The 1153433-nt window shown below is 40.5% G+C and overlaps 3 protein-coding genes, 3 long non-coding RNA genes, 2 other non-coding genes and 2 pseudogenes across 22 annotated transcripts; 4 read left to right on the top strand and 6 right to left on the bottom strand.

The window, feature by feature from the left end:
* Nucleotides 1–17884: 17884 nt before the first annotated feature.
* LOC147379240 (uncharacterized) lies at nt 17885–23086 on the bottom strand. Its single transcript, XR_015158002.1, has 3 exons — nt 22751–23086; nt 20993–21112; nt 17885–18115 (listed from the first exon to the last, which is right to left on the bottom strand). It is a non-coding gene; the product is annotated as an uncharacterized LOC147379240 (long non-coding RNA).
* A 71618-nt stretch (nt 23087–94704) lies between these two features.
* On the bottom strand, nt 94705–755047 carry SLC9A9 (solute carrier family 9 member A9). 4 transcript variants are annotated; one of them, XM_086385315.1, is made up of 16 exons: nt 754709–755047; nt 733635–733837; nt 701346–701423; nt 699795–699871; nt 575372–575487; nt 520907–521012; nt 443110–443248; nt 438123–438228; nt 416646–416734; nt 357384–357497; nt 355710–355821; nt 314368–314521; nt 229184–229235; nt 212081–212160; nt 97681–97786; nt 94705–96371 (listed from the first exon to the last, which is right to left on the bottom strand). In XM_086385315.1, the coding sequence occupies exons 1-16, from the start codon at nt 754881–754883 to the stop codon at nt 96156–96158; spliced, it is 1923 nt and encodes a 640-aa protein (XP_086241441.1). In that variant the 5' UTR covers nt 754884–755047; the 3' UTR covers nt 94705–96155. The 4 variants fall into 4 exon arrangements, 3 of the variants coding, with proteins under 3 accessions (XP_086241441.1, XP_086241614.1, XP_086241535.1); XM_086385488.1 differs by lacking the exon at nt 754709–755047 and adding an exon at nt 754257–754458; XM_086385409.1 differs by lacking the exon at nt 754709–755047 and adding an exon at nt 734123–734383.
* Nucleotides 438092–443140, top strand: LOC147379242 (uncharacterized). The gene is made up of 2 exons (XR_015158090.1): nt 438092–438223; nt 443105–443140. It is a non-coding gene; the product is annotated as an uncharacterized LOC147379242 (long non-coding RNA).
* On the top strand, nt 470196–470268 carry TRNAK-UUU (transfer RNA lysine (anticodon UUU)). The gene has a single exon. It is a non-coding gene; the product is annotated as a tRNA-Lys (tRNA).
* Nucleotides 755048–828376: 73329 nt separating the features above from the next.
* LOC147379244 (uncharacterized) lies at nt 828377–909660 on the bottom strand. Of its 11 annotated transcripts, XR_015158392.1 has the most exons (6): nt 909507–909660; nt 905633–905737; nt 901891–901983; nt 901494–901725; nt 870270–870371; nt 855434–856318 (listed from the first exon to the last, which is right to left on the bottom strand). It is a non-coding gene; the product is annotated as an uncharacterized LOC147379244 (long non-coding RNA). The 11 variants fall into 11 exon arrangements; XR_015158318.1 differs by lacking the exons at nt 855434–856318; nt 905633–905737 and adding an exon at nt 828377–828877; XR_015158298.1 differs by lacking the exon at nt 905633–905737.
* An 87-nt stretch (nt 909661–909747) lies between these two features.
* Nucleotides 909748–931993, top strand: DIPK2A (divergent protein kinase domain 2A). 2 transcript variants are annotated; one of them, XM_086385723.1, is made up of 3 exons: nt 909748–910673; nt 926082–926385; nt 929072–931993. In XM_086385723.1, exons 1-3 carry the CDS (start codon nt 910017–910019, stop codon nt 929401–929403), a joined length of 1293 nt encoding a protein of 430 aa, XP_086241849.1. In that variant the 5' UTR covers nt 909748–910016; the 3' UTR covers nt 929404–931993. The 2 variants fall into 2 exon arrangements, with proteins under 2 accessions (XP_086241849.1, XP_086241932.1); XM_086385806.1 differs by lacking the exon at nt 909748–910673 and adding an exon at nt 910781–910865.
* LOC147379246 (uncharacterized) lies at nt 910190–912663 on the bottom strand. The gene has a single exon (XM_086385891.1). It carries the CDS (start codon nt 911056–911058, stop codon nt 910648–910650), a length of 411 nt encoding a protein of 136 aa, XP_086242017.1. The 5' UTR covers nt 911059–912663; the 3' UTR covers nt 910190–910647.
* A 50981-nt stretch (nt 931994–982974) lies between the features above and the next one.
* LOC147379247 (U6 spliceosomal RNA) lies at nt 982975–983081 on the bottom strand. The gene has a single exon (XR_015135457.1). It is a non-coding gene; the product is annotated as a U6 spliceosomal RNA (small nuclear RNA).
* Nucleotides 983082–1056588: 73507 nt separating this feature from the next.
* LOC147379248 (protein BEX2-like) lies at nt 1056589–1057088 on the bottom strand (annotated as a pseudogene).
* Nucleotides 1057089–1058361: 1273 nt separating this feature from the next.
* On the top strand, nt 1058362–1063726 carry LOC147379249 (gamma-enolase-like; annotated as a pseudogene).
* The last annotated feature ends 89707 nt before the right edge of the window (nt 1063727–1153433 follow it).

The following is a 1153433-nucleotide window of genomic DNA, read 5'->3' on the forward strand; positions in this document are numbered from 1 at the left end:
AAACATTTATTTTTAATTGAAGGATAAGTGCTTTACAATATTGTGCTGGCTTCTGCCATGCAGCAACATGAATCAGTCATAGGTACACGCATGTCCCCTCCTCTTGAACCTCCCTCCCACCTCACAACCCATCCCCCACCTCTAGGTGGTCACAGAGCATCGGCTTTGAATTCCTTGCATCATACAGCAAATTCCCACTGGCTATCCATTTTATATACCATAACGTATATATTTCAAGACTACCCTCTCTATTTGTCCCACCCGCTGCCCCACCACCATGTCCATGATTCTGTTCTCTATGTCTACATCTCACTGCTGCCCTGCAAATAGGTTCATCAGTAACCATCTTTCTAGATTCCACACGTGTGCATTTATATATGATGTTTAAAATGGAATTCTTGACCACGGATTGCAGCAGCAACATCACTTATGATGACCACAATGATGGTAGAAACTCCTCATGTGACTCCTATTAAGTACTGGCTCAACAGAGGCTATTTCACATGCATTATGTCAGTCACTTTAGCAACACCAGTGTGAGATAGGTTTTGATATCATTTTATGGATGAAGAGATTAAACTTTAGAGGGTTAAGCCATATACTTAAGTTCATGCACATAGAATACAATGGAGTGAGGGTTCAAATGTATTCATTTATTTAACAAATATTGATGTTCTAGGAATTGGTCTAAATGCCAGGAATATAGCAGGGAACAGAATCCAAAAAGTGAATATATCTATTAGGTGACAAGAAGAGGAATGGAGAAAAACAGCAGGATGAGCATGTAGAAAGCATTTGGGTGGACGACTGTTTCATGTGGCAAGGCATCAGGGACATTCTTTCTAACAAGGAGACATTTAAGGACAAATAAAGAAAATGTGGAAGCAAGTCAGGTACGTATTTCAGAGACAAAGAAACAGCAGGTACAAAAGGCCTGTGGTGGATGTGTGCTTGGCCTGGTCGAGGACAGAGAAGAGTAGTGTGATGGGAGCAGAAAGAGTGAGGGGGGTATGGGTCAGACAAGTTGCCAGGTCATGTAAGGGCTTGCTGGACACTGTTAGGGCTTTGGTACGCCCTCTGAAAGCCACTGGAGCGGTCTAGCAGAGACATGGTATTGAGGCCTTACATTTTATTTATTTTCATAATATAATAAAAGTCAGTTTAGTCCAACAGTAATTTATTTCTACATTACATACTTTGAACATTTCTCTAGTTTTGTAAATGTAATTTACCAATTAGCCATCAGAGATTCCCAATAATGTAATAGAGGAGGATAATTCATAAATTTCTGTTTCAAAACTGTGAAAAATTGTTAAAATATACCAAATATATTTTGCCTAATTCTTAATATCTTTTCTTTTTCACAATAGTTGATAGTTATTATAAAATATCATAAAAGTCCTTCAGGAAAGAAATCAAAGTGACAAAGGGACTATTGTATTTCTTTACAAATGCAGTATAGTGTTGTCTCTGGGGTCAGAGGCCTTACATTTTACAGAGCTGGTGTGTTGAGTATACCTGTAAGGAGGCAAGGGCAGAAGGTAAAAGTACCACTATGAGTTCTTGTAATAATCCAAGCATTAGATGATGGTGGATGAGGCTGGGTTGTGGCCATGGAGGTAAGGAGAAGTGTTTGAAGGTTACGGGACTTGGTGATGGCTTGGATACAGAATGTGGGAAAATCTTGGAGTCAAGGATGATGCTGAGGTGTTTGTGCTGGGAAACCAAGAGGATGCAATTGTCATATACTGAGATAGGAAGGTGGTAGGAGGAGAAGGTTGGGGAGGTTTGGGGAGGGCAGATCAAGAACTTGGTTTCGGACAAGTTAAGTTGGAGAGGCCTAGCAGACACTCCAGTGGTGAGACTGAGTAGGTTGGTGTGCGTGTAAATCTGGAGTTCAGGGCAGAGGGATGAGTTGGAGATCACAGATCTGAGATTCTTACTGTATTTTAAACCATGAATCAGTTGAGATCACAAAGGGCTGAGTGTAAAGAGAGGAGAAAAGAGGTCTCAGGTCTGAGCCCCAAGCTAGGGACATGAGATGATCATGAATACAGGAGAAAGAGAAGAGCCAAGGGAGGGTGGTATGCTGGAAACCAAGGGCAAACATGTATCAAGAAAGAGACTGTGACCGTCTGTGAAAAAATGCTGCTGACAGTTTTGTTGAGATGAGAACTAGGAATTGACCCCTGGACTCATTTATTCAACAACAGTAGATGTATAACTTCAGAGAAGAGGACCTGTTTTGGTGAAGTAGAGAGGCTGAAAGTTTGGAGGAGGCGCAAGGCCATAGTCCATGGGGGTGCAAAGAGTTGGACACGACTGCCGTGACTTAGCATGCCCAAGAGAGGTGGCAACAAGAGGATCTGGAGGCAGTGGGTATAAAAACAAACAATGCCTCACCCCCAAACCCCCTAAAACTCCTTTGAGAAATTCTGCTGTGAAGCAGAGTATTGGGATGGCATGGGGAGCTGAGTTAAAGGATTTATTTATTTATTTTTAATTGGAGAGTGATTGCTTTACAATATTGTGTTAGTTTCTGCCACACATCAACATGAATCAGCCATAGCTATACATATGTCCCCTCCGTCTTGACCCTTCCTCCCATCTCCCACCCCCTCCCACCCCCTCAGTTGTCACAGAGCACTGGTTTGAGTTCTCTGAGTCATACAGCAAGTTCCCACTGGCTATTTAACATCTGGTGATGTGTGTGTTTCCATGCTACCACTCTCTCAGTTCGCCCCACTGTCTCCTTCCTAAGCTGTGTCCACAAGTTCCTTACGTCTGCGCCTCCATTGCTGCCCTGCAAATATGTTCACCAGTACTATCTTTCTAGATTCCATGTATAGTGTTGGATTTATCTTTATGTGTTTATTTTTTTGGCTGCACCATGCAGCTTGCAGGATCTTAGATCCCTGATGGGGGATTCAACCCTGGTCCTCAGCAGTGACAGCACAGAGTCCTATTAAGGATTTGTCTTTAAAAGATGCTTAGTATTAGGGCAAGTGTATATGCAGATATGAACACTCTAGCAAAGAAAGAAAAAAAAAATGATGCAGAAAAGATGGGGTAAATCTTGGAGTAATATCTTTGGGTGGGCCTTAAGAAGGGAGGGGGAAGAAATTGGTTGTAGAAGCATGGATGGTTTATGCACTCTGGGAGAAAAGAGGCACAAAATATTGGATCACGTAGGGTATGGTAGGAGCATGTGAAAATTCTTCTCCAATTGATTCTATATTCTCAGAGAAATTGGAAGTCAAGTCATTAACCAAGAGGGAGGATGGGGGGTAGATATTGGAAGTTGTAAGAGAGGAGACAGGAGAAATCTAGGAGCATGAAGGGCTGTAGATAATGATCTTGAACTTAAGATCAAGCCTGGTTATGTGCTTTTGTCCAATCACATCCAGTCTTTATCCATGAGGGTGTGGGGTTTAATTGAGGCTGTGGTTTCCCCAGATGAATGAGAAGAAGTGAAGAAAAGGTAAGGAAATGCTTACAGGGGTGACTCATTGCTGCTAAGCTTTGTAGAGAGGGAAGCAAGAAAATAAGCAACGAAAATAGTAGGATCGATGCTTTTATCCTGGTGGGTCAAGGAGTTGTGGCAGTTGGGGTGCCAGAGCGAGTGGTGTAATTGGTGGATGGGCAGCAGGAGATTTAAACTAAGATTACAAAGAGCATGTAGTTATTGACACTGACAAGATTTAGGGGGTGACCGTGTGACTGGGCAGTTGAAGTAGGTCAGCAGTGGCAGAGAAGGAAAAGATCATGGGAAGAAGGGCAGGTCTAGGAATTGGGAAGCCAGAATATTGAAGGGTTCATTTACACGGATCTTGAAATCAACAAGTATTAAGATGGCCAGGTTGTTTGTGAACTTGTAGCTAAGAGTACTAAAGAATGAGGGAGTGTGATGAAGGTCTGGAGAGTACCTCAACAGGAGAAGTAGTGGACACCTAGGCTGCAGGCTGGTCGTGCAAAAATGAAAGATTTTTAGAAGAAGTGAGATGTCAGTGAGGAGCAAGCAGGTCACCCAGTCCATCTCCAGGCCCTGTGACTGTGACAACCCCAGGACTGTGAGAAAGAAAACAGCCCACAACGCATGAGGGTTGAAGTGGGGGCATTGTCTTCAGATGAACGGTGGTTTCAATCGGAGCAGGGAGGTGATAGAGATGTTCAGAAGATGTTGAGATGTGGGATTTTGTTGATGTTTAGTGAGTTTCAGAGGACACAGTGTGGAAGTTGCAGGAGTTAGGCAGGGGTGGGAGGGAGAATTTGAGTAGAGGATTCCTGGGATGAGGGCTGGGGTGTAAGGGATGGTCTGGAGTCACACATCTGTAGAGGCTGTTAGACAGGGATGAGAGGTATGATGGAATTAAACCCGATGGTCTCTACAGCAGATAGTGATGTTGAAGCTGTGAGTGTTGGTGGTGGGAGTGGGCAGGGAAGATGTATGGGGTCTTCCCAGGATCATGCAGAGCTTTGGAGCCCCCTCTTGTTTCCTGCCAAATGAGAGTGTGGAGACTAGGGGAGGGTGGACATATCCAGAGCACATGAGCTTCTGGCCTCATTTCTATCCTTGAGGATGGAGGTGAGGAAGTCTGTGCCAGAGTTTGTGCTTAGCATCAAGGATCACAAGCTGGGGTTGGTGGCTCCTGTGCTGAGACTGGACTATTACGTGTGGGTATCTTGACATGAGAAACAGTATCAGTTAGCCACTGTCTCTCTTCATTTCTGACTCTGCTCTCCTCTGAGTTGTCTTCATTTTGAGGAAGATTCTCCTTATGCCATGATAAAGTCAGTCTAACAATTCCAGCCTTAAACCCATTCATGTAACCACCCCTTAGGAAAGAAATCTTTTCCTCTGGCGGTTCTCCAGACAGATACCTTGGGTTCCTCTCTATGGCCTGGCTTGGTTCATATTCCCATTGTGGCCAAGAAGATGTGGGACCACAACTGGCCAGGTATACCCCCGCCCCACATCCTGGAGTTAGTTCACAAGAACAGGGAGTATGGGAGGACAGGTCCCCAGAGGAAAAAAATTAAATATTTTGTACTGCATTTATTTGGAGGAGATCTGAGTGACGAGATCGAGGGGTATAGGGACAGTGTGTCCAGCCATCCTCTGTTTTCCTGAATAATTCAATATTGGTTGAATAGTTTTGCATAGATGTTCAGCTGAACAAAAGCCCAGCAGTTCATCAGACCCATCCATCTTGGAGAGCAATTTAGGCATCATCCATTGTTAATTACCTCTTTCCAACATCAGTCAGGATAGTCTAGATTTTGTCATTGTTACAAATAACCACCCAAATCTCAATGGTGTAAGCTTAATGATTGCTTGTACAAAGTCCTTTGTGTGTCCCAGGCAGCCATCTGTCATGTGGTTTCTCAGGGATCCGGGATGTTTGGTCTTATATGGTTCCGCCATCTCAACAAGAGGCCTCCCCAAGAGCATTGTACCAGGATAGAAAGAGACTGGAGAATTGGTGGGAGTGGGTTGGGGGAAGATTTTCACCACCTTTGCTTGAAGTGATTTCATTTCTACTCCATATTTCATTGGCCATGACTTGTCACATGTCTGACAGGAGACACAGGGACTCCTCTTTGCTTCCATGGATACCCGTGCACACTTTTGTCATAGCACCTGAATTGCAGTGTGAAACTAGATGTTTGTGTGTCTGTTCTCCCCCCAAGACCGTGGGCATCTAATTCATCTTGGCATCTTTGGTGCCTGGTACAAGCCAAACACATTATAGCATTTAAATATATGTGAATTGAATTAGTCCAGCCTATGCATTTGTCATATGAGCCAAATAAGATCCCTAACCGTGCTTGGAAAAGGACAGCGATTGACTCAAGTTTGCATAATTAGAAACAACACAAGAACCCTGTGCAGTTGACATTTAGTCAGATTCCAACCAGTGTCACAAAATATTATGTGCAGGTTGTACATTATAAAGGGGACGCCTGGCCAAGCCTGTATTAGGTTTGATGTCCTTGCTATAGGCTGTGCCTACTTGCAGGAAGCAGAGGCTTTTTCTTCCTATAAAGCACTGTGTGCTGGTCAAGCCATGTACCTTGGAGGCTGCGTCTGCCAGGGGAGAGTATCTCTCCCTGATTTGCATTAAGATACTGAATCGTATATTAGTGTGGTACATGGGACTACCCTGTAGCTCAGACTGTAAAGAATCTGCCTGCAATGCAGAGACCTGGATTTGATCCCTGGGTCAGGAAGATTCCCTTGGAGAAGTGAATGGTAACCCACTCCAGTATTCTTGCCTGGAGAATTCCATAGACAATGGAGTCTGGCGGGCTATAGTCCATGGGGTTGCAAAGAGTCAGACATGACTGAGTGATTAACACTTTCACTTTTCACTTGAACTATATACTGATGAACCTACCTTCAAGGCAGCAGTGGAGAAACAGACATAGAGAATAGACTTGTGGGCACTGTGGGGGAAGGACAGGGTGGGATGAATTGAGAGAGAAGCGTGGAAACATACACATTACTGTACATAAAATAGTAGGAATTTGCTGTATGACTCAGGGAGCTCAAAGCAGTGCTCTTTGACAACCTAGAGGGGTGGGATGGGTGGGAGGTGGGTAAGGGGTTCTAGAGGAAGAATACATAAGTATACCTGCAGCTGATTTATGTTGATGTATGACAGAAACTAATACATTATTGTAAAACAATTATCCTTCAATTAAAAATAAATACATTTAAAAAAAGAAAGAAAAAAAAAATAAAGATCCTGAACCATGGACAATGTCTGTGTGCCCCTAACATTTATATGTTGAAACCTAATTTCCTAATCTCTGGTTTTAGGAGATGGCACTTTGGGAGATGAATAGATTATGAGGGTGGAGCGCTCATCAGTGGAATTGGTGGCCTTATGGAAGAGACCTCTGAGAGCTTCCTGTGGGTTTTTTTTTTTTTTTTTTTGCTATGTGAGGACACAGTGAAAAGACAGCTGGAAGTGAGCCCTCATCAGACTCTGATGCTACTGGTGCCTTGACCTTGGACTTCCCAGCCTCTAGAACTGCAAGAAATAAATTCCTGTTGTTTATAAGCCACCCAAATTATAGTATTTTGTTTTAGCAGCCCAGACAGACTGAGACATACAGTAAAGGGCAATATTAGTTCCTCTTTTGCCATAGGACATGTTAAGCACCTGATACCATTCAATCATCCAGGATCATGTGGCCTAGCCCCTATGGCCAGGAAGAGAATAAAAACCCTTTGGGCTTCCAAGAATGGATCACAGATGGATGCTCTGGTTGTTTGCCCTTCCCACCAGGGAGAGATGGGAAGAACAGTCTCTTCACCACCCCTCCCCCCACCCATACCTTTAAAATCTTGCATAGAAATTGAATTGCCCAGCAGAACAGCTCTGAGGAGCCCTCCCATCCCCTAGACCCACACACCACTTTGAGCCACAAAGATGGCCAGCTGGTTCTGGATCTTTCCATACTTCTTTTTAGAGACTTCTTGGATCAGTCCCCTGTGGGTTACAAATATTTTTTCGTTACTCCTTACTTCCCATATGATAACCCTTCCCTCACCTGCATGTTCCCTTATCCCCACACTATTCCACACATTTAAAATCTGACCCTTCCATGCCTTGATGTCTGTCCCAATCCTTCCACCATGCCCTTTGGAGCTCTGCCTTTATCAGACATAAATTCTCATCTTTTCCCCTGAATGTTCCCTTTACCTTCTCACTCTAACTAAAACCTGGCTCCCCCTGGGGACTCTGTCTCCTTTGCAGTCCTCTCAAGGAGACACTTTGATTTCATACCCCATGGATCTGAAAGCCTGGAAAAAGGGTAAGTCTCTTCCTTACCCCCCTTTACTGCTTCTAATTAATCATGGCTCTTGCTTCCAACTTCAAAGACCCTTTGAAGCGCAGCATCAGATGTTACCACCTGCTACCCTACCTTGCTGCTGTCATTAACTGACCTCAGTCCTGGGTGCCTCCAGCACCGGCTTTGCTGTCTTTATCTCTCCTGCTGATGATAACGACAGTGACAGTATTTATCCAGTGCTCTTTTTTCTCCTGGAACTCTTTTAAGCTCTCTAAAAGTATTATTTTATTTGAATCCTGTAAAACTATGAGAGGAATACTATCGTCATCTTCATTATATAGATGAGTAAGCTGGGACACAGAGAGAAATCTATTTTGCCTAAGATCACACGCAGTTAGTGACAGAGTCAGGGCTGGAAGTACAGCTGGGCTCCAGAGCAAACACCCTTAAACAGTGTAGTAAGCTGTTTCCCTGTTAACATTCCTGGCAACCTTAATGTCTCCGCAGACACTCAACACTCTGGCCATTCTGATCCTTCCTCTCCTTGGTTCCCCTGTCCTACCATGGGTACTCACTCCTGAGGTCTTTGCTGTGGTTACAACAGCATTATCTCCAAATGTGGATTTTAAGTTCTTCCCTCTCTGGTGTCAGCTCCTGTTTTTCCAATCCTCTTTTGCATTTTTTAGAATTTTCTTTCTGTATTTGGTTGCACCAGGCCTTAGTCACAGCACTTGGAATCTTCAGTTGCATCACGTGAGCTATTAGCTGTGGCACGTGGGGTCTAGTTCCCCAACCAGGGATAGAACCTGGGGCCCCTGCCCTGGGAGCTTGGAGTCTTAGCTACTGTACCACTAGGGAAGTCCCTCCAACTCTCTATTGTAGTAATCCCACTTCAGAAATTCCTCTGACTATGGAAGCCTCAAATCCAACAACTTTATTGACCCTATTATTCCACTTATAGTAACATCCCTCGAAATCCTCCTTTCCTTTCAGTGGAGTTGGCAGCAAACTGGGGGAACACTTTCTGATTCTGTTAGGTAATGCCGTGTAAGAAATCACCCCAGAGCTTAGTGGTTCAAAACAACAAGCATTTTATTTGCTCACAATCCTGAGGGTCAGAAATTTGAGCAGGGCTTGACTGGATGGTTCTTCTGCTCACAGTGGCATCAGCTGGAATCTCTCATGAGGTTGTAGTCAAATGGTAACTGAGATTGGAGTGTCCCTAATGGCTTCCGTCTCAGGTCTGGAACCTTGGTGGTGATGGTAGGATAATTCTCTCCGTCTCTGTCAATTCATGCTGCACTGAAGGTGTCCACCTTGGACTTCTTTACACAGCAGTTGGAATCTCAAGAGTGAATATCCTAATTAGCAAAGCTAGAAGCTGCAGAAGTCACACAGCATCAGAAGTTACACAGCGTCACTTCTGCTGCTTTCCATTACTTGTAACAAAACATATGGTGAACTCAGATCCAGAGGGAGCAGAAATAAACTTGATCTCTGAGGGGCAGGATTACAGTGCAAAAGAGCACGTGGAAAGGGTGGGGGAGGATTGTTGATGCTATCTTTGGACACAATTTAATTATGACACAGCATTACAATTTCTCCTTTGGAAGGGTTTGTATTGATACCTCTTGTATCCTCTCTCCCTTTCTTCTTGCATGGTAATATTCCTGAGCTGGTCAAGCCCACCCATCAACTGACTCCATGTCTGCACCTGAATATCTGAATGTTTCTGAAGAAAGATCACACAACCTTCTAACTATTCTCACTTTTTTATTATTATCATGAGTCTCAAATCATCTCTGAAGACTTCTAGACAATCTCAACACAGTTTCCTGATATTCACCCTCCCACCCTCCAGCAAGACCATTTCACACCTCTTCTCCTTCCTTAAATCTCCAACATCACTCTATTCCTCTAGCCCACCCTGGGGTTAGCATCACCTTACAATTTTGATGTGCAATCAGATGACAAGTACCTCATTTTCCTACCATCACATCCATCAGTTTATAAGAATTGGAACTCATAGTCCTTGCTTTCCATTCTGTTGAAGTGGAGACAGAATCCCTGATCCCATCCAAAGCAAACCCTTCCACTTGTGCCTATTCCATCCTTTTTCACCTCATTACATTCTTCTTTCCTGTATCTCTCCTTCCTGTCTCTAACATCAACTTCTTGATCTCTGGGGATGCCTTCTTGTCTCTATTTGTACTCTCTCTTGGTGATCACAAATAATCTCTTGGTCTTAATACAGTCCATCCTCTGATGAATCCTAAATTCTATCTCTAGCTAGGGCTTGTATATCCTGCTGCCTACTTGAATGTCTAATAGGGGTTTCAAAATTAGCTGTACAGAATAATGGGTTTAACCCCTTCCTCCCAGTCTCAACTGCTGTTCCTCAATTTCCCACTGGGGCAAAGGCCATCACCATTCATTCTATTTCTCATGATAAACATCCCACAGTCCTAATAGATTCCTTAATTTTCTCTATCCATTCATCCATCCATCAATCCATCCATGAGTCCTTCCACTGTACTTTCAAATATTTTGAATTTGCCTGCTTTACCATTTCCACTGCTATCACCTCAGCTGAAGCCACAATAACATCTTGTAGTTGCTCACCCTGCCTTCATTTTTCAACTTACTTTATTACTAGTTGAGTAAAGGCATCACTGTGTGGTTAAAATTTACGGCATCAGACTGCCTGGTTCAAATGACAACTTAATTAAAATGACAGGCAACTTATTAAGGAGCTTCCTGGGTGGCTCGGTGGCAAAGAATCTGCCTGCCAATGCAGGAGACTCAAGAGACACGGATTCGATCCCCGGCCCTATAGAAGGAAATGGTGACCAGCTCCAGTATTCTTGCCTGGATAAAGAATCCCATGGACAGAGGAGCCTGGTGGGCTACAGTGCATGGGGGTCACAAAGAGTCAGACACAAACGACTGAGCATTCATGCATAACAACTTATTAAGGTGAATATCAGGCCATTTTACTCTTTTTCTTAAATCCCTTTAATGATTTTGCATTGCGATGGAACAAAATCAAATGGTTGATCATGGCTGAAAAGGCTCCTGCCAAATTTCTAAACTTACCTCCTATACTCAGCCTCCCCTCTACCCACTCATTCCAACTGGCCTTTCTAGCCTGAGAACATTCTCTTTCCAGTCCCAGCCCTTTGAATGTGATACTTCTTCAGACATCTGTGTGGCTGCTCTGAGGGCATCATTCACAATTCAGTTCAACTCACCTCCTCCTAGAGATCTTCTTTGTTTACAGTAAATAAAGGAGATTTCACGTGGCCCCTTGTGGACTCTGTATCACATTACTCCATTTTCTTCTTAGCATCACTGTCTAAAATGTGCATATTCATAAAATTCCATGTTTACTGTTACTCTTCCTCACCAGAGTGTTAGCTTTTTGAGAGCAAGGACTTTCTCTTGTGATTATAGACAAGGAGTGACACAGAGGATGTACCTGTAAATATTTCTTAACTAACTGGAAAAAAGTGAAAAGTGAAAGTGTTAGTTGCTCAGTCGTCTCTGACTGTTTGTGACCCCATGGATGCAGCCTGCCAGGCTCCTCTGTCCATGGAATTCTTCAAGCAAGAATACTGGAGTGGGTTGCCTTCTCCAGGGGGATCTTCCTGACCCAAGTATTGAAGCCAGGTCTTCCACATTGCAGGCAGACTTTTCACGGTCTGAGCCAGCCACCAGAGCAATGGACTAGTTCTTTTTCATTTATTGAATTATACGAGTAGTTCAAGCACATGAGAAAATTTTTAAATAGCATCAAGGCATAAAACAAGTAAAATTATCCTGCCGGTGCTCAGGACCTCCCTCCCTCTCCCCATTCCCTGTTTATCCCCACCTCTGCCCGCTCCCCATCTGGGTCTCACTCCCAAGAAGTAAGTTGGTTTTGAAGTTTGTTATTATTGTTCAGTGAGTGAGTGAGTGAATGAAGTCGCTCAGTCGTGTCCGACTCTTTGCGACCCCGTGGACTGTAGCCCACCAGGCTCCTTTGTCCATGGGATTCTCCAGGCAAGAATACTGGAGTGGGTTGCCATTTCCTTCTCCATATTGTTCAGTAGCTCAGTCATATTCAACTCTTTGCGACCCCGTAGACTGCAGCATGCCAGGTTTCCCTGTCCTTCACTATCTTCTGGAGTTGGCTTAAACTCATGTCCATTGAATTGGTGATGCCATCCAACCATCTTATCTTCTGTCATCTTCTCCGCCTGCCTTCAATCTTTCCTAGCATCAGGGTCTTTACAGTGAGTTGGCTCTTTGTATCGGGTGTTTGTGGAGTTTACCATATTACCATCACTTCACCCCTCTTTGTCCATTTTAAAAAGTTGCATTATTGTTTAAAACGTCTTCCTTTAGTTACCTTTTAAACCATAAATAGTACATGTAAACTGCTACTTCTTGACTCCCCATTATGGAAGAAGAGGAAATTTACACCAACACTTCCTTCCTCTTTTATCTGGCCCTTCCCCTCTCAGCTTCAGTCATTACTTTTACATGATCAAGGTTTATTACATTTATATTCTGATCTGCAACTATAATTAAGTCTTCTGTGCTTTGACGATAGGTTAGTTTCTTAAAATCGAATACTATTAAATGGCAATTGCAAACGATGATTATGTAAATATTATTCAGTGTAGAACCAAGTAGTTTGATTAGACTTGTAGAGAAGGAAAAATAATCCCAAATCACCAAACCCATGGCACTCAAAGGAGAAAAATCCAGTCTTCAAGGTCAAATTAATTCTGTTTTCCACTCCATACTCCTTTACTTGCTAAAGTCACCCTGTGGTTTAATTTCCTTTGACATATGATTTTTTTGACCATTTTGTTTTTTCTTTCCCCAAATCTCTATTTGCCTCTTTTTTTCTTGTTGATATGCAAATTATAACAATAAAATAAAATCTTTTTAGTGAAGTTACTGAGGGTTCATGCACTAAATATTTTGCATGTATTATTTCATTAAATATCCACAACAATCCCATGAAGTAGAAATTGTTTTTATACCCATTTTTGAAGCCAGAAAACTGAACCAAAGAGAATTTAAGTAACTTCTCAAGGTCACACACATAGTTTGTAATTTGAACCAAGCAGTCTAATTTTGGAAACTGAGACTTTAATTACTTTGTGATGTCTTTGCCTGATTAGTAAGCATATGAAATTTCTTAATTGCATTATTATTGAAGTAAATCTATTTTTTTCTAAATTGAGGATGTTTTGTGTGAGGGTTTCTGACTTCCTGCTTCAATTTAAACTTTCAAGTTTATTACTGCTGCATAGTGGTAATACTATGTCAGTAATACAGTTTATTACTATCATCTTGACATTGTATTGAAATTCTGGTTTGGTCCATGTCTTTCTCTTTTACAAGTTTTTGTTGGTGTTCAACCACAAGTAAGTTTTTCAGAATGGGTAAGTGGAAAGTAAAATTTCTGAGTCTTTGTTTATTTAAGTTCTTGCATTATATTGCCCTCACACTTGATTTTGAGTGGCTGTAAATATAGGTTGGAAATAACCTATGAGAACTTCGCCAGTGTTGCTCTGCTATCTTCCAGCACCTAGTAGAGTCGGTGATGCCAATTCTTTTGTAGATATTTTCTTCCCTCTGGAAGTTTTTATCTTTGATGCTTCAAATTTCCTAAGAATATGTTTAAGTGTGGGTATTTTTGCTCAGTAATTGGTATATCCTAGACCTCTGTTTGTACACTGGGAAATTTTCATCTATGATTTATTTGATGACTTTCTTCCTTCCTGTTCTTTTTTCCTCCCCTTTCCTTCTGGAGTTCCTGCTGGACTGGTGTTGTAATTCTCAGAGTGAATTTAGTTCTACCATATTGCTTTAGTTTTTTTCTTTCTGTCCTTTATAAACCTCTCCTTCTTTCTTTCTAATCTACAATCTAGCCTGACTTTGTCTTCTAGTCCTCCTATGATTTTTCTTTTGACAATTATATAATTCCCAAAAGGTTGTAGTTGTCTCTGCACACATTCAAGTGTCCTTTTTGATTTTGATAGATGTGGCATCTTCTTTAATCTGTCCATGCATCCTTGATAATCAGTTGCTCTGTTTGCCATAGAATTTCTCTCATGTTGTTTATTTCCTCATCTGTTTGTTGAGCTTTGACTGCTTGTTCCTATTTGTAATGAAAGGACTAGATTTTCTACTATGGGACATTAGTGTAAGTTTCTTCTGGAGCTGAGTAAATCTGTTCTTACAGCAGATCCCACCACCCTTCCCTTTCAGAAAGATGTCTCAGCTACTCATACTCCGGGGGCAGCTCACACTGCTTGCTCTTCTTATATAACCCTTTGTATTTTTATCCAAGTGAAGCCAGAATAAAGTGAGTCTTGTGGGAAGGCTTAAGGGAAAAAGACATTATAAAAAGTCAATGTGTGGCTTGCAGGATAGATGTGAAGAAGGGAAGTCTGTCTTTAAGTGGTGGTTTGGGCATGGGTTAGTATTTAATGTGGTTGATTGTGTACAAGGCCACCCTAAAGGGTTTTTTGTTGTTGTTTCTAAAGAAAAATTTTTAGAGCAGTTCAAGGTTCATAGCAAAATCGAAGGTAAGTTACAGAGGTCTCCCACATATCCCCTCTTTCCTTATATATGTAGCAGCCCTCCACCCCCCACTATCCACATCTCCCACCAGACTGGTACATTTTTTACAACTGATGAATTTACACTGACACATCATTATCACCTGAAGTCCATAGTTTACATTATGGTTTGCTCTTTGTGGTGTACAGTCTACAGGTCTGGACAAATGTCTGAATTATTCTAATATCACGTAGAGTGTTTTCTCTGCCCTAAAAATCTTCTGTGCTCCACATATTCATCACTCCCTCTTTTCAACCTCTGGCAATGTGCGTGCACACTCAGTCATGTCCTACTCTTTTTGACCTCATGGACTGCAGCATGCCAGGCTCCTCTGTCCATGGAATTTTCCAGGCAAGAATACTGGTGTGGGTTGCCATTTCCTCCTCCAGGGGATCTTCCCAACCCACGTCTCCTGAGTCCCTGCATTGGCAAGTAGATTCTTTACCACCAAGCCTCCTAGGAAAGCTCTGGCAAATACTGATCTTTTCATTGTCTCTATAGTTTTGCATTTCCCAGAATGTTATATTTTTGGAATCATATATTATGGAGCCATTCCAGATTGGCTCCTTTTACTTAGTAATATACATTTAAGTTTCCTCCATAGCTCTTCATGGCTTGACAGCTCATTCTTTTTTAGGGCTGAATAATATTCCTTGTCTGCATATACTGTAGTTAATTTATACATTCACCTATTGAAGGACATCTTGCTTTCTTCCATTTATAGGATTTTTGATGATGGTGAGTTTTTTCTCTCCCTCTTAAAACTCAGTGGTCAGGAGAGTGGTCAGGAGATTAAAACCATCTCCTCCAATCCCTGGGCATCTACAAAGTCACTGGCCAGCCACAACCATTAGCAGCATGGCACACCTCCTGGACTCAAGAATAGAAAGCAATGTTTAAATCTATATTGTCTAGAGAAGGGGCTGGGTATGCTACCTGGGACCAGCTCTGGTCTCTTCCTAACTTGGTATTTTGTGTTATTTTACTAATAACATTTTTTATCTTGTGATATAAGATCACTGTGAAAAACTTGAAAAATTCAGAATTTAAAATATTAAATTATCACACAATATTCTATCAACTAGAGAAAAGGTTACAATTTAGATGTATATCTTTCCAGCTTTTCGAGAAGAAATAGGTAGCATATAGTGTGTATGGACAGGGAGGCCTGGCGTGTTGCAGTTAATGGGGTCGCAAAGAGCCGGACACAACTGAGTGACTGAACTGAACTGAACTGAGTGTGTATAGTTTTTATTTGTCTTTAGAAAAATTTATAGCTCATGTCTTTAAATATTCTTCAAAATATGATTACTGATGTTGCATCATATTTACTATATAGCTACAGTACCATTTATTTGACTATTTTATACTTTTGATTTTTGGAACATTTCTAGTTTTTGTACTATAAATCATACTATGAGAAACATCCTCATTCATAAAGCCCCCACCTCCTCCTGCCCCCCCACCTCTTATTCCTGGATTAATTCTTAGAATGGCAGATAAGACCAAAGTGTTTCAATACATTTTAAAGTTTATGATACATGCTGCCAAATTGTCCATTTGTTGAGGTTGTATCAAGGAATACATTTTGTTGTTGTTGTTATTGTGTAAGAATTCCCTTTTGACTGAACTAACATCTACACTTGATATTATCTTTAAAAAAAGAGTAGGAGAAAAGATTTTCTATCCACATGACAAGAGAACATGTTTTTCAATGTTTTTCTTTTGTGTTTTTTATTCTTTATTCTTATGGAGACTAAGTGAAGTCGCTCAGTCATGTCCGACTCTTTGTGACCCCCTGGACTGCAGCATGCAAAGCTTCCCTGTCCACCACCAACCCCCAGAGCTTGCACAAACTCATGTTCATTGAGTTAGTGATGCCATCCAACCATCTCATCCTCTGTCATTCCCTTCTCCTGCCTTCAATCTTTCCCAGCATCAGGATATTTTCCAATGAGTCAGTTCTTTGTATCAGGTGGCCAAAGTATTGGAGCTTCAGCTTCAGCATCAGTCCTTCCAGTGAACATTCAGGGTTGATTTTCTCTAGGATTGAAATGGTTTGATCTCCTTGCAGTCCAAGGGACTCTCAACAGAGTCTTCTCCAACACCACAATTCAAAAGCATCAGTTCTTCCGCACTCAGCTTTCTTTATGGTCCAACTCTCATATCCATACATGACTACTGGAAAACCTATAGCTTTGACTAGACGGACTTTTGTCAGCAAAGTAATGTCTCTGCTTTTTAATATGCTGTCTAGATTGGTCATAACTTTTCTTCCAAGGAGTGCTGCTGCTGCTGCTAAGTTACTTCAGTTGTGTCCGACTCTGTGCGACCCCATAGACGGCAGCCCACCAGGCTCCCCCGTCCCTGGATTCTCCAGGCAAGAACACTGGAGTGGGTTGCCATCTCCTTCTCCAATGCATGAAAGTGAAAAGTGAAAGTGAAGTCGCTCAGTCCTGTCCGACTCTTTTCGACCCTGTGGACTGCAGCCTACCAGGCTCCTCTGCCCATGGGATTTTCCAGGTAAGAGTACTGGAGTGGGTTGCCATTGCCTTCTCCGTTTCCAAGGAGTAAGTGTCTTTTAATTTCATGGCTGCAGTCACCATCTGCATAAAGTCTGTCACTGTTTCCACTGTTTCCCCATCCATTTGCTATGAAGTGATGGGACTGGATGCTATGCTCTTAATTTTTTGAATGTAGAGTTTTAAGCCAGCTTTTTCACTCTCCTTTTTCACTTTCATCTAGAGGCTCTTCAGTTCCTCTTCACTTCCTGCTGGAAGGGTGGTGTCATCTGCATATCTGAGGTTATTGCTATGGAGATATGGATATTATCTGAGGTTATTGATATTGAAACTAAATATTTGTCTATCTATCCTATTTGCACGTCTTCTTTTGTAATTTTTCTTGCTCATGTCTTTTTGCCATTTTTCTGTTGATATGTCTCTCTTTTATTATATGTGACTTTTATGGATTAAGAATTCTCTCCATGGCTTCCCTGGTAGCTCAGTGGTTAAGAATGTGCCTGCAAATGCAGGAGATACGAGTTTGATCCCTGATCATGGAGCAGCTAAGCCCATGTGCCGCAAGTATTGAGCCTGTGCTCTAGAGCCCAGAAGGCACAACTGTTGAACCCATGTGCTGCAACTGCTGAAGCCTGCACACTTCTAAGCCCCAATATATTAAGCCTGCAAATTAATTTCAAGACAAGTAGCATCTTTTCAGGCTTCCCAGGTGGCTCAGTGGTTAAAGAATCTGTCTGCAATGCAGGAGGCACCGGTTGGATCCTTGGGTTAGGAAGATCCCCTGGAGAAGGGCGTGGCAACCCACTCCAGTATTCTTGCCTGGAGAATTCCAAGGACAGAGGAGCCTGGCAGGTTACAGTCCATAGGGTCACGAAGAGTCGGACGTGACTGAAAGTGATTGAGCACACATATATAGCATCTTTCACTATCTAGGCTTCTTTTTCCAACATGGTTTATTTTCCTGTGTACTCAAATAGCTAACTTGCTATATATTCAGTAAAATATCTACAACATAATATCTTTGAAAAACCTATAAAATCATGCAGAAGTGTGATTCGACCCAAGCAGTCCTGAACCAGCAATCAGGAAATGGATCCTTGCTCCAGCTCTGTCACCAATTGACCGTATGAACTTGAATGATGAGCATTTTTAGGTCTCAGTGTTTTCACCTGTAAAGTGAGGAAGATTTGATGAAGACTTCTCTAAGACCTCTCCAGCAACAGCAGTGCATAACTGCATGAATCGTGTTGCAAAATTTGTACAGCAAGTGGTCCCTTCCAGGAAGAGAATGTTAACTCTAGCTCCCAGCACTGGCGTCCACGGGCACGCACAGAACTGTGATTGAACGCATCCACCTACTGCTCCTTAGATGAAAGTCAGTAAGAAACAGAAGAACTGTGCGCACTATGGAATTAGTTTCATTTCTTACCTTTTCTAGCGCTCAGTGCTGTGATAAAGACAAATTTAAAACCACCCCATCATGCCATTGTTGCCGTTCTGAAGCAGGGGTGAGATGTGAGCTTTCAGTGGGAGGAGGTGGGCCTCATGTTGGAGGCATGGAGCCGTGGGCACTGTTACCATTTTGCAAAGCTCCAGGGAAGCGAAACAAAAGAAATGGAGCTGCTTTGAAGGTCCCTGCCAAACTTTTCTTAAGAGCAACAGGATTAGAAGGAAAATGAGGCTTCTAAGAGCATGACCAAGCATTTAATACCCCCTTGGAACTCACAAAACAAAAACACAATCATCTTCACTTCACCATTAAAAAGAAAACACGAAGGACAGTGGCTTTGCTTGATCTCATTAATTGGATTATAAAGCTTCGATGGAAATTCTGTTGCAAAGAAGTGACCAAAGCTTTATGGCCAGGACAAAATAACTCAGAGCAAAGCATTGGGTCCACTCAAGACCTTTCATCCCTGGAAAAATGGGGCTTAATTTCTACGTCATAAATGGTTTGAATCTGCACAACTTTTCTTATTGCTTTTGAAAGCAATTCAGTTTCAAGAACAAAGGAAGCTTGACCGCAGTTTGGTGATGGCCATTAATAGCTCTCATTTAGATGGATATTTTGGCAAGCTGTTTTTTTTTTTTTTTTTCCCCATTATCACACAAAAAAATGAACTGGTGATGCCTAAGCAAGCAGGAGAAGAGTTTAATATATTGGCAGATAAAAACACAGCACATACTGAAGGAATGTATTATGGACATAAGCCATAAAAATGTTTTCAATTTCTTTTGGTGCTAAGCTACATCATAAGAAACTAGTCAATTTCTGGAGAGTCACTTGAGGCAATTTGCATATAGAATGTTTATTGCAGGATGGCAGCTGTGACTGAATAAACGCTGCCAGTCCTTGTGCATGTTGCCTCTCGTCTCTGTCCAGGCTACCAGCATCTGGAAGTTGTGGCCATGCTGCATTAAGAAAAATGATTCAAGGGATTAAGATACACTGTTAAATCTTTCCCACAAAGTTTATATCATTTTGACTTAATTTGCAGCTAATTGATGTAGTCCTGTTTGAGGTTTCTCGGAGTCCTCTTAAGGGACTCTTTCAACATCAAGAGAAATAAATGCTTTCTCCCAACTCCAGAACCTTCCTTTTCTTTTCCTTTGTTCTGTTTTTTAAAAGAATAAATTCACCCCGTCTGTACACACCGAGATCCTGTCCCATTTCATTGTGCAAAACAGCTTACTGTGAAGCCTTCTTTACAACTGGATTCTGGGGAAGCTTTTAATTACGCACTAAGGGGAGGGGGATTCATGTGCATGAAAGAATGATGAAAATGCTATGAAAAGTGACAAGGAGTAAAAGAGAGGATAATATGTCAAATTAGAAAGGCAAACAGACACATTTCTTTGACTTCATTCTAGATGGAAGAAAGAGGGAGTTTCTGCAAACAGAAGGTTTCTTTTCCCTGGGAGCCCTGGGAAAGGATGGGGGTGGGGGAGTGCAGAGCCAGCCCACAGGTTGCAGCTCCTGTGAATTTCCTGGTCCAGATAGAGTGAGAGCAGTAGACCAGCTCCGCTTTCGCTTCCGGTTGCCTTTGAGGTCTGGTCCTGATGCTGAGCAGCCTGAGAGCTCCGCCTCTTTCCTGACTGCCTTCCACAGGCTCCCAGTGTTTCTCAAGAGCAAATGTCACCAACTGAGGTTGGTCTTCCACTTCTTGCAGGTCTAAATCAGTTCTCTCAGCTGTATTTGCTCAGGGCATCCTGGGGGTTTCCTTCCTGGCTCCCATGCCGTCTGTAAGTATGCACTGACTTGCGTGCTTACTGGTTTTCCTGTCCTGACTGTACCTCCCTGCCAGGGCTCTGCTGTGGCTCCCCAGTACCTGGAACAAGTGCCCAGTGCATCCTTGGTGACAGATTAGCGAACTTCTTGGTTTTCTGAGGAAGAATCATCGCCACTCCCATCTCTGCCTTGCCCCAGCAGAATTCTACAACAGCTTGATTTCCATCTGTCTCCATTTTACTTTCTCACTCCCCTCCTCTGTCCTTCCCTCCTTCCCCTATTCATTTGTAACAACTTTATTGGTTTCCTTGTTTTTTTCTCCCATGTTGCTCTAGAAGGAAACAGATGGGTAGAGGATTTCAGATGAATACTGAATATCACATCCCCATTGATGAGATCATTTCAGACTTTTCTAAAATTACTCTTCACGGTTGCATGGCCAGGGAGAAAATATCCCTGGGTTTTTGAGAGTGGGGGGTGCTGCTGCCAGATTTAAATTGTTATTAAAGAGACAAAGACTCACCAGGGTAAAGCTTCTGGAAAGTTTTCTTTAGCCATAGAGTATATTCAGTAAATAGCATTTACCTGGAGTTATGCTGGGCGAGAACTCCTTCTGTGTGTGTGTGTGTGTGTGTGGTTACTTGTCATTGTGTCTAAATGTCATATCTGGGAGAAATTATCTTCCTTTAGGCATTTCCAATAGCATCTGCCTTGGGACTGCCAATAGAAGATTACTCAGCCCCAGAAAGAATATTTTAATGGCTCATATAAATAGAATTAATGGGCTTTCTTGATGGCTCAGTGGTAAAGAACTCACCTGCCAATGCAGGAGATTTGCGTTCGATCCCTGGGTCAGGAAGATCCCCTGGAGAAGAAAAGGGCAACCCACTCCAGTATTCTTGCTTGAGAAGTCCCATGCACAGAGGAGCCTGGTGGGCTACAGTCCATGGGGTTGGAAAAGAATCAGACATGATGTAGTGACTAAACAACAATTAATAGCATATGATTGTTTTCTCCTCCCTTTAAAAAATGTGGTCACATGTGTCAGATAGGCAATGCCATGCCTTGAGTATATGAAAGACATTCCAGGTATTATTGTCTGCTTCTTAATTTGATTATCACAACCCTTACTCTCCAGAAAATGAAGTGGATGTGGGCTTGGCTCCTTCAGAGAAGCAATCTCAACTTTGTCAGCACTAAGCCTGTCTTGTTGTTGAGCCCATCTCTAGCATTGATACTATGAGCTGAGTTGTGAGATTCAAAGATCAAGTGGAGCCTGCCACGGTACTTGGGAGCTAAATCCCCTCTCTTCCCAGTGATGTCCATAGCAATTTGACTCTAGGTCAGCCACCTCTCTCTCTCACCTTCATCTCAGCTTGAGAAGGGCTGCCCTGGTGCAAAACTGCAGTGAGTCTCGACATTTAAGTGCGGACAGGGAGATCTGTTGGTTACCTAGCAACGTGGCAACAGAAGCATCCTTGTGCTATTTAGTTTTTCAAGTAATGAAATGATAGTCGCAACATTTTGCATTTAAACAGCACAGTCTCCACGGACCTGACAGTCTGTTGTAAATAGAGAAAAGGAGCCACAAGAACCCACTCTCCAGGGATGGCTAGCTCCATTTTACAGGTGGCTAAGCTAGAGCAAACACAGTAAAATGAACTTGGGCTCATTTTACATGAGTGGCAGAACTAGCTAGGAAGCATGCAGAACTTCCAACCAATGGAAAAGGCTAAAGAAAAGAATCTGTAAACCAGCTCATTTTTTCTCATTAAACTTTTCAACTCCTAGGGAGTAGAGAATGTGTTCTTCATATGTTTTGAAAAGTACTTGCCTGACTGCTAAATTATAGATGAAGTCAGTGGGTAGGTGGTCTGTCTTGCAACCTCAAGGCTGAAAAGAAAATCCACTCTAGCAAGGTTTGCAAAATGTTGTTAGTTTTCTAAAATTGCAGTTATTCTGGGATTGTTTTTTGAAAATGAAATTCATTTCTGATCCGAAGGTTGTTACTGTTACTTGTCCCTGCTTTTTTTTTTTTTTGCTAACAGTACTGGCTTTAAAAAATTGGTCTTTTTTTTTTTTTTTTTTTCTGATACTCCTTCCATTGAGAGAGAGAGTTTTTTTAATCTCTCCTTGAGTCTGGGTGGGCTTATGACTGATTCAACCCATAGACTATTGTGGAAATTGTGCTAGATGGCTTCCTAGGCTGATTCATAAAAGGTGATACAGCTTCCCCCCTGTTCATTGAAACATTTACGTTGGGAGCCCAATGAAAGAAGTCCAGCTATTATGAGCCCACCATGCTGTGAGGAAACCCAAGTCACTCTGTGGGGCTATGCATAGGCATTTTGGTTAACCATCCCAGCTGAGCTCAGCCTTTAAGTCATTCCCACCCAGGAACCAGATTATTTGACTGAAAAAAACTTCAGATAATTATGCTGATTCCCCTCCACCCCACTACTCCACACATTCCCATGGTCACATCAGAAACCCCAGACATTGCAAAACATAATAGTCATTCTTTCTGTACCTTTCTAAATTATCTGTAAGAATGATGAGCAGTTTTGATACCTACCCACACCTTCAGCTGAGAGCCTTGGTTGACGAGTTCTTTGCTTGTGTGTTTCAAAGCATTGTTTATGCCATGTGCTGCCTTGATCCTGGTTATCCCGAAGAATACCCACTTCTCACATTTCAGCTGGCTGAGCTGGGTTGGAATTCAATCCGGCTGGCTTGCCAGGTAGCCCTTCAGTCCTGACTGAGGTCTTTGGGATGCTGCTGTCAAGTATAGAAAAGAAAAACAAGTCACATCTACCCAGCTGTGACCGACGGACTCCTGAGAACGGCAGCTGTGTAGACCCTGTGTCCTGAGTGATGGGCCATGGCCACTCAACTGTGTAGTCTCACGTCCAGAAATGCACAGTTCAGTCCTTTCTTTATGTGTGTGCATTTGCATTTGCTCACTGAGGCATTTCCGTGGTGCTCAGGATAGTGCATTATTTTTAAAGAGGAATTTTTGGTTTCAATGCTTCTTGCAGACTTGCAGAGGAAACCTGCTGAATCACCACAGGTGGCCAAATGCTGGGGCCAGAGCTGACATCTGATGGGGTTTGTGATTGAGAGGCCGTCAACAGTGCCAGCCTCAGGCATCTGTGAAGGGATAAGGAGGTCTTATTAGGAAGGAGTGTTGCCTTCTGGGACCCTACTTGTCATCCTGGTGGTGGTTGTTTAGTCACTAACTTGTGTCTGACTCTTTTGTGACCCCATGGACTGTAGCCCTCTAAGTTCCTCTGTCCATGGGATTTCCCAGGCAAGACTACTGGAGTGGGTTGCCATTTCCTCCTCCAGAGGATCTTTCTAACCCAAGGATTGAACCCAGGTCTCATGCATTGAAGGTGGATTCTTTACTGTCTGAGTCACCTTTTTTGGTTACAGAGAAAATACCTGAGCTGTTAGATACACCTAGGTTTGAAGCCAAACTTGCCATCTAGATACTGTTTGATCTTGGGTCCCTGAGTCTGCTCTTCCCCATCCCCCCCCCCATGGAAATGAAAATAATGCTTAAATCAGGGTTGCTGGAAGGATTAAATGAGCTCATTGCATGGCACAGGGCTCAATAAAATGTCCTCTCTGAAAATATAAGTGCCATATCAAGGATTTCTGTAATACAAAGAGTCCTTATCAGTGAGTGCTCACTCATCACTAAATGATAATTAAAGCAAGGATTGGCAGGAACTAAGTGGAGAGGGTCAAAGGGGAGAGAGAGAATCTGGTAGAAATGGGTAAGAACACCAAAGACACTGATTTTCTCACCTCACAGCTTACCCAGATGTCTGGCCTTTTATGGAAAACTAGTATACATAGAGTTGGCCAAAAAGTTTTTTTGGGTTTTTCTATAAGATCTTAAGGAAAAATCCTAATGAAACTTTTGACCAACCATATATGTGTGTGTATATATATATATATATATATATATATACTCACCACACACATTATATACACGTAATATATATAATGTATATATGTTAAATATATATTTTAATCCCTTCTAAGGTATATATATATAATACGTATAGTATATGAGTATACTATGCATATTATATATATATGTATTATGTATATACATTTAATATATATTTTTAAATCAATTTGGAGGTACACTTTAAATATCTAAGGTACACTTTTTAATATCTCCGAATTTTGAATTCATTTGACAATTTATGGCCTTATAATTACAATTTTATATGACATGAATATGAACATATTTCATAATTGTGGCATCTTAGTTTTGATGAATATAGTAACACTTTTATTAACAACAATGGTTCATTAGGATCTCTTAGAACTGTACCGTCCAAAACTGTAGCCAAGACTGTGAATTTTGAGCACTTGAAGTGTGGCTGGTACAAATGATGATGTGCAGTAGCACGAAAAAGTCACCAGAGGCTGGAAACTTCTATATGAAAATAAATAATGCTAAAATATCTCCTTAATACTTTTTTGTTGATTATGTGTTGAAAATGCTAATACTTTGGCTATATTGGATTAAGTAGACTGTATTATTAAAGTTGATTTCATCTTTTTATTTTTCAAGGTCACTAGAAACTGTTAATTTCCACATGCAGACAACTTTTCTTTTCTCCTGGAAGTGTTGTTTTAGAACAAAGGTCTTGGAAGCCATCTGCTGTGACCACCCTGTAGAAATGGATACACTTCAGTACTAAATTTGGTTCAAATGTTGAGACTGATTAAGCCACATCTCAAGAGGGGACGAAAAACTTTGCTAGTCACATAATGAGGCACTCCGGGGAGAGCAGCGTCAGTCCTGGGTGGTTCCAAAAATAGCCTGAGAGCTGAGGAATGGGAGACTGGTTGTGGTTTTTGTAGCCATTTGGGGATAGAACTGGGTTCCCATGTGCTGGCAGAAGCTTGAGTGACTTGAAAGTCCTTGGAGGGAACATCTGGGATTTCTTTTCAGCTTTTCCAGATGTGGGGCAGAAGGGGAAGAGGGAAAGGGAAAGTTAAAAGCTGTCAATTCCAGGACTTCCCTGGTGGCGCTGTGGATAAGAATCCACCTGCCAATGTAGGGGACGTGAGTTCAATCCCTGATCCGGGAAGATCCCACATGCTAAGGAGCAACTAACCCCATGTGCCACAGTTATCGAAGCCTGTGCTCTAGGGCCCACATGCTGCAACTACTGAAGCCCATGGGCCTAGAGCCTGTGCTCCACAGCAAGAGAAGCCACCGCTGCGAGGAGCCACCGCCGCAAGGAGCGCACGCACCACTATGAAGAGTAGCCCCCACGAACCACAACGAGAGAAACCCAGCACAGCCAAAAATAAATAAATAAATATTTTAAAAAAAGATATAAGGCTAAAAGAAAACCAAACTGCCAATTCCAACTGCTGATCATAAAAGAGCCAGACTTCTTATTACATGATCTAATCTTGTGCCTTCATTTTACCAAGGAGCACCCAGACACAGAAAGGGGAGGTGACTTGCCTAAGGTCTTCAGCCAGCTAGTGGCAGTGCTGGGGTTGGGATCGAGGCCCCTGGAGATCAGAGATTTTTCCTCTCCTTCACAGCGCTTTGGGGAAAGTTTCCTTGGAGAACAAGGAAATTCTTTCTCCAGGGGACAATAGTCTCCATGTTTTGTGGATCTGTTGGGAAGAAGGAGTGCTGAAGGATGGTAGTCAGGCTTGGCATCAACCACACATCCTGCTCACCACCCCCCGGCTACCCTGTCCCCCCTACTAGGGCAACTCCAGGCCAACTTGGCTGATATTTGATGACGAGCTGGTTCAGGAAAGGGACTTAAAAAGTAAGTAAAACTCAACATAAAATCAAAAGGAAATCAAGAGTTGAAAACAAAGCAAAACAGAAAACCCCAAAACACAAACAAATCCGTGAGAACAGAGTGGGCACTGTGTGCTCACTTTTTTGGACGTCAAAGTGGCTTTGAGTCAGGTCAGCAGGAAGCTCTCACACCTACATTCTACATGAGGATTAAAAACTTCCGTGAGAGGTTATGAGTCCAAGGACAGGAAGTTCCCATTGCAGGTGCAGAGCTAAAATGCTTTACAGAGGAAAGGGAATAAGCTCATTGGGGTTTGTTTGAATACATCCAGGAGACTCATTTTAAGCGTGCAGTGTGCATTTTGGAAACTTGAGTATTTAGGAGACAGTGCTTTTAAGCCAGAGTACTTAAAAACAGGGAACCGGTTTTCAAATCTGAATCTTTGCCTGGATCTTGGCTTCTCTGAAGTGTCAGTAGTTTTGCATTTTCTATTTATTGTATCATACAAAAATCATTCTGAATTTGTGTTGATTTTTCTGGTTTTCTTCCACCCTGGGGAGTCAAGCAAGCTTATCAGTGGAAATGACTTTGGATAGAGTCACCAACAATAACCAATTCCAGCTGACATTTGCTGGGATGCTGGCACACTCTCTGCTGCCTTCCAGGAAGAGCAAAGGATGGAAGGGGTTGACTGAGAGGCAGATAAAAAGCTCCTCCTGGATCACAGCCAACCAAGAGAATTCCATCAGTGTTTGCGTGTAGAGTCAGCTCACAATTGTCTGGCAAATGGGAATGACACACAGAAAGAGGTAGAAGTCGTGGATGATATCCAATTACTTATATTTAGCTTTGAACTGCCTTTCGTTGGGTTGTGCTTTTTAAAATTTTTTATTTTATTTATTTGGCTGTGGCAGGTCTTGGTTGCAGCAAGCAGGATTTCCATTGTGGCGAGTGGTCTTGGTTGCTCCATGGCATGTGGGATCTTAGTCCCCAAACAGGGATCAATCTTGTGTTCCCTGCACTGCAAGATGGACTCAACCACTGCTTCACCAGGCATGTCCCTTGAGTGGTGTCTTTTAAATATAGAGAATGAATTTTGTGGTTACAGCAAAACCAATATATATCGAATTATACATTCTATGTCAACCCTGGGGACACGACTCGTTATATTGTCTCTATTGATTTTATTATTTACTATCTGAAGGGCTTTTTATGTTTGGAGAGGAATACTTGCTACTACCTATCTTTCCTTTCATGCTCAATTTATGAACTTTTTGGATTTTATAAAACAATAACCATTAGAAGTGATTAAATAATTAACATTCTAAATACGTGTGTGTGTGCATGCTCCAGTCATGTTTGACTATTTTGTGACCCCATGGACTATAGCTCACCAGGCTCCTCTTTCCGTGGAATTTTCCAGGCAAGAATACTGGAGTGGTTTGCCATTTCCTCCTGATTCTAAAGAGTTGCATGCTATTTGATACAACTAATACATCAAAATTGATGAATTTGAGAAGATATCCCCCCCTGAAACTTAGAAATTTATTTGATTAAATGCTTTCACACAGTAAATCTTCACAGGTCCTTGTATTAGGATTCTCCTAAATGCTCTAAACATCCAAGAGGTAGATAAAACACAGAGAATATCACAATGATCGCAGGCCTATTTTTCTACTTACAGTATTGATTTCAGTGTTTTCTACCCAAATCTGTATCTTCATTCTCACTTGTGTTCTTATACCTTCCCAAGGTAACAATAACTTCATCAGACCAACTTAGAGGGCAGGCTCTGGGATGGACCATTGGTTCTTGGTCTGGATACAGGACCTGTTTTTTAAGTTCAAGATGATTTAAACCAGAACCCTGGTCAATGGCTCTGGCTGGTCCACTTTTTAACTGTTCATCTTGCTAGTCATGAGATTTTAGGTTCATGATGTTTTTAGGCTTCTGATATTTGTTGTCTTTCTCACTGCCCTGCCATCATTGTTTACTGACCAGATCTTTAAGTCTTATTAAAACATAGTTATGCTTTCCTAGAATCTCATTTTTATTAATAAGTGCATTTACAAGATCAGGTTTGTGTAGTGAGTTCTCTTTAGGCTGTGTGGTGGATGCTGTGATATGCTTTCCAGCTCCTCCCTTAGGAACTGGGGAACACATTCCTCAGCAGGTAGGTGTGTTGCCTGTTGATGGCTCAGCAGAAACTGTCCTTGGACAAAGGGAGGTCGGTGCAGAGGTACAAAGGTTGATCCCCTTGCTTCAATATTGAAAATCTTCGATATAGGAGCTATTCTAGTTCCACAGCTCCCCATGAATCCATGGTTTAGGTCTTCCTGCCTTGAATCACAATTCAAATACCCACCCCACCCCCTCTCTCACCCTGCACCATTCTGCTTTCCTTACTTGCTTATAGGAGTTGTTTCCAACAAGACACCCTAATCAACCTCAATTTCAGAGTCTTTTTCCAGGAAGCTCACCTACAAAGATTGGTATCAGACATAGTCCTAGCAAGTGGAATCCAAAAGAAAGGATTCTGGGGGCTTCCCTGTGGTCTAGTGGTTAAGAATCCACCTTCCGATGCAGGGGTCATAGGTTCAATCCCTGGCTGGGGAACTAAGATCCTACATGTCCTGGGGCAACACAGCCTGTGCCCTGCAATTTCTGAGCCTGCACGCTGGAGCCCCCATGCTCTCTGGCACTGCCACTAGAGAGAAGCCTGTGTGCCACAACAGAAGATCCCAGATGCCACAACTAAGATCGGATGAGACTAAATAAATATTTTAAAAAAGAACTGCCCAAAAGAAAAACACGATTTTGGAGCTGGATCACTTGCTAGGTGGCAAGGAGGACCCCATCACTGCTAGTAGCCCCCTATTATGTGGTGCAGTTGCTGGTGGGGAACTGGGATGGGATACTGGTGGAAGGGAATTCACTAGCAGTTGCAATAGCTCAGCAGTCAAGCGGTTCAGGGAAAGCAAATATTCTTTTAGGATTATAGAATTGAATAGTGGGTGGTTGGAGATATCAAGGCACTGAAAGCAGGAAAGGCTTAGGGTGATTCATCACCCATTTCAGATGAAGGGTGAAAAGCAGAGGGCCTCCTTGGCAGCATATGGAAAGATTCTCACTTCCTGTAGCCAAAGGGCAGAAAACACTCAGCATCATCAAATCTAAGACCTAATTTTAAGAGTGATGGTGATCCAGAAGAGGTTGAATTCTTAAACATGGCATGACAGCTACCTTGGGGTCCTGATGAGAAAGGTGGGACTCTGCGACTTGGAATGGGGTCACCTGGGTTGATGTAATTAGACTCTTAATCTCCAGAATCTCCTGAGTCTCTGAGCCTATAGACACGGTCAAAGTCCTCACTATTAAAGACTAATGTGGCCCCTTTCTTGAAGACAAGGAGGAAGTCTCTGCCTTGAAAAGCAACATACCCCAGCCACTCCCAGGATCTATTTCTACCTCTTCTTTAGACCAATAGCTAGAGTTAGGTCACAGTATCACCTGACCAAAGAAGAGATGTGCTTGCTGGGGGAGGAGAGGGAGCAGCTGTACCTGGTCAGCATGTGGTACCGAGAGTTGGAAGAGTATGCATGGGAGGCTGGATCAAGTGGGGATGAAGGTGAGGAGGAAGTACAAGGTTGGTTAAAGGGGAGTTTATAGGTAGGGAAACACCTCACAGGATTACATGATTTAACACCTTGGCAAGGACCCTGGGGAGTGAGACTGATAAGTTCTTAGAATGCTCTTAGAAGCTTGGAGAAAGTGATGGTCTAACTACATGGAATAGAAATTCCAGAACTCTGTGGCAGATGGTGGAAGGGATCAAAGGCTCAGAGAATTGAGCGCGCTAGAGAGAATAAACTAAGTAAGGATTTAAAAAAGTACTAGTGGACTACATCCCATGAGAAAGCCAGAAGAATAAAGATTGAGCTGGTCAGAAGGACATGAACATCACTGAGAAGTTCAGTGGTGGCTGTATTCTGAAGGCCAGTGCTGATGTTAATAGAAGGTGGTGCTGTTGGAGCACCTAGTTCAGCGCTAACAAAGGGGCTGATAGGATCCACAGTACTTCACCATCAGAAATGCGTGCATACTAAGTCGCTTCATTTGTGTCCGACTCTTTGCGATCCTGTGGACTGGACTGTAGCCCACCAGGATCCTCTGTCCATGGGATTCTCCAGGCAAGAATACTGGAGTGGGTTAGTATGCCCTCCTCCATGGGATCTTCCTGACCCAAGGATCAAACCTGCATCTCCTGCAGCTCCTGCATTGCAGGCAGATTCTTTACCTCTGAGCCACTGGGGAAGCTGTGAGGAGGGAACAAAAATCATAGTTAATGGTAAGATCAAAATGGCAGTCAGAAGCCCTGACCTACTGAGAGTGATGGAGATAGTAACTTATAGCAGAAAGTGAAGAGGAACTAAAAAGCCTCTTGATGAAAGTGAAAGAGGAGAGTGAAAAAGTTGGCCTAAAGCTCAACATACAGAAAATGAAGATCATGGCATCAGGTCCCATCACTTCATGGGAAATAGATGGGGAAACAGTGGAAATAGTGTCAGACTTTATTTTTTGGGGCTCCAAAATCACGGCAGATTGTGACTGCAGCCATGAAATTAAAAGACGCTTACTCCTTGGAAGGAAAGTTACGACCAACCTAGACAGCATATTCAAAAGCAGAGACATTACTTGGCCAACAAAGGTCGGTCTAGTCAAGGCTGTGGTTTTTCCAGTGGTCATGTATGTATGTGAGAGTTGGACTGTGAAGAAAGCTGAGTGCCGAAGAATTGATGCTTTTGAACTGTGGTGTTGGAGAAGACTCTTGAGAGTCCCTTGGACTGCAAGGAAATCCAACCAGTCCATCCTAAAGGAGATCAGTCCTGGGTATTCATTGGAAGGACTGATGCTGAAGCTGCAACTCCATTACTTTGGCCACCTGATGAGAAGAGTTGACTCATTGGAAAAGACTCTGACGCTGGGAGGGATTGGGGGCAGGAGGAGAAGGGGACGACAGAGGATGAGATGGCTGGATGGTATCACCGACTCCATGCACATGAGTTTGGGTGAACTCTGGGAGTTGGTGATGGACAGGGAGGCCTGGAATGCTGCAATTCATGGGGTCGAAAAGAGGGGGACATGACTGAGCGACTGAACTGAACTTGTAGCAACCTTGCAGGTGAAATAGATGGGCAGCCACAAAGGATTGCTCAATCCATAGGATCAAAAGAAATCAAGGCTAGATTATCAGGAGGTTGAAGGAACTAATTTAATAAAAATTCACAATATCCCTTGTCTAGTTTCCAGGCCTGAGTCAGTTTTTGTTTTAAAAGATATTTGTTTATTCTGCTGCTCTGGGTCTAAGTCGTGGCAAGCAAGATCTTTTGGTTTTGTCATGTGGGATCTAGTTCTCTGACCAGGGATTGAACCGGGGCCCCCTGCATTGGGAGTGTGGTGTCTTAGCCACTGGACTTCCAGGGAAGCCCCTCAGCCAGTTTTTGGACTTAGAATTTGTCAAATGCAGGATAGGCAAAGTTCCTAGGAGGAATGGCTCTGCAACACCACATCAGGGGAATACGATATAATTCCTCTGGGTAATGGTTCCCCAGAGAGCCTCTAATTGTTTACTCAGTTAACTGCATAGGATAAAGGGGGATACCCAAACGTTTCTAAGACTGTTGGCACCAGAGTCCAACAGTCTTAGAAATTATACCTGGGGTCCCTTCCTCTTTAATAGTGTAGGTCTGACTCATAGAGTACATTGAGTCCATGGACTCATCCAGAAGTTATTTCCTTGGAACAAACATACTTGATAGTTTGCAGAACCACCATATTTATGCCTTGGCTCTAAGTTTAGAGCTCTTGTAGTGGAAAAGGCAAAGTGGAAGCCTTTGGGGCAGCTGCTGTACTCCTAATGGTCAATTGAGCAGTAGCTTTGGTGGCCCTGAATGCACCAGCTTTGAGGTCGTTGTCTCCTCTAACACTGAATCTGAGCTTGGGAAAATGGTGATGAGTAGGCATGATGCATGCAAAGGCTTGATATGAGTTTGCACATAGGGACTTGTCTTCTTGGAATGCTTGCTCTTGGGATCAGCTGCCATATAAAGAAGCTACATGAAGAGGAAAAATGGAATGAGGGGGTCCCAGGCTGGCAGCCCTCTTTGCTAAGATGCCAGCCACATGAATGCAGCCATCCTGGACATTCCAACCCCAGCTGACATCTGGCTGCATCTGCATGAGAGACTCCAAGCAAGATCAACAGAGGAATGATCCGGTTAGGCCCATGTTAACTCACAGAGTTGTGTTAAGTAATAAACTAGTTGCTGTTTTAAATCCCATATTTTGTGGTAACATTATTCAACAACAGATAACTTAAGCATCAGTTCAGTCTCTCAGTCGTGTCTGACTCTTTGTGACCCCAAGGACTGCAGCACGCCAGGCCTCCCTGTCCTTCACTGACTCCTGGAGCTTACTGAAACTCATGTCCATCAAGTCAGTGATTGCCATCCAACCATCTCATCCTTTGTCTTAACTTCAACACGTGTGAGTTAAACATTGGCATTCACAATCGCTTCAGTCATGTCCAACTCTTTGCAACCCCATGGATTGTAGTCTGCCAGGGTCCTTTTGTCCATGGGATTCTCCAGGCAAGAATACTGGAGTGGGTTGCCATGCCCTCTTCCAGGGATCATCCCTACCCAGGGATCATACCCATGTCTCCTGCATCTCCTGCACTGCAGATGAATTCTTTACCCACTGAGCCACCTGGAAGTGAAAGTATTAGTCGCTTCAGTCATGTCCAGCTCTTTGCGGCCCCATGGACTGTAGCCTGCCAGGCCCCTCTGTCCATGGAATTCTCCAGGCAAGAATAATGGAGTGGGTTGCCATGCCCTACTCCAGGGGATCTTCCCAACCCAAGGATCAAACCCACATCTCTTACATCTCCTGCATTGCAAGCAGATTCTTTACCATCTGAGCCCCAAGGCTAGCCCAAATACCTTAAACAACTGTAAATGAAAACTATAACATCTTGGGAGGAATGGCAGAAAAAAGAATAATTGATAAAGACCCAAACCCCCTCAAAGGGCAGAATTTTGAGTGATGCGTCCAGTCTGTACTTTTATGGAAGGAGAAATGGTTCAAGGTCAGAATACGAATGGACTCCTAGGCAGTGGCAAACGACCTGACTGATCGGTCAGAGGCCCAGCAGGAGAAAGATTAGCAGACTTGGGACAAAGAAGTCTAAGAAAGAGGGGCCAACTAAAAATTGGCAGCTGCCACTGCCTCTATAAGGATTAAGCCATTGCAACCGCAGACCTTCAACACCCACTGAAAAAGAGTTTAGGGTGGAGATCAGGAATGAAGCACTCTGTGTGCTCTGGGAAAAACTGGCAGAACAAGCCAACAGAGAGTCAGATATTTTCAGGAGCAGATTTTATGAGCCCTATTTTTGCATCTCCTTATATCTAGAAAAGCAGTAAAATCATTCATAGTGACATCTGGTCCTTGTGATAGGGGAAACCTGCAGAAACGTGTGCTTGACTGCATGTACCCCACTTCACCAAAATCACATATATATTGACCTTTCCCCCTACCTCTTGGGAGCAGTTTCTCAAAGGCTGTCTCCTGGGCTATAGTCCTCATTTTGCCCCCAATAAAACTTAACTCATAACTCTCACATTGTGATTTTTTTCCCCAGGTGACAGAGGCATATGGGTGGACCTACAGGAATGGCCACAAGGGATAGCTTATGGGTCCTGGAGAACAGTTCATTTCCCTGGTCCAGGCAGCTCCCCTCCATGCTCTGTGTGGGAAGGATCATTCCTAAATTGGATGTCTCTGTCCTTTTTGTACTGGCTTATACCTCCCTAGGAGAAGTAGGTCATTATATTCCTAAGGTTGAAATGACTTTCCTGATGGTTGGGTCTGAGTGTGGTGAGACAAGGGCAAGCCTCCCTTCCTGGAGAATGGACTAATGTTCAGGTGATTGTGCCATCACTAATGACCTTTTTCTGATCTATTGGTTTGAACGCTAAGGTTTGCACAGATTGTGGACAAGAACTGATGCATCCATTTTATTTCATCCTTAACCATGTCATTTGAACTTTGAATCCAAGAAACATGTCCAGAGATGGCCTGGGTCACACTGCAATTTATAATTATTTGAGGTAGAATATCTTGGGCTTTCCAGGTGGTGCCAGTGGTAAAGAACCTGCCTGCCACTGCAGAAGACATAAGAGATGTGGGTTCAATTCCAGGGTTGGGAAGATCCCCTGGGGAAGGAAATGGGAACCCACTCCAGTATTCTTGCCTGGGAAATCCCATGGACAGAGGAGCCTGGTGGGCTATAGTCTGTAGGGTTGCAAAGAGTTGAACACGACTGAAGAGACTTAGCATGCATGCACACAGAGTATTTTATCTTTCCCTTATTGAAACAGCTGAGTAGGTGGTTGGCTTGACCTTTAATCTGAGTAGGTACCTGGTCACCTTCCCAGCTCATGCTTCATGGATAAAGACTCCTATCCTCACAGGGGTCTCATCCTGCCTGCCATATTTATTCTCCTGATGCTGCATTTCTGACCATGGTTGATTGGAGCTAGGATGGGCACCTGACCCACATCGCATCAACCGTATTCTTTGTCCTGGGAACTTTGAATTGAGACTATGACCTCATCAGTCTTTTCTGGTCTTTTGAAGCTAGAGGACAGGGTCTCAGAAGCTGGGACACATTCCCCTTCTGCTCACTTTATCACAGAGAAGCATTAAAGACTGGTCTTCAGTGGGAAAATAGAAGCAGATTCCATAGAGCTGTCCTCTTTTTGGCTTCCAGATCGATCTTCCTTTTGCTTCCTAAATATTCTTATATCTTTATAAGAATTCTTATATCTTATATCCTTATTCCCATGTCTTAAAGGATGAGTTAATTAACTTATTGGTTAATTTAATCGACTGCTCTGGTCTTCCTTGCTGTGCGAGGGCTTTCTCAAGCTGCAGCGAGCGGGGACTACGCTAGTTGAGGTGCACTGGCTTCTCACTGTGGTGGCTTCTCTTGCTGCAGAGCCTGAGCCTTAGGCATGTGGGCTCAGTGGTTGTGGTGCCTGGGCTCAGCTGCTCCACGGCATGTGGGATCGTCCTGTACCAGGGATTGAACTCGTGCTCCCTGTATTGGCAGGTGGACTCCCAACCAGTGGTCCCCCAGGGAAGTCTCCTATATCTTATATCTTTACATTGACTTGAGTTATTGTCTGTGACTTAAAACCAAAGAGATTTAACTAGCAGAGACCCATTTTCCCAAATGGACTTCTGGTGCCTGGATGTTGCTTCTTGATTTTTTCCCTTCCTCCCTTCTCTCCCTCTCTTTCGTTTCCTTTTTTGTTTTTAATTTATCCCCCAAGACTGCTTTATGGCCGTGTATTCAGGTTACAGAGAATCCCTGTTCAAACCTAAAGCTGTTTTCTTGCCAGGAATCCCAAAGCTACAAACTCTCAGCTTTGAAGGCTAAATTAAGTTGAAGGGTATACCTTCCAGAGTATAGCACACAACATATTATCTGAAGAAACTAAGCAAAATCATTGTTCTTCCCTAAAGGCAGTCTCCTCTTAGTTAAGGACATGTGTCTAGTTCCTTTTTCGTGATCTTCAACAGCTCTTTTCACTGAGAAAGGAATAACAAACACCTAGAGACAAGGGACTGGCAGCCACTCCAGTACCTGGAGAATCCCATGGACGGAGGGGCCTGGTGCGCTGCAGTCCATGTGGTCACTAGGAGTCAGACACAACTGAGCAACTTCACTTTCACTTTCATCCATTGGAGGAGGAAATGGCAACCCAGTCCAGTGTTCTTGCCTGGAGAATCCCAGGGACGGAGGAGCCTGGTGGGCTGCGGTCCATGAGGTCACACAGAGTCGGACACGACTGAAGCGACTTAGCAGCAGCAGCAGCAGCAGCAGAGACAAAGGACAACAAGAGGGCCTTTCACATGAGTTTCTTCATCTTTTCTCAAGGTTCTTTAATAGAGAAGAAGAGAGACTTGACAGTCCCTCCACCTGTCAGTCCAGGAGAGGTAAGAATTAGACATGTTTGTTTAAATATATTTGATAAATATTCACTCAAATTCAATAGTCTTGCCTGTTATGGCCAAGAGAAAACAAAAGCCTGGAAATAGGGCACATTTTCAGAAATAGGAAGATTGTTGGATAAAGTATGATCACTCACACTTTACAGAATTGAATGATTATTGAAAAGAATAGTTATTAAAAGAATGGTTAGGGACTTTCCTGGTGGTTCAGTGGCTAAGACTCCGAGCTCCTAATGCAGGTTCAATCTCTGGTCAGGGAACTGGATCCACATGTGGCAACTAAGGCACAGCACTGAGTTAGTAAAAACATTGACTTTTGATATGGTTAGTGATATGTATTACAGTAAGAGCAAAGGCTATGCGTTACCCCACCCCCACTCCTCTGGTAAGTCTAACCCTTTCCAGGATTTTTAGCTGGCCACATTGCTGCCAGGGGAAAAGACTACATTTCCCAGCTTTCCTTGCAGCAAAGTGTAGTCAGCATGACCAGATCCTAGTTAATGAAATACGAGGAAGTGAGATGGGCAACTTCTGTGCTGTGTTCTGAAATTACAGGGGTGGGGGCATTTCCTTTCTGCCTTCTTTCCTCCATCTTCTTTCCTGAACATGACCGTGATGGCAAACTGAGGCCGTGTGGAATAGCAGTACTGCTTGGGCCGCATGGGTAACAAGATGGAAAACCTTGGCTGCCTGGCCCATAGTCTGGAGCAGAGTTCCACAAGGCCCCTTGACCCTCTACCTAGAAATCGATAAGTCAGACAGAAACTTCTGTCTTCTTAACATGGATCTCTGTTATCTGCAGCCAGGCTTATTAACACCTTACATAAGTAAAAAAAAAAAAATTTCGGTTGTAATGCGTATAGGATGATATGATTTTTAAGTATATGTGAAAGAATATCTGTTCTTACAAGACAGTGGAGTAGAAGGACTTGCGCTCATCTTCTCTTGTGAGAACTCAAAAACTGCAACTAACTCCTGAACAGCCATTGACTGGAGAATACTATTGGAGCTGAAGCTTCAATACTTTGGCCACCTGATGCGAAGAACTAATTCACTGAAAAAGACCCTGATGCTGGGAAAGATTGAAGGCAGGAAGAGAAGGGGAAGACAGAGGATGAGACGGGTGGATGGCATCACTGACTCGATGGGCATGAGTTTGAGCGAGCTCTGGGAGTTGGTGATGGACAGGGAAGCCTGGAGTGCTGCAGTCCATGGGTTCAAAAATGGACACGACTGAGCGACTAGACTGACTGTGAAAGAATCTGATCTGCCTTGACGATGTTTAAATGATCATGAAGAAAGGTGTGAAAGTATATGGCCAAACTTCTAACTTTGATTTCTTAAGAGGTGGGGTGGAGAGGAAGTGTTCACACTTTTAACATAATTTTTTGAACTTATAACAATCAAAAATTTTTTTAATTTATAGAAAAAATTACTTCAAGCCTTTCTGAAATAGGAGTAGCTAACATGAAGGTTTTACTTAAACAATGCAATTGAAAGCTTTTAGGGTAAAAGTTCAGGAGCAGAAACCCAGCCTGTTATTTTGCCATGGCAGGACTCTATATCTGCCTGAGATTTATGTTTTGGGCTATTCTTTTTTTTTAAAACTACCTTCCTTTTCAAAAAATTATTTATACTGTTTTGGTGTTTTTTTTTTTTTGGCTGTACTGGGGCTTTGTTACTGCACAGGGGCTTTCTCTAGCTGAGGTGAGCAAGGGCTGCTCTCTAGTAGCAGCGAGCGGGTTTCCCATTGTGGTGGCTTCTCTTGTTGCAGAGCACAGGCTCTAGGCACATGGGTCTCAGAAGCTGCAGCAGGTGGGCTCAGTAGCTGTGGCTCATGGGCTTAGGTGCTCTGAGGCCTGTTGGATCTTCCTGGACCAGGGATGGAACCCATGTCTCCTGCACTGCAAGGCAGACTCAACCACTGGGCCCCCAAGGAAGCCCTAACTGCCTTCTTTAGGCCCAAAGAGATCTGTTTACCACAGAGCTTTTTCTTTTTTCAAAAAATACACTTTTATTTTATTTTCTGGTTGTCCTATGCAGCATGCAGAATCTTAGTTCCCCAACCAGGGATTGAACCCATGCCTCCTGCAATGGAAGTGTGAGTCTCAACCACTGACCACCACAAAAGATCTTGTGGGGCTATCCTTACAAACTTGTTTCTGGATAGAACTCCTGATGTTTCTTTTATGTCATTGCATAAAGACTACTGGGAAGACTGATTATTTTGTATTGAAAAAAGAGGAAGTGTTGTGTTTTGCACAATATTATCTCTCCATTTGGGGCTTCCCAGGTGGCTCAGTGGTAAAGAATCTGTCTGCTAACGCAGGAGACGAAGGAGACTTGGGTTTCATCCTTGGGTCGGGAAGATCCCCTGGAGGAAGAAATGTCAACTCACTCTGGTATTCTTGCCTGGAGAATTCCATGGACAGAGGAGCCTGGCGGGTTACAGTCCACAGGGTCACAAAGAGTCAGATACGACTAAGTAGGAACACGCATGCATCTCTCTATTTACTTCTATTATGAAGAAACTGTGGGATGAGCTGGGTGGAATGGGTTGGGGGAGTAATTAAACGTGGGAAGATGCCTCTCTAATGACTTCTGACCGGCTGACCACATGGCCAAAACTCAAACTGAGAAGAGGTGCCAGAGAGCCTTGAGTTTACTGTCCACAATGAATATAGCAATATCAACCATAGAACACAGGGAGATTAGCACATTTATTGATATGACACCAATTGGAAATGAAAATTTGGGAATCTTAGACTTTAGAATCAGTAACCAGTGGCAAACGCTTTCAAATGCTTTTCTGAAGCATCGTTGAGAAAGTATTTTTTTTTTTAATTTTTGTGCTCCACTCTACCTCACCATTTCTCTAAGGAAGGATTCATACCACAAAACTATGTTTGACAACAGCTAAACACACTATTCATTGAACAGAGGAGCTAATTAAATTTTTCCACTTGACCAAGGAAAGGGAACCTAAAAACTTCCTTTGGTTTTCCATCTCTGAATAAAGTGGACAAAATGCACTGAGAAAGGAAGGATGTGGCACAGACACATTTGAAAGGACATCTTTTCCAAGACCAAAATGAAGACAATCCAAAAGGTTCTAAGTAAATTCTAAATAGCATCCTTAAATTGACTTAAATGTCTGGCCCAGTACAAAGAATAAGGCACTTGGAATCAACTAATTGGGGGTTCAAATCTTGATTTTCCACTTAGAGCAGTGTCACAGGATGTTGAAATAAAACATTTTTTTTTATGGCTATCAGATTTGGCCAGGACTTCAAGACTTGAAATTAATATACATTACAAAATGGGGAATGACACCACCATGCAGGACTTGCAGGAAGTTTCCAGTACTATTTAGAAACGTGTATCCTCTCAGCATCAAGAATATAGAAGGGTTGAATAGAGATTAGAAGAAATTTTTATTTGGAAAGGGGGACATTTTTCTCTGACCTCAAGCTCAGAGAGAAGGTCTTCAAAAGGCCCACCAGTGAATTTGACAATGTGTCCTGATGGATTGATGTGTGAGTCATCAAAAGGTAAGAGACTATTGTTGCTTTGCTTTATTGAGAGAGGAATGAAAAGAAGTTGCTGCAGACGGGATGATTTCCACTCCCAAAGCTGACTGGAGCAAAGAAAGTATGTTTCCTTCTGACCAGATGTTGCCCGGGAGGGCTGACTTAGATGCCAACCAGGAAGGTTGCCTGGAAGGGCAAGGTGAAGTCCAGAGAGGGTGCTGTTGGGTCCTGCGGGGTAAGGCTTGTGGGAGAAACCCAGTCTGGGGAGGACCCTGTGAAATACCCACAAAAGCACCCCTCAAAACACTTTGTTTTGTCAGTTGCTACCCCATGGATTGCAGCATGCCAGGCTTCCCTGTCCCTCACTATCTCCTAGAGTTTGCTCAAATTTATGTCCATTGAGTTGGTGATGCTATCTATTCATCTCATCCTCTGTTGTCCCCTTCTCCTTTTGCCTTCATCAAGGTCTTTTCCAATGAGTTGGCTCTTTGCGTTAGGTGGCCACAGTACTGGAGCTTCAGCTTCAGCATCAGTCCTTCTAATAAATATTTAGGGTTGATTTCCTTGGGATTGCTAAAGACTCACAGGACTCACATAGTCAGCACTTAACAATCTATAGCTCGCTCAGGAAAAGGATGAAACAGAACATCAGCTCTGTTTCATCCCCCACCCCCACCCCAGCTCAGGAACCACTGATGTGTGTGCAAAATACTGCGGAAGGATGGAGCCCAGAAGAGTCTGAACCAGGGTTTCTCATACTCTGCTGGTCACATGGGTATATTTTTGCTATGCAATCAGCCCTGATGGCTGAGACTTTTGGGGGCTTTCACCAAGACCAGGTGCAACTCACCAACCTCACTGTTATCAATAAACAATGCTGACAAGCTGGTACAAAACACCCCGAACTCCTCAGACACATGGTTGTGAAGTGACACTATTAATCACACCATGGCATATCAGTGCCACGCTGATGCGTTTCGTTTTTGAGTAAAATAGCTCAGGTTTATTCCAGGCTTGCTGTATGTTCCCCATGCAGCAGCCCATGATAGTATCTGTCTAATAAGAACATTTCTGCCCTGGCTTCTCCCTGCTCTCTAAGCCTGGAAGAGGTGAACATAACCTAGAGAGTGGTGGGGAACAGAAACTCAAGATGAAGAAACAGAAAAGAATTGACCACACCTGTTTCCTTCTCAAAGCATGTCTATTAGGAAAAAGATGTCATTATAAATAGAACTGAATCTTGTGACTATTCTGTAAGACTAGATATTTTAATTATTGAACTGAGACTATTTTCATGAACTATATGTAGCTGGAAAACTTTTTTTAAAAAAATTGGTGATAATTGAACATAAAACCATGAGACTTGTCTTAAATTTCATCTAGTGAACGGGGGAAAATTAGGCCCCACAGGATGGGTTTGAATAGAAACTGATCAAGCCACTCATGAGTCTGATTCTTTTCTTAAATGGATTCCATGAGAATATCAGAGGTACAATTGGACAAGTGTTAAGGAATGTCATAGAAAAATGAGAGATGTTAAATAAGTAAGCATAGGTGATCAAAACTCTCTCTTTCCCACTTCAAACCTAACTAGAAACAAGCACCGGAATTTTTTGCCTTCTTTTTAATTTTAAATTTAAAATTTTTGTTGAAGTATAGTTGATTTACAACAACTCAGGTGTACAGCAGAGTGACTCAGCTATATGCTGTGCGTGCATGTGTGATAAGCTGCTTTAGTCATGTCCAGCTCTTTGTGACCCCATGGACTATACAGCCCACCAGACACTTCTGTCCATGAGATTCTCTGGGCAAGAATACAGGCCATCTCCTTCTCCAGGGGACCTTCCCTACTCAGGAATCAAACCCACATATCCTGCATTGGCAGGTGAATTCTTTACTGCTGAGCCACCAGGGAAGCCCTTATGTATATTTAGCTACTCTTTTTCAGATTCTTTTCCATTATAAGTTATTACAGGATATTGAGTATAGTTCCCTGTGCTATGCAGCAGATCCTTGTTGTTTATCTATTTTATACATATTAGCATGTATCTGTTAATCCTAAATCCCATATTTATCCCTCCCCTTCTTTTCTCCTTTGGTAACCACAAGTCTTTTCTTAACAAAGCAAAATGTTTACTTACATTGTTTGGTTTTATGACAAAGGAAAAAGGATTAATATATCAGTTTCATGAGTTTAAGAGCTGGTTTGCAGGATTAAGAAAGATTTTTGAACAGCTGGGAAGACTGCAGGGTTGACACATGAAACATGCTCTTGCAGTTCATTAAGGCGTGTCACCAGGCACGGAATGATAGCTCCTTTCCTCTGGACCCCTTATGGTTGTTAGGTTCAGGACATCCAATGAGGGTGGAAGTGGCTTAAAAGCCAGGTGGACCCTCGGCATTACTCTTTCTCTGCTACTCTGAAGTTTACGTGAAGACAAGATGGAGAAAGCTCTCCTGACCTGTATAAGGCTTTGGTGAGCAAGTTCAGTCAGAGAAATAGTGCATTAACTGTAGATTAAAGCGGAGAGGAACTAAAAAGCCTATTGATGAAGGTGAAAGAGGAGAGTGAAAAAGTTGGCTTAAAACTCAACATTCAGAAAACGAAGATCATGGCATCTGGTCCCATCACTTCATGGCAAATAGATCGGGAAACAGTGGAAACAGTGTCAGACTTTATTTTTTGGGGCTCCAAAATCACTGCAGATGGTGACTGCAGCCATGAAATTAAAAGATGCTTACTCCTTGGAAGGAAAGTTATGACCAACCTAGATAGCAAATGCAAAAGCAGAGACATTACTTGGCCAACAAAGGTCTGTCTAGTCAAGGCTATGGTTTTTCCAATAGTCATGTATGGATGTGAGAGTTGGACTGTGAAGAAAGCTGAGCGCCGAAGAATTGATGCTTTTGAACTGTGGTGTTGGAGAAGACTCTTGAGAGTCCCTTGGACTGCAAGGAGATCCAACCAGTCCATTCTAAAGGAGATCAGCCCTGGGATTTCTTTGGAAGGAATGATGCTAAAGCTGAAACTCCAGTCCTTTGGCCACCTCATGCGAAGAGTTGACTCATTGGAAAAGACTCTGATGCTGGGAGGGATTGGGGGCAGGAGGAGAAGGGGACGACAGAGGATGAGATGGCTGGATGGCATCACTGACTCAATGGATGTGAGTCTGAGTGAACTCCGGGAGTTGGTGATGGACAGGGAGGCCTGGCGTGCTTCGATTCATGGGGTCACAAAGAGTCGGACACGACTGAGTGACTGAACTGAACTGAACTAAAACTGTCTTCACTGATATATGGGAAAAGACCTAGGGAAAAATGAAGGAGCCAAAACACAAAGCAGTTTTCCCAAAACAGGTCTAAAGGTGAAATTAGTATTTCCCTTGCATCAATATTTGTTGAAGAGAATGGGGAATAGGGAAAAAAAGAAGAAATGGCATTAAATAATTTTACCTTGTGGTGCTATATTAAAAAAATTCTAAAAAAGAATAACATATAGAAATAAATTTATAAAAATGGTAGAATTTTGATAGATTGACTATATCCATGGAACTGGCACATAAATGATAATAATAAAAACTAACTCAGAGTATTACCAGGATCCTGGAAGCTCTTTTCAGGAACCTGTCAGTCAGGAGCCCAGAGAAATAGCTCTGTTCTGACTTCTAATATTGTGGCTGCACCTGTGTGGTTAAAACAGAACCTTACTCCCCAGACACACTTAAGTTTCCTATTACCCAGAAGCTCCAAACTTCTCCAGATTTCTTAATTATTTGTTTTCATAACTAGTAGGAAAAAAAATTAAGACAATGAGGAATTGAATGAAAATTATCTAACTGATTTTAATTCTTAGTGGATTTTATTTTAATTAACTTTAATTTTATTTCTTTGGGGTAAAATCATAAGTGTATATGCCCATAAAAATTTATAAAATTAGTTGCATGCATGCTAAGTCTCTTCAGCTGTGTTCGACTCTTTGCAACCCCATGGACTGTAGTCTGCCAGGCTCCTCTGTCCATGGGATTCCCCAGGCAAGAATATGGGAGTGGGTTGCCATGCCCTTCTCTAGGAGATCTTCCTGACCCAGGGATTGAACCCAAATCTTCTATGGCTCCTGCACTGTAGGAGGATTCATTACCATTGAGCTACTGGGGAAGCCCAAAACTAGTTATGTGTTACCAAAAAAGCTCATCTTAATACATTTTAAGAGGTAGAGATTTTACAGGCAAATTGTATTGTCCTAATTCAAAACGGTTAAAAGCAAAGATTGGAAAATAATCAAAATACCACTACATGGAGAATAAAAATAAACAGAAGACACCTGGTACCATCCAAAATCAAAACTGAAGTTACAATCTATTTAAACACATGAATATAATACTTTACCTTAAAACCTAGTAGTCACTGCAAAAACTACTGTCATACAAAAATTCATAGCCTTAAATATCTTTATTATTATAGCCCGGAGAAGGGAATGGCTACCCATTCCATTAGTCTTGCCTGGAGATAGAAGAGCTGAAAATAACATTGCCTATCTTAGAAAAAGATACAATAACTCAAAATAATCAGAAAGTGAAGATTACCATATTTTATCAGTTCTAAGGCCTGCTTCCCTTTTTATTTTGACATCTCTTAAATCAGAATGTGTCTTCAATTTCTGTTGACCAGTAGCCATGTGACCTCTTATTACCTGTGCCTGTAAGAACTTGGCCGTTCTTTCTGGTGGCATGATTGAAATCCCTTGGGATGTCAGTCAAAAAACCATTTAAGGGCTGTTTGAAGAAGGGCTGTGAATACTGGTTGGTACCTTAAATACTTTGAATGACACTTCCAGTAAGAGAGAGCTAGTATCAGCAATTTGGAAGAAAAATCTTGGAAACAGTAGTGGAACATTCCTTTAGGAAATGTTGTGTCACCCCCACGGAGGACAAAATTGTGCAGAAAATTTGGAACATTGATGATTGAGTGGGTGGTGATTTAAAAGAGCTGGACTCTCAATCAGAAGACATCTCAGAAGTATCTTCAGTGATTTTATATTTTCTTTTATGGAAGCATAGGAGAAATATGATTAAAATTTATGCCTAATGACTCTAAAAGAGCTCTTCCTATAAGTACAAAATAAACATTCTAAGTGATAAGAAAGCCTTATGTTCTAGATAGTGTGGAAGTGTTTTATTTTTCTTAGTGGTGTCCCGAAAAATGATGAAATGTGGCAGCCCAGCCAAAATGGAAAGTTATGAAATAGAAAACTGAAAGAGTAGAATGTATAAATAAATGCAAAACTAGGTTTTTGCAAAGATTGGTAATGTATACATAATCTCTTCATGAGCTTGATTCAGAACAAAAGTGGGAGAACAAAATATACAAGATTGGGAGTAAAAAAGGACTTCCCTTGTGGCTCAGCTGGTAAAGAATCCGCCTGCAGTGTGGGAGACCTGGGTTCGATACCTGGGTTGGGAAGATCCCCTGGAGAAAAGATAGGCTACCCACTCCAGTATTCTGGCCTGGAGAATTCCATGGACTGTATAGTCCATGGGGTCGCAAAGAGTCGGACATGACTGAGCCACTTTCACTTCACAGGAGTAAGAAAAGAGACAGAACTAACAGAGAATGTGGGTTAAAATAGCGAGAGAAGGACTTCTCTGGTGATCCAGTGATTAGGACTTTGCCTGCTAATGTGGGGAGTGCAGGTTTGATTCCTTGTCAGGGAACTAGGTCCCACATGCCTCATGGATAAAAAACCAAAACATAAAACAGAAGCAATATTGTAACAAATTCAATAAAGAGTTTAAAAATGGTTCACACCAAAAAAAATCTAGTAAGAGAATATCATTATGTTGCACATGCAACTATTCAGTAACCTATTTGAAAATCAAGAACAGGGCAAACTTTTTTTGGTAGAAGGCTGGGTAGTACATATTTTAGGCTTTGTGAGAGGTAAATTGAGGCTCTTATGTAGATATTTAAATAACCATTTTAGTATTTATAGAGAAAGATGTGGCCAAGATGGTAGAGCAGGAAGACCTTAAGCTCATCTCCTTGCATGGGCACACCAAAATTACAATTGTTTACAGAGCAACCATTGATGAAAATGACCTGAAAGCTAGCAGAAAAGATTTTCCACAACTAAAGATAGAGCACTGTCAGCTGCGACGGCGCACATAGCGCGGCCAAGAGAAGTTACCCCACGTCCGAGGTCAGGGGCAGCAGCCGAGAGTGCCAGACTGTGACGGCGCAGGAATGGCTGAGAGGAGCTACCCACATCCGAGGTCAGGGGCTACAGCCGAGACTGCCAGGCTGCGACAGCTCAGGAGGAGCTGAGAGGAGCTACCCCACGTCCGAGGCCAGGGGCTGCGGCTGGAGCAGCAACGCCACATCCAAAGAGCAGTGGCTGCAGGGGCACAGGAGGGCCTAGAGGAGCTATTCCACGTTCAAGGTCAGGAGGGGCGGTGGTGAGGAGATACCCACCTCGTGAAAGGTAAGGAGCAGCAGCTGTGCTTTGCTGGAACAGCCGTGAAGAGATACCCCACGTCCAAGGTAAGAGAAACCCAAGTAAGATGGTAGGTGTTGCAAGAGGGCATCAGAGGGCAGACACACTGAAACCATACTCACAGAAAACTAGTCAAACTAATCACACTAGGACCACAGCCTTGTCTAACTCAATGAAACTAAGCCATGCCTGTGGGGCCAACCAAGATGGGCGGGTCATGGTGGAGAGGTCCACTGGAGAAGGGAATGGCAAACCACTTCAGTATTCTTGCCTTGAGAACCCCATGAACAGTATGAAAAGGTAAAATGATAGGATAGTGAAAGAGGAACTCCCCAGGTCAGTAGGTGCCCAATATGCTACTGGAGATCAGTGGAGAAATAACTCCAGAAAGAATGAAGGGATGGAGCCAAAGCAAAAACAATACCCAGTTGTGGATGTGACTGGTGATAGAAGCAAGGTCTGATGCTGTAAAGAGCAATATTGCATAGGAACCTGGAATGTCAGGTCCATGAATCAAGGCAAATTGGAAGTGGTCAAACAAGAGATGGCAAGAGTGAACTTCAACATTCTAGGAATCAGAGAACTAAAATGGACTGGAATGGGTGAATTTCTCAGATGACCATTATATCTACTACTGCTGGCAGGAATCCCTCAGAAGAAATGGAGTAGCCATTATGGTCAACAAAAGAGTCCAAAATGCAGTACTTAGATGCAATCTCAAAAACGACAGAATGATCTCTGTTTGTTTCCAAGGCAAACCACTCAATATCACAGTAATCCGAGTCTATGCCCCAACCAGTAATGCTGAAGAAGCTGAAGTTAAACGATTCTATGAAGACCTACAAGACCTTTTAGAACGAACATCCAAGAAAGATGTCCTTTTCATTATAGGTGACTGGAATGCAAAAGTAGGAAGTCAAGAAACACCTGGAGCAACAGGCAAATTTGGCCTTGGAATACGGAATGAAGCAAGGCAAAGACGAATAGAGTTTTGCCAAGAAAATGCACTGGTCATAGCAAACACCCTCTTCCAACAACCCAAGAGATGACTCTACACATGGACATCACCAGATGGTCAATACCGAAATCAGATTGATTATATTCTTTGCAGCCAAAGATGGAGAAGCTCTATACAGTCAACAAAAACAAGACCAGCAGCTGACTGTGGCTCAGATCATGAACTCCTTATTGCCAAATTCAGACTTAAATTGAAGAAAGTAGGGAAAACCACTAGACCATTCAGGTATGACCTAAATCAAATCCCTTATGATTATACAGTGGAAGTGAGAAATAGATTTAAGGGCCTAGATCTGATAGATAGAGTGCCTGATGAACTATGGAATGAGGTTCGTGACATTGTACAGGAGACAGGGATCAAGACCATCCCCAAGAGAAAGAAATGAAAAAAGCAAAATGGCTGTCTGGGGAGGCCTTACAAATAGCTGTGAAAAGAAGAGAAGTGAAAAGCAAAGGAGAAAAGGAAAGATATAAGCATCTGAATTCAGAGTTCCAAAGAATAGCAAGAAGAGATAAGAAAGCCTTCTTCAGTGATCAATGCAAAGAAATAGAGGAAAACAACAGAATGGGAAAGACTAGAGATCTCTTCAAGAAAATTAGAGATACCAAGGGAATATTTCATGCAAAGATGGGCTCAATAAAGGACAGAAATGGTATGGACCTAACAGAAGCAGAAGATATTAAGAAGAGGTGGCAGGAATACCCAGAAGAACTGTACAAAAAAGATCTTCACAACCCAGATAATCACGATGGTGTGATCACTGACCTAGAGCCAGACATCCTGGAATGTGAAGTCAAGTGGGCCTTAGAAAGCATCACTATGAACAAAGCTAGTGGAGGTGATGGAATTCCAGTTGAGCTATTCCAAATCCTGAAAGATGATGCTGTGAAAGTGCTACACTCAATATGCCAGCACATTTGGAAAACTCAGCAGTGGCCACAGGACTGGAAAAGGTCAGTTTTCATTCCAATCCCAAAGAAAGGCAATGCCAAAGAATGCTCAAACTACTGCACAATTGCACTCATCTCACATGCTAGTAAAGTAATACTCAAAACTCTCCAAGCCAGGCTTCAGAAATACGTGAACTGTGAACTTCCAGATGTTCAAGCTGGTTTTAGAAAAGGCAGAGGAACCAGAGGTCAAATTGCCAACATCTGCTGGATCATGGAAAAAGCAAGAGAGTTCCAGAAAAAACATCTATTTCTGCTTTATTGACTATGCCAAAGCCTTTGACTGTGTGGATCACAATAAACTGCAGAAAATTCTTCAAGAGATGGGAATACCAGACCACCTGACCTGCCTCTTGAGAAACCTATATGCAGGTCAGGAAGCAACAGTTAGAATTGGACATGGAACAACAGACTGGTTCCAAATAGGAAAAGGAGTTCATCAAGGCTGTATATTGTCACCCTGCTTATTTAACTTATATGCAGAGTACATCATGAGAAAGGCTGGACTGGAAGAAACACAAGCTGGAATCAAGATTGCTGAGAGAAATATCAATAACCTCAGATATGCAGATGACACCACCCTTATGGCAGAAAGTGAAGAGGAACTCAAAAGCCTCTTGATGAAAGTGAAAGATGGGAGTGAAAAAGTTGGCTTAAAGCTCAACATTCAGAAAACGAAGATCATGGCATCTGCCATGGATCATTCCCATCACTTCATGGGAAATAGATGGGGAAACAGTGGAAACAGTGTCAGACTTTATTTTTCTGGGCTCCAAAATCACTGCAGATGGGTGAATACAGCCATGAAATTAAAAGACACTTACTCCTTGGAAGGAAAGTTATGACCAGCCTAGATAGCCTATTGAAAAGCAGAGACATTACTTTGCCAACAAAGGTCCATCTAGTCAAGGCTATGGTTTTTCCAGTGGTCATGTATGGATGTGAAAGTTGGACTGTGAAGAAAGCTGAGATCTGAAGAATTGATGCTTTTGAACTGTGGTATTGGAGAAGACTCTCGAGAGTCCCTTGAACTGCAAGGAGATCCAACAAGTCCATTCTGAAGGAGATCAGCTCTGGGATTTCTTTGGAAAGAATGATGCTAAAGCTGAAGCTCCAGTACTTTGGCCACCTCATGCGAAGAGTTGACTCATTGGAAAAGACTCTGATGCTGGGAGGGATTGGGGGCAGGAAGAGAAGGGGACGACAGAGGATGAGATGGCTGGATGGCATCACTGACTAGATGGATGTGAGTCTGAGTGAACTCCGAGAGTTGGTGATGGACAGGGAGGCCTGGCGTGATGCGATTCATGGGGTCGCACAGAGTCGGACACGACTGAGTGACTGGACTGAACTGAACTGAAAGATATAAAGAAGGAACCACAGAGAGATGGGTAAGCAGAGTGGAGACAGTATAGTCAAGATCCACACCCTGGGCAGGCAAACAGGAGAACTATCACAATTGGAGGTTCTCCCCAAGGAATGAGGGGTCTGAGCCCCGCATTAGGCTCCCCAGCCTGGGAGCCCTGCACCGGGAAGATGAATGCCCCAAATGTCTGGCTTCTAAGGCCACTGGGGCCTAAAGTGGGGACAGGGATGTAGGAAACGGAGACTCCGTTTTTAAAGGATGCACATAGGGATATCCCATGCTCCAAGTCCCCGTGCAGAGGCGCTGCTCTGAAGCCTGGGTCAGACCCACTTGCCAATGTTGGAAAGCCTCCTAGAGAGACAGGAGGCAGTTTGGATTAAAGATGCTAGCAGCAGTCATTTTTGAGAGCTCATTCTATCCTGAGGACACTGGTGCTGACAGGTGGCATTTTGGAGTCTTTGCTCTGGCTTATCAATGCCAGGGGCTTTACCTGCCCACCAGCAGGTTGGCGCCAGCCTTGGGACTCAGCCCCATAGACCCATGGGCCATCCCCAGCCCACTCAGCCATGGGCCATCTCCAGCTCTAGACACTTTGGGCTGTGCAGCCAGTTGCACTGGGACCTGACCTGGCTGACAACCACCACATGAGGCAGGACCTGGGAGCCAACTGGGCTGGGTGCCAGCTTCAATGACCCATGGGCCCCCAGAAGTCAACCTCATCACAACAGAAAAGTCCACGAAACCCAGATAAGGGGCACCCCTAGAAGGTAAAGCTCTGGCAACCAGAGGGGAGTATGGTGCTGGGCCCCATAGGGTGTCTCCTATATAAGGCCACTTCTCAAAGATTGAGAGATATAACTGACCTACCTAATATATACAAATAAATACAGCAAAGTATCAAGTGAATGGTATATTATAAACAAGGAGGAAAGGCCAGGGGGTGTGTGTGTGTGTGTGTGTGTGTGTGTGTGTGTGTGTGTTAGTCGCTCAGTTGCATCCGATTCTTTGCGACCCTATGGGCTGTATTCTGTCAGGCTCCTTTGTCCATGGAATTCTCCAGGCAAGAATACTGGAGTGAGTTGCTATTTCCTTCTCCAGGGGATCTTCCCGACCCAGGGATTGAACCCAGCTCTCCTGCATTAGCAGGTAGATTCTTTATCATTTGAGCCACCAGGGAAGCCCATTTATCAATAATTAATCATATCAGCAAATAAAAGAAAACCCATATGATCAGAGCAATAGATATTGAAAAAAAATTGACTGAAAATAACCCCAGAAGTTATTCCTAAAAAAAAAAAAAAACCCTCTAAGTAAATAGCAATTAATAAAAGCTATTTAAATATGATTAATGAATGAAGGTCAAAAGGTACAAACTTCCAGTTATAAAATGAATAAGTCCTGGGGATGTAATGTACAGCATGGTGACTATAGTTAATAATACTGTATTTCCTATTTGAAAGTTGCTAAGAGAGTAGATCTTGAGTTTTCATCAAAAGAAAAGAAAGTTGTAACTATGTGTGGGGACAGATATTAATTAGACTTTCTGTGGTGATCATTTTGCAGTATATACAAATATTGAATCATTATGTTGTGTACCTGATATTAACATAGTTATATGTCAACTGAACCTCAGTTAAAACAAAAGACTATCTCTGAAAACAAAATCATCACTCCATGTACTGAAATGATGAAAGAAAATCAATGAAATAAAAAAGAGGTGCCAATGATTACCTTTATCACTATTTTTAGAGATTCTATTGTATATACAAAGACAAAATTATAAAATAGTATGTATAAACATTGGAGAAAAAAAGAGGTAAACGATCATATGATTCTACACCTAGAAAAACAAAGAAATTCTAGTTTAAAAATTTTGTAAAATAAAAAATTTTCATAGAGAATTAAGAGGAAATAAAAGAATTTGGTGATGTGGGATACAAGCTTTTCTTTATTCTAGAAGTAAGACATGGAAATGGGAAAACATTTCATTGATAACTAATAAACAAAAAAATTAAAATATAGGTAAGAATGATACAGAACCTGTAAAATAAATAATATAAGATAGAAGGATCGACATCTGAATAAATGGAAAAACTTATGCTCTTGGATGGAAGCATTGATATCAAATAAAATCAATTATGTCACAATTAATATGTCAATGCAATTTCAATTAGAATTCCAATGCGGGCTTTTGGGGGGATAACAGATCATGACATTAAATTTCATACAGAGGAAAAAAATGCCTATGAAGAGCCAACAAAATTGTAGAAAGAAGAATAAGGGGGCATCTGTTTAACTAAAAAGCCACTGTAATAAATCAGTATGATACAGGCAGAGGGATAGCTATCTAGATCAGAACACAGATGGAGAATTCAGAAATAGGTCCCATTTTATAGGAGGATTTAAAAAAAAATATTGAAGTACAGTTGATTTACAACTATAGTTCTGTTAATTTCCTCTGTACAGCAAAGTGACTCAGTTATACATGTGTGCTAAGTCGTTTAGTTGTATCTGACTCTGTGCGACCCTATGGACTGTAGCCTGCCAGGCTCCTCTGTCCATGAGATTCTCCAGACAAGAGTACTGGAGTGGGTTACCAGGCCCTCCTCCAGGGGATTTTCCTGACCCAGGGATTGAACCCAAGTCTCTTACATCTCCTGCATTGGCAGGCGGGTTGTTTACCATTAGCGCCACCTGGGAAGCCCAACTCAGTTATACATGCATACATACATTGATATTCTTTTTATATTATTTTCCATTATGATATATCACAGAATGTTAAATATAGTTTGCTGTGCTATAGGACTGTGTTTATTCATCCTGTATATAATAGTTTGCCTCTGTTAGGAGGATTTTACATATGAACATGTGGTATTTTGATTCAGTAGAAGAATGCATTATTTAATAAATGATGCAAGTGCAACAGGCTATCCATCTGGAAGAAAATTAAAAAGGGTTCATATCTACTATCATTTATAAAAATAAATCCCAAGTAGATTAAAGGAATGAGACTTGTAGGGTCTCTTTCAATGGATGGACCTATTTGGAAACTCTACTTTGGCCACCATATCTGGAGTCACCCTCTCCAAAGTCCTCATAGAGTGAAGGGGAGCTGTCATCTTCCCATCTGCCTAGCTGCAAAAGAGAGGAGGCTTTAAACACAATGAAGGAAGAGAAGGAGTAGCCATGCTGAGTAGGTGACTGGTGGTGTCTGCTAAAAAAAGCTGGCTGGAGACAGAGAGAGGGAGAGAGAGTTTCTGTGGGGGTATTTTGACATCAGTTGGGCTCCATTGCTATGGCTATAAGACAGGATGGTTTTTCCCTTGCTTTGATTAGCTTTAGCTTCTGGCCCAGAGAAGGCAATGGCACCCCACTCCAGCACTCTTGCCTGGAAAATCCCATGGATGGAAGAGCCTGGTAGGCTGCAGTCTATGGGGTCTCGAAGGGTCGGACACGACTGAGCGACTTCACTTTCACTTTTCACTTTAATGCATTGGAGAAGGAAATGGCAACCCACTCCAGTGTTCTTGCCTGGAGAATCCCAGGGACGGGGAGCCTGGTGGGCTGCCATCTATGGGGTTGCACAGAGTCGGACACAACTGAAGTAACTTAGCAGCAGCAGCAGCAGCTTCTGACCAGGTCTTTACTGCAGCACCTGCAGCCCCTAGAAGGACAGGAAGACTGATTTCTATCAGGTAGGAAGTGGGAAAGAGCCCAAATATCAAGTCTAGGACACCCCCTACCCCCAACTCTCTAGAACTGCACTTTCACAGGACCGTGGGTGGGGTGGGTCGGGGGGAGTGTGGAAGTAAATACTGCTGCCTCTTCCTTCACCCTGGAGAAGGAAATGGCAAACCGATCCAGTATCGTTGCCTGAAAAATCCCATGGACAGAGGAGCCTGGTGGGCTGCAGTCCATGGGGTCGCAAAAGAGTAGGGCATGACTGAAGGACTAACACTTCTTTACACTGAAGTACTTGGAAGAAAAACCAGGAAACTAAGCAGAAGCCTGACTTCTTTTTTTCTACCCACTTTTAAGGGCTACCCGAGACAGTTGTGGGGTCATTAACCATTTCTAGCAGCCTGCACAGGAGGACCCTTGAGTGGGGATGCCTGGAAGTGAGAGCTGTGAAGGGCCAGCTGCTCTGGATAGAAGTCCTATTCCTGGTGCTTCTGGAGTCTGCTCCTGGGAGATAGCAGGCCCCGCATCACCTGATGAGCCGTGGGCGCGGGGAGGAGAGATTAAAGGCCGGCTGCGCAGAGAGCCTGGCAGAGGCCTGTCCACTGTCCCTTCAGGCCTGGGGGTGGCTGGGGGAGCCGAGGACCCCCAGAGAGGAAAGAAGCTGCGGAGAACACAGCTCGGATCCCAAGGCAGAGCATCGTTGGCGCCACAGGTAACCATCCACCAGACTAGAGGTGCTGTCGAGGGCAGGGGCGACAGTCTCCCCTGATGCCAGATTACCTGCCTGGGGCCAGAGAGGTGTTTATTTAAGTGCAGAGACCGAGCATATCCAGAACCTTCAAGGCTTCCTTCAGGGGTTCTCTGACAGAGCCGGGGGCCTGGATGGGGCCCATGTCCCCCGGAAGTGACAAAGACCCCACTTCCTCCCTGTCTTTGGCTTTCACCTACCGGACACCAGCTCTGGGAATTTCCCGAGCAGGGGTGTCTGAGCGAAGAAGTGTGGTTTCGGGGTTAGAGAGGCCTGGGCTTGAGTCCTGAGTAACCCACTTGGGAACTAGCTGTCTGATCTGGCGCGGGGTTCACTTCCCTTACTGTTGGTATGTGAATTAAGAGACCACACTGAGCCGCGGGCAGGGGGGGTCAACCGGAAAGAATGACACAGCACTTAGCGTCGTGGCACAAAGTGGGCACTTAATGTAAATTTTTGAGGAAACAAGGTGGCCTTCCACTGCAGGCGTCCTGTTGGGCTTACCTAGCCCTGCCTCAGGTGGATGGGTTGGGCGTGGTTCAGTGAGATCCATCTCCGGGTACTCTTGCATTTCATTGCTAGTTATTTAGTCTCTCAGACGTGTCCGACATTTTTGAGACCCTATGGACTGTAGCCCAACAGGCTCCTCTATCCATGGGAGTTCCCAGGCAAGAATGCTGGAGTGGGTTGCCATTTCCTTCCCAGGAGACCTTCCCGACCCTGCGCCTTCTGTATTGGCAGGCTGATTTTTTACCGCTGAGCCACCAGGGAAACTCACCTTACATTGCTACCTGGTGCTTTATCTAACTTCTTTACTGTTGTATCGCTTTGCCTTAGGATTGTGACTGACGCATAGTACGTGCTCAATGACTGAATGAATTTGTCTCTTTTATCCTTAGATGGCTTTGAATGAAACCCTAAAGATTCTATTACTTGCACAATTATTCTCAGGTGGAGATCCATCTTTCTTTTTTGGTTTATAGTTTTTCACAAAGGACTGTCACATTCTAACATCAGTTCTAGGTTTCAGACTGCATTCAGACATAATGGTATCGATACACACCCAAACCTTGCATTAAAAAAATATATATTTTTTTGCTGTAAAATAGGCCAAAGATTTCTTTAGAAATTACTGGCTTCTGGAAACTTACTTAACTGACAATTTGCTAGGATTTTTTTTGCAATCCTCATGCCTACTCAGGTGTTTTTACAAAGTGAGCAAATCTGTTATAAATGTTTTTCAGCTGTAATGGGACTTTTATGAATACTAAACTGAACAATTAATGAGGTTAAAATAATGTCATATTTTGGCAATAAACATTTATTAATTTGTATTTTGTTGCTTTCTTTTCACATCTGGGAGTCAATGATTTTATATCCTGGCCTCAAACATTTTTGTAGGTCCCTGAAGAGTTCATATGACATGAGCACTGGGCCGAGAGTGTCTGACGGAGAAAATAGTTCCATAGGGTGGTAGACTCAGCGCATTTGTAACTTATTCTTATATGGAGTGGGTCATGGGCTCTTTTTTTTTTAACTTTTAATTTTTTATTGATGTATAGCTGATTAAGAATGTTGTGATAGTTTCAGATGGACAGCAAAGGGACTCAGCCACACATATACATGGATCCATTCTCTCCCAAACTTCCTCCCCATCCAGGCTGCCACCTAACATTGAGCAGAGTTCCCTGTGCTATACAGTAGGTCCTTGTTGCTTATCCATTTTAAATATTGCAGGGTGTACATTTCGATCAGGTCATGGGCTATCTTGAAAATGGAAAAGGACATCTTAGGAGACTGTCCTTTAGCTCTAGCCTCTTCTCCATCCAGCCCTGATTCTCCTTTTACTGTGTCACTCCTACCTACCTACTTTTGGTTTTCTCCCTCTACACTGAAATGTATTATACCACCAAGCCCAGAGTTCCTGGCTAATCAGGCTTGCTGATCTGCATTACTAAGTTCTTGCATCAGTGGACTTATTCATTTTTGTATTTCTTTAGAGAGGAAAGTCAGTAAATGTACTAGAAGGTAAGAATAGTAGATGAAGTCTTGGCATTGACTAAAAGGCATTCCCAGGTAATGTGGCTATCTCCAGTGGCTGCTCGTGGAGGTGCTTCTACCTGGGAATCCCTGCATTCTGTGTCTCTCTTTCTCATTTTGGCAGAAACCTCTGGTCTTATCCCTTTTTCAGAGAGAGGAGAATGGGATGAGGGGGGAAGGAATGGAGAATGAATATTCAAGAACGTTTACTAACCACCTTCTTAGACTGCTACGCAGACTATGGTCTGAGGACAAGTAGCATCTGTACTCCCTGGGAGCTGGTTGGAAATGCAGAATCTCAGGTTCCACCCCAGACCTGCAGAATCAGAAGTTGCTTTTTAACACAGTCTCTGGGTGAATCTGTGTGAACATTAAGGTTTGAGAAGCCCAGTACCAGACATCACCATCTAGATGTCCTTTAAGTATGCAGTGTCCACAGGTGTGAATCTAAACTTATCATCTGCCCCCACAAACTTGCCTCCTCCTGAGCTTCCTCTCTTCCTCTGGGTTTTTGGAGTACCTGAAATTATATTCCATCACAGGACTTGTTTATTGTCTATCATGTGTTATATATATATATATATATATATATATATACACACACACACATACATATTGCTATTTTCTTCCAATTAGATTATAGGCTTCTTGAAAACAAGTATTAAGTCCATTTATTTTCTATCACCAACAGTGTTTGCTGAGCCTGAAACAAGTTTTGGCTTTTCTAACCTCAGTTTCCTGATCTGTAAAATGCAGAGACTTCATTTCAAAGACTCTGTTCAGCCATAAGATTCTGTGATTCTATGATGTGCTTGAAAGAATCAGAGCTGCAAGGTTGAGAAACACCTTGGAAGTCACCTGACTCTACAGCTTCCTCCCCATCTTGCCCCCTGATATCCTTGCTAAAGCAGAAGCCCCTTCAGCTACATTTACATATAGTGTTGGTCCTGAACATGGACATCTCTAGTGACAGAGAAGCTAGGTCCTCTGCAGTCAGTCTATTCCATTTGCAGAAGGCTCTACCTTTTTAGAAACTTACTTTATATTTTTGAGGCTTCATAGCTAAAGTAAAAGAGAATGGATATTGGAACAAGATAGAGCTGGTCTCTAGTTCCATGACAGTTACTAACTGTATGAGTTGAAGACATTCCAAGATGAGTCTTTGAGCCCTGTCTCCTGGCGTTCATGGCTTTGTGTAAGTCTCTTTCCTTGAGTATAGGGGAGTCCTGTGACTTACTTCTAACCAACAGAATATGGTAAAAGTAATGGATTGTCACTCCTGTTACATGGGTAATTACATTATGTTATGTAGGAAATGGCAACCCACTCCAGTGTTCTTGCCTGGAGAATCCCAGGGATGGGGATGCCTGGTGGGCTGCCGTCTATGGGGTCACACAGAGTCGGAGACAACTGAAGCGACTTAGCAGCAGCATGTAACCAAGATGATGTCACTCCCATAATTATGTAATGTCTATGATATATGAGACTCCATGTTTGTAGCAGATCATCTCTCTATCTGCAATGCTGGCTTTGAAAAATTAGGCTGTAATGAATTGTATACAGCCGCAAGGAAGTAGATTCTGCCATCAGCCTGAGAAAGCTTAGAAGTGGAACCTTCTCCAATCAAGCCTCCAGATGAGAACTCATCTTGGACAAGCATCTTGATATCAGCTCTGTAGGGGACCCAGCTAAGCCATTTCTGACCTCCTGACTCTCAGAAACTGTACAATAATCAATGCGTTACTTTAAGCTGCTAGTTTTATAATTTTTTTACACAGCAAAGAAAATGAATAATGTATTATATAATCTTGGGCTTGGTTCTTAACTTCATTGATTTTCTGTAAAACATAATAGTATCTACTATGTAGGGTCCTTGTAAAGACTAGGGACAATTTGCTTGCTGATAGTGGGTGCTCCATCAATCAGCTTTTCTCATTGTAATCATTGTTATTTTTGGCTTGTATCTCTTGAGGCTTTTCATAGCCGGCTTTATGAGAGTTGTCCTTGAAAGTCATCTCCACTTCCTTTCCTCTCATTCACTGGTCAGCCTTCTCCCATTAGTTTTTGTCTGCATCACTCCATTGTCAAAATTACCAGCAACCTCTAGTTTATAAATTCAATGTCTCCTATATTCTGTCATAGATTTACTGACCCCTCAGATGATTTTCTTAATAACTGACTGCTCACTCCTTCTTGAGATACCCTGTTGACATCCATGATAGAATACTCTTCCGGCTCTTCTCTTAGATGATTTTTCCCCTACTTATTGGATAACCCACCTCTTGTTGTTGTTCAGTTGCCCAATAGTGTCCAACTCTTTGCGACCCCATGGATTGCAACACACCAGGCCTCTCTGCCCCTCACCATCTCCTGAAATTTGCCCAAGTTCATGTCCATTGCATCAGTGATGCCATCCAGCCATCTCATCCTCTGATGCCCTCAATCTTTCCCAGCATCAGGGACTTTTCCAGTGAGTCGGCTGTTTGCATCAGATGACCAAAATACTGGTTTCAGCTTATCAGTCCTTCCAAAGAATTTTCAGGGTTGATTTCCCTTAAGATTGACTGGTTTGATCTCCTTTCAGTCCGAAGGATTCTCAGGTGTCTTCTCCAGCACCACAGTTAGAAGGCATCAATTTTTTGGTGTTTTGCCTTCTTTATGGTCCAGCTCTCACAACCGTACATGACCCCTGGGAAGACCATAGCCTTGAATAGATGGACCTTTGTTGGAAGAGTGAGGTCTCTGTGCTCAACACGCTGTCTAGGTTTGTCGCCTCTACCCCACCTCTATGCCATCTCTAAGTTTCATACAGCACGGTGTTAAGCCCTCCTTTTCCTTGTATACTGCTGCCTTATATGAGTTCATCTATCTTTCTCCCATGGTTTCCAATACCATCTGCAGGCTCTCAAATTTGTAGTTCCTTCTCACTCTAATTCTCTGAGCTCTAGACTCATACATCCAACTGCCATCTTGACTCCTCCATTTGGCTACCTCACAGGCATCTCAGATTAACATGTCCCAAGCTGAATGTTTCATCTTCTTTATCCAGTTATCTGTTGATGGACATTTAGGTTCCTTCTATGTCTTGGCTTTTGTAAACAGTGAGGCATGAACATTTGGGTGCATGTGTCCTTTTGAACCATGTTTTTCTCTGTATATATGCCCAGGAGTGGTATTGCAGGATCATATGGCAGCTCTACTTCTAGTTTTTTAAGGAACCTCCATACAGTTCTTCATAGTGTCTGTACCAATTTACATTCCCACCAACACTGTGGGAAGGTTCTTTTTTCTCCAAACCCTCTCTAGGATTTGTTATTTGTAGACTTTCTGATGATGGCCATTCTGATTGGTGTAAGGTGATACCTTGTAGTTTTGATTTACATTTCTCCAATAATAAGCAACGTTGAGCATCTTTTCATGTGCCTTTTGACCATCTAATAAAGACTATGTGGTATATTTATACAATGGATTATTACTCAGTCATAAAAAGAATGAAATAATGCCATTTGCAGCAACATGCATGGATCCAGAGATTATCATACTAAGTGAAGTAAGTCAGACAAAGAAAGACAAATACCATATAATACCACTTATATGTGAAATCTAAAAAAAGCAATACAACGAACGTGTATACATAACATAGATAGACCCATGGACATAGAAAGCTGGAAGTGGAAAGATGTGAGGAAGGATAAATTAGGAGGTTGGGATTAAGATATATATGCCATGACCAACCTAGATAGCATATTGAAAAGCAGAGACATTACTTTGCCAACAAAGGTCCATCTAGTCAAGGCCATGGTTTTTCCAGTGGTCATGTATGGATGTGAGAGTTGGACTGTGAAGAAAGCTGAGCGCCGAAGAATTGATGCTTTTGAACTGTGGTGTTGGAGAAGACTCTTGAGAGTCCCTTGGACTGCAAGGAGATCCAACCAGTCCATTCTGAAGATCAGCCCTGGGATTTCTTTGGAAGGACTGATGCTAAAGCTGAAACTCCAGTACTTTGGCCACCTCATGTGAAGAGTTGACTCATTGGAAAAGACTCTGATGCTGGGAGGGATTGGGGGCAGGAGGAGAAGGGGACGACAGAGGATGAGATGGCTGGATGGCATCACTGACTTGATGGACATGAGTCTGAGTGAACTCCGGGAGTTGGTGATGGACAGGGAGGCCTGGTGTGCTGCGATTCATGGGGTTGCAAAGAGTTGGACATGACTGAGCGACTGAATTGAACTGATACATAAAATAAAAAATAAGGACCTACTGTATAGCACAAGGAACTATATTCAATATTTTGTAATAACCTATAAGGGAAAAGAATCTGAAAAAAAATACGTATAACTGAATCACTTTGCTATACATCAAAACTAACACAACATTGTAAATCAATTATACTTTAATTTAAAAAAAGAAAAAAAAAATTCCCCAAACCAAAACTGAATGTTCCATTCCTCACCCTCCTGGACCTATTGACCTGCTTTCTTCCTTATCCTGATAAATGGTATCACCATCCACCAATTTGTTTCAACTAGAATGACCCTTGATTTCTTGCTTTGAGTCATTCTTCCTGCCCCCTCCCCCATCAACAAGTCCTATTTATTAGAATTGAACAGTTTGTCTTGAATGTGTCTCCCCTCTGTACTGCCAGCACTCTCTGTACAAGCCCCCAGCAGCAACCCCTTGAACAGGGACAATATTCTCCAACTGCTGTCTGCTCTTCAAATAATTCTTCAGGCCCCAGCCAATGATCTTTTGAAATTTTAACTTGACTTAGGCCTCTCTTCTTTTAAAAACCTTTAAATGGCTTTTCTTTGTATTCAGCAACATAAAAGTCAGACATTTACATGGCCTAAAGCCCTATATGCTATGGGTCCTCCCATCATTTTCCTGGTCTTTCCCTCCTGTTGTTATCTCACCTTAAATATCCTTCCCCCTGCTCTCTGAATGGTCTTCCTTTCAGTGTTTTGGCTTCACTTTAAACATCATGGCCTTAGCAACATCATTTCTTACTGTTCTGTTTACTTTAGAATTCTTCTCTTCTTTTCTAATTCAGCACCTTACTTCATTTCCTTCTTTGCACATTTTGATTTTGTAATGATTAGTTTGCTTATCATCCATCTGCCCCATAGACCATAAGTTTCATGAAGGCGAGTTCTGGCTGTTGGGCAGCAACTTGGGTCATCTTTGTTGAACAAATGAATGAATGAATGAATGAATGACAATAGTGTATTCTATTCTTAAACAGTGTCAGAATGAATGACAATGGTGTATTCTATTCTTAAATAATGTCATCTCTTTCATATACTTTATCCCTTCAGTTCCTTGAAGACTGGCTCCTTCTTCCTCATCCCAAACAAGGCTTCTTTTCCCCAGGATAAAATATTCTCCAGCTTTCCCTTTCTCACGTGATTTTGATGTTACTTCATAATCTTTGTTATTCATTTGACAAATCTATTCAGTAAAATAACAAATATTAGTTACTTTCCTTTGGGCAGGCCTCAGCTCTGTTTTGTCAGGTTCTTCTTAATATGTGTTCTCCTTCTACCGGTGGGCTTCCCTGATGGTTCAGTAGTAAGGAATCCACCTGCAATGTGGGAGCTGCAGGAGACTTGGGTTCGATCCCTGGATCTGGAATATCCCTTGGAGGAGGGCATGACAACCCACTCCAGTATTCTTGCTTGGAGAATCCCATGGACAGAGAAGCCTGGCAGGCTGCAGTCCATGGGGTTGCACATGACTGAAGCAACTTAACATGCACGCACACACACTTCCACCAATAAATGAGTATATCTTATGTTGACTGACTAGCCCAGCTTAGAGTTGAGCAGGACTGTCACCTCGCTCATTTCAGAGTCCACACTTCTCTTGGTTCATCCCAAGTGGGAGTTTCAAGAAGCCTAGAAGGGAAGGTGGCATCACCACAGTAGTGGGGAGGCAGGAGTGTACCAATTATATGACTTTGGGTGAAAGGAACAGAAAACTCAACTACTAACAATGGATTGAACACTACAGATGTTTAATATCTCACATAACCAGAAGCCAGTGTTTAGTCTTGGTTAAGAAAGGGGTTCAATGATGTCACTAAGGACTTAGGTCTTCAGTGTGTGTCTTTGTCCTTCAGTTAGCTTTCCTCGTGCTTGCAAATTGACTGCAGTAGCTCTAGCCATCACTAAGCCCAGAGGTAGAAAAGATACCTTTCTTTTCTTCTCATGTATCTTTTTTTTAATCCTAGAAGTTTTCCCTATACTTCCACTCCCATCTTTTCACATCTTATTGATCAGAACTGGGTCACATGTCACCCTTAAAACAACGAATGAGAAAGAGAAGGAAACATCATGTTGGAATTGGTTTATGAAGCTTCTCTGGAGTAGGGAAGGACCAAATCTTTTCTGAAGCACAAGGCCCCTTCAGCCTGGAATCAACCCTGGATCGTGCTAGCAAGGAAGATAGGGTAGTGGATGACAACCAACAGCATCCTCTGTAGCGAGGGTGATGCTTTTGGGTGCTCAGCCCTGTCTGTGTCTCTCATCGTCTACAGTGGCCACTCTCCTGAACTGTGAACTTACCCTTTTCAAATTGTCAAGCACTTTAGAGGATAGTTATGTGTTTTCTTGGGGGTCAAAGTTATTCTGAACAGACTATATTTCATCATACCTAAGAAATCATGGAGTACCAGATTCACCATTACCTTGTGAACGTCTAAGATAAAAATTTATTTTAAACTCTCACATAATGTCTTAACAGTACTGCATGGCTCTTGAGTTAGTCATACTAGCCTGGCTGCTGTGAAATCTCTTTTATCTTTTCCAAGGGATTTGTCAATTTCTCCTGCTTTCTGTTGCTTTGCAGGATATGGGGCAAATAGAACTGCTTCATTTCTTGTAAATTTCGTCTTTTTTGAGGTCTTCAAAGCAGTTGATTGTTGCTTTGTGAGAAAGTATAAAATGGCAGTTTTTCCTGTAGCAACAAATATTTGCTTCACAAATGTCAAATTTACAGCCCCCTTGTCTGTTTCTTTTTGCATCCACAATAGGTCATTGTGAAAATGCCAAAATATAGGATACTCTTTGGAGGGCATTTTAAACAGCACTGAACCTCCTTACCTGTCCTTACAACCATGCTTTGAACTCAGCTGAAATGATGACAATATGAACAGCTGGGACTAAGTTCATCACACAGAAACCATGAGGACTATCCCATGATTGCCTTCATTCTAAGTCACATGTTGATTTTAAAGATGTTTTGATGTAGGGGGTGGGGAAGCCTGTCTTGGACTCTGTGAAGTATGGTACATCTAAATTGGTAGTCTGTGGCTTAATCAAAACTACTGATGGTTTCACATCTCTCATTATCAGCCAGCTCGGGCACCTGCCCTGCGTGGGCTAAAAATGCAGGGACAGGCTGGGCAGTCACAGCCCCAGTGGTTCTAATTAGATCAGAGAGACATGGAGCGGGGCTCTTTGCTGAGTTGGCTGTTCGACATGAATGGTCACCACTGGTGCTTGTGATTTTCTTATTGCTAATTGGACAAATGCTTGTGTCGTCTGTCACTTCCTACATTTGTTTTCTGCTTCACTGCACTCTTCGCCAAGGCAATAAGATGTGGCTGGAAAGGAAGATGGGTGTGTGTCTGTGTGTGTGTGTATGTGAGAGAGAGAGAGGGAGAGAGAGATGTGGGGGAGATAGAGAGTGGGAGCCGGTTTGCCAGTCTTGAGTTAGTAAGGAAAACACTCACCTTAAAAAAAATCATATCTGGAAATGATGGGACCCAGCGTGAAATCAAAGAGGAAAACCCTGGGTGGGATTCTGCTGAAGGGGTTGATGGGCACAATGGGCCTCCAGGCCTCCCTCTCTGAGACAAGATCAGGCTCCTGCTATGATTCGGTCTGGATGCTACACATCGTGGAAAGCAAAACCAGGCTCAAGATGAGACTGCCCTGTGGAGATACATTTTTTCCAGGGGGAGGAAAAAAAAGGAAAAAATGTGTGAGAACCATCTTGTCTGATGTCAAGTAAGTGAAAAGATGCTCTCAGTTCAGATGCTTTGCTGAAAAAAAAGTGCCCTTTCAGCCAAGCTCCACTCTGCTTGAAGTATGTGTTTTTCATCATCTCAGTCCCTGGCCCACCCGCCCTGCATCCTGTTCTTTGTTATGTGGTGCGAAGCATCCTAACATGTCAGCATGCACTTGTCAGATTTAGAAAGGGAGGACCGGATGGAGGCCTGTTCCACACTGCACTCTTTTTGCCCCCAGCACCAGCAGGCTGGTTGCAGAGGCAGTTTCTGTTTTAGTAAACCATGCCTTTTTTCTTGGCTCTTCTAGCCCCCAAATCATTGTTTTTTTTTCTTCTAAATTTGCATTTGTAACATTTTACTTCTTGTCTTGGTAAGAAGCAGAGGGAAAAAAAAGTTCTTTTCTCTTTGCCAATAGCATGTGGCATTTGCTTTGCATGTGGAAGGTTTGTGCTCTGTGCTCCTATGGACAGAGGAGCCTGGTGGGCTACAGTCCATGGGCTTGCAAAAGAGTTGGACATGACTTAACTATAGAACTAGGGGCAAAACCTGGCTCCTTCACTTCAAATGTATGTTGTTCAGTCGCTCAGTCATGTCCAACTCTTTATGGCCCCATGGACTGCAGCACGCCAAGTTTCCCTGTCCTTCACTGTCTCCCTGAGCTTGCTCAAACTCTGTCCATTGAGTCGGTGATGCCATCCAACCATCTTATCCTCTGTTGCCCCCTTCTCCTCCTACCCTTAGACTGTATAACCCGGGGCAAGTCCCCTCACCTCTACAGATCTAGGTTTGCTTATTGAAAAATGAGCATAAAAATGGGAGACATGTCTCTGATTGTTTGGGAATGACATGAGATTACTCATGCCCTGCCTGGAAAACTGCTAGTTGTCCCATGAATGGTAGCCAGCACTGGTACATTGTTTTTATGCATTTAAGGGGTTTTAAGTTCCTTATTAATAATTACAGAGTCCATCACTATCAACCCTTAGGTTCTGGGAGGCAGGATTCTTGCTGGACCATATTCTCATCTCATAAGCGTTTTCTGCAGGGAATCACATCTCCCTCTATCCTGTACCCCTAGTTTTGTATTTCTACAGTGATCAAGCCTCTCTTCCCAATCCCACATTGACACATTAACTTGCCAGGTGGCTCAGTGGTAAAGAATCTGCCTGCCAATGCAGGAGACACAGGAGATATGGGTCCAATCCCTGGGTGGGGAAGATTCCCCGGAGAAGGAAATGGCAACTCACTCCAGTATTCTTGCCTGGGAAATTCGATGGACAGAGGAGCCTGGCGGGCTACAGTCCATGGGGTCGCAAAGAGTCGGACACGACTAAGCAACTGAACATGCGTACATGCGTACAGTTGACGGGGCCCAGCTTATGACTAAGACTGAAACCAAACTCACTGTCCTTTCCCCAAATGCGCTTTCTTCTGAGGTTTCTTTCTCACCACCATCCCCCAGTCACCCAATACAGTAGCAGACTCATCCCCATCCCCGCTTTCTCTCTGACTCTCTCCTCCTGCCTCCTGTCCTGGTGCCCCTTGATTTCTACCGTTTTATGCAATGAGCATTTCCAGCTGGTTTCCTCATTTCCATTTTCTCCATCTTCTAATCCATCCTTCACCGTGTTGCTCTTACCCATTCATGCATGTGTGCTAAATCACTTCAGTCACGTCTGATTCTTTGGGACCCCATGGACGGTAGCCTGCCAGGCTCGTCTGTCCATGGGATTCTCCAGGCAAGAATACTGGAGTAGGTTGCCATGCCTTCCTGTTTAAAATCTTTTGTGGGTCCACGTTACCTTCTTTAAAATCCAGCCCCGTTAATGAGATCCTCAAAGCCCTTTCTGGTTCGGTCCACCCCTCCTGCTTGTTCCATCTCTTTTCCTTCTCTTCAAATTCCTCATGCTCCACATGTACTGGATGGCTTGAAACGCACTTCTTGATCCATGGACATCTCTTGGGCTTTGCATAACCTCTTCCCTCTGCCTGGAATGCCATTTTCACTGTTTTTCTTTGGGCTATTCTTTTCAGCTCAGTTGATACTCCCATAAGCCTTTCCCAACTATATGTCTCAAACCTGGCTTTGGTTCCCCCTCATCACACATCGCATCTTAGGGATTCCTTCATCACAGCTCTTACTGAAACAGAGCAGGATCCTGTGGTCCCTGTCCCCATGTCCTCAGGCTACCTTTTGTTTGTAGAAAAGCTTTAGCCAAAGAATAATTTTAACCACAGAAGTGAAAAAATGCAGAAATAGAGGAAAAATGTCAAACAAGACTAAATAGTAATAGTTTAGTCAGTAAGCACAGTCAAAGACCTTTATTTCCTCTTCAAGGACTCTAGATAATATTCAGAGCCATATCCTGTGAGCTGTCTTGTAGATACTGAAACTCTCATCAGCTGGAAGAAGTTAACTACATGATGACCAGATTGTTGCCATGACGTAAGCTGCCACAATTCTTAGAGCTAGCCTCAAAGAAATGGAAACAAATCAACCCTAGAACTGAAGACTAATTGTACTTAAAATGATCAATTTGATTTAGGTCATACCAGAATGGTCTAGTGGTTTTCCCTATTTTCTTCAATTTAAGCCTGAATTTTGCAATAAGGAGCTCATGATCTGAACCATAGTCAGCTCCCAGTCTTATTTTTGCTGACTGTATAGAACTTCTTCATCCTTAACAGCAAAGTATATAATCAATCTGATTTCAGTATTGACTATTTGGTGATATCCATGTGTAGAGTCATCTCTTGTGTTGTTGGAAAAGGGTATTTGCTATGACCAGTGTGTCCTCTTGACAAAGCTCTGTTAGCCTTTGCCCTGCTTCATTTTGTACTCCAAGTCCAAACTTGCCTGTTATTCCAGGTATCTCTTGACTTCTTACTTTTGCATTCCAATCCCCTACGATAAAAAGGACATCCTTTTGTTTTTGACATGAATTTGAGCAAACTCTGGGAGATAGTGCAGGACAAAAGAATCTGGCGTGCTGCAGTCCAGGGGGTTGCAAAGAGTTGGATATGACTTAGCGACTGAACAACAACAGCAACAAAAAAATCAAGATGACGCTGACCAAACCACTGTACAACCAATTCCAAGATGACTGTCAAAGCTGACTGTGCTGTTTCTGCATATAGGCCCTCTCTCCATCTATAGAAGCTCTTATTCTCTGATTGTCAGTGGGGTAGGGGCCGGGGGATCGACCTTTAAACAGGACTCCACTCTCCCCGACCCCTGCCACCCAGTTGCGTATCCAAACTAAAGCAAACTTTCCTTTTCACTAACCTTACTTCTTTAATGGCTTTTGAGCAGTGGGCAGCCAGATCCCACTTTCAGTTAGATTACCCCACTCCTTGAATGAAGGGATTTTTTTTTCAAAAGCTCTTACTCACCATACAGAGCATTAAGTTTGACATACCATACAAATACAATATGTTTCCTGAAAGAGTCACTAGAAGAAGGAAGGAAGAAATGAATCATTTTGATGGTAATAAATCAAGAAGGTAGATGGTTCTTCAAGATATGATGTCTGCATCTAAGTGCTTGCCGCAGGGGATGACATTGTGAGACAAACTGCTGGTGTTCCATCTTGGCTGGTTGGTTACCTGCACATGGAGAGAAACCCATTTACTTCCTGTGTTCTGCAGAATCAAATAACATTGCCCACTAGGGCCAGGTTCCCGGGCATGGGAGGAATTAACCAGCCTGCTTCCCAAGTTCTGTCCTGAAAACAGCGATCATATAAAGAGCTGAAGTCTACTTTCTCAGCTACTTGACCTCTGAGTACTGAAGACTCTGAAAGCATGAAAGCCAAGATGCGTGTATAAGTCAGTTCTGACTCTGGTCTTTCTCACTGGATAGCATTTCGTTTCTGTACCAGTTTTTTATTGTCAAGAGGCCTTGTCATGGTTAATGACTTTATAATATATTGCCTGCTTCTTTGTAACAAAAAGGGAATTTTGACAAGGCATGAATTCATCTGTAGATGTGGGGTGCTCTTTGAAAGCTTGTGAGGTTTTGTGCTTTTTAAACAAATTGTGGAGACTTCTCTCTGCTTTACCCTGAACATATTTCAACTCTGAGTAGCTGTGATCAACTTAACTTTCAAAGCACTTATTTTCAGCACACTTAGAGAGTTTTAATTTGTCCATAATCTATTTTGATACATTTCCAGTAGTTTTGTCTCTGTTTCTGTAAATAGGAAAGTAGAGTAATGGGGAGGGGACAAAGGTAGCATTTACCAGGAGGACTTGCCCCACTCTCCCATTAACAACATCCACAGCCTGTTTTCTCATTCAGTTCAGTTCAGTTGCTCAGTTGTGTCCAACTCTTTGCGACCCCATGGACTGCAGCACACCAGGCTTCCCATCACCAACTCCTGGAGCTTGCTCAAATTCATGTCCATTGAGTCAGTGATGCCATCCAACCATCTCATCCTCTGCCGTCCCCTTATCCTCCTGCCTTCAATTTTTCCCAGCATCAGGGTCTTTTCCAATGAGTCAGTTCTTTGGAACAGGTGGCCAAAGTATTGGAGTTTTAGCTTCAGTATCAGTCCTTCTAATGAATATTCAGGACTGATTTCCTTTAGGATGGACTGGTTGGATCTCCTTGCAGTCCAAAAGCATCAATTCTTTGGCGCTCAGCTTTCTTCACAGTCCAAGTCTCACATCCATACATGACTACTGGAAAAACCACAGCTTTGACTAGATGGACCTTTGTTGGCAAAGTAATGTCTCTGCTTTTTAAAATGCTGTCTAGTTTGGTCATAGCTTTTCTTCTAAGGAGCAAGCGTCTTTTAATTTCATGGCTGCAGTCATCATCTGCAGTGCTTTTGGAGCCCAGAAAAATAATTACTATAGGTCAAAAATTATTTTTAGATGAGAGCTAATGCCTCTTGTTTCTTTAAAGGATTTCTTTAAAGAAATTTTAATTAATTAATTTTTGGCTGTGCTGGGTCTCTGTTGCTTTGTGCGGGCTTTTCTCTGGTTGCAGTGAGTCAGGGCCACTCTCTAGTTGTGGTTCAGGGGCTTCTCACTGTGGTGGCTTCGCTTGTTGGGGAGCACAGGCTCTAGGGTGCGAGGGCTTCAGTAGTTGTGCCATGTGAAATGTTAGTTCCCTGAGCAGGGATGGAACCCATGTCCCCTGCATTGGCAGGTGGATTCTTAACCACTGGACCACCAGGCAAGTCCCTCTTTAAAGGATCTTTAAAGGGCCAGGAAGGCCATGCCCATTCCTCAAGTGGGTGAACATGACAAGGCAGGTCATATAGCAAATAAGTGTCAGAGTCTGGGAAGAACAAGCATCCAGGCCTAGACATGGTGTCACTCTGAGACTTTCCTGTGTCTTTTATAGCTTCACGAACAGACATCCTTTACCTGTCACTATCTTTCTTTGTGAATAGTTTTTTTCTCATATGTACAGGAGATTTGCCCTCCTTTAAAAAGGTCTTAATGACCCAGATAACCACAATGATATAGCCATTCCTAGAGCCAGACATCCTGGAGTGTGAAGTCAAGTGGGCCTTAGGAAGCATCAATACAAACAAAGTTAATGGAGGTGACGGAATTCCAGCTGAGTTATTTCAAATCCTAAAAGATGATGCTATTAAAGTGTTGCACTCAATATGTCAGCAAATCTGGAAAACTCAGCAATGGCCACAGGACTGGAAAAGTCAGTTTTAATTCCAATCCCAAAAAAGGGCAATGCCTAAGAACATTCAAACTACCATATAGCTACGCTCATTTCACATGTTAGTAAGGTTATCAAAATAAGCTTAAAATCCTTCAAGCTAGACTCCAGTAGTATGTGAACCAAGAACTTCCAGATGTACAAGTTGGGTTTAGAAAAAGCAGAGAAATCAGAGATCAAATTGCCAAAATTTTCTGAATTCTAGAGAAAGCAAGGGAATTCCAGAAACATCTACTTTTGTTTCATTCACTATGCTAAATATTTTGACTGTGTGGACTGCAACAAAATGTGAAAAATTCTCAAAGATATGGGAATACAAGACTACCTTACCTGTCTCCTGAGAAACCTGTATACTAGACAAGAAGCAACAGTTAGAACCGGACATGGAACAACTGACTGGTTCAAAATTAAGAAAGGCTAGATATTGTCACCCTGCTTATTTAACTTCTGTGCAGAGTACATCATGCGAAATGCTGGGCTGGATGAATCACAAACTGGAATCAAGATTGCTGAGAGAAATATTAACAGCCTCAGATATGCAGATGATACCACTCTAATGGCAGAAAGTGAAGAGGAACTAAAAAACCTCTTGATCAGGGTGGAAGAGGAAAGGGAAAAAGCTGGCTTATAAATCAACATTCAATAAAACTAAGATCATAGCATTGGGTTGCAACACTTCATGGCAAATAGGAGGTTAAAAGGTGGACGCGGTGACAGATTTTATTTTCTTGGGCTGTAAAATCACTGCAGATGGTAACTGAAGCCGTGAAAATAAAAGACACTTGCTCCTTGGAGGGAAAGTTATGACAAACCTATATAGCATATTAAAAAGTAGAGACATCATTTTTCTGACAAAGATCTGAATAGTCAAAGCTATGGTTTTTTCCAGTAGTCCTGTACTGATGTGAGAGTTGGACCATAAAGAAGCCTGAGCACTGAAGAACTGATGCTTTCGAACTATGGTGCTGGAGAGGACTCTTGAGAGTTCCTTTGACTGCAAGGAGATCAAACTAATCAATCTTAAAGGAAATCAATCAGTCCTGAATATTTGTTGGAAGGACTGATTCTGAAGCTCCAATACTTTGGCCACCTGATGTGAAGCTGACTCACTGGAAAAGATCCTGATGCTGGCAAAGACTGAAGGCAAAAGGAGAAGGGGGCAGCAGAGAATGAGATGTTTAGATAACATCACCGACTCAATGGACCTGAATTTGAACAAACTCTGAGAGACAGTAGTGAAGGACAAGGGAGTCTGGTATGCTGTAGTCCATGGAGTTGCAAAGAGTCAGACATGATTTAATAACTGAACAACAGCAACAACAAATTCATTAAAAATTTTTATTTTATTTTATCATTGGACTATAATTGCTTTACAATGTTGTGCTGGTTTCTGCTGTACAACAAAGTGAATCAGCTGTATGTATAACTACACCCCCTCCCTTTTGACCTTCCTCCCACCCCTCTATGTCATCACAAGGCACCACAGGGAGCTGAGTTCCCTGGGTTACACGGCAGCTTCCCACTAGCCATCTATTCTACACATGCTAGTGTATAGATGTCAATACTACTCTTTAAATTCATCTCACCTTCTCTGTCCCCTCTGGACCTGCATGTGCGTTCTCTACATCTGCATTCCTGCCCTGCACGTAGGTTCATCAGCACTATTTTTCTAGATCCCATATATATGACCTCCTTTAAAGCTGACCTTGGGATCCTTTAATTCATAGGTTCATCACCCTCAGGTGCTCAAGACCCAGTGAATGGGGCTCACAGCTCCTAGGACGTTTGCAGACTCTTTCCAGGTTACACCAGCTTGAGGATGAATCAGAAGTGATGACCTGGACCCACATCTTGAGAACCCCAATGTCTTCTAAGCAGCAGTTCTTAGCTTAGCTGGACATTTAAAAGAAAATTCCAGAATTTAGGCCCCAACCTCAGAGATTTGTGTTTAAATGGTTTGGGGTGAACCTTGGAGTGGTTATTTTTTAAAAATTCTCCTTAAATGATTTTATTTATAACTAGGGCGAAGAACCAATATTCTTGGCTATCTTGCCAATTTGGTATGGACCTATTTTATCCTTAAATGCAGGCTCTGTAGAGTCATGGCTAAACAGGTAAGGACCTTGCTCTATTTTTACTTTAAGCCACATTTATTGTATTCTGATTCTACAGTGGAAGTGAGAAATAGATTTAAGGGCCTAGATCTGATAGATAGAGTGCCTGATGAACTATGGAATGAGATTCGTGACATTGTACAGGAGACAGGGATCAAGACAATTCCCATAGAAAAGAAATGCAAAAAAGCAAAATGGCTGCCTGGGGAGGCCTTACAAATAGCTATGAAAAGAAGAGAAGCGAAAAGCAAAGGAGAAAAGGAAAGATATAAACATCTGAATGCAGAGTTCCAAAGAATAGCAAGAAGAGATAAGAAAGCCTTCTTCAGCGATCAGTGCAAAGAAATAGAGGAAAACAACAGAATGGGAAAGACTAGGGATCTCTTCAAGAAAATCAGAGATACCAAAGGAACATTCCATGCAAAGATGAGCTCGATAAAGGACAGAAATAGTATGGACCTAACAGAAGCAGAAGATATTAAGAAGAGGTGGCAAGAATACACAGAAGAACTGTACAAAAAAGATCTTCATGACCCAGATAATCACGATGGTGTGATCACTCACCTAGAGCCAGACATCCTGGAATGTGAAGTCAAGTGGGCCTCTTAGAAAGCATCACTCCGAACAAAGCTAGTGGAGGTGATGGAATTCCAGTTGAGCTATTCCAAATCCTGAAAGATGATGCTGTGAAAGTGCTACACTCAATATGCCAGCACATTTGGAAAACTCAGCAGTGGCCACAGGACTGGAAAAGATCAGTTTTCATTCCAATCCCAAAGAAAGGCAATGCCAAAGAATGCTCAAACTACTGCACAACTGCACTCATCTCACACGCTAGTAAAGTAATGCTCAAAATTCTCCAAGCCAGGCTTCAGCAATATGTGAACCGTGAACTTTCTGATGTTCAAGTTGGTTTTAGAAAAGGCAGAGGAACCAGAGATCAAATTGCCAACATCTGCTGGATCATAGAAAAAGCAAGAGAGTTCTAGAAAAACATCTATTTCTGCTTTATTGACTATGCCAAAGCCTTTGACTGTGTGGATCACAATAAACTGTGGGAAATTCTGAAAGAGATGGGCATACCAGACCACCTGCCCTGCCTCTTGAGAAACCTATATGCAGGTCAGGAAGCAACAGTTAGAACTGGACATGGAACAACAGACTGGTTCCAAATAGGAAAAGGAGTTCGTCAAGGCTGTATATTGTCACCCTGTTTATTTAACTTATATGCAGAGTACATCATGAGAAAGGCTGGACTGGAAGAAACACAAGCTGGAATCAAGATTGCCGGGAGAAATATCAATAACCTCAGATATGCAGATGACACCACCCTTATGGCAGAAAGTGAAGAGAAACTCAAAAGCCTCTTGATGAAAGTGAAAGTGGAGAGTGAAAAAGTTGGCTTAAAGCTCAACATTCAGAAAACGAAGATCATGGCATCCGGTCCCCCAACTTCATGGGAAATAGATGGGGAAACAGTGGAAACAGTGTCAGACTTTATTTTTCTGGGCTCCAAAATCTCTAACAGATGGTGACTGCAGCCATGAAATTAAAAGACGCTTACTCCTTGGAAGGAAAGTTATGACTAACCTCGATAGCATATTCAAAAGCAGAGACATTCCTTTGCCAACAAAGTTTCGTCTAGTCAAGGCTATGGTTTTTCCTGTGGTCATGTATGGATGTGAGAGTTGGACTGTGAAGAAGGCTGAGCGCTGAAGAATTGATGCTTTTGAACTGTGGTGTTGGAGAAGACTCTTGAGAGTCCTTCGGACTGCAAGGAGATCCAACCAGTCCATTCTGAAGGAGATCAGCCCTGGGATTTCTTTGAAAGAAATGATGGTAAAGCTGAAACTCCAATACTTTGGCCACCTCATGCAAAGAGTTGACTCATTGGAAAAGACTCTGATGCTGGGAGGGATTGGGGGCAAGAGGAGAAGGGGACGACAGAGGATGAGATGGCTGGATGGCATCACTGACTTGATGGATGTGAGTCTGAGTGAACCCTGGAAGTTGGTGATGGACAGGGAGGCCTGGCATGCTGCAATTCATGGGGTCGCAAAGAGTCGGACACGACTGAGTGACTGATTTGATCTGATTGTATTCTGTGGGCTTCCCACATGTCTCAGTAGTAAAGAATCTGCCTGCCAAAGCAGGAGATGCAGGAGACATGGGTTTGATCTCTGGGTCAGGAAGATCCCCTGGAGAAGAGAATGGCAACCCACTCCAGTATTCTTGTCAGGATAATCCCACGGACAGAGGAGCTTGGCAGGCTATAGTCCGTAGGGTCACAAAGAGTTGGACATGACTGAAGCGACTAAGAACGCACTGATTGTATTCTGAAGATGCTGAAGAAGGCATCTCATCCTTGGGAATTAAAAATGGATTATATAACTTCTCTGTAATGAGGCTGAGATGGATAAGGCAAACTGAATCACTCAAAAGTCTTCTGAAGTACCTGATTGAATGGAACAAGCTGGCATGCCTTTGGAGTGAGTAGAATTATGCCTCTTGAACATGTCAGAAGTACTTGAAATAAAGCCATGGATAAAAGGGACTAGTGGCTTTAATTTATTTAGTCTTTCCAGAAGTGTTTGACAAAGTTCTTCATGAGAAGGGAATTTAGTAACAGGGGAGGAAAACTGCAGAACTGTGGGAGATTAGGGCTGATTAAGAGCCAGGATGCCTGGAGTCAGGAACAAATGGGCATTTTTCACTGTAGCAAGCTTTAGTGGGGACCCACACAAGGATCTGATCAACAAGCTGACTTTTAAGATTATTTCATTTTTATTACCCAATTTTAAAGCCTTGAGAGACAAGGCTTCTCACGTAAAGGGGTCAGTGACCAGCTCTCTGCCCTCCTCCTTGCCCATGACAGCTTGTCCAGGACAGGGTGGCAAGGTTGAGTGGCTGTTCATCTGAATTTGACCCCAGACAGATCTTGATTCACACTCTGAAAATGTAAGATCTTCTAGAGTGTTGTAAAGAAAATGAGTCATGGGTAGTTCAGAGACTGTTTGGAAAGACTGATGGGATGTGGTAATCCACTCAATCAAAGGCAGACAGGGCAAGACCTGTAAGCAGAAGAGCTGCTTGGAAGTCATGAGTCTCTCCTCCCATATCTAGGGTCTGCTGTATCAGCCAGAGACCTTGTGTTGCTCAGTTAACCTAGGCTGCCAATGTCTCAAGTCCTCTGGAAAGTTTTGCTTCATCAGCATCTACTTCTGCTTCTTGTAATCTTAGCACTGTTCTCTCTCTTTGGTAAGCTACTCATTATCCACTCAATCTATGGAGCTCAGATGGGAAGTGTAAACTCACCTGCCTTCTCAGCATCCATGCGTTTTAGAGCCAAGGTGAGCATGTCCCCTCGGCCTGGCCAACAGCATATTCTATTGCTTCAACCTCAGTGTCTTGTATAGGGCTGGTCACCCTAGCCAAGTTGATGTGTGTGTGCATACCAAGTCGCTTCAGTAATGTCTGACTCTTGCGGCCCTATGGGCCATAGCCCATCAGGTTTCTCTGTCCATGGGATTCTTCAGGCAAGAATACTGGAGAGGGTTGCCCTGTCTTTCTCCAGGGGAACTTTCTGACCCAGGGATCGAACCTGTGTCTCCTGTGGCTCCTGAATTGCAGGCAGATTCTTTACCACTGAACCACCGAGGTCTAGAGAATCCCAAATTAGGCATTTTGTTGGAACTCTTGAGAAAGGGGCTCCCTCTGTCCATTTTGCTGACCTGGGGACTAGGGTAGAAGCAGAAGAGGGTAGCTTCTTCAGACAAGGAAAAGAAAATTGGAAGAAAGCAAAACCAAGAGGTGGAGCATGACTTCTCGACGACATCTTTGGAGAATCTGGCTCGAGACATATTTACCAGATACACCCACTGGGCTTTTCTGTTATATGAGTCAACAGATTTTTCATCCTACCTGTCTTTTCTTAAGCTTCTTAATGCTGTGTTTCTGCTACTCACAGGATCCTTTAATAAGAGGTCCTTAGCGAATACTTTCTTGCATACCTTCCTGGCCTAGCCCATTAAACCTAGTCTTTCCTGTGTCCTTAGGGACAGGCTCTCCAGGCAGTGCTGATGACGAGCTCATCTGAAAAGTGAATCTGTGTTGATGAGCCAACCAGAGGGTGGTCTCAGGTAAAAGATTTACAGAGTTTAAAAACTTATTTTATTAAAGTGTAGTTGATTTACAATGTTATGTTCATTTCTTCTGTACAGCAAAGTGCTCCAGTTACATGTATATATACATTCTTTTCGTATTCTTTTACATTATAGTTTATCACAGGATATTCAATATAGTTCCCTGTGCTATCCAGTAAGACCTTGTTGTTTATCCATCGTATGTATAATAGTTTGCATCTGCTAATCTCAAAGTCCCAATTCATCCCTTCCCCCACCACTCTCCCACTTGGCAACCGTGAGTCTATACTTTAAGTCTGTGAGTCTGTCTTCTAGATAAGTTAGTGTCCTACTTTAGATTCCACATGTAAGTGATATCATATGGCATTTATCCTTCTCTTTCTGTCTTACTTCATTTAATATGATCATCTCTAGGTCCATGCATGCTGCTGCAAATGGCATTATTTCATTCTTTTTTATGGCTGAGGAATATTCATTATATGTATTGATCTAATCATATATACCATATCTTCTTTATCCATTAACCTGTTGATGGACCTTTAGGGTGTTTCTATGTCTTGGCTACTGTAAGCAATGCTGCAATGAGCATTGGGGTGCATGTGTCTTTTTGAATTCCAGTTTTGTCTGGATATCTGCCTAGGAGTGGGATTACTGGATTATATGGTAGTTCTATTTTTAGTTTTTTGAGGGACTGCCATACTATGTTCCATAGTGGCTGCACCAGCTTACATTCCCACCAAAGTGTTTCCATTTGGTATAATATTTCTGGAGCCAGCAGCTATTCTTTAGGTGATTGTGAAGAACATGGGGAAGGAGGACATTGGAAATGAATTATCACTGAACATCCTCTATGCTCCAGGTGCTGTGTCAGGTGTTAACACATGTTACCTCATTCTTACACATTTGTGTGCATGTGATTATCCTTGTTTCACAACTCAGAAAAGAATAACAATAACAAATAGCTCCTATGTATAGAGTGTTATATTCCCATGTTAGCTGTACTTCTACTTTATTCATTACAATCACAATAACCTGCAAGGTCGAGATTACAGCCCATATATTATATATGATGAAGCCAACATTCAGAAAGGTTAAGTTCACCTTCATGCAGCTAAAAAGAGTGAAAATCTGTATCTAGACAGACCCAGTTTGGAAGCCAAGCTCGATAGAAGCAGGTCTTCATCATAGGCTTGTGAAGATATTGGGGAGATATTTTGGGCTATGGAGGTACTCTAAGCATGGCTGACATCAAAAAGTAAGTCACAGTCAACAAGAATAGATCAAATGTCATGTTGACCTGAGCTCAAGCCCTGGCATAGTGGCCAGCAGCTTTAGTTGGGACCTCTGGTCAGGTTACTTGCTTGATAAGATTGAAAGGAGTTTTCTCACTATGGCGACCTGAATGGGAAGGAAGTCCAAAAGGAAAGGGATATATATATATATATATATATATATATATATAGCTGATTCATTTTTCTGTACAGCAGAAACTAACACAGCATTGTAAAGAAACTATATTCCAATAAAAATTAATTTAAAAAAGATCTAAAGGCATCTTTACTTGTAACTTTGTAAAAGTTATGAGAAGGAATAATTAAGAATACAGTGTAGAGCACAGCTTTTCATCCAGCCTATATATTGTAAAATAAATCCACACAGACCCTAAACATACTGGATGCTCCTTAATTTGAGCATCTAGTGTAACGAAAGTGAAAGTGAAGTGGCTCAGTTGTGTCCGACTCTTTGCAACCCCATGGACTGTAGCCTACCACGCTCCTCCGTCCATGGGATTTTCCAGGCAAGAGTACTGGAGTAATGACTAGTTAATAAATGTGGAGCTGGCTGGGGCTTGGCATGTCTGTTGGTGCTGTTCATATTTTCTCCTAGGTTGTGCCAGTCCTGGGAGTTCTGCTGGTCTGTGCTAAAGTCCTGTGGTGACTTGTGTCTCACATGGATTCATGCCAGCGCTCCTCAGACGTGCACCTTCTTTCTGAATCAGAAACAAGGTTTAAGGTACAAAGAGTTCTCTGGCTTCTAGAATGCAGACCTTTGGAGCTCAGTCTTTAAGGTTATCAACTGCATTTCAGTTGTGCCATTTACTCCTGTTCCAGCTGTTACATTAATCAAATAAGGAGGCCTTCAGACTGGCGCCAACATCTTGACAGCCAGTGTAAGCCAACCAAGACCTGAGCCCGTAAGTACCTCCTGGTTACAAAACTGAAACAGTAGGGACAGTCAGTCACAAAGCACCAACCAGACTTTATGCTATAGCCAATCAAATAGTCTCCTTTCTTTGCTTTTGCACCTTCTTGGTGTAAGTCTTTCCTTAGGCTCTTGTCTGCCAAGCACTTAACCACTTTTGGTTTGGTGCTGCCCAAATAAAAGAGATTTTTGCTCAAATGAGGGGCTTCCCCAGTGGCACTAGTGGTAAAGAACCTGGCCTGCCAATGCAGGAGACATAAGAGAGGCAAATTCAATCCCTGGGTCAGGAAGATCCCCTGGAGGAGGGTATGGCAACCCATTCCAGTATTCTTGCCTGGAGAAGCCCATGGATGGAGGAACCTTCCAAGCCCATAGGGGTTGCAAAGTGTCAGATAGGACTGAAGCAACTTAGCATGCATACACACTCAAATACTCTTAAAATTTTAATATGCCTCAGTTTATCTTTCTCATCACCCACAGCTGTGATGCTGTTTTGGTTGACAATGGCTCCCACAGATACCCAGGCCCTCATCCCTGAAACCCGTGGATGTTACCTTTTGACTCTGCAGATATGATTAAGGATTTCAAGATGGAGAGATGATCCTGGATTATCCTGTGGGCTCAATGTAAATACAAGGTCCTTCTAAGAGGAATCATCAGGAGGCTCAGAGTCAGCAGAAGAAAATAAGATCATAGAAGCAAGAGGTTGGAGGGATGCAGGGAGGGGGTGATGAACCAAGGAGCGTGGCTGCTTCAAGAAGCAGAAAATGGCAGAGACTCTCCTCCTGATCCTCCAGAAGCAATCAACTCTGCCAGCACCTTGGCTTTAGGCCAGTGAGAGTGATTTTGGACTTCTTTAGCACTATAATATGGGGCTTCCCAGGTGGTCCTAGTGGTAAAGAGCCCGCCTGCCAATGCAGGAAATATGAGATACGGGTTCGATCCCTGGGTCAGGAAGACCCTCTCCAGTGTTCTTGCCTGAAAAATCCCATGGACAGAAGAGCCTTGTGTGTTATAGTCCATGGGGTCGCAAAGAGTTGGACATGACTGAAGTAACTTAGCATGCACGTATGCAGCACTATAAGATAACAAATTTGTGTTCACTTAAGCAACTAAATTGGTGGTAATTTGTTACAGTGGCTATGCTCCATACTAGTGTATATAAAAATAGATAACCAACAAGAACCTGTTGTATAAAACAGGGATATCTACTTAATACTCTGTCGTGATCTATATGGGAAAAGAATATATAAAAAAAAGTGGGTATATGTACATGTATAACTGAATCACTTTGCTGTACAGTAGAAATTAACATACTATTGTAAATCAACTATTTACAATACTGTAAATCAACACTCCAATAAAAATTTTTTAAAATGTGGGCTTCTCTGGTGGTTCAGTGCTTAAGAATCCACCTTGCAATGCAGGGGACCTGGTTTGATCCCTGGTCCGGGAAGATACCATGGGGCAAGTGAGCCTGTGTACCACAGCTACTGAGCCCGTGTTCTGGAGCCCTTGGGCTGCAGCTACTGAAGAGCGGGTGCCCTAGAGCCTGTGCTGCACTCACTACAAGAGAAGCCACCGCAATGAGAAGCCACTCTGCAACTAGAGAGAAGCGCCCCCTTGCTGCCACTAGAGAGAACCTGTGCAGGGCAATGAAGACCCAGCACAGCCAAAAATAAACAGATAAATATTTTAAAAACAAACAAAATTTTAAAAATGTTTGGGGAAGTCTAGTTTGTGGGCGTTATCAAGGGAGAGCCCTTCTGGGTGGATCAGGGATGGGGCTCCTCCCCACCTGTGGTGTCCCCTAAAGGCCCTCAGAAACCCACAGTGGCTCCTCTAGGGACAGGCCTGGTGTGTCAACCCTGTACCATAGCAGGACACATCTCCTTGCTGATACTGGCTTTGGGATCTTTCTCATCAAGCCCGATGGGGCTGAATAAACAGTCAGTGATGGGGGCCTCTGGGCTTCCCCTCTATGTGCTCCAGGCCAAGCATTCCCTGTATGTTCCAGAGACTGTGCTTAAATGGGTACAATACCATTGATTAGGATTGATTTTTCTAAATTACAATTACAGTTTGGTTTTGTTTCTTGAAAATTATACTCTGGTCCCCTTGATTGGAGTTTTGAATATTCCCAATCTTTTTAGTCACGCATTTACAGTCTCTGGGTTTCTTTCCACAGATGGCTGAACTCATGCATTATGTATGGGTTTCACAGGTGGTGTCTCAGAGGGCAAGTCTATTCTTGAATGTTTGCTGGGTCCTATGGTCACTCCCATGTCTTATACACATACGTGGTTCTGTCTTTCCCTGGAGTGGGGCTGTCTACTCTCCTCACAGGAAACTGACCCGTGAGCACAGTCAGGGTGTCTGTGAGGGACTCAGGATGTGTATTCATCTTCTTCCCCAAATTCCTGAACAGGGAAGGGACTGAAGTGCTGAAATTGGATCAGAACTCTCAAAAGCATAAAAATTCAGCTTCAAAACTTGAGAAACTCAAGTTATTGTCCTCTGTGTTCTGCAGCAATGCTAAATCCTCCTGTTTCTGAGCTATCTAGAACAGAGAAACACATGGAACACTCGGGAACAGCTCAACTGGTGAAGGCACTCAGTCCCAGCATCCCTCTCCTCTGTGTTAACTCAACTTTGCTTGGCTATGTGCTATATTGCTTCAGTCGTGTCCGACTCTCTGCGACCCCATGGTCTGCAGCCCACCAGGCTCCTCTGTCCATGGGATTCTCCAGGCAAGAACACTGGAGTGGGTTGCCATGCCCTCTTCAAGTGGACCCAGGCTCTCTTATGTCTCCTGTATTGGCACGTGGGTTCTTTACCACTAGCACCACCTAGGAAGCCCTTGCTTAGCTGAGCAAGAAGATTTCTTGCTCATCTTCAATCAACTGAGATTTCAGGTGTGGTTGGGTATGGCTTCTTGTAATTGTGTTTAATTAACATTTACTATGTTGAAACAACAGCACCCCCCCATACCCTCAATGACTCTGACATCCTTCAGGGGCGGGTCCTATCAGAGCTTTGGGTTTTCCTCTCCCCTGTTTTCTCTCCCATCACCACCGGCTCTGCCCTCATCTGGCTCAGAATTCCTGGGAAAGGCAGAAGGGGAGGAGTCTGCCTAATCATGCACTCTCTGTCCTCCACCCCACCCCTGTCAACGCTTTAGTCACAGCCCATCAGGTTCGAACGATGGTCCTGTCTCCCAGGGCATCAGTGTTTGTTCAGAGACCCTCAGGGGTCCAGCCCCCTCTCCACAGAGGGCTTGTTCTCTTCTTTGGCAGCTGTGCTACCTGCCTTCCTCGCTTGAACTTGACCTCCTAATGCTTCCCTCCAGAGGATCAGAACACTGTGGGAGATGCATCATTGGGCTAATTACATATGCTGGAGAAAAGTTCACCCCTCAGAGCAGGAGCTCTTTTGAGGTGAGAGCCACCATAAGTGCTTATGAAATGCTGATGCCTTGAGAGAGAAAGCTCACCATTCCCTTGTCATTTCCAGGCCACGGGAGAAGGCCAAGTCTAGTGGGTGTTGGAGGCAGGAGCTGTCATTGGAACAAGTGTGATGGCCAGAGGTCATCTCAATTGAGCTGTTAAATGGAGTTGTGTGTGTGTGTTTTCTTTTTAATGTGGATGGGTCACTGTTTTTATGGCTGTACTTATTTCATCTTTCTTATAACTAGCTTGGCTTATTGGCACCGTCGGGTATTGTGGACTGAAAATTATTGGGAATAACTTTTTTTCCCTTCAAATGGAAAGCCTCTCCTACTTCTTCTGGGCCTATCTGTCAAAAGTACTTAGTATAACCTGACTGGTAGGTGAGTGGTAGGTAGGTGGTAGGTGAGTGACTGAATTGGGTTTATTTTCAGCTTCTTGGCATGTATTTTTTAGTATTCGACAACCTAGAAGCCATTTGATGTGTCTATGGGCCACTATTTTCATAGAAAAAAGGGGTAACACAATTTTTTTAAAAAAGGAAAGTGAAAATGCATTTGAAATGTGAAACAATAGTTTTGTCTTGGCAAGAGACATGATATAGTCTACCATCCGTCACTAATGTATGTCCATATACATATACAGACATGTATAATGTATCTATTCAGTGGGGGAGAGTTTGGGGCACAAATGAAATCCCCTGTAATCTACTGCTTTTGGGTTTGTGTTTCTACTAAATTTGAAAACCCTTACTCATAATTATGTGTTTGGTAATGGAGGGATGTGTAGGGTGACTCTGTCAGATAGTTCTGAATATCTGAAAAGGAAGGACAAGAACCCCAAGTTAAAGGGCTTTTTCTCATTATCATCTTGGGCCCATCAGCCCTCTTGTCAATTAGTCCTACTGTGAAAACAGGGATGTTTCAACAAGGAGGATGATGGGGAATGGATTCCTCATGTATTCTTTGGTTTTATTTGTCAGTTTTCTTCACATTCTTTTGTAATATTCAGATAGGGTTTTTAATATCTATTAATAAGCCATATGTTTCTATCAGAAGACTAGAGAAATTGTTTAGACAAATAGTTACTTGCAGGGATGGAGTTGTCCTCACAACTCTTTGTTTCTTAAAAATCTGATGTTTCATTTCCAATATTAAGAATTATGGCATTTCAGCTCTGAAGTGATAGCTTCAGGATGTTCAAGACATGGAAGGTGCACCTGTGATAATACCTTGAGCAACACAGTTGAAGTGATTAGTTATAGAAACGTTTCTACTGGAATCCAGAGTCATAAAGTGAAAAAAATCGTATCATCCGTTAAAAAAAAAAGCAAAACCCTGTGAGCTCCTTTCTCCTTGACGGTCAGAGTGTTTTGATGAGTCAGAGTATTTACTGTTCATGCTTAACATGTCACACTGAGAAACTCTACACTTGGTGGCCACAATTTTGATATGTAACTTTTTTGTTACATCACTATTATGGCTTACAATACCATCTACATGCCAATGATTCTCATGAAAAGAAAATTCCAGGTCTAGCCTGCTGGTCCCAGACAAGGATGGGAGGTACAGCAGGCTAGACCAGTGGAGCCACCCCAGCTGGATCCAATCTGGATTAACAGATCTCCCCAACAATGACTCATGACACATGAGCTAAATACATGCATACCGTTTGTATAGCTGAGATTTTTGAACTTGTTTGTTATGCAGCAACAGCTGACCAAAATACCTTATTTGTGTCATTACCTCCCTAAAGTCTGTTTTCATCACAGCAGATGGAATGGTCATTTTAGCAGCCAGATTTTGCCAGTTATGTGTTGCCCCTGCCATTGGTTCTCATTTCACTAAGGGTCAACCAGAAATTTTTATAGGAACACATATGAACTACTTCTCCCTACTCATCTCCTCCCTGACTTCGACTTCCATAAGCCTCCTCACTAGCTCTCCTCTAGCTACACATACTTCACTGCTGTCCTTGAACATTCTAAACAAGTCTAGAACTCTCTTCCTTCAGGTATCTCTCCATGGTCTTTGCTCAAATGCCACCTTCTCAGAGAGGCTGACTCTGATCATCCTATTTAAAACCCCAACTTCCATGCTTCTCCTCATCCTTTTCTTAAAAATTTTATTTATTTATTTGGCTGTGCCAGGTCTTAGTTGCAGGACTCAGGATCTTCGATCTTCGTTGTGGCACACAAGATCCTTAGTTGCGGCACGGGGGATCCAGTTTCCTGACCAGAGATCAAACCTGAACCCCCTGCATTGGGAGCGTGGAGTCTTAGCCCCTGGGCCATCAGGGAAGCCCCCTTGTGTTCTTGACCTGCCTTGCACTGCTCTATTTCCTCCCCATAATGATGCTATTGCTTGGTCATCTTCCAGACAGTCACTGTTAAAATTTGTCTTTTTCTGCTAGAAGGTAAGCTTTAGTAGGATAGGAAACTTTGCTTTGTTTGCTCATGATCCTATGCACCTGCCACCGTGCCTGACATAGTGTAGGTACTCGTTAAATATTTGTAGAATAAAAGTTGGTGACCATTGAGTTTCTCTCTGAATGATGCAGTGTGTATATGCACATTTCTATTTGCCCGGCAAAGGCCTCCCTGGCCACATAGCTGTTTTGTCAGCATGACTCAAGCAAACCTTTCTTGGTCTACCTCACCAGGAGCAAAATAATCATTTCAAAATTGAGTCTTTTCTGTAGCAGAGGTTTTTAGTAACAAAGAGAATAAAAACGTACAGGGCATTTTTTTTAAAAAAAACTTTATTTCACATAAGCATAGAGCTGATTCATATTCTTTTCACTGGTGGTATTGCCCAACTGAAGATGCCCACTTACAAACTCAAAGATCATGTAGGCTTTTCACCTCAAGAATCACGTCCTGATGTTTACTCTTGTTTTCCCTCTAAGCAGAGTATTTATAATTAAACTGGTTTAATACACATTTTGGTGAAAGTATAGTTTGATCCATTTTTTGCTATGGGGCATACAACTTTGAATCGTGATTCTGTGGCTTATAACTCTAACTCGTCTTCAGCTTTGGGCCACATTTGTTAATTGTGCATTCCAGTACACATTTAGTACATTGTGTACAAAAAATTGTGCATTCCAGTACACATTTTGTGTTGAAATGTATTATTTTGTATATTTGTATTTAAAAAAGATACAAGGGTTTTACCATAGAAGGCAAAAGGAGTTTCCCTCTGTGCTCTGAAGTAAAGGTAAAGCTTTATGTTCTCCTCTGACAAATTTTGTAAAAGATGATGTCTTCTGAGGGAAGGGTGACCTGATAGCTGAATTTCAGATGTTTTCTGTTTGTGCTGCTTACTTGCAGTCGTCATCTTATGGGTTCACCTGCCTGGTTAGCTGCTGGAACCACAGAACCAAGCTCTCGTTTGAGTCTTGTTTGCTACCTATATATATATATATATATATATAACATTTTGAATCACAGTATTTACATAACTATTTCTATCCCTACTTTTATGCTCCAATGAACTACTTTGGAGTCGCGATCCATTTTTGGGAATATGGTGACACAGTACTGATGACCGAAATGCGTATATGACAAACATAGCCATTTTTCCCACGTGAGAAAAGATGTTAGTCAAGTTGAGCTGTGCCTTCCAAACTGAGGGTTAGATAATTGAAAAGTGAAGTGAGGAGTAACTAGGGGGAAAAAAGCAATACCACCCTTACGAGACATGGACAAACTTGAAAAATAGAAGGATTTTTGTGAAAATCAGTTAATATCACAGTTCATATGAATCGAATCGTTCTGTCACTTTATTTCTGAAAATCGCCAAACTGCTTGCAGACCCTTTGACAGATAAAGACTGCCTGTTAACTGAGTCCAAGCCCGAGAAACACTGCTTCGGCCCCCAGCTACTCAAAGTGTGGTCCAGGGACTGGCAGATTAGCATCAACCAGGAGCTGGCTGGAGATGTAGAAACTCAGGTCCCATCTGAGACCTTCGGAATCTGAATCTGCATTTAACCAAGTCCTCAGGACATTCCCTGGTAGCCCATTTGGTAAAGAATATGCCTGCAATGCAGGAGACCTGGGTTTGATTCCTGGGTCAGGAAGATCCCCATGAAGAAGGAAATCCACTCCAGTATTCTTGCCTGGAGAATCCCATGGACAGAAGAACCTGGAGGGCTCAGCCCATGGGGTTGCAAGAGTTGGACAGAACATAGTGACTAAACCACCACCATCAGGGCATTCAAATGTACATGAAAGTTTGAGAGGTGATGCTCTAGACACCCCTTCCTAAGATGGATGTCAGGAGGGTGTTCTTCCTCTCCTAATAAAGAACAGCAGCCTTGCAGGCTTTTAAGGGTGGCAGCCACACCAGCTGAACAGGAAATGGGGGGACAGAATAAGCCGCCTGGAAGGTGCCACTTTGCCATGTGGAGTATTTTCAGCTAAAGACAATGGGACTCAGCAGACTCAGGAAGGGGCTTCCCAGGTGGCACTAGTGGTAAAGAACCCGCCTGCCAATGCAGGAGACATAAGAGATGCAGTTTCAAAGCCTGGGTTGGAAAGATCCCCTGGAGGAGGAAATGGCAACCCACTCCAATATTCTTGCCTGGAGAATCCCATGGACAGAGGAGCCTGGCGGGCTACAGTCCATGGGGTCCCACCAATTCGGACATGACTGAAGCGACTTACCATGCATGCACACAGACTCAGGAAGAGCTTTTTACCTCCCCTTTAAGCTGCTTAAAAGAATTTAGATAGAGGCCCGTACCAGGAAGAGAGCTATCAGCAGAGAGGAATTTTATATTCAAAAGACTCATCTGTATGGTGTGGCAAAACATTTGTTCCCAAGCCTTGGTTCTTCCCATCTTCCTGAGAATTATCTTCTTCCCCCTTTGAAGCCCAGGTCCCTCCTCCCTTCTCCTTAGCTCAGGAAGGTGTTTAAACCTCAATTACCTGACTGCTGGGAATCTCATATTTTTACAAGGCTCCCACTGTACAAAATTTGTTTTTCTCCTGTGTATCTGTCTTATGTCACTTTAATTATTAGACCAGCCAGAGAGCCTAGAAGGGAGGGAAGGAAGCGTTTGCTGTGCTGACTGAATAGAGTCATCTCTTCACTTCTAGCTGGCACAGATTGTGGGGGACAGTGAGGGCCAGGTTGGCTCTTGGTCTTACCAAGCAAAAAAAAAAAACCTTGGCTCAAGGTTTTACCAGCAAAAGGATGCACTTGGGGACCAAGGCCAGCTTGGATGCAGCTCATATCTTTGGACCCAGTGTTATGAAAAGGAGACAATTTGAAATGATTTGGTGGATGACGTTGCACGGTCACGGAGGCTTGAAGGGAGCAGTTATTTTTTCTTTCTTTTGTTCAGGCAGCAGCTGTGGCTCCCAAATGTGTTGCCTGCTAGGGATTTAGAACTTGATGATTCACAGGTTTTGTGAGTTGGTGCTTTTCTAACTGGACAGTGGTCTTGGCTATGCGCGTAGTTATAGCCCGGGTTCAGAATTAGACACAAAATGAGAGCAGTACCCCACCACCTCTCAACTGCCTCTCAGCCAGTGTGTGCTTCCTTGTTACCCCAGTACGTGGGATGCCATGGATGGGTCCATGCCCCCTGCTGTCACATCTTGCCCTGTTCCTCCCTTTCCCTAGATGGTCTCCCCCACACTGCCAGCTTTTACTGCCCATCTCAACCACCACTTCCCCTTTGATGATTTTCTGCAACTGGATGACATCTCTAACCACTTCCAAAGTCCCTTTCATCTAGTGGTTTGCAACCTTGGCTGCACATCAGAATCATCTGGGAAGATTTAAGACATCCTGATGTTCAGGCTACAGCCCAGACCAGTCAAGTCAGGATCCAGTGGGTAGATCCAGGCATTAGGAGTTTGTAAGCTCTCCTGGTCCATCCGGTGTCCAACCAGTACCATAATTCTTGTCTGGGACTTCCCTGGTGGTCCCGTGATTAAGAATCTGCCTGCCCATGCAGAGGACATGGGTTCCATTCCTGGTCTGGGAAGATCCCACGTGCTGAGGAGCAGCTAAACCCCTGCTCCACAACTACTGAGTTTGCACTCTAGAGTCCTCAAGCTGTGACTACTGAGCCCACGTGCTGCCTAGAGCCTGTGTTCTGCAACAAGAGAAACCCTCACTCAACACAACTAGGAAAAGCCCATGCATAGCACTGAAGACCCACTGCAGCCAAAAATAAATAAACTTAAAATAAAACCACTAAAAATATACTTGTCTGATCACTGTAAACTCCATGAAGCTGAGATACATCTGTTTGGTTTTCTACCCCTGATGCTGGGACATCAAGGGTTCTTAGTGTCTATTGACAGTCTTGTGCTGTGTCAGCCTGCAGTCCAGTATGATTGGGGAAGAGTCAGGATCTTTGAAACTATAGGGTTCTGGGTTCAAAACTCCCCTCTGCCATGAGTCAACTACATGATCTAAGGCCAGGACTTAACATTCCTGTTTCCCAGGTCCATGCACATCAAGTGGGGTTTAAATGTGATGCTCCCAGAGTGGTTATAGGTTGAGATGAGATATTGTATATGGAAAAGTGAGGCCTATAGCAAAAAATCAACTAATATTTGTTTCCTTTTCTTCCTTTTGACACTTTTCCTTTTTCTAGGAAAATGATGGCATGATGCCAGGTACAACCAACCCAGGACTGAATTCAGTTCAGTTCTGATAAATCAGCACTCCTGAATGCTGGCCATCTGCAAGATGGTGAGTGGACAGCAGGGTTTCAGGGAGGGTGGCCTGGTGACTTTGGTTAACCGAGGGTTCCCTGGAGACCTTCAGTTGCTGAAGGGTAAGTTCCACCATATAACTGCATTGCTTAGGCCACATCTTGAGGTTGGGGGCATTCGAATTGGTCTCTTGCACTTGGTCCTTGCTGAGCTGTTTGCTTCCCACTGATCTGTTCCCAGGGGAGAGGGGGCAGAGAGGAGGATGCTGAGATGCAGAGACACTGACCCCTGTATGGCCCAGTTCCCTCCTTTATCTCCAGCCTGACTTGTTGGAGCTTCTCTTTCCTCCTCACTCTTTGCTAAAACGAATCAATCTGCATGATGGGGTGATGCAATGGGCCAAGATGTCTTTGAATTAATGTGCTTTCTGGGACTCACCATTGCTTATCTGTCCCATCTTTACTGATCCCATTAATGATGCTGACACTGGCAATTCCTAACTTTGATTATCAGCCGTATATTATAAGTATCTGATAAATGTTTGTTAAACTGAATGAATGAAAGGTTGATGGCCAATATTTGGGAAGCATATGGAAGCTTCCACAGGTAGGCGTCTTATTCCTGGCAACCTCCTCCACACCAAGCCTGCTCTGAAGGACAAACACACACTTGAAGGCTTCTTGGCTAATCACACAAGTACTTTGAGATTGTACTTCAGGACCATGCTATAAACATCAGCTATCCTTGAACTGTGCTATGTATGGAGAAGGGGTAAGAAATCGGGGCAACATCATGTGTAAATCAGAATATTGTATGGTTTCTTATAAGAAACAAATCTCTGAAGTGCTGCTTTCAAAAACATTTGAATTGATCAGGTAATCTATCTGTTTCATTTATTTTGTGAAATACATTCCTCTTCTAGCCTTCTTTGTCCTTCTGTTCCAATCTGGAAGGAGGGGGGAGGGGAAAACGAGGGTGGAGAGACCAGGTAAAGGGGGACATAGCTTGGCAAGTCAGCTCTCAGGGTACCCAGTCTGGGAGTCTCTGCTATGAGCTGGCACTGGGGTCATAGGCAGAACTTCTCAGAAACCTTCTTGCCACTCATGAGGCCTTTGACTGACTGAAGCAGGCCCACCCAGATTAGCTGGCCTAGTCAACTGAGGGCAGATGTTAATTACATCTGAAAATATGCATCCACAGCAAGATCTAGATTAATGTTTGATTGAATGGGGATTATGTCCTAGCCACGTTGACACATGAAACTATCATAGCTGAGGAGAGGCAGGGTCATGGTACAAGACCACGAACACAGTAGCAGTAGAGATGAAAGTCTGTCCAAGCTAGTTCCCTGTTCCATGGGCATGCAGCACTTCCTGAATTCTCAGTGAGGGCTTGTCCAGGGCTCTTTTCACAGGTGCATGCTCTGTCCATCCACTGAATGGAGCACCTTTCAGCCTCTGTCTGATTCCCTTTTTTCTTACCATCAGTGGTTCTCCCCAAGGATTGAGTAAGGATCATCTATGGGGCCTTTTGAGGAAAGATCTGCTTGTCCTCTTGGAGACTCTGACATGGTCCTTTGGTGAGGAGGGCATATCAGAATCTCTTTCTTAGAGAGAGGTGAGGAAAATCATGCGGCAGTTGAGAAACTTTTCAGTGAGGCTCCGATGCACACCTTCTCCTTCCAAACACATACTTCCAGCCTGGACCTTTTCCTTAAACTTCAGATTCTTGTAAACCTCTGGATGGCTCCATGAAGCTCTGCCTAAGAACCTCAGACTCAGCATATCCAGAGCTGAATTCATCAGCTTTTCTTTGTTCCTCCTTCTAAAACCCTTGGTGAATGGAGTCATCAACCTATTGTCACCTAAACCTTAAATATGGGGTCCTTTTGCGCTCCCCCAGCTTCCTCACCTTCCATATCCAGTTACCAGCTTTGTTGACTCTAGTTCTGAAACCCGTCTAGAAGCTGCCTCCTCTCTGTCCTCCTGGATTCTGCCTTAGTTGAGCCTCTCATCGTCTCTCTCCTGGGCCAGTGAAATAATAACGTCCTAACTGAGCTATTGTACCAATACGCAGTCTTCCTGGTATTCCATCTCCTCACAATGCATGTAATTTTCTTCCCTGTTTACAATATTTCAATAGCTCCCCATTCTCAAAGGATCATGGCTCAGACTACTTTATCTGATTTACATTTCCAGAATTATCTTTTATTCTTCCATTTTTCTGTGTTCAAACACATGAATAGTACCATGTGGAATGATGTATAGTTCCTCTAATGCTTCACACCCCTCTGCTTCACACCCTTCTGCCTCTTGCCCAGGTTCTCTCCTTTGATTGGAATGCCTTTTCCATATTCTGTTATTACTGGAAATATTAATACAGGATCCACCCCACCTCTTGCCCCATAGTTCAGCATCTATCATGTCTGCTTGGTCAAACACTCTCATCTTTCAAGACCTCCCTCAGATGTAAGTTCCTCCATGACAACTTTCTTGACCACACCTTCACCGCCTTCCCCCATCTTGAAGCCAAAGCTGCAAGAGCTGATTATATATGAAAATAATATCATTGTGAAAATTAAAAGTAATGCAGATAAACCAAAAGGCTCTCTTGATTCAGCTCTCCTATTCTCATTCCTCATCTTGTTATCAGTCTGCTGGGAGTCAGTCCAGACTTTTTCACTAACAATTTATCTTGAAAATATTTCCATGTGAGTTTATGTGTATAGGTCCATCTCTACAGAGAGTATAACTGCTGCAGAATACGGGTATAATACAGTTTAGTTAACCCCTGCTATTGATGGATATTCCCCATCTCTGCCAGTATTTTGTAATAACTGTGTCACAATGAATATCATTTTGTATACCTCCTCATGCATAAATGCCAAGCATTTCTTTTCTACAGGGAAGCATAAAAGAAGAAGTCTGGATATCTGATTCTACATACTCTTGACATATTTTTGTATTCAGAAATTTTTTTTTCCTCATGCATCAGTAAGAGTTCTTTGTATAATTTGAAGAATAATCCTTAGTCACACAAACAACGAATATGTATAGTTTTCTCTGCTTCATTTAAAAATTTTGCTTGTTGTGTTTTTAATTATAAGAAATTTTATATTTTTGTGTAGTCAAATGTATCATTCTTTGTTTTTCGTTTGTATCTTTCTCAGGAAGACCATCCGTATGCATATCCATATTTTATTTTATATTTTTGTTATCCTGCAGGTTTACTTTTTCCATTTAACTCTTAAAGTTACTTGGAATTTAATTTTGTGTATGTTCAGAGTATTACCTAATTTTCTTATTTTTTCCATACTGAATGTCAAATTGGTCTATACTGTTTATTGGTTAATAGTCTGTTCATCTATTCTCCCAAGTTGAAATGACATTTTTTATGAACTAAGTTTCTAAATACAGGTCATGAATTTGTTTCTGTCCTTTGTAGCAGATTTTCTTGTTCTCTTTGCTTATTTCTGAGCCAATACTACAGTGTTTTGGTTACTATACCTTTATCATATGTCTAGATACCTTATAGTGTCTGTCTTTTTCTAGATATTTGATGAGACTGAGTCACATGTCTTTGAATTTTAAAGACCTTTAATATAGTTTGCATCCATATGTGTTGAGTGATACAAATGAATAAACCAGAAGCTCTTGGTACTATTGATGCTATACTTGGTATTCTCAAGGTCTCAAAGACTGTGTTGTAAAATAGCTTTTCCAGTCCGTACTTCCTATTTTAGCTCAGCACCTCAATGTGTTATTTCATAGGAATTTTTTTCTTCTCATTATTATTTTGAATAAATAATGCATCTACAGTGTACAAGGTCATGGCATCCAGTCCTATCACTTCATGGGAAATAGATGGGGAAACAGTGGAAACAGTGGCAGACTTTATTTTTCTGGGCTCCAAAATCACTGCAGATGGTGACCACAGCCATGAATTAAAAGACGCTTACTCCTTGGAGGAAAGTTATGACCAACCTAGATAGTATATTCAAAAGCAGAGACATTACTTTGCCAACAAAGGTCCATCTAGTCAAGGCTATGGTTTTTCCTGTGGTCAGGTATGGATGTGAGAGTTGGACTGTGAAGAAGGCTGAGCGCCGAAGATTTGGTGCTTTTGAACTATGGTGTTGGAGAAGACTCTTGAGAGTCCTTTGGACTGCAAGGAGATCCAACCAATCCATTCTGAAAGAGATCAGCCCTGGGATTTCTTTGGAAGGAATGATGCTAAAGCTGAAACTCCAGTACTTTGGCCACCTCATGCGAAGAGTTGACTCATTGGAAAAGAGTCTGATTCTGGGAGGGATTGGGGGCAGGAGGAGAAGGGGACGACAGAAGATGAGATGGCTGGGTGGCATCACTGACTCGATGGACGTGAGTCTGAGTGAACTCCAGGAGTTGGTGATGGACAGGGAAGCCTGGCGTGCTGCGATTCATGCAGTTGCAAAGAGTTGGACACGACTGAGTGACTGAACTGAACTGAACTGAACAGTGTACAAAACCCAAAAGATACAAAACTATTAGGTCTCTCTTCAATTCTTAAGAGCCAGTCATACTGGCTTCTTCTTCTTCTTCTTTGGTCTTCTTTAGCAATATATCTTGGAGATGATTCCATATCAGTACATATGATGCTGTTTCATGAGATGCCTGTGGCATGTTTTATTTAACCAGGGTAGCAATTCATTTGTTTTAATAAATATCCTTTGTATGTACAAAATCCTCAAATATCTGGAATCAAAATTTTGCCCATAAAACTGGTGGGTCAAAGAGTATTTGAATTTTCAGCTTTGATTTATACCATTAAGTTGTCCTCCAAGAAGTTTCTAGAAACTTTATGAATGAAGACCATGACAGCATTTGCCACCGGGCTTCAAACTCGTTCAGACATGTGCTGAGTACCAGGCAGAAAACTACAGAGGTGTTAGCTGGGACCCTGACAGTGAGAGCTACTGTGTGTGTGTGTGCGCGTGTGTGTATGTGTGACGTATATATGGTAAGAAGTTCAAAGAAGAACCATAAACCAATTAATTAGGGTGCTGTTTAAAGCTCTAATAGTGAATGCAAGCATTAGTGGTTTGAATAAAGCTCCTTTGCCTTTATTATTCACTAGAAACTGGAAGTAAATAATAGGCTTGAATTGCATAACCCAGATGCTATAATCAAAGCACGGAGCATTTCTTAAGATCATAAATTATTTTTCTTCACAACAGGGGAAAAAAGGGAATTTGGGGTTTATAAATTGCTGGCTGGTTCACCAGTTAGCCTCTGTTCTGGTCTTGGGCTGACTCAGAGGGAAGGAGGCTGGTTATTACATCTTGAAGCTAGAATTCTGTCTTATGGGGTGGGACACAATTTCCTCAAACTCCCAATATCATACCTACCTGGAGTCACTGGGATAAGTGGTCCAACCCAGATTAAGAAGCCCTCAATCTTCTTGTGGGGCTTCCCAGGTGGCACAGTAGGTAAAGAATCTGCCTGCCAATGCAGGAGACACAGGTTCAATCCCTGGGTTGGGAAGATCCCCTGGAGAAGGAAATGGCAACCCACTCCAGTATTCTTACATGGGAAATTCCATGGTTAGAGGAGCCTGGTGGGGCTACAGTCCATGGGGTTGCAAAGAGTCAGACACGACTGAGCACACATGCACAATCTCCTGTGGGTAACGGTTCAGGATGTTTAGCTGGAAAAAAGATTCTTTTTCCAAGCAGAAGAGAGCTTTGCCTGTGGCTAGGAGGCTATTTTTACTCTGCCATCTTAGCAAGTTGGTGCTGGGTTAGACTGTGTATCTTTCCCTCTTCACCCCACCTCATTTTTATCCAGCATGTCATATTTCTCTCCCTCCTTTCCACTTCTGCCCCCACTCACATTTGTCTGTTTCAGGGGGATCTTCTCTTTCCTTGGTGTGTCTTTTTCCGTGCAAAAGGAAAGAAACAAAATATGAGTTCCCGTCCCTTCCTTTCACATGATAAAGGCAGAAGTTAAGATGAACCTTTCTCTTTTGCCCTTCCTTTGGTCCTTTCTCCTCTAGTCCCTCCTCCCCTATTTTTGGAGCTCTTTTTGGTTTCTGGTCCCCTGTCCTGTGAAAGGAGGAGGTGCTCTCCTCTGTCTGATCCCACCTTCCCTTATGTCCTCCCAGCCTCTTGCTCTCTGCATGCATCACTGACTCGGCCAGAAACTCCCATGACTCTTCCCGGCCAGAGGATGCCTGCATCTCCCTTGCATCACCTTTTACCTGGCACTTCAAGAGTAAGGGCTTAGCACTGCCAATTAGCAAGGACAGTAGATGGTGGTTTAGTCACTAAGTCGTGGCCGGCTCTTAAGACCCCATGGACTGTAGTGGGCCAGGCTCCTCTCTCCATGGGGATTCTCCAGGCAAGAATACTAGAGTGGATTTCCATTTCTTTCTCCAGGGGATGTTCCCTGGAGATCCAGGAATCGAACCTGGGTCTCTTGCATTGCAGTCGGTAAACCGACTGAGCTACAAGGTAAGTCCCAGGACAGTAAAGGACGTTTTAAAATAATGTACTAGCGAACACAATTGTACTTTATAACAAAGTTTTATTAGGATTAAGTCAAATTAGAAAACTTCATGCTCTACCGCTTGCCATATTTATCTGGAATGACCAGGATATTCTTAGCTGAGTAGAAAATAATTTGTGCCCTGGATTCTACCGTTTAGAAAGCAAGAGGATTGCTGTGCATAGCGGCGTACCCGGCACCTCCATGGTTCGTGTCGAAAGCCTAAAGACTCGTCAGCAAAGCATATGTTACTTTCAAGCTTTGGGCCCCACGAAGATGCTCACCCTCAGATGCAGACTCTTCAGAACCTGGGCACCTATGACTCGGGCTGCCCTTTTTGGGCTGACCTTTTTGGGGTCTGATATGAACATCTGTTATTTCAAGAGAAGCTGGGTTTGAGGTATCTTAATGGCATAAAGGCACAGGTCGTGCAGCTGAATTAAAAGCTGTTGTGTTGGTCTCTCCGCCACAGGCCACGAGCCAGTCTTGTGAGGAGGGTGCTGATGCTGTGTCCTTGGCGCTGCCGGGGGCGAGGGCGGGGGCCGGGTGGGGGGGCTCTGCGCATGCGCAGTCCTGCTCTTCTAGCTCCCGCACCGCGCGGCTGTTCTCAGGTGGAACTATAATTGGAGAGGAGCCTGGGCTATGGGATCTCATCGCCCCACAGACAGAAGGACCTGCCACAGAGCCAGGAAGTGACTCGAATGCAAGCAAGGATAGGAAAGCTGAAACCTGGTGCGGGGAAGAGAACCCCACTGTCCCTGGAAGGGGTCCCGCCAAGGTGGAAAGCGGCATTGCGTTTAGTGCGGAGTGCTTCCCAGCTATCAGGAACCCACCCCTTCAAGTAGCGGCAGGAGCCGCTTGAAGATGATGCCCAGGAGGACAGGGGTCCCCACGCACCAAGGCCATCAGCAGTGGTGTGGAGCACTTATCTGCACAAATAGCCCTGGATCACTAGGAGCGAGTGGGACCCTAGGTTCTAAACATGAAAACGTGTCACTTCCTGAATACATGGGTATTCCCTTCAGCTTAGGAGCCACGCGTTTAAGCTCAGAAACTCTTTTTAAACAGAGTTTTAAACCTCTCCCTAATGAGGGAATAGAATCTCAAATCTGAGGGAAGGGTCAGGAGAGCTGTACACAGAAAGAAATACCTTGCAGACACAAGAACAACTGTTTCATCCTTCCAGCAACTAGCCGCCTGTCTCCTATCCCCACACCCCCCACCCCCCCACCTTCCCCAATTCATTAATAAAAATGGCACTGTCTAAAACTTAAATCAGTTGCCTAATATAGAGGGATGATAATAAATTCTCATTTCTGTGGGCACCAGAGGATGTATGTTTTGAATCTCTCCTTTCTGCCCTTCATATACTTTCCAGCCTCTTTCCATGCACTTGGCCTCATCAGCTTGGCTTATATTCCTCAGTGAGCCCTGCATGACCTGTGATCATGTCTGCGCTGTTCACGCCCATCAGTTCATCTGGGATTGACTAGGAGTTTTCTCAAGCTTGAGTTCATAGCTTCCCAGGCCAAGGTCCCCCTCGTAAATGTTTTCCTTGCTTGGAGTCTGGGGTGAAGCTTTCTGGTCCTCCCTGGGAGGGTTGCAGGGTGAGGTGCCTTGCTCCTGGTAATTCATGGCAAGCTCATCCTGGTTTACAATGCATTCATCATCCTCTTTGAGATGTTCCTAGATTTTGGAGAGAAAGAGAGAGAGTTCACTTGATAAAAGCAGAAGACAATGGCAGTCCTGCAGTATAGGAGAACAGGATGTTCATTTTCGTTTTTACACTGTCCTGTCTTGACTTGGCTGAAGTTTCTGGTATGCCGCATATAACCTTTTCCATGTCCGCAGGAGTTGTGAAACATTTCTAAGATGACCTTGAAGATGGACATCATCACACAATCATAAGAAGTCTCCAAGTCTCATCAGTAAGAGAACGTGTGCCAATTGAGCATGTCTGTGGGTTAAATAAAATGCTAAAGAGGAGTTAGAATAAAATGCTATCGATGTTTTGAATGGGTATCTAACCTGGATGAGAGGAGTTTTTAGAATCGTTTGACCTCAGAGTACAGAATGATTCCCAATATTGGTTTTGGAATGCACCAGTATTGGTTTTAATATTTTAACTCAATGTCTGCTATATTTTCTTTGAAAAGTTTCAAATGGGATGAGTATCCCAAGGCTAAAAGTGGTTGGAAGTTTCCATGGTGGGTAATGGTGGAAACCAACTAGATCTGGCCAATTAAGTTGTCCTCCCCTTGAAGAAAAGGAATTAAAATCTCAAGTTTTCTTTCATTGGCTTTGGGAAGACATCACAGAATTCCCTGTAGAATGAGCCCTGGTTAGGTGATCTTAGGTCAGTGGTTTCGAACTTCAGCCTGTACAGGAATCACTCCTTGAAGCCCAGATACTATTCTGAGGTGGGGCCTGAGAATCTTTGTTTAAAACAAATTTCCAAGTGAGGCTGAAACTGCTGGTCCAAGGACACACTTTGAGAATCGCCGGCTCAGGCTGTTGTGTTTTGAGCACATCTGAGATCTGAGATGACTTTTCTCTGTTTAGACATGGGGTCGGCCACCTCCAAGGGTGCCACAAACTCCAAGATTCTGCTCCTCTCCCATCTCTGACACTCTGATGTACTGGGAGGGAGTCTAATTGCTTCTCAGCATTTTTTTTTATTCTACTCCCTTCAGCTATAAGGCACCTGGCCTGATATTCAAAGCCTCAAAACAGCAGTTTGTGAGTTCACATTACTTAGTCTATATTTTTCTAAATTCATTTTATGGTTAAAAATATTGGTGACAGTAAAAAATTGCATTTATGAAAAGAAGAATGAGCCCACATCAGCAGCAATGGAAAAGAAAAGAGAGAAGCTTCTTGGTGCAGTGAATTTTAAGAACTGTATGCTTCCTCCTCAAGGAGGGAAGAAATAGCCCCAAGGTTCTGGGTTTTATCAGTATTCACCAAGCCTGTCCCTCACGAGATGTTTACTCACCCCATAGGCCTGAGGACTGGTGAGCAGTCGGGAAATTGGGCCACACCATTCAGGTAACGTGGTGGTCAGTGGAGGACCAGAGTGGGTTAGAATTGGTTTCAGGTATCTGTGAGGCCTGTTAAGGAATACTTGCCAAGAGGAAGTCAGGATTGAGTTTCTCACATAGCACAAAACTTTGCATGCAGTGAAAGATAGTTATTTTTACCTTCAAATCCCCTACTCTCTCACTGAGGAAGTAATGTGGCCTGCACAAATTTGCTATTTATGTTCTTTGATCCCCACACTTTCCCAGCCCTCCTGGTAGTCTTTACTCATGGGGAAATGACACCCGAACCAGCCAATGTCAGACAGGTGTAAGTGGTCCTCTTCTCGCCTCTCCTACTCAATGTCTCCTCTGCTTAGAGAATATATTCTTAATAATTATTTGAAATAATAGCATAAAAGATTGTGTTTTCCTAAAACTGCACACACAGCTTAAACCACTAGTAATTTTCACACAAAAAAGCAAGAGGCATTTCATAAAACATTCCCTCATTTGAGAACTGGGTAGTAAACACAGATTTTGCCAAAATAGTTATTTTCACTATTCAACACAGTCACTTTATACTTCATACATCAATGCATTGCCATACAAAATTATGTAAATAAGCTGGAGCTAGGTTTATTCTACTGTCTAATACCTGTCTTTCTCCTATCTTCGTCCCAAAGTGCTCTAACGAGTTAAAAGAAAAACCTATTTATCTAAAGCCTTTAGGTTTCCCTCCAATCTAGCAATAATGAAATCCCTAGAGGCTGCCGCCTCACGTTGCCTTTTTTTTTTTCCCTCCCAGAAAGGTAATGAAATTATTTCATCATTCCATCAGAAACAACTTTCAAGCTTTGTATTATTTCCTCTGCTGGAGAATAGTTCACCTCGTCAACTTTCTGAAATGCTTTAATAAATAGGGAGAGGGGAAAAAAAAGCATTTAATGTTGGTCCATGAAGATGCACACTCACCCCCAGGCACTCAAGAGAAGATCTTGGTGGAGGCTCTACTGGAGCCCATCCACGGGTGGATGACACCACTCCATCATTCCAGGATGCCCTGAGTGTGTGGGACAGAGGGGCATGCGGCTGGCGGAGGCCAGGAATCTACTGGCCTCTGGCTTTGAATCATTCACCCCCACAGTGGGGACAAAGCAGGAGAGGCTCATGAACACAGCCTAGTTACGATGTGAGGAGAGCGATTGAAGAGATACTTAAGAGGGTCTGTGATTGCAACTGTGAGCAGAAAACTTGATGACTCCTTTCAGATGCTCAGCTGTTGTGCTCAGTTAAGGATGGGGAAGATATTACAGTTCAGCGCCTGGCATTGCCTGCGACATCTTGCAAGTCTACCCACAACTCTGGAAAGCTCTTGATGATCTTCCATTAATTTTTATTACAGAGTGTTATTTCCTTCATTTTATGGATGAAGGCATTGAGGCCTAAATATATGATGATTTTAAGTAATCCAGAGGCTCCCTTTGCTATCTGCATCCACAAACATCATATGCTAGCAGAAGGGAATTTCTCAGGGTGGGATTGAGTATGTGACCAGTTGGTTCTTCATGGAGAAAAGCTCACAGACCACACCCCTGCTGGTGAGCTGTGGATCCGCTCAGGCAGGAGCATGTGGTCTAATAGGCTTTATGGTGTGCATAGGTCAGGGGAAAAAATTTTTTTTAATAGGGAGCTGAGATGGAGGATACACACACACACACATATACCCACACACAAACATATAAGTGGAGTGTAAGTCAAGGAAAATTCAGCCAATTTTATTTCCAGATGGAAAAGTGACAGATTCCCAGGTGGCGCTAGTAGTAAATAACCCATCTGCCAATGCAGGAGACACAAGAGACGCAGGTTCGGTCCCTGGGTCAGGAAGATCCCCTGGAGAAGGAAATGACAACCCACTCCAGTATTCTTGCTTGCAGTATCCCATGGGCAGAGGAGCCTGGGGTTCTACAGAGGAGCTACAGTCCATGGGATTACAAGAGTTGGACACAACTGAAGTGACTTAGCAAGCACAGCACATAAATCAAAGAAAATCCAGCCAATTTTATTTCCAGATGGAAAAGTGACAGCAAATAAGCAACATTTTTAGCGAGACTGTGTAAGTAAAAATGGGGTTTGTCAAGGTTCTAAGTCTAGGAGAGGCCTGGGAAACTTCCATTGTTTGAGATTCTCAATATGCTGAAAAATCAAAATTCCAAAACCATGTCAAAAAAGGAAAACACAAATTTAAAATTGCACGATGAACATTTTCTTCTTTTCATCCTGATGTCATTGCTCAGTGGCTCAGTTGTGTCCGACTCTTTGTGACCCCATGGACTGCGACATGCCAGGCTTTCCCATTCTTCACTATCTCCCATTTGCTCAAACTCATGTCCATTGGAATCAGTGATACCATTCCACCATCTCTGGATCCTCTGTTGTCCCCTTCTCCTCTTGCCCTCCATGAGGTATCTCTTTAACTCTCTGTGTCTTATTATTGGAGCTAACACTTAATCACTTTCTTTGTGGCTTTCTGTGAATGTGAGGCCTGGACCAAATGGGCTACCATTTGGCCCCTCTGGACAGGCTCTGGGATTCCCAACTCAGAAGACTTGCGTACAACTTGTAACTCTGCCCCTTCACTGACTCTATGACCTATGGTCTAGTGACTGACCCCTGTGAGCCTCAAGTATTGCTGTGAATGTTAGCTGATATAATGTGGGAAAATGGTGTTGGACTCTCTCACATGCCATTCAAATGCTATTTTATAAAAAAAAAAAAAATTCTTAAGTAATACTTTTTGGAGAAAGTGGTGTGTTGATTGTTGTTCACATAACACAGGAGAAATGATGCTAAGGTAGAGATGAGAGAATGGCACTCAGCCCTTGGTGTGGTATCAGGAGTCACAAGCTAGTACTTAGTGGTTGGAAACTTTAAACTGCTCCTGTACCAAAAATAGCTATCTGGGTTAAACATTATTGTATGGGGGGCTGGTATCAGGTGGTAGGTGAGAGGTAGGATAATTTGTTGTCATAAAACTCTTCTTCTAGGAAACTCATGATGCCATTCTGGCTGTGTCTCAGTAGCTTCAGGTCAAAGGAATAACACATACATCCTGTGGCAGTGAATGGAATGTGTAAGTGCCATCCACAGACACCACGTGGAGCAGGATCTATGTTTGCCAACATCTTAGTTTGCCCAGAGCTTGCCATATATAATGTTATGTGCTCAATGGATGTTTATTGAATTTGTGGTCTAGGGAAATATTCAAAGGTGCTTTGAGTGATGGAGGTAGATTCTGGGTGACTATGCCAAGGGAAGAATGAAGGGGGCAGATGACAGCCAACAGATGAGGATTTCCTGAGGATAAAAGGCTGAGGAAGGTCAAGTCAAAACGGACTTCTTGGGACTAAGATCTTAGACCAATGGGACCATGTGGTAATGGCACAAGATAAAGTGGCTAGAAAACAGCCATCGTATTTCACTTGCTTGATCATTCATTTGTTCCTTCACAGACTCACATGTTTTTATTTTATGTGCAAAGCTAATGGGGTACCCACATAAGAAAATTAACAGTTACAGTCTGGTGGCTCATATGCTGAAGAATCTGCCTACAGTGTGGGAGACCCAGGTTCAATCCCTGAGTTGGGAAGATCCCCTGGAGAAGGGAATAGCAACCCACTCCAGTATTCTTGCCTGGAGAATCCCATGGACAGAGGAGCCTGGTGGGCTACAGTCCATGGGGTTGCAAAGAGTCAGACACGAGTGAGCGACTGTCACTGTATAGACTGCAAAGTGTTTTTGCCATATATTCTTGTCTCTAGGTGGTGGTCACTTTGAGGGTAGGGCTGTCCCCTTCACCTGGTACAGTGGTTGATATATTTTAGATATTCAAGAAATAGTTGTTGAATTGATGAAGACAGTAAGCTCAAAGAGAATAAAAGAATTGCTCAGTGGAATCCAGCCAGTTGGGCTTGAGATCCCAGACATTTCCATCACATTGAGCATCTTCCTTCTGTTACAGAGACACCAAGTAACAGGTCTCATCTGATTGGATAACTGATTTGGAATGGGGGAAGCAGTGACTTTCTGAGTTCTTCATTGCTGAGCAGGGTCTGGAAAGTGGCTAGATCACCAGGGTTACTGGAATTATTAAAATAGTAAGAAAACTCTTTTGATTTCCAGAAAACCCCTACTGCTGATTTTGCAAACTGGGTTATTTTTCTTATCAGGTTCTAGTATATGTTTGGAGACAGAGAGATATTCCCCACTGGGTACTTTTGGTACAGCTAGTTTTGCTTTTCTAATAAGTTAGAAATACATCGAGATGAAATGTTAGGCTCTAGGGGGGGAAAAAAACCAATGACTTTTCTCATCTTTAAAGGGCATGAGTTTGGGAATAGCAGTTTGGTTTAGGAGATGTAAGTAAAAGCTGGAGCTCTACCCAGAATTTAACACGCGTGAAATAGGAAAGACAATTAACTCAGGCCAAAAGAGAAAATGCATCTGCTATCAGCAGGTCCAGACCTAAATTTAGTGCTTAACTGAACTAACTTCCAAAGTACATGGTGACATTGATTTCTCTCTTCTGTTCGTTTTTGCTTTGATTATTTTATTTATTTAAAATTTTTATTGGAGTATTATTGTTTTACAATGTTCTGTTGGTTTCTGCTGTACAACAAAGTGATGAATCAGCCATATGTATACACATATCTCCTTCTTGAAGCTCTCTCCCCTCCCACTCACATCCCACATCTCTAGGTCATCACAGAGCACGAAGCTGAGCTCCCTGTGCTATACCGCAGCTTCCCACTAGCTAGCTTTTTTACGCCTGGAAAATCCCATGGAGGGAGGAGCCTGGTAGGCTGCGGTCCATGGGGTCGCTAAGAGTCGGACAGGACTGAGCGACTTCACTTTCACTTTTCACTTTCATGCACTGGAGAAGGAAATGGCAACCCACTCCAGTGTTCTTGCCTGGAGAATCCCAGGGGCGGGGGAGCCTGGTGGGCTGCCGTCTATGGGGTCTCACAGAGTTGGACACGACTGAAGTGACTTAGCAGCAGCAGCAGCAGTGTGTATTTGTCAATCCCAATCTCTCAATTCTTCCCACCCTCCCCTTCCTCACTGTGTTTACACATCCGTTCTTTATGTCTGTGTCTCTATTCCTGCCCTATAAACAGGCTCATCTGTAAAATGTTTTGATTATTTTAAATCATCATTTTTTGCCCATTGTCTTTGGGGTCTCAAAGAGTCAGACACGACTGAGTGACTTTCACTTTTCACCTTCATAAAACTACGTCCCATTTGCTGAGACCCCACATGGTTCTTTACTCAGCATCCATGAACAGAACTAGCAGAGGACATCCCCAAATTGTACACATCCTGTCTTTCTTTGATTTCAATGTACAAATCACACCCTTTATGCTTTGTTTCACGGGAAATGGGGGCTGACAAGTTGAGTGTGTGCCCCCTCTTTCCTTTGGATTTATTGGATTCTGTAATTAGACACTCACTGTCTTGCCATCTTGCCTAAGGATGTGATCAACCATTCTGCTAAGTTGTCCTTGAGGTTCAGGTTGGAGGAAGGCTTTAAGAGTCCAACCAAAGCCCTCCTCTTTAAGCTGTTTCATCACTCTCTTCTCTCTTGCTTGACTTCAGTTCTGTACCAGGCACTCACAGGGAACATAGGGATGAGATCCTGTCCCAGGAACCACTCTATTTCCAGAACAATCTATCAAGATGGCACCTTGTCCTCCTAGGCTATCCATGAAATTCTGGTTTAAAATCAAGGAAAAGGTAGAAACCTGCTATTCACACACACAGATGAACATGTATACCTTTGGTTGACAATCCTAACCTTTACCATTCTCGAGGAAATGGCCCTAGATAACTGCTGGGGCAGAACGGAAGTCTGGATAAACATTCTGATGAGTAAGCAGAACTGTCTAGAATAAGCTAGCAAGGAGTGACTGTAACCCCCTTCAGCTTGATCTTTGAGTTCTGCCACTCATGTGTCTATTTGGTCTCCCTTCAAGGTCAATGTGTACATACTCGCCTGATAGCATTTATCACATTGTCCTGAAGTTAATTGTTTACATCTCTGTCTCCCTCTTTAGATTCTAAGCTCCCTGAGGGCAAGGATGTGTGTGTGCGCATGCTCAATCTGTTCAGTCGTGTCCAACTCTTTGTAACCCACCAGCCTCCTCTATCCATGGGATTCTCCAGACAAGAATACTGAAGTGGATTGCCATTTCTTTCTCCAGGGAATCTTTCTGATCCAGGGATCAAACCCACATCTCCTGAATTGCTTGCCCACTGAATCACTTGGAAAGCCAGAGGGCAAGAAATTTATTATTAAATAAAACCTCTTATTGTAAAATGAAAAAGGGATACATCAAACCTCAAAAGCCTAATGTATTGTATCTTAGTGGAAGCTTCCAGATTGCAGGAAACAGAACTATGTGGCCTAACCCTTGAAGCCCTTTCCAGGTGTGTCATCCTAATCAAAACTTATTCCTTTCCCCAAAAGTAACTGTATCCTGACTGTTACACTAATCACTTCTTTGAGTTTTTATTATAGTTTTGTCACTTAAATGTGCATTCTGACACACTACAGTTTGGTCTTGCCTATTTAAAAAATGTATTATGTCTTTTAATCTATAGATTACTCTTCCACCCTTTTCTTTATAATTTATCTGCTGAAGAGCTTGGGCCATTTGACCTGTGGAGTTTCCCATAGTCTGAATTGCTGGTTGTAAACTCATGTGCAACCCATCATGTTCCTCTGCCCTTTGTATTTCCTTCAAATTGCCAGCTGGATCCAGAGATGGGATCAGACGCAGATTCTATTCTCTCCCTTCAGCAAGACTCAAGAAGGCACAGCATATCCGGCTGTCTCTCTCTGTGTGATCTCAGCAGCCACTGACGTGTCATACCTACATCTATTTGCTCACTGGGATGTGCAAACAGTGAAATTCTAATTTTATCTTTTTGTTCTTTTATTAGGTAGAATACTTTTATAAAGAGACATTTTTCATTTGTCCTGTTGGAATGTTCGGTGGAATAGTCAATATAGGAAGGGCAAAATAAATGTTTGATTTATTCCCTCTGTTTACTTGTTTTCCAGATAATGATTGGTTATGACTCCCTGAAAATGACTTTTTCTTTGCTTAAATATCATCATGAAGTAATGAATTTAAATGAATTTGACTGACATTATTATCATCCCTGAAGCTCAAACTGAAGCTTTTTGGTCAATGGGAATCTTCAGATTGGCTTCTGAGTCCTATTGACATAATGCTAGTATATTTGATAGCTTCCTTGTCATCTGTATGACAAGTTGTAGGTTCATCTTGTACATTTCCTGTTTTGGACCTCAAACCAGCTATTTCTACAACATTCCTTGGTGTTTTTTTCAGTGAGAGATGGTATTTTAATACCACAATCTGGGCATCAAGGGTTGCAGTATACAATGGGGTGCTGGTAAATGTGTAACAACTGACTCACTAGAAAAAAAGGGCAGATTTGTAGCATTTCCCAATTTCCACAGTGTAAACACTCCCACTATGGCTTATTCTAATATATCAACATGCAGTCATTAAATGTTGATCTGGGCAAGATGTGTACAACCTGTTCTTACCAGCTCTTGTAAACCAGCTTCACCACACCACTGGTTATATATCTCATGAGTTCCTATGGATACTTCCAATTCAGTTCAAGAATTTATGATTCTCAAGTATATAGGAAATGGATAAAATTAGAATATCCTATAATGACTCATTTATTTTATACATAGTATTATAGTAATCTCATAATAATAATAATACCACCATAATAATTACAGAATATGGATATTTTATAATATTTAAACATTTCTGCTTATCCTTCTGTCATTCTGCTGCTGCTGCTGCTAACTCACTTCAGTCGTGTCTGACTCTGTGCAACCCCATAGACGGCAGCCCACCAGGCTCCCCCGTCCCTGGGATTTTCCAGGCAAGAACACTGGAGTGGGTTGCCATTTCCTTCTCCAGTGCATGAAAGTGAAAAGTGAAAGTGAAGTCGCTCAGTCGTGTCCAACTCTTAGTGACCCCATGGACTGCAGCCCACCAGGCTCCTCCGTCCATGGGATTTTCCAGGCAAGAGTACTGGAGTGGGGTGCCATTGCCTTCTCTGTCTGCCATTCTAGCTTATTAAATAAAGAAAATCTACAGTACAGCTATACATAATTGTGCTATATTTACACAGTCAGAACATATAACCACTACATTCTATATTCTCTCTCAGACCTCATTAAATCTGAGCTCTACAGGTAACTATATATTTAATGCTCACCTTCAGGCCTTATGTCAATGTCTTTCTAGTCATTTGGATTGTCTGAAGCTTGTTCTTTAGTAGATTCCTCAGGAAGGATTCATGGGAACGTTCTCTGAGTTTGTGCATATTGATAATAGTGCCCTTTATATATTGCAAGTCTGTTTTCCGGAAATAAAATTGTTGACCTATGCTTTCTTTAGTTGATTACTTAAATATGTTTTTATTTTCTTTTGACGTAAGGAATTGCCCCTGAAAAGTCTAATGAAAATATAATTTTCTTTCCCTTATAAACCATGTATTTTTTCTTCAGATGCCCAAAGGACTTTTTTTTTTTAAGTTCATTAATTTCACTAATTTTCCCTGATATTTGTTGTTCCTAATTGATAGTCTCATGTACATCGTGTGCTCTTTCAGTGTGTAGTTCCCAGTGTGTTAAGTGTGTTGTGTTTCAAGAAAGTTCTCTTGAATTAGGACTTCTCTTGTTTCCTTGCTTTTCTTTTCTTTTTCAAGAATTCTTTTTTGTCTGAATGTTCAGTCTTCTTTACCTGTTTTCATTTTTTTTCACTTTCTCTTAAACCTTTAAAATCTTTTTTCTTCATTTCTTTTTAACTTAAAACACTTTCCTTTTACCTGAAATTTCTCCTAAGGTATTATCCATTGTGTTTATTTGCTTGTGTAGCCCTTCTGATTTGCTATTCATTTCTGAAATATATGTTTTTAAACTTTTAAATTGTCTCCGGAGTTTTTTCTTATTCTAATTTATTTTGTTCTTTCATAGCTTGTATCATTTTCTTAATGTCTTTTAACCTAGTTAAAATATAGTATGTTTTAATATAGTATGTTATAGTTTTGATCTATTTATGGGTACATCTTTCTGGCATTTTTTCATTATTTGTAGAGATGTTATTCTGTTCCTTATCCTCTTTTTTTCCCTTATAATAAGTCTCTATGGGATTTGACTTCTTTTCTATTGTTCAGTTTTATGCAAAATTAGTTTTCCTGAACTTAAAGAATGAGGCAGTCGTTCTTTAAGTTCAGGAAAGCTGTCCTGACTTCACAGGGATCCCTCTTCTGCTGTGTTTATATAGTGGTAAACATGGCAGCTTGCATTCTGAGCTTTCCTGCCCTGTTTCCTATGCCCACTGCCTCCCCCTACACCCCCACCAGCTGATGTGGACCTTGCCTTTCCAATCATCGCTAGCATCTCTATGCCGCTCAATTTCGATGCCACTCCAAGGTCCTTTCTCCTGAATGCTGCACACTGACCTGGAAGGGAGCCCTCTGAAAAAAATGCCCATGTGCTCATCATTTGTGCATAATTTTAAGAACTCTCAGGGTCTTGACTGCTCCAGAAATTGAAAGACTGCTGTTGCCACTGTCTTCTTCCCAGAACCCTCCAGGACTGTATTTTATTTGATCTTATATCATTGGTAATTATTAATAGTATGGTCGCACAGAGTCAGACATGACAAGTGACTTAGCAGCAGCAGCACATTATTAATGAATGGGGATGTGGTCTAGCTAGATTTGTAAATCTAGAGTACATTTGTACTCTGTCTGAATTGCCCAAGCTAACTTGGAATTTTCCATAATTCAACCACTGTAGGTTTGATTTACCAGAATGAACTTCCTATGTTACACCAGGTGAGCCCAGTGGTACCTGGAATCATGGTTCTTAACCTCCCCTGGTCTTGGGCGAGCAAAAAAATGCCTGTGTGCTCATCATTTGCATACAATTTCACAGGACATTTTAGAGATACCTTAAAATGTATCCATGCTCCCCTAGAGATCCTGAGCTAGGAAACTGGCAATTAAGTATTAAGGACTAGGGCAGACTAAAGACCGAAAAAATGACCTGGTTGCTATCCTATTTGTAGAGGGAGTTGGTTTCTATCACTGGTATCTATAAGGTCTACCTGCTGCTGCTAAGTCACTTCAGTCGTGTCCGACTCTGTGCAACCCCATATACGGCAGCCCACCAGGCTCCTCTGTCCCTGGGATTCTCCAGGCAAGAACATTGGAGTGGGTTGCCATTTCCTTCTCCAATGCATGAAAGTGAAAAGTGAAAGTGAAGTCGCTCAGTCGTGTCCGACTCTTAGCGACCCCATGGACTGCAGCCTACCAGGCTCCTCCGTCCATGGGATTTTCCAGGCAAGAGTACTAGAGTGGGGTGCCATTTCCTATTAAATATTAATTCTATCAGCTCCAGATAGACAATCTAGGGGCAGAGAAAGGGCAGTGGAATTTGTTGGAAAGGTTAAAGGAAAGAAGACAGTTGTAGGATACCAAAGCAGCCGGTGTAAGTAGGGCAAGTGGACACAAGATAAACAGAGGGAAATATTGGAATCATGAGGCTGGAGGGAAAGAAACCTGAGAGCTCATCTGATCCACAGCCTTGGATCTAAATACAAAAGAAAGTCTAAACCTGGAGTTTCTCCAAGTGTGGTCACCTGATATTTGTATTACAATGGCTTTTTGCTTCTTAAAATGCAGATTTCCGACCCATTGACCCTGACCCCCTGGGTAGGGTCCTAGCAATCTGCATAATAACAACCCCTTGAAAACCACTAAGTGGTCTAAGTGATGTGGAGCAGAATGACATCTCGTCTCTTGAAGGACTCTGGTTGTGGACATGCCACATCTGTGGGCTACACTGTGCAATGATAACAATGACCATAATGTTACTTTTACTACCATTGCTTCTCCTCCTACTATTGTGTCCTGAAGATTTTTCCCTTTGGGCACAGAATGGGATCACAGATTTCCAGGAATCTTTGCTGCCTATCAGCTGCAGTTTAGTCCATTTGCACCATGGAGAAGGTTACACTTGGCTCATTGTTTTGACAGAAAACAGTTGTGGAGATGAATGCTGCAGTTACTCACACAGAGTGAATCTTGGCTTTTCCTAGCCTTCTGGTCGTTAGGGGAAGTGCTGCCAAAGACCCAGACCCCCTCTGTTAGCTCATGGTGATTTCAACCAGAGGCTTTATGGGTCACTTGCCTTGCGGTGTTTTGAAGAACTGGGCTGTGAGAAGTGACTCTGCACCAGCATTCTGAGTCTCCACTCTGGTTTGGAGTGAAATTTTTATTTGATTTCTGCCCCAACCCCCCAACACTGATTGAATGTGGTCTTGTGAGTGCTGGAGTCTCAGCTAGCTACCCCAGAGTTCATATTTAATATGGAGGTGCCTAAGCCTGCCCGAACCCTCTCTGGCTCATCCATGAGCCTGGGCCCTTTTGCTGGACATAAGAATAGAATGTATGCCTGAGGGGGACTCGTCCTCCTGTGGACATGGGCAGGAGCCCCCATGTACTCATCTTCTGCTTTGGGGAAATAGGAATAGTCACTTCCCTACTGACAGCTTGAACGTGGACCATGGGTCAGGATGCTCAGAGCACAGAGCTAAAGAGGAAACTACCTTCAATGTGAAAGGTTGTTGTTGAATCACGCGAATACATCGGGATTCTTGGCCCCCGGAGGAGAAGAATTCAATCCGGGGCCAGAGACGAGGCTTGATCGCTCAGAGCTTTTGTGTAATAAAGTTTTATTAAAGTATAAAGGAGATAGAGAAAACTTCTGACATAGGCATCAGAAGAGGGCAGAAAGAGTACCCGCTTGCTAGTGTTAACAATGAAGTTATATAATCCAAAGAATGTCTGGAGGTTGTAAAGACCTCATCAGACCTACTCCCATAATTTACATTTTAAGATAACAGAAGGTTTAATCCAAAGACTGTCCTTAGGCAGGATACATTATTGTTATATAATCCTAAGGAATGTGGAGAAAGAAAAAGAAGTTTGTCCTTTCTTCCTCCTTGAGAATTCCAGACCCCTCTCTCCTTGGGGACCCTTAGACTCCCTATCAACCTGCCTAGGAACTGACTCTCTCAAATGCTTTCACGGGGAGGAAGGCAGCAGACACCGAACACAGATGGCTGAGGTTCTGGCTTGTGACTGCCTCTCAGTTTGAGCAAATGTCTTCAACTCTTGGTGCCTCTATTTTCTCCTTACTAAGGAGACTCACGATGCTCCAGTAGGTCTGGTTAGGTAATTATTTAGAGATTGCAATTACCTTGTGTCTTTGATTACCAGGGCTGCATCACAAAGTCTACACACGGGGTGGCTTAAAATAACAGAAATGTACTGTCTCACAGTTCTGGAAGCTAGGAGTCTGAGATCAAGGTATGGCAGGGCTGGTTCCTTCTGAGGCCTCTGAGAGCCAAGCTGGCCGCGGCCTCTCTTCTGGATACTGGTCACAGCCTGAACTCCTGAGTGTTCCTTGCCTTGTAGGTACATCCCTATATCACTATCTTCACCTTCCCATGCTGTCCCCCTGGGTCTTCACAGGATTGTCTTTATAAGGAAACCAGTGTTATTGGATTAGGGCCCCATCCCATTCCACTATGACTTAGTCTTAATTTAAATAATTATATTTGCAAAGCACCTATTTCCAAAGAAGCTTACATTGTGAGGTATGAGGGGTTAGGACTTCCATCTATCTTTAAAAGACGCTTGCTCCTTGGAAGAAAAGCTATGAAAAACCTAGACAGCATATTACAAAGCAGAGACATCACTTTGTAGACAAAGGTGCGTATAGTCAAAGTCATGGTTTTTCCAGTAGTTATGTACGAATGTGAGAGTTGGACCACAAAGAAGGCTGAGCACCTATGAATTGATGCTTTTAAACTGTGGTGCCAGAGAATACTCTTGAGAGTCCCTTGGACTGCAAGGAGATCAAACCAGTCAACCAATCAACGCTGAATACTCATTGGAAGGACTGATGCTGAGGTTGAAGCTTCAATACTTGGGCCACCTGATGTGAAGAGCTGACTCACTGGAAAAAAGTCTGATGCTGGGAAAGATTGAGGGCAGGAGAAAAAGGGGCAGCAGAGGATGATATAGTTAGATAGTATCACCAACTCAGTGGACATGAGCTTGAGCAAACTCTGGGAGATAGTGGAGGATGGCGAAGCCTGGTGTGCTACAGTCCACGGGGTTGCAAAGAGTTGGACATGACTTAGTGACTGAACAATGACAAATACCTTTTGGGGAGGGGGATATAATTTAGCTTATAACTTCCTGCTTCTTCTGAATAATCCCATGTCTTCAGTGTATTTTTTATTTATTTGTGGGGAGTAGACAGGTTGGGTTTGAATCACAACTCTTATTATCTGTGAGTAAGCCAATTTCCTAAGCTCTTTGAGCCTCATTTTTGCCATCCATAAAATGGAAATAGCTTATAATAGTGATCTCATAGGGGAGAGGATTAAGTGAGATAAAAAAGCGCAGGTCTGGGCACATAATAAGTGCTCAACAAATATTAGTTAACATTATTATTACTGGTTTTCGCTGTGTCCTTTGAGGAATTGTAGGTATTAGAGATATATTTAAAATGTCCCCCAATTTGCTCCCCGCTAACATGGCCTGCATTCCTATTGTTTCTTCTGCTGGCTGCTACACTGACTCCCAGAAGATTCCCTCGTGTTCTAGGAGCTGTGTCCTGCACAGAAGTGCCCAGGGAGGCTTGGCTCACTGTTTCATGTCAGCAGGGCTTCAGATGAAGCACTTACATTCCGAGGCACCTGACGTAGGAATGACCTGCCTCCACAGGGGTAAGACACTTGCTCGGAAGGGAGGTGTTTTCATGTTGGGCATCGGGCTTTTAAGGTCACCTTAGAGCAGCCGTTTCTCATCACTGTGTTCTTCTAAGCCCTGGTTGTCCTTGAGGTGAATCCCACTTTTCTGTACTCTGAAGACACTGCCTCTTCCTGGGCATTTAGTGAACTCCTAGTAGAATGCACATCCCTTGGCTCTTTGAGGAAAACAAATCTCTCTTTCTCTCCCACACACACACTCCCCAGCAATGCTGACTGCTGTAATCCACAGAGTTTTTTGCACGTTTGGGAATCGGGATATACAATGCTGGGTTATTTTGTGCTGTGGAATGAAGCCTGTTTAGGAGACATTAGAAAATCTTTTTCCTTTGAGAGGACACAAGAGGAGAGCCCTGTGTTATTACAGGGTCACTTGTCATAAATAATCTCACTTTCCTCTCCAGGCACATTTTTCTCTCAGCTGCAGCCACTTGCAAACTTTTTTCCCCACCTCTAACCCCTACCTGGAAATGCATTTTACAATTACTTCTCAGTACATGTCCTAACAACTACAGAGTCATAAAACTAAAGATAGTTGTGTGGTCCACTTGGATCTATTCCTACTCCTATTTTTTTTATTCCTAGTCCTATTCCCCCATCCTACCCTATCCCATTCTCTCTGTCCTCTATTTGCTTATCTTGGGCATTACTAGAATGCACCAATACCCAGGTCTCCTGTCTTTCTGGTACATCAGCATCTTTGAAGAAGGTACACGGGCTTCTTTGAAGTAACTAGGGCCATATCAGTAACTCTGACCAATGTGCTCTGGTCATGATGCATGCATGTGTGCTAAGTTGCTTCAGTTGTGTTCGACCTTGAGCAACCCCATTGACCATAGCCCGCCAGGCTCCTCTGTCCATGGGATTCTCCAGGCAAGAATACTGGAGTGGGTTGCCATGCCCTCCTCCAGGGGATCTTCCCAACCCAAGGACTGAACCAGCATCTCTTGTCTCCTGCATTAGCAGGTGGGTTCTTTACCACTGGTGCCACCTGGGAAGCCCCTGGTCATGGTGACTAGTATCATTTCAGCTCTGAAACACAGGAAGCCAGCATCCCTCCAGCTGACTCTCTTCCTGATATGGTGACCCAAGGAGGTCTCAGGTTGAGGCGGTGGAGTCACAGATCAAAGTTGCTTGCATCACTGGGTGGCCACACGGAGGACTGCCACTCTAGAGGGTCATCTGCATCCTTAGCAGTCTTTAAGTAAGAGAAAAATAAAAGTGTTTGATGGCAACTGAGATTTGGGAGGTGTTTGTTACAACAGAGTAGTCTGTCCTACTCTAATGTGGTATTCTTGCATATTTCTTTTCTTTCTTTTTGAAGAAATGTTGATCTTGAGTTATTGAAATGATTCCCTGACCTACTATGGATAGCCTTGTACAGTTTGCAAATCATTTTCCCAAAGCATCTGCCACATTAACAGCCCCAAAGTTTGGATGGAGAGAGACGCCCATAGAGGAGGGTGAGCATACACTAGTGCAGTCTCTCCTCAGGGTTTCAAGTGCCAGGGTTGGGTGACTTAAGGACTGAGTAGTTGTGTGATTTGAGACTTAGAGAGTTAGGATGCAATAATTTTGATGGGGAGGCACCACAGACTAATTCTGAAGGTGACTGAGTAGTGTTCTGGGGGATTTTTTTTTGCTTTTTGGATAGATATGATCCAGATTCAGGCCTCATATATGCTACATTTTATTAATATCAATAGCTTATGTGTATTGAGAATCCAAATTACAAATGTATCCCAGTTATTATTAAAAGAAGTTGGAGTACAAATGCATGACTGCTACCACAGTGCTGTCAAGGGGTGAGATCAGAGGCCTCCACCATGGCTATGTCCTGGGTTAGATACTTGAACTTCCTTATCCCTTGCTGATACCACACACCTTCTCAACTCCATTCCCCATACTTGTGAGGCACTGATTCCTGTTTATGTGTCACTGAACCTCTGGGCCTTTGCATATGATGTTCCTTCCATTTGAACAGTTTTTCTTTTCACTTTGGCACTTGGAAATCCTACATTCCTTCAGATACAACTCAACTGTCACTGTGAACCAGGATCTCCTTCATTGCAGATGGATTATTTACCAACTGAGCTACCAGGGAAGCCCCTCTGAAATTGTTGATCTTTTATTTACTCCTTTCCTAGGACTTTCTGCTCTCTACCTTTTAATTATTAAAGTTCAATTCTCCTCCTCCATTCCCATCTTGGGCCAGAGCTGCTCTCTTTTAGCTTTTTCATCTTGGGGTCCCCCCTCAAATTCCTTCTGAATAAAGAGCTTCCTATGAATAACAATAAGCATAATACATACCCCAAAGTTAGAAGATTCACTAACTTAAAAAAGCAAAGTTGGTTTACAAAGACTTGGAAGGCTTTGTAGGCTACTCACAGTTTCCATATTTACCAAATACTATATAGATTTTTTTCTTTGCATGTTCTCTTTCCTTTACCGGGAATGTCCTTCTTCACTTTGTCTTTGGAGGAGGTCCATTTATTCTTTAAAGTCTAAGTGATAGATTGCTTTTTGCCTATCCAATATCCAGTCTCCCTTTTTCCCTTACAGTCGCAAGAGGTTCTATTTCCTCAGTAGATTAGGTGGCCAATGAAATGGAAGAAGTTTGTTGGGTAGAATTTCTAGGCAAGCTCTCCAAAGAGCATCAAGTTTGTCCTTTCTCTCTTCTTGCCTGAGACTTGTATGTGCCGTCTGAAGCTCCAGCAGCCATTCTGGGGCCATGAGATAAGCTTGATGATAGAAGCTGTATACCAAGGATGATCGAAGAGAAAGATAGGAGGACCACAGGAATATTGATGACATTCTATAAGTCTGTTACCAGCTGTAGGTTGATTAATACTGGACTTCTTTTACATGAGATGAAACCTCTATTTTGATTAAGCTATTGTTATTTGGATTTTTGTTACATGCGGCAAATCATAAAGTTCTTCTTTATCTATTCCTGTATACTAACTAGGGATTTTTTTTTTTTTTAAGCTGTGGTTCCCATAGGCCTTCGGTCAACTTTCTGATTATATTTATTATAATATATAAGAACTATTTGACTTTATATCTCCTCCTCTGTTAGACTGTGAGCTCCTTGAGGGAGGAACATTGTCTCATTCCTTTCTGTATCTGCAGTGTTTAATGCTCAGCAGACAGAATGAGTCCTTTCAATTGATGTTTGTTGAATTAAATTAAGATTTGAAACATATTTCGGATTTTCTGTTAACATGCAAATTCTTTTGGAAAGGGTATTATCTGAAACCTGAACCTTATTCGGGATTTAACTGGCAAGAAATAACATCATGGGAAATGACACTGGACAGGGCCTTTGAGAGGAGGGTGTGAGGGATGAGTAGGGCTGGACTGGCCACAGAAGGAAAGGTGGGAAAAACCACAGCCATGGGTTTCAGCTGATTTGGATCTCCCCAGGGTAGCTCTTGTTTGCCGTTATGCTTTTCCGTACACAGAACCTTGCCGCTACCTGGAAATCCCTAGAGGAGTCTGCCTGCATTGGAATGCCTTACCTCGACCCTCCTGCCTTCTGAGAGGCAAAGCTTCTCTCCCGAGACTGGGTATCACAGATAACTGGCTCCTTGGGCATAGCTGTGAGTGCCTCTCGTGCGCCCCAGCCCTGTCCCCTTGGTCCTCCCAAACCACTTTGGAAGGGTCTGTCACTCTTGAGTTGCAAGATTAAATGAATGCATCTTTGGATAAGATGCTTTTCGGCGCTAGATCAAAGTCTTCCCTGCCGGGGCTCTGGACCCCTTTCAGAGTGAGTGTAAAACCTGTGCTGCTCTTTCAGTGAATTACGGGGTGCAGAAGGAGAGAAATCCTGTATATTCACTATATCTACACATCTTCTCAGGAGCAGAGCTCAGGGGGCCTCCTCAGAAACCAGCACACAGAAAATGGAAAGATGCACTTTCTGTTAAAACCGCTCAAAAATCTTATTGCCGTAGACAAATATGATCCTTCGGCTAAATAAAACCACTGGAGAGCAAATTAAACCATGCCACATTATATGATTATTCCCTCTTTGTAAAAATAATTAAAACTGTTTTTGGTAGCTTTGCTCCGTGGTTGTATGTCTGTTTTAATAAAAGTTTCCAAGGTCTTTTTGTTGTGTGTATATGTGAGTCAAAGATCTGGATATAAGCCAAACTAGTGGGGCAGGAGCTGTCCCACTTGCCACAGAAAAAGGAAGAAAAAAACACCAAGTCATTATACAATTTCACTCTCCTAAATCAAACCTTCCATTTGCCACGATTATTTACCATTGCTTTGTAATTGTGAGCAGACAGCTGAGTAGGACTGGAAGTCTATTCATTCTTTAAAGTGACATAAAGTGGCACTTGGAGTCCCAAATGATAATTGTTCTTTTCTCCTTGTTAATACCCAACCGTGGCTCAGAGTTCTGTGAAAGATTCGTTTACTGCCAGCTCCAAAAATTTCTGTGGGGCTTGGCTCTTGGCCTCTTTTTGAAACCCAATCTGAAATCACCCTGAGGAATTGGTAAGGCTGAATTGGTTGTGACCTTCAGTCAGAATTCCTCTATAAATATTTTAGCAGGACAGAGAACTTTCCCTACTCAGTAGGGGCATGGGTGAGAAATATTGGCAGCGTCTCAGAAATATGATTACTTTGAGGGCATTTCCAGCTCAACTTGAATCTTAGGAACTGGAATTTGGTAAGGAAATTAGATTTTATGGGATTTTCCCCTATTTAAGAGGACCTTGGTATTTAGACAAGAATTTTAAGTTCATGGGAACCACTCTGCAAAAAGGGAGGGTCCTTGCTATGTGGCTGTGCTCTGAGGGGTTGCCCCATTCCCACGTGGAAGTGATCATTTAATCTGTCAAGCCTAATAAAGCCTTCTTAATGAGTGACACTGACAAATTGAGTGATAAAAATCGGCTGCATCCTTTAGCTCTGTGTGAGTTGTAGATCCCTGTTGACTTGAGATCCCTATCAACTGATTACAAATAGGATAGAGAAGGTAAAGATCAAAGGGTCTTCCTACTGTATGGGTGATTTCCTGCTACTCCTGCCCTCCAATTTCACATTCTGTGCAACACTGTCAAGTTTCTGACCTGTGTTAGAATCAAAAGCAGCAAGCTCATGCTTCTCTGGCCCTCAGGCTCAGAACTGCAATATTAATGGTGCTCAGCATTTATTAAACATTAAGTATGTTGGAAGTTCTGTGTTAAGTGCTCCACATGAATGATCTCCTTTCATCTGAGGAAGTAATTCTATCACTATCCCCATTTTATGGATGAGGAAACTGAGGCCCAGGGAGATGAAACCACATAGCTAGGAGATGATGAAGCCGGAATGCACACTAGGGCTGCTATCCAGCCAGCCTAACTGTCTCTCATCTTGACTCTGGAACTCAAAACAGCACAAAAGAAGTGATAGAGGTGTGTCTTATAAAAGACCTTCTCTTTTCTGTGTTCTCTGAGGCTGCTTCTGCACCATTCATACCTGAGGCCGTCAACCTAATAGTGACTGCAGCCCACGAACTTTGTGGTATGATTCATGGGTTTGGGGCAGAATTATCGGTGTGAAAGGATTTGCCATGGAGGAGTTTACTAGAGACTTCCATTTGCAATGGTTGGAGTTTTAATAATTTTTCCCGCATATCCTTGGTTTCTTGAGGGAAAAGAAGAGAAGAGGAAAGCAGAGACACCCTGGAAGGGGAGCTGGGCTGTCTCCCCCTCCCCTTTTCTCTCATGTTTGAGATTCTATTCATGAGCTATAGAGTTTTGAGGCTTGGAGGAATTGAATACACAGTGAGGGAATATAAGATGTGACTTATAACCAGAACTTGGGAGAGATTGGAATATAGAGGTTAGTAATGGGCTTCCCGGGTGGGTCAGTGGGAAAGAATCCGCCTGCCGATGTAGGAAACAGAGGTTGGATCCCTGGGTGGGGAAGATCCCCTGAAGGAGGAAATGGCAACCCACTCCAGTATTCTTGCCTGGAAAATCCCATGGACAGAGGGGCCTGGTGGGCTACAGTCCATGGGGTTGCAAACGAATTGGACACGACTTAGTGACTAAACAACAACATTGTACTCAGAACTGAAAAATTTCCTTCTCTTTCAACCAAGAAAAGGGAAGTCAAGGACCTTCAACAGTTAGTCACTCTAAAAGTCGGGGTGTTTTCATCTTCCATGAGCCATCCACTGATTGAACAGGAGTCATTATTTTCTCTTAACTGGGCTTGTTCTTTGTGGCTGATTTTGAGAGTGTTTTCAAAAGAAGACGAGTGTGTGCTCTAGAGGAGGTAGTGGTAGTGAAGGGATGGAGTTTCAATAAACCTTCCCAGAACCTGCTGAGGGCTACAGCCAGGGCCTGGGGCCGTGAGCACAGTGTCGCTGGACATAGAGATTCTGCAGTCTTCTTGAGGATTTGGAGGAGGCCAAGCCAAGCATTTTATAGCTCTTTCGGTTGGAGTCAGCAGAACCACAGGGCTCCTGATGCCGCTCAGAGCTCCTGAGCAGAGTCAGGAGCCCTTGGACTAAATCTGACACTTGCAAAGGAGGCCAAGGCATTCTCAGTTCAGGTGGTTCCCGGGGTCAAGCCGATTATGGAGGTTTACAGCCCGGTGACCTCCCCTCCAGCCCCCACACTTGCCTTCGGCTGGGCCCTAATGGGATGTTCCTGCTCAGGCTGAGGCTGTATTGTTTCGTGCAGTGGACTCGCATTCTTTTTCTTTCATTGATTCTTCCCAGTTTAGGGATGCAGTCTGGATATAAGAGGAACTGGAAACATTCACACCAGATTTCAGTGACTTCAGATAACTAGCACATCAGCATCTCCCAGGGTTTCCTCCAGGAGGCAGATAAATCAGATTAAGTCCAAATCCTTCAGAATCAAACTTCATAGTGTCTGATAGATTGTGAAAACTGGTGCCAAGGCAGGCCACACTTGAGTCCTTATAGCTCACGTCAGTCATCGTGCATGCTAAGTCGCTTCAGTCATGTCCTATTCTTTGTGACCCTATGGACCATAGCCCACCAGGCTCCTCTGTCCATGGGATTCTCCAGGCAAGAATATTGGAGTGGGTTGCCATGCCCTCCTCCAGGGGATCTTCCCGACCCACAGAGTCATTAGAAGTCTTAAAGCAAAAGGTGGCTCCCCTATTTATTTTTATTTATTTATTATGGCTATGCTGGGTCTTTGTTGCTGTGCATGAGCTTACTCTAGTTGCGGCGCGTGGGCTTATTGCAGTGGCTTCTCGTTGCAGAGCACAGGCTCTAGGTACTCAGGCTCAGTAGTTGTGGACAACTGGCTTAGTTGTTCCAAGGCACGTGGGATCTTCCCAGACCAGAGAGCGAACCCGTGTCCCCTGTATTGGCAGACAGATTCTCATCCACTGGGCCACCAGGGAAGTCCCACCCTGGATTTTTGGACCTCACAAAGTATGTGTCAGCAAAATTCTCCATCTCTCAGTGCCTACACTGTTTTAGTAGCTGAGCTGGTGTGGGATGGGAGGTAATCCTGGCAAGCAGAGGAGGCCCAGGCAAGGCAGTTGTAGAGAAGCCATTAGAGTGACCGGGAGAAGGAGGCAAAACAGATAATATTTGCCATATTCTGTTTGACCTTGGGCTTGGCCAGCAGTCTTCCACTGCCCATTTAGAAAAGTGCTAATAAGGCAAACTGTGAATAATTTGATGACTCAAAAAATAGCCTGTTAAGGCGCAGACATCAAAGGGTGCTATGGACCAGAGGGAAAAATTCTTTTCTCTTTTCTTTATCCTCCAGGAGCTTCTCCTCCTGTGCTTGCCATTGCTAGCTCCTCTTGTGATTTCGTGTCTCATTTCTGTGATTCACAGGTGACTGAAGTGGAAAGAAGAACCGGGAGCAGATCACACATTGGTTTGAGTTATCCTTGCAAACTCACTCTCTTTGCTGGCACAATGAAGGAGCTGAATGTGCAACTATTCCCCCGGGTTTGGAATAATTCCCATAGCTGCTATTCAAGGAGCCCAGCACAATCATTTCCCCATTTTCTGCTCAGCACCTTGTCCTTCAGTGGTGATGGAATAATAGTGAGTTAGTTTATAGAATCATTGTATCTATGGATCTTTGCACTTCTTTAATTAGGAATGGTAGGCTGTGAGGAGAATTCTCACGAAGTGGATACCAAGGGGGATTTTAGAGATTAAAAAATGTTCAGAGGTAAACAATTTGGTTTTTTCAGAAGGGCACAAAATGATGCCAAGTGCTTATACTTAAGTATCACTAAGATGTTATTCTCCAGTAGATTCTGGCTTGTCACACCAAAAAATGTCTACCTCAAAGAAAAACACATTTAGGCTTTTGATTGATTTGTTTTTATTCAGAAAAGCTGAAATGGAATTAATTTTATATGTGGAGAACTGGTCATTGCTTCTACTGCTGACAGTAAGTACTACAATAGGAAAAAAAATGGAACATTTTCCTCTGAACAGAATTGTAGTGAACTGAGAACTAAAGCGCTTATGGAAAATGGCTTTCAAATGATTATTTTCGCTTGCTTAAATGCTTGATTATGATGATTGTAATTCCAACTATACACAGAGAGAGCATGGAAAAAAAAAAGCTAAGCCTAGACTCCTGTTATAACAAAAACTAAGGAACACATCACACTTCATAAAACCCAAACGCTCGTGGGTTTCTTGGGACTGCTAAGTAAAATGTAAATACACTGTTCAGGTTCTCCTTGTTTGCATTTTCAGGGCCAAGAATTCTTTTTAGGCTTTCTTTAAAGGGTTTAGCTTGACCCTGGGTCACTATAACAGCTTATGAAGTGAAACTTGAACTTGGAGTTTTCTTGCTTTGCATGCGAAGGTTGGCCCTCTGAATTACAACAGGAGACTTTGGGGGTGACTAATACATCTGCTGAGGGCTCAGGGTTTCAGACAACAGGATCTTCCAGTCCCAGGACCAGAGAGTTTTTGGTGAGATAATTTTATCCCTGCTACAGCATCACTATCAAGCACAGCTCTATAGGCAGCCGTGTTCCAGGAAGTAATCTTTCCTGTTCTTTCCCTGGAAAGAGTAGGACCATTACAGCCATGCAGTCACTGTAACTCATCAGACCATGCCCATTATCGATAATATGAATAAACCCTGCACCAAGAACCTAAAGACAAAATGGATTGGACAGTCAAGTAGAGAACTTCTAATGACCTTGGAAGATCCAAGAGCTTCCAGGGCAGTTTTAAGCTTTGATCTTCTCTGATCAAAAGGAAACCCAATCCCCTTGCTTCTGCCCTCATCCAAACTGTACAGCGGCCCCAGGGGTGAGGAGGAAAGCAGTGGCAAGAGAACTGACAGTGTTGGTGGATGGCCCAGGGGGCTGGCTAATGGCTTCAAGTGCACTTTGCTGTCAGTTGTAAACCTGTCTCTGCCTGAGGAAGGGCTGAAACCACTTGATAACTGCTGGTCTGTTCAGTGGGGCTGGCAGTGGTAGCACAGGCTGGAAGCAGAAGGTTCTGCACTCTGGGTGGGTGGGAGGGATGCTCACAGGGCCCTTGTCTATACCTGCTCTGTGGCAGGGCTAAACAGAGGAGCTTGGCATTAGAGGCTCAATTCACTGCCTCCCGAACAACAGCAGCCAGTGACATGTTGTGCCAGTAACAAGGCTGCTCCTGTACACTTTGACTTGGCTTTTTGTTTCATTCAGTTTCAAGAATGTTTGTGAGTCACTTTTTAAAATGCCCCTTTGTCTTTACCCTTTCAGCCCTGAAGTTCTAGTAAAGGCCAAGACACAGCAAGGACACTTCACATTTGTCCTGGTCAAAATTGACTTCCTTGGCTTCATCTGCCCAAACCTGTTCCTCCCTGTATGCTCTCTGTCTCACTGAAGAAGACTCCATCAACCAGTTTCATGCGCCAGCATGGGGTTGACCTTCAAATCTCTCTTCTTCCATCCTCACCAGAGTCAATCAGTCAATCACCAGGTTCTGTCTATTCTGCCTACCAAAGATCTCCCTTTCCACCCAGCCTTCTTTCTATCCATCCATTCATCTATCCATCCATCCTTCCATGCATGCATGCATGCATCCATCCATTTATTCATCCATCCATCCACCCATCCACCCATTTATCCTTTCACTTCTTTCCAGCTCATAGCTGTGGTCCTCACCCAGGCTGCCAGCACTTTTCTCCTGGGTGGCTTCAACAGCCACTTCACTGCCCTAGGGTCTCTGCTGACTGCCCCCAGCTCACTGCATCACTTCCACTCCCAGTCACAGCCAGAGCGGTTCTTCTGCAATGTTGACTTGACCATGATACTTCTCTGCCTACAAGCCCATCAAGTGCTTCCCATGGCCCTGAAAAGTCTCACCTTCTTAGCATGATACAACTGGGGTTCTGAGATCTGGCTCCTGCCTCCTTCAGTGTAACCACATGTGCTGAATCCTATCTTTTCTCAGCCTTCACACTTGCTAGTCCTTCCACCTGAGTGCTGAGTCCACTGTCCATGGCTCCTCTTCCTCAGTTTTCAGGACTCAAGGGTCAGGTCCTCCCAGAAGCTTCCCCTGACCCTCCCTACTCTGGACTTCTGCAACCTGCACCCATTGTAACTACAGGGATCTTGTGATCTAATGTCAGAACTGGGACAACTAAGGGAGTGAAAAGAGTACTTGGACATATTATGATGACAACAGGTGTACACTGGGACTGACCCAGGCAAACCTAGGGTGCATGGTCACCCTCAGTTCAGTTCAGTTCAGTTACTCAGTCATGTCCAACTCTTTGTGACCCCATGGACTGCAGCATGCCAGGCCTCCCTGTCCATCACCAATTCCCAGAGCTTGCTCAAACTCATATCCATTGCGTCGGTGATGCCATCCAACCATCTCATCCTCTGTTGTCCCCTTCTCCTCCTGCCTTCAATCTTTTCCAGCATCAGGGTCTTTTTCAATGACCCTAATCGTGGCATTTATCACACCTTCAAATTATTTGTTAACTGCCTGGGTCTCCCCTAGCCCAGCCCTAGCCGGTAGACCGCAAGGTCCCTGATGACAGAGAATACCCAGTTTTCAATGTAGTTGCTTCTATAGTAGGTGCTCAATGCATATTAGAAATAAATAAAAGAAGGGATGAATATGATAAAGAAACAGGAGTCTGGTCACATGGTCTCAGACTCCAGGGTCTGATGTAAAGTCATTTGTCCCCAAACCTGCTGTTAGGTCTTGATGTCTACTTGACCTAGGTTTTCTGTTTCTCCTCTGAAGAAGTCCCCAGACATCACAATAGCACAGAAAATACCATATTGCCTTGCTAACACTTTCAAAATACTGAATTCCAAAACACATCTGGCTGAGATGAAATAGATGGGTCAGGTCCCAAAGTGTGTTTCCTGATGGATAAGCACCTTAGGATGTGAGGACTTGTTAATTGATAAATGGCTACTGGGTCCAGCTGGAAATTTTGCAGATATCTTTATTGCTTAGACTCTTTTAAATACTGTGAAATAAGCAGTGTGTCTGAAATTTAGTTAGATACACAATCTATCCCTCTTAGCCTCTCTTATTTCCCAACTTTCATGTTCCATGAAACCTGCTTTGAGAACCAATAAAGTCGTGCTTTCCAGCATCTCTAGGTAGATAAAAGCTTTGTGTCCCTCAAGGCCTGGCCAGTACTTTACTCATCTTTCCCCATTGCCTAGACAAGTTGGCACACAGTTGACACTCAAAAAAATGTCTGTTGCATGTAGACTGGAATGGCATAAACTCAAACAGAGGACAAAAGAGTTTAGAGTTGGGGGAACCATGTCACCCTGCCACACTGGCCCTACAGGCTGCCTAGGAGGAGGCTGACTTGCCTGAAAATAACATAGGAAACCACGAGGCTGGTGAAGCTTGTCTGTCACACCTGGCCACACTCCCTTTGAGCTGTGCCCACCGTGACCTCACACCCTGTTCCCATCCCACTTCCTCAGCGTTCACACCTGTGGGGTTTGGCTGTCACAGTCTGTTCACCAAAGCTCTAATTGACGAGGCTTAGTTTCACCCAGGGGTGTTTGCTTAGGTGGTTCTTGCTAACTAACACCCTCTGGCTTCCAGGGAGGGCAGCTTGAGTGATAGAAGGCTGGGCGGCAGGGCTTATTTCGAGCAGGATCTTTCTGCCTCTCTATGGTACATCATCTCTCTGTCTGCACTCACTTGTGAGACTGGCCTGGCTATGCACCAAAGTCAAACGTTCTGTCCATCACCCAAAGGGAAACTCACGGGTCAGCGTTCAAAAAGGAAGAAGATGAGGCTGTTCCTGAGACATCAGGAAAGAAAAGCACACACCCAACTTATAACCACTCACTGATGGAGGAGAAAAAAAAGATGGCACCCAAAAGTTAAACCCTGTTCCCTTGGAGCAGGTTTAAATGTCTGCCTTGAACAAAATTTTTTGCAGTATATATATATTTTTTCCTTCTGAGATACTATTCCTTCTTTCAAATTAATTATTTATTATAGACAGACAAAATTTCATGAAACTACAAGCTGAAACTCCTCCTTTTTCACAGACCCTTTTCCAATCTAAAAGGGGGGAAAAAGTCAGAGAATGCCATTGTGAAGCTCTGTAGTTGAGCTAATAGGTGCTGCAAGGGAGTCGGGAGGGGGGCTGGTGCCCTATACTGTGGCTCAAAGCCAGTGAGGGTAGGGCCAGGGGACTCTTCTAGGGAAGAGGGGGGTCCATCCTCTGGGAAATGAATTACTTTAAGCTTCTAGAACATAAATCAATCTGACTTCTCCCTGCGCCTTACTAAAGACTGCTTTAGATGTTTAGATTTTGCTCCTAGGAATAAGAGCCATTCTCTTGGCCCTGCTGCTGCTGCTAAGTTGCTGCATTCACGTCCGACTCTGTGCAACCCCATAGATGGCAACCCACCAGGCTCCCCCGTCCCTGGGATTCTCCAGGCAAGAACACTGGAGTGGGTTGCCATTTCCTTCTCCAATGCATGAAAGTGAAAAGTGAAAATGAAGTCGCTCAGTCATGTCCGACTCTTAGCGACCCCATGGACTGCAGCCCACCAGGCTCCTCCGTCCATGGGATTTTCCAGGCAAGAGTACTGGAGTGGGGTGCCATTGCCTTCTCCCTCTTGGCCCTAACCTGCTACTAACCAGAACAGCAGGCAGGAGGTGGGGGGACTAGAAGCATCCACAGTCTCTTCATTGAGCACATAGGATGAAGACACAGAGGCTGCCATGGGATAAAGGATGACCATATGTAGCCTTGTTCCTTCAGGGAGCTTATACCTCCAAGTAAGTTCAGTCTGGGCTGACTCTGCTACCAAATGAATTAGGAATTTTTTTTTCAGAGCGGTTTAGATTTCTGCACTATTGATGACAGCTTGTGGGTTGATGCTATTATTCCATTGTACAGGGGAGCAACCTGAGGATCAGAAAGGTTAGAGATCTGATGCAGTTTCTACACTTATGATTTGAACACAAGTTGACCTAGCTCCAGAACCCATGTTCTTTCTGCTACATCCTGCCTCCTTCAGGCCACGTGGAGGTCCTCTGTTTGTGCTTCCCTGCATCTATGTGGCCCAGAGTTGTAAAATCAAATCTGTGGGTTGGATGATCTAGAAGATTCCTTCGTGACCTCTCATTCCATAACTTGAAGCAAACACATGTTCCACTGTCTAAAATGGGGTTCACGTCCAAGTGGATGCCTAGGAAGGGAAATCTGCCCCCTTTAGGACCTCTTTTCCCAAAATGAAAGAACCTGGTGCCTTTTGGTGTGTGTGCTCAGTCCTGTCCGACTCTTTGTGACCCCATGAACTATAGCCCTACAGGCTCCTCTGTCCATGGGATTTTCCAGGCAAGAATACCAGAGAGGATGGCCATTTCCTCCTCCAGGGGATCTTCGTGAATCAGGGATTGAACCTGTGTCTCCTGCATCTCTGGCGTTGGCAGGCAGATTTTTTTTTTTTTTTTTTTAACACTGTGCCACCTGGGAAGCCGGTGCCTTTTAGACCAAGTGAGTCATGTGAATCCCTGAGCCCTCTGTGCCTAGAAGGCACTGCTGTCTCTGGCTGTAGCATGGCTGGTCTTCTCTGAGCCAGGAGCCTGGGGCTGGTCAAAGCTACACTTGCGGGGGCACAAAATGGAAGATACTCAAGTGTACTGAGGCCCCAGGACTATAATTAGAGCTCTGATTATTATTATTCTGGATGGGATGGGGGTAGAGGTGGGAAAAGAAACCCTTTAAACTGAAGAATGTGTGGGTATAAATCTCTGTTCCCATCTATCTTTGTTTTGAAATGTGTTTAAGAATACATACAGTATGCATCCCTCTCCTCATATATCTGTATGCTTATATCAATTCATAAATAAAATATATAGCTGCTCGGCTAAAACGTATCACTTGTCTGCAAGATTCCTCCTACAGGTTAATGTCTCCTGCCAAGGGAGCTGCCCTGGTTTGCATTGACTTTCAACGACCTACTTATATGCTCTGGTTCAGGCAGAGTTTAACAAGTGGTCTGGCAGATATGTGCATCTGAACGTATTCTTCAATTTTTACACTATTTTTGTATTATTTGGCTTCACTCTGCCAAAAATCAATAGTATGTGAATAAAGTTAGGTTGGTGATCACACCTTTAGATGGGAAAACTGTCATGAACAGATACTTTGGGGAATGGCTCAGGCGGGGAGACTAATTCATGCTGTTTATCATTCTATGGCTGTTCTGTTATTGGAATAATTGGCATTTTCCTGATAATTGCTTCAAGATCTTCAGGGCTTATGGGAGAGAAGACCTTGAGAGCAGAACCCACCTGAGGACTGCCTGTCATTGTCCAAGTTCACTTTCTGTTGTTGAATGTGATCTGAGGCTGAGGTTGATGGCTGTGAATTTTAGTATGTTACTGTCAATCATAGGAGCTTATCTGATATCTTCTTTGGTTTGGAATTGGAAATTCCTGAATAATGTGATACTCGAGAATTGGGTAGTCTTAAGATCAGAAGGTGGTTTAATCTCCATGATCAGGTTTTAAAATATGATTCTGCAAAATTTACTAATACTGAAGAATCCTATCTTTGAGCACAAGTCCATGTTTTAAAAGTGTCTGAACTCTGGTAGGAGGTATTTCTTGTTAAAATCAAGTATTTAATTAGGGACCAGAGATTTAAAAAAAAAAAATTATAAACCTCTTTTCTTACATACATCTGTAAAAATAAAAATAACAAATAAGATAAGATGATGAAATGTAAATTCATATAAAACGTAGAATATACTCAGTCAAGTCAAGCACATGGTGCATTGTGAATAACTGTTTCTTGTAAACCAAATTACAAAAAGTTGGATTAAAAAAAATCAATCGACTATTATTTATGTTCCATTTAATCTAGGTGCTTTAATAATGTCTATCTGACCAAATACAATATTGATTTTTCATTGCTGTGGTATTCACTTAACCTTAAATAAAACTAAAGAAAACTAAACCCCAGTTGCCACCTGCTCCTGTAATTGTTGCTGTTTACAGTGGAAAAGAGAGTGCTGAATTTAGGCAACTGATGCAGGAAAGGGGAAAGAGGTAGGAGCTTTGGTTTTCTGTCTGTTTTCAACTGACAAATACCTATACTAAGTGTGAGATAGTATAAAAAAATATGTATATTTATATTGGTCTTTGACCCTGGATTCTGACACAGGGCTCCTGAGTCCCTTATAAATTCCTAAGTGATGAGCACACTGGTGGTGGTTTGGTACCTAAGTCATGTCTGACTCTTTGAGACCCCATGGACGGCCAGGCTCCTCTGTCTGTGCATTTCTCAGGCAAGAATACTTGCATTTCTCAGGCAAGAATACTGTCTTGCATTTTTCAGGCAAGAATACTGGAGTGGGTTGCCATTTCCCTCTCCAGGAAATCATCCTGACTTACAGATTGAACCCACATCTCCTGCATTGGCAGGCAGATTCTTTACCACTGAGCAACCAGGGAAGCCCCATCTTTTATAATCTTTAATAAACTGGTATGTAAGTAAGCACAGTAAGCGCCCTAAATACAAATGAGTTCCATTCCAAGAGTGAGTTCATTTTATTTGTTAAGTCCAACAAAGTAAGCCAAGGTACTCAACTAACACAGCTGGCTATATAGTACTGCACTGTAATAGGTTTTTAATACTTTTTGCACAAATAATACATACAAAAAGCAAAAAATAAAGAAAACATTTTAATCTTACAGTACAGTATCTTGAAAAGTATGGTAGTACCATATAACAGCTGGCATACAGGGGCTGGCATCAAGTGAAGAGGCAAGAAAAGATACTGACTGGAAGATGGTAGAGCTGAAGGATCATCAGCAATGGGAGACAGAGAGCAAGCTGCAATTTCACTCCTACCTGATGCTAATGGAACACATGTTTGCATCTTTGAAAGTTCACAACTTGAAAGTTTGTATGTAAGGGACTTATTGTATTTCCCTGAGTTCTGGGAGCCTCTCTAGGGAGTTAATAAAATCTGAGGAGAAAGCTGTTGGAACCACCAATCCACAGCACAGGTGATAAGCTGGACTTGTGGTTGGCGTGTGAAATGGGGGGTGAGAGAAGCCGTTTTGTGGGACTGAGCCCTTACCTGTGAGATCTGAGGCTATCTCCTGGTAGACAGTGTCAGGACAGAGCTAAACGGTAGGACATCCAGCTGATGTCCAAGACCTGCTCATTGTTGCGGACAACCCTCCCTCCACTCTGCTGACAGGAAGTATCAGAAGTGTAGGGCTCTGTGTGAGTAATAAAGGGGACTCCCAGGAAAGAACGGCTTCCCTGGTGGGTCAGCTGGTAAAGAATCTGCTGGAAAAGCAGGAGACCTGGGTTTGATCCCTGCATTGGGAAGATCCCCTGGAGAAGGAAATGGCTACCCATTCTAGTATTCTGGCCTGGAGAATTCCATGGACTGTATAGTCCATAGGGTTGTAGAGTTGGACATGACTGAGCAACTTTCACTTCCACTTTCCAGGAAAGAAATGCAGCAGAAAAGAACTGGATCTCCCCTCCTGTTGAAGGAAAAATCTGGGTTTTCCTCTAGAGTAAGGTAAGGCTCAGTGGTAAACAATCTGCTCCCATTGCAGGAGATGGGTTGGATTGTGGCAGGAACCGTGGGTTCAGTCCCTGGATCAGGAAGATTCTCTGGAGAAGGAAATGGTAGACCACTCCAGTATTCGTGGCTGGGAAACGCTGTGTACAGAAAAGCCTGGCGGGCTACAGTCCCTGGGGTTACGAAGAGTTGGATGTGACTTAGCGACTGGACTAAACAACAAGTAAGTGAAGTGAAGTGAAGTGAAGTCGCTCAGTTGTGTCTGACTCTTTGCGACCCCATAGACTGTAGCCTACCAGGCTCCTCTGTCCATGGGGTTTTCCAGGCAATAGTACTGGAGTGGATTGCCATTTCCTTCTCCAGGGGATTTTCCCAACCCAGGGCTCGAACCCAGGTCTCCCGCACTGTAGACAGACGCTTTACCGTCTGAGCCACCAACAACAACTAAGTAAGATTCAAATCCTTACTGTGCATTTTCCAGTATATCATATATCAAACAAGAAGGGAAGATTCTTGCCAAACAAGGTGCCCAGTAAGTGTGTGACGAGGAAGCACAGAGGTCTAGTGGTGGAGCCTGCTTCGGACAAAAGCAGACATTCCAGTTTCTATTTTACATTAATTTTTAAAGAATATAAGTTATGTTCTAATTGGGTTGTCCAAATGCTGAAAGAAAAGAAAATTTACAGAAGAGGGAGAGTATATGGATGAGGGTGGGCAGTGGAAACCCCTAGGGCCTTCAATTAGTTCAGTTCGGTTGCTCAGTCATGTCCGACTCCTTGTGTCCCCATGGACTGCAGCATGCCAGGCTTCGCTGTCCATCACCAACTCTTGGAGCTTGCTCAAACTCATGTCCATTGAGTCAGTGATGCTATCCAACTATCTCATCCTCTGTCAACCCCTTCTTCTCCTGCCTTCAATATTTCCCCGCATCAGGGTATTTTCCAATGAGTCAGTTCTTCACATCAGGTGGCCAAAATATTGGAGTTTCAGCTTCAGCATCAGTCCTTCCAATGAATATTCAGGACTGATTTCCCTCAGGATTGACTGGTTTGATCTCCTTGTAGTCCAAGGGACTCTCAAGAGTCTTCTCCAACACCACATTCAAAAGCATCAATTCTTAGGCATGCAGCTTTTTTATAGTCCAACTCTCACATCCACACATGACTACTGGAAAAACCATAGCTTTGACTAGATGGAGCTTTGTTGGCAAAGTAACGTCTCTGCTTTTTAAAATTCTGTCTAGGTTGGTCATAGCTTTTCTTCCAAGGAGCAAGTGTCTTTTAATTTCATGGCTGCAGTTACCATCTGCAGTGATTTTGGAGCCCCCCAAAATAAATTCTGCCACTGTTTCCATTGTTTCCTCATCTATTTGTCACAAAGTGATGGGACTTCATGAAAAAACCAACTTTTTCAGTCTCCTCTTTCACTTTCATCAAGAGGTTCTTTAGTTCTTCTTCACTTTCTGCCATAAGGGTGGTGTCATCTGCATATCTGAGGTTATTGATATTTCTCCTGGCAATCTTGATTCCAGCTTGTGCTTCATCCAGCCCAGAATTTTGCATGATAGATTCTGTACATAAGTTAAATAATCAGCATGACAAAATACAACCTTGATGCACTCCTTTCCCTATTTGGAACCAGTCTGTTGTTCCATGTCCAGTTCTAACTGTGCTTCTTGACCTGCACACAGATTTCTCGGGAGGCAGGTAAGGTGGTCTGGTATTCCCATCCCTTGAAGAATTTTCCAGTTTGTTATGATCCACATGAAGTCTTGGGCATAGGCAATAAAACAGAAGTAGATGTTTTTCTGGAAACTCTCTTGCTTTTTTTTTTTTTTTTTTCATGATCCAGCAGATGTTGGCAATTTGACTTCTGGTTCCTCTGCCTTTTCTAAAAGGCAGCTTGAACATCTGGAAGTTCATATTTCATGTACTGTTGAAGCCTGGCTTGGAGAATTTTGAGCATTACTTTGCTAGCACGTGAGATGAGTGCGGTAGTTTGAGCATTCTTTGGCATTGCCTTTCTTTGGGATTGGAATGAAAACTGACCTTTTCCAGTCCCGTGGTCACTGCTGAGTTTTCCAAATTTGCTGGCATATTGAGTGCAGCGCTTTCACAGTGTCATCTTTCAGGATTTTAAATAACTCAACTGAATTCCATCACCTGCACTTGTTTTGCTCGTAGTGATGCTTCCTAAGGCCCCCTTGACTTCACATTCCAGGATGTCTGGCTCTAGGTCAGTGATCATACCTTTGTGGTTATCTGGGTCGTGAAGATCTTTTTTGTACAGTTCTTCTGTGTATTCTTGCCATCTCTTCTTAATATCTTCTACTTCTGTTAGGTCCATACCATTTCTGTCCTTTATTGAGCCCATCTTTGATGAAATGATCCCTTGGTATCTCTCATTTTCTTGAAGAGATCTCTAGTCTTTCCCATTCTGTTGTTTTCCTCTATTTTTTCGCATTGATCACTGAAGAAGGCTTTCTTTGCTCTCTGTGCTAGTCTTTGGAACTCTGAATTCAAATGGTTATAGCTTTCCTAGGGCCTTGCCCAAGCTCTTTCTGATAGGCTTTGAGTACTATAACTTCTAATAGTTGCCTTATTTAAATCTCATTTCAATTTTGTAATTCACATGCCAGTGCCTCTATTTTGCAGATGAGGAAACAATACTCAGAAAGACTGAGTTACTTGCTTTAAGGTCACACTCCTGCTGGGATGCTAACATTGATTGGACAACATGTTTTTTCTATGCACACCCCATGTAGGAAATAGAATTATGTCAAAAGCAACATTATCATGGGGATTAATATTTATAATTTCAATTAATCTGTATCACTCATTGGAAAATTTTTCATGTACAAGATGGAAATGCTGATCAGAAGATCATTGATTGAAATCCTATCTGTGATAAAATTTAATAATTTGTTATTGGTCAAGAAAAAGCTGGTTACCTTTGGAAGCCCATGAACCAAAATGAGTTTGCAGCTAGGTTTTGTTTCGCCTGTTGATGGAATAGGTAAACATCTGATGTTTAAGGTTTTTTTTTTTTTTTTTTTTGTGCACTAACATTAAAACAAACTAACAGGAAACCCTATATAAAAATCTGAACAATTAGCAGATCTGGCAATTGGATCTGCTCTCCTGAAAGCTGACAGATGGTCCTGAATATCAGCTGTTCACTTTAGATGTTGTCTGTCATTTTCCACTTTGCTGTAGTCCTCACCTATTCCTAATGTCTCCCTGACCCTGTATCGGTTGTTTTTATTTCTTTTATTCCCCTCAAGTCTGGTAGCTCCTTTTATTTGTCCAGCCTGCCTTGTCCCTGTAGGCACTTTAAGGTGGGTGTCCTGGTACAGAAAGCAATAGAAGCGAAAAGAAGAGAGACTTGCATTTAAGAATCTACCAGGCTGGGACTTCCCTGGTGGTCCAGTGGCTAAGACTCTGCACTCATAATGCAGGGGGCCCTGTTCGAGCCCTGGTCAGGGAAATGGATCCCACATGCTGTAACTAAACATTCCTGTATGCTGCAATGAAGACTGAAGATCCCACATGCTGCAATTAAGACCTGGTGTAGCCAAATAAACAAATAAATATTTTTAAAAAAGTCTACCATGCCACTATTCAGTTCTAAGACCTCAGGCTAACCCATTAACCACTCAGAGTCTCAGATTTCTCATCTGTTACATGGGAATGATAAATGATTTGGGGGAAGTTAAATAGTTCATGCGATTATGCTCAGTAAATGTAACTGACTCTAAGACATCCTTAAAAAATTTTTGCCCCCATCACCAATCTGTAGATGATGCTAAAACTGACAATGTACCAACAGCCTCTCATATCCATCATTTAGCTAACCTTTCAAATCACACTTTTCTAGGCCATTTTTGTTCTCTTCTCTTCAAGTAGATTATAATTGTGCTTCAGACCATTTCCAGCATTACTATAATTACACAGCAACATCTTTTCATAATATGAAATGGAACAATTGATCAAAACATGCAAAAAAGCTCCTGCCTCCCCCCACACTTGCTCACAGCAATGCTTCTTTGCCCATTAAGAAATGAAGCCCCCACACTTTCTGGCATGTGGCTACTACCATTGTGGATCTTTATCATCACTCCTGTTTTAAGGACCTACAGTTGTTAATAATATGGTATTGCCCATCATGTCTGAATAACCTTTTCTTGACTTCAACCAGAGAGTCAGCCTTGGTGGTGGTGTACCTACCTGGAAAGGACAATATGAAGTGGAACTTGGAGTCCCAGTAGTGACAAGTAAGTGGTAACCCTTGGGCTGGATGCAGGTTTTCAAAGAGTCCCTGACTTAACCTCCAACAAGAGGGAAAATGGCCCATGGAGGCCCTTACAGAAATAACTGACCTGCATTTTGGCAAAAGCGTATAATTCAAAACAAAATTACTCAGAGTGGAAAATGGCGTTCTTCTTGCATGAATGAGAAAGGTTGAATTGAAATTTTTGTTTTGCCTGCTGAATTCTCCATAGAATTGATCTATTTGGACCAAGTGCTGGAAGGGCTTCCCACATCTTGGGGTTCAGATTACCCATTGTGTCTAATCTGCGGAGGAACATAGTGCTTGGAAAGAGAGTGTTTTGAGGTTGTGCTGGGCAGGTGCTGGGGCAAACAGACAATGAAGGAAGTTTGTGCATGGATGCATGCTCACTTATGTCAGTCATGTCTGACTCTGTGGGATCCTACGGACTGCAGCCTGCCAGGCTCCTCTGTTCATGGGAGTCTCCAGGCAATGCCTGGAGGGGATTGCCATGCCCTTCTCCTGGGATCTTCCCAACCCAGGGATGGTACCCAAGTCTTTATGTCTACCTGCATTGGCAGATGGGTTTTTTTACTAGGGCCACCAGGGAAGCCCAAAGGAAGTCTGGATCCACAAGCCAATGTTAACCTTTAACCAGGTGTCCATCTGATTCTGTGCTTGAATCAGCCAATTTCCTTTTTGTTTCATTTGTTGGATCATTGGGCTTTCCTGGTGGCTCAGACGGTAAACAATCTGCCAATAACAAGAGTCCTGGGTTCAATCCCTGGATTAAGAAGTTCCCTTGAAGAAGGGAATGGTAACCCACTCCAGTGTTTTTGCCTGGAGAATCCACATGGAGAGAAAAGCCTGGTGGGCTACAGTCCATGGGGTTGCAAAGAAACGGACATGAGTGAGCAACTAACAATGTTGGGTCATAGTTCCGAGCCTGTTGCGCTTAATGGCATGAACATCAGCTCCTACTGGGATGTGGGGAAGACCTGCTTGCTATCAAGATCTTCATGTGTTCCTTTCTCTTGGGAGTTCGTTTCCCAAGTTCTAGGTGTGGCAAAGAGGTTCCTTGGTCTTCTGAAGGGTGAAGCTCAGGCTGCTTAGCAGGGCATTGACAACACAGGGCCTGCTGCCTTGAAACAGACACTGCCAGTTAAGAATAGCTTTCTAAGTGTTTAGGGTGCTCAGGCACAGCTGAATTATTTCACTGTTTGTGGCTGATCTATTCTTATGCTTTGCGAGCAGCTTCCACAGTGCAGCGAGAACACAGAACACAGAAGAGGGTTGTTGAGCGAGGCATCCTGGGGCTCTGAGTAGGCGGATCTGTTTTGGGAGTTTGCTCTGCGAATTCTGAGATCCAATCATTCCAGATAGTGAGTGTGCCCTAAGCTCTTTACCTCTCCTGCTGGAGAGTAAGGAACATAAAATACAGGCTGCCAGAAAAACCCTGGGGCTACCATCACCACTTTGGTTTTAGGCAGGTTACTTCAAGTCTCTGAACCTCAGTTTCCCTATTTCTCAGACAGAGATCACTCTATCAATGACATGAGAGGTGAGCAGAGTATATATGCTGTATCGCTGGTGCCTGATGCCTGGCATATTCTAGGTGCTCAGGAAATGGCAGTTCTTTTTTCCTTTTCTGATACCCACGTGTTTGCTGCCCTAGCAGAAAGTGAGCTGAAGGCATGGAAAGAGTGCTTAATATTTTATCTGTTATCCATTATTTTCTTTCTCTTTTCTAGAGCATTATGATTCATTCCTGAGAGGTAAAGAAGGCCCTAAGAAGATTAAATCAGCATGTAAATTTCAGCTTAGGTCCAAGCTAAGCCCCTTAAGACATCTGTATTTTGTGGAGAAGCTGCAGCCTGTGGCAGGGGCTTAAGCACAGGAGTTGTGAGCAAGCACACTGCAGGGCCAGGGGGCCGCTTGCCTCAGCATGCTGGTGCTTAAAGGGGCAAACATCAGGACGGCCTGGAGGGCTTGTGGGTCCTGAAGATTTACATTTCTCACAATTCCCAAGTGATGTTGATCCCCTGGTCTGGAGACCATACTTGGAGAAATGCTGCTTAGTGGGAGGAGTGAAAGTGAAAGTGAAGTTGCTCAGTCATGCCCGACTCTTTGCGACCCCACGGACAGTAGCCTGCACCAAGCTGTTCCTTCCATGGGATTTTCCAGGCAAGAGTACTGGAGTGGGTTGCCATTTCCTTCTCCAGGGAATCTTCCCGACCCAGGGATCGAACCCAGGTCTCCCGCATTGTAGACAGACGCTTTAATGCCTGAGCCACCAGGGAAGTCCTGCAGGCAATTGGGACCCCATGGCTCTGGACCCATCCTGGCTTTAGGCAAGTCACTTAAACCCTAGGAGACAGGGCTTCCACTCTGTACAACAACAAGGCAAAAAGCATAATTTGGAAAAAGCATAATTTAGACCAGAGCTTCCTAATAATTTTTTCTGTAGTGAGTGGCCAACCCAAGCCCTACTAGACTGATGGAGGGCTCAGGGGATCTTTATATCGGCACATGTGTAGTCTACCCTGAGTGTTTGGTTGGGAAAGTCAGACTAAGTGGTTAAGAGCAAGTGCTTTCAAGTTATGGAGATCCTAGGGTAGGTCCTCTATCTGTTGATCTGTGCAGTCTTGCAGCTATTCACCTGGGTCTGAGCCTCAGTTTGGTCAGCTGTGAAATGGGCACAATGCTTGTATCTATATCACACGTGTGTGCTAAGTCTCTTCAGTCATGTCTGACTCTTTGCGACCCTATAAACTATAACCTGCCAGGCTCTTCTGTCCATGGGACTCTCCAGTCAAGAATACTGGAGTGGGTTGCCATGCCCTCCTCCAGAGATCTTCCCAACCCAGGATCAAACCCTTGTCTCTTATGTCTCCTGCATTAGCAGGTGGGTTTGTTACCACCAGTGCTGCCTGAGAAGCCCATCCATATCATAGGTTTGTGGTAAATACCAAACACAGTAGTACATGTAGAGGGCCTGGCATGCAAAGTACCTTGCATAGAGTGAATGCTAATAAACATTAGGTATCATGCATATCATTATCTATTATTATTTCCATTTCTCAAATTTTGCAGTTCATTCTTGTGCCTATTCTGGACCTTATTAGAAGAAGGAGGCAAATCTTCACTGTTTAGAAATGTAAAAACTTTTTTACCTTGTAATTTTTTTTTTTTTTTAATTTTGTCAGGGGCATTGGTGTAAAACAATGCTTCTCAAACTCAAATGTGCATCCATATGACTGTGGAATGTTATTAAAATGCAGATTCAGACTCAATAGGTCTAGGGTAGAGCCTGAGAACCTGCATTTCTAAGCAGCGCAAGTGGACTACACTCCTGGCCCACGGACTTACACTTTGCATGGCAAGTCTCCTCAGCAGTTGCTTTTGAACTTGGTTGCACTTTGGAATCATTTGGCGACCTCTAAGCCCAGACCATATTCCAAGCCAATTAAATCCTGCTCTCTAGGGGTGGGATGAAAATATCAGTCCTAGTTGAAGCTTCAGCTTGTCCCAATGTGTACAGTGTCAACAGCACTGGAGCTTAAATTTGGCTCCATCGAGTCTTTAAAAAATAATGATGCTTGGGTCTCACTCCCGGAGATTCTGACTTGGTCCAGGGTGAGCCCTGAGCTTAAGGTTTTCAAAACTCCCAGGTATTTTAATGAGCAGTCAAGTTTGAGAACCACTCTCTAAGGTTCACAGTACTCTTTAGTAAGGCAAAGGGAGAAGTTGCATTTGATTCATATTCTAGGAGCTTAAAGCAATTAATTTCCCTTCAAATGGACCCCCTTTTCCCTAGGAGATCTGCACTGAAACATGGCCAAAATAAGAATCTTTTTTACTCTTATTTTAAAGGCAAAAACCTGTTTAACATCTGTATTCAGGAAGCTGCATTTGTACAGTAGCTCACAAATAGACTCAGGAGAGTATTCAGTTCCTAATTCCCTCCATCACTACCTTCAGCACGACCTTGGAAAATCTTTTTATGTTTGTGTTTCCATATTTTCTCATTTTTGAAACCTGGCTAATCCTACAAAGTGACCACAGGACTGGTACATGGTCCACTGCGCCTTCACAGACACTCACGTGCACTTCTCCTGAACTGTTCTGATTTGCTGACTCCATTTGGACCTTTGTGCATAATACACACCTAGTGAGTTGTGAAAATCTGTCACATTTAAACAATAGTTTTCTATCTCTCTCTCATAAGGGTACCAATTGCTTCCTGTTCTATTCATACAAAATTTAGGCTTAATACACCCCAGAGGCTCGGAGAAGTCAGCAAGAGGGTGGAAACGGTTTTTAAAAAGCTGTGGTTTTGCAGGCTTGGCAGGGTCGGGCTTTTTCTCCACCTCCCCAATGGAAACATCCCACAACTTTCCAATGGCCCACTTGGTCCCCTAGCCCACACTTCTGGGTGATTGTCTGTACTTCAGCTTTATGAAACAGGCTCATCCATCTTGGTTTCCCTAGCACTCTGCACGGAGCAGAGTAGATGCTTAAGAAGTGACCATCTAATGAATGAAGTGGCAGAAACAAGTAAAAAAAAAAGCCAAAGGATTTCAGGAAACAGAACGGAAATTATATTGAAGGGGAAAAGTAGGTAAAAATAAGGTATTCATGCTAATAAATATTGGAGGGAATCAGGAGATGCAGAACAGGCCAGGAGGCCTGGGTGAGGTTTATGTGGGACAAGGGGATGAGGTGGGGTGGGGCAGGGTGGCTGAAACAGAGAAAAGGGAGGAAATGACCAGAGAGAAAGAAATAAAGGTAGTGACTGACTAGAGACTGAAGGAAGTTGAAGACAGAGGAAGGGAGTAAAAGTAGGAAGAAGGAGGTGGGGGAGCGGGAGAGCCGTCCGGAGGACAGACCCTCCCACGAGCTAGGACAGTTGGTCCCTTCACTGAGGACAGACACAAGTGGCGAAGGTCTGACTGGGGCAGTCACACCAGTGAGAGTGAAGTGGGCCACTGTCGGCATTCAGGACATTTTCTGGAATCGGATATTTTCAAATTACATAATCCTCTTTGTTTTAAATTATCCTTCTCCAGCCCCTCCCACCTTACAAATCCACCTCCAGTTAAGCCCCTGACAACCCCTACTAACCCCCGGGCCACTCCTTGGCAGCCTCCCCCCGGGCCTCCCTTTCCAGCCACAGCATCCTGCCCCTCCCCGCGGAGCCTCCGCTGCATCTCCAGGCATTTCCCCTCCGACTTCCAGACACTTCCGGTCAGTGTGACACACAGACTCTGAAGCCGCCTTCCTGTCCCCAGGGACCCCCCAGGGCCACTGCCAGCCTATTGGCAGCCGCTGTGCACACTGGAAAAAGGGGCCCTTGAGGTCTTGGGCAGATGAGCTGAAGAAAAGTGTTGGTGGGATAAAACAAGACGTGTGTCACAGAGTCAGAGACTCTAGGAGGAGGCTGTGTGTGTGTGTGTGTGTGTGTGTTTGTGGTGAAAAGAAGGGTGTGTGTACAGAGGTGTTTGGGGAGATCTGCTCATAAAAAGTGATATTTGGGCTGAGTTTTCAAAGATGAACAATTTCCCCTCTTCCAGATGGTTTTAGTGGGGGAAGGTGGGTGGAAGGAAGGGAGAGAACTGCTTAGGGCAGCAGGCATAGCCTGTGAGAGGAGCAGAGGTGGGAAACTGATTTACAGTATTGCTAGAGCCTTTGTGTAAAGGCAGTGAACAGGGGACCAAGCGGTGGAGATGAGGTTAGAACAGGTGGGAAGAACCAGGTCATGAAGGAACCTGAATGCCAGGCTCAGAGGCAGATGTCACCTTACAGGAAATAATGTCTGGTGGGAAGCAGGAATGACATGTGGAATTGTTTTTTTTTTTTAATATATATGAACAAACTCAGCCTCAGAGGGGTATTTATAAATGACCTGCTCCATGTCACATAGTTAATGACAGAACCGTAGCTTGATTCCATTTTGTTGTGCTTTCACCTGGACCTCAGGCCTCAGTGACCTGTGAGGTTTTCCTTGCAGAACTGGCTAGGCCTCTTCACCTCCCTCTAAAGCTGCAAAGGACTGGGCTCAGGTCAGTTCACAGAATGCCCCTTGGGCCCCTATATTGGTGCTTTAAAAAATCCAGTTGCTTCATTTCTTAACTGACTTTATTTATACCAGGTTAGTCTTTGTGAGGCTAAACCAAAAAATGTTCCGTTGGGCATTTATTGGCACTGATTTCCAGAAAATATTTATATTGTCCACTGAAAAGAGGGCAAGAGGGAAACTAGGGGGAGGGGAAGAGGACTCATTGATATCTTAGATCTCCGTGGGAAGACAGCAACTAAGACAGTCAGCTCTTAGTGGCCATTGGATGGTGTAACCACTGGTTTTGGTCTGGGACTTCAACATAACTTCATTCCAAGTCGGCTTATGAGAAGAAAATGGAATTTCTTAAACATTTTTCTCCTTTTCCTGTCTTCTGTACACAGGTGAGATTTCTACCGAACAGAGAGATGGCCTCAGGGAGGAGAGAGATGAGAAAGAGCCTTGAAAATCCAATTTCTGGGGTTAATCTTCTGAATAACTTGTGGCTGAGCCATCCAGGAAACACCCACCTTAATGGCTGTGCCTGGGAAATGCCTTTGTTTCTCTCCAGCAGTGAAAAACTGCATCCTGTGTCTAAGATATGAAACCAAGAGAGGAACCCAAAGTCTCTTAGTCATCTGGAGTTCTACAACAGAGGCATTTGGGGGTTAGAGGGGATATTTATGCTTCATGTTGGTGGCATTCAGGCCTCAGTCAAAAACTTGGTTTCAAGTTGACGGACTTGATAAGAGTCCAGCCAAGGCTGACTCATGAATGAGACATCCAAGGTCTAGCTTCAGAGAAGCCAATAAATTAGCATTATCACTGCTGATAAGATGAAGTCTTTCTGAGATTTCTCTCAATAAAGATAATGTGAACAATAATGACTTCTGAGAATGTTTCCTCAGACATACAAAATCCATCTATCAGTATTTTTTTTTTTTAAGTTTGGTTTAACATCTTTCCCTTTCTTCTCAAGTATTCCTATTAAAATTTAAGTCCAGTGACAAAAATTCCTTTTTTTTTGTTTTTTGCACACAGATTTTTTCCTAAGGGTTGACTATTTGCAAGCTCAGTGAAGAGAATTGCCATCCGTAGGTCACAACTCTCCTACACACACACACACACACACACACACACACACACACACACACAGAAACACACAGACTGGCATTCCAGCTCCTCCTGCTGGTGGCCACTCAGCTCTAAGTCAGGGTTGACTAGTTGATCTGGGTCTAAGGATCACAACTTTGAAGAATATTTTATATTTTGATATTTGATCTTGGACCATATGTCAAAATTAGATTTTTGGGATTGAGAAAAAAATTTTCTTTTCCTTTGCTCAGGAAGTAAAAAGGCAGTCACAGTTTTTATGTCAATATCTGCTTAAGAATCCTAATGCCAACTGATATGGGTCATTTGGATAGATTGGGAAAGGGAGAGTTGAGGCCAATTTTTTGAGAAACTCCATCAGGCATTTCTTCTGTTGCTTCTCATCCTGTTCTGGTGGGTGACCCTTGCCTCCTCTTCCAAACCTCTCACTGAATCACAATTATTTTGTTACATAGCTGTGGCTCCTGACAGTGATGGTAATAGTAATAGATGTACTGAGTGCTAAGAACTTTATATTCTTTACCTCATTTATTCTTCTTGACAATCATACATATGAGGTAATGCAATTTTACAGTTGGGAAACAGGTTCAGAGACATTAAGTATATTTCCCAAAGTCACACAGCTCATACGTATTGGAAAAAAGAAATAACACCAGGTCTATCTGACCTCAAGGTCCTGAAAGCAGTTTGGTTGTTTTCATAAAAGTTCATGATTATGTGGATTCTGCTCTTGTTATGACAGGGATGCTGGGGGAGAGTGAACTGATAGGAAGAGAAAGTCTAAGGAAGAGGCTGCCAATGAAAATACAACTACTGCAGAGTGGAGTGGTCTCAAGGAAATCTTTTGGTGGATTTGATGGGCCTGGTCAATAAAGGTCAATTCTATTTAAGCTCCCTGATTCTAACTAACTGCCCATCACCCCATCAAAAAGAAATGACTGAAGACGAAAGAAATATATTTTTAACCAGAAGTGGCTTGGCGAAAAACACAGCTTAAGTTATAGAATCATCTCCTCAGCTTCTTTCCTGGTTTGTCTCAATTTCTCAGCTGTCAAATGGTGGAGAAGAATGTTTGCTATTTGTCAGAGTCATAGTTACTTGCAAATGAGCGAAATAGTCTAACAAAACCTCCTTTGTAGTATATTTGGTAGTTTTATCAGATTATGAAGATTTGTTTTATCCTCTTTGGTGTGAATGACCTGAAAAATCACAGAAGTGGAGTTTCATAACATTCTAATATGAGGCATGACAAACATGGGCATTGTCTTCCTTAGTGTCCCACACTAGCTGTACTTCTTCCTGGAAGGTTCTACTGCACCCTCGGGGTGGCTGTGGGGAAGGGCAGAAGCAGGGTGCTGGACAGGATAGCAGGGGTTTGCTGGCTCCCTGTACCACCTGATCCCATTCGACCATCATGTCAGCATCCATCTGCCTTCCAGAGAAACCCAGGTACCTGCACCATGAATCACCTGCTTCCAGTTTATGACCTAATATGTCAAGAAAGGGTATTAGGCATTGAGGGTATTTAGACCTACTCCCTAGAATTAATTGAGAATTAAATGAAACAATGTATGAAGAATATAAAGTACGATGCCTGGCAAGAAGTAAACACTCCAGAGTTCATTATTATTATATCTTTTAAAACAGTTTCTCACTTGCATGAGAAGTGAGAAGGCTTGAACACTTGAACACTGGGGCAGTGTTCTCATTGGTGAATCACCGGGACCTCGCACAGGTATAGCTACGTGGACAAACTCAATAAATACCAGTTAAAACAGATATATAAAGCCTGGGCCAGGACACCAGCATCTTCCATCTGGGATGCTGCCCTGGCCTGTCTGGTCTCCCTGCTTGCCCTCTTGTCTTTCAACACTGACCACACTTAGCCTGGGTGATGGTTCTGAAATACTGTAAGTGCTATGCCCGTGCTTGCTTTAGCATAGAACCAGCCTGGGAGCCTGGTGAACTCGGCCCCTGCCCTGTCTGGTTTCTGTTCCTCCAGCCTTGTCTTTTCCTGCCTTACGCTTTTCTCAGACATGCTTTCCTCGCTTCCTCTCTTTCTTTCCTCCTGGCCTGGCAACATGCTGTTTCCTTCCCCTGGTCATGTCTATGCATCCTCCAGGTCTCAGTAGAAATATTCTTCAAGGAGGTCTTCCCTGCTCTCTGTCTGAAATTACATGGATCCATTTCCCCCTCTCCTTTCTCTTCTGTAACACTTTCAGTGTTAAGGTTTGTTCTTTCCTTAGAGGGGAGCTCAGTAAAGTGCTGACGTAGGCTCCCTAGAGCAGATTTGGCACAAGCCAACTCTGTATTCAGTGACCTCACATTTCCACCCTGACATCAGCCTTGGTGGGAATATTTTGTTTATTGTTTAGTCGCTAAGTCGTGTCCAACTCTTGCAACTCTGTGGACTGTAGCCCGCAAGGCTCCTCTGTCCATGGGATTTCCCAGGTAAGAACACTGGTGTGGGTTGCCATTTCCTTCTTTAGGGGATCTTCCCGACCCAGGGATCAACCCGCATCTCTTGCATTGGCAGGTGGAGTCTACCTCAGAGCCACCTGGGAAGCCCACTTACGGAATTAAATAAGTCTAAGTTGAGACTTTCAGGGTGACCATACTGAAATGCATACTGTATAAATCAATCTATCTATTTACCTATCTGTCCATCCATTCATCTATCTATCTATATCTGTATAGACATCTATAGATCAATCATCTTGACAATGACCTCGTGAAGTTAGTAATGTGTCTCCTGTTTTTCAAATAAGGAGAGTTAGGCTCAGCAAAGTAAGTGATTTCCCCAATGTCACAGAGTGAGTAAACTGAAGATCCCCTGAGACTGTGCCTCGGGGCTTGGCTCCAGCTTGTTGCCTTCTCCTCTTGACTGTCTGCACCCACACTGGCTTTAGCTTGGCTTGGGTCTCTGAATATAGATTGAGGCCTGACTGTTCCCAAACAGACTGGTCTCTCTGGACTCGCTTGCCTCGTCCCCAGTCTCATAATAGCAGCCAGTTGGCTGCCTACCTCTGCTCGGGTTGTGGTCTCCAGTCTATGCTCTGGATGAGCCTGCTTTAGAGGAGATATGTGTGGGCCAGTGGGCACAGGGCATGGTACAAGAGACAAAGTCTGGGAAGCCTCCAGAGCCCCAAGCCAGCAACTGGACAGTAGGGTAACCAAGTCATCCTGGTTTGCCCTGGACTTTCCTGATTTTAGCACTGAAAGTCCTGTGTCTTGGGAACCCCCTGCAGTCCCAATGCAATCTCGAATTGTCGGTCACCCTCCTCAGAGCACAGAGAGCTCAGAGACAGCAGAGGAAGGGAAAAATCAAAGGGGCTTTGAAAGCACAGCATCCATGTAGCCAATCCCTTTGGTCACCTTCACACTGCCTGCTGACTCTGTCTGTGCCCCCATCTTCATGAATGACCAGGACCAAAAGTAAGCCATTTAATTTCTCTAAGTCTCTGTTGGTACACCGTAACATGGAGATAATGAGGGCCAGATACATAATTTGTGGGGCTCAGCGTGAAATTAAAATGCGGGGTCCTTTATTCAAAACTTATTAAGAAATTCAAGACACTACTACAGAGCACAGGGCCCTTCTGAATCAGTGGGAGAGGGGGCTTTATTTGCAACATCCCTGATCTTAAGCCCATGAAGATGGTGCTGGTTATAGATAACACCATCCAGAGTTGAGGCAACTTAATGACCCAAAGCATTGACAGGACTGAGCATGGTGCCTGGCCCAGGGAAGATGTCCAGAAGGAGTGGGTGATTGTTTCTGGCATCTGGCCTGGGCTCCCCCTGGCTTGCTCAGTTCTTTTCAGAACAGAGTCCTGATTTCTTACCTTGACATAATGTAAATTGGGTGATTTTTTTGTAAGTCGCTTCAGCTTTTCTAGGCTCAGATTTTTCCCTCTATAAAACATGGGGATTGCAGGAAATCTCTAAAGGGCTTACCAGCTCTAAATCTGTTTTGACCAACTCCATGACATTTATATATACAGGGTCTTAATGTTCTTTTGAAAGAACTTTCTCCCTCCCTGGGTTTGCTGAGATTCTATCTGGCCTTCAAGCTCCTTTCATATTAACGGATCTCTCTTCCCAACCCTGAATACATAAATCAAGGGTTCGGAGCTGATTTCTAAAGTTCCTCTAATTCAAAGGTCAACCCATTTTCCATGTGAGCAGTCTGAGGCTTGGGCTGGCTGGCTGCCTCGCCAGGAGCCACAGAACGAGAGGGAGGAGGTTAGGAACCGGGCCCTGGCCCTCCAGACGATGAGACTGTTTCTCTCCCGACTAAGGACACATCAGAAGACATCTTTATAATCATACTTTGCAATGATTCTTGTTTTCAAAAGATTTTTTTTAAAAATGTGAACCATTTAAAAAATTTTCATTGAACTTGTTCCGATATTGCTTCTTGTTCCAATATTGTTGTAACATGTTACAAGTTGTTAAAAGAAGTTACAAGTTGTTACAAGAAGTTACAAGTTCAACAAGTATTGAACTTGTTACAATATTGTTTTTTTAAACTTCTTTTCATTTATTAATATTTTTAATTGGAGTATACTTGCTTTACAATGTTAGTGTTAGTTTCTGCTGTACAAGAATGAATTCAGCCATCTGTATACATACATTCCCTCCCTCTTGAGCTTCCCTTACATCCCACCCCTCTAGGTCAGCACAGAGCACCAAGCTGAGCTCCCTGGGTTGCACAGCATCTTCCCACTAGCTGTCTATTTTACACATGGCAGTGTAGATATGGCAATGCCATTCTCTCGATTCATCACACCCTCCACACCCATGTCCACCTGTCCATTTTCTACATCTATGTTCCTGCATTGTAAATAGGTTCATCTGTACCATTTTTATAGATTCCATATATATGCATTAATAGTGTGGTATCTGTTGTCCTCTTTTTGACTTACTTCACTCTGGAGGACAGACTCTAGGTCCATATTGTTTACATTCTGATTTATTGGCCGTAGGACAGATGGGATCCCAGCTCCCTAATCAGGGGTTGAACCTATATCCCCTGCATTGGAAGGTGAAGTTTCAACCACTGCATTGCCAGGGAAATTCCTGCAATAATTCTTTTCTGAAAAATTTCTCATAAAAACAAAAAAGTAGAAAAGCTAAAAAAAAAAAAAAGGTAAATTTTCCTCCAGGCTTCACTGTATATTTTTTTCAAGTATGTTCCCATTTCTCCAACCCAGGACATCTGATGCAGGCTTGGTTTCACGATTTCTCCAGTCATTTCTATTTAGTAAGGAAGACGGTTTCCTCTTTCCCTATTTGAGCATAGGATTCCCAGACCCTTCCTTCTCATGTTTCTGTACTCCAGGGTGAATAAACAGATGTTCCTTTAAAAGCACATCTTCTTAACCTTTTGTTTCCCTCTATCTCAACTGGTCTTTGGGGGATATCTAATCATCCCCCTAAAAGAAAAGTTTGAAAGAAGGAAGGAATGTTCTCAGCCATTCCCTGGGTCTGGTCCATGTGAATTCCCACCAGACCTCACTATGGGGCATCTGGTCATGTGCCTGGTAGTTGGAAATTTTTGAACTTTTCCCAGGGGTGAGAATTAGAGACCAAAAAAAAACCTCTCTGTGTCTCTGGAAATGCTCTTACTCCCTAATATTGTGCCTGCCCTTATTCATGCTGGTCCTTTTATGGGGAGAGCTCTGGCTGGACAAAGGATCCAGCTTACTTTTTGAGTCATATCTTTTAAAATTTAAGGTTGTACTTTTCACATGAACTGGCTCATGTGGTCAAACATCAAACTGGCCTGATCAAGCGTGTATTGTTTCAGGGGGATTGAAGACTAAATTTTTTGCTTTTAGTTTAATCTGTCCCTCTGTTGCCTCAGTGGTCCTGAACTGACAGATGCTTCTGAGTCAATGGGAAAGGGTTTTTTGCACTGCTCTCAACATTCACTGAGATATAGGGCAGTAGCCCCTTCTCTCCATTTTCAAGTAGCTTAGAAAGGAAGCCTAGAGGCTCACATTCTAAGCAACTGTGATTTGCCAACCAGTATGACTCAGCCTGTGAATGAGGTTTGTAAACTAAGAGCACTTTCCGGGGAACACTGTCTTCCTTTTCCATAGGCTGTGTAGTGATCTCCTTTCTAGAAGAAAGTCACAGAAATCTGGGGCTGCTATGAAATTTTCGGCTGGTATCAGGCCAACATGAGGGCTGAGAATCTTGTAGTGAAATGTGGGGGTGGGGTGGCCTTTACAAAACAAACCCAGAACGTCTTGCACTTAAAATAAATCCCAATTGAGAATCTAGGCTGGCACCAATTTCAGAAATGGATACTTTCTGCTTCCTGCCCCCATCCGAACACAGTGATGCTTCCTAGTTGTAGAAATTATAGGGCTGCAAGGGTAGGTATAGTTGTTCAGGTCGATGGAGCATTCTCAGTGGTCCCCAACCTCCGGGATCTAATGCCTGATGATCTGAGGGGGAGCTCATGTTATAGTAATAGAAATAAAGCTAAGTGTGCTAAATTGCTTCAGTTATGTCCTACTCTTTGTGACCCCATGGACTGTAGCCTGTCAGGTTCCTGTGTCCACAGGATTTCCCAGGCAAGAATCCCAGAGTGGGTTGCCATTTCCTTCTCCAGAGGATCTTCCCCACCCAGAGATTGAACCCACATCTCTTACATCTCCTGCATTGGTAGGCACGCACGTTACCACCAGCACCACCTGGGAAGTGCAAATAGGAATTAAGTGCACAAGAAATGAAAAATGCTTGAATCATCTGGAAACCATCCCTTCCCACCAATCCATGGAAAAATTATCTTCTGCAAAACTGGTCCATGATGCCAAAAAGGTTGGGGACCGCTAGAGGGAGAAGGAAAACTAGGGGGCAACTCCTGTGTGTGCAGGAGAGGGCAGTGATGAGAATTGGTGTATCTGTAAGAATTTGTCTCTTAGGCTCATGTGATTCTGTAAACACGAATAAGTATGGGTACTCATAATTTTCATGAATAGATAATCAGAAGAAAATTTAAGTTCTAGAAAAATACTCTAGGCCTAAAATCCTTCAGGGCTAAGAATGTCCCACAGTCAAACTGGATTTTTATTTTGGGAGGATTTCAACTGTCCGTAGGTGTCTTATTTTAGTGATCAGGAAATGGGCAACCAGAAAGGTGGAGTTGCCCTAGGTTGTAAAAGCTCTCTGTGTGAACAACTTGGTTTCCAGAGAACTTTTCCTGTCCAGTTCAGCCAGGATAAAAACTGGCTCCTTACCTACCCAACACGGTCTGGGGGAGAGGGTGGTCTTTTCTTTAAAAGCAAGTCTCTTGTGACTTAATTGGCCCTTGGTCAACTGCCTTGTCTAGAGTGGCTAGGACTCTTACCTGCCCTGGCCTCTCTCTCTTTTTGCAGATGATTTTATCTATCTATCTTTGGCTGTGCTGGGTCTTTGTTGCAGTGCATGGGCCATTTTGGTGGCTTTTCTTGTTGCAGAGCACAGGCTCTAGGGTGCTACCGGGATCAAATCCATTGTCCCTGGCATTGGCAGGAAGATGGACACCTGGGAAGTCCTCTCTCTTAGCAAGGTTTATTCTTAGCAGTAAAGGGAAGGATGGCTCGGTGAACCCAAAAGACAGTGAAACACTGCTGAGAGCCAAAAATCAAAATCAATATTGATAGTCCAGGTTTTGATAATTTGGGTATATCTAGGAAAAACCTTACATGGCTGGTGAAGTGAATGACATCTTATTTTGGTATGGGTTCAGAAATATTCTACATTAATAAATAAACATGCCTGCTTTCCCTATTGGTTATGACCTTCTCTTAGTGTTAGTTGGGAAGTGTAATGGAACAAACCATTGAAATATCATGCATTATTATATATTGGTACAACACTTAACAGTTAATGAGAACACAGTATTTCATCTGCTCTAAATATCTGTTTGTGACGTACGTGTTCCCATTTTCACAGATAAGGAAATTAAAACCATAGGAAAGAATGACTTGCTCAAGGGCAGACAATTAAGTGGCAGATGTGGGGCTTGACCCAGGGACTTCTTATTCCAATTCAATTCCATCTTAAAACAATTTAGCATTTCCAGGTTATGAGAAATTCTTCTCTAGGACCCCAGCAAAAGCAGACTTCATTCCCAGGCAGGTTAGATGCTTCTACTAACAATAGCTACACTTTTTATTGGACTGACAAAAATGTTTGTTTGGGCTTTTCTGTAACACCTTATGGAAAACATGAATGAATGTTTTGGCCAACTCAATACCTTGCAGAACTAAACAACAGCAATGGCGGTGGGAGGCAGGGGTGGGTGGAATCAGGATGAGTAAAGTTGGATGAGAAACACATGATATACCAGATCTTATTACATAAAATAAAAATATTTGGGAAAAATGTCTCTTCTAATTATGTTGACAGTGGTGGGGGAGAATATTCTTTTGTCTCTAGCTGTTGCTCTGGCTGACTTTGCTCCCTTGTGTACTGAATTCCAGCCCTAAACCTGAGGAGACTGAAGAGCGAAAGTAACCATGCCATGATTTAGTTTCTCTGAGATTCTCCTAAGTTTAGCCTGAGGAAATGTTTTTAACATACATGACACTTTCCTAACCTTGAGGAAATATTAAATGAGTTAGTACTTTTGAGGGATGAGAGACATTCTATACTATTTGTCTACCAGAAGGTTAAAAAAGCATTTAGCTCCAATCTTCATGGAGAAACAAAAGCTGTATGCTGACCATTTGACTTGTTAAATCAAAATCAAAATTAAATCAAAATACCCCAGGAAAATACTGATTGCCCTTTCTCTATGAAAGAGGATGTGGTGTAACCTACTTCTGTCATCTGCTGAACAAGGATAGATGTGTGGGTCTGTGGGTGGGGGGCAGTGGTGAAAAGCTGGAAATATATTGCAACAAGGCTGAACCCAATATCGAGCCCAAGGAGCCATAATGAACTTTGGTGGAAACCCAGAAATGGTTGCTGAAAAGCTAACCTTCAATTGTAATGCCACCAAAGCACCACTACAAAACGTCTGACTTTGCAGGTTTTGGAAGCATGAGCATTTCTCTGGAAAAAGTCTGCTCTCAACTCTTTGCTCCAACCTTCATCTGACTATCTCTGAATCCGTCGCAAAGAAGAGAAGCAGGTGAGCCATTTGGTGTCCACCAGGGGTAAGCATGGCCTTTCCAAACTAGGCACTGGCTCACCAGGCCTGAGGATGAGGCGGGACCCAGTGCAGTCATCTGTTCCATCATCCTGCCTTTCTGTCCAGTGGATGAAAACCTCTTCTGCTTTATACAGCTGGCTGAGCAGTGATATTCCATACCTACCTTCGGGCAACTTATTCCTTGGGGTAGCATCCCCAGCTTCCTGGAAGGTCTTCTCACTTTTGAAACTGAGTCCCTCATGCTGTGTCTTCCTTCAGTGCAGCTGGCTACTGTTTTCTAACAATATGAGACATCTGGGACTGATGTTGTCCCCCTCTCACCTCTGACCTTGCCTAGAGCAAGGGCAAGATGGCCTCTCATGCCACATAACCCCTGCCTTACATTCCTGACTCAAAGAATTCTCCCATCAATCTCCATCTCAGAGAACACACTTTTATATTATTTTAAATTGAAGGATAATTGGTTTAAAATGTTGTTGGTTTCTGCTGTACAACAATGTGAATCAGCTGTAAGTATACATATATCCCCTCCCTCTCGAGCTTCCCTCACCTCCCCTCCCCCTCTAGGTCACCACAGAGCACAGAACTCAGCTCCCTGTGCTATACAGCAAGATTCCCACTAGCCATCTATTTTACAGACAATAGTGTGTATACGTTAATTCTACTCTACCAGTTTGTCCCACTCTCTTTCCTCACTGTGTCCATAGGTCTGTTCTCTAAGTCTGTGTCTCTATTCTTGCCCAGCAAATATGTTCATCTGTACCATTTTCTAGATTCCATATATTTTTAATTAATTAATTAAAGTTTTCTCACTCAGTCATAGCTGACTCTTTGTGACCCCATGGGCTATAGCCCGCCAGACTCTTCTGTCCTTGGGATTTTCCAGGTAAGAATACTGGAGTGGGTTGCCATTTCATTCTCCAGGGGATCTTCCTGACTTAGGAATCGAACCCACATCTCCTGTGGCTCCTGCATTGCAGGCAGTTTCTTTACGACTAACGCCACCTGGGAAGCCCTTAATATGTGATATTTGCAAGCTCTTGTTAAGATGATGTGTGTATGTGTCTGTCATGTCTGACTCTTTGCGACCCCATGGACTGTAACTTGCCAGGCTCCTCTGTCCATGGAATTCTACAGGCAAGAATACTGGAGTGGCTTGCCATTCCTTTCTCCATGTTAAGATGATACTTCCTCTTTTTTCAAATATCTTTCTCAGGTCATTCTCTGGGCAACAGAACTAACTAATTCATCTTGTGAGACTTTCAGGAAGCTAATAATATTAAACAAGAAACAACACGAAGAGTAAGGAGGTTAAAAGAAAAAACTTTAGAATTAATCAATTTTCTACTGTGGATCACATGGACCCTCAGAGTTAAACTTCAGGATGGTTCTTCAAGGTAGGTTTGGCTGTTGGTGGTTTTGTATTTGAGGAAATGGAGCCTCAGTTCCACTGTGAGTAGACAAGCTGCAGTGCAGTGTCTTATTGATTCTAAGGCCGAACACTCAAAAGAGGGCAGGGGCCCAGTGATAGGGAATGGTACCACCCCCCACTCCCCCCAGGTTAAATCCTGTCTCTACCTCTTTTTACATTTGTTTTTTTACATTTTACATTTGTTGGTCCCCTGGAAGCCATGGGAATCTAGCTCCATGTGTAATTCACAAAACACAGCCAGGGTCCAGTTGGTTGGGGATGGGAAGAGTGATCTAGGCTATAGTCTTGCTCTGTCCGGGAGCTACAACCACCAGGAACATGGCTTATTGCCTGTAATGAGATGTCCTCACACTCTCTTACCAGAACATCCATACTTCTATTTTCTCCCTGATCTTTCCCACATGTTTCCAGTGTCACTCCCAGTCTACAGATAGAGAAACCCATTTTCTTGGTCTTCAAAATCACTGTGGATGGTGACTCAGTTCAGTCACTCAGTCATGTCCGACTCTTTGTGACCCCATGAACCACAGCAAGCCAGGCCTCCCTGTCCATCACCAACTCCTGGAGTCCATCCAAACCCATATCCATCAAGTTGGTGATTCCATCCAACCATCTCATCTTCTGTGGTCCCCTTCTCCTCCTGCCCTCAATCTTTTGCATCATCAGGGTCTTTTCAAATGAGTCACCTCTTTGCATCAGGTGACCAAAGTATTGGAGTTTCAGCTTCAACATCTGTCCTTCCAATGAACACCCAGGACTGATCTCCTTTAGGATAAACTAGTTGGATCTCCTTGCAGTCCAAGGGACTCTCAAGAGTCTCCTCCAACACCACAGTTCAAAAGCATCAATTCTTTGGTGCTCAGCTTTCTTTACAGTCCAACTCTCACATCCATACATGACCACTGGAAAAACCATAGCCTTGACTAGATGGACCTTTGCTGACAAAGTAATGTCTCTGCTTTTTAATACGCGGTCTAGGTTGGTCATAACTTTCCTTTCAAGGAGTAAGCGTCTTTTAATTTCATGGCTGCAGTCACCATCTGCAGTGATTTTGGAGCCCAGAAAAATAAAGTCTGACACTGTTTCCCCATCTATTTCCCATGAACTGATGGGACCAGATGCCATGATCTTCATTTTCTGAATGTTGAGCTTTAAGCTAACTTTTTCACTCTCCTCTTTCACTTTCATCAAGAGGCCCTTTAGTTCTTCACTTTCAGCCATAAGGGTGGTGTCATCTGCATATCTGAGGTTATTGATATTTCTCCTGGCAATCTTGATTCCAGCTTGTGCTTCTTCCAGCCTAGCATTTCTCATGATGTACTCTGCATATAAGTTAAATAAGCAGGGTGACAATATACAGCCTTGACATACTCCTTTTCCTATTTGGAACCAGTCTGTTGTTCCATGTCCAGTTCTAACTGTTGCTTCCTGACCTGCATATAGGTTTCTCAAGAGGCAGGTCAGGTGGTCTGGTATTCCAATCTCTTTCAGAATTTTCCACAGTTTATTGTGATCCACACAGTCAAAGGCTTTGGCATAGTCAATAAAGCAGAAATAGATATTTTTCTGGAATTCTTGCTTTTTCGATGATCCAGCAGATGCTGGCAATTTGATCTCTGGTTCCTCTGCCTTTTCTAAAACCAGCTTGAACATCTGGAAGTTCATGGTTCATGTACTGCTGAAGCCTGCCTTGGAGAATTCTGAGCATTACTTTACTAGGGTGTGAGATGTGTGCAATTGTGTGGTAGTTTGAACATTCTTTGGCATTGCCTTTCTTTGGGATTGGAATGAAAACTGACCTTTTCCAGTCCTGTGGCCACTGCTGAGTTTTCCAAATTTGCTGACATATTGAGTGTAGCACTTTCACAGCATCATCTTTCAGGATTTGAAATAGCTCAACTGGAATTCCATCACCTCCAGACTGCTGACTTGAAATTAAAAGATGCTTGCTCCTCAGGAGAAAAGCTATGAGAAACCTTGACAGTGTATTAAAAAGCAGAGATGTTACTTTACTGACAAAAGTCCATCTAGTCAAAGCTATGGCTTTTCCAGTAGGTCATGTACAGATGTGAGAATTGAACCATAAAGAAGGCTGAGTGCTTAAGTATGATGCTTTCAAACTGTGGTGTTGAAGTAGACTCTGGAGAGTCTCTTGGACTACAAGGAGATCAAACCAGTCAATCCTAAAGGAAATCAACTCTGAATATTCAATGGAAGGACTGATACTGAAGCTGAAGCTCCAATACCTTGGCCACCTGATGTGAAGAGCCAACTCATTGGAAAAGACCCTGGTACTAGAAAAGATTGAAAGCAGAAGGAAAAGGGAATGATGGAGGACAAGATCATTGGATGGCATCATTTGACTCAATGGGCATGAGTTTGAGTAATCTATGGGAGATGGTGAAGGAAAGGGAAGCCTGGTGTGCTATAGTCCACGAGGTTGCAATGAGTCAGACTTGACTTAGTGCGTGAACTGAATTTGAACTGATGTCCTGAGAGCAATGAAGGAGTGCAAAGTCACAGTCTTTGACCTCCTGGCTTTTGGGGCACACTTGGGTCTCCCCTTTCTCCCCTTTTGGGTAGAGGCGAAGCAGCTCATCTCTCTTCTCCTGGATGGTCCTGGAGAATGGCCCTGGGAGGGATGCTGGCCTTTACAATGTGCTTGCCACTCATGGGAAGTGTAGGAACACAGGGCGGGGAGGCAGGGAAGAGCACTTTGCCTTGCTCCCACACGGGAGTGACCATGCCAGTCCCAGGCCTGAAGCTGACCACACTGCCAGACCGGGCTCTTCATAAGACTGAGGATGTGGGCATGCACAGGAGAGGTGGTCAGTGAGTTCAGGGACCAATCTGGAGCTCCCGTTGCCCTTACGCCACCTCCATCATGGGACTCAACTCTCTGAGTTATGACTTTCTAACCCCTGTCTCCCCACTGGACCATGAGCTCCTCCAGAACAGGGTCTGCATCTTCTCATTTCCATCCCAAGCAGGCAGCATAGTTTGTTAGTGCATAGTAGCTGTTCAATAAAACATGTCATGGACGAGTGGAAGGAGGAGCATGGCTGGCTGCCTCCTGCGCATCACCTTCCTGACTGCTGAGGTCACAAGCTGCTCTATGCCACAGGTTGTCAGGATCCCCACTCCTCCTGCTCACACACCTCTCCCCTCTTCTCCCTCTGACCTGCCCCCAGAGGGCTGGCCCCATGGAGTGAAGGCGAGGAACCTGACTAATGGAACCATAGGGGTACTCACTGTGAGTCAGCTTGGGGGTGGGGAGAGGATGGTTTGAATTATATTTTTTCAGGGTTTGAAGGGGCACTGTGTGTGACACACAGCAGCTGTTTCCACTTAAAATTGATTAGCAAGTATCACTATAAATGAACTCAGAATTTAAAACAAAACTCCATGGAAACGAATCATTCTAAAGGGATTGAAGGAAAGAAGTTTCTCCAGCTGAAGACCAGCCAGGAAGATTTCTTTTAACCCTGCCTTCCCTCTACCGGCCAGCCCTTCTAGAGGCTTTGGTCACCCACATCGCAGAGATAAATCGAATCTCAATTCTTTCTGGCAGGCTGCTTATCACGGATTTAACTGGTCTTAAGCAAGTTCCCTGGCACTGTCTGTGAAGCTGCACGCAAAACATTGCCCGAGACAGATGCAGCCAGGCTAGCTCGTTCCACTTTGGGGCAAGAGTTACACTCTTGGAGATGAACTCCAGAGCAGCCCTAAGGATTCTATGACAACACTTGACAGTGACTCAACAGTGAGTAGCTGATAGGCGATGGGAAGTGCCATTTCCAATAGCCCTTCAGCACCTGGGAAAGAAAGTGAAAGTGAAAGTCGCTCAGTCATGACCGACTCCTTGTGACCCCATGGACTATACAGTCCATGGAATTCTCTGGGCCAGAATACTGGAGTGGGTAGCCGTTCCCTACTCCAGGGGCTCTTCCCAACCCAGGGATCAAACCCCGGTCTCCTGCATTGCAGGCAGATTGTTTACCAGCGGAGCCACAAGGGAAGCCCTCAACACTTGGGAAGTTAAACATAAAATACTGTTTGGTTTTTGGAATGCTCTTATTAGAGAATTAAAGAGTGGAATTCACAGAAACAGATAACCTCAAGGGGTGATACTCAAGGAAATTTCAGAGAGTCCTGTGGTTATTAATGGCTATACCATGGGCAGTCTTCATAGAAAGCCCGATAGAGAAGGCAAATTAAATAAAGAAAATCAATTTTTGAGAGTAAATTAAATTTAAAACACCGTCAGCCGTAGGGCCCCAGCAAAGACAAGTTATAGTACATCTTCTGGTCATCTGACTAGTGGAAGTCACGTTTTATTCCCAGTATACTGGGCACATATTACCGAGCTCTGATCTCTCTAAAATTATATTTTTGCAAAGAGATAGTTGGTGCATCTTGACAGGGCTGATGGGTGGTGAGAGCCTCTAGCAGCAACACACTCCATCTGGGGCGATTCCGTTCCGCTCAGCTCTATAAAGCATTCTTGGCGTCTCCAGAATTGATGTACTGCTGTGCGGTATGAGAAAGCAAAACCTGGCCGTCCGCTCTGTCCTCCAGTGCTTAGCGCAGAGTAAGTACACGATCGGCCCTGGGCGACGTCCGTGTAGCCCCAAGGAGAACTGAAGGATGCCACTTCCTCCCTTTCCTGCCTGGTTTGTTTAAAACCACGTGTGAGGATCATGACTCAGGAACCATAAGCTAATAAAGACCTAGGGTGTTGTTTGTCCTTTGGTCAAGGAGACTTAGTAACACTTATTGTCTGTACCAGTTTTAGGCTTTTATATTACCTTCTTTAATTGGAAGAATTCCCACTTGGGCAGAGCTAAAATAAAGCCAATGTTTAAAGCTTCCCTGGGGGTAATGCTAAAGTGCCTATTAACTGCGTGCCTGTAGAGTGAATGTGATGCCATGGCCATGTTCTGCGGAAGGTCCCGGAGAAGATACAGAGCCTGGGAATGCGGTGGGGACAATAGGACTCCAGTGGCAGCCAGGAGGGACCTTTGGCTGATGAAAGAAGCCAGGTGAGGACTTCCCTGGTGGTCCGGTGGATACGAATCTGCCTGCCAATGCAGAGGGCACAGGTCTGATCGCTGGTATGGGAAGATTCCACATGTCGAGGTGCAACTAAGCTCACGAGCTGCAACTCCTGAGGTGAACAAGAGAAGCCACCGCAATGAGAAGCTGCCTCACCACAAGAAAGTGTAGCCCCCACTGGTGGCAACTAGAGAAAGCCTATGAGCAGCAATGAAGACCCAGCACAGCCAAAAATAAATCAATAAATAAATCAATAAATAATTTATATATATACACAAAAAAGCCAGGAGGCAGTGAGGGAACATGGTGATACCTAAGTTCCCTTGCCCAAAGCTACAGCCAGAAGGTTCCGTGCTAGGTATCTGAGTGTCTGAGTAGACACTTCGCTGAGGCACCCAGCACTGAGGGATGCTGAGGCTGGGGAGTCAGAGAGTTTGACACTAGAGATGAGGAGGAAATGACCCGTTGTTGAAACTGCACAGGCAAAAAAATTCCCCCGTCTTTAAATATTGAAAATCACTCGCCATTCACAAGACCAAAAATTCAGCTACATGGGGCACGTTGCCAGCTTTATTTCGTTTTCTCCATCGAGCCACCCAATGTTTGTGTGTGTCATGATTGCATGTCAAGGAGCCTGCTGGTCAGTGGTGATATAACCATAATTATGACATAGTTCTTTCCCTCAGACTCACTCCTATGTGAGGGAGACAGAAAGGCAATGCAACTTTCTGTGTTCAGTGCTCTGAGAGGGGCTAGATGGGGATCTTTGGGAATATACAGGATGGGAAGTTATTACCAAACTCCCATTCCAGGCAAGAGGACCTCTCCTCCATTCCCAGAAGAGCTGGCATGCAACAGAGTGCCAGGCAGACAGTACTCTGTTCAGTGACATGCTTTGGGCATTTAAGATGGCACTGATGTTGACACCATAATACTAATTAATGAAACATTTAGTAGACTCCCTATCAGGTATGTAAGTACAAAATACTGCACTCTTGACATTTGATCCCTGGTGGCTCAGATGGTAAAGCGTCTGTCTACAATGCGGGAGACCTGGGTTCGATCCCTGGGTTGGGAAGATCCCCTGGAGAAGGAAATGGCAATCCACTCCAGTACTATTGCCTGGAAAATCCCATGGACAGAGGAGCCTAGTAGGCTACAGTCCATGGGGTTGCAAAGAGTCGGACACAACTGAGCGACTTCACTTCACTGACTTTTGATAGAATCCAGACCACCTGACATGGATGGAACAGGGGAAAATCAGCCCTGTGGGGGATCAGCTGGATGTAATGACACACCAAGGAATGAGTAGAGAATAATGTATTGACAATATTATCAATATTTTAGGTTGCATTATGTGGCATGTGAGACCTCAGTTCTCCAACCAGGGATTGAACCACTCGCCCCCTCACTGGGAGTGCAGAGTCCTAACCACTGGACCACCAGGGAAATCTGACGATATTAACAACAAAATTCATATTGAGCCCTTAAAGCAACTGACAAGTGTTACTGCACCTAATTCTCCCAGTGACCCTCCCATGAAAGAAGCGATTTTTATTTCCATTTCAGAGATGAGCAAACCCAGGCTCAGAGAGGGCAAGTAGCTGGTGTGGGCACAGTATCACACAGATAGTAAGTGGTGGGCGTAGGAGTCAATCTTAGTTCTAGCCTCAGGTGGACTTTGCCCTGTTATGTGGACTAAATACGGGCAAATGCTAAGAATGAGGCCCTAAACGTGGCCAGCACTCCAGTGAGGTTAACCACTGTTACCAACATGGATAAATCTCACTTGCAGATCTCTTCCAAGAGAAAAACAAATGAACTCCTCTCAAATAACCAACCTCATGCAGACTCCTCAATGATTAAAAGCACTGTTTCCTGCCCCTAAAGGAGAAAGGAGGCAGGAGTTTGCCCACTTGCTCTGTCCAACCAGGGCCAAGGAGGGGAAACTCCCACCTCATTTGTCCCTCCCTTTTCTCTCAGGCTGGATGTCTCAGTGTTACTGAGATAAGATGGCTTTCTTCAGTCAAAATCCTCCCAATTCCTAATGTATATTGGAATGCATTTTTAAAGTTACTGTGTGTCCCATAAGCAGATTGTACCTTCTTCCCCCCCTCCCATTCTGTTATATGAGGTACCTAGAATAGTCAAATTTATACAATCAGAAAGGACATTGGTAGATGCCAGGGGCCAGTGGTGGGGGAGGGAGAAGGGGGTACTTGGTGTTTAATGGGGACAGAGTTCAATTTGGAAAGGTGAAAAATTCAGGAGATTGATGATAGTGAGAGTTGCTCAACAATGTGAATGTACTTACTGCCACTGAACCATATAGTTAAATATTGGTTAAAATAGTATGCTTTGTATTATGTGACTTTTACCACAATTAAAACAATCATTAAAAAAAATCCTCGTGACTCCCACACCAACAGGAGAGTGCGAGGTGTTTGTTTGTGCAGGGAGAGGTAAAGGGGAGGGTGAGAGGGACGGCAGAGGGAAAAAGACGAGATTTAATGAACCACACTTCCCAGCAGTGTTTTCCAAGACAGGTCCTCTGGGTACTGCAGAAAGCAGGCACATATTTTCTTTATTTTAAAGAAAGCAATGTCTACAAAATTCATTATTTCTAGAGATTTGATATGTTCTGTGTTTCATTTCTTCCTTCTCTCTCCATCCCAACTCTTTATGGGCTTTTGCCACCCAACGGGATTTCTAGAAGATTGTTACAACCACTGGTGGGACTGGATATTGATATGCGGTCATCTTTTTATTTTTACTTTTTATTAGATAGTCTACTTGCAGAAACTATATCTGAGGTTGTTTTACCAACTGATTAGAAAATGCTGCTAGCAGGATCCTCTATGACCCACCTCCCAGAATATTGGAAATAAAAGCAAAAATAAACAAATGGGATCTGATTAAAATTAAAAGCTTCTGCACAACAAAAGAAACTATAAGCAAGGTGAAAATACAGCCTTCAGAAGGGGAGAAAATAATAGCAAATGAAGCAACTGACAAACAACTAATTTCAAAAATATACAAGCAATCCCTACAGCTTAATTTCCAGAAAAATAAACGACCCAATCAAAAAATGGGCCAAAGAACTAAATAGACATTTCTCCAAAGAAGACATACAGATGCTAACAAACACATGAAAAGATGCTCAACATCACTCATTATCAAAGAAATGCAAATCAAAACCACAATGAGGTACCATTTCACGCCAGTCAGAATGGCTGTCATCCAAAAGTCTACAAGCAATAAATGCTGGAGAGGATGTGGAGAAAAGGGAACCCTCTTACACTGTTGGTGGGAATGCAAACTAGTACAGCCACTATGGAGAACAGTGTGGAGATTCCTTAAAAAACTGGAAATAGAACTGCCATACGAGGGTGGGATGATATGGGAGAATGGCATTGAAATATGTATAATATCATATATGAAACGAGTTGCCAGTCCAGGTTAGATGCACGATACTGGATGCTTGGGGCTGGTGCACTGGGATGACCCAGAGGGATGGTATGGGGAGGGAGGAGGGTGGGGGGTTCAGGATGGGGAACACATGTATACCTGTGGCAGATTCATTTTGATATATGGCAAAACCAATACAATATTGTAAAGTTAAAATAAAATTTAAAAAAAATAAAAAAAAAGAACTGCCATATGACCCAGCAATCCCACTGCTGGGCATACACACCAAGGAAACCAGAATTGAAAGAGACACGTGTACCCCAATGTTCATCGCAGCACTGTTTATAATAGCCAGGACATGGAAGCAACCTAGATGTCCATCAGCAGACGAATGGATAAGAAAGCTGTGGTGCATATACACAATGGAGTATTACTCAGCCATTAAAAAGAATACATTTGAATCAGTCCTAATGAGGTGGATGAAACTGGAGCCTATTATACAGAGTGAAGTAAGCCAGAAAGAAAAACACCAATACAGTATACTAAGGCATATATATGGAATTTAGAAAGATGGTAACGACAACCCTGTATGTGAGACAGCAAAAGAGACACAGATGTATAGAACAGTCTTTTGGACTCTGTGGGAGAGGAAGGGGGGGATGATTTGGGAGAATGGCATTAAAACATGTGTAATATCATATAGAAACAAATCGCCAGTCCAGATTCGATGCAGGATACAGGAAGCTTGTGGCTGGTGCACTGGGATGACCCAGAGGGATGGTATGGGGAGGGAAGTGGGAGGGGGTTCAGGATGGGGAACACATGTACATCTGTGGTGGATGCATGTTGATGTCTGGCAAAACCAACACAATATTGTAAAGTAAAAAAAAATAATAATTAAAAAATTTTTAAAAATTAAATAAAAACAAAATAAAAAAAAGAAAATGCTGCTAAATGTATTTCACCCTTCTTTCAACAGGTCAAGACTGGGATTATTTCAAAGGGAAGAGGAGACATAAAATCGTATTGAGAAGAAGCTGTCATTACTGCTGTCTTTAAGAGAGCTAAGCAGCACTTTTATATTATTTCTTTGGGGAACTCAAAGTAATATTCAATTAGCCCTGTGAAGTAAAGATGAGACAAATGTCACTGGGGGCATTTTTCTCCTGAAGAAACAACACGGAGAGGAAAAGCGATGTGCTTGTTCAGAATGCATAGTGCAGTCAAGCAGAACTTGAAGCTCCATATAGACCTCACAATTAGTCAGTGAATGTAATAGTTAACCACCAGACACGTGCATTGGACCAAAGTAACCAAAACAACCTCTCGGTCACAAATGGCTGCCCTGTATGGGGCATGAACCTTGGACTTGCTGGAGTTCCCACCACTTCTCCCTAACATGGCATGGAGTCTCTTTTGTCATTCCTGATCCTCACTTAGACTGTGATGTCCATTTCTGTTGCCTGTTTGAGAATCAGGCATAAGCAGGAGACACAGGTGACAGGACTGACCCCAGTGATAAATATGATAGGGGAGCAAAGGGACAGGGAAGGATTATCAGCCTGTTTCAGACTGAGAAAACAGAAATGCAAAATATAGCAAGGCATTCACCCATCGTTCCTCCAGGCTTCCACTCTCTCTGCCGCCCCTTTGCCCCGATAATCTTGCAGATGTTTCCTGAAGATTTTAAATTTCAGTTGCAACAGAAATCCTTAGTGGTGTGTCATGCTCACCACTTAGCTTTCCCCCTCAGTACATCTATCTTTTAGGAATTTGTGACTTGCGACAGACTGCAAATGTCAGATGGGGGGGGAAGACAAATGATAATAATATGCTGGGAGTTGCAGGCTCTTTGCTAATTCACAGAAGCTGTTTCCCGAAAAACATTGCCTGCTAATTAAACAAACCTTTTTTTTTTTTTTTTCCTTCTGACAGATGAAAACATGGGGAAGATCTTATCCCGTCAGAAGGAGAGCAGCCAGTGCCCTGGGAGAGGGCTTCTTTTTCTAAGGGAACTGACTTCTTGGGAACAGCAGTGAAAAACTCTGATCTTCAAACCACTTGACAAACATTAATTAATCTACCTACACCCTGAGGGTAGGTATCATTCATCAGCACCACTGCTTCAAGGTCTTTGCTATGGCATGCCCTACAAACACAAGCTGTCTATCACTGGCGCCCACCCCTCCCCAGTTCTCTGCCCCCTGAATGGCCACTTTGGAGCAACTGGGGTGACAGTTCTTACCACCCTCTGAAGTTCTTTGGCTTGTTTATGTATTCATACTCTGTGTCTCTTTAGAGCACTGTGAGTTCCCAGAGGGAAGGCTCCTTGTCCATCTTATTCACTATGGTATCCTTGGTGCCTGGGACTGGCCTGGTGTGTAGTTGTTGTTAAATAAACATTGCTTGGATGAATTTACTGCTTATTCTCTATAAGCTACCAGTTCAATGATGACAAGCTACTGTTTAGAAGAAGAGGCTGTATTTGAAGTACTGAAGAACTGTAGCCCCTCCAAAATACACATACATGTTCTATAATAGCCCCTGGTACCAGAGGACATGGCCTTATTTGGAAATAGGGTCTTTGCAGATATGATCAAGTTAAAATGATCATGTGAGCCATAAATCCAATGACTGATGTCTCTATAAGAAGAGGGGGATTTGTACCTAGAGACACAAGTGCACAGAGAAGATGATGTGAAGATGGAGGCAGAGATTGGAGTTAGGCATCTATGAACTGAAGAATGCCAAAGATCGCCTGACAGCAGCCACTAGAAGCTAGGAGGGGGAGGAAGGATTCCTTCCAGGAACTTTTGGAGGGAGCATTGCCTTGATGAAGCACTGATTTCAAACATCTGGCCTTCAGAACTGTGAGGGAATACATTTCTGTTGTTTTAAGCCACCCAGTTTGTGGGGCTTTGTTACAACAACCCTGGAAACCAATACATGAAGGTTATTACAGATCAACAAGAGACCCCTCGGGGAATGAGACAGGAAGCGCTCCTCACGCTTGCTGGGAAGCTCAGTTTACTTATGGCCTCCACTGTGGAGCAAGGTAGTCTCACAGCAGCTTTGTCAGAGTGGTAAGAGACATGGATGGGAAGAAAGGGAAGGCTGTGGAATTTACGGAGGCTTTCCCCTTGTGCCAAGGAGCTCTCTGACCTGGGTGGATCTGTCTGCTCTTCTGATATGGCCCCCTGAAATCCTTCATGTTTGGGGAGGCCTTTCTCCTGGGGTTAGCTTCCCTTGGCATGTTCGTTGTCATGGATACCACTAGCTACCTATTGACTGGCTGACCTCCATTTTGGAGCTTCAAGTTCTCACTTTGTGTGGTCTATATTCTCTGTTTCCAGTGAGATTAAGGGATCTGCTATGGATCCCTTTGACACTGCCATCGGTGTATCAGTTAGTAAAAAAAAAAAATTTAAAAACATTTTCAATTGGAATAAAATTACTTTAAAATGTTGTGTTAGTTTCTGCTGTACAACAGTGTGAGTCAGCTATATGCATACATATATCCTCTCCCTCTGGAGCCTCCCTCGCACTGTGTTGACACACAGTTATGCTCTAGGACATTTCCCCTCACACTAATCATAATCACCATGGCCCAGAGAGTCAGCCGAAATAGTACATCCATTGCTCGCAAGTACATTCCTTCTTGTAACTAAGGAATGTTTAAAACGTCCAGCAATTTTGGAATGCCAAGGTCCTTGATTCTGAATTTTAGCTCCTTAGGAAGACTCTGGAGCAGTGATTCCTAGACTTGTTTCGGTGACAGACCCTTTGAGCATCTGAGGATGTTATGGAATCTCTCCAGGTGGACATGTACATATATCTGGATGATGCTTTGGGTCTGGACCCTGAGTTAGGAATCCCTCCTCTTTTCCAGGTGGACCATCTTCTTCTTCATCCTGGCTTGTCACAAGGGGAAGCTGCTTGGCTCCTCCACTGACTTTTCAGAAGAGAAGTCCTGGCCTCTTGCTTTCTGGAAGACAGTGGAGGAGCCCTGACCTCTTGGTTGATCTAGTCTGACTTTTTCCTTTATTTACATAATTCACCAGCATGATGATTACTATGATGTGTCAACTTGACCGGGCTATGGGGAGCCCAGAAATTTGGTCAAACATTATTCTGGGTGTATCTGTAAGAGTGTTTCTGGGTGAGATTAACATGGGAATCAGCAAACTGAGTAAAGCAGTTTGCCCTCCCCATGTGTAAATATGTGTCTATATCTCCTTCTGCTTCTCTTTCTCGGGAGAATCCTGACTAATATAATCAGGGAAAGAGGAGTCAGGCTCTGTGCCTCATTTCGCCTGTGAGCTCTTCTTCCTCAGTGGATCTAGGCCTTGTGTGTGTGTGTGTATACAAACTAGATATTCCAAGGCTTACTTTCAGGGTATTAATTAGTGTGAACTAGGATGCCTACAGATTAAAAGAAAGAAGGTTTCCAGACCAGAGTGCCTGGCATGGGTTTCACACAGCTGTAATCATAAAAGATGCTTATGTTTGCTTCGTTGTCAGCATATGGCTCCACTTATCATACATATGCACCTGAGGAAACTAATATTTTTTAAAAAGGATTCTTGAACCTGGCTTATGTTAGTCTTCAGTTTGGCAGCCTAAGAAAATGGTTAGCTAATCTTCTGGTTATTTAATTGACCCTTTATACTTGATCCCAATGTATTCATTTTTCTTTGTATTATACTTGTGTGAGAACGGTCTGTTCTTGGTGGTGGAGGTAACTGGTTAGGTTGGAAGTCACTTCCTTTGCTGTTATCACCACCTCTCTCCTTTACTAGGATTAAAACTTCTGCTTTCCTGGGAAAAGGCAGAGACGGGGCCAGGGGAGTAATAGCAGCCTTCCTTGAACGAGACCTCCTGAAGAAGTGGGAGCATCGTGGGGTCATTGTAATAATGGCCCCAGTGAGCCTGGTCTAGGTCATCCCCTCCATTCCCACAGCATCTCTGGGTCCTGAAAGCTCCAACCGCACAGGCGGGTGGGAAAGCGCTCTGCAGTCAGACTGATCTGGGCTGTAACTGCGGTCAGGGCCCTCCCTTGTACTAGTGTGTGACCCTGCTGGGTGAGTTCCCCCATTTCTGGAAGCAATACCTGTGTCTGGGGGGCTGAGTGAGGACAGCGTACGTGTAAAGAAAGACCCTCAAGCACTGCTGACAGTGTGGATGCTGAGTAAATTGTAGCTGCTTCTCCGTTAATCTACATTAATGCCCTCACGGCAGCCTCTTAAATGCTGCTTCTCCCACCTTGCACATGGCTGTCAGCTTAATCTTCTTAATGTCATCAAAAATCTTCTATGGAAAATATGCAAAAATTCCCCAAAGCCTTTGCCCTGATTGGTCAGATTATGGACAACCTGCTCTTTCCCTTTTAATGTGTTTCTGTCTCTTCTCACTGACCAGGAAAAAATTTAAAAAAAAATAAAAGCTATTCTTCCACAGTGGTGAGAGCAGTTCTGAGCCCGCTGTTCATTGGCCCTGGTTGAATTTGTCCTTATTGGCCATGTCACCATGTCACTTCACCTCCCACCTCAGCTTCTTCTCAGCTATAAACCACAGTGTAAAGATTGAATGGGAAAATGCATGTCAGATACCCAGCACAGGGCTTAAGCACTGAATATTTTGAACCCCAGGAAGTGCCTGAAATATTGCCCTTGCTAAGAGTTTGTTAACAGATCTGCAGAACACAGGCAATCACGTCGCTCATTCCTCTCCCTCCATAACCCCAAATCTTGTCTTTGGCCTTGATTCAGATGAAGCTTAGGGTCAGGGTGGGTTCTGCTCTGGCCAGGTCAGCCAGGCAGTCCCTCTGGCACTCCTGTGTCTCTGACCACAGGCTACAAAGACCAGGGCCCTGACTTATATGCCACACATGCAAATCAGGATCAAAGGCTTGCCTTCCCCGTTGCTAAGAGCAACGGGGCTGTGGGCAGGAGTAACTGAGCAACACAGGCACACCTGGAAGGCCTTGGCCAGTTCCATAGGACGAGACCTCCCCTTGGGCTCTGCGCTGTGTTTTAATCTCTGAAAGCCCATGGCTTGTGCCAATCGGGACTATCAGCAGCGGCATCAAAAGGAGACAATAATAAGCTGTTTATGGTTCCTTGTCAGTAACCGTTGACAGTGAATCCTGCAGATCTGATCTCTGTCTTCAGGATGAGCGTAGGGCAGACACAGAGGGTGTATCAGCTGCAGCTCACACAGCTTCCAGAATGTAGAGATGTACCGTCAGTCAGTCCTGAGACATCACAGTGTCCTGGCTTAATGTCCTGCTTCTGAAAGGAGGAATCTGCTCTCTTATGGCTGAGGCTCTTGGTATTGGTTTGCTCTTATGACACGCGACTGTTCTGCAAGCACTTCATGTGTTTGCTTGCATGTGAATATTCATAGGAAATTCAATAAAAAGTTGTTCATGATAATGAAAAGGAAAAAAAAAAACATAAAAATCTTGGATGTGCAGTGAGAGGAGATTTTGACTGTCTTTGTACCCAATTATTGGAGAAAAGAATACTTTGAAGGAGCGGGGAAGGATTAGAAGAAATTTCTCCATGTGTCCAGTTCTCTCTGTCAGCCATCCTGGATCTTTCTTTTCCCCAGGAACCTATACAGTGTTAGGGTTTCACTTCATAGGGAGTTTCTAGTTCTATAGGTGCTTCTGAAGCAACTTAGTGTTAACACCTGGACAGGGACATGTTGTGTGTCAGGTAAACAGGCTTCTTCTGGAGGAAGGGGAAAAAAAAGATCTTCTCTCTTTAGACAGTTTTGGGGAAAATCATTCACCTGAGTTGTAGCATAAGTCCAGTATATGTGTGCTCAGTGGTGTCCGACTCTTTAGGAGGCTGTTTGTTGTTGTTTAATTGCTAAGTTGTGCTCGACTCTTTTGAGATCCTCATGGACTGTGGCCCACCAGGCTTCTCTATCCATGGAATTTTCCAGGCAAGAATACTAGAGTGGATTGCCATGCCCTCCTCCAGGGGATGTTCCTGACCCAGGGATCGAATGCGAGTCTCTTGCATTTCCTGCATTGGCAGGTGGATTCTTTACCATTGTGTCACCTGGGAAGCTTGTGGGTACTTAACTGAGCTAGATGACCCTACGGTGTTTTTGCTTTTGTTTTAAGTAAGGTTTGCTTTTCAGGGAACTTGCCAGTTCCCTGGCAGTCCAGTGGTTAAGACTCTGTGCTTCCAATGTACAGGACGCATGTTCTACCCCTGGTCAGGGAGCTAAGATCCTGCATGCTGTGCAGTTGGGCAAAAAACAAACAAAAAGATGTGCTTTTCTTCCCTGAAATGACTTGCGTTTCTCTCCTCTAGCTTTCTGCCCCACCCTCATTGTCAGCTGACGACCTCACCATGTATTCTATTGAAAATAAGAGGAGCCATTAGCTATAACAGATGGAACCACCTCCCCGTCCCATCAACAAACTCCCACTGCCTGGCCTGCCCTCTCTTCCTCTGCTCCTTTCTTCTGTTTGTCCTGTTTTCTCAGAGGCCAGGCCCTCCTCCTGAGATCAGGATTCCATCCTCTGATATCTTTTCAGGGAATGGATTTTTTATTCATTCAGCACTGCTGTCTCCCTCCCTCCTGGATCATTTCCATCAGCTACAGACAAACATGATCTGGTGTCTTCCATATTTAACTCTCCTCCACATTTTGCCCCATTTCTTTGCTTCCTTTTAGAGCCCACATACCTGGAAGAGTTGGTTTCTGCTCACTGTATCACTTTCTTATCTTTCTTCACTGCTGCCGTCTATGGGGTCGCAAAGAGTCGGACACGAATGAAGCGACTTAGCAGCAGCAGCAGCAGCACCATCTACCTCCACCTAGTTTTTGCTCCTGTCACTCTATTGAATTTGCTGTAGTCAAGGTCAAACAGTGACCTCTGTGGCGCCGACTCCAGAGTACCCTTCTCTGTGTCCCTCAGCCCCCAGCACAGTGACCACCCTTCTCCAAACTCTGCTGCCTGAACTCTCAGGACCCTGTACTCTCTTGTCTCCTCTTCTATTCATGGGTCTGTCCTTTGTAGCCTTCTCTGCAGACTCCCATCTTCTACTTAGTTTTAAAAACTGGTATTCTTAGAGGGTCTGTCCTGGGCCCTCCTATATTCCCCCAAACACCATCTATCTAGGTGATCTCATCTACAGCTTTAAATAGTGCCTAGAGGTTGTTGTTGGTTAATTTCTGACTCTTTGTGACCCCATGGATTGGAGCTGACCAGGCTCCTCTGTCCACAGGATTCTCTAGGTGAGAATACAGAAGTGGGTTGCCATTTCTTTCTCCAGGGGATCTTTCCAACCCAGGATTCAAACCTGTGTCTCCTGCACCTCCTGCATTGGCAAGTGGATTCTTTATCACTGAGCCGCCTGGGAAGCTGGCCTGGTGCTTAGTAGGCACTAAGTAAATATTTGTAGAATCAACAAGGTGTTATTTGTTTGTGCACTTAAATCAACAGGCACACATGTCGCTCTCTCAGTGGTCCATTTTCTCTTGCCTTGTGCTCATAGTTCTTACCAATGGTGATAGGGGCCATTCATCTGTCTTGCAGTGAAATAAAGTAATTTTTTTCATCAGCAGTAATGATCCCCTTGAATCTGTCAGCAGACACACGTTCAGAAATAAGTCTTTTAAGGATAATTTTAGTTGAAAAAGCTCAGAAAGGGCCCTTGTGAGTATTCTGAGAGTATAGTGGAGAGCTGGAAACATATTTCTCCAGAATTTCAACTAGAACTCTCACTCACGGAGGCTCCTTCAACAGGAAAGAAAGAGGAAGGAAGTCTAAAGTCTCCCAAAATTGCAAATGATAAATCCAAGTGAGAGCGAAACTTCCTCTCTTAAAAAATCACCACCTCCCACAATGATAGAAAAAAAAATCTATAAAAGTAGACGTGGGGGTGAGGGTAGAGTGGGGTGAATGAACAGTAAAGGAACTTGCCTATTAAATGTGGGGAATAAAGAAGAAAACCAACTTAGACACTGGATCAGACAGTTCAAAAAGTCCCTGAGTACAATGCCATATGGAACAGCTATGAATTTTAATTCAAGAGGAGACACAGCTTTTGTCTGTTTAACTTGTTCCAGCTCCTCTTATTATTACTAGTACATTGATTCCATTTCTTGAGCCCTGAGGCTTTTCTTGTTTCCTATCATTTGAACTTGGAAGTATTTTCCTTTGTCACCCCTCTCCCCTGCCTTAAGCATTCTTAGTTCTTCCACAAACATCCTCCATCTACGGTCACCTACTGGAGATAGAGAAATAGCCTCTAATATTTTTCTGTTCAATGTACTTGAGGGTAATACTCTGAATATAACTCAGGATTATTAGGACATTCTGACCTCAAAATTTTGGTGGGCTGGCACACTGTTCCAGAATGTAGTAGTAACTAGATTTTCCAAGCTATCTAGGGGAAAAATCAAGGGCATGTAGTAAGTTTTATGAGGAGCAATACCAATTCTTCCAAATTCATTCTAAACTCCTTGAACACTAACTAGTCCAATCCCCAATGTTCAGGTTCCACTAAAAGTTGCAAACCTAGATGAGCTATTTTTAGTAAGAAAAGAAAGGTTCTGCAAGGCCCCTCTCTTCCGGATTGCAACCTGTGTCAGCAGAGGGAGTTTTTCTACACAGACATTTCTGCTCTGTGTACAAGTACTATCCATTTTCCCTGTCTATGTGGGTTTTAATCAGTATTAGATAGATATCTGGGTTTCCTGAGTGGCTCAGCGGTAAAGAATCCGCCTGCAATGCAGGAGACATGGGTTCGATCCCTGGATCAGGAAGATTCCCTGGAGGAGGGCATAGTAACCCACTGCAGTGTTCTTGCTTGGAGAATCCCATGGACAGAGGAGCCTGGAAGGCTACAGTCCATGGGGTTGCAAAGAGTCGGACACAACTGAAGCAACTGAACACGCATGTAGATAGATATCTATAAATCAGAGTCTGAGCTGTCTTTAGAAAGTAAACTAGTACATGTGTTGTAATGGCGGACATATGTCCTTTTATATTTGTAAAAACCTATAAAATGTACAACACAAACAGTGGACCCCAATGTAAACTATGGCCTTGGTTAATAATAATGTATCAATATTGGCTCATCAGTTGGAACAAACATAGCAGATGAATGCAAAATATTAATAATAACAGGAGAAACTACATGCAGAGAGAGATGGTGTATATGGGGACTCTATACTCTCTGTGCAGACCTAAAACTGCTCCAAAAAGTAAAGTCTAGCAATTAGAAATATATAAAAGTAGTTGCAGCTCCTCTGGTTTCCAGATCTTTGATGGTTTTAAAGATTATTTCATAGAACTGTTCTCAACAGCCTGAGAACACAGTAACAGTGAACCACAAAGAAGCAGGTGAACTCTGCCGTCTTGAAGGGGTGCTGACACAACACTGGAGTCAGGATGTCCTGATCATGTCCCCCAAAGTCCTCTTCCTCCATCTCCCTGATTCAAAAGCCTACACAGTAATGCAAACTAGTATAGCCACTATGGAGAACAGTGTGGAGATTCCTTAAAAAACTGGAAATAGAACTGCCTTATGATCCAGCAATCCCATTGCTGGGCATACACACTGAGGAAACCAGAAGGGAAAGAGACACGTGTACCCCAATGTTCATCGCAGCACTGTTTATAATAGCCAGGACATGGAAGCAACCTAGATGTCCATCAGCAGATGAATGGATAAGAAAGCTGTGGTACATATACACAATGGAGTATTACTCAGCCATTAAAAGAATACATTTGAACCAGTACTAATGAGGTGGATGAAACTGGAGCCTATTATACAGAGTGAAGTAAGCCAGAAAGAAAAACACCAATACAGTATACTAACGCATATATATGGAATTTAGAAAGATGGTAACAATAACCCTGTATACGAGACAGCAAAAGAGACACTGATGTATAGAACAGTCTTATGGACTCTGTGGGAGAGGGAGAGGGAGAGGGTAGGATGATATGGGAGAACGGCATTGAAATATGCATAATATCATATATGAAACGAGTCGCCAGTCCAGGTTCGATGCACGATACTGGATGCTGGGGGCTGGTGCACTGGGATGATCCAGAGGGATGGTATGGGGAGGGAGGAGGGAGGAGGGCTCAGGATGGGGAACACATATATACCTGTGGCGGATTCATTTCGATATTTGGCAAAACCAATACAATAAAGTTTAAAAATAAAATAAAATTTAAAATAAAAAAAAAAAAGCCTACACAGTGCTCACAGCCCAGCTTCCTGTGATCCTCTTTACCAGAACTTCTTGTTTTCCACCTGGAAATAATTTTGTTACCATTCCTGGAATTTTCCCAGCTTCTGCAACTTGTACACAGGGCTCTTCCTGTTTCTGCCACCAGTTAGCTTGGACTGTTGAGGAATCCTGGTTGTTCCCTCTGATGAGCTTGCTTCACCCCCCATCACCCTACTTGTCATGGACCTGAAGGATTGTTAGAATGGTACCTGGATTTTCTCTCTTTGGAATTGCTGTTCTTGCCAGTCTGCAGGTATGCATGCTCTGTGCTGTTTAGTATTCTGCACAGTTGACTTTCTTTTTTGGGGAGTCGTTTCAGCAAAGCATTTATATTTATTTATTTTTAAACTTTTTATTTTGTATTGGGGTATAACTGATTAACAATGCTGTGATAGTTTCAGGTAGATAGCAAAGGGACTCAGCCATACATGTACATGTATCCATTCTCCCCCTAAATGCCCTCCCATCCAGGCTAACACATAACATTAAGCAGAGTTCCCTGTGATATATAGGAGATCCTTGTTGGTTATCCATTTTAAATATAGCAGTGTGTACATGTCGATCCCAAACTCCCTAACTATCCCTTCCGCCTATCCTCCCCCTGCCCGCACAACAGTAAGTTCATTCTCTAAGTTTGTGAGTCTCTTTCTGTTTTGTAAGTTCATTTGTATCATTTCTTTTTAGACTCCACATAGAAGGGATGGCATACGATATTTCTCCTTCTCTGACTTACTTCACTCAATATGACAAGCTCTAGGTCCATCCATGTTAATAACTAACTTTCAAGAGTCCAACCATTTAAGGACAGGGAGCTGTTCTAAGCCTCAGTACAGCCATTATCCAAACAACACATTGCTCCATATAAACCCTAACGCATAAAGGGTGTTTCCTATTTACGACAGCCTTTCACAGATCTGGTAATTTATTGTGCCTTGAAGGTTGTGTGTATATGCTTGTGTGTTGCAGCACAAGGGGCAGTATGGGAGTTGATGGGCGAGCAAAGAAAGAATGTGAGAAGCTGAAACCAGGGGCAGAGAAGGGTACTCAGTAGAGCCTTGAGGAACAAGGTAGCCAAAATGAAAAATGAGTAACTTTTAGACCCTGTAAAGGAAACTCCCTCTCGTGTTGGTAGCACAGAGTCTCTATTGACACGAGATTTAAAATCATTGATTAGCAAAACAATTTTAATTTCCCATCCAGGTCTTGGGAGGAGGGTGGTTAACACCAGAGAAGCAGGGCACGCCTGTGTGCACCACCCTGTGCCTCCCAGTGCCCAGGGTGATGATCCTCTTGCCTGGAAGGGTCTTGGACTGATGGAGACATGCTTACTTGCCTCCTGGCCCAGGGAGTGCCCTTCTGTTCATCTCCCAGCCTCCAGCAGCTCCCCGTCAGGATGCTCAGGTTCCTTCTCCACGGGGGCTGTGGGGGCCTCACTGGTGGTGCCTGCACCCAGGTCCCCTGGGTAGGGTTCCCTTTCCCCTAGCTTTTTTCAGCACCTGTACAGCCCCAGACTTGGCTCTGTGTTTTTTCTCCCTAATGCAGGAGACAGGGTAATTAGGAGGAAATCCTGAGAAAGAGCTTTCAAAATACTTTTTAAAAAATGCTGGAGGCTCAGTTCGTGGAAAAGTGGAATTTGCCTGGACTACGACCCACTGTGCCAGGCTTTGAGTCCTGGGAGTGAAGGAAACAGATGATGACGTGAGGACCTGTGTGCAACCTGAAGAACTGGCCAGAGCTGTCGGTGAGACCAAGGCGAGCAGAGGGCGGCTCAGCTGCATTGTAAACCACTATGGACTTTAGGGCAGGAGAAGAAAAGGATAAAGCATTATTGTTGGGGCGTTTTGACTATTGTCAAGACATTTGTGAATGAATTGAGCTCAGTCATTTTATTTTAAATTCAGTGTCAAGTCGGGGGGAGTGGACTTTATTAGCTTTAAGTCTCACGTTCAATACTGGAAACAGGTGCGTCATTAGAAATGGAAAGCGACGGTCTCTGGACAGGCTTTGTCCATTTCTGAGGACTGTACCCAAGAGTCAACTAATCAGACCTGCTGCAGAGTAAACAGCGTCTGGACATACCCCTTTTTCATTCATTTTCATTTAAAAGTAGACAGTTAAGTGGTTTGGATATTATTTTGAGATTATCTCTTAAAGCACAAATGTATTATTAATGGCTAATACTTTAGGATACGGTTAGTTACATTTTCTTGGATGTCAAACACACGCTGTTTCCTGAAGATCATAAAAGATCGTCCTTCTATTCCTAGCAGGAGTGACACATTCCATTGTCTTGTTTCCACAATGCTTAAATATGTTATAGCAAATGTCAATAGCGAACTAACTATCCCTTTGAATGTTTCAAATGTGACTTTTAATTAAGCGTGTTAACCTGATGAATCATCATTTGAGCAGCAACTAAAATAAGATTATAGTCATTTTCAACTTCTGGATGCCCACAGAACATGAAAAGCACTTTATGAGGCTTGCATTAACGCATATTTCACTATAATGTAATTTTATATTAGATGTTCCACTTATGCATGGAGCCAGAATAGTTTCTGCTCTGTGGCGATGCTGATTTAAATGAGTAAACCACAAGGAATCAAGAAAGCTTAACTCTTTGTGCATCTCAGCATGGTTGTGCTTGCAAAAGGATTCTCTGTGGGCAGAATTTCACCTTTAGTTAATGGAGAGAGGACAGCATTTATGTTTCAGGTGGGGGGCTTTAGAAAGGACAGATGCAATGATTTCTTCTATGCTATGTTGTGTGTGTGCTCAGTTGTTCAGTCATGCCTGACTCTCTGTGACTCCATGGACTGTAGCCTGCCAGGGTCCTCTGTCCATGGGATTTCCCAGGCAAGAATACTGGAGTGGGTTGCCATTTCTTGCTCTAAACACTTCTTCTGCACAACATTAACTGATTAGGGATAATCCTGAGCAAACCCTGAGCACTTTCCTTTTCCCTACCATAGACATCTGATCAGTTTGTCTGTACTGAGCAGTCAGCAAGGCTGTGCTGCACACAAGAGGGGGTGTGAGGGGCTGGTGGGCTGCCTTGACCACATGGATAAGAAGAACATGTGCAACAGAAATGCATAAAGAAACCCTGAGAACTAGATGGATGGCCCCCAGTAGGACTGTCATAAAGCATCCTGCACAATATTATTAATAGACATTTTACAGTTTTTATAGCTTCCAAAGTTATTTTTGAGTCAGTGCTAGCATTCAATTATTTTCTGTTGAATAGAGAACAAAACAGGCCTAAAGACTAAAAGGAAAAGCTGCTGAGGGGAGTGATCACTCCAGATGGAAGTTTTCTGGCAGATTGTGATTTGTGACTCAGAATGAGCCCAGATCATGGTGCCATATGGATAGCAGCAGAGCCTTTAGACACTGGCTCAGTTGCTCAGCAGACTTCTGAATTCCTACTACGTGTCAGTTATTAGCTGGGCATTGGGAACAAGATGAGTAAGCAGTGATAGTATCTGCCACCAAGGAGTCTATTCACTCATTCATCAACATTTACTGAGCATTAATGATATGCTTCAAACACTGGGGGATTTGAATATGTAAACATAGAGTAAATTACCATATGGTATTATGACAAAGTCAGTTATAAAAATAGGGGAAAATGCTTCACAAGGATAGAGGTGAGAGAGAGAGAGAGAGAGACTATATCTGGTGTAGTCATAGGAATTTTCCCTGAACAGGTGACATTCAGCCTGAATTTTGAAGCTGGATTAGGGGATTGAGCAGTGGTGACGTTGGGGTGGGAGGAGGGCAAGGCCCTTTCCTTTCCTAGCAAAGGAATAGTATGAGTCAAGTCATGGAGTTAAGGACTCATGCTTGGGAGGAAAATTAAGGAAATAAGAAACGGATTATGGATAAAGTTTGTGGCTTCATAGGGAGGAAATGGAACTAGAGAAATAACCTTTTGCAGGATCTCCAATGTCATGTTGGCGCTTTCGTTTATTCCATATACTGGGCAAATCCCAGCGCTCCCCGTTTCTACTCTCACGGCAGATATCCCCAGCCTGTCATGAATGGTGCTCTTTCCCGCTGAGCCCAGGCCAGCCCAAGGAATCCTTCTCTACACAGGGCTTTAGGAAGCCACCTCCACCTTACTGGATTGGAACACAGGAAAATTATATTCACTAGGCAAAGGAAGCTATCTAAGCTTTTTGAATATAGAAATAACAGCGTCAGACTTGACTGTTGGAAAGCCCGTTTCACTAGAGAATGGATTGGAGTGTTCAGTAGTTTAAGCCATTGGTTCTCAACCCTAGTTGTACACTGAAATACTTGAGTGCTTGTTAAAAATATCTTATACCTAGGACGCACTCTAAACCAATGAACCCAAATGATTTCATGTGTACCTAGGGGATGAAATCCACTTGTCTGGGTATTAGTTGAGAACATTATTAAACATAAGAGGTTTCATCTTCCTTCCTGACAATTGTGGAGAGGGGAGAAGATGGCTCGGGGAAGATGGGAAAGGATTTGCCATTGTTTGGCATTTATTCAAATAGTATAACTATTAATAATAATGGCTCTGCTTTCTTGACAGCCTTCTGTGTGTTTACGTGTTTGCTAACTTATATGCAAATATATAATTTCATTTGATCCCCACATTAATCTTTTAAATATGTATTTATTATCCCCAATTTACAGCTGAAGTAACCACATCTTAGAGACCTTAAGTAACTTGCTACGATCACAGGGTAATCTGATGACAAGAGTTATATTCTTTTTACTCCTTCATTTTACTTTCAGGACTTTACTGTAAATCACATGTAAAACACAGGAAATTTATTAGAAGAAATAAGAGCAGGTGGGGAGTGTGTTGCTACTCTTAGGTATGATCAAGTTCACTTTTGAGAACTAAAACTTGAGCCTGTTGCTCTGGCAAGTAGTCTGGGCTCACCGTGTGGCCCAGAAAATGGGTGATATTTTAAAAAAATATATTGAAGTATAGCTGATTTATGCTGCACAGCAAAGTAATTCAGTTATATGTGTGTGTGTGTACATACATACTCTTTCTATATTCTTTTCTATTATGGTTTATCACAGGATACTGAATATAGTTTCCTATGCCATCCAGTAGAACCTTGTTATTTAGCCACAGTTTGCTAACCGCAAACTCCCAATTCATCCTTCCCACACCCACCTCCCTCTTGGCAACCACAGTCTGTTCTCTATGACTGTGAGTCTGTTTCACAGATAAGTTTCATTTGTGTCATATTTTAGATTCTACACATAGGTGATATGATATGGTTTTGTCTTTCTCTGTCTGACTTCCTTCACTTAGTATGTTAACCTCTAAACCTGTAACCTTTAGCCCTGCAAATGGCATTAAGGAAATGGGTGATTTTTACATTGACTGTAGTCTGTTTATGGAGGCCTAATGGGAACATGAATGTCTCTCTCTGGTCTGGACAAGGTAATCCCCACCTACCAGGAACTGTGCTCTCACTTTGTGTTCTGGTTGGCCTAAATCCTCATTGTAAGCATATCATGTCATTGCTCTAACAAGGCGTGTTTGCTTGGTTGTAATTTTTGTGAACCAACAGCACAACGAACCTCTCAAATTAACAGACACATTCGCTAATTTTAAATGTCCTTTTGCAAATATATATACAACTTGGATTTGTCTCTTTCACAAGTTCATTTCAAGTAAGCAGGTTTTTATTTTGCACCCAATTAATCCAATTAATGCTCTATCAGAATCATCTCAGAACTCATAAGCAGGAAACTAGTTATTCACAGGAAACACTAAATTCTTACTTGGTCTGAAACTTCAGTTCTCTTATCTCCCTACACAACCAAGGCAGCTATAGTAACGAGCAGCCCTGAACATGTTTACTTTGACAACGTTTACCTAAGTCCAGTGGGCTGCTTCCTGGTCTGGCGATAGACCATGAAAATAGGCCTTGAGGAGACACAAGTTACTGCAGCCAGGCAAGCCCCATGACTTGCCCTGGTAATAAAAGCCACCAGCACAGGAACATACAACAGACTGCAGAAGTCCCTAACTCCAAGTCTAAAGTCTAGAATTATCAGGTTTTTATTAATTTCTAACAATGGAGCCAGGTAAGAGATGTTTTATTCATTTGTTATGATTTACTCTCTTGGCAAAATCTTCTGCATTTCATTAGCATCTGTTTTTTTTTTTTTTTTTTTAATCATTGGAAGGAGACACTAGAACCTTGGCTTTCCAGCTATGTTCTGTGGGGCCCCAAGATTCCTTGGTGTGTGGAATGGATCTCATGGGGAGGAGAAGAAGGTCAGTGGAGAAACGGCTGGACTCTAGGCTCTAAGATATTCATTCCGCCTTCAACCTGAGCAGTTTGCTTTTACTAATTATATATTTGAAAAAAAGAAGGCTATAATTGGTGTGAAGAGCACAGCGCTAGATATAAGAAATCCCTTGGTAAGCATTTACATGTGTCAGTCAATTGGACTTCTTTTAATTTTAATTGTCTGGAAATCCAATTTTCACCCCATGCACGTCTGAAAAAGTGGCCTGAGCACAAATGGAAAAGAGGTGTCACAAAGCCCATGAACTTGACTCCTGGGAGAGACCTGCATCTACCTACATGCCCTTATACCATGACCATGGACTTAAAATGGGTTTAAAAACAAGGTTTCTGATTAACAATGCTGGTTATTCCATTTCAACAGCATATATTAGCAGAGAGCTGTTGGAAGCTGACATGTGGAAAACTATTAGAAGCCGCAGCAGAGGAAGTAAGTTGACAGTCACCCACTGCACTTGGAGAGACTGTCCCACAGTGAGTCAGGGTGTGGACTCTGGAATTCTAACAGATTTTGGTTCATGAGTCAGTTTGGCCCCTTTCTTGCTTTGTGACTTTGAGCCTCAGTGATCTCTTCTGTAAAATGGGCACAGCAGTCAGAACATACTGGAACCCGATAGGGCAACTCCTTCAGATGATTTCTGGAATTTCCCAAAACTTTCCTGGTGACCTACTATAGCAGAGTCCCATGGAATACTGGTTAAATCAGAATATTCAGGAAGAGGACCAGTGATCTTAACTTTTAACCAAAGCCTTAGGGGATTCTGAGCTGCCTCCATGTTTAGAAACTACTGTTTGCTCTACAGGCAGCTTGGCAAACCCTGATAAGGTTCTTGGGGAACTAAGTAGTGGGAAGGGGAATCTCCAGTCTTTGGAAACCCTGGCCTTGTAGCCATATTCCTTCCTTCCTAGACTTTCATCCTCTCTGTTGGCAGAGGAGTATCTGTCTGGCTACTCTGAAGGTCAGAACTCACTGCTGCTTCTGCCAGGGCCAGAGTGGAGCCAGTCATGACCCCATGAAGGAGAACCACATGTTTTTTTGCTTTTTCATTCTTAAGAAAAGGGTAAAGGAAACAAGGAGGGATCCTTAAATGCCAGTTAAGTGACTTTTGTATAGAAGAGTCTAATATGGATGTGTTGGAGGAGACTCTTGAGAGGCCCTTGGATAGCAAGGAGATCAAATCAGTAAATCCTAAAGGAAATCAACCCTGAATATTCATTGGAAGGACTGATGCTGAAGCTAAAGCTCTAAAATTTGGCCACTTGATGCGAAGAGCTGACTCTTTGGAAAAGACCCTGATGCTGGGAAAGACTGAAGGCAAAGGGAGAAGGGGGTAGCAGAGGATGAGATGGTTAGATGGCATCATCAACTCAGTAGACATGAATTTGGGTGAATTCTGGGAGATAGTGGAGGACAGAAAAGCAGGGCATGCTGTAGTCAATGGGGTCACAAAGAGTTAGGAATGACTCAGCTACTGGATAACAGTAACAACAATAACAATTGATCTCTTTAAATAAAAGGTTTATTAAATATATACTCATGTATTTGGGGAAGGTAAGGAATGCATTTTTTTTTTTTTTTTTTTGTGCCAGGCTGCAAACTGGCTATATCATCTTAGTGGTCTTGGAAAGTTTTAAGGAAGAAAAGAGCTTTCATTTTTGACTGCAATGTCAAAGTATTATGGTTGTCAACTCAGTTGTGCCTAAATCCATTTTAAGAGGTTTCACTGTAAATAAGACTGAATCCTGTTTTGTGTAATATTTCAGCCTGCACCAAAAATGTAGCAAAAGGAAGGGCACTGTAAACATTTTTGGCCCAATTTGACCTGTGGCTTTCTGTGTCAGACTCAAACTCCTGCCAGGCAGACAGGGCAGTGTTATATTAACAAACACCTCTGTGAAACCCATAGAGAGGGAGGGAGAGGGAGCAAGCAGCAGCCAGTCAGCTCTGCCTAGTCATTTATTTTTGATTTAACTCATTCCCAGCCCACAGTGTGTGTACAGAACTTGGAACATACATACACATATTTTTGAAAAATACTTTAAAAACAATGATACACCTGACTGCACCCAAACCAGGAGATGGATTTTCTGGTGTTTGCTTCTACTCAGAGCAGCCACTTGCTGGAGGAAAAAAAATCAGAATGATTGAGGGCAATCAATCACCTTTATGTTAAAAAAAAAAAATGACTTGCAGCAGCCTGAGGATTTTGTATAGGCTGTCAATTCAGTTCAGTTCAGTTCAGTCACTCAGTTGTGTCCGACTTTGCGACCCCATAAACTGCAGCCAGGCCTCCCTGTCCATCACCAACCTCCGGAGTTTATCCAAACTCATGTCCACTGAGTCAGTGATGCCATCCAACCATCTCATCCTCTGTCGTCCCCTTCTCCTCCTGCTCTCAATCTTTCCAAGCATCAGGGTCTTTCCCAATGAGTCAGCTCTTTGCATCAGGTGGCCAAAGTATTGGAGTTTCAGCTTCAACATCAGTCCTTCCAGTGAACACCCAGGACTGATCTCCTTTAGGATTGACTGGTTGGATCTCCTCACTGTCCAAGGGACCCTCAAGAGTCTTCTCCAACACCACATTTCAAAAGCATCAATTCTTTGCCACTCAGCTTTCTTCACAGTCCAACTCTCACATCCATACATGACCACTGGAAAAACCATAGCCTTGACTAGACGGACCTTTGTTGGCAAAGTAATGTCTCTGCTTTTTAATATTCTGTCTAGGTTGGTCATAACTTTCCTTCCAAGGAGTAAGGGTCTTTTAATTTCATGGCTGCAGTCACCATCTGCAGTGATTTTGGAGCCCCCAAAAATAAAGTCTGACACTGTTTCCACTGTTTCCCGATCTATTTGCCATGAAGTGATGGGACCAGATGCCATGATCTTCGTTTTCTGAATGTTGAGCTTTAAGCCACCTTTTTCACTGTCCTCTTTCACTTTCATCAAGAGGCTCTTTAGTTCTTCTCTTTCTGCCATAAGGGTGGTGTCATCTGCATATCTGAGGTTATTGATGTTCCTCCCGGCAATCTTGATTTCAGTTTGTGCTTCCTGTAGCCCAGCATTTCTCACGATGTACTCTGCATGTAAGTTAAATAAGCAGGGTAACAACATACAGCCTTGATGTACTCCTTTATCTATTTGGAGCCAGCCTGTTGTTCCATGTCCAGTTCTAACTGTTGCTTCCTGACCTGCATATAGGTTTCTCAAGAGGCAGATAAGGTGGTCTGGTATTCCCATCTCTTTCAAAATTTTCCACAGTTTATTGTGATCCACACAGTCAAAGGCTTTGGCATAGTCAATAAAGCAGAAATAGATGTTTTGCTGGAACTTTCTTGCTTTTTTGATGATTCAGCGGATGTTGGCAATTTGATCGCTGGTTCCTCTGCCTTTTCTAAAACCAGCTTGAACATCTGGAAGTTCACGGTTCACATATTGCTGAAGCCTGGCTTGGAGAATTTTGAGCATTACTTTACTAGTGTGTGAGATGAGTGCAATTGTGTGGTAGTTTGAGCATTCTTTGGCATTGCCTTTCTTTGGGATTGGAATGAAAACTGATCTTTTCCAGTCCTGTGGCCACTGCTGAGTTTCCCAAATTTGCTGGCATATTGAGTGCAGCACTTTCACAGCATCATCTTTCAGGATTTGAAATAGCTCAACTGGAATTCCATCACCTCCACTAGCTTTGTTTGTAGTGATGCTTCCTATGGCCCACTTGACTTCACATTCCAGGATGTCTGGCTCTAGGTGAGTGATCAGATCATTGTGATTATCTTGGTTGTGAAGATGTTTTTTGTACAGTTCTTCTGTGTTTTCTTGCCACCTCTTCTTAATATCTTCTGCTTCTGTTAGGTGCATACCATTTCTGACCTTTATTGACCCCATCTTTGCATGAAATGTTCCCTTGGTATCTCTAATTTTCTTGAAGAGATCTCTAGACTTCCCCATTCTATTCTTTTCCTCTATTTCTTTGCATTGATTGCTGAAGAAGGCTTTCTTATCTCTCCTTGCTATTCTTTGGAACTCTGCATTCAGATGCTTATATCTTTCCTTTTCTCCTTTGCTTTTTGCTTCTCTTCTTTTCACAGCTATTTGTAAGGCCTCCTCAGACAGCCATTTTGCTTTTTTGCATTTCTTTTTCTTGGGGATGGTCTTGATCCCTGTCTCCTGTAAAATGTCACAAACCTCCATCCATAGTTCATCAGGCACTCTGTCTAGCAGATCTAGTCCCTTAAATCTATTTCTCACCTCCACTGTACAATAATAAGGGATTTGATTTAGGTCATACCTGAATGGTCTAGTGGTTTTCCCCACTTTCTTCAGTTTAAGTTTGAATTTGGTAATAAGGAGTTCATGATCTGAGCCAGTCAGCTTCCAGTCTTATTTTTGCTGACTGTATAGAGCTTCTCCATCTTTGGCTGCAAAGAATATAATCAATCTGATTTTGGTGTTGACCATCTGGTGATGTCCATGTGTAGAGTCTTCTCTTGTGTTGTTGGAAGAGGGTGTTTGCTATGACCAGTGTGTTCTTTGGCAGAAGTCTATTAGCCTTTGTCCTGCTTCATTCTGTACTCCAAAGCCAAATTTGCCCATTACTCCAGGTGTTTCCTGACATCCAACTTTTGCATTCCAGTCCCCTATAATGAAAAGGACATCTTTTTTGGGTTGTCAAGTTACTTAAATAATCATGAACGTGGGCATACTACTTGCTACTTTACCATTATGACAATAGCTTCTTCCCCTTTGGAAGATTAGAAAACAGAGATTTGAAAAGTGACTTTTCTAGGTCACTGTTATTCAATATTAATCAAAAGAGATGGGGGTCTGAACACATGTGTTTTGAATCCCAAGACCTTTGAAGTTCCACAAGTCATACCACCTTAGGTTATATCATGAAAGAATGCCATGCAATCTCTTCTCTATTAGGCCTTGTTGGAATTATAGCCATGGAATGGTTGAGAATGCTGGAAAACTTCAGACTCCATAACTGAAAGCTTCCTGATGCCTCCTACACAAAGCTCTGTGTCAACTGACAGCCTGAGGGACAGAATTTTGGCTTCCCTATGCCACTATCTGCTGGTGGATGGCTTCTCTCTCAATCATCATCAGTGATTATTTTCCCTGGAACCCCACCTTGCTCTGTCTCATAATATGCTCACTAGTGCCCCCTCCTGGTGTGGAGGCTCATCACACCACTCCTTGGATAGGTGTCCTCAGCTTCCTTTACTGCTAGTGTGTCTTGGCTGTTATCTTTTGCTTTTGTAATTAATTATAATTTGTTACCCTACCCCCTCACCGGAGATGAGCAACTGAGGGAGTAGAAATGCAGTTCCCAGCTCTCTTGCTCACCTACTGGGCTCAAACCTTGGATGAAGATCTGCTTGGTTTCCAGGCTGCTTGATTCTTGCTCAATGCACAAACTTCCTCCCCGCCCACCTCCCTTTATGTCACATTCCTTCCTTCTGCAGTGACACACTGCTTTGTTTCTAACACAAATAAATGACTCTTCAGATCCTTTTTACTGCTGTTCCTAAGGCTCTCTATCACATTGTATTGCCCCATCTTTGAAAACCCTTGTTATGCCCAGTGAACAATAGTTACTAAAAGAGCAGATTGTTGAGGTGTTCTCCGAAATTCTTAACATTCACATCTACAGTGGTAATTTCCTCTTCTGTTCCAAAGCCAAGCTTGGCTGTGCTCAGTTCTGATCATTAGGTTAATGTTAACAGCTGTTGCTCAATTCACTGTTTTCTTACAATTATTAATATGACTTTGGGAGTGACAACTGCTTCTGTAAAAGAATGGGTGCTGCCTGACTTATGGAGTGTGCTACATACAATTACAGCTCCCCCAAAAGGTGTTAACTGACATGGAAAAAAGCAATCAGGTCAAAGACTAAGGCATTGGAGAATTCTTAAAAGCATTAAAGACACATCAGGAGAACTTGTGCATCATGAAATTGTAAACAAAATAATAAGTGTCTTGGAATAATGGTTGATCAAATTCCTGTTAGAAGCCCTCAGTACTGTTATCTCATGCTTAGTCTCCTAGGAACCCTTGTGCACTATCAGCCAACAAGCTATAATTTCATGCTTGACTGGCATAATACAGACTTAGTTTCCAGATTCTGTGCACAGCCATGCTGAACTGCAAAAATTAAGTGCAAAGCAAATAAAGAAATAAACCAATGGACAGAGGTCAAAAGTCAATGCCCAACACCAGCCTGAAATAGAGCAAGCCTTTTGATGAAATACATTTGTGTTTTTACTACTATTTAATTGAAGGACTTTTTTGATTATCTGCCGATTAGCCATTTACTAGAACACTTGCTTTGTGCCAGGCATGGTGGTACCTGATGAGAAAACAGGTACTGATGAGTAGCTGGAATTTCTCAGCAGAAAACCAAGCTGGGTTCCCATCACAACCACTCTATAGTAGAGTCTTTGAAGACACTTCGTCAATGAGATTTTGGTTTGGGTTTTCCCAGCGCTCTCTGTTTACACACTCTTGAAGATTTCTTCTGGAGGGCCTTCCCTGGTGGTCCAGTGGTTAAGAATCTGCCTTGCAATGCAGAAGACGCAGGTATGATTTCTGGTCGGTTGGGGAACTAAGATCCCATATGCCATGGAGCTACTGAAACTGCGTGCTCCATAAGGAAATATTCTGCATGATGCAGGGAAGATCCTGCATGCCGCAACTAAGACCTGATGCAGCCAAGTAAATACATAAATATTTTTTAAAAAAGATTTCTTCTGGAAAGGAGGCACCAATCCTTTTTCAGATGCAATTCATGATAATTATTTTCCCTTATGATACGTGTCTATATTTCAGAATGTACTCAGGAAAGGGATTCTTCTCAGATCTAATCTCTGTTTAGTAAAGAATCTCTTGAGGTCCAAACACCTGTCTGTGGGTACCCTTTCTTTCTCTCTTTCTAAGATGCCAGTACGAATGACTTGGTAGGAGGAATGTAAAGAAGAGAGATAGGAATTTATTGAAATTTGTCAGTCATCAGGACCAAAGGTTTTATTCATTTCTACATATTTTGTGCTGTTGGAATCATCTGAACTTTATCACTCTTTCTGGTAGCAGAATCGTAATTAAACCTGAAAAGGGTACTGAATTCCAAAAAATTCTTTAAGAAATCCTTAACAAAATTCTTAAGACTGCCCCTCCCACTATGTTACAAGCTGAAAACTCTGCCCAAGTGCCTTCTGGCATTTACATTGAATATAATCAGTTCTTTTCTCTGAGCTTACCTCAGGATAGCATTAATTTGGTCTGATTCGGAGGTAATTTCCTTTAATTAGGCTCTTTTTCACTGTTCTTTAGTGTTTCTATTGTGCAGGCCCTTTGGAGAGGAGGGCTTACAGTTGCCTAGCTCCCATGAAGCTTTGGTCATGAGAACCTACAAGTGAGACAGCACCAGTTGGGGGCCTCCAAAGCAAGTTAAGGATTTGTGGTCTGGGGCAGTTTGGGGGATCCAGAGTGAGATGTAAAAATAATCATCAATTCATAACTGGATTGAGTGGCAAAGGAGGGCAAGTGAGTCCTTCTAGGTCATTAGCTATACAATGCAAAGTTAGACTGAAGATTGAAAGGTATTGGAAGAGATCTTGTAATAAACATGATTGAGTACTGTGAATTTAAGCACAATTTTCAAGAATTAACAAGGTGGTACTTTCTATAGTATGAGGAGTGGGAGAAGCTGTGCAAGATGTTTGGGGAGAGGTGTGGAGAGGAATAACATTAGCTTCAGGCTCCAAATTGAGGGTTACACTTTCCAAGGAATTTTTGAACCCTGCTCAAGTAAATTGAAAACATATTCTTTTACCAAAACTATTCCAATAAACAAATGCAGAAAATAGTGCTGAATGGGTGCTGCAGATTGAAATCTTTCACAGTGATGTGACAAATGTTATTACAGTAAGACTGAAAATTTGGGATTTCCCTGGTGGTCCAGTGGTTATGACTCTGCACTTCCACTGCAGGGGGCCCAAGTTTCTATCCCTGGCTGGGAAACTAAGCTCCCCAATGCTGTGTGGTGTGGCCAAAGATAAAATAAATACTTAAATTGTCATCTGCTTTGTAAAATGCTTGAAAAAGTTTTTTTTTCAAGACTAATATTTGTTGTATTTTCTCTATCTTGCTTCCTCAAATGAATTGGAGTGGATCCAGATTTTGTGGAGCCCAAAGGTTTGCCAGTCTGGGGGACCCTCCCTAACAGAAAGAATATAAACTTTGGGTATAAAATAAAGGCAGATTCTTTACAAGGGGCTCCCTCCAGTGAAGGGCCCTTAGAGTTAAATGTCACTGATTCTTGGTAAATACACTTCTGCATGTGTGTTCTAAGCCATGTCATGGGCATGGCTCAGCTATCCAGCCATGTCAGTAGGAGGCAGGCAAAGGCGAATGTGGAAACTATGTTTCTAAGTTTCACATTTCACTTAGCACATCCAGGAGCTTTGCAGACCATGTGAGAAGGTGCTTGTTGATCCCTTAGGAAGGGAACTCTCAGTGAGACCAACACCAGAACGTATGCTTCCTTCTGACCAGCAGGCCCTGATCCAGAATTTATTGAGCTGAAAGATTCCTCATGAAACACTTCATAAACCTCTTGGGGACATATTCCTATTTATCACTGAACTACCTTAGATTTAAAACACCCCACCCAATGCTATTATCCACTAGCCACTAGAGCAGTCAGTTCAGTTCAGTCGCTCAGTTGTGTCTGACTCTTTGCGACCCCATGGACTGCAGCATGCCAGACTTCCCTGTTCATCACCAACTCCCAGAGCTTGCTCAAACTCATGTCCATAGAATTGGTGATGCCATCCAACCATCTCATCCTCTGTTGTCCCCTTCTCCTGCCTTCAATCTTTCCCAGCATCAGGGTCTTTTCCAATGAGTCAGTTCTTCACATCAGGTGGCCAAAGTATTGGAGCTTCAGCTTCAGCATCAGTCATTTCACTAGAGCAACGGTCACAAATAAAATAACCTTCAAGGCCAAACAGCTGTCAAGGCCATCCAGCTTACACTGAACGTGTCAAGATTAACTTGAGCAAGTTGTTAAAGTCAGACAATGCTTATAGACACATACCCCTGTGAAGACTATAACATATCTTATTTCAAAAGACCAAGTGAACAAAAATTAGCTGCAAAAATTCCTATTGGGCAATCTGTTTTATCACTCAGGTCAGGTATGGTGTACCTTGTATGTCTTTAAAGCACATACAGGCACACACACACATGTGCATGCACACACACACAAACATGCCTCTCTTTGTGAAAAGACCCTTCCTTCTATCTTATCTCTCTTTGAACAAATTGCCCAAACAATCTTCATATACTAGATAATATAATCCTCAAAAGCTGGTAATATAAAAATGACTGTAATAATACAAGTGGTAGTGTTGCCATTCATGGCACTGACACTTTGACTGTTTCTCAAATCTGCAACTATCCCATTTCCTAGTCTTTATTCCTTTATCCGCTGAAATGACTGCTATGGGCAGTTTAGACACCCAGAGGAGGAGATAATGGTTTTGACCTTAATAGATGGTTTGACTGTACAGCACATTCCATAGACTTAATACCCAAAGAGGTTATGGATGCTTTTCTCCTTGGTTCTTTTCCTCTTTATACTGGAGGGACTAATTTCGTGTGATCATGCACACACGAGCACACGTGTGACAGGAAATATTAAATTCCTTTTGATTTTTCACTTTGTAGTGACAGGCACGGGAGGGCAGTCTTTTAAAATCCTTCTCTTTTTCCAGGCAAAGTGTGGGAATGAAGGGTGAGAGTAAGCCAATTTTCAGAATGAGGTGTTCTAGCAAGATGTTAAGAGAAAAAAAAAAAGTAATTTTTAACTGCTAAGAGAGAACTGCCACAAGTGGTGATAAAATCAATAACATGGCTTCATAATGTGGTCCGGGATTCAGCAAAGAAATGCTATAAAGAGAAAACGGTAGGAGTCCCCACTGGGTTCCCCCAAAATGAATAAAGGGTCTGCTGGACCTTGGAGGGCTGTGAAAGCGGTGTGACTACCATTGATTCTTTTGATGATGTCAAAGGTGATTCGTGGTTTTGTATAAAAGGAGGTGCTTTTGTTTGCTATTTGTAAGTTAAAAATGACAGAGGATATACATTTGTTTACCCCACATCGCTGCCTCTGAAGCCTGGTTCTCGGTCTCTTTAAAGAGCCTCTCTTTGTGATCTGAGCTCTGCACAAGGTCCTGAGCTGACTACCCGAGCAAAATTGTATCCAAACCAGGAGCCAGGTATAGTGATCAATGATCTGAACAGCTTGCAAGTTATGGCTGAAAGAATGGCTTACCCATCAATCCCACATAACTCTCAGAATAATGATTTCAGCTTTTGGGCTGGAAATGATTTAAATGAAAGATTATTTACAAAGGGAACAGCAGGGAGAAGAATCATGTAAATTAGATTCATTAAGTGGACAGATTCACTCACAGTTCATTTTGGGATAATTTATGCCAGTTTTCTCTGATGTCATGTGTTATTCAGGTTAATAATTAGTCATGCTCATTATTAACTGATGGAGGTTGCTTTGTATTTTGGCAGAGGGAGGCATATTATTTGCGAAAGCTCCTATCAATATTCCCATGAATACTTAGCTTTCAATAGAGGTAGAGGGTTTATCTGCAGAAATGTAACTATTATTTTTCCAAACAATTCAATATTTGGATGCATTTAGTTCCATATTCTCAGGAGGCTTTGCAGAAGAATCTATCATTCTTTACTAGGGTATAAACAGTCAGGACCAGAAGAAAAACGGTAAATGTTCACTCTAACTTTCTAGTGCTTTCTGCTTAGAATTAAAGATAGTATTTTAAAATATATTGAGACATCTCTTTTACAGGCCATGTTCCAGATCTCTTGAGAAATATGATAGGATAAGGAGGCCCATTTTTAAGATTTTATGATCAGAAAATTAACTTTAAAACTCCATTTTACAACTCCACCAAATGGAAGAAATGTATGTATCTAAGATAAGACGTTAATCTATTTAGACCTTCTGAAATTCTTGGTGTAACTATAGTCCTTTATGTGTTCTCATTTCTGTGTAACTTAGTGACCGTGACTTTGAGAAGGTGACAAGCATGATGCCCACTATTAATGTTGCTTCTCTTTAAAAAAAAAAAAAAAATTCCTGCCATGTAATTTTTTTTCAAAAACTATTTGATCCTGTGCAGTATTTTACATTTACACCATTTCCCACTTATAAGCCTTTCTTGTTTCACTGTGTTAGAAGAGGTTAGAGGAAAATATAAGGTGCTAGGTAGTTCTTTTTAAAAATTTAAGTGAACAGTAACAATCAGAATGTTCTAAGCTATCCTGAATGTAAATTTTGAAAGTAGTAAAACTGGTGAGAGGTGATTTACATAAGAGCTGGATCAAGGAGAGAGTCTCCAGAAAAATGTTTGAACTTTTTGCTGCAAAACAGAATAGAGGGGATGCTAGACATGGATTAAGTTTGGAGGGGAAATTTCTGAGTTTAAGGCCTATGCGTGGGGTTATCAAGTAAGTTACATCTATGTACCTGGAGTTTCACAGAGGTTTAAATTTGTGACTTTTCTCTGTTTCCCTGTTATTTTAATCCAAGAGCAATACTTCATGGCAAATAGAAGGGGAAAAAGTAGAAGCAGTGACAAATTTTATTTTTTGGGGCTCCAAAATCACTGCAAATGGTGACTGCAGCCATGAAATTAAAAGATGCTTCCCCCTTGGAAGGAAAGCTATGACAAACCTAGACAGCATATTAAAAAGCAGAGATATCACTTTACTGACAAAGGTCCATATAGTCAAATCTATGGTTTTTCCAGTAGTCATGTTTGGATGTGAGACTGGACCATAAAGAAGTCTGAGCGCCAAAGAATTGATGCTTTTGAACTGCAGTGTTGGAGAAGACTCTTGAGAATTCTCTGGACTGCAAGGAGATCAAACCAGTCCATCCTAAAGGTAATCAGTCCTGAATATTCATTGGAAGGACTGATTCTGAGGCTCCAGTACTTTGGCCGCTTGATGTGAAGCACTGACTCATTGGAAAAGACCCTGATGCTGGGAAAGATTGAAGGCAGCAGAAGCGGGCAGCAGAGGGTGAGATGGTTGGATGGCATCACTATCTCAATGGACATGAATTTGAGCAAACTCTGGGAGATAGTGGAGGGCAGAGGAGCCAGGTGTGCTGCAGTCCATGTGGTGGCAAAGAGTCAGACATGATATAGTGATTGAATAACAAAAACATACATGGACACTTAGGGATAGAGAATAGGATGAGAAGAGAAGAGGGCCTTGGATAGAAACTTGATGAATTCCATCACTTAATGGAATAGGAAGTAGAGCCTGAAAATGACTAGCCAGAGACACAGGAGGAAACTCAAAGAGAGTGCTGTCAGGGAAAACAAGAGAAATGCATGACAAGAAGGGAGCTATCAACAGTATCATGTGCTACTAAAAAGACATGTCAGAAGAGGACTAAAAAATACCTGAATGGTTTAGAAACATGGGGGTCATTGTGGGCCTAACAAAACTGCTTTAGTAATGTGGTTGAGACGGAAGCCAGAACTGAGTGGGGCAAGGATTGAATAGAAGGAGAACAAATGGAGACAGTGACTACTGTCAATTTTTCTGAGAATTTTGACTTTAAAAGAGAAGGTTAAAGAAGATGATTGATGAAGGTGTTGTGAGGTTACTTGAGGTTGTATTTATATGAAAGTGAAAGTCGCTCAGTTGTGTCCAACCCTTTGCCACCCCATGGAATTCTCCAGGCCAGAATTCTGGAGTGGGTAGCCTTTCCCTTCCCCAGGGGATCTTCCCAACTCAGGGATTGAACCCAGGTCTCCCACATTGCAGGTGGATTCTTTATCAGCTGAGCCACAAGGGAAGCTCAAGAATACTGGAGTGAAGTATTCTTTACTCACAGAAGGAGAATTCCCTTCTCCAGGGAATCTTCCCGACCCAGGAATTGAACCGGGGTCTCCTGCATTGCAAGTGGATTCTTTATCTACTGTAGTTGTGAAATAGTTAAGACTTAAGGTTGGGGGGAGGGATAAATTGGAAGTTTAAGATTAGCATATACACATTACTATATTTTAAATAGATATTAACAAGGACTTAATGTACAGTGCAGGTTACTCCATTCAGTTCAGTTCAGTCACTCAGTCGTGTCCGACTCTTTGCAACCCCATGGACTGTAGCACGCCAGGCCTCCCTGTCCATCACCAACTCCTGAAGTTTACTGAAACTCATGTCCATTGAGTCGGTGATGCCATCCAACTATCTCATCCTTTGTCGTCCCCACCTCTTCCTACCTTCAATCTTTCCCAGCATCAAGATCTTTTAAAATGAGTCAGTTCTTCGTATCAGGTGGCCAAAGTATTGGAGTTTTAGCTTCAACATCAGTCCTTCCAATGAGCACCCAGGACTGATTTCCTTTAGGATGGACCTGTTGGATCTCCTTGCAGTCCAAAGGACTCTCGAGAGTCTTCTCCAACACCACAGTTTAAAAGCATCAACTCTTCGGCACTCAGCTTTTTTTATAGTCCAACTCTCACATCCATACATGACTACTGGAAAAACCATATCCTTGACTAGATGGACCTTTGTTGACAAAGTAATGTCTCTGCTCTTTAATATGCCATCTAGATTGGTCATAACTTTTCTTCCAAGGAGTAAGCATCTTTTAATTTCATGGCTGTAGTTACCATCTGCAGTAATTTTGGAGCCCCCCAAAATAAAGTCTGTCACTGTTTCCACTGTTTCCCCATCTATTTGCCATGAAGTGATGGGACAAGATGCCATGATCTTAGTTTACTCTGCTCAATATTCTGTAATAATCCACATGGGAAAATAATTAGAAAAAGAATAGATACTTGTATATGTATAACTGAATCACTTTGTTCTACATCCAAAACTAATACAACATTTTGAATCAACTGTATTCCAAAATAAAATAAAAAATTTAAAAAAGTATTTCAAAGTATTTAGTTGAGAAGGAGTGGTTGACAATATAAGAAAAGTGAAAGTATAGAAGTAGGTTGGTTTTAATGTTTGACAGATAGCTGGGAGAAGTTCCCATCAAAGGGCTTCTATTCTCTGTGAAGGAGGAGGGGAGAGGTGACAGCGAGATGGGAAGTTGGAGAGTTGAAGTTTGAGGAATGCAGATGTAGGCTCGAAAAAGTAAAGATAAAAATTATGCAATGTGTGAAGTAGGAGAGTTGAGCGGTATGGAGTCATGTGAGGTTGGTGATTAACAGTTTATAAGGGAACCAGTCTTCCCAGGTATGTAACTCTAACTAGTCTCAGCAACTCAGGTGCAGTTTCCCCCAAAAGTAGAGGGTTGGGTTCATCAATGCTTGGGTTTTGCCAGATGGGCGTACCAAAAGGACAACAGACGTAGAGGAATATAGAGGGCTTGTAAGGGTGTTATTGAAACGATGGGGCATGGATTCCAATCTAGGTAAGTAGACAACTGGGGAAAGGATAGACCTTAGTGAGCTGGAATCTCAAAGAAGGGTCTCATCTATGCACACGCCACTCTTAAGACAGCTTGTCTTCAGAAGGAGGAAAAATTATGTCTTATTTAATGTTATAAATATCTGAATAAAGAATTTCTTTTTAATTAAACTAAAGGGCAAAAGAGAACTAAGCCCAATTTTAACTATTCCCTCTCCCTTCAAATTTGTAGGAAGGTCCAAGCATAGACTAAACAGATTTCAAAGACCAGTTCAGATTTGTATAAATCCTTATTTGAATGTAGATTTCTCCCTATATTCCAGTTAAAACTCTCTCAGCATAATAAATTTGTGGGGAAAATGTTCTCATCTTTTTATTTTGCTAAGGGTCAAGTGAAAATGTCAGTCGATCAGTCCTGTCTGACTCTTTTGTGACCCCATGGACGGTAGCCTGCCAGGCTCTGCTGTCCATGGAATTTCCCAGGGAAGAATACTGGAGTGGGTTGCATTTCCTTTTCCAGGGCATCTTCCTGACCCAGGGATTGAACCCTAGTCTCTTGCATTGCAGGCTGCGTTGCAGGCAGATTCGTTACCATCTGAGCCACCAGGGAAGCCCAAGGGTAAAGGATGTATACAAAGAACTGGAGACCACATGAGGAAAAAAATGGAGAGAATGAAAAGCATAACTTTACTCAAAGGGGAACCTCATTTAGTTTTTCCATTATTCTCAGCAAAATGAATGCTGAGCTAATTGAGAAAGAAAACTGATACTTGATGTTGTAAAAAACTTAAAATGATCATGTTAAAGTCTCATATCTTTCTCAGTACTCTGTGGCCTTTTTGTATTATATTATTTTTATTAAAACCTTTGGATAAAATGAAAAGGAAAACACTAGCTATTAGAAAACAAGAGAAAAATCGTGAGAAAGGCCATTGCATACAATCTCCAGAAAACTTTTCAGATGACTGTTGTCAGTTTCCTTCACCAAATACTAAGTAATATCATGGCCAAGGGCAAAGCTAACTTGCCTTTTTTCCAGAAAGGAAAATGCCTAGTTATTTTGGAATAGCAAATGAAAGGAAATGGAATTCTTCTCACCGGCTAAACCTCAAATAAACAAAAAGCATCTAACAATTCAAGGACATGAACTTGAATCTGGCAGGGGGCATATTGAAGCAATTGCTAGACTCTCAGAATGTGTCCATCTGTGAGCCTATGAGATAATGGATAGCATTTTTCTCAGCGAGGAACATCCAAGATATATTTCATCTTTGAATCTGGCCAAGTACTAGTTCAAGAATGTTCACAAGCATGGCAACTAATCATTGAGGGCTTTAATAGAGAAGCAGCTTTATGTATGGTTTAATCAGATGGCAGCTTGGGAAAAGAGCAGAAATAGTTTTGTTTGTTTGTGTTAACAAATGGATTGATGAGCCAGACAAAAGAGGAAATCAAGAAAATCACTCAAGGAAACAGATAAGTGAAAGAATAAAAGTCAAATTCAAAATTCCTCCAAAAAGAATTTGTTATAAGAAAATGTAAATGTTTCCAGCTAAATCAGAAATCAAATAGTGGAAATCCACAGGGATGAAACACTGGATAAGCAAGGGCCCCCGGATGGGGCTGTCCCAGGTCATGGGTTTTAGTCCCATCTCTGCTGAACCTCAGTTTCTTTTTCTGTAAGAAGGGAAGAAGGTCTCCTGCTCTGTGCTAGAACAGAAAAGCCACCCCTGTGGTCAGTTGCCCTTTCTCATCCACAACCCACCTTAGCAGAGAAGCTATTTCTAACTCTGTCTTGAAAGAATTATTTCAGAATCAAGTTGATGAAGATCCAGTTAGAAAAAAATATTTGAAAGGTGACAATTTAAGGAGCATCGTAAAAAAGATGAGTTCATGGCTTGTCAGAAGTGATATAAGATTTCTTTCTTTGTTTCTATCACAAATAGGGTGAAATCCGTTCTTCCTGAAAGCTGATGAAAAATGTAAGCAGCTATTGACAACAGCTTATTGGACTTTATTCCATTTCTTTCCTTCATTTTCATGTATGTTTCTTTGGTTGAATCATAGGAAGTTACCATGTCAATTATTTACTTCCTGGGAGTGTAAGAAAACACCTTTATGTATTACATGCCATCCAAAGGGGATATTACATCTTGTTAAGTTTGCAAGGATAAAAGCATGACAAGTGCACCCCATTCATGGAGAGTAGATTCCAAACATACAACAGGGAGCCAGAGGTGTCTTTCCTTTCTCCACACACAACCGTGGGAGAATATACACTCCTTTTCATAAAAGTGAGTTTTGGGGGGACCCATTTCTCACAGAAGAATTTGTTTTAAGCACTTTTATTGGGCAATGTGGTGTTGGTTGGAAGCATAAATAGACAATGCAAGACTGAAAAATAAATTCTAGCTTCCAAGCCTATTAAAAAAAATGTGGGGGATACTGTGTGGGTATCATGGGCTGTCAAAGCCTTGGATTTCTGAACTTGCAGGAACAGTGCTCTGTGTTGGGGGAGTGTTCTTCCTGGTTGGAGAACAGGATAGAGGACTTTCTTGTGTCCAGGGTTAGGATTCCACGCTTCCACTGCAGGGAGCTCAGGTCATCCTGGGTCAGGGAACTCGTGGTAGGCATGCTTCCACATGCCTCATGGCACAGCCAAAACTAAAATAACAACCAAATGAAGAACAGAAAGGGGCATTCCAGGTCCTCATAGATGAGGAGACTTGGGGCTGGAATGGGTTGCCTCAAGCTTACATAGCCTGCAAAGTCAGGACCCCAAACCAGGACACATGACTCATAATCTTGCTGCTTTGTGATCTCTGGGGCCCAGCTGCATACTCTTTGAATATGATTTCTGGTTTAGCTGGTGAATACTTGACTTTCTCACAAAGAATACTCTATTCACTTAATTGCTTGAATGTAATGCTTGCAATCATATTTTATGCTAGAAACATAAGCATTTTATTTTCATGGCCAGATGGGATTCCCCAAGGATTCTTCTGATCATGGGGCAGGACAAGGTCAGCTGCCCCGGGTCTCAGCAGACTGCAGCCATGGGAACCCTGTCTTTCCCCAACCCCTGGATACAGGGTGACCAAAGTGGTACATACACGTGGAGTGGTCCTACCTCTGTGCGCCTACTCCCAGTGAGGGACACGGGGCATTTTTGGACCACTGTTGAGCTGGAACAAAGTTATTTTGTCCAAAGAGCCTGTGGGTGGGCTTAACAGACAGGAGCAGTAAAAACTGCCTTTTTGCTCTTGCAGAAATAGGTGCTACCAGGTCAGCCCTAGAAACCCCTCTCCTTGGGCTGGCTAAGCCTCAGCTCATGGAATTAGGGAAAGCTGTAGTGTGTGTTTAGGAAGGAGGGTGGAACACATCAATTCATATCCCTGAATAAGGGTAACAATAGCAGCCTTTTATTGAGGGTCTATTTTTTTCTAAGGTCTATGCTACATATGTTTAACATTGTGAAACTTACAACAATCCTGAGGGATAGGTATTATTATCGTGATCATCGTCATCATTTTACAGATTAGGGAATTAAAGTTCAGAGACTTTGAGTAAATTCTGCAGTGTCACACAGCTAGTAAGTAACAGATAACCAAACCTAACTATTAGACTCACCCCCATGCTGCTCCAGGCTAATGAGTTTGAACTTGACTTGGTAGGATATGGTATCAGGGCTGTATTCATAACATAACTTAACCTGAGGTTTAATTTAAGCAAAGTCTGCAAATAGAAGATAAATTGATGAGACTGAATTTTCATAAAATACTAAAAATAAGTGTTCTGCCTCTTTTTGAGTAGAATTTTAATTGTAGAGCATCTCCCTGTAAGAGAGCAGCTCAGGAGAACAAACCAAGTTCACTCAGAGGTCAAGAGAACTGTATTTGCCAGGCAAGACTGGCCCAGTGGCTCATTTGTCCCAAAGAACAGGTTCAATAAGAACATGGTGCAAGTTCTAATAAACAGGTTTCTACCTGGGGGAGCTGGGACCAACCACTCATCCTCTCTCCAAGAGGATCCAGTAAATTCCTTATCTACGAAACTTTGTTTCGAACTTTCAAAGATGCAAAGGGAAAGTGTATGCCAGCCCCTGTAGGCCAGCTGTTGTGCTGTTGTTTAACTGCTAGGTTGTGTCCAACTCTTTTGTGACCCCATGAACTGTAGTTCATCAGGCTCCTCTGTCCATGGGATTTCCCAGGCTCCAATACTGGAGTGGGTTGCCATTCCCTTCTCCAGAGCATCTTCCCCACCCAGGGATTGAACCTGCATCTCTTGCACCTAATTCGATGGCTGGTGGTTTCTTTACCACTGAACCACATAGGAAGCCCTCTATTGTACTGTACTAGTATACTTTTGAAGGTACTGTAAGACTAATAATTTTTATTTATTGTTCAAGTTTGTTTTGTATGTATAATTTGTGTGAAAAGTATTATAAACCTATTACAGTACAGTATTATATAGCCTATTGTGTTGGTTGAGTACGTAGGCTAACTTGAATGAATTGGACTTAGGCACACATTCTTGGAATGGAACTCATTTGTATGTAGGGGACTTCCTGTAGTCTTCCTGCCTCCCATTTCTGTGATGGGCAGAAGCAGAGGGTTGGACCACCACCACCACCCCCCCTCCTCCGCCCCGCCACCCCAGCTACCTGCAGCCCCTTACCTCCTAAAAACTGCACCTCCTTGGGTCTTCCTCTCTGCAGCACTGATGCCCTCAGTAACGCAGCATCAAATTCCATGGATTGGGGGCCAGGGTTTTCTAGCATCTACCTCTTTTTTTTTCTAGTCCCATTGCAACTAGTTCCATTTAGGGCCTTGTTTCTTTCCCCTCGTCAATGTTGTTAGATCAGTCTTTCTAAAACAAGACTGTCACTCCTGTCTACAGATCATCCGATTCTCCATTAGCTGCTGAATCAAATCCAGACATTTTCACCTGATGTGATGCTCTAAATCTCCACAGGTTTCCCCAAGAAAAGCCTTTCAATCCCTTCCTCTCTTACGGCCAGCCCTACATGGGCCAAGCTGCTGTCTTCAGTCCGTTCCAGGCACACACTCTTACCTTCACGTGTGACCTTTGCTTCATGCGGAAAAACTTACTAAGCACATCTTGTGTTTGTTTGATATTTCTGAGCTTTCAAAGTGGTTTCACTTACCTTATTCCATTGGAAAATTGTAGTTACTAAATGGGGCAGATATGATTATACTCATTTTGTAGATCAGAAAATGTTGGCTCTGAACAGGCCTAGAGCCTGAGGTTCCACAGCTGAGAGGCAGGCCTACGAGCCAGATCTTCAAATTTTCAAAGATTTGTACAAAGACTGAACTAGTAAGAGAACTGTGTTCATTGGGGGTTTAAGCTGCAGTTCCTGTTAGGAACACAAATGCCTCATACAAAGGCAAGGCCAGGAAGGAAGGCCTCAGCTGGAGAGCAAGAGCACCAGCTTTACTTGCTGGGGGGGTCAAGAACAGAGATTTTTTTTCCCCCAGCTTTATTCAGGAATAGTTGACAAATAAAGATACTATACATTTTAAGGTGTACATAGTGATATTTTGATATACATCGTGAAGAATTGACACTTTTGAACTGTAGTACTGGAGAAGACTTTTGAGAGTCCCTTGGACTTCAAGTAGATCAAACCAGTCAATCCTAAAGGAAATCAACCCTGAATATTCACTGGAAGGACTCATGCTGAAGCTCCAATACTTTGGCTACCTGATGCGAAGAGCCAACTAATTAGAAAAGACCCCAATGGTGGGAGAGATTGAAGGCAGGAGGAGAAGGGGGTGAAAGAGGATGAGATGGTTGGATGGCATCACTGACTCAAGGGACATGAGTGTGAGCAAGCTCTGGGAGATGGTGAAGGACAGGGAAGCCCAGCGTGCTGCAGTCCATGGAGTCACAAAGAGTCGGACATGACTGAGTGACTGAATAACAACAATAATACACTGTGAGAGGATTATCACAAGCTAATTAACAAATTCATCACCCCACATAGTGACCTTTCTGTTTGGTGGTGAGAACACTTAAGATGTGCACTTTCAGCACATTTCAAGTACACAGTACAGAATTACAAACTGTAATCCCCATCCTGTACATTAGATCCCTAGAACTTACTCATCCCGCATGACTGAAGCTTTGCCCCCTGTGACCCGCATCTCTTCATTTCCCCTGGTAGCCGCCACCCTACTCTCTGCTTTTATGAGTTTGACTTTCGTGGCTTCCACATGTACATGAGATTATGCAAGGACAGGGATTCTTAACAGGCTAATTGATAGAGGATGGGATGCATCCATTTCACAGTGGATCATCTTCAGAAGAATGGGACTGTGAGCACTAGAGATCTGGGGAGAAAGATTTCTCAATAAGGCCTATCTGTGGACTGAGAAGAGACTGGTGTGCTCATAATAATCCTGAATAGAGCAGGAAATCAGCTAGAATTTAAAAATAATAAAAATGTAATAAAGTTCTTTGTTTATATCTGCGTAGTGAGTCTGAGGGCCTTCAGGCCTATAAAACTGTCACTGGATTTGGTATCATTTCAACTTTATGAAACACTTGATGTTTGCAAAGTGCTTGTGCAATCACCAATTACCATAATGTTCATCTTCTGAACACTGCAGTTCAGAGAAGGCCCGAGGACTTGAGACTGAGAGTAAAAATTTTAAAAAATAATAATAATAAAGGAAAAAGAATTGGTTAAACTAAAGACCAGGCTTCTGGGCTTCTGCTGTTTAAGATGTGGGGTCCCTGCTTCTGAGAGGGGTCTCCTCTTCTTGTAGGGCATGCAGGCAGCCTGGCCTTCTCTTGGGAGCTGCAAGTATGACCTTTGTCTACATGAAGCAGGGGAAGGAAAAGCAAAGAGCTTGGCACCTGCAACCAAGAGCTGCCGGTGCTGAGGGATGTGGGGAGAGGTGTTTGTGGCTTCAGGAAAGGGTAGTGAGGAAAGGGACACAGCAGTTACGTGTGGTCTTTCCTGTTCCAGCTATTAAACACTATTTGTAAGTTGGAAAGCAGCTCTGGCTATGTTTACAGGCAGCAGGTCAGCGAAACTCAGCACACTGGTGGACTTCAAGGAATTCCAAGGAAATGGCTTTAATGAATGTCAAAGGCAATGTTTTGAGGATGTGTCTGTTTCCTCTGGAAAAAGGTTAGCTCTCTTGTGCTTCTTCCCCTACATTCAAAAACGTCAGTTACCACTGGTAAGTGGCTAACCCCAGGGCTGAGTGTGGCCTGAAGGCTGGTGGCATTCTAGTTTATCAGTTTGGGAACAGAAAACAGCCTTTTCTTTGAAAGTGATTTTTAATCTGACATTTTCTGTCAGAGGTGCTCCCGATTCTGACCATGGGACGGTAACTGTAAGACCAGAAGCTAAGCTGAGTCAGTTGGCTTTTGAACCAGAAAACCTCCTGGTACACCCTAACAATTTCACCACCAGATCATTTTCCTTAATGGAAGCTAAAAAAAAAAATCTCTTAATGAAATGACACCTTTCTATTTTAACATATTTGTTTTGAAACATAAATATATTAAATTTATTTTTAATTGAAGGATAATTGCTTTACAATATTGGTTAAATTTCTGCCATACATCAACACGAATTAGCCATAGGTGTACATATGTTGGAGAAGGAAATGGCAACCCACTCCAGTGTTCTTGCCTGGAGAATCCCAGGGACGGAGGAGCCTGGTGGGCTGCCGTCTATGGGGTCGCACAGAGTCGGACACGACTGAAGCGACTGAGCAGCATCAGTACATATATTGAGACCTCCCAGGCGGCACTAGTGGTAAAGAACCCACCTGCCAATGCAGGAGACGCAAGAGATGCAGTTTCCATCTGTGGGTTGGGAAGATCTATGGCAACTGGCTCCAGTATTCTTGCCTGGAGAGTCCCATGGACAGCAGAGACTGGAGGGCTACATGGGGGTAGCCATGGGGTCCATGGGGTCCCAGAGAGTTGGACAAGACTGAGCAACTTAGCACGCATGTACCTATATATATTTCCTCCCACTTGAACCTCCTTCCCAACTCCCAACTTTCCCAGCCCTCCAGGTTGTTACAGAACCCTGGTTTTGAAACACACACACACATATATTTAAATGACCTATTTTGTAGGGCTGTAGTGATAATTTATTTATTTGTTTTTCTGGTGACACTGGGTAGGAATGTGGGCTCTTAGTTCCCCAACCAGATCATACCAGCGCCCTCTGCATTGCAAGGGCGGAATCTTAACCACTGGACTGGCAGGGAAGTCCCTGAAACAAGTATCAAATGTTCCCAAATGTTTTTCAAAGAAGAATAAGAACATTCCTGTCCTCATTTTCATCCACCCAGAAAACAGGTGGGTGTTCTTGAGAGCAACTGTCCAGAACTGTCCTAAGTTTACAGTTTTCCCTGTCACCCCCTCCGCACAGCTGTGAGTTCTCATTATAGCAAAACGGACTGTGCGACTCTGTGCTTGAAGCCAGGCCTTGGTCTCCCACTGGCGATTAGATAAAATCCATCTTCTTGACTATGACACGTGTGGTCCAGCCCAATCTGTCCACATGAGAGCTCTCTAGTCTCACTCCCCACTGATCTAGCTGCACTGAAACTCGTACCATTTTCCAAACATCTCACACCCTGTTTGTGCCTCTGCCTGAGCTGTTTTACTGTCAGAATGCCCTTCACATCCTCAGTCCAGCTCCTTACAGATTCTTTCTTTCTTCTCCCCTTTTTTTCTCCCTCTGGTTTCAAAGTGACTTCCGTGCAGATTCTGTGATTCTCCAAAACTGGCGAATTGGTTACACACACCTCTGGTTTCCATAATACTTTTTGCTCATAACTTTAATATAGTTCTTAGAGTGGTGGCTCCTGTCTCTGCCTCGTTATGGCATCTTGAGGGCAACCACCATTTCTTATTTATCTCTGTGGCTTCAGAAGAAGCCAGAAAGCATACTCATATATTTTTCTTTTCTGGAAAAGAAGTATTAAAACTAAATTTAGTTAAAATGATTAAAGGTAATTTAAACAACATATTTATTTTTTCCAGGGGAAATATTAAAATTCCATTTAATTCTGGAAGCATTAAATGTATAGGTACCTGATAAATGACTGTCAGCAGATGAATCAGATTTGTGCCAGAAAAGGAACTCTCAAGGTTCTTTAGCCTGTGACACATTACCCTACTGCTAGCCATCTGAGTAACCAAACAAAGAAAAAAAATTAATACCAATGAGAGGGAATTTTTTAAAGATTTTTAAAAAACGTGAACCATTTTTGAAAGTCTTTATCGAATTTGTTACAACATCACATCTGTTTTATGGAGTTATTTTGTGTTTATTTGGGGGTCTTAGTTTCCTAACCAGGGATTGAACTGACACCCCCTGCATTGGAAGGTGAAGTCTTAACCACTGGACTACCAAGGAAGTCCCAGTGAGAGAGAATTTTGATTGCACTAGGTGTAGGGAATAAGAGTTTCCTCCTCTGCTCCATGGGCTGACACTATAGTTCTCTGGAGACTATGTCCTCTTTCTTCTCCCAACTCTGTCTTTCAGGCAGCTTTACTCAGGCTTCTATGAGCTGTTCATGCCACACTTGTTATGAGACCTCCCTCCACGGTATTCCCTCTGCTCAGAATACTCTTCTTCCCTTCCCATTGTTTAATTTCATGTTAAGAAATCCCAGTTCCTCCCTGGACTTTTTCCCACAGGACTAGAACAGTAGTGATTTCTCCCACAGTTTCTTCCTCCATTTGCCACCAGCACATACACCTCTTTACCCACTCTTATTTATGAGTTGGCGTGACATATGCTGAGAATATGTCATCACCATCCGCCTTGTGGAGTGAACTTTCATCAGAGCAGGGCCATGTCTGCCCACATGCCTTGTGCTATGTCTGCGGCAGCTTCAAATGCAGATCAGGGCTGAGTATCTGCCACCCACAAAATAGACTTGGCCTCTGTCTCCCTATCAGGTGAGAATATGTGAACCATAGCAACCAAGGCTCATGCTGCTAACATGTCTCGGATAACACATGGATTTGTTGTCAGCCTGTAAATGGCTTGGTTCCTGCGATTGAGAAGGAGTGACCAAGTAGCAATGAAAGACAATTTAAACAAAATACTCTTTTTTTCCCCTATGGGGATGAAATCCTGAAACTAAGTTCACAACTGATCACATTAAGATAATATATACATATTTTTTCTCAACCTTAACCTTTTTTCCTTCTTCTTTATTTCTAATAAAATGAGCCGGTACGTACTGGCCTAGAAATCTTCAAATGTAACATTGCAACGCTAATGACAAAACATGATGGCTTCACCTAACAGGTGCAATTAAAAGATTTCCTTTATCACAAGAACATACAAGAGGAATAATTATCATTGAAGGTTTGTGCAGCTTCCATTGCGGGCAGAAAAATTGCTGCACTTCTCGGTCAAGTCAAAATTGCTCTCTATGGTGTCATTTCCAGAAAAATAACTATGGGATGAAGTACTATAACTTAGAAAAATCGTAAATGAAATAATCGCATGCACATCACAGGAGACACAAGGAGGTGTCGAACGCCCAGCATGTCCATTGACTCAAATTGAGTCAGAAGAGTTGCATTTGATTTACAACCCGAGCGGAAGCTTTTGTTTATGGATACTGAGGCTTTCTTATTGTTTTAAAATATGGCTGTTGCAACTAAAAATTATTACAGGCCTACACGATCATGGATATTTTGGTCACCCAGAAATAATAAATGGCAATGAATACGAATTACATTACATGATGACTTCTTTTAAGAGAAACAGACATCAACAGGTAGTGATGACAATAATACAGCTCACGTTATTGCGTACTTTGCTGAGTGCTTTGGGTTAACTCATTTAATCCTCAAAACAAACTTATAAGGTAAGGACTTGGATTAGTCCCATTTTTCAGCTGAGAGACTGAGGCCCAGAGAGGGTAAATAACTTCCTAAAAGGACACATCTAGTAAGTGAGTAAGCTACAATAAATCCACAAACCCTGACCCTGAGCCAGACCTTCCTCTATTTGATAAGAACCAAGAATAGAATGTCAACGTTTATCTTTCTTTACACCATTATCATTTTCTGGGAAGACATCTGTAAATCAGAAACTTAAAAACAGAACCAGATTGGAATGTGAGCTCTGTGAGAACTTGTCAACAGCTGTATTCCTCATGCCCAACATAGTACATGACTTACGGTAGCCTCTTGATAAACATGTAATGAATACATGAGTAAACAGAAAAGAGGAAAGCCTTACACTGTGCTTTGCAATGAGAAAGTACGCAAAAGATTAAAAAAAAATGGACCTCTGGTTCAAGATGGCAGAGTAGAAGTACCTGTGCTCATCTCTTCCTGAGAGAGCACCAAAATTGCAACTAGCTGTTGAACAACCATTGACAGAGGATGCTGGAACCCACAAAAAAAAGATGCCTCACATCCAAAGACAAAGAAGAAGCCACAGTGAGACAGGTCCATCTTAAACGTCACAGAAACCAATAAAACTAGTTGTTTTGGAAAAAAAAAGGTTTTTTCCAAAAAAATGGATTTAAAGAAATTTGTTTTATGAATCTATTTTAGAAGAGGAGGAGTCACCTGATTTCCTGTTTGCATAAATTCAGATTTTCATTTTGCTTACAGGGAAGATGAAATGAGAAAGCATTCTCATTTAACAGAATTATTATTAAAACTTTTACAGGGGATAAAGCAAAACAAATCAAGGATGCCAAAACTCTTACAGAATCCTGAGATTATTGTAAAAAACTCAATTATCATCTTGGGATCCACAACTTTCCACAATCACAGTAGGTTAGGCAACATGTTCAGGCAGCAATTCACAATGCCATGCTTGTAGTCACTTGTCAAGACTCCAGAAAAGTTTCAGTCCAGTTATGGAATACTTCAACGTATTTAGGCCACAGGGTCTGAAGAAAATTGCACAATTTAACTGTTTTAATCATGTTTTGGCTCTGAGAGATGATTGAACAAATTGCCATCAGTACAAAGCTGAGTAAATAACTAGCCAACTTTTCCAATGGACTTAACCAAAACAGAGCATAGTGTCTATTATTGCCATGATATGGAAGAAGAAATTATGGAAGAGCGAAGTTACGACCTGAACAAAGACAGCTGTTGCCAGGTACTGATAACATCCCCCTACTTTGGTTCTCACCAAGCAGTCAAGGAACACAAGGATCCAGGAAGCTAGTGTTTTCTTTCAGTGAATTTTAATTTCATTACACTTAAGTGCTGAATCAAAGGTTATCTACAAGATCTTTCTACATTAGCATTTGTGAGGACAAGGATGACCAAAACCAAGCTGCATACCCAAGGGATTAACCACCTGCGTGAGAGGGCTGGCTGCACAGTGCTGAAGCTCAGCTCTTTCCTACAGCCAGCATCCTGGGAGGGAAGCAGTTATGATGCCATGTACATCCTCACATGGGATACCATCAGGGATGTATTTAGAGGGAGTCTTCAGAAAGCTGATTGTTTACATTTGTTTCAAATAGTATGAAATTTTGGTGCTTTCTGAAACCACTTATGGAGGTATCTGGTTACATTTTGCAAGTAAGGGTGACAAATTATCTTAATTTATGGCTCCCTAAAAAATTCCCCCCATTAAACTCTGGTGGTGCCAATGTCTCTCTTTCCCGCACTATAGATCACCTGGCATTTCAAGGAGCTTTGGGGTCAGGACTGATTTTAATGAGTCAAATAATCAAGATCTCAGGAAAGTCAACCTTGCCTACCTCGTTTGCTATTGGCCTCACACCTACCTAGTATGTTGTCTGGCACATAGTAGGCACTCAATAAGTTCAACAAAAAGCATCTTAATTATATCCTCTGCTATCCTTCTGGATTTCTGCTTAAAGTAAAACACACCCTACTTACAGACTGGTCAAGTTTTTGATGAGCTACTCGAGAAGCTATCATGTCAAACCGCCAACTGTAGGCCAGGCACACTTACAACAATAGCATCACACGCATATTAATGCTCAGTGGAGGGACTCCTGGAACAGGGACCCATGGACTCTTCAGGTGGACACAGCCCACTCTTTGTTGATTATGAATGCTGCCTCCAAGTCCTTCACTGACCTTGGAGGTGCCTTTTCCCTCGTTTGGGCTCAGTTGCCTCATTTATAAAACAGGAATCACAGAGCTAATATTCCTTGTTTCTCTGAGAGTTTTTTGCGAAGTAAACTCAAGTCATTCACAAGGCCACAGTACCAATCCAATAAATAATTCATAGATGCTTCAGCTAGTCAGAGTAAGAAAAAACTGCAATGCAATGATCATCATTTAAAATGGAAATTGCTGCTCACAATATTCATACCTATGATTTAAAATAAGCATGTCTGTGTGGGATATAATGAATTCTGTCAAGTTTTAAGAGGAAACGTGTTCTTTTCCCTTCTTTTTTTTTCTTTTAAGACTACAATGCCATTCCATTTAAGTCCATTAAATACCTGGTTCCAAGCATCATTTTGGATTATCCTGATGTTCACGTTAGACTTTTCCTAGAAGGCAATCTGTCACCCTTTGGTCCAGGAGGGGGTCTGGCATCTGCCACTTTTCTTGCCAGCCTTTTTAATGGAAAACTCAAATGCCACAGCATCCACACGTCTGCCATGGGTCTTATATTTTGTTAGTAATATCTCAGTGCACAGTTCATTTCAAACCAGTGATGGGAAGGAAGTCTTCATCCACGTGACTTTATGTAATTCTATTACTGTGTCAATTTGCCAATCCATTGTTATCTTTGGGCTTTCTTTGTGTAAAATGCTGGCAACCACAGGATAACTCCTTATTTTTGGCAGTTGTCGGCATACAGGAAGTGCTAAAATGATTTTAGGCTGCCCTTTTTATTTTGGAAAAGGTCGTTCTTATCCTCTGTCATTCACATTTGTAGAATAAATATATACACATAATTAAGGAGAGAGATGATAAATGATAAAACAGAGAGACAGTAGGAAGCAGACAGTCCAGTAGCATTGTTAGTCACCACTGAACGGGGCAACCTACGACTCCCACACCAGCTGTAACACTGTGAATCTAAGCGAGCCGTTTTATCCGGTTTCTTAAAATCTAAATGAGGGGGCATCAATTTCTTCTCATTATAAGAGATTGTCAGTGAGGATGATAGGTAGCTCTAAAGTTCTGACTTCTGTACACAAATAAAATCAATACACAATTGCTGAGATAAGATACAGTCTCTCAGACAGACAATGGCTTCTAAGCCAGAGCCAGGCTTGCCTAGACGAGATCAGGTGTACTAATTAAACCTAAGGGAGATGGACCAACCATAGGAAGGAGATCAGTGAGGCAATAGGGATCCAAGTGGACTGTGGTGGCTGTCCCTGCCAGGGACACTGAGGCTTAGGGGAGAGGTGGGTGTCCATGGGGGTGTGCTTTTTGGGGCTAAAAGGCAGCCTGGATGAAAACAACTAAGATTACCTGCTCTGCCTTGCTCTGTTTTCATACACACTTAGCAACCTTCAGATAATTAATTGGATTTTTCTGTTACATCAGTGTGTAGAATGAAGGTGCCCTGGATAGAAAATGTTACTTGCTTGCTTGATTCATTCATTCAAAGAATATATATTGAGTGTTCATGGTGTGCTAAATACTATTCTATGCCTTGAGTACAGACTCAGATCCCTGTCCCCAAAAAGCATATATCCTGGTTGGTGGAGAATATTATAACAAATACAAAAAATACACACAGCGTCAGATGGTAATAAGCATAACGGTGAAAAACAAAGCAGGGAAGGGGTGGGGGAGTGCTTCTCTTGGGACAGCTACTTTAAATATGGAACCTGGAAGGTCTCACTGCCAAGCTGGATAAAAGAGGTGAAGGAGGGAGGCATGTGAATGTCTGAGAGAAGAGTATCCCAAGTGAGAGGGCAGGAAGAGGAGCAGTGCAAATGCCCTGAAGCAGTGAGGTGCTTGGTGCATCTCAGGAAGGCCACGGGGGCTGGAGTAGAGTGAGCCAGTGAGCAAGACGAAGAGAGGGGGCCAGAGGGACATCAGGGACCAGATTGTGACTTGACCCTTCCAAAGGCTGGGAAGGACTATCCCTCCCCAGGCTTCCCTGGTGGTCCAATGGTTAAGAATCTGCCTGCCAATGCAGGGGACATGGGTTTGATCCCGTGTGTCGATCGATCACTTATGGGGAAAATCCCATATATCACTGAGCGATTAAGCAGCTGCACCGCAACTGCTGAGTCTGCGCTCTAGAGCTGGGAGCACAACTGCTGAAGCCCGCATGCCCTACAGCCTGTGCACCACAACGAGAGAAGCCACCACAGTGAGAAACCCGCACACCGCAGTGAAGGGTAGCCCCTACTCACTGCAACTAGAGAAAGCCTATGTGCAGCATCGAAGACCCAGCGCAGCCGAAAATAGATTTAAAAGTAAAGAAATAAAGAAAAAAGAATTTCCCTCCCTGCCATGAGGATACCTATGATGATTTAGGAATTTGACGTTTGCTTTCTACTTGTCCCTCCTGGAGCTTGGCTAGAGTGCATCCATCTCTATGAAACTAAGTCATTCTTGGAGCCTTTGGCATACTGAATTCTCTGCCTCTGAAAAGCTGAGAACCTGATTCAGAAACTTGGAGACTCCTCAGTGGTAGGGTGGTAGGTCCTTAGGGTGACCTACCAGGATCCCTAACCTTGTGTGGGTTCAGTCACCAAGTCGTGTCTGACTCTTTGTGACCACATGGACTATAGCAAGCCAGGCCTCCCTGTCTCTCACCATCTTCTGAAGTTTCCCCAAGTTCATGTCCATTGAATCGGTGATGCCATCCAACTGTCTCATCCTCAGTCGCCCTCTTCCCCTCCTGCTTTCAATCTTTCCCAACATCAGGGTCTTTTCCAGTGAGTCCAGCTGTTTGCATCAGGTGGCCAAAGTACTGGAGCTTCAGCATCAGTCCTTCCAATGAATATTCAGGGTTGATTGACTGATTTGATCCCCTTGCTGTCCAAGGGACTCTCAAGAGTCTTCTCAAAGCATCACCCCATATATAGTCAACAAATGTATGAGATGTGAGCTCTGCACGATACAGTGTGAGCAGTCATAATAGTCACTGCTTTAATAGTGACATTCTGAAGGCATGGAGATGGGGTTTGCATGTAAATAAGGGCTATCAAGGACACAGAGTTGTTAATGATAAAGTTCATTTAAGGGTATTTATGGGTTTTAGACTGTGATAGATCTGGGCTTGAACCATGGAACCGACACTAGGTATGGAACCTTAAGAAAGCTATTTAAGTCCTTTGAGGTTTTGTTTCTTCCACCTCAAAGAGAGGCTTTGTGAGAATGAAACTGAAAGGGTGGTTATTAGGATTAAACAAAATAATGTTCTTGATGGCAAAGCACTGGTGTGCAGTAACATCTTCCCCTTCTCAATTTCTGCTTTGCATCGCATGACTCAGAATTGCTGCCCACAGGGAATCATAACGCAATCTTAATTAATCATCAATTTTGGCACCATAGGCTTCCAGCAACGTTCTTGAATGAGAGAGCTCAGGCTGTTTCATCAGAGGTGGACACAATCAGTAGTCCATTTGTGTGGTATTATACCCTTAGACCCTCCTACCCACCTACAGAGCTGTGGAGGTGACATGAAATTATAATGTGAAGCACTCAACACAGTACTTGGCCATTGTTCATCCTTATGGAATGCTAATTTTTATCATTTTTATCCTTCTGTAGCTTCTGGAAAATTTTTATAGGAATGCATGTGTATTAACTGGGCTTCCCTGGTTGCTCAGAGGTAAAGAATCCACATGCAGGGCAGGAGATACCTCTTGCACAGGAGACACAGGTTCAGTCCTTGGGTCAGGAAGATCCTCTGGAGAAGGAAATAGCAACTCACTCCAGAATTCTTGTCTGGGAAATTCCACAGACAGAGGAGCCTGGCAGGCTACAATCCATGGGATTGCAAAAGAGTCAGACATGATTCAGTGACTGAACAAAAACAATAGTGTATATTAATTATGCTATGATAAAGCAAAAAAAGAAAACAAAACTATATGAACAATAGTGACTTGTTTTTTATTGATACCGATGGTGAGTTGAGGATGTTTCTTCTTTGAGTCTGAATACTGGACAATAGTTGAATGTGAACTGAGTACTGTGACACTTAAGATTTATGTCTTTTTTTGACTAGACTACCTTGTTATTCAATCAAACTCTAAAACTACCACAGGAAAATAAATGGCTAGTGGAAAGCCACTGTATAACACAGGGAGCCCAACTTGGTGCTGTAAGAGGACCTAGAGGGGTAGGAAGGAGGCTCAAGAGGGAGTGGATGTATGTCTACTTATAGCTGATTCATGTTACTGTACAACACTGTGAAGCAATTATACTCCAATTAAAAAAACAACACCCTAATCTAGGTGTTGCTATGAAGGGTTCTGTAGGTGTGGTTAGCACCTACAGTCAGTTCACCTTAAAGAGATGATCCTCAGTAACATAAGTGGGTCTCATCTGATCAGTTGAGTGGACTTAAGAGCAAAATGAGGTTTCCCTGAGGAAGAAGAAATTTTATCTCAAGGTTACTGAATCTTAGCTCCTCTTGAGAGTTTCTAGATTAAGAGCCTACCCTACAAATTCTGGACTTGCCACCCTCACAAACTCATTAAACCATTTCCTTGAAGTAAACCCATGTGTATGTGTATGCGAATAGGTGTACGTATGTATACGAGTGTGTGTGTGTACTCCTTACTGATTCTGTTTCTCCAGAGAATGCTGACTGATAAAGGTACATACAAAGGCTCATTTATTCTTCTTTTTCTTTTGCCAGTAATTCTTTATGACGTTTCATTTGCAGGATGCAGTTTTACTAAAATTAAACTTGAGCGGCTCCAAACTGCATGGTCCATTTCTTTCGGCCTCACAATTTCTGTTTTGGCCTGAGCCAGGCAACCTGACCCTGGAACAGGGAGATCAGCTGTACCCTGATCACACCTGGCATAGCCTACCCATGAGGTCCATTGGGGCACAACACCTGGGTTCTGGGGGGACAACAGAATGAACATAAATGCCAAGAGAATAATTTATCTCTAAAAATACAGATAAATCAAGAGTGTACAGAGTGGAAATTTGTAGGTTTTGCTACTCTCTGGGTATGAATTCAGAGCACAACTGGGATATAAAAGCTCTGTTGTCTAAGAGAAAATATATTTATGCAGTGATGGTCGTCCTGCAATTTCTAGAATGAATGCACAGGAGGACAAATTACCATGAGAAGAGATATTACTAAGAGTGTTAAGTCTGCCTTCATTTTTTGCTAGTCTGCCCATAATCACATGGAAATAATCCCCTGGTGAAACGTGGGACAAAGTCTATGACGTCATCTGAATTTAGTGTACTGCTCTAAGATACAACTTGGGGAGGGTTGCCACTTTCGTTTTCTTGTCTCCCAGTTATTTTTTTCCATTTTGTTTCTTTTCTTCATTGTAAAGCATTCCTTACAACACTGTCAGAATTTGAACAGAACCACCTTTTATCAAATTTCTGATTTGCCGTTTTGTGATATTGTGGTTTATGATAAGAAATATCAATTTGGTCTTCATCCCTAGTTTTGTCTCAGAGCTCCTAAAACCCTTAAATTTCCTAAGTGATGAAAGCAAAAAGGCATCCTCTGTTATGTTAATGGGTGACGTTTGGACCCCGTCTAAGGTCAGGAGCTGGATACCAGGAGAGCCAACCATGTGATTAGAGGGTTGGGACTTTCAAGCCCTGCCTTCCCCACGTCTGGGAAAGAGGGAAGGACTGGTAATGGATTTCAGTCACCAAGGGCCAATGATTCATCCATTGTGCCTATGCAATGAAGCCTCCACAAAACCTCAAAAGGATGGAGCTGAGGAGAATTTAGAGGTTGGTGAACAGGCGGAGATTTGGGGAGAGTGGTGTACCCATAGAGTCCATGGGGGTTCCGTGTCCTTTCTCTTGTGCACTTCTTCCATCTGGCTTTTCCTGAGTTATATCCTTTTATAATAAACCAGTGATCTAGTAAGTAAAACGTTTTTCTGAGTTCTGTGAAGTTTTCTAGCAAATTAATCGAATCCAAGGAGGAGGTCATGGAACCTCCAACCTGTAGCCGATAGATTGGAAGCAGATGTAGCAACCTGGGCTTGTGGCTGGCATCTGAAGTGGTGAGGGCTGTGGGACCAAGCCCTTACCTGAGAGGATCTGACACTGTATCCAGATGGGCAATGTCAGGATTGAGTCGAGTTGTAGGACACTGAGCTTGTATCCAGCACATTGCTTGGATGGATGGGGAAGCCTCTGTTCACACAAGTCAGATCTCGGGTCCAGGAACCCCAAAACATTATCTTCCTGTACATTTTGTCATAACCAAGCAGCCGTTATATGTACTCTTTAGCCAGCTTTTTACAACTTCTTACAAATTTGGTTACTGATACCTAAGCAATGGCAGGGGAGATGTATTTCTAGAAGAAACACAACCTGGAGCATAAACCTGCATAACCTGCTAAAAGCCAGGGACCAGTGAGTGGTTAATGGGGTACAGCACCTCCTGGAGGCAGTTAATGGCCAAGATGGGCCACTTTTAGGGTGCAGGCAGCCCACACTGCCACGAAAGCTCAAGATTGAGCAAGACAAGGTATTTGTCCATAGATAACAGGAATACAGAAAAACAAAACCATAGTCTCAGAAAGCCTCTACCTTCCACATCTCTACTTCATAATTCTTGGAATGCTCTACTCTCCCAGAATTGCTTTCGAATTTTAACCTTGATTTACTTTTGATTATTTGAGTCAATCTTACTTGTATTTTTCTGTAGTTATTCCTCTAATTTGTTTTCCTTTTTGCTGTGAATTTCCTGTATTTCTCTTGCCTCCTCTTCCCTTTCCACTTTTACCTCTTCTTCATCTTATTCTTTGACTTTCTTATACCCGTTCTTAATTCTTCTTCCTCTCCCACTGATCTGCTGTGGCTTTAATCACTGCCAAGCTGCTTTAAAATCACCCAGTGACTGACATTTTCTCCCTGAAAGGAGAGGGATTTGTGACTGTGGAAAACTAACTACAAAGACCCAACACATTCAATTTTCAGCGCATTTCTTTCCTTTCTTCTGTGGCGCTTTTGCCTGGGATTAGAGATGGACGGCTTACTGCAACTCACAATGGCAAAGCCCTCCAGGCCTGACTTCTTAGCCCTGTGAGTCACAGGGCAACGTGTATCGAGCCACCATGTTTACACTGATTGCTAGAATTTTAAAATTGCCCTTCACTAGAAAAAAAAAAAACAAAACTTACTCAAGTGTTTCCTGGAAAACAAAGTAGTATTATTTCACAGTGTGATGACGGGACTCACTCTTCTCCTTGGACCATTCCTTCTCCCTTCTCCCCTCCCCTTTCATTTTTTACAGCATGAAACAAAACCAGATAAATGGGTCCCTAGCAGAAGGGTGAAGGAGCTTTGTCATCCTGACTGACTCCACCAGAAATACGATATTTTTACAAAGGCATGAGCAGTAAAATTAGTAAGATAGGTCCATTTTTCAAGACTCCACGATTTTGTCATCTGGCGTTAGGAAATTGTAGACTGTCACACACACACCAAATTCAGTTGTTTCTGAGAGATTTCACGTTAGCTCTTCGCAACACATAAGTATAAATGACATACGTTTTGATTATTTGAAATCATCCTTTCAGTTAATTTGGTCACAAATTCACTTTACCTTTTGGTGTTTCTTGCCGAGCAGAGGCACACACCTCAGTGATGAGGTGCTCAAAGTTCATGTTTGCCATGTAGAAGGAGCTGGAAGATGATCATTACCAAAGGATACTTGTGGTCAAAGCCGTACCACATTCTGAAGAGCCAGGCGCTCTCTGATTTTGTCGTGCTTTTACCCAAATTATTTGCTTCCTGGAGAAGGGACAGTAGAAGAAGTCATTAGAGAAATGATCAATATAAAATACTGACATATCAACATTAATATATAGTATGTATTCAGTATATTTTAACTATATATCAAATTAAACCACTTAAAAAAAAAAAAAACTTTCCAGGTAGAGGCGTTTTTATCTAAATGGTGAAGCAGCTGCCAAGCAATTAGCTCATAGATCTTGCCATATGGATGAGACTCCTGTGGCATAATTCAACATTTACTTTTCTTAATAATCCCTGTTTTAGTAAACAGCTTAGAAATGCCACTTTTTTGACACCAATAAAAATGATATTTCTGTCAGATTGCTGTTGTGGGAATTTGGCAGTTACTTCTCTCAAATTTGGATGGTATTTATTTATGATTTACCAAAAGGTCAAGACTAAAGGGCTAACAGTCTAATCATTGTTAAACTAGTTTTCATTCATTTTCTTTTCGATAGATCACTACCAAAGGCCCTGGTTAATTTCTTGATATCTTTCCCTTCAATTCTGAAATTTTGAAATAGACATTCTTGTTAAGAAGCCTATAATAACTGAATGTGTTTATCTCCCAGCCCCCTTGCCTCCCCTCTCTTTTCCAAAAGGACCACAGTGGGAGGGACAAAGAAAAGGAATTAAGAAGGACAAAAAGAAAGCATGTGGTGGGTGATTATGTAACAGTAGATGATAAAAATGGGAGAAAAAGGGAAAAGGTGAAAAATTTTTGTGAACTTTATAAAGGTGGATGATAATGAACATTGCAGTGTGGTATGAAGGAGATTCAGTGACATTTAATCTTTTTCTTTGTATCCCATTTCACATATTAAGAAAAGAAAATTCCAGACTTCAATCAGTTGCAATTATCTCCATCATTAAAAGCATTTATATATTAAAATGGATTTCATTGCTTTGTTTGGACCCTTGGGTTCCATCCCCAAATGGTTCAAGAGTTCACAGTCCACAAGTAAGTGAACATTCTCAAGAAATCAGGATGCATGGAAGACAGTGACAAACCACTGGGTGCTCCAAAGCCAGCCTTTAGATGAATCTAAGTTAATTTGCTTCATTTAATGTATTTACTTTTTATTCCCCTCTCCAGACAGTACCACTGATGGTTAATGATAAATAACTGAACACAAAAGGCTGGATTCTGCTCCAAAACACATGTCACAGCAGGGGCTTCAGTTCCATGCCTCACAAACGAAATGGGGATGTAAGAAAGCTTAAGTGTGATCCCTTTCTAGGCAGCCATCTAAACTCTGTCTAAAATGATTGAAACTGAAACTCAACAATAGAATGAGAACCCAAACAGGCAGGCTTTCTCATTGGTGTTTGAAGACCTCTGATTTCCAACACGGAACAGTTTCCTAAATAGCGTTCCTTAGCATGCCACTGTTCCATGTGATGTCGATGGAAATCCTGTGCTAATCATTCAGGAAAAGGTGGGTTTGAGCAGGTTAAGCAGGATTGCTATTTACAGAAATTTTTAGAATCTTTAATTTATAAGTGAGCATTGTAAACTTTTGAGAGGGAAGCTTTTCTCAAACTTACCTGACCTCATGCCCCACCCCCAAGCTCCTCAGTGGGACATCCATGATCTTTCCATGGATGTTTGAGTTCCATAGATCTGTTTTCTGATACACCTGGAATGCCATGCCCTGTTATCTAGAGTTAGAATTTATTCATTACATTTCCACTAAAAGGAAACCAGGGTGTCCAGTTCAATTTCCATTCTTCCCTGAAACTTTCTCTAGCTATTTCTACCTTGCAAAAGGTGTCAGATTTGCAAAGTTGTTGCTATACTTAGTGTTTTCTTCATCATCTTGGAACATTTGCAAGCTGTTTCTGAGTCACCATCTCTCAAACAGGTCAGCAGCTGGGGCACAGCTGGGAGAGTAAAACTGTTCTCCCTAAACTAAACTAGGTAGAAAAGTTCTAGGCCAACACTGGGGAGTTCTTGCTTTCTTTGCTTTCTTTTTTTTTTTAAGAACAATAAGGAGTTATAAATTTAATCCATCAAGAGGCATAGTTAATTTTGACAGCTAGTAACATCCACTGATGACAAGACAGTCATTGAAGAAAACTGATAGAAAGGAGTTAAGCAAATTTCTGTTTTTTTGTTTGGTTGTTTGTTTCTCAGCTAAGGTGGGCTGTGTAGTGGTGAGCTTAGTTGGCAATCAGGGGCCCAGGCTTCTAGCCCCCACTCTGCAGTAGCCCAGTTGAATGACATTTGCAGTAATAGTCCTCAGCTATGGAATGCTCATTAATTCCTAGGCAGTGTGTTGGTCACATTATCCAGTCATTAACTTTTTCAGTCATTATTTTTCAGTTTTCACACAATCCATCAGTGTAAGTTGTATTATACCTATTTTACAAGTGAGGATCTAGCGAGATTCAAAGAGAAGAGGTGAGTCCAAAGTCACACAGCGAGCAGGCTGCAGCGCTAGTACTGGAATGTACGACTCATGGATTCTAAAGGTGATGTTGTAACAGAAACAGACTCACAAACTTAGAGAACAAAGTTTTGGTTGCCAGGGGGAAGGAGTGGGGAAGGGATAGTTAGGAAGTTTGGGATCAACATGTACACATTGCTATATACAAAATGGATTCTGTTCAATTTTATGTGGCAGCCTGCATGGGAAAGAAGTTTAGGGGAGAATGGATACATGTGTATGTATGACAGTATCCTTTACTGTCCATCTAAAACTATCACAACATTGTTAATAGGCTATACTCCAATACAAAATAAAAAGTTAATAAAAAACAAAGATGATGTTCTTTCTGCTGGTCTCTCACTCAGCCTTTAAATGTTGAAAAGAATGTACATTGCTTGATAAGCTATTTGGGTTGCAGTCTCCTTGTCTGTAAAATGAATTGAGGAAATTAGATTGACTGGTTTCTGAGGTCCTAAGCATATGGAAAATACTGTATTATCATTAATGACAACAATAACAGCTGACACTTCTTGAACAGATACCATGTGCCAGACACTATTCAAAGTGCTGCTTGTATATTATTATTCCCACTTTACAGATGAGGAAACTGAGGTAACTGTGGCACAGAGAGGTTTCCAACCACACTTGTGGCTTCTCAGCAGCAGCCAAGATTCTCATCGTGAGGTCCCAGGGTTAGTGAAGAGCAAACTAGAGCAAATGTCTCAACCCAAGGTTGAGACAGAGCAGCTGTATATACCCCCAAACATAATGAAAATGCATAGCTCCTCTCAGGTGGCTGAACCACTGACATGTCGGAAAGTTATCTGTATAGAAACTTAACTTTAGTGTTATAAATTTCTTTAGACTCCTAAATACTGGTTTCAAGGGTTTCTCAGGGTCTTAGAAACCCTCCCTGCCTTTCACTCCCTTTTCCATCTCCTTTTCATTTTAGTTTATCTCCTGAGGGGAATATCAGAATTTACAAACACTCCTGAAAGTTTATAATCTATTTCTGGCAAATATTCCAGAACTATTTTTTTTTTTTTTTTTTGCCAGCTGATGAGAGCAACACATACTAGATGGTATTTTGGGGAAAAATGTTAACACTTATAATCTATTTTTCAAACTTTAATTTACTTGGGATACTGGAGATGTTAGTCATTTCACTACTTTATAGAGAAATATACTGGGTTTCCATTACAATAAAATATAGAACATGTGTTTCCAGGTAAGGAAAATACCAGTGAGGACCCAAGCATTGACTTTTTCTGCTGATCTGAGATAAAATGTTCAGAGTATGTCTTAAATATCTGTTGGCCCAGTTCTGGATCCATTCATTTATTTCTCTGAAGTTATTGATGACTTAATAACTTGGTTATGAAAGGCCATCAATAAATGAGGAGAAATAAATGAGTTAGTCCACTACGTGCTCTGCTTGTTCACTGGGGGTTGAAGATAAATGTTCCAAGGGAAGGCCAGCCTTTGCAGCCACCCAGGAACATGGGAAGTATCTGATGAGGCAGCACAGAGGGCAAGCCCCTGGGAGGGCCCAGATGGGCAGAGGACAGCAGGTAGCATCAATTTACCTAAATCATTCTGAAGCTGAGACCAGATCACACCCCAGGACAATGGATGTGAGCAGTCATCAGAAAAATCTGGAACATGGTGATATTTTCTTTATTGTTAGCAATATATCTTCTCTTCTGAGTTTTTGGATGCCAGAGAGGAAGTGGCACACATGTTGGAACGAGCGGAGGATCCAGAAACTGAAGACCAAGATTTGAGTTCTCTCGACTGTCTCCCATTCAATAATAATGATACACTTTCCAACTGTGAGCCTCATGTTTCACAGCTGTAAATGGGAACTGGAGATTCAAGGGCATTGAATCTTAGCTTTTATTTGCCCTTGATACTTCTAAGAGGCAGAGTGTTTGATATATGTGCAATTTTGGGTTCCTTTATTATCCTCTATTTCTGGGAAAATGTACAAACGACGGGGGCATTTGGTGTCTTTCCTTTTTCTCCTTAAACAAGGGAATAGATCAGAGGTTGGGAAGTGGCGGAGCACAGTAGGGAGTGAGTAGTTGTCTTTTAAGTGACCCCTCTAGCAACACCCTAGAAAGGGAGCAAGAGGGAAATTATGAAGATACTCTTTGTTTTATGCTTATTTGGACCCCTGAGAGAAAACAAAAGGCTCTGGCAAGAAATCTTTGAAAACCAGATGCTGAAGCAAGAGGGGATTGTTTGTTGTATTAACCTTAGTGAGAAAGAACTAAGCCAATGTAAATACATCCCTCTATCAATATTCAAATGAGGGACCTTTGCTAAGTGAACCAGATGAACCTCTGCTCTGGGCTAAGCATATGGGAGTGCTCCTCACTTCATAGGGATTCGGTGGATTAAGAGAGAGAAGATTTTCCTTTCTATTTCTCAAGATTTCGTATTCAATACTAAAGTCAATGGAGGTTGTACAGAATGATGACAATGACAGGTAATTATCATAATAAGTCTGTAGGGTCCCTTAAGGTTCCAGAGCACTTTTTCCAGTAGTAAGTGTGAATAGAATTTGATAGCAGTACTTTTGCCCTGCCATCTCCCCCAGTTTGGAATGTATTCATGTGATAATTTCAAATTTATTGCCTTGATTTTATGATGACCAAGAAGAGGACTAGAGTCTCTGTCCCTAAAGGGAAAGATTTCTGGGTTCTGAAGAGCGGGGGCATATACAATTGAGAGGCAAAAGGAAATTTTTTTCAAATTTATGTTTTAAAAAGTTAAATTAATTCTTAGCCTCCACATATCAAGTATTTTATGCAAACATTTCTACCTTCCCCACACCATGATAAATTCATAAATGTTCCCAAGAAGGTATAGTCAGAAAATACATGCTTAGGGAGAAAAAAAAATGAAGGAAACAACCAGATAAGAATGAATAAAACTGCTAAGAGGAAACTTAGACATCACAGATATATAACCAGATGGGCTAAACTCATGGTTTCACTACCACAAAAAAAGGATGGGGACTGCTTCAAAATAATTATGTCTGTACAAAGGATTCAAGTTAATTCAGTGAAAATAAATCAGCTCAGGTAAGTATAATACTTTGGTGATTTAAAAACGTAGATTCACAGACTCTTTGGTACCTATTCCTTTAAAAGATGGAGATTTTCTCCCTTGAAGTTTGATCAGGGGCAAGTGGCTTATTCTTCTGAAACTGTTGTCTTCTCTGTGAGATGTGGATGCAATCCCTACCTCATAGGGCTTCCATGAGAAGCCCTTTGTAGCACAGTGCTTCACAGATTGTCCAATAAATAGTAGACATGAGTTAAAAAAATGGAGACTAATTTCCCTTCCTATTGAGTGCGGACCATACTTAGTGACCCATTTTTAACCAATAGAATGGAGCAGAAGGGATGGTGATATCCAAGAGTATGTCATAAAAAGGCATTGTGGTTTCCTCCTTGCTGTCTGTCTTGAAGCACTGGAGGGAAGTCAGCTACCATATTGTTAGGACACTCAAGCAGCTCTGTGGAGAGATCTATATGGTAAGGGTCTGAGTCTTCTTGAAGAGTGAGCAAGGAACTGAGGCCTCCTGCCAACATGGAAGTGGATCCTTCAGTCCCAGGCGAGCCTTCAGATGACTAACTCTGGCTGACATCCTGACTGCAACCTCAGGAGAGACCCTGCACCAGAAACACTCAGCTAATTTGCTTTCAGATTCCTGACCCATAGAAACTGTGAGGTAATAAATGTTTGTTATTTCAAGCCACTAATTTTCAGGACAATTTATTGTGCAGCTGTAGAAGTCTGATACAACTACATACTACTAATAGAATTGTAAGTTCTACATGTAAAAGGCACTGGAGTTGAAAAGGTACTTCAGAGCAAGAAGATCCTAGCTCATGCTTTCCCCCAATGACAGTACTCCAAATCACGAACACCATAGCATAGATTAGGGTCTTGCATTTAGACTTGTGATTTGAGTGCTGGGAAAGATTGAAGGATAAGGGGATGACAAAGGATGAGATGGTTGGATGGCATCACCGACTCATGGACATGAGTTTGAGTAAGCTCCAGGAATTGGTGATGGACAGGGAGGCCTGTTGGACATGACTGAGCAACTGAACTGAATCGAACAGAGTGTTATATTTTTGCCTGAAAGTGAAATGAAACAGAACAATGTTTCCCCTTACAAAACTACTTTCAAAATACATACTGGCTGGTAGAATAACTGGTGCCATAAATATGTGATAGAGTTCAGGCAGCAAAGGACTGTGACCCTTGAAAGAAGGAAAACAAATGAAAAGAGCCCTATATTCTCCTTTTGTTCTGCCAGGAGGCCCTTTCCCAATGGTGGTGTGAAGAGGTAGAGTGCAAGCAGAAAACAATTCAAGCTGAGAACAACAGTTTCATAAGCTGTGGAACTAGAAGTTGAGTTTGGGTATTGTTGCAGTGGCTGGAATTTTTATGTTGTCTTGGGAAAGCTGGTTCAATTCTTGGAACTCCAATTTCATCCTTTATAAAATAGGGTTTAGGACTTCCCTGGTGGTCAAGTGATTAAGAATCCATCTGCCAGCAGAGGGGACACGGGTTTGATCCCTGGTCCAGAGAGATCCCACGTGACGTTGGGCAGCTAAGCGCATGTGCCACAACTACTGAGCCCCCCTGCAACAACTGTCGAAGCCCACAGGCCCTAGAGCCCACGCTGTCCAGTAAAAGAGCCACTGTGATGAGAAGCCTGCACGCTGCAACTGGAATAGCCCCTGCTTGCCACAACTAGTGAAAGCCCACGCAGCAGCAAAGATCCAGTGCAGCCATAACTAACTAAATAAAAGCTTTACTCTTAAAAAAGTGAGGTTTATAATATGTATATTGATTGGTCAAGTTAGAGACTAAATGTGATTTTATATATGGTGCCTAACCACTAAATAGTAGCTACCATCTTCTGCTCCCTCTTCCTTGTTATTGTTTTTGCTTTCTAAAGCATGAAATTATACAATCTTCAGGTAAGACATATATGTATATACATGGAATTTAGTCTTAGTAAAAATAGTAGTGGGTAGGTTGTACTCTTTTCAGTGTATAAGCATGAACAAGTAAAATCAAAATAAATTCAGTGTTGGCCCCCAAAAAACTCAAGATACTTGCTCTGAAACAGTCATTTACTTTTTCATACAGAACTATTAGTTGCAATAACATTAAAATAAAAAAAAACTCTCATATGGATCAGATCAATTTTAGAGGCTTCCCAAAACAGGGATCAAACCCAGGTCTCCCGCATTGTAGATTCTTTGTCAGCTGAGCCACAAGGAAAGCCCAAGATTACTGGAGTGGGTAGCCTTATCCATTCTCCAGGGGATCTTCCTGACCCAGGAATTGAACTGGGGTCTACTGCATTGCAGACGGATTCTTTACCAACTGAGTTATCAGGGAAGCCCTTTAGAGGCTAGTATTTTATTTCTGAAATATTTGTTGGTATGTACCATGGGATTCCCATTCTATGAGGCCAACTCCAATAGCAAGTATGAAAAAAATATTGATAATTGCTAAATCTGAGGAACATACTTGTGGGAATCTTTATCCTGTTTCCTATAAGTTTGTTAGAAATATTAGAAAATATTCACAAGGCAAAATTAAATATTACTTAATGACTAGATGACCCTACCATCTGTTAATGAATCTCTTTCCCTGCTGAACCTACTTGTATTTCCAGTCTCGTAACTCCAGATGACTCTGAGTACTAAGTGTCAATTGTGCAGAAGAACAAGTACTTTTATTCTTCTCCAAATGAGCTTTTTCAGATGTAAGGATGTTCTAGGTTATGGTTTTCTGGGATCTGGCACGCAAGTCTTTGTTCACCTGACTCACATGCTCCATATTTTTAAAGACACTTCGTTGCAGCCCTTTGTGGTGCTAGTCATTTCTGCTGGAGAAATCCTGATTCTTTTAAACCTCCTCTGCTCACTGAAGCTGCCCTTCTCTGGACCTTTCTCAGCTCTGCTTTGACTTCCTTAAGCTATGGTGACCAGAACTGATCTACCCAGGTTACACACAAGCATGAATGACAACAAACATCAGAATTTCAATGAAGGGATTTTCAGAAGCAAAAATAAAATTGGAAGTTAGCCTTAAGAGAGCACAGAGTATTAAAAATAAAGTTATATTTTAAAAGATGAAAATTAACCTCCTTGTTCATTGTTGGCAGTTAACTGTTAATCAGTTGACAGGGCTTCCTCAGTGGTAAAGTATCCACCTGCAAAAGCAGGAGTTCTGGGATCGATCCCTGGGAAGGGAAGATCCCCTGAAGAAGGGAATGGCTACCCACTCCAGTATTCTTGCCTGGAGAATCCCATGGACAGAATGGCCTGGAGGGCTATAGTCCATGGGGTTGCAAAAGAGTCAGATAATTTAGTAACTATGACCATTATATCTACTACTGCAGGCAGTAATCCCTCAGAAGAAATGGAGTAGCCATAATGGTCAACAAACGAGTCCGAAATGCAGTACTTGGATGCAATCTCAAAAACGACAGAATGATCTCTGTTCATTTCCAAGGCAAACCATTCAATATCACAGTAATCCAAGTCTATGCCCCAATGAGTAACGCTGAAGAAGTTGAAGTTGAACAGTTCTATGAAGACCTACAAGACCTTTTAGAACTAAAACCCAAAAAAGATGTCCTTTTCATTTTACGGGACTGGAATGCAAAAGTAGGAAGTCAAGAAACACCTGGAGTAACAGGCAAATTTGGCCTTGGAATACTGAATGAAGCAGGGCAAAGACTAATAGAGTTTTGCCAAGAAAATGCACTGGTCATAGCAAACACCCTCTTCCAACAACACAAGAGAAGACTCTATACATGGACATCACCAGATGGTCAACACCAAAATCAGACTGATCATATTCTTTGCAGCCAAAGATGGAGAAGCTCTATACAGGCAGCAAAAACAAGACCAGGAGCTGACTGTGGTTCAGATCATGAACTCCTTATTGCCAAATTCAGACTTAAATTGAAGAAAGTAGGGAAAACCACTAGACCATTCAGGTATGACCTAAATCAAATCCCTTATGATTATACAGTGGAAGTGAGAAATAGATTTAAGGGACTAGATCTGATAGATAGAGTGCCTGGTGAACTATGGAATGAGGTTCATGACATTGTACAGGAGACAGGGATCAAGACCATCCCCATGGAAAAGAAATGCAAAAAAGCAAAATGGCTGTCTGAGGAGGCCTTACAAATAGCTGTGAAAAGAAGAGAAGCAAAAAGCAAAGGAGAAAAGGAAAGATATAAACATCTGAATGCAGAGTTCCAAAGAATAGCAAGAAGAGATAAGAAAGCCTTCCTCAGCAATCAATGCAAAGAAACAGAGGAAAACAATAGAATGGGAAAGACTAGAGATCTCTTCAAGAAAATTAGAGTTACCAAGGGAACATTTCATGCAAAGATGGGCTCGATAAAGGACAGAAATGGTATGGACCTAACAGAAGCAGAAGATATTAAGAAGAGATGGCAAGAATACGCAGAAGAACTGTACAAAAAAGATCTTCACGACCAAGATAATCACAATGGTGTGATCACTCACCTAGAGCCAGACATCCTGGAATGTGAAGTCAAGTGGGCCTTAGAAAGCATCACTACGAACAAAGCTAGTGGAGGTGATGGAATTCCAGTGGAGCTATTTCAAATCCTGAAAGACGATGCTGTGAAAGTGCTGCACTCAATATGCCAGCAAATTTGGAAAACTCAGCAGTGGCCACAGGACTCGAAAATGTCAGTTTTCATTCCAATCCCAAAGAAAGGCAATGCCAAAGAATGCTCAAACCGCACAATTGTACTCATCTCACACGCTAGTAAAGTAATGCTCAAAATTCTCCAAGCCAGGCTTCAGCAATATGTGAACCATGAACTTCCTGATGTTCAAGCTGGTTTTAGAAAAGGCAGAGGAACCAGATCAAATTGCCAACATCTGCTGGATCATGGAAAAAGCAAGAGAGTTCCAGAAAAACATCTATTTCTGCTTTATTGACTATGCCAAAGCCTTTGACTATGTGGATCAAAATAAACTGTGGGAAATTCTGAAAGAGATGGGAATACCAGACCACCTGATCTGCCTCTTGAGAAATTTGTATGCAGGTCAGGAAGCAACAGTTAGAACTGGACATGGAACAACAGACTGGTTCCAAATAGGAAAAGGAGTATGTCAAGGCTGTATAGTGTCACCCTGCTTATTTAACTTATATGCAGAGTACATCATGAGAAACGCTGGACCGGAAGAAGCACAAGCTGGAATCAAGATTGCCGGGAGAAATATCAATAACCTCAGATATGCAGATGACACCACCCTTATGGCAGAAAGTGAAGAGGAACTCAAAAGCCTCTTGATGAAAGTGAAAGTGGAGAGTGAAAAAGTTGGCTTAAAGCTCAACATTCAGAAAACGAAGATCATGGCATCTGGTCCTATCACTTCATGGGAAATAGATGGGGAAACAATGGAAACAGTGTCAGACTTTATTTTTTTGGGCTCCAAAACCACTGCAGATGGTGACTGCAGCCATGAAACTAAAAGACACTTACTTCTTGGAAGGAAAGTTATGACCAACCTAGATAGCATATTCAAAAGCAGAGACATTCCTTTGCCAACAAAGGTTCGTCTAGTCAAGGCTATGGTTTTTCCTGTGGTCATGTATGGATGTGAGAGTTGGACTGTGAAGAAGGCTGAGAGCTGAAGAACTGATGCTTTCGAACTGTGGTGTTGGAGAAGACTCTTGAGAGTCCCTTGGACTGCAAGGAGATCCAACCAGTCCATTCTGAAGGAGATCAGCCCTGGGATTTCTTTGGAAGGAATGATGCTAAAGCTGAAACTCCAGTCCTTTGGCCACCTCATGCGAAGAGTTGACTCATTGGAAAAGACTCTGATGCTGGGAGGAATTGGGGGCAGGAGGAGAAGGGGACGACAGAGGATGAGATGGCTGGATGGCATCACTGACTCAATGGATGCGAGTCTAGGTGAACTCTGGGAGTTGGTGATGGACAGGGAGACCTAGCGTGCTGCAATTCATGGGGTCGCAAAGAGTCAGACATGACTGAGCGACTGAACTAAACTGAACAATAATAGTTGGCAGAGTTGGAAATGGAAGAAAAATGAGTTTTTAAAAAAGTTGGTTTAAGTTCCAAACCTAAAAGTTTTTGCTTCCATCATACATCAGATCAGATCAGATCAGTTGCTCAGTCATGTCCGACTCTTTGCCACCCCATGAATTGCAGCACCCCAGGCCTCCCTGTCCATCACCAACTCCCGGAGTTCACTCAGACTCACGTCCATCGAGTCAGTGATGTCATCCAGCCATCTCATCCTCTGTCATCCCCTTCTCCTCCTGCCCCCAATTCCTCCCAGCATCAGAGTCTTTTCAAATGAGTCAACTCTTCGCATGAGGTGGCCAAAGGACTGGAGTTTCAGCTTTAGCATCATTCCTTCCAAAGAAATCCCAGGGCTGATCTCCTTCAGAATGGACTGGTTGGATCTCCTTGCAGTCCAAGGGACTCTCAAGAGTCTTCTCCAACACCACAGTTTGAAAGCATCAATTCTTCGGCTCTCAGCCTTCTACACAGTCCAACTCTCACATCCATACATGACCACAGGAAAAACCATAGCCTTGACTAGACGAACCTTTGTTGGCAAAGTAATGTCTCTGCTTTTGAATATGCTATCTAGGTTGGTCATAACTTTCCTTAAAAGCGTCTTTTAATTTCATGGCTGCAGTCACCATTTGCAGTGATTTTGGAGCCTAGAAAAATAAAGTCTGGGACTGTTTCCACTGTTTCCCCATCTATTTCCCATGAAGTGGTGGGACTGGATGCCATGATCTTCGTTTTCTGAATGTTGAGCTTTAAGCCAACTTTTTCACTCTCCATTTTCACCTTCATCAAGAGGCTTTTGAGTTCCTCTTCACTTTCTGCCATAAGGGTGGTGTCATCTGCATATCTGAGGTTATTGATATTTCTCCCGGCAATCTTGATTCCAGCTTGTGTTTCTTCCAGTCCAGCGTTTCTCATGATGTACTCTGCATATAAGTTAAATAAGCAGGGTGACAATATACAGCCTTGACGAACTCCTTTTCCTATTTGAAACCAGTCTATTGTTCCATGTCCAGTTCTAACTGTTGCTTCCTGACCTGCATACAAATTTCTCAAGAGGCAGATCAGGTGGTCTGGTATTCCCATCTCTTTCATTGATCCACCACCATGGCCAATGATCTGGCCCCTCTTGGTCTCTCCCACACCTTCTCCATTTGCTTCCACCTTGCTCCCTCAGCTCCAGCCACATGGTATGGAGCTGAGGGAGCATATACATATACATATACATATACATATACATGCCTGCGGTGTATGGAGTACACTGTAACCCACTGTGACGTCATCCTTGCTGTTCCCTCTGCCTGGCCCGTTGACCCCAGAGCCTATGTGCATATCTCACTTCTGCATATTGTTCAGGTGTCTAATCAAAGGCCACTTCCTCAGAAAGGAAGCCAGCCATAGCCTTTCCTCTGCTGTTCTCCATCCTCTTCCCTGCTCCATTGTTATTATTCTCTGAACTGACAGTGTATAGAGGTTTACTACTTTCTTCTCTGTGTCCCCCACTAGAGTGTAAGCTCTGTGAGGGTGACTTTGAATTGGTAACTGATGCCTCCTCCTCACCTCACTTAGATTCAGGCACCTCACTTAGATTCCTGCCTGACATAGTGGCTTGTACGAATGAATGAATGAATGGATGAACAGATGCATGCACATCCATTAAGAGTGGAAGTTCTGGAACCAGATTATCTGGGTTCGAATTTCACCTCTTCTCACTATGTGTCCTTCAGCAAGTTATTTAAATTCTCTGTGTACAGTTTCCTTATTTAAAATACAAGTATAATAATAGCACCTACCCATAGGTTTACCTGGGTAAATGAGTTAACACAGCTAAAGTATTAACATTCAGAAGTGCTAACAACAATAGTTAGCACTCTACAAATATCAGGATGATCATGAAAGATAGCAAGCAGGAAAAGGAGAAGCCATAGTGGTGGCCCTTCTTGGGTAGCAGGAATTTTTTTATTGAACTAAGAAGGCAGGTATGGTGCTCCAATGGGTCTCACCTTTTCTGAATGCTGTGATGCCAAGGACACAGCATCAAGTACAAGGAAAACTTCCTGTCAAAGGGGGAAGTTTGTCTGAGGGTGTTTTTATTTTTATTTTTTTTTTTACATTTAAGAGAAATAAATTTCACAGCTGCAATACCTTTCATTTCTTGAAGTGGCACATTTGCATACAGTATATATTTAAAGTTTAGTATCTGCTTGTGGAACACGCTTTCTAAAGCTTCTGGGCTTGGAATGGGTAAGAATGTAATATCATTCACACTTCCGAGGTGTTACAAGGCAAAAAGGAAAATCGTGACACGGCTGGGTAGTCACAGCTGCAAGTTCCTACTTTCCAAAGGCTATTTTACTCTCCAGAAACAGAGAAAGAGGAAATTCCTTCAAAGATATGTACATGTCATTACATATGCTTATTATTGATTTTGAGAGTGATCAAAATTATGATCAGTAATTGCCATAATTATCTGAAAAAATTTAGCTTCTGATAAGAATAAGGCAAGCTTCCCTGGTGGCTCAGTGGTAAAGAATCCACCTGCCAATGCAGGAGATGCGGGTTTGTTCCCTGGGTCGGGAAGATCCCTTGGAGAAGGAAATAGCACCCCACTCCAGTATTCTGCCCCAGGAAATCCCAGGAGAGGAGCCTAGCGAGCTGCAGTCCATGGGGTTGCAAAAGAGCTGGACATGACTGAGCAACTGAACAACAACTAAGAATAAAGTCTTTTTTTCAGAAGTTGACCACTGCAAAGATACCTGTTTGTTAATGCAAAGCCAATTTAATAAAATGCAAACTGAGTGGAAAAATACAGTCCTCCTAAGAATTAAGTTTATGCTCTATAGTCAGAGCAACAGATGCTGATAATAAGCAAAGAGCTGTCAGGCAAAATGAGGGCAAAGAGGTTTTTGACACATGGTTTGAAAAGTCCCCCAAAACCCCCTCTGTCCAGGCTAAATGGCAGCTGCATGGACACTGTGGTTTGTTACTTGTGGTCTGAGCCCACTGTTTCCTGTACTTGACATTGAAAATAAAAATTATTGCAAAATGTGATGAAAACCTTTATCTGAAATGTAGTCATCTTAGTAGTCAAGCAGCATGAATAAGAACAATTCTAGGACACTTCTTAAAATTAAAACTATTTTTAAGCAGCAGAAGAGCAGTAGAAACCATGCAAATTACATGCAAGTTAGTTAGACAGCTCCTTACGTGTCCTCTACAGGAAGCCTCAAGTGAGAAAATTCTTTTAAAGCATTGTGGTCTGTGAAGCTTTGTACAGCTTGGGGAGTGAGTGTAATTTTTCTAAGTATAATAACTTAGTATATTGCTAATTATTACTTCCTTTCCCACCTCTTTGGCTACCAACAAGCTTACTTGTGGCTCAACTTTAGCAAGTATATAGGACCTTATGATCTTTTATTTACGATTTTTTTTTTTTACTTCTCTGGTTTTTGTCTTCCTGCTTTTATAAATTTTTTAAACTGAGTTTTAAAATTCTTAAAAATATTTCACTATTATTTTATCATATGTGGTGGTATAAGCTGCTTCATCAAATAGTTTATGAGATAAGATGGTTTTAATGAGATTAAGTTAGGTAGTCTTCATAACTATAATTTCACTTGATTGTTTTAACAACCTGGAGAAGTAGACATTATTATCATTTGCGTTATATAGATAGGAAAATTAAGACTCAAAGATGTAAAAAGCTTGTCGAAGATCCAAATAGCATGCAGTTTTCACTGTTGTTTAATCTCCAAGTCATGTTTGACTCTTTTGCAACCCCATGTAGCCTGCCAGGCTCCTCTGTCCATGCAATTTTCTAGGCAAAAGTGCTGGAGTGGATTGCCATTTCCTTCTCCAGGGGATCTTCCTGACCCAGGGATCAAACCCACATCTTCTGTATTGGCAGTTGGATTCTTTGTCACTCACCTACTGGGGTACAATTTTCACTGTACTATGTGGTATATCTCATTTCTCTAAGAACAACAAAAAAGTACTTTCAACTGATTAAAAGTATTTTCAGGTAAGAATTGTTACTAAATTGACAATGGTGTGAATGAGCGAAAATAAAATACATTTAAATTATAAAAGAAAAAATTTAAGCTAGCAGATAATCTTACCAATAATTACATGTAACTGTAAAGTATTAGGCAGTTAGTTAGAAGAAGATGAAGAATTTTCTTTGATCAATTTTCTTATTATATCACTTTTTTTTTTTTTTAAGAAAAAGATATAGGAGAAGAACAAAACTTAGATAAAAGCTTTGCTTGAAAGTAGGAGAAGGGATTAGTTGACCTGCATGAGATAAAATGCTTTGTGAAAATCCTAACCAGGAGCCCTTCCTGCTCACTCATTACAGCCCACCAGTGTAAGGAGACGGTTTTGATCACCTTTCCAAGGTCAATACTCTGGCCCTAATCCCAGTGTGCTGATACCCCTGCTGGGCTCAGTCCTGCAGTTAGGTGTCTTTCCTGGGCAATAAAGTCAGTGAAAACAGCACTAGCCTGACCTTGGAACACATGTGGCAAAAGAAATTCAAAGTGCATATGAGCCGGATCATTGCCAACTTAATTTTCCAGCCCTTATTGTAGAGCATAACATCCTTCCTTCTTTGTGTGAACCAGGAAAGCGGCAGCATCTTGCCTGGCAGCACTAACCAGCTGTGTCTCATTGATGTGATGGTAGGAAGAAGCCACGAGATAAAAGAGATGGATTCTCTTCAAATTCAGATAGGATCAGGACACGATTCATTAAGCAGCATCACTTATTTATGATGCTGTTCTACCTGGGATTTCATGTCTGTCTACCTGCAATTTCAGCAAAAGGTGCAACATGGCTACACAGTTGTTAACTTTGGGTACCAAGTGAAAAACAACTAAAGCGAAATTGCCAATGATAGATTTTACTCTGATGTTAGATTCAAGCCCAGAGGTTGGAGACTACACTTCTCTTACTTGAGGTGACAGCATGTTGTCCTGAACTATTTTCCCTTAGGATTTTCAGGCTGTGCTTTTGCAGATTTTTAACGTTTCTGTATTTCTGTATACCTCAACCTGATAAATGAGAAGTCACGCAGGAGAAGCAGGCCCATCTGTTTTGTGCCCCACATGTGTTGAACATGCATCAAATCAATTTCACTGAAATGACCACAGCAAGCAAGTTGCTGGGCAGGGATTTGAACTCCAGGCTGCCTGATGACAAGAGCTGTGCTTTTGCTCCCACACTGCAGCTTCCAGGCTTCCTGAGGCCACAAAGAAGGCACAAGTGTCTGCTGGTCCTAAGCACCCTAGAGGTGATACAAAGGTTATAGACACCCTGAATTCCCACGTGTTTTATAGTCATCTGATTTGCTTTATCTGAGAAAATAGCCCCCCTTTAGAATGGGGCTTCCTGGCTATGAAACAGAACAGCTCAGGCTGTTGTTCTCTATGCCTCCGCTTTTTTGACTTGCCTGGTGTGAGGAGGGTTCCTCCTTCTGATCTTCATCCAGGTCCACACCAACCCTGTTAAAGAGAAGAGAGAACTGGTAAGGGTCTTGTGCAGATGAGACGAGACAGTCTCTTAGGTCAGACCACCTGAACCAAAGACAGTACGAATCAGAGGACTGGTTTGGCAGAAAACCCTTGTACCTCTCCCTGAGTCCAGGGAACATCAAATAGATTTATGGGAACAGGAGAGCTCGCACAGCTGGGCCTCTGTACAGCTGGTGCAATGGAGCACCGACAGCTGTTCCCCACTGCTGTCTTTCCCAGCAAGAGAATCTGGGAGCGAAGCCCTCAGGGAAAGACCTCCAGGGCCCCCAAACAGGCCTCCTGGAGGGAGGGCCACCTGCTTCTCTGGCAGGACTCACTGACCACACTGCTCCGGGGATGTGGGGGCCCGGGCTGCAGCAGGCTTCCCAGGACAGGAACAAACAAACAAACAAAAGGTTTTTTTAGTTGCTTTACAATATTTTATTTAGGGAAAAATCTGATCTTTCATCCAGATGCTCATGGAGGCTGGCAGTAGGGAGGATCCAGGTTTGTGGGACCTATACGATTTAGGGGGCTCTCTTTGAGCAAATTAATGCAAAAATACAAATACAAAATGAGGTATGAAAGTGACTCTTTACAACAAGAAAATAAATTGTAACACAATTAATCATTTTAAAATCTGTGCAACAGACATCTCGAAATTTATAAGACGTATAATGTTCTAACTAATTTACTGTCTGATATACCTCTAAAATAACTTTTCCTCCTGAGTTTTGCCTGCATACTTTCTTACTCTGTTTACATGATATAATGACTTTGTATAAGAGAGAATGGGAAGATAAGGTAGTCTTTCCTCTAGCAAGACTGATGGAAATTATTAATAATTGGGAGTCATTATAGCGTGCTTCCTTACACAGACATACTTGCTGTGTGCAAAACTGCTAAAGATTAATACCCTGAAAAGACAAGATTTCTGATAAATTTCCCTTCAAGCGATTCTCGTCAACACTACTACCCAGTACATTTATCAGTGTAAGTGCTGCATCACTGAATATAAGTATTCTTGAATTTCCATTTTGACGGCGCATTGATGAGAACGGAATCCTCCACTTAGAATTTTACACATCTCACAACTGGCAGAGTTTTCCACAGATTAGCTTCTGGCTCAGGACACTTCAAGCCTTGTTTTTCCTCCGCTAACCATAGACTTGAGAAGCCAGGTACCACAGAACACATTCAACTTGGATTCAGCCTCGTGGCGCTGGTCCTGTGAGCGGTCCCTGCAGTAGGACCAGCAGTGGCTTGCCCTTCACAGAGTGACAGCAGACCACAAAACCCCACTGAGTATAAGCTGAATGCACTCCCAGTTCAGTTTCCCCTTGGTCAGACCCCCCAGATGCCCAGGGCCACACCAGAGCCATCTGACCGGGGCGAAGTAAGACCGAGAGGAGACGGTAGTAGAAAGAAACAGCGATCCAACCCAACAGTGGTTAAAATCTATTCCTTTTGCAAATCTTACAAAAACATAGGACCCTGGGAACACAATGCTGGGGCTCTTCCCAGGGCCTTGGAAGGGCCGGAGCGCGTGAGGGCCTGGAGCTTGAACTTCCTCTGCTCTGGGCAGTGGGCCTCTGCCTGTGGCAGGCAGGATGGGGTGGGGGGTGGTGGCTCAGGGCCTCAGCCACCTGCTCAAGCTCGGCCAGAGCCTTTCCTGAGAACACCACAACCTCCAGCGCTTTGGAGTCTTTCCTAGCCCTCCTGCTCCCGGAAATTCTTCCTTAGTGCTCCAGTTCTGTTCTCTGGGTGGGGGAGGGGAGGCAGGTGGACAACACCAGTCCTGCCGATGTGCTAGCCTGTGAAAGGAAGGCCACTGTGCAGAGGCGCCGGTTGCAAACACCTCTGATTCTTCAAAGACTAGTGGCCTCTGGGCCTGAAGGGCCCCTTCTCGCTAACCCAGGGTGGGGGAAGTAGGTAGCTGTTTACTGGGTGTGGAATCTTTTGGACTTCAGGTAACTGGAAAGAGCCTCTGGTGGAGGCTAACCTTTGATTTTCTTAGAGTAGAAAGAGCTATTTGACCTGTTTTATTGAAGCTGGGGGGAGAGAAGGATGAGAGGAGGGAGGGAAAGGGGGTCAGGAAGGAGAAAGGAGGGGCCTAGAGGGATGAGAAGGGAGGGGAGAGAGGGGGGAGGGGGAGGGGTAAAGGAGAGGAGGGAGAGGGAGGGGGAGGGGGGAGGAAGTGGGGAGGGGGGAGAGGAAGGAGGGGGCCGGAAGAGGATAGAGAGTGTGGGATCCTGGAAGGAAAGGAGGAAGGAGTAGGGGAGGCAGAATGGAGGGGAATTGAGGCCCAGCCTTCTGAGGTGAGTCTAGGCAATGAGCCTGACCTGAGCCCAGCCTCTGTGAACAGTGGGGCCCCAGGCCCCCCTTCTCATGTCTCTGGTGGACCTGAGCTTCTGCAGGAGCCTTTATTACTGAGTAAGCCTGGACCCCTCCCCAGCCCCAAGAGCTAACCAGCACCCATGCAGGCAGTGAACTGGACTGAGGGCCCTGGACTTTCCATAGCTGCATCTGTTTAGGGCCCCTTTTTTCAGTTCTCTGTCTAGAAAACTGGAAGGAACAAAAGTCAAATTTCACAAGAAACCCAACGTTTAAAGTTGGAGGCAGCACTGAGATTTTCCACTGATGTTTAGGCTTTCCTCCCCAGCAGCCACCAGAGTAGACTGGGCTAGTTTCAGTTATTCCAGAAGCCAGGTGGAAGAGAGGAAGAAGAGGGGACAGTTTATGTCTTTCTGTTTTATGCGGGACTCCGTGAAGAGCATCTCGGGGGTCCAAGAGATCTGCTGTTCTCAGAGGAAGAACACATCTCCTCCCACACCTCCCATTTCATGGAAGCTCAGCATCTGCTCCCGAGGCCAGGCCTGCAGTCTTTCTTGCCTAGAACAGACTAAACATCTCAGGGAACTTGGGTCTTCCCTGGTGGTTCAGTGGTTAAGAATCCACCTTCCAGTGCAGGGGATGAAGGTTTGATTCCTGGATGGGGAGTTAAGATCCCACATGCTGTGGGGCAACTGAGCCCGCGTCCTCTGGAGCTCCCGAGCAGCAACCAAAGGTTCTGTATTGATGCAACGTAGATCCTGTGTGCTCCAACTAAGACCCGAAACAGCCAAATACATAAATATTGAAAAAAGTCTTATGAGGCTTGAGGAAACAGAACCCTATGTGAGTGGGAGTTATTTCCCTCTGGGGCAACTAGGAGAACAGAGAAGACATGGTCCCTGTCCTCACAGGGCATACAGTTGGGTAGACCTAATTTTTTAAAAATCTAAAAAGTTTATTATAATTTAAGGGCTATGAAGGAAAGGCACCTAAGAGTGAAGCCTTCTCTCACTGGTGATTTTGGCTTCTTTTGATAGGAATCTTGCTAAAATATATTACCTGGCTCCCTGCCTCCTTAAACACAGTGTGATGGGGGTAACTCGGAGCTTTACTGGAGGTCTCAGGATCACCACCGGCCCCATAAAATCTAACACTCACTGTGTTATAATGATTTCCAAGAGGCATGTGAACCTCTTTATGCCCATATTAAATGGTCCCTGGCTACTATTCTTTTTCTTTTTGAAATTCTTGTATCTGCCAATTAGATTTCCTGCCTGCAACAATATGTCAGCATATTAACTCTGTGCTCGCCTTTTTATTTTTTATATTTTTTCATTATGGCTTATCATAGGATATTTAAAAAAAATTTATTTGGTTTCTGCCATACATCAACCATATTAGCCATAGGTGTATATATTTAGTATGACAACCTGACGGTCAGATTTAGTACATTTTTTTCTTTTTAAGTTTATAATACATACATGTATGTGACAACATAATATAATTGAAGCATTCTAGAAGGGCTTCTGAGAAAATACCTTGTCTTCTGCTACACCCTGCACACCCACAGACCAACCGTCTACCCCCACACTCCCTCCACCCCCACATTGCCTCCAAGGGCAATTTTCTGCACAATTTTCTCAATTGTGATGTGTATACTGGCATCAGCGTGCATGGCACATTCACATGGCATCCCCAGGGTTAAGCCAACATGCCAGTTGCATCTGTATCTCTTACTCTCTTCTTTGAGAAAGCAAATCAGAGTGTGAAAGTAGCCCCGTAAAGAGTTACCCTTGAGTCCCCTCACTTTTATGCATAAGATCACCTACATACTATGGGATCTTGAGAGATTATTAGAAAGAAGACACCACGTCACCCTGGCATGTGGCATCACATGTGTATACAGAAGCTCCCCAGGCGAGATCACCGGTGTGTAGGATAAAGTACAACCCCTGAGGGGATATCTCAGTTTCTTCAGCACCTTTCCCCCAGCCTTGAACTAAGCTTTCTGCTCATCTGACCTGGAGGCAGTGCCTCAGGGCTGGTAACTGGACATGTCCTTGTTTCTGAGCCTCAGTGCCCAGTACGGCCCCTGTGCTCTGGCCCTGCCTGGATCAGTGCCTCTTCCATTGACCGAACACTCTCTGTAAACTCCAGTTGGTGGTTGGGCCAGGCTGGCCATCTCTGGCCATCTGTGATGCCTTGCCTCTTTTTCTGAACTTCCCCCTCCTGCCCTTCCTCTTCTGATCACCATCATGGACTATCCATCTTGCTGCACTAACTTTGTTCAGATGTGCCATCACTTAAAGTTTTCACTGACTCTGATGGCAAGTAGCCGTACGTCTTCTATTCTGTCCTCTGCTTCTTGACAGAACCCCTCCTGGGACACCTGTGATTGTCCTGATGGCCCACCCTCTTTTCACCTGAGGTTAGAGCCAGCCATGCGGCTAGCCAGCACTCTTCAGGAGACAGCAATCTTGGCTGTAATCCCAGACCCAAGGTCACCCCGTGGCCACTGAGGGGTGAGTGGACCCCATTGTTAAGAGTTTCTTTGCTGTGTGACCTGCATTGCTCACTGCCTAGGTTTTCTGGCTAGTACAATGGGGATAATGATGGAACTTGTTTCCTAGGGTTGTTGTGTGTGTGTGCTTAGTCATGTCTGACTCTGCGACCCCATGGACTGTAGCCCACCAGACTCCTCTGCCCATGGGATTTCCCAGGCAAGAATACTGGAGTGGGTTGCCATTTCCTTCTCCTAGAGTTATGGTGAAGATTAAATGAAAATACTTGTTAAGTGTTAGCTTAGGACATGTTAAGCTCTTAAGACATGTTAGCAGCTATTGTCCATGTAATTATTATTTACAAATAATCATTCTTTCTAGAACCTCTTTATTGTCTGCTCATTTTTATCTTTTGGCTGCACTGCCTGGCATGTGGGATCTTAGTTCCCCGACGAGGGACTGAACCCGCGTCCCCTGCACTGGCAGGGTAGAGTCTTAAACACTGGACTTCCAGGGAAATCCCTAGGTTATTATTTTTATTATTATCGGTGCTTTTTAAAATCAGCGGGGCCAGAGCTCAGTACTGCCATGCTCACTGCTCAGCCCTTCTAGTTCCCGATTCCGCACTGGGCAACCCTCTGGTGGAAACTAACAGCTACAGTGGAGCCATAGGTAGTGGCCAGGGCACAGCAGGGATTTCCGGTTTCACAGTAAAATATCAGTTCTGTTTATGGAGCTTCCCACATTGGAATTCATTCACAATTTACTGGTGGACTAGGGAGGTGAGAGGGCAACAAAGAAGGAAAGGAAGGCATTTAGAGAGCAAAGGGAAGGAAGGGAAGAATGGATAGAAAGAGAGCAAAGAGAAGGCAGGTAAAAAGGAAACAGTACATTATTACAAAGAATAGGCAATGTGCTATGTGCTAAGTCACTTCAGTTGTGTCTGACTGTTTGCGACCCCGTGAACTGTAGCTCGCCAGGCTCCTCTGTCCATGGGATTCTCGAGGCAAGAATACAGGAGTAGGTTGCTGTGCCCTCCTCCAGGGGATCTTCCCGACATCTCTTTGGCATTGGTAGGCTAATTCTTTACCACTAGCACCACCTGGGAAGCCCAAGAATAGCTAAGCTAGTGGATAAATAACCACAAAGGTACACGCAACTTTAGAAAGGGAAGCTGAGGGTGGATGGAGGAACTACCACACAGCCCAAGAAGATGTCTAATAATATAGAGAATTGAATACAGAGAATATGAAGAGCCAGTAAAGGATTAAAAAGCAACTAAAAAGACTGGTTAAAATTTTATACCATGTTTTGCATTTTTGATGTACCTTTTAATTTTAAGCAAGTTGAGTGCTGCCTCTATGGTATTTAAATGAAAATGAAAATGAGCTTTGCACATATTCCCAGCTGTGCCCTGGAACATCTCACTCCAGGTTCCTCATTTACAGCAAGCAGCCAGTGCTGTTTTCAGAGCCAGACACATCTCTGGGCATCCCTCCCTTCCCAGGGCACCTCCATTCTTTGGAGAGTTTTATTAGACATATTGAAGTCTCAGGATGCTCCCATATCCAATCACGGCAAAACGAATGCTCCAAAGTTGGGTTTTTCCTTAGAGGGGAAGCAAGGTAAGTAACTAACAAAAGGCTCACTTTTCCCATTAAAGCCAACAAAATCCATTCTGATCCTTATCACTTAGCACCTCCGGAAAGGCAGTGAAATATTACCAGGGTTTACTCTCATTGTGTGAATTCCAATAGTCTTACTGTTCAGTTTGGTTCTTTTGAGCACCCCCCTCCCCCACCCCCGTGGCTGACGGGGCCAGGTGGTGGGGGAGGAGAAACCATTTCCTTTAAGAACTGTATTTGATGGCTGAATGTAAAAAAAATGACATTTTCAGTAAGGGAAGAGTGACTGGATATTGAGCACAACAAATAGGGGAGGACAATGGAGGAGTATGAAAGACACCCGCTGAGGCTTGGAGACTATTGTGTAGCCATGGGAACATCATATGGGGACTCAATCTGCTACTTCACCCCAACCCCACCCCATGTTATTTGAATAAATATTAGTCAGGCTTGTGTATGATCAAAATTAATATAATTAAACACTCAAATATTTTACATTTGTTTTGGGGAAATACAAAAATAGGCTAATAATTATAAATATATATCCACCCAACATGGGAGCACCGCAGTATGTAAGACAAATCCTAACAAGTATGAAAGGAGAAATTAACAATAACACAATAATAGTGGGAGACTTTAATACCCCACTCACACTTATGGATAGATCAACTAAACAGAAAATTAACAAGGAAAAAAAAAACAAAAAACATGTATCTATAAAGCTCACTAAAGCAAAGCACAGTAAAATGAGGTATGGCAATAAAAGGCATTAAATTTATCAAATAAAAAAATAAATAAATAAAGTGCTGAAAAATTAAAAAAATAAATAAATAAAATGATAGTTGTAATTATAAAAAAAAAAAAAAAAAAAAAAAAGAATGAGAAGTTACATTAAAAACAAACTGTACTAACATGAAATGGGGCTCAAAACAGAGCAAAACATAAATGATACTTAAAATTAGCAACACAAATTCTGGCCTCCAGAAAGTCTAACATATGTTAGTGAGTCAACAAACTGAAACACTAGGGATTGTAAGGAAAAAGGATAATAGGCACAAAAAAAAAAAAAAAAAAAAAAAAAAAAAAAAAAAAATAGGCTAATATAATTGGAAAAATCCCAGTTCATTTTACTTTGTGCAGCACAGTAATTAGATGAGTTGGGAGTCTGTAGCAAGGCTGTATAGGTTCAAATCTCACTTCTAGGATTTATTGCATTTATAATTTTGGGACAAATTACTTATCTCTCTAAACCTCAGCTTTCTCAGTTGTAAATGGAGATAAATATATATCAATGTATGGATTATTATAAGAATAAAATGAGTTAATACATATAAAGTGTGTAAAATGTTGGCTGCCACTTAAGAAGCACTTATGAAACATTAACTTATGTTCTTGATATTAGGGAGAAATTGATATACCCTAAACTGAATGGTGGGGCTTCCCTGGTGGCTCAGTGGTAAAGAATCTGCCTTCTAATGCAGGAGATGCTGGTTTGATCCCTGAGTTGAGATCCCCTGGAGAAGGAAATGACAACACACTCCAGTAGTTTCACCTGGGAAATCCCATGGACAGAGGAGCCTGGTGGGCTACAGTGCTACAGAGTCAGGCACGACTTAGCAACTTAACAACAACAAATTGAATGGCAAATACAGAATAGATTAAAACCAAGAATAGATTGTCTATAAATCATAGATGAAGTGAAGTGAAGTGAATGTCACTCAGTCATGTCCGATTCTTTGCAACCCCACGGACTATACAGTCCATGGAATTCTCCAGGCCAGAATAGTGGAGTGGATCGACTTTCCCTTCTCCAGGGTATCTTCCCAACCCAGGGATCAAACCCAGGTCTCCCACATTGCAGGTGATTCTTTACCAGCTGAGCCACAAGGGAAGTCCATGAATAATAGACGCTAAGATACATAAGTCAGTGACAGGATTCCTGCCATCAATGACCCCAGATGTAATTGGAAAGACAGACATTGGAAGTAAAGAACTAAAGTACAGCAAGGTAGGCACTGTACACGGAATTATTGGAATTCATCAACAGAGTCCAGCCAAGATGGGTTGTGAAGGGCTTGGGCACATTCCAAAGAGGAGTTGGATATTGAAAAGGGAATGTAGTGTGAGTGTCTGACATTAAGCTTTTGATTGTTGAGGCATCCATTTCTAAAGACATCTATCTTCAATAAACATATTGCCAGCTAAATGACACAGTTCCTAGCAAAACAACCAGTGAGGAATTAGGCTGCATCCACCCATAAATTTCCCTCTTTCAGAAAGTCTAGGATAACCCAGAGGACTGGACTGACTGCTTGAGTGACTGAGATTCTGTTTTCCCCCGAATTCCAGCTTAATTAGCCAATAAAGAGTTAGCACCCAAAAGCCTAGATACTCCACCCTCAGTTCTAATAAAGACAGAGCCCAGATCCCTATTCTCTCTCTCTCTCCTCATGACTTTGTTGTGTGGCCTCAGGAGTGCCACATATACCCTCTGAGCAATGAGTCTTGTTCCTTAAAATTCCCTGATAGTCTCTGGAAGTGTGTGTCCTGCAATCATAACCGAGACCACAAGGGCTGGTCTAGCCAACACGTTGACCCAAGTAGGGGAAATGTCTGTGGGGTCTCTATGAAGGGTATGGTGAGTTAGTGCCTTAGGCATCCTGAGCTCAGAGCATCACTGTTAATAGACCGGGACCCACAACACATGAGCATTTAGTGAAAGAGAGGTTGAGGGAGGGCACTCCAGACTGAGCGCACAGCATGGGCAAAGGACTAGAAATTTAAAAGAGCAAAGTAGATTTAGGACGTAGCAAATAACTGTACGAGTAGACTGTGAGAGTTATGTATGTTGAGGAGGGAAGAGTCACTCTGGGTGAAATCAGAAAGTAATTTGAGGCCAAATCATAAAGGATATTGATTGCTATGCTTCAGTTCAGTTCAGTCACTCAGTCGTGTCTGACTCTTTGTGACCCATGGACTACAGCATGCCAGGTTTCCCTGTCCATGACCAACTCCCAGAGTTTACTCAAACTCATGTCCATTGAGTCGGTGATGCCATCCAACCCTCTCATCCTCTGTTGTCCCCGTCTCCTCCCACCTTCAATCTTTCCCAGCATCAGGGTCTTTTCAAATGAGTCAGTTCTTCACATCCGGTGGCCAAAATATTGGAGTTTCAGCTTCAACATCAGTCTTTCCAATGAATATTCAGGACTTATTTCCTTTAGGGTGGACTGGTTAGATCTCCCTGCAGTCCAAGGGACTCTCAAGGGTCTTCTCCAACATCACAGTTCAAAAGCAACAATTCTTAGACATGCAGGTTTCTTTATAGTCCAACTCTAACATTCATACATGAGTACCAGAGAAACCATAGCTTTGACCAGACAGACCTTTGCTGGCAAAGTAATGTCTCTGCCTTTTAATGTGCTGTCTAGGTTGGTCATAGCTTTTCTTCCATGGTGCAGTTCAGTTCAGTCACTCAGTTGTGTCCGACTCTTTGCGACCCCATGAATCGCGGCACCGCAGGCCTCCCTGTCCATCACCAATTCCCGGAGTTCACTCAGACTCATGTCCATCGAGTCAGTGATGCCATCCAGCCATCTCATCCTCTGTCGTCCCCTTCTCCTCCTGACCCCGATCCCTCCCAGCATCAGAGTCTTTTCCAATGAGTCAACTCTTTGCATGAGGTGGCCAAAGGACTGGAGTTTCAGCTTTAGCATCATTCCTTCCAAAGAAATCCCAGAATGGACTGGTTGGATCTCCTTGCAGTCCAAGGGACTCTCAAGAATCTTCTCCAACACCACAGTTCAAAAGCATCAATTCTTCGGTGCTTAGCTTTCTTCACAGTCCAACTCTCACATCCATACATGACCACAGGAAAAACCATAGCCTTGACTAGACGAACATTTGTTGGCAAAGTAATGTCTCTCCTTTTGAATATGCTATCTAGGTTGGTCATAACTTTCCTCCCAAGAAGTAAGTGTCTTTTAATTTCATGGCTGCAATCACCATCTGCAGTGATTTTGAAGCCCAAAAAAATGAAGTCTGCCACTGTTTCCACTGTTTCCCATCTATTTGTCATGAAGTGATGGGACCAGATGCCATGATCTTCATTTTCTGAATGTTGAGCTTTAAGCCAACTTTTTCACTCCCATCTTTCACTTTCATCAAGAGGCTTTTGAGTTCCTCTTCACTTTCTGCCATAAGGGTGGTGTCATCTGCATATCTGAGGTTATTGATATTTCTCCCAGCAGCCTTGATTCCAGCTTGTGCTTCTTCCAGTCCAGCGTTTCTCATGATGTACTCTGCATATAAGTTAAATAAGCAGGGTGACAATATATAGCCTTGATGTACTCCTTTTCCTATTTGGAACCAGTCTGTTGTTCCATGTCCAGTTCTAACTGTTGCTTCCTGACCTGCATATAGGTTTCTCAAGAGGCCAGTCAGGTGGTCTGGTATTCCCATCTCTTGAAGAATTTTCCACAGTTTATTGTGATCCACACAGTCAAAGGCTTTGGCATAGTCAATAAAGCAGAAATAGATGTTTTCCTGGAACTCTCTTGCTTTTTTGATGACCCAGCGGATGTTGGCAATTTGATCCCTGGTTCCACTGCCTTTTCTAAAACCAGCTTGAACATCTGGAAGTTCATGTTTCACATATTGCTGAAGCCTGGCTTGGAGAATTTTGAGCATTACTTTACTAGCGTGTGAGATGAGTGCAATTGTGCGGTAGTTTGAGCATTCTTTGGCATTGCCTTTCTTTGGGATTGGAATGAAAACTGACCTTTCCCAGTCCTGTGGCCACTGCTGAATTTTCCAAATGTGCTCGCATATTGAGTGCAGCACTTTCACAGCATCATCTTTCAGGATATGGAATAGCTCAACTGGAATTCCATCACCTCCACTAGCTTTGTTCGTAGTGATGCTTTCTAAGGCCCACTTGACTTCACATTCCAGGATGTCTGGCTCTAGGTGAGTGATCACACCATTGTGATTATCTTGGTCGTGAAGATCTTTTTTGTACAGTTCTTCTGTGTATTCTTGCCATCTCTTCTTAATATCTTCTGCTTCTGTTAGGTCCATACCATTTCTGTCCATTATCGAGCTCATCTTTGCATGAAATGTTCCTTTGGTATCTCTGATTTTCTTGAAGAGATCCCTAGTCTTTCTCATTCTGTTATTTTCCTCTATTTCTTTGCACTGATCGCTGAAGAAGGCTTTCTTATCTCTTCTTGCTATTCTTTGGAACTCTGCATTCAGATGTTTATATCTTTCCTTTTCTCCTTTGCTTTTCACTTCTCTTCTTTTCACAGTTATTTGTAAGGCCTCCTCAGACAGCCATTTTGCTTTTTTGCATTTCTTTTCCATGGGGATGGTCTTGATTCCTGTCTCCTGTACAATGTCACGAACCTCCGTCCATAGTTCATCAGGCACTCTATCTATCAGATCTAGGCCCTTAAATCTATTTCTCACTTCCACTGTATAATCATAAGGGATTTGATTTAGGTCATACCTGAATGGTCTAGTGGTTTTCCCTACTTTCTTCAATTTAAGTCTGAATTTGGCAATAAGGAGTTCATGATCTGAGCCATAGTCAGCTCCTGGTCTTGCTTTTTTGACTGTATAGAGCTTCTCCATCTTTGGCTGCAAAGAATATAATCAATCTGATTTCGGTGTTGACCATCTGGTGATGTCCATGTGTAGAGTCTTTTGTGTTGTTGGAAGAGGGTGTTTGCTATGACCAGTGCATTTTCTTGGCAAAATTCTATTAGTCTTTGCTTCATTCTGTATTCCAAGGCCAAATTTGCCTGTTACTCCAGGTGTTTCTTGACTTCCTATTTTTGCATTCCAGTCTCCTATAATGAAAAGGACATCTTTTTTGGGTGTTAGTTCTAAAAGGTTTTGTAGGTCTTCATAGAACCGTTCAACTTCAGCTTCTTCAGTGTTATTGGTTCCACGGGGCAAATGTCTTTTAATTTCATGGCTGCAGTTACCATCTGCAGTGACTTTGGAACCTCATATATAAAGTATCTCACTGTTTCCATCATTTCCCCATCTATTTGCCATGAAGTGATGGGACCAGATGCCATGATCTTAGTTTTCTTAATATTGAGTTTTAAGCCAACTTTTTCACTCTCCTCTTTCACTTTCATCAACAGGCTCTTTAGTTCTTCGCTTTCTGCCATAAGGGTGGTGTCATCTGCATATCTGAGTTTACTGATATTTCTCCTGGCAATCTTGATTCCAGCTTGCGCTTCATCCAGCCTGGCATTTCACATGATATACTCTCCATATAAGTTAAATAAGCAGGTTGACAGTATACAGCATTGATGTACTCCTTTCCCGATCTGGAACCAGCCTGTTGTTTCATGTCCAGTTTTAACTGTTGCTTCTTGACGTGCATACAGGTTTCTCGGGAGGCAGGTCAGGTGGTCTGCTATTCCCATCTCTTTCAGAATTTTCCACCGTTTGTTATGATCCACACAGTCAAAGGCTTTGGCATAGTCAATAAAGCAGAAGTAGATGTTTTTCTGGAACTCTCTTGCTTTTTTGATGACCCAGAGGATGTTGGCAATTTGGTCTCTGGTTCCTCTGCCTTTTCTAAAACCAGCTTGAACATCTGGAATGTGGAACATCTGGAATGTTGTATGTTCAAGCTGAATGCTATGCTAAGGAGGGTGTTTTTTTGTTTCGTATTCCTGTAGGCAGTAGGGATTGAAACAATCACATTCATGTTCTGGAAAACCACTGGCAAACTTGAGATATTAATAAACTAGAGGTATAATGGTCATTTAGTAGACTACTGCAATGGTCCATGCAAGAGTCTAAGTTAAGATAGCGGTAGTGGAGAAGAGATGGATTTGAGAGATTTGTATATGAAGGAGTGGGGGGTTGCGATATATGGTGGACTGACCTGGAGGGAAGGAGAGGAATCTACTGAGATGATTCTGAGTTTCTACTCAGGATATCTGAATGTTCACCCCTGCCTTTAACCATATATGGAGGAATATGTGTGGATTTTCTTTCATTTAAAAAAAATTATTGCAGTATAGTTGACTTACAGTGTTGTATTAGTTTCAGTTGTACAGAAAAGTTAATAAGTTATGTATACATACATATATGTTTATGTGAAGCCCATATATATGGGAAGACATACATATGTATGTCTCTTACATGGCGCCGCAGTTGGTAAAAGATCCGCCTTCCAATGCAGGAGACGCAAGTTCTATCCCTGGGTTGGAAAGGTCCCCTGGAGTAGGAAATGGCAACCCACTCCAGTACTCTTGCTGGAAAATTCCATGGACAGAGGAGCCTGGCAGGCTATAGTCCATGGGGTCCCAAAGAGTCAGACACAACTGAGCATGAGCATGCATGCATGTATATATATATGTATATATCCATTCTTTTTCACATATAGGTTATTGCAAAAATTGAGTACAGTTCCCTGTGCTATACAGTTACCTATTTTACATACAGCACTTTGTATATGTTAATCCCAATCTCCTAATTTATTACCTCCCCCATGTCTCCCTTTTGGTAATGTGCCCTGAGGCATATCCTATTAGGAAGCTGGAACTGAACCTCAGCATCAGTAAGTTCTGAGCACTTCTATTGTGAGTGAAGCAAGGTCAGCTCTCTACATTCTTATAAGCTCGAGAAAAGCAGCCCCTCCCTCTTAACAGTTTAAACTATTTGCTTGTCTGAAATGGAGGCTGAATCATAAGAGGAAATGGGCATTTCAAGGCCAAGGTCAGTGGACTGGGAATGCTCATGGGAAGCTGGAGAGGGTGCACTGCGTTCAGTATTTGAAGACAGTTTGGACGTCTTATTTAAGAAGGGCTACAGAGAGGCTTAGGAAAGAGGCTCTGGAGGGTAATTTATCACAGTCTTGAAAAGAGGTAAACATTTTCTGGATGAAGGCTGTGGCAATAGATGTAGAAAAATTGTAGTTTGGATTAATATCGATTACACGGGACAGTACCACATGGAGGTTACTCAGATGTAGTCCATGTGAGCTCAGTATCAAGAAAAGTTACCTGCTCCACCATTTCTTGTTTGCTTTTAAGCAAAGAATGATGGATATCACAGAGGTGTGATAGCGAGTCCCCTTGATCAGTAACTGGGTAGACAGTTGACATTTCTATCAGAAGACTGGATTTAGAGCTCACAGGGTAATGTGTACTCAGAAGCAACTCTGATGTTAAATTTGGAGAGTGATAAAATAATATATCTGCCACTGAAGTGAAGGGAGAAAGGGAGGTTCCATAATTTGGGGACATGAAGTATTCGATGTGACTGTGAACTCACGTGGATGAGCAAGATACTGGGAAGTCTGGGGATGCTGCTGAGAACAGAGCTGTCACTCTGGGTCTCCACCAGCACACGGACACACTGTCATCTGTTGGTCTCCAGTATGCTCTGCTGGGTTACACATTTCTATCCCTGGGACTTGTCTGATCCCCAAATTGAAAACGGCTAGATCAAGGTTTCATGTCACATTCCTGTCTTGATGTCCCATGATTGCCCATGTGATATTTGTTTTATATGAGACTATGGATGCAGCACAGATTTCTTGAGTCACTGTCAGGCTGATCAGACTAGAGAAGGATCTGTTCTCTCTTTAATTGTGTGTTGACACAGTGTACTCAAAGTACTAGCTAGCAGCTAACAAGAGGCAGATAACATGATCATTAGGAGTCAGACACTCTGACAAGCTGGTCCCACCATTTTTCTGTGTGATTATAGGCCAGAAGCTGTGCCTCTCTTTCCATGAAATGAAATGTAAATAGTAACTATTCCGCGGGGGTGTTGTGAGTTGATGTGTGTAAGGGGTCAGCACAGGACTTCACTGAGACAGCGCTCAGAAGTGGTAGCTGCTGTTCGGCTGTGGTGGTTGTGGATGTTGTTGTCTTCAGTGCTTAGGCCTCCTGGATAAAGATTGAACTGTGATTATCTCCACAATGGAGCTGTGTTTCACCCTTTATCACCTGACCTTAAAGTCCATTTCCATGTGACTTCCGTTCTGGTGGAGGCTTATTTACAGTGCAAACACTGAGAAGCAGAGGCGAGCTCTGGATGCATAGGTGAGTCATGGGACTAGTGTTTACACTCTGAAAATTTAGAAGTACATTTGGGAACATAAAAGTATGCTGAGAACGTTATGTTATTTGAAAAATAAACACCAGTAAACAAGTACGTGTCACAGACACAAAGGCAGCTCTACATCCTGTTCTATAAATTTGGCAAAACTTCCCTTGAGTTTGGAGTCTTTAGTTCTGCCAAGATGTAAGCTAATTTCAGGCTACAGATAAGAGTCAATTAGAAAGCGGATTGAGACTGAACATACAGACTAATTTCTTTTGACCTAAGCTGGAAGCACACTGACACACTTTGGTGGGAAGACAGATGCAATAACTTATCAAGGCATCTGCCCTTTCTTCCCTAAGGGCTTCACTCTGGGTGCCCTGCCTGGGCAATTAGGGATTTATCAGAGCCAAGTGCTCATCCCCTTTGAAGAAAAACCATCCTTTCAAGTGGATTAGCTTGTTTAAATTCTAGTGTGTTATCAGGTGGGGTGTCTTCTCAATGTCAAACTGAAGATGTTGGATGAGAAAAAAGAGAGATACTTTATTACTGAATATAAAGTGGTTGTAGCAGCCTGCTTTCAATGTGGGTGTGAAACCCAAAGTGGTTGAAAATAAATCCCAGACTGTCAGCTGTCTGAGTGAGAAGTGGAAAACTTAAAACCTGGAAACTATCGAGGTTACTTTACAGTCAAACAAATAGGCTCCCATGACAATATCGAAGTACATCTCCTTCCTTCACTCCAAACCAGCCCACGCTGTAAGGAACTCCAGGCGGAACTGTGGCCTGAACCCTGCTCTCCAGGAAAGACCACACATGGTTTATGATGTGGGTCTGGATGTCCCCTCAGAGCAAGGCTTCACACCGTTCTTTGATATGCTCAGACATCAGTGGGAAGGACCCTGGATGGGAATATTTTCTTGATGCAAAGAATATACTCTACCCATGAGAAATCATCCAGAAGAAACAAGAATGGACTTTGACAATGAGGGGGAGATATACAGAACATACATTTAGCGAACTATTTAATTTCTCTAAACACTAATCCTGGAGAGAAGTTGACCCAGCCAGAGTAAATGATGACCAAGAGACATTTATGTGGGATGATGTCCTGGAAATAATTCTAAGAGAACAATAAAGCTTTGCAAAGTTGAAGGATATTTATCTACAAGACAATTGATGCAAAACGTATAATTCCAGTCACTTGTCCTGAATTCTTCATCCCAAATTGGCTTTAACTCTTGGCTCCCATGGCTTTAACTCTTGGTTTTAACTCTTGTAGGTAATCTACAAGATGTTTTGAGAAGGCTACTACTCCAAATCATGACCATCTCTAACTACTAATGCCTGAACTTCCTTAGGATGAGATAAAGTGCTTCATTCCCAGCTGAAGACTAGACTTAAAGGCAAGGACTTGGTAGAGGTAATATTTGGACTTGTATTCATACAATGTACAAGTGACTGGACCAGGCTTATTCCTGAGAACAGAAAGAGGTAAGAACAAAAGCCAAAAGGTCACCAAGGTACCGAGAGAGGGCACAATGGAGTATGGGAGTAAGGAAGAGTACGAAAAAGCAGCTATAAGCTTAATAGCCAATATACATTGAGTGCTTATGGGCTTCCCCGGTAGCTCAGTGGTAAAGAATACACCTGCAATGCAGGAGACCCAGGAAATGTGGGTTTGATCCCTGGATCAGGAAGATTCCCTGGAAGAGGGCATGGCAGCCCACTCCACTATTTTTGCCTGGAGAATCCTGTGGACAGAGGAGTCTGGTGGGCTAGAGTCCATGCGGTCACAAAGAGTCAGACACGACTAAAGCAACTGAGCATGCATGCATACATTGAGTGCTAATGGAGTGCTTTGTCAGATAAAATGCATGCTTTATCTAAAGCATATGGAGGTTGAGAAGATGATCTGAAGTTATTGTAATACCATGTATCTTAATAATTAAAATTTTTAAAAAGATTTATAACACGTTTCTTTAACTTAGCCATTAAAAAGCATTGGAACTGAGTTCTATAATAATTTTGCACCAGTAAATCTGTTGCTTCTGGCTATCCATCACCAACATTCTGCAGATAGTACAGAATTATTAACCACATGTAAACATGAAAAAAATAGCCAAAGGAGATTGTTTCACCAACACTAATAAATCACTAAAATTGAAAAGGAAACAGCTTTGGGGTAAATAATGGCTGCCAAAACCATTACTTAAACCCCAAATTGGAAGTAGATGGTGATACATAACCTCTAAAAACAACTGAAATCCTACTGTCTTTTGGGGTGGTTAACACTTTTTAAGGCCATATGATCCTATTAGTAATTAATATTCAGCTTTGTGACATAATGTATTAATGAAAAGCTTATCTCCAGAAGAGAGTTAAGTCAGAAAATCCAGTCTCAATATTGTTTTTTGCTAAAAATGAATAAATATCTTAATTTAATTGACAGGAAGAGATATTGGTTAACATAGGAAGCTGTTACTACATGACTCATCAAAAAGAAGAAAATAATGTTAGTTTCCTGCAGCAATGGATTAAAGCAAATCACTAGAAGAATTATGTTTTCTCTGGCCAAACCAGCTGCTATTAACCATGAGACTAAAATGTATGCCTGCATGCAGGACTGTGTTAAAAGGAAATGAAATTTTAAAACTTTAAAGAATTCATGGTTAATGCTATTAATAGAATGACACTGGAAACTGCACCTTGATTTCAGATTCAGAGGGTAAAATCAGCAATGTGAGCTGAAAATTAACGAAAAGGTTTTGGAAAGAGTTATCTTAGAGCAGATGATAAAGAGGAAGATGAGACGAGTGAGTGAAAATCTGCTGTAAAACAGTTTCAAGTTATCATGAAAACTACAGGAAGTGTATAGCATGTACACAGAATTCGCATCAATTTGGCAGAAAATGAAATAATGAGCATTAAGTGAATACTCATGGCTAATGCCACATTCAGGCTTTTTTAGCCTATCATTCCAGAAGATCATGATGATAGCTTGCATGAGTGCTAAGTCGCTTCAGTTGTGTCTGACTGTTTGCGACTCTATGGACTATGGCCTGTCAGGTTCCTTTGTCCATGGGATTCTCCAGGCAACGATACTGGAGTGGGTCGCCATGCCCTCCTCCAGGGAATCTTCCCTACCTAGGGATGAACCCGTGTCTCTTATGTCTCCTGCACTGGCATGAGGGTTCTTTGTCTCTAACGTCACCTGGGAAGCCTGATAATAGCTTAAACTATTGTATATGAACTAATATTTTTCCCGACACCACACTATCCAAGCCCCAAAAGGAAATATCAGCTAGGACAGGAGGACTCTTTCATTCATTCCCTTCTTTGCTCAATTGTTCATTCATTCATTCATGAAATCCTGTTGAGAATATATCACGACCATTAATGCTAGATATGAAATCCATACTAGATGCTCAAAGTACTGACACTAAATTTCACCAAATCAAAGATGCCATCAATTACAAGGTACACTATTACTTTGTATACTTGGGGAGCCTCGTGGGCTACAGTCCATGCAGTTGTAAAAGAGTTGGAAATGCCTTAGCAACTAAACAACGAGAAGAAAAATGCTACTAACTGCACTTCTGACTCCATTGATTATAAGACAAGATTGACTTCAGCAATGATAGAATGTAAAAAAATGTGCAGTTGGAATCAATAACACACCCACACAAAATAGTCCAAAATAGTGCTTCATGCCAAATCAGGCCATTAAACACACTAGCTTCTGGACAGTTCATGTATAACTAGTGTATTATCTGCCTGGATCTCTGGGGAAAAGTCTAAAGAGAAGTTTTAAAAGTCTCTGAGGAAATAGTTTTAAAGTCTCTGAAGAGATATTTTTAAATCTTTTTAACAATTTTTTATACTTACATATCAAAAGGTAATGTATCCCCTCTGCTAATTATTTTGTAAACAACTCCAATTCTCTGGCTAAATCTGGTCTTATTTTGGTAATCAAGTCTCTGCTTGCTGGCACTGGGTGACCCCATCAGGCAAGTGCTCAACCTTAGCCTGATCCTGAGATCGAGCATCTTCTTAAATTATAAATCTTAGATACCTTGATTGCCTCACTGTAGTCCTGATCTTGGATAAGAGAACCTCACAGTTGTTTTTGCTGCCCCCATCCCTGGATTTGGGAACTGTGTGACTTTCTCCATTTGCCCCCAATGTCCTCCCTCCCTCCTCCTCCACATTGTCTTGTGATCTGGGATTCTCACCACTGTGAACAGCCTCGAGTGTGTTCTCTTGCCCTCTAACTCTGGATTGGTTTCGGCTGCAGGGAAGTACTCCTTCCAATATACTGGAAGGAGGGAAGTGAATGAAGACAGGGTATTTATTCCAGGCTCCCTCCTTACTAGGTCACCATGGTTGACTGTGTCTCTCTCCCAAAGCCTCAGCTCCTTGCTGTCAGTCTGCTCTATGCAGCTACTCTCTCTGGGTTCTGGCCAATCCTCCCTTTCCCTGCCCTTTCAGGTAGAGGTTGTAACTGCTCTCCACTGATCCTAGTCCTGGGGTGCTGCACTATCCCTTGCTGGTTTTCTTAGGCCAGCCCATATCTTTGTAAATATTTCCTTTATTAACTTTCTTTAAATGAATCAATTTGAATGTATCGCTTGTTTCCTGCCAAAACTCAGGCTAATATAGAATATTTCACATGTGTAAGCATGTAGATGCAGAAAGTTCTTACTTTGAACTAGGGACTTTGTAGAGACATGAAATTTCTCAAGGAACTCCTGAGTATAATAAACAAATCTTACACAGAGTTCTGTTTCCAGCCATAAAAATTGGAACTGCATTTTTAACTGTTTCTCTAGGGCATCTGCATATTCATGCCCAACTTGACATAAAGGCTCCCAGCCCTAGAGTGGCTCAGATTTAAGTCTGCTGACTGCAGATATTAGGAGTGTAGATCATTTCACAGACCTATTAGGACCTAAACAGGAGGCATAAAAGTGTTCTAGAACCAAATCCTCTTATTACATCCAAAGGCAAAATGTGCTTTATTAAATGCTCCATCTTAAACTACTAAAGTCTATAGAAAATGTTAAAAGCTCACAGAAGGCTTTCTGGAAGCTGAAATCGTAATCTAGAGAAGCAGTGAGGTGGATCTCACCACCTCAGCAATCTGGGTCCTTTTGACTTCCTGATGGTGAGCTTGGTGAAAACAGTTCATGTAAGGCTCAGAAGGGACTTCAGGTGGTCTCATCCTTTGTTATTGTTCAGTCCCTCAGTCGTGTCTGACTCTGCAACCCCACAGACTGAAGAACCCCTGGCTTCCCTGTCCTTCACTATCTCTTGGAGTTTGCTCAGACTCATGGCCATTGAGTCAATGATGCCATCCAACCATCTCATCCTGTCACCCTCTTCTCCTGCCCTCAATCTTTCCCAGTATCAGGGTCTTTCCTAATGAGTCAGCTCTTCCCATTAAGTGGCTGAAGTATTGGAGCTTCAGCTTCAGTCCTTCCAATGGATATTCAGGGTTGATTTTCTTTAGGATTGACTGGTTTGATCTCCTTGTTGTTCAAGGGACTGTCAAGAGTCTTCTCCAGCACAACAGTTCGAAAGCATCAGTTCTTTGGTTCTCAGCCTTCTTTAAGGTTCAACTCTCACATCTGTACATTGAAAAACCATAGCTTGCAAAGTGATGTCTCTGCTTTTTAATATGCTGTCAAGGTTTGTCATAGCTTTTCTTCCAAGGTCTCATCCTACATCACATGTAAAAAATGAGAACGTCAAGAGTCACAGAGGTTATTTTGAAGAGGTAATTCGGTTGTAAGTAATAGAACCCAGATGTAAAACGGTTCTAAAATTTAGGTTGTTTCCTTTCAACTTTGTATGTTGCCTACCTTGAATAAGCAGATGAACAACGATGGGGGAGATTCTAAAACCATTTTTATCCTTTGGTGAGAATGATCTTTTAGGAGAAGGAAAGATTAAAATGAAGAGATTAGCTGAAGATACCTATTTCCTGAGGTGTCAGGATATAACAATACAGAGTGAACTTGAAATTTGAAAACAATATGGCTGCAATGTGGCATGGGGTGGTATTTCTCAAGCTGCAGTAATTCACAAAGTCCCTTTCTCATTTTTTAAATTACTGAAAGCAACTTCTACCATTATTTCTTTAATATTTTTCGTTAACCTTTCTTCCATTCTGTCAGTTTTGCTTCATGTATTTTGGGGCCTTGTTGTTAAGAACATGTCTTTAAAATTGTTATATTTTCCTAATAATTGGCCCTTTTAAAAAATCATTATAAAGAAATCTCTAGCAAAGTGTGTGTGTGTGAGACAGTCCATTTTATCTTCTATTAGTATACAGCTCCAATGGCACCCCACTCCAGTACTCTTGGAAATTTGCCTGGAAAATCCATGGACGGAGGAGCCTGGTAGGCTGCAGTCCGTGGGGTTGCTAAGAGTCGGACACGACTTCACTTTCACTTTTTACTTTCACGCATTGGAGAAGGAAATGGCAACCCACTCCAGTGTTCTTGCCTAGAGAATCCCAGGGTTGGGGGAGCCTGGTGGGCTGCCATCTATGGGGTCGCACAGAGTCAGACACGACTGAAGCGACTTAGCAGCAGCAGCAGCCAGATCTCTTACAGTTAATATGTCTATGGTATATCTTTTTCCATTTTTTGTCTTTTAGTCTACTTGTATCTTTGAATCTAGGAGGATCTTATCTTTCTAAAATCTAGTCCAATAATTTCTGCCTTTTCATTCGATTTAGTTCATCCATATTTAATTATTGCTATAGTCATATTTACCTCTGCATTTTGCTGTTTTTTCTACATGTTTCATGAGCTTCCCAGGTGGCGCTAGTAGTAAAGAACACACCTGCCAATGCAGGAGACTTCTGAGATGTGGGTTTGATCCTTGGGTGGGGAAGGCCCCCTGGAGAAGGAAGTGGCAACCCACTCCAGTATTCTTGCCTGGAGACTCCCATGGACAGAGGAGCCTGGTGCGCTATGGTCCACAGGGTCGCAAAGGGGTGGACATGTCTGAAGTGACTTTGCAAGTGTGTGTTTTTCTAGTTCTCTGTTCTTCCACTATTGCTGTCTTTTGTATTAAACGGATACTTTCTGTGTGCCGTTTTCACTCCTCTAATAACTTTTAAAATATTTTTTGAGTAATTTTCTTAGTGGTTGCTCTGGGAGTTACAATATACATCATATCAGATTCTACTTCATGTTTATACTAAATTAATTCCAGTGAGATATAGAAAATTTGTTCCACTCTATTCCTTCTCACTTCTTTTATATTGTTAATACAATGTATATATATATCACATTTATATATCTTACAAACACAACAGTATAGTGTTATAATGTGCTATATATAATCTCACGTCACTTTAAGAAATTAAGAAGAAAGCAAAAACTGTATTTACAAACTTTTTATATTAATCTTATTCACTGTTTCTGGTACTCTTTATTTCTTCCTGTGGACTTGAGTTATTATCTCATTTCACTACTTTGCTCAGTATATATATATATATATATATATAGAGAGAGAGAGAGAGAGAGAGTCCTTTCTTTCTTTCCCCTTTGTATTATTGTTGTCAAACATGTATCTTTATATGCTAGAGGCCCCGAGAATTAAATTTTATAGATATTGTTTACCCTACTGTCTTTTAATTAATGAAGAGAAGAAAGGAAAACAAATACATAATTATGATGTCTTTTATACTTAATAGGTGATTTCCTCTGCCAGTACTTTTGGTTTTTCATATGGATTAAATTACAGTCTAGTGTTATTTCTTTTGAGCTTGTAGAATTCCTTTAATATTATTTGTAAGGCAGGTTTGCTAGCTACAAATTAATTTTCTTAGTCTTTGTTTATCTTGGAATGTCTTTATGCTTTCCCCACTTTTGCAAGATAATTTTGCTAGATGTAGTGTTCTTGGCTAACGGTTTCTTTTTCTTGAAGCATTTAAAATATGTTATCAAGTGTGTTTTGGACTACTTGTTTCTGATAAGAAGTAAGCTGTAATGTCATTGGAATTTTCTCCTATGTGGTAAATCATGATTTCTCTGTTGCTTTCAAGATTTTCTCGTTGTCTTTTACTTTCAACATTTTGACTACAATATGTCTAGAGTTGGTTCTTCTTTCGTTTTTTTCTATTTGGAGTTCATTGAACTTGAATGTTTTCGATCAGTGTTTTTCATCATACCTGGAAAGTTTTCACTGTTACGTCTTTGAATAATTTTTCTGCCCTTCCTCTCCTTCTGGGACTCTCATTACAAGCTTGTTTGTGTGCCTGATGGTGTCTCAGAGGATTTATTCACTTTTCCTCACTCTTTTCTTTAGTTTTTAAGATTGTATAATTTCTAATTATCTGCCTTCAAGTTTGATGATTCTTTTTCTAGTTCAAGTCTACAGTTGAACCCCTGTAGTGAATTTTCCAACAAGTGTTGTACTTTTCAACGTCCAAATTTCTACGTTTCAATATGATTTCTATGTCCTTACTGATATTCCCTATCAGTGAGCCATGGTCATCCTACTTTTCCTTTAATTTTTTTTAAACATGGTTCATGGTTTTAGTTGTTTGAACATATTTATAATAGCTGCTTTGAAGTATTTGTCTCCTTCACCCAGGCTCCCTCAAATGCAGTTTTTAATTGCTTATTTGTTGTTGTTTTCCTATTCAAGGGACACATTATCTTGTTTCTTTCCATATTTTATAATATTTTGTCAAAAATAGACATTATAGATATATATTGTACCAGTTCTGGATTCTGGTTAGCCCCATCTCCCACCCCTAGGGCATGATGATGTTGCTATTTTTTATTAGTTTGTTTAGTGGATTGCCTGGACAAATTATGTAGTTTATTTCTGTTTTGGAAGTCCTGCTCAACTGATGTCTTACAAGCTTAGTTTATCTTAAGCAATAGTATCTGTGAAATCATGGTTTGACATGCTAGCTCTATATTTTATATATCCCTTTATCCTCCGTACACCATCAACATTCATTGGGTCTAAATTTAACTTATGTTTTGAGTCATTTTATTTGTAAGTATTGCTATTTAACAGCATTTTTCTTCTTATAAGTCTTCCAAAGCCCAGAGAGAAATCTTACATATTAAAACATAAAATAATACCACTTAAAAAAAATTATCCCACTATAGGTCCACTGGACCTTTTAAAAAGCTAAAATATGTTATAAAGTCTTAGTGATCTTATTTTTTCTGTCTTGAAATTTTGCTATTTTATCATTCTAGAAATTATGTCCTCATCACTCATTATTCCAAAAGATGCTAAAAATACTAAATTAATAGGAAAACAAGAAAACTGATGGGATTGCCTGGGTACAACAGGGATATGAGTCATTATCTTATTATCCTTAACTTTCTTATTATGTTGCCTCAAGTATTGCATCCTCTGTTGAAAAGTATTGCATCATCTTCTATAAAAGGTGTCTTACAGAAGACAGAGGAGTTTGTAGTCATAGTCCGCTTTCACTGGACACAACTCAGAATTTTTTCATTTCTCACCCATAATGATAAGAACAATAGATTTTACAATAGAAGACATTTCACAATTATTAGACAAATGAGAAGACAAATGCAAAGAGACAGCAAAACTCTATTCTCTAAGGATGATGGTCAAATTGATTGTATTAGTTAAATCTTAGACCATAATTCTTCCGATAACAATATCCTAGATGAATTGTTTTAAACTCCAGAATCCAAGAGTGATGAATATAATTCTACGAGAACAAAGGAAATATGGCATTCTCATCAATTTAGTCATTGAAGAGGAAGAACTTTATCATGTAATATTTTGCAACAAGAACTTGGATAATCCCATGTTTCTAAAAGAATATATTCCTTATTCTTTTATCTTTTATGATGTTTTAGAGCCAAAATTATTTGATATGATTCATAAGTAGACAAAGGCTGAATCAGATATATAGATAAAGAAAATTAAAACAATTCAATAGGTATTATTACTTTAACTGCTGTTGTAAATCTAAGATTGAAATGTTTTATAATGTGGAATTAAAAATATGACCTCTTCAACAAAATTATGATTAATCAAAAATTTTAAAAAATATTAAATTTTTCCACTTTTGTGATGCAAATGCAAAAAGAAGGCCTATAAATAATGATAAGCTAGAACCTCTTAGTGATATGTTTGAAATCTGGAGTATGTTTCAGGGGTGTGCATGATAGTTGACAAGAAATTAACTGAACTCAGAGAATGTTGCCACGTTGAGATTTCTCTCTTTTATGTATCTAGAAAGAGGAAAAATATATAACAAAAATTGTTTTATGTGTTTGTATTCTTTATGAAAATTTTGGATAAAGTTGTTTTTCACTATCCTTTTATTCTCCTGAAAATTATTTGTAAATGTTTTAAATATAAAAAGCAAAAGCACGTTGGACCTAGATGGTAAATATTGATTTTTTTTTTTCTATTATGTGCTTAGTTGCTCAGTTGTGTCCAACTCTTTTGTGACTCCATAGACTGTAGCCTGCCCATCTCCTCTGTTCATGGGATTTCCCAGGCAAGAATACTGGAGTAGGTTGCCATTTCCTTCTCCAGGGAATCTTCCTGACCCCAGGATTGAACATGCGTCTCCTGATTTGCAGGTGGTCTCTTGCAATACAGGCAGGTTCTTTACTGCTTTTTCTATTATATTAGGGTTTAAACACAAATGTGTAACTTAAAAAAATAAAGTTCATCCTTGCGCCTCCTAAAATACTCCTGTATGCACATGTGTCACGCTTTAGGTACACATTGTGCTACCATGCCTGATGGTTTTGGAACCAAGATGACTTAGGTTTTAATTTTGGCCCCACTCCTTTTAGCTGTGTGACCATGGACAAGAAACATCCCTTCTATGAATACTAGTTTATTCATCTATAAAAAGAGGATAATAGGACCTGCTCTGCAGAGTTAACATCACATTCAGAGATAGCGACAAGGCACCCAGTGTATTTACTAGAAAACATTAGGTGTTCAATAAACACTCTCTTCTTTCTTCTTGGTATTATGAATTTTTGTTGAGGACGATACACGACTTGATTAAGACTAGTGGAAAAACAGGACTGGCTCAAAAGAAACATTAAGACTAGAGGAATGGCACTGTGTGTGTAAATGTGTGTGTGTTTGTGCATGCGTGCTAATAAGTCCCTTCAGTCATGTCTGACTTTTTGTGACCCTCTGGACCATAGCCCACGAGGCTCCTCTGTCCATTGGATTCTCCAGGCAAGAATACTGGAGCGTGTAGCCATTCCCTCCTCCAGGGATCTTCCCGACCCAGGGATTGAATCCATGTCTCTTATGTCTTCCGCATTGGCAGGCAGGTTCTTTACCACTAATGCCCCCTGGGAAGCCCATGTGTGTGTATTTAAAGACACACAATTAAGTGAAAAATAAATAAATCTTAGTGAAGAATTGAGATGAAGAATGTTTCTGCATGGATGAAAGGGAAGTGGAAGGATTATATTCTGGGAGTATTATACAGACTTAGAGGCTAGGTAGAGACCTTGACCTAATCTCTTAGTACTGTGAATGAAGAGCTCCTGTAGCTGGTATGCCTGTGCAGTGCTCCAGATATCTGTTGGAAGTATAAGTTTTTTTTTTTTTTTAAACATAGGGCACCTGATTATTTTTTGGTTTTCCCTGCTGACAATTTCATTACTATACTAGAAGAAAATGAAAGCAACAAGAGGGATTTCTATTTTGCTGTCACTACTGACCAAGAAGTCAGAATGGTGATGACAAAGAAAGAACAGAAAATTTAGGGGAGGCTTGCCACATTATCCTGGACTTTATAATGTGAGGAAAAAACATGAGGGACTAAATCAGGTACATCCTCTGGCATTAGGAAGGCATTAGTTCATAGCATAAGGAAAGATATGGTTAAACTGTCAGTGGTGTTAAGAAATCACTGCAACTCTTTTGCATTGAACAGAACAAATAGGCAATATTGAAAGTCACATACTGTTTGGCCCCAAAAGCCTATTCCAGAGAATTGATTCTGAGATTAAGCTATCCAACTAATGTTTAAAATAAAGTCTAAATTAAAAGCATCATCATTTTCACCACAGATTATCACCAACCGTCCAAAACCTTATCTAGAAAAAATTTAGACTTTGTTACTTGACCCCCAGTCCAATTCCCCTAGAACTGTAGTCAGCAAATGTATTCTGTAAGAGGCCAGTAGTGATTTAGGCCATGTGCTCAGTCAGGTCTGACCCTTTGTGAACCCCACGGACTATAGCCCACCAAGCTCCTTTGTCCATTGATTTTCCCAGCAAGAAAACTGGAGTGGATTACCATTCCCTATGCCAGGGGGTCTTCCTGATGCAGGACTTGAACCCTCGACTCCAGCATCTCCAGCATTTGCAGGTGGATTCTTTACCACTGTACCACCTGGAAAGCCCTAATTTAGGCCATACTCTGTTGCAACTACTCAGCTCTGTGGTTGTAGCACGAACCCACTCATAGACAATATATAAAGAATAAATGGCTATGTTCCAATACTTGATTGTTAACTCTGAAATTTTTGTTCCCAATAATTTTCACATGTCAAGAAATAATCTTTAAGAAATGTGTCTTCAACCACTTAAACATGTAAAAATCATTATTAGCTCATAAACCATACAAGAAAAGGTGGCAAGCCTGCCCTAGGATGTTCCCACTACTGTGGTAGAAGAGAGACTTAGAGAGAGTAGAGACCTTCTTTTCCCCTACTCCAGAAATGGGTCTGGATTTTCCTGGTACCACTCTATAGTAAAGATGTATTTCTTGCTCATTTGTCATCTTAGATACTAATTCCTATTTGTAATGTTCTTTTTTGAGAAAGAGACATTTGTCCATTAATAATGTTTGGTCTAGCACCCTATCTCACAAAATGTTATTAACACCAAGGAGGAAGGAAGGAAGGAAGAAGTATTTCTTGATATCCAATGGAAAATTATCTAGGTTTTCTGAAATGGTGTAAATGTGGTTCCAAACAATATAGCCCTGTAAACTTGATGAAACCACCCCCCTGAAGAGCAGGTGGACACCACAAAAATAAAAGCACCTGTAGGATGGGAAGCCTTTGTTATAATCCAAAAAACTGCTATTTGTTCAGTTTTGCACCATACAATTCCTGCTGACCCTCTTATAGACTTCTCCCGAAAAGGGCATGTAACTTTCTGGGCTCACAGATACACAGCCTTTTGTTTGTTTGTTTGTTTGTTTTTAAGGAGCACCTTTTCCACTTCCCTGGTGGCTCAGACGGTAAAGCGTCTGTCTACAATGCAGGAGACCTGGGTTCGATCCCTGGGTCGGGAATATTCCCTGGAGAAGGAAACGGCAACCCACTCCAGTATTCTTGCCTAGAAAATCCCATGGATGGAGGAGCTTGGTGCAGGCTACTGTCCAAGGGGTTGCAAAGAGTTGGGCATGACTGACCGACTTCACTTCACTTCACTTCACTTTCCACTTAACAATAGAACCAGGATTCTCTTTGCTTCAGAGATTGGCAAACTGGGGCTGGCAAAGGTCTTCTGAACCAAAAAGTCAGAGCCTAACCAAGTCTAAGGTTCATTTCAAAGTTTTTCCATGGCTTAAGTTCTTTCCATGGGAAAATAGCCTAGTGGTTTTCCCTACTTTCTTCAATTTAAGTCTGAATTTGGCAATAGGAGTTCATGGTCTTGCCACAGTCAGCTCCTGGTCCTGTTTTTGCTGACTGTGTAGAACGTCTCCATCTTTGGCTGCAAAGAATATAATCAATCTGATTTCAGTATTGACCATCTGGTGATATCCATGTGTAGAGTCATCTCTTGTGTTGTTGGAACAGGGTGTTTGCTATGATCAGTGCATTCTCTTGGCAAAACTCTATTAGTCTTTGCCTTGCTTCATTCCGTATTCCAAGGCCAAATTTGCCTGTTACTCCAGGTGTTTCTTGACTTCCTACTTTTGCATTCCAGTCCCCTATAATGAAAAGGACATCTTTTTTGGGTGTTAGTTCTAAAAGGTCTTGTAGGTCTTCATAGAACCATTCAACTTCACCTTCTTAAGCATTACTGGTCAGGGAATAGACTTGGATTACTGTGATATTGAATGGTTTGCCTTGGAAACGAACAGAGATCATTCTGTCATTTTTGAGATTTCCTCCAAGTACTGCATTTTGGACTTTTTTGTTGACTATGATGGTTACTCCATTTCTTCTAAGGGATTCTTAGCCACAATAGTAGCTATAATGGTCATCTGAGTTTAAACTCACCCATTCCAGTCCATTTTAGTTCCCTGATTCCTAAAATGTTGACGTTCACTCTTGCCATCTTCTGTTTGACCACTTCCAATTTGGCTTGATTCATGGACCTAACATTCCAAGTTCCTATGCAATATTGCTCTTTACAGAATCGGACTTTACTTCCATCACCAGTCACATCCACAGCTGGGTGTTTTTGCTTTGGCTCCATCTCTTCATTCTTTCTGGAGTTATTTCTCCACTGATCTCCAGTAGCATATTGGGCACCTACTGACCTGGGGAGTTTCTCTTTCAGTATCCTATCATTTTACCTTTTCATACTGTTCATGGGGTTCTCAAGGCAAGAATACTGAAGTGGTTTGCCATTCCCTTCTCCAGTGGACCACGTTTTGTCAGAAATCTCCATCATGACCCATTTATCTTGGGTGACCCTACACAGCATGGCTCATAGTTTCACTGAGCTAGACAAGGCTGTGGTCCATGTGATCAGATTGGTTAGCTTCCTGTGATTGTGGTTTTCAGTCTATCTGCCCTCTGATGGAGAAGGGTAAGAAGCTTGTGGAAGTTTCCTGATGGGAGAGACTGACTAGGGGGAAATTGGGTCTAGTTCTGATGGGTGGGGCCATGTTCAGGAAATCTTTAATTCAATTTTCTATTGATGGGTGGGACTGTGTTCCCTCCCTGTTATTTACCTAGGGCCAAACTATGGTGGAGGTAATGAAGATAATGGTAACCTCCTTGCATGGTCCCATGCATGCACTGCTACACTCAGTGTCTCCAGCCCTGCAGCAGGCCACCGCCAATCCACGCCTCCACCGGAGACTCCTGGACACTTACAGGCAAGTCTGGGTCAGTCTCTTGTGGGGTCACTGCTTCCTTCTCCTGGGTCCTGGTGCACACAAAGTTCTGTTTGTGCCCTCCAAGAGTTTCCCAGTCCTGTTATATAGTGATGATAACAGTGGAAGTGAAATACATTCAAAGGATTAGATCTGATAGAGTGCCTGAAGAACTATGGTTGGAGGTTCCTGACATTGTACAGGAAGCAGGGATCAAGACCATCCCCAAGGAAAAGAAATGAAAAATGGCAAAATGGTTGTCTGAGGAGGTCTTACAAACAGCTGTGAATAGAAGAGAAGCGAAAGGCAAAGGAGAAAAGGAAGATATACCCATTTGAATGCAGAGTTCCAAAGAATAGCAAGGAGAGATAAGAAAGCCTTCCTCAGTGACTAGTGCAAAGAAATAGAGGAAAACAAAGAATGGAAAAGTCTAGAGATTTCTTCAAGAAAATTAGAGGTATCAAGGGAACTTTTCATGCAAAGATGGGCACAATAAAGGACGAAAATGGTATGGACCTAACAGAAGCAGAAGATATTAATAAGAGGTGGCAAGAATACACAAAAGAACCATACAAAAAAGATCTTCATGACTCAGATAATCACGATGGTGTGATCACCAACCTAGAGCCAGATATCCTGGAATGTGAAGTCAAGTGGGCCTTAGGAAGCATCACTATGAACAAAGCTATTGGAATTTTGGAGGTGATGGAATTCCAGTTGAGCTATGTCAAATCCCAAAAGATGCTATGAAAGTGCTGTACCTAATATGCAAGCACATTTGGAAAATTCAGCAGTGGCCACAGGACTGGAAAAGGCCAGTTTCCATTCCAATCCCAAAGAAAGGCAATGCCAAAGAATGTTCAAACTTCCACATAATTGCAGTCATCTCACACGCTAGTAAAGTAATGCTCAAAATTCTCCAAGCCAGCTTCAACAGTACCTGAACCATGAACTTCCAGATGTTCAAGCTGGATTTAGAAAAGGCAGAGGAACCAGAGATCAAATTGTCAACATCCTTTGGATTATCAAAAAAGCAAGAGAGTTCCAGAAAAACATCTATTTCTGCTTTATTGACTACGCCAGCCTTTGACTGTGTGGATCACAACAAAATGTGGAAAATTCTGAAAGAGATGGGAATACCAGACCACCTGACCTTACTCCTGAGAAATCTGTATGCAGGTCAGGAAGCAACAGTTAGAACTGGACATGGAACAAGAGACTGGTTCCAAATAGGAAAAGAAGTACGTTAAGGCCTTGCTTATTTAACTTATGTGCAGAGTACATCATGAGAAATGCCAGTCTGGATGAAGCACAAGCTGGAATCAAGATTGCTGGGAGAAATATCAATAACCTCAGATATGCAGATGACACTACCATTATGGAAGAAAGTGAAGAAGAACTAAAGAGTCTCTTGATGCAGGTGAAAGAGGAAAGTGAAAAAGTTTGCTTAAAACTCAACATTCAGAAAACTAAGATCATGGCATTCGGTCCCATCATTTCGTGGGAAAGAGATGGGGAAACAGTGCAAACAGTGACAGACTTTATATTTGGGGCTCCAAAATCACTGCAGATGGTGACTGCAGGCATGAAATTAAAAGATGCTTGCCCCTTGGAAGAAAAGTTATGACCAACCTAGACAGCATATTCAAAAGCAGAGACATTACTTTGCCAACAAAAGTCTGTCTAGTCAAAGCTATGGTTTTTCCAGTGGTCATGTATGGATGTGAGAGTTGGACTATAAAGAAAGCTGAGTGCCTAAGAATCAATGCTTTTGAACTGTGGTGTTGGAGAAGACTCTTGAGAGTCCCTTGGTCTGCAAGGAGATCCAATCAGTCCATCCTAAAGGAAATCAGTCCTGAATATTCATTGGAAGGACTGATGCTGAAGTTGAAACTCCATACTTTGGCCACCTGATGCGAGCTGACTCATTTGAAAAGACCCTGATGCAGGGAAAGGTTGAGGGCAGGAGGAGAAGGGGACAACAGAGGATGAGATGGTTGGATGGCATCACCGACTCAATGGAGATGAGTTTGAGTAAACTCTGGGTGTTGATGATGGACAGGGAGGCCTGGTGTGCTACAGTCCATGGGGTTGCAAAGAGTTGGACATGACTGAGTAACTAAACTGAACTTATGTGAAAATGAAATAATAAGGGATAGGGATAAATACTGTCTTTCTCATAATTTAATATGCATCTTGTAATAATGTAATCCTCATAATTTAATAAGAACCTTGTTAGAATGAAGAATCTGAGCCAGAAGAGTTTTAATCAGCTTGACTGTCATGACAAAATACCATAGATTGGGTGGCTTCCACCACAGACATTTATTTCTTACAGTTTTGGAGGCTGGGATGTCCTAGATCAAAGTAATGGCTGATTTGGTTACTAGTAAGATCTCTTCCTGGATTGCCCATTGTTGGGTTCTCACTATGTGCTCATGTGACCTCTTTTGTATGTGTGTGTGTGTGTGTGTGTGTGTGTGTGTGTTGAGAAAGAGCACAAGCTCTCCAGTGTCTCTTATAAGGAGACTAATTCTAAAGGATCGGGGCCCCACATTTATGACCTCATTTAATCTTAATCAGATGGTAAAGAACCTGCTTGCAATCCAGGAGCCCCAGGTTCAATCCCTGGGTTGGGAAGATTCCCTGAAGAAGAAAATGGCTACCCACTCCAGTATTCTTGCCTAGAGAATCCCACGGACAGAACAGCATGGAGTTGCAAAGAGTCAGACACCACTGAGTGACTAACACTTTCACATTTTACCTCCTAATAGGCCCTATCTCCAAAACAGTCACATTGCGGGGAGGGGTAGTTAGCATCAACATATGAACTTGGGGTGGTTACACAATTCAGTCCACAACAATAGGCGTGTGTGGGGCCTGGGATTCTGAGTTTCTAACAAGCTCTTAGGAGATAAGATTGCTGCTGGCCTTTGGATCACATTTTGGGTACCAGGGAACTAAAATCAAAGGTCTCACATTCTGCTTTAGGACAGAGAGAGGGTACTCAATGATTAATAGGCTGACATGCAGCTAATCATGTTATTAAGACTTGTTAAGAAGTGATGCTGATAGAATAACAGCACTGCATCCAATTTATATGTAAGATGTCCTCAAAGAAAGCACAAAGACATGAAAAGAATATCTCAATAGCAATCAGTTCTTCAACAAATGACCTTGACTGAAACTACCTTGATCAGTACCTTTCAGAGTATAAGATATGTGAAATTCTTCAGATGAAATGCTTCATGCCTCAAAATCTGTAAGCCTATTACGAAAGACCCTTTACTCTGGAGCATTATTAGAAGTTCATTTTCAGTGGATGCAAAGAGACAAAAGCATTGGTACCACATGAGAAAAATAATCTTAGCACATAAAGGAGAAGAAAAATCCTGGCTAAATTTCCAAATTTATACTATTATTCACTCTACAGAAATAGGTGCAACTTTAAAAAGATGAAGAATAAGGCCATTTTGCCATCATTTTATTTGGGCTGCTGCTAAGCATCACCAGCCAGGAGAAATGAGGACCAACTTTACAAAAGAGCTGCACACAAAGAAAAGGAAAAGAAGAAGGAAAGAGAATGCCCGCCCAGATGTATTTTGACAATTTCCTAAGAATGAGGGAAGATAATTCTGGGCTCAGGAATATCATTTTTCTCTAGTGATATATCAGTGGTTCTCAGAACTACTTTGGGAATCTGTAGCTTTACTTTCCTTGAGCATGGTTTGGGCTCATTTGGAATGAGGTTAGGTCGCTGTGCCTGTGAATGGTAGTAATTCAAAGAAAAACTTGGGCTTCAGTTGTAAGTGATGTGATGTCCTGCTATTTCTTTTGATTGAAGAGTGGTGGCTAAACATAATGATCTGATCTTCCATGGCCTGAACTTGGGAGAAAACATTTTGGGATACTGGTCAGACATTCTCAGACACAGGTTCATAGCTGAAACACCAACCTGAGCTCTCTATATTGTAAGAATCTCTGGGAGTCCAGAGTAGCGACTTAGCCTCTCAGCAACAAAGCATAGACTCAATCAAAGTGCTGCTGCTGCTGCTGCTAAGTCACTTCAGTCGTGTCCGACTCTGTGCGACCCCATGGACTGCAGCCTACCAGGCTTCTCTGTCCATGGGATTCTCCAGGCAAGAACACTGGAGTGGGTTGCCATTTCCTTCTCCAATGCATGAAAGTGGAAAGTGAAAGTGAAGTCGCTCAGTCGTGTCTGACTCTTAGCGACCCCATGGACTGCAGCCCACCAGGCTCCTCCATCCATGGGATTTTCCGGGCAACAGTACTGGAGTGGGGTGCCATTGCCTTCTCCCAATCAAAGTGCTAGAAAAGTGTAATTAAAATCAGCTGCCAGTATTCAACCTTTCCATTTCATTCACTAGTTAAACCTCTTCACCAAAAGACTAAATTAACATGGCACAAATTTGTGGTAGAGAGTTAAGCAAATATACTTTGCCTGAGGGCTTCCTTGGTGGCTCAGTTGGTAAAGAAATTGCCTAAAATGCAGGAGATCTGGGTTCAAGATCACTGGGTCAGGAAGATTCCCTGGAGAAGGAGATGGTCAATCCACTCCAGTATTCTTGCCTGGGAAATCTCATGGACAGAGGACCATGGTGGGCTACAGTCCATTGGGTCACAAAGAGTTGGACATGACTTAGTGAGTAAACCACCTACTTTGCCTGAAGCTGTCCTTCTACATTAAAGGGAAAACAAAGCTGGACTAAGTAGAGGCGTAGGACAGAAAAATCTTTCCTTTATGCTTCACTGTCTGGCTTTTTCCCCTCCTCCCAAACAAATATTATGATTGACCTGCTGCTTTTATAGAAGTTATGAAGGAAGATTGACTTGGACGCAATCCAGAATGTTTATTACAAGATTTGTTTGAAAAAGTTATCTGAATATTATGAGATCTTGACCAATGATTCTTTTATTTGATTCCCAAGGTCTAGATTTCTCAGTGATGTGCTGCTGGGGTTCTGGGATGCGGGGGCAGGACTGAAGGACAAACATAAACTGAGCTGAAGTGCTAAAGCTGTATTTAATAGTCATTGAGCTACAACTGTGAAGTTGTGTTTAATTACTTTTGGAACAAGTCTCTTGAGAAGCTCCCTTGTTCCCTAAGTAGGACGTTAGAGTTGAATAATGAGGCCTGATTGAGGAAATGCTGACCCTGCCTGTTTCTGTCTGCCCCCACCCTCCAGCCCCAATCTCCCCGGACAGTCCCTGTGAACAGAGTGGCAGAGGAGATGGGTGGAAAGCATAGAGCTTTCTTCTCTCTCATTCTAAAGTTTGGCTGTACATTTCTGGGATCAGCCTATTATATTAGACTCAGTGAGTGAATATATATATATATATAATATATATTGTGAAATATATTATGTGAGTGAAAGTTGCTCAGTCGTGTCTCTTTGCAACCCCACGGACTGTAGCCCGCCAGGCTCCTCTGTCCATGGAATTTTCCAGGCAAGAATAACTGGATTGGGTAGCCATTCTCTTCTCCAGGGGGTCTTCCCCATCCAGGGACTGAACCCTGGTCTCCTGAATTGCAGGCAGATTCTTTCCCATCTGAGCCACCAGGGAAGAAACATAGTGTTGCTTATGTATCACCTTGATGTGCCAACTGTAGCCCTAGACTGGTGACACAGGCCCATGGGGGAGCAGGGCCATGTAGAAATTTCACTAGAATATGTCTCAGGCTTTATTGTTGCTGTTTTCCCCTCTTAACTCATCTTCTCTATCTGAAGGTCCAGGTTTAGGGACATTTTCTCCCACTACTTGAGTATTGTGTGTGCACTTGTTGCTTCTTATGTTAATACGGTAGATCCTTTGGATATGTCTTCTAGGGCTCTTTGCTTGTTCCACGTGAGTTCTACTTTGGGGACAAGTTTTCTGTGTCTTCATCTCTCAGAACATGAATTCTATTCTCAGCAGTGAACATTCATTTTTTCAATTTGTCTACTGAACTTTGAAAATTCAGAAACATCCTTCTTGTTTCCAGCAGGCCTTTCTGTGCTCTAATTATATCTTGTTCTAATTACTTTTATTAATGTCCCCTCTCTCCCTTTCATTAGTTCTACTGTAAATGAAGTTGCCAGCTCTACTTGCTCAGCCTTGTCTTTCTCTCTCTGGCTACAGAGTCCCCTGAAGTGGATTGTAATTTTTCATTACTTCCTGATCTTGTGGGCTCCCTTAATAACTGTGCCAGTCAGCCAGTTGGGGAATTCTATCAGCAATGGCAGAGCAGGGGGCAGGAGGCATGCCAGTGTCCATTTTTGTGGGTTGATGGCCAGCAAGTAGGCAAATTGTTACCTTCTGCTGAGATTGGTTGGAAGCTTTGTTAGTTGTTCAGTCATGTTTGGCTCCTTTGTGACCCCATGGACTGTAACCCACCAGGCTCCTCTGTCCATGGGATTTCCCAGGAAAGACTACTGGAGTGGGTTGCCATTGCCTTTTCCAGGGGATCTTCCCAACTCAGGGACCAAAGCCAGGTCTCCTACATTGCAGGCAGATTCTCTACTGTCTGAGCTGCCGGGGAAGCCCGACTGTCTGCTGAGATGCGGGTCAAATTCTCTCTCAATAGAACAGAATCCAGGCCACAAGGGAAGCCCCATGTAGGTTGAAGAGGGTGAGTGTAAGTTGGTGACCTCTTTGAATTCAACATCTGTAGTCAGGAGAGACATAGCCCCCTTTCAAGCAGGTCAGAAAGACATCGGCCAGATGGGGTTCTTTAGGGAGTCACAATGTTCAAGGTCCTCACTGTATAGCTCCTCCTCTGCTATTGGTCATCAGGTCTTGCTGGCTGCTGCCAACTACAAATTGACACTCACCATCTACCTCTACAAAGATTAAATTATGAGCCACTGCAGCAGCTGACCTTCAACAACCCTTGAAAGGAGTTCAGCGTGGGGATCAGGAACAAGACACTCTGTGTTCTGGGAAAAACTGGCAAAACAAGCCTTCAGATAGTTATTTTCAGGAGGAAAATTATGAGCTCAAATTCTTGCACCTTCTCATATCTCGAAAAGCACCAAAATCATTAATGGAGACATCTGCTTCTCGTGACTAGCAGTAACTTTCTGCCAAAAATGTGCGCTTGACTGCATGTACTGTCCCTTCACCAAAATCACATATGTACTGACCTCCCCCCGCCCCCACCTCTTCAGAGCAGTTCCTCAGCTCTCTGAGGTGCTGTCTCTTGGGCTACAGTCTTCATTTTGCCCCTAATAAAACTTAACTCACAACTCTCACAGGGCATTCTTTTTTTCAGTCGACATCGCCATGGAGTCTGAAGTCCCCAGCATGCTCTCCCTTGGTGCATTCTCTGAACTCTGACTCTAATTTCATTTCTATTGACTCTAGAGAAGGGATTGAGAAGGACTGGGGCCAAGTCCATGCTTTCTTTCTGGCAGTCACCTTCTCAGATTCCAAGTTATCTTTCTAAAATGTAGGCATGACAATACTAATACCATTAAGTGGCTCCCTGTTTCCTAAGCACGACATCCAAACCCTAGGCCTTGGAGCTGTACTCTCCTTAAATAGGATGCACTGAACTTTATGTCATACCCGACTCCTCACTTTCTCCAGCCCCATGTCATGCGGTCCCCTTCTGGATCAATGTACAGTTCCCTTCATATGGAAGTCTCACCCCTTTCCCTGTCTCTGACTTCTGGCATCCTCCTAGTTCTCTGATTCAGATACCACCTTTGACAGGAAGTCTCAACTGGAATTTATTTCTCCCTCCTTGGTACTCCTATTACTCCTGGTTGTTCCCCAGTAGCAGCACTTAATACAACCAGACTTTTCTCAAATTACCTGTAAACGCCTCTGCCTCTCCCACACCAGATCCTAAATAACATGAGGACAGGTTCTGGGTCTATTTTCTCTCTTCTCACGGTGTCTTTCATGAAATGAATGCTTAATCTTTGTCGTGTTGAACTGACAATGGAAAATGATTGAACTGGGCATGGGTGGACCAATCCTGAGCTTTTCTTTTTTTCTTTTTTAAATTAAGGTAGAATGCTGGAGTTTAACAGAAGAACTGATGTCCTCTGCAGCAGTTTACAGACGTGCACCTTTAGAAGAGGCCTCTGAAGCTCATGGGAAGGAGTTCCAATTATTTTCTACAACCCTATGGAGGTGCTATTGTAAGGAAAGGGATGGGATGTGGAGTAACTGGGTTTGTGGTCAGTCACAACCACTGAATGTCACACAGAGTCTTGTCCTCAGTTGCCTGGGAGTATGCAGCTTCATCGGGTAGAAGACAGCTGGCTGAAGGCCAGAGGTTCACTTTTCATAAGACCTGTCATACATGAGGGCTTCCCAGCCAGCACTAATGGTAAAGGACCCATCAGCCAATGCAGGAGACACAAGAGATGCAGGTTCGATCCCTGGGTTGGGAAGATCCCCTGGAGGAGGGCTTGGCAATCCTCTCCAGTGTTCTTGCCTGGAGAATCCCCATGACAGAGGAGCCTGGTAGCTTGTGGTACATAGGGTCATACATGAACCATTACAAAGATAAGCTGGAGAGGGAAATGCTTCTGACACTTGACAGATGCATCATGTTAAGAAGTAGAATGATTATTCAAGCAAGGTTCAGTCCTACAGAATGCACAAGAAGAGTTGGGAGATGTCTTTCCCAAGGCGGCTGACTATAATGAAGCAGGACTCACCCTCCTCTCGCCTGCCCACAGACTCCCACGTTTTAGAGAAGCTGGACTTGGCACAGGGGACCAGGAGCTACTGTGCTAAGTTACTGTGTGGAAAGAAGAGTGTCCTGTGGAGGGAAAGACCAACCAGAACTTTCTGAAGAACCCCTCACCTGTCACCAGACCTCTGTGTGACTGGGAATGAGCAAAAATAATGCTATTGGATAAGCAACAGCCTAATCTTGGCTGCTTTCATCATTTTTCTGCCTGAGGTCCCTTGAAGTAGCTGGTCTCACAGTGCATTTTCTTGCTCTTGCTCAGGAAGTCATATTGAAGGTACTAGTTATAGAGACCAGAGCATTAACTGAGTGAGTGTGTGGATGCGTGTGTGTTTATTGTGAACATGCATCAGCAGCAGCCTTCTCTGGGTGAGAATATACTCCAGCTCTTCCTGGAAAGGAGCCTATTGCCCCCTTGACAAATCTCATTAAGCATGCTGTTGCTTTAAATGGGCCATTTGAAGGCAAGGGCGAGTGCCTCACTCAGGGCCAGATACATAGCAGGTTCCGGAAAAATGTGCTGAGAATGGAACAGTCAGTACTTAGTGGGAAGGTAGAGATTCAGTCTGATCTTTTCTTTCTTTTTGGCTTTCACACCGTTTGTTTTTATAATTGCATTCCAATCTCTCCTTTCCTCTTTGCAACCTCTTCAAGACTACGTGTGCATATGTGTATGTCTGTATGTGTATATGTGACTGTATGTGTTGTGTATATGTGCCTATGTGGGTAAAGTTGTATATGCCTTTATATATGTGCATATATCTGTATGCATGTCTGTGCATATGTGAGTATATTTTCATGTGCAGGAGTATGCATGTGTAAATCTATACATATATGTGCATGTGTATATATTTGTATATATCTACATGTGTGTATTTGTGTATGTTGGTATGTGTATGTATGTGCACATGCTCACATTTAGTACAGATAATATAGATCTATATTTTATAAATACATATATGTATATATCAGATATCTACTATAGCTTGACGATCAAGCCATTTCTTTATAAAAGCTAGACTGAAGAGTCTAAATGACATCTTGCTCAGGTTTCTTCCTGATTCTTGTAGCAGTGCTGCAGGAGGGCAGGGCATAGGACAACATTTGGGATGCTGGTATTAGCCCTCTGCTCCAAAGGGAGATGTTGATGGTACAGAAAAGAGGGAAGGGAGGGCCAAGGGAGGGAAGATCTAAGAAGTGAGAGAGGGTAGAATTCAGAGTTCAGGGAGAGGTTGCCTTAGGGAGGGGAAGGGGCAAGTCTTCTGCTTGGTTAGGAGGCTCTTTCCAAGCTGGATGACTGCGCTACTGGTCTCAAGGTGGTGGCAACTATAGCGGAAGGCTCTGAAACACTCCTTGCTATGAGCTGAGTTGAATCCCCTAAAATTCATATGTTGAAGCTCTGGCCCTCAATGTAATTGTGTTTGGAAACAAAGCTTTTAGGAGGTAATTTAGGTTAAATAAGGGTGAGGTCCTAATCCCATAGGATTAGTAGCCTTATAAAAAGAGGAAACAGACTCAATGGAAAAGCCCCTGAAGCTGGGAAAGATTGAGGGCAAAAGGAGAAGAAGGCAGCAGAGGCTGAGGTGGTTAGACAGCATCACCGACTCGGTGGACATGAATTTGAGCAAACACTAGGCGATAGTAAAGGACAGGGGAGCCTGGCGTGCTGCAGTCCATGGGGTCGCAGAGTCAGGCGTGACTGAGTAGCTGAACAACAGCAACAGTGACAAAGAAGAGGAAGAGGGGAAAAGATCTCTCTCTCCACCAGCACACACTGAAGAAAGGCCATGTGAGGTCATAGTCAGAAGACGATTCCGCAAGGCAGGAAGAGGCTCCTTACTAGGAACTGAATATGCTGGCACCTTGATCTTGGACTTCCCAGCCTCCAGAACTGTGAGAAATGAATTGTTTAAACTACAATTTCTGTTATTTTGTTCCGGCAGCTTGAGCAGACTGAAGCCCCTCAAGGGCTCTCCCCACACCTGTGGAAGAGAAGTTTCCAGGGCCCAGAGGAACTCTAATTTTGGGACGATCACAACTTTGCTCTGTGTGATGGGCACAGAGGCTGAGATGATGGGAGACTCTCAGAGGAAGGAGTAGGAGGATTCTGCGGTCTTACTCTCTAGAGCAAGGAGCTTTGTTACGCGCATTTCTTGTGTTCCTCTACCATGGCGTTCCACTTGGTTAATTCTTACTCAACCCCCAGGAAGGAAGGAGACCCAGCAGGAGGGTCTGTTCTGAGCACAGACAGATTGACATGTGTGTGTGAAGTTGCTTCAGTTGTGTCTGACCCTGTGACTCCATGGACTGTGGCCCACCAGGCTCCTCTGTCCATGGGATTCTCCAGGCAAGAATACTGGAGTGGGTTGCCATGCCCTCCTCCAGGGGATCTTCCCAACCCAGGGATTGAACCTGCGTCTCTTATGTCTCCTGCATTGGCAGGCAGGTTCTTTACCATTCAGTTCAGTTCAGTTCAGTCGCTGAGTCGTGTCTGACTCTTTGCCACCCCATGAATCGCAGCACGCCAGGCCTCCCTGTCCATCACCAACTCCCGGAGTTCACCCAGACTCACGTCCATTGAGTCAGTGATGCCATCCAGCCATCTCATGCTCTGCCGTCCCCTTCTCCTCCTGCCCCCAATCCCTCCCAGCATCAGGGTCTTTTCCAATGAGTCAACTCTTCGCATGAGGGGGCCAAAGTACTGGAGTTTCAGCTTTAACATCATCCCTTCCAAAGAAATCCCAGGGCTGATCTCTTTCCATTAGTGCCACCAATTCATAATTTATTACCTCTTCTTCCCATATCTGCCACCTATGCTTCATGGTGAGGCTGTACCAGTGTAAGAATTCAGTCTCTGGAGCCAGATGTCTGGGTTCACCAGTTAGTGGTATTGTGACCTAGGGAAGATTACGTAGCCTCTGTGCCTTTGATTTATCTGTAATGTGGGGCCCATAATACCATTCATCTTGTAGACTTATTGTGGTGAATCAAGAAATTTAATGTATGAAAAAAACCTTAGCATCTGGTAAACACTCAGTGTTGACTCTTATTGTCTTTTTCTGTTCTTCTTGCTTGAGTTTAGTAGCAGGGGACCCAGGGCAGTTCCTTGAACTGAAGCATGGGCAGTTCAGTCGGTCCTAGGCACGTGCTTCTTAAGGAAAATGCTCTTGACTGCGTTGGGCAAAGAAGATGGGAGCAAGAGAAGTTGGGGTGGCAGGTCTGGTAGTGGAGGGTGAGGCGTGTGTGCCTGCTGGCTTCTGTTTTCTCTGTGAAGCCCGAAACAAGGTCATCAGCTCATGCAGAGTATGGAGGAGGGGCTGTGGGAGGCTGGTAAGGGCTGGAGAAGGAATGAATTAGATGTCTAAGAGAGGGGGGAAAATGACCCTTCTAGAGAAATCTAGCAAGCTTGCTGAGTAATACTGAGTGCCAATGTGAGTCTCGAGATCATGAATTTAAAGTGAAAACAAAGGCTTGATTGTGTGAATTTCTTGCAACCTCCAGCAGCCCAGGGTGCTGCAGGGAGAAGGCACGGAGCTGCTTTCTGATCGATTGTCCTTCCTTGCAGGGGTGTGCGTTCATGCTGCACTAATGTCTGCATTACACAATGATTGTGTTGGTTTTTCCATAATATATTATGTTAATGATGAAGTGAACTATACTAGCATCTTCTCACCTTGTTGCAGCTTCATTCTCATTTCCCTGTCCCTTGCCCCTGAGACCACATGTGTAAATAACCAGTTTATGATAATTTAATTTGTAGAATGCTTTGGATAAAAAGTATTTTCGTAGTTTATGTGGCTTTGGGTCCTATGTTTTCTTTTTATTACCCTATCAGGGTCTTAATCTCTTTGTACCAAAGCAACAAAGGCAGAAGATGACAACGAAGGCTCATACTGACATAGCACTTGCCAGGTGCCAGGCCCTTTACATATATGAACACATGCATTTTGCACAACAACCCCATTTTACAGGTAGGGCAAAGGGAGCTTAAGTAACCTGCATGAGGTCGCACAGTGAAGAAATATCTGACCTAAAATTCAACCAGGCTGCCTTGTTCTGGACTCCATGTTCTGATTCTCTATGCTTCTCTAGTGCACCCTTGGAAAGAAGTTAGAAAGTTTGTGTCTTTAAAATATTTACTTTCTGATACAATTTAGACTAGATCTACTTACCTCCAACTAGGCTATTTCCTTACTTCCATATCATTGCATGTAACCCCCTTATTCCTCACATTATTAAGGATAATGATCACAAGCACCGTCTATCCCGACAGCCAACATTTATCTATGAAAGGTTTGCCCTGTTTTAGCACAAATGAGATAAAGATGACCAAAATGCTCTCCTTGTATCCTCAGAACTCAGTCTAGCTGGGGATCAGACAAATGGATAGGGAAAGTACAAAAAGGATCCAGGTAAACCCCCACAGACACAAGAGCCTGTGAAAAACAAGCTATGTAAGGAAAAAGAACAGGTCGATGATGCTGAATTTATCTCATTCTCAGTGGGAGCCTCTTTGGTCCCTGAGCAGATGCCAGCTCTTCTAGTTGTGTGACAGAAATACTCTGGCAACAAGATGCCAAAAAACTCTAATCATTGTGCTCTTGAATTTCTGGAGCATGGGGAATGTGGAATGCTGGGAACTGGAAGTACTGTTCTGAACTCGTTGTTAGCTATTTTGTCTCTGACTAAATGGGGCATGGTCAGAGTTCCACAGATCAGGTGGGCAGGGTCATGTCCTGGGCATGTTCTTTCACTGGGAGTAATGTGACAGTGCCTGGATGGTCTGAAGACCCTCACACATTGGATCCAATCTGGACCCACTCATTTACTGGCTGGGTAGCCTTAGGAAGACATTAAGTTTTCCAAACTGCAGTTCTCTAGTCTATGAAAAGCCCTTCCTTGCTGGGATGTTATAGGGATTAGCAATGAGTTTGCAGAGTTCCTAATACAAGATGCGTTCAATCAACCAAAGCCATCATTATTTATTATTACTCAGAGTTAAAACACGATGGTAAAATTTTCTTAAATGCACCCTTTATTGTTAGAACAGTCATCTCTTACTCATAGTTTTATCATGCCTTGGAAATATTCAGAGAAGGTGAAAATGCCATAAAAATGCAACTTTTTATACTCAGTTGCTATTTTAGAAGCTTATCTCATTGGACAGTACTTAAGAGATTACATGATCATTTTAACTTGTGTTGGACATCTTTTACTCTGTATAGGCGTAATTATAGTTGTTTTATTATTATTATTGCTTAATGTTATGGTGAGGAGAAAGGTGAAGGGAATAATTATTTATTAATTGTTTCTATCTACCAGGCACTCTTCCAAGCAATTCTGTATACGATAAATATCACAACCACTTGGGAGTTTGGCGGTCTCATTATTTACATTTTTAAAGTGAAGTAATAAGGCTCAGAGTAGTTAAGTCATTTTCCTAAGACCATACAGCCAGTGAGTGTCACAGCCAGTCTGGCCCCAGGCCCTTTGCTCTGATCTCCATCCTCTGCATCCTCCTGAAATAGGTATTATGGTCACAGCTATTTTCCAGACGAAGAATGACAAACCATCGCTAAGCGATGGTCATACAGCTATTGAAAAGGAAGCCCAGGACTCAATCCTAAGTTTTAGTCCAGTTTTCTTCCTTTTCCTTGAGGCCCCGGGAGGCAAACAATACAGCAGGATGTTAAGAGCACAGGCTGTTAGGTTTCTTGCTGTCAGAGAAGGGAGCTACAGATATGGAGAGGGAAAAACTAGAATGGTGTTAGACGAGCACTGAAGGCATGTGTGAACTCATATATAAAGGCATACATAGCCACACACAGATTCTAAATTCTACCCAGAGGGCCAGCTTTAAAGCACCAGGATGAGCACACCAACACCACATCTTCCTTTCTAAACACCGTTCTTCATTAAAAGAAACCAAGAATCTTTAGAGAAATGGTTGATGCCAAGGCTGCAGTGAGGAAGGTACAAGATGAGCCTGGAACATCTCATTGTGTCAATTAGCAAGGAAGTGCTTTAAAAATGGTGGAAAAATTTAAAAAAAAACACAAAGTAGACAGGTTGAAGAAACTCCCAACAGGCCAACAGAAGAAAATTGGAACATCAAAATAAATAACAATAGTAATACATTATAACAACTGAGTAAATAAAAGCACACACCTTCGCTGATATTCATAAATAAATGAAAGTTGATAAGAACTGGACTATTTATGTAACTTCAAAATATCTCCTCACAGAATACTTATTAGTTATGGAGTAACTTTACAGTGGAGAAACCTGGTTGACATCACCTTAATTTAGTGATCAAAGTGAAGATTACCAGCAATGTGACAAGCCCAGGACTTCTGTCCCTGACAGCATGAATGAGAAGAACTCAGCATCATTTCTGTCATATTTCCATGAAAAGTGCAAAATCTGAACCTAATCACAAGGAAATATCAGTCGCCCACCAAAGGAAGGGTCGCTATGGAAGATCTGGCCTGTAATTTTCAAAGGCATCAAGGTCATGAAACTTAAAAGATTGAGGAGCTGTTCCAGATTAAAGGTGACCAATGAGATGTGACCAAAAAAATGCAACAGACATGATTCTGAACTGCAGTCTTTTGCTTTATGGGACATTAGTGGTAAACTGGTGAAATGTGAATGGGGTGTGAGGATTAGACCAAAGAAATATTTTGAATGTTAAATTCCTAATCTTGGTGGTTGTGTTGTGGTTACGCAGGAGAGTATCTGGTTTATTGGAATTACTGCTAATTAATGTATTTAAAGGTGAAGATTTATCAGGTGAATGACTTTCAAATGGTCCAGGAAATAAAAGTTCTTTGTATTGTGTTTGCAACTATTTTTTTGCTGGCCTTTTGAGAAAAAGAAATTTGCTTGATATTTTTCAAGATAAAAATATCACAATAAAAATATCAAAACAAATAAAAATAATATTTTTATTATTTTTTGTGTGAAATCTACAGCCGTCTGCCTGTAGATTACAATAAAAGTCTCAAAACAAAAGCAACAGTAAAGAGGAACATAGGTAGTGCATGCAGGGGTTATAGTAAAGTGGTTAAAAACACTGTTTAGGCTCTGGATTTGAATTCCAGCTTTGTCACTAGCTATGTGATGCATGTACATGCCCAGTCACTCAGTCATGTCTGACTCTTCGCGATCCCATTGGACTGTAGCCTACCAAACTCCTCTGTCCGTGGGATTCTCCAGTCGAGAATACTTGAGTGGGTTGCCCTTTCTTCCTCCAGAGGATCTTCCAGACCCAGAGATTGAACCCACGTCACTTATGTCTCCCGCATGGGCAGGAGGGTTCTTTACCACTAGCGCCACATGACTTGTGGCCTAAATCATCAGTGACTTACTTTCTTGGTCTGCAAAATGGGGATAATAAAAGCACCTACATAGATTTCCTGTGAGTTAGCAACAATGAAGTACTTAATACAATCAGTTCTTAACACTACTGGTTGTTTTTCTTACTTGGTAGGCAATGACATGATTCTCTGTGATCTTTTCCCCTCAGGGCATATGCCAGGGAGAGAGATCTGGTGTATTCTTCCTGACTTGTTCAGCTAGAAATAGAATTCAGCTAGAAAACATCTGCTCTGTGGTCAATCCTATTATTCAGGCAGACGGCTGTAGATTTCACAGACTGAGAGAGTTTAAAATAACACTGATATGTTTGTAATCTTTGGATATACACTTTTTGATGTGGGGCCCAATAGGGATTAGGTTTTTTTTTTAATATATATACATAATTATCATATCAGGCCAAAATGTTGTGTTAGGAATAATCTAGGCATTAATATAAAGAAAAAGTGATTATACATTGACAAGATATTTCTAAAGAAGTTTCAAAATATATACACAGGGCCTATTATAAAGGATTAAAGTGTATCCACTACCAAGAGTTGCTAATTCATTTAAAAATTGAAATTAAAAAATTGAAATTAAAACAATGTTCTTGTTGGGAAGGAAACACAGATAGCACTTTGATGTTGATTCTTGGAAATTATTCCTTTTCTTCCCTTTGAATAATTAATATCAAGCAGGAATAATGCAATATGAGGAGCTGAGATTGGGGGTGGGGAGTAAGGCTAATATTTTGCTAGTTACCTCCCAGTGCATAATTTTTTGGTCCATCTCCACTAATTAAATTCGGTTTTAAGAACCTTGAGTTCTTTTTCAGTTAGCTTTAGTTGACATGAGAGCAGATGGGCTCTGACAAAGCCTCTTTGCTCTCTCATTTGGCAGTCTTTTAAAATGTTACTTTCAAACATTTTAGAGGTTCACAATGACCATTGCTAACATGACAAAATGGGCTCCACCTCACCCCACAGAAAAGAGTGAAAATCTCCAGCTGGGCTGAACTTTAACCTTGACCCTGGGATGCCTACTTGAATATGCCCCTGTTCTGAACTAAAGAGTCACAATGGCTTTTTTTTTTTTTCTCAAAAGGCAGAGAATTTTTGATGCATCTTCAAGATTCCATTTATATCAGTGACATAATGGTGTCAGCTCTTTGAAGGAAGAAAGAACAGGCAGCAACTGGTATTATATTGTTAAGTGCCCAAGAATCAATTACATCCTTGCTGAGACAAGAGGCAATTTTCCCATTTAAACTTCACAGATGTACGAACTGGCAAATTATTGTTGGGTTGTTTCTTCTTTTATTATAATTAACAATTAAAAAACACATGTTATAATGTAATTAGCTGCTTACTGGCTATTACTGGCTCCGGTCATAGCCGGGACTTTACTTCCAAGGCTGTGAACTCCTGAAAAAGTGTTTTAATTAACCCTTCTAGATTTGGTGACTAGTGTGGAACCATTTTGGTCCCTCACAATCAAGCCACTGTAAATTTCCAAGTTGATCTGGGTTTATGAGAAGTATCTTGTAGAAACCTATCAGTTTCCTTTCTTAAAATATCCATCTCTGAGTTCATTGATTCTTCATTTCCGGGAAATGTAGCCCCAATTTTCTTGCCCCTTCCCCAACCTTTTACTCTTGTTGATCCTTAAATAAATTCTTTTATCTCAATATAGGCTTATAGTCTTAATGTTTTTCAAACACACACACATGCACGCAGAACATACAAAGAGCTATTTTTGCTCAAGGTCAAATAGAAATTTTATGATTACCCTTACATGGACAACCTATTTGAAAGCAGCTAATAATTTAGATAATAAGCAATGCCATGTTGGAAAATGGCACTAGAAATGGAAATTGTTAAGTGTAACAATAGATGACTATTCATAATCAAAAGAGCTAACACTTATAGGGCACTTATTATGTGCCAGGCACTGTTTTAAGTACTGTGTATGCTGCCCATAATTTAACTCAGCTAATGACCTCACAATGACCCTCTGAGGTAGTTTCTATTATAGTTCCCAGTTTATGAAATTGAAAAGGGAGGTGCCAAGAGGTTGAGTAATTAGGCCATGGCTATGAAACTTGTGAGCGACAGAGCTGGATTCACACCAGGCAACTGGCCCCAGAGCCCACGTTTTCAGCCACTACAGTCTACTCATATCTACAAAACATGATGACTATTGAAGCAAGATTGAACCAGTTTTTTTTGTTTGTTTTTAAACCCATAAAAATGAAGCCAAAGAGATTTAAGAAGCAACTTCTTCATATCCTGATTGACAATCCACACTGATAAGAGTCCTGGGAAATGTTCCATTTGCTTACTGCGAGCCAGGCTGAAGCACAAAGTGGGTTAAATGCCTAGAAAGTGTACCCCTAGTAATAGTGGCAAAAATTATGCTTGTGTAACATGCTTATGCACACAAGATTATTGGAGTTAGCCATACCTCTTTGTGCGATCTCATGCTCTAAGAAAAGAAGCCATCATATTTGGCTACATATTTAAAACTATTATTATTACTTAGAAATTTAGGGTATTTTTTAGGTATTTAGGGCTTTCCTGGTGGCTCAGAGGTTAAAGCATCTGCCTGCAATGCGGGAGACCTGGGTTTGATCCCTGGGTCAGGAAGATCCCCTGGAGAAGGAAACGGCAACCCACTCCAGTACTCTTGCCTGGAGAATCCCATGGATGGAGGAGCCTGGTGGGCTACAGTCCACGGGGTTGCAAAGAGTCGGACACAACTCAGCTACTTCACTTTCACTTTTCACTTTTAGGTATTTAAAACTATTTTTTAAAATTTTATTTTATTTTTAAACTTTACAATATTGTATTGGTTATGCCATATATCGAAATGAATCCACTACAAGCATACACGTGTTCCCCATCCTGAACCCTCCTCCCTTAAAACTATTCTTGTATCTTCTTCCTGGTGCATCAGGGCAACAGTCTCTAATAATTATTAAAGAAGGTACTTCTTACCCATATGCTATCCTTTTACAAAAAGGAGTTGAGGCAGCTTACAACAGAAGGTCAAGTAGTTCAACAAGCACAAATGTTCTGTTATGATGAGGTGGGTAGGGTGGGAGGAGGGGTGGGTAGAAAATGATGGTTTCAGAAAACTTAGGGCTGGAGATAGTTACTGCAACCAAGCCTGGCATTATGCTTTTAACTGGCACAGAGTAACGGTGTGATGTTGCTGAAATGTGTCTTGCCTCCTGGTATTTCATTTTATCCTCATTCCTTGCCCAGCTACTAGCACTTAATGCTGATATTTCCCTCAGTCATGTCTCCTGTGGCTCCGTACCCCCCAGGGTCTCTTAGCTGGTTGTCAGCTCATCTCTTAGAAGTCACAGCTTGATATTAGCTTGCGAAACTACCTCTCCCAAGAGAGGGGGTAGAATAAATGAGAACACTGGGAAAACTTGAAAAGGTGTTTACGGGTATTTATTATTAATGGAACAATCAAAGCAATAGTACCTTTAAATTAGGGAACTGACTTGGGTGGTGACCTGGGCAGCTCTGTAGGCTGTGAGGATGTTTGGAGGATGTTTGAGGTGAGAGGTCAACTTGGGACTCCCTAATAAGACTGTATGTAAGGCAGTCATTGCCTTGCATTAGGAAGAGAGCAGAGGAGAAGGCAGGTAATGGCAGATTGCAAAGCCCACTGGGTCTATTTGGAAGGAGAGAAATGGAGGACGAGGTTATTCTTGTTGCCTTTCTAACCACAGTTAGAACACTTCAGCTTTACAAACATGTTGAATGCCTGCTGTGTGCCAGACCTTTGGTAGATGCCACAATCACCATGGTGACCCAGACACGTCCCTGCCCTCAACAGGTTGATGGTCTAGTGGATTCACCAGGAGGCAGCTCCTCTCCATGGCTGTCCACATTGCAGACACCTACTTGTAGAGGAAGTCAGACAGAGGTCTTGGAGGAAGGGGTGTAACCTGGCTGAAGAAGAGGAAGAGAGAGTGTGTGGGGTCCTGATCAACAGTGTGTAGGATGAAGCTTGCATCCATGCTGACAGCTAAGTCGCAGTCAAGGCCAGAGTCACAGAGTCCAGTGTTTACTACGTGGCTGTATGGGCTTTAGGGACTTCCCAGGTGATGCTAGTGGTAAAGAACTTGCTGCCAGTGCAAGAGATGCGGGTCTGATCCCTGGCTTGGGAAGATCTCCTGGAGCAGGACATGGCAATCCACTCCAGTATTCTTGCCTGGAGAATCCCATGGACAGATTTGCAAAGAGTCAGACATGACTGAAGCAACTTAGCACGCACACAGGCATTGGTCTTAGAGGTCATTTCCTTCAAACCTGGTACTTTACAGATGAGGCAGCTGAAGCCCACAAGATATACTGATTCACTGGACAGTGAGCAGCAGAGCTGGAAATAGAAACCAGTGCTCTGATGCCCTATTCATGCCACGCTTAGGCCTGAGGCACAGGGACTTGGCATCTACTGAAATGAGAACACACCTAGGGGAGGGGATATTTTCTGTCTTATGAGTCATTTACACTTCAGGGTTAATGACCTTGTCAGAGCCTCTAGGAAGAACAGATTTGGAAAGAAGGTGAAGAGGGATGGGTGGCAGGCACCTGGGGTCGGGGAGAGCTGGTTCTGGCCACTGAGGTCAAGTTTTGCAGACTCACAATGTGGCTCAGTCAGGCACAGCCCCAGGTCGCCTCACATGGGTGCCTCCTTGCTACATCACTTAGGCTGACAGGACAGAAGCCCCTTCTGCCAAAACCAAAGCGAGCCCTGGAGTCTTAGGGAAATTCTGAGTGTTAAGTATACACATATATCCCTCTTCTCCACAGAGAGACAGATCCCAAAGGCAGCATGGATGTCCAGCCCACTGCTGAGTTGGCGATGCTCACAGACATGCAGGAAAGGAGGACTTGGAAGCCCAGCTGGCCCTCCTGGGCCCCTGTGGAGGGGGTGGGGCAATGACAGGCGTGGTGGGGAACCGGCACATCTAGGCCACTCCCCTTCCACCGAACCTGCCTCCAGCACGTGGGAGGTGGTGCGGCTGCTCCTGGGTTCTGGGAAAGTATCCTCTTCACTTGCATCAGCTGCCTTAAGAGCTTGTGGCAGCGCTGTTAGTCATGGACACACCTGGTCCACCAGCCTCTGTCCAGCCACCTTCCAGGTAGGGATGGTCACGTGACCCAGCCAGACCAAAGATACATAAGCAGAAGCTATTGGATGGGGCCTCTGGGGGATTTACTCTCCTGGTTAAATAGAGGCGGTGTCAGATTCATGTGTTATACACACTCTCCCCCCACTTCCTTCTGAGAACATGGATCTGTGGCAGCATCTTATAACCATGACAAACTAACCTAACAAGGATGATGGAAAGAGCCTGCTCACCACCGTCATCATGGATTTTCTGCACTAGTTCTGGACTGATCCTCAGATCTCTTTGTATATGAGACAAATAAGACCCTGTTTGTGTAAGGTATATAGTTGGGTATATTTATGGTATCATAACAAGTAAAAACCCTGAGATTCAAGGCCTTTTGCAATCTGATGCCTCAAAACCCTTCCCATCTCACCTGTTGCCACCTCCCTCCCTTCTCAAAACCCCTGTCTTCCAGTTCAAATATCACAGCCCTGAGAAGTCCTCCTGGGAACTGATCGCACACCCTGCTCTGAAGTTTAGCCTTGTTCGTACCATCACCAAAACACATAAAACCACATATTACTTGTTGATTTGCTCAGATTCTTACTTGACTCCTAGCTACCACTGCTGCCTCCTTACAGTGTATTCTCACTGTAGACAAGAGGTCTCTTTAAAACACTAGTCAGTTACATCCCTCTTCTTTGCAGAATCTGCCAGTGACTCCTCATTTTTTTCAAAGTAAAAGATAAAGTCCTTAAAAATGGCACATAAGGGTCTTATGATTCCCCTGCCCCATCTTTTCTCCAGTGTCACCACCTAACTGTAACTCTTCGTCCACACTGGCCCACTGCTGGTCCTTCAATGTGTCAGGCGCATCTCACCTACAATCTACATAAGTGGCTCCCTCTGCAAGAAAGCTCTTCATCCTCCCCTTCTTCAAGTCTTTGCTCAAGAGACCTTCTCTTTAGACTTACCTGGACCACCTAATTCAAACTGCAACCCATCTCCATTCCCTATAACCAGCCTTCTACTCTCCCTTACTCTGTTTTTTTCTATAGCATTCATCACTGTCTAATATACTATACAGTTTACCTATTGTGCTAATTGCTTATGCTTTATTTCCTCTTGCCAGAAGGAAAGCTTCCTGAGGGAAAGCATTTTTGTCTTCTTTTTTGATAGCTGACTTATTTCAAATGCCCAGAAAAGTGCTTTGCAAATAAATATTTTTGAGTATATGAATAAATTGATTTAGATCAATATGGCACAGAGGACCTACCACGTGCCATACACTCTCAGGTCCTGGGGATGTGGTGGGAAAAAAGATATGATCCTGGCCCCGGAAGAGTCTGCAGTTAGATGAGTGTTTACCATCCCAATTACCCCACTTAAACTAGTCTCACTAATAGGTAGAGGGTATATTTATCCTATAAAGGAAGAATTAAGATTTCAAACATTACTTTCTGGAGGGTTAATCCATTACAATCACATCAGTAATTTATACAGAAAAGGGAAACAGATAGGGTTGAGGGTTTGAGGAACCTCACAAAGAAAGACGTTATTACGAGTAGGCTGTCCAGGAGTCAGTATTCTTTCCCTGAGCATGGAGGCTGGCTGACTGATACTGCCCCAGCTGAAGGCACGCTCACCTTTCTGCCTACGGTAAATCAGAATCCAAAGTATGATATGATTGGACCAACAGCATCAGCCAGCTCCCTTGGGGATGATGTTGCAGCCCTTGTAACTTTCTTTGAACTTAACAATAAAGGTGAGAATTTAAATAAAACTCTTGGGCTAGCATTTCTTTTCAATAAAATCTAACTGGACTTGGCCATAAGATGCAGTCCTGATAAGTTGGCACTTGACTTCATGGAAGGGCAGACAGTTTCTGAAATGGCAGTGAAGTCCTCCCTTTACTCAGATGTGTCTTGATTTTGACTTTATGGCTTTTTAAAACAGAGATGGTAACTTGGTCTTTTGGGGGGTGGGGGGTGGGGGGATTTATAGCACAAGCATCATGGAGATTTATTTACTTTTATTTAAAAATTCTGTGGTGAATAATTTTTATTGCATGTTATGACTTCGCATATCTCTTTGATGGAAAGGTACTTTATAACTGATAGGCATTTCAGCAGATCAAGGAGATTCATTACCCTGGCGGTTTTTCATTTTCGGATAGAAATGAGTAGAAATTATCCAATTTCTCTTTTTATAATAACGTCCAATACATTTAGTGTCCAATTTCACACTGTCCCTTGATTTATAGCATTTGCCAGATTAATCAAGATGTGCTGATAGTATAAAAGGTTGGTGTCTCTTAACCCTATGAACCCCAGGAGGCAGACATAGAACAGCTCAAGGATTAAACCTGTTTGACTCTCACACTCACTTCAGTCAGTAACTCGTTTATCTTCTATTTACTCATGTGTTTCCATTAATATCTTGTCCTGCTGCTGTCCTACTTTGCCCCAAATCTTGAGGAAATGTGCAGATTCTTGGCAGCAATAGGAGTCTTTCAGAAACCCTTATTAAAACCATCTGGAAAGTAAAATAAGTGGGGAGATGCCTACCAAATCTTCAGTGTTTCAATGGTTTTGAAATTTAGGTAGCCTCCATCTTCCTTCTCTTTGCACATCGTTTGCCTCCAGCTGCCTCCCTACCTGACCTCTGCCTCACTGGAGGGTGATATGTTGCACTGGGCCTTTGAATCAGGCTCTCCTGACTCTGCAGCTTACTGGCTCTGTGACTTTGAACAAGTTGCTTAACCTCTCTGGGTTTTATTTATTTCTCTTTTAAAAAATTTTTAATTGGAGGATGATTGTTTTACAATGTTGTCTTGGTTTCTGCTGTAATCACCGTGAATCAGCCATAAGTAACATATATCCCCTCCCTCTTGAGCCTTCCTCCCATCACCCACACCCTACCCTACTAGGTTATCACAGATCACCGAGCTGAGCTCCCTAAGGAGAACAGCAGGTTGCCACTAGCTATCTACTTAGCACACTGTACTGTATATATATCAACGCTACTCTCTCGATTTGTCCCATCCTCTCCTTCCCCAACTGAGTCCACACGGTTATTCTCTGTGTCCGTGTCTCTATTCTTTCCCTGCAAATATGGGCAGGAGAATAAGATAAAAAGTCAAATAAATGCACAGAGTAGCGCTATACTATGATACTTGCCTTCCCCTCCCCAACACACACACGTAGTTCCTCCTAATTTATGTAACATTTCAAGTTTGATTCACATTTCAGCATCTTTTCCAAGGTGGCCTTTATTATGAACTACAGTGTATGATGTTATGTTGACATGGGGATGAAGTTCTATCTCTGCAAATACATTGAGTCATTTGAGATTAGGAATGAGGTGTTAAATTTTGTTTCTTTGGCTTTTTACATACTGTAACTGCTTTATAGATATTTAGTAACTGATGACTTAAAAAAGGACTTCCCAGGTGGGTCATTGGTAAAGAATCTGTCTGCCAATGCAGGAGACCTGGGTTTGATCCTTGGGTTGAGAAGATCCCTGGAGAAGGAAATGGCAACCCATTCTAGTATTCTCACTTGGGAAATCCCATGGACAGAGGAGCCTGGTGGGCTACAGTCCATGGGGTCGCAAAAAGTCAGACATGACTGAGTGACTGAGCAAGCACATATGACTTTAAAAAAAAAAAAATAAGAGAGGCAGAAAGGAGACAGAAAGAGAAGTCTTGTAAGTTATCTTTCTTGCTTACTTGGAAATCCTATGTTTAGCTTTCATTATGCTGGCATCTCCTCTTGTGCGTCTGAACTGAAGAAGTTCTCATGGAAGAACATCCTGTAATTTTCCTTTCCAGCCTCTATATTGTGCTATAATTTTCCTTGCGAGTTCTATTGCAACTACTAACCTCCGCTTGCTGGCCCCATCCAATATCAGGGCACAGGTTGAAGAAAAATCCTTGTTTCTCCAGAATCTACCAATTCTGTCTCTGAGCTGCCTCTTGTGTCTGCTCCCTCTCCCCATTCATATGGCTATTCCCTTAGATCAGGTATTCATCTTATTTCTTTGGATTCAGCTTCATAAATTTCCATCTCTCCTCACCCTGATCCATAACCTCTGCTTCTGGACCAGTCTGACTTGGGAAGAGCCCCCATCATCTCAATGCCTCGGAAATGGTGAAGGCTAAGTCACTTCAGTCATCTCTGACTCTTTGTGACCCCATGGACTCTAGCCCACCAGGCTCCTCTGTCCATGGGATTACTCCAGGCAAGAATAGTGGAGTGGGTAGCCATTTCCTCCTCCAGGGGATCTCCCTGACCCAGGGACTGAAACCGAGTCTCTTAACGCCTCCTGCATCAGCGGATGGGTTCTTTACCACTAGCGCCACCTGGGCCTCTGATGATAGAATCAAATCCTTCAGCCTGGCTCCCAGCACCCTCCATCCAGCTTGAGAGAGCTGGATTCATGAACCTTACATTCATCTTTTATGTCTCCTGGGCTTCATGCTAGCTAACCAAGCTCATGTGGTCCATCCCATGGGCCTCCTCCTCTGACCTCTCTTCTACAGCTCATGTTAACCCACTCTTTGATCACCCAATATCGACCTTGATTGCAGCTCTGGACCCTGTTTCCTTTCAAGCATGGCTCCCGTGTTTGCCATCAAGTTTTCCCACCCTTCAGCTGGAGTAAACACTTTCTACTGGCATCTCTTAGATCTTACTAAGACACCTTTAAAAATATTTATCCCTGTTGATCTTGTCATATTTAATATATTTTATATTATATTTGAAAATTCTATTTTTGGATGTCTTTTCTCTTTTAACCATTGATCTTGCAAATGTTTTGATGACAGCCTGCATGACTATATCTTTGCTTCTTAAGGAGGTTTTCCCCACTATAAACGCAATGAACCTGATTCTCTGAGTTGGAAGAAAGGCATCTGTAGATGGTGAGAAAGTTGGAGTCCAATAGCCTTGTATTTTCTTGGTAAAGAGGATAACAAAGTCAAGGTTTTAAAGTAAGAGTTTCAAGTAGTATTTTTAAAAGTAATAATAATCTGCTTTTCTCTAATAAATGCTTGGGCTTCCCAGGTGGCTCAATGGTAAAGACTCTGCCTCTCAAGGCAAGAGAGGTAAGAGATTTGGGTTCAATCTCTGGGTCAGGAAGATCCACTGCAAGAGGAAAAGACAACCCACTCTAGTATTCTTGCCTGGGAAATCCCGAGAACAGAGGAGTCTGGCAGGCTATTATAGTCCATGGAGTTGCAAAAGAGTCAGACCTGACTTAGCAACTAAACAACAACAACAATAATTGCTTAGCTTACATATTTCCATTTTCAATTTTAATTCTATAGCAAATCTTATTGCCCAAAAAAATTCACAGATTCACCATACAAAATCTGGGAAATTCAGAAGTCAGAACAAGGAAAAATGTCTTCACTTTGAGTCTAACATATTGCCTGACACATTAGATTTTTACCGAATTATCTTCAAGGAATGAATCGATGAAATCAAGCTTTCCAGGAGACAAGAGCTCTGGAATGCAAGGACCAGGGACATGGTAGCCCAGGGCAGATTCCCAGAGCAGGCCCTGGAGTGGCAGGATTTGAGAGGTGACTGGAAGCCCCACTTAGATCTCTTCTGTGGGCCTGGAGCTTGAGTGCCACTCAGCCCAAAATGGCACGTGAGGGCCCATCTCTCTACCCTGCTTAGTGAGACCACTAACACCCCTGGAGGACAAACACAACTATAAACAAACAGGACTGCACCACACTTTTAGTATGTCCTCCCTTAGAGGGACATAGTAGGGACAGAGGTAGGAGCAGGAGGAATGCTGTAGAAAGGCAAGTCACAGACCTTGACAACAGTCCTTCAAGATAACTGTGCCAGTTTTTATGTCACTCTAAACTAATCACCCCGTGGATGCAGCCCATGTTCCTCCTCAGCCTCCCTCACCCTCAGGCCGGGCCTTTCCCTCTTTGCCTCTAGTCTCTCTCCACCCTTCTCTTGCTCCAGGTTCCTGGCAATCAGCCCTCACATTGTCTCTCCAGATACAAGGGATGTGGGGGCTTCCCCTGGTATGCGGAGAAGTAGGTTCGAGTCTTCATGAGGCTCACTCTTGGCATCCATGGAGAAAGCCCTGACTGGTGGGCACAGGGTCTGGTCTCGGTTCGCAGGTTCAGCTCATGCCCCCGTCCCAGGCATGCCCCGCCCCCACCCCAACCGGCTAATAAGCCAGACTTGGGCCTGTGAACATTGATTATGAGGGCACTTAGCATTAGCATGAGACCCTGTTGCTTGTCACGCTCACAAAACATTTTGATGGCTCTGGGTGGACAGTGCTATAAATGCAAGACAGCTTCAGTTATATCTTGTTTGGTCCATCAGCAACTGAGAGGTGAGCTACTGTCCTGTTCTGATGAGCCACTTGTGATTTGGTCAGATGATTTGTGAAAATCAGAGCAGAAGTGCTGTCCTCTCCCTTCCTTTCTTTGTTGGGCAGATGGAAGAGGTGACAGTGAGAAGTACAGCTGCCCTCATCCTTGGTCTAACACAGTAAAGTAAAACATTTCCTCTTTATGGATAGCAGCTTGTGACTAATTAGGTATAAGTGCTTTCTGGCTGACCAGCTCCAGTCCAGAGGTTTGCAGGTGCATTTCCTAATAGAGCAACTGGAGAGAAGACAGATGCTTGGCACAGGAAAATGAGCATCCTCAGCCAGGGTGCTTGACAAGTCTGTGGTAGCATTGCTCCTTTGTCTGCATGGGTCTGCCTGAGTCATATTCCTCTTGGTTAACACATCTTTTTTTTAAGTCTTTATTAAATCTGCTACAATATTGCTTCTGTTTCATGCTTTGGTTTTTTGGCCACAAGGCCTGTGGGATCTTACCTTCCTGACCAGAGATCCAACCTGCAGCCCCTGCATTGGAAGGCAAAGTTAAAACACTGGACCACAGGGAAGTCCCTAAGTCATCTTTTGTGAGTTCACCCCAAAGTCACTCCTTTCTAAAGGCCTTCCTCCACTCCCTGGATTTTCTCTAGCCAGGTGCTGAGCTAGATCTCCTGGCGATGTCTCATAGTCTTGTGTGCCCTACATGTATAGCTCTAATCAGAGTATTGTCTCAAATTTGTTCCAGCCCATTCTTCCCACTAGACTTGGAACTCCGTGATGGCAGGACTGGGTCTGGTTCCAACTGCTCCAGCCACAGAGGCTGCTGCTTAGCGGATGCTCAATGAAACTGAGTGAATTAATCACAGACTCTTAGCACTGGCAGGGACACTGAAACCCTCAGAGGTGACAGATTGTGCCCAAAGACACAGTGCCCCTTATGGCAAACATATTTTCCTGATTTCTAGTCCCACATTCCTTTCTGCATTCACTCATGAACTCCCTCCCTTCAGAATGAAATTTCTAGAGCTGTCCTGGTCCTTGGCCACAGGTTCAGTTTCCAGGATGATAATCGGCAGACACAGGGTGGCTGGAGGAACAGGCCACCCAGTGCAGGTCTTGTCACATTCGGCCTCCTCTACCTGCTTCTTTTGAGGTGCTGGGATACTGTATTGAGCTGAAGATCTAAGACTTTAACCCAGAAAATCGCTGATCTCTGCTAGGAGAACATTTGAGGCCTGAGGCAGCTCAACAGGCAGAAAAGTAGGTCAAGTTAAATTCTGTTCACAGGGAGATCTGTGGCTAAACGGTGGGAGGCTATTATGATCCCACTGAGAGGGTCTTGGGGAAAGAAAGATTCCCCACCCCCCAGTCACCAGCCTGGAGGTGGAAACAATGAAAGGATATTAATTACTAGAAACATCTTGTCTGTTCAGGGAAGAAAAATAGCTGTTAAGAGTGTTCAAGAAATAATTTCAATCAAGAGCAAGGCCATAAACAGAATCACACGAATGGTATAGAAGGATGTAAAGCATCAGGAAACACACGTCTGGAAGTTAAATGGCTGGATTCTCGCTTATGGTCACTAGAAAATTATAGAGGGGAGCTGTTAGCTTGGCATTTCCTTTTTCAATAGTAAATCAATGGATCCTTCATTTTCACTAAATTGTTTTCCTGCCCTCCAGGGAAAATATGACACAAGCATAATGCAGATGTGGAGAGAAAGCCTGGGCTGGGATGAAACATTTAATTAAATCTCCTTTTATAAAACAACCTTCCTTCAGCTTGACAAATGGATGAAGCAAAATGTGCTTATACAAGCAAAACAATTAACCAGGTTCATAACAGTTTAGGACTTGCATGGATCAATCGCAGGTGGTCATTCCTTCCATCACTTGTCAGGTGTGTGCTGGGGAGGGGCTAGGGGCTGGAGACCAGTCTCCACAGAAAAGTGGCTTCAGTGTAACAATACTGCACTGCCTTCCTGGAGCAGAAGTTGATGTGGGATTGGACAGTGCGCAAGGCTCTGTGTTTTAGGAGCAGGGCAGAGATGGGCTCTACCTAGCATCCCCCTGGTGTGTGTTTGTGTGTGTGTGCGTATGTATGTATGTGCATGCACAGGTGAGGTAGGGGCTGGGGAGGAGTATGGTTGTATACTGTTTTTTGGTCACTCAGTCATATCCAACTCCTTGTGACCCCATGAACTGTAGCCTGCCAGGCTCCCTTGGGATTTTCCAGGGAAGAATACTGGAGAGGGTTGCCATTTCCTTCTCCAGGGGATCTTCCCGACCCAGGGATTGAATCTGGGTCTCCTGCATCACAGGTAGATTATTTGCCATCTGAGCCACCAGGGAAGCCCAGGGAGGAGTGTGGTGCTATAGTACATTCCAGGGTATGGCCCGCAGCCACCTCTGCCTTCTGGCATGAGAAGTCATCTAGTCTAGCTGTTTAGAAACCTGTGTCTGAGATTTGCAAACACCTGGGGAGTTTTTTTTTTTTTAAGACTCTGATCCTCAGCCTCACACCAAACAGTGGAACTGTCTCCCAGGAAACTGTAAGAACTCTAGTGTATAAGCCCTTAGCCCAGAATGGCCCACAGGGTTGGGACCCTTTGGTCTGTCCAATGCCTGTCTTTGGCAGTTGAAGAAACCAAGGCAGGGAATGTTGGAGTCAAATGGATCTTGAACCCCTGAGTGGGGAGTGGATCCCAGTCTTCAGAGCCACACCCCATCATTTGTTTCCAGGAGTCCCACTGCTGGAGGACTCAGGGGCTCATGTGATTGAGCAAAGTCAAGCCATATTAGCTGAACTCAGGCATCCCCGGTTCTGGGCCCAGGGCTATTGCTGCAATAAGATGCTGCTCCATCTGTCCTTCCTGGGTCCTTTCACTTGTTGGTCAGTCCTTTATGCAGCTGTTCAATTTGTATTTCATAAACTTCTATGGTTGTCCACCCTGCGCTACCCATAGCTTCAAGGAGGGGGGGATATAAAGATAAATGTGCAGTGCCTATACCCCGGGGAATCATATAGCCTAACAGGAGTGGCAGCAGTAATCATATACAACAATTATAGGAACTTATCACATGCCAGACACTATTCGGAGTCTCTTCTGTTAATTTTGTTAATTTTTCACAACAACTCTGCACAGTAGGTGCTATTGTTCACATTCTTGCAGTTGACAAAACAGAGGCACAGAAAGGCTTGCTTTAAGTCACACAGCTAAAGAGACCTAGGTTTAGTATCGTGGTTGTCGGCCTCCTGTCTTCCTAGCTACAGCCTTGCACTGCCTCTGGCTAAACTTGGTGTACCTTCAGAGTCCAGTGGAGATATGGTAAGTGAGGGGTCAATTCTACGTGGAACCAGGGAAGGTTTGTGGATGAGCAGTTGCCACAATCAGCATCAGGTGGAAGGTGGAGTAGGAAGAAAGTGAAAGTGTTAGTTTCTCAGTCATGTCTGATTCTGCAACTCCAGCCCGCCGGGCTCCTCTGTCCATGGGTTTCTCCAGGAAAGAATACTGGAGTGGGTTGCCATGCTCTTCTCCAGGGATCTTTCTGACCCATGGATCGAACCCACGTCTTTTACATCTCCTACATTGGCAGCTGGGTTCTTTACCACTAGTTGCCACCTGGGAAGCCCAGAGTAGGGAGAAGAATTAGGGCAAAAAGGGCAGCCTGAACTCTAGGGGTTTCTAGAGCAAAGGCTGGAGGAGGGACCTCGCAAGTGGACACGACTTAGCAGCTGAACAACAACCATCACCCTAGTTTGTGGAGTCATGTGGCTTTCATGTGTAAACTGTACCTCTAGTTTGGGGCCAATCTTTGGGATTATGCCTTACCTCTCTGCCCTCCACCCAGAGCACCCAAAGTACCAGATAATGAAAGGAGAGGGTGGGCAGAGAACACAGGGCCCTGGCTCTGAAGTGAAGAGAAGTTTGGGGCAGGTGTGGCCATGAGGACAAAGCAGAAGCAGTCATGCTAGGGGCAGAGGTGGCTCTTCTAAAGCTCTGGCACCCATGTCTAGGTTTTGCCCACAATGGCTTTATGGGGTCAGAAGTTCAGAGGTTACGCCGGTGCCAAATTCAGTTTGCCCCTGACTTTGTGGGCTTCCCCGGGCAGCACGATTAGCCAGTGCAAGTTTTTTGTCTTCATGCTCACTTAAGCCACCTTCAAACTGTGTTTTACAGCAGGAAAGGGACAGTTAAGATGGGGTGAATGGTGCAGGAAACAAGGGGAACACAGGCTGATGCTGGGGGAGAGTGTGTTTGACTCTGGTTTGCCATTTTCCTCTGCAGGCGAGACCCACCTAAGGATTTTATGAGCTCTGAAAGCACAGTGACTTCATGTTTCCTGTAGGAAATCCAAAGGTCCTTTAAGGCATCCTAATGATTTGTTTAATCGCCACTATGCTAATGTGGTTTGAATTCTGGGAGATGGCCCTATTGTTTATTGTTGGCAGAGCGGTGGCACACCCCATTGGGTACATGCAGTTCTTCATGAAATAAGCCATAGGAAGCTAGCTGGAGGCGCTCACCAAGGGCCTCAGCAAGCCTTTGCTTCCCAAGGCAGGGTCTTTACTGAACATTGAGATGCTTTCTCTCTTTGATATGGAATTTCAGAATGATTTCAGAGGACTTTGTGGTAGAAAACCATTTGAATAGTACATCCTCCGGAGGAGCTTTGCTGGCAAAATTGAAACTGTTTAAACACGTTCATATAGAAGAGGCTTTAAAATAAGCCTGGCATAACTTCTGTGGGTTGTTATTTTACAGAGCTCAGCCCAGAACTATAAAGATGCTGTTCTTGGGAATTCTATTTACTGAATTGAGCACCCTGAGGGGTTCGGCCTTGCTCGAGTGAGAAGGGGTGGGAGGGTGGAAGGGAGCCAGGCTGTAGAGGCAGACACTGGCACGCACGGCGGATGCTGCCTTTTAAGTACCATATGAACCAAAACGGACATACAGGATCATTTACACAAACAAGTTAAACAGCCTACAGAGGGGGTTCTGAAAGGACTCAGTGTGTTGGAGAACAGCATCTTGACGCCCCTGATCAACATAATGGAGGGGATCCACTCTCAGCTTCCCTGTTCAGAATGCTCACCAAGCTCTCACTCACTGAACAACCTGTCACAGAGTGATTAGCTTTTGTAAGCAGCTTGCTACCCAAGCAAATCCTAACTTTTAAAAGCCACATCTTTCAAGTACACTTTGTTAAAAGGGGAAAGAGGAACAGGAGTGGTGAGGCCAGTTATTAATCCTAGGCTGGATTAGGTGTGTGACTGGCTGAGAGGGCCCACGGGGTTGCATAAGGAAACTGGGTGGGTTTGTGGGGCCTGGTGAGGCAGGAGCTGGTGATGAAGGACAAGGTTTTTCTCCTACTTCAGTTGGTAGAATGTTCTCTGAGGTTATGATCCTTTGATTGTTTCCAGTACTTAAGCATCATCAACTGCCATTTAAGCTGTGTAAAGTATGACTAAGGACTCTGGTTACAGCCTCTGGGAAAGAAAGGGGTTTTTGAATTCTCTGTAACTCTTTCTGGCTGAACGGACACGTGAAGCCCAGTGTGCAACAGACGACCCACAGGTGAACAGAGTAGGGCAGAGGTGGGGAGGGTTGGAGAATTACATTTTGAGGTAAAACTTGGAGTAATTTTATCATCATGTGCTTCCCATGTATGAGTTCTCAAAGCCACTGTAGGGCTCCAGAACTGCTTGCCTGAGTGCCTACTATACTGATGAGGTGAATCCTGCTTTCAGGTTTTAATAATAGTGTTTTACGATGTAACCTCTTTTGCTGCTCTCTCAATTGCTGCTCTGTAATTTCTACCTTTTTTAATTACTGTTTTAGTATGCTGCTTGTAGCCCCAGGTGCTTCTGTGAAGGATGGCATCTTAAGAAATGAAGAACTAGATAAACAAATAAATGCACATAAGGATAAGACTACGTTAGTCAAACCTGTGTCTAAGTGGGCATTTTTAATTTGTCCAATGCTGAGTGTTAATGAGAAACAGTCTCTCTCTCAAGTGTAAGGACTGAGGTGTGATATGCAAGCTCAGTCATGGAGCACAAGCAGAACTGGGGGTGGAAGGCTCTATTTCCAGGGCTCTCTTAGTTTCCCATAAGGAGAATCCATGCTATCATGTTTAAGTTTGATCTTATGTTCGCAACAAGTCTTTAAAAGTAACAATAGTTCTAGTGAAGGCAAAAGTATTTATTTTCCACTTAACTCTAGCAGCAATTGAATTGGAGTTCTCTCGGCCAGGAAACAAATTCCATAGACCCAGTTCTTAACCTGAATCATGTTACCCTTGGTCACACACTCGATTGCATTCCTTGGCTTAGTAAAGTAGGAAATGGATGGTCAGTTTGGAGTTTCCTGACCTGAAGTAGGTGCTGTAATGATATAATGCCCCTCCCTTCCCCCACAGCCATACCAGGCCTTTTATTTCCGTATTTAAGCCCAGGCAAGGTCAAAACAATAGATGAAATTTCATAAAACAGTGGTAGTTATGCCTAAATGTTTTTACTGACTTCCTAAAAACACATTGAAATCAGCTCCCAACTGCATTTATAAATGAAAAAAGGAAGTGAAGATCAACACCCTCACTGCAAAATTCTTTGGTCCTGAATTGGCCAGATGCCTAGATTTCCTTTACGTAAACAGGGTCAAATGCAAGGGCAGCCAACTGTAAACTAAGGTTCTGGCCTCCTGGAGCCTCACAATCAAAGATGTCTGTGAAGTCGCCTCAAAGTCATGATGCAACTTCTTAGTACAGAGAAAACCCAGGCTGATGGAAGCAACCAGTCAGGGGCCAAGAGCCCTTGCAGTGAACGTGGCTTATGGAGCAAGAAAGAAAGCACCTCCATCAGGTCTCCCTCCCTTCCACCCAACACACACGTGTACACGTGTTCATGTGCACACGTACACACACACACACACACACATATACTATGCATATACATACCTCTGCTTCAACACTTCCCTCTGTGGAACTGATTCTATAACTTTTTATTACTCCCAGATAGTTTAAAAAATAGTCCTTTGATCTAGATGACAACGAATAACCATTTTGACCTCACTCTGGTCAAAATGGTACACCTGGAGAGGGTGTAGAGGAAAAGGAGCCCTCCTACACTGATGGCAGGAATGTAAATTGGTGCAGTCACTACGGAAAGTAGTATGAAGTGCCTCAAACACTAAAAATCGAGTTGCCATATGATCCAGCAATCTCATCCCTGGGCATATATCCTGACAAAACTGTAATTCAAAAACATACATGCATGTCTATGTTCATAGCAGCACTACTCACAAGAGCCAAGACATGGAATCAGCCTAAATGTCCACTGACAGATGAATGGATAAAGAAGAGGCGGTACAGATACACCGTGGAATATTACTCAGCCATGAAAAGAATGGAAAGAGCCATTAACAGCAACATGAGTAGACCTGGAGATGATTATACTAACTGAAATCAGAAGGAAAAAGACAAATATCACGTATATCACTAATATGCAGAATCTAAAATATGACACAGATGAACTTATCTATGAAACAGACCCACAGACATAAAGAAGAGACTTGTGGTTGCCAAGTGGGGAGGATGGGTGCATGGTGATGGAGGACTTTGGGATTAGCAGATGCAAACTATGATATATAGACTGAATAAACAACACGGTGCTACTGTTAATGCACATGGAACTCTATTCAATATCCTGTGAGAAACCATAATGGAAAAGAATATGAAAAATATATGAACCACTTTGCTGTACATGAGAAATTAACACAACATTGTAAATCAACTCTACTCGAATAAAATACATGTGTGCGCAGTATAATAGAGCGGAGCAGACTCACTTCATTATTGACCCTTTTGTACCTTTCAAATTTTGTATCTTATATATACATTTCCTATTCGAAATAAAATAATTTTACAAAGAGTCCTTTGGTCACCTGTAATCACAGAAATAGTCTCAGGTGTTAACTATGTTCAGTCGCATGTAATAATATCAGAATCTGAATTTCATTCCAAGTGAGTTCCCTTCACCAGCTCGGGTTTGCTGGAAGTGTCCATCTTTCTTTTGATCCCCCTTCTGTTTCCTAATCTATTCCCTTGCTATCCTAGCTTCTCCAAGGTTAGGGGACAGGAGAAGGAGGAGAAGTAACCAGGCAAGAAAGGTTTCATTTGCTGGCACCACTTCTCTTTGGCTGTGATGGATGTTGAAAGCTGACCTTTGTTGGCATTTGAGAGGGCTCTCCGGGAAACCCAGAAAGCTCTCTGCTTCTGTGGTTTCCTACATGAATTGTGCATTCTATCCACCTCTCCCCCAGCCCCTGAACATCCAACTATATAGCCATGACTTTCTTCTGCTGTAATCTCTGGTCTCTCCAGTTGACATTCTAGGGCTAAGTCTGTGATAACTCCATGCAATGGAATGGAGTCTATTGAATAGAAGTCTATTCCACCACACTATCAACCAATAGAAAACACACTGCTTAGATGTATTCTTGGTGGAAATGTATCAACTTCCCAGACCGTGGATCTCACTCTGTTGCAGGCTGCTTCAGCCAGCTCCTGGCCCTTCAGATTTCTCAGATGAACCAGGCTGCAGGTTTGACACTGGAACTCTCAGTCGTCTGGGGACACTTATCAAGCTTGTTGATGGTCTTTCTGAAGCACATCTCAGGGGCTTAAGGTGAGGGGCAAGCCTCATCTGTGTTATTCCTTTCCTGTAGTCAATGAGACTTGTAGATTCACTTTGCCCAGTGGAATGTGAGTAGACATGATACACACCATGTCCAAGTAGAAGCTTTTAGAGACTTTCTCTTGTCATCTGCCATGAGAGAACAGCCTGTTCCAGATAAGGCTGCTCCATCAGCTTGGGTCTAAGGATGAGAAAACAGATGGTAGAACTCCAGCCAACCTGTAGCCAAGAGGAGTTGAGCAGGGCTGAGCTGCAACTAAGTAGAACCCAGTAGCATCAGGCAGACCTGTAGGTGACTCCTAGCTGTTGTGTAACTTGAACAAGAAGCATCTTCGTGGTTGCAGGTCATTGATATATTTGGTCTATTGTCCCTGCAGCAAAAACTGACTAGCTGAGTAGTGGTCCAGAAGTATTAGGAAAAGTAGGAGTATGTCCAAGAATCCAAGTGAAGAAGGAGGTTTCAAGTAAGAAGGAGGATTGATTGAGTTAAATATTGATGGTTCAATAAACTGAAAAGTGAGACTTGACCACTGGATTTAACAATATGTAGGAGAGCATCAAACCCGGTAAGAACAGGGAATTCCCTGGTGGTCCAGTATTAGGAAACCATGCTCCCACAAAAGGGGCTTGGGTTTGATCCCTGGATGGGGAATTCCCACAAGCCCCCAAGTGTGTGGCAAAAAAAAAAAAAAAAAAAATGACAGTTAAGAACAGTTTGATGGAATAATGGGGGCCACTGCAAATGCTGAGCTGGATGAAGCACAAGCTGGAATCAAGATTGCCGGGAGAAATAACAATAACCTCAGATATGCAGATGACACTGCCATTATGGCAGAAAGCAAAGAGGAACTAAAGAGCTTCTTGATGAAGGTGAAAGAGGAGAGTGAAAAAGTTGGCTTAAAACTCAACATTCAGAAAATGAAGATCATGGCATCTGGTCCCATCACTTCATGGCAAATAGATGGGGAAATAATGGAAACAGTGACAGACTTAATTTTCTTGGGCTCCAAAATCACTGAAAATGGTGACTGCAGCCATGAAATTAAAAGACACTTGCTCCTTGGAAGAAAAGCTATGACAAATCGACACAGTGTATTAAAATCTAGACAGCATATTAAAAATCAGAGACATTACTTTGCAACAAAGATCCATCTAGTCAAAGCTATGGTTTTTCCAGTAGTCATGTATGGATGTGAGAGTTGGACCATAAAGAAGGCTGAGCCCTGAAGAATTGATGCTTTTGAAGTGTGGTGCTGGAGAAGACTCTTGAGAGTCCCTTGGACTGCAAGGAGATCCAACCAGTCAATCCTAAAGGAAATCAATCCTGAATATTCATTGGAAGAACTGATACTGAAGTTTTAATCCTTTGGTCACCTGATGTGAAGAGCCGACTCACTGGAAAAAAACCTTTTGCTGGGGAAGACTGAAGGCAGGAGGAGAAGGGGAAGACAGAAGAGGAGATGTTTGGATGCCATCGCCGACTCAATGGACATGAGTTTCAGCAAACTCTGGGAGATGGTGAAGGACAGGGAAGCCTGTGGTGCTACAGTCTGTGGGGTCACAAAGAGTTAGACGTGACTTTTCAAGTGAACGACAACAACAACATACTTGAAACTACTTCCATATTCCCCGCTAAGCCCCTCCACCCACCACCATCGCAAATACACAGGGCAGAAGAAAAAATTAAGATGTTGATATTTTTATAGCATGTATTAGAAGTTATGGGACACACCAAACAATCCAAAAAGAAGTTAATTATAAGATATAAACACAGGCCAGATTTTCACTTCACCTTGGTGTCCTACTGAGTTACAAAGACAGGATTTGGATCAGTGATGGAAAAAAAAAAATCACAGCCAAATGTTTCTGTTTAAGGATTGAAGGCAGAAATATTAAGTATCAAACTATACTATTTATATTCATCATACAAAATTTGCTCCTGTAGTTTTGTGTTTCTTTTGTTCGGTTGCTGTGCTGTGCTAAGTTGCTTTAGTCGTGTCTGACTCTGTGTGACCCCATGGACTGTAGCCCACCAGGCTCCTCTGTCCATGGGATTCTCCAGGCCAGAATACTGGAGTGGGTAGCTGTTCCCTTCTCCAAGGGACCATCCTGACCCAGGGACTGAATCGGATTCTGAAGTCTCCTGCACTGGCCGGTGGGTGGGTTCTTTACCACTAGAACAACAACAACAAAATCTCCAAAAACAACTGCCTCAAAATTTACCTTGATAAAAAGAAATAGCAGAACTGGAAGATTATAAATGCCTTGTGTGACTGTTGAAAATGGTTTCAAGTTAGCAGTACCTAACGGTATCCCTCCTAACTTCATACTTAAATGCTTTTGAAGATCCAGAGGAGGAGACAACTCCAATCCCATTGAAAACCTCAAATAATGGACAGGTTAGCATTAGAATCTCCTAGGAGCTTTCAATAATCATAAGCTATTTTATGAAGAGCAACCAGTGGCGTTTCCCCACCCATATCCCACTTCATGGAATACAGCATCCTGGCCTGTGTGTGCAAGACAGCTGAAACACACTTTGTCCTCAGCCCCACTACCTGCACCAATTTAGAGATCTTGTATCAACCAGAAAACCCAGAGCAAAAGGTCACAGGGTGGGTGGAAGGTGGGAGTTAGGAGTGTTGTGTCAGCTACACAAAGGCAGGGACTGTTGTCTCTTCTGTGCTTTATCTGGTGGCTGAAACAGAGTAGAAACTCAATAAATATTCACTGAATGAATGTGAATGAATGAATGAAAGGATGAGGGACAGAGGTCAGCATTTGCAAGGGCACATTGCATTTTGGGAGTGTAAATGTCCTATATGTAAAGTGGTACCCAAGGATGGAAGTGGGGAGATGCTAGGAGTAGAGTGTGTAGCATTCATTTAGAGGGCCTGAAGACTGAGCAGTGAGGATGACAGAAAATTCTACACACGTAGGGCGTAGCTTCAAGATGAGTGTTTGGTTGATCCTAGAGTTTTGGTTAAATTTGTTGCAGATTGATTTGCTTGCTATGACTCCCAGAAGGTAAGGTGACAAACAGCCAGATGGGTGTTGAGGGGAACCAGGGCAATCCACATACCTGTCTCTTGGCAAATACTGAGTCTGTTTGGAAAGCTTTCTCCATATTCAAAAACTAGCAGAGGCAAGAAAATTCGCACAGAGCTTATCAAGATGTTCTACAGAGTGAAGAAAAAGGAACATCTTCTTGAAGACCTAGAATAAATGAACTTCTGAAATCAGGACAAAATTTTAGAAAATGATTAGGCATCCTCAAAACATGCAATAATCCTGGACTACAAGAAATAGGTTGGAAAGTCACCAGTGAAAGAATAGATTACATTGTTGTTGTTTAAATTAATCTGCCCTTGCTGCTGCTGCTGCTGCTGCTAAGTCACTTCAGTCGTGTCCGACTCTGAGGAACCCCATGGATGGCAGCCCACCAGGGATTCTTCAGGCAAGAACACTGGAGTGGGTTGCCATTGCCTTCTCCAATGCATGAAAGTGAAAAGTGAAAGGGAAGTCGCTCAGTCGTGTCCAACTCCTAGCGACCCCATGGACTCCAGCCAACCAGGCTCCTCTGTCCGTGGGATTTTCCAGGCAAGAGTACTGGAGTGGGTTGCCATTGACCTTACTAGAAAGCAATTTGGCAAAATATGTTTTGAGTTCTATAAAATATTCCACCACTGACTCCTCAATTTCATTTTTATTCCAAAAAAAAAATCAGAGATATAAGAAGTTTTATGTGTGTATGTATGTATGAAATAATCACAGCATCATTTATAATTGTTTAGAATAATTCTAGGTTCATATGTTCTAATAAATAATAAATAATTTTGGCATATTCATATTATTTTGTTATTCAGTCCTTGAAAACATAATTTCACAGGATAGCTAATAAAATTGGAAAGCTATCATGCTATATTTTTAAGTAAAAAAATAACAGATCTGAGTTTTGTAAAAAAAATTTGATTACCAAAAAACCTATAGATCTATAAATCTATACATCTATAGATTAATAGAGAAATGTACTATTGTTAGTAATTATCTTGGCATAAAAGGACTTCAGGTGAATTTTATTTTTTTTAATAATTTTTTAGTTTTTAAAATTTTATATAATAAGCATGTATTAGTTTATACTCATAAAAATTAAATACTTGCTTAAATGTCTGGTAATGGTTCATGAAAAATAGAATTAAGATTGCTGTTTCAAACATTTATATTTTCTCCCTTTCTTTGAGGATCTCTTTGACATAAGAGTGCTGTATAATAATGAGTAGATCCATGGTGACAGTAAAATAATAAAAAGAAAAGAATGGGATTATTTTGCTGGCTAGACCAGAATAAATCACAACCCACATGGACAAAGGCTGCAGGCAGGCAGCTGCACTCTCCTGGCACAGCCCCGCGAGGGCCAGCAGGTGAGGAAATCCAGGTTGTGGTGGCCCCAGAACTGAACCAGCATTTTAGCTGCAACTTTCCAAACAAAGATGATCGTTTACTTGGTGGGGCTCATATGTGGGTGCTGTGCCCAAGGAGAATGAGAGACAAAGAAGCTCAAGGAGACATGTGGTGACCTTTGATGTTCACATTGAATCCTGCAGAAAATAAGAAATAAGCAGCCAATGCCCCAGAGAAGTCAATTGTTATATTCTTTCAACCCTCATCTCCAAGCGTGGGGACTGCTTCATTACTGGTCAGTTATACTCTGCACTGCAAATCTAGCACTGGGACATGGGGAACACGCTTCCCGTTAAAAAAAGAAAAGAAAAGAAGTGCTAATAGTCTTCCAAACATTCCATGTACTGAGTACAATGAACTCTGCATTAAAGCACATTTTGCCTCTAATGGGCAATTCCCTGTCTTAACCAATTTCTTCGAAGTGATTCTGTGTGATAGAACTCAGCACTTATTTTTAAAAACTCCAGTTAAAATCCCATATTTGGGCTCTGCAATTGATCTTTAGGGTAAATGCAAAATGGGAGTTCTATTGCAACTCTTCGGATTTTATGCAGTAATTTTTCTTAAACCATTTCATTAAGGTTTAAAATGCATACTAACAGGTAAAAGATGATAATAGATTAAAAATTAGACTTTATTTTCTAAAGAGAAGTTAAGGACTTCAGGGAATGAAATGATGTTGATCAAAACACTGAAATCTACTAGCTCACTGCTTGTTTATAACCAAAATGAAATGGAGGAAGGAAGGCGTTCCCCCTGTCTAGTACTAACGAAAATGAGTTTTCTGTGTTGCTTTCACTCTTTATTTTAGGATGTCACATTATGATAACTAGAGAATAGAAGAGGGGAATGAACGTATAAGAAGGATACAACCAATTTAAGCTTCACTTCTGGGATGAGAAAGACATACCAGACAATTTGAAGAGTCCCTATCATAAAGTGGTATACTACACACAACACATAAAAAATACTGATTCATGAAAGACTATATAAAATTAGAATGTAAGACTTTGATTACAAAAAATTCTACTGGGGAATTTAATGTATCTCTTTCAGAATCCTATATCTAGTGAAAATATAGATAAGGATGTAGGGAATTTGAGTAACATCATCAAGAATTTCAATACATATGTACAAAACTTTTTCCCTAAAAAGAGCAAAAATACTTTTTTTGGTGTGTGTCCATGGAATATACACCCAAATAAGTCACATATTTGATTATAAAAAATCTTATATTTTAAAAGTAGACTTGTTACTGGTAAAACATTCTTATAATTCAATGTATTAGAAATAAATATTACTAATAAAAAAGGTAATCAAAATTGTGATCATTTGGTAAACTAAGAAACTCACAAAAAATCACCTTGCAAAGGAAATCAAAACAGTCATCTCAAATGAATCACTGAATCAGAGATCATTGATGGATGCAAAAACAATGGCCAAAAGAATGTTGGAAACAGGAGATTCACACAGTTCTCAAGTGTTGCCCCATAGGTTAAAAACTAATTACAGAGTTAAAACTATACTTTTACAATGGAAGTTACTGCTATAACCATATGAACAAACTCAGCATCACCAGTAGTGGGACAAGTTGACTTTATGTGCCTATTGATATGAAATGTACATTATTAATTTGGGGGGAAATACACATTATTAAGTATATAGCATTACCAATGAATATTCTTTTTGGCTTAAACAACAGACATTTATTTTCTCACAGTTTTGGCAGTCTATGATCAGGTTGCCAGAATGGTTAGGCTCTGGTGAGGGCTTACGTCTTGGTTTGCAGACAGCACCTTCTCCCTATGTCCTCACTGTGTTCCTTGGAGCACATGTGCAGAGAGACAGCAGTCCATCTCTCTTTTTATAAGTTCACCACTCCTATCAGCTAGAACCCTACTCTCATGATCCCACTTAACCTTCATTACCTTCTAAAAACCCTGTCTCCAACTACAGTAATACTGGGTGTTAGAGCTTCAATATATGAATTTTGAGAGGACACAGTTTACTACCCAGGATAGTATATCTCAGTTTGGGACTAACCACGTCCACAAGGGGTTACCAGATACCATGTCAAATAATACAGACCAACAGGTGTACCTGAAACATACCCCTAATGAGTGAAAGACTTGTTCATTTGCCAGTGGAAATTCTCGCCAAAAAGGTTCAACCTGAATTTCAAGCCTTGACCTAATTTCTAGTTTACAGGAAATATAGCAGAGAAAAGAACATATTAATTGATCTAGAAGGAAACAAACAAGTCCAGAATGTGAAATAGTGTGTGAAACAACTGACCTTTTTTTTTTCCCTAAAAATCAATGCCATGGGGGAAAAAACAAGCAGAGAAACTGATTTAAAGAGACTAAAAGAAAACTGACCAAATACAATATATAACCTCTATCAGATCATGTAATTAAAAAACATCTACACATGATATTTTTTTTGCAATAACTGGGAAAATTTGAGTGTATACTGATAACATTATTGTTTTTAATATTTTTAGATACAGTGATGGTATTTTAGTAATCTAATAGAATGTCCTTGTTTTTCAAAGACTCATTCTCCTGTACTTAGATTAGAAGTGTATGATGTCTGTTTTTACATTTAAATGATTCAGTGAAAAATAAAAAAAAGCAAATAAAAACACATTTAATATATGTGATATATGTATTTATAAAAGCAAGAAAGCAAAATGGGCATATTATTAACAGTGGATAACACTAGGTAAAGGTCATATGGATATCCATTTTACTACTACATTTAACCATATGAAATTGCCAATCCTTGACCACTTTTGAGCTAAAAAAAAAAAATCACAATCTTACATCTGAATACAGCAATTACCATAGGAGACACGGAAAGGTGATTCAGTTCAGTTCAGTTGCTCAGTCGTGTCGGATTCTTTGCGACCCCATGAATCACAGCACGCCAGGCCTCCCTGTCCATCACCAACTCCTGGAGTTCACTCAAACTCATGTCCATCAAGTCGGTGATGCCATCCAGCCATCTCATCCTCTATCGTCCCCTTCTCCTCCTGCCCCCAATACCTCCCAGCATCAGGGTCTTTTCCAATGAGTCAACTCTTCACATGAGGTGGCCAAAGTATTGGAGTTTCAGCTTCAGCATCAGTCCTTCCAATGAACACCCAGGACTGATCTCCTTTAGTATGGACTGGTTGGATCTCCTTGTAGTCCAAGGGACTCTCAAGAGTCTTCTCCAACACCACAGTTCAAAAGCATCAATCCTTTGGTGCTCAGCTTTCTTCACAGTCCAACTCTCACATCCAGAAAGGTGATTAAAGACCTACTATTAAAAGGACTCCAGGAGCCAGATGGTTTTACAGCTGACTCCTAACTTCTCTTTAAAAACCTGATCATTTCTACTCTATGCTTTCATTTAATACCATGAAAAAATAGAAGTCTTTAGCTCATGCTATGAATATAGCACATCCTTAACACTATTTAAACTTTAAATAAAGAGAGCCCCCTCTCCTTCCAAAAAAAAAAAAAAAGAAAATTATAGACTAACCTCGGCTATTATTATAGATAGCAGAACTGTGGGGAAAAAAATAACTATCCTGATATTGTAAATATAATTCAATATCAAGATAGCAATCAATATACCTCATACATCAATAAACCAGATGAAAAAAAATGATGTGATTATCTGAATATATGCTGAAAACACTATTAAACTTTATCTGACATTTCTAATAAAAGCTGTGAATAAAATAGTTACTAATGAGTCCTCAGTTCTGCTCAAAGGATTTTAACATGTATTTTTTTACTTAATGTTCACATGTTTAATCTTCAGAGACAGATTCTGTTATCCCCACTTTACTCTCTAGGCTAAATGTCTAGAAGAGGGAATGCTGACTCCTATAATCACTGTATGTTTAACTTTATAAGAAACTGCTAAAGTGATCTACAGATTGGCCACACTCTTTTGTATTCCCATCAGCAATGCATTCTCTCAGAGTCTGAGTGTGTAGTTTGCATTTTTATGCTCTTAACAGCGTCTTTTGCAAAGCAAAAGAGATTCATTTTGATGAAGTCCTATTTATCACTTTTTTTATTTTGTATGTGATGCTTTTGGTATAACATTTAAGACTCCTTTGCCTAATTTAAGGCCATGAAGATTTGTCTCTTATGTTTTCTTCTAGAAGTTTTATAGTTTACATTTTGATCTAAGATCCATACATGCCCTTCATGTGAGCTGTGCAGTGTATATATGGGACCTGAGTGATGCTCTCTCTTGCAGTTCATTTCTCAAACGCTTTGGTGTGATGTTTAGGGTCAGATATATGCTTATGCAGCTTGGAGGTGAGCCCAAAAGTTTATACACAGTTTTAACTTTCCTGTGCTCCCTCCACACCACAATTTCCCCCACATTTTCTGGCTTCCTAAAGCCCAGGGTTTTTGTTTCCCTGTGCTTCTACGTGTTTTCCCATGACTTTTCTGCAATATTGGGCCTGTTTTCAAGGTCAAACAGTGATAAGATTAAGAGAGAAAATAATGCCATGGGAATTCTTCCTGCGGCCTCAGGTGAGGCCTCAGGATCTTAGTTCCCCTGACTGGGAATTTGGGGTCCATCCAACCGGCGCTGCTGCCATCATTACCGCTGCTGCCTCAGCTCTGCCTGGTATTGAAATGACAATGAAGTAAGCAATAACAACAAACCCAGGGAATTCCCCACTCCTCTAACCCATGACAGTCCTCTGTCCTGTTCCTTATGCCCAAACAGATCACTTCTGTTGCGGTTCTTACTCTCTTCCTTATTGTGCAATTCTGACCTTTAAACTGCTTTGAGTTCAGGTTGAGAAGCCATAGAGGGGGAAAAAAAAAAAAAAGGGAAATTCACCACTGGTTTAATAGTACTCTGAATTTGTTTCCTTCCCCAATCCATCATTTACTCTTAAAAGTCCTTAAATAGCAGCTACAGGCATTCTGTCTAGAGATTTTAATTGCATTCAGAGAAAGATACAGAAGGGATTAAGCATGGTTACTCCGTCTTGACCCAAACTGGAATCCCCTCTATAGCCTTTTGGGTCACAAGTTCCATCTATTGTATTTAAAATATTCTTTTCAGACTTCATGTATTATCTAAAGTAAAGATACATCACTTTGCCAATAATGATCTATATAGTCAAAGCTATAGTTTTTCTGGTAGTCATGTATGGATGTGAGAGTTGGACCATAAAGAAGGTTGAGCACTGAAGAATTGATACTTTCAGACTGTGGTGCTGGAGAAGACTCTTGAGAGTCCCTTTGACTGCAAAGAGTTCAAACCAGTCAATCCTAAAGGAAATCAATCGTGAATATTCATTAGAAGGGCTGGTGCTGAAGCTGAAGTGTCAATACTTTGCCACCTGATGCAAAGAGCTGACTCATTGGAAAAGATCCTGATGCCAGGAAAGATTGAAGGCAGGAGGGGAAGGGGATGACAGAGGATGAGGTATTTGGATGGCATCACTCAATAGACATGAGTTTAAGCAAGATCTGGGAGATGGTGAAGGACAGGGAAGCCTAGCATGTTGCAGTCCACGGGGTTGCAAAGAGATGGACACAACTCAGCCACTGAACAACAGTAACAACGACACATTTATTACTTAAAGTAAGGCACCTATATTTGATCACATTTTATGATAGCAGGCTAATAAATACCCTTCAATAGAGCAGAATGTTCATTGTTTGGTAAACCTCACAAATGGGTGAAGCTTATTGATACTGATGTTCTCAAGAGCATGTTGAAGAAGATAAGCTCATGCCTAGTGGAGGATAGCTGGCAGATGTGAGGATAAAGTCTATTATCTCTGGAACTGGGAAGATTCAGTATGCAGAAAGAAACATATTAAAAAACCCAGATGGCACTGAAGGTAAATCTAGTAGCTGCTCTCCACACTTGTTAAAAACCCAGGATATATTTAGGTTAACAGCAGGTTACTAGAGTCATCCAATAATTTTAATAAAATATATCAAACTAAATTAATTTAAGCAATAAATATTTGGAGTTCTGAAACAATATTTAGAAAAGCCTACAGAAAATAGAACATAATTTTAAATGGGAGTTAGAGGTGGGGAATATTGAGTATAAGTTTACATTCATAGGAGTAAACTCATTTTCCATGTTACAAGACAGAGGGTATTTCTCAGACTTGTCAATTAATACAAACTGATACAAAATGTACAAATTGGTACAAAATCAATGCAAAATAATAAATTAATATATATCAATGAAATGGTGCAAATTAAATCTCTGAAGAGATCTGAGACAAAGATTATTTTACTTAGAAGCAAACAGAAGCATGTTCCAGAAAGAATCTTTCTGAGTTGCTGGATAAATATTACGCTTTTTGTGAGCATTTTTCTTTAAGAGGTTCATTATTTTGAATGCAGAAATAGGAGCTGCCTGTAAAATTGATGAATCTAGTCACTACATAAAATGAAATAAACTCCCTAGAGACTATTTCTATTTCCCATGTAAGCCATGCTTTCATAAATACAATTAATTAATAACTCTTTATGTGTATGTATGCATGTGTGTGTGTATATGTGTATATATATATGTGTATACGTATACACATATATATACACATATATGTGTATATATACGTGTGTATATGTGTATGTGTGTGTGTGTGTGTGTGTGTGTGTATACATATATATATATACACACATGCCATAGGCAGAAAAAGGATGTTTAGATAAGCAAGGCTCATAGGTGGTGATTTGGGTAGTGTTGCAGCAACATTTGGTCTTCCCTGGTGGCTCAGTGGTGAAGAATCCACCTGCCAATGCAGGAGACTCGAGTTCGATCCCTGGACTGGGAAGAAACCCTGGAGAAAGAAATGGCAACCCACTCCAATATTCTTGCCTGGAAAATCCCATGGACAGAGAAGCCTGCTGGGCTATCGTCCATGGTGTCGCAAGAGAGTTAGACACGACCTAGCGACTAAATAACTACAGCACAACATTTATTGAGCACTTACTGTGTGCCTTAAATTTATACATGCAATACTTAATCCATATAAAAATCTAAAGAGGTAGGAAGTTATTATTGTTTCAAGCTTACAAATAAGAAAACTGAAGCATAAAGAGGTTAAATTATTGCTCAAGGTCCCACAGCTAGTAGGAGAGGGAGGTAAGATTAGAACCCACATTGTCTGCCTCACAGTGTGTGAGCTTAATTACTATGTTAACTCACCAGTGAAATAAATTGTTAAACATGCATAAGACTCTGGATGCCAAAAAGAAAACCAAGCAGAACCCAGCTGGATATGAAGGGAATTTGATTATATGTATGGATGTGAGAGTTGGACTGTGAAGAAGGCTGAGCACCGAAGAATTAATACTTTTGAACGATGGTGTTGGAGAAGATCCTTGAGAGTCCCTTGGACTGCAAGGAGATCCAACCAGTCGATTCTGAAGGAGATCAGCCCTGGGATTTCTTTGGAAGGAATGATGCTAAAGCTGAAACTCCAGTACTTTGGCCACCTCATGCGAAGAGTTGACTCACTGGAAAAGACTCTGATGCTGGGAGGGATTGGGGGCAAGAGGAGAAGGGGATGACAGAGGATGAGATGGCTGGATGGCATCACTGACTCGATGGACGTGAGTCTGAGTGAACTCCGGGAGTTGGTGATGGACAGGGAGGCCTGACGTGCTGCAATTCATGGGGTCACAAAGAGTCGGACACAACTGAGCGACTGATCTGATCTGATCTGATCTTCTATTACATTAGATTGTCATTTCCTCACCTCAGCAATAAGGGAAATCAGTATGTAAGCAGGTATATTTAACTTCATTATTGTTTAAGATTAAAAAATATTACTAAAGACAGTTCTCTCTTTACCTCTGTATGCATTCCTATGGTGACTGATATTAAAAACTTTGTAGTCAGTGGGGACATTTGATGAAAAAATCATTCTAGGATGATATAAAATAGAAGAGGACATAAACCCCAAATAAAATTTAAAGACTTAACTAAAACAATGCTAGCGGAGACACTGTATTACCTAAAAGTTTTTCATTCTGCAATGGACACAGAGCAGGATGTGCATTTTTTTGTCTGATCTGTGAAAGAGGCTGATGGAGGGCTGATGGAATCCCAAATGGGGTTGGGAAATGAGCCTGAGGGTAACAAATGCCTCTAATTTCAAATTTCTACAACTGAGGTAGACAAACTTCCTTCCTTGGCTACCTGAGACCAGGGCTGGCCTTATTTACCTTTAACTTTTCTAGGTCAAGGAGAAAATTTGTATCTAAGAATTTCTGTGCTGAGTGAGCAAGTCAACCCAATCACTCATGATGGATGAAGATTCCCTGTATTTGTTTTTAACTGGCCTGTCTTGGTTATAAAAGTACATCTCTTTTTCCCCAGAGGATTTGTTAATCAAGGTAGATTGCTGGAATCAGGAATAAGCTCATTTATTTGCAGTGGCCGGAGAAGGCAATGGCACCCCACTCCAGTACACTTGCCTGGAAAATCCCATGGATGGAGGAGCCCGGTAGGCTGCAGTCTATGAGGTCGCTAGGAGTTGGACACGACTGAGTGACTTCACTTTCTCTTTTCACTTTCATGCATTGGAGAAGGAAATAGCAACCCACTCCAGTGTTCTTGACTGGAGAATCCCAGGGATGGGGGAGCCTGGTGTGCTGCCATCTCTGGGGTCACACAGAGTCGGACACAACTGAAGTGACTTAGCATAGCATAGCATTTTCAGTGGCAGAAGAAGGAACTAGTTGGGAGTGCAGGCCCTGGGCTCGGGCTGCCTGGCCTTGGAGTCTGACTCTGCAGCCGGACAATGCGACTGTGCCACTTCGTCAGGCCTCACCCACTCTAGGAGGAAGCTACTACCATCATCTCCATTTCACAGATTAGAGGCAGAGTTGCAGGGAGGTTTTGTACTTTATCTTGCACTTTATTTTCTAATATCTGGCACAGAATAAATTGTCAATAAAAGTCAACTATTATTCTTTGTGATATTGGAAGCTAAAATCTGGAAGTTGTATAAGTCATCTTGCTGGGGGCACTTTCTCATACAGTCTGGAATACAAGTTCTGAATTGCTCTGGTAAACTAGGCTGTCTGCACTGTGGCTGAGATGTGTTGAAGAGATGAATCTGGCATTCCTATCTGGGAGAAGCTAGGAAATGTTTTCACTGTGGTATGGTCCCATCATCTCATGGCAAATAGATGGGGAAACAATGGAAACAGTGACAGACTTTATTTTCTTGGGCTCCAAAATCACTGCAGATGGTGATTGTGGCTATGAAATTAAAAGATGCTTCCTCTTTGGAAGAAAAGCTATGACAAATCTAGACAATATATTAAAAAGGAGACATTACTTTGCCAGCAAAGTCTGTATAGTCAAAGCTATGGTTTTTCCAGTAGTCATGTATGGATATGAGAGTTGGACCATGAAGAAGGATGAGCACCAAAGAACTGATGCTTTTGAACTGTGGTGTTGGAGAAGACTCTTGAGAGTCCCTTGGACTACAAGGAGGTCCAACCAGTCCGTCCTAAAGGAAATCAACCCTGAATATTCACTAGAAGGACTGATGCTGAAGCTGAAGCTCCAATACTTTGGCCACCTGATGCTAAGAGCCAACTGACTGGAAAAGATCCTGATGCTAAGAAGGACCGAGGGCAAGAGGAGAAGGGGATGACTGAGGATGAGATTGTTTGCTTACATCATGAACTCAATGGACGTGAGATTGAGCAAGCTCCAGGAGATGGTAAAGGACAGGGAAGCCTGGCATGCTGCAGTCCATGGTGTCATTCATGATTGAGCGACTGAACAACAAATGGGCTCTCATTCCATTAACTCCATGTGACACCCTACTCTTAACTAAGTAGGGTTCAGTTCAGTTCAGTTCAGTTGCTCAGTTGTGTCCGACTGTTTGTGACCACATGAATTGCAGCACGTCAGGCCTCCCTGTCCATCACCAACTCCCGGAGTTCACTCAAACTCATGTCCATCGAGTCAGTGATGCCATCCAGCCATCTCATCCTCTGTCGTCCCCTTCTCCTCCTGCTCCCAATCCCTCCCAGCATCAGACTCTTTTCCAATGAGTCAACTCTTCGCATGAGGTGGCCAAAGTACTGGAGTTTCACTGCCAGAAAGTTTTACTCTGTTGATCTCTGAACTTTCTTTGTAAACATGTGTGATTCTTTGGTGGATAATACTGTTTACTGGCCTTGTAGGGCAAAACCTGACACCTTTGATCTCTTATTTCCTGGCTAACAGCAGAGCTAGTCCTTGGCTACTGAGAGCTGAGTTTTCCTAAGCACCAGGATTAATGTATTTAACAGAAGGGAGGAGACCTGGATTCTAATCAAGAGACCATTCTGCTTGCTTTTACACGAAAACCTCCAAAATAATACTGGAGGAATCTTTTTCTCTAGAATTTTAAGAAGCAAAGGTCTCTGTGTTAAATGCATTAAAATGCTGCATTAAAAGTATTTTGTTATTATTAATAAAACTCTGTCCGTGTAACTCTCCAGGCAAGAATACTGGAGTGGGTAGCCATATCCTTCTGCAGGGGATCTTCCTGTCCCAGAAATCAAACCCTGGTCTCCTGTATTGCAGGCAGATTCTTTACCATCTGAGCTACCGGGGAAGTCCCATGATAAGACTTAGCCAATGGAGAATTTGTTTCATATGTAAAGATCATTCTTTACATAGAGTTTCTCTAAGCTTAAGTCATTGCCATTTCAAGTTATTTCTATCAAAGTGCAATTCATATTAATGTTACCAATTTTTACCTTACATAAAACTGCATCTTACTGTGATAGTTTGCAGCTGAATGACAGATTTATAGGGACAAAAAAAAATCCTCAAGTACATACCTAATAATTAAAAAGAAAAAAAGTTGAATGTAAAATATATATGAGAGGGAAGGCAAAGTGTATAAATAAATCATAGCCAAGTGAGGACGTTTGAGTTCGTTCTATGTCATGTTTGCATACCTGCCCTTTGGGTTCCCCTTTATGTGTCATTTGATTGAAGCCCCAGTTTGCTAACATTCTGGCATTTCATGGAAAGCATCTGACATCAAAGATGGTTAATGAGATGTTTCTCTGTAAACAAGCAAAGTCTCCCTACATACAGTGTAAATGATGGACAACTACATTTAAAAGCTATAATGAAATTGAGGATTTCTTTGATAGCATTATAAACCATGATGGAAGTAGAGCATACGATAGTACCGCTATTACATGGTCAAACCAAATGTGTGTTGTGCTTGTGCCTGAACACACACTAACTTATGGTCTTATTATTTTATGTTTATTCTAGTATGTTCTATTTCCTTCTTGATCAATGCACAATGAATTTCTCTCCTCAAGGTAGCCCCATTTCCACGTGGGGTTATAAGTCTAAACCAGTGGTTCTCAAAATGTAGTCTCAGAACCAGCCATATCAGCATTGCCTGGAGTGTGGTTAAAATACAAATTCTTAGGCCCTGAACCAGACCTACTGGATCAGAAACTCTGAGGCTGGGGCCAGCAATCTGGAGTTTAATGAGCCCTCGAGGTGGTTCTGATGTTCATTTGAGTTTGAAAGCTTATGGTTTTAACTTTTACTCTTCTTCCCTTCTGGCTGGTGGATAGGTCTGGCATTGAATTTGTGGGCCATTTGGAGCTAGTTCTCACTGGGGCATTTCCATGACCTGGCAACTCCATACTGTGCCTCTCAGCAGGCCATAACACACTGGGCTAAGATGACCTCCAGGACTCCTACTGTGGATGCTACAGTTAATGTTACTATCTTTCTCTATTAGGCACTGTACTATAACTTGATAAACCTTCTAACTCGGCTAAGGCCCCATTTAATATTACCTTCTCCCTGCTGGTCCAGTTGTTAAGAGACTGCATAAGCTATGACATCTATCTGAAGCCAATGGATGCCTTTCAAAAAAGTGGTAAAGAACCTGCCTGTCAATGCCGGAGATGTAAGAGATGTGGGTTCTAGAAGATCCCCTGGAGGAGGGCATGGCAACCCACCCCAGTATTCTTGCCTGATAATCCCACAGACAGAGGAGCCTGGTGGGCTACAGTCCACAGCATTGCAAAGAGTGGAACACAACGGAAGGAACTCAGCATGCACGCGTGCATAGGAGAATTCGGTAAATATTTTAGGGTAAAACACGTTATTGCTTTGGGGACAAATCCTTCAGGGTAAAGAAACACAATAATAGAAAGTAAGTTATATTTGAATTACTTTAAAGAAAATGTTGCCAGCACCACTTTATGTTCTGAATATTCTAATTTACCTGATAGAGCATTCAATATATTTCTCTTGTGGGGATTGGTATCCTCTAACTTCTGCTTTCCAAGTCCTAATTTTTCCATGCATGGATCCACCTACTGAATTTATTTTCCAGAAACCTGAACACACTATTATCTTACTATCAGTTTACAGAGGAGCCGACACTATAGTGTTTAATGCAATATTTGTGCTCATCCAGAGGAGCCTACAAGTAGCTACCACTGTGAAAGAAATTGCAGGTCACATTTACATGGTTAGAAAATAGTTCAACAAGCATTTCAAAACACTCTCCATTTCAACCTTTGGTCAAAGCGCTTTTAAGTGTTTAGCAATATTCACAATACTTTAAAAGGCCCTTTTCCCCTTGAATTTGGCTTACACATAGCCACTTGGTCCAATTTAAAGATAAGCTTTTTATCCTAAACTCGTTAGTCCTGCTCTTGCATCTATTTGTCAAGTGGGTAGAAATCTGTTAGTAAAGGCTTAACAAAAGAAATATATGTGTGTTTATTATATCCAGCTAATTTTTCATGTACCAATTATTTATTCAATTCTTCTATGTGCCAGGCACTACACTGGTGCTGGAATAACAGAGTCCTTGGTCTGAAAATAATCTTCTTGGAAGCCCCTTCCCAGTCAGACGAATCTTATCCTGTCGGATGTGATGGGTATGGATTTGCCTCACAGAGAATAGGGGGGACCAGGGAGGGGCTGCAGGATCATCAAGGTGTATGACTTTGGGAAATAAAATGTGATTTACGTAAAGCACTGTTACATTCTGGCATGTGAAAATGAGGATCCAGGTCAAAGAAACACTTAAATAAAGACAAGAGCATTTTACAACAGATTTGTCCCTTTACGCAGTTGCCACAAGCTATTCATTTTTCATCATATCGTCTACTACCTGCATCTTTCGGGTTCATAGCAATCATCTTCCAAGCACTGCTTATTGAACGGCCCCTGACTGAAGCCTTGACCCCATTTTCCTTTGAGAAGTTGTCTAATCTGTGTTTATAGCATCCCTCTGGCTAAACATATGGCTGAATAATCAAACACACTTGAGCATTTCCTGTGTCCTCAATTCTATCCTAAGTGCTATAGGAATTAAAAACAAAACATTTTTTCCTTCGTATCACAGCCTTTTCTGTATAAATTGCATTTTATCATAAGTATCTTGAAGACAAGACTGGTGTCTTACTCATTTTTGTCAACTCCACAGCATATCACATCATATTCAATAAATCTGGTTGAATGGAAGAACTCATAGATAAAGACAGTCACTTCTAGGGACGGTAGACTGTGAACAGACATCATCCTGAGATTTCTAGCTCTTGGTAAAGTCAGTTCTGTTGGTGATCAGTCATATTGTTTCACCTTGTCATTGAAGGTTGACTTGACCCCAGGGAAAGTAAATGCACACACAGGCCACTGTACTCTTGGCCAGTCAGCAACATCTGAAACGGAACAGCACAATCATACCTCATAGTCATTTCCTTTGTTAAGCAGCGTCACCCACCTGATCTGAAGCCAAGTCAGCATGGGAGTTGTTCCTCCTCCGAATATCCAGACTGTGAAGAACACGAGGAGCAGCGTGGTGGTAAACATCATTTGCTTCGGCTGAGATTCTGTGTTCCGAATAGCTAAGGCAAAGGCTATCGCTCCTCGCAAACCTTACAGAGAAACACCAAAGGAAGGAGAGTAAACATCTATACAAGTGTCATTCTCATTTCATTGAATTTATATTTACCATTTACTGACAAACACAACTTCTTTTTAAAATTAAACTTTTAATTTTGAGATAACTGTAGACTCACCTGTAGTTGTAAGAAATAATAGGGACTTACTGCGTGCCTGTTCCCCATTTCCTCCCCAAAGACAACGTCTTGCAAAACTCAAGTAACAACATCACAACCAGGATTTTGACACTGATACAGGCAAGATTCAGTACATTCCCATCACTGTAAAGATCCCTCATGTTACCCGCTTTTCTCCCACAAACTTTCTCCTTAACATCTGGCAACCATTAATCCATTCTCCTTTTCTAGAATTTTGCCATTTCGAGAATTTTATATAAATGGAATTGTAAAGTAGGTAGCCTTTTGGAATTGGCCTTTTTTTTCACCCAGCATAACTCCCTGGATACTCATCCAGGTGGTCAAATGTATCAATAGTTCGTTTCTTTTCACTGTTGAGTGGTAAGTATTTCCATGGTATACATGTTCCACAGTTTGTTTAACTGTTAAAGACCGTCTGGGTAGTTCCTCGTCTTGGCTGTTACAAAAAAGGCTGCTGTGTATGTGAACATAAGTTTTCAACTCTCTGAGATGAATTCCCAGGAACAATCACTGAGTTATATGGTATTTGCATGGTTTTAAAAGAAATTGCCAAACTTTTCCAGAAGGACACTACCATTTTACATTCTCATCAGCAATATATAAGTCATCCAGTTTCTCTGCATCCTCATCAGCCTTTAGTGTTGTCTCTGTTTTAAATTTTAGTCATTCTGATAGCTTATAGGGATTGTAATTTCCATTTGCCTAATGGAATTTAATATTTTATTCTTGTTTTTAATTTATTTTTAATTGGAGGATGATTGCTTTACATCATTGAGTTGGTTTCTGCCATTCATCAACATGAATCAGCTGTAGGTATATACATGTTCCCCACCCTATCTTGGGTATTGAATATTTTTTAATGTGCTCATTTGTTATCTGTATACCTGCTCAGGTGAAACGGCTCTTTGTGTCTTTATCTCATTTTCTCATTGAATTGTTGGATTTTTCGATTGTGAAATTTTGAGAGTTCTTTATATATTCTAGATAATAGTCTTCTGCTGGCTATATAGTTTGCAAATATTTCCTCTCACTTTGTAGCTTTCTATTGATGACCTTTAATCTGTTGATGTTTCTTTTTATGAATCATCTATCTGCAGTCAAGTCTATGAACTACTAGCTCAGCAGGTAAAGAATCCGTCTGCAATGCAGGAGCCCCGGTTTGATTCCTGGGTTGGGGAAGAGCCCTGGAGAAGGGATAGGCTATTAAAAGATGTTTACTCCTTGGAAGGAAAGTTATGACCAACCTAGACAATAGATTAAAAAGCAGAGACATTACTCGGCCAACAAAGGTCCGTCTAGTCAAGGCTATGGTTTTTACAGTGGTCATACATGGATGTGAGAGTTGGACTATAAAGAAAGCTGAGCACTGACAAATTGATGCTTTTGAACTGTTGGTGTTGGAGAAGACTCTTGAGAGTCCCTTGGACTGCAAGGACATCCAACCAGTCCTAAAGGAGATCAGTCCTGAGTGTTCATTGGAAGGACTGATGTTAAAGCTGAACTCCAATACTTTGGCCATGTGATGCAAAGAGCTGACTCATTTGAAAAGACCCTGATGCTGGGAAAGATTGCGGGCAGGAGGAGAAGGGGATGACAGAGGATGAGACGGTTGGCTGGCATCACTGATTCAATGGACATGAGTTTGGGTAAACTCCAGGAGTTGGTGATGGACAGGCAGGCCTGGCGTGCTACAGTCGATGGGGTTGCAAAGAATCGGACATGACTGAGTGACTGAACTGAACTGAACCCACTCTAGTATTCTTGGTCTTCCCTGGTGGCTTAGACAGTAAAGAATCCGCCTGTAATGCAGGAGACCTGGGTTCAATCCCTGGGCTGGGAAGATCTCCTGGAGGAGGGCATGGCAATCCACTCCAGTATTCTTGGCTGGAGAATCCCATGGACAGAGGAGCCTGGTAGGCTACAGTCCATGGAGTCGCAAAGACTCAGACATGACTAAGCACAGCACTGAAAACTCTATATCAGCTCTAGGTCTCAAAGATTTTTCCTTATGTTTTAAATTTTTTTCTAAAGTTACATAGCTTTATATTTTACATTTAAGTCTATGCTCATTTTAAGTTAATTTTGGCATAAGCGGTGAGTTTTAGGTTGAGAGTCTTTTTTTTCTTTTCTTTTCTTGTCCATGGATATTTAATTGCTCTATTGAATTGCTTTTGTACCCTTTTCAAAAATCAGTTCTGTGGATTTGTTGGCTTGATTCCTAGGTTCTCTATTTTGTTCCATTGATCTGTGTGTCTATTCCTATTCTGATGGTATACTGTCATGATTATTGTAGGTATATGGTAGGACTTGATATCAGGTAGAGTGATTCTTATTTTTCATTTTCAAAATTATTTTAAATACTCTACCATGCAATTAAAAAAATATTGTCTGTATTTACCAAAAAACGTCTTTCTGGGCACACATAATTTTTGGAAAAATCCAATGTGTTAGACAACAAGGAAAACCAAGCTTATGGATCACTGAAAATGAGTAAATAATTAAATCACATTTAAGAATTCTTCTAGCCTGAGAATGTACTTTTACAAAGTCTGTAATCTGAACTGACATATTAAAATTTGATTTTTTGCTTCATCTTTCCTCTTTAATAATAATATGCTAATTGAATTTTTATGAATCCACATTAAATATACTTGCAAGAGGTAGAAGATTAAATGTGAAAATTTCAAATCAAAATGGGATGGTATTATAAAAACAGATGTAGCCTTTGAAGAGTAAATAAAAGTACAAGTAGTAAAATAAAAAATGTTAAAATGGAAAATCTGTCTTGGGTAACACAAGACTTGGATTTACAGGCTCTGTAATACCATGTAATAGGGCAAATAAACATTTATAATGACAGCAAGTCAAATGTAGTGATTTTGTTACTTTTATAGGAAGGTTAAGTTACATACATAATATTTTAATGGTCTATTTTTTAAAGTATTTATTGTATCATCTAGATTTCTAAATTTCTAAATCCGTATTCATACATTAAAAGACTTTTAGAAATTGGATACAGGATAGGATGAGGAAAACTAATTATCTTGGTTTTTATCCTTGGGTTCCCAACTTAACATAATACTCCTTTCTTATCTCCATGCTGAGTATATACAAGAGACAAGTGGCATAACACAAGATTCAGGGAATTAGACTAGAGAGACTTAATATATTTTTGCCTGAAACAAGGAAGCCTCAGAAAGAGAGAGGAACATGCACTCTGATTATAAAATTACCTTCAAGGAACAAAATGTAATGGAAGAAGAAAATTATTCTAAATCTCCATGTAGACAAGGAAATGGCCTGAAGATAAGGAAGATAACATTTGAAGTAGGTATTAATAAAAAAAGTTCTTATACATCAGAAATTCTCAACACTTATATGGCTACAAGAAGAAAGGTTCCCCACCAGAGATGTTCATTCATTGAGACCCAGCTGGGAAGAAGAGAGTGAAGATATTAATAACCCTTCTTACTGGAGAATATTTCAATAATGTTCTCTCCAGGAAATACAAATGGTGTCATTAGGGAATGAGAACAGAAGCAAACAGTTTTGCAACAGCCTTCTATATCTGAGGAGAAAATTTATAGGTTAAGGTAAAGCTCCTAACAGTGTTTAATTAGGACAAGATTGGAGATGAAAGGTGGTATTTTTGTTTTCTTTCTCTCAAGCTCCTATTGCCAGAAATGTCCACCAAAAGGCATTACCCTAAATGAAGTGGTGTGTGTTAGAAATATTGAAGTGATGAGAATCTAAGTATTTGTTTTCATTTTATTGAATATTTGTGTATATGTGTATTTGTTTGGGTTTTGTTCTATTTTGTTTTGGTTTTACTCTGAATTTTGTGATAAAGAAACAAATAGAGACTGGAATAAAGGTTAAAACTTGCTATATCACACTTATTGTAAATGTTTCATGTTAGTTATCAAGGACAAGGAAGAACGTAATCATTTATCTTCCTAAAATTGCTATTATGTTAAACTAGCACAACTAGGCTCTTAAATCTAAATTATCTATACCTGAGCAGTTCTTGATCCAAAGATATACTCAAAAATATATGTTATTCTGACTTCTAAAATATCTGTACTCTATACATAAAACTATATTTCCAGGGGATGCAATGTAGAGATCTCATAAAGAAAAAAAAAATAAATTCAGCCACTGTCTTGTATTTATATTTGTGACATACTAAGAAGAGTTGGTGATGGACAGGGACACCTGGCATGCTGCGGTTCATGGGGTCGCAAAGAGTCAGACACGACTGAGTGACTGAACTGAACTGAACTGAAGAAACAACTCCAAGATGGCTCTATAAGAGAAGGTCTTTTCCATATAATGACCACCTAAAAGGTGTGTCACGTTTTGCTGTGCATGTTGCAAATATGGCCCATACCACATATGAGATGGGGGATTCTGCAGTGGCTCAGTGGTAAAGAATCCACCTCCAATGTAGGAAATGCGGTTGGATCTCTGGTTTGGGAAGATGCCCTGGAGAAGGAAATGGCAACCCACTCCAGTATTCTTGCCTGGGAAATCCCATGAACAGAGGAGCCTGGGGGGCTACAATCCATGGGGTCACAAAAGAGTCAGACACAACTGAGTGACTAAACAACAACAACACATGAGATGACTTGGTGGCAGGGGAAGCACGGAACTGAGAAAGGTGAGGTCACTAAGTGGACAAAGTGAAGCTCATTTAGAACATTAGATGGGAATGGCTATCTATATCTCACTCATCTTTTGTGATTGCCAAAGTTACTGATCACACATTTAGAGCCTAGACAATTGTCAAATCAATGGTCACTCATCGCTTCATTCAATACATACATGTCTTAGTGTCTTAGTCTGACATAATAAAATATAATGGTTTGGGTACCTTCAACAATAGAAAATATTTGTCACAGTTGTACAAACCAGAATGTCTACAATCAGGGTGCCAGCATGGCCAGGTTCTAGTGAGAGTTTTCTCTCTGGCTTGCAGAAGGCCACCTGTGTGCCATGCAAGAGCAAGCTCAGTGGTTGTGGTGTCTTTTCCTAGAAGGGTCTTACTTCCGTCATAGGGGCTCTGCTGCTGCTAAGTCGCTGCAGTCGTGTCCAACTCTGTGTGACGCCATAGACCGTAGCCCACCAGGCTCCCTTGTCCCTGGGATTCTCCAGGCAAGAACACTGGAGTGGGTTGCCATTTCCTTCTCCAATGCATGAAAGTGAAAAGTGAAAGTGAAGTCGCTCAGTCGTGTCTGACTCTTAGCGACCCCATGGACTGCAGCCCATCAGGCTCCTCCATCCATGGGATTTTCCAGGCAAGAGTACTGGAGTGGGGTGCCATTGCCTTCTCCAGCATAGGGGCTCTATCTACCCTCATAACCTCATCTAATTGTCTCCCAAAGCCTCTGTCTCCAATTAAATCATATTGGAAGTTAGGGCTTCAATTTATGAATTTGTATGTGTGTGTGCTCAATTGCTTCAGTTGTGTCCAACTCTTTGCAACCCTATGGACTGTAGCCCACCAGGCTCCTCTGTTCATGGGAATCTCCAGGGAAGAATACTGGAGTGGATTGCCATGACGTCCTCCAAGTGATCTTCTGGACCCAGGGATGAACCTGCATCTCCTGCATTGGGCAGGCAGGTTCTTTACCACTAGCGCCACCTGGGAAGGAAACACATTTCAGTCCATAGCAATATGTGCTGATTATCTGCTATTTGGAGGTTCTGGGCACACTTAACTTCTTCACACCATGGATTTGGGAAACAGAGGACTTTAGGATTGAAATAAATTACTTAGGCTACTAGCAAAATACTAGAAATTGAAGATTAGTATTCACTTGGGTGTTTCTTTTAGCAAAACACTCTTTGCAAAGAACACATGTCATTTTGCTTAGAAACCAGGAAATTCTGAACTCATTGTCAGAACCTGTTTTGTTTTGTTTTATGGGTACTTTGACTCTTTGGATTTACTTTTCTTTTTCTCTTTGTTTTGGCCAACTAATTAACATAATTCTATACTTTTGGGGATTGACAGACTCTATCATTTTGTTTTAGATGGGTTTACTGTTCAGAGACTTGACATATTTCACATACTCAGTTGGAAAGTTAGCATCATCTTGGGAAATAAAAGAATTACCTGCAATTAAATGTGGTTTCATTTAAAATTGGCCTCTAAGGGATTCTTATGTTAATTATATTGATGTTCTATTCATAACAATAGAAGACTATTGAACCAAGAAATGCTTTTGGGCAAGGACCCCTGCTGCAGAAAATGTGCAGCTTCCTGTTTATTTTCAAACAGCAAAAGTGAAACTTAATCTATTATAAATTTGCAGATGTGTTCTGAACAGGGTGAAGGTCATATACAGCAACATTTAAGTCACAGGAATACAAGTACCCCCGAAGGAGTACTGAAAGTGCAAAGCAACAGTCTAAACCTAAATGTTTATTAAGGACTCACTCTGTGCTACATGTTACCCAAGATAGAGTGGGGGGATGCAATGATGAGGAAGCCTGGGTTCCTGTATTCCAGGGCTCATGGTCCTACAAAAATGACTCTCTTTCAACAGGTTAACTATAACAAAGTGTATCAGATGTATGCGTGTGTGCTCAGTCTTGTCTGACTTTTTGTGACCCCATGGACTGTAGCCCACCAGGCTCTTCTATCCATGGAATTTTCCAGGCAAGAATACTGGAGTGGGTTGCCATGCCCTTCTCCAGGGGATCTCCCTGACCCAGGGATTGAACCCCTCATCTCTTGCATCTCCTGCATTGGCAGGCAGATACTTTACCAACAGCACCACCTGGAAAGCCCATCAGATGTATGAAAAGTATGCTTTGCATGTATACCCTGATGAAGAAAAAGATAAGACTGCTAAACTGCATGAGGGCCCAAATTACATCATTGTCAACAAATGTGCAATGTTTAAGACACTGAATTCAATGGTGGGGTAAAAGAGATCTTTGCATACCTGATTTTCTATACTTGAATCATTTTTCTCCCATTCAAATATTCTCTAGTTCTTTCTTCTATAACTCACCCAAATTTCACCCAATTCTCACTCATCTTCAGAGCTCAGCTGAGCCTCTGATTTCTGCATGAAGCCTCCTCTGAGATCTGGGCCTGGATTAGGCTAACTGACATTCCTAGTACCAGCTGAGATTGGTCTAGGGGATTTAGGACATTACACTGTAACTGGCTGGCTTTGTGTTTATGCAGACACATCAATGCCAAGCACATAAAAGATCAGTGAATGGATGAATGTTCTGATTCTTCATGGTTTCAGATTACATGGAAAAACGGAAAAGTGATCGATACCTCTTAGTTTAGTGGAGTGGTCAAGTTTCTGCAAGTTTGGCTTTTGCTATTCTACTATTTATTGGCTCATACTGAGAGTCAAGAGACCTGGAATTTGTTCCGACTTGTCCTGACAGGTTGCATGATCATAAGCAGATTGCCTTATCTGAATCTGTGTTGTTTTATCACTAAATGGAGGTTTTAAGACTAGCTTACGGTCTTTAGTCAGGAGCACACATCACAATCAGCTGTGAAACTTAAACATGTATGAGTCACTCATGCTACTGTCCTAACTCTAGAGATCTGTATCCAGCAGAGAATGAGTCAGCTGACATCAAAGACTCCTCTTCCTTCCCTCTGTATCACCTTGGTCCAAGGCCCATTGCCTCACATTCTGACTGTGCCGCTGACTGACTCTCTGGTCTCTTAGCCTCACAGCTTTCACCCTTCCCTCCTTCTAAACTATCAATGTCCCTCTAAACAATTTCCTCAAAATCTAACTTTATGAGGTGGTAATTGTAAGGTATAGTTCGGGCCGAGGCCGAAAAGGAAAGACGACCTCAACAGAAGTAGGCTACCTTTATTCAGGCAAGGAGGGGCGACAGTCGGCCTAATGACCAGGCTGAGTGGCAAGAGGGATTAGGGAGGCTCCATATTTATAGGGAGGTTTGTGGAAGCAATAAGGGAAACGTTAATCAGGCTGGATGTTTTGGGTATTCTTTAGTTGAGATGACATTTGTAGTTGGGCAGGGGGTGATAAGTCTTCTGGGCAGGTGTAGGGAGTGGAAGGTTTCCGGACAGGGGGTGATGAGTCTTCTGGGCAGGTGTAAGGGGTGGAAGGTTTCTGGACAGGGGGTGACAAGTCCCAGATAGATGCAACTGGCCTGGAGCATCAGGGTGGGACCTAAAGTCCTGTTTTGTTTTCTTCCAAGTTAGATGACTCAGCAAGGGCCTTTGAGATTGTTGTATTCTTTACTAGGCCCAAAGACTCCTTCAGTAATCTGATCCAGCAACCATAAGTGGTTTCCTACAGCCCATAGAAACCCCTCAATCAGAATTTCAACCCCCTCTTTCCTTGTTTGCCTTCTCTTGTTCACTGAGAGCTTTGCATACCAACAAGGTGGTCTTCTTTCCTTCTCCCCAGAAATAATTGTTATTCTTGCCTCTATGCCATGGGGCTTTCCAGGTGGCTTTGTGATAAAGAACCCCCCTCCCAGTGCAAGAGATGCAGGGGATGCAGATTCATCCCTGGAGTGGATGCAGGAAGATCCCCTGGAGAAGGAAATGACAACCCACTCCAGTATTCTTGTCTGGGAAATCCCATGGTCAGAGGAGCCTGGCGGGTTACAGTCCATGGGGCCTCAAAGAGTTGAGCTTGACAGGGCAACTGAGTATGCACTTTGCAATGATCCTACTGTTAAGCCCATAACTAACTTCTTTCTGCTTCTATACCAACACCATGACGTTTTTCTGGAATACTCCAGGTCATATTGCTCTCTCTTTCTTAGAAACCCTATAAAACATGTTGTTCATGCCACTCATATTCTTAAATGATAGTCTGAGATGAATCAGTAGTTTAATGTGATCTATTCTTTATTCTCAATTATTAATCTTTTAAAAGGTTGGGATTACAACTTCTTTACGCAGCTTTATATCTCTCATAGTATTCAAAAAATGAAACTCAGTGAATGCTTTTGAATTGAATGTTTGCAGTGGCTTTAAACCCTGGAGGTATGAGGTGCTGACATTCTTGTGCATTTGCATTCATTTGGGCTCCAGGGGGTAGCAGAAAGCAAGAGATAGTTTCTGCCTTAAAGGGGCTTTCAGATTAGTTTAAAAAAGAGGCAAAAAGTAACGTGAAGAAAACAAAAGTAGGGTAAGAAGACAGAAGACGTATTTATGTGAAGTGTGGGAGTTTTCAAGGTGATTAGGAGAGCCACTTGGTTAGGTGACATTTGAGCATAGACCCTAATGAGGGAGAGGCCATGTGTGCATCTAGAAGAAAACTTCAGGCTCCTGGAACAGTAGGTGCAAAGGCCCTGAGGCAAGGATGTGCCTGATACATTCACATAGCAACATTCACATAGCAACAAAGGGGCTGGTGTGGCTGCAGCAAGATGAATGGGGGACAAGTTTTGGGGGAGAGTGGAAGGAGATAACATCAAAGAGGTAACTGAGCCAGATCATGCTTGGCTCTTGAACAGCATGACTTTTTTATTTTATTTTGAGATGGAGAACTTCAGGAAGGTTTTCGGCAGGGTCATGATATGACCTATTCTATGCTCAAAATGATCCATCTGGCTCTGAAAAACAGATCTTCAGACTGGAGGCAGAAGGTCAGTGAGAAGGCTGCTGCATAATCCATATGAGAAGTAAAAGTGGATCAGAACAGAATGGTAGTGTTAGGGGAAGGAAGCACACTGATTGAAACCCCCCACCCTGGCCAGGCACCATAGTAACCATTTGCATAAGTTGTTTTATGACAGGAGATCCTGATGAGGAATACAGAACTAATAAGCCACCACCAACTGGAAGAGTTCAGAAAAGGTCGAAAGGAGACACCGTGTGTCCGTCCACTTCTCCGAATCTGAGTGATGCGTGCACCACCAGGAGAGTCTTTGAATTAGAATGATTGGCCAAAGACCACCCAGAAACTAATCCCATCACCATAAAACCCGATACTGCGAGCCACGCGGCAGAGCAGTTCTCCTGGGTTCCCTTACCCTACTGCTTTCCACCCAGGTGCCCTTTCCCAATAAAATCTCTTGTTTTGTCAGTACATGTGTCTTCTCAGACAATTCATTTCCGAGTGTTAGACAAGAGCCCAGTTTCAGGCCCTGGAAGGGGTCCGCCTTCCTGCAACAGTAGCATCATAAGTGCTGGAATAATGTCAAAGGCTGATGATATTTGCTGATGAGTTGGACAAGGAGTATGAGAAGATGAGAGAACTCCAAGAACTTATGGCCTGAGCAATGGGAAGAATTGAGGAAAATTCTGTGAGAAGAGCAGATTTGGGTGTCTAGGGGAGATCAAGGGATATATTCCAGCCCGGCAAAATCCAAGATGCCTAGTAGTCATGTAAGTGCAGAGGTTGAGCTGGTGGTTGGATCTAAGAGTCTGGAGTTCAGAGGAAAGGTCTTTTTACTGGAGAGAGTAAGAAGACAGGAGGAAAGTTTGGAGTTCAAAAAATGTGGGAAGATAAAGTTTATTTTAAGCCATGTTTTATATTGTTTCAAGGCCTCTGTGCTGCTCCTCCAACCTTGAGGGGTGCTCCTAGGCTTTCCTCATTTCTCCTTCCTGCCTTCCCCTCAGTTTCCCCTATGCCCTGGCTGCTCATCATCTCAGGCGTCAGAAAGGCTGTCATGATCCTGCCATCTAATTGCCCTCCACTTTAATCCAGGTCTTTTTTTTTTGCTTGTCATTTATTACAATTACACCATCTGAATTTTTATGTCCATTCCAGTATTCTAATCTGGAGCATTCCACGGACAGAGGATCTTGGCAGGCTACAGTCCATAGGGCCACAAAGAGTCAGATTTGAGTGAAGTGACTTATCACGCAAGCAAGCATTGGATAAATGCATGAGAGAATGGACGAGGGAAAGGTCATACTTTGCATCTGAAGCACAAGTGGAACCCAAAGGAAAATGAGTAGTTGGGCAGAGATGCAGAAATGTCCCTGAGAAACTGACCCGTTCTTTAATACAAATATCCCTGAAATGAGTTATTTTGCTGCATTTCTTTCCATTTGGGAAATTCTTTGCCATCTCTTTTTCCCCTTCACTTCAAGTACTGTGAAGGGATTGATTTCAAAGATTTAACACATTCTTATCATTAATCTATTAAATCAAACCATAGTTTGGATCTAAAATTGAATTATGCATTGCTTTTACCGTTGCTGAAGTCCCATGACCTTGCAAAGGGTAACTACTTTCAGCAAAAATGTCAGTCTGGTTTCAAAATACATTTTTCCAAGATAGTACCACCTTGTTACACAGTCCCATTTTCAGTTCAACATCGTTTTATCACATGGAAGTGAAACCAACAGATTGTTTCAGTGAAAAAGCCTTCTGCATTCAAAAATAAATTGAGTTTTTCTGGAAACTAAGCCTGTGTCAGACAAGCAGAACCTTCTTTCCTTCATCTCTCTTCCTGAACTTGAAGCATTTAAACCTAAGGCCACTGAGGAATGCGCTGTAACTTTAGTATATTTTTGCATAAAATGAAGTTTGTTTTTGGACACCTTAGGCAGCCAGGAAGGGTAATTGTCAGAAGGATTAGCTCTGTCACAGCTCTGAGTCTACATGCATAGATGCCTCTGGCTTTGGAAGCTTATTTTTATGTAAGAAAGGTGGATGTAGGAAACTGTGGAATAATCCTTGCCACTAGCTGAAAACTTCAATGGAGGGTTTCAGAAAGGCTGACAGAGATCAGAAGAAAGTCCACACTCTGTGAGCAGTAACTCCCAACTTACGGCCAGGTTGTGTTCCAAGGATCAACTCATAAGTTTTCTGTTTGACCAGTGGTTCTCATCTTGGGTGATTTTGTCCCTCAGAGAATATTTGGCAATATCTAGGGACATTTATCGGAGAAGGCAATGGCACCAAGTACTCCAGTACTCTTGCCTGGAAAATTCCATGGACGGAGGAGCCTGGTAGGCTGCATTCCATGGGGTCGCGAAGAGTAGGACACGACTGAGTGACTTCACTTTCACTTTCATGCATTAGAGGAGGAAATGGCAACCCACTCCAGTGTTCTTGCCTGGTGAATCCCAGGGATGGGGGAGCCTGATGGGCTGCCGTCTATGGGGTCGCACAGAGTTGGACATGACTGAAGCGACTTAGCAGTAGCAGCAGGGACATTTATGGTTTGTCCACAACTGGAAGGTGGGAGGCACTACTGTTAATTTAGTGGGTAGAGCCCAGGTGAAAAGTGAAAGTGTTAGCTAGTAGTCATGTCTGACTCTTTGTGACCCCATGGACTTGCCAGGCTCCTCTGTCCAAGGGATTTCCCAGGCAAGAATACTGGAGTGTGTTGTCATTTCTTTTTCCAGGGGATCTACTTGACCCAGGGATTGAACCTGTGTCTCCTGCATTGCAGCTAGATTCTTTACCATCTGAGCCATCATGGAATCCCTGGGCAGAGCCCAAGGGTGCTGCTAAATCTCCTACCATGTACAAGACAGACCCCAGAAAAAGAAATAATCTGTCCCCAAACTCAACATACAAAAAACAAAGATCATGTCAGCCAGTCCCATCACTTCATGGTAAATAGATGGGGAAGCAATGGAAACAGTGACAGATTTTATTTTCTTGGGCTCGGAAATCATTGCAGATGGTGATTGCAGCCACGAAATTAAAAGATGCTTGCTCCTTGGAAGATAAGCTATGACCAACCTAGACAGCATATTAAAAAGCAGAAACAGGGGGAGGAGCTAAGATGGCGGAGGAGTAGGATGGGGAGAACACTTTCTCCCCCACAAATTCATCAAAAGAACATTTAAACACCGAGTAAATTCCACAAAACAACTTCTGAATGCCGGTAGAGGACATCAGGCACCGAGAAAAGCAACCCAAGTCTTCGAAAGGAGGTAGGAAAAAATATAAAAGACAAAAAAAGAGACAAAAGAGGGAGGGACGGAGTTCCATCCTGGGAAGGGAGTCTTAAAAAGAGAGAAGTTTCCAAACACCAGGAAACCTTCTCACTGCCGAATCTGTGCCGAGCCTTGGAAGTACAGAGGGCAACATAACAGGGAGGAAAAATAAATAAACAATTAAAACCCGCACATTGCGAGCCCTACGGTAACTCCCCCAGCGGAGAAGCAGCGCAGACGCCTGCATCCGCCATTAGCAAGCGGGGGCTGGGCAGGGAGGCGCGGCGCGGGCTGCACGGCAAGGAACTGGCCTGAATACCCTGAGCGCTATCTGAGCGAAATAATTTGGGCTAGCAAACCAGACTGTGGTATATCTACCACGCGAAAAGCCAGCCCTAACCTAAGACACTGCCAGGCCTGCGCACGGAACAAAGGACTGAACAGAGATAGCCGGCGGCAGACCATCCCCCTCCGGTGATAGGCAGCCAGAGCTGGAAGGGGACAATCACAGCCCCAGAGAGACATTATCTATAAAACTGTAAGCAGGCTTCTTTGCTAACTAAAACTTCTTGGGGGTCTGGACGGTCAACATCTGCCTGAGAAGGTGTGCTGGTGCACACCTAGATAACCGAGCGGCGGGGAGGCGATAAGTCGCAGCAATCGCTTGCGCCAAACACCTCATCACCTGAGCTGCTCAGATCTGGGAAGGGCACAAAACACAGGCCCAACTGAGAGTCTGCGCCTCTGAGGACTACCCGAGTGCCTGAACCTGAGCGGCTTGGACCTGGAAGTGCAGGCAGCCCAAGGCCGGCCACAGATGGTTCCCGGCAGAGCAACCTAGAGCCTGAGCAGCGTGGGCAGGGAGGCTGCACGCCGTGAATGGGGGGCAGACCCAGTGTGGCTGAGGCACTGCGAGCACACGCCAGTGTTATTTGCTTGCAGCATCCCTCCCTACCTCCCCTCAGCGCAACTGAACAAGTGAGCCTAAAAAAAAAAAAAAAAAAAAGTGTCCTCCACCATCCCCTTTGTGTCAGGGCGGAAACCAGACACTGAAGAGACCAGCAAACAGAAGAAGCTATAACAGAGAGAAGCTATAACAGCCTTGGAAGCTACAGGCAATAGATTAAAACCCTGTGGTTAGTACCAACTACATAGGAAGGGGCCTATAGATCTTGAGAAATATAAGTCGGACCAAGGAACTAGCCAAAAATGAACTGAACCCGTAATACTCACAACAAAACCAGAGAAAGTCCTAGATATATTTTTACTATTTTTACGATCATTCTTTCTTTCTATTTTTTTTAATTAAAAATTTTTTTAAGTCCTCTATTATTCCTTTAATTTTCACTTTTATAACTGATTACTTTGCAAAAAAAAAAAAAAAAGAAGACCCCATTTTTTTTAAAGCAAACTTCATATATACATTTTTAATATTTTTTTTGACCTTGTTTGTTTTTTTTCCTTCTTTTCTTTAACGTTGTGTTTTTGAAATTCCAAACTCTACTCTAGATTTTTAATTTTAGCTTTTTGGTATTTGTTATCAATTTTGTACCTATAGTTTTTTTTTTTTTTAATAATTTCTGTGACCCTTTTTTATTTTCTCTTTTTCTTTTTCTCTGTTTCTTTCTTTTCTTCTTTTAAATAACATTGTATATCTGAAATTCCAAACTCTACTCTAGATTTTTAATTTACGCTTTTTGGTATTTGTTATCAATTTTGTACCTGTATTTTCTTTATAATTTATGTGACTTTGTTTGTTCTTGTTTTTTTTTTTTCTCGCTCTTTCTTTTTCTTCTTTTTTTAACATTGTATTTTTGAAATTTCAAACTCTACTCTAGATTTTTAACTTTTGCTTTTTGGTATTAGTTATCAATTTTGTACCTATATTTTCTTTATAATTTTCACGACCTTGTTTGTTTTTGTTTGTTCATTTTTTCTCTCTTTCTTTTCCTTCTTCTTTTCTTTAACATCGTATTTTTGAAATTCCAAACTCTACTCTAGATTTTTAATTTTTGCTTTTATGTATTTCTTACCAATTTTGTACCTTTAAGAACCCAATCTTCAGTACCCATTTATCACTAGGGAGCGAGATTACTGGCTTAACTGCTGTCTCTCCCTTTGGACTCTCCTTTTTCTCCACCAGGTCGCCTGTGTCTCCTCCCTAAACCCTCTCTACTCTACCCAACTCTTTGAATTTCTGTGTGTTCCAGACGGTGGAGAACACTTAGGGAACTGATTACTGGCTGGATCTGTCTCCCTCCTTTTCATTCCCCCCTTTTATCCTCCTGGCCACCTCTGTCACCTTCCTCCTTCTTCTTTTCTCTGTATAACTCCATGAACAACTCTGAGTGGTCCAGTTGTGGAGTGCACATAAGGAAGAGATTACTGGATAGCCCACTCTCTCCTCTATTGATTCCACCTCATCTCATCCGGGTCACCTCTAACTCCCTCCTCCCTCTTCTCTTCTCCATGTAACGCTGTGAACCTCTCTGGGTGACTCTCACGGTAGAAAAACTTTTCATCTTTAACGTAGATGTTTTATCAGTGGTGCTGTATAGAAGGAGAAGCTATGAAACTACTGTAAAAATAAGACCAATAACTGGAAGCAGGAGGCTTAAGTCCAAACCCTGACTCCAGGGAGCTCCTGACTCCAAGGAACATTAATTGACAGGAGCTCATCAAATGCCTCCATACCTGCACTGAAACCAAGCACCACACAAGGGCCAACAAGTTTCAGGGCAAGACATACCAAGCAAATTCTCCAGCAACAAGGAACACAGCCCTGAGCTCCAAGATACAGGCAGCTCAAAGTCACCCCAAAACCATAGACATCCCGTAACTCATTACTGGACATTTCATTGCACTCCAGAGAGAAGAAATACAGCTCCACCCACCAGAACACTGACACAAGCTTCCCTAACCAAGAAACCTTGACAAGCCACCTGTACAAACCCACACAGAGCGAGGAAAGGCCACAATAAAGAGAACTCCACAAACTGCCAGAATACAGAAAGGACACCCCAAACTCAGCAATTTAAACAAGATGAAGAGACAGAGGAATGCCCAGCAGATAAAGGAACAGGATAAATGCCCACCAAACCAAACAAAAGAGGAAGAGATCGGGAATCTACCTGATAAAGAATTCCAAATAATGATAGTGAAATTGATCCAAAATCTTGAAATCAAAATGGAATCACAGATAAATAGCCTGGAGACAAAGATTGAGAAGATGCAAGAAAGGTTTAACAAGGACCTAGAAGAAATAAAAGAGAGTCAATATACAATGAATAATGCAATAAATGAAATTAAAAACACTCTGGAGGCAACAAATAGTAGAATAACAGAGGCAGAAGATAGGATTAGTGAATTAGAAGATAGAATGGTAGAAATAAATGAATCAGAGAGGATAAAAGAAAAACGAATTAAAAGAAATGAGGACAATCTCAGAGACCTCCAGGACACTATTAAACGCTACAACATTCGAATTATAGGGGTCCCAGAAGAAGAAGACAAAAAGAAAGACCATGAGAAAATACTTGAAGAGATAATTGTTGAAAACTTCCCTGAAATGGGGAAGGAAATAATCACCCAAGTCCAAGAAACCCAGAGAGTCCCAAACAGGATAAACCCAAGGAGAAACACCCCAAGACACATATTAATCAAATTAACAAAGATCAAACACAAAGAACAAATATTAAAAGCAGTAAGGGAAAAACAACAAATAACACACAAGGGAATTCCCATAAGGATAACAGCTGATCTTTCAATAGAAACTCTTCAAGCCAGGAGGGAATGGCAAAACATACTTAAAGTGATGAAAGAAAATAACCTACAGCCCAGATTATTGTACCCAGCAAGGATCTCATTCAAATATGAAGGAGAAATCAAAAGCTTTTCAGACAAGCAAAAGCTGAGAGAATTCAGCACCATCAAACCAGCTCTCCAACAAATACTAAAGGATATTCTCTAGACAGGAAACACAAAAGCACTGTATAAAATCAAACCCAAAACAATAAAGTAAATGGCAACAGGATCATACTTATCAGTAATTACCTTAAACGTAAATGGGTTGAATGCCCCAACCAAAAGACAAAGACTGGCTGAATGGATACAAAAACAAGACCCCTACATATGTTGTCTACAAGAGACCCACCTCAAAACAGGGGACACATACAGACTGAAAGTGAAGGGCTGGAAAAAGATTTTCCATGCAAATAGGGACCAAAAGAAAGCAGGAGTAGCAATACTCATATCAGATAAAATAGACTTTAAAACAAAGGCTGTGAAAAGAGACAAAGATGGTCACTACATAATGATCAAAGGATCAATCCAAGAAGAAGATATAACAATTATAAATATATATGCACCCAACATGGGAGCGTCGCAATACGTAAGACAAATGCTAACAAGTATGAAAGGAGAAATTAACAATAACACAATAATAGTGGGAGACTTTAATACCCCACTCACACCTATGGATAGATCAACTAAACAGAAAATTAACAAGGAAACACAAACTTTAAATGATACAATAGACCAGTTAGACCTAATTGATATCTATAGCACATTTCATCCCAAAACAATGAATTTCACCTTTTTCTCAAGCGCACATGGAACCTTCTCCAGGATAGATCACATCCTAGGCCATAAATCTAGCCTTGATAAATTCAAAAAAATAGAAATCATCCCAAGCATCTTTTCTGACCACAATGCAGTAAGATTAGATCTCAATTACAGGAGAAAAACTATTAAAAATTCCAACATATGGAGGCTGAACAACACGCTGCTGAATAACCAACAAATCACAGAAGAAATCAAAAAAGAAATCAAAATTTGCATAGGAACTAATGAAAATGAAAACACAGCAACCCAAAACCTATGGGACACTTTAAAAGCAGTCCTAAGGGGAAAATTCATAGCAATACAGGCATACCTCAAGAAACAAGAAAAAAGTCAAATAAATAACCTAACCCTACACCTAAAGCAACTAGAAAAGGAAGAAATGGAGAACCCCAGGGTTAGTAGAAGGAAAGAAATCTTAAAAATTAGGGCAGAAATAAATGCAAAAGAAACAAAAGAAACCATAGCAAAAATCAACAAAGCCAAAAGCTGGTTCTTTGAAAGGATAAATAAAATTGACAAACCATTAGCCAGACTCATCAAGAAACAAAGGGAGAAAAATCAAATCAATAAAATTAGAAATGAAAATGGAGAGATCACGACAACACAGAAATACAAAGGATCATAAGAGACTACTATCAACAATTATATGCCAATAAAATGGACAATGTGGAAGAAATGGACAAATTCTTAGAAAAGTACAACTTTCCAACACTGGACCAGGAAGAAATAGAAAATCTTAACAGACCCATCACAAGCACGGAAATTGAAAATGTAATAAAAAATCTTCCAGAAAACAAAAGCCCAGGTCCAGACGGCTTCACAGCTGAATTCTACCAAAAATTTAGAGAAGAGCTAACACCTATCCTGCTCAAACTCTTCCAGAAAATTGCAGAGGAAGGTAAACTTCCAAACTCATTCTATGAGGCCACCATCACCCTAATACCAAAACCAGACAAAGATCCCACAAAAAAAAGAAAACTACAGGCCAATATCACTGATGAACATAGATGCAAAAATCCTTAACAAAATTCTAGCAATCAGAATCCAACAACACATTAAAAAGATCATACACCATGACCAAGTGGGCTTTATCCCAGGGATGCAAGGATTCTTCAATATCCGCAAATCAATCAATGTAATACACCACATTAACAAATTGAAAAATAAAAACCATATAATTATCTCAATAGATGCAGAGAAAGCCTTTGACAAAATTCAACATCCATTTATGATAAAAACTCTCCAGAAAGCAGGAATAGAAGGAACATACCTCAACATAATAAAAGCTATATATGACAAACCCACAGCAAACATTATCCTCAATGGTGAAAAATTGAAAGTGTTTCCTCTAAAGTCAGGAACAAGACAAGGGTGCCCACTTTCACCTTTACTATTCAACATAGTTTTGGAAGTTTTGGCCACAGCAATCAGAGCAGAAAAAGAAATAAAAGGAATCCAAATTGGAAAAGAAGAAGTAAAACTCTCACTATTTGCAGATGACATGATCCTCTACATAGAAAACCCTAAAGACTCCACCAGAAAATTACTAGAACTAATCAATGATTATAGTGAAGTTGCAGGATATCCATTCCTATACACTAACAATGAGAAAACAGAAAGAGAAATTAAGGAAACAATTCCATTCACCATTGCAACGGAAAGAATAAAATACTTAGGAATATATCTACCTAAAGAAACTAAAGACATATATATAGAAAACTATAAAACACTGGTGAAAGAAATCAAAGAGGACACTAATAGATGGAGAAATATACCATGTTCATGGATTGGAAGAATCAATATAGTGAAAATGAGTATACTACCCAAAGCAATTTATAGATTCAATGCAATCCCCATCAAGCTACCAATGGTATTCTTCACAGAGCTAGAACAAATAATTTCACAATTTGTATGGAAATACAAAAAACCTCGAATAGCCAAAGCTATCTTGAGAAAGAAGAAGGGAACTGGAGGAATCAACCTACCTGACTTCAGGCTCTATTACAGAGCCACAGTTATCAAGACAGCATGGTACTGGCACAAAGACAGAAATATTGATCAATGGAACAAAATAGAAAGCCCAGAGATAAATCCACGCACATATGGACACCTTATTTTTGACAAAGGAGGCAAGAATATACAATGGATTAAAGAAAATCTCTTTAACAAGTGGTGCTGGGAAAACTGGTCAACCACTTGTAAAACAATGAAACTAGAACATTTTCTAACACCATACACAAAAATAAACTCAAAATGGATTAAAGATCTCAACGTAAGACCAGAAACTATAAAACTCCTAGAGGAAAACATAGGCAAAACACTCTCCGACATACATCACAGCAGGATCCTCTATGACCCACCTCCCAGAATATTGGAAATAAAAGCAAAAAATAAACAAATGGGACCTAATTAAACTTAAAAGCTTCTGCACAACAAAGGAAACTATTAGCAAGGTGAAAAGGCAGCCTTCAGAATGGGAGAAGATAATAGCAAATGAAGCAACTGACAAACAACTAATCTCAAAAATATACAAGCAACTCCTACAGCTCAACTCCAGAAAAATAAATGACCCAATCAAAGAGTGGGCCAAAGAACTAAATAGACATTTCTCCAAAGAAGACATATAGATGGCTAACAAACACATGAAAACATGCTCAACATCACTCATTATCAGAGAAATGCAAATCAAAACCACTATGAGGTACCATTTCACGCCAGTCAGAATGGCTGCGATCCAAAAGTCTACAAGCAATAAATGCTGGAGAGGGTGTGGAGAAAAGGGAACCCTCTTACACTGTTGGTGGGAATGCAAACTAGTACAGCCACTATGGAGAACAGTGTGGAGATTCCTTAAAAAACTGGAAATAGAACTGCCTTATGACCCAGCAATCCCACTGCTGGGCATACACACTGAGGAAACCAGAAGGGAAAGAGACACATGTACCCCAATGTTCATCGCAGCACTGTTTATAATAGCCAGGACATGGAAGCAACCTAGATGCCCATTAGCAGATGAATGGATAAGAAAGCTGTGGTACAAACACAATGGAGTATTACTTGGCCATTAAAAAGAATACATTTGAATCAGTTCTAATGAGGTGGATGAAACTGGAGCCTATTATACAGAATGAAGTAAGCCAGAAAGAAAAACACCAATACAGTATACTAACACATATATATGGAATTTAGAAAGATGGTAACAATAACCCTGTGTACGAGACAGCAAAAGAGACACTGATGTATAGATCAGTCTTATGGACTCTGGGAGAGGGAGAGGGTGGGGAGATTTGGGAGAATGGCGTTGAAACATGTATAATATCATGTATGAAACGAGTCGCCAGTCCAGGTTCGATGCACGATACTGGATGCTTGGGGCTGGTGCACTGGGACGACCCAGAGGGAGGGTATGGGGAGGGAGGAGGGTTCAGGATGGGGAGGATGGGTATACCTGTGGCGGATTCATTTTGATGTTTGGCAAAACTAATACAATATTGTAAAGTTTAAAAATAAAATAAAATTAAAAAAAGAAAAAAAGAGAGAGAAAAAAAAAAGCAGAAACATTATTTTGCTAACAAAGATCCATCTACTCAAAGCTATGATTTTTCTAATAGTCATGTATGGACATGAGAGTTGGACCATAAAGAAGGATAAGTGCTGAAGAATTGATGGTTTTGAACTGTGGTATTGGAGAAGATTCTTGAGAGTCTCTTGGATTGCAAGGAGGTCAAACCAGTCAATCCTAAAGGAAGTCAACTCTGAATATTCATTAGAAGGACTGATGCTGAAGCTGAATCTCCAGTACTTTGGCTATCTGATGCAAAGAGCTGACTCATTGGAAAAGACCTGGGAAAGATTGAAGGCAGAGGGAGAAGGGGATGACAGAAGATGAGATGGTTAGATGGCATCATTGACTCAATGGACATGAGTTTGAGCAAGGTCTGGGAGATGGTGATGGACAGGGAAGCCTGGTGTGTTGCAGTCCATGGGGTTGCAAAGAGTCAGACATGACTGAGCAACTGAACAACAAAATATCAATAGTTGCTTGGTTTAAGAAGCCCTAGTTTAGACACTGGATTTTTTTCTCATAGGACCAAAGCTAAAAATCTTGATCTTATTGCTACTACAAAGAGCTATTTTGGCAAAGATAGCTATCTGTCCACTGGTATCCATAGTATCCAGGTAAGTATGTATGTATCCATGTATGTCCACTGGTATCCATTGTATGCTGCTCTAACTGCATAAAGTACATTTGCTAGCATCTCTTGCAGCTAGGAATAGCTATAAAACTGGATCTCAACAGGGAAATGAGACCAGAGATGAGGCATGTCATTTCTGGGCCAAGGCTTTTAAGAAACAGCTGTTCCTACCCTGGTCTCTCTTTCCCTTTCCACCAGCTAGTTATAAGTTATGATAAGTCCCTATAGCAGTGGTTCCCAAACTTTAAGTACACCAGAACTACCTAGAGGACCTGTTCAATCTGAGATTGCTGGGCTCAACACCTAGATTGTTTTATTCAGGGGGTTTGTGGTAGGGCCTGAGGATCTGCATCTATAACAAGTTTCTGGGTGTTGCTGATATTGCTGGCCCAGGTACTACATTTTTAGAACCCTTGTCTTAGGGGATTATGATGCCACAAGATGGAAGGAGCTTGGTAACATCTGAATCACCATCTGAAGGAGAGGTATCCATCCTCCACCCCTATGTTAATATTGTGGGGAACTTCTCAAAAGAAGGAAGAGGCTACACTAAAACAAGCCTTAACTCAAGCACCTGCCTTGAGGTTGCCATACACAGAAAAAGCATTCCAACTTTATGTCCACAAAAAAGAAAGAATAGCCTTAGGAATGCTAACTCAAATGTTGGGACCTGAGCCTATAGCTTACTTATCCAACAGGCTTGACCCAACCGCCTGAGGCTGGCCTCTCTGCCTTTGAAATCTTGCAGCTATTGCAATCCTGGTAGAAGATGCTTTAAAACTCTCATTTGGGGGCAAACTAACTATTTTTACCAGCCACCAAGTGAAACAACTCCTAAATGGGAGAGGCCATTTATGGATGTCCAATCAAAGAATCCTCAGATATCAAGTAGTGCTGGTGGAAAATCTAGGCCTCACTATATCCCCCTGTGAGTTTCTTAACCCAGCCACCCTCTTGCCTACCCCTGAGGGCTCTCTCCCTTTTCCCTCTTGCCTAGAAACCTTGGACCATCAGACAAAACCTCGAGAGGGATTGTCACAAGATCCTCTGACCAATCCTGAGGAAATCTGATACATTGATGGAAGCAGCTTTGTCTTGGATGGAAAAAAAAAAAAAAAAAGAGCTGGATATGAAGTAGTCTCCAATTTTGAGACCATAGAGGCTAAACCTTTGCCACCAGGTACTTCAGCCCAATTAGCTGAGCTCATAGCCCTGACTTGAGCTTTAGAGCTGGGAAAAGGAAAAAGAGTGGCCATTTACATTGACTCCAAGTATGCCTTTCTGGTGCTACATGCACATGCTGCTATTTGGAAAGAAAGAGGCCACTTGACCACCCGAGTGTCCCCAATCAAATATGGTGATCAAATCCTTAGGCTCTTGGAGGCAGTCCATCTGTCTGCTGAGGTTTCAGTCTCCCATTGCAAAAGACACAAAAAAGGGAGCACAGAAGTGGCATGAGGGAACCAAGCAGCTGATCAGGCAGCTGAGAGAGCAGCATTACAGAACAATGACCTAATAGGAGTTGCCTATTAGGTCATTAGTTCCACAAACTAATTTGCCAGAAACTCCTTCATATACTGAAGGTGAGACTCTTAAAGGCAAGAGTGAGGGTTTTCAAGAAGATCACATGGGGTGGCTCCAAAAGGAGGGACTCCTTTTTCTGCCTGGGAACCTCCAATGAAAGTTAGTTAACTCCTTACATGCCACCACTCATTTAGGGGAGAAGGCCCTCCAAAGGTTACTAGAAAGGTCCTTCAGAGGAACAGGCCTCCAAATGACTAAAAGGCAAGTGGTCTCCTCTTGTCCCACTTGCCAATTAAATAACCCCCAAGGAGCTCAAAGACCCCAGCTGGCCCAGTCTGTCCAACGATGTGGGACCTACCCAGGAGAGGACTGGCAGATGGACTTCACCCAGATGCCAGTTTCTCCAGGGTATAAATACCTATTAGTCATGATAGATACATTCACAGGATGGATTGAAGGCTTTCCCACCTGGGCTGAGAAGGCTGGGGAGGTGGTAAAAAAATTGCTCCATGAAATCATTCTGAGATTTGGTCTACCCAGGTCATTACAAAGTGACAATGGGACATCATTTATTCTAAGGTCACCCAAGGGGTCTCTAAAGCATTGGGCATTACTTATTATCTCCATTGTGCCTGGAGGTCTCAGTTTTCAGGAAAAGTAGACAGAGCCAACCAATTCTTAAAATCAGCGATAAAAAATATAACCCAGGAGACCTCACTGGGATGGAAGGAGGTTTTACCAAAGCTCTCCTCCACACCCGTATTGCCCCTAAGGAACAGATTGGTCTTAGTCCTTATGAGATGCTATATGGGAGACCTTTTGTTTATGTCAATGACCTCTTCCTAGATCCAAAGGCTCAGACCCTCTGGTCTTATACCATGGCCGTTGGGCAATTCCAACAGGATATACGCTTGTGGGGTATGAACCAAGACCCAAAAGATTCTAAGGAGTCACCACTATATGCTCCAGGGACTCAAGTCCTAATTAAAGTCTGGAAAGATGGGTCCCCAAAGGTACAACTCCAGCCCATGTGGAAGGGCCCCTACCCTGTAATACTTTCTACGCCCACAGCAGTCAAGGTACCAGGACATGACTCCTGGATTCACTACTCACGAGTCAAGCTGTGGAAAAAAACAGTGGAGGACACTCAATACACCTGTTAGCCCCTGGGAAATCTCAGATACCTAATCAGAATTACAAATGAGTGCCATTCTAATGAACACCCCAAAATTAAGTTTCTGGGGATAAGATTTCTCAGGACAGCTCTGAAGAGCCAACACAGCTTGCCAGAAGTTGTACTCCAAAACAGACAGGAGGTAGATCTTCTGATCCCTGAACAAGGAGGGACTTGAGCCATCTTGAATGAGACATGTTGTTTCTGGGTAAATACCTCCAGCTAAGTTAAAGAAAGTCTCACAGTCCTCAAGAAAAACATTCAGACCCCACAGGATCTCAAAGAATGAGCTGGGGAGTTCTCCAGGTGGCTACAATCTCTCTTTGGGGATCCTCCTGGAAATGGGAAATTTGGAGTTGGCTAATGCCCCTACTAGTCCCTGTCATCAACATATTGATGCTCTGATTGCTCCATGTATTATCAATTTTCTAACCCATTTTGTCTCTGCCCAGGTCAGCAAGCTACAACATGCAGTGCCAGTTCAACAAGAATATATAAAACTACAGCCGACCACAGAAAATATCACTCACCCTTAGATGGACACTGCTATAAGGACTCTGAGGCCTGAGACTAGCAAGAGGGGGAGGCCTAATGCCCCTCGCTGTCCCAGTTCAGCAGGAAGTAGCCAGAAAGACCTTGATGCCCCTATTCCCAAAGAATTGGGCATCCTGTCTCTTGAGGGGGGAAATGTTAGGTAGTTAGAATAGGAAAAAAGGAGTCAAGAATAGCGGTGGCTAAAAGACAAGGAAGGAAAAAACCCACAAAAATAGAACAACGGAAGGTCCAAGGACTGGAGTGGGGACCTCAGGTAAAACAAATAGGACTCCTGGCTAGCCCAATTTACATAGGGCAGGCCCAGGGGGAGGAGAAAAAACATATTAGAAGAGGAGCCTACTTTGGGCTGGGGGCCTCTCTTCTCTTCACGTCTTTTGGGTTGGCATGCCCTCACGCCTCGAGGATGTATTTTCCTTTACTTTCTAAATAAAATTGAGCTGTAACACTCGTCCATCTGAGAGCTATAACACTGGTCTGTAGCTTCAAATTTTTGTTGTGACGAGACAGAACCGAGGAAATTACATACTCCCCCAGCAATATCAACCCTGATCTATGACTTGAATGAGAGAGGATTTACTGCAATGTTTCAAGAACTGAATTTGGGGAGACTGTGTGCTCCACAGCTTAGCCTACCAGAGGATTCTGTATATCTGCTCACCCCATGTCTCTCTCCCTTATATGTCCCTGCAGAATCACAGGTATTTTCTTAACAGATGAGGGAATACAGGTTCGGAGAGATGGAGAGGCCAAGGTTACATAGTAGATGGTATGACTAGTTATTCAATCTGTGTTTCATTCTCCCAACTGAGTATGTAATCCATAACAAAGATGAAAAAATCATGATTATCTTAAGAATTTGAATTTTTAGGAAAGATGTGAAGAAGAAAATTGTCTTCCCTTTCCTAGGCAGAAGATCAACCTGAGGCAACGTTTTGAAAAAGATATTTTGCCTTTTGCTCTCCCTCCCTAATTCTTTCTGTGCCTTCTGTGTCAGTCTCTGTTTCCCTTTCCCCACATCACCGCCATTGTGCTGCCCCCCCACCCCCACCTGAGCCCACGCCGCCCTATTCTAACATGATAGGTTTCTGACTTTTCAAGACCCTCGTTTCCCCATGTAGACAAATCGAGCTTCCTGCCAGGAAGAAAACTGGAAGGAAGAAATCTGCTGGGGAAAGGAGTTCTGAAGGGCTTGCTTTTTGAGATAGTTGTTAACATGTGTGCTTCATGTTTACCTGTAGAATTGAAAACAGCTCCCTGAAGGTCCAGTGGCAGTTTTCAAGCACTGAGGGAACAGTTGGTGAGGGGGACTGAGGGTCTTGTAAAGGGTGAGCAAGGCGTTATTCACAGGCAGGGCACCTGCCTTGGTGTCTCCCTCTGCCCTCTCATGTGACCACAGGGCTTTAAAAGTTCCCAGTGTTTTGGAAGAGGGTCAGTGGGAGACCTGTCAGTGGGTCTGGAACCCATCCCTATTCACAGAGGTTTGGTCTGTCTGTGAAGAATTTGGTTGCCCAAACGGCTTTTGAAGGTCCCCAGTATATCAGAGCAAATGCTGAAAATTCCTAATTGACATAATGGCTCTATTGAAAATTTAGCACAAGGCATTTTCAAATGTAACTGCTTCTTGCTCATTTGCACATGTAACTTACTTGAATCAATCTTACTGACTTCTTCTGAACTCTATCCACAGAACCTGAGGGTGGAATTAGAGGGATTTATGCATGGCACAGACAGACTTATTTTTTGAGCTTGCTTTGTGTATCGATAGTTTTCTAAGGTCATGTCAACCTAATGTCAGAAACAAGCAAGCAATTAGGAAGCAAATTCAGGCAGAAAACAGGGAAAAACAATGTAGTCTATTTTTTTTCCCCCTCAGTAGACAGTTTCACTTGATTAAAACTATCAGTCATTTATTTGTGATACCTGTGACATGCCTGAAAAACTGAAATGCACCTATAAGTTCCCCAAATTAAATAAGATTATTTATTTTTCTGTATCTTTCTAAGACCTTGTCTTGAGATATAGGGAGAGGTGACAAGCATTCTGGGTTGTCCCCTTTCATTACTCAGAGTCTCTCAGGGGCTGGCATGCTCTTCTTGGCTTACTCTATATATAGCGTGGTTGGGTAATCTACAAGGTCTTACCACTTTTTCACACTCAATAAATGTTTAAGTAGATAGTGACATTTTGCATGTGTCAACTTGTCCCAATTCAGTTCAGTTGCTCAGTCATGTCCGACTCTTTGTGACCCCATGGACTGCAACATACCAGGCTTTCCTGTCCATCACCAACTCCTGGAGTTTACTCAAACTCATGTCCATCTAGTCTGTGATGCCATCCAACCATCTCATCCTCTGTTGTCCCCTTCTCCTCCCGCCTTCAATCTTTCCCAGCATCAGGGTCTTTTCAAATGAGTCAGTTCTTAGCATTATGTGGCCAAAGTATTGGAGTTCCAGCTTCAGCATCAGTCCTTCCAATGAATATTCAGGACTGATTTCCTTTAAGATGGACTGGTTGGATCTCCTTGCAGTCCAAGAGACTCTCGAGTCTTCTCCAACACCACAGTTCAAAAGCATCCATTTTTTGGCACTCAGCTTTCTTTATAGTCCAACTCTCATCCATACACAACTACTGGAAAAACCATAGCCTTGACTAGACAGACCTTTGTTGGCAAAGTAATGTCTTTGCTTTTTATTATGCTGTCTAGGTTGGTCATAGCTTTTCTTCCAAGGAGCAAGTGTCTTTTAATTTCATGGCTGCAGTCACCATCTGCAGTGATTTTGGAGGCAAGAAAATAAAGCCTCTTACTATTTCCATTGTTTCCTCATCTATTTGCCATGAAGTGATGGGACTGGATGCCATGATCTTAGCTTTCTGAATGTTGAGTTTTAAGCCAACTTTTTAACTCTCCTCTTTCACTTTCATCAAGAGGCTCTTTAGTTCTTCTTCACTTTCTGCCATAAGGGTGGAGTCATCTGCCATAAAGATGACAGATTCTACCATAAGGGTAGTGTCCCAGAGAGGGTTACAATATATTTTCCTCACAAAAACTGTTACTTTGAGTTTCACTTTGAGTTTATAACATTTCACGTCTTAGTGCCCGGAATAAGTTGCTGCTGGAACTAAAAGCAGAAGATCAGCATTTGTCCTTAAATGAAGGGATTGAGGGTTCTTGCCATCCATGGGTATGTCAGTAGCACTAGCACAGGTAGGTCCTCAGTAGTGATCTGACAGTCATACTTTATTAGGAATAAAAAACTTCATCTCTGATAGAAGGTTTTTCTGAGAACAGTTGTGGGTTTATATGAATCAAGTCTCTATGAAGCACTAATGGCTATCGTTTTCTGTGGTGGTTAAAGAAAATGACGGAAATTCCCAATTGTTGAATGTTTCCTAAGTGGCCATCCCTGTGCCAGGCATTTTATATACATTTTCTAGTTTGGTTTTCAACACTGACCAACTATGGTAAACACCATTTTACACCCAAGAGAGTTGAGGTTTGGAGAGGGTTAACCACACCACTCCCCATGGCTAAGACTGCTTTAAAGCATGAGCCCTCTGCATTTTACCAAAACAGTAGTTCCTATTTATGCCCTTGGGATTCTCTAGGCAAGAATACTTGAGTGGGTTGCCATTGCCCTCTCCCTTAGAAAATATTATTGTCTGCCAAATAGAGGAATCTAATATTCTGCTTAAAAATACAGTGGCTCATAACTTTTATTCTAAATTTATTTGGGAACTAAGTGAAGAATATGCTATCTTGACCTAATAATAGGAGAAAACTATGGGACTGGCTGTAGTTTGAAGCTAGTTCTCAGATGTTCTCAATTCGCCATATTCACACTTTTTTTTCAGCATTTGAAACTACATGAGGACTTAATGGAGAGCTTCCCTGGTGGCTCAGTGGTAAAGGACTCACTTGCCAATGCAGGAGATACAAGAGAGTTGGGTTTGATTCCTGGGTTGGGAAGATCCCCTGGAGAAGGAAATGGCAGACTACTTCTGTAGTCTTGCCTGGAGAATTCCATGGACAGAGGAGCCTAGAGGGCTACAATCCATGGGGTTGCAAAGAGCTGGGCATGACTTAGCGACTGAGCACACATGCAGACTTAATGGAATATTCAGTTCATATGGGCCTACTGCGTTTGTCTACTTTGTCACAGCACTGTGGCACGTGACTATTCATTATTTACGATGACTTTTTCTGTGACTGCATGATATACTGGTTAGAACATTTTCATGACTCATTCCTCATTCCTTCCTATTTGAAGACCTCAGAAGACCTTCTCCACTTGCCCACTTGCCCACTCATGCCCGCCCCAGGCTTCAGTGAGAGCTGGGGACTTGATGTGGTTCATCTTCTCTAGTGGAGAAAACAAATATCCTGAGCTTGTGCCCTGTGAGCTGGTTAGTGGTCTTGTAGTGGTAAGGAAGAGATAGTGACCTAATTAATTGCACGAGATACACCAGGAGCTATGGAAGGAGATGTAGCTTGGGAACAGGAGAGGACACTGGACTCTGGGGGAGGAGGCTTTGAAGAGGAAGCCTTGGCAAGGAATGCTTGATGCTGTGATGATGTCATCCAGGTTGTCTTTCTCTGGAAGAATGAAAAAGGAAGAGACAAGAAGAGAAAAAGTCCTGCTGGAAATTCCCAGGAAATCTGGTGCTTAGCACTCCATGCTTTCACTGTCCGGGCCTGGTTTGATCCCTGGGTGGGGAACTAAGATCCTGTGTGCTTTGCAGTGCATCTCCCCTCCCCTTCAAAAAACAACAAAAACAGAGTCCTCTTGCTTAGAGAAGCCTCAGATTCTCAGACAACCCTTGCATATACGTTTACAGAAATCTTGTTTTTTTTTTTTTCCTAAGCTGAAGCTAAGCCTGATTCTTGATTCAAATCACTTGGCTCATATAAAAATCTTAGGGTTTTAAATGAGATCTAAAGTTTTTAATTGGAAACCAAAAACATCCCCCAACACAAAGCAAGTGAAGATTTGAAAAACAGTCTCATATCAGAGCACTACTTACTTACAAGGAAGTGTTAACAATGTCTACTGTTATGAAGACTCAGTATTTTTCTAGGTGAAAAATACTTCCATTTCAAAAACAAAAGGTTTTATTTGTGGATCTCTTTCCTTAAGTGTATTGTTGCTTGGCTTGCACCTGTAGAATTGGGCAAGCCTGGTCTGAGAGCTGCATATGGGGCGATTTTGGATTCTGAACTTCCCAGGCTAATAGAACAGGAATGGAGAGTCCTTAAGTGGCATTTTAGTGAAGTATTCCATTTAAGTTGTGTAGACACTGCAAGGAGATCCAACCGATCCATCCTAAAGGAAATTAGTCCTGAATAGTCAATGGAAGGACTGATGCTGAAGCTGAAACTCCAAAACTTTGGCTACCTGCTGCTAAGAAATGACTCATTGGAAAAAAACCCTGATTCTTGGAAAGATTGAAGGTGGGAGAAGGGGACGACAGAAGATGAGATGGTTCGATGGTATCACTGACTCTTTGGACATGAGTTTGAGTAAACTCTGGGAGTTGGTGATGGCCAGGGAAGCCTGGCGTGCTGCAGTGCAGGGACACAATGAGTCGGACATGACTGAGTGGCTGAACTGACTGGCTGACTGAGACACTGTTTTAAATTGTTCATTCATCTGACTATTTATCTGTCACTTATTTGTAGAAGGCTACTCAGGTTCAAGTAGTGGGCTGGGTGCTGAGTGTACAGAGTGAACCCAATAAATAAGCATTTAGCCTCACAAAGCTCCCTGTCTAGAGAAGCACAGAGTCGGGTGAACCAAAAATCATAGTAGAATGAGATGGGTACTAGGAGAGGAGAAGTGTTGGGTGTTACAGAAACAGAGGTGAGGGACATCAACCTAGACAACTGGGACAGGAGTATGTCAAGGCTGTATATTGTCACCATGCTTATTTAGCTTATATGCAGAGTACACCATGCAAAATGCCAGGCTGGATGAAGCACAAGCTGGAATCAAGATTTCCAGGAGAAATATCAACAACCTCAGATATGCAGATGACACCATCCTTATGGCAGAAAGCAAAGAGGATCTAAAGAGCCTCTTGATAAAGGTAAAAGAGGAGAGTGAAAGAGCTGGCTTAAAAAATTCAGCACTCAAAAAAATTAAGATCGTGGCATCTGGTCCCATCACTTCATGGCAAATAGATGGGGAAACAATGGAAACAGTGAGGCTTTATTTTCTTGGGCTCCAAAATCACTGCAGATGGTGACTGAAGCCATGAAATGACACTTGCTCCTTGGAAGAAAAGCTGTGACAAACCTAGACAGCACATTAAAAAGCAGAGACATCACTTTGCCAACAAAGGTCCATCTAGTCAAAGCTATGATTTTTCTAGTAATCATGTATGGATGTGAGAGTTGGACCATGAAAAAGGCTGAGTATAAAAGAAGTGATGCTTTTGAACTGTGGAATTGGAAAAGACTCGAGTGTCCCTTGGACTGTAAGAAGATCAAACCTGTCAATCCTAAGGGAAATCAATCTTGAATAATCATTGGAAGGACTGATGCTGAAGCTGAAACTCCAATACTTTGGCCACCTGATGCAAAGAGCTGACTCATTTGAAAAGACCCTGATGCTGGGAAAGATTGAAGGCAGGAGGAAAAGGGGACAACAGAGGATGAGGTCTTTGGATGGCATCACCGACTCAATGGACATGAGTTTGAGCAAGCTCTGGGAGATAGTGGTGAAAGACAGGGATGCCCAGCGTGCTATAGTCCATGGGGTTGCAAAGAGTTGGACTCGACAGTGACTGAACAACAGCAGCAAGAGTTTTCCTACAGGAAGTGATGTCTAAGCCAAGATGCGAAGGATAAAACTAATTACTGAGTAAAAGAGTAAAGGTGGTGGGTGTGGAAAGGGGTCAGGGCAGACCAAGAACCTGAGTAAATGGCAGGGGTTGAGGTTCGGGGAGTGGAGGTGGGAAAGATCTCGACATGCTTGAGGAACTGGAGGAAATTCGGTAACTGGGTAAACATTGCTCTGCTGATAAGACTGGCAAATGGAAAAAAAGAAGCAAAACTGGCATCACAGAAGGGTCTAAAGCAAAAGTGAATAAGGTGAGGGGAATGGATTGAAGAGAGAGGTTCAGAACAGAAACCATGCACTGTGATTATGTTCTGGGATGCGCTTCACAGACTTTCACACGCACAGAAATTTCCTGGGGATCTTATCAGAAGGCAGACTTGGAATCAGCATTTCTAAAGAGATCCCAAGTGATGTCATAGCTGCCGGTCCCAGGACCACAGCTTTGGGTTCAAAGGATCAAGAAAGCCTGGAAGTACTCCTTTTACATGGTGGCTGGTAATTGTGTGGGACAGTCTGATGGTTTAATATGGTTCCATTTATTTAGGTGGTCATAGAGAGTCCTATTGGAGAAGGCAATGGCACCCCACTCCAGTACTCTTGCCTGGAAAATCCCATGGATGGAGGAGCCTGGTGGGCTGCAGTCCATGGGGTCTCTAAGAGTCAGACATGACTGAGCGACTTCACTTTCACTTTTCACTTTCATGCATTGGAGAAGGAAATGGCAATCCACTCCAGTATTCTTGCCTGGAGAATCCCAGGGACGGGGGAGCCTGGTGGGCTGCCATCTATGGGGTCACACAGAGTCGGACACAACTGAAGCGACTTAGCAGCAGCAGCAGAGAGTCCTATTACTAGGTACTGCTGAAACAATAACCTAGTCTCTTCACTTATGTGTTTTTCCTTCCTGTAACTGAATGTCAACAAGGGAATGCCATTTTGGGGTCAAAGTCTCAGACTGGCTCTGACCACAGCCTGATCAGTAGCTCACCAAAAAGACAGAGAAAAATGCTCACCTACACGTGGGCAGAGTTCTTAAGCTGTTCTATAGAACACTGGGGTTCTATACTGAGCACAGTGTTTCCCAAAACTTGAATAGTAATGGCAGTCTTTTCACTAGTAAGGGGGGACGATAAATGCTGATGGGAAATTTTTCTTAATTTAAAGTTTTTCTTCCATGACTTCCCCTTAGTTCTTTAGTGCCAACAGCTATTTGGATGCTAATGAGTGCTGGTGGGCAAGCAAATGAGCAACAAACAACATTAGCAGCAAAGCCGGGCCACACGTGGGGCTGCTGTCTTTATGGTTATGTAAACTCATGGATGAGGCTTTATGTTATATCCATATACTGCGATCACATTTTCCGGGTTAAAACCCTTCCGAGTTCATGGGAGAGGACACTTCAGGGTTACAGAGTCTCTTCAAAGTGCAACAGAAATGGATAAATTGGCAAATCATGTCTTCTGACACACTGCTGGGCTCCTTCAACCTGCCCGGGTGACTCTGGGCCTCCCTTCTGTCCAGTTCGGCAGAGCAGCTCTGCACGAGCCTCCACAACCCACTAGTCTACAGTTCCTGGTGGTTACATTGGTTTCAGGAAGGCTGCCAGGGCTCAATTGGGCTTGGTACTTCCCCGCCTTCTAGCAATTCTTGGCTCTTATTTAGTTTTAAATTAAATAAAAATTGCAGCACACGAATTTGAATTAAAACAAGAGGCCTGATCTTTGTAACATGCACCATATCAATAGGAAAGCTAATTTGTGCAAAGCACATCTCCTCCTTTAATTTAAACCACAGAGGCCTGCCTCTTTGGTTTCAAGTGAATTGAGTGCTGGGTGGGGCTGCCCACTCTAAGCATTAACTGGGGCTGTGCTGAGCGCGACAGGGACAGTTTCGGGGAGGGGGGCAGGATGCTGAGCAGTCCTCTTAAGCCCTTTGTGCTGGGTGTCACAGGATACAACAGAGCAGAGACGGACTCCTGGCCTTGAGTTTAAAGAAGGTCTTAAAATGTCTCAGGGTAAACTTCCCCAACTGACTCTGAGCTGCAACCTAGCTACCAAAAAACCCAGAATTTGCATTATTAAAAGCTTCTCAAGACTGAGCAAGCAAGAGACCACACTCCTCCTGACCTTGAGACCATTCCTCATTTTTAGGTTCCAAGGCTGCACATGTGCGGACTCCGAGTCTATACAAAATAAACCGGGTAGGGGCTGGGCTTCCCAGGTGGCTCAGTGGTACAGGAGACACGAGAGACATGAGTTCAATCCCTGGGTCAGGAAGATCCCCTGGAGGAGGAAATGGCAAACCATACTGGAGTTTTCCTGGAAAACTCCAGTATTCTTGCCTAGAGAATCCCATGGACAGAGGAGCCTGGTGGGCTACAGCCCATGGGGTCGCAAAGAGTTGGACACGACTGAAGCGACTTAGCAAAGGGCCTGTGCTAGGTGAGAAATTCAGCCTGGGTCCTGACAGTGGCTTTGCTTACTTTAACTGGCTCTAAAAGCCAAAGGTGGAGGATTGAGGGGAGAGGGCAGGGGGTGGTGGAGTGGCAGTACAGTCATCATCCAGGAACAATGTGAGGATTCCCCCAGAACATTGCTGAACCCCCACCATCTACGAAGCTCCAACCCGTACTTCAGTGCTCACTGCAGGCCCTGTGTGCTGGCCCTCCCCACCAGGAGGTAAGTAATGAGCCCGGGATCCCTCTGCAAACTCTCATCTTCAGGTGCCTCCAGAATGGAGATAGGAGCTGTTTCAGGTTTATGGGGCCTGAAACTTATATATTTGGGACTCTTTTTAAGAAAAATGAGACAGAAATATCTTTAACAGATTTTATATACCATCAGAACACACTGGTAGGGCTCATCCCAGGGTCTTGGAACAGTGACCTGGGGAGCTTCAAACTGAAGCTCCTTTAACTTTACAAGTGAATCCACTTTTACTTCTAAAGCATCACCAGCCCTCTTCCTGCCCAGTGCCAAAAAGTCATGTACAAGAGGAAAGTAAAGATGATGGAGGAAAAGGCTTTGTCACATAGCAGGCATAATTGACTAAGACAGAAATTCTGGCTCTTATTTGATTGGCCTTTGAACCATCTGTGCTGCAAGGGCTTAGTGAACCTTGGCCCAAAGCCAAGTTCTCTCTCTGAAACTGCAAGCCACCTTAAGGGCAGGGTTCTCAGCTTGGTCTCAGTTCATCCAAACACTTACCTAAGGGAGCCTGTAAGGAACTGTCTGTGGAATGAGTAGCTGGGTGATGACAGAGGGGCTGTGTAAATAAATTCACACTCCCTGGGTCAGGAAGATCCCCTGGAGAAAGAAATGGCAACCCACTCCAGTATTCTTGCCTGGAGAATCCCACGGATGGAGGAGCCTTGTAGACTATGGTCCACGGGGTGGCAACCAGTCGACATGACTGAGCAACTTCACTTTCACCCATTTTAGATAGAGGGTCATTGTCATTTACTTTCTTATAGAGGAAAACAACAGAATGGGAAAGACTAGGGATCTCTTCAAGAAAATCAGAGATACCAAAGGAACACTTCATGCAAAGATGAGCTCGATAAAGGACAGAAATGGTATGGACCTAACAGAAGCAGAAGATATTAAGAAGAGATGGCAAGAATACACAGAAGAACTGGACAAAAAAGATCTTCATGACCAAGATAATCACAATAGTATGATCACTGACCTAGAGCCAGACATCCTGGAATGTGAAGTCAAGTGGGCCTTAGAAAGCATCACTACAAACAAAGCTAGTGGAGGTGATGGAATTCCAGTTGAACTATTCCAAATCCTGAAAGATGATGCTGTGAAAGTGCTGCACTCAATATGCCAGCAAATTTGGAAAACTCAGCAGTGGCCACAGGACTGGGAAAGGTCAGTTTTCATTCCAATCCCAAAGAAAGGTAATGCCAAACAATGCTCAAACTACCACACAATTGCACTCATCTCACACGCTAGTAAAGTAATGCTCAAAATTCTCCAAGCCAGGCTTCAGCAATATGTGAACCATGAGCTTCCTGATGTTCAAGCTGGTTTTAGAAAAGGCAGAGGAACCAGAGATCAAATTGCCAACATCTGCTGGATCATGGAAAAAGCAAGAGAGTTCCAGAAAAACATCTATTTCTGCTTTATTGACTATGCCAAAGCCTTTGACTGTGTGGATCACAATAAATTGTGGAAAATTCTGAAAGAGATGGGAATACCAGACCACCTGATCTGCCTCTTGAGAAATTTGTATGCAGGTCAGGAAGCAACAGTTAGAACTGGACATGGAACAACAGACTGGTTTCAAATAGGAAAAGGAGTTCATCAAGGCTGTATATTGTCACCCTGTTTATTTAACTTATATACAGAGTACATCATGAGAAATGCTGGACTGGAAGAAACACAAGCTGGAATCAAGATTGCCGGGAGAAATATCAATAACCTCAGATATGCAGATGACACCACCCTTATGGCAGAAAGTGAAGAGGAACTCAAAAGCCTCTTGATGAAAGTGAAAGTGGAGAGTGAAAAAGTTGGCTTAAAGCTCAACATTCAGAAAACGAAGATCATGGCATCCGGTCCCACCACTTCATGGGAAATAGATGGGGAAACAGTGGAAACAGTGTCAGACTTTATTTTTCTGGGCTCCAAAATCACTACAGATGGTGACTGCAGCCATGAAATTAAAAGACACTTACTCCTTGGAAAGAAGGTTATGACCAACCTAGATAGCATATTCAAAAGCAGAGACATTACTTTGCCAGCAAAGGTTCGTCTAGTCAAGGCTATGGTTTTTCCTGTGTTCATGTATGGATGTGAGAGTTGGACTGTGAAAAAGGCTGAACACCGAAGAATTGATGCTTTTGAACTGTGGTGTTGGAGACGACTCTTGAGAGTCCCTTGGACTGCAAGGAGATCCAACCAGTCCATTCTGAAGGAGATCAGCCCTGGGATTTCTTTGGAAGGAATGATGGTAAAGCTGAAACTCCAGTACTTTGGCCACCTCATGCGAAGAGTTGACTCATTGGAAAAGACTCTGATGCTGAGAGGCATTGGGGGCAAGAGGAGAAGGGGATGACAGAGGATGAGATGGCTGGATGGCATCACTGACTCGATGGACGTGAGTCTGAGTGAACTCCGGGAGTTGGTGATGGACAGGGAGGCCTGGCGTGCTGTGATTCATGGGGTCGCAAAGAGTCGGACACGACTGAGCAACTGATCTGATCTGAAAGACTCTGAAAAATGCTTTGAGCTGTGTAAAAAGAGGCTCCATCTTCATTTCTCAGTGAGGCAAGGACAACTAGGTCCCACCAGAGAGCTTTAAAGTTTCCTTCTCACTGGATGATCAAAACCGCTCTGGACATAATTAAGAACATTAAACTACATTATAATGCAAATATTCTTTAAGGGGGTCGGTCGTTTTTTTCTGATCTCAGCAGCTGTGGTGTCCACATACCCAGAAAAAGATCTGCTTTTTCACTTCCTCCTCTGGCTTACATTACCTTAAGTTTATCTTTTAAATTCTTTATTTCCCAGCAAATACATTGAAAACTTTAGGTCCTGAGTGAGGTGTGGAATATGAGGTATGGAATATCAGGATTCATGCAGAAAATCAAAGCCTAGTCTGGAGCATTCTCTTTTGAAGAAAACTATTGCCCTCCACATGGTGAACTCCCTTGATCCTTCCTACATTCTGATGGGGATCAGTGGGTAAAACATAGAACTGAGCCTACGGCTAGGGGAAGGGTGTCGCTCACATGGGTGGCTTACTGTGAACTGGATGCTGGAGTTTGCCTGTTCTAGAAAGGGCACAGCTTTGATTTAACTTCTGTTCTCATGACCTGGAGGGTAAATCTGAAGTCCTGTCAAGGCAGATGAGAAGGATCGAAATTCAAAGTCCAGAGGCCCAGGTTTAAGTCTCAATTTCATCTCTTAACTAGTTGCCAGGTTGTGAGCAAGATACTCCAAAGTTCTCCATGCGTTTCTTTCCTTCTCTTTTTTAATCCACAGAAAGAGACCAATAATGCCTAGCCTATCTTGCCCTGGAGATGAGTCTCAAAACATACCCACAAAAGGTGTTAGAAAGGAACAGAGTGATTTTAGAGTTGACCATCTATGATTCAATTACATAACCATGTAACCTAGTAATTTCCTCATTTTAAAGCTAAGAAGATAGCTTTATAGCAGAAAAGTCAATGTTCTTAATAATAGGACCTGGCAGATGGATATTCTCCTAATTAAACTATTAACTCCAATCCCATTAATGTGATGGAGTTGTAGTTTTCCTTCTAGAGGATGAAGGTGTTTTAGAACAAAGGCCAGGTAGTAGATGTTTTAGGTTTTGTAAATCATATAGTTTCTACTGCAACATTCAATTCTGCCCTTGTAGCATAAAGATGGGGCTTCCCTGGTGGTGCTAGTGGTAAAGGACCTGCCTGCCAATGCAGGAGACATACAAGATGTAGGTTGGATCTCTGGGTCAGGAAGATTCCCTGGAGGAGGGCATGGCAACCCACTCCAGTATTCTTGCCCGGAGAGTCCCATGGACAGAGGAGTCTGGTGGACTACAGCCCATGGGGTTGCAGAGTCCAACACGACTGAAGTGACTTTGCACAGCATGCACAGCATAAAGCAGCACAGTATTATATAAAGAGAGGTAGAGCTATGTTCCAACTTTATTTACAAAATTCATGAGGGCTAGATTTGGTTTAAAGGCCCTAGTTCGCTGACTCCCCACTTTAGAATATCATAAAGGTATCACCAAGTTCTGGGCTTCCTCACATCCCCTGGCCGTATATACTATACTGCTGGCCTCAGATTTTAATGCAGCTCCAATTTGACAGCTAAGCAAACACAAAAGATGCCAAATCCAGAAAACCAGCAAGCCACGAGGTTATTCGGGCAGACATTTCACATCCCAAGATAGCTGTTTAAACCTTGTACTTTTCTCAAAATCTTCTTTGTAAAATAAAGCATTGTTTAAAATATAATATCCCAGTTTTAAAAATAAACCACAATTCTCCAGAGTGAAGCTACTGATATTTTGATGGAAAAGAAGGAACAGTGCTTCCCAACTCCTAGAAATGCTTTACAAAAATGCACCCCAGTGCCAACTTCTTTATGTGATCCAATCTGCGTTTTGCTGTCCCATTATAAGAGTTAATCATTACCAAAGGTCATCACTGCTTTAAATTAAAGATCACCTATTGGTACAACAGGACAGGGAGGCCTGGCGTGCTGCGATTCATGGGGTCGCAAAGAGTTGGACACGACTGAGTGACTGAAGTGAACTGAATTGAACTGATTGGTACAATACACTCTGTATGACTCTCTGTCTCGGGCACGCCACACCGGCATATCTGGAAATGTAGGGAAGCACTGTCAGAGGCCTACAGGAGGACATTTTAAAACTCTGGATCTCCATTTGCCTGCACTTGATTAAACGACTCATTGTCAACCTGGGAGCTGCCACCCTTTACTGTGTGGAACAGGCTAGGAGGGAAGTGAAGGTAAAACAAGCCTTTTATTCCTGGTTGTTGTTGTTGTTCATTCACTAAGTTGTGTTCGACTCTTTGTAACCCCATGGACTGTAGCCCACCAAGCTCCTCTGTCCATGGGATTTTCCAGGCAAGAATAGTGGAGCGAGTTGCCACTTCCTTTTCTAGATCTTCCTGACCCACGGATTGAACCTGTGTCTCCTGAATTGCAAGCAGATTCTTTACCGCCAAGCCACAGGGGAAGCCCTTATTCCTACTTCTAAAAATTTGGATTTGTTGGGTTTTGAGGTGAAGTTTCACAGACCTTGGCTTAGGAATGATTTCATCCTTAGCCAAGTTACTTAACTTTTTTTGAGATTCTGAACCTCATTTTTTCCATCTAGAAAATGGATTGATATCTGCTTCATAGGATTAATTTGGGCTTCCCTTGTGGTTCAGCTGGTAAAGAATCTGCCTGCAATGCGGAAGACCTGGGTTCGATTCCTGGGTTGGGAAAATGCCCTGGAGAAGGTAAAGGCTACCCACTCTGGTATTCTGGCCTGGAGAATTCCATGGACTGTATAGTCCATGAGGTTGCAAAGAGTTGGACACAACTGAGCGACTTTAACTTTCACTTCACTAGGATTGATTTATAATGAGAAGCAAATAGCAGATATTCAGTAAATGATAGTTTTTCTCACTTTTTCCATATCCTCCTGTATAACCCACATTTTGTTTGTTCTGTTGTGAAGCTTTGTTTTACTCTCATGTACCTATCAGTGAACTGCCTCCGACTGTAATATAAGTGTACAAGTACATAGAAGACATGTAAGGGGAAAAGTCTTCAAATAAGAAAAGGCTGATGGTAGGAAAATTAATTGAACATAAAGAAGCGTAGTCCCCAGAGCAGTTCAGGGTCAGCAAGTTCATTTTGTTTGTTTTCTTTGGGGAAAAAGGGGCCTTCAGGTATGGTTTGAGAGTAGAGATTTTGCTGGTTTCATCCACCGTGTGTAGGACAGCTCTTGGTATTTGGTGGAATTGCTATTAACGCTTTTCTCAGCTAATAACTGATCATACTTGGATGTGATTTGCTTCTGTATTAACCATGAAAACTTCCTGCAGCTTTGCATAGGGAAGCAGCAAGGCTTCTAAGGAGAAGGAGCCGTAACAATGGACAGAAACGGCACCACTTACACACTATTTATCTGTAGGTCTGCATTTTGTGAAACAATTATGCAAATTCCTCCAACTGAAAATGGATCTGAAATAGGTCAGGAAAGGGCTTCCTTGGTGGCTCAGTTAAGGGATCCAACTGCAATGAGGGGAGCTGGGTTCGATTCTTGGGTTGGGAAGATTCCCTGGGGGAGGGCATGGCAACCTACTCCAGTATTCTTGCCTGGAGAATCCCCATGGACGGAGGAGCCTGGCGTGCTGTGGTCCATGTGGTCCCAGAGAGTCAGACACAACTGAGTAACTGAGCACAGGCCAGGGAAAAGTTCAGTGGCTATTCTAGGCTAGATTCTGGCCAGTTTGGGGCAGATATTGAAACGCGTGGCTATCTTAACCAGATTCTCTTTAATTTCATTTTATTTCTGGAAAGAAATGCCACTGGTGCACAGACTGTATGGATAGCAGCATGAAAGTAGGTACAATGGGGTAAAGAGAAGTTATGCTTCCCCAAGAAGTCTCTAAGTATAATGTACAGTGTACACGGTTTCCCAAGTCCAAGGAAAAAATATGAGAGAAAAGTTGCACGAACACACAACAAAATTCACATACCTGAAAACATCATCATGTGTTGAAAGTTCCAGGGGATCTTGTGTTTCCGGCCTAGATTCAGGAGGAAGGAGAGGGGATATATGTTGCAGGCTCTGGCTACAAAAATTGCTACCTGTGGATAAGCGCAGGGAAACATTGAGGAAAATGTTGCTGCCGTAAGTGTGATAGTCCTTGGGCTTTAAATATTATGTCCTTAAGCTTCTCTATATTATGACCCAGAAAATAGGAATAAACATGTAGATACATGTATGTCCAAACTGCTTCCAAAATTCATCTTTCAATGTCAGTTCCTTTCCAGAAATAATAGAGGACTCTCTTCTTTGAACATATACTTGGTTTAAAATTGTTAACCCAATACCATTTCAATCACTGTAAATTTTCTCATCACATTTATGTGGCTGATAACTTACTCTACGCTCAATTCTGCTGCAAAATGTGAGGCAGAGACCGTTCCGAGGCTGTACCATTATCCTCTCAAGCAGCACTTGAGAAAGGATAAATGTGCTTTGGCTCACGATTATCATCTTACTTTCCATCAGTTTATACTCTCTAAATCTAGCAAGCTTCACTTATTTTTTTTTTCTTTTAGTGAATTTAATTTAGAGAGGAATTGCCTGTCTAAATGTATAAAACAACTTCTGCTTTAAGAGGCATTTCACTAAAATCCAAGCTATACAGGTTAAAAAATCTATGAAAATACTGGTGGTAGTCATCTCTCCCCTTTTCACATCTTGGACATCTTCCCTGATTGTCTGTGCTAGTTTGTCCTCAAATGGGAGGAGTTATTTGGGAAAGAGGGAGTGTCCTTCTAAGATTTGGATGGAATTTGAAAATTCACTTCTCCACTCAGTGAAAAGGGAACAAGAGGCTAGGGCTGGTGCCTAGTTGGACCAGGGCTTCCGGAGAGGAGTTGGCTCTCCTGGCTGTTAGGATCATCTACCTGTGATCCCAGAGGGCATCTGTCCATTTTCCAATGAGGAACAAGGATAACAGCTGCTGACTATCCCTGGGAACATCCACAGTGGCTCAGTATCTTTTTTGATAGACATCCATTCCCTCTGGGAATGCTTAGACCCCAGACCTAGAGCAAGAAAAGCCCCCTGCATTAAAAGTGAGGTCTAGACTTTACCTGTTCTTTTACTTACAGGAAAGAGGCTGTCTTATTAAACTTACATGTGCACAATGCTTAAGATAGTGAAAGCACATCCATCATGGTAATTTGACTTGATCTTTACTCTGTCTATCCTTTTTACAAAGTCTTCACTGGAAAAAAGATTTTATCATCTTGCAGTGAAAGTATTTCTAATGTTCTAAGGCCTGGCTGTCTTCTGATACGTTCTAATGCAGATTAAACATAAAAAATGGATTGACATAATTCTTATGTAAATGATTCATATTTTAAACATATTTTGAATATTCAAAAAATGTCTTCTTTTTTCAGTTTTTTTCCCTTTATTTTCCTCAGCAATTTCCAAACTTTATATCTTGAACCACAGACATTTAATAAAGGCCCCAATATTTCTTAGGATGCTTTTCTCCTCTAACTCAAATTACTTACATGTTTTGAATTTGAACTTTGCAGTAAATCTGAGGAAAATGAACAATTTAAAAGAATAATCCCTAAAGTTAAGTAGTTTGTTTTCTTCTCCTTGTGTTCTGTATTTCAAAGGATACAAAGGCTCCAAGTATGAAAAGAGCATTGAAGATATGATTCTGGAACGTGAACAGTGCCAGGCCCATGTAACAGAAGATGACGTTCTCAGCCAAGAAGTTCATAAATTCAAACAACTGGAAACAAAACAGAGAACAAAAGCCATGAATTATGCTTCAGCTTTGAGTCCATTTAATTTCCTGTGCTGTGTTTGGTGACTAGATGGTCCTCCTGTATGGGGAAGGCCATCCCTAGGCTCAGCCTCTGGAGAGGCACAGGGGACCTGCCCATCCTGGCCAGGCCAGCTGACTACCCTGCCTTTCTGCCCAGGGACAGATGCCACATCCATGTCAGCATCTCAGCCTCCTTTCCAACTGCAAGGCTGTCAGTGATATCCCAGGCTGAGATTTACCAACATGATCCTCAGTGGCACAATTCCTACCAAGATGACAGAACAGTCCCTCTTAGCAGAAACCGACACTACGTGATTTGGTTAATGTGCACTGTAGTGAACCATGCAAGAATGTTTTAGCCCCTGCTGTACATCACCCAGAAGGTGCACTTGAGTTCTCAGACCCTGGAAGAACTATATTAAAAAAAAAAAAAGCTTTAGCTAAATTATCTTCCTCAGGCAGGCAGGAGAGACAAACTTGGAGAACTTAGAAACTTGTGGTAAGGATGAATGTGAACTATATTTCAACATTAGAATGATCAGTATATTTCAAACTTCGGACAATGAGACTCATTAAATTGACTGATGTAGGTATATCCATTAAATGTCTACAATTTCTAGCTGGTAAAAAGAAAATGATTAATCCCAGGGATCAGTTTATTCAGCAAGAACACAATAGATACATCAGATTCAGTCAGAGGGATAGAGTAATAACATGTTATGCTGAGGGATGCTCCCAAGAGTTATTCTTAGACCATTAACTAAACAATTTAAGTTGAACATGAGAAACATTCTCCAACTTCCAGGTTAGAAGTGAAAGGGAAATATGTCCAGGGGCTACAGCAAAGGCAGATTTGGAAGAGACATTAGTTTATGTTCCAGACTTTTCCTTTGGAAGTTTCTGAAACTTCCTTCCCAGACCTACATAAATCACCATGTGAGGTAAACGTCTCTGGAGGCATTTCTCTTGACTTTTTAAGGACTCATTATTTTTTCATGTAATGTATTTACAGCCCCACAAATAATGCCCAATACCTGTTCACTGACAGTTGACAGAAAGAAAGCAGAATCTTGTCAGACACATTATTTAAAACCAGTAATAGAAAGAATGGATTAAAAAGACACAGCTCTTTCGGTACAGGCTGGTCTTTCTGCAGCGGTAGTGATCATCAATTATCCTGAGCACTCACTTTACATTCTAGGCCAGCCCATCTAAACAAACACTGTAACCCAAATAGCCACAGACAATGTGAAAATATGTGGGAAAATACAGGAGATGGGGGACACTTTTCTATTTCATTATATCTTTACTTTTTCAAAATGTGAGATTTGGCTGCTGCCTATGTGCCATAACACATCAGGCTGCTATAACAAAATAATATGGACTGGGTGACTTGAACAACAGAAATTCATTTCTCATAGTTCTGGAGGCTGGAAATTCTAAGATCCAAGTGCTGGGCAATTTGGTTCTGATGAAGGCCCTCTTGATGGCTTGCAAACAGCAACCTACTTGCTGTGTCCTCACATGGCAGAGAGAAAGAGAGAACTTCCTTCTACTGTTTCACCTTCTGAAGGTGCTAATCCCATTTATGAGCACTCCACCCTCATGACCTAATTACCTCCCAAAGGCCCACCTCTAAGTGCCATCACATTGAGGATTAGGGCTTAAACAAATGAATTTGTTGGGGGGGAAGATGGGGGAAGATATTCAGTCCAGAGAGACTACTCAGTTTTTGACATTAATAATCACATTGCTGTTGTTATTCAGTTGTTAAGTTGTGTACAACTCTTTGTGATCCCATGAACTGCAGCACACCAGGATTCCCTGTCCTTCACTATCTCCCTGAGCTTGCTCAAACTCATGTCCACTGAGTTAGTGATGCCATCCAACCATCTCATCCTCTGTCACCACCTTCTCCTCCTGCCTTCAATCTTTCCCAGCATTAGGGTCTTTTCCAATGAGTAGGCTCTTTGCATCAGGTGACCAAGGTATTGGAGCTTCAACTTCAGCAATAGTCCTTCCAATGAATATTCAGAGTTGTTTTTTAGGATCGACTGGTTTAATATCTTTCTGTTCAAGGGACTCTCAAGAGTCATCTCTAGCACGACAATTCAAAAGCATCAGTTCTTTGATGCTCAGCCTTCATTATGGTCTTACTCTCACATCCAAACATTACTACTGGAAAAACCATAGCTTTGACTATATGGACCTTTGTTGGCAAAGTGATGTCTCTACTTTTTAATGCACTGTCTAGGTTTGTCATAGCTTTAATAACCACATATCAAGGTTAAATGTATAGGTCCTTCCCTTCTTGGGTTCCCATCCCAAGTGTATTTTACTCTAGAGAGGACATTTGCTGACTAGGATCCATTCAGCCTCTTCTTAGTGGTCGTACCCCATTTTGTCTCTGGGGTCCACTTCTTTACCCATTTTCAGACCAGTGTGTTTGGTTCAGGAATGTGTGTGATGAATTCAGCTGTTATTAGCTGGAGTTAGGACTTCTGAATGTGAGACATAAAAAAAAAAGTAAGTTAAAGAAACAAAAAATATGTTTGTATATGGATGAATCCATCAAGTGTATTAACATACACATGTACAAACAGCTTGTTCACTTTACAGACATTTGACGTTTGTATTAATTTTTTACTGCAAACATATTACTTTCAGAATTAAAAAGAAAGCTGAATTAAACTACAAGAAATAAAAACAAATATTGAAGTAATATATTAATACATATATATGGAATCTAGAAAAAACGGTATTGATGAACTTACTTGCAGGACCAGAATAGACATAGAGAAGAGACTTGTAGACACAGCAGCAGAAGGAGAGGGTGGGACACGTTGAAGGAGAAGTATTGACAGATATACACTGCTGCTGCTGCTGCTAAGTTGCTTCAACCGTGTCCGACTGACTCTGTGAGACCCCAGAGATGGCAGCCCACGAGGCTCCCCGGTCCCTGGGATTCTCCAGGCAAGAACACTGGAGTGGGCTGCCATTTCCTTTTCCAATGCATGAAAGTGAAAAGTGAAAGTGAAGTCACTCAGTCTCGTCCGACTCTTAGCGACCCCATGGATCCCATGGAGCCTACTAGGCTCCTCCGTCCATGGGATTTGCCAGGCAAGAGTACTGGAGTGGGGTGCCATTGCCTTCTCCGAGATATACACTACCATGCGTAAAAGTGACAGCTAGTGGGAAGCCGCTGTGTAACACAGGGTGCTCAGTTCAGTGCTCTGTGATGACCTAGATGGGTACATGGAAGGGGTGGGGGGAGGCTTCAGCGGGAGGGGATTACATATACTTACAGGTGATTCACACTCTTGTATGGAAGAAACTCACACAACACTGTAAAGCTATTGTCCTTCAGTTAAAAATGAAAATTAAAAAAATAGAGTAGAATAAGATATTTCCCAAATATTTTCTTTCTTTAGCCTTGCTTTCACACAATTCTTCATCTTTTTAGTTTTAGGAAATTATCAAGCATCCTTATCTGTGTGTGTGCTCAGTCACTCAGTTGTGTCTGATTCTTTTGTGACCGTATCGACTATAGCCCGCCAGACTCCTCTGTCTGTGGGATTCTTCAGGCAAGAATACTGGAGTGGGTAGTCCTTCCCTTCTCTAGGGGATCTTCCTGACCCAGGAATTGAACCCGTGTCTCCTGCCTTGGCAGGAGGATTCTTTATACTGAGCCATTAGGGCAGTCATCATGCAAAATGCTGCATAAATCTGACTGTATTTTTATATAATTTACTTTCATTAGCTCAATGATATTTATAAGCCTCTTTCCATGGCAATAAATTTGAATTTATTAAACAGTTTTTAATGGCAGCACAATCTCTTTGTATCTTCATATCAAATTTTATTTCACTGTGTCCATTATTATCCATTATTAGATATTTGGTTGTTTCAGATTTTCTCCTTATAAACAAAACTGCAATAAGCATCTTTATACAAACCTCTCTCCTCAGCTGAGTGACTATTCCTTAGGTGAAATATCCAGATATGGGCTACTTCTGTCAAAGGACAGACATTAATTTTACTTTTTCAACATACTACCAGTCTGCCTATCAGAAAGATTATACCAATTTTCATCTCTAACAATGGTGTGGAGGCTGTGTTTTCCTCATATTCTTGCCAAAATTAATTTTTATCAATTAAAAAAAAAAAACCTTTGACAATCTGATAGACTCATTTTAAATTGTAGCTGGTTGTTAGAATTTTAAAAAAGATACCCTTCAAAGCAAGGCGGTAGCACTGATTAGCACTCCTTTGTCTATTTATATCATGTAACAAAATTCCTCTGAATTTTAACTTCATAATAACTTCCTTCTTGGGGCACTTAATGAAAACGTGTGGGCAAATTCAACTTTGTATTTCACATGCAAAAATCTCCTGAAGACATGTTTCAGAAGGAGAATCTACATTAAGTTCTACTGCAGGGGTCCCCAACCTTTGGGATCTAAAGCCTGTTGATCTAAGGTGGAGCTGATATAATAAAAATAGAGATAAAGTGCACAATAAATGTAATGCTCTTGAATCATCACAAAACTATCTCCCATCCTCTGGTCCATGGAAAACTTGTCTTCCACAAAACTGGTCCTCTGTGCCAAAAAGACTACTGGCCAAGCTGACAGAAGCGACCAATTTGGTCATTAAACCTTCATTGCCCCAGTCTGGCCCAGAGTAGTCAATTACCAAGGAAATAGATTTATTGGTCAATTTTGAAAAAATAAAGAACAAACTCTACCCCAAAACCAAAAAGAGTAGTAACAATAATAACAACAAATGTCAAAATAGTTGATACAGTATTCAATATGAATAACCTTGAATCTACTTCTTTCCCACTCAGGGTCAGTGAAAAATAACTTGAATTAACATTTTATTTATCTAGTACAGTAAACAACATTCGTTTCATTTCCACTAATTCACAGTTTGTTAGCATTTGGCGGGGACTCAGGTTTAAAATAATATTTGCTTGGGAAAGCTTTTCTTCAGGAAAAAGAAGCAAGTTAATAGTGCAAACAAGACTAGGGGAATATTTAAACTGCATAAGAGGACAATCTATCTTTAAAAGCTCTAAAAATTCATGGTAATCATGCCTATGTTAATTATACAACTTAATATGGTCAGCAAATCATTTTTTTACAGGCTTCTTTGATACTATGTTTTCATTTGGTGTTACTTATTGTAATTACTAGAAAGTAAGAAAAAAATCATATCTGTTTTATTTATTTATTTATCTTGAATTGATATTGACTATATTGAAGATTTTACATATGATCATTTTTCAAGTATTACTACAACCTTTTACACAAAGAATCTTCCAGAACTTGAATTCTTTTGGATCAAAAAAATCATACCAACTCTAAACATGAAAGGAAGGGAAGGAAAACCTGGTGCCATGGTGAAGCATTTCTTTTTTATTATATATCTGTTTTATAAAGTATGTTTATTATGAATTCTGATTGATTCTTACTCCTAATAGTGAAAGAACGAAACTATCATATTACTCTGGTTCATGTGAGAAATATTACAGCGGTTCACTACACCCAGATTAACTAACACTAATTAAATTCACATGGACTCACTCCTCAACGTGGCCTCTATTTGACTTAGTAAAGTTTGGCCCAACATACTGACCTTCATCTACTTGTCCAAGTAATGCACTGAAATTCATTTTAATATGGATGTTAAAGAACATATAAAACTGTAATAAAAGTGAAAGTAAAGTAAGAACTAAATGCATTCTTTTATTTTTTCCATAATTTTGTCCTGGGATTAGCTTTTTTCTTTGTTAATAAAATTTGCCTTTATTTTTAACTGGGAGCCTTCTTCAGAGAATACTTCAGATTTCGTTTTTTATAAGTTATTGGGTATATCTACAACTATTCTGAACAAACCGGGCTGTGTGTGTGTTCAGTTGCTTCAGTCGTGTCCAACTCTTTGTGACCCTATGGACTGTAGCCCACCAGGCTCCTCTGTCCATGGGATTCTCCAGGCAAGAATACCGGAGTGGGTTGCCATACCCTCCTCCAGGGGATCTTCCTGACCTGGGGATTGAACTCACATCTGCCTGTGTCTCCTGCATTGTAAGCAGATTCTGTACCCACTGAGACACATGAGAAGCCAACTAGAGTACCAGTAAACAATTTTTATTACTATATTGGGGGGATTTGCAAACAAACATTATAACATATTCTGTTAGAATTATAAACTTTTGCTCCTGGGATTATAATACTTGCTTGGTCCTAAATCCTGAGGGAATCTGTTCAAGATGAACCCAATAATTCCTATGGGGTCTAGAGGTAAGCATAGGAGATGAATTGTGCTGAAGACCCGTGATCTTTACCACCAGGACAGAAGCTTTCTTGCCAGTCAAGATCATGGTACCCAGAGTGAAGCTTCTCCTTACGAAGCCAAAGCTTTATAAGTACAAGATTTACAAATAAGTACAAGTGCAATCTTTTGAGGTCCTTTCCTAGATTTAGGATATTGTAATAGTATCAGTGGGCTTCCCTGGTGGCTCAGTGGTAAAGAATTGCCAATGCAGAAGACATGGGTTCGATCCCTGGGTCAGGAAGATCCTCTGGAGAAGGAAAAGGCAACCCCCTCCAGTATTCTTGCCTGGGGAAACCCATGGACAGAAGAGCTGGCAGGTTATAGTCCATAGGGTTGCAGAAGAGTTGGACATGACATAACAACTAAATAACAACAACAAAATAATATCAGTATTACTATTATACTTCTAAAATAGTAATAATGCCAATGGGACTCACTTTTTAGGATTTGTGCTAGGGAATGTGTTAAAGGCTTTCAAAAAATTTAACAATTCATGTTATTATAACAAGAAAACTCATAAATTGATACTATTATTTCTATTTTACAGTTGGGACAACTGCACTTGACCATATTAATGCATTTGTCCACATAAAACACAATAAAGGGAAGAATTGAGCTGTCCTGAGTTTTATCCACAGTCCACACCCCCTCTGCCAGACTACACTGCCTCTCCACTAGACAAGATCCAGGTTCAGGGACAGCAAGATGTTTGTTAATGACAGTTAATAATAGTATTGGTGAATGCTTGTAAACACATTAGAGTCTACAAAGCAGAGTTTCATACATCTTGTTTGATCATCAGGGCAGTTCTTTGTTGGTTGGGAAGATATCTGTAATTCTGATCATGTGTTTTTTTTAAGTAAAGAAACCTAAAAGGTAAATTTCTTTGTACCCAACTAGTGGAAGTAGTGGCACCCCACTCCAGTACTCTTGCCTGGGAAATCCCATGGACGGAGGAGCCTGGTGGGCTGTAGTCCATGGGATCGCTAAGAGTCAGACACGACTGAGTGACTTCCTTTTCACGTTTCACTTTCATGCATTGGAGAAGGAAATGGCAACCCACTCCGGTGTTCTTGCCTGGAGAATCCCAGGGACGGGGGAGCCTGGTGGGCTTCTGTCTATGGGGTCGCACAGAGTCGGACACGACTGAAGCGACGCAGCAGCAGCAGCAGTGGAAGCAGGGGGTGACTTAAGATGGGGGATACTTTTCTCCCCACAATGTCTATTTACCATCCCCTCCAATCCAATCCTTCTAACCCTTTCCTCCTCTCAAAAAATGAAAGTAAAACCAAAGGTCTCGCCATACCCTTGTAACATCAAGACAGATCTCCTTTCCTATCACCTCTTTTCCCCTTAGAGAAATTTCTGGACTGTGTCTTATATAATGATTGCACAGTTTTATAATATTGCTGTACATATATTGTGTATTTTTATATCTATATCTATCTATGTCCTAAAATAAGACAAACTTCATGCAGTGTCTCTGCCCTATTTGCAGGAGATGGGCTTCAAATCCAAGATCAGATGCTTCAAGGTCAGGGCTCTACTGGTCCTGTAGTAAAGGCCATTCACAGGGCTTGAGTGTTCAGAGAGCTGCATCTTTGTCATTTCTTTGAGAATTTTGGGGTTCCCTATGCACTCCTGGCTGCTATCCAGCCCTTTCCCATCCCCTGTATTTTTCATTGTCTTCCTTTAAACTTAATTTGACTTTTTAAAAACATGAGACTTCCAAAAGCACAGCCTATAAAAACACAGCAAAACACATTTTAAGAAGATGAATAGGCATCATTAAGTAAGTAAAGCTAATATAGGAAAGAAATGTAGTTACAGCTACAAGGAATTGAGCTTCATTAAACTGAATAAATACTGTAGTCAGATTTTCTCAAAATCCTTGAGCTTATAACTTAAAGGGAAGGTTATTTTCTATGAGTCTGCTAAATTACTTTAGCCAGTAAACACTGATAACAGTATTCTTATTTCTGGAGGTTTTCTACTTTTGATTCTCTCTGTTTTGGGAGGCTATTAATGGATAAGTACAGAGTTTTGTAAGGTTGCATTTAAGTTAATGCACCATTAGGTTAAGAATATCTTCTCAAGTCTGCAACTTCAAAGTGCTTATTATCATGATATTGATCAGGAATATCAGTTCCCCACATAAGACTGGTCTTAGATCTATTTCAATGACTGGAAACACACACACACACACACATATACACATAGCCTAAAATATAGGAACATCAATTTCAAAGCCAGAGTTACTTTGTGATGTATGTAGACCAGACGTCTAGCCAATGCTTGATTGTTCCAATACTCTTGATTAGGGCTCTCTGGCTTATAATTGAACACGGCTGAAGGCAGAAACCTCACCTCTTATCCAAGGAAGCAAATGGCATTTTTGGATATCTGTAACAGTTAGAGGGGCTTCCCAGGTAGCACTAATGGTAAAGAACCTGCCTGCCAATGCAAGAGACATAAGAGATGCAGACTCAATCCTTGGGTTGGGAAGATCCCCTGGAGGAGGGCATGGTGACCCACTTCAGTATTCTTGCTTGGAGAATCCCATGGATGAGGAGCCTAATGGGCTACAGTTCATAGGGTTGCAAAGAGCACTACTGTTGGAAGATCTTTCCTTTCGTTGAATTGAAATCTGGTTCTCTTATCACTTTCAACTGCTTCTCCTACTTCTACTTCTTCAGCTCATAAAAAATAAGAGTCAAGTATTTCATCCTGCTTGCTCTAACAGCAGAAAGAGGATTTCTATCAGAAGAGTTGCAGTTCAGGTAAAATCTTAGAGTTTAGACAGCAACGGCCACTTTTCATTCTACTGTCTTATTTGTCTTGAAAGTAAACATTTTGCTAGAAGCTTGTAGTTGCCACATGGGGCCTCTAGTCTAGAATATCTGCAAGGGCTGGGGGCCTACAGTGACCAGAATTATGTTCAAATAAATGTCCTCCAGAAGGATCTTCTCAGCAAATCTAATAGTATTGTCTTTCAGAGGAAAAAAAGGGAGACATGGCACAGCATAATTAATTTCTCAGTGGCCTTGCCAATAAATAAAGAAAATTAACTAGTTGAACTAATATATTTTCTCTGAAGAAATTAAAACTATGCTTAAAAAAAACTCTTAGTGAAACCAAGAGAAACATTGATATTGTTAGGCATTGATAAAATACACATATTATCAAAAGTTTTAAAGGTTAATATCCATTTCTTCTACTTTCTACATTCAGCTATTCTTAATCTCCTTTCTTATTCATCTTGTGTGTCTTTTTATCTTTATTATTAGCCTATGCTGACTTCTTTCTTGAATGGGAGTATGAAGGATGTATATAAAAAGGAAGATATCTAATGATTTCATTTCTTTAGGTGGGTCTCTGAGTTGAATACCAGTACCCCAGCCCTTGCCACTGGCATGAGGGACAAGCATCCACAACATGACTGAAACTACACCATTCCATCCACCATGAGGACCGTGTGGTCCTTCTACATGAAGATTCGTCACTGGCAACAAATTGAATATTGAGCCACAACACTGGGAGCTTTATGCTGTCCCATTTCCTTGATGAAAGTGTTGCAAACTACAATGCCTAGGACTGAGGACACTGTTCAGTGTTGTTTTATGATCAGCTATTTCACAGTGTAATGCATAGAGTATCGGGACAAATGAAAACACTAGAGCCAAAGCAATTGAGAAAGGCTTTGCCTCAATTTTGAGAAGTGGAAGCATGGTTTGGAATAATACTTAGTTATATCACTAACTTGAAAATTTCCAGTTTCTTTGCTTCACTTTATGTTACTCCCAATAAAAACTGTCATTTTTGTTAGTGTATCTATCATATTTGAATCCCTTTGGTAACTTTCTGAATTAGCTAATTTTGAGCACTTTACTATAATGGTACAACAGTAACCAGAACATCTCAAAAAACAAAAAACTATTTTACCATTCTTACCCCATCTTCTATTTTTGAGGGAAAATAATTTGAAGACTAATTCAACTGATTTGCTATTTAGCCTATAGCCAAACTCTTTGTTCAACTTTTCTTTTTGCTTTGGGGTCATCTTTTGTACAATACGTGGAGGTAGATATTTTACAATTTAGAATGCAGATTGTTTTCTTGTGTATTTCAAAATGATTTTAAGTTTGATACAAGTATATAACACTATACGTAAATAGTAATATTCAATATTCAAGCTCTTAATTTTTTTGTTTTCCAGATGGTTAAAGAGTTCATTAATTTGACTGACAAAGGAAAGAAAAAATTACCGCAAAAGATTAAAATAATTTTTATTATGAAGAAGAGTTTGAATTCAATTTCTGAACTATGGCAGATTAGATTATGTAAAGGCATTCAATAGAAGGCTTGAAGCTTAGAGTAGAACATTGATTGTGTTAAACATGATAAGAAATTGGAACATGTGAAAGAGTTTATAAATTAGAGAAATCAATGAAAATGAAGACAAAAAAAAATGACATTTGAATAACGCCACTTAATTAGAATACAGCGACCAAATGATTTTTATGAAGACACGAATATCTATAAATCAATAGCTGATGAAAATTAAGCTTGCTTGACTTGTTTCTTTGTGAGAGTTAAAGTGTGGTGAGGGTAGATTGTCACTGCTTGTATTGAACTCCAGAAAACTCTTATTTTACACTGATTAACTTTGTTGAGTTTTCTTTTTCAGCAAGATTCATTAAGCCCCCTCTTTAAGGTCTCTTTGTATTGAAGCTACTTCACATCCTTGACAATATAGGTAAAATGTCAAAAATTATGAATTATTACAGTACAAGAACGTATTTCTCTTTGTTTCCAAGGAATGCAGTTCTATTTTCACATAAGAACCATGCATGCAAAAATCTAATCTGAATGAAAGTTTTAGCTTTGACTTACTTTGGTGCTTTAGAGCTACTTTTATTTTGTTTCCAAACTGTTTAGGCACTTCAAAGTTATCCCACAAAGATCCTGCAAAAAGTTCTTTTTGGCTACATGTGTATTTTTGATGATGTTCAGAATGAGTTTGTACACAAAATAAATCATGAACATATATGGAAGGAAAGACTGTGCCAGAAAGCACAGCAACCAATGCCTTCTGCACAGCAAATGCTGATGGCACCAGATTACTCTCCAGTTGCCCAGGTCACTCCTACACCCACCACATAAATTTTTAGGCTTAACAAGAGTCAATTCCATTACTCCCAAAGTCTTATATGTTTGCTTTAAACTGGTAATCCTAACGGTTAATTTATCTATGCAGATTAAGCGTGACTATGAAAAAGAATTGTTTTTTCAAAACACTAAGTTAAATGTGTAGGAAAGACGTGGTAAAAATTAGTTGCATAGAAAATGCTACTAAATTAGTAGTGAGCAGGACAACTGTAAAATGTTACAAAAATACACTGAAATACAGAAAGACTCAACTTACATACTTTGCGCATGTCTTTTAATTCTTGGCTCTGAATCAAAGACACAGAAATAGAAACTGGAAGTTCTGGTAGAATATTTTGAGTGTGCTTTGTGCAAGAAAGACATCCTAGAACTCTAAGATTCAAAGAAAAAGCATTGACTATCAAAAGATTGGCAAATTAAGATGCATTTATGTAAGTGAAAAATGTCGAAGGTATTTGTGTCATTTAAAAATGATTCCTTGCTTTAAGTGCCTTTTCCATTAATTAACTAATTCCAATTTTGTTTCGGGCTTCCCTGGTGGTTCAGATGGTAAAGAGTCTGCCTGTAATACAGGACCCCGGGGTTCAGTCCCTTGCCTGGGAAGATCCTCTGGAGAAAGGAATTCTTGCCCACTCCATTCTTGCCTGGAGAGTTCCATGGAGAGAGAAGCCTGGCAGTCTACAGTCCATGGGGTCGCAAAGAGTCAGACAGGACTGAGCAACTTTTCACTTCGATTTTCTTTTAGATAAAAGTAGTATCCTTTTTTCTCTATTTTAACTTTTTTTGTGTTTAATATTTTCCATATTAATATTTTTACAACATCTTGTATCTGTCCCAAATTACTACTATTCTCTAATATTTTATATTTATCTAATATCTTTATCTATCTTTAAATATCTTTATCTAATATCTATCTTTCATATTCTTTATCTCTTCAATATGCCTATTTTAAATTATCAGCTTGCCTGTTTCAATAATTTTGCTTCTTGTGGTCTATGTCCAGATTTTGGACTCTGTTTTTCATTGGTGGTGCTCCTTGGGCATCTGGTTATTTTGGCCTGTGAGCTCATATAATTCTGGGGTCAATCCTGTCCCCAAATGTTACAAAGAAATGTTAGGAGGAACACACACTAGAGTGTTCCTTCAGAGATTTTTAGGAGATGGGAAGGGATGTGCTCCACAGTGGAGAAAGCCTCCAGCACCATCAGATTTTAGATCACCCCCAAATTAAACTGAGTTCACTCCTCTGGCAATTCCTCTGTCAGGGACTGACCCTTAAATCCTTAGAACATAGCAACACTGGCAAGAGGCAGTCTCTCTAGGTTACTTTCCATCAGCCTGGGAATTTAGAGGCACAGGAGATGGAGGAGAGGATGCTCAAGGGCAGGGCAACTGGTCATCTTCCACCTTCATCAACATCTTCACAACTCAGACGCTACTCCTGATATGACAATTGATGCCTGAGGTTATTGCAATGAGGCGGATGAAGGTCAGTCCAAAATAATGAGAGCAATAGTGAACACAGAAGTTCACATCTCTAACCGATCCTCTCCTCGGGCTCCTGCTTTGGCTGCTGTGCAGATGTGGCCCCTTTCCACACCACATCAAGACTACCTCTCACCTCTCCAGGTGTTCTTATACTTTTTATGATTTGCTTGGTTCCATGCTTTCTCTCAATTACATAGTTTATTCACGTCTGATTTGGGAGGAAGGAGTAGCTAAAGCTAGTCTGCTCTCTTGTCATTGGTGAGGTTTTTATTATTATTTTTTTTTATTAATAAAATTAAAGTTGCTGATTGAGAATGATAAATGCTATTGAAGGGCTCTCCTGCATAGTGGTTTCTGAGTTTCAGTTCAGTTCAGTTCAGTCTCTCAGTTGTATCTGACTCTTTGCAACCCCATGAATTGCAGCACGCCAGTTTAACTTCAGCCAAATCACTGTAGAACCTACTCAAGGCAAAACTGGGGATATGATGTAGCCTGCGGTTTATGTCCCCAGCCTCTCTGTGTGTAAACACTCCCTCCCTTTCCATGGGTGAGGAAATCATATGTTTCAGACTTTTCGGGGACGGACCTGTTTTCAGATACTTTGCTCCCTTGTCCCCATCTAAGTACTATTGTGCTTTTCTACCATCCATTCAATTTTTGGTTTGGAAAACAAAGTTACTCTACCTGAAGAGATCTCATTTCTTGGACTCTATATTCCAGATACTGAAGACCCTAGAATTTTGGCTTCTGTAGAATCAAACTGAAAACTCAGAAAAATGGGTAAGTCACACACAAGTAATTTCTTAAAGAAGATAGGCAGATGACCTCAAAACTAATCTGCAAGCTTCAGAAGGGCACCAAGCATATTTGCTGTGTTTGTCATTGAATACCAACTCCCAGCAGAGAGTTTAGCATATCATGATGCTCAATAGTGATATCTATTGAATAATTGAAATGAATAAAAAGGGAACTTCCTTTTTATTTTCCAAGTTTATATTATTTCAAATTCCTTTGGAAATTTCCTTTTGTCACTGTAAGTTTGCACAATCTTCCTTCATGGATATTTAGGAAAATATAATACAATTTATAGGATGTTAAACTTTGATCTAAACAATTCTACTTCTTGGAATTTTTCCTAAGCAAACAACGTTCTAAGTATACATAGATTACATCAAGATGTTTACTGCTTAAGATAAAAAGATATAGAGAACAGCCAAAACATACATCAAAAGAAGAATACTTTAAAATTTTTAAAGAGATTAAACTTCTCAAGGTTCACCACCATGTATGATGTTTCCTATGGGTTTTTATCAGATACATTTTATCCATAAATAAAATTCTTCCCTTCTACACTTTGCCAAGAATTTAAAAAATAAATATGTGTTGAATCTTTCATATTCAATGTTTTTTCTATATCTTCAGAGATATTTTCTTTTCATTTGTTAAATTATACTCATGGGCAAGCTAAGTTGCTTCAGTTTTGTTTAATTCTTTGTAACCCTATGGACTGTGTAGCCCACCAGGCTCCTCTGTCCTTGGGATTCTCCAGGCAAGAATACTGGAGTGGATTGCCGTGCCCTCCTCCAGGGGTTCTTCCTGACCCAAGGATGGAAATTGTATCTCTTGCAGCTCCTGCATTGGCAGGCGGGTCCTTTACCATTAGCACCTTTACCACTATAATTTGGGGGAAGCCCAAATTATATTTACAATATGCTAATATTAGAGGATACTTAATATTCCTGGGATAAACCCAGTTCAGTCATAATGTGCTTGTTTTTACATTGATTAATTTATCTTGTTGATACTGTGTTCACAACATTTGCATCTATGTTCATAAGTGAGATCAACATGTATTTTTCATTTTTATTACAGCCATTGACTTTTATTTCAGGAGTATTATAATAACTTCATTAAATGATTTGAGGAGCATTCCTCCTTTATCTTTTTTCTTAAACTGGTTATATAAAAATCAAATGATCCGTTCTTTGAAAGTTAAATAGAACTCACCTATGAAACAACTTGGGCTTTGTGTATTTTTTGGTGAATAGATTTTTAGCAACAGATTCAATTTCTTTAAGGTCTATGTAGCTTCTTCCCCCTTCAGACAGTTTTGATAAGTTGCACGTTTCTACGAAATTGTCCATTTCATCTAAGTTTTTAGATTTATTTACATTACATGTTCTTATCTTTGTAATTTCCACAGCACCTGTGATTATGCCCTCCTTTTCCTTTCTAACATTGTTAATTTTTGTCTCTTTTTTTGCCTTATTAAGATTGTCTATTTTGTTGGTCTTTTCAGTTTTTTTGTTTTGTTTTTGCTATTGTTCTGATTTTTAGGCTGCACAGCATGTGTCATCTTAGTTCCTCCCCAGTGGCTGAACATGTGCCCCCTCTACTGGGAGTCAGAGTCTATGGGACCTCCAGAGAAGTCTCCTTATTGGTCTTTTCAAGGAGACAACTTTTGGTTTTTGTTGATCTTCTCTATTGCAGTTTTTTTTTTCCTATTTTTTTCTACTTTTATCTTTATTTTTAACTTAATTTTGTTCTTTGGACTTGTTCTGCTTGTTCCTTTCTCACTCTTAAGTTGATATTCTAACTCATTAAATTCAAGTTCTTTGTAGTTTTTAATATAAACACTAAAGGCTATAAATGCTCTATTTTCATTTAAGTACTACATTTAATTAGCTGCAAATTTTGGTATGCAGCTTTAATTGTGTTTCTTTTGCAAAAGAAAACATAATTAAACAAGCAATACATAAACATGCTTAAAAAAAATTAGAACATTACAGATAGAGACCGCTTTGACTATTCCTCCTGGCCCCATCCCATGTAGTCTATTCTACCTAGAAAGATACACTCATTAAAATATTATTTTTGTATGTTTTCCAAAAATGGTATTATTTTGAAGATATTCTGATGGAAAAATGGTACCATTTTGAAAATTTGCTGGCTGTAGGTTTGCTGCTGCTAAGTCACTTCAGTCCTGTCTGACTCTGTGCGACCCCATAGACGGCAGCCCACCAGGCTCCCCCGTCCCTGGGATTCTCCAGGCAAGAACACCGGAGTGGGTTGCCATTGCCTTCTCCAATGCATGAAAGTGAAAAGTGAAACTGAAGTCGCTCAGTCATGTCCGACTCTTAGCGACCCCATGGACTGCAGCCTACCAGCCTCCTCCGCCGCTGGGATTTTCCAGGCAAGAGTACTGGAGTGGGTGCCATTGCCTTCTCCAGGCTGTAGGTTTACACATCACTAATTTAATAGATAAAATAAAATTGCCCTCTAAGTGAGTATATTTTTTTACCTTTTCATGAGCAGTTTATTAGAATATCTGTTTCCCTAAAACCTGAAAAACATCTAGTTTGATAACTTTTGAAAAGCTTGCCAGCTTCATAAATATTACCTTAATATTGTTTTATTTCTAGCCCTGATTTATGGTGAGTTTGGGCAGCTTTTCCTGTTTCTTGACCAATGGGAATTCCTATTCAGTGAATTGTCTATCTTTTTCTTTAATCATTTTCATTAAATTTTTGTTTTAAATTAGTTTTATTATATATAAAGTAGATAATGTAGAATATTTATAACTATGAAACATAAAAATAAATGATATAACATAGGTCTATACAATTTTTCAGAGAACTAGAACAAATAATTTCACAATTTGTATGGAAATACAAAAAAACCTTGAATAGCCAAAGCAATCTTGAGAAAGAAGAATGGAACTGGAGGAATCAACCTGCCTGACTTCAGGCTCTACTACAAAGCCACAGTCATCAAGACAGTATGGTACTGGCACAAAGACAGAAATATAGATCAATGGAACAAAATAGAAAGCCCAGAGATAAATCCATGCACATATGGACAACTTATCTTTGACAAAGGAGGCAAGAATATACAATGGAGAAAAGACAATTTCTTTAACAAGTGGTGCTGGGAAAACTGGTCATCCACTTGTAAAAGAATGAAACTAGAACACTTTCTAACAGCATACACAAAAATAAACTCAAAATGGTTTAAAGATCTAATTGTAAGACCAGAATCTATAAAACTCCTAGAGGAAAACATAGGCAAAACACTCTCCAACATGAACCACAGCAGGATCTTCTATGACCCACATCCCAAATAAAAGCAAAAATAAACAAATGGGACCTAATTAAAGTTAAAAGCTTCTGCACAACAAAGGAAACTATAAGCAAAGTGAAAAGGCAGCCTTCAGAATGGGAGAAAATAATAGCAAACAAAGCAACAGACAAAGAATTAATCTCAAAAATATACAAGCAGCTCCTGCAGCTCAATACCAGAAAAATAAACGACCCAATCAAAAAGTGGGCCAAAGAACTAAACAGGCATTTCTCCAAAGAAGACATAAGAAGGCTAACAAACACTGAAAAGATGCTCAACATCACTCATTATCAGAGAAATGCAAATCAAAACCACAGTGAGGTACCATTTCACGCCAGTCAGAATGGCTGCTATCCATAAGTCTATAAGCAATAAATGCTGGAGAGGGTGTGGAGAAAAGGGAACCCTCTTACACTGTTGGTGGGAATGCAAGCTAGTACAGCCACTATGGAGAACAGTGTGGAGATTCCTTAAAAAACTGGAAATAGAACTGCCATATGACCCAGCAATCCCACTGCTGGGCATACACACTGAGGAAACCAGAACTGAAAGAGACATGTGTACCCCAGTGTTCATCACAGCACTGTTTATAATAGCCAGGACATGGAAGTAACCTACATGTCCATCAGCAGACAAATGCATAAGAAAGCTGTGGTACATATACACAATGTAATATTCAATTCATTTCAGTTTAGTCACTCAGTCGTGTCCGACTCTTTGCAACCCCATGAATTGCAGCATGCCAGGCCTCCCTGTCTATCACCAACTCCCAGAGTTCACTCAGACTCATGTCCATCGAGTCAGTGATGCCATCCAGCCATCTCATCCTCTGTCATCCCCTTCTTCTCCTGCCCCCAATCCCTCCCAGCATCAGAGTCTTTTCCAATGAGTCAACTCTTTGCATGAGGTGGCCAAAGTACTGGAGTTTCAGCTTCAGCATCATTCCCTCCAAAGAAATTCCAGGGCTGATCTCCTTCAGAATGGACTGGTTGGATCTCCTTGCAGTCCAAAGGACTCTCAAGAGTCTTCTCCAACACCACAGATATAAGCATCTGAATGCAGAGTTCCAAAGAATAGCAAGAAGAGATAAGAAAGCCTTCCTCAGCAATCAATGCAAAGAAATAGAGGAAAACAACAGAATGGGAAAGACTAGAGAGCTCTTCAAGAAAATTAGAGATACCAAGGGAACATTTCATGCAAAGATGGGCTCGATAAAGGACAGAAATGGTATGGACCTAACAGAAGCAGAAGATATTAAGAAGAGGTGGCAAGAATACACAGAAGAACTGTACAAAAAAGATCTTCATGACCAAGATAATCACGATGGTGTGATCACTGACCTAGAGCCAGACATCCTGGAATGTGAAGTCAAGTGGGCCTTAGAAAGCATCACTATGAACAAAGCTAGTGGAGGTGACGGAATTCCAGTTGAGCTACTCCAAATCCCGAAAGATGATGCTGTGAAAGTGCTGCATTCAATATGCCAGCAAATTTGGAAAACTCAGCAGTGGCCACAGGACTGGAAAAGGGCAGTTTTCATTCCAATCCCAAAGAAAGGCAATGCCAAAGAATGCTCAAACTACCACACAATTGCACTCATCTCACATGCTAGTAAAGTAATATAATATTACTCAGCCATTAAAAAGAATACATTTGAATCAGTTCTAATGAGGTGGATGAAACTGGAGCCTATTATACAGAGTGAAGTAAGCCAGAAAGAAAAACACCAATACAGTATACTAACGCGTATTATGGAATTTAGAAAGATGGTAACGATAACCCTGTATGCGAGACAGCAAAAGAGACACAGATGTACAGAACAGTCTTTTGGACTCTGAGGGAGAGGGTGAGGGCGGGATGATATGGGAGAATAACATGAAACATGTATATTATCATATGTGAAATGAATCGCCAGTCCAGGTTTGATGCATGATACAGGGTGCTCGGGGCTGGTGCACTGGGATGACCCAGAGGGATGGGATGGGGAGGGAGGTGGGAGGGGGGTTCAGGATGGGGAACTCATATACACCCATGGTGGATTCATGTTAATGTATGGCAAAACCAATACAATATTGTAAAGTAATAAATAAATAAAACAAACGAAAAGAAAACATGGATTTTATGCTTCGGAACTGCTCTCTGTCCTCTGTGATTCCATCTCTTCCTTTCTGCCACTGTGGGAATCACTGTCCTAAATTTTATGTTTTTGGTTTTGCCTAAAAATCTTACTATTTCTAAACAACATATTTTGTTGTTATGTTTTTCAAATTTATATAAGTGAAATCACATTGAACATATTGCTCAATATTTTGTTTTTGAGATTCATCTGTGTTGTTTTGCTATAGTCCTAATTCACTTATTTTTCTAGCTATACAGTATAAACAATGGAAATGCAGTGATCCATTCTACTGTTGATGAACATTTGGGTTGTTTCCAATCCTATTCTATTACAAATGGTGGAACTTTGACTATTCTCATACCTGTCTCCTGCTGCCCATATGAAGCATTTAACTAAAGAGTATCTACCAGGCCTGGAACATCTGAGTCAGAAGGGACATCCATCTTTGGCTTTACCAGTACTGTCAAGTTACTCCTCAAAGTCATTCAAATTTATACTCCTGCCAGCAACGTGTAAATCTTCCAGTTGCTTCATACTCTTGCCCGAACTAGGCATTCATTCATTCATTCATTTATGTATTCACTCAACAAAAAGTTATTGAGGCTTTACAGTGTGCCAGCCACTATTCTAGGTGTTGAAAATGCATTAGTGAACCAAACTTAACAAAAAAATCCTTGTCTTTTGGAACTTAAATTCTGTAGAGGAAACACTAAACAAGATTGTTGTTATGTTTTAGTTTCACAGCTAAAATATAGTATATTAGTGATATGAACTAAGGTTAAAAAAAAAAGGCAAAAAAGGAGATATCAAGTTTTTTTTCCCCCCAAGGAGCTCACTTTGCTGCCAGGGAGATGAGAACCACAAGTGTTAGACAGCAGTCCCTGATACTCAGGCCTGAAGGGATGAACACTTGAGCTAGACCCTGCCACCCCAGGAGAGGGTAAGCCTGATGGAGAAAATTGGAGAGGGAAAGTACAGAGGTTAGAAATGATCTGATACGCCATGTAGCCAAGCTAAGTAGGAAAAAGTAGGGTTATTCAATATGTTGGCCAAACAACTTCCTTTGGCTTCTAACGGTGTCCCAGAAATTTCAATAGTTCCAGCTTATTTTTGGTCTTTGGTGTCCCCTCATTGGAGGTTGGAGGAAAAAACAAAAACAAAAACAAGTGATGTTGAAATTTTAAACAGTGCCCAATGGAGCTATCACTGACTTAAAGATAAAGTGAAGACTTAAAAAAGAAGTAAATTAACAAGCCAGGTGGACATGGGGAAGAGGAGCATTCTGATTAGAGCAAGTAGCAAGGAACCCAGCGTGTCTGGAACGGAGGAGCAGAATGGAAGAAGTGGAGATCAGAGTGAGAACCAGAAACAAGGTGATCTAGGAACCTGAAGGACTTGAAGAACGTAGTCAGAATTTTGGCTTTTACAGGGCAAGATGGGAGTGCACTCGAGGGTTTTGAGTGACTGAGTGACATGGTTCTGAAAATGCCTCAACACTTGCATTCTTGGTGCTGCTGCTGCTGCTGCTAAGTCGCTTCAGTCCTGTCCGACTCTTAGCGACCCCATGGACTGCAGCCTCCAGGCAAGAGTACTGGAGTGGGTGCCATCGCCTTCTCTGGCATTCTTGCTCCTGTGTTGCGAATAGCCTACAGAGGTCAGTGCTGAAGTGGAAAGGCCATTCAGATGGTGATCGTGATTGTCCAGGTGAGATGTATCAGTGAATCTGGACCACAGTGGTAGTGATAGGAGTGGTAAAGAGAGAAAGTTCTGTATATATTTTAAAAATAGAACTGAGAGGACTTCCTGAAGGCCAAAGATGAAGTCAAAGGTAAGAAGGATTTTGGCCTAAACAAAACAATATTAATGAGGTTAATGCCTCTATAATGTAGGAAGAATTAATAGCCTTATTTCATAAATAAGGAAATCGAAGCCCAAAGAAGTGTGATAATTTGCCCAAGAGCACATAACTAGGTATGCGGATATGGGGTGTGAACCCAGCCAGGACAGCTCCAGAGGCTGTACCCTTAATCACTATAATATTTCATTTTTTTTCAACCTGGTGGTTACAGTTTAATTTGAATTCCTTATATGACCACTGATGTTGAATATCTAGTGCTATATTAATGGCTATTAAGGTTTCCTCTCATATGAAATATCTAAGTCTTTATCTAGTTTTCAAGTCAATAGGTAGTTTACCTTTTTCTTATTGATTTATAGGAATTATATATTCTGGATACTGATCCTTTGGTGGTTATATTTCAAATTGCAAATATTTTCTCCTTTGTGACTAGATTATTTATTGTTTTTATGTCTTATGATGAACAAAAGTTCTTTCTTTTAGTGAAGTCAAACTGATCAATTCTTTCCTTTATATATGTTTTTGTGCTTTAGATGTCTTTCCAAACTCAGATCATAAAGACTGTCTTCTAAAAGTTTTGTATGTTGCTTTACATATCAGATCAGATCAGATCAGTTGTTCAGTCATGTCCGACTCTTTGCGACCCCATGAATCGAAGCATGCCAGGCCTCCCTGTCCATCACCAAATCCCGGAGTTCACTCAGACTCACATCCATCGAGTCAGTGATGCCATCCAGCCATCTCATCCTCTGTCATCCCCTTCTCCTCCTGCCCCTAATCCCTCTCAGCATCAGAGTCTTTTCCAATGAGTCAACTCTTCGCATGAGGTGGCCAAAGGACTGGAGTTTCAGCTTTAGCATCATTCCTTCCAAAGAAATCCCAGGGCTGATCTTCAGAATGGACTGGTTGGATCTCCTTGCAGTCCAAGGGACTCTCAAGAGTCTTCTCCAACACCACAGTTCAAAAGCATCAATTCTTTGGCGCTCAGCCTTCTTCACAGTCCAACTCTCACATCCATATATGAACACAGGAAAAACCATAGCCTTGACTAGATGAACCTTTGTTGGCAAAGTAATGTGTCTGCTTTTGAATATGCTGTCTAGGTTGGTCATAACTTTCCTTCCAAGGAGTAAGCGTCTTTTAATTTCATGGCTGCAGTCACCATCTGTAGTGATTTTGGAGCCCAGAAAAATAAAGTCTGACACTGTTTCCACTGTTTCCCCATCTATTTCCCATGAAGTGGTGGGACCGGATGCCATGATCTTCGTTTTCTGAATGTTGAGCTTTAAGCCAGCTTTTTCACTCTCCACTTTCACTTTCATCAAGAGGCTTTTGAGTTCCTCTTCACTTTCTGCCATAAGGGTGGTGTCATCTGCATATCTGAGGTTATTGATATTTCTCCCAGCAATCTTGATTCCAGCTTGTGTTTCTTCCAGCCCAGCCTTTCTCATGATGTACTCTGCATAGAAGTTAAATAAACAGGGTGACAATATACAGCCTTGACGAACTCCTTTTCCTATTTGGAACCAGTCTGTTGTTCCATGTCCAGTTCTAACTGTTGCTTCCTGACCTGCATACAAATTTATATATCTTTAAACTGGGAATAAAAAGAAAATTAATCTATGCTGTTAGAGTCAAGATAGTGGTTGCTCTTCGGGGGAAGAGTAGGGAAATGACTGAAAGAGGCAAGAGAGAGACTTCTGAGATGCTGGTAATATTTGTTGACCCAGGTGCTATTTATACAGGTGAGTTCAGTTCACAAAAAATTAGCAAGCTGTGCAGTTACACACATTTCCCCTTGTGAATACTATACCTTGATAAAAATTTTTGAAAGTTAAGTATGACAATCCCTTCCTTTTAACTTATGAGTTTAGTCCATTTACCTTTTGTTTACTATTAATGTGTTTTTATTTTATTTCTACTGTCTGTTTTCAAATTACCCTGTCTTTTCTATGCTTTGGATTTTTGTTGCTGTTGTTTTTCTCATCTTCTGCCTGCTTTTTTATTGGCTGACTTTTTTCTTCTTTATTTGTCTGCTGGATTGGAAGTGATGCATTTGATTATAACATATGTATTTTACATAAAGTGAATTTCTGTTAATATTCCCTTTTAAAAACTTAAAATTCTTTGATATGTTTGCTTCTTATTTTAATAATTTATTTTCTTTTCTCATTTTTGTTTCTTTTATTTCTTTAATCATTTAAAATATATATTTTGTAATCATTATCCAATTATTTGTTATATGAAAATCTTAGAATCTAATTTTATTATTTGCTATTTATACTGTGTCTCGTGGTGGTTTGTTTCCTTATATATTTTTGATTTTGGACTATGAGCTAGTGTTGGTGGACTTTTAGCAGAGGTGACATCTTTGTGGCCCTCATCTGGAACGTAGCTTGCCAAAGATGCTTTGGTTTGTTTTTGCTAGGTGTTCCAGGGCTGTTTCCAACTGGACCACATTTTAAATTTATTTCTAAATTTGAGTATTGTGGATATCATAAGCAATATAAATTTAAACCATAGACTCTCATAAGGTCAAATATGAGGTCAAATTTCTCAGGGGATACATCTTTCCCACCTAGAACCCTACCAATATTTTCTGAGTTATTGTAGGTATCACAGCTCACATTTAAGAATTATTTGTGAGACAAGTCTAGCCCAGAAATTAGACTTCAAAATAGCTTGAAATAATTATTTATATTCTCTTAATTTATTTTCCATTTATTTCCAAATATTGGTTGACTAATTATTTATGCTAAAGCTGTACTAGCCAGTGCAGATACAACAAGGAATAAAGCAGTTCATATTTTCAAGGAGTTAATAGTTGAATAGAGGGATTTACAGTCTTGTTATAAAGGAATGGTCAAAACCTAGGCTAGGCATGACATGTGCTGTACGTGCTTAGTCTCTCAGTCATGTCTGACTCTTTGCGACCCCATGGACTGGCATGATGTGACAAGGATTTAATATTAATCACAGCTTTCTTTTCCATTGATTTTGGGAACAGCCATAAACTCCACCTTTATCTCATGTTGTCAGTTCAACTTCATATATCATCTCTTTCTGTCTTTCCTGACCTAGGAGAAAGCCCTTAAGCATCTGGTATTCCCTCCAATTATAATTAGCTTTCAAGATGAGAAAAGATTGGGCACCAGAATGGCACAGAACCACCAGATCTAACAAGGATTTTTCTCTGCTACTTTAACACTGCTCTGGATATCTACCTACACTACAGTAAACCTTACCATATCACGCCATTATATTCACTACATTAGAAACTTGTAAGAAAGCATAAGGGAAAATATGCTGAAAATTTCAGTAAAACAGAGCCTAACAGATTACCCTGAAAAATAGAAAAGGGGTAATAGAAAGAAACAGAGTCTGTAAAGTTTCTCATTAGGCCCACTGCCTGCCTCTCATTATGCATACTCCTGACTCTCATTAGGCCTGCCCCAATTACATTCTATTCTCAGTTCATTGTTTATTTTTATATTGGAGCTACATAACAAGGTCTTTTCCAGTCCTAGAATTCCATGGAGAGAAAAAGAGAAAATGTCCATAATTAATGAACTTTCAGGAGACACAGTTTCAACACCTCCTGAATCATATAAACATTCCTATTCTACAGGTCTTAGGAATGACCAGCAAAAGGCCAGCATTTAACTTTTCTGAATGTATTTTCATAAAATAATGCTTATCTTTGCTTCCAAAGTACATGATTTTATGAGGCAGGACAAAAATTGATATGTAAATTGAAATGAAAAATGAGGATAGGAGTGACTTTTTTACTTTTTTCAAAACTCAAGTTTTGTAGATCTGCATATTTTTCTTAGTTTTTAGAAAAACAAATGAATAAATTTAAAAAACCCCACATGATTAATTTGATCAAAACTCAAAGCTAACCACAGTGATCACCCCTCCTCATAATTTGTACCTCTGAGGAGCTGTTATATACATTTAATGTTGAGTCATAAAGAGAAAGTATTGTGTCATAAAGAAACAGCTTGAATTCTAGCCCTTTGGTTACAAGCTGTGTGAACTTGAAAACTTGAAGCCTCAACATTATTCCATGTAGAACTGGAGAATTTAATCCTACTGTGCCAAGTTGTTGTTACGTAAACCTCCCGGCAAACATGAGGAGCTCAGTGAGGGTAACTGTTACCATTATATTTTTCTGTAATCCCTCAAAGTCTAGCACATAGGGATTCTTAATTACTAATCATTGAAAGACAACAAATCATGTCAAGATTGTGTGTACTGTGTGTTTCTTAGGTAAGAAGGCAATGAGAAGCAAAAGACTGATGGTACATACATTTAGTTTTATTTCTGCCACATAAGCTATATAAAGAGAAGAAAAAGTTGAATATGGATAATATGGATGTCTCCTTTACTCAAGTCAAACAATGAAGTCCAACAGTAATGTTACATTTCTTTGACATGCTCAAAGGACATGGTTTTGGGGTCCTTTTCCTTTTTTTGGCTTTCCCTCACATCTTGCAGGATCTTAGTTCCTGACTAGGGATTGAGCCCTGGGCTCATGGCAGTGAAACAACAGGGTCTTAATCATTGCACAGCCATGGAATTCCCTGGGGTCCTTTCTGAATGTAGATTTTGATGCCTGAGCAGAGCAGATGGGAGAGTGAAAAGAGAAGACCAGAAAAGAGGAGGAAGATGAGGCGAGGACTGAGTGTCTCAGAGAAACCATGGAAAGCGGTGGATTGAAGATTGTATCAGTTGTCAGTGATGAAAAACAGTGCGGAGGAGAAACAGCTAGAAGGGGTAGAGAGGTTGAAGACACAAGGGCAGAAGAAGATGACCGAGTCCCTGAGGACATCCAAGTCCTTGCCCTCACAGAAGAGAAGGGTAGAGGCTGAACCCAGACGAGGGACGGAGGCTAATAGATTCCCCATCCAACTGATAGCCTGTTGTCTCAGTCAAGCTGAAGGCAAGGGAGGCATGGGATTGAAGAACGTGCAGAAAGAGGAGGAAGTGGATCAACTGTAATAATCATGGAAGAATGAATATGTGGCAGCCATGTGGTTTCTTTATATGTATATAATGGTCTTGAAAATGCTCGACTGTACTAAAAGCGATTTATGCATACACTTTTCGAAACAAGGCCCTAGAATTCTATCTACACTAATCATTAGGGTTTCCAGAGTGTGCATCATTATGATCAACTAATGAAATTAAATTTCTTGAGAATCTACATCCATAGTCAACCAAGATGAACAAAGTATACTGAGTGCTACACAGATGTCAAAAAAAAATTGTCAGCCTAGGCAAAATATGGGCTATCTGTTTTAAAAAAATGCTAGCTATAGGAGGATGCAGTTAAGGAACTGGTTCTTATATTTTTAAGGCCTTTGAAAATGTCACTTCTCTATTTTTATATTGTTTACATTAACACAAATCTACTATGAAAAGATTTCACTTTGAATAGTAAGGACAGAGCTCCAACAAATATTGATTATATGCTAAAAAGTTGTTATATACTGCTACTGCTAAGTCACTTCAGTCCTGTCCGACTTTGTGCGACCCCATAGACGGAAGCCCACCAGGATCCCCCTTCCCTGGGATTCTCCAGGCAAGAACACTGGAGTGGGTTGCCATTTCCTTCTCCAATGCATGAAAGTGAAAAGTGAAAGTGAAGTCGCTCAGTCATGTCTGACTCTTAGCGACCCCATGGACTGCAGGCCACCAGGCTCCTCCATCCATGGGATTTTCCAGGCAAGAGTACTGGAGTGGGGTGCCATTGCCTTCTCCAGATTATATACTGCTGCTGCTGTTGCTGCTGCTAAGTCGTTTCAGTCATGTTGGACTCTGTGTGACCCCACAGATGGCAGTCCGCCAGGCTCCCCCGTTCCTGGGATTGTCCAGGCAAGAACACTGGAGTGGGTTGCCATTTCCTTCTCCAATGCATGAAAGTGAAAAGTGAAAGTGAAGTCGTTCAGTCCTGTCCGACTCTTTTCGACCCCATGGACTGCAGCCTACCAGGCTCCTCCGTCCATGGGATTTTCCAGGCAAGAGTACTGGAGTGGGGTGCCATCGCCTTCTCCGAGACTATATACTAGATTATGCTAAACCTCCCTGAGCAAACTCCAGGAGATAATGAAGGATAGGGAAGTCTGGCATGCTGCAGTCCATGGGGTCACAAAGGGTCGGACACGACTTAGCGATGAAACAACAAAAAAAAATAGTCCGTATATGAAGCAAGTATTATTTCTCCCATTTCCCAGATAAAGCCTCTGTGGGGAAGTTCAGTGATATATTTAAGATCATACAGCAGGTAAGTGACAAGTGAGGACCCTGACTGTGTCAGCTAAGTGATGGATGCTTTTTCTGGAATGCTGAAGTAGCATATGAGTCTCATCCTTCAAATCTCCCTCTAATCTTCTTATTGCTCTGTGAGTGTCTTGGGGGAACCATTTCTTCTTTTGTTTTAGAAATTAGCATTCAAATGTCAGTACAACCTTAGAGCATATTGCTCAGCTTATAATGAAGAACACTTTATCCCTTTGAAAGACACCTTTCACTTAGATGGTGTCAATGATTTAATTTGATACATAAATAAGAAAGCATGAAATAATAAAAATCCACAGGTTGTAGGAGAAGAAAATCCAATATTTCCTTCCATTTTTCTATTCTATTTTTTTCTATTTAATCCAATAGATGGATCTAGATACACTTATTTGACCAGTAATGACAAAACAAAGAAGATTTAGAATTAATGGGAGATGCTTAGGTAATAACAGTCAGGTAGACAGTTCAGGATACAAAATTGTACACACACAGTTTGTTCTTGGCTAAATTAAAACAGCTAAGAAAGACTGGGAGAAAAAACTGCCAAAATATTAGCAGTTACAGTGGCTGCTTTTAGGAAGTAAGATTTTCTTTTAGTCTCATTATTCTGTTTGATATTTACTGGTAGATTACAAGAATTATGTCATTTTTATAAATAGAAAAAAATAAAGACAAAGCCATTACCAGAACCTTTGGGAGGTGGCTTTGAACTCTGGGTCTTTTAAATTCACAAGGAGAACTACACCAAATCCTCAAACCACAGAATCGCTGCTTGTATGGGGCAGGGAGTGACAAAGCAGATGCCAGAAACACCACAAGGAAAAGTCTCTTGGATTTGTTGTCTTTTGCCAAGGAAAAGACTGAATGCAGGTCTGCGCGGGATTGCTTCCATTCATCTGTCACAGTGGCGAGGATGTGAGCGGCCGCCCAGAAATGCTTGGGAGCAGGCTACTCTGTGGGCACACAGTCATCAGAGAAAATAGGCAGTGATCGTCCAGCCACTCCAGCTGTTTTTAATGTAATTCCAAGCTAATATACTTATTTCCTGCATCTATACTGGGGGGTTTGAAGAAACAGATCTGCCAATAATTTAAGAGAACAAAGGCCCCTCTAGCCCACACGCGTCCTCCCTCCCCAGCACTGCACCCTGCCTCCTCGCAGCAGCGTTCACCTCCAGCAATCAATTCCATTTCTAAGGAGAGACAGAGACCAATTTATTCAGCTTCAATTTGCTGAGAGGAGAACCTCCTATTCTCTAATATTAATTCTTGAAGCAGATTCAAAAACAATTTTTGTTCCTTGCCAAGGTTTGGGGCTTTGAAAGATATTAATGTAGACAGTCTTTGAAATATTAGGAGTTGGCAGCCATTGTAAGGATCTTGAGTTTAGCAAGAAAGTCTCAGTGCAAAGTATATGTTATCTCACATGTTAAAATATATATCAAGCTTCCTGTGGTGTGAGGGGCTCAGACACCCATGCCAAACTATGGATATGGATGTAGAAAACTGTTTCATTCATCTTAAAGCAGATCTATCCCATAATAGGGGCTTCCTTCATGTCTTAGAGGTAAAGAATTCACCTGCAATGCAGGAGACGTGGGTTTGATCCCTGGGGCAGGAAGATCCCCTGTAGAAGGAAATAGCAACCCACTCCAGTATTCTTGCCTGGAGAATCCCATGGACAGAGGAGCCTGGCAGTCGGACTGTGTCTGACTCTCTGTGTCCATGGGGGTTGTAGAGTTGGACACAGTCAATTTAGTGACTGAACAACAACAACAGCCCCATTATAGGGACCAGGGTGGTGGTGGGGAGAGTTATTGTCTTTTTATTTTTTAAACCTTTTATTTTGTATTGCGGTATAACTAACAATGTTTCAGGTAAATAGCGAAGGGACTCAGCCATACATACACATGTATCCATTGGGGAGATATTTCCTTAACTTAAAGCAGGTTTTTACATTTCTTTTTCTGAAACTCCTTCCACGCAGTTCTAGGCAAATTCCTTAGAATCCACAAATAATCACAGAACAGTGATAACATGGTTTGGTAACATATTTCAGCACTCGTTTCCCCTTCACAGTGTTAACATTTTCATTTTTGTTTTTGGTTTTCACTGATTTTCATAGATAGCATGATGTGTGTTCAGTCACTCCTTTTCAAGCCTTGTGGTGGTGGTTTAGTTGCTAAGTCGTGTCTGTGTCTGACTTTTGTGACTCTATGGATTATAGCCCACCAGGCTACAATCTGCATTGTAGATTGTCTCCTACATTGGCAGGCAGATTCTTTACCATCAAGCCACCAGGGAAGCAAACCCTTTTAGGCTTAACATAAGATTAATAAACTACATTTTAACTAAATATATTAGCGATATTAGAACACAGTAAGATCTGATACAGCTAAAGTGTTTAATCGACACAACAAAACTTGACAACTTGTGTCTTTTTATTGTGAGCATTTTCTATTGGACAGTGAAAATAGGGAACATTATCATAGGCTGATGTAACTGGATTAGGTTGATGTTTTTCATTTAACTGACTAATTGCCTTGGTTCAACATAGTATGTGGTGAGCACCATTGCATCAGAGTTTGTCAGTGCTCATCTAATGAAAGCAATCTGAGAGACTCCTTGCCCCAGTTGATCTTCTGACTTACCTTCCTAAAACAGTGTGCTCATGCCATTGCTTATCAGCCTTAGCTGGCTCCTTACTGTTGATCAAGTAAAAGCCAAATTGTTCAGCATGACTTTCAAGATTCAATACTCTCCACAACCTAGCCACCTGCCCACCTGGTGATGCTTAGCCCTCCTCCCCTTTGCTCCTTAGTAGTGGGAGCAGAGCCAAGGGGAGGGGGCTATGGACCATAGATGAAGCCGTTTGTAGGGAGCGGTGGTCCTAGTGGACAGAGAGTGGCTTCTCACGTTAAGAGCTGGACATGTATAGAAGAAATAGAGACACGGACATAGGGAACAGTTATATGGATATCAAGGGGGAAAGGGGAGGTGGGAAGAATTGGGAGATTGGGACTGACATACATACATTATTGATATTATGTCTAAAATAGATAACTAATGAGAACCAGTGTACTATACTAAAGACCACTGACTTTGGGTTTAGATTCCCTGTGCTCAGCTCCCTGCTCTACGACTTCAGGCTCCATAACCCCCGTCAGGTTATTCTTTTTTTTGCCTCCTTTTACCGACTAGTGAAGTGAAGAGGAACTAAAAAGCCTCTTGATGAAAGTGAAAGAGGAGAGAGAAAAAGTTGGCTTAAAGCTCAACATTCAGAAAACGAAGATCATGGCATCTGGTCCTGTCACTTCATGAGAAATAGATGGAGAAACAGTGGAAACAGTGTCAGACTTCATTTTTTTGGGCTCCAAAATCACTGCAGATGGTGACTGCAGCCATGAAATTAAAAGATGCTTACTCCTTGGAAGGAAAGTTATGACCAACCTAGATAGCATATTCAAAAGCAGAGACATTAGTTTGCCAACGAAGGTCCATCTATTCAAGGCTATGGTTTTTCCAGTGGTCATGTATGGATGTGAGAGTTGGTCTGTGAAGAAAGCTGAGCGCCGAAGAATTGATGCTTTTAAACTGTGGTGTTGGAGAAGTCTCTTGAGAGTCCCTTGGACTGCAAGGAGATCCAACCAGTCCATCCTAAAGGAGATCAGTCCTGGGTGTTCATTGAAAGGACTGATGCTGAAGCTGAAACTCCAATACTTTGGCCACCTCATGTGCAGAATTGACTCATTGAAAATACCCTGATGCTGGGAGGGATTGGGGGCAGGAGGAGAAGGGGACGACAGAGGATGAGATGGCTGGATGGCATCACCGACTTGATGGACATGAGTTTGAGTGAACTCCAGGAGTTGGTGATGGACAGGGAGGCCTGGTGTGCTGTGATTCATGGGGTTGCAAAGAGTCGGACACGACTGAGCGACTGAACTGAAACTGAAAATGAAGATAGAAGACTTCCTTCCTCATAGAATTATTGGAAAGATTACACAGATTGACTGAGGTGTCTGCACACAGTGGGCTTTTGATAAATCTTATTGATGATTATATTGGGTTGGCCACAGTTTGTTCGTTTTCCACCTTATGGAAAAACCCAAATGAGCTTTGTGGCCAACCTAATATTATTATGAAAAATTTGGACTTTTTTTTTCTTTTCTTTTTTTTGTACACATTTAGGAAACAAGGAAGCATAGAAAACAGAATTTTGACTGCAGTGTAATAAGTTGGCTGACCAACTAGTCCCAGTTTGCTGAGGTTTCCCTGATGGCTCAGGTGGTAAAGAATCTGCCTGCAATACGGTAGACCCAGGTTTGATCCCTGGGTCAGGAAGACCCCCTGGAGAAGGGAAAGGCAACCTGCTCCAGTATTCTTGCCTGGAGAATCCCATTGTCAGAGGAGCCTGGTGAGTTATAGTCTTTGGGGACCATGGTTGGACATGACTGAGTGACTAACTCCTTCCTTTCCTGTTATAGAGTTGAAATCTCGTATCCTGGGAGCCCCTCAGTGCTGGGTTAACCAAGACCATTGGTTGGTTACCTAGTCTTGCATGTGAGAGCTCTTTATAAACCGAACACCCCGCTGCTTAGCAGCATGGTATGAGTTGAATCATATGAAGTTGTCATTTCTGTAGGTCAGAATCATCAAAGAGCCACAACTTCATATGGTCCAAACTAGTAAAAAGTCCTAACATGGCTAGGAGGGGATGGAGGGAACTTTTAAACTTTAGCTTGTCCCTTTAACTCAAAAGAAATAAAATGCCACAGATATTTCTTGAGTATGCACTCTGTGCCAGAGTTTACACAATTTGTCAAACCAGAAATTTATCTTTACTTTGGTTAATCTTCATGATCATGGGGGAAATCAACAGCATGAAAAAATGAAAATATAAAGCCAGCAAGAGTATTAACTCTGAAGGAAAAGAAAAAAGTCTGAAGGAGAACATATGCATCTGAAAGCAGAGGAGGAGGAGAGAGTCAGGGCTGCGGAGGGAGCAGACAGAGCCTCTGAACAGGGTGCAGGGACCCTGGGGGAATCTAACTCTTGAGACTCAGAGACCCAGCCAAGCCTCTGGAGCAACAACCACAATATCTCACTTATGGTGGGAAATGCCTTTCTGGAAGAAAGGCCACATTTCATGACCTAAACTGCAACACTGAGATAGTTAAGAAAAAAAAGTTAAACTTAAAAAAATTTTTTTTTTATAAAACACAGGAGGGAGAAAAAATCCAAGTTCATTGGCTTTTAGAATAGATCTAGAGGATTTCTTATTCATCTGAAGCATTTTGACCCCATTTCTACTGAAGTTTTAATTGTTTTTGATATGTAATCCTCTCAAGAGATTTAGATAAAACAAGGGCATTATGAAGTTTTGTTTGGGGAATGTCATCCTGTAAAAGGATCTGTGAGTGAATTTTGGAAGGATTTTGTTTTGTTGGATAATTTTATATACTGGATGAACTGAACACACTAGAGAAGCAATTTTTAACTCTTAAGAAAATTTGAAGTACATTTTAACAAAGATGAAAATAGAAGTCATAGATTTCAAGTCCAAGGACTCTGTGACCTATGAATGGTTACAAGGCTTCAAGAGAGAGACTGGAAAGCTACAGAATTGTATAAAGTACATGATATTTACATAAAGTTATATAGTGTTTATGGGCTTCCCTGATGGCTCAGTGGTAAAGATTCTGCCTGCAATGCAGGAGCTGCAGGTTTGATCCCTGGGTTGGGAAGAATCCCTGGAGGAAGGCATGGCAACCCATTCCAGTATCCTTGCCTGGAAAATCCCATGGACAGAAGAGCCTGGTGGGCTACAGTCCAAAGACTCTCAAAGAGTTGGACACAACTGGTGCAACTCAGCATGTACACGTGTACATATAGTGTTTATAAATTATAAAGTTGTTGATTATATATTAAAAAGTTAAGAATTCAACAAATGAAAGGCTAAAAAGAATTGGACACTATATCTGATGCTGTATTTCTAGTTTATTTCACAAAATAAAAGTCTGTCTTACTTTGGTTTGAATTTATGATGAGAGGAAGGGTGCTACCCCCATGAGTCCAGGATGAAGAAGTTAGAATGAGAAACCTGGGATTGGCCTTGCCCAGAGGCTAGTCTGAGTATTACCTGTTCTTAGAGACTGGAAGGCAGCTACAGCCTCATTTCAGCCTTGTGGTTTATTTCAGCCCGCATTCACTGAGTCTGTGACATTCTCTGAGCAAGCAGAAGGGAAGGAAAACCTGCCTTTGAGGAAGGGAGAGGTTTCTGGCTAACAAACAAGAAGTGGCTAATATATAAGTAAATTATCATGGTTGGAAGACTATTCAAATTATTTTTTCTGGTCAAGGCTTTTCCTCACTGACCAGGTAGAAGACTGCCCACACATTTTTTCAAGCCTATCAGAAGTCTTCAAAACGCTATTCAAATAGTCGCCACAGGTAGAAAACAGACAAGAATCAGGCAGCTGCCTAAAGGGTACACCTAGACTCTTGCTATTCTGTCAAGATGTGCCTTCTTCACCACCTTTTTCTGGTCTAACCAGCTTCAGATTGGTAGCTACGCTATCTAAATTCATTGAAAAATTGCTCTCACATGATTCAGGATTTGTCTATGTCCACCTATCTTCTTTTAGCATTTTAAATTTGACTTCATGGAATAAGATAATTCCATTACAGATCAGAAGCTTGAACTGAGAGATGTATTATGAGTCCTAATTCTAGCACTTAGAAAGCAAACAAAATAAAACAAAACAAAATAACCAAAACAAAACCTAACATGCATGTAAGTGCCACAAACACTGTGAAAACGAAATGTGTGAAAGCTAATTTAATCCTCACAACAATTCTATTCCCTTGTCAACAGCTATTTGCTGAGCACTGTTACAGATTCCGGTGCCATCAAGTATTAAAACAGAAGCTATCATTATCTGCATTCACTAATGAGCTGGATTCACCCCCTCAGGCCTGCTCTTGGGTATCCTGGCCTCATTGAGCTCTTCAGAGTTTGAATGCTCTCTTGTTAAGGAAAAGTGTTAGTTGATCAGTCCTGTCTGACTCTTTGCCACCCTATGGACTGTAGACGACCAGGCTCCTCTGTCTGTGGGATTTCCCAGGCAAGAATACTGGAGTAAGGTGCCATTTCCTCCTCCAGGGGATCTTCCTGACCCAGGGATCAAACCTGGGTCTCCTGCATTGATAGGTGAGTTCTTTATCATCTGAGCTACCAAAGCAAACTGCAATCCCTGAAATTCCTCTCTCCTGAGAATTCTGCTCTGGACTCTCCAGAACCCAGTGCATTCAGCTGAGTTTTCCTTATTTGATGCTCTTAGAAAGAGTAGTAAGGGCAACTTTTCTTGTCCTTGGGAACTGGGATTCAGATGAGGGAAGGAAAGAACCTAAACCTCAAATGGTCCACAGTCCATCTTCCTGCTAGAAGAGGCACTAAACCAGGGAAGACATGATATGTGGGAAGCTTGTCTGAAGAGTCAGTCTACACAAACCTTCCTTCACTGAGTTCCTTCTCATCCTCTCTTAACAGCTTAACTCACTATAAAATACAAAATGTGGGTATAGATGATAAGTTGTAAGAAAAACAAGACCAAATGATTTTGTTTTGGTATCTTAATTGGTATTCAGGATAATTCCACAAGCCTCATTTTAATGAAGGATATCTATACTGTGGCCTGGAACATCACCTATAGCATAGTAAGTTTTAAAAAGCTGAAAAAATAGTACAAAAGAAAAGAATCTTTTGTGTAGGGGCACACCACCAGTGCATGAGCAGACCCAGACCAAGAGCCAGGTCTCCTATGTCCAGTGTTAGCTATCCCACCTTTCCTGCTTCTCAGATGCCAAGCTTGTATGGAAATCGACTTGGAGACACACAGGATAATTCAGTACTCATACTGTCTCATTTCTGGGAGGCACTGTACCGGTGCTAATAATTCAAAAAGTCACGGCTCTAACGCAGCACAAGATGCTTTGAAAAGGACAAACACAATGAAATCTGGAAAAGTGCAGTAAGTGAGTCTAGACAGGTGGAAATAGTCAGACACACGAGCATATCACATGCAAAACAGAGCAAAGCTGACCTTTGTTGCGTTACTGATGCGTAACCATGAAAAAAACAACCTGCATCTTTAAGTATCATATATTTTGAATCATCTGGAGGTAGAGGTATTTTAAAAATGTATCTGAGAGAGAGAGAGAAAAAAAAGAATTCCAACAGATCATTGTAGCCAACATGCCTCTGTCAATGAAAGGTCTTTGTAGCTAAAGTGAAATGGTATTTCTTTTTTAATGAGGTGAACATTGGTGAAGAGATATTATGCATATTTTTCTAAAAATAATTGCATAGATCTTCCCCATAATGCAATAAATGTCTGGGTTTAGTCCACCTAACCTACTGTCTAAAATATAATGCAATTTTTAACATAAGCATCTACGAATAAATGGAATCATATACTGCAAGTTGGAACAATTCACAAGCTACAGCAAAAAAAGCTTTTCTTATTAAAGATTTCATATGATAAAAACTGAGTGTAATAATTATCTTAACCATATTTCTCTTTAAAAAAAAGCAGTTCTATTTGTAGGAAGAGAGCCCATATTTTATATCTTGAAAATTAAATCAGTTATCAAATGATACTTTGAAACTCAAGACCAGCTCATAATAATTAAACTATAACAACGTTTCAAGGATCAGGTAAATCTGAATGCCGGTAATACAGAAAAATGATTTACTGGTGCTTTTAAACACTTGAAAATAAATTCTAAACTTAAATGATGTGTAGCTTCTATGCAGCAGAACCACAAATTAAATCATGCCTCTGTTCACCTAGTTCAAACTTTGAAAGGTAAAGTGTGACTTTATGAAGTTAACTGACCACAAAATGTGATTTTTTTTTCTTTTTTACGGGGTTTCTCAACATGGCCACTGTGAAGTCTGATGTTCCTGTGGTCATGGCTTTCTCCCAGAGCCACTGCATTTGGGCATCTCCTCCAGGGCCCTGGAATCATTCCCCTACGGGCAGGTAATAATGCTTTTTAGATGCAGGTCAGATCAGATCAGATCAGTCACTCAGTCGTGTCCAACTCTTTGCGACCCCATGAATCCCGCAGCACGCCAGGCCTCCCTGTCCATCATCAACTCCCGGAGTTCACTCAGACTCACGTCCATCGAGTCGGTGATGCCATTCAGCCATCTCATCCTCTGTCGTCCCCTTCTCCTCTTGCCCCCAATCCCTCCCAGCATCAGAGTCTTTTTCAATGAGTCAACTCTTTGCATGAGGTGGCCAAAGTACTGAAGTTCAGCTTTAGGATCATTCCTTCCAAAGAAATCCCAGGGCTGATCTCCTTCAGAATGGACTGGTTGGATCTCCTTGCAGTCCAAGGGACTCTCAAGAGTCTTCTCCAACACCACAGTTCAAAAGCATCAATTCTTCGGCGCTCAGCCTTCTTCACAGTCCAACTCTCACATCCATACATAACCACAGGAAAAACCATAGCCTTGACCAGACGAACCTTTGTTGGCAAAGTAATGTCTCTGCTTTTGAATGTGCTATCTAGGTTGGTCATAATTTTCCTTCCAAGGAGTAAGCATCTTTTAATTTCATGGCTGCAGTCACCATCTGCAGTGATTAGATGCAGGTAGTGGGCATATTTTAGCAGGAGGAGCGCTGATTCATGTTAAACATCATGGGTTAATTTAAAACCCCACACTCTTTGGGTCCAGAGAGCTAGGGTTTATTCCCAGGACAGAGGTGAGCATCCTGGCATCCACATAAGTCTTGTATGATGATGAGCAGGGTAGATATAAGTGTTTCTTTATCAACTCTATTGGTTACTTGACTTGACATTTGGAAACTGGTGGAAGAATTGGAATGCTGGACACTGGGATCAGAAAAACACATTTTGAGTAGGTAAATTTGGAATGAGATTTTCTTTGAACTGCAACCTTAAGTTATTTAGAACCTAATGGTACAACTAACATTTTACTAAAAAGAACTTTTAGTCACTTTTGTGTTCTGTGGCATAAACTGAAGTGTCTGTTGCAATTTAAAATCAAAAAGCATTTTTTAAAAACTGGAATTTCTAGTTTGAGGGAAGCCTCTAAAAAATGATAGAAAAAGTAGCTTTGATTGCATATATCATTAGGATATTCAGATGAACAACAGAAATAAAATCATTTCTCTTTTAAAAGCAGATTTAAAGTCTAACTTCTACAGATTCACTTAATTCATCATAATAAATCACAACCAAGGAAAGCATTTAGGAAAGAAACCACTACCCTTATGGAAGAAAGTGAAAAGGAACTAAAAAGCCTCTTGATGAAAGTGAAAGAGGAGAGTGAAAAAGTTGGCTTAAAGCTCAACATTCAGAAAACAAAGATCATGGCATCTGGTCCCATCACTTCATGGGAAATAGATGGGGAAACAGTGGAAACAGCGTCAGACTTTATTTTTCTTGGCTCCAAAATCACTACAGATGGTGACTGCAGCCATGAAATTAAAAGATGCTTACTCCTTGGAAGGAAAGTTATGACCAACCTAGATAGCATATTCAAAAGCAGAGACATTAGTTTGCCAACGAAGGTCCATCTATTCAAGGCTATGGTTTTTCCAGTGGTCATGTACAGATGTGAGAGTTGGACTGTGAAGAAAGCTGAGCACCGAAGAATTGATGCTTTTGAACTGTGGTGTTGGAGAAGACTCTTGAGAGTCCCTTGGACTGCAAGGAGATCCAACCAGTCCATTCTGAAGGAGATCAGCCCTGGGATTTCTTTGGAAGGAATGATGCTAAAGCTGAAACTCCAGTCCTTTGGCCACCTCATGCGAAGAGTTGACTCATTGGAAAAGACTGATGCTGGGAGGGATTGGGGGCAGGAGGAGAAGGGGATGACAGAGGATGAGATGGCTGGATGGCATCACTGACTCGACGGACATGAGTTTGGGTGAACTCCGGGAGTTGGTGATGGACAGGGAGGCCTGGCGTGCTGCAATTCATGGGGTTTCGAAGAGTCGGACACGACTGAGCAACTGAACTGAACTGAACTGAACTGAACTAAAAGTCCTGAGAAGGCATAAAATATATACATTCAAGTCAAATTAACATTAAGATATTGATGAACATGGAGATTGGAGCAAATCTTAAGGCAGCTTAGAACATGGTAGTGTTCTGCCAAAGAAGTTTCTATATCACAGAATCCATTACTACATATTATTTCTGAAGAAAAATTCATGTTATAAACAGAAACCTGAAGTCAGGTTCAATGCTATCACCTTCTGCCAATGATACCAGGGTGTTCTATTTTCATGTCCAGTTGGACATTGTCAATGAATATTTTGTTTTGCTTAACTCTGAAACTCTGGTTCCAAATAGGAAAAGGAGTACGTCAAGGCTGTATATTGTCACCCTGCCTATTTAACTTATATGCAGAGTACATCATGGGAAACACTGGGCTGGAGGAAGCACAAGCTGGAATCAAGATTGCTGGGAGAAATATCAATAACCTCAGATATGCAGATGACACCACCCTTATGGCAGAAAGTGAAGAACTAAAGAGCCTTTTGATGAAAATGAAAGAGGAGAGTGAAAAAGTTGGCTTAAAACTCAACATTCAGAAAATTAAGATCATGGCATCTGGTCCCATCACTCACGGCAAATAAATGGGGAAACAGTGGAAATAGTGGCAGACTATTTTGGGGGGCTCCAAAATCACTGCAGATGGTGACCACAGCCACGAAATTAAAAGATGCTTACTTCTTGAAAGGAAAGTTATGACCAACCTAGACAGCATATTAAAAAGCAGAGACATTACTTTGCCAACAAAGGTCTGTCTAGTCAAGGCTATGATTTTTCCAGTAGTCATGTATGGATGTGAAATTTGGACTCTAAATAAAGCTGAGTGCTGAACAATTGATGCTTTTGAACTGTGGTGTTAGAGAAGACTCTTGAGAGTCCCTTGGATTGCAAGGAGATCCAACCAGTCCATCCTAAAGGAAATCAGTCCTGAATATTCATTGGAAGGACTGGTGTTGAAGCTGAAACTCCAATATTTTGGACACCTGATGTGAATGAGGTGACTCATTTGAAAAGACCCTAATGCTGGGAAAGATTGAAGGCAGGAGGAGAAGGGGACAACAAAGGATGTGACAGTTGGATGGCATCACTGACTCAATGGAGATGAGTTTGGGTAAACTCCAGGAGTTGGTGATGGACAGGGAGGCCTGGTGTGCTGTGATTCATGGGGTTGCAAAGAGTCGGACACGACTGAGCAACTGAACTGAACTGAACTCTGAAAAACATTGTGTGAATTGCTGACATTAAGTACTAATACACACTTTGGAAACAGCATTTTTTCCTAAGTAGTTGAGTATGTTCCTTGAGGGTTCCCAGGTGGTGCTGGTGGTAAAGAACCTGCCTGCCAATGCAGAAGACATAAGAGACTTGGGTTCTATCCCTGGGTTGGGAAGATTCCCTGAAGGAGGAAATGGCAACCCACTCAAGTATTCCTGCCTGGAGAATCCCATGGACAGAGGAGCCTGGTGGGCTACAGTCCATAGAGTCACAAAGCGTTGGACACAACTGAAGTGACCTAGCAGGCCATAGACAGGGTTATCTTCCTTATGGTCATATGAGCTTTTAGAGTACTTATAATTTATGACACAAATGTGTTCTTTGTGGGGCAGGGATTCAGTGAGTAGAATAAGGTGGTCTAAGATGAAAGCTTTTGAGAATGTTAAAGAATCTAAAATTATTAAATATGTACTATAATTGCACATAGATTATAACTTTAAACACACATTTGATTCTTCTTTACATGTGTCTACCCCATCCAGTAGAAAACATTTCACTTTCTTTTGCACAGTTCTGAAAATTATCAGAGTATACCTAAGCCATAGCTTTTGGGAAACAGACATGGCAATTTCTCCCAATTCATACATGGTAGAGTACAATAATTAGAATCACTGTCATTTAAGAATGCAACCTCCTCAACTGATGAAATTATAGATTTGATTCCAACACTGTCAAGATTACTGACTCTAAGAAGATATTACTTACTGAGGTTTCAAATAATTTTAGGTGGAAAAAATTCTCTATCGTAAAATTACAGATACTATTGGACAGAGGAGCCTGGTAGGCTATAGTCTATGGGGTAACAAAGAGTCAGACATGACTGAGCAACTAACACTTTCATGCTGCTGCTGCTGCTGCTAAGTCACTTCAGGCGTGTCCGACTCTGTGCGACCCCATAGACGGAAGCCCACCAGGCTCCCCCGTCCTTTGGATTCTCCAGGCAAGAACACTGGAGTGGGTTGCCATTTCCTTCTCCAGTGCATGAAAGTGAAAAGTGAAAGGGAAGTTGCTCAGTCGTGTCCGACTCTTAGCGACCCCATGGACTACAGCCTAACAGGCTCCTCCATTCATGGGATTTTCCAGGCAAGAGTACTGGAGTGGGGTGCCATTGCCTTCTCCGAACACTTTCAGAGGTAAGTCTAAATACTGTAGGTCAGTCTAGATTCTGTAGGTAAGACTAGATTCATATGGATCCTATACTTAGCAACTTTCCAAATGTATTTTATGAAATCCATCACAAGTAAAGGATCCTATGGAACTAAAATTGGCAAATGAGAATTAAACTGTGAGATACTTTTAAGTCAGTTAGTAGAGATGGAGAAAGGCAGCTTGGTGAGGTGGGAAAAAAAAAAAAAAAAACAACTTGGGATCTGTTCTAATCCCATCCATGTTTGTTGTGTGATCCCAGGTAAATGACTGATCTCTGTGTGCATTTCCTTGTCAGTAAAATAGCTGCTGCTGAGACCTAACTCACCATTTGTTGTCAGGAAGATTAAATATACTAATTTTCACTGAACCACCTTAGACTGTGACTGGCACCTATTAGATATTCAGTAAGTATTAATCACATCTGCATTCGCCCAAGTTAAAGACGAAAGTAGTGAAATAGATACCCTTAAACAGCTCATTCTAGTTGAAGTCCCGTTTTTTATGTAGTGTAACACTTTTGTACATTGTGTTTACTACAGCGAATCTGTGAATCTTAAAGTGAAACCTCCATTTGTCTGCTTAAGACAGGTGAGTAAGTCACCCTGCGAGGGGGTCTGTCAATTGTTCTTTTTGGCTTGTTGGTTTGACTGCCTTCCCAGATCTAAGAACTGTGGAAATACTTATCTGGGTAATGTCCCTGAAACATCCTGACTACAAATATTGATATAAAGGCATTTGTATGAACTTCTAAATCTTGATAGCTCTGAGCCTCTGCCTACTCACATGGAATGTAAAATTCCTTCCAGAGTTTCTTTTTCTCTTGACTATTTGTAGGCATCTCAAAGGGCAGTTTCATGAGTGCCTTTAATGTCCCACAAGTCATTGGTTCTCAAGCATCGCTGTACATTAAAGCCACCCAAGGAGCTTTAAACAGCTCTGCCGCCCGGGCCACGCTACTCCATGCCAATTAAATCAGAATCCCTGGGGGCAGCACCTGATACAACTCCTAGGTGATTCCACTATGCAGCCTGGTTGAAGAGCCAGGGCCTCAAGCCCAAGGGTGTGCAGTTTTCACCCCACGTGAAGTCACAGGGACTGGCTGTTTTCTGTGCACTGGATCAAAAACCCACCTGCCAGGACCTCAGTCCTTCCCTTCCAGTGTCTTTCTAGGGTCTCAACTTTGGTCAATCATTAGAATCACTTGCGTGAGTGCATGGGTGCGCAGTAACTTCAGTTGTGTCCTACTCTTTGTGACCCTATGGATTGTAGCCCACCAGGGATTCTCCAGGAAAGAATACTGGATTGGGTTTCCATGCCCTCCTCCAGGGGATCTTCCCCACCTGGGAATGAACCCATGTCTCCTGTCTATGGCATTGCAACATGGATTCTTTTACTGCTGAGCCACCAGGGAAGCCAGAGTTAAAATCACTCAGAGTTAAAAAATACTGTAGCCCAGCCCCACCACAGAGTAAATAAATCAGAATTCCTGGACATAGGGCTCAGGCATCTGGGACTTGTAAAAGCTCCTCAGTGATTCTAACAGAGTCTTAGTGTTGGGAATGATGCCCTAAGAGCTTCCAGGAAGAAGGAGCAGGGGTGGCAACTATGATCAGAGTCTAGAACTTGCCATGCCTCAGTTCTAGTGGGCCACGTGCTCACTCTGCTCAGTCACACCCGTGGTAAACCTCTCACTTTACTCCCAGCTGCTGAGCATGCTCTCCATCGGCCTGCGTTGCTGCTGCCTGCCTCCTGCAATTCTAGGAAGGCTTCACTCCTGGGGGCACTGGCTATTTTTGCCACTAGCACTTTAAACTCCATTTCTGCTGCCTCCTGGCCTTTTCATTTATCTCTTGCTTCAACCAGTAGGGGAGGACTTCATTTTCTTGTATCCAGTTCTTTTAGAGATGGTCCCTTAGTAAGGTTATCTGGTTGTTGTTGTTCAGTCGCTAACTCGTGTCTGACTCTTTGTGACCCCATGGATTGCAGAACTCTAGGCTTTTCTGTCCATCAGGATTTCCCAGAGTTTGCTCACACTCATGCCCACTGAGTCAGTGATGTTATCTAACCATCTCATCCTCTGCTGCCTCCTTCTCCTTTGGCCTTCAATCTTTTCCAGCATCGGGGTCTTTTCCAATGAGTCGGCTCTTCATAACAGGTGGCAAAGTATTGAAACTTCAGCTTCAACATCAGTCCTTCCAATGAACATTCAGGTTTGATTTCCTTTAAGATTAACTGGTTTGATCTCCTTGCTGTCCAAGGGACTTTCAAGGGTTTTCTCCAGGACCACAATTTGAAAGCATCTATTCTTCTGCGTTCAGCCTTCCTTATGGTCCAACTCTCATATCCATATATGACTACTGGAAAAACATGAGCTTTGACTATAAGGACCTTTGACAGCAAAGTGATGTCTCTGCTTTTTAATATCTGGAGTTATCTGGACATCTGCTTAAATTCTTTCTAGTTTATCACCCAATATTCTGGGAATAGAGGAGGGTCCCAGCAGGGACACAATGCTAAGTTGTGTCGTGAAGTTGTGTCCTCCTCTCCCCATTTTACCAATCAGTGCTCTTGTCCTCAGAAAATGTAGGCAGGCCAGTAGGTGGTATGTTGGGAGGACTGCCTCCATTCTCACACTGTCCCAAGAAAAGATGCTGATTGTCAGGCTGTAATAGATGCCTTCCCATTTATAGGAATTTCCTTCTTAACAGTTTGGCTATTTCCCTCTGTATCTGTCATTAAACCCCTCCTCACACATATATTACTGCATATGCATACATGCTCAGTCACTAAGCTGTGTCCGAATCTTTGCAGCCCCATGAAATTAATCCATAAAGTTCCTCTGTCTGTGGTATTCTCCAGGCAAGAACACTGGAGTGAGTTGCCATTTCCTTCTTCAGGATATCCCAGGGACCAAAGCCATGTTTCCTGCATTGGCAGGTGAATTTTTTACTGCTGAGCCTCCTGGGAAGCCCATATCACTACCTGCCTGAAGCCCAGTTAGGAATAAAATTCAGGTTCCTTCCCTTGGGTTGCCTGGATCTTGGACAAATCAGATATCAGGCTAGATGCCTGTGTTCGTGCCTGGGGGAACATTCTGGAGCTTCTAAATAGGTATATTTTTCCCCAAGGAAGACCCTCAAGGAAATTTGCTTTATTCCATAGGGTGTGTATCTAATCCTGGCAAGAGGCCAGCTATTAACATTCAGTAGGGCCAAACAAGCCAGAAATGTTCCTTTAAAATCATACTACTTTTCCCTGGAAGGTTGCTGCTAAGCTGCTGCTAAGTCACTTCAGTTGTGTCCGACTCTGTGCGACCCCATAGACGGCAGCCCACCAGGCTTCCCCGTCCCTGGGATTCTCCAGGCAAGAACACTGGAGTGGGTTGCCATTGCCTTCTCCAATGCATGAAAGTGAAAAGTGAAAGGGAAGTCGCTTAGTCGTGTCCGACTCTTCGCGACCCCATGGACTGAAGCCTAAGGTTAGATGGTCTCAAACTCTTCTGTCTCAAATAAACCTGGATGAAGCAAAGGACCGCTGTAGACCACTTGCCTCAACATGGTACCATAAAAGCAAACCAAAAACCAAATAATAAATCAGCACAAAGGGGAAGAATGGTGGTGCTTCCCTCACAGGGTGCTGTAAATCATTACCTTATGCCAGAACTGGGTACAGATGGTGTCGTAAAATTGAATCATTATGACACCAGCCTACACAGCACCTTTGGGAACACCTACAGAAGGACATAAACCATTAAGATATAGTTCTCCTTGTGACCCTAGGAAAGACCCAGGGGCTGCTTATAGAACTTCATGCTAACAGTCCAGAAACCTGCTGTGTCAGAACTCAGAATACTACTACTAAGTCACTGCAGTCGTGTCCGACTCTGTGCGACCCCATAGATGGAAGCCCACCAGGCTCCCCCATCCCTGGGATTCTCCAGGCAAGAACACTGGAGTGGGTTGCCATTTCCTTCTCCAATGCATGAAAGTGAAAAGTGAAAGTGAAGTCGCTCAGTCGTGCCCGACTCTTAGCGATCCCATGGACTGCAGCCTACCAGGCTCCTCCGTCCATAGGATTTTCCAGGCAAGAGTGCTGGAGTGGAGTGCCATTGCCTTCTCCGAGAACTCAGAATACTGAAACTCTAGCCCTAACCCAGAGCCCCATCTGTTTCTAGTTGGTTGAGAGATCTTACACCTTCTTCTTTGTTGTAGGTTCCAAAGGTATCATTAGAACAGCATCTTTAGAAAAGAAAAGCAAGTCAGAGGATGACTAGTGCTGAGGTCTGAAGTCATTGTCCTAGAAACCCCAAATAACACTTTTCCCCCAATCTGAGTCCCAAACACCACATTTTTACAGATCTCTGGGGAAGAGAAGAGTTGTATAAATTCACTTACCTTAGACATTCTTTCCCAACTGAAGAATTCCTTTATTTTTCTATCAGGGAAAAAAGTATGTTTTCAAGAATAATTTTTATTGGAACCTTTGGAAAAATACATTGGGAATAGTTTTTTACTTGCGTGTTCATTGGGTCCATTATAAGGGACATTCTCTTCTCTCTCAGGAATGGATTGGTCACTGCTGATGCCAATCAAGTTCTTTCTCAATGTAAGCCAGAACAACTGCATTAAGTGACTTTCCTAAAACCAAACTCTTACTCTCATTTATTAGATTTTCCTTTCAGGTACTCTGGAATTCTATATCTTTTCTCCACTGATGAGATTCTTTGGATTTTTGAGCAATGCCTCCAGAAGCAATTCAATTTCTCTTCTGAAGGAATTGCACAAAGTCTTAACATTTTACTAAATCCATTAGCTTCATCTTTCAAGACCATCAAGAAAATGGCAGCCTTAAATTTGGCAGTATTCTTTAACAAACACACACTCTGGTGCATATATTCAGCCTTGGTATTTTCTGTGCTGCATCAATAAAATTTAATTAAAGTGAGTAGAAAAATTACAGTAATTTCCATTTATCATCCCCAAATGCCATTATGAGACCAAAGCCCTTCATACCTACACCTATTAAGCAGGGTGATAAAACTATAATGGACTATTCAAGGGGGTTATGCCATTGCCATTCTTAGAAGTTCTGAGGTAATAATGAGCAACCATCTGTCTTGAATGTCATCAGAACGGCTAGCTGATCTCTTAAATCCTATTCAGATAAATTTTTTCCATTAAGCAGTGAATCAGACTTATACATAGAAGGGCATGAATCACATATATTTTTATGTGTTGATACTCAAGCATTAATTTTTTTTTGTTTTGTTTTCTAAAGGTGAAAGAAATGAGAGAAAAGAGAGAATGAGACAAAAGGCAAAAGAGAGAGTAAAAGAAAGGGAGAGGACCATCCCTCTCTGAGACGCTAAAGCTCTACATAGTGGTAAAGAATATGAAACCATTATTTGAGGGGAAATGTAGTAAAATTTAATGCAGCAAATGTAGTAAAATTTTTAGAAAATGATAAATGAGGTAAATACACTTTCTTTCTGTCACCTGATGCAAACAGCTGACTCACTGGAAAAGTCCCTGATCCTGGGAAAGACTGAGGGCAGAAGGAGAAGAGAGCATCAGCGGATGAGGTGCCTGGATGGCATCACAGATGCAATGGACATGAACTTGGGCAAACTTTGGGAGATGGTGAGGGATAGGGAGGCCTAGTGTGCTGCAGTCCATGGGGACTCTGCAAAGAGTCACATACAACTGGGCAACTGAACAACAACAAAACTTTCTTAGAGTTTTGGAAGATAAGACAAAAATGCAGAGAAGACTTGGAACAGTGTTGGCAAGAAATGTCATGGTGAATTAATATGAATCCCCAAAATGTTGCCTATTGGGGTAGAGATAGACAGTCCTGGCAGGTGACTCAGGTATAGAGCTCTTTATGAGCAAGATGAAGAACTGGAAGAAAATAACAACAATATTCAGTTACTCTTAGCTATGTGGAACACTGATGAATACTGAAGAAAGAGGAACCCATCAGTGGTAAAATGGAATAAAGCACATGTCAGAAGATAAAGAGGTCATTAGGATAGATGTGATAGCATCAATACTTGGTGGGGAAAAAATGTCATTCTTGGTTCTACATATTAAGGCCATCTTGGGTCAGTGTTAAGGCTGAGAAAGGAAATGAAGAGTAAAGGGAGGAGTGTTGGCTGGCAGGGACAAGGTGACTTGCGTTCATTGTCATCTATTAAAGGGGACAGGGAGGAAGAGGACAAGCCCAAGGAAAGGAAGAAAATGATAGTGATAAAAGAATGAATTAGAGAACATGGTAGTCAAAGAGATAAATAAATCCAAGTGCTGTTTCTTAAAATGATCAGTATAATGTGCAGTTTCTAAGTTAAAGGGAGAAATACATACAAATCATTTTCTACAGGAAATGTCTATAATCAAATATATGAAAAAGACATTAAAAATAATAATGGGTTATGGTGCACAACTCTAGCTTTTGAGTGACCTTATTACCTTCTCTAAGGCTGGCAAAATCTAACTAGTGGTATTTTCCTCATGGATTTTTGGTGAATAATAAGTGAAATAATTAAATGAAATATATACTTATAATGCCTGGTAATAGTGTATGCTCAATAATTGTTGTTATTAAAATTTTTGAAACTCTGGAGAGAATAGGTGGTTTACTAAGAAAGTACAGTTGACTGAAGAGGTAGAAAACCTAAATATTCAATCATTTTAGAAATTGAAACCATTATCAAAAAATTACTTTCCAAAATGGCATCAGGTTCCATGGTAGGTTTAAAGTAATTTTTCACAATTTTTGATACTCCTCCTTTCAAGAGTTTATTTACTTATTTAGGGGTTTATTTCCCTCCCATTAGGTGTGGACTGGTCTTAGTGACTTGCTTTTTAAAAATAGAATATGGCAGAAGTGACAGTGAGTGACTTCAGAGACTAGTGAATAAAAGGCATTGCTCCTTTCTTCTTGCTCTCTCTCACTGGTTTCACTTGCTATGGGGGAAACTTACTTTCGCACAATGAGGACTCTCTAGCAGCCCCATGGAAGACACATGGTGAAGTGAACGTCTCTCAGTTCTGTCTGACTCTTTATGACTCCAGGAACTATACATTACAAGGAATTCTCCAAGCCAGAATACTGGAGGGGGTAGCCTTTCCCTTCTCCAGGGGATCTTCCCAATCCAGGGATTGAACCCAGGTCTCCCGCATTGCAGGCAGATTCTTTACCAGCTGAGCCACAGGGAAAGACACATGGGGAAGCACTGACATTTTCTGCCAACTGTATGAATGAGCCATGTGGAAGTGGATCCTCTACACCCAGCTGAGTCTTCGTACACTGTAGCCATGGCCAAGAGCTTGTCTGCAACCTTATGTGAGACCCTGAGCTAATGCTCCTAGACTCTGTTCCTTCAAAAACAGTATGAAATAGTACAAGCTTGTTGTTTTAACAGATAAATTTTGGGTTAATTTGTTACACGACAATAGATAACTAATTGTGAGAAGGCAATGGCAACCCACTCCAGTACTCCTGTCTGGAAAATCCCATGGATGGAGGAGCCTGGTAGGCTGCAGTCCATGCGGTCACTAAGAGTCAGACACGACTGAGTGACTTCACTTTGACTTTTCACTTTCATGCATTGGAGAAGGAAATGGCAACCCACTCCAGTGTTCTTGCCTAGAGAATCCCAAGGATGGTGGAGCCTGGTGGGCTTCCATCTATGGGGTCGCACAGAGTCGGATACGACTGAAGCGACGCAGCAGCAGCAGCATTGTGTATTTTTAGCATATCCCTTGAGCATTGATCTATGTTCAGGTTGGCCCCTGGGTTAAAGAACTGACTCTACCCCTCAGGTCACTGAACTTCTTTGGGCTTCAGTTTCTTCCAATATCTGGGTTTAAATGTTTATCTTTATTGTCCCACCTTTCTCTGAACTTGTTGGATTTTATGACTTAAAATTTTCTACTGCAATTATATACTATGATAAACAAACACAGATGTGCAGTTAAAAAAGTAAAAAGAACTAAAATTTAATCAAGAAGACGTGGTACCATTATATCTTTATCAGAGAAAAAAATTTACATGAAACATTTTTAAGGTAAAGTGCATCTCACGTCTTACTTGGCTTTATTTCTCCTTGGGCCCCAGCACCTGGCACATAGGAGACACCTACTACTGAGGGTGCCTAATGGTCATTTTTGGCCCCTACTATTATCCAAGTTGTTTGTGGCATAAGGTTTCTTAACTAGGGGTTCACAGACATTAATTCTTTCTGGGCACTGAAAGTACAGTGTGTTCTTGCCATGATGTGGGAGCTCTACTCTCATTAGCATTTAAAAGAACACTTATTAGCTGAACTACTAAATGTCCTTTATTCAATATAATGAGTTTCATTGAAAAGAATCACCAGCTTAGCTAAGGAGAAATTTAAACACTTTGCCATCATTTATGAATTCAACCCTTCTAGGATGGTATTTTTAAATGTACTTTGAATGAAGGGGAGAAGAAAAGTGGTAGAAATCTTGACAAAAGAAATGTAATTAGAGTTTTTTTAAAAATGGCAATTCTATGCTTTATGAAGATATCTTTAATCTTACTTCTCAGAAGCCAGGGAGACGTGGGCATTGTTGCCCACGACTTTCTCTCTGCACTGTGCCTCAAACAGGTAACTGGGATGGGACGTGCCTGCTTTTGTTAGAAGTGATGGAGCAAAATTGCACAAAACCATAATCAAAAACCACTGTAATGCAAATCAATAAGGCAGAAGCACACTGTAGGAAACTCACACAAGCAATGGAATTATACTTGATCTTTCTTTCAATATCTCAAGATTACCTTAGACATTTGCTTTGTACATCCAGCTCATGACAGTTAAACTAATGCATCATATCAGGATTAAATAAACCATTAATTAACAGATATTATTTTCCCTATTTTTAATCTTGGAATATGAATGGTTTTAATTCATTCATTCATCTATTCATTTAATCAGTAACTTGTAAGTTCAAGACAAAACCAAATGGTAAATTTCCACAAACTTTTCACATAGACCACAACATCCTAAGAGATTAGCAAGACAAAAATATATCTAGAGCCAGAGAAGGTTAAGATAAATTTAGATGTTACATATGTAAGTATTTATCAAAAGGAAATGTGGTGAACAGGGAGATTGATGTCATAGGTTGATGTCATTTCCTCCATGATGCTACCTTCATTATCTTTGTAAGGCACAAATCTGATTATTATCATCATCTCTATGTCATAAAGTCTAAGCAAGTATGAAGACAGTTTTCCTAAATGTAGCAGAGTGAGACACTGAAATGTCCACCTGAACTCACTTTTCCATTTTAATCCTGAACTCTCTCCCACACCTTCTCCTTTCCACAACATATACCAGCAGGCCAAACCCAACCCTGTCTACTTCCCCAGGGCAACCTGAGCCGGGGCAGAGTGTGCCATCTCTTTGCCTCTGAGACTTATCAAGCTCACTCTTAGTTGTATGATTTTGCACACTCTTTTTACTTTCATTTCCCATGAAATCTGAATGATAATCTCCCAATTATCCTTACACCCTTCTCTAAAATACCTAACCCACAATCAGCTTTCCATGAACACCCTGCCTCCAGAAAGCAATTCAGTCCTCTGGTTCTCATGACACGTTGGCCATCCCTCTATGTTAAAATCTGTGATTCTTGTTTGTGCATTTGTGTGCATGCATGTGCTTCCTGCTATATTAGGAACTCCTAAGGGTGAGAACCAGGACTTCCCTATAGCTCAGATTGTAAGGATTCTGCCTGCAATGCAGGAGACCTGGGTTTGATCCCTGGGTCAGGAAGATCCCCCTGGAGAAGGAAATGGCAACCCATTCCAGTGTTCTTGCCTGGAGAACCCCATGGACAGAGGAGCCTGTAGGCTACAGTCCATGGGGTCGCAGAGTTGTACACAACTGAGTGACTAACACTGCTACTACTGCTACTAAGGGTGAGAACCCTGTCTTATTTCCCTTGTCTCCCTGGATTCTAGCACTGCGCCTGTCATTGAAGCATGTGGTGCTTAGTCCACATTCAATCCATGCTTGAAATGGAAAGCTGAGAAGCCCTTCAGTCAGACTCTGAGACTGAGTGGTAGCAATGTAAACTCTGTCCTTTCTTCCCTAAGCATGCAGGCATTCTTTGAAGAACCCATTACAATCACTCATGTAGGAACAGAGAATTTTCCCAGGAAGAACTATCCAGGCTTCAGTGAAACGTTTCACCCCAGGATAAATCAGGGACTTTGGTGTTTGATTGCTTCACCCTTGGATTTGATTTGACGACTTACCGGTGACTTGTTGGCCAGAGCAATGACAAACTGATGGATCCTCTCATCTCTATGCAGTACCCTGTAATCAAGTGATCACTGCCCAATCCTAGTCTATAAGTGGGAATCAGATGCATATTTTATGCTCTATGTCAGGTCAAAGAGTTATTAGGTTTAGAGCATCATCCTTTAAACTCAGTCACAGAGTTCAATCATTCACTTTACAAATGAGAAAACTGAAGCTCATAGGTGCTAAATTAATTATCCAAGACCTCGCCATTAGTTGTAGAGACAAGGGTAAAACTTGTGTTGTTTGTCTTGTCTAGACAAACTCTATCTTTCTCTGGCCTCTTGGTTAAGTGTTCTTTTCACCATATCATCTTGTTTCCCCCACATTCCTGTTATTTTCCTTGGATTTTCTTACAAGGTCATGCTTATCATGTCTAATTTGGCTCCCATTGTCATTTTTTCTTTTTATTGGAAATTTAAATTTGGATTTGCATTGCTACTTTTCCATTCAATTGGTGATTGAAATATCATCTGGAGGGACTGGAAATGAAATAAGCATCTGGAAAGAATGTGCTGTAATGGAGATGTCATTGTTTGTCCATAAAGGCTAGGCAAACAATCTGGCTTTTCAAAAACAAATGAATGAAAATGTCTATGTCCATCCCAATCTATATTTCAGTTAAAAAAAAATTAAAATCCACTGAAATTGGTAGACTTTCAAAGATGATAGAATTAAATATAAATGATTAATTAGCTGAAAATATAATAAAATAGCTAAACATTCATTCATTCACCTATCCATCCACTCAAGGGTTACTGGATAAATGATGCTAAGCCCCACAATTGCTACTAAACCTATCTACTAATCAAAGAATATGTAGTAAGAGGCAAAAATAATTTGAATTACAAAGTCACAAAATCTAAGTTTGGGCTTCCCTGGTGGCCCAGTGGTTAAGAATTGCCTGCCAATGCAGGGGACACAGGTTTGATCCCCGATCTGGGAAGATCCCACATGCTACAGAGCAAATAAGCCCACGAGCCCCAACTACTGACCCTACTACGCACCCTAGAGCCCATACTCCACAACAGAAGCCACCTCAAGGAGAAACCAGCGCCCTTCAATGAGGAGTAGCTCCCAGACTCTGCAACTAGAGAGAGCCTGTGTTCAGCAATAAAGACCCAACACAGCCAAATAAATAAATCTTAAAAAAAAAAAAAATCCAAGTTTAAAATTTGCCTCTCCCACTGATAAGTCTTGGTGAACCCTCTAACACAGGGTCTTCTACTCTGTATTATTCCCATTGGCATACAAAAATACTGTTATTTCTCCCATCCAAAAATAAAAAGATATATCTTTTGGCCTCACTTCTCCCTTCAGCGATCACTTCTCTGCTCCCCATTTTTTGAAAAACTTGTCTATACACAGTTTCCAATTTATTTCTTTCCTTTCTCTCTTGAACCCATTACGTTCAGGCTTTTACCTTGACACTCCACCAATATGGTTCTTGTCAGTAATATCAATGATGTTCATGCTCTTCATCTTACTTTCCCTTTCAGCAGTATTTGGCATCACTCATTAGGCTCTTTCTTGAGCCACTCTTTTCATTTGACTCCCAGGACACAATACTTTCTTGGTTTTCCTTCTCCCCACTGGCTACTCCCTCACCGTCTCCTTTTGCTGGTTTCTGATTTCTTACCACCACTGGAGAACCTCAAGGCTTGGTTCTTGGATTTCTCCTGTCACTCCCTTAGCGATCTCATCCAACCTCATGTTTTCAATATCATCTCTATCTGGTGACTTCTACATTTCTAGCTTAGACTTCTCTCCTGAACTCCAGAATTCTATTTCCAACTAACTATCAACATCTCTACTTTGTGGCCTAATATATACATGGGAGAAGGCAATGGCACCCCACTCCAGTACTCTTGCCTGGAAAATCCCATGGACGGAGGAGCCTGGAAGGCTGCAGTCCATGGGGTCGCTAAGGGTCAGACACAACCGAGCGACTTCACTTTGACTTTTCACTTTCATGCATTGGAGAAGGAAATGGCAACCCACTCCAGTGTTCTTGCCTGGAGAATCCCAGGGATGGGGGAGCCTGGTGGGCTGCCGTCTATGGGGTCACACAGAGTCAGACAGGACTGAAGTGACTTAGCAGCAGCAGCATACATCTCAAATGTAACAAACCTATCCTTGGTTCTCGGTTGCCCTCAAATGTTGCCACTTTGCAGCCTTCCTAGCTAACACATGGCACCTTTCTTTTTGTAAAATTTAAGTCATATCACGCCATGCCTGAACTTAAAAACCTCTGTTTTCTCACCTTGTTCATGCTCTCTAAGACCTGCTCTGATTTTGTCTTACAAACCTGGTACACTCCACCTCAGCCACACTTGTCACTCTGTCCCAGGGTGCCATTGTGTATGTGGTTCCCAGTTTCTGGATGGCTCTGCTCCAAATATCCACATAGTTCCCTCTTTTATTTCTTTCAAGGATCATCTTCTTTTTGAGGCCTTCCTTGGCCACAGTGTTTAATATAGCAACCCCGCCTTCCCAGACACACAGTCCTTCCTCCCTTTCTTGCTTTATTATTGGCCTTGTAACTGACAATGAATGTACTGTATGCTTATTTATTTTGATTACTCTAAAGCTCCTCTACTAACAGTTCTTTTTTATCCACTCTTGTATCCTAGCATCTTGAAGAGTGGCTGGCACAAAATAGGCTCTTAAAAAATATTAGATGAATGAATGAAGGTATTCAGTGATAATAAGAAGAGCCACCTCTTAGGTAAAGAAGTGAGTAAAAATGAAATAAGTACATTTTTTTTTACCTGTTGGGCTTCCGGGATGGCTCAGATGGTAAAGAATCTGCTTGCAATGCAGGAGACTTAAGTTTTGATCCTTGGGTCAGGAAGATCCCCTGGAGAAGGGAATGGCTATCCACTCCAGTATTCTTGCCTGGAGAATTCCAAGGACAGAGGAGCCTGGCGGGCTACAGTTCATGGGGTTGCAAAGTGTCTGACAGGACTGAGCAACTAACACTTTCACTTTGTATCTGTTAATGCATTGTGTTTCTCAGTTGTGTCTCACTCTTTGAGACCATATGGACTGTAGCCTGGCAGGTTCCTCTGTCCATGGGCTTTTCCAGGCAAGAATATACTGGAGTGGGTTGCCATTTTCTCCTCCAAGGGATCTTCCTGACCCATGGATCGAACCTGAGTCTTCTGTGTCTGCCGCACTGGCAGACAAATTCTTTACCACTGTGCTATCTGGTAAGCCCGTTGATGCATCATAGATGTTAATTATTTCACTTAATATTATATGCTCGTGTGTATCTTTTGGGAGTAATTTTTAGGTGAAAACTGCCGGAAGGGAAGGAGAATTTCTAGTTAAAAGAGATGGTAGACTTGTGATAAACCAGAGTGGAAAAGAATATGAAAAAGAATGTATATCTGTGTGTAACTGAATTACTTTGCTGTATAGCAGAAATTAACACAACACTGTAAATCAACTATACTTGAAAAACAAATTTTAAAAAATCCAAAACCTTATAGGAAGTTGGAGGGAAAATTAAAGGACACCCTTTAATCTGCAAAAAAAAAGAAGTACATGGTTTTGGAAGTAAGCCTCAAGCAAGGAAGAGACAGCTGATGGAAACACCCTGGGGTCTGGCCCAGATTACCAGCCCCCAGGCCTGGCTAGTGGGTGAGGGTATGAGGGAGGAAGAGGTTGAGAGGCAGGCTGAGGCTTGTGTGAGTGGGGTCAGGGGATGTGTATGCAGTTTTCTGGATGGTTCAGGGTGAAATCTCTCAGCTTACAGAGTGCCATGTGCTGATGTCTATATCAAATATCTCTGAAGGTTCTCCGTTTCTAGGTCAAGAGTCAGTATGTGTTTGTCTTTAGGGCTAGATGTGCACACCCTAAAATAAGCAAACCAATCTGAGTCCAGGAAAACTGATTGCCACCAGTGTTCATATACTCTTTCCCCAAATGCTTTGCTATGAAAAATCCTCATGGTGAGCAGCAGCACCAGAGTGTCTCTATTAAGCTGCTTTATGCCTAAACACACAGGGATGTTACATGTTCATGGACTGCAGTGAAAAGCAATTCACCGGAATCTAGATGGTCATTATCAAGTACAAAACATATTTTAATGTAAAACTGCATTTTTAAAGAGGCACTCTAATTCTTGAAGCTATAAAGGATATATTAATTCTCAAAAGTCTTTGTCTCCAGTTGTAGCTGTTTGATTAGCTGGTATAGGCACAGTCCATGAATAAAATTCCTTTGTAAATTATATTACCTAAGGATTTTAAAACACAAAGCTGATTTTCAGAGGTTTCCCCTAGACTCGTTAATTGACTTCCTTCACTCCCATTAAACAGTCCTGGGGATGGAGGCAAAGGGGCCACTTTTCCCACTGATAATAAACACAACTCAGGGAGATGCAGAGGAAGATAATGTATTCTGTAACCATGTCATTTAATGCCTTCTAAACCTTTGCCCCTTTCAGAAAGGAAACAGTGGCTACCTCTATAATATCTGCTTCAGCTTTTCTTTACAATTTGTAATTGGTTTCCCACATGGAGTTTAAACTTTGCTTGCTACGTTGGTGCAGATGTGGCCAAGAACTTCTGATCTGTGAAGTTAATTAAAAGGCTCAATCTCAATTTTTAAAAAATGGTGACCCCAGACTCTATGTACTTGATTGGGGAATATGTGTGTAGATGCATGCATATGTATTCATGTATGAATATGCACAGCCGCTACATATGCATATATTGAGAGAAAAAAATAAATAGAAAGTGAGAGTTCCTGGAATAAAAGAAGTGAGAAAGTTATGAGAAGGGAGGGGAAGGGAATTAGCATTCATTAAGCTCCTACAATGAACCAGGCACCAAGAAAGAAGGTAATGGGGGGAACAAAGATGGAGGGATGCAGCTATCTGGATGTTGAAGAATGAACTTTCAAAAATCTCCTTCCCTAAAGGGAACTGCTATAAAAATGGATGCTGGCAGCCCATCAGGGAGTGCTTGTCAAGCCACTCAGAGGAGAACAGAAGGCTGTGGGGGCACTGATTTTGGCTTTGTCTCCCCTAGGTGCTGGGCTGCTGACTCGCCATGAGATGAGTTATCTTTGAAGTTCTGCTGAGCAATCTAGATAGTGTGACTTAAAAGTGCAAGTCCCTAAACAGAGTTCAGTTTCCCAGAATACAAATATTCAGAGAACCATATGAGGTCAGGAAAAACCAGCTCAAGAGATTGCCCTTTAAACTCTAGAGAATGCTAGTTGTCTCCATAATTAAAAGGATCCTAGATGGAAGGTTATATATTAGATATTTCTAGGTATTGGTATACTTTTTTGTGTTCAATTTTAAAAATTGGGGGTCCTTAAAATTTCTGCAATTGTATCTTCTGAGTCTTCTGATGAGCAGAGAGGTAAGAGTGACCTTGTAGAGTCCCTGGGTGGGTGGGAGCTGGGTTCAGGTCCAGCTGAGCTTGGGACATGACAAAGAGAATGAAAACAATAGCCATTTTACAGAACTTGAAGATAAGTCTTTGAAAACTATTTGGGAATTCCCAGCCAATTATACATTTGCTGAGATGTCTTTTTGGCTTTTTCCACTCCCACTGCCCCAATATCATATCAGATGTTCTCAGCATCATTAGACCTAGTACGGGAACCTGTCTACCTCCATTTGCATTTGGGGACAGATTGCAATCATTTCGTCCAATTCTATACATTTTCTATATCTATGATCCTTGTCATGTAACTTTGCAGTGCTCTCCACTGTGGGCTAATGACCTGCTCAGCCTTTTGACCCTGGGCTTAGCTATATGATTTCCTTTGTCTATAGGACATTTAGGAAATGTGATGCAAGTAAAGGCTTGAAATGGTCCTGTACACTGGGGTTTGTTCTTCTGCCAGGAGAAGAATGACAGATATGCAGGACTGGCTATGGTGTACCAGCCAAGCCTACTCTAGAACAGAGCCCCACCAAACTCAGTGAATCCGTCCAGTTAAGACAAGAAGAGCCACCCAGATCAACCCACGTGAAAAGAGATGAACCCTGTAAATGCAAGATAAACAAATGTGTATTGTTGAATGTCACTGGGATGCTTGTTACACAGCAAAAGCTAGCTGATACAAGTGTGACTTGATCCACACTCTTCTTGCCTGTCACAGTGATATTTCTAAAATGGAACTTCAATCATCCTAAAACTATTCTGCCTAAGATACGTCAATGACTTCTGTTAGTGATGTTTTCCCAAATTCACATGTTGAATTCCTAACACCCAGTACCTCCAAATCTGACGATTTTGGAAATAGGGTCATTGAAAAATGTAATTAGTTAAGCCAAGACGAGGTAATACTGGAGTAGGGTGGGTCCCTATTCCGACTGGTATCCTTATAAAAAGGGGAAATTTAGAGACAGACATGCATAGGGAGAATGTCATGTGAACATGAAGGCAGAGATTAGGATGATGTATCTACAAGCCAAAGAACACTAAAGTTTGTCAGAAAATCACCAGAAGGTCAAAATTGAGGAATAGTACAGATTCTTCCTCACAAACTTTAGAAGCAGCTAATCCTGCCTATACTTTCATCTCAGACTTCTAGCCTCCAGAACCGTGTGCTGTGTGCTAAGTCACTTCAGTCGTGTCTGAATCTTTGTGACTCTGTGGACCATAGATCGCCCGGCTCCTTTGTTCATGGGATTCTCCAGGCAAGAATACTGGAGTGGGTTGCCATGCTCTCCTTCAAGGGAGCCTCCCAACCCAGGGATGGAACCCGTGTCTCTTATGTCTCCTGTATTGGAAGGTGGGTTCTTCACCACCAGCACCACCTGGGACATAAGAATAACTTTCTGTTGTTTAAGCCACTCCTCATTGTCTTTAGGATAAAGTCTAAACTTCTTCATAAGGTATGAAAGTCCTTCCATAAGCTGGCCTCTGGCTGTGTCTGCGGTCTCTACCACACTATATTCCACTATAACTTCAGCCCTTCCCCATTCACCAGGCACTTAGAACTATTTAAAATGCTCAGTCAACTGTTTCAAAACTTTGGTCCATGATATTAATACAACCTTGGCCTCAGATATCCTTCCTACTACCCTCTCATCCCTCACCATTGCAAGCTCCAGATCAGGCTTATCATCTCTGGAAACTTTCTCTTCACTGTCCCAATCCTAACTATGGGAGGAGGCCCTACTGAATTTTCCTCAAACAACCTTTACAGATATTTCTATCACAGTACTTACCACACTGTGGATCATTAATTGCTCATTGCATATCTTGATCCTCCTCAACAGACTTGAAAATGAACCACATTAGGCAGGATCGTGTATTATCTGCCCTTTTATTCCTAGTACTTAGCATGGTGCTCGGCACAGAGTGGTTATGTGGCAAATGTTGGTGGAAGGAATCTTTGAGTGTTTATGTGCAAATATTGAAACAGATGTGTTCCTGGCATATGGGAGATACATTCTGCTTGTGCGACAACTGGCAGTTGAGTTTACTTGGAAGCAAAAGCACCCAATTAAAGACCAAACATTCCTGTCTTTCTTCTTCATTTCCTTCTCTCTATATAACTACCCAATCTCACATGCTTTACAATGCATTTAGATGTAAGTGACTGTGAATTATTACTGACTGTGGGCCTTTCATCTTCAAGACTGACAGTCTATGTTCCACATTTCTCAGGAGGGAAAGACTATTATATTTTTGCTTACCAAGAGAATTGTTAATAGTTATCCTGAAGGAAGAAAAAAAAAAATCTATAAATATCCAACCTATAATGAAGCCTTAAGCTTGCTTTCTTCCTTTGCTAATGAAATTCTTTCCGAGTGCACTGCCAGAATTGCTCCGTAATCATTACACTGAGAAAAGAGACAAAGCCTGTAGTGAGTTTTTTCTTTTACCTGTTTAGTCCTCATTTTGGAATCCGATGACAGGTTGTTGTAGGTATAATGTGCCTGCGTGACTCCACAGAAGAGAACAGCGACTATCCCTGAAATTTAAAAACATACCAGTCAAAACCAATTTTCTTTCCCATCTAAGTCAAAGGGCAGAGCTATCCCAGTTAGAAAACAGACTTGGTGTCAGGAGAGTTAAAATGGCTAATAATTAGAATGATGAAACCTGGGTAAACCTTGCTCCTGCTTTAAACAGGGGACTTATAGGATTAAAGCTTAAAAAAAAAAAAAAAAGCATTAATAAGTAGATTCTTCCTGGGGATAAATTATTTTCTGGTCATGAGTTAGGAAAGTTATACTTGGAAACCCATGAACAAAAGACTGTGTAGTCGGTTCCAGGCCTCTCACAGCCAGTGCCAACTACTTTGCTGCATTTGAAATGCTGGCATATTTGCTGAGAACTTTGCTTTCCACTGTGTACCTTGAGGAGCCTGAGAAGTTCCTATCATACCGCAATTTAGTATTAACAACCATGAGTCATAAACCTAAGATGTCTACAAGGGTTCAGTTGCCTCTGCCAATGCTCCTCCTTGCCAAGCACAGAAAGAGGTCCTTGTTCGCCTCTATGTCTCCTTGGCAAAGCTGGGGACTTTGTCCTTCCACTGCTGGGTAATTTCATGAACACATTCAAGGCACACAATCCTTGAGGCAAGCTGGTCTGTTCTTGTGTGCTTCCTGTCCACAGTGGGCCCTCAGCTGCTTTTTGGCTGGTTGTAGGATTTATTTCATAAGCCATCATTACACCCAGCTTCAAATGCTGCATGAAGCCACACAGAGACTAGAAGCCATACATACACGGTTCCTGGGGAACAGAGGAGCAGCAACCATGGGACAAACGTGTTATTTGTCCCTGGGCTCTGTTATTCTCTGTTGTTGCCCCTAAGCTGGGGTGGGGAAAGCGGGTGGGGGCTGCTTCCTACCTTGGATTAAAGATTTGATTAATTATGGGAAATTGGGAGGGCTCTATAGGAGGGCTTTGGGAAAAACACAAGATGTAAGTATTCCTCAACTCAAACCAAGGGGATTGAACTGAATTTTAAACAGCAGAATCTTTCCCACTAAAAACACTCATAAATTAAATGCTGATGACTCTTAAGAGTATAGAGATATGTGAACTGAATATTGACATTTCAAATGAATCTGCGGTAAAGAATTTTAAAGAACCAAGCATATTTTTTGTATGTTGACTGTATGCTTCTATTTATATGTTTGTTATTTTGGGGGTTGGCTTTTGATAAAATATTGCTAAGACAGATTTGTCTAATACATTTGCATCACTTATTTCCTTTTAATATTATGCTTCAAAATTTTAGACAAAAAGAATAAAAACAACCAGGAAATTTTGCCCAGAGATTTATATGCAGTAAGCATTTAAATAGATTTTTTTTTGGTAACTTCAGTTTTCTAGTCTCTCTTCAGAAATTCAAAGAAAAATGCCTATGAAATATTACATTTCACTCTTCACAGAATTTCTATTAAAAAACAAGCAGTGCCAGAGAAACTTTTAGGTACCGAAGTACTTCAAGGACTTTGAGGAACTAGGAGGATTGCCATGCATGTTGTTTTGGCATCAGATATTTTTCTTTCTTTATTTGAAAATGAAATGTATCTATCTCTGCTGATTCTGCAGTCTGTTGGAGGTTTTTCTGGGTGAGGTTTAGCTGACCTCTGCCTGTCATGGAAATGTTTTGACTGTATATTGATCTGCAGAGAAGTAGTGAGTGAAAAGGGAGGGGTGTGTGGATAGCTCACAAATGCATTCTGAGAACATAAATAGGTAACAAAGGAAAAAAGATAAGGGGGCTAAGATTGGCCAAACCTTACTGCGAGCAAGGAACACGCTAGTTTTATTTACATCCTCTTATTTATTTCATCAATTTCTTATCTCATAACAGACTTCTCATGACTTATCACCTCTTCCATCTCTCTTTCCCTTCTCAGTAACACCTGCATTCTTCCTGCTGCCCAAACTCTGAGAACACCCTTTACTTCTCCTCTCTCTGTATAGCAACAATGTTGTTGACTTGTCCTTCAAAAGTTACCCATAATGCAATCACTTCTCAACCCAATCTCCACCCAATACCCGCTACCAAGCCACCATCATTTTCTGCCTAGATGACAGCAACAGCTTCCCACATGGCCCCTTGTCTCCCTTGCTGCCTCTGCCACAGTCTGTCTTCAACCCAGCACTTTTAAGACAATTCAGATCATGTTGGTCCTCTGCTCTCAACTCTGCAATGGAACCCTGTGATGAACAGGCTCAGTAGGGTCTAGTCCTACTTCCCAACCCCTCCCCACAGCTCCTGATCCCTCTTACTGGCTCCTCCTCTTGCCACTCAATGAATTCACTAAGCAGGCTCCATTGCAGGACCCTGGCACGTCCAGTTCCTGCTCTTTGAAAAGTTCTTCTCCAGATCTCTACATGCCTCCCTCCTTTCCTTAAGATGTTACATCATTGGACAGGTCTTTGCTGTGCACTCTGTAAAAATATCCCTCTTGTCATTCTCTACTTGCCTATTTTGATCTATTTTTTTTATATTATTTACTGCCCCCTAACATTTTATATATTTATTGGTTTATTTCCTGCCTTCCTGCACGGCAATGGAAAGCTCATTGAGTGCAGAGTGATTCACTGGTCCCCAACCATTAGAGCAATGGCAGGCACATGGTAGGTACTCCATGTATTTGTTGAATAACTAAATGAACATTCTTATCACCAGGTAACAAGAAACCAAAGTGATTTACTCAAGATCACCTTGAAAGTGGCAGAGCTGAGATTCAAAATTTCACAGAGCCCCTGTACTTTTCTGCCTGTATTTAGACCATCTGTGAATATTTTAAGGTAATCTTAAGCAATCTAAAAATATAATTTCTGATGCCCCAGGGAAATAGAGATTTGATGATGAAGATTATATATCTGAGCTGGCTGGATATTCTCATTTTTTCTGTTCCCTTCACTTCCAGACCAGCCTCCTGGGACTCGCCCCTAGCCGAGAGGAAGGAGGAGCAACAGCCAGACAGTGTCCTCTGAGGGCTGGGTCCCAGCTCCATGACACTTTCTTAGGAGTTTCTAGATTCTCTTCCCTTTGCTCCTCCTGTCTGAGGCATCATACTTGCTTCCTGCAATGACTACCTGTGCGTTGCTTCAGTGACCCCCTTTTCACTTTTGCAGCTCTCTATCTTCTGTGTATCCAATTTCCTGCATTAAACTCTGTTAATAGCCAGCTGATTTCTCTTTTCCTGACTGAACCCCGACCAGGACTCTCTTGTGGGTTCCTTCTCTTCTAAACTTTGATGGTTCTCTGAAGGTGTGTCATCTGAAAATAAGATTCAACCTCTATTCTCTTTATTATAACTGGGACAATGGGAGATGCCAGCCGCACATGAGATCCTGTGCCAAATCCCTGGGGACTGGGCTCAGGCTTATTTCAATCTGACCTGTGATTGGAATTTTTTTTCTAGTTTGAGCCACTAGATTGGAGCAAGTGGTTTGGGGATAGGAGTAAGTTAACTTGGACATATGTTTTCTGATTCTCCATCACATGATTTTTCAAAATATGAGAACTGTCCTACAATGGAGTGACTGCCTTGAAGTGTGACAAGTTCCCTATCATTTGAAATGTATGAGCTGAATGATCATCTGCCAGAGCTGTTATAGAATTTTTTACATAAAGTGTTGCAGAAATTTGGATATCCTACAGTTCTGTGGATCTGTCATTTTCTTATATACTATTTTATTAATTCAGTAGGATTAATACCTCAATTAATTTTTTGTTTGTTTTTAAGTTCAGGTCAAGACAATAATACTGGTTCTAAAGGAAATATTTAGATACTTTGAATACAGGAAGCCTGACTTTCTCAAAAAGTAAAGACAAGATAAACTTAGAGACTTTCAAATATTCTTTCAAATTTAGACAGACAGCTACTCTAAAATAAAAATTTTAAACATATCACTAGCATACCTTCAATTTTTTGAAGGTATGAAAAAACCTAAATTTTTTCAAATAAGCTATGAAGTTTAAAGATGAACTCAGGATGTCTCCTCTGTGTCGAAAATGTTTCTAAATCTCTAGAACACAAACTTTCAGGTCAGAGAGCTCTGAAAAGGGTGAACCCCAGTGGCTGTGTGGAAGGGACATACACGGCTCACTTCAGAGGAACCCGCTTCCTTTTTTCCCTCTTACCTCTGCTCCTCACCCCTCTGTGTTGCTTGTCACTCCAAGATAAGCTTAATTCACAGCTTATCCTGCTCACCACCCAGCACATCAGAAGCACTTGACCCCACCTGGCTGTGGGTCAACTGTGGTCCAAGAGTCCGCATTAGGCAAGAGAAGTTTCAGAACTTTACCCTAATGCCACTGGACTATTAATGAACATTCAGACTATCTGGGAACCTTGTTAAATACAGATTCTACTTCCCTAGGTTTGGAGTGAAGATTCAGGATCTTGAAGCCCAAGAATCTGCATTTATATGACCGTTCATTGTATAAATGGGATGTCCATGCTACTGGTCTTTTATCATCCCACTTTGAGACAAATCTCTGCTGACCAACACTTTGGTATTAGTGTCAACTCTCCTTTGCTGTGCTTTGGCCTTGAATGTGTATGGTCCTTAAAAGAGAGACTTGTGCCTAATATTGCTCTTTTAGCAACTTGGAACAATTAAAAGGTTGCTCCAAAGAAGAAATACGTTTTTTAATTGCCTTTTTTTTCATTTTTCATTTACAAAGTTTGTAAATTGCTTTTGCTAGCTATAAAAACATGTTTTTAAATTATATTTTTGCATCTTATTCCCTGTTTTTCTTTCTGTAACTTTATATTAATAGTATTAACAAGATTCTATGAAGTAATTTTAGCTTCATGGAACAATTGTCCATTAAGAACATTTAAGAAATCATAATTTCTCAGCAACTTTGGGATGTAAAATAAATTACTCACATGGAATAAAACTGATGATATATTTTACTATCAAATAGCTCAATAAATTCTCCAAAAAACAAACAAACAAACAAATGAACAAAGCATATCCATTGACCACAATATTATAAAACTGGAAATTAACAAATAGCATAGTTGCATAAATGTATCCATCAGGGATTTTTAATTGTATTCTTAAACAAAATTGGATTTGTGGATGAAGTCAAAGTTGAATTTTTAGCTTATGTACAAATAAGTGTAAGGTAAACATTTTTTTTCCCCCAAGAATCAATGGGATAAAACCAAAGGGTTATTCAGAGGAAACATTATAGTCTTATATGCATCCTGTTTAGAAAAAAAAAATTTGAAAAAAAAAAATGGACTATTTACCTCAAGAATCTAGACAAAAGACATAAAAATGGACCCTAAAACAGTAGAATTAAAAACTAAATAAACAAAAATGAAAAAATATAGCCAAAGAGAACATTCTAAAAATAGTAGATTTGGTTAGTAAAATGAAGAGTTATAAAGTGACAGTGTGGCCCATGCCTCTCAGACCCTCACGTGTCTATCTGCTCCAGGATTCTGTTCTCTGACCAGACCCATATACAGAGGGTGATGTTGGCCAAGGGCTTCAGGCACCCAAGACAATTTTCACATTTGGATAGTACCTGTCCACCTGTCTCACAGGTCTCTTCTGAGTATAAAGTGATATGATGGATTTTAAAATGATTTGTAACCTAAATACCAATACATAATCATAAGGTTTTGCTCTAATTACTAGAAGTAGGTGAAAGGAAGATGACACGAAAAAGAGAAATAACTCAGAAAAACACATTCCAGGTATAACCACAATATTTCCTATTCAGCCAGTGGCTAGGGGAAGAAACAGAAAGCATCTAGTACATCTCACACATTTTATGTCTTTAATCATTACCTGTTGCCTTCTCTCCCACATTATCTCCTGCATTAAGAAGCAGGTAGAAATGTACTCCTCACTTCTAGTAACCCAGTCAGTTCAGTCACTCACTCATCCGACTCTGCAACCCCATGGACTGCAGCACACCAGGCCTGCCTGTCCATCACCAACTCCCAGAGTTTACTCAAATTCATGTCCATCGAGTTGGTGATGCCATCCATCCATCTCATCCTCTGTCATCCCCTTCTCCTCCTGCCTTCAATCTTTCTCAGCATCAGGGTCTTTTCAAATGAGTCAGTTCTTCGCATCAGATGGCCAAAGTATTGGAGTTCCAGCTTCAGCATCAGTCCTTCCAATGAATATTCAGGACTGATTTCCTTTAGGATGGACTGGTTGGATCTCCTTGCAGTCCAAGGGACTCTCAAAAGTCTTCTCCAACACCACAGTTGGAGAAGAGCATCACTTCTTCAGCACTAAGCTTTCTTTAAAGTCCAATTCTCACATCCATACATGACTATTGGAAAAACCACAGCTTTGACTAGATGGACCTTGGTTGGCAAAGTAATGTCTCTGCTCTTTAATATGCTGTCTAGGTTGGTCATAACTTTCCTTCCAAGGAGTAAGCGTCTTTTAATTTCATGGTTGCAGTCACCATCTGCAGTGATTTTGGAGCCCAAAAGAACAAAGTCTGTCACTGTTTCTACTGTTTCCCCATCTATTTCCCATGAAGTGATGGGACCAGATGCCATGATCTTAGTTTTCTGAATGTTGAGCTTTAACTTTTTCGCTCTCCTCTTTCACTTTCATCAAAAGGCTCTATAGTTCTTCTTGGCTTTCTGCTATAAGGTTGGTGTCATCTGCATATCTGAGGTTATAGATATTTCTCTCAGCAATCTTTATTCCAGCTTGTGCTTCATCCAGCCCAATGTTTCTCATGATGTACTCTGCATATAAGTTAAATAAGCAGGATGACAATATATAGCCTCGATGTACTCCATTCCCTATTTGGAACCAGTCTGTTGTTCCATGTCTAGTACTAACTGTTGCTTCTTGATCTGCATACAGATTTCTCAGGAGGCAGGTCAGGTGGTCTGGTATTCTCATCTCTTGAAGAATTTTCCAGTTTGTGGTGATCCACACAATCAGCGACTTTGGCATAGTCAATAAAGCAAAAATAGATTATCTTTCTGGAACCAGTTCATGTACTGTTGAAGCCTGGCTTGGAAATTTTGAGCATTACTTTACTAGCATGTGAGATAACAAGCAATTTTGCAGTAGCTGGAGCATTCTTTGGCATTACCTTTCTTTGGGATTGGAATGAAAACTGACCTTTTCCAGTCCTGTGGCCACTGCTGAGTTTTCCAAATTTGCTGGCATATTGAGTGCAGCACTTTCATAGCATCATCTTTTAGGATTTGAAATAGCTCAACTGGAATTCCATCACCTCCACTAGCTTTGTTCGTAGTGATGCTTCCTAAGACCCACTTGACTTAGCATTCCAGAATGTCCGGCTCTGGGTGAGTGATCACACCATCATGATTATCTGGGTCGTGAAGATCTTTTTTGTACAGTTCTGTGTATTCTTGCCACCTTTTCTTAGTATCTTTTGCTTCTGTTAGGTCCGTATCATTTCTGTCCTTTATCGAGCCCATCTTTGCATGAAATGTTCCCTTGGTATCTCTAATTTTCTTGAAGAGATCTCTAGTCTTGTAACTCAAACTTAGACAATTCTCAGTAGCACTACAGTTAAGGTACTAGATTTTTGCAAGTTAACTTGTCATTGTTTACTTGCTAAGTTGTATCTGACTCTTGCAATCCCATGTCCATGGCATTTCCCAGGCAAGAATACTGGAGTGAGCAGCCATTTCCTTCTCCAGGGATCTTCCTGACCCAGGGATGGAACCTGCATCATGTACACTGGAGGGCAGATTCTTTACCACTGAGATACCAGGGAAGCCCACGAGTTCGCTTGGGTACTGGCTATCCATCCATTCAAATGCTATCCATCTGCTGGGAAATGCCAGAATGAATGAACCCAATCCTAGACCTCAACTACCTTTATGTCTCCTAGCAGAGACAACATGTACACAGACACATCTAATAGCAGGTAGAATGCAGTAAGTGATAATAAAATAGGAATTCTGGGAGGCAGTGACTTCTTTTGGGCTGGGTAAGGTAGAAGAGAGATGAAGAAAGTTTTCCTAAAGGATGGAGAGGCATTTAGGTCTTGAATAAGAACATTTGGGAGGGTGTAGAATCAGTGGTAGGGAATTCAATGTGAGTGAGGGGAGACAGCCAGGAGACTGTGTGGACCACACATGAACAGGCAGCTTACTTGCACACTTTGGGTTTGAATCTGTTTATAGGTTAGGCAATAAATACACATTGAATTAATTCATCATAGTTTTTCTAAATACAAAATTTAAAAGAAACAATATGTTCTATGTTTAAAATGGTCAAGGTAGGGACTTCCCTGGTGGTCAGTCCAGTAGTTAAGAATTTGCCTTGCAGTACAGAGGACATGAGTACAATCCCTGGTCAATGAACCAGGATCCCACATGCTGAGGAAAAGCGAGGCCTGTGCACCACAACTACAGTCCGTGCGCCACAACAGAGGATCCCCATGCTAAAACTAAGACCTGACACAGCCAAATAAAGAAATACTTTTTAACAATGGTCAAGCTAATTATCACAAGTATGAAAGCATTTCTCTTATATGTTTTATTACTGCTAGTATTCACAAAATAGAATTATGAAGCATCAAGTATGACAATCTTCTGTTGGCAAAACATTACTTCATTTTCTTTCCCAGCAGATGTAAAATCTGATCATTCTGTTTTCATCTTTTCTGAAAAACAAGTGGTCCTTAATGCAACTGCTGGGTTGCATGTCTAAAGTCTTGGTTTCAACTTGTATTTATGGGATCCCGTGGCAACGACAAATAGAACTAAGTACATACATCCAGGTCCATGGGGAGTGGAGCATGCTCAAAAGTATCTGAGAACTAAAATAAATAAGGAGCTCTGAAAGAAATCAAGAAATGACTTAGAGAAAATAATGATAAGAGTTTCTGACTCATGCGTGTGCTCAAAATTGCCTTTCAGTTTGCATAGTGAGTTTTCAGTGGTGGGCAAGCTCCCTGAAGAGCTGTCTGCAAGGACTCATTTCTGCAATTTTGAGCAAGGACTAGAACCAATACTTTATGACACTAACTAAAAGAGCTGTTTGAGAAACCACAAAGAGGTACACAGTTAAATTCAAATTACTGGCAAGCAAAGAAGTTTAGGAAACAGCAGGAGGAGGTCCATAATTCTTTGGGAAGAATGATGATTCTGCTGGCAAGTAAGTTCTTTCTAGAGAGATCAGTTTTGAGAGGACAATTAATTCCTTTTGGTTAACAGAACACCATTTACACTGTTCTCTGTGATTCCCTCTTTTGGACCCTGTCAGGGAGCATTAGTGTTATATACATACACACACACATGTATGTACAAACATATGTTTACATGATATGAAGTTTCATTGTGTCATTGCAAATTATGTAAGAGAAAATGTACTACAATTGGTGCCAGGAGACCTGGGATCTACTTGGCATAGTCCAGATACCTAACTAGCTGAATGACTAGAGCAATTCAAATTCATTGCCTTGTCCATTGTTTTCAGTGAATTAAAAAAAGATGGTCTGCATAAGTGTTCTTTAAATTTGGGTATATAAGAAACCCACAGAAGGTTAGGAGAAAATATAACTTCATAATTACTAATTAGAACATCTGTGTATTGTATTTTTAAAATTTAATTAATTTATTTTAATTAGAGGTTAATTACTTTATAATATTGTAGTGGTTTTTGCCATACATTGACATGAATCAGCCATGGGTGTACATGTGTTTCCCATCCTGAACCCTCTTCCCACGTCTATATATTTTAAACTATATAAGTGCCCTTGAGGACAAAAATATGCTGTGTGCAGATAAGGGCATGATAAACTATTTTTTTTTTCCAATAAGGATCAAGAAAGTATATGAAAGTGAAAGTTGCTCATTTGTGTCCAACTCTTTGTGACCATGGAATTCTCCAGGCCACAACACTGGAGTGGGTAGGATCAAGAAATTCTGGTAAATACTGCTCTAGATGATCCCTAAGCACTTTCCTATCTTAAACATCTATGACCTGAATTATTGTTTTTACATTTGCTTCAAGGACTGCATACTGAAATTCCCCCAAACACAAATCAGTCCCCTCGTGAGAGTGCTTTCATAAGTCCAGTTTGTTCCTAAGTCCAACGAAGTTAGCCAGGTACCCAACTAATACGACTGGCTATATAGTATTGTACGGTAATAAGTTTCTAATACTTTCCACACAAATAATACATAAGCAAACACAAAAAATAAAGCAAACATTTTTAATCTTACAGCACAGTACCCTGAAAAGCACAGTAGTACCAGCTACATCATTGCTGCTTTTATACTTGCATCTGGACATCATGGGCTTGAAATAAAGATACGGTACTACTCTACCCTGTATAGTACTAGACAGTAAAGTACACAAAAGCACAAGGATGCATACATGTGACAATGCATGCCAGGTACCTGAGCTAACTTACATGATTGGACATCTGAACACGTTTACATCTTTGAAAGCTTGAAACGTGAAGGTCTGTATGTAGGGGACTTACTGTATATGGAACTGAACAATTACATGGGGCCACCACAGCTTCCAATGGGCTTCCTGACAACTAAATTACTAGTGTCCCTTCTTGACCTGGACCTTCTCAAAGGCTGGGTCTATCGTGTCCCTCTTTGCATTGCCCCCAACCCTATAACAGCACCCAGCAGACACTCAAAGGCAGGTCTGTCAAAGGAATAAATCTCTATTTCAAGAAATATTTATCTGCTCTAAAAAGAGAAAGCAGGCGAAATTATTTTTGATCCTCACATACAAATAGACATTTATCTGGATTTATTAGTGGCAGAGTCTATTTTCTTCTAATATTTAAATCTTCTTATTCAAGACTATTGTCACCTATATATAGTCTCTGCTGCTGATAACATTATTCAGTAGTTCTTTTCTCATTAAAAGTTGATGAAGCCTTCAGATACAGAAGCTGAAAAATAAACATCTGTCACATGGAGCATGATTTTCTTTGACATTAAATGAAGACTTGAGGGGTTTCTAAGACTGGAGAATATTGCGTTTTTGGACAGGAAATATTGATTATATCATCAGAACACAGAAAGAGAACAAGTGAGAAAGAAAAACTCTGACTTGCTCTCAGACGGCACTCTGAGGGGTTTTAAGGTTGATCGGCTATTTTTCCATGCCACACTTTTATTTATTTTTGATCTAGTAAAAAGAGACATTTCTGACAGTTTTCCTACACCACTGCTGAACATGAACTTAGAATTGAAAAGTCAAAGATTTAACAAGATGGAAATCTCCTTTAGGGAATATGAAGGATTCCAAATTTGCCAAGAGTACAATTACGGTCTAATTCACCATATTGCACAATGCTACAGTTGGCAGATGAAACATGAGTCTATGGGATATGAAAATATCAATATAGAAAACACCACAAATTATGTTCTTATTTCTAGATCCTCCAATGCATTCAAGATTACTTTCCGTCCATGTTGCAAGGTTTATAAATTTCCATTTAAAACAAACAAAAATTCCTTCAACAATGTAGTAATGAGTACTTAGGCAAATTAATTTGAGGCCCAGAGTGAAGAAAAACACCCTTTTACTTAGATCCCTGACTTCCCACCTTAATGTTGGTGTTGTCAGGCTTACTGCTTTTCAGTTCTCATTTCCTTGGAGTCAGCTAATACATGGACATACCAGTGTCACCTAAGGCTCCAGTAAGTAGCCTCATTCCAGGTGTCTACACTCAATGGCCTTTATGTGTGGAGGTTCCACACTTGCATAGAGCCCAGATTTTTGAATGAACTAATTTTTGTGTCTCCCTCTACGACATGTATTCATTCACTTATATACCCCATTTTGCTGAAATGAGCCATTGATCCATTTGATATAATTCCCAGTATCCTCGACTCCTCTTTCTCCTTCACCTGTATGTTAATTATTTGTGCCATCTATCTTCGGACAAATTTTTGCACGCTTGGGCAGAACATGAGCAACAGAGAAAGAGGTTTCTTTTTTCCCTGTGCCTGCTGGCACCATGAGGAGATGTTAAATAATGACAGAAAATATTTACAGTGAAGAAAACAGAGGTAAATTTGTTCATTATTCAAGTTACATGTGCAAAGTCATTTGCATACTGAAACCAGGGGCCATTTGGTTCAAGAAAGTGCAGGTGTGAGTTAATGAGATCTTATGCGAGGAGATATACTTTACACCTGTGTTTATTGAGATGGTGTCATTGAGTGTTCACTCTCAGTTCAGCGAGCTGGTTAACAAACCCCCTTGAGAATTTTGGGTGTCTATTGCTGCAGTTTGAATGCCTAATAAATAGTCTGAGCCTCCGGCTTTATTTTTTGGCTTGGAAAACACTCAATACACCTCATTTATTGTTGAATTGTTGGCTAATAAGTTGGACTCATATGGTCCTGTCAATATGAAAGCAAGAACAGTTTGAAGCTGAGGTGTCAGCCAATGACATGTATTTAGAAGCTAAAACTGGCCAGACTTGATTTGAGAAACAAGGCAAACTAAGTTCTCTCCCGGGAATTTACTTACTGAGATCTAGAAATGTATTTCCCATCCAGTCATGCAATGCGTTCAGTGGCAGGACAAATGGAACACATTCACCTCTGAACTAGAAGCCTTCTTAAGAGTTTCAGACAACCTTTTGCCAAGCTGAGAGATGATGGAGATGAGAAGTAATGAGCCGGCTTACTTACTCAGACCAAGTAAAGTTGCAACATGCCCAGTAATAGTCATTTCATTTGGAAATCTTCCCTCCTTGTCTATCAAAAAAAAAAAAAGAAAGAAAGACTTTCCCAGGTTCTGCTTTTCCTGACTACTTACTCTCCAAAAGCTTTTCAAGAGCTGACCTGACAGATAAGCAGGACCCGAGCTTTCAAGTGTCAGCTTTTCCTTATCATGACAATGTAATTAGGCCCTTGTCATTTGAAACCAATGGGAGAACAAACCTCGGTGATGGGATTGGAATGAATTAACTTTTTCTGTTGCCCCTGATGCTTGTGTGTGCTGAGTGCTCTCTCTCAGACATCTTGGTCAATTCCTCAGTAAATGGGCCAGGGAGTCACTCGTTTTTACTCTTCTATGTTCAAAAAAATTTTTTCAGTCTTTTACTCTCTAGAACAAGACTATAAAGCCCAATAGCATTGGTTAGTAATCAGGGCTGTTTTTTCTTTCTTTCGGATTTTTACATGTTTATTTTCTTAGATGGAAACCATCTTAACCCGAGTAAATGATGGGTTATACTGTTTAACTTTCTATACGAGAAAGTGAGGAATGCCAACCGTCTCCCTCCTCCCTCTTCACTTCCAGCAGACATAAAATGTGCCCCAGACACCTAAAAGTGGAAGCTGCCTTTATTACGGCAGTGCCTGGAAGCAGAGAAATCATTAGACACAGTGCCAGTGTTGCCATTAGAAATCTTACTCTTCCAGCGTTTAATGACAGTCCCTGAAAGTTTGCTTCTGGCAAAAACCTGACCCCCAAAGTCTCAGCTGGGAAACAGATTATAAAAATGAATTTTCAAACAACCTGTCCAGCTGTGCTTTTCGGTTATCTTTATAAACTGAAAAAGTGGCTTCTGTGACAGGATTCAATTCCACCAGAGATTATGCTATAAATAATACTGCTGAATTATTTCCCATATTCAATTTAGAATAATGACTCAGTAACCTGATGACTTTTAAAAACTTGGCCAAGAAAAATTCTACCTGATCAGAATTTAGGTATGCATATGTACCAGGTACCTCATAGAGAGGGTCCCATGGGTCCTGTATTTACTCAAAAGCCACATTCTGTGTGTATGTGTGCAATGTCCTTCCACTACAAAATGATAAAATCCTTTTACCTCAGCAATAAAGAAAACTGACATACCAATTAATAGGGTGACTTCTTCCAATCCTTCCGCAAATTAGCAGGAGAGTTAGAAATCTGAGACCCCTCAGTGGCTGATTTTGTAATCAGGGCAGACACTTGTACATACGTTCTCTTCCTTCTCTGCTGTCCCAGTTTGTGGCTTGTGAAGACTCCTTAAATTCCATTTCTATCTACACACCCTCATCTTCCAGAAAGACTTCTCACTAGCATTTGACATTCTGCCCAGTCTTCCTACATAAAACTTTTCTCAGACTGCGCTTGTATATTTCCAATAGCAGAGTATCAGACCTCTGGGTAATAGAAATGCCAACCTTCATTTGCATGTCTAAAAGCCACTTGTTTCCATAAAACTACGTTCTTCTATGTGACGACTGAACATTTGCAGGTGCAATTTCCAAGAGACTGAGACGAGGCGGCTGCAAATGTAGCCCTTGAAGCAAAACATGATCAAAATAAATCAAATGATCATCATCAAATTAGTAACAACTGAAAGTGAAAGCAGAAAATTGTGGTAATGAGCGAGCCCCCCACACACACACTGAAGTGTTCATAATGAATCTTACAAGGAGATGAATTGAAAAAGAATAATGAACACTGTGAAAACTGTCTTTGTGAGCTTGATTCCTTTTGTTTGTGTATCACCATGCACCTGGCATAAGACAGTCCAAGCATCTAAGCCTAGAGGCTGTGCTGTCCTTGAGCCTCTTTTCCCTTCTGAAGTGTCACCAAGTTACACAGCTTATTTTGTTGAAATACCCTCATGGATTATTTCTTCCCTTGTACTATTTAGATTTCTCTGTTTGCAAGCAGTGAAAACTAATTCTGGCAACTGTGACCAGAAGGGAATTTATTGGAGGGGAGAAGCATAAAGGCAGATCCAGGGATCTATGGCAGGAATAGAGATTCCCAACAGGGTTTTTCTGTTGGAAAGTCCGGGTGCCAACAGTTACACATCCTTCTAACTTCCACCTAAAGGTTCACACCCCCAGGAAGGAGTGTCTGGTTGACCTTGCTTCAGATGCCCCCTTTCTCTTTGGCAGGTGAGGATGGGGTACCTTGGTTAACAAGATGGTATCTGATGGAGAAAGGTAGTTCACTCAGTAACATCAGGATGCTACTACCAGTGAAAGTGAGAATAGATGCTGGGTTGCCAAAGCCAACATATGCCCACCATATTCTTGTAGACTAGGCTCTTGTTTCCCTGGGTCTACATGTCTCCATTTTCAGTTAAGAGTTAGAGAAATGAAATTGCAGCTTAATGTAATTTATGATACACCCTTTAGTTGATGTATGAAACTGCTCTGAAATACCTTGACCAGTGGTCATAAAGAATTCATAAGAATGTTATCAGGGACTTCCCTGGTTGTAAAGTGGATAAGAATCCGCTTGCCAATGTAGTGGACACAAGTTTGATCCCTGGTCTGGGAAGATTCCAGATGTTGTGAAGCAACAAAGCCCATGTGCTACAACTACTGAGCCCATGCTCTAGACCCCATGGGCCACAACTCCTGAAGCCCGTGCACCTAGAGAAATGAGAAACCTGTGCACCGCAACACAGAGAAGCCGTTGCTCACCACAACTAGAGAAAGCTGTGTGCAGCAATGCACCCAGTGCAACGCTAAATAAATAATACAGAAAAAGAAAAGACTATTATCAGGGATAAGGCAGTCACTAACTTAGACACAGTCTGTTACTCACATTTTAGAAATTTTTCCTTTTGTTGAGCTAAAATCATTCATTCCATTGCTCAAAAGATATTGACTGCCTAGAATGCTTCAGCCACACTGCTGGTGCTGATATAGCTCTCATGAACCTGATAGTCTAATATAACTTTGGCCCATCAATCCTAATTCTACACATCAGCTCAGGTTCTATATTTCAGAGCTGCAGATAGTAAATCAAATAGCATAGTGAGGTCTAGATGCATATAAACGATAGCCATGCAGAAACTATCATATAAGAAGTTTCCATTCATCATAGTATGCCAAAAATATAAAATAGCTTAAAAAGTACTTAACAAGAAATTTGTAGGTCTAATGCGAAGACAACTATAAAAATTTACTAAGGGCCATAAAAGATGACTTGAATAAATGGAGAGACATAACATATTCCTCTGTGGGAAGACTCAACATTGTAAAAACATCACTCCTCCTCAAATTAAACTAAAAATTTAATACAACCCTAACCATAGTCCTAAAGTTATTTTCTGCTTGAGACATAATGTTATTTTCAAGTGATTCTGGAATATAAACATGTGAGTATAGCAAAGAAGCTCTTAAAAATGGGGGAGGGGAATGAGAAATGGATCTATTAACCATTAAAATGAACCATGGAGCTGAAATGATGAAAGCAGTGAAGACTAAAAGCTCAGTGGAATAACAGAAAGCCAGAACATATATACACATATATGTACCTACATACATGGACATTATGTTAAAAATTCATAGGTTAAGGTTGAAAGGTATTAGGATGAGTGAATAACAATCTAGGAAGAAAATCAAATCCTTGCTATATCTCACACCTCATATTCCTCACATCAAAACAAGTTCCAGTTTGGATTCTAATGTGTAAAAAACCAGACACATATTAAAATAAAATAAAAATAAAGTAAAAATTATTGTTAATAATATTGGGCTTCTTAAGCAGAAATTATATCTCTGGTGGCTCAGTGGTACAGAATTTCCCTGCCAATGCAGGAGATGCAGGTTCGACCCCTGGGTCAGGAAGATCCCCTGGAGAAGTAAATGGCAACCCACTCCAGTATTCTTGCCTGGAGAATTTCATGGACAGAGGCGCCTGGAGGGCTACAGTCCATGGGGTTGCAAAAGAGTCAGACACAGCTTAGTGACTAAACAACAACAAAGAGCAGAAATTAATAAAACTTGGAACTTTCTAAGGAAAGAAAAAATTAACCATATGAACCTTCAAAATGTCTAAACCAAACTTTTCCCTTATGTAAAACAAACAAAATACAATATATTTAAAAGACAAAACCATGAATGGAGAGCATTTGTAGCCTACAAGATAGTCAACAGTTAATATTTTTGACTCAATAAAGAGCTCTAAAATTTGTGACAAAGATAAACACTTCAGTAGAAAAAAAAGGACAAAGGGCATAAACAGGTAGTTCACCAAGGGAGGAATATAAATTGCCAATGATGACATATAATTAAAGTCCTTTCCTCAGTGAAAATATATAAATTTAAATCAGAATGAAATGGAGGTTGATTATCAAATTAGCAGGAGGGAATATGAGTTCAGGGGGTGAAGATGTGAGTGAATGAGCTCTCTCTTACATTGTTGGTGAAAGTATAAAGGAATACAAATTTTCTGAAGGATAACTTGGATGTATTTTTCCAAGACATTAAAATTTTAGCATTTTCATTAACCCAGGATTTTTATTTTTAGGTAGTTATATAAATAGAAGTTTATATATCAAGCTAAAAGGATGATCACAGCAATCATATTAATAATGTTGAAAACTATAAATGATCAAAAGGTTGATATAATAAATTATAGCAAGTTAATATGTTATAGTGGGGCTTCCATGGTGGGTCAGAAGGTAAAAAATCTGCCTGCAATGCAGAAGATCCTGGTTTAAGTTTGGGAAGATCTCCTGGAAAAAAGAATGGCTACCCACTCCAGTATTTTTGTCTGGAGAATTCCATGGACTGAGGAGCCTGACAGGTACAGTGCATGAGGTCTTAAAGAGTCAGACACAACTGAGTGACTAACACTTTCAGTATAATACTAGGCAGCCATAAAAATAATATAGAAGAATATTTAATATCATGAAAATATTCACTATAAAATTGTCAAGTGAAAAAAAATCATTATTTAAAAATAAAAATATAGTTAGATACACATATTGTGTGCATGCTCAGTTGTGTCCAAGTCTTTGTGACTCCAGGGACTGTAGCCCACTAGGCTCCTCTGTCCATGGGATTTCCCAGGCAAGAATACTGGAGTGGGTTGCTATTTCCTTCACCAGGGGCTCTTCCTGACCCAGGGATGGAACCCATGTCTCCTGCATTGGCATAGCATAGCATAGATGAATTCAGACAGATACTAACAATAGTTATTAATAGGCAGTCAGAATACTGCTGCTGCTGCTAAGTCGCTTCAGTCGTGTCTGACTCTGTGCGACCCCATAGATGGCAGCCCACCAGGATCCCCCTTCCCTGGGATTCTCCAAGCAAGAACACTGGAATGGGTTGCCATTTCCTTCTCCAATGCATGAAAGCGAAAAGTGAAAATGAAGTCACTCAGTCCTGCCCGACTCTTAGCGACCCCATGGACTGCAGCCCACCAGGCTCCTCTGTCCATAGGATTTTCCAGGCAAGAGTACTGGAGTGGGGTGCCATTGCCTTCTCCAGTGAGAATACAGGTAACTCTAATTTTATTTCCTTCAGTAAATCTACATTTTCCAAATTTTCTACAAGAAAAATGCCTTATCTTGGTAGTAAGAAAAGATTTTAAAAAATATTATTCTGTTTAAAGCAACAGAAATCCTTTCCCCTGCCCCCAAATGAAATCTTAGATGAAAATTCAATCTGTGGAACCAATAAAAGGGGTGAAGTGGGGGTGCTCACTTGATTGGCATTCTCTAGCCCCCACCTAGCAATGGCAGGGTTGGGGGAATTCTGCTGAGAAACTATTGTGTGTAAGCACCATTTCAAGGACATACATGAGGTATTCTTAGGGAACCCATACACAGCCCCAGGATGGTTGGTTACTACTGCAGAAACTCATACACTCTTTATATCTTATTTCATTTCATTCACTATATTCATCATCATCTGTTTATTCATTAAGCATTTTTTGAAAAATTTCCTACATTTTTAGCTTCATATTATATTAGTTTACTTGTGGATTAGAACTGAAAGGGTTTTTCTATTACATGAAATATCCCCAGGGAATTGTAATTTAATACCACACTGTCAGATTTTATTGAAGGTTGATATGAGAAATGACTACATAAAGAACGGATCTCCATCTTTCCTAAAACAATACATTGTCCATTATGGTGCTCAAAGGCCCTTATATAAAGATGTGTGTGATAAATTCACCTAAAATTTTAGCAAAAAAAAGCATACCCATTTTTATAAATAATTGTGACTTCCTTTTATAATACTGTGTTATTCCTGTACAACTCATGTTTCTCTTCTGGCTTTGGCTGCCAGAAAGCTCAGAGCCATATTTATTGCCAAACCACAGCAATGAACAGCTGTCTCATTTTGCAGAATGACTCTATCCCAAAGCACTTGAGTGTCTAGCCTCAACTAAATGGTCCCATGATATGCATGGTTCATGTTATGAGTTGCCTCTAAGCCAATTTAGAAATAGGCAGGGATCAAGTAATAAGCAAACACATAAGTAATATGGACTAAGCAGGCTTGGTCTTTAGCAGTACAAAATGCTCACACTTAAAAAGTTTGATTTGTATCAAACACCTGTCTGACTTGTTGCTTAATCTGAAGTTCTGTTCTGGTTAAGTGCTCCCCTGGGTATAGCTGTGGGCATTTGGGTCTTTCTGCTACTAAAGCCCATGCATGCATCCACTCAACTCATGATACTGGCTCTTTAGACGAGGTCTGCATGGTATCCAATAAGGATATCGGGTCCAAAGTGTAGCAAAAGAGCAAGGCGCAGATAAACCAATAATTTATATATGGACCATAATCTTAAAATGAGTTAAGAAAACATGATCTTGCTGAATTGGATCATGAAATAATAAGACAGTTTTCACACACAGAAACAATCTTAGGCATTGGGATATGTGTGTATGTTTGTGTGTTCTATTACAATGTTAAACTGTAGACTAAAAAATATCAGGTGAGTTAAGATACTTTACCTTTTCAGAAGGTCAAATATGTATTCTTATTGTTAACATTGCTTACATTATTTTATACCATGTTAAGTGCTGAAAAGGGCATAAAATGTGGAGGAAAGGGAACAACTTTTCGAATGACCTATGTAAACTTTTCACTCCATTATTTCATTTAAGAGACACTAAGTATCCATTTTCTTTGCAATGCATAAGCTCTTTAGCAACCTTTCTAATAACAAGGCAAAGCTCCAATACAATGGATGTTGTGTTAGAGTGGTTTGGAATGATACATGGTCTGGTTGGGTGGACTCTGGTAATGTAGTCTTGATTATAGGGTCATAAAAGCTGGCAGGTGGCTGTTTGTATCAGCAACAAACATTATCAAAGCCTGTGGCAACAGCCTGGTTCCCTGTGGCTATGAAGTAAGGTGGGTCAGATGCCTGGAGCAACAGATTATCATTACAAAAAAAGATCTGCCATGGCTTTCATAGTAAAGCCCAAACCAGCCTAGAAGCAAGGGGACCAGGCAGGCCCCTGGGACCCCAAATATCCTCCTCCTCTTGAAGGCCTGCCTCATATTCCAAAGATATAATTTCATTCAAGGTCGCAGTGCTTGGTGCCCATGCGCCCAGGCTCTGGATGCCCAGGCTTCTAGTCTGAAATCCCAGCTCCTCCACTGGCTCTTGGCCAAGTAAACTGGTTATAGTCCCTAATGTTGGGTCTTTCTGTAAATTAATCCGAACATCCATGAAAGGCAGTTAGTCAGCACCTGGCTCATTGTAAGCTGTCTCTGTATCAACTTTCATTATTATTTACACTTAAAGAACCACCTATTAAAATGCGAGTACCCCGGAGGCACACCTTATTCCCAGTTAGCGCTTTCAGGGGGTGGGGTCTCACCATCTGATCAATTTAGATGTGGCAAACAGCAAGGGATCCAGGACTCAAACCCGGGAGAAGGAGGAGACTAGGCCAAAGGAAAGAAATAGCTCTGACATTTTGCTCAGAGCCACGGTGATTCTTCTACATGGAAAAGCACCCAATCGTTGCAGCTACCCAAGCGTAAACCCTCGCTATTGCAGAAAGGCAGTCTAATTGCAGAATTCAGATACGGGATGCAAGCTGCTGGCCCCCGCCCGCGGGCCTCCCCTCTCCTCCCGGGGGACCTTAGGGACTGCCTCTTTCTCCATCAACCGTTCCATCTCAGAGGACTCTACATATAGACCTTCTACGGTAAGAGACACTGAACCGAAACCACCGCGTTAGCTCCTTGTTTTCTGGTGTGCCACCGAACGTAGGCAAAGATTTTAAAATATCGTTGGGTGTGGTGAGGCGCACACCCGGAGAGACAGCCTACGTGGGCGTCGCTGTTAACAGCCAGTGGAAAGCCAGCACTCATTCCCACAAAGCAGCCGTGCGTCCCTTCACACTCTGAGCGGAGACTCCTGTGTGTAAAACCGTCCATCCGTACATCGGTCATTTGCAGATTTCAGCGTCCCCTTCCTGACCAGCAAGGAGAAGAGGAATCGGCACTTTGGAGACTTCCAATTGGATTGAGCTGTCATATAATGGATGCATTTTTTTTTTTTCTCCTCCCAGGAGAGGCTGATTCTGACACAATCCATTTCACCTCCTGCAGGGTCAGGGAGGGGGGCTTGGTGAGGGGCGGGAAACACAGGTATTCACACATCCGGTGGGCTGCCCAGGACGAAGCACTGACCTGTTAGGCCAGCGGCCTCTGCAGACAGAAAGGCGCTCCAAGACAGGAGGAAAAACAGGCCCGTTTCCAGCATAGGGAACTCGCACAGTTTGGTGAATTTGGTCAAGTGACAAAGAGGCGTTAAGGGAAACAACAACTGCTTTTATGAATGAATCTCCCTCTTGGCTGAGAAAACTCTGGTGGTGATAGTTTTAGAGGAGAGAACCAATTCTCAGACCTGACTGTTTCTCTTGCTGAGACTCCATTTGAAGGCCCGCATGAGTCATGCTTCATTGGGGGCTGAACACGGCTGTAAAAACGCAAAGTGGTCTTGAGACTAAAAAAGATGTCTTACTAAGAGGATGAAGTCAGCTAAGTGGAGACACAAAACCCCTTAAATTTGGCCTCAACCCTTTGGGTGTGCCCTTCAGGAGACTGGCAGATCTGGAAAAATAAAGTCAAGGAGAGCATGTCTCATGGAGATGCTGCCAGCCGGTCACTCCCAGGAGTGGCCTCCCAGGCCACTGCTCCCCAGGGAATGTTGGTCTATGGACAGATCACCTTGAAGAGCCTTTTCTTCTCTTAGGGATGGAAACTGGATCAGGAGGAGCATTTTTGTTCAGTGATGGGGAAGCTGCCCAGGCTCTCTTTGCATAAGTAGGATAGAGGAAAATGTGTATTATTTCTAAGTCAAGCAAGATGCCCTTTGACGGGCAATTGTTCATTTTGGCCAAGATGACACTTGGCCAATCATCTATAAATTGCAAATAGAACAAAGGCACAGTGATTTGAGCCTTGCAGAGAATGGGCTATGGGGAGATGATTAGGAGTATGTGATGGATGGTAAAGGGCTACAACTGCAGTTGTATCCACCATTAGGCAGAAAATGCCCTGACAGACAAGGAAATGTTACATTGCAATTTTATGTTTCTGGAAAAAAATCTAAGAGAGATTCCATCTTAAGAGATGTTTAGCAGCCAGGCAGGGGAGCAAAAAGCATGACCTCTGGAGTTCAAGATCTGGGTTTGAGTCCTGGCTTTGCCAGTCACTGGCTGTATGATTTCTGACCAGTATGATAACCTCTCTGAGCCTTATTTGTATCCAAGGTGAACTGGCATAAGAATGATACCTATCCCCACAGTGTGAAGAGTAACATGAGATGACATTATTAAAAATGTTTTGTAAAGTCTTAGAAAGCACACAATACCAGGATTATATCGTGGTTGGGAGCATGACCTCTAAAAGGCAACTCTACCTGGGCTCATATTCATTGTATCAGCTTAGATGTGTACCTTGGCCACACTGTGCTTTGGTTCCCATATCTGAAAATGGGCATAAGTAGTACAATCTACCTTCTAGGTATATAGAAGAGTGCCTGGCATGTGACAATGGATGTGTAAGTTTTTCAATTAGTGTAATTTAAGTGAATCTGTTTTGTGAAACCTCTTTTCTGGAAAGAGATTCAGTAAGGATATGGAAGCAATTTTTTATCAGGAGGAGCACCCCTTTCCCCAGATCTGATCCAATGTCAGGGCAGACTTCCAGTCTCCAGGAATTTTTTCCCTTCTCTTATCAAAATCTGTTCACTTATGTGTTCATACATTTCCTGCACATCAGGCAGAGAAACGTTCCAATCTCAGCTCTTCTGCTTCATGCCATCCCTGGGGATGAAAGCCTGGGTTTAAGTCCTGGCCCTAAAATATCCTAGCTGTGTGGCCTTGGACAAGTTGTCTAAAATTATGTGTCAGTTTCTTCAGCTGAAAATTGAGAGAATACTAGTATCTCCTTGCCAGGATTCTTATAAAAACTCTCTGAGATAATCTATGCAAAATATAAAAGATAATAGGTGGCACTTGGTAAGGTTCTCAACATATATAAGATGATATTAATATCATGCCCATTATGACTGACATGTGTGACTCAGAGTGAGCTATGAATACTTAATCTCCTTATGTATAAAGCAGGAATAATAATAATATGTCTTATAGGGTAAATTCAAATGAGGAGATATATATAAAGACACATGCTAGACATTCACAAAATGTTGTGATCATTACTATTGTTCAGTCGCTAAGTTTTGTCTCACTCCCTGCAACCCCATGGACTGCAGCATGCCACGCTTCCCTGTCCTTTACTATCTCCCGAAGTTTGCTCAGACTCATGTCCATTGAGTTGGTGATGCCATCTAACCTTCTCACTATTATTCAGTTCAGTTCAGTTGCTCAGTCGTGTCTGACCCTTTGCGACCACATGGACTGCAGCACACCAGGCTTCCCTATCCATCACCAACTCCCAGAGCTTGCTCAAACTCATGTGCATCAAGTCGGTTCCGCCATCCAACCATCTCATCCTTTCATCCCCTTCTTCTCCTGCCTTCAGTCTTTCCCAGCATCAGGGTCTTTTCCAATGAGTCAGTTCGTTGCATCAGGTGGCCAAAGTATTGGAGCTTAAACTTCAGCATCAGTTCTTCCAATGAATATTCAGGACTGATTTCCTTTAGGATTGACTGGTTTGATCTCCTTGCAGCCCAAGGGACTCTCAAGAGTCTTCTCCAACACCACAGTTCAAAAGCATCAATTCTTTGGCGCTCAGCCTACTTTATGGTCCAGCTCTCAAATCCATTATGAGTACTGGAAAAACCATAGTTTGACTAGATGGATCTTTGTTGGCAAAGTAATGTCTCCTTTTTTGCTGTCTAGGTTGGTCATAGCTTTTCTTCCAAGGAGCAAGCACTTTTTAATTTCATGGCTGCAGTCACCATCTGCAGTGATTTTGGAGCCCAAAAAAAGAAAGACTGACACTGTTTCCACTGTTTCCCCATCTATTTCCCATGAAGTCATGGGACCAGATGCCATGATCTTTGTTTTTTGAATGCTGAGTTTTAAGCCAGCTTTTTCACTCTCCTCTTTCACTTTCATCAAGAGGCTCTTTAGTTCTTCATTATCATAACTATCATCATTACTATTTCTCTACACCAAACAACATGTAACCTCCATTGTAATTCCCCTTAATGATTATGGGGAGTAGTGATCAAGAGTGTGGTCTGGGCATGGTCTGTCTCTTGGTTTCATTCCCTGGGTTTGCCCTTGGGTCTACTTCCTAGTTGCATGACCTTGGGCTTATGCTTTCTAAGCTTTTTTTTTTTCCAGGAAAAACAGCATCTGTGTGATATGACCATTGTGAAGATTAAATGAGGTATTACATGTAAAACAAGTAGGAGGTGATACGTCAGGAGGCCTGACATATCACCAGTACTGGGTAGATTGTTAATCATTGCTTTTTTGTTGGAAATCAATCCTACATATTCTGACTTATTTTTGTCAATGGAGTTGACATTCTCCAGGGTTTCCAGGACAAAACTTTGGGGTGGTCTTCTGATTTTCTCCTCTTGTTTATCTCATAGAACCAACCAATCACTGAGTCCTAGAGGGTCTTCTACATTGACCCCCTTTCTGACTTTCTCCTACAGGTCATGATCACAGTTCTCTTTGATTTCAATCTTCCTCTTCTCATTCATTCTTCATACCAGTTCCTTATTTATGTTTTAAACACAAGACCTTCAGTGTGTCATGATCCTTGGAGAAAACTTGAATCGCATATTGTAGACTATAGAGAGATGCTCAGGCTCCTTTGAGTGGCACTCCAAGGTACTCCACAAGCTGACTCCTTCACACTTGTGTCTGCTCATTTTGCACTGCGCACCAGCCTGAGCTCTAAGGTCCTCCCTGGGACAACTGCTCTAGGTCATGTCAGTGCCGCCCACCCCTGACCTTTGTGAATGCTGATCTTCTCGTGAACTACCTATGTGGTCTTTTCCTGCATCTTACCTATCTTTCAGGTCAAGCCTAAGTGCCCCCCACCCTCCCCGCACGTAAATCCTGCTTTTCAGGTTATTTTCCAGAATCATCAGATTGGCCAAGAGTCTGTTGGACTTTTCCAGACACGGTGGCCTCATCCTTATATTTTTATAACCTTAATAAGGTGGCTGCAGCTTTAGTACTCACTTTCTATCCAACTCTTTCTGTAGAGTTTGTCTTTCCAAGCCTGTCATTAGTTGAAGGCAGGGTCCATGTTTTATTCATATTCTGACTTACCTGAGAAAGCTTTAGTAGAACCTAGCCTTTTAGCAGTTGCTCAGTGAACTGTTGGGTCAGTCCTCATGGAAAAAGAGTCCAACATTTTGCTTTCCTTGCCTTGATCCCTGATCTCTCTTCCACCGTTCTCCTTTAGTCCTTCCCTTTCCCCCCAAGATCTCTAATCCTTTGCCCTGCTTCCTCTCTCTGAACTCTGTTAAGCCCACATACTTGACATTAGCCTTCTGGTTCCTCCTAGAATCTGACTTTTTTGTCCCATGTAACTGCTGTGAGTGAGGAGACCACCAGACAAGCTTCTTTCCCTGACTCAAGTTCTCTAGGAACTCTACCCATCCTCCCACCTCTGTGCTGAAAAAGAGGGAGTGGGATGACACAATTGCCTGGATATGGCAAGCATCATTTCTAAGTTGCTTGCTGTTCTTCGTTCATAAAATAGCTATGGATACTCGTTTAAACCCACAGTGATTCTTGATTTAGCCAACCTTCTGAACTAGCGATTGATACGAGTTTACAAAGGATGCAGAAAATACTTACTATGTCATTCTTGAGTCAATCCTGTTTTATTCTTGGCTTTGGATATTCACTTCTTCTTCTTGATCTTAATATAGCCAAGCCTGATATCCCCCTGGCCACCTGTATTCTTAGGTGGGAATTTTTTAAGACTGTTGGTATCCTGGGATCAGACAGTATGAGCAGTGCTAGAATTGGCCTTGGGCAGGAAAAGGGCCTGGGCCCGTCTTCCACTGGCATGAGCCTGTGCTTCAGAATCAAGATGGCCCCAGTGGTGCTGTGCTACACTTCAGCAAGACCATCTAGCCATTTCGTGGTCTGGAGTTCGTTAGTCCTCAGAAACATCCCAAGGATGTTGCCTGCTCTTAACAGTCCCCAGCTTCCCACACACAGACAAAGGATATCAGTGCTGTGACAACAGCATATGCAGACCCCATGGCAAACGAGCCGGCGAAGATCCCCAGGAAATTCCCCACGGACTGGAAAAATGCTGCAGCATCAAATGTGTTTGGATTCTCCTTGGGACTGTAAATGGATATAGAACTGAAAAGAGAAGAGGGTGAAGGTTAGTCAGGGACTCCTATCTCATGGCCCAAACACCAGAAGTCAGAATTTAGCAGCCAATTTTGGGAAAGACACCTTCTCCTATGAGGTTAGGTGCCGGATGGAAGCATTCAGTGGCAACAGATGAGGACAAGGAGAGGAGAGAAGGCAGAAAGCTTTCCCCTTCCTTACAGCCCAATCCCCTGGTATCCATATATTGTTGCCAGTCAGTAAACATTTTTATATTGGAAGGGTCGTAAAGAATATTGTTTCTGAGCAAACTAGGCATTAAAACATGGTAGGTATGTATGGAATCTGCTGAGGAGATAGATAACTGTGAATTATTTAGTGGCCATATGTCTTCGTGCTGTTATATATTCACAAATGTTCCTGATAAAAAGTGCACTTTTATGGCCTGTGCACAAATGGGCGATACAAATCACAGCGTGCACAAAATATTCTGCCGTGATCTTGTCATAAACCACAAAGCATTGCTCCTCTCCAGTGTAACCCTTCAGAAACAGAGCCCAGACGACATTCAGAGCATCACAGGATTAACCTCTGGGGAGAGACAAAAACCCTCATTTTCCCACCGAAACAAATGGCAGCAGCTGCCTGAGGTCATCTTTTATGTCCCGATTCTGGGGGCTGACAACAGATTTATATCCACAGAGAAAAATCAATCCACCAATAGGTGGTTTGTTCACTGAAATATTTTTGAAGACGTCATATTTGCTGTTTTTTTCAGCCAGGGCCTCAAACCCTACAGTGTTGATGTAAAGGACAAGGTGTGACCTATTTTAGGAAACATGAGCTCCATCTTGTAGCATTAACATGACAGATGTGCTAGACCCAGTAGTGTTGGGGAGACTAATAAAGTCCCTTTTCAGGTTGTTTTTTTTTTTTTAAATACACGTGCTTTAAAACTAATCAGACAAAATCAAGAGTTTCTCAGCAGCTTCTGGAAGGAACTTAGTAGCCCTGTAGAGAGCAAAGAGGATACCAGACACACTGACTTGAGATTAGACAGGTGTTTACAGAGATGTAACTGAATCTTTTATGGCTTGGACAATTAAAGTATCTTAACTCTCTGACCTGACTTTTTGTGTCTGGAGACTGAGAGAGTTAAGAGAGAGCAGGGAGAGTGGATTCCAATTCTCCTCCAGGAAAATGTGTGGCATAAAAAAGGTAGTTTTAAATGTTTCTAGTTTTTCCCTGGATGTCTTTAAACCCCAAAGTAGGCCAAACACTTCTGCTTTGATCAAGTAATTGGATAAGGAAGATAAATGCGGATCTCAAATGGAGCCCTGAAATGTATGCGAGAAAGGGATTGCCTTTGAAGTGTTTTTCTTTTTGTAAAGTGTTGTGCTTTGCAGGAAAAAAGGAAACGCAAACCCACATTTGGGTCCTTTGTGGCTGACAGTCCTGGGAAAGAGTATAAAACCCAGGGCCATTCTGAAATTCAGTGCCCACAGCTGTGTGTGTGTGAGTTGATCTGAACATATTTCTTCATTTCAATGAAGAAATGATAGTGACGAGAAAACATTTCAGTTGCAGTCTGCCTTTGAAACACAGGTTTTTGCACAGTCACACTCTTTTGTAAATAATTCTATTAATTCCTAAGGTTGCTTCCAGCAAATCTGATCCTTAGAACAAGCATCTCTTCACCCCCATCTCTACCTTCACACTCCCCAGAAGAGTTTTGTTTGTCCTGATGCTTCCCCAGTTTGAAGTAGCACCATCACATCTTTTGGCCATATTCTGTATGATTATTTATGTAATGTTTGTTTTTAAACTAACTCACTTTTATTCAAATGCAAAACCGAAGTGTTAGTTGCTCAGTCATGTCTGACTTTTGCAATCTCATGGATTATAGCCTGCCATGCTGCTCTGTCCATGGGATTTCCCAGGCAAGAATACTGGCGTGGGTTGCCATTCCCAGTGCCATTCCCACTGGAGTGGTAGCAAAGACAAGGAGTCAGAGAATTGAGGGTGGAATCCCAGGTGGCTCAGATCGTAAAGAATCTGCCCATCAATACAGGAGATGCAGGTTCGATCCCTGGGTCTGGAAGATCCCCTGGAGGAGGAAACGGCAGCCCACTCCAGTCTTCTTGCCTGGGAAATCACATGGGCAGAGGAGCCTGCTGGGCTACACAGTACATGGGGTTGCAAAAGAAACAAAATGTGACTAAACAACAAGAAAGGTAGAAGCATAGAGTTATGTCAGGAGACTGAGAGCACGTGTATGAGCCCCGGTGGAGGGTAAAGGCAGGTAGATGGCATCACTCAAAACTTTAAACCCCACGTTAAGAATATACAAAAAGCCCTCACATTTACATAATGCTTAGTCCTCTTATGCCTGCCTTATAACTGTGTTTGATCTGATAGCATCTCTGCCAGGTAATTAGGGCACGTATATTTATCTTTCCTCCCCTTGCCTTTTTAAAAATAAAATACAGCAACTAAGAGTCAGGGAAATAAAGATCACTAAGTTCCAAATGTAGATTTCTTCTTTCTACCTTGAAAAAGTGATTTGTTAGAAGGAAAACCTAAACCCGCGTCAGCATAGTTGAGTGAGTGTGGCTGTGATGTAAGGCAATTGGAGTTCAGGTACCAGAGCCTTACATTTCATGCCCGGATGGGACATGAGCAGCGCCCTCACAAATGCAGGCAGAGTGCAGAACATGCTGGATGTTGTGTGGGGCAACAGCACCCCCTCTCCCATTCTATGAGCAAACAAGAGACAGGGCTTCTCCTGGCAACCTGCTTTCGTGTCTGGCTTCTGCTCCAGCACTTAAGCTTTGCGGGATCTGGTCTGGGTCTTGTTCTTTGTATGCCCAGGACACAGGCCCATGGCAGACTATACAAAGTCTGAGGAAATGAGGGCAGGCTGACTGGAAGTCAGAGGGGAAAAAGGAAGAAATGCAGGAAGGGAGGAGTCTTGCCAAAATGAGTCATCTTTAAAATAAATCATCATCTACAGATTTTTATTAGGCAGTGACGATATGTAGATATAATGAAAATAGTCAAGGACAGGGAAGCCTGGCATGCTGCAGCCCATGGGGTTGCAGAGTCGGACATGACTGAGCGACTGAACAGCAACAATATGTTGTCCTGTTGTGGTTACTTTTAAGGTCACCAATTCAAGCCTGAAGGGGACACTTGAGATTCTTAACTTGAGCTTCAAAGATCTGATCCTTCTTGGCTGTATGGCCTCGGGTGAGTTACTTCATCACTCAGGTTCTGTTTCAAAGTCTATAAAATGGACATAGTACTACTTGTGCTCCAGAAATGTGTAAGGATATGAAGTATATTTAAACACCTATATATATATGGACTTCCCCAGGGTGCCCAGTGGGTAGGACTCTGAACTTCCACTGCAGGGGGCACAGGTTCGATCTCTGGTCAGGGAACTAAGATCCCACATGCTACAAGACCAAATAAATAAATGAGATGGAAAAAAACCCCAAACTCTTATATATGTGTCTTATAGGTTGTAGGGCCATTCATTGAGTGCTGATAATGTGCACAAAAAATAAGACTCTCAAAGAATGCTGCCCATCATCATCACCACCACCATAATTGCATCATCATTATGCTAAGACCTTCCACAGGCTCACAGTGACAGACAGCAGAGTGCGCAGGCTGAACCAGGCCTTGGTTCCAGGCATGGGCTGATGGGGTGCGGCTCCCCTCCCAGCACACTGTGCTGCAGAGGACCTAGTTGCTTCTGCATGGGAACGGAAGGGTCTCCAGGGAGGAAATGGCCATAGAAGTGATGCTAGTTGGTTTTGTGTGGAGCTCTTGGCTCTATGGATGAAGGAAGAAAGGAGCATCCTCAGCAGCCTGGACAACGATGTGCCCCAGGACAAGGACAGGCCAGTACACCGAGCTTGAGTCACATCTCCCCAGGTTTCACGGGGGACAATCTGCAGGCAAAACTCTCTGGCTTCTGGTGAGGGATGAAGCCAAGAAGGAAGGGGCCTTATAGCCCAGGGATGTTGAATTTCTTCTGACTGCCTGGATTTTAGGAAATTATTCCTCCAGTCTTGACACCCTGGCAAAGGAGGCATCTTTCTGGGCTCCAGTTTTCAGCTGCAACACAAAGCCTCTAGATTATGCAGCAGCAGCTACAGAGGGTGTTTTCAGAAACAACCAAGAGTTTGGGTAGCATGTGTAGTTTTCCAACCTCAACCTGACAGAGGAAGGATGATCACGTTCCAGCCAGCCCTACTGCTGGTTTCAGCACTTTGGACTTAAAAAGTAAATCCCTCCTCCCGTGCACCAAGGGAGCCGTTTGAACAATTAGTGGGGGCAAATATCAGACTGGGAAGAGGTGGGGAAGAAGAACTGGATTTTGTGGTGCTTACTCTATGGGACACCTCTCTGAAGATGCACTGTTTATAGCATAATCTGGTGAAGGTAGATCTGTGATATGCAGATTTCTGGAAAAGAATATTTGAGTTGGATACAACCAATATCCTTGAAAATAACATGACCAGAACTACACAGTGGTGTTTAAATATTCATCTTATAAATTGGAAATAAGGCCAGGTTATTGATTCATTCTGTTCAGGAACAGATTATTCAGCAAAAACTAGTTTGATGATCGTGTATTGCATCCAGTCTCAGAAATAAATGTACGTATCTTTTATTCAAAATTTTTGAAATGGATGAAATAGCCTACATTTCTTTGAAGAGAGCAACATGAATAAGGATCACAGTGCTCACTGTATCATTTAAGGTTCACAGACACGACTGAAACTCCAGTGTTCTCAACAGCCCATCTTTTCATCTTTCCGACGTTCCTACAGGGAACCCCCTGGCAGCTTAGGTAGCGTTAAGAGCATAGTACCTGAATCTGAGATCTGAGTGAGAATCTTAGCTCTGCCACTTACTGGCTGTGTGACCTTGACCAAATTACTTAGACTATATGCCCTTCAGTTTCCTATGATGGTGATTAAAAATGATAATAAAATGATGGTAATAATAAATATACCTATCACATAAGGTTGCTATGAGAATTCAATCAATTAATGTTTATAAAGCATTTGAAATGGTACCTGGTACAAAGTCAAAACTAGATAAGCATTTCTTAGGTAAGTCATCCTTCTTCAAATAACCCTTCCTCCTCCTCCTTTTACTCTGTCCTCTTCCTCCTTTTTCTCCTTTTGCTTCTTCTTGTCCTTCTTCATTGTCTGTTCTTTCCCTCTGTCTCTTTCTATTGAACTGAGAGATTGGTTTAGTTCTAAAAGAAGTAACCCAAACTAGATGTCCAATCAGTACTACCTCAAACAAATTAGAACTGAGATGCCATTAACTGTCTCACACTGACTAGTCCCTGGTCTAGAATCTCTGGGTATCAGGTATCATTTGATCTTACAAATCGTTTTGTATATAATGGAATGTGGTGTATGTTCTCAATAAATGCCACTGATGAGGAAGAAGGAGAAAGAGGTACAGAGGAGAAGAAAGAAGAAGAAGAGGAAGCAGGGGGAAAAGTGTTGCAATCATGCTGAGAGTGACGATGAGATCATATATGAACAGCAGTCTGTAAATGGAACCACTCTCCCTGCTGCCAATGGCCCCTTCCAAAATGCTGTGCATCTCCCCACTCTGGATCCTATTGAGTCATCTCTCCTGATTCTTACAATCTTTTCAGGACCATCCAGTCTCCATCACCACTCCCTCCTGTTACTCTGCACTGCTACTGCCACATTATTTTCCCCATAATTACTCACAGACACTACTCAACAACCTCCAGCTCCCGGGCAGCCATTCTTTCATAAAGACGCTGTCCCTCTGATTGGCCCTCCCAGCTCCCACAAGCCACTCATGGTCCTGAGTGCCTGATTGGAACAATTGACTTCTGTGTCTCCCAGTTCAGTCTCACTTCTCCTGTTAACATGAATCAATACCACTTTAAAATTTTAAAAGGAAAGTTTTAAGCAAATAGATTGCATTCCTTTTAGAATTTCTATGAATGTCATCAAGAAAAAAATGGGAAGATGATTACCATAGCCAAAGATATACCAAAGGCACTTCCATTTTCTCTGCCAAATCTTTAATCCCTAACAGAAAATATTTAAAACCACTGTCCCAAGTTTATTACAGAGTTCTTGATTAGTTGGGACATATATAGGAATTTTTTTCCTAATCACTGCTTCCCATTGTACTGTATGGAATCCTTCTTTGTGCTGGATATATAGTTCTATTAATGATGTCTTGGTCAAATTCCATTATTCAATTCTTTTCAGTTATCTAAACTTAGTGCTGTCTAGCTTCAAACCTAAATCTTCAAAGCAAGATTCTTCTCCCTGCAGAATATTCTAAAGCAGAGAGCAGGATGATTTGAAAGGGAGGAGAGACATGTCCCTTTACTCCCACTTGGGCACCAGCGCCCCCTAGTGTCAGAGACATGGAGGAAGGACAGGGAGCCAAGCTGTCCACCTTTTGCTTGGCCACCATGGACAGGGTCCCTGATCTCACTCTTGTTCCTGCTTGGTCCCTTTCTTGGAGGTCCCTACTTTCACAGTGACACCTCCATTTTATTAAGAATCCCGTCCCGCCCTGCCAGGGGCCACTCAATTTTCCTTCTGCCCCGCCAGTTATACACATTCCCAGCCCTTTTCTATGGCTTGGATTAGGGGCCACTTGGACAGATCAGTGGCTTTCACCTTTCTCTTGATCTGTAGTCCTCTTATTTGGGGCAGCACTGAACTCCCTCCAGGGACCATGGACCACTGCTCTGGGTGGGCTCACCTTGCCCACTCCCCAGACACACCAAACCAGGGAGCCGTGCTGACACAGAGGGTTCCAGCTGATTCCTTCAGCAATCTGTAGGCCAGTCCCTGTGTTCTGCATCTCTACTCCAAGAAGCCACACCCAAGAACTCCCTTCCCTGCTCTGTTTTGAGAGGGCCTCAGGCTCTCTGCAGCTTCCTCCGCTGGGGATAAGCTGGAAGTCTTCTTCTTGCAGGCAGCCCTCGTCTGTTTGGGTGATTCTAATGGGGTCCCTTCCACTTGACTTAGGGGAGTGGAAGCTCCCTCATGGGGAGGGATAACAGCTTCACACCTCAAACACTGCCCTCTCTCCAAGGAGGCCCCCTTTCATACAGTTTTTTGAGACCAAGAAGATGGGTTAGGAATTGGAGGAAACAAGGCCAATTCTTTGCCAGTGAAGCCTGTTGGGAGGTACGTGTTTCTTACTGCTGGGGAGCCCTGCTGCTTCTTTTAGAATGGATGCATTTAGCTACTTGTGTTTTCAGTTCTGCTCCTTACACCCAGTTTGGAAAACAGGAAAAAGCCCATAGGCTGACACATTTTGTGACCTTTATTCTGGGTGTTTCTAGTTTCTTTTCTCCCCAGCTATCTAGAGTTGCCTGTTATTATGCTCTGAAGGATACATTTTAAGGAGAACTACAACACAGAGGGGTGATGGAAATTTGTAAAAAGTGCTCTGTTTGGTTGGCCCTGAGTGTCACAGGTAAGAAGCAGCGTAGAAGAAAAACTAATTACAGTGCTATTTTGCGTTTAAAATTTTTATCGTCCCCCTAAAAAGAAACAAGTGGATCCTTATCTATTATTTATCTTTTAATAACTGTACCAACCTGCCCTTTCTCAAGAAGTTGCTTAATTATGAATAAGGAATTGATTTTTATGGGGCCAAGAATTGTGTGTACACATCAGAATTCATCCTGGCATCTGCTCACCCATTATTCTGGCTTATGTTCTGCCAAAGGCCTCTGAAGCTCTGTCAAGAGAACCTGCTGTAAAACATAATGACTTCAGGAATTGGGGGCATTCCAGGCACCCTGGGAGGTTAGAAGAGCTGCCTCTTAATAATAAGAGGTTCTGGCCAGAAGTGTGCTGAGCTTGAGTTAGAACTAGGGTTTTACCTTCCCCAGGGCTAAAGACCCTGTAGGGCAAAGAGCTGTGTTTGGGGAGGCACATTAATTAACTCTTTCAGCTTCTAAGGGATTGTTTGGTTCATGACTGCTGACTAAGAATCCAAATTCACTCCAAAGAGTGATTTTCCAAATCCTCGACGAATACCATTTTGATATCTGGCACAACAGAAAAAAAGACAAAGAGAACTCTGTGGGAAGTATGAGTTAGTATATCATGGCTGCCCTCAGAATAATACAATCTCAGACTGAATTAGCAGATTCCTCCCACCAACAAATATTTCTTGAGTACCTACTACATGCAGACTTTGTTCTAGACACTAAAGATACAGCAAGAAATACAGCAAAGCTTCTGACCTCATGTTCCTGACATTCAAGGGAAGAAAATAACATAATAAATAGCTAAGCAAATAGATATTTGACTTAAGGACAGAGACAGAAAAGAGAAGGAAGCAGCATGAAGGCATGGAAGAGATAGTGATGAGGGTGCTGGTTTAGTTAGGGTGGTCAGGAAAGTCTTCTCTGAAAAGCACTATTGAATGGAGTCCTATATGAGGATGATGGGAGGGGTTTCTAGTCCCGGAAGCAGAGGCGGTATGGCTAGAGGGAAATGGGCCGGGGAAGGGTGGTAGGAGACAGGCTGAGATGGGGCTGGGACCAGGTCTTATGGAAGCTTCCAGGACATTGTTAGGACTTAGATTTTCCTCTAACGGTGAAAGGGCATCTAATGGAGGGTTCAGGGTAGGGGAGCATGTTATAGAGCATTCCGGGTGAAGGCTGCGTTCGTAGGAGTAGAGGAAGCTGGACAGGAGTGGGCATGACCTCGCTGTACTCTCCCACGGCTGCAGCAGACCAGGCCTTTCTTCATTGGACTGGATACCACCATCTGAACGAAACCTGAAAAACCACAGCAGATCACAGGGGGAAGAGTAGGATGGTGGGGAAGAGGATGTAAGGAAGGAGAAGAGTTTAAATGATAGATGCATTTAGCAGAAACAGGTACAGTGAGCTGGCCTCATTCTTTATGTTTCCAGAAGGAAAGATAAAGTCTACAAGTAAAGCATCAGAGGGAGAAGGATTTCAGCTTTATATTCTATTTCAGAAATTTCCTAACTCTTAGATCTGATGGAAAATGAAATGGGATCTTTAAAAGGTAAGTTCTCTGTCACTGGAGATGCTTAAACACAGAATGAAACCATTACCTGTCAGGGTGCTATGGAGAATATTCATACACTAGACTGTTGGATAACATGGCCTTGAGGAACTTCCCGCCCCCAGAATTAATGACTCTCTATTTTCAGCATTTTCCAGAACTCTCAGGTGAGGGATAGGGGACTTGGTTTTCTGTGCTACCCAGATCCTGCCACTGAAAATGGCTGAGCAAGGGGCATTCAGCAAGCAAGGGGCAGTAAGTGGAGATGCAAGGAAGACGCTGATGATTTAGGTTGGAGCCAGGTTGATCATGACATCAAGAACAGTTACAAATTTCAGCAGGGAATAAAGTCTTTGACAGATTCCTAAGTGGCTCTGGTCCATTAAGTTCCAACTCTAAAGTGACAAAGAGAGCTCTGAGCTTAAAATTGGTTAAAAGGGAAGAAGAGTAAAACGAGGTTTGTTATGAATTATATGTGCATTTTCTTTGAAAGGAGATCTTAAATTACTTTGCAATTTAGCCTGAAAAGTCTTGTCAGAATTGAATTAGTCTGCAGGCTTTGAGAAATTTTTTCTTATACCTAATATTGGGAGGAAAGTGAATTTGAGATAGTCTTAAAGATAAAAGTCACTTGCAAATACTCTTCTTATTTCATTTTCTTTCTTCCTTTACTAAAGCAGAAACAAGAATTTGAATCCCACTACTGTGAGCCTATTTAAAAAGAGAGAGAGAGAGAGAGGGACTAATTCTCATGATCTGATGTGAACTTCAACCCGTTTCCAACTTTTAGTTGCTTTAATCCTCACTAATGAAACCTTAGCTCCAAAGAGTACTCTGATGTGTGAAACTTATAGTCATAATAGATAGAAAAAGATGGAAAAGTAGGTTAATAGTCACTAAAGATGGAAAGCTAGTTAAAATTAAAATATAGTGATTAATATGCACAAGAAAGACCAAATATTAATCCCCAAGGCTGAAATGGAGAAGGGGGTCAGGTATTCCAACCTTGACTGAGCACTCAAAATGCTTATTATTCCCTGCTTTTTTTTTCCACCATGGAGCATTCACTACGTGTCAAGTGCTGGTTAAACATTTTAATAAACATTATCTCATTTAACACTCACTGTGACTCCCTGAAGTTGGTGCTATTTTGATTTGCATTTTATAGATGAGGAAACTATGGCTTAGAGAAATTGTGGTGGTGGTTTAGTCATTAAGTCATGTCTGACTCTTGCGACCCCATGGACTGTAGTCTGCCAGGCTCTTCTGTCCATGGGATTCTCCAGGCGAGAATATTGGAGTGGGTTGCCATGACCTTCTCCAGGGGATCTTCCCAACCCAGGGATTGAATCCAGGTCTCCTGCATTGTAGGCAGATTCTTTACCAACTGAGCTACAAGGGAAGCCCCTTAGAGAAATTAAGTAACTGTGTATTTCACCTCATTTAATCCTTCTAACAATCTAATGAAGCATGTACTTGCATTTTGGGCATAAACAGACTCAGGGATGGTAAATTAGTTGCCCCAAGTAACTCTTCCTGGAATGGTAGGCACTCAGCTCAGGTCTCACTAGTAGGCACTCAGCTCAGGTCTCATTAGTGAAAGCCCATTTACAATACAATAGAAAGTGGAAGCAGTTGGATTCATTGCCTGAATGCGTGCACAGATAAATAACTCAACAAACATTCCACCTTCATAGGATGGAGGCAAGGACTACTCTGAAGATTTTTAGACTTCTAGTGCTTCCCTGGTGGCTCAGCTGGTAAAGAACCCACCTGCCAGTGTAGAAGATTCAAGACAGGCGGGTTTGATCCTGGGGTCGGCAAAATCCCCTGGAGAAGGATGTGGCGACCCACTCCAGTTTTCTTGCTTGGAAATTTCATGGACAGAGGAGCCCAGTGGGCTACGGTCCATAGGGTCGCAAAGAGTCAGACAGGACTGAGCACACACGCACACACGGCATGGTGCTAATTTGTAATAAAAGAAATTGCATTAGTGAACACAATCGTTTTGATATGAGCGGTTTTGCTGACTGCCAATGCTGCTTACAGGCCAGGACTTCTTCGTGGAGGCCTCTTCTGCATTTGGAAATGAGCTTGTTATGAAACTACATCCACTTTGAGTCTTTTGGTGTCCATGCCAGCACCAGCTCAAGTTTCACATCATCTCCCACAGTTGTGCACCCTGTGTGACTACTGTCTCTTTATAGCAATTATCTGTGTTACAGTGTCTTCATCTAAAAAGTGGTGATAACAATTGTGCCTCTTTCACAGAGTGGAGATTCATTGGGTTAATATACGTACAGTGCTTCTACTAAGAACATAGAAAGCACTCCATAAATGATAGCTGTTATTAACTGTTGTTACTGTTATTTGTATTAATATTATTGTTAGAGTGATTACTCTGTTTTTCACCATTTTCTCAAAAGAAGTCAATAAAAACTGAACTTTATTTCTAAAAATATAGCGCATTTAGAATTCCAATTAATGTGTCAGAACATTTCAAGACTCTTTTGAGGTGGAATGAGTAATACATTTAGAGTTAGATCAAATGCTGAATTCATCTTTTTCTTAATGAGGCTTGTAAAGCAGAAGATTTCTGGGATAGTATCAAAGAAGGAGATGCATGTAAATTGCTAACAATAGTTAAGACCAAAAGATCCATGGTTGTCTTGCAAATCCAACAGAGCTGAGCTTCTAGTAGCCAAGGTAGACATACCACAGAAATCTCATTGCTAAGTCTGTTAGCCACTCAGTCGTGTCCGAATCTTTGTGACCCATGGACTGTAGCCTATCAGGCTCCTCTGGCCATAGAATTTTCCTGGCAAGAATACCCGAGTGGGTTGCCATTTCCTCCTCCAGGGGATCTTCCCAACCCAGGGACTCAACCTGTGTTTCCTGTATTGAAGGCAGATTCTTTACCTCATTGCTATATGTAAAGCAGGAAAAAAAAAAAAATCATGAATAGAAAGTATCTAATAAAGTTGTGTGGAATTGCTGATCAGCAACAATCAAGGAAAAGTCATGAAACCTATGGCATTTGCTTTCATGGCAATCATCAATCCACAGCTCACTGCAAGCCACATAGAGATGAAAAGAATTCAAAAACAGGCACTTTCTTGCATTGGAGCCTGCAGTGCTTCAAAAATGTGTGCTGAGGACAGAGATGAGGGGCTGAATGAAATGCTAGCTGCCTCTGGTTGGGTCAAAGGACTTTTCATAGATAAGGTCCTATGAAAAGCTTTCCTAATCTGGGCACATTTCATTCCTGTGTATAACAAACTCACTCAGATTGTAAAGAGCTTTCTGAGACAGCCTGATGGAGTTTCACCTGGTGACAAGCCAACTCCTAGAAAATATTTGCACTGATCAACTCATATCCCCAGATCCTTCTCCTGTTCTTCTATTTATTAGCAATTAAGTGAGCATCTGCATCCCAAATCGCAACTTAATTGAGAATCTGCATCCATCGTTTTAGAGTTGCAGATAATTTCACTTGAGCACAAATTTATCTTTCGAGGCAAAGCACAGTTATCTTCTTAAACTAATGCATTTTACCAAAGCAGTTGCCTCTCCTCTACAGATTTTGATTTTGTGTTTGAGGCATGGGAGCTGTGGACCAATAAATCTTACCAAAGAGGGTTTTCTTTTCACATAATGCCTTTAAATTACATTTTATGTGTGTAGCAGTTGCTGTAAAGTATATATTGCAGAATGCAATGTTCCACAGTAGAGTCATCTCTGATACTGCATCTTCAGGACACAGCTTTGTCTGGGACAAGGATGTAGACTTTATAGTATATTTGAATCTCTAAGCCAATACAACTTGTACAAATTGAGAGATTTCTAACTCAGGTAATTAATAGGTCTATCCCACCCATGTAATAAAGGTAGTTGCTAAGACTTGGAGTCAGATGCCAAGCACCAGGATGAACACTTCATTTACCAAGGTCATTGATCAGCTGTGAAGCTCCTAGGGCTAGGACCTTGGGCCCTGAAACAGTCTGAAGATTCAAGAAGATGGTTTTTGCACATGTCAGAAGATAACAGGCTTCCCTGGTGGCTCAGACAGTGAAGAATCTGCCTGCAGTGTGGGAGACTTGGGTTTGATTGTTGGGTTGGGAAGATTCCCTAGACAAGGAAATGGCAACCCACCCCAATATTCTTGTCTGGAGAATTCCATGGACAGAGGAACCTGGTGGGCTACAGTCCATGGGGTCGTAAAGAGTCAGACATGACTGAGCAACATACACTTACTTTCACTTCAAGTAGACAAAAGCTCAGAAGCTGGGGGAAATGTAGGCTGGAAGACTCAGTTGAGGATTGGGGTGGAGACAGGTCAGTGCAATGCTTCAAGTTAGAATCAGGTGAGCAAGCCACAGTGAATATATAAACAACAATCAACGCAGCCAGGGAATTAATGATCAAAGGAGACCAGGGATGGCTGTGAAGCCGCATAAATGCACGCTCGCACTTTTCTGGAAGGAGAGTCCTTAACTTTCATACATCTTCTTCATTTAGTCCATGACCTCAAAAAGGTTACACATCACTGCAGTGGGGATATGCAAATACTAATGGCAGACCAAGGAGGGAGTGGTCAGAAACTGAGGCCAACAGTAACTGCAGAAGGTAAGATCAGAGAATCAGCTAACCCAAGCAAGGCACAGGGAATAGGAGTGGGATCATGGGGGAAACCCTGTGTTTAAGCCATGGCCTTTTGCACACTCTCTGCTCTGGTAGGGATCTTACATGGCTGCTGTGGGCTAGCAGGCAATGGGAGAACATGAGTAAATAATGACATCTAAGTATCTCTGCAGAGAGAGGTGAGGTTTTGAGAGTTGTATTTACAGGGGAATAAATGACAGAGGAAGTATAGCAGATAACACCGTGAAGCATAAATTAACCATGGCTTGAATCAATCCTCTCTGTTCATGGTCTGCTGCTGCTGCTGCTAAGTCGCTTCAGTCGTGTCCAACTCTGTGAGACCCCATGGACTGCAACCTACCAGGCTTCTCCGTCCATGGGATTCTCCAGGCAAGAACACTGGAGTGGGTTGCCATTTCCTTCTCCAAGGCATGAAAGTGGAAAGTGAAAGTGAAGTCGCTCAGTTGTGTCTGACTCTTAGCGACCCCATGGACTGCAGCCTACCAGGCTCCTCCATCCATGGGATTTTCCAGGCAACAGTACTGGAGTGGGGTGCCATTGCCTTCTCCGGTTCCGGTTCATGGTCTAGCTTATGTCAATTTCATTGATTCAAAACATCCAAAGTCACATGCCTGAACTTACTATCACCACCACCACCAGGGCTTGACTCTCCACAGGTCTATCAGAATGTGTGAGACACAACAGCTCCCAGGCTTTGTTTACTGCACCCAGGGCAAGATCTCCAAAAGACCCAATGTCTTTATTTATATGTCATGAGAACCCACGGGAGAAACGGAATTGGGAGAGAAATGTGCCTTGATGGCTTAGTTGTGAAATAAGTAACATGCTGGTAACAAAATGCATTTGGGTTGCAGCTGTCTGTTTCTGAGATGGGTTAAAAACTAGTGAATTGTTCATACTGTTTGTAAGGGAAGAAACTGGTAGCCAGTGTGGGTCAGAAAGAGGAGCTGGTACAAGGTGCAGGAGGTGGGGCTCCTCTTAATTTGAAGGGCAAGTGGCAGGTGGTGAAGGCTGCTTTTGAATAATTCCCACTTGCTCCTTTTATGGAAGGGAGCTCTTTCTTTCTCTGTCTGTCTCTTTCTCCAGTTTTTTGCCGTTGTTGTTGTATTTCTTTGGTCAGCTCTCTTGCATTATCATCCTACCCACCACTTACTGAGTATGCTACCGGCTAGTGTTGAACTTAAGTGGGACTAAGGGGATATAGAAATCACCAAGTCTTTGAGAAAAAGGGCAGAATTATACCTCACTGTCTCCTCTGGATTAAATCTATTCACTAGATTTTTATTCAAACCTATCCCGACTTTTTTGGAAAACCCAATTTTAAAAAAAATGCTTTAGGGCTTTTATTAGAAAGCATCCAAATGGAAACAGAAATGAGTGAGTGATAGGAGAGGAGAATGGCATTTAGATGAAAACAATAGAGGACTGTGCTGCAGTCATACCCATCGTGTGTGTGTGTGTGTGTGTGTGTGTGTGTTAGAGAGAGAGAGACTCTTAAAAATTTTGTTCTGAGAAATAGCAAAATCCATGGTTTTGTATGTGAAAAACCTGCTTTATCACTTAATGCTAATGAAACATTATCAGGAGGAGGTCATTGCATAATTAGAGATTACAGCACCACGGATGCATATGGGATGTGATAGTGAGGCCCTAGGTAGCTTCATCACAGGAAGAGTATGATAATCCCCACAGGCCTGATGCCAGAATTTGGGGACTGTAATGAAATGGAAAGTCTCAGGGAACTGGACAAGTGCCTCTGCCATCTTCTGCCCTAGAACTGCCTGACAGTTTAGGCCCTGGCACCAACCAGTCTGTGTAGGTGACACTGGACAGGAAAGAGAACATTGCTTCTATTAAATTATTTACTTTTAAAATGCCCTGCCTTCAAACTTCTGGATTTAAAAAAAGAACTCAATAAATTACCAAAATGATGACAGAAAAAAAAAAACAAACAAAACTTCTTTCTCTTCTAACCATAACAAAATAAACCAGCAAGATACACAAAGGCAGTTTGTTGGTCAGTTGAGTGATCAGTCCGTGCAAAGCCAACATAATTTTAGAGTCTTAAATACTGAATTTAGAAAGCATAGGTGGTCTGCTCCTGCAAAATGTTCTGTGTTAACATTCTCTTGGACTTTGTGCTTTCCACATTGCAATGCTAATAGCTGCCATTTATTGAAGGCCTCTTGCAAGCCAGAACTGTGATCAGCATTTTGTATATGTTATTTGTAATCGTTACAATAGCCCCACGAGTTTGAGGAAACTTGAGGAGATAGTGAAGGACAGGGAAGCCTGGCGTGCTGCAGTCCATGAGGTTGCAAAGAGTGGGACATGACTTAGGAGCGGATGACAACAATAGCCCCACAGGAGAGATAATGTTATCTACATATTACAAGGAGAAATTGAGGACATTGAGGAAGGTTAAGCTACATGTCCTTACACATGGCTAGTAAGTGGTAGGACCTGTATTAGAACCTGTTTCTAAACCTCCTGGGTTGCCCCCTCTCTCCCTGACCACCCCCAGTAAACTGCAGGCAAATTTGTGCATCACTAAAAGGTTAGTTTTATGTGGTGATCCCAATAGGTAAGTTCTTCCCTTAAGTAATCTTTACAGGTGAAGTGATACCTTTAAAGCATCTGTATATTTCTTTAATTCTTTCTTTGTATGTCTACTTAATAGCAAACCAGCAAAAAAAAAAAAAAAAAAGCCCAAAGGGATATTGAAACTGAAGAACTTATACAGTCAACTGTTCTCCAGTCCTTCCCAAAGGCTTAAGAAAATGTTTTTGTTTGAAGGGTAGATGTTTTGCCTGTTATCTGGCAGGAAGTAGCATATCTGTCCTTGGCTGCTACTAAATTTTCTGGATAATCAAAACATTATTTTTCTATCAGAATGCAATGTCATACCAAATGGAGACTCTTCTGGGTGCAAAATGAAGGAAGCCGACCTACCAAGGCAAACGTGAAAACAGGTGTCATCCAGAAATGTGAGCCTTGATGAGTTCTCTTTGAACACATGACTTGTGCTTTAAAACACACAACAATTGGGGCAGTGGTTTCTTGTGACCTAAGCACACAGAAAAAGGTAGACCTGATCCTTTTGCAGACCCAAGAGTCTCCCAATAGAATCTTACATCTTTGGCTTCAGAGGTGGTTCAACAAAATTCAATACATTTATTAATGAGAAATTAATTATACTCAGATGCATTTCATGCCAAACGGTGATTCCTTCTCCACTGACAACTGTTATCAAATTATCTGCCTGAGGCTACCAAATCCAGGAGAAGTACTGACTTCTTGTGAAGAAGATGATTGTCTTCCTTCTTTATTGCTGCTTAAATTCCCTTTCCTGCATCAGAATTTGAATCAGCATGTCCTTCCTTTTCGCCTAGTTTAATGAAAATTAAGTTGTTAGAGTTACCTTCCTCTTGAGACTCTCAAGTAAGATATAATGCAATGTCATGAATAAACTGATTAGGTTGGTTTAGATGAAGTGTAGAAATGTCAGTCAGTTCAGTCGCTCAGTCGTGTCCGACTCTTTGTGACCCTGTGGACTACAGCATGCAAGGTCTCCCTGTCCATCAACAACTCCCAGAGCTTACTCAAACTCATGTCAATTGAGTCAGTGATGCCATCCAACCATGTCATCCTCTGTCATCCCCTCCTCCTCCCACCTTCAATCTTTCCCAGCACCAGGGTCTTTTCAAATGAGTCAGTTCTTCGCATCAGGGGGCCAAAGTTTTGGAGCTTCAGCTTCAGCTTCAGCTTCAGCTTCAGTCCTTGATTTCCTTTAGAATTTCCTGGTTTGATCTCCTTGCAGTCCAAGGGACACTCAAGAGTCTTCTCCAACACCCAGTTCAAAATCATCAATTCTTCAGTGCTCAGCTTTCTTTAGAGTCCAACTCTCACATCCATACATGACCACTGGAAAAACCATAGCTTTGACTAGACTGACATTTGTTGGCAAAGTAACATCTCTGCTTTTTAATGTGCTGTCTAGGTTGGTCACAGGTTTTCTTCCAAGGAGCAAACATCTTTTAATTTCATGGCTGCAGTTACCATCTGCAGTGAATTTGGAGCCCAAGAAAATAAAGTCTGTCACTGGTTCCATTGTTTCTCCATCTTATTTGCCATGAAGTGATGGGACCAGATGCCATGATCTTAGTTTTCTGAATGTTGAGCTTTAAGCCAACTTTTTCACTCTCTTCTTTCACTTTCATCAAGAGGCTCTTTAGTTCCTCTTCACTGTCTGCCATAAGGGTGGTTTCATCTGCATATCTGAGGTTATTGATATTTCTCCCGGCAATCTTGATTCCAGCTTGTGCTTCTTTCAGCCCAGCATTTCACATGATGTACTCTGCATATAAGTTAAATAAGCGAGTGACAATATATAGCTTTGACGTACTCCTTTTCCTATTTGGAACCAGTCTGTTGTTCCATGTCTAGTTCTAACTCTTGCTTCTTGACCTGCATACAAATTTCTCTGGAGTCAGGTCAGGTGGTCTGGTATTCCCATCTCTTTCAGAATTTTCCACAGTTTATTGTGATCCACACAGTCAAAGGCTTTGGAATAGTCAATAAAGCAAAAGTAGATGTTTTTCTGGAACTCTCTTGCTTTTTTGATGATCCAATGGATGTTGGCAATTTGATCTCTGGTTCCTCTGCCTTTCCTAAATCCAGCTTGAATATCTAGAAGTTCATGGTTCACATACTATTGAAGTCTGGCTTGGAGAATTTTGAGCATTACTTTATAGCATGTGACATGAGTGCAATTGTATGGTAGTTTGAGAATGCTTTGGAATTGCTGTTCTTTGGAATCGGAATGAAAACGGACTTTTTCCAGTCCTGTGGCCACTGCTGAGTTTTCCAAATTTGCTGGCATATTGAGTGTACCACTTTCACAGCATTATCTTTCAGGATTTGAAATAGCTCAACTGGAATTTCATCACCTCCACTAGCTTTGTTCGTAATGATGCTTCCTAAGGCCCACTTGACTTCGCATTCCAGGATGTCTGGCTCTAGGTGAGTGATCATACCATCGTGATTATTTGGGTCATGAAGATCTTTTTTGTATAGTTCTTCTGTGTATTCTTGCCACCTCTTCTTAATATCTTCTGCTTCTGTTAGGTCTGTACCATTTCTGTCCTTTATTGTACCCATCTTTTCATGAAATGTCCCCCTGGTATCTCTAATATTCTTGAAGCGATCTCTAGTCTTTCCCATTGTATTGTTTTCCTCTATTTCTTTGCACTGATCACTGAGGAAGGCTTTCTTATCTTTCCTTGCTATTCTTTGGAACTCTGCATTCAAATGGGTATATCTTTCCTTTTCTCCTTCGCTTTTTGCTTCTCTTGTTTTCACAGCTATTTGTAAGGCCTCCTCACACAGCCATTTTGCCTTTCTTTTTCTTGGGGATGGTCTTGATCACTTGTCTCCTGTATAATGTTACGAACCTCCATCCATAGTTCTTCAGGCACTCTGTCTATCAGATCTAATCCCTTGAATCTACTTGTTACTTCCACTGTATAATCGTAAGGGATTTGATTTAGGTCATACCTGAATGGTCTAGTGGTTTTCCTTACTTTCTTCAATTTAAGTCTGAATTTGGCAATAAGAGTTTCATGATCTGAGCCACAGTCAGCTTCCAGTCTTATTTTTGCTGTATAGAGCTTCTTCATCTTTGACTGCAAAGAATATAATCAATCTGATTTTGGTATTGACATTTGGTGATGTCCATGTGTAGAGTCTTCTCTTGTGTTGTTGGAAGATGTGTTTGCTATGATCAGTGTGTTCTCTTTGCCAAACTTTACTAGCGTTTGCCCTGCTTCATTCTATACCCCAAGGCCAAATTTGCCTGTTACTTCAGGTATCTCTTGACTTCCTACTTTTGCATTCCAGTCCCCTATAATGAAAAGGGCATCTTTTTTTTTAGGGGGGGGGGTGTTAGTTCTATAAGGTCTTATAGGTCTTTATAGAACCGTTCAACTTCGGCTTCTTCAGCATTACTGGTCAGGGAATAGACTTGGATTACTGTGATATTGAACAGTTTGCCTTGGAAATGAGCAGAGATCATTTTGTCATTTTTGAGATTGCATCCAAGTACTGCATTTCAGACTCTTTTGTTGACTATGATGGCTACTTCCTTTCTTCTAAGGGATTCTTGCCCACAGTAGTAGATATAATGGTCATCTGAGTTAAATTCACCCATTCCTGTCCATTTTAGTTTGCTGATTCCTAAAACACCAATGTTCACTCTTGCCACCTCCCGTTCGATCACTTCCAATTTGTCTTGATTCACAGAGTGGTGCTGCAACTGTGTGGCACTGGAGCGGTGGCTGCGTGGTGTGAAGAGATACCCCACATCCAAGGGCAGAGAAGCCCCAGCAAGATGGTAGGCACTGGAGTGGTGGCTGTGCGGCGATGGAACAACTTTGAGGGGATACCCCACATCCAAGGGCAAAGGAGAAGCCCCAGCAAGATGGTAGGAGGGGTGAAATCAGGACCCAGAGACTCCACAGAGACTGAGACAACTGTGTTTGAGTGTCTCCTGAAGAGGTAGGGGTCAGCAGTGGACTGCTGCAGGGTCAGGGGCTCTGGGTGCAGTAGACCTGGGTATGGCATAAGCCCTCTTGGAGGAGGTTGCCATTAACCCCACCACAGAGCTGCCAGAACTTACACAGGACTGGGGAAACCGACTCTGGAGAGCAGAGACAGGACCTTGTGTGCATCAGCACCCTGGAGAAAGGAGCAGTGACCCCACAAGAGACTGACCCAGACTTGCCCATGAGTGTCCAGGAGTCTCCAGTGGAGGCGTGGGTCAGTGGTGGCCTGCTACAGGGTTGGGGGCACTGAGTGTGGCAGTGTGTGCATGCGACCTTTTGAAGGAGGTCGCCATTATCTTCATTATCTCCACCATAGTTTGGCCTCAGGTCAAATAACAGGGAGGGAACACAGCCCCGCCCATTGACAGAAAATTGGATTAAAGATTTACTGAGCATGCCCGGGCTTCCCTGGTAGCTCAGGGATTAAAGAGTCCCCTACAATGCAGGAGACCTGGGTTAGAGAATAGGATCCAGTTTCTCTCTCAGTCAGTCTCTCCCATCAGGAAGCTTCCATAAGCCTCTCATCCTTCTCCATCAGAGGGCAGACAGACTGAAAACCACAATCACAGGAAACTAACCAATCTGATTACATGGACCACAGCCTTGTCTAATTCAGTGAAACTATGAGCCATGCTGTGTAGGGACACCCAAGATGGACAGGTCATGGTGGAGAGTTCTGACAAAACGTGGTCCACTGGAGAAGGGAATGGCAAACCACTTCTGTATTCTTGCCTTGAGAACCCCATGAACAGTATGAGAACCCCCAAAAGCTAGGACACTGAAAGATAAATTCCCCAGGTCGGTAGGTGCCCAATATGCTACTCGAGATCAGTGGAGAAATAACTCCAGAAAGAATGAAGAGTTGGAGCCAAAGCAAAAACAACACCCAGTTGTGGATGTAGAAATAAGAGGGGGATGTAAATCATAAGCACTAAAGATTTTTCTGGAGAGACTCTATCCAATCATTTTCTAATCCCAAATTCGGGCTTATTTTGTGTAACAGTTGCTTGGTTGACTTGAACGGGAAACAAAGTTGACAGCAGAAAGGAGAGAGATGGACATACTGCTTGCTGCTCAGTGGATTCTAATATGCTTCCTTGTCTTCTAATAAAAATGAAACAACCCCTTGTGACTGGGCTTAAAGGGGGAAATGTTTTTGTTTTGCAGTCATTTCCAGGAATAGGATGAGATGGAGCCTTTTTACAATATGTTTCCGATAGCCCAGGGCAAAAAACTTTCTCCTTGGGCTTCTCTGCGTCTTCTGAGTGATGGGAGAAAACAAACCATTGCACAACATAGTTTAACCAAGTTTAGATGAAATATAATTTTGGTAGTGAAATATACACTCTAAAACTTTAGGGCCCAACAGCCAAAAAATATATGCAATAACTTTTCTTTAAGGGATTTGAACACTATGAGAGATAAAGCACATAATATAAGTCGTATTCTCTTTTCAACACACATGCACACTCAGAGACATAAGTAACCACACTCTCCTGCCCACCCATCCTACTTGCACACCTGAAACATCTCATCAGATGTTAGAGTTTTTTGGAGTAAAGGATTTTGTTTTTGAAGGATGTTTGTGCTGTGCTCAAAGCTCCTTTATCTGTAGTCTTAGAGACCTCAGCTTTTGAGGTTTTATTATTTCCATAAATTACCCACAGTCGGTATCACTCTTCTCTTTCCTTATAGTTAAGTGCTCCCTGTTGAGTTATCTGATTGCGTCCATCAAGAACACGGTCTATGTTCTTGATCACTAAATGATGTGACATCACACTTAGGGAATATGAAAAACTCATTCAAAACTCAGCACACAGATGCTCCCCCATAATAAACAGAGTCTTGAACATATGTCAAGGCATATCTTTCTTTGTTAGCTTCCTCTTCACTCTCCTTCTTAATGCTTAGCAAATAGAAATTGCCAGAAAATTAAGCACGGGCCTATGAAAGATGTTATTAATTTCAGAACTGAGTTGAAAGAAAACAAAACTTAAACTGTTTTATACTTATTGGCTGAGATGAGAGCACATTGGTTCCTACAGTCCCCAATTTAGAGATTCCTCAACCCTTTAAGGGAGGTGTGTTGCTAAAAGCAGCAGAAAACTGCTTCAATTAACTCTAATCATCACCATCATTAAGCAGTTCTATTTAGAGTGCCATATTAGATACCAGGGAGTCAAAAACAAATAACAAGCGCTGCTCTCCCTAGAACCCCGGTGTTGAGAGCTAATAGCAAATGGTTTGATTTTAACTCAGGGGCCACAGATAAAAGGCTCCATTCTTGCTTACCAATTCCCTGAACTCTCCAGTTCCCTGGTAAATTTCTTTTGCACACACTCTTACACTTTTTTATTTTTTTTTTTTAATGGTAATGTTAGCAGGAAAAATCCACTCCATTGTAAGGGGCACATTATTCTGAGAGCATAGATTTCCTCACAAATACCAGCATCACTTCCACTGCTCTGTAATAAGTGACTGCAGCTGTTGCCATGGTGATTTTCATTTTAAAAAATACTGTATCCACACAAAGACAGGCAACACAGCTGTTTCCAGGAGGCATCCTAAAACACGCCCAGATGGAATGATGCTACTGCCTTTCGCCAGAATGAGAGGGACATGTGTACAAGTCCAAACAGAACTAAAGATGGGGCTGTGGCTCTGACTCCATAAGGGTTTATTGGAGGGTGACTTAGAGCTGTGCGAGTTCAACTTATCCCCAGTTTTCCCAGGCAGATACTTAGCACTAGGTCATTGTTATTAAAATAATTTTCTCCAGTAGCTGCCTTAAAAAAGAGAGCCTCATCCCCCAAATCTCCATGCTACTCCCAGAACATTCCAGAAGCAAACTCTACTGATAGCACTCGCTCAGGACTTATCTGAAGTTCCATAGACCACACCTATGTGTTATTAAAATGCTGCAAGGGAGTCAATGCAATGTATTTTAAATAATTCCCCAATTTCCATTTGGGGAGACCGCACAGCCTGTTGCTGTCCTGGTCTTTCAAAAGGGAAAAAAGTTTGGTTTTCTCTGTGTGGGGTGCAGTAGGCATCAATGAAGACAAATATAAAAAACAGTTGATACCTGGGGAGTTGCCGTATTCTTTAACAATGACATTATGGTTCTCAAGGGGCAGGACACTTTTGCTGTTTTGTTGCCTTGATTTGCATGGCAAACCAGAGGCTGAGAATGATGGGCTGTGCCTAGTCACTCTGTCATGTCTGAATCTTTGTGGTGTCATGGACAGTAGCCTATCAGACTCCTTTGTCCACAGGGATTCTCCAGGGAAGAATACTGGAGTGAGCTGCCATTTCCTCTCCATGGGATCTTCCCAACACAGAGATTGAACCCAGTTCTTCCACACTGCAGGCTGATTCTTTATTGACTGAGCCACTGGAGAATGATGTGAGTAGCTTCAATATGTTGGTGGCCTCGGGACTTCCCTGGTTCCAGTGGTTAAGAATCCTCCTTGCAATGCAAGGGATGTAGGTGCGATCCCAGGTCAGGTTAACTAAGATCCCACATGCCCCTGAACAACTAAGCCTGCGTGCCACAACTACTGAGCCAATGAGCCATAACTAGGGAGTCTACGCATTGCAACAAAAGATCCTGAAGGATGCCACTAAGATCCAACACAGCCGAATAAATAAATACATTTAAAAAATGTTGGCAGCCTCAATCCCCCATTCTAAACAAAATTTGAACTAATTCTCTAATTCTCCCTTTGTAAAGCTGAAGGGATAGTTCTTGCTGTCACACAAGACAGGAGTGGGATTGAGCAGCAAAGTGGGAAAAGAAAGTCTACCATATGCCTCATGGGAAAAGGGTTTGAAAAGAAATTTTCTCATACTATGATTTATCTTGTAAAAACATAGCTATGTTTCTGGAATTCTCTGTATTTTATCAAACAATCAGTTATAGCTATTTTGTTATTATTAAGATCATTGAATTATAAGTATATATTATATGGTATAAGTCACCAAATGCCCAGAATCTAATAATAAAAGGATTTTACTTGGAAAGCACAAGTGGTCTTTTTATTCTTTGAGGAGAGCCTTTATTTGCAAAGAAATAATGGCTGTGCTTAACATCTGAGTAATCAGCAATCTTTGTGGTGGTAGTGGTTATTAAACATAAGGTTGAGATGTGACCCACAAATAATCCACGGGAAGCTGTGGGGCTTTATGAGCTAAACAATTGCCTGTGTTTGGTCCTGACTTGGCACTGACACTCTCTGTGACCTAGCAAAATACCACTTCTTTCCTTTGTGCTATTGCAATGCAAACGATGCTGAGGCTGACCACAGACTAGGCTTGGAGGCAAAAGGAATCCACGTTACTTCACAGTGCCCTGAAATATTCAATGTCATCCATAATAAAATATATAATAAAATGGAAATAAAACAAACTCCTGTGGTTCCTTGAGACCTGTAAGAAATCAAAATATTTCATTTGTCTTCTCATTATATTGCAAATTAGGAAATCAGTGGTTCTCTTCATTCTTTTCTTTTTTAAAAAACCTCAGAAATCAAAGGAAATATGGAGAATGAAGTCACTCATCCAGAGTTTAGCAAGTAATAACTGTTCTAACTATGGTTTTCTTGGCTTCTTACCTATATCCCTAGTGCTGCCTGCAGATATTCTGCTGCTCTGAAAAGTAACTAAAACAGAGAAGTTTCCTCTAGACAGATTAGAATTCTTTAAGCATGCAAAAAATAAACAAAAGTAGAACTCATTAATTTATCAGATTTAAATATTAACATTGGTAAGTCAATCCTTAACGCTAATAAATGTTATTAGCTTTTTAATATTAATGAGGAACAGAGGTTGGTGACATTCTTGTTCCTCAGTGGATTTGAGAGGACTGTCCCAAAACTCAACTCTCAGTAAATCAGAAAAACTGATCAGTATGAAGTCACTCAAGTTGACCAGCAACCATGGATAAGGAAAGAATTGGGAAATTATTTCATAGTCATTGCGAGGAGCTAAGGTAATGAAATATGGGCGATACAGAATGTTAAATAGACCAGAAGGGTGAAATATATATACATACATATATATACACATACATATATATATATATATTTTTTTTTTTTTTTTTTTTTAACAAATGCTTTCAAATACTTCAAACCGTCTTTTTTCACTGTGCCCAGGGCTGAGAGAAGAGACCCACTGGGCTGTGTTTCTAGCTCTTGGCAGGGCTTGCTGAAGATCAGAAAACAGTACGGGGAGGAAGCTCTGTGTGATTTATTTTAACTGGGTATAAGAAAGCGAGGATTGGAGATGTAAGTGGAAATGATGCCAGTGTATTTAACCACACATTTCATTTCCCTTAGACCTGGGGAAGCTAGAGGGAGACAGTCTATCTTTCAAAATTTCTTCTCTTTAATTAAATTCCAATATGATTATTTCTATTGGTTTTCATGCTTATTCATTCAGCGAATATTTGCTGAGTGCCTACTAAGTGCCTGGCACTATTGTAGATGATGGTGATATGTCGGTCAATATAAGTGAGGGGGGGGTGGTGCATGGGGAGGCAAAGAGACAATAAATACGAAAACCAACAATCAATCTTTTGAGATTGGAAATGATCTGTTACCCTCCCCAAACAGATTTGAAATAATTCAAAATTTAAAATTATAAAGTGACTTCAGAGACAATATCTTATCTGAGTTTCTTCATATTCCAATGAAATGCTTTGTCATGAAAGCTCCATTATGTAGATTTAGGGGTTGAAATTAAGCAAAGTTAAGTGACTCAGCTGAATTCTTTTAAACGGTGAATATTGCTGGGGAAGGGGATGAGGGTGGGAGGTGGAGGCAAGGATAGGTTGGAAGCCTGGGATTGACATGTACCCATCGCTATATTAAAAAGAGATTACCAACAAGGATCTCAGTATTTTGAAGTAATCTAAATGGGAAAATAACAAACCTAGACAGCGTATTAAAAAGCAGAGACATCACTTTGCCTGAAAAAGTCCCTAGAGTTAAAGCTATGGTTTTTTCAGTAGTCATGTACGAATGTGAGAGTTGGACCATAAAGAAGGCTGAGTGCTGAAGAATTGATGCTTTTGAATTGTGGTGCTGGAGAAGACTCTTGAGAGTCCCTAGGACTGCAAGGAGATCAAACCAGTAAATCCCAAAGGAAATCAAGGACTGATGCTGAAGCTGAAGCTCCAAAACTTTGGCCACCTGATGCAAAAGGCCAACTCTTTGGAAAAGACCCTGATCCTGGGAAAAATTGAAGGCAAAAGGAGAAGAGGGTGACAGAGGATGAGATGGTTTGATGGCATCACTGACTCAATGGACACGAGCTTGAGCGAGCTCAGGGAGATGGTGAAGGAGACGGAACGATGGTGTGCTGTAGTCCATGAGGTTGCAAAGAGGCAGACACGACTTAGGGACTAAACAACAACAAATGGGGAAAGAATTGAAAAAGAATAGATACACGTGTGTATAGCTGAATCACTTTGCTGTACACCTAAAACTAACACAACACTGTTAGTCAACTATGCCCCAGTATAACAGAAAAATTTTAAATAAATAAATAAAATGATCAAACAACAAACAAACAAAAAGAGTGAACAGGGAAGCCAGGGTTTAAATTCAGAATGTCTTCTTAATAGCCTAGGTAGCTCAGCTGGTAGAGCATCAGACTTTTAATCTGAGGGTCCAGGGTTCATGCCCCTATCCAGGCACCAAAAAATAAACAAAATAAATTCAGAACATCTTTCTTTAAAACTTCTGCTCTTTTACTGTATCATACCACTTCCAGGATTAATTTAGCATTTTGTGTACCTATGTACAGCCTGTCATGCTACAGTCCATGGACTGGCAAAGAGTCGGACACGACTGAGTGACTGAATTGAACTGAACTGAACGATAGTTTTCAAGTGAAAGTGAAAGTCTCTCAGTCGTTTCTGACTCTTTGCGACCCCATGGACTGTATAGTCCATGGAATCCTCCAGGCCAGAATACTGGAGTGGGTAGCCTTTCCCTTCTCCAGGGGATCTTCCCAACCCAGGGATCGAACATTGCAGGAGGATTCTTTACCAGCTGAACCACAAGGGAAGCCCAGGAATACTGGAGTGGGTAGTCTATCCCTTCTCCAGGGAATTTTCCTGACCCAGAAATTGAACTGGGGTCTCCTGCATTGCAGGTGGATTCTTTACCAACTGAGCTATCAACAATTCTCCAAAGTCATGTATTTAACCTTTCCACTCTATTGCTAATTTACAGCATGGTGGATTAACCACTGCTTTCAAATTTCACTGTGAAGGGAGCAGGGTTAGTGCCAGACCCTCGGGGTTTGAGAGTAACTTTTGCTACCCTGGAGGCAGTGATTTAACTGAGTACAGTAGCTTATAGGACTGGTGTCCTTACAGTGAATTTGCTGGGGATGGCGGGTGGGGGATGTGGGGGTGGGGATAAGAGGCCATGCGTGGTACACACAACACCATGGTTACATATGACACCCTGGGGAGTCACTGATACTTTTCTTTGCCTTTGTTGCCTCATTTGTAAAAAAGATATGATAATTACATTAGTTTACCTTACTTATCTCAGGGTTGTCATAAGAATCATATTGTACAATAGATGTAGGAAGACTTCGTGAATGGTGAAGTGTAATTATCACAAAAAGAATCTTCTAAATCAGCTGTCTGATAGATGACATGTAGCTAGACTAGGTTTCTCATTATTTCCACTCAAGAGGACCTAAGTATTCTGGTGAAATTTGGAGCCAGTGCCGTGGTGTGAGCAAAACTGCAGCTAACAGACCAGGTGTTCTAATTCCCAGGTTCTCAAGCCCAGAGGCCTGCAAAGCACACCTTTTAGGGGTTCTTTATTGAGCCTGTTATCTAGCTGTCATTTAAAGTCATCCAGAAGGAAGACCCAGTTCTGCATATTTTGAAAAGCACCTGAACTCGATGGAAGGTGTCCATGTGTTTGCACAAAAGCACTGTTCCCCCTGCAGACTCTCCTGGGGGATCTGCAGATTCTTCTGGCAGAATCCCCACTGGGTTCAAGACCGTCATCCTCACTGTTCCCACATTCATCTCCACCCCCAGCATCCTAGAACCTCTATTACCGTCCCTCTGACCCCTGACCCTGCCCTGACTAAGACCTGAGGCCCTGCTGGGGAAATTTTCTGGAGAACTTCTCCTCTATTACATTTTCAACCTATAGAAAACAGTTTTCCCATGTTCTCTTTCCTACTTATTTGAAAATTTTTCCACAATACCTTTCTTCAATTTTTAAAAACTTATTACTCCTGCAGGTGTTATTTGTCCTTAACGCTATCATATAAAAAAATTAACTTTGCTGTTGTATTATTTAATGTTTCAAAGTGGCTGAGAGTTGGGGAGGCCTGTTGGACCAGTTTGCTTTGAAAACTCGCTGGTTTACTCATTATGAGACCAGCAGCACGTAGCTGGCCCTGCAGCCGCAGGCCTCCTTCCTGTGCGTGCTCCTGACCCTGTTAGAGGCTCTGGCTCAGACCCAAGGGCTCTAGGTCAACACCTCTCAAGATCACAACGGTGAGATCTTAGCTACAGTCTGCCCCTTGAGAAGTTATTGGCGACGAAAGCCATCTGTACCAGGTCAGTTGTTCCAAACATTCATTAGCTCCCTTTAAAGGGAATTTGAGCAATTTTTTTATCCTTTAGAAATTCTTAATACTTAAGTACATTAACTTTAACTCTATTTAATACTAGCATTTGTGTGCTTTTTAATTAATATTTCATTCATTTTTAATGGCTTAATAAATCCTTTTAAAAGGCTAAAGGAAATATAGGCACAGGTGGGACAATTCTGCATGTAGTCTAAAGTAAGACAGCCTAGTCTCTTTTTTCCTGGCTGAATATAACCGATGCTTAGCTCTGTAACACTGTGTAAATTACTTAATCCCTTTGTATAATGGGGATGATAAGAGTACCTGGCTTTCTCCAAGGAAGTCCCTTTCACAGTTTAAGATGGTTCCCTTCTTTAACTCTCACCCCAAGGACCATTTAAGATTCAGTCCTACTAAAAATCAAGCATGTGAAATAGCAGAGGCTGAGAATGCCTGTGACCGCGCATGAGCTTAAGGGTTTTAAAGCCAAGAGTTTTCTTCCATATTTTATGAGCAGAAACCTATGTGCAGCTCTTGTAAGTAATTCAAAATAATCAGCTATCTTTCATGGAAACTGTTGGTCTTATCACTGCAAGGGTGGGAAAGAAACACTCACATCAGGTCTATGTATTTCTACCCTGTACAAGGAGCATTTGTCTCCTGGGACGGGAAGTATACACGTGTACTTGCTCAGCTGTGTCCTACTCTTTGTGACCCCAGGGACTGTGGCCCTCCAGGCTCCTCTGTCCATGGCATTTCCCAGACAAGAATACTGGAGTGGGCTTCCATTCCCATCTCCAGGGGATCTTCCCAACCCAGGGATAAAACCTGTGTCTCCTGCTTTGGCAGGCAAATTCTTCACCACTGAGCCACCTGAGAAGCCCAAAGAAGTATGTATGTCTCTCATTAATCAACACGTAAATATTGACTTGCAACCACAGGAGTCAACTTTGAATGGTCTTCATACACTACTTACACGGGGTCACATCTGAGATGTGAGAAGGACCATCTCAAGTACACGAGAACCAAACATCCTTGGTTGCCATGGCAGCCATCCTTTGAGATAGCCTGCAGTGATTCTTGACCCTTGGTATCGACACCCTTGTGTAGTCCCCTCTCACACTGTACCAATGCTGGTCTGTGTGATCAACAGAAGTGATAGTACATCCCGTCTGAGATTAAACAGTTACCACGGCCTCCATTTGGGTTGCTCTTTCTTTCTCTCACATGCATTATGCCATAATCTTTCAGTCTTTCTCTTAGATTGCTCTCTGAAGGGGAAGTTCAGTCATGACCAGCCCTATGGAGGAGAACGTGTGGCGTGGAAGTTAAACAGCTATGTGAGTGAGCTTTAAGTGGATCCTTTAGTCCTAGTGGAGTCCTCAGAGACTACAGTGCTGGCCAACAGCTTAACTGCAAAGTCATGAGAGATCCTGAACCAGAGGGTCTCAGTGGTGATAAATGTTTGCCATATCAAGTAACAAAGTTGTTGGGTAATTTGCTACCCAGCAATGGATACTTGATAGTTACTTAAGTAACTTGTTAAGTCTAACTTGGTTTCACATCAGATCATCAGGAAACAACTTTAAAGAACTATTATATAATAGCAGTGGCTTTATGTAGTTAGGGATTACTGCTTTACTTTTAGCTTTTGTAGTTGGCAGCTTTTTAAAAGGTCAATTTGAAGGATAGTTTTGTGTCTTTCATAAGACTACAATCAAGAACATTTTCTATTATGTCACCCTACTTTTCACGTTTCAATAACAACACTGGCAGATAATTTGTGTATTTTCTTTAGCTGGCTTGGATAACCGTGTAAACCGACATACTTCCCTTTTCACTTTGCTGCCAGGAAGCTCTGAACAAAGTTTAATGCCAAATTAAGTATCTAGTTATGGGCTCCCCGGGTGGTGCAGTGGTAAAGAATCCTCCTGCCAATGCAGGGGATGCAGGTTTGATCCCTGGGTAGGGAAGCCACCCTGGAGAAGGGAATGGCAACCCACTCCAGTATTCTTGCCTGGGAAATCCCATGGACAGAGAGCCTGGGGGGCTATAGTCCTTGGGATCGCAAAAAGTCAGACATGCCTAAGCATGCATGCACTAAGTATCTAATTGGTGCCAGATACTCATCTTCTTATTTAAGAGATGTCTTATCTTTTACTTATTACCCTTTTTGAAAGTAAATGTTCCTTAGTCCCATAAATTAACTCAAGTCCTTTGTGGATATAATTAAGGCTAATTCAGATACTACGAGTTTGTTGAGTAATCGTTAGGTGCAAAGCAGGGTAGCAGGCCCTAGAAATACAAAGATGTTCGAATAAGACAAGAAGTAAGGCTTCCTTTTAAGGAGCTCAAAATCTAGTATTGAACAATTGCATGGAGAGCCAGTCATAAAACCAGCTGACAGTCCTGTTCATCACAGGGTGAATAAAGCAGGATGAAAGTGTTGGGGAGAGACAAATGATTCCTGACTTGGGACAAAACCAAAACTGGACTCAATGAAGAGGGACAGGCTGGCATTACTACTCAGGGAAAACAAGAATCATCTAGGATTTCCCTGGTGGTCCAGTGGCCAGTGCAGGGGGCATGAACTTGATCCCTAGTCCAGGAGATTCCACATGCTGAGGGGGCAACTAAGGCTCTGAGCTGCAATCACTGAGCCCAGGCCCTTTAGCCTGAGCTCCGTAACAAGAGAAACCACTGCTTTGAGGAGCCTGTGCGCCACAACTAAAGAGAAACCCCCATGCACCACAGCTAGAGAGGAGCGCCCGCTCACCACAACTAGACAAAGCCTGTGCGCAGCAATGAAGACCCAGTGCGGCCAAAAGTAAATAAAATAATTATTTAAAAAAGACTCATCTTGATTATGGTGAGAAGCTTAGTGTGGCTCAAGTAGGGGTGAAATGAAAGTGGAAGTGTATGGGGTACAAGTGAAAACAAGTAATATGCTTCTGACTACCAGGGAACACAGTGTATAGGGAAGAGATGGCAGCACAATAAAGGCCATTTTTTCCACATGAGTACTGATCAAATTAATAAATAGCTAACCTGCAAGGGAATAATAAAGCTATTTAAAAACAGTGTACAGCACTCCCACTCAGTGGTAATACTGCTGAGTTCTTGCACAACTAGAAAGAAAGAATAATTTAAAATTAGAAACGTGTCCAATTCTTATTAATTATCCACAGATCCTGTCACGTTTCCAAAAAGGGGCCCGCTGGTTGAAACAAGAGTTAGAGAGAATTCTGGAGGCCCTGCTTCCAGAAAAACCAGAAACCTCACAAAGATACAAACGCACCAATACAAAGCAAAAATGAAAGCCTTTTCTGCTCTTTTCTGTTGGTCTAAACCACATTGGAACCCACTGTGTTTACATTTATTCAATTAGTAGTATGTTTTCTTTACAAGACCTCGGATTACTCCCCCAAATAAATATGCTTCCCTTCAGTTCAGTTCAGTTCAGTTCAGTCGCTCAGTCGTGTCCGACTCTTTTCGACCCCATGAATCGCAGCATGCCAGGCCTCCCTGTCCATCACCAACTCCTGGAGTTCACTCAAACTCACGTCCATCGAGTTGGTGATGCCATCCAGCCATCTCATCCTCTGTCGTCCCCTTCTCCTCCTGCCCCCAATCCCTCCCAGCATCAGAGTTTTTTCCAATGAGTCAACTCTTCGCATGAGGTGGCCAAAATACTGGACTGCGTCAAAAGAGCAGATTGTCATTCTGACCTTAGTGAGTTAAAGTGCCTAAACACTAAAGCATTCAGCAACTAACCAGATTAATCAGCCCTTTGCATATTTATTAGGAGCTTAATGGTAAGTTATTTGATGGCACTCCACAAATTTTTGTACTTCTTCAGACCAGAAGCTACAAACTCAGGTGCCAGCAAGGCCATGCCTATAACGTAAAGGAACTAGCTGTGCAAATGAGGGCCGGCTGAGGACTCCCTGTTTTCAGTTGTAGCACAGGCATGCTTTTCTGGTTATTTTTATTTGTCTGTAAGAGACACTGAAAATCTTAACCATAATGTAAGATTGGCTAATTTTTAAATGTTAGAAATGAAAACAAGATTTTGAACACTGTGTGGACTGAACAACATGTGCCTGCACGTGGGTTATGACCAGTAGAACGTATGTTTGTAACTTCAGCCTTAGGCACTTATATTAGCAGATGTTATCTTTGGCACATATTAAGAAATTGTTCAGAAACCACTTTTAAGATGTGCATTTGTTTTCAATGACTTTATGACATCGCCTAGTGCTGACGGGAGGACACAGCAGTGTTAGGGAAGTTAGGTGCCCTCAGAAAGTTGTTAACAGGTGGTTCATGCATCCAGCAGAATGAAACTAATATAGAGTCCCTTCCTGTATTAGTGCATATAAGTTTATACATAAACTATAACAGCTTCTTGAACTCATGGCTGAATGCAAAATAAAGAAATGGAAATTCCCAAGAGTAAGAAACAAAAGGAAAACGGAAAGCAAGAATAAGCCCCACTTGATGTTACTAAAAAAAACAAAAAACAAAACAAAACCCTCACCAAAGACAAATTTGTGTGCTTTCTTTAACTGACCGGAAAGAGAATTCAAAGCAATATCCTTCACTTTTCATTCTAACTTTGTTTAATAAAAAGATTTAAAAATATATACGTAGTTTAGAAAGAGAAACCACTGTGAAGGAGGAGCAGGAAAAAAAATTAAAAAGGGAGAACTAGAACCAAAACAAACAGAAACAGCAGCATAGTCTGAAATATCCTCTTAAACAGCTACATTTAAAATAATTAATAATACATTAATATATATAACATAATGAAAATACATAGCCAATTTTAAAAAGAAACAAACCAAAATCTACAAAGTAAATGCTAACTGCTCAGTCATTTCCAACTCTTTGTGACACCACTGACTGTAACCCACCAGACTTCTCTGTCCATGGGATTTTCTAGGCAAGAATACTAGAGTGGGTTGCCATTTCCTTCTCCAGGGGATCTTCCTGACCCAGGGACTGAACCCAGGTCTCCCCCAGTGCAGGAAGATTCTATACTGTCTGAGCCACTAGGGAAGCCCCCCAAACTCAGCTAACACAGTTCAAAAGAGAATTAGAGAACAGGATCCGAGTCAATCATTCAAATAATACAAAGAGGGAAAAAAAATAAAATAATAAGACACATGCAGAATAAATTGAAAAGATCCAACATATATCTAATAACAGTTTTAAAAGAAAGAAAAGAGACAAGGGAGAGACTACATTCTAGGAGAATTTTTATATAATTGGATAATCATATTAAGTTCTGAGTGGAATAAACTAAAATTAATGCACACATTCAGAAAACTAAGATCATGGCATCCGGTCCCATCACTTCATGGCAAATAGATGGGGAAACATTAGAAACAATGAGAGACCTTATTTTTGGGGAGCTCCAAAATCACTGCAGATGCTGATTGCAGCCATGAAATTAAAAGATGCTTCTTGGAAGAAAAGCTATGACCAACCTAGACAGCATATTGAAAAGCAGAGATATTACTTCACCGTCAAAGCTATGATTTTTCCAGTAGTCATGTATGGATGTGAGAGTTGGACTATAAAGAAAGCTGAGGGCCGAAGAACTAATGCTTTTGAACTGTGGTGTTGGAGAAGACTCTTGAGAGTTCCTTGGACAGCAAGGAGATCAAACCAGTCAATCTTAAAAGAAATCGATCGTGAATATTCATTGAAAGGACTGATGCTGAAGCTGAAACTCCAATACTTTGGCCACCTGATAGGAAGAACTGACTCATTAGAAAAGCCCCTGATGCTGGGAAAGATTGAAGGCAGGAGGAGAAGGGGACGACAGAGGATGAAATGGTTCTATGGCATCACCGACTCGATGGATATGAGCTTGAGCAAGCTCTGGGTGTTGGTGATGGACAGGAAAGCTTGTCATGCTGCGATTCATGGAGTCGCAAAGAGTCAGACATGACTGAGTGACTGAACTGAACTGAAGGCACACTTAGACATGCTGTAGTGAAACTGCACAATTACAATACATAAAAAGAAAACCAAAATCAACCAGAGAGAAAAGACAGATCAGCTTTAAAAATGATGATGGTCACAGAGTATATTTTTAATCAATAGTGACAAAGTTCAAAATACAATTTTCTAATACGTCCAAAGTTCTGAGGGAAAATATTTGTCAACTTCGAATTTTATGGCTAGATAAACTGTACTTCAAAAGTGAGGACAAAGTAAAGAAAAATTTAAGCCAAAGACTAATAATTTACTGGAAAATTACTACTACTGAAGTAATTTGCCAAAAATCTCATGCCTTTAGTAAAATAATCATTACAGGAAAAGTTTTAGAAAAAAGAAAGCTGGACACAGAAGAAAGAGCAGGTTTATGAAGCAATGTTAATGAAAGAAACTATTAAATGTAAGATAAACCAAAATAAGCATTAATTGTAACGACAATAATTATTTGATTAAAAATGAGGTGGAATTAAAATAATGCATAATTAATCACATGAATGATGGAAGGAGTAAGAAGAGTTAAAGCATTTTCATTTTTTGGTGTTATCCAGGATGATGCTAGAGATATTTATTTGTTTTGGACTTTGTCAATTACAGATGCTATGTGAATTATATATTTAAAATTTAAGGATAATGACAAAGGTAACAAAAGAAACTGAAATGAATCACTTCACACTGTAGAACAAAAATATAAAAGAGACATAGATCATTCAATAATTCAAATGAAAGCAGAAAAGGAGAAAATAGGAAGTATTGAAAAGTATTTACATCAAAAGTACAAAGTAAGGTATATGTGTGCATGCATCTGTGTGTGCAAACAGAGATGAAAATGACATGCTCTACTGGCCTATTTCACCATTTAGATATATATATTTTGTATGTAATAATATATAGTAAACTGTACATCATATAATGCGTAATACATGTATTATGTATTACATTAATATTATACATAAACTTCTCACATGAGCACAAAGACACACACACACACACACACACAAAGATTTTAATTTTGTAATGGCAAAAAGATGGCAACAACTTAAAGGCCCATTGATAGGAAAATACACAAATTTTAATACATTTATATTTTAGTAAATAAAATTTTTAATTAAAATTTAATTTTAATATATTTATATCATGAACTCAGTAGTTAACATGAGTGGATTATACCTAGAATTACGAATATGGATAAATCATAAAAAAAAGATGATGGCAAGTGGAAAAAGCAAGTTTTAAAAGAATAACATAGCAGACATCATGATTAGCCACTCAAGAGTTAACAGTCCCCCTTTTTCCTGGTGACTTTTTCTAAGGAAGTTGAAAAGCTAAAATATTCGATAACTTGCCCCTCTTGCAGCAAAAGGTATATCAGTTCTAGCAAATGAGATGAATGCAATTCTCTCTGGGTGTTTTTCCTTTCCTAAATAAAATGACAAAAGTTAGAAAGAAAAAGGTTTTGAGTGTGCCTTTCCTCTCTGTCCCCCCTGGAATATGAACTGAGGTTTCATAGACAACTAGCCAGCAGGTGAAGAGTTACCCAGGGACGGTGCAGAGTGTGACGCATGACATCACTATCCTCTCTGATGATGCCACTGAGCCATGGGATCAGAACAGGACCCACTTTCCTTAGACTTCTTGTTTTGTGAGACAAATAACACTCATTATTTAGTATCCTATAGCGTATTTTTCTGTCACTTGCTGCTGAACACAACCTAATTGAAATAAATAAGTACAGTAAAATACGATTTTTGTAAATTTTTACATAAAATGTACAGAAATGTGTTATATAATATATATAGATACATACAGACATAGGACATAATTAAGAAATGGTTGAGAAGGACAAGCAATGACTTTAGGGTAGTAGCTACCTTTAGGGAGAAGGAAAATGGGGAAGGAAGAGAATTGGAAGGAAAAGGACTAAATAGTAGTTATATTTTTTATTCCTTAAAAAAGAGTCTTAAGGTAAAATCAATCTTTTGGAAAAAAATCTGAGTAATGGGTACATTTTTTTCTGTATACATCTATGTAGTTGAATCACTTTAAATATTTTTCTCTAAAACAAATGTGAAATCATGCCAATTTTCTAGTAATCTATGATGGAACATGTTTTATTATGTCTGTTGTATGCGGTGTTCTATAACTTCCTTATCCAACCTATTTCCACACTCCAGTGAGTTAAAGTAAGGATGAAGATAAGTCTATTTTCAATCAATCTGTTCAGGTTCAGATTTGCTCCAAGTGTAGTAAATGACCTAAGAGAACAGATATCTGGGAAACTTTTATGCTGCAACAGACTGAGTAAATAAAAACTGTGGAGAGTGTTCCAAGAAATAAGAAAGCATGATGACTGGCAGCTGGAGTCAGTGTAAGCAAAAATATAGGATAATGACAAGCCTGAAGAAATCTCAGATCATGGGCCAATTTGCCATAGGGCAAGCCAGCTTAGAATCAATATTTTTTCAATTACATTTAAACACTGTTTCACAATCTAGTATTTGGACAGCAAGTTAGCAGTGTTGTAGTTATTAATTTTTAGCAAAATTTTGGCTGTATGAAATATGTATTCTCATAGGGAAAAAATGAAAAAAAAATTCAGAGTGCAGAGGGTATGAAATGAAAAGTGAAAGACTCTTCCTCCCTCTCCAGGCTCTTAATTCACACTCCCAGAAGTGCTATTAATATTTCTTCTGCTTCTAGAACTTTTATGCATGGATTACCAAATATATAACTCTCATTTTTTTAGAATAAATATGAAATAATATCATAGGTATTATTCAGTAAGTTGCTTTTTAACTTAAAGTAATATATTGAATATCTACCAAATTAGCTCATATATAACTATCTCGTTTTTTTGGACAGTGGCAAATATTCTATGAAGTTATCACATCTATTAAACCAAGTCTATATTGGTAGACATTTAGGTCATTTTAAATTATTTGTTTTTACAAATAATGTTGTAATAAGTATCCTCTTTTCCCTAAAGATATGCCACTTTTATCATATCCAAAATTCCCACAAATGTTTGTGTGGATTTTTCTAACTCTAGTCTTCCATACGGAGAAGGCGATGGCACCCTACTCCAGTACTCTTGCCTGGAAAATCCCATGGACGGAGGAGCCTGGTAGGCTGCAGTCCATGGGGTCTCGAAGAGTCGGACACGACTGAGTGACTTCACTTTCACTTTTCACTTTCATGCATTGGAGAAGGGAATGGCAAGCCACTCCAGTTTTCTTGCCTGGAGAATCCCAGGGACTGGGGAGCCTGATGGGCTGCCGTCTATGGGGTCGCACAGAGTCGGACACGACTGAAGTGACTAGCAGCAGCAGCAGTTTTCCATAAAGCTGCCAGCCTTTTCCTTCACACAAACGTTGATGGCTAGAGTCTCATAATACATTTAGTATCTGGTAGATCTTATACCTGAGTGTTACTCAGGACTTTCAGAATTTTCCTTGAATGTTTATTTTTCCAGATAAGCTTTAGCATCATTCTACTAAGTTTAAAATATCCAGTCTGTTTCTCTGAGCAGTCAGCCATTATCACACACTCCACCTGTAGAGGATTTACTGAGGAAATTGAGGCAGGGAGGTTCTGGACTGGGGACAGCAGGCACAGAGGAGGAAGAGTGGGATACAGAACTGAATAGAGGTGGGGTAAATAGAAGCCCATATGACAAACTGTGAGAGCCCTTAGATCCTTTACCATGTGGTACTCCCAGCATGATAGTAATCTACTTATACCTCTGGTTAGAGGGACTATTGGAGAAGGCAATGGCACCCCACTCCAGTACTGTTGCCTGGAAAATCCCATGGACGGAGGAGCCTGGTGGGCTGCTGTCCATGGGGTCTCGAAGAGTCGGACACGACTGAGCAACTTTACTTTCACTTTTCACTTTCATGCATTGGAGAAGGAAATGGCAACCCACTCCAGTGTTCTTGCCTGCAGAATCCCAGGGACGGGGGAGCCTGGTGGCTGCCGTCTATGGAGTCGCACAGAGTCAGACATGACTGAAGCGACTTAGCAGCAGCAGCAGCAGCATGTATATATATAAGGCTCCCCAGGTGGTGCAGTGGTAAAGAATCTGCCTGTCAACGAAGGAGACAGGAGAGACGCTGGTTAGATCCCTGGGTGGGGAAGATCCCCTAGAGGAGGACATGGCAACACTCTCCAGTATCCTTGCCTGGAAAATCCCAAGGACAGAGGAGCCTGGCAGGCTACAGTCCATGGGGTTGCAAAGAGTTGAACATAACTGAGAACACACATATGTATATGTATAGCTGATTCACTTTGCTGTACAGCAGAAACAAACACAACATTATAAAGCAACTATACTCCATAATTTTTTTTTAAAAAGATATTGCCAATTTCAAAGAGCAGAAAAAAAATTAAAAAACAAGATAAAGTTAGGATAGATGGTATGTTAAAGTCTGGTTGATTGTGTAAAAGTCAATTTATAAGTGATGACTTGGGTATTACTATAAGTCAACGCCTGAAGAAATTCAGAAGGAGGGGGAAAGAATCAGAGGCTTAAGGAGCATATAATAGATCTGAAACATATTAAATGGCAGAACACTTGGGGCTCAGGATGAATCACTCTCTGAATCCTCATGAGAGACAGACACTTGCAGCAAAACTTTAAAGGGACCCAATAAAGGTGATTGGACATAGTTCACAAGAAATTTGTTAAATAAGATAGTTTAGTCAAAAGAATGAATTGCTGAAAATAATAATCAAAAACACGTTTTTACCCACAAACAGGTAACCTGGTGCTCCTTCAGCTTATTTTATCATGTTTTATTTTAAAATATTCTTGTTAATTTCCAGAATATTTCTTCTTTTTCCTTAAATTTTCAATATCTATTTCTATCATTATTATTGTACCTATTTGTAATAGAAAAATTTATCAAAACACACACACACTCACAAATAAAACTAATATCCAACAATAGATGACTGGTTAAACATTCTCAAACACTAAATATGGTATAATATCATTTCTGAATAAGGTATGTATGTATATGTTTTGCATATGTATGAGCAAAGAAATGGTATATTTATAATAGTGGTTGTCTCTTAAGTAGGTTGGATCATGGTGGGGGTTCTGATGTATATCTTTTTGTTTCTCTGCAATTTATGATTTGTATCTAAGGTACATAAATTATTTTTATGTATAGATGAAAAGAAATAAAAACACAAAAAAGGAAAAGTACTAAAATCTTTTAGACTTGGCCTTTTAGATACTTTCCTTTAATTTATAAAATTGGAGTTAATTCTTAGTCAAGTGTGTCTACTTAGCAGTGAGGCCTGTTCTGTGGTCTCCTTAAATACTGCCTCATGCCTTTTATACAAAAAGCTATAAAGTTATGATAGACTGAAGGGAAATATTCTTTTTCTTTGTTTACCCTCAATCCATTAAAAACTTTTTCAAACAATTATGGCAGGCATAACCCCCAACTATTGAGTTTTTAGGTTCTTTTTCAACATAATATATACATTTTAACATTTAGTTCCTCTGTATTCTGGGAGATGGGGTGGTGTGGGAGTGAAGAAAGGTGGAAGAAACAGCAAAAACAAAAAGAAGTAATCAGAGGAGAACAAAGGACTGTAAAACTGATCTGCTGCTGCTGCTAAGTCGCTTCAGTCCTGTCTGACTCTGTGCAACCCCATAGACAGCAGCCCACCAGGCTCTGCCGTCCCTGGGATTCTCCAGGCAAGAACACTGGAGTGGGTTGCCATTTCTTTCTCCAATGCATGAAAGTGAAAAGTGAAAGTGAAGTTGCTCAGTCGTGTCCAACTCTTAATGACCCCATGGACTGCAGCCCACCAGGCTCCTTCATCCATGGGATTTTCCAGGCAAGAGTACTGGAGTGGGGTGCCATTGCCTTCTCCTGATCTAGGGCACTTCAAAAATCAAGCTGCTACATAAAAAAAAAAAAAAAAATGGAATATTCATTTATGGAAAAATATTATTGTATTCAAAAGATCAGCTTATTTGTAGTCAGTTGGTCTTTAAAGTAGTTTTAAATTGGATCCTGTCTTGCAAGATGACAAGGAAGTGTCCTAGGGCTTAGGAGCATGACTGGGTTGATTCAGAGTGAATCTGAGTTGGAAAAAGTAAGAGGTTAAGGACAGCAATATTACAGAGGTCGACATGAACCAACTGGAGATAAGCAGGGAATACTTTTGGAGAAGGCAGTGGCACCCCACTCCAGTACTGTTGCCTGGAAAATCCCATGGATGGAGGAGCCTAGTAGGCTGCAGTCCATGGGGTCGCTAAGAGTCGGACACGACTGAGCGACTTCAGTTTCACTTTTCTCTTTTCATGCACTGGAGAAGGAAATGGCAACCCACTCCAGTATTCTTGCCTGGAGAATCCCAGGGACGACGGAGCCTGGAGGGCTGCTGTCTATGGGGTCTCACAGAGTCCGACAAGACTGAAGCGACTTAGCATAGCATAGCATAGCATAGCATAGGGAATACTTTTAAGTCAAAGTTTCCAGTCGATCATCAGTGTTGCATGCCGGCTAAGTCGCTAGTCGTGTTCTACTCTTTGCAATCCTAAGGACTGTAGCCCACCAGGCTCCTCTGTCTATGCGATTCTCCAGGCAAAAATAGTGGAGTGGTTGCCGTGCCCTCCTCCAGGGGATCTTTTTGACCCAGGGATTGAGCCTTAGTCTGTCTTCTGCATTGGCAATAGGGTTCTCTACCACTAGTACCACCTGGGAAGCCCATCAATGTTAGAAGTATCTAAAAGACAGGTGATGAGTGCTGGACTCCACCCCAAACAGCATCCCAGCCTGCCCCGCACAGGGTGCATCCCTGCAGAGCTACACTGGCGTTCTCTCCAGGCACGACAGTGATGGCCACTGGCAGCACGAGCTTGAAGAGACGTGTGTAGCGCTGCGTATAGCAGCACAGCTGTTAAACTTTGCATTTTCAGCCTGTTTCAAGGTCCCAAACCCTGAACCCTTGTGAATATGCATGAGTGCAGCCCAGTTAGACAGAATATTGTCTGCAAGGTAGAAGCAAATCCTAGGCAATCCTATTGCCTTCAGACAGTCTCTCCCACTCATGGGCTAATCTTATATAAATGAGCAAGCATCTGGTCTGGCTTGCAATCACACTGACCTTCAGGGCGGAGCCCTTGTACTCTGACAGGTTTGCAAGAGAAACCCCGGGGTTAGGATGCCAGATTGCCAGTACAGAAGCAGAATTGAAAACAGAGGTTAATAATTGTTTTTTTGAGGCGATTTCAAGGTTCTCCAACAGAACTGTCTGTTTATCAAACCTCCATTTCATAGTATCCTTTTGTTTATAGAAAAACAGACCAAAATCCCAGCAACTAGTCTGAGCAGATTTTAAATGACATGCACAGGAATCCCCAGCTAATTTACACCTAGTTATAGTTTCATACATGCCAGAGGGCAAACTCCATGACACTTCTCGCTGAAATATTCCAGCCTGCCATTTAGGGAGGAAGACTGTGATTTCAATTTGAACATTATATGTAAACAAAAGGAGTTTCCTTACTAGCAACTTACTTAAAGAACTGCCTTAGAAACCTAAAGCACTTTAAGAAAGCTAAATCAGACCAATATGGACTTTTTTTCCCTCCTAATGTAGGAAAAAAAAAGAAAATAACTCAGCAGGGGCTGAAATATGTGACAAACAATTTGGAAGCAGCTGTGCTGATTGCGATAGTCTCCCAATAACATACTGCTTGTATTTTCTTCTCAGTTTGATTCCTTGACTCCAGGAAGTATTGAAAAGATACAAAACATTTTCTTATGGCAAGGTGCTTTTACTGTGATCAATTACCTTTCCTTCTGTAAGCTCTGCTGTGGTTAGTCACAGGATTAATGTCTAAGAAGGCAGAGGGGCCAGGGCCCTGAGTTATGCCTATCTTTTTCTTTTTTCTCTTCTTTTCAAAATGCACCTTCAAATTGAAAAGGGTGTAAAAGGAATTCCAAATATCAATAGCAATGATTAATTTTCTGGCAGTTATGGATAAAAAGTTACTAACAAGAAAATTAAATATAGAACCATAAAGAATTTATGAAAGTTACTGTACTTTTAATGTTTGAAGCCTTGCCGACCAGTCTTCAAAGTATATTAAAACCTCTCAAATTTTGCAATTAAATCTTATACCATGAGATCTACCACAAATATTTATTAAGTGCTACTAGGTAGTATTAAGTTGTAGTAAAGTCAGTATTTCTGGTGATTTTATGTACATTTTTTTTACAGTGTCATCTGGAATTTGTTTTTGTGTAAGGTATGATAGTAGAGTTGTAATATTTTCTTCCTGTCTTTTTATAATTAGCCAGCAAAATGTCCCAACCTCATCATCTTCTTCATTTTTCACTGAATTGTTACTTTAAACATATGACATGTGTGTGTGCATGTCCACAGATACAAATGTTTATTTCTGGATGTTCTATTTTGTTTATTTGACCTATCTATTCCTGCACTGGTACCATATTGCAATAATTGTAATTGTATCATTTCATTATGCTTTATTTTTCAGAACTTAGATATTATTATAACTCACTTATTCTCCTATATAAAATTTAAATTGTATCCAGTTTTAGAAAAAGATTACTTTTGAGAATTGTATTACATTTTAAACTTAATTTGGGGAGAATTAACATTTTTAATAATGGATTTTCCTGTGTAGTAGTGTATCTCTCCCCTCTTCAGATTTTATAATTCTCCGCCTGTAGTTTCTGAGCCCTACCTCTGCTTATGGTTTCCATTGTCCGTCGACTCTGGGGCAGCATCCAGTAGTTTAAATGAGTCTGGGTTATTCCTTTGTTTCCTTTGGGGAAACAAGCCATGTGATGAGTACACCACCTCTGAGGGTTAAGCCTAGTATTTCCTAGGCTCAGTTTCTGTCTAAACAAGTCTTTTTACTTGTGGTAAGCTTGTATCAATTTCTGATCCCCTTCCACCCAACCACCACTCTTACTGGGCATCATTTGGTAAACTATATATTTCGTTCTTTGATCAGTCTTTCTGGCTCTCAATCACTTCTTACTCTCTTTTCTGCTGCTGCTGCTGCTAAGTCGCTTCAGTCGTGTCCGACTCTGTGTGACCCCATAGACGGCAGCCCACCAGGCTCCCCCATCCCTGGGATTCTCCAGGCAAGAACACTGGAGTGGGTTGCCATTTCCTTCTCCAACTCTCTTTTCTAATGAGCCACAAAACGTATTCAGAGATCCTCTAGCTTAGGAGAAAACAGACTATGCAGATCTCTCTTCTGATTCCAGGCACTTTAATTCACAGTCTTCCAACAGACAATAGGGTACATCTTACTGACTGCCTAATAAAATTAGAAGAAATTGCTCTCTGAATGTGTTATGACTGGATCATGTCTTTGCTCACATGGCATTCATGAGAGATCCAGGATGATTTAAGGTGGTTTTCTCTTTTTTGGTCTCTTTATTAGTATAGGAAAAATGCCAACCATAGTTAGGACATTGAAAACGTTTCACTCTCACAGTGGGTGGTAGAACTATCAATTCAGATTCCACATTTATGGGATCCTTTTATGTGTCAGGTGGGGTACTTGTGCTCTCAGATACTATATAATTTATGACAGTTTCAGGTTTTCAAAAGGCAGCTGTGAACCCAGATATCTGAAATTTTTAAAAAATGGCTATGAAAGCTTAAGTTCATGTATCAATATTAAAACAATCACTGGAAGTAAGTCAGAGCCAATAGTAATGGTAAAATAAATGCAGCAGGCAGTATTTGTTGAGTTTTAATTATATATTGGATGCTATAAATAATTTATCATCTTCATTAAAATAATTGCATGATATATGCAAAACTATACAAAAAAGATCTTAATTAACCTGATAACCACAATGGTGTGATCACTCACCTAGGGCCAGACATCCTGGAGTGTGAGGTCAAGTGGGCCTTAGGAAGCATCGCTATGAACAAAGCTAGTGGAGGTGATGGAATTCCAGCTGAGCTATTTCAAATCCTGAAAGATGATGCTGTTAAAGTGCTGCACTCAATATGCCAGCAAATTTAAGAAACTCAGCAGTGGCCACAAGATTGGAAAAGGAATCTTGTATTTGCATACATCCCCACTTGCATTTATTCAATCATTCCAGTCCCAAAGAAAGGCAATGCCAAAGAGTGTTCACTACTGCATTATTGCACTTATCTCACACGCTAGCAAAGTAATGCTCAAAATTCTCCAAGCTAGGCTTCCACAGTATGTGAACCAAGAACCTCCAGATGTTTAAGCTGGAATTAGAAAAGGCAGAGGATCCAGAGATCAAATTGCCAACATTTGTTGGAGCATAGAGAAAGCAAGAGAATTCCAGAGAAACATGTACTTTTGCTTCATAGACTATGCTAAAGCTTTTGACTGTGTGGATCACAACAAACTATGGAAAATTCCTAAAGAGATAGGAATACCAGACCTCCTTGCCTGCCTCCTGAGAAATCTGTATGCAGGTCAAGAAGCAACAGTTAGAACCAGACATGGAACAATGGACTGGTTCCAAATTGGGAAAGGAGCATGTCAAGGCTATATATTGTCATCCTGCTTATTTAACTTATATGCAGAGTATATCACGTGAAATGTTGGGCTGGATGAAGCACAAGCCTGTAATCAAGATTGCCAAGAGAAATATCAATAACCTCAGATATGCAGATGACAAAACCCTTATGGCAGAAAGCAAAGAGGAATTAAAGAGCCTCTTGATGAAAGTAGAAGAGGAGAGTGAAAAAGCTGGCTTAAAACTTAACATTCAAAAAATGAAGATCATGGCATCTGGTCCCATCACTTCATGGAAAATAAGATAGGGAAACAGTGACAGACTTTATTTTCTTAGGCTCCAAAATCACTGCAGATGGTGACTGCAGCCATGAAATTAAAAGACACTTGCTCCTTGGAAGAAAAGCTATGACCAACCTAGATAGCATATTGAAAAGCAGAGACATTACTTTGCTGACAAAGGTCCATCTAGTCAAAGCTATGGTTTTTCCAGTAGTCACATATGCATGTGAGAGTTGGACAGTAAAGAAAGGTGAGCACCGAAGACTTGATGCTTTTGAACTATGGCATTGGAGAAGACCCTTGAGAGTCACTTGGACTGCAAGGAGATCTAACCAGTCAATCCTAAATGAAATCAGTCCTGAATATTCATTGGAAGGACTGATGCTGAAGCTGAAGCTCCAATACTTTGACTACCTGATGCAGGGAACTGACTCACTGGAAAAGACCCTGATGCTGGGAAAGGTTGAAGGCAGGAGGAAAAGGGGATGACAGAGGGTGAGATGGTTGGATGGCATCACTGACTTGATGGAAATGAGTCTGAGCAAACTCCAGGAGTTGGTGATGGACAAGGAAGCCTAGTGTACTGTAGTCCATAGGGTCACAAATAGCCGGACACGACTGAGCAACTGAACTGACTGATGTAAAATTAGCCCCATTCCATAAAGAAGGAAAACATCTCAGAGAGATTAGGTACTGGACTGACAAAAGCTAACCACTAGAATGGTTTGGGGAAGAGTGTTAACACTGACCATTTTTTTGAAATCCCACTTGGGGATTCTCAAGATTCCCAAAATCAATAAAGCATAGAGCTTACTTTGTGTGGTTGATTGACCAGCCTTGGGTCAAGACAGCTAATGCATCAGGAATGTTGGGGATGTCAGGTGTTGAGGTGGGGCAGAGAAGCCCTTTGGAAGAGACTATAAAAATTATCTGGGGCCAGTGGCCTTCCATTACAGGTAGGGGTATAACATGAGTGTAGTCAAAGGGAGAAATGGAATTGCTAGAGTCTTGGGGTCCAATGTACAATCCCAGATTTGGAAAGTCTGGAAGATATAGATAGATATAGAGACCTTACAGGACTTCCCTGGTGGCTCAGACAGTAAAGCATCTGCCTACAATGCAGGACACCCGGGTTCAATCTCTGGGTCGGGAAGATCTCCTGGAGAAGGAACTGGTAACCCACTCCAGTATTCTTGCCTGGAAAACCCCATGGACCAAGAAGCCTGGTAGGCTACAGGCCATGGGGTCGCAAAGAGTGGGACACGACTGAGTGACTTCACTTTCACTTTCACTTTCAGAGACCTTACAAGGGCTCAGAGATAGTACTGAATCCATGTGCCTGTTTCCTAATTCTGTCTCCAAAACTGAATCCATGTTCCTGCCTCAGGACCAAGCTAGGACTATAAATGGAGCTCATCATTCTTCTCTACTAGGACTTCCATAGTGGCTCAGATGGTAAAGAATCTGCCTGTAATGCAGGAGACCTGGGTTCCATCCCTGGGTTGGGAAGATCCCCTGGAGAAGGCAACCCTCTCCAGTATAATGGCCTGGATAATCCATGGACAGAAGGGCCTGGTAGGCTATAGTACATAGGGTTGCAAAGAGTTAAAAACGACTCAGTGACTAACACATCATTCTTCTCAGCCTCCTTAGATGCATAACAAACAAGTCACTTCTTGCCTGCTGGTAGAAAGACCCTCATGAGCTTTCCAAGAAGGATCTATTCCTACCTAATATTTAGGTTGGTGACAAAGTAATTGTGGTTTTGGACTGTTACTCTTAAAGTATTAAAACTAGACTCAAACACATCTTTATTAATCAAATTGGAACAATTACAACCAACACATTTTTGCCAATGAGAAATAAGTTGGTTTATACTTGTAGTGTAAAAATCCATGCTTTGGGATTTGATGAACTCCTGGAAAGCATTTTCTGTCTCCTGTTAGTTGTGGAAGCATCTTCCCTGCAAAAAGTTGTCAAAACGCTTGAAGAACTGCTAGTCAATTGTCAAGAGGTCAGGTGAATATGGCAGAAGAGGCAAAACTTCATAGCCCAATTCATTCATCTCTTTTGAAGCGCTGATTGTGCAATGTGCAGTCGGGCATCGTCATGGAGAAGAACTGGGTCCTTTCTGTTGACTAATGCTGGCTGCAGGAGATGCCCTTTTTGGTGCATCTCATTGATTTGTTGAACAGACTTCTCAGATGTAATGGTTTTGCTGGAATTTAGAAAGCTGTAGTGGGTCAGACCAGCAGCAAACCTCCAAACAGTGACCATGTCCTTTTTTTTTTTTTTTGGTGCAAGTTTGCCTTTGGGAAGTGCTTTGAAGCTTCTTCTCCATCCAACCACTGAGCTGCTCTTCACAGGTTGTCCTTTAAAATCCACTTCTCATCACATGTCATGATCTGATTGAAAAATGGTTCGCTGTTGTTACACAGAATAAGAGAAAATGACACTTTAAAACCGTGACATTTTGATTTGTCGTTGGCTCATGAGGCACCTACTTGTCGATCTTTTTCACCTTTCCAATTTGCTGTAAATACTGAATGACCATAGCGTAGTCCACATTGAGTTCTTCAGCAACTTCTTGTGTAGTTGTAAGAGGATCAGTTTTGATGCTCCTCTCAGTTGATCCTTGTTAACTTTCGATGGCCGGCCATTGCACTCCTCATCTTCAAGGCTCTCATATCCTTTGCAAAACTTCTTGAACCACCACTGCCCTATATGTTCATTAGCAGTTCCTGAGCCAAAGGCATTGCTGATGTTGAAAGTTGTCTCCACTGCTTTATGATCCATTTTGAACTTGAGTAAGAAAATCGCTAAAATTTGCTTTTTGTCTAACATCATTTCCATAGTCTAAAATAAATATGAAATAAATAGCAAGCAAAAAGTCATCAGCAAAATAAAAGTGAGAAATGCACATTAAAATGAAATATAGCATAACCATTTTTATTTAAGAACGCATTCCAATATCAAACAGCAAAGTTCAACAATGCAAAACCACAATTATTTTGCACCAACCCGTGAAATTCCAGATGTTCAAGCTGGTTTTAGAAAAGGCAGGGGAACCAGAGATCAAATTGCCAACATCCACTGGATCATCGAAAAAGCAAGAGAATTCCAGAAAAACATCTATTTCTGCTTTATTGACTATGCCAAAGCCTTTGACTGTGTGGATCACAAGAAACTGTGGAAAATTCTGAAAGAGATGGGAATACCAGACCACCTGACCTGTCTCTTGGGAAACCTATATGCAGGTCAGGAAGCAACAGTTAGAACTGGACATGGAACAACAGACTGGTTCCAAATAGGAAAAGGAGTAGGTCAAGGCTGTATATTGTCACCTTGCTTATTGAACTTATATGCAGAGTACATCATGAGAAATGCTGGGCTGGAAGAAGCACAAGCTGGAATCAAGATTGCCGAGAGAAATATCAATAACCTCAGATATGCAGATGACAACACCCTTATGGCAGAAAGTGAAGAGGAACTAAAAAGCCTGTTGATGAAAGTGAAAGAGGAGAGTGAAAAAGTTGGCTTAAAGCTCAACATTCAGAGAACTAAGATCATGGCATCTGGTCCTATCACTTCATGGGAAATAGATGCGGAAACAGTGGAAACAGTGTCACACTTTATTTTTCTGGGCTCCAAAATCACTGCAGATGGCGACTGCAGCCATGAAATTAAAAGACGCTTACTCCTTGGAAGGAAAGTTATGACCAACCTAGATAGCATATTGAAAAGCAGAGACATTACTTTGCCAACAAAGGTCTGCCTAGTCAAGGCTATGGTTTTTCCAGTGGTCGTGTATGGATGTGAAAGTTGGACTGTGAAGAAAGCTGAGTGCTGAAGAATTGATGCTTTTGAACTGTGGTGTTGGAGAAGACTCTTGAGAGTTCCTTGGACTGCAAGGAGATCTAACCAGTCCACTCTAAAGGAGATCAGTCCTGGGTGTTCTTTAGAAGGACTGATGCTAAAGCTGAAACTCCAATACTTTGGCCACCTCATGCAAAGAGTTGACTCATTGGAAAAGCCTCTGATGCTGGGAGGGATTGAGGGCAGGAGGAGAAGGGGACGACAGAGGATGAGATGGCTGGATGGCAACACCAACTCGATGGACATGAGTCTCAGTGAACTCCAGGAGTTGCTGATGGACAGGGAGGCCTGGCATGCTGTGATTCATGGGGTCGCAAAGAGCTGGACATGACTGAGCAACTGAACTGAACTGAACTGAAGTAGTAAGGAGGACTGAAATTCTACTTTCACTTGTAGCATGGAGAGATAATCTCAAAATAGGTGTTCATTTGAGGAAAACAACAACAACAATCAAACAAGTAATCAATAGGGTTTTCTAAAGATTTTGACCAAATGGAGAATGAAAGACACAGAGCATTCAGGTCATTTCTCTGAGGAAATAAGAAATGGCAGTTTCCATGAAGCATCACATTGAAAGAAGTCAAATCACAGCATCCTGAATTTTGAAAGTTGTGGTATCTTCCCCAATCAAGTTCATCATGACAGTGAACTGCATCTTACAGAAGAGAAAAGATTTTTCCTCAACAACCCACACACCTCTATCAAATTCATTTAGAAGAGTAGCTGAGGCAATTTTCTAAGCCCTATACTTTATCAATATTATAGAGATATGTGGAAGAAAGTCCACAGGAGTAACTGGAAGACAGGGGGAGAAGCAAAGAGGTTAAAAAGGAAACCTAGAAAATGCGGTCAATGTAAAGATTACAGTTTCTGAAGCAAAATCTCAGACAATGCTCGCTGTTTGAGAGAACTTGTGATAACTGCTCTAAGCAGAGTCATTTTGTTTGTGTATGGAGGAAAGAGAAAGAAAACATCTCCAAACAGTAACTAATATTTAGAAAGGAAGCTTACTTGAAGCAAACAAGAACCATTATGCTTGTCTAATAAAAATGGGATTTTCAAATTTGCAAAAATTTGCATTTTGTACATAATGTACTCATATTTTCCATGCATAGCATTCAAATATTAAAATCTTTACAGAACCTTTTATTTAGTGGAATGCATGTGTGCAACATTTTGCATTGCCCCAGATAAAAATTCATCTTGTACTGTTATGCTGCGTCAATCCTGAGGAAAGGCATACAAATCCTCATTTTACCAGGACAATAGCTTTGGGTAAGAGGATAAACTAGTCCTTCTTAATCTCCACTATCCCCCAGCTGACTCTGGAGGGCCACCCACATGGCCAGAGATTTGGGGAAGAACTGAGGTGAAGCACTTCTAAGAATGGCCTTTTCTTTCCCAGTATCTCCACAACTTGTGGACCCATTCAAAGAAGCCAAATAATAAATACCATTTTCATGGTGTTTTATACTTAACAAAGAGCCAGGCTGATTAAATTTTCATAAAAGTTGCAGCTCTATTTTGTTGATGACAGCAATGCAGGTCAAATAGGTTGCATAACATTTTTAGGATCATTAGGAAATAGTAGAGGTAGGGATTCAACCCAGGCAATCTTTGGGGTGTCCAGCTGTGCCTTGGCCAAGGAACAGAAGCAAGACTGGGAGAACTTTTTCTTTCAGTGGTTCTGAAGCAGGAGGTAGATGTCTCCCTCACCAACCCCCCCAACCCCCAGAATAAGCAACTGGAGATTCATTCCCTGTGACCAATACTTTAAGATAAGAATAGCAGGACAACTGAAAGAGGAGGATGCCCAGATAACAGATAAGAGACCACATATTTTTCCTTCCCACAGTCAAGGAAACCCTCCTGACTAGAAAGCTTCTTGTAGGTCAAAGGAGGACTGATGCTAAGTCTACCTACCCATTGGCTTCTTTGGTGGAATCCATCTTGGCTGAGAGACATGTGTGTACACACGGGAGGATTCTGAGTTATACCAAATATGGACTCAGAACCAGGCAAATCAAAATGACTGGCTAAAGGTAACCCAGAACAAATGCCCCATAAAAGTGACTTAAACTACCACTAGGGTGTGACTCTCTGAGTCCACCTGTGTCTATCCACACATACTGGACTCTTTTCCTCCTAGTAAACACTTTGTTTCGCTCCATTCCATCTCCATGGGAATTCTTATTTTGCAAAACCAAAGGGCCAGGGCCTTATCACTGACCACTGGTCAAGTGGCTATGAATTAGTGCTTTCACTGCTGCCACCCAACCTCAGTCTCTGGCCAGGAGCCAAAGCTTTCAAACCACCACAGGCCAAGGCCACCCGAGATCAGTTCCTGTGTCTGGGAGTCAAGACATGATCCTTTGGTTCATTTGAAGGAAGGGTCTTCTTGCAGAGCCCTGTTCTTTTGACATCTGTCCTATTTATGTCACTTCAAATTGTGCCAACTATCTGTGTAGTGGGTCTATTATCTAAGGTCTGCCACTTTCTAACCAAGGAGTTTTAGGCAAGTAATTTAACATCCCTACATCTAGGTTTATTTCATTTATTAAATGGGGATAGAAGCATCTATCATATAGTGTTGGGAGGATTAAATGTGATGGCATATGCAAATCACTTATCAATACAAAATACATACTAAACACTAAATAGATGAGAAAAAAACTTTTAAAAAATTAGCAGGGAGTTGGTAATATACAAGTTCAGTGGTGAACATTTCCATCTCCAGTTAAACTATGAGCTGTCAGGAGGACAGGCCATCACTGATTTAATGTTTCTGTATTTAATGTGTTTTATTTATTTAATGTAATGTGGTCTGCATTCTACCCTGGGGCTCTCCCTAAGGATATGTTAATCCCTTCTACTCACTCTTAGGAAAACAATACTTTCTCTCTTCTTAGAAGGAACATGGTTTTGTTTAGAATGTGAGAGCCTAGGGAGCTGAAGCTAATTCTCTGAGGGATAAATTGATTAGGATGGAGGGATAGAAGGGTAAGTGGATAGAGAGAGTAACATAATAGCTTACCCTTTAATATTCCTGATTAGTAAAATGGAATATAGAGACCTATTTGAGTCATTCAAACTGACTATTTTTGTTAGAACAATCATTTTCTGAACTATGAAGTTATCTTCTAAACTATACTTTGGGATATCAGAGTTTCACTACTTAAAATAAGAGGCATTTAATCAACACTCATTTTATAGATGATGTAAATCAGGCCCAAAGAGTATGTTCAAATGTATCTCTGAAATGTTGTCGGTAAACCATCCTATTTTCTCCAATATCAATGCATTTGAAATTTCTTGTGCAAAGTAATTAAAAATAAAATAGAAAATTTAAATGTAGCTTAGTTAAGTATTTTTCTTTTGCTAAAAACATTAAAACAGACATAAATACCATCATTCGTGGAGCTGCAATGTCAATGGTATACTAATCAAAATTTCTTTGGGGTAAATCCATGATCATTTCTGTTTCCTCTGGGTCATCTGCACTTAGAGAGGTCACCTTTTTGGTCATGTCATCAAAGGAAAAAGGTAATATTCTTTAAATGTAACTGACTGCAATCAGTCAACTGTGCTGGGGGGAAAGTACTAAGCAATAAATTCTCTTTCTGCTCAACACATCAATCAGAAAAATCATTTATTAAGCTTGATAGCTCACCTGATCTCCAATCTACTCACTCAACAAATATGTTTTGAACATCTACCAGTGCAAAGAACCACGTTGAGTGATAATGACATGTTGGTAAGGAAAATAGACATGGTCTCTGCTCTCATGGAATTTACAACATAGTAGGAAATAATAGATAATAGCCAATAAATGAGTAAATGACTATATAATTGCAAATCATGGAAAGTGTTATGATCAGGGCACCATGTTTAGGATTGTCAGTATTAAACTTACATATATTAAAACCAGTCATTATTTATCTGGAGTTCAAATTTCACTGGGGTCCTACACTTTTATTTGTTAAATCTGGCAATTCTACCAGTGTAAAAAATGTGTGTGTATGTGTGTGTGTGTGAGTCAGAGGAGAGATATACTAGATTGGATAGTCAAGCAAAGCTAACTCTAGACACTGTATTTAATTTGAGATGGACAGAAAAAAGAAGCAATCCAGGAAAGGAAGAGGGTGGCATGATGGGATGTTATTGTAGGCGTGGGAGGGGTAAAGTATTTATTAAAAAAAAAAAAAGAATAGCATGTTCAAAGACCCTAAGATGTTCATCCAGTCAGCAAGTATTCACTGAGTGTCTATTACGAGTCAGGCACTGGGGATACAGTGGTGAGTAGGACCAAAGCATTCTCCACTCTCATGGACCAACCAGTCTAAAGAACCAATTGAGGATGACAAGGCATAGCAGAAATGAAATCATACTGAGCAAAGGGATGGAAGATAATTCAAGTATACCATTTTTATTCCCTCAGTGCTAATATAAGGCTCAATGAAAAAACAAAAATATGTATTTTTGTTGAATTCAACAACCATTTATCCTCATCTTGTCCAGGGGAAAAAAAGAAAAAAAAATCGACAACCTTGTGTTATCCTTTACAATAACTGTCTTTGTGTTACTCATCAATAAAATGCTTCAAAATCAATTGGAAGTAAAATGAATTCTCTAGAGAAAATTCAGATGCATTTAAATAACTCCCTAAACCAATTAACACAAGTGGAGGAAAAAGATCCAAAGACACAAACACAAAACAACCAATTGTTTAATCCAGTGTGTCTCAAGAATAGCAGAGATACTCTAGATGAGAGGAAGGACCCCCCTAAAAAGGGTAAATTCTAGAAATGTAGTCATCTGGGAACTTCCAGGATAACCACAAATACCTTATACCCAAGTGAACTGTCCTTTTGCTCTGAAGATCAGTTCATTTGGGGGAAAGAAGTGACTCTTGTGATAAGAGCACAGAATCATTCTTCTCGTCATAGACGCCAAGGCAAATTCTTTCTACTTTGATAAGTATCTGAGATTTTTAAAATAATATCTACTGTATTAATGGTAATGCAGTTCATGGGAAAAATGATCAGAGATTAGTTTTCAGTCCAAGAGCTGAGTTCATTATGTGAAAATCTAAGGGGAAGAAATGGAATTCTGATTTAAAGCTCAATTTTTAATTTGCTTATTTGAACAAATAAAAAATAAATTCATACCCAAATGTATTTTCTGAATATTATGGACTTTGCTTAAAGTATGTTTCTTTAGAAATGCTCTTACCTAGATTTTTCATCAATTAATAACCAAAAACAAAGCAATCTGATAGGATGATTCAGTTCAGTTCAGTTGCTCAGCCATGTCCAACTCTTTGCGACCCCATGGACTGCAGCATGGCTTCCCTGTCCATCACATCCCATTCCTCCAAATCCTGGAGTTTATTCAAACTCATGTCCATCGAGTCGGTGATGCCATCTAACCATCTTATCCTCCAAGGAGATCCAACCAGTCAATCCTAAAAGAAATCAGTCCTGAATATTCACTGGAAGGACTGATGCTGAAGCTGAAACTCCAATACTTTGGCCACCTGATGCGAAGAACTGACTCATTGGAAAAGACCCTGATGCTGGGAAAGATTGAAGGCGGGAGGAGAAGGAGACGACAGAGGATGAGATGGATGAGATAGGATGATTATGATATGATAATTAATAATCCAGAGACTAATTATGTCAAGCTATTAATAATCTTAAGTACATGTGGTAGTCTATTTCTCCAGCCTGTTATTATCTCCTGTAATCTCAACATAGTACTCTGTATATTTGTTATACCTCTTAGATTAATATCAATTGCAAATTTGACAAGCCTGCAATCTGTTCCTCCATCTCAGTCACTAAGAAAAATATTGAACAGAAAAAGTCCCTAAATAGAGCTCTCTGCCCAGCTACTAGAAATATTGACTTTTATTGCTACTTAAATCAATACCCAATTACTTAATTTTCCTTCTTACCAACTCTAACTTCTCCATATTATTCCATGAGATTCTGATGAGAGGACAAGCCCCTTGCATAAATCCAAACAAAATTCAGTAGGAATTAAAAATAAATCCTTGAATTTGGGTCAACAATTCTAATACACTGTTGAAAACATAGCAGCAAACTCGTTCACAGTACAGCAACTAGGAGGATGAATGAAATCAGAATTATGTTTTATGTTGAACAGAAATAGGGATCTGAAGAGGAGAAAACAATCAATTCTTTTCAATAGTTTTACTTTTTCTAATATATAAATGTGGACTTCCTTATAACTCAGATGGTCAGGAATCTGTCTGCAGTGCAGGAGATCTGGGTTGGATCCCTGGGTCAGAAAGATCCCCTGGAGAAAGAAATGGCAATCCACTCCAGTATTCTTTCCTGGAGAATCCTATGGAAAGAGGAGCCTGGGGGCTATTGTCCATGGGGACACAAATAGTCAGACTCGACTAACTGACTAACACACACAATATATAAATAGCTTTCATACGAAAGAGAAGGTGTTCAATACTAAGGTGGCAAATTCAAAGTTCACAGAGTTTGGGCAGGTAATATGAATGAGGGAGGAGAGACTTATCTTCCTTTTCCTCCTTTGATGGAGACAGAAACACAAGAGATAATGCTTTTCCTCTTATCTCTCCTGTACAAAGCTACTGTGCCTACTCACTAGCCAATGGCAGATGCTTCCTGGGCTCAATTTAGGGGCCACATGGGGTGGTGGGATCAATGACTAACTGAAGTGTTGTGCAGGGTTAAAGGGAAGGGGTGGCGGTTTCCTCATGTCAGCTAATTCTGGTCAGGGGAAATGTTAGCTATGCTGTCTTAGTCTTAGTACAGCTAACAGCTTTTTCAAAAGTAGTCAGAAATCTGGGTTTTTATGCTAATTCTCTTGATTTTTAAACCTGGGCAATAAATTCACATCAAAACACACACACACACACACACACACACACTTTGGCAATCAACATGGAAAATCCGACAAAACCAGGCTGCTGGTTACTACAGGATTTCCGGGGGTAAGACCAGGACCCCGGGAAAGAATTTGAAGGTACAGGGAATCAGGCAGGAGATGAGTTGTTCCTCAGAGTTGCCCTGCTTTCCCTCCATCACCAGCTCTGGATGGCATGACCTCCTGCTGGTCACGTGGGAAGGCAGTCTTACCTGAGACTGGATTGATTGACCTTTAACGCCCTGTTTCACTCTGAGAGGCTATGGTTCCAAATAAAGCTTTCCCTGGGGGTTCAGAGAAAGGCATCTAGGGCTGATGGTTCTTGATAATGTTTGTTGGAGATGAAGGGTGTGATCTAAGCTTTGCAAAACAATAACAATTTGGAGACAGAACATTGGGAGGAAATTCCTAATTGATAAAAGGACAGGTGCAAAAGAATTAAGGTAGAAATGAGGATGGCCTGAATGGAGGTGACAATGAGAAGATTCTACTGGAAGAGGATGCTTTTAGTCAGTTAAACCCAGGATCTCAAACTGGTCACCTCCAGTTATGCTTGGTTATCACCAAGTTTAGGATTAAAATTGAATCTCAAGTCATTTTGGAAGCATGTACCTTCCACTGAATCACTGGCCCCACCACCACTCTTTGTTGTTTTATGCCCTGCTGCTGCTAAGTCGCTTCAGTCGTGTCCGACTCTGTGCGACCCCATAGACGGCAGCCCACCAGGCTCCCCCGTCCCTGGGATTCTCCAGGCAAGAACACTGGAGTGGGTTGCCATTTCCTTCTCCAATGCATGAAAGTGAAAAGTGAAAGTGAAGCCTCTCAGTCGTGTCTGACCCCCACGGATGGCAGCCCACCAGGCGACCCCATGGACTGCATCCCACCAGGCTCCTCCATCCATGGGATTTTCCAGGCAAGAGTACTGGAGTTGGGTGCCATCACCTTCTCCGTGTCTTGTACCCTAGACCATCACAAATTCATATTATCTGCTTTGTTCGCAAACTACTTAGAAATGCATTGTCACTAATATGAAGGGAAAAAAATTGATTTTATGTAAATATATACTCATGGGTCAAGTTCATGATGGATACATCTGATACACCTTAAACATTTTTATGTGTTTAGGGATTTGGAACTTCAAAAATGATCTAAATGGATTGGCCAAAGATTTAAATTTTCAATCAACTGTTCTGGAATTATAGCCACACATTTCTAGGGTTTCACTCTTTTAACGTACGATCAATTTTTCTATCACACAAATACCTGTGCTTATACAAACCTTTTACAACCACCCTCCCATTGGATCGACATCAAATTCCTGTTCACTCATTCATTAAACAGAGGCCTACTTACAACAGATGGCCAACTATTATACCATTTGTAGGTGCTAGAAATGTAGCAGTAAACACAACTTAAAACCTCTACTAGGCAACAGGTGAGAATGAAACAGAAATATACTCTCTGTATTAAAGATTAAGGCAATGTAAAAGTATATAGAGTAAAATGTGAAAGCCTTTCCCTTACACATTTCTCATATGTACTTGCACACAAATGTCAGGCTTCCCAGGCAGTGCTAGTGGTAAAGAGCCCGCCTGCCAATGCAGGAGACATAAGAGATATGGATTTGATCCTTGGGTCAGGAAGATCCCCTGGAGAAGGGTATGGCCACCCACTCCACTATTCTATCCTATGGACACACTATTCTATCCTACACTCCACTACTCTTGTCTGGAGAATCCTATGGACAGAGGAGCCTGCAGGCTAGAGTCCATAGGGTCACCAAGAGTTGGACACGACTGAAGCGACTTAGCATACACACACATACAAATGTCACTTTTGCATAAATGCTATCATAAATATGCATTTTTCAGAAATGTTATTTTGTAAGTAAAAATGCCTTGGAGATTTTTCTGTCATCTACTTTTTAGAGGTTCCGACTTGTTCCCTAGTTTGTATGTAGCACAAAATACTTAATTTCTTCCTTATGAAAAGACATCATTGACTGTTTACAGCTTTGTTGTCATTACACTGACGACCATAAAGGTATCTTTGTCCACATAAGCAAATATTTCTTGAGTTATGTTACTGGAGGTAGTTTTACTGGGTGCATTTAAAATGTTGGGTGATACTGGCAAAAGTATATAACAACAGCTGATTCTCTTCATTCTTGAGAACACTGAAGTAAACATGAAAAAAACCTTTTAATTCCTGCCAGATCGATGGATGTAAAACGTCTCATTTGAATTTGTATTTTCTCCATTTTTAAATACAAATCATTTTACTTGACTATAAGTATGTATATGTATTAATACATGTATATACACACATACAGAGAGAGATTTGCAAATTATTTGTTTATATTTTTTATTCAACTTTCTATTGTATTACCTTTTCCACATTAATATGTAGGTGTTCTTTGGGCATTTAAAATATTAAGACTGTCAAGGTGTTGCAAATATTTTCTTCTAGTCTGTCAATTGCCCCCTATCTATGCTGTTATTTACTTTTTAAAATTTGTGTATCAAGTCAGTTGATTTTTTATTTTACTGTTTTTAAGTTTTGAGTCTTATTTATAAAGACTCAAATGTTTATCAACATTTCAAAATTATAGAATTAATTTTTGAATTTTCTCCTAGTATTTTCATACTTTTTTCTTAACATTTTGCTCTGTATCCCTCTAGAATTACTTTTTAGGTATGATGTGAATTAGGTATTTAATTTTTTCTCCCAAAGGAACAGCTCATTGGCCCACCTAATCTGTTGCATTTATATTGGAAGAACAATTTGGCTTGAGTTTCACATTCTGTCCCTCAGAAGTGAAAATGTGCGGCCTTTCCATCTTCTGAAATTGAATGTCACTGTAGTCAAGTCCAAGGCCAACCTCATTATTTCTGTTTTTGTAGGTGACTTGAATTGTCTGCCTAGATGTCCCCATAATTCTTTCTTTAAACTTGAAATTCAATAACTTTGCCAGATTATCTCATCATCATGATGATTCCGAATGAAATTTTCCTGGCGTTCAGTGGGCCCTTCAACTCTTTCAATCCATTTACTACATCACTGTATTGGAGAATATTGGAGAATATCGTTTTATTGTGTTTTTAACTAATGTCCATTCTTCCTCCATTCTTCTTCAAAATCACTTAACTACCTACCATCCATTTCTACTATATTTCCTATAGTCATTGTCATACCTAGGTTCTTTTCTACTTTGCTTTTTATTATTTCCTCAGACCTGTCTTCTATGTCCCTGACAGTGTTTTCAGAGAAGTTCATTGTCTTTTTGTTGCTTCCAAAGTTTAATCTTGTAAGTACTTGTATTTATCACTCTAGGTTCCTCCTGAGTCCTGCCAGTCCACTTTTAATCTCCTTTGGTTATTTTACGTCTCTTCTAGGAAACCTTGAATCGTATATGTATATCTACATCTAGAAACGAAAAGTTGATGTTGTCTTTCATAATAATGGAGAAAGTTTTGCCTAAAATTTTCTAGGATATTTTGGTAAATTTGACTGTGGGGGAGGCGGTTGTGGGTTCTTCTCTTGGGCTTCCCAAGTGGCACTGGCATGAAGAACCTCCCTGCGAGTGCAGGAGACATGAGAAACGCAGGCTTGATCCCTGGGTCGGGAAGATCCCCTGAAGGACGGCATGGCAACCTACTCCAGTATTCTTGCCTGGAGAATCCCATAGACAGAGGAGCCTGGCAGGCTATAGTCCATAGAGTTGCAAAGAGTCTGAAATGACTTATCATGCATGCAAGGGTTTTTCTTTGGCTTAAAGTTTTAAAAATTTTGCAGTTTTGATGAACATGTCCTACTTCCTCCTTTTTGATTATTACTAATTTTAAGAGACTGGCCATTTATTAAAGAAAATTTGGTTCAGGGTTATGGGGAGATGCGTAGAATAGAGTTGAGTAAGAAGAAGCCAATTACAATGTTAATTTGGGTTTGTTCTGCTTATCTATTGTTGTGCAAAAAACCACCCCAGAACTTAGTGTTTTAAAACAACAGTCAGTTGCTTGGTTTACAGATCTGCAGACTGGGCAGAGCTCAGCAGATTCGGGGACTTTCCAGGTGGCACTAGTGGTAAAGAATCTGACTGCCAATTCAGGAGATGTAACAGACGTGGGTTGGATACCTGGGTCAGGAAAATCCCCTGGAGAAATGAACGACAACCTACTCCAGTATTCCTGCCTGTAAAATCCCATGGACAGAGGAGCCTTGTGGACTACAGTCCATGGGGTCACAAAGAGCTGGATACTACTCAGCGACTGAGCATGCACACAGCAGGTTCAGTGGTATCAGTTGGGGAAGCTCTAAAGAAGTTGGAGGATCCAATACAAGGGTAGCAGAAAAGCTGTGTTTTGGTTTGAAAATTGTTGCCTCCCTCCCTCCATGCAAATAGCCTCCTGCAATGCCTTAGCTGCGAAACTAGAATGTAGGTCAGCATGATTTCTACTCATCTTGCATTTTGAAGGGTCAGATTATTTTCCCCCCATTTCTCCCTTGGCCCATCCAACCTGATCTTATCTGTGTTCTCAACAATGGAATATTAGCTGGTTTTTTCAGTGATGTGATGTGCGGTCAGGTCTGAGAGAAGTGACTTGGCTCAGCAACTTTCCATCTCTCGTTCAAGTTTTCATATTTGGCAGCAGTACTTCATATGTAAATATTTCATAGCTTGTGGTTTAGAGTTGTGACTATTTCTCTGTTTCATGTGTTATGAAAATTCCCTCTCTATTTTCCAATGTTTTTCATAGTGTTAGTTTGTTTTGAGAGAGCTTAGTAGAATAAAATATTTTATTCTGCTGTCTTAAGCAGAAGCTCCACATGAACTTTAGAATTACCTTAAAAAAAGCTGTTGGTATTTGAGGAGGGAGATTATTCTGAAGGTACAGTTTACTTGGGGGGAGAGTTGACTATTTTACCATATTGAATCTTCCCAACCTATTTCATAGAAAGGTTCTTGATTTATTAAGGTTGTCTTCTTTTGTCCTTCACTAAAGTTAAGAGTTTTATTCTTATATATCTTGTAGGTTTATTATTTAGAGCTATCTAATTATTTTAGATTTTAGAATGCTATTGTGAACAAAATAATTTTCCCATGGCATTTTATCATCAGTTGTTACTGAAGTCTGAAAAATCTATTGATTTTTGTGTATCAGTCTTCTGTCCAGCCAGATTTTTGAGCTCTCTAAAATTTTCCATTTGAGTCTCTTGTATTCTTACATAGACAGTCATATCAGCTTATCTATTAAGTAACTTATTTTGACATTTATATTTCAAATTTCTTTAAGTTTTCTTTAAAATTTCAAATTACCTTTATCTTCGGGATATATATAGTCTTTTCTCCTATCTTAGTAAATAGTTATGTTTTGGGCTTTTGTTTTCTCTAATTTTGTTTTCCCATGGTGTTGATCCTCTCTGCTTTTATAATCTATAATCAATTTTACTTCTAAAATCCCAATAGATTTTTATATTTTAAATTGGAATAGATGTGTAAACTGACGTGTACACCTTGATGACATTAATAAGCAGACTTGAAGAGGCTGACTGTCTCGCTTAGTGGAATAAAGCTGGTAAATGATAGAGTCATCATCCAGACCCTCACTTTTTCATGGAGAAAGAAAAACACATGATCCACACGTGAAGTATGTTCTAAGGTTAAAATTCTTTCACCAAAACTTTTATCAGAACTCCAAATAAAATTGAGTGCCTACATGTATGTATTTTTTACTTTTTATAACTTGTCCTTATAAACCTGCAAATGAAAAGGCTAAAAGCAGACTCTGCTATTAGAATAATAAGCAATGTCTGAAAATCTTTATGTTCAACAGTCACATAATTAAAAATTGATTCCACTTAGAAGATATTCTGATGTCCATAAAAACAAAGTAGGGAGATGAGGGTGGGCATGTGGTAAAAGATAAAAAAAGGGTAAACCCCCAATGTATTAGGGTTAGGACTTAATTTAATGGGGCTTTCCTGGTGGCTCAGGTGGTAAAGAGTCTGCCTGCAGTGTAGGAAACCTGGCTTCTATCCCTGGGTGGGGAAGATTCCCTGGAGAAGGGAATGGCTGCCCACTTCAGCATTCTTGCCTGGAGAATTTCATGGACAGAGGACCCTGGTGGGCTGCAGTCCATGGAGTTGACAAGAGTCCAACATGACTGAGAGACTAACACTTTCACTTTCACTTTAATTTAGTGACATCAGGGATAGTATGCTCACATCAATGGCACTAGATAAGATTTAACCATTTAACGGCCATTCTGAAAATAAGCAACATGGCACAGGCTTCAAGGTGAATCACAACAAACTGTGGAAAATTCCTGAAGAGATGAGGATACCAGACCACCTTACCTGCCTCTGAGAAACCTGTATGCAGGTCACCAAGCAAGAGTTAGAAGCAGACATGGAACAACGAACTGGTTCAAAATTGGGAAAGCAGTACATCAAGGCTGTATACTGTCACCCTGCTTATTTAACTTATATGTAGAGTATGTCATGCGAACTGCCGGGTTGGATGAAGCTCAAGCTGGAATCAAGTTGCCGGGAAAAATATCAATAACCTCAGATATGCAGATTATACTACCTTAATGGCAGAAAGCTAAGAGGAACTAAAGAGCCTCTTGATGAAAGTGAAAGAGGAGAGTGAAAAAGTTGGATTAAAATTCAACATTCAAAAAATGAAGAATACGGCATCCGGTCCTATCACTTCATGGCAAATAGATGAGGAAACAATGGAAACAGTGACAGACTTTATATTCTCAGCTCCAAAAGCACTGTGGACAATAACTGCAGCCATAAAATTAAAAGGCACTTGCTCCTTAGAAGAAAAGCTGTGACAAACCTAGATACCACATTAAAAATCAGAGACATCACTTTGCTGACAAATGTGCGTACAGTCAATGCTACAGCTTTTCCAGTAGTCATGTATTGATGTGATAGTTGGACCATAAAGAAGGCTGAGCACCAAAGAATTGATGCTTTCAAGCTGTGGTGTTGGAGAAGACTCTTGAGCGTCCCTTGGACAGTGAGGAGATCCAACCAGTCAATCCTAAAGGAAACCCTGCATATTCACTGGAAGGACTGATACTGAAGCTGAAGCGCCAATATCTTGGCCACCTGAAGAGCCGACTCAATGGAAACGATCCTGATGCTGGGAAAGAATGAGGAGGAAAAGAGGATGACAGAGGATTAGCTGGCTGCATGGCATCATCTACTCAATGGACATAAGTTTAAGCAAACTCAGGGAGATAGTGAAGGACAGGGAAGCCTGGTGTGCTGCAGTCCACAGGGCCGCAAAGAGTCGGACACAACTGAGCAACTGAGCAATAACAACACAGGCTTCAGAATTTGATTTTCACATGTTCAGTTGAATTAAGTAGCTTCAGAAAAATCAGATGAAATTACATCATGATTCTGATCCTATAGGATAATACCAGCAATCACATGGTCTGAGTTTTATGTGTTTTGTTTTATGTAAGAATTCACTGGGTACTCACTCCACTATCTTTTGAAATGAGAAACTTCTTGCCATTAACCAATGAAAAGTAGACTAAATGCTGGAAGAATTTCTTCCTTTCCCATTAAACACTGCCTGCCATTCTAGCAATGAAAAAAATGATGTATTTGAGGACCCTTGGGACAGGAAAATTGATAAGAGCTCTCAACTTCTTTCCCATAAACAACTGATCTTTTAAAGCTATTAACACAGGAACTGAGCATTAAAGACAGTTAATTTATCATCCAATAGCTGGCAAGGGTGTCAGGCGTTAAAGTCATGCTCTGAAAAACGGGCCCTGAGTTCACCTCTATAGTTGAACAGCTGCTCCTTCCCCAAATTTTAATCAGACTCCCTGAGCATCACATGCCCCAGCAAGGCAGAGCCCACATAAAACCTGCAATAAGCCTGCCATGTAAATTCATTATGGAGCCCAAGTAATATGAACAGATTATATTCTCTGGGCTGAAAGAGAGCTTTTAATTTAGATCAAAATTATGACTGCATACTGATTTGACCCCTTGTTCTCTGGAAATGTTTCTCCTGGAAAAAAATATTCAGAGTTGATCACTTAAAATAAAAGGCATTTTTTTGGTTGTTCAAAATGAGAATTCAAGCTTAAAACACACCGGAAATAAATACGCCTTAGGACAAAAACATCTTAACCACGAGTTCCTGAAGTTCAGATGCATGCCCCCTTCTCTGAGATTCTAAAAGACTTCGTAGCCTCTTCCCCAAAAGTTGAATGGGCAGTGTTTCAGATCATGTTATGAACAGAAGCCAGTTTGACAACGCTGGAAATTTTACTTCCCGTGTAGCCAAAGTCATGGTTGGTTCTTCTCAGAGATGTCCCAGATATCTAGTGATGAACTGTCGCCCATCATTAGTCCACTGTCTTGCGAATGTATGTCACAGGTTACAACACAGAGGAGAGAGAATCTCTATCAATCCCCCTATCAGGTATTCAAGGACATTAAATAGAGATAAGGCTTTCAGATGTAGTGACAAACATGCAACCTATCAACCTGAAGGACTGATTAGTCACAGAAGAATCAAGAAGAATCACACAAACTCTGTGAGTGACAGTCCCAGCTTTATGTAGTGGGGAGAGAGTAAGGTTTAGTTATGCTAACATACTTTGAATAGTTTTAAATTATCCTAAATGTTGGTAATGGATTTGGCGAGTGGTTGCCTACTACCTCCGGTGGGGGGGAAATAGTACCTATTGTGTGAAAGATGCAGATAAACAAATGATTCATCAATCTACTCTTCTTCATCTGTTCCCATGCTGATCATACAACCCTCTAGATATTTATCTTTTTACGCAGGTCAGCCTATAGGGAGACTGCTTTTGTCATATGATCTTTGGGGTGCTTGAAATCCTAGTGACAGCAATTTCCTGTGGTAAATAATAAAGTGGATGCTGATTATGATTCAGCTTCCTACATAACTTGACTATAGAAAGAAAATGAACTGATCAAGCTAATGTGGATAGTCTGGGCCATGGATCAGTAATTTCTTGGTGCTTTTTTTATATCAGTGCCCTGCTGTCCGCCTCTGCCTCATACGTACTTTGCTTAGCACAAATCATTATCTTAGTACATGGCTGGTCATCCCAGCCTGGACTAGAGATCATCAGGTTCTTTTATGTAGAGAGAACCAAAATTTCAAACAGAGGCAAAAATGAATAAGGAGCTACGTACATTGTTCATTGTGATTTAGTGAACAATGTACATCAGAAGACAAAACTATCCCTTCCAATGTTCTCTCAAAACTGGTTTGTTGCCTAGAATGTTAACTCAAAGTTACTTGAGGATATAAATGACAATATTTTAAAGAATCTCCATCACACAGCATATCAAGAACGGATGTGGCAGAAAACATCCCTGCTTTCCAACCAGGGAGGTAACCTCTTCCCAGGACTTGGTAAGAACCGAATAGATAAATTCCTGGTGAGGATCATAAAATCTGACAATAAGGAACGTGAGGCAATCAGAACCAAGAATGAAGAAAACTAGGAAGACAATGAGAACGATGAAAGACAGCATCCAGAGAAAACCTGCTGAGTCCCACACTCGAGACACTAGAAGTACAAAGGAGAGAGCCTATAATCTTGAGCAGAAAAAGGAAAGGATCCCAAGAAAGATACTTTACCAGCTTTCTAACTTGAAGAAATACTTCATATAGTTTGAAAGTATTAAAGACTACCTAAAGTTTCATAGCCCATTTAAACTGATTTCAGCATTTCTAAACCAAGCTGAGAAGGATCATTTGTTGTCATACTCTTCGGCCATTTTGATAAATATTTTAATGAACACGGCTGCTTGAGTGAAAATTGGATTGCTTTAAAACAGCTCTTTTGCTGTGTTTCTACTTCCTGAACTCAGCATCATCTCTCAGTCCAATCACATTCAATGTCTACTACCTCTGAATATTGTAGTGAATAATAGAGTGCTAGTTCTCACATAAGTTACTCCACTAATCATCATTATTATTGCCATGGTCATTCCTTATTAGATTTATGATTATTTTACCAATTTCTTTGCTCACCACTCCTGTCTCCCACTCCTATTTAGTTCAGTTTCTTATTTCTATCACTGATTATCCATGAGTGGTCAACTCTTTTTAATCTATAAATGTCTTTATTTCATTCTTTCCCTAGAATGGTAACCTTGTTTGTAGGCTATTTAGAACCCTGTTTATAGATTATTTTCCCTCGGTACTTTGTACGTATTATTCTAATGTCCTCAGGCAACTATTAATGCTAATAAGAAAACTGCTGCCTTCTAAATTGTTTTCCACTGTCAGCAATTCATCTTTCCTCTCTGGTTGCTTTTCGGATTTCCACTTTGTCTTTGATGATCTCATACTTCACTATAATATATTTGGATGTGAGATAATTTTAATTTATCCAGTTCTGGACATAATGTGATGTCTTAATTTTTCTCTTCAATTCTGGAAAATTACCATCCATTATTTCTTCAAGTAGTGCCACAAATTAACTCTGCTCTGCATCCTGGTTCATTTGCAAATTTTATCTTTTGATTAACCATCTGCATTTAATAGGACATTTATCTCATCTGTTTAGTTTTTAATGTCAATATATGCATTTTTCATTTTGGAACAGTCTTTCGCTTCTTCTTTTTTTATTCTTTCCTAACTTGTTTTCTGCTCCTCCACTTATCTCTTTAGTCACTTTAATATGCTCATTTTTTATAATATATCTCAATATTTTATATTTTTTGTTTAGTTCCTTAGAGTGCTTGTTCTGATTTACTTTTGGTTACCTCCTGGGTTTTCTTCATAGTGGAGTCATTTCCTTCCTTGGCTTGTAAATTTTTACTGTGAATTTATTTTCAGGAAGCGTTTTTTTACTGTGGGATTTCCATGTTTCTGAGTTGAGATAGTATCACTTCAGAGAAGTTTAGCATATTTAGAAATAAGGGAAGGAAAATAAGTCAGGGGCAGGAGTTTCAATAGTCCTAAAAACTTTTAATCTTAATTCATTGGCTTGTATTTCCTGTACACAACTTCCTGGATCAGGGATTTTGATGCAAAATCCAAAAGGCAAGTGTCCTCACCATTTCTTAAGGCTGATGGACAGAGTCTATGATGGAGAGAGCACTTTGAGACTGCAGGCTTTATTCAAAGAGCTTTGCACAAGTATATTATCATGAATGAGCTTATAAGACAGAGCTCTGATTTCCACAGGGAAATGGGACTCCAGCTCCCAAACCTCTGGGTCTATATCCCACACAAAATCATGTGGCTACCGACAATGGCAGCTTCCCACTGTAGCCTTGATTCTCTTGTTTCTTACACTTAGGGAATTTCTTTTCCTCTTCTTCAAATAAATTCTACATTTAGAAGATATTTTTTTGCCTTTTTAGATAAAGCATTTTTTTTTAAGTTTGTAAAGGCATGGGGCCTATCTGCTTCATTTCAGTTCATTATGTCCTGAACATTCCATTATTGTGAAATCAGTAGTTGTTATTCTGGGATTAAACTGGTCTTTTCAGTCACTTTCTTCTAATAGTAGATTCCATGCCACGGGCCACAAGGATGAGGATATCATTCATATCTGGCCAGTCACCATGTTTAATTTCCATGGAGTCCTGTGTGATTGGTCTAGAGGTGATCTTCTGATACAAGCAGAGCCAACAGGAGTCCTTCTCTGTGGCTGATATGCAAATACTGGGAGAATTAAGTGTTATTTTGAGCTAGAACAATATAAGCCTGGAGATAGCATCAGTTACCCTTTCCTGCAGTCTGTGTGTGTATATATATATATATATATTTTTATTGTGCATAGATATGTACACATATATTTGTGCAGTCTATCTGCAGTAGGAAAGAATGATGTTAGCACTCAGAGGGAATCAGAGCCAAGAAAGAAGACAATGATATTTGAACCCCTAAATCCTGGTATGTCCAGAGTCAGCTCAACTCCTGTTAAACAGGCCGGTGAAATCCTTTGCTTAGGCTAATTTGAATTGGGTTTCTGTCACTTACATCTGATTTACATGCCAATAAACTAACTTATAGTGGGACTGAAATAAGATACCATCAACATGGATTTCTTTTATTTATTTATTCTTGGTAGGTCAGTTTGCAGTTTGACATGAAGCAAAGCCAGTTCTGAGTTTTGGAGAAATAGTAAGCAAATGTCAGATCTAATTTGAGAGACAAGGGATGGAGTCCCAGGATGAAGCCAAGGTCAGTTCCTGTCATCTGAACAGGGACATTAAGAGGCAGGGTAGGGGAGGTTCCAGAGTCATAGCCAGGAACCAGGGATCCAGGAAACAGGAACCAGGGATCAGGAATGAGAAAAAACAAACAAGGCTGCTGCAGCAGGCATGGGTGTGGCAGCACACGCTGGGCTTTCTGACTGAAGCTGGAGGTCAGCTGAGCTCTGCCTCCCAGTTGCTTCTTAAAGATACCAGGACCCCTTTCCATCCCTACCAGGTGCCGCCACCTGGTGTCCAAAAGATGAAGTTGGCATGGAACTCCCTGCCAGGATAAGGAGCCTTAAGCCAAGAGGATCATAACTTTTTTTTTCTTTTTTTCAATTATGTATACCAGCAGTATCCAGACAGGCATCAGAATAAATGCATTTCATGCTGATTATCAGTTTCCAAGGTAAATATAAAAGTAACTTATCCTCAGAAAGATATGTCAAGATACAAGAAATTTGTTTTTAAGTTAAGCAGATTTATGAGAAATATTGTACTTTCTGGCTGGAATAACAGTTTTGGTCCATGCTCATCTAAAGGAGACATCTTCTTACCACCTCTTTGTTTACAGCTACGGGTCAAACGGGGGAATTAGAGCTAATGAGGATAACAAATAAGGCTTTTCACATATTTAGAAGAAGCGATATGAAGAATATTAAACACCCATCCTCTGGAATGAATTTTAATTTTAATAATTAGTAAAATGTCCCCATCTGTATTTGAAAGGTTGAGAAACTTCCAGATAATTAGCTTCATGTCGTGGGTGATGGAGAACCACCTATTTGCCTTCGAGGAGCTTGTAATCTACGTAGAGATGCTGGTACCAAGAGGAAGAATAGATTTCCTTAGCACTGTATGTTCAGAACCCATCTCTACAGAGCTATTTTCTGGGATAATTTTTAGAGCAAGTTTTTGTTACACATATTAAATCCTGCGTTAGCTATCATTTGCCTGTTTCACTGAGGAGTTAAGTTGAGAGCAGGGATAGGTGGCTGTGCCCATCCTTCTACATCACCAGGGCTCAGCACAATGTCTGCTTATAGGTCCTCAGTACATTTTTGCTGAAAGACTGGATGACATCTCAAGGTTCCTGTTAGTTGCATGGCACTTGGAGTCTCACAGCCATCCCATTAATTTCCATTTTAAATTTCTCTTAAGATGCATGCACTATAAGAAATGTGCTCTTTCAAAATGTCACTCACGCTAAGTGCCAAGCATTCACCAGTGTCACACTTTAAATGACATTTTCTAGTAAGAACCTCTAAGCAGCGTAACACTCTTATTTAAAAAAAGAAAACAGTGCTCCATTTCCCACCCTCTTTTAATAATCTACATTGAATTTCCTTGTAAGCATTTGCTTACCAGAAAATGAAGGAACCTAGCATGTATTTATTATCATCCAACAGCCAGCTGTTTAATGAGGTTCTGATTTTATCTTTAAGAAAATCTGGAAGCATTTGTACACTGTGCAATTATTTCACAAGAAGATATTTCAGTACAATACTGGCAGTACTTCAGTTTTGCAGATAAATGACTGAGAACACTCATCGTCCTCTTTCTTCTCCTTCATGGGTAGAAAAATGTCAGATTTAAAGCTCTCTAGAATCTACATTTAAATGAAGATTGCCAATTATCAAGTATGTTAATGGACAATTCATTGGACCAAAGCTGATCATTGTATATATTTATATCCAAGCAAAAAAGAATATAAAAATCACCTGTGATCCCACCTAACACTTTGATCTTGTATATAAATTATAATATATTATAATTATACACACATAAATTTGGCTGTGGTTTTTTTAACCAAAAATTAATAGGTCTTATAGTATACACCATTTAAATTTTTTTCAGGCCTTCCCTTGTGGTCCAGCTATTGAAACTTCATGCTCCCAAAGCAGGGAGCCTGGGGTCAATCTCTGGTCAGGGAACTAGATTCCACATGCCTCAAGCAAGAGCCCATATGTGGCAAATAAAACCCGGTGCAGCCAAATAAATGAATAAAAATAAGTATTTAAAAATATATAAAAGTAACATTTTCCTATTTTACCTAAAAATATATTGTGAATATCTTTTAATATCAATAATTTTTCTATCATTTTTTTAAATGTCTGCATAGAATTTCATGATTTTAATATAATTTACTCAACCAACTAGTAATTTAAGTACACCTTTTTGTTCAAAGCAATGCACTCATCCTCATGAAGAAATTTTTACACATACCCTTAAATGCTTAAGACAAATTTCTAGAAATGAAGTAAATGGGTGAAAGTGTTCACAAATTCTAATGACTATAAATATTGCCAAACTGCCTTTATCAATGTTCTATTCCTTTTCTCTTTTTTTATCAGTAATGGGGGAGGGTTCCCATTTCCCCAAACTCTGATTTACCCCAAGTATGACTGTTCTCTCTTGAGTTCTGAAAATCTGAAGATTTGCTAGGCAAAAAATGATATTTAATTTGTTTCATTACTAGTGAAGCTGATCTTATTATAATGTAAATTATAATAAGTAAAAAATTATAATAATAATAATAAATAATAATAATTATAATTATAAGTAATAATAATAATAACTGATAAATAATAATAATAAATTATAATAAGTAAAAAAATAAGTAAAAATTATAATAAGTAAAAAAATTAATTACTATAATATAAATAATTAAATGGCCAGTAGAATACTGGCCATTTATGTTTCTTCTCTTGTTCATTATCTACTGACATCTTTTGCCCATTTTTCTATCACATTTACTTTTTCTTTATCGGTCTTTTGTAACAGGAGTACTATCAGAAGCTAATATCTAGTGCTTACTGAATGTTATAAGTCAGGCCCTATTCCAGGTGCTTTTTGTTTAATCCTACCCAATGAGGTAAGTGCTATTAATATCACCATCTCTGTTTTATAAAGCACACATCTGGTGCAAGGAGAGGTCAAGTAATTTACCTCAGGTAACAGAACTAGCTACCTGATTTAGTTACACTTGGTATACTAAAAAGACTGACAATCATAATACATATTTGAAAGACATCAGTGTGTCTGTTGAAACTACTTTCGCTGGTCTATCTTTCATCATTTAATTTTGTTTGTAGTGACTTTTGCCTGCTAGGATTGATTGACTCTATTCTCATCAAATAAATTGGCTTTTCTTTTATTTTGATCACCTGAAGAATAGTTTGAATACATCAATTCAAATGCATACAAACATTCAGATAGTATGAATGGATACAAAATAGAGTTAAATTATCTTTTCACTTTTATCATTGTCGTACATAGCAAAAGTATCTCTTTTTAACCATTTATGTCTTTATTTCTTCGGATGGCTGCCCTGTGATTCTGCATGCATGTCTGACTCTTTGTGATCCCATAGACTGTAGCCCACCAACCTCCTCTGTCCATGGGATTCTCCAGGCAAGAATACTGGAGTAGGTTGCCATTTCCTTCTCCAGGGGATCTTCCCGACTCAGGGAACCTGCGTCTCCTGCAGTTCCTGCGTTGGCAGGGTTCTTTACGACTGAGCCACCTGGGAAGCCCAATATTTATTTATTTGGCTGTGTCAGGTCTTAGTTGCTCCACAGCATGTCAGATCTTTGTTCCCCAACCAGGGATCGAACCTGTGGCCTTTGCACTGCAACTCAGACTTTATGTGTGTGTGTATATATATACACACACACTTTCATTTCTTGACTTATCAACTCCATATGTAAAAATTGATTTCTTCCTGTGAGAGACATGGTGTTTCAGGTAACATAGCCCTGCTTTTCTCTCTCCTCCGCCAATTAGCTTTCACAAGTAATATCAGCTTTGGTTGTGAGAACCTATATAATGTTAAATAATATACTTCAACTTCTAGTTCTTGATTTTAGACTGTGTGCTTTAACTAAGTCATTCATTCCTAATGGGGGAAATCACATGTAAAAATGGTTATTCTCTCTATTCCCTGGTTCATAAAATGTCATATTTATGAAGGAATGCTTCACTAGAAGCAGATCTTTCTTTAGTCATTTCACTGAAACCAGAGATATGTATAAGTAGAATGAAAGATATTGATTTACGTGACTATATAAATTGTAAGTATATATATACTTATAAGCACGGATTATGTAGATTATATAGATTATACAGCCTTTCCAACTATATTGCTTTATTTATTGCCCAGAATAATTCTGTAATGTATACAGAACAAGTATTCTTACATAATATAGGTAAGGAAACAAGTGTGAAAAGTTTATGGTCATATAAAGTCACCGTCATGGTTTTTGCAGTTTTATTTTGTTTCTGATCAGCCTCCACTCTTCTTTTTAATTTTATTTTTTGAAAAAGTTTGGCTGCATGGGGTCTTAGTTGCCACACACAGCAACAAACATCCACTTGTCTTTTTTAATTTAATTTTATTAAATTAAATTAAAAACAAAATTCGGCTGCGTGGTATCTTTGTTGTAGTGCACAGACTCTCTAGCTGTAGCAGCGTGAGCTCAGTTATCCTTCAGCATGAGGGATCTCAGTTCTTCGACCAGGGATAGAACCCATGTCCTCCGCATTGCAACGTGAATTCTTAACCACTGGAAAACCAGGGGAGTCCCCACTCTTCCTTCTTTGTGGCAGTATTACTCTGAGCGATAATCCCACCTTGCCCCAGTCTCAGTTCATGTGCTTTCAATTAAAACCAATTACTGCCTTAAATTCATGAACAATGTGACTTAGATCCGAGACAGTAAACTCAGCACATCTCCCTGGCCTCAAGTGAGTCTGGAATGGCATCAGAACCTACAAGATGTACCAAGATTATTTCTGGGAATAATGGGACAAAGATTCTGGCCCTACTCTCCTGATTAAAGATACAGCCCTGGGAGATGCTGGCAGCCATCTGTGACTAGGTGTGTGAGATAACCCTGAAGAGGCTGAGTGAGGAGAGAGCTGTGTTTGTTTCACTGGCCCTTTCCTGAGCCACGTCTACTCGTGCTGTTCAGTTACCTCAGTTCACACAGATTCCCCTTGTGTTTACTCCAGTTTGGGTTGATTCCATGTCAACGGTAATAACTGCACAGTTAATTCGTGACAATCCTGACACCAGCTTTTTGACTTACATCTAAGGCTCTTTCTACCCTACCATGTTGCCTCTTTGTTCAGGATTCAAAAACACACATCTTTTAAGATGTCTTCATTGTATCTTTTGCCTTCCTTCATAGTCTATTACGCATTCTTAGAAATGCAAATCCATCACGTGGAATTCATTCATGAGCCATTATGCATACATGTTTGGGCATGACATTCCCTATATACTTGGAACAATCGTATGGAGCAGAGAAGAGCTAATTCCAAAACTTTTTGTTAAATAAAGTTATTTTTATCTTAAGGTAACTCTGGATCATTTTAAGTCTTAGGGACACCACCCACCATGCACTGCTATGTTCAGGAGTTGTGATCATCAAATTCAATTATACATTACAGTAGTTGTTTGAAATTCAGAGCACATTTAGCCTAAGAAAAAGTATTATAACTGTTACTTAGATTAGCACAGAAAAGCTAATTTAAACTATGGCATTATGGTGTGCACACATGCTCAGTTGTGTCCAACTCTTTGTGACCCTATGCAGCCCACCAGCGGAGAAGGCAATGGCACCCCACTCCAGTGTTCTTGCCTGGAGAATCCCAGGGACGGGGGAGCCTGGTGGGCTGCGGTCTATGGGGTCGCACAGAGTCAGACATGACTGGACGGACTTAGCAGCAGCAGCCCACCAGGTTTCTCTGTCCATTGGATTTTTCACGAAAGAATACTGGAAAGGGTTGCCATTTCCTTTTCCAGGAGATCTTCCTGACTCAGGGACTGCACCCATCTCCTGTGTCTCCTGCATTGCAGGCAGATTCTTTACCACTGAGTCACCAGGCAAGCCCAATTTAAATTAAAATATGGCTAAATTACTCTGTATTTGAATGAGAAATGCTAGAACAGAGTATTGTCACAAAACTAACAATAAAACTTTTTTAAATATTAAGAGGATGGTACTTAAACAAGGAGATTTGCTGTTGGAAGATGAGAAGGTAAATGAAAGTGTATGACCATTCCAAAGAGGCTCCAGAGTCACTGCAAAGGCCATAGTGGTCGATGATTTAGGTCCCTTACTGTACTTGATTTCACATCAAAATGTGTCTTTTCTTCTCCATGATACAATAAAAAACTCTATCTCTTTTCTTAAACTTCAAAACCACACAAAGATGGAACTGAAAAAGGGAAAATACAAAACAGATTTTCATCTTCTCTTTCAATGTATGTTTCAAGTGCAAAGACTCCATCTTCAGATGTTACTATCTAGAGATGCAAATATACATGTAAACCTAAGAGTGCACTGCTGAGCTGGCAGAGAATTAGGCACACAGAAGGGAAGGGTAGGGTCTTAGCATGTGGGCTAGTGGTTCCCAGAGGAGGAGTCTGAGGTATGTGGTAAAAGACTTGATGAGCCAAAAACAGGAGCTGTGAAGAGAGAGCTTAATGCAGGTAAAGAAAAGCATAGGTTACAAGTCAGAGACTTGACTGGGCACTATGTGAAGTTTAGAGTGAAGAAAGAGGAAAATGGAGAGACAAATGTTGAACTTCTGGTCTGAAGATCATGGAAAACTTTTTAGTAGGGCTCTTGCAAGGTAAATAGAAGATAGTTGGAAGAGAGAGGGTGGGGTGCAGCATTAAAAGGAGAGGGAATGTATGGGTAAGTAGATGTATAAAATGAGACTGTCATATGGGCTGTAAACTAAGTTTAAGACGCATGTGAGAAAAGTGAAGAGTGAAACACATGGACAATTGTGCAAGATGAGACAAGTAATTAATAGACAGGAGAGGTGGACAGAGTCCAGACCCAGCGTAACCTAAGTACAAGTGGCCTGCTGAATTCGCAGGTTCCTCATCCAACAATCTGAGGTTAGTTAGCTGACTCTGAAGACAGGGAGCTGGCGGGTGGAAAGGATTGGCTGTACTGTGCCATTTCGTATAAGGGACTTGAGCACCTGTGGATTTTGGTATCCACACGTGGCCTGGAACCAGTCCCTTGTGGATGCAGAGGGACAGCTGTGCATTAATGCTCAGTAGAGCTCCCGGGAGGGGCCGATGGAATCCGCATGCACTGGGTGGAAGAAAGAGCCTGCAGATTTCAATGTGTGGCAGTGTCCGTGTCAAGAACTCCTAATTTAGGATTTACCTTTATTTTAAAGTTAAAACTCATTGGGGTCACCCTGTACAATACCTGAAATGTCAAAGCTGGGAAGCACAAGATTTTGGTTAGAATGGCAAGTGTCTGGTGCCTAGAAAGGAAGGGATCCTGATATGGTGCGAAACACATTTTGTTACAACATGCAATGCACGGGTAGGGGAGTAGAAAATGCACTGCCAGTTAATAACCACCTATGGACCCGAGGCGATATTAAATGGATTGTTCCAGATGTCCTCCAGGCTTGTGCTCAGCAGCATCAACATTCATCCTTGGAGTCTGCATTTTTAATGGAAAACTACTGTGAATGGTCGTGCTGAAAGCAGAAAGGCCAAAGCTTTCCTTGGTTGTAGCTGCACGATTCTTTCCCAAGCTCATTTGTGCTTTAGTGATTTCGCTTTGCTTGGCCTTTTACAACTTGGCAGTTCAGGAAGTGAAGATGAGAGACTCAGCAGATTTTCAACAAGTTTTACTCCAAATGTTCCCTTAATACTAGTATTTCTTGGACAGAGATTCCTGATGTTTTAGTGAAGTGTTCTTGGGGTTTCTTTATAAGCATCCTTTGGCATTTGTGAATGTGCCATGGCTTTTGCTCTTAATTTGGACTCACTGATATTTTACTTAAAAGCAGGAAAGGCACTTCTTGGGAGCCAGGTGAAATATAAGGTTTTTTTTTTTTTTTTTTTTTTGACTCTTTCCTGAACGTTGCTGAATACAGTGGTAACTTTGGGATAGCAGACTTGAGAAATGTCAGCTGGGAGAAAAAAAGAGAGGTGCTGCTCTGCTGTTGCCTAGACTGCTCTGTGAGGTCTGACTTTGAAAAATCCTGTGTTAGTTTGCAATACATTTTCAAATGCATTCAAAGTAATTAGCACACTGAATTGAATCTTGTTGTCACAGTTAATTATTAGATGGATACTTTCCTTTAGGGTATTTGACAGTTGCCCAAAATGTTAGTCTTAATCTAAAACCAAGAAGAGACCTCTGACATAGTGAAAGCCACCAAAATGGCATTTATTAAATATAAATGGTGAGTGCCTGAAGGGGAGGTGAGAAGAGAGCACTAATTCTCATCCTGAAATGAAAATTCCTCCAGAATGAAAGGGAAATTATATTACCTGTTAGCAGAAGGTTCATCAGTTTTACTTATCACGTGGATGATTTTAGAATGTGTGTATTCCTATAATGCATGACATTTGCATTGATAAATAGAGATTTATGACTCTCAACTTCTATCTCTGATTTGCCCAAATTCTTATACATACAATGGTTTCTATTAGTCTATTATCTGGAAAAATGACTTGAAAAAATTAAATGATACTGATTTAAAATGAAGAATGCAAAATAAATAAATAAATAAAATGAAGAAAGCTTATTTATGTGCATTTTAGGAACCCTAAGTGAATCAGGTAAATATATACACCAAGAAAAAAAAGCATTACCCTCTGAGTAGCTTTTTATCATAGACTGGAAACATGAAACTTAATAGTGTTAGAAATTAAGTGTACAATGAAATGTACACATTGCCAGAGCTCTTCAGTGGTAATTATTCCTTAAAAGCTAGAAATTGCCTTTATCTCTATGATATAAGAGAAAAGATACTATTAAAGCCCCTAGGAATTATCACCATATTTGAAGCATCTTTCACTTGGTCAAAGAAGCACAAGCCAAGTTCTGGTACTTACTATGTAAGGACTATGGCGACTGCATCATTCAACACGCTCTCCCCAAACAAGAGTGTGTACAGGTCAGGGTCGACATGCAGCTCATGGAAAATGGCCAACACCGTCACTAGGGGAGACACACACAAATATACAGAGTTAGCTGGGATGTGGCCATAGACTTGTCCTTGGCTGTGGTCACCTGTATAAAGCACTCATTAAATGTTCATCTTCTCAAATCCATCAATATATACATACTGAACCTTTAACCAAAATCAACCTCATCCGTCACTCCCCTGCTTAAAAGATTTCTCTGGGCTCCCCACTGCTTACAGAGAAAGCTTGAGCTCCTTGGTACAAGTCTTCTATAATCTGTGCACTGTTTGCCTTCCAGCATCTCTATCTGCTCTCCCTGCCCCTGCTCTGTTGCCTCCCTCTAGCCACACTGATGGGGAAGGCAATGGCACCCCACTCCAGTACTCTTGCCTGGAAAATCCCATGGACAGAGGAGCCTGGAAGGTTGCAGTCCATGGGGTCTCGAAGAGTTGGACACGACTGAGCGACTTCACTTTCACTTTCCACTTTCATGTATTGGAGAAGGAAATGGCAACCCACTTGTGTTCTTGCCTGGAGAATCCCAGGGACAGAGGAGCCTGGTGGGCTGTCGTCTATGGGGTCGCACAGAGTCGGACATGACTAAAGCAACTTAGCAGCAGCAGCAGCCACACTGAACTTGTCAGAATTTCCTGAATACCGTGTGTCATTTTCTAATTACCTTGGCATTTGGGTTCACTTTAGCAGGGCAGCTATCTCTTTCTCATCCAGATGCTACCATTCTCCTCCCTTAAGTACATAAACCCACACATACACACACACACTTTTTGCTACAAAAAACCCCCAAACCTTTATTCAATCTTTAAAAGCCTCTCAAGTTTTCCCCCAGAAAAGGCAATGGCACCCCCCTCCAGTACTCTTGCCTGGAAAATCGCATGGGCAGAGGAGCCTGCCAGGCTGCAGTCCGTGGGGTCGCTAAGAGTCAGACACGATCGAGCAACTTCACTTTCACTTTTCACTTTCATGCATTGGAGAAGGAAATGGCAACCCACTCCAGTGTTCTTGCCTGGAGAATCCCAGGGACAGGGGAGCCTGGTGGGCTGCAGTCTATGGGGTTGCACAGAGTTGGACACGCCTGAAGCAACTTAGCAGCAGCAGCAGCAAGTTTTCCCCCAGCCCTCTGATCCCTCAGTAAATATCTGGGTCACTCCTTTTTGATCCCAGACTTTGGGATCACAGAACATACCACTTCTTGGCACATGCTCAAGAAGTGTTTGATGTGTGAATGACTGAGTGAGTGAATGAATGAAGGTTGTTGCAGCGGCTTATTCCTGTGAAGGGAGAGGTGGTTGGCACCTGGCTCTCATTCTCTCAAGATCACACTCATCTATACAGATGAACCCAATGTTCCTAAGAGCAGTTCCTAAGGTTCATTTTCAGCAGTCTGCTTCATGGCTCCTATATACCGTATAGTCATACAGAGCCTCTGGGCATATACCTGGGCAGTGAGTAATCACACACTGACTAACTGTGTTCACCAAAACTATTCAGTATCTTGATATTTGAAACAGTCATGCAAAGTGTGAACAGCTATCATTAGGAGAATGATCCACTGAGTGGACTACCAAAAGGGAAAACAGGGTGGTTGAAAATGATACTGATGGTATATTTTTAAGGCAGAATGGGCATTTTCATTTCTGTTCTTTCCTTTCCTATTTCATGCACTGTGAGGTTAATAACTGTGTTGTCTAAGAGAGTGCTGGGGAGAAAAAAAAAGCTCAGTTGGACTGTTTTGTAAGTAGGGTCAATAAGTTTGGCACTTGTCCTGCCATAATGGGAGGGTTTTAGTGACAGAGTGCCATAGCTTGATTCAAACCCTGGAAATAAAGTTTAGGCAGCAGGGTAGAGGACAGAATGGACATGCGGCTGGAAGCTTTCCCGAATGTTCTGGCAAGAGATGAGTTGTACCAAGACTGGAAGAGTCCTAGATTCAGGCTCCTCGACTCTCGTACATCCTGCTCTTCCCTGAAGATCCACCACCGTGGGCTCTCATAGGTCAGTTACGACAGTGCTTTGTATTTTACTTACTCATTGGTTCTCACCTTCCCTCTGGGTCTCTAACCCCTAGCATGTTGCTAGACTATGGTAAGCTTTAGTGAGTGAAAAGATAATGTCAGGGAGGATAGAGCAGGAGCGATAATACCCACAATATATTTGGGATGAAGAATGGGTAGGTCTTGGTTCCCGAGAGACAGCAAGACTTGGGTTTCAACCCTGGGCAGGCAGTAAATGGGCTGCATAAGAGAAATTCTTAGGCAGGGGAATTTTGCAAGTTTGGTTTTTGATATGTTGACTTAAATATGCAGATGGAATTTCAAATGGAAATTTCAATAAGAAAGCTAGAAGTAAAAGGCTATCGCTAGAGGCTTCCCTGGTGGCTCAGTGATAAAGAATGCACCTGCCAATGGACAGAACATGGGTTTCATCCCTGGTCTGGGAAGTTCCCACATGCCACTAAGCAACTTTGCCCGTGCACCACAGTTATGGAGCTTGAACTCCAGAGTCTGGGAGTCACAACTCCTAAAGCCCAAGTGCCCTAGAGCCTGTGCTCCCCAAGAGAAGTCATCATGGTGAGAAGCCTTCACACCACAACTAGAGAGTAACCTGCATATCAGTGAAGACCCAGCACAGCAAAAGAGAAATTAAAAAAAACATTTTAAAGGTATAACCATACAAAGTTATGACAGAATGTGGTCAACTGGAGAAGGGAATGGCAAACCACTTCAGTATTCTTGCCTTGAAAACCCCATGAACAGTATGAAAAGGAAAAATGATAGGATATTGAAACAGGAACTCCCCAGGTCAGTAGGTGCCCAATATGCTACTGGAGATCAGTGGAGAAGTAACTCCAGAAAGAATGAAGGGATGAAGACAAAGCAAAAACAATACCCAGCTGTGGATGTGACTGGTGATAGAAGCAAGGTCCGATGCTGTAAAGAGCAATATTGCATAGGAACCTGGAATGTCAGGTCCATGAATCAAGGCAAATTGGAAGTGGTCAAACAAGAGATGGCAAGAGTGAATGTCGACATTCTAGGAATCAGTGAACTGAAATGGACTGGAATGGTCGAATTTAACTCAGATGACCATTATATCTACTACTGTGGGCAGGAATCCCTCAGAAGAAATGGAGTAGCCATCATGGTCAACAAAAGAGTCCAAAATGCAGTACTTGGATGCAGTCTCAAAAACAACAGAATGATCTCTGTTCATTTCCAAGGCAAACCATTCAATATCACAGTAATCCAAGTCTATGCCCCAACCAGTAACACTGAAGAAGCTGAAGTTCAACGGTTCTATGAAGACCTACAAGACCTTTTAGAACTAACACCCAAGAAATATGTCCTTTTCTTTATAGGGGACTGGAATGCAAAAGTAGGAAGTCAAGAAACACCTGGAGTAACAGGCAAATTTGGCCTTGGAATACGGAATGAAGTAGGGCAAAGACTAATAGAGTTTTGCCAAGAAAATGCACTGGTCATAGCAAACACCCTCTTTCAACAACACAAGAGAAGACTCTATATATGGACATCACCAGATGGTCAACACCGAAATCAGATTGATTATGTTCTTTGCAGCCAAAGATGGAGAAGCTCTATACAGTCAGCAAAAACAAGACCGGGAGCTGACTGTGGCTCAGATCATGAACTCCTTATTACCAAATTCAGGCTTAAATTGAAGAAAGTAGGGAAATTCACTAGACCATTCAGGTATGACCTAAATCAAATCCCTTATGATTATACAGTGGAAGTGAGAAATAGATTTAAGGGCCTAGATCTGATAGAGTGCCTGATGAACTATGGACTGAGGTTCATGACATTGTACAGGAGACAGAGATCAAGACCATGACAAGGAAAAGAAATGCAAAAAAGCAAAATGGCTGTCTGGGAGGCCTTACAAATAGCTGTGAAAAGAAGAGAAGCAAAAAGCAAAGGAGAAAAGGAAAGATAAAAGCATCTGAATGCAGAGTTCCAAAGAATGGCAAGAAGAGATAGGAAAGCCTTCCTCAGTGATCAATGCAAAGAAATAGAGGAAAACAACTGAATGGGAAAGACTAGAGAGCTCTTCAAGAAAATTAGAGATACCAAGGAAACATTTAATGCAAAGATGGGCTCGATAAAGGACAGAAATGGTATGGACCTAACAGAAGCAGAAGATATTAAGAAGAGGTGGCAAGAATACACAGAAGAACTGTACAAAAAAGATCTTCATGACCCAGATAATCACGATGGTGTGATCACTGACCTAGAGCCAGACATCCTGGAATGTGAAGTCCAGTGGGCCTTAGAAAGCATCACTACGAACAAAGATAGTGGAGGTGATGGAATTCCAGTTGAGCTATTTCAAATCCTGAAAGATGATGCTGTGAAAGTACTGCACTCAATATGCCAGCACATTTGGACAACTCAGCAGTGGCCACAGGACTGGAAAATGTCAGTTTTCATTCCAATCCCAAAGAAAGGCAATGCCAAAGAATGCTCAAACTACCGCACAATTGCACTCATCTCACACGCTAGTAAAGTAATGCTCAAAATTCTCCAAGCCAGGCTTCAGCAATATGTGAACCGTGAACTTCCTGATGTTCAAGCTGGTTTTAGAAAAGGCAGAGGAACCAGAGATCAAATTGCCAACATCCGCTGGATCATCGAAAAAGCAAGAGAGTTCCAGAAAAACATCTGTTTCTGCTTTATTGACTATGCCAAAGCCTTTGACTGTGTGGATCACAATAAACTGTGGAAAATTCTGAAAGAGATGGGAATACCAAACCACCTGATCTGCCTCTTGAGAAATTTGTATGCAGGTCAGGAAGCAACAGTTAGAACTGGACATGGAACAACAGACTGGTTCCAAATAGGAAAAGTACGTCAAGGCTGTATATTGTCACCCTGTTTATTTAACTTATATGCAGAGTACATCATGAGAAATGCTGGACTGGAAGAAGCACAAGCTGGAATCAAGATTACCAGGAGAAATATCAATAACCTCAGATATGCAGATGACACCACCCTTATGGCAGAAAGAGAAGAGGAACTAAAACGCCTGTTGATGAAAGTGAAAGTGGAGAGTGAAAAAGTTGGCTTAAAGCTCAACATTCAGAAAACGAAGATCATGGCATCCGGTCCCATCACTTCATGGGAAATAGATGGGGAAACAGTGGAAACAGTGTCAGACTTTATTTTTTTGGGCTCCAAAATCACTGCAGATAGTGACTGCAACCATGAAATTAAAAGACGCTTACTCCTTGGAAGGAAAGTTATGACCAACCTAGATAGCATATTCAAAAGCAGAGACATTACTTTGCCAACAAAGGTTCATTTAGTCAAGGCTATGGTTTTTCCTGTGTGGTTTTTCCTCACATCCTGTATGGATGTGAGTTGGACTGTGAAGAAGGCTGAGCGCCGAAGAATTGATGCTTTTGAACTGTGGTGTTGGAGAAGACTCTTGAGAGTTCCTTGGACTGCAAGGAGATCCAACCAGTCCATTCTGAAGGAGATTAGCCCTGGGATTTCTTTGGACGGAATGTTGCTGAAGCTGAAACTCCAGTACTTTGGCCACCTCATGCGAAGAGTTGACTCATTGGAAAAGACTCTGATGCTGGGAGGGATTGGGGGCAGGAGGAGAAGGGGACGCCAGAGGATGAGATGGCTGGATGGCATCACTGAATCGATGGACTTGAGTCTGAGTGAACTCCAGGAGTTGGTGATGGACAGGGAGGCCTGGCATGCTGCGATTCATGGGGTCGCAGAGTCGGACACGACTGAGCGACTAAACTGAACTGAACTGATCCTAAGCATGAGCAAGTTGGCTGAAAACCATATCCATCATGAATAGATTTTTATTTACTAAAGATTATCCTAGGGAAAGGAGTATTGAACTCAACAACTAGCTTTCGGGTAAAGAGACAACAAATACAAAATGCCATGAATCAGCATGACAATTAGCCAGATTCTATTTTACTAGGCATAGAGTCGATTTCATTATTCTAGATGAATAGATCCTTAATCATGATAGAATGGCAGAGATGTACCCTCTAATAGTGTGTAGCTGTTCACATTTGTACCATGTCTGAGCCTTTGCAGGTGGTGGTGGGAGGGAACTGATGATTATCTCTGCTAAGTAACCTCTTTCTCCTGATAGAATAGAGTCAAGATCCTGAATAGAATCAAAACAAAAAGGCTTCAGTTGGGAGTTTTATTTGTCTGTTTTTTGATGCACCATAGGCATGTGGGTCTTAGTTTCCTGACGAGGGATTGAACTGTGCCCCCTGCCTTGGAAGTAAAGGTCGTAACCACTGGACCACCAGGGAAGTTCACAATTGGGAGTCTGAGTTACCAACATTTTCCTTTTACCAGAATTTTGTGTGGAATACAAGTAAAATTATAATTTTTATTGGAATACAATTGCTTTATAATGTTGGGTTAGTTTCTGCTGAAGAACAACTTGAATCAGCCATATGTATACATATATCCCCTCCCTCTTGAGCTTCCCTCTCACCCCCACCCCCGCCCTACCCCTCAAGTCATCACAGAGCGCTGAGCTGAGCTCCCTGTGCTACAGAGCGGCTTCCCAGTAATTGTCTATTTTATACATGGTCGTGTATATATGTTAATGCTACTATCTCAATTCATCCCACCCTCTCCTTCCCCTGTTGTGTCTACAAGTCTGTTCTCTATGTCTGCATCTCTATTTCTGACCTGAAAATAGATTCATCAGTACCATTTTTCTAGATTCCATATATATGTGTTAATATATGAAATTTGTTTTTCTAACTTACTTCACTCTATATCACAGGTTCTAGGTTCATCCACACACTACAATTGACTCAATTTCATTCCTTTTTATGGCTGAGTAATATTCCATTGTATATAGTTACCACATCTTCTTTATCCATTCATCTGTCGGTAGGCATCTAAGTTGCTTCCATGTCCTGACTATTGTAAATAATGCTGCAATGAGTATTGGAGTATGTGTGTCTTTTGAGTTATGGTTCTCTCAGGGTATATGCCCCAGTGAAGGCAATGGCACCCCACTCCAGTACTCTTGCCTGGAAAATCCCATGGACAGAGGAGCCTGGTAGGCTGTAGTCCATGAGGTTGCTAAGAGTAGGACACGACTGAGCAACTTCATTTTGACTTTTCACTTTCATGCATTGGAGAAGGAAATGGCAACTCACTCCAGTGTTCTTTCCTGGAGAATCCCAGGGATGGGGGAGCCTGGTGGGCTGCCATCTATGGGGTCACGCAGAGTTGGACACGACTGAAGCGACTTAACAGCAGCAGCAGCAGCAGGGTATATGCCCAGTAGTATGATTGCTGGGGCATATGGTAGTTCTATGTTTAGTTTTTTGTTGTTGTTGTTACCTGTTTAATTTTTAAGGAACCTTCATACTGATCTCCACAGTGGCTGTATCAATTAATCCAAAATATACAAATAGCACATGGAGCTCAATATCAAAAAAACCCAACAACCCAATAAAAAGAATAAGCAAAAGACCTAAATAAACATTTCTCCAGAAAAGACAGATGGCCAACAGGTACATGAAAAGATCCTCAACATAACTATTAGAGAAATGCCAATCAAAACTACAATGGGGTATCACCTCTTGCTGGTCAGAATGGCCATCATCAAAAAATCTACCAACAGGAAGTGCAGGTGAGGATGTAAAGAAAAGGGAAACTTCTTACACTGTTGGTGGAAAGTTATTCTTAAGTTAGAAACTTCTATCATGGAAGTTCTACTAATATGGAGTTTAGTCTCCTTATTTGTATTTCCAAGTTCTGAAGATGACTTGCAGCTTGTCTGCACTCCCAGGCACAAGAGTTTCCTGGGCTCACAAATAGGGAGGTAAAGCCCTGGGTTTCTTTCCCCACCTCCCCACTTATGAAGTCTACCCAATGCTAGGATGGACTCTGAATCTTTCCAGTGAGAGCTTTGGGCCTTTGGAAGGACAGGCTTTTAAGTGAATATCCAGTTTTGTTCAAAACTGTTCTGACATTCCTACAATTCTTTTTGCACAAAGAACTGAACTCCACTGCATAAATGCTGTCCCACACAAGAGAAAGCTCTTACTTTGGGCATTCCTATCTACCCTGTGAAGAAATGGAACAGCTTTGAAAGAAAACAAGGCAGTGTGTCCTATAAGAGGGAATATTCGCTGGGACCACAAATGAGTTGAATAGGTGAGTCAGGAAATTAGCCACCCACTCTCACTGTTGAGCTGAGAGCTTTGAAAAATGCATATAATTAGCTCGCTGGCAGGGCTGTCTCACACACAATGTCCAAGACTCTCATGGCACCTCTTCCCAAGAGAGGACCTCTTGGAACAGCTGTGGACATGCTCACACTGGCTCTGCTCACACCTTGCTGGGTTTGTAAGGACAACCCAGGTCCGAGGCTCGGCTGAAGAGCCATGCATAGTTTGATCAGACTGCTTGGGATAGTCTGAGGAGAACATTCCAGACACCGTGTGGAGAGGAAGAGGAGAAGACACAGTCTGATTTCTTTGACCTCTGATTTTACCAGGGAATTGTGTCATGCTTGCCTTTGTCATAGTTTAGTTAGTTCTCATCACTTAGTGGTGAGATTCAACACTCAGCTTGGGGTTTGGGTTCCTTCCTCATACTTGACTTTTTAGCTAGAGAAAAATCTGTTTTGTTTCCTGAATTGGTAGTAAGGAATGCAAGCATATATAACCTTATGCTCAAATATGCACGCACACACACACACACACACCCCTACTCGCATGTAAGAGCAGTGGATGGTTGAGACATGCCATTGAGTTACGGGAGATAATAGTGGTTCAGTGAATGACAATAATGATTCAACTATTTTCTGAGACTATGTTATAGTTTCAGTAGTCAAACAGTGAGGGGTCTTGGGAGAACGAATGAGGCAGTGGTGTGGATGGCACTTCTGAGAAGCTTGTGATAAAGGGAAGCCTATGAAGTAGAAAGCCAATGGAGGCTTTCTCTTCAATTTCTAATTTAATACAGATTGAACAGAATAAGCAGAAATAAAGTTGAAAACAAAGGAAAAAGAAGAGAACTCATATTTTCTCATCTCAAATGCAATAACCATAACTAAAGATAAAAATTCAGATAATGACCACCTTACCCTATTTGGTACTTCAATATATTGACTTGAATAATGTCTTACTTTTTTTTTTATTACTATCTTTTGAACTAACCTCTTTCCTAATGCTCTTTCAGTCACTTCTAAGTCTTCAGGGTGATTTAGTGACAGTTCCTTCACTAGATCTCCATTAACAGCTCTCTGACCCATATTTTCTTGGTGTTTTACAAGGAATTTAAATTTCAAATGCTATTTTAATATAGGGACTCTCAGCAACCTGCACAAGCTCTGCCTGGGTCTATGGACAGCATCACACAATAGTTCCTACCCCTGTTGCTCTAAGTCATCACTCAGCCTTGTCAAAATGCTGGCTCTCCCTGGGAGTGCTCTCTGTGGTTTTCGGTGCAAATCAGTATGTATGACACTTGTCCCTGACACATGGAGAATCAAAAACATCTCTGGCTTGTGCAGTGGAACCTTGTCAGGCTGACAGGTGGAGACCCCTGGTAGCCTCATAAGCCAAGCAGCAATTTCTATTTCCAAAAGTGATTACTGGGAAAATGTGGGATTTTTTTCCCCCTCCTATAATTCATATATAAGAAATTCTCCTGTAACTCTTCCCACTTTTCTGAAATATTGTACATACTGAGATTACAAGGAGAGGCTCCAAAATAGCTGAGGTATTCTAGTATGCTGGAAGACTGAAATTAGTTTGAGCCTCAATCTTCTCAGTGAAGACTTGGCAGAGAATCAGTGTACTAGTTTTGCCGATCAAGCTTTGCCAGTCATATCCTAGAAATACAACTAGAAATCCTAACCCTTCTGAAATAGGTCAGAGAAACAATGCCAGATCTAGAGTTAACCACTAGATGTTATTTCATTGAGGTCATTTGGCTCTGCAGTAAAAGAATCTTCCTGAAGTGCATGAGTGAGGGTTCAATCCCTGGGTGGGGAAGATCCCTTGGAGAAGGAAATAGCAACCCAATCCAGTATTCTTGCCTGGGAAATCCCATGGACAGGGGAGCCTGGCAGGCTACAGGCCCATGGTGTCTCAAAAGAGTTGGACACATCTTAGCAACTAAACAACAATATTGTAAATTAGAAGTTACACAGACCATCATGAATGATTTAGCCCTAAACCATTTCAATTTTATTTTGGCCATCAATATGATACGTTATTTTGGTACTGAGTTGGTGGTGGAGAATATACCATATGTTAGCACATCATTACAGCCCTTTCCCCTAGAGATACTTGGGAGAAACCAGTTCCAATGCCCCAGGGCAATAGTTTCAAAGTATGGTCCAGGGACACCTGGGAGTTCCTGAGACTTATTCAGGATGGTTCCCAAGGTCAAAACTATCTCAGAATACTATGACAGAGTTACTTGCATTTTTCATTCTTGTTATTTTATCTGTGTAGAGTGGAACTTAGAGGTTATATGATGTGTGTTAGTGCAGCTGAATTCAGAAACCAATGTGAGAATCCAGCTGTCTTCTGTCACACCACACAGTAAGGGGACTTGCAAAGATGTGTCACTCTCCCCAGTAAATTTTTTGTTTTGGAAATAAATTCAGTTTTTATAAAAAGTATCATTTAGCATGTAAATTGTTCATGATTATTATTTTAAATAGATCAATGAAATTATGTTAAAAAATTTAAATTCTAACATGGTAAATGTTGATAGATATAACACCCACAAACAAAAGACTCCTTGAGGTCCTTCCTAATTCTGAAGAATTTTAAAAGGGTTGTGACACCAAAAAGCTTGAGAACCACTGTCCAAAGACATTTGTTGTATGTAATGAATCAATTTACATCCTGTGCAGCCAGAATGATACTTCTGAAGCATCATCTCTGAGAGAAATGAGAAAATAGTTCCCCAAATCATTTTCAGTGGAATTTAATTCTTTTGTTGGATTCCTGTTGAGAAAGGCTCCCTAGCTCTAAATACCTTTTGCCACACAATAACCAACTCATTCTTTTGGAATGTATGTAGAGGATTTCTAATAACTATTACATGAGGGGAAATTATTCTTTTCAGATTAATTAAAACAGCACATTCTGGAATCACATTTCTGTCATAAGTATTTGCATTCATTTAAGTCCTTTTTTTGGAATGTAAGTGCTTTGTAGACAGAGATTATTTCTTCAACATACGAATGCATATTAAAAACATGGACAATCACATGTCCTTTCCTTGATTTCAAACATGGTCAAACATAGTTCCAGATAATCTACTCCCTCTTTTGCTTTAAAACCTGAAGTACAGAGCTTATCAGTTACTGAGAATATAAAAAAGTAATCAGAATATCACAAGGTTTGATATTAAGAAAAGAAAAACAAAAAAGAAATATAAAGATTAGCAAGATAGAAACCTGGGAATAAACACTGGGGTGGGGAGATATTTTCCAGAACCTCTCTTTGGGAACTATGGCTAATATCTCTTGGCACTTTAGCTGGTGCTTTAGAATTTTTCCCAAAGGTACCTATAACAGAAATATTCTAAATTTAACATTAGCACAGAACATAAACATTTAACAAAGACCCAATTTTCTCACCAATGGGGTTTAATGAGCCATGGTGCAGTTTTAATGGGGAATCTTTGTAGTCTGTTCAATATCTGAGTGAAGATGACTTACCCTGTTGTACAAGCGTTCTCCAATCAGTATTATGACTTAAGCATTTTGCCATTTTAAAAACGAACGTGGTAAGCAAGGGTTTGCCTACAAATCATGAAATAAATTCAGAGAAAAGCTCAGTGGAGCCATAAAGCAGACAAACCCTGAATGGGTCAACAATGGGAGGTAAAAATATCACTGTGACCCATTACACATAACAAAAATTGTAGGAAAAATATGATAATGTGAGTCATGATCATGGTACACATTTATATAAGTGGGTTTCACAACTAAAGTTTTCTCTTGCTACAAAAAGACATGAGACAAGCAGGTATTCCATCATCGCCCAATCTGTGGATAATGACCCTGAGAGACATTACAGAAAGATTTCAAAGTAGAGGGTGCCTATTTCTGCTTTCTAAGTAGATTAGAAAAGCTGCTAAGGGTGAACAAGAGTAATATTAAGAGGCTACACTGGGTCTGTGTGACACAGCAGGGTGGGGAAAATAGGAGGAGAGGGATCATATCATGAGTCCAATCATTCCTGCCATCACTCTGTGGGGTAGGCTGAATAGTGTCCCCTCCCACCCCTGCAAAGACATTACTTTGTCCACAAAGGTCCATATAGTCAAAGCTATGGTTTTTCCAGTAGTCATGTATGGATGTAAGAATTGGACCATAAAGGAGAATTGATGCTTTTGAACTGTATTGTTGGAGAAGACTTTTTACAGTCCCTTGGACTGCAAAGAGATCAAACCAATCAATCCTAAACGAAATCAATCCTGAATATTCATTGGAAGGATTGATGCTGAAGCTGAAGCTCTAATACTTTGGCCACCTGATGCCAAGAGCCAACTCATTAGAAAAGACCTTGATACTGGGAAAGATCGCAGGAAGGAGGAGAAGGGGATGACAGAGGATGAGATGGTTTGATGGCATCACTGACTCGATGGACATGAGTTTGAGCAAGCTCCGGGAGATGATGGACAGGGAAGCCTGGTGTGTTGCAGTCCATAGGGTTGCAAAGAGTCAGACATGACTGAGCGACTGAACAACCCCTCCCCCACCTCCCCCAGAAAGGCATCCATGAACTAATCCCCAGAGGCTGTGCATATATAACTTCACATGGCAAAAGGGACTTTGCAGATGTAATTAAAGTTTGCTTAAAATGGGCAAATTATGTTGGATCCACCCTTATGGCAGAAAGTGAAGAAGAACTAAAGAGCCTCTTGATGAAAGTGAAAGTGGAGAGTGAAAAAGTTGGCTTAAAGCTCAACATTCAGAAAACTAAGATCATGGCATCTGGTCCCATCATCTCATGGCAAATAGATGGGGAAACAGTGGAAACAGTGGCTGACTTTATTTTTCTGGGCTCCAAAATCACTGCAGATGGTGATTGCAGCCATGAAATTAAAAGGCACTTACTTCTTTGAAGGAAAGTTATGACCAACCTAGATAGCATATTAAAAAGCAGAGACATTACTTTGCCAACAAAGGTCCATCTAGTCAAGGCTATGGTTTTGCCAGTGGTCATGTAGGGATGTGAGAGTTGGACTATAAAGAAAGCTGAGTGCCGAAGAATTGATGCTTTTGAACTGTGGTGTTGGAGAAGACTCTTGAGAGTCCCTTGGACTGTAAGAAGATCCAACCAGTCCATCCTAAAGGAGATCAGTCCTGGGTGTTCATTTGAAGGACTGATGTTGAAGCTGAAACTCCAATACTATGGCTACCTGATGCGAAGAACTGACTTATTTGAAAAGACCCTGATGCTGAGAAAGATTGAGAGCAGGAGGAGAAGGGGACAACAGAGATGAGGTGGTTGGATGGCATCACCGACTCGATGGACATGGGTTTGGGTGGACTCCGGGAGTTGGTGATGGACAGGGACTTCTGGCGTGCTGCGATTCATGGGGTCGCAAAGAGTTGGACACGACTGAGCGACTGAACTGAACTGAACCTATTTGGGTGGTCCAACCTAATTACTCAAGCTCTCAAAAGCAGAGATGTTTGTTTCCCTGGGTCAGAGATGCAGCTGAAGAGAAGGCAGAAGAGAGACTAAAAAGGGGTGGTGGGGGTGGGGGGCCAGCAGCCATGAAGATTCCAAGTGTGAGAAGTAGTCCACATGCCATTATTAACTCTGAGCTGCAGGGGCTCACTTGTGAGGGTCATAGAGAGACCTCTTTGAGCCAAGATAAGAAAGCAGGAATCTCAGTCCTATAACTACAAGGAAATGGATTTGGTCGACAAATGGAATGAACCCAGAGCTTCACCATGAGAGCCCCACTAGTCAGCACCTTGATTTTGGCCTTTCGAGAGTGTAGTAGAGATCCTAGTTGAGCCAACCTAGGTCAACCAGCCAACCTACAGAACTGTACAATAATAAATTTGTGTTGCTTTAAGCTGCAACATTTCTGGTAATTTGCTACAGCAGCCCTAACAAATGAATGCACTCTGATCCCCTCTCACCAGAGGAACTACAAATGGTAGGCAGCCTGAACTCCCAGGCATTTGACTTTTCAACACATGAGTTACTGAGTAGAAGGGCCCTTCAGTCCTCCCTTCTCCTACTTCCCCCCGAAGAAGACAAGAAGTCACATAGACAAATCCATCTTTTAGCTCATACTTTAGCAAGGACAAAACCTGAACCAATGAGAAGGCTGTGGATTTGCAAATGTTTCTGCCATGAGGCCCCCTGTGCTGATTATCTATGTGTGTCTCCCTTGGTGCAATCATCAGATCAATCATTTACTCAGAATGTATTATTTTATAGCTCATCAAATCACTTTATTTTCCAGTGTTTATTTTATCTGAGCTACACTGTGAAGAACTGGTGCTGAGGTGGGAATGATGAAGCCCAAACCAGGGTGGAAGGTTAGCACAGTCAGGCCAGCCAAGACTGAGAAGAGCAAGCCAAAAGTCCTAAAGCCACTCTAGTGAGAAAAGCAAGCAGTGGCCATTTTTATTCTTCTCTGAACTTTTTTTTTGTATCTTATAATTTTTCTACAATAAGCATGAATAAGACAGGATAAAAAGCCATCTTGAAAGTTGGCCAAACTTAATAAAGAGATAAACCATGCAACTCGGAGTCTCTTCCCACGACCCAGGATGCCATATGTGAGCACTCCTCTCCCCCTCCCTTTCTCCCAGAACATCCCCCCTGGGCTTCCAGACTGTCGAGCCCTCTATGTGACATGTCACTGTGGACCCATCTTATCTTTCCGAGCGCTCTCTTTTGTGTTGGGGAGACTAACTTCTAGTTTCTCTTTGACCCCTCCAGCCCCTCTCTCTCTCCTTGGCAAACCCACCCCTTTGACACAAATGCTGCCCAAGAATTCTTCAGTTCCCTCCTCATTCCACCAAGTCTCTGTGAGAATCTCATCCACATTCACTTGTCTCCGTCTCCAGCCCAGCCCTTCTTCTCCTCAACTACAGGCTCCCATATCTAGCCACTGGCAAGACAACTCCACCTGGAGTTCTTCTACTGGAACAAATACTTACTAAGCACCACTGTGTGCCTGGCACTGGGTATGGAGGTGCTGTAGATGCCCTGTCGTCTAACCAGCCTTCATCAATCTGTTGCTTCTGCTCTTGAATTACCAAATTCAAGAAATGGCATCGTCACTTAGCCAGAAACTTATGTTTGTATTGAAAAAAAAAATGTAACTTATCTTAGCATCAATTTATAGACACTCTCAGGTGTAAAATGAATAGCTGTTTAGAAGTTGCTGCGTAGCACAGGGAGCCCAGCCTGGTGCTCTGTGATGACTTGGAGGGATGGGGTCAGGGGGGAGGGAGGGAGTGTGTGTATGATTATGGCTGATTTGTGTTGTTATATGGTAGAAACCAACACAACATTGTAAAAATTAAAAAATATATGTATTTAAATAAAGTATATCCTAAAAAAATGTAACTTATTTACAATGGAAAACTCTCTGGCATTATAGGGTATAATTTGGCAGAGAGGGGCTGGAGGGGTCAAAGAGAAACTAGAAGTTAGTCTCCCCCAACGCAAAAGAGAGTGCTCGGAGAGATATGAAGTGTCCACAGTGGCATGTCACATAGAGGGCTCGACAGTCTGGAAACCCGGGGGGAAGTTCTGGGAGAAAGGGAGGGGGAGAGGAGTGCTCACATATGGCATCCTGGGCCGTGGGAAGAGACTCTGAATTGCATGGTTTATCTCTTTATTAAGTTTGGCCAACTTTCAAGATGGCTTTTTATCCTTTCTTATTCATGCTTATTGTATAAAAATTACAAAATACAAAAAAAAAATAAAAGTTCAAAGAAGAATAAATGTGGCCACTGCTTGCCATTTTTATTAGAGACAAGCCACACTTTGGAATTAAGTGGTTTACAAAGACATTCAAGGAAAGAAAAGGAAACCAGTTCCTGTGGTGATCTATTACATCAGATACTGCCCTATGAACTAGCTTTGTCATGTCTGAAATTTTAGCCCTCTACAGAAATTCATTCTGGATTGGAAAATAATAAAAACGCAGAAGTTCAGTTGCAGATAAATGCCTTTCCTTATGTGAAAGCAGTATTTAAAAAAAAAAAAAAAACTCCCCAAAAAGTAGACTGCAAGCATTTTAGCTTTTCTTTGAATTGGTCTTCTTGGATAAAAAGTTGTTCGTCACTGATACTGGTTGTTCATCTATATATTTGTTGATGTCTTCAATAGTTTCTGGCAAGCAGCAGGCAATTCTGGTGATTAAATAAATGAATGAATGAAACTTGAAGGTCGTGTTCCCCGTGTCTGACTCCTTGAGGATCAGACCAGCTCTGCCTCTCTCGTGTTCTCCCACTGTGATCAGGGACTTCTTCGATAACTCACTGACCTGATCGCACTTGTTATGAAAAGCTGTGTCCATTTCAGCTCAAAGTAATACATTGACCACTACAATGTTTCTTATCTATAAAACCCAGGTAAAAGGTCAGTCCCTATCATTTCTAGGCTGTGTTCTAGGAGGAAAATTACTTTTCAAGGAATCCTAACCCCTGGGGCCCCTGAGAAGCTTTGTAGAGCAAGGGAACTCAGCCCTGTTTACCGTGCTCTCCTGGCTCCCTGGGCATCTTCCTGGGCATCAGGAGGTGCCCACTTTTAGTTTGTGGAGGTGCTGACTCTGCATTTATCTGACTGAGAGTGAGTGCCGCCTTCACTATGACTCACCAGTTGCCTCACTGTCCCGTGAGTTTGACCTCTTTCAGCCAAGCCGAGCCCTAAAGAGAGCCAGACAGCCTACCATCCAAGGAAACAGTCTTAAAACTTTCTAAATCCTATTCACCACAATATGCAATGTCTTCTTTAACACATAAATGGAAAGTCTGGGCTGGACACTGACTTTCCAAACTTCTGTTCTGCAGGTCTGTCTTTGAGCACTGCTGAGAATGAGCTGCTTTCATTTAAACAGAGCAATTCTGTCCCCTAAAGCAGCGAGCCAGAGAGGTCTGTCAGCCACAGCTGTTTCCCAGCTGTCCACGGAGCTGCTGAATTGCTTCAATTGGTTTTTCAGTGTGTTCTTGAAATTCCACCCTCAGAACACCTGGAGTCTTGCTTTATCCACTTTCAATATCCCGAGGTATGTATATAGTTGGTTGTCATCCATTATATTCTCTAATTCTGTTCTAGAAATAACTAGGCTTCCAATTTCTGAAGCAAGACCTTCGTGCCAAGACCTTGCTATTCACAACTCTGTCCCAAAGTAGAAGTAGAGGTAATGGTTGGGAACTTGACTCTGATGTCAAAGCAACCTATGTTCAGATCCCAACTGCAATGCAAATGAACTTGGTGATCTTGAGCCAGTTACTTAACCTCACTAAGCTTTCAGGAAGCATCACTGGCAAAAAGAAGATAAAAATATTCTCTCCCTCATAGGCTTTTGGAGAATGATTAAGTGAGATAATTTATGTGAAATGTCTGGCATATTGTAGCTCAATTAATGGTGGTTATTATTAATGCTATTACTCATGTCATCAAAACCATCAAGCGGGTTTGTCCATTAAAAAGTGGAATGACACCTTCTACTTGTGTGTTTCCCCTTTGATACTCAAAAATGCCTTTAAGAGAGATAAATAGATATTATCAAGCAGAGAAGTCATGAAGACTCTTCTCTGCCTCCCTCCCTTTCTCCCAAATTACTGCTCGAATCTCTGCATTTGGAAAGAACACCTACTCCTACATTTACTTTCTCTTTCTTTTCAAAAATATTTTTTTTCTTTTTTTGATGCTGTTTTTAAAGTCTTTATTGAAGCTGCTACAATGTTGCTTCTGTTTTATGTTTTGTTTCTTTGACCATAAGGCATGTGGGATCTTAGCTCTCTGACCAGGGATCGATCCTGCACCCTGTGCATTGGAAGGTGAAGACTTAACCACTGGACTGCCACAGAAGTCCCTATTTTACGTTTCTGAGTCTCAAGATCCCTGTCCAAAAATGAGACTGAGAGAGGTTGTCTTTAAGGTCCTTCCAAAGCTAAAATTCTGTGGCTCTCAGACCTAAACTCCAAACTGTAGATCCCAGTTGTGGAGAGTGTCTATTTTGTCTATTATGTTGGAACCTGGGCACAGCACTGCAGTGCAACAGGTGCAGAATAGTATCAAGGACAGATGATCATGTGCTTGACTCTTCTGCATAAGGGAGGAGAGAGCTGTTATAATAGCAATTGTGTGTGCTCTCTATTTGACCCTGACCCCCAGGACTGTGAAGGCAGGACACCCCCAAAGGGAGTCTGAGCCTAGGAAGATCTTGCTAATATTCAGCAAGTCATGTCATCTGTGGCCTGAATGGCAATTTAAAAAACCCTACTCATAGAGCCATCTCGTATAGGAGGGAAACATGTTTTGTGTTTCCTCTGACTAACATGTCATCTTTTTCAATCAAGCAAAATATTATTTTGAAATGAAGGAGACCCTAAGGTCTTCCCAGAACTCTCTATCCGCCCCCTGCAGAGTGATGCAGGAGTTCATGGAGTCCTTCCTCTGGGCTTAAAAAGCTGCCTGACTACCTCTGTCTTATCTTTTAAACTCAGTGCTAGTTATTGCATTTACATCTGCCTTTAGACAGGAGTTTCCTGAACGCAGGATCTGTGTTTTGCTTCTCCCTTCCCCAGTCACTCCTACAGTATCTAGTGCATAGTAGGTGCTGAATAAATGTTTGTTAAATGAAATCAATCAGAAGTGAGATCTTGACTATTGGGTTTCATTTGTGCTAAGTTTGACTGTCACATTACTTTTTTATTTTGAGAAATAACAGTGCTATAGGACAAAGAATGGGCTTCCCAGCTGATACTAGTGGTAAAGAACACAGCTGCCAATGCAGGAGACATAAGAGATGCGGGCTGGATCCCTGGGTGGGGAAGATCCCCTGGAGGAGGGCATGGCAACCCACTCCAGTATTCTTGCCTGGAGAATCCCATGGACAGCGAAGCCTGGCGGGCTGCAGTTCACAGGGTTGCAAAGTGTCAAACACAACTGAAGAGACTTAGCATGCATGCATGGACAAAGAATATTGAATACACTTTATCTCCCATCTCTGCCACTTATGGGCCTAGTACTTAGAATCTTAAGTTTCTTAAAATGTAGATAATCGACTGGCTGTGGTAATGATTAAATTAGATGATATATGTGTACACTGTTAATGGTTATCACTAACTGATAAACTTTCCAGGTAGAAACATTCAGATAGAGTTTTTCATTTGTTACTATTTGGTAGCTTTGGACTCTAAATACTGACTCAAGTGCACAGATGCTTTAATGGTTATAATAAGGACATTACTGACTTTAGAGCTGGCCGCATGTTAGCTGAAGTCAATAATTTATTTTGATCACACAGATGTTAGTGTCTTACAAAAAACATAGTCATCTAAGAAAATAGAAGTCCTGGCTTTTGTGTCAATCTTTCATTGACTTACTATAAAATCTTAAGAAAAACCCAACATTTCTCTGTGCCTCAATTATTTCACCTAAGAAATGGATCCTCTCTACCCAAGAAAGCAATGTGAAAGTAATTGAAATACTGCATGTGAAAGCTATTTGAGTTTGTTGAAAGAGATACGTAATATAAATTCAAGCTGCCCTTTTTATTTCTGGGTAAATTTGCTCAAGAATAGAATCTAGGTTTATATGATGGCATTTTATAGACCTAGGTTTATATAGAGACTTTTTATACTGATGCTTTCATAACATGGAATTGGACAGATACAGAAAATGCAGCCAAATACTACTAAATGACACTTTATGCAGGTTTGAAGCAAAGATTGCCTGGTAGAAATGGCTGGTCTGTCTGCAGTCTCTGGAAGACCGCTGCCTTCAATGGGAAGAATGCTGATCTAATATCCTCAGATATCCTCAGAGGTGTAATTTTTTCCCCTTGGAATATAATGAAAGCATATGAAAAGACCTCAAATGATCTCCCACTGCTAGCCTTCTTCCACAGCAATATGAATACAATACTTCTCTACCAAATATTGAATAATAAAAGTAGACTCATACAAGTTTCTCTACCAATAACTAAGCAGGTGATTTAGGGACATGAACCGTATACTCTATGCGAGTATTTTTTTTTGATAATACAGGCATAAAACCATCTCAATCTCTTTCTATGCTGTTTAGCAGATATTAAATGAATGTTGACTTTGTTCTCAAAGCCACCCCTGGTGTTGAAGGGACTGCTTTGTACATTACATCTTATTTTTTTTTGTCTGAGGAGAGAAAGTTATTCAGCTTTCTCTTGAATTTCTGTGCAGAATGCTGATAAGGCCAGTGATGAGAAACCACAAACTTGGTGTATCCTGAAACTGAAGTGGAGAGACAGAGAGGGCCAGAGAAGAAAAAGAACAATATAGGATTGTAAAAAGAATATGTAACAAAAGAAATAAAAGGCCACAATTAAATATTGAGAAACGACAGTGAAGGGAGCATGTGGTCAAAGGGATCTAAGAAAAACAAGACTAAACAATGAAAAGACTTCTGATTATGACAATGTTCATAGTCGTTCCTCCCATATATTAAAAAAAAGTCAAAATTTTAACTAGAGAGTTCAAAGACAAATGAAAAACATGAGAGACAGCCCAATTAAGTCACCCTTATTGGAGAGGCTTTTCTCTAAAAATAACAGTTCTGTTTTTAATTATAGGTTCTTGGGTCTATTAATCAGCCAACTTCCTCAAGGCTAAGCTCGGTGCAAATAACAGAGACGGATTCAGCAAAATGCCCTGTTTAATTAAAAAGAATTTAATTAAAAATATTTTTATACACATGACCAATCACCATTATTTATGCAGAGTTTCCTTCATGCTTCTCTGGTCAGGCTTTTTTTCTTTCTTCTCCTCCCCCCCGCTCTTTTTTTTAATATGCTGTTCTTCTGCAAGAACTACTGTGAAATGAGAAGCACTCTGACTGGTAGTTAATACCTATTTTTATCAAAACAGCAGTGTAGCTCACACATCACCCATGCAGCCGTAACCATAGTAACCCCAAGCGGAAAGGGTCTTCGGATTATCAACACGATCAAAGGTAAGATAGTTCACGTGCCTCTGGAATAGTTACACTGTAGCAAACTTTAAAGAATAAAGGTGGCTTTTCTCCCCTACAACTTAAATGTTAAATGAAAATAGTGACTTGCAAGTATGGTGTACAAAAATGCCTTTCATTTTGGAAGATTCTTAAAGATGAAAACTCAATGCTGCTCATTTGTCCAGTGCTTCTGATTATGCTGAGGAGACAATAATAATCATTTTGCCAAGTTTGAAAATCTATTAAAGAGAAAAACCCTACCCTTGGGTGCCCTGTAGGATGAGAAGTAATATTTTGTGCCTATGAACTCAGAGGGTAGCTATGGTCAATGGTGACTGTAGACACACATTATGTGGGATGAGCTATAGTAGGTAACTTAAGGTGTGGCCCTGAGTCAAATTACAAAGAAAAGAAGCCTTTAATTAGAGAAGTAGAACTGGCTTGAAAAAGCAGGTAAGCATCAATCCAAACACAGATCTGAATTTGGCTTTATAATTCATGATAGGCTTAGAATGGGTTGAAGAGGTGTGGGTAAGCAGGTAATAAAAGGCTAGAGCACGCATACTCAATTATTCCATGATCTATATACTCTAAAACAGAAGCTAGTATTCAAGCCTTTATAATATGTTTTGGAATGCCTGATATGACTCCAGGAGCAGCATTTGGAAGCATAGGGAAACTACTCTGAATTTTAAATATTTAAATAATGTACGCTAGGAAACCATCAACAGAATAAAAACACAACCTACAGAATAGGAGAAAATATTTGCAAACGATGTGACCAACACAAGGGCTTAATTTCCAAAATATACAAACGTCTCATACAACTCAACAACAGAAAGACAAACAACCTAATCCAAAATGTGTAGAAGACCTAAATAGACATTCCTCCAAAGACAAAGTGTAGATGGCCAATAGGCACATGGAGAAGATGCTCAACATCACTAATTATTAGAGAAATGCAAACCAAGCCTTGGAATTCTCAGTTGGCTCAGTGGTAAAGAATCTGCCTGCCAAAGTAGCAGACGTGGGTTTGATCCCTGGGTTGGGAAGATCCCCTGGAGAAGGAAATGGCAACCCACTCCAGTATTCTTGCCTAGGAAACCCCATGGACAGAGGAGCCTGGCAGGCTACAGTCACAGGATGGCAAAGAGTCAGACATAACTTGGCAACTAAACAACAAATATACCAAAACTACAATGAAGTACCACCTCACACCAGTCAAAATGGCAATCATCAAAAAAATCTACAAATAATAAATGTTGGAACCAGTGTGGAGAAAAGGTAACCCACCTAGATGTTGATGGGAATATAAGTTGGTGGAGCCACTATGGAAAGCTGTATGGAGGTGTCTCAGAAAACTAAAATTAGAATTACTATACGATTCAGCAATTCCACTCCTGGGCATCTATCTGGACAAAACCATAATTCAAAGAGATACATGCATCCTTATGTTCATATCAATACTATTTACAATAGCCAAGACACGGAAACAACCTAACTATCCACTGACAGATGACTGGATAAAGAGGATGTGCTACCTACACACAATGCAGTGCTGCTGCTGCTGTTAAGCCGCTTCAGTCGTGTCCGACTCTGTGCGACCCCAGAGATGGCAGCCCACCAGGCTCCCCCGTCCCAGGGATTCTCCAGGCAAGAACACTGGAGTAGGTTGCCGTTTCCTCCTCCAATGCTTGAAAGAGAAAAGAAAGTGAAGTCCCTCAGTCGTGTCCAACTCCCAGCGACGCCACGGACTGCAGCCCACCAGGCTCCCCCATCCCTGGGACTTTCCAGGCAAGAGTACTGGAGTGGCGTGCCATTGGCTTCTCCACAATGCAGTACTACTCAGCCACAAAAAGAACAGAATCACGCCATTTGCAGCAACATGGGTGCAGCTAGAGGTTATCATACTGAGTGAAGTAATTCGGTAAGAGAAAGACAAATACCATATGACATTATTTATATATGGAATCTGAAATGTGATGCAAATGAACTCATCTATGAAACAGAATCATGAACAGAGAGAACAGGCTGATGTTTGCCAAGGGGGAAGGGTTTGAGGAAGGGATGTAGTGGGAGGTTGGGGTGAGCAGATGTAAGATTCTACAAATAGAATGAATGAACAACAAGGTCCTACTCTATAGCACAGAGAACTATTTTCAATATTCTTTGATAAACCATAATGGAAAAGAACATTTAGAAAGGATTTTATATATAACTGAATCAGTTTGTTGTACAGCAGTAATTAACACATTATAAATCTATTATTCTTCAATAAAAATAAATAAATAAGGTACACTAGATGCTATTAGGGCTTCCCTCATAGCTCAGTTTGTAAAGAATCCGCCAGCAATGCAGGAGACCCCGGTTCAATTCCTGGGTCAGGAAAATCTGCTGGAGACGGGATAGGCTATCTGCTCCAGAAGTCACACAAAGATATGTACAATTAAATTATTTCTTTTTAAACTTTTTATATTTAACATTTACCATGACAGTGGGTGGAGAAGTAATGGAATATCACAAGAAAACAATTGCTTCCTCATGGTTATTTAAGAAAAGAATGGATATCTGGCAATTTCATGTTAAATTGTAAACAAGTAAGAATGCTATGACAGTGTCATCTAAATGGTCAATAAAGTGACTCAGAGAAACTCATCATTAGTAAAAATTTGTTTAATAATACCTATCAATTTACAAATAACATTTCATTTGATCTCCCAAGAATTATGTGAAGAAATTGAAGGTACTTGATGTTTTGTTCTTGCAGTATCTATTTTAAGGACATGGAAAATGAAGTTCAAAGAAGCTAAATCACTAAAGTGTGGTGCTCCATTCATCCATGACACTGATCCTAATTTAATGAACAGATGCTTGCAATATCCATGATAATCTAGCCACCGGAAGGCCCTATACTGACCTCATTTTTAGATAACTCTTCTATACCATCTGTGTTTAGAAAAGGCAGAGGAACCAGAGATCAAAGTGCCAACATCCACTGGATCCACATAGAAAAAGCAAGAGAATTAAAAAAAAAAAAATCTACTTCTATTTCATTGACTATGCTAACGACTTTGGTGTGTGGCTCACAACAAACTGGAAAATTCTTAAAGAGATGGGAATACCAGACCACCTCACTCACCTCCTCAGAAATCTGTATGCAGGTCAAGAAGCAACAGTTAGAACCAGACATAGAACAACGGACTGGTTCCAAATTGGGAAAGGAGTATGCCAGGGCTGTATATTGTCACCCTGCTTATTTAACTTCTTTGCAGAGTATATCATGTGAAATGCCAGGTTGAATGAAGCACAAGCTGGAATCAAGATTGCTGGGAGAAATATCAATAACCTCAGATGTACAGATGACACCATCCTTATGGTAGAAAGCAAAGAGGAACTAAAGGGTCTCTTGATAAAGGTGAAAGAGGAGAGTGAAAAAAAACTTGCTTAAACCTCAACATTTAAAAACTAAGATCATGGCATCCAGTCCCATCACTTCATGGCAAATAGATGGGGAAACAATGGAAACACTAACAGACTTTATTTTTGTGGGCTGCAAAATCACTGTGGATGGTGACTGCAGCCATGAAATTAAAAGATGCTTGCTCCTTGGAAGAAAAGTTATGACAAACCAAGACAGCATATTTAAAAAAGAGAGATTACTTTGCCAACAAAGGTCTGTTTAGTCAAAGGTATGGTTTTTCCAGTAGTCATGTATGGAGAGTTGGACCACAAAGAAGGCTGAACACTGACGAATTGATGCTTTTGAACTGTGGTGCTAGAGAAGACTCTTGAGAGTCCCTTGGACTGCAAGGAGATCCAACCAGTCAATCCTAAAGAAAATCAATCCTGAATATTCATTAGAAGGACTGATGCTGAAGCTGAAGCTCCAACACTCTGGCTTCCTGATACGAAGAGCTGACTCACTGGAAAAGACCCTGATGCTGGGAAAGATTGAAGGCAGGAGGAGAAGGGGAAGACAGAGGACAAGATGGTTGGATGGCATCACTGACTCAATGGACATAAGTTTGAGCAAGCTCCAGGAGATGGTGAAGGACAGGGAAGCCTGGTGTGCTGCAGTCCATAGAGTTGCACACACCTGAGAAACTGGACGACAACCTACACCCTCATGTACCTATTTTATTTTTAGTGACAATTCCTCTTGGAATTGAAAGTTTAAGATCCATCCCAAGCTGTGCTCCTTTTATGTGGAGAATTTCCAAGGTGCTCTCTTAAATGCTTTAACCCACACAACATAGGAGCTGGTAATGTATTCCCCAGTGCCCTAGCTCACACCTCTAACCCTTAGATCAACCCTCCCCAGAGTTAGCGTGACACCTAGCTGCAACTTTAGGTAGTACATGCTGGGAAAGCTGGGTAATGGAAACTGCCAGGAGAAAGGAAGAATGTCAACAGAGGTGGAAGTTTCAGAGGTTTTCTAGCAGCACTTTCTACACTTCTGTGATCTTCTGGGAGCTAGGACTTCTACAGTTCACATTCTCTGAGGAGGGAACATATATTGCAGTGAATATTTGTTTTTACTACAATTACACTATAAAGTAAATTTTGCCACCCTTGGAGTTACACAAATGTCCTACAACTGTGTGTACTGGTATTTACCTCAGCCTAAAAACATCAGATGGTGCCTGAACCAATGAAATTAAAAGACGCTTGCTCCTTGGAAGAAAAGCTATGACCAACCTAGACAGCATATTAAAAAGCAGAGACAATACTTTACCAACAAATGTCCTTCTAGTCAAAACTATGGTTTTTCCAGTGGTCATGTATGGATGCGAAAGTTGGACCATAAAGAAAGCTGAGTGCCAAAGAATTGATGCTTTTGAACTGTGGTGTTGGAGAAGATTCTTGAGAGTCTCTTGGACTGCAAGGAGATCCAACCAGTCCATCCTAAAGGAAATCAGTCCTGAATATTCATTGGAAGGACTGATGCTGAAGCTGAAACTCTAATACTTTGACAACCTGATGCAAGGAGCTGACTCCTTGGAAAAGAGCCTGATGCTGACAGACAGAAGGCAGGAGGAGAAGGGGACGGCAGAGGATGAGATGGTTGGATGGCATCACTGATGCGATTGGACATGAGTTTGAGTTGGCTCCAGGAGTTGGTGATGGACAGGGAAGCCTGGCATGCTGCAATCCACGGGGCCACAAGGAGTCGGACATGACTGAGCAACTGAACTGAACTGAAAAACATCAGTACTGAGCCTACTTCACTCTCTATGATTCACCAGGTATACTCAGAAATGCAAATATTTCATTCATCAATTCTGATACTCATAGGCTTCTGGATTAGGATCATCAGTATCACTGGACATTTGTTAGAATTGTAGTTTTGGATCCCAACTGGACCTACTGAATCAGAATCTCTGGAAGCAGAGCCTGGCAACATGCATTTTACATAGGAGTTTTATCTATGCTCAAGTTGGAGGATCACTAATAGAAAACAGAAAGTGAGTGACTTCAGCAATCTTCTGATTCCTCCCAGCAAATATATATGAAGAAACTAAGCCCAGAAAGCTCAAGTGGGCACGTGAATTTGCACCTGAATTTGTAAGTTAGTAGCAGGATCTGAACTAGACCTTAGATCTCCTGCTGCTGCTAAGTTGCTTCAGTCGTGTCCGACTATGTGCGACCCCATAGACGGCAGCCCACCAGGCTCCCCTGTCCCTGGGATTGTCCAGGCAAGAACACTGGAGTGGGTTGCCATTTCCTTCTGCAGTGCATGAAAGTGAAAAGTGAAAGTGAAGTCGCTCAGTCATGTCCGACTCTTCGAGACCCCATGGACTGCAGCCTACTAGGCTCCTCCATCCACGGGATTTTCCAGGCAAGAGTACTGGAGTGGGGTGCCATTGATCTCCTAGTGCCCCACAATATAAATAACATGGTGCTACAACACTTATCAAGTAGGAGCTAGTTGGGCTTGATATTAGTAAAGCAGAGACTTTGTATCTATATTCCTCCTGGGTTCTAATTTCAATAAATGAATTATCATCCATGCATTTAATTTGGGCTTCAGACAGGATAATGCCAGAATGAATATTGTAAATTCAATTAACATGAGCCAGCAGTCTCCTTGTGAAAATGAAAACCCAGTGCTAAGGGCTTCATCAAGCACCTGGGATTCTTAGCACACTTTAGTTGCTGGAGCAAGTCAAGATATGTGGCTTACATAATATGTATGCAGTCATTGAATTTTTTAAAATTCATGCTATGCATAATATATTGAGTTTGAACATATACCTTTAACATCTTCTCGGTACACATCATAGTAATTTACTAACAATATATTAAAAATCCTTTCATTTTCCCATTTCTATGAAAATTTGAAATTTTCTTGTTTATATACATAGACGTGCTTCCATATGGGTGCATCAGTTCAGTTCAGTTCAGTCGCTCAGTTGTGTCTGACTCTTTGCGACCCCATGAATCGCAGCACGCCAGGCCTCCCTGTCCATCACCAACTCCCTCCCAGAGTTCACTCAGACTCACATCCATCGAGTCAATGATGCCATCCAGCCATCTCATCCTCTGTCGTCCCCTTCTCCTCCTGCCCCCAATCCCTCCCAGCATCAGAGTCTTTGCCAATGAGTCAACTCTTCTCATGAGGTGGCCAAAGTTTCAGCTTTAGCATCATTCCTTCCAAAGAAATCCCAGGGCTGATCTTCAGAATGGACTGGTTGGATCTCCTTGCAGTCCAAGGGACTCTCAAGAGTCTTCTCCAACACCACAGTTCAAAAGCATCAATTCTTCGGCGCTCAGCCTTCTTCACAGTCCAACTCTCACATCCATACATGACCACTGGAAAAACCATAGCCTTGACTAGACGGATCTTTGTTGGCAAAGTAATGTCTCTGCTTTTGAATATGCTATCTAGGTTGATCATAACTTTCCTTCCAAGGAGTAAGCGTCTTTTAATTTCATGGCTGCAGTCACCATCTGTAGTGATTTTGCAGCCCAGAAAAATAAAGTCTGACACTGTTTCCACTGTTTCCCCATCTATTTCCCATGAAGTGATGGGACCAGACGCCATGATCTTAGTTTTCTGAATGTTGAGTTTTAAGCCAACTTTTTCAGTCTCCACTTTCACTTTCATCAAGAGGCTTTTTAGTTCCTCTTCACTTTCTGCCATAAGGGTGGTGTCATCTGCATATCTGAGGTTACTGATATTTCTCCCAGCAATCTTGATTCCAGCTTGTGCTTCTTCCAGCCCAGCGTTTCTCATGATGTACTCTGCATATAAGTTAAATAACCAGGGTGACAATATGCAGCCTTGACATACTCCTTTTCCTATTTGGAATCAGTCTGTTGTTTCATGTCCAGTTCTAACTGTTGCTTCCTGACCTGCATACAAATTTCTCAAGAGGCAGGTCAGGTGGTCTGGTATTCCCATCTCTTTCAGAATTTTCCACAGTTTATTGTGATCCACACAGTCAAAGGCTTTGGCATAGTCAATTAAGCAGAAACAGATGTTTTTCTGGAACTCTCTTGCTTTTTTCGATGATCCAGCAGATGTTGGCAATTTGATCTCTGGTTCCTCTGCCTTTTCTAAAATCAGCTTGAACATCTGGAAGTTCATGGTTCACGTATTGCTGAAGCCTGCCTTGGAGAATTTTGAGCATTACTTTACTAGAGTGTGAGATGAGTGCAATTGTGCGGTAGTCTGAGCATTCTTTGGCATTGCCTTTCTTTGGGATTGGAATGAAAACTGACCTTTTCCAGTCCTGTGGCCACTGCTGAGTTTTCCAAATTTGCTGGCATATTGAGTGCAGCACCTTCACAGCACCATCTTTCAGGATTTGAAATAGCTCAACTGGGATTCCATCACCTCCACTAGCTTTGTTCCTAGTGATGCTTTCTAAGGCCCACTTGACTTCACATTCCAGGATGTCTGGCTCTAGGTCAGTGATCACACCATCGTGATTATCTGGGTCATGAAGATCTTTTTTGTACAGTTCTTCTGTGTATTCTTGCCACCTCTTCTTAATATCTTCTGCTTCTGTTAGGTCCATACCATTTCTGTCCTTTATCGAGGCCATCTTTGCATGAAATGTTCCCTTGGTATCTCTAATTTTCTTGAAGAGATCTCTAGTCTTTCCTATTCTGTTGTTTCCCTCTATTTCTTTGCACTGATTGCTGAAGAAGGCTTTCTTATCTCTTCTTGCTATTCTTTTGAACTCTGCATTCAGATGCTTATATCTTTTCTTTTCTCCTTTGCTATAAATGTCATGTTGTAAATATTCTTATTTGTTTGCTTTGAGTTTTAAAATTTTTATTTCTTCATTTTATTTTTGACTGCTCTGGCTCTTTCTCGCTGTGCAGGCTTTTTCTCCAGTGGTGGCTACGTTTTTTGAGTGAGGGCTTCTCTCTACCTGAGTTGCTCCAGCCGTTCAGTGCAGTGGCTCCTCTTGTTGTGACTCCCGGGGTCTAGGGCACAGGCTCAATAGTTGTGGTAGATGGGCTTGGTTGCTCGGAGGCATGAGGAATTTTCCCAGACCAGATATCAAACTCTTGTCTCCTGCATTGGCAGGGGAATTCTTCACCCCACCAGGGAAGCCCTGTTTGCTTTGTTTTAATAACTTTTTTTTTTTCCTATTTCGCATGACTGCCTTTCCCCATCTCTTCCTTTCCTTCCCAAATAATCCAACTCTACAATCTAGTATATGTCCCAACAATATCTCTTCAAATGAGAAGTCTGTTTATAATAATCACATACATATGCATTTATAACAGATTAAATCAGAAGTTTAAACTGAAAGGAAAGAAAACATATTTTCACATTTTCCATAGTGAGATGCTCAATTTTAAAGTACTTATCCAAAAACCAGTTACATGACTCCTTTAAACTTCTCACCTACCTTAAGAAGGTGAAAGGGTCTCTAGACTTTAGCCTAGCAGGCTAAAGATTTGTGAATGGTGTTCTGCCACTTGTGAATTGTGAATCTCACACTCCAGTAAGAGGAGAGCTGGGGGTGTTTGACCTTACCGTGATCCAATGAAAAGTGTCTTTGTCTCGACAATCAGACAGCTTAAGATGTGACCCCTGGAGTTTGAGAGTACAGTGGGATACTGGTTGACTCTCACCTGAGAAGTCTGATGGGATGTGGCTGTCCAGTTGCTCTAACGGTGGCTTGCATGTGCTACACGTGTACGTGCTGTTGTTTCAGTTGTGTCTGACTCTTTGGGACCCCATGGATAGTAGCCCACCAGGCTTCTCTGTCAATGAGACTCTCCAGGCAGAATACTGGAGTGGGCCGCTGTGCCCTCCTCCAGGAGATCTTCTCAACCCAGGGATTGGACCTGTGCCTCATATATCTCCTGCAGTGACGGGCGGGGTCTTTGCCACTAAGCGCCACCTGGGAAGCCCAGGTGGCTCATCATTAATCAAATAAAAGATTTCCTTATCTCATACTCCCATCTTGTAGAAGTCAGGACAGCATCTAGCAAGGGGTAGATGACACATGTGAGAAAGAAGACCCCAACCATATTTGCTTTCAATGGGCTAGGAAAGGTAGGGCAAAGTCTTAACTTAAATTGAAAATTTGTAATATTACATGATATTGGACATGTTCATTGGTGAATTGACATTCTGATTGAAATTTAAAAGCCAAAAGTTTTTGAGCAGGTAGGAAAGGAGTAGCCCTTTAAAAGAATATTTTTAAAGGAGCAATGGACAAAAAAAGCAGCTTCTATGGTTATACCTCCTGATTCCTGCTGTATGTGTGTGTGCGTATATATATATATATGTAAATATGTATTTACATATTTGTAAATGAATTTACAAGTATATATAAATATATATATGTAAATACTAATACAGGCATGGGTGTTAGTTATCTATACATAAATACATGGGGATGATTGTTGTTTAAAAAATTTGAATCATAAATAATATATACTTTTCCATATTTTGCTTTACATAGTCAACAATGTCTCCTGGAAAACTTTCAAGTTAGCTTGAAGGACACTAATTTATCTTTTTAATGGCTACACAACATTGGGTAGATCACCTTATTGACAGGATTCATTACGCTTCTTTTTTTAACCCACTCTCCACTTAAAAAAAAAAGTTGCAATAAACATCCCTGTCCATATATCCTTAAGAACTAGACTTTTTACTTGTGTGGGGCAGTTTCCCAGGAGTCAGATCACTGGGAGAAGAGGCTATGTATTTTAAATTCTAATAGCTGTTGCCAAATTGCTTTCCAAAAGTCTGTTCATGATTTAAATTTCCAGTGGAAATGTGTAAGAGTGCACTTTTTTTCCTGCCTCCCTGCCAGCAATGACTGTTACTTGGCCTTATAATTGTTGCCAAACTGCTCGGGGTAAAGTGATATGCTGTTACTTTATTTTACATTTCCATGATTTCTGATGAGTTTGAATAACTTTTCACATTTGTGGCCCAAGTGGATTTCCACTTCTATGAATCGCTTCTTTATTGTCTTTGCCCATTTTTCTTTTACTTATTGCCAGACTGTCACTTTTTAAGTGCTTTAATATAGTAGACATAGGAATATGCTGTCCTCTATATTTAAATGCTTTCTTCCCCAAGCTATTTCCTGTCTATTGTCTTTGTTTATGGTATCTTTTCTCATTTAAAACAATTTTATAAAGTCAAATATGTCTATTCTTTATTTATAGATTCTGGATTTTCATTCTTTGTTAAGTAGAAATTCCTTATCAATAATCTGCAAATATAAATGTACAGATCTTATTTCAGGAGTTCATTTACTTTATTTTTTCATTTACATTTTAATTCTGCTGGGTATATTTTTGCAGATGGTTAGATAAGCATCCAATTTTAAAATCTTCTAAATGGATAGCCAGCAATTTATGCAAGTACCATTTGTTAAATATACAATCCTTTCCCCACTGAACTAAAATACGATTCCTCAAATTCTCACTTATACTAAGACTTGTTTCTAGATCCTCTCTTTTTTTCCCACTGATCTCCCTATTCCTAGGCCAGCACCATATTAATTTTATTATAATAGCTTTGTAGTATATGCTTACATCTGGTTAGGCAGTTGCCCTCATGCTTTTATTCTAATTTATAAACTTTAAGATAATTTTATCCAGTTCCAGTTTTTAAAATGTTAGATTTTCATGAGAATTGCATTAAATTTTGATATTATTTTAGGTAAAAGTGGCATATTTATCGTACATTCTTCCTATCAGCAAGACGATAAGCTAGTGTAAGCTACTGGTTTCTTCCCCCAAATCACTGATAGAGAGATTATACAAAGAAAATGGAATTGTAACAAACAAATAATAATGATAATACCAACAAAAACCATGAGAAGTCCTCAGGAAGAAAGAAGGTGGTTTTGAACTGTAGCTTGTGAAAGGGAGGTGAGGGAGGTGGGAGGGGTCCATCAGATTCCAGAAAAGGCAGCTAGACACAGCAGTGAAAAGACAAATTAGGAAAAATAAATATATATATATATATATATATATATATATATATATAAGCCCCACCCTTTTGGCTCATTTGCTTTTCATGGAGTAATTATTGCCCAGGTCTTTGCCACACAAAGCATACACAATTAGCTAAACACTAGGACAGGTATTCATGACAGTAATATCACACCAGTACAAAAGATCTCCTGGGGTGACGAGTTACGGAGAATTTTAGGCGTTCTCTTTCCATACAAATCCTGAAGCTGGCAGATTACCAATGCTGTCTCTCCCCAAGGGTCTAAACCCTGACCCAAGAAATTAGCTAATGTAGGTTTCTCAATTTTCGAACTATTGACATTTGGGGCCAGATAATTGTCTGTTGTGAAGGGAAAGTCTTAACTGTATCATCCTTTAATTTATCTATTCAGTTGTTTATTCTGAAAAATCATGAATTTTATCTGCCCCCCCTTGCCCCCCAACCCTCTTAAGTTTTCTCATAAGAATGTTATTCAAATTGTCTTCTGACTACTTCAGGAATTTAGTGTGCTCTGTTTGTTTTGACTGATCTTCCTCCCTCAGGCTAATAAAAATTAATGTTGTGTTTTTATTTTTCTTTGTTGGGTTATTGGAGCTTAAGACTGTTGGACTACCCTACAAATAGCAGTCCTGTAAGGGGTAGAAGTTGGACACGACTGAGCGACTTCACTTTCACTTTTCACTTTCATGCATTGGAGAAGGAAATGGCAACCCACTCCAGTGTTCTTGCCTGGAGAATCCCAGGGACGGGGCAGCCTGGTGGGCTGCCGTCTCTGGGGTCGCACAGAGTCGGACATGACTGAAGTGACTTAGCATAGCATAAGGGGTAGAGAGTGGGCTTCCCTGGTGGCTCAGACGGTAAAGAATCTGCCTGCAATGCAGGAGACCTGCATTCGATCCCTGAGTTGGGAAGATCCCCTGGAGGAGGGCGTGGTAACCCACTCCAGTATTCTTGCCTGGAAAATCCTCATGGACAGAGGTGCCTGGCAGGCTACAGTCCATGGGATTGCAGAGTCGGACATGACTGAGCAACTACGCACAGCACAGTACAAGTGGCAGAAATTCGGCCAGTGGCGTAGAAGCAGGTGGGCTACCCTCAGGCACTTGTGAGGAGGCTACCCCCTTGCCCAGCAATCGAGGAGACCAAGTTCACTAACACAGGAGCGAGCTGTTCAACCTATTCCTCCTTTTTCCTCACCAAGACCCACAGATTCCTGCAAACCCAAATCTTTGGTGAATATTCACAGCTTTCCAGTGGCCATCTGAAACATCTGTGAAGATGGCATCTAGATGCTCATTCTCCTCATGGTAGAGAAAGTTCAGTGCTTGCTATCTCACCTGTGCTGAGCTCACTGCTTCACCAGCCCTTGGTTGCATATAGGCATCTATTTGATTTTAGCAAAATCAGGTAGGTTGGTGTGTGTAACTAAAGCAAAGAAGTCAAGTTAAGGCCATCACTTTCCCAGAACTCACTGCAGCCTTCATAAATTTTTTGGAGTGATTATAATGTTGTTTTGACATGACTGTCTTAGGATCAAGTCATTCACCTCTAAACCTTAGTTCGGTCTTTGTAAAGTTAAGAGTGTTACATTAAATGATTTCTAAAGCCTCGTTCTGCAAAAATATCCTACACTTTTATTATTTCAAATTATTCATTCTGTCATCTAAAAGGAATTCCTTATATCATCTAAAAGGAATGTGGAGATATTGTCTTGATACTTGGTCTAAGAGAGAAGCTATAAAAAGTTTCATGAGATAATTCAAGATATTTAAATCTAGCTATATATTTCATAACACTTAAAAATTAGTTTTCTATTGTTGCTATAACAAACTATCACAAACTCAGTGGCTTAAAACAACATAAATGGATTCTCTCATGGTTCTGGAGGTCAGAAGTCTAACATGAGTCTCCATGGAATAAAGTCAAGTTGTCAGCAGGACGTTCTGGAGATTCTTAAGAAGAATTGGTTTCCTTGTCCTTTTCAGCTTCTAGAGACCATCCTCCACTTTCCTTGGTCAATAGCCCCTTTTCTTTATCTTCAAATCTAGAAAATTGTTCACTCTATGTATCTTTCTTCCATAGTCACATCTATCCCTGATCATAGCCAGGAAAGGTTCTCTAGCTTTTACAGACCCATGTGATTGGGCTTCCCAGGTCACTTAGTGGCAGAAGAATCCTCCTGCCAGTGCAGGAGATGCAGAAGACAAGGGTTCAGTCTCTGGATCAGGAAGATCCCTTGGATGAGGAAATAGCAACCCACTCCAGTATTGTTGCCTGGAAAATTCTATGGACAGAGGGGCCTTGCAGCCTACTGTCCATAAAGCTGCCAAGAGTCAGACAAGCCTGAGCATGCTTGCAGGTGAGAAGCTTGAGGCAACCCAGATAATTCCAGGTAATATCCATACTGCAAGTCTTTAATCACATGGAATCAGGTTATGACCACTTAAACCCAACTGGTCACTAAAAGTCAACACCCAAAGAATGTATAACTTTTGATGTGATGCAACATAAGCTATACAGAACCACCCCCCCGCCCCCGCCATGTAATATTTTTGGAAAAACTGGTGAACCTGAATCTAATCAAGATTTTTTTGAACTAATTCTCAACATAGAAATACAGGAAAAATAAAATGACACTTGTGGTAAGGTAATATACAAATCTAGATTGTGGGACATCCTATACAGCTGACCAACATCCTCAATAACTCAACAGCACAAAAAGTGGTGACATGAAAGAGGGAAACACTGTCCTGGACTAAAAGAGAACGCAGATATATAATACCTAGAAGTCAAATGTGAAGCTCTGATTGAAGTAAAAGGAAAAAATTAGAGAAAGTGAATGTGGACTGGGTATTAGATAATGCCACTGGATTATGGGAAAATTCGCAGATTTGATAATCATTTCATGGTCATGTGAAAATAATGTTCATAACTACAGATATGCATACCAATATATATGAGGATACATGACAAGGTCTGGGATTTGCTTTCACAGATTGCTATCTTCTACCTGTGAAATATAAATCTAAAAATATATTTGTGTTTTCAGTTCAGTTCAGTTGCTCAGCCTTGTCCAACTCTTTGTGACCCCATGCACTGCAGCATGCCAGTCTTCCTTGTCCATCACCAACTCCTGGAGCCAACTCAAACTCATATCCATCAAAATGGTGATGCCATCCAACCATCTCATCCTGTGTTGTCCCCTTCTCCTCCTGCCTTCTATCTTTCCCAGCATCAGGGTCTTTTCCAAGGAGTCAGCTCTTCGCATCAGGTGGCCAAAGTCTTGGAGTTTCAGCTTTAGCATCAGTCCTTCCAGTGAATATTCAGGACTGATTTCCTTTAGGATGTACTGGTTGGATCTCCTTGCAGTCCAAGGGACTCTCAACAGTCTTTTCCAACACCACAGTTCAAAAGCATCAATTCTTTGGTGCTCAGCTTTCTTTATAATCCATTTCTCAGATCCATACATGACTACTGGAAAAACCATAGCTTTGACTATATGGGCCTTTTTCAGCAAAGTAATGTCTGCTTTTTAATATGGTGTCTAGGTTGGTCATATCTTTTCTTCCAAGGAACAAGCATCTTTTAACTTCATGGTTACAGCCACCACCTGCAGTGATTTTGGAGCCCAAGAAAATAAATTCTCTCACTGTTTCCATTGTTTTCCCAACTATTTGCCATGAAGTGATGGGACCAGATGCCATGATCTTTGTTTTCTGAATGCTGAGTTTTAAGACAGCTTTTTCACTCTCCTCTTTCACTTTCATCAAGAGGCTCTTTAGTTCTTCTTTGCTTTCTGCTATAAAGTAGTGTCATCTGCGTATCTGAGGTAACTGATATTTCTCCTAGCAATCTTGATTCCAGCTTGAGTTTCATCCAGCCTGGCATTTAACATGATGCACTCTGCATAGGAGTTAAATAAGCAGGGTGACAATATACATCCTTGACATACTCCTCTCCGTATTTGGAACCAGTCTGTTGTTCCATTTCCAGTTCTAACTGTTGCTTCTTGACCTGCCTAGAGATTTCTCAGGAGGCAGGTCAGGTGGTCTGGTATTCCTGTCTCTTTGAGAATTTTCCAGTTTGTTGTGATGCACATAATCAAAGGCTTTGGTGTAGTCAACAAAGCAGAAATAGATGTTTTTCTGGAACTCTCTTGCTTTCTTGATGATCCAGCAGATGTTGGCAATTTGATCTCTGGTTCCTCTGCCTTTTCTAAATCCTGCTTGAACATCTGGAAGTTCATGGTTCATGTACTGTTGAAGCCTCACTTGGAGAATTTTGAACATTACTTTGCTAGCGTGTGAGATGAATGCTGTGTGGTAGTTTGAACATTCTTTGGCATTGCCTTTCTTTGGGATTGGAATGAAAATGGACTTTTTCCAGTTCTGTGGCCACTGCTGAGTTGTCCAAATTTGCTGGCATTTTGAATGCAGCACTTTCACAGCATCATCTTTCAGGATTTTAAATAGCTCCACTGGAATTCCATCACCTCCACTAGCTTTGTTCGTAGTGATGCTTTCTAAGGCCCATTTGACTTCACATTCCAGGATGTCTGGCTCTAGTCCAGTGATCACATCATTGTGGTTATCTGGATCATGAAGATCTTTTCTGCATAGTTCTTCTGTGTATTCTTGCCAGCTCTTCTTAATGTCTTCTGCTTCAGTTAGGTCCATACCATTTTTGTCCTTTATTGTGCCCATATTTGTGTTTTATCCAAAGCAAAATAGCCATATTTTATATATTACACTCCCAACTCATGACCAAATGAGTCAGTCAAGGGAAGTAACTAAATAAGTATGTAGATTTATGGAAATCCACTACTATTACTAGGAAAATAAGCAAAAATATGCAACAGCTTGCTGATGGTAAAATAGCAGCCTTAGCTTAGAATGACATAAAAATGACAACTTAAAGGTTTTAAAATTGTCATCTCATTTAATTCTTATAAAGAACCTTTAAAATAAGTCTTATTATTATCATTAACTGGGGCTCAAATGGGTCAGACAGAATGGGGATTTAAACATGCCATGGACAGTGTTTCTAACCAATATTCAATGACATTGCATTTATTCAATAAATATTTATTTGTACACTGTGCAAAACTCGCCAGACCTTCTGTACTTCGATACATCTGTAGATGCTTTCTTAGTTCTAGTGATTAAATATTATTTAAAAAGAAATGAAAGTGAAAGTCACTCAGTATTGTCTGGCTCTATGTGACCCTATGGATGCTGGCCTGTCAGACTCTCTCTGTCCATGGCATTCTCTAGCAGGAATACTGGAGTGGGTTGCCATTCCCTTCTCCAGGGGATCTTCCTGGCCCAGGGATTAAACCTGAGTTTCCTGTATTGCAGGTAGACTCTTTGCCATCCGAGCCAATAGGAAAGTCAATAAAGAAATGGATTCTCAGGTACTCCCTGATAGTCCAGTAGTTAGGACTCTGCGCTTCTACTGCCGGGGGCCCAGGTTTCATCCTTGGTTAGGGAAACTACAATCCCACAGGCCACATGGCATGGACAAAACAAAACAAAAAAAGAAAAACCAACGGATTCTATTAAGCATTATGTTTATTTTGACTTTAATTGGAGCACTGAACTAATAATTTACATCAACTTGATTTTTAAATTTAATAAAAAGAATAACAACCGTATTTTACCCACAGGCTACACAGGTAGCCTCTTTATTACTTTGGGATAAATATTTATTCCTGATATTGAGTCCACCCAATTTAGGGATATTAAACGCATCAAATTACTTTGAAACAGAGCTAACAAAATGAATGTCAAGTTTCTTGAGTTTCTGACAAGCTACATAAAGCAAAACAGTAATGGGCATTAAAAAAACAACTCAGATTGTCAGACTTTGAGAACTTATTATTTATGTCCTACTAAGGGAAAGGAACACAACTGAGACATTTGGACAGGAATTTATTTAATCTGCTTCTCTCAAGTCAGAGGTTGTTGTGTGATATTTAAAATCAGACAGATATTTACTCATTTCTTTTTGCTTTGCTTCTGAAACACGGGTGTGAACTAGTTTATGGGTTACTATGTGTTGGAGAAGAAAAATAAGACCAAGAAAAGAGACTTTAGAAAGAAAATTTCAGACATATTAGTTCAATCTTGTAAAAATAAAGTGCCTGTATTTCACCAAAAGTCATAATTTGTGCAGTGTGTTTACATGTGCTTAATTTTGCTGCTCAACTTTAAATTGTGGAATTTCTATTAAGGAACACGATTTGTGTGAAATGGAAAAAAGCTGAACTCGCAGAAACAGAGAGTAGAATGGTGGTTGCTGGGGTCTGGAAAAGAGGAGATGAGGTATAAATATTCAATGATAAGATGAATAAGTTCTGGGGATCTAAGATACAACACAGTGAATATAGTTAATAATACTGTATTATACTCGAGTATTGTTAAGAAAGCAGATCCTGAATAGTAACCCCTCCCACCCCCACCACACACACACATACGCATAAGGTAATTATGTGAGGGGATAGGTGTTAACTAACCATATTGTGGTAATCATTTCATGATACATATGAATATCAAATCGTCATCCTGTACACTTTAAATGTACATATGTTATATGTCAATAATATCTCAACAAAGCTGGGAAAAATCATACTTTTGTCTTAAAACAGTTCCCTATCTATATTGCTCTATAGCAGTGCTGTTTGATAGAATTATAATGTAAGGTACATATGTAATTCAGAATTATATACTGACCACCTTAAAAAAGTAAAATGAAATGGGAAAAATTAATTCTAATAGCACAACCTAGAATCAAGAGTGCCGGGAGAATTATCAATAACCTCAGATATGCAGATAACACCACCCTTATGGCAGAAAGCAAAGAACTACAGAGTCTCTTGATGAAAGTGAAAGAGGAGAGTGAAAAAGTTGGCTTAAAACTCAATATTCAGAAAACTAATATCATGGCATCTGGTCCCATCACTTCATGGTAAATAGATGGGGAAACAATGGAAACAGTGAGAGACTATTTTTGGGGGGATCCAGAATCACTGCAGATGGTGTCTGCAACCATGAAATTAAAAGACGTTTGTTCCTTGGAAAAGAGGGCTTCCCTGGTGGCTCAGATGGTAAAGCATCTGCGTGCAATTTGGGAGACCCAGGTTCAATCCCTGGGTTGGGAAGATCCCCTGGAGAAGGACATGGCAACCCACTCCAGTACTCTTGCCTGGAAAATACCATGGACTGAGGAGCCTGGCAGACTACAGTCCATGGGCTCACAAAGATTCGGACACGACTGAACAACCTCACTTTCTATCTTTCCAGTTTCCTTAAAAGAAATGCTATGACCAACCTAGACAGCATATTAAAAAGCAGAGACATTACTTTGCCAACAAAGGTCCATATAGTCAAAGGTATGGTTCTTCCAGTAGCCATGTATGGATCTGAGAGTTGGACTATTAAGAAAGCTAAGTGCCAAAGAATTGATGCTTTTGAACTGTGGTGTTGGAGAAAACTCTTGAGAGTCTCTTGGACTGCAAGGAGATCCAACCAGTCCATCCTAAAGGAAATCAGTCCTGAACATTCATTGGAAGGACTGATGCTAAAGCTGAAACTCCAAGACTTTGGCCACCTGATGCAAAGAACTGACTCACTGAAAAAGACCCTGATTCTGGGAAAGATAGAAGGCAGGAGGAGAAGGGGACGACAGAGGATGAGATGGCTGGATGGCATCACCGACTCGATGGACGTGAGTCTGAGTGAACTCCGGGAGTTGGTGATGGACAGGGAGGCCTGGCGTGCTGTGATTCATGGGGTCTCAAAGAGTCAGACACCACTAAGCAACTGAACTGAACTGAATTCTAATGGTATATGTTATTTAACTCAATATACAATTAATGTTAATAATTTCAAAATATAATCACTATAAAAATTATTAGTGACATATTTTACTTTTTTCACATTACGTTTTTGAAATCTAGGGTGTATTTTATATATACAGCCTGTCAGTTTTGACCAGTATTATTTCAAGTAGCCACATGTGGCTTCTGGCCACCATGTTGGACACAGGAACACTTGCGTAAACCCTGTCTGAGGTTACCTAAATCAGGACAACCTGGATTAATTTTATTGAGAGAAAATAGGACTATTCTACAAAGTAAGAATTCTTTTCTAGTTTTAAATACTGGACTAATACTTCTGGAATTCAGAATAGCACAGCTGTATTTGAATCTCAATGCAGCTGCATCATATAAAATGAAGACATTTTAATCCAAATAGGAAACAGGAAAATTGATGACGTGAAATAATGCACAGTCCACGTGTGCCTGAATGAATGGCTTCCTGCAGACCTTGGAAGAAATGTTAATCCTGTAAATACCAGCATGAGTTTCTGGCATCTTCTGGGTGATTAATATTTAAGGTATTGTGCTGAGTTCTTCCTTTTCCTGAAGGAAGCTCCTATTTTGGACATCTTCTGACCGAAGAAAAAAAAATTCCACACTATTATAACTGCTTCTGTTAGTCTACAACCTATGGCTTGGTGCTTTCTGGAAAGTGTTAAACCACTGACCAACAATGAAAAACGGGAAATAAATACTGGCTGTATGGTTGAACAAGAATAAAGACACATATTTTTGTTTTAGTTGAATATATCTTTTTTTTTTTTTTTCCTGAGGACAGAAACTAATATTTCCACCCAGCTTGTGCTTGAAGTTCAGCTATGTGCTAGGAGTTCCACCTTCATTTTGAGTCACTGTCCCTCCTGGGGCCATGAGACTCCTTATCTCCAACAGTGAGCTGGGACATTCACCTGCTTCACGTTTCATATTTGAGAAGAGATACCCTTTCAAGCTCCACACTGCAGTTTCTTCCACAAATTTATTTATTCATCAATTTAATAAACATTTGTTGAAAACCTACTATTCTAAATACTAGAAATAGAAGAGTGAAAACAACAGAAAAAATAGAAAAAAAGCTTCTCTTTCAAAGGGGACAAAAATAAGGAAATAAAATAAATAATGGATCAACAGTGATTAATGTTGTATAAGAATATAAGTCAAGGAAAATGTGGGGAAAAACAATGATTTGGGGTCAACTGTGTTCAGGGGAATGAAGTGTATGATTTTTGATAGGATGTTTAGAGAAGATCTCATTGAGGTGATATTTGAGCAAAGACCTGAAGAAATTGAGGAGAAAGAGACAACAAATGCAAATGCCCAGAGGCAGCAGCCAGACTGTGCCTCTGGTGTGTCCCAGATAACATCATACTCAAAGGTGAAAAGCTTAAAGTTTTTCCTTTAACATCGGGAAAAAGACAGGATGTCCAATCTCACCACTTCTATTTAACACAGTATTCAAAGTCCTAGCCGTAGTAACCAGACGAGAAAAATAATTAAAGTCATCCAGATTAGAAAGGAAAGAGTATAATCGTCACTATTTGCAGATGACATGGTACTCTATCATGAGAAATCTTACTCTATCAGAAAATCCTAAAGTCTCCAAACTATTAGAACTAATATATGAATCTAGTAGAGTTACAAGATTAATATACAGAAATGTGTTGTTTTTCTATACATCAATAATGAATTATCAAAAAGAGAAGGCAAGAAAATAATACTGTTTAAAATCACATCAAAAAGAATAAAACATCTAGGAATAAACTAAATCAAGGTGGTAAAATATCTATACCCTGTAAACTCTAAAACACTGATGAAAGAATTTGAAAATGATACAAGTAAATAGAAAGATATCTCATACTCTTGGATTAGAAGAAGTAATATTGTTAAAATAGCCATACTATCTGAAGCAGTGATTTAATGCAATCCCTATTAACAAACCCATGGCATTTTTACTAGAACAAATAATTGTAAAGTTTATATGGAACCACAAAGATCCAGAATTGTCAAAGCAATCTTGAGAAAAAGAACAAAACTAGAGGTATCACACTTTCTGATTTCAGACTACAAAAAACTACAGTCATCAAAATAGCATAGTACTGATACATAAACAGACTCATAGAGCAATGGAAAAGAGTAGAGAGTTCAGAAATAAACCCATACACTTAGAGCCAATTCATTTATGATAAAGGAGGCACCCTGGTGGCTCAGATGGTAAAGTGTCTGCCTGCAATGCAGGAGACCCAGGTTCGATCCCTGGGTTGGGAAGATTCCCTGGAGAAGGAAATGGCAACCCACTCCAGTACTGTTGCCTGGAAAATCCAATGGCCAGAAGAGCCCTGTAGGCTACAGTCCATGGGTTCGAAGAGAGTCGGATACTTTGGAATTGAGTCAGTGACTTCAATTCAAAGGAGGAAAGAATATACAATGGGGCAAAGATAGTGTCTTCAGTAAGTGGTGCTGGAAAAACTGGACAGTTACAAGGAAGGCAATGAGATTAGAACATTTCCTCAGACCATATTCAAAAACAGACTAAAAGTGAATTAAAGATTTAACTATAAGGATGTAAACCATGAAAAATCTAGAAAAGAATATAGGTAGAACACTCTTTGACATAAATCTTAGCAAAATTTTCTTGGATCTGTTTTCTAAGGCAAAACAAATAGAAGCAAAAATAAACAAGTGGGACCTAATTAAATTTAACAGCTTTCAACAGTTTAAATTTCAACAAATTTAAACATTGACAAAAAGAAAACAATCTACTGAATGGGAGAAAATATTTGCAAATGATATGACCAATAAGGGGTTAATATCTAAAATAAATAAATAGTTCATATAACTCAATATCAAAAAGCAAACAACCTGATTAAAAAATGAGCAGAAGACCTGAATAGACATTTTTTTCCAAGAAGATATACAGATGGCCAATAGGTACATGAAAAAATGCTCAACAATGCTAATCACCAGAGAAATGCAAATCAAAATTACAATGAGATATCATCTCACACCTGCCAAAATGGCTATCATCAAAAATTCTGCAAATAACAAATGTTGGCAAGGATGTGGTGAAAAGGGAACTCTAGTATCCTGCTGGTGGAATTGTAAACTGTTGCAGCCACTATGGAAAACAGTGTAGAAGATTACTCCAAAATTAAAAGTAGAACTATATATGATCCAGCAATCCCACTGCTGGGTATATATCCATAGAAAAAGGAAACACTAATTCCAAAAGACACATGTGCCTCAATATCTATAACACAATTATTCACAATAGCCAAGTTATGGAAGCAACCTAAGTGTCCAGCTATGGACAAATGGTTAAAGAAGATGTGGTTTATATACACAACAGATTGTTACTTGGCCACCAAAAAGTTTCTGCCACTCACAGCAGTGTGGATGGACCTACATGGTATCCTGCTTAGTGAAATAAGTCAGAGAAAGACAAGTACACTGTGCTATCCCTTATGCGATTAGTCGCTCAGCCATGTCTGACTCTTTCTGACCCCATGGACTATATAGTCAGTCAGGCTCCTCTGTCCATGGGGATTCTCCAGGTCATATTACTGGAGTGGGTTGCCATGCCCTTCTCCAGAGGATTGTCCCAACCCAGGGATCGAACCCAGATCTCCTGCATTGCAGGCAGATTCTTTACTGTCTGAGCCACCGGGGAAGCCCATGTTATCACTTATATGTACAGTCTAAAAAGTAAAACAGGTGAATGTATATAACAAAACAGAAAAAAACTTGCGGATATAGAGAACAAACTAGTATTTACCAGTGAGGAAAAAGGGAGGAAGGGCGAGATATAAGTATGGTATTAAGAGATACCAACTAATATGCATAAAATAACAACAAAGATATATTGTACAGCACAGGGAAATATAACTGCTATTTTGCAATAACTTTAAATGGAGTATAATATATAAAATATTGAATCACTTTGTTGTACTTCTGAAACTAATATAATATTGTAAATTGACTAGTCAGTAATAAAAAATAAGATTGACATGTTTAAAGAATAGCACACAGGTACTTTGTGATTCCCAAGTGTCTTTACATACATTGATGACCTCTCTGTCTCACCCACTCCATATAAAGGGATTTTTCAAACTTAATAATAAAAATAATTATCTTAGATAATCTAAATGTACCAAACTGGAACCCAAGTCAATGAGGAAAGAGACGGGAGGATAATATTAGGCCAGAGGGTTTCCTGATAGGCTTTGACCATTTGTAAAGTAAAGGATGTTAACTATGGCATCTATTTCCAGTTGCTGGGAATTTTACTGTACAGTATTGCCATGTTATCAGTTGTTTCTCTCCCCTTCCCCATCCTCCTATTATCATTGTCTACATAAACCTGGGGCTTCCCAGGTGGCTCAGTGGTAAAGAATTCACCAGCCAATGCAAGAGACACAGGAGATGCAGGTTTGATCCCTGGAAGGGGAAAATCCCCTGTAGGAGGAAATGGTAACCCACTCCAGTATTCTTGCCTGGGAAATTCCATGGACAGAGGAGCCTGGCAGACTATAGTCCATGGGTGACAAAGAGTCAGACATGACTTAGCAACTGAGCACACACATACGGGACACAACTGAGTATGAGCTAGTTCGGTGACCAAGCCCTCTTTCTCTCTTCCTCTACCCTGCAATTTCTTATACACAGTCTCTTTGGGGCCTCTGCCTTTACTTATCCACTCTTTTTGTTAAGGGATGCTGATGACCTTTACATCATTAATAAGACCTTCATCAGAGAGGAAACTGCTAACTGCTAAGTCACTTCAGTCGTGTCCGACTCTGTGCGATCCCATAGACGACAGCCCACCAGGCTCCCCCGTCCCTGGGATTCTCCAGGCAAGAACACTGGAGTGGGTTGCCATTTCCTTCTCCAATGCAGGAAAGTGAAAAGTGAAAGTGAAGTCTCTCAGTCATGTCCGACTCTTAGCGACCCCGATTTAACTTCAGAGAGGAAAGGAGGAAGTTAAATCAATCAAATAATGGCCAAATCATCCTAACTGGAGGTAAACTGAAAATTGGCTGAAGAGAGTCAGAAACATGGAGGAAGAATTAGATTTAAGTCTAAATATGTATCTATAAAAGAAAAATATGGATAGTTAATAATAGCTATCTAAGATTTAGCTAAGGCTAAATGGGAAAGAATTAATTTAAAGAAGGCCAAGAAAAATCAGACCTGGAGAACAAGCATAGGTTCTCATTAGTGAGTCACAATAATTTAGGCAATAAATGTGTAATTGTGGGATAAGATTAACTAGGTGTGTAAAGGTTGTTGAAGATCTTAAATTGTACCAATTTAGCAGACAGTATACTCAGTGTGTTTTAATATAACAATTAATTCCCAGAATAGAAGGGAGCCTAAGTATTTCTGTTCATCTGCGGGTCTCTGCTATGTGAGATCTTCTCTAACATTTGCTGAGTTGGGGTTAGAACTCCAAAATGTCTGGGTGAAGGGCTTTAGCTTCACTTTGAACTACTATTAAAAAAAAAAAACTTGTTTAAAATTTTAAAAAATGTCACAGAAATTCTTATGAATCACAAAATGTTAGAGCTGCAAAGGGCTCTAGTCAAAACTTTTCATTTTACAGATGAAAAGTCAGTTTCTTCATCTGTAAAATGAAGTGGTTGGAAAAGATGAGATCGAATATCTTCCACTTCCAGGAACCCATAAAATCTAGAGAGGTAAAGTGGTGCCCAGAGTTGCACAGCTGGTCTGTGCCAGGCTTGAAAAGTGGACTTGGTTCCCAAGATTCTCTTTATGGCTGTGAGTCAATTCTGTATTTTAAAAAAAGTCAGTCAGCTCAGTTGTTTGATACGATACAGATTAATAGCCATCTTACTGAGCTAGATATTTTTTTCTATTTCAATCACTTTTCCCGTGTCATGTAAACATAACCTCAGGAATGATCACTAGTCACAGAGGAGCAAAGCTTGTGCTTGGAGCTGGCTGAGTCGTTCCATAGACGGCAACAACTTGGCCGTGAGCACTGGAACTAAGAGACAGTGAATACAATGCTTTTCAACATGCAGATTTGTTCAAAGGGGACCTAAAGTGGGACTTGACCATGAAAAACAAAGTATCCAACAACTCTAACAAACTAGAAGTCACTGATGGGTTCAAAATACTTTATCTGCGGGTCTTGCTTCTACGGATGCCAAAGGACTTCTGCATTTCCCTGGCACTGAGAGTCAATAGGCGGAAATGTTCCAGCAATGACTTCATGGCCAGTCGTCTCCAGGCCTGGAGATGAAGTGGTCTATCCCCATACTCCACTCTGCAGCTATGATCCTCTAATCAATACCTCAGGCTCCAAATCTGAGACATACTTTCATTTCACCTTCTTCCAGAAAACAGGTCAACATCAGGCATTAATAAGTGCTTTTTACTCCCACATCCCATAAACAAAATAATACATTAAAAAAAAAAACTGCAAAAAGTATTTGTAATTTAAATTATAGACAAAGGGTTAATATATTAAGGGCTTCTGAAACATGAAAAATAAATATATCAACAACCTTACCAGGAAAAGGGCAACTTAAAAGCATTTGGTTTGTGGCAAGAAAAATGCATATGTACCGTAAACATATAAGCAAATATTCAATCTTACTCATAATAAGAAAAGCAATAAGTCAAACCACAGAGAAATAAAAACCCTCACCTATTGTGTGGGTAAAAATTAAAAATTGTAACACAATTCTGCATTGGCAAGGCTGTGCAGAACATGTAACACTAGAATACATTGCTAGTTTGAATGGAAAATGGTACAAACTTTATGGGGAGGAATTTGGCATCCAGGAAAACTACAAATACTTTTTAACCTATTTCTAGAAATCTGTCCCAAAGAAACAGTGGCAAAATGCTAAAAGCTATTAAAGTTTTTTTATTACACCATTAACTACAAAAGACAAAAAAATCCCCTTAATGTCTATCAACAGACAACTGGTTGAATAAACTACAGAGTGCTCCGCAGCTATAAAAGAAAATGAAAAAGCTCTTTATATGTCGCTATGGATTACTCTTCAAAATACTGCTAATTAAAGAACAGCAAGGTGATGAACCATGGGTGCCTGGTTGGGTGTATTCATGCTTATTTGCTTAGATTTAAAGCAGAAGAGTAAACTAAAAACCAGCCAAAATGGTTGAAAAATCACAGTAGAGAGGACAGGGATAAAAGCTAGATTTCTCTTCGTTCTACTGTTTTCATTTTGGAATTCTGTAGATATTTAATCTAATTTTAAAACAGAAATTAAAAGCAAAGTGAAGCACATGAACATTATTGTATATTTGACTTTTGGAAAATAGAGGATTATTTGAAGAACTCTTAAAACAGAGTAATTTTTAGCTATTCATGCTAGTGGCATATATATAAAGTTTAAAAAGAACTGCAATGAAATCTAAGCAGTTTTCAATAGTCATATTTTTAGTGATAATGTGTATCGTAACCTTGAAAAAATATATTTAAAGGACATAAGAAATTATATTAATGTAACAAAAAGAATAAAAGTACCAGAAGAAAAATTTAAATGCAAAGTAAATTCAAGGCAGTTAAGTAAACATAAATTGAAACTAACAATATTCATATGAACTTGTGATATTATTTCTCCTTCGAAACAAATAAAAATATCTAGAAACAATGACTAATCCAATAGCAATGAAAACAAGTAGTGCCCACATTTTAAGCTCTAAATAAATTTCCCTCTTATAAAGAACCAAGATTTCTTAGAGAAATGTTTGTTTCCACGTCAGGGTACAGGAAACATACAAGATAAGGTTGGAACGTCTAGTCCTGCACCAAAATAAGAAATGTCTGAAAGACTTTGGTTTATGGCAAAACGATGTAGGAGAAATCTGAAGAGTCCCCTAGTTGTCAAAAATGGAATATTTTGCTCATCAAAAAGTATAATTGCTGTAGTAGATGGGAACATATCAACTATGTTTAAATCCATGTATTGATATGATACTTTAACATTGAAACATGTATATTCAGATCAGATCAGATCAGTCACTCCGTCGTGTCCGACTCTTTGCGACCCCATGAATCGCAGCATGCCAGGCCTCCCTGTCCATCACCAACTCCCTCCCGGAGTTCACTCAGACTCATGTCCATCGAGTCAGTGATGCCATCCAGCCATCTCATCCTCTGTCGTCCCCTTCTCCTCCTGCCCCCAATCCCTCCCAGCATCAGAGTCTTTGCCAATGAGTCAACTCTTCGCATCAGGTGGCCAAAGTACTGGAGTTTCAGCTTTAGCATCATTCCTTCCAAAGAAATCCCAGGGCTGACCTCCTTCAGAATGGACTGGTTGGATCTCCTTGCAGTCCAAGGGACTCTCAAGAGTCTTCTCCAACACCACAGTTCAAAAGCATCAAATCTTCGGCGCTCAGCCTTCTTCACAGTCCAACTCTCACATCCATACATGACCACAGGAAAAACCATAGCCTTGACTAGACGAACTTTTGTTGGCAAAGTAATGTCTCTGCTTTTGAATATGCTATCTAGGTTGGTCATAACTTTCCTTCCAAGGAGTAAGCGTCTTTTAATTTCATGGCTGCAGTCACCATCTGCAGTGATTTTGGAGCCCAAAAAATAAAGTCTGACACTGTTTCCCCATCTATTTCCCATGAAGTGGTGGGACCAGATGCCATGATCTTCATTTTCTGAATGTTGAGCTTTAAGCCAACTTTTTCACTCTCCACTTTCACTTTCATCAAGAGGCTTTTGAGTTCCTCTTCACTTTCTGCCATAAGGGTGGTATCATCTGCATATCTGAGGTTATTGATATTTCTCCCGGCAACCTTGATTCCAGCTTGTGTTTCTTCCAGTCCAGCGTTTCTCATGATGTACTCTGCATATAAGTTAAATAAACAGGGTGACAATATACAGCCTTGACGAACTTCTTTTCCTATTTGGAACCAGTCTGTTGTTCCATGTCCAGTTCTAACTGTTGCTTCCTGACCTGCATACAAATTTCTCAAGAGGCTGATCAGGTGGTCTGGTATTCCCATCTCTTTCAGAATTCTCCACAGTTTATTGTGATCCACACAGTCAAAGGCTTTGGCATAGTCAATAAAGCAGAAACAGATGTTTTTCTGGAACTCTCTTGCTTTTTCTATGATCCAGCGGATGTTGGCAATTTTATCTCTGGTTCCTCTGCCTTTTCTAAAATCAGCTTGAACATCAGGAAGTTCACGGTTCACATATTGCTGAAGCCTGGCTTGGAGAATTTTGAGCATTACTTTACTAGCGTGTGAGATGAGTGCAATTGTGCGGTAGTTTGAGCATTCTTTGGCATTGCCTTTCTTTGGGATTGGAATGAAAACTGATCTTTCCCAGTCCTGTGGCCACTGCTGAGTTGTCCAAATTTGCTGGCATATTGAGTGCAGCACTTTCACAGCATCATCTTTCAGGATTTGGAATAGCTCAACTGGAATTCCATCACCTCCACTAGCTTTGTTTGTAGTGATGCTTTCTAAGGCCCACTTGACTTCACATTCCAAGATGTCTGGCTCTAGGTCAGTGATCACACCATCGTGATTATCCGGGTCATGAAGATCTTTTTTGTACAGTTCTTCTGTGTATTCTTGCCATTTCTTCTTAATATCTTCTGCTTCTGTTAGGTCCATACCATTTCTGTCCTTTATCGAGCCCATCTTTGCATGAAATGTTCCTTTGGTATCTCTGATTTTCTTGAAGAGATCTCTAGTCTTTCCCATTCTGTTGTTTTCCTCTATTTCTTTGCACTGATCGCTGAAGAAGGCTTTCTTATTTCTTCTTGCTATTCTTTGGAACTCTGCATTCAGATGTTTATATCTTTCCTTTTCTCCTTTGCTTTTCGCTTCTCTTCTTTTCACAGCTATTTGTAAGGCCTCCCCAGACAGCCATTTTGCTTTTTTGCACTTCTTTTCCATGGGGATGGTCTTGATCCCTGTCTCCTGTACAATGTCACGAACCTCATTCCATAGTTCATCAGGCACTCTATCAGATCAATGAAATATCAATGAAACATGTATATTACCATATGTGAAATAGATCGCCAGTCTAGGTTTGAAGCACGAGACAGAGAACTCAGGCCCAGTGCACTGGGACGACCCTGAGAGATGGGATGGGGAGGGCAGTGGGAGGGGGGCTTCAGAATGAGGGACACATGTGCACCCATGGCTGATTCATGTCAATGTATGGCAAAAGCCTCTACAATATTGTAAAGTTATTAGCCTCCAATTAAAATAAATAAATAAATTTTTTAAAAAAGAAAAGCAAAAAAAAAAGTAAGAAAAGGAAAAATTTACTTCCTTGATCATATGTGGGAGATGCTAGAGAAATAATTCATTATTTTGAAAATTAGTAAATACAAAGATCAATAATTTATCCTGATTTTTTTTGTTTAAATAATATCACAGGCACTCAAATTGTTGATCTGGAAAACTACTTCTTTTGGGAGAGTACCAGCTAATACATGCAAAAAGGTAGGATAGAATTAACACAGCACTAGTTTATAACCCCTAATACATACTAGACTAAGCATAATCATTGATGGGTACTAACGTCATTAGCTAAAATTTGTTGTTGTTCACTCACTCAGTGGTGTCTGACTCTTTTCAACCCCATGGACTACAGCACACCAGGCTTCCCTGTCCATCACCAACTCCTGGAACTTATTCAAACTCATGTCCATAGAGTAAGTGATACCATCCAACAATCTTATCCTCTGTCATCCCCTTCTTCTGCCTTCAATCTTTCCCAACATCAGGGTCTTTTTCAATGAGTCAACTGTTTGCATTAGTGGCCAAAGTATTGGAGCTTCAGGTTCAGCATCAGTCCTTCCAATGAATATTCAGAGTTGATTTCCTTTAGGAATGACTGGTTTGATCTCTTTGCTGTCTAAGGCACTCTCAAGAGTCTTCTCCAACATCACAGTTCAAAAGCATCAATTCCTGGACACTCAGTCTTCTTTCTGATCCAACTCTCACATCTGTATGTGACTACTGGAAAAACCATAGCTTTGACAATACGGATCTTTGTCGGCAAAGTGATGTCTCTGATTTTTAATATAATGTCTAGATTTGTCATAGCTTTTATTCCAAGGAGCAAGTGTCTTTTTTAATTTCATGGCTGCAGTCACTATCTGCAGTGATTTTGGAGACCAAGATAATAAAGTCTCTCACTGTTTCCATTGTTTCCCTATCTATTTGCCATGAAATGATGGGACCAGATGCCATGATCTTAGTTTTTTGAATGTTGAGTTTTAAGCCAAATTTTTAACTCTCTTCTTTCACTTTCATCAAGATGTTCTTCAGTTCCTCTGCTTTCTGCCATAAGGGTGGTATCATCTACCTATCTGAGGTTATTGATATTTCTCCTGGCAACCTTGATTCCAGCTTGAGCCTCTCACATGCTGTACCATGCATATGAGTTAAATAAGTCAGGTGACAATATACAACCTTGATGTGCTTCTTTCCTGCTTTTGAACCAGTCCATTGTTCCATGTGCAGTTCTAACTGTTGCTTCTTGACCAGCATACAAATTTCTCAGGAGCCAGGTAAATTGGTCTGGTTGAAGGTCATTTGATTACAGAACTTCCCCATGACTGGGATTTGATTTGACTAGCTAAATTTCAAAATTTAGTGTGCATATAAACCACTTGGGGCTTCCCAGGTGGCTCAGTGGGTAAAGAATCCACCTGCAATGCAGGTGATGCAAGAGATGCAGGTTCAAACCCTGGGCTGGGAAAATCCCCTGGAGGAGGCATGGCAACCCACTCCAGTATTCTTGCCTGGAGAATCCCATGGACAGAGAAGCCTGGTAGCCAGCAGTCCATACGGTCACAAAGAGTTGGACACAACTGAAGTGACTGAGCCGGCAAGCATGCATGCATTAATAAACCACCTGAGGATACTGTTAAATTTTAGAAGCTGATTCAGCAGCTCTGGTGCTGTATTTAAAACAAGGTGCCACATGGTGCCAATGCTGCTGGGCTATTCTAAGAAAGAGAGGAGCAGCCCCTGGTATGTGGGAGCTGGCCTGTTACTATCAGCTGGGCCTTGTTGTTCTCTTGTTGAGTGTAAACAATTTCACATAAAACATCAGACAAGTTCACTCTGTGACCATAAAGAATCAAGACAAAAACAAGACTACTGGGTAATTACATTTAAACCCAAATAATGAACACTGTCCAAACCACAGCATCCCTATACTGGCTATTATGAGTGATGCTGTTTCTTTACCAATTGTAGGCTTCGGCTGTATTCAGTCTTTCCTCCTGCTAGAGAAGATTTACTAAAATGTCCAATCATTCATGCTTTCTGACAGCATCTAATACAGAGAAAAACCCTGATTCCTTAAGCCCTCCCTAAAAGCACCAAGCATTAGCCCACATCCTATAACAATTCCTTTCTAACACGCTCTGAGAGGTCCCAGTGTTCCTCTGGTGAGCAGTTTCTTCATTATAACATGTAATAAACATGTCTTATTCAACTACAGGTGTGTTCTGGTGGTCTTTGCTGGAGCAGCAATTCAGCAGTGTGATGGATCAGACTGACGGCTGGGTCACCAAACACTGTGCTTCCTGATGTGACTCTGTAGAGATTCAGAGCACGCAAGTAATCTTGCCAAACAAATGAACCCTGATCTGACTCAATTTCTACATTTAACCATCAGTTTACAAGAAATCCTGAGGCTAGGGGAACATTTTAAGCAGTCATATTTAATTCAACCATAGACAATTGTCTTTCTTTTTGCAATAAATAAGTGACAAGAAAAATAGAAGATGGAAGGGTAACATATAGATTAAAAAAATACTAGATGCCATATCCATCAATTGTAATGTATAGCCCTTATTTGGGTTCTAATTTGTACAAACTACTACATGAACTAATAATGATAATGACAATAAGAAAATTCTGCCTTTTTGAACAGAGGATAGCACTTTGATAATATTAAGATTGTTAATATTTTTAGGTTTCATAATGACAACTGTCATTTTTTAAAACATTTGCAAATAAAATGATATGATGTCTGAGACTTGTTTTTAATATAATTTAGTCATAGTGAGAAGGAATGTAGGAGGATATTGATAAAACACTTCGGCCAGATTTGATTATTATCATAATTTGATAATATGAAGGTATATGACAACTCTTTTTACTATTTTCCCTATTCTTAATATGCTTGAAACATATAGCAATCAATTTTCAAAATTATCTTTTACCATTTAACTCAATAGAGCAAGGGTCCTGAACCCCTGGGCCATAGACCAGTACCAGTCCATGGCCTGTTAGGCACTGGCCCGCACAGGAGGAGGTGAGCAGTGGTTGAATGAACGAAGCTTCATCTGTATTTGCAGCCTCTCCCCATTGCTGGAATTATGACCTGAGCTCTACCTCCTGTCAGATCAGTGGTGGCATTAATAGATGCTTGAATCAACCCCAAACTATTCACCGCGCCCTACCCCCCAATCTGCTGGTACATGGATAAACTGTCTTCTTCAAAACTGGTCCCTGCTGCCAAAAAAGGTTGGGGACCACTGCGATGGAGCATTTTTGAAAGAAGACAAGTTAAACAGAGAAGAATTAAGAGCCATAAGTCAAGATGGCTACATGTTCTAGGGAAGCGGACAATGGAGAATTTTAAAGAGTCTTCCCCATTACTTTAAGTTGCTTTGAGAACCATTTTTTGAGAGCTGTTAGAATATTCACCTGCTTTTTAAAATCACTAACAGATATGTCAACTGCAGGTGAAAAGGAATAAGGAATTATTATGTTGACTCGGGTGATGCTCTTTAGAGAAAAATTCAATTTAAATGTTTGACTCTCAGAAAGAAGAAAACATATTATTTGGGCAATTACCTGGATCTGTAGCAGACATCAGTGAACCAAAAAACAAACAGTCAGTGAAATGAAAGTCTCCATTTTTCAGCTGGTCAGCATATACCATAGCCTTCACAAAGCCATACATAATTAACCTGTTGAGGAGAAAAAAGGATCTTTAAACATCAAGTTGAATCCTGTGTAAACCCATGCCATCAGAGTTAAACATTCTAATGGGCTTCCTGAATAAGCACGATGCACAAATTACCGCTATTCTGCTAATGTTCTCAGGACACTGCCTACCAAATATCACAACTCATTCCCCTGGCAAAAGATAGCACAACGTTTTACAGTGTGCTTCGATGAAAACACGTATCTCAGGGGTATAAAAAATTATCCGTGAAACATGGCATAGCAAATCATGCCCACAAATACAGAGGTGCACAGACATTTTAAATGGATTACTTTTCAGTTGTATTGTTTTGTCTGCTAGGATATCTGAAAAGGGTTCAAATTTCAAGTCTGTTACTGTGATGAGAAGGATATTGGCCACTCACAGGGCACTTGGTCAACCAGTTACTTTACAATGGATGAGTCTCTATAACTGCTGGTGTCAGGGCACTTCCACACCCACAGAATCACTGTTGGGTTAGTGTGCCTGTAACTTCAACACACTGCTGAATGAATCCTGAAATCATTGCATTTTGATCTTCAAGGATAGCTGTTCTTTTGATGAGATTATAATGTTTACCAAACCAGCACCATGGAATGCAAATTATCTGTTTTTGGTCATCTTTTGTCACCTTCTAGTTTTTAAATTGTATTTAACTATTTAATTGACTGAGTTTTTCTAAGTCCTAGGAAAGGAAATACAGAGACATGTAAACTGGACCACAGCTGAATCACTAAAAGTGACTGTAAGAGTCTTTAGAAACTATGGACCCTCAGACCCATAGATGGTTGCTTAGATATTCACTTTCATTTCAAGCTAGTTTCTTGAAAAATGTTCTAGGGTTGTAAGCATGAATAAAAATACTAGAAATCAGATATTAGAAATTGTAATACCAGTGAGAATGTAGACATTTTAATTCTAAGAAAAATTTCTCCATGAGAGAATATTTCATACACATCTGCATTTAAACCCAGTTTCCACCATTCACTAGCTATGTGATTTTAGAGCATTACTAAAACCTTCTGAACCTCAATATCCTCATTCATGAGTTATGAATAACAATAATGGTCAGTCTACAGAGTTGTTTTAAAGACTATCTGAAGTAATATAAATTTGGGTTTTGACACATAGTAAATTTTCAATGCAATTATTACAGATATAGTAATAATATTCACTTACTATTTCTACTTCTTCATATGTTTTAACTCATTTCACCCACACATCGATTCTATAGTGTAGGTACGAGCTGCATTTTACAGATGAGAAAACTGAACACTGTGTGATCAAGTAACTTGCTGAAGTTGACAGAACTGTTAAATTTTGGAATCCAGGTTTGAACTGAGGAAATTTGACTCTGGGTCCTGGGTTTTTAACCACCACAGCATATTGCTTAGATGAGCGGTTCTATCTTTCTTACTATATGTTATATCATATAATATTCTCTCAACTAGTCCATAAAGTGGTAGTTCTACATAGTACTAAGGGGCAGCAATGAAAGGGTCCCTAGGAACTTGGAAATAATACTCCTCTTGAGTCAAACCATTAACACAACCAACATGAGTTCAAGTAGAAAGACCCAATATTTCTGTGAAGTATGTGGATTCTAGAAGGGGAGGCTGGATCTTAACCAGTCTGCAGGTATTAACACATCTGAGAAAGACTGTGTCATGGGACATAGCAGTGGTTTCTGGAAAGAGGTCCCAGTCATGGCAGCTCATCTACGGTTATCCTGGGGAGGGCATTCTGCTGGTTACCAGAGGGTGAAGCCTCTGGAAAGCTATAGGGTAGCTTCATTCAGTTTATTTGCTTATTCAATAGATATTTATTACTGAAACTTTACTACATGTCAGGCTCTGTGTTAGGTGTTTAAAATACATCAATAAATAAGACAAAGATCTCTGTCCTTATGGAGCATGCATTTTAAAGCAAAGCAGCTGGCAATAAAATAAAATAGATTTTAATTATATATGTTATGCACATCACCCTCTGAATTAGAATATGCATGTCTGATGAACATTGATAAACACTGAGACATTCTGAGCAGTCATGACAGCACCAGGGAGATGCTCGCTGACAATCATCCCCTCAGCCTCATCTGGTGTTAACCCGACTCCACTACAGTCTTTTCTCATTTGAGCTACACTTCCCAGATGGAGCACGGAGAGGCTCTGCAATCAATATCAACTTTAGAACCTGTGACTGTATTTCTGAATTCTACTCTCATTAGTTAATTTTACAGGTTAGGAATCTGAGGCTCAGAATTAAAACAACTTGCCCCATATTGCTCAATAGAAGTCATTAGACTGGGTAAGATAAGATATATGCACGCATATATATTATGCTGGCTTGGCAAGGTTACATGGAAACTAGAAACATTATATACTATTGATGAAAATAAAATTAAAGTTTTTATAAAAGCCAATTTTCAAATTTATTTAAAAGTATTAAATGTTTTATATCTATAGCTTATTAAATGATTTTCTATAAATTACCAAGAAATTAATCTGAATACAACCCCAAAGGTAATTAGATTATTTCACATTGCTGGTATTCATGAGTGAAAAATTCATAGCAATCTAAATGTCCAATGAATAAATTACAGAACACACATATAATGAACTAATATGCAACTCAATACAACATACAAGAGTGTATATTAGGCAAAGAAAAGTAAACTTATAAAGTGGTGATATATAATAATTTCTAATTTTACAAAAACTGAACATAGGCATATCTATAAACAGAAAAAGATCTGAAGCACATAGTCTGGGATGTTACTACTGGGTATTAAAATGGAATTGTATGTGACTATTTTCTTTTTTCCTTTTCTGTATTTTCCAGTTCTTTTAAAATAACAGTAATAATAAAAAGAAAAGCAATGTACACTAGTGAGTGCTATTGTATGACCCAACAGACACTCATTATGTCATTTAATCTTCACAATACTATGAGCTAGATACTATAATTATTCCTTTTTACAAAGGTGAAAGTGCTATTCTTTAAAAATAGAGGTTAAGTTGCCAAAGATCACAGAAGTTAGCTTGTGACAAAGCTGAATTTGAACCCAGGCTCTGGGGGAGGGCATGGCAACCCCCTCCAGTGTTCTTGCCTGGAGAATCCCCAGGGACAGAGGAGCCTGGTGGAGGCTCCAGTCCACGGGGTCGCAAAGAGTCAGACACGACTGAGTGACTAAGCACAAGCACAGCTAGATGCCAAAACCTGCATACATAACCGCCATTCCACAAAGCTTTGGAATTGCTTTGAAATGAAGAGAAACACGTGTGCATGTACACACACACACACACACACACACACACACACACACCCCTGTATACACAGTTTGTATGCTTTAAAAAAAAATTAAATGACTTGTAACTCCAAATCAAATCCCGGACACAAAATAACTATAATTCCAATATCTTCTTTGAGATAGGCAAGAGAAAAACAGCCCGGTGCAGTACGAGCTCAATATGATCTTTTTGCTATTATTAATAACAGTGGTCATTGTCACTGGTGATTACAATGTCAATAATTGGTGTGTATCTGTTATATGCCAGGCATGTTTATAATAAATGGTAACTATTGCTATTGTTGCTACATTATTGTAACCAACTAGTTATAACTATATTAACTGGGAGAATTAAAAAGTGAACCCATTAGCAACCACCACATTCTCGTAGAGCAGCATGTTCTATCAACACTTCACAGGAAGCATCTCAGATGGCTCAGGATACAGGAAAGATATGGTCTGGTAGGGAGAGGGGAGCCAGTGAAGTCCAGTGCATGCAATGCTGTGAAGATGGTAGATGAAACCAAGTGAGATATCCTTCTGGGGTCAGTCTGTGGGGGACATCCCAGGTAACAGAGAGGGCGTCCCTCGTGGCTCAGCTGGTAAAGAATCTGCCTGCAATGTGGGAGACCTGGGTTCAACCCCTGGGTTAGGAAGATCCCCTGGAGAAGGAAATGGCTACCCATTCCAGTATTCAGGTCTGGAGAATTCCATGGATTATACAGTCCATGGGGTCACAAAGAGTCAAACATGACTGAGTGACTTTCATAGGCCACAGAGAAGGGCAGAAGCAGAAGAACTTCCATATACAAAGCAAAATTGCTGATAACACTGATTTCAACAAATAGCCACTTAGAATTATTCTTTAAAAAGCAGAGTGCTTATGCTATGGAGGATACAAAGGTGAAAATCCATGACCTGCCTTCAAAGAACAGAGTATTACAGGATGGCAGTCATATAATTTATGCCAACAGAAGGCATTGGATAAAAAAGAATTTGGGGAAATGCTCTACACAAAGCTCCAGATACTTGAGTGTTTGTGACACATATACTGATTTTAAATTCCATGAGCTTGTTTCACACTGTTAAAGCTCCACACCTAAAGGCATGCTGCAAAACTGTTTCAAAACAAAAAGTTCCAGAAGGCTCAATTGCTTGGATGATTTTTAAGTGTGCCATCTCAGTCTCTCTCAGGAATTTTTTTTTTTTTTTTTTGAGAATACATCTTCTTTTAAAAAAACAATCTTGATCAACCTATGAATAGATCCACTACAAAAGGCAGTTTTTTGAATTGCTAGAGATAAGCAAGGGGACTTGCTGTTAGTTTGGAGACAGCTGTATGGACCAGGCCTGTTAACTGTCAGAAGAGACACATCCTTGTCTGTGAAGGCATGTGAAACAGACCATTACATGGACCTCACTCTGCAGTGGGAAAGCACAGCACCAACAGAATATGAAAGCAATACAAAGATTATAATCTGCACCTAGATTTCTTATTTCTACACTCAAAACATTTCCTCTGGATAAGTTGTTTCTCCATTTATTTATTCACATTTTAGATAGTTTCAATCTCACAGTTTATTTTTTTCTGCCACACATTCAAGGGCAATATCCCACTGGAAAAATAAGAAATTCTTTTTCTTTATAGCTTTATTGAGATATAATTCACATATAACATTATGTCAGTTTAAGGTGTACAATATGATGATTTTATATATATGTATATAGCAAAATGATTACAATAGGGTTGATTAACATATCCCTCACCTCACAGTTAGAGTCTGTTTTTTTATGTGCTGAGAACTTTGAAGAATTTTTATGATTTATTATCTTAGCAACTTTCAAATGCACCAGAAAGTATTATTAACTATAGTTACCATATACATATTACATCCCCAGATCTTATTCATTTTACAACTGGAAGTTTGCATCTTACACCATCTTCATTCACTTCTCCCATCTCCCCCTTGCCCTCTGCTCCTGCAACCATCAATCTGTTCTGTTTCTATGAGAGAATTCATAATTAATCAATACTGGGATGGGTGGGATTGCCAAGGTCTTCTAGCTTGTAGGGCATTCGGAGTTGGACTGAATGAAGATTTGCTTAAAAGCAAATATGAGAGAACTGTGTGGTATGTGTTATTGCAGCCTTGGGTGTGGATGAAAGAGTGAAGAGAACATAAAGTGGACGAGGACCCATGACTGGGGCCTGGGAACTCCAGCATTTGAAGATGAGGTAGAGATGATGAGGAGCAGAGGATATCAAGAATCAGTCAACAGAGACATGAGTGGAAATCTGGTAGAGTGTCATAGGAGTCAGGAGAAGAGTGCTTCAAGGAGGAACGATGCATAGAGCTGAGTGCTGAGAAGAGGGCCCTTTTATTTGGGGTCATTTGGAATGTGGGAACTAAAGTGAGATTAGAAAATGAGGAAATTGAGACAGGCAACATCCTTTGGGGAGTTTGGTTTTGAGGGGAGTCAGGTCTTTCTCCATTAGGAAGATTGGGATGAGACTTGAGTTGATATAAAAGATATGAGGAAGAAGTTGTGAAGAGGTTCAAATCTCACAGATGCTCACAAACATCTGTTACACACAAAAAAAGAGTTACAAAATAAGAATTCTGCATTGTCAAGATCAGTGGCACAAAATGGTGAGTCTCTGAATTTGGGTGAAATTATATGAACCTTAGAGGGTCTATAGGACCATGGGCGACTCCTACAGGTGTCATAGAGATGATTCTCCTCTTTGTCATTGTTCCTCACTGAGTATGTATGCGTGTGTGTGTGTGTGTGTGTGTGTGTGTGTGTATATACATATATATGATAGTAAATGCTCTCTCTCTCTCTATATGTGTGTGTGTGTGTATACATACATATGTACATATACAGTATTTCCTGTCATAAAAGTTTTTACTAAAGCCTATGAGAAATGCAAAAATAAGCCAGCCATGACTTACATCCTCAGGAGTGAGAGACAAGTCACCTACAAAAGCAGAATACATGACAGAAAGTGCTAAGTGTTGCAGGAGAGGTGCACATCAAGGGCGTTCAATTCCCAGAGGAGAAGCAGCTCCCTTGGGGACACAGGAAAGACTTTGAGAAGAAAGTAGCATATTTGCTGAATGTGAAATACACATTCAAGTAAGGAGACTGCCCGTAATGCCCTACCTATATATGAGATACCCAAACTACTGATTTTTTTTCCCTTAAAAATCTTTCATACTAAGAAAAGTGAAGGTGAAGTTGCTTGGTCATGTCTGACTCTTTGCGAACCTGTGGACTATAGCCAACCAGGCTCCCCTGTCCATGGGATTTTCCAGGCAAGAATACTGCAGTGGGTTGCAATTTTCTTATCCAGGGGATCTTCCTGATCCAGGGATCAAACTTGGGTCTTCCGCATTGTAGGCAGACTCTTTACCATCTGAACCACCAGGGAATCCCTTTCCTACTAAAGGTAGTTTCTTTATGGAACAGTACACAATCCAACGGACAAAGAAATGAAACCTCTGCTTTAGCAATCTGGAGAACCATCTGCCATCTATTGCTCACGGCAGAGGTGATGGGGAAAGGCTTGTCCTGTCTCCTTTGTGGTTCTATTTATGGCATTTACCTCAGCAACCAGTACGGGTCGCTCTGCCCCAGGAAACCCATGAAGTCTGTGGGCCCTACTGTAGCTAAATCAAGAACTAAGATCTCACAAACTAGATGACCTCTTTGGCCCATTCTACTTTTCCCACCAGTCCCAAGATTTTGTGTCTCCTTCTGTTTTATTGAAAACTGGAGAGAAGAATAGGATGAAGGAGTCAACTGGGTGGGTTGTGGACAACTTAAAAGAAAATGGGGGATCAAGTAGCCTCACTCAGCTTTGCCATGGTGACAAGTGAGCCCCTGTCCAGTTCTTGGACAAGGAACTAGGAAGACTGCAGACTGCCTGCCCTTGATCCTCTTTCCTCTGAAAGGGGTAGAGGGAGACAGGTTTTAGATGAAGGGAAAGGTTGCATCCAACTTTTCTGTCCTTGTGTGGAAAGAGGAGGCTGATAAGGGAATGGGACGGGGGTAGGAGGAAGAGAGGGATGAGGGGAGCGTTCATTGTCAACAGCAGAAGTGTGTACTGAGGTTGGAAAATTCTATGCCAGGACATTTGACCAATCAAAAATGTTTGCAACAGTCATCATAAAGATGACTGTAGTCCCACATTTTTGTCCATGGCTTCTACCCCCCTACTCTCTTCTTGCTTTCCCTGGCAGCTCAGATAGTAAAGAATCTGCCTGCCAATGTGGGAGACCTGGGTTCAAACCCTGGGTCAGGAACATTCTCTGGAGAAGGGAATGGCAACCCACTTCAGTATTCTTGCCTAGAGAATTCCATGGACAGAGGAACCTGGAAGGCTACAGTTCATGGGATTAAAACTTTAGTTCTTCTTAAGGCACTTATCTGTCATTGGGTAGGTGGCTCTCTGGCCCTGAGATTTTAAGAAGGAATGAAAATAATAGAAATAAAAATGGGTGAAGGAAGAAGAGAGTGAACATATGAGCATTTGTTGAGTTCTTACTCTGTAGAGCTACCATGTTAATGCATTTTCTATTTTTTATATCCTCTCTCTCTGTCTCACACACACACACACACACACACCAGTTAAGCAGCCATCATGAATTTTATATTACAGATATTACAGACAAGAAAATCCAGCAAAGGATAGAAATGAGACTTCGACATATGTTCCTTTGTACTTTTTAGTATTTAGTACTACTATTTAGCATTTAGTATTATGTGGAAAATTTAAGATATCTTTGCCTTGACTTCTCAAATTCAAAAAGTCAATTGCTACATTCTTTGTTTCTGGTAGAATTTTTTTTTTTAATGATGGAAATATTTGTTATCTTTATTGTGTGAAAAGTGAAAGTGTTAGTTGCTCAGTCATGTCCAACTCTTTACAAACCCATGGACTGTAGCCCACCAGGCTCCTCTGACCATGGAATTCTCCAGGCAAGAATACGGGAGTAGGTAGCCAGTTCTCTTCTCCAAGGCATCTTCCCAACCCAGGGATCCAACCCGGGTCTCCTGCATTGTAGGCGAATTGTTTACCATCCGAGCCACCAGGGAAGCCCATTAACACCTATAATTCCAATCCAATACTACAGATTTTTCCTCTCTTTTTCCCATTCTTTCTTTGTATCACATTCCTCCACAATGATTTTCTCCAAGTTCTCAACCTCCCTGGTTCTCAACGATACCAATATATTTACTCCTTTGCTCATTGCTGTGATATATGCAAATGATTTTGAAATTATTACATTCATGTGAATACCAAAAAAATACTGTTAGAAAGTTTCAAAATTTCTTCACAGTTATTTTTAGAATATGTCTCATTGAGAAGTATAGTCCAATTACTATCACCAAAAATTATTTATATTAGATTTTTTCCTTCTGTATAGTTATCTTACCAATTTAATATTTGGATGGGTTTATTTCTTTCTGTTTATATTCAGTTTTAGGATCTTTCTGCATATTTGATAATTTCATTTTATTTTTTGTATGGTAAAATATTTACATGGGTCAAAAAATCAAAACTATAAAAACAGTACATTTAGAGACATCTCTGTCTCTTTGTTGGTATTTCTTCTTTATTTCAACTCACCCCCTTCAGATGATCAGTTTCACTCACTTCTGATTTATCCTTCCTATGTTTCTTTTGCAAAAATGGTTATGTATTCTTATTTCCCATACTTTCTTACAAAAATATAGCATAGTACTTGTGTCTTCTATTTAAAATACTCTGAAAATCACTTCATATCAATTTATAGAGATATTTCTCATTTTTATAGCTGCATATTATTCCATTGCATGGACATATAGTGACTTATTCTATCAATCTGCTCTGCATATATGCATGTAGATTGTTCTCAATATTTTGCTATTATAAATTGATATAAATAGGATTATTGAGTGAAAAGTTACATTCATATGCAGTCACGGTGAGATACTGCCAATCCTTATTGTACAATTATACTATTTTGGTAGAATGTTTTTGACATGATACACAATGAGACCAGCTTTTTAAGAGTTAGGAATGGCCTAGAAGACCTTGCTTTCCAGCATCAAATTTGACTGTAAGAGGATATGGAAAGCACCAGGCCTTTCATGATTTTCCTTTAAGTCAGTTTTATATCAGGCTTCCTATGGGCCTAGAAAAAAACATGGTCACTATGATTTGTAAGAATGGAAAGACTGCAGAGAGGCAGTTGTGATGAAATATATTTGTCTTTAACCATAGCTGGGGTATAAGGCTTTGGGATCTTGAGACCCTTGGAACAGAGTTAAGTGAGTCCATTTTCCCATACTCTACTGCCCACTTGCCTGTCAACATGTCACTTTCTTGGGTCTTCCCTGGAGGCCCAACAGCAATCTACAGAGGTGCCTGCAGGGAAACAAGCTTCCTTCCTATTAAGTGTTTCACAGTTCTTGGAGAAAAAATGATACAAATTTCAAGCATGCATATGGATTGGATGTAAGTTGCAATGCTGAAATGCATAAGAAGCTGAGATCTACTGAAAGGTGAGATCTACACACAGGTGAGAACTTGACCAAGCATCCTGACTTCATGTCTACTCATATCCACTTTCTGGGAGCATGCTGGCTCATTTGGGCCTGAAAGAAGATTGCTTCTGAGAAGACTGAGGAATGATGAAGGCAGTGTGGGACACAGTCACACTAAAGGCATCATGGACCCTAAATGACAACCTCCCTTGCAGAGCTGGTCAGCCTGTGTCAGGACCTGGGGTGGCCTGGCCCTTAAAGTGCTCTGAGGAACCTCAGCTCTTCGCCTCTCTCTATAACCTGGGCCTCCTGCCTTGCCCTTTCAGAGAACCTCACTTAATGCTTACTGGATGCCATCATTCTCTCCTGCTTCCATCCTTCTTCCAACTTGTATCCACATTATCTGTCCCTTTATGTGGTTAACAAATCTCCCTTCTTTCATTCAGATTCTAAATTCCACTCTTGTGTCCTTTGGGTACTATCTTACTTGACTAATTTGAAGAGAATCCACGCATCTGTTCTATTCTGCCTTCTGCTTTCTCTTTTCCCATCTCCATTCTATTCACACATTACCCAGCTTTCTAGACACTAAGGGTTACAAAGATGAATCTGATACAGCTTCTGCCCTCTGGGAGCTGACAGCTTAGGAAAAGGGACAAACTGTGTGTGTGAATAATTGGACTGCTAAGTGAAAAATAACACGTTTGGGAAGAAAGCTAAAGTCATACAGGGTTCAGGGGAGGAAAGGAGAACCATGGTCTGGGGGAAGAAAGCATTGGAGATGCATATTTCTTGAAGGACTGACAGAGTCAGACATGAATTGTGGTCACAGAAAGGGGTGGTCACTATGGAAAATTTAACATGGCCCCCAAAACAGTAGGTGTCAACACATCAAGTGTGGACAATGAAAGTTGGGTAATTCAGGGTGAGTACCCAATAGATTCTTCCACTATGAATTACTATATAGTCTAATTCAATGGCTCTCAAATTTTGGTGCATACATAGGATATTAGAATCATATAGGGAGTTTTGAAAAATCATGATGCCCAGGCTACATCCCAGACCAAGCATGTTAGAATCTCTGTAGGTGGGACCCAGTCATCAGTATTTTTTAAAGTTCTTATATTGCTTGACTATGCAGCCAGATCTAGAACAAATCTTCTAAATCAGTGGTCTCCAACCTCCAGGCCACAGATCAGTCCCTCCTGTCAGATCAGTGGCAGTGTTAGATTAGAAAATAAAGTGTACAATGAATGCAATGCACTTGAATCATCCCCAAACCATCCCCTCACCCATGGTCCATGGAAAACCTGTCTTCCATGAAATTAGTCCCTGATGCCAAAAAGTTTGGGAACTACTGTTTTAAATCAATACATAATGTCTCTAGTATCCAGACCAACGAGCTAAGGGATGAGCTGGTGGAGTGGGGCCTGAGATTCTGCCTTTCTGATATCTTGCAGGTGCTGATGCTGTTTGTCCCATGCCACACTTTGAGTCACAGACTGTAAATGAGGAGGCTGCTAACTAAGCAAAATCACTCAGCCACTTGTGTTCATTCTGGATCTCACTGTGTACTTTTTAAGGAGGAAGCACTTTGTAGTCACAAATGGAGCCTGCCTGACATGCAGTTAATACGGGATCACATACAGTTAAGCACCTAATACCCACTGCATGGTGACTTGGTCTCCCTGCTGATCTGTGGATGAGTGATGAGAATTATTGAATAGTGTATTAGGAATCAAGGTACTGTTACATCTCAGTTCCAATTTGGAGCTCTTTGTAGAAGAAAATGAAAAGGGGTGGGGAAGAGGGAGTGAAAGAATGTCTCCCCAGTAAAATGTAAAAGTTAACAGACTGCTGCTATGCCTTTGATCTATAGGTCCACGGACACTTCTGTCCTAGGTACAAAGACCTGCCCTTCACTGACACAGGATGACTGCTTTGGTCTCATCACATCTGAAGCTGGTCACTGCAGTGCTCTACCATTTTCAAAAGTGGTAAAGGGAATCTTCAAATTTTTCTTTTAACTTTTTTTTTTTTTAATTCTAGCAGAAATTTGCATGTTGTCCTTGGAATTCTGCAGGCAAGAATACTGGAGTGGGTAGACATTTCCTTCTAGGGGATCTTCCTGACCCAGGGATCAAACCCAGATTTTCTGCGTTGCAGGCAGATTCTTTACCATCTGAGCCACCAGGGAAGCCCATCAAAGGAATACTGTGCCTATTAAAAAAAAAAAAAAAAAAGGCAACTGGTTTCTTTGTTTTCAGCTGAACTACTTCAACTTAGAAGCTCTGATGGCAGTACAAATATGTGTATGTATATACCCATATATACATAGAATTTTTTATTACCAAAAAGTAAACTTGTAAAAAGCAGAGACATTACTTTGCCAACAAAGGTCTGTCTAGTCAAAGTTATGGTTTGTCCAGTAGTCATGTACAGATGTGAGAGCTGGACTATAAAGAAATCTGAGTGCCAAAGAACTGATGCTTTTGAACTGTGGTTGTTGGAGAAGACTCTTGAAAGTCTCTTGGACTGCAAGGAGATCAAACCAGTTAATCCTAAAGGAAATGAGTTCTAAATATTCATTGGAAGGACCGATGCTGAAGCTGAATCTCAAGTACTTTGGCCATCTAATGGGAAGAGTTGACTCATTGGAAAAGACCTCGATGCTGGGAAAGATTGAAGGCAGGAGGAGAAAGGGACAACAGAAGATAAGATGGTTCAATGGAATCACCAACTCAATGGATCTGAGTTTGAGCAAGCTCCAGGGGCTCGTGATGGACAGGGAGGCCTGGAGTGCTGCAATCCATGGGATTGCAAAGAATCATACACAACTGAGCAGCTGAACTGAACTGAAACTTGTACAACATATCTACAGCTATGAAATTCATCCAGCCTAAAGCAGCAAGAGAGAAGCCTGCTACCCTGTACAGCTGGGCCCTTGACCATTACTCTTCATCATTAAAAACACATTCACAGGGACTTTCTTGGTGGTCCAGTGACTAAGCCTGCACAATCCCAGGACAGGGGGCCCAGGTTTGACCCCTGCTTGGGGAACTAGATCCCATTCCCATATGCAGTAAGACCCAGCACAGCTAAATAAATAAATAAAGCTATCAAAAGGAAAAGCACATGCATAGCTGCTGCCTCTCTTGCTCTTGCCCTTCTTGCTCTCCCTGGGAGGTGGGTAAAGTCAAGCTCCATCATCTTACTTTCACAGAGGGAGTAACTGTCACAAGGACCTGAGCAACCTATTCGCCACTTCACAGTCTTTATTCTACCACTTTCTTCAGGTTTGAAAGAGAAACACTTTGGAACAGTTATTTAGATCCAGAAAAAAAAATTCAATTCAGAATCCCTATTTAAAGATATAAACCATGGCCCACCTAGGCTAAGGTCTTGGTCAAATTCACACTGAACTCAGTTGATAGAGGAGCCAGAACTGGGCGCCCAGTTTTTTCCTAAAGAAATTTTACCAGAACTCGCAGTTTCCATAGATGCTCTGTTGCTTAGGAGAGCATCTCTAATCCCTTTCAGCAAAGGGATTAGAATCTGTGATCTGAATATAACTTGCCTAATCTATTATTCCTAGAAAACTTTTCATCCTTTCTCATATTCCCTAAAGCGTATTTATGTTCTTCAGCTGTACCATTTGGAACCCTAAAGCCAACTGCTGGTGGCAACAGAAGGTAAATAACAAGAAAATATAACTCTCTGGATTTTCTCCAATCAGATCAATTTTCTAGCAAGTAGCAAGTTCATAAATAATGTAGATCTTTAAAACATATTTAGCTCAGAGTAAGATATTACACTATTTACTGTTTGATTGATGGCTTTAAAATATATTATCATTATTGGTAACAAGATAGAATGAACAATTTATCTTGAGAGTGATGAAAATCAAACATTCATTTCTTGCCCTGATTCTTCTTTTTCAACCACTTCAATATATTTTTAAAAACTGTTTGATCTAGAATGGAGAATTTCAGATAGCCTGTTTTGCTTATGATGCATGTAATACAAGCTTTTACTTGAAATCCCTTTGTAGTTGTAATGTGTATTTCTTTTGCAATATTTCAAATCACTTTTTGGAGCCTAGAGACAGGTTGTCCTCATGGGCTTTTCTACTAATAACAGAGTTTACCAACTAATCAAACATAGAAGAAATCACCAAAATGATTTAGAAAACATTTAGAAAATGATAAAATATTTAGATCCATAAGGAAATTATGTATTCCCTTATCGATCCTGAGCTTGGATCACTGCTGCTGCTCCCCATCACCCCAGCAACACACACATTTTCAACACACACATCCTGTTATTCCCAAGTTTCTCTGCTGTAATATTAAATGACCAGACTCCATGGCTAGATCTACACAGGGCCAGCCTGACCAATCTATGGGAACATTTCTGACAATTATCCACCAGTACACAGCACCAGACAATTGATATAACTCACTTTTTTAAAAAACAATTTTTTAAAAATTTAATATTGCTGACAAAGGTCCATACAGTCAAAGCTACAGTTTCTTCAGTAGTCATGTACAGATGTGAGAGTTGGACTATACAGAAGGCTGAGAGCTGAAGAATTGATGCTTCTGTGGTACTACAGAAGACTCTCGAGAGTCCCTTGGGCAACAAGGAGATCAAACCAGTCAATTCTAAAGGAAATCAACCCTGAATATTCATTGGAAGGACTGATGCTGAAGCTGAAGCTCCAATACTTTGGCCACCTGGTAAGAAGAGCCAACTTATTGGAAAAGACCATGATACTGGGAAAGATTGAGATCAAGAGGAGAAGGGGACAACGGAGGATGAGATGGTTGGATGGCATCAGTGACTCAATGGACATGAGTTTGAGCAAACTCTGAGAGATAATGAAGGACAGGGAAGGCTGGCTTACTGTAGTCCATGGGGTTGCAAAGAGTCAGACATGACCAAGCAACTGAACAACATAATGTTGTGATAGTTTCAGGTGGACAGAAAAGGGACTCATGCCTACATATAATGTACCCATTCTCCTCCAAACTCCCCTCCCATCCAGACTGCCACAAAACATTGAGCAGAGTTCCCTGTGTTAAGTAAGGGGTCCTTGTTGGTTATCCATTTTAAATATAGCAGTGTGTACATGTTCATCCCCAACTCCCTAACTATCCCTTCTACCCATCCTTCTCCCCAGTAACCATGAATTTGGATATAATTTACTCTGCACCTGTGCCCCTACCACTGTTTACTAAACCCCATCCACCTGATATATGGACTTGCTTTACTCTACCAGGCATTAAACTAAGATGTAGACAGCTGGGCATGCTCCCATGTGACTGGAGTTAAATGGGCATTTAATTCTGCTGTAAGACAGACATGGTATGATCCATATGCAGATGACTCACCCAAGTACATGGCCAATAGCTCATAATTTGATTTCTTAATAACTCCATTCCTCTTGAGAGGAATTGCACCTGATATGATTAAGCATAATTTAATCTTTAAAAATATAATGTAGATGGAATAAGCATCTTCTTTATAAAAATGAGGCTCAGAGGGAGAGGTAAGAATCAAATTTAAATATCAAGCCATACAATACACTTTTAATTGAGTGCCGACTATATACCCACATACATTTGAACTGTGGTGTTAGAGAAGACTCTTGAGAGTCCTTTGGACTGCAAGGAGATCAAACCAGTCAATCCTAAAGGAAATCAACTCTAAATATTCATTGCAAGGGCTGATGCTGAAGCTGAAGCTTCAGTAATTTGGCCACCTGATGCAAAGAACCAACTCATTGGAAAAGACCCTGATGTTTGGAAAGATTGAAGGCAGGAGGAGAAGAGGATGACAGAGGATGAAATGGATGTATGGCATTACCGACTTAATGGACATGAGTTTGAGCAAGCTCTGGGAGTTGGTGATGGACAGGAAAGCCTGGCATGCTGCAGTCCATGGGGTTGCAAAGAGTTGGATATGACAGAACAACAGAAAAATAACAACTCTAAATCCCAGAACCCTGCTAGGTGCTGAGCATAAAATGGAAAGAAAAATAAAAGATAATGAGCAATCTACTTGGGTCTGTAGAGAAATAAACAGATTGTTAATATCTATTAAGTTATTAGTATCTATTAAGTTATAGCTATAATGTTTCTGCCACTTTCAGGCTCTTTGACACTAGGCAATTTACTTATCTCAACTTTCCCTTAATTTCCTTATCCATAAAATAGGTATAAAAGTTCATCCTTTCATATTATTACCAGAGAACCACTGCTGAATGACCCAAGGGTTTATTTAGTTCTGTCAGCTATTACTTTTTTCTAGAAACACAAAAGGCCATTTAGCATTAACATCTCCCTCTGAGAATCAGCAAACTGAGAAAGACTCAGATTTGGAGCTAGCAAAAGAAGCATAGCAACATACGTTCTCATCTAATTTCACCATAGGAATTTGCCAAGACCTCACTGGCAAAGATACTACTTCTTTAAGTGATTCTTAAACTGGATCTAGAGTCATTGCCACAGCACGCATCAGAAAGACCACCTCTCCTGACCCCATCATATCCAATTTTGGGTCCCCCTGAAGAAAATAAGCAAGTCGCCAAGCTTAAGATGGTGAAGAGCAGCTTGCCAGGAGGTCACAAATAGATTAATAGTGTTTAGTCACCCACATAATAAAGATATTCAAACAAATATCACAAAAATCCCAAAGCCTAGTGATATGACAAGAGAAGAGAAGGCAGATCTATGGCAAAAGTAGTTGAGGGAAAAGACACCTATATCAATGGAGGTATATTTGTGCAGACCTTGATGCAGACTAATTCCACTGTATTCAACATTGGTCACATCTTAGCTAAAATATTTTATTATTCAAAATACCCTGTTAGAAAATGCCACTTAAGCTACTGAAGGGTTAGAAACATGTTAGATGGGCAAGAAATGCAGAGCTGGGTTTGCTACCTAGAGAAGACCAAGAAGCAATATGGGGTCCAGAGTTTGCAATGGGAGGGTGGTCGTAAGAAGAGAGAAAGAGAATCTAACCTGTGTTCCTCCAGAAAACTAGAGGGAAAGCAGGGAGGGAGAGAGGTGGACATTACAAAGAGTCAGATCAACCTATTGAAAACCTGTCCAAAGTGTGGTAGGAATGCAGTACTGTGGGAGGGAAGGAGTTTCCTTCCTTGGAGGAGCTTTAGCATCCCTTAAATATTCTATGCATAAATGATATTAGTCTATTATATAAAAAGGATACAGGTGTACTTGAGGGAGGGAATTTAGGAGGTGGAACTAAATAAATTTTAAGATAATTTCTAACTCTAGAACTTAATGATTTTATAAAAATCTCAAGAAAAAAAAAATGAAAGCAAAGACCAAGAGAGGAAGATGGGAAACTTTGTAATTGACAATATTTTTTAGCATTTAGTCAGTTGTCAAAGTACAGATAAAGACAAGTTTGATGGGACCTAAAATCTGGCACCAGGAACTGATTTGATTAACCAGTACTCTTTTCCTAACCTGACAGTAGCTTTTTCACAAACGTTTAGTTTGGGATTAGAATGAAAGTTATCTTTCATTGGGATTAGATGAAGTTATCCTTGTCTGTGTCAAATGCCTCAGCCCTCCCAGCAGATGGGAAGAGACATCCACAAAAGTCATTTAATTCCTCAAGTCTGGGGAACCACTCATTTTTCTTTCCTAGATGACTCTGAACAGGATGTCTAGCAGTTTCTCTACCTTATCTAATACCCAGGCTCCTGTTCTGGCTTCTGGGAGGACCTGTGGGCACCTCAAACTCACTAGCTTTGAGTCTAAACTAGGATCTTATCCAGAACACTGGGGTTATTACAGTGTCTCCATTTTTTTTTTTTTTTCCCAGCAAAGGCAGCAACTCCTACCCAGTAGACTGGAGGTCATCTTAGACACATCTCTAGCTCTCTCCTTCCCAAGCCCCTCCCCACAGGCAATCCATTGCTAAACTGTTGTTTATCTCTTGAATTGGTTTCAGATACATCCATTGTCTAGCCTAGACCACATCTCCTCCAGCTATCTCTATGCCTGCTGAAAATGTCTTCCTTTATCCCCTCACTTCCCACCAATGTGTAGCCAGAATCATTGTAAAACACAAATCTGACCATGCATTTCTATGTTAAAATCATTTTCATGACTTCCCATTGCTCACAGATTAAAGGCCAAAATACTTGTGGTGGTTATTCCTTTCCAGGTCCATTCTTCATCCTTTCCACCCTGTTCTGTATCCCAAGAGGCTAATATGTATGGGTTCCATCAATGGGCTCCTCTTAATCTCTGCATTTTGTTTAGATTTGACCAACAGGGCAAAGGGGTAGAGGGACACAGGCAGGAGTCCAGGGAGGGAAACAAGAGTAAGGTTGGGATATTTATTCTTTACCCTTTCAGTTCTCTCCCTTCAGGGTCTGCATGTGCTCTTTGTCCTTCAAAAAAGGTCACATCTCCATTCAGTTGGTCCTGTCTACACAGATGTCTTCAGATTCTAGTATGGTTTCATCACTTTCCTCCTCAGATAATGGTACCCCCCCCTATTACTAGCCCTGGGAAACTGGTCTACCCTTTAGGTCTTTTCTTTGCCCTCCACATATCTTTTAAATAGTCCTCAAACATCACTCTTTCATGGAAACTCTTCTGGATCCTTCTGCAAGAGTCAGATCTGCCTAATAGAAGCTTTTGTAATGCTATCCTTCTTCCAAGCACTCACCATAAAATTAAATGGTTAATTGGGTAACAGACTGTCTGATATCTGTCTTTCCTGCTAGGATGAGAATAGGAGCCATCCCTGTATTAGCCATTTCCCAATCCCTGGAACACTTACACATATGTCTTAGTCACTCAGTTGTGTCCAACTCTTTGTGACCCCATTGATTGTAGCCTGCTAGGTTCCTTTGTCCATGGGATTTTCCAGGCAAGAAGACTGGAGCTGATTGTCATTTCCTTCTCCAGGGGATCTTCCCAACCCAGGAATTGCACCCAGATCTCCCCCATTATAGACAGACAGATTCTTTATTGTCTGTAACACCATGGCTTACACACAGGTGCTCAATAATTATTTATCAAATAAGAGGGTTGGTGAGAGTGGGGTAGAAGGGGAGGTAGAGAGAAAGGCCAAGGCAGGAGTGAAAGATCCCCAGTCAGAGTGATTAGAACCATCACAAACCATAGATTATCCTCTCACTGTCATAGATAAGTTGGGGGAGGTATGACATTAAAACAAGAACAACAACAATCTTTGGAAAGATACTTTTCACAATAGATTATTTGTCAATTGAAGAGACTATCTTCAATTACATGGATTTTTAAAATATGAGGTTTATACCCCAAAGAGTAATTTATTTTCTGTTACTACACACCAAGCCACCACAAGAAAGTTGGCTGGATTTGACACAGGTATTACTTTGAGTTATTTTCAAATGAAAAATGGAGTTTTTTTTCTCTTCAAATTTCATATTTCTCAGGAAAAAAAAACACAAACTTAATTTCTTATTAAGCATTACCAGTTAATTATCAGTTCACATCAAAGAAGAAATTAATCAAAGCGCTTCATTCCAGACTCCTGACAAATAGAGAAGAGTGGTCACCATTAACCCTATGCTAAACTCAGGCATGTTTCTCCTGCTCTTTGGTTGTGAAAGGAGGAAGGCCGCACAGAGAAACATCCCAAGGGAATACAAGGCCAAGTTTAGAAAATCAGCCCAGCATGGGGTTGTCATTTCAAATGCTGATGAACAAAGGCTGCTACAAAACAAAATAAAATCAAACAACCAAACAAAAAATAAGCAAGATGATGGATGACCAAGGGGAAGGTGGTAGGTAAGGGAATGTACAGCAGACAAAGGGAAAAAGGGAGAGATAATTACAGAGTGAAAGTAGAAGAGGTTGCTAAAGCCTTTTTTGTGGCTCTTTTCCTGTTGACTTGGATGTCTGGGACATCTATGCATGTTAAGTCACTTCAGTCCTCTCTGATTCTTTGTGACCCTATGTCCCTGTGATTCTCCAGGCAAGAATACTGGAGTAGTTGCCATGCTCTTCTCCAAGGGATCTTCCCAACCCAGGGATCAAACCAGTGTCTCTTATGTCTCCTGCATTGGCAATCAGTTTCTTTACCACTAACACCACCGGGGAAGCCCTGTGGGACATCTGTGGGGAGCAACAAAAAGGTTTTCTCGAACCACAACTGGTGAGACCCGGGGTGGGGCAAAGGAGGATGGGCAAGAGGTGAGGGAGAGAGAACTGCAAATGAATCACAGCCTTTGGCTGCTTTACAGTCTGTGGCTCCTAGAACTTAACCAAGCTTCCTTGATGCCTTCCAGGATGGGCGAACAAGGTGAAGACCACTTCAAGAACATCGAAGTTGTCATTACACTAGTCATCATCTTACACAGATATCAATGCTTTTCAAACTCTAATGTGCACACCAAACACGTAGAGACCTTGTTAAAATGTAGACTCTGGTTCAGCAGATGTAGGGTGGGGTCTGAAATTCTGAATTCTGATACATTCAGATTTGAATACAGGTGATATGAATACTGCTGGTCAATGGACCACACTACAAGGAGCAAGAGCCCAAACTATACACAAGGTCAGTATTTTTCAGTGAATGGTGCTATCCCGGCATGGCATGTCTATTTCATTTCTCACCTACCACAGAGACTTTAAGCTGGCTGTTGAGTGGCAGTTGAATGCCTTGAAAATCGCTAGGATTAGTGGCTAAGAGTAAAAGACCACACATAAAAATTCAGACTACAAGGACACGGCTGGGGGTGCTGGGGGAGGAGAGGGTGGGATGTGTGGAGAGTAACATGGAAATATACATTACCATATGTAAAATAGATAGCCAATGGGAAATTGTTGTATGACTCAGGGAACTCAAACCGGAGCTCAGTAACAACCTAGAGGGGCGGGATGGGAGAGGAGGTGGAAAGGATGTTCAAGTGGGAGGGAACATGGGTGAACCTATGACTGATTCATGTTGATGTTTGGTAGAAACCAACACAATACTATACAACAATTATCCTTCAATTAAAAATAAATAAATTTAAAAAATTCAGACTACGAGCGTCTTTTGGAAAATAAGATCCAGCAACGTTGGAATGTTGTTCCCTCATGGAAGCAGCCCATTGGAAATGAACGGTGGCTTCCTGCTTCCCTATCTTGCCATAGTCTGAACTACTTTTACATCTAGGTAGCTTCCATCGTTACATCCCCTGCCTAATCCCCCTCTGAATTTGTGTCTAAATTCAGATATGCTAGTTGGAACTGAGATACATTCTCTTTTTGAAAGACAATTTTGCTTCCAGAAAGTCTTTTTCATTATCAACACAATTTTCCATTTTAGAAAGCTATGTCACTGTTAAAAAGGATGCAAGCGAGTCCAGAAAGAACACATTTTCTCTGGCAAGGTGGCTTTACCCTTTTGCAGAAAAAGAGAGAAAGAATGATTAGTTGAATAAACAGTGGCTGGGTTAGTAGGTTCACACATCACAATGTAACGTTCTCAAGGGGTAAGAATCAAGCAGCTAATCAAGTTCAATGACAACTGAAAGATCCTATTGGTGAAGGAAATTCAAGCCACAGAAGCTCAAGATTAAATAGATTATGGGGAGTTAAACAGGGGAGAAAGAAAGACTGAAGCCAAGAAGAGGAAGAAAGACAGCATACCCCACCGAAGTCATTTCTTAGAAATTGGCAAGTTTACAAGCCTCTGACTTGAAAACATCAAGAACAAAAAAGAAACATTCAGAGAGAACAACATAAGGCTGGAATAACTCCTTTTTCCTCTTTCAGCCTTGGGATGTGCTGGCTGTGCTAGCTCGCCTACTGGTTTGATTTGCGCTGTTTACTTACATTTTTCTGTTCCTCTTACATATTTCTCTCCCCCACACATACAATTTTGAGAAGAAACTCAGGGGAAAATGTTTTCCTTTCATAATTCTTTCTTGTTTTTGTTGAAGCGGTATCCAGCAGAGTCCCTGCAGAATGAACATTTCTGCCCTTGCTATGGAATTAAGAGCTTTCAGGCAGCGAAGTGTGAGTGAGACTAGAGCAGGCTCAGTCATGCCCTTGCTGTACCAGCACATCTCACCTGGAGCTGAACCCCTCCCAGGGTGAAATGCCTGGGCTCCAGGCCTTCTCAGCCCATTCCCACCTACTGCCTGGACAGGCAGCTTCTGCTATTGCCCTGACCCTCCATGAGCTTCCCTGGTGACTCAGACAACAAAGAATCTGCCTGCAATGCAGGAGACCCAGGTTCAGTCCCTGGGTGGGGAAGATCTCCTGGAGAAGGGAATGGCTACCCACTCCCGTACTCCTGCCTGGAGAATCCCATGGACAGAGGAGCCTGGCAGGCTACATTCCATGGGGTTGCAAAGAGTCGGGCACAACTGAGCGACTACCACAAGTGGCCCAGCCTCGCAGCAGCTCACCTGGGTCAGCCCACCCAGGTATCTTATGCATTGAAAATTTCCTTATCGTGTCTCCTATAAAAATTATTTAATCATGAATTCCATTCCTGAGGATGTTGCTTTCTGAATTTCAAGGTGAGAACTGAATATAGGGGAAGAATAGTTGACCTATAGTCAGAAACTCTGGGTTCAACTCCAAACACTGCTATTTAGTAGCTGCTTGAATGAGGGGGAACAGTGGAAACAGTGTCAGACTTTATTTTTGGGGGCTCCAAAATCACTGCAGATGGTGACTGCAGCCATGAAATTAAAAGACGCTTACTCCTTGGAAGAAAAGTTATGACCAACCTAGATAGCATGTTCAAAAGCAGAGACATTACTTTGCCAAGAAAGGTTCGTCTAGTCAAGGCTATGGTTTTTCCTGTGGTTGTGTATGGACGTGAGAGTTGGACTGTGAAGAAGGCTGAGCGCTGAAGAATTGATGCTTTAGAACTGTGGTGTTGGAGAAGACTCTTGAGAGTCCCTTGGACTGCAAGGAGATCCAACCAGTCCATTCTGAAGGAGATCAGCCCTGGGATTTCTTTGGAAGGAACGATGCTAAAGCTGAAACTCCAATACTTTGGCCACCTGATGCGAAGAGTTGACTCATTGGAAAAGACTCTGATGCTGGGAGGGATTGAGGGCAGGAGGAGAAGGGGACGACAGAGGATGAGATGGCTGGATGGCATCACCGACTCGATGGATGTGAGTTGAGTGAACTCCGGGAGTTGGTGATGGACAGGGAGGCCTGGCGTGCTGCGATTCATGGGGTTGCAAAGAGTCGGACACGACTGAGCGACTGAACTGAACTGAATGAGGACAGTTTGGCCTCTCAGAAAGTCAGTCTCCTTCTCTGTAAGATGAGGATAACAAAACCGACCTGGGAGGTTGTTACACAGCAGGTAGCCAAACAAATGGCTGCTGAATCTTAAAAAGATTTTTAAAAATCCATGCTAATGTGCTCTGGATGTTAATTTCTTAATGTGTTCTTTCCATTCATGTTTGCTTCTTTATAGAACACAATGCACACTACTGAGAGGTTCCAACTGTGGGAATTTGTATTCCATGAATACAAATCTGAGCAGATAAAGGGCTCAGATTTTCCTCCTGCAGACAGGTGACTTGCCATTTTCTATTTTATAAGATCTCTGGGCAGGACTCACAGCTCCCCCAAGGCACCTCCATTCCTATGGGGAGGCATGTGGGCTGCTGCAGCCCAGGGGCACCAAATGCACAGGCATGATGCTAGATGATGGTAAAGTCAATTGTGAATTTACAATCTGTTTTCACTTGGGAAAAAGTCTCTTTTTGTATCTTTAATAAAAACACAAGCAATCAAAATATATTCTTTAGCTTTCAAATAAGCCCTTTCAGGAATGGAAGAAATTCATTTAAAAGACAGTTTTGGGATCTTCAGCTTTTAATTTTCTTTGCCTTAATTAATCTAGTTACTATTTTATTTGAGCATTTGGTTATTTTTCCTAATTGGGAGATGGTAAGAGTCTTAACAATGTGGAAGGTGGTGGTACTAGAGAAATACAAGGGTCCATATTTTACTTGAAAATAAAATATTTTCAAATATGTACATGATGTTCCTTGCTGAACAACATGTAGGGCTGATAAAATAGCACCTCGGTACCTGCTGTTTCCTTCACATGGAATACCTTCCACTTCCACCACTCCTACCCTTGAACAGCCCTTGAAATAATCTTTGTTGTTATTATTCAGTCGGTAAATCATGTCTGACTCTTTGCAACCCTATGGACTGCAGCATGCCAGGCTTTCTTGTCCTTCACTATTTTCAAGAGTCTACTCAAATTCATTTCCATTGAGTCAGTGATGCTATCAAGTGATCTCATTCTCTGCCATCCTCCTCTCCTTTTGCCTTCAATCTTTTGCAGCATCGGGGTCTTTTCCAAAGACGGCCCTTTGCATCAGGTGGCCAAAGTATAGGAGCTTCAGCAATCAGTCCTTCCAATGAATATTCCTTTAGGATTGACTGGTGTGATCTCTTTGCTGTCCAAGGGACTCTCAAGAGTCTGCTCTAGTACTACAGTTCGGAGAAGGTGATGGCACCCCACTCCAGTACTCTTGTCTGGAAAATTCCATGGACGGAGGAGCCTGGTGGGCTGCAGTCCATGGGATCGCAGAGAGTCAGACACGACTGAGCGACTTCACTTTCACTTCCACTTTCATGCATTGGAGAAGGAAATGGCAACCCACTCCAGTGTTCTTGCCTGGAGAATCCCAGGGACGGGGGAGCCTCGTGGGCTGCCATCTATGGGGTCGCATAGAGTCGGACATGACTGAGGTGACTTAGCAGCAGTACTACAGTTCAAAAACATCAGTTCTTTGGTGCTTATTCTCTAAGTTTCAATTCAGGGGCCACTATCTTTGGGAAGGCATCTGGACTTATCCACCATTCACACTGGGTCTTCCAAAGTAGTGTTCTCTCCTTTCTTTTCCCATCCATGATTCCCTGGTGTGTGCTCACTCAGTCCTATCAAAATCTTTGGGACCCCTGGTAGATGTAGCTTATCTCATTGTTTTGGAACATTTGTTTACTTGCTGTAACCAGGCTGTGGATTCCCTTGGCAGGCACCGTATTTAATTCTTCTTTTATTTTCGTACCTAGCACAGTTCCTGGCACTTACGAGGTGATGAATAATTGCTTGTTGAAAACATTTATGATAAGGGGGTCAGGAACAAAAGCAGGATACTGCACATGCCCCCTGCAAGCAACACTACCTAAGAGGTGGGCAAAATACCTAAGCCACCCCTCCAGCCTGACCCCTGGCCACAACCCTACCCTCACCACATTGAAGGAACTGGCTCACCATCCCCTTTAGAAAACAGGTAAATAATGTTTGTTTTTGCTCCCTACTATTGTAGAAGGGACCCCAATAAAGCACTGCTTGAAAAAAAAATTATGAAATGAAAAAAAGCCATATTCTGGTAGCAATATTGAACTCTCTCCAATCCTACTTCTGTGTATGCCCTCTTGTCATTCTTGGATATCACTCTCCCTTTTTCACTCATCCCCTCATATGTATGCAGGTAAAAAAGGGTAATACTTTAAATCAGAGAATCAGAGACCCTCTTACATGGAGACTCCCTGAAGTTTCATCTTGAAAAAACTGCTTAGACTACTGTTCCTACTACTGTGTAGATGGCCAATAATTATACGACTAGACAGTTCATCTATTTTTTTCTCATGCTTGCCAGTAATTCCTAACCCTAAATATCTGGCAGTCTTTTTAAAAGGTTTCCAAATAAGCGTTCTAAATTAAACTTAATTGATATCTGTAAAGATTCTGATATGCAGGTATACACACACACAAATATGCCACACTTGGATTCTCTACTGCAAGGGTCCACAACCTTCGGGATCTAATGCCTGATGATCTGAGGTGCAGCTGATGTCATAATAATAGAAATAAAGTGCACAATACATGTAATGAGCTTGAATCATCTCAAAACCACCCCCACTCCAATCTGTGGAAAAAACTGTCTTCCATAAAATCGATTTCCTTGTATCAAAAAGGTTGGGTATGGCTGCTCTACTGGAAGTATAAGGCAGATATTCCAAAGGCTCTATCCATATAGCTATACACATGATAAATAGTTTGAAAAAAGCAAGAGAGATTTCTACACAGACCTAGAGTTTTTCTTTGCTGTTCTTTGCCTGGCAATTGAAGTCAGGACTTACTGTGAGACTGGAGGCCACCCGAGGAGAATGGCTTTGGCTGCCAATGCCTCGGGCCTCACTTGCTAAGGAAAAAGCAAATGAGCAGGTGCAGAGTTTTTACTTTTTTTATTTTTTAAATTCAACCCATACACACAGAGATGTCAGGAAGCCTCCTCAAAATGCCTCCTGGGCCCACGGGTGTCCTGTCACACCCTTCATAACTGCAAAGTATCCTGTTCCACCTCCACCTTCTGTTGCTTCCAGCAGTCTCATCTCCTCCCTCCTTTCCACCCCACCCACCTATCCCTGAGCCTTCAACATGAAAATGGGCAGTGTTGAAAAGTGTCTTCTTAGGTTCTTATGTTCATCTCTTTTCTAGGTTCAGTCTAGGCAGGCAGAAGAATTGGGAAATGAACATGTTAGATGTTTAGGTACAGGGAGGGCTGACTTAATATTTTTCCACAATAACCCATATATATTTCAGTTCTTAAGTATTTTCCTTAAGCTTTATCTTTGTTATAAGATATAATTTTTATACCTAAAAAGTACAGTCAGGTCATCAGGTATAATTTTTGTACCTTCAAAAGTCCCAACAATACCTGTTAAAAATTCTCCCTTATATCTTCCACCTGCCACCACCACATGCTACACCCTCAGAGCTTGTGGGAGGGAGCTACAGGAGAGGACCAAGTCAGAACCTCCTTGTGTGGGCAGATATAGGGAGGAGAAATGCTAGCAACTTCCCCTGATGTATCTTTTTAATGTAATGGTATAAAGAAACACTTAGAAGTGGTGAGTTTCCACTCTCTGAATCTGAGGATGCCTGTAAAGGTGTAGGAAGGGAGTCTCTGGAGAAGGAGGTGGTTAATAAAGAGAGTGGAGGGGAAGCGCTGCCCCAGTAATCCATCCTAGGTCCTGGGGAGAGGCTTTGCAACAGTGGCTCTGAGGTGGGTAACTCTGCTCTAACCCCATCCCCTTAACTTTTCCCCAGTAACTTTATAGTTACTTTACTATACTTTACTACCAGCCTTGGGAAGAAGTGAGGCACTGAATCACTGGTGGTTATGGTTGTAAGGCTCAGCAGTAGTGGAGACAGAGGACAGGGGAGGAGGGAGAGAAATCCCCACACAGTAGCAGCCCATACAAGGAGAGAAAGTGGGGAGCCATTTCTGAGGTGACCTTTAACACTGAGGGTTGGATGGAAGTCAGACAAAGACATTTGAAGAAGAGCCTAGGAAAAACATATCAATTTTTCAACAGAAGATTTACTTTTCATCTCAGCATTCTGACTAGTCAGTGTCTAAAACAAAAGTATTACTGAAAACATAACCTTTACAAAGATTTTTGTAAACCAAAACAATTTTTTTAAGTGAATGAAGAAAGGCAGTATCGTGTTAAGTTTTAAAGAATTTAATGGGTTAAGATTGGGAAATAAAGTGAAGTTGTGTCAGATGTAAATCTGGTAACACTCTCCTTCCTCCTAAATTTATCAGTTTTCTGCAGGTTAAAATGAGTCATGCTGCTGCTAAGTTGCTTCAGTCGTGTTCGACTCTGTATGACCCCATAGACGGCAGCCCACCAGGCTCCCCCATCCCTGGGATTCTCCAGGCAAGAACACTGGAGTGGGTTGCCATTTCCTTCTCCAATGCATGAAAGTGAAAAGTGAAAGTGAAGTCGCTCAGGCATGTCTGACTCTTCGCGACCCCACGGACTGCAGCCTACCAGGCTCCTCCATCCATGGGATTTTCCAGGCAAGAGTACTGGAGTGGGGTGCCATTGTAGTCATCAATAAAATTGGTGGCACACCCCAGGGCCAAGCCAGTGTAGCAAAGATCTGGCTTCCTGAAGTCCCATACAAACTGTAGAATCACACAGAATGTACGCTTCCCTCTCTCTCTGCCTGATCCAAAGTCCTCTGGCCTTAATTTTCTTTTCCTTTTGTTGGCTTCCTTGGGAAAAGGACATTTTCTTTTTACTCCCCAACTCCTTCCCAATGTCCTTTTCATTTTGGTCAATTTTGTCTTCAGTGGGCAGTTATTTGTATTATGTTTTCCAAGACTATTTTCTATTTATTTACTCATTCTCTTAGGAATACCTTAGAAATAACTTAGAAATACCCAAGGACCAATTATTTTTGAAAATTGGTATTTTAATATTTGCTGAGTACAAACAGGGCTCAGGACACCAATAACACGACTGTCTCCTAACTTTTCCCCAGGCCTCCTGACTACAGTTTGCTGATTACTGTCCACTTCACTCCTCACTAGTCACAGGCTGACTGAGTTCTGGTACCCCTGCAGATAAATAAATCCAACAACATATAAATCTGCTCTGAGTTGCAATATCTGTCTTCTTTAGGTGATAAAAATAATATGTCTCCCTGGTAAGTGATTGATGGGACAAAGATTGCTTTTAGAAATCAACAAACCAATAAACAGAAGGAAAAAAAAACTTGTGTTCCTGAAAACCAAGTCAGGACAAAAATTTGATCAGACTCCTGCACACAGAGAGTTAGAAGCTAAACGCTAAAAACAAGTATCCTGGGTAGAGGGATCCAAACATGCCATTGCCTCAAGTTTAAGTCCATCAGAAAGCCAGGATGGTAATGGATGAGGCCTCTACTTCCTGAATACAAGTTTTAGGGCAGGAGAGAATTTTCCTATTTCTCATGTTAATCCAAAGGATGAAACACTTTCTGACCAAAAGGTTAAACTAGTGGGTTGGTTGCCCAATGGAAAAATGTATATTTCAATGACATTTTCAGAGGGCTGACTCTATAGTAGACTCAACTTCTAGGAAGCATGGTTCCTGAATAATTTGACATTTCCAAACTATGCACCTTGAATAACATATGTAACTTGGAGTTATGACTTGGACTCAGTCGATCAGTTATCCAGAAAAGGTAACCCATCTGACATCTCACCACTCCAGTCACCTGTCCAAGTCCTTGATCCAGGAGCATCCGCACCACCCAGGAGTGTGTTAGAAATGCAGCATCTCAGACCCCTCCCCAGACTTGCTGACTTGGAACCTGCATTTTAACAAGATTCCCAGGTGATTAGAATTTGAGAAGTTTAACTCATGGAAGTCTGAGAAGCCTACTGAAGAAAAATAAAACACTCCTATCAGTCAGAGAAGCTATAACAATGTTTAAATAATTGCCCAATTATTTATTCACTTTTCGGGATGGAAGTTTTACCCTTGCTAGAATTGAAGACCATTGTGGAGATCTCTTTTCCTCTTCCTTCACCCCCTATCTCATTTCCTGTCTGAGTTGTAACTTCTGGAGATTTAACTTTGTGGAAAGCCACCTCTGAGTAAAGGAGACCGGCCAGCAGGGGAGATCATGGGGAATTAAGGCCATCTCTAGCAGCTATATCCTGGCTGAAAATGAAAGTGAAAGCCACTCAGTCGTGTCCGACTCTTTGCAATCCCATGGACTATAGATTCCATGGAATTCTCCAGGCCAGAATACTGGAGTGGGTAGCCTTTCCGATCTCCAGGGGAGCTTCTCAACCCAGGGATTGAACCTAGCTTCCTTTCTCCAGGGGAGCTTCTCAACCCAGGGATTGAACTCTTGCACTGCAGGTGGATTCTTTACCAGCTGTGCCATAAGGGAAGCCCAAGAATACCAGAGTGGGTAGCCTATCTCTTCACCAGTGGATCTTCCCGACCCAGGAATTGAACCACGGTCTCCTCTGTTGCAGGCAGATTCTTTACCAACTGAGCTATGAGGGAAGCCAATATCCTGGCTGGGAAACATCAATTAACATATTTCTCAAACTGAACCAAAAAGTTGCTCCTTCAATTATTTCAAATTATGTAAATAGACTAAATAAAACTCCATTGATTGCTTCTGATGAGAAGAGCCTAATATACTAAACATTAAAAAAATTAACTTTTATGAAAATGTATTTGGCAAGTGAAGTTAGACTTTTTTACCTGTCACAAAGTAATTACAGACTTCCACACCAACGGCAGTCCCAGGGACTCGAGCATTCCCTCCTTATAAGTAAAACATAAAGGTGGGACACTAGAAGGGCCTTTAGAGGTCAGGTAGTTCAAGTTTCTCAGGTTATAAGTAGAAAACTAAGACAGGGGGTTAGAAAAAGAGTTTGTACAAGAAAGAACCCAAGCCTTGGATTGCTTAGTCTAGGCCTCCTCCCAGCCCAGCTCTGCCTGCTCCCTACCCCAGTGATTCTTGAGTATATGACTATCTTGCTACTGAATTTTTTTGGTTTCCATTATTTCCATTGTTCTATAAGACTTCTAAGGCAGGAGATATTTCTTTTCTCTCTCTCTCTCTTTTTTTTTAATTGGAGTATAGTTGCTTTTCATGGCTTCCCTGATAGCTCAGTTGGTAAAGAATCCACCTGCAGTGCACTAGACTCCGTTCATTTCCTGGGTCGGGAAGATCCCCTGGAGAAGGGATAGGTGCCCACTCCAGTATTCTTGGGCTTCCCTTGTGGCTCAGCTGGTAAAGAATCTGCCTGCAATGTGGGAGACCTGGGTTTGATCCCTAGGTGGGGAAGATCACCTGAAGAAGGGAAAGGCTACCCTCTCCAGTATTCTGGCCTGGAGATTCCATAGACTGTATAGTCCATGGGGTTGCAAAATGTCGGACATGACTGAGCAATTTTCACTTTCATAGTTTCTTTACAATGTTGTGTTAGTTTCTGCTATAAAATGAAGTGAATCAGCTGCATGTATACATATATCCCCTCCCTCTTGGACCTCTCTTTCCACACCATTCCATCCATGTAGGTCATCACAGAGCTTCAAGCTGTAGATGGACCTAGAGTCTGTCACACAGAATGAAGTCAGGAAAAGAAAAACAAATATCGAATATTAACACATTGGAATCTAGAAAAATGGTATGAATGAACATATTTCCAGAGCAGGAATAGAGACACAGATGTAGAGGAGATGTGTCTTGTCCTTTATTCTGCCCAGTGATTAGAATAATAGAAATAGAGCCCTAATCAATGTTGCCTATGACGAGGTTGAGGGTGGCTGACTACAGAGGGGCACCAAGAAAACTTTGGGGATGATGGAAACATTCTTCATATTGATTGAGATGGTATTTAAATGGGCTTACATTTGTTAAAACTCATCTGACTGTACACATACAATGTGTGCCTTTTACTGTATGAAGATTATACATGATAAAGTTCATCTTAAAAGGTAAAAGAAAAGATAATCACATATATTATTAATCTTCTGTCTCATCATTATGGGACTTGTGTTTGCCCCTGACTGAATATAGTCTTTGATGTCTCTCTTCAGTGGATAAGCTACTTGTCCATGAATAAGCTATAAGTATGTTGAGAAGGAGGCAGGGAGAGGTGAATGTATATTTTTGTAGTCAGAGTTTTAAAAAAGTATCGAGCCAGTGTCTTTAAACACTGGAAAAAAAAAAAAAAGTACCTCCTTTCTGAAATGCTTGAGGGGAATTCTCTGGGAGAATGTGCTTAACTGGAAATACAATAGTGAAGATAGTAGTTATCTTTACTTAATTCTCAAGGAATCCATCATTCCAGCAGAAAGTATACAGGTCTCATTCCAGTGCTTGAAGACTGGACTTCCTCCATCTGTGGGACTCTTTAGTAATCACTTGAGTTTTGAGATGAATCCTAAAAGATTTTACACATGAGGCCCCATACCCCTACAAAAAGTCCTGAGTAATTGTAAAAACAAAACCATGAATAGTAAGAAAAGAAATCACCTTCGTAATTATAGGGCAAACAATGACAAAGGCCTAGATTTTTCACATGACAAAGGAGAAACAAATTTTAATTAACACTGTCTGGCACATGGCAGATATTCAATAAATACTTGTCTGATAAGCAGGGATAAACATTTTTTTCTGAGTACTGTAAGAAGAGGATACAACTGTCTAAAATCTTATCTTTGTTTCTAACCAAGCCAGCTCAAACATAGACTGCACATCCAAATATCAAAGGGGAAGAGTAAAGAAAATCTGCATTATTAAACACTCTCTCTGTAAGTCCTACTTGGAGCATCAAGGGAACCGTCGCTATGTTTTCAAATCCAACTCCAATGACCTGGTGTGTTGTGCTGTTTGAATTATAAAATTTAGAGTTAAAATATATCCCCATCCATGATTAGCCTACAAGAACCAAAGATTCTCTGGACACTCTTTAGGTTTGACACTTGTTTCTGTCACTGTGTTAGATTACTCTTAGTGAACTGTATTCTATTTACCACCAAGGGAAAAGACTTATCCCTCTCTCCTGCCAAAATGATACGGCCAGCAGGGCTCATCTTCCATAACAACTTATATCTTGGCTTCAGATTTGTATATTGAAGAAAAAAAAAAAAACGGCTGAGAAAATAAAACATTAATTCACTGAGTGCTTTCCCATCACAGATGAAGAAAATGCTTTTGACAATGACTCACCTTAGGCTAAAGGAGGACACAGCAACCCACTCCTGCAGTCTTACCTGGAAAATCCCATGGACAGAGGAGCCTGGTGGGCTATAGTCCACAGGGGTACAGAGTCAGATATGACCGAAGTGACTGATCATGCATACATGCACAACTTGGGCTGTTACTTTTACTTGTCATTATAAGGTCTGTTAGAACTGGATTATTCATCTATGTCAATAGATTCAATCATTTAACTAACATTAATTGATTTAACAAATATTTATTGATGGCTGTTTTGTGCCAGGCACTGTCCAGAGGAGTCACTCTCCCCATGCCTGCTAAATTGAATTTATCATCATGCTTCCCTGTATTTCCTACACAAATTTTATTTCTTCTCCATATTCTTCTATATCTCATACTGTTCCTTAAAGTTGTTTTAAGTCTCCAGTTGTTAGTTGGTGGAGCTGTTATTAAACAATGGAAGACAGCCATACTTCTAAGGACTGTGACTATTCTGGGCTAGGCATTCAGGGTAGAATGAACAAAACAACAAACTTCTGTCATTTTGCAAGTTTAGAGAGCAACAGAAGAGACATATTTAATAAGAAAAATATATGGTGACTGCTTGTGGTGGGAATGCTAAGAAAATCACAATATTCAATAATGGAGAAGAAATCAAAGTGGGATAGAGGAGAATGGAAGGATGCATCAACAAAAGCATTGTTTAAGCTGGAATCGGAAGGATGGCAAGGAGGAAGTCATGTCAAGATCTGGAAGGTGATCCTTGCAGGCAGGAGTCCAGCATGGACAAAGGCCTCAAGACAAGGGGTAGAGCGTATTCTAAAGTCTTTAAGGAAGAAGAGCAAAATGGATGAAAGAGACAGAGGGGTGAGGTCAGCTTGGAAAGGAAAGCAGAGCTTTGCCAGTCATAGTAAGGTATCTGGGTTTCATGTGAAATGTAAGAGAAGCCACAGAAGGATTTCAAGCAGGGATGAGGAGGTAGGTGGTCTGAGTGATATTTTTAGAAAACTGCTGTGGTTGCTGAGCAGAAATGCAAGGTCACAAAGAAGGCTCTCACTGTATCCAGGTGAAGACTGAGTTGCTTGGACTCGGGAAGTTGCAGTGGGGATGGAGTGGGGAGAAGATTAGAAATATATTTAGAAGGGAGAAATGATCTCACTTAACTCTTGATTCATTAGATAAGGGGATTGGGGTATGAAAAAAATCAAGGATGACTATAAAAGTCTAGTTTTAACAACCGGGTACATAATGGTTTCAATAACTAGTATGGTGGAGATATTTTGCAGGAAGCCAATGATGGTGAAATGGTTGAAAAAGAAATGTTTTTTTCTCATGTTAGAATAGACAACATCTCCTCCTTATAATATACAGGTCATCCATAATCTGGCTGCTGCTTACATATTTAGACTCATCTCCTTTTCCTCTTGCCTCATAATATATGTGATACCAACACCTAATTTGCTCTAACACCAGATAGTTCCCTACATTCACACCTTCACATCCTTGCCTATGCTCTTCCCTCTGCCTGGAATGTCCTCCCTTCATCACCTTGCCAAGTGCTTCTAATTTTTAAAACTTAGCTTACACGTCATCTCCTTAAGGAAGCCTTCCTTTGATCCTCAGCCTGAGTTAAGTACCACTCTATTGAGCTTAGAAAGTGAAAGTTACTCAATCGTGTCTGACTCTTTGCAACCCCATCGTTGTGTTGACCCTGGAATCCAACAGACCTGAGTCTGAATCTAGATTCCCTGTTGTTTTAGCTGTGAGGTCTTGGAAAATTTATTTGGCTATGCTTTACCTCAGTTCCTTGTCTGTAAAACCAGAATAATAGTATCTACTTCATGGTACACTGTGAGGCAAACATCATATAACTGAAGTAGAGTGCGGTACAAGGTCAAGGCTCTTCAAACAATGACTCCCCTTACTGCTATCTATACGTCTGACTCCTCCATTGGTCCAGATGTCCTCGAGAGTATGGACTAAGACTTGTCTTTGTATCTGTGGATCCTAAAACTCCTGGGCACATGGGAGACACCTGACACATACAAAATCAATTAAATAAAGACTCCTCAAAAATATATACAGTATCTTCACTAGTCTGTAAGCTCTTTCTCATCTTGTCACCTCTCTCAACCACTCAATTCAATCAATCAATCAATTTAGTCGCTCACTTGTGTCCGACTCTTTGCGGCCCCATGAACCACAGCATGCCAGGCCTCTCTGTCCATCACCAACTCCCAGAGTCCACCCAAACCCGTGTCCATTGAGTTGGTGATGCCATCCAACCATCTCATCCTCTGTCGTCCCCTTCTCCTCCTGCCCTCAATCTTTCTCAGCATCAGGGTCTTTTCAAATGAGTCAGCCCTTTGCATCAGGTGGCCAAAGGATTGGAGTTTCAGCTTCAACATCAGTCCTTCCAATGAACACCCAGGACTGATCTCCTTTAGAATGGACTGGTTGGATCTCCTTTCAGTCCAAGGCACTCTCAAGAGACTTCTCCAACACCACAATTCAAAAGCATCAATTCTTTGGTGCTCAGCTTTCTTTATAGTCCAACTCTCACATCGATACATGACCACTGGGAAAACCATAGACGGATTTTGTTGGCAAAGTAATGTCTCTGCTTTTGAATATGCTATCTAGGTTGGTCATAACTGTCCTTCCAAGGAGTAAGTGTCTTTTAATTTCATGGCTGCAATCACCATCTGCCGTGATTTTGGAGCCCAGAAAAATAAAGTCAGCCACTGTTTCCATTGTTTCCCCACCTATTTGCCATGAAGTGATGGGACTGGATGCCATGATCTTAGTTTTCTGAATGTTGAGCTTTAAGCCAACTTTTTCACTCTCCTTTTTCACTTTCATCAAGAGGCTCTTTAGTTTTTCTTCACTTTCTGCCATAAGTTTGGTGTCACCTGCACATCTGAGGTTATTGATATTTCTTCTGGCAATCTTGATTCCAGCTTGTGCTTCTTCCAGCCCAGCATTTCTCATGATATACTCTGCTCATCCACTCCTCTGTGTTAACTCCATCCAGTTCACCTCACTGTAACTTCTTGTCCCCTAGAAGATTATCTTCTCACTTTAAATGTCCTCTTCTTATGGGCTTCCTTGTTTTTGTTGGTCTTTTAATCTGAAAGTCCCTTCCCAACTTAGAAACTCCTACCATTACTTATCATTCAGGACCAACAGAAATATAATCTATTCTCTGTACCTGGTCAATCTCTCTCCATTGTATCCCTCAAGGATCTCACCTATGCACATACTTTTATTATAATGCTTTCTATTTTATGATAGATGTGTGTTATGTGTGTGTTTTCTTTTCAATCCTGTGAGTTATTTGGGTACAAATCCTGGTATTTGTATCTTGTTCTTAAAATTATATCACATATAGCAAGTGGTTGAATACATAAGTGCTTTTGGAACTGAAGTGCACATGTTAAGGCCAAGGGGAGTGGCCCTATATAATTCTGAAAATTAGAAGCAGAAAGGAGGTCACAAAGGCTTCATGAAGCATATTCACTTGTTGGAACACCTTTGAAAGGAGGGTATTTGGGGGACTTTGGTGTGACTGTGTAACTCAAGAGCAAGGATTAGTCTTATAAAACATCCCACATACTTTCTCAAACCTACCTTCTTCCTCTTGCAGCATCTAAATAAGTAAACTGACTATTTTGTTCACCATTTTCTGGGCTTCCCTTAAGATGCAGACAGTCCACTTCTATATGGCCTGCCTTTCTGCATGGATTTACATCTTGGAGTGAAGTGATTGGGCTTTTCTTACTACCTCTATTCACTTCTTCAGTTTCTACTCCCTGAAACATACTTTCTGCTGGGCAAGTTCTAATCCATCTCTGTCCTACTCTACATCTAATCTGGAGATTAGAGCTCATCACTCCCCACACTGGACTACCAAGATATTTTGTACATCCCTATCTTACAAGACACATATAATAATACCATCTGATAATAAAGGACTATTGTGCACTGCAAGGGCAGGGCTATTTCCACTTTATCTTCGTATCTTCAGTAATCATCTAAATGTCTGGCATATTGCAAGCACATAATAAATGACAGATGGATGGATGGATGAGCAGAGCAGAAGATAGAGCCTTTCAAACAAAGCCAGCTTCCCTCCCTTAGACTTCTACTAAACTTTCAGAAAAGTTAACCTGACTTAAAAAAAAAAAACAAACTAGAAATTAAGATGCTATAGGTACAGTGACCAAAAAACCCTTGACTCATATTGGTAATTTTCCTGCTCAGCCATTTTCACTTGATCAACATATGCTGGTTCTTTTGTGGTCACAAGATGGTTGAAACAAGGTGTTTCAACCCTTAAGTGCACATGCATGCTAAGTTGCTTCAGATGCATCCAACTCTTTGTGACCCTATGGATCATAGTCTGCCAGGCTCCTCTGTCCATGGGATTTTTCAGGCAATAATACTGGAGTGGGTTGCCATGCCCTTATGAAGGGATCTTCCCAACACAAGGATTGAACCGACATCTCTTATACCTCCTGCATTAGCAGGCAGGTTCTTTATCACTAGCACCACTTGGGAAGCCCCTCCAACCCTTAAATATAGATGAAAGGGCTATCTCCCGTTAGGGGAGAGGACACCTTTCCAAAGAAGCCCTTCAGAGATTTCCCCCATAAGTTTCACCAGCTAGAACTAGTTCACAATCCCAACCAGTCTCTGGCAAGGGGTCTAGTCACATCTACAGAGTTTTACTCTTGAACTAGGGAGGAGATCACCATCCTCAGAGCCATGTGGATAATGGGTAGCTGCCTAAACAGAATAGAGGTTCTGGTAGCAGGGGGGAGGAAGAGAGGATGCTGGGCAGTCATAATTCCCAACTGACTCCCTTATACAATGTGCATCCCCAGTTCTACTGCTCCTGCCCGGGCCTATGCAGTGTCCATCACAGGATGAGGACAGTGCTCCTGCTTTCAGCAGCCTTCACTATCTTCCCTCTGTGTCTTGGTTCTCCTGCTCCACAATTTGTCCTCACTCATCCTCCTACCTGCAGGCTCAACCTCATAACATGTTCTCAACCATACTTCTGAGCCAGGAAGTGCTTGAATATACCTGGCCTCCGATAATATCGAATATTCTTACAGTTAAGATGATTTGGGATGCAGTGGCCCACAGTGAACATGAGACTCTTGAGATGTGAAAAAGTCACCCTTGCTATACTTCTGACCCAGGATAGGTCCATGGTGTCCAAGTTGCAGTCACCTCTCCATATCCATTGCCCTTTTCTGAGGAGATCTACTGTATCTTTTGCCCAGGTCATCTTTGAATGAAATCATTCCTTTCCAAGTGATAATATATCCCCATGATCTGCTTGCTTCTATCACTCTCCAGCCATCAAACGATGTGAGACATCACTTGAAATTGTGCTCCAGTGGCTCCTTTAAGCACTCCTCTTGCCTGCCATCTGTTCAGCTATAGCAATCTGTCCAGGAATTTCCTTGATGTCTTAGTCTGGTTCGCTCTCAGTGCATGACCTGCCCAACAGAGTTTATTTACATGGCTTCTGTTCTTGAGGATTGGATTCGCTCCAGGAACCCTGTGTTGGTTAGTGACTAGGAGCTGTCACTTGATGTTTATTGGAGCATGTGTCACTGATTCAGAGGATGAACTTGACGACAACAGAAGGCCCAGATCTCACACTTCAAAAGATAAGCATGCTGTGCTATGAATTTAAAGTGTTTCACTTTGTCTGAAACTTGGTGGCAGTTTATGCCTCTCTGCGAAAGATCCATAAGCCTCTTATTTTGACCTTCTAAATTCTATTCTGTATTTTGTCTGTAAATGTCTTAATTTGTGTCTAATCTGTTATCTAATCATGGACAATGTAGAGTTTACAAAGAAGAGTGGGGCAGCTCTTCATCCTTCTCTCTTTATGTGACTGATACCCCACACGTACCATTAATAACCCTTTTCTTATAAATGAAAGCATGTGTTTATCATGTTAGCCTGAAAGAAAGAGCTTTATGCAACACTGCCTTCAGCTTTGTATGTGAACATCTCAGAGAGACCCATGGGGATTGTGAGTGGGGATCTGAAGATAGCCTCTGACCACTTTGACTTTAACTTCTCATTAACAAAGCCTTCCTTAAATGTTTAATGTCCAGTTTACAACACATAAATCCATGCTTCAGTGGAATCCATCTAAATACTTCATTAACCTCCTCCCTGGCCACACCTCCTAGGAATTCAAGGCACTGCTGAGCTATCTTCTCTAAAGGAGCTTTCCTTACACATAGAAAATAACAATGACCAGTTTGTGAACTTCAAAGAAATGAAATTTGGATCAGAGATAAGAGAAGTAGTAAAATATGGCATGACTATCCTTAGAAAAAATTCAGTGAGAACACATGGCTGTCTTAGACTGAATATACTGAGTGGTAACTAGCATCTGGAACGGTGAAACAAGGATTAAAAAGTTTTCACAACCATCAGCTGACCCATGAGTAAGTAAAGACTACATTTTGTCTTATTTTCTACATCAACTGGATATTTGATTTTTTCCCCCAAATAGTCTGTCCATGAACTATTATTATTTATTTTTGGTCTCACTTCGGCTCAGCTTTTGGCTTTCTAATTCTCAGATTTTGAACTTTAAAATAGACAAAGGCTGGGGAGAAAATGGCTTTTGAGTTTTTCTCAGAAGCTGAGGTTTTGAATGACCAAAGCAAGTCCTTGAGGGATTCAATCATAATGAATAGTTGTGGGAGGATGCCGTCTCAGCCACAGGTGGGTTTTTGTAGTCTCTATATCCTAGCACCAAATCCAGATCAGAGATAGAAACTGGAAGGAGAGAAGAGATGGGGATGGGAGGAGGGTGAAGAAAAGATTTTACACCTGGGTTTTTCCCTGGCTGCAGGGTAGGAGTAGGGATGGGAAGAGAGATGCCACTCTTCAGATAGACTTGGGGCAATCCGAGAGTACAGGCTGTATGGACTGTTTTCTAGCTAGGCCCTAGTGAAGGCATCCACCTCACTGGATGGAGGTGGTCGTTGGTGGAACCTGCCTTGAGAGGTGTCAGGTAGAAATAGGGGCATGAGGTACTTATCTAAGGCAACTTTTGCTAGGTACCCTGGTGTGATTCTTGGTAAACAGACAGGATGATCACCAACAGACCTAAGAGGTCTTAGTGTACAAACAATGAAGACATAGTGGTCATCTATTTGAACCAAAGATGAGAAACTACCCAGTGTTCAGACCTAGTCATGGACTGTGGCCAGAAAACAATGAAATACCCATGACTTGACTTTCCATTTCTCTCCTAAATTCCAGGAGTCCAACATCATAACTCCTGGAATTTAGAGAATCCTCAAGAAAATAGAGAATATCTTGAACTGACTGAGGATAATTTAGATTGACTAATTGAAACCTTGAATTAGTTGAGATTAATATAACTAGTCAAGATTTTGTTTTTGCCCTCAGGTTTAATGTTGATTTAAATTATGGAAAATAAAGTTACATAGCTTTTATACATGAGATTTTGGACAGATTATATGTATATATAATACATATATATGTATACATGGGAAGGTGTGTATTTATAGAAATACCAGACTACCTTACCTGCCTCCTGAGAAACATGTATTCATGACAAGAAGCAACAGTAAGACGTTGACATGGAAAAATGGACTGGTTCAAAATTGGGAAAGGAGTGTGTCAAGGCTTTATATTGTCACCCTGCTTATTTAACTTATATGCAAAGTACATCACATGAAATACTGGGATGGATGACTCACAAGCTGGAATCAAGATTGCTGGAAAAAATATTAACAACCTCAAATAGGCAGATGATACCACTTTAATCCCTAGAGCAGGAAATGGCAATCCAGTATTCTTGCCTGGAGAGTTTCATGCACAGAGGAGCCTTGTAGGCTACAGCCTTGGGGTCACAGAGAGTTGGACGTGACTGAGCAACTGAGCACACCACTTTAATGGCAGAAAGTGAAGAGGAACTAAAGAACCTTTTGATGAAGGTGAAAGAAAAGAGTGAAAAAGCTGGCTTTAAACTCAACATTCAAAAAAAACTAAGATCATGGCATCCAGTCTTATCATTTAATGGTAAATATATGGGGAAAAATTGGAAATGGTGTGTAAGATTTCATTTTCTTGGGCTCCAAAATCAATGTGGATGGTGACTGCAGCCATGAAATTAAAAGACACCATGTTCCTTGGAAGAAAAGCTATGACAAATCTAGACAGTGTATTAAAAAGCAGAGACGTCACTGCCAACAGAGGTCTGTATAGTCAAAGCTATGGTTTTTCCAGTAGTTATCCAGTAGTCATCACATCTGGATGTGAGAGTTGGACCATACAGAAGGCTGAGCTCTGAAGAATTGATGCTTTTGAAATGTGGTGCTGGAGAAGACTCTTGAGAGTGCCTTGGACTGAAAGGAGATCCAACCGGTCCATCCTAAAAGAGATCAGTCCTGGGTGTTCATTGGAAGGACTGATGTTGAAGCTGAAACTCCAATACTTTGGCCACCTGATGCGAAGAACTGACTTATTTGAAAAGACCCCAATGCTGAGAAAGATTGAGGGCAGGAGGAGAAGGGGACGACAGAGGATGAGATAAGAATATTGGAGTGAGTTGCCATCTTCTTCTCCATTTAACATGCACTACCATATGGATAAGCCCTGACAGCATTACACTAAACGAAATAAGCCAGGCACCAAAGAAAAAATATTGTGTGATTCCACTTACATGAAATATCTATCATAGAACAGGTAAGTTCATAGAGACCCTGATGCTGGGAAAGATTGAAGGCAGGTAGAGAAGGGGACGACAGAGGATGAGATGGTTGGATGAAATATTTGGCCATATTTTTATTTACTACATATACTATAAACATATACAATACATGCTACAAAAAAACATTTTTAAAATTTAACTGTCAAGAAAGTGTATAGTGTTATAATACAATGGCACATGTTTCATATTTTATTTCAAATTGGTTTGCTTATCATCCATTTCAAACCTTTAATAGTGAAATGTTACTTATGGATAATTAAAATTATCTATTTGCATTATTAACAATAAACAATTCCAACAATTAATAAGAATTAACCATGTCAAATATTAGTATCCAAAAAAATGGGTTTTTGCAGAAATTATTATATAAAATATAGCAGCCAATTGCGGTTTATTTTGCTCAGTGACAATGTACATATGCACTTGAATAGGATTCTTGCATTTGCTTTTGGAAGATACTTATAAGAAGTCCTTTGAGTTCTTAAGGTCCAACAACTGCCAAACCCAGGCAAATCCAACCCAACAATTCATGTAATGGCTTTGGACAACCGATCACTGAGAAAGTCTTCTGATTTGGGTAGAGCTGCATGTTCCACCAAAATTACATATGATGAAAAGAGACATTACAAGCCAATATCAAGGTCAGAGGCAAAAAAAAAAAAAAAACACAAACATTCATATCAGTTGTGACAAAGCTTTTCTACAAATATTTTAGATGTCATACTTTCAGGAAAACAAGATTCAACGTGTAGGGTTTTACAGTATCTACGCTCTAACTGAAAATGTAAGAGTCGTCAGATGGAATTAAATCTAGTATTGCAAACCTGTCCATTCAACATTACTGAGCACCCACTATGTGCATAGCACTGTGCCAACATTTTACAAGTTGAGTATTAATGTCTTTATCAAGCACTATCTTAGTGTGAGGTAAAAATATATTAAATTAGCGTCAACTCATTAGTTTGCTTGTGGTAATGTATGTAATCCTGTGCCAGCTGGCTTCCCTGTGCCATATAATGAGCTTCTGCACACCTCGCATTCACTCTCACAAATCTGTATGCCGGCTGTGCCAGGCACGGTGCTAGTCACTGGGATATCATGATTTAGCATACGTTCAATGAATGCAAATTAATCTTCACCTAGGCAAAACAACTGGAAAAATACTTTTCTAAAATGAGGCCCAAAGCAAAGAACACGGTGTTTCTATTGGTCATATCACACCACAGACCAGTAAGTGCTTCTAGACTGGGAACTAAATTTGAAAAAGTTTCATATGGTAGTCTAAATAGCCTACATCATTTTTGGTCTCAGAAGTCAATTCTTTGGAGCACCTTACCCTATATAAACCATTCCATACTTAAAAGGGTTTGTAAACTAAACTTGAACACAAAGAAAAAGCGCCCCAAGTGAAGGCAGTTTATAACATCGTGTATTTCAAGCACTATTCTGGCCATATGAAACAAATACATAAGTAATTCATGATTGGTTCAAACATTTTTCAAAGCACTAAAACCCTATCCCCAAACTCATGTAATTTTAACTTGATTTTTATACAAGTTGTACATAAAGCAAAGGGCAGAATTTGGCCCCCCAACCATCCATGGAATATTCTAAGTGATTGGTCCTTCCACTCCAAGTAGAAGCTAAGAATTCCAAGAAGTCCCCTGACAGAACAATGGCACTCAGGAGAATGGCATGCTGGATCCCATTAGCCAGGAGTCCACTGAACTGTGGTAGCAATGTGAACCTACTATGACCCTTTGAGGGATGGCAGAGAGCTGGGAGTTTGGCTGTCCACGCAGTGAATCCAATACTGGCTTAAAGCTATGCACTGAATAAAGTGCTCTGCACATCCTGCTTATCATCTGGAATGAAAATAAACACTGACATGAGTTTGAGTAGCCTCCAGGAGTTGGTGAGGGAAGCCTGGCATGCTGCAGTCCATGGGGTCGCCAAGAGTAGGATGTTACTGAGCCACTGAACTGAAGTTCATAGAGACAGAAAATAGATTAGAGGTTATCAGGTGCTTGGAGAGGGGGAAAATGGAGAGTTATTACTTCATGATTAATAAGTCTCTATTTGGTATTTTGAAATGATTTGGAAATAGTGATCATGGTTGTACAACATTGAACATGCAATTAATGCCACTGAATTGTATACTCACAATGTTTAAAATGACAGGTTTTATGTTACATATACATATTTTTACAATTAAAAAAAAAATGAAGGAACACTGTCCCTACTGCCTACCACTCATGGGTCTTATACTCAGGATAGCCACAAAGAAGATGCTGACATGCATCAGGGGAGAAAGAAGAGCAAGCTAATGGTCACAAGTTAGGGGTTCACAATTCAGAGGAAGGAAGAACAGGGATAACTGGTCTCCTTTTGGCCCTCCATCTGTAAGGGTCCAGGATACACAATAACTGCTTGTAACTTACAGGCATTTTGATCACTGAACAGACTATTCCAAAAGGTACTCTGGGAGAAAGACCAAATTGGAGCCAAAGCTGTAAGCAACTGCCCAGTGGAAACAAAAGGAGGAAAGTCTATCTACTCGAGCCAATAATACTCATAACTGTTAATTGATCATATTTCTCTACAATTTTATTTTTAGTATTTGGAAAGATGCCCTATTTTCATTCACTTGACACTTAACTACCTCTGAGCACTAGTTTAAATTTTTCCTAATCTGATAGGAAAACACAGAATCCTGATGATACTTGTCACCACTGCAGACCAATGAGATACCAAGAGGAGAGCATGAGGTCACATCCCCTCATGTTATGTGCTCAGAGCCAGCCTGGCTTTTCCTGGGAAACACCTCAGGAGTTGTGAGCTGTCTCCAGCAGGATGCTTTTGCTTCCTGCTTTACAGCAGTCTCCATCCTGGGGCAGAGACCACTAGAGCAGTGGAACAATGTGTATCTGTGGCCCAGCCCCTGGATGCTGAATCCTGGACAGCTGGATCAGAATATTCCACTGGTGCGGCCAAAAGGAGCACTTTGGCATCCTTTTCTCCCATCATTCCTTCTCATCACTAAGCCTCACTGCCAAAAGACTCTATCCTGCGTTGTTGTTCAGTCACTCTGTCGTGTCCGACTCTTTGCGACCCCATGAACTACAGCACGCCAGGCTTCCCTGTCATTCACTATCTCCCAGAGCTTGCTCAAACTCATGTCCATCGAGTCAGTGATGCCATCCAACCATCTCACCCTCTGTCGTGCCCTTCTCCTCCTGCCCTCAGTCTTTCACAGCATCAGGGTCTTCTCCAACGAGTCAACTTTTTGCATCAGATGACCAAAGTATTGGAGAGTAAGACACCTGAATCTATAATAATATTTTATTTCTAAATGTATTATGCAATATTTAACATATTAAAAAATAATGAATAAATCAATATACAACTATAGTGAATACATATGCACACAGCTCAAACAATGTTTTCAAGACAATTGATGGCCTCTCTTTAATCACATCTCTGATCTCTTTATTTCACCAGATAGAAGAGTTCCTTAACCCCTCTCAGTAATAATCTATGTTCAAGAAACATAAGTGCTAGAAAATTATTCTAAATTTGCTCATTAGTTCATGTAAGTTTTCATTCAACCAGTGTATCAAGAGTCTAGTGTGTGCAAACACTGTGGGAACAGTTCACCTGACCTTTAGTCCCCATTCTATACTATAGACTCCAATTTTCCTACTTTTTATTCATTTAAATAACAAATAGCTGATAGCTGTCTTTAGGATAATAACACTTCATATTGCTCAACACCTCAAAGACAATGAATTATCTTTCTCCTTCTTGTCTATAACATCACAAACTTCAGTCTCCCTAGCCTTCTATTCCAAAGCTCATTCTTCAACCTTCAAATTAATCTTGTGGTTCTTCTCTAACTCTTTTTCAATGTTCTCATGTTTTCCCATGTAGATGTGCTACCACCCTAATGAGTTCCCAGATAATAATATCAGCACTTAGCACTCACTAACTACTGATTATGTTCTGGTTACTTTACATGCAGGCACTGTCTCTAATCTTCATAAATACTCTGCTGGGAGGTTTGTGAATGAGCAGACTCTATCATGGAGAGATTCAGTAACATTTCAAGGACACAGAGGTGACAGAGTTAGGAGATAAACTAAGGTGGAATAACATGACCATACTCTGCTCTACTTTCCCTCTCTAAATGGCTAAAGATGGCCAGCACTTTGGTAAAGATGCATCGATTTAATCTGGCTATAGCTCAATCAGTTTCATTTAACAAATGACAATAATTAGTGGACTCAGAGTCACACACTTGTTTTGTGTAGAAGGAAGGACCTGTTTGCTAGGATACAGAATGCAATTCCTGACAAAATTAACCTTAACGCATTTGAGAGCCATATCTCTTGCCCTGCTGGTAATATAAGAATGAAAATAAGCTCTCTTCTTTCTCCCCATTCCTCAGTGAGAAAGCAATCACCGGAATGACTTTTGAGGACCAACTACCTAAATGAAAATCTTAATAATGATTAAAGCTTCTGCAATCAATAATGTGAAGCAGCAAAGTAGACATTAGACCCCAAAGGCCTCAAATAAAAGAACTCCTGCCCTTTGGGGAACTCCAAGAATTACTCAATTTATATTTCGTTCAACCTTGGAATTGTAGATTTAAAAGATATGCTATCTGCCAAATTAGATTTGCATTAACACTCCAGTGAGCCTGATAAAGTAAAGTTGGAAATTAAGACTCTTCTCATTGTCTGCTGCATAAAGCCCAGGACAAAGAATGTTATGAGTCAGTGTTCAACGGCATCCGGCATACATGAGCTAGGGACTGCTGACTGAAAGAATGAAGCAATGAACCTGTGGAAAGCTAATATGAAAGTCGGATTCTAGAAAACATTCAAACAGTAGGCTTCCTTTAGGGAAAAAACCACACATTTCATACTCAGGAAATAAGGCTTTGAATAACTAATTTGATTTCTCAGGCATATAGTAATTCAAGGAAAAAATGAACTAAGCAGATGCCTCACAGATGCTGTCAAGAGTTAGTAAGATCATGGGTTGGAGAGTAACTGTCATTCAGTCACTAAGTCATGCCCAACTCTTATGACCCCATGGACTGAAGCATGCCAAACTTTCCTGTAATTCACTATCCCTCAGAGTTAGCTCAAACTCATGTCTACTGAGTTGGTGGTGCCATCCAACCATCTCATTCTCTATGCCCCCTTCTCCTCCTGCCCTCAATCTTTCTGAGCATCAAGGTCTTTTCCAATGAGTTGGTTCATCTTATCAGGTGGCCAAAGTATTGGAGCTTCAGCTTCAGCATCAGTCCTTCCAATGAATATTGAGGGTTGATTTCCTTTAGAATTGACTGGTTTGATTCGCATGCAGTCCAAGTCACTCTTGAGAGTCTTCTCTAGCACCACAATTTGAAAACACCAATTCTTCGGCACTTAGCCTTCTTTATGGTCCAACTCTCACATCAGTACATGACTACTGGAAAAACCATAACTTTGACTATAGGGACCTTTGTCAGCAAAGGTCAGAGTTAGAGATGAGTTCAAATTCCTGATTTCCCATTTGCTACCTGTCTAACACTGAGCAAGTTACTTAGTCTCTCTAAACTTTAGTTTCTTCAAAAATGATTTTAATGTGCCATTTTCAGATTCCCCTTACAACTTATTTGTTCTTTCTCTAGATCTTATCATTTCTCTTTTTGAAAATCATAACCATGAAACCTCAAAACAGTGTGGGTTATACTGATAATTTCCCTTGAGATATTTCTAATAGATGATTCTTTGCCAGGAAGCCATACCTTTATATATGTAGTCTTCTTTCCCTGGAACCTTCCATTTGGCTTGTGGACTTCCTGACAATTATTTAAAATCTATGCATCCTCATCCCTGGAAAGTTTGCTCTGCCCCTACCCCAAACACCTCCTCCTGACACTAAATTTAGTCTCTCTCTGACTTACAGGACTATGAGTAGCCCTCATAGTCAACAAAAGAGTCTGAAATGCAGTACTTGGATGCAATCTCAAAAATGACAGAATGATCTCTGTTCGTTTCCAAAGCAAACCATTCAATATCACAGTAATCCAAGTCTACGCTCCAACCAGTAATGTTGAAAAAGCTGAAGCTGAATGGTTGTATGAAGACCTACAAGACCTTCTAGAACCAACACCCAAAAAAGATGTCATTTCATCATAAGGGACTGGAATGCAAAAGTAGGAAGTCAAGAGATACCTGGAGTAACAGGCAAGTTGGGTCTTGGAGTACAAAATGAAGCAGGGCAAAGGATAACAGAGTTTTACTAAGAGAACACACTGGTCATAGCAAACACCCTCTTCCAACAACACAAGAGAAGACTCTACACATGGACATCACCAGATAGTCAATACCAAAATCAAATTGATCTTATTCTTTGCAGCCAAAGATGAAGAAGCTCTATACAGTCAGCAAAAGCAAGGCTGGGAGCTGACTGCACCTCAGATCATGAACGCCTTATTGCCAAACTCATACTTAAATTGAAGAAAGTAGGGAAAACCACTGGACCATTCAGGTATGACCTAAATAACATCCCTTATAATTATACAGTGGAAGTGACAAACAGATTCAAGGGATTAGATCTGATAGAGTGCTTGAAGAACTATGGACAGAGCCTCATGACATTGTACAGGAGGCAGTGATCAAGGCCATTTCTAAGAAAAGAAAGGCAAAATGGTTGTCTGAGGAGGTCTTATAAATAGCTGAGAAAATAAGAGAAGTGAAAGGCAAAGGAAAAAAGGAAAGATATACCCATTTGAATGCAGAGTTCCAAAGAATAGCAAGAAGAGATAAGAAAGCCTTCCTCAACGATCAATGCAAAGAAATAGAGGAAAACAACAGAATGGGAAAGACTAGACAGCTCTTCAAGAAAATGAGAGATACCAAAGGAATATTTTATGCAAAGATGGGCTCGATAAAGGACAGAAACGGTATGGACCTAACAGAAGCAGAAGATTTTAAGAAGAGGTGGCAAGAATACACAGAAGAACTATATATAAAAGATCTTCATGAAACAGATAATCATGATGGTGTGATCACTCACCTTGAACTAGACATCCTGGAATGTGAAGTCAAGTGGGCCTCAGGAAGCATCACTATGAACAAAGCTAGTGGAGGTGATGGAATTCCAGTTGAGCTATTTCAAACCCTAAAAGATGACGCTGTGAAAGTGCTGCACTCAGTATGGAAGCAAATTTGGAAAACTCAGCAGTGGTCACAGGACTGGAAAAGGTCACTTTTCATTCCAATCCTATTGAAAGGCAATGCCAAAGCAAGTTCAAACTACCAAACAACTGTACTCATCTCATATGCTAGCAAAGTAATGCTCAAAATTTTCCAAGTCAGGTTTCAACAGTTTGTGAACTGTGCACTTCAAGATGTTCAAGCTGGATTTAGAAAAGGCAGATGAACCAGAGATCAAATTGCCAACATCCATTGGATCATCAAGAAAGCAAGAGAGTGCCAAAAAAATCTACTCTGCTTTAGACTATGCCAAAGCCTTTGAATGTGTGAATCACAACAAACTGTGGAAAATTCTTCAAGGGATGGGAATACCAGACCACCTGACCTGCCTCCTGAGAAATCTGTATGCAGATCAAGGAGCAAAAGAACTGGACATGGAACAACAGACTGGTTCCAAATAGGGAAAGGAGTACAACAAGGTTGCATATTGTCACCCTGCTTATTTAACTTACACATAGAGTACATCCTGCAAAATGCCAGGCTGGATGAAACACAAGCTGGAATCAAGATTGCCGGGAGAAATATCAATAACCTCAGATATTCAGATGGCACCACCCTTATGGCAGAAAGCAAAGAAGAACTAAAGAGCCTCTTGATGAAAGTGAAAGAGGAGAGTTAAAAAGTTGGCTTAAAACTCAACATTTGGAAAACTAAGATCATGACATCTGGTCCTATCACTTCATGGCAAATAGATAGGGAAACAATGGAAACAGTGAGAGACTTTATTTTTGGGGGCTCCAAAATCACTGCAGATGGTGACTGCAGCCATGAAATTAAAAGACACTTGTTCCTTGGAAGAAAAGCTATGACCAACTTAGACAGCATTTTAAAAAGCAGAGACATTACTTTGCCAACAAAGGTCCATCTAGTCAACGCCAAGGTTTTTCCAGTGGTCATGTATGGATGTGAGAGTTGGACCATAAAGAAAGCTGAGTGCCAAAGAACTGATGCTTTTGAACTGTGGCATTGGAGAAGACTCTTGAGAGTCCCTTGGACTGCAAGGAGATCCAACTACTGAATCCTAAAGGAAATAAGTCCTGAATATTCATTGGAAGGACTGATACTGAAGCTAAAACTCCAATACTTTGGCCACCTGATGGGAAGAACTGACTCAGTGGAAAAGACCCTGATGCTGGGAAAGATTGAAGGTGGGAGGAGAAGGGGACGACAGAGGATAAGATGTTTGGATGGCTTCGCCGACTTGATGGACATGAATTTGAGCAAGCTCCAGGAGTTGGTGATGGATAGGGAAGCCTGGCATGCTGCAATTCATGGGGTCACAGAGTTGGACACAATTGAGCAACTGAACTGAATTGAACTGACTCACAGTCTTCCTTGCTCCTATCTTATTATAATTTGTCACCTACTACCCTATATTTAAGTAAATTCATGTGTTTCTCTTCTAATTATTTTTGCCATTATACACTAGCATCATGTCAAGTGTTAACTTACTCATTCAACAGATGTTTATTGAACATCTATTATATGGCAGGCAAAATTCTCAGCATGTGGATTCCAAGGTAATCAGGATAAAACCCTACCCTCTTAGAAGCAATATTTTAGTGGAAGTGAATATTCAATAGATGTTGAACAGACACAGAGCATACTCTAAACAGGGGGGCTCTGTGGAAGTAACTATTTACTCCCTGTTTCAAGTTTTATCTAAATTTCTGGTGTTTTGTTTTAACCCATAGCAAGAAGGTCTAAGACTGAGAAATCTCTCTTCTCATTGTTCTTAGTTCTCATGACATGCAAAATAAATGATGATGGTAGGTGACATCTGTAAAAGATGAACACACCATAATGCTATGCTCCTGTACACTAAGGAGAGGATAGTTAATTGGCTCACTAATCAGTTTTTGAGCAAAGGGCTAACAGGATAATGGGCCAGTAATGAGATGAATCTTCTGAGCCAGGCTGCCAGCTAATCACATCTGGTTTGTAAAGTATTAATCAGCTCTGAGTCAGTGGATAGGGAACATTAGAATGTGGTTACTTCCTAAATAAATTATTTTCCACTTACTCCGACAATCATAATTGGTGTATTTGAAAGAATTATTTTAATGCACTAAGTAGAGCAAAGCTCAGATACTGAGTCATTCTAATAATACTCTTTGATTAAAATGCCAGGTTATAATATTTTATATTATTAAAGATTTATGATAATAATAACTCAGTAGACTTCACCACATTATAAATGTCAAGGCAGAAGGTCGTATTTTAAGGTTTGCCCTGGAAGCACCATTCTTTCTAAGTCTTTACATCATTTCATCATGAAAACAACATTTTCTGTCCCAGTATTTTAATTAGTCCTTTAACTGGAATTGTCTCCCTGGGTTCACTGAAAAATTAGCTATTTTCATGTTCCTATTACTCTTTATGTTCCAGGTACATTTGATGTTCTTCCTGTTAGTCATTTGCCTTTTCCAATTTTTACCAAGATGTTCTCACAGGAATTGGATGCACTTTTATTTTTGGAAGACAGCAGGTAGAATAATTAAGTTTGAATCACAGAAATAAAGGCCTGATTCAGAGTTCACTCAATAACTAAAATAAGAACCCTACCAAAGAGAGTTTGAAAACTCCCATGCATGGCAAAGCTAGTAAAGATTGTGCTGATGGCATGTTTCAATCTCAAGTTTCAAATACGTGCAGGAGTGAAGGTCAATGTATTTGGTTTGTGTAGAAAATATACTTTGCTTATGAATTTATATATAATTTCTTCTAATATGGTACTCTATACTAATATTTTATAGATACCTACAGAAAATATAATTTCCTAGCATTTATGCTGGTTTTATTTAGTTTTCTTCTAAATATATAGTAAGTTTTTACTATAGAAAATGTGAAACTATGGGAAAAGTATAGAGCAAGAGATTATCCATCATCTCCCTCACTTCCTAATCATTATCATTATCAAGAATGTTTACACTAACTTAATACTTAAAATGTGCTCACGTGCTCTTCATGCTAATACTTTTCGTGAATTTCTCTAAATTTAGTCCCCCCAAAACCCTTGGAGATAATATGCTGGATTTTTAAAACTATTTTAAGTGATTAGCTTATAATATTCCCATGGATCTTTGTGTTTATCCCTTTGTCTGAGGGGTTGGAAGACCAAGAACTACGTGTCCTAGACTCCATTATCACTTGGGTTCTACATGTAATTCACATTTTGAAATTTAGTGAAATACTCTAGCACTAGATTTGGGAGACAAGAAGAGTCAGAATTCATTCTTCTTCCTCCTTCAATGACAGATATGTGAGCCTTGAGAGAAATTGATCTTTCAATGTCTTCTGAATCCCCTTCCAGTCACATGCCATAGGACATATGCGTAACTGGATAATAGCAAGGTTTCCTACAGTCCCTCACCACTGGGTGGGATCTCTGGGACACAGTTGTAAAATCTAGTGGCCACCCTCTTGACTTCCCTCTCTGGCCCTTTGAACAGTTTTGTAAACCCCAAATATTATTACATCTTTTCTGCTTGAAATATCTAGAGTGGATCTGTTTTCTTAAATGAACGGTTAGTGTTATAGCTAAATAATAATATGACTCCTGGGGTATTTTACAAGGTCAATAACCAGTTCTCCAATTATCTGGCCACCAACTGGATGACCAACAACTCAATTCAATTCTAACACTATCAACCTGGAGTTAGCATCAAATTCCACAAGTTAAAGGGCTCAGTTCCACAAGACACTCCTCAATTCAAATACCAGTCACAAGTCCTGAGTCACTTTTAGTTCTGACCCACCAGCTATACGAGAAGACTCTTGAGAGTCCCTTGGACTGCAAGGAGATCCAACCAGTCCATTCTGAAGGAGATCAGCCCTGGGATTTCTTTGGAAGGAATGATGCTAAAGCTGAAGCTCCAGTACTTTGACCACCTCATGTGAAGAGTTGACTCATTGGAAAAGACTCTGATGCTGGGAGGGATTGGGGGCAAGAGGAGAAGGGGACGACAGAGGATGAGATGGCTGGATGGCATCACCGACTCGATGGACGTGAGTCTGAGTGAACTCCGGGAGTTGGTGATGGACAGGGAGGCCTGGCGTGCTGCGATTCACGGGGTCGCAAAGAGTCGGACAAGACTGAGCGACTGATCTGATCTGATCTGACCAGCTACACATCACGAGTTTCCACAGCCCCCTCTCAGTTTAATAACATGCTAGAATAGCTCAGAGAACACATTAAAAACTTTTTACTTACTAATACTGATGTATTATAAAAGACACAACTTGGGAACTGCCAAATGGAGATGTACAAGGCAAGGATAGTGCAGTGGGGTGTAATGGCAATGGGGTGGCAGAGGATAGGGGCTGGGGTGAAAAGACACGGAGTTTCCAAGCTGCCTCCAGGCACAGCACCCTGCAGTACCTTGGTGTGTTCACCAACCTGGAACACATATTTGAAACCCATCATTTAGGGCTTGGAAGGAGGTTCTATTACAAAGACTTTGTTGATTAAATGATTGGCCTTTGGTGGCTGACTTTATCTCTAGCCCTTCTCGCTTCCCTGGAGGTTGTGCGGCAGAGCTGAAAGTCCAGGCTTCTAATCATGCCTTGATCTTTCTGTCAATCAACCCTCATCCTGAAACTATCTAGAGGACGGCAAGATTTACCTCATAAGCACAAACACAGGTACAGTCGAAACGAGCTTATTATAAATAATGAAAGACACGCCTATCACTCTAAAACTTCTAAAGGTTTTAGAAGCTGTGTGCCAGAAACCCAGGACAGAGATCAAATATATATTTCCCATTGTACCATTTCATGGTGGAGAACAAAAAGACTAACAGCCTCATTCAAGGGCACATGGCTACCAAGTGTTCGAGCTGAGGTTTATGCTCATACAGTCTGCATCCAGAGGCAGCACTTTAAGCCCTATGAAAATTGTATATAACTTTAATACATTTTATACCAATCTAATTTTTATGTATTTTAACCCATTTGTGACCCATGTGTCATCATGCTGTGCCAAAGTGATTCAGTCATGTCTGACTCTGTCATCCCATGTATTGTAGACCACCGGGCTCCTCTGTCTATGGGATTCTCCAGGCAGGAATACTGGAGTGGGTTGCTGTTTTCTTCTCTAGGGGATCTTCCCCACCCAGGGATGGAACTGGAGGCTCTTACATCTCCTGCACTGGCAGGAGGGTTCTTTACCATTAGTGCCACCTGGATAGCCCCTTTGTGACTCATACTATTTACAAAATGTTGCAAATTGCTATTTTTCATATGGTACATGATTTTCTTTATTTATACCTTAACTTATAAGAGTCACAGGACATTTCATTTTACTTAACATATTTAAACATTCCTTTAATATTGGAGATTGAGACAAATTCCATTTTTTACTCTTAAATAATTCTCCCAAACTTTACCTGCATTTTGTATTGTACCATAAAGAGAGATGCCTACAAATTAGGTTACTATATCTCAGGCAACAAATTTCTTTGATATTTAACTTGTATTAAAAAATCTTCAAAAGAGAAAATGAAGCAAATTTGAAGTATGTTTTCAAACTAAACAAAATTTTAAAAAATGAAAAAAAAATTCTTATTGCCCAAACCACTTGCTCCTATTAATCAATCCTCTTGAAAAATACAACAAAAATATTTCTAATTTTAAAAAGGTCAAACCCAAATAGAATAACTATCCAATACTTACTTAAAATCTGTCATGAAAGGAATCAAAGATGATGATGCTGATAACTGTCACATTTATTAAATTTATAGGTTAATATTTTCTTATTAACCTTACCTGGTCTTGAGATCAATGGCCACAATAAAATTAAGGAAATTCCAAATTCAAGTTTAATTTCATTTAGATACTTAAAATTGTATTTTCCTTCAAGCAGTTATATTTTCTATAATAACATAGAAGAGAAGGAAATAGCAACCCATTCCAATATTCATGCCTGGAGAATCCCATGGACAGAGGAACCTGGCAGACTACAGTCCTGGGATTGCAAGGAGTCAGATATGACTGAAGCAACTTAGCACATAATAACATATAAAGGGCTAATCTGTTCTTTTGCTTCCATTAAGCCACTGCTTGAGCACCTGAACCAATGGTTCTCACAGTGTGGTTCCTGTAACCCAAACTTCAGTATCTCCTGGAAATTTGTTAAAAATGCAAATTCTTGGGGCCCACTTATACCTACTGAATTAGAAACTCTGGAGTGGGACCTGCTGCTGCTGCTGCTAAGTCCTTTCAGTCGTGTCCGACTCTGTGCGACCCCATAGACGGCAGCCCACCAGGCTCCCCTGTCCCTGGGATTCTCCAGGCAAGAACACTGGAGTGGGTTGCCATTTCCTTCTCCAGTGCATGAAAAGAGAAATGTGAAACTGAAGTCGCTCAGTCATGTCTGACTCTTAGCGACCCCATGGACTGCAGCCTACCAGGCTCCTCCGTCCATGGGATTTTCCAGGCGAGAGTACTGGAGTGGGTTGCCATTGCCTTCTCCGAGAGTGGGACCTAGAAATCTGTGTTTAATAAATCCTCTAAGGTTTTTTTGCCTAGTTTTCACATCTCTATTCCTATTCATGTCAAGGTATCTTGGTCCTATTGATGCTCCAATGAGATGCTATTTCTCTCAATTGGGTTTCCATAAGGTAAGTTAGAAAGCTAGTGTTGTCAATCAGAGCTGTCTTCTTTAAGAGTCAGATGAAATCCAGCTTCTGCCACATCAATATCCTGGAGTTCTATAGGTTATACCATTTGAAGAAGTTGTGAACTTAGTGAGAAGTTGGCCAGAGTTATGAATTGAGAGCTGCCTCATGTGTCATAAAATTATATGAGACTAGATCAGAGAGTGGAGAAGGCGATGGCACCCACTCCAGTACTCTTGCCTGGAAAATCCCATGGACGGAGGAGCCTCATAGGCTGCAGTCCATGGGGTCTCGAAGAGTTGGACATGACTGAGCGACTTCATTTTCACTTTTCACTGTCATGCATTGGAGAAGGCGATGGCACCCCATTCTGGTACCCCATGGACGGAGGAGCCTCATGGGCTGCAGTCCATGGGGTCAGGAAGAGTCGGACACAGCTGAGCGACTTCACTTTGACTTTTCACTTTCATGAATTGGAGAAGGAAATGGCAACCCACTCCAGTGTTCTTGCCTGGAGAATCCCAGAGACAGGGGAGCCTGGTGGGCTGCCGTCTATGCGGTCTCACAGAGTCGGGCCTGACTGAAGTGACTTAGCATCAGCAGCAGCAGCAGATCAGAGAAAGCAGCATCACTACTTGAGATAAAAGAGAAAGTATAGAATGTGTAACAGATCATTATTATCTGTACACCAGATTATTGTTTCGAACTGTTGAGAATGTTATAGGTTGTTATAGGTTGAGAATCTGAAGCTGAAGTAGAATTCTTAATTGGCTGTGGTAGGATAGAGATGGGCCTGGTGAAAAAACTAAAATTAAAAAACTAAATTACTTCAGTTTTTCCCCAACTTAGGCCTTTCCCTGTCTCTGCTATTTTTCATTAGTATGACCCAGTCTGAAAATTAAATATATTTACCTTTGTTCTAATCAATAATAGTCATGAAATCATAGCTTTGATAGACTAAATACTTTTTTCTAGTACAAATTAAAATAAATGCATAGCTATTAAAATAAAAAGGTCTATTTAAAAATCATCTTGCATACCACCAGTGATATGCTTGGTAAACATGAGATTAATTAATGTGTTAAATTATCACATCTCTTCATTAAAGAATCCCAGGAAAAAAATACAGACTGTGATAAGAGTATCTAGCTGTATCACAAACATGAAACAAGTCACTCAAAAAAGAAGGGGGAAAAGGCTGACCTAAAACTAAAGGCAAAAGGAACTGTACATAAATACTTTGGCTGACAAAATTGTTTCATGGACATATGAATTAAAAACTCTGATACTGCTGTACTTATTTTGGAATTAATTAAGCAAATGGTTCTCCCTTTTGGAGAGAAAATTAGTTAATAGGAATATATCAGTATTGTTGTGTTGGTTCATTGTTGTTCAGCTGCTAAGTCATGTCCAACTCTCTGCGACCCCACGAACTGGAGCCCACCAAGCTCCTCTGTCCATGGAATTTTCCAGGCAAGAATACTGGAGTGGGCTGCCATTTCCTACTCTAGAGGATCTTCATGACGCAGAGATAAAACCCATGTCTCTTGTGTCTCCTGCACTGACAGGTGGATTCTTTACCACTGTGCCCCCTGAAAAGCCTGTAACAAATGTACCAAACTATTATAAAGGAAACAACTGGCCCCAAATGGAGTCACTTGTGGCAAGCCTCACATCTGTGAATAAAGACTTAATACCTACCCTAATTGCAGCTGCAACCTTTCCCAGGAATGTAGTCTCAACCAATCAGTCTGGAATTTTCTAGTGAGAACCAAAGAAGTGATGTGCCACGTGTCCCCTTCCATCCCCCACAGGTAGGTACCTAAGCCTGAAACCTCCTCCTCTCCACCCTCTGCCTAGAAAAGCCTTCCATTTTGTACAGCTCCTCAGAGTCCTTTCTATTTGCTAGAGGGGTTGCTGCCTGACTCATGATTCATTCAATAAAGTCAATCAGATCTTTAAAATTTACTCAGTTGAATTGTTGTTATTTAACAAAACTAATGCTAGGCCATTAATTATAAGGGAAACCTCGAAGTGGGGAGCATAGCGGGAGACATAATAAGAACACGCTGCACTGTCTCTCAATTTTTCTGTTAACTCTGCAACTGTTCTAAAATATAGCCTATTATTTAAAAAATGAAAATAAATATATCGCAGCTCTCTAAGAGAGCCTGCTGCCTGTTCCCAGGAGGTTCTGTTCATCTCATTCCAATTTATACCAGTTTAGGTGGGTGAGTCAAGGCTGCAACCCAACTCCCACTCTGCCTACACAGTCCATGGCCTAGGTAAGAGGCTGCACCCCTTCACAGGGGTCAGCTCTGTTTAATTTGTAGAAAGGCGTTAGTACGTGCTGGTTCCTGTGTCTGTTTCCTGTGGCATTCCTGTTTTGAGACAGAAAGCATGACGGTGAGGAGAATATTTTTTTTTTCCTTTGGCTGTGTAATTCTTTAGACATGAATGCAAGTGAGAAGTTTAACTTTAATATATTCTGACACTTTTAAGCCCCTAAAGGCAGAGGTTTGATGGACCAGATGACCATCTAGGCTTTCTGATTCTGTGGATGCAGGTGGTGAGTAGCTAATATGATTAATAGTAATAATAATAGCAACATCAATTAAATACTTAACCAAGTCCCAGGCACCAGCCATATAGAATTCAAGGCAATTTTTGACAAGTTCAGAGTCTTTCATGCCTCCAAGTTAATGCCAGTTCTCAATTTTGCTTCAGAGCATCCCAGAGTCCCAGTTGTGCTCTAGGCTCTGGTGCTCCCAGACGTCCGCTCAGCTGGTAGAAACCTGCTGCTGCCCCATCCTCTTTAGGAACGTTGGCAATGGCTACTTCACACCTGTCAAAGACATCCCTCGTGGCACCTATTGCCTGGGGAGACCGACTCTTCCAGGCCCTGAATGTGTCTCCCTCGTCGCAGGACTCCAGGCAGTGCTAATCAAAAATGACAGTGACCTGCATAGTCATTCCCACACAGTCGTCCCTAACTCAAAACCCCTGCAGAGCTCCGCCACAAGAATAGAAAATGGCTCCTCTCTCCCCAGGACCCCACTCGCTCCGCAGCTTGCCCAGGCCCTGCATGTGTTCCTCTGCCATTAAAAAGAACTTCCTGTTTCTTTTTTTCCCCTGTTATTAGATAATAATTAGAATTCACCATTTTATGCTCTAAAGGTTTTAACGGGCTTAAAAAAAAAAAATCTCCACTGGTCTTGTAGCTATTTTAGTCAAAATGATTAAGAGAAAAACAGCTTTAAATGTTTCCTGAATTAGGCAAATGAATAATGATTAAGTCTGATTAAGTGGAGAAGCAGAGGCAAGGGGGATGAGCCAGGGGTAGCCTTTTATGGCAGGTATTCACTGTGCCAATATCCAGAGGAAGTTTTTAATGAGAAAGGAATTAGATGATATTTATCTGAAGTGAGCCCACTAAGGGGGACTACCTTAGAGTTGGATACCCAGAATGCAAAGTTAGGCATTTATTTTTTTAAATCAGTCCAAGTCTAACAGCCAATTAAGCCCCATTTGTTCAACTTTGCCATCCTCTTTTGTTGTTTACTGCTTTAGCTTTGAATGCCAGAGCTTTTTAAAGAGAGCTTGACCTTTCCACAAAGGAGCTTTTTCAGTTTAACCCCCAATTTAATATAACTGGCATACAAAATATACTAGTCTGATGCTCAGGCAATAACTCAGAGGAGAGAGAGATGGAGCTTTCAGACAAAGCACTGCATAGAGACTGATAAATGAAAAGTACTGACCAGTGAGCATTTTCAAGTAACCGAGATATGTTTTTATAATAAGCTTCTCTGATTGCAAAGCATTTACAGATATTTTTATTGTTGCAGATAAAAGCCTCCAGAGAAAGAAAACAAGGAGATTTTCAAATAATGAATTCAAATTGTCACAATTTTATCTCCTGGACTATTCTCATTTTAAAGTGATCCTGTATTTTTTTAAGTCCATATTTACTTTTGTGTCATAATTCTAGCCCAATGACTAGCCTAGAAGTCTGGAAAGAAAACGAAAATCATCTTTCATGAAAACTTTACAGCTGTGCAATGCAGCCTTTATGGGATTAACTCTTAAGCCTACTTAAAGGATCAGGATAATACTGTCATCAATACCTAGAACACTGGAGTTTGCTGTATATTTTTCTGGCAATTCTTGTCATTAAGGCCTTGATTTGGGGCAGTATAGATTTACAGTTTTCATATTATGGCAGGGGTCAAAGTTTACATCTATCTTCTGACAAACAATGGGGAAAAACGTTGTATAAGATTAACAAGGTCCTGCCTCATGGAAATTGCATTTCAATTGAAAAGAAAAGAAAGAAAATAAATAAACACAGGAAATCACTTTGGAAACCGATACAATGGGTGATCAGACAAATTCCTCTATCAGGGAATAGAGAATACCTGAGCAGAGACTGGTTTAACAGAAGCCAAGATAGAACAAAGGAAACCTCAAGAAGAGAAGGCTCTGAGGCAGGAATAATTAAGTTTCCAGCAAGAGAAAGAAGGCTGGTGTGGTTGGAGAAAGCTGAACAGAAGCAACAATCAGAAGGTAGGCAGGGCTAAACTATGTTGCTCAGACCATGGCAAATAGATGGAATCTTATTCTCAATTTGGTGAGGAAAAATTAGAGGATTTAAGCAAAGAAGCCATGGATTTCTGGCATGAGAATAGATCTGGTGGACTAATTTGGAAGGCATAGAGTGGTTCAGACAAGAGATGATGGTAACTTAAACTCAGAGCTGGTAGAGGAGGTGTTGGGAAGGAGATAGCAGTGGCTCAATCATTCAGATATTTATTGAGTGCTCCTTGTATATCCGATAGTTTCCTGGGTTCTCTTGTTTCTCCTCTTGAACCTTTAGCCTCAGCACTTCAATCATCCCTCTCATAGCACATAACACATTGTGTTTTCATTTTCTTAATTGTTTGTTTCTGTGCCTCTCACACATACTAAATTGTGAGCTCTTGGAGGACATGTATGGGATATAATTTATCTTTCTCTTTCCAAAGCCCAGCGCCTGGCATCTAGTAGTGTCTCAAATGTTTTTGGTTTAATTAAAATGTTGAATGGAATTCAAGACTCCTATCTCAAATTCTCAGGGAAAAAGCTTTGCCATCAAGCCCTGCCTATTTGAGTACATTCACCATTTTTTTAAGTGTTTGAATAATTTCTTTCCAGTGTGGTGGAAATAGACAGGTTTGTCACCTGCCTATTCTAAATAAAAATAGTGCTGATAAAAAAAAAAAAAAAACTGGAAAACAACTGGCTAGAAATCTTTGCTTTCTTGGTCATCTGCTATCAGTTATCATCCCTAACCACAGAAAAAGATGACCAAATAGAAAATTTTTGTCTTCCCTGGTGATGGTCTTGACAATATTCAAAATGAAAATATTTATCTCTCTATATTAAATCCCCTGGAGAAGAGAATATCTATCCACTCCAGTATTCTTGCCTGGAGAATTTCATGGACAAAGGAGTCTGGTGGGCTATAGTCCATGGGATCACAAAGAATCAGACATGGCTGAGCAACTAACACAACATTAAATTATGTGACAAATCTAATTGCTTTTTACCTCAAAAGTAATACTTTTTAATTCTTTTTGACCAATATTACAACTTGAACCATCAAAGACAGTGCTGTGGTAGGCTGAACCATGGGCCTAGATCAGGTCCTAATGACCAGAACCTGGTAACTACCTTATATGGACACAGGAACTTTGAAGTTATGATTAAGTTAAAAATCTCAAAGTAGGGAGATTATTCTAGATTATTCATATGGGTCTTAAATGCAATTACATATATCTTTATAAGACAGAGGAAGAGAGAGATGTTAACACAGAGAGAAGGAGAGGTGAAAATGGAGAAGAGAGATTCGAAGATGCTGGCCTTGACTATCAGAGTGGTGCAGCCACAGGAAGCTGGAATGCCAGCCGCTACCACAACCAGAAACTGGAGGAAGGAAAGGATTGATTCCCCATTAGAACTCCTAGCAGAAAAGCAGGCCTGCTGAGACCTTGATTTTAGCTCAGGGAAACTGATTTCCGGATTTGGCCTCCAGAACTGTGAGAGAATAGATTTCTGTTATTTTATGCTTCCAAGTTTGTAGAAATTCATACAGCAGTCATAGAAAGCAATACAGAAATGTGCTTTGAGTTAGGCTTCCTAGGTGGTGCTAGTGATAAAGAACCCACCAGGAAATGCAGGAGACACAAGAGACCTGGGTTCTATCCCTGGGTTGGGAAGATCCCCTGGAGGAGGGCATGGCAACCCATTCCCGTATTCTTGCCTGGAGAATCCCATGGACAGAGGAGCCTGGTGGGCTATAGTTCATAGGGTTGCAAAGAGTTGGACAGGAATGAGGTGACTTAGCAGCAGCAGCATGCTTTGAGTTACATTTTTAAAGAATTATATTTGGGGGTTTAGTCTGCTTTCTGTCTTCCATAGCTTCCCACTTCACCTCTAGGCTCACTGGGCAGGCAGCACTGCTCTCAGATCTGGTAAAATGATCCTCTGGCCAAGGAAGCACTCGTGATCTAGAGCCCCAGCTATCGACCTTGTCTCTTCTCCTTTCACGTGGTAAAAGGCTCACAGGCCCAGGAGATGTGACCACACTGAACACATAACCCCCATGTCTAGGGTACACACTGGCTCTGACTCCCAGGATCCCCTGCCAGTAATGGTGCCAAGCCAGCTCCTGGGATTCTGTGGGTCCTTTTCCTGAGTCTGAGATGGACCTAAAGTAGGCTGGGAGTCAGAGGTCAGAGACTCACACTCTCACTGCCCCTGTATTCTGGCCCTGAACTTGGCATCTTGAGAACTGCAAATTGGAACAGATCTTCTAGGTCATTATAAAGGTATATTTGTCAAGGTTTAAGTGTGAATGTATATTTAGCAGTCTTCTGGCCTTCCTTTTAACTTTACTAATTTTATTTTTAACCATTCCTTTTTTTTTCTTCTTTTTTCGCTACACTGCACAGCTCGCAGGCTCTTAGTTCTTTGACCAGGGATTGAATCCACACCCTTGGCAGAGAAAGCATGGAGTCCTAATCACTGGACCCCAGGGAATTTCCTTGCCTTTTAACTTAAAATATTTAAGCACATATGTGAGCGTCTCTTTACGCTCTTGTCCTGGGCCCCACAAATGTTAGAGACCCAGGAAAAGGTCTGGGACTTCCTCTGGTTTGCACAAGTCCTAGTGTTGGATAGCCAGTTGAAAAAGCATTCTGCGTTCTTGAACTCCGTGATCAGAGTGCTTGTACAAGTTCCTGGCACATTACTACAACCAACAGGGGAGAGGATCCAATAGGAGAGAATTGGGGCTTTGGAGTCAGACTTGGCCTCAAATCTGTGCTCCACCACTGGGCACATCCTGTAAGTTCATGAAGCCTCACCTGCCTGTCACCTCCCCACTGTAGTGACCTCAGAGTCTCTACTCTAGACCCACCTTCCTTCCTTTGTTCCTTGAAGACTCTCTGTTCATTTCCATTTTGGGGGCCTTTGTATTTGCATAGAATGTTCTTCCATCACATTGCCTCAGGCCTAGACCCCTTCTTCCAAGCACTTCCCAGATCAACTATCATTTCCTGAGTGTCCCTCCCAGGGTCATGCTATCACATGTTCACTAGTCGGTTTCCTTATTGACTGATTCTCCTGATGAAGTGGAAGCCTTGTGCGGACAGGGATTTGCTGTTTCCCAGCTGTATTCTCAGTGCCTAGCATAGCGTTGTGCTCATAACTATATCCTGAATGAACACTTATCATAGGCTTGCTCTGAGGGCTCAATGAGCCTGTCAGTCATCTCACATGAGATTTTTAATAAATGCCAGTCTTCTTCACCCTCATCCCTTTGACAAGATATGTGATTGATGACTCTCTGGGCTCACTACCTCTTCCTTGCTTCAGGAATGTTCATGCCTTAACTGGTACCCCGGTGCTTCTCTTTCCCATCATAAACAGAAAGAACCTATTCCTCCAATGGACCTCGGAGACTTGACTATTATACTTTTGCTGCTTTGGATTTTGCTGCCTTGATAACTGAGAGGACCTTTCTAATGGGGAGTTCCTATTCTTCCTTCAGGCCAGCTGCTGCTGCTGCTGCTAAGTTGCTTCAGTCGTGTCCGACTCTGTGTGACCCCATAAATGGTAGCCCACCAGGCTCTGCCATCCCTGGGATTCTCCAGGCAAGAACACTGGAGTGGGTTGCCATTTCCTTCTCCAATTCCTTCAGGCCTAAGCACAAGTATTTCCAGAACTTATCTGATTGGAGGGCTTCCCTTGTAGCTCAGCTGATAAAAGAATCTGCCTACAATGCCGGAGGCCTGGGTTTGATCCCTGGGTTGGGAAGATCCCCTAAAGAAGGGAAAGGCTACCCACTCCAGTATTCTGGCCTGGATAATTCCAGGGACTATACAGTCCATAAGATCACAAAGAGCCGGACACGACTGAGTGACTTTCACTATCTCATGGAACAGTGAGTGATAGGTTGTATACTGTTCTGTCTTTTCCTATGACCATGAGCTGCCTGAAAGCAAGTGTCACATCTTGTCAATCATTTTTTTCCTGTTAGTGAGAAGCACATCTAATAACCCCAAGAATATGTATGTTAATTACATACATGTAATACATATGAAATCTAAGAACACCCTTTCTTCTTGTTTGCATTAATTTGTTTATCAAAGTATAGCTGTGTAAGAGATGCAGGGCCATGTATACATATATATATATAACATAGAAAAGATATATATATATATGTGTGTGTGTGTGTGTGTTTAGGGAAAGATCCTGATGCTGGGAAAGATTGAGGGCAGGAGAAGTGGGCAACAAGAGGATAAGAGGGTTAGATGGCATCTATGAATCAATGGACATGAGTTCGTGCAAACTCTGGGAGATAGTGAAGGACAAGGAAGCCTGTCATGCTGAAGTCTAGGGCATTGCAAAGAGTCAGACATGCCTTAGCAACTAAACAACAACAAAAATATTTTAAGGTGTCTTTGTTTATTTACTTGCTTGCTTGGTGCCACTATCCTCCTTCCCAAATATGCACACATGCACACAAACATATACACACTTTCTTCATAAAAAAGTTTTCAGAAGTCTTAAAGGGGTAATATAAAATATGAGAGATTTATTTCAACTATATAAAATAGTTGAAAGAGCAGTAAAAGAAGATATTTAAAAAAAGGAAGGTACTAACTGAAGACAGGAATAAAACTAAAATTGTAGAGCAAAAAAAACCAAACATAAAGATAAAGATGTACCTAGTAGCATTACACAAGCACACAAATAATAGAAATGTCATTTTTATAAAAAAGTTAAATATGGCATATATATTTTCTAACTGAACTTAAGTTTTTAAATTTGGTTTCCTTCTAGACTTTCATGCGGTTCTCAAAGACAAGTATAGACTATTTGAAAATTTAAAGCATTTTATTACTGTAAATATTGTGAACACATACTTTGATGTATTTGCTTGTTATTTTAAATTGATATTCATAAATGCTACATAAATCTCTTTGCCTGTTTTAGAAGAACTGAAACTTTTTAGATGTTAAAAACAGATAGCTATGGTGTCACTCTTTATCACACACAATCAAGATGTTTTCTTCCTCTATTCTTTGTTTCTTCCTTTTAGAAAAATGTATCCACAGTTAGAGTTAAGAAGAAAATTCACTGCAAAATCACATTTCAGAAACACTACAGTACTTTCAAAGACAACCCACAGCATTAAAGAACTAGGCTAAGAATTCTACTTCTGGAGACTTAGTTGGAATTCCTTTTCTCCCACTTAGGGAAACATTCCTAGATGCCAGAGATTAGGCATGCTCCTTTATGGGTCTAACATTTAATGTTCTCTACTTCATTCAAAGGTAAAAAGCAAATCATTCATAAGGCTCAATACTTTATCAGAAGCCTAATATTTGTGTTACATCTGAAAGCTAGAGTTGAGGAGAATAGCTAGTTAGTTGGGACAACACTTTTGATCTTTAGTTCACATTAGACCCAAGTGGCTAAATCGTTGATGTGCTTCTTATTATAATTCTCAGCCAAAATTGCCCTTGAATGCCTGTTAATTGGTCCATGAGGTACAACTATCTTAGTTTTAAGAACATACTTCAGTAATCTTTGAGCACACCTTAATGTTTCAGAAATACTGGTCAGACTAAAATAAGGAACAAAGGGGAATCTATGTAGATGCTTAGGCATCAAAATTACTCTGCCCTTCAGATGTGATTAAATCCTAGCAGTGAGAACCGGGAGAAATCTAAATCATGCAGATTCCTCTGCAGGGGTTACTCCATTTTTTGTTAAGACTACACCTCTGTGATCTTGATATTTGTTAGTAGATTTATCATTGTAAGGATAAAAGTTCCTAGCCAACAGAAAGAGGGAGAGAGAGTGTCTCAAGTCAGCTTCTTGGTTAAGTGCATAAGACTGTATTGTCTTGATACTATAGTCAAAGTGGCCCTAAATTCAAATAGAAGACAATTATTGTATCTAAGAGGTCTTGCTTATAATCCTATCTTCAGTTAAATCTATTTATTTTGAACTTTGTTCTAAGCCTTTAATGGCTTAGCAAATGACAATGTGTTTGAATTTTCACTGACATTTTCTATTTTCACAAGCTTCACATTTCTTCAAAGAGCCCCAAACTCAGCGCCATATTTTTGGTGATACCTGTAATCAAGGCCTTCACCCAGGTCCTAAGCAAATCTAACAAATAATTATCCTTCACAATAGAGCTAAAAACAGGAATCTAATTAATTAAAGCACTAATTGAACTTCCCCATTACTGATACATTAGTTCCGGCTCTGACATAAACATTAATCAAAGTCATTGAATAATTCAGCTCTCCACTTTCCTCACCTGTGTAGATGAATCTACCCGCTACCTGGTAATACAGCAGAGAAGAAAATGTTTCATAATACTGTTTGGTAACGTTTTTGTTAAGTGCCAATAACTGATAACCATTCTGTAGTAAAGTGGGAAGAAGGTACAGAGTAAAAGCAAAACATAATCATATACATATACATATGGCACACAAAATATATACTTAAATAAAAATGTATTCTTTTAAATATATTGGTTTGTTTCCTCTTTTAAAAAAAATAAATCCATGAAGGGAAGAACATTTTCAGGAAATATTTTAAAGTAATTCACAAAACTTTTGCATTTTAATGAAGTGGGCCATTTAGATAGCAACTGTACAGGAACAGTGGATTTTCTTTAATTATGTGATTAGATAAATATTTATATTTTTTTCTCTGTGTTGAAATCCAAGCTTCCTGTTGTGTCTAGCTGTTGGCTGTCTCCTCTGCAGCTGGCAGAACCAGTTTCCAGGGCTGCTGGAGGAGATGCACAGCAGATGCTACTTCAATAAAATAGGAAGTCATCATTATGGACAATTCTGTGTTTGAAGCCAGGCTAGCTGGGACCCCAATGTGACACTGTATCGAGGTTGCCCTTCTTGCCACTGCTCAATCAGGTTCCCGCTATATGAACAGGAGGATGCACGCTACTGGAGGGCATCTTTCTTTCTAAGTACCTATCGCCTTTAAATCACTAGTAGGATGTTTTTGGCAGGCCCACGTGATGGTTTAACATGGAGACTATAGTAGATGTGAGGCACGGCCTCATATTCCCTTCAGGAAGGCAGGACTTATTTTCCTGCTGCTGTCAGGCCCCTACAGGGATCGCCTTGGTTGAAGAGACCCACCTTTTGCAAGGGCATACTTCCTTCCAGGGGCAGCTTGCATTTAATGATATAAAGAGGATAAAGGCCTGGCCTCCTTGTGTCAGTTTGGGACAACTCTGAAGGGCCATCCTGGCTCCAGGGCCTCCCATCCTCTAAGGTAAGGTGAGACCTTTCTTGGAACTGTGTTGTAGCTCAGCTTTTCCCTCCACCCCATCCTTTCTCCACAGGCCTGCATCATAACACTAACCTCTTCTGCAGAGTTGGCTTCCTGAGAAACTGGCCTGTGACAGAGATGACAGAAAATTCCTTTCCAGAAGAAGTAAATGGCATGACACTGATCAAAGGCAGGTTAACAAGGTGGGCATGGCATCAGTAAGCACATGTTGATGGATATGAGGGAAAGTAGTTGGAAGTATGGGGGAGAAGGAGGCCACACTGAAGACCAAAATGAAGTGGGCAATGTCTTCCTCTCCCCTCAGACTGAGTTGAGTCAAGTGGATTCTGGACCAGAGCCAGGGGCATCCTCAATGAGTCTGACTAGTGAAAAATCATTCTCGCCAACCTGGCCTGCTGTTGAGAGAAAAGGACAACTCAGGTTGGGAGGAAAGGCTGTTCCTCCATCCACAGTATTTTTAATCACCTCTCAGACACTCATCAAGCTCTTCAGAAACAACTTCAGAGTGACTTCAAAGAAGCCTTACTTCAAAGGGAGGTTCAGAGATTTTAAAATAAACTCCAGTGTTCTCAGAAATCTCATCAGCAGCAGCAGAAAGGGCACCTCTCCTGCCCTTACCTGAGAAGGGAAATGGCAGTCCAGTGGTCTGTCTCATTAGCAGAGAGAACAGAAATCCATGTTCAGCAAGGCTGGTATGGAAACAAACTGTTCACAGACCTCTAGCAGAATCCAGCCACCACCCTGCCTGTTATGAATTCTCCTTTTTATCACCTTCACTACAGGTGGTCTAGTGGGTCTCCAGATGACACTGTGGGTTTTAGACACAATTACTTGATGAATGCCATGGACTGAGGAGCCTGGCAGGTTGCAGTCCATGAGGTCTCAAGGAGTCAGACAGGACTGAGCGACTCACTTTCACTTCAACTTGAAGGTGAGACATGATTTAAAACAGGAGATCCTCACCTCACCAGGCGTGACTGACCAATGTGCAAAGAAAAACCATCATCAAATCTGCCAGCATGGGCCTACCCACTTGCGGGGAGTGAGGGTGGGCACTGGAGGAAAAGCAGAAGGTAGAGACAAGAAGATGGTGACAACTTTAAAGAGTAAGCGTAGACTTAATTCTTGGTGTTGCCTTTGTCCCCAAAAGCCACCTCAGGCCTGCTGTCTGCACACAGCCATATCTCTTGAAAGGGCACCAGGAAGGCTGTGTGAAAAGATTCCTTTTTTTTTTTTTAAGTTATCTGTTAGATGCTCTGAAAAGAGCTTTTTGTATTGAGCTTAAGGCAGCTCAGTTTAACTAGCAGTAGGCAGAGCATTGTTAAAATGGATAAAAAATGGGAGATAAGCTTTGCTCCCACAACCTGCTTCCAATGGATACAGAAAAGAAAAGAAGTGGCTCCTTGGAGGCACATTGTTGCTGCACTTCTAGGCTCAAAGGCCTTCCTCTGAAATTAATATTTACCACCTATTACAGTTGCCTGGGGTAAGGAGTCCCCACTGATGATCCTGTTCTGAAAAGCTTTGATTTGTTGAAGGGGTAGGCAAATACAGTCACTTAGGCACCCTCTCACAGAAAGCGGCCAACAAAGAGATTAAAATCAGAGCAGGAGGAATGTTTTATTTACATTTCTTTGAAGTTCAGGCCTTCATTCCTTCTCTTGCCCCACTCCCTTGAGCAGAATGGCTCCAAGAAGTTTTGCTCTGCTTTTAGAAAGCTCACATCCACCCCTTGGTTGTAGTTTCACTTTGCATTTTGCCATATTTGGAAGATTTTTTCTGTCTCCTTGAAATTAGGATTTGGTCTATGTGGGGGGAAAAAAAAAAAAAAGCGTGGATCTTTTACTTTACTGACTCTACATGCATGCAAGTTAGGAAGTAACAGACTGTGGAACTTTGCAGAGACACCAAATATTGATTGAAAATTTTACTTTCCCCACACCCCCAACACACACACCATTTTCTGTTAATTATAACCATATAGAGCTCCAGCCCCTTCTTTGGATGGGTGGGAAAATAAGGTGGAATTTTTCTTCCAAGAGAGGAAGAGAGAGGAAGCTGATGGAGGCTCTCCCCTGGGCCTGGTGCACCACTGGTCTTTGTTCTTTCCTGGTTTCCTTTAGGACCCTAACAGGTTATTACAGGTGAGTTTCAAAAGAGTGACCACCCACAGCAACATTAGAGGATTTCCAGGACTGACGCTCCACTGTGGCAGCCCCTAGAGCTTTTCAAACCCTGGCGACCGCTTGCTGTACATGGGCACCGCTGAGCGGGGAGGGGACTCAGTCTTCTCAGACCTTCAGTCTTGTTGATCCTCAGGCTTGCTGGCATTGCCTGCATACCACTGCTTCCCAGAAAGGTGTGTAATAATAACAGATATAAAAAAAGATCATGAAACAATTTTTTTTTTCTTTTAGGAGTTGATCTTTTTTAAAATTTCATTGAGGTATAGTTGATTTACAGTGCTGTGTTAGTTTCTTCTGTAAAGTGACTCACTAATATGTACATATTCTTTCTCATATTATTTTCCATTATGATTTATCACAGGATATTGGATATAGTACCCTGTGCTGTACGGTAGAACCTTGTTTACTCATCCTATATATAATCTTTTGCCTCTGTTCTCCCAAACTCCCACTCTTTCCCTCCCTTAAACCACCCCGCCCTTAGCAACCACGTCTGTTCTCTATATCGGTGTCTGTTTTTGTTTCACAAGTATGTTGATTTGATGGTATGTTAGATTTCACATATTAGTAAATTCGTATGGATTTGTATTCCTCCTCCTGACTTATTTCACTTAGTATGAGCGTCTCTAGGTTCATCCATGTTGCTGCCAATGACGTTCTTTCTTTCTCATGGCTGAGTAGTATTCCATTGTGTTTATGTACAACATCCATTGTTCTGTCAATAGATATTTAGGTCATTTCCACGCTATTGTGAATACTGCTGCTATGACCATAGGGGTGCCTGTATCTTTTTGAATTGTAGTTTTGTCTAAGTATATGCTCTAATTCTTTATGGAGAATGAGGAAGGAAAAAGGGTTACTGATTTTTTACAGAGAAAAAGCAAATAACTCCCAAGACCTTGCCTGCCACCAGGGAACAGACCAACACAAGTGCTGAATATTCCCCCGTAATCAAGCGTGTCTGGATATCTCAGGATCTCTCTTTCTCTTCCTAGGGGCCACGGGAAGGGCCTGAAGCCCAACCATCCTCCACAGTTTTGGATAGACCTTTCAGAAATCATCTCTGCAGGACTCAAGATAAAAGTATGGAAAAGAGACGACCAGCTGTCAGGATTAGTCACCTGAATCCACAATAGTGGAAAAGTGAGACCAAGGAAATAGAAAATATAGAAAAACATAGCCACTGAGCTGATGAAATAAAGTGTTCTTGCAGCTTCCCTCTCTCATTAAAAGCTAATTCCAATATGGCAACCCCAGTGTCAGGCTGTGATGCTTTGGGGTGTTTTCCTGCTCTTATCCCTCTGAACAGGAGTAAGGTCTATTGCCAGGAAACTCTTGCCAATGAATATTTTCTATTCTTCCTTTGTCGGGGTTTTCCTTTTCAAGCTCCCAACAAGATCATTTTGCCAGGGGAGTGTTTTCTTGCATGTGAAGGGTTTTGGGGATTGTTTGTTCTGAAAAGCATCTGCAGACAATAATTGGGAAATGTGTTAAACCTGCCATCAATTTGCCTTATTGATGTGGAAGCCTCAGTGGGTCCCTGAACAGAATAGGCTTTTCCCCATGTGGTCGAGTGGCTGAAAAGGCTGAGCCACTGAAAAGGACGAGTCAGACAGAGGCAGGCGCCGGAGAGCAAAGTGACAAGGGGAAAACAGAGGGGTGGAAACGGGGCCAGAAGTCCTGAGACAAAGCCTGTGATGAACGCAGAAGCTTCCTGAGATGTTCAAAGGAGAGCTGGTTATCACAGAAGCTCCTCCAAAAGAAGGAATTTTCAGGGATTAAGACAAGGGTGGAAAGAGGAAAGGTGAGGGAATATGTGTAGCAAAAGAACCTCATCTGGGAGGCACAGTTCTTGTCTGTTAGGCTGTTTAATTTTTAGAAAAGCTTTCTGCCCCCCCTACACACTATTATTGCAACATAGGATAATATTTAGTTCTGCCATGGAGAAACCCGGGTCTTTTGACGTTTATGGCACCTGGACAAATGGTAATTATCAGCCTGTAATTCCCTTGAGGGGAATTGATGTTTCTATAAATTACAAGAGCTGAGCTTGAGTGGTTTACAACACCATCAAAACCTTGCTGTGGACATAGAATCTTATAACCACATCTTGCCAGTGAATAGGTGTTTGTACAATGGGTGATTTAGGAGCTTCCAGCCCTTCTCAGGGAGAACTGGGAGCCTGTGGGCTCTTTCCAGCTGCCCCCAGGCCACCCTTGAATGAATTGAAGACACATCCCCTCTCCATAGAATGCCAAGGCTCACTGCATTGGCTTCTCAAGGTGAACACATTTATATCCACATTAGTATACACATCTATGACATTTGTTGATTCTTCCAAAAGGGTACTCCTTGAAATGACTACAAGTGTGTTCTCAAGCATTTAACATATTCATGGGCATCTCTGAGCAAAGAGGAGCTTTACAGATTAGTCAAGGACACAGGGAAAGAGGGACTGCATAAATGAGTATGCAACCTAGGTCATGGTAATTTAATAGTAAAATTCTGGAGAAGGAAATGGCAACCCACTCCAGTATTCTTGCCTGGAAAAGTCCATGGACAGAGGAGCCTGGTGGGCTGCAGTCTTCGGGGTTACATGACTGAGCATGCAGGCATGAGGGTGGAGGGAGATGGGTTGGTAACAATAAACTGGTAGAACTAAAAAAAAAAAAAAAGTAAAATTTATAAGACCTGTTTTGAAACTGTGTTAGACTCCTATTGGAAGCAATGGGGTTCAAGAAATCCAAGACATATTTATTGTGAGCCTCCTAGGTGCCCACATGTTAAACAGTCCTGTTAAACAGTCAGGTGGGAGACAGAAATATGGCAGGATCTCTAAAACGTAAACGTACTAAAAAATCATAATTTATTACGTATCTAATGTATTTATAATATATACTCCTCTGATTTCCAAAAATAGCTTGAAGTCACTTAGAATATAATGTCAAATCTATATTATGCCGAATATATCTATTATACATGTGCAAATATGCATGAATGCATGTATGTGTATGTAATTTTTAAAATGTAGCAAAGAATGAGCAGGAGAGAATTGTGTTGGCTATTAAGATGCAAGTTAAAGTAATTTGGCTGTAAATTTCTCTTTGCAAGAAAAAGACAAAGGGGAATGGGGGAGACAAAAGGACACTATTGGGAGAACTGAGAAACCTGCTCAGTGGCATGTCTTTGGTGATGCAGTGGGGACTCCAGGGACCAAGTCTCTAAATCACCGTTTGCTACCAATTGGGACCTCTTTCTAATCTCTGCACCCAAAGTCAAACAAATCACTTTTCATCCATCACACTGTCTCATAAAGAGAAAATATATACAGGCCTTTCTGTACCTGTGGTTACAAAACATGAAGGCCACAATCCCATAATTAGACCTCAGTATTCAGGAAAGAAAAGCTCTTCTTCACAGAACAGTGGCAGTATCCAGGTTTTATAAATCCTTGGAATAAACCAATTAAAGCCATTGACTCACCAGGCAAGGGCTTTACATGAAAAGAGATTTACAGTTGTCATTCTCATACACTGTCTCATTCTAGTCCCGTGTATTTAGAGTTCTTTCTTAAAAATATCTATGCTTCTGTTGCCTAACAAATTTTAGAACAAACATCCATTTACCTTATAATCGTTACCCTGTGTATGTTAAGCAGGCAAAGATTTTTAAAAGTGCTTACTTTCAAAACCATTCATTGGTCCTCCACACCTTCGAACCTAAGAAACCAAGGCACTCTGGGGAGACTGTTGGTTTATTGAATGGATAATCTGTTTTTGTAATAATAAATAGAGACAGGCTGAAAATATTCATAGGAATTACCACATTATAAGAATTTGTGCAATAACATATTTGCAGACTTCAGTATCAGCACAAGAGGTCTGTCTCTCCAAACAAAGGTGTGTGCTTCCCTTAATTGGGCAAGAGAATTCTATAATCTATTCTTTGATTAATCCAAAGCACAGACTTAAATTAAATGTCTGACTCAAGTATCAAATTAATCCTAGTAGTTCTCCTTTTAATTGATCTCTTAAATTGTCCTGTTTCTGTTTTTGTCTTGCTACTGTAAGCTGACTCAAAGTCTTTTTTAAAAGATATAAATAATGTATAAGCAAATGTAATAAAACACAAGTGCTTCCTACAGGGATTTAGGTAAGATGCAGGATGAACCAAGAGATCCATATCAGGGCACAGGACAAACGAGAGAATAAAAGCTCCTCTGATATCCCCAAAACTGTCACAGGGCCAAACAGTTTATGATGCTGGAGGAGGAAAATCAAAACAGTAACTGGGAGAACTTGGGGTTCTCTTTTCTTTTCAAAAATACAGATTTGTGACACCTAAACCAAAATCACCAAGCAAATTCAAGTTGTAAGTGGGTGCTATTAATGAAGTGGTAAAAAACCACAGCAGGTGGGGTAGAGGGTGGGTCTTATGGGGAAATGAAAAATATTCCTTCCCACCATTCACATTTAATTTTTTTATAAAACAAGCCTCAAGGCAGACAAAACATACCTGTTGACCACGGTTATTGGCTCAATGGCTATATTGTGACCCCTGCTCTAAATAATCAACCTATTTCACCCCACTAAAGTTGCTCAACAGTGGAAATGCTGGCACTTGGAGTGGAATAAGTTTTCACTGTGCAGGATTTTGCTGTGTGTTGCAAGTCTATGGACATGCAGGTCTCCCAGGAATCAAAAGCTATAGAAGCATTCAGGCAAATGAGAGTGTTCCCCTCAACATCCCAAATTTCAAATGCATTTCCCACCTCACCCCAAAAGTAAGAACCAGGGTCTGGTTCCACGGCTAAACTATTCTGCCTCTCTATATTTTTATATCTGACCTCATATTTTTCCTTATTCACAACATGATTTTCAGGATTTAAGGAGAACAGTACAATAGTGGATCATTTCCTTTGTTTTACATTAGATTAGAAAGGGTACTAGAACGGGGTTGGCAGGAAACATGAAGATAACGAGATGAGGAGAAACTGATCAAAGGACAAGTCAATGCAGTCACTAGGCAAAGGAAACAGCAGGGAAAGTATGTGGGGAAGGAGGCTGGACTAGTGATTTTTATTATTGCTACCACTGCACAGTTTTTCAAAGCTGCTCCCTTTCATCCTCTTCCATCACCTTGGAACTTTCCCAGAATGCCCAATTTGAGAAACTTTGCATTCATATCTTTGGTCCCTAAACTAAGTTAGAATCGTGTCTTAATGACTACCATTTATAACATCCAATTCTACATAATGAGGCCATTGCCAACTCATGGTCAACAACCCACAGTAACCCAAGGTTGCTGTTATGGATATAATTAGCTTCTTTAAACGAAAAACTCATGTAAGACAGAGTTTCGTATTCCCAAATCATTGTTCATTTACCAGTCAACCTAGTTAACACATCTGTTGATACACTGTTTCATTCAGAAATAGAAACTACTTTTGAATGATCGCATGTTATAATATCCTGTGTGAATCTGGCATCAATTCTCAAAGTACAGTTTTTCGTTTTCTCTGAGTGGAGAATGTTGTTGCCTATAAGGACTTAATGACTGTTGAGAGTCTCCCTGTTGGAGTAATGACCCTCACATCTTTGAAGTGAAGTGAAGTGAAGTGAAAGCTGCTCAGTCATGTCCAACTCTTTGCAACCCCATGGACTTTAGCCTGCCAGGCTCCTCTGTCCATGGAATTCTCCAGGCCAGAATACTGGAGTGGGTAGCCATTGCCTTCTCCAGGGGATCTTCCCAACCCAGGGATTGAACCCCAGTCTCCCTTATTGCAGGTGGATTCTTTACCATCTGAGCCACCAGAGAAACTCATATCTTTAAAAAAGGTTAAAAAAAAAAAGGGTCTCAGGGATATGCAGATTTGAAGATGTTTGGAATAAAATTGTTAACAGAGAATAGGAAATGAACCGAGGAGGGGGTGGGAATATAGGTGTCAGACAATTTCTTTTTTTTTTTTTAGTATTTTTTTAAAATTTTATTATTTTTTTACTTTACAATATTGTATTGTTTTTTTTTTTTGTATTGGTTTTGCCGTACATCAACATGCATCTGCCACAGGTGTACACGTGTTTCCCATCCTGAACCCCCCTCCCACCTCCCTCCCCATACCATCCCTCTGGGTCAAGACAATTTCAAAAATTCAAAATAGAGGAGTGTCAGATATAGGTAAAGCCAGGTGGAATAACCAGGGCAGTGAAAGGTCAGGAGGTATAACTGATACTAAGCTTGGTTCTAGCAAAGAAGCAAAGACTAGTATTCTGGATCTGCATTGCAAGGGAGAGAGGGGACGTGAGAGAGGGGTGGAAGAGGGGGAAGGAAGGAACCCTCTAAGCCTTGTTGTAAAGATGGGCTTTTAAATGTAATGTCGTTGCTTATTGACAAAGAAGGGAGGATTGCAAAATAAGAGGTCACTAACAGCTTCAGAACTGATTCAAAATTACTTTGGATGTGTTTTTAAGACCTCAGTACCTTTTAATAATTATGATAATATCAGCAACTAATATTCATTAGTTATGCTATAGGCAATGTTATGTCATAAATAGATGAATTAACTTTTTTCATCTCAACACTACAGGCATCCTCATTTGACAGCTGAAGAAACTAAGGCGGAGAAGGTTAAAAAGCTTGTTCAACTCAGTCACATGGGTATGAATGGGAATCTGAAGGCGGGCATCTGGTTCCAAATTTCCGCTTTTAACTGTCAAGTGACCCTGCCTCATTTCACATCTCACACTCTCTGTTACTCCCAGGATGACAGACTCCTTGAGAATTATCCCTACCCTCCGCCAAGAGTGGACACCCCAGAAGCCTTGTGTACAACTAACCCCTCCCCAGGACAGAATTGTTCAAGTCAAGGTGGGCACCTGGCACCAAGTTATCCATTCAGATTCTTCCCCTGCCCCAATCATTTGGAATTCAGATAGAAATAACCAGTCAGTTTGGATCAGTCTTTTATGCTGAGAAAATGGCAGTGCAGGGACTACCAGGTGTCTGCCTCCTTCCCTTCAGGTCTACTTAGAGGCAGAAGATGGGGAATGACTGGAAGGACACAGAACAGAGATAGGAAGGGAGCATTGCCTAGGTCCTTAGTATATGTCCAGTCCCCTTTTCCAGACCAGCTCCTTTCTGCCATCAGATTTGATGAGATACCTTCCGTTCTCATAATGAGCACCGACTTTTTGCCAAACCTGCCCTGAATTGGTTTCTGTCACTTACAACCAAAGAGGTATAACTAAAACAACAAAGAGATCTCCAATCTGTAGTTTCGATCTCCTCTTATGCACTTTACTGCCTTAAGCATGTATCCCTTTCATCAACATTTTCTGTCTTCTTTCAGATGAGGAACACTTTCCTAAATCCCTCTGAGATTTAGTCTTAGGACAATAATAATATCACAGACACTAGTAGACTTCCACTTCCTACTAGAAATACTGGGAACAGGGTGTACACTACACTTTTGCTTTATAGAAATGGCTTTTAAAATGATAACAATAGTCATCACCACCATCACATCTAATACCATAAATACCCTTTTTATTTGTAGAGTGGACTTTAATTTTAGTGGTATTTGGGCTATTTTGATAGTCTACCAGTTTCATTAAAATGGAATTCTACTGTAATCCTTGATAAATAATTAAAACAGCCAGATAGAAGCTTGACTTTTATACCCCCAAATAAAACTGCAATGGTTTGCTTAAATAGTGTGATGCTCTCCAAGGCAACTTTCCCACATGAACTATGTTGTTATGAGGGAGATGGAAGCAAGGATACTGACCATGGTTATTTTCTCAAATTGACCTGAACTTGCCCAAGCAATGAATATACCTGTGGATAAACAGATAGAACAAAGAGACTTTCTCCCCATTGTCCTCATTTTGCAGATAAGGATGCTGAGGCCTAAAGAGCAAGGTCACACAGTTTAGGGGCATGGTTAGCATTGGATCCTGAGTTAGCTGACATTCCTGATTTAAAGCTCTTTACATTTCACTTCTTTGAAGAGGCGTTGTGGCTTTTACAAGTTTCATAACATTAAGAGGTAACCTACGGTTGAGAAACTCAGATCAATTCACATGAGAAGCAGCCAGTAGAATAGCCATTTACAGAGCTCTGTTTTGGGGTTCCACTTGAAAAAAAGGAAAGGAGATAAAACTAGTCCTAAAGGTTTCTTGATATTTTGGAGAGTCCTCAGATGGCTCTGCACTTCCCAGGCGGCACTAGTGGTAAAGAACCCACCTGACAATCAATGCAGGAGACGTAAGAGACGCAGGTTCAATCCCTGGGTCAGGAAGATCCCCTGGAGGAGGGCATGGCTATCTAGCCCAGTATTCTTGCCTGGAGAATCCTGTGGAAAGAGGAGCCTCGAAGGCTACAGTCCATAGGGTCACAAAGAATTGGACACTGCTGAAATGATTTAGAATAGCACAGAACAGATGCTTCTAGAAGACATAGCTAGCTTTTCATTGGGGCTCTCGGTGGCAGCTTCTCTACTGTCTTCCTATACAGTGGGCAGAAATGGAAATTCATTTTCTCTTCTTGTGAGCCATGGGAGTTCCCCACCCTCTTCCTTCAGAACCTGGATAATGTGATGAGATATAACCCACAATGACATTCAGATAGCTGTGTCAATTACCAAAGTGAGCCTTTAGTTCACAAGCTTTGGAAATTTACACCCGTCTACTTTTTTTCCATCTTGACTTCATCTTACTAGACTCTGGACAGAGAAATTTTGAGTTAAAAAAAAATCCCTTAATCTGATTTAAGGTAAATGTCTTTATAAACAAATAAGTTCAAATAGTAGGTGTGTGATTTGGTCACTGTGGTTCCAAAACAAAGAACAAAAACCTGTCTTCTTTTTCACAAAAAAATACCATCATGGTATTTTATACTTCTAGTTTCTGGTATCAATTCAATCTTGTGTGATAGGTGTTACTAAAAGTCTTTGGAGAGCTTGTTTGTACATGCCAGATTTTCTTTAATATAGCAACCAATAAATAGTTGTACTCTGCAATCTTTCAAAAGGAAAAAAGCCATGAAAAATGAAGTAAAAAGCAAAATAAAATATTTTTCATGTTTCTTCATTTTTGTCATAAAGCGTGGAATATGGCTCAGGATCTCCACCTAGTGGAATGTTTAAGATGATAACTCTGTTGTAAAAGCTCTAAAACAGAAGAAACTTGAGGAAATGGGGCCATCAAATCAGATGAGTGATTTTTTTTTTTCTACACAGAATATATTTATTAAGAGTCTGATATGATAAGTCAATATTGCTTCTTTTTAACTGGGAGAGTTCACATTTCCCAGGTTACTATTAAGAGATCTTTTCTACTAAGATCTCTAACCTCTGAAAACCATTCTTTGTCATAGACTAAGCAAGATAGTTGGGCTCTTTCTTCCCTTTGCCAAGTTTATACTGGAAGACACTGCTTTAAAAAAAATCCACTTTGAATGGTTAGGGAAAGATAAGGGGACAGTTGCCCAGGAAAGGTCATTTTTCTCCCAGTCATTAATTCTCATCAAAAGTTTGATGGAGAAAGTTGCTAATATGGTATCTAAGAGATGATGTGAGTACTCTCAGATAGGTTAAGGAGACATAATAAATCATGGGTTCTCATCTACTTCTCAGGATGAAGACAGACTGTTTCTGTGCAGCCAACTGAAGAAATTTCAATGATAGCATGTCATTTTCCAGACAGACCACTTATGATCTTTTTTTCCCTTTAAAGGTAAAACATATGCAATGCAAATTACACTTCTACAAGCAGAGCTAAATGCTGCCTTCAGAGTAACTTCCAGAAAACCTTTAGGTGTAGCTACTGCCTCATGGCCACCCCAGTGATACAGAAAGACTAAGACTTCCTTCCCTGAATTTCCCATTTTCTCTTCTTCATGTCTGGTATTTCATTTCTGGCACTTGTGTTCATTACCAGTGATCCCTGAGAGTTCATTGAACCAAGAGGGCTCCCTCTTTTTTAACACCTTGAGTTTAGATTCTATGAGTCTGTCACACTATCCATTTGGGGTTCAGTAGGGATCTTGTTTAAGTATGTTGTTCAACAGATTAGCCATTTATTCATGACCAACACATCATATTTGGTAAATAAATGCTTATTAAATAAATTGGCATTCAATTCACATAGTAATAGTTTTTTTACTCCAAAACCAAAAAGCATTAGTTGGCAGTTGGTAAAAAGACTGCTATCTATGAAAGATATGTCTGTGATTGCTCATATAAATCATTGACATAAATTTGTGCTTCATAGTCACCCTGAGCTCTGTGTAGTCAAATTCAGTATTACTTTCCTGTCATATTATGGTGTAATGATTACATTACCGGCCTTACTTGCTCACCTTCCCATCTGTCTGCCACGTCACTTTGTAGTGCTCTCCAGTCTGCCTATAGCCTCAGCCCTGTGACTTGTTTGCCAATTGAATGTTAGTAGACTTGGCTCAAACAGAAGCCTGACAAGGTACTTGCACAATTCTGCTCTCTCACATCACAGCCACCATCATGAAAAGATGTATCAGGCAAGCCTGCTCAAAGATGAGAGGTAAGTGGCCCAATCATTCTTGTCACCGTAGCTGAATATCAGACATATGTTTGAGACCAAGTGATACAAGAAGAACCAGCCAACAGAGCAAAGCCTGAATCACTGACCTATAGATTCTTGAGCTACTAGTACCTTAAGCCACTGGTTTTTGTAGTAGTTCATTATGCAGCATTAATGAGGCAATAGGTAACCGATAGAGGATGCACACTATGTTTTGAGATGGTTTAGGGGTTAACCAGAGGAAGTTCTTATTGAGAAATGGTCTCCTGAGGGCAAAGAAGAACTGTAGCAGCATGGGAGTTTGAAAAATGAGAACTAGAGGGAACAAAAGTGAGGAAATCCTCCATGCTGAAGCTAAGCTGACATTTAAGAAAGTTGAAAAGGATATAGTATCAGGCCACAAGACCAGAATCAATAAAACCATTATTAACTAACATGTATGGAAGGGAGGGATTCTGCCAGAAGAGAATGGCTACCAAACAGGATTTCCCTCTCATCACATTTAAAAATAGTGGGATGATTGCTAATATTAAGGAACTGCAAATTGCATTTCTACAAGTAAGTACTGGGATTTTTTGGCTGTAAGTGGAGGGATAGGCTAGAGGAGTCTATCCACATGTCCCATAACTATTATTTCAGTATACCAATTGCTTTGAGAAACTATGCATGGTAGTCATGCCCACAACTCTTGTATGCAGTTAGAAAGTCATGTCTGTAGCATTTAATACTACCATGATCTGAGTGTGTCTGAGCTGAGGAATACTTCATGAGAATTATGCTAATAACATGGTTAGGGTGTTGAAAGCATATGTCCCATTCAGGAGGTATGCCCCTTGATCAGATCTCTAGATGTTTTTGCAGGGGACAGAAGGAAAGAATTGATGTTTAACTAGAATAACTTGATCAAACCTCATGCATGTTATTCATGCCAGGATATCTTCAGACAAGATTGGGCAATGAGACCTTTGACGATGTGGATGATCCTCCATCACTGCCCTTCATATGATTCTGTTACTCAAACAGAAAGAGCAAGAAAGTGAAAAAACAAATTGACTTCAAGGGCTACCTTAACTGACTATCATGTTTTGTTTTTTTTTGAAAGGATAGTTACATAAACAAACATCTCATTAACCTCAATTAGAAAGCTCCCTATGGTGGCTCAGACAGTAAAGCGTCTGCCTGCAATGCAGGAGACCCAGGTTCGATCCCTGGGTCGGGAAGATCCCCTGGAGAAGGAAGCAGCAACGCACTCCAGTACTCTTGCCTAGAAAATTCCATGGATGGAGGAGCCTGGTGGGCTACAGTCCATGGGGTCACAAAGAGCCGGACACGACTGAGTGACTTCACTATGGCCAGGAACTCATCTTAACTCTTAAATACCTGTAGCATTTGAGCCCATTGGAATGAACATCATGGACTCTCAACAAATATGTTCCATTGTTTCTATTCTTTCATAGCAGGAAACTTTTAGTGCAGCCTTGTTTTTATACCCATGAAAGGTTTAGAATTTTTTCAATAGTAAGTATGAATTTTCCTTCATCCTTCACAGCATGATTTAAAAAAAATTTCATTGACTGTTTAAAAATAACAGCCTATTTTCTTAATGAAATGGCCATTTAGATGGCTGGTTTCCCAATCATCTTTATCACTTCATGCATTTCTGTGACACCTCTCTATCTTATAACTAAATGATTATAAATGGGAAGCTTAATGATTTAGAATTAACTACACAGACAGTAATTATATCTTTCAAGCCTCTCACTCCCTCAGAATTTTTTAATGACCAATATATATTCTCTTGAAGAGAGCTGGTATAAATTCTCATGCTTGCAAAGTTTCTGGCAGGTAATTAAAGGTAAATAGACGGCAGCTGTACAGGTCCTCTCTATAACCATCCTGCTTGCTACCCCTCCTCCAGCTAGACTTTTCCACATTTCTTACCATTTCCTTCCCCTTCTTATTCTTCACACCATGCCCTCTTCTTGCATTCATACAACATTCACCCATTAACTGCTAGACACTAACTAAGGTTACACACCTGAAGGGCTGCTGTCTCTCAATGACTCTCAGTCAAGAGGAAAAAAAATAAACATTTCTACTTATAAATAACAGTGATGGCCATGTTAATATGCAATCAGAACACTACTCTCTGAGGGGACAAAATGAGTCTCACATAATTCTAAGAACTACATATATACTAGTTCATTTAATCTTGACAACAAACTGCCCTGTATTTTGTCCCCAAATTAGAGATGTTGAAGAAAATTTGTTCCATTTTTTTTAAGAGAATGAAGCATTGTTCTCTCAGAATCAGATGCAACACATTCCTCTGAGCATATGAATCTAGTAACAGAACGCTACTTAATGAGGTATTGAAAGTGGATGGAGTGTATCTCATCTAACAAAACACAGGAGGAAATGTGTTTCAGATACCAAAGGGCAATTTCAAGGGAAATAACTCCTACTCTTGCATGCGAATGGAGAAGGAAATGGCAACCCACTTCAGTATTCTTGATGGGAAAATTTCATGGCCAGAGGAACCTGGCCAGGCTACAGTCTATCGGGTTGCAAAGAGTCGGACATGACTGAGCACACAAACATGCGTGCATACACATAGACACAGATTCATTACAGTGAGGCTACTGAGATATCCAGTGCTCTATACATGATGAAAAAAAGTGAAAGTGTAAGTCACTCAGTGGTGTCTGACTCTGAGACCCCAAGGACTGTAGCCCACCAGGCTTCTCTGTCCATAGAATTTTCCAGGCAAGAATATTGGAGTGGGTAGCCATTCCCTTCTCTAGAGGATCCTTCCTAACCAGGGATGAAACCCAGGTCTCCTGCACTGCAGGCAGATTCTTTACTGTCTGAAACACCAGGGAAGATCTATATACATGCTTTAAAAGTAACTGCTGAATAAATGGCATGGCATATTAATGCTCCATGAATGTCTTCATTCAGTAAAATAAGGGAAATAAAAGGAAATGGGATGTCTTGGTAAAGTTTCCAATTCCAAAGTACTAATGCTATTTAAAATGAGATTATATACCTCTATGCAACATTTAGTACAAATGTTTATTTTTTGGCACTTTGTGTAAATATTTCAAATTAAAATATAAATACTTTAAAATAATAAGGTGTTTTATTCTGTTACAAAAGGTTAAGCATGGATTAGTGGTTAAGAGTTCAAGTATTCACTCAAGTTTTCCCATTTACTGTCTGTGTGACTTTAACCAAATTACTTAACGTTTTTAAGCCTAGATTTCCTCATCTACAGAGTGGGAAGAAACAACATGATAGAGTTATCAGATTAAAGGAGAAAATGTAAGTAAAATGCTTACTCACAACTGACACACAGTAGATAAGAAATATTGTTACTACTAGTAATTAAAGGGGAACTGAGAAGCTGTAAAAGTTAATGAAAATAAAATTGTATTTATAATCTTAAAAATAGAGAATAGCTTCTTCAGCTCTTACTATTATGTGAATCAGGGCATTTATACCATCCTTATCCATGTTAATGTTAGTGAAAACAAGCCCATACTGAATTCAGTTGCTGATACTAGCCTAGTCTATTTAATGTTTCATTCTTCATTCCCTAAGTTCAGTTCAGTTCAGTTCAGTCGCTCAGTCATGTCCGATTCTTTGCTCCTCTAAAACAAAAGCAAAATTGGGCAAAAACACTAGAAATGATAAGAACCGTTTCTTTTCCACACTATTAAAAATGTTGTCTTTTGCTGTTTTCTAAAGGTAGCCTTGTAGCTGCCAAATTTCCAAGAAGCTATGCTAACTTGAAATTCCATGTGAGCTAATAAATAAAAAGTGCAAACATGCAAAAACATAAAAATATAGTGGCTAGTTAGGACAATGGTGATCTGAAAAAGGTAGTACTCAAGGAAAAGGTCAAGAAAGCACAGCAATCTGTGTTAGATAAGTCAGAGCATATGCCCTGGCTAAAATTCAAAACCTTTTTCTCCCCACTGTGACACAAGGATGGATGATGCTTACATGAAGAATACACACTCTTGTGTACAGAGATAAGAGATGTCAAGAGGTGTGTGGAACTCCTAGGGAACTAGTTGCAACGGTGGTCTTTTTCCCCAACTCAAGAAAAGATGTATCTGCATGCAAGTAAGCATGCATGCTTATGGGTAGCCTGAAATTCATTCTAACTACATAAAGATATAAATTATTTCCTCTTATTGATACTTTACTATTCATAATAAATTATTGATACTTGCAATATATCATATTTCTCAAAGATGAGGACTAGACCTCATATGTAAATTTTTCACAAGTTAATTTATCAATTTAATACAATTCCAGTAAGAACAGGTGGGATTCTAGATGAATTTGATTCAAGACCATACAGGTGATTCATAAGCTAATATTGAAAATAAGCAAACAAGAATAGTCAGAAAAGTTTGGGGAAAAATAAGAAAAGACATTAACCTTAACATATATTAAAACATATTTTACAGCCATAATAATTAAGATAGTGAGGTACTCGTTCTTAGGGAAAAAACAACAAATAAAACAGAGTATACTATTCAGGATTAAACCCAAATAAATGTGCAAATTTTGTATCTAATAAAAATAATATTTAAAATGAGTGGGCAAAAGATGAGTTGTTAGACAAATGCCTTAGAAATAAATGAGTAACTATACTGTGTGTGTGTTTGGCGGGGAGTTGGATAGAGGGTGGATAAAGTTAGAGCCTTACATCACAACTTTTATTCCAGAAATTGAAGATAGGCCAAATAATTACTACAATACAAATAAACAGACATGAAAACACTTAGAGAAAACAAAGAAATGAAATAAAATGTAGACTGGGAAAGGCCTTTGTAAGAATGACCTAAATCCACAAAATAAAGTATTGATAACATTAGTGACATTAAAATATATATATATTTTCCTGGAAAAGAAAGCCCTATTACAAACAAATGACAAGCTGGAAAAATTATTTGCTGCTCACATCACTGAAGATGGTCTTGTTGATGTATAAAGAGCTCCTGAAAATGTTAGGCACTCAGTGGTGTCCAACTCTTTGCCACCCCATGGATTGTAGCCGCCTCAGGCTCCTCTCTGCATGGAATTCTCCAGGCAAGAATACTAGAGTGGGTAGCCATTCCCTTCTCCAGGAGATCTCCCTGACCCAGGGATCAAACTCAGATCTCCTGCATTGCAAGCAGACTCTTTGCTATCTGAGCCACCGGAGAAGCCCATACAACTTAATAAAAGACAAAATAGATAAAAATTATGAAGATGGTTCCTGAAAGGAAATATAAACAATTCTTAAACAAATGTAAAAATACTCAGCCTTACTCACAGTAAGAGATATAAATGAAAACTAAAAGTTATTATTTTTCACCTATCAAAATGTCAACAATCAGATCAAAAGGTTTATAGAGGGAAAATGCTTTCCCTATTATGTTTCACTTGCAGACCTGATTCCAAGCACATATTATATAATCTTCTAGCTGGGCTGCTATAACAGAATACCATACACTGGGTGGCTTAGGCATTTATTTCTCATAGTTCTGGAGGTTGGGAAGTCCACAATCAAGGTCCTAGCAGATTCCATTCCTGGTGAGAGACCTCTTCCAGGCTTGCAGACAAGTTGCTTTCTCACTCTCCTCACATTGGCAGAGAAAGCTCTAATCTCTCTTCTTCTTCTTATAAAAACAAGAACTGCATCATTGGATCCTACCTTTATGCTCTCATCTAAATTTAATTACCTCCCAAAGACCCCACCTCCAAATTCCATCACTTTGGGGCATTTTAGGGTTTCAACATATCAATTTTAGGAGGGGGACACAAATACTCTGTTCATACAACACAACAATGCAAAGAAGCAAAGAGATCTCAGAACAGGCCTGAACTATAATGGCTGATGAGAACATCTGTAGGGAACTGGAAAAGGAGTATTTTCTACATACAACCAATGCTCATTGAATGTCAGTCAGGTTAAGGAGGAGATATTTTTATGATATATATTTTCTTCTTATGACATGTTAGGTGGGATTCTGATTCAACTGCATGTAGTATGTGGTGTGTACCAAGGAAGGGAAGTGATGGAGCAACTAGACTGAATAAAGCTTGTTTGTTGTTTTTTTTTTTAAAGACAAATACGGTTGTTATTAGTCACACACACATACACATAGACAGACACTCTGACCTTGCAAACAGTAGGTGCCATGGGGGAAAGGCTGAGATCTCAAGCTCGAGAATTACGACACTGAATGGAAATTTATCCTCTACTCTGAACTGTCCCATTTCAGGCTAACGTGTCATTGAAAACCCAGGAAACTCCTCAGTTATAACTGAGGAATTTTACTGACATTGGAGTGGACTCAGTTAATAAGACATTATGATTTCCTCTCTATTCTTGTTGCCATTCCTTGTCACGTTTTTGGCTGTGAAAGTAGTGGAAACTACTCAGACTCTTTTTGCCTCTTGTCATCACTTGGAGAACTGACCACATTTGTTCCTGAATTGACAAGAGAGGAAGAACCAGCTTCCTTTCCAGACTAGCCTCCATTCTGGGCAGCAGAAATGGAAGAGGAAGTGCTAGTGGATGGCCAGATGGTCTGCTAAACCACAGCTAGGCTTCCAACCTGGTCATATGGGTCCAAGGCAGCCTCAGAAGAGCCCTAGAATGTGTGTGTGTGTGTGTGTGTGTGTGTGTGTTTGTGTTGGGGATGGGGGCAGCAGAATGTTTTTCATGGGTTCCAGGGTGGCACACACATGACTCAGATTGCAGGCAGTCTTAGTGAGACTTTGCTGCTAGGACAGGGAGAATATACAAGTGAAACGTGTAGACCAATGCCTGAAGTCCAGCCTATGGTGTCTCTGTGAGAGCTAGTATGCCTAGAGGATGCTCTCCCACCCACGATACCTTAGGGCTCCAAAGTCTCCTAGTATTGGACATGATCATAGGGAAGAGATTTAGTTTCAGCCATCCAGACAGGATAGTAAAACCTCAAAATAGAAACTAATTTTAGTTATAGAGAAAAAGTAAAGAAAATTTCTTGGAGGTGGGTCAAAGAGGATCTTGCTGTGATTTATGTCAAAGAGTATACTGTGTATGTTCTCCAGTAAGAGCTTTACACATAGTTTCTGGCCTTTCTGGCATTAGGAAGTGTTATAGTTTCATTCTTTCACTTGCAGCTGCCTGGTGTTCCCAGTACCACTTATTGAAGCTGGAATTTCTCCATTGTTATTCTTGCCTCCTTTGTCAAAGATAAGGCGCTCATAGGTGGGTTTATCCCCTGGGCTTTCTAAATTGTTCCATTGGTGTATATTTTTGTTTTTATGTTGGTACCATGCTCTTTTGATGACTGTAGCTTTGTAGTACAGTCTGAAGTCAGAAAGTCAGAGCTGATTCCTCCAGCTCTGTTTTTCTTTCTCAAGATTGCTTTGGTTATTCAGGGTCTTTTGTGTTTCTACACAAACTGAAATTTTTTGTTCTAGTTCTGTAAAAAATACCATTGGTAGTTTGATAGGGATTGTGCTGAATCTGTAGATTGCTTTGGGAAGTATAGGCATTTTCACAATATTGATTCTTCCAATCCAAGAACTTGATATATCTCTCCATCTGTTTGTGTAATCCTTGATTTCCTTCATCAGTGTCTTATAGTTTTCTGAATACAGGTCTTTTGTCTTTTTGTTGCTGCTCTTAGTTATTGCTGTTAGTCATTGAGTTGTGTCTGACTCTTTGGGAACCCATGGACTTTAACTCACAAGTCTCCTCTATCCATGGAATTCTCCAGGCAAGAATACTGGAGTGGGTAGCCATTCCTTTCTCCAGGGGATCTTCCAGACCCAGGGATCGAACCCAGGTCTCCCACATTGCATGCATATTCTTTACTGTCTGACCCACCAGGGAAGGTAGGTAGGTTTATTCCTAGGTATTTTATTCTTTTTGTTGTGGTGGTGAATGGGATTGTTTCCTTAATTTCTCTTTCTGATTTTTCATTGTTAGTGTGTAGGAATGTAAGGGATTTCTGTGTATTAATTTTATATCTTTTGTCTTAACTATATGAAGAGCTCTAGTAGTTTTCTGGTAGCATCTTTGGGGTAATGGAAATAAAAACAAAAATAAATGGGACATAATTAAATTTAAAAACATTTACACAACAAAGGGAACAATAAACAAGATTAAAAGACAATCCTCTGAATGGGAGAAAATAATTGCAAATGAAGCAACTGACAAAGGATTAATCTCCAAAATATACAAGCAGCTTATCCAGCTTGATATCAGAAAAACAGTCTAATTTAAAAAAAAAAAAAAACTGGGCAAAAGATCTAAACAGACATTTTTCTAAAGAAGACAAACAGATGGCCAATAACCATATAAAAAAAACTCAACATCACTCATTATTAGAGAAATACAAATCAAAACTACAATGAGGGAACACCTCATAGCAATCAGAATGGCCATCACCTGTTGATTCCTAACATGATCCCACAGTGATAAGAGAATAGACTCCATATGATTTAGATACCATGAAATTTTTGCACCTTGTTTTATGTCCCTGGATATGTTCCAGTGTCTCCTGGCTTATAGTCTATGGGAACTTGAATAGAATTTGTATTCTGCTGTTGAGTGAAAATTGTATAAATCTTAAGATTTGTGTTGAATTGGTTCATAGAGCTTTTCAGGAATACTATATCCTTCTGCTTTTCTGTCTATTAATTCTAGAATTAATAGAGAGCTTGATATTGAAACTCCAACTAAAAATATTCATTTATCCACTTTAAAATAATTGTAACATATAGTGGAACTAAATGTAACTTTTTCCCTGTATTTTCCAAGTCTCCTGTAACTGTGTTATCATACTTTCATAACTTAATTTTAAAAAATTTAAAAGAATTATTAAAGAAAAAAGAATGGCCATTATAAAAAATATACATATATAAACAATAAATGCTTAAGAGGATGTGGAGAAAAGGGAATCCTACTGCATGCTGGTGGGAATGTAAATTGGTATAGCCACTATGGAGGATAGTATGGAGGTTCCTTAACAAACTAGGAATAAAATTACCATATGACCCACTACCCCACCACTGGGCATATACCCTGAGAAAACTACTTTCAGAAAGACACATGCACCCCAATGTTCATTGCAGCACTATTTATAATAGCCAGGACATGGAAGCAACCTAGATGTTCACTGACAGATGTATATAGTATTTCATTATATATATAATGGAATACTATTCAGCCATACAAATTGAATTTGAGTCAGTTCTAATGAGGTGCATGATCCTAGAGCCTGTTATACAGAATGAAGTCAGTCAGAAAGAGAAAAGCAAATATCATATATTAATGCATATATATGGAACCTAGAAAAATAGTACTGATGAACGTATTTACAGAGAAGAAATGGAGGCACAAATGTAGAGTATGGTCTGGTGGGCACAGCAGGGGAAGGAAAGGGTAAGACAAATTGAGAAAGCAGCATTAACATTCAACCTGCTGTATAACACAGGGAGGCAAGCCTGGTGTTCTGTGAGTACCTTAAAGGTGTGGAATGAGGCGGGAGGGAGGCTCAAGAGGGAGGGGATATATTTCTAATTATGACTGATGTGTGTTGATGTATGGCAGAGATCACCAGAAGACTGTAATGCAATTATCCTCCAATGGAAACACACACACACACACACACACACACCAGAGAAAAATTGGGGCCAAAAGTAAAGCAACCAAAGTCCATGAAAAAGAAAAGTTTCTTTCTGGTACATTAAAGCTTGTGGATTAAGGACAGTCAGTATAATTGAATATAGATATTTAAGAAGGAAAGTTCTAGTTAGAAGGACCTCAAATTCCAGATTGGTCACGAGCAGTTCATCCTGTAAGCTCGCAGACCGAGTGGATGTTTCCGAGCATTCTCTCTGCCGGGTGTAACCTGAAGGGAGAACAAGTTCTGGAAGGAACTGTAGCACTTAACCCCCATTGTTTTTAGTTAAAACCTTCAGAAAGTCTTTTCACTTCAAAACTAGAGTGGTGACCACTGTTGTGAAGTGCTAATTAGCAAGCTCACTGGTTGCTCCAAAGTCCAGTCTGTGGAAAACTGTGACTGGAGCTGTGACTAGAAACGTTTACCACTGCCCTTCAGAGGTCCTGCCCAACAGATTTCAATTTTGGAAGCATGGCATCAGTTCTGTATTTCCAACTTTAAATTCCAGAGAAATATGGAAATGAAGTTGATTTTAACTATGTTAAAAGGTAACAGTATAAAATTATGATTGTTGGAGACCCTGGTGGATTTTGGTGTTTAATTTGTTCAGCTATTTTCCTTTCTTTTTTCATATTGAGTGTGTGTAGGTGGCTCAGGTGGTAAAGATTTGCCTTCAATGCAGGAGACGTGGGTTTGATGCCTGCGTGCGGAAGATCCCCTAGAAAAGGGAATGGCTACTCACTCCAGAATTCTTGCCTGGAGAATCACCATGGACAGAGGAGCCTGGTAGATTACAGTCCATGGGGTCGCAAAGAGTCGCATACAACTGAGCGACTAACACTGCTGCTGCTAAGTTGCCTCAGTCGTGTCCAACTCTGTGCGACCCCATAGACGGCAGCCCACCAGGCTCTGCTGTCCCTGGGATTCTCCAGGCAAGAACACTGAAGTGAGTTGCCATTTCCTTCTCCAATGCATGAAAGTGAAAAGTGAAAAGTGAAAGTGAAGTCACTCAGTCGTGTCTGATGCTTAGCAACCCCATGGACTGCAGCCTACCAGGCTCCTCCACCCATGGGATTTTCCAGGCAAGAGTACTGGAGTGGGTTGCCATTGCCTTCTCCAGCGACTAACACTAACATTGCTCAAATAACTAGTTATATTAGATCTCTACTTTTTTTAGTAGAGATTGTATATTAATCTTCACTGTATTTGATGGTGTGCTGCTAAAAGTGAAAAAAGTAGCTATTTGAGAAGAAAAGCCCTGGTTTATAGCATCTGATGATTTCTATGACATAAACGCACAATGGGGAATTTCAAGCGACCAGTGTAAGATTTCTGAAGTAGAGTAGGAAAAAAAGCACAATTGCTAACATACTCTTTCCACCATACAATTCTAAATAACCTCAAGAGCATGCATAATAAAAATGTAGCAAAAGATGAGAAACTGATAAGTTTCACCATTTATTAACTTTGTTTTATTATAATTTATATATTTGTACATTCATATAATTTAATTTTTGATAATGGATATACTTGACAACTGACTCACAAAAGTCCTGAATTGTTAACAGTTGGCTTTTGGGAACTAGTACAAGCCACTAGAGTGCACTACTAATTGTTGCCCTGTCCTTTGCATGGTGATTGCCACCTAGTAGGTGTTATACATATGCTTGGTGAATTAACTGGTTCATTAGTGAGTACTTATCTGAGTCTAGAAGTCTTCCAAATGCAAATGCAGTAAGATTCAGGTCTGTTTAAAATCAAGTAAGGGGTGGATGGGATGATCCCCACATATAAGGCAGTTCAGTTCAGTTCAGTTACTCAATCCTGTTTGACTCTTTGCGACCCCAGGGACTGCAGCACGCCAGAGCTCCCTGTCCACCACCAACTCCCAGAGTTTACTCAAATTCAGGTCCATTGAGTCGGTGATGCTATCTAGCCATCTTATCCTCTATCATCCCCTTCTCCTACCTCCTCCAATCTTTCCCAGCATCAAGATCTTTTCAAACGAGTCACTTCTTCGCATCAGGTGGCTAAAGTATTGGAGCTTCAGCTTCAACATCACTCCTTCCAATGAATATTCAAAACTGATTTTTTTAAGGATGGACTGGTTGGATCTCCTTGCAGTTCAAGGGACTCTCAAGAGACTTCTCCAACACCACAGTTCAAAAGCATCAATTCTTCAGCGCTCAGTTTTCTTTATAGTCCAATTCTCACATTCATACATGACCACTGGAAAAACCATAGCCTTGACTAGATGGACCTTTGTTGGCAAAGTAGTGTCTCTGTTTTTTAATATGCTGTCTAGGTTGGTCATAACTTTTCTTCCAAGGAATAAATGTATTTTAATTCCATGGTTTTGCAGTCACCTGCAGTGACTTTGGAGCCGAAAAAAATAATGTCTGCCACTGTTTCCACTGTTTCCCATCTATTTGCCATGAAGTGATGGGACTGGATGCCATGATCTTCGTTTTCTGAATGTTGAGCTTTAAGCCAGCTTTTTCACTCTCCTCTTTCACTTTTGTCAAGGGCTCTTTAGTTCTTCTTTAATTTCTGCTATAAGGGTGTCATCTGCATATCTGAGGTTATTGATATTTCTCCCGGAAATCTTGATCCCAGCTTGTGTTTCATCCAGCCTAGCGTTTCTCATAATGTACTCTGAATAGAAGTTAAAAAAGCAGGGCAACAATATACAGCCTTGACGTACTCCTTTTCTTGTTTGGAACCAGTCTGTTATTCCATGTCCAGTTCTAATTGTTGCTTCCTGACCTGCATACAGATTTCTCAAAAGGCAGGTCAGGTGGTCTGCTATTCCTGTCTCTTTGAGAATTTTCCACAGTTTGTGGTGATCTACACAATCAAAGGCTTTGGCATAGTCAATAAAGCAGAAATAGATGATTTTCTGGAATTCTCTTGCTTTTTCGATGATCCAGCAGATGTTGGCAATTTGATCTTTGGTTCTTCTGCCTTTTCTAAAACCAGCTTGAACATCAGGAAGTTCATGGTTCACATATAGCTTAAGCCTGGCTTGGAGAATTTTGAGCATTACTTTACTAGTATGTGAGATGAGTGCAATTGTGTTGTAGTTTGAGCATTCTTTGGCATTGCCTTTCTTTGGGATTGGAATGAAAACTGACCTTTTCCAGTCCTGTGGCCACTGCTGAGTTTTCCAAATTTGCTGGCATATTGAGTGCAGCACTTTCACTGCATAATCTTCAAGGATTTGAAATGGCTCAACTGGAATTCCATCATCTCCACTAGCTTTGTTCATAGTAATGCTTTAAGGCCCACTTGACTTCACATTCCAGGATGTCTGGCTCGAGGTGAATGATCACACCACTGTGATTATCTGGGTCCTGAAGATCTTTTTTGTATAGTTCTTCTGTGTATTCTTGCCACCTCTTCTTAATATCTTCTGCTTCTGTTATGTCCATACCATTTCTGTCCTTTATCGAGCCCATCTTTGCATGAAATGTTTCCTTGGTATCTCTAATTTTCCTGAAGAGATCTCTAGTCTTTCTCATTCTATTGTTTTCCCCTCTATTTCTTTGCACTGGTCACTGAGAAGGCTTTCTTGTCTCTGCTTGCTATTCTTTGGAACTCTGCATTTAAATGAATATAGCTTTCCTTTTCTCCTTTGCTTTTCACTTCTCTTCTTTCCACAGCTATTTGTAAGGCCTCTTCAGACAGCCATTTTACTTTTTTGCATTTCTATTTTTGGGGATGGTCTTGCGCCCTGTCTCCTGTACAATGTTCATCAGGCACTCTGTCTGTCAGATCTAGTCCTTTAAATCTATATCTCACTTCCACTGTATAATTGTAAGAGATTTGATTTAGATCTTTTATATCTGAATAGTCTAGTGGTTTTCGCTACTTTCTTCAATTTAAGTCTGAATTTGGCAATAAGGATTTCATGATCTGAGCCACAGTCAGCTCCTGGTTTTATTTTTGCTGACTGTATAGAGCTTCTCCATCTTTGGCTGCAAAGAAGATAATCAACATGCTTTTGATGTTGACCTTCTATCTGGTGATGTCCATTTGTAGAGTCTTCTCTTGTGTTGTTGGAGGATGGTGTTTATGACCAGTAGTGTTATCTTGGCAAAACTCTGTTAGTGTTTGCCCTGCTTCATCCTGTACTCCAAGGCCAAATTTGCCTGTTACTCCAGGTGTTTCTTGATTTTCTACTTTTGCATTCCAGTCCCCTATAATGAAAAGGACATCTTTTTTGGGTGTTAGTTCTAAAAGGTCTTGTAGGTCTTCATAGAACCATTCAACTTCAGCTTCTTCAGCATTACTGGTCAGGGCATAGACTTGGATTACCATGATATTGAATGGTTTTCCTTGGAAATGAACAGAGATCATTCTTTCGTTTTTGAGATTGCATACAAGTACTGCATTTTGGACTCTTTTTTACTATGAAGGTTACTCCATTTCTTCTAAGGGATTCTTGCCCACAGTAGTAGATATAATGGTCATCTGAATTAAATTCACCTATTCCAGTTCATTTTAGTTTGCTGATTCCTAAAATGTCAATGTTAACTCTTGCCATATCCTGTTTGACCGCTTCCAATTTGCCTTGATTTGTGGACCTAACATTCCAGGTAGCTATGCAATATTGCTCTTTATAGCATGATACCTTGCTTCCATCACCAGTCTCAACCACAATTGGGTGTTGTTTTTGCTTTGGCTCCATCTCTTCATTCTTTCTGCAGTTATTTCTCCACTGATCTCCAGATGCATTTTAGGCACCTACTGACCTGAGGAATTCATCTTTCAGTGTCTTATCTTTTTGCCTTTTAATTCTGTTCATGGGGTTCTCAAGGCAAGAATACTGAAGTGGTTTGCCATTCCCTTCTCCAGGCAGAAAGGCATGGAAGACAAAAGTTCTATTTTCTTGGCTTCAGTAAATAATAAATCAACTAGTAAACTTCCACTTTAGCTACTATGTAGCATCCATATAAACTCAACAGGTGAGTTTTAAACTCAGTAAGATGTAATAATGAGTTGTGGGACAGTCACTTAGCCATTCTGAGAAAAGCATCTTCACTGGTTGGGGCCTTCCCTGCTACCAGTGATGCCATCCATTTTTAAAGTTGAACCAAGGGTTATAGCTGATTTATTATTATGCTTCATAATTTCATGTAGGCATGGCATATTCGTTAGGAGCATAGGTTGAAGCCAGCTGGCCTGAGTTTGAGCCTTAATTCTTCACGAGTATTGTCCACATGATGTCTGTCATGGGCTGGGCTCTGATCTATTCATTGGCAAACTGAGGACGACAATGCCATCCACTCCATGAGATGTATATGAGGACTGAATGGGTTAAGATATATGAAAGACTTGGAATAAAATACATGCACAAAAGATGGCCTATAAGGTGAGCTATTATATTATTATGTGTATCATACATGTATCATGTTATACAGAAAAAAAGACAATTTTAAAAAATCTAAAAGTTGAACTACATATTGTTGCAACATTTTCTAGTTCTAAAAATGTTCATAGTATATACACATTGGCCAATTCTGAGCCTTCCAAATTGACCTAGCACATGTGGACAAGCCCAGGGATGGGTGAAAATGCCCCATTGTGTTCCCGCGACCCCGTCCCTGATCCCTGGACCCTATCAGCCTCCTCTCACCTACCTGCTCAGCTTTCTCAGCTCACAAGCCTCATTGTGGGTCACTGCCATGGACTTTTGTCCATACCTGGCCCAGGATAAGTGACTGGAGTTGGATTTCCCAGTCCCACTGCTAATTTGTGTGAAGGACCCCAGGTCTCAGGCTTCTAGTCTCATTAGCTGAAAAGAGTAGCACCTCCTGGGACCCTTTCCTGCTCTGCTGGTCTTGCCCCTCTTTGATCCCTCTCTGAAAGGGGAAAGGAAACAAATAACATTTAAAATTTGTATTGGCAAATATGAATAGACTGGAGGTGATGTTTTAGCACAGGAAAGATCTTAAGGTAATAGGGCTGGGCTAAGTTCAGCGTTCAGTTCAGTTCAGTTCAGTCTCTCATTTGTGTCTGACTCTTTGCAACCCCATGAATCGCAGCACACCAGGCCTGCCTGTCCATCACCAACTCCCGGAGTTCACTCAGACTCACGTCCATCGAGTCGGTGATGCCATCCAGCCATCTCATCCTCTGTCGTCCCCTTCTCCTCCTGCCCCCAATCCCTCCCAGCATCAGAGTCTTTTCCAATGAGTCAACACTTCGCATGAGGTGGCCAAAGTACTGGAGTTTCAGCTTTCGCATCATTCCTTCCAAAGAAATCCCAGGGCTGATCTCCTTTAGAATGGACTGGTTGGATCTCCTTGCAGTCCAGAGGACTCTCAAGAGTCTTCTCCAACACCACAGTTCAAAAGCATCAATTCTTCGACACTCAGCCTTCTTCACAGTCCAACTCTCACATCCATAGATGACCACAGGAAAAACCATAGCCTTGACCAGACGAACCTTTGTTGGCAAAGTAATATCTCTGCTTTTCAATATGCTATCTAGGTTGGTCATAACTTTCCTTCCAAGAATAAGCGTCTTTTAATTTCATGGCTGCAGTCACCATCTGTAGTGATTTTGGAGCCCAGAAAAATAAAGTCTGACACTGTTTCCACTGTTTCCCCATCTATTTCCCATGAAGTGATGGGACCAGATGCCATGATCTTTGTTTTCTGAATGTTGAGCTTTAAGCCAACTTTTTCACTCTCCTCTTTCACTTTCATCAAGAGGCTTTTTAGTTCCTCTTCACTTTCTGCCATAAGGGTGGTGTTATCTGCATATCTGAGGTTATTGATATTTCTCCCGGCAATCTTGATTCCAGCTTGTGCTTCCTCCAGCCCAGTGTTTCTCATGATGTACTCTGCATATAAGTTAAATAAGCAGGGTGACAATATACAGCCTTGATGTACTCCTTTTCCTATTTGGAACCAGTCTGTTGTTCCATGTCAGCGTTAATGAAGTTAAATGAGATGATGCTTATATAGGGTCTGGCACTTAAAGGATATTCAATAATTAATACTTTCCTGGGACACAGGAGACCTAAATAATAAATTTTTTTTTCTTTTTTTTAACCTTGATTAAATTATTTATTATCTCCAGGTAAAACTGGGAGGTTGGATTAGTTGATACCTAAGGCAACTCTACCTCAAAAAACAACAAAAAAATCATCATGCAATCTCCCTTAAGCTAAAGTTTGATTATACATAAAGCTCAGAAGTAAGAAACAATAAACATGTTTTCTCAGTTTGTAACTGTTAAAATTGTGATTTATACATTTTCCCACCAGAGGGCACAATATAAAAGCCAATGACTGTGGAGCTCCAGCTGGTGTTTCATTTACCATATATAATTATTTCATTCTGTTGATTTTGGAATGGAGTTTCAGCTTCCTAGGTGGTGACAGTTGCCCCCTCCTGTTTAACATCCATTCTAATATAATCCACACTCCATTCTTCTCATGTTTAAGGTTTGCCTGAGTCTGAAATCTGCAAATAAATTTACCAAAATGGCTTTTCACATCTGCTTATTGAAACAGACCTTTTTAAAGTTCCAATTCTTCTTTCCAATGGCAAAAAATTGTAACTTTGAGATGAATTTGAAATTTAAACTTACAATAACACACTGTGTTGCCTTTAAACACTGCTAAAATCTGGCTTGAACTCGGCGTGGGTGTTTGGTTAAAAAGCAAAGGATGAAGCTTTATCAATTTGTTTTGTGCTGTGAATCTAGTTTATATGTAAATTCTTAGGACACTGAAAAAATACACATCCTTATCATGTTCTAAATAAAATCTAATCTTCAAAATTCAAATGTATGTTCTTTAAATATAAAACATCACAATTTAAAAAAAAACTATATTTTCTGCTTTCTCAAAACATGTGTATATTTAACATGGTTTGAAAGGATTTTAACACATATAATAATGTGTTAATGTATTATCCTATCCTATGTATTAATCCTATCCTTCAAAAGGAGCAGGTATAAAGATCATCATTAGATCTTTTATGTATATCTTTGTGCCAATTGTATAATTTTTTCCATCTCTTCAAATCAAATTATGTTAAAAGGTTTTTTTCCCTGGGATCAGTTCTTGGTGTTCATTGGTAGGATTGATGTTGAAACTGAAACTCCAATACTTTGGCCACCTGATGTGAAGAGATGACTCATTTGAAAAGACCCTGATGCTGGGAAAGATTGAGGGCAGGAGGAGAAGGGGACGACAGAGAATGAGATGGTTGGATGGCATCACCGACTCTATGGACATGGGTTTGGGTGGGCTCCGGGAGTTGGTGATGGACAGGGAGGCCTGGCATGCTGCGGTTCATGGGGTCGCAAAGAGTTGGACACGAGTGAGTAACTGAACTGTTGTGTCCAACTCTGCGACCCCATGGACTGCAGCATGCCAGGCCTCCCTGTCCATCACCAAACCCTGGAGTTTCCCCTAGTATTGAAATGTTTTTCAAAGTGATTTAATGGACTTATCCAGTGAAGTTGCAAACTAATACGAAAACATCTGAACACCTGGAACAATGTGAACAGCTAGGCTGGTGATGAAAATAAATTATAAAGAATTATAAAATCAACTCTTCCATTCTAAGGAATGCAATTTGTATAGTTTTCACCTCTCTTTCTCCAAAGGACAGAGTAGGGATATGCCATTTAAAATAAAAGCTATGTTCCATAATTATAACTTCTTCTTGGGACTTTGAAGAAAAAAAGACTAAAATTCATAGTAATAAAACAAAAAGTCTCATAAATATCATTAGATGTTGAAATATAAAAATTGAGCGGGGGATAATTTTCTAGATCAGATTTCTTTTTAATTATAAGTGATGTTCTAAAGCAATATTTTATTTCCCTTTCAATATGATGAATTTCACACCTTGGTAGGATTGTTGCTTCTACTGAGAAAAAAACCATCCCTGAGTATGTTTGTCATTTTAGAAAGATTGAAAAATTTGAACACTTCTCATCATAAGAATTTTGTAAACTCACTTAAGAGAGAGCTAAGATATATTCTCAATATAAAGTTTTTCTTTTGGGGAAGCAATTCATAACATTCAGGAACTGAATATCTACCTGGTGAATGGTGCATTCCTTTAGTTCTTTGGGGTACCAAGGAGGTTACTAAAGAGCATTTTAAAAAATAATTTTATTTTGATTATTCCCTTGTTTAGGTTGCAGCAAGTCTTCTTTATGGCACACGTGCTTAGTTGCAGCATGTGGGATCCTAGTTCCTGACCAGGGGTCCAACCCTGGCCCCCTGCAGTGGGAACACAGAATCTTAACCAATGGACCATCAGGTAAGTCCCTAAAGGGCACTTTGTCACCTCTTCCTTGGCCCCATTCTGTCTTTCTTAAAAATCTAGACTGTTGTTGGTGTACCCATCAGAGATTGTACCTACAGCTCAGTTCTACTGGGCCCTTCCTAGAAAGCATCCATTTTCAGTAAAAACTGGATAGCCAGAATTACATGAAGCAAGCCCAGTTGCCTCAAAGAAACTCACTCAATATGGGAAGCTTATGTCAGGAGGAAATATACTTAAGTTAGATTTCAAGTATTCAGCAAAACTGACCTCTTTCCTCCCTGATTCTGACAAAAGAAAATTTGAAGCAAAGTTTATCTGAATTTTATATATATATATATGTGTGTGTGTGTGTGTATAATTGAAAATCTCCTATAAAAATAAATGCCACATCTTAAAAATGGTTAAGTAATTTTCTGATAAACTTTAATAGAATTAAGATTTGTTCTGAGAAACTAGTTATCCACCTAGTGAACTTTGGTGGTGGTTTAGTCACCAAGTTGTGTCCAACTCTCGCCACCCCGTGGACTGTAGCCTATTGGGCTCCTGTGTCCATAGGATTTTCCAGGCAAGAACACTGAGTGGGTTGCTATTTCCTTTTCCAAGGGATCCTCCTGACTCAGGGATTGAACCCAGGTCTCCTGAACTACAGGCAGATTCTTTACTGATTGAGCTACCAGGGAAGCCCAGAGAACTTTAACCAAACTTCTTTTTAACCATAACCTAGAAATCATTTTCTAACCACTTTCTTTTCCTATATGAAATACCCCTACCATAAGGACATCTTTGAATTGACCTTCCTGAGCACTACTTCTTAAACTCTCTGTGGTAAATGAGTATTAATTAATTAGCCTATTATTCTTATTTCTAAGTTATTGCTACTGATTTTATAAAATGCAATAAAAATTAGAGTTCCATAAATTGTATTTTTACATTGCACAAAATGCAAGTCCAGATATTTTATTATTCAACAGATATCAAGGGACTGTTAATGTTCCTATATGCTTATTCTCACTTTTTGCATTTATTAATCCCAATCCAGTAGCACTCAGCTCACAGATTGGTATGGGTCTGCAGACAACACTTTCAGTAGAATTTTGCTCATGGTCTTTCTTCTTATAGCAAGGTTGTAAAAAAATTGATATGTTCTCATAACTACATTGTTGGAAGAGTACTAACACTGCTCAAAATATGTTTCAAAGTATCTAAATAGCTATGAATGACTCAAGGTTTAAGTAAAGTCCCTTTCATCTTGTAAACTTTAAAAGAAAAACCCCATAACTTGCTGAATGCTGAAATTATTCAATATGGGAGGAATGGAGTCAGAGAACAGCTTTTGGAACTGAATATCAGTGCCTAACTAAGTATGTCCCTTGTAAACATATCCATCTGGGAGGCAGGGAGGAAGAGAAAAAAGAGGGTTGGAAATCATCAGGCAACTCTTTATTTTCTAAAGAAAATATCTTTAAAAAAGCTGTATTTTCCCTAATCTGATTTGTGGAAAGTTAGTTAAATTTAGAAGGAAAAAGAGAAAAAGCTTTGGGGGAAACTTCTGTACTTTTTTCCAACAGGAAAATCAATTTGCTTACAAAGAGTTATTCATTCGAAGTAGCCAAGCTAAACTGCACATCAGTGGAAGTAATAGAACAGTTGAATCTAAGTAAAGATTAGAGGCACAGCTCCTGAAAAGTATAATTTGGGCTGCAGTTGGGTGAGTTAATGCTGGTTGACTTGCATGCTCTGTGTATGTAATTTCCTCCAGAGATTAACTAAATACGGTTCTCCAAACCTCTGTGAACAGAGGACTATTTCTAATGTAGGACTCTTGCAATGATATGAAATTACACCTCCAATGTCCTAAACAATTTCACTGGATTTATATTCATTTCCGCATCTGGCTTAGGGATGTCTTTGGGGCAAAATCTTACATCCCAGCTGGCTTGATGGGAAGTTAAAAAAAATTAAAAGTTGAATGTGGTGTGTCTATGTGTGTGTGTGTGTGTATAAGTATGTGTATATATGCATATATATGCACATATATACATAAAGTATATGTAATATACTATTCGGAGAAGGCAATGGCACTCCACTCCAGTGCTCTTGCCTGGAAAATCCCATGGACGGAGGAGCCTGGTGGGCTGCAGTCCATGGGGTCGCTGAGGGTAGGACACGACTGAGCAACTTCACTTTCACTTTTCACTTTCATGCATCGGAGAAGGAAATGGCAACCCACTCCAGTGTTCTTGCCTGGAGAATCCCAGGGACGGGGGAGCCTGGTGGGCTGCTGTCCATGGGGTCACACAGAGTCGGACACGACTGAAGTGACTTAGCATAGCATAGCAATATACTATTATTATTTATCATGTTTGTTCTAAATCTCAAACTTTCCTTGTTGTATTGAATGATCAACAAGAGAGTAGGTTTCAAAACTGGGATAGACCTTAACCAAGAATAAAGAGCATTTGAAGAGATCTAGGAATTACAAAAAATAGGTATCATTACCAGTTTTGACAAATACTTCTTATCCATAAAGTAGGATAATTTCTGTTTCTGCCTGTCTGGTGTGGTTGTTATAAAATGCAAATGAATACATTTTGTGAGGAGGGAACTATGAAAATAGTAAATTTTGTCCATATTTTTAACATATCAGTCCTATAAAAACAGGTCATTTTAAAGTAAAATTCTTTCCTAAACCTTGTGCCATCCACAATAACCACTAACATTCTTCCAAATGAGTCTCCATTTACTTTCCACTCTTAGAGGATACTGTTTGCCTTTTCCTATACTCTTAATTTCTCTCTACTGGAATAAGGCTGTAATTGTATTTAGCCCTGTGAAGCACAGTAGATAAGTTATCAATAATCAGGTTATTGATTCCAGTAGAAGCCTTTAATTCACAACCTAGTATAGATACATTTTTGCTGCAAATTAAAAGCAATGCCTTCACAATCATGTAAGGGATTTATCTATATATGTTAGAACTCTTAGGTTACCTGAATAGAGGACAGCCCAATAACAGAAGCCAAGTGGTTCAAAATCAACAGGAAAAATTAAATACATAAGTAAACTTTGAAACAGAAAGCATGCATTACACACAGAGAGAGAATCAATTAGCAACAGATGATTAAATTACAGTTAATATTTTGGACAGAAGAAAACATTGGCACATTACATGCAACCAAAAAACATAATGAAGATATTATGATCATAGCCATGGAGAAAATGATCTTGAGAAATGGGATTAGTGAATCACAGTCAATCAGGGATTGATGATACACTATGATCACTCCCATGAAAAGCTTGTATTCAATCATGACTTGTCGGTAGTGTAGTTTGGACACTTAAAGAGGAGAAGTAAGAAGAAACAGAGTGGTGGACGCAGCGTGGGGAGGAGAGGGTAGGACAAACTGAGAAGGTAGCACTGACATATATACACTATCACGTGTAAAAGAAATAGGTAGTGGGAGGCTGCTGTGTATCACAAGAAGCTCAGCTCAGTGCTCTGTGATCACCCAGAGAAACGGGATGGGAGAGTGATGCTCAAGGGGGAGGGGATGTAGGTACATTTATTGCTGATTTACATTGTTGTAGAGCAGAAACCAACACAACATTGTAAAGCAATTATGTTCCAATTAAAAAATAATTCAAAAATGTAAAAAATAAAACAAAAATAATAGAAGAAATATGATATAACTTGGGCGATTAAGACAGCATCATCCTCATAGTACTATTCTAAGGGATTGGGAAGGTGGCCACCATATAATGGAAACTTACCAGAGGGAAAGTTTCCCAGTAGCCATAAAGAGCTCAGCTTTTAGTGCTATTCTTAGGACCCCAATACTGTAATAGAGATGAAGCGTAGTAGGGCCACTGCCAAACTGGTAAACCTAGATGCTACCATTAAAACAGGCTGAGTAGGCTTTTAGAGTCCAGGAGCCAAAAAGAGTTAGAGTTTTAGGTTTAGAGAAGGATAAGAACCTCTAGTTTTCATACAACATCGAACCACTGGGGCCTTGGGAAATATTTGGTATATTCTGTGTGTTATAGAAGAAAGAGATTGTAAGAGATTAATAATGTGGATGCTTTAAAAATTAATAGGCTCTATTTTTGAGTGGTTTGCAAAAAGATTGAGTAGAAAGTACTAAAAAAAAATCTTAAAATATGTGCCTATATATCCCTTAACTCTCCTCCAGTTTCCAGTACTATAAGTCAATATTGATGCATTATTATTAAAGTCTATAGTCTATAATAGGCTTCATTCTTTTCATCCTTGAGGACTTTCTTCATTAAGAACCCTAAGTTTCTACTGCATATTAGCAAAGTTCAGCAAAGTCTATTCTATAAATAAGAATATTTATAAAAATACTATGCTAAACTTCTTCACATTCTAAGGAAAATTTTAAATTGTTTTAATAAACAATATAAAAACATATATTCCTGTGGTGAGAAAAACCTTTAAATGGGAGATTGGGGTAATGAATAAGTTTAATGTGTGTAGAGTACATTTCAGTAACTGGTGCAAAGTAAATACTCAGTGAGGTGATCATGCTCAGTTGTATCTGATTCTCTTTGACCCCATCGACTATAACCCACCAGGATCCTCTGTCCATGGGGATTCTCCGGGCAAAAATACTGGAATGGGTTGCAATGCACTCCTCCAGGGGATCTTCCCAACCCAGAGACAGAACTCGCTTCAGTGTAAGCATCTATCATCACTACAGTTGATAGTTCTCATAGTTGTAAACCTTATTCAAAGAAGGGGACCAAATGAAATGTTATCCTAGAGAAATTAAAAGAAAAGCTTGAGTAATCCACTTCACCAAACACTAGAACAGAGGCTTCAAGAAAAATCCAGTCAAAAGCAGGTCAAATTCATATAGATGTTGAAATCACATGGAGGAAGGAGGTGCAACCACAGGGCAAGTCGTCAAGAATTGTGTATAAATAAATGATAGGTACCTATCATCCAGTAGCAGTGACCTTCAAGTTTAAAATAGCTCATTGAAGCTAAAACAATGATGTCGTCATTCATATCCATGATTCTGTTGATAATGTAGCCTGCCTATTGGAAACCTTTATAGCTACCTCTCACACAGTGAGAATTAGTAAGTAAGGATGAGATAGAGCAATAAAGCATCTCAGAACTGTAGTTAAGATTGACTTCTATTCCTTTTATTGGAGCCATTTCATTTTAATGACATCAGAGTGTAATTGCTAAATCAGCTTGAGCACCTCCCACACTGAAACTCTTAGACCAGCACATTGAGCGTTTCTCACTGAGATGGCTCTGTGTGCCCAACTAATAGTAATCTACCAATTATACTCTACATACCACACATACAATATTTGCCCTGAACATGTGCACTGACATAGGTAGCTATATAAATCTTGAGGACATGAATTATGAAATTAAAATTAATTTGGTTGTTTCAATGACACCTGGGTAATATGGATTAAACATAAGTTAAAATCATCTTGATTCCTATAGCCTGTTCTTACTAAATCCCTAAGTAAGATATTAAATCTCACTACTGGTTTGGAAGTGAGGTATAACAAATTTACTCAGGGCTGTCATTAATATTGGGCTTCCCTGGTGAGTCAACTGGTAAAGAATACACCTGCAATGTAGGAGATCTGGGTTTGATTATGGGTTGGGAAGATCCCCTGGAGAAGGGAATGACTACTCCAGTACTCTGGCCTGGAGAATTCCATGGACTGTATAGTCCATGGAGTCACAAAGAGTCAGACATGACTGGGCAACTTTCACTTTACTTCATTAATATACATACAGATTGAAAGTGAAAGTGTTAGTTGCTCAGTCATCTCTGACTCTTTGCAAGCCCATGGACTGTAGCCCGCCGGGTTCCTCTATTCATGGAATTCTCCAAGCAAGAATACTGGAGTGGGTTGCCATTCCCTTCTCCAGGGGATCTCCCCAACCCAGGGTTCGAACCTGTATCTCCAGCATTGCAAGCTTATTCTTTACTGTCTGAGCCACCAGGGAAGCCCAATATATAGATTATAATTCAGGAAGTCTGGCATGAAGCCCAAGACTCTGCATTTCTAACAAGCTCCAGGTGCTACTGCAGGTTCAAAGATGCAACTTAAGTTACAAGGATGAGTTTAGCATACAAGCACTGGAGTCAGTCATACTTTGGAACAGTTACTTAAGGGATGCAAGCTGCAAGCTTCTCACTTACAAAAAGGGAACAATAGAAATTACCCATTTCTGCTGTTTGCTGTGAAGATTAGATGAGATAATAAATGCAGAATGGTCAGTTCAAGGTCAGAAACAACAACAAAAAATGCACCAAAAGCTAGCTTTTGTTGTAACTTTTGTCATTTTTATGACCCCTTTGTCAGCCAAATGATATACATTTTTCAAATCTTTTCATTAATTCACTTGGCAATATAGTTCTTGACTTTTACTAAAAGTAAGGGCATAATAACCAAGAGTTTAATTCTACCAGGGAACATAAAATAAGGATGGAAGGGGATAGCACTCATTTGGACATGAGGTACAAATTGTGCTAGGTTTGACAAGTTCAGAGTGAGCTTATGGCTGAAGCCAGAAAATTGACAGTTACCATGATGGCCTTTATGTCTCTAAATCTGGCAATAGCCATGTACTATCAATTCCATCTCCCAAGCAGCTCTCAAATCCAACCAAGTACTCTCCAGGTTTAAAGTAGCATTACCTCCTAACTGTTCTGCTTCCCATCTTGACCTTCTCTCACCCATTTTCATATTCCAATTTGAGTAAAAATATAAAAGGGCATATCTCCTGTAGTTCTCTACAGCCTACAGAGTTATGTCCAACCTCCAGAACAAGGTCTCTAGTCCCTGGGATAAATTCCCTGTTTATCTCCTACTGCTTCCTATCCATACTCTGGCCTCCCACATAACATCCTCTCTGCCAGGCATGCCTTCTCCCAGATCTTTTCCTGGTGTCCTCTGGAATAAATGTAAGGTCTCAGGTTATTGGTCATTTTCCCAGAAGCCTCTCTTGGTCCCCTCAGTGTGCTCCCACAGCTCCCTTACCTCTCGCATCACAGTCATATCATCCTGACCCAACCCTCAAGCAGATCCTCCAAGTCTCTGATCTCTTTGCACCATTCACTTCTCCTTGCTCACACACATGGCAGTTGTGCTCTTCCGTGTGTGTGTGACTCCCTCATGAATGTGTGACTCCCTCATGAATGTCTGCCTCCCTTATAGACTGTTAGCTCCAGGCCAGCTGGGACTGGGCCATTTTCCCGCTCATCAAGATTGCTAAATTGTAACACCAAGAAAATAAAATGTTGAAAATAAAACAATTTATAATATGATACGCTATTCCTAGGAATAAATTTTGTAAAATTTATGCAAGACTCTTATTGGAAGACTTGAAAACCTAAGTAAAAAGAGATATCAAAGTTTAAGAATAGAGAAACAATATAATAAATACATCAATTTTCCCTAAACTGATCTATAGATTTGATGTAATTCTAATCAAAATATTGATATAGTGAGTCAAAGAATTTGATGAGATGGTTCTAAAATGTTTACAGTAAAAAAAGATCCAAATAGCTATCACAACACTGAGGAAGAATATTGCAGGGTGTGTGTGGTGGGGAGGGGGGACAGATTATTCCTATTAAATATCAAGAGTTAATTAGTAGAAGGCAGTGATAATTAAAATAGTGTGATATTGTCACAGGGCTAGACAGATTGATCATGAAGTCTGACAATAATAAGCTTTGGTGAACGTGCTGTGCAATGGAAACATTTATACCATCTGGTAGGAATCAGTTCAGTTTAGTTCAGTCACTCAGTCATGTCCTACTCTTTGCAACCCCATGGACTGCAGCAAGCCAGGTTTCCCTGTCCATCACCAACTCCTGGAGCTTACCCAAACTCATGTCCATCGAGTTGGTGATGCCATCCAGCCATCTTATCCTCTGTCATTCCCTTCTCCTCCCACCTTCAATCTTTCCAAGTATCAGGGTCTTTTCAAATGAGTCAGTTCTTTGCATCAGGTGGCCAAAGCATTGGAGTTTCAGCTTCAGCATCAGTCCTTCCAATGAATATTCAGGACTGATTTCCTTTAGGATGGACGGGTTGGATCTCCTTGCAGTCCAAGGGACTCTCAAGAGTCTTCCCTAACATCACAGTTCAAAAGCACCAATTCTTCAGTGCTCAGCTTTCTTTATAGTCCAACTCTCACATCCATACATGATTACTGGAAAAAAACATAGCTTTAACTAGACAGAATTTTATTGGCAAAGTAATGTCTCTGCTTTTTAATATGCTGTCTAGGTTGTTCATAGCTTTTCTTCCAAGCGTCTTTTAATTTCATGGTTGCAGTCATCATCTGCAGACATTTTTGAGCACAAGAAAATAAAGTCTCTAACCGTTTCCATTGTTTCCCCATCTATTTGCCATGAAGTAACAGGACCAGCTGGAGTAGGAATACTACTTTGGAAAAAGAATTTGGTATTGCACATATCACTCTAAGTTCATTGTTTAAAGAATCTTTTACAAGGGCCCCAGGTGACTTGTATAAGAACATTCATGGATGGAAGTAACTCCATCAATAAGAGAATAAGTAAAGCATGAAATCGGAGAAGGCAATGGCACCCCACTCCAGTACTCTTGCCTGGAAAATCCCATGGACGGAGGAGCCTGGTAGGCTGCAGTCCATGGGGTCTCTAAGAGTCAGACACAACTGAGTGACTTCACTTTCACTTTTCACTGTCATGCATTGGAGAAGGAAATGGCAACTCACTCCAGTGTTCTTGCCTGGAGAATCCCAGGGACGGGGGAGCCTGGTGGGCTGCCGTCTATGGGGTCGCACAGAGTCGGACATGACTGAAGCAACTTAGCAGCAGCAAAGCATGAAATATTCCCACTTTTGCATATTACCAATGACAGTGAATGAACCACAGCTGAAAACCATAAAATGGATGAATCTTAGAAAAATCATGAGTGGGCAAAAAAAAGAAAAAATGGCTTGATGACAAAGTATGATACAGTTCTCATAAATTTTGAAAGCATATAGAAAAACTATAAGTAAAAATTCAGTATAAGATCTACCTCTGGGGATGCGGGGAAAGGACCATGGGGAGGAGCACAGGAAAGTTGGACAGCTTTGGCAATGGAGCTTATAGTCAGTGAAGAATTCATGGGTTTTCATTCTAAGGTAATCCTCCAGGCCTTGAAAAAGTGCAATAAAGGCCATGTGGCATAACTCCTTAACCTATTTTTTCTTAAGCTGTTCAAGAAAAATGAATAAGCTGCCAAGATCAAGCTTTAGTCATCCCCAAAGCACCGCCCTTTCCCAAAGCACCATGACCAGCCAGACAAACAAGGATACAAACCAGGCTTGACATGACAGCCTTTCACAAGGATGTGCAGTCATGAGAGAAACCTCCTCAACAGAGACTGTTGCCTTTGCAGATAACATGGCCTCCACATTTTCTGCATCACTTGTGGTTAAGGAGAAATTGAAATTCTCAAGTTAAATAAAAATTTTCCATACTTCCCCACTGTAGCTGAGTAAGGCTCAGTTTAACATGAATGCCGTTTTTTTGGTAGCATAAAATCTTACTGAGCCATGTTCTCCACTTTATTTTCTTTGAACTTTATGCATATTTTTCCATAGACATTTTATGTACAAACAAAGAACGTTATAAGATACTTCTTCATGAGTCACTCAGATCATCAGGGTACATATTCATTGTTACTGGTTTCAGGCTATCAGGAAGCCTAACAGAGGAGGCCAATGAGTTAACCCTTGTAAGGTCGACTTGATTCACCACCATGTTTTCATTTCGTAGCCATAGGTTTCATAACAAGTTTTGAGTCCCATTTTTTAAACTTTTTTTATTTTGTATTGGGGTAGAGCCAGTTAACAATGTGATGCTAAGTTGCTTCAGTCGTGTCCGACTCTGTGCGACCCCATAGACGGCAGCCCACCAGGCTCCCCCATCCCTGGGATTCTCCAGGCATGAACACTGGAGTGGGTTGCCATTTCCTTCTCCAATGCATGAAAGTGAAAAGTGAAAGTGAAGTCACTCAGTCGTGTCTGACCCTCAGTGACCCCATGGACTGCAGCCTACCAGGCTCCTCCGTCCATGGGATTTTCCAGGCAAGAGTACTGGAGTGGGGTGCTGTTGCCTTCTCCGTAACAATGTGATAGTTTCAGGCAAATAGCAATGAGTTGAGCCCCATTTTTTAATGCAAGCTCTTATCTTGAAGATATTTTATAGCTCCTTCCTGTGCTAGATTATTCACAAAAATGACCACAATAATTTTTCCATCCCTGTATATATATATCCCTTTGTAATGTGACTTTATCACATATTGCATCAAGAGCCTACTTCCCCTTGCTTTGAATCTTGGCTGCTCTTATGATAATTTGACCAAGACAATGCAGTGAAAATGATACTGCAAGACTTCTGGTCTTGAGCCTTAAGAGTCTTACACTTCAGTCCCCACCATCTTGGAATACTGCCCTGAGACCACCATGGGAAAAAGCCATGGCTAGCCTACCGGGAGGCACATATTAGACCACCCTTTCCCTGTCAAATCCCAGATGACTGGTCACATGAATGACCTCAGATGAGTGTCTGAGAACTGCCCAACCAATTCCAACCTAAATGGCTGAGCTACATAACTGTGAACTAATGGGCTTCCAGTGGCTCAGTGGTAAAAGAATCCACCTGCAATGCAGGAGATGCGGGTTCAGTCCCTGGGTTGGGAAGATCCTGTGGAGGAGGAAATGGCAACGCACTCCAGTATTCTTGTCTGGAAAATCCATGGACAGAGGAGCCTGGTGGGATATGGTCCATGGCGTCGCAAAGAGCTGGACGTAACTGAAGTGACTGAGCACACATAGAGAGAACAGTTGCTGTCTATGCCGCTAAGTTTGGATAGTGGTTTGTTATATAAGCAATAGATAACTGATACAGTTCCCTTAGCTTTTTTTTTTTTTTTAACCCTTTTCTGCATGTGATGTGGGGTATGTGTATGTGTGCCACATTTACTGTAGCTCCTCCATCAGATTTTGGTCAAATTGAAAAAAATGTTTGACATTGTACCCAAGGGTCCTGGAGATGAAGATAAACTAGATAATTCAAAGACTTAAATATTTCATTTAAAAGGAATCCCATAGTTAGGATCTTTAGAATGAGTTATTTAATAATGAGACTTGTCAGGTAAATTCTTTTTCAGAATAGAGTATGTTTGAATTATTATGTTTTTTTGTTTGAATTATTTTTATGCTTTCTTATTATAAGACATTTCTCTTCTTTCATGTCAACAATCTCACACATCCTTCTGTTCCTTCCACATGACTTTCCACATTTCTCTTCCTTTTAGAATCTGTTTATTTTCTCTGTCCTGTGCTGTCATCCTTATTGCCCACAACTTCAGGTTTGTGATAGAAGGACTAAATGGACTAACGCATATGGCTGTAAGACATCACCTCCAAACTATACCTCCAAACTACATCTCTGATTTCTCCAGCGTCCCCTCTAACCTGCCTTGTGTTTCTTTTCCTAACAAACTTCACTCTTCTCTTTGCTCCCAGAAATACAGCCCGTGCCTGCTGTGATATGGATATGAGAAACCACACTGCTAAGCAGCTCAGGCTGTCCTTGACAGATTAGAGATTATTTTTTTCTTATTTGGCTGTGTCAGGGCAGCAGCGTTATTTATTTTTCTCTCTGACAGCAGTGACAGCTATTACTGTGCCAGCTCCACATCCAGAGAGTAAATGAATGCACTGAAGAGGCATGGGGCCTTCTAGTCAGACTCCCCACAGCCTCCTGAGCTCTGCTGGGCTGCAGCCTCCTGAACATGGAGTCTCAGAGAGCAGCAGCCCAGAGTCTCAGGGGACAGTGAGAAAAACATGGTTGGGAACGAGGGGAAGAGAGCGGGGAGAAACGAGAGAAGGTGGAGACAGATAAGAGAGAGGGAAAATAGAGAGCTTTGTAGTTGATAAGAATTAACCAGGGGATACTGGCAAATACACTTTTGGCACTCTGCATCTCTGCTATTGCCGGCCAACCAGAGTTCTTCTTATTAAAACACACACAAAGAGAAACAATAGAAGAATCAGAGTTTCTTGAAGTAAGCATAATCAAGCTGCTTATATTCATAAACCTATTAGATAGCCCCTTCAACTTGTTTTCCCTTTTATTTTCTTTTTAATATAATTGACACATGGAGGAGAATATATAGAATATATATGCAAATTATAAATTATAATAGCATACTGACTACCAGGAAACCCACTTCAAGCCATGAGACAGAATATTACCAATAACTTATTTCCTCTGTGTGTTTCTTTCCATCCCATTCATTTCCCTCTTTCCCAGAAATCACCACTTTGCTGAATCTTGTGATCTTAATTCCCTATTTGCTACACATATACATATATGCATTCTCACCTATATGCATGTATGCTTACACAACATTGTTTAATCTTGGTCATTTATGAACTTTATAAAAAGGTAACATGGAGCTTGATTTATTGATCTTACATTGTTTCCAAGGTTCGCCTACATTGGCATCAGCAGTTTTATTTATTTCATTGTTTTCAGTGCTGTATAATATTATATACATTTATTTTCCTTTTTTTCATTAAATATGAGTTGTCTAAAAGTGTTTGCTATTATGAATAATCTTGATACAAACATTTTTATACATGGTGCATGTGTGCAAGAGGGTGCCTAAGGAAAACACACTCACTCTCTCCTCTATTGATTCCACCTCATCTCATTTGGGTCACCTCTAACTCCCTCCTCCCTCTTTTCTTCTCCATGTAACGCTGTGAACCTCTCTGGGTGACCCTCACGGTGGAGAAACTTTTCATCTTTAACCTAGATGTTTTATCAATGGTGCTGTATAGAAGGAGAAGTTTTGAAACGACTGTAAAAATAAGACTGAAAATTGGAAGCAGGAGACTTAAGTCCAAACCCTGACTCCAGGAAACTCCTGACTCCAGGGAATATTAATTGACAGGAGCTCATCAAACGCCTCCATACCAACACTGAAACCAAGCACCACACAAGGGCCAACAAGTTCCAGGGCAAGACATACCAAGCAAATTCTCCAGCAACACAGGAACACAGCCCTGAGCTCCAAGATACAGGCTGCCCAAAGTCACCCCAAAACCATAGACATCTCATAACTCATTACTGGACACTTCATTGCACTCCAGAGAGAAGAAATACAGCTCCACCCACTAGAACACTGACACAAGCTTCCCTTACCAAGAAACCTTGACAAGCTACCTGTACAAACCCACACACAGCGAGGAAATGCCACAATAAAGAGAACTCCACAAACTGCCAGAATACAGAAAGGACACCCCAAACTCAGCAATTTAAACAAGATGAAGAGACAGAGGAATACCCAGCAGATAAAGGAACAGGATAAATGCCCACCAAACCAAACAAAAGAGGAAGAGATAGGGAATCTACCTGATAAAGAATTCCGAATAATGATAGTGAAATTGATCCAAAATCTTGAAATCAAAATGGAATCACAGATAAATAGCCTGGCGACAAGGATTGAGAAGATGCAAGAAAGGTTTAACAAGGACCTAGAAGAAATAAAAAAGAGTCAATATATAATGAATAATGCAATAAATGAAATTAAAAACACTCTGGAGGCAACAAATAGTAGAATAACAGAGGCAGAAGATAGGATTAGTTTATTAGAAGATAGAATGGTAGAAATAAATGAATCAGAGAGAAAAAAAGAAAAACGAATTAAAAGAAATGAGGACAATTTCAGAGACCTCCAGGACAATATTAAATGCTACAACATTCGAATCATAGGGGTCCCAGAAGAAGAAGACAAAAAGAAAGACCATGAGAAAATACTTGAGGAGATAATAGTTGAAAACTTCCCTAAAATGGGGAAGGAAATAATCACTCAAGTCCAAGAAACCCAGAGAGTCCCAAACAGGATAAACCCAAGGAGAAACACCCCAAGACACATATTAATCAAATTAACAAAGATCAAACACAAAGAACAAATATTAAAAGCAGCAAGGGAAAAACAACAAATAACACACAAAGGAATTCCCATAAGGATAACTGCTGATCTTTGAATAGAAACTCTTCAAGCCAGGAGGGAATGGCAAGACATACTTAAAGTGATGAAAGAAAATAACCTACAGCCCAGATTATTGTACCCAGCAAGGATCTCATTCAAATATGAAGGAGAAATCAAAAGCTTCTCAGACAAGCAAAAGCTGAGAGAATTCAGCACCACCAAACCAGCTCTCCAACAAATACTAAAGGATATTCTCTAGACAGGAAACACAAAAACGGTGTATAAATTCGAACCCAAAACAATAAAGTAAATGGCAACAGGATCATACTTATCAGTAATTACCTTAAACATAAATGGGTTGAATGCCCCAACCAAAAGACAAAGACTGGCTGAATGGATACAAAAACAAGACCCCTACATATGTTGTCTACAAGAGACCCACCTCAAAACAGGGGACACATACAGACTGAAAGTGAAGGGCTGGAAAAAGATTTTCCATGCAAATAGGGACCAAAAGAAAGCAGGAGTAGCTATACTCATATCAGATAAAACAGACTTTAAAACAAAGGCTGTGAAAAGAGACAAAGACGGTCACTACATAATGATCAAAGGATCAATCCAAGAAGAAGATATAACAATTATAAATATATATGCACCCAACACGGGAGCACCGCAATATGTAAGACAAATGCTAACAAGTATGAAAGGAGAAATTAACAATAACACAATAATAGTGGGAGACTTTAATACCCCACTCACACCTATGGATAGATCAACTAAACAGAAAATTAACAAGGAAACACAAACTTTAAACGATACAATAGACCAGTTAGACCTAATTGATATCTATAGGACATTTCATCCCAAAACAATGAATTTCACCTTTTTCTCAAGTGCACGTGGAACCTTCTCCAGGATAGATCACATCCTGGGCCATAAATCTAGCCTTGGTAAATTCAAAAAAATTGAAATCATTCCAAGCATCTTTTCTGACCACAATGCAGTAAGATTAGATCTCAATTACAGAAGAAAAAGTATTAAAAATTCCAACATATGGAGGCTGAACAACACGCTGCTGAATAACCAACAAATCACAGAAGAAATCAAAAAAGAAATCAAAATTTGCATAGAAATGAGTGAAAATGAAAACACAACAACCCAAAACCTGTGGGACACTTTAAAAGCAGTCCTAAGGGGAAAGTTCATAGCAATACAGGCATACCTCAAGAAACAAGAAAAAAGTCAAATAAATAACCTAACTCTACACCTAAAGCAACTAGAAAAGGAAGAAATGAAGAACCCCAGGGTTAGTAGAAGGAAAGAAATCTTAAAAATTAGGGCAGAAATAAATGCAAAAGAAACAAGAGACCATATCAAAAATCAACAAAGCCAAAAGCTGGTTCTTTGAAAGGATAAATAAAATTGACAAATCATTAGCCAGATTCATCAAGAAACAAAGGGAGAAAAATCAAATCAATAAAATTAGAAATGAAAATGGAGAGATCACAACAGACAACACAGAAATACAAAGGATCATAAGAGAGTACTATCAACAATTATATGCCAATAAAATGGACAACGTGGAAGAAATGGACAAATTCTTAGAAAAGTACAACTTTCCAAAACTGGACCAGGAAGAAATAGAAAATCTTAACAGACTCATCACAAGCACGGAAATTGAAACTGTAATAAAAAATCTTCCAGCAAACAAAAGCCCAGGTCCAGACGGCTTCACAGCTGAATTCTACCAAAAATTTAGAGAAGAGCTAACACCTATCCTACTCAAACTCTTCCAGAAAATTGCAGAGGAAGGTAAACTTCCAAACTCATTCTATGAGGCCACCATCACCCTAATACCAAAACCTGACAAAGATCCCACAAAAAAAGAAAACCACAGGGCAATATCACTGATGAACATAGACGCAAAAATCCTTAACAAAATTCTAGCAATCAGAATCCAACAACACATTAAAAAGATCATACACCATGACCAAGTGGGCTTTATCCCAGGGATGCAAGGATTCTTCAATATCTGCAAATCAATCAATGTAATATACAACATTAACAAATTGAAAAATAAAAACCATATGATTATATCAATAGATGCAGAGAAAGCCTTTGACAAAATTCAACATCCATTTATGATAAAAACTCTCCAGAAAGCAGGAATAGAAGGAACATACCTCAACATAATAAAAGCTATATATGACAAACCCACAGCAAACATTATCTTCAACGGTGAAAAATTGAAAGTGTTTCCTCTAAAGTCAGGAACAAGACAAGGGTGCCCACTCTCACCACTACTATTCAACATAGTTTTGGAAGTTTTGGCCACAGCAATCAGAGCAGAAGAAGAAATAAAAAGAATCCAGATTGGAAAAGAAGAAGTAAAACTCTCACTATTTGCAGATGACATGATCCTCTACATAGAAAACTAAAGACTCCACCAGAAAATTACTAGAACTAATCAATGATTATAGTAAAGTTGCAGGATATAAAATCAACACACAGAAATCCCTTGCATTCCTATACACTAATAATGAGAAAACAGAAGGAGAAATTAAGGAAACAGTTCCATTCACCATTGCAACAGAAAGAATAAAATACTTAGGAATATATCTACCTAAAGAAACTAAAGACCTATATATAGAAAACTATAAAACACTGGTGAAAGAAATCAAAGAGGACACTAATAGATGGAGAAATATACCATGTTCATGGATTGGAAGAATCAATATAGTGAAAATGAGTATACTACCCAAAGCAATTTATAGATTCAATGCAATCCCTATCAAGCTACCAACAGTACTCTTCACAGAGCTAGAACAAATAATTTCACAATTTGTATGGAAATACAAAAAACCTCGAATAGCCAAAGCTATCTTGAGAAAGAAGAATAGAACTGGAGGAATCAACCTACCTGACTTCAGGCTCTACTACAAAGCCACAGTTATCAAGACAGTATGGTACTGGCACAAAGACAGAAATATAGATCAATGGAACAAAATAGAAAGCCCAGAGATAAATCCACACACATATGGACACCTTATCTTTGACAAAGGAGGCAAGAATATACAATGGATTAAAGACAATCTCTTTAACAAGTGGTGCTGGGAAAACTGGTCAACCACTTGTAAAAGAATGAAACTAGAACACTTTCTAACACCATACACAAAAATAAACTCAAAATGGATTAAAGATCTAAACGTAAGACCAGAAACTATAAAACTCCTAGAGGAGAACGTAGGCAAAACACTCTCTGACATACATCACAGCAGGATCCTCTATGACCCACCTCCCAGAATAGTGGAAATAAAAGCAAAAATAAACAAATGGGACCTAATTAAACTTAAAAGCTTCTGCACAACAAAAGAAACTATTAGCAAGGTGAAAAGACAGCCTTCAGAATGGGAGAAAATAATAGCAAATGAAGCAACTGACAAACAACTAATCTCAAAAATATACAAGCAACTCCTACAGCTCAATTCCAGAAAAATAAATGACCCAATCAAAAAATGGGCCAAAGAACTAAATAGACATTTCTCCGAAGAAGACATACAGATGGCTAACAAACACATGAAAAGATGCACAACATCACTCATTATCAAAGAAATGCAAATCAAAACCACCATGAGGTACCATTTCACGCCAGTCAGAATGGCTGCGATCCAAAAGTCTACAAGCAATAAATGCTGGAGAGGGTGTGGAGAAAAGGGAACCCTCTTACACTGTTGGTGGGAATGCAAACTAGTACAGCCACTATGGAGAACAGTGTGGAGATTCCTTAAAAAACTGGAAATAGAACTGCCATATGACCCAGCAATCCCACTGCTTGGCATACACACTGAGGAAACCAGAAGGGAAAGAGACATGTGTACCCCAATGTTCATTGCAGCACTGTTTATAATAGCCAGGACATGGAAGCAACCTAGATGTCCATCAGCAGATGAATGGATAAGAAAGCTGTGGTACATATACACAATGGAGTATTACTCAGCCATTACAAAGAATACATTTGAGTCAGTTCTAATGAGGTGGATGAAACTGGAGCCTATTATACAGAGTGAAGTAAGCCAGAAAGAAAAACACCAATACAGTATACTAATGCATATATATGGAATTTAGAAAGATGGTAACAATAAGCCTGTATACGAGACAGCAAAAGAGACACTGATGTATAGAACAGTCTTATGGACTCTGTGGGAGAGGGAGAGGGTGGGAAGATTTGGGAGAATGGCATTGAAACATGTAGAATATCATGTATGAAACGAGTCGCCAGTCCAGGTTTGATGCACGATACTGGATGCTTGAGGCTGGTGCACTGGGATGACCCAGAGGGATGGTATGGGGAGGGTGGAGGGAGGGGGGTTCAGGATGGGGAACACATGTATACCTGTGGTTGATTCATTTTGATATTTTGCAAAACCAATACAATATTGTAAAGTTTAAAAATAAAATAAAATTAAAAAAAAAGAAATATAAGATATACAAATATGTACAAAGTATGTAAGAATGTATTTATAAATTTTAAAATTATTTACTCATAAATGTAAACATTGGAATAAATTTATATTCTAGAGTAAAGAAATAATATTAGACAAGGTGCTTGTGAAGAAGGGTAAAGACTAATTATTAAGCTATCATAATTAGGACAGTGTGGTACTGGTGCAGGGAGAGATTAGAGATCAATTAGAAAGAATTAATGGCCCCAAACAGAAACTACAACACGGCGCAGGAGGCACTGCAGATCTGGGGGGAAAGTGGGGCAGGACAATAAATGACGTTAGAATAATTAGTTGTCACTTTGAGAGAGAAAAAAATTCATTAGATGTCTACTGCATATTATACACAAAAATCTATTTCAGAAAATGGACTTACTACAAAAGGTAAAACTTGAATACACTTTAGAAGAAAATATCTTTCTGGTTAGGGGGCCAGGAAGGATTTAGTAAATAAAATTCTAAGATGCTAGCTGTAAAAGAAAAACATTATAAGTTTAACTATATTAAAATTTAAAAATTCTGTTCATTAAGAGAATCATGAAAAAAGTAAAAGCATAAGACACAAACTGGAAGAAAATATTTGTGGCATCTGTAACTAAGTACAGATCATCATGTAGAATATATAAGGAAACCAGGCAAAATAATGAAAATATGATAAAACAACAATAATAAAAATATAATAAAACAATTCATTAGAAAAATGGATAAAAAGTTTGGTCAGGTATCATATGAAAATATAATCTATTTCATTAACAATCAGGAAAATAAAAATAAAGACTACAGTAGAATTTCATATCATTCCAATTAAATTGCCAAAAATTACAAGGAACAATTGCTTTGGAGACGATTTTTCATTTGTAAAAATGAATATCATTTTGTAGACCCTACCACCGGCACTTCCAGTCTTAGGCATGGATACAGAATGGCCACCAAGTCTGGGAACACAGGCAAATACCTAATAGTTGGTTTATTGTTATTACTCTATAGTCCAGATAAAATAATAGCACACATATTTTCGGACTTTAGAGCTACCCTGAATGCAGTCTAGAGAATTCTTCAGTTCTAATTAAACATGGAGATGTGTAAAATCCTTCCTTTCCCAGCTCTCTCTTTGCTTAGGTTCTTGAAAAACATCTTCTTTGGGAACTGCAACATGTATACCTGTGGCGGATTCATTTTGATATTTGGCAAAACTAATACAATTATGTAAAGTTTAAAAATAAAATAAAATTAGAAAAAAAAAAAAAAAACTCCCTAGCAAAGCTGATGAAACAGTGAAATCTATATAGACTCTCTCTCATAAAAAATTCATGGATGATTTAAGGGGGTTGACTGCCTTGCTGAAGTCCTTCTATGCACATCTAATGGTCTGTGTTTCCTGGATTAAGAACTGGATTAGTAACTAAGAACTGCTGTAAATCATTCTCTTTACAGCGTTAGAGCTTAAGACACTGACATATTGGCCTCCATCCATGAACCATACTTCTTCAGGTTTTGATTCTAGACCCTTGTCCCTTCTTCCAGGTTTAGGAATCAGCCTTTTGAGACTGCTGAACATCAACAAACCTTATTCCTTTCAAGGACAGAGAAACACTGATTCCATAACTAGCTCCATGGGCGCTCAGGCCTACAGGCCCCAGCTCAGCGGGCATGATCACACAAGAGGGTTGTGTCAGGCACGCTTCTGTGGCGTATTAGAGAGTCCAGCAGGTAAAACAACATTCCTGAAGAATGTTGATACGAATAATATAAACAACCTCACACCTGAATCCAGGCTTTTCAGAGTGAGTTACCCCAAATCCAGCAATTCTAAGGAAGTAAAATGAAGTCATACCATCCTTCCAACTATCTCCAGTAAGAAAGGACAGGTTCAATTTCTACACTGCAGTTATATTCATAGCTCATTATCAAACATTCATATTTTTCATAATTGCTAGGATGGGATGGTTGGATGGCATCACTGCCTCATGGACATGAGTTTGAGCAACTCTGGGAGATAGTGAAGGACAGGGAAGCCTGGTATGCTGCAGTTCATGGGGTCGCAAAGAGTCAGACATGACTGAGTGACAAATAGCAACAATGATAAATGTGAAAATATAAAATTACTGAGGGCTTGGTTTGTCTTGCATATTTAATTATTAATTGCAAAACACTATAGGAAATATAATGCCTCATCTTAGGAGGAAGACAAAGAGACTCAGAGTATTGTTCTCAAGTCAGACAGGCTGTGCCATTTATTACCACTTACTTGCTATGTAACCTTGAGCAAGTCTCAACTTCAGCATCCTTGCATGTAAAAGAAAGATGATAATAGTACCTGTCTCATAGGGGCACTATGAGAATAAGATGAGATAATACTTGTAAAAAGCATAGGTCAATGTCTGGCACATGGAATGCAATTTAAAAAGTGAGCTTTTCTTAAAATTAACACCCCATTCTTCATCATTTAGATCCATACCCCCTTTTTCAAAATATTTTTTTAAGCTGTGGTACTTGTTTTAATTTGTCCTTAACAGAGAAGCTAAAAGTATATCATTTTCAATTCTCTTAAAGAAGTGTTTCACAGACACTGATCAGTTCTTAGGACAAAAATAAACATGATGCCAGTAAACCCTAGGTAGGTTGGCATTGTGATGATACACCTATGTGACCATGAAAGTGGAGACACTGAGTCAACAGTAAAGGAATAGCTCTCAAAGCTGGAGGAAACGAATAGCAAAATAATTCAAATACATGGATTTTATTTAAAAGCAGAGACATATTTTAAATATTTCTAAAGTGATAAAATGGGGGAGACAACTAGAAAAGATGAACAATTTAACCTTAAAAAAATGTTTAAAAATTTCTTCGACTTTATTCCCAGGGGGATATTGTTAAACTTTCCCATGTAAATTGAAAGATGACTTACACCTAATTTTTTTAAATGAAATGAAGTTAATAAAACTTAAGAGCTTTTTCATTTAAATGGACTCAACAATCTCAAATCCTATAGAACATCTGAGTCCAGCTCTAGCACTAACCTGTAGTTTGGTTACAGGGTTTACCAGGAGAAGATCATGGCCCACAGGCTGAGTTTTCATGCATATTCCACAATCACTCTTCATGATCTTCACATCCTCATACATTTCTGATCCTGAGATTCACGGGCATCTGTCAGCTGACTCTCCAGCACTCCAGTTCCCACATTCTCTTACATCACTCTGTGAGACTGATCTCCAACATGGAAAATTGCACAATATTCCTAATACCCACCAGGACTAACACACTTTATAGTATGTAAAATCCAACTTCTTCATCCCTCTTCACTAAATCACTACCCAGGATCTACCCACTTTTAAAAATTATTCTCAGCCTCCATTCTAACTGATTGTCCTCAGTCCCTCCTCTTGCCTATTTTATCCAAATATAAATATATCTGCATAAACTCAGGCATTCCTTCTTCCCCTTAAAAATGTGGACTTCTTTTTAGATGGGATTCTTGATAAAAATCTCTCATGTCTATGAGAACTTTTAAGGGGATAAATAAAGAAACATGTGGCATGTTAGTAAATATTTATTCTACCATTTTATTTTTTATTTTAATATTTTAAATGTTTTGTGCTAATAAAAATAGAAGTAAAGCAATTTTTTGGCATGAAGAATATGACTCAGGAGCCAAACTATTTGGTTACTAATATCAGCCCTACTACTTATACTGTGTTATTCTCTGAACCTCAGCTGTCTCAACTGTTAAATGAGGGTAATAATAGTATCTACTTAATAGGATTATTTGGAGAATTAAATGAAATAATCCTTGTAAAGCAGTTTTTAAAAGGGCATGGTACATATCAAGCTTTCAATAAATGTTTGTTGTATTGTTCTTGTCACTATTAATTTATCAGGAGAATAGAACTGGTTGTTTTCTAAGATTTAAGTTTAAATTCGAGTGATTCACAAAATGGGAGTTACCAAATTATGAAAGTATCATTTTGGTCTGAATTTAAGTGTGTGCCTTTCCTTCAGTGAACTTCCCTGGTGGCTCAGTTGGTAAAGAATCCGCCTGCAATGCAGGAGACCACCTGTAATACAGTAGACTTGGGTTCAATCCCTGGATTGGGAAGATCCCCTGAAGAAGGAAATGGGGGATTTCCTTATCTAAGAGACCCATATTGTTTGTCGTGGGATTTATTATGTAATTTAGTTGCTTTAAGCATAAATAAAATTTATCTTAGGTGCTGCTTATGGAATGTTTTGAGCATACCTATAAATTAAGCTGGGGCTTGCCAGGTGGCTCAGTTTTAAAGAATGTGCTTGCCAATGCAGGAGATGTGAGTTTGATCCCTGGGTCAGAAAGCTCCCCTGGAGAAGGAAATGGCAACCCATTCCAGTATTCTTGCCTAGATAACCCCATGGACAAAGGAGCCTGGTGGGCTACAGTCCATATGGTCACAAGAGTTGGACATAACTTAGTGACTAAACCACCACTAACTTCACTTCAAAATTTTTGAAATTGTTTCTGGAGAGCAGCATAAAACAATGATTGTTTGTCATCATACAGTACCCTGAGCAATCGAACCTGCCAATGTTCTTCCTCTATTTCTGCCCATCGCACAAGTGTGGAGTCACCCATCATTTCCCAGGGACTGAATCCAATGGAGATCTACCTCTGTCCCACTTAACCACTCCTGTGTTAGACACGGTCCACCCTCCGTCTACCTTTTTCTTTGTTTTCCAGACATTCCTTGCTGGTTTGCTTCCTGTTTATTTGGCCCAGTACTTCGTAGTCTTTTGTGGGCACCTCTCCCCTTCTTCAGATAGTGCTGTTGCCCAGATACCTACCTTTCTCACTCCACATACTTGCTCTGCATGACCTCATTCTCTCAGGATTTCAATAAATTGATGATTCGATATCCATCTTTACTGCCACTGCCTGATACTAAGCCCTCATCATTTCCAACCTAGCTTGGAAATTGTCTCAAGAAATAGTCCCCTTGCTGCCTTTTTCCCACTTCACATGGCCACCAGAATGACCTTCCCAAAGTGTAAATCTGATCTTGTCACTCTCGAGCTAAAGCTCTTTAAGGGTTTCCCTTACCTTGCTGCATAAGATCCTAAAATCTTTAACTTATCTATCCCTTCTGCATTTCAATCTAATGATCCACAATAGGAAGGCACCCTATAAATTTTTGTTGTTCAAGCAAAGAACATGGTTCTAAAGGTTTTGCCAAGCTGCATATCTTACTCAAATCACTTTCTATTATAAATGGTTAACTGTGGCCTTAAAAATCAATTAGAAGAGTTTCTCAGCTCCAATAAATACATATTACTGGATCTCTTGAACTGAAATTTTTAAGAACAAGTCAATTACATACAATGCATGCATGTTAGTATACACACACACACACACACACACTATATATTGTGCTTTACAAAAGAGATGTATAGAGTTTTAATAATAGCAAAAGCATGTTATGTAAATGCACAAACAAGTATACTTGAAGTCAGTTATGCAAGGAAACAGAGTAATAATGAAACTGATTATGCCATAATTTTGGCTACAAGTTTAGAATTTAGATCTATTATAAATTTCAGATTTCCATATTATAGAACTGATAAAAATCAATCTTTGCTATAAACTGATAAGTATCTGTTGAAAGTTTACACATCTCAGAGTCTTGAGTCGATGTATAGGAACAATGATTAGGGATGTGTAGGAATTAAAGATAAATTGTTAAATGAAGAGAGGGTGATAGCAAAAGCTGCTGGATCAAGAGCAGCAGTTTTTAATTTTGTCCTGACCAAGGTCCTACTACTTATAGATGGTGAGACTGAAACAATTAATTAGCCTTTCAAGATGTTACATTTCTCATCTTCAGAAGGAAGAGTTTAATCACACAGATCTCTGAGGCCCTTGCCAGATTTGAAGTTTGAATATTTAGCTATGGCATACTCACAGAGCAGAAAAGCCCTCCCTTGAACAAGCTTCCAGAAGGATCCAATGCACTGTGACTCTCAATCACAAACAGTTGATAGACCCCTTAGTTGTCCAGACTTTATGAGGGTCCCCAGTCTACATCTCTGCAAGCCTCCAGCTTCAGCTGTTAAAATCTTCAGCTTCCTCACTAACTTAACCATGCTGGACATTTTCATATAATGTAGCCTGAGTTGTTCTAGGCTTGAACCAATAAAAATTTAAGAGTGAATTCAACATAACCCCCCCTACTCCCCATTTTCAGGTCCAAGTAATGATAGCTCCTTAGCCTTCCAGTGACACACACTAAACACTTCATAAGGAAAGGGCTCGGTGAGTGACTAATGTGTGTTTTTAGCCTCAGTTTCTTGTTTTAGGGATATAACAGCTGTATGCAGTAAAATTTCAGGGTAGAACTGGCTGTATTAGACAATTTAAGACATCCACACCATCATAGTCAGAGCAGCTGGATGTGTTTTCTACAGTAGAGATTTAATGTATTGGATAGAATTGTAAGTGAATTGGATTGGCTTCACTATTTTGCATCACATTCTGCTTTATGATGAGTTGCAAGCCAGAGTTTGGGGCTCACAGCATAACCAATAAAATATAATGAGAAAAAAACAAGTCTGCATTCTACAGTGTATCGACCAAAAAGCCATCCCAGCATTAAACAACTCTGCTGATATTTAGAAATGTCTGTCTCAGACTGCTCTCTTGTTAACTTTCCCTTAGAAAGAAAACCCCTGACATATATTACTATTGTAGTCCTGTCAAATTCAGGTAAGATCCTGCAAAGATGGAAAAAGAATACAGTGTGTGCTTATCTGCATTATTTATGCCAAAAAAAAGGCAATGTGCTTCACATAATTCAAACCAAATTAGCCACATTGTCTAAGTCAGAAGTTCAAAACTCACAGAGAAAATCCAACAATCTAATTCTAGTTTGCTTTGATTTGAAGCCTTGTGTTTCTCAGAAGACATGCAAGCCTTGGAATTGAGTCAGAAAAAAGTGTCAAAATGTGATATACTGAAAAAAAAAAAAATTCACCCACACAGTGTGAGGCCAGGAAATGTGAGATTGGCCCCACAGCCTTCTGGAACTTAAGCTCCAAATGTCACTTACCCTATGACGATGCAGGAGATGGCCGTTCCCAAGAAGGCATATGTTAAAATAGATCCCAAGTTTTGAAAAAAGTGTCTCTGGGGAGGAAAAGATAGATTTCATATAGTACATCGGATTTTTTCTTCTTAGCATAACAAGAAATAAAAACAAATGCATGTGTTTTCACAGCCTCTCCCTTTCCTCACTGTTAAGGCCGATTTTGTTTTTGGAGCCTCAGTTGCTGGCCTTATTGTACAAAGATAACTTAACTGATTTACACTGTAAAGGACAGAGGTTGCCAACAAATAGGGAAAAAATACATCTGGAAAGTGACAGGCCAGAACTGGCTGGCCCTGAGAGAGGAGGAAGGGATTGGGGCAATGGTCAGGCAGGACTCTGGAATGATTAAAGGAAGACAGAGTTTTTAAGAAGTTTTGTTGTCACTGAAACCCCTTTAGCACTTTAAATATACTGTTCTAAAAGATTTAAGTTGCCGTTTGACTTTTATTGGATCTCTGATTTACTGTTTTTCTGAAAGTGATGAAACCAAACCTTAATCACCTACAACAGTTTATTTTAATGAATCACACAAAATGATGCTTAGTCTTGGGGCTTGGATGAAGAAGGATGAGCGGAATAAATCCAGCTTTCTAAATCTTTTCAAACGCTTGCTTGGAAAAACTCCCTTCCAGTTCTGTAAATGGTAGCTAAGTAGCCAGAACTGACAGCAAGAGGGAGCCCAAAGTACACAAGAAAATCAAGTCTGTACTGAACAAGTAAAGGCTGCTGAAGCCCACAGGCCAAAGGGAGGAGAGCCCTAGGAATCTCTGGAGTTAGGGGTGGGCAGCAGGAAAGCAACCACATTAACTCTGCATCTCAAAACTCATTCAGACTGGAGCCTTGATCTTTGGCCCTGGGGAGGCTAGCATGTAGATGTTGGTGTGAATTACTAATTTAGGAAATGCACATGTTGAGGCTACACATAAGTCATGTTTTGCAAGTGCAAAAAATGCGAGACTCAACTTTCTATAAACTCAATGTTAATTAAAAGCAAACTCTTTGGTTATAATCATCTAGAATAATATTGCCCAATAGAAATATAATGTAAACCATATATGTCATTTAAAATGACATATGTAAAAAAATAAAATGACATATGTACTTTTCTAGTAGTCAAAAAGTAAAATGAACATTGATAATACAATGTATTCAAAAATTATCATTTCTACATGAAATAAATATAAAACATTGTAGAAATATTTTACATTCTTTTTTTATACCGAGCCTGTAAAATCCAGTGCATATTGTATACTTAAAGTGCATCTTCATTCAGACTAGTCAAGTTTCAAGGGCTAAATAGCTGCACGTAACTATCAATCAGTATACTGGACAGAGCCAGTTTAGAATTCTAAGCATGTCAGATTTGAATCTGCATCACATAATCTAAAATAATGGTATTTTTACCAAATAGGTAAACACGTAAAATAAAATGATGCTTTTTTTTTTTTTCATTAGTGCTGGCAAGATTCTCTACTTAATGATAAAAGAAGAAAACAATCACTGTATATTTACCTTCTTTAGACTATATCCAGCATGAAATATAATTGGCGGCAGTAAAACATTGAAGAAGATTTCTGGATCAAATGTCATCTGCCAAAAAAGACAAATATGTAGTTAGGAAGATGCTCTTTTGGGCTAATAAAAATAAATTTAAAAAAAGTTACAGTTGTCTTTGCTAAAGTTGTATGAGACATATCAACATGCTATTAAATTAGTAGAGATAAAAATAAGAGAAAATGCAAACTTAGAAATTTATGATTGAGTATAACTTATAAAGTAATATTTTAAATGTAAAACTTATGTTCCATTCTGTAGCTAATATGAACAACATAAAATCTGAATGAAACCTTTCTAGGCAAAGAAAATTTTTTGCTTTTATTTTGATTAGCTATTCATTCTTCATATTTTAAAAGCTTTTATTCTATTTTATTTTTTTCTGGTTGAGGGGATTGGTAGCGTTCAAACATTTTAGCTTCAGACAGGATTTATTTAAAATTTTCCCAAATAAAAACATTTTTAGAAATTTAGTCTTAGTTTTCCCTACTTTATCCTATTCCAAAGTTCAAAATATTTTCCAGACTCTGGAAAAACACATTTGAAAGAGAAACAGGATTTTTCTAGTGTTTGTTTATTGGCTTTTACTTAAATGGTAAAATAAACTTGGCAAAAATTCCTTAGTGTGAAGTATGATGAAATGAGATGTAGAAATTCTTGAATCCAATACATGCTCTGTGCTGAGTAGTCTGAAAATGAAAACTAATTTAATCTTTAAAAGCTTCCTTAGATTCATCCTCTTCTCTACTTCTCTCACACTCCGTCTTTCGCTCTTATAGCACACACACACATACACACACACACACACTGCCATTCATTATTTCTCCACTAAGGCCTTCTTACCATTACAACACTCATCAAAACCTTTCAGACGTACAGGTCTTACAACTACACTTTCTATACTTTTTCGCCCGAATTCTTGCTCATTCTGAAGCTGATTCTCAAAAACTACTTCTCTCTGAAGCATGCTGATTTCCCCAGTCAAAACCAACTGTACTTTCTTCTGTGCTCTTTCAGCATTCTATACCCTCCCTTGTAGCATATATTTCATAACATAATTTATCAGTTTCTGTTTGACTGTCTCTTCCACTAGACTGGGAACACATCAAGGATCACAATGATGCTTTGGTCAATTCTGTGTTGCTTTCACCCTCCCAGGGCTAGCTTATTGCTCGATACATTTTTCTCAATTGGGAAAAAAATTAATTGCCTTTGAAAGTCAAATCTAGTAAAAGAGAGTGAATTATGAAAAAGTGAAAATGTTAGCCATTCAATTGTGTCTGATTCTTGCGACCCCATGGACTGTAGCCTACCAGCCTCCTCTACTCATGGAATTCTCCAGGCAAGAACACTGGTTGCCGTTCCCTTCTCCAGGGGATCTTCCCCACCTACGGATCAAACTCAGGTCTCCCACATTGCAAGCAGATTCTTTACCATCTGAGCCACCAGGGAATTAATTATATATATATATATATATATATATATATTTACATATCACAGGTAAGAATTACTTAAGTAAAAATTAAGAAAAGCTTTTCTTAATTCCACTATTTACTTTGGGCCTAATTGAGCATTGCCAGAGTCCCTCTTCTCCCTTCCCCACACTGGCTCCTTGACTCTACCTATCTAATATTTGGGAAGGGGTAGGCTGGGGAAGTAGGAGCCATGTAACTCAGTTGGGTGCCCACTTATAAACCTAGTTATTCTCTCACTGATGCCACAACCTCTTGGACCAGTGAGTATTCGGGTAGATCAGCTTGGCCCATCCACAGCTTTCTTGTGCCTCTCATGTTTCTTCATCTTTAAGATGAATACAATAATTTTATACCTAATTTCTAAGGTGGTTGGAAAAATTAAGTGAATTAATACTTGTAAAGCTCTTGCAGCATTGCCTAACATCTAGCAAGCACTTTTAAGAATTCATTACTAAAGAAAAGGAAATATCTGAATTAATATGGTAAAGTTATATGATTTGAAGAAACTGCCCTATTGTCAGGAACTCTTAAGTGTTACAGCTGTGCAACATTTGGGCAAAGAGATTACTTCTCCTTCTAAGTTTACTCTTTTTTTCTAAGATTATCTAAAACACCATTATTGATCTATTTTTGAGGCCTCTTCAAGAGTCTATCAATTGCATATTTGAAGGCTTTTGCAAAGAGATGTATTTCTGTGTTCTGGAGGAGTGAAGCCATATAGCTGTGATCTGTGATCATCTGGAAGAGAGGATTACAGTGGCACAACATCTTGGGCAGAAAATCCCTCGCCTCTGCAGTTTTTCTGCAAAAATAAGGTTAATCACTCAACCAGAACATTTCAATAATCAGAGTGCCCCATTCCCTGCATGCAGGTTAACTAATGTGCTATTGAATTATATTTTCTGGAGCAGCCAGATGAAACTGGCAGGCTGAGAATGGCATGCAGAGTACGAGGATTTATTTGTATATACAAAACAGATTTGTGTTCCTTTCAGACTTGCTATAAGCTTAGGAACTGCTAAATCAGAGTTCTGGGAGTATCTCCAAACCCAGATAATTTCTCAGAAATGGCTGGATCTGCCACTGCACCAGCCTCCAGATGGCGGTTCCACATGCCATCTTCTTCAGACTTTGTGTTCAAATCATGGCCTTGGAGGTGAGACTGGTTTAAAAGCCCAAACAATTAAACGTTTTCATTATAGTATGAGGGGGGAAAAAAATCTAAGAGAGGTGTGTAATGGAAGGACAGAAAGCTAAATACACTTTTCTTAAAATACAAGTTTTAGAGACCCTACCATCCAACAGAACTTTGTGTGATGGTGGAAGTATTCTGTTACTGTCCTGCCCAATAGAGTAGCCATGGGTATTATGATCTATTGAGCAATTGAACTGGAGACTACTGGAACGGAGGGACTGAAATTTTTATTTTTCTGTGGCCAGTAACTATGGGACAGTATATTTACAGACAGGTACTAGAATTTAAAACTTCAGACCATTCAGTTTTTAGATGGTTTATCGCCCTACATAAGGAATGATTAATTTGGAGCAACAGACCTGCCACTCAAATGGTAGAATTATGACTGCGTCATGAAAACTGAGATTTTAAAATATTGGGATTCAATTCTTAAAATATCAGATAGTATGAGACATAAAAATACCAGTATGTCCAACCACTACAAGGGTGCAGTAGTTTTATCTATTATCTCAAATCTGCACTAGTGTTTGGCTAGGAATGGCCCAGACATACATTCAGAGAGATAATCAACTTGAAAACTTCCAAGAGTAGAAAGGAAAGCTACCAAGTTCAACTCTCAAGGTCATCAGAAGGTTATAGATACAAAACTCTGTTTGGGCTTAAGTATTAAGGTATCCAGTGACTCAATATGAATTACCTGGGAAAAAGTATGTGTTCTATGCAACTACTAACTAAATAAGCACTAAAACAACCACTTTAATGGGGGACTGTGATTTATGTGGCATATTCCTTCCAAAGAGGCCTTTTAAAAACATTGTTTCATCAACTCTGACAGCATTCCTGCGTGGTAGCTGGCAGATGCAATTATGCCCTTTTTCCAGAGACAGGAGAAGAAATGAAAGGCATGCCCGGTGTCAATCAATGTGACAGGGATATCACTGGGAACGGGGTGTGTATGCCTGGGCAAACTAAACGTGTGCTTTTCAGTTGAGAACTGGGCTAACATAACTGCTTAAACCAAGATTTAGGAGTGTTTAAGAGAGGTTGGCACTCAGAAATAGGCTTCATTATTTTGGCAATTCCCGACTCCTTTGGAAAAATAAAAGTAGTTAACACATAATGTGTTTGCTTATCTGCAATGATTTGTTCATTAGAAATCTAGTGAGCCCCTTCTCTGCTGCAATCCAGAGTTCTTTAGAAGACAGATAGCACTCTGGGCTTGCTGACCCTGCAGGGAGCCTTGATCTTGAAGCAGCACATGAGCTGGGTTTTGAAGGATGAATAGAAGCCTCTCCATGGGGCACCAACATACAAAACCATGCTCCCTTGTCTGCCCTGGGAGCACTGGGCCAGGGTTCACCAAGCCACAGGGGAAACTGGCGGCTTCCTGAAGTTTCAGTTATACTTAAGAGCAAGTAGTTTGAAATATTTTGAATATTTTAAGCATGCAGATATACTTAAAAGTGAAAATCAAAACTTGCATGCATTTTTAATATATATAGAAGACTTCAAAGAAATCTTGGCTTGCTTAGGGAAGGCAGCTCTAGACAACATAAGAATGAGCGTTTCCTTTCCTCTGCCCTAGGTTATGCTTTGGTGTGAGAAGTACCAGAGGGGGTAAAAGATGAATAACTTCAGAATATATAATGAAAATATACCACCTACAAATTAGATGAGCTTTGTCTACTTACTTAATCTCTCTGAGCTTCAGTTTCCTCATTTGTAATTTGCCTACCTCCTAGACTTGCTTTTTATGATTAGATGTAATAAGAGATGTAAAGGGGTCTACGTGGTACCCAACACTGATTGTTTCTCAAGAAATGGTCACTGTTCTTGAACTGAAATGAAAGAAACTATTGACACAATAGATTGAGGATTGGAAGCACGAGGCACAGAAATATTCATTCAAACACAGAGAAAAGTAGAAATGTTTTACCCAGCAAGATTAAACAATAAAATGGCTATTGAGAGTATAAATTTGTATAACTTTTTAGTAGGGTAATTTAGCTACAGCTATCAAAATGTCAAATATCCATACTGTTTGATTCAGCAACACCTAATTTGAGAATTTATCCCACAGATATGCTTGCAAATGTGTGGAATGACATAAGGACAAGAGTATTCATTGCAGATGGATGAATGGGAAAAAAAGAAAACATTGAGGATGGCTGAGCCACAGACTGGTTAAAAAATCACAGTATACAGTTGAGCCTTGATCAGGGTAGGGGAGTGCCGACTCCCCATGCTCGAAAATCTGGGTATAACTCACAGTTGGCCCTCTGTATACGAGATTCTTCTCTTTCTGCAACTCCTACTTATCTATGATTCTGCCTCTGCAGATTCCACCAACTGTGGATCATGTAGGACTGTGGTATTTGCTATTGAAAAAAATCTGCACATAAGTGGACCCACACAGTTCAAACCTGTGTTGTTCAAGGGTCAACTACAATCTGTAAAACTGAATACTATGCAACTGTTAGAAAGGCTGAGGAAACTGTCTAGGAACTGATATGGCTGCTTTCTAAAATTTGTTGTGAAGCTAAAACAGCGAGGTGTAAAACAGTCCATCTGGCATGTGTAATAAAACTTGCTATGTTCTCACCACACTTCTTTTCTTTTCTGTCCTGGACAGATACCTAGACTACATTTCTTTGTCATCATGTGTGACATATGACAAAGGTCAGTTGAATATGGATAACAGTAATATAAGTAACCCTGGTCTCTAAAATCCCCTAGATGTCCTATGTTCTCTGTCTTTAGAGACCTTTCCAACCCTGGTCTATAAAATCCCCTAGATCTCCTATGTTTTCTGTCTTTCTGCCATTGTTAGTTCCCAGAGAACATTTGGCAGAGGTCCCAAATACTAGGGAGTGGCAGAGCCACTAGATTAAAGGAAGCTGGAAATGATTACTGGCCTCTGGAGAAGACTGCAAAGGCCACAGTGGATTTGAACACAAGCAATAAATAAACTTTAGTGTACTAAGTTGTTGAGATTTGGGCTTCCCTGATAGCTCAGTTGGTAAGGAATCCGCCTGCAAAGCAGGAGACACTGGGTTTGATTTATGGGTTGGGAAGATCCATTGGAGAAGGGATAGGCTACCCACTCCAGTATTCTTGGGCTTCCTTGTGGCTCAGCTAGTAAAGAATCCGCCTGCAATGTGGGAGACCTGTATTCGATCCCTGGGTTGGAAAGATCCCCTGGAAAAGGGAAAGGCTACTCACTCCAGTATTGTGGCCTGGAGAATTCCACAGACTGTATAGTCCATGGGATTGCACAGAGTTGGACATGATTGAATGACTTTCACTTCACCTCACATTGAGATTTGGGGGTAGTCTGTTAAAGTATTTGGCCTGTTCCAAGATTTATGTGGAAAAGGAGGAAGTGTAGAATATTTACCTGCATATTATATATATATGTGTGTGTGTGCATACACATACTATTGTAAATTGTATATATACTATCATATATGTTATATATGGGGCTTCCCTGGTGACTCAGATGGTAAAGAATTCATGGGCAATGCAGGAGACCTGGGTTCGATCCCTGGGTCAGAAAGATCCCCCAGAGAAGAAAATGGCAACCCACTCTAGTATTCTTGCCTGGAAAATTCCACAGACACAGGAGCCTATTGGGCTATATAGTCCATAGGGTCACAAGAGTCGAACACAACTTAGTGACTAAACCACCATTGTTACCATGTTCTATATATATATACAATCAGTTGCCTCTGGGGAGACCAGGGATTAGAACTTGGTGGCAGGAAGGGTGGTGGCTTGGAGAAGGCTTTTCTGTATTTACTTAGGGAAGGATGACTCTCTTCGGCCTGGCTTTTATCTATAGATACAGAGTGACTGCTGCTTAGTGCAGTGCATCCAGGATTTTTGCCATCATTACATACACACAGAAAGTGATTATATTTGGTCAGTGGAGGAAACTGTGGGGAAATTAGGGTCCTGGTAAGACAATTCAGGGCTAAAAGGATGAGACTGGGACTCTGACCATTCTCAGCCCAAGGATGAAGGGATTTAAAGCCTGTGGAGCAGCTGTAATCCATTAGCACATCAGCTGGGGAGCGCCGTACAGAATTGAATACTCCTGGCCCTCATTTCATCATAGTTCACTCATCCTCCCCAGGACACAGAGAGTGACCAATCTAAGTTGGAGAAAAGAAATTGAGAGTGTGCATCTCAGCCTCCTCTCTCTCCATGTTGAAATCAGCCTGTTTGCTCAAAGTGGATGCCCCTAGCTCCTCCCCAAAATAGGGAAGGCTTTCTGTCCAGCTGGATCTGCGGCTGGTTTGATAAGTCTTTCTAATTCTGGGGCTAAAGATGAGCAAGCCAGCTTACAAACTGAGCCTCATTATTTTACCTAGTTTTGATCTCCATCTTTCTCATTGCTGTATCTATGTCTCAACTAGCTCAAAATCAGATGGGCAACTCTACCTCAGCAACAACAAAAATTTTAATAAATACTATCAACTAAAAACTCAGATTGGCATAAGAGATGATACTGAATAACTTTAAGTATCATTAACTTTAAGATTTCAACATACCCTTTTGTACCTTTTGAATGTGAGCCACATGAATGCATTACCTACTCAAAAAATAAATTGAAGTAATTCCCCCCAAAAAAGATGTCTCAGGTAGATTGGTTTGAAGGGCCCTAAGTATTGGCCTGGATGAAGGGAAACCATTATCAGGCCACGGTTGTCAGAATGAGCACAAGGTAACAACAATGTGAATGAAGGTGTTTATCACAGAATGGAAAGAAAGAAACAGACCCAGGAGACATTCATACATTCAACAATATTTACTGAGAATAAGCCAGGCACATGGCAAGGAGGAGCAGCAGAGCTTGCAGGTAAAATAGAGAGGCAAAAATAATAATAAAAAAGAACAGAAGGAACCCATATTTTTGCACTTAGGAGTATGGATGAATAAAAAAATGATTGAAGAGAAGCTGACTTGGCAGAGGTAAGAGGAGTCAGGAAAGCTCAGGACTAATTGAAGTCTTGGTTCCCTGAGTCTGAGGTGTCTGTGACACACTTGGAAATACATGCTTGGGGACAGGTGGGCCAAGGAGAAACGGTTCAAAATCATCAGCATAGAGGAAAGGAGTTGTCAAGTATAGGCAGGACCTTTGAAGGAGTAAGTACTATAGGAAAGAGAAGAAAATCAAGAACAGACCCTGGGATGGGAAGAGGTGGTACTATCATGGGAAAGGACAATGAGTGAGCAATCACGAGACAAGCAGAATGAGGGTCAGGGCCACAGAAAACTAAGGAGAAGTGTGGTATAAGAAGGAGGTGCTCTTCCCTGTACAAGACTGCAGATTTAGCAAGTAAAAATACACCCAGTTTAATGGGAACTTCAGATAAGCAATAATTTTTCAAAACAGTTTCTTAGCACTGCATTTGGGATATGCTTTGCTCAATTATTTGTTACTTACCTGAAACTCAATAAACAGAGAAGCAAAAATAGTAAGGGGCTTCCCTGGTGGTTCAGCAGTAAAGAATCTGCCTGCAATGCAGATGTGGGTTCAGTCCCTAGGTCAGGAAGATTCCCTGGAGAAGGAAATGGCAACCCACTTCAGTATTCCTGCCTGGAAAACCCCATGGACAGAGGAGTCTGGAGGACTACCATCCATGAGGTCACAAAAGATTCAGACATAACTGATCAACTGAAAACAACAAAAAATAGAAAATCAAAAGTGAACCTGTGTTTTTGCATCTGCAGAGTACATCATGAGAAACGCTGGGCCGGAAGAAGCACAAGCTGAAATCAAGATTGCCAGGAGAAATATCAATAACCTCAGATATGCAGATGATACCACCCTTATGGCAGAAAGTGAAGAGGAACTAAAAAGCCTCTTGATGAAAGTGAAAGAGGAGAATGAAAAAGTTGGCTTAAAGCTCAACATTCAGAAAACGAAGATCATGGCATCTGGTCCCATCACTTCATGGCAAATAGATGGGGAAACAGTGTCAGACTTTATTTTTCTGGGCTCCAAAATCACTGCAGATGGTGACTGCAGCCATGAAATTAAAAGACGCTTACTCCTTGGAAAAAAAGTTATGACCAACCTAGATAGCATATTCAAAAGCAGAGACATTACTTTGCCAACAAAGTTCTGTCTAGTCAAGGCTATGCTTTTTCCTGTGGTCATGTATGGATGTGAGAGTTGGACTGTGAAGAAAGCTGAGTGCTGAAGAATTGATACTTTTGAACTGTGGTGTTGGAGAAGACTCTTGAAGAGTCCCTTGGACTGCAAGGAGATCCAACCAGTCCATTCTGAAGGAGATCAGCCCTGGGATTTCTTTGGAAGGAATGATACTAAAGCTGAAACCCTAGTACTTTGGCCACCTCATTCGAAGAGTTGACTCATTGGAAAAGACTCTGATGCTGGGAGGGATTGAGGGCAGGAGGAGAAGGGGACGACAGAGGATGAGATGGCTGGATGGCATCACTGACTCAATGGACGTGAGTCTGAGTGAACTCCGGGAGTTGGTGATGGACAGGGAGGCCTGGCGTGCTGCGATTCATGGGGTCGCAAAGAGTCGGACACGACTAAGCGACTGAACTGAACTGACTGAATAACCAAGGAGCCACTGACTCTTCAGCCCAATATCAATGACTAAGAAAAGAATTTCAAAGATTGAGGAGAATCCTTTGAATTTCTTAATTAGGAAGTGGTTGTCAATCCTTTTCGATTGATTCCAATCAAGAAATGGATACAGGGAGTAAAGGAAAAAGTGAGTGATGGGAACGTAGAAGCAATGGGTTTAGAACCTTCATTTGGGAGGTTGAGTGTCAAGCACTTTCAGGAGTCCAATAACCTGCTCTAGGAGGAGATGAAGGAAAAACAAAAGGATAAAGGCTAAGAAAGAAGGAAGCAAAGGAGCAGATCAGGACAAAGAATGGTGAAGGCTTAAGTTTAGGGAGGTAAGGAAGTGGGATGTGTGTGTGTGTGTGTGCTAGTCACTCAGTTGTATCTGACTCTGAGACCCTATGGATTGTAGCCTGAACCAGGCTCCTCTGTCCATGGAATTCTCCAGACAAGAATACTAGTGGGTAGTCATTCCTTTCTTCAGGGGATCTTCTCAACCCAGGGATTGAACTGGGTCTCCCATACTGCAGAAGTTTGAGCAACCAAGGAAGCCCCAAGGAAGCAATATAAGCAGCAAAATGATAATGAATTAATTTAAAAAAAATATGGAAAGAAATCTTTCTCTCAAACTTCAAATTTGTGGAGCAGCCAGGTTAAGAGATAGTTATTCACAGTGAAAAGTATTCTTCTGTTCCCCAGATGGTTTCCTGCTGGGCCCATATATGTGGCAGGGACTCCTCAGTGAAACAGGCTCTACCTCATGCAGGCTGTTTATTAAGAAATACACAGAGCCAGCAGTCAAAGGGAGAAGCTGCCTGAGAGGTCCCCTGTTTTAGGGGTCTGCAAACTGATCTCTGTCAATTCCTGGGCTCTGCTGAGGGAGTGGTGGTGATGGGACGTGGGAACAAGACTGTTGGTCTCCACCCTGGCTCTGCCCTCCGGTTCTGCCTGAGCAGTTTTGATTTGTTTTACACATTGAGAAGGGTTTTCAGATTTGCTTTGAATGAAGCATTCCTCTCTTCATTTGAAGCAGACCCTGACCTAATATTGTCCCCTAGAAAGTTCAAGGAACATGTGAAATGTTACTCAGAGGCACCACTGAACTTAAAAATTCTAGACCAGAGCTATTCCTCTTTTTATTATAATATATTCTTAACTTTGCTTTAAACAAGTTTTAAATGATATGTCAGAGTTAAAGACCCTTCTTTCCCCCTTCGCCAGAAGTGACCAATACCCTGAAGTTAGAGAGTGTTCTTTTCTTCCATGACTGTGTTCTTCTACTTCATATACAGGTATCCATAGCAATGATTACTATTATTTGTGCATCTTTAAGTTTTACAGAATTTTAGCTATAAATAGCCTTTTATATGGGATTCTTTGGTGGTTCAATGGTAAAGAATCTGCCTGCAATGCAGGAAGCGTAGGTTGTATCCCTGGGTCAGGAAGATCCCTGGAGAAGGTAATGGGCATCCCACTCCAGTATTCTTGCCTGGGAAATCCCATGGACAGGGGAACCTGGTGAGCTACAGTCCATGGGGTCACAAAAGAGCTGGACATGGCTTAAAGTGACTAAACACACAACACCAACCTTTTATATCCTGCTTTTTACATTTAGAATTTTTTTTTACAACTTATCTGTATTAATACAAGTGGATCTTGTCCATGTGCTTAAACTGCAGTATAGCCTTCTGTAGGAAGAATATATCATGATTGTTTTTTTCCCTACTCTAGCAAGAGAATGAGGGCAATTAGGTTGTTTCCTATTTTTTACTATGACTAGAAATAATGCAGTAGATATTCCTGCACTTAAGCCTTTGCATATAATGCTTGTGAAGTTCTCTAGAAGTGTAAAACACTGAAGGTAGAATTGCTGGATGCTGAATCTTCAACTTTACTAGACTGAAGTTACTTTAAAGTGGTCACACCAATTTACACTCTATAGAAGAGTGTAGGAGCATTTTCCCACATTCTAACCAATGCTTAGTATTAACAAATTTCCAATTTTTACCAATCAGGGCTGCTTAATATTACTGTTTTCTTTGCATTTCCCATTACTAACGAAATAAGTATATTTTGTGTCTTTTTTGGTCTTTTGTGACATCTCTTTAATGAGTTTTTGGATCATATCTTTTACCCAGTATGACTTTTTCTCATTTATTAATTCTTCACACGATATGGTTACTATTCAGTTTTGGTTATTTACATTTCAAATATATTCTTCTATTCTCTTACCTTCTTAAACCTTTTAACATTTTTTTAACTTTGTCACTGGTGTCTTTTTCATGCCAATTTTTTTCATTTTAATGTAGTAAAATTTATTCCATTTTTTACTTTGATTCAGCTTTTGGTAACATCTTTAAAAAATCTTTCCTTATCCTGACTATATTTATATTTATGACTAAATATATTTTCTCCTAAGGTTTTATAATTGGCTGTTTACCCTAAATTTTTAAAAGCCTGAGGAAAGGTTAGGGTTTGAATATAAATAAAGCAAGTTACAAAGTTTTAGAGACCACCTGATTTAAATCACATAGGAAAAATGTAAAATGAATGTAAATACTTTTCCAGTATTAATATCACTGAGAAATTGTGAGACTATCATACCACAAAACCATGGCGACTTTTGAAGTAGTTGTAATTCCAGAAGTTAGAAATACACTATTGTGAAATTTATACGTGCAAAAATGACAGATATAAACATTGATATTTTATCAGAGGTAGGTAATGTCTATGTGTGTGCAGGCATGCTAAGTTGCTTCAGTCCTGTCCAACTCTGTGTGACCCTATGGACTGTAGCCCTCCAGGCTTCTCTGTTCATTGGATTTTCCAGGCAAGAATACTGCAGTGGGTCACCAGGGGATCTTCCCAATCCAGGGATCGAACCTGTATCTCTTATGGCAGGTGGATTCTTTACCACTAGTGCTACCTGGAAAGCCCAGGTAATGTCTACAAACCCAGGCAAACTTAAGTGGAGAATTTAGAATAAAACATTTATATAATTCTAAATATTTAGCTTGGCAGCATGGAGTTGTGGAAAGTACACTAAACTCAGAGCCAGAAGACCTTTTCCTAAGACCAGTTCTGCCACAGATCAATCATGACCAAGTCACATAAGTTTTCAGAGTCTCAGTTTCTGAGACATGGGGGTGATATCTGTTCACCTGATGGAAACATGGTGAGACTAAAATGGAAATAACAACAATCTTTGAAAAGGGAAGGCATATTTATTGTAATTTAAGCAGGGCTGAAGTTCAGAGTCTGTCTTCCTCACTAATAGATTGCTATTACCACTTGTCAATTAATTGTAACAGTAAGTAATTTTTTTTTTTTAAAGCACCTTCATACATAGACTCTCATATTTTCTTTGCAACAACTGTTTGAGGTAAGTACTGTGAACATCCCACACAGTTACATGACTTTTACATTACAGACTTTGTAAGTATCAAGACTTGTACTCATATCTTAGCTTCTAATCGTGAGTCCATTGTTTTATTGATAACAATAATGATAAAACTAATAGTATACTTTGAACCCTTACTATGAGCTAGGCACTAGTCTAAGTGCTTTACAAGTTTTTCTCATTTGCAACTCACAATTATCCTACCAAGTAGTTAGGAATATCCCATTTGACGAACGGATAATTGAAGCACAGAGAAACCAATCATCTTACCCAATATCACTTAGCTGGTAAGAAGCACCTGAACCAAGTAATATGGCTCCAGGGACTACCTTCTTAACTAAAATATTCCATCTTCCATCCACCTATGGGTTCAGGTTACCCACCCCACTACTGGATGTGTCCTCATTAGCTGCAAATACAAAAAAACCACCTACATTTTCCAAGTCATTGCTACAGCATCTAGACACCAATGGCCAGAGTCTCCTATGTTTCTGAACAATATTCTTGACACGTGAACTTACCTCTGTTACCTTTGTGACCCTTCACTAAGGTAACTATACCTTCCAGCTTAACCAGAACAGTCCCAGGTAGTAGCTGTTGTCCTGACTTCATTAATACTCACACCCCTCATTCACACACAAGAGTTCTAGCTTGAAAATCAAATGATATGGTTTTCTATTGCTAACTCTGGACAGACTCCTGGCCTTTATTTCTTATCCATAGCTTGGATTGGCTGCTGGTCCCCTATAGGCCTGCCCTTTGCTGTGAGTTTCCTACCTCCCATCACCCCACTAGAAGTGGTTAACATGACAAGGGGACTTCTGGCTTCATATCAGCAAGGGAAGAGAAAATAACAGGTGAATGTGAGAAGGGCTTGGTTCTTCATCTCACCAAGAGTATTCATTCCTCAATACCTGGGTGAGGATTGCAAAAGGAAAGACAAGCCTGTGCATCAAGAATGATTCCCTCTCCATCTGGAATTGATATTCATCTTGGCCAATCTTAATATTATAAAGCAAAAGAAACTGCTTTCTGACCTTCATTATATATAGGAATATCACAGTCCCACAGAGTTTCTTTTTGCCTTACAATTTTCTGAGTTTCCATTATCTTTTTAGGTCCTTAGCTTTGAATTGTGCATGCAGCTTCCCCATCATAAGGCCTCAGCAGGGAGCAACTGGCTTGGGGAAGCTGGACAGGGAAGGGCTGAATCAGCAAGGACCAGTCACAGCAGGCATGCTTGAGGGGATTTGGGGGAAGTAGAGGGGATGAGCTGAAATCAGCAGAAAATAGATGCCAAACAGCTTGATTTAAAATTAAAATGATGTGTTTTTCAAACAGTGCTTTCACCTTAAAAATGATGCATTAAAAAACAATACCAAACTTCCTTCAACATAACTACTTCAAACTTTGTCCCAAGGGGGAAATCCATGCTTGCCAAGGGCAGATGTTAAGGAAGAAGAGTAATATTTACAGCACTTCTAACAACTTTTTCTCATTCATTTTGTAAAGTGGGTATGATCGATCCCTGTTTTATAAAGAAAAATATGAGAGGTTAACTTCTCCAAGGTCTCAGTGCTAGAAGTGGCAGAGATAGGATTCAGCCCAAGGTACAATTGCAAAACTGCAATGGACTGAATATGTATGTCTTGTCAAAATTCATATGTTGAAATCTAACCCCTAAGATGATGGTCTTAGGAGGTGGGGCCTTTGGGAGGTGATTAGGTCATGAGGATAGAACTCTCATACAGGGGATTAATGTCCTTATAAAAGAAAACTGAGAGGGCTCTCATTCTTTCCGCCACGTAAGGACACAGCAGGAAGACAGCCATCTATGAATCAGGAAGTTAGCTCCCACCAGACTCCAAATATGCTGATGACTTGATCTTGAACTTTCCAGCTTCTAAAACTGTGAGAAATAAATGTTTGTTGTTTAAGTCACCCAGGATACGGTATTTTTGTTACAGGTGACAAAAAGGACTAAGACAAAATCCTTATGCTTTTCTCTGTATCACCCTAGAAGCAGTTAGTTCAAGCTAAAGATAGGAATCTCTAACAGTGGGATTTTAAGACAAGCCTCATGTGAGAAAAAACTTTTTTGTGAGATGAAACATGAGGTGTGTGGATATTTCCAGTTCTCCTAAAAATGCAAAGAGTAGGCATATATTCAGTGGTATGCTAGTAAATCATCTCTCTGGAGAGAGAAAAAAGCCTACAAGCCTGGATTTGCAGCAGTTGATGGTTTCTAAATACTCCCACCATGACCCATTTCAAACTGCCAATGTTTGTCAACTGGCTTGTAAGATTATGGATATTAAATAAATAATCAGCTCTCAGAGAACAGACAAGCCTGTTCTAGTACTCCACTGCATTCTTTTACTTCAGCTGTGTGTTAACTCATCATTTGGGTACTCTTCTTGAGCACACGACCTACGTAAATATATAAAGCTTCTCACACTATGGAAGGTATAGGAGACCAGAATCTATTACATAACCTCCCCCAAAAAACTTGCCTTTTAGACATAGAATTATTTTGAACTGATTATTTTGAGAAAGAGTAGACAAAGGAGATGCTCTGAAAACAGACTAGAAATTACCCTTTTGTAAGGTGAAGGAGGAAAGTGAAAGAGCCGGCTTAAGACTAAATATTAAACTATGATCATGGCATCTAGCCCCATTATTGCATGGCAAACAGAAGGGGGAAAGGTGGAGTAGTGACAGACTTCCTCTTCTTGGGCTCCAAAATCACTGCGGACGGTGACTGCAGCCATGAAATCAGAAGATGATTGCTTCTTGCAAGGAAAGCGATGACAAACCTGGACAGTGTGTTGAAAAGCAGAGACATTGCCCTGCTGACCAAGGTTCATAGAGTCAAGGCTACGGTCTCTCCAGTGGTCACGTACAGTGGTGAGAGCTGGACTGTAAAGAAGCAGAATGCCAAAGAATTGATGCCTTGGAACTGCGGTGCACAAGAAGACTCCTGAAAGTCCCTTGGACTGCAAGGAGACCAAACCAGTCAATCGTAAAGGAGATTAACCCTGAATATTCACTAGAAGGACTTGTTAGGTAGTTAGGATAGGAAACAGGAGTCCAGAATGGTGGTGGCTAAAAGACATGGAAGAGAAAAGCCTGCGAAGATAGAACAAAGGAAGGTCCGAGGACCGGAGTGAGGACCTCAGGTAGAGCAAACAACAATCCTGGCTAGCCCAATTTACATAGGGCAGGCCCAGGGGGAGAAAAAAACATAAAAAGAGGAGCCAGAGGGCCAGAGGTCTCTCTCTCTCTCTCGTGTGCTGAGGCTCTCTTCTCTTCACATCTTTGGGTCAACATGCCCTCATGCCTCGAGGATGGATTTTCCTGCTGTTTTCTAAATAAAATAGAGCTGTAACACAGAGCTGTAACACTGATTTGTCTGTTCGAGACCTGAGAGCTATAACACAGTCTGTCCACGACCCAAGAGCTGTGACGCACCGAGGGCTTTAATGTCCGTCACTCCAAATCTTTGTTGAGATGAGACAGAACCGAGGAGCATACACTCGCCTGACAGACTGATGCTGAAGTTGAAGCTCCAGGATTTTGGTCATCTGATGCAAACAGATGGCTCATTGGATGAGACCCTGATGCTGGAGAAGATCGAGGGCAGAAGGAGAAGAGGATGTCAGAGGATGAGATGGCTGGACAGCATCACTGATGCAATGAACATGAACTTGGGCAAACTCTGGGAGATGGTGGGGGACAGGGAGGCCTGGCGTGCTGCAGTCCATGGGGTCGCAAACAGTAGATACGACTGGCCAACTGGACAACAACAACAGCAAGGGAAATTTACATCAAGGAAACCTCCATTTGTAAGGGTGTCTCCTGCTTGATACCAGGAAGAGAAAGATAAGTCTAAATCATATGAAATTTATCAATAAAAAAGGCACAGACTTAAATCTGCACAACAGTTTTACCCTTGTTCACCAGACATTTCCAGGTCACCTTCCTAAAACTTGCCACCCCTATACACTTTTCTTTATCTTAGCTATAAAAGCTATCTAAGCTATAAGCTTAGCTTATCAGGTATTGAAGCCTGAATTCTAAGCCAGCTCTTTGGACTGCTCATTCTCTAGATTTCTCTCAGGCCTATATGAAATAAACTTCTGTGTGTCTTTCTCTTGTTCATCTGTCTTTTGTTACAAGGGCCCTAAGGCAAAAACCTAGACAGGTAGAAAGAAAGATTTTCCTCCCCTATTAGGGTTACAATATGTTAGATACTGGGCTTTTCCTCCAATGAAGGCCTTGTCACCTCTGCTGCTTACCTTCAGAGATTGGTAAGACTGAAAAGAACTGCCCCACACAAAGTCATGCCCTTTCCAGAGAGGCCCACATTCAAAGACAAAATGATTTGGTGTTTTACAGTCCAGGCCATCTCAGTCCAATGGCAGAGGACTCTGAAGAGCCACTCTAACTTCAGAACTTGCCAAGGAGTTAGACAAAATTGTCAAGCCTGCATCATAGCTTAACTTCTCCCTTGGCCCTCTCTGGTTTCCTTCCTCTTCCATTCATAAGATATTGATCTCAAGCTCACTTAAACCATTCTGCTCACTAAACTCTACCTCTGAGTCCTCTAGGAACTTGATGGTCAGAAAGAATGGTGTAGAGGGGAGTTCCCTGGTGGTCCAGCGACTGGTACTGCACTTCTACTTCAGGGGGCGCAGCTTTGGTCCCTGGTCGGGGAACTAAGACCCTGTATGCCATGTGACACAAACAAACAACAACAACAGTAAAAGAAACTGAATCTGTGAGACATCCTCATTCAACACACCTCCACCTGAGGCTGCTGCTGCTGCTAAATTGCTTCAGTCGTGTCTGACTCTGTGCGACCCCATAGACGGCAACCCACCAGGCTCCCCCATCCCTGGGATTCTCGAGGCAAGAACACTGGAGTGGGTTGCCATTTCCTTCTCCAATGCATGAAAGTGAAAAGTGAAAATGAAGTCGCTCAGTCGTGTCCGACTCTTAGCGACCCCATGGACTGCAGCCCACCAGGCTCCTCCATCCATGGGATTTTCCAGGCAAGAGTACTGGAGTGGGGTGCCATTGCCTTCTCCACCTGAGGCAGAACTCTGTAAATCAGACCATGTCCAGTTAGCCTTATACAGTAAGTCACCTACATATAGTTGAGTCCTGTTCTGAGAGCATGTTCATAAGTACACAAAGTTACTTAGTACCCAACTACCTGGAGAAGGAAATGGAAACCCACTCCAGTATTCCTGCCTGGAGAATCCCATGGACAGAGGAGCCTGGTGGGCTACGGTCCATGAGGTCGCAAGGGGTCAGACATGACTGAGCACACAGCCCATACATACCCGACTACCACAGCCAGCTGTGTAGTACTGTACCGTAAGAGATTTAGAATACGTTTCACCCAAATAATACATAAACAAAAAGCACAAAAGATCAAACATTTTAAATCTTATAGTATAGTACCCTGAAAAGCACAGTAGTACTAGATACATCACTGCTGTTTTTATGCTTGCTTACAGACATCCTGGGCTTGACATAAAGATACTGTACTACTATACTCTCTACAGTACTATAAAGTATACAAAAGCACAATCTCTGGCAGAGGATTACACATGCGACAATGTACACCAGACACATGAACTAACTTACATGATTGGACACACAAATGCACATACACATCTTTGAAAGCTCACAATTTGAAGGTTCGTATGTAGGAGACTTAGTATAACTAAAAATGGATCTGAGAGGAGCAGCTGGGAGACCCCTAACACAAGACAGGCTTAAATAGCATCAGGAGACAAGCCAGTTAAATGCACAGCTTCTTTAAGGTCCTCACTCCTTCTGATTGTTCTCAGCCCTCTGTGCCACTTATGTTTACCCTGCCTTCAGGCTGTGTAAGCTACTAATGAGGAGCTTCTTAACGACCTTAGAGAAGAACCAGGAAATGCAGTTGGATGGACCCTTATATAATTGCTCGCAAGAGACCAGCGATGATAAATGTGCAGTCTTGCCTAAGTTGAATGCTTTAGAAGGAATAGAGCAAACAGGAAAGGAATTGAAAGATCCATTTTAAGTTGTATGTACTCATACTATAAATCTTCACGAGAAATCTCTTTTTCTCCCTTCCTTTTTCCCTCCTTCTCTGTCTCTCCTGTGCCCAGCTCCTTGTCTCCCTCTCCCTCTATCCTTGATCAATTATTTGGAGATAAGGCTACCATCTAAAAGGAATGAAATCGGGTCATTTGTAGAGACATGGATGGACCTAGAGTCTGTCATACAGAGTGATATAAGTCAGAAAAGAGAAAAATATCATATATTAACACAAATATATGGGATCTAGACAAAAATGGTACAGAGGAAGCCATTTTCAGGGCAGCAATAGAGACAGATGCAGAGAACAGATGAGTGGACATGGAGGGTTGGGACTGGGGTATAAACTGGGAGATGGGGATTGACATATATACAATATTGTGCATAAAATAGATAGCTAGTGGGATCCTGCTGTATAGCACAGGGAGCTCAGCTCAGTGCTCTGTGGTGACCTAGTGGGGTGATATGGGGGAGGAGATAAGGGAGGCTCAAGAGGGAGGTTACTATATGTATACATATAGCTGATTCACTTCATTGTACAGCAGAAACCAACACAACATTGTTAAGCAATTATACCGCAATAATAAATAAACAACCACCAAAAAAAAAAAAAAAGACTGCCAACAATTCAACTGTCTGAGTAGCTAAAAAACCATCACAGAGCCCTGGTACTTCACTCTGAGGAGAAATCTGTGATAGATGCTTGGGAATAAAATGGCCAACAGCGAAGACAGGACAGAGTGGCACTGAGAAGTAGCAACTGACAAGCAGAGACAGATACTTCATTATATCATCCACTCACTTGCCAGGGTCCACAGAGTATCAACCAGGTGCCAGGCACGCTGCTGTGAACTGGGAACACAGTGGACCATGGACAGAGCTGGTCCCTGCCCTCCTGAAGTCTAGTGAGGAGATAGACAGTAACCCAACATCATAGACATAAATATTAATTTACATCTGAGCTAAGATATAGTGGGCAAACGTCAGCTGGAGCCTTAAGACGTTAGAACTAGATACTGAAGTATAGTAATGTGGGGTCTCCTGGGGTGGGACTGAATGTTTCCACAAAGCTCACAACCCCTAAAAGCATCCCTGCCTCAGGCCTAGAGCCCATGTGCATATCAGTACTGCTGAGACTCAGAATACAGTGAGATTTCAGAAAAAAGCAAAATTTTTCAAGAAAATTATTTTCAAGAAAAATATCAAAAATAAAGTAAAAATAAAATGTTAATAAAATATGACCTGTTTATTGCTCTTTAAGTTGAGGTGAATATATGTTATGAAGTGAACAAGATGATCCACTTAAGTGTGCAAAAAACTTTTTGTATTTTTTCTCATCCTTTAAAAAATTCTAGTTTGATACTCTTTTCTCATAGCAGTATTACCTGAGCTTCCTAGGTGGCGCTAATGGTGAAGAATCTGACTGTAATGCAGGAGATGGGGTTCAGTCCCTGAGTTGGGAAGATTGCCTGGAGAAGGGAATGGCTACCCACTCCAGTATGCTTGCCTGGAGAATTCCACAGACAGAGGAGCCTGGTGGGCTACAGACCATGTGGTCATAAAGAGTCAGACATGACTGAGTGACTAACACTTTCACTTTATAATATATACAATACATTGTACAATAGCACTTGCAAGTCATTTATAAATAAATGGGCAAATATAAGGTCCACATACTCAATAGTTTAACTGATGCATGTATCAAACTTTGGAAATCAGTGTTTTAAATTACTTGGCAAGTACCTGATGCTCAATAATAACAAGTAATATTTACTATTAATGCTAAAGCTCATTAGCTGGTTATATGAATTATTTCATTTAGTTCTCATAATAACTTTTTGAGGTTGGTACTAGTATTGCCTCATTTGACAAAACAAAGGCATCAAGGATTAAGTCAGATGCTGAAGATCACCCAGCAGGTTAAAGGTAGACCAGAGGTTTAAACCCAAGGATTTTGATTGCAGAATGGGGCTCTTAACATATTATGCTGTCTCACACATGCCAGTTCCTATCATGTATGTGTTGATATTTAAAAGAATAATATTTTGGGGTTTTTTGGAAAGGTCTCTTATGAGGAATACTTTGTTCTGAGATAACACACAATAAATATAAAACATTAGTAAATACAGAAAATATTATCAAATAACAAGTTCTAAGTCTGTTTTTAAAGATTGCCTCTCACGGAACATGTTTCACCCTGATCTTGAACTGAATAGGACAGGGAAATAGAATAGCTTTAGAGCCCCCAGTCACCCACAACTCCCTAAAATAGCTTTGGAAACCTATCCTTTGAATAGGTAGCCATTCCCTTCTTCAGGGGATCCTCCTGACCCAGGGATTGAATCTGGTCTCCTGCACGACTGGCAGATTCTTTACCATCTGAGCTACCAGGGAACTTTGATATCTAAGTGGATGGCTACTCAACATCCCAAAATGCTAGTCCATGTTGCAGTCTGCCATGCTGGCTCCTGTAGTTCCTAAAAAGTGTCTGTGATGCCACTAAGGCCTTTCTGGAACTAGGCAAATGGATGACCTGAGATGGTCCAAAACCAGGCATCAGTCGGGAGGAAGGCGTGATTGGGAGATGGGTGGGCATATCAGCTGTTTCTCCCCACGGTGGTCAGGGGTACTTTCTTGGGCTCAAAGTCCAGAACCTGAGACGCGTTCCCTTTACTCCATAGCCACTCTCCTCTTATCCAGTTTTGTCACATTAGGAAGTACACCAAGGCCAGTGTTCATCCTGCTCATACACTTTCACATGACTCCTTTTCTTTGCCATCCAAGAGTGAGTGTGAGAGACATCAGTACAATCTGTGCTCTAATCACATGACATCCAAGAGATCGTTGCCACCAGCAGCTTCTACATTATTTTGAATAGCTAGGTTTTTTGTTAAGAAATAAAACTAGACATCTGGTTGGAATTCAATCCTGCTACAAATAAATGTTCCAGTAGTCAGCTTCCTTAGAACACTGAGTGATGATGTGTGATGAACTGTGAAGAAGATAGGAAGTCAGAAGGATTTTTGAGTGCTGCGTCCATACCACTGTGTGAAAAAGCCAAGCTGCATTCCAGGTGGCAAGGACTTAACCCAAACTGTCTAACAGAGCTGTCTAGGGTTATTCTTGGGCTTCCCTGGTGGCTCAGTGGTAAAGAACCCACCTGCTAATGCAGGAGACATGGGTTCAATTACTGGGTCAGGAAGATACCCTGGAGAAGGAAATGGCAACCCACTCAAGTATTCTTGCTTAGGAAATCCCATGGACAGAGAAGCCTGGGGGGCTACAGTCCATGAGGTCACAAAAGAGTCAGACTCAACTTAGCAACTAAACAACAACAAGGGTAATTACTAATTTCGCATTTGGAGTGCTCCAAGTTACAACTAAACTGTCACAAAACAACTTCATATCTGGACTATGCATTCTAAAGACAAGACTGCAAAAGTGGCCTGGATGTTAGGTCAAGACTGCCAGCCTTTGGGGCATGACGTTCCTATTATTTCTGCATTTTCTGTATTTTCACTGCCCATTCCAAGCTGACATCTCTCTACTTCCCCTCCACCTTTCTCAATCACAATGAATATAATTTTTCCAGAACTTCTATTATAGACAAAATGATCTTGGATATTCATGAAAATACAGCAAAGAACTGGCAAAGGGAAAAACTGACCTCAAGAAAGTAAAGACATCTTCTATTATTTAGTTTGGTTCTCTTCTTCCTGATCTCTGTGTGGCTTACTCCCAAATTCATTCATTCATTCATTACTCATAATTTAGGCTCCAAATTCACCTTTTCAATGAGGGCTTCCCTGCAAAGCATATCTAAATACACTTCTCTTGACATCTTCTCATGTTGTTAACCTGGCTTCATAGCACATGTCTTCTCCTGACATTAGATTATAAATACTTACACTGAACTGTACCTTTTCTAGCTCCCCCTTAGGATGTGAGCACCATGAGAGTGAGGGCTTTGTTTTGTTCACTATTGTATCTGCATCACTTAAAACGAGTACTTAGCATATGAATAGTGTCCAATAAATAGTTGTTGAATGACTAAATGAATACAGAAAATTTATGTTGTTCAATGACTAAATTAAAACCAAATGGAACTAATCATCAGGGAAATGCAAGTCAGAAGCACAAAGAAATAGGAGATATCATCTTCCACTTGTTAAAATGCCTATCATAGAAAAGACAAGAGGTAACAAGTGTTATCTTTCTATTCCACAGGATGTGGAATAGAAAAAGGAACACTTGCACACTGTTTATGGGAAAGTAAATTGGTGCAGCCAGCAAGGAAAACAGTATGGCGGTTTCTCAAAAAAATGAAAAATAGGACTACATTATGATCCGGAAATCCCACTTCTGAGAATATATCCCCCCAAATTGAAATTACAATCTTGTAGAGATAGCTGCACTCCTATGTTCACTGTCTCATTATTTACAATAACCAAGACATGGAAATAACCTAAGTGTCCATTGATGGATAATTGGATTAACACGCAATAGAATTATTTGGCCATGCAAAAGCAGGAAACTCCACTGTGTGCAACAACACGGATGGAACTTGAAAACATTATGCTAAGTGAAATAAGATAGAGAAAGGCAAAACTATATCATCTCACTTATTTGGAGTCTAAAAAGAACTATAGAAACAGAGAACAGATTGACTGTTGCCAGAGGTGAGAGAAGAGGGATGGAAAAAAGGTTGAAGGTCGTCAAAAGATACAAATTCCCAGTTATAAAATAAATAAATCCTGAGGACATAAGTACAGCATGGTGACTATAGTTAATAACATTGCATTGTATATTCAAAAGTTGCTAAGAACTTGAAAGTTCTCAAGACAAAAAATTTGTAACTACATGAATTGATGAAGGTTAACTAACCTTATGTGATAATCATTTTGCCTTTGACACATACATAGATATATATGCATGCGTGCATGCTAAGTCCCTCCAGTTGTGTCCAAATCTTTGTGACCCTGTGGACTGTAACCCACCAGGCTCCTCTGTGTATGGCATTTCCCAGCCAAGAATATTGGAGTGGGTTGCCGTTTCCTTCTCCAGGGGATTGAACTCCTATCTCCTAGATCTCCTGCATTGGCAGATGAGTTCTTTACCACTAGCACCACCTTGGAAGCCCTATAGATAGATATCTATGTAGCTATATAAAATCATTATGTTGTACAGCTTAAACTAACATAATATGTTAATTTATCTCAATAGAACTGGAAAAAGTTTAACGGAATACTGAGTCTTGAGACATTTCTGAAATCATGTATCAGGCCAAAATTCTACAAAGAAAGTTGAGCAAAGGTGGAAGAAAATAGATAAGATGAATTAAAAATGTTAGGTTTCTTTGTTAACAATAAATCTCTTAAGGAAGGTTTACGATAAAAGTATCTAAGTCTATCCAAAGAGACTCATCCCATGCACTGCTAAACTTGAGATTCCCTGCGACCACCTCATGTGTAAGAATCGAGACTGGTCTTGATAGAGAAACATACATCATGAATCCCTGATCTCTACAGAGTGGAGAAATAATTGATAGTATTCTATAAGGGTTTCTCCAAACCCCAAGTGCTGATTTATCGTGACACTTGCTTCTCTCATTGTGGCTAGAACAGTTTTAGACATTCCTTTCCTGTCTTTACTTTATCCTCCCCCAAAGTGTCCCAGCACTAAGTGCACATATTCATCTCATGGTCTAATAACTCTTTCTGATCAAGCTGTCCCTGTTAGCAGAAGAGTTTTGCCTTCTGGACTCTGCAGCCAGAATAATCAAGTAAAAAGAAAGACTGGAAAGAACAAAAGTAGTTTACAAATAAATATGTGAGAATTAAGACTCTGAACCACAAACAGTCAAAATCATCTTCAGAAAAATTTGGACAGTGAGAAAATATCAGACACTGATATTTTAATACTGCACATACAAAGTTATTTTTTTAAAGTCATATAATTACTGTTGCTGTAAGGACTTCCTTCAGTTCAGTTCAGTTCAGTTCAGTCGCTCAGTCGTGTCAGACTCTTCGAGACCCCATGAATCGCAGCATGCCAGGCCTCCCTGTCCATCACCAACTCCCAGAGTTCACTCAGACTCACGTCAATATCTCAAAAATACACAGTACTATGAACACAATTGATAATAGCTTCAGTGTTACCTATTTCCCTGATAATTCTCTTCATTGAAACAGTAGACAAGACAGATTGCTTGGAAGTTTAACTTGCCCTAAAATAACTTTCGTTACCAAATGATAGTGTCATTTGTCACACAGGAAGTGAAGGTTTGGCAAACTTTTCACTCGGGTTTCCTTTGACTTTTCACACTACAGTCAACTGATTTATAAATTATAGGAAGTATAAATTTAACTGTGCTGACAACTTTTTGAAAATCTACTAGGTCTGCAAGACTTTTCTAGCCAAATGGTCTGCTGACCTTTCCAATTCAATGTAGAAAAACATAATGTGTTAAATCAATGAAAAATAAATAAATAAGATTAACTCATTCATTCATCATAGTTTTAAACTATATGTGTGATTTTTCACTATAAAACAGCTCCTTCCTTTAACTTCTAAGGTACCCACTTCTGTCCTGCCACTTTCTATGAACCCACAAGACACAACAGCAGAATTAGCTCTTCATCCTTCCTCCTCGTGCCCAACCGATCTAAACTTTACAGTGTCTTCCTTCCTTGTTTCTCTTCTATCTGCCCCTTGGTTACCATTCAACCTTAAAACTTAGCTGTCCCTCTGCTTTCACTCTCTACCTTGTACACAGCAGCCTATTTCTTTGCTTTTGTCAACACTGCACTCTTCCACTGACTACAAATACAGTGGGCATTACTCAGCCTGGAATTCAAGGGATTCTGTAGCCAGACTCTGCCCTTATCCCACCCTATGTTTCCTTGATCTTCCATACTTCAACAACTTAGAAGTGACTTTTTTTCTCGGAGTAGTCTCTACCCCTTTTCCTACCCATGCTTGGAATGACTCTCCAACCTCCAAACACTACATACATCACTACCAGAGTCAATCTTTCCACAAAATCATTCCTATCGCCCTTTGTTGTTGTTCAGTCACTCAGTCATATCTGACTCTGTGACACCATGGACTGCAGCACACCAGGCTTCCCTATCCTTCACCATCTCCCAGAGCTCACTTAAACTCATGTCCATTGCATCAGTAATGTCATCCAACCATCTCATCCTCCGTCATCCCCTTCTCTTACTGCCTTCAATCTTTCCCAGCATCAGGGTCTTTTCTAATGAGTTAGCTCTTTGCATCAGGCGGCAAAGTATTGGAGCTTCAGCTTCAGCATCAGTCTTTCCAATGAATATTCAGGGTTAATTTCCTTTAGGATTGACTGGGTTGATCTCCTTGCTGTCCAAGGGACTCTCAAGAGTCTTCTTCAACACCACAGTTCAAAAGTATAAATTCTTCGGTGCTTAGCCTATCACCCTAACAAGAAATAACGTCACCCCCTCTGAACGTCTATGGTATTTGACCCACTGCTTTGATAGCTGTCTTGTGGTATATGTATTCACTTATTCATATGCTGCATTTCCCCCAGATTTACTAATAAACTCCTTGAGATCATTCCTATTTAGAATCAAAACTGATGGAAATTAGTTCATTTGTTTTGAAGGAATGAAAGACAGATCTTTTTTCAAAAACAAGTTTTAACTTCCTATTGATGTTAAATTCAGAAAATACTTAGTAGACATTTTTGTATTCCTAAATATTTTGTAACAAATTAATGTCTGTAAAGATATTATATAATAGAATATAGGCCCCACTCAATTAAAATTACTAAAGGATATAGTGGATCCACAGAACAATTTGACAAACAGTTCTGGAAATGTCAACTGAATAGATATAAATCAACATAATTCTAGTTTTAGTCTCTCAGAAGATTGTTTTGAGATCATCAGCTGCTCGTAATATATAGAAAAATACTGTTTTCACACATCTTTAAGTGAAAATATTTTTTCTTCTCTACACTTTTATCTGTATTGAGCATGAACAAAAGAAGCTTGGCATACGGTAATTCTTAAAAATTTTATATGTTTACAATGTGGTATGAAAGCACAGTACACTGCTGCTTATATAGATGCCAACAGCTCTCCTATTTTCCAGTTTTATACCATATTATTGGAAGAAACCCAGGGAGCCATCAAGCCCAGTGCTGTTTCCAAGCACGTCAAGGCCTAACCATCCCAGAAATACATGTGCTTTTATTGGTATTCCAAGAGATGATTATATAGCTCAAGAATTTATTCCAGCCTCTTCAAATCCTGAAGTCAGAAATTTCATCCAAGCCCCTAAACTGCATCTTGAGAGTAAAACTTACTTCCTCATCCTGTAACTTTTAGAGACAAAGGCCAAGTACTCCCTTTAATCTGCACCACAAAGAAAAGGACCCAGTGCAGCCACACCAGTGGCTTCCGTGACACCCTTGTGCTAGGCCTGTTTCTGCAATTCTGTAAATCTTCCCTTTCTAGTACTGGTCCTCATCTCCCCCCACACATCTCAGTGTCAGATTGTTCAGGCCTCAGCCCTTCTCTGTCCACAAGGCCACTCTGGAGCCTGTCCAGTGGTATGCAATTTGATAAACTACTCAGTACTCAGAGTAAAGTGCTATGGGCCTCAGTTCTACCTCTGACCAGTAATAGAATTACTGGGACCCTGGGCCCACCATGTAATTTCTCTGTATGTGAATTTATATCTATATGAACACAACTCAGTTAAGTTCAGTCGCTCAGTCAGACACGACTCTTTGTGACCCCATGAATTGCAGCACGCCAGGCCTCCCTGTCCATCACCAACTCCTGGAGTCCACTCAAACTCATGTCCATCGAGTCGGTGACACCATCCAGCCATCTCATCCTCTGTTGTCCCCTTCTCCTCCTGCCCCCAATCCCTCCCAGCATCAGAGTCTTTTCCAATTAGTCAACTCTTCGCATGAGGTGGCCAAAGTATTGGAGTTTCAGCTTTAGCATCAGTCTTTTCAAAGAACACCCAGGACTGATCTCCTTTAGAATGGACTGGTTGGATCTCCTTGCAGTCCAAGGGACTCTCAAGAGTCTTCTCCAACACCATAGTTCAAAAGCATCAATTCTTCAGCGCTCAGCTTTCTTCACAGTCCAACTCTCACATCCATACATGACCACTGGAAAAACCATAGCCTTGACCAGATGGACCTTTGTTGGCAAAGTAATGTCTCTGCTTTTGAATATGCTATCTAGGTTGGTCATAACTTTCCTTCCAAGGAGTAAGCGTCTTTTAATTTCATGGCTGCAATGAACACAACTAAGATTATATAATATCTTAGTCTCTTCAACCACTAAGTGTCTAGGACATTCTCCTACCAACTCCAAGATAATATCTTTCAATTTTTCCAGCTGTATATACTCTACCTGGAGAAGGCAATGGCACCCCACTCTAGTACTCTTGCCTGGAAAATCCTATGGACGGAGGAGCCTGGTAGGCTGCAGTCTATGGGGTCGCTAAGAGTTGGATACGACTGAGCGACTTCACTTTCACTTTTCACTTTCATGCATTGGAGAAGGAAATGGCAACCCACTCCAGTGTTGTTGCCTGGAGAATCCCAGGGACGGGGGAGCCTGGTGGGCTGCCGTGTATGGGGTCGCACAGAGTCGGATATGACTGAAGTGACTTAGCAGCAGCATATACTCTACCAAGCACTCAGATTCCTCCGTTCATTCATTCATTCATTCACAAACTATTTATTTAGCAGCAGTATGCACTGGGCTTTATGGTAGGCTTTGGGGACACATTGGTCAATAAAAAAAGGCATGGACCCTGCTTTGTGAAGTATACCATCTAGTGGACATCAGATGATGTAAGAATTATAATTAATAAGCAAGAAAATACATGTAAAATTTCAGATGGTGCTAAAAGTACTTTGAAACAAGAGAGAGGGCAAAAGAGAGAGAGGGGATGCAATGTGAGAAAATCACAGGACAAGCCCTCTCTGAAGAGATGGTATTTCAAGATTCCAGGAATAGGAAGTATTCCTGTCATTGCTCTGACATCCAAAGAGCAGAAATATGACCAATTTAAACAACATATGCTAAGAACAACATGTGTAGAGGTCCTGAAGTGAGAAAAGTGCTTTGTGTGTAAAGCGGGCTGTTAGATCTGCAGCAGTAGAAGTGAGAAGAAGCAGAAACACGGCATTTATTTCCTCACTATATTCACCCAAACATAACATAGGACCTAAATAAGTGGCTCCAGAACTTGCCTGTGCGTTAGACTCATCTGGCGATCTTCCAAAATTTCCAGCGCTCAGGTTACACCCCAAACCAGTAAAATCGCCAACCCAGGGACAGAATACAAGCGTCAGAATTTTTTGAAGCTTCAAGTGATTCCAAATTTCAGACAAATTTGAAAATCACCGAGTAAAGCACTAAATCAATTTTAGTGCTCAAGTTCGTTTACTCATCTATTAAATGACGGAGTTCAACATCATGAAATCAGGTCTTTTTCTTGCTCTGAATTAGATGATCTCTCTCTAATTGCAGATCCACAGGTCATTTTCACCCATCCTTTTCCACAAATCTTTCTCTCCCTTCCCACTATCCTGGGACCCTCATATTCTCCCAGCCAGGCTTGAAACCCTGGAACCTTAGATTCTTCTCTTCACACTCTTCCTATAAATCAAGCAGATTCTATTGACCCAAAGAATCCACGAGGCCCTCTTCCCTTCTACCTAGTTAACCACTTCGTGCAGCCTCATCCTCCAATCCTGCCCAGATCTTTCTGAACTCAATCCTGCTGCCTATCCAAGGCACACCCACCTTTGAAAGCCCTCAAGGCACACCACTTTGAAAGTGCCACCTCCTCCAGGAAGCCTCCCTAACAAGCTCAAATATCTATGACAACTAATCTGTAAAGTTTTAAGAAAACTCACAGTCTATATAATTTAGAACTGAATCATATGCTAACATATATTATATGTTGGTCTTATCTCCCCCAAAGATATTAAATAAATGAGGAAAAAAACATATATTCCATTCATCCCTGGAATACATTAAGCATTCCAATATTATCTAGAAGTAGCAATGGTAGCACTTAAGTGGTCTTAAAAGTCATGCAGTGGCGATGGTATCGGCGGTGGTATTAGAAGTGGCAGTGGAAACAGTAACAAGGAGTGAGGGCCATGCAGTATAAAAGGCCTATGGCAGTCAGGCACTTTCTATACATCATCTCACTTAAACATTGAAACAACCTACAAAACCGTTCTAATCTACCCACCTTACAAATAAGAAAGTTGGAGCTTAGGAAGTTCAAAGAACTTACTAAAGATAGATGACAGGTCTTTCTGGTTCTGAATTTCTTCCCCATTATTCCATGTTAACAACCTCTGTAACTCCATGTTAAACCTTTCAAAAACTGGACTCATTTTGGAATTCTTTTGCATCTGACATAGACTGAGCAATTGCTTGATTCATATGAATAACTGCATGCAGTGGAGAATTCTCAGTAAGGAAGACAGACTATGAGCATTTCATTTTCACAGACTAAGTAGGGTCCCCCAACATTAGCACATAAGCAACAAATGTATGTTAAAATATACTCTGGTTATTTATTAAAAACATCATTTCTACTTAAAGTTGTCTAATAAGGTAAGTGTATCAGTAGATGCTCCTTGTTCCACCAGCAAGGGACTTGTTGGGGATTTACCCTGGGTACTGAGCTGCCCCATGGCCAGCCTGGAATGCCCAGAGGAACAAATGCTAATTGTGATTCAATAAGTCACATGCTTTAGAAGTTAGTCTATAAAATACTTGAACCATTCAAAGTCAGTTCAACATTTCATGTGAGAACTCAAAATCCAACCAAGAGGAAAAACCAAGAAGGCTCCATATTTTTCTCCATCTCTTGCCTTAATTTTGTAAAAGCAAACACTGTAATTGGCTGTTGATAAAAATCAATATGTCAGTAACACCCTAACAGAATTTCTGAACAGGTGCTCGTTGGCAGTCCTGTTATAAAACAAATTGCTATAATGACAGAGATAATTATCAGCACCTTTTTGGGGGATGGGACTCAAACCTGTTTGAAGAAGTAGTGCTGCTTAGAAATGCAGATAAAAACCAGATAAGAGAGTGAGAAGGGAAATAAGTTAAATTCTGGTACTAAGAAAATTAAAACAGACAAGGCTGTTTAAATCCTATGCTGCTAACAAGGTCACTTTAAAAAATTATTTATTTCAAGATAGATTATTTTCCACAGAAGAGATCACTCAAGAAAGTCAAAGATCTAGAAGTTGCTCCTGTTTACTTCAGAAACATTATTTAATTTTCTTTCTTGTGCTTCGCTTCACTTCCCTAAGCATGATTTAGGTTAGTATTATAATCAGTTTGACTTTCCAGAGCCCTTCCATGTGCTAGGAGGAAGTTAATCTAGAAATTTGCTAGTTGGGAGATAGTGTGAAAAAAATACTAAAAATTACTCCTCTTGAATGAGGAAAAATGGCAGGTCATGTATCTCCCCTCCCGCTCCAGATCTCTCAAAATGGAGAGGGGAAAAAAAGTGTATTTTAAAAGAAAATTAAATCTGTATGGAATAAAAGTGATAAAATGCACTTCCATAATTTCAAGGAAGTGCTCAGCTTTGACAAAAGGAGCTAGAATAAGTCATGCGAGATCCTGATTCTTAGCATGCACTTGTGTTATTAAACACAAATTCACTTATTACAAAGACTGAGCCACACTCAAGGCAGCAGAAAGGTCACCTCACTTGTTTTCTAACCCAGAGTCCTGAGAGCAAAAGAAATTTTCTCTTCCAAAATAACCGAAGCGGTTAACACATTTGCAATAATAAAACCATTTTTAGAAGGTGAATAACTTCACGATTTTTCTTTTTTCAATCTAAGATTCTCTAACTAGACAGATGGAGTCAAGATCTTTTGAGAGCGACTGTGTGTCAGTGCATTTATAAACAGCCAAGGGGCCAGTGTTTTATGTTGGCAGCTAAAAGTCAGATTCTAGATCAAGGTTTGCAAGTGCAAATGTCTTTGTTCTCCTTCATTTTCCCTTTGGCTTAAGGGAGATTTAAACTTCGTAGCCAGCTGGTAACATATACAACAATCACAATATATATATGCAGTGACACTTAAAACACACGTGTGAAAACTTGAATCAAGTATCATTAAAGGTAGAGTCAGCTGAATTATTATTGTTATCTTTTTCCCTAATATAACTGTGGTTTGCAAAACAGTTATAATAAGAAGCACTCTTTCTCAACTTCTAGAAGAAACATACAGACAACCGAGCTTACAATAAGAGCATATCAAGACATTAACCACTTAGTAAATGAAATTGCCCCATGAGTATGGTGTTTAAGGGGGCATATGTATGTGTGTGAATGCACTCTCTATGGTGGCTTATATATGACACAATTATTTACACTGGGAAGCAAAAATATGTGACCAGATAGAAAGGGTCCTTACCTTTTCAAGTATAGCATTGCCTTGGTGAGGATTGATGTTGTGTTGGCTTATTTCTCTCTTGTATTTATATTCATAAACTTGATCAGTGATATTAATCAGAAGAGTTGATGGGCTGAAGACCAGTTTTCCACAATCATATACAGTTCCACTTTCAATATCAGTTGGTGCTGTAGCATATCGTAAAATTAATCCCATTACGAGGCCTAAAATAAAGAATAAATAACTGTACTGGAGAACATAATCTAAAATGTTTATTACTCCATGTTTTCAAATATATGATTTGGAAGGATCATTACCTGGCTTAGAAAATTGTTTACCCTTCCACTGGCACCAATCCACTAGATTTTTGTTGTTCAGTCACTAAGTCATGTCTGACTCTTTGTGAGTCGATAAGATTGTATTCTTACAGTATTTGCAGTGGACACTTAGTACCTCTCCTTTTTTCCTTCCTAATGGACCCACAGATTTTGGAGAGAAGAGCTACCCACCTCTTTTTTTTCCATCCAATTGCTTCAAGAAAACCTTGGCTCTGTGACAGATACTGAGTAATCTCATCAGTCAGGAGATGGAATTCCCCTGGAGAAAGTTTCTGGTCCACAGATGAGCACATATCTGAGAGAGCCCCATCAGCCTAGTAGGCAGCACTTATGTACTACGGTTAGGGGACAAGTCTTCTTATTCTCTCTCGCCCTCAGGACATGATCAAGGCAATACATTTCTCCACATTTTGCTGGCAGGTATCTTGTCACCTTAAGGGGATACAGTCCATGGACAGAGTCAGAACACTCAGGATGGTGGGACTGAGATATAGACAGAATCTAGGTCCTGAATAACTTCACTGAGCCCTGGATCAACCTATCCCAGAGCCTAATCTGAGTGTGTGTTCAGGCGCTCAGTCATGTCCAACTCTTTGCGACCCCATGGACTGTAGCTCACCACATTCCTCTGTTCATGGGATTTTCCAGGCAAGGATACTAGAGTTGGTTGCCATTTCCTACTCCAGGGGATCTTTCCCACCCAGGGATTGAACCCGTGTCTCTTGCATTGGCTGGAGGATTCCTTACCCTTGTGCCACTTGGGAAGCCCTACCCTAACTCTAGACTTCTTATTATGTGACATAACACATTTCCTAATTTTTTTCAAACTATTTAAAATCAAGTTTATCCTTACCTGCATCCAAACACATTTTAATGACACAATATTCCTTTAGCAAAGTGTCGGACTCAAGTGACAATCTTTGGCTTTTAAGTTTATAAACTGTTTGGATGCTCATGGTAATCTGATAAATGTGAATTCTCTTAATATTATGGATTTATTAACAAAAAAAGCAAAGAAACTTTAGAATTGTACACATTCCTCAGTTTAAAATTAGAACTGATGTATTTGTTTTAGGATAAATCCACAGTTTACTCTTTAAAAAAAATCAAATGCTGGGGGTTTTGCCATTCTTCTCTGAATCAAGTCATCTAATTGCCTTTCATTTATTTAATAACACATTAAATAAATGAATGTGGATATTTGGGTGCATATTTTGTGCCAGACATTTATAGATTTAAAATAAAGATACAGTTCCCAGTCCTACAGGAGCTGAAGTTTGTGAAATGAAGATCCATAAGCAAACAATTATAATACAACATGACATGCGCTATGACAGCTGGTAAGGATTCTGTGCTATATGAGTACAGAGAGGAGACACTCCAAAGCCCTTTGAATGCTGCAAAGCTTTAGATGAATCTTAAAAGGTCACATAAGATTTGTCCAGATGAGCTGAATCAGGGAATGAGTTGGGATCCAGGCTGCACATGTTGGTAGCAGCACGTGAGTAACAGCAGAGACAACTAAATGTTCCCCAGGATTTTGATTCACCAGCACGTGGAATAGTTGTCAGGGAGTGGCTGCTCACCCAGAGACTGTGTTTCTGGCTGTCTCGAGTTTGGATGGGTTCTCACCGATGGATTATAAGAAAAAGTGATGTGTGCCACAGAAGTGTTGAAGAAGTAGGTGTGCTTTCTCCCTTCTCTTTCGCCATCTATCAGATGGACATGGAGGGGGGAAAACAGTACTGTAGGTAGACAGAGTCACGACACTGAAGAAGCCTGAGTCCCTGAGACACCAGGTGGGGGAAAGCCATCCACAAACCAGGAAAACCTGCACTGGACCATTATGTGAGTGAAAGGTGAACTTCTCTTGTGCACTCACTGAAATGTGAGTGCTTCTGTGTTAACGATCACTAGGACAACCTAACATTATACCATATAAATACAAAGGAACTTGAGAAATCTGATGGATTTAGGAAATCAGCAGTGGATTGTAAGAAGAGAGTAAGTGGAAGAGAGGGAGAGAGAGAGAAAGAGAGAGAAACTAGACTACAGGGGCCAGGTTATAAAGAGGCTCCTCTGTCCTGCTAAGGAGTTCTTACTTCTAACCCAGTGGTAATATGAAAGTGTTGTAAAATTTTAGGCAGGACAGTAAAAGTCACATTTTCATGTAAGAGCCATCACTCTGGCAATAAAGCAGAAAACTTGAGTGAGAGGTGAGAATGAAAGCAGATTTCTGTCAAGAATATTTTTATCTTACTTATTCCTGCTTCGCTATTTGGTCCACTCCCCCATAATAGTGAGAAATATTTAATGCTAACTTATGTCAGAAAGAAAAGAATAAGTGATGGGTTTGTAACCACCATGAGCACTTGATCTATCACAGAGCAGTGAGCAGCCCTCCACGTGCAGCGTCAAATGACTGTAATAAAACTAGTCGGGAAAGAGGAGGGAAGACACACCATATACGCTGCGCATGGCTTAGGATGCCTGTGTGAGAACATCACTTTTCCAACACTCTAGTGAAATCTCAGGGAGAATTTATTCTCTAAGTGTCACTTGGCAAGTACCATGATACTATGACCTCTTAAGCTTTCTGCTTAGTGGAAAATACAGAAGAGAAGCAAGGTACTATGTGCACCTGAATAGAGAGAAACTATATTGTTGATAAGGGCTGAAATTCCCAAAGGGTGAGTCGTTTTATTTTTGCAATGTGCTTTCGGTACAATAACAGGGAGTAAACATGAAGTGTCCATCATACTTTCCTAAGCAGGGAAAATGAGAATTTGTCATAAAAACAAGTGAATCAAAACCTAAATGGCCGTGCCTGGCCCTCTGTGCCATCCCTGGGTCCAGCCTTTGAGAAGAGGCAACTGGAGGCACTTAAGAAATCAGCCAATGACTGATCTCATCAGGGGCACTAAGCAGGCCTCTGAAGGCCCCAAGCTCAAAGACTGTGTAACAGCCTTGTCAAACCTTTTTTAAAACTGGACTGCAGCTTAAACCTTTTCCTCCCCAGCCTCCTGTCCTTCCCTCTCTCCACAGGAGTTGGTTGGGGCTGCACCAAGGCCTGACAGCTGGCCCAGCATCCTCAGTCTCCCTCCCCATTTTTCCTCAAAAGAATTTCCCCTAATAAATTTTTTGCACAACTAATCTCTTTCCAGTATCTGCTTCTTGGAAGACTCAAATTAACACACTAGACAAAAGACCCTGGCCCTCCTTTTCCCCTACCCCAAGGGTTGAGAGGAGTCATCTTAGCCTAGGATAAGGATCAGTGGAGGAGCTGCAGCTTCGCTATGAACTTGGTTAACAAACACATCCACCCATCTGTGTGCAGTAGCAGCAACTAGAAACTCCTTAATGTTGGAGGCCAGACTACTTACTCACAGAGCTTCACAATTTTAGCTCTAGCTAAATCACTCACAGCTTTAGCTGTATCTTGACACAAATGTGGAGTCTTGAGTGAACACGCTCCTACCCAGTATTAGAGTAGGTGACAGATAAAGAAGGACTGCTAAGAAGAAAATGCTAATGAAAAGGGATCGTTTTTACACCCCCACAAAGATACAGGATAAAGAAAGTATCAGCCACTTGTATGCAGAAGAAGGAAAGAGGAGACTATCTACCATGATTTATAGACACAAACCAGCAGTCTCTTTGGTAAGTCATGAAGCTGACCCCACCTGCCCAGGGAGAAAAGAAGGCAGCCTCTCCCAGCAAAACAATATCACCAACACATGTACACACAGCCCTGGTCCCAGGTTTATCCTCCAAGTATGACACTTTGCTGAGCTCTGTTACCTGGCCGGCTGGTGGCCTTACCTTCTTCAAGCAGAAACTCTAGTCCAAATGTGTCCCCTGGGTCTACAAGTCTGAGCTTCTGGGTAACTAGAGTGACAGTGGTGGGAAGCTGTTCTCGAGTGAGCCCTGGCATTGCTCCAGCAGCATACAACCCCCAAGTCAGAGCTGGGCAAACAGTCCTCATCCCTAAAGTACTCAAAGTCCAACAAAGAACATCCCAAGTCCCAGCAGGGAGACCTGGGCTCTGATGCGGCCTGTACTAAGTTCCCTAATCTTTGAATACTTACAGTTTGAACCACACCCTTTTGGGTCCAATGTTATATAAAGACATAAATTGTTCAGCATTGCTATGCAGACTTCGGCTTTGTCACCACTAGACAAGGAGATGGTTTAGGGCAGAACCTGTGCTATTTCTCATCTCTATTTTTCCCTCTTGAAATGCCAAACACTTTAGGCAGTTACAGCCCAACTTTCTCCAAGTTCACAAACTCCCTTGGATTCAAGAAGAAAAGGGAGATTTCAAGAAGAAAACTCCTCTGAGTTTATGTAGTCAGTCAGGGACCAGCATTTTAAAATGTCACATGTGAGGAGCATCACCCCAAATGCTGTGATGTTCCCATCCTTACAGAGCTTGCTTGTGGTATAATTCTCACAGCAGATGCCTGACATACAGTGGACATGGTGATGTTTGTGGGAGAAAAGAGGGAAGGACAAAAAAGAGCCTCATGAGCACTCAAAATGAGAAGCATTTAGAAACGTGAGCCTCATCTCTCTGAACTGACTCTCCACTCTTCATATTGAAAATATGAAAAAAAAAAAAAACCAACACCCTGCCTTCTTCCCTCCTTCTGCTTTCATGCTATAGACATGACAGGAATTGTTGTAGGAGTTATAAAAATGAACAAAATATGGCTCTGATCATACAATATTAAAATACTTTAATCTACCTTCTGCCCAGTCCTGTGATCCTAATTTCTGGTAAGAAGAAGGTACAACAGGTGTTTCCTAAGTGTCTTCTTATACTAAGCCTGCATTTCATAACCAGTTCCCCTGCATCTTACTGACAGTCATTCTACATGATGCTGAAATGTCCTCCTAAAAGGGTGTTTTCTAAGAGAAATATGGATGGGGATTTACTTTGACATATAATGGTTATATTTATATATAATAAAATGGATTACAGAATGGTTTTGAAAACATCACATGTTGAAACCTCTTTGGCTATGTTCAGACCAACAGTTGTGTTCACACACTGTCACACACACTGCCACCCGCATGGCACACACAGCAAGCTCCCGTCAGATTCTTATTCTGTAGGGGTGGTACTTCTCTGGAGTAACATAAAGCAACAAGCCCAACTATACACATACATCTGATAATCAGATGACTACACAGGTATATTTCAATGCCACAAGATATTGGAGAGAATTTAGGAGCCTAGACCATTCAGGTATGACCTAAATCAAATCCCTTATGATTATACAGTGGAAGTGAGAAATAGATTTAAGGGACTAGATCTGATAGATAGAGTGCCTGATGAACTACGGACTGAGGTGCATGACTTTGTACAGGAGATAGGGATCAAGATCATCCCCATGGAAAAGAAATGCAAAAAAGCAAAATGGCTGTCTGAGGAGGCCTTACAAATAGCTGTGAAAAGAAGAGAAGTGAAAAGCAAAGGAGAAAGGAAAGATATAAGCATCTGAATGCAGAGTTCCAAAGAATAGCAAGAAGAGATAAGAAAGCCTTCCTCAGTGATCAATGCAAAGAAATAGAGGAAAACAACAGAATGGGAAAGACTAGAGAACTCTTCAAGAAAATTAGAGATACCAAGGGAACATTTCATGCAAAGATGGGCTCAATAAAGGACAGAAATGGTATGGACCTAACAGAAGCAGAAGATATTAAGAAGAGATGGCAAGAATACACAGAAGAACTATACAAAAAAGATCTTCATGACCCAGATAATCACGATGGTGTGATCACTCACCTGGAGCCAGACATCCTGGAATGTGAAGTCAAGTGGGCCTTAGAAAGCATCACTACAAACAAAGCTAGTGGAGGTGATGGAATTCCAGTTGAGCTATTTCAAATCCTGAAAGATGATGCTGTGAAAGTGCTGCACTCAATATGCCAGCAAATTTGGAAAACTCAGCAGTGGCCACAGGACTGGAAAATGTCAGTTTTCATTCCAATCCCAAAGAAAGGCAATGCCAAAGAATGCTCAAACTACCTCACAATTGCACTCATCTCACATACTAGTAAAGTAATGCTCAAAATTCTCCAAGCCAGGCTTCAGCAATATGTGAACCGTGAACTTCCAGATGTTCAAGCTGGTTTTAGAAAAGGCAGAGGAACCAGAGATCAAATTGCCAACTCTGCTGGATCATGGAAAAAGCAAGAGAGTTCCAGAAAAACATCTATTTCTGCTTTATTGACTATGCCAAAGCCTTTGACTGTGTGGATCACAATAAACTGTGGAAAATTCTCAAAGAGATGGGAATATGACCATCTGACATGCCTCTTGAGAAATCTGTATGCAGGTCAGGAAGCAACAGTTAGAACTGGACATGGAACAACAGACTGGTTCCAAATAGGAAAAGGAGTACGTCAAGGCTGTATATTGTCACCCTGCTTATTTAACTTATATGCAGAGTACATCATGAGAAACGCTGGGCTGGAAGAAGCACAAGCTGGAATCAAGATTGCTGGGAGAAATATCAATAACCTCAGATATGCAGATGACACCACCTTTATGGCAGAAAGTGAAGAGGAACTAAAAAGCCTCTTGATGAAGGTGAAAGAGGAGAATGAAAAAATTGGCTTAAAACTCAACATTCAGAAAACAAAGATCATGGCATCTGGGAGATGCCATGGCAAATAGATGGGTAAACAGTGGAAACAGTGTCAGACTTTTTTTGAGGCTCCAAAATCACTGCAGATGGTGACTGCAGCCATGAAATTAAAAGACGCTTACTCCTTGGAAGGAAAGTTATGACCAACCTAGATAGCATATTCAAAAGCAGAGACATTACTTTGCCAACAAAGGTCCGTCTAGTCAAGGCTATGGTTTTTCCAGTGGTCATGTATGGATGTGAGAGTTGGACTGTGAAGAAAGCTGAGTGCCGAAGAATGGATGATTTTGAACTGTGGTGTTGGAGAAGACTCTTGAGAGTCCTTTGGACTGCAAGGAGATCCAACCAGTCCATTCTGAAGGAGATCAGCCCTGGGATTTCTTTGGAAGGAATGATGCTAAAGCTGAAACTCCAGTACTTTGGCCACCTCATGCGAAGAGCTGACTCATTGGAAAAGACTCTGATGCTAGGAGGGACTGGGGTCAGGAGAAGAAGGGGACGACAGAGGATGAGACGGCTGGATGGCATCACTGACTCGATGGACGTGAGTCTGAGTGAACTCTGGGAGTTGGTGATGGACGGGGAGGCCTGGCATGCTGTGATTCATGGGGTTGCAAAGAGTCGGACACAACTGAGGGACTGAACTGAACTGAACTGAAAGAAAATGCAATTAATACATGAAGTCTGAAGAAGAATCAAGTTTTATATTTCTTTCATTCTATGCACTGAGTGGCTTCTAAGAATAATCTAGATAAATGAATTATTGTCCCCTACAAAAAAAGATGAATCCTTAAGGTGTATAATATAATATTTCAACTTGATAAGGGTATCAGATATTGTTGACTGACAACTCATGTCCATCTCCCCTTTATCCCAATAAAACCCTGATTTGTTCAGCTAATCCCACGGCTCCTCTGTCCATGGGATTCTCCAGGCAAGAATACTGGAGTGGGTAGCCATTTCCTTCTCTAGGGGAGCTTCCTGACCCAGGGATTGAACCTGGAGATCGCCTGCATTGCAGCAGGATACTTGTCCATCTGAGCCACTGGTACTAGAAGGCATGTGACTCTATTTCAGTCAGTAAGATGTGAAGGGAAGCTTGCTAGGAGGCTCCCTACAAAAGCTTTGTCATCCTAAGAGAGAGGCAGAAGAGAGATGAGTTGTCTTCTGCCTCAGACTATTATTGGGCCTGGTTAGGACAGTAGAAACTGCCATGTCCACTTCACCCTCACTCTGACATGGAAGTCAGCACCAGGAATAGCAGAGTAAAGGAAAGAGCCGGGGTCCTTGAACACAATAGCAGGCTGCTGAGTCAACCAGCCCTGAAGATTACTCTCCTCTAGGCTTCAGCTATGTGAGATAATAAATGACCACACTGCTTAAGAGTGTTTGAGTCAGGATTTCTGTGACTATACAGCTGAATACATGCTAACAGACATAATTTTTAAGTGAATATAAAAGTCCCCAGGAACCCTAACTCTGCCCCATGAAAGCATTAAGGAAGGCCTTACAGAAAAGGTTCTTAAGGATGCATAGGGTTTGCCAGGTAGAGAAGAGGGTGTGGAGTTTTTTAGGGAGAAGCCCATGGAAATCAATGAGCAGGGTCCTAATCAGGACCCTGGAGCAATTGGGGTGGCCCACTAAGGCACGTGAGGCCAAGGGCCCCAGCACAACTGAGAAACAGAGGTTGTTCAAGAAGGAGAAATGGTTCCCGAGAAGATCCTGAGGAAAGGCAGGGTAACCCGCTTTCGGGGAGGCAGATTTGCTCTGTTTTGGAGCAGAGGAAAGAGCATTTGGAGACAATTATCAGAAGAGAGAAAAGAGAAATGAGATACAGTGGGCAACTGCAGAGAAAGTTACCATCAGAATCAGTGTATATTTATGTGAAAAAGAATCTAGCAAAGGAATTTGAGTAGAGGAATTTCAAGATGACAGGAATAAAATAAAGCCCAAGGAAGAAAGAGTGTTCTTTACCAATCTTAAGACTTTTTACAGCAGGAGACTCTTTAAGGCAGGGAAAGTAAGATGTTATTTTAGTCACTCAGATTAAAACAAATATGTATGAACTAGGGATCCAAATGTGGAGATTCACAAATATTAGACATTACCTGGCATCTCCACAATTTTTAACTGTTTATTTGGTATTTATCCACCTCTACCATCTTATCAAAGTCTTTGTCAGAACACTGATTTAGAGAGATGATGTGGGTTTGAGTTTCAAATGCTAAATGCATTCCCTAACATTTTCCTCTAGCAGTTTAATTTTACACTAAGATTAGTCAGGGATAGGACCAAAAGTAAAAATACACAGCGCATTCTGTTATTTAGGGCTTTTGTTCTCTCTCTGCCCTCCCACCAACCTCCTAAATTCAAAGGACTAAAAGAAAGTGTGGGTGCTGCTAAAAGGGACATAATTTATTGCTTGGTGCTGGCTCATTATCAACTTGTTGAGAAAAAGCATCCCATAGGATTTCAGAACAAGTCTGTCTGGGGCATCTGCCAGCAACAGTATCCCATGATATCCCAAGGTGGGAAAGTGGTCTCCGTGAAGCTGTTCCACCTTGGGATGCCTCATCCATTCAAAGTTCTGTCTCCTCACAGGTTAGAGTCATATGGGAAATGACAGAACCCCAACCATGAGCTCTCCTACCATGGTAGGCTGTTCAACGCACACTTCCTTCCTTGGTGTATATCAAACACACTCATGCACACAACATACACAAACACACACATGCAAGCACACAAACACACAACACACACATTTCACAGCACTCTGGATTCCTAACACAGCACTATAGGTAACTTTTCTCTAGAAACTATCTCAGACACCAGCTTATACAGAGCTAACATGCTTCCATGAAATCAGCTTTGCAAGTTTACAGAAGAAATACGAAAATAGAGATATCAAACTAGATACACACTGACTAAAACAAATTAATTTCTTACTTTATAATGTTTACACAGAAACAGTCTCTTTTTTTTTTTTCTCAGACCACAGGTGGAAATTTCATGAAGTATTATAGATAGTGAAAGAGGAACAGACTCTCCAATACAAGGAGATTGTCTCTCAAACTCCCCTTTTTGTCACAATAGGGTAATGAAGTGAGAAAGAAAAAAATATAAAAGAAAACAAAAGAAACAAAAGTAGGAGTGACATGAAGTAGTTGTACTTTGGCACATCAGAACCCTCTAGAAGGTCTGTTGAAAAACTGCTTTGCTGGATTCTGCCCCAAATTTTTGACCTAATAAGTCTGGGCTGGGGCCCACATATAAGCATTTCGAGTGAGTTTTCAGATAATGCTGATGCTGCTGGTCCTGGGACCCTATTGTGACAAGTACTATCCTGAAGACAACAGTTTCTACCAGTATGATTGACATCACAGTCATAGAACTCTATCAATATCCATGTCACCTCAGGTTCATGCACATAGGTTTCATCAAGCTTGGAGAGTCCAGACGTATAATCAATTTTATCTTCAATCTCTTCCAAAAATTTAACTCAATTAACCTAACATATTATGAAAGCCTACTTTGCCCACTCCACATAAATAAGGCATTTGCAGGATCTTCCCCACCCATTCCAACAACCATAGGCATTTAAAACCAGAATGACTGTGGAATTGCAACACCACCCAACCTGATGCTGGAGCAAGTGTTTCTTGGTCAGCCTTATCACTCTCCCTGGGACATTGCAACCCAGCTACTTGGCATAACACACTTTCACAATGTTGCTCCCACTGTCTTTCCCATGCTAGTGGTAAAGAACCCAACTCCCAATGCAGGAGAAGTAAGAGACATGGGTTAAATCCCCAGGCTGATCCCCTGAAGGAGGGCACGGCAACCCACTCCAGTATTCTTGCCTGGAGAATCCCACAGACAGAGGAGTCTGGTGGGCTACAGTTCATAGGGTGACAAAGAATTGGACATGACTGAAGTGATTTATCATCTGTTTTCCATCCTGGGCTTTTTGCTATGGACAGTATACTGTTTCTGAGGCCTCAAGGTAAAAAAGAAAACTTAATACCTTCCTTCCCCTACTTCTCCCCACTCCTGACTTCATGGGAGAGTTAAATATCAGCAGAAGACTTCGATGAGTAGTCAACTGTGGCCAGAATTTGAGAGCACTAGCTTCCAAAAATGGTGTTCATGCCAATTATTGTGGGAAACCTTGGCCATAGTTGTAAATTTTTTGAGTTTCTGTTTCCTAACATACAAACTGAAGGTCTTCAGGCCTATTTTGGCATGGATACAGTGATGACTAGCAATGAGGTTTAGTATAAAGTTAGATCTCTCATTCTCTGTCTTACTTCTATAAACTTTCTAAGGAACTATCACCTGGCACAGAGTAGACATTTAACTGAATAACAGCAACCTTCCTAGAACTAAATGTGTGATTCAGGAAAAAGAACATGGGTTTTATGGTCCTGGGTTTGAAGTTCAGCCCTGGTGGTTACCAGCAAGTCACAGCATGTCTCTGAATGTTTGTTTCAGCATCTGTAACTTAAAAAAATGATAATATCTTTCCCTGTAACACACACACACACCCATGTTTGTGATACCCTGTGGCCTCATGGAGCCAAACTACCAAGGCTTGAGTCCCAGCTGTGGCATCTAGTAGATGTGTGACATTAGGCAAGTTATTTAATTTGGGGTGCCTCAGTTTCCCCATCTATAAAATGGTGATTGTGAGGGTTAAATGAGTTAATATATATATAAGTACTTATGAGAGCATAGTTCCCACAGCAAATGCCATTTGTGGTAGCTATTATTGTCATTTGTTTTATTGTTTTTTATTATATGTTATTTATTGAAAAAGCAAGAGAGTTCCAGAAAAACATCTATTTCTGCTTTATTGACTATGCCAAAGCCTTTGACTGTGTGGATCACAATAAATTGTGGAAAATTCTGAAAGAGATGGGAATACCAGACCACCTAACCTGCCTCTTCAGAAACCTGTATGCAGGTCAGGAAGCAACAGTTAGAACTGGACATGGAACAACAGACTGGTTCCAAATAGGAAACAGAGTATGCCAAGGCTGTATATTGTCACCCTGCTTATTGAACTTCTATGCAGAGTACATCATGAGAAATGCTGGGCTGAAAGAAGCACAAGCTGGAATCAAGATTGCCGGGAGAAATATCAATAACCTCAGATATGCAGATGACACCACCCTTATGGCAGAAAGTGAAGAGGAACTAAAGCGCCTCTTGATGAAAGTGAAAGAGGAGAGTGAAAAAAGTTGGCTTAAAGCTCAACATTCAGAAAACTAAGATCATGGCATCTGGTACCATCACTTCTTGGCAAATAGATGGGGAAACAGTAGAAACAGTGGCTGACTTTATTTTTCTGGGCTCGAAAATCACTGCAGATGGTGATTGTAGCCATGAAATTAAAAGACGCTTACTCCTTGGAAGGAAAGTTATGACCAACCTAGACACCATATTAAAAAGCAGAGACATTACTTTATCAACAAAGGTCTATCTAGTCAAGGCTATGATTTTTCCTGTGGTCATGTATGGATGTGAGAGTTGGACTGTGAAGAAAGCTGAGCACTGAAGAATTGATGCTCCTTGGACTGCAAGGAGATCCAACTAGTTCATCCTAAAGGAGATCAGTCCTGAGTGTTCCTTGGAAGGACTGATGCTGAAGCTGAAACTCAAATACTTTGGCCATCTGATGTGAAGAGCTGACTCATTTGAAAAGATCCTCATGCTGGGAAAGATTGAGGGCAGGAGAAGGGGACGACAGAGGATGAGATAGTTGGATGGCATCACCGACTCAATGGACATGGGTTTGGGTAGACTCTGGGAGTTGGTGATGGACAGGGAGGCCTGGTGTGCTGTGGTTCATGGGGTCGCAAAGAGTCGGACACAACTGAATGACTGAACTGACTGATTTTATAATAAACCCTAACAAATGTTTGTTCTTCATGTCCCCACTTGCTGACCATATAATTTTAATTCAGACTACATATAATATCTCCATAAACAGTTCAAATCATAAATTCATTTTCTTGATGTGCTCGCCCATTAGTCTTTAGAACCTGAGACAAGATTCTTTGAGGCAACACAGTTTGCTCTCAGAGCTTTCTCTGTAGCTCCCTGCTGATTCAGGAGCACAGCAGAATACATAGGAGGTTATTTTCTTAAAATCAACTTTCAGAAACCTACACAGAGCAATTTGCCTTCAATTTTTTCCACTTTTTCAAACTTTCTCTGGCTAACACTTTACAGCATGGAAAACCTTGCCCTGATCTCTGGCGTCCTTAAAACCAACCTTTTTTTTTTTTTTTAAATGAGAGGGGAAAGCAAGTTTCCTTCCTTAGGCTCTTAACCGTAATTTCCTTTCCTGCAGACCCTTTCAGATTAAACCAGAGCCACTCTGACTTTCATAGGACATGCATCCATAGACCCTCAAATCCACAGCCAGCCCTCACTGTTCTGACAGGATAACTTTCTCTCTTTAACTTTCTAACAGGAATTCAACAGGATTTACTGAGCACGCAATACAAAATCAGAGAGGGATTGGAAGAACTAAGAATGACAATATAACACTAACTAAAATTCTGCCTGGGAAAAGGACCTGGATGTCACTATAGGCTGGTTCTGGGAGGAAAGGTCTTGATTTGGGTTGGAGTAACTGAGATGCCCGATGGAAAAAGTCAGCCTTGACCTGAATTTTGAAGGACTTTTGCAGCTGGAAGGAAGGTTAGTGATCATCTATTTCACTTCCTCCTCATTTTATAGGTGGGAAAAGTAAGGCTAGAAATTAAGTCACTTGCCCAAAGTAATGCATTTAGCTACTGAAAAAAAAGAAAGAAAGAAAGAAGGAAAATCATAAGGATTTAAAACTCAAATCCACAAGAGAGCATCCAACGCTTTCTCCATAAAGCAGGCCACATTTGAATAAGGAAAAAGCCTCAGACGGGGCTTCCAGGCAGGGAGAAGGGTATAAAGTGGCAGTCAACGTCTCCTATGGGCCTGGAGGTCACGGAGGCAGGGCTGGACCACAGCAGAGTGAAATGGATCAGTAGGGGACAGCCACACCATGTCCAACAGCCCAGCCTTGTCCTGAGGAGCCTCCAAGCAGTGCCAGGGTAAAATGAATGCCTTGTGATTGTTGAAGAAAGATAGGGTTAGTGATTGACTATGAACTATATTTTCTTTAAATCTTGAAAAACAGGATGTTGAGTGAACTCAATGGGACCTATTAAACTGGTAAATATCTTTTTAGAGGAACATAGGTCAGTAGTTTAATATGTTGCTGTTGTTTAGTCACTCGGTCATGTCCAACTCTTTGCAATCCCATGAATTTTAGCCTGCCAGGTTCCCCTGTCCATGGGATTCTCCAGGCAAGAATACTGGAGTGGGCTGCCATTTCCCTCTCCAGGAGATCTTCCCAACCCAGGGATGGGCCCCGTGTCTCTTGTTTCACAGGTGGGTTCTTTACCACTGAACCACCTGAGAAGCCCAATAGTTTAACATACTGTAATGAATTCAAAATCTAAATTTTGTAGCTTAATTTTTCCCTTCAGCCCACTAAACAAGATTTCCATGTGCATTTAGAAACTCTTTCTTATATTGTAAGGCCATGAAATCAAAGGCAGAATTCTAAGAGGTTTAAACTATTTTGTTCCTAAGTTCAGATCCCACCCCTCAAATGCATGGCATTAGGAATGCCCTACAAAGTAAGGGAGCTGCCAGTGATGTATAATGGAATTGTTAATGCTATCAGAGAACAAGAAGCAATTTTTCTTTTATGAACAATGAGAAGGGGATACAGGGCCCTAAGTGAGCAGCGCTAAGTGCACCATCTGCTGCCAATCAATATTTGACCATTAGTAGTCTTCTAAGCTTTTAGTCCAATTTAAATGAATATTATCACGGTTTATACGTTAAATCAGTTATGGATTTTAATCCTTCAATTTTGAAATAATGAGAATTGTAGAATGTCATGAGACACAATTACCAACCACTGTTATCAGTGAAGCAAAAATATTGTTAAAATGTTACCATTAATTTTTAAAAGCATCCTAGGACCCTTGAACCGGAGAAGGCAATGGCACCCCACTCCAGTACTCTTGACTGGAAAATCCCATGGACAGAGGAGCCTGGTGGGCTGCAGTCCACGGAGTCGCTAAGAGTCAGACACGACTGAGCGACTTCACTTTCACTTATCACTTTCATGCCTTGGAGAAGGAAATGGCAACCCACTCCAGTGTTCTTGCCTGGAGAATCCCAGGGACAGCAGAGCCTGGTGGGCTGCCATCTATGGGGTCACACAGAGTTGGACACGACTGAAGCGACTTAGCAGCAGCAGCAGCAGCAGCAGCAGGACCCTTGAACAATTAGAACTGGACATGGAACAACAGACTGGTTCCAAATAGGAAAAGGAGTACTGCCGGGAGCAGGAGCTCCGCCCCGGCAAAGGTCATGAGGAAGGAGGCTCTGCATAGGCAAAGGCGAGATCGAGCCTCAGGAGTCCCCCTGGAAATTCTCGAGCATCTACCCCCAAAACCAGAGTCTGCCTACTTTCTGCTTTGTGCTCTCACCTACACCTCTGACTTTACGGGGGGCTGTCCCCCACTACCTCTCTCTGAAAAAAAGAGTTAACTTACAGTTCCAGTTAATAAAGTTCCTGGGTGTGATAGTGTTTCAACCTACAAACTCCTTTGGAAGTCCTCTAGCCTGCCTGAATAGTTTTTCCGGCCACAGGTGATTGCTCAGAGCCTCCCAACTGTGAGAGGCATGAGATGTTCTAAACTGTCTAAATACAGATTCCTTTGAGCAGTTAAAAGATTGATTAGAAATTGTATTGGTGAAGAGTTTTTCACTTCTTGGGCCAATGTTTGCTGCTAAGTCTCCATATCCCTTACCTGCTATGTCCCTGGCAGTGTATTGATTAATATGATTGGTGTAAGTAGTAGCTTTAATGTTTGTAACCTTGGACCCTTGAGTTAATTCTTTTTCTTGTTATAGCCCACCACACCTTTGCCCTGTAGGAATGCAACTTTATTTAATGCTTTTGGAGGGTGGTGCCTGACTAATCACCTTTAGAGAAAAATAAGTTTTCTGAAGAAAGGGTCTTAAAATGTTAATAGGCCTCCAGGCCAGAAGATGATGCAAATCACCTAATCTTTTGCATATGATAAGTTTGCAGGAAGAAAGCCTGGCTTACTGCATGACTCTACCCGGTCCCCCATTATCCTCTATGCATAACTTAAGGTATAAAAACTACTTTGAAAAATAAAGTGTGGGCCTTGTTCACCGAAGCTTGGTCTCCCCATGTCGTTCTTTCTCTCACCTTCTGGCTGAATTATTCAGCCTCTTTTCTCCACTGAATTTCCTCACTGAGCTATCCTTATTTAACCACTCTTTATATCTTTAATTAACATTTAAGTAAGCTGTTGTTTCCTGATCGCAGAAGCCGTCTCCCCTTCGAAACCCTTGGATACACTGGGGCTGGACCCCGGCAGAGTACGTCAAGGCTGTATATTGTCACCCTGCTTATTTAACTATATGCAAAGTATATCATGAGAAACACGGAGCTGGATGAAGCACAAGCTGGGATCAAGATTGCCGGGAGAAATATCAATAACCTCAGATATGCAGATGACACCACCCTCTTGGCAGAAAGTGAAGAAGAACTAAACAGCTTCTTGATGAAAGTGAAAGAGGAGAGTCAAAAAGTTGGCTTAAAGTTCAACATTCAGAAAACTGAGATCATGGCATCCGGTCCCATCACTTCTTGGCAAATAGATGGGGAAACAGTGGCTGACTTTATTTTTCTGGACTCCAAAATCACTGTGGATGGTGACTGCAGCCATGAAGTTAAAAGATGCATGCTCCTTGGGAGGAAACTTATGACCAGTCTAGACAGCATATTAAAAGGCAGAGACATTACTTTGCCAACAAAGGTCCATCTAGTCAAGGCTATGCTTTTTCCAGTAGTCATGTATGGATGTGAGAGCTGGACTATAAAGAAAGCTGAGCGCCAAAGAATTGATGCCTTTGAACTGTGGTGTTGGAGAAGACTCTTGAGAGTCCCTTGGACTGCAAGGAGATCCAACCAGTCCATCCTAAAGGAAATCAGTCCTGAGTATTCATTGAAAGGACTGATGCTGAAGTTGAAACTCCAACACTGGCCACCTGATGCAAAGACCTGACTCATTTCCTGATGCCCAGGAAGGCTGAGGGCAGGAGGAGAAGGGGAAGACAGAGGATGAGATGGTTGGATGGTATCACCGACTCAATGGACTTGACTTTTAGCAAACTCCAGGAGATAATGAAGGATAAGCAAGCCTGGCTTGCTACAGTCCATAGGGTTACAGAGAATCAGACACAACTGAGCGACTGAACAACAATATACAGATAAAATGAATCAACATCTATTGTGTTTTCTAAAAGATAACAGATACATATCAGTGGGATGCCTGCAGAAAGGTAACATGCTGGCTGGGCTAAAGTATTAGAGGAAATCCAGTGCCTTAGAAAATATTTATGATTCTTGACACAGAGGAAAATGGCACATTATACAGATAGTTGATGAGAGTAAGAGCACTACTCTGTCCAGTAGGGGAACTACTGGTCAAATTCATTGATAAGCATCAGATACAGGACCAAGCAATCTTAGATGTTTCATTACAAGCATATCTGTCGGAAAGATGGAGATGACTAAAGTACAGTTTACTATCAAGTATTCATCTAAGACAAAAAAACCTTTAGAAGTTCAATGTGGGGACTTCCCTTGTGGTCCAGTAGTTAAGAGTCTGCCTGCCAATGCAAGGGACACAGATTCGATCCCTGGTCCAGGCAGATCCCACATGCTGTGGGACAACTAACCCTGTGTCCCACAACCACTGAAACTCATACATTCTAGAGTCTGGGCTCTGCAACAAGAGAAGCCACCACAATGAGAAGCCCTCATACTAGAGTGGCCCTGCTTGCTGCAACTAGAGAAAGCCTGCATACAACAAGGGCCTCAAGACTCAGAATAGCCAAAAAAAAAGTTCAAAGTTGATTTCAACCACAGTTTTGTTTCTTTTCTCCCACATTGATTATCACCATGCCTCTGACAGGACTCTAGCAAGAACCCTGGTCTCCATACTTTGACGATGAGGGCTTACATGGTCTTACTCTGAAATTTCATTCTCTTGGACTTCCTGGAAAATAGAATCTCTCTGACTAATGTTGAAAGTGTAAACAATGTGAGGATGCATCTGGATCTCACAGATACATCCTCTCTCTAGGACAATCGTTGAAAGAATTTATGTTAAAGCATCTTCAGCATCTCTTAAAAGAGATAGAGTCCTATCAGCTCAGTTACGTGAATATGTAACCAAGCCATAGGTCGGTTACAGCTACAGGTGTATTGGCTACTTTCATGACTTTCACATCTCTAAGTCTTAATTTCCTCATCCATGAGATGAAGATACTGAACTTATAATTTCTGACTTCTTCCCAATAAATGAATTTCAAATTCATTTGTAGCTACTGGGAGATTCATTCACTTGGTACCTCCTTTCCCCTTACCATTTAAAAAAGTGTATCAGAATGTTCCATCTTGTTTCTTTGTTGTAGATTCAAATGATTTTATTACATCGTTGAGAGAAACTGCCTATGAATTATTTTACCTATAACATTTATATCATCCCTGAAAAAGAACACAGATATTACCAGTGCTATCCATATGGACTATTTTCATGGATTATCAGTTAAGGCTTTTTTGAGTACTCAAAAGCACAAGGGTGCTATTATGAGGGGCTATTCAGTTTGGGGGAAGTTCACTTCTTTGAGATTTAGTTTCTTCCTCTGTATAATGAGGTGGCTAGAGAAAATAACCTCTAAGATCTCCTTAAATTCCAACAATTATAATTCTATGTCAACAACAAAAACATTAAGCAACACTAAAAGTCTTTTCATTGATTTATACAGTTCAAGATAACTCAAGGATACTAAAATTTCTAGTAATGGGATAGTTACACATATATGTGCATGTCTCCATAATTTTTATATCCTTATACATTGCACTGTTTCAGAACTTGCTTTCAATAACTTTTGTATAAAATATTTATGAAAGAGGGACAGAAATCAGATAGCTCAACTTAATCTCACACAACCTTAAGCTTAAACTGCCTTAGGAATAGCAATTAAGAGAAATGCTATCTCAACTAATGTTCAATGTGATAATTATTTTTCTTTTTATTAAACTACATCTCATTTGAAATATTGGTAGTTTCAGATGTACAGCAAAGTGACTTGTATATATACTCTTTTTTTTTCAATTCTTTCCCAGGATAGCATATTAAAAGATATTGAACATAGCTCCCTGTGCTACGCAGTAAATGTGCTAATATTTTATGAGTTTAACCATAACTTAAAAGTACTTCAGGGAGCTGTTTAAGTATTAAAGTTAACCTGGGAATTTTCATGTTCCAAAGTAAAAGTTACATTTACGTGTTGTGAGTACAAAGTATGTTGAATTTTAATAGGTCACCAAAATGTAATCAAAACTTTTACAAAACAGTATCTCCATCATAGATAAACTGTAATTGGTAAATGAGTCATGGTCAGTCACATTCAGGGCCGTGAAGAAATCCTTCCCTCTAATAAAGGTTTGTTATTTTAAAACCTGTGCTGTTTTTCTAAACTATAAATCGCCCTATAATCTAATGCTAGGTATTACATTGTTTCTAACTTCTCAGATTACATCCCATATCCTCATTGATTATTTATTAGACAAGTCAGGAGAAAGCCTGGTCCAGTGATGATGGAGGAGGGCAGTGACTGGCACCCAGAGCTTTACATCTAGTGGTATCACTTTCTTTGACTATTTCTCTTAAACCTGATTGTGAGTTTTTTCTCCTCAAATGAGAGTTTGTGTGTGCTTTAAGACCCTCGATGGAAAGAACCTAACTGTTCTCTGGATGGAGCAGCACATCAGTCTCCTGAAAGAAATTACTCTGCTTAGCCTAAAACTACTTAGCTCAAATATCTCACAGTTGGATCCAATTAAGGCATAGGGTTTCTCATGGTCTCAAATCATGACTGTATATTGTTATTATCAGGACGTCACGTTGTTAGCATATAAGATGTGCACTGATCCTATTCCCTGAAACTCAGGAGTGTAAAAGGCTTCAGAACTTCCAAAATAAGGGAAGTGAAATATAAAAGTATATTCTTTTATGAATTATAACAATACCTCAGCCATTTCCATTGTGTTCAAATTTCCTATCCATTATCAGGCAGAGATAAGAGTGGTACAGAAAACTATTTCATAACCAAATCAGTTTTAAAACTACCAGTGTCTTACCCATTACTTTAAAAGATGAGAATACAGACTAGATAATCTCTGTCATGTTTTAATAAACTTTCTGAAAGGAATGATATGGTAAATTGCACAGAAAGAGCAATACCTCGGGAGTTTAAAGGTTAAATGTTTTTCCACATCTTGTCCGTACCTCCAAAAAAAAAAAGAAGATACTTAGCAAATAATACTAATAATTGTTAATTAGAAAGTATGAAATCAGGCTAAGAAATGAAGAGCACTGCATAAAGAAACTCTTGGTATTTTAAGAAAATAAAACACACTCATATAATTTAAGTAGATTTGAACAAAATTGCTTCAATAGGAGGGGAGGAATACATACATTTCTGCAAGTTTTCTTCTTGAAACTCTGTGCTTTCTCCGAGTTTTTTTCAATACATGTTTAAGTGATGTTATTTCTAGAACTTTATAATGCTCATCGGCCCCTCCAGAGAGAGAGGACTGCAGAGCCATCACTTCCCAATATCTATCATTACAAAAACAAACAACTAGCCCGGTTTGACTTCCCACATGACAATGGACCCGCATCTGTCAACAGACTCGCATTATGTGCCTCGTGAGAACATGACTGTGGCATTTACTTTTGTGACAAGGCAAATTTCAGCAGCTCATCTGGAAAGAGATGAGCATTCATTATGCTGCAGCACCTTTCATCAAGCTAATGACATTTCAATCAGCACATTTTCTCCAGTTTTGGTACTTTGCCATCTGAGCACGTCTCTAATTACGCCCAAGCAACAAGTTTCACATCAATCCTACAATTTCTGCACTCACCGTACACCATCGCTCCCCCGGTTTCATGCAAGAAGCGAAATCGATGATTTTTAAATAACCAGATTGTCAAAATGGTAAGGATGAGCAAAAAATTAAAGACAAGCAGCTCCACCGCTCCCTGATGTTGAAACTGATACTCATCCTTCTCTGACATGAATCTTTGCTTTCTCTCCATTCTCCAGTCTTCTCAGGATTCCTTAGATAAAAACCTGGACAAGGACTATTTTATCAAGATTTGCCTAAGACGGTCTGGCTGCCTGAGGATTTCAGGATAAACACTGCCACTTAAGTTGCTACTTCATGAGCATTCTGCCTTGGCTTAGTATTCAGATGGCTTCTAGTTACAACTTCCTGTTTCTCTCTTAAAGCAGCCCCGTCTCTTTTCAAACTCCAGAGAGTGGTTTCATCATCGACTCTTACTGTCTTTAAATGATTCATTCCAAGAAATTAACTTTCATATTGGACAAACCTGCTAGCAGTTGTTCTGAAATATCGAATCATGATCTTATCATTTAGAACAAGTCTTCTTAAGCCGCATAACTGGTGAATTGTAGATTAATAATAGAACAGATCATCTTACATCAGCAACATTTTCTAAGTTCAAAAAGCCAATTCCTGAATCATAACCTCATTCATATGCAAGATTTTTCCTTTCCAACCAAAGCCTAGCAATGTGATGGGGACTGATTGAAAATGATTTCATAAGGATTTTTTTTTTTTAATTGAGAAGAAAATAATTTTGTATATGACACACTCTCTCTCTCTGTTTGGTTTTACATAACTGGTAGTCACCACAACAGTATTTAAACCTGAATCAGTTGTTTTTCTTTTAACAAGAATAAATGAAAACACAAGACAAGAAGAATTTTGTCCTCCTCTCTACAGCTGTGCTGTTTTTATGTATTGAGTCAAAAAAAAGAAAAGAAATGTATCTCTGAAGGAAGAAACCATGCAGCCATTCCCAGTAATGCCACATTAGTGGATTTCTCTTTATAAACTTCCTGATCCAGACATTCAGGACTCACAGAATCTGCCACAGATCACAAACCTCCTCTGTCTTATGGCAAAACGATGTGGCTCACTGAGGAATAGTCTGCCACTAACACTGAAGTTTCCAGGATTCCAGGACACAGACAGTGATGATTCTTCAGATCATTTTGCCTTTGGCAGGTTAGTTCTGTTTGAATTAAAATTTTATGCTTTTTGAAAAAGTTCAAGACTCTAGGCTCTGCTGTTTTCTTAATAACTGTGATGATACGTTTGCCTTATTGGTTCTGCAGTACAATTAAATGCAGTTAAGTGAGGTTTTTCATCATTTCATAAAATTATTGTAGCTCAGGAGTTTAATAGTCGTCTAACATCCCCTAACTCAACAGAATTAGGATTCAGTTTATACCGTGTGAGGGATTCACTAAGTAGGATAAGTCCAATAGAGCTTCAGAATATCTTGTCACCAAAAGCCGAAGTTTAAACACAGGATATATTGAAAGCTCACTGGTTCCTCCCCAACAGTTTTACTCACATAGAAAGTCTATCAACCACTTAGTAGAAAATTCTGCCATTTCAGCTTCTTTGCCTCCTGCAACTTTTGAAGCTGATTTCCTGAGTTTAACTCAGCAGGGGGTATTTATGTGGGCTGCAGATGTTTTACACTACCCTTTTTGGCAGACTTATTTGTGATGACTAATATTCAAACTGTTTTGAAATCTGTCAGATAATGCTTGCAAGCATTTTACCAAGCTTTGCTAGCAGGTTCAACCTTTATAATTTTGCAAACCCACAAAGTTAGCCTTGAGTTATTAGATTTACAAGATACCCAAGTTCAAAACTTGACAATTTCGTAACTTTTTAAAAATTTTCTGTCATCATTTAATTGCTTTGGCTACTTTTAATAATGATGATTATTCCATCTGGGCAGAATTAACTTTCTTTGGTTGTCTTATTACAACATCCAGTTTCACTCTCTTACTCAATGAAGCAACTCAGTGAGAGGATTAAAGGCTTATGGAATGTTTTGCTTGGCTAATACACTGTTTTAGAAAATCCTAAACTTGATGTAAACATATGAAAAAAGGTATGTTTCACATAAAAAAAAGTCAAACACATGGTTTCTCTAGGAAAAACTGGTAGGATCTGTCACATTGGACTCCTTCTCATGTGGCCACAATCTGGGCTGAGGGGTACCTGTCTGCCACAGTCCCATTCATCCTATTTCACTCATTTTTATGTTCCCTGCATGGCCTCCACAGTCACTTGAATATGTGGCCCCTGGTTTATTCCAGTAATGGAATGCATTCACTATTCCATTGTCTAATCCTGATACTATTTAACATCAGGAAAATTTCTTTTCATTAAACTGAAAAGTAGACTTAAGAATCTTTTCCAATTCTTCAATTCAGAAAAGTATTTGAATTCCCCCTATATTGTGTTTTCCTCCCAGGATATCATTTAATATTCTTCTGTGCCAAGAAAAATGAGAAAGTGAACTAGGAGCACATATTAATTTGGTATCTACTATGAACCTGGCTTCCCTGGTGGCTCAGACTGAAAAGAATCTGCCTGCAACTTGGGAGACCGGGGTTTGAACCTTGGGTTGGGAAGATCTCCTGGAGAAGGGAACGGCTACCCACTTCAGTATTCTTACCTGGAGAATTCCGTGGACAGAGGGGCCTGGCAGGCTATAGTCCATGGGGTCGCAAAGAGTCCACATGGCTGAGCAACTTTCATACACATATTCATGATCCAGGAAGAGCTTCCCAGGTGGTGCTAGTGGTAAAGAACCATCCTGACAATGCAGGAGATGTAAGAGATGCAGGTTCAATCCCTGGGTTGAGAAGATCCCCTGGAGGAGGGCCTGGCAATGCATTCCAGTATTCTTGCCTGGAGAATCCCATGGACAGAGGAGCCTGGCGGGCTACAGTCCATAGGGTTGCAAAGAGTTGGACACGACTGAAGCAACTTGGCATGCAGACACACATGAACCAGGAAAAATGCTGGGAAATTTAATTGAGTTTAATATAATATTTATAGAAAACCTATATGTGAAGCACTTAAGGCTCAGAGAGGGTTGGTAATATATCCAGTTTTCACAGCCTGTAAGAATTAAATTTACAGGTTGGATATAATGGTATTACAATGGCATTTCACAGCTGTAATCCACAGTCATGACTCAAGAGAGTGAGGAAAACTTGCTGTAAAATTCGAGGAAATCTTGCTTGAGACCAAAAAGAAAAACAAACAAACAAACAAATGTTGATGTGTTAGAGCTAAACATTTATGTTCAAATTTTTTTGCTTTTTATTTTTTCATGTTATAACATATATAAAAAATTATATATTAGATAATACAAAATATTTTGTGTTGTTATTATGCATAGCCTCCTAGTTGATAATTGACTATTTGATAAGCACTTTTCCTTCCTTTACATCTTGCTCTCCTGAAGTAAAGGTCTAATAAAGTTTGGGAAAAAAAGATGGAATTTCAGCTAGAGTGATTAATGTATCTTAGCTTGTCAGAAACTTTCTTGGTTTTAGTACTAGAAGTGCTACAAACCAGGAAACTCTTCAGATACAAGCAAACCAGGACAATAGGTCAACCTTAAGATTCCCCAAATTTACAAATCTGGTACCATCAAAAATGACTGTTGTTTATGAGATTCCTGAGGGAGATATTCAGCAAAAAAAAAAAAAAGTCAGTTAAAAATTAAGGCACTATTTTATTAGCTGGTGACATAAACCTTAGTACTAGGTCTCTAATGAAGTTGGGATAGAACTTAAAACTTAAACATAAGGCTCAAAGAGGAATTGTTGATTGTCTCTTACAGATCTTAACACCTGTCGGCCACTGAGTCAGAGGTTCTTGCTGCAAGGTGCAACATGCTGGTAAGAGGAAGAAAGTAAAGAGAAAAGCCGGATGGTCCAGTTTATGCAGTGAATATGCCCTGCCTCAGCTTGTCCATCCAGTCCCATGGAAGGAAAAACTTAATGAGGCCTCCAAGCCAATAACCTTGTATAGCAGAGTAACCTCACCTATTAGTGAATCTGACTAGTTAGAACCCAGAGAACGTGTTCCATAATCTAGCCAATCACTTGAGGGTTCCTTTGCTTGGAGAGGACAATGGAGATTGTGGGCTCAGAGGATCAAGAAGGGATGCTTTCCTAGTGTAAGAGCTGCTGAGTTTCCTATTCCCTACCCTGTCAACCACTGGGCTTAACAGAAAATTCTCAAGTCAACCCAGGCCCTGAGTTTGAGGGAAATCCCATTTCCTCACTCTCTTGTCCTCTTCCCTGATACTTAACCCTCTCTGAGACTAGTGAGAGGGGAGTTTCATATCTTGCCCCAAGGTTATAAAATAGACTAGGACAGGACTGAAACTAAGTTTACTTGAAAGCCACACAATGCACCCAACCAAAGTTCTATTTTCAAACTTGCCATGAATCCATCTGTTAAAGTGATTTTGCAGTGCTAAGTCACTTCAGTCATGTCCAACTCTGTGAGACTCTATGGACTGTAGCCCTCCAGGCTCTTCTGTCCATGGGATTCTCCAGGGAAGAATACAGGAGTGGGTTGTCATTTCCTCCTCCAGAGGATGGATCTTCCTGACCCAGGGATCAAACCCACATCTTTTATGTCTCCTGCATTGGCAGGCAGATTCTTTACCACGAGCACCACCTGGGAAGACTTAAAGTGGTTAAATGAGGCGCTATTAGACCAGGGTAACTCCAACGTCTTGGCACCTATGCATGCAGAACAAACCTAAGCCAGAGTCAATGAGCTCAAATCTGAGGAATTTAAGAACAACCAATCACAAATGGCCAACGGAGATTTCCCAAACAAGGTAACCAGGTAATCCACAGCAAACCAAATAGTGTCCTTGCTTGTTTCCCCATCTTTTCTATAAAAACTTCCCTCTAAGCTTCCACTGCTGGAATGTTCCTAATCATTGTCAGTTTGGTGTTGCCCAAGTTGAAGTGCTGACTGTACAGAGCTTCTTCAGGTTTGGCTGCAAGGAATATGATCCATCTGATTTCAGTGTCGACCGCCTGTCGATGTCCATGTGTAGAGTCTTCTCTTATGTTGTTGGAAGAGGGTGTTTGCTATGACCAGTGCATTCTCTTGGCAGAACTCTGTTAGCCTTTGCCCTGCTTCATTCTGTACTCCAAGGCCAAATTTGCCTGTTACTCCAGGTATTTCCTGACTTCCTACTTTTGCATTCCAGTCCCCTATAATGAAAAGGACACCTTTTTGGGTGTTAGTTTTAAAAGGTCTTGTAGATCTTCATAGAACTGTTCAACTTCAGCTTCTTCAGAGTTACTGGTCGGGGCATAGACTTGGATTACTGTGATATTGAATGGTTTGCCTTGGGGAAAAAACAGAGATCATTCTGTCGTTTTTGAGATTGCATCCAAGTACTGCATTTCAAACTCTTTTGTTGACCATGATGGCTACTCCAATTCTTCTATGGGATTCCTGCCCACAGTAGTAGATATAATGGTCATCTGAGTTAAATTCACCCATTCCAGTCCATTTAGTTTGCTGATTCCTAGAATGTCAATGTTCACTCTTGTCATCTCCTGTTTGACCACTTCCAATTTGCCTTGATTCATGGACCTAACATTCCAGGTTCCTACGCAATATTGCTCTTTACAGCATTGAACCTTGCTTCTATCACCAGTCCCATCCACAACTGGGTGTTGTTTTTGCTTTGCTTCCATCGCTTCATTCTTTCTGGAGTTATTTCTCCACTGATCTCCAATAGCATATTGGGCACCTACCGACCTGGGGAGTTCATCTTTCAGTGTCCTATCTTTTTGCATTTTCATACTGTTCACGGTGTTCTCAAGGCAAGATACTAAAGTGGTTTGCCATTCCCTTCCTCAGTGGACCACATTCTGTCAGACCTCTCCACCATGACCTGTCCATCTTGGGTGGCCCCACACAGCATGGCTTAGTTTCACTGAGTTAGACAAGGCTGTTTAAAACAAGACTGGGAGCTGACTGTGGCTCAGATCATAAACTCCTTATTACCAAATTCAGACTGAAATTGAAGAAAGTGGAGAAAACCACCAGACCATTCAGGAATTACCTAAATCAAATCCCTTATGACTATACAGTGGAAGTGAGAAATAGATTTAAGGGCCTAGATCTGATAGACAGAGTGCCTGATGAACTATGGACGGAGGTTTGTGACATTGTACAGGAGACAGAATTTAAGACCATCCCCAAGAAAAAGAAATGAAAAAAAGCAAAATGGCTGTCTGAGGAGGCCTTACAAATAGCTGTGAAAAGAAGGGAAGCAAAAGGCAAAGGAGAAAAGGAAAGATATACCCATTTGAATGCAGAGTTCCAAAGCATAGCAAGGAGAGGTAAGAAAGCCTTCCTCAGTGATCAATGCAAAGAAATAGAGGAAAACAACAGAATGGGGAAGACTAGAGATCTCTTCAAGAAAATTAGACACCAAGGGAACATTTCCTGAAAGATGGGCTCAATAAAGGACAGAAATGGTAGGGACCTAACAGAAGCAGAAGATATTAAGAAGAGGCGCAACAATAGACAGAAGAACTATACAAAAAAGATATTCATGACCCAGATAATCACGATGGTGTGATCATTCACCCAGAGCCAGACATCCTGAAATGTGAAGTCAAGTGGGCCTTAGGAAGCATCACTACGAACAAAGCTAATGGAGGTGATGGAATTCCAGTTGAGCTATTTCAAATCCTGAAAGATGATGCTGTGAAAGTGCTGCACTCAATATGCCAGCAAATCTGGAAAACTCAGCAGTGGCCACAGGACTGGAAAAGGTCAGTTTTCATTCCAATTCCAAAGAAAGGCAATGCCAAAGAATGCTGAAACTACCACACAATTGCACTCATCTTACACGCTAGTAAAGTGATGCTTAAAATTCTCCAAGGCAGGCTTTAGCAATACGTGAATCGTGAACTTTCAGATGTTCAAGCTGGTTTTAGTAAGGCAGAGGAACCAGAGATCAAATTGCCAACATCTGCTGGATCATGGAAAAAGCAAGCGAGTTCCAGAAAAACATCTATTTCTGCTTTATTGACTATGCCAAAGCCTTTGACTGTGTGGATCACAATAAACTGTGGAAAATTCTTAAAGAGACGGGAATACCAGACCACCTGACCTGCCTCTTGAGAAACCTGTATGCATGTCAGGAAGCAATTGTTAGAACTGGACATGAAACAGCAGTCTGGTTCCAAATAGGAAAAGGAGTATGTCAAGGCTGTATACTGTCACCCTGCTTATTTAACTTCTATGCAGAGTACATCATGAGAAATGCTGGGCTGGAAGAAGCACAAGCTGGAATCAAGATTGCTGGGAGAAATATCAATAACCTCAGATATGCAGTTAATACCATCCTTATGGCAGAAAATGAAGAACTAAAGAGCCTCTTGATGCAAGTGAAAGAGGAGAGTGAAAAGTTGGCTTAAGGCTCAGCATTCAGAAAACTAAGATCATGGCATCTGGTCCCATCACTTTATGGCAAATAGATGGGGGAACAGTAGAAACAGTGGCTGACTTTATTTTTCTGGGCTCCAAAATCACTGCAGATGGTGACTGCAGCCATGAAATTAAAAGACACTTACTCCTTAGAAGGAAAGTTATGACCAACCTAGACAACATATTATGAAGCAGAGACATACTTTGTCGACAAAGGTCTTTCTAGTCAAGGCTATGGTTTTTCCGGTGGTCATGTATGGACTGAGAGAGCTGGTCTATAAATATAAAGAAAGCTGAGCACCGAAGAATTGATGCTTTTGAACTGTGGTGTTGGAGAAGACTCTTGAGTGTCCCTTGGACTGCAAGGAGATCCAACCAGTCCATCCTAAAGGAGATCAGTCCTGGGTGTTCATTGGAAGGACTGATGTTGAAGCTGAAACTCCAATGCTTTGGCCACCTGATGCGAAGAGCTGACTCATTGGAAAAGACCCTGATGCTGGGAAAGATTTGAGGCCAGGATGAGAAGGGGACGGCAGAGGATAAGATGGTTGGATGGCATCACTGACTCAATGGACATGGGTTTGGGTGGATTCTGGGAGTTGGTGATGGATAGGGAGGCCTGGCATGCTGCGGTTCATGGGGTCGCAAAGAGTCGGACACGACTGAGTGACTGAACTGAACTGAAAGTTGACATGCACGTGTGCACAGATACACTCTTGAAATTTTTAACATGCCTTAGTTTATCTTTTACCACATCTTAGCTTTCCCTACTCCCCAGAAGTCACATGTTTAGCATAAGAATGCCAGTAATTTGAACAATATGAACCAGTCCCATCAGAGATTTCTCCAGAGATATGAAGGTTCAAAACTTTCACAGAAAGTTAAATTCCATGATAAATGCTTGGACAATAGTAAGTCCCAAAGACATTCACTAATAACTGGTTTTCCTCTTCAGACTCTGAAGAGTCCAAATCTATCGGGCTAAGAACCGTGAACCTAGGACATAATTCTCAAGTGCATGTTCTTTCCACTGTTCCTCATTCTGGTGGCAAGGTGAAATAAAGAACACTGAAAACAAGTGAAAATGAGAGGTCCTGTATAATTTTGTAAAACAACTCATATATAGAAATGTATGTATAAATGAAGACCTCTTCCTTTTTCTACCCTATCAGGTTCCAGCTATTCTCTGGGGTACAGAGCTTACTGCTTTCCCAGTGAGGCCTTGTCTCTGGATTTTTCATGCTAGATGTGTGTGAGTACATAATAAGGTCCCCAAACCAGTGATGAGCAGAGAACAGGGGAATCCGCTTGCACTTGCACTAGATGTACTTGTTGGCTTTGTGCCAGCAAATACACACTGGGTCCCACTTGTTATTTAAGGTTTTTATTTAAATATAAATTTATTTATTTTAATTGGAGGCTAATTACTTTACAATACTGTATTGGTTTTGTCATACATTGAGATGAATCTGCCATGGGTGTACATGTGTTCCCCATCCTGAACCCCCTCCCCCTTCCCTCCCCATCCCATCCCTCTGGGTCTAAGTACTGTTTATCAGAGAATCTCAAAGCTATACAGAGCTGCAGGGAGGCAAGTCTTGCCTTTTGCCTGTGATCCAGCTGCATCATCTCTGTGTCATCAAAGGGCCAGGGCCTCACAGCTAAAGCCTCAGAGGAGGGTCCCATCTGAATATCCCTTGATTTCTCATTCTGTCTCTCCTCTTCCTTTGTCCCTAGATGTCTATCCATGGGATATCATCCCCTTTTCTTTTGTAGAGAGAACCTTTTTTAAGAAATGATAAAGGTTACATGCTAATTATATCTCAGTTTTTAAAATGTTTTATAAAAAAGAAATGTTTCACTCCATTGGTCCCCACTTCTGTCTTAAACATATTGACAGGTCAGTTGTGAAAAAAAAAAAAAAATCACCCATTGGCTTTTTATTGTGTTCGGTCTCTGTCTGCTCTCCACAAGGCAGAGTAAATGCAGGCCAGCCACAGTGGCTAAAACCTCCGCTACAACCCAGGATGGAGGCTTCAGAGTTGGGAAGAAGTACGAGCTCTGAAGCCAAGGATGGGAGAACAAGATGGAGCACTGACACTCCAAGCTGCAGCTTGCCGTAATGCAAACTTCCTGCAACCAAAGACCTGAAAAATGCATTTCTTTGACCTAAGCATCCACATGATGAATTCACAATCTTCTTGGAAGTAACTTCTACTCTGTGTCTTACAAATGAATAACTCTGACCTGATTAGCGAAAAGATAGTTTGCCCTATCATCTATTTATTAAATTATAAAAAATGTTATATGAACTAACAAAGGAAGGTGCCATGCCCCTCGCCTTTCCCTACCTCTACATATTTCTCCAGTGAAAGGTACAGAGAAGACAGAATTCCTAACAAGGTGATGTTGTGTAAGCTTGGAAATATTTTTCTGAAATGAAGTACACAAATGCCAAGCAGATTTTGACAGAAATTTCTTTCAGTCCCTCCTAAATCTAATTTAAAAAGCAGTCTTTAAAACAGCCTTTGTTGGAGGACATCTCAATGTGGGTTCCCTAAAAAAAAGTAGACCCTGAGACAAGGATTTGGGAGCAGATGATTTAGTCAGGAGATGGCCCCCAAAAATCCCAACTGAGGAAGATTGCACAAAGACTAGGAAATACCATTTTTCAGAAATAAAATTTTACCCTAATCCGTTCCCCATTTCATCCATATCTTCGTAGGGTCTATGCACTTTGAAACTTTAATACCACAACTTATGCTGCTGCTGTTGTTCAGTTGCTAAGTTGTGCTCAACTTTCCTGCAACTCCATGGAGTATAGCCTGCCAGACTCCTGTGCCCACAGAATTTTCCAGGCAAGAATGATGGAGTAGGTTGCCATTCCTTCTCCAAGGGAGCTTCCTAATCCAGGGATCAAAACTGCATCTCCTGCATTGGCAAGTGCATTCTTTACCCGGGAAACCCCACCTTATGTGTGTGGCCAAAACATCCCATAAGCAGCACATAAGTTAAATTTTATTTACGCTTAAAGCAACAAAACTACATGATAAATTCAATGACAAACAATATAGGTCTCTTAGATAAGAAGGCAAATCATGCCCAATGGCCGGCAGAATTAAAGTCTCATATCAGCTGTGGAGAGGAAATTCAGTTCGCTTTGAAATGTCACTTTGTGGTGGATATGTCATATCTAAAGTTTAAATTTTAAACTAAAAGTTTAAAACTACTCTGGGACTCATTGTTGCTGCTGCTAAGTCACTTCAGTCATGTCCAACTCTGAGCGACCCCATAGACAGCAGTCCACCAGGCTCCCCCTTCCCTGGGATTCTCCAGGCAAGAACACTGGAGTGGGCTGCCATTTCCTTCTCCAATGCATGAAAGTGAAAAGTGAAAGTGAAGTCGCTCAGTCGTGTCCGACTGTTTGCAACCCCATGGACTGCAGCCTACCAGGCTCCTCTGCCCATGGGATTTTCCAGGCAAGAGTACTGGAGTGGGGTGCCATGATTGAAGGCTATGTAATTTGGCATATGCACATACTAAAATGCACTTCACTGAAACTCTATCATGGTCTTCCTCCAAATAAATTTTAAATGAACAATATGTGGTTACATATTTATTTCAATCCAGTCTAGCAGTTTTAAGAAATGTCATAGGACCATGTGATTTTATTTCTGTAAAAATAACCTGTATTGCTGTGGAAAAAGAATAAAAATTCACAAAGAATGATAAAGCTTACAATCATAATTTTGTTGTTTCATCATATGTAGATGCAAGAATGTTTGTTACCTGGGCTAAGTTCAGTTCAGTTCAGTCACTCAGTCATGTCCAACTCTTTGTGACCCCATGAATCGCAGCATGCCAGGCCTCCCTGTACATCACCAACCCCCGGAGTTCACTCAGACTCACATCTATCGAGTCAGTGATGCCATCCAGCCATCTCATCCTCTGTCGTCCCCTTCTCCTCCTGCCCCCAATCCCTCCCAGCATCAGAGTCTTTTCCAATGAGTCAACTCTTCGCATGAGGTGGCCAAAGTACTGGAGTTTCAGCTTTAGCATCATTCCTTCCAAAGAAATCCCAGGGCTGATCTCCTTCAGAATGGACTGGTTGGATCTCCTTGCAGTCCAAGGGACTCTCAAGAGTCTTCTCCAACACCACAGTTCAAAAGCACCAATTCTTCGGTGCTCAGCCTTCTTCACAGTCCAACTCTCACATCCATACATGACCACTGGAAAAACCATAGCCTTGACTAGACGGACTTTTGTTGGCAAAATAATGTCTCTGTTTTTCAATATGCCATCTAGGTTGTTCATAACTTTCCTTCCAAGGAGTAAGTGTCTTTTAATTTCATGGCTGCAGTCACCATCTGCAGTGATTTTAGAGCCCCAAAAAATCAAGTCTGACACTGTTTCCACTGTTTCCCCATCTATTTCCCATGAAGTGATAGGACCAGATGCCATGATCTTTGTTTTCTGAATGTTGAGCTTTAAGCCAACTTTTTCACTCTCCACTTTCACTTTCATCAAGAGGCTTTTTAGTTCCTCTTCACTTTCTCCCATAAGGGTGGTGTCATCTGCATATCTGAGGTTATTGATATTTCTCCCGGCAATCTTGATTCCAGCTTGTGTTTCTTCCAGTCCAGCATTTCTCATGATATACTCTGCATATAAGTTAAATAAACAGGGTGATAATATACAGCCTTGATGTACTCCTTTATGGATACATAAATAATAATTAAATTATTCAGTAAGATCCAAATACCTAAATCATCCATTTTCATTTGTAAGCTCTAGCTGGATGTTTGTATTCTCTCCCCTCCCAAATTCATATGTTGAAACCTGTCCCCATTTGATGAGATTTGGAGGTGGGACCTTTGGGAGATGATTGGGTCATGGAGGCAGAACTCTCACAAATGGGAGGATTAGTGCCCTTACAAAAGAGACCTTAGAGTGTTCCCTTGCTCCCTCCACCGTGTGAGGACCCAGCTAGAAGACAGCTGCCATCTGTAAACCAGGGAGTGGGTCTCCACCAGACACCACATCTGCTGGCACCTTGATTGTGCAGTCCCCAACCTCCACACCTGTGAAAAACAAATGCTGTGTAAGCCATCTAGTTTATGGTATTTTTGTGATAGCAGCCCAGATATACTAAGACCCTAGATGGGGAAAAGAACTGTTCCTCAAAACATTATCAGGGGTTATAAATCTCAAAGCTTAACAGAGAACACTGTGTTAGAGCAGCTCATCCAGGTTGCCAGGTTCCTCAACAAAATTACTAAAAAAAAAAAAAAAAAAAAAAAGGATAATTTTGAATATTTACTCACTCTTAGTATCCTGCTAAAAGAAGAATTTTTCTTTAGTACATTTGAACTTCAAAACTGAGGAACTATAAACTATTTGTTTTGAAATGTTAAATGAAGAATCTTTTTTTTTTTTTAAGTGAAAAAGTCTTTCTAACTCTACTTTGAACTTATGTAAACCTAATCTGTTAAGGCACTATATTTAAGAAATATTGAATTTGGAAAAAGCAGAGTCAATTGCTTGTCAGATTGAAATATTATTGTATTCCACCAAAATCTACTATAATAGCTAGATTCATCTCCATGTGCAAAATGGAACTGTTCTGTTGGAGCTCCTCCCTGCCACCACCTTAATCAAAAGAGAATACAGGCAAAACAAACAGCTGAACAACATAGTCACATACAAAATGTAAGATTTTTGGTGAACTATGTTTGAACAAGTTATTTAGACCTCAGGTCTCTCACCTCATCCCAAATCTACAAAGAGGCTGAGGAGAGAACACTCAAAGACACACCTGCTGATGTAAGACCTTTCCTGCAAAGCAGAATTCACATCCATGTACTCAGCCTGTTTTAAGAAGGGAGATCTCCTGCAGCAACACAGCAGGAAAAAGAAAGAAAGAATGTTGGAGCTTCAATCACCCCTTAACCTCACTTTGACAGTATAAATCAAAGAAAGGAACAGTTCAAACTTGTTTGCTCCTGAGCCCAGGAAACTCCTCTAATAAGATGTGACCCAGCCAATGTGACGTCTGGATCACCCACTGAACATCCTTATTCCAAGTGATCAAGAGTGAGGCAGAAGCTCCTTCATGACACTTGCAAAAGTTCAGAAGCATAGGTGGACATTTCCTCCTGTATGAACCAGTGTGAGAATGTGAGGATAGAACAGAATGTCCCCCATGAACTCTTCCCAGGTGTTTGTTGGGCTTTGCTTCAGGCTTGCGGTCAACCAGAGCAGATCAACCCATTTCAGAATAGAAATCAGCATTTTGTCTGAGCAATGCTGCTCCCGTGTTCATGAGGATGCTTCTTTTGCATCCTCCTGGGACAGTGTGTTGAGTGATCTAACTGTTGGCCCTGAAGCCTAGAGGAAGGATAAGAACTCTTTCAATTTGCCTAAACTCCACCCCACACCAAAGGGTAGAAACTCATTCCTATTCAATTCTTTTTTTAGGAAGTTGTTTTGATCCACATTGTGCAAATCACAGCTCAAAAATGTATACAAGATCCACATGCCAGCATAAAACTACTCAAAAAACACACCATACAAACGACATTCAAATACCCCAAATTTGAATATTAATTATTTGATTGTTAAAGTAAGAGAGTACTAATATTCTAAATCAAATTCCCCTTCCCCTTGTAAACGAAATTCAACATTTTTTTCTGTATTTTTCTGGTTTTAATGGATTTATCAAACTGTGATGGAGCCAGATTTCTTTTAGCAGCTGCAGTGTTTTGTGCCATCTTTGAAGCACTAGAATAATTATAGCTTCTTCAGCAGCTACAAAGTTGAATTTACCCAGTTACAAATTACTCATGCATTCTGCAGTGCCCGAGAATCACTGCACCAAGCTTATTATAACAAACTTTACAAAATACAAGCAAGCAATTTCTTTGCCACTAGAGCCTTATCCCAAGCAAAATTATTTGTTCCCAGTTTTGTAAACTGTACAGTCTAGGTCTATTCTTTGTTATCTGCAGGAACATTACTGAGTTGTATCCTAGGGAAAGACAGGCACATGAAGAAAGCACAATTATAGATAAAATATTTTGTTTTCAGGCTAACCAACACAGACATCAATCTGGGTATGTGGTCAAGAAATCCTTTCCAGCAAATTTAAACCCACATGGGAGAAATTGCCCATTAATGGCCATACCACATTTCCTGCAACGATGGGGAAATTCATTTGGAAATTCATTTCACCATTAGAGAGAAGCATTGAGAGTGCTATCTCCTTATAGAACAAGAATTTGATAAAACCAACATCCATTTATGATAAAAACTTTTACCACAGTGGGTATAGAGAGAATATATCTCAATAAAAGCCACTTATGACAAATCCACAGCCAATATAATATCCAATGGTAAAAAACTGAAAGCCTTCCCACTAAATCCTGAAACAAGCCAAGGATACACACTCTTGCCACTACTATTCAAATTCAAAGTCTTAGCCACAGCAATCAGACAAGATTAATAAGAAGTATTCAGATTGGAAGAGAATAAGTAAAATTATATACAGATGGCATGATACTTTATATAGAAAACCCTAAAGAACTCACACAAAAACTATTAGAACTAATAAGTGAATTCAGCAGGGTACCAGGATACAGATTAATATATAGAAATCTGTTACATTTCTTTACACTAACAATTAAATAGAAAGAAAAAGTAAAACAAAACCTAGGAATAAACCTAACTAAGGAGGTGAAAGACCTATATAATGAGGACTATAAACATGATAAAAGAAACCAAAGATGACTCAAAGAAATGAAAAGATACCTTATGCTCTTGGATGGGAAGGATTAATATTAATATTGTTAAAATGGCAATTTTATCCAAAACATTCTACAGATTTAATGCAATCACTATCAATCTACCCAATGACATTTTTCCTAGAACTAGAACAAATAACCCTAAAACTCATATGAATCTGCAAAAGACCCAGAATTGCCAAAGCAATCCTGAGGAAAAAACAAAGCTGGAGACATAATCCTCCCTGACTTCAGACAATACTTCAAAGCTAAGTATTGGAACAGCATGGATATTGGTATAAAAACAGACATATAGATCAATGGAATAAAATAGAGAATCCAGAAATAAACCTACACACCTATGGTCAATTAATCTTCAACAAAGGAGGCAAGGATACACAATGGAAGGAACACAGTCTCTTCAGCAAGTGGTGTTGGGAAAGCTGGACAGCCTCACGTAAATCAATGTAGTTAGAACACTCCCTCACACGTACCCAAAAATAAGCTCAAAATGGCTTAAAAACTTATATAAGACATGACACCATAGCACTCCTAGAAGAAAACATAGACAAAATGTTTTCTGACATAAATGAGCAATATTTTCTTAGATCAGTCTCCCAAGGCAAAAGAAATGAAAGTAAATGTGAACATGTGGGACCTGATCAAACTTACAGTGTTTTGCACAGCAAAGGAAGCCATAAACAAGCAAAAGAAGAGGACAACCTGGGGGGAAATACTTGCAAACAATGTAATTTGGCTTAATTTCCAAAACACACAAACAGTTCACACAGCTCAATATTAAAAAAAAAAACAAAACAAAAACAAGCAACCCAATAAAAAAATGAGCAGAAGGCCTAAATAGTCATTTCTTTAAAGAAGACATATAGATGGCCAACAGACACATGAAAAGATGCTCAAAACTGCCAAATATTAAAGGAATAGTAAATCAAAACTACAATGAGGTATCACCTCATACTAGTCAGAATGGCCATCTTCAAAAAAGTCTACAAATAATAAATGTTGGAGAGGATGAACAGAAAAGGGAACCCTCCTACACTGTTGGTGGGAATGTAAATGGTACAGCTACTATGGAAAACAGTATCGAGGGTCATTTGAAAAACTAAAGCTAGAGTTTCCATAGGAACCAGCAATATCACTCCTAGATATATATCCAGAAAAGATAAAAACTCTAATTTGAAAAGATATATGCACTCCAATGTTCATAACAGAACTGTTCACAGCACTCAAGACAAGGAAGCAACCTGACTGTTCCTCAAGAGAAGAATAAATAAAGAAAATGTGATATATATAAAATGCGTGTGCACATGTGTGCTCAGTTGTGTACAATACTTGTGACCCCATGGACTGTAACCCGTCAGGTTCCTCTGTCCATGGAATTTTCCAGGCAGCTATTCTGGAGTGAGTTGCCATTTTCTACTCCAGGGAATCTTCCCAACCCAGGGAACAAACCTGCATCTCCTTCACTGACAGGTGAATTCTTTACCACTGCCCACCTGTGATATCTATATCTATAGCTCTCTCTATCTATGTACAGGAAAGCTTGGCATGCTCCGGTCCACGGGGTCTCAAACAGTCGGACACAACTGAGCAACTGAACAACAGCAACAGTATATGTAATGGAATATGTGTGGCCCATAAAAAGAATGACATATTCTCATTTGCAGCAACGTGGATGGACCTAGAGATTATCATACTAAGTGAAGTAGTCAGATATCACTTGTATGTGGAATCTAAAAAAATAATACAAATTAACTAATTTACAAAACAGAAACAGACTCACAGATGTACAAAACATACTTATGGTTACTAAAGGGGAAAGAGTAGTGAGGGATAAATTGAGAATTTGGCAATAACAGATATACACTGCTGCTGCTGACGCTAAGTTGCTTCAGTCGTGTCCGACTCTGTGACCCCATAGACGGCAGCCCGCCAGGCTCCCCCGTCCCTGGGATTCTCCAGGTAAGAACACTGGAGTGGGTTGCCATTTCCTTTTCCTACTATATATAAATATTAATGGATAATCAATAATGATTTCTTATATAGAATAGGGAACTAATATCTGGGAATAACCAATAATGGAAATGTATTTGAAAAAAATATATATATCTGAAGCACTTTGCTGTACACCTGAAACTAACACAATATTGTAAATCAACTATGGTTGTATTAAAACATTACAAAATAAAATACTATCTTCTTCTGTAACTTTGAAATGTGCAAGGGTGACACCTCTAGTCCACTCCTCTGCATTAACCTAAGGCTTCATTGGTCTGCTCTGTATCTGTCCTATATGGTGAAACCCTCCTAATTATTTATTAATTAAATGATAAACATCTGGACCTTTAACATGCTCCACCATAAAATCACATGAAGGGATAGTCAAAATAAGAATGACAACAATTTTATGACTGTTGGGGCTGCATGATGGGAATGATATATTATTCTATTTTTATGTATAATTCAAAATTTTTAACTATAGTTTTATTTCCTTCTTGATTTCTGCTTTTGGAGTATCCAGTTCCTCTCAGAGCTTGAACTCTGCCTAGTGATGTAGCCCTCATCCCCTTCTAAGTACACTCATGACCTCCACTCTATATAATCTTAATGTCTTTCCCTTCTCTATTTCTCCATCCACAGTAGAAACTCAAGAGGGTTTTAGCCTGTACTGGAAAAGATTTGGTGCTGGAATTCCTCTAATCTTAATTGAAGGAGCCATTTATTACAGATGCAGTTCCCTCTTACCACCCTGATGAACTCATTTAAAGAATAATCCTCAAAATAAAAATAATAATAATAAAGAATGAGCCTCAGTAAACCCCTAGCTGTGGATAGTTCTAGGTGAGGATCACTTTGTTCCTTTTCACATGCTTTCCCCCAAAACGTAACCTTTCCTTGGCTTTTGGGCTTTTCAGACCCTGAACATCTCTTTCGCCACATCATTAGTAGTAGAGCTATTCCTCTAGCTACCTCTTTTCCTACAGCAGTTTGATATCCCTTGTTGCTCCATTTCCTTTTCTTCCATAAATTCTGCAGGCTCAGCAAAGCTTTGAATTTTCTTTCCTCGTGTATAACACTTATTGCTAGGTCAGAGTTCCTGACCTCATTTTTTTTTTTTTCCTCCAAACCAGACAGTTGTTCTGGGATCCCTTGCATGAAATCAGTGAGTTCTGGCTCAGCCAAATGTGTTCACTGTTCAAACATACCCAGTCACCCTCACTGTCCCAAGCTTGATAATTCTACCCAAAGTGCCTTCCATCAGCTCAGCACCTGACCCTGGTCCAGAACTGACCCCTTTTAAATCTCCACGGCTCCCTTTCACTGTACCTCATCTTCCCTAAATCTTTGCTGAGAGTCTTAACATTATGATTTCCCTGAACATCTCCCAAACAATGGCCACAAAAATTATTTCACCACACTGGAAGTTTTACAATATAGTGATTCACAATTTTAAAGGTTATACTCCATTTATAGTTATTATAAAATATTGGCTATATTCCCCATGTTGTACAATACCAAGCCATCTTGATTAATGTAGCTTTACAGTTAGTGTTGAAGTTGAGTAGTTTCAGTTCTCCAACTTTGTTCCTCTCTTTCACTACAGTTTTGGCTATTCTGGGTCTTTTGTCCTCTCCACATTAACTTCAGAATGAGTATGCTAACTTATTCCTTAAATAACTTGCTGGAATTTTGCTTAAATCTACAGACCAAGTTGGGAAGAACTATCTTGACAATACTGAATCTTCTCACTCATGAACATGGAATGTATCTCCATTTATTTAGTTCTTTGATTTCATTCACCAGGTTTTTAAGATTTTCTTCATAGATCTTGTACATATTTTTTAGATTTACAGCTAAGTAGTTCTTTGAGGTGAGTCTGTCAATGTTAATGATATCACTTTTTTTCCCCCCACCACATCATGCAGCATGCAGGATCTTAGTTCCCCAACTAGGGATAAAATGTGTACCCCTGCAGTGGAAACAGGGAGTCTTAACCACTGGACCCTACCAGGGAATTCTCAATGATACTGCATTTTTTATTTCAGATTCCACTTGCTTATTGTTTGTGAGTAGGATAACAACTGACTTTTGTATGTTAACATTGTATACTGGAACTTTGGTATAATAGCTTATGAACTCCTAGAGTCATTATTAATATTTTTAGACATGAAAAGACCTTGCAGCTAAATTTTGCTTTTTAAAATCCTTATTTCAGGACTTCCCCTGTGGTCCAGTGGTTAAGACTCTGCCTTCCAATAAGGATGTGGGTTAGATCCCTGGTTGAGGAGCTAAGGCCCCACATGCTGTGCAGTGCAACCAAAATTTTTTTAAAAATCCTCATTTCTTTAAGACAATACAGATGAAATCATATGGTGCCTGAAATTAACTTTAAAATAATCCAGCAGGTAAGGAGGGGCTGAGGGTAGAATGGAGGGGTACGGATGAAACGAGAAGGACCGTATGTTGGTAATTGGTAGAGCTGCAAGATGAATATATGGAAGAGAACGGAATACATTCACTCTTTTGTGTATGTTAGAAAATTGCTGTAGTTAAAATATTTTTAAAAATAAGGAAGAGGAGGAGAAAACAAAGGGAAGGAAAAAGAAAGGAAGAGAAGGGAAGGGATAGGGAGGACAGGAGAGAAGAGAGGAGAGGAAAAGGAAAGGAACGTTTCTCTCTCAAAAATGTCCATTGACAGGTGAATGGATAAAGAAGATATGGTACATATACAAAGGAATACTACTCAGTCATAAAAAAGAGCAAAATAATGCCATCTGTAGCAACATGAATGGACCTAGAGACTGTCATACTGAGTGAAGTAAGTCAGATAGAGAGAGAGATATATGATATCACTTACATGTGGAATCTAAAAAAGAAGGGTACAAATGAACTTATTTACAAAACAGAAGTAGAATCACAGATGTAGAAAACAAATGTATGGTTACCTGGGGGTGAGGAGTGTGTTAATTGGGAGATTGGGATTGACATGTACACACTACTATATATAAAATAGATAACTAATAAAAACCTGCTATATGGCATGGGGAACTCTACTCAATACTCTGTAATGACCTATATGGGAAAAGAATCTTAAAAAAAACTGGATATATGCATATGCATGGGACTTCCCTGCAGTCTCAGAAGGCAAAGAATGCAGGAGACCCAGGTTCGACCCCTGGATGGGGAAAATCTCCTGAAGAAGGAAATGTCACCCCACTGCAGTATTCTTGCCTGGAGAATTCCATGGACAAAGGAGCTTGGTGGGTTATAATCCATGAGGTCACAAAGAGTCAGACGTGACTGAGTGACTAAAACACACACACATACATGTATATGTATAACCAATTCACTTTGCTATACAGAAGAAAACTAACACAACATTTTTAATCAATTATACTCCAATAAAGATTTAAGTCAACAGTATTCTCTATCAGGACTCTTACTGGGAGAATTAATCCAGTTAGCTCTCTCAATCTCATTTCCTTTATTTGACTTTGTGAGCTCCCCAAACTCCCGGACTGAATAACAGCTAAAATATTTCCCTTTTCCCTAGTAATATCTATTTTCAAGAATTCAATCTTTCATCAAAGATAAAAGTTCATTCTCTATTCTACTGACCTTCTCAATGCGTATGCCTTCATTTTTGTTTTTACTTTTTCTCATTGATGTTTTGATTGCAAGATCAAACCTCTTTCCACTTTTCTCTCTTCAGTATGTTACTTGGCAAGCCAAATTCTAAATGACAGAGTATCCTGAAAAGAAATCTTGAAATTGATCCTCCTAGCCATTGGCTAATAGTGAGGATGGTTTTCTTCTGAACTCTACTCCAGCTTAAAAATGTGACATAGCTCCTTTGGAGAAATTCCATATCCCACTTTGTCTGTTGTACTACCCTTCCATGGTTGATGCTATAGCTGGGATAAATCCACACCCATGAGAAGAATTTCTAACATACCCATTTCAGAGCTAATTTGCAATCCAAAGGTAGAGATTGTATATTTCCAGAATCCTATAATGGAGCCTCATGAGTCCAAAAGACTATTTGACTTTTGATGTAATTTAAAATAAGGTGAAGAAGTCAGATTTAGAACTGATTTAGAGCTGTTACTCAGGCCTGATCCTAACAAACTGGAGGTCAGAATGAACACGTTAGTGTCCTGTGCCCCCAAGCACTCTACGGAGAAAAAAGACACCATGAAAGTAGCAATCATGTTTTCCACAAATGTCTAAAAAAGCCTCACAAGTGAAGACCACATATTTTGAGGAGGCACTTAATCAGAAGCCTGCTTTTGAGCATCCCATGCCTGCTGTAGCAGCTACGGCTGTAGTGTAAACTGCTGTGAGCTGCCTGGCCAAACCTTACCAGTGAGTCCTACATTGAGATATTTGCTCTCCTTAGGTTGCCTTTTATTGCCCACATGCCCATCTTACGTGTATACTTGTTTCCCAGCCTATATTTTAAAGGCCTTTTAGATCTAAAATTCTCTTCTGCTCCCCTTCAGAGAGCTGACTGATAAAGCAAACGCTTACAGAACAGTCAATTGTACTAAAGGTTTAGCAGGGCTTCTGGTAAAGTATGTTGGAGTGCACAGCTTAGACCTGAAGTTATATTAGATCTAAGATCTGCACATTCACCCTGGGGCTGTGGCCAGGTTGCAGAAGGACCCTACATCCACTCACTCAGTCAATTGCAAGATGAGTCTGAATTTGTGCAGACTGATGCCTATAGAAGAATGCTGCCCAGGTGGGCTTACTGCTTGGCATGAGAAGTGCAGATAAGCCTGTTGGAACCTGAGAGTTCAGGGAGTCACAGAGACAAAGGTGGCCCCCTCCTCTTTTTATGGGCACAGTCCTCACACAGCAACATGGCCCAGTGAGTATCACACTCTGTCCAGCTCAGGTGGATACGGGAGAGCAAGCTTCCTCACCGGGGCTATTCTGAGAGGACAGTTATTGGTGAATGTGTCCTCTATCTGGGCCAAGATGCAATCATGTGAAGAGAGGGGAAATTTTTATTTGCAACTTTTTTTTAATTGAAGTATAGTTGATTTACAATGTTGTGTTAGTTTCAGGTATATTTCCTTCACAACTCTTAAGTTTGAGGTTTTAAAATTGAGGAAACTACAGTGGTAAGGCCAGAACTTCAAATGAGTCATGTAATCAGAGATTCACAAACTCAGGTTTCCTGAAAACATTCATAAAACTCTTTGATTTTTACTATTGATATAATAGCAAACTGACAATTTGGTGTAGTACTGCTTCTAATATTTTCTATATGCTAAGAATTCCATCCTTGGAAATACCATCTTGTGTTTCAATATCTTTGCAGTAACAGAATTTGCATCCAGTAGGAACACTGCTGCTGTTGCTGCTGCTAAGTTGCTTCAATCATGTCCGACTCTGTGCGACCCCATAGACGGCAACCTACCAGGCTCCTCCATCCCTGGGATTCTCCAGGCAAGAATACTGGAGTGGTTGCCATCTCCTTCTCCAACGCATGCATGCGACCCCATAGATGGCAGCCTACCAGGCTCCTCCATCCCTTGGGTTCTCCAGGCAATAACACTGGAGTGAGTTGCCATTTCCTTCTCCAACGCATGCATGCGACCCCGTAGATGGCAGCCCACCAGGCTCCTCTGTCCCTGGGATTCTCCAGGCAAGAATACTGGAGTGGGTTGCCGTTTCCTTCTCCAGTAGGAACACTATTATTTGTCAAATATTGTGGTTCTGAAAGCAAGGTCTGGACCAGCAGCATCAGCATGGCCTGGAAACGTGTTAGAAACGAAAACTCTTCCACTACAGACCACTGGATACACAAGAAATGCCGACAGGGAAATGCCCAGAAATCTGTGTTTAACTAGCCTTCCAGATGGTTCTGATGCTCATTAAAATTTGAGAACAACTGGTCCAAGAGATAACTTGATAAATGTATGGATAAGGCAATAAATGACTTACATCATAAAATAAAAAGAGCAAATGTACAAAGGAGCCAAAGCCTGATTAAAAAAAAACAGTAAATAACTAGTATGCAACATCACATGTAAATAAAACAACATATGCCAAATACTCAAGGTGACAACTCAATCTTAGATAAAACAGATGCCAATACGTTCTTCTTTAAGAAAGTGTTGCGTGTAGCCAGTGCTATAATTATTCCCTTTTCTTAAACTGTGCAGAAAGATAGTAAACATCCTGCTCATTTTCACAGGCATTGCATCACCCTCATTCCCAAGGGTTCAACATCAGCATCTCCCTGTGGTATCTCACTGTCCTGGCTTCCTATCTCTTCCTTCATGATTGATCCAGTTTCTCTTCTCCTTTATACACTCCGCCTCACCAAAAGGCATCATTATTTTGAAACAGTGTCGGATGTGGTTCTGCCCACAATGTCACTAAGAGCTTTGACACAATAGATTTAAAGATTATTATTGATGTAGACATCTGCGATAACAAGTAGTGTGTTCTTTATTCCTCTGCTGCTGCTGCTGCTGCTAAGTCGTTTCAGTCGTGTCTGACTCTGTGAGACCCCGTAGACGGCAGCCCACCAGGCTCCCCCGTCCCTAGGATTCTCCAGGCAAGAACGCTGGAGTGGGTTGCCATTTCCTTCTCCAGTGCATGAAAGTGAAAAGTGAAAGTGAAGTCGCTCAGTTGTGTCCGACTCTTCACGACCCCGTGGACTGCAGCCCACCAGGCTCCTCCGTCCATGGGATTTTCCAGGCAAGAGTACTGGAGTGGGGTGCCATTGCCTTCTCCGTTATTCCTCTAGCCTCCTTTTATCCTACCTCTTCTGCTCTCAGGAAGCCCTGCCTGACACAGTGTCTCCTCCCTCCTTTCCTGTATCCAGAGCTAGCTCAACACTCCAGTCCAAGCTTCCTGGTGACATCTTTGTGATTTCGTGCTTGTCCCAGTCTCATGCTTTCTTCTCTTTCTTCCCCATATTTTATCTCAGTTCCTCCTTTCTTTTCCTTTCTCTTTCCCTTCTTCTCAGTGTTCTCTCACTTCTCTGTATTCTTCATTGGTTCCCTCTTTTTCATTGTTGTCTCTTCTTCCTCACCCTTTTTTCGTCTTACTTCCGCTTTCAGTCCACTTACTCAGGAGAGACTGAGCTACACGGGAGGCAGACAGGAAATACTAGAAATGCTCTTGGGACCTTGCAGACACTTGATGAAGGGTCTTGTCCTGTGCTGGGCACTCCTGGAAGTAACAAAACTTAGAAGCCAAGATTGGCCTGACATTTATGCTAGGAACATTTATTTTCCTGGAGTTTAGCCAGTTTCATTCTACCAGTTTCAAGCACTTGCCTTCTCTGGCTGCATTTTCCTATCTCTCCCCCAATGCAATTACACTGCATCCTAAACATATCTGCTATATGAAACAGGCAAGATACTTCACTCCTCTATTCTAATTATTATGAGACTGCTGCAGAAGACGTTGCTTACAGGGACTTTCCTGGTGGTCCAGGGGGTAGGACTCTGCACTTCTACAGCAAGATCTACGGTCAGGGAACTACGATCCCACATGCCTCACAGTGTGGCCAAAAAAATAATAATAATTAAAAAAATAAAACAACAACAACAACAAATTTAAAACCTAATTTGTTAAAAAAAAAAAAGAAGCAGTTAATATAAAATGTGCATATACAGCAGCCTTTAAAATACCAGGCGCAAGGATTTAAACATCTTAACAAAATTCTCATTCTCCCAGGGTGTGTGCTGTTCCCCCATAAATTCACAAGCTTCAACAAGAATCCAGAGGGCTAATCATAGTTCCACTATTCAGGCTTTCTGGAAGCACATTTCTGGGAAGCCATCTGCTCCTTGTTGTGACCAATAATAATCCCTTTATAATTTTTGGTAATTTTCTCCATTTACAGTGGATTTCTGCTCAGGAACATCCCTGCTTCTTGCTGAGCACCACCTTTTTGATTCCTCAAATTCAACTGTGTCCTCTTCAATCCAGTGACCATTGTTGCCCTTGGAAACAGCAGAGCTGGATCTAAGCGTGCTCTCTGTCATCTCTCAACAACCTACCCTTTAGTATTTTACAAAATTTGTTTGACACAGGTCCTGCAGCTTTGTAGTATGTGTTGTAGGTGTCCCTGACTTCGTTGTGCCTATTGTTTCCTGGTTTTTACAGACAACAGTAATAGCTAACATTACTGTTACAATACCATTTCATGCAATCCTCTTAACCACCCAGTGAAGTAGGTACTATCATTATGCCTATTTACTACTTGAGGAAATTAAACACAGAGGGAGTCATTTGCCCGAAGTCCCACAGCTAGGAAGTAGTAGAATTGGGACAGGAAACTCCTACATCATCCCTCTCTGGATGTGAAAATAAAGATCATAATAATATAGACTTATTAAGACTTTTTTGCATTTCTTTTTGGACTCTTTTTTCCTTTTCCTCTCTTTGATCTCATGTCATGTAAGTCTCACTAAATCAGAATTAGAATAAAAGGATTTGAAATGCATAAATTTGTTCTTGAAAATACCACCATTAATTAAAGACCAAGTTTCCTTTCATTGAACAAAATATGATTAAAATTACCAGAACATTTTCTTGGGTTGAAGGTGGAGGGACATTCTCAGCAGCACAATCCTGAAAGAAGTTTTGATCACTAATGATTTTTCTTCCCTTGCTTTTAAAAGTATGAATCCACTTTCTATATAGGCAGTTAGACATTTTGCCCACTTAAATAGGGGCAAAATAGTGTCAAAGGAATCACCTTCTTACTGCTTATAACAGTGTACATTCAGAAAGTAATAAAGTAATATGATCTAATCTCTTATGCCATGGTAGGATGATGCTTTCAATGTGTGCCTTAGTTTGGGCAGCTATAACAAATTGTAGACTGGGCGATTTATGAACAACAAAAATTTATTTCTCAGAGCTCTGGAGGCTAGAAAGCCTAAGGCCAAGGCACCAGCAGATTCAATATTTAAGGAGACCACTTTTTGTTTCAAAAACTGCCATCTTTCTGTATTCACAATAGAAGGGATTAAAGAGCCCTCTGGGGTCTCTTTTTTAGGGTATTAATCCCATCCGTGAAGGCTTCACCATCGTGACCTAGTCATCTCCCAAATGCTCCACATCACACTGGGGATTAGGTTCAGCATATGAATTGGAGGGGGGAGGGGCACACATAACTATTACATGTATAGAGCAGTGTGTAAACAGACTTTAAGTTCACTACTGGTGGAGGATGTTATTTCCTTGCCCTCTTCTGATGTTGTTCATAAAGACTTTTATTCACAAGGATAAAGAGTATAAAGTATGTGGTCAGCTGGACCTTAGCTTGAATATACATATACTTTGAAACTTTAAATGCTTTGGCCTTAGGGCTTCCTTAGGCTGTGTCATTTCCTGCATATCAAACTTATATGAGGAAGCCAATTACACACCAGACTGTTAGATTCTTTGATTTTTAATTCTGAGTCTGCCACAGGCATGTGTGTCTCTGAGAAAGTCTTTGAAAAACCTTGCTTTCACTTTTACCCTTGTAAAATGAGATTTTGCAATCTGCTAGGGAAATTCTGAGGCTTAAGTATCAAATGATAGCAAAGCACTTTGAAAGTACTAAATGGGGTTATTAATAATTTAAGAAAGAAGCAAGCCTTCATCTGAGTTGTTGAAAGAAATATGTGGGATATTTATTTCAATCATTTATCATTTCACTGAAACTTCCTCTACCTTGAGCTACTCGGAAAACATTTGATTCCCTTTAAAACAGGACTTTAAAATTAGGTCTCTTTTTATAGTTTTTCAAAGTACTCTCATACCAGTTATCTTGCTAGATCCCGCAAAATCCCTAAGAGGTATAAATAACAAATATATAGAAATGAGACTACAAGGAATAGAATACCCTACAAGTACTTGCTTAAACAAATAGAAATTTATTATTCTCACTTAAGGAAAAGCCCAGGGGGTAAGAAATTCATGGCAAATGTAGAGACTCTATGGTGTCATCAACGGTCTTAACTCATTTTTTTTTTCCCCTCTATCGTCTTTGGTAAATTGGCTTGTCACCTCATGTTCACAAAATGGCTGCTATGACTCCAGATACTACATTTATGTTTTTAAGTTAGGAGAGAAAGGAGGAAGAAACTCTTACAACCATATTTTTTTTTTTTTAAAGGAAAACAAAAGCTTTTCTAGAAACTACTCCAGGGAGAGTTCCACTAGAATTGGATCATATGACTCCTGCTAGGGCGAGAGAAGAGAGGGCAGTAGTGTATAACTTTCTATGCTCTGTGGAGATAGGGGCAAGGAAGAAAGCAGCTGGGAACATTTGGGGAACCCAGTACTGGTATTGATGAAAAAGGACAGGCATTAAAAAGTTAAGTTTTTCAAGGTGGCACAGCTGAGATTAAAACTCTGCTCAAGTGGAAAGATCTAACAATAACTTGTAAAGTCAAGTGAAATTCTTTTGGGGGTGATCACCCTGGGGGCTACCACAGGTGCTTTCGCTACACGACCCCATCGTACCGCCGTAACAGTGCTGCAGCGGATAAGTGGCTTTCCCCATTGTGTACGTGATCAACTTGCTTATTTTTTGAGGAATCGTCCTTTATCAGCAATCCAGCTCCTCAGCCCGCACCCTCCTTTTCCTGTTTATCTCCATTTTACAGAGAAGCTTGGCAAGTTCATATGGAATAAGTTGGAAAAATTAGTCACTTGACAGAGGACAGCCAAGGGAAGACAGCCTCTGTGGCTCCCTGTCTGAATCAGTCAGTTTGGTTGCAAGAAAAGGAGCTGAGAGGGTACAGTGTTAGAAATTGGGTGCTTATGTAAGTGGTGTAGGGGCTGGAGAAATCACTCCCAAACAACATCATATAACAGGCTAGCCAAAAGAGCTGTTACTTCTGATATGTTCAGAAATGTGGGGTTTTAGGAGATTATGTTTGGGTTGTGCTGTGCTGTGCTTAGTCGCTTAGTCATGTCCAACTCTTTGCAACCCCATGGACTGCAGCCCGCCAGGCTCCTCAGTCCATGGGGATTCTCCAGGCAAGAATACTTGAGTGGGTTGCCATGCCCTCCTCCAGGGGATCTTTCTGACCCAGGGATCCAACTCAGGTCTCCTGCATTGCTGGCAGATTCTGTACCAGCTGAGAATGTTTGTGTTGGTTGACCTCAAAACCCACCTACTGCCACCTACTATGACCTGGAATCAGGGAACTGCAGCCACTGGCCTCCCCTCACAGCTGCCTCTCAGTACACACAGAAATAGTAAGGGACACTGGACTTCTCCAGAAAAACTCAAATCTCTCACAATCATATTTGCCAGTAGAAGGATTCAGAGCAACAGGAAGATGGCACCCATCTCATATCCATTTTAAAGGCTTTGGATAAATGCATCTGACTAAAGAGTCTAATCAGTATCCAGAACACCACCTATGTGGAAGTTTAGGAAAGTAGGTTTTAGTACATGAGTATCTTCAAGACTCCAAACATATGTGGAGGAGGCTGGAACTGATGCTGAGGGGCAATCTACCATTCTATAACACCTCTCCACTCCAAAATATGGACATAGACAAGGACCAAAGGGCAATAGAAAGCAATTTCCCTTTAGCAACTAAGTTTTGGCTAGGACTTGCTCACACTTTAAAAATTTAACCGGATTATAAGTTCTAATGACAAAGACAATTAAGGACAAATTCTGCAGATATCATATCTGATGTCTGAAATGCAAAAGCAAGAGTCATTATTTCTTGAGGACTCATTTTTGTGTCAAACAGTAATATTAATGCCTAGCATATAATTTATTAAATCCTATAATAATGTTGTATGGCAGGAATGTTATTAGAGCCAATGTTCAGGTGAGAAAATTGAGGCACATAGATTACTTGCTAAATGTTGTAAAGACAACCAGTGTTGGAGCCACACTGAGCAGAGCCATCTGGCTCCAGGGCCAGGTCTCTAACAACCATAATGTATTGCTGCTGCGTAAAATTAGTTAACACACAAAGCCACATTGGATGAATTTGTCCTTCTCAATCTCCCTTTACATTTACCATTGACATCCTGAAAGCTCCCTAATTAGTTGATCTTGATGATTTTATAGAAGTATCCAAGATGGTACCATTAGAGGAATTCCTGTTCAGCTAATCTTACATGCCACTGATTTCTATCATAAAATTAGAGCTTCATTTTGCTTGAGACTCTGGGATTTAAACTCACACAGAGAGCAATTTATTATTTCCCTAAATAATCACCCAAAGTCAAAAGTGAGGGCTACTCATTTTGCAGTTTTCTCTTCTCAGAAAATAACCCCAACTCTCCAGCAAACCCCTAGGCCAAATGTTATAAGACTTTCCCTATAGGCACATTTGATTGATCCAAAGTTGTTTATAGCATATTGAAACCTGTAACAAGGAAAAGAGGTTTAGTTCTTGAAGGGCCAAGTTGGGAATTGGAGATTGGGAAAGTGTGCTGTGAAATCAAATGATCTAAGAAAATAATATGCAGAAAAAGAGAAGCAGCAGTGACCAACACATGGCAAGAAACTGATAGAGGGGAAATTGTGGAAGTGACCAATCTGATTCTAGCTGTGCACAACATCAAGCTTCACCATTCCTTTATTTCATGAAACTGCTCCAGAGGTCTACTCAAAGCCTTCCAGCAACTTATCTTCTGTTCTAGTTATTCACTCATTGCTGTGTAACAGTAAACCGTCCAAAATTTAGTAGTTTAAAACAATGTATCATCTATCTTGCTTATAAGTTTGGGCAGAGCTGGGAGGGGACAGTTTGTCTCTGCTCTACTCAGCACCAGTTGAGATGGCTTGAAGGCTGGGGGCTGACTCTCTTAACCCCAAGTCTGGCAGTTGATACTGGCTGCCATCTGGACCTCAGTTGGGGCTAGGGTGGAAACAACTTCACAGAACTTTTCTAAAGGGCTACTTGACTTCCTTATAACAGTGTAGCTGGATTACAGGAGCAAACATCCCTAGCAAGGAAGAGTCTGGAGCAGCTAGTTCATCTTTTATGACCTCACCTTGAAGGTCAAATAGTCACTTCCACGTGGTTCCAGGCCCACCCAGATTCAAGGGGAGCGTCAGCATCATCTTATAAGAAGAGCTTGTGAGGTGTGATACACTGATGTAGCTACTTTTGGAAAATATAATCTGTCACATCCTCTGTAAAGTGATATTGTGTTACTGTGATACAACAAATATAAGTTTTGTCTTTGTATGTGGTTCCACATACAACTCCTAAAACCCTTAAACTCTCTGGAGCCATAGAGTGTCTCTTGTATGCTAGTGAGATGACTGCTGACTGAGGGACCCTAGGTAAGTTCAGAATGGGGGCTGGTTGCAAAAAAGACCAAGGCATGACTAGAGGGTTAGAACTTTTGGCACCATTGCCTAACCTACAGGAAAGGAACAGAAGCCCTTGAGTTAATTCCTGAGTTGTACCCTTTATATAAACCAGTGTGTGTATGCACACTCAGTCATTTCAGTCATGTCCAACTCTGCGATCCTATGAACTGTATGTAGCCTGCCAGGCTCTCCTGTCCATGGAATTCTCCAGGCAAGAATACTGGAGAGCATAGCCATTCTCTTCTCCAGGGGATCTTTTGGACCCAGGGATCAAACCTGAGTCTCTAATGTCTCCTGCATTGGCAAGCAGGTTCTTTACCACTAGCACCACCTGAGAAGCCCATAATAAACCAGTATTCATGATTAAGGTGTTTCTTAAGTTTTCTAAGCTATACTAGCAGATTATCAACCCGAGGAGGGAATAATGGGAACACCCTCTTTATAACTGGTTGATCAGAAGTAGGGTGGTCTGGGACCTGCAATCGACGTTTGAGGTAGGGTCGGTACTACCTGGGAATGAGCCCTTAGCCTATGGGTTCTGTGCTAACTCTAGGTAGTTAGTGTTAGAATTAAATTAAATTATAGAACACCCAGTCGATGGTTGAACAGTTGGAGGATTTGTTGATGCTGGAAAAACCATGTATTTTATGTCAGAAGTGTTATGAGTAGAAACAGCTCAGTTCAGTTCAGTTCAGTCATTCAGTTGTGTCCAACTCTTTGCAACCTCATGGACTGCAACATGCCAGGCCTCCCTGCTGCTGCTGCTGCTAAGTTGCTTCAGTCGTGTCTGACTCTGTGCGACCCCATGGATGGCAGCCCATCAGGCTCCCCCGTCCCTGGGATTCTCCAGGCAAGAACACTAGAGTGGGTTGCCATTTCCTTCTTCAGTGCATGAAAGTGAAAAGTGAAAGTGAAGTTGCTCAGTCATGTCCGACTCTTAGCGACCCCATGGACTGCAGCCCACCAGGCTCTTCCATCCATGGGATTTTCCAGGCAAGAGTACTGGAGTGGGGTGCCATTACCTTCTCTGGCCAGGCCTCCCTATCCATCACCAATTCCTGGAGTTTAGTCAAACTCATGTCCATTGAGTTGGGGATGCCATCCAACCATCTCATCCTCTGTTGACTCTTTCTACTCCTGCTTTCAATCTTTTCCAGCATCAGGGTCTTTTCAAATGAGTCAGTTCTTTGCATGAGGTGGCCAAAATATTGGAGTTTCAGCTTCAACATCAGTCCTTACAATGAATATTCAGGACTGATTTCGTTTAGGATGGACTGGTTGGATCTGTTTGCTGTCCAAGGGACTCTCAAGAGTCTTCTCCAACACCATAGTTTAAAAGCATCAATCCTTCAGTGCTCAGCGTTCTTTATATTCCAACTCTCATATTCACACATGACTACTGGAAAAACCATAGCCTTGACTAGACAGACCTTTGTTGGCAAAGTAATGTCTCTGCTTTTTAATATGCTGTCTAGGTTGGTCATAACTTTCCTTCCAAGGAGTAAGTGTCTTTCAGTTTCATGGCTGCAATCATCATCTGCAGTGATTTTGGAGCCCCCCAAAATAAAGTCTGACACTGTTTCCACTGTTTCCCCATCTATTTCCCATGAAGTGATGGGACCGGATGCCATGATCTTCGTTTTCTGAATGTTGAGCTTTAAGCCAACTTTTTCACTGTCCTCTTTCACTTTCATCAAGAGGCTCTTTAGTTCTTCTTCGTTTTCTGCCTTAAGGGTGGTGTCATCTGCATATCTGAGGTTGTTGATATCCCTCCTAGCAATCTTGATCCCAGCCTGTGCTTCATCCAACCCAGTGTTTCTCATGATGCACTCTGCATATAAGTTAAATAAGCAGGGTGACAATATACAGGCTTGACAAGAAACAGCTCACAGTTACTTAAAAAGTAAAAGTGTTTGCTACTTATACAGAAAAGTGTGTGTACTTTTTAGATAGATAATGTATTTGTGTGGTCCAAATTCAAACACAAATAATTTGTGTTTTTGTTTGCATCTATATAGATAGATAGAAATATAGTGGAAAATGTCACTCCCTTTCCACTCCTGAGACCTTTGGGTCCGCTCTGAGGGAACACGTGACATCAGTTTCCTGGGCTATTTCTTGACACTATAAGAAAATGCACACATATAAAGAGCTCCCCTGCAACTCTTTTATACAAATGGTATCCCCTGTTTCAGTACTTTGCTCTTTAACCCATATTTAGAGCTCATTATGTATCTATGTATTTTTCTCAGTCTTTTTAAAGCTGCTTAGTCAGATGTAAGGATGTAGTATTCAACCTGTGACCTGTTAATAAACATTTGTTGACTCAAAGGATGTGCAAGGTGAGAGTTGCGAGTTAAGTATTATTTCAGGCAAAATGAGGACTGCAGCCTGGGAGACAGGGCCTCAGATAGCTCTGAGAGACTGCTCCAAAGAGGCAGTGGAGGGTGGTCAATATATAAAATTTTGGTGAAGGAGGAGTTCAATGCAATCAAACTCTTATTTTACAAAAGGTTTTTCACTAGTCATGAGGAGCTGATGTCACCATGAAGGGATTTAGTGATTTTTTTTAGATAAGAGAGATGCAAGGATTGGGATCTTAAAATCGATTCTTGGAAATGTTAGGTAGGTAGAATAGGGAAGAGGAGTCTAAAATGGCGGTGGCTAAAAGACAAGGAAGGTCCGAGGACCAGAGTGAAGACTTCAGGCAGAACAAACAGCACTCCTGGCTAAGCCCAATTTGCATAGGGCAGGCCCAGGTGGAGGAAAAAACATATAAAAGGAGGAGCCAAAGCACTTTCTCACGGACTCTCTCTCCCGCGTGCATGCACTCTTTTCTTTCTCTCTCTCTCTCTCTCACTCTCCTGCTATCTTCTAAATAAAATAGAGCTGTAACACTGATTTGCCTAAGAGCTGTAGCATGGTTTGTCCGAGACCCGAGAGCTGTGACACGCTGAGGGCTTTAATGTCCGTCGCTCCAAATCTTTGTTGTGACGAGACAAAGAACCGAGGAACATACACTTGCGTGACAGAAATATCTATCTAAAGACCTATTGCACAAGTTTCCCTGGAGCAGAATCTCACTCTCCACCCTGAATTCCCCTCAGAGGGTGTTGAAGGTCAGCAGTTGCAGCACAGGGTTCGGTCTCCACAGAGGCAGATGGCAAATGCCCTTGTTGTTCTTGTTCAATTGCTGGCAATGTTCTTGGCAAGTGCCAATTTGTAGTTGACACATTTAAGATTGTTTCCAATAAAAAAGTTTAAAAACAACTCTACAGTAAACTTTTATATCACTTTGCATGTGTGTGAGTATATTTATAGGGTAAATCTACTGGAATGAAGCTTATGGATCAACAACTATGTGCTTTGGCAATTTTGCTAGATCTTGCCAAATCTCAGCACTAATTTTGAGAGTATCGGTTCTGTTTTCCAAAATGTTCTCTGAGAGTGTTATCAGACTTGCTGATCTTTGTCAATCTAGTGGGTGAAACTGGTATATCTGAGTAATAAGCATTTCTCTCGTTATGAATGGTGCTAAGCCTCTGTGCAATCACATTTCCTTTCCTTTGAATTTCTGCTCAGACTCTTGGTCCTCCAAAGAGTGAAGCAAAAACTTCATCATCATCATCATTATTATTATCTTGCTTCTCTGCAATGAACCCGCTCTCACCCACTGGCAACCACTGCTTTCAAAGCCTCTCTGAGTGCGGAGGTCAAAGGTACAGACAGAGACAGAGACAGTTCCTTCCTATAAGGCAAGAACCTTATAATAATGGACATCAGAGAAGAAATGTCTTCTTGATGTGTTTGCTTTTTTAAAAATTTCATGATTCAAATGTTACAATGCCTCTAAGCTAACCAATGATAAGAGGGGAGTTTTCTTTATTTTTAATAACTTAAGGAATCATGCAGATGACAATATTTAAAGAATGAAGAAAGAGGAAAAATGTTAAATGCTAACTTAGAACTTGTCTCTAAGGCAGGATGAGATTTCTTGAAGAGCAGTAGTTCCTCTACTTAGTTGAGCCCTTGAAAGCAGGAAGAATCAAATTTCACAGGAGTGTGGACTGTCTGTTGACTCAACTTTGAGGCAAAACTGTTTTGATTAAAATTATTATGGTAAAGGTATTAAAAGCAAGCAGGGCCCTGAGGTCAGTTCCTTCTGCCTATAAAAGCCTTTCTGTGTCCCTGTTTCTTGTTGGCAAGAAAAAGCCTTCAGCCTCCTAGACCTTCCCTGAGCTCCAAATGGCAGATACAGTTACTGATTAGGGAAGTGAGAGAATTCAGAAACAAAGGAAAAGCAGTCAAGGAACAATTGTGCAGCAACAAAGCAGTGTCCTGGTCCTCCTCAAGGGATATACATAACAATTGGATGCTTATCTTTGAGTTCTTCCACAGGAATGAAAGTCCCCACCCAAGTGGAGAATGTTTACTCCAGGCCGACTACCAGCACTGGACCCAGACTGGTTAGAAACAGTAGGCTGAGGACTGAGATTCCTGGAACACCACCTGTTACCTTACCACCAACAAATGAGAAGAAAGAAACATACCCTGCAGCAGCCCTTTCCCCAAATTTTACCTTTAAATATGCTTCCCTGAACCCACTCGTGTTCTTGCCTGGAGAATCCCATGGACAGAGGAGCCTGGTGGGCTGCTGTCTATGGGGTCGCACAGAGTCGGACACGACTGAAGCGACTTAGCAGCCATAGCAGCAGCATGCTTCCCTGAAAACCATTGAGAAGTTTGGGTCTTTTGAACATGAGCCACCTGTGTACTCCTTGAATGGCACCTACAATAAACACTGTACTTTCCCTCACCACCAAGAGGTGTCAGTAGACTGGCTTTGCTGGGTGGTGGATAAGAGGACCCAAGTTCGGTTTTGTAACACTATCTAAGAATTGTGAAAAGCGATTCTTCGGGTTATTTTCTTCTACTGTAAACATAGTCTATGGGTTTTGCATGCCTGTTTGTTCACTTTTATTCACCTTAGAAAGTTCCCAAGCTGGAGAATACGTATCAAAATATAGAATATGTTTGAACAAAGTTTATAATGTGAGTCTAAACACATTGATATGAAAAGAGAATATTGATTATTTCTCCTGCATAAGTAAAACATAACTGGGAACCTGGATATATGGACAAAATGAAAGATAACTAAGACTTGCTAGTATTAAACAGATACATTAAACTGCAACTGTATTTCTGAACTCACTATGCCAGCAAATTTGGAAAAATCAGCAGTGGCCATAGGACTGGAAAAGGTCAGTTTTCATTTCAATCCCAAAGAAAGGCAATGTCAAAGTATGTTCAAACTACCATACAATTTCACTCATTTCACATGCTAGCAAGTGAAAGTCATTCAGTTGTGCCCAACTCTTTGCAACCCCCTGGGCTATACAGTCCATAGGATTCTCTAGGCCAGAATGCTGGAGTGAGTGGCTTCCCTTCTCCAGGGGATCTTCACAACCTGGGGATTGAACCCAGGTCTCCTGCATTGCAGGTGGATTCGTTACCAGCTGAGCCACCAGGGAAGCCCCACATGCTAGCAAAGTAATCCTCAAAATCCTCCAAGCTAGGTTTCAACTGTATGTGAATCAAAAACTCCCAGATGTTCAAGCTGGATTTAGAAAAAAACCAGAGATCAAATTGTCAACAAATATTGGATCATAGAAAAAGCAAGAGAATTCCAGAAAAACATTTATTTCTGCTTCATTGATTACACTAAAGCCTTTGATTGTGTGGATCACAGCAAACTGTGGACAATTCCAGACCATGTTACCTGCCTCCCGCGAAACCTGAGTGCAGGTCAAGAAGCAACAGTTAGAACAGGACATGGAACAAGGGACTGGTTCAAAATTGGGAAAGGAGTATGCCAAGGCTGTATATTGTCACCCCGCTTATTCAATTTACAGGCAGAGTACATCGTTTGAAATTCCAAGGTGGATGAAGCATAAGTTGGAATCAAGCCTGCCAGGAGAAATATCAATACTCTCAGATATGCAGATGACACCACCGTTACGGCAGAAAGTGAAGTGGAACTAAAGAGCCTCTTGATGAAGGTGAAAGAGGAGAGTGAAAAAACTGGCTTGAAACTCAACATTCAAAAAACGAAGATCATGACATTCAGTCCCATCACTTCATGGCAAATAGATGGGGAAACAATGGAAACAGTAACAGACTGTATTCTTGGGCTCCAAAATCACTGCAGATAGTGACTGCAACCATGAAATTAAAAGATACATGCTCCTTGGAAGAAAAGCTATGACAAATCTAGACAGTGTATTAAAAAGCAGAGATGTTACTTTGCCAACAAAGGTACTTAGAGTCAAAGCTATGGTTTTTCAAGTAGTCATGTATGGATGTGAGAGTTGGATCATTAAGAAGGCTGAGCGTCAAAGTGAGCTAGCGCTGTAGTCCATGGGATGGTAAAGAGTCAGACAAGACTGAGCAACTGAACAACAACGAATATTCCTGCACCGGTAGCACAGTGCTGCCCCTGTGCAATGAGAGCATTCACACTAGAAAGAAGAGGGTCTTCTGGGCAACATGCTGATGGTCTCACTGGCCCTCTATGGCCTCCCTCTCTGAGATCTTTTTCTCACCTTCGCTCATAACACATAAGTGAGTTGTGGCTAAGATGTCAGCATTTGATGCTTAAGATTTTATTTTCACCAGTGTGGAGTTCAAATAAGGGCCCTTTGAAACCCAAGAGCCTTCCAAATGCTATCATGAGTGGCAGAATGTAGATATTAATAGCTACTGAGTGTGCAATGGCAGGATGGCAAAGGCAGGACCACTGACCAAAACAGGAAGAAGTGCATCCCGATAGGGGCAGACAGGATAGCATGGACCTTCAGGGCTGAAGATAATGTTTTCAAATATCACCCATGTCCTTTCTTGTGTAATTTTTTTTTTTTCCTCTTCAACTCTTCATCACAAAGACAAAGCCAGAAAAGTAACAAACTGCATGTAGGAAGACTTATTTGAACTCTTTTTCTAGTAAGACTTTTTTTCATACTAATAACCTGACTTTTTAATGATTTTATCACATATCCCACACCTGGGTATCACTCATCAAGTTCTAAAGTTTGAAGATCAGACAAGGAAGAAAAAGGAGAAAGCTCACAAAGGAAAAAGCTTGTCCAGAAGCTAGAAAAACAGACTGGGGAGAAAGTGAGTCTCTGGGAAGTTCTTGGGAAGGCAGGTTCTGGAAAACTGAAGACAGCAAGACAAATTCCCTACTTTTCCTGAGAGAATCCTGGGAAAACTGCCAGCCTGTCATTACAGACTCCAACACACCGGGGCAAGGCGAGGTAATCCAGCAATGCTTGGGGAACAGGTAAAGACCTGTACCTAAGTATGAGCACAATCTCATAGCACCCAACTTCTCCTGTGAAGAAGCAATTGAGGGTTCCCGGAACTGTAAAGAAAGGGTCCCAAGGAGACCCAGGGTCAAATGAGAAGGCCACAGTAAGAGGGGACCTGACAACTGGGGGCAATAACAAGGTCCATGGACATTCTGTCTTTGACACGTGATAGACTATGGGCAAAGTACCTACCCTTTCTGAGCCACAGTTTCCTTAGCTGTATCTGTCTCACAGAGCTGGCTGCTATGAGAATTGCACAAGCTAGTGCCCCTCAAGTTGTTAGAACACATGATCTTGCACGTGACATGTGTTCAATAAAACTTAGTTGTTATAAGCATCAGTTGCAAACACTGCCCCGAACACCAGATGAGACCAACCTCCCTCTCACAATTGATGGAATAGGACTCCAATCACTGAGGGGTCAAGAGACACTGAGGTAGATGTGGCAAGTGGTCAAATGAAGTGAAATACTGTAACCAGGTCCAGCAAGGATGAAATGACACATCTCTAGAGCAAACCTATAAACCATAACCCCCAAATTTACATCAACCAGAGAAGGAAGAGATGGATTAGCAAGGAGTATTTACCATTTCAAATTGTATGAGATGGAGACAACTTCACCTGAAAAATCAAGTATTTTCTATCACAAGCATGAAAAAATGTAGAATAAAATGGAGGAAGTTCCTTTTTATGCATATCTGAGCCATAGGCATGAACTGAAATCTTCTTATAAGGTTCTCTGGCCTTGTTTTGTTGGAAATTAATTTTATGCACATTTGATTCACAATCATCATGTCACTGGCCCACATCTGTTTGTGGAAATACTAAAGACTGCAAACATTCATTGATCAGTAGTTTCTCTATCAATTGTAATTATTTTAAAAGTAAGTTTTGTAGTCTTTTCTGATTCTAAACATAACAAAATTTGAAATTTAAACAAAGTATAATGAAGAAAATTTAAATCACTACTTATCCCATCAACAAAATTAATCAATGGTAACATTAATGATTTGCTCAGATTTTTAATTTATACATATTTTTTTAAATTATACGGAGAAGGCAATGGCACCCCACTCCAGTACTCTTGCCTGGAAAATCCCATGGACAGAGGAGCCTGGTGGGCTGCAGTTCATGGGGTAGCTAAGAGTCGGGAACGACTGAGCGACTTCACTTTCACTTTTCACTTGCATGCATTGGAGAAGGAAATGGCAACCCACTCCAGTGTTCTTGCCTGGAGAATCCCAGGGATGGGGGAGCCTGGTGGGCTGCTGTCTATGGGGTCGCACAGAGTCCGACATGACTGAAGTGCCTTAGCATAGCATTTTAATTATAATCATATAATATATTAAATTTTGTATTTTGTTCGTTTACTTAGCGATGAATCTGAAGCAAAAATTTGTTTGGAAATCATGGTAATACCTATGCAACTTTCCATCATGTGAATAAGCACACATGTATTAAACTTTTCTGCTATTGTTGGGCATTTAGATTGTTCCCAATTTTTTATTATGATTAATAATGCTATAATAAGCTTCTTTTTCTGATCAATAGGTGTGTATATTCTGAATTTCTAGAATTGAAATTTCTAAATCTTAAAATTATATGAACTTCATATACTTTACATTATTTCCAAATTGTTTTCCCCCCAAATTGTCTAAAAATATACGTCCTCAAGCAGTATATGTCATTTCAGTCACTCAGTCGTGTCCAACTCTGTGACCCAAGAACTGCAGCATGCCCAGCTTCCCTGTTCATCACTAACTCCTAGAGCTTGCTCAAACTCATGTCCATCGAGTCAGTGATGCCGTCCAACCATCTCATCCTGTGACATACCCTTCTCTGCCAACCTTCTTTTCCAACATCAGGGTCTTTTCTAAAAAGTCAGTTCATCACATCAGGCGGCCAAAGTATTGGAGCTTCAGCTTCAGCATCAGTCCTTCCTGTGAATATTCAGGATTGATTTCCTTTAGGATTGATTGGTTTGATCTCCTTGCAGTCCAAAGGACTCTCAAGAGTCTTGTCCAACACCATAGTTCAAAAGCATCAGTTCTTCAGCACTCAGCTTTCTTTATGGCCCAGCTCTCACATCCGTACATGACTACTGGAAAAACTATAGCTTTGACTAGATGGACCTTTGTCGGCAAAGTAATGTCTCTGCTTTTTAATGTGCAGTCTAGGTTTGTCATAGCTTTTCTTCCAAGGAGCAAGTGTTTTTAATTTCATGGCTGCAGTCACCATCTGCAGTGATTTTGGAGCCCAAGAAAATAAAGTATGTCACTGTTTCCATTGTTTTCCCATCTATTTGTGAAGTGATGGGACTGCATGTCATGACCTTAGTTTTTTTTTTTTTTTTGACCTTAGTTTTTTGAACTTTGAGTTTTAAGCCTTTTTTCACTCTCCTCTTTCACTTTCATCAAGAGGCTCTTCGCTTTCTGCCATAAGGGTAATGTCATCTGCATATCTGAGATTATTGATATTTCTCCAGGCAGTCTTGATTCCAGCTTGTGCTCTTAACCAACGATGCATAGTATTCTTTCTTTTAGAAAAACTCCTCATAGTTCATTGATCTTTTTACTTACAGTCATCCATCCATTCATTTATTCACTCAAAAGATATTTAGTGGTGCTCTGCTCTGTGCTAGGTGCTGTTCTCAGTGATAGCATTTTGTGATATTGGACAAAGAGATAACTGATAAACAAAGTTCCTGCTCCCACAGAGGGCTAGGGTGTGAATAAGGTCAGAGATGTAGCCAGCACCAGATGGCATGAGGCCTTCTGCACTATGGCGTGTAAGGACTTTGAATTTCATTTTTAAATGTAAGAAAAGCCATAAAGACAATTAAGATAGAGCTATGACAGGATCTTATTTACAATTTTAAAAATTATTCGGACTATTGGTACTGAATAGAACATAAGGAGACAAGAGAGGTATCTATTATCCTAAATCGCTATGCTTTTTAGGGCAGAAAACTGGAGTGATTTGGGAAGGGGAACTGGGGGTACAGGTGGTGAGATGTGGACTCTATTACTTGTAAAAGTGTTTTGTTTACATAATTATGTATATTAGCTTCTTATTTGTTACTTTGTTGGAGATACATTCTTGGTTGTCATTTAGCTTTTAAATTTGTATACAATTTTTGATGTACAGATACTTAACAATTCTATGTATCAAGTCAATTATTTTCCAACTTCATTATCCTCTCTTGCCCTGAAATTTTCCTTTCTTTTTTTTTTTTTTTGCTTAAAAGTTTTATGAAATATAATATTAAAACTCTAATCTATCTTGTCACAGTTTTTTTCTGAGGCTTAAAAATTCATGACCAAAAAAGTGCATGTCAGGTGCTCCCACATGCTAAAGTGGGATGGCTAAACTTTACTGCCTCAACAGCACTGCAAAAGAATGACAAACACCAGTGTGTGGCCCTGAGCCAGCAGTAGAGAAAGCCCCTACAAGGACTGACAGTGAAAAAAGCCAAGAGGGGGCGGCTTTCTCTACCGAGAGTTGTCTGTGCAAGTTCCACACCTACTCTGAAGGCGGGGATTGGTAGCTCTCTTTCCTTTCACCTCAAGCCCTGTTGGAGGCTTTTAGAAGGCCACTCTGAGAGCTTGATGTATAGTTGCCTGGTATCTGGGGACACAGTGGACCAGAGTAAGATGGAAGTCTCTTACGAATAGTGATCCATGGACTCAGAAAGCTGTATTTAGGATGTAATAGTGGACCAGAAGTGTTCATTGCTCAGGAGCCAAGGTAGACAGGCACGGCTGTGCAGAGGTATTCAAAAGGGAACTTTGACAGTGATCAATCCTTCTGGTTTGTTCAGGGCTGTAGAAGTTTTGGCGCTGAAAGTCTCATATCCTGGGAAACTCCTTAGTCCCAGCCTAACCAAAGTGGTTGGTCACCTTGCACAACTGCTCAAGAAGTTATGAAAAAAGAGGCAAAACAGACCTCAGAAGAGGCTAAGGTAGAAGAACCAAGTCAGGAGACACTGCCTCTCCTGGGATCTGCTGTGAAAGCGATCCAGCAGAAGTATTTTAGGGTAAACCCCTCCTCATCTTCGGAAAACTTTTGCATAATAAGGAGCCAACTTTAAACATATTCAACAGCCCCGGGGAGTGAATAGCAGAGGAGCTCTCCCTGTCAAAACTTTCTGCCCCCTTTCACTCCTACTATTATGACTGATGTGACTAGAGAGACTTATTATCTAAATATGGTTGAAAAATGGTAGGACCTATCTGCCCAGGACAGTTCTCAAGTGCACAGGGGAAAAAAAAAAAAAGAAAGAAAGAAACAGGGCTGATGTGCAGGTTTGCCAGGATGGCATGAGAAAGTATGAAAGTGATGTTGCCTCCCCTCTGTGATGTCACAGTCACAGTGAGTCACAGGGAGAGGAGGGTCTCATTGCATTCTTCTCCAGAAGCCAGTTGTTCAAGGATGCATTTGTCATGTTCTAGCACCTGGTGGGCTGCTGTCTATGGGGTCGCACAGAGTCAGACACGACTGAAGTGACTTAGCAGCAGCAGCAGCTCTTCTTTTCTAGGTTTGTATACTAAGCTCTGTTTAGAGCTATCTTCGATTCTTTGCTGATTTATATGGAAATATGCTGTTTCAGTTACTGGAGTTTTATTGTATGTATTCACATACACATGTATTCACATGTAGGCTTTAAGAAGTGCTTTAGAAAAATTCTTACAAATTCTCAATACCCAGCCCATTGGGATTTTAACAGCTTGTATTAAAATACATTAACCTGAGGAGACTTAACATTTTAAGAAGTGCAGTCTTTCCAGACTGTCTGGGTTTGAATGATGACTTTGCCACTTGTAAGTTATGTGGCCACCAGCAGGCTGTTAACCGCTCAAGGCTGTTTCCTCATTTACAAAATAAGGCTACTAATCATCCCTACCTCAGAGAGTTGTGGTGAGAGTTAAAATGAGTTAATGTAAAAAACCTAGAAAAGTGTGTAACATGTAGTTAATGTCATATTTGCTATATCATCATCATCGTCATCAAGAGACAAAGTCTGTATGGTCATTTTATGCAGTGTCACCTTAGCTAAGCTGGAACTATGCTTTACTTTCCTCCCCTATATGGGCTTCCCAAGTGACTCAGTGGGTAAAGAATCTGCCTGCAATGCAGGAGACACAAGAGACTTGGGTTTGATCCCTAGGTTGCAAAGCTCCCCTGGAGGAAGGCATGGCAACCCACTCCAGTATTCTTGCCTGGAGAATCCCATGGACAGAGGAGCCTGGTGGGCTACAGTCCATAGGATTGCAAAGAGTTGTCCATAGGACACCACTGAAGTGACTTAGCACAGCACTTTGTTTCTCTTGGGACTGACTAAGAGAAATATCTGAAGGGAAGAAATGAAGAGCATCCGGACCTAAGTTCCACCAGTTAACGCTAGATCTCCTCCTCCAGCTCTCAGAATGAGCTTCATGTGCCAGGGTCCCACGGTGAAGGGTCCCAGTTACCCTCCAGATCACCCATGTCACTAAGGCTGGAGGTGATAAGAAAAAGAAAAAAACAGCAACTTCCAGTCTTTCCCTGCTCTCCCCACCTTAGACCACCTTTCTTTCCCATTTGCCAACTCTGCTGACATGAGGTCAGCACCAGATGCATAAAGCCAACTATTCTACACGGATTTCTCAACTGGTTACCACAGTCGTGTAAGGTCTAATCTTTGAAAAAAATCCCTTACTCTCTTTACTATTAATGGTTCTGCCTCACTGCCAGAAAACTGGCTCTCCATTTATTCAATTTTTCTTTAATACCTCTCAGTAAAATATAGTTTTCATTATGTATGCTTTACACACTTACTGGTAGGCTTATTCTTAGCTATTGTATGTCTTTTGTTGACACTGAGAATGGGATCCTTTGTTTTCCATATCCTGTCTTCTAATAGGTAAACAGAGAAATTAATGAATTTTGTATATTTTATATGGTATCTAGGCACTTTCACAAACTCTTATCAGTTCTAGAAGTTTTTTCAGGTACTCTTTACATCACTTAGGAAAAGAGAAAGTACTGGAAGTATGATAACTATACCCTTCACCCTCAGGCACATTTCAGCCTGTTCCACAATAACCCGTTTTTGTTCCTTTTCCATTCTTCTTTTTCAACCCGGCAGGAAGCATTTCTCTGTCCCTGGTTCTTCACTAAAAATCTCAAGTTTTTCTCAGTTGTTCTTTGGAAATTAGTGTTTATAAGACTCTCCCATGATATCCCCCTGCTAAGAAATAAAAAGCAAGTACCTTCCAGACTTCCCAGTTTCCCTGTTTTACCTAGCCCTTGGAATGGGTTATCCAGTTCAACCCACATTAAAAGGCCCTTGGTGTTTCTTTTCAGCCAGTGATAATCAGATCAAATTGCAGACTTGAAATGTAAATGACCCCGAATCTGAATGAACTTACCCCTGGTGAAATTTCAGACCCACAGAAAATTGAGTCTGCTTCACTCGGAATATCCAGTGCTGAGCCAAAAGAAGCCAAGAAAACTGAAAAGGGGACAAAGATTAAATAAGCAAATCATAAACACTTAAGAAAAAGAATAAGTTTCCTCAGTCTATGAGTCTGTTAAAAATTCAGTTCTTAATGACCAGAACACAACAGAACTGCTTACATAAAAAGGGCTATTCTTCATCCACAGCTCTTAGCTGAATCACTGAATCACACGACACAAATCATACATTAAAATGCTGCAAGCAAAAAAAAAAAAAAAGAAAAGAATAAATGGTTTTGCTGAATGAAAACACTGTGCTTCCTTTAAAAAAGAAGGAAAAGTCTGTCTATTCACTGGGATCATTGTGACCAAATCAAGCCCACAACCTCTTGTTGTATGGTTGCAGGCTAGAATTGGTTTTTCATTTATATTTTTTAATTGTTGAAAAAGAAAAAAATCAAATGAAGAATCATATTTTATGATATGTGAAAATTATATGAAATTCAAAATTTGATGTTATTAAAAGATAAACTGATTCATATTAAAAATTCTGAGAGTTTATTTGGGAGTAAAAATTGATTTAAATGGGGCATTGCCAAACCAGAAGTGGTTAGGACAGCTCTGCTGACAGGAACTCAGGAGAGACTTTTATAGAGCAATGCGGAAGCAAAGAAAGGAAATTATTGATTGGTACAGCTTGAAGGCTAGTTGGCTGTTTGTGGTTGATTGGCTTTAGGTTTCAATTTCCTATGTTTGTGGCATTTATAGGCTTAGATTTTGGTTTGCTTATGTAGGCAGTCCCAGCATTAGACCTACCTCAGCCTAATGGCCTCCTTGCTTAATTAATTTAACAGTGTCCATAAATACAATTTTATTGTAACACAGCTGGCCATTTATTTACACATTGCCCATGGCTAGTTTCAAATTACAAACAGAGTTGAGTTGTTACAACAGAGTATGGCATAAAATGCTTATCTGGTCCTTTACAGAAACAGTTTTCTGATCCCTGATTAGACTAGTTTCAAAACCTCAGCACTATTGATATTTTGAACCACTCCCTAACCACCCTTCCATCCTTTATCAAAAAACATCTCTAGACATCACCAAATGTTCACTGAGGGGCAAAAATCTTTCCTGGTTGAAAATTGTCATGGGCGAAGCTCACTGGGGACTGGGGTGAAGGGAATAAGGTGGAATCTTGGTGACAAAGTCTTGCACCTACCTCGTGGATTAGAGCTCCCAGCTCAGAAGCACCACACCCCAACTTGGCAGATTGTGTGCAGAAGTGCTGCCCACAGCACTGCAATTCAAGATGGCAATAGCACACTGGGTACAGAGAAGCGATGCCCAGCACTTCAGTTTGAAGCACTGTGACCAACACAACTACAAGGACCCGTAAGCACTCCATCCATAGTGGAGAACCCCCTTCCGTAGTGGAGAACCCCTCTCTGTAGTGGAGAACCTTATGCAGAAGCCCCTCCAAAATCCAGTAAGGGACAGAGTGTACTCCAGAGCCAAGCTCGTACCTCTCCATTCTTTTTTTTTTTTAATTGAAGGCTAATTGCTTTACAGAATTTTGTTGTTTTCTGCCAAATATTAACATGAATCAGACATAGCTTTCCTTTGCTTCTGAAAGGAGCTTGGTCTCATTCTATTTTCTCGATTGACACTGGGCAGAAGAACCCTTGTTGGGGTCCAATGCAGACCCAGACAGGTCAGTAACAGAACCACTGCTTAAAGTGATGAAAACACCAACCCAGGAATCATCACAAGCCTAAAAGGAAGATTGTGAAAAGACAAGAAGGAGGAAGGGAAGGGAAAGAAAAAAGATGTTACTTTATCCCTTGCTGAACTTTTAAAATACTATTTTAAAAATCACTTTATTCATTTATTTATTTTTGGCCGTGTTGGGTCTTTGTTGTTGTGTTGGCTTCTCTCTGGTTGCATCGAGTTGGGGCAACTCTCTAGCTGTGGTGCCCAGGCTTCTCTTTGCAAGGCTTCTCTTGTTTTGGAACACAGGTTCTACAATGCATGGGCTTCAGCAGTTGTGGAGCATGAGCTCAGTAGTTGTGGGTCCCAAGCTCTAGAGCACAGGCTCAACACTTGTGGCACACAGTCTTACTTGCTCCTCAGCATGTGGGATCTCCCTGGACCAGGGATCAAACCCACATCTATTGCATTGGCAGATAGATTCTTTAGCACTGAGCCACCAGGGAAGCCCTCAATACTATTTTTAATTTTAAAACTTCTCAAGCAAAAAAAATGTATAATAGTATTTAAAGATATAACTCATATGGATTCTAGTTATGTAGTGATTATAAAGCTACTTTTTATTCTCAAGATATCAGCCTTCCTTTAGCAGCCCCATTATACCATATAATGTAGCATTTCCTACTGGAAAAGACTATTTGCATGTTAATCTTCTGATAAACTTTCAATTGCATACTGAAGATGCTGCACACTTATTTTACTATAGGGCCTTATTTACTTGGGCCTTATTTCTTTAGGTTCCAGAAAGTTCTATGATGAAAGAGAATTTCTTTGGTCCCTAAAATGAAAATTCACTCTGTGGAGAGCCTTTTTCCTCAGAATTATTTTTGGTTTAACCTTGTTGAAACTTACATGACTTTAGCCTCTGGACTTTACCCTTGCTGTGACCTCAAAGACTAGCTTACCACCTCTTCCTAAAAGTCCCAGATTGAATTTAGCCTGGCATTTCTGGAAAGCATCCAGTGGGCTCAGTAGCAACCTGTTTCCCTGACGGCTAAGAGCCTCCTGAGGGAGAACTCACACTGAGGAAAATAGGTGTCAGACACAGGGGGCTTAGCCAGGAACACCTGAAGGGACAGAAGACTGTGAACACAGCAAGCTGTCTACCATGTACATTTGTTTCTGAGTCCAGTCCCACTTGACTTATGTCCCTAAAATACACCTGGAAGAGCTACTGCCCTCAGTTCGGTTTGGTTCAGCTGCTCAGTCATGTCCGACTCTTTGCGACCCCATGAATTGCAGCACGCCAGGCCTCCCTATCCATCATCAACTCCCAGAGTTCACTCAGACTCACGTCCATCGAGTCAGTGATGCCATCCAGCCATCTCATCCTCTGTCGTCCCCTTCTCCTCCTGCCCCCAATCCCTCCGAGCATCAGGGTCTTTTCCAATGAGTCAACTCTTCGCATGAGGTGGCCAAAGTACTGGAGTTTCAGCATCAGCATCATTCCTTCCAAAGAATACCCAGGGCTGATCTCCTTCAGAATGGACTGGTTGGATCTCCTTGCAGTCCAAGGGACTCTCAAGAGTCTTCTCCAACCCCACACTTCAAAAGCATCAATTCTTCGGCGCTCAGCTTTCTTCACAGTCCAACTCTCACATTCATACATGACCACTGGAAAAACCATAGCCTTGACTAGACGGACCTTTGTTGGCAAAGTAATGTCTCTGCTTTTGATTATGCTATCTAGGTTGGTCATAACTTTCCTTCCAAGGAGTAAGCATCTTTGAATTTCATGGCTGCAATCACCATTTGCAGTGATTTTGGAGCCCCCAAAATAAAGTCTGACACTGTTTCCACTGTTTCCCCATCTATTTGCCATGAAGTGATGGGACCAGATGCCATGATCTTAGTTTTCTGAATGTTGAGCTTTAAGCCAACTTTTTCACTCTCCTCTTTCACTTTCATCAAGAGGCTAAATCATCATAAAACACTGGGCATTTGTATCTAAATAACAAATTGTGACACCTGAAAAGGGTTAAATTTTCTATTTTAATTTTCAAAAAGCTAGAAACATAACTCATGCCAGTATAATGAGCATGTGTCAAATTTTTAATTCAGTTATGAAGGAACTAACATCCATTTTGAAAAGCTGTTTCAAAATAGAACGTTACAAACTAATATAGTAGATCCTCACTACTCACAGATTCCATAGTTGCAAATTTGTCTGCTCACTAAAATTGATTTGTAATCCCCAAATCAATACTTGCACTACTTTTGTCATCATTTGCAGAGTGTTCAAAGACATGCAGAGGTCATTTTAGGAGAGGCAAAAAATTCCAGTCTCCCAACACATAAGTTCCTAGCCAAGGTCAAACACATACTCTGCCTTCTTGTTTCAGTTCTCATATTGTAAACAAATGTCTTTTTTGAGGTCTACTTATTGCCACATTTTTTCCATTTTTGTATTTTTCTTGGTGACTTTATTGTTCAGATTAAGTCCCACATATGTTGTTAGGATTCTGTGTATTACTTCTAAACTCAAGAAAGCTGTGATACACCTCACAGAGAAATTTTGTTTGTTACATAAAGTTTTGATGGGGCATGAGTTGTAGTGCTGTTGAGTGAGAGTTCAATGCTAAAGAATCAAGCTGCTGCTGCTGCTGCTGCTAAGTCACTTCAGTCGTGTCCGACTCTGTGCGACCCCATAGATGGCAGCCCACCAGGCTCCCCCGTCCCTGGGATTCTCCAGGCAAGAACACTTGAGTGGGTTGCCATTTCCTTCTCCAGCGCAGGAAAGTGAAAAGTGAGAGTGAAGTCATTCAGTCCTGTCTGACTCTTAGCGACCCCATGGACTGCAGCCTACCAGGCTCCTCCATCCATGGGATTTTCCAGGCAAGAGTACTGGAGTGGGTTGCTGTTGCCTTCTCCAAAAGAATCAAGAGCATACATTAAATAAGTTGCCTTTAAAAAGAAACACTTTGATACAAATCAAGATTAAATACTGATTTAATTGATTAAATGTGACCAGAAGCTTGAAGGAACCTAACCCCATATTTCCTCTAGGAGCAATGGTTCAGTGTTCACTAATTCAGAGTTCACAGTGACTTTATAGAATATAACTACTACAAACAATGAGCATGAACTGTATATATAGACTCAGAGAAAAAGAATGCTGGAATAAACTGCAAAGTTAGATTTAAAAAAACTAGTCAATGACTACCAGGGCAATACAACTTTTCTACTAGACAGAAATCACTGGCAGCTTATCAATCTTCTATATGTTAACAACCAACTTTACATTGTCTAAGACTTAATCAACAGTAAAAAGGAAATCAAAGTTATAGTCCCTGGAGCACCAGGTGACCCTTAATCAGGCTTGGTAGACAATACTCTAGAGTACGGGGTTTCTCAGTCTCAGCACAGTTGACACGCTGGGCCAGAAAATTTGGATAACTGTTGTGGGGGGTTATTCTGTATGATGTATGATGCTGTATGCTGTGTGATGTTCTGCAGAACTTTTGCCTCTACCCTCTGTAAACAATAGCACCTCCACTCCCAGTCTTCAGTTCAGTTCAGTTGCTCAGTCATGCCCGACTCTTTGCAACCCCATGGACTGCAGCACGCCAGCCTCCCTGTCCATCACCAATTCCTGGAGTTTACTCAAGCTCATGACCATTGAGTCGGTGATGCCATCCAACCATCTCATCCTCTGTCATCCCCTTCTCCTCCTGCCTTCAATCTTTCCTAGCCTCGGGGTCTTTTCAAATGAGTCAATTCTTTGCATCAGATGGCCAAAGTATTGGAGTTCCAGATTCAGCATCCGTCCTTCCAATGAATATTCAGGGCTGATTTCCTTTAGGATGGACTGGTTGGATTTCCTTGCTGTCCAAGGGACTCTCAAGAGTCTTCTCCAATACCACAGTTCAAAAGCATCAATTCTTTGGTGCTCAGTGGTCTTTATAGTCCAACTCTCACATCTATACTTGACTACTGGAAAAACCATAGCTTTGACTAGACGGACCTTTTTTGGCAATGTGATGTCTCTGCTTTTTAATATGCTGTCTAGGTTGGTCATAGCTTTTCTTCCAAGGAACAAGCATCTTTTAATTACATGGCTGAAGTCACCATCTGCAGTAATTTTGGAGGCCAAAAAAAATAAAGTCTGTCACTGTTTCCTCATCTATTTGCCATGAAGTGATGGGACCAGATGCCATGATCTTAATTATCTGAATGCTGAATTTTAATCCAGTTTTTTCACTCTCCTCTTTCACTTGCATCAAGAGGCTCTTTAGTTCTTCTAAAATTAAAAATGTTTCCAGATATTGCCAAATGACACTTGGGGACAAAATTTCCATGGTTGAGAATCACTAGTCTAGTATGATTTTGAAAGAGCACACAGTTATGTTTTTGCCTTTATTTCTAAGTTTTAGATTTTTTTTCTTTATACATTCGTAAAAAGAGAAAGATGTACTTTTCCCTTTGAAAAACGTGTGTTTGAAACCTTCAAACATGTATCAAAATTTGTAGTTACATACATACATAATACTTCACTAGTTATATGCTGTTTCACCCATGGTGGTAAATGAAGCACAGTGCCAAGAACACAGAAGACATTCAATAAACATTTCCAGTAGGAAGTCTGAGGTTTGAAGGTTCCAGGATCTCAGCCTGAGGTGAAGCATAGTATTTGCGGATGGAGAGGACAGGTACCTGTGGAGAGACAGTCTTACTGAGGCTCATTATTATTGCCCACAGGAGATATCTGACTGTCATTTCCTGAAAAGACAGGAGGGCTGCAATCTGAAAAGGGATGAGCTCCTGAATAAGCTGAAAAGTCCAATTGGAAGTGCAGTTTCATTTACAGAAACAAGTTGTTAAGGCTGGGAGATTAGGTCCCAGGGATAGCTCTATGAAGGTCGTATGGTCTTCCAGGGATCAGAATTTGGAGACACAATGGGTATAATTCCTGGCTCCTCCACTGATTGACTAAGCCTCTCAGTGCTTGATTTCTCTATGCATGAAATGGAAATAATAATAGTACTGCTATGAGATGAATTATTTCCTTCAAAAGTTATATGTTGAAATCATCATGCCCAATATGATTATATTAGAAGATAAGGCCTTTAGGAGATACTAAGGCTTAGATGATGTCATAAGGGTGAGGCCCTTATGGTGGGATTAGTGCCCTTAAAGAAGAGATACCAGAGAACTTGCTTGTCCTCCCTATCCAAATGTACCAAAAAGGTGAAGTGAGGACAGAGGGAGATGGTGGCTGTCTGCAACCTAAGGAGAGAACTCTCATCAGACAACCCTGATAGCACCTTGAGTCTGTACCTACAGCATCTAGAACTGTGAGGAATATTTTCTTGTTTAAGGCACCCAGTCTATTGTATTTTGTTATGGCAGTCAGAGTTAAAACAAGTGTCAACCTCATAGAGTTATTGTGAGGATTAAATGAGAAATATATGCACATTTCCTAGCACAGTATATAAGAATTCTCTATATCTTATTCAAATGGCAAATATAAGAGCTCTCTACATTTTAACCAAAAAAGAGAGCTTGAAATGACAGTGGATAGAGGTTGACTTGGAATTACCCTCTATACACAATATCTCTTTCCTGTTTTGGATCCAATGATACATTTACAATAGCAGAAGTTGATATTTTTTGACTAATTTATTTTGAAATTAGAACTGTGAAGCAATAGAGGTCCCAATGTGCAATTTGTTTATTTTTATAGTCATCAATTTCTGCAACTACCAAACATATCAGGCCCAATCTATAACAATATATAAATAATAATCCATTGTTGCCTTTTGAAGGGGTGCTGCATGTTGTATTCCATTTATGCCACATCCAATAGAGTACTAAATAGAGCCATATATTATACAACTTGACAGAGTTCATCTTTGTGCAGAAAGTGAGGAGTTAGGGCCTCTGTGCAAACAATGTAGAGCTTGAAAGTGAAAAGTGAAAGTGTTAATCACTCAGTTGTGTCTGACTCTTTGCAACCCCATGGATTGTTGCCAGCCAGGTTTCTCTGCCGATGGGGTTCTCCAGGCAAGAATACTGGAGGAGGTTGCCATACCCTCCTCTAGGGGATCTTCCTGACCCAGGGATCAAACCCTGGTGTCCTGCATTGCAGGCAGATTCTTTACTGTATGAACCATTGAGCCATACTCAAGTCCCAAAAGTCTGAGACTAAACTTGGCAAGTTCTGTGTCAAATAGTTGTGTGATCTATACAGAGCAGGATATGAATTAATGATCCAGTGTGAACATCATGCTTTTATAATAGGGATATTTTCTGCTTTCTTTCATGAATATTTATCTCACTATCAATACCTGATAAGTATTTAAGCCTTATTTATGTCATCTTCTCTTTCTACTGTCAGGTCCTTTAAGTATAATGACAATCTCCTTTCATGTTTCTGTGAAAATGGCCAGAAAATAATTCAGAAAACAAATATTATTCTTGGCTATGCTTAGAACTTCAGTCAATAAAGAACAGGCTAAAGTTAAAATGAAGGATAATTTTGAATGGACAGAGAAAAGCATTATAAGAAATATTCCAGATACCTTGAAGATTTCCCTCATTAGAAGCTCAGAAGAAACTTGGTCCCAGTAAACACTTTGTTTGGGTAAGTGTATGAAAAAAAAGTTCCTTTGTTTATAATGTCTGGATAGTAAACATTTCTGACTTAGAACATTAAGACAAATGTTTAAACATCTTGGTGTATACAAAATAGCCTTTTGTTTGGGATAATTGGGGAACTGTAATAAATTTTGCAAAACATTTTCAGTGCTACTTTAATGAGAAAGAGTTTATAGAAGTGTAGCAGTAGAGTGTAGCCCTGAGGTCTAGATTAAATGAAGGTCAACTGACTTGGGGTTCCAGGTCTCCTCCCTCTTAACCTCAGAACACTTGTATTGGCTGTGCTGGATGGACAGAGGATCATGGTCATGGACATGAGCTTAGGAAGTTTTCTCTTGCTCCTTCCTCTTCTAGATCTAAGTCACAGAGCTTATAAGTGACCTTCTGAAGTACTCTCCCTGTGGCCTTGGAAAGATGTACAGGGACAAAGAGAAAAGTTAGTCCCTTAAGCCAATAGTAACTTAGTCAATGAAACATGTAGGAATTTTACCCTATAGCCCTAGATGTGCAAGAATGGCATTTTATTTATTCAAATTCAATCTCAGTCTTGATGGATCAGAGCTGTTGGGAAATTCAGTGTCAGGATTATTAGGCCCACTCGCCAGGGTCATGGGAAAGTCCTGGGGATCTTGCACGGCAAAGAATAGTTCAAAGGATGAGAAGCAGCCAGAAGTTCAGTCCTTCTTCGTTAGGCACGTTAGCAAAGCCCACATTTCCTTTGAAGTCAGGGGCACTGCTTCTCTTCGGGAGAAGGATCTCCCCAGGACAGCTAGTAGGCCTCAGGTCCCTGGGAACTCTGACCCCTTCTCAGCCTGAGGAAATTGCTTTCCTTTCTTATGCTGTTTCTGAGGTACTCTTGGGCCACTCTCCTCCCCGCCTTCCCTCTCTCCCTGGGTTCTCTGTGATCTTAAGATCAGCAGCAGCAGTACTAGAGGCAGATTGTCAGAAATGTAAATTATTAGAGTCTTGATGTAGAGGGCCAGAAAGAAGTGTTTTAACAAATCCTCCACATGACTCTAATTCTAGGGTACATTTTAAGAATGACTGACCTTAGCACAATGCATTCAATAACTCAGTTTTGAAAGCAAGAACTTAGGTAATTTTTGTTTTTAGCTTTCAAAAATAGCACTCCACCCCAACTTGAGGACAAGGAAGGAAGAAGCCTGGATGTAACAACAAAAAAAATAAAATAAAATAAACACTTAACACAACACATAAGCATCTTGCACAGCAAAGGATCTGAACAGATATTTTTCCAAAGAAGGCATACAGATGGCCAACAGACACATGAAAAGACGCTCAACATTACAAATCTTCAGTGAACGCAAATCAAAGCCACAGTAAGACTTCACCTCACTCTTATTAAAATGACTATTACTAAAAAGACAAAAGGTAGCAAGTGTTGGCAAGGATGTGGAAAACAAGGAATCTTTGTGCACTGTTGGTAGGAATGTAAATTAACGCAGCCACTATGGGAAACATATGGAGGCCTCTCAAAAAATTAGAAATAAAATTACCATCAGTTCAGTTCACTTCAGTTCAGTTGCTCAATCATGTCTGACTCTTTGCGACACCATGAATTGCAGCACATCAGGCCTCCCTGTCCATCACCAACTCCCAGAGTTTATTCAAACTCATGTCCATTGAGTCGGTAATGCCATCCAGCCATCTCATCCTCTGTCGTCCCCTTTTCCTCCTGCCCCCATTCCCTCCTAGCATCAGAGTCTTTTCCAATGAGTCAACTCTTCGCATGAGGTGGCCAAAGTACTGGAGTTTCAGCTTCAACATCATTCCTTCCATAGAAAACCCAGGACTGATCTCCTTTAGAATGGACCGATTAGATCTCCTTGCAGTCCATGGTACTCTCAAGAGTCTTCTCGAACACTTCAAAAGCATCAATTCTTCGGCTCTCAGCTTTGTTCACAGTCCAACTCTCACATCCATATATGACCACTGGAAAAACCATAGCCTTGACTAGACGGACCTATGTTGGCAAAGTAATGTCTCTGCTTTTGAATATGCTATCTAGGTTGGTCATAACTTTCCTTCCAAGGAGTAAGCGTCTTTTAAAATTTCATGGCTGCAATCACCATCTGCAGTGATTACCATACGATCCAGCAATTCCACTTCTGTTTATCTATCTAAAAAAATAGAAAATACTAACTCAGAGAAATATATGCACCCCCGCATTCATTGCAGCATTATTTATAGTAGCCAAGATATAAAAGCAAACTGTTCATCCATCAGTGGATGAATAGATTAAAAAAAGTGTGGTATATATAAAAAAGAACAGTATTCAAGCATAAAAAAGAATAAGATCTTACCCTGAGGGCATTATATTAAGTAAGATAAGTCAGACAAAGGCAAATACTGTATGATCTCACTTATATGTGGAACATTAAAAAAAAAAATGAGCACGTACCTACAGGTTTCAGATTGATGGTTACCAGATGTAGGGGATGGGAAGTGGGCAAAACTGGTGAAGGGAGTTAAAAAGTTTAAGCTTCCAATTATAAAATTAGAAAGTCATGGCTATGTAACATCAAATATGGTAACTATAGTTGGATATACTGTTTTACATATTTGAAAGTTGCTAAGAGAGTAAATCAAAAGTTCTCATCACAAGATAAAAAAAACCTTTGTAACAATGTATGGTAAAGGAAGTTAACTAGACTAATTATGGTGATCATTTCACAATATCTACAAATATTGAATGGTGCCATACATCTAAAACTAAAATAATATTATATATCAATTATATCTCAATTAAATAGGTGTGCAATAAATATTTAGAGAATAAAAAAACATAAGTATCTCTCTGATTTTTCTGAAAACAGAAAATAAAGACACCAATTAATATCTCAGTAGGTATTTTAATAAATTACCTGGCCACAAGAATTAACTTTAACAATAACAGATTTCTGAGCAAGCAAGTTCCATGAACAATGAGATATGGTAGAGGTGGGGTGATCTGGGCTTAGGAATGAATCTAGGAAAGTGAAATAATAGATGAAGGGAAGGTGCTGCCTCAAAACCGGGAAGAAAAATGTCATTTTCTTGGACCAGCATAAAATTCTAGAGAAGTTGGCCATCAAAACCTTCATTTCCAAAAGTGAGGCCTCAGAATGGCTCTGTGATGGTGATAATAAAAAGGGAGTGATTGATGCTGCTCAAAAAAATCAGCTGTAAAACATAAGAAGTTCCAAATGTCCTGTGTCTGTGACAGACAAATTTCCACTTTCCCTTTCTGCACATGAGCACAGTTGTACCTACATATGTGATCACTTATCCGGGGACTACTATGTGCCAGGCCTCTTTGCATCCAGGTGTGACCATGCCCTGTGAACAGAAGTGATGTGCTTCACTCCAGGCCTGAGCCTTTATATACAGCCTCCTTTCCACTTTTCCCTTCTGTGAAATGGAACAGGTTGGTGCTTATGACCCACCTCTGACCACATGAATGAGGGTGACAACCTCCAGTGGAAGCCAGAGAGAAGGAAGCTGGGTCCCTGAATAGCTGGGGACCAGCTCACCAACCCACCCTGGACCACTATTAGATGAGAGAAATAATCTTCCTTAATCCCCTGGCTTATTGGGCTCCTTGTTACAGCAATTTAGACTAGAAAAATCTAGGTCCCCCGTGAAAAATCAAGTTAATGTTTAGAATCCATTTGAGCCAATAGTACCAAAGCCCTCACAGCAGCTGCTTCATAAATAGTCACTAAGTGAACAAATGTGGCAGCATCAGGAGCTGTTGGGGCAAGAGATGCCTGTCTGTCTCATAAAGCCTGAAAGTAAATCTAAGTAATGGCTTGCAATCATAAACAGAAGTGCAAGCAGCACACAAATAGCAACAATGGGTTAAAACCAAACGAGACTCTGTGTGTGCACAATGTAGAAATGATTGCTAATTATACAGCAGTCATTTAAGTGATTTGCAGGTAGTAACCACAGTCACTGTCATTTTCCAAAACAAAAGATTTATACATGCACAGACATCTACAGACAGGTAAATTCTTCTCTTAACAAGTTTGATGAGACATCAATTGCTATGCTGATCAGGGTCCCTAAGAAAATGTAAATCCATTGCTACAACATGCAGAGTGAATACAAAGTAGCTTTTTATGTACTCTGTAAAGGCAGCTTTTGTTAGTATATGGCATATAAGTCCAACTCCATTTGCTGAATGTTTTGAAGGCCTACTATGTTAGAAGTATTGCAAAGAATTCAAAGATATCAGCAAAAACATTAATAAAGATATCTAAGGAGGAGAGTGTTATATAAAACAGAGGTTTAGATGTCTAAGAAATGGCAATTAAGGACTGCCTGCCCACTCTATGTTGAAACTTTCTGTGGGATCTTGGTTTATGCCTATCACAAAAATTGTTCTGATACTTAAATAACATACATAATGTATATGGTGAATTGAATGAGCCCCCAGCAAATGGTAATTCCTTTCTTCATACTCTGTAATATAGTATCTCACAAACTTGAAATAATTTCCAAAATATTTCACTGGTGATTTGTTCTAGAGCCATAAAAACAGTTTTTCCTGTCTCAAGCCCAGCATATATGCTAATGTTCACACACACGCTCCATCCAGAGCAAGTAGAGAGTAATGCATTTAGCAAACCAAAGGGTAAATGGCCATGATGGATATCTGGGGATTCTGATGTAAGCAAGAAAGCTCCACTTTGGTTATTCATGCTGACAGCTGATTTATTGGAATGAAATCTAGTAGCTAAAGCAACCACAGAAAACTAAAAAAATGTTTGCTCATTTACATTTTTCTGCGGTCATGGGGACAGTTGTTACCATATTGCTATTGGCATGGCCACCTTGAGACACTAGATGTGTCCTTAAATAATCTTCACTGGTTTCCTTGACTATCTCCTGGTGCCACCCCAGGGCTACTGAGCCCTCATGCCCTCAGGCCTGAGCCACTTGCCTGGCTTGCTGCTGCTGCTGCTGCTAAGTCACTTCAGTCGTGTCCGACTCTGTGCGACCCCACAGATGGGAGCCACCAGGCTCCCCCGTCCCTGGGATTCTCCAGGCAAGAACACTGGAGTGGGTTGCCATTTCCTTCTCCAATGCATGAAAGTGAAAAGTGAAAGTGAAGTCGCTCAGTCGTGTCCAACTCTTAGCGACCCCATGGACTGCAGCCTACCCAGCTCCAAAGAGGGTTCATGCTCTTTCTGTGGTGCTAAACACTTTGTTGCAAATGTCAACACATCTCTACTACCATCTACTTTATCAGTCTCCCTGGAGACGGGGTTAGGTTTTGCATGGCCAAAGCAGGTCCAGGGCTGGTCCAATCTGTCCACAAATGCTGAGCTTTTGCTCCTGAGAGCAGGTTAACACAGCCTAAAGTGCAGGAGAGTTAATACCCAAATGAGGAGGACTTTGGTAGTTCTTCCTCTTCTCTGCCCCTGTTGGGCTGTTCTGAGACTGACCTCTGGGCACACACTGTAGTTGTGTCTCACATAACGAAGCTACCAATGGTATCTTCTTGAGAAGCTGTGGCCAGATCTGTAATCCACCACTTTGTATTTTCTTTCCTCCTGCTCTACTCCACTTCTTCTTTTCTCCTCACTCTTGTTTCCCTGGCAAATTAAAACAACAACAACAACTTGGCATCTAAGATTTTCTTCTAGGCCCTTTTGTCTAGGGAACCAGTGCTATGTCAGTGTCATACCCTTAACTTTCACATTTCCAGGCTGGAGCAGTCAGATGGTTGATATTGGGTTGCAATGTTCATGTCCCACTAAGTCCCAGTAAGCTGGAAGAGTGCCCCTGCCTCATTTATGATCCTCTGGTGAGAAGGGGAGTCCTGTCTCTCATCTATTTGGAATTAACCTCAGCTAGGAAAAGTGTTTGGATTCTGGGGACTTCCCTGGTGGTCTGGTTGTTAAGACTCTTTGCTTCCAGTGCAGGGGGCCAGGGTTCAACCCCTGATCAGGGAACTAGATCCCATGTGCCACAATTAAGATGTGGAGCAGCCAAATGAATTTTTAAAAATGCTGTTTGGATTCTGAACAATCACAGAGGTGACAAATTTCCCCTCTGAACCAGCTTAACCTTGTAGTACTTCCCTCCTCTCCCTTGGGTTTCTCCATGTGGGTTGTCTTCTCTTGCAGCATCAACCCAAGGTATCTTCTCCACTTTCACCTCCTGACCCTGCCAAATCAGTTTTCATCTGTTCTAGACTCTCTGCTTCTCATATGCTTGTTGTTCCCATTTTCCCCATGAGATCAAATATTCCATATCAATCCAATCTTACTAGCTACCCCATTCGCCAAAGCAGAATTCATTTCTCTTTGCATTTCATAGTCCACAGGCCAACCAGACAGCTCTCACATCTAGCCCTGGCATTGGTCACCTCAGTTAGCGTTCCAATTCTTTGCTGCCTGAAAAGTAAGAATAGATGATTTCAGAAATAAACAGAAAATGCTAGACATCTTACATCTTTCAGGACAGAGGAAGATTAAGCCAGAGTCAACAAGGATCCAGTTCTTTGGATTTGAACAAGGTGACCAGACATCTCGGTCTTTCTTTTTTAAAGAAGTGTCTGGGGAAAAGTCTTAAGACTGTCTTCACAGGGGACTTTCTGATGACTGTAGATGCACTGGACTATAGGGTCTATGTAGTCATCTATATTAATGCCTAGTCTGGCATTAATATACATTCCGTGTAACTGTTTAAAAACATCATTCATGCATGCAAACAAAAGTAGTAATGTTCTCTTTAGCCAGTCCTAACTTACTTCCATTAGCAGTTTCTCGCACTCAAATACTTCTGGGGATTTCCAAGGCATGCTAACACATTGCATCTTTTTCTCATGACCATAGACGCTGTATACCATTATGCAGGTCTGCAATCCTTAGGGGAACCACATATAAAGGGGCATCATTCCCACTGCAGACATCCTAGAGTTATTGCAACACTTTTTTCTGGCAGATAGAAGAAATGTGTTTTGTTTCAACAAACTAAGGTATTGAGAATTTTGCTAAGCTACTCTATAGTATTCTTGCTTCCACATCCATTTTGTTCACCCAAGAAGCCTACTGTAACTTTAAATGGACACTAGATCTGCCATACAAGTATTTGCCCCAGACAGCAGCAGACAATAGAATCAGAAGCAAAAAACAGTTCCTCACATGACTTCTCCAACAGCCCTTGTGATCAGATTTCCCCTGCCTCCCAGAGCCTGGTTAGCCTTATGTGCCCCTTAGGTAAGACCCTCATGGGACCTACCAAAACCCAGCTCTTTTGGTTTGAATTGGTCAATCTAGCCCTTGTTTGGAAATCCCAAAGCACTTCACCAGTGCTTAATCAAGGTATGTGCCAAGATCTTGCCTCTCTCTTTCTGACTTGACCCTTGTATGTGGCCCGTTGAGATGTACTGGGCATTTCCTCCAGGATTTGTGAACAATAACTTCTTTATTTCAGTTTCTCTTGGATCTGTTGCTGAACTGTGGCTCACCGTTCAGTACTTTGGGCTGCTCTTAACAAATGTTAATTTGTTAACATAAGTATAGTAAATCAATCTCCTGGCAGAGATAAGTAAGGGGTACTAAAAAATGGGCACCTTCTAATTTTTACAAGGGTGCTATAAGAACTGGTGGCAGCTTTTTTTTCCCCCCAAAAATAATTTCCTTGGGTTGGTTCAGACATTGTCTTTAAAAAAAAATTGTTCCAGCAGGGGTCTCTCTCTGCACATGGTACAATAAATTCTTAGAAGATGGAATAGAATATTTTCATTTTGCTTATCCATCTTATAATGTAAATGGATGTGGTTTTAAAATATGTCAAAATTCTTTTCTGACACAATCAGAAAACCACTAGAAAAGTATAATGTTCCACAGCATGATTTGGGTGATTAAACAGGTATGTTCACTATGTGATAATTCATCAAACAATGCATTTATGATTTTTAGGTAGTTTGTGCTTATATATTATACTTCACAAAAAAGGTTTCTTTTTTTAAGTTATAATCCATAATTTGACTTCTGTTTGCATGCTATCTCACTTTTGTTTCATTTCTTAAGTATCTGGAATTTTAAAAATTGGCTATTTAATTTATGCTTTTCATAAAACTTTATACATTTTCTATAAATGATGATGCTTGGTGTATGTGTTGTTAGAAAAATAGGGAAAAATTAAAACATAACTAATATTCAAAAGAAAAATAAACTTTGTTTGAAAGTGTGTGTCATCTAGTAAAAACTTTGCATTGGTTTTCTAATCATGAACTTTGACAAAAAGGCATTATCACTGCTGTCATCCAAGCTTTGGGGAAGGATCTGAGAGACCAGATGGGCATCTCTCCTATGATCTGCTCAGGAGCTTGGTCTGTACTTCCAGTGGGAACAGGTCATGGGGGCCAATGGCTACTAAAATGTGGGCCTTCCTGATGAGGTTTGCTCCTCTCTAGTGTTAAGCAGCTGACATTTTTCTGAGCAGAAGAGAAATGGCCACAAACCACTCCTTATCAAGTTAGCAAATGACACATGAAATACAGGTGCTTGAAAGAAATAGTTGTCGTTAAAGTAAAAATCAGGAAAAATTAAAATCCTATTAAAATTCTTAGTTAGAAAGCATCACTGACTCAATGGACATGAGTCTGAGCAAACTCTGGGAGATGGTGAAGGACAGAGAAGCCTGGTGAGCTGCAATCCACGGGTCACAAAGAGTCAGACATGACTCAGCAACTGAACAACAACAACAAAAATTCTTGAGAACAGAGTTCTGCAAAGCACCAAGACTGCTGGTTTTTTTCTGTTTTAATCTCAAGCTTTTGTTATTTTTCATTTGTTTTATTTCTTTATGATTGCACCATCTCACATCTTTTCCTGTCTCTATTTTTATTCTTTAATCTCTCATTTCTCAAAATCATCTTAATTCTAAAAAAAAATGTATCAACATTTAGTGACACATTTTCATAAAGTAGATCTTTTTCCCTTTACAAAAATTAATATTGGGCCATGAAAAACTTCAATGTCTGAGCACTAATAAAATAGAAAATATTAAGTGAAAAATGTTTTATGCCCAATGACATTACCACTTACTTTTTAATAGTATTAGAGTAATTACCTTAATTCTCTCTTGGAAAACAACATCCATTTAGAACCTCTAATGAAGGAAATATATATTTGTAATGGACCAAATGGCAATATGCCCTTGTCTGAAGCAATCACATTGTCCAATAAAGAAAGAAGCACATTTAAGTGTGGTGCCTCTGAACATCAAGTATTACAAGAATTCCTAGTCAGCAGGATGCTATGCCAAAAGTACTCCATAAATTGGTTTATCCTTTCTTACTATCTTGTGGCCTCATTCTAAATATTTCTTTAATAGTAATAGTGACATCATGTTGATGTTTGACAGAAAATAACAAAATTCTGTAAAACAATTATCCTTCAATTAAAAAATAAATACATGAAAAAATAGCAATAGTAACATACTGGATAGTTCCAACAACATAGACCTTACTATCCTATGTTTATTAAATCAATAAATATTACAAATCCTTCACTGGGGAACACTTTTCACCATTTTGTGTGAATATGTTTTTTTCCTGCCTTAGTTCTTATGTGAGCCACGTCTCTGCCCTCTGTTTTGCTTATTGTTTCCTTTCTCTCTTGTTTGTTCAGCTTCTGTACAATCATTTCTCTTTGCTCTGCCCCTTGCTCCAGCCTCATGTTCATTTCAGCCTCCACCTTTTTTCCTTCACAAACCTCTTTGATTCCAGATGACAGTTTAAGGTGTTTTTTTTTTTTTTCTTTACTTTTACTTTCCAGAGACTCCTGTTGCCATAGTGATACTTGATGATGAAGACCATGACTGCCTCCATTGGCACTCCGGTTGCTATAACAATGCCAGCTAACAGAGAATTCTGTGGAAACTTGCTAGAAGATGCTAGCTTACACCTTTGTGTGGGACAGACTGCCAGGAAATGTTTCTTACAGCTAATGGCTGCTTGTAGCGGTAAAACTTAAGGCCATAAACTTAAGGGCAGCTCATTCAGAAGCTGAAAAGACCAAGACACCAACAGTTATATCTTCACACCCTGAAAAATTTCTCTCCCTTCCCTCATTTTTTGCCCTCCCTTCCTATTCTATTTTAGAAAGTAAAAGTGAAAGTTGCTCAGTCATGTCCAACTCTTTGCAACCCCATGGACTATACAATCCATGGAATTCTCCAGGACAGAATACTGGAGTGGGTAGCCTATCCCTTCTCCAGGGGATCTTCCTGACCCAGGAGTCGAACCGGGGTCTCCTGCATTGCAGGTGGATTCTTTACCAGCTGAACTACCAGGGAACATACCTGCTATGGATTGAATTGTGTTCCCACAGAATTCATAGAATTGAGTGCTAATCTGCAATGTGACTGTACTTGGAGATAGAGATTTTAGGAGGTAACCAAGGTTAAATGAGGTTGTAGGACTGAGGTTCTAATCCAATAGGATTGGTAGTCCTATAAGAAGAGGAAGCTAGATCCTTCTTTGTCTGTCTCTCTACCATGTGAGGGTACAGCAAGAAGGCAGCTGCCTGCAATCCAGGAAGCCATAACCAGGGACTGACTTTTCCTGCATCTTGTTCTTGGACTTCCCAACCTCCAGAATGTGAGAAGTTAATTTCTGTTATTTAAGCCATCCAGTCTCTGGTACTTGTTATGGCAGTCAGAACTAGTACAATACTTCAATATTAATGTTTGTAGATCTTGTTAAAAGCTTTTGATTTTAGAGACATCAATTTCTGGAAATACATCCTAATAAGAAGTTATAGAATATCACAATATGCATTATCAGTATTTCATTTTTGAATACTAGATGAACCAGAAGAAAAAGATAACAACACTGACTGCCATTTTTGTGATCTTTTGTTATGGTTACAGCTTTTTTATTTTCAACAAAATATTTTAAAATGTGCAATTATCTTTATCTTTATATATACTATAATCCACTCATGAGAACCTGGAAGAAATATTTCTTTTATTTTGGTTTTTGCAGTTGTGTCACCATCATTGGCTGTAAAACTAAGCAGCTTACAACCAACAACAGTGATCTTCTCATCTGTGCCAACTCGGGTGGAGTAAGGAAGCAACTATAGCATCAAAGTTTCCTCAGGACTGATGTCAAAAGAGCTAAAACTGCTTAAAAAAAATAAGGTCTATTAAAAAAATATATTGCTAGTGACAGGTGTTCTAGTACAAAAAATGCCAGAAGAATATCAAAAAGTGACCATACACAACCAGAAAGGAAGAAGAAAATTTTGGCACATTACAAAATGTGTTAAAGTAAAGGATATCAAAACAAGTTTTGCTAATAAAGAGGTTATGGATCAGCTTATTCATTGGCTCCTACATTTGCTTCTACAAAAGGTGTCAGTCAATATAACATTACTTTATTTGTGCAGAAATGAGGCACTATTATGTTGAAAAAAGCTGTGTCAATATGCTATATTATCAATACATAATTTTACAGAAAATTTTGGACTGTAAATACTCAGAACTGTTTGATAATTCTTAGGGATTTCAAGGAAAATAGAGGTGCTGCTTGTAGAACGAAATGGAAAGTAATTTCTAATTAAAATTGTTCTATTTGTGCTATAAAACCAGTTGATTTTTTTTTATTATCATGGCTGAGCAAAAGTTTCTTTGTTAGTATCATTAATAACAATAACAATAACTTTCTCTAATATGCCAGTCACTATACTTAGTGATTCACATCAATGATCTCCATTTCTCACTACAAACTTGAAAGATGAGAAACTAACAGGTGGGGAACAGGTTCTGAGAAGTAAGGTAACTTGTCTAACTTGGTCACATTTGCATTATTTCCCTTTAAGGCTCAAGAATTTAAACCGACGATACAACCCAAAGCATTATCAATCTAAGGAGCAGACCACAAACTGTAAGGTGGGCCCTATATTCAGTTGCATAAATTCTGGAATCAAAAAAACTGAATCTAAGTAGTTGAACAATTGCTACAAATGCATATTACCTTTAATTCAACTTGTTGGTTTATTTCTAGGACCATTTGAATATTAATCTCAAGCAATTTCCTTATCACTCCATCTTGATGAGCCAGGTAAGATGTGTCTTGAAAAAAGCAAATGAAATTTATGGAAATTTAAGTGATTTCACACTAGTTTTAACTATTCAAGAGAACTTCTAACCTGAACATGTAGAGACTTTGATCTCCAAACTGCTGTAGCTTTGAGTGACTGAAATGCCCTGTTTGTGTGTGCAAGTGTGTGCGTAGAGAGAAAAAAATGAATAAGTGAACCAGAATGGAAGCAGTCTCAGTCAAGAAGAATCAGGTTTGTTGTTGTTGCATTTTGTAATTTGCAATTTGTCATTGTCATTACATGAGTAACAGATTAGAAGTTATTGCAGTATATCTGTTGTTGCTGTTTAGTCGCTAAATCGTTTCCAACTCTTGTGACCCCATGGACTGTAGCCTGCCAGGTTCCTCTGTCTCTGGGATTTCCCAGGCAAGAATACTGGAGTGGGTTGGCATTTCCTTCTCCAGAGGATTTTCCCGACCCATGGATCAAACCCCTGTCTCCTGTATTGTATGCAGATTCTTTACCACTGAGTGGCCAGGGAATTCCCATTGCAGTATATAACCAATTTTGGGACATCTACATATTGCTAATTGACATATAATATAAATAAATTACCCTTCTGAGTATTGTGATTTTGCACATTTTTTGGTCCCTGGAAGCCCCAAAGTATGAATAATTCCATCTAATATCTGGGCTTTTCAAATTAAACCTTTTATTTCTTAGGGGGAAAAATCCCATCAATAAAATGTTCTTCAAAGAACTGTCTTTTCTTTGAAAATGCTTATATCATATGGAGCTTCTCCACAGAAATATAAGGCATCTCATATTTCTAAGAGGTGCTCCCATTGAAAGGTGGAGAGATTGGAATTTTAGGGATAGATTGGAGGAAGGTCAGACTAACCCAGCAGGCAATGAAGCAAAGGCCTGTGAACTTCTGGACTGTTTCACACCTGATGACTCAAGGCCCTGCAGTTCCCAACTCCTTTCATGTGCTAATCTCAGTTGGTAAGGTCTTCCTAATTCTAAAGTCTTGGGTAAGCCATAGTATTTCCCTCAGGTTAGTATTTACATGGAATGAGAAGCACTGACTCTCCTTTATTGATCCCTAAAAATTAGCAGATCAGTAAGTGACATCGATACGGTGTGGTAAGAAAAACACTGAGTGAAGACTCAAGAGATCTGCCATTTTATCCAAGCCTTCTCACTCTCTAAATAACTTTATTTCTGGACTTCAACTTTTTTCTCAAAAACATTTCTGGGGTGTTATAAAGAAGGAAAAGGTGATGTACCACAGTAGTTTTCAGCTGGGAAATGCAACAGAAGAAGCCTTTGTTAACATAGAATTATATGTTAACATATAGAATCATAATTCTGGTTGCAGTCTCAGGATTATAATTCACTATCTTTGCATCTGTGCATTTGATAAGAGCTTCAGGTGCTTTTGATATCAGGTCTTGTGGACTCAATAAAGATGATGCTGAATTTTAAAGATTGTTTTTTCAGTGCATTCTTCAATGGAGGCAGATGGCAAAACAACAAAACCCAACTAACTACAAGCAATTTATGATGACTAAAGAATACAATATGAGTACACAGTTCTCTGAGGTTTATGTTTGATCCTACCTTAAAATTTAAAACATCAAGAGGAATTCAAAAGTAAGTAACTCTCTACTGTGAGTTTCCCTTTGTAGTAAAAACAGATGGATCCCAAACAACCACCGTTAGATAGACAGGCACACAGAGAGACTCCAGAAGCATGTGCAAAACTGTCTCTTGGGTTCCAGTTGATTATTGCAGTCTCTACATGGCTCACAGAAGCACTGAGATTCAGAGTTGACTTCTTCACTCTTGTCTGTATTTCCTTAAAAACTTGAAGCTCAAAATTTAAAATGCTAAGGCATACCCATGTGGTCATTCCTCTGAGGCTGGACATTGCAGGATGACCAGGAAACTTTGCCCCTTTTGATTTTATCTTTCCTGTCCCTCTCCTTTTTCCCACTCCTTGGTCATTTTAGCTCTTGTTTGCCTTGCCTTCCTTTTTCAAAAACAATTTTATTGGAATATAAATTATAAACCATATAATATACTTCTATGGTTTTTAGTAGAGTCACAGATTTGTGCAACCATCACAAAAATCAATTTTAGGACATATTCATCACTCCCTCCAAAACCCCACATTCCTTAGCTGTGGCCCTTTTCCCACAGACCCTGACTACCACTAATCTATTTTTTGTCACTATGGATTTGCCTATTCTGGACATTGCACACAGATGGGATCGTGCAATATTTTCTTCACTATCTTTCAGAGTCCACTCTCTTCTTTAATCAAAGGTTAAACCAAAGGTTTAACCTCTTGAGTTAGATTGTTCCTAGCCAGACAGAGCTAGGGACGGAAAGAGATTCTAATCCTGTATTAGGAGGTAACTGCAAGGTAAACACTACCTGGTTAAGATCTTTTTAGCAGCTCTTTTAGTCAGCTTTACTAAAAGGCCTTTTCCATTATTCTCACCTTGGGAAATGACTGGATCTGATGAGGCTTTTGGAGACAAAAGGGGGGAAAAAGAAAATCTCTGTACAAATAAATTTCTTAATTAATAAACTCCTTTTTTAGAGCAATTTTAGATTCATAGTACAATTGAGTGGAAAGTACAGAGAGCTCTCATATACCTCCTGTTCTAACACATGTACAACCACATCCATTATGAACCTCCCACACTAGAGAGGTACATTATTTACAAACGATGAACCTATGCTACATATGCATGCATGCACACTCAAACACATCCGAATTTTTGCAACCCCATGGACTGTAGCCAGCCAGGCTCCTCTATCTGTGAGATTTTCCAGACAAGAATACTGGAGTAGGTAGCCATTTCCTCCTCCAGGGGAACCTCCCAACTCACGGATCGAACCAGCGTCTCCCGCAGGTCCTTCATTGCAGGCAAATTCATTACCATTGAGCCACCAGGGATTGTCACTCAAAGTCTGTAGTTCACATTGTTTCATTTGTGGTGGTGTATAGTCTGTGAGTTTTGACAAATGTATAACATCTATCCACCATTGTGGTATCACACAGAATCATTGCTCTATCCTAAAATTCCTCTAGGCTCTGCCTATTCATCCCACCCCACTACCACCAGTCCCTGGCAATCACTGATCTTTTACTGTTTCCATATTTTTGCCTTATTCAGAGTATCATACTGTTGGAATCATGTAGTATGTAGCTTTCAGTTTGTCTTCTTTAATTTACTAATATGTATTTAAGGTTTTTCCATGTCTTTCTGTGGTTTAGTATCTTATTTCTTTTTAGCATTGAATAATATTGTGTTGTTTAGATGTACCACAGTTTATTTATCCATTCACTTACTGAAGGATATCCTAGTTTCTTGAAAGTCTTGGCAATTATGAATAAAGCTGTTTTAAACCTCTTTAAGCAGGTTTTTTGTGTAGACATAAGCTACAGTCCTTAGGGTTGCAGAAAAGTTGGACACAACTTATCAAGTAAACAACAAAAATGTTTTCAATAAATACCAAAGAGTATGATTATGGTAAGAGTATGTTCAGTTTTATAAGAAACTACCGAACTGTCTTCCAAAGTGGCTGTACTGCTTTGCATTCCCACCAACAATGAGTGAGAGTCTCTCTTACTCCACATCCTCACAGGCAGTTGGTGTTGTCAGTGTTTTAAATTCTGGCCTTTATAATAGGTCTGTAGGGATATCTCATCATTGCTTTAATTTGCAATTTCCTGGTGACATATGATGTGGAACATCATTCCATATGCTTTTCGTCATCTGTATATCTTCTTTGGTGAAGATACATTTACAATTAGTCCAAATCCACTTTCAAATAACACTGTAGCAATTCACAAATAGTGTATGACCTTATAATAATAAAATATTTCTAATTTCTCTTTCCAATTCATTGTGTCATTGCCATAATTCATAAAATCTATACATAAACTAAGATCATGGCATCTGGTCCCAACACTTCATGGCAAATAGATGGGGAAACAGTGGAAACAGTGGCAGAATTTATTTTTCTGGGCTCCAAAATCACTGCAGATGGTGATTGCAGCCATGAAATTAAAAGACGCTTACTCCTTGGAAGGAAAGTTATGACCAACCTAGACAGCATATTAAAAAACAGAGATATTACTTTGTCAACAAAGATCCATCTAGTCAAGGCTATTGTTTTTCCAGTGGTCATGTATGGATGTGAGAGTTGGACTATAAAGAAAGCTGAGCACTGAAGAATTGATGTTTTGAATTGTGGTGTTGGAGAAGACTCTTGAGAATCCCTTGGACAGCAAGGAGATCCAACCAGTCCATCCTAAAGGAGATCAGTCCTGGTTGTTCACTGGTAGGACTGATGCTGAAGCTGAAACTCCAATACTTTGGCCACCTGACGTGAAGAGCTGACTCGTTTGAAAAGACCCTGATGCTGGGAAACATTGAGGGCAGGAGGAGAAGGCGATGACAGAGGATGAGATGGTTGGATGGCATCACAGACTCAATGGTCATGGGTTTGGTTGGACTCCAGGAGTCAGTGATGGACAGGGAGGCCCGGTGTGCTGAGGTTCATGGCGTCGCAGAGTTGGACACGACTGAGCGACTGAACTGACTGATATGTAAAGTTATAATTCAATACATTGTTGCTTTTATTATTTTGAACAAATGGTTAGATTAAAAATAAAAGTGAAATTATTTTATCTTCCCAAATTCATTCTTCAATGGTGTTCCTTTATGCAGATCTGAATTTCTGATCTTTATCATTTTCCTTCTCTCTAAAGAACTTCTTGTAATATTTCATGCAAGGTAGGTCTACTGGAAACAAATTCCTTCAACTTTTGTTTGTGTGAGAAAGTAGTTCTCCTTTATTGGAAGCCTAGTTTTCCAGTGTACAGGATTCTGGGTAGTTCTTTCATTTTGTTTTTGTCTAGACTTCAAATGTTTTACTCCATGCTCTTCTTCCTTGCAAGGTTTCTTTGCTCCTCTAAAGGTAAGGTTTTTTTTTGTTTCTGGCTTCTCTCAAGATTTTTCTTGCTCTTTCATTTTCTGAAACTTGAGTATGCTATGTCTAAGTGTAGGTATTTTTGACATTTATTCTGTTTCATGTTCTTTATGCTTATTGAATCTGGTTTGGTGTCTGACAATAATTTGGGGAATTCTCGGCCATAACTGCTTCAATGTTCTTTTCTGTTTCTTTATCTCTTCCTAATCTTTCTAGATGTTACATTTTATAGTTGTCTCACAGTTCTTGGCTATTCAGCTCTGGTTTTTCTTTTTCCTTTTAAATCTCACAACTATTATTTCAATTTTTATTGGAGTTTTGTTGACTTACGAAGTAATATTTGTTTCAGTTCTAGTAATTCAACACTTTTATACATTATGAAGTAATCACCATTATGAGTATAGTTCCCATCTGTCACTGTAAAAGTTATCACAATACTATTCTTTGTGCTGTACATTACATCCTCATGACTTTTTTATTCTATAACTAGAAGTTGTACTTCTTAATCCCTTTCACCTATTTTGCTCATTTATCCCACTTCCCTGCCCTCTGACAACAACTAGTTTATTTCCTTTATTGGTATGTGTGTTTCTGTTTTGTGTGTGTGTTTGTTCATTTGTTTTGTTAGATTTCATATATAAGTGACATTTCACATAGCATAATACCCTATAGGTTCATCCAGATTGCTGCTAATGGTAAGATTTCATTCTTTTTTAATGCTGAGTAACGTTCCATTATAGATATATATATACTATATCTTCTTTATCTAGTCAACAATTTATGGACACCTAGGCCATATTCATGTCTTAACTTTTGCAAAGAATGCTGCAGTGAACATAGGAGTGCATATATCTTTTCAAGTTAATGGTTTGTTTTCTTTCAGAAAAATACCAAGGAGTAGAACTGCTGGATTGTATGGTATTTTTAAACTTAATATTTTGAAAAATCTATATATTGTTTTCCATAGTGGTTGTGCCAATTTACATTCTGTCTACAGTGCATGTGGGTTTTCTTTTTTCTATATCCTCACCAACACTTGTTATTGATTATATTTTTTATAATAACTATTCTGACAGGTGTGGTGATATCTCATTGTGGTTTTGATTTGCATTTTTCTGATGATTAGCAATGTTCAGCATCTTTTCATGTGTCTGTTGGCCATCTGTGTTTGTTTTTTGGAAAGATATCTATTCAGATACTTTGCCTATTTTTTAATCAGGTTTTGTTTTGGATATTGCATTATGAGTTCTTTGTATATTTTGCATATTACAAATGGATTTTATAATCCCTTATCAGATATGTTATTTGCAAATATCTTCTTCCATTCAGAAGGCTGCTTTCTTGTTTTCTTGATAGTTTCTTTTGTTATGCAAAGACTTTTTAGTTTGATGTAGTCCCATCCTTTTGTTTCCCTTGCCTTTGGGAAAAAAACCCTTGAAATTATTGGTAAAACTAATGTCAAACAGCATACTGCCTATGTTTACTTCCAGAAGTTTTATGGTTGCAGAGGTCTTATGTTTAAATTGTTAATTGATTTTGAGTTTATTTTTGTGTGTAGTGTGAGAAGGTAGTCTGATTTGATTCTTTTGTGTGTAATTTTCCCAGCACTATTTATTCAAGAGCTTAATTTTTACCTCATTGCATATTCTTGCCTCTTTTGTCATAGATTAATTAGTCATATAAGTGTGGGTTTATTTCTGGCTCTCTATTCTGTTCCACTGATTTTTTTGTTGTTGTTCCACTGATTTTTATGTCTGTTTTTGTGCCAGTACCATTATGCTTTGATTACTATAATTTTGTAGTATACTTTGAAATCAAGGAGTATGATACCTCCATCCTTGTTCTTAAGTTTGCTTTGGATATTTGGGGTCTTTTGCAGTTCCATACAAATTTTAGAATTATTTGTTCTAGTTTTGTGAAAGATATTATTTTAATAATTGCATTGAATCTATAGATTGCTTTTGGTAGTACGGATATTTTTAACAATATTAGTTCTTCCAATCCATGAGCATGACATATTCTTCCATTTCTTTGTGTCATTATCAGTTTCTTTCATCAATGTCTTACAGTTTTCAGGGTACAGGTCTTTCACCTTCTCAGTTAAATTTGTTCCTAGGTACTTCACTCTTTTTAGTAAAATTGTAAATGGGATTGTTTTCTTATTTTTCTGATAGCTTGTTATGAGTGTATAGAATGTAACAGATTTCTATATATTAATTTTATCTTGCAACTTTACTGAATTCATTTATTAGTTCTAACAGTCTTTTGATATCTTTATGATTTTCTATATATCATATCATGTTGTCTGCAAATAGTTATATTTCTATAGTGAAACTTCTTCCCTTTCCATTTGGATGCTCTTATTTCTTTTCCTTGCTTATTTCTGTAGCTAAGACTTCCAACATTGATCTTCTGCCTCAGTGAGATCACATTCTCGTCCTATTCCTGATCTTAGAGGAAAAGCTTTCAGCTTTTCATCATCGAGTATAATGTTAGCTGTGGGTTTGTTGTATATGACTGTTGCTATGTTGAGATATTTCCTCTACACACACTTTGTTAAGAGTTTTGTTGTACATGGATGTTGGATTTTGTCAAATGCTTTTTAAGCATCTATGGAAGTTACCATGTGAGTTCCATCCTTCATTTCATTAATGTGTGCATCAGATTGACTGATTTGTGTGTATTGAAGCATCCTTACATCCTTGAAATATATTCCAAATAATCATGGCATATGATCTTTTTAATGTATTGTTGAATTTGGTTTGCTAATATTTGGGGCGGGGTAGTTTGCATCTATGCTTATCAGAGACATTGACCTATAAGTTTTTGTTCTTTTTGGAGTGTTTTGTTGGATTTTGGTATCACAGTAACACTAGCCTCATAGAATAAGCTTGGAAGTGTTCCTTAACCTTGAATTTTTCAGAATATTTGAGAAGAATAGGTGTCAACTCTTCTTTAAATGTTTGGTGAAGTTTACCTGGGAAGTCATATGTTCCTGTTTCTCCCACATGGAAGGCTAAATCAGTAGGATTTGGTTATTTCCCTTCCTTCAAGTAGATTAAGCTCTGACAAAATCCGAGCAAGTTAGGTTCTGGTAAAATAATTTCTCCTGAGGGCAAAATTCATTAGGAACAGAATGTTCTCCAAGGGGAAAGGTGGGAGGGAGGGGTAAATTGGGAGATTGGGATTAACAGATATACACTACTATATATAAAATAGATAACTAATAAGAACCTACTGTATAGCACAGGGAACTCTACCCAATACTCTCTAATGACCTATATGGGAATAGAATCGTAAAAAGAGTGGATATATATATACTTATAACTGGTTTTTCCAGTGGTCATGTATGGATGTGAGAGCTGGACTGTGAAGAAAACTGAGCGCTGAAGAATTGATGCTTTTGAACTGTGGTGTTGGAGAAGACTCTTGAGAGTCCTTTGGACTGCAAGAAGATCCAACCAGTCCATTCTGAATGGATTTCTTTGGAAGGAATGATGCTAAAGCTGAAACTCCAGTACTTTGGCCACCTCATGTAAACTGTTGACTCGTTGGAAAAGACTCTGATGCTGGGAGGGATTGGGGGCAGGAGGAGAAGGGGATGACAGAGGATGAGATGGCTGGATGGCATCACTGACTCGATGGACGTGAGTCTGAGTGAATTCTGGGCGTTGGCGATGGACAGGGAGGCCTGGCGTGCTGCTATTCATGGGGTCGCAGAGAGTTGGACATGACTGAGTGACTGAAGTGAATTGAACTGAACTGATAACTGATTCACCTTGCTGTACAGCAGAAACTAATTGTAAATCAACTATACTCCAATAACACTTAAAATAAAAAAAAGAACAGAATGCTCTGGTGTATTTGAAAATACAGAAAAATCCTTTTCCCCTCCCACTGCTGGAAGCATGATGAGATTTGTCTCTGATATTCACTATGAGGGCCTGGTAGAAACTCCTGGAGGTAACTCTCACAATACTGTGTGTTCTCTCTATGATTGGGTCTCTTTGGAGTTTTTAATTCTCAAATTTTCCACACTAAGCCTCTGACAATTCATCAGTTATAGCTTAAATTTTCCAACCTTGGCACAGGCTCTCATGGGTTGCTGATCTAGCTAGTTTTGATTCTCTGTGTCTATCTGTCTCTTCAATTGAGATGGTTACATTTATGTATCAACTTGTCTAGCCATAGAGTACCTGAGGAATGAATAAATATTATATCTGGGTAAATTTGACAGAATTTCTGAATGAGATTTGCACTTGAATCCGTGGGTTTAGTAAAGTAGATTGCCTTCTCCAATGTTGGTGGGCATCATCCAATCCAGTGAAGGCCTGAATAGAATAAAAGGCAGAGGAAGGAGTACAGTTATATTCTGACATATTAGAGGTTAGGACCTAAATATACATACATTTTAGAGGGGACAAAATTCAGCACAAAGCTTTCATTTATTGACTATGTGACCTTGGGAAAATTATTCAATTTTTTAAGTCTCAGTTTCTACAGCTGTAAAGTAGAGAAGGTTTTTTGAGAGACTGAAGTTATTATGAGAATTAAACATATACTATATGTAAATAATAAAAATGATCCTTGGCACAGAGTAGATCAGAGACCCTAGGGTACCAAGATTACTGTGGGATGGCTTAATGTGATTAACAGCTCTGCTTGTTACTGAGTCCAAGCTCATGTTGCTCACCCCATGATAGGCCAATAGATCTGAGAGATGAGTTGTTGAGGCAAGGAATGTGATTTTATTTGAAAAGCTGGCTGACCAAGAAGACAGCAGACTAATGTCTTAAAATAACCATCTTGTTGGGGCCTGGATGCCAGGTTCTTTTAGGGATCAGAGATGAGAGGAGGGGAAACAAAGTAAAAAGACCATTTAATTCTTGCAAATATCTCCTAAAATGGCAAGGCTCAGGTAGGAGAATGTGCTAGTTTCACTTCCTGATAGCCATTTCATAGGTGGTGTGAAATGGAATATCTCATGCCATATTAATAAATAAGGATGCCACAGCTATCTGTATTCTGGCCCCCCAAATGTGAATTTTTGAGCCACGCCTGAATGTCACAGTCCTTCACAGGTGGGCAGGGTCAGGTTATCTCCCTGTGAGCTAAACAAAGGCACTTTAGTTTAAGGGTCAGGCGGAGGGGGGCAGAGTTCCTTGAGGTAGATCATTATATTTGCTATAATTACAAAAGCGGCAAAACAAGGGTTAAACTTACAGACACAGATCCAATATGGGATCAAAATTAACCCTTCCCAGTTACATGCTAACTCAAATCACTCATACAGTGGTGTCTGTGTGTATGTGAATGTGGGTAGAAAACAGATGACTTCTAGATAACCATTCATGCATATGCCTTTCTAATGTCTGACACAAGTATTCACAATTTAGTTTGAAGAAATAGCCTTATGCAATTCCAGAAATGAAAGTTATAATCAAATTCAGGTGTTAGAAAATGATGAAGGCCTGTTTTCATTTTGATGCAGTTTTTTCTCTTTTTTTAATCTTTCAACAGTTTAACTTTCCTATAAAGAAATTCAAATTATGTTCCCTAATGGTCTTTGGTGCGCATTTTACAAATTGAAGAAACAGTATGAAACAGATAAAGAATCTACCATTGGTAAAATGGGTTTCATTTTTCTTCTTTTTTAATATATTGTTTTTGAAGTAGATTCCCACAGGAGTAGAATTTCCTTCATGAAAGTTGAAATGAAACTGAAGAGTTCTTTACACAGAGAAAGCCATATGATAAAGCAAAAGTATGCTCTCCATTCATCTCCATAATGAGGTTGAATTTTCAGTGAGATCACTGAGACATGTGGGCTTTATGGCTGGAATTATCAGATAGGGCAAGGTCCATCTCAGGGTAAAGCCACAGTAACAAAGAGAAAATGACCAATTTCCTTAGTGCTCTTTGCCATGCATAGCTGGTAATTCCCAGAAGATCTGGTCAGAGGCTTGTCTGGGGACAAGGCTGAGCCGAGTCCATTCTAATGCAGGTCTTCAGAACAGCTTAGGACAAGTGGTCTAGGCCCAAAGGGTCCCTGCAGCCTGATTTAGAGGGCTGGGTGTTTGGGTCCAAAGAAGAGTGCTTCACTGTATGGGCATCAGCGCACAGGTGAGGCAGGGGAAGGAGGCCTCTACTGCTACTTTGATATCTTTGTCTAAACAGTTAGGGGGGTATTTTCAGACATCTTGAACTCAGTTTTTGGAAGTCTTTTCCCATTCTGTCCAGCGAGAGAGTTCTGTTGCCCTGGCAGCTAGTCTGAGATGTGCAGATAGCTTTCTAAATGCCCTTATGCTTTCTATTCACTCTTCCCATCTCCCTGACCTTTCCAGGCCCAGGCCTCCTCACTGGTTTCCCCAGCCTTTCCCAAATCCATGTTTCAAGCTGTAATCAAAGTATCCTATAGATAACGCTCCAAATCCTTTCTAGATTGTGTAGCAATGCCAGATAAAATGCAGGATGCCTAGTTAAATTTCAGATAAATAATAAGTAGTTTTTCAATACGTGGGACATACTTATACTATAATGTTACTTAGTATTTATCTGAAATTAAAGCTTACCCAAGCATTCTGTTGTTTTATATGTTAAATTGGTAAAATAGGGCCCTGTATACTCTGGCCAAACCTTGCTTAAACCTCTTTGGATATTACAAATTTTCTCTGTTGTCCAGCCACTTGCAACTCACTCAATAAGACTGCATAGTCTGGATTCCCCAGAGCAGACCATGTGACAAGGGCTAGAGGGAAAGCATTTTGAAAAGTAGGGAAAACATTGGTAGGGAGCTGAGAAACAGCACAGGAAAAGGAAGCCAGACCCACAAGGGGGGATTGGAACTAAATCCCTGGGGAAATTCTGGGAAACTTATCAGAATTATCCCACTTGAAGGAGATAGGAGGAGAAGGAACTAGGGTGTTTTCATATTAACTGCACCACTCTGTCATTGGTTCAGGGCTGCTATTGGAGATGTCAGTCCTCAAGTTTTTTTTACCAGCATTTCCCAAAAGAGGAAAGAATGGCCTTCTGCTGTCCTGGGGAAAAGTCTCAGGTGGAGATGCAGGTACAAAGAGGTGGGAGTGCCCTGAGAACAAGGATGTTTTCAAGCCAAGGGACATAGATAGGGCAGGCCTGCCCTATCTGACAGGCCTGCTATACAGATAATGTTTTCCGTCTTCTAGGTTTCTTGTCTTTACTACTCTTAGATTCCTCTTATCTCCCCACAGCCCTTTGTTCTATTCACTCTGTAGTATTTAATTTAGATGTCACTTCTGGAAAAATTTTCCCCATCCCCAACCTCACCCACTCTTACAACCCAAATTCAAATGCCTCCCCTATCTGCGTGCTTTTATTATAATGCTTAGTAATTTTCTTTCTATTTTTTTAAACTGAAGTATAGCTGATTTACAATACTGTGTTAGTTTCAGATATACAGCATAATGATTCAGTATTTTTGTAGATTACACTCCATTATAGGTTATTATAAGAGAATGGCTATAATTTCTTGTGCTATATAGTATATCCTTGTTGCTTATCTATTTTATACATAGTAGTTTGGATCTGTTAGTACCATACCTCTAATTTATCTCTCCTTTCGTAACCCTAGGCTTTTCTTTTCTTTTAAAGATTTTTTAATGAATGAGTTAATTTCATTTTTGGTTGCAGTCAGCCTTGTTACTGCACATGGGCTTTCTCTAGCTGCAGTGCATGGGCTTCACATCGTGGTGGCTTCCTTGTTGTGGAGCACAGGCTCTAAGTTCTCGGGCTTCAGTAGCTCCAGCACACAGGCCCTGTGGTTGTGGCTTGTGGGCTCTAGAGCGTGGGCTCAGCAGTTGCGGGGCATGTTGCTCCACAGTACGTAGAATCTTTCCAAGCAGTGATCTAACCCTTGCCGCTGCACTGGTAGGTGGATTCCTACCCACAGCACCACCAGGGAAGCCCACAAGTTTGTTTTCTCTTATCTGTGAGTCTGTTTCCATTTTGTACATATATCTTATCTGTATTATTTTTTAGATTCCACATAAAAGTGATATTATATAGTATTTATTTTTCTCTGTCTAACTCATTTACTAAGCATAGTATTCTCCAGATTCATCCACATTGCTGCAAAGGGCAATATTTCACTCTTTTTATGTCTGGGTAATATTTCATTGTGCATATACACCACATCTTCTTCATCTAGTTATCTGTTGAAGGCCACTTGGTGCTGCTTTTCAGCCAATTTAGTTATGAACATGTGTCAAAGTTTCATTACAACTTTGCTGTGAGGAAAAGGCCTATGAATATGCTAAAGATTCTTTCTTGGTGAGAGATTTTATAGTCAAAAGAATGATTAGATAGTCATTGTTGAATCAGAGAAAGAAGGAAAGAATATTTGGTAGAAGTTCATCAGACTTTCAACTGAGAGTCATCTGGATGGTGAGTTACTTGATTCCTCAGAGCAACATTTTAGCTATTAAAGTTTGTATGGAAATTATTTAAAAGTTAATCAGAAGTAATAATTTCTCCCAAAAGGACAATATGACGTATATCACTCAAAGCATGTTCTTTTTCAGATCAGATTTGGAACAATTTTTTTCTTTTTCAAAATGTAATTACGTTTTTCCTATCTTGCTTGCCTCTAACTTTTTGAGGATGATAATTGTATCTGGTTCCTGTTATATTCTCAGTAGCTAGTACAATTTTAGAGCCTTAATACACAACTTAGTGGACCAAATAAATATATGTTGAATAAATATTTAGTGCTTTGGATACTATTAATCTCATACTAACCTGGTAATATAACCTTTAATCTTGCTTTTCAGCCCTAATCAAAAATGTGTTTCTGAAAAAATAATTTCAGCAGGGACTTCTGGTATCCAGCCCAGCATGAAAGGATCCTAGAAGTTATTTCTCTTTTCTAATAAAAAGTATGAACTTGAACAAATTAATGACTCGATCTATCACAGCAGTGAGGTTATAGGGTAAAACATTGCCCCCCAAATCAATGTGACAAAGGTCAGTTTTGGCTCCTATACCAAAATTATCATAAACTATGTGACTTAAACAAACAAACATTTATTTCTAACAATTCTAGAGAAAGACCAAGATCATGGCACCAGCAGATTTATTGTCTGGTGAGAGTCTACCACCTGGTTCATAGATGACTGTCTTCTTGCTAAGTCCATACACAGTAAGAAAGGGCAGGAGAGCTCTCTGAGTTCTCATTTGTAAAGGCAATAATCTTACGACCCTAATAACCTTCCAAAGTCCCCACCTTGAATACCATCATATTAGGAATTAGGATTCAACATACAAGTTTTGAGGAAACACAAATATTCAGTAGGTAGCTTTCCATTCCTGAGCTCCCCAAATTAATGTTCTTCTTATGTGCAAAATACATGTATTTCATCCCAACAACTCAAAATGTCTTAATTTGTTGCAGTATCAACACTAAAGTCTAAATCCAAAGTCTTATCTAATTTATCATCTAAATCAGATATGGATGAGACAGAAGGTAAAATTTATCCTGAAGTAAATTCCTCTACAACTTTAAACTTCTCAAATCAAACAAGTTGCGAGCTTCCAAAATACAATGGTAGGGTGAACATTGCCATTCCAAAAGAGAGAAGTAAGAAAGAAAAATGAACTTTTTGCAGTTCAGTTGCTAAGTTGTGTCTGACTCTTTGTAACCCCATGGACTGCAGCAAGCCAGGCTTCCCTGTTCTTCACTATCTCCCATATTTTGCTCAAATTCATGTCCATTGAATTGGTTATGCCATCTAACTATCTCATCCTCTGACATCCGCTTCTCCTCCTGCCTTCAATCTTTCCCAGCATCAGGGTCTTTTCCAGTGAGTCAGCTGTTTGCATCAGGAGGCCAAAGGATTAAAGTTTCAGCTTCAGCATCAGCCCTTCCAATGAATATTCAGGATTGACTTCCTAAATACAATTGACTGGTTTGATCTCTCTGCTGTCCAAGGGACTCTCAATAGTCTTCTCCAGCATCACAGTTTGAAAACATCAATTATTTGACACTCAGCCTTCTTTATGGTCCAACTTTCACATTTGTACATGACTACTGGAAAAACCATAGCTTTGACTACATGGACCTTAAGGACTAGTGGTTTCAAATCCAAAACCTAACCTGGCAGTAATATTAAGCCTTGAGGCTCAGGAATAATCCTCTTTGGCTCAAGGTTCTGCCCTCTGGTCCCACTGCGGTAACAATATCACCCCATGACTCAGTGGGGTGCTGTTCACGCCATGCTGTCTGCAGTGGCCCTGCCCCTGCTGCAGCTCTACTGGGGCCCTACCACAGAGGCTCTGGACAAGGACACTCGAGACCATCTGAACTGGAGAGGCAGACTCACCTTTTGAAACCATTCTGCCCCGCAGCCCCTTTCACTCTGGGCCTGTGGTGGAAGTGACAATCCTGATGATATCTGCATCACTTTGGGAAGACAGGGTATCATTCTTCCCCTGTCTTGGACAAGAGTGTCTGGCTTCTGCTGAGATGGTCCTTTAGGTCCATGATTCATATCCACATTAATCTGCTTATCAAATTATCTCTTGGCTGTGCCCTTAATGTTCTCTTTAGAATACACGTTCTCATTTTTGCAGTATTGATAGGCTGAGAATTTTCCAAGTCTTTAAGTTCCAATTCTTTTTTGCTTAACAATTCTATTTTTTAAATAAAAGATTTATCTCTTGTCACATCTTCCTGTAAGCAGACGGAAAGAACCTTTAACATTTTCCTTAGAGATCTCCTCAGCAAAATATCAAGTTTCACTGTTCACAAGTTCTATATTCTATAAAACACTACAACATGAATACAAATCAGTCAAGTTCTTTGCCATTTTATAATAAGGATTATCTTTTCTCCAGTTTCTAATAACATGTTCTTCATGTCCATCTGATATCTCACCACAATGGTCTTTACCATCCATGTCTCTGCCAATATTTTGTTAAGCATTACTCAGGTATTCTCTAAGATGACTGAAGTTTTCTTTACAGCTCTATTCTTTCCTTTCTAAGCTCTCACCAAAATCACCTTTAATGATCCATTCAAAATGTAGCCATTATATAACATGAACTTCAAAACTCTTTCAGCCTGTACCCACTATGCAGTTCCAAAGCTGTGTCCACACTTTTAGGTATTTGAAACACTCTGATTTCATAGAATCAATTTTCAATATATATTTCCTATATATATACACACAGAGAGAGATTTATTAAGAGGAACTGGCTCATGTGATTATAGAGGATGAGAAATCCCATGTCTGCTGTTTGAAAGCTAGAGACCTAAGCTGGCAGTATAGTTTAGTCTGAGTCTGAAGACTTAAGAAGCAGGGAAGCCAATGGTATAAATCTCAATCTGAGGGCAAGAGATGAAATGAGATGTCCCAGCTGCAATAGTGAGGCAGAAAAAAAGGAGTAATTTAAAGAAATAATTAAGTGAAAATTAAATCATTAGGGTGGATGCTAATCCAATCTGACTGCTGTCTTTGTAAGAGAAGAGAGCTACCAGGTACATGTGCCCACAGAGGAAAGACATTGTGAGAAGACAGTAACCTGCAAGTCAAGGAGAGAGGGCTCAGGAAAAAACCAACCCTGCCAATTCCTTTAACTTGAACTGTTAGCCTCCAAAATTGTAAGAAAATAAATCTCTCTTTTTTAAGCTACCCAGTCTGTGGTAGTTTGCTATGGCAGCCCTAGAAAATGAACCACAGTGACTAACCCACAGTTTTTGAAATCTTTTTTCACATGGCCTGAAATCTTGTTTACCAGGGAGTCAGGCCTAGAAGGAAATAGGATTAAGGGAGAATTGATTTTGCTTAATATCCAACATCCCAAGGCAAACTGGGGATTAGCTCAGGCTAAGTTATCCAAGATAGTTGTGCTGCTGATGTTGAGATACTGAGGTTTCTAGGGAGGACGGGCATAGCAACTGAAGTCCCTAGGCAGCAACAACTCAAACCCAGAAGACCAGGCAGTAGCATTGTTCTTCCAGGTAGTCAGTTTATTGAGTCAGACTCCAGACCATGACCTGATTCTCAGAAGCAGATTTCAATCCCCATCATGTTACCCAGCACGAGGGCCTGGCAAAAGTGTAGTGTGTGGCCCACATTCTTTTCCAAGGCACCTCCTCTCCCACTGGTATCCCAGGTAATGCCTTGAAGCCTTGATGGCTGAAGGATAAAGCCTGTCTCCTGGTCAAGCACAGATTAGCTGGGGTGAGGCAGGGCAGGGCAGAAACCGAGCCTTAGCCCAATGATACAGAAAAAATCCCCCAAATATTGAAGGGAGTAAGTTCTCCTTCCCAAATGAACTTTTTCCTTCGTAGAATTTTTAACATTTCCCAAAAAAGAAGGGAGTACTGTTATCTTTGGAATCCAGTTTGCATAGGTGTCACTTTGAATAAATAGTGGCCAGCTTCAAATAAGAGCAACTACTCCCTCTCCCTGCTTCTCCAGGGCAGAGGCTGTGATCTTATTCTATCCACCCCTTCCCACTCTCACCATCACATTCACAAATGAGGGTTCTCAGCGCTGTATCTTCTGGGCTGGATGAATGCCTAGTTCAGTTCATAAATTCCTCTCTTATAATTCCCATTTGTTCTATCATCACCAAGCATCCAAAATAACATTCTCATAATCTTTGCAATTTGATATTTCTGATACGCAGGCTACCCAAAGTTCAAGGCTCAGGATGGGGGCCTTTTCTGCTCAGGTTTAAGGGCTGTACTAGAGTAAATAATTCTCCAGAGAATTGGAATGCTGGACAGAAAATTGAGGCAGAAGTAGTAGACTGACCAGACCCTCACTGCAGGGACTGATCAGCATGGAAGACCAGCGCTTTCAATATATGGAGGCCCAAGATTTGCTGAATACTAAACCGAAAACTATGTCTATTCCCACTCCGCCCACCACAGGCAAGATGAAAGTTCCTAATGCCCCTGTTCAGTCCTACAGTTGTCAGAATCAGCCAGAGTGGGTCTCCCCAGATCCATCAGTGTGGGCCTGTTTGCCTCACAGGACTGGGACTTGGGGTGAGCAGGACTTGCCATAGTTAATATAATCACTGGGGATCTTCTCATTTCCAGAAGAGTCTAACCTTGGAGTGGGGGACTTTCTGGAAAAGAACTCCAAAGTACTGAGAGATTGAAACTATTGCCTAAAAGCTTCTGGTGGGTCAGATAGACAGTGGCAGTATAACATCCACGACCTTGATGTACTAAGTGGAATATAATTCTCTTACAGTTGTTACAGAATTACAAATGTAGAGCCATTTCCATTAATACATGCAACTTCCTCCCTCATACATACATTCCTGACGGGTGAGGTCTCTAGGTGGATACCTGCATTGTTCCATTGGTTGCCTTGTAGGTATGAAAGCTTCCTCTCTCCCATGAAACTGTCTGGGCTGCTGTTAGAGAGAAAATTGCATTGTGAGAGTCAAGTGGAATCCACATCTCTGGCTAGAGCCTCAACTTTTGTGTGGAGAAAAGAGAGCAATGGCTCCCTGCTGTGGGAGCAAGGCCATCCAGCCATAGAAGCCTGGGGTTCTGCTCTCTGCAGTAAAGTGCTCCTATTCTACGACTATTTCACCAGAATTTATTGTTCTTCACACTCTTGGTATTATTGGATATACGCAGATTAGCCTGACCAAATACGGGCTGGAAAGCTAAGGTGACTCTTACTGACAGTAGATAGCTTTTGAGTGTTAGTACTGATAAATTTCTGTGGCCAGAACTGGCACTAACCTTGCAGTGGGGGACTTTGCATTTAAACCAGTGCAGGTAACATCTGACTATTACCTCACTTTTTTTTTTCAGTAGATGAATATCAGTAACCTCAGATATTCAGATGACACCACACTTATGGCAGAACTCAAAGAAAGAGACACTAAAGAGCCTCTTGATGAAAGTGAAAGAAGAGAGTGAAAAAGTTGGCTTAAAACTCAACATTCAGAAAACTAAGATCATGGCATCTGGTCCCATCACTTCATGGCAAATAGATGGGGAAACAGTGAAAACAGTGGCAGAATTTATTCTTTTTGGCTCCAGAATCACTGCAGATGGTGACTGCAGCCATGTAATTTAAAAGATGCTTGCTCCTTGGAAGAAAAGTTGTAACCAACCTGGACAGCATATTAAAAAGCAGAGACATTACTTTAAAAGCAGAGATATTACATAGTTAGTCAAAGCTATGATTTTTCCAGTAGTCATGTATGGATGTGAGAGTTGGACTATAAAGAACGCTGAGCACTGAAGAATTGATGTTTTGAACTGTGGTGTTGGAGAAGACTCTTGAGAGTCCCTTGGACAGGAAGGAGATCCAACCAGTCCATCCTAAAGGAAATCAGTCCTGAATATTCATTGGAAGGACTGATTCATTGGAAGGCTGAAGCTGAAACTCCAATACTTTGGCCACCTGATTAAAAAAACTGACTTATTTGAAAAGACCCTGATGCTGGGAAAGATTGAAGGTGGGAGGAAAAGGGGACATCGGAGGATGAGATGATTGGATGGCATCACCGAATCAATGGACATGAGTTTGAGTAAGCTCCAGGAGTTGGTGATGGACAGGGAGGCCTGGCAATCTGCAGTCCTTGGGGTCTCAAAGAGTCGGGCATGACCGAGTGACTGAACTGAACTGAACTTTGTGAAAAAGGAAAGTTCCATGTTTTTAGTGAGTCAGGCCTGTCACTGAGTCAGTCTGAATCCTCCTCCCTTCATCTTTACATGAAATGTGACTGTTTTTGCTAGAGTCACATAGTTGCTCAATTTTTCTGTATATAATTTTATAATTTAGTTATTAACTTTATTTTACAAAGAACCATGTTAGAAGTCGATTTTATTATTTATGTTACTAGAGAGGTTTTCTAAGAAACATAAATAGTAGAAGAAGCAATCATCTCGCCCATAGCTCAGATATCTTTAGAAAAATCACTTTAGGAGGAGGAGCGCGGGGGCCGGCGGCGGCGGCGCGGTCGGGCGGCCTGGGCGGCGAGAGGACAGCGCGGGGTCGGCCTATGTGACTGGGCGGGCGCCGGCGCGGCCTCCGTCTGGAGAGGATTCAAGATGACCAACGAAGAACCTCTTCCCAAAAAGGTTCGACTGAGTGAAACAGACTTCAAAGTTATGGCACGAGATGAATTAATTCTAAGGTGGAAACAGTATGAAGCCTATGTGCAAGCTTTGGAGGGCAAGTACACAGATCTCAACTCTAATGATGTTAAAAAAAAAAAAAAAGAAAAGAAAAATCACTTTAAAATTGGAAAAAACTTTAGCTTTAAGAATCATAACTTTTTAAAAGTTAATAATATTGAATTAAAACATATTCTGATTTTATTCTAAAGTGATCTTTATATGTTTCTTATTTCCATAGCAATAAAAAACTTCCATCATTCTTATAAAGTGGCATTTTATAAGCTTCCATAAGGAAAGCAGTTATATGAAGTTATTTGTTAGTAAATATTGCTAAATTGGTCAGTCTCTTTTGAGCTATTTAACTTCTTAAATCATTTTAAGCATGTATCTGTTTTGAAAGCAGACATCTATCTTATGCTTGAAAAACAATTAAGTTAAAAACTAAATATGCTTTGCTGTTTACTGTCCTGTGTAGGAAGGACTTATTTTTGAGGAGGTTTAAGATGGAGGAGTGGGGAGGGACCGTATGCCACATTCTTAGTCACAAAGGATTTTTACTCTGATCCTTTTGTTTCTTGTTATCTTGGATCTATTTATGTAAAACTTGTAGCTTTACAAAACTCATAGCTATTTTCTAAAAAAAGAATTTGAGGCCTAACTACTGATATGTAATTATAGCAGTATTATTATGTCTCTTGGTGTAATCCACTATAATCAAAGTTGTATACTCCCTGATTATATATCCAGTTGTTCTACCAACCGTGAAACAGTTGCTAGGAATGTTCTTGAACAAATTTTGCTTCTCCTTATCAATCCTTATGCATTTACTGTAAAATCTTGAAGACCTTATCCTTCAGATACTCATTATCTTCCACATACATAAAGCTTCATGTAGGAATATATTTTAGAATTTAATTTTGAGGTTCCAACTTTCCATACTGACAGAGAATAAGGTCAGAGAGAGGCAACCAGAGAGAAGCAACTCAAAGCAGAATTTTTAAAAATGTCTTTGGCTAACCTTGTTTATATTTTCGTTCTTCCCACTGGAAAACTCTTTTGTTCAACCAAGAGGACCCCATACTGTTCTCAGGGCTGGAGTAGCATTTGTCATCCTGAGTTCACATGCTGTACACCCCACTTCCTGTGCCTGTAGCTAACATTGTTAATTTTGGTTTTCTTTCCTAATATGACCTCAGAATCCTCGTCAATACACAGGATTGGCAGCCCCTCCCAAACGATCATAGTTGGCTTGCAAGATGAAATCCATATGTCATCTTTAGAAGATATGTCTAACAATTGCCCTTTAAATACTTTTATTGATTTTTCATGAAGATATTAAAACCTTCTTATTAGATTTTCAAATGACATCATGGTGTGAAGACTGGCTGTTATGAGAGAAGTTTAGGGTTTTACAAGGAACAGTGGTCTGGGTTCAAGTTCAAACATCTGAACTTACACATACAGAGAGAGAAGCCACAAGTCTGAACAGTCTGCAATGTCAAGCCCCCACAGTGGGGAGAGGTATCTGTTCTAGAGAGTCCCCCAACCTATAATGGACTTTGTAGGAACAAGAAATTAATTTTTATTGTGTTAAACCACACACACACACACACACACATGCACACAAAATCACCCCGTGTCACACTGCACAAATCACCTTCCTTCTTCTGCTTTCCCAGTTTGTAAAAATGACTATCATGATGTACCAGGTAAGTCTTCAGTTAGGATCTAATTTTATACTGGTTGTGATGACCTTTGCGAAATGTCTGATGATACGTGCATGGAAGTCAATGTTATTCTTATGTTTTCTTTGGAAAACTGAAACAGGCATATGTTTTGCCCTTTTTTGTCTTAGTTGGGTAGGGCTTCCTTTAACAAAGCACAGCTGACATTATAAAGTAGAGTTGTAGTCAAGCAGGCCACTCACCTCTAACAGGCAACTGAAGCAGTTTAGCCCATTAGTCCCAAAGAGCTGGAAAATTTCCCCCCAAATTTTTTATTCCCCACCCTTCCTTTTCTCTGTCCCCTCTTCTTCTTTCTATTCTCTTTCTCCACTTTCCTTCTCTGCCCCAACTTCTTCTCTTTCCCCCAGAATCTCTTAAGGCGATATTTGGCTAAAGATTAGGGAAGAGTCCCTTCTCTGTGCCAAGGCCTCAAATAATAAACTCTTTTTAATAGCAATAGATAAAAAGTCTGAAATTCAAGACACAGTCATCAATCAAGGTTTTGAATAAAGTTGCTTCATTCAGTTCAGTTCAGTCGCTCAATCATGTCCAACTCTTTGCGACCCCATGGACTGCAGCATGTCAGGCCTCCCTGTTCATCACCAACTCCGGGAGCTTACTCAAACTCATGTCCTTTGAGTCGATGATGCCATCCAACCATCTCATCCTCTGTTGTCCCTGTCTCCTCCTCCCTTCTATTTTTCCCAGCATCAGGGTCTTTTCAAATGAGTCAGTTATTCAAATCAGGTGGCCAAAGTACTGGAGTTTCAGCTTTAACATCAATCCTTCCAATGAATATTAAGGACTGATTTCCTTTAGGATTGATTGGTTGGATTTCCTTGCAGTCCAAGGGACTCGTAAGAGTCTTCTCGAACACCACGTTTCAAAGGCATCAGTTCTTTGGTACTCAGCTTTCTTTATGGTCCAACACTCACATCCATACATGACTACTGAAAAAACCATAGTTTTGACTAGATGGACCTTTGTTGGCAGAGTAATGTCTCTGCTTTTGAATATGCTGTCTAAGTTTGCCATAGCTTTTCTTCCAAGGAGCAAGCGTCTTTAAATTTCATGGCTTCAATCACCATTTGCAGTGATTTTGGAGCCCCCCAAAATAAAGTCTCTCACTGCTTCCATTGTTTCCCCATCTATTTGCCATGAAGTGATGGGACCAGATGCCATGATCTTAGTTTTCCAAATGTTGAGTTTTAAGCCAAGTTTTTCATTCTCCTCTTTTACTTTCATCAAGAGGCTCTTTAGTTCTTCTTTGCTTTCTGCCATACGGGTGGTGTCATCTGCATATCTGAGTTTATTGATATTTCTCCCGGCAATCTTGATTCCACCTTGTGTTTCATCCAGCAAGGCATTTCACATGATGTACTCTGCATATAAATTAAATAAGCACGGTGACAGTATACAGCCTTAACATACTCCTTTACTGATTTGGAACCAGTCTGTTGTTCCATGTCCAGTTCTAGCTGTTGCTTCCTGACCTGCATATAGATTTCTCAGGAGGCAGGTCAGGTGGTCTGGTATTTCCATCTCTTTCAGAATTTTCCACAGTTTGTTGTGATCCACACAGTCAAAGGATTTGGTGTAGTCAATAAAGTAGAAATAGATATTTTTCTGGAACTCTCATGCTTTTTCGATGATCCAACAGATGTTGGCAATTTGATCTCTGGCTCCTCTGCCTTTTCTAAACCCAGCTTGAATATCTGGAAGTTCACGGCTCATGTACTATTGAAGCCTGGCTTGGAGAATTTTGAGCATTACTTTGCTAGCATGTGAGATGAGTGCAACTGTGTGGTAGTTTGAACATTCTTTGAGATTGGAATGAAAACTGACCTTTTCCAGTCCTGTGGCCACTGCTGATTTTTCCAAATTTGCTTGCATATTAAGTGCAGCACTTTCATAGCATTTAGAATTTGAAATAGCTCAACTGGACCCACTTGACTTTGCATTCCAGAATGTCTGGCTCTAGATAAGCAATCACACCATCATTGTTTTCTGGGTCATGAAGATCTTTTTTGTATAGTTCTTCTGTTTATTTTGCCACATCTTCTTAATATCTCTGCTTCTGTTAGGTCCATAATTTATTTCATAAAGTACTTATTTCCAAATTAATAATTACTCAAATATTCTTTTTAAAAAATAGGGCTCAAATGAGATAAGATAAAATTAATATGAGTTATAAAATTACACAAAGTTAACATATTGAACATATTGCACTGTATTTTTATCAAACATAGTTAATTTTTTTTTAATTGCAGGGTAATTGCTTTGCCCTGCTGTGTTGGTTTCTGCTATAGGACAATGCTAATAAGCCATATATATATGTAAAGCTCCTCCCTCTTGAGCCTCCCTCCCACCTCCACCCCATCACAGCTCTCTAGCACATCACAGAGCACAGGGCTCCTTCTGTTATATAGCAAGTTCCCATTAGCTATCTACTTTATACATGATGGTGTATATATGTCAGTGCTACTCTCTCGATTCATCCCACCCTCTTCTTCCCCTTCTGTGTTCACAAGAGCTTCTTCCACATCTATGTCTATTCCGGCCCTGCCAATAGGTTCATCAGTACCATTTTTGTAGATTCCAGATATATAGAATCTGTTAATACTAACAGATTAATAGTCTGTTAATAGTGTTAATATACTATATTTATTTTTCTCATTCTTACTTCATTCTGTATAATAAGTTCTAGCTTCACCCACTTCATTTCAACTGACTCAAATTTTTCCTTTTTTATGGCTGAGTAATTACAAGTTACTGGGTAGAAGGCAATAGTAATTACATTAGATAATAATATGCTCTTAACTTTATAAAGTGAATTAGTGTTGCCAACTCTCATGCTTATGGCCTACATATCATCTGGGTCCCCATGTAGTCTGGGAGAGGCTGAACTGACTTCAGCTTGGTGAAGTCTCTGAGCCTTCCTCAAGTTTTACACAAGTACAAGGTGAGAGGATAGAGAATATTATGTATTCTTAAGGTCAGTTTGGCCACCAGGCTCCTTCTGACCTAGCTCCAGTGTTAACTCAGATGCAAAACATCCCCCTTCTCAAGTTCCCCAGAAAATTCTGCTCTCCAAAAGCTTGTCAAAGTATACAGAATTTTCTGAAGATTATGTCTGATGGAAGACTTGGAAGGGCTTATCTTTCAGCACACAGGTAATTTCAGATGAACATATTCCTCTCTGCTTTTTCCCTATCCTTCAGTCTCTCCATCATGGGGAATGTGCTCTGGCCCTTCTCCCCATGGAGATTCTTGGCCCATACTTTCAGAAGGTTCTATCTCTACCTGCCTCAGGGGTAAACAAATTTGTCTCTCCATCTCTAGAGTCACAATTTCTACAACAAGATGCTCATCAATATACTAAATATGCCTGAATATAAGAGACCAAGAATGTATTTTCCAAAAGAGAAGATCCTCTTTAAGAAGTTTTAGCCAACTTAAACATGTATATAAATTATTGATATAGAACAAATAGTCAAATGTCTACTTACAGTTTTGAGCTTATCAATTTAATCACACAATCATACTTAAAAGAATCCATTATAGAGACCTATATTGCTTTTTAAAATTGGAGTATAGTTGATTTACAGTGTTGGGTTAGTTTCAGGTGTACAGCAAAGTGATTCAGTTATACATGTACATATATTCATTATTTTTCAGACTATTTTCTCATACAGCTTATCACATAATACTGTGATATTATTGTACAATATTATAGTACAATCCCCTGTACTACACAGTTGGTCCTTGTTGGTTATCTATCTTATCTACAGTAGCGTGTATGTTCATTCCAAACTTCTGATTTATCCCTCCCACCAGTGTTTCTCCTTTCATAACGATGTTTGTTTTTGATATCTGCAAATCTATTTCTGTTTTGTAAATAAGCTTGTTTTTTAAAATTAGATTCTACATATGAGTAATAACATGATTCTTTCTCTAACTTATTTCACTTGGTATGATAATTTCTAGGTCTATCCATGTTGCTACAAAGGACATTATCTCATTCTTTTCATGGCTGAGTAATATTCCATAGCATATATGTTCCACACCTTCTTCAACCATTCATCTGTCAATGGACATTTACATTGCCTCCATGTCCTGGTTATTGTAAATAGTGCTGCAATGAACATTGGGATGCATGTACCTTTTCAAAGTATGATTCTCTCTGGATATATGCCCAGCTAGATCATATGGTAGTTCTATTTTTGTTTTTTTAGGAATCTCCATACTGTTCTCCATTGTGGTTGAACCAATTAACATTTGCTCCCATTGTGTAGGAGGGTTCTCTTTTTTCTCCATATCTTCTCCAGCATTTCTTGTTTGTAGACTTTTTGATGATGGCCATTCTAACCAGTGTAAGGTGATATGTCTTTGCAACTTTGATTTGCATTCTCTGATAATTAGTGATGTTGGGCATCTTTTAATGTGCTTTATGGCTGTCTGAATGTCCTCTTTGGAGAAATATCTATTTAGATCTCCTGCCCATTTTTTGATTGACCTTTATTTATTTATTTTTTGATGTAGATCTGCATGAGCTGATTCTGTATTTTGGAGATTAATCCCTTGTCATTTGCTTCATTTGCACATATTTTCTCCCATCCTGTGTGCCATCTTTTCATTTTGTTTATGGCTTCCTTTGCTGTGCAGGAGCTTTTAAGTTTAATTAGGTTACACTTATTTATTTTTGCTTTTATTTTTATTACTCTAGGAGATGGATCCAAAAAGATATTGCTAGGATTTATGTTGAAGACTGTTCTGCCTACTTTTTCCTCTAAGGTTTATAGTACCCAGCTTTATATTTAGTTCTTTGATCCATTTCAAGTATATTTTTGCGTATGGTGTTAGGGGGTGTTCTAATTTCATCCTTTTACATGTAGTTGTAGTTTTCCTGGCACCACTTATTGAACAGATTGCAGAGTTTCTCCCACCAAAGTGAGAGTTCCGAGACTGTCAGGTTCCCCAACCTGAAGGTCTGGCATCAGGAGGAGGAATCCCCAAAGCTGTTGGCTTTGAAGGCCCATGGGACTTAAGTACAGGAGCTCCACAGGACTTGGGGAGACAAATTCTTCATATTTGACATGGTGTCTTTGCCACCAATAGAACCATTGTTGAGTCACCCAGCACAGCTTTCTAAAACTCACTAAGCTCATTTCTTTATAACTAATTTGAAGGACACAGGGTGCAAAGAGTTGGACACAACTGAGCGGCCAACAAACACACCATATTTAACCCAGTCAGCCTGCTTGCACTGAAATTTTATCCCAGACCATAAGAATCAACCTGTTATTTGTGTTCTCCATAATGTAACCACTTAATTTATTGCTTTTTAAAGTGACCTTTAAGTCTTATTCACAATGACATTCAACACTTGCAATTGAGAGATTGTACTGGGGAATAATGATTACAGCTGGGTTAAATTTCTTTGCCTTTTTTTTTTGTAACTGAGTCTCTTGAGTGACCTTGATAAACAACTGAAATTAACATTGATTGAAGCAGTATCAGGCAGGTCTTCCCCAAACAATTGTTAGTCGTCCAACATGAAACTTCTGAAATAATGTCTCATAAGATTTGAATTTAAGATTTGTTATCTCTATGGGAGGGATAAACAGTCTCAAAGGCAAAAAAACCAAAACTCTCACCTTACGTTCTAGCATATATACAATTGTCCCCTAACTTTCTCCCTAGAAAGGACCATGGTGCCAGTTGTTAAAATTTTCATTACACAGATATTTATAATATAATTTAATCTTGTAGCAGGGCAAATATTAATTCTACATTACAGATGAAGAAAATTAAGTTCAAAGAAAAGTAACATCACATGGCTTGACATAGGGCCAAGTCTAGCCAAGTGGTTTTCCTTAAAATACGATAAAAACAACATACAAGGACCTTTAAAAATCTGCCTGCAATGCAGGAGACCTGAATTCAGTTCCTGGGTCAGGACGATCCCCTGGAGAAGAGAATAGCTACCATCCCAATATTCTTGCCTAGAGAATTTCATGGACAGAGGAGCCTGGTGGGCTATAGTCTGTGGGTTTGCAAAAGGTTGGACACAACTGAATGATTAACACTTTCAATTTTCTTTCAAGGGAGTAAATCTCAAATATTCTCACCACAAAAAAAGAAGTAGCAATTATGTAATGTGATGGTGTTAGCTAATGCTATGGGATAATAATTTTGCAATATATATACATGTATCAAATCAATACAGATGTCAATCATATCTCAATAAAGCTGGGGAAAAAAGAAATCCATACAATGAATTTATAGTATGGTTATAATAACAGAAAAATAAAAGACCACCAATTTATTTTTTTTAAATACAGTAACCTGGATAATAGTTTGAGATTAGGAAGAAGGTTTTTCTAGCAACTGGCTCTGTAATATTAAAAATAAATGCATTTCTTTTATTTCTTCATTAGTAGATACTTTCAAATATTCCTGGAATTCTTTTCAAAACTCTTTCTTTTATAGCTGTGATAAGGTCATTTATTACCTAACTCAAAGGTCTGAGTAATCATTTTCTCCCAAAATGCTATTTTCATATTTTTAAAGAATTTATGCCTATGCTAAAATAAGAAATTATCCCTTATTTTGGGGGGGCGGCAAACCAGATGTCAAGCAGGATTTTGGAGGGGTCTAGGCAGAGGGTTAAGTGCAGGGTATGTGGGTGATAGAGAGAACTACTTGGAAAGAGAAGGTATGGGGAAAGAGACTCATTTTTAAATAGCTGCTCAACAATGAAAGCCTGGAGAAGAAGAGCTGCTAATATTTGTGTCTTTGTGTTTGGGGGAGGGATGTTGGGGGGTAGGGAGGGTTGTTTGCTGTATGCTGAATAGTGAAAAATTACTGTGCAGCCCTTTTAAGAAAATTCAAAAAAATGTCCAAGTTATTCAATAATTCTATTTTTGTAGTTTCTTTTTCTCTTACACAGAAGTGAAAGGACTCTGTGCTTTGTGTTCAAATTCCTTTTTGGGTACAGGAGAGAGAACACAGAAGAAGTAGCCAAACTAAGTTCTTTAAGCAAAGGCTAGTTCATTGGACTGCCAATGATTCAGGCCATTTTGTAATGCCAATTACTTCACTTTTATCCTCATCAAGAATGATAAGACCTGGGCAAGGTTCATGGTTCCTAAGGTAATATTTGAACTAGAAGAAAACACCAGTTCATGCATGACAAAAACTCTCATAGATTGGAGTGCTAGCCTCTTCAGCATGGTCACCTTCTCAGCTTGGACCCCAAACATCATCGGAAACCACTTAATTGGTTCACTTTAAGAAACCACTGTCATAAGAATCAGGAAAAACCCAAATTCATATCATCAGTATATTTTTCTCCTTGTAGGTGAGCCCTTGTGAGCAGCCAAATCAGAAAAAGGCCATTTGTTCAGAAGGTCCTCTGTTGGAATGAAATCAGATCAAGCAGAAACACTAACTTGAACTTCAGAAGGAATATGGTCTTGCTTTAAAAAAACAAAAGCAAAAAATCCCCTTTAAAGTTCACTGATATTCTCTGCATCCATAACTACACCAAGACTCATTGGAGATCAAATACTATAAAGCCCAGCTACTAGGTAGGCAGGTGCTCGTTGACTGAGTATCCCCCACCTTATCGGCAAGTCTTCCTTTGGACATGGTAATTCATGCAGCCAAGACTCTTATCTTTCTAGTTACTTTGCATACATAGTCTGCTTTGATCGCCAAGTTCAACTGTACAAAAGTAATCTTATTTTCTTCCTTTCCTACACCTTGCTGAGGCCCACACTGCAGAAATACTACCATTCCCTCCTAAACAATAGGGCTATCATTTCTGTATGAGAAGCTAAGCACTCATTCCTTTTTGAAAAGAATCCTCTCCTGAATTTCTGTTTCTCCTTAATTTTAAAGACTCTAAGAAACCTATATAAACTTAAAGATATAAATACATGACAAATTTAAATTATATTCCTTCTTAAAGTTTGGGCTTTGAACATTAGCAGAAGTTATGGCTTTGTAAGTATCTGTATCAGTACCTCATTTTGCTCCCATTCCATATTTTTAGAGTCAATAGTAAATTCTTCCCTAATCCCCTCTTCATTAAGTTCAAATGGAATTCTAGCCTATCAACCACTTATGTTGATTTGCTTTTGTTCTAATTCTATAGAAAGTTTAAAAAAAAGGGAGGAATGTATTTCAGAAGGCTCTGTGCTTCCCGGAACAATCCAGTATCACAGCAACCACTCAGTCTATGTGTCCTAAAAAGAGTCTGGAAAACATTTACTCTGCCTATTTATATATTGGGCCTGTTTCCATGGCACTCCCAGGTTTAAATAATGCATGGAGCTCTTCTCTACCCATTCTGATTAATTATGCATTTACAAATGTTTACTGAGCATCTCTACTCTGTGTCAAGCACTATATGAGGTATGAGCCATACAAAAGAGAACAATAATGTTTATATCTAGAGTCAGCATCTACAAAATTTTTAAGTTGGGCAATACTATTAGGAAAAAAAGAAGTGCTAAATCTATTATTTATTTATAAATAACATACATGTGTTCCTGTACAAATATTATATATAATCATTCATAAAAATAGCCATGTTAAATGGATCAGATTTTCAAAAGTTAACAAGAATGTATGTTCTAACATTTTCTTCCCTAACACCACTGGGTCAATTTGCATAGTGATTTAGGTGTGCAGGTGCCCTACTCTGAAGACCACTGAACCTGTTGACCAATGTTTAATGTATCTGTCACTGATATCGCAATAGAGAATTTATAAAATGCAAGTGTATTTTTGAACTATTTTACAGATGAATAAATCTCTTTCAGAATGTAATAAGAATTTAAGAATCACATGTCAATGTAGGAAAACAACTGAAAAAGAAATATATTTTTCTTCAAACCTCCGCAATTTCCCAGACATAAAATTATGTTATGTTATGATTTCAGATTGGAAACTTAAATAATACATGACATGCAATGGATGTCTCAACCTGGAATTCAGACAAAGAATATAAATATTTTCTTTTATAGTTCTACTTCTTTACCTTTATGTTAATCAATATGAATTAAATTTAGTGACATGCCAGTACAATATACAATACAATCATTAAATGGTATGTGTTAAACAAATAAAAGATTGATTTATAATTATGATTCTTTATTAAATTTTTCTTTAACAAATAATATAAGTATTGCTTATTGCCATAATTCATCTTATTGGTACACTAATAATTCTTTTTAAAAAGAACTTTTCAGAAGATGACTAAAAAAGGTAATAGCCATAGACCTAATTGTTAAAGAGGTGTTGGGTAAAAGAAAACATCTTGTCACTTTTAAATATACGAAAATCTTAAAATTTCAAAACGTATACATATTTGTAAATAAATATATGTGTATGTTTGTATCTACAAACCATAGGATTTGAAAAGGGAAAGAAGTGATGTTACATGGGAAATCCCATTAGTAGGAAAATAAATTTTTGATACTAGTTATGAAAACAAAATATTGGAGGTCAATAGGGTAAAAACAGGCTACTTGGGAAACTTCAGTAATCAATAACCAAAGCTTTTAACAGTCTTACTTTAGATCTAATGTGGAATCAGAATATTTTAAATGGGAAAACAAAAGTTACTTAATATGAAAACTTTTAGCTGGACTATTAAAGAAGAAGGATGCTATATTTGAGATCTCCTGATTTCAAGGAAACTGAAATTCACGTTACTACGTGAAAGAAGCTTGAAAAGGGCTCGCATACTGTATGATGCCAGTTATATGACATTCTGGAAAAGGCAAAATTATGTAGACAGTAAAAAGATCACTGGCTGCCAGTAGCAGGAGGTTGGTAGAGATGAACAAGAGGAGCTTAAAGGATTTTTAGGGCAGTGGAACTATTCTGTATGATATTGTAATAGTAGATACTCGTCATTACACATATGCTGAAACCCACAGAATGTACAACACCAAGAGTGAATCCTAATATAAACCATGGACTTTGGGTGCCTATGATGTGTCAAACGCAGATTAATCAACTGTAGCATATATACCACTTTGGTGGGGGATATTGATAAAGACGGAGGCCATGCACTTGTGGGAGCAAGGGGTATATGGGAACTCTGTACTTTCCTCTCAAATTTTCTGTAAATCTAAAGTACTCTAAAAAATATATAAACTTAAAAAATAAAGTCCACTTTAAACCTTTGGATGCTGCCATTTTTTAAAAGGAAGTAAATGTTTTTCAAGTAAAATTGTAATATTGTTTCCTCAGGTTTTAACTAAAACATTCCACTATTGAAATTTTAAAGTGAAGTTATATGACTAAAATGAGCCCCTTATACATAGATGGCCCAGAGCGTAAAAAATATTGACAAGTTTTGGTTGGTTGATGCACCTTTCTATAAATTCCATTAACTTTTCCTGTACCCTTATTTGAACAAATAAAAGCAATGATTAATGCAAAAAAATTTTAGTGTTGTATGTGCTGAGCAAGACAACTCAAAATATTCAATAAAAGACCATTTTGGACTCTGTACTTTGAAATAAAGCAAAAGACTGAATGAAAGCAGATAATGGACCAGGTTAGAGGAAATTGTGAGACAATGGATCAAATAAAAATTATTGGACATCCCCAAGAACCTTCTAATAGCTTAAGTGTGCCTTAAAAATAGTTTCATATTGTAATTTTTATCCTTAAGGCAAGATCGAAGGGGGGGGAATGCTTTGCCTTTTATGTTTCTATAATATTTACTTCATTACATAAAAATGTTAACATGAATTTTTCATGCTATGATAATGATGTCTCAGAACTTTTCAAAAATGAATGTATTTATTTTTGGCTCCACTGAATCTTTATTGTTGCACATGGACTGTAGAGTGATGAGCAGGACCTCTTCTTCACTGCAGTGTGCGGGTTTCTCATTGTGGTGGCTTCAATTGTGGAGCACGGGCTCTAGGCACACAGGCTTCAGTAGCTGTGGCTTGTGGGCTCTACTGTGAGGGCTCAGTGGTTGCGGCACACAGGCTTAGTGACCCCATGACATGTGGGATCTTCCCAGATCAGGGATTGAACCCATGTGTATTGGCAGGTGGATTCCTATCCACTGTACTGCCAGGGAAGTCCATGATATCTCAGAACTTTTGATGTAATAACAGAAAATTAAAAGTAAATTGTGTGACATACTGCTAGTTGTCTCCTAAATCTATTTCCCCCTTCTTTGTTAGTAATCAAGTTCTAGTTAGGCAGGCAGCTAGAGACTACATTGCCCAGTCTGCTTCGCAGTTTGGTAGGGCCATGTGATTAAATTTAGCCCAATAATACGTGAATAGAAATAATGTTTGCCATTTCTAGGCTTTGGCCTTAAAAACACTGGGGATATGTTTCTCCAGCTTCTCCTTCACCTCTTCATATAGGGTGGGGTATAGACATGGCAGTGACCCAGCTTCAGCTATCCCCCCACCAAAATAATGTAATGCTAGTGATAGCAAAGGAATAGATGGGGAGTTCTTTCCTGGTCCTTAAATAGCCTCATGGAACAGAACTGCTTCGTCAGCCTTAGGTGGTGAAATCAAAATATAACACAAGAAAGAAATAAACTACCATCCTATTTTAGCAACAAATTTTTGTGTTTTTTTTCTTTTTTTTTAGTCTCTTTATTATAGTGGCTTTACTCTAAGAACAAATTTAAAAATAAAAGGGATGTATTGATTAATGTAACTAGAAAGTCTAGGGTTTCTGTGGGCTTCAAGATTGTTTTGATCAAGGAGTCATTCCTTTCTAGGTCTCCATCTTCTATGCACTAGCCTAAAACTGAGCATGGCTCTCCCATGGTGATACAATCATCAGCCAATCACTGAAATTCAAGCAAGAGAATATAAAATCTACTTTGAACCTGAACTTCATGCCTCTCCCTCGAGCCGGGGGTGTATGGGGTATTGTAGTTGTCTCTACCAAAATAAAGATTCAGGTAGGTTTTTAAGAAAAGAAAAATGCAGGCTGGAGAGAAAGTCACACCACTATATTCATTACATGTGACTCTCAAAATTCTCATTCACTGTGAATTAAAAAAAAAAAAAAAGGAAAAATATCCCCAGGTCTGATCCTTCTTGGTAACTCCTACCTCTCTGAGAACCTCTGCCTAATAAATTGTGAACTTCTTATCTGTTGTGACTTCCCCAGGACTTGGATAGTGCCAGGAACACAGTAGAACTCAAGAAGAATTTGCTTTATTGAATTCATTTAAATTAAGTTTGGAAAGAATAATTAGGACAAAAGGGAAATCATATTTAAGCAAAATTTCAGGTTAAATTTTTTAGCTTCAATTTTATCTTTGGATATTGGGGGACTAGGCTAAATCAAATATCTGTGAAGGAAAACAGGAGTCTCTTGGATAGATTAATAATTAAAAATAATTAGAGGGAAGAAACAGATATCATTATCATTTCTTTCTTTCATGAGGCTTTTGTTACACTCTACTAGGGGAATGGTTGGGTAGGATGCTGATTGCCAACAGCAATAGGCAGTATGGAATATTTGATGAAGGGATTAAAGTTACAGAGGGTATAGTCCACCTCTAGCCCAGACCCCAGATGACAATTACAGACAGAATTGTGGTTTTCCGAGTTGGAGAGCAGGTCAGGAAAGCAGCTCCATCAGAATGCTGTCTTGAGGAACTTATTCCATTCACATTCTGTCCCTTCTCAAAAGCAACTTGGAAAGCAAAAAAACCCTAGACCATACAAAGTATAATTATTATCCTTCCAGACTCTGAAGTCCATCTTGCCTGTGCAGATACATTACAAAAAATCATACCCTTCGGGCTTTTCCCAGAAACCATCTGTTCAGGGAATACAATGTTCCACTTGAGCAAGAGCACGTGGCTTGGTGGCTACAGCCCTGTGGCCCACTGTCAAAGGAAACATCATTCATTTTCTTTGACTAGACTGAGCTAACCATAGGGAAGTGTTGTGGAGATCCAGATTCAATCCTAGGCTGGCCTTAAACATACTACTTAGGAGAGAAAGCCTAATAAAGCAAACAGTGATCAATGGTGAAAGGTGTGTAAGTTCTACAGACATTAGATTCTAAATATCTTGACAAAAGTATCTTTCTAATTTGGTCTCTTGGTCCGCTAACAATGAACTCAGAGAATATAAAGTTTCTTTTTATTAAAAAGTTCTTCATGCAGAACAGCTATGCTGTTCAAGTGAACTCTAGGCAAAGAGTAAATAATATCATAATAACTAACAAGTCCTGAGGTGTTCCTAAAGTGTTGGAAGATATTTTTAAAAATCACTTTAAGAAATCATTGCTAGATGCCTGAAAGTGATATTTTATCGCTATTATTATTATCAAATATATAATCACTAGTCTGTTTTATTGGAGAAGGCAATGGCAACCCACTCCAGTACTCTTGCCTGGAAAATCCCATGGACGGAGGAACCTGGTAGGCTGCAGTCCATGGGGTCGCAAAGAGTTGGACACGACTGAGCAACTTCACTTTCACTTTTCACTTGAATGCATTGGAGAAGGAAATAGCAACCCACTCCAGTGTTCCTGCCTGGAGAATCCCAGGGACGGCGGAGCCAGGTGGGCTGCCGTCTCTGGGGTCGCACAGAGTCAGACACGACTGAAGTGACTTAGCAGCAGCAGCAGTCTGTTTTATATTCCTTTGCCTCAAACTAGTCCCCAAACAGCAATCATTCCATTTTATATATTTGTTAACAACAACAAAAATAGACAAAAAAAATGTCTTTAACAGGCAAGATTAATATATGGTGGTAGAAATCAGAATGATAATATGAGAAGGATGGGTAACAACAGGAAAGGAGCAGAAGAGAAATTTCTGGCAGGGTAGAAATGTCTATACCTTGATCTGGTGATGGTTACAGAGGTTTATATGTTTGTAAAAGGTCATCAAGCTTTCCCTTTAAGATTTGTGTATTTTACTGCATGTAAAAGATACCTTAATTTAAAATATTTTAAAAATACATATTTTGCTTAGGTGAAATCCTAGATGTAGATGCTTTTGGTTTCAAAAATTTATTTTATTTGTAACAGCATAAGCATGAGTACTACATGGTACATTTTGGAGGCAGCATTTTCTTCACACACGGTCAAAAACTTATATTGAAATTCTCATCACATTCTACACAGTAAATTAATTCATGAGGTTGATTAATATCCCTGGAAAGTAATAGTCTTTTAAGGTAAGTTTTCTTTTTTTTTCTTTTTTAATGGAAATCTAAGGAAATTCTGCAACTCCAGCTAATTTTGCTGCAGTTTTGTGGCAGTTAAAATATGTTTTTGTCTGTAGTCCAAACACCATAAAATCCTACATCCCTAAGATTATAATCCTGTGGCTATGATTATGTCACTGGTTTTAATATAATGCTTTCAATATATTTAGATTTTGAGAATAAATCTAAAATTAGAAGAGAAAAATAATATATGCTACACCCAAAATTTTAAACACAAAATTCAGTGTTAGGATCAACTCAAAACATTTCATTTTTTTTTTATTCACTCTTAATCCTGTCCTCCCCTACGCCAGTTTACTCAAAACACAAAATCTTAGGACATAAACCCCTCCACATACAGTTATTTATTCAGTGCTAGTAGAAGGCAATGGCACCCCACTCCAGTACTCTTGCCTGGAAAATCCCACGGGTGGAGGAGCCTGGTAGGCTGCAGTCCATAGGGTTGCTAGGAGTTGGGCACGACTGAGTAACTTCACTTTTACTTTTCACTTTCATGCACTGGAGAAGGAAATGGCAACCCACTCCAATGTTCTTGCCTGGAGAATCCCAGGGACGGGGGAGCCTGGTGGGCTGCCGTCTCTGGGGTTGCACAGAGTCAGACACGACTGAAGTGACTTAGCAGCAGCAGCAGCAGCAGTAAGTTCCTAGGCACTGGGGCAATAAAGGAAAAGAAAGTAATGGCACTTTCCCCAGAGAATTTACAATCTAAATGAGGAGATAGAACAGCTCATTTTAAAAATATTACTATCAAAAAACATTTAAAATTTATTTTATCATTATTACCATTTAACAAAACATTATAAAAATATATCATATATAGTGGTGTGCTGGTAAATATTTAGCAACTGGCTGTCCAGGAAAATAAAAAAAGCCTTTATTTGCAGCTTTTGCCAATTTCTATCCTGTAAATATTTTCACCATGGCCTGATATCAAGATACTAATGTGAAATCAACTGGCTGGCAAAATTTCTCCAATTTTGACCATCTGCTGTCATGAATTGGTATACACCAATTCTGGTACATGACTGCTTCAGTATCTAGTGAGAATGCAAATTATTTCTGTAGAAGCTTCAAACCTTGTAGAATTGTCAAAGAAACTCACTTTATTAAATATCTACTAAAAATCAAGTACTGTGTTAGATATTAGGAACAAAGATGACTAATTATAGTCTTTGCCCTCAAGGATTTTATAATCCATGGGAGTGGAGTTATATAAGTAAACCACTGGCTATAAACACATACAATGATTAAATATTATGGTAAGGGAAATGTAAAGGAGGGAGCAAGCAATTGGATCATGGGCCAGGAATGCTTCCAAGTGGAGGTAATACTTGAGTCAAATGTTGGTTTTAGGCAGGAAGTACTTATTTTCAAGCACTACTGGTGACTTGATCTCAGCAGGTCTAACAGTTCGAGGTAGGCAAAAGTTATTTACCATATTATTTGGGGAAAACCCTTTTTAATTTTTCCTTATAAATCTGGCCAAAGGTAAGAATTTTAAATATTCATATCAACAGATAGATGCCAAAAATAATCAAGTTCACTTGATAGTAGCAATTTTCCTAGTGATTGAAACCAAATATTTTAATACTTTTACCAGCACTTCTTAAAATAAGTTCCACGGAGTGTTAATAAATCATGTTCAAAATAAAATTTCATGATTAAGTAAACTTGGGAAAAATTTAATGCAGGAAGTTAAGCTGGTTAGTTATTGCAGTACTTCCCAGTGGCTTTAATCTGCTTCTGTGCATTGTGATCCTTTAGGAGCAGGTTAAAATATGACTCATTTCTGCAGGGGATATTCCCAACCCAAGGGTTGAACTCAGATCTCCTACATTGCAGGTAGATTCTTTATCACCTGAACCACGAGGAAAGCACCTCCCACACGTAGTATGACTCTTTTACTGAGATTCACATGATTAGTGTTCCAAGAACTGGACTTCGGGGTATATTAAAGTACAAACGACACATTAAAAGAGTTTTAAAGGGATTTTTTTTTCAACAACCGATCCTTTGTAGACACATAGCTATTCAAGCTAGTAATCTCTCTAATTGTCATTAAGATGGCATGAAAAAAATCACTGCTTTAGTTCTACTTCACCATCTCACAATTATATCATGGGCAGTATAACACCTGACAACTGAGAGTAATTTAAAATATTTCTAGAATAGTAGTAAATGTGGTATCAAGCATGAATAAACACAACACCACTTGTTAAGCCCTAATGGCATTTGGTGAGGTAATATAACAAACCTGTGGCTTTAAATCTTGGTCCATTGCCAGTATCAAGGTTGAACTTATGAATAATGAGTTTTTTCTATGGTAGGAATTTCCATAATGGTTCTTTTACTCTCATTTTCCATGGGGTAGCTTTTGGTATTATCTTTATAAATTCCTTCCTTATTTACTTTTTAAGGTATTTCTTGAAAGTGAAAGTTAGTAATTTATTTGTGTCCAACTCTTTGTGACCCCATGGACTGTAGCCCACCAGGCTCCACTGTTCATGGGATTCTCCAGGCAAGAATACTGGAGTGGGTTGCCATTTCCTTCTCCAGGGGATCTTCCCGACCCAGGGATCAAACCCAGGTCTCCCACATTGCCGGCAGCCTCTTTACTGACCAAGTGTTCAGGAAAGACACTTGGAGTCCTCTAATAAAAAATCCACCACCCACCCATTCCCAGGGTTACTCAAGCCATAGCAGATGTATCAGCTATTTTCTCAGAATCAGCAGGAAGTTGTCCTGAGAGAATATATATAGAAGCAAGACACTTGTGTTTGGAGAAGAGGGGAAAGACCTGTGCACTGTTTGGATTTCACTCGGAACAGAGCAGTCCAGGTTTGGTAGGCAGTGACTTATCTGTGTCTGTGTGAGACACTCCAGAGTTGGAAGAATTTCTCCCTCCTTCTAGCTTCTTATCTCCTTACTGGTGTTACCCAAATGTCCAGTGATGATGTAGTCTGTTAAGGTCAGCCTCCCCAGGGACAGAGAATGGAGAACAAGGAAGTGAGGGCCCACAAAGAATAATCAACACACCTTCAGGGCCAACTAAACAGTGACAGAGGCTGCCATTTTGAAATTTCTTCTCCCTAATTTATGTTGACAGATGTTTATGTATTACCCAAAACAGAATACATCTAGTATCTTCAGAGTGTGTAGACCTAGGCCAGACAAATACAGCATACTGTTGCCTGCTTTGGCAAACAAAGCTTTATTGGAATCCAACCATGCACACCAACTCTACAAAGGCAGCATTAAGTATTTTCAGGAGAGACTTTAGGCTGGGAAAGCCTAAAATATTTACTATCTGGCCTTTGATAGAAAAGGTTTACCAATCCCTGGTATAGATAGTCCTTTTACTTTTCAAATTTTCAAAAATGTTTCCAAAGTGACTTTAAGTTTATATTCTTAAAATCAGATTTTCTCTGTGAAAAGATTCAGGTTATTTCATACTAAAAAGTAAATTATAGTTAAGCCTGTGTAATAGCTAGGCTAGCATATGCAGCTGAAAAGTGGGAAAATAAAATGTTTGTTTTGAAAATATCCTTTTTTAAGATCAAAACATCTGGATATTTCCCAAGACATCTGGAACACCAACTGATTGGCTCATTTATATTTAGCCAGGTGCATTTTGTAAACACTAGCAGTAAAAATTAAGCATTATAGGTAAAAATAATAATTTCATGTAACATTTTTGTACAAAATACTTCATATCGGCTTTCTTGTTTTCTTAAAATGCACCAAGAAGTATGAAGTCTATAAATCTGCCAGAGACTTTGGAGTATTTAAAGAATATGATATTGTCTTTTTTATTCGATCATGGATTCTCTATAATCTCATTGTCTGAATGATAGAAGATATCATCATGAGTTTTTTAAAAGGCCTCAAAACTTAAACAATGTATTTTTCAGTAACTATGTAGTAGAATATCAGCAAAAGGTATGAGAAATTTCCCTTCTCTGAACAATTAAACTGAAATAAAACTTGTTCCTTGGTTGCTCAGTGTCAGCTCTTTTGATGTCAGAATTGCTACCGGTTAGAGCCAAATACATTGTCATTAAAGGGTCTGGGGCTTTGGAGCCAGACTGAGGTTTTATTGCTGGCTCAAATTCCTTTTAGGCTGTTAGGGCCTAAGTTTCTACTTAAAAAAATGAGGATAAAAATTTTATTGATGAAATAGTATATACGGTGCCTGAAAAAGAATAATAATAACAATAAAACAGTGGCTCCCATTTATTGACTTACTATGTGCAGGTCACTCAACTTAGTATGTCATATACTTTACATCATGTAATCCTTACAAATGCCATAAAAGTAAGTACTATTATTATATGTCATTCAGAGATGAGTTAACTGAAGTATTAACTTCTAATTTTCAAATTCTACCCTGAGAATGGTAGTTACCAAACATTTACTGCCTGGAGACTTGACATTGTCTTCTCTTAAGGTTCAGAGGGGCTTACCTAGTGGCTCACAGGTAAAGAATTTGCCTGGAGTGCAGGAGACATGAATTCAATCGCTGGGTGGGGAAGATCCCCTGGGGGAGGGCATGACAACCCACTCCAGTACTCTTGCCTAAAGAATCCAATGAAGAGAAGCGTGGCAGGCCAGTTTAAATTGTTTGCAAAGTTACACACTTTATAAGAGGCGGAGCTGGGGTCAGAGACTAGGAAGAACCCCCCACTACTTCCCAGGGCCATTGACTTTAACCTTTACTATACTACCTCAGCAAAAAGTAGCTATTACTAGTATCATTACCATGGACATTAGTTTAAGAAAATAAAAAATTAATACACTAAAAATATGCATATGTTAGAAACTTCACAAATGTAATTAGGGAATCTAACAGTTTCATGTATAACCTTTTGAATTGAGAGCATCTACCTTTGTACTTCACTTTGCACCCTTATGGCAGAAAGTGAAGAGGAACTAAAAAGCTTCTTGATGAAAGTGAAAGACAGTGAAAAAGTTGTCTTAAAGCTCAACATTCAGAAAACGAAGATCATGGCATCTGGTCCCATCACTTCATGGGAAATGGATGGGTAAACAGTGGAAACAGTGTCAGACTTTATTATTTTGGGCTCCAAAATCACTGCAGATGGTCATTGCAGCCATGAAATTAAAAGACACTTACTCCTTGGAAGGAAAGTTATGACCAACCTAGATAGCATATTGAAAAGCAGAGATATTATTTTGCTAACAAAGGTCTGTCTAGTCAAGGCTATGGTTTTTCCGGTGGTCATATATGGATGTGAGAGTTGGACTGTGAAGAAAGCTGAGTGCCAAAGAATTGATGCTTTTGAAAAGTGGTGTTGGAGAAGACTCTTGAGAGTCCCTTGGACTGCAAGGAGATCCAACCAGTCTGTCCTAAAGGAGATCAGCCCTGGGTGTTCATTGGAAGGACTGATGCTGAGGCTGAAACTCCAATACTTTGGCCACCTCATGCGAAGAGTTGACTCATTGGAAAAGACCCTAATGCTGGGAGGGATTGGGGGCAGGAGGAGAAAGGGACGACAGAGGATAAATTGGCTGGATGGCATCACTGACTCGATGGACATGAGTTTGAGTGAACTCTGAGAGTTGGTGATGGACGGGGAGGCCTGGCGTGCTGTGATTCATGGGGTCGCAAAGAGTCGGACACGACTGAGTGACTGAACTGAACTGAACCTTTATACTGAATTGCAAAGTAAATATGAGGACAACTTCTAAAAGTTAAAATAGAGCCAAGCACTCCACATCTGAATCCACTTTCCTACAGCAATCTTTCTATAGAACAGAATCTGAAATTTTGTATTCCAAAGTTGCATTCACATTTGCAGTAGATATCTTAAATAATGTGTGTTGCCGAAAAGTGACAAAGTCTGCAATTATATCATATCCAAGTTCTAAGAAAGAAAGGTGCAGTAATGTTTGTGAAAAAGCATAGTGACATATGCACTCTATGCCAGAAAAAATCAATTTGAGTTCCTGGTTTTTGTATCCTCACTTCTAAATGTCAGTCAGAGCGATATGCAGAAAATATGTAGCTTGCCTGGCTTTGCCCTTGCCTAAACAGTCTCGGTCAACATCGAAATCAGACTGATTATATTCTTTGCAACCAAAGATGGAGAAGCTCTATACAGTCATCAAAAACAAGACTGGGAGCTGACTGGGGCTCAGATCATGAACACCTTATTGCCAAATTGAGACTGAAATTGAAGAAAGTAGGGAAAACCACTAGAGCATTCAGATATGACCTAAATCAAATCCCTTATGATTATACAGTGAAAGTGAGAAATAGATTTAAGGGATTAGATCTGATAGACAAAGTACCTGATGAACTATGGACTGAGGTTTGTGACATTGTACAGGAGACAGGGAGCAAGACCATCCCCGTGGAAAAGAAATGCAAAAAAAGCAAAATGACTGTCTGAGGAGGCCTTACAAATAGCTGTGAAAGGAAGAGAAGCGAAAAGCAAAGGAGAAAAGGAACGATATAAGCATCTGAATGCAGAGTTCCAAAGAATAGCAAGTAGAGATAAGAAAGCCTTCGTTAGCAATCAATGCAAAGAAATAGAGGAAAACAACAAAATGGGAAAGACTAGAGGTCTCTTCAAGAAAGTTAGAGATACCAAGGGAACATTTCATGCAAAGATGGGCTCAATAAAGGACAGAAATGGTATGGACCTAACAGAAGCAGAAGATATTCAGAAGAGGTGGCAAGAATACACAGAAGAACTGTACAAAAAAGATCCTCACGACCCAGATAATCACGATGGTGTGATCACTCACCTAGAGCCAGACATCCTGGAATGTGAAGTCAAGTGGGCCTTAGAAAGCATCACTATGAACAAAGCTAATGGAATTCCAGTTGAGATATTTCAAATCCTGAAAGATGATGCTGTGAAAGTGCTGCACTCAATATGCCAGCAAATTTGGAAAACTCAGCAGTGGCCACAGGACTGGAAAAGGGCAGATTTCATTCCAATCCCAAAGAAAGGCAATACCAAAGAATGCTCAAACTACCGCACAATTGCACTCATCTCACACGCTAGTAAAGTAATGTTCAAAATTCTCCAAGGCAGGCTTCAGCAATATGTGAATCGTGAACTTCCAGATGTTCAAGCTGGTTTTAGGAAAGGCAGAGGAACCAGAGATCAAATTGCCAACATCCGCTGGATCATGGAAAAAGCAAGAGAGTTCCAGAAAAACATCTCTATTTCTGTTTACTGACTATGCCAAAGCCTTTGACTGTGTGGATCACAATAAACTGTGGAAAATTCTGAAAGAGATGGGAATACCAGACCACCTGACCTGCCTCTTGAGAAACCTATATGCAGGTCAGGAAGCAAGAGTTAGAACTGAACATGAAACAACAGACTGGTTCCAAATAGGAAAAGGAGTATGTCAAGGCTGTATATTGTCACCCTGCTTATTGAATTTATATGCAGAGTACATCATGAGAAATGCTGGACTGGAAGAAGCACAAGCTGGAATCAAGATTGCCAGGAGAAATATCAATAACCTCAGATATGCAGATGACACCACCCTTATGGCAGAAAGCGAAGAGGAACTAAAAAGCCTCTTGATGAAAGTGAAAGAGGAGAGTGAAAAAGTTGGCTTAAAGCTCAACATTCAGAAAATGAAGATCATGGCATCTGGTCCCATCACTTCATGGGAAATAGATGGGGAAACAGTGGAAACAGTGTCAGACTTTATTTTTGGGGGCTCCAAAATCACTGCAGATGGTCATTGCAGCCATGAAATTAAAAGACACTTACTCCTTGGAAGGAAAGTTATGACCAACCTAGATAGCATATTGAAAAGCAGAGATATTACTTTGCCAACAAAGGTCCATCTAGTCAAAGTTATGGTTTTTCCAGTGGTCATGTATGGATGTGAGAGTTGGACTGTGAAGAAAGCTGAGTGCCGAAGAATTGATGCTTTTGAACTGTGGTGCTGGAGAAGACTCTTACGAGTCTCTTGGATTGCAAGGAGATCTAACCAGTCCATCCTAAAGAGACCAATCCTGGGTGTTCATTGGAAGGACTGATGCTGAGGCTGAAACTCCAATACTTTGGCCACCTCATGGGAAGAGTTGACTCATTGGAAAAGACCCTGAAGCTGGGAGGGATTGGGGGCAGGAGGAGAGGGGATGACAGAGGATGAGATGGCTGTATGGCATCACCAACTCGATGCACATGAGTTTGGGTGACCCCGGGAGTTGGTGATGGACATGGAGGCCTGGAGTGCTGCAATTCACGAGGTTGCAAAGAGTCGGACATGACTGAGCGATTGAACTGGACTGAACAGAAACAGTCTCAGACTAGGGATTAAAACTCCTATCTGAATAGACCTTCTCCCCTCCTACTTTTTTTGTTTGTTTTTAATCCATCATCAGATTTAAGGATGGTTTGAATTTCTGCAAAGAAATGGCATATAACCAACAACAAAAAAACTGCTTCAAAAGTTTGGCTTTTATTGCAACATTTGGACAAGTTTTGAAGAAGATGTCTTCAAACAGTTAAAGTGCTCCAATAAAATCAAAATTTTCATCTACCAACTTTCAACAAGCTATTTCCTGCAAATTCTGCAAAGAAACCGTTCCATACTCTGCACTTCAGCTGGGGACAGAAAACGTTAGAAATGTGAACAGCTTCTTCAGTTTTGTCTTTTCATCATTCCATTTTTTCCACTTGTGTTTAACCTCGAATTCGATCCTTTTTTTGGGTTACTCACTCACTGGAGAATTTCTGAACAAATGAGTATGCCGCCTGGTGGTGAAAGGTGTTTATCAGCCATTTACAAAGAATTGGAACTTTCCTGGATCCTTTAAGAAAAAGACAGTGCCTTTGATACTTCTGCTTGCATGACCAAGTATTCAACTTATTTGTTTCAATTAGAATTAAAGTCAAGTATTGTTCCTTACTATTATTTAATCTTAGTTTTAGCTGGTCAGTATAATGAGCAGAAAATCGTTGTTCAGTTGTGTCCTGCTACCCCATGGACTGCAAAACGCCAGGCTTCCCTGTCCTTCACTATCTCCCGGAGTCTGCTCAAACTCCATTCCATTGAGTTGGTACAGCCATCCAACCATCTCATCCTCTGTCGCCCCCTAGCAGAAAATAGCTAGAGAGAAATAAAGGTCTAGACCCTGAAGGATTCCTGTCTTTCTCCACTTTAGGGACCTGTGGAGAACTCAAGACACAGCACCCTAATGCAGCCACTTATTCAGAAGTCAAGCTGAGAATGTACTTCATAGGCCTTAAAAACAGTCTGAATTTTGCTTTTCTTACTCTTGGTACAAGATTTGATAGCTTAAAAATAGATACTGCTGCTGCTGCTGCTAAGTCGCATCAGTTGTGTCCAACTCTGTGTGACCCCAGAGATAGCAGCCCACCAGGCTCCTCTGTCCCTGGGATTCTCCAGGCAAGAATACTGGAGTGGGTTGCCATTTCCTTCTCCAGTGCATGAAGTGAAAAATGAAAGTGAAGTCTCTCAGTCGTGTCCGACTCTTCAGGACCCCATGGACTGTAGCCTACCAAGCCCCTCCGTCCATGGGATTTTCTAGGCAAGAGTACTGGAGTGGGGTGCCATTGCCTTCTCCAAAAAATAGATACTGAAGAATTTAAATTCTAACTTCGTTTGGAAAATCTATAATGCACAATAACTCACCTAATTTTTATGATTACTAATAGCTTAAAATGCAAAATTAAATTTATTCTTAAGGATAATAGACTGTTTTATGGGAGCTTTTTATAGCTGATGATAGAAGAGATTAAATTACCACTTTAACAGTGAATTGTTTTAAATATTTTAATAACATGCTGATTTTTACAAGAGAACCTTAACTGTTCCCTAATCAGTAGATAGGTTGCAACATAAAATACAGGATGCCAATTAAACTTCAATTTCAGGCATATAATAAATTTTTTAGTATAAGTATGCCCCCTACAATATTTGGGACATGGATTACTGAAAAAAGCTTCTGTTTATTTAAATCTTATAAGTAAATGGGAATCCTGTACTTTTATTTGCTAAATCTAGCTTTGAATGATTTTCAAGAATTCAGTTGACTATCAACACCCTTTACATTCACCCATTTATTCATTCTGGAGAAGGCAATGGCAACCCACTCCAGTACTCTTGCCTGGAAAATCCCATGGACATGGACAGAGGTGCCTGGTGGGCTATAGTCCATGGGGTCCCGAAGAGTTGGACATGACTGAGCGACTTCACTTTCACTTTTCACTTTCTTGCATTGGAGAAGGAAATGGCGACCCACTCCAGTATTCTTGCCTGGAGAATCCCAGGGACAGAGGAGCCTGGTGGGCTGCCATATATGGGATCACACAGAGTCAGACACGACTGATGCAACTTAGCAGCAGCAGCAGCATTCATTCATTCACTCACTCATAAATTCATCTAATAAATATTTGAGTACTTTCTATACTATTGTCAACATGAGGAATAGTTTTGCAAACATCCCCTAACTTATACATCAGTGGTTCTCATTTGTAGTTGTCATTGTAATCAGCGGGGGAGCTTTTTCAAATATGTTAATAGAGCCCTGGATACAACCATCTAAGATTTTGAATTACCTGTTCTGGGGTATGACCTGGATATTAAATTTTTGTCACCTCCCCAGCTGATTCTAATGTATGGCCAAGGTTGAGAATCACTGCTATAGATGGAGACAAACTGTTTCTTAGTCTTCATTTTTGCAACACCTACATCTGCCACCAGGTGTGCCCATTAATGCTTGATTCACTCAGCATATCAACTCTCTTCATACGTGCAAACTGCATTCAATTTTAACTAATTGAGATTTTTCCAAAGCAAGATAACTTTTAAAGAAAGTATTATGTGTTTTTCTATTAAACTATTTGCCTTGATTATAAAACTATGAATATTTAAATAAATACATCTCTGCATTCATTCAAAAATATTTATTTCTGCCTAAGCACTGGGCATTGTACAAGGCATGGGATGGAGTCATGAAAAAGACAAAGCTTTTCTTGCAGGAGGACAGACAATATGAAAACAAAAAATAAATACTTTCTATGAAGAAAAAGAGACAAAGAATCAAAAAAATATTAAGTAGTGGAAAAGGATAGCATTATAGATAGAGCAATCATGAAAACCTTCCCCTGGGACATTTTATGAGATGAAGGACTGAATCTGCAAAGATATCCAGTGATTGGTAAAAGAAATAGCATGTAGGAAGGCCCTGCTGCTGCTAAGTCACTTCAGTCGTGTCCAACTCTGTGCAACCCCATAGACAGCAGCCCACCAGGCTCCCCCAACCCTGGGATTCTCCAGGCAAGAATACTGGAGTGGGTTGCCATTTCCTTCTCCAATAGGAAGGCCCTGAAGCCAGAGCAAACTTGGTGTATTTTTAGGAAGAGTTGGAAGGAGAGTGTGACTGGAGCAATGGTAGTGGGGTGAGTGATATAAGATGGGACTAGACAAGGGTATGTAGGTCCTTAGGCCAAGGTAAAGATACTGGGCCATATTCTGGGCTGTGGGGCAACATTCACAGTCTAATTTACATTGGAACAATATCACCGTGGCTTCCATGTAGAGACTGGATGGTAGGATAATGGTCTGGTAGAAGTAGGCAGACATTTAGGAGACTATGATGGTGACTTAGACCAGGGTGGTAGCTGTAGAGGTTTCAGGACATAGTTGGATGCAGTATGTATTTTGAAAGTAATCAAACGGCTCTTGCAGATAGGTTGGATGTAAGGAGTAAAGGAAAGAGGAAATAAGAATGTCTGAGATTTTAGCCATCTACTAAGATGGGGCTAAAAGACTGACACAAGAGTTCTGTTAAGACCAGGTTAAGTTTAAGGCACTTAAAGGTCATCCCAATGGATAGGTAATAATGGCATATATGTGTATTTGGAGCTTAGAAGAACAATCAAGGCTGCAGATATAAATGAGATCATCACTAGTACATGGAAGGGTACTTTTTTTCCTCTCAAGTTTAACTGTTTTTAAACAAAGTGGTTTGGTCATTTCCTTTCCTACTTTCTTTAGGAGTTATACCTTGACCTTCTCAACTACACTGGAACCTGATGACTTGTAATCTTTTACTACAGAAAATATGTATAAAAGGAAACGTTGCCCCTGCAACTTTTTAAATTTCCCTGGGATGAACACAAGAGTAATTGTGCAAATTATATTGGATGATGCATGAGGCCATTTTAGAGTATGACTAAAAAAACTTTCTGATGACTAAGAAGTGATAATTTTCAGCTGTAACTACCTTTTTTCTTAAAATTGTTTTTTCATATATTTTAATATTCAAACAATCCAGAAGTATCTTTAAATAGTAAGTAAATTATACACAAAAATTAGATGTTTTATACAATTATATATTTTAGAAAGAATTTCATATAAGTAGCATTATTTTTTGATAGGTTAAAATGAGAATTGTAATACATCAACTAATCTGTATTATAATATTTACTAGGGAATATTCAGTTAGCTAAGTTATTAGAAAGCTGAGTTATATTAGAAAAGAAAGGATTATGAGTTTCATATTTGCCAATAAACTAGTTATATGACTGAATACAAGTTGTTTAGCTGCCTGCGAACTTTGTTTTCACATTTGAAGAAGCCTACTTCTAAATCTATTTCTAAAGTCTTTTGATTAAATGAAATAGTGTATGTAAAAATATTTTATAAATATAAAATTGTACATGAAAGAAATTATAAATAAATCATGGACTATTGTCCACTTTCTTGTCTATTAGCAGATATCATATATATCTAGTACTTAAGAACTCAAGGCAGATGGCAATGATGATAACCTTGTTATGATAAATTAGTCACAAAGTATTTTAAACTCAAAAATTAAAAGTCTAAAATTTTTACTTTTTTAAACTTGCTTTTCTGATGGTATTAGTTTATTTCTTTTCCTTGAGTTGTTAAGGTGACTGAGTTTATCTTTTTCTGCCCTCTATCCTTGATAAGGATAAATGAGGTATTTGAGATGGTGAAATTAAGGAGTAACCACTGATAGATGGGTAAAGAAAACTATAAAGAATTCAGATAAGGCACACGATAGACTGGAACTCAGCTCTCCTTCAAAATTTACAGTATAAGTATTATATGTGTTTACATTAGTGATTATTGTTGTTGTTAAGTTGTTAAGTAGTGTCTGACTCTTTGAGGCCCCGTGGATTGTAGTATGCCAGGTTCCTCTGTCCTCCTCTATCTCCCAGACTTGCTCATATTCATGTCCATTGAGTCAGTGATGCTATCTAACCATCTTATCCTCTGCCACCCTTTTCTCCTTTTGCCTTCAATCTTTCCTGTCATCAGGATCTTTTCCAATGAATCAGCTGTTCGCATCAGGTGGCCAAAGTACTGAAGCTTCAGCTCCAGCAACAGTCCTTACCAATGAATATTCAAGGTTGATTTCCTTTAGGATTGACTGGTTTGATCTCCTTGCAGTTCAAGGGACTCTCAAGAGTCTTCTCTGGCACTGCAGTTCAAAAGCATCAATTCTTCCAGTGCTCAGCCTTCTTCATCTCACATCCATTCATGACTACTGGAAAAACCACAGCTTTGGCTCTATGGACCTTTATTGGCAAAGTGATGTCTCTGCTTTTCAATATGCTATCTAGGTTTGTCATAGCTTTCCTTCCAAGGAGCAAGTGTCTTTTAATATCATGGCTGCAGTCACTGTCTGCAGTGGTTTCAGAGCCCAGGAAAATAAAATCTGTCACTGTTTCCAATTTCTATTTGCCATGAAGTGATGGGACTGGGTGCCATAGTCTTTGTTTTTTGAATGTTGAGTTTCAAGCCAGGTTTTCACTCTCCTCTCTCAACCTCATCAAGAGTCTCTTTAGTTCCTCTTCACTTTTTGCCACAGGAATGGTATCATCTGCATATCTGCAGTGCTGCTATTTCTCCCACCAATCTTGATTCCAGCTTGCGATTTATCCAGCCTGGCATTTCTCATGATGTACTCTGCATAGAAGTTAAATAAGCAGGGTGACAATATACAGCCTTGATGTACTCCTTTCCCAATTTTGAACCAGTCCATTGTTCCATGTTCGGTTCTAACTGTTGCTTCTTGACTTGCATATAGATTTCTCAGGAGACAGGTAAGGTGGTCTGGTACTCCCATCACTTCAGGAGTTTTCCACAATTTGTTGTGATTCACAACAGTCAAAGACTTTAGTGTAGCCAATGAAGCAGATGTTTTTTTCTGAAATATATTACTAAAAGCTTTTTAAAGGAAGTTAATTTTAATTCATCATCAAAAAAGCTATTATTGTTCAGCTTTTAGAGTATGGAAATAGTTGTATTAAATAGCAATAGGATTCATTCCCATTTATACCCCAGATACCTGGACCTATGAATACTGTCTATGGAAGAAACAATACCATGTATTGGATGCTGATTTAGACATAAACAGTCTCCTGAATGGAGAAGGCAATGGCACCCCACTCCAGTACTCTTGCCTGGAAAATCCCATGGACGGAGGAGCCTGGAAGGCTGCAGTCCATGGGGTCGCTAAGAGTCGGATACAACTGAGCGTCTTCACTTTCACTTTTTACTTTCATGCATTGGAGAAGGAAATGGCAACCCACTCCAGTGTTCTTACCTGGAGAATCCCAGGGACAGGGGAGCCTCGTGGGCTGCCATCTATGGGGTTGCACAGAGTTGGACACGACTGAAGCGACTTAGCAGCAGCAGCAGCAGTCTCCTGAAGAATATGGAAGTGGCATCATTTATTATTACTCATATTGATCCACTAGCAAAATTTTTGTTCCCTGTACCTACAACCTTATCTTCTAATCTACAGGTCTGAGTTTTAAATGGAGGAATGCTTCCAACAGGAGACACAGTTAGAACACTACATGAAGACAGAGAACGGGAGTAACAAATAGACAAGCCAAAGAATGCCAAAAACTGCTGCAAACTACCAGAAGCTAGGAGGCAAGGGGGGGATCTCCCTGTATGTTTCAGAGAGAGTATAGCCCTGCAGACACCTTGATTTTGGGCTTCTAGCTTCTAGAGCTGTGATCCAATAGATTTTTGGGGTAATTTTTTTTAAGCCACCTAGTTTATGGTACTTTATTATGGCAGCCTTAGAAAAGTGAGACAGCCACTTTTAATAAATCTTCTAGATTTAACAAGGCACAGCACTTTAGAAAGATTTACTATTTTCTAGGAACTATTGGCTAAGGGGTTGTGTCTCCTATCTTTCTGAAGCAGTTAAGAAGGAACAAGAAGGTAAATTGAATCCGGTAGTACAACTCTTAAGTGAAAAAAAAAATGTTTATGCTCGCCACAATAAAGCACGCTTTGTGTTTTTCACTTTAAGACAACATTAGGAGATTCTAGATACTGCCAAGTAGACTTGGAGAATACGAGCCAGCTTTATAAGTAACAGAGGATGATTTAACATCCAGTGATGTACTTTTAAACTTCATGCAAGCCAAGGGTCAAAAGACAGGAGAGGTCATTTATGCTGCCCAAACTCCTAGAGCAATATTTGATTTGGGCCAAAGAATACAGACACTTCAGAAAGATGGGGGGAGGAGGACAGGGAAACTTTAAATAATACCATAAGGAAACTTTTAAAGGAGTATAACATCCATCATTTTGTCAACAGTGATTTGGTTAAGGCTGAGAATTTAGAACAGTTCAATAGGACTTTGAAATCTAAAATGTGGTGTTACTTTGTTGCTCAAAACCCATTTAATACATTGATATAATCCATCACTTTATCACTAGTTACAACCACCAGAAAATCTACCAAAAAATCTATAAATGTCATAGTTAGGAATTCTTTAAAACTTTAAGAGGAAAAAACAGGAAATTCCATTTTGTGAGAGAGAAAATCATGGTGTCTGGTTAAAAGATTTGAAAAGTGGTTCCAGGAGATAGTAACAAGAAAGATATATTCAGTAACAAAAGTGGTAATCAGAAGTTAGCAACTAATTTTTAATGTAAAAGATCATAATTAGGCAGAAATAAGCTGCTGCTGCTACTGCTGCTAAGTCACTTCAGTCGTGTCTGACTCTGTGTGACCCCATAGACGGCAGCCCACCAGGCTCCCCCATCCCTGGGATTCTCCAGGCAAGAACACTGGAGTGGGTTGCCATTTCCTTCTCCAGTGCATGAAAGTGAAAAGTGAAAGTGAAGTCGCTCAGTCGTGTCCGACTCTTAGCGACCCCATGGACTTCAGCCTTCCAGGCTCCTCCATCCATGGGATTTTCCAGGCAGGAGAACTGGAGTGGGGTGTCATTGCCTTCTCTGAAATAAGCTGCAGGAAGAACCAAAAATCATAACCAAATGTCAAGAGTAAGTACACAATATAAAAAAAGAAATTAGACAAAGGGACATGATGGGGATTAGATCGTTCTCATGAAAGTGTTGGGCTGCCTTGAAAATATTAATAGTTGGAGAAGGCTTTGATGATTCAGAAACTTTACATGGTGGAAAATAGGTGAGTAAAATGCTTTTTATACATATGGGGAAATGGCAGGGGGAAGGGATGCATTGGGAATTTGGGATTAAGAGATGCACACTATTACATATAAAATAGATAAACAATGGTCTACTGTGTCACAGGGATCTATATTCAGTATTTGGTAGTAACATATAATGGAAAAGAATCTGAAAAAAGTATATATATTATATATGTATGTGTGTGTGTGTTAGTTGTTCAGTCATGTCTGACTCTTTTCAACCCCATGGACTGTAGCCCACCAGGTGCCTCTGTCCATGGGATTCTCCAGGCAAGAAAACTGGAGTGGGTTGCCATTTCTTTCTCTAATTATATATGTATATGTAATATGTATACATATATATGTGTAACAGACTTACTTCATCATATACCTGAAACATTGTAAATCAACTATACTTCCATTAAAAAAAAAAAACCAAAAACTGTTTTTATATTACACTACTGAGCAATATTTCAATGTTACTTTCCCGTGAAGCTTAAGGATGTCTGATAGTTGGGATTTAAGCAGATCAAGGCCCCAGAACTAGGAAATCACTTCCAAAGATGCTATCTTCTGGTGTGGAAGACCATGTTTTCTAGAAGAATAAGTATAAACTATCTTCTATAAATACTTTTATTTAGAAAATAGTAAATTAATTCAGGCCAGCTTCTATGAACCTCTCAGAATTTTATGCTGGATCTTTTGCTGCTAGCTAGCCAAGAGAAAAAGTGAGAAGACCACATGAAACATTTTACTGTCAACCCTGGAAGAGGATGTATCTCATCTATCACACTACATTGTCTAGAATCCAGTCACAAGACTGTATTCATACCGTAGTCTGGGCCAGGAAATTTAGTCTTCCTATGTGGAAAGAGAAATGGGATTGATTACCACCTAACAATTTCTATAAAAAATAAAACTAACACATACAAACATGCACAAATATCACCTATTTTTGTTGTATTGGCATCTACATGTATGTCTGTGCCCAGCTATTAATTTTCACCCTTTCTGGATTAGATTGACTTTAGATTAATCTCTGGAACCTACAATTTATATTTGGGTTTAGCTCCATGATTTGATGTAAGAGATTCTTCTTTCAGTAGGTGAGTTTATTCTTTCTAAATTCATTGATCTGATAGATATGTTTGTTCTTTGTTTTGTCAAATTGTTTTGTTTTCTTATTTTAACTTTTTACTGTTTACTCTAAGGTTTTGTTTTGTCTTTGGTTTAGTTTTAAGCTTATTTTCTTCCTAATGATTTCAGTGGCTTTATTTCTAATGTTAATATAATTTATCCTCTGATTTTTATAGGCTTGAAAACTATCTCTTGGCTTTAAATATATATAATAATTCGATTTTTTATTAAATTCTTCTGATGTTCTTTCTTTTCCTGAGAAAAAAGTAAATAATATTGCATCATCTTCTAGCACTGATTGTTAACTGGGATGAATTTCTATATAATGTTTCTTTATTTTTGGAATAAGATAAATTTTTAGACTGTGTATTGACATTGTCTTATTTGCAAAAATGTGTTCTACAACAGGATGTTGTTTTAACTGCTAAATACTTTTCCAAATTTGTACTGTGTCACAATCTCCAGCAGTGTATGAGTTTCTGTTGTTCCACATCTGTACCAACTCTTGTTATTTCTAGTTATTTTAATCTTAGCCATATGAAAACATGTGTAGTAATAACTCATTTGCATTTCAGTTTGTATTTTTCTGACAACTTTTGATACTGAACATTCTTTCATGCGTTCAATGACTACTCATATTTTATATATTATGTATATACCTATAGTTTTATATAAAATATATTTATAATATAAATATGTGTATTACACATGTATAATTATATGCACACACATATATATACATATGAAATTTAATAACATTTTATCCCAATGTATGGCTTGCCTTTTCATTTTCCTAATGGTGTGTATTAAACAGCAGAAGTTATTCTGAGAAAGAATAATAAAGTGGGAGGTATCACTTCCTGATTTCAAGCTATGCTATAAAGCTTAAGTAAGTAAAATAGTATGATACTGGCATAAAAATGACACACTTATCAGAGGAACAGAATTGAGAGACCAGAAATAAATCTGTGTATATATGGCAACAAATATTTGACAAGGGAGTCAAGAATACTCAATGGAGAAGACAGTCTTTTCAATAATAGGTGCTGGGAAAATTGGATATTCACAAGTAAAAAGAACTAAATTAGACCCCTCTCTTACAGCTCACAAAAATTAACTCAAAATGGACCAAAGACTTCAATATAAGACCAGAATCCATGTAACTTCTAGAAAAAAACATTAAAAAAAAAATTCTTGAAATAGATCCTTGGCAAAAATTTTTCGGATGTGACATGTAAAGCCTGCTCATGTGTGCTCAGTCATGTCTGACCCTTGGCGATCCCATGGATTGCAGCCCACAAGGCTTCTCTGTCCATGGAATTTTCCAGGTGATAATATTAGAGTGGGTTGCCATTTCCTACTCTAGGGGATTTTCCCACCCCAGGGATTGAAACTGTGTCTCCTGTGTCTTCTGCATTAGCAGGTAGATTCTTTACCACTGCACTACCTTAGAAGTATCTAAAGCACAAGCAACAAAATCAAAGATAAATAAGAGGGTACATCACTAAAAAGCTTCTGTGTGGTAAAAGAAATGATCAACAAAGTGCAAGGACAGCCTATAGAATGGGGAAAAATATTTGCAAACTGGATATTTGATAAGGGGCTAATATCCAAAATACTTTAAAAACTCATACAATTCAATGAAAAAAAGCAAATAATTCAATAAAAAATGGTCAACAGATCAGAATAGACACTTTTCTAAAGAAGATTTACAAATGGCCAACAGGTACATGTAAAGGTGCTCAACATCGCTAATTATTAGGGAAATGCAAATCAAAACCAAAAATAATATGTCAGGCCTGTTAGAATGACTATCATCAAAAAAGATAACAAATGCTGGTGAGGATGCAGAGAAAAAGAAACCCATGTGCACTATTAGAGGGATTGTAAACTGGTACAGCCACTATGGAAAACAGTATAGAGGTTCCTTCAAAAATTAAAAATAGTATAGCACTATTATATGATCTTTCCATGGGGATGGTCTTGATCCCTGTCTCCTGTACAATGTCACGAACTTCAGTCCATAGTTCGTCAGGCACTCTATCTATCAGATATAGTCCCTTAAATCTATTTCTCACTTCCACTGTATAATCATAAGGGATTTGATTTAGGTCATACCTGAATGGTCTAGTAGTTTTCCCTACTTTCTTCGATTTCAGTCTGAATTTGTCAATAAGGAGTTCATGATCTGAGCCACAGCCAGCTCCTGGTCTTGTTTTTGCTGACTATATAGAGCTTCTCCATCTTTGGCTGCAAAGAATATAATCAATCTGATTTTGCTGTTGGCCATCTGGTGATGTCCATGTGTAGAGTCTTCTCTTGTGTTGTTGGAAGGGGGTGTTTGCTATGACCAGTGTGTTCTCTTGGCAAAACTCCATTAGCCTTTGCCCTGCTTCATTCCGTATTCCAAGGCCAAATTTGCCTGTTACTCCAGGTGTTTCTTGACTTCCTATTTTTGCATTCCAGTCCCTTATAATGAAAAGGACATCTTTTTTGGGTGTTAGTTCTAAAAGGTCTTGTAGGTCTTCATACAACCGTTCAACTTCAACTTCTTCAGCATTACTGGTTGGGGCACAGACTTGGATTACTGTAATATTGAATGGTTTGCCTTGGAAATGAACAGAGATCATTCTGTCATTTTTGAGATTGCATCCAAGTACTGCATTTTGGACTCTTTTGTTGACCATGATGGCTACTCCATTTCTTCTAAGGGATTCCTGTCCACGGTAGTAGATACAATGGTCATCTGAGTTAAATTCACCCATTCCAGTCCATTTGAGTTCACTGATTTCTAGAATGTCGATGTTTACTCTTGCCATCTCCTGTTTGACCACTTTCAATTTGCCTTGATTCGTGGACTTAACATTCCAGGTTCCTATCCAACATTGCTCTTTACAGCATTGGACCTTGCTTCTATCACCAGTCACATTCACAACTGGGTATTGTTTTTGCTTTGGCTCCATCCCTTCATTCTTTTTGGAGTTATTTCTCCACTGATCTCCAGTAGCATACTGGGCATCTACCTACCTGGGGAGTTCCTCTTTCAGTATCCTATCATTTTGCCTTTTCATACTGTTCATACTGGTTTTTTCTGGGGGGGGGGGGTCCCGGGGCTCCAAAATCACTGCAGATGTTGATTGCAGTCATGAAATTAAAAGACACTCCTTGGAAGGAAAGTTATGACCAACCTAGTTAGCATATTCAAAAGCAGAGACATTACTTTGCCAACAAAGGTCCGTCTAGTCAAGGCTATGGTTTTTCCAGTGGTCATGTATGGATGTGAGAGTTGGACTGTGAAGAAAGCTGAGTGCCGAAGAATTGATGCTTTTGAACTGTGGTGTTGGAGAAAACTCTTGAGAGTCCCATGGACTGCAAGGAGATCCAATCGGTCCATTCTAAAGGAGATCAGTCCTGGGTGTTCTTTGGAAGGACTGATGCTAAAGCTGAAACTCCAGTACTTTGGCCACCTCATGCGAAGAGTTGATTCATTGGAAAAGACCCTGATGCTGGGAGGGATTGGGAGCAGGAGGCAAAGGGGACGACAGAGGATGAGATGGCTGGATGGCATCACTGACTCAGACATGAGTTTGAGTGAACTCTGGGAGTTGGTGATGGACAGAGGGGCCTGGTGTGCTGCAATTCATGGGGTCACAAAGAGTCCGACAAGACTAAGCAATTGAACTGAACTGAACTGATCATATGATCTAGTGATTCCACTTCTGGAAATACATCCAAAGGAAATGAAAATGTTAATTCTAAAAGATATATGCACCCTGATGTTCAGAGAAACATTATTTACAATAGCTAAGACATGATAGGGGTTTCCCTGGTGGCTCAGATGTTAAAATATCTGCCTGCAACATGAAACACAGTTTTGATCCCTGGGTCAAGAAGATCCCCTGGAGAGGGGAATGGCTACCTACTCCAATAGTCTTTCCTGGAGAATTCCATGGACAGAGGATCCTGGCGAGCTACAGTCCATAGGGTCACAAAGAGTCAGACATGATAACCACCAAAGCGTCCACTGACAGATGAATGGATAAAGAAGTTATGAAGTTATATATATATATGATATGTATGTATGTGCATGATGGAATATTTTTTCACCCATTAAAAAAAAGGAAATCCTGCCATTTGCAGCAACATGGATGGACCTTGAGAGCATTTATACTAAGTAAAATAATTCAGACAGAGAAAGACAAATACTGTACGATCTTATTTATATATAGAACCAAAAAAAAAAAAAAACAAACCCAAATTCATAGTAAAAGAGATCAAATCTATGGTTACCAAAGGAGTGTGTGGTGGGGGGTAATTGGATGTTAGCAGTCAAGATACAAACTTTCAGTTATAAGATAGGTAAGTACTAGGGACATAATACTTAGGACAATTGCACTCATCTCCCATGCTAGTAAGGTCATGGTTAAAACCTTACATGCTTGGGTTCAGCATTATATGAACCAAGAACTTCCAGATGTCCTAGCAAGCTAGGTTTGGAAAAGGAAGAGGAAGCAGAGATCAAAATGCCAACATTCACTGGATCACAGAGAAAGCAAGGAAATTTCAGAAAAATATCTACCTCTATTTCACTGACTTCACTAAAGCCTTTGACTGTGTGGATCATAATAAACTGTGGAAAGCTCTTAAAGAAATGGGCATACCAGACCATCTCACCTGTCTCCTGAGAAACTTGTAGGTCAAGAAGCAACAGTTAGAACCCTGTATGGAACAACTGATTGGCTCAAGATTGAGAGGAGTACAACAGGGCTGTCTGCTCTCACCCTGTTTGTTTAACCTATATGTGGAGCACATCATGAGAGATGCCAGGCTGGATGAGTTACAAGCTGGAATCAAGATAGGTGAGAGAAACATCAACAACCTCAGATACATGGATGATACTATTCTAATGGCAGAAAGCAAAGAGGAACTAAAGAGCCTCTTGATGAATGTGAAGGAGGAGAGTGAAAGAGCCAGCTTAAAATTTAAAAAATAAATAAATAAAAAATCATGGCATCTGGCCCCATTACTTCATGGCAAATAGAGGGGAAAAGGTGGAAATAGTGACAGATTTACTCTCTCGGGCTCTAAGATCACTGCGGATGGTGACTGCAGCCATGAAATCAAAAGATGATTTACTTTTTGGTAGGAAAGCTATGACAAACATAGACAGTGTGTTGACAAAGAGACATTACTTTGTCAACAAAGGTTTGTATAGTCAAGGCTATGGTCTTCCCAGTGGTCATGTATAATTGTGAGAGCTGGACCGTAAAGAAGGTAGAATGCCAAAGAATCAATGCCTTTGAACTGTCATGCTGGGGAAGACTCCTGACAGTCCCTTGCACAGCAAGTAGATCAAACCAGTTAATCTTAAGGGAAATCAACCCTGAATACTCATTGGAAGGACTGACACTGAAGCTGCAGCTCCAGTATTTTGGTCATCTGATGTGAAAAGTCTCTGATGCTGAGAAAGATTGAGGGCGGAAGGAGAAGAGGGTGTCAGAGGATGAGATGACTGAATGGCATCACTGATGCAATGGACATGAATCTGGACAAACTTCAGGAGATGGTGAGGGACAGAGAGGCCTGGTGTGCTTCAGTCCATGGGGTGGCAAAAGAGCTGGACATGACTGGGCGACCGAACAACAAGGGACATAATACACAATATGATGACTGTGGTTAACATTGCTATATGGCCATTTGAAGGTTGTTGAGAGTAAATCCTAAGAATTTTTGTCACACAAACATGCACAATTTTTTCCCTTTTTTATATCTATACAAGTTGATGAATGTTAACTAAATTCATTATTATAATCATTTCACAAATATTAAGTCAAACATTACACTGTACACCTTAAACTGATACAGTGCTGTATGTCCATTATATATCAATAAACTGGAAAAAAGATACATTTGCAAAACCTAAAAACAATAATAACTCATTTATTAAAACCACTCCAAAAGAAACCAAGACTGTGACTGTGTCATAATAAAAAAACATTTTAATACAGGTTTACACCTAGAAAATGGATAATAAAACAATTCTGAGTGGGAAGCTCAGAAGAAAAGAAAAGGGGCAGTTATCACCATAAGATTTTTGAGTATCTCTACAGCTGCTTCAAGCAAGAAAAAAACATCAAGCAAGGAAAAACAATTAAGTAAGAATAAACTGGGTGAACATTGTAAACCAACAGCTAGTAATTTAGAAGAAACTGGAAAAGAGAGAATGAGTAGGAAAGTCAGAATCAGAAAATAAATGTAAAAAAAATTAGTAGATTTCAAAGTAGTTTAAGACATATAGCTTGCTCTCATATTCTACCTTGGGATGAAGTGTGGTCTTACCCTGCCAAGTAGAGTTTTAAAAGCTGCAGTAATTTCCTGACATTGAGCATTACTTCAAGCTGTTAATGGAGTCAGGATGTTCTCCTCATTCATGCCTGCAATTTATCTTCAAAAAATTATACTTCAGATCCCACATGCCCACTTTCAATAATCTTTGTATCCAGTTCCCCAGTTTCTTTAATTGCTTACCTCATAAAATACTTTTTTAATATTTTATTAAATAATTTATTAAACTATAAAATTTATAATAAAAGCATTTTAAAAAGAAAAAGAGTTAATTTTGATAAAATGATCTTTTTTTTTTTTTTTTCCTTTTTGGCCACACAGCATGAGAGCGCTTAGTTCCCTGACTAGGGATTGAACCCAGGGCCACAGCAGTGAAAGCGCCCAATCCTAATAACTGGACTACTAGGGGATTCCCCAAATTTATCAATTTTTAAAATTTGATACCATGGGGAGAACTTCTGTTGTTTTAGCTCAAAAACTTTTTTCTACTCCAACTCTATGGAGATTTTCTCCTAGGTTTTCTTCCAGAAGTTCTGTGATGCTTTAACTGTTATGGTAGATCAATGACCCATTTAAAATTAAATATCTATAGTTTTTGAAAATTAAATTAATTTTGTATTCCTAGAATAAATTCCACTTAGTAATGATGTATTATTTTTGTATATTGCTGGATTTGATATAAATGTTTGCATCTGTGTTCTAAGTGATATTGGTCTGTAGTTCTATTTACTTATAATGTTTCTATCTGGTTTTTGGGTATTAGAATAGTGTTGGCATCATAAAATGAATTGGAAGTGTTTATTACCACTATTTTCTGCAGAAGTCTGTATACGATTAGTGATGTCCTCCTTTTAATATTTGTTGGGATATACCAGTCCAACAGCATGGGACTGGTATTTTCTTTGTGTAAAGTTTAAAATAATCAATTTCATGTTTTAAATATGGGAAACGGACATTTTTTTCCCCCTGTGCTAATCTTGTTAATTTAGCCTTTCAGGAGGAAATTTTCTATTGCTATTTTATATAAATAGTCATAGATTTCAACAAAACATGTCTTTATTACTCTTTTAATGTATGTAAGCCCCATAGAGTTTTGTCCTCTTTCATTCCTGTCTTTGGCAATTTTTGTTTTCCTTCATTTTTTCTGATAAGTCTGGAAAGAAGTTTATCAATTTTATTGACCTTTTCAAAGAACCAGTTCTTTGTTCAATGGATTTTCTCTATTGTTTATTTTCTATTTATTATTCCAGTCCTTATTCCATTCCTCCTACTTATGTTGGGTTTAATTTCTTTAACTTTTTAAAATAGAGGCTTATCCTTGGTTTTTAAATGTTTCCTCTTTTCTAACATTAGCACTTAACGGTACAGATTTCCCTGTAAGTTATTTTAGGTGCACCCTACAAATTTTGATGTGTTTGTTTTTTTTTTTATAGTTCAAAGATAATTTAATTTCATTCAGCTCAACATTTTTTTCTAATTTACCATGTTATTTATTCATCAGATCATGGTTTATGTAGAACGATGTAATTTAATTCTCAATATTTAGGAATTTACTTCTGGATACATTTTGCCTGCTTTCTAAATTAATTTAATTGTGTCCATAAATTACATGCCATATGACTTTGATTATTTCACATTTATTGGAACTTCTTTTGTGACTCAACATATGACCTATCTTGAGGAACATTTCTTGTGCATTCAAAAATAAGATATATCTTATGTTGGGCATAATTTTCTATAATTTTAGTTAGGACAATCAGGGTGATATTGTTATTCATGTCTTCTATAATCTTAGATAAATTTTCTGTCAAATTATTTGATCAATTAGTAAATTGTGTTGAAATGTTCAGCAACATTTGTGGATTAATTTATTTTTCCTTTCAGTTCTCTTAGCTTTCGCTTTCTATCTTTTGAAGCTCTGTTATTAGACACATATATATTTAAAATTATGTTCTCTTAATTAAATGATTCTTTAATTATTTTGAGATGGCATCATTTACTTCAGTAATATTGTTTGACCTGAAGTTTATTTTGTCCTTTATTAATACAGCCATTTTATCTTTTTTATGACTAAAGATCTATCATTGTCTTTATATTTAAATGGTTACTGACAAACAACTAATCTCAAAAATATACAAGCAACTCCTGCAGCTCAATTCCAGAAAAATAAATGAACAAATCAAAAAATGGGCCAAAGAACTAAATAGACATTTCTCCAAAGAAGACATACAGATGGCTAACAAACATATGAAAAGATGCTCAACATCACTCATTATCAGAGAAATGCAAATCAAAACCACAATGAAGTACCATTTCATGCCAGTGAGAATGGCTGCTATCCAAAAGTCTACAAGCAATAAATGCTGGAGAGGGTATGGAGAAAAGGGAGCCCTCTTACACTGTTGCTGGGAATGCAAACTAGTACAGCCACTATGGAGAACAGTGTGGAGACTCCTTAAAAAACTGAAAATAGAACTGTCATACGACCCAGCAATCCCACTGCTGAGCATACACACCAAGGAAACCAGAATTGAAAGAGACACATGTACCCCAATGTTCATTGCAGCACTGTTTATAATAGCCAGGGCATGGAAGCAACCTAGACGTCCATCAGTAGACGAATGGATAAGAAAGCAGTGGTACATATACACAATGGAGTATTATTCAGCCATTAAAAAGAATACATTTGAATCAGTTCTAATGAGGTGGATGAAACTGGAGCCTATCATACAGAGTGAGGTAAGCCAGAAAGAAAAACACCAATACAGTATACTAATGCATATATATGGAATTTAGAAAGATGGTAACAATAACCCTGTATACAAGATAGCAAAAGAGACACAGATGTTTAGAACAGTCTTTTGGACTCTGTGGGAGGGGGGGAGATGATTTGGGAGAATGGCATTGAAACATGTATAATATCATATAAGAAATGAATCACCTGTCCAGGTTCGATGCAGGATACATAATGCTTGGGGCTGGTGCACTGGGATGACCCAGAGGGATGGTATGGGGAGGGAGGTGGAAGGGGGGTTCAGGATCGGGAACACGTGTACACCCGTGGCAGATTCATGTTGATGTATGGCAAAACCAATACAATATTGTAAAGTAATTAGCCTCTAATTAAAATAAATTTAAATTAAAAAAAATAAATGGTTATTGAGGAAACTTATAAAGTTTGGCCTTGCTTTTTCATCTAGTCTGAAAATCTCTGCATTTTGATGGATTGTTAGAATATTTGTATAGATCCAGATTTCCACCCGGTATTATTTTTGGTGGGGGGAGCTTCCTGGGTGGCTCAGTTGTAAAGAATCCAACCACTAATGCAGAATACACAGGAGACTTGGCTTCAATTCCTGGTCAGGAAGATCCCCCCGGGGAAGGAAATGGCAACCCACTCTAGTATTCTGCCTGGAAAATCGAATGAACAGAGGAGCCTGATGGGCTACAGTCCATAGGGTTGCAAACAGTCAGACACAACTTAGCAACTGAACAGCAGAATAGCAGCATTATTGCTATATAGCCAATAATTTGGCCAATAGCCAAATTAATTTCCTTATCATTGTAGTGCTTCACTGTTAATGACATATTTTCTTAGTTTTGTCTGAAAATGTCTTTATTTTGCCTTTATATTTGAAGGATATTTGAACTAGATATGGAATTTGATTAATAGTTTCCTTTTTTTTTTCCTTTCAGTCCTTTGAAGATGTGTTTCCATCACCCTCAAGCTGACAGTATTTTTAAAGAAAAACCAATTCTAACTCATCTCATTAATTCCAAAGCATACAACATGCCTTTATTTCCCCTTTGGTTAATTTAAATTTTTGTCTTTATCACTGATTTTCAACAGTTTGATTTTATGTCCCTTGGTATAGTTTTCTTGAGCTTGCTCTCCTTGGGACTTACTGAGCTTTGTGGGGTTGTGAGTTGATAATTTCCTTGAAGTCTGAAAAATATTTGACCATTATTTTATCAAATATATTTCTGTTCCCCTCCTTTGAAACACCATTTGTACTTAAGCTGGATCACTTGATATTGTCTCATAGCTCACAGAGTGAATGTTTTCATTTATACTCAGACCTTTTGCTTTCTATATTTTAGCTTGAACAATTGTTAATTGCTATATCTTTAAGTTCACCGACCCTTTATTTTAAAATTAAATCTCCCATTAAGTTCTTTTATTTTTTTCATTTTGGACATATTTTTCAGGTCTAGATGTTCTTTTTAGTTCTTCTTTTGTATCTTTCTTTCCTCTCTTTAAAATTCCTTAAAGTATTTCTAATTGCTATTTTAAGGAATGTTTCTGCTAATATTATTATCTATTTCATGAGTTTATTTTTATTAATTAATTACATTCCTAGTAATTTTTATTTTCATGTTATTGGGGGTTTTAGTTCTCCTCTAAAGAATGCTGGCTTTTTTGTGTGGCTCAATTATTTATCCATTTGAGTTTAAGTAGTTTTGTTTATGAGATACTAGTCTAGCCTTAGGGCTTCCCAGGTGGCTCAGTGGTAAAGAACCTGCTTACAATGCAGGAGACACCAGAGGTATGGGTTCAGTTCCTGGGTCAGGAAGATCTCCTGGAGGAGGGCATGGCAACCCACTCTAGCATTCTCACCTGGAGAATCCCATGGACGGAGGGAGTCTGGCTGGCTACAGTCTATAGGTTGCAAAGAGTCAGATGTGACTGAGCACACAGCACGGCACAGAGTAGCCTTAATATGGACATAATTTAGCCTGTTACTAAGGTAGCATCCTTTTGGGGTCCCTGCTGAATGTTTACTAATGTTTCTACCTTTGGCTGGTCTGATCTCAAATATATCCCAGGCCTATCCATGCTCTCCCTTCTTGCTTTTCATTCTGAAAAATGCCTCCAGTTAGAAAGGTAGAATGATTGCAAGACTCACTTAAGTGCTTTCCCTACTCTTTAGGATCACAGCTTCGTGCTGCCAAAGTCTGAAAATAATTGTTCCTATATATTCTCCAATTTTTTAGTTGTTTATGGTGTGCCAGTCTGAAATAAAACTTGCTTTATTTTTTGTCTTTTTGTTGTAAAATAAAATAAAGTTACAGAAAAAAAAATGAAGCTTATGAATTATAATACTATAAGGTTAAACAACTGCTATGGTTTCAAGTTTTGTGTACTCACCAAAATTTATATGTTGAAATTCTAACTCCTAAAGGTGAAGGTATTAGTAAGCAGTGTCTTTGAGAGGTACTTCAGTCAGGAGGGTGGAACCTTCACAAATGGGATTTGATTAGTGCTTTATAAAGGAGGCACGGAGAAGGCAATGGCACCCCACTCCAGTACTCTTGCTTGGAAAATCCCATGGGCGGAGGAGCCTGTTAGGCTGCAATCCATGGGGTCACTAAGAGTCAGACACGACTGAGAGACTTCACTTTCACTTTTCACTTTCATGCATTGGAGAAGGAAATGGCAGCCCACTCCAGTGTTCTTGCCTGGAGAATCCCAGGGACGGGGGAGCCTGGTGGGCTGCCGTCTATGGGGTCGAACAGAGTCGGAAACGACTGAAGTGACAGCATAGCAAAGGAGGCAACAGAGAGCTCCCTAGCCCTTTCTGCCTACTGAGAATACAAGGGAAAGTTTGTGACCTGGAAGAAGGCCCTCAGCCAGCTATGTCAGCACTGTGATCATGGACTTGAGCCTCCAATACAGTGCAAAATAAGGTTCTATTGTTTATAAGCTACCCAGTTGTGGTATTATGTTACAGCAGACTTTTGTAACCATCACTCTGGTCAAGAAACAGAAATCGGCTAGCCATTCTCAAAGTCTCTCTGTGTGCTCTTTCCCTCTCACATCCCCCTCTCACCCATATCCAGTATCCCAACTTTTATAATATTTGTATCCTTGGAGTTATTATGGTTTTTCAGTCACCAAAGTGGGCACCCGTAAACACTCACCCATTTATGTTAACTTGAATTGTCTTATAAGTCTCTTTATACACAGGTATTTCATTCATTGCTTTCTTTTCTTTACTACTTACCTGCTGGAGAGACAAGCTGCTTGTCCTGTCCAGTTTCTCACTGACTGAATTTTGCTGATTCTGTATTCATGGTGTTATTCAAATGTTCTATTTTTTCTATTTCTTGCAAATTCTCTTCAGGATACAGAAGTTGATAAAACTATCTTTTTATCCCTTTGGTAAGACTATAATTTTAATCTGAAGGCCCTTATAGCTGTTTTCATTCAGTTTTGATACTGGCAGCCATTTGTGTTCAACGTCTGAATTCACTAATTCATTCATGTTTGCAAAATAGTGATATCCATACCTTCCCTTGTGGCTCAGGCGGTAAGGCATCTGCCTACAATGTGGGATACCCGGGTTCGATCCCTGGGTCGGGAAGTTCCCAGGGAGACGGAAATGGCAACCCACTCCAGTATTCCTGCCTGGAAAATCCCATGGATGGAGAAGCCCGGTAGGCTACAGTCCATGGGGTCGCAAAGAGTCGGACACGACTGAGCTACTTCACTTCAATGTTTTTATTAACTGAAATAAGTTTTAAGAAGACGCAACCTCATTACTATTTACCAAGTATGGTAAATAGTGAATGGTATGGTTCATTTCCCAGGTGGCTTAGATGTTAAAGTGTCTGCCTCCAATGCGGGAGACCCGGGTTTGATCCCTGGAGAAGGAAATGGTAACCCAATCCAGTACTCTTACCTGGAGAATCCCATGGACAAAGAAGCCTGGTAGGCTACAGTCCATGGGGTCGCAAAGAATTGGACACGACTGAGCGACTTCACTTTCACTTTTCACTTTCACGGTTCATTTAGACAGGGTGACAAGAATGTTGCTTTCATCTGCTTTTAAGACAGTGATTTGGGACTATAATAGTCTCCTACGGCTGCTGTAACAAATTACCACAAACCTGATGCTTTAAAACAACATATATTTATTCCCTTACAATGCTGGAGGCCAGAAGGCTGAAATGAATCTTAGGGGACTAAAATCAAGGTTTCAGCAGGGTTTCACATTCACTTCAAAGGCTCTCAGTGAAAATCCCATGTCCAGGTCCTACCTCCATCTTCTCTCGTTGACAATGTTTCCATCACATGGCTTTCTTATTTCTCTCTGTAGTCAAATCTTCCTCTGCCTTCCATAAGAGAATACTTATGATGAGTTTAAGACCCACCTGGATAACTGAGGATAATCTCCCCATCCCACTATTCTTAGTTACATCCACAAAGACCCTTTTTCCACATACAGTTAAAAACTGTATATCTTTGGAGGTTTACCACAGTGACAATAAAATCTTTTAAAAATGTTATTTAATATTACTATGAACTTGGAGGTTTAAACATACTTGATTGGCTTCAATTCATTGTAATTTTTCTACAAACTGTGGTGAATTAGAGCCTCAATTTGATTTCTGAATCCTTGTGACATGACCTTTGTAGTTTTTTTTTTTTTTATTGTTTTTCTGTTATAAATGCTTCAAGATATTCTAGTATATTTTCTACTGTAGATCTGGGATCAGTCATATCTTGAAAAAGTTTTATGGTTTCCTTTAAGAGAAAATAGTGTTTCTAAAGAATAGTCTGGAAGCTAGGGTTTCTATTTGCACTGGTGATTTATTTTCTCCTGGGAATTTTCAAATTCAGGACTACAGGGTTTTTACTTAACCTTTTTTATTTTACACCTTTCCACACTGAGAATCTTCACTCTCAAGGTCACAAGTAATGATAGATTTAGAATATATCATAATTGCTCATTTGTTTTATCCTACTTACTTTATCCCACATCTTATATATGTTGTTCCATGTCTTCCTGCATAAAGCATTTTTATTAAAAAATCTGATGATAATTTTGATGCCCTTATGAAATACGTGTTCTTTTGGTTAGACTCCCAATGATTTGTTTGTTTGTTTGTTTAAGTCCAATACCTTTATAAGAATACTTCTTGGTCTAGTTGCTTTGGGTTGATATTCTCAGGTAACAGGGTGTTCTTTTAATGTATACTTCACAGTAATATTTTTTAGCAAGCGTTTAATATTTGTTCTATTTCCTAGATCTTTTTTCTTTCTTTTTTTAGGTATTCCTGTAACTGTATGATATATCTTCTTTTTATAACTTTAATATTTGTCATTATCCTTCAAATCCTTTTTATTTCTTCATTTATTTTTAAAGATTTCCTCCCTTGGATCTATTTCCTGTAAGGCATTACTTGTTGTATTTGGTTTTGTGTGTGTACGTGTGTTATGTGTTTTTTCTTCTAATTTATTCTTCAGTTCTGAAATATTTTTTCTTTTATGAGTTCTATTTGCTAGTTTCTGAATTTTTCTGATTTTTTACTGTTTTTTCATATCTTGTTCTTTTCACTATGCAACATTGTTTCATTTTGAAATGTAACATTTCAATTTGCATACAAGATGAGCATGTGTTTCTAGTGTTTTCTTTGACTGCAGGGTTATTCCGCTTCTGTCATCTTATAGTTACTTGTATGTTATTTGACATCAATAGCTTTCCAGTGCTCATTTTTACATGGATTTAACTTGCATGACTTCTTGGATTTGGTCCAGATAGCTTTCTAACTTCTCACAAGCTCCCTTTTCTATGCTTTTCTATAGCAGTAAAACTATAATTGCTTTCTTGGTGTAGTTGGCAGCTCTGTTTCCTTCTCTATTTTATCTGAATCTTTTTTTCCCTTTGTCCTAGTTGTTCCTATGCTGAACAATTTTTTTTTTTTTTCAGTTCAGCAGTTTCTCTTCAGTATGAGACATGTACTTGAAGGGAACTCTAGTGCCTGTCAGTTATGAGAATTTATGAAAATGGGCCAGCAATAAGACTTAGTTCTGACTACTGGAACATGCTAGACCTCTCCCAGTTTTAGCTGCTGTTCTCAGATTGAACTGCCATGATTCCCAGTGAGTAAGTTTTAGTTTATGTGGAGTTTTTCTCCTCAGGTCCATCAGATGCCCCATGGCTTCACATTGCTTCCCCCTACATAGACACTGATCAGACATGGGTCTTGTGGCTACTGGTGGCTTTTCTCACCTGCTTGTATTCTCAGGTTTGTGAGGATAGTCTGTTATCTTTTTTGCAAATATTGTTTTTAGCTTTGTTAATCTAGCTGCAGTGTCTTTTAATGTGGGAATTCCAAAGATCTCAAACATGTTACGTCTCCACTACCACTTTCTCAGAATCCTACAGTTATTTAAGTGAGATTCCTTAATATAAAAAGTTCATTAAAGTACCAAAAGGCAAAAGAAAAATTCTTGACCATTACAGGGCTAGAAACTGTAGGAAGTAACTACCATATCTAGATCTGGAAAACTAAAGAAGTGTTTAGTACTTGGCTGGTGCTGGCAATTCTGAGTTCAAATGAAGGGACTCATGGAATTGGGATCCAGCCCTAAGAGAAGCCAGAGCTACAGTGGTGTTGGTTCCCCTGAGTGGGCATATTCAGCATGGTATTTGAAAGACTGCAAAACTACAGTCAACTGCTGCTGTGATGAGGAAATGTTAGTAACAAGTGAAGCTTTATTGTGCTTGTGCTTACTCACTCAGTCATGTCCAACTGTTTACCACCCCACGGACTGTAGCCCATCACGCTCCTCTGTCCATGGGGATTCTCCAGGCAAGAATACTGGAATGGGTTTCCATGCCCTCCTCCAAGGGATCTTCCCAACTCAGGCATCAAATCCAGATTTCCCATATTATAGGTTGATTCGTTACCATCTGAGCCACCAAGGAACCTATGAATACTGGAGTGAGTAGCCTATCCCTTTTCCAGTGGATCTTCCTGACCCAGGAATTGAACTAGGGTTTCCTGCATTGCAGGTAGATTCTTTACCAGCTGAGCTTCCAGAGAAGCCCCGAAGCTTTATTAAAGTGATGCTAATAGGAAAAAGTACATCATGAGAAACTCTGGGCTGGAAGAAGCAGAAGCTGGAATCAAGATTGCCGGGAGAAATATCAATAACCTCAGATATGCAGATAATACCACCCTTATGGCAGAAAGTGAAGAGGAGCTAAAAAGCCTCTTGATGAGAGTGAAAGAGGAGAGTGAAAAAGTTGGCTTAAAGCTCAACATTCAGAAAACGAAGATCATGGCATCTGGTCCCATCACTTCATGGCAAATAGATGGGGAAACAGTGGAAACAGTGTCAGACTTTATTTTTTTGGGCTCCAAAATCACTGCAGATGGTGACTGCAGCCATGAAATTAAAAGACACTTACTCCTTGGAAGAAAAGTTATGACCAACCTAGATATCACATTGAAAAGCAGAGACATTACTTTGCCAACAAAGGTCCGTCTAGTCAAGGCTATTGTTTTTCCAGTGGTCATGTATGGATGCGAGAGTTGGACTGTGAAGAAAGCTGAGGGTCGAAGAACTGATGCTTTTGAACTGTGGTGTTGGAGACGACTCTTGAGAGTCCCTTGGACTGCAAGGAGATCCAACCAGTCCATTCTGAAGGAGATCAGCCCTGGGATTTCTTTGGAAGGAATGATGCTAAAGCTGAAACTCCAGTACTTTGGCCACCTCATGCGAAGAGTTGACTCATTGGAAAAGACCCTGATGCTGGCAGGGATTGGGGGCAGGAGGAGAAGGGGACAACAGAGGATGAGATGGCTGGATGGCATCACTGACTCGATGGACGTGAGTTTGAGTGAACTCCGAGAGTTGGTGATGGACAGGGAGGCCTGGCATGCTGCGATTCATGGGGTCGCAAAGAGTCGGACACGACTGAGCGACTGAACTGAATAGGAACAAGAAGCAAATGGTATAAGAAAAAAGAGTTTCTTTCCTCCTCCTCTGTCTTGTGATCACCCTTTATTTCCCCTATTGCCAGAGCTTAACAGGGAGCAAGTAGACAAATCAGAAATGCAATTTCCAGAGCTCTAGTTCTAACATCACAAAACAAAATATACAAGGGTAAATATGAAGCTGAGAGATAGTAACTTAAAAACTGGCTTATAATTGTTATAATCTCTTTGTAAACTGAGCATTTTATCATTGAATAATCTTTATCTTAATACTTTTAATTTTTATTTTATCTATTAATGTTGCCTTTCCTCCATTTGTATGCAGTTGCTTTTCTCTTATCCTATTTCTTATTTCAAACATTTCTTCATTGCTTTGCTTAAATGTGTGTGTATGTGTTTAGGAATACATGGGTAGATTTGTTTTTATCAACTCAATCTGAGATTCTGTTTTATATGTTGGGGAATTTAACCATTTGTGTGATTTACTGCTTTCACCTTACCTTGTTTGCATTTTTTAACTTTTTCCTTATTTCCTTCTAAATATTTCCCTTATTAGTTTTCCTGTCTGATCATCACCATTACTTATCTTTTTCCTCTTTTTAATTTGGAAATTTTACTATACTTTTCCATTCAACTGGTGATTATAATTTTCATTTACTCAAAATCCATATGAAAAGTAAGGGCTTTATGAAAATAAAAAAAACAACAATTAATTCTCTTTTTAGGTGCTCAGTTCCTTCACTCGGTGAACTATTTAAAACACTTTTATTTCTCGTCTCCTCACCTCCAAACTCCTAGGATTTATTGCCCTATTTTAATTACTTTTAGCTAGAGTCTTATCTTCCCTGGCTCAGACAATAAAGAATCCGCCTGCAATGCAGGAGACCTGGGTTCAGTCCTTGAGTCAGGAAGATCCTCTGGAGAAGGGAATGGCTAACTATTCCAGTATTCTTGCCTGGAGAATTCCTCAGACAGAGAAGCCTGGCGGGCTACAGTGCATGGGGTTGCAAAGAGTTAGACAGGACTGAGCAACTAACACTTTCACTTTTCACTTTCAGAGTCTATTATCAGTGTAGTCTTACAGTATGCCACATCTATTTCAAGAACTGACCATTAGGACTCATATTACACGTACCCAGCCTGCATTTCTGTTTAGAATTCTCTTCAGGTTACAGACATGTTAAAGCTCATCACTCTTTCATTTAGTCCATCTTCCTGTCCTGAGATCTATATTTTTTTGTTTGTTGCTTATTTACAGTCCTTTCCTTTATTGTTTCTTTAATTGTACTACTGATATATTCTATCAGTCTTCATGTATTTCCAAATAACTTTCTTTGAAATTGACAATTAAATGATATCTGAATTAGTTATTTGATCAGTCCTTTTTCTCCATATAAATGATACTTAATTTTTCTCTTGCTTCTAATGGCGTAATTAAAAGGTGATCTGATTCTTTTGCCTTCAAGATTTACTCTTTCTCCAAAGAAGGCAGACTTTTTCTTTATCCTTGGAACTTAGAAATTTAACTAGATTATTTCTAATATGTCCATAACAAGATACTATTAAAAGTCAGAATGTAAAGGAAGTTGAAATTTCAACAAAATGATAGATCCTTAAGATACTAATGAGTAGATTCTATGATCCTTCCTAATTGTATGATATTGGCACATTTTTCAGGGAGACAGTTTGTTTGCTAATTTCTGACTGCCAATATTTCCTTTCTCAGGGTCAGTGAAGTCCTTTCTTCCTTTTTGCCTGTAATGTACTTCCTGGAATTGGGCTTTCATTGTGTTTAAAGTAAACCATGATAATTTTATGTATTAAGAAATTAGTTATGATTGCTTTGCTATAGCTGATGGGAACTCCTCTCCTTTTCTGCAATGTCATTCTTAGTAAATGACAAAGTCTTATTTAAAATTTTAAGTCTATAGTCGAATTTTCTACAACAATGTCTTCCTTCATCAGTCATGGCTGAGTGGGACCTTTTATTCTGCAGATCTTTCTCTAGTTCAGGAACTTTTTATTTTTTCTATATAAAATTTTTTTTATATGAAGTACTTCTCCATCTTTTTGCTTCCTCCCTTTGGAACTCCTGTTACTCACTGTCGGGTCATCTATGTCTTTCAGTTTTCTGATCTTGTCTTTTACACTTTCTATCCACTTGTATTTTTGTTCTGTGCTCAATTTTCCTCCATTTGACCTTTTATACCACTAATTCTGATATATGCTTTACATGCTGAGGTTTTTTGTTTGTTTGTTTGTTTGTTTGTCTTTTTTATGCACTGAGCTTTAAAGTTTGAAAATCACAATTCAAATCTTCACGCTGGGATACAGTGAGACAGGGATACCAGTTAATGTGCTCCTACAATTTTCTGGCTGAAGATGCAGGCCTGAAATGAGCATATGTCAATAGAAATGAAGAAGGAATAATAAACTGTGTTAGTTTTCTGGGACTGCCATAACAAAATACCACAGACTGGGTGGCTTAAACAACAGACATTTATTTTCTCAAAGTTCTGGAGGCTGGATGTTTAAGATCAAGGTGCCAGCAGTATTGATTTCCTCTGAGGCCTATCTCCTTGGTTTGCAGATGGCAGAACTCTCACTGCCTCTTCACATGATCTTGTCTCTGTGTGCACACTCCCTCGTGTCAGTTTTTGTGTCCAAGTTTCTTCTTCTATAAGAGTAAATGACTTAGGCCCCAAATGGCATCTCTTATGTCCAGAAAATCATGCCTGGTTCTCTTTCTCCAGGGAACCCCTACCCTAACTGCTTCACTTTGTCAGAACCACTCCCAGAACACCAGTCAGATTAGCTTAGGACCATGCTAATGCCTAATTTTAAGTTAATTATTGCTTTAAAGACCTTATTTCCAACTACGATTATACTTTGAGGTACTGGGGATTCGGATTTCAACATATAAACTTCTGGGAAACACAATTCAGCCCATAACAACTATCATTGTTAAAAGTAGATATTTGTTGTTTATTCATATCAACTAACTCTTGTATCACCTAGGTTTCCAATAATTAAATTCTGACACCAACTCCCAGAGTTAGCATCAGGATCTACAAGTGTCTCAGTTTCACAAAAGACACCCCCTCTTGAAATTCTGGCCAAAAATGGTGTGCAAAAGCTACTCATATCTCTGCTCAGCAGATTAAATATCAAGGGTTCCCTCAACCCTCTCCATAGATTTGGTAGCTCACCAGAACTACTCACAGAATCAAAAAAAAAAAAAAAAATAGCATTTACTTATGACTACTGGTCTATTGAAAAGCAGAGACATTACTTTGCAACAAAGGTCTGTCTAGTCAAGGCTATGGTTTTTCCAGTGGTCATGTATGGATGTGAGAGTTGGACAGTGAAGAAAGCTGAGTGCTGAAAAATTGATGCTTTTGAACTGTGGTGTTGGAGAAGACTCCTGCAAGTCCCTTGGAATGCAAGGAGATCCAACCAGTCCTTTCTGAAGGAGGTCAGCCCTGGGTGTTCTTTGGAGGGAATGATGCTAAAGCTGAAGCTCCAGTACTTTGGCCACCTCATGTGAAGAGTTGACTAATTGGAAAAGACTGATGCTGGGAGGGATTGGGGGCAGGAGGAAAAGGGGACAACAGAGGATGAGATGGCTGGATGGCATCACCGACTTGATGGACGTGAGTTTGAGTGAACTCTGGGAGTTGGTGATGGACAGGGAGGCCTGGCATGCTGCGATTCATGGGGTTGCAAAGAGTCGGACACCACTGAGGGACTGAACTGAACTGAACTGAACTGGTCTATTATAGAAGATATACCTCAGCAACAGTCAAATGGAAGAGGTATGTAGGGCAACGTATGGCGGCAGTGATGGGAAACTTCAGTGCCTTTTTTGGATGCATTAACCCCAGCACCTCAATGAGTTTATCAAATGAAAAACTCTCCAGATTCCATCCATTAGGGGTTTTTAAGGAGGTATCATTATATGGGCATGATGACTAAGTTACTGAAAACTTGTAAATACCCAGTCACCAGCCCCTCCCTGCTTCCTGAAGGTTGGAGGGTAGGACTGAAAGTGTAAGTGGATAGGGTAAGGGGTCCCAGCGAAAGAGAACCAGGCATGGCTTTGTAAACATGTGAGAAGCCATTTTTGTCCTAAGTCATTTTGTGATCTAAGCCTGGCCACAATACTTGCTCTTCACAAAGTCTATTGCAGGAAGGGAGACCCTTTCCAGGCCCCAAATGGGGCTCTTGTCTAACACTTGGAAATGAATCATCTGAGGAGATACACTTGCTGACAACGCAAGAGAGTTAATTGGGAAGGGGACCCCAGGCAAAGAGCAGTAGGGTAAGGGAACCCAGGAGAACTGCTCTGTCACACGGCTCCCAGTCTCGGGTTCTATGGTAATAGGATTAGCTTCCAGGTTGTCTCTGACTAATTGTTTTGACTCAAGAGTCCTTCCTGGTGGTACACGCATTGCTCAGCCAAGATGGATGCCAGCGAGGAGGATTCTGGGAGGTGCTCAGATACATGGTGTCTCCTTTGGACTTTTCCTGAACTCTACCAGTTGGTGGTGGCTTATTAGCTCTTGTTCCTTACCAGGACCTCCAGTCATAAAACAACCCTTGCAAATGGTTACTATGGTGCCTGGCCAGGGTGGACAGTTTTAGTCAGTGTGTTTCTGCTAACAGGTCTCAGTAATTAATAATCTTAAAAGAAGTGAGGAAATGTAGGAACAAAGCAAAAGCGGTCAAGGAGCAACAGTTCAGTGATAAAACAGATTCATAGTTCCTCCTCAAGGGATATACATAACACTCTGATACATATCTTTGAGTTTCACAGGAACTATCCATTCAGGTGAAGGACAGTGAACTACCTACATGCTGAGATGTCAGAGTAGTGGAACCTAAGGAAAGATGATGCTGACCTTTCCTGATATTTGTGACTTTTAATCAACTAAAGCCTGGACCTGGTCAACCTCTGCCCCAATACAGTGTGAAATTCTCCTTTGCTTAAGCCCCTTCAGGAATATGCATACACTACTCAAGCCCTTTCATGAATATGAATATACTCTTAGCTTAAAACTTCCTCAATTTTGCTGTATGGGGAGAGAAGGCTTTGGGAGAAATCCCTGTTATCCTCCTCACTTGCTGCAAGGAATAAATCCTTCCTCTGCTCTTTGGCTTGGTTATGTCTTTTGCACTCTCCAAGAGGCAAATCTATGTAGTTTTCAGGCAACAAAACTTCCAAGCTTCTAATCATGGTGCTAGGTAGTTAGAATAGGAAAAAGGAATCCAAAATAGCAGGGGCTAAAAGACAAAGAAAGGGAAAAGTCTATGAAAATGGAACAAAAGAAAACCCATGGACCTGAGTGAGAACTTCAGGTCAAACAAACACTCCCCTTCTTGGCTAGCCCAATTTACATAGGGCTGGCGGGGGTGGGGGTGGGGGTACAACTGATAAAAAGAGGAAGCCAGGATGGATTGAAGCCTCTCCTTTTGGGTCAGCCCACTTTCATGCCTCAAGGGTGTACTATCCTTTGCTTGCCAAATAAAACTGAGCTGTAACCAAGCTGTAATACTGGTTTGCCATTTCAAATCTTTGCTGACGTGAGACAGAACCAAGAAAATTACACACTCCCCTGACAACAGATTGGCCTTTCTGGTGACCAGACCCCATTCTGAAGTGATCTAAAGGCCTGCTTATCACTAAAGAAGTTCAAGAAATTTTAGTTTTGTGTGAGGAACTAGAGACAAAGACCAAATATTTGTCTATTTCACTACATTTATGCAAAAAGGTAACAAACTGGACTACAAGATGCTTCTGAATCACTGATGAATACAAACTGGGGAAAATGCCATCTAAATATTATAATATGTCTACCTTTTAAGAGGTTAAATATACCTTTAGATTATTTCTTTGCTCTAAGAAAGACACAAAGTGGCCTGTAAAGTAAATGTAAATCAAGTCATCAATCTATTGTTCCTGGGCAAAGCTCAAGAATCTTGAATGTAAATATCTTAGAGCAGCTCAGTTTTGTTTTGTGAAGCAAGTGTACCTAGGTATCACGTTTCTACAGGTTTTTTTGGCTTCTTTGGGGAAAATGTCCTTTGCTGTTTGGATTTGGATTGCCCCGTGTATTAATTTTGTCATTTTTTCTTGAACAGTCATAGGAACTCTTGTGTTGTAAAAGGGAAAAGTCTAAGTATAGAAAGCTGACTGGAAAGGTGACACTAGAAATCAGTGCAAACTCAGCCAACTTTAGGGACCAAGCAAGTGACATAAATGTGTGTGAAACTGTTCATTCTAAAACTGAATTTAGTGAGTAGTAAAGCTGGAAAGTTTGTGCCTTCTCCAGGAATGGAATTTCAAAAAAAATTCTTTTAAACACTCTGAAGTTTAGTTTCCAGCTATGGTGGAATAAGAGGAACCAGATTTTAACCTCCTGCCATAAAAAATAGGGCTTCCCAGGTGGCTCAGTGACAAAGAATCCATCTGCTAATGCAGGAAACGCAGGTTTGATCCCCGATTGGGAAGATCCTCTGAAGGAGAAAATGGCAACCCACTCCAGTTTTCTTGCCAAGATAATCCCATGGGCAGAGAAGCCTGGCGGGCTACACTCCATGTAGTCACAAAGAGTCAGACATGACTGAGCAACTGAGCACATGCATGCATAACGAATAGAAACTGGACAAAATATATGAATCAATTGTTTCAGATTATGGACAATGTCAGCACAGGACAATGGTCAATGTCCCTGTTAAAAAGAATATATGGACGATAATCCCCATTTTGCCCAAGCTTATTTCTGGAGTTTCCAGGCTGCATCATATGAAAGGGTACCGAAACAGAAATTAGCAGTCACTGTAAGTGAGGAAACAGAGTTTGGTGTTTAAGGATGTCAAGTATTCTATAATTTGCAAGATATAATGATGCTGAGGAGAAATAATAATGAATAGAAAGCACTTCGGAGATCTCTAGAAAGCTGACCTATAGTATTCCTGAGGATTAACCTGCATATTAAGCTGTGACTTTTAAAAACATCTGTGGAATTTGAAAGCAATTTTTTAAGATACTTTTTTTCTTAGTATTTTCTCTGAAATTTCCTTTGCAATTACTTCAAGTTTGTAGTCAATTTAGAAGGGACAAACATTCCCAACAATTAATAAATGATTATTCATGTTATGATTTAATGATTTTTACTGCAAAATGTTTACTATTTACTATTGGCCATTGCTTTAAGACTGACAGTGAGCTAGTTTTTCTCTCCTAATATTGGAGATTACTGTTTTCTAAATTATTGTTCATTATCTACAGTTCCATACTAAGTGCTAGTGTCTTAAAGACTTGGGAATCAAAACCTTACCCAAAGAAAGAGTTAAAATCTTCCCTTGGCAATTTCCTGACTGTCTAATGGTCAGACTGGAGGCTTTCACTCCTAGGGTCTGGGTTTGATCCCTGGTATGGGAACTAAGATCCTGCAAGCCATGCAGCACAGCCAAAAATAAAATAAAATAAAATCTGCCCTTATGTAGAGTTTAAAGCTTCTTTTAAAATAAATTCTAGAACTTCAATTACTGTATTTGCCACTAGGTCTGCAAACTGATAGCTGTAATTAAGTGCTACCTTATGTTAGAACGGGCTTCCATGGTGGCTCAGATGGTAAAGAATCCGCCTGCAGTGTGGGAGTCCTGGGTTCAATCCCTGGGTTGGGAAGATTTCCTGAAGAAGGGAATGGCTACCCACTCCAGTATTCTTGCCTGGAAAATTCCATGGACAGAGGAGCCCAGCAGGCTACAGTCCATGGGGTTGCAAAGAGTCAGACATGACTGAGTGAATTTCACTTATGTTAGAATAATGTAACGCCTATAAAAACATACTTTATTTTGACATTTCAGTTTAATCCACTAAGTTGCTGTTTTCAGTTGGTCAATAAGTTCTAGCAATCCTGTTATCATTAATTAGACCACTTTTTAAAAAATATATATATTTTACTTACCTATAATTATTAAACTTGTATTTTCTAAGAAGGAGGCAAATCTTCAAGGAAGCTTATTTATAATAAAGGAATACGTAATATTTCTAATCCCTTTGATGTGATTTAAAATTTTAATTCTTGACTTTGAAATTGAGCAGGATCCTGCTGGGCCCTCCTGGGTACAAAAGCCCCTCCATGTCTCCTGTTTCTTGTTTGCAAAAAAAGGCTTTAATCTCCTAGGCCTTCCCTGAGTTCCAAAGAGCAGGGTCAAACTGTTACTAATTAGGGAAGTGAGAGAATACAGAAACAAAGGAAAAGCAGTAAAGCAAGAAAAGTAATGATAGTGGAAAAAAAAGAGACCTAGTTTTTCCTCAAGAGATACACCTAACAATCTGATGAATATCTCCCTGTTGGTCTATAGAAATTAAGATCCCCCTACGGAGAAGGCAATGGCAAGCCACTCCAGTACTCTTGCCTGGAAGATCCCATGGGCGGACGAGCCTGGTAGGCTGCAGTCCATGGGGTTGCTAAGAGTCGGCAGGACTTCACTTTCACTTTTTCACTTTCATGCATTGGAGAAGGAAATGGCAACCCACTCCAGTGTTCTTGCCTGGAGAATCCCAGGGATGGAGGAGCCTAGTGGGCTGCTGTCTCTGGGGTCGCACAGAGTCGGACACGACTCAAGCTACTTAGCAGCAACCCAAATGGAAGAAGGTGACTACATGCTGACCACAAGCACACAGACCCCTGACTGGTTGGAACCACAAAGCTGATGGTTGAGATTCCTAAAAGGTCATGCTATTACCTCACCACTAACCAATTAGAAGAAAGTCCATGAGTTGAAACCCTCATCCCAAATGTTGCCTTTAAAAACCCTTCCAGGAAAGCCACTGGGGGTTGGGTCTTTTGAACACAAACAGCCCTTTTTCCTTGCTTGTGTCAAGGAAATGTGTGCTCAGTCATGTTCCACTCTTTGCGACCCCATGGACTATAGCCTGCCAGGCTCCTCTGTCCACAGGATTTTTCAGGCAAGAATACTGGAGTGGGTTGCCATTTTCCTCCTTCAGGGGATCTTCCCAACACAGGGATTAAACCCATGTCTCCTGTGTCTCCTGCATTGCAGGAGGATTCTTTACCTGCGGAGCCATCAGGGAAGCCCTTCTCCTTGCTTGTTAGTTGCTCAGTCGTGTCCAACCCTTTGCAACCCCATGGACTGTAGCCCTGCCAGGCTCATCTGTCCATGGAATTCTCTAGGCAAGAATACTGGAGTGGGTTGCCATTCCCTTCTCCAAGGGATCTTCCCAACCCAGGGATCGAACCCAGGTCTCCCACACTGCAGGCAGATTCTTTACTGTGTGAGCCACAGGGGTTGGGGCCCTGCAAATAAATACTGTACTTTCCTTTCCTACAACCTAGTGCCAGTAGGTTGGCTTTGCTACAAGGCAGGCAAGTGGACCCAAATTCGGTTCAGTAACAACTTCTCAAAAAATTACTAGAGCTTTACTATTTCCTAGAAGACAAGAGAAAGAAAAAAGCCTCTCAATCTGTCAAATTGGATAGACAGGTCAATCAGTTATATTTCTATTCAGAACTCACAGTTCTACTGGCCATACTATACAATTAGATTATACTGGATGATAAGACATCTCTTCAGTTAGTTTCTGTGATATAGTTATTTTTATTTTATATGGAAGTACAGCCACTTAAGAATGTTGTGATAGTTTCAGGTGGACAGCAAAGGGACTCAGCCATATATATACATGCATTCATTCCCCCCAAACTCCCCTCCCATCCAGGCTGCCACATAACATTGAGCAGAGTTCCCTGTAGGACAGTAGGTCCTGTTGGTTTTAAATATAGCAGTGTGTACATGTCCATCCCAAACTCTGTAACTATCCCAGTCCCCCATCCTTCCCCTGGGCAACTATAAGTTTGTGAGACTGTTTCTGTTAAATTAATAAGTTCATTTGTGTCATTTCTTTTTAGATTCCGCATATAAGAGACATCATAGGACATAGTAAGAAATACATATTTGGCCTTTGGTTCCTGGCCCAAAGTTCTAAACACTTGGAATTTCCTGAGCAGCCAGCAATGTGTGCACCTTTTGTTACAATACTTGATCTCTTGTCCTCAGTTCCTTAAATCACTCCAGAGCCATCAAGGTGAAGATATCTTATTCATAACAAGCCCCCTTCCCCTACAGCTGGTTCTATGTTAATGAGGTGACTTTTGCAGAGCACCTAAGGATGCTGCTGGTTGCCAGGGGAACCAATTCAAACAGAGAACTTTTCAGTCCCACTCTGTCCTAGGGGAGGGGAAAGAAGGGACTGGATGTTGAATCAATCACCTATGGCCGACCAAAAGTTTAATCAGTTTTGCCTATGAATGAAGTCTCCACAAAATTTTAACAGGATGGGTCAGAGAACTCCTGGGTTGGCGAACAGGTAGAGAGTTAGGACAGTGGCACACTCGGAGAGGGCATGGAAACTTTGAGTCCTTTTCTGATACCTTGCCCTATGCATCTCTTCTATTTTGCAGTTCCTGAGTAATATCCTTTTATAATAAAACAGTAATCTAGTACATAAAATGAGTTTTTTGAGCCACTTTAGCAAATTAACCAAATCCAAGGATGGCATATGGTGAGAAGCATAGGTGATAACCTAGACTCACAACTGGCTTCTGAAGTGGGAGTGGGAGTCTTATGGGGACTGACTCCTTAACCTATAACCCAAGGAGTGGGTCCTAGGAACCTCTGATTTGTAGCTGGTCATCAGAAGCACAGGTAATAACCTGGGCTCACAATTTTCTTCTGAACTACAGGGTGGTCTTGTGGGACTGAGTCCTTAACCTGTGGAATCTAATACTGTCTCCAAATACATAATGTTAGAATCGAGTCAAATTGTAGGACACCCAGCTGATGTCAGAGAATTGCTCATGTGGGGAATGCCCTCCCACATATATACACCCCACACACAGGAATTAGTGACAGAATCTTTAGGTCCCCAAAATGGGACTTCTTATTTGCCTAAAGGGTTTATAAACTCTTTTATAAGGAAAAAAACAAAAACATTTATCAACCACATAATTTTGAATGCTAAATACACACTATGATACTCAAACACAAGACATAAATAGGCTTCCTCAGCTGTGGCTGATTTTTATAAAATGAGCACAACAATTAGGCTGGAGACTACTCAGATATTTTACCTATACGTGTGGTTTCCATGAAGGGATCTTTACTTAGAAGTCCAAGCATTAGCTACCCAGAAGATGCTGTTGCTCTGAAAAGGGCAGCTGTGGTTCTCCCAACTTTTTGCTTGCTTGCTTAAGAGCGAGCATTGGGCTGCAGTTATTATCATCCAGCAGAGATGGCAGGAACATCATCAGTAAATTCAGGGAGGTAGGAGTCACAGAATGTGAGGCTTATGAGGAAAACAGACTATGAAGGAAAAAAGAAGCAAAATTATATTAGTGAACTCTCCTAAAAGGAGTGCTATCAATGCAAAGGTAATGTCTATAGCTATAACAATTTCTTGTTTATGATCCTTTAATATTTGCTTACATCACATTTCTCACAAACATGTTAAAGTTAATATGTATGTACCTGTCTCTCCACAGGACTCTAAGAACCCCAAACCTCAGAATCTTGTACTTGGTGAAATTGGATAAGGGGCATTTCCAGTACGTAGGCCAACTCCTAAAAATAGAAAATAATATTAATTTACATAGGCTTTGGTTTAATTTTTCAACAGATCTTAATACAGGGTAGTAAGTGATCTCTCATTGAAATGCTGTTAATTTTTTTGTCTTTGCATATCTTACTTTCTCTGCTGAAACAAACTGGGGGAATAAAAACCAGAAGTAATAAAAATTTACTAAGAGAAAATGTGCCTCTCTGGATTAGTCTAGTTAAGGCAGAAAACACTTATGTAATATTGCATGTTAATCAGAATTAATATAAATCAAGAATTATAAATTACAGTTGCACTTGAGCTAATTTGAATTATTCTGACCATGTCAGAAAAACTATGATTCAATGTTCTCAAGCAAAATCATGGTTTTGATGTTTATGAGTTTGAGAAGTCTATTTTTATCCAACAGAGCCAACTGTTTGATATTAAATCCATCCTAAAAAAAACCTGTGTATAATGTCATTGATTTAAAGTATAGTAAAATGCGATTAAAACGTTATTGAAACACTGAACAGCTTTTAACAATATACGTAAATCAGATAATTAACATTAGTTAGTGGAAGACTTACAGCTAACATTGTCAAGCATTTCAATTTTAGGTGTCAGAACTGAAAACAGGGAAAAGACCCCATCATTTTGTGATGACACAGGTCTTTCAATTAGACTAAAAGTAATAATTATTCATACATTGATAGATAACTGTATGTCTCAATAGCTAAATCAAGCTTAGAAACACAAATGTGGCACTGAAGTAAATGGACATGGAAAATTTTACTTGTATTGCTGCTGCTAAGTCACTTCAGTTGTGTCCGACTCTGTGTGACCCCAGAGACAGCAGCCCACCAGGCTCCCCCGTCCCTGGGATTCTCCAGGCAAGAACACTGGAGTGGGTTGCCACCTCCTTCTCCAATGCATGAAAATGAAAAATGAAAGTGAAGTCGCTCAGTCGTATCCGACTTGTAGCGACCCCATGGACTGCAGCCCACCAGGCTCCTCCATCCATGGGATTTTCCAGGCAGGAGTACTGGAGTGGGGTGCCATTGCCTTCTCTTGTATTGCGTTGGCCAAAAAGTTTGCTCAGGTTTTTCTTTTTGTATTTATTTTTAACTGGAGGACAATCAGGTTTTTCCACAAGATGTTACAGAAAAACCCAAACAAACTTTTTGGCCAATGCAATATCTTTCTCATTCTTTTCCTCTCAACCTTCTTCACCTCAGTAAAGTGGTAACTCTTTTAGTAGTTTAGGACAAAAACTATGCATTGATAGCTGATGCTGTTCTTACTCTCACCCAAACCTTGAGTAAATTCTGTTAGATCTATCTTTGGAATATATTCAGAATATTCTCATCAACTTTAACCTGGGTCTCCCGCATTGCAGGCAGACTTGTCTGAGCCTTGCTATCAGCTGTCATTTCCAGCTTTGGACTATTACAATAGTATTTAATCCTAAAGTGTTAATTACTTCAGTTGTTCGTCCATCCACCTATACAACAACTACTAATAAACAATCACTTAAATCAGACACTATTTTAGGTACTTAAGTACACAGAATTATCTCTTTGGCCTTTCCAAAAGGAATGCCTCTTACACATCCTAAATTTATTATGATATATTGTTTTAGGACATAACGATGAGGGGACTAAACAGTCAATAATGAGAAAATTAGTGACTCAGTAAGGAATCATTTTCTAAATCAAGATTCCAATGCTTTGCTTCTAAACTGGAAAACCTAACTGATATGTCCATTAAAAATATTCTGATAAACCACTGTAAGTAATGATTTTTGGCATATAACACTGAAGGAATAAAAATTATTAAAGGACATTACTGTGTAACATTTTTTAACTCCTCTCAAATAAACAGACATTTTGGCCTTTACATCTCTTAAGTTGAAAAAGAGAAAAAGAATTATGTTGAACTCTGTCAGATTACAGCAATAAATAATACTCATCTGTAAAAACTTTACCTAAATGATAAAAAAATCCAATCTCTTAAGAAATGTATTTCAATGAAGTATTATTTTTATAATGCTCAAAATGTGACATTTATACTTTGAGCAGATGTATACTAGTAACAGCTGTAATGATACAAAGTTTCTTTGAATTGACAATGTTCATAACATTATAATCACAAGATATGCAATAAGTGTAAATACACACACTTTTTATGCTGTAGAAAAGAATGCTAAACAATAAAGCTTTCATACCTAAAACCTTACTACCTAACAGCAGAATTTTGTAGGTCAGAATTTCTCAATAGCATATCACTATTGACATTTTGGGCTGGTTAATTCTTTGTTGTTGGAATTGCCTTGTACAGTGTAGGATGTTTTGCAATATTCCTGGCCTCTTCCCACTAGATACCAATCCCTACTCCTTGGTTATGACACCAAAAATGTTTTCAGAGGTTGTCCAATGTACCCTTTCCCCACCAAGAGGCAATATTCCCTAATTGAGTACCACTGCTGCAGGGGACCCATTGATGGATCACAGCCTTGTCATGGTGAAGGGGCCTGAGTAACTCAATGAAGCTATGAGCCATGCCATGCAGGGCCACCGAAAACAGATGGATCATAATGAAGAGTTCTGACAAAACTTGGCCACTAGGGGAGGGAACTGCAACCCGCTCCAGTATTCTTGCCATGAGAACTCCATGAACAGTATGAAAAGGCAAAAAGATATGAAACTGAAAGATGAGTCCCCAGGCCAGAAGGTGTACAATATGCTACTGGGAAAGAGTAGAGGGCAATTACTAATAGCTCCAGAAAGAATGTAGAGGTTGGGCCAAAGCAGAAACGATGGTCAGTTGTGGATGTGTCTGGTGCTGAAACCAAAGTCCGATGCTGTAAAGAACAATATTGCATAGGAACCTGGAATGTTAGGTATTCAATGGACATAAATTTGAGCAGACTTCGAGATAGTGGGCTTCCCTTGTGGCTCAGCTGGTAAAGAATCTGCCTGCAATGTGAGAGACCTGGGTTCGATCCTTGGGTTGGGAAGATCCCCTGGAGAAGGGAAGGTTACCCACTTCAGTATTCTGGCCTGGAGAACTCCATGTACTATATAGTCCATGGGGTTGCTAAGAGTTAGACATGACAGAGAAACTTTCACTTTCACTTCCAGAAGATAGTGGAAGACAGAGGAACCCAGTGTACTGCAGTCCATGAGGTCACAGAGTCAGCCACAACTTAGTGACTGAACAACTACAACAACAGCTACAGGGGATATAATAATGACATAATGTAAAACTTTAATTTTCTAAGAGCAAGTTCATTTTTTAAAAAAATATATGATGGGTATTTCATTAAATTGTTTTCCTCTATTTCTTTACATTGATCACTGAGGAAGTCTTTCCTATCTCGCCCTGCTATTCTGTGGAACTCCACATTCAAATAGGTGTATCTTTCCTTTTCTCCTTTGCCTTAAGCTTCTTTTAAAACAACAGAAAACAATAGAATGGAAAGACTAAGAGATTTCTTCAAGAAAATGAGATACCAAGGGAACATTTCATCCAAACATGGGCACCATAACGGACAGAAATAGTATGGACCTAACAGAAGCAGAAGATATTAAGAAGAGGTGGCAGGAATACACAGAAAAACTGTACAAAAAAGATCTTTACGACCAAGATAATCATGATGGTGTGATCACTTACCTAGAGCCAGACATCCTGGAATGTGAAGTCAAGTGGGCCTTAGAAAGCATCACCAGGAACAAAGCTAGTGGAGGTGATGGAATTCTAGTTGAGCTATTTCAGATCCTGAAAGACAATGCTGTGAAAGTGCTGCACTCAATATGCTAGCAAATTTGGAAAACTCAGCAGCGGCCACAGGACTGGAAAAGGTCAGTTTTCATTCCAATTCCAAAGAAAGGCAATGCCAAAGAATGCTCAAACTACTGCACAATTGCACTGATTTCACATGCTAGTAAAGTAATGCTCAAAATTCTCCAAGCCAGGCTTCAGCAACACATGAACCGTGAACTTCCAGATGTTCAAGGTGGTTTTAGAAATGGCAGAGGAACCAGAGATCAAATTGCCAACATCCTCTGGATCATGGAAAAAGCAAGAGAGTTCCAGAAAATCATCTATTTCTGCTTTATTGACTACGCCAAAGCCTTTGACTGTGTGGATCACAATAAACTGTGGAAAATTCTGAAAGAGATGGGAATACCAGACCACCTGACCTGCCTCTTGAGAAACCTATATGCAAGTCAGGAAGCAACAGTTAGAATTGGACACGGAACAACAGACTGGTTCCAAATAGGAAAAGGAGTATGTCAAGGCTGTATATTGTCACCCTGCTTATTTAACTCATATGCAGAGTACATCATGAGAAACACTGGGCTGGAAAAAGTACAAGGTGAAATCAAGATTGCTGGGAGAAGTATCAGATATGCAGATATACAGATGATACCACCCTTATGGCAGAAAGTGAAGAGGAACTAAAGAGCCTCTTGATGAAAGTGAAAGAGGAGAGTGAAAAAGTTGGCTTAAAGCTCAACATTCAGAAAACTTAGATCATGGCATCTGGTCCCACCACTTCATGGAAAGTAGATGGGGAAACAGTGTCAGACTTTATTTTGGGGGGCTCCAAAATCACTGCAGATGGTGATTGCAGCCATGAAATTAAAAGACGCTTACTCCTTGGAAGGAAAGTTATGAGCAACCTAGATAGCATATTCAAAAGCACCCATTACTTTGCCAACAAAGGTCTGTCTAGTCAATGCTATGGTTTTTTCAGTGGTCATGTATGGATGTGAGAGTTGGACTGTGAAGAAAGCTGAGGGTTGAAGAATTGATGCTTTTGAACTGTGGTGTTGGAGAAGACTCTTGAGAGTCCCTTGGACTGCAAGGAGATCCAAACAGTCCATTCTAAAGAGATCAGTCCTGGGTGTTCATTGGAAGGACTGATGCTGAAACTGAAATTCCAATACTTTGGCCACCTCATGCGAAGAGTTGACTCACTGGAAAAGACTGATGCTGGGTGCGATTGGGGGCAGGAGGAGAAGGGGACGGCAGAGGATGAGATGGCTGGATGGCATCACCGACTCTATGGATATGAGTTTGAGTGAACTCTGGGAGTTGGTGATGGACAGGGAGGCCTGGCATGCTGCGATTCATGGGGTCGCAAAGAGTTGGACACGACTGAGCGGCTGAGCTGAGCTGAATCCTTTAGATAGTCTTGGGTGCCTGCTCAGTTGCTTCAGTCAAGTCTGACTCTTTGCGACCCTGTGGATTGTACTGTACCAGGTTCCTCTGTCCATAGGATTCTCCAGGCAAGAATACTGGCGTGGGTTTCCATGCTCTCCTCCAGGAATAGTCTTGCATTATACCTCAATTCTCTCAGCTTTATCACTGGCAATAATTCCAATGGAATCATTCACTCTAAATAAAAATATTGAAATGCATGTAGTGCTTTTGTTTTAAAGCAATTCCACATAAATCCTCTAGTATTGATTGAACATATCTAAATGACAGGAAGAAAGGATGTTAGGGATAAGAATTTTGCAGTTTAGTAATAACTAGCCCAGTTTACTCGGAGAAGGCAATGGCACCCCACTCCAGTACTCTTGCTTGGAAAATCCCATGGATGGAAGAGCCTGGTAGGCTGTAATCCATGGAGTCGCTAAGAGTCGGACACGACTGAGCGACTTCCCTTTCACTTTTCACTTTCATGCATTGGAGAAGGAAATGGCAACCCACTCCAGTGTTCTTGCCTGGAGAATCCCAGGGACGGGGGAGCCTGGTGGGCTTCCGTCTATGGAGTCATACAGAGTTGGACAGGACTGAAGCGACTTAGCAGCAGCAGTAGCAGCCCAGTTTACAAATCAGCAGAGACAGAAGCAGAGCTGACATCTCCAGACCAATCATACCAAACTCTCAATGGAGATATTGTTCATAATTCTACATTTCATGAAGTTATAGGATGCTCTGAAAGTAAGTTAAATCAAGTTACTGCCGAAGGCTTCAAAAAATCCTTAGCATTATCAAACTTCAAGTCACTTTGTACAAACTGGAAGAACTAAAACCGCCCAATTTGTCTGGAGTCAATGTAACATCATTTAAAAGTCACTTCTACGCTGAATATATTTATTAGTTGTACAAGTATGTTTTTCCCCCCCAAAGTTTGAATTCTTTTATCACGAAGGTCAAAATGCTGACTACAACAGTACTTCTCGAGTATAGCTCTTCCTTTTACAAGTAAACAATGTTGAGACCACCACACAGAAACCAGTACAGACTTTTTTCATTAAGCCCTTCTAGAGTTGATTTCTACATGCCAGTGAATGGGTCTCCTAAACATCATTGTTCAACCCCTATCATTAACTCGGTTAAAACCCAGATATTTTAACACCGCATGAGGAATCACTTGTGCATCAGAAAAACTGCTCATTTTAATTACTTTAGCGCTAAAACTGAAAAGCATTATAACTGCATATTTCAGCTACTGTAGAGTCTGGGTTCCCTTAAACTTCTACCAAAATAAGGCGCTGGAGCTACAGATTTCCGAGTTATTTTTGTAGTCGTGGCGTGAAGCTGAGCCAAGGTGCAGGTGTGGAGCACCAGGCAGCCCGGGTCCCCATGGCTACTGTCACAGCAACGCGTTGGGGCTCTTGGGGCAGGCCTGAGTCCGAGACGGGAAGTAAGGGCCCGCCCGCGCCTCAAGGGAGGCCCTGGGACAGACTCCCCAGAGTTGAAGAAAACGCCTTCAGTTGAAGGAAACCGGCTGGGAAAGCTGGCGGGAGCAAATTAGCTGCTAGTTCCAGCTCCTTCGCAGTGGCTAGGGCAGATTTCCCGGCGACGCCAGGCCGCGTCTGTTCTCTCTTCATCCTGCTTTGCCATTTGTTATCACGCTGCCTCGCACACTTCTCTTTCCTGGTGCCCACTCAGCTTTAATTTAAGATGTCTTCACAGACGTGACAGATGCCGAAGGTGAAGCCCCTAAATAGTCCCGCCACAACTCACGCCTTCTCCCACGTTTTCCTCGCAGGCCCGCCCCCGGAGTGAGCGGCGCGCGGGGCCGGGGGGAGGCGAGCTCCCGCCGCGGCCTCGCCTCGCCCCGCCCCCGGGCGCGCGCCCCTACTCGCCTAAGGCCCGGAGAGCACGCCGCCCCGCCTACTCGGCCTCCACCCCCGGCGCGCCGTGCGGAGGGCAGGGGCTTGCAATAGGCTTCTGCGGCTCCTTTATTTTTTCCCCTAAGGTGACTGTTAGCACAACGGCAAAAAACAGGTCCCAGTAAAAGGCAACAATCAGAAAAGAGTAACTGTTACTAAAAGTATTAAATAATTTCACTACAGGAGCTTGCGAGTTTACCCAGCCTCCAAAAGCTCGAGCTCCGCCCCGTGGAGCAACCCTCCCCCCACCCCAAAGCTGCCCCCGGGAGCCCACGCAGACGCTCTCTCGGCGGCGCGCTAGCTCCGCCCCGCCAGCCCCGCCCCCCTGCCCCCTCGCTCTCCCTCTGGAGAGTCAGCGCGCACGAACTGGGGCGTGAGGCGTCAGGGACGCGCGGGCACCTCATCCTTCCCACCTTCCTACACTGTTGCTACTTTTCGGTGTGAGTCATTCCAGCTTCCCCTTCCGTGAGTTCCTCCTTTTCTCTTCTCAGAGACCTCGCTCGTCCCGCAGGCGGCCACCTCCGCCGCAGCTCTCGCGCCCCCAGCGAGTAGTGCGCGGGCGCGCACGGCGCACGCGGGCGCGCGGCCGTCGAGTCCCTGCGCTCCCTCCCTCCTCCCGTTGCTGTATAACTTGACTGGCTTGGAGGAGGCGCCGCCGGAGTCGGAGGGCGGGGAGCTCGGAGGAGGGAGCTCGAGAGTTGTGGAGACTAGTGACTGGGAGAAGTCGCAGCCTGCTCGGCTCGGCTGGTTCCCGCTCTCCGTCTCTCTCTTACACACCTACTCCGCTTCCCGCCCCAGCCCGCGCGCCTTGCTCCTTCTCTCGCCCGGGGGCCCCTGCCGGTCGCTCTCCGGGTTTCGGCGCGGCGGGGGCGCCCCGGGGGTGCCCTCGCCCTCCGGGTGCTGGCGGACGGGCGGCGGGCGGGATGTGGCGCCTGGTGCCCCCGAAGCTGGGCCGCCTGTCCCGCTCGCTGAAGCTGGCGGCGCTGGGCAGCCTGTTGGTGCTGATGGTGCTGCACTCGCCGTCGCTGCTCGCCTCCTGGCAGCGCAACGAGCTGGCCGACCGGCGCTTCCTGCAGCTCAATAAGTGCCCGGCGTGTTTCGGAACTAGCTGGTGCCGCCGCTTCCTCAACGGGCAGGTGGTGTTCGAGGCGTGGGGCCGCCTGCGCCTGCTGGACTTCCTCAACGTGAAGAACGTCTACTTCGCGCAGTACGGCGAGCCCCGCGAGGGCGGCCGCCGCCGAGTGGTGCTCAAGCGCCTCGGCTCGCAGCGCGAGCTGGCGCAGCTCGACCAGAGCATCTGCAAGCGGGCCACCGGCCGGCCCCGCTGCGACCTGCTCCAGGCCATGCCCCGCACCGAGTTCGCGCGCCTCAACGGCGACGTGCGGCTGCTCACGCCGGAGGCGGTGGAGGGCTGGTCCGACCTGGTGCACTGCCCCTCGCAGCGCCTGCTCGACCGCCTGGTGCGCCGCTATGCCGAGACCAAGGACTCGGGCAGCTTCCTGCTCCGCAACCTCAAGGACTCCGAGCGCATGCAGCTGCTGCTGACCCTGGCCTTCAACCCCGAGCCTCTGGTGCTACAGGTAGGCGCGGGGTTCCGGTTGGGAGCGTCCTGCCGGGAGGGCCGGCCGGGGAACGGGAGTCGGGAGAAACGGCCCCGCCCGCGCTGGTCGCCCTGTCTGGACCGGGCTCGGCGCGGCGGCGGGCGTGGGAAGGCGGCGGCGCAGGGGGACCCGGGGCGCAGTGTGGGGTTGCGAAGGGCGACCCGCCTAAGGGTGAGAAGGCTCTGGTCAGCTGGACGCGGGCGCATCTCCGATCCGACTGCGGATCCTTCAACGCCAGAGGGAGCTTGTCTCTCGTTCGCTCCCAAAATGTCTCTTCGGCCAGTTTCCCGGGGCTCTTCTCCCTCCCTGCCTTTCTGCTTTGATCCGCCCGGGCTTGCGCTTCCGCGGCGAGCTCACGAGCCATTGGACCTTTTTCTTAGTACTCTTGTCAAGTGTTTTTTGCTCTCCTCTTTAGTACCCCGCGCCGGCTGCCCTAACTTCGGCCCCGAAGTCTGTGTTTTATTTCTTAGCTCATTCACCTGGCACATCATCAGGGCAGCCAGACTGGGAGGATGAGGTTGGAAAATGGGGATCGTGGTTGGGGTGGGGTTCATCCTTGAGTCGTGTGCTTTGGGTGGGATTAAGAAGAGGAAAAATAAGGCACGTTGGAGTTGAGGCTGCGAGGGTGTCAGGACGGACATTTTCATGCTGATCCGGTGACCTTCTCTGTTCGTTTGGTAATTTGGCCGCAGGGAGGAGGTGAACTGTTAGGCCAGGGCCAGAAGAGTCACCTCTCCTGGTTGACGTATTGGCTCTCTCATGACTTAGGGAATAGGCTTTGATCTTTCTGCTGGCGGTGACAGCCAAAAAAGAAAACAGAATCCCTCAAAACTGTGTTTACCTTGGGGAAAGTTATTGAGTTTATACACATTCCCATTCGCCTTTAGTGCGGTGTCCTTGGACAGTTGTTGCAACTGTGGGGGTGTGATCTGTCCTGATAACCTCAGGGAAAGTTACCTTGCTCCTTCCCCATACCAATTGTGCTGTATTTCAAATACAAAGGGTGGGGGCAGGGGGAACATGACATAAAACTAATCCCAAGTAATTTAGATATACTTCACGCCCTGTCTGCGCTGCTAAGAATGTCACCAGTGGCTAGGAGGTTTGTACAGGGTTGCATTTTTTTTTTTTTTAATCTAAAGTGCATGTATAGAAATGTCCATTATTCATTTATATGGCTTGCTTTTCTCAAGTTTTTCGCTGCCCAACTTAGCCAAAAGAAACCAGCATTGTTTGATTAGTGTAGCCAAATAATTTTAACACAAAATAAGTATTTTGCCTCAAATAAAACTGTAGTAAATTTTAAGGAGTCATAGGATGTATGTAATGGGTTATTTAAAATACAGATTGTATATTAAATGTTGCTCTCTTATCAGTGAATAGGATATAAAACTGGTTAAACTTGAAGAAATTACTTTATTTGGTAGTTGCAAAATTAGTCAGCCTCTAAAGTCTAAGTCCATTTTTAATGCGTACATTTTGATTTAAAACTTTTTTTTTTCCATTTAAGCTGCCTTTTCTCTTTGAGAAATAGATGTTTATGTTAGCAAGTTTGGTCTCTGGAGACAGCTCTAGCCATATAGTTTGCTGAGTAGTCTGTCAAATTCTCTGGGATCCAAAAATTTAGTAAAGATCTTCCTTAATAATACACGTTTTCTGCACCTATAGTAATAGCTGCATATTAAAAGGTTTTTATCAGATGATTCTGCTGATGTTAGAACTAACACTTTAAGAATGTTGTACATGTAGTTCTATAAATGTATGTCACTTTAATATGAGAAATATTGACATTTGGTTTGCACTGAGATAAATGCTTTATTTAGGAAATACATGTTTTTGAAGCTTGAAGTTGTCTTGCCATTTTCAATTTACTTTACAGTTGAGATTGTCAAGTATGTTTTCTGATTAACTCTTCCCTTAAACTTTTTCTTCTTTTCATCTTTAGTGATAGACAACTTGGAAAAAAAAAAAAAAAGTTCAGTTATATTTTTGTAATTTAAACTTACTGACACAATCACTTGACCATGTGGCTAGGTGGATTATAGGATAAAAGTTTGTTTTTAGCAAATGAGAAAATACATGTATCAACATTATTGACGGCTGTTTGTAAATTGAAATGTTAATTTAGTTTTATAGTTACATGCGGTGTGAAATACAGATTTGAGGCCTTTAGTACCAGTCAGTCATAGGAATGTTTATTTTTTTGACTCTATTTATATATATTTTGGGGTTCATGGGTTTCTTAAAAATATTTTTAAAAGTACAAGTGTGTGTTTTACAGCTTAACGAGGAACTCCCTTTTTTTTTTTTTTCTCTTTCCAGGAGAGGGAGCTACTTATTGAATTTTTGGACAGTTGGTGAAAAACTAGTTTTTTTTATATTGCCCCCAAATTAACTACTTGGGAGAAAAAGTATTTTAAACTGAATTCATCAAGCTGTTCTTAACAAGAGTTTCCATATAGTAAACATGCTTCCAAAAATAAACATTTAAAAATCTCTTGATACAGTACTAAAGAACTGAAAAGTATGTGTGAATTTAGCCCATTCAATTTGCCTCTTCAGATTTTAAGAAACAGTAAAAAACCTAAGTTTCTGTTATGCCTTGAAAGGAGACATGAATGGTATTAAATGTCTGCAAGATATGATATGGACCTAAAGCTGTACAGATTTGTTGTGTAGATTTCCCAATGTGAAATGATACAGAAGTATGACTCTTTGCCCATTGTTGAATAGTTTTACTAGCTTACAGCAGTTTATCTAGCTCTAAGGAAAAATTATAAGCATCAGCAGGATAATGCTAGAACCGATACCTTCTTTTCCTCTTCACAGTTTTACTTTACCTAGAGATATATTTCATAACAAGTTTGCCATAAATTCTATGGGGAAAAATGCAGAGAGGGACTTTGTAATACAACGTATAGCAGCATTCTTGGAATAGTTAAAAATGAAGTATTTCGCGAGATAGCAAGATATTTTCTGTTACTGATGAAATTTTTACCAGTATTTGTACTTAACCTATTCTTGAATTTATAAACATTGTGAGTGTGTGAGGGAGAAAAATGCTGTCTGGATTTCCTGAAGCTCAAAATGTTATCTCTGACTTTATAACTCAGAGATAGTGAAGATGGTCTTATCTATAGAAATAAGAAAGCTCTTTGTTGTTTAAGGGCAAGAATGTGGGAATTTGTCTTATTTGCAGAATTTTGTCTTGTTTTCTAAATCATGTTTTTAATAGGATTTCTTTAATTTTTAAAATATGTAACTATCATTGTTTAAGCTATAGATTTTAAACCTTCAGTTCTTGTAAATGACATAATACATGGAAAGCATTTTATATAGTGCTTGATGCATAGTAAGCACTCAATAATTAGAAAGTGCTTAGATATTAAATAAGTAAAAGTAACTTAATTATCTAATGCACTTGGTTAACAGTTTTGAAGCTTGTCTGGAATATGGATCACTTTAAAAATAGTTATGTTTTTGAATATTAACCATGCCTTTACTTCCCTAATTTAGTCCACTCCTGCATTACAAGATGAATTTTTACAATTAAACTTGGAGTGAATGTTGTGTCTGCCCTTAAGAATAATTTCTGTAGGTGAAGAATATATCTTTAAGATGTACTAAGATGCACTTTTTGACGTAAACAGATTATGACCATTTAGCTGATTTTTTTACTTTGGACTGTTGGTGAACTTCTTGTGGGACCCCCTTTACTTATCTATAAAATGACACTATTGGATTAGATCCTTTCCTTTTCAGCCTCAACACCCTGTGACTCTTACACTCTCAACTTGAAGTTGTCACTTTGCTTCTGAACTTGAGTTTAACTGGTGGGTTTAAGCTCTTCTGGAAGGGAGTCACAGGTTTGGTACTTGATTCCTGATAGCGTATACGGGTCAGAGGCCAGATTAGCTAGCCCTGTTTCAAGCTTGTCTTCCTAGCCCCAGTTTTTACACAGATGAAATCAGGTTAAAACAAATCAAAATTTGAGACTACCTTTAAAGGAAAATAGTCTGGAGCTAAGGGTAGCTAAGGTTCTTGTGGGGCAGTGGCACCTAGAAAGGATGTTCTAGACTTTGTCTCAGGAGTTTCTTTTCAAACCAGAGTTTAAGGGGCCACCTGCTTCTCTACCAATGATTGCTGCTGTGGTAACCACACTCTCAGATTTAGGCTTCAGAGATGTTTCTGACTAGGTAGTACTGAATAGATTACTTTTTAATCTAATAAATGAATAAGCTTATATCTAGAGGGGTTTTTTTTTTTTTTTCTTGTTTTTCTTCTTTTTAATAGAGGTTTTATTGACACTTGATTGAGCTTAGTGACAGAGCAAACAAAAAAATAACATCTGTGTATAACCCAGGTCTCAAAAAAGATACTTTTATTTTGGAAAGATTGTAGAAACAGATGATCATCCATAGGAAAACACTTCCAGATCAATGGAGCAAAATCATTTGATACCCTGGCCTATTTTCTGTTTATATTCCTATCTTTTGGCCATTGTTAGTTCTGAAAGTGCAGAAATATTTTTTTCGTCTAATATTTGAACTATTTTCCCTCGTATTTCCATTGCATGGGTCAGCACGTATTCCTCTCATACATTAATAGGGAGTCAGTTTTTCAGGGAATCATCAGACTGGTTTTTATTCTGATTTCCTGGCTTCTGGTCTCTGGCTCCTTCCTATATTGCTGTTATTGCTGCTTATTCTTCACAGAATGCTGGCATGTTTTCTTTCTTTACTTTTCACACTAAAACTAATATGTCCTTAGAATATAAGCCCTATACATAATGAACTTTAGTAAATGATTGTAAACTGTCTTAAAACAGTAAATTCTTGGCATAAAATTAGGATAGTTATTCACCCTGATCATAGACTTTGGAAGATTTTAAATTATGTAATCAAATTTTTTATCCACATTTTATGTCTTTTTTATAGATTACAGGAGTTTATCTGTGAAGCAGCTGGAAACTCTTTGGACTTATAGCCCTGGACTTAGAAGAACTGAATTTTGTTTGTTTGCTTGTTTGGTAAATAGTCTGTTAGAAGGTATTTGGATTGAAAAGGCTTTTCCAGGCAGCAAGTAGCTTAGCTGTGTGTAGCTGGCAGGTATATAAATGACTAATTAAAATCAGTATAGTATAATTAGCCCTACCAATAAAGATACTTTGCATCCTGTCAGATGACTCATTTAGGGAGGGACATCTAAGTGTACCTTCATTGGAGTGAATACCAGGGAGGATTTCACAGAGGAATTGAGTTCTGAGGATAAATGGGGTTATGCTCACAGGGACTAGGAGGTGTGGTGATGGCAGTATTGAAATAGCATTCTAGACCACCACGAAGTCACTTGATGGTTCAGACCCTGAGTTTTTAAATGGGTAAAATGGGAATGTTAATACTTATCCAATGAATTGTTTTAAAGGAGAGAATTATTCAGATAATATATGTAAAATATCCTTAATTGTAAAGTTTTTTACAGTATATTATTACTTTGCAAATCAGCTTATTTCACTTTTAGACATGAGTAAAGGGAGGGATTGGGGGCAAGAGGAGAACGGGACGACAGAGGATGAGATGGCTGGATGGCATCACTGACTCGGTGGACGTGAGTCTGAGTGAACTCCGGGAGTTGGTGATGGACAGGGAGGCCTAGCGTGCTGTGATTCATGGGGTCGCAAAGAGTCGGACATGACTGAGCGACTGATCTGATCTGATCTGAAAGTTCCTTAGTACACCATGACATCCGTCTTAGAAATATATAAATTTTACTCTTCCTATGGCAAATGTTTAAATGTCATCCTCTCTACATATATATACATACATCATAAATACCTATGTAGATGCTACTTCAGGCCGTAGTTTTTTTGGAATAGTAATTAAAAGGGCATTAAGGATTTGTCCCATATGATGATGACTATTGTATAAACATAGGTTTCATAAGGATTCAGTAATATAAACCAAATAGTTTAATTTTTCTCTGTAAGTCATAAAGTTAATAATTCTGTTTAGTACATTAGTAAATAATAATTTTAAAAATAGAGGTTAAGTCAAGGTTTTTCTTAGCATTCATAGACTCCGAGATGGAATCTTAAAAGATGTGTTATCTGAGGGAGATCTGACAGGAATTGTGCGGCATTGACAAATAGTACTGGGAACTGACCTCTGTGCCCTTAGGGTGTAGTAAAGATGACAGGCCAGGGCACAGTTGTGGGTTCTTTGCTTTCTGGGGCATTAGGTATAGGCAGCAAACAAATAAAGAGCAAGGTAATCTTAGATTTTACATACTGTAAAAAGAACAAAGCAGATTCCTTTAATGGAGAATTGGATTGGAGATACAATTTTAAATTCAGTGGTCAGAATTTAAGAGTGACATTTTAGCTGAGATGTGAATGATGAGAAAAAGCCAGTGGTACAGAATTCTGAGGGCAAATTCAGAGGTTCCAAAGCAGGATCAAGCATGGGAGTAGAAAAGCCTGGTAGAACACAGGATCATAGAATTAGGCAAGGTCCATATTGTGTGTGACTTTGTAAACATGCTTCATGAGTTTAGAATTTTGTTTTCAGAGCAGTGGGAAACAATAAATGTGTTTTTAGCAGTGCGTGCTTTGTGGAGAATGGTTTAAGGCATCAAAGGCTTTTGCCCTGGTTTGTGGGAGAAAGCTTGGTATGTATTAAGGTGGTTGCAGTTAGATATGGTATGTTTTGGAGAAATACCTGATAGGACTTGATGATGGGAATGGGTTACTGTATGAGAGAAAGAAACATAAAGGATATCACCAGGGTTTTTGGTCTAAGCAACTACTGCTGAGGAAGCCCAGAGAAGGAATGGCTTTGGGGGAGGGAGAACCAAGAGTTTTGTTGTGGTCGTATTAAATTTAAGACAAAGGAATACACATTCAAAACCAGGCACCAGGTATTTAATGCAGAGAGATACTATGCTCCTAGCAGATACTGTGTTATACTTCTGAAGGGCTGTATTAATTCAGTTTGTGTCTTAAAGGGAAGAGGGGAAGTTAGTACTATTCTATTTGCAGATTAAAGAAGTCAGATCTTGACTAAAGAAAGTATGAAGTAGCATTCTTAGGTTATTGGGTCTAAAAGAAGCTGCTTATACCTATTTTCCCCCATTTGACAGTTTATTAGAAATATTTGAGTATAGTGTTTCTAGGTATATCTTTCAACTTAAAAACATGAATCACAGTTGCTAGTTCTCATGAGGTCAGTTGAGACTAGGAAATATATATTTAAAATTTTATTGGCCAAGCAATTTTTGTTTGTTTCTTTTTTTTTTTTTTTTTTTGGTGGTATGGAAGAATATTTCTTAAGATATTTGTTCTCAAAGATGAGTTGTTTCTATTAAACTTGGTAGGTTTTTTTGTTACTGATGTGTTTTGACATTAGTTTCCTATTTTAGATACAGCTAGCTGTTGGACACGATATTCAGTGAAATAACACAACCTTGCTATTTTCAAGACATTGCTTAATATTGTTGGAATTCTAGGTGGGTGGAAATGGCATTCAGAAAATTACTTAGTGAAACAAATGGAACATATCCTGTGACTTGAAAATCTTGAGATTATTAAGATCCTACAGTCTTTGCAATGGACTTTGGCTACTATTTGGCAGTATAAATTAAGAAGCTGAGGTCTTAAAGAAATTTTAGCAAAAATTAGGTAACCATTAAATCATTCCAGTAATTTTACTGTATTCCCCCTCTAGACAGTTCACAAAACTGTGAACACATTAGTCTGTCACCAGAACATTTGACTAATCTCTATGAACAGCTGTTATAACATGCGTTACTACAATGGGATTTTGTTCAAATTTTGGCTTTTAAAAATAATTTTGAAGCTCAGATTGAACCTCTAAGCATTTTGTATGCTTTTGGTAATTTACTCTCTAGAAATGATCTCAAGTTTAAATTGTGTGTATGAGTAGAAATGCCAGTTCTTTGGAAAACCTGTAACTAGATTTTTAGACTATATGTTTGATTATTTATGAGTTTTTTTTCAAGTCATTATCTTTTTACTAGAAATTTTCTCCTTAAAAAAAAAAATCAGTCTTGCAGTTGTGTAACACATTTCTTTTTTAGGCAAACTGCAAAGTTATGTTCTTTTTAATGGCATGTTGTGAGATAATAAATGGCTATAAAATACTTCATATTTTTTGTATTAGAGGAATTACTTATCTTTTAAACTTAGTATGCAAACCCCACTTTTGGTCATGTAAAGAGAGTAAAAGATAATAGAACATGAACATTTTAGAGTTGACTTTAGTTTTTTTTGTCAGTTTTACTTACACATCCCATGTCTCCTTTTTTCAGGACTGTATTCTTATATAATAGAATAAAATGATGTAATTAATATGGTAGGACAGTGGCTGTTGATTAAAGGTTATATACCACAGGATATTGATTAACTCTAGTAAGTAATATGTTTCTGAATGTTAAAGATTTGACACTTGTTTGGTGTTTTCATGGCATGTAGACCGTGTTGGGGAGTTTGTGTTTTATTCTGTAATTCCCAACATGATTGTGATCTAATCTCTACCTCCTTGTCCAGACCCCATTACCTCAAGCCATTCCCTCCTCATTTCACTGCAGGTTCTTTGGCCTTTTTTTTTTTTTTTCTGAATTTCAGTTCTGAGAAGACAGTTTCTGGCTCTAACATATTCCTGCAACATTCTTCCTGCCTCATCCCCAATCTGTGTAATATTATGCTCAGCATTTAGAGTTCTCCCTAAGTAGCACTTGGAGGCTGTCTTTTACTACACAGTTTAAAATAGGTCCCTGTTTTTCTTTCTCAGCATCTTCTGTACTTTTCTGTGATTTGTAACAAATTCCAGAATTTATCATTTATATATGTTTATAATCATCTTCCCAACTCAGACTAAAAAGCCTTGCTAAGAACAGGATTATGTTTTGTTTGCAACTCTTAGCATTTCCAATGGAGTTAGGCTTGATATAGGATTTTTTTAATTCAGGATTTTCATTCCACAGTAACTCTCTTTGCCTTTTAGTCCAGCTTCTTATAGTAGTCAGTGAAATGTGAGTTGACCTTATCTGCAATTCTAGATTTAAAAAGTGAAGAAAAATAGGCCTTGCCAAGTTAAAAAACAAATGTGAAAACACATGAGGTAATTCATGTGCTTTATCCAACTTGGGATGAATAAGCTTATGGTATTTTTGCAGCAAAATGTTTTCTTGTAAGGTGCTATCCCAAAGTCCTTGAAGCATTGCGTAATATGAATGTGAAACATATGTACTGTCACCTTTCCAAAATTTGAAAACTTCTGAAACAGGAATGTTGGGATTGAGGGATTGTATTAGCCTGACTTCACCTCTTAATACTTGCGTGTGTGTGTGTATGCATGCTCAGTCATGTCCAACTCTTTGTGACCTCATAGACTATAGCCTGCCAGGCTTCTCTGTCCATGGGATTATCCCAGCAAGAATCCTGGAGTGGGTTACCATTTCCTCCTCCGGGGGTTCTTCCTGACCCAGGGATCAAACTTGCGGCTCCCCATGTGTTTTGTGGCTCCTGCATTGGCAGGAGGATTCTTTACCACTGAGCCACTAGGGAAGCCCTGCTACCTTTGTGACTTGAGGCAACTCACTTAAGTTATATGCTGATAAAGTTGAACTGTATTTAAAACTTGAGTACCCTCCAACTCTAGAATTTTTAGATTGCACATCCCATTTGGTCACGTGAAGGGTCCACAAAGCATTGTGACTTTTGGTTTTGATCAATAGATGTGATAGATATGTCAGCATTTAGAATTTACTTTGTGATACTTACCTATTATAAATGAAAATCAAATTACAGTGCTGTGTTTATATATATACATATTACCAAGTTTTAAATCTGTGTATTTACTGCTTGTAGATGCACTAGACATCTCTCATAGCACGGAGCCTTTTTACAGTTTAGCATTTCATACTTTTTTCCCTTTGATGGCCCTGATGAATATGGGACAAGTATTATTCCAGTTTTACAGAGAAGAGACTAAAGCGCTAAAAAGTTTTGACTTTGCCACCATCACACAGCTAGTGAGATTCAGAGGTAAAGGTGAAACTTAGAAGCTAGACTAGTGATTTCAAGTCCATTTTCTGCTTATATACTGTTTTACCCTTTAAATATAGAAAGTTTATAAAATATTATGTATCTTAAAAAATATAAAATATCTGAATTGTCTCTTTACTATATTGATTGTATATATTTTATTTTCTCATAAAATGAAGATGATCCTAGTAGTTTTTAAAGCTTAAAAACCTTGATTTTTAAGCTAAAAGGTACCTAGACATGGTGATATCTTAGGTTTCATATTCAAAATACTGTGTCAATTAACAGTGAAAGCATTTAATTTTGCTTTAAATCTTAGAGTTAAGCATTTTTGACTTGATACTTAAATTTCCATTTTAAATTATTACATTGGTAGTAATACTCAGACTTTTCCTTCGGGTGGTCACCCACTTAATGTAAAAAAAAAAAAAAAAGGCAGTAATAGAGTAATAAATATGTTTTTTAACCATTTTGTGTCTTTGTATAATCTTAAACTAATACTTGGTTATAACTTTGCATACTGTATGACATATTCAAACCTGATGAAAAACCCTGAACAATTAATTGGAGTGCCTCCAATCCAGTTAGAATTTAAACCATTCCAGGTTTAAAGACTCTCTTTCAGATGAAAAGTATTTATGCATTTTTCCACTAGTAAATAATCCTGTAAAGTACACACATTTTCTCAGACAGCTCAGCAAACAGCCCCATCAAAAAATAGAAGATCTAAGCAGACATTTCTCCAAAGAAGACGTACCGATGGCCAAAGGCACATGAAAAGATGCTCAGCACCACTACTAGGAAAATCAAATCACAGCTGTAATGACTTACCGCCTCACACTAGTCAGAATGACTGTCATCAGATAGTCCACAAGTAATAAATGCTGGAGAGTGTGAGAAGAGTAGGGAACCGTCCTACACTATTGGTGGGAATATAAATTGGTGCAGCCACTATGGAGGACAGTATGGAGGTTCCTCAAAAAACTAAAATAGAGTTGCCATGAAAGAAAGTAAAAGTGTTAGTCGCTCAGTCATGTCTGATTCTTTGAGACCCCATGGACTGTAGCCCACCAGGCTCTTCTGTCTGTGGAGTTCTCCAGGCAAGAACACTGGAATGGGTTGCCATTCCTTTTTCCAAGGGATCTTCCTGACCCAGGGATGAAACCCGGGTCTCCTGCATTGCAGGCAGATTCTCTACTGACTGAGCCACCAGGGAAGCCCATATGGGAAGCTACCAGGGAAGAGTTACCATATGGTTCTGCAATCCTGCTCCAAGGCATATATCCAGAGAAAACCATAATTCTAAAATATACATGTGTCCTGTGGTTCCTTGCAGCACTATTTAGAATAACCAAGATATGGAAGCAACCTAAATATCCACCTACAGATGAATGGATCAAGAAGATGTGGTATATATACACAATGTGATATTACTCAGCCATAAAAAGAGTGAAGTAATGGCATTTGCAGCGACATGGATGGACCCAGAGATGATCATACTAAGTGAACTAAGCAAGACAAAGTCAAATATATTAATATTGTTGTTTATATGTGGAATCTTAAAAGGATACAAATGAACTTATTTCAAAAACAGAGACTTGCACACTTTTGAAAACAAATTTATGGTTACCAAAAGAGAAGTGCGTGAGGGATAAATTAGATTGGGATTAACATATACTCACTACTATATATAAAATAGATAACCAACAAGAATCTACTCTAGCATAGGGAACTATACTCAATATTTTGAAATAACCTATAAGGGAAAAGAATAAAAACTCAATTGCTGTGCTGTACAATAGAAACTAACATAATATTGTAAATCACCTATACATTAATAAAAAGTAAAGTAAAAATATAAGTAAAAAATGAAACACACATTTTATTTCAAGTTACTTGAAATTGTGTGCCTGTTGTGTTAGGCAGTTTGAAAATCTGCCCAGCACAATGGGCAGATTTTTAAGATTTTGTTTAAAGAAAAAAAAAAAAAAAAAAGTGAGCCTCAGCAGTATACTTCTTATCCTAGCTACTGTGTTTTATACACTGTGGAAGTTTGGTAATCAGCAAGTAAGATGTTTTCTTTCTTACTGCTTGATATATTTAATAAATCCAAGTGGTAACATCTTAAAATTTTTGTCTCTCAAACTCTGCTTGATCATGGTACATTTGGTTCTAAGCCAGAATTGTTTTAAATACAAATTATAAATATTTTGGCTTCCTTGGAGCATTTTCAATAGAATGCTCAGTAGAATTCTGTTCTTATTAATGAAGTATGACTTTTGATTATTCAATGAAAAATTCTTTTCATATGAGCAAGTGATGTGAATTCATTTGTTAAAGTTCTTCCAAAAGATTTGGTAGCAAATTATATGAAAGAATTGTTGTGCTCTTGTTAAAATGAGGCAGAACAGGATTTCAGCTAACATTGTCAGAAATTGCTATATGAATATAAAGTTGCTCAATATGACACTTGTTCATATATTTTATTCTCTTCCATGAGGGACTTGAGTAATGAGGTATATATTTGACTGTCGTTCACTTGGAAAGGCTCCAAAAACAAGGAGGCATTTGTACATGTGCAGATGTTGGCAGGGTTCCCTTTTCTCCTGTTGTCAAAGACCATTTTAGTTTCACAAAGATATGTTTGTATCTGTTTGACAATATGGCATGTGAATAATATGCCAATAGTGTATGTGGAGGAGTTTTTTATTTTTTGCACTGCAAAACTGTATAATCTCACATACTTAGTTATTTTCAGTGCTTTTGTTTTATATATCAGATTTTATACATGAATACTTCTGAGAAATAGTTAAATCTTTTGTAATCATTTTACCTATAAATTTTCAAGATTATGGAGGTATTTTAAGTTGGGAGGAAAAGCTGAAAATAATGTGTGGTTAGCAATTTTTGCATGTCACATTGGAAATGAGCAATCTGTCACTTTCCCTAGTGCCCACAAGAAGTTTTAAAATCTCAGGTAAGATTAAAAATGTGCTTTCCTCTAATTACTAAAGAATCAGTAGATACTGTCTGTGAACAAAATTGAATTAATTCATTTACTATATTTAAAGATTCATACTAACATCTAAATTTTTAATTTACATAATTAGTATTATATTACAAAACTGCAGATATTGAAATTTAAACAGAAAAGGTATATATACAAAGAACAAATACAGTTATTGTACATTTGATAGTTAAAAGGAAGCACACATTAAAATAGGCAATTGTGGATGAAGTATGACTCTATAAATCTTTTGTTTTAAAGTTGATACAAATTTTAAAGTTAAGAGTGTTACTGAGTTTTGTCAATTTTATAAAAGCTCAGAGTAAAATTAATATCACCCACCTACTTTCTTGAGTTCCCAGAAGAGCCTCATCTCTGGCTCTTATGTAGATTGTTCAATTTTTAGCAGTAGAAGTAGGCTATATTTATATTCTGTAGTGTTTTGCTTAGTTTGCCCTGCAATCTGTGTAAATATCATCTGCCTCTAATTTAAGGAAAGGACTGTACTGAAAGGGCTTCCCTAGTGGCTCAGCTGGGAAAGAATCGCCTGCAATGCAGGAGACCTGGGTTCCATCCCTGGGCTGGGAAGATCCCCTGGAGAAGGAAACGGCTACCCACTCCAGTGTTCTGGCCAGGAGAATTCCATGGACTTGTATAGTTCATGGGGGTCACAAAGAATTGGACATGACTGAGTGACTTTCACTTCACTATTCTGAAAAATAGCTCTTTAAAAACGCCTCTGGTCACGTGATCTTCCAACAGTTGTTGAAAGTATTACTTCCCACCCTTTTGCTCTTTTTTCAACTTGTAGCTGGGTGTTACAATACTGCAGAGTACTTTAGAATAAGCCTGCCATTTTACTTAGGTTGAAAATAACTTGTTCATAATCCTGGAAGACTTTTGTTTTAGGATGTTAATCTTACTGCTGCTGCCAAGTCGCTTCAGTCGTGTCCGACTCTGTGTGACCCCATGGTCTGTGTGACCCCATGGACTGCAGCCTACCAGGCTTCTCCGTCCATGGAATTCTCCAGGCAAGAACACTGGAGTGGGTTGCCATTTCCTTCTCCAATGCATGAAAGTGGAAAGTGAAAGTGAAGTCACTCAGTCATGTCTGACTCTTAGCAACCCCATGGACTACAGCCCACCAGGCTCCTCCATCCATGGGATTTTCTGGGCAACAGTACTGGAGTGGGGTGCCATTGCCTTCTCCGTTAATCTTACTAGTAGTTAAAAAATCCATTAGAAAATCTTGGCAAGATCAGGAGAATAAATAATTTTGAAGTTGGATTTAAGGTGATTAGACATGGGGTGACATTGAAAAGGGAAGCAAAGCTAACTTGGCATCAGAGATACTTGGAGTGGCGATTGCATTGTAGGTTATCAGACTGCTCTTTACCAACCTGTGGGTACAGATTAGAAGACATTTCCCAAGAATCTTTCTCTGCATTCCTCTCCTGCCTGCTTCTGGACTAGATTAGGTCCCTATTAAAGACTCTTAGGACCAGAACCATTTTTTTGTAACTAATACTTAATTACACTCATAGTTATTTGTTTGGTATTTGTCTTCTAAAATTTTTATTTTAGAGACAGTGCAGTTCACTCTTATTGCCAGCATAACAGAGTGCCTGATGCCTGGTAACACTTGCTGGCTAATAGGTGTGCAGTCCTGTTCATTCAAAAGAAAGTTTTGGTTGATTGTATGTACATGAATCAAAAAGATAAAGGAAAACATCTCTACTTTTAGATCTGGTAATAAAGTGTCTTGTGTTTTGTTGATCAGTTTGATTCTGAGATTTCAATAAGCAAGACTTATTTTAGCTTTATAATGTGAGGTGCTCTATTAAAAAAATTTCAAGTCCGTAGTAATGGTATGAGTTAAAAAAGAAATAAAGTTACTCACAGACCTAGAGAACAGACTTGTGTTTGCCAAAGGGAAGGGGAGGGGTGAGGGGGGGTGAACTTGGACTTAGCAGATGCAAACTATTACATATAGAATTGGATAAATAACAAGATCCGACTGTGTAGCACAGGAAACTGTATTCAATATCCTGAGATAAACCATAATGGAAAAGAATTTTTTTTTAAAAGAATGTATATATACACATATAACTGAATCACTTTGCTGTTTAACAGAAATTAACATCACATCTTAAATTAATTATATCTCAATTAAAAAAATGTTTATGTCTTTTGAACTATTGAATATAACAAGAAAATCCAAGCTCATGCCTAGCAGAAATCTCTACTGCGAGGATCTGGGGATAGACCTAGGATATCCTCATCAGAATGTCTTGTAATGAAGATAATTCTTTCGTAGAGTTTTCCATCTGATGAAGGTTGGCCATTTGCAAAATATCTTGGAGCTTGTGGAAGAATGGTGGCTGTAAATTATGTTGGAGAAGAACTGTGGAGTTACTTTAATGCACCATGGGAGAAACGAGTTGACCTCGCTTGGCAGTTAATGGAAATAGCAGAGCAGCTCACAAACAATGACTTTGAATTTGCACTCTACCTCCTGGACGTCAGCTTTGACAATTTTGCAGTTGGTCCTAGAGATGGGAAGGTAATCATTGTGGACGCTGAAAACGTTTTGGTTGCTGACAAAAGGTTAATCAGACAAAGTAAGTATATAACTTGTAGGGTTTTTTTCCTATGTCAAATGTTTACATTATATGATGCAGATTTTTAAAACTTCCTCCTTAAAAAGCAACTCTTAGTCACAGTTTGTCCATATATAGTAAAATATACTTCAGGTTCAAATGGACCCAGATATACTGTGTGTGGGCTGTGTGTGCATACACGTCTCTTCCATACTGTCTGCTGCGTGCTGTGGTTTAGGACTCTAATGCAGTATTAAGTTTTTATTTAGTTAAAGGCTACCAGAGAGACTATACTGCTTTTGTAGAGTCTGTTTTTCTGTGGATTCTCTTACAGTAATATTCTGTGTTTCATTTTTCTGTGAGGTCCCTCCAGTGATTCTTTTTTTCCTTTTTAACCATGTAGATGATTCCTAGCACTGCAGATCTCTAACTCTGGTTTGACATTAAACTTTGCTTTCATTTATTTATGAGCTCTTCACTGGATAGGTGGGCAGAATGTCTAAAGTGTTTTGAAAATTAAGTGTCATAGGAATTTTAGTTTCAAGGACAAAGCCTGTGGTTCTGTAACTAATGTACTTAGTAAAAGAAACCTCAGGGTTGTTGTTTCACAGTAAAAAGCCTTGTATTTTTAACCCCCTCCTGTCATGTGGGTCTGTTGATGAAGAGACCAAAAGTTTGTGGCGCCTGTGGAATGCAGTGAGTGTAACAGCAATGTATTAGGTTGACACATTTTACATTATCTCAGCTTATCTTGTTAAATACTTGATTTTTCTCAATGCCTTGTTCCGATTCCATACTCACAAAACTACTTTCTGATTCTTTCTTATCTGCCATGCAGATCCTTTCACAGGGAGTGGATGCCCTGCTCTGAGTACATCATTCCCCACTTAACCCCTTTATACATTTGTGGAAGTTGCAGCAGCTTAAACTGTGCTTTTTTTCCAAGTATTCAGTTTTTTTTTTTTTAATATATATATTCACAGAGTTGTGCAACTTGCCTAAACTCTACAACATTATTATTCCAGTATTTGTAAAAATAATTTTTTTGTAAATTTTTTTTTTTTAACCATGGGCATTCCTGGAATACATGTTACAATTTTGTACCAACTAATTCCTGACCTTGGATGAATACAATATAGTTTCTGTACTTTGGCATTTCATACAGTGAGCATTGCTCCAGTGCTTTTTTAGCTCTGGCTAATTCTTTTCAAATGTCTCATGGTAGAGCTGGCTAAATAGAAACTTTGCAAAAGGCTGTATTTATTTATTCACCCTCTTTTCTTACCTTTTTCTAGTAAATGACCTTTACAGGGAGATTGTGGTTTTGTTGTGGCAACTCCCTAATGTCCTTCCCTTTATCATCTAAACTAGTAAAAGCAATACACATTTTCTTCCAGAGAAAATAGATCTTTCATTGAGAACTTGTTGCATCAGTTAGTTTCTTCATTTCCCACCCTCCTTCTTAAAATCTAGGTTTTCTTACTTTCCCATGAACAAGTATGCATAAGATTCTCTGCTGCTTTCCCTCTATTTTTAAAAGTTGCTTACTGCCTTTCTCTACTTCCTCAGTGTCCATTCATTTCTCAGCCCATTAAACCTGACTTAGAAGATCATGTTACTATTTGCAGTCACCCAATTGGCAAATTTGTGAAGTGACTGATTAGTAACAGCTTTCTGAAATTATTTCCTCCTTTGGTTTCCTCCTGCTCAGGTAGTTCCTTTTTCAAAACATAAATCTGATCTTAGCACTCCCTTCCTTAATGCTTGTAATGACTTCCAGTGGTTTGTCGACTAAAATTCGTACACTTTACCAGAGAATAATCTATGTGACTTGGCCTTGTTCTGCTTCATTTTTAACATAACTCCAGTGCCCTTAATGCTTCCGCTATAGTGGCCTTTTAGTTTCTTGAGTGGATCTTTCTACTGAACACCTCACAGCTACTTTATATTATTCTGTATGTATAAAATATTAATATTATCTTAATAGTGTCTACTTTGTCATCCAATTAGAACCTCAGACTTTACTGTTAATTTTTGTATCAAGTGTTTGTACAGTCTGACCTTTTCCCTGGACCTTCTTTAGTTGTTGTCATCATCCTAGCACCTCCAGTCTTCAGCCCAGAGTACATTTCTATTAGATCGTGGTCATGACCACAGGACGTGCAGCCTTCTTCTCTAGCATTGCCTGTGCCTCCTCCCCAGTCACCTGTGCTCTAGCGACAGTGAATTTATTATTTCCTTAATGTACCATCTGTACCAACCCCTTAGATCCATGCCTTGGTACATACTGTACCCTGGGCCTAGCATGCTGTTTTCCCTCTTTTCAGACGTGTTTATCTTTCAAAGCCTCAATCAGTTGTTCCCTGTGTGGCTTTCTGCAGTCTAAGGCACTGGAACTGCTTACTCTGTACTCATGTAGCACTATGTCAGACTTGCATGTGGCACTTTCTCTGTATCATGGAGAATTTCACTCTAAGCTGAACCCTTTGGCCTTTAGTATGGAGAGACCCTTGTCTGATCCTTCTCCCCTGCCTTGGTGGACTCCTTATAAATGTCTGTGTAGAAATTAATATATTTAAATGTTTAATGTAATATAGTTTTAAGAACCAACATTACTGTGTTCATTAGTCAAATGTTACATTTTGGGAAACAATGAAAAGCCTTCTAAAATGTATTTTTCTCTTTCTCCTTCTTTCCCTTTTCACAGATAAGCCTGAAAATTGGGATGTATGGTATGAAAGCAAATTTGATGACTGTGATAAGGAGGCTTGCTTATCATTTTCAAAAGAAATTCTTTGTGCTCGTGCCACTGTGGACCACAATTATTATGCTGTTTGTCAGAACCTCTTATCCAGACACGCCACGTGGCGTGGCACTTCTGGAGGACTCCTCCATGATCCACCAAGTGAAATTGCCAAAGACGGCCGCCTCGAGGCCTTGCTGGATGAGTGCGCAAACCCAAAGAAGCGCTACGGCAGATTCCAGGCTGCGAAAGAACTGCGTGAATATCTAGCACAATTAAGTAACAATGTGAGGTAGTCTACGGTGAACTTGTCTTTGCTTTTCTTCATTTACATAGCACTGGCTAAAAACGAAAACTACCAAAACCTATCCGGAAAAATGACATTTGGAAGTAATACTTCCAAATGGCTGATAAACTTGCACTGACAGATCTTACGTTAACATCCACCAAAATAAGACATGATTTCAGAAATCACGCGCTGCTTCTGCAGATGGGTTTGTTCTTAAACTTTGGAGGCTTGAGCTCTTGTTGACCGCTTCAGCCCCTGAATGCCTGACTGGATTAATGAGTATTGTTAAGCTATTGGAAATGAGTCTGATAGTTACATTGGCTTGTGTATCAAAGGGTACTTGGTACTTGACTTAGTTTGCATTACTGTCATGATTTTGTGAATCTCTTTTATTTACTTTGATTATCAAGTTAGATTATGGCCTGTTTTATAGGCTACTTTTTCCTTCTGATGTGTAGGGTTTTTTTTTTTTTCTCTTCCATTTTTATGTTTTTTATTAAATTTTACACATTCAGGTTACTATAGGTGTTCATTTACAGTTGGGCTAGTTTTCATTCAGTGCTATGCGGTACATATTTACCGTTAGGATTCCTAGGTTTACTGTGTTTTTCCGAAAAAACAGAATTCAGTTTTCAGAAAACTGAATATTTTATTGTGTAAATACTTATATTTCTTCCCACTTTCTGTGGCTTCACCATTGCATGAGATCATTTAAGGTTATTTAACAGTTACATCCCTCTATGCCAATAAATTATAACTGTACACTAAATATGAACTTTGGCATATGTTGCAAAATGTCATTTTTGTCCCTTAAAATGCTTTAAGAGTATACTAGCAATCTATACCTTAATGTTAATTTAATTGAGAGGAAAAAAAAAACCAGTATTTTTTAAATGCTAACTTGTCCAGGATAGTAAGCATATGCCAAAGAAATATTAGACCTAGTCCTAGATTTTAAAATTGGTCACCTACTTATTCTTACTGTCCTACTTCCAATATTTTGAGTCTGTCATTATTAAATTCATATCTTCCTGGTTATTCTTTAATGTTGAAAAATTGTGCTACTACTTCCAAACGTATGTAACTTCAGTTACATTTCTGTAACTTCAGTGTGGTAGTTTTGCAAAAATCGGCGTGGTAGTCATTGTTTGAGTTTAATCTGGCATCATAACTTTTTAATTTATTGATGGACTAGTAATTCTAACTATAAAGCAGACAGGTTTATTAGCCAGTCTGTCCAACTTGGTCTCCATTACCTAATTGTTAACCATCAACAACATCAAATTTAAGTATGTGGATAAAAATTAACAAATGTGTGAAATTTCTCTCGGGTGTTTTTTAAAGTTAAAATATATGTGTATATAAATTGGCTAAAGCTAATGTAGGTGATATTTTTCTGTTTGAAATCGTAACTTTTGTTTACAGCAAAGTTTGATGTAGTGTGCAGTATTTAGTTCTAGACTGATCTTATTCTAATCAGAACGTGATTAAAGTATGCACAACCAAAGCCAAGTTTTTCTTTTTCCTTCATTCAGCAACTATTTATTGAGCATCAACTCTGTGCCAGGTACATTACTAGCTGCTACGCACTGTCTGAACATGACATATGGTTAAGTAACTTTACAGTGATTATCAAAGACTTTCATGTGGATATTTCTTAAGTTGAAATAGCATTCATTAGGATGTTGCTTTCATGTTCTTTTACTGTTGTGATGGACGTTCTACCTGTACTATCTATAACAGTTGCTAAAGAAAGAGCAGGAGGAAATCAATAAAATTAATCCCAGTTTAAAAACTGGAAGAAGGGTAAGATCTCTTCCTTATAAAATACATTGCATTATGTTAATTTTAATACATTAGTACATTACATATGCCAACTAGCCCTCAAAGAAATATTCAAGTGCTGGAAATTTTACTAAGCTGACTTTTTACAGCTTTGGAAAACTTTTGAGGAGAGTAGGTAAAATTACTTGTCAGACATTCGCCTCTTGCCCAAAACTTCGAATAAAATACACATTTCAAAATGGAGCACCTTTTATATTTGTATAAGTATTCATTACAAACCTTAGAATGCCAGTCATTAGAGCAGTTGTCTTACTGTTTAGCAAACATTTATCTTACTTTTTGGAAGGGCGACTGTGATTGCAGAACAGGAAGTGAGAAAACACTGCCAGCAGTGATTGCTTCTTGAGGTAGTTTTTGATAACTACCATTTTTTCTGTGAGATTATGTGGAATTTCTTTTATCTTTGGAAAAGTTGAGAAGATAATAAAAGAATTAGGAATTTTAAATTACAGGGAAAAATATATATATGAAAAGCAATAAATATTTTGTTCACTTTGCTATCAAGATGTTCACTATCAGATATTTATTATACAGTAGCAATTTATATTTTTAATCATTGCCCATTAATAGACACAGTAAAATATTTTTGAATCAGACATTTGGGGTTTGTATGTGCATTAAAATTGTCTTTTGTACTGTAAGTTACTGTTTAATTTGAATATTTTACCAGAACTGTCTCCCTGTGCCTTTATAATATAAAGTTGTTTCTACAACTTTTAATAATCTTAATAAAGAATACTTTAAGAACCACACTTTTCAGACTATCTCTTAACTTCAGATGTACAACTTTTTCTTGAATGTAAAGTGAGATAAAATAGATAAGTTTTTTTTTTTCTCTTGCATATAATTTTGAGAAACTATCTGACTGGGTGTGAGCTAGACTTAGGGTATGTTTGTCTTCTGTTTTTCTGTAGTAGTTGATGACTTTTTACAGTTTTACTACTAAAATGAAATTATAAGCTTCATTATGGAATTTTTCAAATGTATACAAGAGAATGATACAAGGAACAATAGTAAACTGTGCTTATACTAACTTCAGAAGTTAGCAATGGGTGGCCAAACTTGTTTTATCTATACTCCAGCCTGCTTGCCCCAGCTTATTTTGAGAGAGATCATTCGATTCATACGTGCACATTAGGCACTTTCTCCTTCCAACAAAAATTTCACATTGGAAAAATTAATACCTAAGTATTGCCAAAGCAAGAGAGCTTTCAGAAACGTGAAGATGTTTTCTCAGAAGCTCAAGATCCAATGAGGGATTCTAAACAACTAGTGATATATGTGGAGTACTTTGATGTTCAGTAAAAACTGAAATGAAATGAAATGCATTGAGTATATAACTTATGCATTCAGAATGATAAAAGAGGGCAAAAACAAACCAACTCCGTTACCTTTGGAAAGATGTTGAGGAATTATTCTGAAAACTGGAAATCTGAAGAGAAAGAAGAATATCCTGCCTTATCCCAGGATAATTAAATAATTGAGGGGAAGAATTTATAGAATTATTGTAGTTAATATGTGGAGATAAGTGTTAGAATATCACCATTTTAAAATTCCTAATAAATTGACAAGAGCTAGGCAGTGCTTATCAATGGCTGCTGAAGCTATTAATTAAAAAGCTGATGAGGAACTTTGGATGAAATGGCAGCACCTGATGAACTCATTGGTTAATCTTCATGATGTGCCTTATAATACAATTCAAATAAAAGTGCCCAGCACCACCTATGAAGTGTCTTGACAGGGGGCGGAAAGCCTGAATCTGATCAAGCCTCCAGATCTGTCCATTAATAGGAAATACACAGCACAAAGGGACATGTTACAGAATACCATAGGAATATGATCAACAAAATCCAGAATAGGGATAATTCTACAGGATAAATGTCTTGGCATTGTTAACCAATTGCAAGAAAAGGGAGGGAGACCCTTTAACTTAAAAGAGACTTAAGTTAAAATGCAGATAGCACCTTTGTATCCTGATTTGAACAAATCTATTTTAAAACCAAGTGGAAACATAAATTTGAACAACTGAAAAATAAGGTGGATGTCTTGAGTAATCTCATCCACTTTTAATTTCGTGCTGGCTTTATTATGTGGAAGAACCATGAAACTATGCTGCTGCTGCTGCTAAATCGATTCAGTCGTGTCCGACTCTGTGCGACCCCACAGACGGCAGCCCACAAGGCTCCCCCGTCCCTGGGATTCTCCAGGCAAGAACACTGGAGTGGGCTGCCATTTCCTTCTCCAATGCATGAAAGTGAAAAGTGAAAGTGAAGTCGCTCAGTCCTGTCTGACTCTTAGCGACCCCATGGACTGCAGCCCACCAGGCTCCTCCGTCCATGGGATTTTCCAGGCAAGAGTACTGGAGTGGGGTGCCATTGCCTTTTCCGAAACTATGCTAAGTGAGCTATATATCTAAATTTTGAATAAAGACATTTTAGTTCTCTTTCTTTTGAAGTTATTTGCCACTGGTCACAAAAATAGTGGCAGACCTATGCTCACCGTTGACTTTCTGGTTGACTTCAGCGTTCTCTCTGCAATGTGTGTGCTCATTTGCTTAGTTGTGTCTGACTCTTGTGACCCGTGGACCACAGCCCACTAGGCTCCTCTGCTCATGGACTTTTCCAGGCAAATTGTTGGTTTCTCAGTCATGTCTGACTTTGTGACCCTACGGACTGTAGCCTGGTAGGCTCCTCTGTCCATGGGGATTCTCCAGGCAAGAATACTGAAGTCGGTTGCCATGTCCTTCTCTAGGGGATCTTCCCAATCCAGGGATTGAATCCAGGTCTTCCACATTGCAGGCGGATTCTTCACCATATGAGCTACCAGGGAAGCCCATGAATACTGGAGTGGGTAGCCTATCCCTTCTCCAGGGGATCTTCCCAACTCAGGAATCAAACTGGGGTCTCCTGCATTGCAGGTGGATTCTTTTACCAGCTGGGCTACCTGGGAAGTCTAGGCAAACTGTTGCTGCTGCTAAGTCACTTCAGTCGTGTCCGACTCTGTGTGACCCCACAGATGGCAGCCCACCAGGCTCCCCAGTCCCTGGGATTCTCCAGGCAAGAATGCTGGAGTAGGTTGTCATTCCCTTCTCCAGTGCATGAAAGTGAAAAGTGAAAGTGAAGTCGCTCAGTCACGTCAGACTCTTAGTGACCCCATGGACTACAGCCTACCAGGCTCTTCTGTCCATGGGATTTTCCAGGCAAGAGTACTGGAGTGGGGTGCCATTGCCTTCTCCCAGGCAAACTTAGTGGGCTGCTATTTTCTCTTCCAGGGGATCTTCCTGACCCAAGGATCAAACCTGCATCTCTGGTGTCTCTTTTCATTGGCAGGTGGGTTGTTTACCACTGAGCCACCTAGGAATCCCTTCTATACCATGTTGCAACTTTTAAGAACCGAAGCGTATAGTTGAAGATGACCATATAAATATAATTGCATAGAACATTTACATGCATTCTCAATTTTTAACAAATGAGTGGAAGGAAAGTTTTGTGATGGCAAGGAGAAGTAGAGAAATCCAAGTTAAGATGCAAGGTTTAAAAAAGAGGAAGTTAGGGTTAGGAGAGAGACTTACGGAGAAGAGTAGAAAGAGAAAAGGGTAAGATCTTTTTTGCTTTGACCTTGAAATGTTAGACCTCTCATAGATCTATATAGATTACTTAGATTACTCTTGCCAACAAGAGTTTACCGATATATTGTCAACTATAAACTGGCACTTGCCATCTACCTCTACAACGATTAAATCATGTGATTCAACAACCTCTGAAAGGAGTTCAGAGTAGAAAGCAGAAATGAGGTACTCTGTGCTGAGGAGAAAACTGTCAGGACAGCTCTTCAGATATTTTAGGAGCCCATTTTATGAGCCTAATTCTTATATCACCTCATATCTAGAAAAGCACTGAAGTCCTTCATGATGACAGTTGTCCATTGTGACTGACAGAAACCCGAAAAAAATACGTACTCTATTGATGTATTTCTGCTTCAGCAAATCAACATATATACTGACCTCCTCCCTGCCTCTTTGGAGCAGTTTCTCAGAGCTATCTGAAATGCAGTCTCCTGGCCTATAGTCTCTATTTTACCCCAAATAAAACAACTTGCAGCTCTCTTGTTATGCTTTTTTTTTTCTTTAAGCTGACAACATTCTGTTTTCTGGGACCTACCTCAGCCTTTCAGGGTTATTTTTTTTTTTTCCCACTTTTATTTATCCTATAGATAACTTGAAACTGTACATCATGTCTTATACTCCAGGTTCTAAGACTATATAAGGTCTGCCTTGTAAGGTGACAAACCATTAAAGTAAGCTCAACCTTATTCAGTCAGGCCTGGGAGTTAATTTTAGCTTTCCTTTTAGATGTTTATCTCAGGTGTTTAGGTAACAAAATCCTGAGGGGTCACCTGTAGGCTTTTAGATGAAGACAGAACAAGCAGAAGCAATACTCTGCTTGCTGCTGCTGCCGCTAAGTCACTTGAGTTGTGTTCGACTGTGTGCGACCCCATAGACCGCAGCCCACCAGGCTCCCCCGTCCCTGGGATTCTCCATGCAAGAACACTGGAGTGGGTTGCCATTTCCTTCTCAATGCATGAAAGTGAAAAGTGAAAGAGAAGTCACTCAGTCGTGTCCGACTCTTAGTGACCCCATGGACTGCAGTCCACCAGGCTCCTCCATCCATGGGATTTTCCAGGCAAGAGTACTGGAGTGGGCTGCCATTGCCTTCTCCAATACTCTGCTTATTTCACGTTAATCCTGGAACAAAGTCAGTGGCCCTCCGATGACATTGAGTGGTCTCACTGTTTTTACATTTTTTAATTTTTATACTTAAAGACATTGATTATTGGTTTTAGTTTTTTGTAAAATGTATTCTTTGTTTTTTTCCTTTTTTTAGCTACCTGGATGACTTAATTATACTTACAGTCTTCTAAGGACTTCCCATGTAGGTTATCTACATTTTTTTAAATAATCACTTGGTAACTTTGAAAGGTGTGTTTTCAGTTGTCTCATCAACAATTTTAAATTTCAATCTTTTAGAATTTTTTTAAATCAATGCCAATATTTTTGAGTTACTTTGATTTTTTTCTACTGTTACTGGGACAGTGTATTATTGTGTTTCTTTTATATTTTTCAGACAAATTTTCAAATATTGGGGAAGTAGAATAAGGTAGCAATTAGGAGAAGTTACTGGCAGATTTTGGTCTTAAACTAGTTAACGATACAGGTGTACTCCTAGATGTAATGAAGTTTTGAGTATAATTCTTTCTTGTCTTCCTCTGAAATTAATATTCTCATTTAAAAAGTCATTTGCTGTTACTAAAGCCACAAATAGAAATCTCAAACACTTAACACATGTCCCCCGTGGAAAAATAATTTCTCTGATGTCATCTGAGAAAAGGCCATGAAAAAGAAAGATAGACATCTTTGAACTGCTAAAAATGTATACTTAGATGTTTCTCAGAGAGTTTGAATATCTTCCTTGACACTTTGCCAGTTGTTCCCCTGGACAGATTATTTAACATCTATGAGATAGCGTTCACATTAAAGAAACACAGAATGTCCTCTCCGACCCTTTCTACAAGTTTACTGGCCAGATGCAGTAATGTATGGGAAAACACTTTGTAAGCTGTAAAGTTCTATACAAGTACATGGTAATAACAATCATTGATGGTTTGCCCAGAGAGAAAGATGAGACTTCATTCAAGGATTAAATAATTGACTTCTTGCTAGCTGGCAATGGCACAGGCACCCATGCCTTTTACGTCTTTATAATGTAAGGCTCTAAACTAGTTTTAGCAGGGGGAGAGGAAGCAGATATTTTTAGAAAACATCCTGTGGGTTAGATGAAATTGCCAAGTATATGATTCAGCATGAGAAATTTAAGTTTCCAGGTTCTTAGGCTTCATGTGTGTGTCCTTGGTTACTCAGTCATGTCCGACTCTTTGTGACCCCATGGGCCATAGCCTGTCAGGCTCCTCTGTCCATGGGATTTTTTAGGCAAGGATCCTGGAGTGGGTTGCCATTTCCTCCTCCAGGGGATCTTCCCAAGGCAGGGATCAAACTTGAGTCTCTTACATTGGCAAGTGGATTCTTTACCACTGATCCAGCTGGGAAGCTCTCTTGTGCTTCATAGGATAATTATAATCAAAAGGGAAAGAAAAATCACCAACTCTCAGGGGGAGGGGAATTGTTTCAAGACTATTTGTTAAATTATCACTTTTGAAGCTTAATTTTTGCATCTTTCCTTGAAATATCTAAAGAAAAATGTCAGTTACTTAAAAATGTCAGTTACTTAAATAAATCTCAGTTACAGAAAAAAATGATACTTAAAGGTATAGCCACTTGTTTTCAGCTCATGGTTTTACTTAGAATTTTCTTTATCTGATCAAAATTAAATAAAACCAGTATAGTATCTATAACTTGAGCCTTACAGTTTTCAAAAGAAATACAGTGGTGCTGATATGAAAAAATATGCAAATTTACTACTAATAAATAATGGACACTTCATCCCTATAGTACCAGTAAAAATGGGACAGAATCAGATGAAGAGTTTTTCTACTTGGCTTGGCACAACATGAGTCTAGACTAGGGATTTAGTGAAGGGTTAGGGATGCTGGAAGGCAAAGAGAAATTGCTTGATAGATCCAGACATTTTGTTTACCCTTTTGGATGCCTGTGTAAGAATTTCCAAAAGTAATACAAGAATATACACCCACTGAAATCACCTCTCTCCCCCTACCTCAGCTCTTCTCTCCTTCAAATAAGCAATGGCTGTTTATGCTACCTGTGTTGAATTGTATTGATGTAACCATACATACAGATTTTTATATAATGAAGATCATACTATGTAATAGGCATTACACTAGTCTTCAACTGGATTGTGTGTGTGTGTGTGTGTGAAAATCAGAACCTATCAGTCTAAATCTACTTCATTTTTCTAAATCAGAGGTTGGCAAACATTTTCTTTGATGCTTTGTAGGGCATGTGGTCTTTGTTACAATTCCTGAATTCTATCCTATAGCACAAAAGCAGCTGTAGACAATACAAAAACTTGTGATGGTTGTGTTCAATAAAGCTTTATTTGCAAAAACAGGCCAAGTTTGGCCCATGGGAGGAGTTTGCCAACCTCTGTTCTAAATTGTTATATAGTACTTCTGCTAAAAATAACCATTCTTCTGAAATCATATCCAATTTTTCTCTATTAAACGCAACTGTTTTGAATATCTTTATACAAATAACACTGTACATATTTAAGTACTTCTGTAGAAAGTGAATACCAGCTCAAAGATATTTGTATTTAAATATGAAAACATAGCTTCCAAACTCTCCGAAGACTTACCGACTTACACTCCCCAAAACTGTATGAGAATGGGCTTTGTACTGCCTGCCAACACTATTACTTTTATATTTATGTATATTTTTGGCTGTACCACACAGCTTTCAGTATCTTAGCTCCCCAACCAGAGATCAGACCTGGGCCCCAGCTGTGAAAGTGCTGAGTCCTAACTATTGAACTTCCAGGGAATTCCTAGCGTCCACTGCTTCAAATTATCATCCTAGCCCTCAACATTATCACTTTTATCTGACCTATCCTAAATTATTTGTGAATATATCTATACATATCCATGAAAATAAGTTGAATTTAAGGAAGGAAAATAATGTATCATGGGCCCAAGAGCAGGACCTGATCTCATAACACCCAGGAATAATTTGTAAGTATAATGTACCAAGTTCATTGTCCAGAGTTCATTATTCTCCTCTGGAAAAAAAGAAAAAGAAATTGTGTTTATGTCACTATATTCCATTTCATAAAACACTGTTGTAAATGCTGTAAGGAGTGATGGGCCAAGATAACGTTTACCTCTGTGCCTTCGAGGTTGGGGAGCCCCATTTTGTGGCTCAGATGGCAGAGAATCTGCCTGCAAGGCAGGAGACACGGGTTTGATCAATGGGTCAGGAAGATTCCCTGGAGAAAAGAAAGGCTACCCACTCCAGTATTCTTGCCTGCAGAAATCCATGGACAGAGGAGCCTGGAGGGCTACAGTCTATGGTATTGCAGAGTGGGACGCAACTGAATGAATAACACTTTCACTTTTCAAAGGAGGTTAATGGTTTATTTTTATTTTTATGAGTATTATGTGCAAAATACTATTTCCCTTACTACTGATACTTAGCTGATGAAGCTTGAGAGACCTAATAATACTCTTTTACCTTCCTACCTGATTTAGAGTAAATTGAGAGACAGATGCTGCAATCAAAAAGATAGAGAATATTGCCTGTGCTACTGAGAAAGCTCTTGGACAGCATGACCTATATCCCTCATAACAACAGCTTTCTGAATGCTATATCCTATAATGAATCTTCCCCACTTTTAGAAGAGTTTGAAAATGACAGACCTTCTAGTCTGTCCTTGGAAAACATCTCAGAGAGTTTGCGATTCATAAGATAGTCATACCCCATAAGGAAGGAGAAAGAGAAAGTGTCTGAACCACACATATCCAGTTCCCTTTCCTAACTCACCAGTTAGATGAGTCACTGGGGAAGGGGAGAAGACAGGCCAGGAGTGTCCCTCTCAGTCAGTCCTTCCTCTTGGAAATGAGTCAATCAATGTCTTGCTCTAACACTAACCCTTGTGAGGTCGACCATCTTTCCAGTATTTTTGATGGCCATGTAATTGTTTTGTGAACTGATTGCTGTTATCCTTTGACCATTTTTAAAAGCTGGTTCATATTTTTCTATTGATTTATAGGAGTGCCTCATCTTATTAAGGATATTAATCTTTGGCTATTAGCCACAATGACTGCATTTATCAAATTTAAGCTGCCATTGCTTGTAAGATGCCTTTATTTTATATATTCCTAAAGGGAGGGAGGTTAAAAAAATATTGCTGATGAAGCTATGTCCCAGTGAATATTATCACTTAGAATTTTTGTTTTCTATGTACTGAAAGAGCTTGTTTAGACATTTTGAGTGTGTACTTAAAAGGGAAAATATAAGCAAAATTGATTGGCTAAGGGATTTGCAAAACATTTTGTAGTCAAAATTCATCTACTGTCTTGACTTACTTTTCTCTACAGCACCCTCCCTGTATGTGTTTTTCCACACTATATGTTATCCTTTGTGTCATCAAGTACATTGGTACAGCCACATTTCTCCAAAGAGTGCTTTGGTGCTGGGTCCAGAACTTTTTTCCAAGTCATAGCCACCAATTCTTTAGGTTTTGATACTGGAACTTTCTTGAGCTTACCAGTAGAAGTAATGGGATTTCAGACAAAAAAGAAAAACACTCATATTTTTCTCCTTAAATGGTTCTTGAATAGTGTGTCAACCGAAGTGTTAAGAGATTGAGCCTTTCCAATGATAAGCAGAGTATCAACCACATTTGAACATGTGCAGGCAGTGGCTCCACTTCACAACCACAGCCTGGTAGACAGCAAATGTAAGACACAGAGGTGGTAAAACGAATGTTGATTCAGATACATTAACATTTAAAGACATGCTTGTGTTCTAACTGGTGAATTAGACTGCTTTTTTTCCAATGTGTCATGACTTTTTTTTTCTTTCTACGGTAAAATATATAAAACATTTGTCATTTAAGTATTTTAAGTGTACAATTCAGTCGCTATTAATTACATTCACAATATTGTGCAGCCATCACCAAAATTTCAAAAATGTTACATCATCTCAAGCAGAACTCTGTACATAATTAAGCAACAGCTGCACATTATCCCTTTCCCCAACCCCAGGCTTCTAATTTACTTCCTATCTCTATGAATTTGTCTATTCTAGATATTTCATGTAAGTGGAGTCATACAACATTTGTCGTTTTGTGTCTGGCTTCCTTAGCTTGGCATAATATTTTTAAGGCTCGTGTTGTAGTGTATAGCAGACTTTTATTCCTATTATGAATGAATAACATTCTATTGTTTGTCTCTACAGCATTATCTATATATCTTGATGAATGCTTGGATAATTTCTATCTCTTGGCTGTTGTAAATAATACTGAATGGAACGTTGGCCTACAGGTGACTGGTTGAGTCCCTGTTTTCAATTTTGGAGGTTATATGCTGCTGCTGCTGCTGCTAAGTCACTTCAGTCGTGTCCGACCCTGTGCGACCCCATAGACGGTAGCCCACCAGGCTCCCCTGTCCCTGGGATTCTCCAGGCAAGAACACTGGAGTGTGTTGCCATTTCCTTCTCCAATGAATGAAAGTGAAAAGTGAAAGTGAAATTGCTCAGTCCTGTCCGACTCTTTTCGACCCCATGACTGCAGCCTACCAGGCTCCTCCATCCATGGGATTTTCCAGGCGAGAGTACTGGAGTGGGGTGCCATCGCCTTCTCCGTTGGAGGTTATATACAGGAGTAGAATTGCTGGATAACGTGGGATTTTTATTTTTAACTTGCTCAGAGATCGCCAAACTGTCACACATCTTTTAATTCTAATATCTGGTTGGCACTAAGGAGATGAACAGAAAGTTTTTCATTGTTGTCCCAGAGTTGGTAAGGGTACAGCAATTGCTGTGAGGAAACCAGGAGCAACGTCAACAGTGTCCACAGAGGTGTATGTCTTACTAAGTGCAAGAGTGCCCAGAGGTTCCTTAATTATATCTTTAGAAACAAAGGGATTAGCCATTGTAAATAAATCTAAGGAATGAGCCTATACCCAGAGTTACTGAATAATTCATCTTTTGAAAATTTGGAGCAGCAGGTGAAAAGAGCTAAATGGCTCTGCCTAAGAAAAGAAAGAGACAGAAACCACAGAGATGACGTGGAGCTTGTGGAAAAAAGCTACCAGAAGGAAACAGGGAGAGAGAAGAAACAATTGATTTAAGTCTGTTAACATGGGCATCATTTTAAATGCAGGTCCCCAGAGCACATACTAAGTGATAGGATTTGTGCTTAACACTTTAAATCAAATCTTTAAGGCAAGACAGGTAGGCGGTTTCCTTTTTACACGCTGGAAACTATGGCCTTAGAAGTTAAGTGCCTGCCCAAGGCCGCAGAGCTAGTGAACTGCAAAAATGGGATTTGTCCCTCTCCCGCAGCACTTTTCACCCTGCCACTCTGGCCCTATAAGTTACATATTTGAGAGTCTTTCTTTCACAACCACTCTTTCCTGCCTACCGTTGTAGAAAGAACAAGGCCTCTTTCCCTTGCCTTGCCCTTCACGGCCTCGCGGGGCTCTGCTGAGACCCTGCCGGGAGCTGTGCGGCTCCTTCAGCGTATCTGGCATCTGGTTGCATGCTGTGTGTTTGCTCGGCTGTGTCCGGCTCTCTGCGACCCCACGGTCTGCAGCCTGCCAAGCGCCTCTGTGCATGGAATTTCCCAGGCAAGAATACTGGAGTAGGTTGCCATTTCCTACTCCAGGGGATCTTTCCAATCCAGGGATCAAGCCCACATCACCTGCATTGGCAGGAGGACTCTTTACCACTGAGTAGCCACCAGGGAAGCCCCTGGTGTCTGGTTAGTGACATACAAAGCTTCATTCCTAGACTCTTAAACCATCCCATGTGCTGCTGGTATGAATTTGCTTTATTTTAACTTCCTCTGTTGATTTTGCATACTTCAAAGTCCTATCTCTTCCTGCATGTTGGGGCCACCTATTTTCACAGGAGAAAAGATAATTAATGCACTACCCTTTGGAGGGTACCTATCCATATGTTCTATCCCTGCCCTCTCAGGAGACCCTCTATTTCCAATTTATTTATTTATATTTCAAAGACTGTCTCTCCTAAGAGCCATATTAAGGGATCTTATGTCCCTGGAGTTTGGAGAAGGAAATGGCAACCCACTCCAGTGTTCTTACCTGGAGAATCCCAGGGACGGGGAAGCCTGGCAGGCTGTCGTCTCTGGGGTCGCACAGAGTCGGACACTACTGAAGCGACTTAGCAGCATGTCCCTGGGGTTATATCTGTCGCTTCAGGGGGTCGGTCTCAGATTTGTCATAGTTCCTTTTCCCTGTTACTCTGAGCATTACATTTACAAAGCACACACATGCTATACTAATTTGGTGATTAAATGATTGTCATAATAATATTCTCCAAAACACAACGTCCTCTCACTGATTTCCTCCTCAAGTGATTTAGTCACTAAGTCATGTCCTGCTTTTGCCACCCTATGTACTGTAGCCCACCAGGTTTTCTGTCCATGGGATTCTCCAGGCAAGAATATTGGAGTGGGTTGCCATTTCCTTCTCCAGAGGATCTTTCGGACCCAGGGATCACACCCATATCTCCTGCATTGGCAGGCAGATTGTTTACCATCTGAGCCACCAGGGAATCCTGCTCAAGAATTTGCACTTATTTTCTGTTTTCCAAAATTTCCTCCCAGTTCTCTCCTCAAGACCTATAGGGGACAGGAGCACCAAGAGCAGAGGTCCTACTAGGAACCTTAAGTTAGTGTGGGGCTTCAGGGCACAAAGGAAGCTGATTAGAGGTCCTAACTCAACACCCAAGGGCAAGTACTGGGTGATATTGTAAAGAATTTAGAAAGCTAGATATTTCTTTAAGGGATTAATTGAAAAAAGGATGGTCCATCTATGCAGTCAAATATTGATACCTTCTGGCACTTAAAATGATAATGCAGAGATACATTTATTCACATGGAAGTGGGTGAATACAGATATGTAGGGCCTGAAGTTTACAGAATTTCTTTAAGAAGATAGATTCAGATACCTATAGCTTAAGTTTCATAAATACACTTAGGGGAAAAAAACAGGTTTCTGAATAGCATGTGAAACTTGGTTCTTATTTCAGAAAAGCCTAATTGGCAATGTAGAGGGTTGCTAGCAGTCATTATCTGTTGTCTTTTTACTTTTAGTATATTTTCATTTTGTATACTTGTAATGTGATTATATATGTGTGTATATCCATATACATATATGTGTGCATTTCAAATGTATATGTGATATATATATACAGGAATTCCCTGGCTGTCCAGTGGTTAAAACTCTGCTTCCACTGCAAGGGTCCTGGGTTTGATCCCTGGTGGGGAACAAAGATCCCACTTGCTGCTGTGATGTGGCCAAAACAAACAAACAAATAAAAACAAAACAAATATAGTGTATTGTTTTTCACTAGAAGACCATGAGTCATCCAGACTTCTCTAGTCCAAAGGGCTAGGCAAATTAAGAGACTCCAGATTGTAGGATAGAAGGTTGGGAAAGCAGATGTAAGTAAGGTTTAAGCCAGAGAGTGGGAGCCAGAGGAATTCTCCAAGAATTGGTTTCCAGGTATGTTTTTATTTATTTTTAAATTGAAGGGTAATTGCTTTACAGAATTGTATGGGTTTCTGCAAAACATCAGTAAGCTTTATTAAGCTTTCTAGAGTTACAGAGAAGTTGCAAAGATAGTACAAGGTAGTTCCTGTATAACCCTCATCTGCTTTCCCCTATCATCAGCATTTTTCATCTCAGTGGTAATTTTGTCAGAACTAAAGACCCAGTAGGTGCCCACTAGGTGCTAGGTGCTCAGTCGTGTCCAGCTCTTTGCAACCCCATGGACTGTAGCCTGCCAAGCTCCTCTGTCCATGGAACTTTCTAAGCATGAATACTGGAGTGGGTTTCCATCCCTCCTTCAGGGAATCTTCCTGACCCAGGAATTGAAGCCGTGTCTCCTGCATTGGCAGGTGAATTATTTACCACTGAGCCATCTGGGAAGCCCAAGGACCCAATGTTGGTATATTGTTAACTTGGTTCCATACTTTATTTAGATTTCACTAGTTTTTGCTTAATGTCCCATTTCTGTTCCAGAATGTCACATTACTTTTAGTCCTCATCTCCCCAACCTCTTCTCGTCTATGACAATTTCTCAAACTTCCCTTGATTTTAATGTCCTTGGCAATTTTGAAGGGTACTGTCTGATGTTTTCCTCATGGTTAGACGAGGGTTTTGGGATTTGGGGAGGATGACCAGACAGGTGTAGTACCATTCTTGTCGCATTAAGGCTGATGTTCGTACCAAGAGTTCATGTTACCAGCATGACTTATCACTAATGAATGTCAACCTTGATCACCTGTTTTAGGTAGTTTTTACCAGGTTTTTCCACTGTAAAGTTACCTTTTTTCGCTTTCCTATTCTATTCTTTGAAAGCAGGTCACTAAGTACAGACTGTACTGGAGCAGCAGGGAGTTAAGCTGCATCTTTTAGAGAAGTATCTTCATAAATTATTTGGAATTCTATCATGTGAGAGATTTGTCTCTTCTCCCCCATTTGTTTATTTAATCATTTATTTATATCAGTACAGACTTCTGGGTATTTATTTTATATTTTAGTGACAACCAATGCTATATTATTTATTGTATTGTTTAAATTGTTTTAGCTTTGGCCATTGAGAGCTCTTCAGATGGGCTCCTGTGTCTTTTTGACATGATTGGATCATTTGTTTTTTCAGCATTTCCTTACTTGCTGGCACTACAAAGCCCTCCAGGTTCATCTCTTGTATTCCCTGCCCCAGCCCTAGAAACAGCCATTTTTCCAAAGACCCCTGGTTCCTTAATTGGAGGATGATACAGAAAGCAACAAGTGAGCCCTCAGTGTGACTGTTGCTACTGGAGTGTCATTCCTTCTAAGCCTTTTCAGTGCACAGAGCTAGGAAATGTATGTATGTTTATTAACATACATGTGTTGTTGTCATTTAGTTTCTAAGTCATATCCATGTTCTTGTGACCCTGATGGACTGTAGCCTGCCAGGCTTCTTTGTCCATGGGATTTCCCAGGCAAGCATACTGGAGTGGGTTGCCATGCCCTCCTCCAGGGGATCTTGCCAACCCAGGGATCGAACTTGCACCTCTTAGGTTTCCTGCATTGGCAGGCGGGTTCTTTACCACTAGCGCCACCTGGGAAGCCCAGCCTTTGGGAGAGGCTGTTAACTTCTTTCTTCCTGCCATCCACAGGTAGACAGGGTCCTGAACAAAGGCATTTTGGTTTAATATTCAGACAGTGGGGCAGGGTTCCCTGAGGCAGGCCATTATGTGTGGACAGTATCCTTTTCATGAACAAAAGCAGCGGGAAGGAAAGGTTAAAGTAAAAGAAACAGATCCAACGTGGAGTCAGAATTGTCTCTTCCCTGTAACACTGCCTTGGTTTGAGTCTTCTTTCATGGCATAGGGCGTGGCTTTCCAGGTGGCTCAGTGGTAAAGACTGTCTGCTGATGCAGGAGACATAGGATATGTCAGTTTGATCCTTGGGTCAGAAAGATCCTTTGGAGGAGGACAGAGGAGGAAATGCAACCCATTCCAGTATTATTGCCTGGGAAATTCCATGGATGGAGGAGCCTGGTGGGTCACAGTCCATGTGGTCTTAAAGAGTGGGACATGACTGAGTGACTAAGCACCTTGGCCCCTGCAATTCATAGCCTACTTCTCATTTGATCTGCTCCCACTCAATAAACTTCCATATTTAAGTCCATATTACCAATATTTGAGGGTCTCTTACTCATATTATTCTGTTAAGATATGTTTAAAATGGATTTTCTTTTGATGCACATAGTACTAGGGTGATGAATATTAAAAAGGAGTAGAAAATAAAAAGGCATGACGCAATGTTGTTTAAAAAAAGATTTATCTCATTTTTAATGGTAGCCACAATAAAAATTTAAGGTAAAAAGGTATAGAAGCATCGTTAAATTTCTCTCTCAATTTTAATTTTTTTCTTGTGATGTATACTTTTTCAAGTACAGGTATTTCAGTATGATTTTGAGAAAATGATCTGTTCACTCTTAACTGAATTCATAAAGCTAAGTTCTCAATTTTAAGTATGCTGTTACCATCTCTAAAATCTAGATGAATCTTGGCAATCATGGGGAAAATAGTTAATCTCTCTAGATCTTTAGCAATACTTTAGTTATTCTGACAAGCTGTCCAGACTGTCAAAAACATATCTAGGTGATTCAGTCCCTGAAGAAAAATGTATTTATGTCATACTTTTCAGAGAAGGCAACGGCACCCCACTCCAGTACTCTTGCCTGGAAAGTCCCATGGACGGGGGAGCCTGGTGGGCTGCAGTCCATGGGGTCGCTAAGTTGGACAAGACTGAGCAACTTCACTTTCACTTTTCACTTTCATACATTGGAGAAGGAAATGGCAACCCACTCCAGTGTTCTTGCCTGGAGAATCCCAGGGACGGGGGAGCCTGATGGGCTACCGTCTATGGGGTCGCACAGAGTTGGACACGACTGAAGCGACTTAGTAGCAGCAGCAGCAGTCATACTTTTGGATGAATAAATTCCTTAAGAAAACATTATAGTATTTTGGGTCCCTTTAGAAACTCCTAGCAATTCTTTCCCTTTAAGTGTTTTTACTAATTAAGAAGCATTTACTTACTGTCTTTTTGGTGTGTTATAGAGGGAAAAAGAGTGATTAAAAAAACTATGAATTCAAGTCATTCGTTTTTCATTTACCCTTCCTGCCTGGTTTTAATAAAAATTCTGAGTTTTGGCCATTGCTACAAAGTAATGTTCATATCTGTTTTGTGTTTCCTTTTAAAATACTTTCAAGTCACTTGTTAGGAAATAACCCATCAGTTGAGATTAGCTTTTGAGTTTACATGCCACCTCAGATTATATTTAGTGCTACTGGCAAATGATTTTATGGGTCTGCAGATCTTTCAACTTTGTTCAAGTTTTTGGCAACATTTTTTTCTGTGTGTGATATTTGTTTCCTCTTGGCAAGTTTCTGACAACTTGATGCCTTTAAAAATATATGTCTGTGATGTGATCTTCAATACTTGCCTTGCACCATTTTATATTTTGACACTAAAAAGTTAGTTTGTACCAGGCCTTGAGCTCAACAAAATATATGGTCATATGTGTTGCCACATTTTAAGAGGTTGTCCTTTCTTTGGAGGGCATTTCTGTTTGTGGATGAATGTGCAGAGAGTTACATATATGAGAAACTGGGAAAAAGAAGAGTTGTGGACCAGGGAACTCATCCTTCACCTACCCGCCACATGTCTTCAACAAAACCAGGAAGAAATGATGGAACAGTTTTCAGCCTGTTTCCAAAAAGAAGGCTGTTGAAAAATCATTCTTAAAGACAGAAAAAGCTTAATCTGAAGAAGTAGGACACGTTCATTATTTTATTGTTTTTCTGTCTGTTTACATTTGAAATCTGTAGAAGGGCAAGTTCGTCCTTACCACTTTCAAGTGATTTAAAGGGCCATCAGAATCGGCTGTCTCATCATAGTAAACCATTAGTACCCCAGTTTACTGGGTTTCCCAGGTGGCACAGTGGTGTAGCACTTGCCTACCAATGCAGAGATGCAAGAGATGCAAGTTCCATCTTCTCTGGGTCGTGAAGATCCCTTGGAGCAGGACAGAAAATGGCAACCCACTCCAGTATTCTTGCCTGGAAAATAAAATGGACAGAGGAGCATGGTGGGCTACAGTCCATGGAGTCACAAAGAGTTGGACACGGTTGAGCTCACACACACACACATACACACACACACACACACCTTAGTTTACTGTAAGTTAACATTTTTGGAAAATGCTTTTCCCTCTGAGCAGCTGCCTTGTATATATATGTGCATGCCTGGCCAACAGTGATGCTGGTGGAAGGAAAGAGAATGTTTCGGACATTTTCTTTGCTCTCTACTGAGGAAAAACAAAATTCAGTTGTGTGCTTTACTCTGTAGGATGCCAGGAGGCAGTCCTTGACAAAACCTCCAATGTAATTTCCATAGGGAAGCTGTGACCCTAAAAGAACTGTCTTATAAGGTTCCAGATTTGAATTCCTTCTGTAGTCGCTTTTTAGTTTTTTTTCTGTCACTCCAGAGCTGAGACACCGTGAATAATCTCTTCATCTCTCAGGTTAGGTCAGACCTGGAGGATGACATAACAAAATGCCTCATCCTTGAGGTTGAATTAGCTCTTTGGGTTTGAGAACAGATGTTCTTTGCTGAGAGCTACTGCAATGTCTACCTGAATGTCTTCATCTTAGACAGTGGGGCACCAAGATCAGGATGGCTGCAACCTCAGGGTGAAGGCTGTTTTTATTTCTGTTAAACATCATTTGGCAGAGAAGACTTGAACGCTGCTGTTTAGCTATGACAAAGCCTGTGACGTCTATGGGTAAATTTAAGGATATACATTCTCAGAGCATACTTAAGTATTTTAAGGATAATCTATCCAATTCTTTTAAAAAATGTAGTTTGTCCATTGAATTGTAATAGTTCAGAATATTAAATTTTAAAATTGAGAGCATTTGCCAAGCTTTTGAGAGAGAAGATTTAGATGCCTGAATATTTATGAGTGAGGCCTCTCTTTACCACTACTGAGCTGAATAATCATGGGAAAATCACTTCTTCTCATTGATTTTCATCTTTTTCCTCTTTCAAGGAAATAGGATTAAATTATTCCTAGGGATATTTTCAGCTGCAGTTTTTTATAATTTCAAGTTCTTATGAGCTGACTGTGGTCTTTATGATACACTTAAGTATCATATCTTAAGAATTCTCTAGAAGTCCTGTTTTATTTTTTTTTTTTGTTTATTAAATATTTAAAAAAAAATCACATTTATAATAGAAGTCCTGTTTTAAACATAATAACTACTCTGTGTTCTGAAATAATATCTCTATATCATTGGATAAGTCATATTGAACAAGTTACTAAAAGGTTGTTAAATATTTTACAATACTCTTTTGATAAACATTACACCTTTAAGGAACTGGAAGTCTATCAGCACGATGGGAAGTAAGCATGCATAACTAGAGTGTGAGGCAAAATGGTTGTATTAAAAGCTTCCTGGAGAATTAGATGTGTTTTGTAAACTTCAGTGGGTCATAGCAGACTTTGTGTGAGAAACAGGTTGGTGCAGAAAGATAAGACCAAGGGATAAAGTTCTTTTCAGATCTATTTTTCCATGTTTTCCTGTGAGTAATTTTACTAACTTAATGAAATATATTTGCTTTCATAAACATTCATGTGTGTGTGATGTGTGCTTTGTTGGAGGAGGTGTGGTGTTGATGGAGATGAATGTGGATGATCTTGTTGCCAAATAAATGCTATTCCCTATAATTTGGTAAAGCTTTTTTTATTTATAGGAACTGTTTTTAAATTTTTATTTATTTTTAATTGGAGGATAATTGCATTAGAATGTTGTGGTGGTTTCTGCTGTACAACAGCGTGAATCATCTGTAAACACACATACATCCCCTCCCTTCTTGAGTCTCCCTCCCACCCACTTCCCATCCCACCCTTCTAGGTCATCACAGAGCACCAAGATGAGCTCCCTGAGCTATACAGCAACTTCCCACTAGCTATCTATTTTACACATAATAGTGTACATGATCATATCAGTGATACTCTCTCAATTTGTCCCATACAGGAACTGTTTTAAAGCATTATAACATTGTTTTTCCTTTACACATTTTTTAAGTCTCTAAATAGCTATGTGTTCTATTAGATCCTAAATATTAAAAGTCTCATCAGATTTCTTTCAAATATTTATAAAATAAAATCATACTCCTATTTAAAATAGAACATGAATGTTCCCCTGTAGAAAAGATGCATTAAATATGACTGAGCCCCCTTCCTTGGTTTATTTTTCTCGATGACAATTTTTATAAGTAGTATATATTTTAGTTGCTTATTTTCTTATTTTCACTTGCAAAACTGGCTGCCAGCATCTCAGCCCAGTGTGTCAGGGGACATCTCAAAGAGAATGGGGTAAATGGGCTGGTCTGATGCTTTGAAAATACGTATATCTGGATGAAATTGCCTATTTACTAGACTATTCTATTATACACCATCTACGGGCTTTGAATACCGAAATATGAACACATTACATCTCCACTATCTCCTTTTAGAGTTTCCATTAAACATCACTTATCTAAATGTGATTTACCTTTTAATTAAAATATTTATTGGTATAATTAAATCAACTGTAGATGGATTACTAAAATCATCTTAGAAATAGTACCTAAGGATCATTTGTTTATACTAAGAAAGTGACTTAACTGTCTGAATCTTTCCAGTAATTATTTGTTTCCAACAATTCTTCTATTGAAATTATTCCTTATAAGTAAAAGTGGTGATGGCTACTAAAAAGCAGGATTTGTATTCTCAGGAAAACTTGTTATTAGGAACAAATTCCAAATTATTATTATTATTATTTGTGAAATAGTTTCTAGTGCTTCTTTCCCTGTAAAGTTTAGCATCTGTTCCTTATTTTACTTTGATTATGTATTTGTGCTGTGCTGTGCTTAGTTGCTCAGTCTTGTCCGGCTCTTAGTGACCCCATGACTGCAGCCCACCAGGCTCCTCTGTCCATGGGGATTCTCCAGGCAAGAATACTGGAGTGGATTGCCATGCCCTTCTCCAGGGGATCCTTCCCATCTCAGGGATAAAACCCAGGTCTCCTACACTGCAGGCAGATTCTTTACCATCTGAGCCACCAGGGAAGCCCAAGAATACTGGAGTGGGTAGCCTATTCCTTCTCCAGAGGATCTTCCCAACCCAGAAATCGAACCAGGGTCTATGTGAGATTAAAACTGATACAGTCTCTGTGCTCAGTCATGTTTGACTCTTTGCAACCCCATGGACTGTAGCCTGTCAGGCTCCTCTGTCCATGGGGATTCTCCAGGCAAGAATACTGAGTGGGTTGCCATGCCCTCCTCCAGGGGATCTTTCCAACCCGGGGATTGAACCCAGGTCTCCTGCATTGCCGGTGGATTCTTTACCCTCTAAGCCACCAAGGAAGCCCTTAGATCCCTAATATACTGAACTAAATTAACAAGTGAGAAGGAAAATGTGACATTTATTTTACACGTAATTACTGATTGAAGAATAGAGCATTGGTATTTTGCTCCAACAGAACCCATTTCAAAACTTTCAGTGCTATCAAGGCAAACATAATAAGATTTGTTAAAATATTTATAGGAAAGAAATGACTCTAATGTCAAAATGAACATTAAGAAAAACATATAAACATGACAGAATCAGGAAAATGACACATTATTATCAAAGTGCATAGCCATCAGATGAAAGATATGAAATAAACAGCAGCTGGGAAATTTGAAGGCTAAATGCTTCCAGTATTATATTTGGAAAATAGTACAAACCACCAGCATCTAAGAAATGACAGACTGTCTAGTGAAACTTCTCTACCATCAGGAAGAAAATACATGAATGAGAAAGTGTGGTCACACATCATTATGTTAAATCACTAGGTGTAGAGTTCAGAACTGGCATTAAATAGAAATTCTTGCCTGCCAGAGGGAAAAGTGGAGGGGATATTATGGTTAATATCCTTTGATTATAAGTAATTCAAGCTAGCTTGTGTGTGTTTTTTTAAAGTATTGATTGTAAGTGGCTCATATGCTGATGACATGACTGTGGCTAGGCTTCAGAAAGGGAGTAACTCCAGGAACTGGGAAACATCAGTTTCTCCCCATTTCTTGTCTCTCCTTCCTGTAAGTGTGCTTTGAGTGCAGATCTAACTCTTGGCTAGGAGGACATTCAAAGACTATGTATACATAAACTGATAGGATAAAGCTAATGTGGTTCTTGTAGTGTTGATCATGAACAGAAGGTTGGACCTGGGATGGTGATTCTTCCAATAAATTTGAGAATCCTTCAGGCTTATGATCAACGTGAAGGGAACCTGGGGTTAGAACTACTGTGTCATAGTAGGGCGGATTAGAAAGTCAATGTTCATGAGATCTGGTATCTGGAGGCTCTAGAAAAGGACCAGGGGCTTGGCTCGTCCTTCCTGTCCTTTTACCTGAGAGAAGATTCTTCCCTGGACTCCTCGCATGGCTTGCCTCCTTCTGCCTCAGCACAAATGTCACCTACTCAGAGAGGCCTTCCCTGTCCATTCTATTTAATGAAACCCCGATACCACATTTATGATACTCTTCCATAATTACTGTGTTTCTTCTCCTTTAAAGCTTTATTTTTTTGAAATTGTCATATTTGTTTACTCATCTTTTATCTGTTCTCACCTTCTTCCTCTCTTTGTGACATCTGAGGCCTCTTCTGAGTTGTTCTCCTTTGTATCTCTATCGTCTAGTGTGATGCCTAGCACATAACAGGTGCACAATAGATATGTGTTCCGTAAATGACTAGGAGCATATATGCTGCTCTAGAGTTGGAGCTAGGAGTAGTATGTGGTACTAGGAGCTGGGGATGTATAGTATCTTGATTCTGCAGCAGAGTGAAGATTTCTCTGGTCCAGTCAAAGGAGGATCTGCCCTTGCACATTATTGGAGCCTTAAAGTACTTATTTATTATACCTATGCTTTGGCATGGTTGGGAAATCAAGACTTATTAGCTGAGTTGGGGCTCAGTCATAGTGTAGGAGAGGACATTATGTGCTCAGAGTGTAAAGGGGCCTCAGGCACATCAGACACCTCTGTGCTCTATCTCCAAGATTCAGGGAAAGAGAAATGCTGGTTTCGAGAAACAAAGAAGTGCTTGGGGCTATTACACTGAATTTCTAATAGAGACCTTGGAGGGTGTTAATGAAACAAGAATTTATTTTAAGTCATATCTATACATTTGAAATACTTGAATTATAGTCTAAGAAAAGGTAGGATATCTGTAGGTAAGCTTGAATTTTGGTGTTAGGATACGATGGTTTTCCTCATAAAGTTTATTAATGTCTTTAATATCATAGGACTCAAACAAGGTAACATAATTTTACAGTTTTCTTTCTTTAGTCTTCCTTTGAATAGTCTTCCTGAGGAATGCATTTCATGAAAGGAAAAAATGTATGTCCATTTAAGAAGAGGATTTTCCCTGAGAGGGAAGTTGGAGTAAAATTTGGATGAAGGTAGGGAAGTTGGTGAATCTCAACGGTTAACTTTTTCACTAGAGTTACGACCCAGATAATCACGATGGTGTGATCACTCACCTAGAGCCAGACATCCTGGAATGTGAAGTCAAGTGGGCCTTAGAAAGCATCACTACAAACAAAGCTAGTGGAGGTGATGGAATTCCAGTTGAGCTATTCCAAATCCTGAAAGATGATGCTGTGAAAGTGCTGCACTCAATATGCCAGCAAATTTGGAAAACTCAGCAGTGGCCACAGGACTGGAAAAGGGCAGTTTTCATTCCAATCCCAAAGAAAGGCAATGCCAAAGAATGCTCAAACTACTGCACAATTGCACTCATCTCACACGCTAGTAAAGTAATGCTCAAAATTCTCCAAGCCAGGCTTCAGCAATATGTGAACCGTGAACTTCCAGATGTTCAAGCTGGTTTTAGGAAAGGCAGAGGAACCAGAGATCAAATTGCCAACATCCGTTGGATCATGGAAAAAGCAAGAGAGTTCCAGAAAAACATCTATTTCTGCTTTATTGACTATGCCAAAGCCTTTGACTGTGTGGATCACAATAAACTGTGGAAAATTCTGAAAGAGATGGGAATCCCAGACCACCTGATCTGCCTCTTGAGAAATCTGTATGCAGGTCAGGAAGCAACAGTTAGAACTGGACATGAAACAACAGACTGGTTCCAAATAGGAAAAGGAGTATGTCAAGGCTGTTTATTTTCACCCTGCTTGTTTAACTTATATGCAGAGTACATCATGAGAAACGCTGGACTGGAAGAAACACAAGCTGGAATCAAGATTGCCAGGAGAAATATCAATAACCTCAGATATGCAGATGACACCACCCTTATGGCAGAAAGTGAAGAGGAACTAAAAAGCCTCTTGAAGAAAGTGAAAGTGGAGAGTGAAAAAGTTGGCTTAAAGCTCAACATTCAGAAAACAAAGATCATGGCATCCCGTCCGATCACTTCATGGGAAATAGATGGGCAAACAGTGGAAACAGTGTCAGACTTTATTTTTCTGGGCTCCAGAATCACTGCAAATGGTGATTGCAGCCATGAAATTAAAAGACGCTTACTCCTTGGAAGGAAAGTTATGACCAACCTAGATAGCATATTCAAAAGCAGAGACATTACTTTGCCAACAAAGGTTCGTCTAGTCAAGGCTATGGTTTCTCCAGTGGTCATGTATGGATGTGAGAGTTGGACTGTGAAGAAGGCTGAGTGCCGAAAAATTGATGCTTTTGAACTGTGGTGTTGGAGAAGACTCTTGAGACTGCCTTGGACTGCAAGGATATCCAACTAGTCCATTCTGAAGGAGCTCAGCCCTGGGATTTCTTTGAAAGGAATGATGCTAAAGCTGAGACTCTAGTACTTTGGCCACCTCATGCGAAGAGTTGACTCATTGGAAAAGACTCTGATGCTGGGAGGGATTGGGGGCAAGAGGAGAAGGGGACGACAGAGGATGAGATGGCTGGATGGCATCACCGACTCAATAGACATGAGTTTGGGTGAACTGCGGGAGTTGGTGATGGACAGGGAGGCCTGGTGTGCTGCGATTCATGGGGTCGCAAAGAGTTGGACAGGACTGAGCGACTGATCTGATCTGATCTGATCAATTCAGTTCTGTTGCTTAGTCATGTCTGACTTTCTGCGACCCCATGAATTGCAGCACGCCAGGCCTCCCTGTCCATCACCAACTCCTGCAGTTCACCCAAACTCATGTCTATTGTGTCGGTGATGCCATCCAGCCATCTCATCCTCTGTCGTTCATTTCTCCTCCTGCCCCCAATCCCTCCTAGCATCAGAGTCTTTTCCAATGAGTCAACTCTTCGCATGGGGTGGTCAAAGTATTGGAGTTTCAGCTTTAGCATCAGTCCTTCCAAAGAACACCCAGGATTGATCTCCTTTAGAATGGACTGGTTGGATCTCCTTGCAATCCAAGGGACTCTCAAGAGTCTTCTCCAACACCACAGTTCAAAAGTATCAATTCTTAGGCGCTCAGCTTTCTTCACAGTCCAACTCTCACATCCATACATAACCACTGGAAAAACCATAGCCTTGACTAGAAGGACCTTTGTTGGCAAAGTAATGTCTCTGCTTTTGAATATGCTATCTAGGTTGGTCATAACTTTCCTTCCAAGGAGTAAGCGTATTTTTTTTCTTTTTTTTCCTTTCTTTTTATTTTTTAAATTGTGAAAGTATGATAGCACATTTAATGGGAGACTTGGAAAATACAAAGCAAAGTTACATATAGTTCCACTATATAATACAATTATTTTTTTAAATAGACAAATTAAAATTTTTTTAGTTGGAGTTTCAATATAAAATTCAAAAATTAATAGAATGAACAGAAAAGTAGAAGGTATAGTAGACCTGAAAAGCACTGTGAACCAATTCAACATAATTAAGATGTATACAGTTTTCACACAACAGCAGGATACAAGTATGTTTGTTTTCTTGACTGGAGGGTCTCAAACTTTAGCATGCATCACCCGGAGGGTTCATTTTCATGCTGCTTGCTGGACCTCCATCCCCAGAGTTTCTGATTCAGTAAGTCTAGGGTGGGGCCAGAATTTGCATTTCCAACAATTCCCAGGTGATACTAATGCTGCTGGTGCAGAACCACACTCTGACAACCACAGCTCTAGACTGGGGGCTCACACACTCTTCCCTTTGTTTTTGTAAACACAGTTTTCTGTGAACACCCCCCACTCATCTATTTACATATTGTCTATGGCTGCTTTCATTCTGCAATGACAGTACCGAGTGTTTTTTTTTAATTTAATTTTATTTTTAAACTTTACAATATTGTATTGGTTTTGCCAAATGTCAAAATGAATCCACCACAGGTATACATGTGTTCCCCATCCTGAACCCTCCTCCCTCTTCCCTCCCCATACCATCCCTCTGGGTTGTCCCAGTGCACCAGCCCCAAGCATCCAGTATCGTGCATCGAACCTGGATTGGCGACTCGTTCCATATATAATATTATACGTATTTCAATGCCATTGTCCCAAATCATCCCAGCCTCTCCCTCTCCCACAGAGTCCAAAAGACTGTTCTATACATCAGTGTCTCTTTTGCTGTCTCATATACAGGGTTATCTATACCATCTTTCTAAATTCCGTATATATGTGTTAGTATACTGTATTGGTGTTTTTCTTTCTGGCTTACTTCACTCTGTATAATAAGCTCCAGTTTCATCCACCTCATTAGAACTGATTCAAATGTATTCTTTTTAATGGCTGAGTAATACTCCATTGTGTATATGTACCACAGCTTTCTTATCCATTCATCTGCTGATGGACATCTAGGTTGCTTCCACGTCCTGGCTATTATAAACAGTGCTGCGATGAACACTGGGGTACATGTGTCTCTGCAATCACCATCTGCAGTGATTTTGGAGCCCCAAAAAATAAATTCTGACACTGTTTCCACTGTTTCCCCATCTATTTGCCATGAAGTGATGGGACCAGATGCCATTATCTTTGTTTTCTGAATGTTGAGCTTTAAGCCAACTTTTTCACTCTCCACTTTCACTTTCATCAAGAGGCTTTTTAGTTCCTCTTTACTTTCTGCCATAAGGGTGGTGTCATCTGCATATCTGAGGTTATTGATATTTCTCCTGGCAATCTTGATTCCAGCTTGTGCTTCTTCCAGCCGAGGATTTCTCATGATGTACTCTGCATGTAAGTTAAATAAGCAGGGTGACAATATACAGCCTTGACGTACTCCTTTTCCTATTTGGAACCAGTCTGTTGTTGCATGTCCAGTTCTAACTGTTGCTTCCTGACCTGCATACAAATTTCTCAAGAGGCAGATCAAGTGGTCTGGTATTCCCATCTCTTTCAGAATTTTCCACAGTTTATTGTGATCCACACAGTCAAAGGCTTTGGCATAGTCAATAAAGCAGAAATAGATGTTTTTCTGGAACTCTTTTGCTTTTTCCATGATTCAGCGGATGTTGGCAATTTGATCTCTGGTTCCTCTGCCTTTTCTAAAACCAGCTTGAACATCTGGAAGTTCACGGTTCATGTATTGCTGAAGCCTGTCTTGGAGAATTTTGAGCATTACTTTACTAGCGTGTGAGATGAGTACAATTGTGCGGTAGTTTGAGCATTCTTTGGCATTGCCTTTCTTTGGGATTGGAATGAAAACTGCCCTTTTCCAGTCCTGTGGCCACTGCTGAGTTTTCCAAATTTGCTGGCATATTGAGTGCAGCACTTTCACAGCATCATCTTTCAGGATTTGGAATAGCTCCACTGGAATTCCATCACGTCCACTAGCTTTGTTCGTAGTGATGCTTTCTAAGGCTCACTTGACTTCACATTCCAGGATGTCTGGCTCTAGGTCAGTGATCACACCATCATGATTATTTGGGTCGTGTAGATCTTTTTTGTATAGATCTTCTGTGTATTCTTTCTTCTTAGTATCTTCTGCTTCTCTTAGGTCTATACCATTTCTGTCCTTTATTGAGCCCAACTAGAACTTCGACTCAAATGGCAGATTTTGGTAACATTGCTTTGAAAATATGTTGCAAGTTTGTCTATATTATAGCCTGAAAATCTATTTAAAAAATCTTTTTTATATACTGGTCACTTCTTTAATTGATTTTCTCTAAGAATAAACTTGTTTTTGCACCACCAGGAAACTATGTTCTCTGAATGTCAATTTCAGCAATCTCAGACTAAACAAATGAGTCTAACTTTAGTAACTCATGGCTTTTACCACAGTCTCTTCTCCCTATATTTATGAATCTCTGATTTATGTTCTTTCTGGAGGAAATTAAGTAACACAGTTAAGATTTGCTTATTCTAGAATGTGTTAGAAAAAGGGATACTTTAGCTTAATCTCTCCTGAATTCTCCCCTTAGAGGAATTTGCACCTATGGATCATCTGCGCTTCTCAGGGTGGGTGTGAAAACACATTCAAGAAGTTCACACCCTCACAGGTTAAATGCCAGGTCCTAATCTTAAGTCTGCATCCTCTGTTCCAAGTTCTGTTGAAACTGCTGAGTGAATCTCCACTGGCTTTTCAGAAAAACCCAGCTCCTATACAGAGGAGTAGGATCTAGGTCCAGTATATGCACCTTTCCTAAGAGCACATTCCCTTAGGCTGAGGTATTCTGAGAACTGGTGAAGTGGGGTACAGGGAGACAAGAAAATTTAGTTAATGGTGACTATCAGAATGCCAAATCCCACTGAAGGGTGGACTGGAGTAGGCAGATATTGGTTCTTTTTCTTCTGTCTGTACAATTTCCAAATCTAGTTTCTTTCAAGATCTTTTCACCAAACTTCTACTTCTAGCCAAGAGAGAATACAGAGATTGAATTTAATCTCCTGCTTTAAACAAATAAGAAAACAAGACAAAAATATATGAAAAATAGTTTTCAAGACACTGACATAAGCAAAGACAGATAAGCAAAGATCTTTGAAAGATTTGAAGCATGTGAAGTTAGCCATAACTGCACTTTTATTCCCTGAGAGAGTTTCTAGGCCTTGGTGAAGAAAAAGGAGACTGAGGCAGTGAACAGTGGACTCTCTGAGTTAAGGAGATGCTGCCCTGAGTCCAGAGAGATTATGGTAGGTAGGGTTAACAGGAAGAGTTCACAGTATTGAACTCTTGAATTGAAAGGAGAGAACTGCATAGAGTGAGAGTCTCGGAAATCAGCAGAATTCTCTGGTATTCAAGAGTACTAATCAACACATTCTAAGGTCACGGAACAAATGTGTGTGCTGTGTTCAGTCATGTCCAACTCCTTTCAACTTCATGAACTGTAGCGCACCAGGCTCCTCTGTCCATAGATTTTCCCAGGCAAGAATACTGGAGTGAATTGCCATTTCCTGCTCCAGGGTATCTTCCTAATCCAGGGATGAAACCCACATCTCCTTTGTCTCCTGCGTTGCAGGCAGATACTTTACCACTAAGCCATCCAAGAAGTTCAAGGAAAGAACTATTAAAAAAAAAAAAAAGAAGATTAGAGGTGATAGAACCTGGTATTCACACACTGCTAAGAAGAGGGCCTGCTTTTACTAGCCACACTGGATAAAACCTCACAATTCAGGGCACTGACTACTCAGAAATTCTCAATAATGGAGAGTAATTAATCGGCTCTAAACTAAATGTTACTCTAGTTCTACTTAACATATCTTAAAAGCAAAGTCTAAAAATATCAAAATTTCCCCAAATAACTGCGTTGAAGAAGAAAATTCGAGAACATACAAAAAACATGCAGCCTTCAATGATATAAAAATCACAACGTCTGGCATCCAATCAAAGATTATCAGGCACTTAATGAAGCAGAGATACATGACCCATTATGATGTGAAAAATCCATCAGTTGAAGCTGACCCAGAACTGGATTAAGATAAGGACATTAAACTATATTCAAAAAGCTAAATAGAATATCTTTAAAAGACTCAAACTTCTGGAGATGAAAGCCAGAAGGACTGAGATTTTTAAATATGATGAATAGAATAAACAACAGATAAGACATTACAAGAAAGAAAAAGATTAGTATACTTGGAGACATAACAATAAAATATATCTAAAATGAACCATTGAGAGACAAAAGGACATAAAAGAAAAGTGCATTAGTGAGCTTTGGGACAACTTCAGGCAGCCTAATATGATTGTCTTTGGAGTTTCTGGAGAAAGGGAGTGGGGCGTAGAAAAATATTTAAATAAGTAATGGCTGAATAGTTTTCACAGTTGTTGAAATTTTAAACCCGCGGATCCTAGAGCTCAATGAATCCCATTCACAAGAAACATGAAGAAACTATATTGTCATATCAAGATTGAATTATTTAGAAGGAGTGATGAAAAGGAAATTTTAAAAACAGCTAAAGGAGAAAAGTAAAAAGAAAACTATAGATGAATAAAGGTAAAATTGACAACAGATTTATCAGAAATGATGCAACACAAGGATGTCCACACTGGTGTGGAGGTTTTTGCTTCCCACTTTCCTTGACACTGTCACAGAGAGGGTTTGGGGCATCGCATTATAGCCTCACGAGGCTGGGTCCCTTGTTTAGCCTGCCCGCTCCACTTTGAAAGTTTGTGTCACCCCTATGTTGTGAGCAAGTTTCTCTGTGCCATTTTTCCTACAGTGTTATTTCTTAATTAAGGTATATACATTTTTTTAGACATAATGTTATTGGACACTTACTGGACTATAGTGTAAACATAGTTTTATATGCACTGGGAAACCAAAAAATTCACGTGACTTGTTATTACAGTATTCACTTTATTGCAATGGTCTGCCACCAAACTCACAATATCCTTGAGATGTGTCTGTATACTTTAAAAAAATAATGATCTGAAATAATGTGAACTCTATCAATAAAATTTTATATGTGTTAAACATGATCAGTCAGATTCATATTCAACTCCTAAAATTGTCCTGAAAATGTAATTTATTTTATGCGTCCTTGTTTTAAAATGATTTTTTTGGCCCATATTGGACATTAACCCTCAATGAGATTTATGATTTGGAATTAATTATATTGCCCTCTAGTGCTACAGACATCACATGATTTGGCTTTCCCATGGAAGCACAAGACATAAAGCCTCTGAGGACAAGGTTCTTGTGTTTTCTTGCATAGACTTCTCTTTTTTCTTTATATGTTCACTCACAAATATGTGCCAAGGAGGGATGGAATAGTAATTCCTGTAAAATAATTCCTCTTTGTCTTTTTCCTTTGGCATTGTGACTTTCATTTCTGCCGACTGGAGAACAGTAAAAACTAATCTTTATTAATAATATTCTTCAAATTGCATTTTTACAATATTTCAGGAGTGTCATTTGTGTTAAGAAGTACATGTTAAGCATTTTTATAATTTTAATATAAACTCTCATAAAATATCCTTAACTGCTCATCTGTGTTTCTGAAACATTTTCTTTTGGATGTAGAGAATTCTTTATATCCCTGAGAAACTCCACTCAGAGGACAAGTCTGCAGGTAATTTTTGTGACAATTGGTATAATTTAAATGGATTTGTAGGGATTGGGAGTGACTGAAGATTGTTGGTGGGACTGACAGCATATCACATGAAAAGCTGCATACATATGTTTATAGCAGCTTTATTCATATCTACCCAAGCTTGGAAGCAACTAAGGATGTCCTTCAGTAGGTGAATGAATGAATAAACTGTGGTACCACCAGACAATGGAATATTCTTTAGTGCTAAAAAGAAATGAACTATAAAGTCATTAAAAAAATGGGATAAACTTAAATGCATCAGTTCAGTTCAGTTCAGTTGCTCAGTCGTGTCCGACTCTTCGCGGCCCCATAAATCACAGCACGCCAGGCCTCCCTGTCCATCACCAACTCCCGGGGTTCACTCACACTCATGTCCATCGAGTCAGTGATGCCATCCAGCCATCTCATCCTCTGTCGTCCCCTTCTCCTCCTGCCCCCAATCCCTCCCAGCATCAGAGTCTTTTCCAATGAGTCAACTCTTCACATGAGGTGGCCAAAGTACTGGAGTTTCAGCTTTAGCATCATTCTCTCCAAAGAAATCCCAGGGCTGATCTCCTTCAGAATGGACTGGTTGGATCTCCTTGCAGTCCAAGGGACTCTCAAGAGTCTTCTCCAACACCACAGTTCAAAGGCATCAATTCTTCGGCGCTCAGCCTTCTTCACAGTCCAACTCTCACATCCATACATGACCACAGGAAAAACCATAGCCTTGACTAGATGGATCTTTGTTGGCAAAGTAATGTCTCTGCTTTTGAATATGCTATCTAGGTTGGTCATAACTTTCCTTCGAGGAGTAAGCGTCTTTTAATTTCATGGCTGCAATCACCATTTGCAGTGATTCTGGAGCCCAGAAAAATAAAGTCTGACACTGTTTCCACTGTTTGCCCATCTATTTCCCATGAAGTGATCGGACGGGATGCCATGATCTTCGTTTTCTGAATGTTGAGTTTTAAGCCAATTTTTTCATTCTCCTCTTTCACCTTCATCAAGAGGCTTTTTAGTTCCTCTTCACTTTCTGCCATAAGGGTGGTGTCATCTGCATATCTGAGGTTATTGATATTTCTCCCGGCAATCTTGATTCAAGCTTGTGTTTCTTCCAGTCCAGCGTTTCTCATGATGTACTCTGCATGTAAGTTAAATAAGCAGGGTGACAATATACAGCCTTGACGTACTCCTTTTCCTATTTCGAACCAGTCTGTTGTTCCATGTCCAGTTCTAACTGTTCCTTTCTGACCTACATACAGATTTCTCAAGAGGCAGATCAGGTGGTCTGGGATTCCCATCTCTTTCAGAATTTTCCACAGCTTATTGTGATCCACACAGTCAAAGGCTTTGGCATAGTCAATAAAGCAGAAATAGATATTTTTGTGGAACTCTCTTGCTTTTTCCATGATCCAACGGATGTTGGCAATTTGATCTCTGGTTCCTCTGCCTTTTCTAAAACCAGCTTGAACATCTGGAAGTTCACAGCTCACATATTGCTGAAGCCTGTCTTGGAGAATTTTGAGCATTACTTTACTAGCGTGTGCTGTGAGATGAGTGCAATTGTGTGGTAGTTTGAGCATTCTTTGGCATTGCCTTTCTTTGGGATTGGAATGAAAACTGCCCTTTTCCAGTCCTGTGGCCACTGCTGAGTTTTCCAAATTTGCTGGCATATTGAGTGCAGCACTTTCACAGCATCATCTTTCAGGATTTGGAATAGCTCCACTGGAATTCCATCACGTCCACTAGCTTTGTTCGTAGTGATGCTTTCTAAGGCCCACTTGACTTCACATTCCAGGATGTCTGGCTCTAGGTCAGTGATCACACCATTGTGATTATCTGGGTCGTGAAGATCTCTTTTGTACAGTTCTTTTGTGTATTCTTGCCACCTCTTCTTAATATCTTCTGCTTCTGTTAGGTCCATACCATTTCTGTCCTTTATCGAGCCCATCTTTGCATGAAATGTCACCTTGGTATCTCTAATTTTCTTGAAGAGATCTCTAGTCTTTCCCATTCTGTTGTTTTCCTCTATGTCTTTGCATTGATCACTGAGGAAGGCTTTCTTATCTCTTCTTGCTATTCTTTGGAACTCTGCATTCAGATGCTTATATCTTTCCTTTTCTCCTTTGCTTTTCGCTTCTCTTCTTTTCACAGCTATTTGTAAGGCCTCCCCAGACAGCCATTTTGCTTTTTTGCATATTACTAAGTAAAAGAAGACAATCTGAAAAGGCTATATACTGTATGATCCCAACTATATGACACTTTGGAAAAGGCGAAACTATTTGGAGACAGTAAAAATAACAGTGGTTGCCATGGGTACAAGGGTGCAGTAATGAATAGATAAAGCACAGGGGATTTCTAAGGCAGTGAAACTATTCTGTATGCTGTAGTGGTGTGTACTTGAATTGCCCGTGTGCATGTGTGCTAAGTCCCTTAAGTCAGTCCGACTCTTGGCGACCCTATGGACCGAAGCCCATCAGGCTCCTCTGTCCATGAGATTCTCCAGGCAAGAATACTGGAGTGGGTTGCTGTGCTCTCCTCCAGGGGATCTTCTGGACCCAGCGATGGAACCCTACTCTCTTAAGTCTCCCTCATTGGCAGGCAGGTTCTTTACGACTAGCGCCACCTGGAGAGCCCTGTGCTTGAACTGCATGTATACCAAAATACATGAAATGTATAACATCAAGAGTGTATTTGGCAAAACTAATACAATTATGTAAAGTTTAAAAATTAAATAAAATTGAAAAAAAAAAAAAGAGTGAATGAAGGACTTCCCTGGTTGTCCGATGGTTAAGAATCCACCAGTCAATGCAGAGGATGCAGGTTTGACCCCTGGTCTGGGAGGGATCAGCTAAGCACTCCGTGCCACAAATCATGAGCCTGCACACCTAGAGCACAGGCTTTGAAACTAGATGCCACCACAATGAGAAGCCTGTGTACTGCAGTGAAGAGTAGCCCTTCTTGCTGCAAGTAGAGAAAGTCTGTGTGCATCAGGAAAAACTCAGTGCAGCCAAAACCAATAAATAAATAATTTTTAAAAAGTGTGAATCGATAGAAACATACTGCTCTGATGGGGAATATTGATAGTGGGGGAGGCTATGCATATGAGGGGACAGAGGATATACAAGAACTCTGTACTTTTAGTTCAGTTTCTATTCGGTTTCACTGTGAATCTAAAATTGTTCTTTTTTAAAACAAACAAACAAACTTTTAATTAAAAAAAATTGTTGATGGGCATTTGGAACTGAGATTCCATTTGATGCAATGAAAATAACATGAAGGCCCTTGAATCTGACAAGCATTATTTGAAATTTTATGATCATTAGTCTGAAAACTTTGTGAAGTTTAACTTCTCTAGGACTCAGTTTTCTTGAGAATAAGTTAAGTGAATAATATTTATCATGTAGAATTTATATGAGGAGGAACTTAGATAACTCTCTACATGCTCAATAAATAGTAGCTATCATTTGTAATATAATATATTTCAGATTTGGAGCCAAGGGGACTCATCCTTCATACTAGTGGGAGAACAAGAAAGGCAGTAGATAAAACTACACCCTTTCAGAAGCAGTTTATGGGAGACAGAGAAAAGATTAAATTTGACCAGGCTCAAGTATATTGTATTTAAATTTTTTCCCCTTTTACTCTAGCAGTGATAATGTGAGATCTCTTTTGATAAATTGTTTGTATCTTAAAAAATATCATGCATACTCCCCCTAGAAAAGGTATTCAAATGATGTAGTATTGGAAATGGTGCATAGAAAGTCATTATTTCTTGATGAATTTGCCCTCCAAATATCAGAAATGACTAACATTTCTAAAAAATTATTGTCGTTTAGTCGCTCAGTCACGTCTGACTCTTTGTAACCCCATCGACTGCAGCCTGACGGGCTCCTCTGTCCATGGGATTTCCCAGGCAGTAATGCTGGAGAGGGTTGCCATTTCCTTCTCCAGGGCATCTTCTTGACCCAGGGATCGAAACCAAGTTTCCTGCATTGGCAGTCGAATTCTTTACCACTGAACCACCAGGGAAGCCCCATTTCTAAAAATAGAAGAAAGGAAAATACATACCTGAAAAAAATTGCTAGGAAGAAGTAGTAACAGTATATTGTATCCTAGTCAGTAATCTTATTGAGAAATTAAACTTGCAGTTGGGCTGATAAATGGGGAGTAATGACAGGACAAATATCTTGAAAAATACAAAAAGGAAAACTGAAGGCAATTAGGAGAAGTAGGTAACTATGAGAACTGTCGGATAGCTTCTTTTTCATTTTCTCTTTTACCCAACACCAAAAATCCTTACTTAAGAAAACAAAATTATGTCTGGTGGCAGAACTATTGGTCTGCCACAGCATCCATTCCTTCCTTTTTTCTTCCTAAAAATCCCCTATCCCTCCTTTTTGTTAATATCTCCCCTTGTCCCCCTGAAGCCCATGGGCTTCAGGTAAGAAAACTTTCCCTCGTTCTAGGGACTGGGATCACTGACTGCTCATAATCCCTTTTCTTTGTCAGTGATTGCTGCAGAAATGAGCATGTGATGTGGCCCAGTTTGTGCCAATGAGATGTAAAGAAAGGTTTGCTAAGTGCTTCAGGGAAAGACATTTTCTTGCTCTTAAGAAAGAGCCACTCAAAAGGGTTATTCTCCCTTTCTCTGGTCATCACAGAGGTGCAGATAAAAAGCTCAGAACTGCCACAGCTCTTTTTCCACCATGCAGAAGCTAATCTAAGGATGAAATGAATTCACAGTGGAGGACTTAGTGAGTTACAGAGAAATAGGACTGGAGTTACTGGCTTGTTCCAGACCTACACTATGCCTTCCTCGGGAATTCTGGGTATGAACCTATACATATCCTTATCCGAGATAGCTTAAATCGTAGTTTAATTTGCAGCTGAAAGCATCCAGCTAATATCTGCTGACTAATGAACTATTAGAAATGGTTATTTCTGATGTGTTGGTTTTTATTAACATTGTACACAAAAATGTTAACAAAGATATGGTAAGACTTTTAGGTCAAGGCATAGGATAAAGAGTTTGCCAGGTGGCATAGTGGTAAAGAATTCACCTGCAAGTCAGGAGACCTGGGTTTGATCCCTGGGTTGGGAAGATCCCCTGGAGTAGGAAATGACAACCTACTCCAGTATTCTTGTTTGGAAAATCCCCATGGACAGAGAAGCCTGGCAGACTACAGTCCATGGAGTTGCAAGAGTCTGACATGACAGAGCATACACACACACACACACAGAATAAAGAAAATCAGGAATTTGATACCCTTGGAAAAGAGCTCTGAAAAGGTGATTGATTTGACTATCTGGAGCTACCACACCACTCATTTTTGAATGATTAAGCCCTTATGCTAATGTCCTTTTGATTCACTTTTTTTTTGACAATTTTGTGAATTATAAGACCTATCTGGGTTACAGACAGCAGAAACACCATGAATATGTGTGTAACAGAATTGGAACAGATTCATGGGACTTAATCATATCGTGAATAATGGAAGCTGAGTAATACTGACAGTTATAGCAAAGATGATGGCAGGGGATTTTTTTGTAACTGGATTTAATATAACTGTAACTAAAGATGTAATAGCCTTTTAAGACTAGGTTTGCTAACAGGTTTAAAGGATGAATGTGTTATCAGATTGTGGAGATAGAATCACACTGATGCTTTCTATGATATGAAAATAACCTGTCTTGATTTTTCAATATACAAGTAATTAGCAACATATAGAAGGACAGCACATTTTCCCTAGTTATCTTGGATTGACTTTCATGTACTTTGCATTTCACTTGTAAATCTTCTTAATGGGAATGGAACTAGAATGTAATTGATGATGAGTAAATGTAGTATGTCATTCATGATGAAAATAAATGTGTATTTATTAAATCAATCGATGAATGAAGACTTTTTCACTTTTGTTTTAGTTACCACTTAAGCACATGGCTTGTAGAATAATCCTATAGACTTAAGATGCTGAATGCTACACACCACTCACAAAACTCTTCACATTGCGTTATTGTTAGATATTACTTGTTTTAGATCCAGATTCATCTTTCCCGATGCCTATAGAACATTTTCATATGCATGTTCTACTATCAGCTCAAACTTTCGTATCTTATCTGGATCTTCTCATCTCCCCACCCCTCTTTTCAACTGGTGACTTGCCTCTCTCCCAGTCACTAAGGGAAACGTGCACAAGGCACCATTCACTTTTTTCTCTCCATTGTCTCTCTTATTTAATTATGGAGTCGTGTTTACTCTTCCTTCGGAATGTCCCTTTCTTCCTAGTGCCATGGCTACAGCCCTTCACTGACTCATTGTTGTTACAGGCATGTCACTCTTTCCTAGTCTCTATTTACCTCCAAGTCAAATCACACCTCACATTTTGGCCAGATTAATCTAACTAAAACATTGCTTTCATTGTAGCTCTCTTTGTCTTGAGAACTCAAAGCAACTGTATGTGACTTGAAGTTTGAAATCCAATTGAACTTGACTATCATTCAAGGTCTTTTATTATCAGTCTAATATTACTGATAGAAGTTGTCTTTTAAATCTCCTCAGACTAAACTCTCTGCTATAGTTTGGTTTCTGGTACAAACTTGGCACAACCCCACAACATTGCTTATGTTGTTTCTGCCAGAAATGCCCATTTTCAAATCCTTATCCAATTCAATCCCTTCCCTTGCTTTTTTGCCTTCATACCTGACTCTCAATTCAAATATCTATGCAATGCTTTCTTCAAGTTGAGCTAAATCTTACGTCTACTAAGTTTGTGTGATATACTCAGTTGCTAAGTTATATTTGACTCTTTGCGATCCCAGGGACTGTAGCCCACCACACTCCTCTGTCCATAGGATTTTTCAGGCAAGAATATTGGAGTGGGTTGCCATTTCCTTCTCCAGGGGATCTTCCTGACCCAGGGGTCGAACACTGTGTCTCCTGCATTGGAAGGTGAATTCTTTACCATTGAGTCACCTGAGAAATATTTGTGACTATCTCAGTTCAGTTACTCCATCCTAAAGGAGCATATTCCCAAGACTAAATTGCCTCAAGTTGTTTAAAGTTATAAAATTGGATGGTCAGTACTATGCAGCTTTGAATGGAGGCCTCCCGGGTGGCGCTAGTGGTGAAGATCCCCACTTGACAATGCAGAAGACATGAGGCACCTGGGTTCAGTCCCTGGGTTGGGAAGATCCCTAAGAGGAGAGCATGGCAGCCCACTCCAGTATTCTTGCCTGGAGAATCCCACTGGACAAAGAGCCTGGCAGGCTACAGTCCATATGGTCACATAGAGTCATTCATGACTGAATCAACTTAACACACACACACACACACACACACACAGCCAAGCCTCTGCTCCCATTTCTGGCTGGGTGTAGGGAGTGACAAGCCCTGGAGCCAAGATTCTAGTCATAATATAGCTTGGTGGTTATCTACTAACTGTGGTTTTCCTCTTTGTGGCTTCCTTAATAGGAATTTCTTCTATGGAAAAGATAATTCAGTGTTGACTTTAAAAATTCTTTCCTTATGCGTAGGCACACTGTAGTTATAAAATCTACCCTGTGTTGGGAGAATGCTTTAAAATGATTTAAAATAATATTTAGAAAAAAAAAGACCCTAATGATTGGACTTGTATCAATATAGGTAAAAAAGCATAATAAAAAATTGGATACATTTTTATCTTAGTATATCAAAATTTATGTACTCCAAAAAATACTGGAATATTATTATTAGCAGTGGCCATTTTGGATGATGGTTATTGAATGACTTGCTATCTTTTGAAATACTTTATTTTTTAAACTTGTGTTTCAGAGAAGTACAGTAATACATAGTTCAAGTAGTCTATAGAAGATACTGTTTAAACAGGTAAAGTCCAGATATGTGCTGCATTTTTTGAAAAGCATTAAGGAGTATGAATAAATAGAAGTTCAAAAATTATTTATTAGGGCTTACAGGACACAAAGATAGTTAAATGCAATATAGTAACTATTCTGCTTTGAATTTCTAAAATTAAGAAAGTAAAACGGAGAAGGCAATGGCACCCCACTCCAGTACTCTTGCCTGGAAAATCCCATGGGCGGAGGAGCCTGGTAGGCTGCAGTCCATGGGGTCGAAAAGAGTCGGACACGACTAAGCGACTTCACTTTCACTTTCCAATTTCATGCACTGGAGAAGGAAATGGCAAGCCACTCCAGTGTTCTTGCCTGGAGAATCCCAGGGAGGGGGAGCCTGGTGGGCTGCCTTCTATGGGGTCACACAGAGTCAGACACGACTGAAGCGACTTAAGCAGCAGCAGCATGGTATGTATGTGAGATGATGGATGTTAACGAAATTTATATGGGGAATCATTTCACAATATTTGTAAGTCAAACCATTACAATGTACACCTTAAACATAAAAAAAAAAAAGAAAGTAAAAGACGTTACTTTAACACTAATTTTTGTTTTGTTTATATTTTTTATTATTAAAAATTTAAAACATACTGAAAAGTATAGAGAATACTATATATAAACACCTCTATATCTCTTACTGGGATTTTACAATTATTGAAACTTTTGCTATATTTCTATTTTATATGAAATCTTATAAAATAAATTATAAGCATCCTAACATTTTATCCCTAAATAGTTCAGAATGAATTTCTTAGAAAATGATTGCAGTTTTCTACTTAATTACAATTCTGTTATCACAACTAAAAATAGAATAATGATTGCCTTACGCTATCTTGTACTGAGCCAATATTCCAATTTTCTGTTTTGTCCCTAACATGTCTTTTATAGCTAGTTACTGAACCCAAGATCCTAACCAGGAACACACAGTGTATTGGCTGTGATGTTTCTTGTTTGTTTTTATTTACAACATCCAGGTTTTCCTCCTTCCCTCCCTTCCTTCCTTGCTTCTCCATGGTATTAACTTGTGGATGAGCTGCTGCTGCTGCTGCTGCTAAGTCACTTCAGTCGTGTCTAACTCTGTGTAACCCCATAGACGGCAGCCCACCAGGCTCCCCTGTTCCCTGGGATTCTCCAGGCAAGAACACTGGAATGGGTTGCCATTTCCTTCTCCAATGCATGAAAGTGAAAAGTGAAAGTGAAGTCGCTCAGTCGTGTCCAACTCTTTGCGACCCCATGGACTGCGGCCCACCAGGCTCCTCGGTCCATGGGATTTTCCAGGCAAGAGTACTGGAATGGGGTGCCCTTGCCTTCTGTGGATGAGCTAGTTGCCTTGTAAAAACCCCTGCTTCTTGAATTTGTTTAATTGCTTCCTTTGTAATGCTGCTTTAAGTTGTTCATCCAGCTCCTGTTTTTCTATAAACCAGAAGTTTGATCTTCAGGAGTGCTTCCATCAAGTACATTTCGACACAGATACTTTATTAGTAATGTCACCTAGTTCCTAATGCATCCAACTAACTCTCTTCCACTATCGCGCTGACACTAATCCCTGAGTCCGAGAGGCCCCAGCCAGATCTTTTCCCACAAAGCCGCATTCCTCTCCTCCAGCCAAGTCTCTCCAGTGATGCCTCAGCATCAATTTAAGATTGATTAGTTTTCTGAAAATGAAATCCTCTAATTAAATTAGTAGTTAACATTTAAATACACTTAAATTTTAGAAATCCCTTGGAGTATGTGAAAAATATCTTTGACTCTGAAATATGGTCTTCCAAACATAAATACTGTATTAAACCAAATGACTTAGCAGGTTAATTCATTTTTCTTCAAGTGTTCAGTTCAGTTCAGTCGCTCGGTTGTGTCCGACTCTTTGCGACCCCATGAATCGCAGCACGCTAGGCCTCCCTGTCCATCATCAACTCCCAGAGACCACTCAAACTCACGTCCATTGGATCGGTGATGCCATCCAGCCATCTCATCCTCTGTCGTCCCCTTCTCCTCCTGCCCCCAATCCCTCTCAGCATCAGAGTCTTTTCCAATGAGTCAGCTCTTCGCATGAGGTGGCCAAAGTATTGGAGTTTCAGCTTTAGCATCGGTCCATCCAAAGAACACCCAGGACTGATGTCCTTTAGAATGGACTGATTGGATCTCCTTGCAGTCCAAGGGACTCTCAAGAGTCTTCTCCAACACCACAGTTCAAAAGCATCAGTTCTTTGGCGCTCAGCCTTCTTCACAGTCCAACTCTCACATCCATACATGACAACAGGAAAAACCATAGCCTTGACTAGACGAACCTTTGTTGGCAAAGTAATGTCTCTGCAAGTGTTAGCTCGGTTCTTTTAAAACTCTCTTTCACATTCTGTTAAATAAACATATCGATATGTGTCACGCATGCTGCAGAACTGCTGGCTTCTGCTGTGTAGGCATCCCAGGGCCCTTACGCTGCCTCTTTTCTGGGGCTCACAGGAGCCGGAACACAAGTGCCCTGTGTGTGCTTCACTGTGCTTCCCAAGGCACGCCTTCTGCCAGTCAAAACTGGCTGTTCCCACTGTGTCAACCTCTCACATCGGTCCCTGGGTTTTTGCCAGTTTTTAAACTTGGCATGAGAACTTGTGCTGCAAAAGTTTGTGTTACTACATTTACAGCTCACTTTAAATTCTAGGCAAAAATATAACTCCCCAGTGTTTCTTTGGGAGAGTACTTAAATACCCCTTTTGAACTTTGGGCACTCGGCACATGCACTTGTGTGAAAGGTGCTAAATATTTATGCAATTTAAATAAAAATTTAAATGAATGCCTGTAACCATAATTGACTGTGTATATTTGCTGTGGTTATTATAGGGCATCATTTACCTAATTAATGGAATATACACTTGATTCATTGACATTTCTGAATGGTGTCTAGGATGTGGCCACAAACTTGCTCATGCACTTCAAAATATTCTTAGTGACATTATCGTTGGAAGTTATGTGCTCAAAACAAGTGGAGGAGTGAATTAATCACTAACTTGGTCTTTAATCTAGAAGATTTAAATCTCAAGATGCTTTGTCCTTGGGTTATTTTTAGATTACAGAAAAAACCACTCCTTTAAATATGGATTGTTGGGAAAAAATGTAAGTTAGAAATATGAGAAAGGTAGATGAAGTAGATAGAAACATTTATTTTTTCACAGTTATAAATAATCTGCTTTCCATTTTAGAAATGCCTTTGACTGGAAAGGATCATATCGTATATGTTCTTCAAGCTATTATGTAAAATTTTATTTCTCCGTGAGTTCCTAAGCTAGAAGCCAAAACAATGTTTTTTTGGGCCTAAGTGCATTGCTTGATCTTGCAAAGCCTATTTCATGGTCTGCTAGATCCTAATGGAGATGGTTGGTAATGAGAAAATACTTATTTATATATAAAATAAATTTACAACAGAGTGCAAAAAGTGTGTAAGCAAGCAGTACCAGCTTTAAAAAATTCGTAGTGAGACCATATGAATGTTTCTAGTTTTTTCCAAGAGAACCGTTTCTCTACACACATAATTTAGCTGCCTTGTGTTCGTGTGTGTGTGTGTGTGTATTAGTTGCTCAGTCCTGTCCAACTCTTTGCAACCCTATGGACTGTAGCCCACCAGGCTCCTCTGTCCATGGAGAATCCCATGAATAATATTGCAGTGGGTAGCCGTTCCAGGGGATTTTCCCAACTCAGGGATCGAACCCAGGTCACCCACATTGCAGGCAGATTCTTTACCATCTGAACCATCAGGGAAGCCTGTGTGTGTGTGTGTATGTATATATTCCTTTTACTCAGCAGTACATGTGTACCTTGGGGTATCATAGAGGATGACTCTTGCTGTATAACTTAAGCTCTAGGATTCTTACTATCCTAAGAACTATTTATCAGATTGCTGCTTTCCTGGAAATTGATTAATAACAAATGTTGAGTTTATTTGTTTAAGGCAAGTTCTGTGCCCCAGTTAAATGATTTATATATTTCACCATCTAAGAACTGTAAAAGAAACTTCTACAGGGTCTTTCAGTGACCTTAGTAGCTGATGTGTTAATAACATTTCAGACTGACGATTTGTGGCAGGCTTCTTGCCCAAAGCTCTGTAGTGAGTTATTGCTGCATTGCAGATTACAGTTTAATTCCTTAAAAAAAAAAAAGCCTCATTGATGTTTGGGCTGCAGGATCCAAAACCATACTCAGTCCACTACATCTTGGAAAAAATCATCCATTTAGATGGAACTCATGAGATTCATAAATACACTTTGTGTCAAAAACCATAATGTGATACCTTGATTAGTGAAAGCTCTAGGAACTGGTCTCCTTTATGATGAAACTGGCAGTATTAAAACTGTGGGAAGTAAAAGTTTGTATGTGGTTAACCGGCTTGACAAATGGCACCGCTTGGCTTCCACTTGTCCCATCTAAATACAGAAGGCCAAGGTTACAAGGAACAAAATGGTGAGGCTGTCAAAATATGCCTCATCCTGTGAAACCAATGCCCTCCTATGCTCTTTACTCTCAACTTTCCCAGGAGAAGAAACCCTAATAACTCTCACTTCCATCAGCTTTCCTTGTTGACTGAATGCCTTTTGATGAGCAAATTATAAAATGGCAGTCTATATCCTGAATTTGGCATGAAACTTTTGTTTGCCCCAGAATATTTTGTTTTGTTTATGGGAATGAATTAGTTGTCAATGTTCTGAAAATACAAACATTTTACATAAAAGTAGGGGTCAGCATCTGTCTTGAAATACCAGAAGCTCTTGCAACATTTGTAACCATGCAGACTTTCCCCTGACCACCCAAACTTGAAGCTGGCGGGTGTCTGGCCTCTGCAGATGGAGTGTGCCCTTTATGGGAAACTCATCATTTCCCCTCCTCAGTTGCTTCACTCATTTATGTCCCCTGCTTGCCCTTGTGGACATTTTGATTTTTATGTTTTGTTGTTGAATGTTTATTCATTTACTTGACTGTGTCAGGTCTTAATTGTGGCCCACGAGAGCTTTGTTGCAAATGCAGGATCTTCCTCTCATTGCTGTGTATTGCCTTGGTTGCCCTGTGGCAATTGGGATCTTAGTTCCCTGGCCAGGGATTGAACCCCCATCTCCTGCATTGGAACACAGATTCTTAACCACTGGACCGCCAAAGAAGTCCCTGGACATTTGTTTTGATTCTTGTATTTCATGACTATTTTACCCTTAACAGAATTCCCAGGTGATGCAGTGGTGAAGAATCCGCTTGCCAAGGCAGGAAACACAAGTTCAATCCCTGGGTTGGGAAAAATCCCCTGGAGTAGGAAATAGCAATCCACTTCAGTATTCTTGCCTGGGAAATGCCATGGACAGAGGAGCCTGGCTGGCTACAGTCCATGGGGTCGCAAAGAGTCGGACATGACTGAGCACGCACTCACGAGTGCCTACCCTGAATAGCACTTAATGTTTTACAAACTTAAGTTTTATACCTAAACATTGAAATTATGAAGGGGAATATTTGGTTTCCTCTTAAAAGAGTATTAGACCTTGGGAAGCAGGTATGTAAAAGACTCAAGTCATATGGTCTGTAGACCATTAAAGTAAAGTTGTCACTTCTATTAAAGATAGCATGGTGGGTGTGGGTGGAGGAAAGAAATAGATGAAGGAGATTAAAAGGTACAAACTTCCCCTAGCAAAATAAACAAGTTTTGGGTATGAAGTGTACTGTATGGGGACTGTAGTTGGTAAGTATGTAATATCTTTGTGTGACATGTCACACATGTCAACTAGACATATTGTGTAGAAATATCGAATCACTGTATGGTGTAATGGGCTTCCCTTGTGGCTCAGCTGGTAAAGAATCCACCTACAATGCAGGAGACCTGGGTTCTTTCCCTGGGTTGGGAAGATCCCCTGGAGAACGGAAAGGCTACCCACTCTAGTATTCTGGCCTGCAGAATTCCATGGCCTGTAGAGTCCATGGGGTTGCAAAGAGTTGGACATGACTCGGTGACTTTTGCTTTCATTTTCATATTGTGTAACAGAAGCTAACATAGTCTAGAAGGTCAATTATACTTCAAAAACAAACAAAGCCATAGAAACAGAGATCGGATTTGTTGTTATCAGAAATGAAGGAGTCGGAGGAAGGGGAATTGGATGAAGATAGTCAAAAGGTACAAACTCCCAGTTATAGATAGATAGGAACTAGGGATACAACATGACAGATTAACACTGCTGAATGTTACATATGAAAGTTGTTAACTCTTAGCAAATACTAATAGGTCTCATCACAGAAAAAGGTTTTTTTTCTATTTCTTTAATTTTGTATCTATATGAGATGATGGATTCTCACTAAACTTATTATGACAGTTCTTTAATGATTTGTGTAATTCAAATCATTACGCTGGGCACCTTAAATGTATATAGTTGTCGTAGTAATGTGCTCAATCACGTCCGACTCTTTGTGACCTCATGGACTGTAGCCTGCCAGGCTCCTCTGTCCGTGGGATGTTCCAGGCAAGAATACTGGAGTGGGTTGCCATGTCCTTTTCCAGGGGATCATCCCAACCCAGGGATTGAACCCACGTCTCTTGCATCTCTTACACTGGCAGGTGGGTTCTTTACCACTGCATCACCTGCTGCTGCTGCTGCTGCTAAGTCGCTTCAGTCATGTCTGACTCTGTGCGACCCCATAGACAGCACCACCTGGGACACCCTTAAATGTATATAGTGCTGTGTGTCAATTATATCTGAATAAAAGTCAGAAAAAAATGAAAAAAATTCAAATGAAGGGGGAAGAATGATACTTCATTGTTTTCCCTGGACTACTCTTTGCTGTCTCTTCTCATCCCTCTATTCTTCTGGGTCAGCACTGGTATTTACTGGGATGTCTGGAGCTGGATGAAGTTGTGTCCTTTGCTACAGGGTCTTACTGAAACCCAGACTGTCTTGCCCTTTAACACATCACCTGGTGAATCTTTTGCAATCAACTTTCCCCCAAACCTTCTGCTTTTAACTACAGGGTTAATACTAGGTCTCTTTCTTAAACTCCTTTAACATGATTTCTCATCATTTACTTCAACATTGACTTGTAGGAGGACTATTTTATGTTTTCCAGCAGATTTGATGCCATTTTCTTTAGTATTTTGTCATATTTCTATATTATATGTCGTATTTTTACCTTACAACTTGAAGGTCTGAAGCTAACACCTAGATCTTTTGATTTTTTTTTTCTGTCTTGCTTATGAAATAGTTGATGAATAAGTGTGTCATTGAAACACATTCTCTTCATTAATAGAGGTATTACTGCAAGCCTGTGTTAATGTCCCACTGGAAATAAGCCTGCAGGAATGCTCATATTTTCAACAGGTTTTATTTGCTGAATTTCTCCCTGGTGGATTCTTTCAGAGTAAAGTAAGAAAAATGCATTTTTACACCTGGCATTTGGGTTTTATTTTAAAATTGCCCATTGTTTTTATACACAGTTGTATATACTGCTGCCTAAGGGTGCTTTGTAAAATTGCTTGTTCTTGAAACCTGTTGATCATAAAGTTAACACTTGGGGCTTTTCTGTTCTGCCCCAACTTGGATTTGCTGGGGAGCAATGAATGTAGTCAGACTGAGCCGAGAGCATTCCTTCAGTCTACCCAGGATAGGATCGTGTACAAAGATGCTTTTGTTTCTATCCATTGGGATGTATGGTAACGGGATTTTACTAACCTGATATTTGTCCGGGGCATTGATGGTATAAAAATAATGTCCTGAGAGGGAGAATACTTCTTTCTCATATGAGCTTAGAGACAAAGACTTAGTTTTGAAGCATGTAAGAATATGGTGTGCTCTGAGTCAGGCTTGGCCTTTTTGCCCAGTGACGGTACAGATCCCAGGGTGTACACGGGAATGTGAACCTGGAGGTCAAGGAAAACCAAGTGGAAGACCAGGGAGAACACATGTGATAGGGACAGAATTTTTTTCTTTTTCTTTTTTAAGACCCCAAGCTTGCCAACTTATTTATCCTTTTAAAATATTAATTATTTATTTACTTTTGGCTGTATCAGGTCTTAGTTGCAGCAGGCAGGATCTTAGCTGTGGTTGTGGGCTTCTCTCTAGTTGCAGAGCAAGGGCTTAGTTGCCCTGTGGCATGTGGGATATTAGTTCCCTGACCAAGGATTGAACCGAGTCCCCTGCACTGGAAGGTAAATTCTTAACCACTAGACTGCCAGAGAAGTCCCAGAAGTTTGTTCTTTTTCTTTTTTAGCAACAACCTTGAAGGAAATTTGGGGGATATTTTAATTACTCCACTTTTTCTGTCATTTTACCCACTTCTTAAATATGTAGACACTCTTCAGTTTTATCCACAATTACAGTGTCAGTGGAGTTGATTCAGTGGAAAAGTAAGTTGATTCAGCCAGGGCATTGAATCCCAAGGATTCTCAGGAGCCCATTTTAGTAAAATTTTCATAGTATTGATTATAGTAATTAATTAGATAATTACATTTAGAGAGCATTGTGACACCAATAAAATTACACCTGAGTAAAATTTAGTTCTTTGGCTTCATTTTCTTAAACTGATAGAAATCTCAATATGATATCTAAGGCTCCCTATATGATTTGACCCTAATTGATTTCTCCAGATTCATCTCTCACTTAATGTTCTTATATTCTATGTGCTACTGAACTGCTTTTTTTGGTCTTTTCCCTTCATCAGTGAGTGTGAAATAAAATTTTAAAAATTAATAAAAATATAAATCTCTCTTTAAAACAAAACAAAACAAAACAACAACAGCAAAAAAAAAAAAAAAAAAAAAACCAGGAAACTTTGCCCCTAGTTCCTGGCACAGAGCTCCTAAAACACTTGTAATTTCCTAAGTGAGACGAGCACTAGGAGCATCTTTTGTGCTTATAGTGGATCTTTGACCCCAGTTCCTAATACAAAACTCCTAAATCCCTTGGAATTTCCCGGATGATAGAAGTATCTTTTGTTCTAATGAGATGAATCTTGGTGGACTCCTGCATGGGGGCCGGCTATGAGAAAGACCAAGCTGTGATTAAAAGATTGGAACTTTCAGCCCCATCACCATTCCTTAAGGAAGGAGATAGGAGCTAGATATTAAGTTAATGTTCCATCATACCTTCATGATGAAGCCTCCATAAAAATCCCAATACTACAGGAGTTGAAGAGCTTTGGGGTTTGTGAACACATCTACATGTTAAGAGAGTAGCATATCCCACATCCACAGGGGCGGAAGCTCCTGCATTAGGGACCCTTCTGAACCTCGCCATTTATGTTTCTTCCTCTGGCTCTTCATTCTTATCCTTTGTTGTATCCTTTGCAATAAACCAGCATGTGCTAAGTGACTTCTATAAGTTATTCTAACGAATTATGGAACCCAAAGTGGGGTGGTGGGAACCCCGACCCATATAGACAGTGGGTAAGAAGTTCAGGTGACCATCAGAGATTTGCAATTGCTGTCTGAAGTGGGGTCAGTCTTGTGGAACTGAGCCCTTAATTTGCGGGATCTGATGCTCACTTCGGGTATACCATGTTGTTGCAGGAAGGGAGACCCCTTCCAGGGCCTGAGAGTGGGCTCTTGTCTAACACTCGGAAATAAATTGTCTGAGGAGACACATGAGCTGACAAAGCAAGAGGCTTTGTTGGGAAAGGGCACCTAGGCGGAGAGCAGTCGGGTAAGGGAACCCAGAACTGCTCAGTCTTGAGTTTTATGGTGATGGGATTGATTTTCGGGTTGTCTTTGGCCAATCATTCTGACTCAAGGTCCTTCCTAGTGGCACACTCATTGCTCAGCCAAGATGGATGCCAGCAAGAAGGATTCTGGGAGGTGGTCGGACACATGGTGTCTCCTTTAGACCTTTCCCAAACTCTTCTGGTTGGTGGTGGCTTATTAGCTCCGTGTTCCTTACTAGGACCTCCTGTCATAAAAGAACTCACACAAATGGTTGCCATAGTGCCTGGTCAGGGTGGGCAGTTTTAGTCAGTGTGCTTCCCCTAAGAATGTCAGATTTCAATTATGAAGACCCAGCTGGTGTTGCAGAGAGTTGCTTGGTGTGTGGAAAACCCACACATCTTGTGTCAGAAGTATTATGAGAACAAAGGAAAATACAGGAGGATTTTTCTTAGACAATGGGAGAAATTTCCCTCTGTGCATTTTCATTTGCTGTATGTCACCCACCTTTGAAGACCTAGGTCAAATGTCACCAACTCCATGAAGATTCCAAGAGCATCTTTTAGAAGAAATCTGTTCTTCCTTTATTTTCCCCACTGTATTTTATTTTATTTTATTTTATTTTTCTGAGAGTTCACTGTTTGCAGCCCATGTAAGGGGTTTTCCTTTTTTTTTTTTAATTTAATTTTATTTTTAAACTTTACAATATTGTATTAGTTTTGCCAAATATTGAAATGAATCCGCCACAGGTATACCCGCGTTCCCCATCCTAAACCCTCCTCCCTCCTCCCTCCCCTACCCTCCCTCTGGGTCGTCCCAGTGCACCAGCCCCAAGCATCCAGTACCGTGCATCGAACCTGGACTGGCGACTCGTTTCATACATGATATTATACATGTTTCAATGCTATTCTCCCAAATCTCCCCACCCTCTCCCTCTCCCACAGAGTCCATAAGACTGATCTATACATCGGTGCCCACTGTATTTTAACATCTCTATTTTATTGCACTCCATTTGCCTTAAAAAAAAAACACATTTATTTATTTGGCTATGTTGAGTCTTAGTTGCAGTACTTGGGCTCTCTAGTTGTGGTTCACGGGCTCAGTATTTGCCACATGTAGATTTAATTCCTCCACAGCATGTGAGATTTCAGTTCCCTGACCAGGGATTGAATCCACGTTTCCTGCACTGAAAGGTGGATACTTAACCACTGGACAATTAGGGAAGCCCCTGCCTTATGTTTACAGTTGATTGTATCTCTATCTTAATTCTCACAAAAAAGAGATACATATAAGTGTGTGTGTGTGTATACATATATATATATATATATGACATCTCACACAATATATATTATGTATAATATCACAAAAAGTTATATATGTGTATATAAAATGTCATAAAAAATTATATGTAGAGACAGAATTGCCATGTTGCTCATCTTTTTATTTCCTGTAGTACTCAGCACAGTATCTTAAGCCCAATAGATGCACAATAAATGTTTATGTTAATAGATTTGTAGATCTTTGGAATAGCTACTTGCCAAAAGAATTAATTTGATACCTGAAATATGAAGTAGAAGGAAAGTATATTATTTGGGCAAAAAAAAATAGACTTGGACTTTTGAGAACGTGGCAGTTTAGAGTATCCTGAGGAAAGTATAAATTTGAAAGCGGTTAGAACAATATTAATGTGAGATTCATGGAATAAAGGGGAACTGGCGCTGAAAGTATTCGTACCTAACAAGTTCTGATTGGCCCACTAATTCTCAACTTGTATGTGGTTCAGTTCAGGGATCTCTGCCAATTTGCGCAATGTGACTTAAGCTCCATGATTCAACTATTATCTCAGGCATAATGGGTATTTGTGCACAATGAAAGAAAAATTCTCTCACAACATCATATATACCCACTGTGGGAGGGAAAAATACATAAAATGCATGCATGCTAAGTCACTTCAGTTGTGTCTGACTCTTTGCAACCCTGTGAACTGTAGCCCACCAGGCTCCTCTGTCCATGGGATTTTCCAGGCCACTGGACCACCAGGAAAGCCTCTGACTTGCTTTTAAACTAAAAAAAAAACACCTTTTTTGTCTATGGGATAAAATATAAACTCCTTAAAGTGCCCTTGACGAATCATCCCCTACTCCTCTCCAGCCTCAGTTCCCACCAGCCTTCTCCCATGGGTGCTGTCCTCCAGCCACTAAGAATTATCATCAGTCCCACAAACAAATTATTTCCTCTCATCCCTCTGTGCCCTTTCTCATGCTGCTCCTCCTTCTTCAAATATGGACACCTTCAGCCTCCCTTCTCCACCAGTTAAAATTCTATTGCCCTTCAAGGCAAAACTAAAGGTTACCTCATCAGTGCTTGCCTAGCATGATGGAGCTGTTCACCTGCAGTGCTTCCACAGTATTTTATACGCCTGTGTCAGACCACGAGTCACATTGTTCTGTCATTACTCCTCTGACAGCTTCTGCCTCTGCTGTGGGACCTTTTTATAGGACACGCAGTCAAGTGTTCCGTGACTTACGTTGGTCTCCCCTGCTGAGCACAGGATGGACTTGCTGCGTAGTAGGCACTTTCTACCTGGAATGTTTGCTGTGCAATAGTAACAACTGTGAAATTATTCTTTCTGCCACATGTTTAAAACTTTTTGTTCCTGTTAAGGATACAGGATATTGAGGCTGCTGCTGCTGCTGCTAAGTTGCTTCAGTCGTGTCCGACTCTGTGCAACCCCATAGACGGCAGCCCACCAGGCTCCCCCGTCCCTGGAATTCTCCAGCCAAGAGCACTGGAGTGGGTTGCCATTTCCTTCTCCAACGCATGAAAGTGAAAAGTGAAAGTGAAGATGCTCAGTCGTGTCCAACTCTTAGTGACCCCACGGACCTCAGCCTACCAGGCTCCTCTGTCCATGGGACTGTCCAGGCAAGAGTACTGGAGTGGGTTGGCATTGCCTTCTCCGAGATGTTGAGGCATCGTTTTTGAAATATTACCTTGCTGAAATATGTATAAAACCAGAATTGCTGCCAATGGCAACTCTAACCAAAAAGGAAATCCATTGTTACTAAGCTTCACTAAATACCTTACCTGCAGCAATCACTAGAACTTCTGCTTGGGAAGAAGGGCCTCCTTCCTTTTATTTTTTATGAGTAGAAATTACACTTAAAAATATTTTTATTGGAGTATAGTTGCTTTACAAAGTTGTGTTAGTTTCTACTGTACAGTAAAGTGAATCAGCTATATGTATACATATATCCCCTCTATTTTGGATTTCCTTCCCATTTAGGTCACCTCAGAGATTGGAGTAGAGTTCCTTGAGCTATATCATAGGTTCTCAGTAGTTATCTATTTTATACATGCTATTGATAGTGTATCCCACCATCCCCTCCTTCCTCCTTTGTATCATATATTTGTTCCCTGTGTCTATGTCTCTATTTCTGTTTGTAAATAAGATCATCTATACCATATTTCAAAAATACAGACCACTTCACAAATTTGCATGTCATCCTTGCACAGGGGTCATGCTAATCTTCTCTGTATCATTCCAGTTTTAATAGATGTGCTACCAAAGCAAGCACAAAGTTGCACTTTCGGGGGCTTGCCTGGTGGCTCAGTGGTAAAGAATCCACTTGCCAATGCAGGAAACATGGGTTTGATCCCTTGTCTGGGAAGATCCCACATGCCACAGAGCAACTAAGCCATTGCACCCCAACTACTGGGCCTGTGCTCTAGAGCCTGGGAGCCTCAACTGCTGAAGACCATGTGCCTGGAGCCTGTGCTCTATAACAAGAGAAGCCGTGCAGTGAAAAGCCTGTGCACCACAGCTAGAGAGTAGCCCTCGCTTGCTGCAGCTAGAGAAAAGCCTGTGCAGCGACAAAGACCCTGCACAGCCAAAAATAAATGAATAGCATATTTTTTTTAAAGTTACACTTTCTGATTAGAAAAGAAAGCACAGCAATTTGTGTTATCTGAGTAGCATCTTTCTGCTTCCTGCCCATTTTTTTTTTTCTTCCATGTAGACTAGACAAAAGAGAGACTCTGGGGTCCTAATCTGTGGGAAATGATTCAGCAGAAGATCTTGAATGAGAAAAAGCACAAATATTGTTCTTTGACTTTAAATACTCATAAACAGCAATTACAAGACCCTTCAAGAATATCAGCACCAAGCTGTTCTGAAGTCTAACTCCAGAAACTTTCTTCTCTACCATGTGCTTCTCAAGTGATTGTCTTATTATTATTACCCAAAGAGGGGAGAGAAAAGTTGCCTTTAAAGAATTGAGATAAAAAAAAAAGGTTTATTTTTTAATTTTATTTTTTATGTAAATATGCAATTTAGAGTCTTCAAATAGCTGACTTTATCTTTCGTGTTTCTTTGTATAACTGCTGAAAACTCAAAACCAAACATCAAGCTGAAACTACATGTGATTCACTTTATTTCTCTTAGTGACAGCTTCCTGTGGTGGTTAAGAAGTGGGGTAGGTTTATATTTTAATTCTGCAATTCAACTTCCTGTGTGACCCTGAGAAAGTTGTATGAACTCTCTGTGCCTCAGTTTCCTCATTTGTAAAACAGACATGATAAGGACATCTACTTCATAGGGAATTGTGCATTCAATGAGCTGTAATTTCCAAATGGTTAAGAAGGGTGACTGAAACACAGGAAGTGTTGTGTAAGTGTTTGTAAAATATATAAATGTTCCCATAGGATTGGATGGTGTATGTGAACCCCTTCTATCATATACTCTTTGGTAGTGTTGACAGAAATTAATCAGTTGCTCTAAGAAAGAAGTAGAAAATTTTTTTTTTTTTTGATTTTTTTTTTTTATTCTTCCAATTTTATTTTATTTTTAAACTTTACATAATTGTATTAGTTTTGCCAAATATCAAAATGAATCCGCCACAGGTATACATGTGTTCCCCATCCCGAACCCCCCTCCCTCCTCCCTCCCCATACCATCCCTCTGGGCCGTCCCAGTGCACCAGCCCCAAGCATCCAGCATCATGCATCGAACCTGGACTGGCAACTCGTTTCCTACATGATATTTTACATGTTTCATTGCCATTCTCCCAAATCTTCCCACCCTCTCCCTCTCCCACAGAGTCCATAAGACTGTTCTATACATCAGTGTCTCTTTTGCTGTCTCGTACACCGGGTTATTGTTACCATCTTTCTAAATTCCATATATGTGCGCTAGTATACTGTATTTATGTTTTTCCTTCTGGCTTACTTCACTCTGTATAATAGGCTCCAGTTTCATCCACCTCATTAGAACTGATTCAAATGTATTCTTATTGGAGTCAAATTGAGGATTGTAACCTAAGAATAGCATCTCAGAAAGCTCTGAGAACTGTTCTGCACACTTATTTAACTTTTTTGAGACAGAGGGTTGTACCTTAAATGACAGCTTGCACAATCTAGATACAATATCAATAAGGAATGTTATCTTTTAAGGAGTTGTCTTGTTGATGCTAGGAGAAAAATGCCAGAAGAATGCTTTGTATTTCTGCTGATGGGGGTTGTTTGGCAGATATGTAATGCTGATATGCAAGGCACAGTAGAGGGGAGAGAGGAAGCCAAAAGGCAGAGAAAAAATTTTAATGCTTATTTTTTTGTCTTGTCATGAAATACAAATTGTATTTCACAGTTGAAAAAAGAGCAGTGAGAAAGGTAGCCTTTTTTGTTTTTAACTTTTTGAAGCACTCTCAAGTATATTTTCTAGATTGATCTTTACTACAATACTGGGAGGAAAGGGAACAATAGATAAAAATATTAACATCTGAGTGACTTGCCCACAGATGATTAACAGTGTGGAGAGGGGCAACTAGAGTTTTTTGACTTTCCAAGGACATCTGCATTCTTAAAAAATTGGACTGCATGATTAGAAATCAATATGTGTTTAAGTCAAAATTATTTTATTGATAAAATGACAAGCTTTAGCCTGTTTATTTTTAAAATGCCTACAGAGGTATTTTAAAAAAATTATTGTGTCCAACTTTATCTAAAAAATACAAAGTCTGAGTTGTCATTATTGATTAATTTTGACCTAGTCAGTAAGAATGTTAATGTTTATAGAGAGCAGACGGGTGGTTGCCAAGATGGGAGCAGGGTGGGAGAGAGATGGATTGGGAGTTTAACAGATACATATATATACTGAATCAGTTTGCTGTACAAAAGAAATTAGCATCACATTGTAAACCAACTATATTTCAATGAAAAAGAATATTAATGTTTAATATAGTGAAATAGCCTTGTGCCATGACTAGAGCTTTTCAGTAATTGCCAAGTTCTTCTGGTAAATATTGGGAGTCTGCCTGCAATGCGGGAGACTCGGGTTTGATCCCTAGGTTGGGAAGATCCCCTGGAGAAAGAAATGGCAACCCACTCCAGTACTCTTGCCTGGAAAATTCCATGGACTGAGGAGCCTGGCAGGCTAAAGTCCATGGGGTCGAAAAGGGTCAGGCATGACTGAGCAACTTCACTTCTGATAATTCTGGATCTTTTAGGCCATCTGTCTCCCACCACCCTATCTGAGGGATATATTAGAATTAAAGTAAGATTTTGGCCAAATTCTATGAATCAAGCCATTACTTATTAGCAAACGGATGTCATAGAACCTACTCTTGAATCTTAATTAAACACCATACTCCCACTCATCAGACACTTGATTAATGAGATACTACGTTTTATCCCCAGGCTCTGCCATGGATGGGAAAGGGTGTGTGTTAGTTGTTCGGTTGTGTCTGACTCTTTTTGACCCCATGGGGTGGAGCCTGCCAAGCTCCTCCATCCATGTGATTTTCTAGGTAAGAATACTGGAGCGGGTTGCCATTTCCTTCTCCAGGGGATCTTCCTGACTCAGGGATCAAACCCTGGTCTCCAGCTTTACAAGCAGACTCTTTATCATCTGAGCCACCAGGGAAGCCCAAAATGTCTATGGGATGACTTCCCTGGTGGTCCACTTGCTAAGAATCTGCCTGCCAATGCAGGGGAAATAGGTTCAGTCCCTGGTCTGGGAAGTTCATGCTGAGGGGCAACTAAGCCGATGGGAGGAAAGAGTATCAAAGGCTTTTGAAACTAAGGCATTTGCTATTGATAAAAAATTTGCATGCAGGAAGAGCAAGGGAGCATCTATCAGTCAGAAGTCAGATACTTCAGTTCTTAGGAAATAAAAGTGACTCAAGTATATATTTTGAAAATGAGAATATTAACAGTAAATTAGATCAAATGTGAATTTTTAAAAAATAAAATATACATTTGAAACAAGGATGCTGTGCTTAGTCACTCAATTGTATCCAAGTCTTTGCAATCCCATGGACTTTATCCCACCAAGCTCCATGTCCATGGGGATTCTCCAGGCAAGAATACTGAGGGGGTTGCCTTCCTCAGGGGATCTTCCCAACCCAGGGGATCTCCCTCCTCCAGGGGATCTTCCCAACCCTGGGATGGAAGCCAGGTCTTCCACATTGCAGGCAGATTCTTTACCATCTGAGCCACCAGGGAAGCCCTGAAACAAGGGAGACGTAAATGAAGTAAATACAGATCTGAAGAGAAATTCAGATATCCACCAAAAAGAATGAGAGTCAAGTTATTACTTTGGAAGAGCAAACAGCATTGTGATATTGAAGGGTTCATGAAATTGCTTCCAGAGAGAAAAAATTAAGGATTTTAAAAGTGGATTGAAATTTAAAATTTTATAACATTTGTTATAAATTTCTGTTGATTATAGAGGTTCTGATTTTTGTCATCATTTTCTCTCGTCTCTGGAGATTAAAATCCACATATTTATACCTACATTTTATTACTATTTATTTTATTTATTATTTTATTTCTTTGGCTATGCCAGGCCTTAGTTTGGCATGTTGGCTCTTCGATACTTATTGAGGTATGCAGGATCTTTAGTTGCAGCATGTGGGATCTAGTTCCTTGACCAGGAATAGAACCTGGGCCCCCTACATTGAGAGTGTAGGGTCTTAGCCACCGGATCACCAGGGAAGTCCCTGTAATTACTTTTTTTTTTTTAAATTTTTAATTAACTCTATTAACTCTGCCTTTTTAAACACTATAATTATTCACTGTAAGAGATACTTGGGAAAGGTGAACCTGTGACCAATGGGTTAAAAGGAAAATGTCTTATACAGAACAGCAAAAGTGAGATAAAGAAGGAATGAATGGCTTTTCAAAGTTATAGTGCAGTCCTAAGATTGCTTGTCCTGTGTCTCCATACAGGTCTTTCAGGCTTCCTTGTACTGTGGTATTGCTCAAGGAGCTCCAGAGAAAGAGTCAATATAAAGAGATTTATTTTAAGGACTTGGCTCAAACAATTATGGAGGCTGACAAGTTCCACAGTTTACCATGAATAAGTGGAGGACCCAGGAAAATCAATGGCGTGGTTCCAGTTTGACTCCAAAGGTCTGACAACCAGGATCAATAGTGTAACTTCTAGTCCAAGTCAAGACTTGAAAACCAGAGGGCCCAATGGTGTAAATCCCAGTGTGAAGGCAGGAGAAGACCAATGTCTGCTCAAGCAATTAGACAGAGAGAGAAAATTCCCCCTTCCTCACCGTTCTGTTCTATTCAGGTCCTCTACCAATCGGGTGATGCCCACCAACACTGAGGAGGAGCATCTCCTTAACTCAGTTCACCATTTCAAATGTTAATCTCTTCTAGAAATACCTCCTCCCCCTCTCCCCGCATATCCAGAAGTAATGTTTAAACCAGGTACCTGGGTACCCTGGAGACCAGTCCCAGGTGGTCTTTTCAGGAATACTCCCACTTTTATTTGTTTATTTATTTATTTGGCTGCACCAGGTCTTAGTAGCAGCACGTGGATCTAGATCCCTAACCAGGGATCCAACTCAGGCCCCCTGCATTGGGAACACAGAGTCTTAGCCACTGGGCCACCAATGAAATTCTCCCACTTATGACTTCTATGTCAATTATCCTCTATCTTCAAGAGGGTAGTGATCCTTTAGCCAGTTCCCCTGAATTCCATTTCTTTCTATTGCCTGATTCTTCTGTTTAACCATAGAACTCTGCAGTTCCCACCCAAGTCAATCTCCTCACTTGGGGATCCTGAGAAATTTAGTCTTGGGACCTGGTGAAATTTTGTGTTCTTTTATATTCTTCAGATCATATACGTCTTAAAAATGTTTAAGATGGTTTTAGTTGGATGTGTACCTTTTCTGTGGCTTTCTCTATACCCAGGCTATACATTATTAAGTCTTTCTATTGATGTTTTCCATGAATCAGAAAATGCCTTTTAACTGATGTTTTTACATTTATTTGCTTCTGTATTCTACATTGACAGACGATTCAGTAAGACCATCTTGACTGAGTACAAAGCAATAGAAATATTTTTTCAGTCCTTTTTTCTCAGGTTATTTTACATTAGCCTCCCTCACCCCCATGTATTATTATGGGTTTATGGCTCTACAGATTTTAAGGATGAGTCAATTTCAGCCAGTTTTCTCCTTTTGGTGCTCAGATAATCACAGCTTTGGGCAATGAGAGCCCCATTATAATTGGTGTAATTTTGGTACAACCTCATAAGCTTCCTTACTTTTTGTCCAGTAAGATGCTTTTCACTTGCATTGTGATTTCTAAGAAATCTGGGAAAAGCAGTATTGGTGGTCATAGAACCTGATGCTTGGATACATTTCCGAAGTGACATTGCAGAATTAGGAAAAGTTTAAGGGAGGGGGTTGTTTTTTAAATTTTGTAAAGAAATGAGGCAGTCTTGCCTAATGGGCATATTTCCCATGAGAAATTTCCAATCCCATTCTATCAACAGAGTATTCCTAATTTAATTCTTGATTTAAAAATATTTCCTTCTTTCTTTTATACTACTATAAAATATATAGTATACTATACATGTCTTGTAGGAGTCTATCAATAGATTCCTAAGACACTCAACATAGTTACCTACTATGTTAACAGTACCATAGCTTTGAGATAAATATACAACATTAATACACATAGTAAAATTACTAAAATCCAAACATTTCTATGTATTTCCTTTTGTTTTTAAACTGCATTACTCTAAGGATTTGCAGTTAAATTGCTCTGTTCTAGAAATTATACAGCTTTTGTGTAGCTGTATAATTATAATGTGATGGATAATTTAGTTCAACTGTTTCCATTAGCTTTCATTTTGAGGGCCTTGGCATGTTATTAGCTGATTATCTAAATTCTTAAAACAGGAGGCTTTTAGCTGCTAGTCTTTCCTTGGAGGCTATTGTCAATTAGGAGAGAGAAAGGTCTGCTTCACTTGAGACAAAATAAAACTCAAATAGCTCAGTTTTCAAAATTCTGTACATTGTCTATAACATCATCATGCCTAATAAAAACATAAAAGTAAAGCATATTTAAAATATTGTCCAGACAGCTCAGTTGGTAAAGAATCTGCCAGCAGTGCAGGAGACCCTGGGTTGATTCCTGGATCAGGCAGATTCACTGGAGAAGGGATAGGCTACCCACTCCAGTATTCTTGGGCTTCCCTTGTAGCTCAGCTGGTAAAGAATCTGCCTGCAAAGAGGAATACCTGGGTTCGATCCCTAGGCTGGGAAGATCCCCTGGAGAAGGGAAAGGCTACGCACTCCAATATTCTGGCCTAGAGAATTCCAAGGACTGTATAGTCCATCGGATCCCAAAGAGTCAGACATGACTGAGCGACTTTCATTGTCTTGCAATATTCTTAAATTTCTAGAATATTAACATCTATGGACTGGTTGGATCTCCTTGCAGTCCAAGGGACTCTCAAGAGTCTTCTCCAACACCACAGTTCAAAAGCATCAATTCTTTGGTGCTCAGCCTTCTTCACAGTCCAACTCTCACATCCATACATAGCCATAGGAAAAACAATAGCCTTGACTAGACGAACCTTTGTTGGTAAAGTAATGTCTCTGCTTTTGAATATGCTATCTAGGATGGTCATAACTTTCCTTCCAAGGAGTAAGCGTCTTTTAATTTCATGGCTGCAGTCACCATCTGCAGTGATTTTGGAGCCCAGAAAAATAAAGTCTGACACTGTTTCCACTGTTTCCCCATCTATTTCCCATGAAGTGGTGGGACCGGATGCCATGATCTTTGTTTTCTGAATGTTGAGCTTTAAGCCAACTTTTTCACTCTTCACTTTCACTTTCATCAAGAGGCCTTTGAGCTCCTCTTCACTTTCTGCCATAAGGGTGGTGTCATCTGCATATCTGAAGTTATTGATATTTCTCCCGGCAATCTTGATTCCAGTTTGTGTTTCTTCCAGTCCAGCATTTCTTATGATGTACTCTGCATATAAGTTAAATAAGCAGGGTGACAGTATACAGCCTTGATGAACTCCTTTTCCTATTTGGAACCAGTCTGTTGTTCCATGTCCAGTTCTAACTGTTGCTTCCTGACCTGCATACAAATTTCTCAAGAGGCAGATCAAGTGGTCTGGTATTCCCATCTGTTTCAGAATTTTCCACAGTTTATTGTGATCCACACAGTCAAAGGCTTTGCCATAGTCAATAAAGCAGAAATAGATGTTTTTCTGGAACTCTCTTGCTTTTTCCATCATCCAGCGGATGTTGGCAATTTGATCTCTGGTGGAGATCCAACCGGTCCATTCTGAAGGAGATCAGCCCTGGGATTTCTTTGGAAGGAATGATGCTAAAGCTAAAACTCCAGTACTTTGGCCACCTCATGTGAAGAGTTGACTCATTGGAAAAGACTCTGATGCTGGGAGGGATTGGGGGCAGGAGGAGAAGGGGACGACAGAGGATGAGATGGCTGGATGGCATCACTGACTCGATAGACGTGAATCTGAGTGAACTCCGGGAGTTGGTGATGGACAGGGAGGCCTGGCGTGCTGTGATTCATGGGGTTGCAAAGAGTCGGACACGACTGAGCGACTGATCTGATCTGATTCATTTTTTGTATAATATTTAGTTATATATATATTTTGCATGCATGCTCTGCCCACCAGGCTCCTCTGTTCATGGGATTTTTTTCAGTCAAGAATACTGGAGTGGATTGCCATTTCTTTCTCCGGGGATCTTCCCAACCCAGGGATTGAACCAATCCAAATCACCCACATCTCCGCATTGGCAGGTAAGATCTTTACCACTGAGCCACCTAGGAAGCTCATATGTATTTTAAAATTTGCTAAATCATCTCCTAATTTTTAAACATTTAAATTTATTTTGTTTCCTTTTCTGAGCTACAAATTCTTTTTTTTTTTTTAATTTTACAATATAACATCCTAAGGAATCAACATCTCATGACTTACACTGTTATACCAAGTTTACAATATACAAATCCAAATCTCCCAGTTTGGATCATATTGACCCAATACCATCAAAGTCTTCCATGTTGTTCCAGGGATATCAAAGCAACACCTCATATATTACAATTCATGGAATTATCAAAGAGCAAAACATGGATATATGGACTTTTTAGGCTTTTTCTGGAATAAAAAGTCAAAAATACTTACTTCAGATACATTATTGATATCCTTAGTTTAATAATGATTCTAATAAACAAATCTAATAAAATTCTAATAAAACAATTCTAATGCAATTCTAATAAAAAATTCTGTTTTATAGAAGCCCTTGGAAAATCACAGATCAATAATATCTTAGGATTTATGAATTCAGACTTCAAGAATCCAATGAGGAATGTTATAAATCTATCAACAGTATATCCAAATAAAATGCAACTGATTTAAAAAATAATTAGAAAATGTGGAAGATTTTATACTCAAAAAGATTCAAGTGGAAACTTTTCCATGGATTCATATAAATTTCACATTATCTCAGGGTTTTGTTAGAATTGTATTTGTAAAGTATACCCAGGTTTAAAATTATAACACACTTCAATTGCACTTCGTTTCAAAGGAAAGAAATGTCATATTTTACATAAAATGTTAGCTCTTCAGTTTTAGTGCAGAAATTCAAATTATTGAATGAAAACAAATATGCTATGCCCAAGATTTCTCACTTCATATCTCATAGTAATTGCTCTTGTAGCTAGGGTACCATATAAAATTATATTCCTTGCAATTCATGTACACCAATAGAAATTTCATTTTGATTATTCAATTTTTTAAATAAAATTATGGTTTGAGATTTAAAGATGTCAAAGATTAGTAGATAGATAGTTAAAAACATAATGCTTATATAAATATAGAATGAGTCAAAGATATATTCAACTCCATTAAAGAGGAAACCAGCAGGGTGGCACCCTGGACCAAAGGAATATTCAAAAAATAATGCTGAAATAAGAGCAAAAATTAGGTGTAAAACAGGACAATAAAGCTTTAATCTTTGGGTTGTATTTTCTGTAGGGTAGACATTATTTACATCTCTATCAGATCAGATGGTAACTGCAGCCATGAAATTAAAAGACGCTTACTCCTTGGAAGGAAAGTTATGTCCAACCTAGATAGCAGATTCAAAAGCAGAGACATTATTTTGCCAACAAAGGTCCGGCTAGTCAAGGCTATGGTTTTTCCAGTGGTCATGTATGGATGTGAGAGTTGGACTGTGAAGAAGGCTGTGCACTGAAGAATTGATGCTTTTGAACTGTAGTGTTGGAGAAGACTCTTGAGAGTCCCTTGGGCTGCAAGGAGATCCAACCAGTCCATTCTAAAGGAGATCAACCTTGGGATTTCTTTGGAGGGAATGATGCTGAAGCTGAAACTCCAATACTTAGGCCACCTCATGCGAAGAGTTGACTCATTGGAAAAGACTCTGATGCTGGGAGGGATTGGGGGCAGGAGGAGAAGGGGACGACAGGGGATGAGATGGCTGGATGGCATCACTGACTCGATGGACGTGAGTCTGAGTGAACTCCGGGAGTTGGTGATGGACAGGGAGGCCTGGCATGCTGCAATTCATGGGGTCGAAGAGTCGGACACGACTGAGCGACTGAGCTGAACTGGACTGATCAGATCAAAATCATTTGCAATTTATCTCTATTCTGCAAGTTGATAGCTAACTTTACAGTGTCTGAACTTTAATCAATGGTAGATAGTGAGTCAAACAAAAGAATACTCCCCTAGTCGACTGACTCTTATTAGATAGCATTCTGATATGACAATGAAAGGCATACACTCATCCTTTTGCCTTTTTTCTATATACTGGATATAGTTTTCCTAACAGGGGTTTTGCAGCAACAGCACCAACAAAACCACCTCAAACTTGCAATGAATGTTTTGGAAATGAAAGTAAGATAAACTATGAAATTAAAGTAGAGGAAAGTAATGAGGTCACCTCTTCCCCAATTTTCTAGAACTGAAGTCTTTATATTTCCAGATACTAAGCTGACATACTTCCTCACCTCCTTCCTCTGTTTTTATTTACTTTCAAAGACTGGCTTCAGACTCAGTCTGAGTATCAATTATTGGTACTCGTTACTGGTCTTTATCAGACCAAAGATAGGTGTTTTCGTTTTGAGTGTTAGACACTTCTAGTAAACAAAGTAAAATTATTTAGTATATTTAAAAAATTTCATACACAGATTTTTCAGTGTCATCCTGTCTTTCTGGTTAAAAAATCAACTCTTATATTTGATCAAATAGTCTACTTTAGATTCAATAGGTTTTATACTTTTTAACTGTATTTATTTAATAATAGACATTTTTTGTGGTAAATGTATTTGGAGTGATCCCTTTCAAACAGACAGTTCTTAAGATTCTTAAAGAATTCAGAACACCATTTGTAATTCAGCAAGTTTATATTTGTATTTATGCAAACAGGTTTTGCTTTTTTTTAGGATAATATTTTTTAGGAAAAAACTTCTCATCCACGGAAGAGAGATTACATTACAACCTAAAGCAGAGTTGCTTACAATTACACCTGATTGAATTTTACCATCTACTCACTGCTTTCTGGTAGACTAATAATTTTTCTATCCTACTATTCTTTGCAGTTTAGTCTTACTTAAGGAGAGGGGTTGTTTTGATCTACTACCTACTATTTAAAAATGAAGGAATGGAGAGCAGAGGAATTAATTTCTGGAAAAAAAAAAGACTTTTCCTGGGGATCAGTTTCTGTTCCATTTACTATAAATGGAATGACCACCACTGGCCATTGTTTCTAAGGTGTGACCTCCTCAGTGTTTAGGAACTTCAATAATACTGTTTTGAATATTTAACTTATACTGAAGTAGTTGTTCAGAAACTTTCCTGCCATCCTGAGGAAAGAAATCTAGAGCTGGTAGGGGCTCACTGTGTGGGTGGTTATAAGCCTAGAAACCAAGTATAAAGGTTATTGAGGTTATTGGACACTATTTATCAATGCCAAAAGTTTCACAGGGGTCTGTGTCTGCAGTCATAGTCTGGTGGTGAACTGTAACCCTCTAAGGTAGGAGGATTAGAACCTTTACTCCCGGGCCTTTTAACAGATTCATTTATAAGGTTTGTCCCTACATTCTCTCTCTGTACTTAGTAAGGTTTTCAACTTCTCCTGAGCATCTGAGAGGGAGTCAATTAAAATATATTTGTGTGTGTGTGTGTGTGTGTGTGCGCGCACTTCTTTTTCCCATAGATACCAGACTTCATCTGGCCAGAATGGAATTTTTCCATCAGGAAAACATTTTCTATTTTTTTCTGAGGTGATTCAGGTCATGATGATCCTAAAAGTGATCAAGGAAATACCTTGGGTCATTGCTGGTAAACCAAATTATGCAGAATGTAGTCCATTTGGTTGAAAATAACTGAGCGGGGCATGGCTTCACCTTCCTAATTTTGGACAGAGAGTGTCTGTTAAAAGTGGATCTCGGGCTTCCCTGGTGGTTCAGTGGTAAAGCATCCATCTGCCAATGCAGGAGACACAGGTTCGATCCCTGGTTTGGGAAGATACCACATGCCACAGCCAGCTAAGCCAGTGTGTCGCAACTACTGAGCCTGTGCTCTGGAGCCGGAGAACTGCAACTACCGAATCATCGTGCCACAGTTACTGAAGTCTGTTTACCCTAGAGTGCATGCTCTGCAGCAAGAGAAGACATTGCAGTGTGAAGCCCAAGCACTGCAACCAGAGAGTAGACCTCGCTCTCTGCAACTAGGGAAAAGCCAACACGGCAATGAACACCCAGCACAGCCAAAAATAAAAATAAATAAATGAAATTCTCTTTTAAAAAGTGGATCTTGCTTGAGGATGAAAATAGGCTATGTAGAAAAAAAATCATTTATGGAATCTTTGTAGACAATATATTATGGGTGGGGAGGGATGACAGAGAATGGAACAAGCAAGTGTGGAATCGAGCTCAACGTACCTGAAACAATGAAAGTCTTTGGAGAAGGAAATGGGAATCCACTCCAGTATTCTTGCCTGGAGAATTCCATGGACAGAGGAGCCTGGTGGGCTACAATCCATGGAGTGCAAAGAGTCAGACATGACTGAGTGACTAACACTTTGGAAGTGAAAACTGCTCAGGAAGAGTTTTCTGGAGATTTTCATAAGACTTTTTCCCGTAGCCCATCCACTCTTTTTCAGGGACTGTTCTGTTCCCAACTACACCAAAGTATGGTGAGAAAAATCCAGCATAACATTTGTCACCTTGAGGATGAAATGATGGGTCAGTCATTTCAGTCAGAGTCCAGAGACTATCATACAATAGTTTTTGACACACCAATTTAAAAGAAATTATTTATTTTGCAAGTTTAGGAGATAACAGTAAAGAAAAGATCAAATATACATTTGAAAAGAAATTCAAATAAGCATTTTAAAAAAAGAAAGGATAATAGAGTAAATAAACATTTGAAATAGAAGGGAGTCAATTGGCAGTCCATTCAGAACAAAGGAGTGTTTCCTGTCATGTAATGTATTCAAGGCAGTTATACCTTAAGGCCTTCCCAGGTGGCTTTCCCAGGTGGGTAAAGAATCCACCTTCAGGGTAGAACACGCAGGAGACTGGGGTCCAATCCCTGGTTAGGGAAGATCCCCTGGAGGAGGGCATGACAACCCCCTCCAATATTCTTGCCTGGAGAATCCCACGGATAGAGGAACCTGGTGGGCTACAGTCCTTGGGTTAGAAAAGAGTCGGACAAGACTGAAGCAACTGAGCACTCAAGTGCAACTTATGGATATCTTTGTTATTGGAATTACTACCTTGCTTAGAATATAGGACATAATAAAGTTCCATGGGTTAGGAAGGCTTCTTTCATTATCGTCACCCTTTGGCAGTGAGACCTTTGGTGACTTACGTAACCTCTCTGTGCCTCTGTTTCTTCATCTGTGCTACATGGCTCTGCATGTATTATAGGGTTCAGAGAGACTGCATGAGTTTACATGTATGAAGCTTAGAACAGTGCCTGACACACAGTAAACGATCAGTAAATCTTAGTTCTTCCTACTTCCAAGGTTCACGCTGACATGGACCCAAGCTGTGTTCTTCTGTTCTAGTGACCCCACATGAACTCTGGAGTGGTCAGGCCACAAGGTCACTGGGGAATTGGGGAGACCCCAGAACCCAATGGGGTAAGGGGCTTAGAGTGTGGGGCTTGCTGACTGTTGTGCTCATTTCATTCAAGTGTAGTAGAATCTGTATAATCATTTTACTCCAGGTTAACGGTAGGCTGCAGTCCATGGGGTCGCTAGAGTCGGACACGACTGAGCGACTTCACTTTCACTTTTCACTTTCATGCATTGGAGAAGGAAATGGCAACCCACTCCAGTGTTCTTGCCTGGAGAATCCCAGGGACAGGGGAGCCTATTGGGCTGCCATCTATGGGGTAGCACAGAGTCGGACACGACTGGAGCAACTTAGCAGCAGCAGCAGCAACACAGTTGAACACCATTTTTTTCCCACCTGAAATTTATTTTCTAAACATCCTCTATGTTTATTAATAAATATCCTGGTGCAGATTTCAATAATGGCATTTAAAGGACTTAATAGACACCTCTGTCATATAGATTTCTGACTGGAATCTTCTAGTCACTAACAAGCCATCTGGGGATATAGATTAAGGTTAATTTACACATTTTTAACACACTATTTGGGCTTCCCCTGGGGATCAGTGGTAAAGAATTTGCCTTCAATGCAGGAGACGCAGGAGATGTGGGTTCTATCCCTGGAGGAGGGCATGGCAACACACCCCAGTATTCTTGCCTGGAGAATCCCATGGACAGAGGAGCCTGACAGGCTGGGATACATAGGATTGCAAAGCGTCGGACACGACTGAAGTGAGTGAGCACATACACACACATCATACTATTTATATTTAAAAATCACCACACAGATCACTTGACCTCTCAGTAAGTATGGGAGAAAGTTTAAGACACAGATCAGTCTTGACCCTGAGATTACCTGTTAGATTCCTCTGTCAGTTTAGACTATACTGAAATATTTATAAAGCAGGGCCCACATATAATATTGTTTTTCTCTATTTCTATGCATTGATTGCTGAGGAAGGCTTACTTATCTCTCCTTGCTATTCTTTGGAACTCTGCATTCAAATGGGTATATCTTTCCTTTTCTCCTTTGCTTTTTGCTTCCCTTCTTTACACAGCTATTTTTAAGGCCTCCTCAGATAGCCATTTTGCTTTTTTGCGTTTGTTTTTCTTGGGGATGGTCTTGATTCCTGTCTCCTGTGCAATGTCATGAACTTCCGTCCATAGTTCGTCAGGCACTCTGTCTATAAGATCTAGTCTCTTAAATCTATTTCTCACTTCCACTGTATAGTCATAAGGGATTTAATTTAGGTCATACCTGAATGGTCTAGTGGTTTTCCCTACTTTCTTCAATTTCAGTCTGAATTTGGCAATAAGGAGTTCATGACCTGAGGCACAGTCAGCTCCCAGTCTTGTTTTTGCTGACTGTATAGAGCTTCTCCATCTTTGGCTGCAAAGAATATAATCAATCTGATTTCGGTGTCGACCGTCTGGTGATGTCCATGTGTAGAGTCTTCTCTTGTGTTGTTGGAAGAGGGTGTGTTCTCTTGGCAGAACTCTATTAGCCTTTGCCCTGCTTCATTCTGTACTCCAAGGCCAAATTTGCCAGTTTCTCCAGGTGTTTCTTGACTTCCTACTTTGCATTCCAGTCCCCTATAATGAAAAGGATATCTTTTTTGGGTGTTAGTTCTAGAAGGTCTTGTAGGTCTTCATAGAACTGTTCAACTTCAGCTTCTTCAGTGTTACTGGTTGGGGCATAGACTTGGATTACCGTGATATTGAATGGTTTGCCTTGGAAACAAACAGAGATCATTCTGTCGTTTTTGAGATTGCATCCAAGTACTGCATTTCAGACTCTTTTGTTGACTATGATGGCTACTCCATTTCTTCTAAGGGATTCCTGCCCACAGTCATAGATATAATAGTCTTCTGAGTTAAATTCACCCATTCCAGTCTTTCTTAGTTTGCTGATTCCTAAAATGTTGACATTCACTCTTGTCATCTCCTGTTTGACCACTTCCAATTTGCTTTGATTCATGTACCTAACATTCCAGGTTCCTATGCAATATTGCTCTTTACAGCATCGAACCTTGCTTCTGTCACCAGTCCCATCCACAACTGGGTGTTGTTTTTGCTTTGGCTCCATCCCTTCATTCTTTCTGGAGTTATTTCTCCACTGATCTCCAGTAGCATATTGGGCACCTACCAACCTGGGGAGTTCATCTTTCAGTGTCCTATCTTTTTGCCTTTTCATACTGTTCATAGGGTTCTCAAGGCAAGAATACTGAAGTGGCTCAATAAAGGACAGAAATGGTAGGGACCTAACAGAAGCAGAAGATATTAAGAAGAGATAGCAAGAATATACAGAAGAACTGTACTAAAAAGATCTTCATGACCCAGATAATCATGATGGTGTGATCACTCACCCAGAGCCAAACATCCTGGAATGTGAAGTCAAGTGGGCCTTAGGAAGCATCACTATGAACAAAGCTAGTGGAGGTGATGGAATTCCAATTGAGCTACTTCAAATCCTAAAAGATGATGCTGTGAAAGTGCTGCACTCAATATGTCAGCAAATTTGGAAAATTCAGCAGTGGCCACACAGGACTGGAAAAGGTCAGTTTTCATTCCAATCCCAAAGAAAGGCAATGCCAAAGAATGCTCAAACTATTGCACAATTGCACTCAACTCACACACTAGTAAAGTAATGCTCAAAATTCTCCAAGCCAGGCTTCAGCAATACGTGAACCATGAACTTCCAGATGTTCAAGCTGGTTTTAGAAAAGGCAGAGGAACCAGAGATCAAATTGCCAACATCTGCTGGATCATGGAAAAAGCAAGGGAGTTCCAGAAAAACATCTATTTCTGCTTTATTGACTATGCCAAAGCCTTTGACTGTGTGGATCACAATAAACTGTGGAAAATTCTGAAAGAGATGGGAATCCCAGACCACCTGACCTGCCTCTTGATAAACCTGTATGCAGGTCAGGAAGCAACAGTTAGAACTGGACATGAAACAACAGACTGGTTCCAAATAGGAAAAGGAGTATGTCAAGGCTGTATATTGTCACCCTGCTTATTTAACTTAAATGCAGAGTACATCACGAGAAATGCTGAGCTGGAGGAAGCAGAAGCTTGAATCAAGATTGCCAGGAGAGAATATCAATAACCTCAGATATGCAGATGACACCACCCTTATGGCAGAAAGTGAAGAAGAACTAAAGAGCCTCTTGATGAAAGTGAAAGAGGAGAGTGAAAAAGTTGGCTTAAAGCTCAACATTCAGAAAACTAAGATCATGGCATCCAGTCCCACAACTCCATGGCAAATAGATGGGGAAATATTGGAAACAGTGGCTGACTTTATTTTTCTGGGCTCCAAAATCACTGCAGATGGTGATTGCAGTCATGAAAATAAAAGACGCTTACTCCTTGGAATAAAAGTTATGACCAGCCTAGAGAGCATGTTAAAAAGCAGAGAGAATACTTTGCCAACAAATGTCTGTCTAGTCAAGTCTATGGTTTCTCCAGTGGTCATGTATGCATGTAAGAGTTGGACTATAAAGAAAGCTGAACACTGAAGTATTAATGCTTTTGAACTGTGGTGTTGGAGAAGACTCTTGAGAGTCCCTTGGACTGCAAGGAGATCAACCAGTCCATCCTAAAGGAAATAAGTCCTAGGTGTTCATTGGAAGGACTGATGTTGAAGCTGAAACTCCAATACTTTGTCCACCTGATGTGAAGAGCTGACTATTTGAAAAGACCCTGATGGTGAGAAAGATTGAGGGCAGGAGGAGAAGGGGACAACAGAGATGAGGTGGTTGGATGGCATCACCAACTCGATGGACATGGGTTTGGGTGGACTCCTGGAGTTGGTGATGGACAGAGAGGCCTGGAGTGCTATGGTTCATGGGGTCGCGAAGAGCCGGACGTGACTGAGGGACTGAACTGAACTGAACCAAACATATAATATTTTTTACTATTTCTCTCCTTACCAATACAGCTGCATTGATTTAACTTAGACATCAGGTTGGTATCATAAAGTAAAATATTATTACAAAGGATAGTTTATGTGATAGGAAATAAATCATGCAAGCCGTATAAAGAATTTTAAGTCGCCTTATATCAAAGTTACAGTTTTTCATATTTGTGCAGAGAATTGTCTTAAAGGCAACGATTAGGGAAATATTGCAGAAAATTGTGGTATGATGAATATAGAAGTATTCTTTTTCTGAGAAAAGGGACTTGGAGACTTGAGATGGAAGCTTTGAAAATATAGAAGCATAAATTCACAGAATATATCTTCCTTGTTTAAAATGAATATGCCTTCACTTTTGAAGGAGAAACATGGTGAAAGGTTTTGAAGAAATGGAAGTGAAAAAATAATGATGCAAAAAATAGAGAGTCATAAATCTTAAAAAAGTTGAATGTAATTTTTATTTAAAACACTTTATCTTTATAGAAAAAAATTGTGAAATAATACAAAGTTCCAATATGTACTACATGCAAGTTTCCCCTATTATGAAAATCTTACATTAGTATGATACATTCATTGCGATTAATGAACAAATTTTGATAGATTTCTATTAACGACAGTCCATTCTTCATTCAAATTGCTTCAGTTTTTAACCAGAATACTATATTTAGTTCTCATGTCTCCTTTAGACTCCTTGGGCATATGACAACTTCTCATTCCTTCTTTTTGATGACTTGACACTTTTAAATAGCATAGTTCTGGGATTTTGTAGAATGTCTCTCAATTTGAATTTTCTGAAGTTTTTCTCATGATTAGACTGGGGCCCTGAGTTTTTAGGAGAAAGACCACCGAGGTAAAGTGAAATTCTATCACATCTTATCTAGGGTACATTGTGTCAACATGAAGGAACAATCACTGATCGTGACACTGATCATGAATACCTGGCATAGGTAGTGTTTGTCAGGTGTCATCCCTGTAAAAGTGATTTTTTCCCCTTCCCATACTGTACTTTGGGAAAAAGTTGTTATACACAGACTACATTTAAGGAATACAGAGAAAAATCTTAAATTTTAGAAGCTATTTAAAATGCAAAAGTCAGGAAAATGCACACACAGAAAGACATGCCTGTACACATCATTCAGTAGCTTAAATTTTTTCACCTATGAATGAACTATGAAAATATTTTCATGCCAAAAAATGTTTCTCCAGCATGATGGCAACAGCTGCAGTTACTCCATGGTGCTAATGTACCATCATCCATTCAGCTGTCCATTGTTGGTTGTGTGAATGTGGACTCTGGGAACAGTAAAGCCCAAGGACACAGGTGTGCACTCCTCACAACCAGCGGCTTAGTGCAGAACAACTTGGGAGAAGGCTTGTTGTTGTCATTATTTTTTTGAATTTTCACTGTGCTGTGACACAGAGAAGCTCACCTATTTCCTAATTCTATCTTCTACTTTTGTGGGAAAACAAAAATAAGACACCAAAGTAATACATAGAATGCATTTAATACATTTTAAGATATTTCATACATGCAGAGCAGATATAAGCTAATCTCCAATATTGCCAGAAAAACTGTTTGACCCTTGGAAGTGAAATGAAAGTCGCTCAGTCATGTCCGACTCTTTGCGACCCCATGGACTATACAGTCCATGGAATTCTCCAGGCCAGAATACTGGAGTGGGTAGCCTTTCCCTTCTCCAGGGGATCTTCCCAACACAGGGATCGAACCCAGGTCTCCTGCATTGCAAGCAGGTTCTTTACCAACTGATCCACAAGGGAAGTCCTTGATACTTGGAAATAGGTAAAAGAGATTACTGGGTATTCTTTCAGTTTCGTGCTGGGCTCTTATTAACCGGGCCTTGTATAATTCTGTGGGACAAAAGTTAACTTGTAAATTTATGTCAGGTAATATGTGGATAGTTTCTGTCCAGTGGAATAGATAACCTCAGCTGTTGGTCATTAACCAGTTTTAAATCTAACCCAGTGATCTTATCCTAATATTTTCTTGTTAAATTGCTTATGCATACTTTTTCAAATGTTCTTTGAACCATTTCTCTCATTAAATAATGAGTTAAATAAAATCTTTAGCATGTGGCTTGAGAGCCATGATTTGCCATTTTGAAATTATATTTTAACAATATTATATAGTAAAGGTTGTTTATATTGACATTTCCGCACCACTTTAAGATCCTGAAAGGTGCTTTGATTTTGATGTTTTAGCTGAATATTATTTTCTTTTCATAGAATTTTCTATATAGTCTAGTAGTACAATATTATGTGACATATTCTAGTTTAATGAATACTTATTCATTGAAAAGAAGGGTAACCTGATTATATAATCAGAACTTTTCATTTCCTACATACTTGTGGAAATATGAATTTAGTACAGTTAGGAAATGCAGTTGGAATAAATGCCAAATGCTAGAATTATTCAGTAAAATTTGACATTGTTGGATCCAATTTTTATACTAGGGTTTTGCTTTACTCAGGTGTTAACAAACTATATTCTATGGGTCAAACCGAGTGTGTCGCTTGTTTTAGTCAATGAAATTTTATTGGCCCACAGCCGTGTTCATTCTTCAAAGTGTCGTCGATGGCTGTTTTTATGGTATAACTGCAGAGTTGGATAGTTGTAACAGAGACCATGTGGCCTGCAAATCCTAAAGTATTTGCTATATGACTTCTAACAGAATAATGTTTTCAACTCTTGGGTTTACTTGTTCTAGGATAGGACTTTCCATCATACTTGGATAATTGTTCTCCTTTACTAACAGAGGACCTTGAACAGCAAAATATAATAGCAACAGCTGCTTTTCTGTTTTGCAGTGGAAATACTTAAAAGCCTAATCTAATATTTTATTGATCAACATACATATTTATTACATTTATTAAATAAATATACTTTGAACTTCTCATTTGTGAGCTAGTCTTATGCAATCAAACTTTCTAAAATATTTGCATTTTACTGTTGACAGTTGATTCTGAGTCATAAGATAGTTTAATAGTTTAGTCTGGCCAATAATTGCTTGCCTTGGGTATATAATGGCCTTTGCTGAACGAAGCAGATAAAATACTTCTGTCATTTTACTCTAGGCCCACTGTCTGATGAAATGACAGAAAGTAATATATTTTGGGTAATATTTATAAAACTGCATTTTGATAAGTGTGTTTCCAAACAGAAGAAATCAGATTTCATGTTAGTGCAAAATTAAAGGAGAAGTACATCTTTTCATTTATTACATATAGAACATCTTTTACTTCATGAATTAGTAATTTTCAGAAAGGAAAGCTTTGGGCATCATATAATTAAGAGACGGCAATTTCTGAAAATGCCAAGTCTTTAAAATCCAGATAATACTGATGGTAGCTTGATTAGTTTCCAAACTAACTAAACCAACCTCTGTGTATGATTCTTTCTTCCATTTTTTTCTATTTAATTCATAAGTGAATCTGTTGGCTCCTGTCCTTTAATCTATTGAAATGTTCCCTTTCTCAGTTCTGGTCTGTGTGCCTTTTTAACAGATGCTCACTGAGGATTTTCAGGAGGCCAAGGGGTTGAATGGTGTTAGAGATAAAGGAAACTAGGGTGTGACAGGGAAAGGACCTTGCTGTACACCTGTTTCTTTCTGTCTGACCAGACCCTGCACGTGACAGACACCTCACAGATACTTATTAAGCATGATAAGTGAGCACCTGCAGACTATTCACATAAAGCAAAAGGCAGAGGCTGCTGATGACTCTGGGATTACTTTTTCCAGCTGCTAGGTGGAAAAAGGTGCAGACGGGTGCAGACTTCCAGCCTTCTACCATTGAGTTCTCTCTCTAGCCTCCAAGGCTGCTGAGAAATCCATCACAATAGATTTACAACCTGTGTTGGCTCCATTGTTCCTTTTGTTCATATCCTACCCAGGCTGCTGGTGGAAGGGATTAAGAGACTATCCCAGGATTCTAGCTTTAAATCTGGATCTTGAAAGTTAGTTGGATTTATATAACTTCCCAGCACGTGCTTGCTTTCTATGCTTCATAACTAATGATTTCCTGCTCATTCCTTCTAAGCCAGAGCCTAGAAGTTAGCTGGGAGTTTTCTTGATAAATCCAAGTCACATAGGTGACAGAAATTTGGTGAGATTGAGCATACCAGCATTGTTTTTTTAATGTGGACCATTTTTTAAAAAGCCTTTATGTAATTTGTTACAATATTGCTTCTGTTTTCTTTTCTTTTTTTTTTCTGGTTGCAAGGCATGTGGGATCTTAGCTCCCTGATCAAGGATCAAACCCACACCCCTCCCCCCTACATTGAAAGGTGAAGCCTTAACCACTGGACCACCAGGGAAGTCCTAAGCATACCAAGCTTTTTAGACTGTTCAGCTTTAGACATATTCCAAATTACTGGAGGTCTCTCACATTGCTCTGTCTTGCACAGTGTATGCTCTTTCAGGAAGATTTTTAGCATTAACCTTTTTTGTACTCAGAGGAAATGGTGAGTTCCAAAATCAGAAATGCTAAGAAACACTTAATGTACCTTTCAGGGTTCAGGAGAGGAGGCTGTTGGTCTGTGTCTGTCGATACTCTGCTCTGTTGACTCTGGGTTGTGGCTGAGTTCATTCTGTCAATACTGTAAAATCAGATCCTATTTTTGTTTGCCTAATGCCTAATTAGGAAAGTAAGGCAGTGCTTTTCTAAGTAATTGTTGAAAACATCATTAGGACAATCGGGATAATCTTTGTTTAAAGAAGCAAATATAAAAGGTGTAATCATAATCATGCTGTGGGTTATGGAGGAAATCCTAGACAAATATCTTCCTGTCTCTGATTCCCATCCTGGTAATCCTCTTATTTTTCATTGCCTAACGTTATGGCTCACCTCTTGTTGACTTGACCTCTCCTTTCTGTTTCTGTTGATGGCTAATCTATGAAAGAGACAGGGCACACTCATCCAGCTTACCGATGTCCCAACCTTTGACTCTGCTTAAAAACATTTTTCAGGGACAAATACATCTAAAATTGAGGTTCTTGCTGGTGGTTCTTATTTGTTGGTACATGAGCAGTTGATCATGCAATATTTAAAAATTTTCAAATTTAAAATCTCTTCTCTTTCCCATCCATGGGCATGTATGCTTATGGAGGTTAACATAATGACCATAAAGGAATCTTAATTTTATGTTGTAAATGATACTTGAACTTGACTATAACAAAACCCAAATTACACAAGAAGCAAAACTGGAATGACAGGTAATTTTCTGAAGTCGGTGATACAGGCCAGCTCTAAATTGAAGGTTATTCAGATACAGAGAACTTGGCAGGCTTGCAGACACTGTGTTTGAATTTTGTTCTTGTCGGGGAACTCTCTGAAAAGTGCCAGGTTTAATGGAATTTCGATAAAGATATTCTCATTTCAACTCAAAGTTAAACATATTTCTGTGTCTGATTCATCCCTGTAATATTGCCAAGCCTGATAGCATTTCAGAATCACTTCAACATTTTTAACGGTCTCAGTTCCTGAGTTAGCTGTCACAGCATCTCCACCTGGGGGTTAGGAGGTAAAAAGGAAAATCAGAGTCACTCTAGGCAGGTGAACTTGAGAGGTGCCAGATAAAGGAGATTTCTAGTATAGTAATAACATTCAAGAGAGAAGTGAGGCAACTGGCACAGGTGAATTTAGGTAGCTTCAGTGGGTTGAGATTTAAGGAGTCCAGAGAAAGCCCTTACCCTTGCTCTAGAATTTTCCTCTCATTGCCCTTAGACCAAGTAGAGATTCATAAAATAAAGCATAGCTCAGAAAGCAGCTATGACTATTTCATGTCAGTCAGTTGACTAGCTTTCTCTTGCAGTGTTGCGACCTGCTGAGGACAGGTCCCTATAGGAATTACACAAAAAGTAATGAGGAAGTGAGGTGGGCCAGTACCTGCGAGGCAGGCTTGGGTGGGTTGTTGCAGTGTGGCCCGGAGTAGATGTAGCAATTGGCTGCGTGCTTCGGAGAAATGGAAAACTGAAAAAAGTGTCAGAGGAAGAGTTCAAAAGACGTGTGGATCATTAGTACTCAGAATAGTGTCTGTGTGGACCAGCAGTAGCAGTAGCATCTGGGAGGTGTTTAGAAATGCCTGATTCAGAACGGGCATTTAACCAGATCCCCAGGTAATTCATATGCACACCAAAGTTTGAGAAGCACTGGTCTCTTTTTGTCAAGGGCCTGTTCAAATAAGGTAGATTCTGTATTCTCCTGAGATCCCTGATAGACATTCAGGATGCCCTCTTGAGCACATGGATTCACCAGCTAAATGGAGAATTGAATCAGGTTCACTTTTCAGCAGTGCCATTTCTCTTGGCAGCTATTCTATCAGAAAGAAAGGAAATTAAACCTTGTCTATTGCTATAAGGATGAAGGTGTCTTTGAACTGCCAGAAAGAACAGTCAATACCTATTAAGGACCAAATGATGCCATAAGAGGGAATTAAATAGTAATCCTGAAGAGGCAGGAATTTGCAATCCCAGGAGCTTCAGAAGTGACAGAGTTCAAGTCTTTATCATCATAAAGTCTTAGGAAGGTTATTGACTACATTAGGATAGTTTTCAGTTTTATAAGAAATTGGGAGGATTTTGCATCAGGAATAATTTGTGAAAGGTGAAGAAAAAGCTAGTTTATAAAAAGACCATTTTCAATACCAAGACACAAATTTGGAGCTTGCATAAGGGTACTATGAAAAGCAAACTTTGTAAAGACTTTCTGGATGACAGATTCTGATGGGAGAAGAGAGAGATTGTTCTTGATAAAGCTGGCAGCAGAGCCAGATAAGAAGGTAACCAGATGTTCACTGGGTATAGCCAGACAAGAAGGAGCTACCAGGAAGCACTAGGGAAACACCACCACCCATCAAATTCACATCAGAGTTTATGAAGCTGGTACTTTCTATCAGGACTCTGCTACATATGTTAGCGATAATAGCATAACCATTTCCTGTCCTCCAGTTGTTCAAGTGTAGACCATTATCTGTAGTACAAGCCAGCTTATGGTAATGAAGGAGAATGAGAACATTGTACATTATCAAAAGAAACAAAGAGTGAATGTGGTCAGAGTAGATGTAATTGAAGTGTGAGGTGTTCTGGCCTCGTGGTACTTGGGATATATAATTTAGAACCTGGCAGTGCCCTTGCCTCGGTACTTGGCCCTCTTTTGAATCCTATAAGAACTTTCTAGCTTGCTACCCAACACCCATAAACAAACTGACTTGCAAAAAAGACCAGCTGCTGTTCTATTACAATTCTTCTTTTGCTTTGATTCCTTCTTGGTTGCCAAGATTTGATGGCAGTTTAATCATATGATTCTTAGATGTTTCAATGCTTTGCATAACATTTAATACTACATGGTAAATGAAAGGAAAAGTTAGCAACTTTCCCCATATACTGTACTTAGTTGATTGATTGATTAGGGGCTTATTACACCAAGTTGCCAATAGAAGTAGTTGTTTAAAACAGAGCTGGCCTCTTCCAACTTTGAGAAATTGATAATGCTTTTGCAGCCTCGTCCTTATTTCCTGGGACTGTTGAAGAACCTCTAGAACTTCATAGCTTCTCAAGTACATCTAGTTTAGTTGCATTAAAAAAAAAAAAAAAAAATCCCTGACCATTGTTTAATCTGCATCTGGGCTTTCTCATCTTATAACCCATTGCCCTTTTCTTAACCAGGCTCTCCTTCATCTCCATTATAAAAACCCAGCCATTTCATGTTTCATTTATGTTAGTTGTAGATTAAATCTTTTTTCTGATTTTATAAAACTATAACTGTGATTATTAATATTTCTTCTTTCAGATAGTGTAATTACACTTAAACACTATGGTTTATACCTTTAAAGGAGCAGATGCAGATAGAATTTCGCTTCACATTAGGGATTTCCTACTCCAGAAATAACAAAATGGTAGCTGGGATGCCCCAGCAAAATATGGGGCACAAACATTTTTTATTTGTGACTTAATTCTCAAGAGTTTTTTTTTTATAGTATTTGTTGCGAATGGATATATTAATATAAATCCAAATTTCTGGCTTCTTTTGATGAACCAAAAGCTCTGATTTCATCTGGTCAATACTCTCTCCTAGAAAAAGTTGGCTGATGCCGAGTGGCACTTGCCTGCTTTGAATGGGTCATATCCTCTTACTGTGCAGGGTAGTTCTGCTTTCCTCATAAATTCCCAACTTTCCTGACACTGGTCATTGCATTTGGAAATCCTGGTCTAGTTAGTCTGTGTATGGAAGCTAGTCTAGATTTAGTGAGCAAGTAAAATGAAAGAATAAATAGTCTGCCTCTTTGACATCAAGCTAAGGTTTTACATAGCTATCAGCTTGTGAATAATAAGAGAAAGATTCATTTGGATTTAATAAGTTGGCAAACTCTTCTAAAATCTCAGATAAGTTCTCATATTACTGTGGTTGAAATTAACCATTATGTAGAAAATAAGCAATTTTGTCTGTTGAGAAGGCTATCATACTTTGCAGATATAATTTAGAGGCCTTTTGGAAACTGAGCCCATAGTAATAAAAAGAGATGTTGACTAAATCATTTTAACAAAACTCTAATAACATTTCACCTTAATGAAAACTTCTGAAACTCTAAAAGTTGGAACTTAGGAAAATTAATCTGCCAAAATGGAAGGTAGATTTTTAATATCTCTTAAGAATTGAGGCAGAAAGTCAAGTATAACTAAAAAATGATAGGCTTTTAGTAAGGGAGACAGTGAGGCTAATAAGCAAGATATTCTAAACACATTGCAAACTTAGTTGTGCTAATGGATGCTTTCCATTAAAAAAACTGAATTTCCTTATTGTTGTTGTTGTTCAGTCGCTCAGTCATGTCTGACTCTTTGTAACTCCATGAACTACACCACACCAGTCTTTCCTGTCCTTCACCATCTCCTGGAGTTTGCTCAAACTCATGTCCACTGAGTTGGTGATGCCATCCAACAATCTTGTCCTCTATCATCCCCTTCTCCTGCCTTCATGATGTCCTTTTCCAGCATCAGGGTCTTTTCCACTGAGTTGACTCTTCACATCAAGTGGCAAAAGTATTGAAGCTTCAGCTTCAGCATCTAATTCATATTCTAATGAATATTCAGGGTTGATTTCCTTTAGGACTGACTGGTTTTATCTCCTTGTAGGCCAAGGGACTCTCAGGAGTCTTCTCTGACATCACAGTTTGAAAGCATCAGTTCTTCAGAGCTCAGACTTCTTTATGGTCCAGCTCTCACATTCATACACGAATACTGGAAAAACCACAGCTTTGACTATATGGACTTTTGTTGGCAAAATAATATCTCTGCTTTTTAATATGCTGTCAAGGTTGGTTATAGCTTTTCTTCCAAGAAGTAAGCGTCTTTTAATTTCATGACTGCAGTCATCATCTGCAGTAATTTTGGAGCCCAAGAAAATAAACAAATTAGTATTTAATCATAAATGCTAGTAAGGAAAATAAGATTTATCTTATTAGTATTTATTTTTAAAGTTATTAAGTGAAAGTCGCTCAATTATGTTTGACTCTTTGTGACCCCATGGACTATACTGTTCATGGACTTCTCCAGGCCAGAATATTGGAGTGGTTAGCCTTTCCCTTCTCCAGTCCCAACCCAGGGATCGAACCCAGGTCTCCCACATTGAAGGCCAATTTTTTACCAGCTGAGCCACAGGGAAGTCCACAAGTACTGGAGTGGATAGCCTATCCCTTCTGCAGTGAATCTTCCTGACCCAGGAATCGACCCAGGATCTCCTGCATTGCAGGCAGATTCTTTACCAACTGAACTATAAGGGAAGCCCTTACATTATTAAAGATGAATTTATAACTGTAAATTAAGTTCTTTGTTTCAATACAGAATTTCTTTTGAAGCAAGTAAAACAAATTAAAAAAAGACAACCTTTGTTTAAGGTAGATTGAAGTAGAAGGGAAGTTGCTTAGTCGTGTGTGACTCTTCGTGATCCCATGGACTATAACCTACCGGGCTCCTCTGTCCATATTTTCCAGGCAAGAGTACCAGAGTGGGTTGCCATTTCCTTCCCCAGGGGATCTTTCCAACCTGGGAATCGAACCCAGGTCTCCCGCATTGTGGAGAGACCCTCTGAGCCACCAGGGAAGCCTGAATGAAGTAGAAGCAAGATATTTTTAATTGAACTAAGTAGTGCTAGAGAACTTTTGAGGACATGTAGCTGAATGGAAAAGAGAAAAGTGCATATGAATGTGCTCCAAAAGTATGGCACTTGTGAATCCTTCTTAATCTCAAGTTTGAGTTTCCTTACCTCAAGAATTTGTCTGTATACCTGCGGTAATTTTTGCCACCAAGGCTTCAGTCCTGTAATGCAAAGGTAGGCATCTATTAGAGGGGTATGTGTGTATTGTGGGGGCAATACCTTTATTATCTATAATTATTTTACTATGAATTTTTTTGCAAGTAGGTATTGTTTTGTATTGTAAACTTTAAGTTCTGATTTTGAAAGCATGGTAACATTGTTGAGAGACAGATTTTTTTTTTTTTCCAGAATGATTTTCTCTAGGCCAGAAACTCAATGATCCTTTCAAAACCTGCTCTCTTGTTTTTTAGTTGGAATATCTTATCTAGATCTCTAAGCCTCCTGCCTAAGTGTCATTCTGACAGGTAATGAATGGGTTTGAACATTGGGTTCTGAAACTAAGAATCTAGATCAGTTCTTTTCTTTCAGTGGTTGTGTTTTAGTTTCATTTATTCCTCTTTAGAAAGAAAGTGAAATAAAAAATAAAGAAGTGAAATAAAATAATGAAAAAGTGAAATAAAATAAAGAAAAATAAAGAAGTGAAATAAGAATAAGGAAGTGAAATAAAATTAAAAAGTGAAATTTATAAAAAAGAAGGCAGAGCACCAAAGAAGTTATGCTTTCCAACTGTGATGTTGGAGAAGACTCCTGAGAGTCCCTTGGATAGCTAAGAGATCAAGGCAATCAATCCTAAAGGAAATCAACCCTGAATATTCATTGGAAGGACTCATGCTGAAGCTGAAGCTCCATCTTGGGCCACTTGATGTAAAGAGCCGACTCATTGGCGAAGACCCTGATGCTGAGAAAGATTGCAGGCAGAAGGAGAAGGCGACAAAGGATGAGATGGTTGGATGGCATCACCAACTCAATGGGCAGGAGTTTGAGCAAACTCTGGGAGATGATGAAGGACAGAGAAGCCAGCGTGCTGCAGTTCATGGGGTCAAAGAGAGTTGGACACGACTTGGTGACCGAACAACAATAACAACATTCCACTTTGGAAAGAAATTGATGTAGCAATTTAACTCTTGGGAGGGAATTTAAGATCTCTTTTTTATCCAGTTAGCAGTGTCAGCAGGAAAATCCTCTAAAGAAGTAGAGATTCAGGTGTCCTGGCTTTAGAAGAAGTGAAGCTTCATTTCTATGCAACCCTTCCTGTGAGGGACTGGCCTTACTAAGTGTAGGGTTTGGTACTTGTAAGAAATCTTGGAGACCATTTATTTTCTAGTCTTTCTCCTTGATTGTCCCATGGATCATTCATTCTCTCCCATTTCCCTCATAACCTAAATTTATTCTATGTGTTCAATACAAAATGGAGACCGAACTTGAGACATCCTGAGCAGACAAAACCATTTAAGCCATTTAAGCAAAGTGAATCTAGTTGTTTCATGAACATAGGCAAACCTTAATTTAGGTTATTTCTTATAAATGCCCCTGTCCATCATAAAAGCAACAAGTTGTCTTCCTTAAAATTTGTTGAAATAATCCCTTTTAACCAATACCCTGCTTCCTGAAAACCCTCACTGTAAAGGTTAGCAACTTTCTCATTTTCACTTTATAAGCCATCTTTTAACTTCATGCCCCGGAGCTTCATATCAGCCTTGGAATTAATATGGCACAGATGAACTTATCTGCAAAACAGAAACAAACTCACAGACATAGAGAACAGACTTGGCGCTGCCAAGGGGGAGGTGGGGGAGGGGGAGGGATGGACTGGGAGTCTGGGATTGGTAGAAGCAAACTTATTACATTTAGAATGGGTAAATCATGTGTTCCTAATGTATAGAACAGGGAACTATATTCAAGATCCTGTGATAAACCATAATGGGAGAGAAAAAAAAAAAGAAAAGAATGTGAGCATGCATGCACGCACATATGTGTATAACCGAGTCACTTTGTTGTACAGCAGAGATTGGCACAACAGTGCAAATCAGTTCAGTTCAGTTCAGTTCAGTCGCTCAGTCGTGTCCGACTCTTCGACCCCATGAATCGCAGCACGCCAGGCCTCCCTGTCCATCACCAACTCCTGGAGTTCACTCAGACTCACGTCCATCGAGTCAGTGATGCCATCCAGCCATCTCATCCTCTGTCATCCCCTTCTCCTCCTGCCCCCAATCCCTCCCAGCATCAGAGTCTTTTCCAATGAGTCAAGTCTTCGCATGAGGTGGCCAAAGTACTGGGGTTTCAGCTTTAGCATCATTCCTTCCAAAGAAATCCCAGGGCTGATCTCCTTCAGAATGGACTGGTTGGATCTCCTTGCAGTCCAAGGGACTCTCAAGAGTCTTCTCCAACACCACAGTTCAAAAGCATCAGTTCTTCGGTGCTCAGCCTTCTTCACAGTCCAACTCTCACATCCATACATGACCACAGGAAAAATCATAGCCTTGACTGCTAAGTCACTTCAGTCGTGTCCGACTTTGTGCGACCCCATAGACGGCAGCACACCAGGCTCCTCCATCCCTGGGATTCTCCAGGCAAGAACACTGGAGTGGGTTGCCATTTCCTTCTCCAGTGCATGAAAGTGAAAATGAAAGTGAAGTCTGTCAGTCGTGTCCGACCCTCAGCGACCCCATGGACTGCAGCCTACCAGGCTCCTCCGTCCATGGGATTTTCCAGGCAGGAGTACTGGAGTGGGGTGCCATTGCCTTCTCCAAGCCTTGACTAGACGGACCTTTGCTGGCAAAGTAATGTCTCTGCTTTTGAATATGCTATCTAGGTTGGTCATAACTTTCCTTCCAAGGAGTAAGTGTCTTTTAGTTTCATGGCTGCAGTCACCATCTACAGTGATTTTGGAGCCCCCCAAAAATAAAGTCTGACACTGTTTCCACTGTTTCCCCATCTATTTCCCATGAAGTGATGGGACTGGATGCCATGATCTTTGAAAGCACCTACGTTGCAAACTGTTCTTATATATATAATAAACTATTACTAAATACCATTTTTTGATTTGGTGGCTTTAATATTGTTATTTCTGAATTTTTGACATATGAAAAAATATTGGATCAATATTTTCTACCTTTAGTATAAAAATGAAAAACATCTTTGATTGGTCAGACACATCATTTGAAAGATACTTGAATTGTGAAAAATGATTTTAATATCACTAAAACTGTAGGATGCTCGGAGGTACATAGGCAACCTCTTATTGAAACATATATAATTTATAGTTTCTTCCCTATTAAAGTAATACACAGTCACAATAGAAATATTAGGAAAACTTAAAAAAAACAATAGAAATCATTCATAACTTTATAGAGAGATAAGTTTGATATATTGTCTTTAAATATATTTTATGTGGAATTCTGTATTTGTGATTTTTTTTACAAGATTTGAAATCATGCCATAGTCTTTTGTATTCTACTTTTCTAAAAATATCCTGAAAAGTTTCCTGTACACTATACATCTTCAAAAACATTTTAAGTGACTTAATAGCATTCTATTTATAGAAGCATAGTTTAATTAATTATTTTCAGTCATTTAGATTGCTTTCTGTGTTTTCTTATTATAAAAAATTCTGTGACACCTTTCTACCTAATGCATTCTGTAATCTAATTATTTCTTTTTTTTTCATTTTATTTCTTTTTTTATTATTTATTATTTTTTTTACTTTACAATATTGTAATTATTTCTTGAGAATAAATTCCTAGAAATAGAGTAATTGAAACTGTTTTACTGAAATACCAATGATCCCCAGGCTGCAAAATCCCAAGGTTACTTTAAAGTTTTTTTTTTTTTTTTAATAAATCATTTTATTTTCTAAAATTTTTAATTAATTAGACTGCACCAGGTCTTAGTGATGGCACACAGGAATCTTCCAACTTCACTGGGGCATGTGAGATCTAGTTCCCTGACCAGGGATCGAAGCCTGGTCCCTGGCATTGGGAATGTGGAGCCTTAACCACTGGACCACCAGGGAAATCCCCCTAAAATGCTTTTCATTCTTGCATTCACTTGACTTCTCACAAGTGTTACATCCACAAGATTCTTTTTCTTCACAACTCAGCAGTTCCAACAGCAGTATCCCTTTCTCCCTCTGTTCTCTTTTCTTAGCCTATCTTTCTATACTAATGGCCTTAAATATAAACTCTAGGTTGACAACTCACAAATTTCTATTTCCCAAACAGATCTCTTTTCTGACCTGTTCCTCACATCTTTGAAATTCTCCCAAGAGTGTCACACCCAACATTTTCACATCTGGTCAACTTTTCCCTCCTCAGCCTTTTCCTTCTTACCCTGTCCAGTCAAAGAGCCACCATCTACTCAGTTGTGCTGTTGATCAATTGCTTGTTAGAAACTTGTTCTTGATAGCAGATACCTCACATCTCACATCAAGGTCTATGACTTCTGCATCCAGAATACATCTCAAGTCCATTTCCTTTTTCCAGTTGTCATCTCACACCGTTACTACATTACTGTAACTATTTGTAAAACGATTTAATGATGGCTTCTCCCCGTCAGATCATAAGGGAAATTTTTCACATCTTGCTGTCTCTCCAGTCTGCAGCAGAGTATCTTTTATTTGGCACTCAGCAAATTTGTCTTAAACACGTAAAATAATTTATATGGCCAAATGACCTTTCAGAAATGCTTTAACAAATTAAACTCTCATCAGCCATTTATAATTGTGCTTGGTTTCTTGAAATTGTAAGTTCATAGGAGAAAAATGATTATGCTTTATTTTAATTTACAGGTTTTCTTATGGTGAAAATTGACAGTTCAAAGATATGTTTATTAACTATATTCTTTTGTGAACTGTCATCAAATTTTTGATTGTAATCTTTATATTAATTGATTTTGAGTTATTTATATGTTAAGAATGCCAATCTTTTGTTAGCATATTATAGATATTGCCGCATGTTGTCATTTGCCTTTTAATTTTTTATGATATTGTTATGATATGCAGACATTTTAAATTTTTATTATTAAATTTTAACAATGATTTGTTTTACAGTTTTTACTTTTCCTTTTATGTTTAGAAGGCTTTCCTTTTCATATGAGAGATTATTTTTTTTTCTGGTTAGTTTAAATTTTAAAAAAAATTCATTGTTTTTGTCAAATAGATTTTATTTTGGTGAATGGTATATGGTAAAGTTCTAATTTTATTATTTTTATCATATATGCATATTAAATAAAATAGTTTATCTATTGAAATCATATTAAATATTAACATAAAACAGATTTATTTTCTTTAATTAGATAACAAATATCTTAAATTTTCTCTTAAATATTTTTATTTCTTTTTTCACCCAAGTTACACTTCATACCTGGCTTTGATAAATTGGTGATGGACAGGGAAGCATGGTATGCTTTAGTCTAAGGGGTCACAAAGAGTCGGACACAACTGAGCAACGGAACTGAACTGAGATCTGTGTGTGTGGGTGAAAGAGAGATGGAGAGAGCATTATATCATTCTATCTTGTTGCTTTATGATATTCAAAGCACTTTTATGCCATTTTCTTATTCAGATATCAAATTATTCCTTGATGTTGACAGAGAAGGTATAAAAAAACCATTTTGTAGATGAGGAAACTGACAAGGAATTTCAATTTGCTTGCTCTAATTCGTACAGCTGCTAGAGAATGGAGCTGAGATTAGTATTTTGCTTTCTTTAATTCTTAGTCCAATTTTGTTATATTACAAGTGAGTAATTAATATAGAACCTTGTAATGATGACCTCCTTTAGTTTTGCCTTTGTTACTCTGTATTGTGAAATGAGATTGCTTGCATTTAAAGTCTAGTTGGTTTTATGTAATTAAAGCAGTTATTTCTTTTTTTAATGTATTAATTTGAGACTGGGCACACTAGTCAAATTCATAGAAATGCATACAAAATTACTTAGTTCCTCCAAAATTGACTCTGTATTTTCCAAATGTACTTCCCTTCTCACAAAATCAAATGGTCCTCACCGGTCGCTGAGAGCTACCTGGACATAGCAGTCTTGGTCCAGTCTATTATAGCAAGGGTTTATAGCTGGAGATTTTGGCCCAGAGCTCTTTATTTGAAATTAAAAATTGTGTAGTCCTCTAGGCAGTGAAATTTGTCTTCTTAAAGAAAAGAAAGTTATTTCATTGTTCTAATAACACTATTGTTCCTTACTTGATGACTTCTTTGTGCCGAAGTTCTTTAATGGTAACCTTCGTGTTTTTCCATATCTAGTGGGTCTTTTAATCTGGAGCTCCAGTTGAGTGGTTGTTCAGGGTGTTGGCAAGAGTTATAAAGAATTTATATTTCGTTCTTGACTGGATTCTGGTTGAGAAATTGAATGGCACAAATGTTGAAAGACTAGCTTGCTGTAGACATAATGAAGCAAGCAAAATGAAACCTCCCAAGGATAAAAGTGTAATGTCCTTTCCTTTTTATCTTTTAGGTACAGACTTGTGCCACATCTGACTTTATTGCTGTGGGCAAAAAAGCAGCCAGGGTGAAGAGATGAGTTTTTATGAAGAAAGACCAAGAAGGAAAAAAAGTGAGAGTGTAGTGGAAAGGGAGCAGAAGGGCACCTCAAACACAGACATCGCTGTCACAGAATTTTTCTTTTTTTTGAGAATTATATTGAATTTAAACGTTTTCCAATGTTAATGAGCATTGAGGGTGTGTTTATTTTTATATATAAGAGAGTGGCCTCTCATAGTTTATAGTACAGTTTGTAAGAAAGAGCTCTTAAACTTGGTTTTAACAGTAAGACTTATGGGAACATTAACATCAAATTGAAGAAGGATGATTCAGATAATCTAGGAGATTCAACACTGTATATGACTCTTTCTAGACTTAAAAAAAGTCATAGGAATTCTTATTTTTATTTTATTCCCATGGCAACACACTAAAAGAGTCTAGCCAAGGTCTTTGAAACTGGAAAGTAACCTTTTCTTATCTGCCTCAAAGAATTTAGCTCTTTCTATAGTAACCTCAAAAACAGAAATCTTGCACATTACCAAAATGTTTATTGCATAAATTTTTGATAATTAGAAAATATAATGGCGAGTTTACATGTTCCATATAAACATGGAAAATAACTCAAAATTCTAATTCATAATTTCTACCTCTAAGAAATCAATATTCATTTTCTTGGTTTTTTTTTTTTTTTTTTTTAGTCTTTTCTCTTTCTTTGTACATGAATATATTTGAAATATTTGGGACAACCTTAAAGGTTAACTTTATTTTTGTTCCTTTAGTATCATATAATGTTTATTTTTATTTTTTTTTAATTTTATTTTATTTTTAAACTTTACATAATTGTATTAGTTTTGCCAAACATCAAAATGAATCCACCACCAGCATACATGTGTTCCCCATGAGAACTAATATTTCTCTATAAAAAATATACTGAACCAAGTCTGGGTCATTCATATGCAATATAAAACCACAGAACCTGGGAAAAGAACCATAACCAAGAAATCCTTTGTGATATTTGATTTTGGTTACTCTATGGATCATTGCTTAGGTGCTCAAAAATGTTTGTTGAGTGAATGTTGAATTCCAATTAAAAAAAAAAAAACTAGGCTAAAGGAATAAGAACAGTTATTTTTATCTCCTTTCCTCTATATATTATTTTGGGTTTTCTGAGAAGCAGATGTCAAGATGGGACTAGATTGAGAGAAATTTATTGGAGAAAACACCTGTGTTTTATTTTGTTTGGGTTACTATAATAGAATGCCATAGCTAGATAGCATATAAACAATAGAAATTTACTTTTCACAGTTATGAAGTGTGAGGATTCCAGGATCTGAGTGCCAATAGATTTAGTGCCCAATGAGGGTCGACTTCCTACCTCATAGATTAGTTACTTCTCATTATCCTCACATGGATCCAGGGGCAACGAAAACTCTGAGTTCTTTTCTATAAGGGCACCAATCTCATTCACTGGAGCTTCGCCCTTATGACCTAATCGCCTTTCAAAGGCCTCCTCATTTCTAATGTCATCATATGGAGGTTAATACTTCAGCATATAAATTTTGGGGTACACAAACATTTAATCTACAACAGTCCACTCACTGCTGGCTCCCTCAGGTCTTAACTCAGTCTGGCATCAACTAAAGTATAAAGTTCAAAGTCTGTCTGAATATCATCTAAATCAGATATGGATGAGACTCACGGTACAATCATTTTGAGGCCAGTTCCTCTCTAGCTGTGAATCTGTGAAGCCAAACAAGTTATGTGCTTCTAAAATATAAAGGTGGGACAGGCATAGGATAGACATTCCTTCCCAAGAGGGAGAAATAAGAAAAAAGAGGGGCAACTGATTCTGAGTAAGTCCAAACTCCATGAGATCTTAAGGTTTGTGAATAGTTCTCTTTGGCTTAGTGCTGTGCCTTCCAGGGCCACTGTGATGGCAGGGTTACCCATGGGCACAGAGGACCAGCCCTGAAGCAGCTTTCTGCTTGGATCCTGGGGCTCTGCCAGGTTGTGGTCCTGTGCCAGAGACTCTGCTAGACAGTCTCATCCTTTGAAACCCAGGTGGAGGCAGTCCATTCAGCCCACATGAAAGTGAAAGTGTTAGTCTCTCAGTTGTTTCCGACTCTTTGAGACCCCATGGACTGTAGCCCACCAGACTCATTTGTCTGTGGAATTCTCCAGTCAAGAGTACTGGAGTGGGTTGCCATTCCCTTCTCCAGGGGATCTTCCCGACCCAGGGATCGAACCCAGGTCTCCCACATTGCAAGAAGATTCTTCATCATCTGAGGCCCACAGGGAGACTGCTAAAATTTGCTCTTATACCCCCTGGAGGGGCAGCCAGAGCAGCCTGTGCTGCAATGGGGCCCACAGGCACCAGTCTTTTGACTTTGGAATCATGCGATCGCTTCTGCACTCTAACCCTTCTCTGTTGTTCTGGAATTGTTGTGGACTGGCAGCTCGGATGCTTTCTGAATTGCCTTTGGGGTCATTCTTCCACTTGCTTGGAGAATAGTGCCCGACTTCTGTTGAGATAGCTGACTAGGTCCATGGTTCATACTCAGACTAAAATCTTTATCAAATGGTCACTTGACCACACTCTAGTGTTCCCTTCCTAATGGGCTCTCATCTTTTGTAATATCCACAGGCTGAGAGTTTTCCAAATCTTAAAACTAGTTTCTTTTTGCTTAACGATTCTTTTCAGAAGTCTCTGCCTTTAACACTCTGCTTAGAAATCACTTCAGCTAACTATCCGATGTCATCACTCACAAACTCTACCTTTCACAATGGAGCCAAGTTCTTTGCCACTTTGTTTAACAAGGATTGCCTTTCATCCGTTGTTCAATAACATCTTCCTCGTTTCTGTCTGAGACCTCATTAGGATAGCCTCGACTGTCCACCTCTGCCAGCACTCTGTTTGTGGCTAGTTAGGTCATCTCTCAGAAGGTGGAGCTTTCCCTGGAGATTTCCTCTCCTTTGTGAGCTCTCAGCACCACTGCCCTTAATAGTCTGCTTGTGGCAATAGAGGCTTTTTCTAGCATGTACCTCTATGCTCTTCCAGATTCCATCTGTTACCCAGTTCCAAAGCTCCTTTCACACTTTCAGGTATTCCTTACAGCAGCACACCCTCACCTCTGAGTACCAATTTCTGACCTAGTCAATGTGAGCTGCTGTAACAAAACACCAAAGCCTGAGTGGCTTATGAGCAGCAGAGGCTAATTGCAGTTCCAGAAGGGGAAGTGTGAGGTCAGATTGCCCACAGTGTTGGGTTCTGGTAAGAAGTATCTTCAGGGTTGCAGATGGCTGTCTTTTCACTATATTATCACATGGAGAAAGGAGGTGAAGGAGGCTGCTGAGAGTATTTTTTTGTAAGGACAAAACACTTAAGTCCATTCATAAAGGCTTCCCTCTCATCTTGGTGAGAGACAGAGATATTAAATAATATAACTGAGAAGGAACTTTGAGACTGAAAAACTAAGTGTACAACTCCAAGAAGTACAATTATGAAGTTTGTTGTGGGTAGGTTACATACAGGCAGGAAAGATCGGGCAGGAAGACTGAAAATCCAGAAGCATTGGCAGCTGCACTGTGCACCACCGAAATGGGTATTGGAAGATTTAAAAGGAACAAAACTGAAAGTAGTATTTGACTATAAAGTGAGAAACATGTCTGTACTGACTGGAACTGAGATCTTTTCCTTCCCCCACAGGTGTCTCATGACCATTAACATCTGTATCAGAAAAAGGCACTCTCCCAGTTTTCATATCAGACAAAGGCAAGGGTGAAAATAGATGGGGAACTTATCGGGCTTGGGCTCATTCCTTGTGAATAGGATAAAGTTCAGATACATAGAGAAGTGAGTGGTAGGACTGTGGGTCTAAGATGGAGCTGACACACTAGAGTCACTATGGTTCAGACGCACATACCCCTAAATGGCCTTTTTTTTTTTTTTTATGAAAGTATAGTTGCTTTACAATGTTGTGTTAATTTTTGTCATAGAGCAAAGTGATCCAGTTATAATTATACAAGCTTTTCCATTATGGTTTAATAGGATATTGAATATAGCTCCGTGGGCTATATAGAAGGACCTTGTTGTTTATCCATCCTATGTATACTAGCTGCATCTACTAATCCGAAACTCCCAATCCACCCCTCCCCCTTGGCAACCACAAATCTGTTCCCTATGTCTGTGGGTCTGTTTCTGTTTTGTAGATAAGTTCATTTGTGCCAAATGTTATTTTATTTATTTTTTAAGGAATGCTTTCTTTTTAAAAGATAATTTTATTTATTTATTTAATTTTGACTGTGCAGGCTTTTCTGTAGTTGTGGCAAATGGGAGTTACTCTCTAGTTGTAGTGCACGGGCTTCTCATGGTGGTGGCTTCTCTTCTGCAGCCCAGGCTCTAAGGTGTGCGGGTTCAGTAGTTGTGGTGCGAGGGTTCAAGAGCTGCAGTTCCATATTGAAAAGCAGAGACATGACTTTGCCAACAAAGGTCTGTCTAGTCAAGGCTCTGGTTTTTCCAGTAGTCAGGTATGGATGTGAGAGTTGGACCATAAGGAAAGCTGATTGCCAAAGAATTGATGCTTTTGAACTATGGTGTTGGAGACTTGAGAGTCCCTTAGACTGCAAGGATATCCAACCAGCCTATCCTAAAGGAAATCAGTCCTGAGTATTCATTGGAAGGACTGAGGCTGAAGCTGAAACTCCAATACTTTGGCCACCTGATGCAAGGAACTGACTCATTTGAAAAGACCCTGAGGTTGGGAAAGATTGAAGGCAGAAGGAATAGGGGATGACAGAGGATGAGATAGTTGGATGTCATCACTGCCTCGATGGACATTAATTTGAATAAGCTCCGGGATTTGGTGATGGGCAGGGAAGCCTATTGTGCTGCAATTCATGGGGTCACAAAGAGTTGGACAGGACTGAGCGACTGAACTGAACTGAAAAGTTATCACATGATAGCTATAATTTCCTGTGCTATCTGTATACATAGCATATATAAACAGCACAGGAAATTATAGCCATTTCTTGTTGCTTATCTGTTTAACACAGAGTAATTTGTATCTCTTAATCCCATATCCTAACTTTCCTCCTCCACTATCTCCACTCTGGTAACCACTAGTTTACTTTGTATGTCTATGAGTCTGTTTCAGTTTTACTACATATATTTGCTGTTTATTTTTTAGGTTCCTCATATAAGTGATACCATACAGTATTTGTCTTATTTGACTAAACATATTATTCTTTAAGTCTATCCATGTTGTTTCAAATGATATAATTTAATTATTTTTATGGCTGAAGAATATTCTATTATGTATGTATCTATATTTATATATCACATATTTTTATTTTTTATTCATTGTCTGGGATGGACCTTTGGGCTTACTTCCTTAATCTTGGCTATTGTAACTAGTGCTACCAAGAACCTCATGGTGCACCAGTCTTTTCAAGTTAGTGCTTTCATTTTTTTTCCAGATATATACCTAGAAGGAGAATTGCTAGGTCTGTATTTAATTTTTTCAGAACCACCATACTCTTCCACATTATATGCATCATCCTACATTCCCACCAACTATACTCAAGAGATCCAATTTTTCCACATCCTTGTCAACACTTGTTCTTTTCTTTTTTTTTTGATAGTAGCTAGAGTTTCAAAGAATAGCAAGAAGAGATAAGAAAGCCTTCTTCAGCGATCAATGCAAAGAAATAGAGGAAAACAACAGAATGGGAAAGACTAGGGATCTCTTCAAGAAAATCAGAGATACCAAAGGAACATTTCATTTCACCAGCTCGATAAAGGACAGAAATGGTATGGACCTAACAGAAGCAGAAGATATTAAGAAGAGAAGGCAAGAATATACAGAAGAACTGTACAAAAAAGATCTTCACGACCCAGATAATCACAATGGTGTGATCACTGACCTAGAGCCAGACATCCTGGAATGTGAAGTCAAGTGGACCTTAGAAAGCATCACTACGAACAAAGCTAGTGGAGGTGATGGAATTCCAGTTGAGCTATTCCAAATCCTGAAAGATGATGCTGTGAAAGTGCTGCACTCAATATGCCAGCAAATTTGGAAAACTCAGCAGTGGCCACAGGACTGGAAAAGGGCAGTTTTCATTCCAATCCCAAAGAAAGGCAATGCCAAAGAATGCTCAAACTACCACACAATTGCACTCATCTCACAGCACACACTAGTAAAGTAATGCTTAAAATTCTCTAAGCCAGGCTTCAGCCCTATGTGAACCGTGAACTTCCTGATGTCCAAGCTGGTTTTAGAAAAGGCAGAGGAACCAGAGATCAAATTGCGAACATCTGCTGGATCATGGAAAAAGCAAGAGAGTTCCAGAAAAACATCTATTTCTGCTTTATTGACTATGCCAAAGCCTTTGACTGTGTGGATCACAATAAACTGTGGAAAATTCTTCAAGAGATGGGAATCCCAGACCACCTGATCTGCCTCTTGAGAAATTTGTATGCAGGTCAGGAAGCAACAGTTAGAACTGGACATGGAACAATAGACTGGTTCCAAATAGGAAAAGGAGTTCGTCAAGGCTGTATATTGTCACCCTGTTTACTTAACTTATATGCAGAGTACATCACAAGAAACGCTGGACTGGAAGAAACACAAACTGGAATCAAGATTGCCCGGAGAAATATCAATAACCTCAGATATGCAGATGACACCACCCTTATGGCAGAAAGTGAAGAGGAACTCAAAGGCCTCTTGAAGAAAGTGAAAGTGGAGAGTGAAAAAGCTGGCTTAAAGCTCAACATTCAGAAAATGAAGATCATGGCATCCGATCCCATCACTTCATGGCAAATAGATGGGGAAACAGTGGAAACAGTGTCAGACTTTATTTTTCTGGGCTCCAAAATCACTGCAGATGGTGACTGCAGTCATGAAATTAAAAGATGCTTACTCCTGGGAAGGAAGGTTATGACCAACCTAGATAGCATATTCAAAAGCAGAGACATTACTTTGCCAACAAAGGTTTGTCTAGTCAAGGCTATGGTTTTTCCTGTGGTCATGTATGGATGTGAGAGTTGGACTGTGAAGAAGGCTGAGCGCCAAAAAATTGATGCTTTTGAACTGTGGTGTTGGAGAAGACTCTTGAGAGTCCCTTGGACTGCAAGGAAATCCAACCAGTCCATTCTGAAGCAGATCAGCCCTGGGATTTCTTTGGAAGGAATGATGCTAAAGCTGAAACTCCAGTACTTTGGCCACCTCATGCGAAGAGTTGACTCATTGGAAAAGACTCTGATGCTGGGAGGGATTGGGGGCAAGAGGAGAAGGGGACGACAGAGGATGAGATGGCTGGATGGCATCACTGACTCAATGGACGCGAGTGTGAGTGAACTCCGGGAGTTTGTGATGGACAGGGAGGCCTGGCGTGCTGCGATTTATAGGGTCACAAAGAGTCGGACACGACTGAGCGACTGATCTGATCTGATCTTAATGGATGTAAGGTGGCATTTTATTATGGTTTTAATGCACATTTCCCTTATAACTAGCGATGTTAATCATCTTGTCACATGCTTTTTGGCCATTTGATTATGTTCTTTGAAGAAATGTCAAGTCTTTTGCCCATTTTTAAAATCGGTTTGATTTTTTTTTTTTAATATTGTTGAATGAGAATAATTTTCAGTGGTTCTTTGAAGCAGAAATTCTCAACTTTTTTGACAGGGGTGAAGGTCACTTCTGATAAAGAACAAAATTCTTGCACATTTATACTTTGGCGCTTACCACAAGGTGGCTTGTACTATGGCTAATTATCTTCGCTTGAACAAACTGAGAGCAAGAAAAGGTCATGTTATTGATTCTTACTTGATAAATCTCAAGTTCCTAGGAAGGTAAGTAGTACAACAGAGTTCAAGGGAGGAAGTTGGGGGTGCGTGGGTTTTTCAGAAAAGCTCTCAGGTGTTACGGGTATTTATTCTTGTTGCAAATCATTCCCAAACTGAGTGGTTTTAAGCAACAACCATTTAATTTCTCATGATCGTGTGGTTTGGCATAATGGATCTTCTGTTAGTGTTCCCTGGGCTCCCTCAGGTTGCTGCACTCAGCTGTGCGTTCAGCCGGCAGTTGGGAGGTGGGAAGGTCCAAGATGCCTTCAGTCAAACCATCATATCTGGGGCCTTGTTAAAGATGCTTAGGGGGCTGGGAGCATTCTCTGTCCACATGGTACTTCATCATTCCACCTCAGCTTTTTTCCATGGTATCTGGCTTCCAAGAAGGTAAAAACAGATGTTGTAAGTTCTCTTAGGATGTAGGTCCAAAACTCAGAAAGCGCCAAAGTCAAAATAAGTCACAGGGACAGCCCAGCTTTAAGTGGAGTGGAAATAGGCACACCTTGTGATAAGCATGCATTCGTGCTAAGTCACTCTGGTCGTGTCTGACTCTTTTTGACCCTATGGAATGTAGCCTGCCAGGCTCCTCTGTCCATGGAATTCTCCAGACAAATACTGAAATGAATTGCTATGCCCTTCTCCAGGGGATCTTCTCAACCCAGGCACTGAACACGCATCTCTTCTATCTCCTGTATTGTAGGTGGATGCTTTACCATCAGCGCCACCTGGGAAGCCCACCTCTTGATAAGAAAAATTACACTAGTGAAAAAATACATTAGTGAAAGAGCACGAGGCTGTGAGGGATCATTGTCATCATCCTAGGACATAATATATAGTGGCAGGTGATTCTGAGGTCTCCCTAGGGACAGGACGACTCTGGTTTGAGAATCACTAGTACGTAAGCTCAACTACTCCAATGACTGTTGTGTTGTATTTCTCTCTCTCCTCCGTGACTGTTCAATTCTGTATCTATTTCTTACAGTTAGTAGCAACAAGACCCATACATGTAGGAACCTGTTGTTCAAGTTTATGAAACTATAGCAACAGGTTTGTAAACATGGCATCAAGGCTATGGAAACAGAAATGGTTCCAAAAAATACAGTATTTTTATTCTTGTTTGTATTTTCAGTGGGCTGTCTATAATATAATTTACAAGTACATTTTTCATGTAAGAATATGGGTAGATAGCTCCTGACCCGACATTGGTAGAAGATTCATTTTGAGTTGTTATTGATTCAGTCACAACCTTTCACTGATTGGCCTTGTGGCCCACAAAACACGTTTATGAGACAGCTGCCTGGATCAGGTGCAGATGGGCTGAGAAACTTTACAAAGCAGCGTTATCCATGAAAGGTTTGCAGTCCTTGCTGCTGTTGTTCAGTTGCTCAGTCCTGTCCGACTCTTTGCAACCCTGTAGAAGCAGCACACTGGCCTGCCCTGTCCTTCACCAGCCCCCAGAGTTTGCTCAAACTTACGTTCATTAAGTCTATGATGCCATCCAACCATCTCATCCTCTGTCACCCCCTTCTCCTTCTGCCCCCAGTCTTTCCCATCATCAGGTTCTTTTCCAAAGAGTCAGCTCTTTGTGTCAGATGGCCAAAGTATTGGAGCTTCAGCTTCAGCATCAGTCCTTCCAATGAATATTCAGGGTTGATTTCCTTTAGGTTGACTGGTTTGATCTCTTTGTTGTCCAAAAGACTCTCAAGAGTCTTCTCCAGCACCACAGTTCAAAAGCATCAGCTCTTCAGTGTTCAGCCTTCTTTATGGACCAACTCTCACATGCATACATGACTACTGGAAAAACCATAGCTTTGACTATATGGACCTTTGTTGGCAAACTGATGTCTCTTTCTACCATTAGGGTGGTGTCATCTGCATCTCTGATGTTACTGATATTTCTCTTGGCAATCTTGATTCTAGCTTGTGCTACATCCTGCCTAGCATTTCTCATGATAATGTTGTAGAGCCTTGACATATTCCTTTCTCAATTTTGAACCAGTTCATTGTTCTGTATCCGATTCACACTGTTGCTTTTTGTCTTGCATACAGGTTTCCAGGGAGGCAAGTAAGGTGGTCTGGTTTTCCCATCTCTTTATGAATTTCCTACAGTTGCAGTCCTTCAACTTTATGAGAAGCAGGGCAGTGCTCAGAAGCAGAAAGAACCCAAAATCTTGACCTGTTTTCAGTGCCAAGTTATGGTAAAACCTTGACCATGTCAACTAAAGGTTCCTGGACTTCATCATCAACATTTGTAAATGTATAATACACGTTTTGGTGTTGGAAAACCAAATAAAATGACCTGTATAACAGCTGGCAGCTGTATCACTTGCTAGCACAAGTGTAGAAACTGGCATTCAGAGTGGGTGAACAAGACATAAAGATTCTGTTGATATATTATTGTACATTGATCTCTGATACTGGCCTATTAGACTTAAAGGCAATTTCCAGGTGGTTTTTCCATTTGTACTTGGTGTCTAATCATTCTGATTAAGTCATGGCTGTGATGGCTGCTGCTCAAACATTTGGTTGTACTGATAAATGTATAATTAAAATTAAAAGGAAATGAAAGTATCATTCAGTTTATAAAATTTTATCTTACTCTTCATCACAAGTACATTGTATTGTTATTTATTTTGTGCGTGTATCCAGTTTCTCAATTAAATTGGTTAGTGTTTGAGGGCAGAATTTGGGATCTTAAGCTATTTAGAACTCCTCTATCTGTACCTGGAGAAGGGAATGGCTACCCACTCCAGTATTCTTGCCTGGAGAATTCCATGAACAGAGGAGACTGACGGGCTATAGTCCATGGAGTCACAAAGAGTTGGACACAACTTAGCGACTGAACAACAATCTGTACCAGATTCTTTTTAAAATTTGGTGATGATCAAAATCAATAACTTGCTGCATAAGACATGGCCCAGTTCCCCTAAATTGTGCATGATACTTAGCTAGCAGTGTCTTATTATGGGCTAAGCCGTGTCCACTCTAAATTCATATGTTGAAGTCCCAACTCCCTGTCATTTCAGAATGTGACTGTATGTGGAGATAGAATCTTTATGGAGATAATCAAGTTGAAATGAGGTCATTAGAGTGAGCCCTAATGCAACATGACTGGTGTCCTCTAAAGAAGGGGAAATTTGGACATGGAAGTGCACATAAAGGTAAAAAAATATGAAGAGATGTAGGGAGAATACAGCTATCTAAAACCAAGGAAAGAGGCCTGGGACATATTCTCCCTTGGAGCCCTCAGATAGAATCAACCCTGCTGCTGCTGCTGCTGCTAAGTCATGTCAGTCGTGTCTGACTCTGTGTGACCCCATAGACGACAGCCCACCAGGCTTGCCCGTCCCTAGGATTCTCCAGGCAAGAACACTGGAGTGGGTTGCCATTTCCTTCTCCAATGGAATCAACCCTGGTGACATCTCAAGTTTGGATTTCTAGCCTCCATAACTGTGAGCCAACACAGTTCTGCTGTTTAAGTCTCCCAATCTGTAATGCTTTGTTATGGCAGCTCAAGCAAACTAATACACATCTTAGGATGACAGAGTGTTTGTTGCCCAGCACCACTTGTTACATACAGAGAGAAATTGTGCATCACCTGTGAACTCATTGGTGATAATCACAATGTTCAATACAAATTAAAGAAGTTCTCCATGTGAGGCTTCTATGCAGCTTCTCCCTGATGCCCTATTTGATAGGTGTCTGGAAGAAAATAAAGATATTTCTCAATTCATATCTTTCTCATCTGAGAAAAAGAAAAGATTGGAGACTCAGTGATAGTTCTCGTTTTCAATGCGGATTGCGTTCCTTTTTCTAAGAACCCTTTTTAATCACAGGGACAGCTTTTTGGCAAAGGGGTGGAATATGTGTTTCATAGTAAGAGCAAACATTGCTTGATGAGTTGGTACCAGTGTGGGTAATTTGCATCAGTGTGATCTTCTGCATGATAATAAGGTTAAATAATGAGTGGTGAAAATCTATATTTTACTCATCTTTTGTACAAAAGTGAAAGCTTTCAGGTAGTTAAAGGGGACATTTGGACACCATAATAAGACCTCTTATTCCAGGTAAGTCTGATCCACAACAGGGGGCCACAATTGTGCATTTTGGGTAAGTCTTAGTGTCCTTTTACTTTTGAGATTCTGAAGATACCTCTTTCCACTGCTTTCCCTTGCTGCAGTGAATAGCTAGCAAATGCCATGAAAATTAATGCCGGCACTGGTTAAAGACATGTTGAATGAGATGGGTACCTGTGAAACCGCCCGAGGCTAATTTCATTGTCAAACTTGGAGTCTAATTACTGGCCTAGTTATGTTTAAAGGTATGGTAGCAGTATTTCTTTCTGTATAATTGCAAGTGTTGCTTTGCTTACTAATTTTTTGGGGGATTAAAAAAATTTTTTTTGGCTGCACTGTGCAGCTTGTGGGATCTTAGTTCCCCAACCAGGGATCCAACCTGGGCCCTCACTAGTGAAAGTGCAAAGTCCTAGCCACTGAACTGCTAAGGAAGTCCCTAGTCACTAATTTTTAAGAAAAGAAAATTGTGAGAAATTAACATCTTGTGGAATCCCAGTGAAAATGACACAAATTCTTTTTGCCTGGGCTTGCAGAATCACCAGGCGTTAATAAAGAAGACATAATATTGCAATTCAGGAGATGCAGGTTCCATCACTGGGTTGGGAAGATACCCTGGAGGAGGAAATGGCAACCCATTCCAGTATTCTTGCCTGAAAAATCCCAAGGACAGAGGAACCTGGTGATCTATAGTCCATAGGATCACAAGGAGTTGGACACGACTGAACAACTGAGCACCTGAGCACAATATTGTAATTATGACATAATATTGTAGCTTTTCTAATAAATAAACAAACAGGCACATGTGCACGTGTATATGCATTGCATGCTGTAAACATTATGGAGAAATTCACTTGATCATGATTCTAGAATCTACCCAACTTTTCTTTAAGAAAAATGAGGGAGAGGAGAGAGCAGGCAGTAGTGTCAGAATGGAAAGAAGCACTCCTTTGTAAAAAGCCACTGGGGTGTAAGTATGAGTTAGAATTATATTCGACTAGAATGTATACTCTCCACCCTTCAGTTGTTTTTATTTAGGAAAAAACTGCGCTAAATCTAAGATGATGAAATAAATCTTTCTCTCCTCCTGGAGGTTCTTTGGATGAGCTAGTTTAGAAATAGCAGTCTTTGGAAACTATGACTAATCATGAAATGTAGTAATTAAGTTTTATAGAAAGATGTTGTAAGGAATGAGATGATAGATATGAAAACACCATAAATTCTTAAGGAGAAAGTTATTGCTAGAGTGGGTTTCTTTATACATCTGGGTAGCTTACTTCCTGGTTTCAACATTTTGTGGGTGTGGGATTCATTAAGGAAGCATGGCTTTGCTTGATTTGTTTTTAGAGGAAAAAGAGTTGTGTTTAATTTAAAATATTAAAAAAAAGCCCACAATGTAAAGTCAAATCAAGAGTAAAGGATTAATCTTGGGACTTCCCTGGAGGTCCAGTGGTTGAGAATATACCTTCCAGTGTAGGGGATGCAGGTTCGATCTCTGGTCAGGGAACTACGGTCCCACATGCTGCAGGACAGCTAAGCCCATGTGCCACAACTGGTGAGCCTGTATGCCACAGCTGCTGAACCTGAATGCTGTCGTGCCTTCGCTCCAGAACACGAGACGCCCACGTGCTGCAACTAGAGAAAACCTGTGTGCTGCAATGAAGACCCAGCATGGCCAAAATAAAAAAATAAAAAACAAAACAACAATAAAGTATTTATCTTGTATGAAATAAGAGGAGTGTCTAGAGAAATTATATTTTATTCTGTCACTGTTGAGGTGAAAACAAGGCTGGAAACCCAGAAGATAAGCAGGTTGTCCACATACTATTATGACATAGTGAGCTTTGGGATAAACAGACAGTGGTCATTTGCTGGCTGTCTGCATTTGGGCAAGTTATTTACCTTTTTTGAGCTTCAGCGTACTCAGCTATACAAAGGAGATGTTATGGTGGTGGTTTAGTCACTAAATCATGTCCGACTCTTTGCCACCCATGAATTATAGCCTGCCAGGCTTCTCTGTCATTTCCTTCTCTAGAGGATTTTCCCAACCCAGGGATCAAACCCGGGTTTCCTGCAATGCAGGCAGATTCTTTACTGACTGAGCTACTAGGGAATATATAAAGACAGGATAATTTTGTCTTATCCATGCTCAAATGATGTTCCGAGAGCCTATGGCTATTACTAGAGGTTCAAAAGCTGGCTTTGGAAATTTCTTGCTCTGAGTTTTACATCCTTGGTGGGAAACATTGTAGAAGGGGAAGAAAAGTCATAGAACTGCTCCTGTGAAGGATGCAACATTTAAACCAGGAAAAACTTCCCCAATCCACTTTATTTGCCAGGAGACTGTAAAAGAGCAGCCTATTTTAGAGAGAACATTTGACTGTGGAGTTTCCTTATGCAAACCATTGCATGGAGAAGAAAAAACTGAGGATTTTAAAAATGTACACTCTTTTACTTCATCTATATTCCATATGTGACTTTGCTTTCTGTCAAAGTAATAAATATTGGGAAGTCAGAAGATTGCTTCATTAAACTCTAGAGTATTTAAACTTTCTCTTTTGTTTTGGGACTGCTTTAGTCTCTGATAAGAATGCTTATTTCTAGGAAGGCTGCTGCTGCTGCTAAGTCACTTCAGTCGTGTCCGACTCTGTGCGACCCCGTAGACGGCAGCCCACCAGGCTCCCCCGTCCCTGGGATTCTCCAGGCAAGAACACTGGAGTGGGTTGCCATTTCTAGGAAGGCAACTAGATCTAATTTAGGAGATAAAGGGCAGATCTCTGACAGAAAATTGCCATCTGATGGTAGAATTTTCCATTCATTCAGTATAACTTATTTCATCCTTTCACATTAGTGTAGTCTTTGAAACATCAGAGTCTGACAAAATGCCAAGAGACAATTTTTAGATACAGTGTACGTTTGGCAGAAGGAATTACATGATATATTTAATTATATAAATAAAATGTTATTTCTTTGAATATGGAAATTTTCAACTATTTTAGAAAAAGTCGCTCTCCCAACCTCCACCCTTCTTGGTCTTTTCTTATAATAGCATTTTTTTAATTTAATCAACTAGCATCCATTCCTTGAACAGAAATAGATCAGCACAATGAAATTTATGACTTGTTTCTTACTGCATCACTCATTAGCCTTAAATTGATTCTTTATCTCTCCTTAGAGATTCTACCAAAAAGGTAAGCCTCGTGGGGAAACAGAGTTGGGAATCTATACACATTGTGTTTACGTGGGAGTTGCTGAAGAATGGTATCTCTTACAACACATATCTTACAACACATATGTTTGTACCTAGCCACATCCTTTCTTGTTTCTGGGCTTTATCTGCTTTTTTACTTAAGAATATAAAGAAGAAAGAACAACTTTTCTCAGTATTAGACTGGTTCAATTAACTATTTATTTTTTTAAATATTTACATAAATCTTTGAAAAACACTATATAACTCCTCTTCAAGAAAATAATTACAAGCAGCTTCTTAGTTGGGTGTAGCTGGAAAGATATTCACAATTATATATTCTAAGCTTCTCTAATAGTTGATACAAAAGGGATTCAGAGGGATGGAGAGACCTGTGCAAAGGCATGAATTAAGCCAGTAAAAATGCAGAAATTAAATGTCAAAGTCTCAGGTCAGTCCCCCTTCCTAGAAACCATTTTATCTTAAAATGGAGATTTGACCGTTATGGTGTCAAGACAGATTCATTTCATGAGAAAATTCATATTTGGGGAAAGAATGTAAGGTCTCATATGTCCTTGACAACAGATATTTGTTGTCTAGGTTTTTGAACAGATATTTGTCTCTAGCTTTCTGAAGCTAGGGAAGTGTAAGAAAGGCTTGGCTCTGATGTTTTCCTAAAATATCAGCTCTCTCATCCATTGTTAATCCTACAAGCTTCAGTTCTATGCCTAGCATGGTCCATGTCTGTGCTCAGTCTCACAGTTCAGTTCAGTTCAGTCACTCAGTTGTGTCCGACTCTTCTTGACCCCGTGGACTGCAGCACGCCAGGCCTCCCTGCCCATCACCAACTCCCAGAGTCTACTCAAACTCAGCTCCATTGAGTTGGTGATGCCATCCAACCATCTCATCCTCTGTGGTCCCCTTCTCCTCCCATCTTCAATCTTTCCCAGCATCAGGGTCTTTCAAATGAGTCAGCTCTTTGCATTAGGTGGCCAAAGTATTGGAGTTTCAGCTTCAACATCAGTCCTTCCAATGAACAGTCGGGACTGATCTCTTTTACGATGGACTGGTTTGATCTCCTTGCAGTCCAAGGGACTCTCAAGAGTCTTCTCCAACACCACAGTTCAAAAGCATCAGTTCTTTGGAGCTCAGCTTTCTTTATAGTCCAACTTTAACATCCATACATGACTACTGGAAAAAACATAGCCTCGACGAGACAGACTTTTGTTGGCAAAGTACTGTCTCTGCTTTTTAATATGCTGTTTAGGTTGGTCAAAACTTATCTTCCAAGGAATAAGCATCTTTTAATTTCATGGCTGAAGTCACCATCTGCAGTGATTTTGAAGCCCCCCAAAATAAAGTCAGCCACTGTGTCTACTGTTTTCCCATCTATTTGCCATGAAGTGATGGGACTGGGTGCCATGATCTTAGTTTTCTGAATGTTGAGGTTTAAGCCAACTTTTTCACTCTCCACCTTCACTTTCCTCAAGAGGCTTTTGAGTTTCTCTTCACTTTCTGCCATAAGGGTGGTGTCACCTGCATATCTGAGGCTATTGATATTTCTCCCGGCAATCTTGATTTCAGCTTGTGTTTCATCCAGCCCAGCGTTTCTCATGATGTACTCTGAATAGAAGTTAAATAAGCAGAGTGACAGTATACAGCCTTAATGTAATCCTTTTCCTATTTGGAACCAGTCTGTTGTTCCACGTCCAGTTCCTACTGTTGCTTTCTGACCTGCATACAGACTTCTCAGGAGGCAGGTCAGGTGGTCTGGTATTACCATCTCTTTCAGAATTTTCCACAAGTTATTGTGATCCACACAGTCAAAGGCTTTGGCATAGTCAATAAAGCAGAAATAGATATTTTTCTGGAACTCTCTTGCTTTTTTGATGATCCAGGGGATGTTGGCAATTTGATCTCTGGTTCCTCTGCCTTTTCTAGATCCAGCTTGAGCATCTGAAAGTTCATGTTTCATGTACTGTTGAAGCCTGGCTTGGAGAATTTTGAGCATCACTTTACTAGCATGTGAGATGAGTGCAATTGTGTGGTAGTTTGAGCATTCTTTGGCATTGCCTTTCTTTGGGATTGGAATGAAAACTAACCTTTTCTAGTCCTGTGGCCATTGCTGAGTTTTCCAAATTTGCTGGCATATTGAGTGCAGCACTTTCACAGCATCATCTTTCAGGATCTGAAATAGCTCCACTGGAATTCCATCACCTCCACTAGCTTTGTTCGTAGTGATGCTTTCTAAGGCCCACTTGACTTCACATTCCAGGATGTCTTGCTCTAGGTCAGTGATCACACCATTGTGATTATCTGGGTCGTGAAGATCTCTTTTGTACAGTTGTTCTGTGTATTCTTGCCACCTCTTCTTAGTATCTTCTGCTTCTGTTAGGTCCATACTATTTCTGTCCTTTATCAAGCCCATCTTTGCATGAAATGTTCCCTTGGTGTCTCTGATATTTTGAAGAGATCCCTGGTCTTTCCCATTCTATTCTTTTCCTCTATTTCCTTGCATTGATCACTGAGGAAGGCTTTCTTATCTCTTCTTGCTATTCTTTGGAACTCTGCATTCAAATGGGTATATCTTTCCTTTTCTCTTTTGCTTTTATTTTCACTTCTTTCCACAGCTATCTGTAAGGCCTCCTTAGACAGCCATTTTGCTTTTTTTACATTTCATTTTCTTGGGGGTGGTCTTGATCTCTGTCTCCTGTACAATGTCATGAACTTTTGTCCATAGTTCATCAGGCAATCTGTCTATCAGATCTAGGCCCTTAAATCTATTTCTCACTTCCACTGTATAGTCATAAGGGATTTGATTTAGGTCATACCTGAATGGTCTAGTGGTTTTCCCTTCTTTCTTCAATTTCAGTCTGAATTTGGTAATAAGGAGTTCATAATCTGAGCCACAGTCAGCTCCTGGTCTTGTTTTTGCTGACCGTATAGAGTTTCTCCATCTTTGGCTGCAAAGAATATAATCAATCTGATTTTGCTGTTGGACATCTGGTGATATCCATGTGTAGAGTCTTCTCTTGTGTTGTTGAAAGATGGTGTTTGCAATGCCCAGTGTGTTCTCTTGGCAAAATCCTGTTAGCCTTTGCCCTGCTTCATTCTGTACTCCAAGGCCAAATTTGCCTGTTACTGTAGGTGTTTCTTGACTTCCCACTTTTGCATTCTGGTCCCCTGTACTGAAAAGGATATCTTTTTTGGGTGTTAGTTCTAGAAGGTGTTGTACGTCTTCATAGAACCGTTCAACTTCAGCTTCTTCAGCGTTACTAGTCGGGGCATATACTTGGATTACTGTGATATCGAATGGTTTGTCTTGGAAGCGAACAGAGATCATTCTGTTGTTTTTGAGGCTGCAGCCAAGTACTGCATTTCAGTCTCTTTTGATGACTATGATGGCTACTCCATTTCTTCTAAGGGATTCTTGCCCACAATAGTAAATATAATGGTCATCTGTGTTAAATTCACCCATTCCAATTCATTTTAGTTCACTGATTCCTAGAATGTTGACGTTCACTCTTGCCATCTCTTGTTTGACCTCTTCCAATTTGCCTTGATTCATGGACCTGACATTCCAGGTTCCTATGCAATATTGCTCTTTACAGCATCAGACCTTGCTTCTATCACCAGTCCCATCCACAACTGGGTGGTGTTTTTGCTTTGGCTCCATATCTTCATTCTTTCTGGAGTTATTTCTCCACTGATCTCCAGTAGCATATTGGGCACCTACCAACCTGGGGAGTTCATCTTTCAGTGTCCTATCTTTTTGCCTTTTCATACTGTTCATGGGGTTCTCAAGGCAAGAATACTGAAGTGGTTTGCCATTCCCTTCTCCAGTGGACCACCATTTGTCAGAACTCTCCACCAAGACCCGTCCATCTTGGGTGACCCTACACAGCATGGCTTAGTTTCATTGAGTTAGACAAGGTTGTATCCATGTGATTAATTGGTTAGTTTTCTGTGATTGTGCTTTCAGTCTGTCTGCCCTCTGATGCCCTCTTTCAGCGCCTACCGTCTTACTGAGATTTCTTTTACCTTGAACGTGGGGTATCTCCTCAAGGTTGCTGCTACTGACCTTGGACATAGGGTATCTCCTCTGGGCCATGCAGTCTTGCAGAGTCAGAGGCAAATAAGATTCTATTGACGACCTCAAGAAGCTTACAATTTAGCACTGGTCTCTAACTATCTTTCGTCTCACTTAATGGTGGAGGAAAAGATACTAAAACTTTGTTATATGTGTTCTCTAAAAATAAGAAAAACATCAGTTTTGTGAAACATATAACATGTGGATCAAAGTAAATGATGTGTAAATCAATAAACTTGCTTTGAAGATAGATATGCAAAAATTTTTACTAAGAATGTATGACCAAAAATGTCTGGAGATAGTATACAATGAGAACAAGAAATAGCCTAGTGAATTTGGAGATTGATATCAAGGTGATCGGAGAAGGCAATGGCACCCCACTCCAATACTCCTGCCTGGAAAATCCCAGGGATGGGGGAGCCTGGTGAGCTGCCATCTATGGGGTCGCACAGAGTTGGACACAACTGAAGCGACTTAGCAGCAGCAGCAGCAGCATCAAGCTGATAGTTTTCCTGAACAGATTTTAATATTATAGATTGATTTTCAAATTGGGAGGGGAAGACTCCCATAGTAGATCATCATTATATATATATATATATATATATATATATATATATATATATCCCCTGGAGAAGGGATAAGAATACTCCAGTATTCTGGCCTGGAGAATTCCATGGACTGTATAGTCCATGGGGTCTCAAAGAGTCAGATAAGACTGAGCGACTTTCACTTTCACAGATACATATATTGCGTGCATGCTTAGTCACTCAGTTATGTCCGACTCTTTGTGACCCTTTGGACTGTAGCCCTCCAGGCTCCTCTGTCTGTGAATTTTTAAGGCAAGAATACTGGAATGGGTTGTCATTTTCTTCCCCCAGGGGATCTTCCCAACCCAGGGATCAGTCCCACATCTTCTGTGTCTCTTGCATTGCAGTCAGATTCTTTACCCTCTGAGTCATAAGGGAAGCCATATATACGTGTGTGTGTGTGTACATATATATTGTATATATATACATATATATGCATATATTCTTTTTAATGGGAAGAGTATAGTTTGAAACAACTTATGTTCTGTCTTCTTGCTTGAATTCATTTTTGAAATTTAATACCCAATATATCTGTGGGATGGTGAGAATTTTTATCACTAAAAGTCATAGACGGATAAATGAGAAAGAGTTATTAAGTGCATTAAGTGAGGTTTAGAGGAAAGATAGACTTCAGAATCCACCATTGGGAGTTTCACATCTTTGCTGACCACTCTGGTCAAGTCCTTGTGGTTAACTCATTTCTTTTATCTGTAAACAAGATATAGCAGTAAAAATCTAGTAAGGTTGTGGTGAGAATTAAAATAAAATGAAGTGCCTGAGCATGTCTATACATCCTGATAGATTCAGTGTGCCTGCTCAGTTGCTTAGTCATGTCCAACTCTTTCCATGGACTATAACCCACCAGGCTCTTCTCTCCATGGAAGAACACTGGAGTGGGTTGCCTCACCCTCCTCCAGGGGATCATCCCACCCCAGGGATAGAATCTGTGTCTCCTGTGGCTCCTGCATTGGCAGGCAGATTCTTTACCACTGAGCCACCTGGGAAGCCCTGAGAGATCCTAGAAGAGGCAACAAATATAATGTTCTTCCTTTGAAAGAACATATCTTAAGAGTTAAATACCCATCTTCACGTTGAACATTGGCTTCTAAAGATTAAAATTCCACCTGGAACTTTCAGTTCTTTATGAGTGATTTTCATGTTGCTCTAAGTTATTCACTGTGACTGTTGACATCTTGATAAGATCTCCATATTTGTTCCAGAAAGAAGTACACAAAGAAACTGGCAGCATTGTGGTGAGATGTAAAATTCTATTATGGATTTAAAAATGAGCTCAGAGATTAGTAAAACAAGGGAGAGAAAAAGGCAGGTCACAGCTTGCAACAAAATTAGTTGTACAACATCCATGCCTTCTACACTGGGACTTGAAATGTTCATATTTTCAAAGAAGTTTCTGACAAGCTGGGCAGAATGGCCAGACTGTTGATGTGCCAGATGATAAATTATTTAGTCAGGGCAAAGATGAGAACAGAGCTTTAAAGACTCCCAGAACATATTAAAAAGATTAGATAATTTTGGAACAAACATAGTTAATTGAGCAAAATAACAGCAGGTGAAATTTGAAACAGGCAAGTGTGAAGTAGGGCACATTGAAGAATCGGATGTAAACTACTTATACACGTGATACATTCCTAATTGATTGTAAAATCTCTCAGGGCCGTGAACTAACAGATACTGTGGGTCGGTTAAGGAAGCATCTTGGCCGGTACATGGAACTTTCCATAGAGTGAACGAGCATTTTCTTATTAATGGCATTATCCTAATTCTTTAAAATATTATATTTGTATTCAGTATGGAACATTGCAAAGAGGAATGAGAAAATTCTTGGAAAACAGCAAGTGGAACTGGGATGGAGGAAATGGGAAAGACATACAAATAAAATTTACTGGATATCTAACATGTGCCTGGCACTGGGTTACCACAGTAAATCATATCATTTGCCCACAATTTTTCTATTCTCTGCATTCAAGCCCTTTGTTCTGTGACTTTGCAGTTCTCCTACCAGAGGTGGGTATATTTCCAAGCTCTGAATGTTGGGCTTGCCATGTGGCTTGCTTGAACTGCTCAGATATTAGCAAATGTGATGTGAATGGATGCTTACATGACTTGTACATGAAATGGACATGTTCTTGTGCATGTCTGCCATTGCTGTCAGATCATGCTTGTGGTAGCCGTTGTCTAAGAAGAATGAATACTCCTTGTGAACCACTAAGATCTTGCAGTGATGGTTAACTTTATGTGTTGACTTGACTGGCCCATGAGGTGCCCAGATATTTGGTCAAATATTATTCTGGGTGTGTGAGAGAAGGTATTTCTGGATGAGATTGACATGTGAATCTTTGGACTCAGTGAAGGAGATTGTCCTTCCAGTGTGGGTGGGCCTTATCCAATCAGTTGAAGACCTGGATCAAACAAAAGGGCTAACACCCTGACAATTAAGATAGATCTCTTCCTACCTGACTCTTGAGCTGGAACATCAGTCTTTTCCTGCCTTTGGTCTCAAACTGAAACATTGGCTCTTCCTGAGTCTGAAGTCTGTTGGCTTTTTGACTGGAACTATATCATCAGCTCTTCTGAGTATCCATAATCTTCATTCTCTCTCTCCATGAATATATCTGTTGATTATATGTTTATCTATCTATGTATTGATAGCTATGTATTTATCCTTGTATCTGTGTATCTAACTATGTATGCATGTATGTATGTATGTAAGGGCCTGTCAATCATCTGTTTCATGTTGGTTCTGCTTCTTTCAGTTCAGTTCAGTTGCTCAGTCGTGTCCGACTACTTGCGACCCCATGAATCACAGCATGCCAGGCCTCCCTGTCCATCACCAACTCCCGGAGTTCACCCAGACTCATGTCCATCCAGTCAGTGATGCCATCCAGCCATCTCATCTTCTGTCATCCCCTTCTCCTCCTGCCCTCAATCCCTCCCAGCATCAGAGTCTTTTCCAATGAGTCAACTCTTCGCATGAGGTGGCCAAAGTACTGGAGTTTCAGCTTTAGCATCATTCCTTCCAAAGAAATCCCAGGGCTGATCTCCTTCAGAATGGACTGGTTGGATCTCCTTGCAGTCCAAGGGACTCTCAAGGGTCTTTTCCAACACTACAGTTAGAACCTAAATACAAGACTTTGAATACTAGCGCTGAGTTGATACAGTTATTATATTTGTATCAATATGTAGTTATCTCAGTTAATTCTCATGATTATCTCCTGTGGTAAAATTTTCTCCCTTCATTTAAAAAAAATATATATATATTTAATGTTTGCCTGTGCTGCATCTTTGCTGCTGCTTGGGCCTTTCTCTAGTTGTGGAGAGCAGGGGCTGCTCTCTAGCTGAGGTGTGCAGGCTTCTCATTGCAGTGGCTTCTCTTCTCTTGTGGCTCTAGGGTACACAGGCTTCAGTAGTTGCAGCTCCCGACCTTAGAGTACGTGCTCAGTAGCTGTGGTGCATGGGCTTAGTTGCTCTGCGGTGTGTGGAATCTTCCAGGATCAGGGATTGAACCTGTGTCTCCTACTTTGGCAGGCAGATCCTTTAACACTGAGCAACCAGGGAGTTCCCTCTCCTTATTTACACAGATGGCCAAAATTCAGTTTCAAGTGGTTAAATGACTTGTCCAAGGGCATATAATAAATGTCACATGGTGGCATTGGAATTTAAATCCAAGTCTTTGTAGTTTCAAAGCCTGTGATCCTTTACATGGGCTATGTTTTTTTCAAGAACCCTGGAGAGATCACAAGCAGAGGATATTAGAAAGTCAATTATGGTGCAACTATAGTTATTTTTGGAGGCCTGTTCTAGGCTAGGTCCAGTACTCAGCTGGACATTACTCTCTAGTGCCTCTGATGTGGGATCAGCAGTCTAGGCTGACCCAGGGATCACTCTCATTGGGTGAAGAAATGACAGATAAGCACCTGGTACCTGAGTTAATTCCTGCCTAAATGATATGTAAGGAATGACCTCTTCTTTGCTTCTGTCACTGTCTGGTCTCTTTAGTCATGACATCACACGGATAAATTCTGTTTTTATTTATATCCATGTGGCCCTGGAAGAGTTGTCATTCAGTTCAGTTCAGTCACTCAATCGTGTCCGACTCTTTGCGACCCCATGAATCACAGCACGCCAGGCCTCCCTGTCCATCACCGACTCCTGGAGTTCACTCACACTCACGTCCATCAAGTCAGTGATGCCATCCAGCCATCTCATCCTCTGGCATCCCCTTCTCCTCCTGCCCCCAATCCCTCCCAGAAACAGAGTCTTTTCCAATGAGTCAAGTCTTCACATGAGGTGGCCAAAGTACTGGAGTTTCAGCTTTAGCATCCATCCTTCCAAAGAAATCCCAGGGCTGATCTCCTTCAGAATGGACTGGTTGGATCTCTGTGCAGTCCAAGGGACTCTCAAGAGTCTTCTCCAATACCGCAGTTCAAAAGCATCAATTCTTCAGCGCCCAGCCTTCTTCACAGTCCAACTCTCACATACATACATGACCACAGGAAAAACCATAGCCTTGACTAGAAGGACCTTTGTTGGCAAAATAATGTCTCTGCTTTTGAATATGCTATCTAGGATGGTCATAACTTTCCTTCCAAGGAGTAAGTGTCTTTTAATTTCATGGCTGCAGTCACCATCTGCAGTGATTTTGGAGCCCAGAAAAATAAAGTCTGACACTGTTTCCACTGTCTTCCCATCTATTTCCCATGAAGTGATGGGACCGGATGCCATGATCTTCATTTTCTGAATGTTGAGCTTTAAGCCAACTTTTTCACTCCCCACTTTCACTTTCATCAAGAGGCTTTTGAGTTCCTCTTCACTTTCTGCCATAAGGGTGGTGTCATCTGCATATCTGAGGTTATTGATATTTCTCCTGGCAATCCTGATTCCAGGTTGTGCTTCTTCCAGTCCAGTGTTTCTCATGATGCACTCTGCTTATAAGTTAAATAAGCAAGGTGACAATATACAGCCTTCACGTACTCCTTTTGCTATTTGGAACCAGTCTGTTGTTCCATGTCCAGTTCTAACTGTTTATTCCTGACCTGCATACAGATTTCTCAAGAAGCAGATCAGGTGATCTGGTATTCCATCTCTTTCAGAATTTTCCACAGTTTATTGTGATCCACACACTTAAAGGCTTTGGCATAGTCAATAAAGCAGAAATAGATATTTTTCTGGAACTCTCTTGCTTTTTCCATGATCCAGCGGATGTTGGCAATTTGATCTCTGGTTCCTCTGCCTTTTCTAAAACCATCTTGAACATCTGGAAGTTCACGGTTCACGTATTGCTGAAGCCTGGCTTGGAGAATTTTGAGCATTACTTTACTAGCGTGTGAGATGAGTGCAATTGTGTGGTAGTTTGAGCATTCTTTGGCATTGCCTTTCTTTGGGATTGGAATGAAAACTGCCCTTTTGCAGTCCTGTGGCCACTGCTGAATTTTCCAAATTTGCTGGCATATTGAGTGCAGCACTTTCACAGCATCATCTTTCAGGATTTGGAATAGCTCAACTGGAATTCCATCACGTCCACTAGCTTTGTTCGTAGTGATGCTTTCTAAGGCCCACTTGACTTCACATTCCAGGATGTCTGGCTCTGGGTCAGTGATCACATCATCGTGATTATCTTGGTCATGAAGATCTTTTTTTGTACAGTTCTTCTGTGTATTCTTGCCACCTCTTCTTAATATCTTCTGCTTCTGTTAGGTCCATACTATTTCTTTCCTTTATCAAGCCCATCTTTGCATGAAATGTTCCCTCGGTATCTCTAATCTCCTTGAAGAGATCTCTAGTCTTTCCCATTCTGTTGTTTTCCTCTATTTCTTTGCATTGATCGCTGAGGAAGCCTTTCTTATCTCTTCTTGCTATTCTCTGGTACTCTGCATTCAGATGCTTATATCTTTCCTTTACTCTTTTGCTTTTCGCTCCTCTTCTTTTCAAAGCTCTTTGTAAGGCCTCCCCAGACAGCCATTTTGCTTTTTTGCTTTTCTTTTCCATGGGGATGGTCTTGATCCCTGTCTCCTGTACAATGTCACGAACCTCATTCCATAGTTCATCAGGCACTCTATCTATCAGATCTAGGCCCTTAAATCTATTTCTCACTTCCAGTGTATAATCATGAGAGATTTGATTTAGGTCATACCTGAATGGTCTAGTGGTTTTCCCTACTTTCTTCAATTTCAGTCTGAATTTGGTAATAAGGAGTTCATGATCTGAGCCACAGTCAGCTCCTGGTCTTGTTTTTGTTGACTGTATAGAGCTTCTCCATCTTTGGCTGCAAAGAATATAATCAATCTGATTTCGGTGTTGACCATTTGGTGATGTCCATGTGTAGAGTCTTCTCTTGTGTTGTTGGAAGAGGGTGTTTGCTATGACCAGTGTATTTTCTTGGCAAAACTCTATTAGTCTTTGCCCTGCTTCATTCCGTATTCCAAGGCCAAATTTGCCTGTTACTCCAGATATTTCTTGACTTCCTACTTTTGCATTCCAGTCCCCTATAATGAAAAGGACATCTTTTTTGGGTGTTAGTTCTAAAAGGTCTTGTAGGTCTTCATAGAACCATTCAACTTCAGCTTCTTCATTGTTACAGGTTGGGGCATAGACTTAGATTACTGTGATATTGAATGGTTTGCCTTGGAAACGAACAGAGATCATTCTGTCGTTTTTGAGACTGCATCCAAGTATTGCATTACGGACTCTTTTGTTGGCTATGATGGCTACTCCATTTCTTCTGAGGGATTCCTGTCCACAGTAGTAGATGTAATGGTCATCTGAGTTAAATTCACCCATTCCAGTCCATTTGAGTTCGCTGATTCCTAGAATGTCGACATTCACTCTTGCCATCTCCTGTTTGACCACTTCCAATTTGCCTTGATTCATGGACCTGACATTCCAGGTTCCTATTCAGTACTGCTCTTTACAGCATCAGACCTTGCTTCTATCACCAGTCACACCCACAGCTGGGTTTCTTTTTGCTTTTGCTCCATCCCTTCTTTCTGGAGTTATTTCTCCACTTATCTCCAGTAGCATATTGGGCACCTAAGGACCTGGGGAGTTCCTCTTTAAGTATCCTATCATTTTTCCTTTTCATACTGTTCATGGGGTTCTCAAGGCAAGAATACTGAAGTGGTTTGCCATTCCCTTCTCCAGTGGACCACATTCTGTCAGATCTCTCCACCATGACCCGCCCATCTTGGGTTGCCCCATGGGCATGGCTTAGTTTCATTAAGAGGCCAGGGGCGGCGGCCGGGAGGAGCAACCCCATGTCCAAGGAGCAGCGGCTGCATGGGTGCAGGAGGTCCTAGAGGAGCTATCCCACGTTGAAAGTCAGGAAGGGCGGCGGTGAGGAGATACCCCTCGTCCAATGTAAGGAGCAGCGGCTGCACTTTGCTGGAGCAGCCGTGAAGAGATAACCCATGCCCAAGGTAAGAGAAATGCAAGTAAGAAGGTAGGTGTTGCAAGAGGGCAGCAGAGGGCAGACACACTGAAACCATATTCACGGGAAACTAGTCAATCTAATCACACTAGGACCACAGCCTTGTCTAACTCAATGAAACCAAGCCATGCCATTAGGAGAAATGAATGTCTCAGGCCACTTGGTATAAAACAGCTCCCTTCAAGATAGTTAAGAAGGAAAAATACTAACCAATTTCAAAGGAATCCTGAAATCTTGTATCTTGTTGATTACTATATAGTGCTCCAGGCTAACTGTAGTTAATGTTAGTACATATGTGAGTTTCTGAGTAGACAAAGCCAATATATTTACTTTGTTTTTTATACTTTTGTTATATCTGATCCAACAAATTAGGTTACTTAATTCTAGATTTAATAAAAATTTCTTTTTTTTTTTTTCAGTTTAAGACTCCTCCTATGTTTGACATAATTTTTCTCCAGAGAATAAGATGCTGCCAACATTTATTAAACTGTAAAATTAAAATTGAAATCTTTGTTTTAATACTTGTTGATGGAGTGATTTTAATAGGGGCAGTCCTGTATTGAAGCTCAAGTTTTCTATCTTGACACTTAGCGTTACCTTTTCTCCCTCAAAGGTTTTCTCCATGCCCAGATATATCTCTGTTTCTCTTTTAAGGATACAGAAGCCTGTTACAGAAGAAGACAGAGAGAATGTGCCCAATTCTACTAGGAATGTGAGAATAAATAGCTTATTGTTTGTAACTGGAACCATGTAGCCTTGAGAAAATTGATTCTTGCATTGTGTCCATTGGACTTTTGTGAAGTGTGATTTTTAGTCAGTAGAAGGATTTTTGAAACAGACCTCTTTTTTAAGAGATATTTATGTTAAAAATCTTATCAAGGTTTAACAGAAAATTTGATTATCGCTTCTATTTTTGCATTTTCTTTTTTACTGTTTTTCTTTTCTGTTTATAAGAATAACATATGTTCATTATAGAACACTGGAAGAAAATGGATAAAATTCATTCATATATTAATAATGTTGATGGAATGATAATGTATTGATCATTTTGTTTTTACCTTTTATCTAGGAACATATATTTAAATACATTGCAACCGAAATATATTACTTTTTTTCCACTTGAGAATAGTTTCCTGGGCATTTTCTTATGTCTTCATAAACTCTTTGAAAACATTTACTTGTAATTCTCATCTTGAATTTTCCTTTTTGGGGGCATGACTCTCAAATCTATCATTCAATGTCAAGTTAACAACTTCTTAGTAGATTTTTTTTTTAAATAAAGTTGCCCCGGTTTATTTATTTATTTTTCTTTTTTAATTTATTTGACCAGGTCTTAATTCTGGCACACAGAATCTAGTTCCCCAATGAAGGACTGAACCTAGCCCACCTGCATTGGGAACACAGCACCTTAACCACTGGACCATCAGGGAAGTCCTTTTACTGGACTTGACCTGGACAATCTCCTACATATTTAACCTCAAAAGGCTGCAAAGTGTCCTCATCTCCTTCTCCTAAAATATTTTCCTTTTAAAATGCAAATTTCTCTGTTAATGGTCCTGAAATTCTCTTGATAATGTAGGCTAACAAGTTTTGAATCCTCTTGCATTTCTCTCTCCTATCCACTTGTTTCCAATTACTCATTATGCCCTAGGGTATGATCTTGGCAATGACATTCATATTCTTTCTTCCTTCCTAGTGTCATTTGGAAAATTTTCTGAAGTAAAGCCTAGAGCAGAGTAGTGATTGTTCCAGTGTTGTGGACACCATGGCCTTCTTCCATTTCCACCTCCATAGTGTAGGCCACCATTACTCTCCTCTGGATTATTAAGATATACTTTTAACCTTTTCATACTGTTCATGGGGTTCTCGGAAGGGGATGAAAGAAGGGGACGACAGAGGATGCAATGGTTGGATGGCATCACTGACTCAATGGACATGAGTTTGAGAAAACTTTGGGAGTTGGTGATGGACAGTGAGGCCTGGCATGCTGCAGTCCATGGGGTCACAAAGAGTGGGACACGAGTGAGTGACTGAATTGAACTGAACTTTTAACCGGATTCCAGATCACAGCAAAGCAAACTCATAAGTCCTTGAGGAATCATAAAATATTAAAGATGAAAGAAGCTTTCATCTAGGGAAGAAAATAAGGTTTAGAATGATTAATTTTCTTGATCTCAAATAACTGTAAGTAGAGTTAGAACTGGGCTTCCTAACTCTTGTTTTAAAATTCTTTAAATTCTGTCACATCTTCTCCAGAGCTTTTTAATGAGTGTTAAGTAAACACCAACATCCTTAGCCAGCAATTCAAGGTCCTTCACAATATGACTCCCAGTTCACACTTCCAGCTCACCTCTCCTTGTCCTTTGAATATTCCACATCCTTCTGCCATATTGCTCTTGCATTTCTCCCCATGTGGAACCGAGTCACAGCCTACCATGACCAGCCCAAACTCATCTCCATTTGTTGAGAAGCTCCTTGTTACTCAAAGCCAAGGTGTAGCCTAGCCTCTTCAGTCATGTCTTTCTAGAAGATTCCCATTGAAATAACTTTTAATTTGCCCTCTACAAATCATTTGAGTGTATGGTAGTTGTCAGTACCTGGCAATGTAGATTTTACATAAAAGGATAGATTGCAACATCCCTTCTGAGTTCCATGCTCCTTAAGGACAAAAACAATGAGTTCTTAATCATTGCTTCATTCAAAACACATAGAAGACAGCCTTCTGTGTGGTTCAGAATCATGAAATCTTTTTTTTTTTTTTAATGAATTAAAAAAATTTTTGGTCACTCTGTGCTGCATCACTACAAACAAAGCTAGTGGAGGTGATGGAATTCCAGTGGAGCTATTTCAAATCGTAAAAGATGAAGCTGTGAAAGTCCTGCACTCAATATGCCAGCAAATTTGGAAAACTCAGCAGTGGCCACAGGACTGGAAAAGGTCAGTTTTCATTCCAATCCCAAAGAAAGGCAATGCCAAAGAATGCTCAAATTACTGCACAATTGCACTCATCTCACATGCTAGTAAAGTAATGCTCAAAATTCTCCAAGCCAGGCCTCAACAATACATGAACCATGAACTTTCAGATGTTTAAGCTGGATTTAGAAAAGGCAGAGGAACCAGAGATCAAATTGCCAACATCCATTGGATCATGGAAAAAGCAAGAGAGTTCCAGAAAAATATCTATTTCTGCTTTATTGACTATGCCAAAGCCTTTGACTGGGTAGATCACAATAACCTGTGGAAAATTCTTCAAGAGATGGGAATACCAGACCACCTGACCTGCCTCTTGAGAAACCTGAATGCAGGTCAGGAAGCAACAGTTAGAACTGGACATGGAACAACAGCCTGGTTCCAAATAGGAAAAGGAGTACAATAAGGCTATATACTGTCACCCTGCTTATTTAACTTATATGCAGAGTACATCATGCGAAATGCTGGGCTGGATAAAACACAAGCTGGAATCAAGATTTCTGGGAGAAATATCAATAACCTCAGATATGCAGATGACACCACCCTTATGGCAGAAAATGAAAAGAATTAAAGAGACTCTTGATGCAAGTGAAAGAAGAGAGTGAAAAAGTTGGCTTAAAGCTCAACAATCAGAAAACAAAGGTCATGGCATCTGGTCCCACCACTTCATGGCAAATAAATGGGGAAACAGTGGCTGACTTTATTTTTTGGGGCTCCAAAATCACTGCAGATGGTGACTGCAGCCATGAAATTAAAAGATGTTTACTCCTTGGAAGGAAAGTTATGACCAACCTAGACAGCATATTATAAAGCATAGATATTACTTTGTCAACAAAGGTCCGTCTCATCAAGGCTATGGTTTTTCCAGTAGTCATGTATGGATGTGAGAGCTGGACTATAAAGAAAGCTGAGTGCCAAAGAATTGATACTTTGAATTGTGGGGTTGGAGAAGACTCTTGAGTGTCCCTGGGACTGCAAGGAGGTCCAACCAGTTTATTCTTAAGGATATCAGTCCTGGGTGTTCATTGGAAGGACTGATGTTGAAGCTGAAACTCCAATAGTTTGGCCATCTGAAGAGCTGACTCATTTGAAAACACCCTGATGTTGGGAAAGATTGAAGACTGGAGAAGGGGACAACAGAGGATGAGATGGTTGGGTGGCATCACCGATTCAATGCACACGAATTTGAGTAAACTCTGCGAGTTGGTTATGGACAGGGAGGCCTGATGTGCTGCAGTCCATGGGGTCTCAAAGAGTTCGACTCGGCTGAGTGACTGAACTGAACTGAACTGAACTGAACTGAACTGTGCTGTATGTCAGATCTTAGTTCATAGACCAGGGACTGAACCCTTCCCCTTGCTTTGGAAATGCAAAATGTTAACCACTAGACTTCCAGAGAAGTCCCATGAAATCTTTTTCTTTTTTTGTGGGGGGTGGTAGTAAATAAGTCATCTTATTGGTTCAGGTACAGATATTCAGTTCAGTTCAGTTCAGTTCAGTCACTCAGTCATGTCCGACTCTTTGCAACCCCATGAATTGCAGCACGCCAGGCCTCTCTGTCCATCACGAACTCCTGGAGTTCACCCAAACTCATGTCCATCGAGTTGGTGATGCCATCCAGCCATCTCACCCTCTGTCATCCCCTTCTCCTCCTGCCCCCAGTCCCTCCCAGAATCAGAGTCTTTTCCAGTGAGTTAACTCTTCACATGAGGTGGCCAAAGTATTGGAGTTTCAGCTTTAGCATCAGTCCTTCCAATAAACACCCAGGACTGATCTCCTTTAGAATGGACTGGTTGGATCTCCTTGAAGTCCAAGGGACTCTCAAGAGTCTTCTCCAACACCACAGTTCAAAAGCATCAATTCTTCTGCACTCAGCCTTCTTCACAGTCCAACTCTCCCATCCATACCTAACCACTGGAAAAACCATAGCCTTGACTAGACAGACCTTTGTTGGCAAAGTAATGTCTCTGCTTTTGAATATGCTATCTAGGTTGGTCATAACTTTTCTTCCAAGGAGTAAGTGTCTTTTAATTTCATGGCTGCAATCACCAACTGCAGTGATTTTGGAGCCCCCCAAAATAAAGTATGACACTGTTTCCACTGTTTCCCCGTCTATTTGCCATGTGTGGATCACAATAAACTGCGGAAAATTCTGAAAGAGATGGGAATACCAGACCACCTGACCTGCCTTTTGAGAAACCTATATCCAGGTCAGGAACCAACAGTTAGAACTGGACATGGAACAACAGACTGGTTCCAAATAGGAATAGAAGTACATCAAGGCTGTATATTGTCACCCTGCTTATTTAACTTACATGCAGAGTACATCATGAGAAATCCTGGGCTGGAAGAAGCACAAGTGTTGGAATCAAGATTGCCGGGAGAAATATCAATAACCTCAGATATGCAGATGACACCACCCTTATGGCAGAAAGTGAAGAGGAACTAAAAAGCCTCTTGATGAAAGTGAAAGTGGAGAGTGAAAAAGTTGGCTTAAAGCTCAACATTCAGAAAACTAGGATCATGGCATCTGGTCCTATCACTTCATGGCAAATAGATGGGGTACAGATATTAATTATAATTATATTCACAAGCAAAAATTCTCATAGTATGAAAATTATGAGAAAATTACTGAGTTTTAATATTTTTATATTCTATGTTAGATTGTGTGTACCACAAAGAGTACATGATCCTGGAGTGTAGGATGGAAATATTAAAACTTTTATAGGTGTTTATCTTTTGGTTTTTAAAAAGTTTTTCTATTTCTTTCATAGATTTTATACATAGTTTATTACTAAAGAAGTCAGTGTATATAATTTAGAAATGAACTTATTGTAAATAGGTTATGACGGATGTATGGGAAGCTATGAAGTCAAAAAATTATTTCCATGGGATGCAATCAGAAATGTACAGGAGGAATTTCATTTCTGGCAGTGGCTGACTATTCTGGATAGTCTTCCTGCTATCATAGTTTCCTCAAATAGCTTGCTATAGCTAAAATCATGGACGTTTCTTATTGCCCAGTGTTCAAAATAGATATATGCCCTTGCTTAAATTGTGGTCCTGATTCTTATCTTTAAAGAAAGTCCAATCTCCATAATGATACAGGTGAAGCTGAGGTTTGATCTTTATCATGAGTCTTGTCATATTCTGTTAGGAGAAGGTGATGGCACCCCACTCCAGTACTCTTGCCTGGAAAATCCCATGGATGGAGGAGCCTGGTAGGCTCCAGTCCATGGGGTCGCTAACAGTCCGGCCTGACTAAGCGACTTCACTTTCACTTTTCACTTTCATGCATTGGAGAAGGAAATGGCAACCCACTCCAGTGTTCTTGCCTGGAGAATCCCAGGACAGCTGGTGGGCTGCCATCTATGGGGTCGCACAGAGTCGGACACGACTGAAGTGACTTACCAGCAGCAGCAGCAGCAGTCATATTCTGTTGGTTTGTAACAGATGAATCAGGAAATAAGGAAATGTATTGGCTCATCTCCTTCCCTGAAGTGGCTCCTTGTGAGTGAACTACATGATTGCCACAGCAGCTGATTGCAGGATACCAAAGTTTGGATTTCTACACACAATCAGTTTCCAGATGCTCACAGTTAAAAACTATCAACTGTCCCAGAAGCATAATTTTTAGGAACAGGCAATAATAATCATTGAGCAAATATTTTTAAAAAATCTACTTATATATTCTTTTGGTTGTTGCCTTTATTTATTTATTTGGCCAGGTCTTAGTTGCAGCATGTAGGATCTAGTTCCCTGACCCAGGGATTGAATGAACCCTTGTTGCCTGCCTTGGGAGCATGAAGTCTTAACTGCTGCACTTCCAAGGAAGTCCCTACTTATATATATTTTTTAAATTAAAAAGTCTACTTTTCCATGAATAGAAATTTATATTGTAGGTTTTTTCAACTTATGATGAATATTGTTATATTTTGTGAGATAGATGTTGAAGCAAACTTAGTTTTATGAGGCCTCTATCAAAATAATTTTAAAGCATTTTATTTAACTTTGAATGGGCAATGTATCTATATAGTTAAATATTAAAAAATATAAAATAACTTACAGTGAAAAAAGTTTTCTCTCAGCTCTATATCTCAGCTGTCCTTTTCCTTCACACTGGAAATCAACATGATTCATTTTTAAACTATTCATGAGCAAAAATAATAAAAATTAAAATAAATAAACATAAACAAAAATAGTATATATCATTCTACTTTTCTTAAGCAAATATTATCATATTATGTGCATTCTTTTGGACTGTACATCTTTAAAGATATTTTCACTATATATATATATATATATATATATACACACACACACACACACACACACACACACATTAGCATATTAGCACCTCAGTCTTCCTTTTTTTGCTATTCCTCAGACATATTATTTCTCTGTATGTATGCAGTATATTAGATATTCCCTGGAGCTCAGTTGGTAAAGAATCTGCCTGCAGTGCAAGAGACCTGGGTTCGATCCCTGGGTCAGGATGATCCCCTGAAGAAGGAAATGTCAACCCACTCCAATAAACTTGCCTGGAAAATCCCATGAACAGAGGAGCATGGCAGGCTGCAGTCCATGGGGTCACAAGAGTCAGACATGACTTAGTGACTAAACCACCCATGCAGTATATTTAATTCTTTAAATCCGTCCTCTATTGACAGATATTTAGATGTTTCTAGTATTTTTTTCACAGTACATGTATGCTTGTTAGTTTATTTGGTATCACTTTTCAAAGATGGGAAGGTACATTGGGACAGAAGTAAGACTCAGTGGAAGTTTTTGAACATTGCTGATACCACAAGAACAGAGACACTTGACTGTGGTGATATTAAGCTTTTCTGACAATATTTTAACATCACCAGGGGTAAGGGCTTTACATTCATTTTTAAACCAAATCTCTATAAGTCAATGTTTTTCTTGAATTTCACAATCCATGTTGATGCAATGTATGAATTAGAGCAGGGTCCAGTAGTCTATGACTTGGGGTTATTAATTTTTATTAGTTTGAGAAAAGTATTCTTTATTCTAGAGTGGATATTTCTAATGTTACCGGTAAGATAAAAGTCTACCAATTTCTAAAGAGCGTCTTAGTTTGGAATTTTTTTACATTTCCTTGCTGTCTACAGTAAGATTTTAAATCTTTTAAGTTGTAGTTATATATCTGTTTTTGTTAAAGGCATTTATTTTGTTAATCTTTTATTAATTTTTATTGGAGTATGGTTACTTTTCAGTCAAGTATTTTGTTTTAAAAATAACTTTGCCGTGAATCATCTTGTTACCAGAGATACAATATGGGACAATATTTTAAAACTGACTTTGTTGACTCAGCTGTTGTTGTTCAGTCAGTCAGTTGTGTCTGACTCTTTGCAACCCAATGGACTGCAGCACACCAGACTTCCCTGTCCTTTACTATCTCCTGCAGTTTGCTCAAACTCATGTCCAATGAGTTGATGATGCCATACAACCATTTCATCTCTGTTGCCCCCTTCTTCTCCTGCCCTCAATCTTTCCCAGCCTCAGGGTCTTTTCCAATGCATTGGCTCTTAGCATCAGGTGACTCTTCGATGGCTTAGAGGGCATGTGTATTTGTCTTGTGGAGTACTATTAGTTCCTTACCCTCCAGAGAGGTCTCTGTCTCCAGTTCTACAGGAATCCCATTCAGCTCCTGCTTTCTTGAAGTTTTGCCCATAAGAAGACATTACCAAGTTTTTGGCTCTTACCCAGTCTAACAGGTAAAAAATTGTGTTGCAGTGCAGTTTTAATGTGAATTGCTCTCACTATAAACTGTGTCATTTTCATATACTTCAGAATCATTTGTATTCCTTCTTTCAGGATCTATGTCTCTATGAACGTTATCCATTTTTTAGTTTGACTTTTTCTTTCCAATTTGAAGGGATCTTCTTTCATATATATATATATATATATATATGTATTCATATATATGGCAGAAGGCAATGGCACCCCACTCCAGTACTCTTGCCTGGAAAATCCCATGGACAGAGGAGCCTGGTAGGCTGCAGTCCATGGGGTCGCTAAGAGTCGGACACGACTGAATGACTTCACTTTCACTTTTCACTTTTCACTTTCATGCATTGGAGAAGGAAATGGCAACCCACTCCAGTACTCTTGCCTGGAGAATCCCAGGGACAGCAGAACTGGTGGGCTGCCGTCTATGGGGTCGCACAGAGTCGGACACAACTGAAGCAACTTAGCAGCAGCAGCAGCAGCATCACACATATATATGAGCTTCCCAGGTGACTCAGTGGTAAAGCATCCACTTGCCAGTGTAGTATATGCAGGAGACACAGGTTCGATCCCTGAGTTGGGAAGATCCCCTGGAGAAGGAAATGATAACCCATGCCAGTAATCTAGCCTGGGAAATCCCATGGACAGAGGAGCCTGGTGGGTCTACAGTTTATGGGGTTGCAAAGAGTTGGATACGACTTAGTGACTAAACAACAACAACATATATAACTGTATATATATAACATATATATATTCATCTATATGTATAAGAAGTGAAAATGTCAGTTATGTATATGTGTGTATATATATATAATATATTTAAAATTAGCCATTTTTCTGTATAAATGGCAAGTGTTTTTTACCTCTTTGTTTTCTGTTCATTTTAATGTTATCTGAAATGCCTTTGCAGCGTTAAACCACCAACTTCCTAAATTTCAACAAAAAGCAAGTAATACAAATAAAGAGAAGAAAATTTGGAAGAGGAAGATAACATTTCATGCAAGATAATTAACAGGAAGTTGAAAAGTAACATCAGATCAGATCAGATCAGTCGCTCAGTCGTGTCCGACTCTTTGCGACCCCATGAATCGCAGCACACCAGGCCTCCCTGTCCATCACCAACTCCCGGAGTTCACCCAGACTCACGTCCATCCAGTCAGTGATGCCATCCAGCCATCTCATCCTCTGTCATCCTCTTCTCCTCTTGCCCCCAATCCCTCCCAGCATCAGAGTCTTTTCCAATGAGTCAACTCTTCGCATGAGGTGGCCAAAGTACTGGAGTTTCAGCTTTAGCATCATTCCTTCCAAAGAAATCCCAGGGCTGATCTCCTTCAGAATGGACTGGGTGGATCTCCTTGCAGTCCAAGGGACTCTTAAGAGTCTTCTCCAATACCGCAGTTCAAAAGCATCAATTCTTCAGTGCTCAGCCTTCTTCACAGTCCAACTCTCACATCCATACATGACCACTGGAAAAACCATAGCCTTGACTAGACGAACCTTTGTCAGCAAAGTAATGTCTCTGCTTTAGAATATGCTATCGAGGTTGGTCATAACTTTCCTTCCAAGGAGTAAGCATCTTTTAATTTCATGGCTGCAGTCACCATCTACAGTGATTTTGGAGCCCAGAAAAATAAAGTCTGACACTGTTTCCACTGTTTCCCCATCAATTTACCATGAAGTGATGGGACCGGATGCCATGATCTTCGTTTTCTGAACGTTGAGCTTTAAGCCAACTTTTTCACTCTCCTCTTTCACTTTCATTAAGAGGCTTTTGAGTTCCTCTTCACTTTCTGCCATAAGGGTGATGTCATCTGCATATCTGAGTAACATAGGGAACTAATAAAGTTCCTTATTTTACAGATGAGGATGTCAAGTTAAACATTATATATACACAGTCATCCAGGATGGAGTGGTAGACTATACAGCATGCGTAGTTGGTTGCCAACCCAAGGCCATTCACTCTTCCTTGGTGGCTGAACCTAATTTTTGGGGTTTTTACCTCTGATTCATTAACCCAGACCTAATCCTGATTGGTCTCAGCCTTAAGAAGAGGCATTGAATTCTTCCTGGCAATTAGCCAATGAAATGAGAGGGAAAGTCTGTTGAGAGGGTTTGTGTAAAGTTTTTCTGGCTCATGAAAGCAGCCGCACAGGACTGATGCCCTCCTTTTTTTCAGCTGGGCTTTGCTAATTGAGATTTGCTGCCTAGAACTGAGGCAGCCACCTTGTCACCATGAAGGGCATTACCCTAAGGCCAGTGGCATGCTAAGGATACAGGGCAGAAAGGGAAGTCACTGGGGCTTTGGATGATGCTGTTGAGTTGCTGAATTAACCAATTAACCAAAATTAACCAATTTTGGAAACTGTCTGCCTTGGATTTCTAGTTATATGATGCATTCATTCTTATATGTCTGTTTATTTTTTATTTTTGCAAGTAATTCTTTTATTCTGTTTCCACTCTTTACTTGATGCCCCGCAATGGAAGAAGTGAGGACAACTCAGCTGCTTCTGTGAGCTTAAGATTGTCAGTGTCCTCTTCTCCTGTGCCCTTAATTAGTCTCTGCTTTTCTCTCCTATCCCCTCCTCCAAGCTCATGACTTCATTTATCTTCTCAAGCATGGAAAAACTCAACATGCAAATGTATACCTGTGTCACTTACCAATGGCTTTTTGGGTTAAGAGTTGGTTATTTCCTTCATTTGTTTCTAGTTTTTCGGTATGTGCCCAACTCATCTTTAAAATTTTAATTAAATCTTTTTATTGAAGTACAGTTGATTTATAATATTATGTTAGTTTCAGGTGTACAGTGCCATGATTCAGAGATATATATGTATATCTCTCTCATTTTCCCTTAGAGGTTATTGCAAAATACTGAATATAGTTCCCTGTGTTATACAATAGCTCCTTGTTGGTCTTATTTATTTACTTTATTAAACTGCTTTATTGACTTCACAATATATAATGAAGATATCTCCTTGCAATAGGTAAAGCTGTCCTGCTGACAGAAACTTACAGGTTGGGTCAACAACACAACAGTCAATTAGAAGTTGGTAATAGGAGACCTACAAGAAACAAGTAACTACAAAGTCTTACAACAAAAGCACATCACAGATATCTGTATTTAGGGAGCAGATGTGTCTCCCTATTAACTTCAGGGAAAACATCAGGATTTAAGGCATGTGGCAAAACTCATTAAGATGGTCATGGTGAGGTGGGGGTGGGGTGGGATCAGTGCTAACTGCCCACAAACTATGACTCAACTGCTTTTCCTTCAGCCATCTCACCTTCTCCCCAATCCTTTCCAAATTCTTTCTCATTCTTGCCTGTGGCTCTCTCTCCAAGCCTCTGAGTCATGCACCATCTGTACTATAGGATGCGCTGCCTAACAGGGAACGCCTATGATTTCCTCCAGGTATGCAATAGCCACCAGCTTACAAAGGGATGGATAAGGGCTCTTTATTAGCATCTTGCTCTTTTTCACTCTTTATTTCATTCTCCTGGTTGGCATTTTCCACAGTCAGTTTTTTTTTTACTGCTTGTTTCTTTTTGGACGCCATTGCTCCTGGGTTCATCCTTGCTGTTTTCTGCACCTCCTAAACCCACAGACCTGCAGAGGGTCAGGGTGGAGGCGGTTGGCCCATTTCTGGCCCCTTATTTACTTTTTTAAGCTAGTTTTATTGAAGTTTTCTATCACTTGCAACTGAAAGCTTTTCAATATTGATACAGCCCAGTACTTAAACCTTCCCACTCCAAGCTAAGTGAAGTTTTGAATACATTGTGTTCTTTACAGATAGACATCAGGTATGAAAATCTTATCATTTTCATGGAGAAAGATACTGGAAAACTTTTTTGTCCTGGATTAAAAGTGTAAAAATATGTGTTTAAGAAGGTTAAAAAACTAAATAAAAAGTTAAAATGAAATGCAAAATTCTTTACCCTTATCACATTTCAAGCAGGCTAAGTCACCTGTCCTTTGTTGTAATGATTTTTCAAAATGCGTGGAAAAGTTTTGCTTCTTTGTGACATTGAAATCAAAGATGATTCTGATATTTGCATTTAGTGCTGACACAGTAAAAGAACACACCTGTCCATTTTTGCTTTGCATTATCCTCTTTCTGTCAGTTGTGAATGTGATATAAAATAAGACCCTTCTGTGTAGCACTGGAGAACCTCCAAATCCATCCTCAGTTTACCTCTCTGACCCCATTTCTGAGAGATTCTCTTGATTTATCCTCTGTGCCAGCAAGTCTGAATCAATATCCTTCTTACACATGACCTCTCCATGTCCCTGATGCTCTGTTCACCTCCCAGTGCTACTTCCTTCTTTTTGCAGGTCATGGCTTACCTTGTGTTTGAAGTCCAAATTCTGCCTCTCCTGTCTCCAATTCCATCTTCCTGGTGATATTTTCCATGATACCTCCTTTCTCTGTTCTCAACCCTGCTGGAAGTAATACTCCTTATTCTGAACTCTTGGAACATTTTATCTTTGCCTCTTTAACAAATTGATGCCTTTTATTTATCTCCATCTTTTAAAATGCATTTTTCTTCCAGTTGCTTTCTCCTGCTTTTTAAATATTTCTAAATTTGTAAGTATGCCTTTTAAAATGGCAATACCTAAATGGTCTTCATTTTCCTATCATCTAAAGTTTTTAAGGGAATATTCATATTTGCTTCATTGTTACAGCTCTCCAGTAGTGCTAGCATTGACACTGAGCCTTGCCCATAGTATTTGTAGAATAAATACATTGGATATTTTGTCATGTTTTTCCTAAACACTTTTACAGCTTGCTTGTTTGTACTTGTGTCAACTCAACTAGCCACTAGTAAATCTCCAGAATGATCTTTCAGAGTTGAAAAGCAAGGAGTCAATCACATGCCATAATTCGTTAAAAAGGAAAGGGTTTAATGGGTGTCAGGTAATGTTGGTCAGAGTAACAAGCTATTCTTGCTAGCCATGTTAGAATTCAATAATTAAAAGTTGGACCTTTTTTCCTGAATCACTTTCTACCTCTGTACCATTTGCTCCTAGGACATCATAGCAGAACAATAAGACCCTAAGAAATTTATCTATTAAATCAATTATCTTTGTGGGAGGGGTAAGCTATAATTACTTGCCTTACAGTAAACTAATAATAATGTACTTTAAAAATTTACTTATTTCCTGTGGAACCTGAAACAAAATGATACAAATGAGCTTATTTAAAAACAGAAATAGACTCACAGACATAGAAAACAAAGTTACCGTTAACAAAGAGGGAAGGTGGGGAGAATAAATTAGGAGCTTGATAACGGATACCCACACTGCTATGAATAAAATAGATAAACAGTAAAGACCTACTGTATAGCACAGGGGACTATATTTAATATCTTGTAATAACCTATAATGGAAAAGAATCTGAAAAAGAATATGTATTATATATACACGAAAGTGAAAGTGAAAGTCACTCAGTCATGTCTGACTCTTTGTGACCCCATTGACTAAGCAGTCCATGGAACTCTTCAGGCCGGAATACTGGAGTGGGGAGCATTTCCCTTTTCCAGGGGAATCTTCCCAACCCAGGGTTCAGACCCAGGTCTCCCACATTGCAGGCAGATTCTTTACCAGCTGAGTCACAAGTATAACTGAATCACTTTGCTGTATATCTGAAACATTGTAAATCAATTATACTTCAATTAAAAAATAAAATGTACATATTTCTATAAAATATAATTGCTGCTGTGTGTGCTTAGTAGTGTCCGACTCTTGCAAACCCATAGACTGTCAGTCCCATAGACTGCCTATGGGATTCTCCAGGCAAGAATACTGGAGTGGGTTGCCATTTCCTTCTCTAGGGGATCTTCCTGACCCAGGAATTGAACCCAGGTCTCCTGCATTGCAGGCAGACTCTTTACTGACTGAGCTACGAGGGAAGCCCATAAAATATAATTAACGTATATTATATTCTTCGCAAAGAGTCAGACATGACTGAGCGACTGATCTCTGATCTGATATTATAGATTAAAAATCCAATTTGCTGGTATGTGTTGTATGACTATTGTTTACATTTTACACATGAGTGTATGCATTGATCCTTCACTTTATAAGGTAGATATTGTTATCTTAATTTAATAGACAAGGAAGCTGAAAGTCAGTATAGAGAAACTTCTCAAGTTAGGTCAAACATTTAGAGAGTGGCAGGGCTTGGAATGAAATCCAAGTCTTACTCACTCCTCAGTCTGGGATTTTTCCACTGGCTAAGATGCCTTGTTTGATAGTTTTCATATAACTTAGTACATACACGGGTTAAAACTTAAGGTCCACACAAGAAATGAAGAGGGGAGGAGATAAATTTTATTGAGTCTTCCTTTACTATATCATTGTCTTATCTCAAATATTGTAAAGTTGAAAGTAGCAATCTCTGTAGAATTTAACTGGAGTTACAGAGCTACTCCTCATATCCTCAGTTTCACTTTCTGTGGTTCCAGTTAACCCTTGTCAATCACAGTTGGAAAATACTAAATGAAAAATTCCCAAAGTAAACAATTTGTAAGTTTTAAATGGTACCCATTTTTTCTAGCGTGATGAAAGCTTGCGCCAGCCCACTCCATCCCACCTGCTCCATCCCTTTGTTCAGTGCTTCCCATCAGTCAGTCACTGAGAGGCTGTCTGGGTTATCAGGTCAACTGTTGCAGTTTCTCAGTGCTGATGTTCAAATAACCCTTCCTTTATTGATAATAATGGCCCCCAAGCACAAGAGTAGTGATGCTGGTATCAGATATGCCAAAGGGGAGCTGTAAAGTGATTTCTTCAAGTGAAAAGGCAAAAGTTTCTGAGCTAATAAGGAAAGAAAAAAAATCATATGCTGAGATTGCTGAAATCTATGGTAGAACAATTCTCCATGAAATTGTGGAAAGGAGGAAAAAGAAATTTGTGCTAGTTTTGCTGTTGTGCTTTAAACTGCAGAAGTTATGGCACAGGCATGTGTGATAAGTGCTTAGTGAAGATGGAAACGACATTAAATTTGGACAGGATATTTGGAGGGAGAAGTGGGATTCACATAACTTTTTGGCTCCCAAGTGGCTCAGTGGTAAAGTACCTGCCTGCTAATGCAGGAGACGCAGGGGACACAGGCTGGATCCCTATGTTGGGAAGATCCCCTGAAGAAGGGATGGCTACCCATTCCATTATTCTTGCCTGGAGAATTCCATGGACAGAGAGCCTGGTGGGCTACAGTCCATGGGGTTGCAAAGAGTCAGACCTGACTGAGTGACGGAGCACATTCACATAACTTTATTACAGTATATAATTATTTTGTTTTATTATTAGTTAGTATTGTTAATTTCTTTCTGTGCCTAAACAGTAAATTTAACAAAGGGATGTATATATAGAAAAAGCAGTATTTTTACAGTTTGGTACTATCTGTGGTTTCAGGCATCCACTGGTGCTTTTGGAACACATCCCCTGGGAATAATACTATATTAGCAAACTTTTATTACATAAACATGCCAGTTAGAGCAGTTAATGTGTGCACAGTTGAAATGATTACATTTTGGTAAACTTTTGTTAAAAGAACTAACCATATTTTTTTCTTTCAGTTGTCTGAACAATTTGGGTAAGTATTTAACTCTTCCTTTAATAATTTACGTATTACTATCGACTGACAAGTCTTTAAATTCATATCAACGGAAGTATTTCCCAAGAATTTGCAAGTAGGTGGGGTTAAACAGAATTGCTACATAATGGAATTTAAGGATATTCTTTGGAGTTTGTTAAAAGGAAGCTGTTTCATAAGTCAGGAAACCTCTTTACATGTATAATACTCTATCCAAAAAATTATGTTTTTGAAACAAATATTGGCCTTTTTGTGAGAGAGGCAGCTTTAAAATTACAGGTTACTAGTAAATTCAGCTGCAGTAAATTCTTAATATATGTAATTCTGACATATTTAAATGATAGCAGACAAGTACGGTAGCAAAAAAGAGCCCTGGGTACCCATTAATATAGTTGAAGTACTTCTTGTAACACTCCCAGATCCCATTTCCCTTCTTCATTTTTAAGAAGTTACCTCCATCATGAATCTTGTATTTATCATTCTCTCAATTTATCATTATCTTACATTTTCACACCTTATTCCATTTATATACATGTACATACTCTTCCCCACCCCTCAAGAGACTCCTAGGTAATCATTAAAGTGTTACATTTTCAAAGCTTGTGTAGATACTACCAGATTTTACATTTCTGAGATTTATCTGTTTTGATACATATTACCTTATACATGATCTAGAGATCATTCATTTTAGCATTATGTAATATGATATTGAATGAATATTGAATATACCTAGTAAAGAATCCATTTTCCTTGACACGTATGAGGTTGTTTCTAATTTTCACAATGACAAATAATGCTACTGTGGTTCTCCTTCCTTATGTTTCTTGTTCATAAGTAGAGGAGTTTCTCTAGTTCCAAGAATGGGACTGATGGTTTGAAATGCATCTTCAACTTTCCCTAAACAATAGCAGGTGTCTGGAGATGCATCCTGCCTCTTGCCCCTGTGTGTGTGCTGTGTGTGTGTATTTTGTGTGCTTCCTGCATAGCTTATTTCTTTGGGTTCCTATTTGTGCATGTGGGGCTCCAACTGGGCAGATGAGGAGGCCACTGCTTGTGCATCTGCCTCCGTGTGTGTGTGGGAGGGGTGGGTATTAAGGAGCAGTATGTGGAGAAGGTTGGATGTGGCTACAGAAGTGCAGAGCTAGAAGGCTGAAGGACCCTCTGGTCACTGTAGTGTCCTCTGTCTTCCTCCTCATTCCACGTTCCCCTCTCAGGTCTTTTCCAGGCAGCAGTACCCAATGGAGCCTCCACTGTTATCTCTGAGGCCTGGGATCTAAGGGAGAGGGACAAACTGCAAAGCAATGGTGTTCTGAAGGCAATGGACCACGTCAACAATGTTGACGTGGTCCATTGCCATCATCTGAACCCTCATCAGCTTGCGTCCCTCTGTGATGGAACTCAAGAAGCTGGACAACCTGATGTTGAACTTGGATGAGACTGAGGACAAGTCCAAGTTTGTGGGCAAAGCCATGTTGGATGTGCCCTTGGCCATGTGTAAAGCAGGGGCAGCTGAACAGGAATTGCCCCTTCACCACCACATTGCTCAGCTGGCCAAGAACTCAGATCTCTTCCTGCCTGTGCCTTCAACATGATCAGTGGTGGCTCTCATGCTGGGAACAAGCCGACCACACAGGAGTTTAGATCCTCCCCATGGGTGCTGAGAGCTTTCAGGATGTCATGCGACTCAAGGTGGAGGTCTATCACACATTCATCTAGGAATAGTATGGCAAAGATGCCACTAATGTGGGAGATGAACATGGCTCTGCCCCCTGAATTCTGGAGATCAGAAGCTTCCAAGCAAAGCCTTGGAGCTGGTAAATGCAGCCATTGACAAGGCTGGCTATACCGAAAAGATTGTCATCAGCATGAATATTGCCACCTCAGAGTTTTATCATGGTAGCAGATATGACTTTGAGACTTTAAGTCTTACTGATACATCACTGGGGACCAGGACTTTGTTAGGGCCTATCTTGTTGTCTCTCTTGAGGCTGAAGTTTAGGCAGATCAATTTGATCACCAAAGCCATCCAAGTGTGCAAGCCCAGGAGAATGGCTGAGGGTCACGATGAGTCACCATTTGGGAGAGACTGAAGACAAGTTCATTGCCAACATGATGGGGGAACTGTTCACAGGCCAGATCAATACTGGTGCCTGGTGCATCTTGCTAAGTACAATCTGCTCATGAATGAGAATCACAGAAGAGCTGGGGCCTGAAGCTCGGTTTCCAGGACATAATGTCTGCAATCCCAGCATACTGTGATCCTTCTACCTGGACGGAGACTTGGAACCCCTGGCTCTTCCTCCTGGAACTTCTTCCTTTCAATCCTGCTTGCAATTTCATTCCAGACACCCGTGCTGCCCTGTTGCACTGCTCATGGGCTGCTTCAGCCCCTACTGCCTCCACTCTCCGCTCTCTGGGCTCCAGGTTGCTTGGAATGCAGGACCTGCGCAGTGCTGAATGAAGGCAGGTGCTGACTGTGTGCATCAGCCTGGCCTAAGATTATGTATGTGTTTGGTGGTGGTGGTTTAGTCACTAAGTCGTATCCAACTCTTGCGACCCCGTGGACTCCCAAGCTCCTCTGTCCATGGGATTCTCCAGGCAAGAATACTGGAGTGGGTTGCCAATTCTTTTTCCAAATAAACGTATGTTTTTATTTATTTTTTATTCATCCTGTTAGTTAATAAATCACTTCCCCATAACTCCAGGGGACCGTGTGTCTGTGTTTCTTGTGACTATAGGTTACTAGATGGCTTGAGGTGGGGATCTTGCTGAAATGGGAAGAGTAACAAAAAGGGCCTCGATGGTGGTTCCTGTGTGTGTTGAAAGCCTTCACTGCAACCTGGGTCAGTCCAGAGGTGGAGATATGTGCCTGGGGGCTCTACATTTGTCCCACTCTTCCCAATCCTAGCTTTCCTGTTCTTCCTATCCATCTATCTATCTATCATCTATCTATTATCTATATTAGGAGGGAAGTCCTGGTGGCTTACGGTAAAGAATCTGCCTGTAATTTAGGAAACACAGATTTGATCCCTGGGTTGAGAAAATCCCCTGGAGGAGGGCATGACAACCCTCTCCAGTATTCTTGCCTGGAAAATCCCATGTACAGAGGAGGCTGGCGGGCTACAGTCTATAGGGGTCACAAAGAATTGGACACAACCGAGTGACTCAAAAACAGAACTATTTTAGGAGAAGATCTCCTCCCTTAAGTGGGAACGGGGTTGCCTGGAACAAAGGCCACATTTCCCTGCTGCATTTGCAGCTCAGGGTGGATATTTCATTAAACTCCAGCAAAATATATGTAAGTGAATGTGTTCTGTGAGACTTTGAGGAGTGTCTTTCAATGAGGAGGTCATGCCCCCCTTCCCCTTTTTCTCCTTCCTGTTGGCTGTGATAAGATCATGGTGATTGAAGCATTGGGCAATACTTTAAAATCCTGTTTAAATGCACTTTAAGCATTCTTTGAATCTTGGTATTATGAAATGGAGTTTGGGGCCAGTTTGGCAAAAACAAAACAAAACAAAACAAAACACTGTAATTTCTCCTCTGATTTCTTTTTAAAATTATAGCTGCTTTCTTTTGACCAAAACCGGAAACTTTAACATTAAGATAACCCTTCTCATTCATTTTTTTAAAATTTTATTTTATTTTTAAACTTTACATAATTGTATTAGTTTTGCCAAATATCGAAATGAATCCGCCACAGGTATACATGTGTTCCCCATCCTGAACCCTCCTCCCTCCTCCCTCCCCATACCATCCCTCTGGGTCGTCCCAGTGCACCAGCCCCAAGCATCCAGTATCGTGCATCGAACCTGGACTGGCAACTCGTTTCTTACATGATATTTTATATGTTTCAAGCTACTGAATTTGATGTACTATTATTTACTTCCTATTTTGAATCTATGCTCATAAGAGAAACAGATATAAATTTTCTTTGTTGTACTCTTACTATCCAGTTGTGCCCTCTAGGTTATATTGGCATTCCAAAATGAGTCAGGGAGCTTCCTTACTTTTTCTCATCACTGAGGCAATTTCTGTAAGATTTATACTGTTAGTTACTTGAAGTTTTAGTAAAACTGCTGAGGTAATTTCCTGTAATTGTCTAAGCCTATCTTTTGGTGGGGGAAACTTTTGCTCTCTAATTTGATTTCTTTAGTGGTTATTATTTTATCTCAGCTTTCCTACTTTCTACCCTCTCCACCTGTCACGTTAGTGTTTCTCTGACTCATTGAGTCTGTCCTGACTTTCCTGATTTTCCTGGCCTCATTAGCCCATACCTTTGATCTCTATGTGGAATTTCAAAATGCATTTCACTTGATTTTTTTGTTGCTGCCTCTCAGCTTGGGAGGAAATAGGACAAAACAGGACACTTTCCTTCCCCTTTCCACCTGGTATCTTTTGTTGTTGTTCGGTCGCTTAGTTGTGTCTGACTCTTTGTGACCCCGGGGACTGTAGCACGCCAGGCCTCCCAGTCCCTCGCCATCTCCTAGAGTTCATCCAAGTTCATGTCCATTGAACTGGTGATGCCATCCAACCATCTCATCCTTTGCTGCCCTCTTCTCCTTTTGCCTTCAATCTGTCCTAGCGTCAGGGTCTTTTCCAATGAGTCGGCTGTTTGAATCAGGTGGCCAAAGTATTGGAGCTTCAGCTTCAGCATCAGTCATTCCAGTGAGTATTCGGGGTTGATTTCCCTTAGAATTGACTGGTTTGATCTCCTTGCTGGTATCTTTAGTCTCTCCAAAATTGGCGTTCCACAGTGGCAGATATAGGTAGTTTTCTTTACTGCAGACTAGACCAGTTATTTTGGACTTTGCTCTGGGTCCTAGGTACTTTAAAACATGTGTGTTTGTGTGTGTGTGTGTGAGGGGGTGTCCTGGTGACGTTTCCTTTTTCTTCTAACTTGACCTCCCTGCCCTCAGTGTCTCCACTTCTATGCCCCAAACATCCCTGTCCTTTTCCACTTATCTAAAAATACCCCTTATCAAAGGAAAATATCTGGCAATTTGGAGCATCTCTCTCTTATCTTCTTTTATTTAGTGAATCTTGTTGTATTGAGTATGGGAAAGGAGAATTTTCAGTTCAATGGATGGGAGATGTTGTTTCTCCAATTTAACTTTTCCTTTCGATGGTCCCTCATCATGAGTCATGAATCATGGACTTTTTTTTTTTTTGGTCTTTATAGTAGAATTTTACTGAGGGAGGCAGAAGGATAATGTGGAAAGAATTCTAACCTTGGTTTTATCCTTTCCTGTTTTTCTTTCTTTTTTATTTATTTTTTTTGAGTATAGTTGATTTACAAAGTTGTGTTAATTTCTGCTGTACAGCAAAGTGAATCAATTATATGCAAATACACACACACACACACACACACACACACACTGTTTAAGATTCTTTTCCCATACACGTCATTACAGACTATACAGAAGAGTTCTATGTGCTATACGGTAGGTCCTTCTTGTGTGTCTGTGTTTAGTCTCTTAGTCATGTCCGACTCTTTGCGTCCCATTGGACTGCCAGGCTACTCTGTCCATAGAATATTTCAGGCAGGAATACTGGGGTTGGTTGCCATTTCCTTCTCCAGGGGATCTTTGCAAACCAGGGATCAAACTCATGTCTCTTTAATCTTCTGTTATTTGTAGGTGGATTATTTACCACTGTACCACCTGGAAAGTCGAGGTCCTTATTAGTTATATATTTTATATATAGTAGTTTTAAAGTACCGAGGACCCAATTGAAAGTCCAAAATAACTGGTCTAGCCTGCAGTAAAGAAAACTACCCCAATTTCCCAATTTATTCCTCCCCCATTCCCTCCCTGGTAATCACATCTGTTTGCTATATCTGTGATTCTGTTTCTATTTTGTAAGTTCATTTGTAATATTTTTTTTTTAGATTCCACACATAAGTAATATTATATGATATTTTTCTTTCCCTGTCTGACTTATTTACTCAGCATAATAATCCCTAGGTTTATCCATGTTGCTGCAAGTGACATTGTTTGGTTCTTTCTATTGACTGCATAATATTCTATTGTGTATACATACCACATCTTTTTTTTTTTTCTAATCTATTCCTCTGCCAATGGATTTAAGTTCCTTCTATGACTTGGCTGTTGTAAATTGTGTTCAGTGAACATAGGGATGGAGCCAAAGCAAAAATAATACCCAGCTGTGGATGTGACTGGTGATAGAAGCAAGGTCCGATGCTGTAAAGAGCAATATTGCATAGGAACCTGGAATGTCAAGTCCATGAATCAAGGCAAACTGGAAGAGGTCAAACAAGAGATGGCAAGAGTGAATGTCGACATTCTAGGAATCAGTGAACTCAAATGGACTGGAATGGGTGAATTTAACTCAGATGACCATTATATCTACTACTGCGGCAGGAATCCCTCAGAAGAAATGGAGTAGCCATCATGGTCAACAAAAGAGTCTGTAATGCAGTACTCGGATGCAATCTCAAAAATGACAGAATGATCTCTGTTCGTTTCCAAGGCAAACCATTCAATATCACAGTAATCCAAGTCTATGCCCCGACCAGTAATGCTGAAGAAGCTGAAGTTGAATGGTTCTATGAAGACCTAAAAGACCTTTTAGAACTAATACCCAAAAAAGATGTCCTTTTCATTATAGGGGACTGGAATGCAAACGTAGGAAGTCAAGAAACACCTGAGGTAACAGGCAAATTTGGCCTTGGAATACGGAATGAAGCAGGGCAAAGACTAATAGAGTTTTGCCAAGAAAATGCACTGATCATAACAAACACCCTCTTCCAACAACACAAAAGAAGACGCTACACATGGACATCACCAGATGGTCAACACCAAAATCAGATTGATTATGTTCTTTGCAGCCAAAGATGGAGAGCTCTATACAGTCAACAAAAACAAGACTGGGAGCTGACTATGGCTCAGATCATGAACTCCTTATTACCAAATTCAGACTTAAATTGAAGAAAGTAGGGAAAACCACAAGACTATTCAGGTATGGCCTAAATCAAATCCCTTATGATTATACAGTGGAAGTGAGAAATAGATTTAAGGGCCTAGATCTGATAGATAGAGTGCCTGATGAACTGTGGAATGAGGTTCGTGACATTGTACAGGAGACAGGGATCGAGACCATCCCCATGGAAAAGAAATGCAAAAAAGCAAAATGGCTGTCTGGGGAGGCCTTACAAATAGCTGTGAAAAGAAGAGAAGTGAAAAGCAAAGGAGAAAAGGAAAGATATAAGCATCCAAATGCAGAGTTCCAAAGAATAGCAAGAAGAGATAAGAAAGCCTTCCTCAGTGATCAATGCAAAGAAATAGAGGAAAACAACAGAATGGGAAAGATTAGAGATCTCTTCAAGAAAATTAGAGATACCAAGGGAATATGTCATGCAAAGATGGGCTCAATAAAAGATAGAAATGGTATGGACCTAAGAGAAGCAGAAGATATTAAGAAGAGGTGGCAAGAATACACAGAAGAACTGTACAAAAAAGATCTTCACAACTCAGATAATCACAATGATGTGATCACTGACCTAGAGCCAGACATCCTGGAATATGAAGTCAAGTGGGCCTTAGAAAGCATCACTACAAACAAAGCTAGTGGAAGTGATGGAATTCCAGTTGAGCTATTTCAAATCCTGAAAGATGATGCTGTGAAAGTGCTGCACTCAGTATGCCAGCAAATTTGGAAAACTCAGCAGTGGCCACAGGACTGGAAAAGGTCAGTTTTTTTTCCAATCCCAAAGAAAGGCAATGCCAAAGAATGCTCAAACTACCGCACAATTGTACTCATCTCACACGCTAATAAAGTAATGCTCAAAATTCTCCAAGCCAGGCTTCAGCAATACGTGAACCGTGAACTTCCTGATGTTCAAGCTGGTTTTAGAAAAGGTAGAGGAATTAGATATCAAGTTGCCAACATCCCCTGAATCATGGAAAAAGCAAGAGAGTTCCAGAAAAACATCTATTTCTGCTTTATTGACTATGCCAAAGCCTTTGACTGTGTGGATCACAATAAACTGTGGAAAATTCTGAGAGGGATGGGAATCCCAGACCAGCTGACCTGCCTCTTGAGAAATCTGTATGGAGGTCAGGAAGCAACACTTAGAACTGGACATGGAACAACAGACTGGTTCCAAATAGGAAAAGGAGTACATCAAGGCTGTATATTGTCACCCTGCTTATTTAACTTATATGCAGAGTACATCATGAGAAACGCTGGACTGAAGCACAAGCTGGAATCAAGATTGCCGGGAGAAATATCAATAACCTCAGATATGCAGATGACACCACCCTCAAGGCAGAAAGTGAAGAGGAGCTCAAAAGCCTCTTGAGGAAATTGAAGGTGGAGAGTGAAAAAGTTGGCTTAAAGCTCAATATTCAGAAAATGAAGATCATGGCATCTGGTCCCATCACTTCATGGGAAATAGATGGGGAAACAGTGGAAACAGTGTCAGACTTTATTTTTGGGGGCTCCAAAATCACTGCAGATGGTGACTGCAGCCATGAAATTAAAAGACGCTTACTCCTTGGAAGGAAAGTTATGACCATCCTAGATAGCATATTCAAAAGCAGAAACCTTACCTTGCCAACAAGGTCTGTCTAGTCAAGGCTATGGTTTTTCCTGTGGTCATGTATGGATGTGAGAGTTGGACTGTGAAGAAGGCTGAGCACTGAAGAATTGATGCTTTTGAACTGTGGTGTTGGAGAAGACTCTTGAGAGTCCCTTGGACTGCAAGGAGATCCACCCAGTCCATTCTGAAGGAGATCAGCCCTGGGATTTCTTTGAAAGGAATGATGCTAAAGCTGAAACTCCAGTCCTTTGGCCACCTCATGCGAAGAGTTGACTAATTGCAAAGGACTCTGATGCTGGGAGGGATTGGGGGCAGGAGGAGAAGGGGACGACAGAGGATGAGATGGCTGGATGGCATCACTGACTCGATGGACGTGAGTCTGAGTGAACTCCAGGAGTTGGTGATGGACAGGGAGGCCTGGCGTGCCGCAATTCATGGGGTCGCAGAGTCAGACACGACTGAGCGACTGAACTGAAGTGACTGAACAGAATATTGGGGTGCATGCATCTTTTGAATTTTGGTTTTCTCTTGATATATGTCTAAGAGTGGGATTTCTGGATCATGTGGTAGCTCTATTTTTAGTTTTTTAAAGAAATTTCCTTGTTTTTCTCCGTAATAGTTGTGGATCATGGATTATTAAACTGTATGCTTAATACAGGAAGCTTGTCCTGCAAAATTAAACTGTAATGTTGATGAAGGGGATATATGTTTCTCATTTTTTTAATGATTTAATCAATATTAAGATCTTAATCTTGCATCAGAAAACATGAGGGTCATTTGGTTTTTATGATGCAACTTAGGAACATTTGTTGCCTCAATTGTTGAGGAGTCAATTTGCTTCACGAAAGAGCTTTACGAACTTCCAGTGACTATTCCTCCCATCTTGGAAAGTGTGATCTTATTAAATTATTTGGAGCCAGCAGTCCATGTATGATGGGGAGACTTAAATAGGAGAGAAAGATGGAGGAATTAACAATTTCTTCCACCCTAAAGTTTTGAGTATCACCTCTGTTCTCCAAATTTCCAGGAAGAATAAGGAATAATGATAATAATAATAATGTGATAAGATAAATATGTATTCAGTTCTCCAGGCCTTGTGCCAAGAACTTTACAAGCATTACTGTATTTAATCCTTACAACAACCTTTAAATTACAATTATTATCTCCATTTTATAAATGAGAAAAGCAGTTTCAGTAAGTAAGTGACTTATTTAAGACCACACAGCTGTACATGGTGGGACCAAATTTATTGCATGCATGCATGCTCAGTCGCTTCAACTGTAGCCCTCCAGGCTTCTCTGTCCAGGCAAGAATACTGGAGTGGGTTGCTTGCCCTTCTCCAGGGGATATTCCTGATCCAGGGATCAAACCTGTGTCTTCTGCATTTCCTGCATTGCAGGCAAATTCTTTACCACCGAGCCACTGCGGAAGCCCACCAAATTGAGTCCTAGGTCTAATTCCAGAAACCACATTCTTGGCCCCCAAGGGAGCTTCCTCCCTACACAAGGAATAGCATGCCATTCTTTGTGGGAGGGAAATTCCTCCATTAACGTGAAAATCTACTAGTTTGCTGATGGGGAAAACCACCTGAACCAAGCAGCTCCAATCTATCACCTCTGAGACACTGTCTCCTGGAGTGACCATGCCACCTCGTACTGCTCTGGGTTGGGGGAGCTCTGTCTTCTCTGGAAAGTTCCACCACTGAGATAGGCTGATGCGAAAAGACTCAGTTACTGTAATGAGTACTAGGGGAGAACGTGAGAAAAGCAAACCAAGAAAACATGCAGGGCATAGATACCATCCAGCTGGCAGCTTTGTGATCCTGAAGCTCATTTTCTCTCTGGGCTTGTGGGTCTGGCCCAATTCCACATGCTGCAAGGTGCTCTCAAAGGACTGGGGCATATTTGGCCCATGTTATCAGGGAAACAGTTTCGGGCTTCAGCTGGCAGCAAGATGGGAGCTGGGGCCCTGATTCCCTTGCTAGCCCGAGGCCAGTCCTTCCTTACTTGTTTTCACTGCTTGGTGTAAGAGAGTTTGCTGCCTACCAGGTGCCTCCCACCAAGTTGATTTTCCAGTCTTAGTAGCCTCCTCTTTGGCCAAGAGTTGGCAAGTCTCTGGTGATCAGCATGACAATGTGCTGTCCCTGCATGTCCAGGCATTTGCTCTGAGACTGAAGGCCAGTGGAGAAACAACATCTCCCAAACTCAATAGCACAAGCGGAAATGGCAGGGATGGATTGCTCCACCACCCTGCTCTGCTATTCATCATCCAAGGCGAGGAGGTTGTAGGAGGAAGCTCATGGCAGCTTCTTTGTTTGACAAGTGAAATTGATCTGTAGAAGGCTGAAGGCAACACTCAGCCACTTGCCATGACCCAAGCAGACCCCAGTGCCCCCAGTACCCCTGAGTGGGCCCTGCTGGCTCACACCTCCTGACCCCCTGTGCCACTCATTTGCACGGGGCCCACACTTGTGAAGTGTGGAGAAGAAATGGAGCTAGAGAGAAAGGAAGTAATGGGACTGGAGTTTCTAGCAGTCTGTGTGCCATTCCAAGAAAAAATCTGCCTCCTCTAAGTCATCAGTGACCTTCCCTATTCCTGTTGCTGATGTCTCTCCCTACCCTGAACCTACCCTCAGAGAGAAAAAATTCACGTGCAAAGTGAAACCTGTTTCTCAGGGCAATTGTTCCAATAAATATCTACTAACATATTTATTTTTGGTTCAGAGTTGGCCTTTAGAAACTCTCATAGTGGTGATTTTTATTTAAGGAGAGGATGTTGCTAAATTTGTGTAATGCTAACATTTCTCTCAGGAAGGCTCTCAAGACTTTGGAATTACATTTCCTTCCACCCAGTTTCTTTACTGCTTTTAGGCTGCCAACACTGTCTATGGTCAAAAGTCCCATTTTGTAGAGACTGAGGCTCAGAAAGAATAAAGTGCTTTACACAGTGGTGTCTGCTGCTTATTATCAAATGTGGCCTTTTATCTTTGTTTCTTTTTCTTCAATATACTTTTTTTTTTGACTTATGTATTTAGCCATGTATTAGTAGACTTGAAGAAGTAGAGACAGTTCAGAAACTCATCGGAAAGTATACTTAGGAGGTAGCAGCAAGGATGTGAGATCAGGAAGGTTGTTTGGAGAGAATCATATTTCCCAGATCATGACTGGTAGTTTTTTCTTTTTCTTACATCTCAAGAGTCTTAAGTAGTTCCAGGTTTTTCTCACATTTGATTTTTGGTTGTGATAATGGCCCAGGTGGCTGAGTATCAGAAAGAACTTGTTTCAGTCACTTGTCTATACTTGTTCAAGGAAGATGAAAGATGTCTAGAGTGGGTTTGGTCCCAGCGTACGTTCTAGAACCAACACACAGCCTGGAGCAGTCATGTCTGCAAAGCTAAAGACCTGTGTATAAAGAAGCAATGCTGGTGTTTTGGTCCCCTGATTTTTGGGGTGCTTTATTATCTGCATCGTTACAACAGTAGCTGACAAATCCTTTTTCTCTCCCCCTCCCTCTTTCTCTTGTGAAACAATGTAATTCATCCACCTCTTGCTCTGCCTGCATTCCTCTGGCTCACTTGGGACACCATAAAGTGTCTAACATCTCTGTTTATCTTTAGGACCCTTGTCTTGAAGCTGGGAAACAACACAAGGTCTTTGAGGATGTAAAATATTATGAGCTTGAGGACATAGGAAACTGAATGTTGTCTGTGTAATCTCAGTTGTCAAGCTATAAAGCTAAAATGTTTGCCCTGCGCTCTCAGAATCATTCCTTCCACTGTTGTTTCATGTTCTTTGGAAAATCAGAAAGAATCACTGGTACTTCTCAAAACAATGATATAATAAATAGGCAGCTTACTGAGGTGTTTGATGTAATGCTGCCTTTATTCCCCTCCAGAGGGCTAAACACTCCAGACATGGCAAGATCCATTTAACCACATCTTGCTGAAAAGAATCTTAGATACATACCTGTTTTTGTCTTTGAGTAGTCATTGAAATATGTGGCATTATAGTTTTCAGAGTTTCTCTACCAGTAAGGATGTAAAGTATGTGTCAATGGTCATCTGGCCTTGTTCATACATCACTACTAGAAAGCTGAGCACAGAAGAATTGATGTATTTGAGCTGTGGTGTTGGAGAAGTCTCTTGAGAGTCCCTTGGACTGCAAGGAGATCCAACCAGTCCATCCTAAAGATCAGTCCTGGGTGTTCATTGGAGGGACTGATGTTGAAGCTGAAACTCCAATATGTTGGGCACCTGATGTGAAGAGCTGACTCATTTGATAAGACCCTGATGCTGGGAAAGATTGAGGGCAGGAGGAGAAGGGGACGACAGAGGATGAGATGGTTGGATGGCATCACTGACTCAATGGACATGGGTTTGGGTGGACTCCGTGAGTTGGTGATGGACAGGGAGGCCTGGCATGCTGCAATTCATGGGGTCACAAAGAGTTGGACACGACTGAGTGACTGAAATGAGCTGAATTGATGGATTACCTACACGGCCTAGAAACATTGCAGTGGAAAAATATAGCAATTTGAATAATTTTCATGATACATTTGGCGACAAAATTATAAGAAGCCATTCTAAGTAGGTTTTTTTTTAAAACAATTTTGTAAAGATTTTTTTTATGTGGGCCATTTTTTAAAAAGTGTTTATTGACTTTGTTACAATATTGCTTCTGTTGTTTATGCTCTGGTTTTTTGGTTGCAAATCACATGGGACTTGGGATTTACCCTGATCGGGGATTGAACTCATGCCTCCTGCATTGGAAGGTGAAGTCTGAACCATTGGACTGCCAGGGAAGTCCCTCCAAGTAAGTCCTTGCTTAACTATATAAGATTATGAAGAGAAGAAACCATGAAAAAAGTAGAGCTTAAACATGGCATTACTGAGGACTTCCCTGATGGTCTAGTGGGTAAGACTCCATGTTCTCAAGGCAGAGGACCCAGGTTTGAGAGCTAGAGCCCTCATGCATTCAATTAAGAGTTGACCTGCTGCAACTAAGAAGCCCACTTGGTGCGAAAAAGATCCTGTCAGCTGTAGCTACAACCCATAGCAGCCAAAATAAAGAAATAAAATAAATATTAGAAAATATTATTACTCCCTGTGAAAGTGAAAGTGAAGTCACTCAATTGTGTCTGACTCTTTGCAACCCCACAGATGGTAGCCTACCAGTCTCCTCCATCCATGGGATTTTCCATGCAATAATACTAGAGTGGGTTGCCATTTACTCCCTGTAGGTCCCACCAATTCAAAAGTGATGCTTTCTTTCATCTGCTCTGTATTCCCTCTGCTTTGAACATCTCATACTCTTCTTTCAGTTCACATTTCACTAGTTCTTCACTAGCTCAGTCCCACAACTTCTCATCCTGTCTCATTTTTTTTTTCTTAAAACATGAAGGATGCTTATTCCAGGGTGCTCTTGGTTTTATCTACACACACATATATATATATTCTCAGTCAATAGAGATTAAAAGTATAATCACAATCATACACTTCCTTGCCACACACACACACACACACACACAGATATGTAAAAAAGGATGCTTGCAGGCTGTCACATGCCACTACAGAGTTTGTGTACAGTAACTGTACCCGGCTGTAGATCCTCACGTCCAAAATGAGAATTACTTGTCAATACCACACTCTCTCGCAACTGTATTAGTGGAGTTCTCTTAATTATTTTATATCTGTAGGGCTTGTCTCCTTGACAGTGCAAGCTCTTTGAGGGAAATATCCATGAAAAGGACATTTTCACAGCTACCAGAATTAGGCACATGATAATAGAAGCAAAATGAGCATGTCTTGATCTGTTTACTTTCTCCCAAGCCCCCACTTTCCACCTGCCCCACCATTCTATTCAGGCTCCAACTCTTGCATCTCCCTCTTGAAGCTTGTTTTGAGGGGAGTTGGGAAGACCCACACTATCCTTTTTCTCCAAAGAGTGATGAGTAAGATTCTATTTTTTAATCATCAAAAAATGTCATCAATTCATACAAGTCGAGTGTGTGTATGCATGCATACTTAGTTTTAGGATATAAAAGTTCAGAAAGACAAGGTTATGAATCATTTACCTTTATTGAAATTCCAACACTCCCACTACCTCAGTGCCATCATAAACAATAGTAATGATCTGGATGAACAGATGGTACAAAAGTTCTGGCATCACAGAATGGTTTCTGCCGCTCACGTGGAGGAAGGCAGATGAGCCCAGAGGATGAGCCTGTGTGTTCAGGAGGTGGCCAGGCTGGGTTCGCATCCTCGCTGTCCTACTGCTTCCTTTGCAAACTTGTGAGATCTTGACTTAGGGTTACAGGGCCTCTTGGTGCTCCATCTCCTCACTGAGTAATAACTGTACCTTCTGCCAGAGTCATCCTGAGCGTTAAGTGGGTTCACATACCTAAGCGCCAACAGCACTGTCTGTACAATGTGAACACTCCCTCCAGTCTTAAATGTTTTGTGTCGTGTCCCTTCTCTGAGCTTCAGCTTCAGAAGACAGTATCTGCAAAATTCAAAAAGATCAGATGAGATAAACATGGGAAAGTGCTTGTCATGTGTAAAGATCTATACAAATACAAGGCATTATGTCTTTTAAAAAAATATTTATATATTTTTGGCTGTACTGGGTCTTTGTTGCTGCGTGGTTGTTTGCATAGGCTTCTCATTGCGGTGGGTTCTCTTGTCGTGGAGCGCAGACCCTAGGGCGTTCAAGCTTCAGTAGTTTGTGGCTCGTGGACTTTAAGAGCACAGGCTCAGTAGTTATGGTGCACAGGCCCAGCTGCTTCAAGACGTGTGGGATCTCATCTTCCCAGACCAGGGATCAAACCCATGTACCCAGCATTGGCAGGCAGATTCTTCACCACTGAACCACCAGGGAAGCCTAGCATTGTGTCTTTTAAAGGGCCACTTTGAAACGTAGCATTGATTTCTATTCTGATTCTTGGAAATCTCTCCCCAGATGCTGAGTTCCTTGCTTGTGTGACTTGACGGCAATAATGTTGGTTATTACTTTGGATATATTTACTGTTAGGAAGTAAGGTATGTCAGGCCAGACCTTTGAAGGTTAATTTAGGGAATGGGGCGGAGCAGGAGGGGAAGAAAGAGAGTGAGGTTGTCAGATGTGTTGGGGAGAGATTGAAATGTTTGAGGAGAACAACGGGGATGTGATCAGTGGCACAGCTCACATGAATGCTCCTTTCATAGCAAAGCTGTGAAAACTGTGAAACTCTTGCATTTCCTAACAGACAAGGCACAGGTGTTATAGGCACTTCTGCATCCTGGACAGAATCCCATGGCTGCTTTCGTAACATCTCATGCCCTTGACTTCACTACATTCTGCCACAGGAGGTGTGTCAGAGTGCACCGAGAGCACCCCACGATCAGCAGGTCACTGTTGTCTCATTTCACAGAGGCTTGGTCTTGTTCTGCTATTTGACCTCTAATTCAAAGGCCTGACTCGTGTCCATGTGTAGACAACCTTACTGCATCTGTGTCATTTGGAATCACTTAAGGCAGGGCACAAGGATTACCTACAGTGATGAATTACTTGCACATCAATTCACTGCCTGTCTTTAAAACAGGTTGGACAAACCCTGGTACCTGAATGAAGAAGGTGAAATTTAAGGATGAAAGTCTCAGAGTGCCTGACTCCTCACTTCTGCAACTCTGTAGGTTCAATTACTTCCTATTCTTAATCCCCACCCCTTACCCCTACACCCACCCCCAATAGGTTCAGTCCTAGGCCCCATTAGCTCTCTCCTCCTTCCCTCCTTCCCTATTTTTACAAACATTTTTGATAGCCAACTCTATATTACATAACTGACATTCACCAGTTCCCATTCTCATGGAGCTTACTCCCAGTTCTTAGGATAAAACCAGAGTATAGGAAGGAGGGATTTCATTATTTTCTAAAATATTTGTTTATTTATTTTCGGTTGCCTAAGCAAGAATCCCTTAGAAGAAATGGAGTAGCCATCATGGTCAACAAAAGAGTCCGAAATGCAGTACTTGGATGCATCTCAAAAACAACAGAATGATCTCTGTTCGTTTCCAAGGCAAACCATGCAATATCACAGTAATCCAAGTTTATGCCCCAGCCAGTAATGCTGAAGAAGCTCAAGTTGAACGATTCTATGAAGACCTACAAGACCTTTTAGAACTAACACCGAGAAAAGATGTCTTTTTCATTATAGGGGACTGGAATGCAAAAGTAGGAAGTCAAGAAACACCTGGAGTAACAGGCAAATTTGGCCTTGGAATAAAGAATGAAGCAGGGCAAAAGCTAATAGAGTTTTGCCAAGAAAATGCACTGGTCATAGCAAACACCCTCTTCCAACAACGCAAGAGAAGACTCTACACATGGACATCACCAGATAGTCAACACCTAAATCAGATTGATTATATTCTTTGCAGCTAAAGATGGAGAAGCTCTATACAGTCAGCAAAAACAAGACCAGGAGCTGACTGTGGCTCAGATCATGAACTCCTTATTACCAAATTCAGACTGAAATTGAAGAAAGTAGGGAAAACCACTAGTCCATTCAGGTATGACCTAAATCAAATCCCTTATTATTATACAGTGGAAGTGAGAAATAGATTTTAGGGCCTAGATCTGATAGATAGAGTGCCTGATGAACTATGGAATGAGGTTCGTGACATTGTATAGGAGACAGGGATCGAGACCATCCCCATGGAAAAGAAATGCAAAAAAGCAAAATGGCTGTCTGAGGAGGCGTTACAAATAGCTGTGAAAAGAAGAGAAGTGAAAAGCAAAGCAGAAAAGGAATAATGTAAGCATCTGAATGCAGAATTCCAAAGAGTAACAAGGAGAGATAAGAAAGCCTTCCTCAGTGATCAATGCAAGGAAATAGAGGAAAACAACAGAATGGGAAAGACTAGAGATCTCTTCAAGAAAATTAGAGATACCAAGGGAACATGTCATGCAAAGATGGCTCAATAAAGGACAGAAATGGTATGGACCTAAGAGAAGCAGAAGATATTAAGAAGAGGTGGCAAGAATACACAGAAGAATAGTACAAAAAAGATCTTCATGACTGATAATCACGATGGTGTGATCACTGACCTAGAGCTGGACATCCTGCAATGTGAAGTCAAGTGAGCCTTCAAAAGCATCACTATGAACAAAGCTAGTGGAGGTGATGGAGTTCCAGTTGAGCTATTTCAAATCCTGGAAAATGATGCTGTGAAAGTGCTGCACTCAATATGCCAGCAAATTTGGAAAATTCAGCAGTGGCCACAAGACTGGAAAAGTTCAGTTTTCATTCCAGTCCCAAAGAAAGGCAATGCCAAAGAATGCTTAAACTACCACACAATTGCACTCATCTCATACACTAGTAAAGTAATGCTCAAAATTCTCCAAGCCAGGCTTCAGCAATATGTGAACCATGAACTTCCAGATGTTCAAGCTGGTTTTAGAAAAGGCAGAGGAACTAGAGATCAAATTGCCAACATCTGCTGGATCATCAAAAAAGCAAGAGAGTTCCAGAAAAAAACATCTATTTCTGCTTTATATTATGCCAAAGACTTTGACTGTGTGGATCACAATAAACTGTGGAAAATTCTGAAAGAGATGGGAATACCAGACCACCTGACCTGCCTCTTGATAAATCTGTATGCAGGTCAGGAAGCAACAGTTAGAACTGGACATGGAACAACAATCTGGTTCCAAATAGGAAAAGGAGTACGTCAAGGATGTATATTGTCACCCTGCTTATTTAACTTATATGCAGAGTACATCATGAGAAACGCTGGGCTGGAGGAAGCACAAGCTGGAATCACGATTGCCAGAAGAAATATCAATAACCTCAGATATGCCGATGACACCACCCTTTTGGCAGAAAGTGAAGAGGAACTAAAAAGCCTCTTGATGAAAGTGGAAGCGGAGAGTGAAAAAGTTGGCTTAAAGCTCAACATTTAGAAAACTAAGATCATGTCATCTGGTCACATCACTTCATGAGAAATAGATGGGGAAACAGTGTCAGACTTTATTTTTTTGGGCTCCAAAATCACTGCAGATGGTGACTGCAGCCATGAAATTAAAAAATGCTTACTCCTTAGAAGGAATGTTATGACCAACCTAGATAGCATATTCAAAAGCAGAGACATTACTTTGCCAACAAAGGTCCTTTTAGTCAAGGCTATGGTTTTTCCAGTGGTCATGTATGGATGTGAGAGTTGGACTGTGAAGAAAGCTGAGCGCCGAAGAATTGATGCTTTTGAACTGTGGTGTTGGAGAAGACTCTTAAGAGTCCCTTGGACTGCAAGGAGATCCAACCAGTCCATCCTAAACTAGATCAGACCTAGGCGTTCTTTGGAAGGACTGATGCTAACGCTGAAACTCCAGTACTTTGGCCACCTCATGTGAAGAGTTGACTCATTGGAAAAGACTGTGATGCTGGGAGGGATTAGGGGGAGGAGGAGAAGGGGACAACAGAGGATTAGATGGCTGGATTGCATCATGAGTCGATGGACATGAGTTTGGGTGAACTCCGGGTGTTGGTGATGGGTAGGGAAGCCTGGCGTGCTACAATTCATGGGGTCGCAAAGAATCGGACTTGACTGAGCAACTGAACTGAACTGGAGATCTTAATTGTGGCACGTGGGCTCAGTAGTTGCACTGCACAGGCTTTATACCTCCATGGCAGGTGAGATCTTAGTTCCTAGATCAGGGATCAAACTAGCATCCTCTGAATTAGCAGGCACGTTCTTAACCACTGGACCACTAGTGAAGCCCTGGTTTCATAATTTTTATTAAAATATTTTTAAAAGCATAGTTACTTTAGAGTAATTGGTGCTTATTTTGAACAGAATGTTTGTGCTCTCACAAGATCCAAATGTTGAAGCCCTAACACCCAATAAGATGGCATTTGGGGATGGGGCCTTTGATAAATAATTAATGTTAGATGAGTTTTAAGAGTAGGGCTTTAAGATGAGATCAGTGTCCTTATAAGAAAAAACACCAGAGAACTTGTTTGCTGTCTCCCCTCTCACATGCACAAAGAAGATGTCATATGAGCATACAGAGAATGGTGGCTGCCTGTAAGCCAAGAGAAGAGGGTGCAGAATGGTATTTACCTTGCAGCACCCTGATCTGGACACCCTAGTCTCCAGAATGATGAGAGGCATGTCTGTCCTTTCAGCCACCAGCTCTATGGCATTTTGTCTTGGCAGTGGGTGCTTACTATAAAATATTCACTAAATAAGGAAGTATAAAGCAGAGGCCCTGAACTGGAGAGTCTGCAGGCAATGTCAGGCCTGCAGATATGTTTTGTTTGGCTCATTGGTGTTTTTTTGTTTTTTTTAACCAGTTGTACTGAGCTATGGAGAAGGCAATGGCACCCCACTCCAGTGCTCTTGCCTGGAAAATCCCATGGATGGAGGAGCCTGGAAGGCTGCAGTCCATGGGGTCGCTAGGAGTCAGACATGAGTGAGTGACTTCCCTTTCACTTTTCACTTTCATGCATTGGAGAAGGAAATGGCAACCCACTCCAGTGTTCTTGCCTGGAGAATCCCAGGGACAGGGAAGCCTGGTGGGCTGCCGTCTATGGGGTCACACAGAGTCGGACACAACTGAAGTGACTTAGCACTGAGATATAGTTCATATAGCATATAATTCACCCATTTATGATACACAATTCAGTGAGTTTTTTAGTGTATTCACACAGTTATGCATCCATCACCACTATCAGTTTTAGAACGTTTCCATTACTTCAGGCAGAAGCATGTGCCCCCTCCTCCCAACCTCTGGCAGCCACTAATCTGTTTTCAATCTCTATCGGTTTGTCCATTCTGGACATTTTGTTTAAGTGGGAACATACAATATGTGGTCTTTTCAGAGTGACTTCTTTCACTTAGCACATTTTCAAATTCCTCTATATTGTAGGATATATCAGTACCTCATGCGTTTTCATTGCCAAATTATATTCCATTGTATAGATATAATGCAGTTTAGCTTTTCATTCATCAGATGATGGACATCTGGGAGTTTTCTACTTTTGTGAATATTGTGTACAAGTTTCTGTGTGAATGTTTTGTCTTGGGTATTTACCTAGGAGTGGAGTTGTTGAATCATGTGGTAATTCTATGTCAAAGCATTTAAGAAACTGCCAGATTGTTTCTGAAGCACTGTTTTCTATTTCTACCAGAGATGTATGAAGGCTGCAATTTTTTCACATCCTCACCAACACTTGTTATCTGACTTTTTGATTCTAGACATCCTAGTGGGTATGAAGTGATATCTTCTTATGGTTTCAGATTTGCTTTTCCCTGATGGTAAATGGTATCCTTTTTCATGTGTTCATGACTATTTGCATTTCTTCTCTGAGGAAATGTCTATACCTCAGATATGCAGATGACACCACCCTTATGGCAGAAAATGAAGAGGAATTAAAAAGCCTCTTGATGAAAGTGAAAGTGGAGAGTGAAAAAGTTGGCTTAAAGCTCAACACTCAGAAAACGAAGATCATGACATCCAGTCCCGTCACTTCATGGGAAATAGATGGGGAAACAGTGGAAACAGTGTCAGACTTTATTGTTTTGGGCTCCAAAATCACTGCAGATGGTGACTGCAGCCATGAAATTAAAAGATGCTTAGTCCTTGGAAGGAAAGTTATGACCAACCTAGATAGCATATTGAAAAGCAGAGATATTACTTTGCCAACAAAGTTCATCTAGTCAAGGCTATGGTTTTTCCTGTGGTCATGTATGGATGTGAGAGTTGGATTGTGAAGAAGGCTGAGCGCCGAAGAATTGATGCTTTTGAACTGTGGTGTTGGCGAAGACTCTTGAGAGTCCCTTGGACTGCAAGGAGATCCAAGCAGTCCATTCTGAAGGAGATCAGCCCTGGGATTTCTTTGGAAGGAATGATGCTAAAGCTGAAACTCCAGTACTTTGGCCACCTCATGCGAAGAGTTGACTCATTGGAAAAGACTGTGATGCTGGGAGGGATTGGGGGCAGGAGGAGAAGGGGATGACAGAGGATGAGATGGCTGGATGGCATCACTGACTCGATGGACATGAGTTTGGGTGAACTCTGGGAGTTGGTGATGGACAGGGAGGCCTGGCGTGCTGCGATTCATGGGGTCACAAATAGTCAGACACAACTGAGTGACTGAAATGAACTGAATTGAACTGAACCCATTTTTAATTGGATGTTTTTTACCTTTGGATGTGACAAAATCTCACAACTGGATGTGAAATTTGGAGTATAAAGAAAGCTGAGCGCCGAAGAATGATGCTTTTGAGCTGTGGTGTTGGAGAAGACTCTTGAGAGTCCCTTGGACTGCAAGGAGATCCAACCAGTCCATCCTAAAGGATACCAGTCCTGAGTATTCACTGGAAGGACCAATGTTGAAGCTGAAACTCCAGTACTTTGGGCACCTGATGTGAAGAGGTGATTCATTGGAAAAGACTCTGATGCTGGGAAAGATTGAAAGCAGGAGGAGAAGGGGACGACAGAGGATAAGATGGTTGGATGGCATCACTGACTCAATGGACATGAGTTTGAGCAAGCTTCAGGAAATGGTGAAGGACAAGGAAACCTGGCATGCTACAGTCCATGGCATTTCAAAGAGTTGGACCTGACTGAGCAACTGAATTGGAGAAGGCAATGGCACCCCACTCCAGTACTTTTGCCTAGAAAATCCCATGGGCGGAGGAGCCTGGTAGGCTGCAGTCCGTGGGGTCGATAGAGTCGGACACGACTGAGCGACTTCACTTTCACTTTTCACTTTCATGTATTGGAGAAGGAAATGGCAGCCCACTCCAGTGTTCTTGCCTGGAGAATCCCAGGCATGGGGGAGCTAGTAGGCTGCCGTCTATGGGGTCGCACAGAGTTGGACATGACTGAAGCGACTTAGCAGCAGCAGCAGCAGCAGCAGCAGCAGCAGCAGCAGCAGAGCAACTGAATGATGATGAAGTCACTTCAGATGTGTTTGACTTTATGCTATTATGGACCATAGCCCGCCAGGCTCCTCTGTCCATAGAATTCTCCAGGCAAGAATACTTGAGTGGGTTGCCTGCCCTCCTCTAGGGGATCTTCCCATCCTAGAGATCAAACCGGCATCTCTTATGTTTCCTGCATTGACAGGCATGTTCTTCACCACCAGCATCACCTGGGAAGCATTCCTTTCTATATTCAGTGAATATTTATTGAACATCTACTGAATGCCACAGTTTTTTTCAGCCACTATGGATAGAGTGTTAACAATTGAGTAAACAAATTGCCTGCTGTTTTGGATTTGCACTCAGAATATATAGGTAAGCCACATCTTTTAAATATAATTGACTCTTGAGCAATGCAGGGGTTAGGGGCCCTGAGCCTCCACACAGTCAAAACTTTGAGTATAACTTATGGTTAGTCCTCCACATCTGTGTGAGGTTCTAAACTGTGGAGTGTGTAGTATTATCATGTTTACTATTGAAAACACTCATGTTTAAATGCACCCACATAGTTCAAATCTGTGTTATTAAAAGGTCAACTCTGAGTCAATTTGTTACCATTTAAAAAAACTTTTTAGATTCTGCATATAAGTGATATCACTTGATATAAAAAAGAGAAATGGACTCACAGATTTACAGAACATACTTACACTTACCAAGGGGAAAGGGTAGGGGAAAGGGATAGATTGAGAGTCTGGGATTAACATGTACACATTACCATATTTAAAACAGATAACCAGTGAGGACCTACAGTATGGCACAGGGAATGCTGCTCAATATTCCATAGTGCCTTAAGTGGGAAAAGTATTTGAAAAAGAACAGATACACACATATGTATGACTGAATCACTTTGCTGTACACCCCAAACTAACAACATTGTTAATCAATTTATTCCAATATAAAAAATAAATAAATAAATAAATAGTAAACTCTAGTTGGGAACTGTTTCATTGTATGGTTGCATGACAATTTATTTAACCAATCACCCACTGATGGACATTCAAGTACCCTCTCCACCCTCCTGCAGTGTTTTTGCTATTAAAAAGAATGAATAGATGGAGAGAGATGAAGGAAGGTTTGGGGATTCGAGTCTCACCACTTCTGTTTCCCTTCTGAGTGTACCTGTGCGCTGATCTGTGTCTTGTTGGGCATGCTGGGCTTCTGTTTTGCTGCTACATCTGGGTTTCTCTTTAACACTGGGATCTATCGCTGAACTGCATGCAGAGGTAGAGCTCTGATTCCTGTTTGACCTGCCCTGGAAGCAACTCCTCACCCTCCAGGCACTTTGCCTTTCTGGTGTGATTCAGAAGATCTGTTTGATGCTCTGCTTCCTGGCATACTGGGACTCTCTTCCTCTGCTTGTAGCTTAACCGAAAAGTCTGAAACTGTCCATTGGGTCTGTGATCTCACATTGCATTTCAAGCGCCAGCAGCCAGTGCACTTCTTTCCAAATCCAAAACTTCCTGGTTTTTTTTTTTTTCAATATTGTAATTTTTATTTCAAAACATCCTTGAGCTTACCAAAAATATCCAAGTAGACTTTGTTTTTACAGCACCATTCGAAGGTAAGTTGCCGATTTTTGAACATCTTAGTATATAAATCCCACAGTCAAGAACATTCTCACAGGTAGCCATAACAACCATCAAATTCCAGAAGTTAACACCGACATATTGTCAACACTTAAAGCTGAGATCCCACTGAGTTACTTCAGTTGTGCCAATAATGTAATTATGGCAAAAGGACCTACTCCAGACTCACGTGTAGCATTAAGTTGTCACGCCTCTTTAGTCTCTTTCAGTCTGGAGCATTTTCTGTTTTCCCTTGCGTGTCATGACTTTAATGGTCAACTGTTTTGTAGAAGACCCCTCAATTTGGGTTGTCTTTTTAACGACAAGATTCAAGCATCTTTGAGGGGATTCTCTCAGATGTGGTGTGTGTGTGTGTGTGTGCTCAGTTGTGTCTGATTCTTTGCGACTCCGTGGCCTGTAGCCCTCCAGGCTCCCCTGTCCTTGCAACTTTCCAGGCAAAAATACTGAAGTCGGTTGCCGTTTCCTTCTCCATGGAATCTTTTTGACCCAGGGGTTGAACTTGTGTCTCCTGTGTCTTCTGCATTGAAGGCAGATTCTTCACCACTGAACTACCATGAAGCCCCTACTGTGTTTGTTCACACTACATCCTATCGTAGGTGGGTAATATTGAATCATCTTATGTCTTATGATCTTCTCTTTGATCGCTTGATTAAGGTGGTGTCTTTGGGTTTGTCCATCATTAAATTATTCTTTTCTTCTTGCAATTCATAAGCAATTTTGCAAAGGTAATTTGAGACTCAAATATTCTTTCTTATCAAATTTCTATTTATTTATTTGTTTGTTTTGAACTTATGGATTCTTATTTAATGGATTATTTTCCATCACTCTTATTATTTATTTGGTTCCTCAAATGTCCCAGGTGAGTTCATGGGAACCCCATGAAGCTCATAGCTAAAACTCCCAACCCTTACTCCATATCACCCTTCCCTCTAAGTGTAACACATTCTCTATGTAGCTGGTATATTCTTCTGTTATCAGCTTGCTGTCTAAGAGTGCTTTGTCACCACTGAAAATTTTTATTGATTTCCATCCCAGAAAATATGGATAAATTACTGCAGTTAAGCACTGAATATCAGAGTATGCATACTTTTGGCTCATATCAATGTTTATTCCAGCCTATTGTCATAGTATATACATTAAATTACTTAAAAAAAACTAAAATCTCTTAGTTTCTGAGTACTAATATCCCTTGATTATGATGCAATCTGCTATAAAATAATCAGCTTTTCATTTGTTGTTTCCAACTTGGAAATATTTACAGTATTTATGTGCATATTTGATTCTAGCTACTTCAAAAAAGATAAAAGGAAAATGTTTATGAAATAAGAGAGCTAAAATAAGAAAGTAGGAATATAAACCATTATCAGAGGAGAAAAAATTATGCTTTCTCCCTGGACTTCCCCTACCTGGCTTTTGGAAACCACCAGTCTGTTTTCCGTTTCTATGAGTTTGTTTGTTTGTTCTTTTTTTAGGTTCCACAAACGAGTGAAATCATGAAGAATTTGTCTTTCTCTGTCTGACTTATTTCTCTTAGCATAATGCCCTAAAGGTCCTTTCATGTTATCACAAATGGCAGGATTTCCTTTTCTTATATCTGAATAATATTCTACTGTAAATGTTGGAGAAGGCAATGGCACCCCACTCCAGTGCTCTTGCCTGGAAAATCCCACGGTCAGAGAAGCCTGGAAGGCTGCAGTCCATGGGGTCGCTGAGGGTTGGACACGACTGAGCGACTTCACTTTCACTTTTCACTTTCATGCATTGGAGAAGGAAATGGCAACCCACTCCAGTGTTCTTGCCTGGAGAATCCCAGGGACGGGGGAGCCTGGTGGGCTGCCGTCTATGGGGTCACACAGAGTCGGACACGACTGAAGTGACTTAGCAGCAGTAAATGTATATACCACATTTTCTTTATCCAATGGACTTAGATTGTTTCTTGTGTTGACTATTGTAAATAATGCTGCAAAGATCATGTGGTTACAGATGTCTTTTTGATATAATGATTTCATTTCCTTTGTATATATACTCAGGAGTGATATTGCTACATCATATAGCAGTTCTATTTTTAATTTTTTGAGAAATGTCTACATTATTTTCCAATACATTGGCTACCTGATGCAGAGAACTGACTCATTTGAAAAGACCCTGATTCTGGGAAAGATTGAAGGCAGAAGGAGAAGGGGACGACAGAGGATGAGATGGCTGGGTGGCCTCACCGACTCAATGGACATGAGTTCGAGTAAACTCTGGGAGTTAACAATGGACAGGGAGGCCTGGCATGCTGCAGTCCATGGGGTTGCAAAGAATTGGACACGACTGAGTGACTGAACTGAACTGATACTATTTTCCATAGTCATTGCACTAATTCATATTCCCACAAATAATGATCAAGAATTATTCTATTTTCTCTACATCCTTGTCAACACTTGTTATCCTTTGCCTTTTTTATAATAACTAGTCTAACAAATATGATTTTCATTTCCCTGATAATTAGTGATATTGAGCTCCTCTTCGTGTGCACTTGTTGGGTGTTTAAAATATCTTCTTTGGAAGAATTTACATTTTTGACAAGTTTCTATACAATGCTGACAGCTGCTTCACTTACTGAATTTTGATAAGCACTAGCTCTAAATGAAGTCGCTCAGTTGTGTCCGACTCTTTGCGACCCCATGGATGGTAGCCTACCAGGCTCCGGGTCCATGGGATTTTCCAGGCAAGAATACTGGAGTGGGATGCCATTTCCTTCTCCAGGGGATCTTCCCAACCCAGGGATCGAACCCGGGTCTCCTGAATTGCAGACAGACGCTTTACCATCTGAGCCACTAGGGAAGCCCATACAAGTTGCCAATTCGTGTACCCAAACTCACTATTATTGTTATTGTTAGGATGAATTTTTAGCCATTGAGCCTCTACCCAGACATTACTCCTCACTATCCCCACCTGTCAAAACTCAATGCTCCTTCTCTTTCATAGCTCATTTCAAAGATGTTTCATCAGTAAAACACCTACTCTTTGTCCTAACTACATGGGCTCCATCCTTCCCTGAGCCCCTATTACTGCTTTGATCACTGATTGCACCCTCTTTATTACCCTATCAGACAAAGATGAAAAACAATTGAATCTTAATCCTTTTTTTTTTAATCCTTCTAGATTGTTTCCCTAAGAGTTTAGAGCAGAACTTTCAAATGGGATTCAAGGATACAATTATACCTATGTTGCATTTTGGCTATTTCTTCCACCCTCATCTGTACAACATCTAATATTAACTATGGTTAGACCCAGTATGTACATTTCCCAAGGTTTTCTATACTGGAAGCCAGCCTCATAGGCGACCTATTATATTAAAAATGTCCTATTTGTTCAATGGTTTGGAACCTCAAATCTCTTCTTTAGCATCATGCTTAATCCTTTCTAAAACAGTTTGTGATGGGAAAGGGAATGTCTTTGAAATAATCCAAATTTAATTAGAAATACTGGATGCTAAAATTTGATTTTTAATTTCTTTTTTAGATGAGAGATGCTTTGTTCCATTCTTTATGCAAACTGGTTCTGCCCTTTCTTCAACCCTCTTTTTCTTTTTGGCCATTTCTCCCTGCCAGCCATTAGATACAGGGGTTAAATTCCCAGAGATTTCATTCTTCATGGCAGTGTGAGGCTTTGGACAGTTACACAGACATTTAATTACAAGAAGTCAAATAAGCTAATGTCTGCCATAGGCATTTGCTGGGGAGGAGTTTTGGATATCCCTTCCCTGAAAGCTCTTTCTGCCTGTCACCTGCTTAGACATGGAGAGTCCTGCTCTCACACAATTTCCTCCAAGAAGGGTAAACATGGGGGTCTCCTAGGAGATGGCTTTTTCCCAGAGTTTGAATACTTGCTTTTCCCACCCTTGTCCAGAGGGGCAAACTGCCAGAATGTTATATAGGGTTAGCTCCTTGGTTATCTAGCAAGGGAAAATGTCACCAGACTGTTAACTGTGGGAAAATATTAGAAATAATATTTTTCAAACTCTGCTTAAAATTTTTTACTCATATTGTTGTTAATTTCTTTCAGGCAGGCAAAATATATTTTTACTTGGAAGTTAGCCATTCATTTTTTTTTTGGTAAGAAAGAAAAACAAGTTATTTAAAATTGTTTTGTTATAAAGATTAGTAATCTAAAAAACATTAGATTAACTATACTGTCTCCCTACCCTCCTTCCCCAATATATCATTCTGAATGGCAGATTCTTTATCCTTTGACATAGAAACTTGAGTTGGTTTACTGTATATCAAGCCTTTTGGATCTGAGCTGTGCTCCCATAAAACTTTCCCAGAGTCTAGAAGCCCAGTTTGAAAGGCCTCGGCTGCTTTCTCAGTGTAATAAGATCATTTCTACTATATGGTGCCAGATATTTTTCAATCTCAGTCTATTCTTCAATGACTTGAAGATTGTTTATGCAAAGAAAATAAGAAAATAACATGGTTAACTTCTAAGATTTAAAAAGTTTGTTTACAAAGATATAATGAAAATGACCTACATATAAAAGTGACTAATTGAATAATGATAAAGAGTATAATTTGGAAAAAAAAGGTTCATTTTCAAAGTCAGAAAAATACATTGAGACACCTCATAGTTCTGATCATTGTCTCGGATTTAACTTTCCAAGCCACACAATTCTTGAGACAATGTTCAAGTTAGAATTTGAAAATGTAGTTGGTATGAATCACTAAGAGGCTGAAGGAAGAAAATATGTAAATAAAGTCCATATAGTCCAAAACAACCAACGTGTATTACTTATCCACAAAAAAGAAATAAACTTCAACAAGAGCAATGTAGAACAGTATTGATTAAATACAGTAGTGAACAGCCACGGGGTTAGTATTTGGGTACTGAGGCCTTTGGGTGAAAAGTTTACCTAGCATCACATGATGTGGCTGGCGGGGACAGGGACAGGAGGCGGGACTGGTGGTATGTGGAGAGGGATGTAGCCCGTACATAGGCAATGTGTGCGCTATGCTGGGTTGTGCTTTTACTGTGCATTCCCTGGTAAAACACTGTTAAACTAGATTCCTTTTGGCCTTTCCAAGGTAGCAGCTTGATGAAAGCAGCCTTATGAAGTATGTTGGGTTCTTTCTTCTCATGAAGTCACACAGAGATTCCATTAGCTGTTTGGTCAACAACTTGGTAGAAACTGGCTCTCCTGAAGGCCAAGTAAACAGAAATGAGGCACAAACACTCTGCTTTTTAAGGGACTGTCTAAGTATAAGTTGCCACTGCTGGGATGCAAATGAAGTTCCAAGAACAGTTAAGCTCTGGGTACCTTAAATGGATATCTTTATGTCCTCAGCTTTGTAGTTTGTGTGTGTGTGTGTGTGTGTGTGTGTGTGTGTATAATTTGTACATCATGGTCACTAAAGGAATAATAATAATAAATTTTAACATAGGCTCCTTTCTCTATCTAATTTTTAAAAACTTTCCAATAGGTATTCACAAGAAAACTTTAAATAATTTAGGACAAAGCTTCATGATCAGATGAAGACTGAATTTGAATTACAGGCAGGTTTGGATAGTGAAAAAAGTATGGGCTTAGTGGCTATGCCACCCAGGATTCGAAACATATGGTTTTGTTTTTGAAACTTGTGAGACTTGGGCAAAGGACTCAATTTGTTGACCTGTAGCTTCTTCATTTGTAAAGTTGAGATAATCACATCTTCATCATAGAGTGGTACCTTCATTAAATTCAACATGAATGCTCAGCATTCAATATAGTGCAGCCTATAATTGATATTAGTTTCTTTTTTTCTTGGATCAGTGGCAAAAGCTAAATGATTAATTTTTTTGGCTTTGGCCATTAGGAGCTCTTTTGGTTAGTTCATATATCCTTTTGACATATGCTCATCATTGTGGAGATTTTTCTTTTTTTTTTCTTTTTGAGTACTTTTTTACTTTCTTGGTCCAGGTTTTATTTTATTTTCTGCCCTAGTCCAGGAATCAGCCATTTCTCCAAGAAACCAAGATCTGGACACTAGATGTATTATTATTTTTTAAATATGTTATACTTTGCAAATATTTTCTCCCAATGTGGGTTTTTTTTTTTTTAATTTTGTTTATGGTTTCTTTTGGTGTGCAAAAGCTTTTGAGTTTAATTAGATCTCATTTGTTTAGTTTTGTTTTTATTTATATTACTCTAGGAGACAGACTGAAAAAGATCTTGGTATGATTTACATCAAAGAGTTCTTCCTGTGTTTTTCTCTAAGAGTTTATAGTATCAGGTTTTACATTTAGGTCTTTAATCCATTTTGAGTTTATTTTTGTATATGGTGTTAAAGAATGTTCTAATTTCATTCTTTTATGCATAGCTGACCAGATTTCCCAGCACCACTTATTGAAGAGAGTATCTTTTTCCATTACATATTCTTGCCTCCTTTGTCATAGATTAATAGACCATAAGTGCATGGGTTTATTTCTGGGATATGTATCCTGTTCCATTGCTCTATATTTTTGTTTTTATGACAGTACCATATTGTTTCAATGACTGTAGCTTTGTAGTAGTATAGTTGGAAGTCAGGGAGCCTGATTCCCCCAGCTCCATTTTTCTTCTCCAGATTGCTTTTGTTGTTCAGGGTCTTTTATGTTTCCATACAAATTAAAAAAAAATTGTTATAGCTTGTGAAAATACCTTTGGTAATTTAATGGAGGTTTCATTGGATTGGTAGACTGTCTTGGGTAGTAAAGTCATTTTGACAATATTGATTCAACAAACAAGGGGTTAATCTTCAAAAGCTACAAACAACTCAGGCAGCTTAATATTAAGAAAAAAACAAAAACAAACAAAAAAACAAGCCAATCAAGACATTGACAGAAGACCTAATAGACATTTCTCCAGAGAAGAGATTCAGATGGCCAAGAGGCACATGAAAAAATGTTCAACATTGTTAATTATTAGAGAAATGCAAATCAAAATTACAATGAGGTGTCATCTCACACCCATCAGAATGGTAATCATTAAAAATCTACAAATAATAAATGCTGGAGAGGGTAAGGAGAAAAGGGAACCCTCCTACACTGTTGGTGGGAATGTAAACTGGTATAGCCGATATGGAGAACAGTATGGAGTTTCCTTTAAAAACTAAGAATAGAGCTACCATATGATCCAGCAATCCCACTTTTGGGCATATATCTGGCATAAGCCATACTTTTGAAAAGATACAGGCACCCCAGTGTTTATTGCAGTACTATTTACAATAGCCAAGACATGGAAGCAACCTAAATGTCCTTCAACAGAGGAATCGATAAAGGTTGGTACATATATACAATGGAATATTACTCAGCCTTAAAAAGAATGAAATAATGTCATTTACAGCAACATATATAGACCTGGACATCACCATACTAAGTAAATCAGACAGAGAAAGATAAATATTATATGATAATACTTATATGTGGAATCTAAAAACATTATACGAATGAGCTTTTTATAAAGAAGAAACAGAATTACAGACTTAGAAATAAACTTATGGTCACCAAAGAGGGAAGGTTCAGGGGGAGGGATAAATTGGAAGTTTGGGATTGATATGTACACACTACTATATTTAAAATAGATTACCAAAAAGGACCTACTATATAGCACAGGGAATTCTGCTTTTCTGTGATAACCTAAATAGGAAAAGAATTTGAAAAATAATAGATACAAGTATAACTGAATCACTTTGTGGTATACCTGAAACTAACACAACATTGTTAATCAATTATTGTTGTTGTTCAGTTGCTAAGTCATGTCTAACTCTTTGCAACCTCATGGACTACAGCATGCCAGGCTCCTCACTTCACTGTCTCCTAGAGTTTGCTCAAATTTGTGTCCATTAAGTTGGTGATGCTATCTAACCGTTTCATCCTCTACCATCCCCTTCTCCTTTTGCCTTCACTCTTTCCCAGCATCAGGGTCTTTTCTAATGAGTTGGTTCTTCACATTAGGTGGCCAAAGTATTGAAGCTTCAGCTTCAGCAACAGTCCTTCCAATGAATATTCAGGGCTGATTTCCTTTAAGATCGACTGGTTTGATCTCCTTGTTGTCCAAAGGACTCTTAAAAGCCTTCCCCAGCACCACTATTCAAAGGCATCAGTTCTTTGGTGCGCAGCCTTCTTCATGGTCCAACTCTCACATCTGTGCATGACTACTGGAAAAACCATAGCTTTGACTATGTCAGACTTTTGTCAGCAGAATGATGTATCTGATTTTTAATAAGCTGTCTAGGTTGGTCTTAGCCTTCCTTTGAAAAAACAAATGTCTTTTAATTTCAGACTGCAGTCACCATCCACAGTGATTCTGAAGTCCAAGAAAACATAGAATTTGTCACTGCTTTCCCTTCCTATTTGCCATAAAGTGATGGGACCAGATTCCATGATCTTAGGTTTTTTTTTTTTTTTTAATGCTGAGTTTCAAGCCAGCTTTTTCACTCTCCTCTTTTACCTTCATCAAGAGGCTGTTTAGTTCCTCTTCACTTTCTGCCATTAAAGTCATATCAACTATGTCCCAATATGAAATAAAAATTTAAAAATTATATATATACACCTTTTCTTTTATATCAGTTCTAGATTTACAGAAAAATAGAGAAATTAGTTCAGGAAATGTCCACATACTCATGACTTTTCCTATTATTAACATATTAATATGGCATATTCTTTATAATTCATGAACCATTATTGATGTTTTATGAGCTAAAGTCCATAATTTGTTCAGATTTCCTCAGTTTTTACTTAATTTCATTTTTGCTATTCCAGAATTCCATTCAGGATACCACATGACACTGGGTTCTCATGTCTCTTCAGGACCTCTTGGTTGTGATAGTTTCTCAGACTTCCATTGTTTTTGATGACTTTAATGGTTTTGAGGAATACTGGTCAGGTATTTTGTAGGATGCTGCTCTAGTGGAATTTGGTTGTTTTTCTCATGATTAAACTGAGATTATGGGCTTTTATGGGAGTAAGAACCAGAGGTGCCATTGTCGTCATAAAATATCAAGGGTGCATACTATCAGGATGAGCCACACTGTTAATACTGCCTGTGGTCACCTGGCTGAGGTGGGGTTTGTCAGGTTTCTTGACTTCAGAGTTCTTCTCTTCTTCCTCCTTGTTCCTGGAGAACACTGTGCTCTTTGGAAGAAGTTACCATGTGGATCCCACACAAGCAGTGGGGTGTTACACTCCCCCTTTTTGAGGGCAGAGTATCTATGTAAATTATTTGGGCTTCTGTGCATGAGATCTTTAATCATTACTTTTTGTCTTTTTTTTTGGTTTTGTTTTCTGATCTCTATTTTTCAGTGCTAGAAGTGAGGTGTCTATATTTGGGCAAATATTAATTAAACAAATATATAGGGCTTCACTTGTTAATATTCAGAACAATTGATGATAGATAAGCACTTTTAAGGACTTCCCAGATGGCTCACTGGTAAAGAATCTGCCTGCCAAAGTAGGAGACATGGGTTCGATCCCTGAGTCAGGAAGATACCCCAGAGGAGGAAATGGCAACCTGCTCCAGTATTCTTGCCTGGGAAATCCCCTGGACAGAGGAGCCCGACAAGCTACAGTCCATAGAATTGCAAAGAGTTGGACATGACTGAGCACGTGTGTGCACATGCACACACACACATGCACACACACACACAGCACTTTTACACTAACATCGCTCAAATCTCAGTTATTAAATCTATAGAGATATAGTGAGTTTGACTCTGTTTTTCCTACTTGAACATCCATTTCCTAAGTGTCTATTTCTGCTTAAATATATCAGAAATATTCCTACTAATGAAAAGTCACTTTTCATTTTTAATGTCTCTCTGAATTTCTACATTGCTGAGTTTCCTGATGGTTGACCATGAAAAATTAGGCTCTGATCTTACTTTAAAGAATAATTGGCCACTAAAGACATGAGGCAAACTAGACATACTGTGAAGAGCACATTTCCCACAATAATTACTAGGTTGTTTCCTATTAAATGGCAGATCACATTTGTGCAGCATCACATTTAGTATGAGAATACATAGAAGCTGAGAGGAGTTTAAGGTTAAAAGGAAAACAAAGTACTCCCTGAGGTTTTAATCACTAATTACAGGTCTATAAATAGCCATTTCTTAGGTTCAGGAGGCATTTGGTCTCCTGCATATGATTTAGTTTGGCATATGGGCTTGCCAGTTTTTTCTCCTCCTTCCCTTTGTGAACTGCTTGAAATGATTGGAGAGGTCAGACATGAAGACAGGTGGTGAAAATGTTAAGGGGGAAAAACAAAAAGTGATTGTCTTGATTTGCCGGCAGTCCTATTTAGTGACCTACAGGAGTTGACCCAGCACTATATTTAGATTTCGCAAGATGATGTACCACAACATACTGTTGATAGGCTCTCATTTTCTGATTAATTATTATCTTTTCATTGAAAAGGTTTATACTGGTTTGTGTATCACCTGGTCCATGCAATATATAAAGAAATTATACATAGTTGATGAGAAACACTGAAACAGAAAATTCAAACCAGACAGAAGTGTAGCTATTTTCTCTTCTAATTTTGAACAAAATTTGCTTTGCATTTAAAAATCAGTAAAGATTTAATATGTTTATGATAACAAGCATAGGTTCTTCTGGAAATAATAATATTTTAAAACTGAATTTGCATAACTGGAATAAAGTGCTGTATGGATACCTGCCAATATTTATACTCCTTGTTTTATAATCATTTTTCTGTAATTTGGGATTATGTCTATTTTTAAGGACCCACTGGCTCCGGGATCATTATTTGTTTCCTACTATTTGAAAGAAACTTAATACCCAGATACTAGTTCTGTCACTTATTTTGACAGAATCTAAATTCATGTAAAACAGAATTGGTTTCAAGGCACTTCCTGCAGAATCAGAAAATCTCATCTTGTGCTTCAAAGGGAGAAGTGGTTGAATGTGAGTTAAAAGTTCCACTCCAATCAGAAAATCATACAGTTCCTTTACTTCATAAAGTTCAGTTTTCCCCTCAAGCTACTCAGTGTTTTACATATATAATTTCATATGTTTGAAGAGGGGCAAAAGTTTAAATTTTTATTTTTACATTATTTAGTAGAAAAAGAGCTTGAGGCCCTGAGAGGTTTAAGTTGATGGGTTTGCCACAGACTAACCATTTTGAATTTTAATCTAGGATTCATTCAGCTAGGATTTCATACCAAGATTTTGAAAACTTTACAGTAATAGAGGTAGGATAGGAATCTTCCATAAGATTCTCTCTCTTTTGCTTCTTTCTCCCTTTCTCCCAACACATTCTGGACTTTCAACATTATAAGAAAACAGGAACAAGCTGTTGATCCAGTACAGCTGAGTTATTTATTTATTTATTTTATTTTATTTTTTTTTAAATTTTATTTTATTTTATTTTATTTTTTTATTCTTCCAATTTTATTTTATTTTTAAACTTTACATAATTGTATTAGTTTTGCCAAATATCAAAATGAATCCGCCACAGGTATACATGTGTTCCCCATCCCGAACCCTCCTCCCTCCTCCCTCCCCATACCATCCCTCTGGGCCGTCCCAGTGCACCAGCCCCAAGCATCCAGCATCATGCATCGAACCTGGACTGGCAACTCGTTTCCTACATGATATTTTACATGTTTCATTGCCATTCTCCCAAATCTTCCCACCCTCTCCCTCTCCCACAGAGTCCATAAGACTGTTCTATACATCAGTGTCTCTTTTGCTGTCTCGTACACCGGGTTATTGTTACCATCTTTCTAAATTCCATATATATGCGTTAGTATACTGTATTTATGTTTTTCCTTCTGGCTTACTTCACTCTGTATAATAGGCTCCAGTTTCATCCACCTCATTAGAACTGATTCAAATGTATTCTTTTTAATGGCTGAGTAATACTCCATTGTGTATATGTACCACAGCTTTCTTATCCATTCATCTGCTGATGGACATCTAGGTTGCTTCCATGTCTTGGCTATTATAAACAGTGCTGCGATGAACATTGCGGTACACGTGTCTCTTTCCCTTCTGGTTTCCTCAGTGTGTATGCCTAGCAGTGGGGTTGCTGGATCATAAGGCAGTTCTATTTCCAGTTTTTTAAGGAATCTCCACACTGTTCTCCATAGTGGCTGTACTAGTTTGCATTCCCACCAACAGTGTAGGAGGGTTCCCTTTTCTCCACACCCTCTCCAGCATTTATTATTTGTAGACTTTTGGATCACAGCCATTCTGACTGGTGTGAAATGGTACCTCATAGTGGTTTTGATTTGCATTTCTCTGATAATGAGTGATGTTGAGCATCTTTTCATGTGTTTGTTAGCCATCTGTATGTCTTTTTTGGAGAAATGTCTATTTAGTTCTTTGGCCCATTTTTTGATTGGGTCGTTTATTTTTCTGGAGTTGAAGATAAATCCACGCACATATAGACACCTTATCTTCGACAAAGGAGGCAAGAATATACAATGGATTAAAGACAATCTCTTTAACAAGTGGTGCTGGGAAATCTGGTCAACCACTTGTAAAAGAATGAAACTGGACCACTTTCTAACAGCTGAGTTATTTAGACCTCTGTAGTAAAGAAGAAAACCACGGTGACAATCTTAGCAGTATCTTTGAAGTCAAGGATGATATTTATTGGATTTTATTAGATATTTATTTTATTAGATTATTGGATTTTATTGGATTTTCACCAATTTTTAAGGTGAGTCTTCTAAGGCAAGAAACTGGTTGAGATTAGACAGAATTTATACATAATAATTTCAGTTAGGCTATTATGTCAAGGTTATTGTTCTGAAGCTGTTAGTCTTGATGGGTAAGCTATTTAGTTGGTTCTATAATTTCATGTTTACATGAAAGTCACTCAGTCATGTCCGACTCTTTGTTACCCCATGGACTGTACAGTCCATGGACTTCTCCAGGCCAGAATACTGGAGTGGGTATATCATGTTTAAGAAGCTAGTATTTTCTCAAGCAATTAGCTAAGTTATTTCATGCTTGTTCTCATTACTATTTAACATGGAGAAAATAAATTATGCCTGGTTCTGGATCCTTAACACAGGGACCAAGATTATGTTGGTTCCAGTCCGTGGAATCAGTTCAATTCAGTTCAGTTGCTCAGTTGTGTCTGACTCTTTGTGACCCCCATGGGCTGTGCCAGGCTTCCCTGTCCATCACCAACTCTTGAAGCTTGCTCAAGCTTAAAACTCTCATTCTTGCTGACTTCACCTCTTCCACCCATACTGCTACTCCTGTGGATTCATCACCATCATCTCTCATCTGGAATGCCTTATAACTTTAAAATTTTTCTTCTTTTGCTTATATTTTTTTCAAATCCATTTTCTACACAGTTGTCAACGAATCACTTTTGTTTCCCACTTAAAGTCCTCTATTACATTTGTCTTTGCTTTTTTTTTTTTTAAAGTAGTGTTAGCTTATTTTTTAGAAATGATAAAAGGTGGCAGAAATGCATAGATTATTTCAGTCAATTCACTGATTTTTTAAAATAATGAGTAAGCATATAAAATGCTTTATTTTCATTAGTAAACAAAGAAGTACAAATTCATGAAAATCCATATTGTTTTTTGATTTTCAGATTAGTACAATATTTTTTGAAGATAGTGGTATCTAATACAGGGGAGAAACATGTTAGCATCATTTCTGGCATCAGAGTAAACTGGTCAACCCTTTAGGAAAGCAATGTGTCATTTTTTGACAAGAGAGTCATTAATAGTCTTACCCAATTAACCCAGCAATTCTAGTTCAAGACTGATTCTAAGTGAGGAAATGCTCTGTACAAAGAAATCTAATACAATCACATTGCGCTTGTTGAGCAAATGTTATCTGTTGCCTTTCTGCCTGTGGTGTTTTGTTAGCAGAGTCTCTGTCAAGCCCTGGATGGAACAATGCTTTACTCAGAGAAGAGACAGAGCGAGACAGAGCTTCGGTGGTGAATGTCATGCCCGCAGGTCCAGTAGGTTCCTTCCAGTAGCCACTGCTGGGCAATTGGCCTGCACTCACCCTTCTTGTGCTGCAGGAGGACTGTGTCCTCATCCTGCAGGGAACAGATATAGCAGTGGGGCTGACCACATGTCATATGACCCACACCCTTAAGCAGAACAAGGCAGAACCCAACTGTATCTGAAACAGGGAAAGATATTCCCACATAAGGTCATAAGCCCATCAAGGACTATAAGGTTGTGAGGCTCTTCTGCTCTTGGTAAGGAAAGGTTCCAAGTTCACGGCCCATTCTTTTTTAAAATTTTTATTTATTTTAGTTTTGGCTGGGCTGGGTCTTCGTTGCTGTGAGCAGGCTTTCTCTCGTTGTGGAGAATGGGGACTACTCTTCATTGCGGCACACAGGATTCTCATTGTGGTGACATCTCTTGTTGCAGAACATGGACTCTAGAGCACATGGGCTTCAGTAATTGTGGCACAGGGGCTCAGTGGTTCCACAGCATGTGAGAGCCTCTAGGACCAGGGAAAGGACCCATGTCCCCTGCATTGGCGGGCAGATTCCTATCCACTGTACCACCGGGGAAGTCTCATGGCCCATTCTTATGTGACTGAGAGGGGGTTGAATACTGCATGCATGAGACTGATTTCTTCAACGACACTAAGGACTTCCCTGGTGGTCCAGTGGCTAAGAGGCCAGGCTCCCAGTGCAGGGGTCCTGGGTTTGATCTCTGGTCAGAAAAAAACAAAACAAAACGAAATGAAACACTCAACATGAAACCAAAACTTTTTACAGTGACATAGTAGGTCCTGGCTATCTTCTCTGACTTGAAGTAGTCTTACCTTTGGTCCAGAAGTGTGTTCTGGCCTCAGTGAACTTCCTTCTGTTTTTGCCTTGAAGCCTATGATGGTTCCCTTAAGTCTATCTAGCGAGGCTCTGCCTCCAGTCTTGGGATGATTGTCCCCTTGCAATTCAGATCTCACCTCAAAGATCATTTCACCTGAGAGAACTTCCTTAAACTACTGAATCCAAAGTATTCCCCTTTGCTCCCATATGTTATATGATCTGATTCTACTCTTTTCATATGATTCTATTTTTTTTTTAAGTGTTTGTTTTATTTAACCACACTGGGTCTTAGTTGCTACATGCAGGATTTTTTGGCTGTGGCATGTGAATTCTTAGTTGCTGCAGGTGGGATCTATTTCCCTGACCAGGGAACACACCTAGGACCCTGCATTGAGAGCACAGGGTCTTAGCCACTGGACCCCCAGGGAAGTCCTTGATTCTACCTTCTTCATATGATTTATCATTATTTGCTCACTAGTCATTTGCTTATTTATTCCGTTCTTCCTTCATATAGAATGTAAACAGGAACCCTCTGCCTTTTTAATGTTATATGCCCAGTGGACTCTTGCCTTCTATAGTTCATAGTATATGTTAGAATATTTGTTTTACTGTGTCTGTGGGGATTTAGGGAAATGCTCTCAACCACTGCAAGTGCTGGTGTACATTGGTACAGTTTAGTAATATCTATTAGGATTGGAAATGTTCGTGTTTTTTGATACAGAATTTTTGCACCTAGGTATTTATCCTACAGATATACTCATACATGTGAAAAATCAGGTACATGAAAAGATATTCATGGTACAGAAAAAAGTTAGTATAGTAAATCTGAGGCTGCTATCTTAGAAATATTTGCTTACAAGGTAGCTGTTGGCTGGCTCTGAGAACCTGGCTGGTAATTATTTTCCTGCACTGATATGAAGATTTCCTAAGTGATAAGGCTGTTATGCCCACCTGGAATACTGATCAACTGCTTTCCTTCTAGAACTGTGGAATTTTGGTAGTGGCTAGGCAGATGGTACCTATGTGACCAGTCCTCAGTAAAAATCTTGGTATTGAGTTTGGGTAAATGGTTTTCCTGGACAGAAACATTGCACACATGTTGCTACATATTTTGCTGCTGAAGGAAGGTGTACAGTCTGTGTGTCCCCTCAAGGAGGAAGAAAACATAGGAAGCCTATGCATGAATTTCTTCAGATTCTGCTATGTCTTTCCCCCTTACTGAACTTGTTATATATCCTTCTGCTGTCATAAACCTCAGCTGTGAGAGCAACTATTCTGAAGGCTGAGAGTTCTTCTGGTGAATCTTGGACTATGTAGATAGTCTTGGGGACTCCTGAACTACTTATTATAAATTACCTTCACAGAAAATTATTAAAGCAAGTAAAATGTCTATGAACAGAGAATAAGGGACTTCCTTGGTGGCCTGTCAGGGACGTCCAGCTTTAAGGAATCCAGCATGTTGTACTTTTCTTCCTCTGTGTGCCATTCCTCAAGGATTCTCTGTTCCTTATCAGCTCCTATTCCAGAATGAGTAGAGCTGCACGCAGTTCTCAGGACTGAGATCATGGGAAAGGGTACCTGCTTGGATTCCTTTCAGTAACTCCCTTCTGTGACTCTTTTCAGCGTCAGTGACCTTGTATGTATTAGACTATCCATTTTGTTGCGACTGATGGAATTTCATTCTTAGTAATAGCTGAGTAATCATTTTACTAAAGATATATAAGTCTGCATATCTGCCAATAAAATACCCTTGCTCCTCTAGAGACCTGGATTCCCCGCGTCCTTCTTTCTGTCTTCATTCTCATCGGAGCGTGGAAACCTACCGAGCTCACTCTCTCACCTGGGCTTTCAAGACCTCCTTGAGAGGACGCCCTGTGCCTCCATGAGCAGTACAAGTCCTGTGTATGGGCTTTATTGGTTTTCCACGTAACCCGAGAGATTCTGCTCTCTCTCTCTTTTTCTCTCTTCTTTTTGTTGACTCCAGACCACCAGGTCCTGGTCTGTAAAGAATACCAACAGTGGTCCAGTGGCTAGGATTCCAAACTGCCAATGCAGGAGGTCTGGGTTCAATCCCCAGTCAGGAAACTAGATCCCACTTGCTGCAACTAAGAGTTTACATGCTGTAACCAAAAAAAATAGAAAGATCCTGCATGCTGCAATTAAAAATCCCACATGCTACAACTAAGACCCAGCACAGGCAAATAAATAAAAATATTTAAAAAAAGAAAAGAGAACTAGTCATAGCAAACATGCAGAAAGGAATACTATGCAGTACTGTATAGTACTTCTATATGAGGCAATCCTATATTCTGAGGTGGAATTATTAACAAAATATCTGAAGGGAAAAACCAGAATCCCAAGTGGTTTGTATAATCCTCTATGCTTCTATTTGTGCACATTCACATCTATATATGCTTGTAAATGTGTAGAATATCACTGGAAAGATATTCAAGAATCTGATAATAATGAGTTCCTTTGAGGAGAGGAACTTGGTGGCTGAGGGGAAACATTGGGGAAGAGAGGTTTTGCTATCTACATTATACTAATATGTTGGCCACTAATCATATGTGGCTATTTAAATTTAGCTTAGTTAAAATGTAATAAAATATTCAGTTCCTTATTTGTGCTAAGCATATTTCAAGGTTTAATAGCAACATGTGGATAGTGGTTACCTTATTGGCACAGAAATAGAAAATTTTCATCTTTGCAGAACAATGGTTTGGAGAGTACTGATCTATATTCTATTTTTTAACCATTTAATATTCATGCCATGTTCATGTTTTATTTTTTCAAAAAGTTAACTAAAATGAAACAAAATATTAGTTGAATGAATGAATCATGAATGCTGATGGTAGGTTCTCTACTAACAGACTATTCTGAGAATCTCAAGAACTAAGTTGTCACCCATTTTTGTGGTGGAAGTTTACACCTAGTTATATTGCTGTTGCTGCTACTGCTGCTGCTAAGTCACTTCAGTCGTGTCTGACTCTGTGCAACCCCATAGACGGCAGCCCGCCAGGCACCCCCGTCCCTGGGATTCTCCAGGCAAGAACACTGGAGTGGGTTGCCATTTCCTTCTCCAATGCATGAAAGTGAAAATTGAAAGGGAAGGCGCTTAGTTCTGTCCGACTCTTCGTGACCCCATGGACTGCAGCCTACCAGGCTCCTCCATCCATGGGATTTTCCAGGCAAGAACACTGGAGTGGGGTTCCATTGCCTTCTCCTAGTTATATTAGGTAAGGTAAACAGCAACTTAAATTCTCTCAACCTATTAATCAAAGCATATCTTCATCTTAGGGGCTGAGGCCAATTCCATATCTTAGAAACTTTAGCAAATTCACCAAGGAGAGTGCCAAGAAACACAGAGCTCTCCTTCACCAGTTCCAGCAATTTATGCTATGGGCGTTTGGCTAGCTCCGAGACAGGACTGGAAAAGGTCAGCTTTAGCATCATTAGTTTTCATTTTAGTGAAATTTAGTTTAGTTTTCAACTTTAGTTTCAACATAAAGTTTTCAACTTTAGTTTTCATTCCAATCCCAAAGAAAGGCAATGCCAAAGAATGCTCAAACTACTGCACAATTGCACTCATCTCACACGCTAGTAAAGTAATGCTCAAAATTCTCCAAGCCAGGCTTTAGCAATATATGAACCGTGAACTTCCTGATGTTCAAGCTGGTTTTAGAAAAGGCAGAGGAACCAGAGATCAAATTGCCAACATCTGCTGGATCATGGAAAAAGCAAGAGAGTTCCATAGAAAAACATCTATTTCTGCTTTATTGACCATGCCAAAGCCTTTGACTGGGTGGATCACAATAAACTGTGGGAAATTCTGAAAGAGATGGGAATACCAGACCACCTGACCTGCCTTTTGAGAAATCTGTATACAGATCAGGAAGCAACAGTTAGAACTGGACATGGAACAACAGACTGGTTCCAAATAGGAAAAGGAGTATGTCAATGATGTATATGGTCACCCTGCTTATTTAACTTATATGCAGAGTATATCATGAGAAATGCTGGACTGGATGAAGCACAAGCTGGAATCAAGACTGTCGAGAGAAATATCAATAACCTCAGATATGCAGATGACACCACCCTTATGGCAGAAAGTGAAGAGGGACTAAAAAGCCTCTTGATGAAAGTGAAAGAGGAGAGTGAAAAAGCTGGCTTAAAGCTCAACATTCAGAAAATGAAGATCATGGCATCCGGTCTCATCACTTCATGGGAAATAGATGGGGAAACTGTGGAAACAGTGTCAGACTTTATTTTTTTGGGCTCCAAAATCACTGCAGATGGTGATTACAGCCATGAAATTAAAAGACGCTTACTCCTTGGAAGAAAAGTTATGACCAACCTAGATAGCATGTTGAAAAGCAGAGACATTACTTTGCCAACAAAGGTTCATCTAGTCAAGGCTATGGTTTTTCCTGTGGTCATGTATGGATGTGAGAGTTGGACTGTGAAGAAGGCTGAGCGCCGAAGAATTGATGCTTTTGAACTGTGGTGTTGGAGAAGACTCTTAAGAGTCCCTTGGACTGCAAGGAGATCCAACCAGTCCATTCTTAAAGAGATCAGCCCTGAGATTTCTTTGGAAGGAATGATGCTAAAGCTGAAACTCCAGTACTTTGGCCACCTCATGCGAAGAGCTGACTCATTGGAAAAGACTGTGATGCTGGGAGGGATTGGGGGCAGGAGGAGAAGGGGACGCCAGAGGATGAGATGGCTGTATGGCATCACTGACTCGATGGACGTGAGTCTGGGTGAACTCCGGGAGTTGGTGATGGACAGGGAGGCCTGGAGTGCTGTGATTCATGGGGTCGCAAAGAGTTGGACATGACTGAGCAACTGAACTGAACTGAACTGAGCATACTAGAGTAAAGCAGACCTCTTTGCTGTTCTTCCTCCTTCAGTAAATAGAGCTTATGTCCTCAAGTAAATTATCATCAATTTTATATACTTAGATTGAGGCATGTCAGGAATGATATTTTTTTATTAGTATTAGTATTTTTTAGTTCACAGTTCAGTATTTATTAAGTCCCACTGAATCATAAATGGTCTGTACCCTTGAAGTTCTTTTGATCTAGTGTGGGAGATGGAAAAAGGGAACAGACTGTGTTGATATATTTTCATTAAATGATGCCCATGTAAAGGTTTGCTCAAGATGCCCTGGGATATGGAGCAAGGCCGCCTGATCCATCATGAGGGAAGCATAAGGCATTTTTAGGTACAGAGATGGGGGAGTATACTTTAGGCAGAGGCAAAGACAGGAGATTGAGAAGGAGTCCATCTTGTTGGGAGTCCCACAGTAGTTAAGTCCTAGAGTCCAAAACTAACTGTAGAGACCAGGGCAAGGAGTGACAAGAAAGGCAAATAACAGTGAAGTGGTGGGAGGCCTTGTGCTGAATGCTAGGTAGCTAGATTTATCTGTATCTGGCAGGGGTCTGAAAGCCTAAAAAGGGAGGAGTGTCAGATGCATCAGATGCATGTTGATATGGATTTAACAAACCAAAATATCTGCCTTCAATGAAGGAGATTCCCGGGTTTGATTCCTGGGTCAGGAAGATCTCCTGGAGAAGAGAATGGCCACCCACTCCCCTGGAGAAGGCAATGGTATTCTTGCCTGGAGAATTCCATGGACAGAGAAGCCTGGCAGGCTACAATCCAGAGGGTCGCAAAGGGTTGGACACGACTGAGTGACTAATACTTTACTTCACTCCTTGAATGCGTGTTGATACGGGTTTAGAAAAGCAAAACCTGGGCAAGATGACTCAGTAGGACACTGCTGTCACAGTCCAGATGAGACTGAAGCTAATGAGGGCCTTTTCTTTTTTAAATTTTTTATTTCTTTTGATGAGGGCCTTTTTAAATGATTGACTTTCTGTGAGCATTTATCTCCTCCCTGTCTCACTTCCTTCTGCTTCCTCAATTGTGTTTCTTGAGGTCATTTTTCAAATAAACTTCTTGAACCCAAATCTTTGTCTTAGCATCTGCTACTGACAGAATCCAAAGGAAGAAAGGTAGTATATGGTGAGTAGAGTCAGTGCAGCTCAGAGAACAAGTAAGAGGACTGAAGATCTCCCCGCTGGCTTCCTCAACGTGGAAGTCATTAGATACTTTTGCAAAGGCAGTTTCAGTGAAGTTGTTTCAGTAGAAACCAGATTGCAGAGAACCAAGGAGGGATTTTGAAGTGAGGAAGAAAGAAATGAATATCATATCCAAAATGTATGGCAAGTGATAAGGTGAGATGTAGAAGGAGACACAGATTCAAGGAGTTTTCCAGAACAGGTGAGGTTTTTATATATGATCCTATCATTCATATAACAACTTCTCAAATAATCTTATCCTGGTTGAAAAGACACCCATATAGTAAAAGAAAGGCAGCGAGCTGGAAATAAATTAGATTATTGACCGCATAATTTGAGTTTCTGGATCCAGTTTTGCCCGAGGCTTCCAGATTCACCTCTGTGGCATGACTTTTGAGTTAAGTAATTTTCCATTTTGTCCAAGTCAGATTGCATTAGGTCTTTGTAACTTGCAAACTATGAGTAGTCCAAATCTTTCTTCTATAAGACTAATTGGAATACATTTCTAGTTTTACAAAACACACTCACACACATATACATGCACACATAGAATCTATTCAAAGTGTTAAAATGATGGAAGAACATGTAAGGAGAAAAAAAGAAAGTGGTATAAAACAGACCAAAAATAGTTCATAATTGATGAAGCAAGGAGCTTGAGAGGATGGTAGCTGATGAAAGCCAGAACTTGAGTAAAATGATTATTTCTAAAAATACTTTTAAGAACTTCTTAGTATGAAGTTTTGAAACATGCAGAAAAGTTGAAAAATCATAAAGTTAGCAATCATGTATCTGTCACCTACAGTCTACAATTAATGCTTTGCTACATTTTCTACTTTTGCTTTATTACATATCTCATTTATCCATCCTTCTATCCATGGAACAAAGCATCTTGTATTTTTGATACATTTCAAAAGAAGTTGCAGATATTTGTGCTTTTCACTTCAAAATATTTCAGCAAGCATATCATTAACTTGACTTCCAAATTTGTTCATAGTTATAAATACCAAATACTTAGGAAAAAACTTACCCATAACACTTCTGTTATTCTAATGAACTATCTCTTTGATCTTTTAAAATTTAAACATCATTATTATTTTGATGCTTTATTATACATTTAAAGGATTTTTTTTACAAATTCCTCATATTTCAGAGTGTGATCCATTAGAACATTTTCTGCAAAATATAAATTAGACTTATTCAAGTAGGTTTCTAATGTGATACCTTATAGATGAGTCAGAAATAGTCACACAGAAGAGTATGAAGTTTGACATATGTTTACTGTAGTCCTAAAAATCAATTGCAGGGACTTCTCTGGTGGTCCAGTGATTAAGACTCGAACTCCCCCTATAGGAGGCATAGGTTCAATCCCTGGTCAGGGAACCAAGATCCTACATGCCATGTGGCGTGGCCAAAAAAAAAAAAAATTAATTGCATACCAGGGGCCCTTTCATTATTATATTACCAATAGCCTTGCAGGGGACCATGCTTGAGTTTCAATTAATATTTTCTTTGATAGGTTGCTGACCCTGGAATGCATGGTCAGCCTAGGCCTACTAAAAGCTTTGACTTTGTAACAGAACCTGGTTGAATATTTTTTTGGAAAATATGGAAATTTAAATATTCCATACAAAAATTCACCTTAGTTCTTGTCCTAGCCTTTTACTGTATCTAAATACTTTGTTCTCTGTAATGTACAGCATAGAGAACTCCAGTCAATGCACTGTAGTGACTTGAATGGGAAGGAAGTCCAAAAGGGAGGGGATATTTTATGTAGGACTGATTCACCAGTAGATACTGTCACAACCTTGTGAGTGAGAGTCGTTCAGTCATGTCGACTCTTTGTGACCCCATGTATTATACAGTCCACAGAATTCACCAGGCCAGAATACTGGAGTGGTAGCCTTTCTCTTCTCCAGGGGACCTTCCCAACTCAGGGATCGAACCCAGGTCTCCCCCATTTCCAGGTGGATTCTTTACCAGCTGAACCACAAGGGAAGCCCTCACAACATAGTAATGCAACTATATTCCAATATAAATTAATTTAAAAATACTTTATTCTCTTTATATTAGTAACCCTTGCACTCTGCATTTCATTTCTGGATCTCTGAATATTTATTTCTTGGTCTGGCGTCATTCGCTAAATTGCTGCTGAATCCTCCTGGGTGCTCAGTAGTTCACCATTGTCCTCTCCTCTTGACCTCACAAGGACTTACAGTCCAGCAATGTGGGGCTGAAAAGAAACCCCAGTTCTGCTTCATTCACTCTGCTCACATTTATGTGATTTTTTTTTTTTTACCTTAAGTCGTATGTGCCACGTGTCTTAGTGTCCTCTTTTCTGTGATAGATTGAAAAAAAAAAAAGTTCTGTTGATTGCACATACGTAAAAAATGTGTGGTCTCTGAAAAATGGTCTAACTGGTCTCTCAGAATTTGAAAGAGTGTTCTTCTCATTCCTCTGTGGTTTATTCCTCCAACTGTTCTCTGGATCCCAATTTTCTTCTCCTTCCTATGGGACTTGTACCAACAACACCTATGCCCTTTCCCTCCCGAAGCTTCACTGTAACCCTATCTATTGTCCATTTCCTATCAGCACTTAATTATACACAGAGCACTCCAGTATTCTTGCCTGAAAAATCCCAAGGACAGAGGAGCCCGGTGGGCTACAGTTGAAAGCATTGCAAAGAGTCAGACATGACTGAGTGACCAAGCACACACATCGTAAAATTTTTTGTTTTAAAACTCTTTCTTTAGCCTCTTAGTTCCCTCTGGGAACCATTTTGCCTCTTATCCCTCCTTCTTCCTAGACTTATCCATACTCACCATCTCTCTTCTTTATCTCATTTAGACCTACATGGACAGGTGCAAGTACAACGGATTATCACATCCTTTCTAGAGGTCAGCCAAGACCAAGAAGGTTGCAACAAGCAGCACCCACTAACACACACATACACACACACACACACACACACACACTTTTAACATAAAGGAAGCCTGAATTCTAACTCAGGCAAAATGGCTCTTTGGGACATTAGTCTGCCGGGACACTAGTCTGCCATTTTTTTGATCTGCTGGTCTCTAAATAAAGCTGCTATTTGTTGTGACAACATCTTGTCTCTCGAGCAGTATGAGCTTGGACTTGGTAAGAATACTACTTAAAAAGGAAAGGCTCCTAAAGCTGGCTTCCCATATCCTAAAATTCTAGCTAGAGAACAGTGACAACTTTTTCATTGACAGGAATTTTAAAATGTTTTTGTTGTGGTTATCTTACCATTTTTTTTTCTCTTCAGCATCCAATTTGGATAACAGAAAAATGGACTTATAGTTGACAATTTGGTTACTTCTACTCCAAAAGTGAATATCAACTGAATTATTACATACTTTTTCCCCAAATAATTCTTAATTAATAGGTGGATAAATCATGGCTTTAGACATATGTTTGTCTGCAGCACAATACTAAAATTGAAAAGGAAAAAGCCAGATTTTCTTAACTTCCCATGATACTTTAGGAAACTTTCTTAAAAAACAATAACTGTTTCAAAATCCAAGGCCCCTTCTTTTTAAAAATCATGACATGAGTGTTTAATATGTCCCTGAGCTACCTAATAGTGTTCCATAAATTCTTTGCTTTCATCAAAAAATTAATTACATCACCTATAAATACAAGGATCTTATAAAAGAAAAAAGAAAAAAAACTACTCCAAGAAGTTGCTTTAGGTAAAATCTTCACAAGAATTTGTTTTGTTTTCTTTCTTTCCAAACAGAACTTTAAAATAAATTTGGAGTATGGAACAGAGTATAATTGTGACATCAGTGTGCCTATCAAAAGTTGAATTCTGTGTCAGAAATGATAATTAACAGCTCTGAAGCATAAAACTATCTAGTTCTGTCCTGATTACTAATTAATCAGGTGCTAAAGGCATTAAAACAGTGACCCTGTTTCAACAATGGAAATTAAAAAGTCATGCTTGAGATTTAAAGAGACACTGGGTTCTTCTTCCCATTCCTGACACCTCCAGAAGGTTAAATGTAGCATTAAAATAACTCCCTATCAGTGTGCATGTATGCTATCATTTGTCTTATTCTCGATGAAGCAGAACTTAACAGAGAGAGCATCATTTTCTGAATGCTCAGTTTTGAATTCTACTTTAAAGCGTCATATATCATGATCAAGTGGCATTTACTCTGGGGATGCAAGGATGGATTAACATCTTCAAATCAATCAATGTGATACAACACATAAAAAAATGGAGGATAAAAACCATATAGTCATGTCAATAAGGATAAAAAATGTATTTGACAAGATTCAGGACCTATTTACAGAAAAAACTCAGTATAGAAGAAACATAATAATAGCCAGAGGTGACATCATACTTTATGATGAAAAACTGAAAGTTATCCATTTATCCCATCAAAAGCTATCTAGGAACAAGATACGGAAGATAATCACGATGGTCTGATCACTCACCTAGAGCCAGACATCCTGGAATGTGAAGTTAAGTGGGCCTTAGAAAGCATCACTACAAACAAAGCTAGTGGAGGTGATGGAATTCCAGTTGAGCTATTTCAAATCGTGAAAGATGATGCTGTGAAAGTGCTGCACTCAATAGGTCAACAAATTTGGAAAATTCAGCAGTGGCCACAGGACTGGAAAAGGTCAGTTTTCATTTCAATCCCAAAGAAAGGCAATGCCAAAGAATGCTCAAACTACTGCACAATTGCACTTATCTCACATGCTAGTAAAATGCTCAAAATTCTCCAAGCCAGGCTTCAGCAATACGTGAACCGAGAACTTCCAGATGTTCAAGCTGGTTTTAGAAAAGGCAGAGGAACCAGAGATCCAATTGCCAACATCCGCTGGATCATGGAAAAAGCAAGAGAGTTCCAGAAAAACATCTATTTCTACTTTATTGACCATGCCAAGGCCTTTGACTGTGTGGATCACAATAAACTGTGGAAAATTCTGAAAGAGATGGGAATACCAGACCACCTGACCTGTCTCTTGAGAAATCTGTATACAGGTCAGGAAACAACAGTTAGAACTGGATATGGAACAACACACTGGTTCCAAATAGGAAAAGGAGTACATCAAGGCTATATATTGTCATCCTACTTATTTAACTTATATGCAGAGTACATCATGAGAAGCGCTGGGCTGGAGGAAGCACAAGCTGGAATCAAGATTGCCAGGAGAGAATATCAATAACCTCAGATATGCAGATGACACCACCCTTACGGCAGAAAGTGAAGAAGAACTAAAGAGCCTCTTGATGAAAGTGAAAGAGGAGAGTGAAAAAGTTGGCTTAAGACTCCACATTCAGAAAATGAAGATCATGGCATCTGGTCCCATCACTTCATGGGAAATAGATGGGGAAACAGTGGAAACAGTGTCAGACTTTATTTTTCTGGGCTCCAAAATCACTGCAAAAGGTGGTTGCAGCCATGAAATTAAAAGATCTTTACTCCTTGGAAGGAAAGTTATGACCAACCTAGACAGCATATTAAAAAATAGAGACATTACTTTGCCAACAAAAGTCCATCTAGTCAAGGCTATGGTTTTTCCAGTGGTCATGTATGCATGTGAGAGTTGGACTATAAAGAAAGCTGAGCACCAAAGAATTGATGCTTTTGAACTGTGGTGTTGGAGAAGACTCTTGAGAGTCCCTTGGACTGCAAGGAGATCCAACCAGTCCATCCTAAAGGAGATCAGTCCTTGGTGTTCATTGTAGGACTGATGTTGAAGCTGAAACTCCAATCCTTTGGCCGCCTGATGCGAAGAGCTGACTCATTTGAAAAGACCCTAATGTTGGGAAAGATTGAGTGCAGGTGGAGAAGGGGACGACAGAGGATGAGATGTTTGGGTGGCATCACCTACTCTATGGACATGGTTTTGTGTGGACTCTGGGAGTTGGTGATGGACAGGGAGGCCTGGCATGCTGTGGTTCATGGGGTCGCAAAGAGTTGGATATGACTGAGTGACTGAACTGAACTGAACTCCCACCACTCTTATTCAACACTGTATTGGAAATCCAGGCAAGAAAAATATTAGATTTTCAAATTGGAAAATAATTGAAATTGTCACTATCTGTGGATGGCATGATTTTGCATATAGAAAATTTTAAAGACACTACCAAAAACCATAGGAAATAACAAGTAAATATGGTAAATTGCAGGGTACAAAATCAATATACAAAAATCCGTTGTATTACTATACATTAACAATGAGCTAGCAGAAAAATAATAACACAATTCCATTTATAATCTCAATAAAAAGAATAAAGTATTTAGGAATACATTTAACCAAGGAGGTGAAAAACCTGTACACTGAAAACTATAAGCCATTGTTGAAAGAAACTGAAGAAGACTCAGAGAAATGGAAAGATATCCCATGCTCATGGATTAGAAGAATTAACCTTGTTAAAATGTCCGTATTACCTAAAACAATTGGAATTTAGTGCAAATTCCTGTCAAAATCCCAACAACATTTTTCACAGAAATAAAACAAAAATTCTAAAATTTATAGAGAGCTACAAAAGACTCTGAATAGCCAAAGCAATCCTGAGAAAAAAGAACAAAGCTAGAGGCATCACAATCCCAGGTTTCAAACTATGTTACAAAGCTATAGTAATCAAAATAGCATACTATTGGCACAAAGACTGATTTATAGATCAATGGAACAAAACTGAGAGCCCAGAAACAAACCTGCTGCTGCTGCTGCTAAGTCGCGTCAGTCGTGTCCGACTCTGTGCGACCCCATAGACGCAGCCCACTAGGCTCCCCCATGCCTGGGATTCTCTAGGCAAGAACACTGGAGTGGGTTGCCATTTCCTTCTCCAATGCATGAAAGTGAAAAGTGAAAGTGAAGTCGCTCAGTTGTGTCTGACTCTTTCAGACCCCATGGACTGCAGCCTACCAGGCTCCTCCGTCCATGGGATTTTCCAGGCAAGAGTACTAGAGTGGGTTGCCATTGCCTTCTCCAAGAAACAAACCTACACATATATAAATAATTAATTTATGATAAAGGAACAAAGAACATACATTGGCGAAAAGAGTCTTTTTAATAAATGGTGTTGGGACAACTGGGCAGCTACAGGCACAAAATGAAACTAGACCACTATCCCATATTATACACAAAAATCAATCCAAAATAGATTAAAGACTCAAATGTAAGACCTGAAACCATAAAACTCCAGGAAGAAAACTCTGGCAGTGTGCTGTTTGACACTGGTCTTAGCAATATCTTTCTGTATATGTTTTATCAGGCAAGGGGAACAAAAGTAAAAATAGACACATGGATTGCATGAAACTCAAAAGCTTCTGCACAGCAAGAGAAGCCATCAACAAAATAAAATACCTCTTACTGAATGGAATAAGATATTTGAAAATCATATTTCAATAAGGGATAATATTCAAGATGTATAAACAACTCTTATAACTCAACAACAACAAAAGTCAAACAATCAGATTAATGAGCAGAGTTGTTAAAGAGATATTTATCCAATAGGTACATGCAAAGATGTTCAACATTATTAATTAGTAGAGAAATACAAATAAAAACCAAGAGTTATCACCTCACACTTGTTAGAATGACTATTATAAAAAAGCAAGAAATAAGTGTTGGAAAGGATGTGGAGACAAGGGCATGCTGTGCACTGTTGGTGGGAATGTAAATTGGTACAGTCAGCATGAGAAACAGATTTCTTGAAAAATTAAAACTAGAACTACTATATGATCTAACAGCCAAGATATAGAAAAAATGTAAGTGCTCATCGATGGATGAATAGATAAAGATATAGTGTACACACCACCCCTCCCCTCCCCCTCCCCTGCCCCCACACACACTGGAATACTCCTCAGCCATAAAATGATACAGTCTTGCCATTTGAGACAACATGGATGGACCTTGAGGGTATTACGCTAAATGAAATGTCAGTTGAGAAAGACAAATATCATATGCTTTCATGTATATATTAAATATAAACAACAAACAAAAACTCAACAAACCAAACCAAACAAAAACAAACACATAGATACAGGGAACAGAGTCGTGAGTACCAGACGGTCAGAAGGGGAAGAGCGACATGGGTCAAGGGGAAACTGTATGGTAATGATGGGAAATGCATTTTTGATTGTGAGCACGTTGTAGTGTTTATAGAAGTAGAAATATAATGTGTACATTAAACTAACGTTCAGTTCAGTTCAGTCGCTCAGTCATGTCTGACTCTTTACGACCCCATGAATTGTAGCACGCCAGGCCTCCCGTTACTCCAATTTAAAAAAGTAATTGAAGGAACACTTTGTCCTTCTTCTCTCTCTCCATACTACCAAAAGGTTAAGTGCAGTATTCTTTTTAGAGGTGTGTGTGTGTGTGTGTGTGTGTGTGTGTGCGTGTGTGTGTAAGAGAAAGAGAAAGAGAGAAAGAGAGAGAGACAGGGACAGAGAGAGAATTTGTCTTATTCTCACTGAAGCAGAATTCAACAGAATGTGGTTTTCCAAAGGCTCAAATTTGAATTATAAATGATATCCTTGAATGGGTTCCTACAGATTATGAAAATTCTATATCCATGTTGACAAAGAAGTGAAATTTATCTTAGTAGATAAGATTTTATTTTTAGGTAATGTATGTTCATTGGTAAAAATTTGAAAAATTATCAAAAATAAATAGAGAAGAAAAAAATCACTCATGATGCTAGAGCTTTACGTTTTTGGTGTCTATTTTCTGTATATTTAGTTTTTATTGGTGGATAAATTTATTAAATCACATTAAGAAGGCTATAACCTGGTAGTTATATAAATCTTTTCATGACATTGAATTTACTTTGTCATATAACATAATTACTGGGTAGTATTCAATTGCATAATGTACCAAAGTTTATTTACTCAATCTCTATTATTGGACTTTTAATTTTTTATATTGAAGTATATGAAGTATTTTATATTGAAGTATAGTTATTTTAAAATATTGTGTTAGTGTCAAGTGTATAGCAAAGTGATTCAGTTATACAATAGATATAAATACATCTATTCTTTTTCAGATTCTTTTTCCAAATAGGTTATTTATAAAGCATTGAGTGGAGTTCCCTGTGCTATACAGGTCCTTGTTCACTATTTATTTTATATATAGCAGTGCATATATGTTAATTCCAGCTTCCTAATTTATCCTTTTCCCCTTTGGTAACCATAAGTTTGTTTTTCAAGTCTGTTTCTATTTTGTAATTAAGTTCATTTTTATCATTTTTTTTAAATCCCACATATAGGTGATACCATATGACATTTGTCTTTCTCTGTCTGACTTACTTCATTTAGCGTGATAATCTCTAGGTCCATCCATGTGGCCACAAATGGCATTATTTCATTCTTTTTATAGCTGAGTAATATTCCACTGTGTATATATCCATATATTCTTTATGCACTCCTCTGTCACAGGACATTTAGGTTGCTTCAATGTCTTGGTTATTGTAAATAGTGCTACAGTAGACATTCGGGTGCAGGTATCTTTTCAGATTATGGATTTCTCTGTGTATATGCCCAGGAGTGGGATTGATGAATCATATGATAGCTCTATTTTTAGTTTTTTAAAGAACCTCCGTACTATACTCATAGTGGCTATACCAGTTTACATTCCCACCAACAGTGTAGGAGGGTTCCCTTTTCTCCACACTTCTCCAGCATTTATTTTTTGTAGACTTTTTAATGATGGCCATTCAGACTGGTGTGAGGTGATAGCTCATTGCAATTTTGATGTGTATTTCTCTAATAATTAGTAATGTTGAGTATCTTTTCAGGTACTTCTTGGCCATCTGAATGTCTTCTTTGGAGAAATTTCTGTTTAAATCTTCTGCCCATATTTTGATTGGATTTATTTATTTATTTATTTATTTTTATATTGAGCTCCATGAGCTGTTTGTAGATATTGGGGATTAATCCCTTCTCAGTCACATTGTTTGCAAATATTTTTTCCATTCAGTGGGTTGTTTTCTTATTTTGTTTATGGTTTCTATGGCTGTCTAAAAACCTTTAAGTTTAATTACTTCCTATTTGTTTATTTTTGTTTTTATTTTGATCAATCTAGGAGGTGGATTGATCAATTATTTGATCAATTTAGGAGATGGATCTAAAAAGATCTTGCTGTGATTTATATAGTAGAGTGTTTCTGCTTGTGTTTTCCTCTAAGAGTTTTATAATATCTGATCTTGCATTTAGGTCTTTGATCCATTTTGAGTATATTTTTATATATGGTGTTAGAGAATGTTCTAATTTCATTCTTTTACATGTGGCTGACCAGTTTTCCAAGCATCACTTATTGAAGAGAGTGTCTTTCTCCTATTACTGACTTTTAGACTGATTCCAATGCTTCACTGCTACAATGCTGCAGTAAAGATCCTTTTATATAATTATTTGTGTACATCTCTATGCAATTCCTCAGGATAAATAGTTAGAGACTGAGTTTGTAGGTTAAAGGGCAAAAATATTTTTAAGACTTTTAATATATTGCTATTCAGAAATATGTACCAATTTCATGACTGTCAGCAGCAAATAAAGGGATTCCTTTCATTAACCTTCAGCAATATTGGATAGTAGCTTTAAAAAAAATCTTTATCAGCAGATAGGAGAACATGGAATTTTATCTCAAATTGCATTGTTTTGCGTTCTATTAAAATTGACACCTATCAAGAATTCCTATGTAATCTTCATTAAATTGTCTATTAATGTTCTTTCTTTTTCCCTTTTGATTGTTCAACTTTTAAATTAATGAGTAGGATACTCTTTACATATTAAGGGTATTAGCATCTTTATCTTATATAATGCAATTGTTTGTGGACTTTCATTTACACTAGAATTTCTTTTGCCCTTTTCTGTACTTTGAAATTAGAATGTGGGTTTTCAGTTATAATAAATATGTAACCTAAAGAAAGGAATTTACTTTTTCTGGTACTCAGTTGCCTCATCAGTAAAATGTATGTGGGGAAAGAGGGATGGGAGTGGTTGGGAGGAAGAACTAGACAGATTAGATGGAATGATCTGTTCCAACTCTTCCAGGTCTAAAATTCTCTGATTTCATTACTTCCCAATTCAATACTAATTACTGCATATAATCAAGCCATATGGCACTTTTTTGATCTTGTATATTTTGGGCAAGCGTTACCATTGCTTATTAAATCACAGTGCTACAAATTCAGGGTTAATTTTCTTTTAATGAAGAAACTTCTGCATGCCTCCAGGGCTTTATTTTCTTCTGTTAAACTGTTATGAACCATTTCCATTTAAAACCCACCAATAGCTTTAATGAGTTAGGCCTGCCACTTTCATAAAATTGCAGCTAATGAATGACCTTGCAGACAGAAATGGGCAACATAATTAGAATTACCAAAGTTTTCTTCTGACTCTGAGCCAGTTTAACTTTTACATCATGTGCATGGACATGCATATAAGGCCTCTGAAAATAATGTGTTTGTGGCTGCAATGTTAATAAAAGAGACAAAAGAGTTAACACCTGAAGCCATCAGCAGTCGCCTGCTTTACAAAAAGACACTGCAGCTTGTTGACAAGTGGTTCTCATGTTCTCATGGTGATTTACAACTACTATGTTTGAAGATGTGTATATTTGTAGATTTATATATTCTATGGCATATTCTCTAGTTTTACACTTTAGTAGGAGTAGCCTGGGGAAGTCCCAAAGCACTTGCCTTGTATCAGAACAGCATTCTTTGCATCATAGTATTGGCAGAGTATTGAATAGGCAGATTTTAAACCTCTGTGTGGCCTACCTTCGTATATCACTGGAGACCTCTTGGACAAGCCAAATGATTCTCCTCATTTTTAGGGGTTTTCTCTTTTTTGTTTTTGGCATTACATTAAAAAAAAATCTTAATCATCATGAACTCTCTAGAAGCTGGCATTTCCTGCAGAAAGTGTCTATTAAAAACTCTGAGGGACTTTCCCGGCAGTCCAGTGGTTAAGACTCCTTCTTACAGGGATGTGAGTTTGATCTTCGGTCGGGGAACTAAGATCCCACGTGCTATGCCAAAATTTTTTTTAAAAAGAAAAAAGATCCCTAATTTCAGGTTGTTTTCATTAAGGTACTTGTTTCCTGTTTTGCTTTATTCATGATAGTTTTGCAAGATCCATCTTATGGTCAGTTTTCCCAGAAAATCTTAACTTTATAATTACCTGGAACCAGCAGTTTATTTCTACTTAAAATGTTTCCTCCTGTGCCAAATATCATTGAGGGAGGGGCTGGGAATTTCTCTTCAGGAAATTACTTCTATGAGCTGAAATAGAGTGAATTTCTATTACTTCTGTGAATGTTACTCTCAATCCAATATAATTGTTTTTACATTTTTTTCTTCCATTACTAAATATTTGAAGACAGTTCTTGCTGTTTTTTTTAGGTTATAAGCTAGTGTGTGATAAGTATGAATTTTTGAAAGTTTTGTGATGTATGTTTCTTTGTTGGTAAGTTCTCCTCCACTGTCCGTCACTGTGGACAGCTAGCTTAGCCAACTAAGCTAGAGGCTGGAAAAGGAAGATATAGTGCAAGGGAAGGAAGCCAGGAAGGAAAAGTAAGAGGAAAGCTCCTGATAGCAGTTTCAGAGGGCTCGTGGAAAGAAGAAGAGAGTGACAGGTGAGAGAGACAAGAGAAACTGAGCCCAACTTTTCTTTGGCATTCAGCCTGGGCAAGGGGATTTCACAAGCCAAATGGAATGATGTGGCCAATATGTCCCTTTGATTGATTCTGGGATTCTAGGAGAAGGCTGCCTCACAGCCTGCCTTCCTGCTGACCTGGTTCTGGTCACAGTTGAGAATGCCCATGGGACAGCATGGGAAGACCACCTAGGTTGGCTCTTTGAGTTGCCTTTGGCTGGTGTGCGATCTAAATAGAATCTGGAGGTCCTTACATGCTCCTGTGGGAGGTGGAAATAAGCTATCTGGCTGGACACCTTCCTAGCACAGTGGTGACAACAATGGTATTAAATGCTTATATCGTACTTATATGCACTGTACTGCTAAAAGTATTTTACCGCTATTAATTCATCCTCATAGAAACTCTGAAAGGTAGATACTATTATTATTATCCCCCCTCCACATTTTAGAGATGTGGAGACTGAGGCACAAGGGATATTAAATTGCTTGCCCACAGTCACATATAGTAAGCAGTGATCTGAAAATAATCTGATGTCATACTCTAAGTGATGATCATTCTTCAGAATTAAGTGGTCCTATGCCTAGTGTTAGCCATTCAGTCATGTCAGACTCTTTGTGATTCCACTGACTGTAGCCTGCCAGGCTCTTCTGTCCATGAAATTCTCTAGGCAGGAATTCTAAAGTGGGTTGCCATTGTCTTCTCCAGGGGATCTTCCCGACCCAGGGATCAAACCCAGTTCTCCAGAATTGCAGGTGGATTCTTTACCATATGAGCCAGTAGGTAAGTTCAAAAGTGATCCTATAACCAAGGCATATAGGGCAAGCCCCAATACTTTGGCCACTTGATGAGAAGAACTGACTCACTGGAAAAGATCCTGATGTTGGGAAAGATTGAAGGCAAAAGGAGAAGAGGGCGGCAGAAGATGAGATGGTAAGATAGCATCACCAAGTCAATGGACATGAATCTGAGCAACCTTTGGGAGACAGGGAAAGACAGGGAAGCCTGGCACACTGCAGTCCATAGGGTTGCAAAAGACATGGCTTAGACTGAACAACAGTAACAATAGGGCAAATTGCCAGGGCCAGACCTCAGGATGCCCCCAAATCAACAAGTGTCAGTTAGAGATTCCTGTGGAACCCTGACTGAATGAAGAGGCAGTTAAGTGATAGACTAATCTTTACTATTCAATAGGAGATGCTGGAAGGTTCAGTGATGACGGGGGTTGCACATGGAACACAAATACATACACATGAGTCCCTTCACATGCTGCTCCAAGAGCCTGTCATTCTCTGTTACATTCCCACTGCCAATTCGAGGAAGGAAGTTCAGTTCAGTCACTCAGTCATGTTCAACTTTTGCAACCCCATGGGCTGCAGCACGCCAGGCTTCCACGTCCACCACCAACTCCCAGACCATGCTCAAATTCATGTCCATCGAGTCGGTGATGCCATCCAACCATCTCATCCTCTGTTGTCCTCTTCTCCTGCTTTCAATTTTTGCCAGCATCAGGGTCTTTTCCAAGGAGTCAGTTCTTCACATCAGGTGGTTGAAGTATTAGGGCTTCAATTTCAGCATCAGTCCTTCCAATGAATATTCAGGATTGATTTCCTTTAGGACTGATTGGTTTGATCTCCTTGCAGTCTGAGGGACTCTCAAGAGTCTTCTCCAACACCACAGTTCAAAAGCATCAGTTCTTCAGTGCTCAGCTTTCTTTGTAGTCCAATTCTCACACCCATACATGACTACTGGAAAAATCATAGTTTTGACTAGATGGACTTTGCTGGCAAAGTAATGTCTCTGCTTTTTAACATGTTGTCTATGTTGGTCATAACTTTTCTTCCAAGGAGCAAGTGTCTTTTTGGAGCCCCAAAAGTAAAGTCTTTCACTGCTTCCATTGTTTCCCTATCTATTTGCCATGAAGTGATGGGACTGGATGCCATGATCTTAGTTTTTTGAAAGTTGAGTTTTATGCCAGCTTTTTCACTCTCCTCTTTCACTTTCATCAAGAGGCTTTTTAGTTCTTCTTCACTTTCTGCCACAAGGGTGGTGTCATTTGCATATCTGAGGTTATTGGTATTTCTCCCTGCAATCTTGATTCTAGCTTGTGCTTCATCCAGCCTGGCATTTTCCATGATGTACTCTGCATAGAAGTTAAATAAGCAGGGTGGCAATATACAGCCCTGAAGTACTCCTTTCCCGATTTGGAACCAGTCTGTTGTTCCATGTCTGGTTCTGTTGTTTCTTGACCTGCATACAGATTTCTCAGGAGGCAGGTAAGGTGGTCTGGTATTCCCATCTCTTTAAGTATATTCCTGTTTGTTGTGACCCACAGGAAGTAAGGGAAAAGGGTAAAGAACAGCATTTATGTAAGCACAATTGTGTGACCTAAGCTGATGGTTCAGCAATGAGTTTGGCCTGGGATTATTCTGTCAAGCTAAAATCTAGTTATTTTCCCTGCCATCCTGTGGATGGGGCTCAAGAGGGGAGTTGAACCTGTTATAGACAGGGTAAAGTGAAAATCGCTCAGTTGTGTCGGACTCTGTGACCCCATGGACTATACAGTCCATGGAATTCCCTAGGCCAGAATACTGGAGTGGGTAGCCTTTCCCTTCTCCAGGGGCCAACCCAGGGATCATACCCAGGTCTCCAGCAGGGTAAGGTAGCAACATTTGAGTGTAATGTCAACACCCAAAAGACTGAAGTCATTTTCTTTTTCTGGACACTAAAGGTACTGGGGTATAGGTTTGTCATCATCCATGGGGGAGAAAATAAACCCTAAAGTATTATTATTATTTTCCATTAACCAGGGTGAAGTATGACTCAACCAAAATTATCTAAGTGTTTTTGTTTTGTTTTCTCTGTGAAAATTGCTGTAATTACATGAGTCCAATTATTTACAATTACTGAAGTGCATTTTTATTTTAAAGTGACCATTAGAACACAAGTCTCTGTAGCCACACAATTTATTCTGATGGCTAATGTAAGAGCCAATTACCTTTCTATTTCTGAAAGAATATAAAATAGTAAATTATATAAGACAGTGGCTTAATTTAAGAATTGTATATATTTGTCCTTGACAAAGACTCTCTCAAGGGTTAAGGAGATGGTCCAGGGACTGGGTAGACAGTGCAGTGAAGGTAAGCCAGAGCCTGACTCAGCAGGATATTATAAATGCCCAGGGTGCTTTCCGGTGAAAAGAAGTGCTTATTCACACTCTGGCATTCTCAGACAGAATGTACGTTGACTTACTTGAGAGCAGTTTGGACCCTAGACAGACCTGGGGTTAAGGTTTTGATGTTAATTGGATTATGGTCTGGGAAATTTAGGGGTTAGGTGCAGTCTTTCCTGGGCTTTATAGAAGTTTCTAACACTTTCTCATGGAATGTCCTAAGCTTTAAGCACTGCAGGACTATCTTCACTATGACTGTAGTGCTGTGTATTGAATACGTTCGTTTCAATTAATTCAGTGTTTCAGTTCAGTTCAGTCGCTCAGTCGTGTCCAACTCTTTGTGACCCCGTGAATCGCAGCACACCAGGCCTCCCTGTCCAACTCCCGGAGTTCTCTCAAACTCACATCCATCGAGTCGGTGATGCCATCCAGCTATCTCATCCTCTGTCATCCCCTTCTCCTCTTGCCCCCAATCCCTCCCAGCATCAGAGTCTTTTCCAATGAGTCAACTCTTCGCATGAGGTGGCCAAAGTACTGGAGCTTCAGCTTTAGCATCATTCCTTCCAAAGAACACCCAGGGCTGATCTCCTTTAGAATGGATTGGTTGGATCTCCTTGCAGTCCAAGGGACACTCAAGAGTCTTCTCCAACCCCACAGTTCAAAAGCATCAATTCTTTGGCGCTCAGCTTTCTTCACAGTCCAACTCTCACATCCAAACATGACCCCAGGAAAAACCATAGCCTTGACTAGATGGACCTTTGTTGGCAAAGTAATGTCTCTGCTTTTGAATATGCTATCTAGGTTGGTCATAACTTTCCTTCCAAGGAGTAAGCATCTTTTAATTTCATGGCTGAAGTCACCATCTGCAGTGATTTTGGAGCCCCAAAAAATAAAGTCTGACACTGTTTCCACTGTTTCCCCATCTATTTCCCATGAAGTGATGGGACCAGATGCCATGATCTTAGTTTTCTGAATGTTGAGCTTTAAGCCAGCTTTTTCACTCTCCTCTTTTGCGTTCATCAAGAGGCTTTTTAATTCCTCTTCACTTTCTGGCATAAGGGTGGTGTCATCTGCATATCTGAGGTTGTTGATATTTCTCCCGGCAATCTTGATTCCAGCTTGTGCTTCTTCCAGCCCAGCATTTCTCATGATGCACTCTGCATATAAGTTAAATAAGCAGGGTGACCATATACAGCCTTGACATACTCCTTTTCCTATTTGGAACCAGTCTGTTGTTCCATGTCCAGTTCTAACTGTTGCTTCCTGACCTGCATACAGGTTTCTCAAGAGGCAGGCCAGATGGTCTGGTATTCCATCTCTTTCAGAATTTTCCACAGTTTATTGTGATCCACACAGTCAAAGGCTTTGGCATAGTCAATAAAGCAGAAATAGATGTTTTTCTGGAACTCTCTTGCTTTTTTTGATGATCCAGAGGATGTTGGCAATTGGATCTCTGGTTCCTCTGCCTTTTCTAAAACCAGCTTGAACATCTGGAAGTTCACGGTTCACGTATTGCTGAAGCCTGGCTTGGAGAATTTTGAGTATTACTTTACTAGCGTATAAGATGAGTATAATTGTGCAGGAGTTTGAGCATTCTTTGGCATTGCCTTTCTTTGGGATTGGAAAAAAAAAACTGACCTTTTCCAGTTCTGTGGCCACTGCTGAGTTTTCTGAATTTGCTGGTATATTGAGTGCAGCACTTTCACAGCATCATCTTTCAGTGTTTGAAATAGTTCAACTGGAATTCCATCACCCTCACTAGCTTTGTTCGTAGTTATGCTTTCTAAGGCCCACTTAGCTTCACATTCCAGGATGTCTGGCTCTAGGTGAGTGAACACACCATCATGATTATCTTGGTCCTGAAGATCTTTTTTGTACATAAATACATTTGTTTAAGAAGGAACACTTGTTCAATTATTATAAATGATTAAAAAAGAAAAACCTTTGCCATAAATAAGAGGTCATAATCAACATAAGTACCTTTAGATTTCCTGCTTGATGTGAATAAGGATTGAAAGAGAATTGGAAAGGCAATGACACTAACTCAGTGTCCATGTACCACTGAAGACCATCTGCTATATTATTTAATATCATTTCCAAAAAAATTTTTGATGACTGGAAATACCAGCCTAGATGAAAATATACATTCTTCTACCCAGGAGTAGTCCTACCTCATCCAGCTGGAGGTTCTGGAGCACTGCTTGAGCTATGCTAGCGATGAAAGGCTTGGGGGCAAACCAGTGGTGGGCTTTCAGTTGAAATCTAGTTGCATAGCATGCAAAAATGCCTCTTAGCCAGCACAATCTGTGGAGTGGTAATTCACAAACTACCCAGGATCTTCTCTTTAAGGTGAAAAGTATGCAATTAAAGGGAATACAGACATTTTTATTTGGGTGTGCTGACTGGATGGGTCTTTCCAGGTGGTGCTAGTGGTGAAGAACCCGCCTTCTAGTGCAGGAGATATAAGAGACACGGGTTGGATCCCTGGGTTGGGAAGATCTCCTGGAGGAAGGCATGGCAACCCACTCCAGGGATCTTCCCTGGAGAATCCCATGGACAGAGGAGCCTGGTGGGCTATAGTCCATGGGGCTGCAAAGAGTCAAACACCACTGAAGCAACTTGGCACACACACCCACACACGCACACGTGCACGCGTGTGCACGCCAACCAAAGTGCATTGCATTTCATGACATGAACAAGACAATTGTCTTTGTGGACAATGAATGGAATTGCTGGTGGTCTTGAAAGGAATATGATCACTGTCTGGAATCATAGTGTGTGACACTGAAGAAGTTAGGGATGGTATTAGTTTCATGAAGTTTCTGTAACAAAAGACCACAAACTTAGTGGGGTTTTAAAAATTAATTTCTATTGGAGTATATTTGCTTTGTAATGTTGTGTTAGTTTCTCCTGTACAGCCAAGTGAATCAGCTATACATACACATAGGCATGCATGCTAAGTCTTCATCTCCATCAAGGAGGGAGTCTAAATCCTTAATTACATTTCAAAGACATTTTCATAAATACTTTACATATATAGGTTCTAGGCATTGGGATATGGATAGCTTTGGGAGGGTTTGCTTTTCAACCAACTACAGGGAGGGACTGTTATCTGACTTAGTGGAAGGGTAAGGTTTGTAAAGCACCCTCTGTGAACCAGACATGGTGCTGAGCACTTTGTATATCAGCTTATTTAATCCTGACAAAAGTCTCAGGAGGTATTGTTATCCACATTTCACAGACGACAAAGCTGGAACAGAGAATTTGAGAACATGTCCAAGATTACAAAACCAGCAACTGGCACATGCTTTTAGCAACTAACTTTCAGTAACCATATCGCATTATATTTACAACCTCACTGATCTTATGTTATCTAGTGAGCATATTCTGTTCTCCTGGGTGCAATGGATCCATCTAGTGTCTGCTCAGTCTCTTTGTTCTCTATTGAAGGCACCTTTATTTTACACTGCTATGACAGTCTAGGGTGAGGACAGCCATGATTTTAGACGGAGATCTGTAGTCCTGACAATCTTGAATTCATGGGTGAAGGTAGACTTCCTTAAACAAAAAGAAGGGGGAAAAAAAAACAACTTCTCAACCTGGGAGCTAAAGCACAGCACATTATCTCCTTATTTAATATCTAAGCTGCTTCAGAGTTCATCATGTATTCAGCGGTGTAGTTGAATTAATCAATCATAATGATACGTTGTTTATCTTGCCTATAGGAGGCAGAAACATTGCAATTATTCACGTTCACGTGCACTTTATGTGGTCCTAAATTATTTTTAGTAGATGTTGGAATTGCTGCTCAGAGGGGAATTTACCAAGGCTCTTAAATATGAACCTGTCCAACAGCTTTACTTGGATAGAACTTTCGCAAGGCCTATGAAACAAGCATTCAGGCAGGAACAAACTTGCCTGGGACATTTCATTTAAGGTCTAGGTTTAGGGAAAATGTTAGCAAGGATTTCCCCGTATCCTCTTTCAATCCAGTTGAAATTAGAAAGCAAATGACGGTGAAATCTTTTACCACCATCAGGTTAGGTGTAGTTTCCTAATTGCCTGTGTCACGTGGTAAGCTTAAAGAGGGAGAGTGACAAAGAAATAATTCCCTGCAGACCAAAGGTAGGTTGACACTGTTTAAAATGCCTGTCAGGGCCTGGTTTCTGAATCCCAAATATAATGCTGCTCTACATGGGGAGAGGAAAAGAAGTGAGCCTGGGCATTGATGTGGGCGCTTTCCACTGTTACATAATGGAGAAAGAGATCATTGAAAAAAGCATTCAGCATTTTGCTCCAAATATGGAAAAGTTTAACAACCATTTTTTTTTTTTTTTTTTTTGCAGAGGTGAGACTAAAACACAAATAAACAGATTTCGGCCATCGTGCACATAGTTAAAAGACTCTTTACGCTTAAGATTCAGAGCTGTTTTCTTTGGAAGGCTGTATTTTCCCTTTGCAAGCTGGGTGAAATAAAGGTGTCTTCTCTCCAAAGCCCCTTCCTCCTACCTCCCAAACTTCAACTCCAGGCGGTTTCCCCTGATCTCGAACAGCTGCTCCTTTGCAGTTCCTAATGGTTTGTCTCCTTTCCAATTCCTAAAGGTTTGTGTCATAGCTCTGTATTTATCTTAGACACTCCCCTGGGTTGAGCTTATTATCTTATTGCTTTGCCACTGCAGAATTTATTGAATACAAGGGAGCTGCCGCTGACTGTGAGCTATGAGTGGAAAGTCCAGAGTTGCAGAATCTCACGAATTAGGGCACCAGATACCTAAGTAAGATAAACCTGTTACCCCAGTAGCCCCTGGGATGAGATTTCTCTCTTCTAAAGGCACCGTCTGCAGAGTTAACAATTTAGATTAAATTAGTTCAGAACACAAGAAGGCAATTTTCATTTGTAAAGGGATTGAAGGATTTTTTTTTCTTCTTTCTCTAAGCTAGACCAACAATCTAAACACAAAGATGAAATGAGATTTCTTTTAAATGGCTTTCAGTAATACAAATAATAATATGAAAGGAAAGCTCTTGGGATGATGCTGAGCAGCATCTGATCATGGCATTTTAATAACTGTAGGTAATAAATTTAAGGTTTTAATTTGCAATGCTGGTATTTTAACAGCTTTACAGAAATATACGATTGGGAACTGATGATACCTGTTAGGACACTTCTTCCAAGAAGACTAGCAGAAATATTGATGTATCAGTCTCTAGGGAGATATCCTAGGGCTACACAGAAGAGAACCATGAAGGAGATAGTCTTTGGTTTAGAATAACTTACATACCTAATGCATGTTAATCTAAAAAATATTTGGCTGAATGTTTAATACTGGGGAAACTCCTATTCATCCTATAAAATATAATCAAATGCATTTCATGGTAATGAAATGCTCATGTTTAATGAAGTTTTTTCTTTCAATGTGGAGTTAATATCCTAGAGTTGCAGAGGATGAGATGGTCAGATAGCATCACTGACTCAATGGACATGAATCTGAGCAAACTCCAGGAGACAGTGAAGGACAGGGAAGCCTGGCATGCTACAGTCCTTGGGCTCGCAAAGAGTCAGACACAACTTGGTGACTGAACAGCAACAACAACAATGTCCTGTTTTAGAATTACTTTGTCCAGTGAATCTTTGAGTGAGTGATTACTCACTTAAATATTCTATGGAGTCTTTCACAGACATTAGGAGAATGGTGACAAAATGTCTGCTCCTTATTTCCATTTGCTTAAAAAGTACAATGATTAAAAATAAACAGTATAGAGAGTCTAACACAGAACACACAGAAGTCGCTCAGTCGTGTCCGACTCTTTGCGACCCCATGGATTGTAGCCCACCAGGCTCCTCGGTCCATGGGATTTTTCAGGCATGAATACTGGAGTGGGTTGCCATTTCCTTCTCCAAGAGAGTCTAACACTTTGAGACAATTCATACTTTTCCGTGGCTCGGGTGACTTGTGGAGGAAGTCATGCAGTCTCTGGTTACCACCTGCTCCTTTGGTCATAGATTAATAACATCTGACCAAGCATGAAGGCATGCTGAGGCCATCTGCCGTACACATAGCTGGTGGGTTTCAGCTTCCTTAAGTAGAATTCTGACTAATAGTCATTCTATTGGGCGGCATGACCCAGTTATTTTGATAAGAATTCAGTAGTCATCTCAATCAAACCAGAATTACTTAGTCTGCTTGGTAGTGGTTAAAGTATTAGCCAGCTGTGTAATTTCAATGATAATTATGAGCTCGCTTCTGAGTTTCTGTAGTAATAGGATGTCCAGTAAGATCTTTGGATTCATCTCTGTGCTTTGATGTGGTGTTCAAAACTGAGAAAAATATACCAAGAACCTATGTATTTTAAAATGAATTGGATCCTCTTTCCTCCACACTGATCCCTTACCTCCCACTTGCTTTACCATACAGACTCCATCACCTTCACCACCATGATCTTCATAATTGTGATCACTGGACCACTGCTCTCTTTAAGATTTCTTCGTGCTCTGGCCTTTTGATGCCAAGGAGCCATGAGCTGATTCTATGGATGATAAAGAATGATGGGGTTACAGAGAAGGATGCTCCCCTGGTCTAGTATCCTTAGTGTAAGGGTTCTTATGAGTTGGTGATACAACCCTCTCCTCACCTTTCTCCTCCAGAATATAGAGTGGTCCCCAATGTCATCATTATTGGCATTTCAGAGAAATTCCACTCAATAGTCAGAGAGTGGGAGAAGGGGGGAGGATTCAATAAAAATGACATTAGCCCAAAGATTGAAAGCACTTATTCTAAATGTAAGTAGCTGAGCCATATATCAAAAACAATTCATCTCACAAAGCAGTTGAAATTTTTTCACTCCTCAAAAATTAAGAGGACTAGAACTGATAATCTTAAAATTATGTTATAAAATTTTATGGTGGTATTCTTAGAACCACTGATCAGACCTCATACATACCTTCTTCATCCCACGTGGAATAAGACTGATTCAGTTCAGTTCAGTCGCTCAGTAATGTCTGACTCTGTGACCCCATGAACCACAGCATGCCAGCCCTCCCTGTCCATCACCGACTCCCACAGTCCACACAAACCTATGTCCATTGAGTCAGTGATGCCATCCAACCATCTTATCCTCTGTCGTCCCCTTCTCTTCCTGCCCTCAATCCCTCCCAGCATCAGGGTCTTTTCCAATGAATCAGCTCGTCACATCAGGTGGCCAAAGTGTTGGATTTTCAGCTTTAGCATCAGTCCTTCCAATGAACACCCAGGACTGATCTCCTTTAGGATGGACTGGTTGGATCTCCTTGCAGTCCAAGGGACTCTCAAGAGTCTTCTCCAACACCACAGTTCAAAAGCATCAATTCTTCAGTGCTCAGCTTTCTTTATAGTCCAAATCTCACATCCATACATGACCATTGGAAAAACCATAGCCTTGACTAGATGGACCTTTGTTGGCAAAGTAATGTCTCTGCTTTTGAATATGCTATCTGGGTTGGTCATAACTTTCCTTTCAAGGAGTAAGCATCTTTTAATTTCATGGCTGCAATCACCATCTGCAGTGATTTTGGAGCCCAGAAAAATAAACTCAGCAACTGTTTCCACTGTTTCCCCATCTATTTGCCATGAAGTGATGGGACTGGATGCCATGATCTTAGTTTTCTGAATGTTGAGCTTTAAGCCAACTTTTACTTTCATCCTCTTTCACTTTCATCAAGAGACTCTTTAGTTCCTCTTCACTTTCTGCCATAAGGGTGGTGTTAGCTGCATATCTGAGGTTATTGATACTTCTTCCGGCAATCTTGATTCCAGCTTGTGTTTCCTCCAGCCCAGCGTTTCTCATGATGTACTCTGCATATAAGTTAAATAAGCAGGGTGACAATATACAGCCTTGACATACTCCTTTTCCTATTTGGGACCAGTCTGTTGTTCCATGTCCAGTTCTAACTATTGCTTCCTGACCTACATACAGGTTTCTCAAGAGGCAGGTCAGATGGTCTGATATTCCCATCTCTTTCTGAATTTTCCACAGTTTATTGTGATCCACACAGTCAAAGGCTATGGCGTAGTCAATAAAACAGAAATAGATGTTTTTATGGAACTCTCTTGCTTTTTCCATGATCCAGCGGATGTTGGCAATTGGATCTCTGGTTCCTCTGCCTTTTCTAAAACCAGCTTGAACATCAGGAAGTTCACGGTTCACATATTGCTGAAGCCTGACTTGGAGAATTTTGAGCATTACTATCCTAGTGTGTGAGATGAGCGCAATTGTGCAGTAATTTGAGCATATTTTGGCATTGCCTTTCTTTGGGATTGGAATGAAAACTGACCTTTTCTAGTCCTGTGGCCACTGCTGAGTTTTCTGAATTTGCTGGCATATTGAATGCAGCACTTTCACAGCATCATCATTCAGGATTTGAAATAGCTCCACTGGAATTCCATCACCTCCACTAGCTTTGTTCGTAGTGATGCTTCCTAAGGCCCACTTGACTTCACATTCCAGGATGTCTGGCTCTAGGTGAGTGATCACACCATCGTGATTATCTGGGTCATGAAGATCTTTTTTTTGTACCGTTCTTCTGTATATTCTTGCCACCTCTTCTTAATATCCTCTGCTTCTGTTAGGTCCCTACCATTTCTGTCTTTTATTGAGCCCATCTTTGCATGAAAAGTTCCCTTGCTATCTCTAATTTTCTTCAAAAGATCTCTAGTCTTTCCCATTCTAATGTTTTCCTCTATTTCTTTGCATTGATTGCTGAGGAAGGCTTTGTTATCTCTCCTTGCTCTTCTTTGGAACTCTGCATTCAAATTGGTATATCTTTCCTTTTCTCCTTTGCTTTTTGCTTCCTTTCTTTTCACAGCTATTTGTAAGGCCTCCTCAGACAGCCATTTTGCTTTTTTGCATTTCTTTTTCTTGGGGATGGTCTTGATTCCTGTTTCCTGTACAATGTCACAAACCTCCGTCCATAGTTCATCAGGCACTCTGTCTAGCAGATCTAGGCCCTTAAATCTATTTCTCATTTCCACTGTATAGTCATAAGGGATTTGATTTAGGTCATACCTGAATGGTCTAGTGGTTTTCTCCACTTTCTTCAATTTCAGTCTGAATTTGGCAATAAGAATTTCATGATCTGAGCCACAGTCAGCTCCCAGTCTTGTTATTGCTGACTGTATAGAGCTTCTCCATTTTTGGCTGCAAAGAATATAATCAATCTGATTTTGCTGTCGACCATCTGGTGATGTCCACGTGTAGAGTCTTCTCTTGTGTTGTTGGAAGACGGTGTTTGCTATGACCAGTGTGTTCTCTTGGCAGAACTCTATTAGCCTTTGCCCTGCTTCATTCTGTACTCCAAGGCCAAATTTGCCTGTTATTCCAGGTGTTTCTTGACTTCCTACTTTTGCATTCCATTCCCGTATAATGAAAAGGACATCTTTTTTGGGTGCTTTGCTGGAACAGCTGTGAAGAGATACCCCACATCCAAGGTAAAAGAAACCCAAGTAAGACGGTAGGAACTGAGCGAGGGCATCAGAGGGCAGACAGATGGAAACCACAATCACAGACAACAGGCCAATCTAATCACACGGACCACAGCCTGGTCTAACTCAGTGAAACTAAGCCATGCCCTGTGGGGCCACCCAAGACTCACGGGTCATGGTGGAGAGGATTGACAGAATGTGGTCCACTGGAGAAGGGAATGGCAAACCACTTCAGTATTCTTGCCTTGAGAATCCCATGAACAGTATGAAAAGGCAAAAGACAGGATACTGAAAGGGGAACTCCCCAGGTCAGTAGGTGCCCAACATATTACTGGAGTTCAGTGGAGAAATAAGTCCAGAAAGAAAGAAGGGATGGAGCCAAAGCAAAAACAACACCCAGCTGTGGATGGGACTGGTGATAGAAACAATGTTCGATGCTGTAAAGAGCAATATTGCATGGGAATCTGGAATGTTAGGTTTATGAATCAAGGCAAATTGGAAGTGGTCAAACAGGAGATGGCAAGAGTGAACATTGACATTCTAAGAATTAGCGAACTAAAATGGACTGGACTGGATGAATTTAACTCAGATGACCATTATATCTACTACTGTGGGCAGGAATCCCTTAGAAGAAATGGAGTAGCCATCATAGTCAACAAAAGAGTCTGAAATGCAGTACTTGGATGCAATCTCAAAAACGACAGAATGATCTCTGCTCATTTCTAAGGCAAACCATTCAATATCACGGTAATCCAAGTCTAAGACTGATTACCTGTGCATTAAGATTTGGGAATCTGGGCCCCTGATGACATCACTCAAGTGCCATTCCAGCCCCAAACTGCCTTTTCTCAACTTTTTGTTGTGTAAAACAATGCACTCATATAGTGAAAATACTTTTAGTTGTTTTTGTGAGATCAATTCTGAGATCAATAAGGCAGTTCTGAGATCAATAAGCTAATTGTACTGAGCATTCAGTTAGTATTTTGTAACCATCTCCAGTTTAAACTGTTTCTATCAGATACTTGATTTTAATTTCTTTTAATGATGGAGTTTTTAGCACCCCTGCAGATAAAATTGCTTTAGTGTTCTCTTATAAATGTCTTGTTTTTAGATGACCAATCTGAGCACAGTATTTATAATTCACCCCTTCCTTATAAACTCATCACCAAGAAAAGGTGATTCCATAAATCAAAATGGGAAATACTAAACCAGAGAAACTACTCCATCATTAACAACTAGCATAGTTAATCACGATGATTTTTTTAGACTAAAGGAGGATAATGTTCTCTTATACACTAAAGTCATTAACCTAATCTCTTTGCTAATTTTAGATAGACATTCATTTCTTTTTTACCTTAATAAACCAAATACAATATTTCCTATAAAACTGAGTGACTGGCAATTTTAACTTTGAAATAAGACTTGGATTTGAATTGCATTTCAACAGTGAAATAGATTTAATAAGTAAATGTTTGTCTTTAAAATGTGATTGAAATGTTCTAGTCTTCTATATATTCACATTTTGATAAGTATCAGTGGATTGCTAAAATAAATTGAAATTCAACTGTAGTCTTCAAACAAACACAAAAATCCTTTGGAATAAGATTCTGGCTTGAAATTTGAAAATGTTGAAGACATATTTGGTTGAAAGATGTAGTGGAAACATGTTACCTAGGTTACATGAATTTATGATCAAAAATATAAAATGGATCTTTTAAAAGCATATAATCCATCCTCCTCCCATTTAAATACGTCTGAAGTCTGTTGCCAATTTGATGACTCCTGCTTTATAACATCACTCATATTTTTTATATCAAAGGGAAAACATGTTTTCAAGAGTTAGCATCTCTGTTCCATAAAGATACAATGGCTTATTTATAACATGAATTTGTATTATAGGTCACCAGAGAGAGAAATCAGGCTTTTTTTTTTTTTTTTTTGAAAGGGTTCTTATTTGGAAATAGAAGAAGTATGGATTTTTTAACCAATATATTAAATTTCTATGTAATAGTTTACACTTACATAAAAGATGCATAGATTAATGAAAGGTATGTAGCCTTTGAGGCCAGACAGGCTTGCGTGGAATTCCAGTTCTTGTAATCCACCTGTGGCTGACACATGTTTAGCTCACCCAACTGGCTTTCCCAGCTTCCTTTTCTCTCCCCAGCTTCCCACAGAGAAACTGAGAAAGTAAGATTCCTTCTTCCCCATCCTCCCTTCCCAATAAGTTCTGTCCACGAAGCTGTACAGGGAAGCTTCCAGGGCACTTCTAGGAAAACTTTTTCCTTAAAAACACAGAACAACATGAGGAAAAAGTCATTTCCTGTTTTGCAGCCACCTCGACTTCTTCCTGTATTGCATCTGTAAGTGGGTGAAGCCATTGTATTTATCTTCTGACCAGGAATCAGAGAACAAGAAGATGCCAGGACCCCAACTGGCATTCCCATCTGGTTGAATCATTGACCCAGTCCTGGTGTTATCTGCTTTCTGATTCCTTGCTGGGTGGTTAAAAAAAAAAAAATAAAAGTACTTTCATTGCTTGTATCCAAAAGCATTCCTTACCGATGTACAACACATCGTTATGGGCAAACATGTTAACTTTTCAGAGCTTCAATTTCCTTTTATGTAAAATGGGACTAATGATTGCTGTTCTGTAAAAATTCATTGAACAATGCATTTTTACAGACAAAGCAGCAATTCACTAATAAATACTTCTTGAGTTATGCTATTGGATTTGTGCTGCTTTAATCAACATGAAGAAGAGAGAATAAGGACCTTCTAGTTTGCTTCAGAAACTTCAGCTTCTTCTTTCTCATTATTTAATTCTTCCAGCAAATCTACAAGTAGGCTATGATTTTCCATTTACACATAAGGAAACCAAAGCTTAGAAATAGAGATCCTTCCAAGATTACACAGTTTGAATGTGTTGGAGCTGGTGTTTGTGCCCTAAAGATCACCCTACGTGCCTTAGAAGATAAGAGATCTCTGACCCTGGATCTTGAGAAGGTGTCAACTTAGAGAAAGAGGATTTAAAATTCAGCCAGAGAAGTCCAAGGTGAGTGCCAAAGAGAGATACTGAGAGTTCCAGAATGTACATATCTAGGGATGCCAGTGGGAGGTGAAGTGGAGGACTTGGCAGCAACTGGGATGGAGTGCAAGAAATATGACTGAGAAACAGGAGCCAAGAACCAGGGTCCAGAAAAGCAGAAAAGGCTGGTGGCTGATTCACATGTTTTCATGAGCTTAGTTGGTAATATGAATGTGTGAGTCTAGTGGAAGCAAGAAAAAATGGATGTGAAGCAAGAAGAAATGGATGTGAAGCAAGAAAAAATTGGAGAGGAGGTACATGTCTCAACTAAAGTCATTAATTTTTTTTTTTTAATACCATGCTGACCAAATAAGACACATCCTTGGGAAATATTTTCTTGCTGGCCATTTATTTGCAGCCTTTCAGAAAGTAATATAGCACGAAGTTTGCAAATGATTTCAAAGCCCAAGCTATTTTCCTTACCACGCATTATTTGATATTCATTTACTCCTCCATTTACTCATTGGTTTTACCAGTCAGTAGCATTATTTAGTATCTTTGGGCCACATACTATGCTAGATTCTGGAGATACTGAGACTCCAGAATGGAACAAAACACAATCCCTGTTCTTAATAGAAAGAATATCGTATTTATACGTGGGAATAATCAGTGAGAGGCCTTAGAATAGTTCTTTTACAGAGTGCCCAGATGCACAAAGGACAGAGCCACCGAGTCTGCTATGAGTGATCACAGGAGACTGCTCAGAGGAAGTGAGATGTTACTGAGTCTGTATGAATAAATAGGATTTTGCTTTTGTTGTACATTGTGCATTGTATGAGGGCAGTAGTTGGAGTAAAGAAGATTAAGAAGAAACTGCTTTAGTGAATAGATGAGAATAGGTGGCCCAGATGGTAAAGAATCTGCCTGCAAAGGGGAGACTCTGGTTCATTCCTTGAGTTGGGAAGATCCCCTGGACAAGGGAATGGCTACACACTCCAGTATTCTTGCCTGGAGAATCCCACGGACAGAGGAGCCTGGCAAACTACAGTCCTTTGGGTCGCAAAGAGCTGGACACAACTGAGTGACTAACACCAATAATATTATTTTATATATCCAACTCTCTGGTTTAAGTAATTCATTTCAAGCATAGGAAACTGTATATGTAATGGACAAGAGACATTAGAATGGGCGAAGGAGTGTTGCTTTTGGGGGTACACAGCGTTGAAGGAGGGCCAGATAATACAGGGCTTTTATGTCCACAAGTTAAGGCATTTGAATTTTATCCTGCAGGCATTTGAAGAATTTTAGTTAGGAAAATTCATGTGCAAATTAGTATTTAGAAAACTAGCTCTTGACTCTTTGTGAAGGCTGCATGGAGAAGGAGCAAGCTTGACAACAGGGAAACCATACAAAGGTTTCTTCCATAGCATGGGTGAAATATGAACAGGGATTGGACTAGGATATGGGAAAGAATGGAACTGACAGGAAAAATAGGGAGGAAAGTGATGGGCTATGCTTATTGTTCAGAAAAGGCAGGAAAGAGAGAGCAATCTAGGGTGGTGGTTGTCAAACTCTTGTGAGCAACAGAACTACCTGAAAGACCCCTAGCAGTTTGGGCTGGTGGTTACTTTGCATTTCTAACACCTTTCTAGCTGATTCTGCTGGTCTAGGTACCACGCTTTGAGAAAGTCCGGTCTGGGTAACTATAAGGCTCTGCCTTGGGTGAGTGAAGGCTTAAATTTATTCTACCATGAACTTTAGAAATTGAGACAAATGCTGAATTGGCAATATATCTTATTAATGAGTTATAAGCAAGTCATACGAAAATATGTACTAGATAGGGAGTTGATGATTTGTTGAGTCTCCTATTCTAATATGGACTAATATCAAAAGGTTTTTTAAGACTACACAGTTTTATTTTCCATAAATGATACAGTCATTGAGACATCTATAATTAGGAATATAGGATAATTTTATAGTAGTTATCATAAGTATAAACAGGCAAATAATAAAAAAAAATGAGGTAATAATTAATGCCCTGTAGAAAATATTTTCTGAGAGAAATAAGAAATGTGATTTTCTCAGAAAAGCATCTTAGAAGTAAAGTTTGGCTGGAGGATAATAAATGACACTATTGTTTCCTGAGGCTTTTGTAGATTTCTGCTGTAGTCTAGAGTCCTCAACTCTTTGCTTCTGCTTCACTGTGGGTTAGTCCAGCCACTGCAAACATATTTGGGTGTTTGATGGTGCAACTGTGGCAGTGACCCTCCACCAAAGACTGACTGAAATCAGAGTCTCTGGGGAGAGAAGCTCTGAATCTACAGAAACAAATTCCCAGGTGAGGCATAGTCGCACTGAAGTTTGAGAACTGATGGCAGAACTATTTGGTTCACAGGGAAAGAGGCTTTCTTCTCTCAAGAGACATTCCTGCACTTATATTGTGGGTCCAGCTTGTGTGCCTCCAACGTTGTCTCTTTACTCCCCTCCAGTTTTATTGAGATTTAATTGACACATAATATTGTGAAAATTTAAGGTGTACAATATATATATGAGACACATATATATTGTGAAATTATTACCACAGTATGAGTAATGCTCTGTAGCTTCATGTGATCACTTGTGTGTGTGTCTATGTGTGCATGTGGTGAGAACATTTAAGATCTAGTCTCTTGGCAGATTTCAAGTATATAATGTAGTGTTATTAACATTGTCTCTTAACAAGCAATTATGGTAGGTGTTCATCTCAGTCTACAAACTCTGGAGCTTAAGGAGCAGCTCTTTTTATCTCTCTTCACTCCTCTCTTCTTCCTTCCCTCCCTCTCTCTCTCTTCTTTCTTCTCTTCTCCCTCGCTTCCTTTCCACCTCTTTGCTTCATTTCCCCTTGGTTGAAGCTTGGTTACCCTCAATGTTGGGGAGGGGGAGAGAAGTATAGCTTTTATTTTCAGCAATGGCACAAGTGTTGCCCATAGCACTTTCACTCACGTCCAGTGGGTGAGAACTCAGCCTCCTCGATTCAAGGGAGCCTGGATAATGTCCTGGCTGGGCAAACCCATGCCCAGCTAAATTCTCATCATTTGGAAGGAGGGCAGAACGGATTTTGGAGGACTAACTAGCAACCTGCCATGCTCTCTTTACATTTTTCTTTCCTTCTAATTTTGGCTAGCTGCCTCTCTAGAAGTTTACCTGAAGATTTAACTTACATTAAGCGATTTTTTTCCTCAAAGCTTGAACAATATTATTTCAAGCCTGTTTCTTGAGGATTGAAGAGATGCCTGGGAAAGCACTTAACTTGCATTCACCGCCAAGTTTAAGAAACATCTAGGCTTGTGGGGGAACCAGTGAATGTCCTGACAGAGGTCTGTGTGCAGAGGGAAGGACCTCCCCAAGGATGTCTCATCCTAAAGCAAGAAGCCTGCCAAGGCCAGCAGAGCCTGCTAGCATCAGAAGGGTACACCCAGCTAGTGCAGGGTGTTGATTGGCCCTAAACCACTGATGGCATGTTTGGGTCCTTGGGAGGAAGAGCAGTATGCAACTAACATCCAAAAGAACTTTGTAATATTTTTGGACCCATGACACATTGCTTTTTGAGAACATTCTAGTAGTTTTTAACATGAGTGGGAGCACTGATTTTTCTCCCATTGTGCACACATTTTGACACCTAAGAAACCCAAGAGCACACCTATGTAGGACTGTTGAATCTGAGGGGCTTTCAGAGAAGGGGTCATCCTGGTGGAAGCAACACAAGGCAGCCTGAGTGTTTGGTGAAACTGTCATTTGCATCACAGTGAAATTTGTGTCCTAAAGATGCTGGTCCCAGCTGAGGATGGAGGATGGCTGTATCCTAAGAAGCACAGCAGATGATCAAAAGACCAAAGCAGAGCTAAATAACAACAGCGTCATTGGAAGGATTGATGCTGAACCTCCAATACTTTGGCCACCTGATGCGAAGAACTGACTCATTGGAAAAGACCCTGATGCTTGGAAAGAATGAAGGCAGGAGGAGAAGGGGATGCCAGAGGATAAGATGCTTGGATGACAACATCGACTCAGTGGACATGAGTTTAAGCAAGCTCCGGGAGATGGTGAAGGACACGGAAGCCTGCCATGCTGCAGTCCGTGGGGTCGCAGAGTCAGACACGACTGAGCGACTGACAACCACTGGGTGCCGCTTGGACAGAGTGAATAGTCCGGAGGGCCCAGCACATGTGAGACCCTCGCTGGGGACACTCCTGACAGGGAGTTTGTCATAGGTTAGGGCTCTTGTGCAAGCTGACAGTAGCCACAGACAGCATAATTTAGATTCCCTGTGTGGCTTAGGCCAGGTGAACAATATTCCCTTTTACTGGTAAGGAAAGGACTTCTACTCGATAAATTCCATATTTGAAATCTCTGGAATTAGAACTTGAAAATATCTCATAATTTAAATTGTACTGGTTTGTACTAAAGAATACTTCCCAGACTGATCACATGCCTTAAACAATTTGAATTAGTAGAGAAGGAGCAACACTTTAAGATGAGATAGTATGTGAAATATAACTAGACCTGGAGAGACACTAACAACAATCTTCCCTCCTGTGGGCCCTCATAACACTCTACATTTCTCCTATGTTGTTGTTGTTCAGTCACTAAATCATGTCTGACTCTTTGTGACCCCTTGGACTGCCGCATGCCAGACTCCTCTGTCCTCCACCATCTCTCAGAGTTTGCTCAAATTCATGTCCACTGAGGGGCTTCCCTGTTGGCTCAGTGGTGAAGAGCCCACCTGCCAGTGCAAGAGACACAGGAGATGCAGTTCAATCCCTGGGTCAGAAAGACCCCCTGGAGGAGGAAAATGGCAACCCAGTATAGTATTCTTGCCTGGAAAATTCCACGGACAGAGGATTCGGTGGGCTATAGTCCATGGGGTCTCAAAGAGTTGGACATGACTGAAGCAGCTGAGCATGCATGCATGCATGTCTATGGAGTCGGTGATGCTATCTAATCATCTCATCCTCTGCTGCCCTCTTCTCCTTTTGCCTTCACTGCTTCCATTTTCCCCCCTTCTATTTGCCATGCATATCTTTTGGCCTTTTCATACTCTCCATGGGGTTCTCTAAGCAAGATACTGGGGTGGGTTGCCATTTCCTTCTCCAGGGGACTATGTTGTGTCAGAACCCTTTACTATTATAAGTCTGTCTTGGGTGGCCTTGCATGGCATGGCTCATAGCTTCAATGAGTTATGCAAGCTCCTTCATCATGATAAGGTTGATTCATGAAGGGGATTTCTGTTGCTGTTCATCGCTTTCAGCCTTTTATTTTATTTGATTTATAAATGTTTAAAGCTGGAAGATATCTCTGAGATTAATTATAGACAAGGACATGTTTAGTCAAGCTCAGAGAGATTAATTGCTTGATTAAGATCACATTGTTTCTTATGCCTGCTATTGTGTTATAGTGTCCTCAAGGGCAGGCATCATGGCTCACCTGCTAGGCCACACTATACAAAGCTCAGTGTCTTGTTCATTGATGGTACTATAGGAATCAGCTGAAATGAGCTAAGCTGGATCTTATTTATGTGAGATGCATTTTATGTTGGGAATTAAAACAGAACTAAAATTTTGTGAGAAACCATAAAAGTATTAAAGGCCCATTTCTATGTAAGAAACTAGGACTTGGATAAAATTTGAGCAAAGATATATTTGTATTAGTTGTTCAGTCGAGTCCCACTCATTGTGACCCCATGGACTGTAACCCACCAGGCTTCTCTGTCCATGGAATTCTCCAGAAAAGAGTACTGGAGTGAATTTCCATGTCCTTCTCCAGGAAGATGTATTTACTTATAGTTTATTTATTTAAATTGGGGTATAGTTGATTTGGGCTTCCCAGGTGGTTCTAATGGTAAAAACAAAACCAAAAAACGTGTCAGTGCAGGAGACATAAAAGATACGGGTTTGATCCCTGGGTCAGGAAGATCCCTTGGAGGAGGGCATGGCAACCTACTCCAGTGTTCTTGCCTGGGAGAATCCCCATGGACAGAGGAGCCTAGTGGGCTACAGTCCACAAGGTTGCAGAGTTAGACACGACTGAAGCGACTTAGCATGTATGCACCCATAGTTGATTTTCCATGTTGTTTTAATTTCAGGTGTATGGCAAAGTGATGTACATATATATATATATACATATATATATATACACACATACTTTTTTCAGATTTTTTCCCTTATAGGTCATTACAACATATTGAGTATAGTTGCCTGTAAGTCCTTATTGGTCATCTATTTTAAATATCATAGTGCTGTGCCGTACTTAGAGTACAAAGAGTTGTGTCCAACTCTTTGTAATCCCATGGACTATAGCCTGTCAGGCTCCTCTGTACATGGGGATTCTCCAGGCAAGAATGCTGGAGTGGGTTGCCATGCCCTCCTGCAGGAGATCTTCCCAACCCAGGGATTGAACCCAGGTCTCCCACATTGCAGGCTGATTCTTTGTTATCTGAGTCATCAGGGAACCCCAAGAATACTGGTGCGGGTGGCCTATCCTTTCTCCAGGGGATCTTCCCAACCCAGAAATCAAATTGGGGTCTCCTGCATTTACAGGTGGGCTCTTTACAAGCTGAGCTACAAGGGAATCCCATATATAGTAGTATGTATATGTTAATTGTAAACGTTTATGTGGGCTTCCTTGGTGGCTTAAATGGTAAAAAAGAATCCACCTGCAACATGGGAGACCTGGGTTCGATCCCTGGGTTGGGACGATCCTTTGGAGAAGGGAACGGCTACCCACTCCAGTATGCTGGCCTGGAGAATTCCATGGACAGAGGTGCCTGGAAGGCTACAGTCCATGGGGTTGCAAAGAGTAGGACTTGACTGAGCAACTTTCATTTTAAGCATTTATGTAATTCTTACCAGACGTCAGGCATTGTTGCAACAGTTTTACAAACTTTCACTCCTTTGGCCTTCATAATAGGCCTAAGAATTAGATCCTATAATCTTCACTTTATAGATAAGGAAAGGAAGGTATGGAAAAACAAGTAACTTATCGTGGATCACACAATGAACAATGATAGAGCTGGGATTCAAACTCAGTCAGCCTGGCTCCATGCTGCTTCTCCAGGGGTGTGGACTGCTTGAGAAGTTCTGAGCAATTCTCTCTCCCTCTCTTTAAAATTATTACTGATGTGCAAGGCTTCCTCTGGCAATTTCTCTAGCCTGGTCAGAAGCACCACGTGCGGTTCCAAGAAGTCGACATTGCCACGGCTGACATATATTCAAGTCTGTGTCAGCACAGGATGAAGCACAGCCAAACATGACACAACTCATGTGGGTCTGGGACAGGGTGCCCTGATCGAATCCTTGGGCAGGATCAGCACAGGCAGAAACTTGTGTGACTTCGCTGACACAGCTTGCCAACCTCAAGAGACTTTTGTGGTGATCAGAGTGGCTTGGGAGGAAGTTAAGACATCAGGGTTTGTGACTTTCTTCCAGAATTATAATTCATTCTGGGGAAAGCGCTGGAACTTCAAGCATTAGATCTATGTCCTTGAATAACTTTTCTTATCCAAGATTTGAACAAAGTACAAAAGTGGTTAAACTGTCGTTTAGACTTGCCAGAGAACACAGAAGTGACTGGAACAATTTGCCATAAAAGGAAAAGTACTCATTTCCAAAACTTTTACTGAAATGATTGCTTTACTCAAATTTCAGATTTTCCCCCAAAAGATATAAACCTAGCCAGAGACTCTTGGTTCAAACTGAGGTTGTTTTATCTTAATGACATGTGTGGATTCTATAGTAGAAAACTGGGGAGATTTTAAACCTCACATGTAGCCTGGAGTTGGTATTTAGTGGGTTAGTGGGAAATAGATTGAGAATAAGTTGTGGATGAATACCAAAACTTGAAAGAAACCTTGAAATGTTCTTTGATGCGATTGTCATGAAATATCAGTTTTCAATATCCTTACTTAAGCTCTTTTGAATTCCTAGGCTGTTGCGATTTGGCCAGTATAAAGAAAGGAGTCACTCATCAATGTGTGGCAATTTCCAAGTCAAAGCCCTACCTTGGGACAGACTATTTGTCATCTGCTCAGTTGTTTCACAGAGACTCAGTAAAGGGAGCATCTTTCCCATTATAAAGAGGAAATTCCATTTTAAAAAGCTTTATAATTGGATACAGTGTAAATCAACCCTGAAATAATATTAGAACCAGATCAGATTCTCAGGTTAAAATCATTACCTTGGAACATGGTCAACAGTTTGATGACAAAAGCCCACTTCCTGGGATTTATAGCCTGAGAGACTTTCACTTTGTTTGGAAACAAATTAAACAAAAAGATTTGAGCCAAAATGTGTAGCTGCAAACAATATGTAGGGCTCACATATTTTCCATTTGTTTTTCAAGATCAAAATACATATTGAATTTCAACGAGATGTCAGATACAATGTTGTATAGTATGGTACAATGAGAGATAATTCCGACCCCAACAAGTTTACAAATTAGATTAATTTAAGGAATTGTTGCATAGTTTTTACTTTTTTGTGCCAATGGATCCTAGGTGGGTTAGGATTAAATTCAGCTGAAAGGGACCAAAAACTTCAAATAACTATGGTTAAACTAGGTAGTAGTTATTTCTTCTTTCCTGCAAACCCAAGCAAACTGTAACTAGAACATGATCTCCATGATCATCAAGGATGAAGGATTCAAATTGATTTTCCTTTCATCTTCAACACTAGATTTCTATCTCATATTCCAAGATGGCTGATCAAGTCCTAGCCATCATGATGATGGAAAGAAGATGAAGATAAACTCTTCTTATTTAATAACATAGTCATCTGTTGATGCCTTGATGCAAGGCAAGGTGGATAATCCAACTTTTTTTCTCAGCTAAAAATGAAGGGAAGGATGGATACTGGAAAGGTTGATAATCATCATTCTATATGACAGACATCTTCAAGAATCTTTTCAACTACCAGGAATAAAAAGAACAAAACAATTACATAAAGACTAAACAACATGCTACTAAAAAAAAAAAAGGGTCAACAATGAAATCAGGGAATACCTCAAGACAAACAATAAGACAAACACAAGCTCAAAAAATCTATGGGATACAGTAAAAGAACTGAGAGGGATGTCCAAGGAATATGGGCCTTCCTCGAGAAACAAGAAAAATCTCAAAGAATCTTTTTTAAATGATAAGACGTCGTTTGAAAAATTCACATATGCACACATACATATATGATTTTAGGATTTTTTTCAGACTCGCCCTCTGCCAGAGTCTGACCAAGATCCCTAGGAATATGAAAATATATAAATAACACTTTTCATCAGCACCACCTGTGTCACAAAGAGGATTCTCTAGGAAGCATATCTGAGATGGAGTTACAAATTTTAAAGGTTTTGTTGGAGGGAAAAATACTTGTAAAAATAAAACGGGAGGGAATAGGGTTGGGCAAGTGGGGAGGCATTAGATAACTATGCAGAACTAAGAAAACTGTGCTAATTAAATGGAGGGACTTTTGGGCAAAAAGCAAGGACTTTTGCCTTTTAGAGAAGTCTCAGACTGGGCAGAAATGGCAAGGCCCCACTGCCTTGCTTAATCATTCATCTGTGGCTTTCCTGGTTAGAGAGAGACCTTGAGAGTAATGCTTATGGGAGGTCTTAAAGGAGGTAAAAGCAGAGACATCACTTTGCTGACAAAGGTCCGTCTAGCCAAAGCCATGGCTTTTCCAGTAGTTATGTATGGATGTGAGAGTTGGACAATAAAGAAGACTGAGCATGAAGAATTGGTGCTTTCAAATTGTGGTGCTGGAGAAGACTCCTGAGAGTCTCTTGGATAGCAAGGAGATCAAACCAGTTAATCCTAAATGAAATCAACCCAAATATTCATTGGAAGGACTGATGCTGAAGCTCTAATACTTTGGCCACCTGATAAGAAGAGCTGACTCATTGAAAAAGACTCTGATGCTGGGAATGACTGAAGGCAGGAGAAGAAGAGGGTGACAGAGGATGAGATGGTTGGATGGCATCACTGACTCAATGGACATGTGAAGTGAAAGTTGCTCAATCATGTCTGACTCTTTGTGACAGTCCATGGAATTCTCCAGGCGAGAATACTGGCATGGGTAATATTTCCCTTCTCCACAGGATCTTCAAAACCCAGGGATTGAATCCAGGTGTCTCACTCTGCTGGCAGATTCTTCACTAGCTGAGCCATAAGGGAAGCCCAGGAATACTGGAATGGGTAGCCTATCCCTTCTCCAGCAGATTTTCCTGACCCAGGAATCAAACCAGGGTCTCCTGCATTGGAGGCAGATTCTTTACCAACTGAGTTATCAGGGAAGCCCCAATAGACATGAGTTTGAGCAAACTCCGGGGAACCGTGAAGGACAGGGAAGCCTGGTGTGCTAACAGTCCATGGGGTCTCAAATCATCAGATCAACTGAACAAGAACAAAAGAGATAAAAGATAGAGGCTATCTAGTAATCAAGGCTTGCAGATGGGCAGGAGTCCTTTCTTAAAGGGATCTGAGTGGTATGTCTCATTTTCTGCAACAAAAAACTACCATTAAGAAGTATGAGTTACCATAGGACCATCAAAGCCTGCTGTGGGTCTTAATGTCACTCTTGTAAAATTATACCTCTGTGTTACCACTGAAATTCACTGAGATTTTCCTCATTCATTAATCTTGCATATTGAGTTCATGATGAAGCCAGGTAACAATGCCTTTTGCCATTTTTAATGAATGGCTTGAGAAAGGAGCAGGACACCATCACTGTAGGATAACAAAATGGAGGAGAAGCTTCAACATCTGAACCATCTGTGTCTGAAATGTCATCTCTACCATTACCTACTAATCTGAGAGGGGCTAATGTTGGTCAACAGATGAGTCATGGATATTCACCATTACCTGAGAGCAAGTTTAATGGTAGCAGTTGCTCTACCAGGCCAAAGAGTGACATGCCAACACTCTAGGTCCTGTTCAGGGAGGAAGAACATAAATTCTACATATTGACAAAATAGCTTGATTACTCAAAGTGATCAAAATGGAGCACAGTTAGTTTTGTAGAAGTTCAGCTCAATTCCTGTCATGAGTTCATGATTATTCACATAACTTATAGCCTAGAAGCTGTTGCTGCATAACTTATCCATAAGTGATGAGCTTGCTCAGTGCCAGGAAGAAGTCCACCATAACAACATATTAACCCTCTAGTGAAAATGTGAATTTGTGATATTCAGTGTCATTTTTTCTTTCTTTTTGGACAACAGGTACTAAAAGTTGATTTAATTATACTCTTCAATTAATGGCGCACTTATTAAGTAACTGTTGTACTCTGTGGCTTGCTTTATTCTTAATTTTATTATCCTTTGGCCAGTCTGTATCTTTTTAAAATCTGTATGGTTATTCTGTGTGTAACTGTATTTTAAATTTTATGCACGTTATCAGATTTTCAATTTTTAAAGATACAACGCTATGTTTTAAAGTTATTCTCATGTTGCTCTACATCCATCCAGTTCCTTACATCTAACTGCTGCCTAGGACTTCAGAGCATGTGTCCATATGACTTTATTGACCCCTATGCCTACTGGTAGATCTCTTAGGTCACTCTCAACTCTTTGATGCCACCATCAGTGCTTTTGAGAGTCACATCTGCTGTGATAAGATACAGGAAATGTAAGCCATAACTCAGTGCCATTAAAGCACTCTCAGAGTTGAACTACAGAAACTGTTGAAATGGTAAAAAATCTACCAGAGTGGTACCTAACAGTGGGTGTTCTGGCTCTCCTCAGGTCAGGAGACATTAGACAATGTCTGGAAACATTTTTGATTGTCATAACTGGCATCTAGTGGGTGGAGGCTAAGAATGCTGTAATGAAGGATAGCTCTCTACAACAAAGAATTATTCAACCTAGAATGTCAGTAGCATGAGATTGAGAAACTTTCTTATAGCACAATCACATTTAACTCTGTAAACATATTCCCTATATACATTCTTAAAGTTTTTTTCTTTAATTTTTTAATTAGAGTATAATTGCTTTACAATGTTGTGTTAGTTTCTGCTGTACCTGAGTGTTAATCAGCTATTTGTACAAATATATCCTCCTTCCTCCCTTCCCAGCCCCTCATCTCATCCCTCTAGGTCATCACAGAGTGTCAGGCTGGACTCCCTGGGTTATATAAAAGCTTTCCATTAGCTATCTATTTCACATATGGTAGTGTATACATGTCAACGCTACTTTCTAAACTCATCCCACCCTCTCCTTCTTCCACTGTGTTCACAAGTCCATTCTCTACTCTGCATCTATTCTTATCCTGAAAATAGATTCATCAGTACCATTTTTCTAGGTTCTATATGTATGTGTAATATATGATATTTGTTTTTCTCTTTATGACCTTCACTTTGTATGGCAGACTCTAGGTTCATCCACCTCATTAGAACTGACTCAATTTCATTCCTTTTCATGACTAAGTAATATTCCATTGTATATATGTGCCACAACTTCTTTATTCATTCATCTGCTGATGGACATTTATGTTCTTCCCATGGCCTGGCTATTGTAAATGGTGTTGCAATGAGCACTGGGGTGTATGTGTCTTTTTGAATTACAGTTTTCTCAGAGTATATGTCCAATAGTGGGATTGCTAAGTCATAGGGTGGTTTTATTTTTAGTTTTTTAAGGAAACTCCATGATGATTGTATCAGTTTACATCCCCACTAACAGTGAAGTTTTGTCCTGGTTTGTTTTCTTGTTTCTGCTTCCTTGCTGTACTGTTACACTGACATTCCTTTCCTCGTTTGTCCTGCTTTATTCATTGACTTTGATTTCTGCTCTGTCTTGTTCCTCAAACTGTGGTCACCTGTTTTGACTGGGATCAATTCTTGGCAATTTCCACTGGTCTGGGAACTAAGATCCCACATGTTGTGCAGTGTAGCCAAAAAAAGAAAAGAGATTGTGTCATAATAATTTAGTCCATGGGTGGCCAATACAAAGGTGTCACAGAATTTTCCCTCAATGATAACATTATTTTTATGAGACTGAATGACAAATAGTATTATCAGTATCCCTCTAATCCAGAAATATCAAGGGTTCATATTTTGACTAGATGTCTCACCTCTTAAGGATGTTTCAGAAACTATAAGGTGAACATGACAATAATCATTCTTAGGACACTACAACTGCCAAAGTTGTTCCAATCCACTTCGTAGATTTGGAAACATCACTCTAAATACCTCAGGATATGATATCTGACTGTCATATATAGATAATGTTAGATCAAGGTATAGAAGTGTTACAGGAGCTGGTGAGGCTGAGATTCATTGTTTCTAGTCCTGAGGTGGGGGTATTTCTAGGCCAGTCTATAAACTGAGGAATGACCACTTTCCTCTGTCTACCTGAAGCTCTGTGGCAGACAAGTGCTTGGCTGTACTCCAGAGAGAATGCTGTCTCAATGAATTAGTGCTGAGTCACATGAAACTACCCAGGGGAGTTTTATGAAATTTCATAAAAGCCTGACCAGTGGTTTTTTTTTTTTCTTTTTACCACTATTGACATAATCTGACAGAAGTTTTGAAAAAAAAAAAAAAAATGGAGTTGATTCCTGGGGCAAAGCTGGAAAATGGAGAACATCAGGATATACCCAATTATGTGATATTAGGGAGGACAAATCCTGTGCTCTTACTCAATATTTCCAGGGATATTAGAGGCCTAATTTTTCTGGTTCACTTTTAGTTTTGAATCCTGACTTCTAAATTTTCCCTTCTCTGTTGTGCATTTCATGTACAGCCTTTTAAAACTTGGCATCACCAAGCTGGGCATTATCTACATCCCTTTATTTTTTGAAGTGTAAGGAGACATGACATAAGTGTTGCCTTCTTGCAGGAAAAATGAGGTACAAAGTGGTTAAGAAACTTGCCGAAAGTCACCCAGCCAGTGAGTTAGAAAACATCATGGATCATGTTCTCAGGGAACTTATAGTCTTGGGACAAGGCATACATTGACTATACAAAGTTCCAAGAAGTGCTGGAAGGGAGGGATGGAGAGTGATGGGATAGTTGCTCTGCCTGGTAAAGGAACAATGCCCTCGGAGAGGAAAGACTGCCATACACTAGAGTCAAGGTGTGAAAGACAAATAGACACTCAGAAGTTAGGAAGAAGGTGGGGAATATGTGAACAAAGACCCCGAGGCAGGAAAGTATGGCCGCATTCTGAATCACCATGGGAAGTAGCAACAGTAGCTAGAAGGTTGCTTAGATAGAGGTGTGCCATGCTGAGGCTTTATACTGTGGGCCTTTGGAGACCATTGGAGGACTCTGAGCAGGGGCAGGGTAGGGCTGAATTTCTAGGTTATTCTATTTCAGTGAGTTCTCTGCTCACTGGCAGTGTCCTTATTCCCTACTGAAGCCTGTCACTGATGTGCTATGAAACCTGAGTCTATGGTCTCAGGAACTGTCCAGCATGAGCTGACTCACTGTGAGAGTAAGCACCATATCAGGCATGCCATCATCTCTTCCTCAGTGACAAGGAAGCCACCCACGTCATCAACTCTCTGGGTGTTTTGCTCTCCCAAGTCAGAAGAAGACAGCTTCAGGGATTCAAGTCGATTTCCTTCTGACTGAATCTCCAACTTCCCTTTGGAAATAGAATTGTGCCCGGCTCTTTTGAGACCCGGTGGACTGTGGCCCACCAGGCTCCTCTCTCAGTAGGACTTCCCAGGAAAGAATACTGAAAGCATACCCACGGAAGAGAGAAGGGTCACTTCCACCAATCCCTAGGTCCTACGATACGTGTGGTGCTGGCCTCAGCCAAGCCTCTGTGGTCTACCCAGTCATAGTCTCTATTCATCTCCCTTAAAGACTTTGGGATTCAAATAGCAACCACTTCCTTCTACTGCAAGTGTCTCAAAAATGAGGTTCCTTGTTCACACTACAGCAGTTAGAGGCATAAAGTGCTCTTGAGAGAGACTCGCTGGTTCTGAAAAATAAGGTTCTTTTTAATATTGTGAGAATATTCAAGAACTGATAAAGTTTCTGTGAATTCTGCCCCTTAAAGCCCCCACCCCAAATTCTAAACTGAAGCACTAAGCAGCAATTATCTAAAATTCTCCTGATCATTTTGCCATAAGTAACCTTTCCCCAAACAGTCTAATGGCATAAAGAGTTTTCCTTCAAAAGAAATGTTCCAAACTTCATTTCTAGTATTTTTCCCGAGATGGTTGAATTATCTGAAATGTACATAAGACTTATAAAATGGAAATAAAATTACCTTAGTAAGATTTTCAACTCATATTGAGTTTCTGAAGTCATATTTCTCCTCTGGGACAGGTCTGAGGCAAAATGATACTATAGGAAACATTTGTGCATACCTTGTTGGCAATTTTTTTTCAGGGATATCTGCTTTCAGATTTTATACCTTAGTGTGGCTGTACAGTCATATAGTATCTCTCACAGGTTAATTCTCATTTTGAGACAAATTGCTACATCACAGGATCCAGATTTTCCCTAGCTGAGACTCGATGAATCAAGCAGTGGGGTTAGATGAATCCTGCCTCTCTTTAATGACTATCAATGTGCGTTTATTAACTAACCAGGGAGTGAGAAGTTGCTAGGAAAAAAAAATCTTGAATCGTGTTCACAAATTGCCTTTGGACTTATATAGACTGCCTGATGAACTTGGGAACCAGGAAGCTAAATATCAATAATCAAATTGTTCTAAATGTGTGAGAGGATTTGATGCCTATTTACCTCTTCCACTAGACTGAGCTCCATGAGGGTGAGGGCCATGTCTCTTTTCTTATCCTGATATTTTACATACACAGTATTGGGCACTTAGGTACAGGCAGAGAGAATAGATGGCCTGGAAACTAATTGAGAGTGACATATGAGAATGGATATATGGGAATGGATATATGGGACATATGGGAATGGGTGTTTTAGTCATCTCAGGCTGCTCTAACAAAATGCCCAAATCTGGGTCGCTTAAACAATAGAATTTTATGTTTTACATTTCTGGAGGTTGGAAAATCCAAGGTCATGGTGCTGGTCAAGTTGGTTCCTGGTAAGAGCTCTCTTCTTGGCCTGCAGATGGCTGCCTTCTCACTGTGCATGGTGGTGGTGGTGTAGGGAGAGGGGAATGGAGAGAGGCAGGGATCTTCCATCTTCCTGTTCTTCCAAGGCCACAGTCCTATTGAATTAGGGCCCCACCCTTATGACTTCATTTACCCTCAATTACTTCCTAAAGGGGGCTTCCCTGGTGGCTCAGACGTAAAGAATTCACTTGCAAAGCCAGAGACGTGGGTTCGATCTCCTGGAAAAGGAAATGGCATCTCTCTCCAGTATTCTTGCCTGGGAAGTCCTATGGAGAGAGGAGCCTGGTGGGCCACAGTCCCTGGGGTCTCAAAAGAGTCAGGCACAACTTAGGGACTAAACAACAACAAAAAACCTCCTAAAGACCTTATCTCCAGATATAGTCACACTGGGAGTTAGAGTTTCAACATACACATTTTGGGAGGATGTAAACCTATAGCAATGGGTTTCAGAGAAAGAAGGACCTGAGGTCAAATAATGATAATGTACTTATGCTCTATATGATCTCAGGCAACTTAAAGTTTCTGAGTCTCAGCTTCTTTATATGAAAATAAAGATAATAATAGATACCTACAGGTTTATGAGAAGGATAAGCAATATAAACAACACTTGACTCAGGACTTAGGGAAAGAACTCAACAAATATTTGCTCCTTTGTTTATCTTTGTGGGCTGTCTTCAGATGGGACTGAGGCATGCCTGGCAAACACGAGGATGGGATGTCCAGAAGCCCCTTTACATGGGGATCCTCAGTGAGGAAGAATCTGAGTTCAAGAAGCCTGACTGTTGAACATCATACAGGGAAGAGGAGTTTGAGTGATGACTGATTTATCTGAGCCCTCCTTTAACTTGTACTCAAGTACTGTGGTGACCAAGGACATGAACAAAGAACAAAGACGTTGTCAGTAAAAACGATGATGAGAAATTTCACTATAAAACCTGTGAATGAAATATTAATAGCTTTACATGGATATTTCTATAACAGAATGGAGAACAGGAGTGGGGAAGGAGAGAGAGTATATGTATATATATATGTGTGTGTGTGTATATATATAGATATATATGTATAGCATATGGATATGCTATAATACAACAGAACAAAGTCCGAGTCTAGAATCTTGAGTTCTCTGGTTCGCTGGTGAAAATGCTCAGTGAATATCTGATGAGAAATGGTGGTGCCCTTCTGACCTGACAATACCTAGTATGTACCTGGTAGGAAGGAACATTCGAGAATTTGTGCCCAGATCGAAGCATACATTTTTCAAAGAAAATCTCCTAGAAATACTGTAGTTTCTTTTCAGGTGGATGGAATCCAACCTGGGCAGAAAAGGGCTAAAAGATAGGATGTTCTGGATGATGATTATTAATATGACTTCTTTGGGGCTGGTAAGTCTAGAGGTCTAAACTGCCTGGAATTTTTTTTGGCCATTTGGTGAGATATATGGGGAAAAGAGCTGGATCTGCAACCAGAAGTCCCACCTGGAGCAAACTCAATTCTGCTACTTGCTAGGTATACAACTCTCTTTTTAAAAATGCAAGGCCTAGCTTACTTATATGTATGATGATGACCATGTATTATCCTATAGGATAATGCTATGGATTGAGTGAAATAAATCATGAAACACTTGCACCTTGTGGGTCATGAACATGTTTATTGAAATGAGTTGCCTGGGTAGCAAGACTCATGGAAGTTTTCCATCCCTACCTTCCACTAGCTGTGTCCACTTCAGCTAGTCTATAATAATTGCTGACTTATTACTAGATTCTACCTTTAAGCAATCTGTAAATACCACCAATTTCTCTGATCTGTTTCTACCTTGCCAGGTTTTATTTATTTATTTATTCATAATTTGTTCTGTAGCTCATTGGTAATAGGGATTGGTTGTGAGACTGTAGCTGCATTGCACAAGTAGCACTTTTGAGTGAATCCCCATGGTGGTCCCAAGAAAGTGAATCCTACTGGACTCATACTGCATAGAATTCATGAGACCATTTCATAAGTGATGTTTTTCAGAGGAATTCTGGCTTCATCATTTCCAGAGCAAACTTTGGACTCAGGTCAAGATTTTGTAAGTATTTTTACTCTCTGGGGCCAAATTCTTAATTTATAAAAGGGGAGGCGTTGAGGTGGCGGAGATGAGTTTAAAAGATTATAGTGACTCAGTGCTAAGGACAATCAGTCCTAAAGAGAACTTGGTTGGTTTACCCTGAATTAGATCCTTTTAACTTTAGCAAATGTTAAGCTTGTAATAGATTGTTATGAGAAATTAATTGACATCTTGTGTTATTTTTTTATGATATATGTTCTTTCTTTAGAAACAAGAGGACTTAAATTGGGTTTCTTCCCAAGGTTTGAGCTCTCCTTGTTCCCAAGAGAGGATTAACAGATTTTTGTGAAAAAAAGGGAAAGAGTTTTAGGCATGGCCCAAAGAGCAGGAGAGAACTCTGTTGGTACATTGTGTTTTCACTGCGTAATTTCTCTATCCAAGAGGCTGGTGCACCAAACACTGAGAAGGAACACAGAAGGGCTGCAAGTGAGTCAATGAGGGCACCAAGAGCGGCAGGATCTTGAAGTGAATGCCTGCCTGGGAGGAAGGGGGCATGTCCACTGAAGTCAGTGAAGTGTCCCTGGTGAGGCTTGGAGCAGAGGGAGAAGAGCCACAGAGCTTTGGAAGGATTCTGTGGACCTGGTCAGGGAACAGCCTCATCATCCATCGGATGGACTGATAACTAGATGCCTCATTCTTAACAGGTTGGGGTTCTGGTAAAATGGATGTGAGAGTGAGGAAACCATGAAAATGTATGATATCGGATGTCTCATGGGCCTTAGTGAACAGATACAGAATTTTAGTCAGTTTAGTTCAAGCAAATAAATGTGACATGACTTGCACATTGAGGGCTGTGGAACAAATTCTACATGTTACTAGTCCAGCTAATCCTGAAATAAACAGCCACTCCCTCAGGAAGTTATTTACATGCCTAAATGGGAACCAGTTATGAAAACTTTATTGTTTTGTTGATGGGGAAGTTTTCTTAAAAACATAAAAGAAGCAAA

Source organism: Bos grunniens, chromosome 1, assembly GCF_055505025.1.
Source record: "Bos grunniens cultivar Pamir isolate PY7600 chromosome 1, Bosgru_T2T1.0, whole genome shotgun sequence".
NCBI lineage: Eukaryota > Metazoa > Chordata > Mammalia > Artiodactyla > Bovidae > Bos > Bos grunniens.

What these genes read in the sequence shown, in the direction of transcription:
- SLC9A9 (XM_086385315.1), bottom strand. Translation starts at nt 754,883, where the DNA reads ATGGAGAGAAAGCAAAGATTCATGTCAGAGAAGGATGAGTATCAGTTT. An exon ending in GTCGCCATAGTCCTTACATA is followed by an intron (nt 443,249 to 520,906) that starts GTAAGTACCAGA and finishes TTCTCTTTTCAG; the next exon opens with TTCTATATCCATTTACAGTC. An exon ending in TTTTCATACTTGGAGCCTTT is followed by an intron (nt 355,822 to 357,383) that starts GTATCCTTTGAA and finishes GCTTATCCACAG; the next exon opens with GTAGCAATTTTTGTAGCCAG.
- DIPK2A (XM_086385723.1), top strand. Translation starts at nt 910,017, where the DNA reads ATGTGGCGCCTGGTGCCCCCGAAGCTGGGCCGCCTGTCCCGCTCGCTG. An exon ending in CCGAGCCTCTGGTGCTACAG is followed by an intron (nt 910,674 to 926,081) that starts GTAGGCGCGGGG and finishes ATTCTTTCGTAG; the next exon opens with AGTTTTCCATCTGATGAAGG. An exon ending in CAAAAGGTTAATCAGACAAA is followed by an intron (nt 926,386 to 929,071) that starts GTAAGTATATAA and finishes CCCTTTTCACAG; the next exon opens with ATAAGCCTGAAAATTGGGAT.
- LOC147379246 (XM_086385891.1), bottom strand. Translation starts at nt 911,058, where the DNA reads ATGGCTCGTGAGCTCGCCGCGGAAGCGCAAGCCCGGGCGGATCAAAGC.